The 1,153,433-nt window shown below is 47.5% G+C and overlaps 1 protein-coding gene across 2 annotated transcripts; it reads right to left on the reverse strand.

The window, feature by feature from the left end:
- Positions 1-83,878: 83,878 nt before the first annotated feature.
- Positions 83,879-880,673, reverse strand: LOC147722941 (uncharacterized). 2 transcript variants are annotated; one of them, XM_086965340.1, is made up of 14 exons: positions 880,089-880,673; positions 841,850-842,025; positions 748,937-749,003; positions 731,177-731,217; positions 612,474-612,536; positions 611,510-611,572; positions 592,620-592,674; positions 535,122-535,198; positions 478,466-478,520; positions 422,578-422,633; positions 316,250-316,354; positions 225,113-225,188; positions 102,533-104,079; positions 83,879-84,397 (listed from the first exon to the last, which is right to left on the reverse strand). In XM_086965340.1, exons 2-13 carry the CDS (start codon positions 841,934-841,936, stop codon positions 102,575-102,577), a joined length of 2,250 nt encoding a protein of 749 aa, XP_086821466.1. In that variant the 5' UTR covers positions 841,937-842,025; positions 880,089-880,673; the 3' UTR covers positions 83,879-84,397; positions 102,533-102,574. The 2 variants fall into 2 exon arrangements, with proteins under 2 accessions (XP_086821466.1, XP_086821467.1); XM_086965341.1 differs by lacking the exon at positions 612,474-612,536 and adding an exon at positions 665,814-665,876 and having other exon boundaries at positions 880,089-880,202.
- Between the last annotated feature and the right edge of the window lie 272,760 nt (positions 880,674-1,153,433).

A 1,153,433-nucleotide genomic window follows, 5' to 3' on the forward strand; every position in this document is an offset into this window, starting at 1 on the left:
CTTTACAACCATCATAAATAAGGGTATATTAGACTGGTGCAAGGTGCCCACTAGAACTAGTGGACATCATATGCCAGGCTTACTTCCCACAGGAGCCCAGTACTGGATAACAAAAGTAACGCGATTGTACTCTAACCATAACCTGAATTTTCTCCCATTGGATAACATTGTCAGATTTTCATTGACAAGTTTCTGTGTGAACTTTTAAAAAAGCTTTATATTTCTTAAAAAATCACTGCAAGAACTAGAACGTTTTTACTAAACTGTTTTCAGCTTACACCCCAAGACTGAATCTAGGATCCAGACCTGGAATTACAAACGTAATCTACGAAGTAATCAACTGCAATTATATAAGAAAACCCATTGAGCTCAATGCTAAATTGTGTTTAGATTTGTGTTGCCTACTGCAACCCCTTTACCTATTGTGTTTACAAAGTTTATTGACTTTCTGCAAAGTATTCAGCTGAGATCACTCATATTGAGAAAAAAATATATTTTGATACCTGTTGGTTCTAAAAAAAAAATAACTATATCTTTTGATATAAAAACAATTGGCCTGGAGTTCAGTCCTTGAGTGTGTGAAACCTTTTGCTGACTGAGTGGGTACAACAAATGCTTTACACTGTCCTCTGGTACTGCCTTACTGCTCGACCAAGCTACCACTTTTGAGAGTAAGATCAGCCCTGACTTTATCCTCTGTTATACCTCTGGGGTTGGTGGTCTCTATACACACACTGTACCTTACTTTGGTCCAGCACATATAGAGCCACTTTCTCACACCTAGTCATTCATGCTATATGTGTATGCTGCAAAAACTGACCGGAGCCAAGATTAAAAGCAAAAAATTGTTGTGAGGTCAGACCTTAGTAAGGTTACAATGGAGAAGCGCTGGAAACTGCGACAACTGATCGATCCCTTTAAGTCAGCAGGTGCCCAGATATATCTTCAGGGACCAGCGTGCCTTAAAGTCATCAAAGCTGGTCATACATACTACCTCACTGATGTTAGGGAAGCTGAGTTGGTACTACCTAAATTTAGTACAGAATAAAAGCGTATGTAATGGGTAACATATAAAAGTAGAATATTTGGAAACTTTGAAGAGGGATAGCTTAAAATTATGATTATCTCAATTTTTCAATTTTTTATTGGAAAAAGGCTGGCTGAAGCAAGTCCTAGATACAGGGAAGAGACGGATCTTTAGATAGCTGCACCTCTAGTTGGCTGCCCTTTCAGCGGGAGCGGGAGTTAGAGGGGGCTCTCCCTTTAGAAACATAGGGGTGGGGGTAAGTTCAGGGAGGGTGGGGAGTTCAGTGGTTGGGGAGGGGGGGGGTTAAAATAAAAAAATGACAAAACAAGCATTAGGACGGTTAATATTGTTGATAGCAGATTGGTTATAATGACGGAATTACAGAAAATGATAGAATGCTTAGATATGCTAAATATATTCAATGTATCAAATTAGATGTTTAGCCTGGAATGTTGCGGGCCTTGATAATAAGAATAAGAGGCGGCTTGTGTGTGAAGAACTGAAAATGTATAATCCACATCTGGTCCTGCTAACTGAAACACATATTTGCTATAAGGATAAGAAATTACTGGGGCAACTTTGCTATGAAGTGGTGATCTGTACAACATTAAATGCACCTATACGGGGAGTGGCGATTTTGAAGAAAAGGAAATTACGAGGGGAAGTGATAAAAACGTCTTCAGACAGTGGGGGAAAATGGGCGATAGCTCAAATCGAATTGGAAAATTGCAAATACGTCTTCTGTGCCATATATGGGCCTAATATTGATGAACCACATATTTTTGACTGGTTGAATATTGAATTACTTGCTTGGGAGGGTGAACTGAAACTTATGGGGATTTTAATTGTGTTATGAACTAAGATCAAGATGTATCTAAGAAAGGTTTGTTTCGACGTATGCGAAAGACTCGGGCTGCGATACTGGAATTAGCATGCTTACATATTGTAAAAGATGTTTGGAAATTAAATGAAGGGGTTTTGTAAAGCGCGGCTGCTGCCCAAGGGCGTCCAAGCGCTAAGTAGAGGCAATAGAACTCTGAGGGACGGGGGGAGAGATCCAGGTGGGGAGGACTTTGTGTCCTTGTATAGCTGGTTATACGTACTACTCCCCACTTCACAAACTGTGCTCACGCATTGATCTGGCCTGGGCTTCAGATAAAGTCATTGAGACAGGTTTTATGGAGATTTGTCCAAGAGTAACATCAGATCATAACCCAATACTTTTTCTGTTTAACATAGCACCAAGGGCTCCGGAACTTAGATCTTTTTCCTTCCCCAAATATCTCTTAGCGGATTCTGTTTTTATATCACAACTTAAGAAACATATTAAAGAATTTATTGAAATAAATATTAATACAGCTACACTCCTATCCGTGTGGGATGCTTGTAAGGCCGTATTAGAGGTTTTGCTCAGCAGTTTATACTTAAACAAAACGCAGAGCGCAAGAGAGAGATTAAGAAGGTAACATCTAATATTATGACACTTGAAAAAGATCTCGCAGATACTCTTAGATTAGGGGCTCAAATACACAAGATATTACTCAGCTAGAAATTAAAGTAGTTGCTCTTCGTTCTGCCCTGAAAAGTTCGTTCAGGGAGAGATATAGTTTTAAAATTCATAGGCTTAAACTTTCCCAATATGAGTGCGGAGATAAGGTAGGGAATATTCTTGCATACAAAGTGGCGGACGATCGAGCAACCACTTTAATTAAATCTATTAAAATAGAGGAATCTCCAGAGGAATACGCCCCTTTCGAGGACGCTGAAATTCAACTAACGTACCAAGAGCACCAGCTCTAGTTTAATGGCGCCCTAAAACATCAAAATCACATTACCAGGCTCGGTCCACTAGGTAGACCAGGAGCCACATGGCCGGTTCTAGCCAGCTATACACCACATCCCGACATTGAAAAAATGTCAGACCGAGAACTTTTAGTTCAGCTAAAACAACTAATTAAAATACATAGACAATTGGTCCAATATGTCATGCGGACTTCAACGGTCCAACCTAAAAATATAATTCCACAGCACACCCCTCATCAGGGGAACACAAATAAAATTACAACACAGAATATACAACCATGTATTGGTAAAATACCCGCAGAACGGGAACAAATTCCATTCTGGTTAGCTCAAAAAATCACTCAAATAGAGGCAGTATTTCCTGATACTACACCTAATGACAAACACAGAATTCTGACTATCTGTCTTCCAATGGGGATCGCACCACATGTGGAGGACTGTGACACTTGGGGCACAGTCTTTGCTTCTATCTACACAAAAACACATGGTGTTCTGTCTATGGCGGTTATACCAGATGTACTAAGACAGATTCAAAATGAATATGGTCCAGAACCTGCTTTAACTCTGGGTATGAAATTACTAAAAGACTTTAACCCCTTCCACGCTGATGACGAGCTGGGCTCGTCATGGCGTAGCCTCCTCGCACGCTGATGACGAGCCCAGCTCGTCACGTAACATGCGCTTTTGAAAAACTCAGCGTAGGAGCAGAATTCCACTAGCGCGCATGTGGTTAAGCAGGTCTCGGCTATATTACTAGCCAACATGAAAGGAGAAGCAGCATCTGTGGTGATCCGCCAAAAATTAAAAGAAACAGATATAGCAGACCAACCTTTTGAACTTGCCATGAAGTAATCAGGGTTCCCAAGGCCTACATGCTCCGTAGATAACCCACTTACACTCAAGAACTGTTGGCACGGAAACTGTAAAAGTCAAAGAACAAATTTATTAAGACCCCATGGGGTGGTGGTACACTCATACAGCACCCTTCGGTATTGCAAGAGGTATCACACCGAACATTGGTGTGACCCCGTCTTTTATACAGTTTTCAGGTAATAAAGATAGGCGGCACAAAGTTACAAGACATTATGTACATATATGGTCATGTTTTGGAACACAGCCAGCTCATTGGAGGGGGTACAAACTCCGCTGGTCAGTTTGGCGGCACATTCCTGAGGGGTGACTGGTCAGTGGGGACTGCGCATGTACGAGCTTGACCAGTACTAAAAATAGCCTGTTGCTGGGCAAACTGAAGTGGTCAGTGGTACGGACAACGGACTAAAGGGCACGCTAGCCACGAGGCCGCTCATGATCTAAGATGGCCGCTGTAACATTCAAAATGGCGTTTTCATGTATAGCCAAGTTAAGCAGGAAAACGTGTAGTTTCAGATAATCGCTAACGCGGCCATATCAAATACGACAGACGACCCTTTTAGCGTTTAGCTAAAGCTACCTCATAATGAACATAATCAGGATGTTCGTCCTCAATGTCTATTAACATTATTTGCGTCACTTCCTTATGAAGCATCATTTTGTCATGAGCAAGAGCTCGTCTTGATGGCACACAAGCTGATAAACACATAGAACATAAAGCTGGGCCACATTGGATACATAAGCACACAAAGAACAGTACCCCTACAATGATACATAGAATCGTTAACAGTTTCCAGCCCCAAGCAGTAAGTATTGACCAGAACCATCCTGAAAGTGTCCAAGTTCCATTGTCCGGGTGTATTTCAGCTGCTATTTTATGCAGCTTCGATATGGCATCATAAACAGATGGTGAATTGTCAGGTATGTACACACAGCAGCTACTTCCGATAATTCTACATGCCCCCCCACGGTCAGCTAGAACTACATCCAACACCATCCTGTTTTGGAGCGTAACGATCCTAGAAATCTGAAGCTCCTCAGTAAGATTCCCAAGTGCAGTGGCAGTATCATTTGCTACAGCCTCAACAACGCGTGTCAATCGTCTTATTTTCCGACTGTTCAATGCGGCCCCCACAAAGGACAACAGTCCCATATTGAAGTCCACATACTGCTGCAAGGCAGTATCAGTCTGGTCGATGTCATCCAGAGCAACAGTCCGCTTAACTCTATTCAGGACAAAATCGTGATACAGGACATAGTCATTGTGATACATCGGCGGAGAAGTGTGGCTCAGGGGTTAGAGGCGGCAGACCCGGAATCTGAGATCGGTCCTGGACCAGGGTTCAATTCCCCGCCCCGGCGGGGTCTTGGGCTAAAAATTCCACGGACTCGATAATTCTCGTCCCGGTGCCTCCTCGACTCACGGGTTCACACTCTGCGACTCTGGGCAATAGCTTGCTTAATCTCCACAACGGCCCCTCGCGGCGGGATGCCTGACTTTCACCCTGTGGACACCCTGTCGGGGCTTCTCACAGGGGAATACCAGGACGGGTTCCCTAGGCAAGCGCCAGGATGCCCTTTGTGGTGACAGGTTGCGCTATATAAGTATACCTACATTTACATTTACATTTACATCGGCGGGGCAATGAATACAGGGGGTAGTACAAACGATACATAACACGTGCCTAACCATCCCAATGGAAGCTGATGATAACCTTTCGTTCCACAAATGAAATACGTATTTCGAGATGCTACAAACGAGATGCCATTCGGACTATCAAAAGTAAGTGTGGTATTGCATTCACTTTTCCCTACCGCAATCGAACCTTTATTTCTTATACACAAATCGGCTTTAGTAGCAATAACATTAATGACATGTGAACTGGATAAATTGATATTTCGTTGATTGCTGTACACACACGGGGCAGATATGTTATCGGGCCGGTACTCCTCCCATTCAAATCGAGTACCCTCAGCCCGTGGAAACCCATCCTTGTCATGGAAACATATTTTATTCAAACGAAAAAGCACCCCCCCTTTCGTTGGCCATCTCAGAGTAAAGAGGAGGTTGTACCAGGCATTGCAAGATCCATTATGTGAGAACGGGAGTGGAATGAGTGGGGTGCCCCCTTTCTTCTGGTGCCCTGGCAACATCCCACACACCCAGCAATTAGAAGTATTAGTCATATTATGCGTGTGATGGAGAATCTGGATAAAACTGTTGTTCAGATACGTTTGCCGATGCCGTTCTTCATGGTAGGGTAAGGTAAAGTGAAAATGTTCAGATGGAGCCGGGGTAGTCGGCAGCAAATGTTCACGTGCAGGTACCATAAGTTCAACTACCCAGGCTATTACAGCTATCACCACAATAGTTAAGACAAAGAGAATGGCACCTAATATTCGTTTGTCTCGTGATGCAGATGACGCCATAGTTCAAAAAAAAAAAGTTCTTACACAGTCTCAAATAGTTCAAATTGTTCACAAAGTCTCAAATACACATGTGTGTATACCTAAAAAAGAAAAATACGGTGCTGAGCTCCGAGGTAGCCGTTGTTTTCTTCTCCGGGCCAAGACGGGTGTCGCTACACTGGGCAGAACTGATCCCCCCCCCTTGGAATTCCCGGTCTCCGTTTCACAAACCTGGAGCGGTAACCAACCAGTCATGAAAAAAACCAAAAATCTTCTTATCGTGGCCGCAAATTGTAGCGCTCTCGTCCAGCAACAGCGTGGTCCGGGAAGGCTCCCTCAACTTCGGCCGACGTCACAGCTGGGCTCTTTTCTTTCTCCAGAATCTCTTTGTAGTCAGTCAACACAGCAGGATTCCCCAGATTAGGAGAGACACGACGGCAGTGTGTCGAGTGCACCCACCGCTTCCTGTTGGTCACTCGTACAGCGGTCCGGGTCGCCAGGAGGACCTGCTCGGGGCCCTTCCACCTCGGCTCCAAACTGCTCGACCTCTCAAACGACCGAATCATGACATGGTCGCCGGGGCGAAGATCATGGCCCTCTCCAGTAGAGTTGTCAGGGAGCGCTTCTCGAACCTGTTGATGAATAGAAAGCAAATCATTTGTTAATCGTGCCAAATAATCGTTCATCATTATACAAGGCACATCATGTATCAATCGCGGCTTGGGCACCCCCCAGATATTCATAGGGCGACCAAACACCACCTCATATGGTGTGAGGCCAGTTCGTGAATGGGGTACTGATCTAAGAGAGAGCAGTGCTAGCGGCAAAGCATCAGGCCACTTCAACGACGTGGATGCCACAATCTTGGCCAATTTGAGTTTTAACGTAGCATTGTACCGCTCAACCAGACCTGCCGACTGAGGGTGGAACACAGCGTGGAACTTCTGCTGAATCCCTAACCCCTTCAGTACATACTCCACAATCTTCCCAACAAAATGAGGCCCATTATCGCTCCACAAAAATTTGCAAACTCCAAAGCGAGGAAAGAATTCCTTAAGCAACACCTTAGCCGTTGTTAGGGCTGTATTGTCTTTCGTGGGGAAGGCCTCAACCCATTTGCTAAAGGCACATACCACCACTAGGACGTACTTCAGGTTGTTGCAGCGCTCGAGTTGGATATAATCCATTTGGAGTACCTCAAATGGTGCAGAGGGTGGAACGAACCCTCCTTTCGGAGTATGGGTCCCCTTTCCAGGATTGTGTTGTAAACATACCAGGCAGGTCTGCACTACTCTCTTAGCAGTATTAGCAATCTCGGGATGTTCCCAGACTCGTGTTAACAGTCGAGTGATTGCAAGAGCTCCGACATGCGCCAATCCATGTGTCATCTGGACCATCGCCTGCAAGTAAGCTGCAGGCAGTTTCCATTTTTCCATGTCCTTGCTTCTCCAACAACCTTCATCATCTAGTACCCCATCTACTGCCCATGCCGCAAGTTCTGATTCAGTAGCTGATTTCTGAATATCCAAGATTTCTGCTCTAGCATCGCTCCATCGCTCAGCCTGTGATTGTGTCACATACATGGGGGAGTCAGTCCGAGACATAGCCGTTTGTCTCGCTATACTGTCTGCGAAGGCATTTCCTTGGCTCACTTTATCGGTGATCTTTTTATGGGCGCTACATTTTATTATCGCTACTTTCTTTGGGCAAAGCAACGCGTTTAAGAGATCACGCACCAGTTCTCCATGCATGATATGTACTCCGTGAGAAGTCAAAAACCCACGCTCTCTCCAGAGTAGCCCGAAGTCATGTGCTACTCCGAAGGCGTACCGGCTGTCTGTGTATATGTTCACACATAGGCCAGCACTCAATTCGCAGGCTCTTGTTAAAGCTATCAGCTCTGCTGCCTGAGCCGATTTCTGTGGTATTCGTGCTGTTTCTACCACTGTCTTAAGTGTCGTGATCGCATAGGCTGCGGAAGTCGTACCATCTGGCAGCCTCAAACACGATCCATCAACCCACAGTTCCCCATCCACATCTGGAAGTGGCATATCCTGTAAGTCGACACGACCCTTTGTCTGTTCCTCGGTCAGGAAAACACAGTCATGATGTTTTTCTTCCTGACCCTCCTCGACCGGATAGGGCAATAAAGTGGCAGGGTTCAGGGTAGCGCATCTTTTCAGTGTGATATGTGGCGCCAAAAGTGTAAGCTCATATCCTGTTAGCCGTGCACTCGTAAGATATTGGGTCTTTGTTTGATTTAACAGAGCATCTACTGCATGGGGAACTAGCACCAACAGTTTGTGTGATAACACGATTCCCTCACTCTGTCGTATCGCTACTGCTGTGGCTGCCACTGCTCAAAAACACCCAGGCAACCCTCGTGCTACAGGATCAAGAATGGCAGAGAAATACGCACATGGTCTCTGCTTATCCCCGTGTGCTTGCACTAACACTGACAACGCACACCCATCGTTCTCGTGCACGTATAATGTAAAAAGTTTTGTATAGTCTGGTGTACCTAACACGGGTGCAGAACAAAGAGCCTGTCTCAATTGTTCAAAAGCATTCTGACATTCATCTGTCCATTCAAGGGGCATTGGTGTAGCTTTGGACAGTAACGCTAGCAAAGGTTTTATAATGTGTGAAAACCCCATGATCCACTGTCTACAGAAGGACGTTAATCCTATGAAGGCACGTACATCTCTTTGCGTGCGGGGGACTGGTGTGTCTAAAATTGCTTGAATTCGATCAGATGTTAATGCACGCCCCTCCTTAGACAAAAGATGACCGAGGTAGGTCACCTTGGGTCTACAGTATTGGAGCTTTTTCTTCGAAACCTTATGATTGTTCTGTGCCAGAAAAGAAAGCAACGCAATTGTACTTTCTTCACATTGTGCATAAGAGTCTGCAGCGAGCAGAAGGTCATCCACGTACTGGATGAGGACAACGCCAGTCTGTAACTCAAAGGAATCAAGCTGTCTTTTCAAAGCCTGGCTGTAGATACTCGGGCTCTCAGTGTAACCTTGGGGATCACGACAAAATCTATACGATTTATTATTTAACGTGAAGCCAAACAAATATCTGCTATCAGGATGGACAGGGATAGAAAAGAACGCGTTTTTCAAATCAATTACACTAAAGGTCGTGGCCGTTGGTGGCACCAATGTAAGCAAGGTCGTAATGTCGGATACCACCGGGTATTGGGGAATGACAATTTTGTTAATCTCTCTCAAGTCAATAATAAACCGATAGACTTTGTTGTCAGTATCTCTCTTAAGGATCGGAAGAATAGGGCTGTTACAAACATTATAAGGAACCTCTTCCACCACTCCTGCAGTGATCAAATCCTGAACAATGTGTGTCAAGGCAATTTCACCTTCTCTCGAAATCTTATACTGTGGTACACGTGGTAGAGAGGCCCCCTCCTTAACAGTAATGTGAATAGGTGGAATATGCATCTCTCCCACATCCGTATCTGAGGTCGCCCATAACGTGTGCGGTAGAGAGACCAAGGCTGGAATGTCTAATATAGTGCAAAACCTATCTGAGTCAGGATAATTGTCATTCAAGATAACCCGCACTCCCTCAGGAGCGCACCGTATCGTTGCTCGAAAATATTTGAGCAAGTCAATGCCCAGGATATTATCTGGTGTATGGGGCGATAACAAAAATTGACCAAAACTGAAAAATTTGTCAAGACAAAGTGCAAGGGGTTTTGACAATGGGCTAGGGGAGGGTGTGCCATCAAACCCTACACATGTTATCATTTCGCCAGACAGGGGAGCCCTCGGAACCAAGTTTTTTGACAAAGCGCTACGAGTAGCCCCTGTGTCGACTAGAAATTGATCAGTAGAACCCAAAATACCCGCTGTTACATATGGACCCTTCTGATCTACCGGCACTTCAATTGATTCCGTACCCCATCCTACGCAGTCCTATGCATGCACATAATCCTGGTGTTCCACATTCTCACCCTCCGATATCTGATATTGGTTTCGTCTATCAAACGTGTTTCGTTCGTCCTGGCCACGGCCCCTGTCCTCAACCCTTCCACGATCACCTCCGCCACCTCTCGCCCCCGTATAGCTGCCTCTCGACCTACCGCCTCCTAGACCACGCTGGCTACGCTGCTCACGAAGTGCCGGACAATCATCAGCCCAATGCCCAAACTCTTTACAATAGGCACATTGATCCTCCGCTATATCCGTACGACCATACGACGTATTTCCTCCGCCACGTCTACCTCTATCATTCCCTCTACCCTGTGTTCCCCGAACCTGTGCCAACATCACCTTCGTTTTCAATTCTTTCGCCTTCTTATCAACACTTTCTTTAGCCTCCAACTCCTGCCGCTCATAATACTGAGCCATAGTTAACAAAGACGCAGGGGTCGCCGTGGCCCAGGACCTTTTTCTCGATTTCAATCGCTTTGCAATCTCCGGTAGGAGATTGGCCACATACTTATCTACAAACAGATGCCTACCCGTATCGTCTGTTAAAGATTGACCACTGTAATCATGAAACGCCTCCTCGAAGCGTGTAAAGAAATCTGAAACCGTTTCATCAGGCTTTTGCTTGCACGAAGCTAACATGGTCCAATCAATCTTTTTAGAAGGAACAAGCGTTTTTAGTTTAGTCAGGATAGCCGCTGGAAGGTCTAGAATCAGGTCACACGGCTTACATGCAGGTTCCCTATCTAAATCTGCTTGATTTATTTCTTTCCATGTCCCCCCCAGTATTGTTTCATCATTATTTTTACGAATTTGTCTCCACGTGTCCAGGTGGAAGAATTAACCCGAAGAACAGATCTATATCAACAAGAGTCATTACACAAGACGAAATGGCCCCTTCCACCCCTTCATAGAATGCCGCCGGATTTTTCCGAAGGTCATGTAAAGAATTTTTCAATGCCATAACATCTGCTCTATTCCAAGGAGTATACACCCAGTTATATATAAAATATCCCTTCGCATCCTTAGACAATTTATCTTCATCCGTACCTTGCCCTTTAGGAGGGACATACAAAGGCGCGGCTTCACGCATAGGCATAACATGCAGTGCAGAACTCTTATCTGAACCCCGGAGAGAACACTCCTTAGACCGCTAGTTAGACTCCGGCCCGGACTCCTTTTGTTTCTTTTTCCGCTCCTCCCGCAATCCGGTGGTCTCATCTCGCAGCTGGACCAGTTGCTTGAAAAAGTCATCAACATCTGTAAGAGCAAATAAACCTTTATCCAGATTCTCACGATGAACTGACACAGCTTTAGATTCTAAAGTATCTGAAAGTTGACGATACGCGGTAACAACTTCATCCGCCAAAGTAGACAGAAAATACAGTAATTCCTGATCCGTCCAACTACCCCTTTCCGTAATCACCTCGGACTGAGAAACACAGTTCTTATTCACTTTACGAGCCCAACTACGTAAATGTGCGGACCTCTCCGCAGTAAACCTGAGAGCGGATACACCCTTCTTTTCCGGCTTATCCTGTCCATCATCTTCCGAATCTGCATCTGGAGCCGTAGGCGAAACGTACGGAGGCGGTGACCGATCTAGCAATGAAAAATCATCAATTTCATTATTAAGGACAGGATAAAGCGGTCGGCGAATAGGAAATTGACCAGTCGTTTGCAATTTACGTTCCCGTTCCTCCCTCTCTCTTTTCTCCTGAGCCTCTTTCTCCTCAAGCTGTAAAGCCTTATCCCGAGCAGCCTTGCGCTGCTCTTTGTCCGCCAAGGCAACTTCACGCTTCATTCGTTCACGCACCGCTTTCTCCCACATCCGCACACAATCAAACATATTATGTCTAGACCTGCGTTGAAACAAACATTGTTCCACAAACTGTACTTTACGTAAATCGAACGACCCATGTAGAGGCCATTGCAATTCAGGATCAGATTTGGTGTACTTATGCCATAATTTGCTGTACATTATAGGGGGAAGGCCAAATTTAATATACATATCCCTGTTTGGTGTTCCTTCTGGGGGAGCCGGCTGTGCTTCTGCTAACCTAATTGTGGTACCATTTCCAAGACAGCACATCCCTCGGAGTGTGCTTAAAACAGGCATGTTCAAAAAGTATCACGAAAGCGTGACACCGTATAAAATGGCACTTACAGTACTTCACACAAATGTGCCGCTCAGAGGAAAAAAACAAAGTTAGAGAAACATCTCTACATGCCTGCCTATGTGAAGTGCACTACACATATAGATTCAAAGTTCACAAATTCACAAACGTTAGCTAACTCAAATCAAAATCATAGGTCATAGGACTCCGGCAAGCGTCCGAAGACTACCTTACCGATCACAAATCATAGGACTTCAGTAAGCGTCCGAAGACTACCTTACCGAACACAAATCATAGAACTTCAGTAAGCGTCCGAAGACTACCTTACCGACCACAAATCTTACCCCAAATCTCAAATGTCCAGATTCCAACTGCCAAGGTCTTGTGATCAAATCAGCCAAACGGCACTTTCCCAGCAACGCAGACGATCGAAAACTCAGTCCGAGACCGGCGCCACCTGGAAGGTCAGATCAGAAGGAAAGGAAGAAACACCGTGGGTGCCAAAACTCGGGTCACTCAGTGGCAGCGCGCGTCCATGGCGAGTTTCCAAGCCTTCGTCACGACCTCTCCTTCGGGCATCCGAGTCGCCGATGAGTCCCTTCGTGGTCGCCAATTTGAAGTAATCAGGGTTCCCAAGGCCTACATGCTCCGTAGATAACCCACTTACACTCAAGAACTGTTGGCACGGAAACTGTAAAAGTCAAAGAACAAATTTATTAAGACCCCATGGGGTGGTGGTACACTCATACAGCACCCTTCGGTAATGCAAGAGGTATCATACCGAACATCGGTGTGACCCCGTCTTTTATACAGTTTTCAGGTAATAAAGATAGGCGGCACAAAGTTACAAGACATTATGTACATATATGGTCATGTTTTGGAACACAGCCAGCTCATTGGAGGGGGTACAAACTCCGCTGGTCAGTTTGGCGGCACATTCCTGAGGGGTGACTGGTCAGTGGGGACTGCGCATGTACGAGCTTGACCAGTACTAAAAATAGCCTGTTGCTGGGCAAACTGAAGTGGTCAGTGGTACGGACAACGGACTAAAGGGCACGCTAGCCACGAGGCCGCTCATGATCTAAGATGGCCGCCGTAACATTCAAAATGGCGTTTTCATGTATAGCCAAGTTAAGCAGGAAAACGTGTAGTTTCAGATAATCGCTAACGCGGCCATATCAAATACGACAGCCAGAATAATTGAAAAATCCTATGAAGAACTAGGTAGAGATAGTTTGGGTGGGAAACCACTAAAACCCCAACTAACGGAAAATCCTGAAAAGACTCATTAAAAATAATTTAATTACTCAAAAGAAGAAGTGGGAGGGTAATAAACAAACCTCTCCCAGAGAAAAACTGTTTCAGTCCAGAGGAAGGTCTCCTCAACGAAGGGGTAGAACTCCAGAAGGAGGAGGCAAGTCTCCCCAAAGGGAGCCCTCTGAAAAAAGATACAACCTTAAAAATAGGGACAATTTGAGAAAACCTGACAGATATCAAGATACACGTCCCTCTCGATATTTTCAGACTTCCTCACAGAATCGGAAAGAAGAGGACGGTCAGAAGATAAAGAAGAGCACGTCAAGTCCAAAGACAAGGAACCTGCTCATCAAAGTAAAAAATTACAATTTCCCAGAAAGAAGGTAGCCAGTATTAAAGTAAAACATGCTGAGAATTCTGAGGACACAACTGAAAAACGGAGAGTGGGCCCAGACAATGCTAGACAGCGCAGCAGAAGTGACCATAGCTCGCAAGATCCTGATGAATATTCTGGAGACAGTGGACACGAATGAATATATTCAAGTGGAAACTGCAGACACCAGAGTTAGCGTGCCCCATAAACTATATGAAATTACATTGCGTATAGAGGGGGACAAAACTAGGAAAATAAGAGGTCTCTTTTGGGAGAATCTATCTAAAGGCTATGATATCCTTCTAGCAGAGAAAGACTGGCCACCAGAGTTTGTCAGGGTGTGCCCACATGGCGAAGAAATGATTATGCCTGCCTTCTCAAATCACATTCCAATTCATAAAAAATACACATTTGCTAGGAAATGGGCATTGGCCCAAGCACCTGCATTATATAACAAGTATTTACAATGCAATGGTTTTGCCTTTGTTAAAGTTAGAGCTATTGGCATTGCTCTTGATATTATTTTTATTTATGTTTTTTTTAACATAAATAAATGGCATTGTCATTTACAATGCCACTAGCTTTATCTCTCGCAAATGACACACACAAACACACACAGAGCCCCCCACACACACACCCACACAGAGCCCCCCACACACACAGCCACACAGAGCCCCCCACACACACAGCCACACAGAGCCCCCCACACACCCACACAGAGCCTTCCACACACACCCACACAGCACAAGCAGGCAACAGGGGCACACGGAGGCACAAGCAGGCAACAGGGGCACACGGAGGCACAAGCAGGCAACAGGGGCACACGGAGGCACAAGCAGGCAACAGGGGCACACGGAAGCACAAACAGGCAACAGGGGCACGAAAACGGAGGCACAAGCAGGCAACAGGGGCACACGGAGGCACAAGCAGGCAACAGGGGCACACGGAGGCACAAGCAGGCAACAGGGGCACACGGAGGTACAAGCAGGCAACAGGGGCACACGGAGGCACAAGCAGGCAACAGGGGCACACGGAGGCACAAGCAGGCAACAGGGGCACACGGAGGCCCAAGCAGGCAACAGGGGCACACGGAGCACAAGCAGGCAACAGGGGCACACGGAGGCACAAGCAGGCAACAGGGGCACGAAAACTGAGGCACAAGCAGGCAACAGGGGCACGAAAACTGAGGCACAAGCAGGCGACAGGGGCACGAAAACGGAGGCACAAGCAGGCAACAGGGGCACACGGAGGCACAAGCAGGCAACAGGGGCACACGGAGGCACAAGCAGGCAACAGGGGCACACGGAGGCACAAGCAGGCAACAGGGGCACACGGAGGCACAAGCAGGCAACAGGGTCACGAAAACAAGCACAAGCAGGCAAAAGGGTCACAAGCAGGAATTGTAATTTAGACGGGCTGAAGTGGAGAACGGTCAATAGGGAAGTAGTGCGGCTGGTGCAGTGGTACCAGGCCGAAAGGTGAGAGGGGCTGTCTGCACCCCAGTTTGGGCAGTTTCCACTACCTAACCGGGATTGGTGGGAGGGGGGCGTACTTCTTGCTTGCTTTAGGGCTGTTACTTCGGGGACGCAGTGCACGCTCTTGCCTGCTGCCTGCTGCCACCGGGACACGACAACAGGCAGGGAGAGGACAGGCTGGGAGAGGGCAGGGAGGGGACAGGCTGGGAGAGGGCAGGCTGGGAGAGGGCAGGAAGGGGACAGGCTGGGAGAGGGCAGGTTTGGAGAGGGCAGGCTGGAAGTGGACAAGCTGGGAGAGGACAGGCTGGGAAAGGTCATGGAGGGGACAGACTGGGAGAGGGCAGGCTGGAAGTGGGCAGGCTGGAAGAGGACAGGCTGGGAAAGGGCAGGGAGGGGACAGGCTGGGAGAGGGCAGGCTGGGAAAGGGCAGGGAGGGGACAGGCTGGGAGAGGGCAGGCTGGGAGTGGGCAGGCTGGGAGTGGGCAGGCTGGGAGAGGGCAGGCTGGGAGAGGGCAGGCTGGGAGAGGGCAGGCTGCGAGAGGACAGGCTGCGAGAGGACAGGCTGCGACAGGACAGGCTGGGAGAGGGCAGGCTGGGAGAGGGCAGGCTGGGAGTGGGCAGGCTGCGAGAAGGCAGGCTGCGAGAGGACAGGCTGCGAGAGGGCAGGCTGGGAGAGGGCAGGCTGGGAGAGGGCAGGCTGGGAGAGGGCAGGCTGGGAGAGGGCAGGCTGGGAGAGGGCAGGCTGGGAGTGGGCAGGCTGCGAGAAGGCAGGCTGCGAGAGGGCAGGCTGGGAGAGGGCAGGCTGGGAGAGGGCAGGCTGGGAGAGGGCAGGCTGGGAGAGGGCAGGCTGGGAGAGGGCAGGCTGGGAGAGGGCAGGCTGGGTGATGACAGGCTGGGAGAGGACAGGCTGGGAAGCAGAGAGGGTCTTACCTGAGAAGTCGGCCAGCGCGGGGACAGGCTGGGAGAGGACAGGCTGGGAGAGGGCAGGGAGGGGACAGGCTGGGAGAGGGCAGGCTGGGAGTGGACAGGCCAGGAGTGGGCAGGCCGGGAGAGGACAGGCTGGGAGAGGGCAGGCTGGGAGAGGGCAGGCTGGGAGTGGGCAGGCTGCGAGAGGACAGGCTGCGAGAGGGCAGGCTGCGAGAGGGCAGGCTGCAAGAGGACAGGCTGCGAGAGGACAGGCTGCGAGAGGACAGGCTGCGAGAGGACAGGCTGCGAGAGGGCAGGCTGGGAGTGGGCAGGCTGGGAGTGGGCAGGCTGCGAGAGGACAGGCTGCGAGAGGACAGGCTGCGAGAGGGCAGGCTGCGAGAGGGCAGGCTGGGAGAGGGCAGGCTGGGAGAGGGCAGGCTGGGAGAGGGCAGGCTGGGAGAGGACAGGCTGGGAAGCAGAGAGGGTCTTACCTGAGAAGTCTGCCAGCGCGGAGCTCTCCAGGGCGCAGAGCAGCAGCAGGGCCCAGCAGAGCAGGGCGGGGGCAGCAGGGGCTCGCAGAGGTGTCTCCTGGGGCAGCCGCCCAGGTCCACCATTGTGCGGCTCCGAGCCCCAAGCAGAGCAGCAGCAGGGCCCAGCAGAGCAGGGCGGGGGGCGGCAGGGGCGGCAGGGGCTCGCAGAGGTGTCTCCTGGGGCAGCCGCCCAGGTCCACCATGGTGCGGCTCCGAGCCACAAGCCTCTGGTGGTGGTGCTGCTGCGCTCGGTAGCCCATTTAACTTACCGGGCACTCTGGCGGGGGCTCCTTGCGACGGCGGCAATCTCTTGGGCACTTCTCCGGTCTCCCTCTTCGGCATGGGAGACCGGCAACGTCCTCCGCTTCTCCCGGGGCTCCCTCCAGGCCACTGGAGCCCCGCGTGGGCCGCCATACTTCTTCTCCTGGGCCGCCGTCCTGGCGGGGGCTCCTTGCGACGGCGGCAATCTCTTGGGCACTTCTCCGGTCTCCCTCTTCAGCATGGGAGACCGGCAACGTTCCCCGCTTCTCCCGGGGCTCCCTCCAGGCCACGGGAGCCCCGCGTGGGCCGCCATACTTCTTCTCCTGGGCTGCCGTCTTCCTTCTTCCCCCGGGCTGCGGGGGGGCGGGCACTTCCGGCCGGCCGCGCTAGGATTGGCCGGCCGGCTAGTCACTTCCGGGTCACCGTGGGCAGCGCGGCGGCCCGTCTCTAGCTCAGGCAGGCGGGCGGCGAAGTTTCCAGAGGAGTGGGCTCCCTCGCGGATCGCTGATGACGATCTTGAAGACAAACACCACGCCCACGGAAGAAAACACAAAAACGCCTCCGGGAACGCCTCAGAATCTGGTCCGCGTTGACAGACTGTAAGACGTGTACCTCTGCCAGTGAGCTCACAGGCTTCTCCGCGTCCACTCCGAGGCACTACTCACTGCGGGCGGCGTGGTGGTGCTGCAGGGCTCTCCCGCCTCTGATGCCGCCGGGCTCCCTCAGCTCACGGGAGCCCGGCAGAGCGCCCGCCATGGTTGTGCTGGTGGCCGAGGCTGCTGCAGGGCCCCACTGCGGCGGGACGGACGGAGGCGGCGGGACGCAGGAAGAGGTGGCCTGAGCTGCAGCCTAGGACTCGTGGAAGGGGCGCCGAGTGCCGTCAATGCTAGAACAGGTTCGGGGGCGTTCCCGAGGGCTTTTGGCTGACGTAGCGTGACGTCGCCAAAAGCCAAAAATTCTCGGGAACGCCCCCGAATCTGGTCCGAGATTGACGGACAGAGCCTTCTCCCAATGGCTAGCCTCCATTTATGGAGCTAGCCAATGAGAGAGTGGGGAGGGTCCAGTCCCCACACACAGACATCATTAAGTTTTTCCTAGTGCATGCGTACTTCGTACGCATTGGCTAGGCAAACCTAAAAATCATGTAGGATGGGATGAGGATTCTCCTCATCATAATATCCAGTTCAAAAATCAACCTACTGCACAGAGGCAGTATCCTGTTAAGCAAGAAGCTAAAAAACAAGTCAGAGAAATCTTAGATCAACTTGAATATCAGGGGGTGATTGAAACATGCACCTCACAAATGAACAATCCTTTGTTTCCTGTCTCCAAGCCAGACGATTCATATCGTCTAGTTTTGGACTACAGACACCTAAACTCTTGTTGCAAAACCTTTGCAGTACAAAACTCACACAATGCAGTACTAATGAATAACATCGTGCGCAAGAAATATAAAACGACATTAGATATTTCAAATGGTTTCTTCTGTAAAAACATAGCACCAGAAAGCAGATATTTGACCACTTTCTCCAGCATGGGGACCCAAAAACAATTTTGTCGTCTCCCACAGGGATTCAAGAAGTGGAACTTGCGTGTCACAGCGTGTGCTGCTGGAAAATGTATCCAGGAATAGAATACCTCTGTCTGCCGATATTCATGGGCCTCTACCACAAATATGACCGTACCACCTCTTGATGATACTCCATTTTTTATAAGTTTCATAGTTATTGTTTTTCTTATATTGACCGGGATGATTATAGCATTCGGGTCGTCATTTTAGATAATTGTATATTCCGCTAAGAGTTGAGCTGCTAATTTAGCTCTCTCCCATTCTTCCTCACGATCTAGCATTTTTACTGACAAACTTTGCAGAGCAATTTTCAAGGAAACAAAGATTAGGTGCACAATATTTTGGAACACTGTATCCTTCAACATTGACTAAACCAAAAACTAATACATAGGAATCTCTTCCTACTAAGTTTTGGCGGATATTAACCTTTTACCCACTCCAGACGTCTATTGGAGTTTTTACGGGAAAAGGGGTCTGTGTGAAAAGCACAACTGAGTTACTCTAGTATCTTATATTAGATTATCGCCTTACCAAACGTTGGGCGCCATGTAGTGTAGTTCCTATATTCCCAATAGGCTCTGCGCATTGGAATAACAAACGATAGTTTAGACGTATGACTGAGGTCGACTAGGTCTCTATTGAATATGTTAGACTTAATTATGAATGCCAGCTAGCTCAGAGGTCACTAGAAACTTTCTCGAGTGAACAGGAATGAGTTAACTTTCCTGAATAGACAAGAAGGGATTAGCTTCTGACAACCGCATAAACATGACAACTTTGCTCCCTCCAGAATAAGGAGTATATCTCCAGGCTCTGACCTTGCTGGACAGCGCGGCGGAGATTACCATAGTGAGAGAGGCCCTGCGTCCACTACTGAAGGTGACAGCGACTGATACTTATGTTGTCATTGAAACAGCTGATACCAGAGTTGCTTCCCCTGATAGACTTTTTGAAATTGTCCTGTTGATAGAAGGTGACATACAACGAACCATAAAAGGGGTATTTTGGGAAAATCTTTCGTCTACATATGACATTTTGCTGACTGGCCCCCACCTTTTGTTCTCGCAGCACCGCGAGGGGAGGAGGTGATCCTCCCCAGTTTCGCGAACACAGTCTCGAAGGAGGATGCGCTGCATTTTGCAGCGGAGTGGGCTCTGGCGCCGGCTGGGTACCGCAATCAATGTGGTTGGGATAAATTGTCCCCGTGTCACGAGATTCCTTTACGGTCTCAGCCACAGCCTCAACCTCAATATCCCATACGACGTGAAGCCAAAGCTTCCGTCGCGGCAATCCTTGAGCAATTGGAATATCAAGATGTAATTGAAACGTTTGTGTCACCGATGAATTACCCTCTTTTTACTGTAAACAAGCCTGACGGTTCATATCGTTTGGTGTTGGATTACCGGCATTTAAACTCGCATTGCCGTAACTGTGCAGTACAAAATACTCACGGCTCTGCACTAGTGAATAGTCTTGTGCGTAAGCGGTTTAAGACCACGCTTGAGATTTCCAATGGTTTTTATGCCCATCGATTGGATGGTCTAAGTTCCCAATGGACCTCCTTTACTTGCGGCGGTGTCCAGGAACAATTTCGTCGTTTGCCTATGGGCTATAAGAATAGTCCTGGGATTTTTACTGCTCGCATAGTCTCTCTTTTGGAGAGAATCGACCTGGATGCACGTTCGTATGTGGATGACATTTATCTCACAAACGACGAACTTTGGGAGCATCTTTGTCAAGTCAACGGGATAATTTGTACCTTTGCAAATTTAGCTTACAAATTCAAGTTTGCAAAATCGCACATTGCAGAGTACACAGTGTTGTTTCTGGGCTACGAGCTCAACAATGAGGGAAAGGGATTAGCTCCTCACTTCCTGGAGAAATGCGCACAACTGCGCGCTCCGACAACACTGAAAAAATTACAATCTTTACTGGGCTTCTTGAATTTCGGGAGGACTTACATTCCGGAATATGCCCAGCGTATCAAGCCTTTGTATGCTTTGATACAACCATCATTTTCCAAATCATGCTGGCTGCCTGAGCATTCGGCTATTCTGCAGTCTTTGCAAGCTGATCTGCTCGCTTCTAAATTCTTACTGACTCGTGATAATCAGACCAACCTGGTGATAAGAATTATCCCTGGGGCGGTAGGTTTCACGTACCTGACTTTTAATGAAGGAGACACAGTACCTATTGCTTACAAGTCACACTTGTACACTTCGGCTGAGTTGCGCTTTTCCACTGTGGAGAAGGTTTTGACGGCTGTGCAGATGGCAATTCTTAAGGAACCTGCCCTGTCACAGGGAAAGCGCATGTTGGTTGTTACGCCGTGTCCTGCCTTGGAGGCGGTCACGAAAGCCAGTGTACCAAATTCTAAAGCTTTGCACCCTCGGTGGATTCAATGGGCTGCATCCTTGACATCCCAGGATGTCACTTTATTTTTGACGCCTCATTACGTTCGCAGGAGTACTTACAGTATGAATTTGTTCATCGACCTCCTTTAGCAATGCAACCCCTGGAGGATTTCCATTGCATCATTTACACTGATGGTTCGGCGCAGGTTGCACATAGTTCTAAACATGCCTACGTTTCCGCATGCGCATTGTGGTCGGTGCCATGGTGAACGATGAGTTCAAGTCCAGTGTCGTGCACACGCAGACACTAGGGGACTGCACTGCACAATTAGCAGAGCTTCGTGCGCGGATGCTTGCATTGGAGTACGCAGATCCTAGTGTGACAACACTTATCGTAAGTGATTCTTACTACTGTGTCCAGTCTTACAATGAGAACTTGTTCTTTTGGATTCAGAATGATTTTCATGATTCCAAAGGTAGCACAAAAAACATAAAATGATCTGGGTCCGAGTGGCTGAGCTTAAAGAGCAGTTGCCCCTTGTGTTTGTGATTCATACTCTCGGCCATCAGCGTGTTGGAGTTCACGCTGTCGGTAACTCGCTTGCTGATGAAGCAGCGATATCAAAATATTTAGTTGCAGCAGTTACACGGTCCAAAAGTAAAATAGATGATGACATCTTGGCGGCAGTAGCTGCCACTGAGAAGGGAAGTAAATATCCTAAGGGGTTCCCTTCGAAGTACACATACCACTTAAGTCCCGACAAGGTTCCTTATGTGAAAATTCCTGATGTTGGGGAACGGCTGATTCCCAACTTGGATCGCAGGGCTACGTTGATTACAGCGGCGCATGAAGGTGTGGCGTCTGCGCATGCGGGCGTCTCAGCCACTGTATCTCAGCTACAACAACGATTCTGGTGACGCGCGATTATGTCCTTCAATGTGACATTTGCCAGCAGATTAAGCCTTCAACTGCTGTGCGTACGCCACAGACACAGTTGTACATATCTAATAAACCACTGGGTTGCGTTTATTTAGATCACTGCTGTCCTTTTTCTTCTGATACTGCGTATAAGTACATCTTAGTACCAGTTGATTCATGCACACGCTTTGTGTGGGTATGGCCCCATCACAGCGCTGATTCACGGACTGTCATAACAGATTTGCGTGTCTTTGTAGGGATTTTTGCCTGTGGTACCTTCCATTCGGATCAGGGTCCGGCTTTCGCCTCTAAGGCGTATAAGGATGCTATGTTTTCGTTGGGGGTCCAAGTCAGGTTTTCGTCTCCGTACAGACCTGAGGGTAATAGTGTAGTGGAACGAATGAACCGTGACTTAAAGCAATCTTTGACAGCTCGAGTTATAGGCACTGGCAGAAACTGGTTGGCCCATCTCAATGGCGTGCAGCGTGCTCTTAATAATCTCCCTAGAAGGTCTCTGGGTGGGTGGACCCCGTACGAAATGCTCTTTGGTATCAAGATGTATGTCCCTGACCTCGATGGTCTAGACTGCGTGGCTCAAGCCACGGCCTTTGACGTAGATGAACATTGCAATGTTCTGTAGGAGAACGGAATTCCCGCTACAATACCTGATGCACTTTGACTGAGTGTGCCCTTGGTCTGTGCCAATCAGGTTCCTAGGGCCTGTGTTCTTTCCCAGAACTGTACCTTTATTTTCACAATTGGCACACCTCTGGCTCACATGCAAGTCCCTTGTAAAAGGTACCAGTGGTACCAAGGGCACTAGTACCATAGAGGGTCTCTTAGGGCTGCAGAATATATTGTGCCACCCTCAGCAGCCCATCACCAAACACATGCACACTGCCATTGCAGACTGTGTGCTTTGGTGCAGACAAAACTTAAACGTCGACAAGGCACACATCCCAGTGTGTTAATACTGCCAAAGATGTTGATTCTTTGGACACCACAAAAGAATATATCACAAAATAATTACAAAACATGAATCTCCGTTATGAATTATTTTTTTCAAAATCTCTAATCATGAGACAAGTAATATTATCTGCTCGAGTACAAAGACCACTAATGTAGTCCACAGCTTTACTTCTAATAATATCTGATTGCTAGATGTCATATTGCTTCATAAAATATAGCATATATTGTTGTAATTAGAATCGTTACAAAATTGAATTGCCCTATGCATTTCGGGATGCACTCCCTTCTTCAGGGGGCTGATGATTGTAAGTGGAATAAAACAAACATAAACAAACAGAAAATAGCAAGTAGGTCCACTGCCTAAGTAACAAGCAGCTGCTGGGGGTTTTAGTTTGTTGTTTACTTAAATGTTATATTCATAGAGAAAATGATAGAGAAAATTAGTTACTGTCAAGGCAATAGAAAAAAGAGAGAGATTACCCGAGACATGCGATAAATTATTAGAATCCATGTTAAAGATACGCCAAATCACATTGAGCTCATGCATCTTCGAGGAAAACCAGAAACAACCTGCCTTCTTACATGTCTCTCAACCCTCCTCTATATGACAAGTAAAAAATACAGAAAAAGAATGGAAAAGGTACATAACAAAGAGTGCCCTAACTGACAACCCTGCAAGCATGTCCTGTTCACACCCAGTGATTCGTGATAAACACACTATGCTGTAGATTTACGCTTACCGATTACTTAAATTCCGCAAGCACTCTACATTGTTGGTGCCTGTACGAAACAAAAACCCAGCGATAACCATTAAAGTGTCTCACCATGATAACACTGTTAAGACTGTCTAGTGTTGATACTGAAATATAGTCTACCCATTCGAGGTTAGACTCAAAATCCACTGGTTCCTGGGACCCGTTAACTGATGAACAAGTTACTTTCCTTCGGTAACAATATATCTGTAGGAAACATTAGTCAGTTATAGATTCCTTACCTCAGAATTACACCCAGGTGTCAGACTGGATCCAAAAAGTATTTTCGTCAGCAGTACCTCTGCGCGTCGGAAGGTGGCGTCGGTCAGCTCCGAGTCTATCGCTGGCGTTGTGGTCGCCGGGATGACGTTGCGGTAACTACTTAGACACCGCACTCGCTCGCTATGCGATAACTACTTAGACACCGCACTCACGCGCTGATGTCAGCTCTGTACAGGACTTTCCGCGCAAGAAATGCAGAGCCATGCAAGACACTGACCACTGGTGCACAAAACTAGGGCCCTGAAAGGATATCCTTAACCCAAGAAATCAGTTCGCAGAACGGGGAGGATGGGTGGGGCGGTAAGGAATCTATAACTAACTAATGTTTCTTATAGATATATTGTTACCGAAGGTAAGTAACTTTTATATCTGAAATAAACATGTTAGTTATAGATTCCTTAGCTTAGAATAGATACCCCAGCAATACCAACACGGTGGTGGGTTTGCGAACCAAGATCACCCCAGAAAGTCCAGGCGAACAGAACTGCCAAAGAAGCCGTCTCTCCAGACTTGGCTGTCCAGACAAAAGAGTTTTGTAAACGTGTGCAGCGATGCCCACATAGCTGCCTGACAGATGACATGTAGAGGAATTCCTCTTCCCAAGGCAGTAGTGGCTGCCGTCGCCCTGGTGGAATGGGAGCTTAGCCCCACTGGAGGCTCCTTTTTAGCCAGAGAATAGCATGATTTAATACACAAAATGACCCATTGAGAAATGGTTCCCTTGTGTATGGCCCGACCTTTCTTGGCACCCACGTAGCCAACAAAGGGTTGGTCATCCACCCAGAACTGTTTTGGCAATCCAGTTAAAAAGAAAGGCACGTTTTGGGTCCAGACGGAGTTTCTCTTCCTCTTTCGAATGATGTGGAGGCGGAAAGAAGGTGGGCAACGTGATGGTCTGCCCAATGTGAAAGGCAGTGACAACCTTAGGAAGGAAGGATAGATGGGTCCGGAGAACCACCTTGTCCGGATGGACAGACCGGAAAGGAGGTTTGGAGGAAAGAGCCTGGAGCTCACTCACTCTTCTGGCAGAAGTGATGGCCACCAGGAATGAGGTCTTAAGAGTTAAGAGCCTCAAAGAACAGTTGTGACGCGTCTCAAAGGGAGCACACAATAAATAGGTAAAAACGAGATTCAAGTCCCACTGAGGCATAACAAAGGGAATAGGAGGAAAGAGATGAGTTATGCCTTTCAAGAAACGATTAACTACTGGGTACTTGAAAAGAGATGGTTGATCGGGAAGACGAAGAAAGGCAGAGATGGCCAAAAAAATAGCCTTTGAAAGTGCCCAAAGCAGAACCCTGCTAGGCTAAAGAAAGAAAGAACTAAGGAACTTCAGAAAGCGGGGCAGAAAGGGGATCCACAGCCTTTGCTGTGCACCATGCCACAAACCTGTTCCACCGGCAGGCGTATACAGTCTTAGTGGAGGGACGCCTGGCTGCCAAGATTACATCGCAAACTTTGGGAAGCATGTCAAAAGATGTCAACTGCCGCGGCTAAATCTCCACGAAAGGAGGTGGAGGCTGGACAGGCTCGGGTGGAGCACCGCCCTCTGCTGCTGCAACAGAAGATCCCCCGAAGAGGCAGTCTGATCGGAGGATTGAGGGCGATGTTGAGCAGCTCAGAATACCAGACTCTTCGTGCCCAATCCGAAGCTACAAGAATAACTTGGCTCAGTCGCGCCTTATCTTCTTTAGCACTCTGGGCAGGAGTGGTATGGGGGAAAAGTGTGCAACAGACCGCAACTCCACTCGCAAGGAAAAGCGTCGCCTAGCGAGAGCCACCTTGGAAATTCCAACGTGCAGAATTGCTGACATTGCGCGTTCTCTTCAGTGGCGAAAAGATCTAACCAAGGCTATCCCCACTGTTGAAAGAGACCTTGTACTACCTCCGAGTAGAGACGCCATTCGGAATCCATTATGCAGCTGCGGCTGAGTTCGTCCGACCTGGCACTCAGGGAACCTGCCACTGCCAGGTGTTGAGCCACAAGGTTTATGCCCTGATGTTCCAGCCATATTGGAGTTTTTACGGGAAAAGGGGTCTGTGTGAAAAGCACAACTGAGTTACTCTAGTATCTTATATTAGATTATCGCCTTACCAAACGTTGGGCGCCATGTAGTGTAGTTCCTATATTCCCAATAGGCTCTGCGCATTGGAATAAGAAACGATAGTTTAGACGTATGACTGAGGTCGACTAGGTCTCTATTGAATATGTTAGACTTAATTATGAATGCCAGCTAGCTCAGAGGTCACTAGAAACTTTCTCGAGTGAACAGGAATGAGTTAACTTTCCTGAATAGACAAGAAGGGATTAGCTTCTGACAACCGCATAAACATGACAACTTTGCTCCCTCCAGAATAAGGAGTATATCTCCAGGCTCTGACCTTGCTGGACAGCGCGGCGGAGATTACCATAGTGAGAGAGGCCCTGCGTCCACTACTGAAGGTGACAGCGACTGATACTTATGTTGTCATTGAAACAGCTGATACCAGAGTTGCTTCCCCTGATAGACTTTTTGAAATTGTCCTGTTGATAGAAGGTGACATACAACGAACCATAAAAGGGGTATTTTGGGAAAATCTTTCGTCTACATATGACATTTTGCTGACTGGCCCCCACCTTTTGTTCTCGCAGCACCGCGAGGGGAGGAGGTGATCCTCCCCAGTTTCGCGAACACAGTCTCGAAGGAGGATGCGCTGCATTTTGCAGCGGAGTGGGCTCTGGCGCCGGCTGGGTACCGCAATCAATGTGGTTGGGATAAATTGTCCCCGTGTCACGAGATTCCTTTACGGTCTCAGCCACAGCCTCAACCTCAATATCCCATACGACGTGAAGCCAAAGCTTCCGTCGCGGCAATCCTTGAGCAATTGGAATATCAAGATGTAATTGAAACGTGTGTGTCACTGATGAATTACCCTCTTTTTACTGTAAACAAGCCTGACGGTTCATATCGTTTGGTGTTGGATTACCGGCATTTAAACTCGCATTGCCGTAACTGTGCAGTACAAAATACTCACGGCTCTGCACTAGTGAATAGTCTTGTGCGTAAGCGGTTTAAGACCACGCTTGAGATTTCCAATGGTTTTTGTGCCCATCGATTGGATGGTCTAAGTTCCCAATGGACCTCCTTTAGTTGCGGCGGTGTCCAGGAACAATTTCGTCGTTTGCCTATGGGCTATAAGAATAGTCCTGGGATTTTTACTGCTCGCATAGTCTCTATTTTGGAGAGAATCGACCTGGATGCATGTTCGTATGTGGATGACATTTATCTCACAAACGACGAACTTTGGGAGCATCTTTGTCAAGTCAACGGGATAATTTGTACCTTTGCAAATTTAGGTTACAAATTCAAGTTTGCAAAATCGCACATTGCAGAGTACACAGTGTTGTTTCTGGGCGACGAGCTCAACAATGAGGGAAAGGGATTAGCTCCTCACTTCCTGGAGAAATGCGCACAACTGCGCACTCCGACAACACTGAAAAAATTACAATCTTTACTGGGCTTCTTGAATTTCGGGAGGACTTACATTCCGGAATATGCCCAGCGTATCAAGCCTTTGTATGCTTTGATACAACCATCATTTTCCAAATCATGCTGGCTGCCTGAGCATTCGGCTATTCTGCAGTCTTTGCAAGCTGATCTGCTCGCTTCTAAATTCTTACTGACTCGTGATAATCAGACCAACCTGGTGATAAGAATTATCCCTGGGGCGGTAGGTTTCACGTACCTGACTTTTAATGAAGGAGACACAGTACCTATTGCTTACAAGTCACACTTGTACACTTCGGCTGAGTTGCGCTTTTCCACTGTGGAGAAGGTTTTGACGGCTGTGCAGATGGCAATTCTTAAGGAACCTGCCCTGTCACAGGGAAAGCGCATGTTGGTTGTTACGCCGTGTCCTGCCTTGGAGGCGGTCACGAAAGCCAGTGTACCAAATTCTAAAGCTTTGCACCCTCGGTGGATTCAATGGGCTGCATCCTTGACATCCCAGGATGTCACTTTATTTTTGACGCCTCATTACGGTCGCAGGAGTACTTACAGTATGAATTTGTTCATCGACCTCCTTTAGCAATGCAACCCCTGGAGGATTTCCATTGCATCATTTACACTGATGGTTCGGCGCAGGTTGCACATAGTTCTAAACATGCCTACGTTTCCGCATGCGCATTGTGGTCGGTGCCATGGTGAACGATGAGTTCAAGTCCAGTGTCGTGCACACGCAGACACTAGGGGACTGCACTGCACAATTAGCAGAGCTTCGTGCGCTGATGCTTGCATTGGAGTACGCAGATCCTAGTGTGACAACACTTATCGTAAGTGATTCTTACTACTGTGTCCAGTCTTACAATGAGAACTTGTTCTTTTGGATTCAGAATGATTTTCGTGATTCCAAAGGTAGCACAAAAAACATAAAATGATCTGGGTCCGAGTGGCTGAGCTTAAAGAGCAGTTGCCCCTTGTGTTTGTGATTAATATTCTCGGCCATCGGCGTGTTGGAGTTCACGCTGTCGGTAACTCGCTTGCTGATGAAGCAGCGATATCAAAATATTTAGTTGCAGCAGTTACACGGTCCAAAAGTAAAATAGATGATGACATCTTGGCGGCAGTAGCTGCCACTGAGAAGGGAAGTAAATATCCTACGGGGTTCCCTTCGAAGTACACATACCACTTAAGTCCCGACAAGGTTCCTTATGTGAAAATTCCTGATGTTGGGGAACGGCTGATTCCCAACTTGGATCGCAGGGCTACGTTGATTACAGCGGCGCATGAAGGTGTGGCGTCTGCGCATGCGGGCGTCTCAGCCACTGTATCTCAGCTACAACAACGATTCTGGTGACGCGCGATTATGTCCTTCAATGTGACATTTGCCAGCAGATTAAGCCTTCAACTGCTGTGCGTCCACCACAGACACAGTTGTACATATCTAATAAACCACTGGGTTGCGTTTATTTAGATCACTGCTGTCCTTTTTCTTCTGATACTGCGTATAAGTACATCTTAGTAGCAGTTGATTCATGCACACGCTTTGTGTGGGTATGGCCCCATCACAGCGCTGATTCATGGACTGTCATAACAGATTTGCGTGTCTTTGTAGGGATTTTTGCCTGTGGTACCTTCCATTCGGATCAGGGTCCGGCTTTCGCCTCTAAGGCGTATAAGGATGCTATGTTTTCGTTGGGGGTCCAAGTCAGGTTTTCGTCTCCGTACAGACCTGAGGGTAATAGTGTAGTGGAACGAATGAACCGTGACTTAAAGCAATCTTTGACAGCTCGAGTTATAGGCACTGGCAGAAACTGGTTGGCCCATCTCAATGGCGTGCAGCGTGCTCTTAATAATCTCCCTAGAAGGTCTCTGGGTGGGTGGACCCCGTACGAAATGCTCTTTGGTATCAAGATGTATGTCCCTGACCTAGATGGTCTAGACTGCGTGGCTCAAGCCACGGCCTTTGACGTAGATGAACATTGCAATGTTCTGTAGGAGAACGGAATTCCCGCTACAATACCTGATGCACTTTGACTGAGTGTGCCCTTGGTCTGTGCCAATCAGGTTCCTAGGGCCTGTGTTCTTTCCCAGAACTGTACCTTTATTTTCACAATTGGCACACCTCTGGCTCACATGCAAGTCCCTTGTAAAAGGTACCAGTGGTACCAAGGGCACTAGTACCATAGAGGGTCTCTTAGGGCTGCAGAATATATTGTGCCACCCTCAGCAGCCCATCACCAAACACATGCACACTGCCATTGCAGACTGTGTGCTTTGGTGCAGACAAAACTTAAACGTCGACAAGGCACACATCCCAGTGTGTTAATACTGCCAAAGATGTTGATTCTTTGGACACCACAAAAGAATATATCACAAAATAATTACAAAACATGAATCTCCGTTATGAATTATTTTTTTCGAAATCTCTAATCATGAGACAAGTAATATTATCTGCTCGAGTACAAAGACCACTAATGTAGTCCACAGCTTTACTTCTAATTATATCTGATTGCTAGATGTCATATTGCTTCATAAAATATAGCATATATTGTTGTAATTAGAATCGTTACAAAATTGAATTGCCCTATGCATTTCGGGATGCACTCCCTTCTTCAGGGGGCTGATGATTGTAAGTGGAATAAAACAAACATAAACAAACAGAAAATAGCAAGTAGGTCCACTGCCTAAGTAACAAGCAGCTGCTGGGGGTTTTAGTTTGTTGTTTACTTAAATGTTATATTCATAGAGAAAATGATAGAGAAAATTAGTTACTGTCAAGGCAATAGAAAAAAGAGAGAGATTACCCGAGACATGCGATAAATTATTAGAATCCATGTTAAAGATACGCCAAATCACATTGAGCTCATGCATCTTCGAGGAAAACCAGAAACAACCTGCCTTCTTACATGTCTCTCAACCCTCCTCTATATGACAAGTAAAAAATACAGAAAAAGAATGGAAAAGGTACATAACAAAGAGTGCCCTAACTGACAACCCTGCAAGCATGTCCTGTTCACACCCAGTGATTCGTGATAAACACACTATGCTGTAGATTTACGCTTACCGATTACTTAAATTCCGCAAGCACTCTACATTGTTGGTGCCTGTACGAAACAAAAACCCAGCGATAACCATTAAAGTGTCTCACCATGATAACACTGTTAAGACTGTCTAGTGTTGATACTGAAATATAGCCTACCCATTCGAGGTTAGACTCAAAATCCACTGGTTCCTGGGACCCGTTAACTGATGAACAAGTTACTTTCCTTCGGTAACAATATATCTGTAGGAAACATTAGTCAGTTATAGATTCCTTACCTCAGAATTACACCCAGGTGTCAGACTGGATCCAAAAAGTATTTTCGTCAGCAGTACCTCTGCGCGTCGGAAGGTGGCGTCGGTCAGCTCCGAGTCTATCGCTGGCGTTGTGGTCGCCGGGATGACGTTGCGGTAACTACTTAGACACCGCACTCGCTCGCTATGCGATAACTACTTAGACACCGCACTCACGCGCTGATGTCAGCTCTGTACAGGACTTTCCGCGCAAGAAACGCAGAGCCATGCAAGACACTGACCACTGGTGCACAAAACTAGGGCCCTGAAAGGATATCCTTAACCCAAGAAATCAGTTCGCAGAACGGGGAGGATGGGTGGGGCGGTAAGGAATCTATAACTAACTAATGTTTCTTATAGATATATTGTTACCGAAGGTAAGTAACTTTTATATCTGAAATAAACATGTTAGTTATAGATTCCTTAGCTTAGAATAGATACCCCAGCAATACCAACACGGTGGTGGGTTTGCGAACCAAGATCACCCCAGAAAGTCCAGGCGAACAGAACTGCCAAAGAAGCCGTCTCTCCAGACTTGGCTGTCCAGACAAAAGAGTTTTGTAAACGTGTGCAGCGATGCCCACATAGCTGCCTGACAGATGACATGTAGAGGAATTCCTCTTCCCACGGCAGTAGTGGCTGCCGTCGCCCTGGTGGAATGGGAGCTTAGCCCCACTGGAGGCTCCTTTTTAGCCAGAGAATAGCATGATTTAATACACAAAACGACCCATTGAGAAATGGTTCCCTTGTGTATGGCCCGACCTTTCTTGGCACCCACGTAGCCAACAAAGAGTTGGTCATCCACCCAGAACTGTTTTGGCAATCCAGTTAAAAAGAAAGGCACGTTTTGGGTCCAGACGGAGTTTCTCTTCCTCTTTCGAATGATGTGGAGGCGGAAAGAAGGTGGGCAACGTGATGGTCTGCCCGATGTGAAAGGCAGTGACAACCTTAGGAAGGAAGGATAGATGGGTCCGGAGAACCACCTTGTCCGGATGGACAGACCGGAAAGGAGGTTTGGAGGAAAGAGCCTGGAGCTCACTCACTCTTCTGGCAGAAGTGATGGCCACCAGGAATGAGGTCTTAAGAGTTAAGAGCCTCAAAGAACAGTTGTGACGCGTCTCAAAGGGAGCACACAATAAATAGGTAAAAACGAGATTCAAGTCCCACTGAGGCATAACAAAGGGAATAGGAGGAAAGAGATGAGTTATGCCTTTCAAGAAACGATTAACTACTGGGTACTTGAAAAGAGATGGTTGATCGGGAAGACGAAGAAAGGCAGAGATGGCCCAAAAATAGCCTTTGAAAGTGCCCAAAGCAGAACCCTGCTAGGCTAAAGAAAGAAAGAACTAAGGAACTTCAGAAAGCGGGGCAGAAAGGGGATCCACAGCCTTTGCTGTGCACCATGCCACAAACCTGTTCCACCGGCAGGCGTATACAGTCTTAGTGGAGGGACGCCTGGCTGCCAAGATTACATCGCAAACTTTGGGAAGCATGTCAAAAGATGTCAACTGCCGCGGCTCAATCTCCACGAAAGGAGGTGGAGGCTGGACAGGCTCGGGTGGAGCACCGCCCTCTGCTGCTGCAACAGAAGATCCCCCCGAAGAGGCAGTCTGATCGGAGGATTGAGGGCGATGTTGAGCAGCTCAGAATACCAGACTCTTCGTGCCCAATCCGAAGCTACAAGAATAACTTGGCTCAGTCGCGCCTTATCTTCTTTAGCACTCTGGGCAGGAGTGGTATGGGGGAAAAGTGTGCAACAGACCGCAACTCCACTCGCAAGGAAAAGCGTCGCCTAGCGAGAGCCACCTTGGAAATTCCAACGTGCAGAATTGCTGACATTGCGCGTTCTCTTCAGTGGCGAAAAGATCTAACCAAGGCTATCCCCACTGTTGAAAGAGACCTTGTACTACCTCCGAGTAGAGACGCCATTCGGAATCCATTATGCAGCTGCGGCTGAGTTCGTCCGACCTGGCACTCAGGGAACCTGCCAGGTGTTGAGCCACAAGGTTTATGCCCTGATGTTCCAGCCATGTCCAGAGGCGGAGAGCCTCCTGACATAGGGTCCCCGACCCAACCCCGTCCAACTAGTTGCAGTACCACATGGCGGTGGTGTTGTCCGTGAACACCTGCACTACCCTTCCCTGGACAGAGGGAAGGAATGCCTTGAGTGCAAGGCGAATCGCCCGAAGCAAGTAGTCAAAAGAGATCCCTGGGTACACACTAGTATATGGACTTACTATATCTCCATATCTATCTATCTAAACACACCAACATTGAATTTTTGGGAAATAAACAAAGAATTTTAATTTCCACACTAAAAATAGGAACGTTCACAATCTTTTTAATAAAAAACACACAGAGATTTATACATAACCACAAATTAAAATTTCAAAGAACAATCTTTGAAAAGATATAATAAAAACAATTAATCATAGCAATTCATTACAGTTCAATACAATACATAAAAATAAAAAAAATTATTGGACATTAAACTCATATGAGACAGTAAATCACAGGCAAGAAATATACTAAATCACGATAGAAAAAACATCAACAACCCCCTGAACAGTGTGGTATTCCGGATATCATTACCACCATTGATTACTAGATCCAAAGGTCATAAGTTAATACAGAGGTGACACCAATAGTACCACTTATCCGTGCGTATCAATTGTTCACTTGACCTATTTTAGATTCTGCATTGGACAAAAAAGTGCGTCGACGCGTTTCGGTGCAGGAAGAACAAGATAATGTAGCACCTTCCTCAGGACTGCCGTTTCTTTGGGGTCACCGGCTTCACCAATTATTACTTAACACCCCTTCATATCGGTTTGGGCCAGGGAACCTCTGTACGTGCGTTATAGCTTCTGATATAGGTAACAGTGGTTCCTTTATATTCTGAATACAGTCGGTGGTCGAAGGACTCTTTTTCTCCTTTTTATTATTTAGTATGTGGAGGTTCATCAGCCTTTCTTGGGCCGCTACTTTGGAATCTTTCTGAGGGTGTAGTACATGGAAATGGTATGATTCTCCCTTCTCCTATTTACTGTATAAGGGTGCTTTTTCTCGGGTCTTCAGGATATTTATCTTTAAGTTTAGTAGAGTGTTTCTTGAACAGCCATAAGTTAGTGCAACTTCCTCAGTGAACTGGATATGTTCGTTTTCTTTGAAGGGTTACGCTTCTGCCTCGTTCGCTCGCCCGAAGCTCCAGAAGGTTGATGTGGAGCCCGGACTCCGCCGGAGACCGGAGGCCTCTTATCTCTGCCTCGCCCATGTGGCCGTCCCATCCCAGAAGGGTTGGGTCTGTCACCACCGTGTTCTCTGGTTGGGGAAGGGAGAGGTATCTGCCGTTGACCCAATCCTGGTTCGTGAGCTACCAATGCAACTGTCGAGCAATACCCTCCAAAATCTGGACGCAATCGGACAGATTCCCCAGAAGCTGCGCCCACTGGAAGTTCAGGTCCCGTCCCACTGCAGAGCCCGAATATGCCACCTGGCATGATTGACCAGCAGGATGCACGAGGCTATGAGGCCCAACAGCCTCGGGGTCATCCTGACCGAAACCCGGGATAAAGATCAGAATCATAGCCCGGCTCGCTGTTCGGGAGGATAAACCCGAAACTGCGTCATAGCCAGAACTGCTCTGATGAAGAGGAGCTTCTGGGAGGGAATCAGGTGTGACTTCGGCACATTGATGGAGAACCCCAGCGAATGCAGGAAGTCAGCCATAGTCTGGAGGTGGAAACGACTGCCTGGGGCGAGTCCGCCCTCAACAGCCAGTCATCGAGATAAGGGAAGACTGGAACCCCTGATCTGCGCAGATGAGCTGCGACCACTGCCATCACTTTCGTGAACACCCGAGGTGAGCTGGTAAGGCCAAAGGTTGACACATTAAACTGAAAATGCTCATGGCCTACTGTGAACCGCAGGTAACGCCAATGGGCTAGTAGGACGGGGATGTGAAAATAACCATCCTGCAAGTCCAACGTTACCATCCAGTCTCCAGGGTTGAGGGCAGACAAGACCTGAGCGAGCGCTAACATCTTGAACTTCTCCTTCCGGGGGAAGCGGTTGACGTTCCTGAGATCCAAGATAGGACGCAGGCCATTGTCTTTCTTGGGTACCACAAAGTAGTGGGAATAGCAACCACAACCTATTTCTGGGGCAGGAACGTGCTTGATGGCACCCTTGGCCAAGAGAGCCAAAACTTCCTGTTGGAGAAGTGCCAGGTGATCCTCCGACATGCGGTGGTATTGAGGTGGCATGGCTGCTGGGGTAGCCTCGAAGGGGAGGGAGTAGCCCCTTCGGACTATTTGCAGAACACACCTGTGTGACGTGATGGTGTGCCAGTGGGGAAGGTGATGGCGAATCCTGCTGTCCACTGGTGGTTGATGGGCCTGAAAGTTCGGACTAGGAGGGTTTTGAGGCTTCTGCAAAGGGGGGTTGGTGGACTGGCCCGCCCACTGGCTCCCTGGACCACGGCGTTGGTTCCAACATCCCCAGCTGCACGAAGGTTGGGAAACTAGCTGCGGCCTGTGGCTCTGGGCTGGACGTAGTGGGGCACCCCTTCCGTAGCCACGAAAGGAACAAAAAGCAGACTGCTTTGGGTGGCTGGAGAGGCCCAAGGACTTGACCGTAGACCGCGAGTCCTTGAAACGCTCTATAGCGTTGTCCACTGTCACCAAAAAGGCGAAGGCCATCAAAGGGCATGTCCATCAAGGTGTTCTGAACATCCCCGAAAAGCCAGTCGATCTCATCCAGGTGTAGCCACGAAGGGCTACAGACATGGAAATCGTCCTGTCGGCGTTATATAGCCCACAACGTTTGGTAAACTTAGCCACATCCCGCTCTGTGGCAACAGCCTGGGAGAGCACTGTCCGGGCCTCCTCAGGACACTGAGGCAGCACCTACGCAACCATATCCCACACAGATTGGGAATAACGATTCAATATACATGCAGTGTATATCGACCGCAGTCCAAAGCTGGTGGAAGAGAAATTTTTCTGTGGAGCGGTAGGGAATGTGCTTTTGGAAGTGGAGGCTTGGACCATCAAGCTCTCCGGGGTGGTGTGTTGGGAGAGGAAAGTGGAGTTGCCTGGAGACGAGCGGCGGCGTCGGGCAATCATCCCGTCCACGGGAGCCCCCGTGATGGGCCTGGACCACATGCCTAAAAGGACGTCAGTAAGGGCCTCATTGAACAGCAGCAGGGGCTTCGAAGAGCTCACTGCTGGCAGAAGCACCTCTGCCAGGAGGTTAGTCCTGACCGCTACCGTAGGAAGCTTGAGGTTGAGGGCCTCGGCCGCCTTACAAATCACCACTGCTTATGACTCTCCATCCTCTGTAGCCACGGCAGGAGGAGACAACATGCCAAGGTCAGGGGAGGTGTCAAGACCACTGGCATCCCCCAGTTTTTCTCTCCAGTCCTGCTCAGATCCCATCTGATCAGTTAGAGGGCCACCTGACCCCTCTCGGTCCTCCTTCTCAGGTTGCCACTCTGGACGAAAGGGGACCAAAGGAGTGAACAGGGGTACAAAAACCCCTCTCTGCACCGGTCCGGCTCCGGTTCCACATCGGGATGGAGGACAGGGTCGTTGCCGGCTGAGGGCACAACTGGCGCCAGTTGCAGCTGCGGTGCAGGAGGAAACACCGCCGGTGGAGGTGTAATAAGGTCAACCTGTGCTGTTTCAGATCCAGTCCTGGATCCAAGAAGGGCCTGCGTGCTGTGGCCGGAGCAGATGGTGGAGAAAGGCCTGGCCCCCCAACCGAGTCTCCGGGGCCCGAAGGCGCACCAGCGGGTTCGTGCTGCCCAAAGATGACATGCATCGCCTCGTAAAACTTACAAATTTGGGCAGGAGTCGACCCGGGTTCCAGGAAGGAAGGGAAGCCGGGAGTTGACTCTTCGGGCTCCACGCGCAGAGTCGCGGGAGGGTCACCGCCAGCATCCCCATAGCGTCATCCGACTGACGGGGAGAAGTCGAAGATAAAACTAGCTACTTACCTGTACACTATGGTTCTCCAGTATTATCGTTCATAGATTCACTTGCTTGTATCTTCCCAGTCGTCATGGTGGGTGTCTCAAGGTAACAGAATCACTATAGCAGTATCATAGAGTAAAACACTGCATAGAAAGTCCCATAGGGGACCATAATATTTGGTTGCCAAACCTCCTCTTTATTTGGACCAAAACTCAGTCAATCAGCTGCCAGCCCTGACATCACACTCCCCAGCCGAGCCATCATACCTCAGATTTCCAGCCCCGAGTGAGAGCCAAGGATATATCCAGAGATAGGAGGTCTACCTGAGTAACTGGGCGGTGGGAGGGTCGCATGTGAATCTATGAAAGATAATACTGGAGAACCATAGTGTACAGGTAAGTAACTCGTTTTTTCTCCAGTATTGAATCTTTCATAGATTCACATGCTTGTATCAGACTAGCGAGCAGTACTTATAGAAGATGTGTTGCTCAGGATAGAACCTCACAGACTGTGGGCTCTGCTCCTATTTTTTGCATATAAAAAAACAGAATCTTAGAATAGTTTTTAAAATTGTACACACAGCATGTCTGTTGAACAAACAGAATGCCAATAAAGCAAAAGCATTACCTTGAAAGAAAGCAAATATATACACATAGATATATAAATATATATATAAATATAAATATATAAATATAAAATCTTGAACAATACCTCAATGAAATAGATGGCAAAGAACTGCTTGTCCCACTTCTGCATCATGTCACTATACTGTAACTAGACAATAGTGTCTAGTAAAAGTGTGCCCATTTTTCCACGTTGCTGCTCGGCAAATGTCTGGCAGTGACACTCCTGCAAATAGGGCTGTAGAAGTTGCCATTTTTCTGGTGGAATGTGCATGTACTTTGGATTGGAGAGGATTACCGGTTTTGTCATGGCCCAGAGAGATAGCCGAAGAAATCCATCTAGAAATACTGGCTCTTGAAAGTGCCAACGCTTTTCTTGGACCAGAAAATGCTACAAAAGGTTGGTTTGTTTTTCTGAACGACTTTGTCCTGTCAATGTAGAACTTTAGACATCTTTTGACGTCTAGGGAGTGTAGAGATTGCTCCGCAGGTGACGAAGGATCCTTAAAAAATGTAGGCAGTACCTCAGGTTCGTTGAGATGAAATATGGATGGAACTTTAGGGATGAATTTAGGATTTGTCCTCAAGACAACCTTGTCAGGACGAAATTGTAGAAAATGTTCAGAAATCGAGAAAGCCTGAATTTCACTTACTCTCCTTGCTGAAGTGAGAGCTAAAAGCAAGGCCGTTTTCCATGAGAGAAATTGCAAATCCGTTTTATGTATCAGTTCAAAAGGAGACTTCATGAGTTGTGCTAGAACCGTTTTAAGCTGCCATGAGACTGTTGGACGGTGAACTGGAGGAAATGTTCTGAAAAGTACCTTGAGAAATTCCTTTATTTCCCTCTGAGACCAGAGAGATGGACGGTCAGGATGTCTTCTATATCTTGAGATAGCTGCCAAATGCACCTTTATAGAAGCATGAGAAAGATTCGCTCTAGCCAGTTGCAAAAGATAAGGCAGGATTTGTTCTAAAGAAATATTAAAAGGATGAAGATTTCGAGAAGCGCACCATTGACAAAACCTCCTCCATTTTGCCGCATAGTTCTTGTTCGTAGAGATCGCCCGTGATTTGGAAAGAATCTCTCTGCATTCTTGAGAAATATTCAAAGATTGAAACTCAAGTTCATGAGGTTCCATGCCGATAAATTGAGCAATTTCAAATTCGGATGAAGAATTTGGCCTTTGTTCATGGAAATCAGATTCTGAGAGAGTGGGAACTGAATCCTGGGTGCCACTGACAGCTTGAGGAGATCGAAGAACCACGCTTGTCTCGGCCAAGCTGGAGCTATGAGAATCAAGTGGCACAGCGCTGATTTCATTTTCCGGATCACGTTTGAAATTAGAGGGAATGGGAGAAAGGCATATGCGAACATTCCTGTCCAGCACATTTGGAGAACATTGCCCCACGAGCCTTTCTGATGGAATCTGCTTGCGAAGTGCTTGCATTTTGAGTTGCGAACTGTCGCAAAAAGGTCCAGTGACGGGGTTCCCCATAGAGGGAAGACCTGGAGAAGGTGATCCTGATGTAATTCCCATTTGTGAGAGACACTTGGAGATCTGCTGAGAGCATCTGCCCACGAGTTGTTCACTCCCGGGAAGTGCTGCACTTGCAGCGAGATGTTGTGGAGAAGTAACCACCTCCAAATCTCCTGTGCTTATCTTGAGAGAAGATCCGACCTTGTACCCCCTTGTTTCAGCAGGTAAAACATGGTAGTCGTACTGTTGGTCCTGACTAGAACCGTGGAACCTCTGATCCTGAGTAGAAAAGCTTGTAATCCCAAGAACACTGCCTTTAACTCTAGTAGGTTGATGTGAAGATGCGATTCCCTTTCTGACCAATGGCCTTGAACTTCCTTGAAGATGAGCCCCCCAACCTTGCAGAGATGCGTCTGTCATCATTACATAACTGTGATGCTGAGGCTCGAATATCAGACCTTTCGTTAAGAGTTTTCTGATTGTCCACAATGACAGGGCTCTTTTTATCGGAGGAGAGATGGGCACTAGATCTTCAAAAGATCCTAGAGATTGGATCCACTGTTTGTCCAGAAGTTATTGAAGAGGCCTCATATGTAGCCTGCAATTGGGAAGCAACGGGATACAAGAAGACATCATTCCCAACAATGACTTGTAGATCCTCACTGAAGTGAACAGCTTGTTTCGCAGAAAAGATGCCAGATTTAGTATCTTTTGAATCCGTTCTTCTGAAAGGTTAAGCTTTTGCTTCTTTTGTGCGAAGCATAGCTCCTAGGAACTGAAGAGACTGAGACGGGAGAAGACATCACTTTTCCATGTTGACTTTCAAACCGAGACGACTGAAGAGATCCATCCAACGCTGCAGAGAGCTGCGTTTCCTGAAATGAAGCGCCTTTTATGAGCCAGTCGTCCAGGTACGGGAAGACCTGAAGACCTTGAAGTCTTAAGTGAGCTGACACTGGCGCCATACACTTTGTGAAAACCCTTGGGGCTGACTTCAGACCGAATGGCAAGACTTTGCATTAGTAGTGGCGCCCCGTCACAATAAAGCAAAGAAATGTTCTGTGTTTTATGTGGATTGGAATATGAAAATAAGTATCTAAGAGGTCCAGGGATGCTAGATAGTCTCCTCGGCAAAGAAGTAGTAATATTTCTTGAAGGGATAACATGCGAAATTAAATCTTTTTGATGAATTTGTTCAAACCTCTTAGGTCCATTACCTGCCTCCATTTTCCTGTAAGCTTTTTCTTTATTAGAAAGAAATGCGAATAAAAGCCTTTCCCTTGTTGGTGACGTGGCACTTCCTCTATTTCCTCCTTTTGTAAGAGAGAGAAAATGTCCATTTTGGGTGCGGACAGGTGCCGCTGTTTTAGAGGAGGTTGATGCGGAGGCTTCTGTATAAATTCCAGAGTTTGGCCCTGATGGATTATGTCCAAAACCCATTTGTCCGTTGTAATCGACTTCCATGTTTGGTAGGATAGAGCTAGATAATGGTCGTTGGAGTTTGAACAGGTGGTGGGCGCACTGCTGAAGTCACTGTCTTCTATTAGACTGTTGAGCCTTGCCTCTTGACGATGGTTTTTCTCTTGTCTGTTGCTGATATGAGGAACCTGAGGAGCGAAACTGCTGACCACTTGAGAACTGGCGATATCCCTGTTGATTGTAATGCTGATATCTGCCAGATTGATATGCCGGTCTCTAGGTATATTGTCCTCTGGAGCCTCTCCTTCAAAAGGATTGAAACTTTCCTTGTTGCAAAGATCCTAGTGCCTGTGCCGTATCAGTGTCGACCTTGATGCCTTGAAGGGTTTCATCAATATGTTTACCAAACAGATTTTCTCTGTCAAACGGCATGTCAATTATTTTAGTTTGCACTTCAGGTCTGAACGAAGTAGCTTTAAGCCATCCCTGTCTTCGCAGCGCTACAGCCGCTGCCATCTGACGAAAGGAAAGCAACCACATATCCATGGCTATATCGATGGACCCTGAAACCGCTCTGGAACCATCCTGGATTATGGTGGCTGCCTCTTCTTTTTTATCTTCTGGCAAGTGAGACAATAAAGGAGCTATGTCCGACCAAATCTGGCGATTGTATCTACTAAGAAGAGCTAAGGCATTTGCAGCCCTAATTTCTGCTGCCGCCAGCAGAGCAAAGCGCTTCCCCGCTCCATCCATGCATCTTCCTTCCTTGTCCGGAGGCCCTGCAGTTGTTGATATAGGATTTTTAGAGTTGTGTTGCACTGCCTGCATCACCACAGATTCCGTCCGTGGATGCCCAATTAAACACGCCGGAGAAGATTCAGGTGCCAGTACTTTTTTTTCTATCCTCTGCACCGAGGCTGCAACCCTTCTTCCCAAATGAAGTCCATAATTGGATTGATCGGACGGATTTACATGATTCTTCCTTAAAGTCATAAAGGAAACATTCTGCTTCCTTGACTGGAAGCGGGAGCTCAAATCTCTTCGAGGCCTTCTCCATTATATCATGGAATCCTCCAATATCTTGAGGAGGAGAAGTGGCTGGCGACGGCGATTGAGATGGTGTAGTAGGGATAACATATTCATCCCATTCAGTTCCAACTGGGCTATCTTGCAGTAGTTCACCTTCCTCTGGTTGATCTCCGTCACTTTCTATCAGATCATCTCTGATTGTAACAATAGGAGGGGAGCGTATTTTTTTAGTGGAAGGCGTAGGTAGAGGTGGAGTCTGAGCCTTCTGAACCTTAACAGAACTTGTAACTTGTAACAGACTTTCAGGTGGAAGTGTTCGCCTCAGGGAAACGGCGATAGAAGTCATTTATCATATGGCGAAGGTCTGTTACTAGGGACATTGGCATGAGACAGTTTCCTCTCTCACCTCTTGATGTACTTCCTCTTCTTCTTCATAGTCGTAAGACTGCTGAAAAGACTCATATCTCTTTTCCTGCACTGGACGATCTTGGAAAGAAAAGACCTCCTATACCTCCTGGTACTCTTCATCATCAGTGTCTTGACTTTTTATCTGTACGGGATGCACTATAAGCTACTCCAGATTCCTCATCCTAGGATTGCATTTCCAATAGAGTTGAAGGTGGCAATGGTGAAACCTTGGTCCAACTGGTAAAGTCAGTAGATTTTTTCATCGTCGACGAGCCCGTCGATGGGTGGAAGGACTTTAAAGTAATGGAGGATTTTGTCTTCGGAGACTTGAAATGTGTCGTCGACGAGTCTCCCGTCGACGAAGTTCCACTCGTCGTTGAAATTCGGATTATCGTCGACGATGTCGTCGACGTCAATGGTGTCGTCGACGAGGTTGGCGTAGACGAACCTTTCGTCAACGGCGTTGTCTTCGTTGTCGACTAAGCTGTCGGTGCCGAAATTGTCATCGTCGACGAAGTCGTCGTCGTCATTTTGACAGGAATTACAGCTGGAGATACTCCTAACTTGGATGAGGGAGCAGATGACACCTCCCTTGAAACAGAGGATCGTTTCAAGGGTGTTTGAAGCAAAGAAGATGAAGAAGCCTCTTTTGTTTTTTGTTTTTTAGCAATCAATTTCTCCTTCTCCTCAGGAGCAGAAGACTTTATTTTCTTGGGAGTCTGATGATTAACTTCTTCTTCAGAGTCCGAATCTGTAGTGCACTTCTTCTTTGAAGCCACAATAATAAACGTGCCTCCCTGTCCCTCAAGGTTTTAGCCGATAAGGTCCTTCACTGTTTGCAGTCTTTAGGCACATGTTTAGGGTGGAGACAGTATAAGCAATCCGTATGAGGATCCTCAGAGTAAAGTCTAGGTTGTCCACAAGATCTGCAGGGCCTCTTTTTGGAGCTTTCAGCCATTGTAGTTAAAGGAAAAACAGTACCTCAATCCAGAAGCAAGAAATCTTTCAGTTGAACAAGGTGAAAAGTTCACAGGAAGTAAACTGAGAAGAGCTCAGGGAGACTCCTCTTCACACAAGGCGGTTGGAAATCTGAGGTATGATGGCTCGGCTGGGGAGTGTGATGTCAGGGCTGGCAGCTGATTGGCTGAGTTTTGGTCCAAATAACGAGGAGGTTTGGCAACCAAATATTATGGTCCCCTATGGGACTTTCTATGCAGTGTTTTACACTATGATACTGCTATAGTAATTCTGTTACCGTGAGACTCCCACCATGACGACGGGGAATATACAAGCATGTGAATCTATGAAAGATTCAATACTGGAGTACGGCGATGCTTCTCCAACGTTTTATTGTGCTTCTATTTACCCGACCCAGAGTGCGAAGACTTCGATGACTTGGACGAGTGGTGATGGCTCCGCGACCGGTCCCTCGGCCTCCCTTGTGACCGGGACCTTGAACGGCGTGGAGTAGACCGCCGGCACACAAGCAGCTTTGGGGACCGCTCCCACAAAGTCTACAGTGCCATCGACCGGCAGTCGGAGCACAACTTGGGGTCATGGTCACGCTCCAGGCAAAAGAGGCACATGCGGTGCGGATCCGTAACTGACATCAGTCGGGGACAGGAACCGCATGCCTTAAAAATGGGCATCCCTCGTGCATCAGGAGTCGTAGACGTAAAGAAAAGTCACTCAAAAAGTGACTGGAGGTTCCGCTCTCTCCGGATCTGTGCTGGCTGGGACGGAAAAAGAAAGAACTACCGTCAACGCGCGAGGGCGGCGTCTAAGTAGCTATCGCAACATCATCCCGGTGACCACGACGGACGCGGAGCCGACCGACGACACCTTCCGGCGCTCAGAGGTACAGCTGACAAAAAGACTTCCAGATCCAGTCTGACGCCTGTGGGTTATTCTAAGGTAAGGAATCTATAACTAACGTGTTTCTTTCAGATAAACATTCTCAATGCTCATCATGGAGATCGGTCACCCTAATATGCAACAGAAGAATACTGCATGAGCACCATGACTCCTTCAATGAATGAATTGTACATTTCTAAGTTGAAATATAAGACGCCCATTCCATAAATACTTCTACTCTCATGGAGTCCTTCCAAAAACAAAAAACTCTTCCGTGTCACAGAATATTACCCCACAGTGACCCACCTCCATTTAAACCATCTTAACGTGAACATAAAAATAGAACTCAAACTGACCTAATACAAAATCGTTCTTTAACTTGTATGGCCGCCATATTGAAATGGACAATACTTCCAACATGCAGATCATTTATCAAACAGATCGTATTTATTGAAATGATATGGTTTCCAGTTAACTCTGTCGCTGCCATAATGCCTGTAACTTTTCCTCTACGCCGTGACCTTTACTGTCAGCTAAATACCATAATAAGTATGTAACAACGTTAACTATCTTGTGTGGACGCATTATACTGACTTTCCACATTTTACCATGCAGAAATTAAAGATGTCTATGTGATATCGTGAGTTAGTATTTGTGAAATTGCTATTAAGGCCCTTTGTGCTGGCTATCTGATGGACACCTTCCTGTAAGTGAAAATTTCTATCACAGAACATGAGCATGAAATTTACGGCTTTATTCATGGAAGTAATCATGGTGCTTATAGAGTATTCTTTAGTTCCATATTAGGGTGAGGGTATTCCATGATGAGTATTGAGAACATTAATCAGTTAAGGGGTCCCAGGAACCAGTGGATTTTGAGTATAACCTCGATTGGGTAGGCTATATTACAGTAGCAACACTAGACAGTCTTAACAACAGTGTTATCATGGTGAGACATTTTAATGGTTATAGCTGGGTCTTTGTTTCGTGCAGGCACCAACAGTATAAAGTACTTACAGGATTTAAGTAATCGGTAAGCGTACATCTATAACATAGTGTGTTTATCACAATTCACTGGGTGTGAACAGGACATGCTTGCAGGGTTATCATTTAGGGGACTGTTTGTTATGCACCTTTTCCATTATTTTTCTTTGCTTCATACTTACTTACTACAGAGGACAGTTGAGCAAAATGTAAGAAGGAGGATTTTTCCTGGTTTTCTTCGAAGATGCATGAGCACAGTGGGATTTGGCGTATCTTTAACATGGATTCCAATAATTTATTGCATGTCTCCGGTAATCTCTCTCTCTTTTTTTGATGTCTTGACAGCAACTCATTTTCTCTACGATACATACCATTTATGTAAACAAAGAACTGAAACGTCCAGCAGCTGCTTGCTACGTAGGCAGTAGACCTACTTTACTTACTATTTTAGGTTTGTTTTATTCTAGTTACAATCTTCGGCTCCTGAAGAAGGGAGTGAATCCCGAAATGCATTGGGAAATTCAATTTTGAAACAATTGTAATCACAAAATATATGATATATTGTGTGAAGCAATATGACATCTAGGAATCAGATGTTATTAGAAGTAAAGCTGTAGACTACAAGATTGGTCTTCGTACAAAAGCAGAAAATATTACTTGTCTCATAATTAGAGATTTTGAAAAAGAAAATCATAAAGGAGATTAATGTTTTGTAATTTATTTGGTGACATTATTTTGCGGTGCTCGTGAGGTCGAAAGATTCAACATCTTTGGCAGTATTACAGTTAAGCAGGTGTAGGATGGACAACATACACACACACAGAAGCACACACTTGTTTTAAACTTTCGCATATCAAGATAAAAAAAAAGAGTGCACAATAATTACAGAAATCAGAACATATCCCTGTGTGCCATGCCCACCAACCACTGCCTGCAGCATGGTTAAGTCACCCTTCTAGCAGGCCTCACAGCCCTAAGGCACGGTGAACTATACAACAGGTGAGGGCATAGCTGCATGAGCAATATACCCCTACAGTGTTCGTGCCCATTCACAGACATTGTAAGTGCAGTGGAGCCATATCAAGTACATTAAAACTCCACAGCTCCAGGATTGCTTTACTGAATGCTAAGGAGTTTGGTATTCAACTCATCAGCTTAATAAATTGACACTAATGCCAGTGCTGGATTTATTACAAAATGCACTAAGAGGGCATCTTCGAGATCCCCCTGAAAAACAACCAACTCCCTTGTGTCCACTTGACTGGTCTGCACTAGCCTGCCACACATAGACATGTTTCTGACCTCCTTAGGTGGGAGCCCTTGTGCTCTCGTGGGTCAGGGACAAAGGCTGCTTGGGGTCCAGGTGCTTCACATCTACCCTCAGGCAGGACCAGCATTCAGGGCGGCATGCCTCAAATCCTTCCTGCACTTTGATATGCTAGCCAGGGTCTCTTCACATAGTGGAGATGCCCGCTCTCCATGAATAGGCCTCACGTTTGGCAGCAAGGTCGATGGAAACATTTGTAGTCAGGAGAGGTGTGTCCCTGCTCTGCCAGGACCACTCCTAAGGTGCCCCCCTTAGGAAATCCTCTATCTTGAATGGAAGGATTCAACCCAATCAGGTTAGGGGGATGCCCCCTCCTTAAAGGGAGGGGACATTCTAAAGGCGCAGTCACACTAAAGGCAAGTAGTCCATTGGCTACCATCTGCTAGTACCAGTAACACCCCTAAATTCAGTATTTATGGGCACCTGGAACCTTGATCCTAGGATTCCTGCAACCTAAATAGAAGATGGCCGTAGAAGACACCATGCAGCAAAGCAAGAATACTCCAACTGCCTTGGCCCCAGACCTACTGGCCTGTCTTCAGCGTCTCGAGCCTGCCAAGAAGACGACGCCTGCCCGTAGCCAGGGACTTCCAAGACCCCAGGAAGACTACCACTCTTCAGTAAAAAACAGATCTCCCGAGGATGGCGGCCCTGTCCAGAAAACCTCCAACACCAAGGATTTCGGATCCAGGCAGATCCACAAAACCTTCCCACTCTGCACGAGACGCCCACAGCCCGAGTGACTCACCTTTCCAGTGGAGTCTCACCGGTGATCCAGACCTCGTCTCAATTGGTGGCTGACTTCTCCTGGACCCCACCAAGTCACGTGCAGCCTCTACATGAAGGGTCTCCTGGACCTTGACTGGCTCCAACCCAGAAGATCCGACAACAAAAGGTCGCTCTACATCCTCAGCCCTCCGACCTTAGGGAGTTCAACTGAAAGTGCCTCAACTTCTCCCAGCCCTCTAACTTACCTTCGCAACCGGTGGTCACCTTCAGCCAGCCTCCTGGGCTGAATCTGCAGCCCCTTTGTATGACTGAAAACCTCCATTAAAATGTATTGGGCGACCAACTCTGATTTTGCACCCTGTACCCAGCCGTCCCCAGGAAGCTGGATGTGTAGCTTTGGTACTGCTTTGTTGCCCCTCCGATGCTGACCTTAACCCCCGGGGTCTGTGTCCTGAAACCGCGGGTACTTACCTGCAGACCATGTCTCTTCGAGGTGCCCCCAGCCTCCATTGATTTCCATTGGTCCCAGTGACGTCAGCACCCGGGCGCCCCAGTCTGCTGGTGGTGCAGTACCTACCTGAAACGGACCCTTGAACATTGTTTACCTCCCATAGGATTGCATGCACAAACCTCACTGCACACAAAAGTCTATCTACTACTTTTTTTTTTTAAACCTTGTTTTTATTATACTTTGACACACACATTATAAGTTATACATACGGTAGTTTGTTTCCTTCACAAACAATATCATTATAGTATTACAGAACAGCACCTTTCCCAAATAAAGTAATCATTAAGTTCATAGCCACATGCTATACATTAATTGCTCAGACATCCCCCTATATTCCTACGTAACAATTAGAATTTAGGACGAAAACGCAGGCATTATCACATTACCCTATCCCGTCCCTCCATTTAGCTAGGGGTTCCCATATTCTTGCACCCCGAGCTCTACCAACACTTCCCTTCCTAGCATATATGGGTTTTTCCAAATTATAAGCAGCTATTAAGTTTGCCAACCAAATTTGCAGTTGCGGGGGCGTCATATCTAGCCAGGCCCTTGCTAGGGTTAATCTGAAGACTGCCATTGCCAAGAACATGAAATCAGACTGAGTGACTTTGTTTCCTTCTGTTCCAATGCCCAACAGAATCCAACTAGGAGTCAAAAGTATCTGAATCCCCAATGATTTATCCAAGAATCCCTCAATACCTTTAATTAGAGTATGTAATTGGGGACAAGTAGCGAACATATGTTGAATATCCGCCTCAGGGAAATTGCATCTTGGACAAGTTGTCCCTTCTGATCCCCCCCATTTGGCAATCCTAGCTGGCGTATGATAGAGTGAGTATAAGGTCTTGTAGTGCTTGGATTGAAGGGGGCTGAACACAGAATAGTGCGACCCAGGTTCAATGAATCTTGAAAGGCTTCAGGTTCTATCCCTACTTTCTCCACCCACTTATTCCTATATTTATCTATATCATCTGATTTACTCTTTACTAAGAACGCATAAGCTGATCTAATCGTGGTCTCGCCTCCAGTAGTTATATTTTCCAAAAACTCATTACTGTTGTATCCAACTGCACCCCCCTGTTTACTACTCTGGAAACTCCTAACCTGTACTTAAAGAAATATCTTCTATCTATGTTGTATCTTCTTACTAAATTATCGAACTGTGCTACTCCCTCTGGATTCCTTAGGTCTCCGATCTGCCTAATACCTTTATTCTCCCAAGCAGACATTACTGAATCGGAGAATATTTCTGGAGGAAAGGATTTATTGTTGTACAATTTGACATATCTGTTATATCTACCCAAGCCAGCCTTTTTCAAGAAGGCGTTCCAAATTTTAAGGGCTGCACCAATAGTTTTGGCTGATTTCCTTCTAAAATATCCTAAATCGACATGGTGCAGGAAACAATTTTCTACCTCTGGCCCTAGTACTGCTGCTTATACTTCTGTGGACATAGTTGTTATTTTCTGTAGAATACCACCACCACCTATCAAACCCTGCATATATTGAAGAGCAGTCGCCATGTAGTACAACCTAAAATCTGGCGCACCCCAACCACCTCTTTCTCTTGGCAGAGACATGAATCTATATGCCCTCCGAGTTTTCCCGTGGGCCCATATAAACCTATTTAATATGCTTTCCAATGTATTAAGCCATTTAGATTTAAAAAAAAGAGGTATCGATCTAAATAAATACAAGAATTTAGGTAGTATGACCATTTTCACTACATTAGTAGGCCCAACCAAAGAGAGATGCAGATTGTTCATCCTCTCTAAATCCTTTTTAAACCTTGGTCAGTAGCGGAGCCATGTTGATCTCTACCAAATTATCCAGGTTCGCTGTTATTACAATTCCCAGATAAGTTGCAGATCCGACCACCCTAGTTTCAACACATCTTGTAAACTGGTTCGTGACTATTTGCGTCTTTGACTTATTTAAACTATATCCTGACAAATGCCCAAACCTATGAGCCTCTATTTCGACGCACCTAATAGCTGCGTCTGGGTCTGGGGTTAAAATAGCCACATCGTCAGCATAAGCTAAAGATTTAATTGTACAGCCATTCGATATCATTGGTGGAATCCCCACATTTGTAATAGTGGCTCAAGATAAAGTGCAAAAAGGAGCGGGGAAGATGGGCACCCTTGCCTTGTGCCCCTTAAAATGTTACCTGCAACTGAATGCCCCCTATTTACTCTAATCTTTGCAGATGGATCTTTATACAGAGCTTGTATAGCCATTGTGAATCCTTTACCTATTCCACTCCACTTCATTATTGCCCATAGGAATTCCCAGGCGACCCTATCAAATGCCTTCTCGGCATCCAGAAGGAGTGCCGCGATAGGATCGCCCGAGACCCCTGCAGCATCAAACCTAGTAATTACTGTCCTAACGTGCTGAGTTGTGCTCTTACCGGGTATAAAACCATGTTGTGAAGGGCTTACCAATTTTTCAATACACCCTCCGAGCCTTTTTGCCAGCATTTTTTAATACACCTTAACGTCTGAATTCATCAGAGTAATAGGTCTATAAGAGCCAGGAAGAGTTGGCGGCTTCCCTTTTTTTGCGATAACGACGATATCCGCTCCTCCCCAGGACTCTGGCGGTAGTTCACCACGTTGTGTATGTAACATAATATTGAACATATCGACCATTAACACATTCTGGAAGACTTTATATAATTCGACAGGGATTTGGTCTGGCCCCGCTGCCTTCCCTGAGGGGAAACTACCCAAGGTCCCAATAAGCTCATCCAATCCTAGTGGAGCATCTAATATTTCCTTCTCCTCAAGAGACAATGAGGGGGACGAAATATCGCTAAGATAACTATCAATCTCATCCAGGCCCCTTCTATCCCCAAGAGCATATAATTCAACATAAAAGTTTCTAAACACTTCTCTTATCAGATCTGGATCTGTAACTAAGACTCCCTGGGATTCCAGAATCTCCCTAATATCGGCTGCAGCAGTACGTTGCCTAGTTCGGACAGCTAAAATATGTCCAACTCTCTCACTCAATTCGTACGCATCCTGTTTTTTCACCAGATAATTCTCTGCTGCTTTCCTATTAAAACCTTCAGTAGCCTCTCCTTTAAGGGCTATAATTTTGAGCAAAAAGGGCTCTAGTGGAATATTCTGTCTTATAGCTGTGGCAAGATTTTCTTCTTCTAACAACAATCTATAGCGGGTTGTCTCTATTTTAATTCTTTCCCTTTTTCGTCTCGCAAGGACATAACTCATCGTTTCCCCTCTGACACCAGCCTTAAAACAATCCCAGACTACCCCTGGGGATGCAGAGTCTCTATTGATGTCCAAAAATATTTTATCCAGGCTTCATGTGTTTCTGATAAGCCCCATCCTTTAATAAAATACGTTCAAAAGTCCACTGGGAGTTCCTGCTCTGAGCCATGGGTAGATTAAATGTTAAGACAATGGGGCTATGATCTGAGATAATCCTAGGTTGTTTTTCCACTTGGACACCAGGGATTAAGAATTTAGAGATTAAGAAATAGTCCAACCTGACCAGAATTCTATGGGGGGCAGAAAAAAATGTACTCCCATCTATAAATGGATGTTGCATCACCCATGGGTCAACCAAGGAGTTGTGCTGAGCCATATTAGCTAACGCACTGTATGTCTTTTTCTTTCTCCCTGCATAACCCCCACCCGGTTTTGTGAACGTGCTTTCTGGGTCACGGATATTAAAATCCCCACAGCATACAATGGGCTCTGGCCACAGGGCAAGTTCTGTATCCGTAAATTGCCAGACATCGGGATCATCATCAGTGGAGCCATAAATTGTAACCAGAGTAAAACTTGTTCCTTTGAATACTACTTCCACTATGACCCACCTACCCCATTGATCCTCCTTTTTCCTACGAACCACCACATCTCTGTTCATCCCAAGAATTGCCACCCCTCTGGTCCTGGTTCCTTGTTTTGAAGCAGCTACTACTGCAAACCCCAACTGTCCCAGTAGATATACTTGTGATGCTTCTATATGGGTCTCCTGTAGACATACCAGGTCTAAATGAAGAGCTCTCAATAAGCCTGACACTTTGAATCTCTTATTGGAGTCATTGAGACCACGTACATTAATTGAGGCATTCTTACAGGTCATTAAAAAAAATCATCCAGTCTCTGCCAATAAACTGTCCTACTATGGAAGAAAAATCAACAAATCTATGAAAACAACATATTACAAACTTTATCTGGTGAGTGTGCTGCCTATGCTGAATCTGACACCCAGACAAAATGTGTGTTATCGCACCGAAAAAAACAGTAATTCTAACCATTATTAAAACCCCCAGTCCCTTGGCTTCCCTCCCCTGCTGCCCCCCCCCCCCCCCCCCACTACAGGCAAATAGGTCATATATGACCTATGCGTGACCGTTTTTGGATTGTGTCAGTCGCACCCCTCCCCCAACCCCACTCTCCTGCAAATAACCCCCCCTGTGAAAAACACCCCACATATCCCTAAGTACTTATTAGAGCTTAGTGTGCCTAATTAGCTACTCCACCATCATTCAATTCTACACATTCTATTCCTTATGCGTCTTATTTTTTCAACTCTCCCAGATACTGTTGAGCTTTAATTTCTGATAGGAACATTCTAGCTCTGCCATTTGTGACCACTTTCAACTTGGCGGGAAACAGCAAATATGCTTCCGAGCCCAGAGCCTGAAATTGTGAGATCATTTGCCTCAGCCTCCATCTTCTTTCGACCGTCACATGACAAAAATCCGGTTTGGCAAAGAATGTAGTACCCTCAAATGTTCTCTTATTATCAGGTCTCGCTTTTTCGATAATTTCTTGCCGTAGCAAAAAGTTCCCTACGTATACTAGAATAGCTCTTGGGAAGGGTGGCTGGCTTCCACCTTCTGCGCTGTGCGTTTTCTTCTGAGTGAAAGCTAACCTATGGGCCCTCTGTATCTCTCTGTCCCACTGCCACTGGGACTCCGGAAAAGCACCTTGAAGTAGATTAATCACATAGCGCCTGGTATCCTGCCCTTCCAGCCGCTCTGCCAGACCCAGGAGTCTAATGTTGTTACGCCTTTGTCTATTTTCAAAATCCTCCGTTTTCCACTGGAGGTCTTCAGACATCTTTTCCTGTGTAGTTTTAAAGGATTGGCAATTCCCAAGATCATCTTCGAGCTTGCCCGTTCGCTCCTCCACCTCCGTTACTCTACCGACAAGATCATCATATAGTTTATTCGTCTTCTTCTGGGTCAGTTGAATTTTTTTAGAATCCTGCCTTGCTTTCCGGCTCACTGACCTAGCCTCGGTTTGCATTTGCTTTAGCATATTGAATAGGAGTTCAAACTGAGCATTGTGCTTTGATGAACCAGCTGGCTCCTCTTCCTGGTAAGTTTGGGAGGTTGCTGAGTAATCCCACAAAAGCTGCTTCTCCGTACCCCCTGGTGAAGCTTTCAGCTGTCTACTCTGGTTTATTTGTCGTTTTTTTGGGTAGTATCATTGCCTATATCGGTCCCCGAGGAGCTATAGTCAGACAGCAAATCCCCATCTGTTTCATCCTCCTCTTCTGAGGTCCCCTCAGTAGGCTGAGCTGAATCAGAATCCTCATTTAAAGAAAAAAAATGCTCCCCCTCCACTGAGCCCATATCGCCCTTTTTTTAAGTGGTTCGTGCAATTCAGGACACCCAGCAGAATACAGCTCCTTGTTGAGAAGACTCACTGAGCTCCCCCATGTGGCCTTAGCATTCTTTGTGGCACGCAGCTCTTCCTCTACTGACATAATTGCGCTCATCATGTCAGCGCTCCCAGTCTCACCTTTAAGTGCACTCTCTGCTGTCTCCAGCATTGCTTCTCCCGAAGGTGCATCTGCATCTTTCTGTTGCTGCCTTACTGCCTCCTGGGGTCCAGAAATCGCTATTCCATGGATAGTGGAGCTCGAGCTCAAGCTAGGCGGTTGCCTAGCAACAGTTAGGGTAGCGTTCTGTGCGTCCACAGCGTCCTCGAGGAGGCCTCCGCCATCGCAGCTGCCTCCGGGTCTAGGTCTGCTTGGAGCTCCGTTGTTTTGGCCAGCTGATCGTGCAGAACTAAAAGCCTCCGACAAAGTAGGCTGCCTGAGAGAGGTTTCTTTCGCTTTGCTCCTTTCTGCTTTTTCGAGGATCTTTCCGGGCGGCGCAGAATGTGTCTCAGCCGGGCTGCCCATGTCAGAGCTGGATACCGCGCTGGGCTTTCCCCGTAAGTCTGATTTCTTTTTCCCTAAGTCTATCTACTTCTATTGCAAAGTTCTACTGTTCTAATCTGATTCTACAAAAGTAATTCTAATCCTGTAAAACATTTTGTACTGCCTTGCAAAACCATTCTTACTGTACTTGAAAAGTATTATTGCTTCTAAACTGTTACTTACTTGCAACTGACTTCTTCTTTGTTCTAGAAATAAAATAACCAAGTAATAACTTATTATACAAAACAATTGGTCTGGATTCAGTCTTTGAGTGTGTGCTATCATTCCTTGCCTGAGAGTATACAATAAATGCTTAACACTACCCTCTGATAAGCCTAACTGATGGACTACACTACCACAAATAGAGCTTTTAGTATTATCTACCTGAGCTTCTGTAAGCCTCTGGGAATTCATTGGACTTTGTGCACACTATACCTTACTTTGATATAGTATATACAGAGCCAACTTACTACATACAGTGAACCAGGAACCCACATCTGGGCATCCCTGGCGCACTTAGGTCATCAAATGCAAAAACAACAAGGTGATGGATGGAATGCTTGAATTATTCTCAGTCACTGGCAATCGCTTGGGCTGCTTCCCAAAGCATTGTTTAATGCCTCACATGCCAACTCAGTGTGGACCCTGCCATATGCAAATCAGTCTTAACCCCTTCCATGCTCATGACGGAACAGTTCCGTCATGAGCATAAGGTGGCCTGTGCTTATGACGGAACCGTTCCGTCATGGTTCCATAGGCCCAATGGAACGTTCAGCACCGGGGGAAAATCCGCGCAGCACAGAAGGGGTTAATACTGCACCACATGGAAACAGTCCAGCCCGAACTGCCAGGCCAAGTCCTCCCTGAACTAGAAACATAAGCATGCTTGGACTGGTTTCGCCCTAGTTATGACTTGTCAGTCAGGTATAGCTTGGTTCCAGTGGCACAGAGTCTGGGACACACATCTGGGAATCCCTAGCGCACTTAGAGCATCAAATGCTAAAACAACAAGGCGTTGGATGGAATGCTTGAATTTATCTCAGCTACTGGCAATCGTTTGGGCTGCATCCCAACCCATTGTTTTTTTGCCCACCATGCCACCTTAGTTAATGATTGATTGGGATGCGGCCTGAGTAATTACCAGTGGCTGAGATTAATTCAAGCATTCCATCCATCGCTTATTTTTATACTTTAGTGTCTCCCCCCAAGTGGGATGGGTATGCTCCGACAGGGGTCCTGTGGCCACTGTGTCATTGGAACCAAGCGGTACCCAGCTGATAAGTTCATAACTAGGGCCAAACAGAACTTGGGTTGCTTGTGTTCCAGTTCAGGGAGGACCTGGTTAGATAGTTTGGACTGGATGAACAAGTTACTTACCTTCGGTAAGGCTTACCAGGTAGCGACTTTATTTAACCGCAGATTCCTTACCTTTGTATTCTCCACAACGTCAGACTGGATCCGGACGATTTTCGGGAGTAGTACCCCTGGGTGCCGGTAGGTGGCCTCAATCAGGGCTGCGTGCATCGTCAGTGCCGGAATAGACATTGCGGTACCTATAGACATCAGTGACTTTTCACGACTTTCCACGCCAGAAGTGTGGAGCCATTAAGATCACGGACCATTTCATGTGTAAAACTAGGGCCCTGAAAGGGTGCAGCCCTATCAATGGAAATCTGTCTGCAGAGAGGGGAGGATGAGTGATGCTGTAAGGAATCTGCTGCTAGATATAGTCTGTAGCAGATAAGGCGTTACCAAAGGTAAATAACTTGTTCATCTGATACAGATTTCTAGTTGCAGATTCCTTACCTTTCAATATATAACCAAGCAATACCCCCTGAGAGGTAGGTCCGCTGACAAATTTCAGGCTAGGAAGTCCTGCAGGAGCGACATGAGAAGTCCCCATCTCTGCGGACCTGACTGTCCAGACAGTAATGTTTGGTAAACGTGTGCCCACGTTGCTGCCTGGAAGATATCCAGGACCAGAGCTCTGAGTGCTAACGCAGTGGTCATAGCATTTGCTTTGGTGGAATGAGCTCACAAGCCTTCAGGAGGTTGCATAGCAGATTTTGATGCAAAGCACAACCCATCTAGAGATGGTCCACTCCTGCAGCGCCCAACCTTTATTTACACCAACATACCCACGAAGAGTTGATTGTCCACCTGGAACACTCATGTGTGGTCAAAGTAGAATGACAACGCTCTTTTTGGGTCCAGGCGAGTCATTCATCTTCTTTAGAGGGATGTGGAAGAGCGTAAAAAGTAGGCAGGGTGACAGAGTGGCCTACATGAAGTGGGGTGACCACTTTCGGTAGAAAGGAGGCCCTTGTGCCAAGCACCAGTTTGTCAGGATGGACAAAGATGTAAGGTGGCTTAGATGATAAGGCCTGCAGCTCACTCACTCTGTGGGCAGATGTAAATGCCACAAGTGAGGTTGTTTTTAAGTTCAGAAGCCCGAAAGGGACAATTGTGGAGAGGCTTGACAGGACCACACATTAAGAATGTTAAGACCAGATTAAGGTCCCATTGAGGCATGATAAAAGGTGAAGGATTAAAAAAGATGAACAAGATCCTTTAAAAATATATGTACAATAGGAGACAAACAATGAGGGTTGTTCAGGGAGCCGCAAGAAGGCAGAAATAGCAGACAGATAGCCGTTAAGAGTGCTCAGAGCAGCCCTGCTGGGCAAGGGAAACAATGAATAGCAAGACTTCAGAAAGAGGGACAGAAAAAAGATCAATGTTTTTCTTAACACCATGCCAAGAATTTTTTCCAGCAGCAGGCTTATACTGTATGAAAGTGCCACTTTTTGACATGGTCACCTCCATTTTTTGCTCACCGGTAATTATGTTGCTGATTGGTAGTGCACTGGGTATCTGCTAACCTGGGTCCAGTGTCAGTGCTCTTTCCCTTAAAATAAGACAAACTGTTCAATTGTAACCCAATTGGCAAGGACTTTCGCACACCTGTGCCTAGTAAATGGTACCCCTGGTATCCAGGGCATGGGTGCTAAAGAGGGTCCCTAAGGGCTGCAGAATATATTGTGCCACCTTAGGAGACTCACATACAAACTGCATGCAGACTGCAGGATGCATGAAACGGTGCAAACAATTCTGAAAACACAACATAGCACACTCACTGTGTGCCATGCCCCAGTACAATGTATGTACTATATGTAAATTACCCATACAGCAGGCCTTAGAGCCCTAAGGCAGGTTGCATTATATTACCTGAAAGGGCATATCAGCATTAGCAGATATGCCCCTGCAGTGCCTAGTTCCATTACTAGGCATTGCAAGTGGTCAGGAAGCCATCTTAAAGGTATGTATTGACACTGGACATTATGAGTTACCCAGCTGTAGGAAGGTAGGATCCTTCTAGCATGGTTGCCCCCCCACTTTTTGCCTGGTGTCAGTGTGCTGTTGACTAGTTTATTTATTTATTTATTTTTTCAATTTGTAGGGCGCAACAGCTACCCAAAAAGGGTTTCCCGGCGCCTAGACTCAGCTAGTTAGGAGGACAGAACTAGGGTTTTGGCTATTGAGATTATTGTTCAAATAGCCAGGTCTTAACATGCCTTCTAAACCTGGCATAATTTTCCTCCTTTCGAATGAAGGGAGGGAGTGTGTTCCAGAGGGATGGTCCCAGATGGGCGAAAGATCTGCCACCTACTTTTGCCAATTTAAATCTCGGCACACAGAAATTGGCCGCCGATTTTGACCGCAGGTTGCGCTTGGGAGTGTAGGGGTGGGCTAGAGCTAGAAGATATTTAGGTGCCGTGCCCGCTTTAATTCTGAACATATAGTTCAGGGCTTTGAAGCGGATTCTGTTTTCGACCCTGAGCCAATGGAGTTCCCGGCGGTGACTCGAAACTCCGGAGTTTTTAGGAATTTTGCACAGTAGACGTACTGCTGCGTTCTGGACCAATTGTAGTCGGCCGACTACTGCTTTGTTAGCTCCCAGATACAGAATGTTGCCGTAGTCAATCCGCGATGTTATAAGGGCATTGACTACGGTCTTTTGTTTGGAAAGAGGCAGCATCCAAAGGATTTTCCTCAACCATTTGACTATGGTGAGGCATAGACCAGTAACTTTACTGGCCTGTTGATTCATGGAAAGGGAGTTGTCCAGAATAAATCCCAGATTCCGAACATGGGTCACCGGGGTAGGAAGAGCGCCCATCTGATCAGGCCAGTGTAAGGGATTCCACAAATCTCGATGTTTTCCCAGGACCAAGATCTCTGTCTTGTCACCATTGAGTTTTAATTGGTTTCTCGTCATCCAGTTTAGGATGTTTTGGAGTCCTACTTTAAGTAAAGAAGGGGAATTTGGACAGGATTCGGATAGGGAAAAAATGGTTTGGGAGTCGTCGGCGTAGGTAAGGGTGAGACCAGATTGTTCCACAAGGTCGGCCAAGGGTCTAAGATATAAATTAAAGAATAAAGGACTTAGAATAGATCCCTGCGGCACTCCATGGGGTGCCGGCAGGGTATCCGAAGAGGCTCGTGAGGAAGTAATTTGAAAGGTTCGTTCCTCCAGGAAAGACCGGATCCATTCAAGGGCCTTTCCGCGTACACCATTTTTGTGCAGTTCTTTGATGAGAGTTTCGTGGGAGATGGTGTCGAAGGCCGCGCTTAGATCTAGTAGCACAAGCTCGACCGTCTGACCTTGGTCAAGGAGCTTACGAATGTGTTCAGTGACTCCAAGCAGGGCGGTTTCTGTGGACTGGGATCCTGCTAATTAGGACCCCAGTCACTGTGCTTTCCCCCTAAATTTGATCATGGTAAGTACTGATGTACCTCCACAATTGGCCCCTGGTGTACCCTTGTAAGTCCCTAGTATATGGTGTTCAGGTACCCAGGGCATAGGTACACCAGGGCCCCCCCATGGACTGCAGCATGTATTGCTCTACCCATGAGAGACCACTCAAACTGTGACAACAGGCATGCCATAACAGCCTGTGTGAGTAGGAGTTTGCACCTTCACACAACAGATATAAGTTTCCTTATATCCGAGGTCACTACACATAAAACCTATAAGTCTCCCCTCTGGCAGGTCTTTCAATCCTGAAGGCAGGGTGCTTGGTTATAAGTGTAAGGGTGTCCCTGCATGAGCTCAGGCTTTCTAAGTGCGGTCAGCCATTTTAATAAATATAGTGGACATCAGTCATTACAAGATGTTTAACTATATAGTGGCTGCACCGAACCCGGTCCTTTTTGGTATCAAACATGTTGGAATCATACCCCAACACTGATTCCAGTGCTGGAAGTATGATCCCATAAACTGGAGGGGCTCCCTTGTGGTTCCCCCATCTACTCCTGGTTACAGCCTTTCAGGGTCTGAGATAAAGCTAGTTCTGCTGCCGACCACAGACCCGTTTCTGCCCTCCTGCTGCTGAGCCAAGCTCGAGCAGGGAAGGCAGAACAATAGGTTTCCTGTCAGAGGGAGGAGTGTCCACCTCCCCAGACAGGATTTGGTGTGGGCTGGGGGCGCTTGCCAGCCCCATCAGACTGGTTTGTTGTCACATTTGGTGCTCTCCTAGCATACTGCAGTTTGAACCAGTTCAGGGAGCCCTTGGCTGCCGCTCTGGGGCCAAACTGAACACAGGACATGGGAGTATCCTCCCCTCTGTCCAGCCCCTCCTCTGGGAGGGACCCCTGGGTCGACCGCACCCCTTTACTAAGGCATTTAAGGGCTAACCTGTGAGTAGGTCCTCAGATCCGTTGTGGGACAAGACTCATGGCTGAACCCATGTCACTATTCGACTGTTTGGACATTTGGACTTCGCCTGGAACCAAGACTGCATCAAGGAAGACTCCTGATGCTCCTGGCCTTGCTGTTCTGTAAGTCTTCTTCATTGGCTGTGTCTGTGCCTCTTCCACGAACTTCACCAGACATCTGGGCATCAACAACCCGAAGTAATCTCCATTGGAGTGAAGGAGTCACTCTCCTGCATCAGCAGGCACCACAGCGAAGCTGACTGGTCTGCTGCCCCTGACGTCCCACAGACTTCGAAAGAGTCAGCACCACAGGTGGTGTTTCTGCAACTCCCTCGAGGCCTGACATGTCTTCTCTGCAATTTTAAGGCCAGAATCTCTTGTTGGAACCGCTGGGACCAAACCCCTGCGCACCGCATCGACTTACTGTTGCCAAGGCTTGTTGGCTCTGCACTCCAGAGATCTTCGGGCTACAAGAAGCTCCAGCATCTCTTCCTGCCAAGTACAGCATTTTCAGTGCATCCTCAGCACTGTAGGGCCTCCTCAGGGAACTGCTCGTTGTCCTCTTGCGACTCCTGAGCCTTTGACCTATGAGTCCTTTTGAGGGTCTTCGCCTGCTTCAGTGGACTCACCTGCTTGCTTGGGGCATGCTCTCACTCTCCTGCTTGTGGTGAGTCCCTTGGACCTTGCTGGTCCAAATGTTGCTCTATCTTCGCTATCCATGCCTGTTGCAGCTGCCAAGGCTTGTTGGTACTCCCAATGATCTTCTAGTTCTCGACTTCTGACGTGGGACAGCTCATGCATGGCTTCTGGTCTTCCTCAACATCACCTGGTCCTCACAGCTGCAGCGACAAGGTCACCGTCAACTCTTTTGAACTGTCTGTCATTGGTGGGCATTGCTCATCCGTGCCTCCTGGTCATCTCCAAGTGGCATAGACACTGCTCCCTCTGCTTAAATGTTCTCCTTTCAAGAATCCACCCTTGGATTCTACCGGACTCTTGCAGTCTTCTCCAGGGGCATCTTTCCTGAAGTCCTCCATTGTGGTCTGTGGTGATTGCCGATGCCACTTCGCACCTATGTACCTGGCTTCCCTGGTTTTGGTATCCTGGTTCCTGGGGTATCCACGGGGTGACTCTCCAACCTACTGTCTTCCACAGGGTTTGTTTAGGGTCCACTGGCAAGGGTCCTTTAACTTACCCGTTGCACAAGTTACTACTTGTGTAACGATATATCTGTAAGAGACATTAGTTAGTGATAGATTCCTTACCTTAGAATATCCCCAGGCGTCAGACTGGATCCAGAAATTTTTGCGTAGCAGTACCCTTGCGCGTGGGTAGGCGTCTTATGCGGCTCCGCGTCCATCGTCGGCGTCGTGGGCGCCGTGATGATGTCGTCGGAGTACTTAGACGCCGCCTCCGCGTGCTGACTTCACTCCACTGGATTCAAGGAAGCCGGGCTGAAGACGGCTGGAATGCCAGAAACCGGTCCTCGGAAGCTTGTTTTCGGTCCAGGGAAGGCATGGCTTGGCAGTTCGGCTGGACTGTTCCCATGACGCACTTGGTCAGACTGATTTGCATATGGCCATGTCTGAACTGGGGTGGTGTGGAGTGCAAAAAACCTATGGATTTAGGCCCAGATCTCTGTACTGGGGTGAATGTATGACATTGTTCTGCATTCTGTCCATCAATTGTGGTTTTTGCATTTGTCACCCCGAGTGGGATGGGTATGCTCAGACGTGAGTCCCATGCACTCCACACCACTGAATTCAAGCAAGCCGGGCTGAAGACGGCTGGAATGCCAGAAACCGGTCCTCAGAAGCTTGTTTCCGGTCCAGGGAAGGCATGGCTTGGTAGTTCGGGCTGGACTGTTCCCATGAGGCACAGGGTCAGACTGATTTGCATATGGCCATGTCTGAACTGGGGTGGTGTGGAGTGCAATAAACCGATGGAGTTAGGCCCAGATCTCTGTACTGGGGTGAATGTATGAGATTGTTCTGCATTCTGTCCATCAACTGTGACTTCAGTTCTTAGACACAGCTTTTCCGCACCAGAAACGCAGAGCCATGCTAAAAACCAACACTGGTGCCAATAAAACTAGGGCCCTGAAAGGGGATGACCTTAACTCTAGATATTGGTTCGCAGAAACGGGGAGGATGGGTGAATCGGTAAGGAATCTATCACTAACTAATGTCTCTTACAGATATATCGTTACACAAGTAGTAACTTGTGCATCTGATAGAGACGTTAGTGATAGATTCCTTACCTTAGACTAGATACCCCAGCAATACCAACCCCGGTGGTGGGTCTGCGCACCAATAATCACACCAGAAAGTCCTGGAGGACGGAACAGCCAAAGAAGCTATCCCTCCGGACTTGGCTGTCCAGGCAATAGTGTCTTGCAAACGTGTGCAGCGAGGCCCACGTAGCTGCCTGGCAAATGTCCTGCAAGGGCACTCCTCGGCCCAAGGCAGTTGTAGTCGCCGCGGCCCAAGTGGAATGAGCCCTTAGCCCAACAGGGGGTTCCTTCTTAGCCAAAGAGTAACACGCCTTGATACACAAGATGATCCACCACGAGATGGTCCGCTTGTGCACCGCCTTCCCCTTCTTAGTGCCCACATACCAACAAAGAGTTGGTCATCCACCCGGAACTGACGTGTGCGATCAAGATAGTACGAGAGGGCACGTTTTGGGTCCAGACGGTGGAGCCTCTCTTCCTCTTTCGAGGGATGCGGAGGCGGAAAGATGGTGGGCAAGGTAATGGACTGCCCGATGTGGAAGGCCGTGACAACCTTGGGCAGTAAAGAGGGTCTTGTCTGCAACACAACCTTGTCCGGATGGACAGAAAGGAAAGGAGGTTTAGAGGATACGGCCTGGAGCTCACTCACTCTCCTGGCAGAGGAAAGCAGTCTTCAGAGTAAGAAGGTGGAGAGGACAGTTGTGAAGTGGCTCAAAGGGAGAACACATCAGAAAAGTTAGAACCAGGTTCAAGTCCCACTGAGGCATCATGAAGGGAACAGGTGGAAACATGTGTGTGATGCCTTTCAGAAATCGATTTACAATAGGGGACTTGAACAAAGATGGCTGGCCAGGCAGCCTTAGGAAGGCTGAACGGGCAGAAAGGTAGCCCTTGATAGTGCCCAGAGCAGAGCCCTGCTGGGCAAGAGAAAGAAGGAAGAGGAGTAGAGAGAGGATCCACAGCCTCTGCTGTGCACCATGCCACAAATCTGTTCCACCTGCAGGTGTATACCGAATTTGTGGAGGGACGCCTGGCTGCCAGAATGATGTTACAGACTTCAGGAGGCAAGTCAAATGGCCTCAACTGTCGCCGCTCAATCTCCAAGCATGGAGGTGGAGACTGAACAGGTTTGGGTGGAGGACCGTCCCCTGCTGCTGCAACAGAATGTCCTCCTGAAGAGGCAGACGAACCGGGGGATCGACTGACATACTGAGTAGCTCGGGATACCAGTACCTTTGTGCCTAGTTCGGAGCCACAAGGATGACTTGTGCCCGGTCGCGCTTGATCTTCTTCAGCACTCTGGGCAGAAGTGGTATAGGCGGAAAGGCGTACAACAGACCGCAACTCCACTCGCGACGAAAAGCGTCTCCGAGCGAGTGCCGCCTTGGAAATTCCAACGCGCAGAACTGATGACATTGCGCGTTCTCTTCGGTGGCGAATAGATCTAACCAAGTCTCTCCCCACTGCTGAAAGAGACCTTGCGCCACGTCCGAGTTCAGACGCCATTCGTGATCCATCATGCACCGGCTGAGTTCGTCCGCCCTGCCGTTCAAAGAACCTGCCAGGTGTTGAACCACCAGGGTCACAGCCTGATGTTCCAGCCATTGCCAGAGGCGCAGAGCCTCTTGGCAGAGGGTCCACGACCCCACCCCACCCTGTTTGTTGCAGTACCACATGGCGGTGGTGTTGTCCATGAACACCTGCACTACACTCCCCCGGACAGAGGGGAGGAATGCCTTCAGTGCTAGACGAATTGCCCGTAGCTCCAAAAGGTTGATATGGAGCGGGCACTTCGCCTGAGACCAGAGGCCTCTGATCTCCGCCTCTCCCATGTGGCCTTCCCAGCCCTGGAGGGACGCGTCCGTCACAACTACGTGCTCCGGTTGGGGAAGGGAGAGGGATCAGCCGCTGACCCAATCGCGGTCCGTGAGCCACCACTGCAGCTGTCTTGCAGTGCCCTCCGAGATCAGGACATGGTCGGACAGGTTGCCCTGATGCTGGGCCCACTGAAACTTCAGGTCCCACTGCAGAACCCGCATCTGCCAACGGGCGTGATGCACCAGAAGGATGCAGGAAGCCATCAGCACCAGAAGCTGCAGTTTCAACCTGACCGAAACTCGGGATAAAGGCTGAAAGAGTGGAATCAGAGCCTGTATATCCCGAACCCGCTGTTAGGGTGGGTAAACCCGAAACTGCGCCGAGTCGAGAACCGCTCCAATGAAAAGGAGCTTCTGAGAGGGACACAGGTGTGACTTCGGCACATTGATGGAGAACCCCAGCTGGTGCAAGAGGTCTGCCGTCGTCTGGAGGTGGCTGACGACTGTCTGGGGCGAGCCCACCTTCAACAACCAGTCGTCGAGGTAGGGGAAGACTAAAACCCCTAACCTGCGCAGATGAGCTGCGACCACCGCCATCACTTTCGTAAACACCCGTGGCGCGCTGGTAAGGCCGAAGGGGAGCACGGTAAACTGAAAGTGCTTGTGGCCTACCGTGAACCGCAGGTAGCGCCGGCAGGACGGGGATGTGAAAATAAGCGTCCTTCAAGTCCAACGCTACCATCCAGTCTCCTGGGTCCAGGGCAGTAAAGACCTGAGCCAGAGTCAGCATTTTGAACTCCTCCTTCCGGAGGAAGCCGTTGACGTTCCGTAGGTCCAAGATAGGGCGTAGGCCCCCTTTGCCCTTCTTGGGTACCAGAAAGTAGTGGGAGTAGCAACCACACCCTACTTCCGGCCCAGGAACGCGCTCGAGGGCCCCCTTGGCCAAGAGGGCCGAAACTTCCTCCTGCAGAAGCCGCAAATGATCCCCTGATACGAGGTGGTGTTGCGGTGGCATGGCTTGAGGGGTCGTCTCAAAGGGGAGGGAGTAGCCCCTTCGGACGATTTGCAGCACCCACCAGTCCGATGTGACGGTGGGCCAGTGGGAGTGGTGATGGCGAACCCTGCCCCCCACTGGCGTCAAATGGGCCTGAAAGCACGGACTAGGAAGGTTTTGAGGCGGATGCTGCAGGGGTAGGCATGGACTGGCCTCGCCGTGCACCCCGACCACCGCCACAGCGGTTTCCACGTCTGCCACCGCGCTGGATGTTAGTCTGTGGCGCGAGGCTGGTGGCACGTGTGGGGGCGCCCCTTCCTTGGCCACGAAAGGAGCGAAAGGCACCCATTTGCTGGCGCGTGGCCGAGAGGCCCAAGGACTTGGCCGTAGCCCTGGAGTCCTTAAAGCGCTCAAGCGCATGGTCTGCCTTGTCGCCAAAGAGGCGACGGCCATCGAACGGCATGTCCATAAGTGTGTTTTGGACATCGGCCGAGAAATTGGCGGACCTCAACCAGGCGTGACGACGAATCGCCACCGTCGTGACATCGCTCTGCCCAGAGGGTCGGTAGTGTCCAGCCCACACCAGATGGAATACCGTGCTGCATCCCGGCCCTCCACCAGGGCTTGGCCGAGTCTAGCCCGTACCTCCAACGGGCAGTGTGGCAGCACATCCGCGACCGTGTCCCACAGAGAGTGGGTGTAGCGGCCTAAGAGGCACGCGGTATTAACGGAGGGCAATCCCAAACTTAGGGAGGAGAATATCTTTTTCCCGTAATTGTCGTACCTCTTAGATTCCCGGTCGGGGGGAGCCGACGGGAATGCGGTCTGGGAATTGGAGGCCTGGATAACCAGCCTCTCAGAAGTGGGATGGGTAGACAGAAACCAAGGGTCACCCGGAGCCGGGCGGTGGCGTCTGGCCACGTTCCTATCCACAGGCTGTCCAGTGGCGGGCCAGGACCAAGTGCCCAAAAGAACGTCTGACAAGGCCTCATTAAACGGCAACAGAGGCTCGGCCGAGCTTGACTGCGGTTTAAGGACCTCAGTGAGGAGGTTAGTCCTCACGGCCGCAACGGGGAGCTCAAGGCCCAGGGCCTTGGCCGCCCTCATCAGCACCACCCTATAAGCAGCCCTCTCCTCCGTAGCGACGCTAGGAGGGGAGACAAAGCCAGTGTCGGGCAAAGTGTCCAGCCCACTGGCCTCCCCAAGCTCTCCTGTCCAGTCCACAGAAGACTGACACTCACGTGCCAGAGGGTCCTCAGACCCCTCCCAATCGTCCTCATCACCCACGGCCTGGTACTCGGGCTCAAAGGATGGGGACGGGTCATTGAAATAAAAATCTCCCAGCGGCGTCGAGAGCGGTGCCGAGCGAAGCCGGACCCGAAACGAGGACAGGACCAGGGATGACGTCGTCCAGGGACGGCGCCGGGGGCGACACCCTAGGGGCCGGCGTCGGCGAGGTCGTCAGGTTGACCGGCAATGACCCGGATCTGGAACCGGACCCAGTGGGACCCTGCGGCGTCGGGACCGAAGTCGCCGATGGCGCCGAGGCCCAGGATGGCGCCGGTGCCGAAGCACCCGGCCCGCGTGGGGACCCAGTCGTAACCGCTTGCCCCGAAGGCGCCGCGGAACCCGACGGAGGAGCAATCTCCCCCGGCGTCGCGTCCTGCCCAGGGACCGGCGTGTGTGGGGCAGGCCGCGACACCTGTGGCTCCTGCGGAGCCGCGTGGGCGGTGTCGCCCGAACCCTTGGCCGCATCGCGCAAGCGTCGGGGGGAGTCAGAAGAGCGATGGTGCCTCTTCGACTTCTTATGCCTCTTACCTGAGGACTTCGAGCCCGAAGACCGATGACGACTCCCGGAACTGTGGGGGCTCCGGCCCCGCAACCGGTCCCTCGACCTCCTTTCGGACCGGGACCTCGAGCGGCCCGGGGCAGACTGCCGAAGCTCGAGTCGCTTACGGGACCGCTCCCGTCTAGCCTTAGACGTCAGGGTCCGGCAGTCGGAGCAGGACTTGTCGTCGTGGTCCAGGCCCAAACAGTGCAAGCACCGCGATGGGGGTCGGTAACCGACATCAGTCGGTTGCAGTCGGCGCAGGGCTTGAACCCGGGCATCCTTATCGGCACCGTCGGAGTCGATAGACTTCGAAAAATGGATCAAAAAGGATCTCAAAAGGTCAGTCAAAAAGTGACTTGGGTACAACTTTTTCCAGGTCTGCGCTAGCTGGCGAGGAAAAAAGAACTGACGTCAGCACGCGGAGGCCGTGTCTAAGTACTCCGACGACGTCATCACGGCGCCCACGACGCTGACGATGGACACAGAGCCGCAGTCGACGTCTACCGACGCGCAAGGGTACTGCTACGCAAAAATTTCCGGATCCAGTCTGATGCCTGGGGATATTATAAGGTAAGGAATCTATCACTAACGTGTCTCTTTCAGATAACTTCTATAGGAGACACAGCTGTGTTTCCCTTCTGAACACAGCCTTTGTGGGGTTGTTTGGGTGGTTGCTTGTGTCCCCAGCTCCTTTGAGTCTCCTAGTCCAAGTCCTGACTTCGGTTGCAGTTCGTATTTCACTTTCTTAATATATGATTTGGTCTCCCACTCTATTTTGGGCACACTTACGTATTGCGATTGAAGTTTTATTGTGCATTTGTATTTATATCTCCGGATAGGAGATATACCAATTTGTTATTAAGTGTTGTGTAATAAATAGAAGTATTTGTATATATACACACACCCTGTGTGGTTCTTTTTCGTTTAACCTACACTACATGCTTAGATCTGGTAAAACAAACTGCTTAACATGCCTTCAAGATAAGCCTGAAAGCTGCTCTCCACAGCTACCACTTAGAAAGCTAAGGTTGTGTAAGACCATTAAAATCCCCATAAGGGTTGTCTGGATTAGTGCAAAGTGCTTTACTTAAATAAGTGTGCACCATATACTAAGCCCGCCTCCTACACCAGCTACATAATGGCTTCACTGAAAACACTGATGTTTTCTTGTCTCATCAATTCTGTACTGATGCCAGTATCAGATTTATTATAACATACATCCAGAGGGCACCTTAGATGTGCCACCTGAAACCCTACTAGTCGCATGCATGCTAGCAGACTGGTATTAGCCAGCCTGCCACCACAGACGAGTTTCTAACCCCCGCGGGTGAGAATCTGTGCTCTCGGAGGCCAGAAACAATGCCTGTCCGGTAGAAGGTGATCACAGCTCCGCCAGCAGGATGGCTTGCAGATTAGCATCTCAAGGCCAGAGGCTTCAAAGCCTCTACAGCCTTTGAGATGCACCCGCGGCTACCCCCAGACCTGGGAAATGCCACCCCATCCCCCAGTGGCCCCTTTGGCACCAGAGTAGGTGGGAAATTAGGTAGTTGGAAGGGGTGTTATACTTGCCGACTAGGCACATCCCTAAGATTGTCCACATGAAGTGAACAGTCGAAGAAGGGTTTCACCATCTTGATTTTGGTGAAACTAGAAACTCTGGGACATGATTATGCCCACTCCTTGTAGTAAGTGGTCATATAGGGGAGGCATAACAACAGTAGTAGGTCCCTCTTGTTGTCTCACATGCATCAATACTGTTATGCCACGACAGTTGAAAATATTTCTTTTTTAGGATATTATAAGGGTTTTAAAATTTGTAACTGCATGTTAAGGTATTCAATCTGATGAGATTTTAGACTGGTTTTCGTGAGATCAATAAACAGATATTGAATTTATATGATTACAATAGAAGACAGTTCTTTTTTGCAAAAGCAGGGTTCATTGTATGTGTGGATGAGAAAAGAGTCTTGTGGCATAACAGTATTGATGCATGTGTGTCTGTTATTAGGATACACAAGAGGGACCTACTACTGTTGTGAAGTATTTTAACCCTGTCCTTTTTGGTTGAAGTGTTGCTCTCTTTATACATTTTTGGAGTCATCTAGGGGGTGCAGACACCCCAAGGGGAAGTAGCAAATTGTCTACTACCATACACTCCCCTAAACACGCCTAAATTCAATATTTAGGCATCCGCCCAACACCAGATATTCAGATTTGTTTACCTGGAAACAGAAAAAGGACAAAGAAGAGCTGGCACCACAAGAACAGAGGACCTGCTCTGTAATTGACCCAAACCCTGCCTGGCTGCTAGTAACCTCAACAATTGAAGGGCCGACTCATCCAGAAGCTGAACATTCTACCCAAACCCTTGTAGGACTGTCCAGCGCTTCAACAACCACTTTGAATCTCCCGTGGGGTGTAGGAGCTATCCTCCTGCATCTGCAGACACAGATAGCACTTCTCCAGCACTTTGTTTTGCTGCCATCGGGCCCACTGAAGGAGTATCTCACCAGGAGGAGGTAACCATGGTTCCAAGAGGCCAGCCGCATCTCTCCACTGAATTTGAGACGCTAGACCATCCTGGAGTTCCCCTGTACCAATACACTGGGTACTGGAGCACTTGCAGTAACCAAGACTTGTTCAGTAACCAGTCTGGACATCATCGCTGCCAAAACCGAGCTGCCACCTAGGGATGTTGTAGCAAGCTGGCAATTAATGCAGTGCACCAATATAGGGGTAAGCCATACAAATAGTCCAGCCGACCCTTATTGATTTACAGGGGCTTTCTTTAAAAATCCCAAGTGTACTATTTGTGGCAATGTGGGTGAGCAGCTTAAGCTTATCAAAGGGCAGGGCTGAGCATGCGTTGCACAGAGTCAATTAATGAGAGACACACTGTAGGGAAGTAGGCTCTGCTTTTACGAGTATCCCAACTTTTTGCCTGGTGCTATGCTGTTTCTGAGTAGTCTGACTGGAATTCTGCTAATCAGGACCCCAGTCACTGTGCTTTCTCCTCTAAATTGGTATGGCAAGTACTTAGGAACATCTCAGATTGGACACTGGGGTACCCTGGTCATTCATAGGTATATGGTACTGAGGTACCCAGGGCATAAGTACACCAGGGGTACCCCATGGGCTGATGCATGAAGTATGCCACCCATGAGGGACCACTCAGCCTGAAATACAGGACTGCCATTGCAGACTGTGTAAGCAGGTGCTAGCACCACTTACGAAAGATAAAGTTGTACCAATATCTAAGGTCGCTGCACTTAAAACCTATAAGTCACCCCTAAAGCAGGCCTTTCAATCCTGAAGGCATGGTGCTCAGTTCCAAGTGTGAGGGTGCCCCTGCATGAGCAGGACACCCCTATAGCATTAGGAGTTTGTCCCTCTCAATCCTTGGTGTCAAATCTGTTTTTCCCTCCAAATTTCTCCTTTGCTCTGTGCTAAGACTTGTGTGTTAAAACAGTGCACCCCAGCCACCATTTTGTGTTCACAAGCCAGTGAGGGCAGCCCCCTGCCTCCCCCGCAGCAGCAGGGATATTCTACATTAGAGGGTGCTTCTGTGAGCTGTTTAAACTGTATTTACTGGGGCCTGTGCACTTCGTTTTTTGGCCAGCAGGGGGAGTAAAGTTTTTATTCAAACAGTATTGTTAGAGTTCGAGTTAGTGAAGCCTTTACCTGCAGAAGTCCAAAGTGTGGATTCAGCCTGTCTGTCTCCTAGGAGATTCTGAACAGGAAAAGCAGCTTCCAACTCCCTGGCCAGCAAACCTTGTCTGAGGTCGCTGGGACCTTATATGGTCTGCTAGGGGTTTGTACATGTGTACACTGATTGGTGGTTGTATCTGGTGTTTCTATTGGGTTAGAGTTAATGTCCTCATTGGTTGGTTATTTGAGGGTTCTGATTGGTTTCTGGGTCTTTGATTCAATCATTGTAGGGTTAGGACTAGGGCTAGGGTTAGGATTTCTATTGGAAGTAGGGACTAGGGCTTCCTATGTTATTGGTTGTTGGGAGTAGGGGGGGGGGGCTAGGGTTAGGGTTAGACCTTTAATTGGAAGTAGCTATTTAGGGCTTCTGGTGTGATTGGTTGCTGGACTAGTTTTGGGACTAAAAGTAGGGTTAGGCTTTCTATTGGAAGTAGGGACTAGGGCTACCTGTACCATTGGCTACTTGGGTTGGAACTACTGGTAAGGCTAAGGCCTTTATTGGACGTAGAGATCAGGGTTTCGGTGCTTGGACTAGGGCTAAAATTGGCAGTAAGGTCCTGGTCTCCTATTGGTTCTAGATTTTAGGGCTAGTGTTGTGATTGGATAGTGTTAGGGTTCCCATTGGCTGAAGGGGTCACCTGATTACTAGGGCTATAAAAAAGGCCAGGCTTAAAGCGTCCCAGCCCGGGCGGAGAGGCTAAGGGTGGAGAGGGCAAGTTCCCTGTTCGAGACTGGTTGTGACTAGGGCCAGAAATGCTGCCCTTTTTTTCTCATTTAGGAATACCCAAAACTCCTTTTTACTCATCCAAAAGCCTCATCCTATTGCTAAGACCTAAAAAAAATAAAATAAAAAATCTTTCACTCTTTTATCCCTTCACTATCCTTTTCAATCGAAATTAACAGACTAACATGTTCACTTCTCAAATTCCATATTAAACTATACTAATATACTACCCAAATAACTGAATAACATATCCACTACTCAAATTACTTCATCATTTTTTTTTCACTATACTAATTTTCAACAGTAATTCGGAGTGGCGTGCTACTCACCAGAAAAGCGATTCAACACCCATTAGGGGTAACAAGTGCTGTATGGATTTTTCTTCCCCTTTTATCCCTCCGCTATCCTTCTCACTCCAAGTAACTGACTAATATCCACCACTGAAACTACTTCATATTTCACCATATTAATTCACCACTAATCCTTTGTAGGCTTCCTGAATAGCGTGCGTCAACAAGCGCTACATAAATACAAACCTTTGTCCTCCTCTATTCTTCTGCTATCATTCCAAATTCAAATAACTGACTAACCTATCCACATCTTAAAATGTACTTGCATATTTCACCATACTAATTCAACACTAATCCTTTATGGGTCCCGGAGTAGCGTGCTAATCGCCGAAAAAGCGTTTCAACGCCTCGTCAGGGGTAGTAAGCGCTATATAAATGCAATTACAATACAATACAATACTTGCACACTGGGCCTGCATCTTTGGTGAGCTGCTCGAGGTCCTCTTGCGACTCCAGTGCCTACGACCTATGGGTCCTCTTGAGGGTCTTCTTTGATTTCTGCAGGCTCCTCTGATTGCTTGGGGCCTGGCCTGACTTCCTTGCTTATGGTAGTCACCTGGACCTTGCTGGTCCAGACACTGCACCTTCTTCGCTTTCCACATTGTTTGCAGTTGCCAAGGCTTGTTGGTGTTCTTGATGGACACCGACTCATCAACTCTCAACACCCGACGTGGGACAGCTCTTGAACGGCTCCTGGTCTTCCACAGCGTGGCCTGGTCTACACAGCTACAGCTCCAAGGTCACAGTCATCTCTCGTGCAACACTCTACATCGGTGGGCATTGGTCTTCCGTGCCTCCTGGTCACTCCTGAGTGGCATAGACTCATCTCCTCTGCTTGCAGGTATATCTCATCTTGAATCCACCTTTGGGTTCTAACGGACACTTCATCTTCTCCAACAGTGCCATCTTCCTGAAGTCTCCCAATGAGTTTGAAGGGAGTTACTGACGCCACTTCCCACCTATGCACCTGGATTCCCTGGTGTAGGTATCCTGGTTCCTAGGGTATATACAGGTGGGGTGGCTGCCCAATCTTCTGTCTTGCACAGGATTTCTTCAGGGTCCACTGGGAAGGGTCTTTCTTCTTTTACAATTGCAACCACAACTTACCCATTGACTTGTATTGAGCCTGCGGTCGTGTTCCCACTCTGTGCACTACCTCCGTGGGATTTCTGGTTACTTACCTTGGGTGGTTTTTTGGGTCCCCAGCAGTTCTACGTCTTCTGGGTACAGTTCTGACTCCAGTTGTAGTTCGCATACCACTATTTTAGAATATGGTTTAATCTCCCGTGGTGACCACAGTGTATTTCGAGCTACTTACCTGTTTCTATTGAAAAGTATTGTATGCACTGTCTAGGACATGGGTACTCATAGTACGGCCCGCGGGCCGGTGGCGGCCCGGCAAGCCTTCCTTGGCGGCCCACGGACCTTGCAAACATTGTACCAATGTATTATTATTTTTTTTTTTAAAGAGTGTCTGCTGCAGCGCGACTGAGAGTCTCTGCTGCTCTGTTGGGGCGGGCGATTCTCGCACAGCCAGAGTGGAGCTGCAGGGGCCTATGATGAAGTGAAATACAACAAAGCCTCATTAGCATGCAAATGGCCTTTAATGACTTGTGAAGTGCTTGGGTACGGCTGTGTGTGTGTGCGCCTGGAAGCTGTCCCAGCCCAGGCTGGCACACAGGCAGGGTGAGATGACAGAGGGTGACAGAGGGAGGTAAAGGGAGGGAGGGAGGGAGAGAGGGAGAGAGGGAGTGAGGGAGGGAGGCCGCGAGGGATAGAGGGAAGGAGAGAGGGAACAAGGGAGGGAGTGAGAGAGAGGTAGTGAGAGAGAGGGAGTGAGGGTGAGAGAGGGAGGGAGAGAGAGGAGTGAGAGACAGAGGGAGTGAAAGAGAGGGAGTGAGAGACAGAGGGAGTGAGAGAGCTGGAATGAGAGAGACAGACAGAGGGAGGGTGGGAGTGAGGGAGAGAGAGAGGGAGCGAGGGAGGGAGAGAGAGGGAGAGAGGGAGCGAAACAGGGAGGGAGAGAGGGAGGGAGGGAAAGAGGGAGGGAGTGAGGGAGGGAGAGAGGGAGAGAGAGGGAGGGAGAAAGAGGGATGGAGAGAGAGGGAGTGAGTGATGGAGGGAGGGAGTGAGTGAGGGAGTGAGAGAGTGAGGGATTGAGTGAGAGAGTGAGGGATTGAGAGGGAGTGAGAGAGACAGACAGAGGGAGGGAGCAAGGGAGGGTGGGAGCGAGGGAGAGAGCGAGACAGGGAGCGAGGGAGGGTGAGAGGGAGCGAGATAGAGAGGGAGAGAGAGAGGGAGGGAGGGAGAGGGAGAGAGAGAGAGAGGGAGGGAGGGAGAGAGGGAGTGAGACAGGGAGAGAGGGAGTGAGACAGGGAGCGAGACAGGGAGCGAGGGAGGGAGAGGGAGCGAGATAGGGAGGGAGAGAGGGAGAGAGGGAGAGAGAGAGAGAGAGAGCGAGAGAGAGCGAGAGAGTGAAAGAGGGAGAGAGATGTGTGTATGCCGGGTCTGGTGGCTCAGTGGACGAAGGCATCCGCTGCAGGGACCCGTTATCAACCTCATGGTCATAGTTTTTTTTGTTGATCTAGCCCGCACCCTACCCCACCGGTGCGGCCCTCGGACACAAACCACACTGTAAATTTGGCCCCCGAGAGAAAGTTTGTGAGTACCCATGGTCTAGGAGATATCTGTATGTGTTAGCTAGTGTCTTATAATAAATACTTATTTTTATAATTACACTGTGTGGTTCTTTTCCACTTAATCTATACCTATCAGTTTATGTTCTGGTAAAACAAGTTGCTTTACACTCTTTCCGAACTAGGCCTGAAGGTTGCTCTTCACAGCTAGAACATAGAGAGGTTTCTAAGGTTGTCTAAGACCACTAATATCACCATAAGGTTTTTCTGGATTAGTGCAGGGTGCCCACTTACATAAGTGTGCATCATATACCAAGCCAGTTTCTCACACACACTCAAGAAGAAATCCGAGACCAATTTAGAAAAATAGACCAATCTTTAAAACATTTTAGATACCAAAATCAGTGGAATCAGGTATGTACTTTCGGAGATAGGAATATTTGTAAAAATACAAAATACAGATGAATAACTATTTTTGAGGTATGAACCTCAAAGGCTGTAATGTTATTCTATGGGTGAAACACTCACTACATAGAAATACTTGCAAACGACTTACAGAGTTCTTCTCCTGGACTTGAGGGACTTAGGGGCCAAGGTCTAAGAAACCACCAGCAGTTCGGTTTTCCCTGCTCTGGTGTGTCCAGGTGCAGAGGTGCTTGTCGTGTTGGTAGCCTCGAGTACCAAGCAGTTCTGCCATATGAGAAGTACCTGCAAAAAGAATGGCTGCTGGTGGGGACTGGGGAACCAGTCCGGGCAGAACCCAAAGGAGGACTCAGCTTTTGAGAGTCTCTGAAGCACGAAGATGCAGCTGGTGGGCTCGAGTGTAGAGGTGTTTTGGCCGGCAAGTTGCTTGACTCAGAGGTTCTCACTTGGTTATGGTGACCTGAAGAGGGAGAGAAAACAAGACTGCAGGGCCAACCTCTGTGATGATCTTGGAGATCATGACATCCCTGTTGGCAGGTTAGTGTTGCCGTCGGTGGTGTCCGGGCTGGATACTCAACAAGCGTGGGTGCTTGCAAGGGCTCAAGTACCCCAGGTATTAATGCAGATAGGCTCCTGGAAAGCTCAGGTTCTTGAGGCTTGGGAAAGGGATGGGGTGACCACCTTGACTCGCGGTGACCTCTTCCTGGCAAGTTACTGCCTCAGTTGACCCGATGGTCGGCAAGAGAGTGAACTAGGCAGATGTGGTCAGTGCCTGAAGATACATGAGGGTGGCTCCTCCAACCCAAATGAGATTCTGATGGGTTGGCAAAGTACTGGACTGACCTCCAAGGGTTTGGGGAGGTTGGTCAGCTGCAGGATGGTTAGGTTCGGACAAATTGCGGGAGAGCAGCAGCCAGGCATGGTTTGGAACCAATTTTGTTTCTGGTCCACAGTTCTTCTATTTTCTATTGTTGGCTCTTTGTCCTCCTCCTGTTCCCAGGTAGATGAATCGGAGTTCCTGGTGTTAGGCGGCCACCAAAATATTGCATTTAAGGGGTGTAAGTTAGTAGCCAATGGACTACTTACCTCTGGGGTGACTACACCCTTCTATATGACCACTTCCTGTGGAGAATGGGCATAAACCTGACCTAGAGTTCCTAATTTCACCAAAAACAAGATGGCGTTGCAAGGATATGAATTTACCTTAACAAATTAAGACAAGCAGCATTTGGCAAAACAGGATCAAGTTGGTTTAATTAAATGCAGCGGCTGGGAGAGTATCAACAGAATAGTGTCTGAAGAAAGACTCTCCAAGACACAGTGTTTAATTAAACCAACCTGTTTCTATTTTGCCAAACGCCTCTTGTCTTTTTATTTTTTTAAGGTAAATTCATATCTGAGCAAAATGTTGGCAAGCCAGATAGGAAAGATTGGTTTATCAGGCATGACTGCTGCCGAAGGACAAGGACTACTGCCTGAACAGATTCACATCTGCACAACAAGATGGGTGAGCAGACCCCATAAATGATTAGAAGCTCTGCTGAATTTGTATAGCTGAGGTCTGTCCAGAGGGCTCCCTCATAAGGGTAGGATACTACACCTGATCCTTAGTCCCGGCATGTGGCGTATGCCAAACTAGAACAAGCGCGTAGATCGCAGTTCTGCTAGTCAGCACAATAGAGAAGGCAAAGGTAGTTTGCATTTTTTTTCGCTTGAACTGCTGAGCATTACACAAATGGTGCACCATAGACCCATGATGCGTTGCACAAGTTACTACTTGTATAACAATATATCTGTAAGAGGCATTAGTTAGTGATAGATTCTTTACCTTAGAATATCCCCAGGCGTCAGACTGGATCCAGAAAGTTTTTCGTCAGCAGTACCCCTGCGTGTCGGTAGGTCGCGTTGTTTGGCTCTGAGTCCATCGCTGGCATCATAAGCGCCAAGATGACGTCACAGAGACTACCTAGGCGCCACCCATGCTCGCTGACGTCAGTTCTGTACACAACTTTCTGCGCCAGGAATGCAGAGCCATGCAAGAAACTGACCACTGGTGCCACGAAACTAGGGCCCTGAAAGGGATTACCTTAACCCTAGAAATCAGTTCGCAGAACGGGGAGGATGGGTGGAGCGGTAAGGGATCGATCACTAACTAATGTCTCTTAGAGATCTATCGTTACACAAGTAGTGACTTGTGCATCTGAAAGAGACACGTTACGGATAGATTCCTTCCCTTAGAATAGATACCCTAGCAATACCAAGGTGGGTCTGCGAACAGAATTACACCAGAAAGTCACGGAGAATAGAAGGGCCAAAGAAGCCGTCTCTCCGGACTGGACTGTCGAGGCAATAATGCTTGGTAAACGTGTGCAGCGAGGCTCACGTAGATGCCTGACAAATGTCCTGCAAGGGAATTCCGCGTCCCAAGGCAGTAGTGGCTGCCGTTGCCCTGGTAGAATGGGCACGCAGCCCCACAGGAGGCTACGTCTTGGCCAACGAGTAACATGTTTTGATGCACAAAACGACCCACCGAGAGATGGTTACTTTGTGCACGGCCCAACCTTGAATGGTGCCCACGTAGCCAACAAAGAGCTGGTCATCCACCCGGAACTGTTGTGTGCACTTCAGATAGAATGAGAGCGCACGTTTTGGGTCCGAACGGTGGAGCCTCTCTTCCTCTTTCGAAGGATGTGGCGGCGGAAAGAAGGTGGGCAAAGTGATGGTCTGCCCGATGTGGAAGGGCATGACAACCTTTGGCAAGAAAGAAGGACGGGTCCTTAAAACCACCTTGTCCGGATGAACAGAAAGGAAAGGAGGTTTAGAAGAAAGAGCCTGGAGCTCACTCACTCTTCTGGCAGAGGTGATAGCTACCAGGAAAGCCGTCTTTAGAGTGAGAAGACATAATTGACAGTTATGAAGGGGCTCAAAGGGAGCGCACATCTGAGAGGTTACGACAATATTTAAGTCCCATTGAGGCATTATGAAAGGCAAGGGAGGAAACGTGTGTGTAATGCCCTAGAGGAAGCGGTTAACAACCGGTGACTTAAAAAGAGAAGGCTGATCTGGAAGCTGTAGAAAGGCGGAGATGGCCGAAAGATATCATTTGATAGTGCCTGGAGCAGAGCCCTGCTGGGCCAAAGAAAGAAGGATCAGAAGGACCTCACAAAGAGGGTCAGAAAGGGGATCCACAGCCTTCACTGTGCACCATGCCACCAACTTGTTCCACTGGAGGGACGCCTGGCTGCCAGTATGACATCACAAACTTCGAGAGGAAGATCGAAAGCTGTCAACTGTCGCCGCTCAATCTTCACGCATGGAGCTGGAGGCTGGACAGGTTCGGGAGGAGGACAGTCAATGCTGCTACGATTGAAGATCCTCCAGAAGAGGCAGTCGGATCGGGGGAATTTAATCGCCATGCTGGGTAGCTCGGGATACCAGTAACTTCGTGCCCAATCCGGAACCACAAGGATGACTTGGGCCCGGTCGTGCCGAATCTTCTTCAGCACTCTGGGCAGAAGTGGTATAGGCGGAAAGGCGTACAACAGACCGCAGCTCCACTCGCAACAAAAAGCATCGCAGAGCGAGTGCCGTCTTGGAAATTCCAATGCGCAGAACTGATGACATTGCGCCTTCTCTTTGGTGGCGAATAGATCAAAGCAAGGCTCTCCCAAATGCAGAAAGAAAGCTTGTGCCACGTCCGAGTTCAAACGCCATACGTGATCCATCATGCACCGGCAGCTGAGTTCGTCTGCCCTGGCATTCAGAGAACCTGCCAGGCCGTGAACCAGCAAGGTGATGCCTTGATGTTCCAGCCATGTCCAGAGGCGCAGAGCCTCCTGACATAGGGTTCACGACCCCACCCCGCCCTATTTGTTGCAATACCACATGGCGGTGGTGTTGTCTGTCAACACCTGCACCATACTTCCCAGGAGAGAGGGAAGGAATGCTTTCAGTGCAAGTCCGATCGTCCGAAACTCCAAAAGGTTTATTTGGAGCCGGGACCGCCGGAGACCAGACCTCCGAACTCCACCTCTCCCAAGTGGCTGCCCCATCCCAGGAGGGACGAATCTGTCACCACTGTGTGCTCTGGTTGGGGAAGGGAGAGGGATCTGCCATTTACCCAATTGCGATTTGTGAGCCACCACTGCAATTGTCGTGCAGTTCCCTTCGAGATCTGAACGTGATCTGACAGGTTGCCCTGATGCTTTGCCCACTGGAACTACAGGTCCCACTGCAGAGCCCGCATATGCCATCTGGCATGTTGCACTAGCAGGATTCAGGAGGCCATCAGGCCCAGGAGCCGGAGGGTCATCCTGACTGAAACCCGGGATAGAGGCTGAAAGATCGGAATCATAGCCTGAATATCCCGGACTCGGTGCTCGGGAGGATAAACCCGAAACCGCGTCGAATCCAGAACCGCTCCGATGAAGTGAACTTCTGAGAGGTGCTCAGGTGCGACTTCGGCACCCTGATAGAGAACCCTAGCAAATGCAGGAGGTCGGCCATCGTCTGGACGTGGGAAACGACTGCCTGGGGAGAGCCCGCCTTTAACATCCAGTCGTCCAGATAGGGGAACACTGAAACCCCTGATCTGCGCAGGTGAGCTGCGACCACCTCCTTCACTTTCGTGAACACCCGAGGGGCACCGGTAAGACCGACGGGGATATGAAAATATGCGTCCTGCAAGCCCAACGCTACCATCCAGACTCCAGGGTCGAGGGCAGCCAAGACCTGAGCCAGAGTCAACATCTTGAACTTCTCCTTCCGGAGGAAGCGATTGACGTTCCTGAGGTCCAAGATGGGGGCAAGGCCCCCTTTCTCCTTCTTGGGGACCAGAAAGTAGTGGGAATAACCACGTCCTACTTCTGGCCCAGGAACGCGCTCATTGGCCCCCTTGGCCAAGAGGGCAGTGACTTCCTGTTAGAGAAGCGCAAAGTGATCCCCCAACATGCGGTGGAGCTGAGGTGGCATGGCTGGGGGGGCAGACTCGAAGGGGAGGGAGTAGCCCCTTTGGACGATTTGCAGCACCCATCTGTCCGAAGTGACAGAACGCCAGTGGGGCAGGTGACGTTGAATCCTGCAGCCCACCGGTGTGGGGTGCACCCCAAAGCTCGAACAAGGAAGGCTTTGAGGAGGATGCTGCAGAAGCAGAGGTGGAGGTGAATTGACCCGCACGCTGGCCCCCTGTGCCGCCACGGCGGCCACCACGTCCGCGGCCGTGCTGAGGTTGGTTCTGCACAGGCTTCTGGCTGAATGAACATGTAGGGGCACCCATTCTGTGGCCACGAAAGGAACGAAAGACAGAAGTGGCGGGCGCGTGGTGGAGAGACCCAAGGACTTGGCTGTAGCCCGAGAGTCCTTAAAACGCTCCAGCGCACTGTCTGCCTTATCACCAAACAGGCGAGTACCATCAAAGGGTATGTCCATGAGGAAACTCTGAACATACCCTGAAAACCCTGTGGACCGCAGCCAGGCATGGCGATGTAGGGCCACTGTCGTGGAGATCGCCCTACCCAGAGAGTCAGCAGTGTCCAGTCCACACCGGATGGCGAACTTTGCAGCGTCTTTCCCCTCTGCAACAGCTTGGGAAAGTACAGCCCGAACCTCCCCCGGACACTAGGGCAGCATCTGCTCCACTGTGTCCCACACAGCATGAGAGTAGCGGCCCAAGAGGCATGCAGTGTTGACTGAAAGCAGCCCCAAGCTGGCAGAGGAAAACAATTTCTTGCCAAACTGCTCCAGCTTCTTTGATTCCTTATCCGGCGGGGCAGTAGGGAATGCACTCTGGGAAGTGGAGGCATGGATGACCAGGCTCTCCGGAGTTGGATGGTTCGTTAAAAAGGCAGGGTCACCCGGTGCCGGGCGATGACGCCTGGCCACGTTCTTATCCACAGGAACCCCTGTGGCTGGCCTAGAACACGAGCCCATCAAAACATCCGTTAACGCCTCATTGAACGGAAGGAGAGGCTCCATAGAACTTGCCGCCGGCTGAAGAACTTCAGTGAAGAGGTTGGTTTTGAGAGTGACAGTAGGCAGATCAAGGGCAAGGGCCTCAGCTGCTCTACGGAGCACCAGAGAATATGTGGCGCCCTTCTCCATGACAGTAGGAGGAGACAGAAAACCAGGCTCAGAGGAGAGGTCAAGGCCACCTGCATCCTCCATCTCCTCCGCCCACTCCTGTTCAGACTAGCACTGCTGTGCAAGAGGGTACTCAGACCCCTCCCAGTCGTCCCCCTCCTCCATCACCCGGGGCACAGGCTGCTGGGGCGGGTGAGGGACAGGGGAATACAAATGGTCCCAGCGCCCATCCGGCTCAATGTCCCAATTAGAGTCCAAACCAGGAGCAAAATTGTCTGGAAACCCAGGCAAGGGCGGAGCTGGGGCAAACTGGACCTATTGTGGCACCGGGAATGGAGCCGCGAGAGGCGCCGAGGCCGGAGCCGCTGGCAGCACCAGTGGCTGAGCTGGCAAGCAAAGGCCCTCAGCTGGGACCGCAGGGCCCGAAGGTGCGACCAGCGGGAGCTCGAGGCATGAAAAGGCAGTCCATGGCAGCAAGAAATTCTTGCACCTGGGCCGGAGTCATCGACGGACCCGGATAAGGTGGGTAGGCAGCGGGACCCACAGGTTCCAACTGAGCTGCAGGGAAAGTACCCCTGGCCCCTCATCCCATCCAGGGACCGACGGGGGGATGTCGGATAGCATAAGCGCTTTTTCTACTTCTTCTCATGACGTCTCTTACCCAATTCTGAGTGTGAAGACTTCGACCCCGAGGAGCGATGGTGATGGCTCCGCGGTCGGTCCCCCGAGCGTCCCCTGGACCTCGAACGGCGCAGAGACGACTACCGGGCCTCCAGCCGCTTTCGGGACCTCTTCCGAAAAGCCTTCGGAGCCATGGCCAGACAGTCAGAACATGACCGGGAGTAATGGTCGCTCTCCAGACAGTAGACAGACGCCATGGGGGTCGGTCACCGACATCAAACGGCGGCAGGCCCTGCAGGATTTTAACCCAGGCATCCCTACATGGCATCAGGAGTCAAAGACTCAAAAAGAAGTAAAGACAAACGTCTCAAAAAAGTTAGTCAAAAAGTCAGTGAACAATGGCTCTGTTAACCCCTCCCATGCTCGCCACGGTTCCCGTGTGCTCATGATGAGCTGAGCTCGTCATGACCTTTAGAACGCTCGCACGCTGGGCAAATTCCCCTGCTGTATGAACGTTCTAAAGTAACGGGTGTGGTCATGACAAGCTCAGCTCGTCATGAGCACACTACCACCGTGGCTCATGACGAGCTGAGCACAGCGGGGGAATGTGGCTAGCAGCCAAGGGGTTACGACTATGTGCCAACTGCAGGGTGGCCCCAACAGGTAACGTACAGGACTACGGAGCTAGCAACATCAGGGCTCTAGCTCGTCAGAATCTGGCAGCGAGGGCGAAAGCATAGTATGGGGTCCGCCAACCTAGGGGGAAGACAGGGAGGGAACGCCAGAGACCACCAAGGTACTTAAAAATGTGCACATCCCACTGACAGCCCCTGGCAGCCCAGAGGAGATTTCTGTGGTCCTGATGTTAATAGGCATGACATCATATCACTTTCTGGTGTATACAAGGGCGGCAGGGTCATGTTTTTGATATTGGGGCTGCTCCTTCCTAGGAGCAGCCCCCATTTTAAAAACCACAGCCAAAATACAGGGAATCTCTGATTCCGTGGCCGAGGTCCCCCTCACAGAACCCTACGAGCTGGAAATAGGAGAGAATAGGATAAGGGAACAATTATTGTACTATCCTTCCTTTACGACCAATATACTACAACAAGACCTTGTGTACAAGCTAAGAATGTCCACCCAGTTCACTGAGAATGGGACTATAGCCTGCTCCTACCATGAAGCCTCCCCTAGAGTACAAACCAGCAAACCTCTCCCATGCTATGGGGACGCCAGCCAGGGTGATCCCGGTTGGTTGAGCCCCCTTCAAGAGGGTAGTCCTAGACTATACGGGAAGCCTCGTAGAGTTCTATGGAATAGCCAAGCAATGGACGGGCAGCGCAAACCACTGCTTAGTAGTGATGGACAAAAGGATAGCATGTAGGGTACGCAGCAAGCAGGAGACCAAGGATCACGACAAGCATATGCCCACTGCATCCCGAGGTTTAGTGGGGAGCTGGCCCAAGGCGTATGGGGACAATAGGGTAGCAACCAGATGAACAAGTTTCTTACCTTCGGTAACGCTATATCTGTAAGAAACATAGGTTAGTTATAGATTCCTTACCTTAGAATTACCCCCAGGCATCAGACTGGAAAGAGAGAATGTAATTTTTTCGTCAGCATTACTCCTGCACATTGAAAGGTGGCGTCGGTCAGCTCCGCCTTAGTCATTGGCATCATGATTGCCTGGATGACGTTGTGGCAGCTACTTAGACGCCGACCTCGCGCTCTGACATCAGTTCTTTTAAACGACATTCCACGCCAAAAGCGCAGAGCCATGCAAGACACTGACCACTGGTGCACAAAACTAAGGCCCTGAAAGGGATTCCCTGACCCTAGAAGTCAGTTTGCAGAATGGGGAGGATGGGTGGGGCGGTAAGGTAGCTATAACTATTGTACGTTTCTTACAGATATATTGTTGCCGAAGGTAAGTAACTTGTTCATCTGGAAAAAAACAGTTAGTTATAGCTTCCTTACCTTAGAATAGATACCCCAGCAACACCAACCCCGGAGGTGGGTCTGTGAAACAAGTTCACACCAGAAAGTCCTGGAGAACAGAACGGCCAAAAAAGCTGTCTCTCCGGACTTGGCTGTCAAGGCAGTAGTGTCTAGAGATGCCCACGTAGCTGTCAGACAGATGTCACTGAGGGGGACTACACGTCCCAAAGCAGTAGTAGCTGTCATCGCCCTGGTGGAATGGGCGAGCAGCCCCACTGGAGGCTCCTCCTTTGCCAAGGAATAGCAAGCCTTAATGCATAAAACAACCCACCTAGAGATGGTCCGTTTGTGCACGGCCAGACTTTTTTTGGCACCCACAAAGAGCTGGTATCCACCCAGAATTGTTTGGTGCGATCCAAATAAAAGGAAAGCACCCGTTTTGGATCCAGAAGGTGGAGCCCCTCTTCTTTTTTTGAAGGATGCGGAGGCAGAAAGAAAGTGGGCAAAGTGATGGTTTGGCCAATGTGGAAAGAAGTGACCACCTTGGGAAGAAAGGAAGGCCTGGTTCTTAGTACAACCCTGACCGGATGAACAGCCAGGAATGGAGGCTTTGAAGAAAGAGCCTGGAGCTCACTCACCCTGCGAGTAGAGGTGATGGCAACCAGAAAAGCAGTCTTTAAGGTAAGAAGTCTGAGAGGATAGTTATGAAGCGGCTCAAAGGGAGCGCACATAAGGTAAGTCAGAACCAAGTTCAAGACCCACTGAGGCATTACGAAGGGAACAGGAGAAAAAAGATGTGTAATGCCCATGAGGAAGCGATTTACAACAGGGGAATTGAAAAGAGAAGGCTGATCAGGAAGCCTAAGAAAAGTTGAAATGGCCGAGAGGTAGCCCTTAAGAGTGCCCAGAGCAGAGCCCTGTTGGGCCAAAGAAAGAAGGAACAAGAGAACCTCAGACAGAGGGGCAGAAAAGGGATCCCCAGCCTTTGCTGCGCACCATGCCATAAACTTGTTCCATCTACAAGCGTGTAACGTCTTAGTGGAGGGAAGCCTGGCTGCTGAGATAACATTACAGACTTCAGGAGGTAGGTCACATGACAGCAGATCACATGGCAGAAGCCCCAGTGGGGCTGCCGCCGCTCAATCTCCACGCAAGGAGGTGGAGGCTGGACAGGCTCAGGTGGAGAACCGTCCCCTGCTGCTGCAACAGAAGATCCTCCCTAAGAGGCAGTCGTATCGGAGGATCAATGGCCATGTTGAGCAGCTCGGGATACCAGACTCTTCATGCCCAATCCGGAGCCACAAGAATGACTTGGGCCTGGTCGTGATTGATCTTCTTCAGCACTCTGGGCAGAAGTAGTATAGGCCGAAAGGGATATAGAAGACTACAACTCCACTTGAGACGAAAAGCATTGCCTAGCGAGTGCCGCCTTGGAAATTCCAACGTGCAGAACTGCTGCTATTGTGTGCTCTCTTCGGTGGTGAATAGATCTAGAGAGAAAAATGTTTTATGTCCCTCGGATAAGGAAACAAACCTGAATACACACTCAAACAACCATCAACCACACTTAAATCCGAAACAGGGGGGTGCACATATGCTAAACAGAACTCAGATGAAATACCACCTTGTCCAAAAATATAGTAACAGAGTCTTTATTTATAAAACAATCTTTTTAAAAACCTATCCCCATAATGGGTAACAAAATGTTCATTAAAAAACAGGATTGTATTACAATTCTAAAAAATAGTGATTCTAACAAACAATAAACACATAACATGTTCAATGCAGGATATCTAAAATGAATTTGGGACCAATTAGTTTATCATGTTGTGACACATATCCATGAAACAAAAATATACAATAACAGACAAATACCGTTCCTAAAAAAGATTATGAAAACCTTATAGGGAGACCCTATTGTACAGCAAAAGAACAACTGTTACAAAAGCCTGATCCAACTTATTGCATAGAGTATATGTTTTTGTTGCAGTCCATCATTGTTTTCGCAACGTTCTTTCTCAAGGTTGGATTCAGTAGTTTCCACAGCGTCGACGTGTTTCTGTGGTCTTGGCATTAAACACCCCACCTTCCTCAGGGCCAAGAAATTTGATAGGGTTAAAAACCACCCTTTTAGAGGGACTACACATGGATAGATCTAAAAAGAGAAGAATAGGGGAGAAGTATAAAGATACAATTCCAATTATGTGGCCCATTCTATAGCCCAACCCTTATCCAAAATTTATAAAAACATCCAGTGGACCCACTCCAGCCAAGCAGACATGGCAACCACATCTAAGACATCTGTCAGTTCATTAATTAGATGTGGTGGATTACAGTGATATCCTAGTATTTTCAAACATTCACTACTTTCATACACAAACAATCAACTCTACTACATCAGTTTCAATCGGTGTCATCTAATTATAAGAGGACTACACTCACCAAAAATTAAGGATGTGCTGTTAAGTAGCGTCAAATACTCCTTACACTAGAGGGTTTTTAAAAAATAGAATGAAACTAATACTTCTCTCTACCGGGTTTAACTCCGTTACATCCTGAGTTCTGTAAAGAAGGGGAGAACAGGAGAGCATGGTTCCCTTAAACTATAGGACCAGTAGAGCGCCCCCAAAGGAGGTCAGAAGGAGGTACAAGGATACTCAGGTTCTTAAAATATCTGATCTTACCGGAGTAATCGAAATCTTACAGTACTACAAGATGACGTAACATGTATAATCCCTTATTGGTCCTCTTGTAAAACGGTGCTGTCCATCCCAAAGTTTGAATAACCTGGAAATATTACTCTATGCTTTGTATAGTTTCTTACGGGTGAAGATTAAGTTTAAGATACCTCAGAAAGAGGAGCAAAAAGAGGATCCACAGCCTTTGCTGTGCACCATGCCACAAATTTGTTCCATCTACAGGTGTATACTGTTTTAGTGGAGGGACGTCTGGCTGCCAAGATAACATCACAGACTTCGGGAGGCAGGTCACACGACGGCAGGTCACGTGGCAGCAGCCCCAATGGGGCTACCGCCGCTCAATCTCCACACAAGGAGGGAGAGGCTGGACAGGTTCGGGTGGAGGGGTCCTGCTGCTGTGACATAGGATCCTCCCGAAGAGGCAATCGGATAGGAGGATCAATGGCATGTTGAGCAGCTCGGGATACCAGACTCTTTGTGCCCAATCCGGAGCCACAAGAATGACTTGGGCCCGGTCGCGCTTGATCTCCTTCAGCACTCTGGGCAGAAGTGGTAAAGGCGAAAAGGCGTATAGAAGACCACAACTCCACTTGCGATGAAAAGCGTTGCCTAGCGGGTGCTGCCTTGGAACTGCTGACATTGAGCTTTCTCTTCAGTGGTGAATAGTTATAACCAAGGCTCTACCCACTGCTGAAAGAGACCTTACACCACCTCTGAGTGAAGACACCAATCGTGATCCATCATGCACCTACGGCTAACTTCGTCCGCCCTGGCGTTCAGGGAACCTGCCATGTGTTGAACCACCTGGGATATGCCCTGATGTTCCGGCCATGTCCAGAGGCGGAGGACCTCCTGACATAGGGTCCACGACCCCACCCCGCCCTGTTTGTTGCAGTACCACATGGCGGTTGTGTTGTCCTTGAAAACCGGCACTACTCTTAGCCGGACAGAGGGGAAGGAATGTTTTGAGTGCAAGACGAATCGCCCAAAGTTCCAGCAGGTTGATATGGAGCCCGGACTCGCCAGAGACCAGAGGCCTCTGAGCTCCGCCTCCCCCATGTGGCCGCCCCATCCCAGAATTGATGCATCGGTCACCACTGTGAACTCTGGTTGAGGAAGGGAGAAGGATCTGCTGTCTACCTAATCCTGATTCGTTAGCCACTACTGCAACTGGTGTGCAGTGCCCTCCGAGATCTAGAAGCAATCGAACAGGTTTCCTTGATGTTGGGACCACTGGAACTTCAGGTCCAACTGCAGAGCCTGCATATGCCATCTGGCACGGTTTACCAGCAGGATGCAGGAGGCCATCAGACCCAGTAGTCTAAGGGTCATCCTGACCGAAACCCCGGATAGAGGCTGAAATATTAGAAACATAGCCATAATATCTCAGACACGCTGCTCGGGAGGATAGATCCGAAACTGCGTCATGGCCAGAACCGCTCCGTTGAAGAGGCGCTTCTTAGAGGGAATCAGGTGTGACTTCAGCATGTTGATGGAAACCCCAGCAAATGCAGGAGGTCGGCCGTAGACTAAAGGTGGGAGACTAGAGCCTGGGGCGAGCCCGCCTTCAACAGCCAGTTGTCGAGGTAGGGAAGACAGGAAACCCGGATGTGTGCAGATGAGCCGTGACCACCGCCATCACTTTCGTGAACACCCGAGGGGCGAATGTAAGGCCAAAGGGGAACATGGTAAACTGACAAATGCTTGTGGCCTACCGTGAACCGCAGGTAGCGCCAGTGGGCCAGCAGGATAGGGATGTGAAAGTAAGTGTCCTGCAAGTCCGATGCTACCATCCAGTCTCCAGGGCAGACAGGATTTGAGGGAGTGTCCACAATTTGAACTTCCGGAGGAAGCAGTTGACGTTCCTGAGATCCAAGATAGGATGCAGGCCTTTGTCCTTCTTGGGCAGGAACGCGCTCGATGGCTCCCTTGGCCAAGAGTGCCGAAACTTCCTGTTGGAGAAGGGCCAGATGATCCTCCGCCATGCGATGTTACTGAGGTGGCCTGGATGGAGGGGCAGTCTCGAAGGGGAGGGAGTAGGTCCTTCGGACTATCTTCAAAACCCACCTGTCCGACGTGATGGTGCGCCAGTGGGGCGTTCGCCTAAAGCAAGCCTGTCTTCGCCCGTCCGCGTCCAGGGCCAGCCACGCTGCATCTTTTGCCTCAGCTCCTAGATTAACTTGGACTAGGGAGCAGCTCTTAAATCTCAGTACAACAAGATGCCCGGGCCCTCCTTGTATCACTCTCAACACCAATTTGGATGGTCAGGACATTCTAGGACAAGTGCATGAATGTAGCACCTGCTCCTTTTCTTTGAAGAACAAAGAAGGGTGGAATAATTACCACCCCACCTAAAGTCTCCCTCAATGCATCATATGACCACAAACCATGTATTCAAGGCCTGTCTGCTAAATTGTAGATCCTTATCAAACATGCTGATGCGGTTTGGTTTGCATTAAATTCAAACTCTTGGGACCTCATGTTCTTAACAGAAACATGGTTAAAGGATAGCTCTAATCCTGATATCTTCCTGGCTGTTCCTGGGGTTTTCAGGTGGTTACCTCCAACCAGGCGGGCAACAGAGTTGGGGGCGGGCTCGCTGTAATTCTGAGAGACTAATGGGAAATCTCAAGCAAGAGAATTGATGGCTCAGGGATGATCGAGGCCCTGTCTTTCTAAATTAAAACTTCCCCGACATCATCCTTAGCAGGGTTGCTGGTATATAGAACTCCAGATACTCTGTCCAGCCACCTGTTTGAGCTCTATGGTACTATTGCAGACCTGTCTCTTAGGCGTCCCAACTTTGTTGTCCTCAGAAACTTCAATGTCCATATGGACAACAGTTACTGCTCCTTGACCTCTCAGTTGGCAGATACTCTTGGAGGCATGAATCAAGCTCAGAAAGTGTGCACTCCCACCCAAAAAGCTGGACACACGCTGGATCTCATTTTTACTAATGATCCCACTCTGATGGTGGAGGCTCCGCTCCCTCTTACTTGGTCAGACCATCGCTTAGTTCCTTTTAGCTGGACTACCAATACATGGTTAGATATAGGTAGTTCCTTGTATGACGAGAGGAGAGATTGGAGAAAGATCTCCCCTGAGATCATGGAATCCATGCCACAGGCTGACTGATTCAAGCTGTCGGATGACCCATGTAGGGATGCACGCTCCTTCAATTCTTGGGTTACCTCTGCCTTGGACAAAGTTGCCCTAATTCAAGAAATTGAAACAGGCCAGGGGGAAACACTCTGTCCCCTGGTTTACGGCTGCTCTCCGGCTGGAGGAAAGCTCTTGTAAGAAGCTGGTGCGCGCATGGCGCAAATCGTACGGTCCTGCGGGCAAGTGTGCCTACCGCACTGCTTTAAAAGAAAATCAAAAACTTAAACATAATGCCATTAGAGATTATATGGCCAGCCAAATTAGGTCCTCTGACAATTCACTCAAAGACGTTTTCAAGATTGTTCAGGGCTTTATTACACCTACAGCACTATTGTTCCCTCAGCTTCCCACTGTGAGGACCTATCTCCTATTTTTCAGGAGAAAGTGCTATCCATCTACGCCTCTTTATCCCCAGCTGAAACATTTAAGATTCCTAAATGTACTCTTGACCTCCCTGGCCGAGCGTTCCTGGCCGAGCGTCGGAGTTTCAGGGTTGCTGTATCTCTGCTGGAAGTGGGTAAATGTAGATCCGTTTCTCCTGGCGACCCCTGCCCGGCTAAATATTTTAAACGGCTGGCTGATGTGTTTAACCGGCACTTAAACCATATTTGGAAGTGCTCTCTGAGGAAAGGTATCAACCCCGCCATCTGGAATGCGGCCTAGGCTTTGCCAATCTTAAAAACAGTGGACGCCGATCCCTTGGAGCTCAAGAACTCTAGGCCTATTTCCCTTCTTCCCAGAAGGAAGTTGAGAAGCAATTATCTAAGTTCCTTGAGACCAACAACTGCTTGCATGACTCCCAATCTGGCTTTAGATCGGGATATAGCATAGACTGTCCTTTTGGAAGTGACAAACTATTTGTGAAGCATTAGATCAGGGTAGCTCAGCCCTGCTTGTGCTGTTCGATCTCTCCGCAGAATTCAACACAGTCTCACCAAATTCTATTGGAGAGACTTGAGCACATGTGAGTGACAGGCACTGTGCTAGCTTCGTTCCGCTCATTTTTAACGGCCCAGTCTAAGCAAGTTTTTCTGCACCCTTACGTCTCCACTCCTAAACTCCTGGTGTGCCCGGAGTCCCACCCTGTTCAATGCTTATCTGGCCCCACTGGTCTCCCTTGTTGGGCAATGGGGAGTGAAAGTTGTCTCCTATGCTGATGATACTTGTGAGAAGTTAGCCTGGCATATGATGTCCACTAGTTCTAGTGGGCACCTTGTACCAGTCTAATCAACCCTTATTGATGGTGGTTGTAAAGTCAACCTTATAGAAAGCTGACCCAGTGGTAGCATGAACCAGCAGTGTTCAGGCAAAGACTTCAGTAGGCGAGTTAAGCAAGTTGTTTTACCAAATATAATCCCTTGAATACCAAATGAAAGGACAGCACACAAGGTATATATCAAATATATATGTATTTAATCTAAACACAACCCCTCTGCACTCTTAATGAGGTCAGAGGTAAAAATACAATACAAGTCACACAGTTAATATACGATAAGTTGCACAGTATACGTTATGCCCTAGGGGCCTCACAAACCATATACTAAGAAAGTGGTATAAGTACCACGTGAGAGGTAGAAAACAGGCCTAGGGCCTGTAGAATGAAATGAAATGAATGAAACTTATATAGCGCACGACTTACCCTGGGGCATCTCCGCGCTTGCTTAGGGAACCCGTCCTGGTATTCCCCTGTGAGATAACCCTGGCAGGGTATCCACAAGGTGAAAGCCAGGCATCCCACCGCGAGGGGCCGTTGTGGAGATTAAGCAAGCTATTGCCCAGAGTCGCAGAGTGTGAACCCGTGAGTCGAGAAGGCACCGGAGCGAGAATTAACTAGTCCGTGGAATTTTGAGCTCAAGACCCGCCGAGGCGGGGAATTGAACCCTGGTCCAGGGCCGAACTCAAGCTCCAGGTCTGCCGCCTCTAACCCCTGAGCCACACTTCTCGCTGGGGCTACACTAAACAACCAAAGGTTAGGAAGTAGGAGACCAACGGGAGCCGCATGCAGTGTCTAAACACAGGTGCGGGATCCCATTGACTTTCTATGGAGTTCATAAAAGTTACAAAGTTACAAGTTAAGGACACTTCCGGATGGACTAGGATGGAACCCTTTTAAACTAGGATACTTTGAGAGTCAAGACCCACGGGAGCCCCGGAGTACTTGTGTTACCTAACCCAGGGAAGCCGGGTGCACAGGTGTCTTTTCGTGTCAGGTTTCGTCGTCGTTTTCTATGGAGAGCTGAAAAGAAGTGCTGCAGGTGACCAGAGGAAAAGTGTCCGGGTGGATCCAAGGGTGGATCGGAGATGTGAAAAACCTGGAAGCAGAGGGGACAGAGTCTGGGTCACTAGCCAGTGACAAGGAAGGAACCAGGCGATGTCAGGTGCTTTAAGGTGAAGAAGGTGAGTTTGTCTCTGCAGCCACGAGGTCCAGGAGGCATCGACGATGACCAGGAGCTGGATTCGAGCTGTCCCACAATTGATCTAGATGACTGCAGCGTCGGTATCCGGATTGGACACAACAAGCCTTGGCAACCGCAACCCACGCAGGATGTCGAGATTAGCTCTGTTGCAGACCAGCAATGTCTGTGGCGCTTCTCCTTTTTAGGGAAGCTGGAGCAAGCCTGGAGCAACCAGAATCTCAAGTTAGATTCAAGATGGCCTCTTCAGGGGGCTCACTAGCTAATGGGCAAGGAACCGGGAAGACGCGTCGAGCACAAATGTAAAGGCGGGGCCCACGGGACACTTGGGAGTGTGGGGGCCTGAGCTTCGGTTCAAATTATGCTCGGGGCTGGGGCTTCTTTCGTACCCCAATGCACAACTTACTGAGGCTTCAGAAAAGGAGTGCAGGTAGCAAAATGCAGGATGTCCAAGATGTCCGGCCCCACGTCTCTCGTGTTCGCCACGGGTCTCAGCTTTGCTGTGGATGTGGGTCGGGGTCAGAGAAGTCTGGAAGTCCAGTTCTTGAGTCGCAGAGTCTTCGGGTACCAACGGGTGCCTTGAAACTGCAGACCGGCAAAGCTGCTGTTGGTGCCTGTTTGCACAGGGTGGTCACTCCTTGACCACAAGGGAGATGTCTTCCATGTTCCAGTCAGAATGGAATGTCGAAGGTCCAAGATATGTCTTACAAAGATTCGTCCAGGAAAATCTAAAGTCCTGGGGATACAGCTCCTATAATTATACTAAGGATGGGGGCTGGATTACCTGACTAGGTCCCTCCTATGGGTGGACCTGAGAAGGGGGTGGTTACACCTCTTTCCCTTTGTCCAGTTTCACGCCAGAGCTGGGGCTGGAGTGCCCCAGCAACTGGTTTGAACCGGGCTATGCATGGAGCACCTTGTTTGCCCCAGGCAGTGTCTAGATGCATTCACTGAATGCAGCCCTCCATGCCCCAATACACAAAACCCCTGTCTGGGGAGGTGCCAGCACACCCTGGACAGGAAACCTATTGTCCAGGCCTCCCCTGCCGGAGTTTCGTGCCTGTGGCAGCAGCATCCATTTTGTGATGCTGAGGCTGTTTAACTTTAACCGGGTAAAGCAGTAACTTACATGTCTTTTCCCTCTAGAAGGGTAGAATGCTACCCCCGCCGCCAGAATTGGCGGAGGGAGGGTAGTATTTCAAAGTGTTTGACACCTTACACAACATGTTTTGATTAAGCCAAACCAAAGTTAGCATTAACTGAGAGGATTATAATTAACTTAAGAGTATATGGTATGGCTATATCATAGAACAGCTATAAGGAGATGGTTCCGGAAGCTGCAGAGGGGCTCAGCTCATGCTAGGACACCCTCTCACATAAAACCAAGCACTCTGGCTCCAGGATTGTCGAGGCCTACCATAGGAGTGGCTTATAGGTACATATGTTTCTATATATAAAGGTAGATATAAGTATACTATATCTAACTAAGGTTGATTACACCACCTTACCCAGGCTGTGTGAACAGACCTGTGGTGTCAGTTTGGAAGGCAAACCAGGGTGGCACAATACATGCTGCAGCCCCTGGTAGGCCTAGGGTGCACCTATGCCCTAGGTACCTATGGTACACTATACAGGGGCTCACAAGCGTGACCCAGTAACCAATCTGGTATGTATCTAAAGTACATGGTATCAATTTAGAGAGAGAACAGCTGGGCTGTGGGTATGATTAGCAGGCCCACAGCCAAACTAAAGTCGGAAAACCAGAGAATCACAGCAAAAAGTGGGGGTGACCATAGGAAGCAGACCCTACTCGCCTATAATACTCAGCTGGTGTTCACTTTCAAAGAGCATCAGATTCAGCATTCAATAACTTTAAAACCTTCCTAGTCAATATCTCGACCTGGATGACGGAATGCAGCCTCAAATTAAATACTGAAAAAAACAGAGGTGTTGTTTTTCAATCAAAACTCTCCTCCTTCCTCCGATCTCTGGTGGCCTTTAGAGTTGAATCCCCCTCCTACCCCAGTTGAGGTGGCTAGAAATCTTGGCTTTAAAATTGATTCTCACCTTTCCGGTAAAGCTCAGATCTGCCAAGTCTCCTCAGCTTGCTTTTGGAAATTAAAAGCCCTGCAAATTGTTTACACTTCCTCCCAATGGATTGTCCGAAGACTGTAGTCCATGCCATAGTGACATCAAGGTTAGACCGCTAATAGCCTGTACCCTCTTCTCTGCTGATGACTAGCTCAGCTCGTCATCAGCTACGGTGGTCGTGTGCTGATGACGAGCTGAGTTCGTCATGTAACGCGGCTTTTTTAAATTTGCCGCACACAGCGGGAAAAGCCGCCGCAGCGATGCAGTTAACAGTGTCTTCCTGCCTATTTGACCCATAGACAGCAGGTTGTTCAAAATGCAGCAGCCAGACTTATTAGATATGTGCTGTTTCATCACCACATCTCCCTCCCACCTGAGGAGCCTTCATTGGCTGACTCTCCTTAAAAGGATAGAGTTTAAGGCACTTGCCATTTCCTTTAGAGTATCCAGGGATAGGGGCCCGCTATTCCTGCGTCAGAGACTCCGGAAATGCCAACAAGCAAGGGCCCTCAGGTCTAATCTTCAGCAACTTCTTTGGATCCCTCGCATCTCTAAAACCAGGATTGGGGGCAGAGCTTTTCAGTGAGAACTGCATCCTTGTGGAACTCTCTGCCGGTCCACCTTCAGAAGATAGAGACTGAACAAGCATTTTGGAAAGCGCTGAAGACCTGGCTTTTTGCCTGCAGCTAACATGCAGTTCTTCTCTCTCCTTCCTCTGCAGGTTCGGGTGTCACCGCCGGGATACCTCCGTTGGAGGTAGCCATACCCTTTACAAGTGCACTTGACTTGCGGGAGTTGATGGCGAATCCTGCCACCCACTGGCGTTTGGTCGCCCTGAAAGGTCCGACTAGGAGGGTTTGGAGGCTGCTGCAGAGGGGGCTTTGATGGACTGGCCCACCCGCTGGCCCCCAGAACCACAGCGCTGGTTCCCACGTTCCTGGCACGCAGAAGCTGAACAGTTTGTGCCGGCCTATGGCCCTGGGTGGGACTTGGCGGGGCACCCCTTTCGTAGTCAAGAAAGAAAAAGGGAGACTGGGCAGGGTGGGTGGTGGAGAGGCCCAAGGACCTGGCCATAGCTCGAGAGTCCTTAAAGCGCTATAGCACATTGTGTGCCTTGTCGCCGAAAAGACGACGGCCATCAAACGACATGTCCATACGAGTGGATTGGACATCCCCAGAAAAACCAGTCAACCAAGCTTAGCTTCCAAGGGCTAGCTACGTGGAAATCGTCCTGCCTAGTGAGTCGGCGGTATCCAGCCCATAGCGGATGGTAAACTTCGATGCGTCTCTCCCCTCAGCAATTGCACGGGAGAGCATGGCCCGGGCCTCCTCCAGGCAATGGGGCATCACCTGCGCTACCGTATCCCACACGGAGTGGGTGTAACGGGCCAACAGCCATGCAGTCCCAAGCTGGAGGAAGAAAACATTTTCTTTCCCAGGTGGTCCAGCTTTTTGGATTCCCTATTGGGTGATACGTTAGGAAACGCGCCTTTGGAGGTGGAGGCTTGGACTACCAAGCTCTCAGGGGTGGGGTGTTGGGAGAGGAAAGTGGGGTCGCCCGGGGCTAGGCGGTGGCATCGGGCAATCATCCTGTCCACAGGAGCCCCTGTGTTCAGCCTGGATCAGGTGCCCAAAAGGATGCCCATGAGGGCTTCATTAAACGGCAGCAGGAGCTCCTAACAGCTCACTGCAGGTAGAAGCACCTCTGTCAGGAGGTTAGTGCTGACTGCCACAGTAGGTAGCTCGAGGTGGAGAGCCTCGGCCTCCCTACGCAACACCACTTTGTATGACGCTCCCTCCTCTGTAGCCACGGTATAACGAGACAACATGCCAAGGTCTGGGGAGGTATGCAGACCACTGGCTTTCCCCAGTTCCTCTCTCCAGTCCTGCTCATAACCTAACTGGTCGGTTAACGGGTCCCCAGACCCCTCCCAGTCCTCCTCACCCTCTTCTGGATTCCAATCTGGTCTCAAAGAGCCAGGGTAGAACCGGGGCACAAAAATACCCATCAGAGCAGGAACCTACGTTGGTCGACGCCGGTCCGGCTCCATGTCTACCTCCAGGTGGAGGCCGGGGTGGATGTCGGCTGGGGACACAGCCAATGCCGGCTGCAGTGCCGGTGGAATCGGTACAGGGGGAGGCATAACAAGGTAGACCGGCGGCGATCCGGATCCAGGCCTGGATCCAAGGGGACCCTGTGGTGCCGAAGCCCCCAATCGAGTTTGCGGGGCCTGAAGGCACGCTGGTGGAGTCTGACTGCCCAAAGATGGCGTGCATCGCTTTGTAAAACTGACGCAGGTGGGCAGGTGTCGCTTCCGGTCCCGGGAAGTGGGGGAAACCAGGAACTGACCCTACGGGCTCAGCAAGTGGAGCCGTACCACCCACATACCTCGTCACATCGGCCAACTGACGGGGAGAAGTCGAAGAGCGACAATGCTTCTTCGTCGTCTTCTTGTGCTTCGACTTACCTGACTCCGAGTGCAAAGACTTGGATGAAGAATGGTGTTGGCTCATCGACCAGTCCCTCGACCTCCTACGCGGTCAGGACATCGAACGGTGCGGAGCTGACTGCTGGGCTTCGAGTAGCTTTCGGGACCGCTCCCGCAAAGACTTCCGGGCCATGGTCCGGTAGTAGGAGCACGACTTGGGGTCGTGGTCAAGCTCCAGGCAGTAGACCCATACGGGGTGCGAATCCGTCACAGACATCAGTTGGTTACAGGAACCGCAGGCCTTGAAGCCGGGCATCCCATGTGTACCAGGAGTCAATGGACTCAAAATATGAAATCGACAAAAGTCGAGAAAAAAATCAGTAGAGAAGTGACTGGAGGTACTGCTCTCTCCGGATCTGCGCTTTCTGGCACAGAAAAAGAAAGAACTGACGTCAGCACGCGAGGGCGGCGTCTAAGTAGTTATCGCGACATCATCCTGCCGAACGCGGAGTCGACCAATGCCACCTTCCGACACGCAGGGGTACTGCTGACGAAAACACTTTCCGGATCCAGTCTGACGCCTGTGGGTAGTTCTAAGGTAAGGAATCTATAACTAACTGTTTCTTTCAGATAGGTCGTGCAGCTACCTAGGCCTATACTGGGGTACATTGGGGCTCATAACATATGATGTGCCCATCTCTGCTTCTGGCTCATTTCTACCCCCGGTGTATGAAGGTGCTACTGTACGTCTTAATATTACTTATGAGGTTTCCAATGTTATCCAAGAGCGTCCTTTGAATAAGGCCTGATTACTTTACATATTAATACTGTTGTTAAACAGTCTTTGCCTAAAACATGGTCTACCTCTTTGGCGGTGCCTGTCTTCAAAAAGGGGAATCGGGTTGATCGCAGTTATTTTCGCCCAATTTCTTTGATTAGTTCTGTGGTTACACATTTTGGGTGCTTGTTGTTGAACAGGTTATTGGCCTGGGCTGATGATTGTAAAGTTTTATATGATGTCCAGTACAGCTTTCTGCACGGCCTTCGGATGGTTGATCAAGGTCCTAACCTGTATCTTATTATCAATAAATATAAAGTTGACAAGCAAGGTGCCATACACATTAGGCCTTTATGGATTTGAGCTCCTCCTTTGACAGAGTCTATAGCAAACAATTATGGAGTATTATACTGGGACTTGGTGTGGATACCAATATAGTTACCCTGCTGCGTGATCTCCATTTTAACTTGTCTTCTTCAGTTCCTTATTGGCTTATTGGATAATGCACTAAGCACTTTACATTGAATCAGAAGAGTCTGCCGGGGCTGCATTTTGTCAAGTTTTTATTCTCCTATATATATAAATCATTAGAAGAACGTTCTTGCTGAGGGTGATAGAGATATGCCTAATATTGGTCATCGCTGGATTCAAGCGTTGCTTTATGCGGATGTCCTTATTTCTAGTACAGAGCTGGGTTTGGAGCTCTTGCTTAAATATTTTGTGTACTTTATGAACAGCTTGACCTGAGCATTAATTTAGCTAAGTTCCATATCATAGTGATCGGGCCTTGATTTATGAAACACTAGAACTTTTCATGTTAAAGGCAATAATATCCGTTTTGTCATTATCACTCCCTACTTAGGAGTTTTGTTTGATCAGCGATGACCTGATCCACCTTGTTTCCTACCAAACGAAATAGGCTTGCTAGCAGTATTATTTCTGTCTTTGATTTATCTACCAGGTTGGGGCACAAATCTATTAAGGCCATGCTGGACATCTACAAAGCAAGATGTGTTTCTATTGCAGCTTATGGAAGTAGTATTAGGGGCTTTGCCAACCCCTCAGTGTTAAATGGAACTGCAATCAAATTGCTAATAAGGCTTTTATGTCTACCTCAAAGCTCCTCATCCTATATTACTCATGAGAAACGTGGGTTTGGGTTTTTGACAAATATCCTGCAGATGCATCCTTTGATACTTTGGCTATCTGTTTAGTTGGGACCTGAAAAGAGTCTTATCTGCCTTAAATTAGACCACTGGAAAGTTGAGAGCTCTTGAAGACAATGTTGGGGCAGCAGCCTATATGAAATGGTACAGGCCTGCTGCACTCAACATTTCAAAGTTGTAATAAACAGCCTCTGTCTTTCTCTTTCCCTGCCTCGCCAAAATACATGGAGTGGACAGGGGAAAGTGAAAAGAAGAGATGTGGTGCAGGGCAAACCAAAGCCTTCCCCCTCCCTTGCTCAGAGTCACTTGAGCATCGGAAGGAGTGAGGGGGAATGCTGCTCAGCTCCTGGGTTGGCTCCTGGCTTGGCTGAACTACAAAAAGCAGCTCAGGCAAGCCAGGGGGAACCAAAGGCTCAATTTAGCCCCTCTTCACAGCTCTTGCTGTGAATGTTCAAACTGTAACAGCCATGGCCCTGCGCACAGCTGTTAACTGTAGAACATTCACAGTGACAGTTGTACACAAAGGCTTGACGGAGCTCAAGGGGATTTCACCTTTGTTTAACTAATTAGAACATTCTGACTTTATAAGGTTTTAAAAGCTTTATAGCTCGCAGTAGCTGGGCTGAACCAGACATTAAAGGGCTGCTCCCTTGTTAAAGGCCCTCGCCTTAAACGGTGGAGTGGGCCATAATGGCGGGTATAGCCTGCTATGGCAGGCTATAAAGCTACATTAAAGGATTGCTTGGCCATTGATCAAGGGTCTAGTATAACTTGGTTGAATGACGTTAAAGCTTTTAGAAATTTGGAACAGCCTGACATTTTTAACAATCCAGATTCCATAGTGGGTGGTGATGTGTCATGGACTAAGGCGTGGACTCCCCCCCACACTGGTGCTGGGGCTTATAATAGCTAGGTGGCGGATAGCAATACACTGGCTGGCGCAGCAGCGGCCACAGCTAGCAAGCTGGAGAACGGATCTGAGACAATGGGCACTGGCGGAGGAGGGGCATATGCGCGCCACCTGACGAGATGGCAAACTACCTGAGGTACTGATGGCGTGGGGAATGATAGTACAGGAGATAGAAGGGAAGGCCTCACAGTCCCCACAGGTATCGCAGGATGAGACACAACCACTGGGACATAGACCCACAGTCAGGAGGGGAGCTAGATGGAGACACCAGACAGCGCTTAAGGTAATCGGACCCAAGGTGCATAGAACCGGGGGGATGACAGGGTAGGAGTTCGGGGGGGGGTCAAGCCCCCACAGACCGGACGAGGCCCTGGATTGTTATGCAAGTGTTTTATTAGGGTTCACAGATAAGGGATTTGGTATGCACCGGGTACGTAAGGGTCTTGGTTCGTGTTCTTGGGGATGTCTGCTCCCTCCAATGGTTACCGCCTCCGACGCTTTTCTTCTTCCACGGACTATCCCGCCGGTCGCCCCCTCGGTAAAGAAAATAGGAGACGGTCAGTGCCTTTTTCCCTTCCTCAATACTAATACTCCCTGCTCCCACGTACATTTGGATTATGCCTCCAGCCACCCGGGAAATAGGGGGGGGGGATTTGTGCTGTGGACCTCCGATATAGTGTGCCTTTACTGTCCCCGGGGCCTTTTAGTCAAGTAGTTTCCAGTTGGAGGCAGTAACGGTTCCCCGGTTCCTGCCTCCAGCCCGCCCGTCCCAAGAATGCCTCCTACTCTCTCCTCTCGCCTTCGTCACAACTTCCCTCTGCCTCTGTCTCCTCGTCTCCTTCTTCGGTGTTTCCTCGTCTTCCTCTCGTTGTAGTTCTCCGCCCTGCTCCTCGCTCCCCCGGCGTCCCACACTCTCTATTAGTGTGTCTGGCTTTTTCAATCCTGCACAGCTCCGCCTCTCGGATGTCAGCAGAGTCAGCACAAGTCGAGTCGGCGTAGCGCCCCCGGGGCACTCCTGTTGGTCTTCCTGGTTCTCCCCGTCACAGGGGGGTTTAGTTAAAGTTTGTTTACCACACACCAAATCCTTCTCTAAAGTGGCATACAGCTCTCGAGGTGCTTACATGGATATAATCCTGAGTTGACAGTTGGAATGTTCATGGTATCATTTGTCATGTGGGTGAAATGTATTCTATATGAACATGGTCTGTACCTTGTGAAGAATAAAATCATAAAATCAATAAAGAAATAAAAAAATAAAAAATAAAAATCCTATAATCCTAACTGACTCTGGGAACATGGTAGAAATTCGAGTTTAGTATGCTTGAACTCAGAATGATAAAATGCATCTTTTAGTGAAGTTGGTTTTAACATTCTGTATTTGAAAAAAACACTTTTAGAAAGTGGTTATTTTCTGACCTAACCATCCAGCCTGCCTCTGCTAGTTTGTGTATTGTCTGTCTGGTTTGTGAGTGACAGGAGCTGGGGGAGACGCCAGGAGACAGGGTGAGTCAGCATAGGCTGAATAGGCACATCTACACATAGATGGGTGGGAGGAGTAGCACCTGGGTCTGAATAGGGCTGGGCCTGCCTTCCACAATGCTGACTCCACCTCCTGTGGTGCGTCTGAAGACCCTGGCCCACACTGACAGAAGTAGAAGGTGCACACTGGCAGAATGCACCTCAAACTGGTTTAAACTAGGTCCAGGCCCCTCTGCCTTCAGAGGACAAGGGAATTGCTGGTATAAATATTGGGGCCAGCCCCCAAGACTTTAGAACTCTTTTGGGATAAAGAAGACTGCCAAGAAGAAGAGCCCGAGAAGCTGTAAGGAGGGACTACCACTTTGCTGTGTGCTTTGCTGTGTTGGCCTGCAGTGGCTGCTTCTGTCTTTGGCAGTGAAAGGACTGGACTGAACTTTCTGCAATCTACTTTTGTGAGTTTCTCCAAGGGCTTGAGGTAGAGCTTGCCCCCTGTTAAAGAAGTCTCAGGAACAGCAAAGACTTCAAGCTCGATGCGTCTACGAAGCCGCTGCTGACTCCGTGTCCTGAAGGCTCCGCAGAGGGCACCGCCGCACCCCTTGTCCCATCGGCGAAGCCTGCTGACGCTGCCACCGAGCCGCTGCGCGCAGCGCGACTTGTGGGCACTGCACTCCGCACTGCCTTGCTTCACGACGCCGCCGTGGTATCCCCGACACCGCCGCTCCATGCCGGACTCGGCGCCGCTGCTTGCACCGTGGTTCGAGACCAGACGATCGTAAAGTTACACAACGCACCGCCTTCATCCAGCTCCACAGCCTTGGCCTACCGACGCCGGTGCCATCGACTCCCATTCGTCAGCAGACGACAGTGCTTCAGCAACGACGACGCTGCTTGAACCGTGACCTGCCAGCACCGTGACGAGCATCGCCTTCATCTCACACCGCGACCCTGGTCTCACCGGCGCCGCCACCGAGCCGCTGCTTGCACCGTGACCTGAGGTGCACTTCGGCAGCACCCGATGCCTGCCGACGCCAGCACTCCTGACTTCACCAGAGAGGAGTTTGATCTGCAACGCATGTGACTTTGAGGGCCCGACGACTCCTGCAACGACCTCCGGAACCGGTGCCTGCAGATGCCGTGTTTTCGGAAGCTCAAAGAGTGGTCATGGATGCCCTGCATTTCTGAAAGGTACTGTTTGCAGGTCTTCCCGACACCGTAGCTGGCCCGCGACGCCGCGGTCAGCCAGAACTGTTTGGATTTGTTTGGTCACGACGCCGTGATAGCCCCGGACGGAGCTATCGACATCAAGGAACTGTGTTTCAACGTTATTTTGACAACTGAAGATATTTAAGTATTGTATTGTGGATTTTTATCATTTTGGTCTTGTTTTAAGTATATAAAAATATTGGATGTTTTTCTAAACTGGTGTGGTGTCCTTTTGTAGTGCTTACACTGTATTACTGTTGGCTATGTGAAAATGCTTTACACATTGCCTCTGAGATAAGCCTGACTGCTCGTGCCAAGCTACCAAGGGGTGAGCAGGGGTTATTTTAGGTGTGTAACTCCCTTATCTTGACCAGAGTGGTGGTTTCTGCCTGGCTTTGGTGCAAACCTTAGCCAACCAGAAATCTAATTTTTAACACGACTTATCTTTGATATGTCAAACCATCATCGATTTCTTCTGACCTGATTTAGACTTAATTTATCTCATCACTGGCTGGCCATTCACGGGGAAGCTTGTTTGACCCCGATTTTGTTCCATGTAGATGTGATCATGTTTCCACCTACTACACTTTGCACTTCATCATGTTTTGTCCCTTCAATAAAAAAAAATGCAGGAAGTCTTTTGATTTACCTTTGCTGGCCGGCAAGCATTTCAAACAAGTTCGATCAGCTTTGTTTTATTTACAGCTCTTGTCTGATGTGCACATCTGTTTTTATCTGGCATTTTTGTTATAAACAGGAGCAGTCCGACAAAGGAAACTTTTATTACATGATTGATGTTTTTAAATTTGTATTTTTTTTATGGTTTTACATTGTGCTAACCGAATAAAGACCATGATGATGATGAACTGTGTAATTTTATTGAGGTGAATAGAAAATTGCCCACAGGTGCAGTGTGTTGAATTACTCCAAATCCACAAATCCTATAGGAATGTACCAGAATGATTGTATGATGTCATCAGTGATGGCATTTAACATGCCATAAGTGATGTAATATGTGAAGTCATAAGCAGTGCATGGCAGAGGCACAAGGTATAGTTAGCTCAGCAAACAATAACTGGGGAATTTCAGAGTTTTTTTGTTTTTCATCATTTCACTATAACATGACTAACTTTTGGGGTTTTCAGTGCACGAATGTGTCTCTGTGCGTGTGTGGTGAACACATTGCAGAAGCAATCATGTCACTCACTGGGAACCGCGAAATATGGAAACTATTTTATGACCACTTCGGACATACGGAGGTCATCATCATAATGACAGCCCCCAAACCACTCTGCAGAGCTTTAACCTTGTCATGACTTGTAAGATTATGCTGCATGGAGGACAAGATTACGTGATACGTTTTCATTCCCATCCATTTGAGCTAGGAACATTTTTGGTGCAATCAGCAAAAATAGAAAATTATGTGCTAAATGTGTTAGAGCTATAATTATGCTGTGATGCCATGGTGTCAACTAAATTCCGTAACATTCACCATTGCCTACTGATTTATCAGAAGTTTATTCAAGAAAGGCAAAAAAAACAAAGATTCTGTCACAAGTCAGTGCACATTGCTAGCTGCACTTTGAAGAAAACAGCATTTTCAAGCTAACTACCCTTAAATAAATGCGAAAACAAATAACTGGTAACATCTCTCATGTTTATTATATCACCAGAAACCCCCAATGGCAATACTAGACCACATTACACAGCTGCCCATTACGTATTCTCTAGTTACCTCTTATTATTGGGAGTCAATAAGGCAACATGTATTCAGTGCTGCTGCAAATTCAGGCTTTTCAGGTTTTAAACGAACATGAAATGAACATCGCAAGTATTAACATGATGAACTCTAGTGCACACTTACTTAATGCTTTGAATTGCAGGGCTGTATGAGTTGCATTTAAATTACTTCATCAACAAGGGTTTGTAGATTACTAAGGTATATTATATTGTACTTACAGTTGGGTGCTGCGTATTGTGATGACGGTCAGGGCAGTATTCTTATAGCCATTTAGCATTTGAATGTAGATATGCTGGGCTCTTTTCTAGGTTAGTCGATTTTACCCCACCGTATAAGTAGTTAACTATTACACTTGAACTGACATTTACATTTCTGCTTTTTAATCTTTTCCCATTTGGTACTATGGGATCATCACCTTGAACATCTGAGTTTCTTTTTACTCTCTTATAGAAGGGTGAGTTTATCAGTTCGTTTGACTTTTCCGACGAAACCAGAGTTTTCGTGCTTGAAGATGCTTTTTTTAAAACAGGCAAGGGTGAATTACTTTCTAAACACAACTTTCTATAAATCTTGTCGAAGTTGCTTTCCTCTTTTTCATTCTTTAAAGAGCTGTTTTTCTTAATGTTTAAATACACTGATGACATTTGTGCGATATCAAATTTTTTAAGCTGAATTTCCCCATCAGGAATTGGTGAGCAATACTGCTTACACGTGGTGTGCTTTGCCATTTGCAAGCCAGCCTGAATGTTATCTTCATTTCTTGGTAAATTCGTTTTTTGAGACACAACTGGAATGTGTTCAAACGTTGCGTGTGTTGCACTTTGCATCAAATGCTGTGAATGCATACAACAAAAACACCCTGCGCTTTCACTGCAACAGATTTCACGTGCCTGATTATCCGCATTTGAAGTAACTGCTGCTGCAAGAGAATGTTCGCACGTGCCTGCTTGAATTATTGGACAACGAACATCAGTATACTCCGGCCTATCACCTACAGTCTTTCTACTGACGGCGTCTGTCCCACACAAATCTGCTTCATACTGGTGATCTATTTCCAGAGGTGGAGGCTTCGTCATTTCCCTTCTACTTTGTAATAGCCCCTCTGGCATGAGAATTGCCCTGGCTGTTGAAGAACTACCATCGGAAACCAAAGAAGTCCTTGATCCTTCACCTGGGGTAACAACAGACTTTTCATGAGAAGAATCAGAACACGCAATTTCATCAGGTTTTGCAACCAAAGTGCTAGTGGGAAGAAAATACTTGTTACTTAAATAAACTGGTGAATATTCAAGACTCTGCGCCCTGGTCTTATAGTGCGTTGTGGCCAACGTGCTACATTCACTGGCTGTCTTAACACTCGACTTCAAAATAGTTGAGCCCGTTGCCTTATGTTTGCATATGAAGGATTTGGCATATTTACTCTTATAGGAGTTTCTTCGAGTGCGGAATGGTGGCGTTGACATAGGTCCTAGCATGGACCTGGCGATGCGCTTCACTAACCCAGAGTATACATCCCCGAGTGAGTAAGTGCCCTTTGATGATGTGTTCAGTTCTTCATGAGCTGCCTGAAAAGAGGAGCTTGCAATTTCCTCAACATTCGGCTTGTCTAGAAGTTCCAAAGATTCAGAACAACCAGTATTTTGGGAATGTATTTCACTTTGATCGCCGAGATGTTCTGTTGGTTTTCTATTAGGTGAATTCATAACCATGAATGTTCTGTTATTCCTTATAGATTTCATTTTCTTTAACTTCTGATGCTGATAATCTGCAAAGTAACAAAACAGGCAATTACCTTTTATTTTTTGGGAGTGTTTACTATTAACGTGTCTGTTATGCCGAATAGTACCACGTGAATTAACAACTCTAGGACATGCGAATCAGCTCAAGCTACTGACAGTAGGCTAAAGAAATTCATCTCTGTATGCTCTGCACTGCGCACCGGCAAGCGACCATGAGACAAATCAAATCAAAAGATTTATTCGATTGTGGAAAACAATCATAAAAGCACAAAAATATTAACAACAAAAATCTATATATCTAAAACAACTTCATATAGAGATTCACTCATTTACATATAACAGTTAAGATCCCACATTCATGAGGTAAAGAAACATTCGAAAGTTAAAAACAGATTAACCCCTCCCCTGCTGGTGACGGAACCACTCCGTCAACAGAGCGGTTCTGTCACGGCCCACTCGGCACGCCTGCGCGGCGCGGATTCCGCGCCTTCGCTGAGCGTTCCATTGAACGGGCGGGGCCGTGACGGAACCGCTCCGTCATGAGCACAGCACAACTGCGGCTGGTGACGGAGCGGTTCCATCACCAGCATGGGCGCGCCGCGCGCCCCCCCCTCCCCCGCCCCCTAGCACTGCTGCGGAATAGACGCCGCAGTGAAGGGGTTAAATAAACACTTGCTTTTTTTGACTCAAAACCTTTTTTATAAAAAATACCGTTCTAAAAAGGCTATGCACATTATCTAGTTGTTGTAATGCCAGAAAGGCAGGGCGACATTGGCGAAGCCCAAACCGTTTTAACACAGTAACTAACCACACTTTTCTGAAGTGCGTATAACATCTACAAAAGAGAATGAAATGAATCGTGGTTTATTCAGAAATGTTGTCACAGGGGCATAACTGGAGGCCATGAGACCAGTCATTTACATTAGGAAAAGTAACTAGTCTGTGAAAGATTCCTAAACGAAATCGAGTGAGGAGGTACCTATCATAATCTGTAGAAACAAAAGTGAGGTAAGGTTGAATATTAAAAGTTGTTAAGATCAGCTGGTTATATAGGACAGTGGGTTTTGCCATTTTAGATGATATTCTAGCAGAGTCTAATAGTGTCAAGCCCTGTGATTTTAATTCCTTCCTAGTTATTCTCCCGATATTTCTCGGGTTGATAAACTATTCTAAATGATCGAGATCCTGCCAGAAGTTACAGATTTGACTTATCCATGGGATCCTCAGGGCTCCATCCAACTTCGAGACATCCAGAAGAATATCTCTATTTAATTTCGTCTCTTCCTTAGTCCAGTCTGTGCCATAACAGCACAGGCTCGAGCTTAATTATATCAGAAATAAAGGGTAGACCTAGCTCCGCATGGCAAATACGGGCCGCGGTACCATTCGGGACGGATAAAATATGCTTTAAAAAGGTGTTTTCAATCCTTTGGATGGGGAGCAAGTCAACTGGCCCCAAACCCCAGTCCCATTGACTGCTGCTGAGACACATTTTGCTTTGTAAATCTTAATGAGCTCCTCGGGTTGTCTTTTCCCTAATTTTTTTGCAAAAGTACTAAGGGCAGAGGTAGTACGTAGCAATGTCAATTTTTTCGCCAACACAGTCTGTGACCAGGAGTCATTATAGGCGAAAAGTATTCCCAAGTTAGAAAATTTCTTAGTGGCCTCAATCTTCTGTCCTGCCACAAACACATCCTTAAGTCTTGTGATGCCAGTGCCACAACGCATAGCAAAAGTTTTAGAAGAATTAATTCTTAGACCTATATTCATAAAATTGGTGAAACCATCATGTACCCTCTCAAGTCCGACTTGTGCGCGGACATCAACACCACATCATATGCATACAGAAGGGCGGGTATAGGTCATCCCGCCACTTGGGGGAAGAGATGATTATCATTTAAAAGAGCCTTCCCCAATCTGTTTATATATAGGTTGAAAAGGAAGGGGGCCATAACACACCCTTGCTTAACTCCGCTTTTTATTAAGAAAGGGGCCGTATGTTCACCATGCATTCCATGTCGCACGCGTGCGTTGGCATCACAATAAAAACGTTTAAGAAAATAAATTATCTGGGTATCAACCCCATCCCACCTAAAATTGACCAGTTTGTTATGAACGACGCAATCAAATGCTGCCGTTAGGTCAACAAATGTTAAAAATAGGTTCGCCTTCTTAGATCTCGTATATTTGCCTACCAAGAGAGACAGGTTCAAATCCTGCTCCACAGTTCCTACACCGGATCAAAAACAATATTGCAGGTCCCATAGGACAGAGTTTTCTTCCGCCCATTCCTGCAGGCATTTTAAAATTACTCTACCCGCTACTTTTGTTGTAGTATCCAATAGGGAAATTGGCCTATAAGAAGCCGGATCTTGCCTATCCCCCTTTTAAAAAATGGCCACAATGGTTGATTGTACCCAGGTAGATGAAACTGCTACACTACAGCTAGCATTCAACCCCTGTGTTAAAAGGGGGCCCCAGAAAGAAATATTAGATTTATACAGATCTACCGGGATCCTGACCGAGACCTGGTGGAACGACTCCTCAGTGCCCGACATCGCCATAGCCATCCCGGACGGCTACAAGATCACCCACAGGGATCGCGCTAACGGAATTGGAGGAGGAATAGCCATCGTCGACAAGTCCACCCTCAAAGTCGCCACCCATGCAGACGACACCCTCAACACCACGAACACCTGCACTTCCAGATCCACACCGAAACCAACACCACCCTCAGAGGAAATCTACAGGACCCCGAGCTCAATTCAGCGACTCCATCGCCGACCTCGCCAGCACCCACGCACTCGACGCAACGGACTACATCCTCCTCGGGGACCTGAATTTCCACCTCGAGAACAACAACAATGCCAACTCCGCCACCCTTATCGACAACCTCAGCCTCAGACAACTCGCCAGCGCACCCACCCACGCCGCCTGCCACACGATGGACCCCGTCTTCTCCACAGGCACCCACGTCACCTTCGACCACACCACCGAACTCCACTGGACTGACCACCGCTGCATCCATTTCACCTTCAATGAACCAACCACGCACCACCGCACCCAACAGCTACCTCGCCGCTGCTGGAGCAAAGTCAACGAAGACCAGCTGATCACCACCCTCGCCCAAAACCCACCCACCGACCCCACCAACCCAGACATCGCAGCCCACAACCTAAGACAGTGGATCGACAACTGCGCCAACACCCTCACCCCACTCAAGAAACCCTCCAACAACTACGCCAGCAAGAGAACCACCTGGTTCACCGACGAGCTGCTGACCTCCAAACGCAAATGCTGGAAACGGGAGAAGATATGGCTCCACAAACGCACTCCGGACAACTACGCAGCCCACAAGGATGCAACCCGCAGACATCACCATCTCATCAGATTAGCCAAGAGACCCTCCTTCAAAGACCGCCTGGATAACAACGCACACAACAGAAAAGAGCTTTTCAGCATCGTAAAGGAACTCTCCAGCCCCAGCGTCAACGCCAACGACATACTGCCCTCACAAGAACTGTACAACTCACTGGCCATCTTCTTCCACTGCAAGATCGCTGACATCCATGACAACTTCAACACTATGACCGCCCCAACTGCGGCAGACCCCACCTCCCCTGTGAACACCACCAGAGCCAACTGCCTGACCTGGTCCAACGTCAACGACGACGAGACAGGCAAGGTCATGAACTCCATCCACTCAGGATCTCCGTCAGACCTGTGCCCACACCACGTATTCAACAAAGCAGGCGCTGCAATCGCACCCCAACTACGGAAGGTCATCAACATCTCCTTCCAAACAGCGACATTCCCGGAAAGCTGGAAACACGATGAAATCAACGCCCTCCTCAAGAAGCCCAAGGCGGACCCCAAGGACCTCAAGAACTTCCGGCTTATCTCCCTGCTCCCGTTCCCGGCGAAGGTCATTGAGAAAATTGTCAACATGCAACAGGCCCGCCACCTGGAAGACAACAAAATCTTGGACCCGTCCCAGTCTGGGTTCAGACGAAACCACAGCCCGAGAGAGCCCTCATCGCCGCCACAGACGACATCAGGCGCCAACTGGACAACGGAGAAACATCAGCCCTCATCCTCCTGGACCTGTCAGCCACCTTCGACACAGTCTGCCATCGCACTCTAAAGACATGCCTCCTAGAAGCCGGAATCCAAGAGAAGGCTCTTGAATGGATCACGTCTCCGGCAGAACCCAGAGCGTCCACCTCCCGCCGTTCTGATGCAAGGCCACCGACATCATCTGCGGCGTCCCCCAGGGCTCATCCCTCAGCCCAACGCTGCCAACGTGTACATGGCCGCCCTCGCACGAGTGGCCCGCCAACACGACCTTAATATCATCTCCTATGCTGACGACACCCAGCTCATCCTCTCCCTCACCAAGGACCTGCACACTGCCAAAACCAACCTCCATGAGGGAATGAAGGCCATCGCCGACTGGATGAGGAACAGCCGTCTGAAGCTGAACTCGGACAAGACGGAGGTACTCATCCTCAGACCCACCCCCTCAGCCTGGGACGGCTCCTGGTGGCCGACCACACTGGGAACAGCACGACACCCACCGACCATGCACGCAACCTAGGATTCAACCTCGACTCCTCCCTCTCAATGTCTAAACAGGTCAACGCTGTCTCCTCCTCCTGCTACAACACCCTCCGCATGCTCCGCAGGATCTACAAGTGGATCCCGACCTACACTGGCTCCCTGTCGACAAAGAGGATCACCTTCAAGCTCCTCATCCACGCACAAAAAGCACTCCACAACGCCGGACCAGCCTACCTGAACAGCAGACTCAGCTTCTACACCCCCACCCGCCAGCTCCGCTCCGCTAGTCTCGCCCTCGCCGCTGTTCCCCGCATCCAAAGAACAACCTCCGGCGGCAGATCCTTCTCCTACCTCGCCTCCAAGACCTGGAACACCCTCCCTACCTACCTATGGCAGACCCAAGACCTACTCGCCTTCAGAGGACTCCTAAAGACCTGGCTCTTCGAGCAGTAGCGGCACCCCCTCCCCTGAGCGCCTTGAGACCCTCACGGGTAAGTAGTGCGCTTTACAAGTACTCTGATTGATTGATTGATTGATCGCATCTGGGCCGGGAGCCATACCACCCTTACTTACAGAAAGGGCCTGCTCGACCTCAGCCAAGGTAAACAAAAGTGCAGTCGGTTGTGGTAAACCTTCCAAGTGACAGGCTTCCTGGGCACAACTATTCAACTTGTCTAAATTTCCCTCCCCGAGAAACACATTTTTAAAGTGTTCAATCCATTGCCCCTCGCTTATTGCAATTTCAATTGTCGGACCAGCCTCAGTAGATAGGAAAGGGGCCCTAATAGCTTTCCAGAAGGCCGCACTTTCATTAGCTTTTGAGGCCGAGTGCAAGGCATCCCAAGCCTCCTTTTTTAAGGTGGCTTTCCTATCCCTAATTGCATTTTTATATGCTCCTCTAGCCAACTTTAGGTCAATATTATTCCAGGTTTTTTTTCAGTTCTTGTTTTAGGCGGGAGTAAGCCTGGGTGCACCTAGAATCAAACCAGCCATCATGCCTGCCCTTACGGCTTTTATGTTTAGTTAAAATCTCTTTAACAGTATTAGTTCTTGCCTGAAATGCATCTAGGATGCTTTCTGGAGTGGCTGTTTCGCTCAGGCATATCTCTATATCTGAGTTACATTTACCCACCAATGTTTTGACCATTATTGCTGAATCCACCATTGTCCAGCGGAGGGCATAACCGTTGGTGCTATTGGTTTTTCTTTTTGGGTCTTAGCGATGCCTTAGACGGTAGTATAATTTCCAAGTAGAGCGAAAAATGGTCACTAAGGGGGTTATCAGAGACATAAACGAGTGAAGGCTTTGTGCAAGGCTGTGTGAGATTAAAATGTAATCAATAGGAGAAAAAAAAAACCCTTCCATTAAACGTCCCAGGCATAGGGGCGGGAACTAGGCACATTTCATTTACAAATCCTAATTCCAGGGAGAAGATAAGTTCATTGAAGAGTTCCCCTAAGACTGAGTGCCGGAAGTGAGATTAGCATGCCCCATCGTCGTTCAAAACTTCACATACTTTGTCCCCTGCATTCAAACATAATGTGCAATTAAAATCCGCAACAAATATCACCATTGTATCTTTCACCTCCTTGCCCCACTTTCCATCGAGTTCAACATATTTAAGATAACAGTTCTCACTTTGTCAAGGGGAATATTGTTGTAGAAATTGGTAATGACTATAGAGTGGGAAGAATCTAGGTCCAGGTATCATTAGCAAGCATAGTTGTCCTTCTGATGTTAATTCTACTCGATATATATATATATATATACACAGAGCCCGCCTTTTGCCCTGCCAATCAAGCTATCAACTGCTGAGCAGTGTTATGTCTTATATCCATTCAGATGGACCGGCTCTTTTGCCCAGGTTTCCTGGAAACACAGGATCTCAAAGGGGCTGATAAATTCCTCCCACAAATGATTGATTAACTTTGAGGAGATACCAGCAATGTTCCAGGAAAGAATATTACAAAGGGCAATTTTAGCACTCGCAGAACAGTTGTCAGTGGTTGTTCCACTTAAAACCTCTCTTATGTTGCTATATGGCAAAGGAGCATTTAGGGTGTCCAAAGGTTCAGCCAAGGAACTAGCTTCCACAGTTATCGATCTATGTGCCTCATTTCTATCCCCTAGGTTAGAAAGATTGGGCGCGTAGGCAACTTTTTCCACTCTGAGCAAGTCAAAAGTTCCCCCTAGACCAGAGGCATTCACTATGGGGTAACAGGGTGCCAAATTCCCTGTGTCCAGTCAATCGATATCCTCCAGCGAGCGCAAAGCATCGAAGCGGTTGTTCACCGGGACCAAGAACCTAGACTCCCCCATGCCCCTGAGATTGTCTCCCATGTGGAACGGCCCTCGTGAAGTATGACAATTCGATGGTTTATAAAAATAACCCAGGCGGAGGATATGAATATTGTTGGGGTTAAAAGGCCCATTATTTCCTCTCCCCAGAATCTCTTGAACTAAGAGGGGGGAGCTAAAAGTTAACACAACACAATCGCTGTTAAATAACTTGGCTGAGGAGCCCACCCACCCTATTCTTCGTGCCATTTTAAATTCAGAGTAGAGAACGTTCTCTAGTCCAGTCTTTTCCCTCAAAAAATGAAGTGACTTTTTCCTTAGCGCCACCCAGTGTTCAAAAGCATTGTGAGATAAGGGAGGGACATTAGCCAGGATCACCGTGTAGGGGGTAGCCTCAGGGGGAAGATTTAGGTTACACGGGGGACTTTGGAGATTTTTAGAGAGATGGTGCGTGTACGATGCTCTCTCTATATCCTTACGTAAAGCAGGAGACCTGGCAATCGCAGTATCAACAGGATGGTTAAGAGGTGCCACAGAGGGACCTTCTCTAGGGGGAGGCTGCCTATTACTAGCTGGCGTAATTATTATAACTACATCCTTAGCTGCGGTATTACTCCTACCCTATATTTGGCCATTTTTTAGAAGGCTCGTGTGACCTACCCCCCCTGTTTACCTCCAAGTTATTCACGGCACGGGAACCTGGCTTAGAGCTATTTAAAGAGACAGCTGAATATTTATTTCGAACAAGTTCCTCCACCTCGGCTAACTTTTTTTCTACATTAGTGATTTTTAACATAATGGGTTCCAACAGTGTAGACATAATTGTGTCAATTCTTCCCCAAAAAATTCCCATCTAATGCTATATTGATGGGTTTATCTATCATATTGGTCCCCAATTTAGTCGGTTTCCGCGTATTTCTACTCTTCCGTTTTTTTAGGGGTTGTTCTACAGCCTGAACAGTCTTGAACTTCGAGTTTTGTCCCCTAGTAGTGACTGTGGGTCTAGCCGGACTGGGTGCTGGCTCAAGGAATAATGGAGAGGCAATATCCATTGATCGTTCAGCTATTTGACACAAGTTTTCACCAGACTTTGCAAGGGATATCTCTTTGCTAATCAACACTCGTGATTCAATGAGTTCAGTTGTCAGGGAAAGTCTACTTTGTGCAAAAAATGGTTCCAGAGACAACCTCAGCTCTGTGAGTTTTATTTCGTTTATGAGTGCAGATTCTGCCCTTGCCAAAAAGGGGTCTAAGGTGCCCACTACCACAAGACCTTTGGTTAACCTCCGTTTACTCATTATAAAGTTTAAACATATGCACATTGTTTTGTAGGGTCAAATCAGCCAGGTGTTCACAAATACAGTTATTACAAATATCGTCATCTTTCCCAAATGTTTAAAGGGGGATGGCCCAGCCCAGTCTCCTACTGTCTCTGACAGGCCCGCCCTTGGCCTGGGCTTGGCCTGGGCTTCGTCCAGCGCGCGTCCCGCGCCGCATGGGGAGAGGCTGCGCGATGGTCCGGCTTCCCCCTCACTCACGGCAGCTGTGTGAACCGAGTTGCGCCCTGGGAGTTGCAGTCCTCTGCCAGGGTGATGGCGTCTTCACTAGGACAATGGGCGCGTGTCCCTGGGACCCTCGGCCTACCAGGAAGGCTCCGACGGCGGCTGACACCACCGGAGGCAGGAGTAATTAATAGGCGGCAATGCAGGTGGATAAAGATCAATTTGGGCGACCATGAGAAAGTTGCTGCGGGCTGTACTCCGGAATATGCGCCAAACTGTTGCCTGAATCCTTTCCATCTGTGATGTACGCGCCTTGGTACTGAGCTGAACTACTATTTGCATTTGTATGGCATAATACGTTAAAGAACCAAAAAAAAAAGAACTCTAGGACTGAAATGAATCCTGGATAGTCATACTAATTTGTGTAAATAACTAACAGTAGGAACACATTTATTATTTAGCAATAGCAACACTAATTGGAAGCATTTGGGAATAAAAAGTCTGACTGTCCCCCTAGACTTTAAAAACAAGCTGAGCCTCAGACTATAAGATTGACAAAATGACAAGAAATTATTAATATCTCCTGTAGAATTAATCGACTAGGACATCTCCGAAAAGCCACTACGAGCAGAGATCCTATTTTGATTACAACGTTCTTTTATCTCAAAATTGACCAGTACAAAGGACCGGTCAAGGTGCACTAATAGTTTGTGATGCAACTCAGACAGTAGGTTTAGGAGTTTTTTTGCCCGAAAGAAAATATTACTTACTTTCAGTAAAAATATTTCCGGTGGATGCTATATCTTCATGCTTCAGGTTACATATGGCACCCCCTAAAGTCAGCTCATTGGATTTTTTAGCTACAGTGCGTTGTGGTGCGCGGAGAGGCAAGAATTAGCTTTCAGAACAGGGACAAAACAGCATAAATGCATTTGCACACATTGAGATCTTATTATGCCAGTCAGTAATTCATCAATGGAGAGGAAGTCTAGTGACGTAACTGCTGGAATATTAAGTATCCTTCAGAAATATGGTTACAAAGCTAAGTCACTTTTTTTAAAAAATAGATCCCTCTTCCAGCAGTTTCCCCACATGAAAAATGAACCCCAAGCATAGGATCCAGAAGGTGGGACTAATTAGTGGTGGTTAACCAAGAAAGTCATGAAACAAAGCCCTGGAATGTATCGCTCGGTGTTTACCAGAGGTGCGAGACAAACAAATGACATATCTCTGCTTACACTGCAAAATGGAGAGCCTATATTTTAGCATCCTTACATGATATCGGCCTGGAAATTGAACGGTCAGCTTTAAAAATGCCTAACTATAAACTAATTTCAAAAAACCATATCAAAGCAGAATCGTTTAAATTGGATAAAATTGCTTTAGCGGAAAAAAACTATGCATGATACGTGATTAATTCATATCAATCCCCGTGAGTTCAGCAATATTTAAATGTCTTCTTTTCTGTAAAGTTTAAAAAAATGTTTCTAAGGCTACGAATGGGTATAAACCCAAGAAAGGAGGGCACTCGTTCTTGGATTAAACAGTGGCCGGACTCTAATTGTGGTTGGCCACAGGAAACTCTTCTACATATAGTATGTGTATGCACGAGGTTGACTAATCTTAGACGTGTTTTTCTGAGACCTTATTTTCTGATGAGTGGTGCAAGATCTGCTTGTCAGGCATTAATCATGTCATTGTCCGGTGAATCGGTTCCACTACTATGTCAATTGGTAAAAATTTTAATGGCAGTAGATAAATGTTTCATATAGGGTAGATCCCCTCTAATTTTATGACCTTGGTGCTATTGATTTTAATGATTTATAATGTTGATTAAATTAATAATTTTTGTTATGATGGTATTAATTTGAAATGTAATATCAGCGGGGTTATCATCTCAGCAAACTGATGCACTTTTTGCACATTAGATAATTCGAAAGGATGGGAAATGAATGTTCATAGGTCGATAATATAAGTATGTAAAGCACACCGTCACTTTAACCTATATTATGTAATTCAAGATGTAAGGTGGCTAGATTTGGGCTTATCAACAAGGTTTTAAACTGTATATATGGGATTGTTTTTTGTATTATGTGAAGAGATCTCTTGTTTTAAAATGTAATTGTGTTTTTTTGGTTAATTATGATGCTGTGATTGCAATGATTTTAAGTAATCAAGCAATAAAGATGATATACAATAAAAAATGACATATCTTCGGAAACGCCATACTTACCTGGTAGTGTTTGGAGCAATTGGTCCTATGTGGTGGCTCTGGAGAGACCTCGCACCACCTCAGGAAGAGATGGCACTTAGTCACGTGTGGTGCCACCGCTGCGTGATGACATCAGTTTGTCTTGTATTTTTACGCACCCTCAGACGCAGATCAACCTTGACCGGCCATAGATGACAGCGTGCTGAATCTATCTTGGGACTGTTTTACAATTCCAAGAGTCCACTCTGTAGAATGGTGAGAAATTAGGGCAGTGAGTAATCTCCGGTTGGATTAAAGTATCCACAAGAAAGAGAAACGGTAAGAAACTTGCTCTTCTGGTGGATATTTCCAACTTCAAAATTCATCACCTTTTCAAGTAATACTAAGCAGTATGTCCCAAAGGAGGCGGGTCTGAGAAGTGCACTCAGGCCAGGAAGAAGTACTGCCCCTGCCTGCAAACATGACCGTTGAAAAACTAATGCCTGGTGAAAGTGTCTAAGATGCCCATGTAGCAGTATGGCAAATGTCCACAATTGGCACTCCACTTGCCAATGTCTTCATGGCATATTTGGCCATGGTGGAATGAGCCTACAGGCCTTCTGGGAATTCCTTCTTTGCCAGGGCATAGCATGTTTTCATGTATATAGACTGTATTGTTTGTTTAAAACCATTACAATTTAAAACTTATTCGATTCAATCATAAAAAGGACCGTTAAATAAAAACCCACAATAACATTGTAGACAGATGATGGTCAAATAGAAAATACAATTGATTTGTTTAAAAAAAGAAACCGCTGGTTTTAAAAAAATACAGAGCTTGTTAATTACTTAAGACCTTCAAGTGCATCGTGGGCAGATAATGTTCACCTGGGAGATCAGGAACGGATCAGCTAATATTAGCAGTTTAAGGTTCTGTTGTTGAGCCGGCAGACTGGCTGCTGCCCTGCTGAAGTGAAGGAGATTTGGCAGCACTAATGTCTTCCACCAGTCTTGACACCTTGTTGACAAATTTGGTAAGCCCAATATTCAGCTTGATGTTTTCAGGATTTAGGGCAGCTATTATGGGTTGGCGGCATGATCGAACTCCTAGCCTGATCCATTCACCCCGCAATAGTAACCGTCTGTCTGTAAGCATAGCGGGGCATACACAAACTATGTGTTCCATTGATTCGGAGTGAAAGCCGCACATCCTGCATTCACTGCTGTTACCTGAGCGGCGTCATTTGGGCAGGTTCATTAAAAAAGGCCAATCATCCATCCTCAGAGCTAAAAACTTTTGTTTCTAGTAAAGTGTAAATGTGTTTGATAAGTGGGGCAACTCAACACCTGGTTTAAAATTGGAAATTACTGCCCAGGCGTGTTTCCTTTTTGACAGGGCTGCCCTGTCTGAATGAAAAGACCACAATCTGACACTCTTCTTGAAGGCAGCCTTAAGCACCTGCTGGGAGGGGTTTGTTGCCCAGACTTCTTTGACTCCTAGTAATTTTAGGCTATGATCCAGGTGTTGCCGATACTTCTGGCTGGTCTAATATTTCGCTATTTCTTGCCAAAGTCTGGCCTCCAGGTAGCCACCCTTTCATGGCGGAGTCTATTGCAGAACTTTATAAACGTGCCAGCCTCTACGCCGTGATGATTCAGTAGGCCCAGTTTGAGTCGATCTTGGGTTGGCGAAGCTGATTTTGGCAGACGAAAGTCACGTTTAAAAATGTTGGTTTGTTAATTTGTTTAGTAAAGTACTCATTGTGCCCTTCGTGATCTCATGCCCGTACGACAGAGAGTTGATTATCCTTGCCTTCATCACTTTCAACATGGGGGTTAGGCTTGGGCCAAGTAGCTGTTTTTTCAGTTTCGTGGCAGCGGCCTCTAGTGACAGGGCTTTGGTCCTTAATGTTTCTTTTTGCTTGACAAATGAGCATCTGCAGTCTAAAAAGATACCCAAGTATTTGTAGTATGATGTTGATTCGAGTTTTGCATTATTAAAGAACCACCCTCCGGATGGCTTTTTTGCTTCCCGAAAGATATTGTTTTACTTTTTAACAGATTCAGTTGTAAGGAGTTTCTTGTAGTGTAGGGAAGCAGTTCATTGAGAAGTCTCTGTAGGCCCCCTTTTGTATGGCTTAGCAACATCAAGTTGTCGGCGTATAGCAGATTGCTGATGCAGGTTCTGTCTAGTTGGGGGGAGGTGGCAGTTGACACTATCTAGTGACGGGGATAGGTCTGATATAAACAAGTTAAAAAGGACTGGAGCCAGCACACAGCCTTGTTTAACGCCAGATTTAGCTCTGATTTTCCTGGACACGTGGGAGCATTCATCCAGCTTGATTCTGATCCATGTTCCCGAATGGAGTTGGACAATTGCATTTAAAAGAATAGGAGGTATGCCCCAGGGCTCTAATTTTTGCCACAGTAGGCCCTGAGGTACACGGTCGAAGGCCGCTTTAAAATGAACGAAACAGCAATGCAGCTGGGTTTGTTGAGTTGCCGCTTTCTCCATCAGGACAGTTAAGGTGAGTAAGTTAGTTGTTGTGCCAGAGTTAGACACAAAACCAGTCTGGTTAAAAGGGAGGCGCTTTGTTGTATCGGCCCAGGCCTGCAGCTCTTCTAATAAAATACTGGCATAATATTTGGACTCGACGTCTAGGAGTGCTATCATTTGGTAATTATTAGGGTCATTTCTCTTCCCACCTTTATGAATTGGGTGAATGATAGCTCCTCGCCAGGACTCTGGAACGGTGTTGTTAAGCCTGCATTGGAGAAACAGGGGGGTCAGATAAGCTGACCATAGGTCTACGTCAAATTTGAACATGGCCTGTGGAAGACCGTTTGGCCCTGGAGCTCCTTCAGCCCTAGCTTTCCTTATGGAACATAAGATCTTGTTTATTAGCTCATCCGATGACACTATGGTCTCCGACGGTAAGTCACAGTTTTTTTGCCGGGCCCTCAATTATTGGCACTTCTGTCACATTAGTGGATGAGTAACTGAGATCTGATCGTCTTGAGCTCCTGGGTTCTGAACATAGAATCACTGTGTTGGCTGAACTGTGGGCTTCGGAATGGTCATCCTTTGAGCTATGATCTTTGAAATGCAATGATAAGAATTGGCTCCATTCATCTGCGCTGATGTTTGCATTGCCGTCATCCCTTCTACTTCGTAGGCCCCGGTTTACAAGAGACCAGAATTGCTTTGAATTGGGATTTTTGCTTTCGTGGATAAGCTTCAGACAAAATTGATCCAAAGCTGCTTGTTTTTCTCTGCATATTGCAATCTTAAAGGCTGCCTGGGCTTGCTTGTAGGTATTAAATTTGGTTTTGTCACTTGAGCTCTTCCTAGATAGGCGCAGTGCTCGATTTCTTTGTGCTTTTAACAGCTTTGTAGCTAGAGAATTGCGACATTGAAATGCTTGTTGCCTTATCCTCTGCTTTGGTAGGGAGTCTTCAAATAGTTGATTTATGAAGCTACCCAAGCTGCTAATAACCGAAGTTTCTGCTTCCATTGATAGGTGTAATAGAGCTCTACATTTTTCCATCATAGGATGAGCTGTAGCATCCGACCATTTTATTCGCTTTAGGTTTTCTATTTGACAATCTGAATGTGTATGAGCGAGTTTCTGGTGACATGGGGTATGGGCCGATAGTGTTATGACTTGTGGCCGATGGTCGCTCTCGCCTTGCGATGCGATGTAGAAGCTCTCGATCAGGGGAAGTATCTCTCTGCTCCCTAAAGTGAAGTCCAAGGAGTGAGTTTGACCGGCTGAACGGGTCCATGCTGGGGGAATGTCCGTATGAAGACGCCCATTTAGCACGGTAAATCCTACACTGCTAAGCGGAATTCCCGCATACTCCCCCAGTTTCGATGGTCTATTTCCAATAGGAGTCGACTGTGGAGAAAAATGTGCGGGAACCATTGGGGGATCGATCCCTATGTCCTCTAAAGATTTGCAATGGCGGTTGGTGTTGGAGTCTCCTGATGTTATAGTTGGTATGCTGCAGTGCTTGCTTGGTAGATTGCAGACGATGTTGGTTAAATTGTCCATTTTGGGTTTTTTCTCGACGGTGGATGGGGAGATGTAAACATTGAGGAGAAGCAGCTGCCTATCAGAAGGTGAACTTCCTAACTCTATGGCAGAGAGCCAGTTTTCTTCAAATTTTATCTGTGTGATGCGTTGGGATAATTTAGTTGATACATAAATCGAGAAGCCGCCACTCTGCCTACCAAACTTCGACTGTCTTGAGGCGAATTATGTAAATTCCAGGTAACCTTCTATGGGGGTGCTCTCTACTGGCCAGGTTTCCTGTAAGAGAATGATGTCATATTCCTTTAAGAAACAGAGGGTAGCAGCGGATTGATTTTTCGGCCCAAATCCGTTAATGTTCCAGGAACAATATTTTTAGGCCATGGTGGGCGATGTTTCAATTGTTCCGTGTTCTTGATAGAGCCCCTGGCAACCATGACCAATCCACCCTCTCAGAGATTTGCTGGTTAAATATGTGCCCTGGAGTTGTTGGCGAATGGCTTCTTGCTGACTTTAGAGCTGAAAAAGGGGCCGAAAGTGTGCTAAGGGAATGAACCTAGTTGTTTTCTAATATTGATGGATAGTGGGGGACTCTGCGTGTTGTGATTTTTATGCCCCAGTTTTTAAATTGCTCGGTTTTTGACTAGACCAAATCTCGGATTGCTGGAGATGCTAATGTGAGTTGGGTTGCTTCACCCATGTTGAATCCTGTAGTTGGTATAAATTCAATCGCAATTATGTCTTTCGAATGCATGGTACTTAAGTCTGGGGAGGATTTGAAATGTCTGAGAATATTCCCTCGATTGAGGATATCGTGAGGGCCTCTTGAGACGTATTTTGGGGTTAGCAGCAGTTTAGTGTCTGGGCTGTTGATTGCTTGCGTAAAAACCTCATCAATCGTTGCCAGCTTTGTTTGTTTTGAGTTTTCTTCAATTGGCAGCTTAATTGTGGCCATGGCAGGCGGTTGAAGAAACAGTTCTTGGTAATGGGCGATTGGAAGTAAAACAGGGGGTCTTTTACTTGTGACCACAAGCTGGTGACAGTTTGATAAATTTAAGGGATTCGAGTGAGCTTGCTCTTTGGATGTGCACTGTGGGCCCATGTTGTTGTCCTCTATTACAGATGGAGTGCTGGCGACGGTGTCCACGAGTGGCGTCTGATGATGTACGGAGCCTTATTGCCCTATATTGGGTGCTAGCGCCACTGTTGGGGGTTGATTAAAGCTGGGTTTTACTTGAATGAGTAATTGCCGGGGGGGGGGTAGGTCATGAACTGGCCCTGCCAATTGACTGCTCTGTCGTGAGAGTTCTTTCTGGGTAACCGGTTCCGGCGCCATTGGCTGCGGGCTCGGATTTGCTCCCGTCGTTGCTGGCATAGCTTGCTCTTCCCATAGTGATGAGTTGATCTTTGGGAGGTAACTAACTCTTGAGCTTTTGGTTTGCATTGTTTGCTTATTCCGGCTCTTCCGCTGTGTTATTTTTCACGTTTTAACAGCCACTGTGAATTATGAGGGTTAGATGATTCTGTGGGGATTACATTGCCATCCGCTGGCTTCACGAGGTGCGGGGAGAGAGGTTGGGGTTGAGGTTCCACTTCCGGAGGAGTAGGGTTCTTGACCAAACTGGAAGCCTGGAGCAGGGAGTCATGGGGCCCTGGCTCTGGTCGCTTCTTGATTTCCATTAACACTGAAGAAAAAAATTGAGGTAAGGATGATGGAGAGTCAATTATGGGGGAGCAGCAGCATACTGATTGGACCAGTCGGGCTTGGGTTTCGGCTTTTGTAATGAGTGAGTTAGGCGCCTCCAGTCTTTGATCAATTCCGGCAGTGTACACCGCTAGTGTGTTTAAAAGGTGCACCTGCAGGTCTATCTTATCTGATTGGTAGGTCAGTGCAGCGGCCGTGGTTTAAAGGGTTTGCAATAATTGAGACCATAGGTCATTAAGATCGATTGAGGTTTTTTTTTTCATGCACAGTGGACTTATTAGGTTCATTAGTAAAGTATGATAGATCAAAGTAGGTGAGGCTTACATTCTCGTTGGGCCACTCTTGGTTGACCGTTTTACTTGACTTGGCTTGGTCGGTGTTATTTTGAGAACTTCCTGGATGTGACTGGTTGGAATTACTAAAGTGAGCGTGTGGTGGGTCATGACCTGTGGTGTCAAAACTCTAGTATTCCTTGATTGATAATCCTGTTTGGTTATGGTTGGGAGTTTTAGTGCTATTGGGTAGAACTGACTCTAGTTTGGAGCAGACTGAAAAGTTGGCAGAGGTACATCTTTGGGGATGATAACTTGAAGAAAATACTCTATTATTGCTGGTGGGCTTTTTGGTGTCGAACTCCCAGGCCCTCCAGCTGCTGCATGAATCGTGGGTTGAACCAGGATTTGGTGTGATGCAGCTTCTATGTTCATAGGAAAGGGAACTGGAAACTTATCGGAGGGACTATATATTTTTTTTCTCAGGGCTATCACTGGGGCTGAATGTTTTTTAATAATCCCTTAATGAGACCTTTTTTATTGTTGAGTTTGTGGGCCCGGCCTGGCCTGATTCTGGCATGCAAGTAATCTGATATTCATGTCTGGAGTCGAAACAGATATTAGATTTAGGTTTGCGGGTGATTGACTCTGCCTGAGGGCCATTGAGGATGCTGCCTTCGTCTTTGAGCTTTTTTTGGTAGACTTTGTTGGAACTTTCCTTACTTGCCCCGATCTTATCATACGGGTTTTTTTTTTGCTACCGAAAAACGGCCCTGCGTCTTCCTAATGATTGGCCGTCTTTTGGGCTTATTCGTTTTTGAGAAGGGTGGTTGCTTTGGAGATTGTTTTTGCAGTTTTGCCGGTTGAATGTTCCACTGGGGAACTGATGGATGATGGATGAGGGAAGGTGCGTTGGCCGTGGGACTGGGACTGCAAGGAGCAGCTGAAGAACGGTCTTAATATATCCAATCCCACACCCTGGCTTCCTGTTTTTTCAGTTTATGGGTGGGGTTGATGATAATAATGGTCTGCCAGCTAAACACAGCGAATTTAACCTGGAGTGAATCTGTAGCAAGTCAGAGTTAGGTTGGGATCGATGGAGTCATTGTCAAACCTGCTTTGAGACTTCAACCAAGGTGATATAGTGATCTATAAGGTGAGGCGATAAGGCGGTGGTGAGCTGGGACAAGGGCGGCGGTGAGCTGGAGCGGGGGCAGGGGCAAGCGGGGCTCACAAGGCTGGGGTGCTGGCTGCACCAGAACTATTTAGGCCGCCTCCGTAAGACGCCAGGGGCACACACTTACTGGGGCCGCCTGCTAAAGGGCAGCTGCGCTTGCCTCCCACGATCACCAACAAGTACCAGTTACCAGTCGCCCACAACCCCACTGCGCCCCCGAGCGAGGTTCTTTTCCAGGTTCTATTCCAGTCAGAGCCTTTTCCCAAAGTCCAATTCTTTTACCTCCCCAAATGTCTCTAAATGTGGCAGGGTGAGGTGGTATTTTGGCAGGCGGTAGCAAGAGATAAGCGGGGGTTAAGCGAGATAGAGCAGAGGAAGAGCCGATAGACAAAGCCGGTTGGCGGTTTAGCATAATGGCTCCCCAGGTTTTATCCACCACACGCCCTCTCCCATGCTGCAGGGTGCCGCGCTGCAACCCCCTTTCTTCCTCACATCTTTAGCTGGTCTCAAGACCGGTGTTTTTGGCGATGCTCTCCCGCGATATTCTCCCGCAGCTCGTCCGTGGCTCGTGCTGCTCCTCAGCGTGATCAAAACCAGGATTGGAATCACAGCTAGATCCAGGTTTTCATGTAGAGGATGAGCCAGCTGGTAGACAGTGCTTCTTTATCACCTTTCCTTCTTAGCAATGGAAAACCATGAAAAGTTGATCATTATCAGCACTTTCAATTGTGCTCGATGTAAAAGCTAGAAGCTATCTAACTCCTCCTGTGGGATGCTGCAAATGAAAAAAAGTGGTTAGGGCAATGGACTGACCCACATGGAGAGGTGATACGACTTTCAGCAGAAATGGAGCACAAGTCCTTAGCATCAATTTCTCTGTGAATGTGGTGGTGTAGAGTGTTGCACTGAAAGCAACTACAGCTCACTGAGAGTGTTCATAAGTAATCGCTATAAAAACACTGTTTTAAAGGCTAGCGGTTGCAGACAACAGCTATGCAAAGGCAAGAAAGGTATGCACATTGGCATTGTAAGGACCAAGTTATGGTCTCACTGAAGTATAATGAAAGACATCTGCGGGAACATGTACCCAAGTCCTTTCAGAAATTGCATCTCAACTAATTACTTGAATACCGGAGGTTGGTCAGACAAACATAAAGAGGCCAAAAGGGCAAAGATACAATCCTTAAAGGCGCCCAACTGCAAAACCTTGCTAGTCCAGAGATAGCACAAACAACAACTTATTATGCACTGGATCACCTTGATGGTACCCGCAAAATGCCACAAATTTCGACAACATTTTGAATATATAAATTTGCCAAATGGGTGCGACATGGGGGTGTAACTTATGGACATTGAGATACATGACTGTGTCCTATTGCAGAGACAAAAGGTCCTCTTAAAGAGGAAGAATGATAAGAGGGTAAATGCTCAGGCTTAACAGATCGGGTATCACATACCACACTCTCCTGCCCCAGTGTGGAACTATCAAAATGATCTCTGCCCAGCTTTTCTTGATCCGCTTCAGAACTCTCGGCAGCAGACGTAGAGGTAGAAAGGTGTACAAGGAGACCAGTGCCTCACTGTAGAAGGAATGAGTTATCTAAGGAGCCTCCAGGTGGAATCAATAGTGCAAAGTTATTGTGACCCTGCACCTTTTGGCAGTGGCAAAAAACATAATAATAAAGGCATGCCCCCCTAAGCTAAGATGTCTTGAGCCACCTCTGAGTGTAGACACTATTCAGGGTCCACCATTTACGGGTGTGCCCTCCTGACAGTTCAGCCATTTCCAAAAGATCAATGCTTCCTAACTGTAAGTCCTAGACTCACAGCTCTTGTTACTGCAGTACCATAAGGTGGTCATGCTGTCCGTTAGGACCTGATCTGGTTTGCCTTTGATGGATGGGAGGAATGCCTTTAGAGCATGTAGGGACACACTGGTGAAGGCGCCTTGACGCCCATTGGGCATAGCTGCGCAATACAAATGCCATTTCATTCATACAAATGCCATTTCATTCAAGGTATTGAAATGCTGCAAAGTACAGCTGCCCTCTTCCCCAAACATGTCAAAAGGCATGGTCATAACCGATGCTTGCATGTCACCAAAGAAACCCTTAAATGCTTTTGGACACTGATCATGACACTGGTGCCCATGATGCAGTCCACAAAATCTACTGCATCAAGGAATGGCCCTCAACAAGTATTTAGCTGTGTCTGCAGTTCTTTAATTGCTTAGGCGAGGGTGTTATTGCCTATCAGCCCAGGAGACAGAAAGCATTCTTAGTACCTAAAGACCAAGCTGGGGGGAGTAAAGACTCTTTTCCCAACTGCATCAAGGCATTTTGATTCCCTATCTGGCGGCACAGCAGAGAATGCATTGGGGTTGACACTACTTATACAAGTGTGAATCATCAAACACTCAAGAATTGGAAGTCGCATCAGAAAGGTTGGGTTTTTAGGGAATGGCCTACAACATCTAGTTACTGGGCAACTAACTGGGGGAGATGAACATGGCTTCATCCATTACACCATCACAGTGTCTATTAGAGCTGCGGTGGGGAATTAAAGAACAAGTTAGTTATCTTCGGTAACGCATTATCTGGTAGAGACACAGTCTAGACACAGATTTCTTAACTTTTGAATTCTCCCCAGGCGCCAGAAAGGATCGGAAATGTTTCCGCAGTACCTTTGTGCACTGGGGGACAGCGTTGTATGACTCCGGTTGTGAAGTCAGTGGAGTCATATAAGTCGCCTTCGGCATGCAGATGTCAGTTTTTTATGTGAAAGCTTCTGTGCCACACCAAAGTACCACTATAGAAACTGGCTGTGGAAACAGTGTGCCAAAAAAGATCAATGTATCTTTGAAACAATAACTAGAAAACAAAATGTTATGATATAGTAATATCAAATCAAGATCTATGAGGTTAGACCTAATGGTAAGCTGAATTTCAAAACCACAGCATGGAAAATGTGTCTGGGTCTTTCATGTACCGCCTGACTGATGGAGGTAACTCGCGTCGAAAGCAAAAATCTCCAGAGACAATATTTTTATATTCACCTCGACAAATAAATGGCATAAGAACTAAGGCCCCAGGCGCTGCCGCTCACGGCGATCATGCAAAGGTCATCATCGATGCCACACTTTAAAAGGTCGAAACAAGCAATGGCGGGAGCGTGACTAGAGGGAAACTTAGAGGTCCAGTTCGCGACGGCCCTTCACGGTACACCGAAGGTCAGGGGAGAGAGCCTTCTGGAGCCAGTTAGATGTTGCACGCAAGGTATATTACAACTCTCTGCCCTCAAATTACATACACACCACAAAGCGCCTTACTTCCTGCATGCGCCAAGCTTAAAGCAGTACACAACCACCACGCTTGGCAAGAGAAAGGCAACACAGGGCTTCACCAACACACCCCCAAGTGTTGGTCCTGGAATCCATAACGGAAAAGATGCATTTCTGTCACTGTTTTTTCCTAGTTTGTTAAAACAACCGCCTAAGCCACCAGAAATGTCACGATCTTTGGAATTTTATGGGTGGCTTGGAAGACATAACCCAACAAGACGTGCGCATGACGAAAACTGCCGTGGGGCGGGACTTCCGTTTCCTGCTGGAAGCTCGCGCCCACGGAGTGGCTGGCTAGCATCAGGATTCAAGCAAGCCGGGCCGAAGAAGGCTGAAATGCCAGAAACCGGTCCCCGGTAGCTTGTCTCCTTTCTGGTGAAGAATTGGCTTGGTAGTTTAGTCTGCCCTGTTCCCATGATGCACTGGGCCAGGGACAGACTGATTTGCATATAGCCAGGTTCTGAGCTGGGATGGGGCAGTGAGATAAATAACGGTGATGGATCAAGCCCTGATCTTTGGACTGGGTAAGAGTGGTCTGTTTAACTCAGACACTCTGTTCATCACCACCCCCTTTTCTGAATCGTTTTTGGCCACTATAGGTGTGGCAGGGTATACTCAGACATGAGTCCCTTTCTCACTGCTCCATCAGGATTCAAGCAAGCCGGGCCGAAGAAGGCTGAAATGCCAGAAACCGGTCCCCGGTAGCTTGTCTCCTTTCTGGTGAAGAATTGGCTTGGTAGTTTAGTCTGCCCTGTTCCCATGATGCACTGGGCCAGGGACAGACTGATTTGCATATAGCCAGGTTCTGAGCTGGGATGGGGCAGTGAGATAAATAACGGTGATGGATCAAGCCCTGATCTTTGGACTGGGTAAGAGTGGTCTGTTTAACTCAGACACTCTGTTCATCACCACCCCCTTTTCTGAATCGTTTTTGGCCACTATAGGTGTGGCAGGGTATACTCAGACATGAGTCCCTTTCTCACTGCTCCATCAGGATTCAAGCAAGCCGGGCCGAAGAAGGCTGAAATGCCAGAAACCGGTCCCCGGTAGCTTGTCTCCTTTCTGGTGAAGAATTGGCTTGGTAGTTTAGTCTGCCCTGTTCCCATGATGCACTGGGCCAGGGACAGACTGATTTGCATATAGCCAGGTTCTGAGCTGGGATGGGGCAGTGAGATAAATAACGGTGATGGATCAAGCCCTGATCTTTGGACTGGGTAAGAGTGGTCTGTTTAACTCAGACACTCTGTTCATCACCACCCCCTTTTCTGAATCATGGCTAGGAGAGGAGCAGTGGCGACGCGGGGCTCCCATGCCCGAGGGAGAGCCCCGCGGTGGCGGCTGAAGTCCGGAGTTGCGCAGATGCGGTAAGTGGGGCTTAGTTGTAGTGGGGGTGGCGGCTGGGGGGGGGGGGGGGGGGGGGAGGGGTGTGCGCGTGTATTGGTGTAGCTGTGTGTGTGTGTCTGTATATGTGTGACTGTGTGTCTGTTAGCTGTGCGTGTGTATATGTGGGTCTGTGGGGGGTGCGTGCGTGGCTGTGTGCGCGTGAGCTCGTGGGGGGGTGCGTGTGTGTGCCTGCCTGCGCGTGTGTGTGTGCCTGCCTGCGTGTGCATGTGTGTATGTGTGTGTTTGCGCACTTCAGGGAATCTGAGGCAGGGGATGTGCACAGCGCCGGCCTGGACGTGGGCGTCCACAGATACCAATCGCCGCGCGTGTCCGACCCCTGTCTCAGATTTCCAGGAGACGGGCAACATTAGTTGTCGAGCTGGATGCAATGCTTCGCATTGCTTTCTCCAGCTCGACCTAAAATCCAGAGGAGGTGGACGATAAAATAAACCAAATGGGCAGAACAGACATTTTTGGAATTAGGAAAGCACAGCTACATCATCTGGTTTGATAGTAATGCTATTAATTAAAAGCTTACCTTCGAACTGTGAAGTAAAGCTGCACAGCTACTAAGCACCAAAAGTGTCTTACATTTTTTCCAAGCCTTTGATATTGCTTGTAGACTTGAGTGCTACTGGTATAACTGACTTCAAGGATATGGGCAATTAGTTGTGTGGCTTGCACAAGTAATAGGTCCACAATCACCCCTTCACTTGGAACCAAACACCCCATTGTAGTGCTTGACTCTCTTAAAGTATCGAAGCAGAGCAGTCCAAGGCCAACTCAGAGGAAGTGGTGTGGGAAAGTAATCACCATTTGCAGGCACACAGTAATACCATTCAATGAACAATTGTCCAGCCTCTGTTTTTTCTTTAGAAAATGAAAAGTAGATTCAATACACACACACTTCGTAATATTATGCAGCTATTTATAACTATACATAACGCTGGGGGAAACACCTTTGATAACATTACACTTGACCTATAAGGGGTCAGGACCTCAAATATCACAGTATTCCCCTCCATGTACACTATAGCATATAACCAAACAGGGAGGTGTCACTTTAAACCAAGCAGACCAATTGGTCTTATCAATAATAACACAAGACCAACAGCACATTATAATGCATCACTATAACACTTACATCACCTCACGAATACTTAAGAGAAACTATGATTTGGAAGCAGGTATTTTTACTTTCTTCAATCCCCGTGTATAAGAGATAAGCATGCACAGTAAGAATGTTAGATGTATAGGTCTGTACGATTATTTACACGAAAAACAATTTAAATAGCACTTCCTAAATCTTTTCTATGTAATTCTTTTATACCGCTATTCATTCCAATACCTGGTGTCATAGTACTTTACAACATAATTATACAGACCTATACAGCTAACATTCTAACTGTGCATGCATATCTCTTCTACCGGGGGATAGAAAAAAGTCAAAAACCTGCTTCCAAATCGTAGTTTCTCTTAAGTATTTGTGAGGTGATAACAAGCTGTGTGTCTGGTTCCTCTCCACTGCATTGGCTTGTAGGTGTTTGTCTCCAAATAGCTTCCAGCCCAGATTATACTAGAACAAAAGAAAACTGTCCTTTAAATTCGGCCTTTGCTCTGGGCCCACCTGGAATCTAAAACAAGAAACCCACCTGCACGTTGCTGCTCCAACAGACAACGTGCGGACGCCCGAGAATTATGTTCCGGTGTTGGCGAACAAGAACGGTGCCAATTCAGCTTGTTTCTTGCTGCCAGATAGATTCCCTGATCTGGCTCAAAATAGCTGACGAATCCGGAAGGACCCTCTTTCATTCCGCCACTGGCCTTAATTGTTTGGAAATAAAACATACAAATGAACAAGTTGCTTACCTTCCATAACGATATACCTGTAAGAAACATAGTTTAGTTATAGATTCCTGACCTTAGAATTACCCTCATGCGTCAGACTGGATCCTGAAAATTTTTCGTCAGCAGTACCTCTGCGCGTCGAAAGGTGGCGTCGGTCAGCTCCGCGTTCGTCTTTGGCGTCGTGGTCACCGGGATGACGTTGCGGTAGCTACAGACGCCGGCCTCGCGCGCTGACGTCAGATCTGTACAAGACTTTCCACGCCAGAAGCGCAGAGCCATGCAAGACACTGACCACTGGTGCACAAAACTAGGGCCCTGAAAGGAAGTCCTTAACCCTAGAAGTAAGTTTGCAGAACGGGGAGGATGGGTGGGGCGGTAAGGAATCTATAACTAACCTGTTTCTTACAGATATATCGTTACCAAAGGAAAGTAACGTGTTCATCTGAAAGAAACAGTTAGTTATAGAATCCTTACCTTAGAATAGATACCCCAGCAATACCAACACCGGAGGTGGGTCTGCAAACTAAGTTCACACCAGGAAGTCCTGGAGAACAGAACTGCCAAGGAAGCAGTCTCTCTGGACTTGGCTGTCTAGACAGTAGTGTCTTGTGAACGTGCAGCGATGCCCACGTAGCTGCGTTAGGGAATGCGCCTTTGGAGGTGGAGGCTTGGACCACCAAGCTCTCAGGGGTGGGGTGTTGGGAGAGGAAAGTGGGGTCGCCCGGAGCTGGGCGGTGGTGTCGGGCAATCATCCTATCCACAGGAGCCCCTGTGTTGGGCCTGGACCAGGTGCCCAAAAGGATGTCGGTAAGGGCTTCATTAAACTGTAGCAGGGGCTCCGAAGAGCTTACTGCTGGTTGGAGCCCCTCTGTCAGGAGGTTAGCCCTGATTGCCACCGTAGGTAGCTCGAAGTTGAGCGCCTTGGCCACACTCTGCAACACCATGGCGTAAGACGCTCCCTTCTCCGTAGCCACGGTAGGAGGAGACAACATGTCACCCACATCAGTTTTCGACAGGAATCGCAAAAGCCTTGAAACTGGGCATCCCTTGTGCACCAGGAAAAAAGCTTAGACCTGACGTTTCTAATGTCCATGGTTACATCCTGTGGCAAGGCTGCAAAGTCATTCCTTGGTGTGCCAAACAGCTGTTCCAGGAAGTTGAAGGTAACTGGCTATTCAGCACCGGTCCACTCCACCGCAGGGCCTGCTTCCTGTACTCAGAGTCAGGGCACGCCTCATTCTTTTTAGCAATGGGTTTGTGCAGTTAAGTCCTATATGGAGGTCTACTTTTTGGAGCAAATGGACGACATCCTGTGGGACACAGGCTCACCAGAGGCAGTTCAGTAACGAGCTGGGGGGCTACTCTGTGTCCACAGACAGTCACAATGTAAACTCAGCCCCACTCTATGAATCTTTATTGCTGAAGACCGCATATGCCGCTGGGTGCAGTGATATACATTCATATCCTCCCTAATCAGTAGCAGGTATGGAGCTATCTACAAACCAGCTCCCAGGTCAGCCTCTCCGCCCTAACACAACACCGAAGTAGGCCTCACACCTCTAGCCTCATGGAGTATGCCTGTTCCAACGCCGTTCCCTCTATGGTCGCGCTGTCGGAAGAAGACGGCATCCCGGGTCTCAGGATGCACCACCACCTCCGCTCATCTCCACCTCGGGACCACAGTCCCTGCCAGGGCACCCGGTGCTGTACTGAAGTCCGGCTTCCTCAAAAGCCTACAGGGGTTCAGGGTGGACTTAGACAGCCTCCGCTCTCTGGCACGTCAGACCAGGACCACCATTTTGAAAGCCGATCCGCAGGCTCCGGAGCAATCTTGTCGAAAGCAACATGCGACAGCGGTTGCGCATTCCTCTGGCTGTCCACCGTAAACTGCAGTGTCTCACGGCCCCCTGCAGGTCATCAGGAGCCTTGGGATGCTTGCCCCGTTATTGGATGTGACAAATGCAAAAAGAACTATTGATGGACAGAATGAGGAACAATGTCATACATTCACCCCAGTACAGAGATCTGGGCCTAAATCCATCGTTTTTTTGCTCACCATGCCATTCAAGTTTGGACCCAGCCATATGCAAATCAGTCTTGACCCGCTGCCCCATGGGAACAGTCCAGCCCGAACTGTCAAGCCAGGTCCTCCCTTGACTGGAAAGAAGCATCTTAGGACCGGTTTCGGGGTTTCACCCCTGTTCAGCCAGGATAGCTTGATTCCAGTGTCATGGAGAGCACGAGACTCGCGTCTGAGAATACCTGTTCCACTCGGGGTGACAAATGCAAAAAGAACTATTGATGGACAGAATGCAGTACAATGTCATACATTCACCCCAGTACAGACATCTGGGCCTAAAACCATCGTTTTTTTGCTCACCATGCCATTCCAGTTTGGACCCATCCATAAGCAAATCAGTCTTGCCCCTGTGCCCCATGGGAACAGTCCAGCCCAAACTGCCCAGCCAGGTCCTCCCTGGACTGGAAACAAGCATCCTACGAATCCGTCTCGGCTCCCGGCTCCAGCGCTGCTCGGGAGCTTATTTTGGCAGTTCCCCAAAGTCCCGGGGGCTGTTTACAGCACGTCTCGGAAGCGGAAGATGCAGCGCTCAGCTGGAGAGCGCTTAGATGCTTCTTGAGATGCAGGATCGTCCCTGGCGCGACCTCGGGGGATCTCATACTTGTGAGGCAAAATGGCAGCTGCCGGGCGGCTTTGTTCACCGGATCCCGTGGTGCCAGCGGAGGTTGTCAACCTGAAGACCTTGACTTCCCATTTTACACCAGCACTAGAGGTAATGTAATGTAATGTATGTGTCGCACAAGTTACTACTTGTGTAACGATATATCTGTAAGAGACATTAGTTCGTGATAGATTCCTTACCTTAGAATATCCCCAGGCGTCAGACTGGATCCGGAAACTTTTGCGTAGCAGTTCCCTTGCGCGTCGGTAGGCGTCGTCTGCGGCTCCGCATCCATTGTCGGCGTCGTGGGCGCCGTGATGATGTCGTCGGAGTACTTAGACGCCCCTCCACGTGCTGACGTCAGTTCTTAGCCACAGTTTTTCCGCGCCAGAAGCGCAGAGCCATGACAAAAACCAACACTGGTGCCAAGAAACTAGGGCCCTGAAAGGGGATGACCTTAACCCTAGATATCGGTTCGCAGAACGGGGAGGATGGGTGGGTCGGTAAGGAATCTATCACTAACTAATGTCTCTTACAGATATATCGTTACACAAGTAGTAACTTGTGCATCTGAAAGAGACACGTTAGTGATAGATTCCTTACCTTAGAATAGATACCCCAGCAATACCATCCCCGTGGTGGTGGGTCTGCGAACCAATAATCACACCAGAAAGTCCTGGAGGACGGAACGGCCAAAGTAGCCGTCCCTCCGGACTTGACTGTCCAGGCAATAGTGTCTTGCAAACGTGTGCAGCGAGGCCCACGTAGCTGCCTGGCAAATGTCCTGCAAGGGCACACCTCGGCCCAAGGCAATTGTAGTGGCCGTGGCTCGAGTGGAATGAGCCCTCAGCCCAACAGGGGGTTCCTTCTTAGCCAAGGAGTAACACGCCTGGATGCACAAGATAATCCACCGGGAGATGGTCCGCTTGTGCACCGCTTTCCCTTTCTTAGCGCCCGCGTACCCAACAAAGAGTTGATCATCTACCCGGAACTGTTGTGTGCGGTTCAGATAAAATGAGAGTGCACGTTTTGGGTCCAGACGGTGGAGCCTCTCCTCCTCTCTCGAGGGGTGCGGAGGCGGAAAGAAGGTGGGCAACGTGATGGATTGCCCAATGTGGAAGGCTGTGACTACCTTAGGAAGGAAGGAGGGCCTTGTCCGTAATACAACCTTGTCCGGATGGACTGAAAGGAAAGGAGGCTTACAAGACAGAGCCTGGAGCTCACTCACTCTCCTGGCAGAGGTGATGGCTACCAGGAAGGCAGTCTTCAAAGAAAGAAGGTGAAGAGGACAGTTGTGAAGTGGCTCAAAGGGAGCGCACATCAGAAACGTTAGAACCAGGTTCAAGTCCCACTGAGGCATCACGAAGGGAACAGGAGGAAAGGTATGAGTGATGCCCTTCAGGAATCGATTAACGATAGGGTACTTGAACAAAGAAGGTTGGTCAGGCAGCCTCAGAAAGGCTGAAAGAGCTGAAAGATAGCCCTTGACAGTGCCCAGAGCAGAACCCTGTTGGGCAAGAGAGAGAAGAAAGAGGAGAACCTCAGAGAGAGGGGCATTGAGGGGATCCACAGCCTTTGCTGTGCACCATGCCACAAATCTGTTCCACCTGCAGGCGTATACCGACTTTGTGGAAGGACGCCTGGCTGCCAGAATGATGTTGCAAACTTCAGGTGGCAAGTCAAATGGCCTCAACTGTCGCCGCTCAATCTCCAAGCATGGAGGTGGAGACTGGACAGGTTCGGGTGGAGGACCGTCCCCTGCTGCTGCGACGGAAGGTCCTCCTGAAGAGGCAGACGAACTGGGGGATTGACTGACATACTGAGTAGCTCGGGATACCAGTACCTTCGTGCCCAGTCCGGAGCTACAAGGATGACTTGTGCCCGGTCGTGCTTGATCTTCTTCAGCACTCTGGGCAGAAGTGGTATAGGCGGAACGGCGTACAACAGACCGCAGCTCCACTCGCGACGAAAAGCGTCTCCGAGCGAGTGCCGCCTTGGAAATTCCAACGCGCAGAACTGATGACATTGCGCGTTCTCTTCGGTGGCGAATAGATCTAACCAAGGCTCTCCCCATCTCAGAAAGAGGCCTTGCGCCACGTCCGAGTTCAGACGCCATTCGTGATCCATCGAGCACCGACGGCTGAGTTCGTCCGCCCTGGCGTTCAGAGAACCTGCCAGGTGTTGAACCATAAGAGTCACGCCCTGATGTTCCAGCCATTGCCAAAGACGCAGAGCCTCCTGGCAAAGGGTCCACGACCCCACTCCGCCCTGTTTGTTGCAGTACCACATGGCGGTGGTGTTGTCCGTGAACACTTGCACTGCACTCCCTCGGACAGACGGGAGGAATGCCTTCAGTGCCAGACGAAGCGCCCGCAGCTCCAACAGATTGATATGGAGCCGGGACTCCGCCGGAGACCAGAGTCCTCTGATCTCTGCCTCTCCCAAGTGGCCTCCCCAGCCCTGGAGGGACGCGTCCGTCACAACTACGTGCTCCGGATGGGGAAGGGAGAGGGATCTGCCGTTGACCCAATCGCGGTCCGTGAGCCACTACTGCAGCTGTCTCGCAGTGCCCTCCGAGATCAGGACATGGTCGGACAGGTTGCCCTGATGCTGGGCCCACTGAAACTTCAGGTCCCACTGCAGAGCCCGCATCCGCCACCGTGCGTGATGCACCAGAAGGATGCAGGAGGCCATCAGCCCCAGAAGCCGCAGCGTCAACCTGACCAAAACTCGGGATAACGGCCCGAAGATCGGAATCAGAGCCTGTATATCCCGAACCCGCTGTTCGGGCGGGTAAACTCGAAACTGCGCCGAGTCGAGAACCGCTCCGATGAAAAGGAGCTTCTGATAGGGGCACAGGTGTGACTTCGGCACATTGATGGAAAATCCGAGCTGGTGCAGGAGATCCGCCGTAGTCTGGAGGTGGCTGACGACTGTTTGGGGCGAGCCCGCCTTCAACAACCAGTCGTCTAGGTAGGGGAAGACTGACACCCCTAACCTGCGCAGATGAGCTGCGACCACCGCCATCACCTTCGTGAACACCCGTGGGGCGCTGGTAAGGCCGAAGGGGAGCACGGTAAACTGAAAGTGCTCGTGGCCTACCGTGAACCGCAGGTAACGCCGGTGGGCCGGCAGGACAGGGATGTGGAAATACGCGTCCTGCAAGTCCAACGCTTCCATCCAGTCTCCTGGGTCTAGGGCAGCCAAGACCTGAGCCAGTGTCAGAATTTTGAACTTCTCCTTTCGGAGGAAGCCGTTGACGTTCCTCAGATCCAAGATAGGGCGTAGGCCCCCATTGCCCTTCTTGGGTACCAGGAAGTAGTGGGAGTAGCAACCACGTCCTACTTCTGGCCCAGGAACGTGCTCGATGGCCCCCTTGGCCAAGAGGGCCGAAACTTTCTCCTGCAGGAGCAGCAAGTGATGCCCCGATACGCGGTGGTGTTGCGGTGGCATGGCTTGAGGGGTCGTCTCGAAGGGGAGGGAGTAGCCCCTTCGGACGATCTGCAGCACCCACCTATCCGAAGTGACAGTGCGCCAGTGAGAGTGGTGATGGCGAACCCTGCCTCCCACTGGCGTCACATGGGCCGAAAAGCACGGACTAGGAGGGTTTAGAGGTGGATGCCGCGGGGGCAGGTGTGGACTGACTCCGCCTGTTTCCCCGACCACCTCCACGGCGGTTTCCACGGCCGCCGCCGCGCTGGACGACAGTTTGCGGCGAGTGGCTGGCGGCGCATGTGGGGACGCCCCTTCCTAGGCCACAAAAGGAGTGAAAGGAACCCAGTTGCTGGCGCGGGGCCGAGAGGCCCAAGGAATTGGCCGTAGCCCTGGAGTCCTTAAAGCGCTTAAGCGCGTGGACTGCCTTGTCGCCAAAGAGGCGACGGCCATCGAACGGCATGTCCATAAGGGTGTTTTGGACGTCTGCCGAAAAATTGGCGGATCTCAGCCAGGCGTGGTGTCGTACCGCCACCGTCATAGCCATCGCTCTGCCCAGCGAGTCAGTAGTATCCAGCCCACACCTGATTGTATACTTGGCTGCGTCCCGGCCCTCCACAAGGGCTTGACCGAGTTTGGCCCGTACCTCCAACGGGCACTCTGGCAGCACTTCCACCACCGTCTCCCACAGAGAGTGGGTTTAGCGGCCCAAGAGGCATGCGGTGTTGGAAGACCGCAGTCCCAAACTAAGGGACGAGAAGATCTTCTTGCCATAGTTCTCGTACCTCTTGGATTCCCTGTCCGGCGGGGCCGGCGGGAATGCGGTCTGGGAATTAGAGGCCTGGATGACCAGACTCTCGGGGTGGGGTGGGAGGACAGGAAACATGGGTCGCCCGGAGCCGGGCGGTGGCGTCTGGCCACGTTCCTATCTACAGGCGAACCCGTAGCGGGCCTGGACCAAGTGCCCAAAAGAACGTCCGTCAAGGCCTCATTAAACGGCAGCAGAGGCTTCATGGAGCATGACTGCGGCTTAAGGACCTCAGTGAGGAGGTTAGTCCTCACGGCCGTGACGGGGAGCTCAAGGCCCAAGGCCTTGGCAGCCCTCGTCAACACCACACCATAGGTAGCTCCCTCCTCCGAAGCCACGGTAGGAGGAGAGACAAATCCAGTGTCTGGAGAGGTGTCCAGGCCACTGGCCTCCCCAAGGTCTCCTGCCCAGTCAATGTTAGACTGGCACTCCCTGGCCAGAGGGTCCTCAGACCCCTCCCAATCCTCCTCATGCCTCATCTCCTGAGGTCGGTTCGTAGAAGCTAAAATCTCCAAAAGGCGTCGAGATCGGCGCCGATAGGCGTCGTCCCAACGTCGGAACCGAATGAAGGGAGGCATCGGGGACGACGGCGCCGGAGGGGACACCACACGGACCGGCGCCGGGGGGGTCGTAAGGTCCACCAGTGACGATCGATCGCCCGAGGAAGGTCCAGCGGCGCCCGGCCCGAAGGCGCCGACGGTGCCGGGGCCGCTGTACCCTGCGGCGCCGGGCCCGAGGGCACCGGCGGTGTCGGGATCGTGGGGCCCTGCGGCGCCGGGCCCGAAGGCGTCGGCGGCATCGGGGCCGAAGCCCCCGACCCACTAGGGCCCCCAGACGGGTTCGCTGGGCCCGAAGGCGCCGCGGAACCCGTCGGAGGAGAAAGGGACCTCATGGCCATGAGGAAACGCTCAATCTCCTCCGGCATCGCGTTCAGCCCAGGGACGGGAGGGTATGGGGCCGGACGCGGTGCCCGCGACTCCAGAGGAGCCGCGTGGGCGGTGTCACCCGAACCCCCGGCCGCATCGTGCGAGCGTCGGGGGGAGTCAGAAGAGCGATAATGTCTCTTCGACTTCTTATGCTTCTTACCTGACGACTTGGCCGCGGAGGAGTGGTGCCGACTCCCGGAGCTGTGACGGCTCCATCCCCGCGACCTGTCCCTCGACCTCCCGTGGGACCAGGACCGGGACCTCACACGGCGCGGGGCCGACCTCACACGGACGCGGAGCCGCAGACGACGCTTACCGACGCGCAAGGGTACTGCTACGCAAAAGTTTCCGGATCCAGTCTGACGCCTGGGGATATTCTAAAGTAAGGAATCTATCACTAACGTGTCTCTTTCAGATTTGTAAAGCGCACTGCTGGCTTGAGGCGTCGTGGCGCTGTAGACCGCTGGGGAACTCGTCCTGGCTATCCCTGTGAGTTGGTCCCTACTGGGTATCTCCAAGGTGAAACCAGGCATCCCCGGCGAATGTGGGGGGCCGTTGTAGAGATGAGGCAAGCTAATGCACAGAGTTGCCGAGTGTGATCCCTGGTTAGAGTAGGCACCGAGGCGAGAATTATCGAGTCCGCTGACCCTGGTCCACGACCCTGCCGCGTCGGGAATTGAACCCTGGTCCCTGGCCGTTCTCTGCTTCCGGGTCTGCCACCTCTAACCAGTGAGCCACACCACTCTACAGGTGAGCCGGGCCCCACCGCAACGAACGGGGCGCCCTCTGTGCTCTCCTCAGAGATGCGCTCCAGTCTGCTTTGCCCCGGGGCTTGCCTGACCCCAAAATGGCGGAGCCTTAGGGACATCGGTGTCAATGACTCCCCGGACAGACTTTCAAGGTCGCGATCGGCAGCTGCCAAAGCATAGCCTGAAGAGCTTGCCCTCCTCCTGTGCCTCCTCCTGTGCCCATCCAGCTTCGGCGTTGCTAAGGCATCTCCATTTGGCCCCAGATGATGTCTGACGGCTTTGTGGCGTGTTCTCTCCTCCTCCGGGAACAGCGAGACGTCTTTGCTGATGTGCCCCCACTGGCTGCCCGCCGCCCGCTGCCTCCCCATGCAGTCTATCTTTCTGGATTGTGCCTTGCCCCGTCATTGACGTTGGGGACCCCAGTGAACTTTCCCCAGGTATGGGGGCGCGGGAGATGGTGTCCTTCCCGCCACAGACTCTCATGGACTTTTCCTTTTTCTTTTGTCCTGGCCGCCAATTTGCTGCTGTTCTTGGCCGTTTTTCTCTGGACCCTGACCCGCCATCTTGTTCATTCCCTCGTCTTTTACCCTTTTCCCTCGTTTCCCCCTTGACGATCCTCAAATGTTTCTTCCCTTTTCTGTTTTGCCTTTTCTCCATACCCTTGTATCCCTCCCACCCTCCCTTGGTGCTGTGACTGCGTCCCCCCTCCGACCCCACTTAATGGAACTCTGCTCTCCTGTTTTTTTGTTTTCTTTGGGTCTTGACCTGAGAAAACCTACTATGTGTATATATATATATATATATGTATATAGAGATAACTCTAATCACTAGTATATGCAGTAGACCTTTGTACTATCTACCATTCCTATGTGACTCTTAGAGTATATCCATTTGTATCTCTTCCTTGAGTGACTTTACTACTTGTACATTTGCAATTTTTCTTTCTGTTTGTATCTCCTCCCTGTGTCACTTTACATCTTGTACATTTGCATTTTTTTCTGTCTGTATCTTTTATGTAACGCATGTAATCCTAAGTCCTTATGTTTTGCAACTGGTTCTTATGTAAAGCGCTCTGACACCTTCGGATAAAGTCTGCGCTATATAAAATCGCATTAAATAAATAAATGTCATGTCAGAACTGAGGTGTTGGAGTGAGCTAAAGAATGATGATGGATTAAATCCAGATGAGTTGACGGGGGGTGAGTGTTTGATTTGCTCAAACGCTCCATACATCATCCCCTTTGGTATCACTTTGTTCGCCCTAAGTTGGCAGGGTATGCCCAGCCGTGGGTCCCCCGCTCCCTTTATCATTGGTTTCAAGATAGCCTGGCTGATGAGGTTTATGAACCCAAAACCGGTCCCAGGATGCTAGTTTCCGGTCCAGGGAAGACATGGCTTGGCAATTCGGGCTAGACTGTTCCCATGAGGCACAGGGTCAAACTGTTTTGCATATGGCCATGTCTGAACTGGGGTGGTGGAATGAGCTAAAGAATGATGATGGATTAAACCCAGATCAGTTGACTGGGGTGAGTGTTTGATTTGCTCAAACGCTCCGTCCATCATCCCCTTTGGTATCTCTTTGTTCGCCCTAAGTTGGCAGGGTATGCCCAGACGTGGGTCCCTTGCTCACTTTGCCACTGGATTCAAGATAGCCTGGCTGATGAGGGTTACGAACCGGAAACAGGTCCAAGGATGATTATTTCCAGTCCAGGGAAGACATGGCTTGGCAGTTCGGGCTAGACTGTTCCCATGAGACACAGGGTCAGACTGATTTGCATATGGCCATGTCTGAACTGGGGTGGTGGAGTGAGCTAAAAAATGATGATGGCTTTAACCCAGATCAGTTGACTGGGGGTGAGTGTTTGATTTGCTCAAACACTCCGTCCATCATCCCCTTTGGTATCCCATTATTGGATATGGGCCTCGGCACTGCCATCTTGACCTCGCCCCCAGAAATAATTTTAGAGAGTGGTTAGCCTTTGTGTGTAGGAGTTACTTTTTGTTAAAAATTTACATGGTAGATTAGATGAAGAATTTGGAAAAATGTGTTTTCCAAATCTAACAGAAAGTTTTAGTAAGTAGGCTTTAAAAAGCTCACCATACGCTTTTGCATGTGGCCTAATGCTTGCGGTTACGCACACTTACGCGCAGCGGCGCCATCTGGCTTTCCTCTCTCATCATCGCTCATTAAGCGCATTGCTCGCGGACACCCTTACAGCTCGCGCACATTGCACACCACTCGCCAGACGTGCCTCCTTTTTAGGTTTCGCTGGGGGGCGGAGCCGTAGGCTCCTCCTCCAGAGAAATCTATTGAGTACAGTATGGCACTATGGAACACGCCCCCCGTCCCATTGGCTAGCTCCATAAATGGAGCCTAGCCATTGGACGAGGGGCCTGTCCATCAATGCCGGACCAGACACGGGGGCGTTCCCGAGATTCTTTGGCTTTTGCCGACGTCACGCGACGCCGGGAACGCCCCCGAGTCTGGTCCGGCCCGGCCGTGATTGCTGCTGTCCTGGGCATGTTTTTCCCCGGCACGTTTCCCGCCTCCCTCCCGCCGTTCGTGTTCTCTCCCGCCCCCCTCCCCCCTCACGCCCCCTGTGTCCTCTCCCGCCGTCCGTTTTAATTTATATTCACTCAATGTACACTTATCTGCCGGGATCCACCATTCTCGGTCTTACTTTTGCGTTTGGAATGTTACTTCATACTTACCCCTAAAATACATAACGACTGCGTGACTCTGTTCCACTTGCCCCTTTCTCACCCGTTCCTACACAAAAAGCAGTTGAGTTGTTTTTCCGGGCGCTTTTTCAAAGGTTTATCATTTTGTTGCGTCTTCGCCCCACCTCCCGGCACGTTTCCCGCCTCCCTCCCGCCGTTCGTGTTCTCTCCCGCCCCCCTCCCCCCTCACGCCCCCTGTGTCCTCTCCCGCCCCCTCCCGCCGTCCGTTTTAATTTATATTCACTCAATGTACACTTATCTGCCGGGATCCACCATTCTCGGTCTTACTTTGCGTGCTAATTACCCTTGTTTCAGATGTGTTCATGCATTTCCACCCATATATTTTTAGCTGCCTACATATAATGTTGTATTTTTTTTTGCGAGGCATACACCATGCTCCACTGTACGCTTTTCCTTACAGCGTTTGGAATGTTACTTCATACTTACCCCTAAAATACATAACGACTGCGTGACTCTGTTCCACTTGCCCCTTTCTCACCCGTTCCTACACAAAAAGCAGTTGAGTTGTTTTTCCGGGCGCTTTTTCAAAGGTTTATCATTTTGTTGCGTCTTCGCCCCACCTCTGATTTTCTAAAGTCTTCACATGTCCGCTGTCAAAGCAATTGAGGAAAACTGAGAGGATCCGGCCCTGCAGCAACTTTCCACATTTCACCTTTTATCAAGCAGGCCTTTGTCCTCCCTCTCCCCTGATGTTGCCTGTGTTACTTGAAGATATGCCTCCGGGTCACGGGGTTAAAAGGGGGCTTGAAGGGAGATCATATTGGGCTTGCTTTACACAGGCACCTAGCATTAGACACAAGGCCCAATAGAAGAAAGATATACTACTCCTGTTTGATGAGCACCGGGGCAATAAATTCATTAATCCTCATTTTATGCCTCATCAAACACTTTCCAAGTTCCTCCATGGGAGTTATACAAATTAGCCACTGAAAAGGCAGTAATTTTAGTTTAGCGAGGTAAGTGGTTTTTGATTGCCTTCCTGAACAATGCTTCCCTTGACAGCCTAATAAATCAGTGCTTTCTGAGGCCGAGGCGCAGCGAGTGTGAACAATAACTCGCCAGAGTTTCTCCTCTGAATTCGGCCCAGAGGCCCGGGGAGGACGGGCCCGAATCAAAGCTGTCGCTTTATTGCCGGGCAAGGCTTTCTTTGAAAAGAATAACTATTATTTTGAGGGAGAGGGCAGCGAGAAGGTCAGCATGTGTGAGATAAGTGGAAGGGGGTGGGGTCAGGGCGCGGTGGTGGGTGAGGGAGGAGAGAGCGCGCGATTGGTCGGTATGTGGCAAAAGGGACGATTACATGTCACACAGACCCTTACTCGGATAGGGGGAAGAGTGTGGCATTTTAATTAGGGCTAGGCTCGTTCGGAAAATGTAGCCTTATTGACAATCCAATCATCCTTCTGGGGATATGTTCAACACATCGATTCAACGTAACAAACTAATGGGCACGTGCGTGAGCACTCCAGTCACAGAGACACACACAAACCATTTACACGCGGAGGCACGCACAAATATACAAAGACAAATACACATGAACACATAAACACATGCGAACACATCCAGTAAGCGTACCAATACATACACAGAGTAGTAGAACATCACACACAATTGCGCAGGAGAGATGCAAACGTATGCACGTGCGCAAATAAACTTTCCCACATACAAACACATGTGTGGTAAATAGATAAAATGCAAAAATACGCAGGTAAACCGAGATGTAAACAATCACACAAATTATCAGAGTAACAGATACATAAAAATAGAGACAACACGAACTGGACTGCAGGCGCCTACATATAAACGATAACACGCATAAGTATCATAATGCCCACAAATGCATATACAGGTACTTAACACAAACCTTTTTTATATAGGCACACAATCGCACAGAGATGGAAACATAAATGCATAGATTAAAAACACACACTTATAAATGTATGCGTATACAAACACAGACATTTATTTGTACACGCATTTGGCCTCGGAAAACCAGGAGGAAAGTTGCATTCCCTGAAAGGTGCACATACATCAGAGTCCGGCTGTCTGATTGAGCGGGTGCCGCGCGCCCTCCTGCTCTGCAGGGCACAGCTCAATCTCACGCCCTGGCTCTGCACGGATTCAGAGCAAGGAGCACACCGCGACAGCAGCCCCGCCGAGCGGCTGAAATATCTCCGCTGTCACCGGGCCGGACAGGTGAGGGGCGCTGACATAAATCTAGGGTGCAGTCCAGGTGGAGGAGGGATACGTGGCACGGGGGGGATTGTGGCCAGCACTGGCTGGAGGGGCAGCAGGGTGGGTGAACAACACTGGGGTCATAACTCTGTGCTGCACTTGGTTAGAGGGCTGCGGTGGAGGCATTTATGATCAGGATGAGGCGAAGGTGCAGGAGATGGCAACGTCCAGGAAATGGGCATGTAAAGCGTTAGCACCGAGTTGATGACATAATGGGTGGGGGGACTCGTGAAGGCATTAGAATGAGGAGTGGAGAGGAAAGGCAAGAATGGAGCTGTAGTAGGAGAGGGCATGAGAAGTGAGCGGTATCTCGAGCAGTGTGGGTGGACTAGAAGGTAATGGGCGTTGTCACTGGAGCGGCGAGGTAGTGTTTAAAGAGAGGGGAAGTGAAATAGGTGTAGCGGTGTAGCACAGTGTGTAGACGAAAAGAGTACGGTGCCCCATAAAGTCTTCATGTTTCCTGCCTTCGCTTTATAAGTATACCATAAGTAGTTTACGACTTTATTCTTCCTTTCCTTGTTATGTTCCTCCATCATCCTTCCTAGACCCTGTGACCATATCTTTATTGTCTGAATCGTGTTCGTGTCATAACTATGCAGAGCTTTAGTGCTGTTACATCTGAACTTTGACTCTCATAGTGTCCTGTGTTATTCTCTGACGCCTTTGCCTGCCAGTTTTGTACCTTCCTGTCTTCTATATTTCCTTTTGGCGTATGAATGTCCCTTTTATGGCCTTATGGTTGTCTTGTTTTTGTTGTCTGTCTCCAGTCTCTCTTTATCGTCCTGGAGATGTATTTCACAGGACTGGTCATGATGCTCCATGTGTGCCATCTAGAACCGCACACAATTCTCCAGATGAGTACTATAAAATATGCTGTGACTCATGCCCAGATCTGGACCTGACGCTCAGGCTTGGTCTGTGTACTTGGATTGTGTAAGCCTGGAGCACTGCTTATATTGGTTTATAGAGGACTTGGGGCAGTGATCCATTTTGGTGAGGAAACATGTCTCCAGAGAAGCATATACTAGTGTGACTCACTGCATAGCACCAGTACAGTTGGGCGTGACTGTATAATGAGTTCTTGTGTATTTTGATTATAGGTATATCCCCAGAACGCCATGCTGCTTGCGCATATTCCACCTGTGCATGAAGGGGCAAGCCTGGGGAGTGCCAGCGCCACATTAATCTGATAGCCACACTAGATCACATGAAACGCTTTAAAGGGACATATGGAGCAGTTCCAAGGTACCAGCATGGTAAAAAACAAATAACTGCACGTCTGCCTCTTACGCTTCATCATCCAACACACTGCTACGCCTTGTGTCCCATACCATGATAACCGCACCTCAGTGGTCGTTACGCACAACATGGAAGCACTTCCCACATGGAATCAAAACCAAAAGAACAACCTTCTATCCACACTACCGACATGGTGTAGTACAGTGCTTATGAAGGCAAGCACTTCAGCGCCCCACATAAGGTGAAGTGTTTCAATTGGCAAAAGATTAGTTGGGGGATCAAGAGGCTTGGCATGAACTAAATCCACTGTTTCATTGTGCGAAAATCGAGTAATCCTAATTTCTGTTTGGCTTGGTATCTAACCCACAACGTGATGTAGGAAATATGAGCAATGGGGATAGGTTGTTGCCATTTAGACTGCGATGGGATAGGATAGTACTCGATATGGCAATACCAATAAGATTTCAAATCTGTAACTCTATTTAAATGTTTGATTTTTCGACACACTGCAAAAGCATGTGTTTGATACTGTTCTTGTAGTAGCTGTCAGCTGAGCAGAACACATTTTTGGTTTGTATTTTTATTTTTGTAGTTCATAGTATTTCTATTGGATTTTTTTTAGCATGGAGATAGTTTGTCGAGGTCTTGATGCTGTAACAGGAGCATGTATTATTTTACCATCATTTCTATTTATGTTGGGTGACGTGCGTTGTTAAAGAGTGACAAGAGGGCTAAAGACGTGTTTGCCCGTGTTTGGTGAAAAAGGCTAGATGGATATCTCGACGGGATGCACCCATAATTCAAGGTATTCACGTATATTCTAGCCTGGCATTGTAAGTGTTTTTGGTGACTTAAGAAGACTACAGCGCTGCTTCGCAGTCTGAGGCGCTAACTCGACCTCACGGACTCCGCGGCCCCACCGCCCGCCCCTCCTTCGGGGAAGGCGTGAGTGGTTTTGCTGTGAGTCCCTAGAGCAGGAAGTCAGATTGTGGTTTTCTTGCAAGCTTGCAACACTTCCCTTTTTAGGTTTCGCGGAGGAACGGAGCCGTTAGGCTCCGCCTCCAGAGAAATCTTATGTTTCTTAGTGTGTACTCTTAGTCCCTCCCTCTGTTTCATTGGCTAGCTCCATAAATGGAGGCTAGCCATTGGAACAGAGAGGCGTCCGTCATGGCCGGAGGAGACACAGGGGCGTTCCCGAGATTCTTTAGCTTTTGCCGACGTCACGCGACGCCGGGAACGCCCCCGAATCCATCGACACGTGTTTGGTGCAGACTGAAGGTTTGTGAGCCTTCCCCGAGCAGAGCGCACTAAAATAACCCGTGTGCAGCTTCACCACCGCGAGCCGGGATCAGTAAACCCCCGACGAAGGGCCCCGTACCTTGCTGGTACCAACGCGACCGAAAACGAGCCCGCTGCTCTCCGATTGGACGGGAGAGCCGAGCCCCCTCACCAAACGCCGCCACATCTTTCCCTCTCAGCTTTCTTTCTTCCCTCTTACAGTTTCGGTTTCTCTCGTTCTCTCACTCTCTCTCCCCTCCTGCCGTCTCTTTTCCTCTCACCCCTCCTCTTTCCTCGCTCAATCTGTGCCCCTCGTGTCTGCTCTCTCTGGTCACCAGAAGAGACAGCGCCTCCCACCGCCGCAAAAACGCCCGCCATAGAAAGAGCGCAAGGGACAGGAAACGAATAAACAAGGGAAGGAAAGACACACAACCAAGAGTGGAACACTTAAAGCTGCTCCAGAGAGGGGGAGCCGAGCAGGTCCGCCTGGAAATGTACATGTGTAGAGACACTTCCTCGGGAAGGTTCCCCCTTCCCCCTGTTCAGACCCTTTCAATTATTCAATAGCTAGAGCAGACCAAGTGACTGCCAGGTGCAATACATCAGGCTTAGGAAGGGCTTTCATTAGATTCGGAGAGATTCACGCTGCTCTCTCCCTCCATCCCTCCGCCCTCACTCCTGTGTGGGTGGCTCTGTGTGTGTGTGGGTGGCTCTGTGTGTGTGTGCGTGTGGGTGCAAATGCAATAGGTCTCACATTTGCGAAAGATTAAGCTATTGGCATTGTAAATGACAATGCCATTTATTTATCTGTTTTCAAAACCAACACATAAATAAAAAAATTTGTCATTTACAATGACAATAGCTCTAACTTTTACAAAGGCGAAACCGTTGCATTGTAAATGCTTGTTTTAAATTTTAGCGCGAGGCACGCGCACGCACCACTCGCATGCTTTTTTCTTTTTGTCCACTCTCCCGCTTTCCTTTCCTTTAATTCCTCTTGTTCGATTTCTTTCAGCATTTACTTCCTCCACCTCAATTTCCCTCCTCTTCACCATTCCCCTCTTTCATCACACGTCTCTTATCCTCCTCCTCTCATTGCCTGCCTTCTTTATCCTAAGCATTTCCTTGCCTCATTCTTTGTACCCGTGACCTAGCCTCTTCCTTTTCTCTTTCTCCTCATTGCTCTTTGTTTGCGTAACCATCCTTCTCATTCTTCCTTACATTATCCCTTTTCGTTTCCCTTTACCTCCCCCTCCTTCATTCTTGTTGTCTCTTGCTTTCTTTCTTTTTCCGATTAGTTCTTCTTTTCTCGTCCCGCCTTCCTTCCTTGGTCATTGTGTGTACTGTGTAAATAACCACAGTAAACAGATGGAGTGATATAAATTTACCTATTTAGTGGGGGAAGTATTTTTTTTAATGAGATATTGTACTTCCAACTAGCTGCCCGGCAACACTTTGTCGCATGATTATTTTAAAACAATTGTCCATTCCGAAGGGAATTAAAATAACCACACGTGTATTGGATTCAGTCCAAGACGGCCCGGTAATTTTACTTTGTGACTTGGAAGGGGTGCAACCACCATAAACGCGCTCTCTTATCATGCACTCCATCAGCTGAGGCTCCGAAGCGCTGACAGAGATGGCATGATCGTTTGAACGGCGGTGTAAGAATAAGTTTCCAAGGATAATGTGCTGTATGGGCAATACGTACAAGTGTTGACCCTCTCCTCATTTGTGCTTAACTTCCTTCTGCTATTTTTTAATAGCACTGCTTGCCCCGTTTTTTCCAGTCTAAGCGGAAAGCCGAAGATTGTGGCATAGTGTGAAATTCTCTCACGTTTTAGACAGCCCAATGCGCACTGGTGAATACTAGGAGGCATCACACTGCTTTCAAAGTCCACAGGCTATAGGGTATAAATTCGCCCAACAATGCACGGCAAACCATCAACACTGCTCCACCCTACTGAACTGTTTTTTGGGTGGGTCGTTTTTTTTTTTTTTGCTGCCAGCAATGCCGAGCCCACCTTATTGACAATGAATGTTATCATTAGCAGTGAAGTGGGCAGCTTTAAGGGTAAAAATTTGCTGCTGTCAACATTGACTCACTTCTAAAACACACAACATTGTGTTGTAATAAGATTCCAGAAACCAGCAATGTCTTTTAATCCCATATTTAGGGCGTCTTTGCACTTGTGCAGTGCTCTTTTGCCTTTGTGCTTCCTTTCAGCCAGGTTCGCAAGTGTAAACAACACCTGCCTTTATACACAGCTGAAGGTTTGCGCTTGTAAACAGCATTACCTCCTCGTAAGTCTTCCTCGCCACATGATTTACATAGTGAGCTTTAGCTCCGCCACAGAACCCTCCAAAGCAAAAAAGGAAACCACCTCCCACCCCCTCCCAACATGGCCGGCCAGTCCCACCTGACCTCTATAAGAGGCGGACCGGCCCAACCAACAGCCTGTTTTTTTTGTTCTGCGCATTCTACTCCAGAGCGCCGTAAGGTAAGACAAGGGACCTGCCCTAGCTGGTCCTGGGCTCTTGGGTTGGAGGTCCTGCTCTAGCGGACCCTAGGACCTGGGAACCTGCCCCCTCTCCCTCCTCCGTCCCCCGTCCTACTGGACGGGTGAGGTGCTGCTCTTGCGTGCCTGGGCTCTTGGGGGGTAGGGAGGGAGGGGGGCGGTCGAAGGGGGGGTTATGGTGCGCCCTTTTCTCCCCTGGGCGACCGTGTGGGGTGTCCCTCGCCCGTTTGTCGGGTTCGGGGGTCCCGTCACTGCCTCTCGAGCGGATTGACTCGGGGAGACGCGGCGCCGGTCACTCATGTAGGCGCCCGCCATGTGCGTGTCTCCCCGTGGGGCCGGCGGTAATCGCATATCGGCCTTTTTTTGTTTTAAATCCCTCTGCCGTCCAGGCCGTGCCTAGGGTCGCGCTCGTAGGGAACTTGGTAACCCGCGCTCCCCGCTCGAGCCTGGCGTAGCGGCCGCAGTCGGTCTCAGCAGGGCTGACGGCCGGCGTGGCATGGATTCGCCTCCGGGGGCCAAGGGTGCTTACCGGTGGCCGCCGGGCCGAGAAGTCGTCCCACGGTGAGGAGTCCTCCGGGTCGGCTCCGAGGGGGCTTCCTGATACCGGTGAAGGAGGCGGTTCTCAGCGCTGGACGCTGCCGCCGGACAGAGGGATTTCAGCGGCGCGCATAACAGTGCCGCGCCCGGATTGGCCGAGGTCGCGTCCCGCCTTCAGGGGGCGGGGCTTCGCGGGGCTTCTCGCCAGGTGCAGCGCAGGAGTTTGAGGACCTGCAGCTGTGTCCTCGGGCGGTTTAATAGGCCCCCTGAGCCAGGGGGTCAGTGAGTTATCCGCTTACTTGGATGGTGGTGGTTTTCTCTGGCTAGATGGAACAGGAGGATGTCACGGCGGGTCAGGGACCTAGCCCCTGTTCTGCTTTGCCCATTTCGGCTCAAGCCTTGCAGCTGATGATCCAGTCAGCAGTCGCCGATGCCCTGGCGATGCGTGATGCACAGGGTCCTTCCTCGCCGAAACGGCCACGCAGGGACCCCTCCCCGGTCTCGGATGCGGAGGGGGAGGAGGAGGATCTTCATGGTCGCTACATTCAGGGACAGGACCTGCGTGAGGTCCTGGCGCACATTAAAGATAACTTGGCCTTCCCGCCACCTGCAACGGAGGAGGCGTCCGACGATTTCTTTGTCCAATATCAGCGCAAGGCGCCGGACTCCCTGCCACTACATGCCTCCGTCAAGAAGGTCATCGAGAGGGAGTGGCTGGACATTGATAAGCAGACCTTTCCGCGTTTTCTAACGAAACGTTACGCGGTGGAGGAGTTCACCAAAGACTTCCCCCCGGCGGTGAAGGTGGACTCACTGGTTGTGGGTCTGTCGTCCCAGGGTTCCATCATTTCGGAGGACGCCTCTCCCTCTGACCCGGTGGACAGACGCGTGGAGGCTGCCACGAAGCGCTCTTATGCGGCCGCTAATTTCTCCATCCGGGCCTCGGCATATTTGTCGTGCACGGTACAGTCTCTGTTGAGAGACTTCCAGTCCTTGGGGGAACTCCTGGATCAAGGGGCCGATGTGGTGCCCACGCTAGCCCTGATGGAACAACAGACTCGTCTGCTAGCGGACATTTCGTTTGACACCCTGGGGGCGGCGGCTGCCGCGGGGGGTGCGGCGATTCAGGCCCGGCGGCAGATCTGGCTGCGGCATTGGAAGTCGGAAGCGGCCCAGAAGGCGCTGCTCATGAAAATACCATTTACAGGGGCTAAGCTGTTCGGTCCACCTCTGGAGGAGATGATTAAGAAGTCGGCGGAGGACCGCAAGTTGCTGGCTCCCATCAGATCATCTGGGCCCCGCTTCCCGGGTCGCGGACGGGTGTTCCACTCAGCTTCCAAGGGTAGGGGCAGCGCGCCCTTTCGTGGAAGGGGTCGCGGCCGGGGCGCACCCTACTTCGGAAAATCCCGGCCTCAACCGGCGGCTGCCACTTCCACTGCCCCCCATAAGTCCTGACTTTCGGCCATCCCCCGCCGGGGGGCTCCCGGTGGGGGGCCGTCTCCGCCACTTCATCCAGGCGTGGGAGTCGTCGGTCACGGATCTTTGGGCGCTTCGGATTGTAAGGGAAGGTTTATCCATCACCTTCTCCTCCCCTCCTCCGGACTTGTTCCGCGCTACACCCCTTCCTTCCTCCCTGGTCAAGAGTCAGGCGTTGCTGGCCGGAGTTCGGGACTTACTGGACAAACAGGCCATCCGCCGGGTCCCGCCGTCACAGCGGGGCCTAGGCGTCTACTCTATCCTGTTTCTGGTAAGGAAGGTGTCTGGGGATTTCCGCCCTGTGTTGGATCTAAAGGGGTTGAATGCTTATATTCTGCATACTAAGTTTAAAATGATCTCTCTGCAGGAGATTCTGCCTCTTCTGGTGCAAGGCGAGGTGGTGGCTTCGCTGGATCTACTCGACGCCTACCTCCATGTCCCGGTTCATCCGTCTTCCCAGCCCTTCCTCCGGTTCTGCGTGGCAGGCTCCCACTATCAGTTCCAGGTACTTCCGTTTGGATTATCATCTGCCCCGCGGGTGTTTACTAAGATCCTGGCCCCCCTGGTGGGTATTCTGCACCGGGAGGGGATCAGGGTGTTTCCGTACCTGGACGATTGGCTTATTTCTGCCTCTTCTTTTTCCAAGGGGGTGCTGCACGTCAGGAGAGTCTGCGAGGTCCTGTCCACCCACGGCTTCCTGGTCAACGAGCGGAAGTCTCACCTGGTGCCCGCTCAGGACTTGCAATTCATTGGGGGTCGTCTGGACATGGTGCTGGGGAAGGTGTTTTTGCCTCTAGGGCGCCGGGACACGTTGTGGCGGGATCTGGGGTCCCTGCTGGCTCAGGAGTCGGCACCGGTCCGCCTTTGGTTACGGGTTCAGGGCCTCATGTCGGCGACCATCAATGTGCTCCCCTGGGCTCGCCTCCACCTCTATCCTTTGGTCAACCATCTGCTGTCCTGCTGGGACCCCCGCTCGGAGGATTACGAGCTTCTGGTCCCGGTCTCCCCTCGGCTCCGGACGGAGTTGGGGTGGTGGTTGGTGGAGGCTCACCTCGCGGAGGGACTTCCCTTCTTGGTAGCCCCATCCAGGGTGCTCACGACCGATGCCAGTCTCCTCGGCTGGGGGGCAACCTTGGACATGGAGTCGATTCAGGGCCGTTGGACTCCCCTTCAGTCTCACTGCTCCTCGAACTATCGGGAGTTGAAGGCTGTCCTTCTGGCCTGCCATCATTTTGCGCCGTCACTACTGGGTCATCATGTCTTGGTACGGACGGACAACCAGGTGGTGAGATGCTATATCAACCATCAGGGAGGGTGCAGGGTACGCTCCCTCTGGTTGCTGACTCAGGAGTTGTGCTCATGGGCGGAGACTTCGGTCCTGTCTCTTCGGGCGGTCTATCTCCCGGGGTCCGACAATGTGGAGGCGGATCGACTAAGTCGGATCTTTCCCGCGCTTCCGTGTCTCTCCCTGTCCCCGAGGGTGTTTCAGCAACTGGTGTCTCGCTTCGGTCTTCCTCTGGTGGATCTGTTTGCGGACGGGGACTCGGCCCTTCTACCCAAATTCTGCTCTCTCCTCCCGGGTCCGGGGGTATGGCGAGTGGATGCCCTGTCGTTCGCTTGGCCTTCCGGACTGCTGTACGCATTCCCCCCGTTCCCCCTGATCCCCCGGGTCCTCTGCAAGATTCGCCTGGACAAGGCCAGGGTACTCCTGGTGGTGCCCGGCTGGGTCCGCCGCCCCTGGTACCCTCTCCTTTGCGATCTGGCAGTTCAGGCTTACTGGCCGATCCCGGATCTGCCCTTCCCGTTGAGAGGTCCCCCGCTCCCGGAGTCGGTTTGGCGCCGGCTCCATCTGCAGGCCTGGCTCTTGAGCGGGTGACGCTGCTGGCTCGGGGGTGTTCTTCCGGGGTGGTGGATTTGCTGCAGGGATCCCGCAGGTCTTCCACCTTGTCGTCCTATGCCCGGCACTGGGCTTCTTTCACACGCTGGTGCGGGCGGCGGGGTTTGGACCCCGCCACCGTTGTTCCCTTGCGGGTCTTAGATTTCCTGGCTGAAGGGTTTTCCTTGGGCTTGGCCCCTTCGTCCCTGAGGGCCCAGTGGGCGGCCTTGCGGGCCTTCCGCAGTCCGGATTTCGACGGGCTGGATCCCCTGGTGGCTCGCTTGCTCCGGAGTTGTTTTCTCCGTCGCCCGCGGTCACTCTGCCTATCCCCTCCGTGGGATCTGCCTCTCGTGCTGCAGGCACTTCAGGGTCCTCCCTTTGAGCCCCTGGCCTCAGTGGCTTGGCGGTTTCTCACCTTCAAGGTGATTTTCCTGGTGGCCGTGGTGTCGGCTGGGCGGATGGGCGAGCTGGGGTCGTTCCTCCGCTCCCCGCCCTTCTTACGAGTGTTGCCGGACCGGTTGCTACTCCGGCATGACCCGCGGTTCCTACCCAAGGTCCCTTCCCTGGTGAACCGGGCTCGGGAGGTGTCGTTGCCTTCTTTCCCCCCCGACGTGGATCCGGCCTTAGCTTTGCTGGATGTCCGGCGGGCGGTGTTGGTGTACCTTGAACGCACATCCCCCATGGCCCGGTGTGATAGCCTGTTCGTTACTTTCGGTCCAGTCCGATCAGGCCACAAGCCCTCTCTCTCCACCTTGAGTCGCTGGCTTAAACAGGCTATCATCCTTTCCTATGCTGCGCTGGGTTCGGGGGTTCCGGTGGGGGTCCAGGGGCGGTCCACGAGGAGTGTCGCTGTGTCCTGGGCCTCCTTCAAGGGTGTCTCCGCGGAGGAGATTTGTCGGGCGGCGACGTGGTCGTCCCCCCACATGTTCATGGAACACTATCGCGTGGTCTTGGGTGGCCCGGCCCATGGGGAATTCGCGGGGGCCGTTCTCAGTGCGGGAGCGGTAGCTCCTTGAGGTGTGTTGTCTATTATGTCTAGACTCAGGTTTGCTGCAATTCCTGTTGGCTTTACTTTATGCTGAATAAAACCTTATGTTGGTTTACCTGCATCACCATGTGGTGTGGTTCTTCTAGTGGTCAATGAAGCCTTGTTGGCTTGGGTATTTGCTCACTATGTAAATCATGTGGCGAGGAAGACTTACGAGGAGGTAATGCCCCGGTTACTTACCGGTAATCTTCATTACTCCGAGTATAGTCTTCCTCGCCACATGAGTTCCCTCCCACCCTCCCTGTCTGGCTATCGGCTTCATTGTTTGCTTGGTAGATCAGGCTGTTGGTTGGGCCGGTCCGCCTCTTATAGAGGTCAGGTGGGACTGGCCGGCCATGTTGGGAGGGGGTGGGAGGTGGTTTCCTTTTTTGCTTTGGAGGGTTCTGTGGCGGAGCTAAAGCTCACTATGTAAATCATGTGGCGAGGAAGACTATACTCGGAGTAATGAAGATTACCGGTAAGTAACCGGGGCATATTCATCCATACATGCATTCATACACACTGAAGGCTCATGTGCGTAAACAGCAAATCCATCCATCGTTGAATATCAATTTCACACATTACTGTTCTTGCCTGTGTATGTCTAGCAAGAGCCTGCACACCCAAACTGGTGAATAGTGCGCTATATAAAACAGCATAACATATGTCCTGCAGCGGCTGGTAGTGCGAACGCCAAGCCTACCTGAAATTACTATCACTTCTCTGTACCCTTAGATATAAGACTGTGACTAACATGCATAAATAAACAATCTATATTGGTACCAGGTTCATTTTGTATTTCTTAAAAGCGCGCTGAGACATGAAATGTGAAAAAATACTTTTCACTGACGTTGGAACCTTTCTCATAATCAGCGAAACATAGGTGCATTATTATTTACTGTGTGTTAAACAGATTTTGTTTTTAATATAGCGGCACGTAATAGTTGCTTCAGAGCACTTTCCATATTCATGTAACTGATTAGCATATTAGAAAATACTGATGGTACTTCTGTAGCGATACTACTTTTAACAACTTTATTTGTATGCGTGTGAAAATATTAACGTTGCGTAACACCACGTTCTGAATGATATCTAGCCATTTCTATGCTGAATATTGTATTATTTCTGCATAGTATTTGTTCTTGGAGTTCAGTCTGGTCACTGGACCACATCTTGTCCTTGTTTTGTCTCTACTCCCTTAATGTACACATAATGACTGGCCTGTGCTGCTTGAAACATCGTATTTTATTGTATTTATATACTGCATTATAAGGCGTTGAAGCACTTGAAAAATGCGTTGCTTCAATGCATTGCGTACAAGTTCCAAATGGTGTTTCACACAGAGCATTGTTAAAGGCTGAGTAAAAACAGCAGATTTTCCATCTGTTGGAGAGTAGGGTCTGCTTCCTTAGGTTACCCCCCCCCCCCCTTTTTGCTGTGATTCACTGGTTTATCGACTTTAGTCTGGCTGTGGCTCTGCTAATCAGGACCGCAGCCTAGCTGTTCTCTCTCTAAATTGATTGCATGTACATTAGGTACACTCCAGATTGGTTACTGGGTTACCCTTGTGAGTCCCTAGTATATGGTACCTTAGGTACCAAGGGCATAGGTACCCCAGAGGCCTACCAGGGGCTGAAGCATGTATTATGCAACCCCTGGGAAGCCTTCCAAAATGGCACCACAGGTCTGCACTCGCAGCCTGGGTAAGGTGGTGTATGCACCCCTTACTGAGATATAGTGTACCTATATCTACCATTTAAAACAGACACATATTAACCTATAAGTCACTCCTATGGCAGGCCTTGACAATCCTGAAGGCAGAGTGCTTGGTTTTGTGTGAGAGGGTGCCCTAGCATGAGCTGAGCCCCTCTGCAGCTTTCGGAATCCCTTCCTTATAGCTGTTCTGTGATATGGCCATACCATATTCTCTTAAGTGCATTATAATCCTCGTGGTTAATGCTAACTTTGGTTTGGCTTTATCAAAACATATTGTGTTTGGTGTCAAATACTTTGGAATACTACCCCCCACCAGTTCTGGCGGCGGGGGTAGCATTCCACCCTTCAAGAGGGAGAAGATATGTACCCACTTACTTTCCAGGTAATAGTTTAAAAGAGCCACAGCATCACAAAATGGATGCTAATGTCACAGACAAGAGTCTGACCTCATGCTGCTGGACGAAACTACGGCAGGGGCGGCCTGGACAATAGGTTTCCTGTCTAGGGAGGTGCTAGCACCTCCCCAAACAGGCTTTAGTGTATTGGGGCAGGGTGGGTTGCATTCAGTGAATGTTTTTCAGACACTGCCTGGGGCAGTCAAGGTGTCCCATTCATTTCCCAGTTCAAACTGGTTGCTGGGGCACTTAGCCCCAGCTCTGGTGCAAAACTGGACAAAGGGGAAGAGGTGTAACCACCCCCTCCCCAGGTCCTACCACAGGTGGGACCCTAGAGTTAGTCCAACCCCTAAATCTCCCTTGGGGTCAAGGAGTTACTCCCCTGTTCAAACAGGCACCAAAGAAGCATCTTGCCGGTCTGCATTTTTGAGGCTCCCGCCGGATCCCGAAGAATCTGCGACACAGGACACGGACTTCCAGACATCTCCGAGGCTGACATGAGTCCCCAGCGAAGCTAAGACCTGTAGCTATCACGAGAGACGTGGGACCGGAACTCCTGGACATCCTGCACATTTGCTATTGCATCGACTTCCCGAGCTTTCCCGAAGTTATGCATTGGACTACTTGTAGTCCAAGCCCTGAGCACCGTTTGCATCGAAATTGGGGGCTACACTCCACGAGTGTTCCGTAGGCCCGCTTTCAGCATTTCTGCACGAGGCGCCTTCGCGATCCCTAGTCTGTTGGCTAGTGGGTCCCCATGAAGGAATCTACTTTGTTTCTTGGGCTTTCCTGGTTGCTCCAGGCGTGCCCTGACTCCCCTCCAAAGGGTAAGTCCCTCAGACCTTGCTGGTCTGCACCAAAGCCAAACTTTTTTTTGTTGAAAACCTTTATTTTGGAAAGGAAGATACAGTTACAGACCTACAACCACGGAGGCTGGTCAGTCACACAAATCAGTATCTAACACAAGAATACACAGCTCTTCAGCCGACAACCCGGAAGTCCGGCAGCAAGATCTCATGATCCTGTGAAAGCATGTGGTATAAATAGGATTAGTGAAAGGTTTCACGTTTTATATTTTATAAATAAAAACCAACAAACAAAACACAAAGAAGGTCGAGGCATTACTGTACAGTAGATTGGCTGTCCCTTATGGCAGTGGGAGACGGGTGGAGAATGTGTAACAATATAAAGGAGGAGAAATACTGGAGAGGGGAAGGGGGGCCCACGGTCAAAATAATACAACACAGTCAGCAAAAACTAAGAATCGGAAACGCACAGTCAAGGGAGGTGAAGCGGATCGGGAGCGTCGGTGAATGGGGGGGTGCAAATCTCTCCACGGTACGAATTCCATTGACCCCAGACCCTACCCCATTTCTTAGGTCTGCCACGGGAGACATACACAGTTTTTTCCCTAAACATGGACCAGTCCATGTTTTCTTTCCATGCTAGGAGTGATGGTGGTCTTTGAGAACCCCACAGCCGGGCAATATCTCGCTTAGCAACCATATTACCTAATGTAACCCATTGAGTTTGAGCGACAGTGCAGTCATTCGGCTCCCTAACATTCAATAAGCAGCCTCTGGCCTCAGGCAATAACACAACACCAGTCACCTCACCCATAACCACATGCACTCAGTGCCAGAACACCGCCACTTCCGGACATTCCCAGAGGATATGTAGAAATGTAGCCAGCATACCACATACGCGCCTACACAACCCATCCACAGAGTAACCCATATGCACCAGTCGTGGGCCCGTGACATATACCCGGTGTAATATCTTAAGTTGCACCAGCCTGAGACGTACCGGAATCGCGACCTCTTTGGGGGAGGATATCGCCGCCTGCCAGTCTTCGTCATCCAATTCTAGCCCGTCACTGGTCCAAACATTCCGAAATTGTAAAAGAAGGTCCGAGCGATCGTTAATCAGTTTCTTGTAAATAAGAGATATGGTGCTGTCGGGGACGTACCCGTCAAGCACTCAATCCTCAAGAGGAGAGGACTCTGGGATCGTAGTGCCAGCCGGGAAAACCGAGTGAAGTGCATGACTGATTTGAAGGTAATGATAATGTTCCGTCACTCAATTTATACTCCCGCTGGAGTTCCTCGAAGGTCTTGACTCTGCCCTTAACCCAAAGGTCGCCCACTTTACTAATAACAATGAGGTCCCATCTGTCGAAACCCTTCAACGTCCACAGGCCACCCAGTGCCTCTGCAGCGTATAAAGGGGTCGATTTAGTCAGTTTATCCGTCCATCCCGTGGCAGCGGTCGCACTTCCCCAGATTCGCACCGCAACCGCAGTAGGGCCTGTTAGGTGCTTCCAGTCGGCTCTAGAATAGAGCGCTCTATTGTAGTCGCCCCAGGGCAGTTGCCATCTGTCCATCTCGAATGCGAGGTTCGGGACAGGGCCGTACATAGCGTGGTTCACAGCACTCAACTGGGACGCCCAGTAGTAGCGCTTGATGTCAGGTAGCGCGATACCCCCGTCGTACCAGGGCAAAGTCAATTTTGCCAATGCGATACGCGGTCGCCCGCCCCACATCAACTCCCTCTGCAAGCACTCGATCTCACGAAAATAGCTAGCAGGTACCAAATCAAGTGTATTCTGAACGGCATATAGGAAACGGGGGAGAGACATCATTTTGAACAGGGCCGCCCTTCCCAAAGGGGAGAGTGGCAAGCCACACCACGCCGCAACGTCCGACCTAAGCCGGGAGAGAGTAGGCAACAAATTCCGCTCATAGCGGGCTTTGAGATCCAGTGAAATATAGATCCCCAAGTACTTAAAGCTGACTCTAGTAACCGGTATCGGGCAAATGCGGGGAAGAGGGGGCACATCGCCCGTGAGTGGGTAGATACAGGACTTGGCCCAGTTAATGACCAAACCGGAGTTTCTCCCAAAGGAACTTAGCACATCAAACAGGACACCCAATGACTTACGGGGAGAGGTAAGATACAGCAATATATCATCGGCATAAAGCAATATCCGGTCCTCGAAGTCGGGCGACCATCGGATGCCCTTAAGCAAAGGTTCCCACAGGAGCCACGCGGCCAGGGGCTCAAGGGCAAGCGCAAAGAGGAGCGGCGATAAGGGGCATCCCTGTCTCGTGCCGAGGGTGAAGGGTTCCGAAGCCCTGCCATTAACCACCACCTGCGCCAGTGGCTGCTCATACAAAAGCTTGATCCACCCAATGAATTTAGGGCCGAAACCAAACTTAGCGAGGGCTGCCCATAAATATGGCCACTCCACCGTATCGAAGGCCATCGAGGCATCAAGTGAAACCAAGATGGCCGGCTCCTTAAGAGACCCCGCCCTTGCCAAGACGCCATGGAGGCGACGAAGATTCGGCGCGGTATTACGATGGGGAATAAATCCAGACTGGTCCGGATGAATCAAGTCAGCAATCACCGTGATCAGCCGATTTGCCAAAAGTTTTGCGAGAATTTTAGGTTCAACATTCAAAAGCGAAATCGGCCGATACGATGAGCAATGATCACGGGGCTTGCCATCTTTATGAATGACCACAATGGATGCCAATCTCTGATCCCGAGGAAGAGATCCGAGATTTCGCGATGACAGGAACATCCGACGAAGATACGGCGCCATGTTGTCGGGGCATAGTTTGTACAACTCCACTGGTATGCCATTCGGGCCTGAGGCCTTCCTGGAGCGAAGTGAACGGATAGCGAGCGCTACTTCATCGGTGGAAAAGTCCGCCTCCATAAGCTCCTTGTCTGAATCCAACAGGCTAGGCAAGGCGATATCCCGAAGTAATAAATGCGAGTTCTCTTCCGGCCTATCAGAGACCGGCGCATAAACCGCCTGAAAATGCTGGGCAAAGACCTGGACTATATCAGTCGGGTCCACGACCCGCGTACCATCCATCCTTTCAACAACAGGCACCACCCGATTCAATCTATCCCTTTTGTCCAACCAGGCAATCAACTTTCCCGCCTTATCCCCAACATCATACAAACGTCCCTGTTGCTCACGATGCATCGCCTTGGCCGCGTCAGTGACCAGCGCCTTGTATTCAGACTGTTTCAGGGCCAAAGAGTGCAGCACCTCAGGGGTGACTCCGGACTCCATCTGCCTCTCCAACTCAGGGATTTCATTCTCTAGGTCCACCACCGCAGCATTCTTATGCTTCCTCTCGCTGGCAATGAGGGACAGGGTTTGGCCACGAATCACTGGTTTATATGCCTCCCACAATGTAACCGGGGAGGATATCGATCCCTCATTCTCAGCAAAATAGTAGTCCATACACTTCACCACCTCCGACCTAATCTTGGGATTACGAAGGTGCCAGGGGTTGATCGGAGCGACCCGGCCCTCGGCACCCAACTGTACGTCAACTGTAAGCCAGAGCGGGGAGTGGTCAGAGATGCCCCTGGCCAAATGCCTGATTTCCCTTACAGAGACCATCTGCACCGCTGGTACAAGAATATAATCCAATCTCGAGAGACTCCCGTGGGCTCCCGAGTAGAAAGTATACTGGAGCTGTCCAGGGTGCAGTTGCCTCCAACAATCAACTAGACCAAACGTGTCCAGGAGACTCTGAAGTCAAAGTTGTGCCGCAGGCAGAGTTCTGGGAGGGGCTACGGTCTTCATCCCCACTGACTACAGAATTAAAGTCGCCACCCACTACCAGTATGCCGTCAGGAAACCCCAGGATCACATCACCCACATCAGCAAATGTGGTGGTTTGCAGGCCAGGGGGAACATACACAGACAAAATGGAGACCGTCTTTCGCTCCCACCGACCAGTGATAGCCGCATAGCGGCCCCTGTCATCCAACACTACGTCATCTATCTCCAGGGGGAGGGAAGTTCTAACCAGGACCCCCACCCCTCTCGATCCAGAGGTAAATCCTGAGTGAGCCACTAAGCGGTAGCCCCGTCTGTTCAGCGCGTGGCATGTATTACCAACAAGATGCGTCTCCTGGAGTAAAATCACATCTGGGGCACATCGTTTCAAGTATTGCAAAACTATCCCCCGCTTTATCCTATCACCAAGACCGTTAACGTTCCAACTCAGCACCCTAAGTTCCCCACCTCCCATCCCGGCATTGGACACTCCGCCCCCCTCGCCCCGGAACAAACACACAGAATAAAAGCCAGAACATAGCGCAGCCTCGAGCGAAACAAAAAAGAAAAGACCCCCCCACCACCCCCGAGAAACCCCGAAAAACACACACCCCCACCCTGCACCCCTGCGGTAGACCAGAAAGCCACCCCAACTTGCAGTGTGCCTGTCGCCCCATTAAACTAACCTACAAGAAGAGAGAGAGAGTCCCCAGAGGAGGAAGAAGAGGCCCGATTCCCCCCACCCCCGGGTATCTATACTGTAAAGCAAATCGATCACACAGCCACTGCTATAAGTCCAAGGAAATCGGCTCGCCGATGCAGACTCACTACTCCTGTTCAGCCAGGCCCCCTTCGGCACCTCTCGAACTCTCGCTGCTGGTGCGGTTTGATGGCAATGTGTCCAACCAGTCACTGGCCACTTCGGGGCGTCAAAGAAGAACGCTCGCTCCTCATATTCGATCCTCAGGCGGGCCGGAAATAGCATGGCATACTTCAGTCCCATATCTCTGAGCCGTCTCTTCACCCCGGTGAAACCCATGCGTTGTTTCTGCACCGCCTGCGTGAAGTCAGGATAGAAACTAATTGAGGCATTGTCAAACTTAGTGGGACCCGTAGTACGTGAGGCTTGCAGGATAGCGTCCCGGTCCCGAACATTAAAAATTCTGGCGATGATAGGCCTTGGTGCGGCCCCCAACTTGGGCTTTCCACCGGGGACTCTATGAGCGCGCTCCACCGTAAAAAAGTTGATGAGGCCTTTAGGCATAAGATGTTTCAGGACCAGATCCCCAACCAGAAGGTCCGTAGATACATCCGCAGAGTTCTCCGGAACCCCCACGATGCGGACGTTATTGCGCCTGGCCCGGCTCTCGAAATCCTCCAGCCGGCGGGCAAACAGGTCACTGGAGGCTCGGAGAGTGCGAACCTCAGCCTGGAGGTCCGAGACATCAGTAGTCAAGCTCGCAGTTTTGATATCCAGGGACTTGACCCGCTCATTCGTTTTGCCCAGGTCCGCCCTAATAAGATTGACCTCGATCGCCACCATGTCGATCTTTGCAGCAAGGGTTTCGTACTGTTGGCCCATAGACCAAAGCCAATCTTGTCATCTTGCGTGGGCTGCTGTTGCCAAGGCTTGTTGGGTCCAATCCGGATACCGACGTGGGACAGCACGAATCCAGCTCCTGGTTGTCGTCGACACCTCCTGGACCTCGTGGCTGAAGAGTCAAGCTTCACCTACTTAACTTGAAAGCACCCAACATCGGCTGCCATCCTCTTGTTGCCATCCTGGTCACTGGCTAGTGACCCAGACTCTGTCCCCTCTGCTTACAGGTTCTTCAGATCTCCGATCCACCCTTGGATCCTTCCGGACACGTTTCTCCTGGTCGCTGAAGCACTTCTTTGCCGCTCTCCTTCGGAAACGACGACAAACCAGACACGAAAAGACATCTAGCACCCGGCTTCCCTGGGTGAGAGAACACGAGTACTTCGGTGCTCCCGGGGGTCTTGACTCTCAAAGTGTCCAGTACTGAAGGGGTTCTACCGTTGTCCACTCCTAACTGTCCTTAATCTTTAACTTTGTAACTTTAACTTTTGCCATAGAAGTCAATGGTGATTCGCGGCTGTGTTTAGACTAAACACGCGTCCCCCGTGGGTCTCCTGCGTCCCTACCTTGGGTGGTTCCTGTAGGAGAGTAGGTTCTGCAATCCTATGATCACCCCAGATTTTTGCTTTTTTGCTTCACTGGTTAACGACTTCTCTGGCTGTTGGCCTGCTAATCAGACCCACAGCCTTGCTGTTCTCTCACTAAATTGACACGTGTACCTTAGGTGCATTTACCAATTGGTACTGGGCCACCTTATCAGACCCTGTAACTCAGGGCACAGGTGTACCCGGGGCCTACCAGGGGCTGCAGCATGTATTATGCCACCCCTGGCTGGCCATCTAAATCTGACACAACTGGCTGCACGACAGCTGGGGCAAGGTGGTGTAATCACCCTTTGCTTTAGATATAGTATACCTATATCTAACCCTAAAATGGACACACAGACTCCTATCAGTCACTCCTATGGCAGGCCTTGACAATCCTGAAGGCAGAGTGCTTGGAATCGTGTGAGATGGTGCTCTGGCATGAGCTGAGCCCGTTTGCAGCTTGCGGAACCAAGTCCTAATAGCTGTTCCATGATAACGCATACCATATACTCTTAAGTGCATTATAATCCTCGCGGTTATATGCTATCTTTGGTATCGCTTTATCAAAACATGTCGAGTAAGGTGTCATACGAATTGGAATACTAACCCCTCGCCAATTCTGGCGACTGGGTTAGCATTCCACCCTTCTAGAGGGACACGACATGTATGTAACTGTGAACCCCGGTTGAAGTTAACTCAAGCCTCAGCATCACAAAATGGATGCTGCCACCACAGACACAAGTCTGACCCCCTGCAGCTGGGAGTCCTTCCAGCGAGGGGAGCTTGGACAAAGGGTTTCCTGTCAGGGGCGGTGCTAGCCCCATCCCAGACAGGGTTTTGTGTATCCTGGGTAGGCATGGCTTTAGAGGAAGGTGACTGCAAGAGGCACCCCGGTGCTCACTATGCATCTGCCGGCTAGAACCAGTTCCAGGGGCACACCAGCCCCTGAGCTGGGGAAAGTCCGGCATGGGAGAGGGGTGTAACCACCCCCCTTCCTGGTCCCACCCATGGGCAGGACCTAGTCGCGTGCCAGCCCCTTTTCCTAATATAAAGATAGGAGCGGGCCCCCTTCCAAATTAGATCATCTTTAAATCCTGAAACTACTTTCTACGAAAGGAACTCTCGACTTCTTCTCAAGATTTCTCCCTTGTGGCTAAGGAGTAGTCACCCTGCACCCGCAGGCACCATCCAAGAACACGGCGGTTTGCTGCACGTCCTTCCTCCGGAATCCGACTGACCAGCACGACGAGACCCGGCTTCCCTGGCACCTCTGACCTCTACCCACATCGTCAGCTCAGCTGAGATCCGTGGGTGCGACGAGACCTCGAGGGACCGGCCATCTTCAAGACTGCACGACGCTTGCCCAGCACGACCGCCGAGGGATCCTCGTGTGAGTGCTTTGGGGTCCGAGAAGCCCCAGCCCTGAGCAGCTCCAGCACCGAAGTTCAGCCCTCCAGCATCCACCAGATCTGCGTGGGGCCCTTCTGCTTTTTGCTGCTCACCGCGTTGTCTGGCTACTAGCCCGCTGGCTTGTGGCCTTCCCGACGACGAACGACGACATCAACACCGCTGGTCAGGTTGCTCCAGACTGGCCCTTGCACCCCTCCAACAGAGGAGCACCCCGGACCCTCCTGGTCCACTCCAGACGCCATTTTAAGTCCACCGCGTGGGCTTGCATTTGCCAAGACTTGTTGCCCCAATCCTGGGTCCAACGACGTCGACAGCAGAGACCTTCGTGGGACAGCTCGCACCTCCATCCTGGTCGCCGACAACGCCTCCTGGTCCGTGAGACTGCAGAGCCCAGCGTCGCCCACTCACCTGGTCGAGGTGACTCCATCCGGTGCCATCCTGGTGCCCATCTAATCACTGGCTAGTGATTCAGAACTTGGTCCCCTCTGCTTACAGGTGTCTTTCATCTCTGATCCAAGCTTGGATCCATCCGAATCTCTTCACTGGTCGCCTGCCAGCAACTTCTTCTTTCAGGCTCCATAGACTGCAACAAGGATTCCCGACGTCTTTCCAGACCTATGCAGCCGCAGCCCCTGGGCTAGGTAACTTCGGCATTTCGGTGCCCCAGCATAGCCTCACTATCCAAGGGTCCAGATCCTTTTTCGTTTCAGCTCTACCTAGTCGGATTCGTCCGATATCACTAACTTTGTCATTTCTAGTTTCCATAGACTATGTCCCGCATCCCACTTGAGAGTGCACACTCTGCACCCGAGTCCCCTAGGCCTCCTGCTCGTAATCTGAAGGTTCAGTAGTCCAGTCCTAGCGATTCCAAAGCCTATTAGTACAGTACTTACCTGATGGTAATTTCGCATTCCACTTTTAGAGTATATGGTTTTTCGTGCCCCTCGGGCATTTGTGTAAATTGTGCAACTTAAAGTATTTTCGTAAGAGTTTTGTTGTGTGCTTAGTACCCTGTCCTCATAAAGAGTACAGGGCTGTTGTGATCTAAATAAATACACTGTTTATTTTCATAACACTTGTGTGGTGTCCTTTCACTTGGTGTTCAAGGGGTATATGTGATGGTATAACAGCTGGCTTAACATGCCCTCTAGAGTTTAGCCCGAAGACTGCTCGTATCCATGCTACTAGGATAGCTGGCCTATAAGGTTGACTTACAACCAATCGTCAATAAGGGTTGTTTGGACTGATACAAAGTGCTCCCTAGAATAGTGAACATTATATATCAGGCCAACTTCTCACAGTTCCTGGTTGCCCCAGTGGTTCTACAGGCCCTAGGCCTAACTTCTATCCCTCACGTGGTTCTTATACCACTTTCTTAGTATATGGTTTGTGAGGCCCCTAGGGCAAAATGTATACTGTGCTAATTTACTGTGTGCTATTTAAGTTCTTGTATTGTACTTTTGCCTCTAGCCTCATAAAGAGACTAGAAGGGTGTGTTTTAGAATAAATACATATATTTTATATATATATCAGGTGTGGTGCTCTTTCATTTGATCATTCAAGAGATTATAGATTGGTAAAACAAGCTGCTTTACATTCCTTCAAGACTTAGCCTGAAGGCTGCTCTCCACAGATACCACTAGGATAGCTTTCTTTAAAGGTTGTCTTAAACCTACCATCAATAAGGGTCGATTGAACTGGTGCCAGGTGCCCACTAGAATAGTGGACATCATATGCCAGGCCAACTTCTCACAGCATTGATCCAGGATGATGTGCCTCGTGGCTAAATACTTAAAAGGTCCAAAGGCGAGACCTATTGGCTATGCCAATGCTTGTTACTTTAGGGGCAAACATATTCGGTACTGACCTACTGTGGGATATATGATTGACATGAACGTTTTGTTTTATTAGTCACTTTCCTTGACACCTCTTTTAGCCGCTGTTAAAGGGATTTTCCATCATTAAAGCTTAATATTTTGCATTTTTTGTCTGCAGGTTATCAACCTATTTTTGGGGGAATTGAATTTGTTACTTTTTTAGTAATTATTATTTTTGAGTGATTGCCAATTTAATCTTAACTTCAGTAGCAGAGGCATTTCTAGTTGTAAATTTGTTAAAATGGAAAGAGATAACAAAGTTAGTCTTTCCAGAATAGGAGTTTAAAATCATCCCACTTTTCTGGAGAAACAAGCAGCTTTATATATTGTTGATAATGTAGAACGGCGCAAGTAATGAAATCTTAAGTAAAAAATGAAGTGAATAGAATTATATGTACATTGTAACACCTTAAAGCTCTAATTTATCCAGTAGGGCTTCAGGTTAAAAATATACCATGCATCTATAAAAAAAGAATGATTTCTGGAAAAACGGTCCTTTATTGAGAGCATAAATTTGTGATATTAGATGATTTTATTTATTGAGACAGTGAAAGAAATCGTGTTTCAACAAAAGAAAGATTCTGAAGAGGAAATGGAAAATGCTACTTACCAGTATGCATCTGTTCTTGGCATGTAGAGCTGCAGAGTTACACACTGTGCACAGATCGCCACCTAGTGTTGGGCCCGGATGTTTGCAGTTTGTTTTTGTCCTGAAAAGTTCTTTGGAAGTCACAAGATAGGTGGCTCCTCCTTTGGACCACACTGCGCATGGGCATCGGCTCCATCCTCAGATTGTTTTTCGCCATTACAGAAATGATGGAGCTTTGCAAGAAAAGGAAGGATGTCCATGTAAGCTGTACCTAATTGAGATAATACTGGAACAGACAATGGGTAGCCGGGGAGGCGGATGGGCGTATGTAACTCTGCAGCTCTACATGCCAAGAACAGATGCATACTGGTAAGTAGCATTTTCCTTTCGAGGCACATCAGCTGCCGATTACACACGGTGATTAGATTGTATAGCAGTACCCACTCTTAGCGGCGACCACCCCTATCAGTTGCAGTAGTTTGAAATAATGTTTTGAGAACAGCCTAGCCCACATTAGCTTGTTGTTTAGTTTGCACATCTACACAATAGTGTTTTGTGAATGTGTGCAGTGTAGACCATGTAGCTGCTTTGCAGATGTCATTTAGGGGAATGTTCCCTAAAAATGCCATTGAATCCCCTATTTTCCTTGTAGAGTAGGCTTTAGGAGGAACAGATAACGTACGTTTAGCTTTGTGGTAGCAAATCTGTGTGCATTTGACAATCCATCTAGCTAACCCAGATTTTGATATGGGGTTGCCTTTGTGTGGTGGTGAGAAAGACACAAAAAAAATGTGTTTGGTCTTACGAAAGCGGTGTGTTCTTTCGATGTAGTATAATAATGCTCTTTTGACATCTAGGGTATGAAGAGCTCTTTCTGCTACTGTCTGTGGCTGCGAGAAGAAAACGGTCAGTTCCACAGATTGATTAAGATGGAAGGGAGAAAAGACCTTGGGCAGGAAGTTTGGATTGGTACGGAGAAAGACCTTATTATGATGCATTTGCAAGAAAGGTTCTTGAATGGTTAGTGCTTGTAGTTCACTAACTCTCCGAAGAGAAGTAATAGCTACTAGGAACGCAACCTTCCATGTTAAAAAATGTAGTTCACATTTATGTAAAGGTTCGAAGGGAGGTCCCATTAGTCGTGTGCGAACAATTTTCAAATTCTACACCGGTGAAGGTGGTACTCTGGGAGGAATTATTCTCTTAAGGCCTTTTGTAAAGGCTTTAATAGCAGGCCCTCTGAACAGAGTTAGATGCTGTCTGTTTTGAAGATATGCTGCTATGGCAGCAAGATGCAGTCTAATAGACGTGTAGCACAAGTTACAAACTGTGTAACGATATATCTGTAAGAGACATTAGTTAGTGATAGATTCCTTACCTTAGAATATCCCCAGGCGTCAGACTGGATCCGTAAACTTTTGCGTAGCAGTACCCTTGCGTGTCGGTAGGCGTCGTCTGCGGCTCCGCGTCCGTCGTCGGCGTCGTGGGCGCCGTGATGACGTCGAAGTACTTAGACGCCGCCTCCGCGTGCTGACGTCAGTTCTTAGCCACAGCTTTTCCGCGCCAGAAGCGCAGAGCCATGACAAAAACCAACACTGGTGCCATGAAACTAGGGCCCTGAAAGGGGATGACCTTAACCCTAGATATCGGTTCGCAGAACGGGGAGGATGGGTGGGTCGGTAAGGAATCTATCACTAACTAATGTCTCTTACAGATATATCGTTACACAAGTAGTAACTTGTGCATCTGAAAGAGACACGTTAGTGATAGATTACTTACCTTAGAATAGATACCCCAGCAATACCATCCCCGTGATGGTGGGTCTGCGAACCATTAATCACACCAGAAAGTCCAGGAGGACAGAACGGCCAAAGTAGCCGTCCCTCCGGACTTGACTGTCCAGGCAATAGTGTCTTGCAAACGTGTGCAGCGAGGCCCAAGTAGCTGCCTGGCAAATGTCCTGCAAGGGCACACCTCGGCCCAAGGCAGTTGTAGTGGCCGTGGCTCGAGTGGAATGAGCCCTCAGCCCAACAGGGGGTTCCTTCTTAGCCAAGGAGTAACACGCCTGGATGCACAAGATAATCTACCGGGAGATGGTCAGCTTGTGCACCGCTTTCCCTTTCTTAGCGCCCGCGTATCCAACAAAGAGTTGATCATCCACCCGGAACTGTTGTGTGCGATTCAGATAAAATGAGAGCGCACGTTTTGGGTCCAGACGGTGGAGCCTCTCCTCCTCTCTCGAGGGGTGCGGAGGCGGAAAGAAGGTGGGCAACGTGATGGATTGCCCAATGTGGAAGGCCGTGACTACCTTGGGTAGGAAGGAGGGCCTTGTCCGTAACACAACCTTGTCCGGATGGACTGAAAGGAAAGGAGGTTTACAAGATAGAGCCTGGAGCTCACTCACTCTCCTAGCAGAGGTGATGGCTACCAGGAAGGCAGTCTTCAAAGAAAGAAGGCAAAGAGGACAGTTGTGAAGTGGCTCAAAGGGAGCGCACATCAGAAACGTAAGAACCAGGTTCAAGTCCCACTGAGGCATCACGAAGGGAACAGGAGGAAACGTATGAGTGATGCCCTTCAGGAATCGATTAACGATAGGGGACTTGAACAAAGAAGGTTGGTCAGGCAGCCTCAGGAAGGCTGAAAGAGCTGAAAGATAGCCTTTGACAGTGCCCAGAGCAGAGCCCTGCTGGGCAAGAGAGAGAAGAAAGAGGAGAACCTCAGAGAGAGGGGCATTGAGGGGATCCACAGCCTTTGCTGTGCACCAGGCCACAAATCTGTTCCACCTGCAGGCGTATACCGACTTTGTGGAGGGACGCCTGGCTGCCAGAATGATGTTGCAAACTTCAGGAGGCAAGTCAAATGGCCTCAACTGTCGCCGCTCAATCTGAAAGCATGGAGGTGGAGACTGGACAGGTTCGGGTGGAGGACCGTCCCCTGCTGCTGCGACAGAAGGTCCTCCTGAAGAGGCAGACGAACCGGGGGATCGACTGACATACTGAGTAGCTCGGGATACCAGTACCTTCGTGCCCAGTCCGGAGCCACAAGGATGACTTGATCTTCTTCAGCACTCTGGGCAGAAGTGGTATAGGCGGAAAGGCGTACAACAGACCGCAGCTCCACTCGCGACGAAAAGCTTCTCCGAGCGAGTGCCGCCTTGGAAATTCCAACGCGCAGAACTGATGACAATGCGCGTTCTCTCCGGTGGCGAATAGATCTAACCAAGGCTCTCCCCATCGCAGAAAGAGGCCTTGCGCCACGTCCGAGTTCAGACGCCATTCATGATCCATCGAGCACCGACGGCTGAGTTCGTCCGCCCTGGCGTTCAGAGAACCTGCCAGGTGTTGAACCATAAGAGTCACGCCCTGATGTTCCAGCCATTGCAAGAGGCGCAGAGCCTCCTGGCAGAGGGTCCACGACCCCACTCCGCCCTGTTTGTTGCAGTACCACATGGCGGTGGTGTTGTCCGTGAACACTTGCACTACACTCCCTCGGACAGACGGGAGGAATGCCTTCAGTGCCAGACGAATCGCCAGCAGCTCCAGCAGATTGATATGGAGCCGGGACTCCGCCGGAGACCAGAGTCCTCTGATCTCCGCCTCTCCCAAGTGGCCTCCCCAGCCCTGGAGGGACGCGTCCGTCACAACTACGTGCTCCGGTTGGGGAAGGGAGAGGGATCTGCCGTTGACCCAATCGCGGTCCGTGAGCCACCACTGCAGCTGTCTCGCAGTGCCCTCCGAGATCAGGACATGGTCGGACAGGTTGCCCTGATGCAGGGCCCACTGAAACTTCAGGTCCCACTGCAGAGCCCGCATCCGCCACCGTGCGTGATGCACCAGAAGGATGCAGGAGGCCATCAGCCCCATAAGCCGCAGCGTCAACCTGACCGAAACTCGGGATAAAGGCCGGAAGATCGGAATCAGAGCCTGTATATCCCGAACCCGCTGTTCGGGATATACAGGAGCTTCTGAGAGGGGCACAGGTGTGACTTCGGCACATTGATGGAAAATCCCAGCTGGTGCAGGAGATCCGCCGTAGTCTGGAGGTGGCTGACGACTGTCTGGGGCAAGCCCGCCTTCAACAACCAGTCGTCTAGGTAGGGGAAGACTGACACCCCTAACCTGCACAGATGAGCTGCGACCACCGCCATCACCTTCGTGAACACCCGTGGGGCGCTGGTAAGGCCGAAGGGGAGCACGGTAAACTGAAAGTGCTCGTGGCCTACCGTGAACCGCAGGTAACGCCGGTGGGCCGGCAGGACGGGGATGTGGAAATACGCGTCCTGCAAGTCCAGCGCTACCATCCAGTCTCCTGGGTCTAGGGCAGCTAAGACCTGAGCTAGCGTCAGCATTTTGAACTTCTCCTTCCGGAGGAAGCCGTTGACGTTCCTCAGATCCAAGATAGGGCGTAGGCCCCCTTTGCCCTTCTTGGGTACCAGAAAGTAGTGGGAGTAGCAACCACGTCCTACTTCTGGCCCAGGAACGCGCTTGATGGCCCCCTTGGCCAAGAGGGCCGAAACTTCCTCCTGCAGGAGCCGCAAGTGATCCCCCGATACGCGGTGGTGTTGCGGTGGCATGGCTTGAGGAGTCGTCTCAAAGGGGAGGGAGTAGCCCATCCGGACGATCTGCAGCACCCACCTGTCCGAAGTGACAGTGCGCCAGTGAGAGTGGTGATGGCGAACCCTGCCTCCCACTGGCGTCACATGGGCCGAAAAGCACGGACTAGGAGGGTTTAGAGGTGGATGCCGCGGGGGCAGGTGTTGACTGACTCCGCCTGTTTCCCCGACCGCCTCCGCGGCGGTTTCCACGGCCGCCGCCGTGCTGGACGATAGTTTGCGGCGAGTGGCTGGCGGCGCGTGTGGGGACGCCCCTTCCTTGGCCACGAAAGGAGCGATAGGCACCCGTTTGCTGGCGCGGGCCGAGAGGCCCAAGGACTTAGGCGTAGCCCTAGAGTCCTTAAAGCGCTCAAGCGCGTGGTCTGCCTTGTCGCCAAAGAGGCGACGGCCATCGAACGGCATGTCCATCAGAGTATTCTGGACGTCTGCCAAAAAATTGGCGGATCTCAGCCAGGCGTGGCGTTTGACCGCCACTGTCGTAGCCATCGCTCTGCCTAGCGAGTCAGTAGTATCAAGTCCACACCTGATGGAATACTTGGCTGCGTCCCGGCCCTCCACAAGGGCTTGGCCGAGTTTGGCCCGTACCTCCAACGGGCAATCTGGCAGCGCTTCTGCCACCGTCTCCCACAGAGAGTGGGTGTAGCGGCCCAAGAGGCATGCGGTGTTGGAAGATCGCAGTCCCAAACTAAGGGACGAGAATATCTTCTTGCCATAGTTCTCGTACCTCTTGGATTCCCCTCCGGCGGGGCCGACGGGAATGCGGTCTGGGAATTAGAGGCCTGGATGACCAGACTCTCGGGGGTGGGGTGGGAGGACAGGAAACATGGGTCGCCCGGAGCCGGGCGGTGGCGTCTGGCCACGTTCCTATCTACGGGCGAACCCGTAGTGGGCCTGGACCAAGTGCCCAAAAGAACGTAAGTCAAGGCCTCATTAAACGGCAGCAGAGGCTCCATGGAGCATGACTGCGGCTTAAGGACCTCTGTGAGGAGGTTAGTCCTCACGGCCGCGACGGGGAGCTTAAGGCCCAAGGCCTTGGCAGCCCTCGTCAACACCAAACCATAGGTAGCCCCCTCCTCCGAAGCCACGGTAGGAGGAGAGACAAATCCAGTGTCTGGAGAGATGTCCAGGCCACTGGCCTCCCCAAGGTCTCCTGCCCAGTCCATATCAGACTGACAATCTTTGGTCAGAGGGTCCTCAGACCCCTCCCAATCCTCCTCATCACCCATCTCCTGAGACTCAGGGTTGTAATTGCATGAGGCCGGTTCATAGTAGTAAAAATCTCCAAACGGCGTCTGGTGCGGCGCCGATAGGCGCCGTCCCGACGTCGGAACCGAAACAAAGGAGGTATCGGGGCCGGCGCCGCCCGAGGATGGCGCCGGACGTGACACCACACGGACCGACACCGGGGGGGTCGTAAGGTCCACCGGTGACGGTCCAGAGCCCGAGGAAGACCCATCGGCGTCCCGCGGCGCTGGGCCCGAAGGCGCCGACGGCACCGGAGCCGCTGAGCCCTGCGGCGCCGGGCCCGAGGGCACCGGCGATGTCTGGATCGTGGGGCCCTGCGGCGCCGGCGGCGCCGAAGCACCCAACGGCGTCAGGGTCGGAGCCCCCGACCCACTAGGGCCCCCAGACGGGTTCGCTGGGCCCGTAGGCGCCGCGGAACCCGTCGGAGGAGAAAGGGACCTCATGGCCATGAGGAAACGCTCAATCTCCTCCGGCGACGCGTTCAGCCCAGGGACCGAAGGGTATGGGGCCGGACGAGACGCCTGCGACTCCCGAGGAGCCGCGTGGGCGGTGTCACCCGATCCCCCGGCCGCGTCGCGCGAGCGTCGGGGGGAGTCAGAAGAGCGATGATGCCTCTTCGACTTCTTGTGTTTCTTACCTGACGACTTAGACCCGGAGGAGTGGTGCCGACTCCCGGAGCTGTGACGGCTCCGTCCCCGCAACCTGTCCCTCGACCTCCCGTGGGACCGGGACCGGGCCCTCACGCGGCGCGGGGCCGACTGCCGGAGTTCGAGCCGCCTGCGGGACCGCTCCCGCCTGGCCTTCCTCGAAAGGGCCCGACAGTCGGGGCAGGCCTCGTCGTCGTGGTCGACGCCCAAACTTGCAGGCACTGGTGGTGAGGATCCGTAACCGACATGGTGCGGTCGCAATCCACACAATGCTTGAAGCCGGGCATCCCTACGGCACCGTCGGAGTCGATGAAGACTTCGAAATGGATCAAAAAGATCACCAAAACTTAGTCAAAAATTGACTAGGGAACTGCTTTTTCAAGATCTGCGCTGGCTGGCGCGGAAAAAAGAAGAACTGACGTCAGCACGCGGAGGCGGCGTCTAAGTACTCCGACGACGTCATCACGGCGCCCACGACGCCGGACGCGGAGCCGCAGACGACGCCTACCGACGCGCAAGGGTACTGCTATGCAAAAGTTTCCAGATCTGACGCCTGGGGATATTCTAAGGTAAGGAATCTATCACTAACGTGTCTTTTTCAGATGGCTAAGTTACATCTTTGGAGGTGTAGTAGGTATCCTATAATGTGTTGAATAGCCACATATAGGGGACTAATATTGTTGTTGTGACAATATATTACAAAGCGTTTCCACTTAGCTGCATAGCATGCTCTAGTGGTTGGACGTCTAGCTTATTTTATGACATTGATGCAGTCTGGAGGAAGGTTAAGATATATGAATTCTAGGATTTCAGGAGCCAGATCGCAAGGTTGAGCTGAGCTGGGTCCGGGTGCCTGATCTCTCCATGGTTCTGTGTTAAAAGGCGTGGAGACAGGCATAGTTTTTGGTGCTGTTCTACAGACAGTTTTAGCATTGTGGTGTACCCTGGCTGTGTGGCCCACGTTGGAGCAACTAGGATGAGGGTCAGAGAATGCTGCTGTAGTTTGCGTACTAGTAGTGGCATGAGTGGTAGAGGTGGAAAAGTGTACGCAAATTTTTTAGACCAGTTCATCCATACCGCATTGCCTTTGGACAGTGGGTGTGGATATCTGGCGGCGAAGGTCGTGCGTTTGGCGTTTTAATGGGTGCAAAGAGGTCTATCTGAGGTGGTCTCCACATCTGAAAGAATGGTTGAAGAACTTGTGGATGAAGTTCCCACTCGTGGGTCTGTTGTGTCTGACGACTTAACAGATCTGCGTTGGTATTTTGTACTCCTGGAACATGCTGGACTAAGAGGAATATGTTTTGAGGTATAGCCCACCGCCATATGTTTTGTGCTGGTTGAGAGAGTTCCAGGCAGTGTGTTCCGCATTTGTAATACATGGCTGTCATGTTGTCCGTGCGGACTAACACAGCTTTGTTTGATACTTGCTTTTGGCAAGCTTTTAGTGCTAGGAATATGGCTAGTAACTTCAGGTAATTGATATGGAGTAACTTTTGTTGTGGTGTCCACCTACCTTGCATGGTGTCTTGCAGTAGGTGGGCTCCCCAGCCGGAGAGCGATGTGTCCGCTGTCAAGACTATTTGAGGAACTGGCTCTAGGAACGGTCGCCCTTTGGAAAGGTTTTTGGTGTTCCCACACTGCAGAGAGCGAGGAGTCTGATCGTCTACCAACACTAGGTCTGTTAATTGACCTTGAGCCTGGTTCCATTGACGTGATAAGCACTCTTGGAGAGGACGCATTTGAAGCCTTGCATGGGGCACTATGAAAATGCAAGAGGCCATCATCCCTATGAGCTGCATGAACACTCGTGCTGGCAGAGAGTGTTGTGGCTGAAACTTTGTGAGAAGAGCTTGCATGCTGGCTATCCTTATTGGAGTGGGATAAGCTAGCGCTGTAGAGGTGTTTATTGTGGCACAGAGGTACTGTTGTACTTTGGATGGTTGCAGATGAGACTTGGTGTGGTTTATTGTGAACCCTAAGTTGTGAAGCAGTTGGATAGTGGCATGAGTGTGTTCCACCCACTGGTTGAATGAGCTGGTTTTTATAAGCCAGTCGTCGAGGTATGGGAAGAATTGGATGTGCTGTCTTCGTAAATGTGCTGCCACTACTGCTAGGCACTTGGTGAATACTCTTGGTGCTGTTGTGACTCCGAATGGGAGTACTTTGAATTGATAGTGCTGCCCTTCGTTATGTAACAGAATAACAAGGACTTGTTGGAGTGTGACCATATGAAAATGGTCTGACCGTATGTATATGTTTAGAGGTCTGAGGTCTAGAATAGGCCTTAGAGAGCCGACCTTCTTTGGGAATAAGAAAGTATAGGGGGTAGACTCCCTTGTTTTGTTGGTGCAGAGGAACTGGTTCTATAGCACTTTTTTCTAGCAGAGATATTACTTCTTGCTTTAGCAGTGATAGATGCTCTTGTGACATTGGACGCTGTTTGGGTGGTATGTTTGGGGGGGATAGATGTTAGTTCTAGACTGTATCCTGATTGAATAGTTTGTCGCACCCACCTGTCTGATGTGATGTTGGTCCAGGCAGTAAGGAATTGTTGTAGTCTTCCCCACACAGGAGTGGAATCGTGGGGGGGGAAGTGGAGGAAAGTCATTGGGCTGGGGTGGAGGCAGAGCGGGAGTTGTTGGTTTTGCCTCTGCCTTTGTTGTTGTTACCCCTATAACCGGCAGCAGCGTATTTGGCTAGGGGCCTTATAGGAAGTGGAGGGGCTGTCGGAGGAGTAGCCTCTTGTGTTGCCTCTATATGATGAGAAACGAAAAGAACGTCTGGGAGCTTGCGATTGCAAGGCTCCCATAGATTTAGCTGTGTCTGTGTCTTTTTTCATTTTCTCTAAAGATACATCGACATTAGGGCCAAATAGGTGTTTCTCATCAAATGGCTGATTGAGGATGGAATTTTGCACTTCAGGTTTGAAACCTGAAATACGTAGCCAGGCATGCCTACGCAAAAGGACGCTGGTATTAATTGCCCTCGAGGCAGTATCTGCTGCATCTAGGGCACAACGAATGGAAGTGTTGGTGATATTTTTACCTTCCTGTATGAGTTCATTGGCCCTGTTTTTATATTTATCTGGAAAGTGCTGGATTATGGATTCTAGTTCATCATAATGGCCCTATCATATCTTGCCAATAGCGCTTGAGTATTGGCAATGCGCCACATGTTAGCTGCCTGTGAAGCTGTGTGCTTACCAGAGGCGTCAAGGAGTTTAGATTCCTTATCTGGTGGTGAGGCTTCACCTGATGTTTGTGAATTAGCATGTTTACGTGCATTATGTAACACTAAGGAATCTAGCAGCGCTGGACTTCTAATGTAAACCGGATCTGTAGGGGCAGCTTTGTATTTCTTCTCAATGCAAGGGTTGAGGACTCGAGCCCTGACAGGATCCTTAAATACCTCTGTTGCATGCTTAATGATCCCTTTAAGCATTGGCAAAATGGCAGTGGAGCTTTTTTATTTTATTTTATATCCACACACATCAGATATGCATTCCCAGGCCTACAACCTCAAGGGCCGGCTGCATTGTGCGTTTAGCAGTTAAACAGTTGGCTCTTGCATACACAGCCCATCAGCCGACAACCCGGGGGTCCGGCGGCGTAGTCCTCCAACGCGCTTTCGGATACAGCAGGTTCATTATCAAAAGACCAATCAGATCGGTTTTGTGCGTGTTTTCTTCTGTTCACCAACCCCAACTGTTCGATCCCGCCCACCCCTCCCCTGCTGCTACAGCCCGAATTAGCACCCATAGTGTTATCAACAAAACTTGACTTATACTGAATTCCAACTCAACTGCTGAACCTGTCCCCTCCCGCCCCTCCTCCATTGCCCCCTCAGTGCATGCTGATAGTGTATGTGTCGCACTAATTCTCCGTCCTTCCTGTCTCCTAATTTGCTCCATCTGCGCACTGGCTCTAAATCTGCTACTCGACTAATCCTCCTAGTCTAGGTGTGCGGCTCTGTTGCTATGTCCCTATCAGCTAAGGATAATCCAAGAGTCTGCGTAGCTATCCCATCCATCTAGCCAAGTCCCTCGCTACTCTGAGTCACCGTCTGGATTCGTAGTGTCCCTTCTGTACCGTGCTGCTCCGGATTGTCAGATTCCTCCTGCACCCCTCTGTCGAAGTAAGTGCGGTATAGCGTCCAAAAGTTCTTAGGGCGGTTCCTGGGGGGCAGCAGTTCGCTATAGTGTTCCACCTGGGTGCTACAGTACAGCATATCTCGCGCCCATCTAGCTTTGGTAGGGAGCGGACCTCTCATCCAGCAGCATGTCACTACTCTCTTAGCCATTAGTATTCCCATATCCGCCAGTCTGCGAATTGCGACCAGGAGTCGTTTGGAGTTCCCTATGAGCGCCAGTCCTGGTTCCGGGGGCATGTCCACCTCCAAGATTTTTCTCATTTCCGAGAAGAAGTCACACCAGAAGGACTGGATACCCGGGCAGTGCCACGCCATGTGCATGAAGTCCGCATTTGTGGAGTGACATCGTTCGCATTCTGCCGTGTGCCGTAGGCCGTATCTGTGGAGTCTCTCTGGTGTGTAATACACCCTCTGTAGGAACCTAAAGAGAATCAATCTGTGTCGGCCATTGAGCGATATCCGCTTCGTATTCTCAAAGCAGTACCGCCATGTAGCGTCATCTAGCATAGTGCCCAAGTCTGTTTGCCACGCAAGTCTCGCTTTCATAGGCTTGTGTTCACCGTGCGCCCTGGCTACCTTATACAAATTCGTGAGTAGCTTCCGGGGCTCCTTAGCCTTGATAACATGTGTCAATTCGGGGACGTCCGGAGGCTCCGCCATGTCTGGGCCTAGCAGCTCCAGGAGTGCACTGCGCGTTCTATGAAATTGAAAGCGTTGCAACATGAGTGTCTCCTCGCTGTCCCCTTGCACCTGATCCCAGGTTTTGGCGATGCCGTCCTGAAACAAGTCGCTTGCTCTATGAAGCCCTCATTTCGCCAGTTCTCTAGTGACTGCCTTTTCGCCCATAGGCGAGAGCCAAAGCATCCATTCCAGCGGCATGTCTGGTGAATACAGCAACACTCCTCCCTGTCGGTGTAATAGCGAGTGCCATGCATGGTTGGTGGCAGTTATAGAGTCCAGCACTCCCGTTCTGCGGTCTAGTGGCTTGCATATCGTGGCCGGTAGCAAATGTGGAAGCGCAAAGAGTCGCTCCATGCGGACATGCGGGATCATCTCGTTTCCGTGTATCCATGTGTGCAGGTGCAACGCCTGCGCCACTCTGTAGTAGAGTTCGAGGTCAGGGGCCGCAAGACCTCCCATATTGTAGGGCAGGGTGAGTGTCGACCACTTGACTCTAGGTTGCTTACCCGCCCACGCCAAGCTAATCATGAGACTCGTCAGCCGTTGAAAAAAAGCTTTAGATAGGACTATTGGGAGGGCATTAAAGAGGAATAGGAACCGCGGCAGGACTATCATCTTCATAATGGATATGCGGCCCATCAAGGAAAGAGGGAGTTTGCTCCAGATCGCTATGTCATCCTCTAGTTTGCTGACCGCTCTCCCATAGTTCTGGCTAATGATCAAGTCCGGGTCCGTGTGGAGTTGGATCCCAAGATACCTGATCGGGTTTTCGGACCACTGTAAAGGGTACTCCGTTTCCATCCGCCCTGTCACTGGCATGAGGGGAAGTACCATGGATTTCGTCCAATTGTCGTTAAGGCCGGAAAGCGCGCCAAAGCGGACCACCTCCCTTCACAGCGAGGGGAGGTTCGCCGCGGGATCACGCACATAGAGCAGCGTGTCGTCAGCGTACATTGATACTACTATTTTGTAGGTAGAAAATTGTATACCCTCATGTCCATGGTACTCCCTCAGAGCACATGCCAGGGGCTCTGCAGCTAGAGCATATAGCAGTGGGGATAGAGGGTACCCCTGTCTTGTCCCCCTACCGATAGTAAGTGGTTGTGAGACTGCATTACCAACACGCACTCTTGCCATTGGCCCTTCGTAAAGTGCACCGACCATTTGCAGGAAAGGCTCCCCGAGCCCCATCCGTCTCAGTATCTGGAGTAGAAACGGCCATTCCAAAGAGTCAAATGCCTTTTCCATATCCAGGAATATTGCCACTGCCGTTACATCTTGCCTCACATGTTGAATAGTGCCTAATACAGTTCTTATATTGTACGTCAGATTCCTGCTAGGGATAAACCCCGCTTGCTCTGGGGTTACTAATTCGGGGGCCAGCAGAGCTAATCTGGTCGCTAGTACTTTTGCATATAGCTTAGCATCTACGTTTAGTAATGACAGCGGTCGGTACGACGCTCACTCATCCTGTGGCTTATCCAGTTTAAGAATAGTGACTATCATAGCCTCTCTCATGGAACGCGGCATACTACCCTGGATACAGATGTCGCTCATCAGTGTATAAATGTGCGGGAGCAGTTGTTCCTGAAATGTTTTGTAAAAGTCTACCGTTAAGCCATCGACGCCGGGCGCGCTGCCCGAGCGCATGGTGGCCAGGGCTTCCATGATCTCATCTTGTTGTATAGGGCACATGAGGAATTCCCTGTCCGAGTCAGGGAGGAATGGCAGTTTTATGTGCTCTAGATAATCCTGAATTTCCTCCGACATCTCCGCACTTTTCGAGGAGTACAGCTCCGAGTAGTATTCTCTGAAGATGTCAGCAATTTCTGCCTCTTCTGTGGTAGTGCATCCTTCAGCGTTTTTCATTTCGGCAACCAGCGGTTTACACCTCCTACCTTTGATTACATTTGCCAGCACCGATCCCGGCCTTTCAACCTCTCCATACGTGCGGGCAGCAGCCTATTTGCCTAGGTGTTTTACCTCCCTGTCTGCCTCATCGTGATATTCTACAAGCAGTTGTTTAATCCTCTCCTCTGTATTGTCATCCGATCGGTTCAGCTGCTGTGCCTCCAGAATTTGTAGCTGTCCCTCAAGCTCGGCCAGACGATTTCATCGCCTTCAGGACACTAGTGTGTTTCGATATCGCTATGCCGCGTATATATACCTTGAACGACTCCCGCACCGTTTGGAAGTCTTCCACTGATCCCACATTCTTTTCGAAGTATAGATCAATCGCCTCTGCCAGTTCCCCGCGAATGATTGGGTCCAAAAGCGAGTATGGTGGGAATCGCCATGTGTAGGGAGCAATTGTCTTAGTCGGGGTTTCCATCACTAATATTATGGGGGAGTGATCTGAAAGCGTGCGCGGCAACACTTTGCATGGTCTTTGATATGCATTCGACGTGGCGAACCAGTAGTCTATCCTAGTGTGCACTCCATGGTAGGCCGAGTAGTGTGTGTATCCTCCGAAATTCGCATTTCTGCTCCTCCATACATCCACCATGTCTAGCACAAGGAGTTTGGTTGCGAGCACCTGAGCCGCTGCTGAAGGCTTGCGGGACGGGCCGGTAGACTTGTCCAAATCTGGGTTCAGTCTTAGGTTAAAGTCTCCACCCCAGATTATATGTGGTGAGTCGTATGTGCTAATTTTCGCAGCTAACGATTCATAGAATCCTGGGTCGTCATAATTGGGGCCGTAAGCATTGACAACCGTCAAGTCCATTCCCAAGCCCTTACAGGACGCTATGACATATCTAGCATCCTGGTCAGTGCTCAGAGTATGTAACTGGATTCGCGATCTTTGGTTTACCCAGGTAATGACCCCCCTGGCGTGAGTCGTGAACCCAGTTGCTGCTATGTTCCCCACTAGACCTCTGCTTCGTAACATCCTGCTGGTGGGTGGCAAGTGCGTTTTCTGAAGTAACGCTATGTCTATGTTATGTCTCCTCAGATAGCCCAGCACTTTCCTCAACTTTCTAAAATCGTTCAATCCCCTGTCGTTCCACGTGAGGGTGCGAATGGTGGCTGGCTGCGTTCTGTCCGGCTCTCGCTACACTAGACATCCTATTGTGGTTTTCTTAGCGTGTGGCTCGCAATGTCTCAAGAACAGATCCAGACTTGTGTGCAAACCTTTGAGGCCAATCTCGATGCAGACGCATGTTATCGCGCAGTAAGCAATTCGTGAAGGTGCGTGCAAGGAACTCAGTGCGTACATTCTCAAACAATAAAACATTCCCATTCCCTCAAATCCACCCCTCCCTCCCACAGCAGACCATCCCCAACTCGGCCTAGCATAAAAAGACTCCCTCCAAAGTTTCCCCATCGAACCATGTTGGTCCCCGAAGGAACCAGTAGTGCACATAGCGCTGGGGTAGAGGTCGCCAAAATAAGAACAGATACCAATTGCAGGCTAGCAGTTTTCTCCATCCCGCTCCTGACACCATCACCCCAGTTGTGTCTTTCAACGGAAGCTTATTATTATTATTATTAATTGAGTTTTGTAAGGCGCAAACAACCCGGAGGCCTCGTAGCGCTGTGCATAGTCAGACTATTATAAAGTGAAGAGGATTAGATGAACAGGTGGGTGGCTTATGTTCGTATATCTTCATATAGCGTGCGCTAGCCGCTACCCATAGCGTCTCTATTTCCCCACAGTTTCCAATCAGTCACCTCGCGTGCCAGCAGTGTATAAATGACGCTATGTGACCGCCCAAATCTTACTAAGATCCGACCCCAGTGGAGAAATATTCATTAAAAAAAACCAACATGGAACAGTCTCACCATCTCCCTGGGGCGTCTGCACTCACACAGGTACCAAGAGTCCGCTCCGCTTCTCACTGTTCGCCCATCCACAAATTCAGTTAGTCGGGGCTCAATTTTCGCGTTCCGCTCCGACATAACCTCAGCACGTTCCGCGCCAAGGTTACGGACCTGGGTCCGTGCTGCTATTCTTGCTCATCCAGACGGCTGGTGGGTTCCTTCTCCTCCGTCTGGCTTCTGGGGCTGTTCCTTTGCTCCTTGGTCCACGTCTTTAGGGCCTTTTGGAGGTCTTTTGGGTCAGTGAAGAAGTGAGAGTGCCCCCGTCGGTTAATTAGCTTCGCTGTGTACAGCATGGCATAGTCCAGGCCTAAATCCCGGAGTTGCTGTTCGTGCTGTTCGTAAGGAGCAAAGTGTCGCCGTTCCTCCTGTACCTTCGCTGTAAAGTCTGGGTATAATGAGATGGCCACCCCCTCAAACTGCAGCTGACCCTTCTCTCTAGCCACTCGCAGCGCCGTGTCTCTGTCCCTGTAGTTTAGGAGTTTAGCGAGAATTGGCCTCGGGGGGGGGGGGTCCCCGGGCGCGGGCGGGGACCCAACGTGCGGTGCGCCCTCTCCACTATGAATATGGGCGAGAAGACATCGTCATCTAGTAAGGTGGTCAGCAATTTCTCTACGAATAGTTCCATCTTTCCTGTCTGCGAAACTCCTGTGATGCGTATGTTGGAGTGCCTAGAGTGGGCTTCCAAGTCCTCCGACCTATCCTGGATAACCTGTAGGATCTTGCCGATTTATTTACGGTCTTTGTCCAACTCCATTTGGCCTTCTTCTACTTCCGTCAGGCGTCTTTCCGACATATCCAGCCGCTCCGCATGCTTGTCCACCCTTTCCGACATCCTGTCCATGCGGTAGGTAAGGGCGTCAAGCTTTGTTCCTATAGACGCCATACTGTCTTACAGGCCCTTCTCCATAGTGACCAGCAGCTCCTTGATGTCTGTGTATATCGAATTGTCCTGACTCCTGTTTTGTTGTGTCTTATCCGGTTCCTGCGAATCTGGGGCCTTCGCTCGGCGCTGTTCAAATGGGAGTTTGGTTTGCGTCTTGTCCCCTTTGCCCATGTTGCTGAGATGTGCCGCAGGGGCCCCGCTCCCCACGATGCGTTTCAGGGGGCTCTGCACGTCAATGTGAAACCTTCACCCGAGACACACCCGGTTACCTCAGCCGGTCAACCAGATGGCTCCCCTCTGCCCGCAAGCTGGGAAGGATCTGCCAGGCCGACATGTAGGGTGGTATGACGAGTCCGTTAGCCCAGCGGGGCTTCCACACCCTCAGCTAGGGTGTGATTCTCCGCTACGTCGTCAGAAAGAGCAAGCAGGGGGCTGTTGGGCGTGCTTTCACCAATAAGGGCCTTGTTTTCAAACTTTTTGTAGTCCGGGAGTGACCGGCTCGCCATCTCCACCAGATGTCCCGCCAAGTCTACCGGGGCAATTCCAGGCCCAGGGGTCACTCAAAGCTCTCCTTCGCTGTGCTCCGCCCCAAGTATGTTGTACAGCCACCTCTATATATCTGTGCCTGTAGAGTGGGCAGTAGTCCAGTTAAAGCTTGCCTCCCAAAGCTTCCTTAGGCCATAGTGTGACCCAGTCGCAGGAGTGTTCGCCGCATTAACTACGGCGTTTTTCAGCTTGCCGCCTGGGACAGGACCCCACCTGGCCCGGCTCCGCACCAGGGAGAGAGTGCCCAGGCTCCAGCAGCGCACCAGGGCACCCCGAGGTCACCGAGGATATCGGCACTCAAAGCCTATCTGCCCCCTTCCGTATCCTCACTGCAGCTCCAATGCCTTCACAGCCGGTACCTCCGTTCCGAGTCCGGTCTATATGGGTCGCTTCTTGCAGCTCTCAGTGCCCGCCAAATTTTCCCCGGGGGGTCTGCGCTCCAACCCAGCGGCCAGCTCCTCTCTCTGCCCCGGGTCTCAAGGGCATCAGGTAGGGCTCCCCCGCAGCGTCTACTGACTTTGAGGGGTGCAGCACCCCGCCGCTACAATCTCCAGGGTTCCGAGCAGCTGTGGTCCCGATACACCAGCCCAGCCGCGGCGCTCCCGGGCCGTGCCTCGCGACTCCCGCCGCACGCAGGGCGACGCAAGAAGGGTGGCTCGCCACGCTAGTCCGGGGATTTGCGGCCTGCGCAGCCAAGCATGCAGTCTTCTAGTGTCACGGCCTCCGGCTGTCGGATCTCTCCCGCACTCGCCCTCAACGGTACCAGCTGCTCCCAGGGGCCGTGTGCCGTCAATGTGGGTTCGAAGGCTCTGTTATCTGTAGGATTAATGCCGGATTGTGTGGGTGATGGTGCGGAGCTCTGCGCTCAAGCGTCCGCCATCAGCGCTGGCAAGCTCCGCCCCCAATGGCAGTGGACCTTTGTGTAGTGTCAAAAGTGTCCAATAAGAAATCTATCTCCACAGTATCGGTATGTAAGTCAACCCTATGGTATTGGGAAGCTCTCTGGACTAACAGGTTAAAACCTATAGTGTCCTCTGGAGGGGAAGGCCTGGAAGGATATACATCGTCTTGAGGGACGTAAGGCACATCAGGGGTGTTATAATCACCCCATGGATTAGGTGACTGAGGGGGACTATTAGTCCCTACTGGGTTATGTGCACCCCCACCTGTGTTATCAGAGTCTGTATCTACATCTGGATCAGTGGATGGTGTAAGCAAATAATGTGGTAGAGGAGTTTTAGGAGGAGGAATAGTATGGGGAGGTGGTGGAGAAGGGACCCTTAATGGAGAGGTTGCAATGTCTCTCTTCTTTTTTGGAGGAGGAGGAGTTGCAGGTGCCTCTAGTGGTCTCTTCTTGGAAATAAGAGTTAGTTGGCCAGTCATAGGATCCTTTAGGAGAGTCTTTTGAGTCGAATCTGGTCTAAAAGGCTCTTCTGTGGAGGGCAGATCCTTCGGTGTCGAAGGTTTCGGATCCAGAGGTTTTTTTCAGCACCGACTCAGTAACTGGTCTAGAGTCTTTCGGTTTAGAACTGTGCCTTTTTGAAATGTCTTTAACCGGAATGTGTTTTTTCGGTTCCGGTTGTTTTTTCGACTCTGAAGCATGTGGCTCGGGACCTTTAAGCAGTTTTTTACTCGGCTCCGAGTGTGATTTTGACGCCGATGAGCCGGTGCCAGTCTTCGACGCAGAGTGCTTGGGTGTTGACCCAGCGATCAGCGTGGATGAGGAAGATGGCTTCTTCTTCGGTGTCGGTATGAGATCACCTCCGGAAATAGGCTGACTTGAGCCCGAGCCGCCTGAAGGCTTAGTAGGCTTCTTTGCCGAGCCCGAAGGCAGAGCGTGGGAAGCAGTCTCTCGGTGTGCACTCTGGCCCGAAGGTGAGGGTGTGACCGAAGCCTTTTTAGAGGGTGTTGAGGAAGGGTCGGTTCTTACTTACGACCCGTTGAGCTGGAGTGATGTCCTCGACATCTGAGTCTTCGGCATCAGAGGAGCTGGCGCTTTCTTCGGCCTGCTGGTGTTCCGGCACGTAGACGCCCTCTTGAAAGATGTCGTCCGGGATCGAAGTGGACGAGCAAGCCATGGTTCTTCGAGCTCGCCGGTCCCGAATCGTATTCTTGGAGCGGAAGGAGGCACAAGCAGAGCAGTCTTTGGCTTTGTGCTCCGGTGAGAGGCAAAGGTTGCACACCTCATGTAGATAGGTGTGGGGAAACTTCGACCCACATCGAGGACACTTCTTGAATGGCGTCCTTTCCATGAGCCAGAGAGTAAGGCCCAGGTAGGCCCGAAGGCCTTCGTCGATGACCGGAATCGAAGACTTTGAAGTCGTGAAGAATCGCGTTGATGCGAAGCGCGATCGAAACAATACCGTCATACCGGGTGAGGATTGTGCGCCGAAGGAAAATCGATTCCAAACCGGAGCGCAGGAAACACATCCGAGCCCGATGGCGGAAAAAAAAACAATCTGAGGATGGAGCAGATGCCCATGCGCAATATGGTCCAAAGGAGGAGTCACCTATCTCGTGACTTCCAAAGACCTTTTCAGGACAAAACAAACTGCAAACATCCGGGCCCAACACTAGGTGGCGATCTATGCACAGTGTGTAATCTGCAGCTCATATGCCTCGAACACTAAAGTTCTAAAACTTTGCAAGAGCAAAGAAAATAGCTTGAAATTGAGGACATGAAGAAATCTGATGATCATCTGCTGAAAAGACATTTGATAAACCCTTGGCACTTTCTCCTCAAACTCACATGGGGAAGTACTTAAGGACTTATAAATGCATATGAAACTAGAAATAATGACAATATAGAACAAGTTACTTACCTTCGGTAACAATGTATCTGTAAGAGACATATTATAGATTCCTTACCTTAGAATTACCCCCAGGCATCAGACTGGATCCAGAGATTTTTTCATCAGCAATACCCCTGTGCGTCGGTGGGTGACATCAGTCGACTCCGCATCTGTCGTCATGGTTGACAGGATGACGTTGTGGTGCCTACTTGGACGCCGCCCCTAGACGCTGATGTTAGTTCTGACACGACTTTGCATGCCAGAAGCGCAGAGCCATGAAAGACACTGACCGCTGGTGTACCTCACTACAAGGGCCTTATAAGGTGTCCCAAACCCTAGCAGTCAGTTTTTAGAGCGGGGATGATGGCTGGGGTGGTAAGGAATCTATAACTAATATATTTCTGTTACAGAACCTTGTCCGGATGGACCGAAAGGAAGGAGGCTTAGAAGCAAGGGCCAAGTTCACTCACTCTGCGAGCAGAGATGATGGCAACAAGAAAGGCAATCTTCAGAGTGAGAAGCCTGAGAGGACAGTTGTGAAGATGCTCGAAGGGAGCGCACATAAGATAAGTCAAGACAAGGTTCAAGTCCCACTGAGGGATTATGAAGGGAGACGGAGGAAATAGGAGAATAATGCCTTTAAAGAAGTGACTTACAAAAGGGGTACTTGAACAAAGAGGACTGATCTGGCAGCCGAGGAAAAGCATAAATGCCTGCCAGGAAGCCTTTAAGAGTTCCCAGAGCAGAGCCCTGCTAATCCAAAGAAAGAAGGAATAAAAGAACCTTAGAAAGATGGTCAGAAAGGGGATCCACTGCCTTTGACATTACAAACTTCAGGAAGAAGGTCAAAAGCTGTCAAATGCCGTCGCTCAATCTCCACGCAAGGAAAGGAGGCTGGACAGGTTCGGGTGGAGGATCGTCCCCTGCTGCTGCGACAGAAGATCCTTCTGATGGGGGCAGTCTGATCGGAGAATCGATGATCATGCTCAGGAGCTCGGGTTACCAGTCTGGTGCCACAAGAATGACTTGGGCCTGGTCGCGCCTGATGTTCTTCAGCACTCGGGGCAGAAGTGGTACAGGTGGAAAGGCATATAGGAGGCCGCAGCTTGTTGCAGTATCACATGGCGGTGGTGTTGTCTGTGAACACCTGCACTGTCTTCCCCTTGAGGGAGGGAAGGAATGCCTTCAGTGTCAAGCAAATCGTCCGGAGCTCCCACAGGTTGATATGCAGACCAGACTCTGCCGGAGACCAGACTCCTCTGATCTCCGCCTCCCCCAGTTGGCCGCCTCATCCCAGGAATGATGCATCAGTCACCACCAAAAGGCCTGGTCGGGGAAGGGAGAGGTATCTGTCTCTGACCCAATCCTGGTTCATTAACCACCACTGTAGTTGTTGCGCAGTCCCCTTCAAGATCTGGACATAGTCGGAAAGATTCTACTGAAGCTGCGCCTACTGAAACTTCAGGTTCCACTGTAGAGCCCACATATGTCTTCTGGCTTAATCTACTAGCAGGATGCAGTAGGCCATGAAGCCCAGCAGCCTCTGAGTCATCCTCAATGAAATTCGGGATAGAGGCTGAAATATCAGTATCATAGCCTGAATATCCTGTACTCACTGCTCGGGAGGATAAGCCCAAAACAGCACTGTGTCCAGAACAGCTCAGATGAAAAGGAGCGACAGAGAGTCAGGTGTGACTTCGGCACGTTGATAGTGACCCCAGCGAATGCAGAAGGTTCGCCATGGTCTGGAGGTGGCCCGCCTTCAAGAGCCAGTCGTGAAGATAAGGGAAGACTGGAACCACTGATCGACGCAGAAGAGCTGCGACCACCGCCATCACTTTCGTGAACACCCGAGGGGCACTGGTAAGGCCGAAGGGGAGCAGGGTGAACTGAAAATGCTTGTGGCCTACCGTGAACTGTAGGTAAAGCATGTGGGCTGGCAGGACGGGGATGTGAAAATGAGCTACCATCCAGTCTTCAGGGTCGAGGGCAGACAGGACCTGAGCCAAGGTTAGCGTGTTGAACTTCTCCTTCCGGAGGAAGCGGTTGAGGGCCCTGAGGTATAAGATGGGACACAGGCCATTGTCCTTCTTGGGCACCAGAAAGTAGCGGGAATAGCAACCACGTCCTACTGCTGGGGAAGGTACCCTCTCAATAGCCCCTTGGCCAAGAGAGCAGAAACTTCCTGGCGGAGAAACGCCAAATGATCCTTCGACATTCGATCGTGAGACGGTGGCATGGAGGGAGGGGTAGTCGTGAAGGGGAGGGAGTAGCCCCTTTTGACTATGTGCAAAACCTACTTGTCTGTCGTGATGGATTGCAAGTGGGGGAGGTGATGGCGAATCCTGCCACCGACTGGCTGCTGATGGCCCTGAATGAATGGTCAGAATAGGAGGGTTTGGAGGCTTCGACAGGGGGAAAAGGGTAGACTGGCCAGCACGCTGGTTTCTGGATCAGCGTCGCTGGGTCCCATGTCTGCGGCTGTGCAGATTGCGCGGACTGGTGACTGGACTGGGTCAGACATGTTGGGGTGCCCCATCTGTAGCCAGGGATGAAAGGCAGACTGTGGGGGACTGGAAGATACAGCAAGGCCTTAGGATCTGTCCGCAGCCCGAGAATCCTAAAAAACGCTAGTGCGCAGAGTCCACTTTGTTACCAAAAAGGCAACAGCCATCGAAGGGCATGTCCAGCAAGGCTGCCTGGACATCCCCGAAAAGCCAGAGGTCCCCAGCCAAGCGTAGCATCGAAGGACTACCGACATGGCAATCATTCTGCCCAGAGAGTTGCTGGTGCCCAGTCCACAGCGGATTGTGAATTTTGATGCATCTCTCCCATCCGCCACTGCCTGGGAATGGCCCGGGTCTCCTCTAGACACTGAGGCATCATCTGCGCAACCGTATGCCAGACTGTATGGGTATAGCAGCCCAAGAAGCACGCGGTATTCACAAAAAGCAGCGCCAAGCTGGAGTAAGAGAACATACGCTTCTCAAGGTGATCCAGCTTCTTGTAGGGAATGCGCCCTTGGAAGAAGACGCTTGGATCACCAAGCACTCGGGGAAGGGTGCTGGGAGAGGAAAATTAAATCGCCTGGAGCGGGGCAGTGGGGAATCGTCCGTTCCACAGGAGCCCCTGTACTGGGCCTGGACCAGGTGCCCAGAAGGACATCCTTAAGGGCTTCATTAAAGGGCAAGTGGGGTTCAGAGGAATTTGCCGCTGGTTGAAGCACCTCTGCCAGGAAGTTAGTCTTGACTGCACAGTAGGGAGCTCCAGGCCCAATGCCTCGGCTGACCTAAGCACCACTACTGTATTGGACGCTCCCTCCTCCGTAGGCACAGTAGGGGGAAAAAGCATGCAAAGGTCTGGGGAGGTATACATACCACTGGCGTTACTAAATTCCTCTTTCCAGTCTGGCTGTTCCAGATGGCCTGTTAAAGGGTCCAGCGACCCCTTCCAGTCCTCATCATCACCCTCAGGGCAACAGAAAACATTTTGGGATGAACAAGGGAACAAAAGTACCCTTCGGCATCGGATTCGACGGAAGACATTGATCCGGCTCCATCTCGGGGATTGGGATGGGAACGCCGGCGGCCGGGGGAACGGCCGACGCAAGAGATGTCGTCGCCAGGAGTATGGTCGACTGGCATAAATCTTGATCCAGGCCTGGATCCTGGGGACCCTGCGGCGCTGGGGCCGAAGCTGCTGGCATCGAAAGCCCAGGGCCCCAAACCAGCTCTGCAGGGCCCAAAGGCGAACCAGTGGCGTCGGGCTGCCCAAAAATGGAGTGGAGAGCTTCGTAAAATGCACAAAGCTGGGCAGGGGACGCCCAAACTCCCAGAAACAGAGGGAGGTGCGGAGTCGTCTCTGAATCAGGCACCGCAGACGGTGCCTTAGAGCAACGACGCTCCAGTTCCCGCATCACGTCGGCCGACCGAGGGGGAGAAGGCGAAGAGTGATGGTGCTTCTTCGCCTTCTTCTTGTGCTTTGACTTACCCAATGAGTGCGAAGACTTTGACGAGGTGTGGTGACTTTGCGACCGGTCTTGAGACTTTCCTCTCGTGCGACGCGAAGCCGACTGCCGAGCCTCCATAAGCTTTCGGGAACGCTCCTACAAAGACTTCGGATTCATGGCCCGACAGTCAGAGCACGACTTCGGGTCGTGGTCGCCCTCCAGGCACCAGAAGCACATGAGCTGCGGATCCGTGACAGACATCAGCTTGTGACAGGAGTCACAAGGCTTGAATCCGATCCGACGGTTTGACATCCCTCGCGCATCAGGAGTCTTTCGAAGACTCGAAAAAATATGTCGTCAAATGTCGGGAAAATGTTAGTCAAAAAGTGACTAAGGGACGCGCTCTGTCTGGATCTGAGCTACGCTGGCACAGAAAAAGAAAGAACTGACATCAGCGCGCAGGGTGGCATCTATGAATGCACCGCATAGTCATCTCGGCGACCACGACAAAGGACATGGAGTCGGCCAACGCCACCTACGCACAGGGGTATTACTGAAGAAAAATTCTCCGGATCCAGTCTAACGCCTGGGGGTAATTTGAAGGTAAGGAATCTATAACTAATAGTCTCTTTCAGATTGAAAAATATATACCATTAATCTCTCCTTTCGAAATATTACAGAGGAGCGTGGAGAAGGAACCTACACGCCCTTAAGACTATTTGAAAACAAGGAGGCAGCATTACTGAAGACTACGGAAGTATCTACAGAACAAGATACTTACCTTTAGTTGGCTTGTCCAGCAGAACTCTCAAGTTAATTGCACATTTTTCATCTTTTGAATCTCGTCAGGTTGGAGCTGGAAAACTGCAATAAGTCGCACACACGAGAAGGTGACACCACTGGCTTCTTTCACAATTCCGTCCTGTTAATAGCCGTGCTGACATGTGACAGCATAAAGGTATCTCATGTGTGCTCACGTCCATTTTTCCTTGACATTTTCACCACTCTCATATTTGGAATGGCTAACATACTGAGGAAATAAACAGTGCGGAAAATATATTGTGCAACCTTAATCCCAATGAAAAGTTTACTTTTTGAAATGGGGAGAAGGACAGGCAATGAGAAATCTGCAATTTGACTCCGTACTGACAGGGAAGAATGTTACAGAAAGTAAGTAACTTGTTTCTCTGATAAATACTTTTAGCTGCAGATTCCACACTGCTTGAATTGATACCAAACTAGCACCCCCACAAAGGTAGTGCATCTTTACACCAGGAAATCCTGCAGGTCTGAGCAGGCAAAAAAGCACTCGCTACAGACATGAGAATCAATACACTAATACCTGGTGAAGGGATGGACAGGCACCAGCATTACAGATTCCCAGATATCCAAACAAGCAGTTTGCTGAAGTCATGGTAGCAGCCTTTCCTTTCCTTCTTGGAATGAGCATGAAGTCCCAGAGGATTGATGCACAGGACAATCCACCGTAATAAGGTCAGTTTCAAGATTGCCTGCCCTTTCTTCAAACCAGTGAATCCAACACAGTTGATAAACTACCTGGTGCTTAGTGTTCTTTAGTCCCATCAATGTAGGAACTAAAAGCCACTTAGGAACCAACTAGTGGAGCTTCCACTCTTCCTTAAAGGGATGTGATGTAGAGAGGAACTAGGGAATACAACAGGTGTCATGAATAAAAAGTCAAGGAAATGCCAACAAGAACTAGAAGTACGAGTTACTTACCTTCGGTAACGATGTATCTGGTAGAGACGATTCTAGCCGTATAGTCCTTAACGTAGAATTATCCCCAGGCGAAAGACATGATCTGGAAACTTTTTGCCACAGCATCCCTGCGCGCCTGGGATAAGGCATCACACGACTCCACCCAAGTGCCATCCGGGTACGTGACGTCAGCGAGGTCCCATAAGTCCCACCCCGGCGTGCCTACGTCAGTTTTCTCCGGAGAACTTTTCCGCGCCACAACGCAGAGCGAGCAAAGAAACTGCGGAAGCATGGGAACAGTGGGGGAAAAAGAAAAAGGAAAAAGAAATGACGATGAAGAGCACCATAAGGAGCAGTGCCAATACGGCAGTACCCAAAAGCAGGGAAGGGAGAAAGATCAGAGCACAGCCCTGAGCAGCCACCCTGCCAGCTATGAAAACAGTAACCCCCTTAAGACAAGGAACATATGCAAAATGTCATGACAACAGACAGCAGGACTACAACCCCAACCAAGACCCATAAGGGAAACCAGTTCCAAGACAAACAGGAACCGACAGACCTCCAAGGCAACCCCAGCACAGAGTGCGACCACCCCCCAAGGGAGCCAGGGCAAGGCACGGCCAGATGACCCAAGCCTAGAGGGTAGCAGAGGAGCCAGGACCTTCAGAAACAAGAGGGAGGGAAAAGGAAGGACAAAGGAAGGCCATCCTCCAACCTGGAGCAACCAGAGCAGAGGACCCCAGGAGTACCTGTAGATCCAGCCTCAACAGTGCCAAAGAAGAGGAAGGAACAAAAAGCAAGACAACGGCTCGTCAAGAGCGAAAGAATACACACACTCATCAAGCAATCCACCGGGAGGAAAGTGTAGAAGGGCAAGCCAAAGGGTCCTTGCAGAACGGGGAGGAAGGGCGGGCCGTGAAGGAATCTGCGGCTAGAATCATCTCTAGCAGATACATCGTTACCGGAGGTAAGTAACTCTAACATCTGATATTGACTACTAGCCGCAGATTCCTTCACGTAAAATAGATACCCTAGCCATACCCACGGGGAAGGAGGGCCTTCGGATGGACCCCACCAGTCTGGACATAACAGAGAGGCCCACAGGGCACTAGTCCAATGGACAGGGCGAAGAGCCCCGGCCTCCCAGACATGGGGGGGGACCCTACAAGCAGAACACCACCGACCCCAAGAGGGATGTGGGAAGAAGAAAGGATTTGAAGAAACCTGCTCACTCACAACAGAGGAACCAAGGGCAAGGGCAGGGAGGCTAAAGCACACCAAGCTCCTACAAGGCAACAGAGCTTCCATCCAATGCCAGGACAAGGAAGAGAAAGAAGAAAAGCCTAGAAAGCCCAAGGAAACGAGGGAAAAGAAGGCTAGCCTAGCCCACCATAGACGGAAGGCAACAGACCAGACAGAGCGGCGCTGGCAGCAATAAACCGCCAAAATCAGGAAGAACAGCCCGGAGCCCAGGAAGACCGGGCAGGCGACGCCTGACAAAGGGAGAAACACAGAATCATCCCAGCCTCCAGGACAGGGGCATGAAGGCGAGGAAGTGCCCGGACACACTACTACGAGGTGTCCGCGCACACGACCTAAAGAGGCACCAGCAACATACAGAAACGCCATGGAGAGCAGGGGCGCGAATGCGACCCGAACTCCCTAGCAGAGCGCAAGCTATATAACAGCTTCCACTACCCCACATAGGGTAAGTTAAGTCCCAAGACATGGGAACCCTCTTTGGAAGAAATTTTCGCAGCAGAGGAAAAAAAAGAACCACGGGGAAAACCCCCAGCGGAGGGCTTATCAAACAGCCCAAGAGAAAAACAGAAGGCCTAATCTCAGGGCCAAGTCTGTGCCTACACTCGAGCAAAAAACACACAGTCAACAACGGGCAGTTCCAGCAGCCAACAACGCCACAGTCCGAGCAAGGAGGACTCAAGTGGCCATAAAACACACCCCACAGCTAGGGCAACCTGCCCAGAAGGTCCAGAACCAGATCAACTCAGTAGTCACTGAGGAGGGGAAGGAGGAGGGGTAGGAGGAGGAGGAGGACAGAGCCCTGCCAAGAACCATTGGATGGCGGAGTATGCCGGGGCATGGAATAACAGGGTGCCATCGAATGGAAGATCAATCAGCCGCTCCTGAACATTTTCAAGGAACACGCCGTCCCGAAGCCAAGCATGGCGGCGGAGGGCGACTGAGGAAGCCATGAACCAGCCCAGCACCTCCGAAATGTCCAGAGCAGAGCGGAGAATAAACGCCGCTAGCTCCTGGCCATCCAGCGCATGATGCTGTCAGTCCACCTGAACAGTCTCTTGTGAAGCGGCGGATTCCAATGACTCATCCGAGTCCCACAAAGAAGAGGTGGCCCTAGCCAACACACATAAGGTGTTAAAAGCATGCAGGGCAGCGCTGGTCGAGGCGAAAATGTTGCGCCCCCAAGAGTCTAGCCAGCGGGCCTCCCAGGACGGTGGAGACAACAGTGGCGGCAGGGAGGGAAAAGCAGTCTGCAAAAGTGGACTGGAGGCAGAGGGGTGGAGGGAAAGACACGCTGGGTCACGCGGCGCTGGAAGTTTCCGGTGCAGAAGGTTTCCTCTGAGGCGGGGCGCCTCCTAGCCCCCATCAGGGAAGAAAGGAACGAACCTCAAAGGGAAGCAACAGCTCCCTCCCACCAGATCCCTTGTGGAGAACCTCCAAAAGATGGTCCGCTGGGAAATGAGAAACCGAGTCACCCATGCGCAGGATACCCACAGCCCTGGACACTGCTGACCGAAGGCAGCACCAGCCGTCCTAGGGCCTCGCGGTGGAGAAAGCAGCTCCTCCGTGGGCGACGGCTGTAAACTAAGGCGGCCGTCCCCGAAGCTGAACGGGGTGGGCAAAGGCCAGACTTGGAAGTCAGAAGGAACCGGAGAGTGGGGGACCTGTTGCTCCTCCGACGAACACCTTGGCCTCGGGAATGGCGGGGAGCTGCCCACCGATGACGCTGGTGAAAAAGCCACCACACGGCGGCCTGTCTCCGGGGAGGACGACACCAATAGACACCCAACCTCCGGAGAAGAGGAAGCGTCCGAAGATGAATTCGCGACTCAGGGCCTGTGTGGTGCTGTAGAGTCCGCCGCCCGAGGCAGGACAACATCACCATCCGGTGTCAAATGAGACGCCGGTTAAGGCTCCTCCAAGTCACACCGCGCCGGGGCCCGGAGCCAAAGTGGCGAAGGGGTGGTGCCGGAACAACGCCGACTCGGCCTCCGACTCGGCAGCTGCCTGCGTGGACAAACGAGAGGGACCAGGGGAGTGACAAGAAAGCCCTCAGCCAGCCTTGGCCCAGGATGTGACGGAGTTGGCCAGCTGACCAATGCGGTGCCGCCAGGGCGGATTAAACTTCCGCCGAGGTAGCCGCCTGCGCGGAGGGACGAGAGAGGCCTGGAGGAGGATGACGGGTCCCCGTCCAGCCTTGACCCAAAGCGGGATGAGGAGGGTCCACCGACCCCTGTGGCGCCGCCCGGTCCAGCAGGTGCCGGCGCTGTGGCGGCGTCAGCTCAGCCGTGGACAAGGCCCCTGCCCGTCCAGAGGGTCGAGCGGGGCTTGGGATGCGACCCACTCCCCAGCGACCTCCCACGAAACCACAGGGACTCCCGTGGGAGTTACAGCAAAGCAAAGGCGCCGTGGTCCGAAGGAGGTACGCCCGACTCCCCGACAGCACAAAATCCTCCGAGTCTGGAGCCGAGCCAGTTGGCGCTGGGGCCGGAGCCACCGGTGACGCCGGCGGAGGGCCCCACACAATGCAAGGGATCCGCAGACGCCCCAGGATGTGAAGGAGACGCCAGCGAGGCCTGCAAAGCCACGGCATATGTCTCCATCTGAACTCTCGACGCCTTTTCACCGTGAAACAGTGGATAGGAGGCTAACACCCGGGGCCGCATCACCCGCGGAGAGCCCACGCCCCCGGCAGGCCAAAACCAGCCGCCGGGGACAAGCTGCAACACTTACCCACTGGGGAGCAACTCTATCGCGACATCGGAGAGGGATGAGGATTCCGACGCTGGGCGCTTCTGAAACCGTCTGACGAGGCTGATCGAGGTGATAAAGCAGACCTTGAAAGACGCGCCGAGAACAGTTTCATCCCGCGCTCCCGCTGCGACTTCGGCTTCGGCTTCAGCTGTTGGCATGCCTCACAATCAGTGGTACTGTGATCTTCCCCTAAACACCACATGCAAATGAGGTGAGGGTCCGTCGCCGACATAAGATGCCCACACGACATGCAAGTCTTGAAGCCCGAAGGCATTTGCACACTGTTCCACCAAAATATATCACAATGAGGGGCCCTAACAGGAAAAAAGGGGCCCTAACAGGCCCAAACAGAGACCAGATCCGCATTGCACGCGGAAAAGGAAAAAAGGGACGTAGGCGCGCCGGGGTGGGACTTATGTGACCTCGCTGACGTCACGTACGCGACGCTTGGACGGAGTTGCGTGATGCCGTCCCCCCGGCGTGCAGGGATGCTATGGCAAAAAGTTTCTGGATCCAGTCTCGCACCTGGGATAATTCTACGTTAAGGAATCTGCAGCTAGTAGTCTCTATCAGATGTAGACAACAATGGTGACCTGTGGAGAGAAACCAATCCTATGGATCTCACCAGAGGAGACATCCTACAACAGTAGGAAGAGTCAGCTTGCGTCAAAAGTTCCTGGGCAAGGAAGAGTAGCAATATGATTGCCAACAATAAAAACCCACATAGGGTAAGGCACAACCCTACAAAAGAAGGGTTCCTCCCAAGACAAGCTCGTAGGCAGAGGCTCAAAAGAAAGGTAAACACAGCTTAACCAGCTGTACAAGAATAAGTAAACAACACGGCTGAGCAGCCACACAACCCAGAACATCTGCATCCACAACCGGTGACAGAAAAGAAAGGGACAATTATGCAACAACAATGTGCCTCTGACACCATAGATTCAACAATACTTGAATGACCAAACGATTTTTTAATTAACATTGGAATATTTTCTTTTATCTTACTTCCTTTTTCAATTTTTATAAATACACAAACACAACCCAAACATGGGCATATGAAACAATTCTCAATGTGTACAATCAAAACAAGGCAGTATGTTCTGTAAATATATACAGTGAAAAATAACTTAACCGTGTAATACTATATACATTTGAGACAAATGTATTACAATCACAAAAAAACATAAAGCTGTATTAGGAGTATTTCAAAGGTACAAAGGGATGTAAGTTTTTCCATCCAATATTAGTCCTATTACTTTGCGGAAACGCAACAAAGGCAGACCGTGGCTTTTTACTGTCCTCAGGCTGATAGTACTCTTTTCTGCCGGGTGGAGAGGTCAAGGAAGTTAATTTAAACACGAGGGACAGAGGAACCCTAAGTGTAGGGCTGACATGGATTCACTTTGAAGTCTGTGCTCTACTCGGTTTGCCTAATAAACTCTCTTAGCATGGGCCAACGCGTTTAGACCTTCTGGGTGGCACGTCTTTATGTGAAGGTCTTCATCAGGGAAGATGCAAGTTCAAAAATGGGGACAGGACAGACCAACAGGAAGAACCAGAACACGACAATGGTACAACGGACAACCCCTACCACAACTATACCAAGGGGAGATAACCACCAGGAGGAGAGTTTACCGGTGGTAATAAGCCAAAAGAACCCGATTCACAATTTGTCCAATTATGTTCTATCCCAAGAGGAAACAAATGTACTGGAGAAAGGGTTGTCGTTTATACCAACTAGAAAACCAGACATCAGTCAAACCAAATTGGAAATGTTACAGCTATTCAGGAAGATGAGACTGAAAATGTTTTTCTCTGACAAAGAAACAACGGCACAGAGAAACTATTCTGGCCTTAAAAATCCATCAACCTTTGTACCAGCCACGGAGATGATGTCGATGGAATTGCTAACTTTCAAGAAGAACGTCATGAGGGACCTCAACACTCTGGAAAATAAAAGAACGTATACTAAATGGAACTTGACAAGAGCAGAAAATGAGGCATTATGAGCACTCATGTAAAATGATGAAATCATCATAAAACCCGCCGACAAGGGCGGAGCCATTGTCATCTTACAGAGAGATTTATATGAATCAGAAGTTACACGCCAATTGTCCAATGTGGACCATTATAGACGATCAAGTGAAGACTACACGAGACTAATTAAGGACAAATTGGCATATCTAACAGCAACAGGTACATCAGAAGGTTGGCTATGGAAAAAAGAAGCAGAATAAAAGATTAATGACAATCCTAGGATACCGCTCCTGTATACTCTCCCTAAAAATCATAAAGATACTCAAAACCCCCAGGGAGACCTATCATCTCCGTCCGGAGTTAATTCAATTTTAGAGAGACCAACGAAGTATGTGGATACATTCCTGTAGCCATTAATTGGAACCACTCCAAGTTACATCAAGGACACGATGCAGGCAATAACCATATTAGAGGGACAAAACTTCGATGAAGGTGAAGAATACTTGGTCATATTGGACATCACAAGTCTTTATACCAACATTCCCCAAGAGGCAGGGTTGGAATCGATGGAAGTTTTCCTAGACAAAAGGGAGAGACCCCACAATGTACCTACCACATTTCTACTCCAACTGGCAGGGATCTGCCTCAAATATAACTTTTTCAAGTTTAATGACCAACAGTTCCTACAACCCAAGGGAGTAGCCATGGGCTGCCCATTTGCCCCTGAGATGGCCATCATGTTTATGGCGTTATTTGAGGATAACTGGATTTACAATCATAATCCATTTGAGGGCCACACAAAAATGTGGTATAGATATATCAATGATATTTTTATGCTGTGGAGAGGGACGTATGAACGATTATTGGAATTCCAGATCTGGCTCAATGACAGGAACAAGGATATCCAATTCACACTCAGTGCCAACAAGACACAGATGAACTTTCTAGATCTCTTAAAAAAACATGACAATGGATGCATATATACCACATTGTATACAAACAATACGCATAAAAATACTTTACTCCATTTTTCCAGTTTCCACCAGAGAAATCTAAGGGAAAACCTGCCTTTCAGTCAATTTTTGAGGACAAGAAGATGTGTTCTTTGAGAGCTGACTACTTTCACAATGCCAAGATACTGCTGGAAAAACTTGCAGAGCGTATGTACCCACGAAAATTACTCAAATGAGCCATGAAGCGAGCATGGTATACTCACAGGGAAGCCTTGCTCACACCCAAGAATAAAGTAGATGGTTCCCCCCTAGTTCATGTGACAACCTTCTCAACCAAGACCAATGAAGTTAGGAAAATTATAAGGAGGAATTGGAACACAGTGAAAGCATTAGAACCTCTGGCTGCCGTCCCCATTTTTGCGCTGAAGAAAAACAGAAGCATCAGGAACAAATTGGTACGAGCTGACACCATGAGGAAAAGGAACAATCAACCCATCCATAACCTACTCTCACTACCACCTATCAAAGGCCACAAAAGATGCGCCAATTGTTCTGTTTGCGCAAGCACAATAGAAGGTACCATCTTCACCTATGGGAACAAGTTTGTGAAACACGAAGAGTTCACAAACTGCAACACGCACAATGTCGTTTACGGCATTGTCTGTCCTTGTCCTAAGGCATATATTGGCAAAACCACCCAGGCCATTAAGAAGCGTATAACCCAGCATCGCTCAAGGATAAGATGTAGGATTCTAACTGTACCTTTGGTCTCCCATTTCATGGAATATCAGCATAAGGTGGATGATTTAAAATGGACCGTACTCAAACACATTAGAGGGAACAACATTGACAATTTGCTGGCAAGATTCGAGGCTAAAACCATCCTGTACTTGAATATATTTGATGATGGCCTCAATGAAATAAGTGAAATAAGTCACATATTCTGAGATTCCGAACATCTTACACATTAGTACTGTGTAACAAATGAAGAGCCCATTTTCAAAGCAATTAAAAATCAGTACCCTCATAACTTCCAAAGCCACTGTCTAAGTCAGTAGCCCTCTCTGTGTAGACAACATATGTGGATTTCTATAACCGCACCATCTCTCCTCTTAAATGTGTACTACTTAAGAGCGAAGGACAGGAGGATCGAACCCTTCACACATAATGAACACAACGTGCCCGTCCCCAAAATGGCCACCGCAAAAGATATGGTCAGGCAAACAAGTAAGAAGCAATGACACATTCGCATTGCAAAGCCATCAAAATAGAAGTGGGCCGACTTACACGGGTAGTCCTTGACCGGCATTCGGAGCTGCTTCGGAGAAAACAGACGTTGGAAAAAGAAGATGCGTTTTGAAATTAGCGACGCACACATGTCGGCAACCTGACAGGATGGAAGAAGACGCCTGCCACAGAAAAATAAGAAGGTAGGCTTGAACAGCATCAACGAGTTCTTTCCGCACTTGTATAAGGATATTCACGAACACTTTTGTAAAATATGGGTGTTCACCTCCTCCTCGACAGTATCAGTCACCCCCAAGAGTGATGTTGAAAAAACGGGGCACCTTCCACACAAAGCAGACGCCTGCACATTTTCAGATAACTTATGCCACCATCCGGGATCACAGTGGCACACCGGGGATGCGATATAGATGTCTAATGCATGACGATGTAAGCACTATGAGATTTTTCCCACATACACCCTGTCTAAAGTACTGAGAACCCTTGTAGGATCTTGGAGAAAACACGGGTAAAAGGGCATTGCACCATGTGATTAACACCAGAAGGGTAACTAAAAGAAAGCATTCCCCCTTCTCTTCCCCTCTACCCAGCTCAAGATACAGTCAAACACCATTACAGGACCCCCTGCCCCACACCAGGTGCGGTTACAACTAGAATTACGGTATGTGCTCCAGTCCCACACTGTGGAGATGAGTTTTGTCACATTCACTCACCACCTCACAAAAGTGATATTGATGGCAATATTTGTCCTTTTTTTTAACTGTATAGGTACACAAGTCCTGTCCCCATTTTTTAACTTGCATCTTCCCTGATGAAGACCTTCACATAAAGACGTGCCACCCAGAAGGTCGAAAAGCGTTGGCCCATGCTAAGAGAGGTTTTCAGGCAAACCGAGTAGAGCACAGACTTCAAAGTGAATCCATCTCAGCCCTACACTTAGGGTTCCTCTGTCCCTCGTGTTTGAAATAACTTCCTTGACCTCTCTCCCGGCAGAAAAGACTACTATCAGCCTGAGGACAGTAAAAAGCCACAGTCTGCCTTTGTTGCGTTTCCACAAAGTAATAGGACTAATATTGCATGGAAAAACTTACATCTCTTTGTACCTTTGAAATACTCCCAATACATCTTTATGTTTTTTTGTGTTTGTAATACACTTGTCTCAAATGTTTATAGTATTACACGGTTAAGTTATTTTTCACTGTATATATTTACAGAACACACTGCCTTGTTTTGATTGTACACATTGAGAAATGTTTCATATGCCCATGTTTGGGTTGTGTTTGTGTATTTGCAAAAATTGAAAAAGGAAGTAAGATAAAAGAAAATATTCAGTTAATTAAAAAATCGTTTGGTCATTCAAGTATTGTTAAATCTATGGTGTCAGAAGTATGTTGTTGTTGCATAATGGTATTTTGATTTCAGCCTCTTGACATTCCTCAATTGAATCAATCCCCCCCCTGTTCATATTGAGAAAAGAAAGGGACGGCACCGCTACGAAACCAAAAATCTTCCACGAAGATTAAGCCAGAGGAAGATACACATACAGGAGGCACCTGACCGCCGAATCAGCATGGGCGTTAAAAAGAGTGACCCCATCAAATGGTGCATCTCTAAGCCGCTCCAGAACATGCTCTGGGAAAAACGGCAGCATGCAACCACGTGTGGTGGCGTATGGCAACCGACCTGGCAGTAGTACGCCCCATATAGCCCGTGGAGTACATGGCAGACCGGATTGAAAAGTGCGCCATATAATGGCCATCACGTAATAGCGGGCCACATTGGCACGGGAGTTCTCTGGCAAGGAGGGGAGGAGCCGTTCAACAGTGCCCTAAAGAGCAATTGAGCCCGAGCAAATAAACACACTGTGTCGAGGGACCGGAGTCCCAAGCTGGCGGACGCAAACATATCGCGGACATATGACTCCAACCACTGAGAATCCCGAGTGGGAGGAAGCAACGGAACAGGAGTCACAGAGAAAGCTGCCTGAGGCACAAGTCCCCCAGCTCCAGGACGGAGGGAGTAAAGGCTCTGATGGACTAGAAACGGAGGGCGGCTCCCTCCTTAAAATGTCTGCAGCCCTGCAAACAGCCCTAACGAACGTCTCACTAGCCCTCATGGCCCGCAAGGCGTGAGAGCAAATCATCAGTAGGTGAGAGATGCAAGCAAAACCGGCCACTTAATAGAGGCTCAGCAATAGGATGAGTAGGCCAGTGCTCTACTGGTGCCTGCGCTGGAGAGCAGTGAAATGACTCAGGGGGTGGTGAACCGACCGGGACCACAGCTTCCACCAATAAAGCCAGAGGGGGTACCGGCGTCGAGGCGACGCTGAGCCTGCATCGGAGACCTCAAAAAACCCCAGACTGGCGGAGTGGAGCAAGCGTCGGCGACCACCAAAAAGGCCTGGACCGCCCGAGTCGAGCCAGCGACCCCCGAAAAGGTCTTGACCCCTCGAGTGGAGCCAGCATCGGCGACCTCCGAAGAGGCTTCGACTCCTCGAGTCGAGCCGGCGGCCTCTTAACAGGCCTCGAGCTTTGAGTCGAGCTGGTGCCTCAACTCTTCGGAGAGGTCTCGACTCCTTGAGTCGAGCAGGTGGCGGCGACCTCTGAAAAGGCCTCAGCTCCTCGAGTCGAGCCTCTGACTTCTGAAAAGGCCTCAACTCCTCTAGTTCAGCCGGCAACCTCTGAAGAGGCCTCGAGTCGAGCTGGCGACCGCCGAAGAGGCCTTGAACCTTTGAGTCGAGCCACCGCCTCGACTCATTTAAGAGGCATCGACTCCTCAAGTCAAGCCAGCGTTGGCGACCTCTGAAAAGGCCTTGACTCGAGTCGAGTCGGAGACCTCCGAAAAGGCCTCGACTTCCCTAGTTGAGCCGGCGACCTCCGAAGAGGCCTCGACCCTTTGAGTCGAGCAGGTGACATCCAAAAAGGCTGTGACTGCTCGGAGTCGGACCAGCGTCGATTCAACATTCCCCGCGGTGGAAACCTGCGGGAGAGAGTACACGGAAGTGGTGCTGTGCAACACGCCGCAGCCACCTACAGCAATGCAGCAAGGAGCCTCGGAAGGCTGTGCGATAGCGCAATGGAAGGGCTAGATGTCGTGGGATGCCCCTCCGGGCCGTGTTCCGCCATTGCGGCGACTCTGGTGTCAGAGTTAGGGCACTCGGTTGGAGCGGAGGGTAAACCCGCCGGCGGTGTCCCAACCTGAGTCCCTACCCCCCCAGTGGGGCCCGGAGGCACGCTAGGGAGGTGTGGAAAATGCTTACCCGAGTTAGGCGAAGGACGGTGATGGTCCCGGTACCAGTCTTGAACAAGAACGTCCTCCTGTAAGGACTAGCGCCGCGTGGACAACTCCGCTGGAAAAGGAGATCTGCGTCAAAGGGGTCTGTCGGGACATCCGGGCAGATGCAGCTTCATGTGCCATCCCCGCAGGGATTTCGGCCGCAGCTGGCGGCAAGCGACGCACTTCACAGAGTCATGGTGCTCTCCCAAGCACCACATACAGATGTCATGAGGGTCCTTCGCTGACATCTGTCGCGAGCATCACCGGCACAGTTTGAAGCCCGCAAGAGGCATCAAACACACTGTCCTGTCGAAAAGGCCTGTAAATAACAAAAAAAGAGGCCAGAGGTATTACTTTCCCGGATCCGCGTTAGGACGCGGAAAAGAAGAAAACTGATGTCAGCACGCCGGGAGGGGCTTATATGGCTCCATTGACGTTACTTCCATGGACGACGTCAGGACGGAGCCGGGCGAAGCCGCCTCCCGGTGTGCAGAGGTATTGCTGGGGAAAAAAGATTTTCCGGATCCAGTCTGACGCCTGGGGAGGTATTCTAAGTTAAGGAATCTGCGGCTAGATGTTTCTATCAGATATAGTCCTCATAAAGAAAAGGAACAATTTTTTGCACCAACCAATCAAAATCAATCACCCTCTAGAACACTCCTGAGGGAAGCTCAGAGCCCTAGCTTTTCTACCGCACTTTGTGCTTGGGAGTCTCCTCTGAGCTCTGCTCAGCTTTCTCAAATCTGATGAAGGATTTTAGACTTTTTCTCCAGAAAAGTACAATTTTATGATCTTTTCTAAAATATCATCTTCCTGTTTTCCTACTTTTGGTGGATCTTCATTCTATCTGGACTATGTCTGACAAGGCTAGGAAGGCTTTCTTCAGAGAATGTGCCACTTTCCTGAAGAAAAGACTTTGTCGGTGATCCTCACAAAAATTGCATTTACTGCCTATATCCATCACATAAGGCGTCAGCATGCAAGATTTGTCGTACTTTTTCAAATAAGACCCTTAGAGACAGGGAAGGACGTCTTCTCACCTGGCTTCAGAAATTGAAAACTAGATCAGACCCTGTTTCAGACTCCGAGAATGACCAGTATACCTTTACAAATACATCTGTAAAAAGGGCAAGAGATTCATCACAGTCTGATAAGGAGCCTGCTAAGAAATGCGCCAAGAAGTTCTCTTTTGAAACTTCCTCTGAGCACAAAGGCTCCCATAAAAAAGAACAACCATCTGGCGATGACAAGAGTATACATTTCTGGCACATCGACGTGAAGCCCAGTTTCATCGACCATTTCCTTAATATCTCACGAGGTTGACACATCGTCGACGAAGCACTCGTCGTCGACGCTGAAGCAACATAAGTAGTCAAATAAAATACCATTGACGAGGTCATCGTCGACATCACCACAGCCAACAGAAAAAAAGGTCAACAACGCAGTAGCGGTCTGCGAGGACCTCACCGTCGATGGAAAAGTTGCAGTTGACGAAGATAAAGTCACCGTCGTTGACGAAGTTTCTACCGTCAACGACTCCACAGGTGTCGACGAATCCCCTAGGTTGACAAAATCAGTCATCATCACCTACGGCAGGTACATTAAAAGCTGTGCAACGTAAGACACTGACGAAAGCTATTTCTGTAAAGCTGACTATGCCAAAAAAGATTCTGGCATCGGAAATCAAGCCTTAACACACTTCACTCAGTAAAATTACTCCTCTTTTACCCACTCACCTTTTAGAGGAGGAGTTTCTGAAGAAGAGGGAGTTTCTGAAGAAGAGGGAGAAGAAGAAGGCCTCTTTGGGGATGCATATAGCCCGTCATAATTGCACTTCACGTATCAGCAAGGTGATGATGATGACCAGCCACACTATGGTAAAGTCTATTTTACCCAGCCTGAACAACATCAACAGTACCATGAAGAAATGGTCACAATGACATCTGCATTACTAGCGGATTTGCAGTTTATGCTGCAGGATTATAGACACAGCCTCCCACCTTCGGACCTGTCTAATATACCCCCTCCTCCTCCTCTTCAGGTGACATCGCCGACAAGAGTTAATGTTCCTACAGTGCTCTCAGCGCTGAATACTCCACAGTCTGTTCCCCTCCAGGAACCAGCCTCTTCAGATGAGGAAGGGGAACTCCAGGATACAGCTTCTGAATGGAATGACTAAAGGATGCTTTCACCAACCTCACCAGTGCCTCCTCCGGTAGATTCCCCACCTGAAGAAATTGGGGGAATTCACAATTTGTTGGAGCGTACAGCAAAAAGGTTTGCCATACCAATGCCATACAAGCAAGCGAACTGCTTCTCATATGACTTTAAAGAAACATTTAGTAAGTCAGTTAGAGATATTGCCATGATATCTGGGAGGAAAGTGTTAGAATAATGAAGAACCCAGCCTCTGTGCCAGAGGTGCTTCCACGTCTGGATAAAAAATATAAGACAACTAATGATGCCCCAGCATGCCTCACAGGGCACCCAAAACCGGACTCAGTAGTGATGCAGGCTGCTCAACGCTGCTAAAAAAGTCCTACGGTGCCACTTTCTGCGCCCCTGGACAGAGAGGGAAGATGTGTAGCTTCTGTTGAAAAAAGATTCTCATCAATGTCAGCTCTAACGGTAAAGGCAGCAAACTCCTTGGAAATCTTAGGCTGCTATGATCGCCAAATGTGGTCTGACATTGCTTTTTATATTGATCAACTGCCGGAAGATGTTAAAGTGGAGGCAAAAAAGATATTGCATGAAGGAGAGAGAACATCAAACGAAATATTAGATTCAGCGATGGATGTTGCTGTAACAGGTTTTAGACAACTAGCTGGAGCAGCAGTTCTACGAAGACAGGGCTGGCTTAAAGCCACCTCTTTTCGTCCTGAGGTTCATAACAAAAAATTGCACCTTCCATATGATGGAGAGACTCTTTTTGACAGCCATGTAGAGGAAGCCCTTAAAACCATCAAGGCAGACACTGCCAAGTCGTTAGGGACGATGCAGTTCAGAAAAGCTCCCTTTTGGGGGTCAAAGGGTAGAGGTCAACCTTCCTATAGAGGAGGATACCAGCAGTACAATTAGCCGGCATACTCTTCTATGCCATTTAGAGGAAAGACATCACGGGCTGACAAGGAAACTAACCGCCACCAATGAAACACCTGTGGCACCAGCTCCAACTCTCAGTTCAGCAAGGTAATCTTTTCAATCTCATCCTACCCGCCTGGGAGGCAACATTTCACACTTCCTCCACCAGAGGCAAACCATTACTACAGACCAGTGGGTTCTGCGCCTAGTTCAATTTGGACACGCTCTAGAATTCACCCAAAAACCGCCTACAACCCTCCCACCACAGACATCTCAGTGCTCTTCAGCAAAAGGTACAAAACATGCTGAACAAAGGAGCAATAGAGAAAGTACCATTCTCAAGCAGGGGCACAGGTTTTTACTCCTGTTTCTTCTTAATCAAAAAGAAGTTAAGGCAGTGAAAACCGATTTTGGACTTCGAAATCTCAATCTGTATCAGAAAAAAAAATCTTTCAGAACGATAATGTTGCAAGAGGTACTGAAGCTCCTGGACCAACAAGATTACATGACCACATTAGACCCCCAAGACGCCTAATATCCATATACCTATTCACCCAAAACACAGAAAATACCTGAGATTTATGGTAGCTGGAAACCACTACCGGTTCAGAGTGCTTCCACTTGGTCTCAAGTTTGCGCCCAGAATTTTTACGAAGTGTCTCGCTCCAACGAAAGCATTTCTCAGCCAGCGGAAACATCAAGTCTTTCGTATCTGGACGACTGGCTAATCAAAGTTCGTCCGAGCGAGAAGCGGGAGCGTCCACAAAGGCCTGCACAACTCTCTTCAAAAGTTTGGGTATGACTATAAATCAGCAAAAATCCAATCAGAATCCTTCATAAAAGATTGTCTTCCTAGGAGTGCAACTGGACACGGTTTGGCTTAAAACCATACCCTGTAGAGGAACGTCAGCGGTGAATTCTTGTTCTGGCAAATTCCATCAAAATAAAGTCTCTTTCAGTCCGACTGTTCAAATCCCTTTTAGGCATGATGTCGTCATGCATACTACTGATCCAGTTTTGTCTTCTCAGGATGGGCCTATTCTCGGGGGGAGCTCGACAAACAGTGGGTACAGTGAGTATCCTCCTTCAACGACACAATCAGAGTAACTCCACGTATGGTGAAGGCACTACAGTGGTGGTTAGACACAGAACATTTATCGGTAGGAATGTCCCAGCATCAGGAAGCCACACCATTAGTGATCACAACAGATGTGTCCTTAGAGGGATGGGAAGCTTACCTTCAAGAGCTCCAAGTAAGCGGAAAATGGCATCAAGCTGAAACTCAATCTCACATAAATTTGCTGGAGCTGAAGGCTTTGCATCTAGCCTTCCAGGTTTTTCTTCCCAGGATACAGAATTCATCAGTGCAAGTCCGAACGGAAAATACCATGACAATGCCCTACATAAACAAGCAAGGTGGCACGAAATCTTGCCATCTCTCCATGTAAGCTCAAAAGTTGTGGGAATGGGCCAAAGATCACAGAATCTGCCTCCGAGCAGAACGTGTTCCAGGACGATAGAACACGACTGCGGACACGCTAAGAATACTGACATCAGCATGTCACTAATGGGAGCTGCACCATCAAATCCTGAGGAACATATTCCTGAGCTGGGGCACACCGGACTTGGAAGCAACTCCCCAGAACCGCAAATGCCTAACTATGCAAGTTGGCATCCGCAACAGGGGTCATGGGGGAATGCCTTTTTAATTGCATGATCCAGAATCTTTGCTTACCCTTTCACTCCCATTCCTCTTCTTCCAAGAGTTCTGAGAAAGATGAAGATGGAACCATGCAAACTGATCCTAACAGCTCCGGCGTGGCCACGCCAACACTGGTACACGGAACTGCTTCTCCTATCACAGGTCCCTCATTTCAAACTTCCAGTTATTCCCGATCTCCTGACCATGAAACAGGGGGCAGATACTACACCCGGACCTTAAGAGCCTGCATCTGTCAGCTTGGCTCCTGAATACAATGAGTTCAGACTCTTAAGCATTTCTAGTGAATTATGCAATATCCAGGCCAAAGCGTGGGCGGACTGTACCAACAGGATGTACTTCCTCAAGTGGAAGCGGTTCTGCATCTGATGCAATCTGGAGAGTTTACATGCATTGTCTTCCTCTCCAGAACAAATCCTACTTTACCTTCTGCTTCTTGGGAAATCAGGTTTGGCACACAGTTCAATTAAAGTTCACTTAGCGTCCATTTCTCGTTACAGAAGATCCTCATCTTCACCTCTATAGTCGTCTAGAGTAACTAAAGAGTTTCTTAAAGGATTCTTTCGGGTGTTTCCACCTGTAAGACCTCCACCACCAGCCTGGCAACTGAACACTGTTCTCTCACAATTAATAAAAGCTCCTTTTGAACCGATTCATACTGCAGAAATCAAATTCCTATCATGGAAGTTGGCTTTACTACTTGCTTTGACCTGAGCCAGACGGGTCAGTGAAATACAGGCATTTGTAATAAAGGAACCTTTCTTGCAGTTTAGGTCAGATGGAAATCTGCTCCGAACAAATCCAAAGTTCATTCCCAAGGCGCCATCTGATTTCCACCTGAACAAATCAGTGGTACTTAAAACTTTCTTTCCGAATCCTACGACATCGGCGGAGGGAACTTTACATTCAATGGACGTAAAACGTTGCCTAAAGGTCTATTTAGATAGGACAACATCTTTGCTTAAGACCTCTCAACTATTTGTGGCATACAGTGCACCAAGGAAAGGTTTCCTGCTCTACAAACAGAGTATTTCCAGATGGATCGCAAGTGCACTACAGTTTTGTCATCGAAAGGCAGGCAGACCTCTGTCTGCAAGTGTCCGAGCCCATTCCACAAGGTCAGTGGCAACATCTACAGCTGTATTTACGGGACTGTCCCTTCTGGAATTTTGCTGGGCAGCAACGTGGAAGAATAGACACTTTTTCACCAGACACTACTGTTTGGATTCATCAGTTCTCAATAACACAGCAGGGGGTCAGGCAGTTCGTCGGCATCTGTTCCATTAAGGTGAGCCACCCCCGTCTACCCTCCTACCTATTTTCAACTGTATCACATTTCCATATAGTAAGTTGGTTATTATCTTTAACGCTTATGAAAGTTGTTTCCTTTACTATTACTGGTATGGTTATGTCTTTTATACTGTTTGATGATTGCTTGCAGGCTACAGTGTTCAGATTCCTGTTAAGCTTCAAAACCATGGTAAATGTGCTACCAAACTGCTTGCTAATCTGATTCAAGCATGTGAATCCATGAAAGTTCTAATACTGGAGTAAGAAATAACGTACTTACCTGTATTGGAAGCTTGCATAGATTTACATGCGACCCACCCTCCTCCCCAGGGGGAAGCTCACCTTATATGTCGTAACAGATGATATACAGCACTTGTGCTAAAAAATCTGAGGCTCTGAGCTTCAATCAGGAGTGTTCTAGAGGGTGATTGATGCTGACTGGTTGGGGCTAACTTTTGGTCCTTTTCTTTATAAGGACTATGATAGTTTATTAAACTAAGAGGTCTAGTCCTTCTTCAGCCTACACCTAATACCATATTAGGACTATTTAAGTCTACTAATACTACTATTTTAAGTCCAGGGTACTTCCATCATGATGACGGGGAATGCTTCAAGCATGTGAATGTATGAAAGCTTCCAATACTGGAGAACTACAGGGAGAACTACAGATACAGGAAAGTAACTTATTTCTTGGTGAGGTTGAGGCAAGTTCTATAGCAGTATCCCTGCTTGATGATGGAAATAACCGACTGATTGGAGCCCATCCAACAGGCCAGAAATCCCTGTAGAGGGAGTCACTAGTTAGTGGTGCCAGCTGAGTTAGCTGTGGCACCTTTGCCTAGAATTACTGCCTCCATAACCTACCCTTGAGTAGCCCAGTGATGGTGTCTGTTGGTGCTGATGGCTCTAGTAGGATGTAGATGCCTCAGGGAGGTTGTTTTAGAGTCCCCTCTATAGTTGGACCTTCAAAAGGACCACTGTGTAAAAGGCATTTAAAGATCTCCCATCGCCTATGAGGTGCCCGTGTCCTTTTTTATTTGTTTCCAGCATCCTGCAGTCAGAAGAGGAGCTCCCCTTCGAAAGGAAGGTTGAGGAGATTCTGTTGTACCGCTGATATAAAACCAGAGACATGTCGCTAGGCTTGTTGTTGAATCAGTACACTACAGTTAATGTCCCGTGCTGTGGTGTCAGCTGCGCCAAGGGCACAGTGGATGGTGGTGTTAGAAATTAGCTTCCCAATGAGACAAGCTTGTGCCCCCGCTTTCTGCCCTCATTTGGTAGATGCTGCAGGAGCCCTTCATTCGCATCCCAGTAAGCACGGTCACAACGTCTAAGGAGCTCGATAGAGTTTGCAATGCCCCATTAGTTTGCACGGCGCATCAATATTTACATTTTCTTTATTTGGTGTAATTTGGCACCTCATGTATGGTGGGTTTCAGAGTGTGATGCCTTGTTTTTAAAGGTTTCAGACACAGTTCTTAGCCTTCCTTAAAGCACTGAGAATTAGTGCACTGACCTTGGGGTAGAGGAGAAAATATACACAAGGAAGTCCTCACCCTCCTGATCCATTTGAAGCTCTACTTAGTGTACGGCTGGGGTCCTGCTTATAATCTCATTATATGAGGGGGTATTGTAGGAAGCAGATGGGTTTATGGGGTAGTGGTTTAGGTCTTTGTCTACAGGTTGGTCAATGGTATAATTATCCCATCAGTTGCCTCCAATCCTTGGGGCAAACAATGCCTTGTATCATCCACAGGGTACAAGAGTTTCCTTCCCCCATAAGAGGATCGTGGTGATCCCTCTGGTCAGTGTGTTAGAGGAAGAAGTGGTGGAGGAGGTGGTGGTGCCTGGTGCTGGATTAGTGCCCCTGTCACAGTGTTTTCTCAGCTTAGGTACAAGAGAGGGTAACTGAGCAAGCTTCTCCTCAGAAGTCAGCTTCCATTTTCGGGTAGAAAGTCTTGCTTCCCATGGCAGTGGCTTGGTTATAATCCTCCCTGTCTAAGGGTGGATGGCGAAGCGCCACTTTTTGGTATCCAGCTCCTCCTGGAGACAAAGCAGGATGGGCTACTCTTGGTCCTCCAAAGCTGCTGTGACTTTGGGCACCCAACGCTTCAACACCGACCCAGGTTTTTGTATTTCGAATGCGTTTTCATACCGGAAGGCATCTTGAGAGCTGAAGCTGGCTCTGGTGCTCGCTTCTAAAGCACTGTCAATACAGATGGCCAATGCAGGAGGGGCTGTTTTTGTGCCGGATGTTACCTTGGACTTGGCTTCAAGGCCTTGGTTTGGTTTCCAGCCATGCCCTTCAGGCAGCGCAGACGTCAGGACTCGATGTCTGACCCTCACTAAGGCGGTGCTCAGGGTGTTGGTGCTTGTGTGAAGGTGGGTGTTGCACTCACAGTCGACATCTTCTGTTGTATTAAGAGGGAATTCCTCTGCTTCGAAGTCCGAGTGAGAGCTCGGGTCACGCCTGAAGCAGAGGGCCTAGTGGTACGCGGTGTATGCGGAGTTAGGCTCTGATCTCCATTGTACTGTAGCATCTTTTTGGATCGGAAAGCGAGGCAGGGAGCGTAGGATGGCTCTTCATGCTCTGGTAAAAGATGTGAGTTACGGACCCGATGGTGATCCTCCTACTGGTATTTTGAAAGGCACTGTGGAGAGTATTGGAAAGGAGTTCTTTACATTGCAGAGTCTGCAATCTCAGTAGAAGAAGCAGAGAAGGTCCGGAGAAGGAGCAAGTGCCCTAAAGGGCGTGGTGAAAGGAGCTATCATGTCGAAGTTGACAGATGTGACTAAGCAGAAGATTATTGATGAGGCTCGGGTGGAAGATCTGAGAGGTACCAATGTCTTACAGCAGAGGGTATCAACTGAGAGATTGCAGGCTGGACGTCCAAACAAACAATTGAGTCAATGCCCATGTGCATTACCTGTAATGGGTGGAGTCACCATACCTTGTGACTTGAAGACTTCTGTGAAGAAAACATGTTGCACACGTCTGAGCTCAACACTAGATGGCAAGAGTAGAGATGCAGAGGGAGCCCCAAGCTACTCACTTATACTGGGTGTCTCTGAAAGCAGTTCCTATTTTAAACAGTGGGTGCCCCAGTATCCACAGTATGTTCAAATGTTGGGGTTTGCAGGGAGAGACCAAAGGCCCCCCAGTCCCTGCCGTCTCCCAAGTCAGCACCCATCCCCCATTTGTTTTTTCGCTATACTTTGTGCTCCAGCTGGGCTGAAGCCAAGTTGTGTTCCCTGCCCAGGACAGTGTGGGAAGGGAATTGAAGTTATATTCTTCCCTTGCACTCCCCTGAGCAGGAAAGAGTAGTATCCTAGGGATGGGGTCCCCGGAACATTGCTTTGGTCTAGTCCAGGGGGAATGGAGTCCCAGGGGATGGTGAACAGCTCGAGGAAGGTAGGGTGGAGTGTTTCAAGCCTCCCTCATTTATATATCAACGTTGGCACCGGGGCCTCGTAAAGGGTCTGGGAGGGGAAACAATGCATTTTCTCCCAAACAAACCATCACTGCACCAACCCACTGGGTTTGGATCCCAGCCCATCCTGGTGGACATAATTGTTTTTAAAAGGCGGGTCCCCTCTACACTTCAGTCTCTCTCTACACTGGTTGCCTCCCTCCCTCTGGGGACCACCATCGTTGGGGGTGATTTCAACGTGATAATGGACCCAGACCACGACACTGGCACGGCCCCTTCCACTTCCAAAATCGCTCAATATACCCTTCTGTCGATTGGGCGACCACCTTAGGTCTCGGGGACGCCTGGAGACTCTGGCACCCGACAACCTCGCCTCTACACCCACACGTCAGCGTCCCATCACACACATGCGGGACTTGATTTCGTTTTCTTGCCGGCCTTGGGCTGTCGGGCAATCCAGGAAGTCACCATCCTTCCTAGAGGGGTATCCGACAAATCTCCAGTGGCGATGCGGATGGGCAGCCTCCCTGCCTCGTTGCACCCAATCTGGCGACTGAACGCCTGGTTCCTCCAGGACAAGTAATTAAGGGAACAAGTGGGAACCGAGCTCTGCCATTATTTTACCACTAATCATGGGTCGGTTTCCTCTCCTCGCACCCTAAGGAAAGCGAGAAAGGCCACCATCTGAGGCTTCACGAAAGGCCAACTCAAAGTTAAACGTATGAAACAGGACTCCAGCCTCACACTTGTAGAGGCCCAGGCTGTCCTAATCGAGGCTCAACCCCCGGAAGAGAGAACTGAAGCCAAAGATAGGAGACTGATGATTCTGAGGGACGAGAATAAGCAGACCTCCCTAGAAGCTGGGAAAACTGTTGTGGAGGTCCTCCGTAGCGCCAGTGTATGGGTGGGGAGATAAAAATGGGAAACTCCTTTACCGTCTGGCCACTTATCCGATGGCCAATCGTATCATACTGAGGTGATTGGCTCAGATGGAGCCATCCAGCGAGCCCCTGTTGCAGTGGCCCAATGCTTTGCCTCCTACTACTCTACTCTTTACTCTGCACAGCCGCCCCCTCTCTCGCTCCCTGACCTCCTTCAGCGCGACCAGTATTCTCTCCCTCGATTCAGTGAGTCTGAGGCAGAGGCGCTGGAATTCCCTTTCATCCTAAAGGAGATTAGTGATGCAATTTCACGTATGGCTGCAGGTAAAACGCCAGGGCCGGATGGACTCTCGCAGGAGTTCTATGCGTCCTTGCAGGAAACCCTGATTCCCCACCTTCTAGAAGTGTATCAGGAGGCATCTGATCAAGGCTCATTTCGTCCTGAGACGGATATGACCACCATAGTGGTGATAACAAAGTCCCAGCCTCCCTCGAAGCATTGCTCTGATTACAGACCCATCTCCCTCATTAACACAGAGCTCAAAATATTCGCCTCTGTCCTAGCCAACCACATACAACCCTACCTGGCCAAATTGGTCCACCCTGACCAATGCGGATCTATGCCCTCCAGGAGAACCCGGCACTGCCTCAGGCATTTCCACCTCGCTCTAGCAAATCGACAACAATTGACCCCCTACTTATCTCTCCTTCTCGTAGATTTCGAGAAAGCATGAGACTCGGTGGATTGGCGATACCTGGAGGCAGTATTAATGGAAATGGGTTTCGGAACCCCTTTCCGCTGACTGGTTAAGGCTCTTTACTGTAGGCCGAGAGCCAAGGTCTTAGTCAACTGAGCCCAGTCGCACCCCTTTCCCATTGGAAGGGGCACGAGGCAGGGATGCCCCCTCTCGCCCCTCCTGTTCGCGCTGGCAATGGAGCCCTTTGCCTGCCTTGTCTGATCTGACCAGCTCCTCACGGGATGGCGAAGGCCCGGTGTAGAGAAAGATAAGATCCCCCTCTATGCTGACCATATTCTGGTATTCCTAGCAGATCCAGCTTGGTCAGGTCCCCGTTGCCTCAGGGCCTTGAGTCTTTTTGAACAAACCTCCGGCATCCGATTAAACTCGGCTAAGTCCGTTCTGATCACCCTTCACCTTTCAAGAGAGTGCTTTGATTGGCAATTAATTTCAAAGCTTTATTCGACTTCAGTCATAAAAGCATTTCCATACTAACACAATACAATAAATACTAAATTTAAAATACACAAGATTTAAGATAAGTATTAAACACAAATCCATCGAATACAGTAAGCTATTAAATCATTATTAAGAACAACCTTGACACTTACTCACACGTCAAAGCATTAGAAACATGGTAACCAAGATACCTCACGGCATTTTTCCTAATAAAGCACGTGTTCGAATCACCCAGGCCCAGGCCAAAAACTTTGCAACAGCAATTACGAACAGTGAAGAACAATCAGTTTCCAGAATTCTAAGAGCCGTAGCTTGACTACGCGTCCCGAAGTTGAGGCAAACGGGTCTTATCCATTTATGCCTTGGGTTGGCATATAGAGGGCAACAAAACAGTACATGGGAGACATGCTCAACTTGATCTTTACAGTGGTAACAATGCTCATCCCAGGTTGTAGACCATTTCTTTTTAAACGCATTTACTGGGAGCGATCCGACTCTAAATTGAAAGTACAACTTCCTGTCGTGCGGCTTCTCAATCAAGTCCCAATACGCTTCACACGAGGGGGACATTTTTAGGTCCAGGAAGCGTCTTGTCAGAGAAGAGTTAGTCTCATTGGCAAAAGTTCTAAGATTCACCATCTCCCAGTAAATTTGTTTCAGCCTGATCTTTGAGGGGAAGCAGGACACATCAGTATTACCCCATAGGTGGTCTAGTTTTAACTGTGACAGTACCCCCCGTAATTCTTTCAACCAAACAATTTTATGAAAGCGGTCAAGTAGAACGATGTCTGTCAGTGCTGAAGCACAGTGAGCTAACTCTGGGGTCACCATTAGACGTCTCCAATACAGCAGTGGACGCAGTTTCGCTAGATCCGCAATATTTTTCCTCCCAAGGTCTAATTTCAAAGGAACAGTGGGCGTACTTTGCGGCACCCCTACCAGCCCCCGAAGAAACTTGTTTTCTGCTATAGTCAGGTTTGCTAGGTTACAGAAACCCCATAGCTCTGAGCCATATAGACTAGCACTGATACCTTTCATGTAATAGATCTCAAGAACACACTTTACTGGTTTGGTAAGAGAAGCTCTGTGTTTTGATGATAGTGCTCCTGCTAGTTGGCTAAACTTTAATACAGCAGTATCTATGTGTGCATTCCATTTCATGTTCCCCTGTAGTGTTATTCCAAGGTACGTGAAAGCATCTACCTGCTCGAGAGGAATGCCTTTAAAGGTAATAGCGCCTTTAAACGATGTACGGCGGTTCATACACATAAACTTAGTCAATGGGGGGCGTGGCTTGGATGCCGAGGAGGTAGGCAGCGTGAGCCCGGAGCTCCGCGCCCGATCCCGAATATCATCCTGATTATCCGAGCGAATTCCAGTGAAACTGGGATAATCCATAATCTGAAGTCATCACGGAAGATACGGCGTTCAGAGTGGACGACCTGGAGCTGTTCCTTGCCCTGAAATTTGACTTTGAAGACCAGCACCGGGTGTGATGTCGTCGATCTAAGATGGCGCCCTGAGGCCTGGTCACAGCAACGACGGGAGCGCGAGGCCGGATTCTCCTGCTGCTCTATTACTGGCGGTGTTTGCTAGACTGAAGGACCCCTCTTGACCTTCTCGGCGGGCGCGGGTGAACTTTCCTCACGCTGCTGCGAGCTGTTGGGAATCGCGACCACAATTACGTTCGCCGACGAAGTCCTAAAATGGCGGCGGCTTTGTGACGACGGTCTGTACTATCCGAGTACAAACTGGCATCTTGAGGCTCAGCGGCAGCAGTGGACCCCAGAGTACTGCACTATCTAGTGCGATCGGAGCAGAGTCCGCTGCCCTGAGGACATCCTAGGTCTCTGACCCTATTGCCCGGGGAGTTCTCCAGTGGCGGAGCTCTGCAGTGCGTAGACAGTGAGGGGGACAAAGGGAGCCTAGAGGCCGCTACCAGCTGCAGTCGAGATGGTGAAACCAAAAGGGAAGGGGGACGGAGCGACCGACACGGAGGCGGCGGATGGAGCGGATCGCGACTAGTCTGCTCTCCAGCGTATGCAGGACCGTATATTGGAGGCCATCGCGACCACGAAAGATGCCCTGCAGCAGGACATCGCCCAGGTGGCGACGGGCTTGGGTCTCCTGAAAGCAGACCATGATAAACTTAAGGACAGAGTCAAGTCTATGGAGATCACTGTTCAGGAATTGGCCCCAGACCACGCAGCTGTGAAAGCGCACATGGCGGATGCTCTAGAAAGGCTGAAGGTGTTGGAGAGGAGGGCCGAGGATGCGGAAAACAGGAGTAGGCGCAATAATGTTCGCCTCGTGGGCCTACCGGAAAAAATTGAGGGTGACGATATGGTGGGCTACCTCGACAACTGGCTACGCACTGAGGTGGCACCGGAAGGACTATCTCCTTTTTTCTCCCTGGAACGGACACACAGGGTTCCGGCTCGGCCTCCGGCCCCGGGCCTGCCGCCTCGCCCGGTGGTGTTCAAGTTACTCCATTACAGGGACCGGGACTGGCTATTACAGAGGGCGAGGGAAGCGGGACCCTTTCAAGTTGACAACAACAGAGTCACCATGTTCCCGGACTACACTTTTGAGACCCAGAAACTCAGGGCCAACTTCTTGTCCCTCAAGCGTGAGCTCCGTGGAGAGGGCATAAAATATTCCCTGCTCTTCCCAGCGAAGCTGAGAGTGGTGGTGGATGAGAAGTAACTCTTTTTCACGACCTCGGCGGATGCTTGGGCCTGGTGGGACACCTATAAAGCTGGGACGGACGGAGCGAAGGCCAGGGCGGAGGAGGCTAGAGAAGCGCAGCCGATCAGGAAGTCGCAACGGATTCGTAAAAATCGCCGGAGAACTGGGAAACCATCCGTGTCACAGACAGAGTCAGAGAGGAAGGCGGCCCTACAGGCGGTTGTGGACCTATCTAGCGCGTCCAGAAGCCAGTCCGGGAAGGGCACGGACTCTGATGAGCAGGGCACGGGGTCGGAGACGGGGCTCTCGGAATTTGGTGGAGCCAAAGGCCCAATAGTGACACCGCAGACATCTGGGGAGATAGTCGAGGCCTGAACCACTGGACTGGAGGAGCGGCCTACTGGTCAGACACTGGGGCGCTGTGCCCGTGAGCGCAGTTTACTGTTGTATGGGGTTTCGTGAATCTATTATGAGGGGATCATGGGGCGGGATATGCGGGGCTGATTTGCTTTAACGAACCCTCTCGACATCGGTCCGCGCCCTACTGGCCCTTACGGTCATCGCAGTGGAGACTGCGAATAATAGTGCCTTCCTTTGAGGGATGGTTGGGTGTGATAGTTTGGATGGGTTTGCTTCCAATTGTGGGGGGGGCCTGTCCTGGGGGGGTGGGAACCGAGAGTAGTTGGGGACGCTCGGGTTGTTTTTGGGGGGGAGAGGGGGGGGGTTCACTTGTTTGGAGTGGGAGGGAGGGGCAGCACGTTGTTGGCAAAAGCGCATGGTCGATGGCTTTTATTGTTCTGTCTGTGTGTGCAAAGGGACATGGCTAGTACGGGGGCTCTGAAATGTGTGACCTGGAATGTGCGGGGTCGTCATACTATGGTGCGTAGGCACAAGGTTCACGCATATCTAAAGCGTAGGGGTGTGCATATAGCTTTCCTACAAGAGACGCATCTCACCAAGCAGGAGGGAATTGCGCTGCGAAGAAAATGGAGGGGGCAGCTGTTTAACACGACATATTCGGCCTTTGCAAGGGGGACATTGATTTGGATACGGGCGGGGGTCCCTTTCCAGGTCACCAAGACGATGGTGGACCCAGAGGGTAGGTTTGTGGCGGTGGAGGGGAGACTCAGGGGCCGGGTGGTATCTCTCTGCAGCATGTACGCCCCAAATGTGGATTTGCCCGCTTTTCTAACGACACTCTCGGGCAAACTGGCGAGTTATTTGGCAGGGCCGGTGCTCATGGGGGGGGGGGGATTTCAACTCTGTGGTGGATGTTGATTTGGATAGGTCTCATCCCCCGCTGCACGCATCCCCAGTACACAGGGTAGCGAAGCGCAGACTGGAATGGCAGGAGAGTTGGGACCTGGGGGACGCCTGGAGAACACTACACCCCACCACGAGGGACTATTCCTTTCATTCACATTTACATGACCTGCATGTTAGATTAGATGCGTTTCTGTGCTCGTCACACATGCTCTCAACAGTGGGTAGCGCGGAGTATTTGGCTCGCACGATGTCGGCACACAACCCTTTATTGTTGTCCCTGAACTGGATGGTGGAAATCAACTGTGTACCAACATGGCGGCTGCAACCTGATACCTTAGATGACTTGCTCTTTAGGGAGGCCTTGGGGGAGCGAATAGCACGTTACTTTGAGGAGAATAGTGGCTCCGCCTCCACTAGGGCTGTGGAGTGGGACGCGTTTAAGGTAGTGGTCAGGGGACACTGTATTGGGAACACTGCAGGGGCTCGTAAAACTTTGCTTGATGATCTTGAGAAGGCGGAGAAGCGACAGAGAGAAGGAGAGGGAACGCCCAAATCACCCTGAGCTTCAAGAAGGGCTTAGTGGCGCCAGGGAAGCGCTACCGGTGGAGTTGGAGCGGCTGCGTAGCTTCGACCATAAGGCGTATATGACGAGGGCGCATGCGGAAGGTGATAAGGCGGGGTCGATGCTGGCGTGGCTTGCCAACCCGATCAGGCGGGGCGCGCCGATCATGGCGATTCAGGCGGAGGGGGAGGGGCTTTGCCACACCCAAGCAGGGTTTCTGGATAGGTTCAGGACGTACTACGAGGGTTTGTATGAGAGCGGACAGACGGGCGGGGCGGATGAGCTGGGCACCTTTCTAGAAGGGTTGCAGCTACCACGATTGGAGGACTCGGAAGCAGAGGAGTTGGGTCGGCCTATAACGATCGGGGAGATAGGGAGTGCAGTGAGCAGATGGCTAGGAACAAGACTCCGGGGCTTGACGGTCTCTCGATAGAGTTTTATAGCAAATACTTGGAGTATCTAGCTCTGCAATTGCAATTGGTTTACAATGAAGCGCAATCACGAGGTAGGCTCCCGAGCTCCATGTGCGAGGCCCTTATGATCCCATTATTAAAGCCTGGCAGAGAGGGCGCTGCCCTTTCATCCTACCGTCCATTGTCTATGCTCACGACGGATTACAAGATTCTGAGCAAAATCCTGGCAAATAGATTATTGACCCACATGACCGGTCTGATTCATAAGGATCAATGCGGTTTTATCCCGACACGTAACACTACCCACAATATCCGCAGGCTTACAAGGTTGATGGGGGCCCAGTGGTCGGACGCCACTACTCCATTCGTGCTCTCTATAGATATCGAGAAGGCCTTCGATAGTCTTGAGTGGGACTATCTGTATGAGGTGATGAGGCGTTTCGGGCTGGGGGACGGGTATGTCAACTGGACCAAAGTCCTGTATACGGAAGCCACAGCTAGAGTCAGAGTGGGCTCATTGATCTCGAAGCACTACCCGGTACGACGAGGCACTAGGCAGGGGTGCTCTCTTTCTCCCCTCTTGTTCGCTTTGGCAATGGAACCATTTGCAGCGGAAGCCAGGTCTGGCCGCCATTATACGGGGCTGATATACAGGGACAGGCCGCATGTCATCTCATTGTATGCGGATGACCTATTGATGTTCTTGGCTGATGCGGAAGCAGAGTTACTGGGGGCGAGACGTCTGTTGGAGCTGTTTGGGCGGCTGTCGGGCTTGAGGGTCAATTGGCCCAAATCTTGTCTATACCCTCTGAGACAAGGAGAGCTGTGCCCTCTCACGGCGCAGGAACTCCGGTGGGAACCGCATTGTCTGCACTATCTTGGCGTTTACATCTACCATACCCCAACGGATATGCTGGATGGCAATATTAACCGTTGCATTACTGCCCTGAGAGGGTGTATGGATTTCTGGTCCACTCTTCCACTCTCACTGGCTGGTCGGGTCTCCCTACTTAAGATGGTGGCTCTGCCCAGGCTGTTGTATTACTTTAGGACTCTCCCGGTATGGATTCCGGGCTCCGTATTTCGACGCCTGAGATCATTGACCATAGCGTTTCTCTGGGGCACGGGCAGGCGACGAATCGTGCTGGATACCCTCTTGCGGCCCTAGGATGAGGGAGGCATGGCGGTGCCCGATTTTGAAGGGTATTATCTGGCGGCTCAGCTGCAGACTTTCACTCAGGAGGTAGCAAGGGTGTATCGAGGCCCGGAGCATACTAGAGATGAGGGCACCCCGCGGCATGTGCTGGCATACATCACGCTGCATCAGAAGCTCTTGGTTAGGGATTTGACAATGGAGGAACAGACGTTCCGACTCTGCTGGAATCGGGCGCGCAAACGAGCAGGGATCTGCCTTATGTATGCTCCGGAAATTCCGCTGGGGATGGTTACAGCCCTCCCTCATGGAGGGGACTGGTCACGATTACTAGGCTGGGAGGAGGCTGGGGTTCAAATGCTGGGCGACTTGTATGAGGATGGTGCGTTGCTTCCGTTTCAGGAGTTGCAGGAGCGGTTCGATCTCCCGCGAGGTGATTACTTGTTACATGCGGCGGTAACAGGCGCCATGCAAGACCACTGGGGAAAGGGTTTGCAGGAACCGGCGACATCGATGGCGTGCCAATATACGATGATGGCAGCCGGGACCTTTAAAGCAGTAACCTGCCTGTACTCCAGAATGTTGCGGGAGGCCTTGCAGCTTTGAAAGCTAAATGGGAGTTGGACCTCCAAGTGGAGATCCCTGATGCAACTTGGGGCCAGTTGCTACGAAGGGCGCGGAAAAGCTCAAGGAACGCCAGGTTCCAGCTCATACACTTCTATATTATTCATCGGGCATACCTCAGGCCTGGGAAAATACGGCAATACTTTGGGGTGGAACAGGCGGCCTGTCCCAGGTGTAACACAGTTGGGGCGGATCTGGGTCACATGCTGTGGGACTGCCCTGCCTTGGGGGATTACTGGCAGGAAGTCGGGAGGGCCCTGAATAATGCTACAGATAGGGAAATACAGTACACCAAGGCATGGGGGTCCTACATTGGTTTCCACACACATCTAAAAATAAAAATACCAGCCGATTTATAGATTTGGGGCTGATCCTTGCAAAGAGGGAAATAACGAGGAATTGGAAGTCGAAAGTGGGACCCACGTATAAACGGTGGTATGGTGAATGTCTGCGGTGGGCAGCATGTGAAAGTACTTTGAGGTACCAGATGGCTAGGAGGACGGATGATGAGAAAGCCATGGAGAGGGCAACAGCGTGGGAAATGATGGTGCAGGTGCTCCAGGATGATTATGATGAGGAGGAAGGAGAGGAGGAGGACTTGGTGGCAGCTGACCCCACCAACACACCTAGGAACACACCTTAGTGAATGTATAGGACCTTCTTGCACACACCAGACCTTACTCTGACTAGGATTTTCACACAGCGCTGCCACGGGGGGGGGGGGGGGGGGAGTTCGGGACTGACAGAAGGTGGGGGGAGGGTGGTTGACAGGGGTGGGGGAGGGGCGAAAATTACAAAAGCAGTCCACTTTTTCTTGTGAATGTGATGACGGACATTGAACTATGCGGCAAGGAATGGACTCAGCGCGATGGCAGCTTAGTCTTCTTTCTGGAGACGTGCCTGGTATGATGGGGGGAGAGAATTGATAATGTGCCTTCTTGCTATGTTAAATAGAATGCCATAAAGGTATTGTCTGTACAATTATTTTGGTGCTGCAATAAAAAAATAAATAAATAAACTTAGTCAATGGAGCTCAGTCGCACCCCTTTCCCATTGGAAGGGGCACGAGGCAGGGGTGCCCCCTCTCGCCCCTCCTGTTCGCGCTGGCAATGGAGCCTTTTGCCTGCCTTGTCCGATCTGACCAGCTCCTCACGGGATGGCGATGGCCCGGTGTAGAGAAAGATAAGATCGCCCTCTATGCTGACCATATTCTGGTATTCCTAGCAGATCCAGCTTGGTCAGGTCCCTGTTGCCTCAGGGCCTTGAGTCTTTTTGAACAAACCTCCGGCCTCCGATTAAACTCGGCTAAGTCCGTTCTGATCACCCTTCACCTTTCAAGAGAGTGCTTTGATTGGCAGTTGTCGATACCCCTTCGGCGATAGTCTTTCAAGAATCTGGGAATCTAGGTCGCCTTCCTCCCCGATCTCGCTTGGTCACTCAACGTCACCCCATTAGTGAAAAAGGCTCGAGCTGACCTCCTCAAGTTTCAAACTCTGCCACTGAACCCTATGGGCAGAATAGCTCTATTTTAAATGATGATCCTGCCCAGATTCCTTTATATGCTTCAGAACACACACCTCTCCTTATCAAAGTAGTGGTTCCCGGAGCTGGACAGCATTACTATTTAGCGACTCTGCTCCTCACCATGCATGACTGGTTTTATGGTGGCTGGTCTGACCTAGCATACCACTTTGAGCTCCACACCCTGGGCTTGGGTAACATTCAAGGGATGCTGTATGGGTGCACCATTCCCCAAACTTTATCGGAGGTCACACGCGGGGTGCTTTTGGCCTGGCGGGCTTCTCTGCATCACAACCACTGGTCGGATAAATTGACTCAACATACCCCACTGTGGTGCGGCACACAGCTAGGAGAGGTGGCGAAGCCCTCTGGTTTTAGATCATGGGATCTCTTTGCTATTTCGCTACTGGGGGATGTCTGGGGAGGGAGTCACATACGCACGTTCCAACAATTACAGACTCACTACTCCCTCCACGCGTTACCAATTCAACCGGTACCTGCAGATACGCCATGCCCTCCACTCTCACATCTCAGAGGGCACCTCCCTGCCCGAATATAGCCCACCCGAAGCCTAGACCATGACAAGTAACCTAGGGAAGGGAGGGATCTCCCGTATCGATCGCTCCCTCACCAACAACACCCCTAACACACTATCACAACTCAGAGACAGATGGGAGGGTTGGCTCGGGTCCCTGGACGAGGCTGACTGGATGGACGCTTGGATGGCTCCCAAAACAGTCAAAGCATCAGCACTGCTTATCTTACTCCGCTGCATCTCCATCGTGCTGGACTCCAACCCGACGTATCGTGTCCCCGCTGCACCCACCCCCAAGCTGACTTATCACATGGTATGGCTCTGCTCCACAATCACACGCTACTGGGAGTCAGTAACAGGGGAACTCACTGAGGTTCTGGGCTGGGAAGTTCCCCTCATCCCCATGAATGTTCTTCTGGGTATCTCAGAGGGGATGGACAGTTCCAGAGCTGAAAAACACTTTCTAAACACAGCACTTACGGTGCTTACTTGTGCGAATTACTCTACAAACAGCAAGTATTGTTTCTCTCTTGTTGGTCTCTCATAAAATTGGTTATAAAAAAAAGAAATAAAAGGTGGGTCCCACAGACTTGCTCAGCAAAAATGAGAGAGAGAGAAAGCACCCACCAGGTATAGGGGAGAAGAGTCTGCCCCTATATGCTTTTTTCATCTTTTTACAAGACAGGGGACTGAGTTCTGTAGTCCTACAATGGCTGCTGCCATATCTTTGTTGATTGGATGGCACGCAATCAAATCTTACCCTTTTGATCTGTTGGTCCAGCAGATCCTCTGCCGTATCATATATACACACAATTTGAACCTTACATTTCTCAAAAACTACATGGAATTACAACAAATAACAAAAGCATTCTTTCTAGAGCAAGATCCAACTTTCTGCCAAATGTGGTTTAATTCTGCTTTTTTGCAACTATCGCTGTTTAATTTTCCCACGCAAAATTGCATGGGGGAGACATGTTTTTGGATCTCATTTTTCTCGGCCCCAGCAACAAGACATTCCAGGAAGAAGCAGAGGTGGTTACATTTTTGCTTGTTTTAAGTTTTGTAAAGATGTGTCAAACAGCGCCAAAGTTATAAGTAAAACAAAAAATGCTTTCCTAATGGAAACTTAGTCCTAACTATAACTTCCCAGTGGGGACAGCTCTTGGTTTATAATGAAAATCCTCTTCTGTGTAGCTGAGTACCGCAGTGCACCTAACTCAAGGGGGCATGGGCCACACGGAGCCAGCTTGCTCTGTAATGATAAATCATCAAAAGAGGCTCAGACAATCGAAAACTGCTATATATCTGCCACAACACGTTTCAGCCGTAAAACCACTGGCATCAACACCAAAACTTTTTAGAAGTCTTGGGGTTTCTGTAAACGGATACCACATGCTTGCGCTCCATGCTGAAAAGTGTTCCAGCTCCAGATTCCTGTGAAGTTCACATCTGCCACTCATACGGGCAGATCAATATTTTGCCAATACTCAGATATGGACTGGCACAGTCAAGGCTGTAACGTTTCCCAAAAAGAATTGCTCATGCCTCAAGTCCATTGAAGCTAGGTGGTTGACAACAGTTTGTTGTTCTAAAAGTTGGTTTGTGGTTCTAAAAAGTTTGGGAACCACTAATCTAATTGCAACCCAACCGTTCTTTACACCCTATCACTTACGAGTTTTACTATGTACCCCGCTGTCCCATTACAGGCCATGTTACGCACCCACACTATAAAATTCCTTTTGCGTGCACATGCGCACAATCACACACACCCATTACCAATCGGGGGCATGCCACACCCTCTTATTAAATAGCATGCCCTTCAATATTACCTGCAACAACATCTCTCCTTTCTTCCCCTGTTGGCTCTTCTATGTCCCACAACCCTCTCTCACCCTCCCCACACTTTCCTCTGAAACCCTTTTCCCGCCTGCTTCTCCAGCTTCTTTAACTCTTCTTGCCTCTTCCCGTTTTCCCATTTCCTAAATTCATCCACCACTTCGACCTCTCTGCTTTAATTTTCCTCTCTCCTTCTTACATTTGCCAAAACTTCTGAGCTCACGCTTGCTGTCTGCACATTGCAGACTTCTGGACTGCCTCCATTTCAATCTCACCCATTCACACACCATACCTACAACATTGCTGTCTTCCATGCTATAACTGCAGTGGTTATAATAACTATTATATCATTTCATATTCTACATCTGTTCTGCCTTCCCTTCTACGTGGCAAAACAGATGTGGAAGAGGAAATGACAACTGCTACCTCTCCCTTGCAGGGACCATGAAGCACAGCAGTCACTCTCCTCGGAAGGACTTGTGCATACTATTCTACTACAGACACTGTATCTAAAGGGGGGAATACCCAAGATTAATACTACTAAAAAGGGAGGGAAAAAAGACATCAAAGAAGTAGAGCCCTGAAGCCAGGTATAGAAATCATTAAATCAGAGAAAATGTAGGCACGGAATCACGAGAACCATTGACAAAAGGATTTTATTAGAAAGAAAGCATGTTGCAACTTCACAAACACTAAAGCTCTAGATTTGGATTAAAACCCTAGAAACAGGGCATGTAAATCCAGAATAAAAGTAGTATGGAACAATATGGGGAAACTAACCGCACCTATGCCAGTAACACAATACCTGAGAACAGAAGAATCTAAAGCACCACTATGTCCAGTTTTATTTGCCTTTCAGATGGGTTAGATTTGAAAGTGGTAAAACCCACAGACCTAGGGAACACCAACTGTTGTAATAATGTGCATCATTCAAAACCACATCACATGCCCTCACTCATGCCAGGGGACGGTTTAAAACCCTTCTCACACCCTCCAAATTCTCCCACCCTGGCCAAGAATTTGGGAAATGCTCATTTATGCAAATACTCAATAAAGTAACACAAGAAATTCCAGTGGCGGGCAGCAATGCTGCTAGTCTAACTGAACGGTTTGGGGCTCTGCATCAACTTTGGGAATTTAATGTTTACAAATACAAGATATGTTGAGTTTATCAACATTTGCATAAGATACTCGCATACATGCCAACAGACCACATTTGAGTGGGAGAATTCCAATTTCTGAAGCAAAAATCATTTTATTTGACCTGTTTCCTGCCTAAAATTGCCTGTTTCAATTTATGTCAATGGGGATATGCATCTTCCCGATTTTACTAAACTCTTCCACTTACTAGCTGTAAAATGCAACCTTGAATGTAACTGGTCTGGGGCCTGGAATAGTACACTGGATGAGCAGCTGGATGATGTACTCAAACATGTGGAGAGTTATCAGTCAGGGGGCTTAGACAGACTGAATCGTGTTCAGAATGTCGAAAGAAACCTGCAAAGTATCAAACTCAGAGAATATCGAAAAACAACAGTGTAGTGTGCAGCATAAATGTGAGAAAAAAGAGGAGACAAACAGCAAAACTGTTACATCTTGGACTACTCTGGGATTTTTGCTGTAATAAATGAGGCATGATTTAATCAGTGAAGTTAAAGGCATTAGAAACACTGCATGGTACACCAACAGTTTATGACCTATGCGTTTCTTCAGTGAACACTTTGTATATCAATGTATAAAGTTTACATACTTACCACAAGACACATCTTTCCAGTAGGATTTCTTCGTCTTCTGCAAAAACTTGTAAAGATCATGTTGAGTAACTTTCAGCTAATGTGGGACAAAATCATAAAAAAAGAATTAAGAATTAAGAAAAATGAAGTAAAAACTCCTAAAAACTTGAAGTTATATACTTTTTTCCAGAGTGAAAACATATTATAGGAGCATTCCCTAGATTAAACGTATCGAGAAAAGGCCAGTAGTAGCAAGTGACTATTTAGATCACTTTTAAACAAAGGAGTTAAACTATAGGAGTGCACAAATAAAAGATAACCTAGCTTCCGTAACAATCTTTCTGATAGATAGTTCTGACACTGTGGGCATTTTATCCCTGCTATTCAGTGCTAAATTGCACATGATCTCAATGTAAATTGTGTTCATGGATTGGTGTTTTCGATGATTGGCTTATTTTATTTACTATTAAGTCGCTAGCACATTGAACTGTGTGTGCACCCAGGGCCTGTAAATCAAAAGCTGCCAGTGGGCCTGCAGCACAGATTGTACCACTCACACAGGCAGCCTTCCAAAGGTGTCTCGGACTTGCCACTTCAGTTTTTACTGCAATGTCGACCTGGCAAGTGCAACCACTTGCCAGGCTCAAACCTTCCCTTTTTTTACACGTAAGGTACCCTTGAGGTAGCCCGAAGGTGCCCCCATGGGTAGGGTGCAGTCTATGTGAAAGGTAGGACTTGTACGGATGTGTTTTACATGTCCTGATAATGAAAGACTGTGTATTTAGTATTTCACTACTGCAATGATATCCGTCCCATAGGCTGACATGAGAGTTCCTTTGTAACATCTTACAAGCTTAACTTTTCATTGGGACACAATAGAGAAATTGAGTTTTGGCATCCTGAACTCAGGATTTTAAAATACATCTTTTAGTAAAGATGATTTTTATATTCTGTGTTTGAAAATACCACTTTTAGAAAGTGGGTATTTTCTTGTCTAACCATTTATGTGCCTCTGTCCGTTGTGTATTCGCTCTCTGGGTTTTAGATCGACAGTCGCTGGTTTTTGCATTCACACAAGACAAACATCAGGGGGTGGTTGAGGAGTGTCCTGCCTTTACTGGGCGACACATAGCCAGGCTGAATAGACCGGGCTGCATTTAGAGTAGTGGGAGGAGTTGTTGCTTGCACCTGAATGGACTATGTCTGTCTTCTACAATGCTGTCTCCATCCCCTGGAGTGAGCCTGGCCTGAGCCAGGCAAACTTGGATTATGTATGCCTGTTGAGCTTTTTTTGTGCCAACTTCAAAGGGAAATGTGGTATAAATATTGGGGCCAGACCACAGAACTTTAGATTACTGCTGGACTAAGGAATGTGCCAGGAAGAAGAGCTGTGAGGAGAGACTACCGCTTTGCTGCATGCTTTGCTGGGTTGGCCTGCAGTTGCTACTTCTGTCTTGGGCAGGGAAAGGACTGGACTATTCCTTCTGCAGTCTAAGTTGCTCCAAAGGCTTGATGTAGAGCTTGTTTTCTGTTGGAAGTCTCAGGGAAATCAAGGATTTCAACATCTTCTGGGTACCAGCTTCTGGAACTGGATTCTTCAGCTGCCACAGAGGGAAAGGGTACCATGACGGCATCAAGAACACCGCTGCCTGCTCCGTGACCTGAAGGGACAGCAGAGGGCACAGCAGCACTTCGCGCCTCAACTCTGGTCCCAACGACAACGCCATCCAATGCCACCACCGAGTTGCTGCTTTCACTGTGACCTGTGGGCACCGCACTTCGCACTGCCTCACATCACACCGTCGACTGGGTAACCCCGACGATGCCACAACACCGCTGCCTGAACTGGGACCTGTAGACATTGCTCGTGGAGAACCTGAAGCACCATCCTGCTTCGCACCGCAGACCTGGTCTCACCAACAACATCACTCCAAGGAGACATCAACGCGGTTGCATGCACCGTGATTTGGGGGCAACGCTTGTAGGTTACTCAACGCACTTTCCTGTCCCACACTGCAGCCCTGGCCCACCAACGCCAGCGCTATCGACTCCAGATCGTCAAAAAGCTGCTGCCTGCACCGCACCCTGTGGCACCGCACCCTGCATTGCCCCGTAACGCACCACAGACTTGGTTGTACCGCCGATGCCATTGCTTGCACCATGACTTGTCAGCACCGCAACAAGCACCCCCCTGCTCCACACTACAGCCCTGGTTCCACCGATGGCGCTGGATGACCATAACCGAGCCGCTGCCTGGACTGTGACAAGAGGGTATTACATGTCGCACCACTCCGATCATCAAGCTCACGGAGTTAAAACTGCAACGCGTGAAACTTCAAGGGCCCGATGACTCCAGCACTGACTCCCGCAACCAATGCCGCTCCCACGAAGCTCTCTGCAACGTCTGACACCCTGCATCTCCAAAGGTACTGTTTTACGGGTCTCCCCGACACCGTAGCTGGCCTGCAACGCCGTGGTCAGCCAGAACTGTTGGATGTGTTTGCCCACAAAGCCTTGATGGCCCCGGACCTAGCTACTGACTTTAAGGAACAGTCTATTATTGCCTTATTGCTATTTTGGAATACTGTATGGTGGATTTTTATTGTTTTGGTCTTGTTTCACTCCAAAAATATTGGATTTTTTTTTAACTGGTGTGGTCATTTTGAAGGGTTTTCACTGTATTACTGTTTGTTATTTGCAAAAGCTTTACACACTGCCTCTGTGAAACGCTAAACTGCTTGTGCCAAGATACTAAGGGAGTGAGCAGCGGTTGTTATAAACTCGTAATCCCGTTATCCTGACCAAAATTGTGGATTAAGCTTGGCTTAGGTGCAAACCCTACTCAAACAAAACCACAATTTCTAAGAGTTTCCAAAAGCTGTTCTACTCCAATGACAGATGCTGGCTGGTCAGCACCGTAAACTATGCCACAGTAACATCACTGCAGCGATAAAACACCCATCCTAGAGTGCGGATGTCAACTTATAATCAAATTATTATCATTTTGTTTACACCAACGAGGCAAGCAGGATGACCGTGATGTTAAATCTGATATGATGTACAACACAATAACTTGGAAGTAATTATTATTAAATGACCATCCTTCAATTGGGGGGAGGGGGGGGGGGGGGGGGTTTGGGGAGGAATTTGTGCGTAATCTGTTAGTAGAGAGTGTGAGAAGTTGGCCCGATATGCAACGTTCGCTATTCTAGCGACCGCTATGTATCGTTCCAACGACCCTTATGGTGTTTGGTTGTAAGTCAACCTATAGACCAGCTATCCTAGTAGCGTGGATACGAGCAGTCTAAGGCTAAAGACTCGAGAGGGCGCGTTAAGCCAGCCGTTTACCACACATGTACCCCTTGAACACCCAGTGAAAGGACACCACACAAGTGTTATGAAAATAAACAGTATATTTATTAAGAATCACAACAGCCCGGTACTCTTTATGAGGACAGGGTACTAAGCACAAACCAAATCTCTTTAGCAAATACTTCAAGTGCACAGTTTAAAACAAGTGTCCGGGGACACGGAAAGGTTAAGGCAAGTCGGAAGCGAGGGACTCGGGACCCTAGAGTAAGGAGGCTATGCAGGCACCGAAATGCCGAGTTACCTAGCCACGAGGGCTGCGGCTGCAAGTCTTACAGGCGTCGGGGTCTTCGCTGACGAGCCAGGAGCCGGAAGAAAAGGAGTTGCTGGCCGGCGACCAGTGATGAATAGTTCGTAGAGATCCAAGCCTGGATCGGAGATTGATGAAACCTGAAAGCAGAGGGGACCAAGTTCGTACTACTAGCCAGTAGTCAGAGGGTACCAGGAAGGCACCAGTTGGCCGTCACCTCGACCAGGTGAGTGGGCGACGCTAGGCTCTGCAGTCTCACAGACCAGGAGGCGTTGTCGGCGACCACGGTGGAGGTGCGAGCTGTCCCGCGACGGATGTCGCTGTCGGCGTCTTGAGTGGACCAGGAGGGTCCGGGGTGCTTCTCGAAAAGATAGAAGCAAGGGCCAGTCTGGAGCAACCAGACCGGCAGTGTTGATTTTCGGATGTCGTCACAGAAGGACACAAGCCAGCGGCAAGTGACCAGACAACGTGCTGAGCAGCGAGCAGAAGGGCCCCACGCAGATCGTGGAGATGCTGGGAGACTGCACTTCGGTGCTGGAGCGGCTCAGGGTCGGGGCTTCTCGGACCCCAGAGCACTCACCAGAGAGTTACCTCGATGGTCGTGCTGGTTTTTAAGAGCGTGCAGGTTCTGATGATGGCCGGTCCCTCGAGGTCTCGTCGCACCCACAGATCACAGCTGAGCTGATGACGTGGGTAGAGGTCAGAGGTGCCAGGGAAGCCGGTTTCTCGTCGAGCTGGGCCGTCGGATTCCTGGAGGAAGGACTTACAGCAAACCGCAGAGTTCTTAGATGGTGCCCGCTGATGCAGGGTGACTACTCCTTAGCCACAAGGGAGAAATCTTGAGAAGGGTGGGACCAGGAAGGGGGGTAGTTACACCCCTCTCCCCTGCCGGACTTTCCCCAGGCCAGGGCTGTCGCCCCTGGAACTGGTTCTAACCGGCAGATGCGTAGTGAGCACCGGGGTGCCACTCCGCAGTCACCTTCTCGCAAAAGCCCTACCTACCCAGAATACACAAACCCTGTCTGGGACGGTGCGAACACCGCCCTTGACAGGAAACCCTTTGTCCAAGTGCTCCTCGCTGGAAGGACTCCCAGCAGCAGGAGGTCAGACTCGTGTCTGTGGTGGCAGCATCCATTTTGTGGAGCTGAGGCTTTGGTTAACTTTAACCGGGGTTCACAGTTACGTACATGTCGTGTCCCTCTAGAAGGTCGGAATGCTAACCTCGTCGCCAAAGTTGGTGAGAGGGCAGCATCCCGATTCGTATGACACCTTACTCGACATGTCTTGATAACGCGACACCGAAGTTACCGATATGGTACGCGTTATCATGGAACAGCCATTGGGTCTTGATTCCGCAAGCTGCAACCGGGCTCGGCTCGGGCCAGAGCTTAGTTCACACGAGCCCATGCACTCTGCCTTCAGGATTGTCAAGGCCTGCCATAGGAGTGACTGATAGGAACTCGGGTGTCCATTGGAGGGTTAGATATAGGGCTACTATATCTAAAGCAAAGGGTGATTACATGACTTCGCCCCAGCTGTCATGCAGCCAGTTGTGTCAAATTTAGGAGGCCAGCCAGGGGTGGCATAATACATGCTGCAGCCCCTGGCGGCCCTGGGTACACCTATGCCCTGAGTTACAGGGTCTGATAAGGTGGCCCAGTACCAATTGGTAAATGCACCTAGGGTACATCTCGTAATTTAGAAAGAGAACAGCCAGGCTGTGGGTCTGATTGGCAGGCCCACAGCCAGAGAAAGTCGTAAACCAGTGAAACAAAAGCAAAAAATCTGGGTGATCATAGGATTGCAGACCCTACTCTCCTACATGACCCCCCCCCAAACGTCGGAACAACTAGCTAACCTTGACCAGGTGAGTCTTCTTGTTCTAAGTGGAAATATCTGGAGAGCCCATCGGCATTGCCATGATCAGTACCAGGTCTATGTTCCACTGTGAAGTCCATCCCCTGTAGGGAAATGGACCACCTAAGCAGTTTGGGGTTTTCACCCTTCATCTGATTTAGCCACAAGAGGGGCTTATGGTCGGTCTGAATCTTGAAGTGAGTGCCAAACAAGTATGGCCTCAGCTTCTTCAGGGCCCAAACCACAGCAAAGGCCTCCCTCTCAATAGCTGACCAATTCTTCTCTCTAGGGGTCAGCCGTCTGCTTATAAAAGCAATGGGCTGGTCTTGACCATCAAAATTCAGTTGAGAAAGAACAGCTCCCACACCCAACTCAGAAGCATCTGTTTGGACAATGAATGGTTTGGAGTAGTCCGGACTCTTGAGGATAGGCGCCGTGCACATGGCCTGCTTTAGGTCATCGAATGCTTTTTGACAGCTCGCTGTCCACTGAACCTTTTTTGGCATTTTCTTACTTGTCAGTTCATTTAATGGTGTCACGATGGAACCATAGTTCCTGACAAACTTCCTGTAGTAACCAGTCAGGCCCAAGAAAGCTCGAACCTGAGTCTGGGTGGTTGGAGGAGCCCAGTCCCTGATTGACTGTATCTTGCTCTCCAGTGGCTGAACCTGACCTCCACCTACAAGGTGGCCCAGGTATACAACCTGTGTCTGCCCTATCTGGCACTTGGTGGCCTTGATAGTGAGACCTGCTGCTTGCAGTGCCTCTAACGTCTTCCGCAGGTGGACCAGGTGATCCTCCCAGGTGGAGCTAAAGACAGCAATATCGTCAAGATACGCCGCACAGAAGTCATCCAGCCCAGTAAGGACGTGATTCACCAACCGTTGGAAGGTGGCAGGTGCATTTTTCAGACCAAAGGGCATCACCACGAACTGATAATGCCCACCAGGGGTTGAAAACGCGGTTTTAGGCTTGGCGTCCTCAGCTAACCTGATTTGCCAATACCCAGCTGTCAGGTCAAACGTACTTAAGTAGTTGGCCGAAGCCAATCTATCGATAAGCTCGTCTGCCCTTGGTATTGGGTGGGCGTCAGTCTTAGTGACTGCATTGAGACCCCTGTAGTCTACGCAAAACCTCATCTCTCTCTTACCACCCTGGGCGTGAGGTTTCGGCACTAGAACTACGGGACTAGCCCAAGGGCTATCCGAGGGTTCAATGACTCCCAGCTCCAACATTTTCTGCACTTCACTTTTGATGCAGTCTCTGACGTGATCAGGCTGCCTGTAGATTTTACTCTTTACGGGCAAGCTGTCACCAGTGTCGACCTCATGGGTGCACCAATCGGTCTGACTGGGTGTCAGAGAAAACATATGTCTGAACGACTGAAGAACCTGTTTACAGTCGCTCTGTTGATGTTCGGAGAGGCTGCCACAAAAGACAACACCATCTACCGAGCCATCGTCAGGATTCTGAGAGAGCAGGTCGGGGAGAGGGTCACTCTCCTCTTCCTGTCCCTCATCTAGGGCCATGAGCAAACTCATGTCCTTCCTGTCGACATATGCTTTTAGCCTGTTGACATGAAGCACCCTGTGGGGGCTCCGGGGAGTTCCCAGGTCGACCAGGTAGGTGACCTCTCCCTTTTTCTCCAGGATGGTGTGGGGCCCGGACCATTTGTCCTTGAGTGCTGCTGGGGCCACTGGCTCCAACACCCACACCTTCTGTCCGGGCTGGTAAACAGTCAAGACAGCCTTTTGGTCATGCCAAGCTTTTTGGAGTTCTTGGCTGGCCTTAAGGTTTTCGGATGCCTTCTCCATGTATTCAGCCATCCGCGAGCGGAGGCCGAGCACATAGTCCACTATGTTGGTTGCAGGCTTTATGAGAGGTCTCTCCCATCCTTCCTTCACCAAACACAGGGGTCCTCTTACAGGATGCCCGTACAAAAGTTCAAAAGGGCTGTAGCCAACCCCCTTCTGTGGGACTTCTCTGTAGGCGAACAAGAGGCAGGGGATCAGGACGTCCCATCTACGCCGAAGCTTTTCCGGTAGTCCATGAATCATCCCTTTTAGGGTCCTGTTGAATCTCTCAACAAGCCCATTGCATTGTGGATGATAGGGTGTAGTGAACTTGTAGTTGACACCACATTCCTTCCACATAGCAGTTAAGTAGCTCGACATAAAGTTTGCACCTCTGTCGGAGACGACCTCCTTAGGGAAGCCCACTCTGGAGAATACTCCAACTAGGGCTCTTGCCACAACAGGTGCTGTAGTGGTCCTAAGGGGAATAGCTTCAGGATACCTGGTGGCATGATCCACTACCACCAGTATAAACTTGTGCCCTGATGCTGTCGGTGGTTCCATGGGACCGACGATGTCGATCCCCACCCGTTCAAAGGGCACCCCCACCACAGGCATTGGTATAAGGGGGGCCTTTGTCGTGCCACCTGACTTACCACTGGCTTGGCAAGTGACACAGGAGCGGCAAAACTCCTTGGTATCTTCGTTCATGTGAGGCCAGTGAAAGTGCGAGACAAGCCTGTCCCACGTTTTCGTCTGGCCTAAGTGACCTGCTAAGGGAATCTCGTGGGCCAAGGTAAGTAGGAAACCACGCTGAGACAAGGGGACGACCAGCCTCCTGGTCATGCCAGGCTTGGGGTCTCTTGACTCAGTGTACAGGAGTCCATCTTCCCAGTATACCTTGTGGGTACCTGTGGCGTTCCCAGCAGCCTCAGCAGCAGCCTGCTGTCTGAGGGGTTCAAGAGAAGGGCAGTCTAACTGGTCCTTCCCCAGATCTTCCCTTGAGGGTCCCCCTGAGCCCAAGAATTCAACTTGATCAAGTTCGAACTCTCTCGGCTCAGTTTCCCTCAATTCCTGTAGGTCAGCCTCCTCTGAGACTTGATCCTCGACCTGGGGCAAGGGGGAAGGCGCAGCCTTAACCCTACTGCTCTTTTTCTTGGGAGGTGTCTGGTCCGTTGTTCCAGGATCCAGCACCTGTTCAGTGGGGCATTTCCTGACCTGTGACCTAGTCACAGCGAACACATGTGCTGGCAACCCTAACATTTCCATGTGAGTCCGGTGCTCCACTTCTGACCATTGGGACGACTCCAAATCATTGCCCAACAAACAATCCACTGGGAGGTCTGGACTAACTACAACCTTCTTTTGGCCAGTTACCCCTCCCCAGGAGAAAGCTACAATTGCCATACTGTGATTGGTAGTGACATTGCTTGCATTGGTCACCAGGAATTCTGTACCTGGCATGATCTGTCCAGGGTCCACAAAGTTAGGCGTCACCATGGTGACGCTGGCACAAGTGTCCCTATAGGCCTGAGCCATCTTTCCATTTATGAAAGGTGTCTGTCTGTATTTGCCCAAAGTATTGGGGCTTACGTCAGGGGACACGTCCACGTCCCCTGTACTGACAAGGACAGCCTGAGTGAGTGTGCCAACTAAGTTGTCACGCCCCTCAGAACCCAGGGTTAACCCTACTAAACCCTTGGGAGGCGCACTACCACTGCTGACTGTACTAGGGGGCACAGGTGCCTTAGGGGCTGCAGTGGCAGGAGTCTGCCCTCCTCCTTTCTTGGTGCACTCACTAAACCAGTGAGATTTACTTTTACAGTACTGGCACCATCGTTTGGATTGGCCTTCTTTCTTCTTTTGGGGAGCCTGACCCCCACCCTCTTTGGGTTGTTGGGGACCTGTCGAAGACTTCTGGTCATTTTGTTCCCCCTTAGAATCTTTACCCTTCTGGTCTGCTTTCTTCTGACCACCTTGATTCTGGCCCTGGTTCTGTTTAACTCTCGTACGAACCCATTTGTCTGCCTTCTGCCCCAATTCTTGGGGAGAGGTCAGATCCGAGTCGACAAGATGCTGATGCAACAACTGGTTCTGACAATTGTTTAAAATTTGTTCTCTCATCATCAAATTGTACAATCCTTTGTAATCAGTAACCTTACTGCCCAGCAACCAGCCCTCAAAAGCCTTAGTGGCACAATCGACAAAATCAGACCAGTCTTGAGTCTGCGTTTTCTGGGTATCCCTGAACAGCACCCTGTACTGCTCAGTGGTTAGGCCGAACCCTTCAACGAGTGTATTCTTCAAGACTTGGTAATTGTTAGCGTCCTCTACCCTTGTGGTGAGAAGCTTGTCTCTTCCTTTACCTTCAAAGGAGAGCCACAAGATAGCTGCCCACTGACTCTGGGGAACACCTTGCACAGTGCAGGCCCTCTCCAACGCAGTAATCCATTTGTGGATGTCGTCCCCTTGTTTAAAGGGGGGCACTATCTTCCCAAGGTGTTTCGTATCGAAACTCTTTTCCCTATTACTAGGTACATTGCTGCCACCAGTGGGGACTGCCCCACTTAACTGTTGCTCTCTAGCACAAGCAAGCTTTTCTTTGGCCAGGGCAAGTTCTTCCCTTTCGATCCTCAGATTAGCTGCCCTTTCCTTAGCTTCGTACACTCTCCTCTGAGGGGACGTCATCCCTCTTTGAGAAGAGTTGCGAGAGCCATTGGTTCGAACGGATCTGTTAGAGCCTCTTGATAGAGACCTAACTCGTCCATTCCCAATGTTAAGCGCACCTGACAGTAGCGCCGGGGGTCCCCCAGTACCACTATCATGTCTGCTTAAGTTGGACCGTGTCAGTCTGACGACTTCTACCTGTCCCTTATCTGCCTCGTCCCCAGAGAGATCCTCATCCTCATCCTCCTCGCCATCTTCGTTCTCAGTTGCGAGGTGAATGAGGTCAGGATCGTCCCGGGTTCCCTCGAGGGGAGGCATGCCTCCTTCTGGATTAGAAGGGCTAAGAAGCTTCTCAGCCTTTCTGGCATCATAAGTCTCTAGGAGACCAATCAGAAAGGAGGTGGTGGGGTTAGCCCCTTGCTTAATCTTCCTAGAGGTACATACTTGTCGTAACTCATGGAAGTTAAGCGCAGTATATCTTGACGGGATGACCTGTGGAGGGTCAACTGACACAAGGGGAGACTCAGAGTTTCCTCCTTTGTCCGACATACTGCTTCTAGTGTGGTGTAAGTGATGCACCTACCTACACTATGTGTTTACCTACTTTTCCCTTGCTAAGAGCTGTAGCCAAGGTGTGCTAAGCCTTGAGGAGCTACAACAGCTGGTTCAGTAGAACTCAGAGTATTCTAAGCTTTAGTTATATGTACTAACAGTACTTGTGTGATCTTTCAACAAGATATTCTTAGGATACGTGTGGTAAAACAACAGCAAGCTCAAATCCCAACCGCTGCTCACCAATGTGAGAAGTTGGCCCGATATGCAACGTTCGCTATTCTAGCGACCGCTATGTATCGTTCCAACGACCCTTATGGTGTTTGGTTGTAAGTCAACCTATAGACCAGCTATCCTAGTAGCGTGGATACGAGCAGTCTAAGGCTAAAGACTCGAGAGGGCGCGTTAAGTCAGCCGTTTACCACACATGTACCCCTTGAACACCCAGTGAAAGGACACCACACAAGTGTTATGAAAATAAACAGTATATTTATTAAGAATCACAACAGCCCGGTACTCTTTATGAGGACAGGGTACTAAGCACAAACCAAATCTCTTTAGCAAATACTTCAAGTGCACAGTTTAAAACAAGTGTCCGGGGACACGGAAAGGTTAAGGCAAGTCGGAAGCGAGGGACTCGGGACCCTAGAGTAAGGAGGCTATGCAGGCACCGAAATGCCGAGTTACCTAGCCACGAGGGCTGCGGCTGCAAGTCTTACAGGCGCCGGGGTCTTCGCTGACGAGCCAGGAGCCGGAAGAAAAGGAGTTGCTGGCCGGCGACCAGTGATGAATAGTTCGTAGAGATCCAAGCCTGGATCGGAGATTGATGAAACCTGAAAGCAGAGGGGACCAAGTTCGTACTACTAGCCAGTAGTCAGAGGGTACCAGGAAGGCACCAGTTGGCCGTCACCTCGACCAGGTGAGTGGGCGACGCTAGGCTCTGCAGTCTCACAGACCAGGAGGCGTTGTCGGCGACCACGGTGGAGGTGCGAGCTGTCCCGCGACGGATGTCGCTGTCGGCGTCTTGAGTGGACCAGGAGGGTCCGGGGTGCTTCTCGAAAAGATAGAAGCAAGGGCCAGTCTGGAGCAACCAGACCGGCAGTGTTGATTTTCGGATGTCGTCACAGAAGGACACAAGCCAGCGGCAAGTGACCAGACAACGTGCTGAGCAGCGAGCAGAAGGGCCCCACGCAGATCGTGGAGATGCTGGGAGACTGCACTTCGGTGCTGGAGCGGCTCAGGGTCGGGGCTTCTCGGACCCCAGAGCACTCACCAGAGAGTTACCTCGATGGTCGTGCTGGTTTTTAAGAGCGTGCAGGTTCTGATGATGGCCGGTCCCTCGAGGTCTCGTCGCACCCACAGATCACAGCTGAGCTGATGACGTGGGTAGAGGTCAGAGGTGCCAGGGAAGCCGGTTTCTCGTCGAGCTGGGCCGTCGGATTCCTGGAGGAAGGACTTACAGCAAACCGCAGAGTTCTTAGATGGTGCCCGCTGATGCAGGGTGACTACTCCATAGCCACAAGGGAGAAATCTTGAGAAGAGTCTTGAAGTCCTTTCGTAGAAAGTATTCTTGATTCAAAGATGATCTAAATTGGAAGGGTCCCCGCTCCGGCCTTTATCCTAAAGAAAGGGGTGGGTACATGACTAGGTCCTGCCCTAAGGGTGGGACCAGGAAGGGGGGTAGTTACACCCCTCTCCCCTGCCGGACTTTCCCCAGGCCAGGGCTGTCGCCCCTGGAACTGGTTCTAACCGGCAGATGCGTAGTGAGCACCGGGGTGCCACTCCGCAGTCACCTTCTCGCAAAAGCCCTACCTACCCAGAATACACAAACCCTGTCTGGGACGGTGCGAACACCGCCCTTGACAGGAAACCCTTTGTCCAAGTGCTCCTCGCTGGAAGGACTCCCAGCAGCAGGAGGTCAGACTTGTGTCTGTGGTGGCAGCATCCATTTTGTGGAGCTGAGGCTTTAGTTAACTTTAACCGGGGTTCACAGTTACGTACATGTCGTGTCCCTCTAGAAGGTCGGAATGCTAACCTCGTCGCCAAAGTTGGTGAGAGGGCAGCATCCCGATTCGTATGACACCTTACTCGACATGTCTTGATAACGCGACACCGAAGTTACCGATATGGTACGCGTTATCATGGAACAGCCATTGGGTCTTGATTCCGCAAGCTGCAACCGGGCTCGGCTCGGGCCAGAGCTTAGTTCACACGAGCCCATGCACTCTGCCTTCAGGATTGTCAAGGCCTGCCATAGGAGTGACTGATAGGAACTCGGGTGTCCATTGGAGGGTTAGATATAGGGCTACTATATCTAAAGCAAAGGGTGATTACATGACTTCGCCCCAGCTGTCATGCAGCCAGTTGTGTCAAATTTAGGAGGCCAGCCAGGGGTGGCATAATACATGCTGCAGCCCCTGGCGGCCCTGGGTACACCTATGCCCTGAGTTACAGGGTCTGATAAGGTGGCCCAGTACCAATTGGTAAATGCACCTAGGGTACATCTCGTAATTTAGAAAGAGAACAGCCAGGCTGTGGGTCTGATTGGCAGGCCCACAGCCAGAGAAAGTCGTAAACCAGTGAAACAAAAGCAAAAAATCTGGGTGATCATAGGATTGCAGACCCTACTCTCCTACAGAGAGTATACAGGAATAATCACTATTTAATGCAAGTAGCTTTTTATTTTCAATGATATATCTACCTGCAGAATTCATCACAGTTTGAGCAGTTTCTCAAACAGTAGCTAATCCAGTGGAAGGTTTTGAAAGAATGGTCAGACAAGGAAATCCTAGCGGACAGAGTGCAAAATGTCTCCCTTTTTATTTCTGAATCCAAGCAATAATGGCTGGATACTCATACTGCTGCCTTCCAGATTTCAGCTATTGCGATTCCCCTTGCCAAGGCCTAAATTGACACTTCAGCAATGTGGAATATACAAATTCAAAGTCAAAAATTTGCTTTATGCGGTTAAAAAGTTTATAACCATCAAAGCTCAACACAATATTACATTTCACAATTAATCCTATTAACATATCACAAATGACACATCTAAGTACATTATAATATAAAAAGTGCTTTACATTTGGCAGACATATGAGCAAGATAAGAAATTTGTCATACACTAAAAATTATCAATTAGCTAAAAAGATCTACAATTCGTGTAAAAGTAGTCACAGCATACGTTTTCTTTAAAATACTGGGGGCAGCATACCAGATGGGGTAGAGAGAGGGGTTTTAAGGTAACAATAATTTCTTTCTGCATCTCATCGCCCCGGTAATATAACTCGACACCCCGAAACATACCAAAGCGGTCCCAAGCATTTGTAGGTAGACCAACGCTGGTCTGACCTGCTCAAAATTGTAACCTCTTAACAGTGGCAAAATGAATTTCTTACGTAGTAATACGTAAAACTTGCAGAAAAAGATCATGTGGAGCACGTTTTGCTCCGAATTATTGTCACATGGGCACGGCCCCAACGTCCTACTTTTAGCAAACCCTCTGGGGAAAGACAGCAGCCATGGTAGCATGTTATGCTTAAACCTTAGTAAGACAAACAGGTGGAATGGCTTGCTTATATAGGTTAGGTACGGCTGTATCTCTCTCCCTGTGCTTAGCATAACAAAATTTCTAACCAAGGGTTTGACTAATTCCTCTTCTTCCCTTTGTGACATCGCCCTACTTAAGAATTGAGATTGTACTGCCCTATTGCAGTTTTACTTAAAGCCCTAGGGTTTGTAAACAGATCTGGGCTACCCATTGCATCCATTTGCGTTTTAATATACCGGATCCAAGGTATAGCCAAGGCCTTGTCGAGGGACAAACAATCTTGGATAATTAGTTGGTTTTAATTCGGGGCTTGTTGTGCCCAAATTCTTAGCCACCCTAATATCGGTGCCACAGAAATCTGATCTGAAATGTAACCCGCCCCCAGATCTTCATGTATGTTAAAAATGGCTGCAGATTGAGGGAGCGAAAACACTTTTCTAAAAAAGACATTTTCAACAGTTTGGATCTCCCTTACTTCAGTATAGCCCCATACCTCGCTCCCGTGTGACACCATGGGCACACATTTAGCGTTGTAAATTTTCATGAGGGCCTGTAGAGGCTTGCAGCCTAAGCGTTTCGCAAAGCCCGACAAAGCCCCTGTGGCCCTCGCAAGTGTGTTTTTCTTCAGTGCACGTTGCATCGCCCATGACCTTCTGTCATCGAACACAATGCCCAGGTATGGGAAGGTGGGGACTTTAATGAGCGCCTGTCCTTTTCGAAAAAACGATGCCTTTTTCGCCTGTCCACTGCCTAGCGACATAGCATGTGACTTTTTAAAATTGTTTTTCAAATCCAGAGAGTCCATAAAATCGATAAAACAGTCTAAAAGCGATTGTAATCCTCTTGCTGTCCTAGCCACTAACACAGCATCATCTGCATAAAGAAGAGCGGGTATTTTTTTTTTTGGTCAACTCTCGGGATGTCATTGCATGTTGAAATTAGGGCGTCACCTAGCTTATTAATATAAAGTGTAAAAAGCAAGGGAGCCAGGATACACCCTTGTCTTACCCCTCGCTTTACTGGCCAGACGTCCGTCAGGCTCCCATTTTCATTATAACGAACTGCTGCGCTAGTGTTCTCATGGATATCAGCTAGGAAAGATATTAATACAGGGTCCAACCCTATGTCAAACAGGGAAGTCCAGAGTTATTGCCGGTTTACAAGGTCGAAAGCAGTGGACAAATCCATAAAAGCTAGATGTATGTCCCCCTGCTTGGCGACCGTGTATTTTCCTATCACAAGATGTAGATTGAGACATCTACCTTTTCTGAATCCGTACTGCAGATCAGAGACCAGTTTGTAAACCTCTCAAGTATGACTTTTCCCATTATTTTTGCCGCGAGTCCAAGAGAGAAATCGCCCGATAACACGCCGGGTCCTCTCTTGAGCCCTTTTTAAATATTGGGACAATAACCGCTTTGGCCCAAGACACTGGGGGGCCCACTTTAGTAGCTGCATTAAAAACAGAAGTTAAAATCTTTGCCAATATTGCGGATCTGCCCTGTTTAGGTCTGCCAGAACCCCGTCCAGTCCTGGGGCTTTCCCATGGGCCTTGGACTCAATGGCATCCAAAACTTCTTCCTCAATAAAATTAATTTTTCCTGCCCTATCCGAATCACCTTGGATCATAAAAGATGAGTTATTTTTGTCTGCATAAAGACCGCCGAAATGCTCCACCCATTTTTCTGGAGGAATAATGCAATCCTTGTTTGTATTTTCTGTCTCATTAAATAAAGGGCTTTTAATCACTTTCCAAAATTGAGTGCTACTTTTCAGAACACTCACCTTGGAAAGTTCCTCCCAAGCCATATCTTTTAGCTCAATTTTCCGCCGTTTAATAGCTTTCTTGTAGGCCCTTCTTGCCTCAGCAATCCTCTGGATTTAGGATCTTACCTTGCTCTTTTAGTACTTCTAGGAGCACCCTGTGGGTATCAGTACAGGCTTGGTTAAACCAATTTTCCAGTTTCTTGGACCTAATTTTACTTTTCACAGTCAGAATGGTTGCTACCTGTTCTGTGATACGGTTAAAAGCACAGAGGGTATCCCTTGGGTCTGCACTTGGACCTAAACAAATAGTCAGGTCCTCGGATTTACTCCTATACAGACATTCCAGGGAATCAGTAGGAGTGATCATCTCCCACCTTAATCTTCGGCCTTGGCATTTAGAGTCTATATTTAATTTGAGATAGGGCCAGAAACAGCCTCACTTTTAAGGGCCCTGGTATTAATGTCTAGCGTGAGTGGATTATGATCACTGAATCCTCTCTGTGTAACAGACAAAGGGCCTGTTATGTTTCTCATAAGGCGTGACACTATAATATAGTCTATAATAGACTTTTTGCCTTGCCCGTTAAACGTAGGGACAGGGCACTGAGTATCCCCTTGGTCAGGTGCAAACAAATAATGTGCTGAAAAAAAACTCTCCAAAAAACAACCCACTCTTACTATGCTCGAAGTGAATATTCCCGAAAGGGTCGTTATCAAAATCCATATTCTGGAGACAATGCATGTGACAAACATGTATATTGAAGTCGCCAAGCACTAAGAGATGATAAAACGTGTCATTCTGTTCCTCGTAATCATCCAAAAACCCAGATAGGGCTCTTAAATGGTCTAGTTCATCACTCCGGGTGAAAGAATTATAAAAATGTATCACCAGGATTGTAGGCAGATTATCCCCCTCTAATCTTACAGCTAAAATATTTTGGGAACATGTCGCTATTAGTTCTGCTTTATACAGTAATTTCAGACTAAATAACAGCAAAAGCCCCCCCGTGGATCTCCCCATGATGGATGGAGTTGCAAATTTACTGAATGATTGATAACCATCCAAGTGGTAGCCTTCTCTGCCTTCCCATGTTTCCTGCAGGGCAATAATGTGATGAACTGAGAGAAAAGTCTCCCAGTTTCTATCCCCTCTTTTGGATCGTAGCCCGGCAATGTTCCATGACAGGATCACTATCTTATTCTCTAGTGCAATAGGTCTTAATTCCTTACACTCCTTTTTCCCTGTAAATACTGGCTGTGTTACTAATGTGGTGGAAACCCCATCTTCCACTGTAAGGGTCACTCCTGGAAGTTCTGAGTCTAGGGAACCCCCCTCAGCTATTATTCTTAATGTGGGACTGTTTCTCATATAATCCCCTTGACTGGGTAAAGAGATAGGAATTATATCGCCGGGTGATGTAACACTATCTACCACTAAGGGACAAACAAGACCCTGTGTGCAAGGTTTGATTGACTGACGCGTACTAGTCATGTCCAGTAAACTGGCTGAGCCTAATACTGGCATGTCTCCGTCCCCAAGTATCTTGTTGTTATCAAGGGGCAGTCAGTCTACCCCCTCCATCCCCATAAGTGAGGAGAAGCGATTTGAGGTGGCCAGATTGAACATGGGCGATATATCAGAACATAAACTTTGTTTACCCTTTCTCGGGGGGTTAGTCACTAACGCTTTTGGATAAAAGTAACTTACGTCTTTGGTGGATATGCCTCCCTCGTGGTTCCCCGTAAACCAATCTCGAATGTAGTGAGTGGTCCTTCGATCCCTAAAGTTTATGATGATTATGTCTCCAGGTACATCCTTCGGTCTTCTACCATCCCAGCCCAAACTTCTAACGAATAGAATTTCGCCATCTAGGTTAGGCGGTAATGGCCTGTTGACTCTTAGCCAATACATGACCTTGTTCTTAAGGGTCTGATAGCTTTCGAATGTTCCAGCTGCCAACTCAGATACCCCTGTTAAAACGATGACAAGAGGTTCGGCCTCAGGTGGAAGGTCTATATGTTGGGAAGGCCCTATAATCTGGTTATCTTTGTGGCACGTTCTCTGTGTATTACCCAGAGTTTCATGAACTTTCGTGTTTGCTTGTCTGTTATCTGATATTTCCCTATAATTAGTACGGTCAGGGAAAATATTTGGTGTATGTTTGCCCATTAAAATGTTGCCCTGGGTATTAGAGATCGGCTTACTAATGGTCATATTGTTTAGGGACTTTGGGTGCTATCCTCGGCTCTAATTTATTCGGGGTTTGACTTTTATTTGCCATCTCTTTTAGTAAATTTGAGCTGGCAATCCCTACATCTGAAATGGATCCCAATTGCTCAGTCATACGTGTAACCCTCTCAATTAAAGGTAAGAGCAGCGATTTAATTAATTGCTCGATGTTACTCATTAGCAGTTGCGATGTTACTCATTAGCAGTTGCACAATACGTGTGTTTAAATTGACTTGGGTGAATTCGCTTGATTCTGGGCTTTTAGGTATAATAGGAGTCCCTTCTATCCGTAGAGCTTTTGCTCGACTTCCTTTGTGCTTTGGCCCTCCCCTCTTTCTTTTCGTGGGATTGGCCTGCCCTAGGTTCCTAATGCAGGTCGACTTATCTGGGGCTTGATTACCAGAAAATAAGAGTGAATCATCCAACACTAAGGGGGATTTCAGGCCCAGATTGATATCAGCACTAGAAGAGTCCCGCTGGATCGGGGGGGGGGGGTATTCCTATAGTACTAGTTGGTTCAGAGTGTATAGTGGCATGCGTTGGGGTTTATGCTAATTGAATAATCCCTAAGGAAGAGCGTTTTCTTTGACATTCTAAGGATATGCGCCGTTCAGTTAACATAATTTCTTTTTCTAATACTGAGGTAGCCCTTGTGATAAAAGCATCCAGGGTCCCTTGGACGGAACCGCCTGTTAAAGATCGACGACCTGGGTTCAAGGTATTAGACATGTCAAAAACGGTAAACACAATACAATGGACAAATACGAAGATGTGAGGAGCTAAATTTCCTTGATAACAGTGCTCGGAGTCTTAAATCATGGATCTCAGTTAAGTGCGGGCAGCAAGTTATAAAGGGGGTGGCCCAGCCCAGCCGCGGCCAGCCCCCGACGGCCACAGACGGCCCGCCGTTTGCCCGGGCTTAGCCCGGCGTGACCCGCGCGCGACCTCGCGGGGCAGGGGACCAGGCGTGCTCTTATGCGCCTCCTGGCGCGCGATGATCACTCGTCCTGCCCCAAAAGATCGTGGTACTTGCTGTCCTCAGGGGAGCCAAGCACGGCCGGACAACAAACTGGAGGAAGCAAGCCCGGCCGCGGTAAAAAGGGTAGGAGATTCAGAGGAGCCCAGCAGCAAAAGTCAACAGGTAGGGAGTGCTCTTTTTCGAAGTGTTTCACATTGGGCTCAGCACCAGGCCTGCTCTTATGAGCCTCCTGGCGCGCGATGATCACTCGTCCTGCCCCAAAGGATCGTGGTACTTGCTGTCCTCAGCGGAGCCAAGCCCGGCCGGACAACAAACTGGAGCAGGGATGTCGACAGAGGGTGGAGGGGCGGAGCCAAGCCCGGCCGCGGTAAATAGGGTAGGAGATTCAGAGGAGCCCAGCAGCAAAAGTCAACAGGTAGGGAGTGCTCTTTTTCGAAGCGTTTCACATTGGGCTCAGCACCAGGCGTGCTCTTATGCGCCTCCTGGCGCGCGATGATCACTCGTCCTGCCCCAAAGGATCGTGGTACTTGCTGTCCTCAGTGGAGCCAAGCCCGACCGGACAACAAACTGGAGCAGGGATGTCGACAGAGGGTGGAGGGGCGGAGCCAAGCCCAGCCGCGGAAAAAAGGGCAGGAGATTCAGAGGAGCCCAGCAGCAAAAGTCAACAGGTAGGGAGTGCTCTTTTTCGAAGCGTTATATTGTGGAATATACTCTTAAGCCCTCTGTAAAGGTATTTTATATCATATTACACAAGATAATCAATTTTAACATTGTCCTTTTTAGGTCTCACCTACGCAGTGCACATGCGCTGAGAGGCAAAAAGACCTTTTGCAATTGCTTTGGCTTTTCAGCCAAAAACGTGCACGCGTTCAATTGCCTTCAATGGCAACACGTGCACGTGTGGAGATTCACTTGCGGGAGCGCGCGGCACTATATGGTAGCAATTATCGCTTCTGGCGCTGTTCGCTCTCGCAAGTGAAACGCTTTCACTCGCCCCCTCCTCTTGCCCCTTCCCCTGCTGCCTCCTTTTAGCGCGAGGAACGTGCTTGTTTTAAAGTGAGTGGGCAAATTCCTCGCTGCCAGGGAATATGTTCACCTGACTACTGAAGATAATTGCGACTATGGTTTGATTCAGTTTTTGAAGAAAAAAAAGCGGTTATCCTTTCTCAATAATGTTGCATTGAGCATTGCACCGTATTAAAGCCGATCCTGTGGTCTGCCTTGGCAAAGGAACCTTCAGTTACAGCACCATGGGCAAGTAGCCGGCATCAAGGACATTCTGCTGCTGTCCTTTGGTGCCCCCGTCTGATTTCTTTGGGTATTCCATATAGTCGAATGCTCTGAAAAGACTAAACTGTTTTGCATCTCCAACGTTAAATAAACAATATCGGTCGATAGTTTTTTTTCAAAAATGTTATCTGACAAAAAATAAGGAACACCGTGGAATATGATGAATTGCATCCAATCATATGTTTTGCCCTCATATAGTCTAAAATCACGTTGTGTTTTCAATGAAGCTGTAGGGAGAGGCCCGGAAATAAATTCTTATGTTTTCTTATACAGCGCTGACGTAGATTTAAGCTGTTTGAATCATTTTATATAGAATTGCGGTTGAATATTGGAGCCCCTATTAAATCTTCGAGAGTTTGGGCACTATTTTCTAATAGTGACACTATTTTAGGGGTTAACATTGTTTCCTCTGCCCACCTTTAAATACGAATTCCACGGCAATGTGAAGCCTACTAAGTCGAGCACCTTATGAGATAAAAAAATATTGTTCTTAGAGTTTGTTACGATGTTGGACGCTTTTCACATCCTTCCCTTTTTATACCCATTTGTTACAGTTCACGTCGATCAATGAATTGAGGACTGAAACAACTATAAGTTAGTATAACATTTTTGTCAATGTAATATTTTATCTACTTTGGGATTTTACGATGCCACGTACCGCCTGCTTGTGAATGTCAGAATATATTATCTTTTTATAATGATTTTTAACCATTTTTTTTTTTAATGTTAAAAAAAACTCACATGGCAACACGAAGAGTTCTAATGTATGTCTTGTCAAACAAGCATTGGCATAGCCAATAGGTCTCGCCTTGGGGACCTTATAAATGTTTAGCCAGCAACAGTTGATGTTGTTGCACCAAGGATATTGTGCTGGATAACTAAACACTTATAAGGTCCCAAAGGTGAGACCTATTGGCTATGCCAATGATTGTTTTAACTGCTTTGGTCTTCCTGCTGCCTGAGTAGCTTATAAACTGTCCGTACTAAAAGTTCAACGCACGGTCAACGTAAAAGCAGAACGCTCTTCTGGAACTCAGCATATGCAGCCTCTCTTCCTCCATGGTAGAATGTGGTGGAGGATCAGAAAAGTGTAGACCAATGGACTGATCTAGGTGGAAAAAGGTCAACATCTTTAGCAGATGAAATGAGCAGCTCTGGTTTGAAAAATCATCTTTGAGGAAAAGACTTGAAAATGGGGTGATGGACAAACAAGTTAGTTACTTACCTTCGTTAACACTCTTTCTGGTAGAGACACCATCTAACTGCAGATTCTTCACCTCTTAATTATCCTCCAGGTGACCGATTGGATCAATAAACTTTTCAGCCGTACCTCTTCGCACTACTAGGTGGTGCTGTGCAGCTTTCCACTCACGTCGCTTCAGGAAACGATGTGCAGGACCTATACAGGCGCCATTCCCATACGTTAACTTCAGTTGCTTTTGCGACTGTCCACGCCCTCAGGCACAGAGCCCAAACAGCAAGTTCATCATGACCAGTGAGACAATTCCTTGACTTGGCATCGTATTAAAGGATGCAGTACAGCACAGTGATCATTGGAAGTTCAGTGAGGAATCTGTGGTTAGATAAAGTCTCTACCAGAAAGAGCATTACTGAAGTTAAATAACTTGTTCTTCTCCTAGAGACATCTAACTGAATATTTCTCACTGTATGAATGGATACCAACACAGTACATAATAGGTTGTGGGACTGTGGATGGATTGAAACCAAAACATCCTGTAAGACTAAGCAGGCAAAATGCCCCTCTTGGCGAACTTGGTGGTCCAGGCAGTAATGCTTCATGAATGTATGGAGGGACACCCACGTAACTGCTTGACAAATGTCCAGGACAAAACAACAAGTTACTTACCTTCAGTAAGACCATATCTGGTAGAGACTATATCTAGCTACAGATTCCTTACCATAGAATTATCCTTAGGCACCAGACTGTATCTGGAAAATCTTTCTTGAGATGTACCCCAGCGTGCCAGTAGGTGGTGGCGTCCGCACAGGAGGTGGCACGCACAGTGTCTATAAAGGGAGACACCCCAGCGCACAAACATCAGATACTTTTCGTTATGTTCCGTGCCAGGAGCGCGGAGCTATGAAGCACACTGACCACTGGTGAGGAAAATTAGGTCCTGAAAGGGGAAAGCCCTGTACCAAGCAATCCATTTGCTGACGCTGAGCAGGGAGGATGGGTGGATCGGTAAGGAATCTGCGGCTACATAGAGTCTCTACCATATGGACAAGTTACTTACCTCCGGTAATGCCTCAACTGGTAGACACATGATCTAGCTGCAAATTCCTTACTTTAGAACTTTCAGGTGTCAGGCTGGATCGGGAACATTTTTGATAGCAGTACCCCTGTACGCTGGGTCGACTTCGTGTGACGTCGGGTTCGCCATTGTGACATCCGTGTCATCTTTATAGATGCCTCCACGGCGCGCTAACGTAACTACTTTTCATAACTTTCAGCCAGGAAGTGAACTGACCATGGAGTGTTAGAAATACAACTAGGGCCCTGAAGGGGAACAGCCCTGACAATAAAAAAACTAATCTGCAGAGCGGGGAGGATGGGTGGGTCGGTAAGGAATCTGCAGCTAGATAATGTCTCTACCAGATAAGGCATTACCGAAGGTAAGTAACATCTGATAGAGACATCTAGCCACAGATTCCTTACCTTAGAACAGATGCCATGCAATACCATCCAAGGAAGAGGGGCTGTGGAAAAGTATTAGACCAGAAAATCCTGTAGGACGAACACCCAAAGAGGATATCCTACAGACACGATTATCCAGGCAATAATGTTTGGAAAACGTGTGCAGGGATGCACATGTAGCGACTTGGTAGATGTTGAGGACTGGAACACCACGCTAGAGAGCTGTGGTGGCTGCCTTAGCTCTGGTGGGGTGAGCTCTAAGGCCTTCAGGAGGCTGTTTCTTTACCAAAGTGTAATAGATATTTATGCAGGAGGTAACTGTAGATAGAAGGATCTGCTAGTATGGTCCCGCCCACTTCTTGCCTGGTGTTATGCTTGGTCTGACTAGGAGATGTGTGGCTCAATGGTTAGAGTGGCATGCCCTGATGCAGAGGTCTGGCCTGGGACCAGTGTTCAATTCCCACCTCGGAGGGTCTTGGCTCAATTTCCTCGGACCTGATAATTCTTGCCTAGGTGCCTATTCTAATCATAGGTCCCACTCTGCAACTCTGTGCAATAGTTTGCTTAATCTCCACAACGGCCCCAAAAGCGCTGGGATGCTTGGCTTCACCATGGGGGTGCCCAGGAGTGGATATTTCACAGGGAAAAGCCAGGATGGGTTCCACAGCGGTATGCGTTACAGCGCCAGGACACCCCAGTTGGGGTATTACGGCGCTTTACAAGTACAAATTCTTCTTCTTCTAGTCTGGCAGGGATTCTGCTAATCAGGACCCCAGTCTCTGTACTTTCTCCGCTAAATTTGCTATGGTGAGTGAGTACTTAGGTATCCCTATATTGGTTACTGGTGTACCTTTATAAGTCCTATGTATATGGTACCCAGGGCATAGGTACACCAAAGGTCTCCCATGGACTAAAGCATACATTATGCCACCCATGAGAGACCACTCAAATTGTGACTCCAGGCCTGCCAGTGCAGCGTGTGTAAGCTGGTGCTAGCACCCCTTATGAAAGATTTAGGTTTTCCTATGTCTGAGGTCACTACACTTAAAACCTATCAGTCACCCCTAAGGCAGGCCTTTCAATCTTGAAGGCAGGGTGCTCGGTTCTAAGTGTGAATTAGCCCTGCATTAGCAGGGCACCCCTACAACCTTCGGAGTCCATTTTCCTGGGTTTTACGTGCATCACCCATTACAACATACTGAGTGGCCATGCATCATTAACCCTTGAGCATCTCTAAACTGGCTGTAACGAACCCTGTCATAAAGCTCCTTCAGGAGGCCCTCAGTGCTTTCGGTACCAGTCTTCCAGAACCAATAGCAAGCTAAGGCTGCTGCCGCCCAGAGACTTGTTTCTGCTCCCCTGCTGCTGAGCCAAGCTTGAGCAGGGAAGGCAGAAAATAGATATCTTGTCACAGGGAGTTGTGATCACCTCCCAGACAGGGTTTTGTGTATTGGGGCAGGGTGGGCCGCTTGCCAGCGCCACTGAGCCTGCTTGAAGGGCACATGTGGTGCCCTCCTTGCATACTCCAGTTCAAACCAGTTCAGGGAGCCGTTGGCTGACACTCTGGTGCGAAACTGGACAAAGGACATGGGAGTATCCTCCCACCTGTCCGGCCCCTCCTCTGGGAGGGATCCCTGAATCATCCCAACACTTTCTTTAGGGTACTTAAGGCCTTACCTGTGGGTGGCTCCCTAGATTCATCATGGGACAAGATTCAGATCAAGACACCACTTCATCTTGGACTGTCGCTGGACTTTGCTCTGGGCACCGAGACTGCAACTGGGAAGACTCCTGCTGCTCCTGGTCTTTTCGTCCTGTTAGTCTGCTGCAACGTACGTGCATGTGCTCCATGCAAGATCCTTCCAAGGCCTGTGGACATCCAAGCCACATGAAGAAATCTCCCTTGAAGTGACGTCACTTTCCTGCATCTGCAGGCACCCGCAACAAATGTGACCAGTCTGCTGATCTCAAGCTCCCATTGACTCCGAAAGGCTCAGCAACACAGGTGGTGGTTCCACAACTCCCTCGACGTTTGCACTGTCTTCTTACCGAGTTTGAGGCCTGTATCCCTTGTCGGAACCGCAGGAATTAAACCCCTGTGCTCTGCGTTGACTTACAGTTGCCAAGGTGTGAGAAGTTGGCCTGATATATGAGGTCTCCAATTCTGGGGGCACCTTGTATCAGTCCAAACAATCCCTTATGGTGGTGGTTGTAAGTCAACGTTATAGACAAGCTATCCTAGGGGTAGCATGGACTAAGCAGCCTTCAGGCTACACTCAAAAGGGCATGTGAAGCCAGCTGTTTTACCAAATGCAATCCTGTAATATCAAACGAAAGGACACCACACAAGTTATATATTATAAAAATATATGTATTTATTCTCAGAATAATCCCCTGTACTCTTTATGAGTATAGAAGCACAAGCGTTTAAACAAAAGCACAGTAAAACATATGAAAGTTGCACAATTTGGATGAGGCCAGGGGCCACTCAAACCATATACTAAATAAGTGGTATAAGTATCACTAATCGAACAGTGGTCAGGCCTAGGGCATCGCTGGGATTAATCGGGACTAGCAATGATGAAGTCGGGAAAAGCCCGCGGGATTCGGGTGCAGCGCTAAAAGCACACACATGCACCAATGCAAAGTCAATGGTGCGTAAAAGTTATCGAGTTACTGTTTTAAGAGTCTTCCGACTGGACTAGAAGTACAAAACTTTAGACTTAGACACTAGAGGTGTATACCACTACAGGAGCACCGGTGTTCATGAGTTACCTCACCCACAGGAAGCGGGTGCACGGGTGCAAAGTATTGTCGGGTTTCGTCGTGTAGATCTATGGAGTCTGTAGATGATGATGCTGCAGGCGGCCAGAAGAGAAGTGTCTGGTGCGATCCAAGGGTGGATCGAAGATGTAGAGTACCTGAAAGCAGAGGGGACAGAGTCTAGGTCACTCAGCAGTGACCAGGGTGGAACCAGGAAGGAACCAGGCAATGTCGGGCGCAATCAGGTGGTTGTCGTGAAGCTTGTCTCAGCTGCCACGTGGACTCTGGGGCACCGAGGATGTCCAGGAGTGGATCATGAGCAGTCCCACGAAGGCTCTTGCTGTCGGCGGTGACGGCTTCCGGATTGGAGCTAACAAACCTTGGCAAGCGAAACCCACGCAGGATTCGAAGATCGCTTCTTACTCGGACCAGGAAGGTCAGAGCGGGTGCTCCTTTTCAGGGGAGCGAGGGCCAGTCCAGAGCAACCAGACTGGCAGAGCAAATTCAAAGGTTCATCGGTACTGGGGCCACTAGCCAACGGGCAAGCGACCGGACCAACGCGTCGAGCAGGAAAATGCAGAAGGGCCCCACGAAGCACTCGGAGAGTGTGGAGGGGTGAGCATTGGTGCAAAAGCTGCTCGGGCTGGGGCTTCTCAAACCCCAATGCACAGCGTCAAGGGAGCCTCGGGAGCTGCACGGTCAGCACTTCGTGGTTTTTCCACGATGGCCGGCCCCACGCTTCAGGTCGCCTCCACGGGTCTCAGATCCGCTGGGACTGTGGATCGGGCTGTTGGAAGGCAGGAAAGCTGGGTCTTGTCGATCTCTGTCGCTCGAGTTCCGGTGGGAACAGCAACAAAGCAAACAGTGAGGCACTGGATGGTGCCTGTTTGCACAGGGTGGTCACTCCCTGACCACAAGGGAGATTCTTCAGTCTTCTACGTCGAGTAGGATGACGAAGGGTCCAGAGTTTCGTTTCATAAGTTTCAGTCAGGATAATCTGATGTGCATTGGCACTGCTCCCACCTTTATAATTCCAAATCTGTGGGCTGGATCACCTGCTAGGTCCCACCTATGGGTGGGACCCAGGAAGGGGGTGGTTACACCCCTTTCCCTTTGTCCAGGGTCGCGCTGGGACTTGGGCTGGAGTGCCCCAGAACCGGTGTGACTGGAATTTGCCCGGGGACACCTTGTGTGTCCCAGGCAGTGTCTAGTTTCATTCAGCCCACCCTGCCCCAATCCACTATCTCCTGTCTGGGGTGGTGTGACACCTCCCTGTGACAGGATATCTATTGTCCAGGCCTCCCCTGCGGAGTTTCGGTCAGCAGCAGGAGGTCAGACTCGTGTCTGTGGCAGCAGCATCCATTTTGTGATGCTGGGGCTCTGGTTAGGATTAATCGCGTTTTAGCAAAGTAACATGTCTTCTTCCTCTAAAAGGGTGGAAAGCTACCCCCGTCGCCAGGACTGGCGAGGGGGTAGTATTCCAAGTTGTATGACACCAAACACGACATGTTTTGATAAAGCCAAACCAAAGTTAGCAAGTAACCGCGTGGATTATAATGCACTTAAGGGTATATGGTATGGCAATATCCCGGAACAGCTAAGGGAGTTGGTCCTGACAGCTGCAGACAGGCTCAGCTCATGCTAGAGCACCATCTCACATAAAACCAAGCAATCTGCCTCCAGGATTGTTAAGGCCTGCCATAGGAGTGACTTATAGGTATATATGTGTCCAGATATAGGTTTAGATATAGGTATACTATATCTAAGCAAGGGGTGATTACACTACCTTGCCCCAGCTGAGTGATCAGCCAGTTGTGTCAATTTTGGATAGCCAGCCAGGGGTGGCAAAAGATATGCTGCAGCCCCTGGTAGGCCTTGGATGCACCTATGCCCTGGGCACCTATAGTGCACTGTACAGGGGCTGATAAGGTGAAGCCAATTTAGTTATGCACCTAGGGTACATGGAATCCATTTTAAAGAGAGAGCAGATAGCCTGGGGCCCTGATTAGCAGGGAACCAGGCCAACTAAGTTGAAAACCAGCTAAACACAAGGCAAAGAATCTGGGGTAACCATAGTCAGGTATCCACCTTCCAAACACTAGCTATACCATTGGATCTTACATAAGTTAAAGCACATGAAATCAATGTGTTAATTAAAACACTAATGGCATCTGAAATTATATTAATTGCCAGAACACAATGCATGGTACTGTGGCGAGCTATAGTTAACGTAGTGCGGCGAGAGAGGTGACAAGATTGTACAGAAGTGCTGGAGTAATATTCATTTAAAGGGTGGTGAATAAGTATAACCTTTGGTTCTTTTGTGAACCTCAATGGTTTTTGTATTTCAAGTCGTTTTTTATTGAATTTTCAAGAAAAGAACAATAAAGAAAAGAACAAATAAAATGGTAAAATGATAAACACAAGAATACTGACAAATACTTACGAGTCAGTATTCTTATGTTTATCATCATTTCAATGGTTTTTATAATGTTAGTAACACATTTGTAATATTCGTACAGTTTAGTCTTGTGAAGCCGAGTGTTATTAAGTGGAGTTGCATACAGTAGAGTGCTGCATAATTCAATGGGGTTAATTATGGAAGTGTAGAGTCTAATGACGTATAGTGAAGTGTTCTTTATTGGAGTGGCGCAGGAAGTAGCTTTGTAAAGTGAAACAGCATACAGTGCATTGTGGTACAGTCTTCTGACATATAATGTATTTCAGTCCAATGGTGTGCAGTAGAGTGTAGAAACGTAGACTGGAATAGCATATACTTCAGTAGTTTACCTTGTAAAGTGGAGTTGCGTACAGAGGGTACGCATCCTGTCCGGTGGTGCACACGTCTGGCCTCAGATGACTTCATGGCACATTTAAAGCCCTCTTGGGCTACCAAACGCACTAAGATGTCTGAGAAGTAGTGGCACCTCTGAGCAAGACTTGCAATGGCAGGTCGGCCCAAAATGGTGGTATACAGTATGCCCTAGCCAAGTCCTGAGTGACGTGGGCTCAGAAGCCCTGAAAGCAGACAGGGTGAGTTGCGCTTGGGGAGGATCCACCATCCCCCCTTTTTGCCCCATGAGTAAGATGGGAATGCAGTAAGGAGACATCTGCGTGAGGAGGAGGAGGGAGCCGCTTCCCATAGGCTGGTGCGGTGCTGGCCCTTGGCCCTGGATGTGCGATTCACAGTGGCAGAGAGGTGGGGTGCAGCAGAAGAGCTGGAGCCCAGAAGAGCCTGAGACGCAGTGGGACCAGAGGGACGAGCCCGCAAGATATACCGGTACCCCACCACTCCCCTCTACACAAGTGTTTTGGAGGCTCCATCGCGGCTGCTGGAGCATCAGGGTCAGTTGTGGCATCTACAAGGAGCTTCCCTGGGGTTGTATTGGGGGCGGGCCCTTGGACAACTTGAAACATGCAGTGACGCCACTAGGCAGCAGAGAGTCTTGTTTATTTAGTGTTACTGCGGCCTGAAGTGTTCATCTGCCTGTGGCCCTGCAGCGGAGGTGCCTGAAGCTGATTGGTGGACAACCATCCACTGAAACCAATCTGAAAAGGTAGATTGCCTGGTAAACCCTCTTACGTCTGCGCGACTTGTGCTGATGGTGAGAAGTAAAAGGAAGGTGAATGAAATCCCCCCCCCCCCCCCCCCCCCCCCCCCCTCACCCCCCCGGTGAGCTGCAGTTTGCTGGAGTAGTGGACGGGGTGCTCCAGTAGGTGGAATCACAGAAGATCCCAGCTGAAGCGAGACAAGGGAGATTGGCCACTGCTGCCGGTGGTCCTGTGCTCACCTGGTTGTGGCACAGGGAAAAAACACGCTGCGGCCCGGCTGGTCTGAGTGTGTCTCTGACCTCAGAAGCTGCTGTGCATTGCGCAGGTGATTGTCCCATGACTTGACCATAAGCAAAGACAGAATGACTCAGCACACACAACAGATGAAAATAGACCAATATACGGCCTCTGGACCAAGGGTGGACTTGCAGGCAGAGAGCAGAGGGGGCTAGAGGACCGACAGGGGGGCAGATACTGGCAGCGATTGAAGCCTCCAGTGCAAGCATGCAGGCAAAGATCAACTCGGTTTCCTTGGATGTGAACTTGCTGTGGGTGGACTTACGCAAGGCTGCAGAGCACTACTTGTCAACGGAACAGAAGAACTGCATGCCCTTAAGACAACAGTTGCCATCCTCATGACACAGAAGCTTGAAATGCACGCTGAAGATGCGGATGGGCGCTGCAGAAAGTGTCATTCATGTTTCGTGGGGTTAAGAACAATGGATTAGATCAATGCTGCTGGGGACTGACTTGTTGTCTCTGTTTGTGGTGGAGCAGGCTCAGAGAAGTTTGGCACCACTACCACTTGAGGGGCACTGCAGACCCTCAACTTTAGGGATAGAGATGCTATCCTTTATGGCAATCAGACAGCCAGGAGCTCCCACCTTCAACAAGCACTGGCGTTGCCAATAGGTCTCGCAGTAGGAAAGTTGGAGCTATTGGTTTTGTAAATGACAAAGCCCTTTATGTTTTTAAAATGAAAACAAAAATAAAAGGCATTGTTATTTGCAATTGTAATAGCTCCAACTTTCCTACTGCGAGACCTATTGGCAACGCCAGTGCTTGTTTTTGTAGGTGGCTCTATGTGTGGGTGTGTGTGTGTGTGGGTGGCTCTATATGAATGACTGTGGATGGCTCTGTGTGGGTGGCTCTGTATGTGTGTGTGGCTCTGTGTAGGTGCAAATGCAATAGGTCTTCCATTTGCGAGCGATTAAGCTATTGGCATTGTAAATGACAATGCCATTTATTTATGTTTTAAAAACCAAAACATAAATAAAAAAATGTCATGAGCAATGCAAATAGCTTTAACTTTAACAATGCCGACACCATTGCATTGTAAATGCTTGTTTTCTTCTGATTTCCATATTACCAAAAAACATTACCTGTGGAAAGCAAAAATGCATGAGTGCCCCATATAACTATAAAAACGTGTCATTACAAATTCAAAACTGCCCAATTTGCAAATATGGGCCACTTATCTTACTATTTGATTCACTAATCGGGGCGGCTTTTACTATGGTGCACGGGGCTATTTCCTGTCCCAAGGGCGGCGGTGAGTTACCCTAACCTGCACGGACATGAGATCGCTCTGCTGGTGAGGCATTCACACCTGACGTGTGCAGCAGGAGCGCCCAGGGTGTCTCGCGGGCTTGGCTGTACATGCGAGGCGGGCATAAAGTTTTCGGGGCGGAGAAAAAAACCAGGAACAACTTTCAGTAGCTACGGGAGTAAAAACAGAGGTAGTAGAAGGCGAGTGGGGCTAAAGAAGGGGCAGATTGTAGTAGGAAAAAAAACGTATGAAGAGAAGAGTGTTGATAGAAAACAAACAGAGAGAAAAAAGATTCGGGGGGAAGGGGGAGGGGCGCGGTGGAAGCCACATACCGAGGACAGGCTGAGCAGAGAGGATTTAGGAGACAGTCGAGGGGCAGAGGACAGGGGTGGAGGGGCGCCGTGCCTCCCTGAAGCTGAAGCAAGGTAAGAAAGGGGACCCACTTGTACATGGGGGCGGGGGGCTGGGGTGGGGGCTCGTAGGGCTGAAAGGTAAGGAGACAGGCAGTCCCGAGGAGGCCCTATATGAAGACGCGATGTTTACGGGATAGAAATGGAGGGTGGAGGGGGCATACCTGGGATAAGAGGGTGAGATTTAGTGAGATTTTGGCGTTACCTCGTGCCACGACAGAATACCCCCTTTGCACTTGGAGAGAGGTGTTAAATCCGGAGTGGCAGAGGGTTAAGCGCGGAGGAGAGCTGCACCTTGTGGTGGAGGGCCGAAGACACATGCCCCGAGAGAGGGGTCCCGGGGTCAGGGGGTTCCTAAAAAAGACTGAAGGAGTAAACAGTAGGGAGAGACTGCAGTGGAGTGTAAACAGGGATCCCCTGCTAAGGGAAGGTCATCGGGGGTCCCTGCGGGTGGGAAGAGCCGTCTAGAGATTGGGAAAGTGCTGCCAGTCAGCCTAGACCTGGGCTTTAGATGGCGATTATTTTGTATTTTAGCTTCCCCGTGTTTTGTATGGGTCTGTAAGTCCCCGCATGCTACGAATGAGCAGTTGACAAGGAATCCGATATTCCCTGAAGAAGTCCAACCTGACAAGATGTTGAGCAGTTTCGAATCTCGGCTTCGCGTCCACGTCCTGTGATTCTGGGCAGATCAATTATTCTCCCTCTGCCTTCAAACAATGAACGTGTCCATCCATGTATGATGTAACTGGTGCTGGCAACGTAGGGTGGTGGTGCTTTTCAGGAAATCCTATCACGTTTGTTCAATCAAAACTACAACAAGCGGAAAACGAAAGCCGCCGGGAGAGCCTGGGTCGGGAATGCGAGCGAGGGGAGGCAGGCAGATTACGAGGGAAGCCGGATGGGGGCGGGAGAGCCTGGTGGGGGAGCCTGAGGGGGGAGGAGAGAGTGCGATGCGAGCAGCAGCAGGGAAGGCAATCAAGCGGAAAACGAAAGCCGCCAGAGAGCCTGGGTCGGGAATGCGAGCGAGGGGAGGCAGGCGGATTGGGAGGGAAGCCTGATGGGGGCGGGAGAGCCTGGTGGGAGGCGTGAACGCCGGATGGGGGCGGGAAAGCCTGGTGGGAGGCGTGAATGCGTGAGGGGAGGCAGGCGGGAGGCAGGCGGATTGGGAGAGAAGCCTGATGGGGGCGGGAGAGCCTGGTGGGTGGGCGTGAATGAGGGGAGGACTGGGCTGGGCTTGCATGCGATGCGCGTGCATGTACACGGGCACTGCATGAAAACCGCGGGGCTGAAAGCCCTTTGGTTTGAAGATGTTTTCGCCACATGAATTCTCGCTACGCTCGATGCGCTTGCGCGCATCGATAGGTCGCGAGACCTAATCATTCAGGTCTTCCGTGCCTATACATAAAGTGTGCAACAGCTTTAAAAAACGTTTGGTGGAGTGAAACAGAAGCTGAAGCCATGTGACTCAAATATGTGTTACTATACCCAACAAAACTGAAAGTAATACAAGCGGGCGGGAGGTCAATTTTTTCACCATGCCGGAAGAGGTGAGGGACTGGCTGGAGGTCAAAAGGAACAGCCATCTCTCTGTGCCTGACCCCGACCAGTCCCATTCAAGGTCCCAGAAAGCACTGCAAACCTAATCTGTGGACCGGTGCCACATAAGGGAAGCAAGTTCGGGAACCCGGATGGTAGAGCGACAAGACAGTACCCTTGATGTGGAACTACAGCGATTGGAGCGAGAGAAGGCTAGAGCACTGGCAGTGGCAATCATGTATGCGACCTCTGCTGAGAGTGGCTCAGACATGGTCGTGGACATGCCAGAACTTGTTGCCATATAGATGCTGAGGTAGACAGCTCGTACCTGCTATTGCCTATGGGTTGCGGTAGTATTGGAAGACGCAGTAGGAGCTTAGCAGTCTGGCTAGCTATAGCAGTAATGGACGATGCAGATGAGGCATCCCCGGGAGGAGAGTGTGTGTGTGTGTGTGGGGGGGGGGGGGGGGGGGGGTCATGGAGACTCTTGCCAGGACATACATGCTGTGCCTGTTGGGTAAATGTGTTGCTTTTGATGTAATGTGCATTGCCTGGAGCAGCAACAAGTGGTAAGGTGAAAACAAACCAGTTCCCCTGCATCACCTTTTCACCCCCTCCTTATTTTTGCAATTCTAAATGTTCAGTTCTCACTTTTTTCTATTCCCCCATCTATCTGCACACGAGGTGGTGTATCCTGGAAGCAGGGTGCGGTGAATATAGAGGTTGGGAGATTAGGGGCAAGAATGTGTCTCAAGCCACTCACTAATAGGTTGAGCCTGAGGTATATCTCCCCCCACAATACTACTGCGTTAGAGTGTGTAGGGAATTTGTTCAGCCGCACTGTTTAGGAGTCACACACATCTTGTTTAACCAGTTCAGGGAGGTTGTAGGAGTCTGGTATGGGTGGGGAGAGATAGTTCTGGTTAGTAAGTGTTTACCCGGGGCGTTAGAATTTGGTTTATGCAGCGTAATTATGTACCGCGTCGTCATCGGGGCACGCAAGGGCGATGCAGTTTCTATGGGTGCTGGAGCTGGCGGTAGGGTGGAGGCCACTATGGGGCGGTGGGAATGGGGGAACACATACGTATGGTCACGTGGAATGTAAGGAGACCTAACACCATTGTTAATTAAACAAAGTGAATGCCTATTTGCGAAGGTTGGCTGTACATATTGCAATGATTCAGGAAAAGCATTCAGGAAAAGGACAAGGGGAGGCTTAGAATTTGCAAAAGAAATGGAGGGGCCAGTTCTACTTCTGCCCATGTTACAGTTATGCTGGGGGGTGGTGGGGTGGGGAGTTGTCTCGATGTAGATGGCTATCCTGTCCCCTTACAACTACATAGTTTAAAAACAGATATAAAAGGCAGATTTGTATGAGAGTAGGGTATGTTGGATGTGGTGGAAATGTGCCTACTGAATGTATATGCTCCTAATGGGGAGTTCTTCTGTACGCTGGAGAGGGAATCGAGCCTGTGGCTGGGGAAGCACATTCTTTGGGCTGGCGACTTCAACTGTGTGCTTGACAGCCTACTGGATAGATTCCCTCCACCATCTCCCCTAAGACCTGGGACTAAACCCAATATGACTGCACAGCTGAAGGAGACAATGGACAGCCTGAACTGTAAAGATATATGGCGGGAGCTCCACCCGAATGTTGGAGAATTCCCCAGTTTTACCCTTGCACACAGAGGATATAGCCATTTGGCTAGGTTTCTAGTGTGAGACGACAGTGAGCTATGTGTACGGGGGGGGGATATATTTGGTATGATTTCTGTAAGACCCCGCGCCCACTGCACTAAAATACCTGGTGGCATCTCAGGCTGGAGGCACTGGAGGGAACCCTCTATAAGTAGGACATTTGGTCAGCCCTACAGAAATATTTTGAGACCAACTGGAACTTGATGTCTATGAGGGGAATGGAGTGGGGAGCCCTGAAGGTGGTGGTGAGGGAGAGAGCCTCTCCAAGGTATATGGTGCCAGCGAGACACAAAAAACATGACCTGGTGGAGGGAAGGAGTTGTTGACCCGAATCCTGCACCAGGTGACCGACCAGCAAACGGGGCCTGCCAATGGCGCAGCATAATGTGGCAGACCTTTGGGGCAGATAGGAGTACTACAAGAGGCAGGATTATAGGCAGTGACCTGGAATGAACTCCCACTCAACATCAGACGTGCCCCCTCCCTGAACATCTTCAGGAAGATGCTCAAGACCTGCTTTTTCAATGGATAGGAAGCGGATACCCCCCCAGCGCCTTGAGACCCTCTCGGGTGAGTAGCACACTTACAATTCCCCTGATTAATTGATTGATTGATACAGAGGAAGCGAATTGAGGCGACTACTGGTGTGGTTGCTTATGAGAGTGACCCCCCTCCACTGATTTTCTCATTGACCAGAGCAGGAGGAATTTCAGTAGCAGGCCAGATTGGAATAGCACGTTTTTGCGTGACCAACTTGCAGGGGTGTATAGGGTGCCTACTAGGGACACAGTCAATGGGTTGTGAACTTTCCTAGAGTGACTAGATGTACAGCGTCTCACAGAGGCCCAAAGAGAGGAACTGGATGGGGAGCTCCGGTTACAGGAAATACTAACAGCTGCATGCAACAAGGCCCATGAGAAATGTTGGGGCCAGATGGCCTCCTGGTTAAGTACTATCAGGCTTACCCCGATTAACTGATCCCCAAGCTCCTGGAGGCGTTTTTGGAGGCCAGGCGTTGTGGTACCTTACAGCTGCCTATGCGGGACGCACCGATTACTCTGCTCCCTAGTTCATACAAGGACCTGAGAGGCCTGGGGTCTTACAGGTCGTTGTCCATGATGAATGTGGTACCAAGATACTGTCGAAGGTGCTGTCAATGAAACTTTGGCGCACCTGGTGGGCGATGATCAATGTTTATGCCAGGACGTGGTACTCACATGAACCTCCGGTGCCTGTCTCACAGGATTCATTCGGTTCACGGGATGGTATTGGAGGCAGTCCTGGTGGCACTAGATTTTAAAAAGGCATTAGACACCCTGAGATAGGAGTTGTATACAGTGTTCTTCACATAAGGGAGGTATACAAGACAGGGCTGCCCCCTGTCCTTGCTCCTTGGGCATGGAGCTGCTGGGCATATGCCTGAGGAAAGGAACTTAGCGAATAGGGGTATGTGTTGAGTACAGGATTTATATTGTGCCCATTTTTGCAGATGACACCCTACTATACCTGACTCAGCTGGAGGGCTTGTTACACGTGCTCTGGGTTGTAATGGAGAGCTTCAGAAGGGCATCTGGGTCAAAAGGCACAAGATGGTCCTCTTTCTCTAGGCTGGACTGGCAGCACAATCATGATCTGATATTCTTGAGGTGGGAATACCCTGGGAGACTGAGAAGTTCAGGTATTTGGGCATACAGAAAGCAAATGCCTGGGCTCTCAATATGGGTTGGGTCATAGAATGTCTTAGCGTGTCAATACTGTTCTTTAACCCGCTGCCAGTGTCAGTGTTTGGCAGGGTGGCCGTGAGTAAAATGGTGCTACTGCCTGAGTTTCCATATGTAATGTAGAATTGTCTTTTTGATCTACTGCACTCTCCATTCACATAACTCAATAGCCTTCTGTTGTCATTGGTGCGCCGGGTAAAAGAAGGAGTCAGGCTGGATATCCTGCAGAGGGTGGATTGGGACTCCTGGCTCTGCAGTAGTACCACATGACCAGGCTCTGGCAGAACACAGCACTATGGTGCACAGATGGCAATAATTGGGAGAAGAGTCTCTTGGCAGGAGGGGTGGAGGAAGATGAACTCCCAAAGAACAAGTTACTTACCTTCGGTAATGATATTTCTGTAAGAAACATAGGTTAGTTATAGATTCCTTACCTTAGAATTACCCCCAGGCGTCAGACTGGATGCAGAGAGTTTTTCGTCAGCACTACCCATGCGCATCGGAAGGTGGCCTCGGTCGACTCAGTGTTCGTCATCGGCGTTTTGGTCACCAGAATGACGTCGCGGAAGCTACATAGACGCCGCCCTCGCGCGTTGACGTCAGTTCTGTACACGACTTTCCACGCAAGAAGCGCAGAGCCATGCAAGACACTTACCACTAGTGCACAAAACTAGGACCCTGAAAGGATGACCTTAACCCTAGAAGTCAGTTCGCAGAACGGGGAGGATGGGTGGGCGATAAGGAATCTATAATATAGGTCTCGTACAGATTTATCGTTACCGAAGGTAAGTAAATTGTTCATCTGAAAGTGACTATTAGTTATAGATTTCTTACCTTAGAATTGATATCCCAGCAATACCAACCCAGGAGGTGGGTCTGCGAACCAAGTTCACACCAGAAAGCCCTGGAGAACTGAACGACCAAAGAAGCCGTCTCTCCGGACTTGACTATCCAGGCACTAATGTTTAGTGAACGTGTTAAGTGATGCCCACGTGGCTGCCTGCCAGATGTCAGTGAGGGGAACTCCACATCCCAAAGCAGTAGTGGCTGTTGTCTCCCTGGTGGAATGGGCTTGCAATCCTACTGGAGGTTTGTTCTTTGCCAGAGAATAGCAGGCTTTGATGCACAGGACGACCCACCTGGAGATGGTCCATTTGTGCACGGCTCAACCTTTCTTAGCGCCCTCTAAACCCAAAAAGAGCTGGTCGTCCACCCGGAATTGTTCTGTGCAATCCAAGTAGAAGGAATGCGCAAGTTTTGGATCCAGACAGTGGAGCTTTTATTCCTCTTTTGGAGAATGCGGAGGCGGAAAGAAGGTGGGCAAAGTGATGGTTTGGCAAATGTGGAAAGAAGTAACTACCTTGGGAAGAAAGGGAGGTCTGGTTCCGAGGACGACATTGTCCGGATGAACATCCAGAAAGGGAGGCTTGGAAGAACGAGCTTGGAGCATACTCACCCTGCGAGTAGAGGTGATGGCCACCAGAAAGGCAGTTATCAAACTGATAAGCCTGAGAGGACAGTTATGTAGTGGTTCAAAGGGAGCGCACATAAGATAGGTAAAGAACCAAGTTCAAGTCCCACTGGGCCATTATGAAGGAAACAGGAGGAAAAGAGATGAGTAACGCCCTTAAGGAATATTTTTACAACAGGAGACTTGAAAAGAGAAGGCTGATCAAGAAGGCTAAGAAAGGCTGAGATGGCCAATAGGTGGCTCTTTAGAGTGCCCAGAGCAGAGCCTTGCTAGGCCAGAGAAAGGAGGAACAAGCGGACCTCAGAAAGAAGGGTGGAAAGGGGATCCTTGTCACAACTGTCCTGGTGGAGGGATGCTGGCTGCCAAGATTACTTCACAAACTTCGGGAGGCAGGTCAAATGACTTCAACTGCCGCCGCTCAAACTCCACGCAAGGAGGTGGAGGCTGGACATGTTCGGGTGGAGGACCGTCACCTACTGCTGCGACAGAAGATCCTTCAGAAGAGGCAGTTGGATCTGAGGATCGATGGCATTGTTGAGCAGCTCGGGAAATCAGACTCTTCGTGCCCAATCCGGAACCACAAGAATGGCTTTGTTTCGGTTGCACTTTATCTTCTTCAGCACTCTGGGCAAAAATGGTACAGGCGGAAAGGCGTATAGAAGACCGCAACTCCACTCGCGTCGAAAAGCGTCGACTAGCGAGTGCCGCCTTGGAAATTCCAAAGCGCAGAACTGCTGACTTTGTGTGTTCTCTCTGGTGGCGAATAGATCTAACCAAGGCTCTCCCCACTGCAGTAAGAGATCTTGCACCACCTCCGAGTGAAGATGCCATTCGTGATCCATTATGCACCTGCTGCTGAGTTCAGGGAACCTGCCGGGTGTTGAACCACCAGGGATATGCCCTGATGTTCCAGTCATGTCCAGAGTCAGAGGGCCTCTTGACATAGGGTCCACGACCCCACCCGCCTTGTTTGTTGCAGTATCACATGGCGTGGTGTTTTCCGTGAACACCTGCACTACTCTTCCCCGGACAGAGGGAAGGAATGCTTTGAGTGCAAGACAAATCGCCGAAAGCTCCAGTAGATTGATATGGAGCCCAGACTACACTGGAGACCTGAGGACTCTGAAATCCGCCTCCGCCATGTGGCCGCCCCATTCTAGAAGTGATGCACCACTGTGAACTCTGGTTGGGGAAGGGATAGGGATCTGCCGCCGACCCAATACTGGTTCGTGAGCCACCTCTGATGTTGCGCCCACTGGAACTTCAGGTCCCACTGCAGAGTTTGCAAATGCCACCTGGCATGGTCCGCCAGCAGGATGCAGGAGGCCATCACACCCAGCAGCCTGAGGGTCATGCTGACCGAAACCCGGGATAGAGGCTGAAAGATCATAATCATAGCCAGACTATCCCAGACTGGCTGTTAGGGAGTATAAACCCGAAACTGCGTTGTATCCAAAACTGCTCAGATGAAGAGGAGCTTCTGAGAGGGGGTCAGGTGTGACTTTGGCACGTTGATGGAGAACCCCAGCGAAGGCAGGACGTCGGCCGTAGTCTAAAGGTGGGAGATGACAGCCTGGGGCGAGCCCGCCTTCAACAGCCAGTCGTTGAGGTAGGGGAAGACTGGAACCCCTGATCTGCTCAAATGAGCTGCGATCACCGCCATCACTTTCGTGAACACCAGAGTGGAGTTGGTAAGGCCAAAGGGGAGCACAGTAAACAAAGTGTTCTTGGCCTACGGTGATCCGCAGGTAACACGGGTGGGCCGGCAGGACAGGGATGTGAAAGTAAGCATCCTGGAAGTCCAACTATACCATCCAGTCTCGAGGGCAGACAAGACCCGAGCGAGCGTCTATATTTTGAACTTTTGCTTCCGGCGGAAGCGGTTGACGTTCCTGAGATCCAAGATAGGACGCAGGCCTCTTGTCTTTCTTGGGTACCAGAAAGTAGTGGGAATAGCAACCACAACCTACTTCTTGGGCAGGAACGCGCTTGATTGCCCCCTTGGCCAAGAGTGCCCAAACTCCCTGTTGGAGAAGGGCCAGCTAATCCTCGGACATGCGATGGTACTGTGGCGGCATGGAGGACGGGGTAGTCTTGAAGGGGAGGGAGTAGTCCCTTCAGACTCTTTGAAAAACCCACCTATCAGACGTGATGGTGCGCTAGTGGGGGAGGTGATGGCGGATCCTGTCGCCCACTGGCGTTTAGTGGCCCTAAAAGGTCAAACTAGGAGGGTTTGGAGGTTGCTGCAGAGGAGGCTGTGATGGGCTGACCCGCCCGCCTGCCCCGAGAACCACGGGGGTGGTTCCCACGTCCCTGGCCTCGCTGGGGCTGGACAGCTTGCGCCGGCCTGTGGCTCTGGGCGGGACGTAGCGGGGCACCCCTTCCATAGCCACAAAAGGGGCGAAAGGTAGACTGCGTAGGGCGGGTGGTAGAGGCCCAAGGATCTCGCCGTAGCCAGAGCATCCATAAAGTGCTCTAGCACGTTGTCTGCCTTGTCGCCGAAGAGGCAACAACCATCAAAAGGCATGTCCATAAGGGTGGGTTGGACATCCCCAGAAAAACCAGTCAAACGCAACCATGTTTAGCCTCGAAGGGGTACTGAAATCTCTCTCCTTGGCAACTGCACGGGGGAGTACAGCCCGGGCCTCCTCCCGGCACTGAGGCAGCACCTGTGCCACTGTATCCAACACAGAGTGGGTGTAACAGTCCAACCGACTTGCAGTGTTTACCGACCGCAGTCTCAAGCTGGCAGAAGAAAACATTTTCTTCCCAAGGTTTTACAGCTTTTTGGATTTCCTATCCGGTGGTGCGGTAGGGAAGGCACCTTTAAAAGTGGAGGCTTGAACCACCAAGCTCTCGGGGGAGGAGTATTGGAGAGGAAAGTGGGGTCGCCCGGGACCAGGCAGTGGTGTCGTGCAATCATCCTGTCCACAGGAGCCCCTGTGTTGGGCCTGGATCACGTGCCCAAAAGGATGTCCGTGAGGGCTTCATTAAACGGCAGCAGGGCCTCCGAAGAGCTCGCTGCCAGTTGAAGGACCTCTGTCAGGAGGTTAGTCCTGACTGCCACCATAGGTAGTTTGAGGTGGAGAGCCTCGGCTGCTCTATGCAACACCACTGCGTATGACGCTTCCTCCTCCTTAGCTATAGTAGGGGGAGACAACATGCCAAGCTCTGGTGACATGTCCAGACCACTGGCTTGCCCCAGTTCCTCTCATCAGTCTTGTTTGTACACCAACTGGTTGGTTAAAGGGTCCCCAGATCCCTTATAGTCCTCCTCACCCTCCTCTGGCTGTTAATCTGGTCTCAAAGAGCCAGAGTAGAACAGGGACACAAAAGTACCCGCCGGCGTCGTTCGATGCCGGTCTGACTCCGTGTCTATCTCAAGGTGGAGGCCCGGGTTGACATCGGCGGCAGACGTGGTGCCGGTGGAATCGGCGCCGTTGGAGGTGTAACGAGGTCAACCGGCACTGATCCATGGCCCCAAGTCGATCCGCGGGGCCCGAGTCAGGCTGCCCAAAGATGGCGTGCATCGCTTCGTAGAACTGCCGAAGATGGACAGGGATTGTTCCCAGTGCTGGGAACGGGGGGAAACCTGGAGCCAAACCTATGGGCTCCGCACACGGAGCTGCGGGAGGGGCACCACCCACATCCCTCGTCTCGACTGACGGGGAGAAGTTAAAGAGCGATGATGCTTCTGTGACTTCTTTTTGTGCTTCGACTTACCTGACTCGTGTGCGAAGACTTAGAGGAAGAATGGTGTTGGCTCTGCGACCAGTCCCTCAACCTCTTCCGCGACCTCATACGATGCAGAGCCGACTGACGGGCCTCGAGTAGCATTTGGGACTGTTCCCGCAAAGACTTCGGGGCCATGGTCCGGCAGTCGGAGCACAACTTGGTTTTGTGGTCGCGCTCCAGGCAATAGAGGCACACACGGTGCGGATCTGTCACCAACATCAGTCGGTTACAGGAACGGCAAGCATTAAAGCCGGGCATCCCTCAAAGCAGAAAAAGAAAGAACTGATGTCAGCACGCAAGGGTGGCGTCTATGTAGCTACCGCAACGTCATCCCGGTGACCATAGTGCCGACGACAGATGCGGAGTTGACCGACGCCCCCTTCCGATACGCAGGGGTACTGCTGACGAAAAACGTTCTGAATCCAGTCTGACGCCTGGGGGTAATTCTAAGGTAAGGAATCCATAACTAACTGTTTCTTTGAGATAATGTTGATGTGTAGCTATGGGGTGATAAAGGAATAACCTTATATAGTGCAACAAGTAGCAAGGGTGAGGTCACTCAAGTTTTGGGTAAGGCCCTGTATGCGGGGCTGCTTACTCTGGGGTGGCTGCAGCCCTTTCTGCGCATTAATTTATTGATAGAGATGTCCCACTGGATGGCAGGCGGTTGTTAGAATGTGGGGGGATGTATACAAGAACGGCTCCTGTGGGACTAGAGAAGAGGTTGGCCACTTTTCCAGGTGGATCCGGGACAACTCCTACAATACTCTAAACTTTCTTGTACAGCCTGGAAGGTATGGAAGACATCCTGGCAGAGCCGAAGGAGTTTCACACTCTGAGAGTCATACTGTATCTGGGCTTTAGCATGGGTCTCATATCCAGATTATATGCAGCTCTGAAGGAGGACAGACACATGGTCATGGCGTCTATGCGTACTGGCTGGACCGCTGACCTGAGTGAACATACTACAGATGGTGATGTTGTTTACTGTAAAATGAAAATAAAGACACATAGACATGACGTCTCTGCGTACTAGCTGGACCGCTGACCTGATTGAACAGACTACAGATGGCGATTGGAAACGTGCATCTGCCCAAGTGAAAGCCACTACTAGGAATGCGTGTTTCAAGCACACACAGTTCTATTATCTGCACCAAGCAGATCTAACACCGCAGCATTTGTACAGGATATTACCAGACCATGCAGCCAGATGCTCCAGGTGTAGGTAGATCCCAGCTACTTTTCTTCATGTGACCTTGGGATGCAGGAAACTCAAAGCCTACTAGGCGCCCCCTTGCCCCACGACGGGACAGACGAGAATGTGGAACGCAACCTGGATATATGGGGAGAGATGTTGGAGCTACTGGAGAGTGCGCGTAGAGACAGCCGAGTCACCCAACAGGAGCCCCCTGCTGAGGGTGCTGGGTTCCATCAGGAAGATGGGAATGCTGTGAGCATCATATTAACCTTCTTCCCCCCTCAGGGTACAATCTGGAGTATCACATGTCGGCTGGATAAGGGGCAAAACTGTGTTGTATCAGTAATGTAACTGGATGGACAACAACACAAGATTGTCAGTTTCCTGTAAAATGAAAATAAAGACTACTAATATATATTATATATTTAGCGCTACGATATACCGTGTTAAATTCACAGTATACCACAGCTGAGAACTGGTTATGTGTTTAGTTGATGGCTGTGTTTACCAAATGTAAAAATCAGCCATGTAGTTTATCATCACAATTTTGCATTATTGAACATTCAGCGTTTCGCAGCATTCTCGGTTAGGGTCATACATGTAGTTAAGTATAAGGCTTTATTCTTGTTAACAACCTATAACTACTTTATTTATTTAGGTATTTAAGGTTAACATTTTTGTTCATGCGCTGTGTATATATTATCAACATAGGCATGTTTTTATAAATGTTGTCCCTTACTTTGCACCCCTTTGATGAATGTCTGTCAAATTATGCAGATCTGTTGCACCTACATCACTATCGAAGGAGTAAAAGCTCTGCGGGGTTTGGTGAAGGGGGTGCAAAGAAAAAAGGGGGGTACCAAAACATGTTTAAATCCATTGAATTTTACAATTACTTTTGAAGTTTACGTATCGTGAAAACCATCTATCAGATTTTGTTAAAAATTGGGAGGGTTACATATTATGGTGCGTAGATGATTATTTTGGGTAGTGCAGGTAAGTAGCATAAGTATTTTATATGTTTTAAGGTATTTAAACTTAGTGAGACCTTTTGGAATGGTATTGTAGTGAAATATGAGGGTATTGTGCTGTACTACCATGGTACATAGCGGTTACAAGTCATTAGCTGATTTTCTAATGTTAAAAGTTAAAGGTAGGCATGTTTTTAGGTACACTTTGCCCATGTTCTGCATTACACCTTCCGATGTAGGTAAGTATTAGGTTTGGTATTTTTACGCTACTTATTTACACCGGTACCTTGGTAGAACAGCAGTACTTCGTATTTAAATAGCAGTTCGCGCTGGACTGTTCCCATGAGGCACAGGGTCAGACTGATTTGCATATGGCCATGTCTGAACTGGGGTGGCGGAGTGAGTTAAAGAATGATGATGGATTAAACCCAGATCAGTTGACTGGGGGTGAGTGCTTGCAATGTTCAACACTCCGTCCATCATCCCCTTTCGTTTTGCTTTATTTAAATACACACACACACACAATTATAAATATTTTCCCCTACCTATTCCCAATTTATTCAAGTGGTAATAGGTATGGGAAAACTACCAAAACTAATACCTACCTAGATTGCAAGGCACACATTAGACAGGGAAACTCAAGCTAAAAATAACATGGCTGCCTTTCACTATTGTGAAACAGTCATTTGCCAATTAGGTAATGACTTGCCATCGCTCCGTATAAAAACACTTCAAAGTTATTAAATCCTTACCTGAATTACCCCCACCATAATCTATAATTAGGCTGTCCGGTTTTAGGTTTAAGCCTATAATAACTGATAAAACCCCACAGGAAGTGAAATAGCCCTCACTAGTATAAACATATAAACACTGAAAAAAACCTGCACAAACTAAATGCCATTCAAAGAAAGTAAAAGGAGAGTGAAAGAGTCATTTGTATTTCTTCCTGAAAGGGCCAATCCAATGTAACTTTGTTATATTAGGTAGCAGCGAGAAAGACTAGGCTAACATTATTCTGCTTGAGATTGGATGTCACTAAAATATTGTTTTGTCTTCATTTTTTCAGTTGTGTGGTCTTTGGTCCAAAGATACAGGGGTTAGAAGCATGTTGTAGGTGTTTTTATTTATTTTATAAACTATAGAGAATCAAGAAATATCAAAATCATATTTGATTTTATTGGCTATGTTTGAGTCTTTCACTGATAGGAAAAATGTAGGTTTCATAAGAATTTTTCCCAAAAGTACCATCATATTTACCCACAGACAATGGGTAAAAACCCTTGATCCATCAGCCCCCTTTCCTAGTGAGTCAGTATTGATAGTAGGTGAATTGCCAAATACCCCAGGCTTTAAACATTTAATGCAAAGTATAGTGAAAGGTATATGTCAAAAGAAAGCAGTAACAAAGCATCTGGATACTGGTGAAAACAGGACACCAGATTTTTGGAAAACGTGGTACACAGTGTCACTTGGAATGCTAGTGCAAAAAGTTCTTACCAAGTTCATAAAAGATTGGAGTGATTTTGTTTGTATTTGCAGGGATTCAGCTACGTATATGAAAAAGTTGTGTGGTGACCTGTCAAAATCGATACCTGAGCTAAAGACCTGTCAAAATCGATACCTGAGCTAAAGTGCTTCCCTGTAAGAGATCCTTGCCACTTGTTAGATTGTATGCTGAAAGCATCTGTATAATCTTCAGAGTTAAGGAAGAATACCACTTTTTAGTCCATTCTGGTGCACTGTTTTGTTATGCACGGAAAGGAAAATGCTACTTACCAGTATGCATCTGTTCTTGGCATGTAGAGCTGCAGAGTTACACACTGTGCATAGATCGCCACCTAGTGTTGGGCTCGGATGTTTGCAGTTGTTTTTGTCCTGAAAAGTCTTTGGAAGTCACGAGATAGGTGACTCCTCCTTTGGACAATAGTGCGCTTGGGCATCAGCTCCATCCTTAGATTGTTTTTAGCCAACAGGGAAATGATGGAGTTTTGTAAGAAACAGGAAGGATGCTAATGTAAGCTGTATCTAATTAAGATAATACTGGAACAGATAAAGGTAGCCGGGGAGGTGGGTGGGCATGTGTAACTCTGCAGCCCTACATGCCAAGAACAGATGCATACGGGTAAGTAGCATGTTCTGTCCGAGGCATATGAGCTGCAGATTACACACGTTGCATAGATTGTACAGCAGTACCCACCTTTAGCGGCGACCACCTGTATCTGTTTCAGTTGTTTGAAACAGTGTTTTGAGTACAGCCTGGCCCACAGTAGCTTGTTGTTTAGTTTGCACATCTACACAATAGTGTTTTGTGAATGTGTGCGGCGTAAACCATGTGGCTGCTTTGCAGATGTCATCTAAGGGAATGTTCCCTAAAAATACCATAGAAGCCCCTATCTTCGCATTAGAATGGGCTTTAGGAGGAACAGATAACGTACGTTTAGCTTTGTGGTAGCAGATCTGTATACATTTGCCAATCCACCTAGCTATCCCAGAATTTGATATCGGGTTGCCTTTGTGTGGTGGTGAGAAAGAACCAAAAAATTGTTTAGTTTTACGAAAGGGTTGTGTTCTTTCAATGTAGTAAAGAAATGCTCTTTTGACATCTAAGGTATGAAGAGCTCTTTCTGCGACTGTTTGTGGCTGCGAAAAGAATACGGGCAGCTCTACAGATTGATTGAGATGGAAGGGCGAAATTACTTTTGGAAGGAATTTAGGATTGGTACAGAGAACAACCTTATTATGATGCATTTGCAGAAAAGGTTCTTGAATGGTTAATGCGTGTAGCTCACTAACTCTTCTTAGAGCAGTAATAGCTACTAGGAAAGCAACTTTCCAAGTTAAGAATTGCAGTTCACATTTATGTAAAGGTTCAAAGAGAGGTCCCATTAACCGTGTGAGAACAATGTTTAAATTCCACACAGGTGAAGGTGGTGCTCTGGGAGGAATTGTTCTTTTGAGGCCCTCCATAAAAGCCTTTATGGCAGGTACTCTAAAAAGTGAGAAATGTTGTCTATTTTGTAGGTATGCTGCAATGGCAGAAAGATGCAGTCTAATAGATGTGTACGCTAAGTTACATCTTTGGAGGTGTGGTAAGTATTCTATGATGTGTTCAATAGACACCTCTAGAGGATTGAGGTGGATGTTATGGCAGTATAGCACAAAACGTTTCCACTTGGCTGCTTAGCATGCCCTAGTGGTGGGACGTCTAGCTTCTTTAACCCCTTCCATGCTGGTGACGAACCCCAGCCGTCATGCACTACGGTGCTCGTGTGCTGATGGCGGCTGGGGTTCGTCATGGCCCGCCCGTGTTCGGCCGGCGGCCGCACACGGGAAAAAAAGCGGCCGCATCGAAGGGGTTAATAACATTCATACAGTCAGGAGGGGGGTTAAGATAACCGAACTCTAGGACTTCAGGAGCCAGATCGCTAGGTTGAGCTGAGCTGGGTCTGGGTGTCTGATCTCTCCATGGTTCTGGGTTAGGAAACGTGGAGACAGGTATAGCTTTTGGTAGGGTACCACAGAAAGTTGCAGCAGTGTGGTGTACCACGGTTGTTTGGCCCAAGTTGGAGCAACTAGAATGAGAGTCAGGGAATGTTGCTGAGGTTTGCGCACCACTAGTGGAAGCAGTGGGAGAGGTGGAAAAGCATACGCAAATTTGCCAGACCAGTTCATCCATATCGCATTGCCTTTGGACAGCGGGTATGGATACCTGGCGGTGAAGCTTGGGCATTTGGTGTTTACGTGGGTGGCGAAGAGGTCTATCTGAGGTTGTCCCCACATCTGAAAGAACGGTTGAAGAACTTGTGGATGAAGTTCCCACTCGTGGATCTGTTGTGTCTGACGGCTTAACAGATCGGCTATGGTGTTTTGTACCCCTGGAACCTGTTGGGCTTAGAGGAAGATGTTTAGAGGTATAGCCCATCTCCATATCTGCTGCGCTAACTGAGAGAGTTGCAGAGAGTGTGTCCTTGTTTGTTTATGTAGTACATGGCTGTCATGTTGTCTGTGCGGACTAAGACAGCGTTGCCCGATATGTGCTTTTGGAATGCTTTTAGGGCTAGAAAAATGGCTAGTAACTCCAGGTGGTTGATAAGGAGAAACTTTAGTTGCGGTGTCCACCTGCCCTGCATGGTGTGCTGCAGGAGGTGGGCTCCCCAGCCGGAGAGCGATGCGTCTGCTGTCATGACTATTTGAGGAACTGGTTCTAGGAACGGTCGGCCCTTGCAAAGGTTTTTTGGTGTTCTACCATTGCAGAGAGCGGTGAGTTCGACCGTCTGCCAACACTAGGTCTGTTAATTGACCCTGAGCCTGGTTCCATTGTCGTGCTAAGCACTCTTGAAGAGGACGCCTCAGTAGTCTTGCATGAGGCACTATGAATATGCAAGAGGCCATCATTCCTATAAGTTGCATGAACAATCGAGCTGGAAGAGAGTGTTGCGGTTGGAATTTGGTTAGAAGAGCTTGCATATTTGTTATCCTGGCAATAGAGGGATAAGCTAGCGCTGTTGAGGTGTTTATTGTGGCACCGAGATATTGTTGTACGTGGGACGGTTGCAGGTGGGACTTGGTGTGGTTTACTGTGAACCCCAAGTCGTGGAGTAATTGGATGGTGGTGTGAGTGTGTTGTACACACTGACTGTATGAGCTGGCTTTTATGAGCCAGTCGTCGAGATATGGGAAGACGTGAATGTGCTGTCTTCTTAATTGTGCTGATACTACTGCTAGGCACTTCGTAAACACTCTTGGTGCTGTTCTGACTCCGAATGGGAATACTTTGAATTGATAGTGCTGACCGTCCGGTACAAATCTGAGATACTTTCTGTGAGCTGTGTGAATGGGAATGAGGAAATAGGCGTCCTGAGATCTATAGTGGCAAGGAAGTCGTTTTGTAAAAGGAGAGGAAAGACCTGCTGGAGTGTGACCATATGGTAGTGGTCTGATTGTAAGTACAGGTTTAGTGGTCTGAGGTCTAGAATAGGCCTTAGAGAGCCTATTCTAGAACTCCCTTGTTTTGTTGATGCAGTAGAACTGGTTCTATTGCGCTTTTTTGTAGGAGGGATATTACCTCCTGCCTGAGCAGTAGCAAATGTTCTTGTGACATTGGATGCTGTTTGGGTGGTATGTTTGGGGGGTAGATGTTAGTTTGAGACAGTAATCTGCTTGAATTATTTGTCGCACCCACCTGTCTGTTGTGATGTTGGTCCAGACAGGAAGGAATTGTTGTAGTCTTCCCCCAACTGGAGTGGAATGTGGTGGGGGAAGTGTAGGGAAGTCAAAGGCAGGGGTGGAGGTAGAGCGGGAGTTGTTGGTTTTGCCTCTGCCTTTATTGGTGTTACCCCTGTAACCCCCCCTTTGGTAGACCCTACTGTAGGTGGATTGGGTAGGGGCTTTGTAAGAAGTAGAGGAAGTATCTGATGAGTAGCCTCTAGTGGTGCTTCTATAGGATGATCGACGAAAAGAGCATTTGGGAACTTGCGACTGCAAGGCTCCCATAGATTTAGCTGTGTCAGTATCCTTTTTCATTTTTTCAAGGGATACGCCCACATTAGGCCCAAATAAGTGTTGCTGATCTAAGGGTTGATTGAGTATGGCACTTTGTACTTCAGCTTTAAAACCTGAAATGCGTAGCCAGGCATGCCTACGCAAAAGGCCACTGGTATTAATCGCCCTTGGAGCGGTATCTGCTGCATCTAGGCCACAACGAATAGAGGTATTGGTGATGGTTTTACCCTCTTGTATAAGTTCATTGGCCCTATTCTTGGACGTATCAGGAAGGTGCTGCATTATGGATTCTAACTCCTCATAATGTGCCCTGTCGTACCTTGCTAATAGTGCCTGAGTATTAGCAATACGCCAAATGTTTGCTACCTGTGACGCTGTTCGTTTGAGTGAAGCGTCTAGGAGTTTAGACTCTGCATCTGGTGGGGGAGCGTCGCCTGTTGTTTGGGAATTGGCTCTTTTGCGTGTGTTGGAGACTACAGGGGAGTCTAGTGGTGCAGGCCCTTTAATGTAGTCTGGGTCTGAGGGGGCAACTTTATACTTCTTCTCAATTCGGGGGTTGATGATTCGAGCCCTAACTGGATCTTTGATGACCTCTGGCACATGCTTAATGACCCCTTTAAGCATGGGTAAAATTGAGGTGGACCTTTGTGTGGTATCAAAGGTATCCATAAGGACATCCTCCTATACTGTATCAGTATGTAGGTCAACTCAATGATATTGGGCAGCGCAATGGACAAGTTGGTTAAATCCTATAGTGTCCTCTGGTGGGGAAGGCCTGGAGGGGTATATGTCATCTTGTGGGATGTTAGAGAAGTCTGGGCTACTACAATTATCCCAAGGGTCAGGTGAGCTAGGAGGACTAGGATTATCTAGTGGCTCATTATCTGCACCACCCCCTGTGTCATCAGAGGTGTTATCCCCGTTATCATCATCTTATAATGGTAAGCAGCGTTTACAACAATTCTTTTTCTCCACGGGGAATCACAACGCGGTTGTTATCATGACCGCATTGGGATTCCGCATATCATTACTCCGCAAGTCGGAACAACAACATGCAGAGGGCGGGGAGGTTGGGGGGGGGAACACCTTCCCTAGTGTCCGCACAGACTGGAGTTGGAATAGTAAATTATAGTATTCCAACTTCCAGCGACCCCTCTCCGCAAGTCGTTGTTACGACTTGCGGAGTAATGGTATGCGGAGTCACAACGCGGTCGTGATAACGACCGCGTTAGGATTCCCCGCGGAGAAAAAGAATGCGGGATTTGAACATATATTCTCTTATAATGGAGTAGGAGATGGTGTAGGGGCATGATGTGGCAGGGGAGGAGGTGGAGGAGGAGGAGGAGGAGGAGGAGGAGAAGATATCCTTAGAGGAGAGGTGGCAATGTCCTTCTTCTTAGGATAAGGAGCCCGTGCAGGTGTCTCTAATGGTCGTTTTTTAGAACTAAGAGTCAATCGACCAGTTTGGGGATCTTTAACAAGTGTTGTGTAGGATTTGGATGGAATAGTTCCTCTGTGGGAGGTAGATCCTTCAGTGCCGAGGTTTTTGGTTCCTTAGGCTTTTTCGGCACCGAACCTGTAGCATCTTTTGGCTTAGAAACATGTACTTTTGTAGTCTTAGTCCGGTGGACCGTGTGATTTTTTCAGCTCCGAAACTTTTTTTGGTTCCGTGTTTTTTTGGGCTCTGAAGCATGGGAGTTGGGTGCTTTTGGTGGCAATTTGTTGCTCGGCTCCGAGTGTGGTTTTGGTGCCGAGGAGCATGTGCCAGTCTTCGGCGCTGAGTGCTTAAATGTGGAAGCAGCTGGCGTGGAGGTGAAAGAAGATGGCTTCTTTTTCGGTGCCGGTAGGTGTGTGCCGGCAACGGGGGTAGGCTGACTCGAGCCCGAGTCGCCTAAAGGCTTATCAGGCTTCTTTGCCGACCCCGAAAGCGGGACATGGGAAGCAGTCTCTCGGTGTGCACCTGTGCCCGAAGGCGAGGGTGTGACCGAAACCTTTTTGGAGGGTGTTGAGGAAGGGTTGGGGTCGACGTGTGTACTTACGACCCTCTGTGCCAGAGTGATGTCCTCGACGTCTGAGTCGTCGGCCTCGGAGTCGCTGCCGACGCCATGTTCTTGCTCCTGCTTTGGCACACCGATGACCTCTTGGAAAATGTCTTCAGGGATCGAAGATGACGAGCGAGCCATTGTTCTTCGAGCTCGTCGGTCCCGATGCACAAGTTACTTACCTTTGGTAACGATATATCTGTAAGAAACATTAGTTAGTATTAGATTCCTTACCTTAGAATATCCCTAGGCGTCAGTCTGGATCCGGACACTTTTGTGTATCAGTACTGGAGAAGTGTGGCTCACTGGTTAGAGGAGGCATACCCTGAAGCAGAGGTCAGACCCGGGACCAGGGTTCAATTCCCGACGCGGCAGGGTCTTGAGCCCAATTGTCCACTGACTCGATAATTCTCACTTCGGTGCCCACTCTAATCACGGGTTCACACTCTGCAACTCTGGGCATTAAGCTTGCTTAATCTCCACTACGGGCCCCCGCGGCGGGATGCCTGGCTTTCACCTTGGGGATGCCCAGTACGGGTTATCTCACAGGGAAAAGCCAGGACGGGTTCCCAAGGCAAGCGCCGAGATGCCCTAGGGTAAGTCGAGCGCTATATAAGAACACACATACATACATACATACATACATACTCCTGCGCATTGGTAGGCGTCGTCTGTGGCTCCGCGTCAGTCGTCGGGATGACGTCGCCAGAGTACTTAGACGCCGCCCTCGCGCGAGGACGTCAGTTCTTATACACAGGTTTTCCGCGCCAGAAACGCAGAGCCATGATAAAAACCAACACTGGTGCCATGAAACTAGGGCCCTCAAAGGGATGACCTTAACCCTAGATATCAGTTCGCAGAACGGGGAGATGGGTGGGGTGGTAAGGAATCTAATACCAACTACTGTTCCTTACAGATATATCGTTACCGAAGAGAAGTAACTTGTGCATCTGAAAGAAACAGGTTAGTATTAGATTCCTTACCTTAGAATAGATACTCCAGCAATACCAACCCCGGTGGTGGGTCTGCAAACCAACAATCACACCAGAAAGTCCTGGGGACCTGACAGGTGTTGAACCACCAGGGTCACGCCCTGATGTTCCAGCCACTGCCAGAGGCGCAGAGTCTCCTGGCACAGGGTCCACGACCCCACCCCGCCCTGTTTGTTTGAGTACCACATGGCGGTGGTGTTGTCCGTGAACACCTGCACTACACTCCCCCGGACAGAGGGGAAAAATGCTTTCAGTGAAAACCGGATCGCCCGCAGCTCCAGAAGGTTGATGTGAAGCTGGGACTCCGCCGGAGACCAGAGGCCTCTGATCTCCGCCTCTCCAATGTGGCCCCCCCCAGCCCAGGAGGGACGTGTCCGTCACAACTACGTACTCTGGTTGGGGTAGGGAGAGGGATCTGCCGCTGACCCAATCGCGGTCCGTGAGCCACCACTGCAACTGTCTTGCAGCGCCCTCCGAGATCAATACATGGTCGGACAAGTTGCCCTGATGCTGGGCCCACTGAAACTTCAGGTCCCACTGCAGAGCCCGCATCCGCCACCTGGCGTGATGCACCAGAAGGATGCAGGAGGCCATCAGCCCCAGAAGCCGCAGCATCAACCTGACCGAGACTCAGGATAAAGGCTGAAAGATCTGAATCCGAACCTGAATATCCCGAAAACCGCTGTTCGGGAGGATAAACCCGAAACTGCGCAGATGAAGAGGAGCTTCTGAGAGGGGCACAGGTGTGACTTCGGTACATTGATGGAGAACCCCAGCAGGTACAGGAGGTCGGCCGTCGTCTGGAGGTGGCTGACGACTGTCTGGGGCGAGCCCGCCTTCAACAACCAGTCGTCGAGATAGGGGAAGACTGACACCCCTAATCTGCGCAGATGAGCTGTGACCACCGCCATCACTTTCGTGAACACCCGAGGGGCGCTGGTAAGGCCGAAGGGAAGCACGGTAAACAAAGTGCTCGTGGCCTACCATGAACCGCAGGTAGCGCCGGTGGGCCGGCAGGACAGGGATGTGAAAATAAGCGTCCTGCAAGTCCAACGCTACCATCCAGTCTCCCGGGTCTAGGGCAGCCAAGACCTGAGCCAGAATCAGCATCTTGAACTTCTCCGTTCGGTGGAAGCCACTGACGTTCCGCAGGTCCAAGATAGGGCGTAGGCCCCCTTTGCCCTTCTTAGGAACCAGAAAATAGTGGGAGTAACAACCAGACCCTACTTCTGGTCCAGGAACGCGCTCGATGGCCCCCTAGGCCAAGAGGCCCGTAACTTCCTCTTGCAGAAGTTGCAAGTGATCCCCCGACACGCGCTGGTATTGCGGTGGCATGGCTGGAGGGGTCGCCTCGAAGGGGAGGGAGTAGCCCCTTTGGACGATTTGCAGCACCCACCTGTCCGATGTGATGTCGCGCCAGTGGAGGAGGTGATGGCGAACCCTGCCCCCCACTGGTGTTAAATGGGCCTGAAAGCTCAGACTAGGAAGGCTCTGAGGCGGATGCTCGAGGGTGGATGTGGACTGGCCTCGCCGTTGTCCCCTGGCACCGCCACGGCGGGTACCACGTCCTCCACCGCGCTGGATGTTAGTCTGCGGCCCGTGGCTGGCAGGACGTGTGGGGGCCCCCTTCCTTGGCCACGAAATGAGCGAAAAGCAGCAGTTTGCTGGCGCAGGGCTGAAGGCCCAAGGACTTAGCCGTAGCCCTGGAGTCCTTAAAGCGCACAAGCGCACTGTCTGCCTCGTCGCCAAGGAGGCGATGGCCATCACACGGCATGTCCATAAGGGTGTTCTGGACAGCAGCCGAAAAATTGGCGGACCTCAGCCAGGCGTGGCGGCGAACCGCCACTGTCGTTGCAATCGCCCTACTTAGCGAGTCTGTGGTATCCAGCCCACATCGAATGGAATATCGGGCCGCATCTCGCCCCACCGCAAGGGCTTGGGCGAGTTTAACCCGGGCCTCCTCCGGGCACTGTGGCAGCACGTCCGCGAACGTGTCCCACAGAGAGTGGGTATAACTGACCAAAAGGCAAGCGGTGTTGACCAACCGCAACCCCAAACTAAGTGTGGAGAACATCTTTTTTCCGTACTGTTCAAACCTTTTGGATTCCCGGTCAGGAGGAGCTGTCAGGAATGCGATCTGGGAATTATAGGCCTGGATAACCAGGCTCTCGGGGGTGGGTGGACAGGAAACAAGGGTCGCCCGGGGCCGGGCGGTGGCATCTGGCCACGTTCCTATCTACAGGGGGACCTGTAGCGGGCCTGGACCAAGTGCCCAACAGAACGTCAGTTAAGGCCTCATTGAACGGCAGTAGAGGCTATGAAGAGCTTGCCTGCGGTTTGAGGACCTCAGTGAGGAGGTTAGTCCTCATGGTCGCAACGGGGAGCTCAAGAGACAAGGCCTTGGCTGCCCTCGTCAACACCACACTGTAGGCAGCCCCCTCCTCCGTAGCCACGGCAGGAGGGGAGACAAATCCAGTGTCGGGCGAAGTATCCAAACCACTCGCCTCCCCTAGTTCACCTGCCCAGTCCTGAAAAGACTGGCACTCCCGTGCCAGAGGGTCCCCAGACCCCTCCCAATCCGCCTCGCCCTCCATCTCCTGGTATTCAGGTTCAAATGATGGGGCCGAATCATAGAAGTATTGCGCTTCTCTCGACGTCGAATGCGGCGTCGATCAACGCCGTTCTGACGCCTGAACCGAATAGAGGGGGGATCGGGGACGACGTCGTCCGAGGACGGCATTGGGGGCGACACCCTAGGAGTCGACGCCAGCGGAGGAGTCATTAGGTTGACCAGCGGCGACCCGGATCCGACGGGGTCCTGCGGCGTCGGGACCGAAGTCGCCGACAGCACCAGGGCTGAAGCACCCGGCCCGCTTGGGCTCCCAGTCGGGACTGAGGAGTAAGCGACCTCATGGCCATGAGGAAACCATCGATCTCCACCGGCGTCGCATTCTGCCCAGGGACCGGCGGGTATGGAGCAGGCTGCGACGTCTGTGGCTCCCGCGGAGCCGCGTGGGCGGTGTCGCCCGAACCCCCGGCCGCATCGCACGAGCGTCGGGGGGAGTCAGAAGAGCGGTGTCGCTTCTTCGACTTCTTGTGCCTCTTACCTGAGGACTTGGAGCCCGACGAATGGTGTCGACTTGCCGAGCTGTGATGACTCCCGCCCCGCGAACGGTCCCTCGACCTCCTCCTGGACCACGAGCGGCGCTGGGCCCACTGCCGGAGCTCAAGGCGCTTACGGTACCGCTCGCGCCTAGCTTTCGACGTCAAGGCCCGGCAGTCGGGGCACGACTTGTCATCGTGGTCGGCCCCTAAGCAATACAGGCACCGGCGATGGGGGTCGGTAACCAACATCAGTCGGTTGCAGTCGGCACAAGGCTTGAACCCGGGCATCCATACCAGCACCGATGGAGTCGTTCGACTCGAAAAACAGATCAAAAAGGATCGAAAAAGTTTAGTCAAAAAATGACTAAAGGGTAACACTTTTTCCGGATTGGTGCTTGCTGGCGCGGAAAAAAGAAGAACTGACGTCAGCGCGAGAGGGCGGCGTCTAAGTACTTCGGCGACATCATCCCGGCGCCAACGACGGACGCGAGCCGCAGATGACGCCTACCGACGGGCAGGGGCCTGGGGATATTCTAAGGTAAGGAATATAATACTAACCTGTTTCTTTCAGATTCATCTTTTTGGAGCGGAAGGAGGCACAAGAGTAACAGTCTCTGGCCTCGTGCTCTGGTGAGAGGCAAAGGTTGCACATCTCATGTAGATCGGTGTGGGGAAACTTCGACCCACATTGAGGACACCTCTTAAAAGGCATCCTTTCCATGAGCCAGAGAGTAAGGCCCAGGTAGGTCCGAAGGCCTTTGTCGACGACCGGAATCGAAGACATCGAAGTCATGAAGAGTCACTTCGATTGAAAACGCGATGGAGACAATACCGTCGAACTGGGTAAGGATTGCGCGCCGAAGGAGAATCGGTTCCAAACCAGAGCGCAGTAAACACATCCAAGCCCGATGGCGGGAAAAAACAATCTAAGGATGGAGCCGATGCCCATGCGCACTATTGTCCAAAGGAGGAGTTGCCTATCTTTTGACTTCCAAAGACTTTTCAGGGCAAAAACAACTGCAAACATCCGGGCCCAATACTAGGTGGCGATCTATGCACAGTGTATAATCTGCAGCTCATATGCCTCGAACCTAATATTTCTCATTTTGTGCTTTGTATGGCATTAAACTGTGCCACTTAGCGGGTGGTTCTCAGTCCGAGAGGTCATGAATGCTATATTATCCATTTGGCATCCGTTTACAGAACCTTTGCTGGGTGATGATGCCAAAGGCAAGAAATGTGAGGATCTTTGATCACATATTGATAGTGATTTGAAAAAAGTACACTCTACTGAATTCTTAGATTTTTACAGGAAAGCATGACTGCTGTAGTCGCCTTAAAAACAAATATTTGCAATGCAATAGGTCTCGCATTAGGAAAATTTGAGCTATTGGTATTGTAAATGACACATTTTTTATTTATGGGTTTGTTTTGAAAATATCGAAATTAATAGCTTTGTCATTTACAATGCTAATAGTTAGCTCTTTCGCAAAAGTGACACCTATAGCATTTGTAATGCAATATGTGTTGTATTTACATGACTTAGATGTATTGTTAATACACATACCAATGGCTTTTAATTTTTTTATAATTAATACTTTAAAAAAAGTTATTGTAATTTATAATGGCACAAGCGCACATTTTTGTAATTAACTTTTGTGAAGATTATGCTCAGTGTATTTTATTGAGACGAAAATCTAAGAACAGAAGTGAAATATTAACATCTTTTTGTTGGCTTGAAAAAAGTACAGACTGACAGGAGGACGGTGTTGCAGCTGCTGAGATGGGGCTTCTGAGCATAGAGTGTGGCGTAACAGGACAGTGGCGGGATGGTTGCGTTTGGGGGGGATGTGAGGCTTAGGTTCGGAGCTGCCGTCTTTGGAGGGGGTGGTGTTGGGTTTGGGTCTAGGCATGGTTTATCGTCCTGGGGCTCATGTGGAAGGGTGCAAGGGGGGGGGACACCGTGTTTAGGCAGCCTGGGGAGGAGGCAGCGAGGAGTTTTCATTGCTGAATTAGGGGGAGCTCTGCATTTCTACTGTTTTGGCCCCTGGAGGTTCGTGGTTAGGATGGAGGAGATGGATTGGGGGTTGGGCTGGAGGCGCACCTGGGTGTGCAGTGGGGGGAGTGGCAGTAAGTTGGACAGCTGGGGAGGGGATAGCGAGGGGTCTGGCGGCAGGACGGATGGGGAGGCGATGCCGTAGACAGAGGGGACCGTTGCGGCAGGGGGGAGGGGGTAGTCATCATGCCAATGCCTTTATCCTTCAGGGCACTCGGGAGACATGCAGGCGCTGTCTGGGAGGGGTGAAGGGGTATTGCAAGGGAGGATGCGGGAGGTCTGAGGGTGATGGGTGCAGGCCTTGCCGAGCAGATTGTCACCTTCAGAGGTGGCATGGATGGAGTGACCTGGGTTACCAGGGCAGAGGGTGTGCGGTTTCACGGGGCGGAGGGGTGTGGGGCTCCAATTTGGATGAGTGAGGGAGTTTCGCAATGCTCGGGAGCAAGTGGGGGCACCTGTAAGGGGATTGTGCCCCGGACGGCGGGAGGTTGAATGGCGGTATAGGAATGCTGGTGGGGGGGGGGGGGGGGGGGGGGGGGGGGGAAATCGGGAGCACGTAGGGGTGGGAGAAGCAGGTAACAGTGGGCGGGGTCTCAGTGGAGGGGACGAGCCTTCTGGGCTAGGCTGTAAATCAAAATAGCAAACATACACACTGACTAGGGTTATAAGGTGGCAAAAGCACGCCAGAGGCAGCAATTTACATAGCTGAGGTAGAGATAGCAAAGGGTCTGATTACAGGGTAAAGGAGGGAGGGGACTGGGTTGGGTGGGATGAGGTCGTCCAGGAGAAGGACTGTCTCAGATAAAGATATCAGGGCGTGCGGTAGTTATTAAGGAGCTTTTATTGGAGGTCAATGGGTGGGGCAGAATAAAGACAAGAACCGCCTACCATGGGGCGAGCTTTGATGTGAAAAACGTGAATAGGGATTGTGTAGCTCTACTCATACCGCACCAAATAATTTAACATTTGTAACGTTTTATTATTAAAATACCTTTTCCCTTGATAATACCAAAGAGACACGGCAGGAAGTCATGGACTCATACTGCAGTGCAGCGTGACGTTCGGATGATGAGTAGGGTTACGTAGTAGACATAGATGACTGCTTTTGGTGCAATGCTGCTGCAACGCTGGCCTTGCAATAATAAGAACTACCCGGTAAAGCCATTGTAATATCTCTGAAAGAGCGTCATGTAAGATCTCGGTGGGGGGTTTTGAATGGCGAAATAATGTTTTAAGAATTCATAAATGAAAGAGTCTGGTCCAATAAAGCCACAGACGGGCGCAGAATAGAAATGAAATGCTGGCGGGGGAGGGAGGGGCGAAAGTGCACTCGAACGTCCCTCCACCCGGGTTCCGAAGTGATTAAATACAGCTACGGATGAAAGCAGAGCGGGGACGCTCAGCCCGCGCTGCAGCAAGCCTGCAGTAAAAGATACATTCAGAAAGTGAAGAGACTTGGGACGTGTTGTACATTCAGAGAACCTCGCATCTCCCGTACTTCTAAGGGAAGTGAAGGCTGGGTATGATTTTTGTTGAAAACATCAATTTATCAGTAATTAATAAGAAATGAACACCCTGTAATGTGCAAAAGCTTCTAAATGATGCCTGTGAGCTACGTGTTTCATCTTCCGAGCAGCCCTGCTCGTATTGCAGCAGTATGCGGCAACTCTTTCACCGGGCCCCCCCAGACACTGTAATTTTGAGCCGAAGCTTTTTTTCTTCCAATCTGCCTGCCCACTAGTACCGAGGCGCTGCACACGAGCCAACTGCAAATGGATGTGCGTTCATTAACCCCTTCCACGCTGATGACGAGCTGGGCGCGTCAATGCGTAACCTCCTCGCACGCTGATGACGAGCCCAGCTCGTCACGTAACATGCGTTTTGAAAAATCTCAGCGTGCGAGCGGAATTCCGCTAGCGCGCATGAGGTTAAAGCGGGTTTATCATGAATGATTCAAGACACCGCTGATACAGACTCAATAAAGAGCAAAATAGAAATGGAATGCAACACGCCTGTAGGCGCGCGCCGCCATAAAACAGCAGCTATGCATGGTAATCTTGGAGTGTGGAACGCTCTCCGTTCCGGCACGAAAAGAATGCAAATGTTTATTTCCTAAATAACTACGAAGAGAAAAAGTGTGATAAAAATGTTCGCCACGCCAATTGGTTGGGTGAGAGACAATATTTGAAGATAAATTAACATGTTGGACAAAAACACCTAGCAGTAAAAATCATGAAATCATGGACCTTATTTTTAAAGCAAGCTCTTGGCATTGCTGTGGGGAGGGGGGAGGAGAAATGCGAGACACGGCCTGGCGGCCATGAAGTGTGAAGCAGTGGGCGGGGGGAGGAGAAATGCGAGACACGGCCTGGCGACCGTGAAGTGTGAAGCAGTGGGCGGGGGAGCCCTTTGAAGTGAAGCTCTCCAAGGGAAAAGGGCGTGCTTGTGTTCACGTGAACTGTCGGAAATTCTCCCGATGGTTTGAGAACTTATTTTGCACACTAAAATTCGATCCTATCCATTCCTTGCGGAATTGGATAGGCTCGACCTAAAAACTAGAGTCTGAATATACCCTTGTCTACCAAGTGCTCAGCATAATTGGGGTAGATGTGAAACATCTCCTTGAGAGTAGGGTGGGCGACACTTTTAGTGACTTTGGCACTGCAAAATATTCCATGTTAGAGTGCTTGCCCCTTGGTAAGCAAAGGAATGTTGAGGAGCAATTCAGCAACTTTTATTTTACAATGTATGGGAAATAGTCCTTCACCACCCATGCCATTTGAAGTCAATGAAGCCTCACTGTGGTACTCTGCCCAAGTTATAGACCCCTTCTGTAAAGGGAAATTTTCTCTGGAGTTTCAAAAGTACTGCCTCATTTTTGACTGCTTTAATAACTCAGCGAGCAGATGCGCCCAGTTCAACGCATATGTTGCAGAACCTGTTGCAGAGAATCACAGTCTTCAGGTGCACCAGTATTGGCATAGAAAGATATGTCAGTGGCCAGAGTTAGCAAATTAAATACTGGCTATTTTGGCATTGCCTGTCTCAAGTGCCAATGTTGAGAGGGCCTTTTCACAGATAAATGTTTACATGGGAAGGAAAGAGTGATCTTGCATGACCAAAGACTCATTGAAGAAGTATTGTTTGGTGTACTATGATAAGTTTAATCTGTACAACTGACATAATCTAATACCTAGGATTTATACAAAAATCATACACCTATCTCAGTAATTTTTGAGAAATTCCAAATCTTACGCCTACTCATTTCAACACTACAGATCACGAGACTCGTTGCATTTCGGCGCATGGACCTTCCAATTGGCACCTCCTAATTTGCACAAACAACCTTTAAACATCTAGGAATACACCTATACAGGGTGTTGGACAACCTGCAAGATGGCAATGTCACAAGAGCAATTAATTGAGTATCCACAGAGTTTTAATTCACTCAGGGAGCAAATGTAATGAATACATAGTAAGAACAATCAACCATATTGACGGTCATACAGTGCCCCGGGCGGGAAAAAGGGAAGTGATAGTGGTGAGGATAAGGGAGTGGTAGGGTTTAAGTGACAGTAAAATCAAACATTCGAAAAAACTCTTTAGCTATAATTTAGATAGCAGCATTGTCAGAAAAGTGACATCCATAGTCAGAAAAGGGCATACAACACCATGTACAGTATCTACATAATATTGGCGTGAAGTTGCCACAGAAGAAACAGCAGTCGACGTTTCGACCCTCTTAAAGATGCAGGTAATTTAATCCTTGCAGCGGGGTCTTCATCAGGACCAGGGGTAAGGGGCAGATGGACCTAGTAAAAATAAATGTGAGTTAGAGGGGTACTAATCCAACCTCTTGAGTTTATCACAATGGTAGTCGGACGATATTTAGTGCTAAGGTGGACTGAATAGTCAGTAATGATTGCACCTAGATATACTGTATATTTAGGAAATCGTATTAAACCTAATAAGTTCAAACATGCTAGTTGACAAGAAGGGTATTAGTACATACTATCCGGTTGATTTAGAAAATCCCTGAGCTACCAGGAGGGAAATGGACACGCAGGTAGATAAACCACCTACACTCGAGGTAGAAAGTAATTGTAGTACAATTACCTGAAATTAGTTCAAACGTTGCCTAAGAGTCAGTTGAGGAGCACGGAGGGGCTTCAGATCGTTTCTAAAGAGTAGAGGCCTCATATACGGAGGATCCGCACCTAGTGGTTGAGGATATGAAAAAAGGGGAGTAAATCGCAAAAATAGGGGGTGTATGGCAACTGGAACAGTGACAAAATTAATGGCGGTTATTCTGTTGGCATTGATGAATGTAGTGGGGTAGGAAGCACAACATACCATGCAGTGGAGTAAAGAACAAAACATACCATAAAGGTTGGAGTCCTCTCACGTAAATTTGAGCAAAAAACGGCGTAAGAGTCACAATTGCTTTGCTTTCAATATAACTGGACAGTCACGGGGCATCTCAGCATAATAAATATAGCTGAAACGTAACGAGAAATGGCTTAAATTAATAACCATAATGTTAATGCATGCTTCAAATTACCATACATGTTGTAATAGTCAGGGCGGGACATACCACTGGGCTTAACGGTCCTTCAAATAATCAATAATGTTGTAGGATTATCGTAAATAGGGAGACAGCACCTACAAATAAATAATTGCATTAAATGCACGAACAATATTGGAGAGACATCATAGTGTGCCGGAAAACGAACAGTGGCGCTTACCGGTCGTTAGATGAGGCATTAACATGGTGCTGAGCAAATTATCGGCAACATGAGGAATGAATCCACAGTCCGTCTGTAGGATAAAAATATATAAGAGGCCAGAGTAAGTGCCTAATCGGTCATAGACTATTCTGAAGATAAAATTTGGAATCCCCCAAAAAATATCCATGAAAAATATCCATGGTACAAGCAAAATTGTAAGATTTCCAATAGAAAGATGTTCAATGACTCCTCATATTCACTTTTTAACAGCATCCACTCCACCGCTTCTATTCCCTCTCCATGGGGGATTGATGTATAGAGTGCAGTCGCATCAATTGTGGCCAGCCATGTCTCAGAATCATTAGATATTGTTACTTTGCCAAGTTTGTTTAAGCAGTCCGCAGTATCCTGTATGTACGATACCCATCCTTGAACCAAGGGTTGCAAATAGTGATCCAAAAATTTTCCTATGGGCTCATGTAGTGAGCCGCATCCTGCCACAATTGGGCGGAAAGGAGGGTCTCTGGCATCTTTGTGCAGTTTAGGCAACATATAGATGTGTGGTCTCTTAGGATATTCTGTGATTAAGTATCTGTATGTCTTTTCATTAATCCAGCCTAAGTCTTTGGCTTTCTTCAAAATGTCTTGTAGTATATTTTGAAAGGTCATAGTAGGATCTGTATCCAGAGCAATATATGTGTCGTTGTCTCCTACATGGTTCGAAACCTTTTGGTTGTAGTAGGTGGTATCCATTACCACTAGGGCTCCTCCCTTGTCTGCTGCTTGGAATGTTAAGTCCCGATTGTTCCTTAGTGTATTTAGTGTTAACAAATCCTTTTTCGTCAAATTCGTATGCTTTGGTACATTTCTGTGTGTCTCCACCAAATCTTTTTTCACTAGTAGCTCAAATAAATCCAACGTCTTATGCGAAGTCGGAGGAATAAATGTACTTTTTGGTTTAAACACTTTTGTAGTGGTATCTATGTCAGGTACTTGTGGTATATTGTGAAAAAACCATCTCAAACGAAGTTTCCTTGTGAATTTATACAGAGATATTTCAGTTTCCAGTGAATTAGTGTTATATGTTGGTACGAAAGACATCCCTTTGTTGAGAACTTTCAATTGGTTTTCCGTGAGTTCCTTGCTCGAAATGTTAACCACGAGATCTTCTATCGGTTTCTCCCTTTCGGTTTGGACTTCTTTTGTTGTTGTTGAGCCTTGTCCCCTTCTAACTCGCTTGTTCTGCTTGTTTCGTCCTCTTGAGGAGGATGGTCGCTCCTCTGGCCTGCCTCTAAAAAAGGCTCCCTGCTCGACCCACTGGTGGATGCTATATTACCCGACGTTGATGTAGTTCCCGTGGTTGATACTGGTGGTCTGTTTGGGAGGGTGTCTTGTTCTGTTGCCACACTTTCTTCCGATGAGGCCTGTGTTTTTTTAAAAGGACGTCTTTGGGCGTACACCTCCGCCCACGTGTACACCTCATCCAGCTTATAATCAATCGTATCTCTACGAAACTTCCTCAATTTTCTTTCGTGTACCTCTTTCTCATGCCCATCAATTATTTCATTTATTTCTTTGAGTGCCTGATCCAACTCTTCCTTCGACATCTGGGCTTCTAAGTTTGTTTTTAAATCCTGAATTTCTGTCGCTAGTTCTTTGAGAATATCCGATAATTCTTCTATGATCAAAAGTATAAGATCAAGTGAGCATTTATTTAAAATCGAGTACCACTTCACCATGAACGGCTTATTGAATTTGAACAGCATGGGTTTTAAAGCGATCCTGAGTCCTCGTGGAATCCGTTTAACCCGGTGGTACTGAATGAGTGAATTTATAGTTAGGATTTTTTAATTTTCTTATTACTTTGTCTTTTCAGGATATTATATTTTCTCATTACTTCGTCTTTTCAGTTGCGACTATTAAATGCAAACACTGTAGTTCACTACACTGCGTAGAAGCAGTTAGAGGAGTACTACAAGTTGATATGGTTGATAAGTTGGAATAGTCCTCTTTCTATAACCATTGATAGGTGTCGTACGTAACTCACACAATATCACTTTAACATCACCTTAAAATAATGTTTAGCAGTTCACATTAGCGTACGCGTTTATACATTTTTAGAAGAGTTTCGCTCGTAAATGAGCAGTTAAATAGCGGGTATTTGAAAAATATTAGAAACCTTCAGGGGGCGGGGACACCTGTCCTTCTTTGATGACGGGTTTAAATAGACCCCGGTTAGACACGTGGCAACATGGCGTTGCTAGTGTTGTTGGAGTGAGCAAGGTGAACAGGGCGTGTGCATTGGAAGGAAGATAGACGGTAAGCGTTACATCGCGCAGTATACCGAAGTATTGAGTACGCTTTATGTTAAGGTTGTAGAGAACAGTAGACATTTTTCATCTGACAGTGGGTTCATTTTTTGCTTTCAGCATTCAGAGCAGTGTATTTAAGAGGCTCAAGATATACACCAGGAAACTTAGAAGTAAGTGATACGCCACTGTAACATCATAATGGAAAACGGTTAGAGAGAGTGTGTACTTACGTGAGTTCTTGATTTTGGTTTATAGGACAATTGGCTCAATTCACAACATTTGAAGAAAGCACTCGTGCTTGATTTTAGGGTATGTTTCTTCTTTTTTTCTGTCTTATTTTTGCAATGCAGGTAATAGAGTACTCATATCATATACTTTGATTACACTTGGTTGAACTCAATAGCATGTATAGGGAATACCACAGCAGAAATGAATATTGCTTGGACAGCTGGTTTTGTTGAATTAAGTAATACTTTCAAGATAAAATGCACTTTTGTCTCATGATTAAATGGTAGTATGTGACTAGAAGAGGATAAATTGACAATATGGTTATAAAATTCTTATTATTTATTTACACAGTTATTTTCCCCTGATGAAGATGCAAATGCACCGAAATGCATTGGGAACCAACACAAGCACGGATGAAAAGTGTTTTCCTATGTATTAATCTGATTTTCGCCACATTGGAATTGTATCGGCAATGATAACTAATTGCTAAACAGTTTGAAATATGTGTTTTTCAGAGTAATTACGTATTTTCACAAACCGAAGTAAAGAATAATTTGTGAAGCTATTTCAGTTGTGGTTTCGTTCATGTAAATGATATTGGAAGAAAATGATATTGGAAGAAAAGCATTGAAATACATATGTATTTACCATGTCTGATTATTTTTTGAATGTAAGATATACAAAACGTGTTGCACCTGAGCAAGTTTGAACAGTGCATTCCTGCACGTGACACAATTGTGTCTGTATGTGCAGAACTTTATGGCAAGGCCATGTTGTTTGCCGAGATAATGTAGGACACAGGACCTTGGGCAAAGATCATGTGTAAAGAAACACTCGTAGGCACCTCGGACACGGTAAAATGCCACCAATTGAAACCATAATATCCAGTATTAAAAAGCTAAATACTTTTTTTTAAAAATTATCTTCACTGTTGAATTTTCTAAAAAATGGAAGCTACGGACGCAGAACGTGCCAATGGGGGCGAGGGAAGCTAAACACGCAGCAGTAATATTAGAAAAGGGAGGACGAATCGGGAGTATTGCAAGGAAAGATAACAGAGTTGCACGGCAAAAAACAAGACCGGAATCTTCTTGTTACAGACAATATTTTCTTTGTCTATTTTTCAAGCTTGGGGCCAGAAGGAATTAATAAAAACAATGATTTTAGCTGACATTATTGTAGCTCCTCCCTTCAGTCTGCAAAGCACCTTCTACATCCCTATGGGCTGGAATATTAAAGATGCATTTATGTAGGAGATAAGAGAACCCCTTAACGCACATTTTAAGGATATTGCAAGAGTTTTGTTACGATATAGTGGAATGAGGCCAAAGGGCAACTTCTTATTCAGAACGTCGAAGGACTTACAATACCCTGGCTGTGCTTGCTCCCCTGCAACCTGGCTGTGCTTGCTTCCCTGCCCCCTGGCTGTGCTTGCTTCCCTACTCCCGGGCTGTGCTTGCTTCCCTGCCCCCTCGCTGTGCTTGCTTCCCTGCCCCCTCGCTGTGCTTGCTTCCCTGCCCCCTCGCTGTGCTTGCTTCCCTTCCCCCTCACTGTGCTTGCTCTCCTGAGTGTGTGTGTGGCTCTGGGTGGGTGTAGGTAGCTCTGGGTGGGTGTGTGTGGCTCTCTGTGTGTGTGTGTGTGTGTGTGTGTGTGTGTGTGTGTGTGTGTGTGTGTATGTGTGGCTCTGGGTGTGTGTTTGGCTCTGGGTGTTGTTGTGGCTCTGGGAGTGTGTGTGGCTCTGTGTGTGTGTGTGTGGCTCTGGGTGTGTGTGTGCGTGGCTCTGGGGGTGTGTGTGGCTCTGGGTGTGTGTTTGTGGCTCTGGGTGTGTGTGTGTGTGGCTGGCTCTGGGTGTGTGTGGCTGTGGGTGTGTGTGTGTGGCCCTGGGTGTGTGTGGTAGTAATTGCTGTCTGCTCAGCTCGTCTGTAGGGTACAATAGGTCTCACATTTGTGAGAGATTAAGCTAATGGCAATGTAAATGACAATGCCATTTATTTATGTTTTCAAAACCAACACATAAATACAAATGTTGTCATTTACAATGCCAATAGCTCTAACTTTTCCAAAGGCGAAACCATTGCATTGTAAATGCTTGTTGTGATTTTGTGTTAATCCATTCAGTAATTTTTGAGATATCCACCTTTAAAAATATAGATATCTGGGTATGTGAGTCTTTGCAGTGGTATTGCAAATCCTACTAAAATTTGATCGTGTGCCAACCAGGAAGTCATTTCAGCCATCTTGGGACTCGACTTGAAGCTGAGCCCCAGAAAAAAAGTAAAAAATAAAGAAAAGGGATCAGGGTAGGAATATGCTGACCCCCCCTGATATGGTGGGGGGTCCCACAGTGAACCGACTGGGATTTGAAAGCTATTTCAAAAATAAAATCTTGCTGATAGTTAAATATAACTTTACCAGTGATGTCACAGAAGATATGATGTAATATGTGGGGTAATTAGCAGGGCAGAGCGAGGGCACAATTTACTGTTACCTGAGGGCACAAGTTATAATTACTTGAAATAACTTGTACTTCTGAATTTCTATTTTTTGTGAGTGTGAAATCAGAACCTAACTAGAACGTCCCGGCAACCTTTGTTTTTTAGTGAATTTCCAAGGTTTTTTATAATTCTATTTCCGAACTATAAGACCATTGTAACTTTGTTTTTTCAAATAATTTTAACGTTTTTAATGCTATTTCCTAAATAGAACGTCCCTGTAACCTGGGTGAGTGGTGGTATGGGTGTGTACATGGGTGTGTGAGTGCCTCTGTGGGTCTCAGTAGTTTTGAGGGTCTCTGAGTGGGTGTGTGAGTGGCTGTATGAGTGTGTAAGTGTGTGGTTCTCTGGGTCTCTGAGTGGGTGTGTGAATGGCTGTATGGGCGTGAGTGGTTGTGAGGGTTTCTGAATGGGTGTGTGAGTGGCTGTATGGGTAAGTGGGTGTGTAAGTGGTTGCTTGGGGGTGTGTGATTGGCTGTGCTGGTCTGTGACTGGGTGTTTGCATGGTTTTCTGGGTCTTTGAATGGGTGTGTGAGTGGTGTTCTAGGTCTCTGAGTGGGTTTCTGAGTGGGTCTGTGAGTGGCTGTATAGATATGAAGGTGTGAGTGTGTACATGGGTGTAAGAGTGCTTTGTGTGGGTGTGTTGGTACTCTGGTTCTCTGAGTGGGTGTGTGAGTGGTTTTTGGGTCTCTGGGTGTGTGAGTGGCTGTATGAACATGTGAGTGTTTGTGTGAGTGACTCTTTTGGGAGCACTTTAAAAAAAAATTGGTATCTGCAAATCTGTTGCTGATTCACACAAGAGCCCGCTGAGTGCTGCGACGGAGCCTGAGAGTCTCATGTGCCCTAAAAACAGTTTTTGGGCAATTTTCTGCACATAATGGGTCTCTCACTAACCCCTCCCTTAGTCCCATGGGGTCAGGCTACCTCTAACCTGACCCCATTATAGACCATTGGATCAGTGTCTCTAGATATACATATACCTTTTTTCCTTACTACCTCCAAAACTACTGAACCGATTTAAACCAAATTACAAAAAAAAACTTTCTGGACGAAGATCTAGCTTTCTGCCAAACTTGGTATAACTCCATTCAGCGGTTCAGGCTGCGGTCATGTCTAAAATCCCTATGGAAAATGGCATGGGGAAAACAAGTTTTGCTTGATCCCCGCTTAAAAAATAACTCAATCTTTCAAGACAGCAGTTGTAGTGAGTGACAAACTGGTTTCAAAAAGTTTGTGAATATTTGTCAAAAAGCGGCGAAGTTATTAGAAAAACAAACAAAAATTGCCTTGAAAACTAGGTACTAACTATAAATACCTACTGAGGACCGCTAGTAGGTAATATTACCTTCAACTTGGTTGCCTTTAGGGGGTTTTGTAACGGGCCTGGCTGCAGGCTAGGCCTTGTGGTCAATCCCCCGGCGGCATGGCCGAAGGCTGTGCATGTTGTGGGGTTGGTTGCATGCGGGCTGTTGGTAACAGGGCACACACAGTCGAAAGATTAATGTAAGATAATTAAATATTAGTTTACGTTTAAAAAAAATCCAGAAATTCACTGAAAAAAACAAAGGTTACAGTGATCTTATAGTTAGGAAATAGATTTTTTTTAAACTTTGAAATTCACTGAAAAAATCAAAGTTTAAATGGACGCTAAAGTTAGGGTCGGATTTTACACACACACTACCATAGAAATTCAACAGTTATAGTTCAGAGTTATTTCAAGTAACTACAACTGCAGAACGTGCTATGAACTGATATTTAACCCACTTATTACATCCCTCATGACATCTTCAATGACATTATTGATAATATCGCTGCAACATTTCCTGTTAAAAGTTTGATAAGAAACTGTGCATATTAAAGGACGGAGTTATAGTTACTGGAGATAACTAACAATAACTGCTGAAATTCAGGGGCGGAGCTTGCCTGGCCCTAAGATGGCCACGCCTTAGGCGAGATCCCGGAGCTGTCGCTACAGATCCTGCATATCCTCCTAATATATCTGCTGGCTGACACCAGATATGCCAGACGGGGTGCACTAAGAACTTGGAGCCCAAGATGACGCCAACTGCGGTCTATGATGACCGCTCCTAAGCCCTACGGTGCCTGAAGTGTGGCCGCCGGTGGGCGCGGCTTAGTTGACCCGCAGACGCCGCGTGGTGAGCTGCCTAGATGGTCGTTTCCTGGCCTGCTGATGTGTGGCCCTCCCTGCTGGGGTCCGTGCTGACTGTTGCTGGAGTGCGGAGCGGCCGGGGTGGGCTGGCTGGTGCGGCGACAGCAAGAGCTACATGGAGCTCCTTTGCTGCCTGTGGACCTGGTCAGTGTATGCTCATGACGGAGCATGAACGCTGCAGGAGAGTGGGTGCCAACGGGGTATCACTTGGCCTGATGCGCAGAAGATAACTTTCAACAATACTGGTACAGGCCTGGATCTATCGCAGCCCGTGATGCTGCTGCGCCTTCAAAGACAAAGCATAGGTGAAGCTTGAGGGTTTGTGGGGGGCATTGCAGTGCGAGACTGGTGAACGCGGCCTTACCTTGGGGGCCAGATTGTGGTACCGAAAGATTTCCAGCATAAACCCATGCTGTAAACTGCGACCACTGCTGAAAGCCTGGCACACCTAGCAATATAATACACTTCCCAACGTGAGCGTACAAATATAGCTGCAATACAGCATTAGTTGAATTCTGGAGCCAAGGTCTGCGCTGAGTGAGGATCGCAGACTCCGCACGGTGGGCTAGCCGAGTACACTAGCTGGTACTGTGTAAGTCTGCCTATATGAAGAAAGCTTGCTATGACGGGGGAAACCGGACAGGAACTACACCAAACAAAATTTTGACCAAAGCAAGTCCACAAGAGCTCGCGAAGAAAGCACAATATCACAAGAGCAGGATGATGAAGCAACAGGGGTGGAGTTTGGAGATAATGCATCTGAAAGAAACACGTTAGTTATAGATTCCTTACCTTAGAATAGATACTCCAGCAATACCAACCCCGGTGGTGGGTCTGCGAACGAAGATCACACCACAAAGTCCTGGAAAACAGAATGGCCAAATAAGCCCTCTCTCCGGACTTGGCTGTCCAGGCATTAGTGTTTGATGAACGTGTGCAGTGATGCCCACGTGGCCACCTGACAGATGTCATTTAGGGGCACTCCTCTTCCCAAGGCATTAGTGGCTGCCGTCACCCTGGTGGAGTGAACGAGCAGCCCCACTGGAGGCTTCTTTTTAGCTAGAGAGTAACAAGCCTTAATACACAACACGACCCATTGAGAAATGGTGCGTTTGTGTACGGCCCGACCCTTCTTTGCACCCACGTAGCCAACAAAAAGTTGATCATCCACCCAGAACTGTTTTGTGTGATCCAGATCGCAGGAGAGTGTAAGTTTTGGGTCCAGGCGGTGGAGCCTCTCTTCTTCCTTTGAAGGACGTGGAGGCGGAAAGAAGGTGGGCAAAGTAATGGTCTGCCCGATGTGGAAGGCAGTGACAACCTTAGGAAGAAAGGATGGATGGGTCTTGAGAACCACCTTGTCCGGATGGACAGACAGGAAAGGAGGTTTTGAGGAAAGAGCCTGGAGCTCACTCGCCCTTCTAGCATAAGTGATGGCTACCAGGAAAGCAGTCTTAAAGAGTTAGAAAAGGTAAAGGACAATTATGAAGCGGCTCACAGAGAGCTCACATCAAGTAAGTCAGCACAAGATGCAAGTCCCACTGAAGCATAACAAATGGAATTGGAGGAAAAAGATGAGTTAAGCCTTTCAAGAAATGGTTAACTACCGGGGACTTGAAAAGATAAGGCTGATCGGGCAGCCGAAGAAAGGCAGAAATGGCCGAAAGATAGCCCTTGATAGTGCCCAGAGCAGAGCCCTGCTGGGCTAAAAGAAGAAAGAATAACAGAACCTCAGAAGGAGGGGGAGAAAGGGGATCCACAGCCTTTGCTGTGCACTATGCCACAAATGTGTTCTATCTGCTTCCGTATACCGTCTTAATGGAGGGACACATGGCTGCCAAGATTATGTCACAAACTTCGGGAGGCAGGTCAAATGACCTCAACTGCCGCCGCTCTATCTCCAGGCAAGGAGGTGGAGGCTGGACAGATTCAGGTGGAGAACCGCCCCCTGCTGCTGCAACAGAAGATCTTCCCGAAGAGGGAAAGAGAGAGAAATTCCAATGCACAAAATCGCTGACATTGCGCGTTCTCTTCGGTGGCGAATAGATCTAACCAAGGCTCTCCCCACTGTTGAAAAAGACCTTGCACCACCTCTGAGTGAAGACACCATTCTCGATCCATCATGCACATGTGGCTGAGTTCGTCCACCCTGGCGTTTAGGGAACCTGCTAGGTGTTGAACCACCAGGGATGTGCCCTGATGTTCCAACCATGTCCAGAGGTGGTGGGCCTCTTGACATAGGATCCACAACCCCACCCCGCCTTGTTTGTTGCAGTACCACATGGCGCTGGTGTTGTTCGTGAACACCTGCACTACTCTTCCCCGGACAGAGGGAAGGAATGCTTTCAGTACAAGCCGGATCGCCGGCAGCTCCAGAAGGTTGATGTTGAGCCCGGACTCCGACAGAGACCAGAGGCCTCTGATCTCTGCCATGTGGCTGCCCCATCCCAGAAGGGATGCGTCTGTCACCACTGTGTATTCTGGTTTGGGAAGGCAGATGGATCTGGCATTGACCCAATCCTGGTTCGGGAGCCACCACTGCAATTGTCGTGCAGTGCCCTCCGAGATATGGATGTAATCAGACAGATTCCCCTAATGATGCGCCCACTGGAACCTCAGGTCCGACTGCAGAGCCCGCATATGTCACCTGGCATGATCGACCAGCAGGATCCAAAAGCCCATAAGGCCCAGCAGCCTCAGGGTCATCTGGACCGAAACCCAGGATAGAGGCTGAAAGATCAGAATCATAGCCCGAATATCCCAGACTCACTGTTCAGGAGGATAAACCCAATACTGCGTTGTGTCCAGAGCCACTCCGATGAAGAGGAGCTTCTGAGAGGGGATCAGGTGTGACTTTGGCACATTGATGAAGAACTCCAGCGAATGCAGGAGGTGGGAGACGACAGCCTGGGGCGAGCCAGAAAGTAGTGGGAGTAACAGCCACGACCAACTTCTGGGGCAGGAACGTGCTTGATGGCTCCCTTGGCCAAGAGAGCCATGACTTCCTGTTGAAGAAGGTCCAGATAATCCTCTGACATATGATGGTACGGAGGTGGCATGGCTGGTGGTGTTTGATGGGCCTGAAATGTCAGACTAGTAAGGTTTGGAGGCTGCTGCAGAGGGGGGGGGGAGGGGAGGGGGGGTGGAGTTGGTGGTCTGACCAGGCCTCTGGCCCCCTGTACTATGGCGTTGGTTCTCACGTCCCCGGCCACGCGAAGGTTTGGGAACTTGCGGCGGGCGGTGGCTTTGGGCGGAACGTAGAGGGGCACTCCTTCCGTTACCACGAAAGAGGCAAAAAGCAGACTGCGCAAGGCAGCTGGAGAGGCCCAAGGACTTGGCCGTAGCTCGTGAGTCCTTGAAACGCTCTAGAGTGTTGTCCGCTTTGTCGCCAAAAAGGAGATGGCCATCAATGGGCATGTACACAAGGGTATTCTGGACAACCCCAGAAAAGCCAGTTGATCTTATCCAGGCATAGCTTTGAAGGGCTACCGACGTGGAATTGTTCTGACTAGACAGGTGCTGGTATCCAGCCACGCGGCAACAGCCTGGGAGAGTACTGTCCGGGCGTCCTCCGGACACTGAGGCAGCCCTTGCGCAACCTTGTCCCACACAGAGTGGGAATAACGGCCGACTAGACATGCAGTGTTTACAGACCGCAGTCCCAAGCTGGAGGAAGAAAAAATCTTCTTTCCAGCTTCTTGGATTCCCTATCTGATGGAGCATTAGAGAATGCACTCTTTTTAAGTAGAGGCTTGGACCACCAAGCTCACAGGAGTGGGGTGTTGGGAGAGGAAAGTGGGGTCACCCGGGGCCAGGTGGTGGCGCCGGGCAATCATCCTATCCATGGGAGCCCCCGTGTTGGGCCTGGACCAGGTGCTCAAAAGGATGTCGGTAAGGGCAGCAGGGGCTCTGAAGAGCTCGCTTGCGGTTGAAGCACCCCTGTCAGGAGGTTAGTCCTGTCCTCCACTGTAGGGAGCTCGAGGTTTAGAGCCTCGGCCGCCCTACGCAACAACACTGCGTATGACGCTCCATCCTCCGTAGCCACGGTAGGAGGAGACAACATGCCAAGGTCAGGCGAGGGATCAAGACCACTGGCATCCCCCAGGTTCTCTCTCCAGTCCGAGTCATACTCTTAACTGGTGGGTCAGAGGGTCAACTGACACCTACCAGTTCTCCCCCTCATCCTCTGGGTGCTATTCTGGCCTAAAAGAGACCCCAGGAGTTAACAGGGGCACAAATACCCTGCTTGGTGCTGGATCCCGTGTCAGGCGATGTCGGTCCATGTACACATCAGGATGGGGGTCGACGCCGGCCGGGGGTATAACCGTTGTCAAATTTGGGTGCGGTGCCAGAGGAAGGGGCGTCGGTGGAGGTGTAATGAGGTCAACCGGTGCTGATCCGGATCCAGATCCAGGCCTGGATCCATGGGGGGCCTGCGGTGCAGGGCAGAGCCACCGGTGGAGGAGGCCTAGACCCCTCAACTGAGTGCACGGGCCCGAAGGCACGCCAGCGATTTTGGGATGCCCAAATATGGCGTGCATCAGCTCGTAAAACTTACGTAGCTGGGCAGGAGTCGCTCCAGGTCCTGTGAAGGGAGGGAAACTAGGAATCAGCTGGAGGGGCACCGCCTACATTGTCACAGGCTCAGCACGCGGAGCAGCTGGAGGGGCTCTGCCCACATCACTAGTCGTGTCAGCCGACCGACCGGGAGAAGTCGAAAAACGAAGGTGCTTCTTCGACTTCTTCTTGTGCTTCAACTTACCTGACCCGAGTGTGAAGACTTAGAAGAAGAGTGGTGATGGCTCTGCGACCGGTCTCTCGACCTCCCCCGCGACTGGGATCTCAAACGGCAAAGAGCCGACTGCCGGCGCTCAAGAAGCTTTCGGGAACGCTCCCGCAAAGCCTTCGGAACTATGGACTGGTAGTCGGAGCACGGCTTGGGGTCGGGGTCGCTCTCCAGGCAAAAGAGGAAAACACAGTGCGGATCCGTCATAGACATCAGCCGGATACAGGACCCGCAAGCCTTGAAGTCGGGCATCCCTACGTGCACCAGGGGTCATGATGACTCAAAAAGATGTTGTCAAAAGTTCTGTCAAAAAGTGACAGGAGGTACCGCTCTCTCTGAATCGGCACTGGCTGGCGCGTAAAAAGAAAGAACTGATGTCAGCGCACAAGGGTGGCTTCTAAGTAGCTACTGCATTGTTATCCCAGTGACTACAACGCCAACGGTGGACGCAGAGCCGTCCGACGCGCAGAGGTACTGCTGACGAAAAACTTCCGGATCAAGTCCGACATCTGGGGTAATTCTTAGGTAAGGAATCTATAACCAACTGTTTTTTTTCCAGATCTCAAGACTCACTACCTGAGATAACAATGGTCACTAGCTATAACTACCACAGGGCACATCAGTAGCTGTGTGTACTACTGGGGGCAGATAAGGCTGAACCACTTGAAATAACCCCTCTGACATACTTACTACAGACAACCGCACCCCGCCATGGGACCCCGTCAAACACAAAGGCACAGCAGGAATGGCAGGAAGACTTGGGCACAATAATAACGGGCAAACAGTGGACATATTACTGCTCAATCACTAAAAATATATCACAAAATGTTAGACACTGCTTGGTGCACTTTAAATACCTTAACAGAGTATATTACACCCCAGCATGCCTGTTTGAATATGGATTGCATAGCGATGATAAATGCACAAGATGCTGCACTGAGAGAGTTGGGGATGGTCATCTGGCTTGGTCCTGTCCCGCCATAAACAAATTCTGGGCAAAAGTGGCGAATGATCTTCAGGAAATGGTAGGTCAGCCACTCCAAGACTTGCCAATGTTAGCATTACTGGGCTTTGACTGCGACATACCTAAAAAACAGACGATTGGTGGCGCTTTGCCTATTAAATGCAAAAAGGAGAGTCACAATGCGCTTGATGAGAGGCCCGGTGTAGAAGATATCAGAATGAAATGCAGATATGATCTATCTTAATACCCAAGCTGACACCTTCAATGCTTTGATGCCGGTCTGCAGCAGACCATGTGACATATGGGGGCCATTTAAGGCATACTTGCACAGTAAAGCAGAAGCTGAGAATGATGAGAATGCTCAGTGAACAACGGCTCAGGTGTGTGATGGGAGAGACCAGGGTGCTGGGTGAGGGGGTTCGTGTGATCCCCTTGGACGCAGCAGACTAGTCGTGTATCTACTAAGGCCAGAAGATTCACCCTCCTTGTTTGATTGTTTGAATGACAATGTTGTGTGATGACAATGTTAAGTACTTGGTATAACAGCAAGACATATATTAGTTGACTGAAACTGTAGCCCTACCTATTATCTCTTATGGCTACTTGTTGGCAACACCATGGGAATCAGCGTAAACTCTCTCACCACACGTAAATGTTTGTTTTATGTTCACATTGTAAATTGTGCTAATTTACACTGACTGTACTCTGTTTGCAAAATGATAAATAAAGAAATAAAATTTAAAAAATGCTGAATTTCTTTGGTTTTGTGTGTGTAAAATCTGAACCTAACTATAATGTTCCTATAACCTTTGTTTTTTTCAGTTTTTTAAATTATAAATTCTACTCCCTAACTATAACGTCCTTGTAATCTTGGTTTTATTCCATGAAAAAAAAAAAAAAATATATATATATATATATATATATATATATATATATATATTACCTACTGGCTATCGCCAGTAGGTATATATAGTTAGGATTAATTCCCTATGGGATTTCTGAAAATTCTATGTCTAATAACTTTGGCGTTTGTGGACGGAATCGGCTGAAATTTTCAGGAAAATGGCACATTTTGTTTCTGAGCAGCCCCTGAAAATTTGGTGGGGTTTCGTCAAGGGGGGGCTGAGAAAAAAGGGGGGTCCCAAAACGCGTTTTTTGCATTGAGTTTTCCATAGGGCGGTTGGACTCACTTTTAGCTCGAACGGCTGAATGGATTTGCACGAAACTTGGCAAAATTGTAGGGACTGTTAGCCCGATGTGCCTTTGCTAGGTCTCAATATATGTGCTTCAGTGGATTTTGAGAAATTAACGTTCAAATCAAGATATATATCTGTAACAGCGCTCTGGGCAGCGATCCGGTCCGCTTACTTTTCGCGAAACGGAACTTTGCGCGCAGAAAGCTGATTGGCTCTCCGGTGTCTGTCAACATTCTAAACAGTCCGGAGCGGCCGCCATCTTGTCTCTCGGTAGGATCGAGAGAGAAGAAGAGGTGAAAAACGAAAGGGGAATTTAATGAAAGGGGGCAAGGTATCCCCCTCTTGACCCCCTAGGAATGTTGTTGGGGTTATTAAAGGGTCCCGTGGGGAAAATAAAAAAAAAATGATTTTTCACGGTAGAAGCGCGGCCGCGAACTGGTAGCGAAACGGGAATTCGCCATTTTGTGCTTCGTTAATTAAATTACTAGTTATAAGTGGGTGCGGGAGACGTATCCTAATCCCCTATGTTTCCTGAGGGTGGCTGAGGAGGCTGATATATGTTGATACATCTCTTCCAGCGGCTGTGCGTGAGCTTTTTTTTTTTTTTGCTGCGTGACAGTCCGGAGCGGCCGCCATCTTGTCTCTCGGTAGGATCGAGAGAGAAGAAAAGGTGAAAAACTAAGGGGGAATTTAATGAAAGGGGGCAAGGTATCCCCCTCTTGACCCCCTAGGAATGTTGTTGGGGTTATTAAAGGGTCCCGTGGGGAAAATAAAAAAAAATGATTTTTCACGGTAGAAGCGCTTCACGGGCCGCGAACTGGGCCGCAAACTGGTAGCGAAACGGGAATTCGCCATTTTGTGCTTCGTTAATTAAAGTACTAGGTATAAGGGGGTGCGGGAGACGTATCCTAATCCCCTATGTTTCCTGAGGGTGGCTGAGGAGGCTGATATATGTTGATACATCTCTTCCAGCGGCTGCGCCATCTTGCCTTTTTTCGAATGCCACAATTTTGTCGTGCACGGCAGCCATTTTAGATGCCAGGCTGGTCCCAGGCTATCACCTAACCCTGCGGATGTAGTTTATGGCCCCAGCTGTAGAGAATTCAGACATGCCAATCCTCCTGATTCAGGCGTGTGACTACTGATTTCAGTGCTAGTCTCCCGCCTCCCGATTTCTGCAAGCAAAAACCCGGGGGCATATTACGAACAACTAGCGATAATTTTTGTCTCTAACTTGTTTAGAGACAAAAATTATCGCCGCACATCGGCGATTTTTATCGCAGATAAACCTTGCTATTATCGCAGAAAAGTCAGCGATATTCATGTATTATCGACCTAATGCTCTTAGCCATGTTATCCACCTCCCATTGGATAACATGGCTAAGAACTGCTCAGGGCAGGTGTTAGATTTTGGAGATATTCGCGCTTAGCGCGAATATCTCCAAAAGTTGGTAATAGAAGGTAGCGATGTTAGGGACTGTTTCCAGTCGCTAACATCTTGGCACGCCACTTTGCATGTCATTAGTGATAAGTATCACTGACATGCAAAGCGGGGCCCAAGATGGTCGCTATCTCCTTTTAGCTGTCACTAACTGGTGTTAGCGACAGCTTGGTAATAGGGAGATAATTTTATCTCCGCTTTCATGGCTTTTAAAGCCAAAAAAGTGGAGATAAACCCCCTTGATAATATGCCCCACGATTCCTCGGGGGTTTCAGCTGACAGGGCTTGGTATTGTGTTACGTGGTAATTTTTCCAGGAAACGTCAGAGGGTCGATGCAGGGGTTCTAGAAGAGGTGATAAACCATTTAAGCCTCATGAACAAGCGCATGGTCTTTTAAAGATTTGTGAAGTACTCGGGGCGGCGGTGTGTGTGTGCTCTCTTTCAGGAGCGGGCGGGGGGGCACTGCCAGCAAATTGCCAGGTCAGGTAGTGTTCAACACGTGCATCACCCTTTCTCTGCCTGCTATTGCGCTCCATGCTTCGGAAAGGTAAGAAAAAGAACGTGCATTTGAGTTTGAAATGTCCGATCCTGCAGCAGCACACTTCCAAAGCCCACACATGACAATAACCCGATTCAAGGCCCCATTCACCCGTTTTAAAAAAAATAGATAACACTCCAACAAAGTAAGGTTATAAAACTTTATTAACTACTAACTTTAACGAACGGAACAAAAACTAAAAACATTTAAACATTTCTCAACACAAAAAGCAACAATGGTTAGAAGCTGTCTTTTGTGCGAATAGTCCCAAGGCAGCACAACGTGCAGAGTTCTGGACGGCACCCAGGTGATGTCGCCTGGGTGCCGCACTGGTTTAGGGATCCTACAATGCTGCTCCGAAAATTGGCGTGGGGCGTCCCGGGTGGGGCGGGGGGAGGCCTCGTCAGTAGCGGTCTGTTGTGCGAATAGTCCCAAGGCAGCACAACGTGCAGAGTTCTGGACGGCACCCAGGTGATGTCGCCTGGGTGCCGCACTGGTTTAGGGATCCTACAATGCAGCACAGAAAAACAGCGTGGGGCGTCCCGGGTGGTGCGGGGGGAGGCCTCGTCAGTAGCGGTCTGTGTCCAGTGTCACATGGCTGACACAACATGTACGACAGGCACCCAGGTGATGTCCAGTAAACTGCCGCACTGGTTTTGGTATCCTACAATGCTGCTCCGAAAATTGGCGTGCGGCGGCCCGGGGGGGGGGGGCGTGGGGGAGCCGGCGTGAACGGGCCTCCCCAGGTGGCGGCCATGTAGCTGAGTTGCGCTCGCTCTTGCGGCCACAGCGTCTCGCTCACCATGTTGTTGAGTTGCTCCCACTCTTGCAGTGCAGCGATAGGCGGCTGCCACATGGCTCTTAAAATGGCGGACAGCTCCTCGGTTTTAGGCCTGTTCCACTGAAATGGCCCTGGGACACTTTGGAACTCGGACGCTTGCCTGCTAGGGCTTGGGCTCCATTCTCGAAAAGCGTCCCCTCAGCCGTGAAGATTGTATAAAAGTCTTGGGGGCCCCCGACTCCCGCAGGCTTCCGGTGGGGAGCGGCTGCCATGATTGCTCGCGGAATGACCACGACGGAGCCACGAGATGGTGGTGCTCTCATGCTGACGCCAGCTTCAGTCTGAATGATCCAGAAACAAGGTGGGGCTTTCATCGTTTGGGAAAAAAAAATGTTCTAAACCAATGAAAAGTGTTATTTTTAGGTCATATGACCAAGCCTTCCATCTTTAGGAAACCAAAAGTAAAATGAACCAATGAAAAGTTTTATAAAGAAGTCACATGACCTGTTATGCGGCATAGGGCTACAAAAACCGTAGAAAATCCGTTGGCACGTGAGGCGGCGTCAGTAGCGGACCGATGTGCGAATAGGCCGAAGGCAGCACAACGCGCTGAGATCCGGATGGCACCGAGGTGGTGTCAAGCAAATTGCCGTACTGGTGTGGCCATCCTACAATGCTGTGCCGAAAGTCGGCGTGGGGTGCCCCGTTGGCTTATGAGGTGATGTCAGTAGTGGACCGATTTGTGAATAGGTCGGAACCAGCACAAGGCGCCAAGATCCGAATGGCAAGTCCTGGATATTGAGTGCCATAGTTGAGAGTTCTGAGCTGTGCTTGTAAGACTATCTGAAGCTTATTTGCACCTGCTGCAGTTTCACTGTTGCCCAAGGTGGTGTCCAGCAAATTGCTGCAGTGGTGTGGCCATCCTACAATGCTGCGCCGAAAGACGGCGTGTCCAGCTGAGTTCCGGTCACTCTTGCGGTACAGTGAGTCGAACGCGCCGAGATCCGGATGGCACCGAGGTTGTGTCCAGCAAGTTGCCGCACTGGTGTGGCCATCCTACAATGCTGCGCCGAAAGACGGCGTGACCAGCTGAGTTCCGGTCACTCTTGCGGTACAGTGACTCGAACGCTCCGAGATCCGGATGGCACCGAGGTGGTGTCCAGCAAGTTGCCGCACTGGTGTGGCCATCCTACAATGCTGCGCCGAAAGTCAGTGTGGGGTGCCCCGTTGGCTTATGAGGTGATGTCAGTAGTGGACCGATGTGTGAATAGGTCGGAAGCAGCACAAGGCGCCCTGCACTGTTGAGCTTTTTTCAATGCCTGTTTTTTGTTGTTTCCCCTCCATCAAAAACAAAAAAAAATATATAAAACTGTGCAAAAATACAAAAAAATGTTTAGAAAAGCAGTGCTTGTAAGACTGTCTGAAGCTCCTTTGCACCTGCTGCAGCTTCACTATTGCCCTGGTGTGGACAAAGATCGCCCATGACTTAGGCTGATTGAGAGTTTGTAGAAAAATGGCTTCAGATTTTCCACATATTACTCTTCAACATTCTTCCTAAATGTAACAATGTGAGACTCACTAGGAGAACGGCTGTTTATCTTTCCTTTCAAAATGCTGCCAACAATATTTTCTGAATGGAAGACACCATCTTGTAGCATAAAGGGCCGAAAGGGGTTCTGGTCTGGCCGATTGTTGGTGAAGACATTTTGACTATATCTTGGACCTGCCCGGCCTCGCCCAAAATGGCGCCGGTATAAATGGGACTCGTAACTCCTTGCCCGTAAATGTATATCTAGAAAATGTTATTGTAAGTGGCCCTGTCTTATTTTAATTACAAAATGTACGTCCACCGATTCCGCAACTGTTAGACACCTTAGTTCTTGCAACCTAATGGCCCGCTCGTTACGTTCCTCTACAGTGTAAATGTCTCCTCATCATATACGATTTCAGTTTGCTCCGTGGCCGGCCCACGTGGTTATAGGCCCGTATTTGTATACTGATATTTTCACAATAAAGGTTTTTAAAACAAAACACGGTAGTAGTATTTACATTGGTAAAGTTTTTACTTTTAGTCACTGTTTTCGAATCAGTAAAAGGCAAGTGAAATAAAGCAGTCCAATTACATGACGGATAAAAGGTATAATATGTAGGAACGCAGTAAAGATAAATGGTCAAGGGCAGTTGTGTTTTTCATTTCTGCAACATAAAGTGATCGATAAGAATCTGATAATCAGGCGTATCGGCGACTAAGACAGCAGGCCGAGTCTCTCTTACTCAACGGCTCCGTCATGGAACGAAGAAACGCCCTTTTTCTCGAAAAAGGAATATATTTTACTTGCAGGACAGTTGTAAATTTTCCGGGAAAGTACATTAGCCTGGAATATTATAACATATGTTTGAAAAAAAAATAATGTTCGAAAAAAATAAAAAGCGTAATTTTTAGGTCATATGACCAAGCTTTTCATCATTAAATTAACAAAAGTAAAATGAACCAATGAAAAGTTTTATTAACAAGTCACATGACCTGTTATGCTTACGTTACGCGCTGCGCGCCGCGCCTCGGATCACTTCCGGGTGCGCTAACGCGGCGTGTCATAAAACGCATTACGCGACAACGTAGGTCAAGAATATAGTCTAAATGTCTCCACCAACCAGCGTTAAGAACACAACCCCTTTCAGCAGTCCAAAAAGTTCTGTTAAATGACAACAGAGGGGACAGGCAACAAGAACCATCAGTCAAAGAGGGGAGGGCAAATTCTTCTCTTCCGGGTCATGTTGGGGCGCTACCGGAACTGATCGAATTGGTAGTCTATAGTGTTTCTGGATGTTTCAGACTAAAGCTGGCGTCAGCATGAGACCACTACCATCTCGTAGCTCCGTCGTGGCCATTCCACGAGCAATCATGGCAGCCGCTCCCCACCAGAAGCCTGCGGGAGTCGGAGGCCCCCAAGACTTTTGTAGAATCTTCACGGCTGAGGGGACGCTTTTCGAGAATGGGACCCAAGCCCTATCAGGGAAGCGTCCGAGTTCAAAGGTGTCCCAGGGCCATTTTAGTGGACCAGGCCCAAAACCGAAGAGCCGGCCGCCATTTTGAGAGTCCTGTGGCAGCCGCCTATCGCTGCACCGCAAGAGCGGGAGCAACTTAACTACATGGTGAGCGAGACGCTGTAGTCGCAAGAGCGGGCGGTAAACAGCTGAATGGCGGAAGAGGCACAGTGTAGCAAAAGCGGGCGGAATGGCAACTGAAACGGTAAAGGGGCGCCCCACTACAGCGTGTCTTCAGGTCAAACGGATTGTGGGACAAAGTCCAGAATAGAAGAGTCATCAAAAGGCAAAAAGTTCCGCCGGACCCCGGGAGCCGGCCGCCTATGTCGGGGGCGATCTCAGGCTACACCAGTGCTATAAGACTTGGGGAGGGGGTCGGAGCCAAGCGTCTTCTCCGAGTCCGTGTCATCACACCGCCCCTCGGGGGCTTCCGTCAAGCGGTTTAGGGAGGTACCATATAACATTGTTTTCAAATGCAGTCAGGTCCACAAACGACCCTCACTTACTTTGGAATAGTGAAGCTGCAGTAGGTGGAAATAAGCTTCAGACAGTCTTACAAGCACTGCTTTTGTAAACATTTTTTGTTTTTTTTGTATTTTTGCACAGTTTTATATATTTTTTTTGTTTTTGATGGAGGGGAAACAACAAAGCACAGGCATTGAAAAAGGCTCAAACTCAGAACTCTGAACTATGGCACCCAATATCCAGGACTTTCCATCCGGATCTTGGCGCCTTGTGCTGCTTCCGACCTATTCACACATCGGTCCACTACTGACATCATCTTATAAACCAACGTTATGTAAATAGTTATTTAATAAAATGTTTTACCCTGTTTCTTTGCTGGTGTGTTGTCTATATTTTTAATATTTGCATAGGGTTTGTCGTTATTTTGGGCGGGGTGGGTGACGGAGCCGAGTTGTCTTGCAGCCCTCATGGTGTGGAGCTCAGTTCATCTCACTATTTTCGTATTTCTCATGAAGGGTTGTTTATAATATTTCTATTTTAGCGAGGTCAAAAAGAGATCCAATTAGTGGCCTACTGATTTTGCTCGATTACTTTTATTTTTTTACACGATTTTTCACGATCTGCAAAGACTAAACAGAGTATTGCGACTTTGTGCTTGTTTGTAAATAGAGAATGAACCAAAGAGAATCAATTGAAAAAAAGTAAATGCTTGGATAATAATCAATCAAATGGAGAGACAAGCAGGCAGGACGGATTACAACGGGGTTAAAGGCCTGCGTTAACTACTCTTCACTATCTGCAAAGAGAGAGTACTACTAAGAGAAAAGAGGGGAGGGGGGCAGCGTTCAAAGCACATCAGCGTGCATAAATACGAAAATGTTTTTATCTATCACGTACTTTACATTTTAAAGCTTTTCATATTTGCTATTAAAAAACCAATGAAATTCACAGAAAAAACCATAGGTTATAGTGGATATATAGTTAGGAATTTGCATTTACAAAACCTTGAAAATTCAATGAAAAAACCATTGGTTTTAGGCCATATATAGTTAGGAATTAGCATTTACAAAACCTTATTTTACGCGCATAAAACCATTGAAATTCCATATATAGTTAGAAGCGCTAACTATATATCGCGCACCCGCAATCCACTGCTGATGATGTCACATATTACATCATTCATGACATGGTCAGTGACATCACTGATGACATCACTGATGACATCTCAAATGACATCACTGATGACATCACTGATGACAACTCAAATGACATCACTGATGACATCACTGATGACATCTCAAATGACATCACTGATGACATCACTGATGACAACTCAAATGACATCACTGATGACATCTCATTTGTCATCACTGATCACATCACTCATGTGATAATACAATGAACCTCTTCAGACTCTAATATAACCTTACATACACTCAGTATAAACAGACACTCACAGACTGTCACTCATCCATGGAGTTACTCACACACCTAGTCAGTCATGCAAAGAATCAATCACACCTCCATTTCCTCAACTATACAGTTATACACATCTTACTTATTCAAACATATAATAACACATATTTACTCTCTTATATAATCCCTGATACAAGCTCACAGTGATCGATACAGCCACTCACACATTCACTGGCTCTTATGTTCAGTTATTTATATATGTCAACTCTCACATGTATTGTGTTTTACATACGTACTTACTTGCACATGTAGCAATGAGAAATCCATTCACTCACCAACACACCCATGCACAGTCAACCGCCCATATAGCTGTTTCCACATGCACTCTTGAACTCATACTCCTAGTGAATCAACTGCTTACACATCTATGCACAGAGTCACGCACCTCCCAGCCACCCACACACACACACTCAGCCTCCCATTCAAATACTTGGGCAACCAATCAATAACCCATATGGCCACTCTTATAGCTACTGATCAACACATGCAGCAGCTTACACAACAACAAACATACTGATGCACAAATTAAGACAGTTTAGTCACTAACCCATGCACTCAGTGAGACACATTTAATCACTCTTTCATACAGTCAGTCATGCACCTACTAAATTCTTCATCCAGACACTTATACATCCACTCATTCTTCAATATGTAAAACATATTTAAACTTTACAGACACATACAATCACTGGATGTTGTCATCAGTGATGTCATCAGTGATGTCATTTGAGATGTCATCAGTGATGTCATCAGTGATGTCACTGACCATGTCATGAATGATGTAATATGTGACATCATCAGCAGTGGATTGCGGGTGCGCGATATATAGTTAGCGCTTCTAACTATATATGGAATTTCAATGGTTTTATGCGAGTAAAATAAGGTTTTGTAAATGCTAATTCCTAACTATATATGGCCTAAAACCAATGGTTTTTTCATTGAATATATATATATATATATAGCAAAGTCGTCTCCCTCACGAGAAACATGAGATTAAAGAAAACATTCTAGAGGACACACAGGAATTAACAGTCATAAGCTTATCATGCAGACCAATCACAGAAGCAGAGAACTCACTATTGAAAAAAGGCCTAACTTTTTGTCCCAGTATACACATGGACATAGCACAAACAAGGATCGATCTTTATAAATATACTAGGAAGAAAAAATTGGCGAAAATGTTTAAAGATAAAGAAAATGAAATTAGAAACAAAAAACTTTGGATAAAAAAAAGCAACACCAAGCTCATCTCTCCAGGCAAAAGACTCAGACAGCTACTTGACGCTTGCAAATTCAGGTGTAACAACAGAACCGGAACAGATAAAGCTAAATCACGCTTTTATTCACAAATACAACCAGGCAACAAAATAGACATTTTTAATGAAGCAGTTATTCAAGATCTTTATAAAGTGAAAAAACAAAGATATTTGGACAACCTAAAAGTGGAAGAACGAGAGGCCCTAATAACCCTAAGCCAAGACAATAAATTTGAAATACAAAATGGCAGATAAGGGGGCCAACATCCTCATCTGGGATAAACAAGATTATATTGATATGGCCCATGAACAACTAAATGATACAACTTATTATGAGAGTTTGACATCCAATCCTACTGCAAGAATGAAAACAGAAGTGGATATAAAGTTGAAAAAATGGCTAGATTCAGGTCTGATTGACTTTGACGAATGGAAATATTTGACTGTGGAACATCCGGTGACAGCTACCACACATTTTTTACCCAAAGTACATAAAAATCGCACAAGACCCCCGGGACGCCCAACTGTGTCGGCAAATGGTTCTCTGTTTTAACCCATGGCAAACTACATTGATTTTATTCTGTTACCTTTAATTTCAAAATTGAGTTCCTACATCAAGGACACTACTCATATGTTGAGACATCTAAATGGAATACCATGGTTACCTACATACAAATTAATAACAATGGATGTCGTATCATTATATACGAATATTGACCACGAGATTGGAATAACAGCTTGCAATTTCTTCCTACAAGATAGGAATATTCACTACACCGAACATAACAGAATGCTGGAGGAAATGATCAGAATATGTCTGAAACAAAACATTTTCCACTTTGGAGATGAATTGTTTTCTCAAAAAAGAGGAACTGCAATGGGATTTTCTTTTAGTCAGAGTTTCGCCTGCCTCACCATGGGCTGGTGGGAGCAGAAATGGGCATGGCAAGCAGAGAATGACGAATTTCTGAATAAAACAATACTGTGGATACGTTTCATCGACGACCTCCTATTGATTTGGGATGGTTCGGAGAAGGAGTTCGAGGCATATTTTGAAATATTGAATAAAACACCAGCAAATTACACATTCATGTATGAAAAACAAGTAACGTTTTTGGAAACTGAGATCTACATTGTGTGAAACCAATTGAAGACAACATTACATAGAAAAAGTGGGCAACCAATGCAACGCTGCACGCAAATAGTTTTCATCAGCAATGCCTTTTCCAAAACATACCGTATGGAGAATTTTTGAGATTACAGAGAATCTGCTCCGAGGAAGACCAATGGTTGAAACAAAGTGAGTCCACTGCCAAAATATTTGAAAGGAGAGGATATTGCAAAACACACATCATGAATGGTTGGGAAAAAGCAAATCAAAAAAATAGGAATGAGCTTTTACAACCAATACATGTGAATCCCAGCAAAACAACAGACAATGATCCAATAAGATTCATCACTACCTACTCCAAAGAATCAAATCAAATCAGACAAATCTTGAGAAAAAATTGGAAGATTTTAAAGTTAGATTCAACCATTGGAACACTTATTGGCAATGCCCCACAAGTGACATATCGGCGAGCACCAAATTTAGCAGATCGTTTAACCGATAGTCACTTTCAAAAGGAAGAGAAAAAAACGTGGCTACAGAGTAAAGATTTTAAAAAATGCTACAATTGCAAGGTCTGTCAAATTGTGAAAAAAACCTGAAAATGCAATGATGGCCAATGGAAAAATATTCAACATACATAATCTGATTACTTGCAAAAGTCAATTTGTTGTCTACGTGATCGAATGCCCCTGCCATTTAAAATATATTGGCAGCACTAAATGTGAACTAAAAAAACACATCCTCGAACACGTCAGAGCTAACATACACAATGATAGAAGCAATGCTTTTGCCAAGCATATGGAGAGTCACCATGAGAGTAATTGGAAAAACCTATGCTTCTATGGGATTGACATGGCGAAAAAAAAATTCGAGGCGGAGATAGAGAAAGAACATTGAGACAATTAGAATCCCGTCACATATTAAGTTTCCGATCACTTACCCCCTTTGGTTTGAACCAGACTGAAGAAATGTACATCCATTTGTAAGTATTGTAGATATGGGAAATCAGTAAGGATACACATTATAGTGAGTCTTATGTTACAGCAGAGAGTCAAGACTTGCAAAGTTCAGCCTCTTAAAATCTACGAGCTATTTGTTTATATATTAATTTCACATTTTTTATTATTATTATTATAATTTTTTCGAAACATTTATGTTTATAGTTGGTTCAAGGAGAGCCGATTGGAACTAACGCAAAACATAGAAGGTTAAAATTGTGAAGGTTAATATGGTATGGTGCTCCAAATCAATGAAGACAGGGTCGAGACAATTGATGTATTATCTGAGAGTCAGCCACTGGAGGCTTATATTAACAACAGATTGAAATAGGAAGAAAATGCCGATAAGATGCAAGTATGAGACTTAAAAAATCTAAGATAACCTTAAAACAAACTTATATAATATTGCAATTGAGGCTCCCGAATTCCAATTTGACACCAGTCAGTTGTGTCTTAATTAATCTTTTCTTTATTCTTGCACAAAAAAACTTTAATTTAAAGAATGTTTGTTCAATGCACTACTATTACCATAATGCCCCAACACAAGAAAACAGGAAATGATGTCAGCAATGTAGCACTGTTTAAATAATCCTGTGGGTGTTGTGGGTGTTACCGTGATCAAGAACTCGGCTGAGTTCGAAACGCGTTGGTGTGTTTTCAATTCGATGGAGTATTTGGATAATAAATCACTTTAAACTTTGCACGATATCGGAGTGCGATCTGTTCTGTTTCTCGTGAGGGAGACGACTTTGCAATATTGGCGGCTTTGCTCGGCCGCGAGTTCACGCACAGCTGCAAGCAGCGCCCTGTCCGTGAACAGAGCTACACAAGGAATCATATATATATATACACACACCACCTACTGGCAGTCGCCAATAGGTAGTTATAGTTTGGATGAAGTTTCCATACGAAAAGCGGTTTTGGACTTGCCTATATATTTGGTGTTGATTGACGAATCTTCACGAAATGTTCCCAAAAAGTGCCCAGGTGATTCTTGTTGAGCATGGATGGAATTTTCAGGGTGATAAGTCCAGTGGGAGCAACAAAAGGTGGGGATGGGAACCAAAAAACATGTTTTTCCCATGTTAATTTCGATAGGACCGTTACACACAGCAACAGTCTGAACTGCTTAATGGAATCACACCAAATTTGGCAGAAATATAGATGTTGGTTCAAGGAAGAGTCTTTTCGTGATCTGGTGTAAATCCATCCTTGACCAGGGAAAAACTGCAGCCTTCATCCTACTGGACCTCTCTGTCGCTTTTAACAGTTTCCCACCGCACCCTAATCACGAGACGTCCCAGTCAACAAAAGAATCACCTTCAAGCCCCTCACACATGCCTACAAAGCTCTTCATGTCGCAGGACCAGCATATCTGTACCACAGCCTCTCTTTTCACATACCCGCCAGACAACTTTGCTTTGCCCAACTTGCCCTGGCCACAGTCCTACTGATTAACAAGACCAAAACTGGAGGAAGATCCTTTTCCTGCCTCGCTGCCAAGACCTGGAACACCATGCCCCTCTAGCTCAGGAAATTCCTATCGTTGATCCAATTCAGGAAGATTCTAAAGACCTGGTTCTTCGACTGAACCTCCATGTCCAGACGTATTAGCAGCTCAACCACCCCCCTGCGCCTTGAGACCCTCACAAGTGAGTAGCCGTGCTCTATAAACTCCTGATTGACTGACTGATTGATTGATTGGGGTGGAGAGGATCCTCGACCCCTCCCGATCTCGTACTGAAATCTGATTGGCTGACAATACTTCAAACCGGGAAGAATTGTCAGCATTCTTGGGACATAGCTTCAGGTTAAAAAAAATTAAGGGGGGGGGGGGGGGGGGTAGAAGCCCCGCAGGGCCAAAAGAGCATTGTTTTTATATATGTTGGTTGGATATGCGGATCCCGCTGAAAATGTTAAAAAAAACATAGCATGGGCTCACACGCTTCGTTAATTATCAGCCTGTGGGTGGGCCAGGGGCATTTTTTTAAATAAGGAAGTGGGCCACACGGGCCTCGACTCCCAGCAATAGAATATTGCTGATTCACAGATGTAATTATGAAAAAAGGTAGGATAAGTATGTTGCCACCTCAGCCGCCTTATATTTCTTTTATTCTTCCTCCTCGCCTTCTCTAATTAAACATAGCATCCAACTTTGCAATTTTTCTCTTTACCTTGTGATTTTTTAGCAGCACTCGCTCAACATACATGTGATGGAAGGATTCATGCCCTAAACCCAGACGTGCCTGAAACCAACAGCAGTATTACCCCTCATGACTAGCCATCAACTTCTCCATGAAGATTTACTGAAACTCCCTTAGGTATGAATTAATCACATACACATCGCAATAGCTGTTTTATGGTAGGGTTTGGTTTAAAAACTAAAGGTCATTGGAACACTACTTACCTCTGAGCCTGCCTCTCACATGTGTCAGCATTATGCACACAAACACAGGCACCATTTTCCACCAATAACAATCTAATTTGAGCACTACTACAAGTCAATGAATTTTCTCTATTTTACACTTACACTGAGGGCATATGGCTACTGTGGCACAGCTTGCAGTGTACATCTCACCAATTATTAGCACATATATGAAGATGACACCATAACCAGAATGTTAATTTGCTGGTTTTCTTTTGTGTTCATTTATTTTTTGTATGTCTTTTCTTGTTGTTTTGATTCAATTTGATACATTTATTGTGTATTTTAGTTTATTTAATTATTTAAAAAAAATCTCTCACAGAGTTGGTTACATGTAAAACACATGCAGCCTTGAAAAAGCCCCAAGCCTGTGCGCCACATTGGAGGAGGGGGCGGTCAGATTTTATTTTTCAAGAAGGATATACACTAAAATGATTTTAATCAGAATACAAATTTTAAACCTTTTCGTAACCATGGACTGACTTCATTTAAGAGCGAATACACCTGCTAAATTTTAATCAGTCTACACTATCCCTTTGACTGTATACATATTTGACGTAGTCTCTGCCCTCTAAGTTGCCCTTTCTTCTCCTCTGATGTAGTCCTCTAGCGAGAATTGTAGGACCGCTTCATTTCATCATTTTTTTGCCCACTATGCCACCTCCGAACGGAACCAGCCATATGCAAACCAGTCTTGGTCCTGTTCCAATAGTGACAATTCTAAAGACACTCCAGCCTAAACGGTCTGGCAAGGTACAGTCTGAAAGAAATGGGTTCATTTTGCAAAAACAATGAGTTTCAACAAACAATGAGTATAATAAACATATCAGGAATATGACGTAATTGCATACATTAATATACTTTGTGAAACTGACCCTAAATATTAATTTTACACTCTAACAATTATGAGGCACACATTTTCTACAGCTGTGTTAGGCTGAAGGGATTTATTTAGCATTTGGAAAAATGTATTTCTTTGGTGAATAAAACAACGGTTGTTATCTCTCCAGCAATGATGCTGTTAGGTAAAATCCAAAAAGATAATAACATGGAAACACTTTTTCAATATTGACACTTTATATTTTTTGCGATGACTGTTGCACGTCTATGTATAGCCACGGAATGGCTACAGGAAAAACCACCGGATTTTCATCAATGGCGTGCTAAAATGCTGAGCTTATATAATTTGGAGTGGAGTTTATTTTCAATTAAAGGATCAAGGAAAAAGAGACCTGGTATTCAAATTTGGAGCGCTTTTCGGGACTATTATGACATCAGTTTTTCTCTTGGAAGCTAAAAATTTGGACACTCTTATTTGATGATTAATGTGATGTATATTAATTTGTGACTCTGTTTGCAGTTTGGCTGTGCTAAGAACAATAAAAAATAAAATAAAAAAACAATTATGAGGCACATTGTGAAATTCAATAAACACCAACTGCTTTTATTTATTATACAATATTTTATAATGCTGTTAAACAGGATTACCTCATAAGACTTAGGCAGGAAAGCATCATCAATAAGACAGTCGAGGTTCACTGAATAGGTCTGATCAATCTCTAAATATGACATGCTTCTTAATGCAACAGAGACCTATTTGAAAGGGAAACAAGGATTGTCAGAATAAAGAATGCAAAAGCAATCATAAATAATGTTATCTCAAAAAGCAGCCCTCCATCCTTCTCCCTTGACAACTTTTGAGATATACAACAACGTTCTTGATAAACTAGACTAGACTAGACTAGACCACATACTTTACCTGGAAATAAGTTCCCAGAGCATACAAGGTTAAGCTCTGCCACTGTCGGAATGGAAAGTAGCAAAATAGACCCAGGCACCAACATAAAAGTAGCCCCAACTAGCGAAGCAGATAGCTAAAAATGTGAAATAATGTTGAACATTAACAGTAACGGGCATTGGCATAGCCAATAGGTCTCGCCTTTGGGACCTTATAAGTGTTTAGTTATCCAGCACAATATCCTTGGTGCAACAACATCAACTGCTGCATGGTTAAACACTTATATGGTCATAAAGGCGAGACCTATTGGCTATGCCAGTGCTTGTTTTTATTTTTACTATGGTGAGCAGCAGAGTTAGGGCTGGTAGTAAGGGCAACACAAACAATGAAGGGAGGGCAGGTGTCAAGGGAAACATGGACAATGGAAGGAGAGCAGGTGGTGGGGCAACATGGACACCAGAGGGACGGTGGGAGGGCAACAAGTACAAAGGAGGGAAGGTTGGTTGCAGGGCAACATGACAGCAAGCAGAGGAAGGTCGACTGGAGGGGGGGCACATAGAGAGGGGAGAAGTAGATGAAGGAAGAGAGTTATGTGGAAGTGGGTAGATGTTGTGAAGAGTAGGAAGTGAAACTAGTTGGGGTCATATCATATAAACTGGGTTACAGTAGGTTGAAGGGCTTGAGCAGTATTGTACCAACTTAGCCTGTGGTAAATAGTTGAATGACAGACAAATGTACTGCTGCTTTTGATTGGAAATGTTGCATCTTTTGTTGGCATATCTCAAGTGAACAACTGAACACAGTACAGTAACATGCCGATACCATAACATACCAAAAGCACACGTTTCTACTTGTGTAACAATATATCTGTAAGAGACATTAGTTAGTGATAGATTCCTTACCGTAGAATATCCCCAGGCGTCAGACTGGATCTGGAATTTTTTTTCATCAGCAGTACCCCTACGTGTCGGTAGTTGGCGTTGTGCGGCTCCGCGTCCGTCATTGGCGTTGTACGCGCCGAGATGACCTCACGGAGACTACTTAGGCGCCACCCATGCGCGCCGACGTCAGTTCTGTACACAACTTTCCGCGCCAGGAATGCAGAGCCATGCAAGAAACGGACCATTGGTGCCATGAAACTACGACCCTGAAAGGGATGACCTTAACCCTAGAAATCAGTTCACACAACGGGGAGGATGGGTGGGGCAGTAAGAAATCTATCACTAACTAATGTCTCTTACAGATATATCGTTACACAAGTAGTAACTTATGCAACTGAAAGAGACACGTTAGTGATAGATTCCTTACCTTAGAATAGATACCCCAGCAGTACCAACCCCGGAGGTGGGTCTGCGAACAGGATTACACCAGAAAGTCACGGAGAATAGAACGGCCAAAGAAGCTGTCTCTCCGGACTTGACTGTCAAGGCAGTAATGCTTGGTAAACATATGCAGCGAAGCCCACGTAGCTGCCTGACAAATGTCCTGCAAAGGAACGCCGCATCCCAAGGCAGCAGTGGCTGCCGTTGCCTTGGTAGAATGGGCACGCAGCCCCACAGGAGGCTACTTCTTAGCCTATGAGTAACATGCTTTGATGCACAGAACAACCCACCGAAAGATGGTCCGTTTGTGCATGGCCTGACCTTTTTTAGTGCCTATGTAGCCAACAATGAGCTGGGCATCCACCCGGAACTGTTGTGTGCGCTTCAGATAGAACGAGAGCGCACGTTTTGGGTCCAGACAGTGGAGCCTCTCTTCCTCTTTTAAAGGATGCGCATGGAGGAAAGAAGGTGGGCAAAGTGATGGTCTGCCCGATGTGGAAGAGCGTGTCAACCTTTGGCAAGGAAGAAGGACGGGTCCTTAAAACAACATTGTCCGGATGAATAGAAAGGAAAGGAGGTTTGGAAGAAAGAGCCTGGAGCTTATTCACTCTTCTGGCAGAGGTGATAGCTACCAGGAAAGCCGCCTTGAGAGTGAGTTAACGCAAAGGACAGTTATGAAGGGGCTCGTAGGGAGCGCACATCAGATATGTTAAGACAAGGTTTAAGTCCCATTGAGGCATAATGAATGGCACGGGAGGAAGCGTGTGCGTAATGCCTTTCAGGAAACGGTTAACAACCGGAGACTTAAAAAGAGAAGGCTGATCTGGAAGCCGTAGAAAGGAGGAGATGGCCGAAAGATAACCTTTGATAGTGGACTTCAGAAAGAGGGCAGAAAGGGGATCCACAGACTTAGCTGTGCGCCATGCCACAAACTTTTTTTCTACCTGCAGGAGTATACTGTTTTAGTGGAGGGATACCTGGCTGCCAGAATAACATCACAGAATTCGGGAGGAAGATCGAAAGCCGTCAACTGTCGCCGCTCAATCTCCACGTATGGAGGTGGAGGCTGGACAGGTTCGGGTGGAGGACCGTCCCCTGCTGCTGCGACAGAAGATTCTCCCGAAGAGGCAGTCAGATCGGGGGATCGATCGCTATGTTGAGTAGCTCGGGATACCAGTATCTTAGTGCCCAATCCGGGGCCACAAGACTGACTTGGGCCTGGTCACGCCAAATCTTCTTCAGCACTCTGGGCAGAAGTGGTATAGGAGAAAAGGCGTACAATAGACCACAACTCCACTTGTGACGAAAAGCGTCGCTGAGCGAGTGCCGCCTTGGAAATTCCAATGCGCAGAACTGATGATATTGCGCATTCTCTTCGTTGGCGAATAGATCTAACCAAGGCTCTCCCCACTGCTGATAGAGACCTTGCGCCACGTCCCATTTCAAACGTCATTCGTGATCCATCAAGCACCGACAGCTGAGTTCATCCACCTTGGTGTTCAGAGAACCTGCCAGGTGTTTAAACCACCAAGGTGATGCCTTGATGTTCCAACAATGTCCAGAGGTGCAGAGACTCCTGACATAGGGTCCACGACCCCACCCCGCCCCGTTTGTTGCAATACCACATGGCGCTGGTGTTGTCCATGAACACCTGCATTACACTTCCCCGGACTGAGGGAAGGAATGCCTTCAATGCAAGTTGGATCGCCCGAAGCTCCACAAGGTTGATATGGAGCCGGGATTCCGCCGGAGACCAGAGGCCTCTGATCTCCACCTCTCCCAAGTGGCCTCCCCATCCCAGGAAGGACACATCTGTCACCACTGTGTGCACCGGTTGGAGAAGGGAGAGGGATCTGCCATTGACCCAATCGCGATTCGTGAGCCACCACTGCAATTGTCGTGCAGTGCCCTCCAAGATCTGGACGTGATCAGACAGGTTGCCCTGATGCTGCGCCCACTGGAACTTCAGGTCCCACTACAGAGCCCGCATATGCCATCTGGCATGTTGCACTAGCAGGATGCAGGAGGCCATCAGGCCCAGGAGCCGGAGGGTCATCCTGACTGAAACCCGGGATAGAGGCTGAAAGATCGGAATCATAGCCTGAATATCCGGGACTCGCTGCTCGGGAGGATAAACCCAAAACAGCGTCAAATCCAGAACCGATACGATGAAGGGGAGCTCCTGAGAGGGACTCAGGTGCGACTTCGGCATGTTGATGGAGAACCCCAGCAAATGCAGACGGTCGGCCGTAGTCTGAAGGTGGGTGACAACTGCCTGGGGCGATAGTCTGTATGCAACAACAAGGGAACCCAATCGGTTATCCGGGGACCGTGGGTAGCTATAGTCTAAAAACAACAGTGGTCCCCAAGAGTATATAAATTCAAAATCAGATAAACAATAGTCCACAATGGGAACTATATTGGCCACTGTCCAGCCGGACAGGGTAGTTTATTTTTTACAATGAAACAAATACTGGGGTGTGGAAGGGCACAATCCTGTACCGTTTTCAGGAACAAACAAGGGGAGTTTTTTAGGCAAGAAGGAGCATGATTGGCCACTTATAATTCAGTAGACATTGAAAGTAGTGCCAATAAAAGTGCTAGACACAGCGTAAATCAGACATAATAGTAGGGCTGTGAAAACACTTAAAACAAGTCGACGTTTCGATCCCATATGCTCAATGTTGCGGGACCATCATCAGGACTAACAATACATACATTTGCTTGCCTGGTATAAAAAGTTAACCACACAACCGCCTAATAGGAACAAGGAATAAGGAGAAAGGTTGGGAAACAAAAGAAAGAAAGAAAGAAAATAAATAAGAAATAAATATGCATGAACCCACTTAATTGTACTCTGAAAAAACTGACAATGCATTGTAATCGGAACCGACTTATCGTGTTCGTTAAATCCATGCAAGTGGTATCATTAGCCTTGGAACACGTGATTGTTGCAGTCCGTGTCTATAGCCTTGAGTCATACAAGTGGTGAGGTGCGTGACATGTGTGTGCGAGAGATAATACTTCACTTTGATTAACAAAATTATTTAGAATTACATAAATATTACTAAGCCAATTCCACTCAGCGTCCGCATTTATTCAGCATTTGGGTGCACTCATGTCCGCTTTTGTATCATGCATATTCGTGCTCACACATTCAACACCTCTTAGAGGGACCACTTACCCATATGGGTCGGGGGGTTTCAGGGAATTTTAATAAATGGGTCCTCGTTTTGATATTCGCCTGAATGGTGGGGGATGACAAATTATAAGCAATTTATGTGCGCTGCGGGTTCATTTGCATTAGATTCAAAGATCACGTGCAGTAGCAAGGGCTATTACCTGTTTGGTACAGGTCGTTCCGTTATGTCCACCTCATTTCCGTTAGGGCAGAATTTTCTATGGGATAAATATTTACAGGGGCTGCTATCAGTCAGGGGATTTGCAACTAAGACAGCCGTTTTTTTTTAAAAAAGGGGGAAGGCGAGCTTACCTTGCGGAGGGGATTGGCCTGTTAGGTCCGGTAATACTCAAAACGAGTCTGCAATAAAAACTCAGTTTTAGTATAAGAATGCGGGGGGCCAGCATAGCGTTAATCGCCAATCGCTCAATCTGCTTACCAGTGGGAGGCAGTGCCTCCGTAGTGTCTGTGATCCCTGGGTGCTCTGCCGAGTCGCAGTCACTGGGGCCAGATGGTCAAGACGCTTGATAAGCGTGCAACATAAAAAATGGAGAAAGGACTAGACGCACATGGGCGCCATCTTGGAGTGGGGTAATGATCATTGGGATATGCTGCAGCGAGGGTTGTGAGCGTGAAATTGTGCAAAAGTGACTATAGTTATCGGCGCAGTGATAGAGTGATTAAAAGTTTAAACATGAGATATTTACATTAGATACAATTCATTAATTTTCATATTTAAAGAATTAGTAGCCAGTAAGGCAAACTCATTTTCTCATTCATAAATACATAATCTCCAGTCCATTGAGATTTTGAAAGTTCAGAATTTTCAAATTAGACCATTCATAATAATGTTGTCCAGTCCTCAGCGCGATTTAGACCATCGCGGATAGTGTTAAATTGAATCATAATCCTCAGCTCCTCTCTGTTGAGCATCTGAGTCAGGTTGCCGCCTCTTGGTGGTGGTTTGACGACTTTCAAAACAGTCCATTTGACGTCATTCTCATTGTGCCCTGCTTCATTGTAGTGATCCACAAGTGGTGCATTGACGGTATGGCACCTGATTTCAACAACCAGTCGTCGAGGTTGAGGAAGACTGACACCCCTGACCTGCGCAGGTGCGCTGCGACCACCGCCATCACTTTTGTGAACATCCGAGCAGCGCTGGTAAGGCCGAAGGGGAGCACGGCAAACTGAAAATGATATTGGCCTACCATGAACCGCAGGTAACGCCTGTGGGCCGGCAAGACAGGGATGTGAAAATATGCGTCCTTCAAGTCCAACGATACCAAGAGGGCCATGACTTCCTCTTGCAGAAGTGCAAAGTGATCCCCGACATGCGGTGGAACTGAGGTGGCACGGCTGGGGGGCAGACTCAAAGGGGAGGGAGTAACCCCTCCGGACGAGTGGCCGCACCCACTTGTCAGAAGTGATAGAACGCCAGTGGGGAGGTGATGTTGAATCCGGACGCCCACTGGCATGGGGTGCACCCCAAAGCTCGGACTAGGAAGACTGAGGCGGATGCTGTGGGAGCGGAGGTGGCGCACGCTGGATCCCTGTGAAGCCATGGCGGCCTCCACGCCCACGCTGAGTTTGGTTCTCGTGGGAAAGGCACTCTGGGACATCGAATCTTGGATTACCAGGCTCTCGGGCGTAGGATGAGTGTTCAGAAAGGAAGTGTCACCCGGCGCCGGGCGATGACGCCTTGACACGTTCTTATCCACAGGGGCCTCTGTGGCTGGCTGCGACCAAGTGCCCAGCAAGACGTCAGTGAGGGCGTCATTAAATGGCAGAAGGGCTCCGACGAAGTGGACGCCGTTAGGGCCACCATAGGGAGATCAAGGTTGAGGACCTCAGCTGCCCGACGGAGCACCACCGTGTAAGAGGCGCCCTCCTCCACGGTAGACGGGAGAGAATCAAACTCCGGGTCAGAGGAGACATCAAGGCCGCCGGCCTCCTCTAAGTCGTCCGCCCAGTCCTGCTCAGAGTCACACTGACGAGCAAGAGGGTCCCGGACCCCTCCCAGTTGACCTCTACCTCAGCTGTTTGTGGTACAGACCGCGACGGCGGGGCAGGACCCGGGGAAGGAACAAATGGTGTCGGAAACGGCGCCGAACTGGGCCGAATCAGCACCGTGTCCCAATGAGGATCCCAGGTAGGGACAAAATTTTCCTGGAACCGGGGCAAGGGTGGAACAAATGGTACCAACTGCGGCGCCAGAGGCGGAGCAGGGGCCGGAGCCGGCAGTGTGGGACCTTGTGGCGCAGGATCCTGCGGTGCCGGGGCCAGAGCCGCCACCGGCTGCTTGACAGGATCCTGACAAGGGACCACGGGCGCACCGGCGGGAGCCCGAGGCCTAAACAGGCAGTCTATGGTAGCAAGACATTCTTGTACCTGTGCAGGAGTCGCCGACGGACACGGATAAGGTGGGTAGGCCGCGGGACTCCCGTGCTCCAAAGGAGTCGCTTGGGGCAGAACCCCTGTCCCCTTGGTCTGGGGACCGACGGAATCCGAGGGTAAAGACTTGGAGCCCGAGGAGCGATGATGGTGGCCCCGCGAGCGTTCTCTGGAGCGGCCCCTGGACTGAGAACGGCACTGGGAAGAGTACCGGACCTCAAGCCGCTTCCGGCCCCGCCCCCTCAAGGCCTTCGGGGCCACGGCCAGACAGTCCATGCTGGACTGAGAGTCGTGATCGCACTCCAGGCAGTAGAGACAGGCGTTGTGGGGGTCGGCCACCGGCATATTGCGGCGGCAGGCCCTACAAGACTCAAAACCAGGCATCCCTACGGGCAGTAGACTTACAGGAGACAAAAGCCTCAAAAAGATAGTCAAAAAGGGACTAAGGTACGTGCTCTAACCGGATCTGGCGCAGAAAAAGAAAGACCTGAGGTCAGCGAGCATGGGTGGCGCCTAAGTAGTCTGTGACGTCATCTCGGTGCTTACGACGCCAGTGACCGACGCGGAGCCACACTGCCCCACCAACCGACGCGCAGGGGTACTCCTGACGAAAAAACTTTCCGGGTCCAGTCTGACGCCTGGGGATATTCTAAGGTAAGGAATTTATCACTAACGTGTCTTTCAGATACAGCATAGCACAATTAAAACGTAACTGACCCCAACAAAAACAGAATACAACATAACCAAAGGACAACTCATCACATTGCAATATTGCAGCACAAAAAAACTACAGAATACATCACACCTACAGCACAATGCCACGGAAAAAATACTCACTTTGTCACATTACCACCTCCGCAAACTTGATATCATAATATTGTGGTAAAAGGTGGTGTGCACCAAGCACTGCCTTAACGTACCACAAGGACATCACATAGCACTAGTTAAAAGTGTTTGTTAACAGGTGTTCCCTCTGTGTGTTCTACGGTGATGGCAACCAGTGGCAGTGAGAGAGTCCTCTTCCAGCAGAGTGTGGTTATTTTATATTCTGTTCTAATGTGTGTAGAGAAAATTAATAATAAAGTAATGTATTTGGCACACTTAAGTACTCAAGATTGCATGTAATACAACCTTGTTAATGGGGCATCCGTTGGGAGTGGCTAGCGGTTCACCAAATTTACTAGTCAGTCAAATGCTGAGTTGTCAGTTAAGATAGATATTTGATCATGTGGGTGCCCTTCAGCAAATGTGGCTCATTAGCACTTTGCAAAGCCAGGAAGGTTCCACTTACTAGAAGATTCGAGAATGTAAAGTACCATAGAACACGGTAATGCTGTGATTGAAATAATTTCTAACGAGATCTGAATAACATTTCTTATTTTCTCTTCTCAGTGGTTCATATGATAGTATTTGAATAGGTAGCTGCCTTTTCTCTCACAGTGTATGTTAGCCTTTCTCTCTGATTACCTTCGTTTCATGGAGGGAAGGCCTGTTCTACCTTTCCCCCTGTCCATGTAGGCATTTGTGCACTGACGTGGAAACAAGTCGGGAGAGAGATTTCCGCTACCTCTGAAGCTATGTTTGTTGAAGTTGTATTTAAAGATTAGCTTATTAATGCTGTGTTTTGGGGGCTTCTAGGTAATTGTTTTTACGGCGGTAGAGGAGAGTTACCGTCTCATGATTGTCAAACAGCCTCTTTTTACCCCCTTGAGCCTGAGCCAGCTCTTTGTAAATTTACTCCGCCAGGTAAGTACCAGCTGATTATCCCCGTGCTTGCCCGTTTCTCCCTGTGCTCGGCCCACCGTCTGTGGGGCCGCTGATAAGACACACCCCCCCCCCCCCCCCCCCCCCCCCCCCATGCCGCCAGACGCTCCGGAATGAAATTGGATAAGTGTTGTGGGCTTTTTTTTAAAAAAAATGAAGCTGACCTCCCTCCACCGTTACCTCGTTTATCTGGTTTACATTGTGGAATCGGGATCGCGACTATTGATGAGAAAATAATTTGTTAATTATGACGAGGAAAAGGAAATGAACTGTAAACAAGCCTGCGAGTGGTGCGCGCTGCAAAGAATGTCAGGAATGCAGCTGGCACAGTGCAGGGCCGCTGCTCGCTCCCGAGCTCCCTAGGCCAGGGAGGAGAGAAGGCGGGACATGCACCCGCCTTTGGCCAATTGCGTGCTGTCTTTCTTAGAAAGATGCATGCAAAGGCCAATAGCGGGTGAAGGAAAAAAAGCACACGCACAAGCGCGTGTTCAGAGTTTAAAGCCCTTACTAAAAGCCTTGAAGGGCATCGCATGTGTGCTGGCTCAGGCGAGACCTAAAAACTTGCCCTTCTGGCCATAAAACCAGCCCACAACTGCTAAACGAAAACGTCCCACACACAAATCTGTCAGAATAGCCAATTGGGCATCGCCGGGTTGACCTAAAGGAAAGTACAACCACCAGTACTGTGCTGTGCTCCACTCCTCACAGGCACTCAAACCCACACACTGATTTCCTTTTCTTTGCAGGAATGCCACTTCACATATCTGGGAAAGAGCGCATGCCATTTCAAGGAACCGGTTGTGAAGAAACGTGGGCTTGTGATAGGCTCTCAATACATGTACTTGAGAGTAATGCTGCCACATGGTTTTCAGCGTCAAATCACTTCACACGAAAACAGGCCTTATTGTAAGTGGCATCAGCTTACTTATTACTTAATCTGGTAATCCAAACCCAATATCACCATTTGCTTTTCCAGATAGAAATTCTATTTGCTCCGAGCAGCTGGAATTTGTGAGCAGAAAATGGTTTGTAACATGGGGAACATTCAGAAAACGGAATAGTAATTGTGGGTGAGGCATATTATTTCCCCTTTCTGGGATCTATAAGTTCACTGGATATTAATATCATCTGGTAACTATAATACTGGTACTGAGGCCTTAAAAGCAGAAGATTGACCATGTGGATAAACATTTTCACATTTTTAGGTCCAGTCGGCTACCTTCCTTTCCAAAACATAAGATTTCAAAGCACAAAAACATTGATGGGGATAAGAGCTGTGCAAGCCAGCACAAGATTATCCAAAGGAGTTTTCTAATGAGATGGACCAAATTAAGCATCAGATTATATCTCTTATAGAATGAAAAATGAATATTTGAAGCAGTTGCTCTAGAAATTAAATGTATCTTCGCTTGACTTTGAAAACCCATAGATACAGCCAAGGACGTAATTGTACAAATGTGAACGCCAGCTCAAAGAGAGGAATTCATCCAATGGCGTGAAACACAAAAACACTGGTACACGGACAAAGAAGGAGCCCCCTTTCATGGAACTGGTTCACCAAGTTCTTAAACCACAGTGCAAACTTAAGGGTATTAGAAGCACAACTTCAAAACACTGCAACAATGAGATTAGTGGGATACAATTTAGGTAGAAACCGATATACTTTGGGGGATAATATTAATTTTCACAGCAATAATTCACCCTAACGAAGACAGTTAGAATGGCATGGCCTTTCGAGTTGGATAAGGTTTATTTTGTGCTCCTCTGCTCCAAATCTCACCCCTCTAATAATTTTTTATTTACTTGTATAAGAGCTGCTATTAGTTCCATTGTGAGGACAAAGAATGGTTAATGGGGGCAGGCCTGGTGTGTTCCCCTTTGGAGCTGAAATTTGGCAGAACTATTTTCCATTTACTTTAATTACAACCTCCAGCTGTATGTTGCTAGCCAATATCCACTGTTTTCATGGCGGGCCTGGGTTTATCTTATCGAATACCGCCTTAAGAAAATACTGTCTCAAACACTTTCTCAGCATTTAGTGGCATTAGGAGACCTGGGATTCTCTTCTTTCTAGATTTCTGAAGTAAGTGGGCCACCTTCCTGATGATCTCAGAGCCATGTCTGCCTTGGACAAAGCTAATTTGATCAGGCTCTACCAATATCACTAGCACCTTATCCAACCTGGTAGCAAGAATCTTGGTGAAAAATGTTATATTTGCAAACGAGCAGGACGATTGATTTATACGACCTGGTTTGTCTGTTTGCCTTGTTTGGGAATTATAATCACCTCTGCCTTGCTCAAAGTTGGGGAGAATCTACATCCTCTCTATAGGAGTTAAATATTTTAGTGAAGAGCTCCAGAAGGAGCGATGCAAAGTGTCTGTAATAGTCTAATGTGAGACCATCTGGGTCTTAGGCTTTTTTTGGATGCAGATTTGATGGCTTGCAGTCTCCGGCGTTGTGGTAGGTTTACCTAGTTATTTTCTCCATTCATGTGGAATGGATGGCAACTGGATGTATTACCAGAAGGGACTGATGCCCAACCTGCTCCTTTACAGTGCAATGTATGAATGGTAAAGTTTTAAGAACAGAACTATCTTCCCCTTCTCATCAATTATCATTTCTTCCTCTAGATACCTCAATCTATCAATACGTTCCCTCATCCTCTGGACTACTCATCTATTTGCGAATAACTTATATGCTTTGCTGCCATTTTTGTAGAGAAGCGGTTTAGAGCTCAGCAGTTTTGTCTGCTTTATTGGTCCTTACGACTCATAGTTGGCCCCACAATCATAATTTTTCTCTCACAAGTTTTATTTGGTGCACATTTAAGCCATCTGTGAGAACGTGGATTATTAGTTGGGGTGGATTGTAGTCTACAAGAAATAATGGCACTATTCTTGTTAGGCCCAGTAAAGGCTTCAGTAATTTAAACCTGAACTCAACCCCTGATAGCTATGGCACAAAGGAGACAGGCTTAACTTAATAAAAATGTGTGAAACATTTAGAAGTACTCAAAACAGCTAAAAAATAAAATAAAACACAACAATATAAAATCCAACTCTAGTTTATCAAATTAGAAAATATTTTAACCCGTTAAGTGCTGCGCACGTTCAGCGGACGTCGCGTGCACTACATCGGAAGTGCTGCGCACGTCCGCTGAACGTTGCGGCCCCGCCCGCCTAATAGAACGTTCCGCACTGGGGCGGAACGTTCAGCGCAGCGGAGGGGTTAGTGACCAAAATGACACCAAAACAATACAAACCCAACAAGGGGAGACTGGGGATATGAATTCCTAAGTAAAAAAAAAATAATAGCAGCAAAAAGCACAAAGTGCCAAACGTGGGCAACTGGTCGTGCTAGACCAGGACAATGGTAATAATTAAAGCGGATTGCGATGGCGCGCGGCTCGGGTGCGAGAACCACGTTGGTTCCTATCAAAGAATAACCTTTGGATTTCAACATTTTTCAAGAAGGTAGCGTCCTCAGCGGAGCAAGGCTGCAGGCTGGATATGAAGACTGTTTCGTAGATGAGAGGCTGATGAAGGAAAAGGTTTTGGTGAAGCAGATGACGAAAGAGGAAAAAGTTGGAGTTCGTGCCAAGGATGCCATCAATATTGATTGGATGCTGCTAAGCATTGGACCCCGTGAAGATTTCTACCTTTGGACTTGTATTGTTTTCTGGAAGTCGGATTCCTCAGCGGGGCTAAAGCTGCAGCAGAAGAGAGTTTGACGGTGTTGTATGCGTCTAGTCTGCTTAATAGTGTTTGCTGCTGATGGAACGTAAGTACGAGCTGTGGTGAAGTCAGGACCACTGCCAATGCACACAAGGTCGATCGGATGTCTGGTTTTTCCAAATCCCACAGACATTCTTAAGGAAGAAATTCAACAAAGGTTTCGAAGTCCAAGCTTTTAGGGTTAGGCAGGAGGAGTACACTCTGATAACAGCCAAGGATTCCTGACCTCAGAAACAGCACTTGGAGGATCAGGACTCCCTCCAACTGAAGCCATCAGGAGGATCCAGGTCAGGTACAACGGAAACTGGTTAGCTGGGCTCTTCTAGGAAGGTGGGCGTCTTGCAGATTCTGTGTCCCTGTAGCTTAACAGGAGGTCAGCCAACTGGCCCTTGGAGTACACTTCATTGCACTGGGTACAATTGGTAACAGGTCCAGCCCTTAGAGCTCTTCTCACAGACCTCAAGAGCAGTTTCAGTCCTTCTTCTAACTCCAAAGGTCCAGTAGTGTTCTGAAGAAGGTACCCAGGTGTGCTATATTTTATGCCTGGCACTAGCTTGTGGGTGGGATTGACTACTGGCTCCTCCCTTATCAACAGGGGTAACATTCAAAGGAGTTCATGTCTGCCTGGCAACAAACAATCCCACCTACACTTATCTACCCAAACCCAACATGGCAAAGCCTTTCAGCCCTGTGCAGAGCTCATGTGCCCACTGTGGCTACAATAATGGGCAAAGCCTCCCTCAGATCACTCTAAAGCAGTACTGAGGCAGATCTCACTGAGTTCCGGCCCATCCTGACTAGAAAGACAAAAGGGAGGCAGGCCCAGGTGTGAGCTACATTTGCCAGTGATTGGGTAGGCATCCTTTGAAAATATGCAAGGGGCTAAGCACTGCTCCTAGGTCATCCTGCCAAGGAAAGGCAAAGCTATCCCCACACCCAAAGACTCTGTCTTAGATTTGGGAGCCAGATCACCCCTCATCAAGGAGCCATTCAGCTCCTGGGTGACAGCTGGAAGCTTATGCAAATAGGCTTCTGGTAGGTGAAAGGTGACTTTCTAAAAGTAACCTTTGGTACAAAACCGATTTTACTAATGAACTTTATTTGTAACACATATATTTTATTGTAATACATTTGAAATATATTTTGGAACTTTATTCACTGGTTACTAAGGTGAAAATAACTTGCCTTAATTTTAACATCAATTACTTTGCTATGAAAGAGCTAACCAGCTACAGTGAAAATAGTTATTGGGGCCTTATTGCTGTTTTAAAATAACTTTTTTATGTCATACTTTTGAATACCATGCACCCTGACTTATTGGGTTTAAAAGGTCTAATTAGTGGTAACTTATTAATATTTAAAGAGAGGGTTTAGGCCTTTAAAAAGCGGTTATTTTGACAGGTCCAATGTGCAGTTTAAACCTGCAGAGCCAGTTTTCTGGTGCAGGCCTGCAGTCATCTTGTCACTTTAGTGGTGGCATAATTTACACTGCAATCCACTAGTGACATCTAACTTACAGTCACTGTGTACATTTTGTACCATATACTTGGGCCTTAAAGTTAAGTTAAATAAGTCAACTAGGAGTATAGCCAATTTCAACACGTTTTAGGGGTCAGAGCACATGCATTCAGACCTGGTTAGCAGCGTCTCAGTCAAAAAAACAGAAGCATTAGTCCAAAAGAAATGGGGGTGATCAGGCAAAACTAAAAGTTTCTTATCTAAGGAAACACCTTTTCTGGTAGAGGCTATCTAACCGTAGATTCCCCACCATAAGTGTTTCCCCAGGCACCAGACACGATACAGAAACTGTAAAGAAGTTTTCTTATGTCAGATTTGTCTCGCCTCAGATGTGACACCGGGCACTAATATATGGGTCAGATCTGGACACAGACGTCCGTTTCTTTCTGATCATAGTCTATGCCATTGGATGCATAGTGATCAAAATCAGATTGGGCAGCGTGCAGATCTTTTACATTTTGCATCTTATTAAAGGTACACAAAAAAGCGAGGAGGGTGGGTTGGAGGAATCTGTGGTTGGATAGTCTCTACTAGAAAGGGCTGAGAGCTGCTGATCTGATGAACAGCACAATCCATCCTGAGATGGTCCTCTTTTGTGCTGCTTTGCCTCTCTTAGACCCAGAGAAAACAACGAAAAGTTGTCATCCTGTCAGTGGACTTGGTTAAGTTCATAAAGAAGCTAAGTGCCGAAGTCACCAAGTATCACCACTTAATTTCCACGCATGGAGGTTTCGATTGTGTGGGCTCGGTGCAAGACTCAGCACTGTTGCTGCAACAGGAGGTCTGCCCCAGTACACCCCCACCCCCTGAGAGGTAGAATAATTTGATGCTCATGGCCAAGAGGTCCGAGTACCAGCACTGTGGGCATGAGAAGGAGAGGGAGAAAATCATACAGGAGTCACAATCCCTACTTTTGGGGAAAGGAGCTTTCGAAGGAATGACTGCCTTGGGAACTCCAACACACATAAGTCTGGAGATTAGGCGTTGTCTGCAGTGCCAAACAGATGGAGTCTGAACTCTCCTTATAGCTGGACGATATCCTTTGCCACCTTTGAATGCCAAGCAAATAGCTTACACCTCCAGCAAGTTGATGTGGAGGAGAGATTCCATAAAAGACTAGAGTCCTCTGATCTCTAACTCTCTAAGATGACCTCCCCAACCGAGTAACAATGCATCCGTCCAAACTATTAGCTCTGGGTGGGGTAGAGAGATCTGCCACCGGTCCAAATGTGGTAAAGCAGCCATCAACTTTTTCAGTCTTCTTTGGCACCTGGATTGAGTCTGAGATGTGCTATCTGGCATGGCCTACATACAGGATGAAAGAAGCCAGGACCCCAGAAGCTTCAGAGCTGCTCTTACAGAGACCCTAGTCAAAGGTTGAAACATGGGGATCTCAGCCCATATGTCTTGGATTCACTGAGAAGGAGGAATGACTCGGAAAATAACTAATTCCGAGGTGGCTCTGATGAAGGGGAGCCGTTGTGAAAAAGTCAGGTGTGACTTTGGCAGGTTGATGGAGTAACCCAAGAATGTTAACAGGTCAGAATCTTCTGGATGTCACTTACAAATGTTTGGGGCAAGCACACCTTTAATAGCCAGTTGTACACGTGTGGGTAGACTTGTATTCCTTAAACTCTACAGATGGGCTGCGAGCAATACCATCACCTTTGTGTACACCTGTGGTTCGCTGTTAAGACTAAAGGGGAACACAGAGAACTGAGAGTGCTTGTAGCCCACCTGAAACCACACTTGACCCATATGGGACTGCAGGACAGGAATCTGGAAGTACGCGTCCTGCAAGTCCAGCATTAACATCCAGTGTCCTGTGTCTAAGGCAGAGATGATTTTTAACGGGTGAAGATTTTGAACTTGTCCTTCCGGACGAAGAAGTTCTGAAGGCAAAGATCTAAGATGGGATGAATGCCTGCCTCCTTTTTCAGCATCAGAAAGTAATAGTAATAGCAACAAGCCCTGAACTCCGATGCAGGCACCCTCTCTACGGTTCCCTTGGCCAGGAGAGCCTGAGCATCTCTGCGTAGAATGGACAAGTGATCTTCCAGGAGGTGTGTGGTGTGGGTCGCATATCCACAAGATGTGACAGTATGGGTTGGGAATATTTGTGGTACACGATCTGGAGCATTCATTGGTCTGAAGTAATGTCCCATCATCTGGGGAGTTAAAAAGGTGTCTCAACCACCTACCGGCAAACGTGTGGCGCTAAGGACAAATTAGCGCATTGCCCCATGGGAACTCAACGCTGTCGGCCAGCTTCCGGAGTCACCCTTGAAAATGCTTGAAGGCATGTTGCTGCAGAGGCCCATATTGGTGTTGCCTCTGCTGACATCCCATCCCGAAGCTCTGAAAGAGGCCCTGTTGTTGGGGAAACTGCTGAACAAGCTAAGGTAGGCCCAGAAAGTGAATTGAGGCCTTCCTTGCTCCCTTCAAATTCTCGAGGGACAAGATTGACTTCACTCTGAAAAGTTCAAAATGATCAAAGGGTATGTACACGAGGGACTGTTCCACATCCAACAAAAAGCCAATTGAGCAAATCCAGATGTGGTGCCTAAGCAGCACTCTGGTGCCCACTGACCTAGCCAGGCAGCGAGTTGTGTGCAGGTTGGAACGGATGGTGTATTTCGCACCTTCTTGACCGTAGACGGTCAGATGTTGCAGGTTTTGTCTGACTTCCTCTTCCTCCACTCTACCCCACAAGTTTTTCAAATATCATCTCGGGAAGCATGAGGTTTTAACAGACTGCAAGGCAAGGCTGGTACTGAAAATTATGTGTTTCGCTAAATTTTTCCATCCTCTTGGATTCCTGCTGGACGGGGTGGTAGGGAATGAATAGTGGATTCAGGCGGCTGGATGATCCCTGTATCACCAAGCTCTCTGGGGTAATTTGTTGGAGCACGTGAGCAAGTCTGTTGCCATCTTGCCACCTGCATGTTAACTGATGGGAAAGATCCTGGTTTTTCCCCAGAGGCACACTAGTATATCTATAAGAGCTTAATGAAAAGGCAGCAAAGGTTCTTGATGAGTACCGCAGAGTTAAGGAACTATGTAAGCACATTGGTTTTGATGTTTGGCATAGGAAATGTAGGTCTAGAACTCACAATGCCTTCCTAATGACAATGGAGAACAAGGCAGATTCTTTAGTAACCATAGGGTTTGCAGAATTTGGGTCAGGGGAGGTGCCCAACCCACTGGCATCTTGTAGATCATCAAACATTTTGCTTTCAAGATAAAAATCGTCCTCACCATGATCATAAAACTGGCTTTCATGGTCTGAAAAAATATAATGGATTAGTCAAACTCTTATTAGTTGAGCTTTAAAATCTGATGAAACCATCTGACGTGGATCCAGCGACTGACACTTTGGTATCGGCATCAAGGCTCAGGACGGTGGCATTGGTCTCAGTGCTGCAAACAGTAGCAGATGTTGAACCGGGACAGACGCAGACGCAGACAGCACAGTGATTGAGGGAACGATATACCTAAGTTAGAGGTCGAGTGGAGCAGTCTACTTAGGGGAAGATCACCCCAGTGGGATACGGCTCGGTACTGAAGTTTTTTTGCAATTCATCCACTGTGGTTGTCCACTGAGGCAGGAGGTCAAGCAGATGACCTTAAAGAGTCCGCTTGGTGGAGGCTCCCTAGCCTGGATGTCCCTTGGACATCACGTGACTCTGAACACTGCAAGAGGCAGGATGTCGATGAGTCTTGTGTGTGCTTTACATGTTTTTTATAAGATAGTTTCAGGATTTAACTGAGCTCCACAAGCTCAACGGGAGCACTTCTGCGCCCTGGAATCAACTGGAACCTCTTCCATGACTTCTTATGCACTTTGGAGAGGGCGAGTTTCACATTGCGTCCGCGGATGTCTTTGCTGTTTATAGAAAGTAATTGTTTGAGGTCAGTAGGCTATAGACTGTTTTGTCCTAATTAGTGTCACATTTGTTTTTGATTCTGGATTTAGGAGGGTGTTTTTAATATTTTGTTCTCTTGCTGTCCGGCTTTTTCTTCCTTCTTTGCATTTAGATTCAGGAATTGAAGCTTTTGAATTCTGTACAATTTTTCCTCTACGAAGGATCTACGGGGTCTAACCTTCGCAGGTAAGACATGGATGCTATATGCCTCTGAACCCTTGTCATTTTTTCACGAGGGCTCTCTATGCAGTTCTGAGTCCCAGCTAGTATCACATCCATCTATTACAGTTCTTGTTGGGTTGGATTTTTGGGACAGTGTGGGCTTTAGGACATGTCTGCAACCATTGGTAAACTTGACAGTAGTTCAACATTGTACATTAGTAGGATAAGGGTTGAGCTTGTATTTACATCTTGCCCTTTTAGATGTTATTACTGATGCTCATAGTGAGTAGAGGACGACTTTGCTAAACCCTGTATCTATTTTCAAAAAGACTGATAACGGTACCTACCAGGAAGGTAGTTACACTCATTGTTAGAGTTAGTATACACTTATGAATATATAGGTATGTTTCACAATCTGTTGTGGGCACCTATATGTTGGTGATGATTTGTGCACTATCTGGGTGTTGTTTTTGGGTGTTACATGATGGCCCTGTGTAGGTGGGGGCCATCTGTTTGGTGGTATGTATTTGTTCAGTAAGCCTGTGTATTTCAGATGTATTACGTCAAAGCAATTGAATGGTGCCTTCCCATATATCTTGATTTTTGCCTCAATTAATTTTTGTGGGTCCATGGGCTTTAATAATAATATTTTGATATTTTAGGTGTGTGATTTTATTCTTCCCGGGTGGAGTGACTTCTTGCCCCACTTGTCTTGGGGCTGTATATCTGGCAGGTCCTGATGAAGGTGGCATCTTGCCAGCGTGCAGCCACAGAAACGCGTCGACCACGGCCTTTATAACATCCTGCCTTTGTGCAGTTTCTATCTTTGGTCATCCCAGTTACTTTGTCACTCTGTAATTGTGTTCCCCAGATATATTATGTATGTGAATGTGTTTCTAGATATGTATGAGTTGAGTTTGATTGAGTTGATATGATGTTTTTGGTTGTCTCTTCCTGGGTCTTTATGATTTGATTATCTGTATTTTGTTTTTCATTTATGCAGATTTGTGATTTAATCATGTTGGAATCTGATATTTGCAATAATATTTAAGAATTTGTATACGTTATGGAAAAGTATTTTACAAAATGAAATTAAAATAATTTTTTTATATCTTTTAGGTTGTTGGTAATATTTTCTTAGTGGGTTCTTCTATTGCCTAGGCGCTCTCATTTGGTTACTGTGATTAAGTCTGGTGTATAAATAACCTTATAACCTTGGTCACGAGGGACTTCTTTGTCAGGTTTCTATTTTCCCCTCTTCTCCCTGACCGTGTTCTTCTTTCTTAGAGGGGGTCCCTTATTCTTCCTGCATTGTCTTTGCTGTTTATTCTTGCGCAACAAGAACATGACTACATGTTGAGTGAGGCATCATTGTCAGTTATTTGTGGGCATCCGTAACTGACATATGTCAGTTACAGTCCTGACATGGCTTGAAACCTATTGTCTTAGGGCCCATATCTGTACAATATAGGAGCATTTTGAGAGTTAAAATATTTGCCTGAGGAAAAGAGCTGGTCAAAATACAGCAATGCTAGCTCCAGATACGCATCTGAAGGCACAGAAAGAAAGGAACTGAATGTCAGCTCATGGAGGTGGTGTATACATAAGGGCACTGACGTCACATCTGAGGTTTGACAGAGCCATCGCCGACGGACAAGGAAATTGCTTTTAAGTTTCTGAATTCAGTCTGGTGCCTGGGAAAATTGCTAAGGTGAATAATCTGCTTTTAATAGTCTCTATCAAAAAGAGGTTTCTTACACTCTCATTCAATTGGATCTAACACTTGCACACGTTTTTTCTAGGAGGTCTTCCTTTCTTTGTAGTCTTACCATCATTGAGATGGCTTCCTCATAAATGTGACCTTAATGCACTGCAATTTTTATTAAAAGAGTTGTGCTGTGGAACATTTTCCAAAAAGTTTTTCCCAATACTCTATGCTACTTTGGCTCTGTTAGCTACATCTCTTGATATTTCAAAGTACCTCTCACCCTGTAGATAGGTCCTCCTTTACATGCCAATTTCCCACTTGTGCATGGTCTGTTATTACACCACATTTATGACCCGAACTGTTAAGTAGGCTTTTAGGAATAAAGAATATATTGATTGCATTAAGGGGATGAAGAGTGTGGTGTGTGTATGTATAAGAGAAAAACAAATCTCTCCTCTCAGTGCCAATCTCTCTAGCACTCAATCAACCGTTGCTCTTTAAACTATGTTCTTGTTTCTTTACAAAACCTATGCAGGATGGGCAAAGTACCAAAATGTGTTTCCCCATTCATTTCCCCACAGGAACTTTAGACACAGCTACAGACTAAACCAAATTTGGCCGAAAGCTAGATCTAGGTCTAGAAAGAGTGTGTGTTTATTGGTGTATATCCATTCAGTAGTTTTTAGGCACTTAGTGCTCAAAAACTTTGTATATCTAGGGACGCGGGGGCTCTGCGGAACCAGACAGATCTAAAACTGAGATCTGATTGGCTGGCACCACCTCAACAAGAAGGGGTGGCAGCCATCTAAGGACTCGGGACTAAGTCCCATAAAACAAAAAAAAGACACAAGGGGACATTGTAAGAATACACTCCCCCTCCCCTCCAAGGCCTGGTTGTGGGGTCTCAGAGGGACGTGCCTGGCCAGAAGCCAAAATTGTTTTTTAATTTTGCTAATTTTGTTGAGGCCCGAGGACCCCATCCCCCTGGGCTGTGAACTCAAGAAAAAGGGAGGGGGCCACGTGGTCCTCATCTCTCAGCCATTAATGGCCTTGGAGACCCCACACCACAGGGCTGGCTCATAGGCCCTGTCCCAGAGAGCCAATTCCCGAACACAGAGGTTTTCCTACTCGCATTGTGGCAGTTAGGGAAACCTGTGTTTGCTCTTACTTGGCAGGAGCAATTTCAAATCTACCACCAAGTGGGAGAAAATGCAAAATCCGCTCCCAGTTGACAAGAGCTTTATAAATGCACCCACCCGCTGGGAACTGGCTTTAGATCTGTTTCCATACCTGCAGTGATGCAGGCAGGGAAACCGTTCTAGATATTGCTCCCGGCTGCAAGGAGAAGCATTATTAGCTGTTCCCTGCGGGTGGGAGCATTTCCAGCTCCCGCTAGATGCAGGGAGCCAACTCGGGCTGTGGGGTCCTTGGGGTTCCCCCTGCGGCCCCATCAAGGATACGGCACCAGGGCACCCACCTTTTATTCTGCTGGCCCAGAGTATGGTGTCCCCGGAGCCAAAATGGGACAGGGCTGGGGGGAGGGGGGGGGGGGGCGGGACTGCATGCCCCGTTCACCTAATATTAACGCCAGGCACCAGGGGATGGGGCGGCTTGGCCCTCTGTCCTTAATATTAATGCCAAGCTCCGGGGGTTAGGGTCTACGGGGCCGAAATCCCATACATATTCACTGAAAAAAGCAATGTTCTAGCTAGATGAAATGTTCACTAACAACGTAACAGTTTAACTCCAAAAACCATAGCTATTCACCAGTTATAGTTATCTCAAGTAACTATAACCAGTGTCCTAAAGTAACTATAACTGTCTCCTGCGCCATGTAGTTTTCTCGTCAATAATTTCACTGCAAATGTTGCACTGATATTATCAATGATGTGATAAAAGATGTCATGAGTAATGTAATATGTGACCTAATTAGCAGTGTATGGGGAGATAGCAAGAGTTAGTTACCTTAGGGAACTAGTTATAGTTACTTGAGATAACTATAACTGGTGAATTTCTGTGGAATTTAGAGTTTAAAACGTTACATTGTTACTGAATATTTCTCCTAGCTATAATATATATAAACTACTGGTGGTCACCAGTAGGTAGTTATAAATTGGATATAGTTTCCTTAGGAAGAGCTGTTTTTCATTTGTCAATAACTTTAGCATTATTTGACGAAACCTCACACACATTTTCAAAATATATACACACATTCACTGAAAAAACAAAGGTTAAACTAATGTTATGGTTAGGTTAATTTATCAGTAACGTTAACTATTTCTACAAAAAAAAACACAAACTCAACAGTTAGTTAGCAAAGATAACTATAACTTGTGCCCCACCATGCACTGCTTATGACCCCACTTATTACATCACTCATGACATATTCTAAGAAATCATTTATTGCCTCTAGATACTCTAATCTGTTGCAGATTCATACAGGGGCCGCAACAGATCTGCAGATTCACACAGAGGCCACAATGGATCCAAGGATCCTCACACATGTATAAAAATTATTTGGGGGCAATTTCTTGCCCATCGGGCGGGGGGTCCCTCAGCAACCCCTTTATCGCACCCATGTGGTAAGGTCCCTGGGACCCTTTTCCAATATATAAAAAGGCGGCCACAACTTTCCTCTTAGGTTGCAGCCAATCACAGCATTGCTAGTGGCACGTGGATTGGTGGATCCGTGTCCCTAGATATCTATAAATCCTTTTTCTTTAATAACTACAATATTACTGAATGGATGTACACCAAGTTACAAAAAGCTCTCTTTCTGGACCAAGCTCTAGCTTTCTGCCAAATTTGGTGTAGTTCTGTTCAGTGGTTTCGGCTGTAGTCATGCCTAAAATCGATATGGAAAATTGCATGGGAAAATCTATTCTTGAGGACACCCCCTCCTATTCTCGGCACCCACTCGATGGATCACTCAAACTGTCCAGACAGCAGCTTAAGTGAGTAGCCTACTAGTTTTGAAAATTTCTGAAGATTTGTCAAACGGCACCAAAGTTATTAGCAAAACAAAAAAGCTTCTTCTATGGAAACTAGGTCTTAACTATAACTACCCAAGGGATGACCGACAGTAGGATATATATATATATATAGCAGAATTTCTTTCTGTTCAATAATCAGATTTACCATCAAATTAGGGGTGTCGCCATGGGGGCCTGTTTCTCCCCGAGCTACGCATGTTTGCACATGGGGCTATGGGAGGAACAGGTCCTGGCGGGAGATCTGCTAGAAACCATGGAACAGCATGTGGTCACCTATTTACGTTACATTGATGACCTTTTCTTTGTGTGGAAAGGGACGGAGGAATCAGCAAGGAAATTTGTTGAAAGGCTGAATGTGAATAATTTGAATCTGCATTTTACATCTTGCATTGATGCGAAAAAAGTCTGTTTTCTTGATATGGAAATATATGTCAGTGAAAATTGCATGCAAACCAGACTATACAGAAAGCCAACTGCTGGCAACACCATCTTGCACGCAGCAAGCCACCATCCTGGCCATTTGATACGCAGCATTCCCTACGGGGAAATGTTGCGTATCAGACGCATCTGTAGTAGCGAGGAGGAATGCATTGTAGCTCAGGAAGCTTGTAAAAATAGATTCCTTGCAAGGGGATACTCCAGATCCTTGGTTGAGTCCGCACAGAAGAGGACCCAACAGATATCCCGGGAATCTGCCCTTACCCCGAGAAATAGAGAGTCAGAAACACCTGCGGTGGTAGGGGTTAGCAGTCCTCGCATGATTGTGACATACAGCAGACAGCATTCAGCGCTAAGAAAGATATTTTGCGATAACTGGAACCTCATATTGGGGGATCCGGTTATTGGGAACAAGGTATCGAAAAAGCCACTCCTAACCTTCAGGAAATCCAAATCTATGGCTAATGCCTTAGTCCAGAATGCCTTGGAACCACAGATGTCTTCAACGTGGAAGGCTTTGGGAGGGGGGTTCAAAAAATGCATACAGTGTAAGGCATGTAAATATGGGATCAACAAATCCAACTATGTTGTCCCATTCTCCAGTACCCCGAGGAGTATCATTAAACGCCTTACTTGTAGGACAGATTATGCGGTTTATGTGCTGGAGTGCACATGTGGTCTCAGGTACGTGGGGAGCACCCGCCTGCCGGTCCACAAACGTGTACTTCAGCACATCAGAGCTATCTCCAACAAAGATCAGGCCTACCCTGTTGCAAGGCACTTTGAACAACAGCATAGCTCTAACCCTATGCATCTGTCCTACTTTGTTATTGATGCAGTTTGGCCCATGAAAAGAGGGGGTGATCGAGAGGCGAAACTACGCCTTCTTGAAACCCGTTACATCCTGGAACTAGATAGTAAGCAGCCACAGGGTCTTAATGCGACGGAAGATCTTTACACTTGTCTATGAAGTGATGAGAGTAATTACACAGTAAAATCTCCGCGCCATAACTATTTCAGGACGATTCATTTATTCACTGTGATTTGCAGAGTTGGTCGCTTGGTACTTGGTTTTTTTAAATAATAACCCTGTTGTTACTGTATTTTACCATCGGACGCCTCCTCACGGTCTGTGTTAAGAGCTTCTTTCAAATAGGAGGAGGATTAGCCTATGTGGAATTACCATGGGTTGAACACAACATGTGTTTCTGTAGAATAAGTTTTGATTTCTTTTTTAGATATTGGTTGAGCACAAGCACGAGCACTTTAGGAAATGTTATTCACTTAACACTATATTTTGTGCCAATGTCAGTATGCAATGTGTAACGTTGTAGTGCTATCTTACGAAAAAGGTTGTGCCCACTGGGGCTTTATTTCCTTTGCCGAGTGCCTTGTACATTTGGGGAGTGAGCAAAATAGTGAACAACAAATCCTTATGAATCCATGGTTAAAATCCTGTGGGTCCATGTTCACGATATGATTTAATTGTATTCATACAGTTATTCAAAAAACGTTTTGTGGTTTTTAAAGTGTAAATATATATTTATATTTTATATGTTAAACCACTTGTACTTCTAACTAAGTATGTTTATAATTTTGACATACACTTGTTAGCACTTGGAAATGTAGTATGTTTTCTATGTTGCTGAAACTTTTGTAAGAATTGCGCGCGCACTTGCACTTTAAATGTATGGCATTGGCTGCTAGCAACTGGCCATGTGATCAAGCTGTAAAGGCGAAACGCGTTATGGCGGCGGCAGGCTTGCTGAAATAAAACACCAAGGTTAAAGCACTCAATTTTGGGTCCGTTCTTTCGTCAGCGTTGGAGTGGTGGGCTGAGGCGGCTGCCTTGGCTGGTGACGAATTTTCGTACACACACACATATATATATATATATATATATATATATATATATATATATATATATATATATATATATATATATATATATATATATCTTACACCTAACTATAACGTTAACTTAACCTTTGCCTTTTTTTTAAAGTAAATTGTAAAGTTGTTTTTATTACACTTAACTATGCTTTTTTCAGTGAATTTCTAGGTTTTAATATAAAGTTAATTATTTTTTGTGTGCCTTCTTTGGGTGTGGGGATGGACTGGCCTCTACCTTTGACCACTCTTTCAGATGACAGGTGTGTGCAGTAGGGTGTGGAGAGAGACTGGCCTCTAATGTGAGACTTCTCTCTCAGATGACAGGTGGGAATAGTGGGCTTTGTAGATGGACTAGGCTTTCCTTTTAGAGTTCTGTCACAGATGACGGGAGTGCGTACTAGTGTGTGGACAGTGGCAGGGTTGTCTTTTCAGACCTCTCGCTCAGATAACGGGCGTGCATATTATTGTATGCGGAGGACTTCCTTCTACTGTCAGACCTCTCTATCAGATGATGGGTGTGCATGGTAGGGAGTGTTGGGAGGACTTGCCTCTCCACTGATAGCTCTCTCTGATAATAGGTGTGCATAGTATGGTGTGGAAAAAGGCTGTACTCTACTGACATCTTTAGTAATGCTACTTCCTACAGTAGCAAATGAGCATACTACAGTGAATTCAAAGATCACCTGCTCCTTTCTACTTTTCACGATCCTGCAAGAGTTGCACAAGATTGTAACATTTTTTGAAAATAAGAATTAACCATTTACTTATCACAATACAATATGCATTCTAGAGTGTTTTGAGAACTCATCTACTCTTTTTTACTGTTCATGATCCTGCGAGAGTCCCGCAAGAATATAAAAATTTGTTAAAAATAACTCGCAGTAGCCTGAGGGGGTTCTGAGCTCTGCGTGAACTGCACCATTGCTGCTGGTTGGGGAGAATTCACTTCGCAGCTCTTCAAGCCGCCGTAGGCGCAAACATAAAGAGCCTGCAATGGGGCTATACCCCCGACCGAACTGCTGTGTCCTTGTAGGGGGTTTGGATATCAACATGGAACCATTGGGGTATAAGCACCCTACTGGCCATAGCTCAAACTTTGATATTGCAGCCTGCTGACCTAACAAAAGGAAAAAAGCTGTTCAATGCACAGAGCTTGATGTAAAGGGAAATGGGAAGAACTGCAATTAAATTAGTTCAACCATCGATCAAGGGAGGGCCCCGGAGCCTAAAGAACTTAAGGAGCGTCAGGCAATGCAGAAGGTGGAGGTAAACCTAACGAGTGCAGGGGGAGAGACTTCCTACCTGGAAGGATTACTAGTAGGCTATTGTCTCCCCTGACTGCGCCACTACAAAGTATTGATGGAACACTGAAGGAGCTCCTTATAAATATGAAGTATAAATTATCTGACCCACCTTTGACCATCAGGCATGATCCCTGCCCTGTAGAGTCCACACCACTGGCTGCAACTGCAGCTAAAGAAGCTATTAAGGTGAGAACATTTGCATGCCAGTTTGGCAGACCCGGTCACATTAACAGTTCCCAAGGAGTGGCCGGCAATAGGGCCTATGAGGGAAGCCTCCTACCCTAATCCCTATGCTTCTAAATCTGACTCCACCAGAAAAGGCCCTAAATAGAAAACGGCAATTACTACAGCTTGCCACAGAGTGTACGCCATATGTAGTTGTTTAGAAGAATGCTCCAACCCTGGATACAGCTCAAGATGAATCAGATCTACAGCTGAAAAAAAAGGTGATTCTTTAGCTGGGCACCACCCTTAGATGCACCACACCATATCCTTTCAAATGGAATAACAGAGGTCCAGAGGGTGAAAAGGTTGGGCCACAACCGCAAGAAGAGATTCGAAAGATTGTGTAGTAATTAACATTCTTGACACAAGCCTAGTGGGGTATATTGTGGACAGGCTCAGCAATCTGCATGGCCTCCCCCAAAGAATTCAGTTGAGGCCCCTGAGTTATTTTAATAAGTCAGAACACATGCATAATCCAACAAACAGCAGGAGGTTCACAATACTGATTCATAATCATTTTGCTCCCTGGAAGATAATGTTATGAGGACTTGAGGCTCAGTTTGCATAAGCCTTATACACAGGACTGTGAGGCCATATACAAACAACTAGTAGTGTCTCTGACCCAGCCAACTTAGACTGTTTACCTAGTCCATTAACTGCAGCAAACAGTCAACTCCAAGCTACTCCATCACTTGAAGTTGGCGAACATGGAAGTTGCATTTACCCCTTGGACCACTAATAACAGGAAGGGATAGAACTGATCGATTGCCAGACAGGGCCTTGACAGTACAAAACTCCACTAGTGCTGCAACCATGACCTCTGATTTTAGTGCCCTTTTTTGGAACATTGCAGGCATTAGTAGCAAAGTTACTGATAGAAGAACCTGGGTCTCCCTAATCTCAAAACACTAGATTGTATGCCTGCAGGAGACTTGGTCACAAACCAATACCCATATAAATAGCATTTTGATAGTGTTAACACCCGCTACGCCATCTCCCAGTGGGCATCACAGTGGTGGCTTTCGAACTCCAATAATCACCACCTGGGCAGCCAAGGTGGTGAAGTACTTTATGGATTCCCCTTCTTTTCAAATAATCTGATGTTCATTGTCTGAGGCACCTCTAGTAGTTCTCATAAACAGTTATCATAATAATGTTATTATAATCAAATCACAACTTACACTGTAGGTGTTTATTAAGTTTGAAAGAGAACTATGTAGAACTTTTTTTGGGGGTGGGGGGGGGACTATAACCATAGACCTTGCCCAATCGCTGATGACCATGTTTGTGGTTCAGTGGCTGATGATTGTTTTGTAATCTTTCGCTTTTTGTCCACAATCTATGCAATGATAAACTGAACAGGCTCCTTATGACCTATGAACTTATCTTTGGTGTTTACTTAGTGGCAAGCGAAATCCTACAGGAAATAATATTTACAGGGAGAGGCAAGGGTTCCACAACTGATTTTATTGCACTGTCCACGTACTGGTCTAGGAAGGCTTGAAACTTCCAGATACTGAAATGTGTGATCAGTGACTACAATCCGTTGGTCCTAAGTCTAAATATGGGACTGCGGCTGATACCTATAGATAGGATGAATTGCCCAATCAAATACACCAGGAAAGGGAGGATACAACAGAAGTTGAGGGATGTTGATGTAAGGTACTTCGTAGCCCAGCTCGTGGTGAATCGCAGGGCTCTATTTGAGCTGTCTTTGCAACAAACCTGAGCTGGGGGCAGTTCTAGGTACTTTTTGTGACATCTACACAAACGCAAGGAAGCAACTATTTCCCAAGGCTTAATCAGTAGTTTGACAAAACATGCTTGCAAGCCCATTATAACCGTTTAAAAGTCATCAAAAGCTCCCCTAGGGTTCCATCGGATATACTGCATTGTAGGATGCTCTACAAAGAAGTTATTAGGCAAAGAAAAGAAATCGGGGTGGAGGTTTGGGAGCAGTTTGTCAGTGCCTCAACAAGGAAGGTTCAGGCACAGTTAGGGAAGATAGTTAATGCTCCATGTTTTCTCCAGTAGCCCTACTACTGTCATAGAGGTAACGATACCCAAGTATTATTGGGTCAACCATTTTACTAAGTTGTATGATTTTAATGACCAGACAGTCACTGAACCTGGTGATATAGTGGACTCATCCAGCCCAGCATGCACAGAGGAGTTGGCAATAACACTTGGGGACGTTATCTGTGCTGTAAGCAGATGCCCAAGTTACAAAGCACCTGGACCAGATCCTGGACCCTGTAGATCTTTTTAAGGATAACTTGATATGTTGAGCCTCAGTCTTGGTGCAAGTACTGAGGAATGCGATCAATGCATCACCTCTTAAGACGTGGTCAGGAGCAACAATTGTCCTGATTTTAAAAAAAGGAGACCCACAATGATATTGGCCAATATCCCTAAAGGATGCCACAGCTAATTCTATGTAGAGTCCAGCCTGACCAATTAGAAAATTGGGCTAATGAAAAAGCCATTCCAACACCGGCACAATATGACTTTTGGCAGGGACTAGGTGTGGCAGAGCAATGCCTGAACCTGCAATTAATAATGAGCGAATATGTGGTCGTCAAAGAAAGGTGCCTATTCCTGACATTTATGGACTTAAGTGCAGCATTTGATAACGTCATAAGGGGAAAACTGTGGACTATGCTGCTAAGCAAGGGTGCCAAATCCAAACTTGTCCATCTCCTGATATAGATGCATACAGATGTAGAAGGTACAGGCCAAGTGGGGAATGTACTACTTACTTAATGATTAGAAAGGGTGTCAGGCAAAGTTGTGTGCTGGCACCCTTTCTTTTTAGTTTTCATATCAATGGCCTTGAGGCGGGTCTGATTGAAGCTGCAGCTGATCCTCCTAGGATGGGGACACACCTACCCACACTCATGTATGCAGATGATTGCATTCTTATGGTGTGAACAGGGAGAGGTCTCCAGAAACTCCTCAATACATTTATGTCCGATCTGTGACTTTCTACCAATAAAACTAAATCATATGCAATGGTCTGTGGGACACTGCGAAGCAGGCTAATTCCTGTTCACATTGATGGAATAGCCCTCAAATGGGTTTTTACATTCTCCTATCTGTGAGTACCATTCGATTGTGGGAACACCTGGGGGTAAGGGTGACGCAATTTGAACAAGCAACAGCATCCCTATGCAAATTTGCTTCCAAGCTAGGGTCTATGCCCCTAGACATAGCGATCACCATCTAAAAAGCCAGACCCATATCAATTGCTGCCTAGGAGGCTGGGATTTGGGGGCATACTGACCTTTTCCCATTGCAGAGAAAAAGTCACAACAAGTTTTTGCAAAGGTTTATGTCATTCCCTCCCAGCATGCATGCTACATTGTGCATGAGGAGCTAGGTTTAAACTTTATAAGTGATGTTGTAAGGATGGCACCAACCTTACCATGGCTGTCAATCTGGTCCAGGGCAGAAGCAGCATTGACGTAAATGGTGATTTCCGACTGTCTAAATATAACAGGGGCACATAAGAATATTTGGCTTATATTTGTTAAAAAAGAACTCAGTGCCATTGATAAAGCCGATATGTTTCTCAGTCCGAAGTCTACAGAAACTCAGACCAGACCTCTGGTAAAAGGGGAACTGCAAAATTGGATGATCGGAATGAGATGGCAGGGTGATTCAACGTGGGAGATGTGGTGGCCTTCCCTTGAGAACTTTAAATATAAGGAGGTGTAAAGAGGCTTTGGCTTACCTACAATTGCTCTAGACTGACTTAGAAGCTTACAATACATAGATACATTTCCTCTGCTGTCAAATGTAGGAGGATTGTGGGGAAATAAGAGCACTATGTCGCTTGAATGAGTACGTTTTAACAGTATATTGGCCAGTAACCCAGGTTTAAAAAATCTTTTAAACGTTCTTCATTGAAGTATTGTATTTCTACTGTATTATTAGCTATCTGTCACCATTGTATGAATATTTAGCTGGGTCAAAGAGGACTAGGCAGGAATATAACTGTTCTAGAATATGTGATTTTAAGTTTGGATCAACCTTTTAGTAGCAAAACAGTGGAGATCGAACAAAAAGAGATCATATTTTATTGTAGTACCCTTTTTTAAACTGTGAAGAGATAAAAAGTTACTTACCTGTAAATGTAGTTTCCAGTATTGGAATCTTTCATAGACTTATATGCTTGAATCATTCCCCGTCGTCGAGATGGGAGTCCCTCTGTATATTATACTAGCAAAAGACAGACTGAAAAGGCCATAGGCCCCTTAGTATCAGTCATTGTTATAAAAGAGATTAAACATAGGTTTCATCTTATCATGTTGTCCTGCCTTCTAGAACACTCGTGTGAGAAGCTCCAGTCCCTCAGACTTTCATACCACAAGTGTACGAGCTACACCCAGAGAAAGAGAGAGAGAATTAGCTTCGCGGGGGAGGAGGGTGGGTCGCATATCAATCAATGAAAGATTCCAATACTGAAGAACTACAGTTACAGGTAAATAATTTATTTTCTTACTCCAGTATTGGAATTTTCATAGATTCACATGCTTGAATCAGATTTAAAAAAAGTTAAGAAGCACATTGTTTCTGTTACTTTTATTTTTTTTAATGTAGAGCATGAAGCCATAGATATACCATATCCATAAAATAGATACACATTTATATAAAGATAACTAAATAAATATACAAATACATGTAAGAGGAAAAGGGTAGAAAAAAAATGTGCATAGCAGAAAAAGGATGGAGGAGTGAAGAAGAAAGCTCACCCTCACAGGAAAAGATGTTGCAGTACCACATGGAACTGCAAAATCCAAGCAGTAATGTCTTGTAAAGGTGAGTGCATTCTTTCAAGTAGCTGCACAGTAGATGTCCTGGATTGGCACACCAGCAAACAGCACTGTTGATGATAAAACGCTTCTGGTGGAGTGGGCGTGTACAGATGTTTGTAACAGTACACAGTCAAAATATCGAGTATTAAATATCGACCTACCATAATATTGTGTATGAAATTTCGAAGGAGCAGAATATCAATGTCAAGAATATCGTTGGACAGAATATCGACCCTAAGGTAAGTAATATCGAAATTCTTTATATCGATGTAAGTAATATCGAAGTTAGTAATATCGATAGCATATATATCGATGTCACTAATTTCGATGACACTAATATCGATATTTGTATTATTTTATAGTTTTTTATTATGTATGTGTTATATGTTTAACTTAAGTATTTAAAATAATTAATATTATATGTGTATTAATTTTAAATAATAATACATTTATTTATAAGCAAATTATATGTTTTAGTAGCGGAGCGGGTTGTGGTTTTATAGGGGAATAGGGTGGGAAGTAATTTAATTATGGTAAATTGATTATTAATTAGTAGGATTTATTAATAAATTATAATTAATTGGTAATTATGTTTAATTAATTAGAAATTAATTTTAATTATTTGATTAATTGATATATATGTTCTGTAGCAGGTTGTGGGTTTATAGGGGAATAGGGTGGGAAGTAATTTAATTATGGTGAATTGATTATTAATTAGTAGGATTTATTAATAAATTATAATTATTTGGTAATTATTTTTAATTAATTGGTATTTTATTTTAATTAATTGATTAATTGATATATATGTTCTGTAGCGGTTGTGGGTTTATAAGGGAATAGGGTGGGAAGTAATTTAATTATGTTTAATTAAATATTAATTAGTAGGAATTATAAAATAATTTTAATTAATTGGTAATTAATTTTAATTAATAGTTAATTAATTTTAATTAATTGGCAATTAATTTTAATTAATTCATAAATGGATAAATGTGTTCTGTTGCGGGTAGTGGGTTTATAGGGGAATATGGTGGGAAGTAATTTAAATTTCATTAAGTATTAATGTATTAAAAATAATTGTATTGATAATATAATTGTTAATTATTAATTGGTAATTAAATATTATAAAATAGTATTTTTTTATATTTATTATTTGTTAAATCTATGTAGCTAATCATGTTTTTTATAATTATGTATAGGTATTGTATATGGTTTATATTTATTTAACTGTTTATATTTTTATTATTAAATAAAAAGATTTTATTTATAAGTATGTTATTTTAACCCCTACGCTATCCAACACTTTCCCTACTGTTGCACTCTCTGGAGTGGGAATAGTAATTTTTACCCCTACAATATCCAACGCTTTCTCTACTGTTGCACTCTCTGGAGTGGGAATAGTAATTTTTACCCCTACGCTATCCAACGATTTCCCTACTGTTGCACTCTCTGGAGTGGGAATAGTAATTTTTACCCCTACGCTATCCAACACTTTCCCTACTGTTGCACTCTCTGGATTGGGAATAGTAATTTTTACTCTTACGCTATCCAATGCTTTCCCTACTGTTGCTCTCTCTGGAGTGAGAATAGTAATTTTTACTCCTACGCTATCCAACGCTTTCCCTTCTGTTGCACTCTCTGGAGTGGGAATAGTAATTTTTACCCCTACGCTATCCTACGCTTTCACTACTGTTGCACTCTCTGGAGTGGGAATAGTAATTTTTACTGCTACGCTATCCAACGCTTTCCCTACTGTTGCACTCTCTGGAGTGGGAATAGTAATTTTTACCCCTACACTATCCAACACTTTCCCTACTGTTGCACTCTCTGGAGTGGGAATAGTAATTTTTACCCCTACGCTATCCTACGCTTTCACTACTGTTGCACTCTCTGGAGTGGGAATAGTAATTTTTACTGCTACGCTATCCAACGCTTTCCCTACTGTTGCACTCTGTGGAGTGGGAATAGTAATTTTTACTCCTACGCTATCCAACGCTTTCCCTACTGTTGCACTCTCTGGAGTGGGAATAGTAATTTTTACCCCTACGCTATCCAACGCTTTCCCTACTGTTGCACTCTCTGGAGTGGGAATAGTAATTTTTACCCTTACGCTATCCAACGTTTTATATAATTAATTTAAAAAATATTACAAGTATATTTAATTTTTTATATTTAATTTTTATTAATGTTATTGTTTTATGTTTGTAAATGTATTTGTAATTTAGAATATAATTTATTAATTAATAAATTAGTAAAATAATTATAACAACTTATTTTTCAGTACATATATATTATATATTTACTGTATATATTTAAATAATGTCTTAATATTATATATGTATTATTTATTAATTTTAAACATTAGATACTTTTAACTATGCAGATTTTATTTATTAGTATTATTTACTTTATTTTACACTAGCAGCCCGCCCCGGCGTTGCCCGGGGGCAGAAGGGGGCTGGGGGCTGCATTTTGTGCTTTTGTTTAGTCCCGGCCGGGCACCCCGCCCTCCCGCCCGCCCGCCCCGACATTGCCTATACCGCTGCCCGCCCGCCTCCCCCCTCTGCCTACCAGCCCGCCCTTGCGTTGCCCGGGGGCAGAAGGGGGCTGCATTTTGAGCATTTGTTTAGTCCCGGCCGGGCCCCCCGCCCTCCCGCCCGCCCCAACATTGCCTATACAGCTGCCCGCCCGCCTGCCTCCCGCCCGCCTCCCGCCTTACCTCAGCGGCGCTCCGGACTTAGCCCCCACTCCCGGGCCCCCGCCCGCCCAGACATTGCCCGGACCGCCTCCCGCCTTGCCTTACCTGAGCCGCCGCACCACTCCTCGCCGCACGTCGCCGCTCGTCACAGCTCGTCACCGCTCCTCCCCGCCTATCGTCGTCACGCAGGTGTAGGTCGCGGCCGGCGCTTGTTTTAGGGGACTACTTTTTTTAAATTTTTTAATTTACGTTTATTTTTTATTTTATGCAGCCTATGTCCATCTACACACCCTGAGGATTACAACAATGTATTGGGTGTGTGGATTGGCGCTGTGGTTCCAGAGTTTACCTTGCCAAAAGGTTTCTGTTCTCTCTTTATAATAGTAGTATAGATTTATATTTTATAAGAAAAAAAACTTTATTTTTAACCGATATTTTTAACATCTATATTATTTTTTCGATATTTATGTACTTACCATGTTGTAGATAGGATGTCGATATTCTTGCCCTCGATATTTTTGACTCTATATTCCTGTAAGTCGATATTTTGTAGGTCGATATTTTGTCAGTGATCCGTTTGTAACGGCTTCCCTGCTGCTTGATGGTAACAGCGAATCGTGCTGAAAATCCAACGAGCAATACAATACAACCCTTTCGTGGAGCACCAGAGGCACCAGAATGGGGTGTCCTCTCTCGCCCCTCCTTTTTGCCCTGGCTATCGAGCCCTTGGCCGCTAAAGTCCGCCAGCACTACAGAGATCATGCCCTTATGTACCCTAATAGGCAAGTTTTAATTTCCTTATACGCTGACGACCTCACCCTCTACCTTTGTAACCCGGAACACAGTCTCAACCCTATTCTGAGGCTGCTCATTCTCTTTGGTCATCTCTCTGGGGTTAACATAAACTGGGGGAAATCCCAGATCTTCCCTCTCACGGATGCCAGTCCGCGGTACATCCCTGCTTACCCTCTCACATGGTGCGAAGACACAATCACATACCTCGGAATAGTCATCACTCGTAACCGGACCGATTTGACGTCAGCTAATTATGGGTGCATGCTTGATCTCCTCACCGATAAAATCACCAGATGGATTGCCATGCCCATCTCTTTGGTCAGGAGGGCCTCATTGATCAAGATGGTCATCCTACCCAAATTGCTTTACCTTTTTATTAATATTCCCTACGCTCCAAGCAGACACTTTTTCAAAGCCCTAAAAACTCAACTCATACGTCTTACCTGGGGAGGGAAACAAGCTAGACTGCGCTGGGACACTCTCACTCGACCCTTTGAGGCTGGAGGCTTTGAAATCCCAGATTTTGAACTATATTTTAGCTGTGCTCAGGTTCACTCGTGACATGCTGGATACCCCCCTCCCCACCTATATGTCTCATCTAGAAGTCGAAGAAGGATATATGAGCCCGACCCCCTGTTCAGCATACCTCAGTGCAACTGCTGTCCCTCGTCGCTTGGCCTCCAATACAGTGGACTGCACAGTCAGCGCTTGGCGAAACTTAGCCTGCCGCCTCCGCGCAGCTTTTCTCTACTCCCCCCCCTGCTTCCCCTCCAGGGCTGGCTTGACCTCCCTGTTACGAAAGAGGGTGGCTGCCGCCAGCTCCTCTGCAGACTTTCCATTCAGGCCTGAGGAAAACTATATGTCAAAGGAACATTGTGCACCAGTGTGGAATTTTTTTGGGTACTATCCCACCTACCCCCCTGGAGTGCTTTTTGTACATCAGACTGCAGCAGGATGTAATGTGGTATCGCTGTTATACCGCACTACCCTACACGACAGCATACATGACCCCCTTCTGGCCTGATAACGCTGGAAGGAAGAACTCGGCTCCCACATCACTGATGAGCAGTGGTCCTTTTGCTGCCGACAGACTGGTAAAATATCTGCCAACCGCAGACTGTGCATCATTCACTACAAATACATATACTGCCTCGACTACATGCCCGCACGCTTAAAGCGCCTACGCGACACTGACCGCTTTGACCGTTGTGGATACGAGGGAGCAGACTTTAGACACCTAGCTTGGGATTGCCCTCCTATACGGAATTACTGGACGGAGATGCTGACGACGCTTGACCAAATGACTGGACTACACGTTCCCAATGACCCCCTGGTTACGCTTCTGGGACGCACCGTGACACTGACCGCTTCAGTGTGGCGATACACCTCCTTGGCGCTCCTTCTCGCTAAGAGGCAAATCGCCTGCAGATGGGGCAGAGGGAGGGCTCCCAAATGTAAAGACTGGTAGCAGGATCCCCTCTATTGTCAAGAGCAATTGAACACATACGCTGACCTTCTTCCACCTTCCTCCCGCCCAAGTGACATTTGGTCCACCCTTCAATCATATCTCCTAGAACAGCCCACCACGGAGGACACCAGCACTGAGACCCATCCTGAGGGTAATGGAGTTAGCGCATGAGATGCACCCCGAACCCCGCAATGTATTGATTTACTCAGAGGACACAGCCCAGGACTTCTGCGTAATCGGGAGTTATGGTTGCTTCCCTCATAGGGCCAATAACATCTGTCATGCTGTCTGAATGGTCTACCTGCAATGTCAGTAACGCTCATGGTATTGTTTACTTCTTGAAGTTTGTCTCCTATGCTAAAAACTATAAAGAAATTTAAAAAAAACCTTTGTGGAGCACTGTAGGCCACAAGGAGTTGATTAGACTTGTGAAAGCCTCTAGTCTTTTATAAACAGACCTTCAAGAATCTCAGGACATCCAATGAATGCAGGCGTCCCTCCACTGGAGTCGCAGGATATGGAAAGAATGTCTTGAGAATGAGAGGTTAATTTAAACGAATAGCTGAAGGTACTTCAGAAATCAACTTAGGGTTTGTCCAGAGGACCTCTATATCGTTCCTAAATTGCAGGAAAGGTTCCTGAATGGTGAGAGGTTGAAGTTTGCTCACTCGCCTGGCAGATGTCAACGTTTTGAGTAGAGCTACCTAGCAGGAAGCAAATTTCAGATCTGTTCTGTAAATGGGTGCTTCATCAATCAATCAATCAACTTGTAAAGCCCGCTACTTACCCGCGAGGGTCTCAAGGCGCTGAGGGGGGGGGAGGAGGGGGTGCCGCTAATGCTCGTAGAGCCAGGTCTTGAGGAGCCCTCTGAAGACAAGCAGGTCTTGGGTTTGTCTGGGTGGGGAGGGTGTTCCAGATCTTTGCGGCGAGGAAGGAGAAGGATCTGCCGCCGGAGGTCGTTCATTGGATTCGCGGCACAGTGGCGAGGGCGAGGCTGGCGGAGCAGAGCTGGCGAGCAGGGGTGTAGAAGTTTATTCTGTCGTTCAGGTAGGCTGGTCCGGTGTTGTGGAGTGCTTTGTGTGCGTGGGTGAGGCGTTTTAAGGTGATCCTTTTGTTGACGAGGAGCGAGTGCAGGTCTCTGAGGTGGGGGGTGATGTGGCTACGGCGGGGAATGTTGAGGATCAATCGGGCAGAGGCGTTCTGGATGCGTTGTAGTCGTCGCAGATGTTTGGCTGGAATTCCTGCGTAGAGTACATTGCCGTAGTCCAGCCTGCTGCTGACGGGGGCTTGGGTCACTGTTCTTCATGTTTTGGTCGGGATCCACTTGCAGATCCTGCGAAGCATGCAGGGGGTGTTGTAGCAGGAGGAGGAGACGGCGTTGACCTGCTTCGCCATGGAGAGGGAGGAGTCGAGGATGTAACCTAGGTTGCGTGCGTAGTCTGTGGGTGTCGGTGCTGCTCCCAGTGTGGTCGGCCATCAGGAGTCGTCCCACGCAGAGGGTTTGGGGCCTAGGATGAGGACCTTCGTCTTGTCCGAGTTCAGTTTCAGGCAGCTGCTTCTCATCCACTCGGCGACGGCCTTCATTCCCTCGTGGAGGTTGGTTTTGGCGGTGTGCGGGTCCTTGGTGAGTGAGAGGATGAGCTGGGTGTCGTCGGCTTAGGAGATGATGTTCAGGTCGTGTTGGCGGACCACATCTGCGAGAGGGGCCATGTAGATGTTGAACAGGGTCGGGCTGAGGAATGAGCCCTGGGGTATGCCGCAGATGATGTTGGTGGCTTCGGAACGGAAGGGCGAGAGGTGGACTCTCTGGGTTCTGCCGGAGAGGAAGGACGTGGTCCAGTCCAGGGCCTTCTTCTGGATACCGGCTTCTTGGTGGCGTTTTCTTAGTGTGCGGTGGCAGACCGTGTCGAAGGCGGCTGACAGGTCCAGGAGGATGAGGGCTGAAGTTTCACCGTTGTCTAGCTAGCGCCTGATGTCGTCTGTGCCGATGATGAGGGCAGTTTTGGTGCTGTGGTTGCGTCTGAAGCCGGACTGGGATGGGTCTAGGATGGTGTTGTCCTAGGGGTGGTGGGTCAGCTGCATGTTGGCGATTTTCTCAATGACCTTTGCCGGGAAGGGGAGTAGGGAGATGGGCCGGAAGTTCTTGAGGTCTTTGGGGTCCGCTTTGGGCTTCTTGAGGAGGGTGTTGATTTCGGCGTGCTTCCAGTTTTCCGGGAATGTTTCTGTGTTGGAGATCTTGAGCGGATGGAGTTCATGACCTTGCATGTCTCTTTGTCGTTGACGTGGGAACAGGAGGACAGCTGGTTGGTGCAGGTGGCGTTCGGGGTGTGGTTTGTAGTGGTCGGGCGGGTGGGTGTTGAATACGCATTGGATGTCGGCGATCGTGCGATGGAAGAAGGTGGCCAGTAAGTCGCACAGATCTTGTGAGGGTGGGATGTCGGTGTTGGCGCTGGGATTGGAGAGTTCCTTCACTATGTTGAACAGTCCTTTGCTGTCATGTGCGTTGTTGTCCAGTTTGGCTTTGAAGGATGATCTCTTGGCTGTTCTGATGAGGTGGTGTTGTCTGCGAATGGCGTCCATGTGGGCTGCGTGGCTGTCTGGTGCGTGGTCGTGAAGTCATTTCTTCTCTAGCTTCCGGCATGTCTGTTTGGAGATCTGGAGTTCTTCAGTGAACCAGGCGGCTTTCTTGCTGGGTTGGTTGACGTAGGGTTTCTTGATCTGGGCGAGGGTGTTGGCGTAGTCGTTGATCCACTGTCTGAAGTTTCGGGTGGCGGCGTCTGTGTCAGTGGGGTCGGTAGGTGGGTTCTGGGTGAGGGTGGAGGTTAGTTGGTCCTCGGTGACTTTGCATCAGCAACGATGAGGCAAATGTAGGGTGCGGTGGTGCGTGGCTGGTTTTTCGAAGGTGAAGTGGATGCACCGGTGGTCAGTCCAGTGGAGTTCGTGGTGTAGTTGAAGGCGACGTGGGTGCTTGTGGAGAAGAGGGGGTCGAGCGTGTGGCCGGCGGCGTGGGTGGGTTCGGTAACAAGTTGTCGGAGGCCGAGGTTGGCGATCAGGGCGATGGAGTTGGTGTCGTTGTTGTACTCGAGGTTGAAGTTAAGGTCTCCAAGGAGGATGTAGTCCTTGGAGGTGAGTGCGTGGGTGTTGGCGAGGTCAGCGACGGAGTCGCTGAAGAGGGTCCGGGTTGTCTGTAGATGAGTGTTCCTCTGAGGGTGGTGTTGGGGTCGGTGTGGATCCGGAAGTGAAGGTGTTCGGCGGAGTTGAAGGAGTCGTCTGCAAGGGTGTGGACCTGGAGGTTGGACTTGTGGACGATGGCTATTCCTCCTCCCATCCCGTTGGTGCGGTCTCTGCGGGAGATCTTGTAGCCGTCCGGGATGGCTATGGCGATGCCAGGTGCCGAGGAGTTGTTCCATCAGGTTTCGGTCAGGAAGGTAACGCCAGGGCCGGTGGTGTCGAGCAGGTCCCAGAGTTCGGTGGCGTGTTTGCGTGCGGAGTGGGTGTTGAGGAGTATGCAGCGGAGGTGGTTGGGTCCGGTCCTTGGGGGTATGGTGGTTATGTCGCAGGTGAAGTTGCAGGAGTGGCAGGAGAAGGGCCCGTGGGGGCGTTTTGGGGCGGCCTGGAAGCAGCGGTGGTCTCAGGTGGTGTTGAGTGCGTGGAGGCAGTTGGCATTGTATTGCAGTCTGGCCGTTTGGGGGATGCGGGGTCCAGGGGTTCTGGTGCTAGGCGCGGTCCAGGCGCGTCCGCTGCGCGTCCGGGCTGTGGTCGCCATTTGAGGCGTGGAGGGTCAGCTGGGGGGCGGTACCGGTGTGGCCGTGGGGAATAGCGGCGGGAACAAAGCGGTCAGGGAAGCAAACAGTGGGGGGTTGGGGGGGCGGCGCCGGGGACTAAACGGTGCAGACAGGCAGAAACGGACTAAAGCAACAGGCAAGGATGGCAAAAGATTGCCAAAATACACAAGAACAAACCACAGTCCTGGGCACAGGAGATTCACACCTGTATTGGGAGTGGCAGCAGTGGGGGTGAACGCGCTCAGGTGGAGCTATTCGGCAGCAGGGGAGCGACTCGGCCCTGGAGCACGGTCAGATATCACCCTTCTTAAGCTTTGAGAGGAGAATACTGAGCTGACAGATCAGTGGAGAATGTCTGTGTTATATCTAAGGTTTTAACCTTACATCTTCCCTGTTTCTCTGCCTCTGCTGTTCAGCCAGTGTGAGTGGAATGTTAGTGTGAATGTGATGTCATTGGAATGTTTGGTATGCTGTGAGTGGACTGTCAGTTGGATCCTGGGCTGAGCAGCAGTGAGGATGCTCCTGGTGGGGCTTTGATTACTTATATACTGGAAAACCTATCTAACCATCTTAGAAGAATAAACTTATCATCTGTAACCTATCTAAGTCTTCTGGAATTCCTTACCAAGATGTAACATAAATTTGGCGACGAGGACCTTTTTTCAAGCTTCTTAAAGGTACTTTTATTCATGATTTTATTCAAAACGAACCTACTTAAGGATTTTACGCCCTCCCGGATGTAACAGTCTGACTAGTGGAAAGACCCTAAATAGTCCTTTGAGGAATTGCTTAACGATTCTGGATGACCATAATGAAGGTGAGGTAGATGATCTCCTTAAGTGGGAGATAACCGCTAAGTGGACCTTGATGGAGGCATGAGTGAACCCTGATTTCGCCGAGGGCAGGAAAAAGGGAGAATTTCTTGAGGTGAAGAAGAGAAAGGCTACACGTTAGCCTGTTGGCACCAAATGCAAAAACACTTCCACTTCAGCCAATAGGTCTTGTTAGTACTGTTCGGACGAGCGCTGGACAGTATTTCCCTTAATTCAGATGACGGATTCAATGGGCGTGTTCAGGAGCCAAGCTGAAAAAAACAAGAGATTTGGGATACGGATGCAGCACTTTGTACTGGGACACTGCTTTGAGTAATGAAATGTTTTCAAGAGAATCTGGTGTTTCTCCGAGAGTAGGAGTTCCGTAAACCAACCAGGGAGGAGTTAAAATGATCATCTTGCAGGGCTTGGCTTTCATCTTCATGAGCAGCCTTGGTAGGAGAGGAATTGGAGGGAAGGCATTTGCAAAGATGCAGGACTATGCCATCAAAAATGCATTCCCCCATTATACCCAATAGTGATGCCAGATTGCCAAGAATTGGCATTTCTTGCTTTGTGGGATCGCAAAAAGATCGAGATGCGGCTAGCAGCACTAGAAGATGACGCTGTTGAGAGTGACACAATGACACTAGTCTGCTTACTGTGTCTGCGGTGGTGTTCCGGTTGCCGGGAAGATGTTCTGTCCTTAAGGACACTTGGTTGGAAATTGATCATTCCCAAAATCTCTTGGGAGAGGTGGCGTGAGCTTGTGTCACCATGCTTGTTGATGTAGTGATTTGTGGTGATGTTGTTCATCCGAAAGAGCAAAGCTGAGTTCTTTATTCTTGGAAGGAAAGCTTGTAAAGCCAGATGGACCACTGTGAGCTCCAACAAGTTGATGTGAAGGTGGTTATGTGGCTTTTGCTCCTTGCCACTGACTTGAAAGTCTTGAAGGAAAGATCTTCATCCATCAAGGAAGGGTGCAGTAGTGATGACCAAACGATATGGTGGGATTAGAAAGGAGCAACCAACTAAAATATCCTTTTGTTGTGTCCACCATGAGATGGCTTTGATCATGGCCGGTGTGATGGAGAGTAGATCGTTGAAGGATTCCTCTGCCTGCAGCCACTGCTTATCTAGTTCTTCTTGGAGAGGACACATCCTTAGTAAGTAAGTAATGTATTGTCTGGTTAATTAAAACATGTACAAATCCATAAAAGAAGAATTATAACAGCAGGGTTCATAATTTAAACAGAATAAAAATAACATTTCATAAACGCCCATTCCTAGTATTAGCTGCAATGAGACATATATCAAAAATTATTATTGGGGCGTGGCCAAGATGGCGGCGGAGTAGGACGCCTTTTCGTGCCGCTCCGGCGCTGATCCTACAAAGCATCTAACAGCACGAATCTGTGGGACCCCACCCGCCCCAAAAGCGGCGGGGAAGTCCGCCTGACGGAGCGGTTGGCCTTGGTGTGGTCACCGAGGCGGTGTGATCCCGAGTTCGCTCCTGAGATCGAACGCACCCCACGGCCTGTGAGACCCCGGGCTCTCCTGACATCGAGGCCCGGCGAGGTTGATGGGCGGGGCCCTGGAGCTGCCCTGAGGAAGTCGGAGCAGACGGAAGGCGGAGAGTATCTGCATTCCGGAGACAGGTGGACCTGGCGACGGACCCAGCTCGACCCCCCTTGCCCTTGGGGTATTGCTGCACCGGTTTCCAGCACCGACTGAGGCGCACGGAGGTCGGAGGCACCCGCGGTCGGCATCACCCGCCACCGCACGTGTGAGGCTGGACACAGCCGGCGTCTGTGGAGCAAGTGAAGGCGAGCGCTTGAACTGAGCGGCGAGGTCCGCCGTTGAACTTGGCCACGAGGCACGGAACCTGAGCACTGTGGGCCGCCGAGTCTACTGTGGAGTGAGACCGCGGAACTGGCCAGCGGTTACCGGCGCATCTTGCGTCGCACGAGGGCCCGGAGGGCGGTGGAAAGCAGACGCCGGCACTTGGGCTTTGCCTTGCCTGGGCTCCGGGGGGCCCACGGATCGAGTTGCTGTGTGCGTGGGGCTGGGCACAGTTGGAAGCTACAGAGCGCGCCTTGCTGTGCGTTTGGACTGCCTGAGGGGCCCGCCACTATCCTGAGCCACGTGGCGCCGGGCCGGAGCACTGTGAGCCGCCATGTCTAATGTGCCACGCAAACGGGGCCAAGGGAAAGACAATGCCCCGAAATCTTCTCAGCAACCGGCTTCCCCTGGAGCGAGTGGGTCCTCGAAACAATCGGACGATGAGGCCCCGGCGACGAAAGCCTTTATGACCGAGCTGTTTGCCTCCATCAAGGAGGACATCACCGAACTCAGGGCGCAGCTAGCCTCCGATCTAAGGGAGGTGCGGAGAGATGTGGACGGCATAGGAGAGAGGGTGGCGACCCTGGAAGACCGAGACTTGAGCGTAGCTACCGACGTTCACCTACTGCAGCAAGACATTATTCGCCTCACCGAGCAAAATCTGGACCTACAATTGCACACGGAGGACTTAGAAAACCGCTCCCGTAGAAATAACATCAGAATACGGGCGGTGCCGTGGGACGGTGAGGCTGGGGACCTGCGGGGGTATGTTCAGGAGCTGTTCCTCCAGGTGCTGGACGAGGAAGATACGAAGGAGATTCGGATGGACAGAGTACACAGGGTAGGCCTGCCACGGCGCGGGGGGGGGCCCCCCCGACATCCTAGTATGCGTACACGATTTCCAGCTGAAGGAACGGATACTACGCAAGGCCAGAGCCATCGAGTCGCTACGGTTCCGGGAGCATCGGCCTCAGCTATACCAAGACCTGGCGGCGTCTACCCTGCAGAAGCGGCGGGAGTTTCGACCGGTGACGGCTTTTCTGAAAGAGAGGGGCATCGCCTACTCCTGGGGGCACCCTTTCAGGATCATTTTCAGGTGGCAGAATCGCCTCGCTCAAGTCCGCACGCTTCAGGCAGCGAAAGAACTTTTGGGCCTGGAGGATGTACCGCCTTCGCAGGCCGCGACGGCTTCCCCGTCCCGAAGGCGACGTCGTTCGTCTTCATGGCAACGGGTGGGGGGGTCACCCATCAGGCAACGGCCGGATCTCTCTACCAGCCTGCAGGAACGGGATGCAGCAGTCGCCTCGGTGGCGTCAGTCACGGTGACCGACACACAGCATAGCTCTGGGGCGGCGTGATCCCCGGGAAATGGCGGATCGGCGCCGGAAGGGCCCGGGCCATCTGGTTGAGGGAGCTGAAAGTACTCTTGGAGGAGACGCCCTCGACTATGGCCATGGGGAATAGTGTCTTTGTTCCCCCGGCCTGCTTCTTGAGTGGGAGGCTTCCTACGGACTTCGGCCTACTGGTCTCGATGAGTATCGTTTTTGCACTTTTGTTTTGGACCTTGCACTTTGTTTGGTTTGCATATCTTTTGGGGTGGGGTTGGGATGGGGGTTGTTGGGGACAGTGGGGGGGGACCCGTGACGGAGGGCCAGAGGGGATGTTTGTTGTGTGCCTGCTGATGACTGCGCACTTTATTGCTGGTGATGCCGTGCTACGGATGTTCTGGAAGCAACTAGTTGTCTACTACTTGGGGGAGGGGCTGGATGCGGGGTGGATGACGCTTGGCATGCTGAGAGCGGGTTCTGGGGTTTGTATCTGCTATGCCGCTTAGCATAGGGACATGAATTCGCCTCAGAAGCGGCAGCGGGTTCTGAAGTATGTGATGGACCATCACCTTGATGTAGTTGGCTTGCAAGAGACGCACTTGGCACGGAAGGATGAGTTGAGGCTCCGCCATAAGGCATCCCCATTATCTACAGGTCCTCTGCTGTCACGAAGCACCGGGGGGTGACAATTATGTTCAGGGCTACGTTGCATTTTCAACCAGTGGAAGTCCGCAACGACAGGGAGGGTCGCTGGCTGATGGTTAAGGGGCACATTCAGGGTAGGTTGTGTACATTTGTGGTGGTGTATCTGCCCAATGCCGGTCAGAACAAGTATCTACAGGAATTACTGGTGAAGGTGGGGGAATTTGCAGAAGGGCTCTTGTTTATGCTGGGCGATTTCAATTTGGTGTGGGACAGGGATTTGGACAGCTCGGGGGGTCGCAGAGCGGACACAGGGGTCTTTTCTGATTCCACGCAACAAGGGGTGGGGGAGTTGGGTTTCGTGGATGGATGGCGATTTTTTCACCCTGCCGTGAAAGACTACACATTCTTTTCACATGTACACCACTCATACTCTCGCTTGGACCACATCTTCCTTAGTCAATCCCTCAGAGGGAACATTCTAGATGCCGCCATTCTCCCGATCTCGGTGTCGGATCATAGCCTCTTGGTGCTCACTCTTCGTTGGTCGCCGCCCGACACCGCAAGCCGAAAGTGGTACTTCCCGGCGTCGGTGGTTAGAGATGAAGTTTCCGACCGAGCCTTACGCCTGGCCATCCGTGAGTTTTTCGATTGCAATCCCCCGTCGGACACTTCTCTGACGACCACGTGGGACGCCTTCAAGGCGACGATCAGAGGGACGTGCTTGGGCCTCAATTCACAACTTAACACTCTGCGTAGGAAGGAACGGGATGCGCTGGAAGCCGAGGTGCTTGAGCTCGAGAGGGCTCATAAGACCAACCCCTCGAGGGTCACCCTGCGTCCACTGACGGCGGTTAGGGGCAAACTGAAGGCACACTATGCAAATAGGGCCGAGCTCACTCTCCTGCGGTTGGGGCGGCAATCATACTCCAGTGGTAATAAGATTGGCAGACACTTAGCCCGGCAACTGCGGGACAAGAGGGAACGAGAATACGTAGGGGGGATCAGAGACCCCGCAGGAGTACTCCACCACCGTGACGGGGAGAAAGCGGACATATTTGGCCGCTTCTATGCCGATTTATATACGGGCGAGGAACTGGATGCTGCAGCGCAGCGGGAGTTCCTGCAACGCTTGCCCCTCCCGCAGGTCTCTAGTGCGTGGAACGACCTGTTAGAGGCTCCGATCTCGAGTGAGGAAGTCCTCTCTGCCATTAAAGCCTTGAAATTACATAAAGCCCCCGGCCCGGACGGGTACACTGCAGTCTTCTATCAGACCTACGCGACTGAGGTGTGCGACTTCCTGGTCGCCCTCTTTAACGACATGGCTACGTCCGGAGTGAATTCCGGGACCCTGGCGGAGGCGGTGATTACGGTCCTGCCGAAGCCGGGGAAGGATCCGGAGCACTGTACTTCATTCCGTCCCATAGCCTTACTCAATATTGACGCGAAGCTGTACTCGGCGATACTAGCGCGACACCTCCAGGACCTGCTACCGGCGATTGTTCATCCGGATCAGTCCGGCTTCATCAAAGGCCGCCAGACACACGACAATACACGAAGGGTTGTTCATCTCATTGAGAAGGCGGACAGGTTCCGCATCCCGGCGGTGTTGGTGGGCCTGGATGCGGAGAAGGCCTTCGATCGCGTGGACTGGAACTTTCTATTCCACACGTTACAGGCGTTTGGTTTCTCCGACAGATTTATCACCATGGTGAGGGCAAACTTCTGTAGCCCACGCTCGAGGGTGGCGGTGAACGGCCACTTGTCGGCCTTCTTCCAGCACTCGCGAGGCACCAGACAAGGGTGCCCCCTCTCTCCCTTGCTGTTCGCGCTCAGCATTGAGCCCTTGGCGATGGCGATCCAGGAGCATGAGGGGGTGAAGGGCATACCATTCACAGGAGAGCAGCACAAAATTTCTCTCTTTGCAGACGATGTCCTGCTGTCGGTGGCCGATCCCGCTAACTCTCTCCCATGCGTTCGGGATATCTTGCTGGACTTCGAGGGAGTAGCTGGCTTCAAGGTTAATTACGGCAAGTCTTATGTCCTGAACTTAACCTTGTCGCAGGCCGAAGTCGCTCAGGTGAGGGCGACAACTCCGCTAGCCTGGGCCTCAGGCTCGATACTTTACTTAGGAGTCCACCTCACTCCTACGGTAGGTGGCTTATTTGCAGCCAACTTCCCGCCCCTACTGGCCAAGACACGAGCCGAACTGGAGAAGTGGAAGCCCAAATTCCTGTCCTGGCTAGGTCGGGTGCATGCCATTAAAATGGTCCTTCTCCCCAAGTACTTATATCTTTTTCAGGCCTTACCGATTCCACTAAGCACTTCCTTTTTTGGCCAGCTCAAAACATTGATTTTAAAATTTGTTTGGCAGGGAGGTCGGGCACGACTTTCGTTTGCACTCCTGCGACGGTTGCGAGCTGACGGAGGGGTCGGCCTCCCGGATCTACACCTCTATTATAAAGCTGCCCAACTAAGGGTCATGGTGGAATGGTCACAGCAATTTTCCGAAAAACACTGGTTGCATATGGACCGGAGCGTGGCTGGCCGGTCCGTCTGGGATCTAGCCTGGAAACCAAAGCGTGACCGCCCGGGGAATGCGTACATCAGTACGCCCACGGGGACTACACTGAAAGTCTGGGATACCTTGGCGGGGGATGAACGATGGACGGCCTTCCCGTCTCCGTTCACCCCATTGCATTTCAACCCGGCGTTCCCGCCGGCGCTCGCCGAGGGTCCCTTTGATACCTGGAGAGAGGGAGGATGTCGAGCACTGCTCCATCTGTTCCACGGCACTGACCCCCTGACATTTGAGAATTGCATGCGGGACTACCAAGTGCAGCCGACTGAAAAATACAGACATTTACAACTGCTTCACTGGGCCACGTCTCCAGGAGTGCGGGAGGCAGCCACGAGGCCTCCCTCCGAATTTGAGGCCTTCCTGCTGAAAACGTCTTCCATGAAGGGGGCCATCTCCTTTCTGTACCAACTGCTGCTTCGATCTGCCCTTTCCCCTAGACCGCGCTACATGGAGCAATGGGAGGAGATGGTGGGGAGGGATATCACGGATGGTGAATGGTCGGCGTTGTGGGGGGACATGACGCAATTCAACCACTCAATACTCCTGAGGGAGGCGCACTTAAAAACTCTTACACAGTGGTATATGGTCCCGGCCCGGCTTCACCGTATCTACCCGGCTGCCTCGGACAGATGTTGGAGGGGTTGTGGCTTACTGGGGGACTTCCGCCACATTTGGTGGGATTGTCCGATCATCAAACCCTTCTGGGACGAGATCCTATCCCATATTAAAGATATCTTGCAGTATCCTATCGATAACTCCTTAGAGTTCGTGCTCTTGGGCTTGAGAGATCCTGGTCTTGAGCACCAGACACGCGCAGACAAGAAGATTCTATGGCTCTGTCTAGGCGCTGCCAAGCTCACGCTGGCATCACCCTGGAAGCGGAAGGAGGCGCCGGCGATCTCACTTTGGCACGCTAGACTGTGGAGGCTCCTGAGTCTTGAGAGAATGGCGGACATCTTCCTAGGCAACTACAAACACTTTAAGCATGTATGGGGCCCCCTGGTGTCCTTTCTCTCTACTGGTTTACCCTCGGCAGTGTGCCCAGCATCTCTGAGGACCTTACATCTATTTCAGCTCTAAGTTTGTGTGAGGATGAGTGGGGAATGAATGAGGCACCGTCACGGGAGGGGGGGGGGGGAGGGATACGGGAAGTTGAGTTTGTGTACGGCTATCGGGACATCTGTACTGCTGGGACGAGGCTTAGATCGACGGCTCTGTGACACTGGACTTTCTGCTGGCTGAACTAACAGAGTACCCCGCCTTGGGGCTACGTGTACGCCGCCTTGCGGATGATGGAGCCTATCATTTGTTACTTCTCTCGCATTGCATTATTGCCTCGTCTTAATTTACTGCTTTTCCACTGTGTGGGACCATCTGTGCTCCCGAGGCGGTACCTTTTGTTCACTGTTTTTTTTTCCTTTCTGTGTTTTGCAAAATAAAAATTTTACAAAAAAAAAAAATTATTATTCATTCATTCGGTAAAATACATTAAAAACGTCATCTCATAAAACATCCGTACATTATACTGGCTATTGTCCATAGTTGTCGTATGATGCAATACAATTGTAAAGGGTTACAACCTTTCAATAAAAAAACGAGTTACCAAATGATTTCCTTGTAAGGATCCGCCCTTAAAAAAGGACTTTTTGCTGCAGTGGTAAGGCATACAGGTCAAGGGCGACAGAGTTTCTTCCCTGCCGCTTGCATAAATTGCATGAAGCGGCATGCTAACTGAACGTTTCCTCCTCCGAGGGATGCCATCACTGCCTGTCTGCAGGTTCTTATCCCCTTACTTGAAAAAGAAGGCTTCAATAGCTGATGTCTTTCGACTTGTAGTTCTCTGCAAATACACAGAAGGTGCAATACACTTTCATTTGATTTGTTGCATAAACAACAGATTGTCCTGCCCGGCAGTCGTTTCCAGGGGGGAAGATGCGGCAGTACTAGTAGAATGCCCATTCGAAAGCGGAGGTATTTTTCTTTCTTCCTCCAGTTGAAACCTTCCCCCAGGTAAGGCTGCGGAGAGGGCTTAAGTAGCTTTGCACAATGAACCATCCATGGGATCTTTCTGTGAGTGCTGCCTTGTCTTCTACTAGGGATAGATTTTTCACTGTCTTGTTTACCATTTGTTTGAAGCAGTGGTTAGACCCCAGGGCTGCCCAAAGTTCATCCAAGCCTAAACACTCGTTTGATGCTGTCAGATATCTCCTAGCTGCACAGTCTCTATTTTTATGTATTTCGTTCCATAAGTAGGAGTTCAGAGATCCTGGTTTGGCATTTTTAATCCTGTACAAGCTCTTGGCGTAAGCTCCTTTGTGAATTATTTCTTTGCGCTTTATGCCGAATTCCAGCCTTATCTGGGCTGGCGAGACGTACTTAGGTGAATTAAAGATCATTCTGGCCACTCTTGAACAGTGCTATCTAGTATGGCTGCATCTCTTCCCCTCATGCTCTTGCTCCCCTAAGTGATTGTCGGAAAGAGCTTTGCTTGCTAAACATTTAAAGTCAGCAAAATGGAACTAGAGGGATTCCCAGGAAGGATTTGCAACGGTGAACTGAAAGAGACCTTCTTTGTGTGGGTTCTGCTAGCGAGATTAGTTTTAATTGCCTCTCCACAGATGGAAATGATCTGTTGAGCGCTGTACCTACCGTTGTTCCTAGGAAGGTAATAGTCTTTGAAGGATGCATGACTGACTTTTCTGGAATCTGGGTAAGGCGTAATTTCCTGAACAGTGTAGTGCAGGCTGCTGTTGTGGCCTGAGCTGCACACACGGAAGGTGCCTTGACCAACCAACAGTCTAAATATGGGAACACTTGGTGTCTTTGTTTTTTGAGAAAGGCTACCACAAGTGACAAGCACTTTGTTAATATCCGAGGGGCAGATTTGAGGCCAAAAGAGAGGACCCTGACTTGATCATGGCTTCTGGCTATTGTGAATCAGAGGAATTCCTGTGAGATGGGTGGATGGTAATATGACTCCTGCAGGCTGAAGGATGGACAAGTAATCTCCTGGGATCAAGAGCAACATAATCTCCTGCAAGGAGACCATGAGGAAGGTTTCGCAAGTCCAGAATAGGTCCCATTTCCTGAACTTTTTGCGGACCAAAAAACTGGAATAGAATTCCCTCCCTCGTTGTAAATCAGGAACTGGTTCTATTGCGCCTTTCTCCAGCATGGCAAGAACCTCTAAACAGAGACGTGTAGATGTTTTGGAACAGATGGTAGGGGTGGAGTGGGAGGTGGAATTTGAAGAAATTCTAGCATGAGGCCAGATTGAATAGGGTTAAGAACCTATTGGTCCATTGTTCTAGCCTACCAACGATGAAGGTATGCAGATATTTTGCCCCCTAACTTGATTAATGAAGAATAACGAATAGCCGGAGTCTATAAGTGGTCCATTGAGCGGAACCAATGGTCTGATGTCCTGCTCTACCTCTTGCAGTAGACCGGTTGTAAGCCACTGTTGGTGGTTGCTGCTGAGCATACTGGTGTCAATAGGGGTAAAATGAAAAGGAGTAAGTGGGGTACCAATATTGCTGGCAACCTCTAATGTAAGATGGAAGACTCCTCCCTCGGGCGCCTCGAAAGTATACCGTACGAAACTGCAGCGTCCCCAATGACTTAGCTATGTTCGTATCCACCTTGATAGCTTCAAGTGCCACATAGGCGTGTTTGCTGAAAAGGGCTTCTCTGTTAAAAGGAAGGTCTAGAATGTTGTTTTGGACCTCAGGGCGGAAGGATAAAGCCTAACAGTGCAAAACGGCTTCACCTGCCAGCAGTCTGAAGCATTTGTGGCAATGTCCATTTCAGAGTCGATCACTTCTGACAATGTGCGGTCTCCTTCCTGGAGAATCTATTTGACCTCTGATTTACTCACATCGTGTAGTTGATCCAGAAACGGGGCATGATCGGACCACATCTGGCAGTCATATCTCCCAAGAATCGCGAGATAATTTGCTGCCCTAACAGTGAGCGCTGACATGGAAGAAAACCTTTTCCCAACATTGTCAGGGAGCTGGCCTCCTTTGTCTGGAGGTGCTGTGATTGGTGCCAATGGGTTCTTCAACCTGCATTTGGCTGCCTGAGAGATGACAGAGTCAGGCTTCGGTTATCGTTCAGACACGAAGAAGCATCCTCTGGAGCCTTGTACTTTTTCTCCTGGTGATAAAAGGACTGCAGTTACTGTGGCCGGAGTCTTCATGACTGTCTAGCCCACAGTAGATGTAGAACGTCTTCTTTGGCCTAGCCGCATAACCTGCACAATGTAGATGACTGTGTCCGTTTCCATGGGGCAGATGCAGCATTGATGGAAAAATGCCCAGCCTCAGGTGCAGGTATTTTTTCCTTTTTTACTCTATTAAAACCTGCGCCTAAGCATGGTTGGGGGGAGCATCTAGAGTAGCTCTGAATAACGAACCATCTGTGTGCTCATTTAATGCAGCTTTGCCCTTCAAGAGGGACTGCATTTTTACAGTTTTTTTTATCAGCTCTTTAAAGCTTTTATGGGACACAATGGTAGCCCAAGGGACATTTAGGGCCAAGCAGTCTATTGAATCTTGTAGGTAAATCTTGGCTGTGCTATCTTTTTTCTGGTTTAGCTCGTTCCAAAGGTATGAATTCAATGTCCCAGGATCCACTCCCTTTATTCTGTGCCCACATTTACCATATGCACCCTTGTGTGCTATTTGTTGCTTTTGTCAACCAAATTCTAATCTAATTTGTGCCGGCGAAGTGTACTGCGGGAGATTGAATATTATTCTCATTGACCTTGACACAGTCTTGTCTAGAATGCCGGCATCTCTTCCTCTTAGGTACTCGCTTCTGTAGGTGATAGTGGGGAGGAGTCTCGCTCGAATCACGTGTAATAAAGGGGTGAGGCTAGGGCCAGTTATTTTGTGTTTAATGTTTTTTAAAGCGAACGCTCAGGCAGATCCTCTTCCTGTTATGGCTACTTTTTGTTGGTGGAACATGCCTTTACTGTCCAGTATCATGTTCAAGTATTTAAATTCTTCTACAATGTCAAGTCTCAGACCCCCAACTTCCATCAGAACTGGTACGTTTTCTTACTCCGGTTTATTACCATAACTTTTGTTTTGTCTAAGTTTATACTTATTCCGTTCTTGGTGGAGAAGTTGCTCATGGTGTTTATCAAATGTTGCAAGCTAATTGGTGTACAACTGATTAGTACAGGGTTGTTGGCATAGAGCAGATCCGAGAGGGTGAAGCCTCCAAGAGTGGTTGCAATTATCAAGCACTGGCGACAGATCTGGCATGAATAGATTAAACAGAATCGGCGACAAAACACAACCTTGCTTCAACCCCTTGGTTGTTGGTATTCTCCTCGATAGGCAATCACCGGCTCCCAATTTTATTTGTACCCAAGTATTGGTATAGAGTAAAATCAGCTAAGACAGGAGTCTTGTATAATTTTCATTTTAGAAAGTTTTGACCAGATTTTCTCCCAGTTGATGTTTTTGAAGGAAGATGTATAGTCTATGAAGCAAACATAAAAGCGGTTTATTGAAGTTTTTGACGGCATTGATTAAAAGCGATAGGACCTGTATGGTTGTTGAAGTCCCCATACGTTTTTAAAAGCCTGTTTGATTAATTGGAATTGACGCGGTTTCTGAAGCCCAGTCTGTAAGTTCTTCCAGCAAAAGACCTGCATATTATTTGGCCTCGTTATCTATTAATGTATTGAGCCTATAATTTTCTGCTTTGTTTTTGCTGCCTTTCATATGTATCGGGGGAAAAAATTGATCCCTTCTAGGAGTCTGGTATTATTTCTGCTTCCACTATAAAAGGGAAAAGTGGCAGTAATGTTGCTGCCCAATAACCCAGGTCCTGCTTGTATAAGATAGGAGGGATGCCGCTTGGGCCTGGCCTGCCCTCTGCTCTGCCCTTCGAGATTCTATTCATAATCTTTTTAAATCGAGAACGAATAATTGATCTCCCCAGCTTGCTTTTCTTGGCCTAGCCAAGATCTTCTGCTCCCCTGTGCTTCTTGTATAGTGTTGTTTTGTTCGCTGTTGAAATGGTGCTATAATTAGCCCAGTCTTCTTCGGACAGGTGAGCGTTAATTCTGAGGGCCTTTGGATTCTGTAAGCTATTCACTGTGTGCCAAAACCTGGCGCTGTTTTTGGCTTTTGCGTCATGTACACAAATAAACTATCTCTCAATATCACAAAGGATCCAACTAAAGCAAATAAAGAAAGAAAGAAATAGAACAGTATGGAAACTTCGTCTAACGGGGCCAGATGTTAACCTTCAAAAGAAACTAAGACTGCTATAAATGAGCAAGAAGAAACTAATTCGGTCAGCAAATCGTGAGATCCATGGCTAGTTTTGCTCGACACCGAAGTTCTCATCTCCGATGCTGATTTTTTCAGCTCCGAGGATTTCGGCTCCGAAGAGATAGGCTCGGTGTCAAAAGCAGTTGGTGTTTCTATGTCGAAGTTTTTGGCTCCAAAGCGAGAGTGGTAGGCTCTGTAGCATGTGGTTTTGATGGCTTCTTCGGCGCTGAGCTAGGGCTGGGCATGTCCGATGATGACAGTCGGTGCCGACCATGGCTCGAAAGCAGTGGTGACCCAGCAACCCGTTTAGGTCAGTCTTGACCAGGAGGTCGACCCTTTGTGGTGGTTTGCTGGGGTCGATGCTGAGGGCCCAGAACTCATGGCTGGTTAAGCCGAAGGTAGATCTTGTGTCTAAAGTTTGGAGTCGGATCTATTGTTGGGCGAGAAGGTCCCTTCATCTGCAGCTGATGCCTGTGCATTATGTTCGGGGGGTGGGGGTGGGGGGGGGGAGGTCTGGTGTATCGCCACGTAGCTTCTGCAATCTCACGATTTGCGGACTGTCTATTTTCTCTTGCAGTCTCTGAAGCAGGGGTTGGAAAGACCCCGATCCATGGCTAGTTTTGCTCGACACCGAAGTTCTCATCTCCGATGCTGATTTTTTCAGCTCCGAGGATTTCGGCTCCGAAGAGATAGGCTCGGTGTCAAAAGCAGTTGGTGTTTCTATGCCGAAGTTTTTGGCTCCAAAGCGAGAGTGGTAGGCTCTGTAGCATGTGGTTTTGATGGCTTCTTCGGCGCTGAGCTAGGGCTGGGCATGTCCGATGATGACAGTCGGTGCCGACCATGGCTCGAAAGCAGTGGTGACCCAGCAACCCGTTTAGGTCAGTCTTGACCAGGAGGTCGACCCTTTGTGGTGGTTTGCTGGGGTCGATGCTGAGGGCCCAGAACTCATGGCTGGTTAAGCCGAAGGTAGATCTTGTGTCTAAAGTTTGGAGTCGGATCTATTGTTGGGCGAGAAGGTCCCTTCATCTGCAGCTGATGCCTGTGCATTATGTTCGGGGGGGTGGGGGTGGGGGTGAGGGGGGAGGTCTGGTGTATCGCCACGTAGCTTCTGCAATCTCACGATTTGCTGACCGAATTAGTTTCTTCTTGCTCATTTATAGCAGTCTTAGTTTCTTTTGAAGGTTAACATCTGGCCCCGTTAGACGAAGTTTCCATACTGTTCTATTTCTTTCTTTCTTTATTTGCTTTAGTTGGATCCTTTGTGATATTGAGAGATAGTTTATTTGTGTGCAGGATGGCGTGGTGTGTATCCTCCATTGAGAGTTTAATCCTGCAGATAAGCCTGTCCCTTTTTCGTTTGCTTCGTTTGAATGAACTGCCAGAGACTTTCAGTGAATTTTACCCTTCATTTGAAGATGTCCTTATTCTGCAGCTTGTTTTCCTCCCACAGGATTTTTGCCTCGGCCAGGAATTTTTCCAGATTACATGTTTAACATTGAATTATTTTGCAGTTGACAGTATGCACCGTGCCCGGCCCCCTACTTGCTGGGTAGGTCCTTTCCCGTGTGCTTCCAATATAAGCTCTTGTGGTAAGTGATCACTGTAGTCTGATGTACCTATCCCGAAGTCTGCTATCTTGTTATCTTGTTAAACAAAGATATTGATCTAAAGTGTGAGCTATTGTTATGTTTGCTAGGGCATTGTGGAAAGTTTCCGCTGTCGAGCTATCTCCCGGGAAATGTCCATTAAATGCGACCAAGCTGAAACTTTCTAAATGCTTAAGAAGCTCTTTGGCTTCTTTGTTTACCCCACTTGCTGACTTCCTGGTGTGGAATCCTCCAGGCCAAAAATTGATCTTCCACTGATTCACCTCTGTTGTATGGCCCTGATAGGTTCATGTTGAAGTCGCCTATGACGATAAGGTTCGGAGTTAACTCTTCTGTAAGTAGCCTCGTCAGTTCAGTGACCATCAGTTTCGTGACAGCTTTTTTATTGCATGGGTGGAGATAAGTACTTACAAGTATTAATTGTCGATTGTTGTTGAGGCCTGCTAAGTCCAGCTTAATTGTTTTTATGCCGTTTGCTGCTGTTATTTTGATTGCCAGTTCCTTAGCTATGTTTATGCTCTTAATTGAGGTGTAAATTGAAAGACCTCCTTTTAAGTGCCCAAATTTGGCGCTTCTACTTGCCGGAAGATTATATGACTTGCATCCTTGTAATTGAAATGGTTCAACTGACCAGGTTTCTTGCAGTAATATACGACCAAATTGTTGAAAAGTTCAGCAGAAGCTCTTTATCCATGGCTTTTGATCCTAGTCCATTTATGTTCCAAGAACAGTCTTAACTAGAAGCCTTTTTTATGTTGTTTCATACCCTGTCATGGACTCTTGGCCCGGGTGTTAATGGTGCTTGCCATCCAAGACCAGTTGTTTGACATGTTGCTGTCACCTGCTTGCCTAGGGCTCCAACTGTTGGACTCTGTGCTGAGAGCCACTTTAAGCACCGATTGGGTTTTCCCTGCGTTGTTCACATTTCTGGGCCTACACCCTTCTGATTATTGAGGATCCTGTAGCAGCAGCTACAGATAACTGATTTGTTTTACAGCCTTTTAGTTGAATCCCCAAAGAATTTAGTCGTCTTTCCTCCATTATTTTCTTAGCTGTTTTCTGTGTGGCCCAAGTTGTTTTTATGATCTCTTGCTCTGACGGATACTTAAGGATTTCAATTTCTATGGACTCCAGATCGCGTGAGTCCAACTCTGCCAGGTTACTGATGGAGGTTAATAATTGCTGGATGTGACCTCTGTTCAGGATGTCACCTCTGCCTTTTGATTTGTACTCCGGAATGAACAGAATTATCTAAGATTCCTCCTGTGGGTAGGTACTGCGATTAGCCCCTGTGGTTTGTAGTTCTTCAATAATCTGGTAATTTATCAGCAGCGGTGTTGGGTGTTCGACCAACCCTACTGTGTTTGATGTATCCACTGTGTTTCTGTTCTGAGAGACTTCTTAGGTAGTGGCAGCCTGGTTTCCCATTCAGTCATTCAAATTTGCCCTCCTTGTGTGATCATCACTCGTGTGACTCAGTTGGTTGTGAGAAATCTTCGTTATCTGCGTGGACTGTGAGCATTTTGTTTCCCTGCTTGCCCTCTGAGCTGTTAATTCTCCTATTTGGGACTTGACCTCATCCTGAAAATATGTCATTATAGTTGTGTTCTTGTTCCTCCCTTTTCTCTTCTGTTTCTGCTGATGTTTCGCCCCTGGCTGTTTGTTGCCTTCCGCTTCATCTCCTTGAATCTGCCCATTTGAGCCATGACCATCCCGACTGCTTGGTCGAGTTCTTGTTGTTGTGGGTTATTAGTGGGCTCCACACGATAAAGACCCAAGCCTAGGCTCTCCTCAAAGGTAGTACGTTCCCCTGCTACATGATGAAGTTCTGCCCCAATGGGCCCCACTTCCCCTTGCATACAGCCTGCGCTCACTTCGAGCTTAGGTTGGTCCAGGGGCGATTGCTCTTGTGGAGCGCATCAGGGGGTTCTTGCTCCGGGTGCTGCTGTGTCGCTGCTGGGGTTTGATTTTCCAGTATGTATGTCTAAACTGAGAGTGCTTACTGTTCCTACAGTGTGTCATGTCTTTCTTAGATCAGTGAAGGTAAAGTTGAGAGTTTGTCTATGATAGAGAAGCAAGTGCAACTCAGTTGGATTATTTGAATGTCGGCTCGGGCATCTCAGTCAGTTTACTATCAATGTTTTAGACTTGAATCACCAGAATGTTGAGAAGGGATAATTGAATATCCATTTTATCTGATTGGTACTGCATTGACTTAGTTAAGCGCAGCATGTGTTTAGGAAGGATGCCTATACATTTTTTGGTTCAGTTGAGGAGTCCTCAGATTCCGTGTCTCGCTGCATTTTGTTATCTGAGACTGGGGGTGCCTCAAGAGAGTATGAGGCTACCAGCTTTTCCCACTCTTCTTTGTGAAGTTATGAACCATTGTTTCTTTCGGCTGTTGAATTTTCTAGTTGTTTCTAGTCTATTGTCTCTGAGCCACAATCCATTTCGTCTTGTGCGTTTATTGCCTGTAGAGTCAGTCAAATATGGCTCCGTAGCAATGGTGATTTTTAGCACCTTTTCTTCTTTTATACCCTCTTGTTGAGTCTCTTTGGTGTTGTTGTGATTATCTCCCCAGCGCTATAAAAGAATGTATTCACCCTTCTGGTGAATATGGTGATGGGGCAGCTGGTAAAGCCGGTGGTGAGGATGAATGGTGTGCCCGACGTATAGGTAGTGGGTTTATGTGTAGAGGACTTGTGGCTGTGCCTGTTTTCTTTCTCTGCTTTGGCAGAGGTGAAACGTGTAAAACCTCTTTAAATGTGGCTGCTTTTTGGAGGTTTGAGGAGCAGTAGTATGGGGCGGTTGAGTTATTATCCAGCTTCTATCTGAAGGGATCATGATATGCTTTTGCGGACTGTCTATTTTCTCTTGCAGTCTCTGAAGCAGGGGTTGGAAAGACCCCGATCCATGGCTAGTTTTGCTCGACACCGAAGTTCTCATCTCCGATGCTGATTTTTTCAGCTCCGAGGATTTCGGCTCCGAAGAGATAGGCTCGGTGTCAAAAGCAGTTGGTGTTTCTATGTCGAAGTTTTTGGCTCCAAAGCGAGAGTGGTAGGCTCTGTAGCATGTGGTTTTGATGGCTTCTTCGGCGCTGAGCTAGGGCTGGGCATGTCCGATGATGACAGTCGGTGCCGACCATGGCTCGAAAGCAGTGGTGACCCAGCAACCCGTTTAGGTCAGTCTTGACCAGGAGGTCGACCCTTTGTGGTGGTTTGCTGGGGTCGATGCTGAGGGCCCAGAACTCATGGCTGGTTAAGCCGAAGGTAGATCTTGTGTCTAAAGTTTGGAGTCGGATCTATTGTTGGGCGAGAAGGTCCCTTCATCTGCAGCTGATGCCTGTGCATTATGTTCGGGGGGGTGGGGGTGGGGGTGGGGGGGGAGGTCTGGTGTATCGCATGCACTCCTTGGAAACATTTCAAGACGCCGAGCCCAACCGCAGCATAAAGTTTACTTTGACCTGAAGGAGTGACAAGCCTTGCATCTGGCCTTGTCATGTTCAGGGAAGGGCACAGATTGCTCACCAGGTGTAAATCGATACACGGATGCTTGGCGAGATACCAAGGACAGAACTGAAAGGGCACACGTTCCATCACTGATTGGCATGTGTAGGAGGAATGTCGAAGGATTGAAATAAAGGCCAGTGGGCCAAAGGCCAATCAGGGCCATGGTTGATGAGGGTTGCCCTGAAGCTATTGTCACTATCTAGCCTCGCACTCTTCCCATATATATTTGGGTATAGAATGGGGGATAAGGGCGATATACACCGTCTCCCCCAAGAATTCCAAATAATAGTGACTGTAGCAAGATCGATCAGCACAGACGCAACTTTGGGGTGCATCTCTAAGTTTAATCTAAGGAGGATAAAATGCTCAATAAAGAACACAAACTCCAAGGCAAAAGCAGCAATCCAACTTTTCAACTCGTTAGCACTCAGCCCAGAAAATAAAATAGATCATTGGGAACAGTTCACGGCTAAGCTGCTAGATCAACATGCAGAAACTTTTGTCACTCCCAGAAAGCACGGGAAAAAAACAAAATTTCAAAGGACCAAAGGCAACAGTTGAAATCAATAAATGCAACTCTGCACAGGCTGAGAAGACTCCCAGAGAACACCACTGTACGAGCCTCCTTGAATGAGCAAAGGGAAAAATTAAAAAGTTTAAAATGGAACATCAACAGTGAGCATGAGAATGTTTTTTGGGCAAAACTTTTAAACGATACAAACAGCAATAAAATGCCCGCTTCTGGAAGAAGGTGAACGGGATTATCCATCCACACCATATGGGTATTGGGTCACATATTTCAGAAGCAAACTGGGTAAAATTCCTTACCACTCACTTCACTAACCAAACAGATAGTGCTAGAACTCAAATGGCCAATAGTGGGATATCTGGAGAACAAGCTGGAGCAAGCAAAACGGAGATGAGGGCTCAGGAGCAGCCACACAAAGAAAACAGAGAGTTAAGCACAGATAACCGCTCTCTGCACTTCTTAATCAAAAAGCAGATAGCCAAAGGGAGGAAGGAAGGGGCTGCGGGTCCGAACGGAATTCCACTTGCCCTGTTTAAAGTGAAGAGCGAAGACTTGGCCGACATCCTGCAATTTCTATTTCTGGAAGTCAGGCGGCTAAACAGAACGCCGGAATCAAGGAAGGGCTCAACTATAGTGCCAATCTATAAAAAAGAGGTGACAAAGCTGAGCCCAACAACTATCGCTTAGTAGCTCTAATAGACAATGAAGCAAAATACTTTTCGGGCACTATACTAGAGGAGCTGACAAACTTGGTGGAGGTGAACTCGATAATACCGCTGAAGCAGACAGGCTTCCGCAAAATGGCCAGCACATCGACAAACATCCTAACAATCTCACTAATAATCGACTCAGCCAAAGCTTCAAAACTACCTTTACATTTATGCTACATTGACTTCAGCGCTGCTTTCGATAACGTAGAGAGGGGTATATTGTGGGGGAAATTGGCGCAATGGGGCATACCACAGCACACTTTAAACATGCTGAAACTTCTTCACACAGATACCTGGGTGCAGGTGAAACTAGGTGGCGGTACCCACATCTCCTCGAAAGTTTCCCACAACAAAGGGACTGAAACAGACTTGTGTACTTGCACCGACCCTGTTTAATCTATAAATGGCTGACCTTCCAAAGGAACTTGAGGCCTGCAATTCCCATTCACCAAGAATAGGAGGGAAAACATTGTCCAATCTCATGTACGCAGACAACGTAGTTCTGCTCAGTCACACGTACGTTGGTCTCCAGCATCTACTGACGGAAATGCAGAACCATGCCACAGGAAACAACTTTAAAATAAACCTGATGAAGACACGGACAATGTCAATAAACTAGAAAAAGAACCTTCATAGAAACTGGTACCTTGGTGGCATAAAACTTGATCCAGTTCACAAATACAAGTACCTTGGAGTTACATTCAATAAGGATGGGTCGTTCTGGCACCAGAAAGAGGATGCCAGGAGGAAAGGTCTTCTGATCGCCCTAACAATGAAAAACCTCACAAATAAACTGATGGGGCCTACACTGACTCCGCTTTTGAAGGTAGTTCGGGCTAAACTACTCCCCTCAATTACCTATGGCAGCGAGGCAATGCGGGGAAGAGATGCAAAGGAGCTGAAAAATATACAAGTCAAGGCCTATAGAATCATGTTCAGCCTTCCGTCGTACACATCACATGCTCAAATAAGGCTGGAGTTTGGCCTCCTACGACAAGATCTAGCTAGGCATGGTGCTTACATCATCTGCTTGCACAGGATCAGAAGTGCCACCACAAATACGCTAAACTATTTGCTGTGGCAGGACATACAGCACAGGGAACACTCCCAAGCCAGAAGTTACCTTCAGCTAGCCCTAGAATCTACCCAACTCACAGAAGTTTGGGATGCACAAATTTGCTACCCCAATCTAAAAAACTGGTCTGGAAAACCATAAAACAAATCTCTCTGATTTAGGACAAAGCAAGCTTCTCAAACAGATCGCACGCCTGGATGACCCTTAACTCCTATAAGTCACTGGCTCCACAACCATATTTCAACCAGGGTTATCCGAAGTCTATTAAAACGAACTTTCTGAGGTATAGGATGGGGATCCTTCCGTGCGCTAAGCACCTCCCACCAAGGTCACTAGCACAAGAGCTGTGCCGGTTGTGCAACACCGAACGAGGCGACGTACTACATCTAATCTGCTTATGCAAGGACCTGCACCAATCACGGAAACAGCTTCTCAAAGAACCCTTCAAAAAGAAAGGCATGCGTACCAGGAGGCAAGCGGTGCTAACATGCCTAAACCCAGAGAATACACAACTAAATTGTAGATTGGTAAAATTCCTTATGCTGGCTGAACAAAAAATGCCCAAGGCAACAAAAACTGAATCAGGCCTGGGCAGCACACCACCAACAGGAACAAGACCCTAACCAGACCATAATAAGAACACACTGCCAACAGTAAAGGGAGAACCCTCTCAACAAGTGGAAAAAACCTGACCAACACAAACACGATGACCTGCAAAAGAAATACATGGCTGTCCGAAAGCAACACACGTCTGCAAATTCTAGCATCCAGTCATATAACATATTATGTCTGCAATTAACTCGGATTTTATATTTTTAAAGATTTATCTAACATTGGGTTTTAACTTGGTTTTAATCTGAAGATTGCCTTTTATAAGAAAAGAAAAAAAACGGGGGCAGGAAATTTGGAGGAAATCATACACACACTTTTGTAAATACATTTTTTGTATTTTATGCAGTAATATTGCAATGGTTTTATGCAACTATGCAGGAAATAAAGAAACTTGAAACTGATGCTATTAGAGTATTCAAACCGAACAGATGAAAGAGAGAGGACCGCGATTAATATCAACACGACGGAAACAGTTATGAACTGAGGCAATGCAACATGACTGTCGAACCGGAGCAGAAGAGCATACGTCCAAACCCGATGAAGAAAGGAAACCTAACAATGGAGTCGATGACAATGAGCATTACTATTAAGAGGGAGAGTCACATTAACTCGTGAATAGAAAGACTTCCTTAGAAGAAAAACAACTTGCACAAATCCGGGGCCAACACTTGATGGAAAGTTTATGCTAAGTATGTGTATCTATGGCCACATAGGCCAAGAACAAGGACTTCCTTCTGACTTTGAGCGATCACAGCGTGGAATCCTTTGATGCTTGGTGATATACAGTTTTGCTTTGTGGCCCCATATGATGTTTGGATTCATTTAGCCGCAGTCATTACAGGCCCTGTAATTACTCTGACCCCAGGTACCACAGACATATTTCATGAGGTTTTGTGACAGACATCTGTTTGCAAAACTCACTACACAGCTTGAACCCTCTTGTTTTAGGAGGCAACATTTTCCATTGCACACTAGACATTTTTTGAGAAAAGGTTCTTGAAAAGACCAAGGAACTCATCTATGTCTGAAGGAACTGTTGTCAGCGTAAAAGGGTGTTGCTTATATACGGCTCCGACTCTCACTTCTAGAACGGAATGATGTTGGCACGGAACTGCACGACCCCACATACTGGCATGCAGGAGTGCTCCTCTAAAAGCTTCTGGATCCAGTCCGACACCTGGGGAATTTTCATAAGGTGAGTAATGTGCATTTAGAAGCATCTATCAGCATGTGATAGAGATAGAGCAATATCTGACATGGATGAATCAATATTGGACGGAAACTATTATGCTGGCATTAAATAGAGAAACGTTTTCCTTTGGCTTGATAAGTTCTAATTGAAGAGAAAGCTTGGTTTGTGACAATGTGATGGAAGTCTCAAGGAATATCCAAAGGCACAGTCATCAAGTGTTTAGGAGCCAAGCATACAAGCTAAGGTAGGCCTGTCATGTGGAGAATCTGGCCATCCTATATGGAGATTAGGTCGTGCTGTGCTCCTACTTGTATGGGATGAACATCAGAGAGGTGGAGAGGATCTGTAACCAATATTGGCAGGCCCACACACGGGCTATAAGGATTAGCCAACAATATTCGCTCTAGGCTTTGCGGCGGACTTTCAAAACGAAGGAAAGTGGTGAAAAGGCTGTACAATCATGCCATGTAATATAGAAAATTCATACACCCTCAATCCCCTATGCTACTGCCAGCTGACATAGAGCCAGCATTTTCTGTTCAATGAGGTCATGATTTTGTAACGGATAACTCCACTGGCGAAAGGTCATGTTCTCCAGGCCCTGATTCAACTCCCACCTTTTAGAAACACTGTCCACCATGTTTAAGGCTTCCTCCTACTTGTTGTCTTCTGTATAGAGTGCTATTCGGTGTTTCTTTGCCTAATACCAAAGAGCTTCGCTTCCACCAACATTGGCTGGCAAAGATTTGACTCCAGAGGCATGGCTTATGACGGGTGAATCCCCAAAAATGGTCCCAGGATGCTAGTTTCCGACCCAGGGAAGACATGGCTTGGCAGTTCAGGCTGGACTGTTTTCTTGCGGACCAGGGTCAAGACTGATTTGCATATGGCTGAGTCTGAACTGGTGTGGTGAAGTGAGCTAAAGAGCGATCATGGATTTAACCCAGATCGAATAGTGACTGACAGTGAGTATCTAAAAAGATTCAGTGCACCGACCATCATTTACCTGTGTTTGCTTTGTTCGCCCTAAATTGGCAGGGTATGCACAGACGCGGGTCCCTTGTTCACATTGCTACTGGATCCATACTAGCCTGGCGGATCAGGGGTGTATCCCCGAAACCAGTACCAGGATGCCTGTTTCCGGTCCAGAGAAAACCTGGCTTGGCATTTCGGGCTGGACTGATCCCATGAGGAACAGGGTCAAGACTGATTTGCATTAGGCTGGGTCTAAACTAGGGTGGCAAAGTAAGCTAAAGAACTATGATGGATTTAACCCAGATCTAACAGTGACTGGGGGTGAGCGTATGAAACGTTTCAGTGCTCCGTCCATCATCTCCTTGTGTTTACTTTTAGAAAGTTGGATTTTCCCGACTAACCAAATGTACCCTTCTGCTATGGTTACCTGGCAGTTAACTCGCCCGTGGTGTGATCTGTATTCCTTCCAGACAGTGGACAAAGGGTCTGGGTGTGGGATGAGAGGGTCTTCTTGAGAGAATGGATGGGAGGAGCTGTGCCCATGCCCCGATTCCACTTCAGAGGGTAGTCTGGGGGGTGTACCAAGCCTTTTCTGACTTCAGAAGAAGCCTACCCTGACACTGGCAGATGCAACTCACACCTGGGTCTGCCTGACCTTTGTTTCGCTAGCCAGGCTAGAGACATAGCCAGAGGAAAGGCAAGAACTGACCAGAACCAGTTTTAGGGTTAGACAAAGGGGCATCCCCTACCCACAGTCTGTCACTGGATATAAAAGTCGCATCCTCAGAACCTGAAATCAGAACACATCTGGACCTGTAAAGACTTAGAAGGACTGCATTGCTGCCTGAAGCCTGGAGGAAGACAGGGCCTCTGTTCCTTACTCAGTGAGGAGTTACTCACCGAGATATTGGATCTGGAAACTAGTATAAAAAATGACACCACAATACTAGATACTAAGGAACAACTATCCAAGATCCAAAATGATTTAGGGGAATACCAAGCATATATGGTGAACCAAAAGATCAAGGGATTAAGACGCAACCTTGACAGATTCAGCCATGAGTGGGCTTTCCCATATACAGAGGATCAATATTACCAGCAGGCAGCCAAGCAAAACCCAGGACCCCCACGTGGTAGGGGCGGGCAACACCCAAACAGGAGAACTCCAAACAACTGGGTGTTTGACAATGCAAGTAGTGAAGATGAGGAGCAAACTGCGCAACCACCACAGGGTAACACCAGAGTAAGGTTTAACCCCCAGGTCAATTCAGATCAGGACTTGGGTGCCCTTTTTAGGGCTTTTTTAGGACAACACCCACCAGATCAGAGAGAGTCAAACACGAGAGGCAGGTGCAAAGGTCGAGCACGCCACATCCCCAATGCGACTCGTCAAATGCATTCCCCCAGGATCACCCGAAGCAGGGGTCGAACGCCAATATAAACCCCATTGACAACATTGAGGTTAACCTTTCGGATTACCCAGTCACGTCAAGAGAAAATGCAGTTTTGAACAAAGGCTTAGGTTACGTGATAGCTTTCAGTTGGGGGGTGAACTCAACGGCGTATTGCGTGAGATCAAACTTCGAAAAAATTTCGAAGGTAAGGAAATGACATCTACTACCACGTCTTTTAGCACGGATTTACGGCGACCGTCTAACTTCACGCCCCTCAATCACCAAGAGGGCCCGGAAGTGACGGTTTTTGAGCAAAAGGTTCTTAAAGACATTAGTGACCTTGAACAGAAAGAACAGACTACGAGACATAGTAATATGTCCAAAACAGATTGGATGGCCATTAAATCTTTACAGGACAATGGCTCCATCACCATCAAACCAGCCGATAAGGGAGGGGCGGTGGTGGTGATGAATACGACTGATTATGAGAACGAAATCAGTAGACTGCTAGGAGTGAGAGAACATTACAAACCGCTCACTAGAGACCCGACTGAGGAGCTACAGACAATTATACACTCCATGGAGGCATCTGCTATAGAGAAGAAATGGTTGACAGCCAAAGAAGCTGAGTTCCTGATTAATCCATCCTCCAGGGTACCAGCATTCTATATAGTGCCAAAAATACACAAAGCACAGGGGGCCCCCTCCTGGACGGCCGATAGTTTCAGGTATTAACTCAGTACTTGAACCTCTTTCGCAATTTGCAGACTTTTTTCTCCGTGAATGTGTGATTTCACAACCATCCTACATTCAGGATACAACAGACATTCTGAGGCACCTACAGACAGTGACATATGACCCTAATGAGCAATTCTTAGGGACGATCGACATCGAGTCACTATACACGAACATACCACAGGAGGCGACGCTGGTGGCAGCAGCTCGCTCCCTGGGGGAATGTGAGTGGTTTTATGACACCGCACCAACATTTGTGATGCAATGCATAGAGATTGCGCTGACACGCAATTTCTTTGCGTATAAAGATCAGTTGTACCTCCAAACCTCGGGTACCTCGATGGGGGCAACTTTTGCCCCCAGTCTGGCATGCATCTACGTTGGCCAGTTCGAGACCAATTACATCTACCATACATCGAATCTCTTCCAGGGGAACATTGTCTTCTGGAAGAGATATATAGATGATATCTTGTGCATCTGGAGGGGTTCAGCAGTTGAACTGGACCAGTTCTTGACATGGCTAAACAGTCTTGACGGCTGTCTTAGATTCACATGGAATGTGGACCGCCATAAAGCAACATATTTAGATCTGGACATACAGGCCACAGACAATAAGCTCACAACTACAGTCCATCAAAAGCCGACGGACAAAAATTCCTTATTGCACTATAGGTCTTTTCATCCTAGAGCCCTGCGGAATAACCTCCTGGTGGGGCAATTCCTGAAGTATCGCAGGAATTGCACGACATCAGGGAGTTTTTTGGAACAAACAGAGAAATTAACCAATAAACTCACCGCAAGAGCTTATCCACAGAAGGTAGTCAAGCAAGCATGCAAGCGGGCAATCAACACCCCGAGGGAAGCCCTACTTGACAAACAGACCAAAGAACAGAAGGAATGTATTCCGGTGGTCACCACTTTTGGTCAACACTCTACGAGAATTCGCCAGATAATCAGGAAAACACTGGCACCTGCTAAGTACCAATTCAATGCAATTGCCGCAACCCAGATTTGCCTTCAAACGGTCATCCAGTCTGAGGGACCGGTTGGTCCACACACGACCAACATCAGCAGTGAAAGACTCGAATATCCCCCCGGGTCATTATCCATGTGGGGGGTGTTCAGTTTGTGCACTCACCATCAAATCTAAATCAATCACACGATCCAGTGGAAAGACTTGGCATCTAAATAGTTTTAGCAACTGTAACACTATTAATGTCATCTACAAGCTTTCATGTCCGTGTGGGCTGCATTATATCGGTCTCACGACTAGGAAGATCAAAGTAAGAATTCAGGAACATCTGAGCACACTTAAAGCAGCCAAATTGACCACTAAACTGGTGCAACACTTCACCACTCACAAACACCAACCCAGGGATCTGCGTTGGCTTGTATTTGAAAGATTGGTGGGGGACCAGTTTAATATGGAGAGCAGACTCCTCAGGAAGGAGGCGCGCTGGATTTTTGAGCAAGCCATGGACCGCCGAGGTCTCAACGACGTTATTGAATGGAATAGGCTAGCCGCCATTTAGCTGACATAAATGTACCATACATATACAGATAAATATGAACATACTAATCCCTCATTGAGGTTATAGGGTACCCGGTGAATAACGAAATAAACAATCACTGGCTATATATAATTCCTCCGGTTGCCCCAGGGTATATGTATGGAGTCCAAATATATGAGAACATCGAGCGGTATATCAGCTAAGCCACATCCAAAGGAGTCACTGAGATATGTAGGTTAGTATTATTACACATAGATGGCATTTAATAAATTCGTCTTAGCAATAATGCCCTCCTGTAACTCTGAGCGTCCTCTGTGCCCTTTTTAACTTATAGTGAATGTTGGCTGTAAGAATTCCAGAGCACACCCAGTCAGAACATGTCTGAATGTGCGATATTGTAGAACGAGAGGCTGCAGAATATAGATCGCGCTGTAATCGAGTTATTTTAAAGACAGCTAGAATATTACCCCGGTCTAAGATGGCCGCCGTGTAATATCCAATATAGCTACTGAGAGTTGTGGGGCGATATCATCACTCACGGATGGCATTCACAAAATTTAGCTTTTTAATAATGCCCCCTTCCCCGGTTACTAAAAACGCCCCTTGGGCTCATTTATCCCGATCTAAGATGGCCGCCGGGTAAAATTCAAGCGCCGATCATGACGATTGGGTGTACTGACCCACATTATTAACACGTGACCATTGTGCCCTGTTTAAAACATCTACACCGGCGTTAGTCACGAAGACGAAGGGTGAGCGGAGGCCACACCTGTACGCGCAACCGGTAAGGAAACTACTTTACACTTTCCAGGGCATTTGCCTACGATTTTGGCACGTATTAGATTAGACAGAGATGAGGACGGAATCACGAGGGCAGGATATTCCCTCAATGGCAGGCGTGTTGTTAAACGACTTGGCGCTGCCCCTTCTGAATAAATCTCAGCACAATACTGTGCACACGTCGTATGAGCTAAATGTGTCAACAATGTAATGGGACATTATAATCGGCAGTCTTGATCATGCTAGATGAGTCGGGCAGAAACTTCCTGAAGCCGGCAGTACACTATGAAATTGTCCCACTAGTCAACAATTTAAACAACATATGGGACATAGCAATTGGCAAGATTGACCAGTCTGGATGCTGCACAGAGACTTGCAGCATGCAATGATATGGGCACAGTGGCTGCTGCAGCGCATAACGATTAACGCATAGGGTGCATGAGCGGGATATCTAAATGACGAATTGATCATGCTCTTTTTATCTAACCTTATCCATCTTTTTAGATACCGACCAAAGGGCGGGCCATGGAACCTATTAGGTGTTAAAGGGTCCAACCACCCCAGATTCTTCTACGGGAGCCTGGTAGGCTCAACTACATAAGGCCACCTGGTAATGTATGAATGATACAAGCATGGCTAAGTGTTCACTTGCCAGTTTGCAATTCCAGCGAGACACAATGAGTAAATGTATGTGTGTGTGTGATTTTATCCCATGTGTTACCACAGGTACAATAAAGGGAGAATTAAGACGTGCAGGATTCACGCTGACCCAATAACCCTGATGAAATTGCCGGTAAAAGGAATTCGGCGATGAAACATGTTGGTTGTTTTTAATTAGAGCGGGCACAAGGCACAGAATAAAGTTGGAGTTGCCAGTGTAGCTCAGCTCTTTTTATGGTGATGGGACCAGATCTCGAGCACAGGAGGTTTGGTACACCACAGTGGGTCACTAACATTTAGAACACATTTAGTCTTTTCTTTTCACGCACAGTCTTCATCCCCATTCTTTTCGGTTGGCAGTTGCTGATGAGGAGAACGTGAGGATCCAGGCGAGTACCAGTCTGCCATATCCTCCCCCGGGTGTTGCTCCCCTGAGGCACTGCCAACCCCACTCCCCCTTTTTTCACAGGAGAAAGGTGTAGTGAGGTGTGGGTTAAACATGTGGGTTTTAACGCATACACATACTCTGTTTTACAGTTTTTTAAATTATTTTCTAAATTGTGACTATAAAAAGTACACACAGAAAGAAGGTGGCAGTATACCCTCTGTTTAGTTGATTAACATATTTACAACTAGGGGTCCCCGTCCCCATAGTTAGTAGGGGCAGGCCATCGATTGTCTAAGATGTATAGAGTGGGGGGCGCCCTGTATAAACCCCTGTTCTTCCCCCTAAGGCTCCCTGTAGTTTAGAGACCACTGTTCCTTGAACCAGAACCACAGGAGTGGCTCCATGGTCACTTGATTGACCTATGTGAACTACAGGGACAAGCACTCCAGATGCCTTTTTGGCTTCCCAGCTGACCAGCCTGAACATCATCTGACCTGGTCCCCTCTGCTGACCTCTGCGGGAGTGAATCCTGACCCCTACGTTCTGACATCCAAGTAGTGGACCCTTATCTAAAGCGCAAGTGCACTTCTCGCTGACTAACTGAAGGTTTCCGGATCCGACGCAGAGCCGAGTAGCTCCTAACTGAAGGCTTCACTGGATTCGATGTCGACCGAAGCAGAGTCCAGCAAAGCCATGTCGCTCTAGTCCCCACTGGAAATCTTACTGGATCCAACATAGTGTGGCGCAAAGACTCATAGAGCAGTACCACCCAGTTCCTGTCCGAAAGCCTCACTGGGTCCTGCGCCAAGTGATGCAGACTCCTGCAAAGCAGATCATTTCCAGATCCCTCACTTCGAAGTCAGAAGGTAACACTTACAGCAGGACAAACCTGGTCCTATATTGAACCCGTGCTGCTTTGCAGTCAGGCTGAACTTGTGACTTTCTCCCAGTCTGACATGATCAGATAACCACAGTTAGCACTAGATGCTTTGTGGCACAATTTTTACCTAAAACTGTCAAACTTCATTACTCCGGTTTTACTGATTGGATTTTTGCTGTTTTAGTAACGTTTTATTTAATACATTTTATGCTAATTTTTGTTAAATAGACTTGGGATTTTCTTTATGTTGTGTTTTCACTTTATTAATGTTTGAGTGCTGCATAAATCCTTTACACATTATCGCTAAGTTAAGCCTGACTGCTTTTGGGACAAGCTCCGAGAGGGTTAAGCACAGGTTTACTAAGGTTTGTTTATTGTACAGTTAATAAAAACTCACAATTATAAAACGTACAAATTTTAAAAAGTCAGTATCTTCGTTAAAACAAGTAAGGTGCAGTAGTTCAAGTGTAAAAAGTCTCAGGTTCAGCACAGGTGTATTTAGTGACTTTTGTAGTTCAGCAGGACATGCATTGTGATTAAAATCTGAAGTGGGTTCTCACTCCTTCCCCCACCAACTAACACCCCAGTTTCGTACAAGAATCAATTGGTAAAGAGGTGAGCAGGGGAATGAAAGAGAGAGAGAGAGAAAGTGTGTGGATAAACTTACATTACAACTGTATTAGTTATCATCCTATTGCGGAAGGTTATCAGCAAATTTGCAATATCAGCTATACAGATGTTATTTTGCTTGACAAGATAGCATGATATACATGAAAAAACAATTTTCCAAAGGTCAACCAGAATGAAACAGATCAACTGCTTTGGTAAAATCAATCAAAAGTAACATTTGCACATTGATAAGGGGCAAACTCCACAGGGGATTAAGCTACAAATATCTTGGCACATCAGTGCCTGAACAACTGAGCTGGCAAGAAGACTGTCTGTAGTCAGCAAGAAAGGCATTTTATGAAATGCAGTAAAGTCTTACGCCAACTTAATATCAAATAGCATAGCTTAACTAGTGAACTGCTAATAAAAGCTTATTAAGACTAGGGGGTTTGATTATTACATACTATATTCTAGTTTGATGACATGATAGCAACTTCCCCATAGACAAGCTTCAGGCAAAAACTTTAGAAGATTATTTTACCTCCAGCGATTTGTTCCTAATGAGCTAGAAGCAGAAGAACTCAAAGCATATGTGACCAGAGACGCCGATTACCACATCATCAAGGTACTTTAAAATTTCAAGAGCCAATCAATCCACACTAACAACTCATATTTCCATATATTTCTTGAAGTGAGGAAACAATATGATTGAAATAGAAATATTTCAAAATCATTTTATGGCAAATTGTTAATAGGATTACATTATTTGTCTCTGTTTGCTGCAATCAAGATTAATGTGGCACATTTTAAATGCAAGTCAAATGTCAGTTATCGCATTTGAGTAGAGTGAGATGTAAATTGTAAATTGATACTTGTATAGCGCACTACTCACCCGCAAGGGTCTCAAGGCGCTTGTACGAATACCGCTGTGGAACCCATCCCGGCTTTCCCTGTGAGGCGTCCCCTCCTGGGCACCCCCAGGATGAAGGCCAGGCATCCTTAGTGTTGTGGAGATTAAGCAAGCTATTGCCCAGAGTTTCAGAGTGGGACTCTATGATTGGAATAGGCACCGAGGCGAGAATTATCAGGTCCGTGGAATTTTGAGCCCAAGACCCGCCGAGGCGGGGAATTGAACCCTGGTCCCGGGCTAGACCTCTGCATCAGGGTCTGCCGCTCTAATCATTGAGCCCCACTTCTCCACAATGTGGCTACAGCTTATCGAAACAAAGACAGAACCTAATTACAATTTCACCAGTTTATACAGGCATGGCTTGTCTGTATATTTTACCATTAAACTGAAGCCAAGATTTAGATTAGACTTCATGAGAACCTAGTCAAGAAGAAAGGATCTGAACAACTCTAGGGCAGGCTCAGTGAATTCTCGCAAACAAGAGATGACCAACCAGGATAGAATGGTTAACCCCATTAAACAATGCAGAGAAATGCTGGAAAAGAAACCACACCTGAAGAAGCACATCGAAAATAATAAAAATAATGAAAGTCTGTACAGGACACTTCCAAACTGGGGAGACATTTTCCGATTTGTCCAACCATTTACAAAGAATGTAAGAAATAATATTTTCTGGGTGATGCAATATAGCACCCTGGTAAACCATTATGTTTTAAATGTGAGCAAATATACGGAAAAACTGGGTAGAGTAAGAAGCAAGGGACTGCTCCCTGATAAACTGAAATTTCATCCTACATAGATATCAACTAAAACTAGACTGTAATTAATTGAGTCCTTGCGTTTTGCGGAGCGCCTTGTGGATTGAGCACGTGAGCAGTAGCTGCAGCGTCGGCAGAGAAGCGGCAGCGGGAGGCCAGGAGAAAACTGCATGGAGAACCGCGAAAACCGCAGAGCCGCCACAGGAGCCGGCGGTCAGGGTTAAGGATCGTAGCGGGAGCGGCATAGAAGTAGCAACGCTGCCTGCCTGGCGTGCGGTGTTGTGGGAAGACAGGAGACGCAGACCCCGTGAGTTATAGTAGGATTCACATAGAGGCTGCATAGAGGCTGCAGTGTGGGAGTTGCAGGAAGCTGCGAGGGGCGACAGCATTCCCTGACAGAAGAGCAGAGATTGCAGAGACAACCGAGATTGGAGGAGGCCGAGGTGAGCTGCGGGTTGCAAGCAGGTTGCAAGCGGACTTGGTATGGTCGCTCTGGGGCAGTGGTGGTAGCGGTGGAGACAGTGGTGACCTGTGCGGTATGGCAGCAGCATCAGCTGCATCTTTAGTGTGTCACCCGTTGTAGCCACCTGTAGCCACTCCGCTCCCGCTACCCTGTTTCACCGCAGTATTACTGATTTTCCCTCTGCTTCATTCAGGCACAGAGGCTAAGAGGTCACTAGGGGGCCAAGGTGAGCAAAAGCAGCAGCAGCAAAGGTAAAGCATAAGGAGTAAAGGGGGTGGGCAGGCGCTAGTTTTTGGCTAACCCGACCCTCACAAATTCCTTGGGTAGAGTAAATCGTGTGTCTCAGCAGCAACAACAACGTCAGAGAGCAAGCACCGGCAATAGAGCCCGTCAGCAACAGCCACCAAGGGAGGCACGGAGGGTCAGCAGAATTGGGCTTAGTAAGCAGCACACAGGAGCACACAGGAGCTCTCAGTACACCCAAGAGGGACTAATACAGAATAACTCAGACCCCCAAAAACTAAAACCAATAAAAAAAATATATTGTAACATTCAACTCAACTTTCCCACAAATGAAATGAGTTCGGGGAAAGTTCGTCAAGTGGCAACAGGCAAAAAATCAAATAAAACCAAGTCCCAAAAATCTATTGAAGAAGGCTCTCCATCAAGCCGAAAAGGAAAGGTTTCAAGACCGAGAGAGAGGTGGGTCTCAGCGCCGACTCGGGAAGCAACAACGCTGAGTCTGAGAAGCAAAACCGAGATTCATAAATTTTTCTTTTTAAAGGACCCAATGGCGCCGATTTACGCACCAACAGTTGAGGCCACCCAGCTGCCAAGCCCAATTTTCCCAGATATTAGAACCAACAAGGGCCTCTTCGAGACAGGAACACCCGCTCAACAAACAAATAGCGACCCCATTAACGTCATAACAAGTGCTTCCTCCTTTCAGGTACTGGCAAGCACCAACAGGGAAACCTGCCCCACAGAAATCAATGACAGATTTATCAGCAAGTAAACTGGTAACCGTAACTGCACAGGTGGACCAGTTTAAGTCCACAACAAATGTAAAGGAAGCAACCAAAAGTGTAGTAATTGAGGGAAACATAAAGGAATCCATGGAGGAAAAGTTAAAGTTAAACAAATCAGCAGTGCATGTAGTCCTCGCGGAAGAAGTCTGGTCAAACTCACTTTCCTTATCTAATGATTCCAACCTTGGAAACTAAAACACAGAAAAAAGAAACCCAAGGGAATCGCTTGCCACTGGAAACCCGCAGGGGAGCACAACAGAGTAGATTGGGAATGGCGGTATCCACTCCATTAAGCCTGTCGCTCAGTAATGACCAACAAGTGATCGTACCAGAGGAAGGCAGTAGTTTTTCTACAAAAGTAAACTAATTAAACCTGTCATCCCCAATAACCATTTCATCCATTAGTAGGATCAATCACGGGTCAGGGGACTCAGGGAAAGTGCCGTGAAGATTATCCAAACACAGAATGGAGTCAAACCTTGTTAGGCATACTGGATCAAGGAATAAGGGTACTGAATTACCAATCAGATAAAATGGAAGTCCAAATAACTTAAACGCCGGCCACATCTCAGGCTTAAACGCCAAGATGGACTTAATCACGTCCCTACTAACACTCAGAGGAAACTCAGAGCCTCAAAAAAACAATGACAAACAACTGCCTAATTGCGGCTGCGGCATTATGATTGAGAAATCGGCAATTCATCCCAAATTATTAAAGGACATTCTAGGGGCCGTAAAACTAACATGTAACAACACGCAGAACAGGGAAACTCAAAATAAGATTGAAACAAAGGAAATATCAAAGGGCAATAAATCAATAACAAAGTTAAGTAGTAAAGCCAAGGGATAAACAGAGCAAGAGGAATTTGATGATGAACCGGACATAACAGATTACCAAATGGAAGTAACACAGAGCATCCTCAAGACCTCGCCTACTGTAAAACCAACAAAAAGGCAAAGAAAACGTGCAAGGAAGGCCAGGCTTAAATATAACAAACAAAAAAGCTTAGGTCCGGAGAAAAACTTTTCAATATTTACAATCAAAACATCCCAAGGGGAAAAACAAATCATTGAAAGCATCGACTTGTGAGGCACCAGTCGCATATCAATGGAAACGTATATTAGAACCCAAGCCAATGCAAGAAACTTCGATCTCTATCCCCCCACCATCCCAAAAAAGATGAATCGGGATCTCCATATAGCTGCAGGATACCCACCAGCAAAAGAAGCAGACCAAAAATATAGACAGGAAAAGTGGTGACCAGATCGAAACCAATTAATTGAGAAAGGTGCAGGGCGAGAAAAAACATCTAAAGTTCTAGAGAAAAATGCATCTCAGAGAATTAGATGTCCAAGCGCAGATATAGGAGATAAATCATCTAATCAGAATGAGGAGAGCAAAAAATGCAGCGAACCAGGAAGCCTGGAAGATTCAACAGGCAAGAGGTTGCACGAGAAATCAAACATCAAAGCTCAAAGCAATCATAAACCGATAAAAGTCACAATAATTGGAAAGGGCCCAAGTTGCATGCTTCCTCTCATTGAACCAGAACCTGAGCCAACAGGGACACCGACAACTAAAAACCCTGCAAAAGTAGAGAAAAAAAAGGAGGCGGTGAACACAGAACTAATGGAGCAAGAATCCCATGCTGACCATGACATATAAGCAACTAGAAATCCTGCAGTAGAAAAAAATGAAACTCTACAATCTTCTACTAGTTACCAAAACCAGTCAGAGGTGTTTGAATCAAAATTGACATTTGCGCCTGAATATTCAACCTAAGGAAGGCAAGGCATTCTGAATCGAGGGAACTTGTTAAGGCTGTTTAAAGAAATCCCAGAACTAAATGGAATAGCCGCACAAGATCTAACAGCTGTGGAATTTCAACAAATAACATCAACTCTAGACATTGAAGAATCTTTGACAACATGGCCCACAAAGGAATTAGTGGACAAGATATACGCAATGAGATCAAGGTTTGGAGCCTGGGGAATCACGCTGAGGCTACATAAACACCCAGGGTAGCCCTACCCCCTCCTAAAACATTCTGGAAACTTAAAAGAGGAAGACACATCTGGAAAAGCCAAAAAACATGTGTACGCAGCGCCCGATCCACCACTCCTGTAATGCCTCCTAACGTAAACAGGGCCAACACAACAGCGAGTCCATTAAATGCGGAATGCCGTACATTGGATAGCATGGACTGGTCTTGGGTGCCAAAGGTGTTAAGTAACAAGCGTACCTAACGAAGAGCTTAAGACAATTACAGAAGACAAGATGCAGGACCATAACTGGGGGAGGTACGGCCGGACAGGATTATGATCTGCTCATGGAATGTCCATGGCTTTAAAGACATGGGTCAGGACCATGAAACTCTATCCTTTTTCTAACAACAAGACATATTCCTGCTCCCGGAAACTTGGAATATGAACCCAGTTTCAATTTCAGGATACACAGAACACCACATTCTTGCAGAAAGATTTTCAATCCTCGGGCACCCGCGAGGCGGTTTATCGATATATGCTGCCCAAAAGCATGATTGGTCAACTGAAGAACTGGATGCTGGGGTTAACTGGGTTCAAGTGATCAAAAATTTGTGGTAAGCTCCCGTCCAATGAATTACATTGGCAATTACTACTAGTTAATGTTTGCCTTCACCCAGAGAGAAAGAATCACACCAACAAAAATACACTACTTTAATGAACTTGATAATAGCAATGCAAAGATCTCACGAGCGATGCCCTATGTTCATCTCAGGAGACTAACTGTAATCTCATCACCAAAAATCGGAATGAAAGAAAGAGGCTGGAGAACTGGGGAGCACAAATAATAACGAATGAATTAGAAAGCCTTGGGCTGACAATTTTGAATGGTAACACAAAGCGAGATATACCAGCGGCAATAACACATTTCAGTGGAAACGTTTGTTCAACAATAGACTTCACCATTACCAGCAGTAAGTTAGTCCCACGTATTGACACATTTCAAATCGACTCCGATCACCTTCCTCATATTACAAGAATTAACATTACTCTCGTGCAGGCCCAAAAAAAAAAATTCCCTTAAACGACACGCAGAAAAGTTGAATGTACGAAAATTAAAACGGCGGGGAGCGGATTTGAAAATTACACAGGACACAGTCAGGGAACACTTGAGCAAACTGGGGCCGCTTACAGAGGAGGAGAGCGTAAATAACTGGGAACAGTTGGCCCTGGTCCTCATCTGAAAATTTCCAGCCATTCTTGGAATCCAAAAAAGACCAGATACCAGGAGGGAACCATGGTTTAATATTGAATTACGAGACCAAAAGAGAAGGATCGCAAGAGAGGTGCGATTAACAAACATGGGCAGCAAGAATGGGCAGTAAAATTGATAAAAGTAAACTGAAGGAAATAAGGAACAACTATAGGAAGATGTTGAGGGATGCGAAAACAGCGTATAAGGAAACCATCTGGACAAAACTACTGTGTGCAAGCAAACTGCCAAATAGTAGGGGCTTTTAGGGCACTATAAATAATCTGACTAAAGGCTCAAGACTACAACAAGAAGCAGGAATCAGAGAGGGAATGTGAACTCAAGACGTGCGAAACATGTACAACAGCAGGGTATCAGGGGCAGTAAAAGGGTTCCGAGGGCCCTTCCTCGAACCTGAAAAAACACAAACAAAACCCATTCAGGATCAGGCAGAATGTAAAGTCCCAGGATTAGAAATATTAGTAATGAAGAAAATAACTTGCCTGATATTAAACTATTAAGAGGCATAGTACAACAACTTAAGACCGGGGGGCGGCAGGTCCAAACGGGCTTCCCAATGCGCTTTTTTAAAATGACCTCGATTTCTGGTCGGACTATCTTACGCCGCCCTTAAATCAGATTTATACTAAGACCAATGTACCCAATTCCTGGAAGGGGAACATAATCCATCCCATATTTAAACACAGAGATCACTGTAAGCCTGGAAACTACAGATTGATATCTCTGATTGATGTAGAGGCCAAGCTTTACGCTTCGTGTCTCTTAGTCCAGATTCAAGATTGGATGGATAAAAAGAACATAATTCCCAAGTTCCAAACGGGTTTTAGGCAAGGGATGGGCACAATAACAAATTTGGCCATCTTGGCGCTTTTAACGGAAAAAGCGGTAAAAAAGAAAACACGGCTGTATGCATGTTTTGTCGATTTAAAATCCGCTTTCGACCGAGTGAGTAGAAACCGTCTCTGGAAAAAATTGAACGCATGGGGATTGCCGAGTTCATTACTGAATGCAATAATTGCCTTATACAGTGATACTTGGGCAAGAGTGAAATTGGGCGACGGGTGCAGTACAACCTCGAGCATCCATACACAGCAAGGTTTAAAACAAGGCTGCGTCTTAGCGACAAGCCTATTTAACTTGTTTCTCTCAGATATCAGTAAACACATGGAAGCAGCCGATTGTCATCCGCCGAATATGATCAACGAGCTAATTTCCGTTTTACAGTACGCTGATGACATTGTGGTGTTGAGTCAAAGTCCCATTGGATTACAAAGAGCAATAAATAACTTAGTAACCTATTTGGACCAGGAACATTTGGAACTAAACAAAGAGAAAAACAAAGTTGTTTGCCTAGTGGACACTAAAAAACTTAAGTTTAAATGGCTTGTAAAAGGGGAAACGGTGGAAGAGCAAGTGTCCTACAAATATCTTGGCATAATAATAGGGTGGGGCATAACAGACAAGGAACACAAATGGGCCATAAAAGCCAACACGCAATCGTTAACCTTCGTATACAGATTACCTTATAAAAAATTAGATTGCCCAAACCATAACCATCTCTTAAAAGTGATGGCTGCGCAAATCCTGCTCACACTGCCATACGGTCTAGTTACTTGGTGCAGCAAGGAGGCTGATTTGTTAAACGAACTTCAGGCGAAGGTTTATAAGGCCGTTTTCAATCTGCCAAAGTCTGCCTCCCCAGCACAGGTTCGGCTGGAATTCGGCCTGCAGAATCAGAAATTCAAGGGTATGAGCTGCTTCGTTAAGCTATGTCATAAATTCTGCTCCTCCGATCCAGACACAATGAACAGTTTATGCTGGAAAGAAATTAAATACCAGATGGATCAAGAAACACCGAACTCATGGGGAAATTACTTGAGAACATCACTGGCTGAGCTGGAAATAGAAACAGCATGGGAAAACAGGGCAGATTGAGCAAGCATCAGTAAAGCTGTCAATGACGCAGCAAAAAATAAATCTTTTCTGGAAGATAAAAAAGCAATTTACAAAAGTCGGCATGGGTGGACTGTCCTCAATTCTTATAAATCTCTAAAGCTGCAAGCTTATTTAACAGCTCACTTTAGCCTGCAGTTAAAAAAGAACTTCATAGACTATCAGATGGGCTTGCACAATTCAAAAGGCCTACAGCCATCTTGGAAAAACACCCAATAAGCAGTGCATTGTCGATTAAGTGGCTTTTTCATGGAATCTTTAACTCATTTGCTATGTGTATGCCCAGCAGTTATTGACCTGAGGAGACAGTATTTAAAATCCACTTTTAACAAATTGAATATTCGCACATGCAGGCAAGCCATGATATGCTGGTTGGAAGGTTCCTCTATAATCTTGGCCTGCCAGGGAGTAAAATAACTCGCAGAAGTAAGGAAAGTTTTACGGCAAGCTAATCTGGAGGAAAACTAAGTATGACCAATGCCGGCATAGGCCCAGCTGACTCATTTATGTAATAAACGGACTGAATGTAAAATTCATCAAGAGATCATTTAATTAGCAGGATCTCAGAAGTTGGCTTTTAAAATACATTTTACACTTTATTGTGTAACCACACTTTTTTTCCAGGAACATGGTATATTAATTAGGGCTTTCTAGTTATTTAGCTTGTTGTTTTTAAAATATTGATCGTAAGGTCTAAAGCACTATCATGGTTCTAACAATGAAAAAGATATATTCAGTTAATAGCTCTATAGTATATTCATAATATTATATGCCGATGGTTAAGCACCTGCACTTTACCTAATAACCAACGGGATCCCATCAATGTTTTCTGGTTTTAATCATGAATGTAAAGATATATTTTTATTTTTTGAGAAATTTGTAAAGGTTTTAATTAATCATATACAATAAACTATGACTTGAGTCCCTGAACATGCATCAAGGTACCTTTAAGGTGACTGGCACTTTTAGACAGAAGGTTATTTCCCATTATTAACATATGCGTATCAACACCATTGATATCAGGTCTAGAAACTGCTGATATAGCCATTTTCATACAGAATATTGCACATTGTTTCCACGTAGTGCTGCATACATCATATGCAGTTCATGTCAATCCCTCCACTTATTCATGTAGTCATTAATTACGTTCCATTAAAAAACAGGCGGCAGCTGCTGTGTTTTGTACTGACCGAGGCTGAGGAGTCGGCGGGAGGGCACTGATAATGGTAAAAAGCCTAGTAATGAAAAGTTGACAGAGTCACTATAGAAGTACCTTTACCGTACTTTTATTGCCTTGCTATTTTAATAAACAACAAATCAAACAAAAAAGGGAAAGAGAAGAGAAGAACAAGTTATTTACCTTTGGTAATGCCTTATCTAATCGAGACCATAGAATTATCCACAGGCGTCAGACTGAATCCGGAAACCTTTAGTCAGCCATGCCCCCAGGTGCAAGAAGGTGCCGATGTTCAGATCCGCATGGTGTCGTCCGCTCTGGGAGTGACGTGAGGGGTTGCTATATATTCACCACACCAGTTCACTGGTGTCAGTTTTTTTCATGACTTTCCACGCCAGGAGCGGGGAGCCGCAAAGAACACTCACCACTGGTGTGGAAGACTAGGACCGTGAAAGGGGAATAGCCCTGCCCCTAGAAATCCATTCAAAGCGCAGGGAGGATGGGTCGGTCGGTCAGTAAGGAATCTGCAGCTAGATAGACTCTCCACTAGATAAGGCGCTACCAAAGATAAGTAACTTGTTCATCTGATAGAGACTTCTAATCGCAGATTCCGTACCTTAGAATAGATACCGAAGCAATACCTTCCCGGAGGTAGGACTGAATAACTGATTCATACTAGAAAGTCCTGCAGGACCGAAAGAGCAAAGTACCAATCCCGATGGACCTGAATGTCCAGGAAGTAGTGCTTCATTGATGTGTGTAGAGAAGCCCACGTTACTGCCTGGCAGATATCCAGTACCGGAACTGCGAGTGCTAACACATTGGTCGCAGCCTTAGCTCTGGTGGAATATGCATGCAAACTCTCAGGAAGTCATTTCTTGCCCAATGCGCAGCAGATCTTAATACAGAGCACAATCCATCGGGAGATTGTCTGCTTTAGCACTGTCAGTCCCTTCTTTGCTTTGACATGCCCCAAGAATAGTAAGTCATCCTCTTGGAATCTCTTGTGCGCTCAAGGTAGAATGACAACCCTATTTCTGGGAGGGCAGTTGTCGACTGATGGGCGACTTGCATATGGGACAGCGGTTTATAACCAGAGAGGAAACAGAATCCACTTTTGATTTGGGTAGAGATCAGTAACTACAATATGCGAAGATCTAGGCGGTGGCACGAGATATATGGCCGATGTTCCCGGAGGAACCGCCTATTACTGCCACCCTTCAGGCCCTTGTGACCCTGACCGACGGCTGTCGACTGGTATCCCATATTTATAGGGCATTGAGAGAGGACCTTGAGGTACGCCCGCTTCCGGTTCAAACCAAGCGGGATGCTGTATTGGACGAGCCCTTGACTGACTCCGAATGGAAAAAGGTATTTGAAGGAGTTAAACAGATTAGCTCCAATACTAGATTTCGGCTTACATAATTTAATATCGCTCATCAAACCTATCTGACCCCACAAGTGCTTCACAAAATATATCCAAATCGTTCTACTTGCTGCCCCAAGTGCGGATATAATGAAGCCCCATTTTAACACCTTATGGGAATGTCCGGGGCTCCGCCCCTTTTGGAACACAACACTGGAGCGCTTAAGACAAGTAAAGGGAGGGACGCTATCCCAATCCATTAGGGAGATACTTTTAGGCCTTCTCCCCAGCCCTAAGGGGAAGAAACGTACCCGTAGACTTCTCCAACTGGGACTGGTGCTGGCCAAGGAAGGGTGGCGATTAGTTGGATGGGCTTCCACCCCCCCCAGGGTGGACAGCTGGGCTAATGATTTACAGGAATGGGCAACAGCGGAATTATTTGTTAAAGGTTATTTATGGATATTCTTTAAGCCAAACCAAAGTAATGCAACAAACATTAGTGCAGATATCCGCTGTTCAAAAAGTCCTTCTGGACAGGACGGTATTGTTTCCTTTCACAATTATCGCTCTTCTTTGCTTGCATACGATGTTTTGATATATGTGGAAACTGCTGTGACTATACTGTATGATTGCTCTGCAAGACTGCACTGTATTGGGATTTCTGACATATTGTATTACTGTAATGTGTTTGGATGATTTAAATCTTGAATAAAAAATATTGGGGAAAAAACAAAACCTATTTCTAGGTCCAGTTGGTAAAGTCGCTCCCCTTCTATAGAGGGATGTGACAGAGCGTAAAAAGTAGGCAGGGTGATGGATTGGTCTACATGAAAAGGAGTACCCACTTTCGACAGAAAGGAAGCTCTAGTGCAAAGAGATGTTCATGTATGGAGGCTTGGATGACAAAGTTTTAAGCTCACTGACCCTTCAGACAGATGTTACTGCCACCAGGAAGGCTGTCTTGACGGTAAAGAGCCTGAGAGGACAGTTGTGCAAGGGCTCAGAGGGAGCTCAGATTAGGACTAGATTAAGGTTGCACTGAGGAATGAAGGGTGAAGGAGAAAACACATGTTGCAAAACTTTCAAGAAACTATGTATAATAGGGGATTTGAAGAGGGATGGCTGGCCAGGCAACTTCAGAAAGGTAGCCCTTTAAGGTGTCCAGAGGTAAGCCCTGTGGCAGGGAAATGGATAAAAAGAAGGACCTGAGAGAGGGGAGCAGAAATAGGGTCAACCTGCTTCTCAGCAAACCATGCCATAAATTTTCCTCAATGGCACACATAAAGAGCCTTAGTGGACGGACGCTTGGGTGCCAAGATAACGTTGCAGACTTTGGGAAGAAGATTAAAGCGGTTAAGTGCCATCGCTCAATCTCCACGCAAGAAGGCGGAGCATTGACAGGTTCAGGTGAAGAATACCCACCCTCTGCCGCGACAGCAGATCCTCCGGAAGTGGCAGCCTGACTGGAGGACGGATGGCCATGCTCAACAGCTCATGATACCAAACCCTCCAAGCTCAGTCCGGAGGCCTTGATCCAGGCTGTTCCTGGGCTTCATGGGAACTCTGGGTAGCAGTGGTATGGGCGAAAAGGCATGCAGAAGGCCTATGCTCCACTCAAGATGAAATGCACCTCCAAGCAAGAGCTGCCTTGGAAACTCCAGTGCGCAGAACTGCTGACATTGTGTTTTCTTGGCGGTAGATTCAGGTCTAACCAAGGCTCTTTCCACTGCTGAAAGAGACCTTGCACTACCTCCGGATGGAGACGCCATTCGTGATCAGCTAGGCATCTTTGGCTGACTTTGTTCGCCCTGCCACTCAAAGAACCCACCAGGTGTTGAACCACCAGGGATATGCACTGACGTTCCAGCTATATCCAGAGACGCAGGACTTTGGACTACAACCCTACCTTGCCCTATTTGTTGAACTACCACATGGCAGTGGTGTTGTCCATGAACAACTGTACTAGCCTTCCCTTGATGGAGGGAAGACAGGCTTTCAATGCCAGCCGGATTTCCCAGAGCTCCAGAATGTTGATGTGGAGTCTGGACTCTGCCAGAGGTCTCTGATCTCTACCTCTCCCAGATTGCCACCCCATCCCAAGAGAGACACATCTGTCACCACTGTGAGACATGGAGGGGGAAGGGAGAGGGGTCTGCTGCTAACCCAATTGCAGTTCGTTACCCACCACTGTAGATCCTTTGCAGTTTCCTCTGAGATCGTCCGGGTCTCCTCCGTACCCATGGCCAGCACTTCAACCAAATCCCATAGAGCATGGGAGTAATGGCTCAAAGGCAGGCAGTGTTCACAAGCCGCAGTGCCAGACGGGTGAAAGAAAACATCTTCCCCAAAGTGTCCAGCCTCTGCTGTCCTTGAAGCGTGCCAGCGCTGAGTCTGCCTTGTCTCAGAAGAAAAGGGAGCCATCAAAAGAGGCAGGTCCATAAGCGGCGCTTGTACATCCCCTGAACAGCCAGATGTTCTCTATTGGGTGTGGCGGAGTAAGGCCACTGTCAATGAAACCACTCTGCCTAGCAAGTCTGTAGCATTCAGTCCACATCTAATCATAGATTTAGCTGCATCTCTCCCATCAGCAACAGCCTAGGAGAGTATGATCCTGGCCTCCTCCAGAATAATGGTAGCACCTGCACAAATGGAATTTGCCTCTTGGATTCTCTATCCGGGGGAGTGGTAGGAAGAGCATCTGGATTTAAATGGTAAGTCAAGGCTTGGACTACCAATCTCTCGGGGTAGGATATTGGGTGAGAATTGGGGTTCTCTGGGTTGGGGCAGTGGGCAATTGTCCTGTTCCTAGGAGCCCCTGTGCTGTGTTTGGACCAAGTCTAAAGCAGGATACCTGTAAGTGCTTCATTAAAGGGGAGAAGTGGTTCAGAGTGGATCATTCCCGTTTGAAGCACCTCTGTCAAGACAGTCTTGCCTACCACTGAGGGTAGGCTAAGGTCCAGGACCTAGGAAGTCCTTCTCATAATCATTGCGAAAGGCGCTCCCTTCTTCATAGCCATGATAGGGGGTGAAAGCATGTCTAACCCACTGACCTCTGCCAAATCCTCACATCAGTCCATGTTAGTGTAAAGGGGTAGGTATTCTTCAGGGTCCAGTGACCCCTCTCATTCCCCCTCAAGTTTTAGCCCATAATAATAGGGCTCAGGCTCCGGCCTGGAAGGGATGCTCCAGTCAAAGCAAAAGTCGTCATTGGACGACTACCTTCCGGCTCCGTGTCATAGGTGGGGGATCAGAGTATGAATAAGGGCAGAGTCAGGGAAGTTCGAGGTGGCATGACCAGCGCCGGCCCGGATCCATCTGTGGATCCAAGGGGCCTAAACTAATGCCCGGGCACAGCCGCCATTGTGATTTCAGTAGGAGCATCTCCCGAACCCGCAGGGCCTGAAGGGACGCCAGCAAACTTGGAGAGCTCAAATAGGAAGTCCACAGCCTCATAAAACTCTGACTTTAGAAGGGGTTTCTCTGGCTCCCGGAAACTCAGGGATGCACAGAGCCCACACATTGGCTGGCTCAATCGTGGAGCCAGGCTTAAAGTGACAATGCTCACTCATCTCACCTGAAGATGGGGAGAAGTTGAAGATCTCTTCGACTTCTTACTCTTCTTCTTCTTCTTGTAGGACTTAAAGGAGTGACCCAATGACTTTGAGTGCGAAAAATATCTAAGGGTCCAAGACCGCTCCTTTAACTTTCCTCTCAACCAGAAATTAGATTGTCAAGGCGTCACAAGTTGGGCTGCCAGGAGCCTGAGCGAACGCGCTCTCTCTCAGCGCCTTTGGGTGCATGGCGCCGCAGAATGCACAAGCCTTTAGGTCGTGGTCGCACTCGAAGCACCAAAGGCATACAAGATGCGGGTCTGTCACCGAAATCTGACAGGGAGAAATCACAGTGACTGGGGTCAAGATTAGGAAGATCCCAGTCAGACTAGGTCAAACACACACTGACATCAGACAAATAGTGGGGGTAACCACGCTAGAAGGATCCTACATTCCTACACACACAAAACAATTGAGTGCACCTTCCCAATCATTGAGAAGTGACCCATTGCTTGGCTAATTACCTTTATTCTCTCTTAGTAAAGAAAGGCCTTTTCAAGGCCTGAGTCCCGACTCACAATTCTTAACTGAATTTAAGTGAACAGAAGAACCAAGGCAGATTTGTAGCAGCCGAATGAAAACCTAAGCTTGTTGAGTAGCTTGATCCCCTAGACTACACTACACTCTGCATTCTCTCTCAAAGCCACTCAGATGAGACTGTTACCTAGATATGGAAACCTGCGTGCTTTCAGCTGTCACCAAAAGACTGTCTCTGGTACCAGGATCTCAGGAAAGACTTTCTCCATGACTGTACTAGTACTGATGGTTTCCCAAATATAAATCCGAAGTTCTATTTCTGTTTCTTCAGAATGTATTCTGAAGATCTACGAAGAACAGTTAAGGTCAACAGCTTTCAAACTAAGCTGAATTCTAAATTTTGACATTCTGCAGCTGGATAAATTGGTTTAGATCATATAGATCCGAGATAAACCGTAGCCCCTGCACTTTACAGACACAGAAGTGGCTATAGCAGCTGTAGCACACATGCCACATTCATACCTGAAAGGATCCAACAGTCTTTGGTGACCTAGTTCAGTGGGAGCAGTGGAGGGAAAGCACTCCTTTCCCTTGGAGTAGAGTGGACCTTCTGATGTTCTGCAAGTGAGGACTACTGGTCTAAGGGGAAGTCTTTGGGACATCTTAGCCTTGGTTGAGGCTGTGGAAAGGGCGTGTCCTTCGCGCTTGAAGCAGCTTTTCTTTGCCAGCATCTCTCTGGGATAGAGGATTCTCCGACTGGTTTCTTGGAGCAAAAGGACTCTAGCTTTGAAAGAATGAAAAAGTAGCCTTAACCAACTGAAAACAGTTAAAAGGTCTTTGTGTTACTGTTTGGATGGGATTACGCAATTTAAATGCAACCTTGTGTATCTTGTACTGCTGGAGAACCTCTTCCATCAAGAGCTCAAGTAAGTTCTTCAAAGGGGTGAGTGACTGCTTTTTCTGGATTAGAGGACTTGGGTTTGACTGCTGATGCATGCCCAGGCCAAACATTATGGTCATAGTGGTCATGACGATGGAAAAACCTGGATACATGCTTTACATGTTCTACAATCTCTTAAAATTAAACAAGAATCTGTGCTCATCCTAGGCATAGGTCAGAAAAGGAGGTATAGTGGTTGAACTAGGGCCAAAGCAGTTTCTTTGTGCTTTCTGCTTAGCCAAATTTCCGATGGTTACGGTTTGAGGGGTCCTGGAGAGGTATCAATCTATTGGAGTCTTGGTTAGCCTGTGATAGAGTTAGTTTACTTTTGCATTTATATTGGATGGGGAGAAGCAGGTGGGGGGATGTGTTGAGTGCTAGATTGAACTTGTTTTCATTTTTCATTTCATTATGTCTTTATTTCGATTAAAATAATCATAAAAGACAGTACATACAACGATGGATAAAAGTTTTTGAATAAAAACACAGTGCCATGGGCGTGGCCAGCAGCCGATGATGGTGGCAGCCTAGAGGGAGAGCTCCGCAGCTGAAGCGGCCTCCAACGAAATCCGATTAACTATCCGAGACATTTATGTCCCAGGCGGGAAGGTACTGAGGTCCAGGACCGGGCGGCAGAGGTACGGCCAAGCGGAAAGAAAATCCGTGACCGGGGAGCCGAGATATCACTGGCCCCGAGTCGGCCCTTGAAGGGATCCCAAGCCGGAGACTGACCTAGACGAAGGAGCCGGCAGGAAGTGAGCCGCTCTGGGCGGAGGGCCGCCGGAAGCACCCGCCCGCGACACCTGCGGAGAGAGAGACTCCCCGACATCTTGCGGGACTATCCAGGCGCCAAAAGCCCCGAGCGGGACCCCGGGGGCCCCCGCGCTGAGTGGCGGGAGGCGGATCCGGCGACCGGAGGAACCAAGCACGGACGTGCGGAGGGAATGAACCTGCAACGGTGCCCGCCATCTTAAGGACCCGGCCGGGTCCCCGTGCACAGCCGATCTGGTGCGGACATCGCCAGGGAAAAGCAGGTACCGTCGCTACACGGCAAAGCGCCACCCGATTCGGCGACCCACGGCTCCGGTCCCCTCCCCCCGCGGTGTGGGGGCGCACTGCACCAGCGGGGGCCACGGTGAAACAAAACGTGACGCTCTATCCCCGGAGCAGCTACAGCAACTGCGACAGGGGACTGGGACAAAGGACGACACACGGGACTGGTGCAGGCAGCATACGGCGCTACGCGACCCCCCCCCCGCTGAGTGGGGGCCCCTATGCGACACGAAGTGGAACTTTCTCCCCGGGTAGGGGCCGAGGTGCCGGGCAGAGAGGTGGACACAGCAACGGCGGCAGGGGGGAAAAGGCAAAGGTCTAAAGAGGCCGATCTCGGCGCAACAGACATTGAGGGAGCACCTCCGCGGCCAGCGACCCGTCGATACCACGTGGTTGGGCAAAGTACAGTCCAGCGACCGAATATAGAACTGACCAGAGGGGCCACGCGCCGCCGCGAAATAAGGCAGGAGACGAGACTGGAGGGCCATACCCTGAGGGCCACGACCAAAGGCGCACTACGCGCCGTGTGAGTCCGGGACGCTGGTAAAGCGAGGGGCTGCCCCGGAGAGGAGTGAGGGGCACGGCTCCACGATCAAAATGGCTGGCAAGGGGCCGAAGAACAACGTGACGCAGTCCCGCCTTGATCGCTTCGCATACGAGAAGCCCGTCACCCCCCCGCCAGATGCCAGGTCACAGGCGAGCAAGACAGTGGAGGCGACGGGGAGCAAGAAGGCTACCCTGGACGATGTCATGAGGGCCCTCACACAGGTGCAGGCCACGGTGGGGTCAATCTCAGCCGAAATCACGCTGATTAGGGCAGACTTCCACAAGCTGACGGAGAAAGTGAACACGATGGACATCGTAACAAAAGCCTTGGTGGAAGATGTGTCGGAGCTACAGGTTAATATGGAACGTCTTTCAAAAGAGAACAGGGAGCTGAGAGACAAGCTCGACGACCAGGAAGGACGCTCGAGACGGAACAACATCCGTATAATAGGTGTGCCAGAATCGGAAGACACGAGGTCAATGGACCTCTATGTGGAGAACCTAATCCAACAGCACCTCCGACCTAAGGGACTCTCCAAATTTTTCACAGTGGAGAGGGCGCACAGAGTCCCTGGAGGGCGCCGACAAACGGGTGCCAACCCCAGGCCGATTATAGCTCGACTCTTTAATTTTAGGGATCGGGATGTCATCTTGCAGGCGGCAAGAACCTCACCCCCCGTTAAGATTCAAAACGCCACGCTAGCATTTTTTCCAGACTACACGGAGGAGGTCGCGAGGAGAAGGAGAACTTTTTTCGAGGTCAAAAAAGAACTGAGAGCCAGAGAGATCCCCTATTCAATGCTTTTCCCAGCAAAACTTCGGATTGTGGCCGACAATAAGACTTGGTTTTTCGACACCCCGGAGGTGGCACAGGAATGGCTGGAGGGTTGGCGGACGACAGGCCACCCCCGTCGCTCCAACAGACAAGCCAAAAACCGTAATGGAGGATCACAGCAGGGCCTGCAATCAAACGGTGCCGAGGCGGAGCCACTTTCGCCATTGTCAGAAACTCAAGAGGGGGGCGACGACGGAGAACAGTGATCCACGGATACTGTCCATTTGAACTGCAGATACCGCGGCCCGAGAATGCCGCCTTGGACACTGGGCTGAGGGCCTCCGCGGCAAAGGAGGGGGCCGCCGACTTCGGAGCATCCTTCACCCCAGCGAGCAAGTACTATGTTATGGGTTGGGTTCAAGCACTCTGCTAAGTTGGGGGGGCGGGCAGTTATGAGTCCGTTGAGCAGGGGGGCAGGGAGGGGGGGAGTTGGGGGTAGGATGGGGCTATGGTTTTTAGTTTATACACAGGGTCAAGATTGCTACAAAGGGGCACATGCACACAGAACGAGAGTGTCAGGATGCTGCACGCAGAGTCACTACACGGATCTCCTGGTCCTCCATACGCATGACTTAGTCCGCATACACGTACACGATGGGGGAGGGCACTGATGTAGGGCGGGCAGCCCCGTTGAGCCTCATGTCCTGGAACGTGAGGGGTCTGGGCGACAAGATTAAGAGAGGGCTGGTTCTGCAAAGTATAAAAAGATTAAGTCCTGCCCTGGTCCTACTACAAGAAACACACCTCACAGGCACGGCCACAAAGGCCCTAGACAGGAAGGGCTATAGTATGGTGGCCCACTCTGAGTTCACGAAGGGGTCCCGGGGCACCGGGATACTGATTCACCGCTCGTCCAAGTTTATACTCCAATCAGTGACAGTGGACACACAGGGCCGCTTCGCAGCGGTGCATGGACAATGGGAGGGAAACCCACTTAACATAGTATCGGTATACATCCCACCGGCACTACACACTATAGCATTCACGGAACTAGGTAAATTCCTACTAGACCTTCCGGAGGGGGCCCTTGTACTGGGCGGGGATTTTAACGCAGTGGTTCAGGACTCCCTAGATCGATACCCAACGCGCACACAAACACCGGCACACTCCAAATTGCAGGACTTCATGGAAGCACAGGGTTTAGTGGACATATGGAGGCGACTCCACCCAGTAGACCGGCAATACACATACTACTCGGCAGTTCACGACAGCCTGTCGCGGATTGATCACTTCATGTCGTTGGAGGGGGGTCTCCCCACCTTCACTGACTCTCAGATTAGACCGCGAGGGGTCTCCGACCACTCCCCGCTGACACTGACTCTCTCCAGTCTGGAACGGACATGTGGGCGTATCTTCCCTATATACCCGGGGTACCTCGGGGAGCCTGACATAGCCAAGGCCTTGAAAAGAACTACACGATCCTACCTCAATGAGAATAAAGGTTCAGTAGAATCACCTACGATCCTATGGGAGGCCTACAAAACAGTACTCCCCGGGCAGGCGATCTCGGTGATAGCGCAGCACAAGCGCACACGGCGTCAGGAACTGACAGATCTGGAGGGTCAACTTGACAAGGCAACACAGGACCACGAAGGGAACCCAACTGGGGACACACAACACGCGCTCCGACTGGCCCAACAGCGCCACACCGACTTTCTGCGCCGCAGAGTGAGGGAACATATGTCAGCAACTACGAGTAGGGTATATGACGTGGGCGACAAAGCGGGGAGGCTCCTGGCATGGTTGGAGAAAGCACGGGGAGGTCAGAGGGCCATACTCCGGCTGAGAGACTCCAATGGCGAGTTACACTCTAGTCCGGCAAGCATAGTGGAACTCCTGGCAAACCACTTCCACTCCGTGTACACCCCTGAGTATGAGGTTACGCGGGAGATGGCAGAGAGCTCGCTCACAGGAGTGCCGACTCGCACCCTCACCCCCGACCAACGTGAAGAGCTCGACTCCGACCTGACGGCGGAAGAAATACAGATTGCCATAACGGCACTCCACCCGGGGAAAGCGCTAGGTCCTAATGGTGTGCCGATAGAGTGGTACAAAATTATGTCCGAAACGCTGTCCACGCCATTGCTTGATATGTTCCAGGAGTGTCGGGAACAGGGGCGTCTGCCTCCTGACCAACGCACGGCCACGATTGTCGCGATTCCCAAGCCCGGCAAACCCCCTGAGGACTGCGGGTCATACCGCCCGATCTCCCTCCTTAACGCTGAGAGCAAGATCCTGGCGAAACTATTGGCCACCAGGCTCCTGCCTCACCTGACGCACTTGATACACCCGGACCAGTCGGGCTTCATGCCGCACCGGAGTACGGCACTGAACCTAAGACGGCTGCACGGGGTGCTGGCCCGAGCCCCGCGGCTGGAAGAACCAGCGGCGGTACTGTCACTAGATGCCAAAATGGCGTTTGACATGGTGGAGTGGCGCTATCTCTTTGCGGTTCTGGAACACATGGGTATTGGCCCGATGTTTATATCGTGGGTCAGACTACTGTATACCGAGCCCGTGGCGAGGGTAACCGCAAATGGCCACATATCAAGGGAGTTCTCGCTGGCGCGGGGTACGAGGCAGGGGTGCCCACTCTCGCCACTGCTGTTCGCCCTAGTATTGGAACCATTGGCCACAATTATTAGAACCACCCGGCTGCTGAAGGGCGTACAATGGGGGGGCGGTTGGGAAGATAGAGTCTCCCTATACGCCGACGACATGCTCGTCTACCTCATGGACCTTTCGAACAGCATCCCGGTCCTACTGGCACTGTGCGAAACCCACGGTACAGCCTCAGGGTATAAACTTAACTGGTCCAAGTCCATAATCTTCATGGTGCAGGGTGATCTGCCAGCGTTGCCTGAGGATTGCCAATTGCTCGTAGAACACATCTCCTTTAAATACCTAGGGATCTGGATCACGAAGGACCACTCAACCTTTCTGGACCTGAATCTCAAACCCCAGCTGGACAGGCTGAAAGCGGATGTGCGCCACTGGAAAAATCTTCCCTTAACATTATTAGGTAGAGCGGCGCTCTTCAAGATGATGGCGCTGCCCCGCTTCCTCTATGTCCTGGAAAACACACCGGCGATGGTCCCCGTATCACTTTTCCGCCACGTGGCGGCACAATTATCCGGCCTCCTGTGGGGTGACAAACCGGCGAGGGTAGCACAATTGAAATTAACCAGGGACTGGTACAGTGGGGGAATAGCCCTCCCCAACCTCGAATTGTATTACTGGGCCGCTCACCTCAAGGTGATTAACCAATGGGTCCACGCGGCACACGACGACCCGGCATACGAGGCGGATAGGCACCAGCTGGGCGCATCCACCCTTCTGGCCCCACTTTACAACAAAGGACTAGTGAGAAAGTTAGAGGGGCCTACCAAACACACAGTAGCCATCTGGCACAAGGCGCAGAGGCGGCTGGCATGGGAGGGAGTGATCACTAACCTCACGCCACTGTGGGACTCCAAAGCCCTCGGCAACCTGCGCAGTTCAAAAGGGTTTGATCAATGGGATACCATTGGGATCTCCACGGTGGGCGACTTATGGACAAGGGACGGAGTGCTCTCCTTTGCGACCCTGAGGGAGCAATATAGCCTAGAAGTGACCGAAACATACAGGTACATACAAATCAGGCACGCGCTCTTGTCGGTGTTGGAGCCAGGGGTGACGCTTCCGGAATCAGCCCCGTTAGAGGACCGATTGCTTACGGATTACATGGAGTCTAGTGCAACCTCCCTCACCTACCGCAAACTGATGAACAACCTACCGGATCCCCTTGCAAGGCTGAAGGAACACTGGGAGGATGAGCTAGGAGACCTGGATGGGGCGGACTGGAACGCAGCCCTGGCATCACACAGGGAGGCGGGCATTTCCACCCGATTCAGGCTGGTCCAACTCAAAGTACTGCATAGGGTCTACTACACCCGCACTACATTATACAAAATACACAGAGCAGACCACCCGTATTGCTTGAGAGAATGTGGAGGGGAGGGTACACTGTTCCACACTATATGGACCTGCCCAATTATACAGGAGTACTGGAGGCGTGTCACACGCACAATAAGTCAAACCCTCCAGAGCCCATTCACGCCTGACCCCAGAATTTGTCTCCTAAATGTGTGGGGCCCGACAGATTTATCATTGAATGCAAAGGGCTGGGTGATCATTGGCGTAATGCTGGCAAAGCGTGATATCGCGAAAAACTGGGGGGCACTAGAGGCACCGACGCTGGCACAATGGTGCAGGAACATGGACGTGCTCATGGTGACAGAGAGGGCAGTGTATCGGCAGCGACATAATCCACGTAAATGGAACAAAATTTGGACACCGTGGAACACATACAGGGGGGACATTTGTGAGCCTTTGCCTGAGGAGGAGGATGGGGATAGCTCGGGGGACGAGGAGGATCTGGAGTGATGAAAGGGGGAGGAGGAGGGCCCAGATATTCAACATGGCCCCGGGACATAGGGGACGTAACTGGAAGCATGAATGAAGTTATCAGAGACTGTATTGAGGGCTGATGGACGTCTGTAAACACACTAATGCTGAAATAGACTACAGTTCGAGATCACTCACTGCAACCCTTAAAGTAGCAAGTTATATGTTGGGGGGGGGGTAAAATTAAAAAAAAGTTGCTCTATTACTCGTGGGCAGCTGAATGTTGACGCTGCTCTACGGACCGATTGATTGTCGCTTTATAACATGTGATAGCAACAACAAAAATAAAATGTTTAAAAAAAAAAAACACAGTGCCATATATAACAATCAAAACAATGTGGCAAATTCAGTAGTTAGTGCAAAAAATATGTCAAATAAAATTGATCAAAAACAAAGAACCACTTTAAAACCATATAAATACAAAGTTACTGTATAAAATCAGATAATCATTGCTGCTAAGAGTTAATTAATTAACGGGGCCACACTGAAATTACATGACATTTTTTATGGCTATAACTAGGGTAGGGTTTCTCTTAATTTTTGACAGTGAATAAGCCATGCCAAGCTCAGGAATTTTGCCAAAGCTACAACTATAGAAGCATCAGTGGATGTCCGCAGAATTCTTAACGCCACCATATCCGATCTAGTACCCATGTTTGTGCAAATTGGTTTCAGCCATTTATGCCTGTGTAGTTTATAAGCCGGGCACGCCAACAGAAAGTGGGGTATGGATTCCAGCGGAGCTGGACAAGCACGACAGTTCTCTGACCCATGCAAACGACAGTTACAAGTAAAGATGTTGTTTGGGAGAGAGCCGACCCTAAACTGGTGGTATAGTTTCCTATCCACCGGTCTTAAGATGGTATCCCAAAATGCTTCAAACACAAAGTCCTGTTTTTGCATCAGATAATTCACAGATTAGGTGGGCCTAGTAGTAGAAGAAAAGTATTTGCTCTTGACCATTTCCCAATAGGCGGCCTTGAGCTCCCTTTTAGACGGAAATGGATTTTCTTCGGGGTGCTCCCACAGGCCACCCATCCCACACAGGGTGCTTCTTCCATTCTGTAGCCATTTGATCTTCCCCGTACAGCCAACCCCCCTGAAATCCATAAGGGATTTCGCATTTTGGGAAAGCTCAGGGGTAACCCAGAGTTGTCGCCAAAACGCTATGGGTCTGTATCGGGCTAGATCCTCAATACGAAGGCAGCCCAGATCCAAACAAAGGGGAAATAATGGTGTGGATTGTGGAAGGCTCGTAATAGCTGTGACAAAATTATTTTGGGCTTGTGCCAAGGAGCAGACGTTCTCGAAACCCCATAGTACCGCTCCATACAAGATTGAGGTATTAACCTCGGTGTTGTATATCTTAACCTCTTAAGTGCTGCGCCCTTTGAGCCCCACCGCACCTGAGCGTAGTTCGAGTTGTGCAACTTAATTATCACGGCTAATAGCTCCTGAGGCATCCCTACTTCCAAAAGAGTGTGCCACATTTTGATACGTTACACCAAGTCAAAAGCAGACTTAAGTTTGAGAAAGGCTGCATATAAAGACCCTCCTGCTATAAAAACTACCTTCCAGTAAATCATAACAAACCTGATCAATGGTGCTAGTAAAAGGGCGAAAGCCTGCCTGCAGTGGCGACAGGATCTCATTCTCCTCAATCAGTCTGGCAATTATTTTCTGCATAGAGTCAATAAGGCTAATCGGCCTATAATAGCAAGGAGACAAGCGATCACCCTTTTTATATATCGGTAGTATGATAGCTCCAGACCAGGTATCGGGGATGGGTGCACCATTGGCTATGGCATTGGCTATAAAAGTAATGTATTTTACCCAGATCTCTTTGTCATACTGAAACAAATCAGACGGTATACAGTCTGGACCAGGAGCCCTCCGGCATCAATGAGAGGACCATCTCAACCTCAGAGCTATCGAACGATAAGATGGCAGACGTGAAACCAGGTAGGGGGTAGGTATCAACATTATTTACAATTAAAAATTGTGCTTTAAAGAACTCAACCCACAAGTCGGGCACTACATGGTTCACCGGTATATGTGGTGTTCCATTGCTGCCCCACTTAACTAACTGCCAGAATTTAACCATGTCTCTTTCGTGACTAGCTTCAAGTAGGTCGAGCCATCATTTATCATCCCAATCCTTATTGGCTGCTTTTTGGGCTGCTTTATACCTAGACCTTGCCAATCTAACCTTGCCCACATTTTTAGATCTAATAGCCTTTGTTAGCTTCTGGTATACCTCTCTACAGAGCTTATTGTACCAGGTAGAATGGGAGATATTCAATCCTTAGGTCTAAATTATTTTTATCCCTATGCGAATGGTGGTCTGCCACGCCCATTATACAATCAATGTAGGGGGAGACATTATGGTGAGAATCAACCTGACTGGGCGGTGCAGTATTTCCCCCCGAGAAACCGATTTGAGTCACTCATGGGCCTTGAGGGAGTGGATTGACTCCCGAATAGCCCTAGTAGGAATATTGTGGCTAAGACAACTGGTAGGGCACATTCCGGAATCTCAATTAGACGGGCGAGGGTCAACACAGTGGAAGGAACAGCAGTGGAAGAAAAAGCAGTGGTTGGAATGGTTGTTGATAGTGATATAGATCCTCGTATAACTCATCTGGTGGATTTTGTATGCCATTAGGTGTGCAGTATGGATATGGCCAGGGACAGCCTGGTGGTCGGCCAAGTAACATCAAGCTATGTTAAAGATGCGACAGCAGTAGCAACAAATAACAAAGCTAACCAGAAAGATGCCTTAGTTGGTAATTCTGCAATGGAAACTGAGCCCATTCGGTCAACGTATAATATTCAAAATGTGGGATTAATGGATACTGACGTTGATGATGGTCAGGGCTGGGAAAATGATATTCAAATGGTGGAAGACACTATACAGTGTGGAGAAAGTATACACCCAGTATCACTAAGTAATCAATTGGATGGGTGTGCTTCCCGCCTAATTTCATGGAACATAGCAGGTCTTTCACGCAGGTTGCAGGATGAGACGTGGACAAAATATATAGAAAGTTTTGACATGATCTGCTTCCAAGAAACCTGGAGTAGAAATGATCAAGACTTGATGGATACCAATCCTTTTGTTTGAATGCTGAACCTTCATTGTCTGGAAGGGCAAAGGGGGGACTAATGACCGCCATTTCTGTAAAATATAACACTGTGAAAACACTTAAATTAGTGGGTTCTCCTTGGTACCAACTGCTCTTGGTTGCAAATTTGTTCCCAGTCCCTTTGCTCTTGATTAACTGGTATTATAACATCTTTGATCCTCAAACCAGATCTGTTATTGACAAACTACAGGAGGAGATAACTAAGGTGACTGATAGCTCATCCTCCTAGTTTATCAAGTGGGTAGGGGATTTTAACTGTTCCCTATGCAACCTTAGTGGGACTAGGACATGCAGTTTGGTTGATATTTATGAGCAACCACTGGCACCACAAGGAGAAGCATTAAACAATATTAGCGTGATAAATGATCTTTGCATTTTGGACATGCCATCTCACTTCAAATCCTTGTCGATACCAACTTTCCAAGGGACGGGGGGACAAATGAGTGTAATTGATTTTGCTATGGTTTCTAGTAGGTACACTCATTTTGTGGATGAATTTAAAATAGAAGTAAATCCCGTTAGTGATCATAATCCCCTTGTACTGAAGCTGTGCCCTGTGATTGAGAGGAATCAGCACTCTGAACAACCAATGAAATATAGCCAAAATCAAGGTCTGATTTTAAAGTGGGATATGGTTGATGCGAGAAAGTTGGAGGGAAAGATCTTTAAAGTAAATCGTTTGGAGATAGATACTTGTTTAATGCCCACTTGTGAGCCTGAAATGATAATTCTGAATTTTGAAATTATCTGTGGAAATGTGGCAACACACATTCTTAAACTGGTAGGCAAGGTGGTTTGATGCTGAATGCTCTGCAGCACAAACTTTATTAAAAAAGGCTTTGCACCAAGTACCTCGGGATAAGGAACTGGTCAAAAATGCAAGAAAAAGTTACAAGGATACTATTGATAAACAGAAATTAGAATTAAAAAAGAAGGCATGGGATGACCTTGAGAAAGCCTCAGATCTGAGAGATAGTAGACTGTTTTGGGAGGTAATAAATCGTCCCTTCCTCAATAGTGAAGAATGAAAAGGTAATATGGTTACACATATAATGGGGGGAACTTGGGAAGTTCACTATGCTAAAATCCTTAATCCAAAGGGCGTCTCTCTGGTAAAAAACAGCGAGGGGCATATGGATCCTCATCAAGAAACGGGCTCTAATACTTAGTCTCTCACTCTCCCTCCATGAAGTTGAAGAGGCCCTAAGGAAAGGTATCCCGCTAAAAGCCCCAGGCCCAGATGCAGTACCGTTGGATCTTTTTAAAAATAACCCTGATGTTTGGGCACCATTATCACTCAATGTTTTTAAAGCGATTGTGGTTGGGCGAATCCCTTTGTCATGGAAAGAGGCTGTAGTTGTACCAATTTTTAAAAAAGGTGACAAACGCGACCCGTGCTGCTACAGGCCAATTTCATTAATAGATGCATCATGTAAGCTGATGGGGAGAATCATATTAGCTCGTTTGGAGACATGGGCAGACTCATCCGGCCTTATTGTGGATTCCCAGTATGGGTTCAGGAGAGGCAGGGGGACCACAGAGCAGTGTTTAAATTCGGCCCTAATCATGGGTAAGTACATGAAGGCCAGGGGTGTATCTATACACCTGGCCTTCATGGGCTTATCCAGCGCCTTTGATACCGTATGTAGGGATAAGCTATGGCGGATGATGGAGGCCATGGGGTTTGAGGAACCTTTGGTTACCTTACTTTGCAGATTACATGCTGCTACCACAGTGACGATTAGATATGGCCAGGGGGGAGAAAAGACAAAATCTATCCCATCGACTGAGGGCTTACGCCAGGGCTGTATTTTGGCCCCTTTTTTGTTTATACAAATGGTTTAGAAAGGTTTTTGTTGGAGAATTGTTCGGACTGCCCTAAAGTAAATGGCAAACAGATATCTTTGTTGTCCTACGCTGACGACGCTTTCCTAATGACCCTAACTGCTAACAGCATGCAAACCTGTCTGAACGCTTTTAATGATTTCATGCAGGATTTAGATCTTAGGGTCAATTATACTAAGTCCTTTGCTATGGTCTGTGGCCCTAGAGGGACAAAAACCCGTAGGTTTGCTGTAGAAAATATGATTATTGAAAAAGTTGTAAATTTTAACAATTTGGGAAATCTCTTTAATAAAAATTTGAGCTGGGATCCATTAATAACGGCTCAAGTACAAAGGACCACGTGATCTATAGAGGCCCTTTTTCGATTTTCGAGTAAACTGAGTCAAAAACCAATTGCCGAATTGAAGGCTTTGTATAAAGCGAAATGTTTGCCTATCGCTACCTACGGGGCGGGGTTGTGGGGAACACATAAATGTACCCAAATACAAGTTATGGAGAACAAGTTTTTAAAGCGCCTCTTATCCAGCTCAACTAGTTCACCAAACACCTTTTGTCACATAGAAATGGGTATAGAATTTGTGAGTGATTTTATTCATATCTCTCCACTAATATTATGGGGGAAAATTTGGCAATCTGAGGATCTACAGCTCTCTAAAGAAATTCTGAAAGATTGCATAAATCTGGATTATGCCATGCAGATCCCATGGTTGTCATATGGGAAGGAAACCTTTAATAAAATTGGTTTGGGACATATTTATGAAAACCCAGAATTTATTGAGCAGGATATAAAGATTACAATGAAGAACGCTTATTCTAATACCCTGGGGTTGTTAAAAAATGACAAACAAGTAATACATTATCTGAGTAAATTGCAGCACCAATTGTATTTATCATTTACTGTGCATACACAATGGCGTTTTTACCTGACAAGATTTCGACTTAATACATTGCATTTTCTATTTGCTTTCCCGAAGCAATGGGGTTAGTGTGAGAGGCTACCCCCTTGCCCATGTGATAACAAAGCCCAACAATGCACTTTGTTCTTTTTTGCGCTTTGTATAAAACCCCGAGAAGCCGGTTTATTAAACCAATTTTAATGGACATTCGTCCCTGTAATTACAAAGAAGGATATGGGTACCTACAATCGCTGCATACTGCTGCTATATGTAGTGCCATGCTTAGTTTTATCAGATTGGCCATTATCATTAGGAACCGATACTGAATATATAATCCTCTTCTGGGATTTTTTGTATTCTAAATAGAAAGAAAATTGGCTGACTTAGGTGGGAACACTAACTAAATATTTAATGAAAGAGTATAGGGCAAAGTAAGATGGATAGTATGAAAGGTTGAATTGTCTTATATATGTGATATTTAAAAATTAAATACCACAATGCACTTTATTATGATATATTTTATTCCTTTTGTGGCTTTTTATGATTTATGTTAATCCTTTTATATGGATTGCAACTTTTTTAGGTAATGTGCTGAAAATGTAGCTGAGAATTTATTGTACGATAATAATCTGAACCGATTGATCTTCAAACCATTTGTAATTTGTGTTTCTTTTTTAAAAAATGTATACTTTAATGATTCTTTTCCTTGAATCTAAATGTTTTATGTCTGACTGTACCAGGTAGCCATCTTTACACCTGAAATGTTCTCCCTGGAATTACGATTAATTAAGAATGGTTTTAAACTGGTAAATAGCTCACTATGTACACTCGGTGCAATACGATTCATATCCTCCTGGGAGTGACAACTATTAAGAATAGCAACCGAATGGGCAATCGTAGACTTCATCTGCTCGAGGTCCCCCTCTCTTTCAACAAGTCTGGTCCATCTAACTCTTCTGTCGTCGTTCGTGACAGCGGCTTCCACTAAGTTGTGTACCTCATCCATGTTGGCATTAGCTAATGAACTCAGTGCCGATAATGATAGTACCAGTGGATCATGGTCACTTTCAGTCCGCTCAACGAACGACATATCATATAAGTGTGCCCAGAATTCCACACAAAGAAGGATATAATCTATCCTGCTTGATCTTACACCGTTATTAAAGGTATACGCACCCTTCCGATTCGACTGGGTCCTCCCATTTGCTGCCCTACTCCCTTCTCCAGGCACATCCGCTTAAGCTGCAAAGCAGCTTCAGTCCATTTTTTAATTGGACTAAGATCTAAGGAGGGTATCTTTTATTGAGAATCCTCATCTGAGGTTAGATTACCATCCTCAAAGCCAAGGGGTTCAAAAGAGCAATTAAAATCTCCCACTCAAATAGTGCCCTGCTTTCCAGCTGTCCAGAAACCCGTCAAGAATTGCAACAGTCTCAGAGCGCCTCCCACCCAGCTGCCCTCTTGCATAAATGTTGATTACCAAGATATCCCTATCGTGGCCTGTAGGTAGACAAAGGGCCATGATATCCGGGGTGTCAATAAAAACTTCCTTAACAGTATAACTCGCTTGCTGTCTCACCCAGCATGTTAGCCCGCCAGATGGTTTCCCCTTTCGCTAGTTTAGAGAAGTTAAGAAACCCGGGGTGATGAACTTGTTCTATGGCCCATGTCTGCTGAAATACCCAAATGTCGTGCTGCTCTACAACAGTTGACCAGGCACTGGATTCAGTTTTGGACAAGAGCCCCGCAATGTTCCAAGAGCCCAATGAAGTACTGGCAACCCCCACTAACTGTGTGGACTGAGGTTCGGGCCTTTCAGAAAGATCTCTAATTAAGGAGCCTTAATCTAATGCCCCATACACCTTGATTGGGCTTGGTGTGGTTATTACAGGCCCACCATCACTGCCGAGTCAGTCATTGTTATCCATTGTAGAAAGGGCATCAAAACAATTGCTCACAGGGACTGAATGTTCAAAAATCCTGTGTGCTTAAAAAGACCCTCTCATGTTGGCACCACTATGGTCAATGTTGGGTCGATAAAAAAAGAACAAGGGTAATACAGAAATGGTGTCCCCAACAACGCGATTCCCAGCCCTCGAAAGAATATACTGAACCATACTGGCTGACCAAAAGTTCAAGACCACATAGTCCCCCCTAAGAATTTTCTGAGACTTCCCCACCCATGGGACCCGGAGCACCATTTTAAATTCTGTAAACAGTTCTGTTAGCCCAGTTCTCATACTTAGGAGATGAAGGGCCTTATTGCGTAGGGAAGATCAATGTTCCAGCGCCTTGAGTCCAAGCTCCGGGACATTCCCCAGAACAACAGTGTAAAGGGTGGCTTCCGATGGTAGGTGCAGGGAAGTTGGGGGCTGTAGTTTCTCTGCTAAAGGTTGTTGGAATAGTTGCAAATTACCCAATCTCGGGCCTGGGGGGGGCACCATGTGGGCCAGGCCCACCGACAATTGGGGGTTTTGATTGATTATTAACCGAACCTTCGCTGGATGGGTTAGGTGTGATATTTGCAAGCCTCTCAACTTTGCTGACCCACCTCCCGGCCGGTTAAGGTACACCCCCGCCACCTGATTGAACATTGCGACCCGTTAGAACATTATGATCAGACAGTGGAGTCCTGGGGAAGCCTTGCTCTATTTTGTGGAGCCTGGCTTCAATTGAAGCAAGTTTCTGCATCACGGGGTCCATTAGAGAGGCAATCTTCTGCAATAGCTGAATATTATAATCTTCATTACTACAATGTACTGGGTCAGAAATAGCGTCAACAGTAGAACAGTCGCTAAGGGTAGGGGCCTTCCGAGTTAAATCCCCTGTCAAGTGGGGTTGTGTTTTTGCTAAGGCACGGGCTTTCCTCTTCTTTGATGGCGGTTCCCCCCCTGCTCCCTCGCCCCGGCTTAAGATTGTTTTGCCTTCCCACTCCTAGTAGTAACTGGAGAGGCTCTATAGGAATTTTCTAAACTTGCTGGCATGGAAACAGGGGGGGCAGGTTACACGGGAGTAGCCTGGCACGGTAACCCTATTTGAGGAACTACAGGGGCATTTATTTGTGTTGGCGTGGTAGAGGGGGCTGGGTTACCTGATCATGTTGGTGGTAGGGGTTCTAGCGATAACCTGCGCTCCGTGAGTTGAATCTCATGAATGAGCACAGACTCAGCCCTAGTTAAGAACGCATCAAGGGTTTCCCACTACTCCGCCCCCTCCACCCGATTTTCGTTTGCCCAAGAGACTAACCCCTACAGATGGCATGATGAAACAGTGATAGAACTAGGCTGACCCCCCCCCTGATGAAAATCCAAAGGTTAGTCGGGTAGCCCAGCCCATACTCCTCCTGTCTCGGACGGACTCAGACGGGCCCGCCCTTCGTCCGGGCTTCGTTCCGCGCCGCGGTGGGAGAGGCAGCGCTTTAAGTGTGGTGGTCACACCTCCCCCTCTCTCGCGTCAGCTGGGTCTGTCAGGGAGCACTCTGGGAGTTTGAGTCCTCTCCTAGGGTGTCAGCGCCGGTGGCAGCAACTTGAAAGCATCCTTCGGAGCCCTGGAACCTCGTCCCACCAGAGCTGTTACTGCGACGTCGGAAGGGGACCGCAACAGGCAAGGTAAGTTAGGTGCGGTAGCAAAAACCGGGCACAGGCAGAAATCCTGTTTTCATTTCTGCACTTGACTAAGAGTATTTGGGTTAGGTCTAGTTGTTTTATTATTAATAGTGTTTTTGCAGGTAGGTTATCCCACAAAACTTACAATAGCATATGTGGTAGGAAGTGTGCATACACATTTGGAGTCCATTTCAAAGCATACCCATTTTCAGAGGTTAAAATTCAAAATTCGCGTTTGATTAGCCTTAATATTTGTGCATAATATTAATGATGAAACTGGTTTTCTGCCAAATCTTCAGTGATCCATACATGAACTTGTTAACAGACATCAAAAAGCTCAGTGTATCATTTTCTTTTTTTTTATATTTCTTTTTATTGAAACAAATCTAATCTAAATTATTTTCCCATCCTTCCAGGGAGGGGGGCTATTCAGCTCCCCACAATTGAGCGATATTCCGTTTGGCAATCATGTAGCAAAGAGTGATCCATTGCCTCTGTGAAGTATTCAAGTCAGTGGTTTCCCATGGGAAACATCCTTAACCACGATGTATGAACAACGACTTACCGGAACAACGAAGAGTGAACAACGAAGAGGGCTGAACCACGAAGGTAACATCCACGAACGACGGAACAACGAAGGATGGAACTATGACTTTTAGAATGAAAAAGTGTCATTAAATCTAATTTTACAAATCGACAAGAAATAAGACGCATGCTTTTACAAGGTGATTGAGGGTAGATCGTGGTGTGGGGGGTTACCCCCACAAATACGAATGCTAGGAAAACGTATAAATGGGTAGATGGGTGGTGTGGGGGGACTCCCCCTCACAAATAAGATTAAAAAAAATATATAGTTAGAAAAATAACTTGATCATTAAATTCAAAATAGTTAAGTTAATACACCTAAGGTTGTTGAAGAAATTGGATTACGTTTAATTTACCGGTTTATGTCAGGAGATGGCAGTGTAGCTTTGATTTTAACAATTGTAAATGCTTTCCAATCACGAACAGTATATGAACAGTGTGCTCGTTTTTGTAAACAGATATTAACTAGTATTTTAGAGAAAAAATGGCATAAAATGAAAAAGTGTTAATAAATCTAATTTTTTCGTGGTTTAGGGAGTAGTGGTTTAAAATGTAGTGGTTAAGTAATGGTCGTGGTTTGGCCTTCGTTGTTCCAGAAGTCGTGGTTTAGGCAGTAGTTATTAAGTCATACAATCGGTTCCCATATATTATGTAAACATCTCCTGGCCTCCGGGGGAAGTGAAACCCCAAGAACACCATGTATAGTGTTATGTATGCTATGCCAGTAAGTAGTGTTGTGTTCACATTCCCAAATTATATGCATAAATGTACCAACCAAACCACATTGTCTCTTACACCTCCCCGAGTCTGATAGTCCCATATGTACCAATCTGGGTCCCGTAATATAAATCCTATGCAAAATTTTTAGTTGGACCAGTCTCAGGTGAGCAGGAATTGCGACCTCCCTAGGAGAAGACACAGCTATCTGCCAATCTTCCTTGTCTAGTTCTATGCCATCTTGAGCTCACTTATCTCTCAATGCCTCAAGTGAGTCAGTCCTATGGTTAATCAATTTTTTATATATCAGAGAGATCGCCTTTTCAGGGAGATGACCATCCAATATTCTGTCTTCCAGAGGGGACATCTCTGGAGGTTCCGTCCCACTGGGCAATATTGTGTCAAACCTGCCCATACCGGAAATACTCTGATTGCGCAAGTTATATTCTGTCTGCATATCTTGAAACGATTTAATCTTTCCCTTTCCCCAGACATCTTTAACCGCTGTGATCCCTATGAGTTCCCACTTATCGAAATCTTTTGCCTTCCACAGCTTGCCAAGCTGTTCGGAGTCCCATAGCGGGGTAGCCAAGGTCAATCTATTCCTCCACCCCAGCGAGCCCGTGGATACAAGCTAAATATGGACGGACTGCTTAGTGGGGCCCGTTAAGGCCACCCTATTAGGACGAGAATACAGGGCTCTGTTATAGCTGTGACCAGGAAGAAGCCATATATCCATGGCATAGCCAGGGTCATCCACTCGACCATATGTACAATGATTAATTGCCGCCAAATAGGCCGCCCAATAATATCTTTTGATATCCGCGAGGAAAATGCTGCCATTGTACCACGGAACAGTCAATTTATACAATGCAATGCGAGGCCTGCCCTTCCACAACAGGCTCCGCTGTAGGCTTTAAATTTCACGAAATAACCTGATGGTACCACATCCAAAGTATTTTGCAGAACATAAATAAAACATGGGAGAACCATCATTTTGAAGAGGGCCGCTCTTCCCAATAGCGAAAGAGGGAGCTTCTACCAGTTCGAGACATCACTCTGCAGCTGTTGGAGAGGGGGCAGAAGATTTCGAGAATATCTAATTGAAAGGTCTAGGGTAACAAAAATCCCCAGATACTTAAACCCTTCTTCACTAAATTGTATAGGACAATTCCTAGGAGGGACTGGGGGATCACCCTTTAATACAAACAAAACGGATTTCTTCCAGTTAATCGAAAGCCCAGAGTTTCTCCCACAGTGTATCATTTTCAAAGACTAGCAACACATTTACCATTTCAGTTCCTTGCATCAACTCAAATCTTCTAAATATTATTTTTATCTTTGCGAAAACGCTAAAACACCTTATTAAGAAGGCAAAAGAATAGGGACGTTCGACACTGGCAACATGATTTCTTAATACCAGTCTGTAGTCGTCTGTTTATAGTTTTATGAAAGCGTAATAAATGTTACTTTGAACGCTTCTGCTTTGACACTAGTCATCTCTGAACATAGGCAGATAATTTTTCTGATGTGTACAATGTAATATCACCTCAAGTTACTTAATATAAACCTCATATACTTTTAGAGGACAATTTCAGAGTCTGACTTGGTATTACACACACTGAACAACGAAATATTACATGAATCTTCACTTGTGGCTCACTAGCTACACTTACCCGCTTGTCAGTCATCGGGGAAATGAGGAGTTTAAAATCGCGTGGGCACTTGTCACCTACAGTGTCATAAAAACATAGATTATGAATTGTCTCTCTATGCAAAGCAGCACTTACTCAAGTTACGTTTACAGACAGAGTTCTTGAAAGAATGCAATATACACAATCTACAAAAGATAGACAATAGGAGAGATGGCTAAGTTTCTCCGAGTTCAGATCTGGATGCTGTGCAATCCTTTAAAGTGGGCCAGCTAACATAATGCAGAGTGTCCCTGGGAAGGCAAGTTAGAGTGCACAACGAACTAGAGGATGTTACTATGGTGGAATCCTGCAGTTCGCCTATGTATCCCCAACACAAAGGATTTGCGTCACTTGCATGGTGTGGAGCTCTTCAATGTTACTTCAGAGTTGGCGATGCACAGCTCCAGCCCCTGGAGTGACAGGAGAAAACATATTGTTCATGTATTATGGGCCAGCGTTCAATGCTAAAGCCTTACACCATAACCCTTAGCTTTCTAGAAAAACACTGTATGTAGGCACTCAAAGGCCGGAGGCACGCCTTCATCGCAAAAAGTGTTATAATAGGTGGTCACGGCATAACCGTATCATTCTAGGCGTATTGTGGGCATCCATGCAGTGATGATCCCAGTCCTAGTATAATGCTGGCACGGCACAGAGGCAATATTCTTGGCATATTGTGGGATACAGTGCATGCCTGTTCTTTACCCTGGTATAATGGTGCTCCTGACATAACAGTGGTAATACCGTGAAGATTATGATTCTAATGGCATGATGGGGCCTACACCAGGTATAATATGGGCCCTGGAGTAAGAGTAGTAATACTTGACATATGATGGGCATCCTTGGCATGAGACCCTGATACATGGGCAGCATGCCAAGATGAAACTATCCACAAGTGATGATAATGTAGGCATTTACTTAATGAACATGCCAGGATGATATCTGGACACCAAATATATGTTTCATAAAATTGAAAAGCTGTTATATACGAACAAAGAAATGTGTTCTGGGGATTTATGTTCATCTTCCAACAAGTAAAATACATTTCTTGATATCAAAGTGTGCGCATTTCCATTAGCTGTCCATCTAAAGTTTTGGGACACATTATTGCATTACCAAATATATATGTAAAGCTCATATTTAAGTGATAGTTATTACTGCAGTTTGCCACCATAGCCTGCCTACTAATCGAAACAAAGTTTCTAGCAAAGTGATGAAGGAATAACAGGCCCAACCACATTGGAATTTGGAGTGTCCACTGTGAGATATTGGTAACACAACTGTGGGTTTATTGTGCAAGTTGGAGGAATTAGAAAGACAGTTTTTGACTACAGAATCCAAGTTAGTGGTTCACTGATTCGTGTCAACGGGGAATATATAGTGGCGATCAACCAAATTCATAACTTAGGACGAGCATGATAAAGGCAGAAAGGAGCAGATCAATTTCAGACTTGAACTATAGGGATTACCCTAGATAGCTGTGCACAGAATGATCGTATGACCAAATTACTTGCTCATTAGCGCACAGCACACTTCTTTCTAGGGCTTGTGGTTTATCATCTCTCCTTACAAACGCTGAATTTCTAGAAGCTGAATGTACTTCCGGTATCAAACATCGCAGTCACAGGAAATGGAGTGTACTGTGTAAGCCTGACTGTGAGAGGGTGCCGATAAGGACAGGCCTTTTGCCTGGGATGACCCGCCATATTAGCGGTGATGGATTACCGCTGGTGACTGCATCGCGGAATCAGAGCCCTATCGCAACGTCCTCCGTGAGGGTAACCCCATCCCCTGTCCTCTGTTCATACAGGAACGAGACGCTTGTGACCCCGCGGCAGAAGGAGGAGGGATTGACACAGGAAGTACTTCTCAGCAGGAGGCGAAAAGGGCCAAATCCCACGAGGAAGGGCGCGAATGGGCCAGAGAGGAGAAGGAGTTGCGAAACAGAGGAGAAGGTAGTTGAATCGTGGGAGGAAGAAGAAGAAACCAGAGAAGTAGTGTGAAGAGTGGTGGTCCCCACAGGAGGAGGCTGGAGAGCAGCCGCAACTCAGGAGAGTTGCGGCGGAGCCGGTCACAGGCAGGGGAGAGAGGGAGTGGGAAGGTGGTCGATAAAAGGGGGGGGGGGCACGAGTGTGTAGCACAGATTTCTTTTACTGTATGACCCCATCCCTCATGTATCTTTTTTCCCGATTGGTTGTTGATTGGGGGTTCTCGGGATATCCTAGACCTTTATTCCCTCCTTTTTTTTTTAAATGCACAATACTGCCCTGACCTGCCCTCATCACAACTTCCCCCACCCACACTAGAACCACCTGTCCTGCCTTCCGACATTCCCCGAACACCGAATGGGTGTGGTGACCGCCACAACACTGCCTATGGGCTTTTTGTTTAGGAGGTGACTGACCGTTCCTTATTTTATTTCCTCTTAAGAGCCTCCGTGGGAGATCCATTGACCCAGGAGAAGACCGAACCAAAGGGAAGCCAGCCGAAGACGAAGAACCTCACGAGAAAAGGGAGACCCGGAAAAAAGCCGAAAGTCCCCCAAGAACATTATTTGCTCAAACCGCTGAAACCTTGAATAAAAGCCACAGACTGGCCAACTATATACAGCCTCCACGTCTGTTTATCCGGACAGCACTCCCACAGTTGGCGTCAGAAGTGGGATTTGCCAGAGACATGGAGGCTGTAATCGCCCGAATGGCAGAGAGCCAAGAGAGTTTGGGGAAGGCGATGGAGAAGTTCCTCACGGTGGAGGAAGAAGACCGGGGAAACTGCAACAAGTCATCAACAAACAAGGCCATTCTCATGACACCGTAATGGGGAAGCTCGCAGATGCCCTCCCACAACAAAGGGGACCGAGTACACTTCCATCAGTAATCCTACAGAAATATGTTAGCGGAGAAGACCCTGAATACTTCTTCCACAACTTCGAAAGGATGGCCCTGGCAGCAGCATTGCCAGCAGGTAAGTGGGGCAATATCTAGGATCTTTACTGTCCGGGGAGCTTCAAGCCTCCTATCAAGTGGCAAACATCCTGGGAGTGACCCCATATGCAGAAATAAAACAGTGCATCATGGAACGACTAGGTGTCGATGACGAAACATTCAGGTTGAGGCTCAGACAAATCAAAGAGGGCCCTCAAGAAACCCCCAGAGCCCTATATTTTTAAGTGAGGGATATGGCCGACCGTTGGTTGAAACCAGCCAACGCCACCAAAGAAGACATCATGGCTAAAGTATACTTGCAACAGTACCTATCTTCACTCCATCTTCCCATTCAAAGATGGGTCAGACAACACACACACCTCACCCTAGAGACAGAAGGGGAGATCGCTAGCGCCTACAGCAGAGCACAAGATGCACAAAAGGAACAGGAAGAAACCCCTTGGAGAGCAGGGACAAGCGGGGTTCATCGACCTCCCCGGCATCCGACCCTGTTACAATCATCCCAGGTCCTCCTGTGTTCAGGGCCCCTGGACCTCCTGGGTTTAGAGCTCCTACACCCGGACCTCAATGTTTTAACTGCAGCGGACTGGGTCACATAGCTCGCTTTTGTCCACAGAAGGATGAATCAATTGAGATAGGCATTGCTACAAATTATTGCTTATAATAATGAAAAATGGCCAGCAAGGGGTTTTATTGTTTTATAATTTTTCAGCACTGTTAGGACCTGTTTTGGAACAATCAAAGTACCTAAACCTGAGATTAATCAGTGGCTGTCCTATGGTATTCAATTATAAAAGGAGTTCCTGAAAATAAGAACAAAAGATGTTACCACACTAACATCATATGTACAATAAATGATCAATAAAATACAAGAAACCAGGATTTTGTGTTGTCTGAAAATTATTATTTAAGTTCAAGGCAAAAAATATATATTTTTGTACACTAGGATGAGCATTCATGTAGGGTAGGGTACATACATAGATATAACTTGGATAATCAAGGTATTGGTTATTTCTCCTTTAACATATCCAAATATTGAGTCCAGACTGCTTAAGAACAGTAATTAATTGATTTCAACTAAAAATCAGAAGAAAATCAAAAGATGACATGAAACAAAACGTGCAGAGTTGGACTAAACAAGTCGACGTTTCGGTCTTTTTTGAAGTTTTCTTAAGACCATCATCAGAACAAAATTAGTAGTATATACAATTGATGACCCTTTTGAAATCAAGAGCACGTCAGTTAAAGTTCAAGATGGCAGCAGCATCTTCAATTGTGGCGTAGAAATCAGGCAAAGAAATAAATCATTTGTGCCCAGAATACACTCGTATTGAATACAGTGGTGCAGTCTACAATTTCTGGCGGATTGTCCAAGTTAAGTCAATTTCCAAATCACTTAAGTGTTTTTTAAATCTCGCGCCAAGGAACGTCAAACGAGTCCGGTCAAGGTTTGTTGACCGGACTCGTTTGACGGTTCTTGGCGCGAGATTTAAAAAACACTCAAGTGATTTGGAAATTAACTTAACTTGGACAATCCGCCAGAAATTGTAGACTGCACCACTGTATTCAATACGAGTGTATTCTGGGCACAAATGATTTATTTCTTTGCCTGATTTCTACGCCACAATTGAAGGTGCTGCTGCCGTCTTGAACTTTAACTGACGTGCTCTTGATTTCAAAAGGGTCATCAATTGTATATACTACTAATTTTGTCCTGATGATGGTCTTAAGAAAACTTCAAAAAAGACCGAAACGTCGACTTGTTTAGTCCAACTCTGCACGTTTTGTTTCATGTCATCTTTTGATTTTCTTCTGATTTTTAGTTGAAATCAATTAATTACTGTGCTTAAGCAGTCTGGACTCAATATTTGGATATGTTAAAGGAGAAATAACCAATACCTTGAATATCCAAGTTATATCTATGTATGTACCCTACCCTACATGAATGCTCATCCTAGTGTACATAAATATATATTTTTTGCCTTGAACTTAAATAATAATTTTCAGACAACACAAAATCCTGGTTTCTTGTATTTTATTGATCATTTATTGTACATATGATGTTAGTGTGGTAACATCTTTTGTTCTTATTTTCAGGAACTCCTTTTATAATTGAATAACATAGGACAGCCACTGATTAATCTCAGGTTTAGGTACTTTGATTGTTCCAAAACAGGTCCTAACAGTGCTGAAAAATTATAAAACAATAAAACCCCTTGCTGGCCATTTTTCATTATAATAAACTCTGCCCGAGCCCGCAAGGGTATATTGGGTTGCTCACCTTCTTATCCAGAACAAATTATTGCTGTCTCTCCCAAAATAAACAACCACCCCCTTACATATGTGGCATAACTGTGAATGGGCAGCCCATGACAGCACAAGCTGATACAGGATGTCGGCAAAGCGTTACACGTCCACAGGATCTTGAACACGAGTTGGGGATAATTAATTGTACCTTATACATACATTGTGTCCATGGGGACACAAAATTATGCCTCACTATTCATGTACGCATACAACATGCTACTGACCCCCGGTCTAATTTAAAAGTTGGTCTCATTCCTCCACTGCCAGAACAGATCATACTGGGGAATGATTATCCACATCTACCTGAATTACCCATGGAATCAACTCCGGACGAGAAGGAATGGTGGGCCGTTGCTCCCTTTTCCCAGGATGAAAATCCAGAATGGCCGCCCTCCAAAGCCAGGAAAAACGAAAAGCCAAAAACGGAGAGAGAAAGGAAAACCCATATCTGCCTTCCGAGCCCAGATAGAAGAAAATTCGTGGGAGAATGACAGAAACTTCCACGCAGCACAGAGAGAGGACCCAGTCTTACAAGAAACCTGGAACAGAGCCCTGAAAAATGAAGACCCTCTACATGTATGTCCATACTTTTTTTTATCAAAAACGGCCTATTATACAGAAAAGCAGAGTCCACTGGTAACCCCCAGTTGGAGATCCCCACTCCATTCCGGGAAAAAGTCCTCTATTTGGCCCAAAGTCATTTATTGGGTGGACATTTCGGGGAGGAGAAAACAGAGCAGTTGATATTGGAGAAGTTCTATTGGCCTGGTATATATAGACAAGTAAAAATATATGGTTGTGAATGTCCATATGTCAAAATAACAGCAGATATAGGCCACCCAGAGCCCCTTTACATCCATTATCCACAATAGATTAGCCCTTTTGTAGGATTGGAATGGATATTATAGGGTCGTTGTTGCCTTCAAGTAGCTGGTGCCGTTATGTATTGGTCTTAGTGTACTACGCTACCCGTTTTCCGGAAGCTATAGCTTTTAGACACCCAGATGCCTCTAGCATCGCTAAAGCTATGATAACTGTGTTTTCCGAGTAGGATTTCCAAAGAGATCCTGACGGATCAAGGAATCCTGTTCGTATAGAAGTTAATGAAACAAGTGTGTACCCAGTTGAGTATCAAACAAATACGACGTGCGGCATACCATCCCCAAAAGGATGGTCTAGTTGGGCACTACAACGCTACCCTTAAGGCCACATTAAAAAAAAAATCCTTGCTCTTGAATCTAAGCGGTAGGAAGCATGTTACCCCTGGCTTTATATGCGATCCGTTGCAAAACTCAGAAAAGCACAGGGTATTCCCCATTTGAACTACTCGATGGCCACCAACCCGATCATTATTAGACATTGTCCACGACATATGGGAGACAGAGCCAAATAATACCAAACTTCTAGTAATGTAGCAAATCTTAAAACCCATATTGAACAGATACGAACCATAGTCCGGAATAATATGAAGAAAGCACAGGAAGCCTAAAAAGTGCAATGTGATAAAAAGACAAAGAATAGGTCCTTTGCAGTAGGGGGGGTGCAGAATTACTTATGATGGCCTACTCAGACCATAAGCTGTTAGGACAATGGCAAGGCCCCTATATTGTACTAGAGCAAGTAACACCTGTTACCTATAGACTGGAGCTCGATAAGAACAGGGGAACCTCCCAGATATATCATGTTAATCTTCGGAAACAATAGGAGGGACCCCTTCCGTCCTTGGTCGGGAACGTAGGAAAACACACTCCCTTATACTGCCAATGTAATGATGAGGAGCTACCCTCCTACTTAAAGGACGGACTAGTCAATACCCCACTGCCCCTACAGGATATATTCTCTCTGACCCCCTGGAAGACCACATGTATTATCTGCATGACTAAAACTGTAAATTGAGTTTTTTGAGGTTACCAGTGAGTCTTAGCGCCAAGACGCCCAAGGGCATATGATGCGCTTTACAAATTTTAAAAATAAATAAATAAATTAGTAGAACACTCTATTAAAACCATTCCAGGGAACAAAGTACGTCTCCGTCCCAGAGGCCCGTAGGAACACCATCCGAGACGAGGTGGAACAGATGCTACAGATGGGTATTATAGAACCATCTGCGAGTGAGTGGAACTCACCCATCGTTCTCGTACCGAAGCTGGATGGCTCGGTACGATTTTGCATCGACTTCCGGGAGGTAAATAAAATCTCTGAGTTCGACACCTACCCCCTCCCAAGGGTAGACAAGATGATTGAATGGATAGGGAGAGCCAAATATATCAGTACCCTTGATTTGTGCAAAGGGTACTGGCAAATCCCCCTGAGAGCCAAAGACAGAGAGAAAACAGCGTTATCTACCCTCGACTGCTTGTTTCAATTCTTGGTGTTACCCTTCGGGTCACGGAGCACCAGCTACCTTTCAGCGGGCCAGGAATCTTATTCTACAACCCCATGATAGATATGCTGGGGCTTACATAGATGATTTTGTCATCTACAGTGAGACATGGGAACAACACCTGACACACGTATACAAAGTGGTCCAGGCTTTGGGAGGTCATGGTCTTAAAATTAACCCTGCCACGAGTCCTTTCGCCACACAAACAGTGAGATACATGGGATACCTATTGGGAGAAGGTGTCATTCGACCCCAAAACAACAAATTGGCCGCTATATCCCAAATACCCTTTCCACGTTCTGCAAGAGACCTTCGTGCCTTTTTATGGTTATCAGGTACTATTGGAGGTACATACCACGGTTCTCCCAGAGAGCAGCCCCTCTCACGGGCCTGTTGCATAAAACAGTAAAGATCGAAGCTAGGTTGAAGGACCCCAGCCCCGAAGTATCCCATGCCTTTGAGACACTGAAGGTAAAACAAAGTACAATATCCCAACAGGTAATACTTGGTAGACAATTACGTATGTATGCTGAAAGCATTACAAGAACGAAAATAAAGGATACTGTTATTCAATTGGTCTTGTGTTTTTATTCATCTTATATTTGAGAAGAATTATTATGCAAAGTCATATTTATACAGTTATAGCAGCACTGTATTTAGACAAATCATATGACAACCAGATATGCACTTGGTGGTCAAATATGTACAAGTGAACTGTGGCGACGCAAGTGATAAGGTGGACAGCGTGAGCGGCGCAATGTGGACATAGGTGAAAGTATCATACAGTGAGTGGATGAGTGGAGAAGACAAATCAAGTGACTTATAAAATCAAATCATGATTTAAAAGCCGCCATAGTAGAGAATGCGCCTATTATTACGCTGTAGAGTCGACGGCGTTTCGATCTCAGTTGTTTGGGATCGTCATCAGGACAAGGTTGTCTGTAGTTGTGGTGCTGGTGGTAGGGAGCCGAGGCACGGCGGGATTGTGAATCGGTGAAGTAAATCCAGAAAGGAGAAGCGAGCAGGCGCCTTCTGGGGCAGATTTGTGAAAAAGCAGGTCAGAGCGCCGGAGTTGGATGTCTCAGAGGGCCAAAGCGATCGGGTGAATCGATAAAGAAGAGCGGGCAGGACCTGGATAAATCGTGGTCGCTACAAGGAATGGATCCGGTGTAATCCCAGCAGCAAGTCGGGCTGGAAAGGATTTCGCGTTGACACTGACGGCATCCCTGACCTCAGACACAGTGTTAGCTGGCCCCGATTACACATTACCCTTCGTCCTACAGGCTGATGCCTTAGACCAAGGGTTGGGGGCAGTCCTATCCCAAAGAAACAGACAGGGGGAAGAGAAACCCATACTATATAAGTAGAAAATTGTACCCCGGGAAAGAAACTACGCAGTCATCGAAAAAGAAGCCCTTGCTATAAAATGGGCCATTGACTCCTTGAAGTATTACCTGGAGGGACGTGAATTCACCGTATATACGGACCATGCCCCTTTAGAATGGTTGGCATGCAACAAATGGAATAACGAAAGGGTGTTACGTTGGTTCTTATCCTTACAGCCCTACAGATTCCAAACCAAACACCGAAAAGGAACTGAACAGGTGAATGTAGACTTTCTGTCGTTATCCTCGTGAAGACACCCATACTGGAAGGACAACAAGGGAGAGGGGATGTGAGAGGGTGCCGATCAGGACACGCCTTTTGCCTTGGATGACACGCCATATTATCGGTGATGGATTAGCTGTGGTGACCGCATCGCAGAATAAGAGACCCATCGCAACGTCCTCCGTAATGGTAACCCCACCCCCCTGTCCTCTGCCCATACAGGAACGAGATGCTCGTGACCCTGGATTAACACCGGAAGTACTTATCAGCAGGAGGCGAAAAGGACCGAATTCCACGACGAAGGGCGCAATTGGGCCGGGGAGTAGAAGGAGTTGCGAAGCAGAGGAGAAGGTCGTAGAATCGAGGGAGGAAGAAGAAGAAACCAGAGAAGAAGACAAGTAGTGGTGTGAAGAGTGGTGGTCCCCACAGGAGGAGGCTGGAGAGGAGCTGCAACTCGGGAGAGTTGCGGCAGAGCTGGCGAGTAACCACGGGCAGGGGAGAAAGGGACCGGGGAGGCGGGAGGTGGATGACATAAGGGGGGGGGGGGCACGAGTGTGTGGCACAAATTTCTTTTACTGTATGACCCCATCCCTCACTTATCTTTTTTCCCAATTGGTTATCGATTAGGGGTTCTGGGGATATCCTGGACCTTTATTCCCTTCCTTTTTTTTTAAAGTGCACAATACTGCACGGACCTGCCCTCATCACAACTTCCCCTACCCACACTAGAACCACCTGTCCTGTCTTACGACATTCCCCGAACACTGAACGGGTGTGGTGACTGACACAACACTGCCTACGGGCATGTTGTTTAGGAGGGGACTTACAGCTCCTTGTTTCATTTTCTCTTCTGAGCCTTCGTGGGAAATTCATCGACCCACGAGAAGACAGGAAGAAAGGAAGCCACCTGAAGATGAGGAACCGCACGAGAAAAAAGAGACCCGGAAGAAAGCCGAAGGTCCCCCAAGAACATCATTTGGTCAAACCACTGAAACTTTGAATAAAAGCCGCCGACTGGCCGACTATATACAGCCTCCGAGTCTGTTTATCCGACCCGAACTCCCCCACTGACAACTCTAGATAAATCTCCCACCGTCCAATATTGACACAAAGTAGGGTGATTCAAATGATGGTGAAGGTTGGGCTGAGGGTAATGAGCAAAATGGAACTGAGAAATACATGATTGTGTCGTGTTATGACAAAGTATTTATAAGATCGCAAAGAAGTTACTTACCTTTGGTAATGCATTATATGGTACAGACTTTCCTTACATTAGAACATTGCCCAGGCATCAGACTGGGTCTGGAAAATCTTGAGCACTATTCCTGCACGCTAGTAGGTGGGTCAAATGGTACTGCATCATAGGTGCGTTCCGAGCCGGATATGACGTGCGTTGGGCCTAGATAGGCGCCAACAGTGTGCGCAGACTTCAGTTTGTGACTTTTTCCAACCCAGGAGTACGGAGCCATGGCAGAAGGATGATGACCAGTATGGAGATTATTAAGGCCTACTAAGACCTTTTTAGGTGGGGAACGTCAGTTCGAAGAATGGGGAGGATCGGTAAGAAATCTACAACCAGATAAAATTCCTTACAGTTAAGGTGTTTACTAAGTAAGTAACTTATTTTCTGATAGAAGCTTTTAGTTGCAGATTCTTTCCCTCAGAATAGATAAGCAATACCTCCCCAGAGGTGAGACTGCAAACTGGCTTAAACCAAAAAGGCCTGGAGGACAGAATGGGCAACTGATTAGTCAGGCGTAAGTGTTTTGTAAGCGTGTGCAGGGATGATCACGTAGCAGCCTGACAGATATCCAGGACAGGGACTTCGCAAGCTAAAACAGTATGCACAGCGTTGCCTTGGGTGGAGGGAGCACACAGTTGTTGTTTGCTGGCCAAAGAGTAGCAGATCCTAATGCAGAGTACTGTCCATCTGGAGAAGGTCTAGTGTCTACAATGCCTTCCCTTTCTTTGGTCAAATGAATACTACATAGAGTTGGTCCTCCACTTGATGCTATTTGGTATGGTCTATAAAAAAAGGATACAGCCTCTTAGGGTCCAGGTGGTGGATTCTGTCTTCCAGCTTGAAGGTATGAGGCGCAGCAAAGTCAGCAATGTGATATTTTTGCTGACATGAAAGAAGGTCAAAACCTTTGGCCTAAAAGATGCACGTGTTTGGAGAACCAGCTTGTCCAGGTAAAAGCTGAGGTATGAAGGTTGAACAGAAAGAGCCTGTAGTTCGCCGACCCGCCTGGCCAATGTGATGGCCACCAATAAAAACTGTCTTGAGTGTCAGGAGTCTGGGAGAACAACTATTCATGGGTTTGAAGAGGGAGGTAGGTCAAAACCAAATTATGGTCCCATTGGGGTCAGAATGAAAAGACTGGGAGGGAACATATGCTGCAGAAAAAAGTGTCACAACAGGCGACCGCAAAAAAGGCAAGATGGCTAAAAGTTACCACTTACCAGTGCCCACAGCAAGTCCTTGCCGGGCTAAAGACAAAGCAAACAACAATATTTCGGACAGTAGAGCAGAAAGTGAGCACACCATACCACAAGCTTGTCGCAACAGCAGGCGTATACTGTTTTTGCTGAAGGACGCCAGGCTGTCAGGATGATGTCAAAGACTTCGGGAGGAAGATCAAAGACCCTCAACAGTCATCGCTCAATACCCATGCATGAAGGTGGAGTGTGCATAGGTTTAGGTGCAGAACCCTCCTCTGTTGTTGAGAAAGTAAAGCCTCCTGGAAGGGCAGCCTCATCAGAGAACAGATGCATAAGCTCAGGAGTTCTGGATAACATACTCTCTTCGCCCAATAAGGAGTCACGAGGATGACTTGGGCACAGATGTTTCTAGGTTTTCTCAGAACTAAGGGGAGTAGAGGTATAGACAGAAGAAGTATAGCAGTCCCATATCCAGCCTAGTTGGTAAGCATCTCCATGAGCCGCTTTGAAAACTCCAGCACGCAGAAGTGCTGACAATGCGTGTTCTGTGGGGTGGCGAATAGATCTAGCTATGTTTCTTCCAAGTCCTCAAATAGGCCTTTAGCCAGCACCGGATGCAGATGTCATTCAAGGTCTGCTAGGCATTGACGTCGGAGTTCTCCAGCTCTATCATTTAGAGATCCGCCAGGTGCTATATGACCAGGAAAACATCCTGACATTCCAGCGATGTCCAGAAGCACACCGCCTCCTGCCAAGGGCTTCACACCCTCATACTGCACTGCTTGTTGCAATACCACATGGCAATAGTACTGTACATGAACACCTGCACCAGCTTCTCTTTGATGGAAGGAAGGAAAGTTTTCAATAGGAAGCAAATTGCCCTCAGCTCAAGAAGACTGATGTGGAAAGGAGTCTTTGTCAGAGACCAGAGGACTCTGATTTCCACGACTCCCAGAGGGCACACCAGCACCCAGAGTGGGAGGGGTATGCTCAGACGTTAGTTCCGTGCTCTCCATGCCACTGGAATCAAGCTATCCTGGCTGATGAGGGCTGAAAGCCCGAAACCGGTCCTAGGATGCTGATTTCCAGTCCAGGGAGGACCTGGCTTGGGAGTTCGGGCTGGACTGTTCCCATGGGGCACAGGGTCAAGACTGATTTGCATATGGCTAGGTTCAAACTGGAATGGCACGGTGAGCAAAAAAACAATGGATTTAGGCCCAGATCTCTGTACTGGGGTGAATGTATGACATTGTTCTGCATTCTGTCCATCAACTGTTGTTTTTGCATAATTCATTGCCAGACACTACCCTCCACGTACTTTGGATGGGTTTAAAGCCACTATTCGCGGAGTGATGTCCTACATCTCCATAGCCAGGGCTCGAGAGGCGCGCCTATCTGAAGCGAAGCTCAAAGATGACAATCTCTCCCTAGAGCACATTGATGAGCAGCGTCCAACACTGAGAGCAAAGCGACAACTGGCTATTCTAAGGGGCCAGCCTCGGGCACATCAGGTCAACTAGGTGGAGCGCTCCCTCCTCGCCCTAAAAAAATAATATTATGAGGATGGGGACAAGGAAAGTTCTCTACTGGCACAAAGGCTGAGCTACCAAAATGCTAGGTCCCACACTGCCAAAATCCACACCGTCGAATCTACTAGGGCTATAAGAGAAGCGGACAAGCAGGAGGCTTTTCAGTCCTTCTACCAATCTCTTTATTACTCTGGGGGAGAGGATACAACTAAGATAGAGTACCTCCAGAACTGTCCCTGGCAATCATTACAACTGTTTATGACCCGAGACCTGGAGAAACTCTGCTCAGTTGCCTGTCCCAGCAGAAGCCTTACCCCGTCCTTTTACATTGCTTTCTTGCCACAGCTTCAAGATCACCTGCTCAAGCTTTTAAACTCATTCACTCATGCCAGAGGCCTCACACCTACTATGTCTAATGACAAAATTACACGTGTTCCCAAGCCGAGCAAGGACCCTTCACTCTGGTCATCATATCACCAAATTACCCTTTTGAATACTGGTGCAAAGCTTTACACAACGATGTTGGCCAACCGCCTAGAAACCCTCCTACCCAGGTTAATAAATCCCGACCAGGTCAGGTTCATACGGCACCGGCAGGGATTGGAAAATGTATGATGCCTCACTCACCTAGTCAATAAGGCCCAACGGCATGCTATCCCTGCCCTTCTCCTCTCCATTGATGCCAAGAAGGCTTTTGACCGGGTGAGCTGGGCCTTCCTGCGAGCAGTCCTCCTGAAAACAGGACTAGGCTCAGTCATGGTCAGAAAGATCATGGCCTCATACTTGAAACCCACTGTCTCCATTCGAATTGATGGCCAGACAACTCGTTCCTTCCATCTGTTGCGGGGCACCCAGTAGGGTTGTCCCCTGTCCCCCATGTTGTTTGATCTCATGGTGAAGCCACTTGCTAATCATCTACATAGATCAACTGACATAAGTGGTATCCCTTTTGGGGGACAAGACCACAAAGTACTGCTGTACGCAGATGAGCTTCTTCGAGCCCTCACAGAACTAGACACTTCCCTTCCTGCTGTAGCCAAGGCGCTACAGACCTATGAGTATGTATGTATCTGGGTACAAGATTAACCTGGCAAAGTCACAGGCACTCAGCCTCACTCTCCCAAAGAGCAACTCCACCGCCTACAGGTGCTCACCCCCATTCCAGTGGTCATCTCACACTAATCGATACTTAGGCCTTACAATAACGAACTCTATGGCCCCTTGGACACAGGCTAACTGACCACACTAATGTAAGCGATACTTGAAGACCTTCAGCACAGGAGACCGATCCGCATATCGTGGGAAGGCCGCATCAATGTGGTACAAATGAACGTCTTCCCCCAGCTCCTATATCTATTCCAGTCTTGCCCACCCATCCCCACTGACAATATCACAGGACTGCAGGGGGACCTTTGCTCGTTCCTCTGGAAGGGGAGACATTCCCTTGTTTCTGCTGCACTCCTTGAGCTCCTGAGGAGCCAGGGTACGCTTAGCTGCCCAAATCTCCAGGATCATTATTGGGCTGCCCACTGCGCTACATCTCTGAATGGGTGGTAGGAGAGAGCGAGAAACACTGGTACACATGGACCTCTCCTGGCTTCCAAAGCAACATCGACAGCGCAGTGCCTAATTTTGCTACTCCCGACACATTCAGTACTGGAGATTTGGGACAAATTGGCTAGTGGAAAGGGACCAACTACTTTCCAAGCCCCAAACACTCCAACTGCGCGGAACCCCAACTTCACTCCCACCCTCCCCCAGGATTTCTTCCCCGTCTGGTTTAGTGCGAGGGCAGACTCCTACTGGACCTATTTCAGGGCCCGCTTGTCAAGCCATTCGACCAGTGTAAGAAATAATTTTACCTCCACCTTTCCAGTTCAGAGGCTGCCTCCCACCACTTTCGAACAGCCAGTGCGCAGTTTTGAGGGAATCCACGGTCTGGTGTCCAGGGCATACAATGTTGTACAACAATCCTGCCTCCTTCCCCACTATCCATAATTTTCTAAATAGGCCCCGGACAATGCTCCTGACATTACTCAGAAACAGCGGAAGATGCTCTGGATAGAGATCCTGAGTACACATGGAAGCTTCTCTCAGCAAGAGGCAGCCTATAAGGCATCGCTCCATTGTCACTGCACCTCAGCCTGTTTCCCTGTGGGCTCCGCCATGAGTTTTCCCTATGGGCTCCGCCATGAGTTGGCGATGTGGAGAACAGAAGGGGGACTATCACCACATATGGAGGGCATGCCGTTCTCTAATCTTTTTTTGAAGGAGGTCTTGAGTCACATCCAGGGCCCTTTGAGCTACCCTTTAACAGCAGATTATCACACAATCATTTTGGGTATCCGCCCCACATAACTGGCCGCAATGACTCACAGGACTGGTATCTCATACTTCATATGACGGTTGCAGCTATGAAGCCTATAGCTCGAGCTTGGAGGTCTCCCCTAGCCCCCTTAACAGCACCATGGTTTACACAACTTCGGCACATCATTGCTATGGAGCAGATCACACACCAACTGTCTCACACAGATAAAAGGTTCCTGTGCCTCTGGACGCCTCTTATTGACTACATGTCCTGCTTAGAATACTTATGCTTCCAACCCCCCCAACACTGCGTATTCGTCACATGTGAAACACACCAGGACAAAGGAGAGTTCCCTCCTGCCTCCCCTTTGGGACCTAGTAGTGTGAAATGATACAGCAATTGGCTCCCCCCTTCCCTTTCTTTTGCATTTCTGCACCAAAGGGAGATAAGCTAGAGACCCCCTGACCTTCCCTGATGCATCCCCTCCCACCGGTCCCACTTTGTTATTTTTGTTCTTCAACCAGGCACGCACCAATATGAAAGCAGCAAGCCCTGTCCCCCACCCCTCTGGCTCTCCTGGTTTCTTCACTAGGAATACATTCAGTAAACCATGGGCAACCCCTTTTCCAGGGGTTTGGATAGCTTCAGTGCATTACTAGTATATTTTCTTCCGTCAGTTGCTAAAGCTATACCAATACTTGCTGATTACTTTTTCAACTGCATAAGTGTTGTAATGTTTTTGGGAAAGAATTAATGAACAGATTTTGAGCCCAAAAACTATTTAACGTGTTCTTTTACATATTCCAAGAGTAAAAATCCTTAATTGTCGTTTTTATTGTGGAAAGGCTAGTAGCCACATTGGCAAATAGAGTCAAAGGCTGGCACACCAGATCTGTTAACTTCTGAATGGAATTACGAAGGTTGGCATTGGTTGTATCAAAAGAATCAGTGCATTAAATCTGATTTAATGTTTAAATCGAATTTAAGGTTACTAGTGGGCAAAGTTAAACTTTAGAAGTTACCACTTGAGTTGCTCAAGGTTACCAGTGCCAATTTACTGATTTACACTGGATTTGTTCTGCAGACAGCTTTCTGCCCTCCTGGGGATACATGCAAATGACTCCCAAGAAAAGACACAATAGGGGCCTGCATGGGAAAAAGTGTTACCTCACTATGCTATGGAAGTTATAGAGCGCACAGCAACCCGAAGGCATCCCAGTGCTAGGAGGGAGAGACTGTACAGCAAGACAGATATCAGTAAGATCATTCGTCAGAGAGGTTAAGACTGAAAGAGCCAGTTTTGATGGCTTTACGAAAGCAAAGCTCAAAGTCCAAATTCCTAATGGCCAAGGAAAGAGAATTCCAGAGCTTTGCAACATTAAAGCTAAAGGAGCGTCCTCCTTTTCTGGCTCTTTTAACTAAGGAAACAGTGACTAAATGCAAGTTGGAGGAGCGGAGTGGCCTATTGGGGACATAATGGGCAATGAGCTGTTGAAGGATGGGAGGGCCTTTCCCATGAAGGGCTCTATGGGCAATGAACAGGGACTTCAATTCAATTATTTGAGCAATTGGGAGCCAATTCAGATCCCTCAACCCCTGCCGAGCTGACTGGGACCTGGGAATGCCCAGAAGCATGTACGTAGCCACATTTTGTACCACTTGAAGTTTCTGAATGGCAACCTAGGAGAAGCCAGGTATAGAGAGTTACCATAGTCCAGGTGAGAGAGAATTAATGCCTGGATTACCACCCGCCTCAAAGTATGGGTGAGCAGAGGCAATATCTTGCGCAGCATCCACAACAGACCAACACAACTCGCTGATATTTTAATGGCCTGGGCTATCATCGTTAGTGTGTCCTCAATCTACATCCACAGACCTTTTATAATTTACTTATTAGCCGGGGCGGACCCAGGAGGGTAGGCCAGCCCAAATCATATTGGGTAGGCGACATATTCCCGAGAATTACTCATTTGGTTTTAGCTCCATTGAGTTTGAGACTGGATTGATTCATCCAGCTGCCAATCCGCTCCCAGCAAAGTCCAAGATTGGCTGGGGGCAGATCGGAACCAGGCGTAAGTAAAAACACTAACTGGGTGTCATCCGAGTAGGAGACTTTAGACATCCTAAAAGAAGCTACAATGTCCGCCAATGGTTGCTGGTAGATGTTAAATAATGTGGGGCTGAGTGAGGACACCTGTGGGATCCCACAAGTGACTTTCAGGATATTTGATGTGCAGCCCTTGTCAAAGACCTGAAATGTGCGCCCCTCCAGAAAGTAGGTGACCCAGTCCAGGGCTTTTCTTGTGACACCAGCATTACCAACCCTATCCGGAAATATGGGGTGGTCACAGTGTCAAAGGTTGCCCTGAGATCCAGGAGTACGATAACCACCGTTGCCCCTGGATTTAATCTCTTTTTGGACTCTTCCACCACCACCAATAGGGCAGTCTCAGCTGGTTACCACATGTACTTCTAACCAACCACATTGACACTTACCTAAGTATTCTTGCAAAAAGTATTTTATTGTCTAATTTGTTGACTTTGCCAAGTCTTGTTTGTGGTTGAGTGAAATTGCACAGATTTATTATTTCTTGTAAAAGCTACATCTCCAGAACTCTCCAGTAGATCTTTTTCATTCTAGCATCTAAATTCTTATAAAAATACAACCTATTTTTATAAATTGGTGTCGGAGTTAGTCAGTGTCATGTCGAATCCTTCGTCAATTGATTTGGTGATGTTTAAATGCTTAACACTTGTTCCTCTGTGTAAGTCTTTCTGGTCAGTGCCACAGCTACCCATGGGTGAACTCTGAGTTTTACAGACATAACCCATTTGTCCTAAAGGGGTTGGTAAATGTTTTACAAGCTGAGGTTGCACAAGTAACCCATATATACACCCCATTTCCTCACACTGTACCTAGAGGTGGGATCCGGAAGTTATGTTTAGCAGTACCATACGACTGTTGAAGGTGACAGGGCATTTAGCAAAAAAGCTCCTGAAGCCTGGAACTCCTTGCCCCTCCAGATTAGGACAGAACTGGATTACCTGAGATTCCGCAGACAGCTAAAAACCTGGCTCTTCTAGCCCTGCCTTTTGCCCTGTTCTGGGTCTGTCTGGAGGTTCTCTGCAAGCGCTCCGAGACCTTCGTGTGATTTATGCGCTATATAAATGCAAATGAAATGAAAAAAAGGTAAAACATTTGAAAAGCCACATGGGTACACACGTAGGAAAGACGTCCTTGTCAGGGCTCGAAAAATCCGAAAAATTGTACTAGTCCTGCAGGTTTAGTACCTTGGAACATCCCCTCGACCCAGCTGCAACCTTCTTGACCTCTGTCTCTGAAAACGGAGCAAAAGTGACAAGTTAACAAGATTTAAAGACATCTTTATTGCTCATTCCCTTTGTGAGCAATATAAATGCCTTTATATCTTGTTATCTTGTCACTTTTGCTCTGTTTTCAAAGACAGAGGACAAAAGTTAGTTTTTCTTCCTTGTTGGCGAGTTCTATAGTCTGCAGACATTGTTTCCTAGGTGTTGCTAAGCATTTAAAGGAGTTTTAAAAGTTGTCACAAAGTTTCAAAAAGTTTGAAAGAGTCCGGTTTTTGAAAAAGTTCTAAAAGTAACAGTGAGCTTGACATGGCCAATCTGTCCCCCCTCAAAAGGAAGGATCTGATGGAGTTAAGTAAGGACAGAAGGATCACTGTGGTAACTAAGTCAAAGAGAGAGGATTTGGTTGAGGCCCTCCAGGCTTGGAAGGAAGCCTATAGAGCCTCACCAGCACTGGAAAAGTAGATAACCAACGGTAGAGTGGGGAAGACTAAAGAGGAGTGGAGGAGGATGCCGTCCACCTCAACACCAAGCCAAGACAACACTCTTCAGCAGCAGTGTGGGGAGCTCACCTCACACAGTTGCAGGAGATCAGTTCAAGAAGAAGTGACAACCCTGAAGCTGGGGGAGAGAGCACTGGCAGAAAGGAAGCTGGCCCTTGAAGAAATAAGAGCCAAGCTGGACATGAAGCCCAAAGAGAATGGTGGCAGCAACAGAAAGAGTGAAGTACCTGACAGGTGTGCTCCAGTCAGACTCCCCAAATGGATTGTCCCTAGCTATGTACCAGGGGATGACAGACAACTGTCTGGCCTCATATGAAAGAGTTCTCAAAATGAGGAAGGTAAGTACACAAGACTGGGGATCACTACTATGGGAGTTGGTTCAACTAGTTGCCGCTTACACTTGCCGATGAGGTAGCAGAATCCTACCCACCAATGAAGGTAGCATTTGTCGAGTTGTTTGGTCTCACTCTTGAGGAGTAAAGACAGAAACTTAGGACATCACACAAGGGGGCAACACAAACCTGAGCTGGCTTTGAAGATACATCAGTAAAGGCACTGGATGGTTGGGGTAAACGGTAACCAGGTAAGTATCTTTGAAGGGTTCTATAATGTGATGGTGAAGGAGCACATCCTCACAAATTGCACTCCAAGAAATTTAAACCAACATCTAGAAGACTCCAAGGTAATTAGCTCCAGGGAGCTGGGCAAGATAGCTGATGTGTGTTAGGACAAGCGTACAGAAGAAGACCCAAAGAGGTGATCCAAAGAAGGCGGATAGGCCCACAGAAGGGAAAGGAGGGAGGTAGTAAACCTACCAAAAAGGTTCCCTCAGAGCACCAGAACGCTAAGGGGAGGGGGGTGTCAAAACCTAGCCCACCTCTAGCAAGCAGAGTAGTGGGGACCCAGGGCTAAAGAAAGTCTTGGACAACAGGTTGCGTTTTGACTGCAGGAAGCCGGGGCACAACTGAGGAGATGCAGTGTGTCCCAAGAGAAAGGTCACTGGGGTGGCTAGTGTAGCCTTTGTGGAGGACATGTCAGATGAGGAGGTCCTACAATTTTTCAACGGTGAGAAGGCTCCAGATGGTAAGCTGGTGATCATTGGGGAGGGTGGGAGTAGGCACTTCCATCACCTCAAGGTAAATGGGATCCCAACCACTGCCCTAAGCCACACAGGTGCCAGTAACAACATAGTGGCGGGAAGGTTAGTGTCCTAGATCTGCATTTTCCAAGCGATGTAAATAGAGTTGAGTTCATCATCAAAGTACTTTATTCGGTTTTAAAAATCAATCCATAAAGGTTACACAACTCCATGTAACAATTAAAACATACAATTCATAACAGTAAAAATAGAGGGGGATAGCCCCTTAAAAAAAATTATATACACCTAATACAAGGAATATTAGGGAAGGAAAAACACACAACCAATGGCCAGGAATTCATCTTCATAGGTGGTGATAAGAGGTGCCTACCAGCGTTAAGGGTTTACTAGCTCTCCATACAGATCCTAGGTCTTAGTGAGGATTTCAGAAAACCAACTAAAAAAATAAAACATTCTGGTTTCAGCAACTGTAAATAGAAAAGAGCTGGGAGGACCTGGATAAAGTTCAACTTCTTTAAAAGAGGTGTTAAAAAATGTCTGCGAGGTACTTTATAACATTTACAGAAAAACAAAGTGTAGCAAATCCTGAGGAGACACTCCGTCGCAGCCACAGGATGCTAACAACTGGCCTCGACAGCACCCTTTTGGGACAGCAAGTAACAGATGGAAATAATCCAATCGGAACCTGATCAATAAAAATCGCTCATGGGTCGTCAGTGGCCACAAAAGATATGGCTCTATGGATGGGGCTGTTTTGAGCGTCACATATTCACGGACGCTAGGTTTTCCAATTTGTAGATCATCTCTACCAAGCTTTTTTAGGGTAGTAAAAGTTTTCTTTACAAATTCCACATCTTTCAAAGTAATAGCCCCAGCTCTTCAAAACAGCCCTTAATATATTTTAACTATGGAATGAGTAACATGAGATCGAGGCTTATATTTTCTCTTAAAATCTGGTGGTTAAGAGCTAAATCTTTGTTTAGCCAAAAATTGAGCCAAAACAACAAAGAGCGCATGGCCAAAGTATCACATATAAATGGCAACCCAGTTTTTCATGTACCACCAAATTTGATGTTCCGCTGGGCACTCCTAGGAGATGTTTTAAAAAGGTGTTTTACGCCACCTGCAGAGCATCAGTCGCTGCATAGCCCCAGATTTCGCTCCTGTAGCTAGCTATAGCAACACTTTTGGCCTGATATATTTTCACCATTGCCACAATTGCGCGCTTACCCATCTTCGCTGCAAAGTTGAAAATTGCAGCATTCGACCCTATAATCTCCCCTTTTTCCCTCTGAATCAGGGCCCCCCCAATTCAAGCGGTCATCTACTAGACCACCCAGGTAAGATAATATCGAGGTCATTGGTACTTTCTCATTACCCACTTTAAAGAGGTACCGTTTCCTCAGTTGAGTCCCGACCTGCATAATATAAGATTTAAAATTGTTAATTGCCAGGTCACGGGCGCCCATAAAGCTTCGGAAGGTGTCAAGCAGGGTCTGGAGTCCCTTTACCGTCCTAGCAATGAGGACCGCGTCGTCAGCATATAGAAGGACGGGAAGACCTCGTCGCCCCACATATGGGAAATCGACCCCTGTTTTTCCCAGAGTTTTATCCAAATCATTGATGTATAAATTAAATAAAAAAGGGGCCAGAATACATCCCTGCCGAACCCTCCTCTCAGTTTTAAAATCCCTAGATACACGGAGATCCTGGGCATATGTGATGTTAGGCTTGGTGTCCTTGTGCAGATCCTCCAGGAAGTCAACCAAATTGTCCTCCACCCCCATGGCCCTCATGGATTGCCACAGTTTCCCCCGATTGACAGAGTCAACAGCAGAGAAAGATCCCTGAAGGCCATGTAGATCGTACCTTGGCGGGCAATTGTATACTTCCCCAGGATCATATATAAGTTAAGGCATTGGGCCAAGGTGGAACGTCCTGGGCGAAACCCATATTGTATATCAGAGATGATCTCGTTCTCTACCGCCCAGGAGGATAATCTTTCCAGTAACACCCCGCCCACAACCTTGAACACGGAGTCAAAAAGGGAGATCGGTCTGTAACACGAAGTGCTATCAAGATTGCCCTTTTTCAAAACCGGCACAATGGTTGAGGTGCCCAAGGAATCCGGGCAGCCAACCCTCGCTGCCGCATTAAACACAGCCATCAGTACCGGCGCCAAAAAAAGTGGGTTCGATTTAAAAAGGTCTGGAGGGATGCCATCCGCGCCTGGGGCCTTATTGCAGGTCAGCCCTAAAATACCCTTCTCTACCTCTTTCTGCTCGAACACTACTGGGGCGTTGGTGTTAACCCTGCCTTGATGTTGTTGTTGATTCGTGGGAAAACTAAAAATAGATTTAAGGTGAGACACCCATTCATCCTCAGTTATATTAGTGCCTACTTCACCATCCCTAGCCTTCTCGAATAGAGGTCGGTTAACCCCTTCAGTGCTGCGCGAATTCCGCTGCGGTGCTGAAGGTTCGAAGAAACAATGGAACCATGACGGAACTGTTCCGTCATAAGCACAGGCCAACCAACGCTCATGACGGAAGTGTTCCGTCATAAGCATGGAAGGGGTTAATAATGTCCCAGAACCTTGAGCTGTTCCCTAAGGTACTTGGCTCCAATAAGTCTCTCTACATTTCCTCCTTCAATTTACCCTTGCGGGTGGCCAAGGCGTTGAGTTACCCTTAGCGGAGGTCACAGAGCAGGCTGTGGTTTTAGTACCCCTAGAGGTAGTGGGTACACTTTGCAGGCATAGGGTGGTATTTAGTTCTGAACTCCCCCTAGATGGTCTCCAAAGGCTGGTCTGAGCCCAGAGGTGGCAGCCGGCCAGGGTGCTGCCAGTCCCTAAGATCCGTGTGGTCCTGTCCATAGAGTTTTTAAAAAAAACTTTATTTACCAGTTTCTCGAGTACAACATTGAATATGGTAATAAAACATTGCTTATTTGCATTACACAATGTGAAATCTGGGCTTAAAGAAAGTACAGCCCCACCGTCCGTCACATTTGACAACTATTCCAAACTGTGATAGCATATCAGACGTTATTCTCCGACCCACCTGCCGTCTCCCTCAAGGCCGTCTCACACTCTGCGGAAATACCTGAAAGTAGTTTCAAGGAACACAGATGTTGTTAAATTATTGGATTATTCTAACCCCCTGCGTGGACTTGTTCAGCCCATACCCACTGGGACAATCCTATGTTCCTGTTGTGAAGTGTTTAAGGACTGCGATGTGGCTGCATAGTTTTTGAGGGGACCCCAAATATCTTTGGGACGGGAAGCTCTGGGCAAGGTACTGCAAAACAGTTCACTGTTGGTATTGCAATATGTAAAACTGCCTAACCAAGTAGGTAACGCAGGAGCTACCTTCGTTCCCCATTTGAGCGCAATCTCTCTCTTTGCCAACAACAACCCCAAGGCAATGAATTTTTGGAACCCCTTCGGAAAGTTGACCACATACCCCATTGTAGCCGCTGCCAAAGACATTGGACAAGAAACACTACGAGCACGGTTCCCGGCGTTTACGAGCGATCCGGGTATACCATCATCATGTGAGGTTGTCATTTGACGTTTTCTTTACAGCCTTGCGAGCAAACTGGCTCGGATCTTTTAATAACAGCATTGGGGAGCAATTTTGGAAAACATTATTATGTGACTATATATACGTGGGATTTTCCCAATAACTGTGTAAGTTGCTGACTTTCACCTTCGAACTGCTGTTTTTTACAATTTAAGCCACCATACGTTACAGAGATGGGCAGTGAACTTGGAATGCTCTGGCCTTATCGTGGGCCTACTAACTTTTACAAAATTTGATGTCTGTTTTGCATACCCATTGACAACCTAGAAGCCTGGTTTTCTACACCAATTCTCTGAGCGCAATTCTGAGAATCTAAGAAGCTTCAACATACCGTATTTGCGATACATCGTTGTCCTATTAGCCTTGAAAAAGTCGTTTCAAGACGAAACACGTGTCAACTCTTCTTTTGTTGTCTCTACGTGTCAACATTGGTGAAGATCTGAGAATAAAATTCTTGCTGCTTACATCACTGGAGTTGTCCCACTGTTGCTTAACAAATTGTTCACTCACTTAAGTCATTAGTGTAACTTTATTGTGTTGTGCTCTGTCAACCAGTTTACATACCCCATTAATGCGACCTCTGTCGTGGGTGTAATATCCATTTCTACCACGTTTCCCAAGACTTGAAATACTTCTGCCCACTATGCTTTAATTTTGTGGGGTCTGGTCGGGTCTATCTTACGAAGTTTGTCTGGAGTGAAAGAGCCAACGTAGACATTTTAAATGGATTAGTTTATGGAGGCTGTTCAAGGAAATCTCCTTTGTCTGCATACAGCATGCAGTCAATTGGTCGTCTAGGATTGGATGTCCCAGATCAACCTCCCATTTTTCCCAAACTTCGTTGTCATCAAGTGGGATGAGGTCAGCACACCCTCGGTATAGTTTGGAAGTGGATTTTCTCCCCCTTACACTCAATAACTGTGGAAACTGACACAAATGGGTCTGGCCATAGTGGAAAATTTGACAGCAGTGGTCTCATCGTTGAACATACCCGGTTAAGAATCAACTTGTCCATGAACGTTGCCTCCTTGAATTTCTCTTATTCAGACATAGTGAAAAATTGCCCGCCAGTGAACAAATCTCTGGCTTTACCGATGTCGTATTTGGAGAACGTTTTTTGTACCAGTAATGCGCCGGAGATTGGGATCCAATTCATATTCATTATCAGAAGCCCAGGTGAGTATAGTATTAGGGCCCTCATAATTCTGATCAGTTCTTTCCAGGCCCAGCTGGTAGTTGAAACAGTTTGCATGTCCTTGGGGTCACGCGGTAAGCCCTGAGGGAGCACCGTGTTTAAGGAGCCTGGGAAGACTAAATCAGCCTCCTGACATAGGTACATGATTCTGGTGTCAGGATGAAACCAGGAGTGTGCGTAGCTGCACTGGGCGACCAATTTATATAGCTGAAGATTGGGTGCCCCAAATCCATCTCTACCATAAGGAAGCGTCATACCCTCCCAACGGGCTCCGAGTCTCTTGCCACCCAAGGTAAGCCTAATAAGGTGAGTGCATAGTGTCAAGAAGAAACTATTGGGAAGCGGCATTGGGATGTTATTAAACGGATAGAGAAATTTTGGAAAGATGACCATTTTAATTAAAGCCACTCGGCCGGCAATCAACAGGGGAAGCACAGCCATTTTTCAACCTGTTCCTCTAGTTTATGCATCGCCTGGCCGTAATTCAGTCGGATTATTTGGTAAGTATCCAGATGTATATATATTCCAAGATATTTTGTTGAATTATTGCACCATTTCTGGGGAAACTCGCAATTCCAGTGAATAGTGCTTTAAGTAAGAGGAAAAAGAACTGACTTGTGCCAATTTATTCCCAGACCCGAGAAGCGCCCAAACCTAATGATTTCCCTAATCAAAGACTTGAGGTTCGCTGTGGGTCCTGAACATACAAGATGACAGTGTCCACATACAGGGAGACCAGCAGAGGGCACGTGTGAAACTGGAGTCCTCTCTGCAGATGTCGCTCCAGAAAATGTCGGACCAGGGGGTCCATTGCCAAAATGAACAAAAGCAGTGATAACGAACAGCCTTGCCTGGAGCCTCGTGCCATTGAGATAGATTCTTGCTGTCGGGCCCCGATATAAGAGAGCAGTTAGATTGATGAATCCATCCTGCGCATTATAAAAAGAAAAAAACAGCCATTCCAAGGAATCAAAAGCCTTCTCGTGTCTAGAAGGATTGCTGCGGCTGGGATCTCATGATTAATTCTGTGCAGTACCGCAAATAGTGTCCTTAAATTAAGGGAGGTGGACCGATGAGGCACAAACCCCCGATTGAGCGGGGGAGATGATTTTGTCCAGCAGCAAAGAGAGTTGCAGCGTTATCATCTTCACTAGGATTTTATAATCTAAGTTTAAAAATGATAGCGGCCTGTAGGATCCACAGAGCAGAGGATCCTTTTCCGGATTAGAGAGTAAAACTATCACAGCCTCTCGGAGAGTGGGTGGTAGCTTATTCTGCTCCAGTGCCTCATTGTAAACTTTCAGTAGTCTGGGAGCCAGTAGATCTTTGCATGATTTGTAAAAGTCGCAAGTGAAACCGTCAAGGCCTGGTGCAGTGGATTCATTTAGTGCTTCGATCACACTTATAATCCCATTAAAGGAGAAGGGCTCAGCCAAAAAGTCTTGCATGCATTTTTCTATGTCCACAGAGCTATCTCTGAGAAATATTCTTCCTGCTCGGCCGGATTGTGGGTGGTTTTGGAAGTATACAGTGTGCTGTAATATGTCAGGAATTCATCCCTGATATCAGCAGTATCAGTGAGGAGTTGTCTCGACAGGGAGTTGAGTTCTGTGATGTAGGATTTTCGATAAGGGGGTCTCAAAAGATGTGCCAGAGTGCGTCCTGCCCTCTCCCCTCGCCATACCAGCGGGCGGTAGCATATTTGCTCAGGAAGTGAATTTCCCTATCAGCAGTCTCACAAAATTCTGTGAGTAGTGCCAGGCGTCGCTTCGTACCATCCGGCTGAAGGGTGTGGAGTTGTGCCTGGTCTATGGCATCCAATTGCTGCTCAAGGTGGGCTAGAGTCCCTCTAAGGTCTTTTAACAGTCCTGTGTGTTTGGCAATGCTACCTCCCCTGATGAAAGCCTTAAAGGCCTCCCAAAGTACATGCCCAGGTGTCTACTGACCCCATGTTTAAATCGAAATATTCAATTATTGCCTCTCTAATCTTGGTGAAAAACAGGTCATCATTCAAGGCCCTATTGGAGACCGCCACTGTCTCTCGTGTCCTTCGGGCCTGGAGACTCGAGCCTGTAGCACCACGGTGTGACGTTCGTCTGCATCGCAGTCGATGTCGTGTAAATGGAAGGGGAGTGGCTTATGTATCAAGATGTCTGTGCCACGAGCATATGAACTATAATTAAAAAAAGCGGTGTTGGCCCCGGCAAGCAGCAAAAGAATGTTTATGGATTTCGGAAGTCGGGTTTCCTGCAAGAATGCCACCTCTATGTGATGCTTATTGTAGGTATTGGAGAAAATGCTTCCTTCTTTTGTTGTTATTGAGGCCCCTAACATTCCAGGGGATTAAGGAAAGGCAGGTGTGGTCAGCTATGTCAGGTGACTTTGTAATTACCATGAGTGCAGTGAAAGAGCAACATGACAGTAGTGGAGACATGTAGCACAATATAGCAACAAGCTTTGTGTGAATTAGAACTGGAGAAACAAATCTGTGAATATTTCCCTTCCCCCTCCCCCACCCCCACCCAACCTCATGTCCATAGACATCAAGAACCAACCTCATCAAACCATAATCAAATGCATCCAGTAAACATCCTAGTTTTAAACGACATTGTACAGTACGATGCATTACTATCAGGAAGCAAAGCAACATGAGAAAAACTCAGGGAGGAGGTAACGCCCCGACAGCCCCCAGCGTTGTAAAGTAATGATCAACGATACGTAATCTGTCAAACATCAATGAAAAGTTCCAGTGCTGAAGAGACTTCAGTCCTGAACAAGTAGAACAAACTATACTGAGGAGAAGAGATCGACACTGGTGATCGAGCCACTATGTGGGGGAGAAGAGCCATGCCCGGCCCCTTTCTGCTGGCTGTTGCTGTTCTTGTATGTCTTACAGCATTCCTCCACTGCGACAGGGGACTAAAAGATGCCGGAACGGCCATTGATGTCGATCACTAAGTGGGCTGGGTATGAAAGACCATATCGAAGTCCTAAGTTGTGAAGGGTTTTTTTTTTTCCTTTCTTTTTTTTTATCCTCATTTTGCGATTGTATGTGTAAGGAGTTTCGGGAGTCTGTTGTTCCAACGTTCTATCCCGTCACTGCCCCATGTTTCTCGTACATGTTTGGGGAGTATCCCTTTAGGTGTTGTATCCAAACAGATTTCTCCTTTATCCTTTATCATTGTCAATAATTCTGTTTCGTAAGGGGGGAGGAGCTAGCCATCCTGGCTACTTGGCAGAGAATGATTTCCGCCTGAATTATTCCCATCGCTTTAATCATCGGATTTAATATCCGGAACCATACGAAAGATATTAGTTAACTATTTGGAAGTACTGTTCCCATATTTCCCAGAAGTTTGATTTTTTTGCCAGTTTTCCCTTTCCTATCAAGTTTGTTAGTTTTTAATATGGAGTTAAGCCAGTTTGCGTGTATAGGAGGTGCTGGTTTAACCCAGTTTATGCAGATCTCTCTCCTTGCTAGTAGTATTAACACAAACAAAAGGCTTTCCTGATTTTTGGTCAACTTACTTGAATCTATATCGTTAGGGAGGTGAATCCCAAAGATATTAAGAGTAATACTTACATCTATTTGATGTCCCAACACCATAGTTATCGTCTTACCAACGTCATGCCAAAAGGAGGTGAGTAGGGGGCATTTCTGGAGCATATGGATGTCATCCGCTTTCTCCATTCCACATTTGGGGAAAGATTTTGTGTTTGTTCCTTTAAATTTCAATAATCTTTTTGGGGTACAGTATGCCCTATGGATTGTGAGCAAGTGGTTCCTTTTCAAGGTGGCTGGTTTTACGGTAGACCAGCATTTTTCTAGAGATTTTTGCCAGTAAGTTTGTAGCTCAAATCCAGGTATATCTTTCCTCCATGTTGTTTCAGGAACTGGACAGTCTTCCTCTCCGGCCACTATGAAAGCCCAGTACCATCTAGATATTTCCTTTTTTATTGGTGTGGTTTTTATCATTTCCTTCTCCAGATCTTCGTAACCCATTTTTTTTCCGTAAGAGATTTGGCCCAGCTGGTCAACTGATATTTAAATTTAGATAAAGTTGATTTAATGGATAAGAGTATTTGCTCCCACGTGATTATGGAGTTGTCTATCATGAGTTGCCCCCAGTTTTCGATTGTAGCTGCTTTTAGTGGTAAGGCCAGAGAATCTTTTAAACAGTCTGGTGTACCAGGGGAGTCCCATATCGGAGGCATGGTGCTGTAGTACGGTATATTTACTGTGTTCCTTATTTGATACCATAATTTTGCAGCATTATATAAAATCTTTAGTTTTTTTTTTTTTTTTTAATTTTGGGTGGCCAAACTTGTATAAAAAATGGTCCAACTTGCCTGTCATATTCTGTAGAAAAACTGGCTAGGATTGGTAATTCCTTAACAGAGATCTCAGGTTCTTAAATTGGAATGCCCTGTAATATTCGAATATATCTGGGCTAGCTATTCCTCCTTGCTCTTTTTTCCTCCTTAATTTGCTCCATGCAATTCTTGTACTTTTTGATGACCAAATGAAGCTGGCTAGTTCGCCCTGGATTTTCTTTAGTGCGTCTTTTTGGAATTCCAGGGGTATGGTATTAAAAAGATATGTAAATTTGGGTATGATTGACATTTTTATAATGTTGGATCTTCCCAGAAAGGGTAGCCCATCCCACACTTTAACTAGTCTCCTTGTTTCTACAAGGACTCTGTTCAGGTTCAGTTGGGGGATTTTTTCTAGATCTTTGGCCAGATTTATCCCCAAGTATTTCATTTTATTTCTAGTGTATGGGGTGTTGGGGTGCGTATTCCAGCTCATAGCCTCAGTTTTCATTTTGTTTGTTAAGTAGCCTGACACGTTGCCAAACTTAACTATCGTGTCCTCTATTGCATCGGTGGAGTTTTCAAAGTTATCTGTGAATATCATCAAATCATCCGCATAAAGTGCCACTTTTTTTTTACCAGTTTTGATATTTGAAAGGATATATTGATGAATGATTTCTCAGGGAACATGCGAGTGGCTCAATATAAAGGTTAAAAAGTAGGGGAGATAACGGGCACCCTTGTCTTGTGCCTCTTTGTATTTCAATGTTGCTGGTGAGACTTCCGTTAATTAGTATTTTTGCTCTTGGTTTGTTGTATATTTCCCCTATCATGTAGCCAAAGCTTTCCCCTAAATTGTATTTATTGATAGCTTGGTTTAAAAATGCCCAGTTAACTCTGTCAAATGCTTTGGCTGCATCAAACGTGATTATGGTGAGAGGCATTTTTTCGCAGATGGCTATCTCTATAGTTGCGAACAGTTCGTGTGTTATGTCTTTTAAACAGTCTGGTGTACCAGGGGAGTCCCATATCGGAGCCATGGTGCTGTAGTACAGTATATTTACTGTGTTCTTTATTTGATACCATCATTTTGCAGCATTATATAAAATCTTTAGTTTTATTTATTTTTTTCACCTTTTGGGTGGCCAAACTTGTATAAAAAATGGTCCAACTTGCCTGTCATATTCTGTAGAAAAACTGGCTAGGATTGGTAATTCCTTAACAGGGATCTCAGGTTCTTAAATTGGAATGCCCTGTAATATTCGAATATATCTGGGCTAGCTATTCCTCCTTGCTCTTTTTTCCTCCTTAATTTGCTCCATACAATTCTTGTACTTTTGGATGACCGAATGAAGCTGGCTAGTTCGCCCTGGATTTTCTTTAGTGTGTCTTTTTGGAATTCCAGGGGTATGGTATTAAAAAGATATGTAAATTTGGGTATGATTGACATTTTTATAATGTTGGATCTTCCCAGAAAGGGTAGCCCATCCCTCACTTTAAGTAGTCTCCTTGTTTCTACAAGGACTCTGTTCAGGTTCAGTTGGGGGATTTTTTCTAGATCTTTGGCCAGATTTATCCCCAAGTATTTCATTTTATTTCTAGTGTATGGGGTGTTGGGGTGCGTATTCCAGCTCATAGCCTCAGTTTTCGTTTTGTTTGTTAAGTAGCCTGACACGTTGCCAAACTTAACTATCGTGTCCTCTATTGCATCGGTGGAGTTTTCAAAGTTATCTGTGAAGATCATCAAATCATCCGCATAAAGTGCCACTTTTTTTTACCAGTTTTGATATTTGAAAGGAGATATTGAGGAATGATTTCTCAGGGAACATGCAAGTGGCTCAATATAAAGGTTAAAAAGTAGGGGAGATAACGGGCACCCTTGTCTTGTGCCTCTTTGTATTTCAATGTTGCTGGTGAGACTTCCGTTAATTAGTATTTTTGCTCTTCGTTTTTTGTATATTTCCCCTATCATGTAGCCAAAGCTTTCCCCTAAATTGTATTTATTGATAGCTTGGTTTAAAAATGCCCAGTTAACTCTGTCAAATGCTTTGGCTGCATCAAACGTGATTATGGTGAGAGGCATTTTTTCACAGATGGCTATCTCTATAGTTGCGAACAGTTCGTGTGTTATTTCGTGAATTTGTCTTCCTTTTATGAATCCTTTCTGGTCAGGGTTGATCAATTTTGATATTACTATAGATAACCTCTTTGCTATGACTTGCATGAAGATTTTATAGTCACAATTTAACAGTGAAATGGGTCTGTAGGATTCACAGAGTTTAGGGTTTTTTCCGGGTTTTAAAATGATGCTGATCGTCGCATCATTCCTTGAATCGGGAATCTTTTCATGATCCATATATATTGTGTTTATTAGTTCTGTTAGTTGATCTACCACAGATTCCTTCAATGCTAAATATAATTTATTGGGTAATGTGTCAGGGCCAGCAGCTTTACCTCTTTTCAGATCTTTTATGGCAGCTCTCACTTCTTCGGGTTTAATTTCACTATTTAACTCTTCCTTCTTCACTTCCGTTAGCGATGGGAGTGGGACAGCGTCTAGATAATTTCTAATCTGATCTTCGGTTGAATTTATATCTTCTTTGTATAGATTGGAAAAAAAGGTTGTAAACTCCTGCATTATTACGGAGTCGTCAGAACTTGATGTCATTTGGTTATGGTTCTGACTACAAGATATTTTGTTTCTTGTTTGGTCTATTTTAGTTCTCCACGCCAGCATTTTTCCGCATCCTTCCCCATATTCGTGGTATGACAGTTTGCTTGCTTCCCATTTTTTCCTTACTATGTTCTCCAGGTAGTCGGTTAATCTCTCCTTAAGCTCTTGTTTTTTTTTTTTCTAATGTTTCCTTCGGTTCTAAGGGGCTTCCTGCCGCAATTTGTTCTTCCATTAGTTTAATGTCATTTTCCATAGTTCTAATTTCCTGTTTCTTGATTTTAGACTAGTGAGCTCCCAGATTTATCAACTTCCCCCTAACAACAGCCTTATAGGCGTCCCAGGTAATTTGTTTAGACGTACGGACTTGATTGTCCTCAAAGAATTTTGCAGAAGATTTTGTTAATTCATCTATGCATTGCGGATCAGACAATAGAGTCCGATCAACTGTCCACCTGGGTAATGTGTTATTATTTGTCATTAGGAGGGTTAATTGAACTGCAGTGTGGTCAGATAGGTGGGCTGGTATATGCTCAATGCTTCTAACGCTACCTAGTAAGCTCTTATCTAGCAAAAAGAAATCAATTCTGGATCTGTGGCCCAGTTTTTTGTCGTGGTATGTAAATGGCTGCCTGTTGTCTCTCTTTTGTTTCCACATGTCCATCAAATCAAGATCTTTTTTATAGTTTCCTATCCATTCCCTCTTTTTGGGCAGGTTTACATGTTTGCTAGGGGGGATCTATCCATTTTGGGATCGAGTAAGATGTTAAAGTCACCGCCTAGTATTATGGGGGCAGTGGTGGATAAAAGTCTGAATAAAGTTTTTGACGAGGAATCGGATCGTCCAGATTTGGGCCGTAGTAGCCGACTACAGATAGCGTGTTATTGTTTATTCTTACTTTGGCTACAGCCCATCTTCCCTTGCTATCCACTGCCTTGTATTCGATCTTGGCTTTAAATGATTTTTTGATGATGATTGCTACTCTTTAATATTATAATCTAGTTTGGTGCATATACATGTGTTCACCCAGTTTAATTTTTTCACTATTTGATCCCACTCAGTACTTAGAAGGTGTGTCTCTTGCAGTATGATAATTTCACTGTCGGCTTCCTTCAAATATTCGAGAATTCTATTCCTTCTATTAACCGTTCAGAGTCCGTTAACATTCCAAGAAAGAACATTAATTTTTTTCTGATTTGTCGTAATTTATTTGTGTATTTTTTGGGTGATATTCTAGGCTGGTTTGAGTATTATGGTTCCCGATAACTCCTTTTATTTTAATTAAAGAGGAAATTTTTTCCTTTTTTTTCCCTAGGTTGCTCCTCACCCGTGGTCTGGTTTTACTTTGTGATAATGTTTTTTTTGGTGTTTAATTTTACCCACCCTGAGGAAGCCTCCCTTCTTTCTGGGCGGTATTTTCTCCCATTTCAAGCTCCTATTTCACAGAGGTTAAAAGATTACTTTCCCTTTATATATATATATATTTTTTTTTCTTTTTTATTTCTCCGTTCGTAGTTGGTCCTTGATCTGTTCTATGAAAATTTCTATCTCTTTGGGGTCCCTAATATTGTGCATTTTGTTCCGCCACATAATCCGGAGGGCTGCGGGAAACTTCATTTGTACTGTGGCCCGAGGGATTTTAATTCTTGCATGAACTGCTCCAGTTCCCACTGTCTTTCCTGGGTGGCTTTGGACATGTCGGAGCGGATTCTAAAAGACTAATTGTCTTTTTTCAGTGTTCCATTTTTTAGACCTTCCCTTAAATTTTTTCTTTTAGTGTGTAAGTCTTAAAATTAATTAAGATTTTTATTGGTGTCCTTCTTTCTTTTCTCTTTCCAAAAGGATCTCTATGGACCCTTTGAATATCCTCCATCAGGTTGTTCTCTTTAGTCCAGGAAAAAAATTCTCCTAACAGGGAGATGGTGAATTTTTTAATGTCTGTCCCTTCCAGATTTTCTGGAACATTTAATAATCTTAATTTGTTTTTTCTCGCTTGATTTTCTAGTGATTCTAGTTTTTCTTTAATAATTCTGTCGCTATCTTTTAGCGATCTTATATCTTTTTGATTTATGTCCACTTTTCTGCTAAGCGCATCTACTGCGGACTCGACCGCAGTGACTCTTTCTCCCAGTTCGTTTAGTTTCTGGTCTAAACTCTCACACACTTCATGTATTTTATTCTGGTTGGTTTCCGACACTAAATCTCTCTCTCATTTCTCCCATCATTTTATCCATGAATTTTTCCATTAGTTTCTCGGTCTAATTAACAGTGGGGGAGTCATTTCCTGGTTCACTTGAAAACTGTTTAGGAGGTTCTGTTATGTGGGGTGTGGTGGAGCTCATTGTGGACTCCAATTGTGGAGCTGCGTGTGGGATTTCTCCCCTACTTGCAGACTTACTTATGACCTGTGGTTTGTCTCCTGGATTTGCCAATCCCAATCCCTCATCCATTAGAAGAGTTATGTTTACTGTATTGTCTAGGGTTGGAATTAGAGGTTCGCACTTGTCTTGTTGAGTAGTACAGCTGCCTCTGACTTGAATCAGTTGCTGGACTTTAAAGAAGGATCTTAGGGAAGGGGTTACTTTAATTTTCTGTTCTGGTTAAGGTTTTCCTTGCTCTTTCACTTTTGCTGCTCTAGTTTTTATGCTTTGCGATAGACTTTCGAGGTTAGAAGATCCTCTCTGTTTTCTTTTTGTGCTCCTGGGAGCCACGGTCTGTTTTATGGGCAGGAAGTTTTGTTTTGAAAATTGTCTATTTCTGAGGCAGTAGGAGGAATTTACTCTGCTACCATTCTCATTGTGGATTTGCGTGCCTCTACCCCCTCAGCCTTTCTAATCTCCGGGGTATCTAGTCTGGCCGCTGTTTCGTTCTCTGTCCTCTCACTTCCCCTCGCCACCTCACTTCCACCCTCTGCAAGAATAAATTGTTTACACCCAGTAATCAGGTCTGGAGCAGCAGCCTTCTCGCCTCCTTTCCCCCCCTGTACCTTGCTCATGGACGTGTAGATTGTTCTCCCGTCCCGGTTTTCCTGCTGGGGTTTGAGTTCTTGATGGTTTACTCCGGCTTTAGATGACAGCAGGGTCTCACTTTCAGGTCGTTTTCGGTACTCAAGCTCCTCTGGGATAATGAAGGAATTTCGCCGCTTCTCTGGGTCAGACTTCTTCGCTGCTATTGCCTTTTCCGAGCCCGGACCACTGCTATTGCCTTTTCCGAGCCCGGACCACTAGATTTGTATCTGTTAAGAGTGTAGGATACGTTCTCGTCAGTTTGGTGGTGTCTTCCTTTCTCTAAGAGTTCATTAGTTTAGGCGTCGCTGTCCCTATGCTGCTGTTGTTTCTTACTCCGCTGCTACTGCTGAAACTCCCCAGGAACAGGAAGGGGATTCTTCTCAGCGCCTTGTGGCAGACTTTGCTCGCATCCAGCGCCGCCGCCCAGGTCCCGGCGCACGCCGTCCCACTTACTCCGGAGGTACACCCGCGAGGGCAAACGTGCATACTATGTCTTTTTTTGGATAATCAGGGAGCCTCAGAGTGCCCCAGGTAGATCATGTTTGTGCAAATATCGTAACTGCGGGTTTCGTTGAAGAAAAAATGAGTGGAAAGTGGGGTTTGTGTTCAGTTTCGATTCAGTGAGCTCGGAGCTCCCGACCGAGTTGTGAAGGGTTGCCTTTACACCATTGTATTTTCGCTGTGCTTCTTGCACCATCGCTGTGAAATCAGGGTACAGCGCAACTGTTGAGCCCTGCCAGATGATCTCACCTCATTCCCGTGCTAGACGGAGAGCCGTGACCCTGTCTCTGAAGTTCATGATTCCAGCAATAATGGGTCTCGGCGGGCAGCCAGGATTGGGGCGCGGGCCTAAGGAGCGGTGAGCATGCTCTACAACAAACCCAGGTGTAAACGCATCTTTTCCAAAGAGGCCGGTGAGCAGCATTTCCACAAAACGGGCCATGCGGCCAGTGTTTGTGGATTCGGGTACCCCGAGAATGCGTGGATTACTGTGCCTACAACGCAATTCAAAATTCTCATTCTTGATGGCTATGTCCTTTAGAATTTTTTCCATGCGTTCCAAGCCTTTAGTGGATTGCGCGGCTCCATCTTCAAGATCGGACACCCTCACCTCAGCTGTGTTCAGTCGAAGGTCATGGATGTCAATTTTGGCTCCCCAAGGTATCTTGTCACTTTTTGAGCATGTCGAATCTGCCATCCAAGGTTTGGAATCCGGCTCTCAGTTCTGTCAAAAGGGAAGACTGAGTGGAATTCGGATCGGTTGTGGGGGCAGTCTCTTGACCCTCCGCCATATTGATGTTGAGCTTGCTTGTTCTCACCACAGGCTTATCAAATGTAAGCAGGCTTTGCTTAGGGTCCTTAGGGCCCATTCCTCCCTGCATGCGGGTGAGGTCGAGTCAGCGCTGGCGTGCAGAGAGAAGTCAGAGGTGCAGCTGGACCAGAAGGGGCTCTGTCAGCGACTGGTACTTGAGGCTGAGTAAGTGGTGAATCTAGTGGAAACTGGTTTGTCAAGAGTAAAATCTGTGAATGATGGTAGTGCACAGCAGGCGATGGAGCAACAGCAGTAAGCAGCTGTGGTGTCAGGGGCCTCTATCGTATTGTGCGTAGGGGGATCACACCAAACTAGGCAGCAGGTGTTTATTGCAGGGGCTAATCAAAGGGAGGAAAAGCCAGTGGTTCTCTTGTGTTGTCCGGCTCACATAAAATGGCGGCGTGTTGCACGCTCTTCTCAGGGGTCCTCAGTTGGCTGCCCGGTACCTCCTGCGGCAGCCGCCATGCACCGTGCTCCGGTTCCCACAATGCACCTTAGAGTCTGCCCATGGTGGGCCTCAGGGGGCCATGTTCCCCCCGGTAGTGATGTGCAAGCAGCCGGGTGGTTGCCTCCCCTACTACTCGGCTACTGCGGTCCCCGTCACCGCGGGGCCTCCGGGAGTGGTGACGGTCTTGCGCGCACGCACTGGACCCAGCAGCGATTAGCGGCGCGCCCAGGGTGTATCAGCGGGTGGGACCGGGGAGGTGTTGGGGGGGCTACGCCCGCCAAGCGCCTCACTCACCGGGATTACGGGTCAGGTGGGAGTCCCGTGGCTGCAGTCTTCTCGGCCTCAGGAACTCACACGAGGCCGGGGATGCAAAGGTCTTGTACGAGGCTGCGCCACTCAATCAAGTGTGGCCACGCCCCAAGCTGGAACCGGGCACGAAAAAAGGATGATTTCTGGCGCTTCTCGGAGGCATCGACCTCCACAAGCCTTCTCCACCGTCTAGGGTCGCAGGATCTTGTTCAGGACACAACCACAGTCATTATGGATGCGACAGAGTGCGTTTTGCTGGTTGCAACTGGAGGAGCTTCAGTGCAGCGCGGCCATCGCAGTCGGCTGCCTGAACACGCCCTGTCCTGTCCATAGAGTTAGGAGATGTAGGCCCCAGAAAAGAGGTAAGGGTAGGAAACGAAGGCCACTCTTTGTTAGGGACAACCAACCCAAGTAAGGGAAGGCCACCAGACTGGCCCTGGTGAAGACCCTCCTGACACCAAAGAAGAAGTCCTGGACAGTTACGGATTCTCCCCCGAACTGACAGAGAAGAAGGTGGAAGGAGGATGTCTACTACCTGAGTGGTAGCACCCCACTCTGAAAACTTAGAGAAGCTCCAAGAGCCCAGAGTAGCCCATCCACCAGTAGTGCAGTGCAAAGGGTGTGGTTCTGGTTACTGATAGACGTCATTAAGCTTTGTGGGGTGCTTGACTTTGTGGCAATACTATCCTTGGCATGGGGATCAGACCACATGATAGGGAGTAAGGTAGGTCCCCTGACCCTATTGGTCATGTTCGAGTTACTCAAATCAAATGTTGGGTAACCTCTTTGGGTCACCTAGGTGTTGCCCTTGCTAAGGTAGGTACCTCACAGTCCCAAGTAGGGAGTACAGAAAAGGTTAGTAGATACACAGTCCTAGCCAAGGCTAAATTTAGTTTGGGGTCTCCATGGTTGAGGTAGGAAAGCTCCCTAGTGGAAATGACCATGGCAGAAGCATGTAAGGTATAGTAGGTCGTGCAATGGTCAGCCAGTTACCCCACATCCTTGGTCGCTAAATAGTTGAGAAGACTTACCAAAAGCTGGGGAGAAAAGTGTAAGGAAACAGGTTTTTTGCAAGTTTAACCTGACTTTTTGCCCCCATTTTGACTGCTAGGTACTGGTGTAATGGCTCTGAAATGCCTTGAGCCCTGCTAAACAGGACTCCGTGCATGTGCACTGATCCTCAAAATGGTGCATGCTTAATTGGCTGGCCCCCAATTGGCATAGGCTAACTTAATTGTAAGTTCTTTGTATATGCTTCCAGGTGTACCCAGGACCTGTAAGGATTAGTTACTTACCTGTAATCCTAGTTCTCTTCCAGGGGTATACTCATCAAAGTCATAAGCACTGAATAGTCCCGCACGAGGGCGGGACTATTCAGTGTTTATAACTATTGATGAGTATCCCCTGGAAGAGAAGTTAGAGTGTCCTCCCAGGGACTGCAGCACTTGATGTGCCATCCTGAATGGGACAAGGTAAAACATGGTTTCCAGTCTGCCACTGCAGACTGGAAGGACAATTTTAAACTGCTAACTTTAATATGTCATTTAAAGTATAGCAAATCCCAAACCACCTTTTTTAAAGTAAGTCAACCCTATAGCAAGCCAAACGAGCCCCAAAGCAGGGTGTGGTATGTTTAAAAGTGGAATCGCGACAAAAAAGGGTTGAAATTTCTCGTGGAGAAGTGTAGTTCAATGGTTAGAGCGGCAGACCCTGATGCAGATATCTAGCCCGGGACCAGGGTTCAATTCCCCGCCTCGGCTGGTCTTGGGCTCAAAAATTCCACGGACATGATAAATCTCGCCTCGGTGCCTATTCCAATCATGGAGTCCCACTCTGCAACTCTGGGCAATAGCTTGCTTAATCTCCACAACGGCCCCCACAACGCTAAGGATGCCTGGCCTCCACCTTGGGGGTGCCCAGGAGTGGACGCCTCACAGGGAAAGCCAGGATGGGTTCCACAGCGGTATTCATACAAGCGCCTTGAGACATCTGCGGGTGAGTAGTGCGCTATACAAGTATCAATTTACAATTTAATTATGTCATAGAAAGAGGGACCAGGCACACTAAGGGTTTACACATGTATATTTATATTATTTACACAGTGTATATCAACATTATTATACAAAAGAAAAACATTTGTGAAAAGGTGTCCCAAGAGTAGCATGAACCTAACAGTTGAGTGACACAATGCGACAATATGTACAAGGTTTCACGTATTTTTTCACTGAAAATGACCAAAATTAATATTTCTTTAAATTATACAGCCACTTTACACAAGTGCTGTGATAGTGGTTCGTGTTCATTTTTTGAAACACTTGGGACACCTTACCACAAATGCTTTTCTTTTGTATAATAATGTTGATATACATTGTGTAAATAATATAAATGTACATGTGTAAACCCTTAGTGTGTCTGGTCCCTCTTTCTATGACATCATTACAATCTTTTTATCGCGATTGTGCATAAGTATTATCACACATAGTTGTATATTTTCCACAAGAACCCGTTTCCTTGTTATAACTAACTACCCTAGTTCCGCTGTGAGTAGGGTTCCCTTGTTCTCCGCTTTCAGTGTTTAAAAGTGGAACATGTACTTTTACATGTTCCAGGAGTAAACCCCTAAAGTGTTGTTTTTCCTTTGGAAAGGCTAGTTGCCCCATTGGCAAGAAAAGAGTTACAGGCTGTCACCCCTGCCCTGCTACTTTTTGAATGGGATTACTATAGTTGGTACTTTTTAATATCAAAAGAATCAGTGCATTTAATCCGATTTAATTGTTACATCAAATTTACTGTCACCGATGAGCAAAATGCATCTTTAGAAGATGCCTCTTTATTTGCCAGTATATTCCAGTGTCTGTTTACTGTTTTACACCTGGCTTGTCATGCAAACAACTTTCTGCCCTCCTGGAGGGATGTGCAAACATCTTGCGGAAAGGACAAACAAGGGGCCTGCATGGGAGAGAGGTGTTACCTCCCTCCTGCAGGAGATCACACAGGTGTTAGTTCAAAAGGCAAGCTTCAAGGGGGAAAGGAAAATGGGTATCACTTGGCAGAGGGGCTGCTCTATTGTTTAGGCAGAATGGCTGACACTGGGATGGGAGAGGAGAAGCCAGTTGTAAAAACGTTTTTTACAGGAGAATGTAGTTGGGATCCACACCTTTGGGGTGGGCTAGGGAGGTCAGAGTAATGAGAGGGGTTTCGCCATCTTGGGAGTGGGCAGAATGGTGCATCCTGGGATCGCCTGATGCCACACTTCCCAGGAAGTGGTCATCAAGAGAGAGGGAACCTGCTAGCCCGTTTGTCTACCAGCTGCATCCTACCCTGAGGGCATTTCCTGATGATAAATAGGACACTCCTGGCACCCAGAACTCGGATCTTAACCGACTTGGTAGGGCAGAAGAAGGACTGCCTTGCTGCACCGAAGGACAAGCAAAGAGAGGCTGTATCGACGACGGCTGCACCTGGTGACTAGCAATGAGAGGGGCTTTGCCTGCTGTGTCCTGCTTAGGAAGAAGCAAAATGCAGAGCCCGGTCAAGCCTAGAGAACTCCAAGGGCTAGCTGACTGGCTTCCAGTTGGCAGCACAGGGACACAACAGTTGAAGAAGCCTGCTGAGGCCAATTGCTAGCCAAAAGTCTTCAAGTTGCTACCACTGCTGCTGTGCATCACCGAGCACTGAGATCTGACACAGAGTTGCACCAGAATTTGCTGAACCCGTGAGTGATGTTGGTGAGTTTCTGGGACCCTCAGAAAGCAAGTTATTGAATCATGAAGGATTGGCCTGTGACTTTGACAATGGGCAACTGGTAATCCAGTGGCGACTGGACTTTAACCAAACAGGGGAGGACTTTGGGGGATGTCGACCCTGCAACCAGGATCCTCTCACAGTCTTCGTGGACTGAGGACTCCATGACGGACGACCCCCATCAACCATGTTGCATCCACAGCATCCCTAGAGCATCTTCAGCATCCTTCATTTATTGCATCAGGAACAATCCATAGGAATCCATTGCAACACAGATAAAGTGCCTGAACTGTTGAAGGACTGCTCCTGCTGTAGAGTTAACTGTTCTTGAGGACCGTGCTTGTCCCTCTGACTAGCTTCCTGGCAGAGTTGGTAGCCCCAAGTACTTCTAACCGACTGCATTGACACTTACCTAAGTTTTCTTAGAAAAAATGTCTGTCCAATTAGTTGACCATGACAAGGCTTGTTTGAGGTTCAGTAAATTTGCACTGATTTCATATTTCTTGTAAACTCTATCTCTGGAACCCTCTGGTAGATGTTTATGGGTCTAGTGTCTAAATTCTTATAAAAATACAACATATTTTTATAAATTGGTGTCAGATTTCTCGAGTGTCGAGTCGGTTTCTTCTTCAATTGTTTTGGTGCTGCTTTACATCTGAGCATCATGTAAGCCTTGTTACTCAGAGCCACAGCTACTCAGGGTTGAGCTGAAGGTTTGACATACAAAACCCATGGGTACTAAAGGGGTTAGTAAGTGAATTTCATGGTGAGGCGGCAAAACCACACCATATAATGCACACCCCATTTCCTCATTTTTTTTTTTTTTTTAATATGTTTTATTGAAACACTCGACATACAGTTACTTTTCTTTGTAAGCATAATCTGTAATGGAAACAGTGAATTAAGCAGCTCGAACAATATCTGTGCGAATGTTGATGACAGCTTAAAAAACAATAAATGCAATCATTAGCGAATATTGCAACCAGCTGCGATGGGGACAGTCTCAACGTTCACAATAAATGACACTCTGTCCTTGCACTACAACATATTTTGCAGTGTACATCCCACCAGAGTATCTGACCCATCCCTTCGAGGCATGCGTGCCTCTGGTCGGCTGTCCTCCTGTTGCTCACAACCCTCCGGTCAGCAATGCAATTTGTTGTTTCTCAATGGTGAGCGCTACCGACCAGGTCCGACTCTGGGCGGCGTATGTGAGTGCCGTGGGTGGCTAGTACACTCAGAGTGTTGTCGTGGTGTGGTAGAGGGTCGCGGCGGGGGTCGTCATGTAGGTTACAACCTTGTGCTTGCTTGTCAGGTGCAGAAAAAGTAAAGTAAAAGTTGTTAGAAAGGCAGAAGCAGCGAAGTCAACTGGGGGGCGACAGTCTGCTGAAACTACCCCTGATCCAATGGGGGAAACAGGAAAGAAATTGGGGGTGTAAGGAACCTTAACTCGAGGGGGGGAAGGAGGTGCTGCAGTGTGGGTCCTGTCGTGCAAGGTCCAGGTAGTGTGGCAGTGCAGGGTGGAGGCGTCAGGTATTTGTGGGGCAACGGTCCCGGTGGTGTGTGTAGACTACAAAGCCTGGGGTGGGGTTGCTCCGTTGGGGTCTGTCGCGTATGTGGCCCCTGGTTTCTTCCCGCGAGCCAGGCCACCACCCACTGGAGTTGCGCTGCAAGGTAGTAAAGTTCTTAGTTAGGGACCGCAAGTCCCCCTGAGGACGTCGGGGCATACAGCTTCTTTAGGGCCACCCTGGGTCTTCCTGTATTCCATATGAGTGTTCGCACAAGGGTCTCCAGGTCTTTAAAGATCCGGGCAGGGACATACACCGGTATGTTCGAGTAATAATAAAGGAGTCTAGGTAAGACTATCATTTTCGTCAGGGTGATTCTGGCCGGGACATTCAGCGGGAGCGTGTTCCAGAAATGTATCTGGGCTCGCAGGGAGGATATGGTCCTGTTCAGGTTGCCTTCCAGTATATCCATCGGAGACCTGTATACGTGGATGCCTAGGTACTTAAATGTGCCTGCATACCAGGCCAGCGTCGTGTCCCCTAGTTGCACTGCGCTCTCCTGCATATCAGGGTGGAAGGGGTAAACCCCAGATTTCCCCCAGTTGACTCTCAGTCCCGAATGGGTTGTAAATTCGCGAAGGGCATCGGTGAGCCTTGACGGTATCTGCGTGAGGTCCCTGACGTGGAGGAGCAGGTCATCAGCATACCGTGTGTGTGCCGTCCGTCAACTAAATGCCCCAATCGGCACCCTGCGCCCTCAGCAACTCCGCCAGCGGCTCCATTGCCAACGAGAAGAGCAGAGGCGACAACGGGCAGCCCTGACGTGTGCCCCGCCTTACCTGTACGGTGTCCGATAGGAGACTCCCCGTCCGGACACGGACGCTAGGTGTTTGGTATAGGAGGCCCACCATTTCCAAATAGGCGTCCCCCAGATAAAATTTCTGCATAACTGCTCTGAGATATGGCCACTCTACTGAGTCGAATGCTTTTTCCAGATCTAATACTATGCAACCCGACTGTGGCCAAGGTTCCCTCGCGTATTCCTGCACCCTAAACAACCTACGGATATTGAGTGAAGTGCTGAGTGTGGGCACGAAGCCGTTCTGGTCGGGGTGGACCAGTGTGGGTGTGTATTGGGCCAGCCTCCGCGCTAGTGTGGATGCCAATATTTTATAGTCGGTGTTCAGGAGGGCGAGCGGTCTGTACGAGCCCAGTTGCTACCCGTCCTTTCCCGGTTTTAAGAGGGAGACCAGGGTGGCTTCACTCAGGGAAGGAGGCAGGGAGGAGTCGTCAAATGCCGTCTCATACAGTTTAACGAGTTCAGGGATCAGGAGGTCCGGGTACGCTTTATAGAACTCCGCTGGGAGTCCGTCGGGGCCAGGGGACGTTCCGTTGGAAAGCACTGCTATTACCTCCTGGAGTTCCTCAGAGGCAATGGGCGCCGCTAGGGCAGTGCGTTGGGCATCGCTGAGCGACGATAGCGGTATCTGGCTAAGATAGCCCTCCGTGTCCGGTGCGGGGGTGGGTAGGTAAGAGCGATACAGTGTTCTATAGTGTGCAGTAAATGCTCCATGGATCTCCGATTGAGTGTGTAAGGGCGTCCCATCCGTGCCCAGTACTTTCGTGACTGGTTTCGTCTTGTCCTCTCTGGCGATGAGCCACAATAACAATTTTCCTGGTTTGTCCCCCTTGTCGTGGGTGCGTGCCGCATGTGCCGCATAATTCAAACATCGGAGCCTCTCTAGTAATCTTTCATGGCTCCCCTGCGCGGCTTGATGCCCAGTGACATCCCCCCTAACCGAATCCCGCTCATGTCGGCTCAATTCTTCCTCTACCTTCTGTAGGTCTCTCTCAACCTGCCGTTTGAGATTTCCCTGCGTGCTTAGGAATTGTCCCCTTATGACCACCTTGAACGCATCCCATTCTACTTGTGGGGAGGTGGCGGAGCCCGCATTCTCCTCGAAGTAATGCACTATATGTGTGAATAGTGAATCTCGAAAGGGTGCGTCCAGTAGGAGGTCTGGTTGCAGTCTCCAGTTGGGGATAGGGGGACGAGCATTCGCCCATGAGACTGTCAGCATGTGAGGATTGTGGTCGGAGTGTGTCCTACCCATGTAGTGTGCTTCTTTTACCAATGGAAGTAAGTCGTCGGTGAGCATGTATCGGTCTAATCGGGTGTGTAGGGTGTGGGCTCCTGAATAGTACGAGTACATCCTGGTGGTTGGATTCCGGTGGCGCCACGCGTCATGTAAGCTCCAGTGGGAGGCCCAGGCTACAAGGGCTTTCATGGCGCCCACAACCGGCGCATTGGGTAGCGGCGGGAAGGAGCGGTCCAGTGTGGTGTCCAACACGCAGTTGTAATCCCCTCCCAATATCCAGGGAATCCCATGCCAGTTTGATAGGGCTGTGGTCACCGACGCGAGAAAGCCCTGCTGATCCGTGTTGGGGGCGTAAAGCGACGCCAGTACCAGCGGTCGCCCATCTAGGCGTCCCTTCACTGCCACCAATCTCCCCTCCCTGTCTATGTGTGAGTCTTCAACATCAAATGGGATCCCCGGCCTCACCCATATCAACACCCCCCTGGCGTAAGAGGAAAACCCCGTCGCGTAGATCTGGCCACGCCATCGCCTGCGTAGGGTGTGTACTTCAGGGGCTGTTAGGTGTGTCTCCTGCAGGAATGCTATTTGCACTTTGTGCCTCTTCAAATATGAGTATATCATGTACCTGCGCGAAGGTGTGTGTATTCCGCGTACATTCCAAGTACATATTTTAACCTCAGCCATCAATATTCAGCATGTTAGTTCCGCCCGTTCTCCCCCTCATTTCACACACCCCCCCAGGGAGCCCTCCACCACCCGACCCCAAAACACCTCCACACCTGTCCGTAGAACACTGAAGTGAGTCAAGTGAGTACATTACCAGTCCGTGTATGCAGCACATCACAAAAGGGAGGGGGAGGGTGAACGTGAACTGGGGAAAATACCATAAGGTCGGTTGCCAAACGTGCAGCCGTCCAAACATTCTACTGAAAGTACTAACAATCCATTCTGGGGGGTTGCTGCCCATCACGCAGGCGAGGTGGATAATGAGTACCAGCAGAGCGTGAATGCGTGAGTATCCTCTCATGGGGGGAAGATGTATGAGTCCGGGCGGCCATCAGACGGGCCCACCGCCAGCTATGTTGTGCGATCATAATGTCATGAGGTCACATCGCTGTCAGGGCCCGGCAGGAGCCGGAGACCTCCTCCCACTCAGAGGGACCCCCGCCGTAGTGTGTCTCGTGAGGTGAGAGTGTCTCAGGCCATCTGTTCAGCGGCTGGCAACATTAAGTGAGGCTCAGTATCAACTTACTGCGTATTCAATGTTCGCCGACACAGGGAGGAGCTGGCTCTGTGCTTCCGCCTCGCTTGATCGATCGATACCTCCCGGTCATCACCCTCCGGCGCTTCATGCCTGTCGGTTTGCAGGTGCACGGGTAGAGAACGGGAGGGAGAGTGGAGCAGGATATTGAGAGTGCCGGGGTGCGGCACTCCATCAGCCATACAGATCCGATGTTTGTGGGGTGATGTCTGGGAGACCACTTGAGATTTGTGAGTCCGGTAGATCATAGATCGCCTCGTCGTCGCTCGGTGACATCCTGGGGCTAGTGGCAGGCGGGGAGCGTTGGGAGGGTGAGCCGCTGAGCTCCGAGACCATCCGCAGGGCCTCCTGTTGTTCCCGGCGCATTTCTTCCTCCGGCGGACTCGCGCTGTGTTGATTGCTACATGCCGTAGGGGAGGGCGATCTGGCACTGCGTCTCCTTTTGGATCTCCTGCGCCTCCTTGACCTGTTCGGGTCTCCTGCTTTTCTCGCGTTTTTGTCCGTCCCATTGTCCAGCCAGGCTTCCACGTCTTCCGAGGAGTCGAAGAAGTGTGTCTTTTCATTTGCTATCACTCTCAGCCTTGCAGGGAAGAGGAGGGAATACGTTAGTCCTAGCTGGCGCAGTCTCCGTTTCACTATCAGGAAGGAGTGTCTCTGGCGCTGCACCTGGATCGTGTAGTCCGGGAAAAACATTATATTTGCATTTTCAACCTGTATGGTGCCGAGTTTGCGGGTTTCTCTATAGTTCAGGATGCGAATGAGAAAAGGGCGCGGGTTAGAGCCGGTTTGGAGTGGTCTGGTCGGGACTCTGTGCGCCCGTTCCACCACAAAGTGAGGCGAGAGGGCGCCTTCCGGTAACAGGGTGCGCAGCCAGTCTTCCACGTGTGTGGTCGGATCTCTTCCTTCCCATTTTTCGGGTAAACCCACTATGCGGACGTTGTTGCGTCTCGCCCGTCCTTCCGCATCCTCCGCCCTGTCTTCCAAGAATTCCACCCTGTTAAGGAGGTCTTTTATCTGTTTGTCTGACTGGGCAACTCGTGGTTCCAGGTCGGACATGGAGGCTTCCAGGGTTGTGGCGCGCTCGGCTAGCTTTTTGTGGTCCGCCTTCAGGTGCGTTAGGTCTATGGCGACTCCGTCTATTTTCGCCTTCAAGGACGTCCGAGTGGACTGGATAGAGTTCTCCAGGCGTTCCATGGCCGCCAGTACCGAGTCCAGTCTAGTCGCCACCGGGTCCGCGTCCGCCTGTTTCTGTTTCTTGTCCATTTTGCCCTTCTGGGATGTGCTCCCTACTCCTGTGCGTTTCCCCGCGCCCCCAGACATGGGCAGGATCTGGCGCGTGGAAGACTTGGTCGGTGGGACAGTCAGTGGTGGTGCGGGCTGTCAGTGCCACAAGCGGGGATGGCGTCCGTACACCCGTTATGAGAGGTGTTGGGAGTGTCCTCCGTGGGTCGTCGCGTGGGGCCCACCAGCGTGCGGTCCAGGGTGGCCCGATGGGAGCTGCGTCACTGCCCGGTGTTCGTCTAGGGGTAATGCGCTATTTTGCTCGGCCTCTGTGGACGTATAGTGCGGGATTCGCGTCGTCTTCTCGCTGTGCCGTTCACTTAGTGATGCTGTGACCCTGAGGGCATCGGCTACTGCAAGTGTCCAGCCGCACTGTTCGGAAATCCCATCGGTGTGGAGGCGCGTGTGAAATGCAGATGATAGAGTCCCCCGTAGGCACCCTCCTCAGTGGGCAGTCCGTATGGCTCGGGGGGCGCAGTGTGCAGTGGAAACCCCCCTGGCGAGCCGCAGCCGTGGTGGTTGGTGTGGCCAGTCAGATCCCCGTCCGGCCAACCGGTTGATGGTGTCCCCTGGTGTCTACCTCTGCTGTCCGGTGGCGTGTGCTATGGTCGCGGCCCCCGGGGCACCCGGGACAATGGCTGCTTGGCTGCCCAGCAGTTGGGTCGGGCGTCGGGGTCCGCGACTGCCGGGGCTCGCCTGTGCCTCTGTGCCAGGAGGGGGGCTCCTCGCCCAGTGCTGACGGGGCGGAAGATCTTTTTGGTGGTGCCCCACGCCGCTTCACTCACCGCTCAGGTCCGCTACAGGTGGTGCCGGGGGCCCGATCCTCAACCTGTGCACGAGTCTTCTGGGTGCCCCTCTAAGGTCGGTTCTGTGGGCTCCGGGCGGGTGCTCAGTTCAGCAGGTGGCCAGTCATCCCCAGTCGACCCCGGGGCCCACTCTCCCCTATTCCGATCGGCTCCGCTCACACAGGCCGAGGGGGGAGGGGCTCCTCCTCGCATCCGATTCTTCCGTGGCAGCACGGACGCCGGCCTCAGTCCGCTGCCGGTGCACTGCGCTCTCGTCGTCGGGGTGGTCTTGGATGGGTCACCGCTACCTCTCAGCATTCGCGGAGGATCGGTCACTGCCAGTGTGCCCCAGTGTCGCCGCCTCAGTTCAGCCGCTCAGGGTGTCTCGTCAGTGCGGCCCGCACTTCCGGCCTCGACCCCGGACTTGCCTGGCGGGCCCCGCCGACTCTGTGGTCTCCTCCTCGGCTTCTGTGGACTCTCAGGTGCCGGTGCGGTTCCAGGGCCAGTTGGAACTCGGGACTCGGTCCGATGCTGGGTCGCCGCCTTATGGTCACCTGCTACAATTTTTGGCCGGCCAGGCTGAGATTTTGTCGGATAATTTGTCCCCAGAGTGCAGGATCTCGCCGGAGCTCCGCTAAAACGCAGCCAGTCTCGCTGCGCGCGTAGCCACGCCCCCACACCCCATTTCCTCACAGCGTGAAATTATCTATCATGATGCTTAAAATAATGCTTTAAGATATTTAGGTAGAATACCTTAGCTGAAATAACTTGAATTGCATAATGAAAATGCTTGCACTATGCTATCCCATTAATTTAATCTACATGCCCTAAGACACATTCCTTCATGAAAGTCACAGACAGACCGTGCTGGCCAGAAGATTTGTTGATGTGATACAATTACATTTTGTTTGCAAGGTGAAGACATAATAAAATAAAGACTGACCGTGGGGGCGTGGCTTGCGCGCCGTACGAGATGGCGGCGTAGCTGCAGAGCTCCGTCGGCAACCTCCGTTCCCAAACTCTATTTGGAGGCAATTTCGGGAGGTTCGTGCAACAAGAACTGGTTTTGGGTATCTAAGCATGAGGTGAGCCTAGCGCTTTGCCTTTGGTGCCATTTCCGACCTTTCTGCACTATTTTTTCGACGAAAATCAGAACTCCCGGTTTTGGCAGCCATTTTGTTTCTCTCATTCGCGCCATTTCACCTTGAAGCGTGAAGCTATGGGAAACAATTTCTTTATCCTCATGAATGGTTTCAATTCTCTACTTGATGCAGCGACACCCAAGCACCTTGTCTTTCCGCTTCTTTCAAATGCCATTCAGCGACCTTTCTGGGCATTCTTCTCCTCATAAACGCCTGTCTGATGCAGCGTCATACCAGTGTTTCAGTTCTTCATCTTCTGCGAATGCCTTTCAGTGACTTTTATGTACTTAGCTCTCGTCACAAATGCCTGTTTGCTTCAGCGACGCTCCAATATTTCAGCTTTTCACCTCCTTCATATGCTACTCAGTGAACTTTATGTGTTTTGCTCTCCTCATAATGCTCTCTTGTATTCGGACCCTATAACTGCGACAAACCCGCGCACTTTCTCAACGTGCTTCCTCCTCACGAACTGTGACTAATCTCTGGCGCTGGTTTGCAGTTTATACTTAGTTATTGAGAGCCTCTTTCATATTATTTTGCTGTTTATTTATGGGGAAATTAAGGAACCTCAAACTTTCTACTCCTGTCAAGCCTACTATTGGTTCTGATTCTGACCCCAATTCTCAAGACATGGAGGACACTCCTCCAAAGAAGTTGGATTCCTCTTCAGGAACAACTAAGTTGCAGCCTTCAAGTAAACTTCCTACAACAACAGCGTCCACCAAGCACATGAAGAAAGACCCTCCCTCTCCAGGTTCTTCTTCAGCCTAATCATCTACGGATCTAATTCTAGAAGAAATACGTGCCCTTAAACCGTTCATGGAGGAGACGACTAAGACCTTACAATTTCTACATGACAAATGGTCTTCACTGGAATCTCGTATTCTTATTGTGGAACAATCACCTTATTCTCTTCAGTCCTCATGTTCTCGTATACCTTCTATAGAAGCAGATATACTACAGCGCAAGAGGCAAGCAGAGTATTTGGAAAATCGCAATCGCAGGAACAATCTCTGACTTTATGGGCTTCCGGAACTTTCAGAGGGATCAAACCCGACTGCCTTTTTTCAATCTTTTCTTCCAAAAATTCTGGACTTGCCTGCCTCCTCCTCCTTTAACATTTAAAGAGCTCATGGACTTGGTCCAAACACTTCTAACAAACCTCGAGGTGTTATTATGCTGTTTCTACAATACATTGACCTTTTACAAGTTCTATCAGCTGCCAAATCTAAGAAGCAGATTATTTGAGAAGGTCATCATTTGTTTGTCTCACAAGATGTAGCTAAAGCAACAGGAGACCGTCGAAAAAAGTTTTTCGATATGCGCCCACAGGTACGTGCTCTTAATGCGAGATATGGTTTGCTGCACCCGTCTCTTCAAGGTTACTTATAAGGACAAAACTACCCCTTTTGAAGATCCAGTGGCCTTACAAGAGTTCCTGCGTCATCATGGAGTGGATGCTATGGAAACCTCAAGAGTTGCTTAATCTATATTGCATGTCTGCTTTTATCAATTGTTGATATGTTTTTCCCTTGGTTAAGTTGTGTATTATATTTTCTGCTTCATTTTCCTTCCCCATGTTTTCTTCCCCACACTTATTGCTTGTTTTCTCTTCTTCTACAGGTGTTGTGTTCCTTCTACTCCTCCCGATGTGCCCCATTTGCTATGTGATGTTCTAGCGATCGTGCAGCGGTTGTTCAGTGATGTCTGCTCTTGCTGTTGTCGTCTTCTGACGCCGTCACCCTCGCTTTTGTTTTGTTTTGTATTATAGGTATGTTTCTCAGTCGTTTGTATATTTTTCTCTCTTCACATGTTTACTCTCCAACTTTTACTGTTCGCTCTAGTCAACGTAACTCTCTGTTCATATTTTTTATTTTACTTCCATATTTCCATGTCTTACTTTTTCTCATCAATCTCTATTTTTTTAACCTTGTAAGCGTAGTGTTTACTCAGATTTCCATTCTGTTTCACTTTCCGGGTTGTTACTTGGAATATTAAGGGTTAAATTAACCCAATTAAAAGGCAACGGGTATTATCTCATTTAGCCAGGTTAAAAGGTGATGTGACCCTTCTCCAGGAATCCCATCTTTCAGATGCAATGTTTCTATTATTGTTTCTCAAGAACATGATGTTGATGGACGCTGGTTACTTGTTAAGCTAATTATAGACAACATTCCTATCGTTATTTTTAATGTTTATGCTCCTACTGGTGTTGATAAATCTTTTTGGCCTACTATTTCAGAGAAATTGGTTACACTTACTGATGATTATATTATTTTTGGTGGTGACTGTAATCAAGTCCTTGATCCTATCCTAGACAGGAATTCCAAAGTTAAATTTTACACCTCTAAAATGCACTCTCAATTTACTACCACTATTCATCATAATGCTCTAGTAGATATTTGGAGACCTTCGAGAATATAGTTTTTACTCTCCTTCCCATCACTCACAATCCCGTATCGATTATCTTTTTCAAAGAAAATCCTTGGCTCAACATGCCATTCATTGTAAATGTGGCGTAAATGTGGCGTATTTGTATAGCACGAACAGTGACCCGGAGGCATCCAGGCACTTGTACTCCTACCACAAGGGAACCCATCCTGGCTTTTCCTTGTGGGGTGTCCACTCCTGGGCATCCCATGGTGAAACCAGGCATCCCTTGTGTATCAGGGGGCCTTTGTGGAGACTAAGCAAGCTATTGCCCAGAGTTGCAGCGTGGGACCCATGCTTAGAATCGGCACTGAGGCGAGAATATCTGGTCAGAGGAATTTAAGCCAGAAACCCGCCGAGGCAGGAATCGAACCCTGGTCCCTGGCCAGCTTTCTGCATCAAGGTCTGCCGCTCTAAGCATTGAGCCACACTTCTCCACCTGACATTGGTTCTATTCTAATTTTAGATCATGCACCTGTTTTTGTTGATATTGATCTTATTACCTTTTCCCCTCACCCAGGACGCCTTGATCCCTCTTTCTGTACTAAATTCACCACTTTTGCCACTGAGTTTTTCAAGATTGATCAAACCCCCGATTCCCCCTTTGTTATGGTGTGGGATTCTTTTAAGGCAGCTTCTAGAGGTTTTATTATTAATTTTGTCTCACAGAGGAAGAAACTTTTGGAAGCTCAATCTGCTCAACTTTTGAAGAAAATCAAACAACTCGAATATATTTATTACCACTCCAAAACTGATTCCTATCTTAGAGACCTTATCGATGCCAAGTTTACTTTCAATAAAATTACCACAAATGCTGCCTCCAACATTTTATTAAAGCGTAATTCCCGGTATTATGAGGGTCAGAATAGAATGGGGAAATTATTGGCCAATTATCTTAAAATACGGAAAGAGAGAACGAAAATTGAATCTATTCAAGGGTCTTTTAGTGTCTCCCTTTTCAAAGACAAAGATATTCCAAACGAATTTGTCACTTTCTATAAAAATCTCTCCAGAATTTTGTCCCGATTCAACCGATCTTCTCTCCTATTTTAAATCTATTCCTTCCCCTCCCTCTGATCATGTGGATTTTGGGTCATTAGAATCTGACATCTCCCTTGCAGAAGTCTCTCATGCTGTCTCGGTGATACGACGTGGAAAAGCTCCTGGTCCTGACGGTTTTACCATTGAATTTTACAGTCATTTTGCTTCCCTTCTCTTGCCTAAATTATTGCCTTTATTTCAATCCTTTTTTGACTCAGGCTCTTCCCGGGGTTCATTTCAAGAAGCTTTAATTTGTCTAATCCCCAAAGATGATAAAGATCATTCTTTATGTAAGATCTATCACCCTATTTCTTAGGTAAATACGGTTTATAAAATGTTCTCCAAAATTCTAGCTCTCAGGATGGATCCACTTTTGCCTGATCTAATTGGCCCTGAACAATCAGGTTTTGTTAAAGGACGTCTCTCTTCTGACAACTCGCGCGTCTTTTTCAACATTTTAAGCAAGGCTCCCTCACTTGATCATCCTTTGGCCGCTATATCCCTAGATGCTGAGAAAGCTTTTAATAGGATAAGTTGGGACTTTATGTTCCAAGCTCTCAAGTGGGCAGGCTTTCCACCTAAATTTATTTCTCTTATATCTCTACTCTATTCTGAACCGCGGGCGTCAATTTTTGCAAATGGCATGGTCTCTGATTATTTTTCATTACGAAGAGGTGTTCGACAAGGCTGTCCTTTGTCTCCTCTTTTATTTGTCTTATCTTTAGAGCCATTTCTTACTAAAATCCGGCAAGATGATATCTCTGGTTTTCACTTTGGCCCCCAACAAGTTAAACTTTCGGTTTACGCGGATGACATTCTTTTATACTGTTCTGACCCACAATCTTCTCTTCCTTTTTTCATGCAAAAGGTATCTTCCTTTTCCAAAGGTTCTGGATATCGTCTTAACGTTGATAAATGTGAAATTTTACCTTTAAACCCTCTTTGTCAAAAACAACTTTTTGAACATTCTGGATTCTCTTGGCAACCATCAAAGATCAAATATTTGGGAATTTGGTTTGCTCCTCTCTTGTCTGAAACTCTTAAAGTAAAATTTGAATATATATCCAAAAAATTGAATGCCGTCATTACTCGATGGAATCCTCTCTTTCTTTCTTGGTGGGGTTGTCTCAACTTGATTAAAATGATGTTGGCACCACTTATACTCTACACCATTTCTATGATTCCTATTCATATTCATAATCATTTTTTTTAAGAGTATTGATTCTATTCTACTTACATTTTTGTGGAAAGGTAAATGATCCCGTATAGCCCTTGCTACTTTAAAGAAGGATAAGTCATCTGGTGGGATTAGGTTCCCTGATTTTAAAACTTATCATCTGGTTTTCTCCTAAAAACAGGCTACTCATTGGCTTTCAACTGATCTTCCCTTCTACCGTCCTCTCTGGCTCACACTAGAATCTTCTTTTCTTACTCCTTTTGATTTTCGTGATATATTATCCTTTAAATCCACCATGGCTTCCCTTCGAAACCCTATTATTTCTCACTCTCGTAAACTTCTCATTCCTTTCTTATCCTCTTCTTATCCATCTCTCCACTCCACTCATCTACAACCTATTTGGCATATTGAACATCTTAAGATTCGAAATCGTTCCATATTCTGGAAAACCTGGTATTCCCATGGTCTGCGATGGGTTTCCCAACTTTCTTCTCATACTCAACCTCTTCCCTTCAATGACCTTCAATCTCAATTTTCCTTACCTTCTTCTTCTCGTCCACAGTATAATTCACTTTGTCCCATTCTGGTTCAATATCTTCAATCACTACCTACTACTAATGACATTCCTACTATATTACAACCCAATTCATCTGCTTTGGATAGTTCTCTTTCCGCTTCTTTTCTCTATAAATCTAACCAATTTTCAGCAGACAGAGCTAAATCTAAAATTGAGCTAGCCTGGGAAAAAGATTTTTCACAGGTTTGGCCAATTCCCCTCTGGGATAAGATATGGCTGAAACTTCATAAAACCTCTAGGGCTGCCAACACTACACAGACCCTTTTTTTCATTTATTGCCGGATCTTATTTACTCGATTGATTTTGTTGACTTTCTCCTCAGACACTCCCTCTAGTTGTTGGTCTTGCTCATGTCCCTCTGCAGATTTGAAACACATGCTTTTTGATTGCCCCCCTATACTCCAGTTTTGTAAACATGTTTGGTCCCAAATCCAACAAATTTTTCAGTTTCGTTCTCCCTTTTCCACTACTAACCTACTTCTAAGGCTCTCTCTCCCGTATCTACCCTCAATCCTCACAGCATTACACACTTATAGACCTCTTAATAGCTATCGCATTTCATCTCATAACTTCCAATTGGAAACAGGCTAATAATGTCACCTTTCGCTCTTGGTGGAATGCAGTTTGTTTTCATCACCGCCTTGACACTAACTATGTCTCTCCCATTTCCCTGGTAATCAAACGTGACCTCCTTTGGCTCCCTTTGACCAATTATATATCATCACTTGCTCCCTCAACAAATACTCTCTACACACAATCAGATGAGGATCAAAAGCCACCATAATTCTCCCAGTGCCTTTTATCATTTTTTGTTATCTAAGTACAAGTTATTTGTTTGGTATCATCATGCTTACGCTGTTATTTCTTCAATGCATGATTCAATCACAATTTTGTTATATTTTACTTGATACTTTGTAATATTTTTCCTATTGTTTAAACATGTTTTATTGTATTATTTATATGGATGTATTATTTTGACTGTTTCTTCTTTTGCTGTTTCTTCTCATTTCAATAAACGCAAGCTTTTTGCATAGGAAGGCCTACGTCGAAGACAGTGGTACTCCAAGTGTTTACCATGTACTCGTAGTATCATATGCCAATTGATGTATCAAATTCAACTAGAGCTGTGATTTAAAGTCGTTTGAAGACCAAAGTGGGAACAAGGAATTCAGTTCGGGAATTTTCAGTACATTTTCAAGACAATACCAAATATCTGTACATACTGATTTACTTCAGGCTGGCCTTATTGAACTAAGGATGTCCAAGCCTAAAAAAGTATCCTGGTACAACCATATTATAGATTACCGCCATGAAAGAAGATCGATAACAATTACTCACCTAATCATAATAGCCTTCCACCTACAGCTGCCACAAAGGACAATTTAAAATAGAGCTGCTTAGTATTGTAGGTGTAAAGAGCTGTATTCTTGCATCACTTTATAAGCAGACTATATTCTAAGCAATTTTGGTATAAAAAATAATAAATGTTAAAAAAAGGGTTTCAGAAATAGTACCACTTGTACTGTTCTTACTTGATAAAATAAAAGTCTCATTATTTTTAGCTGAAGCAGGAAGTACAGTTGACTCCTAAAAAAATAAAAAAATCGAAATTAACAATAACATCAGAATACACTGTAAAGAAATTATGACATTTTTAATAAATGATGAGTCATTTGCATATTAATTTACTTATGGTTTTAACGGAAAAGCAGTTGTCAATATGTAAAATGATTAATGCAGATTACAGTTTAAATCCTTTAAAGCCACACAAGTTACGTACCTGTCACACTATTCTGCATAACAGATTCTCCTTGTTAGCAAAGATGCAACCCATAAAGGTGGTAAACAAGACTGGTGATAATCGAAATCCACTAGTGACAACAAAGCACATCAGTTTTGTTTTCCTAGTTTCAAAACAATACAAAGCTAGTAGTTGTACAACATAGGGGTCCAAGCATAAGGTAGAGACTCCTTAGGGAAGGACTCAATGTTCGATTTTGAGGAAGGTTGCGAATGCAGGAAGAGAAGGTTTGGCCCAGACTTTATAAAAGATTCAATTTCAGTGAAAGGACACTGAAAATGCCATAAAGGATTTGGCTAAATATCTACTTATTGAGAATTGTAATGCTTTTGCTGGGAAATATCAGCATATATTCTAGGTTACGAAGAGAGGGGATGTGTCTTGTACTGCCTAAAAGAAATGGGAGACAGTGTTTCAATAAATGTCTGAGGGAATGGGGGTATGAAAGAAAAGGATCAGGAGTGGCCGCATCTGGCAGCCCTCTGCTTTTTGGTTTGCTTTTGATTCGCTATATATTGTGGTTGGGTGAAGAAGGAGACGGTTCAGATACAACAAGACAGAAGAGTGAGCAGTGAATACCAGAAGGCGGCTTACAAGCCTGGCAGAGATGTATGGTTTAGGCTACACCTTCTTCCTTGACCCCAGCTTGTTTCATCATAGGTCCTTGAGTAGGACGTCAAACCCTTCTACGCAGACAGTAACTGTTTCACCCCAGTTCGACTTTAGTAGGGAGGCCTACTTAGCCATGTGGGGCTCCCCAGAGAGTCATTATTGGACTCCAGGGACTCCGATTCTAAGCACTTTTTATGATTTAAGACACAAAACAATACATAAAAATAGGGAAACAAGTATTCACCAATAAATACACACATTTTGAAATATTTTATATAAATCACAAATATTTTTTTTAAACTCAACATTTTAATGGGAAGGTTGTGGCTTTTCTTAATTCAATTGAGGTCACTCATTGTCCATACTATGTTCTGTTTGATGCACTTTCACTGTTCCCATGACTCAATCTAAGAATACCAACTTAATTTTTAGCCTCCAATTTCCTTCATATTTGCAAAACGATTTAAAGTTTTCAATGTTACTTCTTTATTCATATACACTTTATTAATCTGTTAATTTTTTAAATTTTCTAAGCAATCGCAGACCCCCTGAGTAGGCGTCACGGACCACTACGGGTCCCCGGACCTCTGGTTAAGAACCACTGCTCTAGAGAACTGTGTATCCACCAATAACTTTACTGAAAAAGCGTTTTTTAGGCAAGCACCATATTTAGCCACACACTTAAATCTGACCTGAAGTCATCCAATAAATGGAATGCTTCCCTTTAACATCCTGTTTCGTATCTCACCAGGCACAAGAACAGCATGCCATGCACTGAGAACTATAAGGACTGAACATGACTTGGGGACGCGCCTAAATTTCATGTGAAACTAGGAGAAGTGCGATTGAACAAACACAGACAGGCAGCAAAATATACTTATTTTCTAAAATTACACTTCTTAGAATATCCCATTTTGGATCAACTGTTACGCCTACCTTGCCATTACTGTGTGCCCAGGACTGTGGTGTGGGCAGGAGACTTTGTTTTTTGCTGGTGGGGAGAGAGAGGAGCGAGTGGCTAGTCGGGCTGCCGCTCGGGAGGTCCTTGCTGTCGGCGACGATTGCGCGTGGGGTTGCCTTGGGCTACGGACACTACATCTCCCAGGCACCCCCGCAACGCGCACGCCAACAACGTCACCAGGAAGCGCCCGGAGGCACTTAAAACTCCGTAGCGCCTCCCGCAGCACAGGACGCGCGCGGGTGAAGCCCGGACCAAGGGCGGGCCCGTCCGCGCCCGTCACAGGCCAGAGGAGGCTGGGCTGGGCCACTCCCCCAACGTTTAAGACACAAGAAATTTCGAACTATTAAGTAAGGTACTGTCATTCAGCCGTATCTGGGACATATTGCCGTACCTGTGGACTTTTGGTGTTCCCTTTTATATGATATAGCACTAAGCACCTAAAGTAAGCATTTTATTTGCACATAAGAAACCTTAAGGCTGCTAATCCATTTCGGAATGCGTAATTTGCACTTTGCTCTTTGCACACAAAAAGTACATTTTAGACTTTTTTGATTTCATTTTAAAACTTTTAAATCGGTAATCACAAGGGGCCCCATACTCTCGGGTTTTTAAGTCTGTGTATCTATTTATTAGTTGGAGTAATATTGTGTGTATATGTCCAAGGGCCCGACTAAGTGTTGAATTGTGCTTGTGGGATCAGTTGTGTAAAAATGGGGAATAGAAAGCAAACTGCAAGCCATACCCCGAAAGCCCCGAGCAAACACAGGAAAGTAAATATGTCTTTATTAAACTACATAACAGGAGCGGTGGGTGACATTGAGAGGCAGATTATTTCAGTAGAAGAAAAAATAACAAATGACTCTGTCATCTTCCCCCGCAACAGCAGGACACTGCTCACGGCTAATAAAGGGATGCGTGAAACCAGCCTGATAGAGAGAGAGGGGATTATGACACTGGTCACAGACAGCCATGTTAAAACGAATAATGGGTGTGTCCAGATAATTGACGATGATATCTCTGCTGATGTGGCTGAAGCAAACTTCTTAACTCTAAGGAAAACTGGCTGTAACTTGCCCAAAGGAACGGTGACAACCAATAATCCTGGAGATATAGCCCTGATACACCCAGTACCAGCTACTTCCCCATGATCTATCAAGACCCAACAAAAAAAGCTGCATGCTAAAACACAGGGGGGCAGGAACAAAACTACGAGGGATCCGGGTACCCCAAAGGGAAGAAAGACAGTAGTGATAACCCCTAGTCAGACAGGTGAAGTGCTACAAGTCATAAAAAATCTTGAAGCATCCACACAACTATCAATTAACTCATTAAGCTCAAGGCTGGATAAGATCGAAGCCAGCGTAGATAAACTCCTTGGGGACCTTCATACAAATGTAAATGTCATGGATGCACCGAACCAGATCTCTCTGGGGAATAGTGTGCAACTTGCTAGGAACAACACTTTTATGAGATCCCCGAAAATAAAGAAAAAAGTTGAAATCGGAACACAGAGGGCTAATCGTGAACAACGAGTCACCACAGACACCAGAGCCACCCTTTGGCCGAATAGTCACATACCGATAGAAGATGGACCTATTTCTAAGCCTCTAGGCGGGGAGGGTCAGAAATCAGGAGTTGAGCTAAGAGAGGGAATTAACAGCCATAGGCAGGCAAAATACGTAACAGGGGTTCCCGATAACGCCCAAATACTCAGCCTTCCTCAAGCGGCTACACCTTACACTATTATCCTAGTAAATGTTCCCAAATTATCACCCCACATCGAAGAATCCTGGCCTGCTTTGAGGAACAAAACAATAGACTGGCTGGGCAAGAGGACAGGCTTAACAAATGACCTCTTTAAAGAGTTTAAAATGGTGAGGAGGGTGGCCTGGGTGGGCAAACGTGAGAAACTCCACAAGGGAGACTGTATAGTGCTTTCCCTAGGTGCACCGACCCTAGTCAGTGAAATACTAAGTAGAATAAATAGCGCAAATTTAATGGAAACTAGCATACAAGTCCTCCCCTTGGGTTTTCTATCCACCCCAAAATACTAACATCCTGGTTAATTTCGATAGGACATGCTGGAGACAGGCAGAAATAGATCACTCAGTCCCAGTGACAAATAGATTTGGTCCCCTCAATTCGCTGGATGGGATTGATTGACATCTAACCACTGGGGAAGGTTATGAACTCGGGAATCCAGCAAAACCTGATAATGCGGGCGACAAGATTACGCCGGTAGGAAATAAAAAGGCAGCAGTTGATTACACCTCAGCTTATAGCAGCGGCCCTCAGCTTTCTAATGAGAACAGGAATAATGAGACAGAGCAACCTATAGACAATGATGCTGAACCAGAAAACGTCTTAGATACTAGTAATGGTGCTCAGCATTGTAATAATAACACGAAAGGTACACTTAGAATCCTGTTTTGGAACGTGGCGGGGTTAAAAAACAAGGCGGTGGACCAGACTTGGTTAGCTTATATTGATAAATTCAATGTTTTGTGTCTCCAAGAGACTTGGGCAATTGAAACCATCCACATAAATGGGTTTAAGACTTTCCATACACCTGCGATACAATCCCCTAGTGGCAGGCCAAAAGGTGGACTATGTATTTATATTTCTAATCGATTGACCACAAATCAGTGCGTGATGATTAACTCAGAAATATTTTACCAAACGGTAATTATCCAGTTAACTATAATGGCATGTTTCTCATAAACTTTTACAATAACATTGAAACAGCACATATAGGCTCAGTCTTGGCGAAACTATATGAAGATATGGCCAAACCCGCTCTAAAAGTTAATGTTGAAACCATACCCATTTGGGGCGGGAGATTTTAATAATAGTCTGTGTCCAATGGCATGCGGTGAAAACTGTGAGTTAACCCTAGATGATGCCGATCCTTCATTTCATTTCCAACATACCACCGAGGGCAATCAATTCAACAAGGTCTTGTTTAAACATGACCTGGGATTCTCTAACCGCATGTGCATCCCTTGTGTTGAGTTCCAAAATACATTCATTGGGAGAGGAACTCAATCACTTATAGATTTTATTATTATCCCCAATTGTCACGCGAGGTATGTGAAGGCTTTCTTTACCCACCAAATGTCATGAGTGACCACCGGGCTATTAGTGTGAATATAAACACCCCAAGTGGGGATCGCAGTAAGATCAGCAGCAAAGATAGCATAAGTACGGGATATAACGCTTGGGAAAAAAAATGGATATACTATACGCTGGGGAAGTCAGGATTCCTCCAAATTGGGCAACGAAATAATAGCTAAAGCCGCTGACCCAATTTCAAAATGCCTGAGCGATAACTCGACCCATGATGATATCTTAATAGCTTTTCAGAACATTACTGAGGTGGTAAAAACTATCCTTTTTAAAGATACCAAGCGTTCCCAAAACAGAAACATAGGGTGATTTGATAAAAATTGCTCCAAGTGTTCTAGCAGACTGAAAAAGGCACTGCACAGCGAAGTAAGAGACATGAAGGTAATTAGGGAGTGCAGGAAATCATATCAGGCAGCCCATAAAAACAGGTTAAAAGAATTAAAAAATAAAGCCTGGAATGATCTTATTGAAGCGGCAGAGTCCAAGGACAGCACGAAATTCTGAGCCACGGTAAATACACCCTTTCTTGCTAATAAAACAGACAAACCTACTATTGAGTTGGCAGTATGGCAATCAATGCAAGCAAGAGTGGCAAGGCTGCCGGTCCTGACGGGATCCCCATTGTTTTTTTTAAATCCAACCTCGAGGTATGGGGCCCGATTTTAACAAGAGTTTTCAAAGCGTGTTGCGAAAGAGGTTTTATTTCAACATAGTCAGAATCCATCATTGTACCTATTTTTAAAAAGGGCGACCGAGAGTACCCGGTCTCTTACCGCCCGATATCCTTGTTGGATTCCCTAATGAAAGTATCGGGCAGAATTGTTTTAGAAAAACTACAGGGATGGACCGAAGAAAATAATGTGCTAAGCGAAGTCCAATATGGTTTTAGAGCTGGCCTAGGCACAAATGAGCAGATTTTGAATTTAAGTATTTTAATTGATAAATATGTTAAAGCAAAGGGAGGTAACTTTTATTTGGCCTTTGTAGACCTATCAGCAGCCTTTGATTGTGTAGTCCATGAAAAACTGTGGGGGATTTTAAATGATATGAAAGTTGACCCAGTTTTAATTCAATATTTAAGACAACTGTATACAGGAGCCACAGCAAAGGTTCGCTACGGCATTAAGGGCGAGTGCACCGCCCCGTTTAAAGTCGAATGTGGTGTAAGGCAGGGTTGCGTATTGGCACCTCTCCTGTTCTCATTATATACTAATGCTCTGGAACAGGAGATTTAAAGAGTTTTAAAAGCGTGTTGCGAAAGAGGTTTTATTTCAACATGGTCGGAATCCATCATTGTACCTATTTTTAAAAAGGGCGACCGAGAGAACCCTGCCTCTTACCGCCCGATATCGTAGGTACAGGTCGCTCTGACATCCCAGACACCAGTCTCCTCTACTAGTGCTAAAGTCAAAGCCCCCAGTTCTCCCCAGTTGCACGTCATGCTCAGTTGCGCGCGCATCTAGACTAAAAGTTTCTGCTGATCCTGCAAACTTTCTCTAAGCATCCACCCACTTGTGACGTTTCTTGTGACGTTTCTCTGACATGTCAAGTGTACGCCCACGTGTACGCCTTCTTACACGCCTCCTGTTACGCACATGTGTTCTTATATCTCCCGTTCCACTTGTGACGCCTACTGTATTCATTTCAATTATACTGTTTTACTATATATAATGTGTGATGTTAATAAAATGTGGAATATCCCTTCCTGAACCTTAGTGGTGATGGAACATGATGTCCTGTTCCTCGAGGATCATAATTAAAGCCCGTATGACTCAGATACCACGGACTCTGCCTCTCATTTGATTGAGCTATCCTTATTGATATTTAATGTATGGAAAAATAGTCCGGTAATTTTATTTACCACATATTCTGGCGCCCGAATAGGGACCCCTCCCCTTCATCACGCGCCGGCGATGTACGCAGACCCCTGACCCTTCGACAGCTGCGACGGAATCCGTGCACACCTGCGGGTTTTCCTGCTATCTCCCTCGGGCCCACGGAGGAGACGGAGACTGCGGTCCGGCATCCAGACGAGGCGGTGAGGGATGCGGAGGATCCCGACCAGAGCCCCAAGTCGAGAGAGCAAGGTCCGAGGTATCCGGAGGCCCACCTGTTCCGAAGCGCATGCGTAGCGGTAGTAGCAGCCAGACGCCGTAGCAGTCCAGTCCAGTCCAGTCCAGTCCAGTTTCCGAGGCCTTCAGTTTCCGCTTCCTGGTGAGTACCGTTGTTGGGAACGCATCTAGACGGGTTCATTAATTTGTGCCCGGTCAAGACAGGTCTGGGTACACAGACCTGGTCCAGACGTGTTCACTTAGGTGAATGCGGTCAGACGTGTCTCTTTATGGGACCGGTATTGTCTGTACTGTTTTAGCAGTGCATCTAGTAATCCAGTGCATCTAGTATTGTTTCTCAAGATTTTCAGAATTCGTGTTTTCTATGTACCAGGTAATATCAGTCTGACATGTTAATTGTGTTTAATGTCGTGGTATGAATGATTGTTTGCTATTCCTTACTGTGTTTATTGTGTTCACGTTCAAGTCAGTCCAAAAATGCCGCTGTTCTCGAAATTACGTCAGATAGGAACTAGGAAAGGGATACTTGAAGAAGCAGTTCCCGTCCCGCCTAGGGACACTCCCGGACATTTTATGTACCACAAGCACGGCTTAGATGCCATACTGTATCTAGATTTGTGGGTGGATTATACTAAAGATCTGGAAGAGAAGTATAGATGGCCTGTCTCAGGGACATGGGATGCTGAATGCATCATGAGAGTAGAAGAAGCACTATGGAAAAGGAAAGCCAGACAATCCCAGAAAGATGCCATAGAATTGTGGCGTAAAGAAGCGCATAGAAGAACAGAGAAAGCAATCAGAAAAGCAGAGAAAAGTAGAGAGGAATCTGAAAAAGCTAAAGAAAGAGAGTTACTAGAAGAAGGAGAACGAGTCAGAATAGAACAACAAGACCGACAACGAAATGCCCTTATTACAGGCATGTATCCTGTTCTTGCCGAGGGCCTGCCCAAGGCGACCCCGGAAGTACCCCGTAACTTGCCACCACCATTGGTCCCGACTAAACTCCGTCACAAACAGACCGCAGCGGACATTTTCCTTTCGTCCTATTTAGATGATGTAGCTCCAGAATATGCTAATGTACGCGTACCACCTGCTAATAATGTACAGCAGCCTATTCAGCCTGTTCAAAACATACATCAGCCTATTCAGCCTATTCAGCCTGTTCAAGACACGTTACCTCCACTCCCTCAAGATTCGACTCCCCCACCCGTTGTTACTTCCCATCCTGTCACAACTGTCCCTGTCACAACTACTATTACTGTCCCTCCTGCTATCGGTCCTACCAATCCTTTTTCTACACTTACAACCCAGAGTTTGCCTACATTACCTACACCTACTTTTCAAACTATGACACCAGTAGTATCAACACATCTAGTTGATGGTTACGCTTCTGCTTCAGGAGGCGCTGTAGGAGGTCGCCCTGTCACCCCGCCTCAAGTAAAACGAATGACGCTTAGAGAAGTAGCATTACAGCGTACACCCAAAGCTGCGACATTCGCAACCCTTAGACAGTACATTACAGATTGTAGATATGACCCAGTACCCGGCGAAGAAGACATGATGTTAATTTCGTTACGTTTACGGCGTGTTACAAACTATTTGATTCTTTTACCAGAAATGACTAACCATCTAGACAATATATATCATTTTATTAGAACAGGGGAGAGACCAGAATGCATTCGCGAGGCCATGGCACATCACAAGGTAGAGACACAAAGAATGATCTTACAGTTTTTGATAAATTGTTTGATAAGGGAACGAGATCGGCCAGGTACAAGCAAAGAAGAGATGGACATACAGATAAATTGGAGTAACAATATAGCTGATGGTAGACATGATAAACAAAGTGGCGTAGAAGCCATGTACAGGAAGATCCGTAAAGAAATTATAATAATACACGAAAAAGAAAATGCGGCTAGGGAAGCCGAGAAAGAGGAGAATGAAACCTCAGAGGAGGAAGATATAGATAATGCTGTAGAAGACCCAGATAGAATAGCGTACGTAGGTAGAGCAAGACCTTTTGACAGACCCATTCGTCTAGAAAACAAGAAACGTTTCCTTTCTCCCATACCAGAACAATGTTCGCTTGAACATGTATTCCAAGCCACTGATACTGAAAGAAAGAATAGGTTACAGTGAACTTAGTACCATGCGTGATCAGGAACTAGCACGGTCAGCAGTCCAATGGGCTGGAAATACTAGTATATATAAAGATGATTCAGTAGCGCAAACATTTTTGAGCCTTTCTCCAGACGAACAGCGATTAGTTGGTATGTACATGATCCAACATCTCATTACCCTATATGAAAGTCAGCATTCTGATCCAGGTCCCCTATATAATGTACTGGAAGAATTACTCCTAAAAAGATGGAGAGGCCTAGGGACCGATTTAATTAATACCATTCTAGAACAACGCCACAAATACAGAACTTTCCTGACTCCACATTTCGTTCCTGTTCCACCCCCAGTAAGACAACCATTTTACATAGATAGACAGAATCCCTTACGAGAAGTTCATCCCGTCCAGACCCCAGGGGGTGAGCTTCATCGAGTATTTGTATACACACCCCTGACCAAAATGGAATTATTGGAAATGAAGAAATTAGTGCCCTGTCATGATAAAGATCCAGCAGGATTCCACCGTGAATTAAAAGACATGTTACTCATGGGAGACTATACGTATTCCGATATTCTTAAAATGTTAAAGGTATTGTTGCCTGCCGGCATCTACGAAAAACTTAAGGAGAAAGAATGGGAGGTGGGAGATAAAAAGATTATTTGGACTGAATTAGAAGACGAAGAAAATAGGCGAGTCCCAGGTACAGGTCTTGGGGGAAAAAGCAAAAGCATTGCCAGGATTATTAGTACAAGTTTTGCCTAGGTTATTGACAGTTAAAAAGGAAGACTGGGATGCAATCTCAGCCTGCAAACAGAAACAAGACGAAGACACCAGTGATTTTTATTCCAGATTCGAGAAATGTTTCATTATTAATAGCGGCCTGAAAACAAGTAGTGAATCATATCCACATCTCTTTGTGACCGTACTAGTCGAGAATTCCTTACCACAAGTTAAAAATAGAGTACTGAAAGTCGAAAGTACATGGCAAGCTAATACTCCTTCCCAAATGTTACAAATGTTACAGTACCACCAGAACCGAATCAGAGAGGAACATGAACATGAACAGAGACGTATGAAGGATACGAAAATGAAAGTACTAGTTGCCCAGTCCGTCCCAGCAGATGGTCAGAAGAGGGGTATGACACAGACTAGTAACTCTGCAGCTCCTGTTAAAGGGAATTGCAACTATTGTAAACAGCCAGGTCACTTCATAAACGAATGTGCCGTTCTGAGACAACATTGCCACAGGCAAAACGAAAGAAAGACCGCGTCCACCTAGACCAGAACACGTGCCACAACATGTTCCACAGAATATTCCGCAGAATACGCAACCTCCACAGAATGCACAACAGACAGTAGCTGTACCTCAGCCCCAACCCATTGCCGCCACGCAACATGTCACACAGCAAATGTACCAGTATGCACAGTCAGAGTACCCCGATTATCAGCAGTATACATGAAACAGCCTAGAGAGGGAGGTTGGCTTGCCCCTTATCGAGGTTCCTGTAGATCAAGAGGGTCCCTATGTACATAGTCAGGTATTAGGGAAAGACAGAAAGTTTTTGATTGACACAGGGGCGAGCAGAACTACCATCAGTCACGACGAGGTTCCAGGGGCACCCCTCTCAGGCTCACAAAATGTTTCCCTTGGATTTTCAGGAAAGCCTATTGTTAATGAAGTGTCAAAGCCAGTTCCCCTTGCAGTTGGTCCATTGTCTCGTACTACAGATTTGTTACTTACGAAATCATGTCCTGAAAACTTGCTTGGTATTAAAACGTTGAAAGCACTAGGAGCAGTGATATGTTGTTCTCCGGAAGGAGTGAGATTGTTTTTACGTGACTTTAAAGGTCATTATGTGTTGAGAGATTTTGATCCAAGATTGCAAAATGTACCACAGCATTTATGGGCGCAAGGTCCAACTGATGTAGGTTGTATGCACATTACACCCTATCGTGTTACTCTTAAACAAGGTGTTGTACTACCCTGAATCCGACAATACAAATTGCCCCCCGAGGCTGTAGCGGCCTTACTGAAAATTATTGACGAGCTCATTGCCCAAGGGGTAGTCGTAGAAACTGACTTCAATGTATGTAATTCTCCAATCATTCCGATCCTTAAACGAACAGACCCAAATGCACCTCCAGTCTACAGACTGGTGATCGACCTTCGAGAACTAAATAAATGCATAATACCACAGTACCCAGTGGTCCCAGATATTTCTTCCCTATTGACTGCCATTGATTCCGAAGCAGCGTTCTTCACCGTAATAGATCTTAAGAACGCCTTCTTTAGTGTCCCCATTCATCCTGAAAGCCAGCATCTTTTCAGATTCTGTTTAAATGGCCGAAGCTTCAAATTTGCACGTGCACCTCAAGGGTTCACAGAAAGTCCTAGTATTTACAGCCAAGCCCTGAAACAACAACTAGACAGTATTCACATGCCTACTGACACTGCACTACTGCAATATGTTGATTACCTGTTAATTACAGCACGGACCGAACGTGACTGCGAACGCGCATCACTGACAGTCTAATATTTTCTGGCCGAAAAGGGGCATAAAGTGTCCCCTTCGAAGCTACAATTCTGTGCCCAGCAAGTGGTATACCTTGGACACTTGCTGTCCAAGAGGGGTAGACAGTTGACACCTGACCGTATTCAGTTAATTGCACATCTGCCACAACCCAAGAAACAAAAGGAAGTACGGGCCTTCATTGGCCTCACTTCTTACTGCAGACAATGGATTCCTCAGTATGCCTATCTAGCAAAGCCACTCATACAGTTGACAACACAGGAGGCAGCGACTTCGACTGTCCTCCCTTGGACTCAGGAACATACACAAGCTTTTAATGACTTGAAGAAAGCTTTATGTCAAGCACCAGTTTTAGCGACACCATGTTAAAGCAAACCTTTTACACTTTTTGTCACAGAACGCGATGGCACAGCATTATCTGTTCTCACACAAGATCAAGCAGGACACCATAAGCCTTGTGCTTATTTTTCTAGTACATTGGATCCAGTAGCCCAGGCCTTGCCTGCGTGCTTAAAATCAGTTGCAGCAACAGCTCTAGCTATCAGACAAAGCGACTCAATAGTGTTAGGACATCCCTTGACAGTACAGGTTCCACACTCCGTGGAAGTTCTCCTAAACCGAACCCAGACTCAACACTTGACCATAGCACGACTGACAGGTTATGAACTGACACTGTTCCAGCCGCACATAGAAATCAAACGTTGCAACATACTCAACCCGGCCCATTTTTACCCTCCATTACAACTGATCCAGTACCCCATGACTGTGTAGAAGTCATTAATTCCGTGACAAAGCCCCGACAAGACTTGACAGACATCGCATTGCCCGACCCAGACCTGACACTTTACGTGGATGGTTCATGTATGAGAACAAGCACAGGAGAGTTAGTAGCCGCGTATGCAGTGACCACTGAAACTGAAGTCACAGAAACACATCGTATTGACACATTATCTGCTCAAGCAGCAGAGCTCATCGCTCTGACCCAAGCCTGTATACTAGCCAAGAACAAGAAAGTAAATATATACACAGATTCACAGTATGCATTCGGAGTCGTTCACGACTTCGGTGTTCTCTGGGAAGAAAGAGGTTTTTTAACTTCTCACGGTGCCAAGATACAACATGGTCCCCTCATTCAAGCCCTGTTAGAAGCAATACATTTGCCTACAGCCATAGCCATCATGAAGTGCAAAGCACATACCAAAGTCACTGATACTATTTCCCAGGGTAACGACCTGGCAGATCGAACAGCCAAACTCACAGCTCAGACTCAGACAGATATACCGACTGATCCAACAAAGACTGGAGTAACTTCACTGACACATTGCATGACAGTTAAGGATCCCACACTAGATGTACTCGACATACAGATACATGGAACTCCAGATGAAATCAAGAAATGGACTGAACAAGGAGGGGTCCAGACAGATCAGGGATGGATGACGAAGGGAAGAGCCACATGGTTCCTCCCCGACTCTATGGTCCAAATTATCATTAACACAGCACATAGTCCAGCACACTTAGGAGAGAAAGCCATGTTAGACAGTTTACAGAATCTTTGGTTTAACAAGCATTTACGAGCAGCAGCAAAACAGAAAGTGCGTACCTGCATGATCTGTTGTCAGTTCAATCCAGGCAAAGGTATCCCCGTGGAACAAGGTGGATTTCATCCTCCTGACCATCCTTTTGAAGTCCTCCAGATGGATTATATCCAGATGGACAGATGCTGAGGTTTCAAGTATGTCCTCGTAGTCGTATGTGCCCTTTCCCGATGGACAGAAGCATATCCAGTCCCAGATTACACTGCTGTAACCACTGCCAAACAGCTGGTCCGTGAATTCTTCCCGCGATACGGCTTGCCCCGTGTCGTGTACTCTGATAATGGTCAGCCATTCTCGTCCGAGCTCATGAAACAGGTATCACTCCTGTTAGGATACCAGTGGAGATTCCACTGCGTACGACACCCAGAAGCCGCTGGTCTCGTTGAGAGACATAATCAAACCCTGAAAACACGGTTAGCAAAGGTCTGTGCAGAAAAAGGAGTAGATTGGATAGTAGCCTTGCCAGTTGCCCTCTTTTACATGCGAATGGTAGCCCATTCTAGAACTGGATTGTCCCCGTATGAAATAGTTTTTGGACGTCCCCCAAACATGTGGGGTACGCCTATGCCCCGAAAAATTACCGATGTTGACAGTACTATGCTGACAGATTACCTAGCTTCCTTGATGTCTGCACTACTATCTTGTCGTTCACAGGTCGCGGCTGCCTTCCCGGACAACACCCAAGTAAAACCGCATGAAATTGTTCCAGGAGATTACGTCTACATCCGCAACTTCGACAGATCAAGCCCTCTCGAGCCCAGGTGGAAGGAGCCCAAATTGGTGTTGTTGACGACGAGGACCGCAGTGAAACTGGAAGGACGTAAAGGCTGGTTGCATTCCAGTCATATCAAGCGTTTTCATGGATTGTGTCCAGAGACTGTAATAAAGGACTGCCCCCTTTCGGACACTGACTCTAAACTCCCCCTGTTAGAGAAAACTCCACAACAGGAGTACCGAGCCAAGTTGAGGTCTAGTAAGTCAGACAGCGTTTAATTGTTTAAGTCCCCCTCGGGTGAAGCGGTTAGACAGGTTTCTGACATTTATAAGATAGACCCAAGTAGTCAGAGAGATAGGTGAATCGAAAAAAGAGAAAAATATTGCAAGAATCTGCATAGCCGATGCGTTATTACATTAATTTTTATGTTTCTTCTGAGTCTTACGATTATATGCATAAGTTTGATGCTACATGTTTTCTTTCCTCTTGATTCTCATGTACATACTTCCTCTAACGACACTGTAGAGCACACTTTCAGTGACCTGCCCCCTCACGAGCTGTCCTATCGATTAGCAATGCGTAATAATACTTTCATCCGTATGTTACACCATTCTCACCAGACCAGCAATGCCACCAATTGTTGGGTATGTGGCCGACTCCCTCCCTATCAGAAATACAAGGGAGCTCTGCCCCTCTTTCCTTATCCGTTCACACATAATGGTTCGTGTGGTGCATGGTTTACTTTAATGTCCTCCCTAGACAGTACGTCCACAGTTTCCCAAGGCAATTGGATTTGGGGGAACTTAAATACAGTTATGAATAAAATATGTTTCCCAGACAAGGAAGGTCTCCCCCAAAGGACAGGGACCGATATAGAAAATGAAGTATATGGATTAGGTAATTTTACACTTAACCTCATGATTCTGAATGTGCAGTCTGAGACTAATTCAGACTTGCCGTTTATCACAGTTTTGCCAGTGAAAGGCGAATTATGCGTCAGAAAGAATGGTTCAGTACATCTAGGACACAGTGATTGTAATACTGTGGTCGAATTCAGCGATAAAGGAAAGTCTACTTTCAAAGCCTCCCGCCATTCTTATTTTGTTTGTGGTCAGACAGCTTATGTACGTCTGCCATTAGATTGGGATGGGACGTGTTATATCGCGTTCCTATTGCCACCTGTTTTCCTAGCCCCGCCTGATTATCATCGAAATTTGCATCTTGTACATGTGAGACATAAGAGAGACCTTCCTCCCGTTATCGATTATTCTGAATCAGCATGGGATCAGTATAAGGATTATATTAAAGGATATTTTTGGTTCATAGGTCCCGTCCAAAATAGTAAGATAATTCGAAGATTGGCCAGAACTTTGGAAGCAGTAGTGAACGAGACTACTTTTGCTTTAGGTAACCTGACTGAAGAGCAGTCTGCTATGAGACTTGTTGTTCTTCAAAATCGCCTTGTCCTTGACGTCATCCTGGCCGATAGGGGCGGGGCTTGTAGAGTCATCGGATCCAGTTGTTGCATTTTTATTCCTAATAATGCGCCATCAGTGTACAAAGCAATAACAAGGCTTCATAATATAGCTCACCAGATGCACCAGAATCCTGACACCTGGACTTGGTCCGGTTGGCTTTGGAGTGTGATATCCGCCTGGGGATGGAAATTGTTATCGTTCCTAGGAATAATACTGCTCATAGTATTCAGTTGTTGTCTCTGTCTGCAATGTGGGCCAGCGATTTGCGGCTTGTGCGCCACAGCTTGTATTCCCCGTCCAAGTTCACGTTCCCGTTCCCGAATGAAAAAGGATGAACAAATGATGCTATACGAACATATAGATAGTCTCATGAAGATAGACATATCCTAAAGGGTGTAGTAGGGGCCAAGGAGGGAATGAGGTAATAGAAATTTTCAGGTAGCCAATGTGTCCCCCACTCGCACCCTATCTATGCACCCATGTTTCATGTATGTCGTGTAACTTCTTTTCCGTGCATGCCACAAAGACGCATATGCATTTGCGTCCAACCTTAACATGTCAGCTTTCCAGTCCTACATGAAAACCACGTTAATTAGGCTTCTAGGCCTCTGGTGCCAACGTCTTTACATGGTGCACTTTTGAATCTCGCACACGTTTTTCTCCATGTTTCCTGGCTCAGTCCAGCTAGGCCCTTAATTGAGGCTCCGAGTCTTCCTTGTCTCTGAAAGCTGTAGTTTAGGTATGCATCCCTGACCTCTGCCTTACTTCCTGCCCAGTGAAGCGGTGCCCGGCTCGGCCTGGCCTGCCTGCCAAGATAGTATTTTGCCTACAAGTTATCTGCTCAGCCTCCTCGAAAACACAGTCCAGTTTAGTGAAATAGGTAAACATATTCCCGGCTGCAGAGCAAAGGGCCCGGCCTTCCTGTCCTCCTTGCAGGTGATTTACTGAACCCGTTACCATGGTAGGCCCATGGCCTGCGCATTGCACCAAGACACGTATGCACGCACTAGCATTCAGTATTGAATGGCCTCTGCCCGAGAGACCTTTTACTTCAGACACCACATCCTCCAAACATGAGATACCAGATATGCTATAGGTACAGGTCGCTCTGACATCCCAGACACCAGTCTCCTCTACTAGTGCTAAAGTCAAAGCCCCCAGTTCTCCCCAGTGGCACGTCATGCTCAGTTGCACGCGCATCTAGACTAAAAGTTTCTGCTGATCCTGCAAACTTTCTCTAAGCATCCACCCTCTTGTGACGTTTCTTGTGACGTTTCTCTGACATGTCAAGTGCACACCCACGTGTACGCCTTCTTACACGCCTCCTGCTACGCACATGTGTTCTTATCTCTCCCGTTCCGCCTACTGTATTCATTTCAATTATACTGTTTTACTATATATAATGTGTGATGTTAATAAAATGTGGAATATCCCTTCCTGAACCTTAGTGGTGATGGAACATGATGTCCTGTTCCTCGAGGATCATAATTAAAGCCCGTATGACTCAGATACCACGGACTCTGCCTCTCATTTGATTGAGCTATCCTTATTGATATTTAATGTATGGAAAAATAGTCCGGTAATTTTATTTACCACAGTCTGCGGCTCCGCATCCGTCGTCGGCGTCCTGATGACGTCGTCGGAGTACTTAGACGCCGCCTCCGGGCGCTGACGTCAGTTCTTTTTTCCGCGCCAGCAGAGCAGATCCGGAAAAAGTGGTACTTAGTCACTTTTTGACTAAACTTTTTTGTGATCTCTTTTGATCCTTTTTCGAGTCTTCGACTCCGAACGGTGCCGGTAGGGATGCCAGGTTTCAAGCCCTGTGAGGACTGCGACCGACTGATGTTGGTCACCGACCCTCAGCGCCGGTGTCTTCACTGTCTCGGCGTCGACCACGACGACAAGGCCTGCCCCGACTGCCGAGCCCTGACTTCAAAAGCGGCTCGAGCTCCGGCAGTAGGCCCCGTGCCTTGAGAGGTCCCGGTCCGGATGGAGGTCGAGGGACCGGTCGTGGGGGTGGAGCCATCATAGCTCCGTGAGTCGACATCACTCGTCAGGCTCGAAGTCGTCAGGTAAGCACAAGAAGTCGAAGAGGTGTCATCGCTCTTCCGACTCCCCACAACGCGGCCGGGGGTTTGGGTGACAACGCCCACGCGGCTCCGACGGAGTTGCGGGCGTCGCAACCTGCCCCATACCATCCGGTCCCTGGGCCGCAAGCGACGCCGGAGGAGGTCGAGAGCGTACTCATGGCCATGAGGTCCCGCTCTCCTCCGACGGGCTCCGCGGCGCATTCGGGCCCAGCGGACCCATCTGGTGGCCCTAGCGGGTCGGGTGCTTCGGCCCGACGCCGGCGGGTGCTTCGGCCCCGACGCCACCAGCACCTTCGGGCCCGGCGCCGCAGGGCCCCGCTTCAGGATCCGGGTCGTCACTGGTTAACCCAACGACCTCACCGGCGCCGGTCCCTAGGGTGTCACCCCCGGCGCCGTCTTCGGGCGTCGTCCTCCCCGATACCTCCCTCGATCCGGTTCCGGTGTCGGAACGGCACCGCTGGGCGCCGCTCTCGACGACGCTTGGAGATTTCTACTTCAATGAACCGGCCCCATCTTTTGACAACCCTGCATTTCAGAACTTGGGTGATGAGAAGTATTGGGAGGGGTCTGAGTACCCTCTGACAGGTGAGTGTTAGTCCCAAGAGGACTGGACAGGTGGACTTGGGGATGCCAGTGGTCTGGACACTTCGCCAGACACTGGTTTTGTCTCACCCCCTACCGTGGCTACGGAGGAGGGGGCAACCTTCAGTGTGGTGTTGACGTGGGCGGCCAAGGCCTTGGGCCTTGAGCTCCCCGTCAGTGCCGTGAGGACTAACCTCCACACTGAGGTCCTTAAACCACAGTCAAGCTTGGCCAAGCCTCTGCTGCCGTGTAATGAGGCCTTGACTGACGTTCTTTTGCGCACTTGGTCCAGGTCCGCTACAGGTGCGCATGTAGATAGGAACGTGGCCAGACGCCACCGCCTGGCCCCGGGCGACCCTTGTTTCCTGTCCACCCATCCCACCCCGAGAGCCTGGTGATCCAGGCCTCCAACTCCCAGACCGCATTCCCGTCGGCTCCGCCCGATCGGGAATCCAAGAGGTATGAGCAATACGGCAAGAAGGTATTCTCCTCCCTCAGTTTGGGACTGCGGTCTTCCAACACCGCACGCCTCTCTGGCCGCTACACCCACTCTCTGTGGGACACGGTCGCGGACGTGCTGCCGCAATGCCCGGCGGAGGTCAAGGCTAAACTCACCCAAGCCCTTGTGGGGGGTCGAGATCCAGCACGCTATTCCATCCGGTGTGGGCTGAATACCACCGACTCACTGGGCAGAGCGATGGCAACGACGGTGGCGATTCGTCGCCACGCCTGGTTGAGGTCCGCCAACTTTTCGGCCGATGTCCAGAATACCCTCATGGACATGCCGTTTGATGGCCGTCGCCTGTTTGGCGACAAGGCAGATCATACGCTTGAGCGCTTTAAGGACTCCAGGCCTACGGCCAAGTCCTTGGGCCTCTCGGCCCGCACCAGCAATCGGGTGCCTTTCGCTCTTTTCGTGGCCAAGGAAGGGGCGTCCCCACACGTGCTGCCAGCCACGCACCGCAGACTAATTATCAACGTGGTGGTGGCCGTGGCAACCGCCGTGGCGGCGGTCGGGGACAACGGCGAGGCCAGTCCACACCTACCCCTGCAGCATCCGCCTCAAAAGACTCGTAGTCCGTGCATTCAGGCCCATGTGACGCCAGTGGGGGGCAGGGTTCGCCATCACCACTTCCGCACTGTCACTTTGGACAGGTGGGTGCTGCAAATCGTCCGAAGAGTCTACTCCCTCCCCTTCGAGATGATCCCTCCAGTCATGCCACCGCAATTCCACCGCGCGTCGGGGGTTCATTTGCGATTTCTGCAGGAGTAAGTTACGGCCCTCTTGGCCAAGGGGACCATCGAGCGCATTCCTGGGGCAGAAGTAGGGTGTGGTTGTTACTCCCACTACTTTCTGGTACTCAAGAAGGGCAAAGGGGGCCTACGCCCTATCTTGGAGCTACGGAATGTCAACGGCTTCCTCCGGAAGGAGAAGTTCAAAATGCTGACACTGGCTCAGGTCTTAGCTGCCCTGGACCCAGGAGACTGGATGGTAGCGTTGGACTTGAAAGACGCTTATTTCCACATCCCCGTCCTGCCGGCCCACCGGCACTAACTGCGGTTCACTGTAGGCCACGAGCACTTTCAGTTTACTGTGTTCCCCTTCGGCCTTACCAGCGCCCAAGGGTGTTCACGAAGGTGATGGCGGTGGTCACAGCTCATCTGCGCAGGTTAGGGGTTTCAGTCTTTCCCTACCTCGACGACTGGTTGTTGAAGGCGGGCTCGCCCCAGACAGTCGCCAGCCACCTCCAGACGACGGCAGACCTCCTGCATCTGCTGGGGTTCTCCATCAATGTGCCGAAGTCGCACCTGTGTCCCTCTCAAAAGCTCGTCTTCATCGGGGCGGTTTCGGGTTTATCCTCCCGAGCAGCGGGTTCGGGATATTCAGGCTCTGATTCCAGTCTTTCAGCCTTTATCCCGAGTCTCGGTCAGGTTGACGCTGCGGCTTCTGGGGCTGATGGCCTCCTGCATCTTTCTGGTGCATCACACCCGATGGCAGATGCGGGCTCTGCAGTGGAACCTGAAGTTTCATTGGGCCCAGCATCAGGGCAACCTGTCCGACCATGTCCTGATCTCGGAGGGCACTGCGAGACCGCTGCAGTGGTGGCTCCCGGACCGCGATTGGGTCAGCGGCAGATCCCTCTCCCTACCCCAACCGGAGCACGTAGTTGTGACGGACGCGTCCCTCCAGGGATGGGGAGGCCACATGGGAGAGGCGGAGATCAGTGGCCTCTGGTCTCCGGCGGAGTCCCGGCTCCATATCAACCTTTTGGAGCTGTGGGCGATTCGTCTTGCACTGAAGGCATCCTCCCCTCTGTCCGAGGGAGTGTAGTGCAGGTCTTCACAGACAACACCACCGCCATGTGGTACTGCAACAAACAGGGCAGGGTGGGGTCGTGGACCCTCTGCCAGGAGGCTCTGCGCCTTTGGCAGTGGCTGGAACATCAGGGCATGACCCTGGTGGTTCAACACCTGGCAGGTTCTCTGAACGCCAGGGCGGACGAACTCAGCCGCCGGTGCATGATGGATCACGAATGGCGTTTGAACTCGGACGTGGCGCAAGGTCTCTTTCTGCAGTGGGGAGAGCCTTGGTTAGATCTATTCGCCACAGAAGAGAACGCGCAATGTCATCAGTTCTGCGCGTTGGAATTCCCAAGGCTGCACTCGCTCGGAGACGCTTTTCATCGCGAGTGGAGTTGCGGTCTGTTGTATGCCTTTCTGCCTATACCACTTCTGCCCAGAGTGCTGAAGATCAAACGCGGCCGGGCCCAAGTCATCCTTGTGGCTCCGGACTGGGCACGAAGGTGCTGGTATCTCGAGCTACTCAGTATGTCAGTCGATCCCCCGGTTCGTCTGCCTCTTCAGGAGGACCTTCTGTTGCAGCAGCAGGGGACGGTCCTCCACCCGAATGTGTCCAGTCTCCACCTCCATGCTTGGAGATTGAGCGGCGATAGTTGAGGCCATTTGACTTGCCTCCTGAAGTCTGTAACATCATTCTGGCAGCCAGGCATCCCTCCACAAAGTCGGTATACGCCTGCAGGTGGAACAGATTTGTGGCATGGTGCACAGCAAAGGCTGTGAATCCTCTCTCTGCCCCTCTTTCTGAGGTTCTTCTCTTCCTTCTTTCTCTAGCCCAGTAGGGCTCTGCTCTGGGCACTATCAAGGTCTACCTTTCTGCCCTTTCAGCCTTTATAAGGCTGCCTGATCAGCCATCTTGATTCAAGCCCCCAATTGTAACTCGTTTTCTGAAAGGCATCACACACACGTTTCCACCAGTTCCATTTGTGATGCCTCAGTGGGACTTGAACCTGGTTCTTACTTATCTGATGTGCGCTCCCTTTAAGCCACTTCACAACTGTCCTCTCAGCCTTCTTACTCTGAAGACTGCTTTCCTGGTTGCCATCGCCTCTGCCAGGAGAGTGAGTGAGCTCCAGGCTCTTTCATCCAAACCTCCTTTCCTTTCTGTCCATCTGGACAAGGTTGTGTTGCGGACAAGACCCTCTTTCCTGCCCAAGGCTGTCACGGCCTTCCACATCGGGCAGTCTATCACCTTGCCCACCTTCTTACCGCCTCCGCATCCCTCAAAGGAGGAAGAGCGGCTCCACCGTCTGGACCCAAAACGTGCGCTCTTGTTTTATCTGGATCGCACTCGCCAGTTCCGGGTGGATAACCAACTCTTTGTTGGTTACGTGGGCGCTAAGAAGGGACGGGCGGTGCACAAGCGGACCATCTCTCGGTGGGTCGTCTTGTGTATCAAGGCTTGTTATTCCTTGGCGAATAAGGAGCCTCCTGTTGGGCTGGGGGCCCATTCCACTCGGGCCACGGCATCTACCACTGCCCTGGGCCGGGGAGTCCCCTTGCAGGACATCTGTCAGGCAGCTACGTGGGCATCGCTGCACACGTTTGCAAGACACTACTGCCTGGACAGCCAAGTCCGGAGCGATGGCTTCTTTGGCCGTTCCGTCCTCCAGGACTTTCTGGTGTGATTATTGGTTCGCAGACCCACCACCGGGGTTGGTATTGCTGGGGTATCTATTCTAAGGTAAGGAATCTAATACTAACCTGTTTCTTTCAGACGAACAAGTTACTTACCTCGGTAACGATATATCGTTAAGAAACAGTAGTTAGTATTAGATTCCTTACCGCCCCAACCATCCTCCCTGTTCTGCAAACCGATATCTAGGGTTAAGGTCATCCCCTTTCAGGGCCCTAGTTTCAATGGCACCAGTGTTGGTTTTTAACATGGCTCTGCGTTTCTGGTGTGGAAAAGCTGTGATGTCATCACGGGGCCCACAACGGACGTGGAGCCGCAGACAACGCCTACCGACACGCAAGGGTACTGCTACGCAAAAATTTCCGGATCCAGTCTGACGCCTGGGGATATTCTAAGGTAAGGAATCTAATACTAACTAGTGTTTCTTACAGAGATATCGTTACCGAAGGTAAGTAACTTGTTCGATAAAGCAAAGGGAGGTAACTTTTATTTGGCCTTTGTAGACCTATCAGCGGCCTTTGATTGTGTTGTCCATACAAAACTGTGGGGAATTTTAAATGATATGAAAGTTGATCCAGTTTTAATTCAATATTTAAGACAACTGTATACAGGAGCCACAGCAAAGGTTCGCTACGGCATTAAGGGCGAGTGCACCACCCCGTTTAAAGTTGAACGTGATGTAAGGCAGGGTTGCGTATTGGCACCTCTCCTGTTCTCATTATATACTAATGCTCTGGAACAGGAGATGGTGCCAAACACCAGGGACCCGCCACTATTAAATACCCTCCCAATAGCTTCTCTTTTGTATGCAGACGACGCTGTCCTCATGTCCCGTACCCAAATAGGACTACAAAGGGCCCTTCATTTTTATGCAAGTTTTATGGCCAGTCTTGGGTTAAAATTGAACGCAAAAAAAAGCTTTGTGATGTCATGTGGTTATAGCAGAAAGAAGACCAGAAGCTTCCTAGCGGGGGAAAAGGTGGAGATTACCCCAGCATTTAGCTATTTGGGAGTGCTTTTTGACAAAACTGGCTCTTGGTCATCGGCTGTTAAGGCTAGGTCTCTACTTTTCATGAAATCGATTGCATCATTTCTCAATTTCTCTACAAAATTGGGGAGAAGACCACCAGAGATACTGCTAATCCAGCAGTTTGTAAATGTAATAGGCAAATGATGCACGTCCCCAACATGCCGCTAATAGGTCAATAAATAACTACAGACCCGCAAATGAAGTACCATCGTCTGGTTAAATAATATGATGACAGGTGTGGGTGTTATGTCACCACCCGGGGGGACACCTACTCAACTGATAGGGTGGGTCAGCTGGCAGAGCTAATAGAAACATTGGCAGACTCCAGTGTAGCAGCACTTGCAAACATAACAGATGAACTCACTGCTATGAGGGCAGTAGTGATCCAGAATCTCACTGCTTTAGACAACCTCTTAGCAAAGGAGGGCAGAGTATGCCAGGTCATACAACAAATCTGCTGTTCTTATTTCACAGATAACTGTGATAATATCATTAGGCCATAGAGGACATCCGGAAGGTCCAGAAAGAGGATAAAGGCATACATACGGGTGGCATTTGGGGAGCTATAGGAGCTTGGCTTAGCAATTGGGGAACATAGTTGCTAGAAGCATCGATTACAAAGAAGCACTTACTAAGAGTCACCTGATGGACGACTTCATAAGAAGCAGACTATCAGTAATCCTAAATCAGGCAAAAAACCCGCTAGATGACTAGCTACCTACCAAAGTCACTATTTCCCTAGATGCAGAGAAGGCGTTCGACTGCGTAGAATGGGGCTATCTTCCCTGGACAATGGAAAGGATAGATATTAGTCCTAACTTCCTCACAATAAATGAGGGGGCGTATCACAACTCCACCACTACCCCACTGCACTTGTAAGTTGTGGAGGCTACAGTTCACCCTACTTTCCAATACAGTAAGGGACTCATTAGGGTTGCCCCCTTCACCATTACTATGTCTTATAGCTTTAGAAACCCAGGCAATTATCATTCGTGCTACAGACCATACGAAGGGGATAAGGACAACTGCAGGTGAGCTTAAAGTTTTCTATTATGTGTATGCCATTTTACTGGCAATATCCCAACTATCCAAGACAGCAAAGGCATTAGTGAATCAAATTCTTTCACACATTTTCAGGCTATAAAATAAATTGGTCTAAATGTGAAGCTTTGCCCTTAATTCCAATCACTACGAAAGCATCCCTGGGGGATCTACTGTTCAAATAGCTGCACAGTAAATTGAGGTATCTCGGCATCTATATAAATCAAGGACTGCGAGACATGATACAGGACAATATCTGCCCAATTATTACAAAAAAGAAGCAAGACTTTCAGAAATGGAAGGACCTGAATACATCTTTATTTGGTAGGTACTAGATCATTAAAAATAATGCAATAACCAAAACCAATTAGGTCTGGTATTCTATAACTCCACGTTTCTAAAAGTCTTTTCACTGGCCTAGAAGAGACTATCACTCAATGTGTATGGTAGGAAAATAAATCAAGATTAAAGAGTTCAAAACTACACACCGCCACAGAGAAAGGATGCCCCTGTCTACCAAACAGTGAAAGCTTTTGGCATTCACAGACCATAGGGCCAAGGTTTTAAAGGAGAAAATCAGTTACACAAATGTCTCTACTTTTTTGACTCACGATTAGTCAGAGTGGTAGACTAGGTTCTCTTGCATGAGATGGTGAGTAAGAAACGTTGGGTCATCTGATGTGAGCTGATGATGATGAACGATCTGCCTATTAGGCAGACCTGAACATGGTTTTGAACAAGTGCCTAAAAGGGAATCCATAGGGGCTTCAATAAATGTTAACAGGGGCTCTGTTGGAGCCTGACCAGGTTGAAGTACTTCACTCCATATACAAGTGTTCAATTCCAAGGTAGGCAGCTGTAATTCTAGAACTTCTGCCGCTCTTCGCTAAACAGGAGTGAAAGAGGCACTTTTCTCTGTGGTAGGATCAGGGGACTTGGAACGGTCACATGGACAGTATCTGAGGAAGTGTGCAGCCCATTGGCATTTTGCAGTTCTTCAGAACTGCTTTCCTCATCATATTGGGGATGAATGTCACCCATTCATCATAGTTATTATTGTTCGAGTGAGCCAAGGATTGCCTAGTGGCTGTTTGCAGGTCAGGCCCGGGACTATCTGAGTCAAGCTGGATTATGCTTGGACTCGGATAGCACTATACGCTGTACATCCTTCTCCAACGTCCGTGTGAAAAAAATCGGTGCATGGAATGGCGTCAGAACCTAAGTCAGCACTGGAGTTAGTGCAGAACCCAATGAGGAATGAAGTGGCATAGACGGCGGACCTGCCAGTGGACATACGACTGGATACTACCAATAATCCTTGGATATTGAAGGCATGCCAGCGGGAACCAGAAAAGTGAAAAATATGCAGAGAATAATATCTCCAAAGGCCTCTGCTTGTTGCAACATTGTCTACAATCGGGGTGTGCCAGGACCGAACTCAGAATCAGCTCTGATGGAGATCAGGAGAAGGTCAGGGAGGCACAATGGTACCCTCTTTGGAGTTTCAGAATGGCAGGAATGGGACGATTCCTGCTTTAAGTTCTAACGTTTTTTTTGGGCATACCCAAAGACAAACCCTGATGATGATGATGAACTAACACAGCGACAAAGTTTAACTGCCCAGTCCTTTATGGCCTTCGGGTTTATCTGGGGGCAGTTGTCACAGGTCCTGGAGTCATGCTCCGACCCCAGGCTTCATAGATAGATTTTATGAGTGTCTGTCACAGATATTAGTTTGCAACGGTCTGTGCACAGTTTGAATCCTGTCATCACAGGATTATTTGGGAGGACTCGTGGCTAAAGGCTCACAAAGAAAGGAACTGATGTCAGCATGCATGGGATATTTACAACAAGGGGTGGTGAGGGACAGAGTCTCTGAATTAAGCAGAAAGCTCTCACCCAGTCAAGAGATCAGGGCTAGATCCAACACCGTTTTTTAGCTCACTGCACCATCCCAGTTTCAGAACCTGGCTGTATGCAAATTAGTCTGTTCCTGTCCCAGTGCATGATGGGAACAGGGCAAACCAAACTACAAAAGCCAATTCTTACACTGGGAAGGAAGGAAACAAGCTCCCGGGGACCGGTTTCTGGCATTACAGCCGTCTTCGGCCCGGTTTGCTTGAATCCTGATGGTGCAATGAGCAAGGGTCTCACATCTGAGAATACCCTTCCACGCTTAGGGTGGACAAAAATATTTACAACAAGGGGTGGTGAGGGACAGAGTCTCTGAATTAAGCAGAAAGCTCTCACCCAGTCAAGAGATCAGGGCTAGATCCAACACCGTTTTTTAGCTCACTGCACCATCCCAGTTTCAGAACCTGGCTGTATGCAAATTAGTCTGTTCCTGTCCCAGTGCATGATGGGAACAGGGCAAACCAAACTACAAAAGCCAATTCTTACACTGGGAAGGAAACAAGCTCCCGGGGACCGGTTTCTGGCATTACAGCCGTCTTCGGCCCGGTTTGCTTGAATCCTGATGGTGCAATGAGCAAGGGTCTCACATCTGAGAATACCCTTCCACGCTTAGGGTGGACAAAAATATTTACAACAAGGGGTGGTGAGGGACAGAGTCTCTGAATTAAGCAGAAAGCTCTCACCCAATCAAGAGATCAGGGCTAGATCCAACACCGTTTTTTAGCTCACTGCACCATCCCAGTTTCAGAACCTGGCTGTATGCAAATTAGTCTGTTCCTGTCCCAGTGCATGATGGGAACAGGGCAAACCAAACTACAAAAGCCAATTCTTACACTGGGAAGGAAACAAGCTCCCGGGGACCGGTTTCTGGCATTACAGCCGTCTTCGGCCCGGTTTGCTTGAATCCTGATGGTGCAATGAGCAAGGGTCTCACATCTGAGAATACCCTTCCACGCTTAAGGTGGACAAAAATATTTACAACAAGGGGTGGTGAGGGACAGAGTCTCTGAATTAAGCAGAAAGCTCTCACCCAGTCAAGAGATCAGGGCTAGATCCAACACCGTTTTTTAGCTCACTGCACCATCCCAGTTTCAGAACCTGGCTGTATGCAAATTAGTCTGTTCCTGTCCCAGTGCATGATGGGAACAGGGCAAACCAAACTACAAAAGCCAATTCTTACACTGGGAAGGAATGGGATGGCGCTTAAATGCGGCTCCAATCCTGACTTCCAGAACTTAACATTGTTGATGCAGTTGCACAAAACCACTTACTGGTGTGCAGGAGTACATCTTTCAAAGTTTTCGGATCCAGCATGATGCCTGGGATATCAAAACACATACCTTTACCTAGCATGGCTTTACCACGCATGGTAAGTATATGTAAGTAAAACGATAGAGAGTTTGATTTTAATTTAAACCACCTTGTTTTAATTTACTCCTACTCTCTCTATACCACTACCCACCCCAAACCATAAAATTACCTAACTTTCCTTCACCACTGCCCACACCTAAATTCTAAAGTTATCGATACCTACCCTTACCACTGCCAACCCATAAACCCTATTACTACCCTTACCTCGTTTTACCACTACCCAACCGTAAACCCTAACATTTACCTCACTTTACCACTACTCAGTTGTAGAACATTGGGGTTTTGGTCCCTGTGAAGGGGAACCACATAAGTCACTAAATTAACCTGTGTTTTATCCAATGGTAGCCTGGCACAAAAGCAGACAGGCCTAACTTAGAGGCAATGTGTAAAGTACATAAACAGTAACAACTGCATAAGAAAAATGCCACACCAATTTAGAAAAGTAGAGTACGTTTTAATAAATGAGAAAAAAACAACAAAAATTCAATCAATTGAACCAGAGATACTTCATTTCAAAGTTTTAGGTAAGAATAGCGCCTAGAAACACAAAGGACTCCTCGCAGTCATTTGGTCGTGCTAGACTGGGGAAAGTCACAAGATTAGGACGACCATGATGGAGCGCAAACCAGATACAGGGACCATGTTAATCCTGCTGAAAAAGTTACCTTCTCAAAGTCACCATGAAGAGTTAAGTTTGTGCTGAAGGAGGCAGTGAGAAGAGTGTCGCAGACTGTCATCAGTGTAGTGCGTAGAGAAGGCCAGGCATCACAGTTGGTCGCCGCTGGAGTGCGAAGATCCTGTCAGGCATCATGGATAGTCGTTCCTGGAGCTTCATATTGAGGGGTTACTGCCAGCTGTCGTCACTGTAGTTTGAAGTGCAGCTCTCACATTGCCAGTCGTCATTGGTGGTCACTGTAGCACGAAGAGTCTAATGCACGGAGCTTCGTGCTGACAGTCGCCACAGGCAGCAAAATCTCGGTACAAAGAGTCCAAAATTCTGGATTTCTCCCTTTCCATACAGGAGGAGCTCAACTGATGCCAGATATGTGTTCAGTGCCTGGGGAAGCACCTTTTGAAGATCAGGAAGTCATTCCAGCAGAGGCCAGAGAGGCTATAGCAGGTCCAGTGCAGCAGGTCAGCTGCAGCGAGATTGTTGGGTCATTGAAGCTCAGAACAGGAGTGCGGCCACATCAATTTTGCAGTCACTTTGGCAGTCCTGGGTCAAGCAGCAAGGATGCCCTCTGTGGGTACAAGGCAAGTTTCAAGCAACAGGGCAGCCCTCTAAAGGTACAAAGCAGGCCTCAATCAGCAGGGCAGTCCTTTGAGGTACAAGGCTGTCCTTCTGGGGGTCAATCCAGGAGAAACGTAAGAGTAGGTCTGAGGGTCCTATTTTTAAACCTGGTGCCAGCTTTGAAGTGGAAGAAACCTCTACTCTGAATTTCCCCCCACAGTTGGTTCTGGAATTTCCTACCACCCTGCCCAGGCTTGGGTGAATGTCTTTGTGAGTGTGCTGCGGCAGCTACTTTGAAATGTTAATGGGGCAGGGAACAGCTCTTTTTTTTCAATTGAATTTTTTAACGTTGACTTACAATCAAGGTTTCAGCAGGTGCAGCGGATACACAGCCATATCAAGGACAGTAATAAAATATCATAAATCAAAAGACACCAGGAATAAGAAGAACAAGTGACAGCAATCAATGAGAACAAATACACATTGCCAGAGATCAATAAGGAAGCATATGGAAGAGTAAGGAAGCAGTTCATAGAGTCGCCAGGACGAGCGGCAGTATATGCGGGATATAAAGGGGGGATCAAGCACAGGTTACTTGGGGGTTGGGGAAGTGACGGTGTAGCCCACGAGGCCAGCACAAGCAAGGGCCACAGTGCGCACAAACGTGAATAAGTCCGAAGGGCAGTGTGAGTAGGTCTCAGGGTCTGGCCATAGCATTGAGCGGGTGTTCTAGCAGGTATGTCTGTAACAGGCCTAAGATGTCGCGGGACGTGAGCACTAGGCAAAAGGACACAAATTTCCAAGGTTTGGCAGGAATATGTTCAGTGTACCCAAGGAGAGTTATGAGTGGTGACCGGGAGATAGGTGCAGACGTCATAGAGTCCAGGGCCGTGAGGACCTGTCGCCATTAGGTAAGTACCTCAGGACATCCCCAAGCAAGGTGTAGAAAATCTGCATGTTCTGCTTTGCATCTATCGCATCAGTGTGTGTCCCGTAAACCAAGATTGTGGAGCCTAACTGGAGTGTAATAACTGCTCCGTCTGTTTGCAGCAAAATAACCATAGTTCGTCAGTAAGGTGTTGACCGAGTTCCACCGCCCTCTTACCACGGGCTGAGATCGGGGGATAGACAGTGTCCATATACAAAGCATGATAGAGTGTAGACACAAAGTGTGAGGCAGAGGTTGCACGCAAGGTCTAGTGCAGTGGGACCAATGTTGCTGGCTCAGAAGGGTATGTGGAGTGACTTGCTTGGATGCCGTGACGAAGGCGGGCATATAAAAAAAGTTTCCATGGTAGAAGGTGGGGTGTCATGACACAGTTGTTGAAGAGTGCAGAACTTGCCACCTACATACAGGTCTCCCCAGCAGCGAATGTTTCGTGCACTTGCAACTTTCTTAAAAATACCTTCTTGTAGTAACAACACCTTTGGATGATAGGTGAGTGGTAGAAGGGGGGAATAGAGGCAGGACTCAGGTGTGCGAGCCCTGATCGTCCAATCTACAGAAGTGGGGCATCTTCCACGGGGCCCAACTCTAGAGAGAAGGATGCCATCCAGTGGGATTGGAACTGCAAGCCAATGTTCAGTGGCGACGTGTGGAGTATAGCGGGGTGAGTTAAACCAAAAATGAGCGAAGTGTGCCTGAACGCTTATGTAATACAATTCAAAGTTAGGCATGCCAAAGCCTCCGTGGGCATAAGGCCGCACAAGCGTGTCCCACTGGATATGCGGCTGCCTTCCGCCCCACACTAATATAATCAGCTCAGATAGGAGGGTAGCGAAAAAATGCCTTTCGGGGTCATAGGGAATATTAAGGAATAAGTATAAGAATTTGGGAAGTATGACCATTTTGATAAGGGATATACGACCAGCCATGGTTAGAGGGGGTGTTATCCATCGATTGATGCAGCCTGTGACATGTTCCATTGCAAACCCATAACTGAGTCGCATCAGCTCCTCTCGGTCCGCCGCGACGTGGATCCTCAAGTATCTAACATCTTCATCACAGCACACAATGGGAAAGTCAGGCTCGAAAGGAGTGGCATAGCTCATCAACGGGAAAATTAGTGATTACCTGATTGCCCGCCAAATTTAACAAATTCGCGCAATAGTGGGTTTAGATTTTGGCGGGGATCTTTGATGTAGAGGGTGACATCATCCGCGTATAAATGAATTAGAATTGGGCAAAGGAGACAACGTAAGCTTATGTGGCTATAGTGTTGCCTGAACTTGGCTGCCAGAGGTTCCATTACCAAGGTGAAGAGGATAGGGGAGAGCAGACAGCCCTGGCGAGTGCCGTGAGAAAGAGATAGATGGTGACGTGTGTCCGTTGATCAAGACCTTCGCCATTGGTGAGGTGTAAAGGAGTCTGATCCATAATAAAAAAGCTTGCAGGGCGTCCCATGTTTTGTAAAATGGTGAACAGATAGTCCCACTCCACTGAATCAAAAGCCTTAGAGGCATCCAGGAATACAGATATCAGCACAAGCTTAGGGACTACCGCTTGTAAGATGGAAAACAGTGTCCTAAGGTTGTGTGATGTCGCCCTTCCAGGAATAAACCCTGTTTCGTCTCGGAGGACTAACTTATCCATCAGGAGGCTGAGGCGGTTCGCTATTACTTTAGCAAGTATTTCTGCATCTGTGTTTATAAGAGAGAGGGGCCTGTAGGACTCACAGCGGTCTGCGGGTTTACCTGGTTTTAATAATGACGTGATTAGTGCCTCTCTCATCGAGGCAGGCAGGATTTTTGCCACCCAGGCTTCAAGAAGCATAAGTTACTACTTGTGCAACGATATATCTAAAGAGACATTAGTTAGTGATAGATTCCTTACCAAAGAGTATCCCCAGGCGCCAGGCTGGATCCGGAAAAGTTTTTCTGCTTAGCAGTACCTCTGCGCGCCAATAGGTGGCGTCCTGCGGCTCTGCGTCCATCACTGGCGTCGTAGGCGCCAAGATGACGTCACAGAGTACTTAGGCCAATGGTGCATAAACTAGGGCCTTAAAAAGGAGATGACCTTAACCCTAGTAATCAGTTCGCAGAACGGGGAGGATCGGTGCGGCGGTAAGGAATCTATCACTAACTAATGTCTCTTACAGATATATCGTTACACAAGTAGGAACTTGTGCATCTGAAAGAAACATGTTAGTGATAGATTCCTTACCTTTGAATAGATACCCCAGCAATACCAAACCCGGTGGAGGGTCTGCAAACAGGATTACACCAGAAAGTCACGGAGTACAGAACGGCCAAAGAAGCCGTCTCTCCGGACCGGACTGTCAAGGCAGTAGTGCTTAGTAAACGTGTGTAGCGAGGCCCACGTTGCTGCCTGACAAATATTCAGCAAGGGGACACCGCGTCCCAAGGCAGTAGTGGCTGCAGTTGCCCTGGTCGAATGGGCACGCAGCCTCACAGGCGGCTCCTTCTTGGCCAAGGAGTAACTTGCTTTGATGCACTGAACGACCCACCGGGAGATGGTCCGTTTGTGCACCGCCCTACCTTACTTGGTGCCCACGTAGCCAAAGAGCTGATCATCCACCCGGAACTGCTGTGTACTCTGCAAATAGAATGCTAGCGCACGTTTTGGGTCCAGATGGTGGAGCCTCTCCTTTTCCCGTGAAGGGGTGGGGCGGAAAGAAGGTGGGCAAAGTGATAGTCTGCCCGATGTGGAAGGGTGCGACAACCTTTGGCAAGAAAGAAGGACGAGTCCTTAGAACCACATTGTCAGGATGAACAGAAAGGAAATAAGGTTTAGAAGAAAGAGCCTGGAGCTCACTCACTCACTCTTCTGGCAGAAGTGATAGCTACCAGGAAAGCCGTCTTGAGAGTAAGAAGACGTAAGGGACAGTTATTAAGGGGCTCAAATGGAGCGCACATTAGAAAACTCAAGACAAGATTCAAGTGCCACTGAGGCATTATGAAGGGTACTGGTGGAAACGAATAACAACCGGGGACTTAAAAAGAGAAGGCTGATCTGGAAGCCGTAGAAAGGCAGAGATGGCCGAAAGATAACCTTTGATAGTGCCCAGAGCAGAGCCCTGCTGGGCCAACGATAGAAAGAACAGAAGAACCTCAGAAAGCAGGGCAGAAAGGGGATCCACAGTCTTAGCTGTGCACCATGCCACAAATCTGTCCACCTGCAGGCGTATAACGTTTTGGTGGCGGGACTCCTGGATGCCAGAATGACACAGACTTCGGGAGGAAGATCGAAAGGTGTCAACTGTCGCAGCTCAATCTCCACGCATGGAGGTGGAGACTGGACAGGTTCGGGTGGAGTACCGTCCCCTGCTGCTGCGACAGAAGATTCTCCCGAAGAGGCAGACGGATCGGGGGATCGATGCTCATACTGAGTAGCTCGGGATACCATACACTTCGAGCCCAGTCGCGCCTGATCTTCTTCAGCATTCTGAGCAGAAGTGGTATAGGCGGAAAGGCGTACAATAGACCGCAACTCTGGTGTCGAATAGATCTAACCAAGGCTCTCCCCACTGCAGAAAGAGGCCTTGCGCTACCTCCAAGAGCAGAAGCCATTCGTGATCCATCATGCACCAGCGGCTGATCTAGTCTGCCCTGGCGTTTAAAGGACCTGCCAGGTGTTGAACCACTAAGGAAATGCCTTGATGCTCCAGCTATGTCCAGAGGGGCAGAGCCTCCTGACATAGGGTCCAGAACCCCACCCGCCCTGTTTGTTGCAATACCACATGGCGGTGGTGTTGTCCGTGAACACTTGCACCTCACTTCCCCGGACAGAGGGAAGTAATGCCTTCAGTGTAAGCCGGATCGCCCGCAGCTCCAGAAGGTTGATATGGAGCTGGGACTCCGCCGGAAACTAGAGGCCTCTGATCTCCGCCTCTCCCACGTGACCTCGCCAACCCAGGAGGGACGCATCCGTCACCACTGTGTGCTCCGGTTGGGGAAGGGAGAGCGATTTGCCACTGACCCAATCGTAATTCGTGAGCCACCACTTCAACAGTTGTGCAGCGCCCTCCGCAATCTGGACGTGATTCGACAGGTTGCCCTGATGCCGTGCCCACTGACAGACTCCCCAGGATATAGCAGCATGGATTAGCAAATTTAGCGGCACAAATATGGAAATTTAGCAGCATTTTTGCAGTACTTTATTTTACTCATAATCAATCATTTTCAGCCTGAAAAACGCGAAATCCTTGAGGGTCTGTAAAGGGAAGTAAGACAATGACTACTGACAGCGGTACTCATGCTTGATGCTGGCTCTCGGGATCAGCACGGCGCATCTAGCTGACCAAGTTACTGTTCAAGCTAAATATAATTTATTTTATGTAGGTTAAAAAGAGAATCCCACAATTAAAACGTAGGTAAATGTACAATTCTACATCCGTTTCAACAAGTGTTAAAATAACTACAACCAGGCAAGTAACTTTATTAAATTATTGTCTATGTTGCACACTCATAACAAACTACGAAAGGCCCTAGTCGTCAGAATGGAAGGTAAAACAGAGTTTGTTTTTAAAATAGTGACATGGATTACTTAGACATATGGACATATTAAATATCCTGGTTCTTTTGGACATAATGTGCGTTAAACCATATAGCCTGAGCATTCAGAGCACTGCAAGCTATTTTTTCTGTATAGTTAGGCGATTGCTGCTAGCCTAGGAATACAGACCAATCTGCATATGCCTGCAAAAGAGTCTTTCAGGTTGTAAAGATCTACACACCCAAGCCATTGCTAAAAATATTATCCAGTACATTGAGAGATCATACAGGTATGCCATCTGGTGGCAGAGCAATCCCCTAAGATTAAACAGATTTTACAGGCTCACAGAGGTGTCCGTCATGTTTTTAATGTGGAGGCAGACCAAGACCTCTATCCTCTGCCCTATGCACAATCTCTCCACACATCCATAATGCATCCCCACGGGCTGACAATGACAGCTCGCAACCTCAGACGGTGCCAGCTTGCCACAACAGTCATTGCCTGTGAACCAAGGGTCGCAGTGCATCGCAGATCGGGATCAGCATATTTCACAAATCATTGCACCAATAGCAGCTTTTTTAAACATTTTTTTTACAAAAGTGCCGATTTCGCCGGCATTTTTGTAAAAATTGCGGCATTTTTACAAAAGTGCTGATTTCGCAGCAACCCGGGAAATACTGGAGGGTCTGGCTAGGAGGTCCAAGTCTGTGCAAGAAAGCAGTGTGAATGTAGAATTCATTATTTTAAATTTGCATTGCACACAGTAAAAAGATAAACTGTGACAAAATGTTTAAGATAAAAAGTGCTTCCAGTTTTGCTATCCTATTCTATCCATTAAAAGCATGCATTTCACAGCCCAGCTGGTGACTCCCTTGCATTATCACTTAAAGAGAATACATCTGTGTCTTCATGAAGTTCAAGGGATTCCATCAACTAAAGCCAGAACTGGCTTCTAGACACCCTTTACAAGTGCAGATTGACCAGTTGTCCACATTTAAATTTCTTTCAGTGAAGTTGGCACCCTGGCAAGAAGGCTTATTTAGTTGTCTGCCCCTCCCTCGGGGTCACAGCCAGGAGACTCCTGCCTTACACAGCAGATGAAGAATTTCAAAACTCCAATTTAACCCTCCCGGAATGGCTGTCTTTTCACAAAATGTAGGAGAACTGTTATTCAAAAATTTTAAAAGTATGAGCACGTTGTGTCCCTCGGATACCCCCACTTCGACCACTGACCACAGAACTGTCTGGTGCTGGCTAGTCATGGTAATGCTCTCACCCATGAGTCCAGCTGTTTCCCCAACATCCCAACATGCTATTAGAAGAACTTGGCTGCCTCCAGCCCTACCTAAGCCTCGAACTGCACACAAAACTGACTGGTTTCTCTGACCGGGGAGGAGACAAAATCACCTCACCCTGCTTGGCACGGTCACGGCTGTTAGCCCATTCCTTGCTGAGGCCAAGAGATTGCCATCAGCCCCTGGAAGGCCTGATACTGTTCTGTGAGAAAGGAATATTTTTTTAATTTTATCAACTGTAATGAGAACACGTTTAGTTCCGAGGTTAGTGTGGCTGCAACAGACATACCTCTGTAAGCACTTTGCAGAGAGACCTTGAACATTCATTGCCCAATCAATCAAACAATCTTTATTCGGTTGAATCAGTCATAAACGATAAAAACAATAGATCAAAAATTCTTAAAACACTGGTTAAAAATACAGTAAAAATGGTTGCATTTTTGCAAAAATGCCGATTACGCAGGCACTTTTGTCAAAATCGTAGCATTTATACAAAAGTGCAGATTTCGCTGCAAACCATGAAATTCTGGTGGGTCTGACTGAAACTTCAGGTCCGACAGCAGAGCCCGCATATGCCACCTGGCATGCAACACTAGCAGATGCAGGAGGCCATCAGGCCCAGAAGCCGGAGGGTCATCCTGACAGAAACCCGGGATAGAGGGCGAAAGAGCGGAATCATAGCCTGAATGTGAGAAGTTGGCCTGGTATGTGATGCTCACTAATTCTAGTGATCACCTTGTACCATGCCAAGCAACCCTTATGATGATTGGTTGTAAGTCAACCTTATAGACCAGCTATCCTAGTAGCGTGGACAAAGCAGTCTTATGCTAAACTCTGTAAAGGCATGTGAAGCAAGCTGTTTTACCATCCACAATCCCCTTGAATACCAAAATGAAAGGACACCACACAGATATATATTGAAAATATATATATATTTATTTACTACAAAATCCCCTATACTCTTTATGAGCACAGAAGCAAATGCGTTAAAACAAAACACAGTTTAAATATACAAAAGTTGCACAATATGGATGAGCCCTAGGGGCCACCTAAACCATATAGTAAAATAGTGGTATAAGAACCACCTAACTGAAAGGAAGTAGGCCTAGGGCCTGGGGAATCGCTGGAGCTGTTCAGGACTAACAGTGAAGTAGTCGGGAAAGGCCCGCGGGACTCGGGTGCAGTGCGGAAAGTGCACGCATATACCAATGTTAAGTCAATGGTGCGTAAAAGTTACAAAGTTAGTTATTAAGGAACCTTCCGGCTGACCTAGAAGGACGAAACTTTAGAACTAGGCACTAGAGGTGTGTACCAGTGTAGGAACACCGGCGTTGCTGAGTTACCTCACCCACAGGAAGCGGGTGCACAGGTGCGAAGTAGTGTCAAGTTTCGTCACGCAGGTCGATGGTGCTTGGAGCTGAAGATGCTGCAGGCGTAGAGACGAGAAGAGTTCCGGTGGATCCAAGGGTGGATCTGAAGTGGTGAAGACCTGAAAGCAGAGGGAACAATGTTCAAAGTCACTAGCCAGTGACTACCGTGGAACCAGGATGGAACCAGGCGATGTCGGGTGCAAACAGGCGATGAGGTGAAGATTGTCTCTGCAGCCACGTGGACACGAAGAGGTCAAGGACGTCCAGGCGTTGGTCACGAGCTGTCCCACGAACGCTCTAGCTGTTGGCGGTGTCGGCTTCTTGATCGGAGCAAACAGGCCTTGGCTAATGCAAGCCACGCAGGAATCGATGCAAGCTTCTCACTCAGGCCAGCAAGGTCAGAGCGGGTGCTCCTTTTTACAGGAGCGAGGGCAAGTCTGGAGCAACCAGACCCGCAGTGAAAATTGTAGGTTTAATCGCCAAGATGGCCGCTGACCACGTGGCAAGTGGCCGGGATGGCGCGTCGAGTGGCACGATGCAAAAGGGCCCCACGCAGATCGGGGAGATGCTGGGGGGCTGATCTTCGGTGCAAGGGCTGCTCAGTTGTGGGGCTTCTCAATCCCCAAAGCACAGCGTCGAGGGTGCCTCGGGTACTGCGCAGTCAGCTTCTCGGGGGTCTTTCGAGATGTCCGGTCCCACGTCTCTCGGTGCCTCCACGGGTCCCTTCTTTGCAGGGACTGTGGATTGGGCTGTGAGAAGTCTGGGAGTCTGGGTCTCGTCAGGCTCTGGGCTCGGGCTCCGGCAGGAGGCGGCAGCAAAGCAGACGTCGAGTTGCTGGATGGTGCCTGTGTTCACAGGGTGGCCACTCCTAGGCCACAAGGGAGATGCTCTTCAGTCTTCTGTGCAGCAGAATGTCGAAGTCCAGTCGTCTTCTTAGTTTCAAGTTGATTCAGGATGATCTGAGGTGCTATGGCACTGCTCCCACTCTTATTCCCAATCTGAGGGGTGGATCACCTGCTAGGTCCCTCCTCTGGGTGGGACCAGGAAGGGGGGCGGTTACACCCCCTTTCCTTTGTCCAGCTCCTCGCCAGGACTGGGGCTGGAAAGCCCCAGGACCGGTTTGGACTGGCTTATGTACGAGTACACCTTGTGTGCCCCGGGCATGTCTGATTCTATTCAGCCCTGTCCTACCCAATACACAAAATCCTGTCTGGGGTGGTGCTCGCACCTCCCAAGGCAGGAAACCCTTTGTCCAAGCCTTCCTCGCTGGAAGGACTCCCAGCAGCAGGAGGTCAGACTTGTGTCTGTAGTGGCAGCATCCATTTTGTGATGCTGAGGCTCTGGTTAACTTTAACCGGGGTTCAGGTTATGTACATGTTGTGTCCCTCTAGAAGGGTGGAATGCTATCCCCGTTGACAGAACTGTCGAGGGGATAGTATTCCAAATCGTATGACACCTTACTCGACATGTTTTGATAAAGCCAAACCAAAGTTAGCATATAACCGCGAGGATTATAATGCACTTAAGAGGTTATGGTACGGCAATATCCCGGAACAGCTAAGGGAGTTGTTCCTGACAGCTGCAGACAGGCTCAGCTCATGCTAGAGCACCGTCTCACATGTAACCACGCACTCTGCCTCCAGGATTGCAGAGGCCTTCCATAGGAGTGGCTTATACGTTAACATGTGTCCAGTTAAGGTCAGATATATGGATACTATATCTAAGTAAGAGGTGATTACACCAACTTACCCCAGCTGAGTGATCAGCCAGTTGTGTCAAATATGGAGGCCAGGGGTGGCACAATACATGCTGCAGCCCCTGGTAGGCCTTGGCTACACCTATGCCCTGGGTACCTATGGTACACTGTTACAGGTGCCTATAAGGTGCACCAGTTCCAATTCGCAATGCACCTAGAGTGCATTGGCAGTAATTTAGAGAGAGAACAGCAGGCTGTGGGTCTGATTAGCAGGCCCAAAGCCACATTAAGTCATAAACCAGTGAAGCAAAAAGCAAAAATTTGGAGTGACCATAGGATAGCAGACCCTACTCTCCTACACTGAATATCCAGGACTCGCTGCTCGGGAGGATAACGACGAAACAGAGTTGAATCTAGAACCGCTCAGACGAAGGAGAGCTTCTGAGAGGGACTCAGGTGCGACTTCGGCACATGGATGGAGAACCCCAGCAACTGCAGGAGGTCGGCCGTAGTCTGGAGGTGGTTGACGACTGTCTGAGGCGAGCCCACCTTCAACAGCTAGTCGTCAAGGTAGGGGAAGACAGACGCCCCTGACCTGCGTAGATGAGCTGCGACCACCACCATCACCTTCGTGAACACCTGAGGGGCAATGGTAAGGCCGAAGGGGAGCACAGGTGGCATGGCCGGAAGGGAGGACAGAAAGGGAAGCGAGTAACCGTGACAGATTATCTGCAGCACCCACTTGTCCGAGGTAATGTCACGCCAGTGGCGGAGGTCGTGACGTACTCTGCCACCCACCGGCGTGGGGTGCTCCCTGAAGCTCGGATTAGGAAGGCTTAGAGGCGGAAGCAGCGGGGTGGAGGTGGACTGACCCGCCTGCTGGTTACCCGACCCACCCCTGCAGAAGCCACGGCTACGCTGGGGCTGGTTCTGGACAGGCCTAGCGGAAGGAGCTTGCTTAGGCGTTCTTACCCTGGCCACGAAACAAACGCAACCCAGCCGTGGCAGGGGCCTTAATGGAAAGACCTGGCCGTGGCACGTGAGTCTTTAAAGTGCTCCAGTGCACTGTCCGCCTTGTCGCCAAAGAGACGGGAGCCATCAAAGGGGATGTCCATGAGCGAGCTCAAGACATCGGGTGAGAACCCAGTGGAACGCAACCAGGCGTGGCGCCGCAACGCCACCGTCATGGAAATGGCCCTGCCCAACGAATCAGCAGTGTCCAAACCACACCTAATGGCAAACTTCGCCACATCCTTGCCCTCCGCATTCGCTTGGGAAAGGACAGCCTGGACCTCCTCGGAGCACTGAGGCAGAACCTCTGTTACTGAATGCCACACTGCATGGGTGTAACGGCCCAACAAGCACGCAGTATTAACTGTTCTCAACCCCAAACTGGCTGAGGAGAACAACCTCTTGCCATTTTGGTCCAGCGCTTAGAGTCCTTATTCAGGGAAGCCGAGGGAAAGGCACTCTGCGATGTCGAGGACTGAATGACCAGGCTCTAACGCGTGGGGTGAGTGGTTAAAAAGGCGGGATCGCCAGGCGCCGGACGATGACGCCTAGCGACGTTCTTATCCACAGGTACCCCCGAGGCCGGCCACAACTAAGTACCCAAGAGGACCTTGGTAAGGGCCTCATTGAAAGGGAGAGGCGGCTCCGACAATGTAGCCGCCGTCTGCAGCCCCTCCGTAAGGAGGTTAGTCTTAAGGGTCACCAAAGGGAGGTTGAGGTGGAGGGCCTCCGCAGCTCGACGCAGCACTATGGTGTAGGAAGCGCCTCCTACATAGTAGGCGGAGGGGAGGCAAACCCCGGGTCCGAAGACACATCAAGGTCACCCGCATACTGAAGGTCATTCACCGAATCCGTCTCTGAGTCACACTACCGCGCAAGGGGGTCCTCGGAGCCGTCCCAGTCCTCGTCTGGCTCCGGGGTAGAAGGAGCTGGTCGCGGCGCAGGACCAGATCCGGAGAGGGACCCAGTGGCGCCGGCAGCGGCTCCAGCCGAGGCCGCGCCGGAGCCGCATCCCAACGCGGATCCCAGGCCAGAACAAAATGGTCCAGGAACCGAGGCAGGGTTGGGATAAACGGCACCCAGTGCGGCACCTGTGGCGGAGCCAGGGGGGGCACTGGGGCCGGAGTCCAGGGCAGCGCCGGAGCCAGTGGCGTTGCACCTTGTGGCGCCGGGGCCGGAGCGAGGGACCTGAATTCAGTGGTTCAGGGGCTGGCACCAGAGGCAGTGCTGCTGGGCCAACAGGATCTGGGCACGGGACCACGGGGCCCGCAGGCGCGCCAGCGGGAGCCCAAGAGCTAAACAGGCGGTCCATGGCAGCAAGATACTCTTGCAGCTGTTCGAGAGTGGCTGAGGTACCCGGGTATAGCGGGTAGGCCACGGGATTCCCAGGCTCCAGAGGAGCCGCAGGGGTGGAACCCGTGTCCCCCACGTCCGCCTCCGAGGAGCAACAGGGGGACGTCAGAGAGCCAACACGCTTCTTCGTATGGCGTTGCTTAGCGGATTACGAAGGTGAAGACCTCGAGTCCGAGGAGCGACAGCAACGATCCCGCTAGCAGCCCCTAGACCCAGAGCGGCGGTGAGAGGAGTGCCGGCCCTCCAGCAAGCTCCCTCAAAGCCTTCCGGCCATAGCCCAGCAGTACCGACAATTCCGGGAGTCATGGTCATTCTCCAGGCAGTAGAGGCAGACGTCATGGGGGTCCGCCACCGACATGTTACGGTGGTACGACCCACAAGACAAAGCCGGGCATCCCTATGTGGACCAGAGAGAATAGAGGGAGACAAAAAGCCTAAAAAAAAAAAGTGGTCAAAAAGCGACCGAGGTACGTGCTTAATCCGGATCTGCGCTTTCGCAGAAAAAGAAAGAACCGACATCAGCGCGCATGGGTGGCGCCTAAGTACTCTCCGTGATGTCATCTCGGCGCCTACGACGCCAGTAACGGATGCGGAGTTAGAGGACGCCACCTACTGGCGCGCAGAGGTACTTCTAAGCAGAAAAACCTTTCCGGAACCAGCCTGATGCCTGGGGATAATCTAAGGTAAGGAATCTATCAATAACGTGTCTCTTTCAGATATACATAAACACAAAAAGGGGTGGAGAGACCAGACCACGAGTGAATAGATAAACAAGTAGTGGCACAGTTATGTGTTTTGAAAAACTGCCTTCACTCACACACAAATGTGTGTGACATGCTTCATCATCGGGTCTGCTTACAAAACATCCTGGCGTAGCCACGCACAGGGCTGAGAATAGGGGGGGGGGGGGGGAAACACAATAACAAAGACAAACACAAAAAGAGACAAACAGTGATTGTTAGACTTGGCTGTCTCTAGTTGGCAGAGGTATACACTTCTGACAAATAGGGACTCACCTCCTCTAGTCAGGGCAAGGGGATCACACACTTAGATAACCCCTGCTCACCCCCTTGGTAGCTTGGCAGAGCAGACAGGCTTATCTCAGAGGCAGTGCGTTAAGCATTTATGACCACATACAGTAATAAAGTGAATACACTACAAATGGACACGACACAGTAGTATTATAAAAATAAGGATTTTTATATAAGGCATAGCACAAGACCAAATAACGACAAAAATATACCACAATCTTAATAAATACTCTTGGAAGGAAAAATAATAGTTCAAGTGTAGTTTCTTCTTAGCACAAAGTCTTTAGTAACAAAAGCAACTCTTCTTCTTTAAATCACAGTTCTTGGCAACAATGTAACCCACACGGGAGTCACACGACGTCGAGGCAAAGTTAATCCAAAGGTTCGGCGTCGACCGCGAGGAGCGCTACGTAGAGCCCGGAGTCGTACAGACCCCCACAACACAGTACCTTGGAAAAGCGAAGCACACGATGATCAGCGGCGTCGAGATGTCCGGCGTCACGTCTTCGGCGTCGATCCGGCCTCGGAGTCTGGGCGACCTGCAGCGGCGTCGACAGATGTCAGGCAGGAGCAGCGCTCACGAGGCGAAGCAGGATACGGCGTCGTCGTCGATGATGTTGCAAGAGTGAGCAGCGCTCACGGCGTCGAGGGGGCTCAGAGTCGATGCGATCAGTGGCGGTGCAGACACGGGGTAACTTGGAGCTGGAGCCGAACTCGCTACCCACTGGCGTCGCTACTGGCGTCGATCGGGCCCGACGGCCGGCGTCGAGGAAGCGGGACATTGGAGCCGTTACTCACGATGTCGAGCTGGATTCGGCGGTGTTCGTCTGCGTCGAGATTGCTGGATTCTTTCAGAGGTGCTGGATTTTCAGATTCCAGCAACAGGCACTTTTAGCAGATAGATGAAGTCCTTTAGCCCTGTGACTTCAACAGGAGGCTGGCACTCTTCCAGCCCTTGGAGATTTTCTTTAGCAAAGCTTGAGAGTACACACTCAGTTCCTTCTTCCTGGTTCCTTGGCAAAAATAAAGAAGCAACTGCAGGATTCCCCCCAGCAAACAGCACACTGGCAGAAGGGGCAGGCAAGTCCTTGGATCAGCAGGCTTCTTGTCCTTGGTTCAGGGTTCCTTGTCAGAAGTGATTAAAATTCTTGGTTCAGGGGTCCTTCTCTTATACCCCTTTTTGGCTTTGATCCCTTTGTCCATGCAGGGGAATTCCCCTCATCCTGGGTTTGTTGTGGGTGTAGCCAGGCAGAGGCACCTGGCCTATTCACTGTGCAGGGCTGGGTCCTCAGACGCCCAGCAGGAGGTGGAGCCAGGATTTTCACTGGCAGGAGCAGAGTGATCAATCGCCCGGCAGGAGGTGGAGCCAGCATTGTATCAGGCAAGGCAGGCTATCAGGAACTACTCTCCCCCTACTCTCAATGCAAATGCACCACTCACCCCACACTGACTCATTCAGAACTCTGGAGCCACCCAGCCCCTGTCACACACACACACCAAACCAGCAGAAACCAGAAATAGTTAGAGAAGAAAATAGCCACTTTCTAAAAGTGCTATTTTCAAACCCAGAGTCCAAAAACCATCCACACAAACGGATGCGTTATGAAACCCCGAGTTCAGGGATACCAAACTCGACATTGCACCATGCTCCCCGAGCCAGCTAGGATTATAGTATTAATAACCCCGGCAGCCCATCCTAACTAATGGAGAGCAGGTAACCTTACAATAGTGAAAAACGAATATGGCTGTAATTCACTATTAGGACATGCCAACTTGGTCAGGCTTATTCTACCTAATACTTACAATGCACCCTGCCCGCAGGCCTACCATAGGGGTGACTAACATGAAGTTAAGGGAAGGTTTGGAGACTGGCAAGTAGGTGTACCTGCGCAGTCAGCGTGACAGTACCAGACTGCACGTAGGTCTAGCAATGGCAGACCTTCAGACATACTTTTACTAGGCCGCTCTTGTGGGTGGCACAACATGTGCTGCAAGCCCACGAGCAAATTACAAAAAACAATTTGATGGACAGAATGTAGATCAATGTCTTACATTCACCCCAGTGCAAGGATCTGGGCCTAAATCCATCGTTTTTTGCACTCCACACCACCCTGGGTCAGATAATGGCTTTATGCAAATCAGCTCTGACCCTGTGCCCCATGGGAACAGTCCGAACTACACAGCCATATCTTTCCCAGACCGGAATCAAGCATCCGAGGACCGGACCGGTTTCAAGATAACACCTCTCATCAGCCCGGCTAGCTTGACTCCAGTGGTGTGGAGGCTCTGGGACCCACGTCTGAGCTACCCCAGTACACTCAGGGAGAAAATTACAAAAAACAATTTGATGGACAGAATGTAGATCAATGTCTTACATTCACCTCAGTGCAAGGATCTGGGCCTAAATCCATCGTGTTTTGCACTCCACACCACCCTGGGTCAGATAATGGCTTTATGCAAATCAGCTCTGACCCTGTGCCCCATGGGAACAGTCCAGTCCGAACTGGGCATCCCCAAACCCACGTCTGGGGATGCCCAGACGTGGGTACCAGGCACTCCACACCACTGGAGTCAAGCTAGCCGGGCTGATGAGAGGTGTTACCTCGAAACCGGTCCGGTCCTCGGATGCTTGATTCCGTTCTGGGAAGGACTTGGCTTTTGTAGTTCGGACTGGACTGTTCCCATGGGGCACAGGGTCAGAGCTGATTTGCATATCGCCATTGTCTAACCCAGGGTGGTGTGGAGTGCAAAAAAATGATGGATTTGGGCCCAGATCTTTGGACTGGGTTGAGTGTGTGACATTGATCCACACTCGGTCCATCACCTGTTGTGTTTGCATATTCCGCCCTAAGTGCGCTGGGGATGCCCAGACGTGGGTCCCAGGCACTCCACACCACTGGAGTCAAGCTAGCCGGGCTGATGAGAGGTGTCACCTCGAAACCGGTCCGGTCCTCGGATGCTTGATTCCGTTCTGGGAAGGAAATGGCTTTTGTAGTTCGGACTGGACTGTTCCCATGGGGCACAGGGTCAGAGCTGATTTGCATATCGCCATTGTCTAACCCAGGGTGGTGTGGAGTGCAAAAAACGATGGATTTGGGCCCAGATCTTTGGACTGGGTTGAGTGTGTGACATTGATCCACACTCGGTCCATCACCTGTTGTGTTTGCATATTCTGCCCTAAGTGCGCTGGGGATGCCCAGAGGTGGGTCCCAGGCACTCCACACCACTGGAGTCAAGCTAGCCGGGCTGATGAGAGGTGTTACCTCGAAACCGGTCCGGTCCTCGGATGCTTGATTCCGTTCTGGGAAGGACATGGCTTTTGTAGTTCGGACTGGACTGTTCCCATGGGGCACAGGGTCAGAGCTGATTTGCATATCGCCATTGTCTAACCCAGGGTGGTGTGGAGTGCAAAAAAACGATGGATTTGGGCCCAGATCTTTGGACTGGGTTGAGTGTGTGACATTGATGCACACTCGGTCCATCACCTGTTGTGTTTGCATATTCCGCCCTAAGTGCGCTGGGGATGCCCAGACGTGGGTCCCAGGCACTCCACACCACTGGAGTCAAGCTAGCCGGGCTGATGAGAGGTGTTACCTCGAAACCGGTCCGGTCCTCGGATGCTTGATTCCGTTCTGGGAAGGACATGGCTTTTGTAGTTCGGACTGGACTGTTCCCATGGGGCACAGGGTCAGAGCTGATTTGCATATCGCCATTGTCTAACCCAGGGTGGTGTGGAGTGCAAAAAAACAATGGATTTGGGCCCAGATCTTTGGACTAGGTTGAGTGTGTGACATTGATCCACACTCGGTCCATCACCTGTTGTGTTTGCAAGCCCACGAGCAGCATTTGTATTTACAAGCCCTGGCACTCCTCGTGCACTCAACTAGGGACTGACAGTAAACCAAATAAGCCAAACATGGAATTCAATCAATACAGTAATTTTACATAGGGAGCACTTGCACTGTGGCACTGATCTGCAGTGGCACAGTGCCCAAAGCAATATACCAGCAAAAACATCGTAAACAGAAAAAAATGGAGGAGAGACTCAGGCCAATGATGTCAGGTCTAACAGTGATCGCAAAAGTGTTGGCCCAAGACTGGGTTAAGTGATAGAAAAAAGTGCAGTAGATAGTATTATTAAAACTGGCTCATGGATACCTGTCAAGCCTTTATTCATAGGTTTCAAGGTCAGGATTAAAATAAATAAAGGATGGCAAGTGTTTGTGAAGGAAATCACGTTCCTAAAACAACCCTCCTAAAACAGGGATAGCCAACATATTTCGACCGTCCTAAAGTGCCCACATTCAAAAGGTCACATTGGTCTTCTTCAGGACATCTATCAGTCTTGTCTCCCCCCTTACCTTAGTCAGGCAATAAGGAGGTAAGAACGATCAAGTAGATCAAAACCATGTGGAGGTCAATTCCGCCATCACGGAATACAAATACTGTGGAGAGATAAAACAATTCTAACAGTATGTTTTGACACATCTTGTCATTTGTTGATATACTTCTATTTCAATTCTTCAATCCCTCCATACGTAGATATTAAAAGATGAAAGTAGCGTTTCAAGTATCCCCATTAGCTTCTTATCTAGGTATAAATGCCCCCTTATCACATTATGGCTCTCATCATTGGAAATAAAATAAACTAGACATATTTCATGAAGATAAACATAAATATAAACTGCTGCTGCCACAATTCATGCATACCATCTGAAAGGACCAAAGTGAGGTATACTACATTCATCCCTTTCATAATCTGCATCGGTGGCCACTCATTATCAAATATCACAACTCACCGGGTTTATCGATTGATTAAACTCGAAATGGCGCCAGGCGGGAGGAGCTCCAGAGAACACAACCTGTGTTCGAAAAGGGAATATGTAGGGTGCACAATTTAGATGGCATATCAATACTCCCTATAGAATCTATCGGGGTGCCCAACAGTCTCTCCCTCTGTACCCACCACCAATACTAAAGTACGAGAGACATCACGTAATGGACCCCGAAGCAACTAAGAGTTGCCTTACTCCTCCAGGTCCCCACCCTCCATAGAGTGATAGATATTAAATTATCTCTGCCATCTATTTTAAGCTCCGTGCTTTCCGATGTTAGTCTTACTGTTCCGGAGGTGTTCCGGAGACACCCAGCCCTCCATTATAGGCCTGTTACCATTAGCAATCAACCGGCTTGCCGTCGTAGGCGCGCCTATGTCTTGTCGTGCCTACGTTACGGCATTCGTCAGTCCCTCGGGCATATGGGAATTGTAGTTGTTCCCACGTGGCCACCAAAGACTCATATGAATGCCCCCAACCTAGAAGTTTAACCGTTTGCCTCACAATTTTCACACAGTCAGGGGGAATAATTAGAAGAGATCCATAAATCTAAAAGAAATACACCTGTCCTGATGGGAAACACAATCATTACACGATTCCATCGGCCCCTTACCTATTAGGGACAGATTTTTCAGCAAAGGAGGTGATTAACTCAGAATACGATCTGAAGCTGAGTCCTAAACTACCAAAATATTCAAAGCCCGAGACTCATGTACCACCTATCCATCTCCCATGGGTAGCGGTGTATTAAAGAAAAGCGGATTGTGCAGAAGTGTAAGAAGAGTGTATATCAAGATAATTGCAACAGTGTCCACTCTAAATCAATAACCTACACTTGCTTCCACCCAATTTTTCAACAAAAAGTGGAGTGTAGACTATGCATGATAAAATAGTGGAAAACATCCATCGATAGGTGTGTCCCAATCAGGTTTCCAGAGTCTCTGACAGTAGGGTGTAATCAATTTACCTTCCGCATGGAGTCCGCCACTGACCCACCCAAGAAGAGAAACTGGATCAACAGTATATATAGTATTATTACACCCTCAGACAACCAACAAGACAATATCAATGGTGGAAGTTCCTGCATAGTTGATCATGATCAAGTATATGTGAAATTACAGTATATAGGGATCTAAGAAGGTCATCTACTCAATGCGTGCCAGGGTATATCATCATTTAGACCCCACACATGGCTTTTAAGGCAGAACAACCATTATTGTTCTTTCAGAAACAGGGCTCTGTTGTCATCCGCCCCCTGGACCCCCAAGTGTGGTTTCTCTATGACCGTCCATCTCATATACTCTGCGGAATGACCTGCCTCATAAAAATGTGTTGTTAGCTTCGTATTAGACCTGCCACATCTAATAGTGCTGCAATGTTCCGTTATGCGGGTCTTAACCTTCCTGCTGGTCATCCTTACATACCGTTTGGCACATGGGCGCGTGATTAAATAGATCACTCCCTGCGAATTACAATTGGTGTGTACTCTCTGTTCCCAGAGAGTTGATAAGCTCAAATCAATACACTTAGTATCAGTAGTGAGGTGACAAACACTACATGAGCCGCAGTGAAAATGACCACTCACAGGCGGTAGGCCCGTGATAGCAGCCATCCCACCACATGTAGAAGGTGCCCGGGGTCTAGTGTGTATCAATAAATCTTTGAGATGTTGGGTGCGTCTAAATGGGAGGAGTGGTTTTTCCACAATCACGCTGCCAGAGTTCACAATCTTCCAATTTTTGAGTACCATACGTCTGATTTGTTAGGAAGCCGTATTAAATGTTGATACAAAAACAGGTATATTAACTTCTGGTCTGTTAGTTTTTGTTAGTAACACTTCACGATCGATGTTAGATGCTCTCTTCTTGGCATGTTTAATTTTCCTCGTTGGATAACCCCTTTCTTGTAATTTTCTGGACAGAAGACCTGCCTCTTCTGTAAAGTCACTCCTTTCCGAACAATTCCGTTTTATACGGAAAAATTGTACCACCGGTAAATTTTCCCGCATCGACCTCGGGTGAAAGCTGTTGAAAGCCAACAGAGCATTTTTATCTGTAGGCTTGTGATACGCCTTAGTAGTAGTAACCCCCCTCTCAGTTCGATGACCATGTCCAAGAAGGGGAAGCTTGTTGTAGTGATAGTGGAAGTGAAATGCAACAGTGGGTTTCTCTCATTTACGAAAGATAGAAAAGAGGGGTCACTTCTGCACCAAAAGGGATTAGGGCACTAGTACAGTGAAAAAACAGGAAATCCCTTGGGAACCAGAATACTCATGCAGGCTTTACTTTAACATACTAATCGTTCACTTGATTCACACCATTCACTCACTGTATCAGTTCCTACCAAGATTAAGCCACCAAATGCAAAGGAAAAGTAAGTCACTACTAAATTAAAAATAATAAAACAATTTATTTAGCCTGATATAGCATCTTCTCAAGTTAAAAACACAATGAAATACTAACCATTGGTACACAATATTACAAAGATTTAGTAAACAATTCATAAAAGTACATCCTATAATGCGCATGAAGGTAAACAAAGAGTGAAAAAGCAAACGTTAGACCTGACAGATTAGTCTTAACAAACTACACATCTGTTATGGATTTATACTTAAGAACAAGGGCTGGAGCAAACTCTACTTGTGCTTATCAGACACCAATGTTCCCCAAACAGATTGTGTACATAAAAATTGGCGTTGACGCGTTTCGATGGAGAAATCTTTATAGGTCCATCTTTTTCAAGACTAAATGGATATGCACAGAGTTCATTTTTCATGCGAAAAACCTTCGTAATATAAGAAGGAAAGAAGAAGGGGGAAGGAACCTCCCTCATGGGCGACAGTTTGAAGTTTAAAATAATTATTTTTCCTCCAAAAGGCTTATTGGGAATATATAGGAAAATTCCAGGGGGTTTTCTATGATTAAACCTTTCTGGCAGTTTGCTCCTAGTTTCGGAGTAGATCCAGTTTATCTATCTCTCCTAAATTGTAACGAAGGAACAAACTCGTTGTCTGGTGTTCAGTCCTGGCACTTCCACTTTGGTAAATGCACTATTTTTTGATTTGAGGTCCCTGTATGCTCATTGGCGGGATCCGTCAATAGGGATGAACAGCGCAGACTCAAGTCGGTCCAATGCGGGCGGGCTCTCATTTAGCCATTCCAAAAAGAGATCCACTGAGTTTTTATCACCCTTCCATATGACTAAGACGTAATCGATATAACGACGCCAAAGTCTCATGTGAGACCTCCATGGGTAAGCGTCATCATAGATCACAGAGTGCTCAAAGGCATCCACGTACAAACCTGCCAAACTTGGCGCGAAAACGCTGCCCATGGATATAGGGTGCCAGCGTATTCAAAGATATTTCTTGTTAGGGCAATTTCTGCCAAATGCAGAATAAATGCCCTAGGATATACCTCTTTCAGTACTGGCAGCAACTGATCAATTTCGGTCTTATGAAACTCGATGGGAAGGCCATCAGATCTTGTCGCTTTCCTCGACTTCATCTGCATGATTGTTTCCCTCAGCTCATCATCTTCAAATGGCGCCGCCAGGAATTTGCGCTGCGAGTCGCCTAGCCACCCAAGAGCTATTTCTTCTAAATAGGGAGTAAAGTCAAGAGGGAAGGTGCGTTGTGAACTATAGAGATCCGCATAGTAAGAGGAAAAATGTGTTTAGAATATCGAGGCTATCTCTATGGCGTGTCCCTACATTGTCAATCACATTCAACATGTAGTTGGAGAAGCGCAGTTGTTTAATAGTGCTTGCCAATGCACTGCAAGGTCTCTCGCCCTCATAATAGCATCGAGCAACACAGTATTTGCCTCTAAAATTCACATCACGGTCTCCAGTAGCAGTATAGTCCGTGAGCTTTTCGCGAAGTGCGGCTCGCTGGGCACCTGAATTAACAAACCACATGTCAGCTTCCAGCTGTTTGATCTCAGTCTCTAGACGGAGCAAGTTCCTTCTAATGTCACGGAGTACCCCAACATTTTTGGATATACCTATTCCTCAGACAGTGACCTTAAAGGCCTCCCACATCGTGCCCACCTGATCAACAGAGCCTTTATTCCTGGCAAAGAAGTCTGCAATCTCTTACTCTAGTTCGGTTTGAAAAACGGCATCTAACAGCGCTTCAGGCACTAGTCTCCAGCAACGTGGGGTGTCAATTGAGTTTGGGGGAATTATTTCTAGGTAAACCGGTGCGTGATCAGAGTATGTGCGGGCCAAGTGCTTGACAGAGTGAATCCAGGGAGCCACTCCATGTGAGCAAATCCAATAATCTAACCGAGACCACGTGGCATGTCCTGCTGTGTAAAATGTGCCTTCCCCATCAGTGGGATGGGCATAACGCCATGCATCCACCAGTCCCTGTTCTTGCTGCAATTGTCCCAGATAGGGCCTCCCGAGTATTGGTGGTGGTGAAGGGGGTTGGAACGGTCCAAGGTAGGACATAGAGCTCTGTTGAAATCGCCCCCCATATAACGTGTGTGGAGCCGATTTTAAGTACTTGTCCCCAGAGTGAGGTGAAATAGTCTGGATCATCTAGGTTGGAGCCATAGCTACAGATGAACGTGACCGATTGTGTACCCAATGCACCCCAGAGCATGCAGCTGCGACCGGCCGTTTCACTGTATGTGCCTCGTGAGTAGGTCGAGTAGAAGGAGAATGCGCGTGCAGACGCCCACCTACTGCCAAAGCAGGAAGGGCGATGAGGGTCTATATGAGTTTCTTGGAGCATAGGATTTGTATGTGGTGTCTGTCTAGATACGATAATATTTGCCTCAGTTTACGCGGGCCCGGAGACGCCTGACATTCCATGTGAGCAGTTTGATGCATCAGCGATCAGATTGTGCTGTCATAATAAAGGGTGGAATTGTATTTGGCAAGGATGTCGGTATTGAAGAGTATCATGTCCTCTCATGTACGATTGGGTATGCGGAGCAATAGCTGAATTGACATGTCGAGCTGTAGTTATCAATTGCGTAGCAGAACAATGAAGAACATTCTCATCCCCTCCCCCCACAACAAACAAAGACTAAAACCCACAGTGAGCTAGCATCAAAACAAGCTGCTATTATCAATACCACCCCCACCCCCAATGACATCCCAAACATCTGCGCAATCTTGATTATAGACGTGAGTGTATGGTGTTGCATAAGATACAAAATAAAGAGGCTTAATAGTACCATCACAACGTTTTCTTCTAATAGCATCTTCTGAATAAACATATTGGCGCAGTCAATGAATTCCCAAACCACCCCCACCCACAACAGCACCCCAAACGTGCCGGTATTAGGGTCAATGAGGCCCAGTGGAGTAATATGAATAAATGACCATAAGAAGCGAGGAAAACAGAACAATTCAGGGGATCTCCCATAATGGGGGATGCTAGTGGGCCATAAACCTTCATGTTCCCCATTCCTCTATCTGCTTCGTAGTCCCCAATCGCCATGGAGTCACGGGTGGGGAAGGGAGTTGGGGGAGAGGGGGCTTGCCTGGTGATGCATAGTATGAATCTACCTAAGGGCAAAAAGGAACACAACATATACCGGATTAGAGGCCGCTAGAAGCATTCAAAGCCCAGCAGGGCACTTAGCTGTCCGGGACCATCTTGTGGAGTAGGAGTCTCAGCGTGGGGGCGGATCAGGGGCCTCAGCAACGTAGAAGTCAAGGCGACGTCCTCCGCCCCCACCGAGAGTCTCTCCAGCACAAAATTTGTGAGGGTGGGAAGGCATTCCCCGGGTCAGTGCCGTCCAGGTCCATGAAGCCGCTGGTCAGTCAAAGGATGGAGAAGGGGACCGGGAAACGCCCTCCCGTCTCGGGGAACGCCTCAGGTTGACCTTCAGTAAGTTTTCCGCCTGCTGTGGATTGGTGCAGAAATTAAGTTTACGATGACTCGAGATCCGTAGGCGTGAAAGGTACATGAGGGCATATTCTATGTTGGCTTTGCGCAGTTGTTCTTTAACAGGGAGGAATTCACGGCGCACCTCCTGCACTGAAGTCTGGAGATATGCTTAACATGTTGCCATCATATTGTAGCGGTTTCTGCTCTCGGGCCTCCTACAATGCTGCATCGCGGTCCCGATAATTCAAGAGCCAGGCTATGATGGGCCTAGGAGTCTCATCTGGCGGCGGTCGAGGGCCAAGGGAGTGATGGGCACGTTCCACCACCAGGTGTGGCGAAAAGGAGTCAGTGCCAAAGGTATCAGTTAGGAGGCGTTCGACATAGTTATGCCTCGTATTTGTGCTCTCAGGGATGCCTATGAAGCGACTGTTGTTCCAGCGGCTTCTCGCTTTGATGTCTTCATTCTTGGCCGCAATCATTTTAAGTAGTTTATCCACTTGCGACATCTGTTGTTGCATCTGAGAGGTGGCATCTTCAGTCTCTGAGAATCGATGCTCGGCTTCTTTCAACTGTCCGTTGTGCTGATCGACTTTCTGAACCAGGAAATCTCATTGAGTGAACATAGTGTCCATTTTACCAGAGAAGTCAGAGAGGCTATGCTGAATGGCTAGGAGCAATGTCTTGACGTCATCTCCAGAGGATGTCGAGGGTGTCAGGATCTGATCCACACTGCTTGACCTGGAGTCTGCAGAGGTGGATCTGGTGGAGGCCTTTTTATTTTTGAGTGTAAGTCTGGATTGTCGCGCATCCCCATCTTTCTGCAGGTTGAGCAACTGCCGCAACAATACAGGTGTGTAGGCGATCCACAAGTTGTGTCTGCCCAGACAGAGGGACCAGGACGCGGACTAGGAGCAAATAGGTTATTTTGGGACAGCGTCCCCAGGTAAGTGAAGCAGGCGGTGATAACACGTCTGAGTTCATCTCCCAAGGACGCCAGGTGGCAGTGTTGGTTGAGGCTGTGGCGATATGTGGCTCTCTGGTGTGTAGAAAGGTGGGCAGAGCCGTCAGATGCCAAAGAAGGTAAGCAGCAAGGTAGCAGCATTCAGACCTCAATGCAGCACCCGCTCATTCAGTCGAAAATGGCTTTGTCATCACTGTAGCACGGTGGGCAATAGTTCTGGTGTGTACTGGCTCCTGTAGCAGTGCACATTCAGCAGAGACCCTTCAGGATGCGGACCAGGAGTGAATTGGTTCTTTGTAGACAGCTTCCACTGGTAAGTAAGGCAAGAAGTGGCAACGCGTCTGACCCCGCCTCTCCAGAGCCCCAGGCGGCAGCGTCGGTAAAGGCTGTGGCGATGTGGGGCTCACAGATGTGTAGGCAGGCGGGCAGGGCAGCCAAATGTCAAAGGAGGAACGCGCCAAGACTAGAGTACAGCAAGCCATCAGTGATCAGTCCACAATGCAGCAGCCATTCATTCTGTCAAAATGGTGCCATCACCGCTGTAGTATGTGGAACAACAGTTCCAGAGCATGCCAGCGCCCTCTATGGTGCAAAGCCAGAAGTGGCCCTTCAGTATTTTACAGCAAGCAGCAGTCTTCACAAGCTTAGAAATCAGGCCTGCTCGGGTAGGAGCTTTTTGGTGAAGCAGCAGCCTGAAGGGGAGAGTGTCATGGCACGACCTCACCAGCCAAGAACTCCCTGGTTTATGGCAAGCCCAATCCTACCCGCTCAAGCATGTAGTGGTAGAAATCCGGCAGTCTCATCAACCTCCCCGATGAAGGAAGGCGTAATGGGATAATAGTCTGTGCCTGCGAGAATAGAGAGGTGGCAGACCCGGCACAGGCAGGGCCCGCAACTGTGCGAAAAACCCCAGGGTGGTAGTAGCAGCAGGAGCCGGGCGGAGCTTATCGCGCGCACCTCCCGCAGCTGTCTCGCGGTCTGGATGGTTGTCTTAGGTGGCCCCTGGGGCAGAAGAGCCGCACCGGGGCTCTAGGAAGGCACAGCAAGCAGCCTCCACCTCGGAAAGAGCGCTCGAGCCGGCACCGGTGGCGGAGCACGAGACAGAGGGAGAAGATGAAGGAATGGCGTGCTCTCACCGGTAATTAGTAGTCCTCCGGTTTCCGGGCAGGCAGTCACGCCTCTCTCCACATGCAGTGGTGAATCCCTGCTTAGTACAGCGGCAGACCCAATGTAGGTGGAAGAGACAGGGAACTGTTTCTCACATGCGGTATTATGCAGGGAGCGGGCTTGGTGAAATCTGGGCTGTCAACCACGTGGAATCCCTGAGACTAGGGTGGCAGTGGCAGCTGCTCATGTCTTTCGGCGTACTGCTCCCGCTAAGCGGCAGAGTTCAGGAGGTCGTTCCGGATGGTCTCCGAGGCTAGGAGAGCCAAGATCTTTCTCACAGGTGCTCTAAAAGTTGCAAGAAGCATGTAGCCATCGGTATAGCGTTGATTTGGCAGTAGAAGGAAGGCTAATTAGCGGATAGGATCACCAAGCTTCCCGAGCCTCACTGGTGTGCGGCCATCTTGGATGTGCGCCACCTAGCGCCCCCGGCAAGGAACAGCTCTGCATCTACCATCTTGACAGGTTTGTCCATCCTGCCAACACACCGGTGCCCCTTAGTCTCAGACTCTGGGCGAAATACACCAAGGCAAACTGCCACTATAATCACAGCCATGTAACCCAGGACACAGGCTTCAGGCACCAAATGATAAGGACACGAACATTCCAACTTTCTGGGCATTTTCAGAGTTGTAACTTAAAATCTTACTTTATCATTAAAGAGGATCTTAAAGTACAATCCCTTAGAGACCAAGCATGGCATTTCTACATCTTCCCAAACAAAAGTGATCACTTGTTAAATGTAATTAGATAACCCAATGTTATCTTATGTGAGAGGTAGGCGTCACAGTAGTGAAAAATGAATTTCTAAGTTTTTCCCTACTAGGACATGTAAAACGTAAAAGTGCATGTCCAACTTTTTAAATACACTGCACCCTGCCCTATGGGCTGTTTAGGGCCTACCTAAGGGGTGACCTTTGTATTCACAATTACGTTATAGGCCTAGCAAAAGGTTTAGTTTTTCAGGGTGGATTGCCAGTTTGAAACTGTACTAGGGACTTATAAGTAAATTAAATTAGACAATCAGAATTAGGCTAATGTTACCATGTTTAAAGGAGAGAGCGCATGCACTTAAGCAATGGTTAGCAGTGGTAACGTGCACCGAGTCCGAAAACCAACAAAAATTAATTCAGAAAATAGGGGAGGGAGGGAGACTCTGCAGAGAGGGCCAACACCACCACCACCACCCCTAACTGCTAAAATTACTCTTTTCTCCCTTAACCACTACGTACAAACCTACATTTACCCTTACCTCCCTTTAACACTGAAAACCACTAAACCCTAATAATACCCTCATCTCCCTATACCACTGCCCAACCCTATATCCTAAAATGACCCTTACCTCCCTTTACTACTACCCACCCCTATACCCTAGAATTTACCTTTACCTTGCATTACAACTATCCAAATCGAACACTGGTAAAGGCATAAATACCTGTGTGACAAAGGAAATGCATGCCAAAGACTTTGTAGCAAAAGGTGTTTCCCCTGAGAAATATTCACAAGGGAAAAAATCTCAGAGTACATCAAATTAAAATTCATGGATATCAATGAAGTCTACAATTAAGCACCACATCAAGGAAGCGCATATTAAAGAATCCAGTTTTGCGAGGTGTCATTATATACTTATTTATCTATGGCATTTACAATCTAGCAACAACCTGTGTAGTTTGCAGGTACACTGTACATTGTGGAAGATTGAATCTAACATTCACTCAACTACAAAATATCTGACCCTTCATTGGCTGTTTCACATTTCAGTTACATTTTCTTCAGTGATGAGAGGGTGTCCCTTGTTATCTTTACCATACCACTCAATTTTGTGATCCTCTAGCAAGACAAAAATATATTTCTATTATTCATACTTTAAGCGTTTTCACTGGTGCCTAAAAATAAAACTCACCTCGGCATCTGTTTTCAGACTGGTAGATGTTGCAACGACCTCTTGTTCTTCAGAGTCATCTTGTTCATCAGGTTCATCTACAATATCACAAAACATATTGTGTTTATTTCCTTGCACGTAGTGGTATTTAGTTAGCCAAACTCAAGTTCTCTAAGCTAACTAGACATCTATCTGGTACACATTTTTAACAACAGGTGTCACATTCTCATTTTACCTGGGAATTCTATTTATACATTTTTTTAAACTATTTTAAACAAAACATTTTGAAATACAATTCAGACTCAGCATCATTTACCCACAGAATTAAATAAAACACTGGCTAATGCTGCACTACTCATGAAAGGCTACCTGAAAACGCATCTTTCCATTACGTGAAAGCAATTCTATCGTCCATCAAATATGCACAGTACTATAAAGGTTAGCATGACAGTCCACAGACGAGTACGTCACCAAGCTGGAAGCTGGGAACTCGCAAGATCCCTCTACTCCACTGTACAATGAAAGTTAAAAATAAAAATAAACAAGATGTGGGTGGGAATGGTGCAGGGGAACTGAAAGAACAAGACACCTTCAGTAAAGCTCCTTCTATTGGGTACTTTATTTAAACAAATTACTCAACTTGATAATACTCTAAGGCATCAGACTAGATCCAGGTACATTTTCAGATAATGGTGCTGTGTGTCAGTAGATGGTGCTGTGTATCTCTATGGTGACTCGGTACCCCTCTGGAAGTGACACAGCGGGGGCACATATAAGAGCCACCCTTGAGCTCTGACATATTTGTAATCTTTCTATCTCCACTTCCTCAGACACAGAGCACTCCAAACAAATAATTGAAAACAGTCTCCTTATCTCTAACCAGGAACATTAATAAAGTTATAAAAAATACTCTTCACAGAATGCACAGGGCGGTGAGGTGATTATTTACATTAAGAATAGCTACCAAAGGTAATGGGTCTGGCAAGTGTACTCAGACCAGACCGTCGTGTAAAACTGTGTGGGCAAAGTGGCTCTGACTGTCAAGGCAGTAATGCTTCGTGAACATGTGCACCGATGCACGAGTTGCAGCCTGGAAGGTGTACAGAACCGATCCTCCTCACACCAGTACTGTAGCAGCAACTTTGGCTCTGGTAAAATAGGCCCACAGGTCATAAGGAGGTTGTTTCTTGGCCACTGCAGAGCAGATTTTGTGGCAGAGGGCTATCCAAGCTTACAGGGCCATATGCAGCACCACCTTTCCATTTGTTACTCGAGAAACCCCTACAAACAGTTGGCCTCCCACACAATAGATTTTTGTTGGCTCAATGTAGAAACTCAGCACCATTTTAGGGTTAAGGCGAAGGAGCCTTTCTTTGTCCTCCGAGTGATGTGGTGGAACAGAAACACTAGAAGAGTGAGTTGGCCCATATGAAAAGAAGACTCCCTGTTTGCTAAAAAGGCCACTTAAGGTCCTAAGTACCAATTGTTCTGGCAAAGGGTGGTATAGAGCAGTTGCCCGGAGGTCATAGCAATAAGGAAGACAATTTAGAGCATCAAGATACGCAATGAGGAGCTGTGCATTGGCTCAAATGGCGACCACATGAGAAATATTAAGGCTAGATTTAAATCTCAAGCACCTCCTATGAGCACCCATTCTATCGCTATATCTTTTTGGGCGCTAAGAGTTAATATTTTGATGAAAATAGTATGATTACTGTGATTACAAAAATGTAACAAAAAAATCTTTGGAATATAATATGCTTGTGTGGGTCCAAATTTCTTTGATTTATTCTGTTTTCCTGCCTTGAACCCATATCTGGTGATTGATTCGAAGGGGTTTGTGCATAAATTGTTTGAAGATATTGAGTAATTTACCCCAACATGAGTTACAGTAATCTTTCTGTTCTTTTCGGTCGGACCACTGCTGTCTGTATCACGAGTTACCCAGGTCCTTCAGGTTAACTTTGGGTCACCCCTTTGTTTTCTAACAGTGAAGGGTTTCAGAGCCAGAACGGTTGCTCAAAGCTCCAGAATATTTATGTGGAGATGGCTCTCCAGTAGAGATCAGAGACCACTGATCTCCACTCCCCCCAGCAGATCACCTCAACGCAGCAGTGACATATCTGTCAGAACCGTAAAATGTATGTCAGGAAGGGAGAGGGGCCTGCTGAATGTCAGGCTGGTTCTGGGATTTCTGCAGATATACAGTCATCTCCAGCGAGATCTGAGCGGAGGTGCGCCTGATGTCTGGCTTACTTAGATCGGACGTTCTACTGTAGGCCCCGTTATAACGCATTATTTGATTCAAGGCGCTGTCGCTTCGGTGAGCGCTTCAGCAGAGAGTCACAGTTCACTGCCTCTCTCCTTACGCTCAGGCAGTAGAGCCGGAGCACGCCTACCTACCATTGAGCAACTTTTTTTTGTAACAATGTGACCGGGAGCATGTCCACTGTCCTCCTTTCTTCTGTATCAGCCGCTCAATGCAATCAAGCCAATGATCGACTTCTGGTGTTTAATATTCCGCCCTGGGTTCCTTCAACACTGAATTGGCACAATTTGCCACTGGTTGTGTCATTTTATACACGCCATGACGAGCACTCCATTCTATTAGCATTCATATCGGGATCTATTATTGTCAAATTTTGAGTAGTCAGTTCTCCTCCACAGCCATTTCTTGTCTCAGGCATATATTACTTAGCCCTGATGAGGATACCTAGATTTTCAAATATGATCGAAAAGTTGTCAACATGTAGTACCATGACTATTGCAATGCCTTCTTAATTTTAATAACAATAGCATTGGTACCTTTGATGGAGCAAGGATTAAAAAAAAAAAAGAAACCTGCTCAAAGCAATTCCTCATTAACAGTATTAATTATTAGAAATAAAAAAGAAAATTAAATTAATATGCACGCACAACATTTACATAAGGGAATGAGAGCTTTATGCATGCTTAACTAATGAAAATAGAATGCAACACAACTAAAACCCGCTTTAAACTGGAATACGCTTTTGCGCATGTGCAAATTAGAACTACGTAGATAGTAATGTGACTAATCTGTTTTGAGAGGGATAATTCTCATTCATGCGCAGAAACTACTAACATTGGATCTTGAGGTACTGCATGTCTGGTATATGCTTTACTGAATTTAAAGAGCTATCGCTGCTAATGCTTTGCTTAGCAAGGAAGAAAATAACATGGGATAGAGTAGAAGTGGGTGGTGAACAGTGAAAATCACTTATTTGAGAAATTAACATTTGTTTATGATTCCTTTGTTAATAGTGTACGTTTAGGCCTCAGGTGACACACAAAAGAAAAAGATGGTGTTAAAAATGGATGCGAGCTAGATATGCGCAGTGTAATAGTGATGTGACCTGATGACCGAGTCACTGAAAGGCTGCCACGAGCCAAGGACACCCGCCGTTTGAAAATTCTCCTTGACTGTAGAACTGTTGAATAGTAACATTAAATGCATGGGAACGGCAATGAGACAGAATCTTAAATGAGCTAAAGGGGATGGGTTTTGAGAGACAAAAGAGTTATTAAAAATTTAAACATGTCAGCATGAGGTGATGATAGCTCCGCTGTCCCTATCTAATCAGAGTACGTATTTCATCAAGATTTGTAACTTTTGAGGGTGGGACATGCAGAAATGTAGACTATAACTAGAGTGACTTAATTTTTAAGAATTGTCATGTCATGCATGCAAGCGAGGAGAGGCAAGCACGAGTGCAAGAGAGAGAGAGAGAGAGAGGGAGAGGGAGGCAAGGACTACTGTTGCTGAGAAAAGAGAGAACACACTGGGAAGATTCACCTCTGAAAGACACTTGATAGATCGAAGATTACAGAAGAATATCGAGGAGGGAGAGAGTGTAAGTGAGGGATGGGTCACGGGCGTCGGGTCTATAGAGAAGTTAAGTAAGTATTACCTTGTCCTGAGCCTGTCCTATAGCCTTCGTCGCCCGAGTCTTAATCAGGAGGTCACCACCAGCCCTTTTTGGCCAGAGAGTTGGGTTCCTGTAATCACCTTTGGGTCATAATTATTCTGTCTCAAATTTGCATACCTTTTGCAAACATTTGATTTATTATGCCTTCATTGATTTGTTGAATGAGTCTGTGAATTGAATGTACATTGTTAAATGATTTTTTTCCTTCCATGAAGATTTTATGGAGTTTGCACTGTGAATTTGTATTAATGAGCGTTCATTTATGACTGAGATTTAGATAAACTCATTGGATCTTGCCCAGAGTCTGTGGTTTATTTCATTAGGATCTGTAAGTTTAGCTAGTTATTTTGTTCATATCACCATCAACTACTCAACTAATGGTCCATCGACCAAAGGAAGAGTGTTGATCTGTGAAGATTAGTTAGATATTGAATAAAGATTTATCAGGTATAAATTGAATTCTTAGTGAGCTAACTAATCAAGATCAAAGTGAATTATAAAACTTGACCCCCAGCCAAACAGCCAGGAAAATCGGATTGTTGTATATTGGCAAATTGAATTTCTCAGTTGTTTGTGAGGTGTTCGTCACTAGCTTTCCGCTGGATCACTTTAATAGATGTGACACTAATTGTTTACTTGTATGTAGTCACCCTGTCAATGTTGAGTTATGTTAACCAAATCATATGGTGTCTCGTATGTTTCACACTATATTTGTTTCGGTTTTATTTGACCTTTTTTATCAATATTAGTTGCATTGTGTTATTACTTCATTTGATTAGTTTCATCATAGAAACTATTTGACTTCTATGTTTATTTTTGTACAATATTTTGTTAGAAGGGACCGCCTGTTCCTCTACAAAGAATCAAACTCATGGTCTCTGACATATCCTTGGATTCACTTGTCTATAAAAATATACTCTTATGTCATGTGGGATGAGGAGGATGCATGAGGCCAAGATTTCATGCTGCCTCTGAGCTATCCTCATGGCGAGCCAGGATGGAGTCAGAAACGTCAGGATCATATGCTAATTGTCTTGGACCGGATGCAGTAGCTGAAAGGCCTTAAACGACACCTAGTCAGGATGGAGCCAAAGTGGAGAATCCTCTATTTGGGGCTCAGGTGGAATGGAAAAATCCAAGGATATAAGGAGTTCACCCATCATCTGGAGACGATCTGTTACGGTCTTCAACGAGTCCTCCTTGAGCAGCCACTCATTGAGGTACTGGAAACACATGTATCACTAACCTACAAAGGTAGTCAACGACCACAGCCATTACTTTCATGAACACCCAAAGGGCCTGTGTGAGGCATAAGGAAAGCACTGGCAATTGAAAGTGTCCTTCACTAATTGAAAACTGCAGGTAAAGCCTGTGGGACTGCAGGGCTGCGTTAACGAAAATACATGTACTGCAAGCCTCTGGACACCATTTAGTCTCCTGAGTCCACAGCAGAAAGAACTCGGCAGTGTCAGCATTTTTAATCTTTCTTTACCCAGAAAGGCATTTAATGGCAGAGTCCTTAGTTCATCATCCTTTTTGGTATGGGAAAGCAGCACAAGCAGCACCCATCACTGCTCTTCAAGTGCAGTAACTGCTTGTTAACTTACTGCATTAGGATTCCATTGTGATCCTCTGACAATCTCTTAATCCTAGGTAAAACATGGGTGGAGAGGGAACAAAAGGAAAAGTGCAGCCCCTCTGAATGATTTGTAAGACCTGTCTGACTGATGTGATGGACTTCTAGCCATTTTGGAAATCTCATATCCTGCCTCCTACTGACTACCAGCTATGGTGTGCTTGCTTGGCAAACTAAAGAGGCACAGGAACAGCTGCAGCATTGCTGGCGCCAACGGTCTCTAATTCCTGTAAGTCCTCTGCCAAACAATGGCTGGGTCTGCTCCTGCAGCACAGGTTCGGAGGGCTGGCATGGTCAATAAGCTAGCCCCGGGGAACAGCTACAGAACTTTCTACGGAGCTGGTGAAAGTGCTTGGCTGGAGACTGTAAATTCCAAAGACTGAGTTCTGAAGTGACTTTCTTTAAAAAGTTACTGCGCCAAATCAGCTTTCTCTATAAACAACCTGGATCCATCAAAAGGCATACCCATTTTGGACTGTTACTTGGCTCCTGAAAAGGTATTTGTTCTCGTCCAGATGCTTCTTCTGATCACAGCACTGGTGCCAATAGCTTTATGTATTCAATTTGCGTCCAAGCCAGCACACACTACATACTTGGTGTGAGGAAATATGGTGTGCTTTTTATGATGTGGTTATGAGACCTCACCGTGTAATACACTCAGTTCAGTCAATTCAGTCAGGCTCATATGTAAAACCTCTAGCTCACTCGAGTAGATGTAGCTTTGAGCAGCAAGGCTTTAACAAAGGAACAAGAATAAATCATTTAGCAGTAGCAAATAAATGGGTATACAGAAGTCACATAAAAACAATCCAAAACTAATTATAAAAGTAGACCGTATTTTTATAAATGTTTAGACACCAAAACACACAATTTCTACCAGAGGGTTCCGGAGAGATTGATTTTTAAGTAAATCGCAAATTACCACAAAATTCCAAAAAGCATTGGTAATTGCAAAGTTTGGAAACTTCATAAAACTTTTAAAGAGTTGTGTTTGGCTACTCCGGGCCGTACTGGGTGACCAACTCCAACAGGGGGTGGTGAGTGGGGCTAGTGAGGAGTAATAGGGCAGTCACCTTGTCACCAAAGTAGTCTCAATTCAAATTCCAGTCCCTATTGGAGAACTACCATAGACTTTGACAGTGAGTTCCTGATGCAAGGGATATAGGATGCTGAGGATGCCGTGCGATCAACAGGGAGCTTCCTTGGGCTATTCCTCGGTCCACGCAGAGCGACTGTGGCCACAGTGATCGAGGTCCCTCAAAGTCCTTTTGTCTAGCAAAAGTTCACTTGCCACTGGACTACTGGTCTCCAGTCAAAGCAAAACCAGCAGTTCAGTTTGGTGAAGGCTAGTGTCTGTTTTGGGTGATCAAATTGCACTCTGATGACTCTCCAGGTCCAGCAGACTCAGGGGCCACTTTTGAGTGTCAGGACTTGGTCGTCTGAGCTGAAAGTTAGTGGTCAGAGACGGTCAAGTGATTGTGGCTACTGACTGGCCAGGACTGACTTTGTCAGCTTTTGTTGTCTTGGTGCAGTAACAGCCAACTTAGAGTTCACCTCTTCTGTCTGTGGCTTAGGATTGACTTGTCCACGAGCCAGGTACCACAGGCACAGTCTTCTCTTAGTTAGCCCAAGGAGCAACTGAAGGTCAGCGGTTGGCAAAGTCTCCCCCGCCAGGTCCAGGGAGAAGTAGGGCAGTCCTCATTCGGCCCTCTCTCCAGCCCAGACATGATTGGAGGTCTGGGTGCCAGGGGTGCCAAATTAATGCATAGAATGTACCCTTGATGATTGTGTTGGTTAATAGCCAATGGGCTACTAGGACCCCTCCCGCCTGATGATGATTACCTGCAATGTGAGTCATCTAGGTATTCCAAAGTGAACTATTCTGCACACTTACACGAATTCTGAAACCTTCTCAAGGGGTGTGAAGTTTGCTAGACCAACCTACAGGTGTAGTTACCAAAAGCCTATATACCTATGGAGAAAACAGCAACTGGTCTTTCCTTTCTTTTCAGACACCAACCCATATACCCGATCAAAAGAGCAGCACCTCTCGTGTGTGTCCACCATTTGCGCTTCAAAGGCAGCTTTCGTTTTGAACTTTACCTTTTGGGCTCACACGCAGTGTGGCTTCCTGTCAAAGATAGGTGACACCTCTTTCAAAAGCAGGCCTCTATTGTTCCTGCTCCTGGAAGTCGTTCAAACTTTTCCCGAGGAGGGAAGAAGGTTGTCCAGAATCTGTGAATGGCCAACGGAATACGTGGGCAATGGGGTGGCAGATTTCTAAACATTGCATTTACTTAAAAGTTACATTAAATTTGACTTGGGCATAAAGTCAGGTTTGAGGTGATGTTTATTTTAATACCTTGAAGTACCAACTATAGTAGCTCCCTTCAGAATTTGGCACAGCTGTGTTGTCAGCGTGCAACCCTGTACTCGCAATGGGGCTACTAGCTTTTCCACAGTAAAAACAACAATTTGGGGTTTCTACTGTTAGGGCAGGATAAAAAAAAAAGTCCTACTTTTTAATATACATCACTCTGCTTTAGGACTAGATAGGCATACTGTAAGGCTGACAAATATATTAGAAACTGAGGTTTGGCTTTGCCATTAGTATAAATGGCAAAGTTGAGTCAGCAGTTTAAAACTGCTCTGTCTGTCATATTTGCACATTATCACATCCATGGAGGCACAATAAGTACTGCAGCACTGGTGGGTTACTTTGACTTACAGGCCCTGGGTGCCACTAGTACCAAATACTATGGACTCATAAATGAGTAAAGTTATAGCAACTGCATATAAGATAATCAAACATATACTTTCCAGGGGGGCGTGGCTAGCAGCCGAGCATGGCGGCCGCTTAGTGTGAGAGCTCCCGAGGGCACTGCAGCCTTCCAGTAAATCCGACTCACTTATCCGCTACTACGCACGCCTGAAGCGGCGGCGTTCGAGTCCGGGGCCGAAGCGGTGTACCCGGTCCAAGTTGCAGAACAATCGGCACACCGGAGCCCGAGTTACGTCGTGTGGCGAGTGAGGGCCTACGACCAGCGGAGAAGCACCGGTCTCGCGTACCATCAGGGCCCCGGCGGAAGTGCAGTGGGGCCGGCCGAAGGAAGTGACAACACCCCGGTACCTGCCGTGAACTTCGATCGAGCCTGGCGACCTTGGCGACATCCCTCGGTGGCAAGCGGACTGCGGTGCCCACCTAGCGGGACCTGGGCAACACAGTGGTTAGTGCACCCCAGCCTTGTCCGCACGGAGCAGAGTCGGCGTCCTGTGGACCCCCCCTCCCCCCCCCCCCCCCCCCACGGAAGCCTAGCGGGCTGCACAGCACTACGGAGGACACTATCACACCCCACGTGTCAGCGGGGGAGCAGGGGGACGCCGTGTTGCAGGACAGCAGCGCGGGAGTGCAGGGGGGGACCTCAGAAGCCACATCCAACCAGGCGCACCAGTGGCACCAGAGCAGAAACAGAGGCCCACCACGCGGCGGCCTGTCCAGTGTGCGGGGGGCGGAAACCCAGGCCCGACGTCTACACTAGCCGAGGTGGTAACGAGAGGCAGACCGGCACGACAGAATAGGAGTGGGGTCGCAAGGGCCACTCCATCCCAGAAGAAGAATATCGGGGACGCCGACGCAAATCATACCAGTGGCTCAACACATCCCACGCAAGCAGCCAGTAAGACTTGCTCAAACGGCAGGGGGGTCGCTCTGTCCGCCTCCCGCTGCAGACTACTCTTTGGCTAATCCCTGTCTGCGAAACTTCCGAAGCCACGCAGGTCGCGACGACCTATAACTTAGCCCTGGTCCTCGCTAACCCCAACACCATGGCGGGTAAAGGCCTCAGGAGCGGATCCACGCAAGCTAAGCTGGACAAGTTCGCCTATGGACACCAAGGACAGCAGCAGTCCACGGGACGACCCTCCACAGGGCAGGCTCCAGACGCAGATAAAACACCGAAAATAACGTTGGAAGACATCATGAGAACGCTCTCGGAGGTGAAAACTACAGTGGGCGCCATCTCCTCGGAAGTCTCCCTTCTGCGAGCGGACTTTCACAAGATGGCGGAGAGGGTGTCGCAAGTGGAAGTGGTCACAAAGTCACTCGTGGAAGACACCTCGGAGCTACAAGTGGCCATGGAGAGGATGCAGAAAGTTACCAAGCTCCTACATGACAAGCTGGACGACCAGGAAGGGCGTTCGCGACGCAATAACGTACGTATCCTGGGGCTTCCGGAGACGGAAGGGAAAGGGGCCATGGACCTCTATATAGAAGATCTCATCAAGAACAAACTCCAGCCCAAAGGCCTGTCCCACTTCTTTTCGGTAGAGAGGGCGCACAGAGTCCCGGGGGGCCCCCCCAAGACGGGAGCAGCTCCAAGACCAGTACTGGCGCGGCTCTTTAATTTCAGAGATAGGGACGCGATATTGCAGGCGGCAAGGAATTCACCGCCAGTGCGGATTCAGAATGCATCCTTGGCGTTTTTCCCAGACTACACGGCAGAGGTGGCCAGGCGACGCAAATCCTTCACGGAGGTTAAGAAGGCACTACGCGACAGAGAATTACCATACTCCATGATGTTCCCGGCAAAACTGCGGATAGTGGCCGAGGGGAAGACTTGGTTTTTTGACACGCCGGAGGTGGCTCAAGAATGGCTGGAGGGCTGGAGACCGGCAGGGCAGCGACATCGCTCACAGCGAGACCGACCACGACACAGCACAGACAGGACATCACCCAGCCAATCCTCCCAACCACCACGCCAGGGGGGCGGAAACGGCCTGGACTCGGACCTTGAGAGAGACCCGCTGGACTCCGGACAAGGGGCTCCGATGTGACACTGCACTATATTGTTTTTGAGACTATGAGGGCCGCGGCGCCGTGGCTCGGACGCGGCTGAGTAGGGTGGGCACAGGCAGTGCCCAGAGGGGACTCACCTACCCCACGAGCAAGTAAGATGTTTAGGGGAGGGTTAAAGCACTCTGCACAGTTGGGGAAGCGGGCGGGAGTTTGTCCGTGGAGCAGGGTAGCAGGGAGGGGGGATGGGATTGAAGTTTTCATGTTGAAATGTTTTCTTTTGTTTGTAGTCATCGTGCCACACCTTCAAGGTTCTATCACCCGAGCAATTGCGTATCCCCTATGCAGCATAACACAGGTCAGCACATGGATCACGCCACAGCACACGTTGTGTGCAAAACTCCCTAGTCAGCCTTATGGCCAGGCCACTTAATCACACGCCCGCCGAGGACACCTCCACGACCAGGGGGGTTCCCCCACTACGCATACTGACATGGAATGTCCGGGGCCTGGGTGACAAAATCAAGAGAGGCTTGGTCCTCCAGGCCTTAAAACGCCAGAATCCTGATATGGTCCTCTTACAGGAAACCCACCTCACAGGGTCCACCTGCAAAGCCCTAGATAGACGTGGCTACACAATGGCGGTACACGCAGACTTCACTACTGGATCCAGGGGAACAGGCATACTAGTGAGAAAGTCTTCCCCCTTCATGGTGACCCGCCGTGTGGCGGATGACCAGGGTCGCTTTGCCGCGGTTCATGGGCAGTGGGAAGGCAGAGCGCTAAATGTGGTATCAGTATATATTCCCCCAGCCCTACACTCTGTGGCCCTACCAGCACTGGGCAAATTCCTTCTTGATCTCCCCGATAGCAACACGATTATAGGGGGGGACTTCAATGCTGTTATGGATCCACTTCACGACATCTTTCCCTCCAGAACCAGACCACGAGGCACGACGCCACTGTCGGACTTCGCGGAAGCCCTGGGCCTGGTTGACCTATGGCGAATGTTGCATGCTGAGACCACCCACTACACTTACTACTCGGCAGTACACAATAGCCTATCTCGCATAGACTACTTCATGGCACTGGGAGTGGGACTAGACACGATAGACAAAGTGGACACGCTACCCAGGGGGATCTCAGACCACTCTCCAATTGTCCTGTCACTCACCACCGGGGGGACACGGAATGCTCGGCTCTACCCAATCTACCCCAATTTCCTAAAAATCCCCAAGATTCGGAAAAAGCTCAAACTAGTGACGACACAGTATTTTGCTGAAAACACCGGCACGGTGGAGTCGCCTTCCACCCTATGGGAGGCGTACAAAACAGTCCTCAGGGGGGCGGCCATCGCAGCGATTACGGGACACAAACGGGACTCACGTAAGGAACTCATTGACCTGGAACTTGCACTCGACACAGCCAATAACGCTCATATGACGAACCCCTCCCCATCCACGACACACACCCTCATGGTCCGGCAGCAACAGTACCTAGCTCATCTCAAAACGACAGAGAAGGGGTATATCGCAAACACTAGACATAGGATTTACGATGTGGGCGACAAAGCGGGTCGTATGCTGGCATGGCTAGATAAGAGAGGGAATGGAGCAAGAGGTATTCATAGGCTTGACACTGAAGATGGACGAACACTGATACGCCCAGCAGAAATAGTCTGCGAACTAGCGCGACACTTTCAGGAAATATACACACCAGAACGGAGGGTCACACGACACTTGGCGACGGCAACACTCACAGACATTGATATCCCCAGCATAGCGCAAGCGGATAGAGACACCCTAGAACTAGACCCGACAGAGGAAGAGATCCAGCTAGCGATCCAAGCGCTACAGTCCGGTAAAGCACTGGGCCCTAATGGGATACCGGTAGAATGGTACAAGTCCGTGGCCTCGGACCTCAGTGCCCCATTGTTAGCCATGTATTTAGAGAGCAGAGACAGGCTAGAGCTGCCACTGGATCAACGCACGGCCACGATTGTAACAATACCCAAGCCCGGGAAACCCCCGACGGAGTGCACCTCATACCGTCCGATATCATTGTTGAACATAGAGGCCAAGATACTGGCTAAACTTTTAGCCGCCCGCTTGCTGCCCCACCCCAGTACGTTAATCCACCCTGATCAGTCGGGCTTTATGCCCCACCGGAGCACTGCGATGAATCTTAGAAGAGTCCACGGAGTGCTAGCTCGAACGCACCTCCTCACGGAACCGGCTGTGATCCTCTCTTTAGACGCCAAAATGGCGTTCGATCTGGTAGAGTGGGAATACCTCTTCGTGGTGCTGGAGCGCATGGGATTTGGGCCGAAATACATAACATGGATAAGGTTGCTTTATGCGAAACCCGTCGCACAGGTGGTAGCCAATGGCCACACGTCACCGAGGTTCCCTCTAGGTCGGGGGACTAGACAGGGCTGCCCCCTGTCCCCCCTGCTTTTCGCTTTGGTACTCGAACCCCTGGCCATCCAGATCAGATCGACAACCCTGTTCGCGGGCATCAAATGGGAGAGGGGTTGGGAGGACAAAGTCTCACTATATGCAGACGACATGCTTATCTACATGACCGCGCCGGAAACCGGCATCCCAGCCCTGCTAGACCTATGTGACACACATGGGCGCGCGTCGGGCTACACCCTCAACTGGTCGAAATCCACCATATACACGTTGAGAGGCCCGGAGCCAAGACTGCAGGGGAACTGTCCACTGCTGGCGACGTCGACTTCTTTCAAATACTTAGGTATTATCATCGCGAGCGGGGAGGCTGAATTCTTTGTTAATAACCTAAAACCGCCCATAGATCGCCTGCGAGCAGATGTTAAACACTGGGCGGCCCTCCCTCTGACGTTACTGGGCAGGGCGGCATTGTACAAGATGATGGCCCTCCCGAGACTCCTTTACGTCCTGGAAAACACTCCGCACCTAGTACCGCCGCGCTATTTCCAACAGATTGTTGCGCTGGTGACTGTCCTCCTCTGGAATACAGGCCCGGCGCGCATAGCATACGACAAGCTGGTGAAAAGCTGGTACGAAGGGGGTATAGCGCTCCCCAACATTCAGCTATATTACTGGGCGGCCCAACTCAAAATTATAAACTACTGGATCCACGCCCCCAAAGACGACCCGGCTTATCGGGCGGATTGGTCACAACTCGGGACGGACTGTATGCTGTCCGTGCTCTACAACAAGTCACAGCTAAAAATCCTCATTGGTCCAACCAAACACACGGCGGCGCTGTGGCACTTGGCGCAGGCCCGTCTGGGGTGGGCAGGCCGAATTACTAAAATGACGCCCTTGTGGGACACGAAGGCGTTTGGGAATCTGAGAGGCTGTAAGGGGTTTGAACGATGGGACTCCATAGGTATCTCTACAGTAGGGGACCTCTGGGACAACGACTCAGTGATTCCATTCCCACACCTGCAACAACAATACAACCTCGGACCTACGGAAACGTTTCGGTATGTCCAGGTTAGGCATGCGCTGCTACACCACATTACCGGACTCCTCCCCATTGGAGGACAGACTGCTAACAGACTTCATGCTCCAAAGCGCCACCTCCCTTACCTATAAAAAACTGATAAACAATCTCAAAGACCCCACGCTAAAGCTTAAAGAAAAATGGGAAAGGGAACTAGGCGAGACAGACGAATTTGAATGGAATGAGGCGTTGGCCTCCCCGAGGGAGGTGGGAATCTCTAGTAAGCTACGACTAGTGCAACTCAAAATCCTCCACCGCATCTACTACACCAGGACACTGTTACACACAATACAGAGAGCGCAACACCCCTTCTGTCTGAGGGGCTGCGGGGAGGAAGGGACACTGATGCACACACTATGGGAATGCCCACAAATACGCGAATTCTGGAGGCAGGTGCTCCGATCCATCTCCCAGGCCCTTAAACTTTCCATCTTGCCTGAACCACGCAAATGCCTCCTAAATATCTGGGACCCCAACGATCTGGGCAGGTATGAGCTGATCTGGGCATCACTGGCACTGACGGTGGCAAAGCGGGATATAGCACAGAAATGGGGGGCGCCGGACGTACCTACCTCCAGTAGATGGGCTAAAAATATGGACATCCTAATGGTGACAGAGAGGGCGGTTTATGTACTCAGGGCAGCGCCCCGGAAGTGGAACAAGGTCTGGGCGGCGTGGAACGTATACAGAGGGGAAATCTGTGAGCCCTTACCTGAAGGAGAGGACCTAGACTCGGAAGGGGAGGAGGAGTGAATGAACCATTCTGGGTCAGTGGCCTCATGCACGGAACAATGTTGCACTGGCGACACGGACCTGGCCGTACAACGCAATGTAAGAGGTGGCGCAGGCTGCTAAATGCTAAGGGTGGCGCAGAAGGGTTGCGATGACACATGGTTGGGGGGATACGTTGGGATGTTTGTTGCTATAGTTTTCATTAAAAAGAGATGTAGCCATCACTGATGTTTGAGGGAAGGGTTAATTAGGGACCGCAAACTACGCACTGTAAACCTGTAATTGAGATGTATGCAAGGCCCGGGGAGCCACCAACAACTCAGTCATTGTTACGAAACTGTCGCTCATTACTTACTGATATGATACTTTCTATGAACTGTAACGTTTACTGACATGATGTATGCAACTGATTAACCATTATTCCTTCCTATCAATAAAGTTTTTTAAAAAAAAAAACATATACTTTCCAGAATCAGAGCACTGCCACTGAGGTTTGGTTTGGAGGTCTCAGTGCACTCTCCGATTCAAAAACCCGTAGCATCAGTCCAACCCTTGAGAGGTGATAATGCAAAAGGACTATGTTACTTGCCCTGTAAGCATCTGTTCATGGCATTTAGTGCTGTGGATTCACATGCTCTGCATACTTCTGCCATCTAGTGTTGGGTCAGGAGTTGTGAAGTGTTTTTGTATGTAGAAGTCTTTTGAGTCAATCCTCCTCCCGATGACATTACGCATAGGCCTCGACTACTTTTTTAAATTGTTTTGCCACAGGAGGGTAAGAAAGGAGTGTAAGGTATGTGTAAGAAAAGCGACATCCATGTTAAATGTAAGCATATCATATAAATATATAATGTAACAACAACTGCAACAGTCATCCAGGGAGGAGGGAGGGTCCATGTGAATCTACAGCACTACATGCCACAAACAGATGCTTGGAGGGCAAGTAACAATCTCTTCGATGGCATGTGTGGTAACAGATACACATGCTCTGCACAGATTGTAAAGCAGTCCCTCCTAAGAAGCTGTGGCTAGCCTTTGGAAGTTGCAATATTTTGAAAAAGAGTATGTCGCACTGCCTGACCTAGACTGGCTTGTGGGTGAGCTAAAACATCCACACAGTAGTGTTTGGTACATGTGTGTGGTGTAGACCATGTAGCTGCCTTACAAATGTCAGATATGAGAATAGATTTCGTAGAAAGGCCTTAGTGGCTCCCTTTTCACGAGTGGAACGTGCTCTTTTGGTCTTAGTGTAGTAAATGTGAATATATTGGACTATCCATCTGGCTATGCCCAATTTGGATAGTGTGTGAAAAAAGGCTAAAAAAGTTGCTTTGTTTTCCTGAAAATTTTAGTTTTATTTATGTAGAACATCTAGGAAATGAACAGCTCTTTCTGCAACAGAAGCAAGGTAAGGGGAATAATGGGAGCTTGATTGATTGATTGAGGTGAAATTGAGAGATTGTCTTAGGTAGAAGTTTAGGATTGGTATGAAGAACCTGCTCATGTCGATTAATTTCAATGAATGGTTCGTCTAAGGTTAGAGCCTGGAGCTCACTAACATGTTTAAGTGATATAACAGCAACTTAGAATGCCACTTTATGAGAAAGAAAATTGAAGGGGGCACAAGTGAAGAGGCTCAAAAGGAGGATCCATAAGTCTAGTGAGAACAATGAAAAGGTTCCAAGAGGGTGCTGGAGGAGCCCTAGGCGGAATAACTCGATTGAATCCTTCAATGAATGCCTTGATGACTGGGATTTTGAATATTGAGAATTGCTGCCTCCTTTGTAGATAGGTAGCCAAAGCAGCAATGTGCAACTGGCATGGAAGTGTAGGTTAAATTTGTCTTTGCAAATCAAGTAGGTATCAGATAATGTCTTGTACCATGGATTTTATAGCATCAATTTGTATGGCCAGTTATGCTGCAAATGTTTCCATTTTGCAGCATAACAGGTTTTAGTTGTCGGTCAGCGCGCTTCTTTGAAAATATCAAAAGATTCTAAAGTTAGCCAAACAGTATGACCTCAGGAGCTAAATTGCTAGGTTGAAAGTTTTGGAGTCTGGGTGTCTGATTTGTCCTTGTTTCAGAGTGAGAATGTCCGGCCATCTGGGGAGATTCTCATGTGGAACTACTGGGAGATCTAGAAGTGTTGTGATCCTTCACTGACGCACCCAAGTGGAAGCTACAAAGTTCATGATGAGAGGTTTGCCTGAGGTTCATAACTAGAAATGGAATGAGAGACAGAGGTGGAACAGCATAAACGAATATCCATGACCATGTCATCCACAGTGCGTTGCCCTTGGATAGTGGGTGTGGGTAGCTGGAGGCGAAGTTTGGGCATTTTGCGTTTTCTGCTGTGGCAAAAAGGTCAATCTGAGGAAATCCCCACCTTGAAAGTAGGGAAGGAGGACTTGTTGGTGGAGTTTGCACTCGTGGGTCTGCTACATCCTGCTGAGCAGGTCTGCAAAATCGTCTGTCCCCAGCAGATATTTGCTGCAACGAGTGAATGTTCTGGTGAAGAGCCCAGTCCAATTTGGTCTGAGACCGGTGTGATAGTTGTGAAGACCATGTTCCCCCCCGTTTTTGTAGATAATACATGGCTGTCATATAGTTCGTCCAGACGTGGACAAAATTGCGTGACAGGTGAGGAAGGTATAGTTTCTTACTTGTAACTCCAGTTCTCTCGTTGGGGTATTTGCATGATAGACTTAAGCGTAGAATATTCCCATCCGAAGGCGGGGGACCCCAGACCACTTTTTCCGATATGTCTTCTTAAGTGCTGAAGTGCTATTTATGGCCTTCTTCAGGAAGGCCATAAATAGTCACTTAAGAAAGTCAATATGCAGCCTAACAGATAGGCTACAGTGGTCAGAATTCTTCATCTTTATGGAACAAAAGGGAAATAGTCCAAAGAAAATGCAGAAATGCATGTGAATTTTGAAGAATAACAGGAAAAATCTTTCACAAACCCTGTTTGTAATGTGAGAGAAGTATGAAGAAGTGCAGAGCAGTGTAGCCCATAGCCTGCCATTATAAAGGAAGAAAAAGGAGACTGTACCTTTAAGAATCGTTGGACATCCAATATCCTATCATGCTCAGTCAGAGGCAGTAACCTCAGTTCTTTTCAATAGGTGGTACTAGCTAGATTATAGCGGAGCATAAATGTGTCTGCCTAATTCACCGGGGAGAAGGGAGGGGGGGCTTATGACTATCATGGAAATACCCCTATGAGAGAACTGGAGTTACAGGAAAGAAACTATAGCTTCTCTCACAGGGGATTTCCACATACAGTCATAAGCATAGAATAGAGCAGCCTGTATCTCGCTAACCCTGCGCGCAGAAGTAATTGCTAAAATGAAAACAGTTTTCCAAGAAAGGTGTTACAGAGAAGCTTTATGTATGGGCTCAAAATGAGGCTGCAAGAGACGTGAAAGAACCAAGTTGAGTTCCCACGGTGGAGAAGGACTTTTAACAAGGGGAAATACCTTCTTTAACCCTTCAAAGGAATCTTTAATGACAGGAATATGAAAGAAAGAAGTTTGTGAAGACTTTTCCTGTCATGCAGTGAGAGTTGCAAGGTAGACTCTATTGGAGGAAAATTGCAAGCCAGATTTAGTAAGATGCAATAAATATGGAAGAATACAATCTTCCTGACAAGATGTAGGGTCTATTTGGATGAACCTCAAAGGCAGAATCACCTCAATTTAAATGCCTATGCAGCCCTTGTGGAGGACCAGCACGCCTCTTTCAGAATTTCCATACAGTCCTGAAGAAGATTCAGGTAGTCAAGTCAATAATCTTTATTCGGATATGCATTATCCATAAAAGTACAAACATACACATAATCACGTACATAGTCCAACATTATTAATAATAAAATCAGCGTTAAAATATCCAAATAAAATATTACTAGGTTATCCATATCTTTGATGACGACAACGATATTAAAGTGACAGTGTGCAAAGTGCAATGTTTCCCGTTGGAGCAGCTAGGAATGAAGAAATCATTAAATATCGGATAGATTACGATTAGCAGCATCAGATAAAGTGCAAATGTGCATAGTGCAAGATATAAATGCAAGCAATACAAAAGCCAATAAATACATACGGTACAGCCTAATCCAACAATCATCAGTTCATAGAAGAATGTGAGCGAATGGCCATTTTCAGAAAGGTACACACTCGATATATTATGTCATCATCTTTAAGGTGGAGAATAGTTTTGTATGCCACCTTGAAATCGGTTATGCCCTTGACTCTAAAAAACGGTATCAGTAACTGCATACTGTAATTTTGATAAAAAGAGCAAAAGAGCAAAAAATTTAACATAGACTGTTTCCCTAGGTTGTCACATGGGCAGGCCAAATTCTCAATATTGGGTTGATAACCTATAGGGAAACACTGCAAATACTTTATTGATCCTGATCTGAGATGAAAAAGAAGGCTACGCTCCCAGCGTGTAATATCTTTTAAAAGGTAACTAATGGGTAAACAAGGTAGTACTAGCTCAGAAACCATGCTGCCAAATTCAAGGAAGAGAGGTTGGGGTGTAAGATTTTACCTCCGAATTTCGTTAAGAGGTCTGGCCTGCAGGACAGCCGGAGATGTGGAGAGAGCGACCAGTGAAGGAGGTTCGGGGAATCACAATTTTTACAGCCACTTTGGAGCGATGAGGATCATCTTGGCTGTCGTGGATGAGAGTTTGAGCAGGACTGCCTGGATCATGGGAATTGGTAGGAAGGTATAAAGAAATGTGTTGGACTAGTTGATCCACAGAGCATTCCCCAACAACTCTGGGTGGTAAAACCTGGTGGCAAAGTTGTGGCATTTTTTGTTTTCTGCTGTGGCAAAATGGTGGCTAGGTATGCCCCACATGCAGAAGCTATCTTGAACGACATCTTCGTTCAACACCCACTTGTGATTCTTGTCAAGAACCCTGCTGAGTGCATCTGTTTGGACATTCTGGATGCATGGAAGATGCATGGCTGTTCTCTTCAGATTCCTGGCAAGGAGCCAGTGGTAGATCGACTGGGCCTCTTACGACAGGGCTCTGGACCTTGTTCCCCCTGCTTGTTCAGGTAGTACATGGTGGCTGTGTTGTCCGTCTGAACAAACAGGGTGTCATGGTGAAAGACAGGTGAAATGCTTTGAGCACTAGATGAACTGCGCAGATTTAAAAGGAGGTTGGATGTGTTATGTCCTCTCCTTCGGAGACCATGAGTCTTGTATCTGCAGGTGACCCATGTGGGCACCCCACCCGAGCAGGGAAGCATCTGACAAGATGGTCCGAGTGGGACCTTTTTGTGAAATGGCATGCCCTGCAGAAGATTGGTTGGTGAGCATCACCACTTGAGTGATCTGATAGCATATAGAGACAGAGTGATCCCGTCCTCCCAATTTCCTGAAAGTTAGACACTCTTGGATAAGATGCATGTGGAGGCGAGTGTTGGGAGTGAGACAAATGCAGGAGACCATCGAGCCGAGAAGTGATGAGACTATGTGAACTGTTGGACGGCACTTTGTCCGAAAACTGTGACACTTCTGGAGAATGGATAAGCGTTGTTCCTCCAAAGGACGCACCTTACTGTGAAAGGTGTAGATAGTAGCTCTTAAGCAGTGCAACTTCTGGACTGTAGTTGACCGGGACTTGGCAAGATTGATCTAAAGGCCCAAGCGAAGGAGGAGCACGGTTGTTCATTTGTAATTTTTTGGGGTTCTGGAAAGGACAAGGCCTTAATTAACTAGTCATCCAGGTAAGGGTAGAGAAAGATTCAGTGCTTTCAAAGATGTGCTGCCACCACACCCATGCACTTGGAGAAAGTTCTGGGTGCTGACTTGAGACCAAAGGGTAGTATGGTGTATTGGTAGCGGCCCACCCCAAGATAAATCTTAGGAATTTCTGATGCGCTCTTGAGAATGGGAACATGAAAGTATGCATCGTGCAAGTCGATGGAGCACAGCCAGCAGTCTCCCTGGCGAAGTTGCAGGTATATTTGGTTGAAGGCAACATCCTGAAAGTTTCCTTATGAATCCATTTGTTGGTGAGCCTGAGGTCGAGAATGGGCCTGAACTCTTGCTTGTCTTTCTTTGGCACTAGAAAATACCAGGAGAAATGTCCTTTCCCTGTTGACTGAGGGTAACAGGTTCAACCGGCTTCTTCTGGCATAATATGGTGACTTCCTTCTTTAATAATTAAGAGGTGGGAGCGGATGCCTTTGCTGCAATGGACAGTGGTGGGGCAGAAAACCTGAGAGAATAGCCATTCTTCACAACATTCAACACCGAGGCATCTGTTGTAATATGTTAACACTATTCCAGATAATTTGAGATGCTATTGGAGCGGGTAACAGAAGAGGTGGAAGAGAGAGTTCAAAATCTTCGAAGTGGTGGCTGTTGACCTCCTTGGTTAAGTCGAACATCCCCTCTGTTATTTACTTTGGGGTTGGTAGAGCCTTTGGTATTGTTGGTGAGGTCTCCCAGTCTGTCACTGAGGGGTTTGAAACTTCTGAGATGAAAAAAGGCAGTGCGGTCGAAACGATCTGTGTTGTTCCTTCGATTTTTCAAGCCCTAAAGCTTTTAGGGAGTCCATTTCCATTTTCATCCATGCCATTTCATCACTGGCATGAGAGCCGAACAGTGTGGAACCAGAGAATGGCGGGATTTGGATACGCAGCTGCACGTCTGGCTTTACTGATGTCAGTCAGAGGCAGGCATGTCTGTCTGTGTATGGAGATTTCATGGAAGTAACTGTGCGTTTCTAAAAGAGAGGAGTCCTCAGCGGCACTGATTTTTTGGTTGGAGACCATGGCCTCTTCTTGGACGATCTCTAAAACAATCTCATTGCTGATCTTGCGGAAGGTGATCTGCGAAATGAAGAATGGAGTCCCATAATGCCCTGTCATATCTGTCCCAGGGGGCATTTGCACCGGCCGCCTTCATGGACGTAGCTACAGTGTTGCAGACCTTGTGACCTGAGGAATCCAGTTTTCTGCTCTCCTTATCAGGGGAAGATGTGGCAAAAGGTGAAGTGGCGTGAGATTTTTGGGCAGCCTGAATAACGACCGAATCAGGTGGTGGATCTGCTTGTAGAAATAACAGTTCCTGCTCCGGGGGCGATACTTCTTCAGGAGACTGAAGGGAGCTGATTTTGTCACTGCCGGTCTCAGAAGCAAATCCATGTCGGCTCTAGTAGACCAGGCACTAGCGGTAAAGGTCGGGAGGCCGTACGCTGGTGGAGCGTTGAAACAGTCATGGAAAGGTTCATTTTGGCTGCACATCGCACCAGACCTCTTGAAAGGTATTGATGTCATCAATCAGTTAGGTGCGAGGTTACAAAAAGTCTGACAAGGTGGGAAAATAGTCCCGGGTAGAAGATGACATATCCCCAAGATGACAGTGTGATCATGGTCTATGGCGTGACTTATGCCTTGAACGAGTGCCTAAATCTGGTGGAAGAACGACCAGATGCATGATGGCCATGATGTGGGCGATGGCTTGACCTTGACCGTAAATGTGGTCTGGGATCTGGCGATGCAGGCACTTAAGGCACCGAAGGAGGTGGAATGAAAGGTGCTGGTGGGGCTGGCTGTGCCGGCAACACTGGAGGCATTGGTGCCACTGGAGGTGGAGGAGCTGTCAAAGGCAGCGGAGGATCCAAAGGCAGCAGAGGATCCAAAGGCAGCATCTGGGCCAGTGGAGAATGAGGTATGGGAGACGAAGGCAGCTCTATCAGAGAAGAAGATCTGGAGCGTTCCGATGATGAATAAATCAACCTTCTTTTAGAGGCTTTCTGAGATCTTCTCGATGACTAGGAACTCTTCAACATCAATCTCCGTCTCCTCTGTCTACACCTCAACAATGATCGGCTTCTCGCCGTCCACATGTCCCGTCTACGTTTGGGTCTCAACGTCAGTTGATGCCGTCTTGGGGACGGTGAGTTTGAATACATAGACACTGATGAACTTCTAGACGTCGGGCGGTGAGGCACAGTAGATCTCGACAGCGCTCTTGTAGGTCTTGATGTCAAGCGACAACGCTTATGCAAAGTCAAGCCAGTCCGTGACGGCTTGTATGTAGGTGCCTTCGAAGTGGACCAGGCCCGATATGGTTGAAAAACGCCTCTCAGACCTTCACCTCGTTCAGAGGTCCCACTGGCTTCTTGCTAGAGCGGTCTCTCCTCTTTACCTTGCAGGCAAATCTTCTCCCCGTCACGCAGGAAACGCTTGGAAAATGTTTGGCTGATGTCACAGGAGGCAGGCAGATGAGAAGACGGCAGGCAAGTGATACAGACCTCGTGGGGGTCTGTTCTGGCCTTTTTCCTACTTCAACAAGGCATTTATCAAAAAGAGAAGGCATTTAAAGCCTGTGTTCTGTCAGGACAAAATCACAAACTGACAGTGAAAGACAAAAGACATCGAGTGAAACAGTTGTCACTGATACCTAGATACTTTTGTGAAGAAAAAAGTAAAAAAGGTTGAGTTCAATGCTCCAAGGGTCCTGTCAGCAGGAGCCGGAAAGAACGGAGGTAACTGCCTTTGGCTGAGCATGATGGGATACTGGATGTTCCAGGATTCTTAAAGGAACAGTCTCCTTTTTCTTTATAATGGCAGCCTGTGGCCTACACTTCTTCATACTTCCCTTACATTACAAAAAGGGTTTGTGAAAGATTTTTTCTGTTATTCTTTAAAATTCACATGCATTTCTGCATGTTTCTTTGGACTATCTCCTTTTTGTTACATCAAGATAAGGAATGTTGACCACTTTAGCCTGTTAGGCTGCATATTGACTTTCTTAAGTGACTATTCAAGTCCTTCTCGAAGAAAGGCAAACTTCAGCACTTAAGAAGACATATTGGAACAAGCATTTACAATGCAATGGTCTCTGCATCATTAAAGGTAGAGCTATTGGCATTGCTCATGACATTTTTTTTAAGCATAAATAAATGGCATTGTCATTTACATTGCCAATAGCTTAATCGTTAAATAAATGGCATTGTCATTTACAATGCCAATAGCTTAATCGCTTGAAAATGCATGACCTATTGCATTTACACCCACACAGAGCCACACACACAAAGCGACCCACACACACATACAGAGCCACCCACACAGAGCCACTCACACAGAGTCATTCACATAGAGCCCCCTACACAGAGCTACCCTCACACAGACAGAGCCACCCAAACATAGAGCCACCTACAAAAAAAGCTATCCACACAGAGCCACAGACGAACACACACAGCCACACACACACAGAGCCCCACACACACACCCAGAGCCCCACACACACACCCAGAGCCCCACACACACACTCAGAGCCCCATACACACACCCAGAGCCCCACACACACACACACCCAGAGCCCCATACACACACCCAGAGCCCCACACACACACCTAGAGCCCCACACACACACCCAGAGCCCCACACACACACCCAGAGCCCCACACACACACCCAGAGCCCCACACACACACCCAGAGCCCCACACACACACCCAGAGCCCCACACACACCCAGAGCCACATACACACACAGGAGAGGAAGCACAGCGAGGGGGCAGGGAAGCAAGCACAGCCAGGGGGCAGGGGAGCAAGCAAAGCCAGGGGGTTCAGCCGTGAGCCCGTCGTGTGCAGGGACGGGCCCTGGGAGCCGTGATCGCTGCCGAGCAGCGTCAGAAGTGCAAAGGTTGTGTGTAACAAAACATGACAACAACTGTGCACATTTCAATACACTAGAGCTGAGCTGTTCGAGGCTGGCGAGTGACCCATCGAAAGAGAATAATGTAAAGCAACATTTTTATCGCTACGTTTACGAATTTTACATGGATTTGTATCCAGTTAATCAATTACCGTGTTGTGCCGCAGGTCACACGGGCAGTCAGTCACCTGACAAGTGCCCTGGTGATGGCACACACTCGTGGCTTTTTGCACTAAAGCAACTCGATTCCCATTTAAACATAAAAAAAACCTCCTTCCCCCGTGAGCGCACTCTTCCAAAGCAGTGATACAGGAATGTTATCTGCTCGTGAGTCCGGTCACAGTAGTGATGAGACAGCCCGTGCTGTGGGAGGGGCTCTAGCCCAGGGGGGCTTGTGGATGTGGCTTATCTCTAGTCCTGGGAGGAATCGCTTAAGGCTGCATGGGGGGCGCTAAGGAGGAGCGAGGAAAGGGGGCTGTGTGTCCGTCATGCTTACCAGCCGGTTCCCCTCTTCTCGAGGGACGGGCTTAGATATGTACTTGAAGTTGGTTTTCTCCCCGACTGCCCTCTAAGCACCCCCTGTTTTACCACCAGTGTCTCTGTTGGATTTCTTTACCCCTCCCTCTCGCACCCGATGACGGTCCAGAGAGTGCCATGGACTGGTTGTGCCACCAGCCGCTGTTTCCAAGCCAGGCCTGTGGTTGAACAGTACAATTTATTCCGTTTACTGCGGCTTGCATAGAGGCCGGGGCGCTTTAAAACGGTGCTTCCAGGGCGTCCCCCCACAGGTTTGGAGCAGCGGAATCCTTCGATTACCGCCGGACCTACGGTCAGGCCGCGTCTCCCCCTGCACCAGGCACACCCCGCGCCTTCCAACTTAATGTACACGTGGATGTTAAATTAACATATTTACGCCTGGAGTGGTTCTCAGCTAGTGCCTGGAAGTTGCACTTTTTTTGTTTGCTTTGTAATGACCCTCGCCCCTTCCACACACACCTGCCACCCTTCGGACCCCCCCCCCCACGCATGGCCTCCACATTACCTTGTCCGACAGAGGGCCCCCCCACCCGTGGGTAAACAGTCTGCCGGCGGGTCTTGCTCAGCAGTCCGAGAACAAAGACAGAATTACACACTTCTTTTTATTACCCCTCCAAGCAAATAGATAAACCGCTGTTTATATGTAATCTGTTAACTGTGAGTGCACTCCGGGGGGCACGAGCTGGGGGGTGTGGGGGGCAGGTGGCACCTGCAAGGAGGGGGGGGGGTGGAGGTTGCTGTGCAAGGCTGAGGCCCTGGCAGGAGGGAGGAAGAGTGACAACGGAAGGGGCCCTTCTGACACTCCAACCCTGTCCGAGGAGCAGTGGTAGCTTGAGACAGGAAGGGGCGGGGCAGTAGCCGGAAGAGCTCGGGCTGACAAGATTGTTCAGGGGGGGCAGTTTGCTTGCTATGGAGAGGTAGGCCGAGGTCTCTGGTGAAAGGATCGGCTGCTAAGGATTGCATTAATATTATATTTTTTTTAGGGGGGGGGGCTTGCATGGTGAACCAATGGGGAAGGAAGAGACCGGAAGGACGCAGTAGGAGAGTGTTAATGCGTCCGGTGGCCTCGACAGGAAGGGGACGTTGTGGGGGCGGCGGATGGGTCGGCAGCCCATCTGGTGCCCGGTCTGCGCTCCATCACTGTACCCCCACGAGCTACCTGTTGGGAAGAGGCTGCTGGCTGCGCCCCCACCCTTGGTCTTCCAGGATGGCTCCTGTGCTCCCCCATTCCGCCATCGCCCAGGTGTGCTCCCACCCCTCGCGCGCAGCGGGCCAAGCATGTGTCAGGAGCTGGTCACGGGCAGGTGGCGCATTGCCACGAGATGCCAACGCCCTCTTCCTACTGCCTGGTTCACTTGGGCAGGGCACAGCGCCTCTTCCCGGTGCTGTGAGTGTAGGCGCTTCCTGCCTCACTTCCTGGCCGAGGGCGTCCAGTGTCCCCTCCATGGCCTCACCCACTCGCCCAGACTCTGACAGTCTCTCACGAGCACCGTCTCGGCTGGCGGCGCTGGGTGTCTCCGTGCAGCATGCGTGCACATTACACAGTAATATCCGGTGTCCTGGTAGCGCTGCGTGGCTGCCGCTGAAGGGGGGCGCTGCAGGGAAGATTGGGGTGCACTGCTTGTGTACGCTGGGCCTCATACCTGTAGCAGCAGAGTGGCGCAGGAGAGCACAGCTATGAACGGCATGGCGCTGTGGAGCAGGCTGGAGCGGCCTTGACAGAGCAGGGTGCGGTGCAAGAGGGAAACAGGGGGTCAAGGGTTAATTCTGTGTGATTGGAGCGGTGGAGAGCTGGAGTGCTGCTTACCAAGTCTCACTGTAGTTTGGGGTAGAGGTGCGTTGACTAATGCGGGAGGGAGGGGTGGGGGCCGGGGAGCAGCAGAGCCCGACTGAGGAGAGCTGCAGCAGAGGGGGGGGGGGGGGGAGGGGAGGGGGGGGGGAGAGAGGCGAGAGCGCGACGGAGGAGGGCAGAGGGAGGGGGAGGCGAGCGGAGCCGAGCAGCTCCTAAAAGCAGCAGGGAAGGGAGGTGAGCAGCTCCGAAAACACAACCACGTTTCTCCGAGGCAAGGAGACAATGCCTCGGAGAAACGCACGGCCATTTTCGGATTCGGGGGCGTGTTTTGCTGTGCTGAGTGACGGACGACGTCACTGTCTAAAGAACAGCAAAAATTATGCCCCCAAATCCGAAAAGGACGGGGCTACATCGGATCTCTACTCCAATGGCTGGCCTCTGTTTAGGAAGCCAGCCAATGGAGAAGAGACAGGGCAAGGAGGCGGGATCTACTGAGCTACTGAGAGACATTAATTCTCCGGACCGGAAGCTGCTTCGCAGCTTAACGGTCCCTCGACCTAAAAAGTGCTTCAGTGACCCCACAGGCAGGCGGGAATATTCTACACATATGACTATCTTGGAAATCCCCTACGAGAGAAGGAAAGCTTTCAGTGCTTGATATACTGCCTGAAGCTCCAGGTAGTTGAAGTATAGAGATTGACGTTTGGCATCCCAAAGACCTTGTACTGTCAAGCCTTGCAGATGGGCACCCCAACCCGTGTTTGATGAGTCTGTGGGTTAGAGTGATGTGAGGAACAGGGTCCAGAAAAGGCTGCCGATTTAACAGATTGTTGGTGTTCCACCATTGCAGAGAACGGTGTGTTTGGTGGGCTATCAACATTAGATCTTCGGGGTGACCCTGTGTCTGAGACCACTGCTGAGCTAGACTTTGCTGTAGAGGGTGATGTGTAACCTTGTGTGGGGAACTATGGCAATGCAATAAGTCATCATTCCTAGCAGACGCATGACAGTCCTTACTGTGAGTGTTTAGTTTGGTTGGAACTGGGGTAGAGTTACCCAAAAGTTCTGAATTCTAGCAGGATTAGGGTAGGCTAATACTAACTATGTGTTTAGGATTGCTCCCAAGTAAGGTTGAACTTGTAGGAGGTTGAAGGTGACACTTGGGGATATTGATAGTAAACCCTAGCATGTGAAGTAGATCCACTGTCAACAGAGTCTGCTGTTGGAATTGTATGTGAGAGCTGGGCTTGATGAGCTAATGGTCCAGATATGGAAATATGTGAATATTTTGTCACTGCATATGTGCAACAACCACTGTCAAGCATTTGGTTAACACCCGAGGCGCGGTAGTCACCCCGAACAGAAGTACTTTGAATTGGTAGTGCTTGCCTGATATACAATTCTGAGGTATTGGCGGTGCATTGGTATGTGAAATTAGGCGCCCTTTAGGTAGGCGCTCTTTAGGTCTAGTGTTGCCATAAGGTCGCCCTGTTGCAGAAATGGAATAACATCCTGTAGAGAGACCATATGGAAGTGTTCTGATAGGATGCAGTGATTCAGAGGTCTGAGATCTAAGTTTTGTCTTAGAGATCCGTCCTTTTGTGGGGAATCAAAAAGTATAGAGAATATACCCTTGTGACTTGTTGTTGAAGAGGGAAAGGTTCCATGGCCCCCTTGAGAAGAAGGGCTAGGAGCTTTTGTTTGGGAAGGGTTAGATGTTCCCGTGATAACGAGGTGGAATGTTGGGCGGTGTTGTAATATGTTCCAGACAATAGCCATATCGGATGATGGCTAGTACCCACTTGTCTGTAATGATGGAATCCCAGACTGGGTAGAAGAAGATTAGGCTGCCCCCAACAAGTGTTGCGTAGTCAGGGAGGAAGACTGGGTAGTAACTGCTTTGCAGTGGGTGTTGGTCAACGTGCGGAGGCACCCATGCCCCTTCCCTTGTTGTTCCCTGCTCAAAAGGAGACTCCGAAATAACTCTTACTGTGGGGGGGGGGGGACTGGATTTGTTTTTGTTTGGAAGGGAATGTCTCTTTGTGGGTGGATTTATTTGCACCTCTGTAGCATGAGAGACTAAAGGAGCCTCTAGGAGTGGCAGTTTGTAACGCCTCCATGGATTTAGATGTGTCTATGTCCTTTTTCATTTTGTTAAGGATAGTATCTACCTGTGGTCCAAAAAGGTGCTCTTTATCAAAAGACATATTTAAGACTGCCTGCTGGACCTTTAGCTTTAATCCAGAACATCTAAGCCATGCACATCTTCTAAGAAACACATTGGTATTAATACCTCTGGCTGCTGTATATGCTGCGTCTAGGGTGCAGCGGATGGAATTGTTGGTAATAGCCAGCCCTTCTGTGACAATTTGTTGGCCTCTTTTGCTGTATTCCTCTGGGAGGTACTACAAGAGGTCTGCTATTTAATCCCAATGGGCTCTCTCATATTGGGCTAGAAGGGTTTGTGAATTGGTAATATGCCAATCATTGGCTGCTTGAGCTGCAAATCTTTCGCCAGCCAAATCTACGCATTTGCTTTCCTTCTCAGGAGCCGAGTGTCCCAAGTAGCCTGTAAGCCCTTTTGCAGGCAGTAGTTGCAACAATGGAGTCAGGTAGCAATCTAACTCTGGATAAAGAGGGGGTTAAAGGGAGGCGTTTTGTATTTGTTGTCCACCCTCGGGTGATGACCCAGGCACGGACTGGCTCTTTGAAAAAGTCCCCGGCATGATTAATCATGCCAGAACCCATGGGCAAATTTTGGGAGTCCATGTGAATGGGGGAGAGGGTGTCAAATAGAACATCGTGCTCTAGGGGTTCTTTATGCACCTCAATACTATGAAAAGTTGCTACCCTAGCGACAACCAGATGAAAGGAAATTGCATCTTCAGGATAGGAGGGCCGAGCCGGATATAAATCTGGATCGTTGGGAGTAGTGAGATCAGTGTCACGAATATCCTAAGGGTCAGGATCTGCGAATGGCCCTCCTAAACGCCCATGGTCTGAATGTGGTGACCCTTGAGGTGATGCATCAAGTGGGTCATTTGTTGGAGACTATGGTGGAGAGGGAGGTGGGGATGGAGGTGGTTGTGATGGAGGTGGTGGTGGTGGAGGATGGTGAGGAGGACTGGTAGCTTTAACCTTTGTCTTCTTTTTGGGAGGAAGAGGAATGTCTAGTGCCTCCTCAAATATTAATTTCCTCTTTGATGGCGGAGAGGAAAGAATCCGGCTAGCTCCTTCTTGAATTTGAATCTCTCTGGTAAATGTCCATCTTTTCCTGAATGGGTTCGGCAAGAGAGATAGAAGCAGATGAAGGTCTGGAGTTTTTGGGCTCTGAAGATTTCGGTACGGATAATTTCAACTTAGAATTGTGTTGATTGCTTGGAACCGAGGCAGATGGTGTTGGTTACTGGGTCGGTAACGAACGTTGGGTCGATCCAGAAGCATGGCCTTGGTCGAAAGCGGTCGATACAGAAGACTTAACTTTAGAATACATTTCCGGTGCAGGGGCGAGGGTGGGGCATCCAAAACAGTTTTTCAGATCTAATCATGTCCCGAAGGCAGTGGTGGTCTGGGGACCTCTGGGGATGCCAATTCTCGAAGTACTCACGTTTGGTGTTGTGAGGAATTGCGAAGACATCTATGCTTGGCTTTCCCCACTGGAGGGGGAATGCTGTTGAGTGTGTGTTGATCCAATTCACACTTGTGGCAGGTTGTTTTTAGTCTGCTTAAGGTGCCCGCTATGGTGTTCTGGTTTCCTGGTACATATTCTGTTGTTGATTTTCAATTACTGATAAGTTGAGTTTGCTGGGATGGAAGGCGGGATCGGGTGCCTTTCTGCTTGTTTACATAGTGCGCTGTCATAGTATTGTCTATTTGTTCAAGCACTGAAGAGTTCGGAATTCTTGGTAGGAAGGCTTGCAGAGCAAGAAATGCCACTCTCAATTCGAGAAGGTTGATGTGAAGGCTCCGATGGGATAGGGTCATCTGCCGCTGACCTAGAGTTCCTGGAGGTAAGCTTCCCAGGCCTCCAAGGAAGCGTCTGTTGTTATCACTAAAGGAGAGGCTTGAGGTAGGAATGGTAGGCCCAATGAGAGATGACAAAGTTGCGTCCACCAAATGAGTGATGAAATCATGGGTGGAGTGACTTTAACTATGTTGTCGAATGTTCCCTTGGCGTGCGCCCACTGGACATCTAAGGCTTCCGGAAGCGGACGTATGTGTAGGCCACTGTATGAAAATGAGTTGAATACAAGAGGACATCATGCCTAGGAGAGATTTGTACAGGCATATGGAAATTTACCTTTTTGTACGGGTTTTGCCAAAGCCATAAGCTTCTGTTGTCCCTCCAGTGAGGGATATGCTTTGAGTGGTATCCAGTGTGGCTCCTAGTAAAGTTAGTTGCTGTTATGGCTTTAGGACTGATTTGTCTAAGTTTAGAGTAAGACCCAGTTGGTTGAAGAGATATAAACAGATGTTGGTGGACATTTTTTCAGACTAGTAAGTGGGGGCTTTTATGAGCCAGTCATGAAGCTAGGGACATATTTGATGTTGCTTTTGTCTGAAGTAGGCTGCAACCAGCACTATGCACTTTGTAAAAATGTTGGGGGATGATTTGAGGCCAAATGGCAATACTCAGCACTGACAGTGGCTGCCAGCTACCGTTAACCTGAGAGATTTTCTGCATCTCTGGTGTAAGGGTATATGAAAATATGCATCCTGGAGATTCAAGAATGACATGTAGTCGTTCTCGTTGAGGAGATGCAATATATCTTAGATGGTAACCATGTGGAAAGATTTTTTCTTGAGGTATTTGTTGAGGCTTCTTAAGTCCAAAATTGGTCTCCACTGCCTTGACTTCTTGCGAATCAACAAGAAACGGGAATAGAAATCTTTTCCTATTTGAAAGAGTGGCACTCTCTCTATGGCTTCCTTTTTTAGCATGGTAATAACCTTCAACATGAAAAGGATTAGGTGTTTTTGAGTGACAAGTTGAGGTGTGGTCGGAGAGGGGGAGAGGGGTGGCTTGAATTCTAAAGAATGTCCAAACTGAATTAGGTCTAAGACCAATTGATCTATAGTCACTAGTTTACAGTGTTGCAGATGATTTGGAATTGTTCCCCCTATTCTGACAGGATTGGGAAAGGAAGTAGCCGGCAGTTGGAGGAAGTCATTGTAGACGGTTGACTTCTTTGCCCTGCCATCTTGTTTTCCCTCTGAAGAAGGACTTATTGTATGCAGTCGTAGGTGGTTGACATTGATGATATTGGAGCCGAAATTGCTGGTTAGAGGAAGTGTATCTGGGATAACGATACTGATGGTATCCCGCTCTGTAAGATAGGTGCCCCTTTCCTCAAGCGCCATGAAAAGTAATTTCTTATATTGTAAAGCTCCCAGGGACTTGGCTGTATATGCCTTTATTGTTTGGAGAGCGTCATCCACTTATTTTCCAAATAAAGCTTACCCATCGTAAGGTAAGCCTAGTATTTTGGTCTTAACTTCTGGTCTGGATGAAGTTGCCTTGAGCCAGCCCGGATTCCTCAAAACTGATGCGCTAGCTAGCTGTCTAAATCCGGTGGTAGCAATATCCATTGCACAGTCTATCACTTCTAAGAAAGAGCGCTCTCCTTCCAGCAATATTTTCTTTGCCTACTCTTTGACCTCTTCAAGAATTTTGTCAAGATACGCAGCAATATCTGACCACATTTTGGCTACTATATAGGCCTAATAACGCCATGAAATTTGTTGTGGTGACTGAGCGCTGACATCGTAGAGAAACCTTCGCCGATATTATTGAGCCTCCTACTCGCCTGGTCTTGGGGTGCTGAAAGAGATGCAGAAGGATTCTTAGTTCTTTGCAGCGCCACTTGAGATAAACCAAGTCTGGTTTTGGGTGACCCGTGAGGGAGGCAGGCCCATCATCAGGGCCTTGTATTTTTTATCTAGCCTCGGTAACACTGGTGGTATTGTAGCCGGATTGCGCATAATCTTCATGTCTTGGTCCCAAATATAATCTATGATGGGCATAGCTCTTACTGATTTTCTGAAAGGGTCTTTAAAATTAAAAAGAAAGCAGTCTTGTTGATGCGCAGGCATTGGAAATTCAAAACATTTGGCTGATCTCTTTAAGAGGTTGTGGAAACCTCCTATGTTCTACAGAGGAGATTCTGTGTGATGGCAATATGCAATAGTCCCATTCATCTTGTTGATGGTGAATGTCACCATCATCTCTTTCCGAAGAGGATGGTTCGTGCAGAGGCACTTTGTGCGACGACTGGCATATTAAAGGAGGCGACTGTACTGAAGACGGAGTTAGAGGTTGAATCTGCACTGTAGCTAGTGGAGGTTTTTTTTGTTGTTGAGAGGGAGCGGTTGGTGGAAATCACTTTTTGTAATCTGCCAGCATAGACTGCAGATCGACACTAGAGTTGAAGAGAGCCTGCTGATGTTAATGTCTGTGACGCTGTTAAGGATAATAATATTGTTGATCATAATAGGCTGATCATCTGAATCCTCCTGGTACCGGAGTAATCATCATCTAAGAGATGTGAAGGTAATAATGTGTTAAAGATGCAGTTAACATTTTTTGACAGACTTTTTTTGTATGAATCCGATGTTTTCTCTTGTCGAAATTATTGATGAGTATTTCCTTATTAATAGCGTAGGATTCACTGTTGACGGGTTAGGTGTCGTCATCGAGGAGTCGCCCGTCAAAAGAGAATGCGGTGGAAGCGCTGTCGACAATGGTGGTTGAGCTGCCATAGACGAAGAGGTTGTAGATGAAAGGTTTGCTGTCGACAAGGGATTTTCCGTCACGGATGGTTTTTATGAAAGGGTAATTTTCACTATTGATGACAGTAGAGTCTGGCTTGTGGATGAAGAGGTCATCAACCAGGAGAATGCAGCTGAAGGCACTGCTATGGTGGTGATAGTAGAAGTCAGCACTGCTGAGCTAGCATTTGATTTACATAGGAAAGAAGATATTTTCGTCAACTGAGATGTCATTGACGAGCCATCTGTCGGAGGAGCAGAAGCAGGCTTTTTAAGAGTGTGTTTCACCTTAGGTGGCAGTGTAAGACGGGTAACCTATAGGGTTATTTAGAGGTCTCTTAAGAGGTGTTTTAGAGAAGGATCTTGAAGAGATGTCACTCTCCTCATCAGAGACCGGATTATCTCCGTTTTTAAGTTTCTGCAGCCACAAAAGAAGAAAACAAGTTACTTACCTGTAACTTCAGTTATCCATTATTGGTATCTTTCATAGATTCACATGCTTGAATCATCCCTGCTGGTGAGGTGGAAGTCTCACAGTAAAATAAATATATATATTTTAGTTGTAATACATATCATAATATGCAACAAAGCACTCCACAGTCACTGCAGTTGCCCATCATGTCCTTTTTTAAAAAAAGAACCAAAGGTGAAACACAGCCAATCAGGCATCAGCACCTAGAACACTCCACAGAGAGTCAAATTCCTCAGATTTTATAGCACAAGTGACAAGAGTATATATTAATAATAAGGTAAGCCTCTCCAGGGAGTAGGGTGGGTCATATGTGAATCTATGAAAGATGGCAATACTGGATAACTGAAGTTACAGGTAAGTAACTCGTTTTCTTATCCAGTAGTGGATCTTTCATAGATTCACATGCTTGAATCGGAATAGTAAGCAGTTATACAAATGTAATCCTAGAGGATGGGGGTACCATATAAATGGCTAATCGGTATCTTTATAAATAGATATACCTGTACACGTATACTTCATATATATGACAATATAAAATACAAGCATATATGCATAATGGGAATGCAAACATAGCAATAAGATGCAAAGCGAAAGCATTGAACTAACATTAATAATATATAACCTCAAAAACAGATGCTTACTTTATTGGAAAAGATTACGTAAGACTGTTTGTCCTACTGCCGCGTATGCATCCGTAGCCAAATCCAAGCAGTAATGTAGCATAAAGGTATGCACATTTTTCGATTTTGCGGCGCAGCAAATTTGATCCAATGGCACTCCAGCAAAAAGAGCCGCTGAGAATGACACTGCTCTCGTGGAAGGAGCCTTAGGTTTGAAAGAATGCGGTCTACCTGCTTCAGAATGGCAAAAGTAAATAGCAGCTGCAATCCATCTTGCGATCGTTGCTTTAGTCACTGCAGTATCTGGCTTTTGCGCACCATAGGACACAAACAGTTGATCATATCTCCGGATGCTCTTAGTATGCAATAGGATAGGATAGGATAGGATGTGGATTTATAAAGCGCAAATTGCTGCCCGGAGGCGTCCAAGCGCTAAAAGAGAACCAGAACCAGCAAGAGAGCCTGTAAGGGAGGCTAGGTTGAAGTTAATTGGGTAGGCTAAAAGGGAAGGTTTTTAGCTGTTTGCGAAACGCAGAGAGATTGGAAATGGCTCTGAGATGCAGTGGGAGGGTGTTCCAAGTCCTAGATGCATTATGGGAAAGCGTCCTGCCACCAGATCTGGACCTTTTTATTCTAGGGGCAGTTGCTAGGAAGGTCTGACTGGAGCGGAGCCTTCTGCTGGGCGTGTACAGGTGATTAGGTCACAGGTAATCCTAGGGCCTGTGTCCCAGAAGGCCTGATGGGCTATACACATTGCCTTGAACAGAACTCTCTGGCGCACCGGTAGCCAGTGAAGGCTGACCAGCCGGGCCCTCACTGATTGTCTGCGAGGGAGATCGAGCAGTATGCGTGCTGCGCAGTTCTGCACAGTCTGGAGCCTGCGCAGTGTATTCTGGGGCGCCGAGGTAGAGCACGTTGTTGAAGTCAAGGTGTGACTGTATTAACCCCTGTATAGCCACTTGTTTGGCTTCCATGGGGAGGAGGGGGAAGATTTTCTTTAACATCCTCATGATGCTGAAACAGGTGGCTGAAAGTTTTGTGGCCTGAACGTTAAAAGACAGGGATCTGTCCAACCAGACTCCGAGGCTCTTGATATTGTTTTTGGGGGTTGGAGGGAGACCCAGACAGGGCGGCCACAGAGAGGCGGGAAGGCAGACATCTGGGGGCCTAGGAGCATCAGCTCCGTTTTGTCCCCGTTCAGTTTGAGGGAAGATAAGGACATCCAGATCTTCACCTCTTCTAGGCATTCTCTAAGCCCACCTGGCCAATAGATAAACTTTGAGGCATCTTTTTATATCCAATGTATGAAGTGCCTTTTCAGCCGGGGAATTAGGATTTGGAAAGAATGTTAGTAGAATAACAAGCTTATTAATGTGGAAAGCTGACGGTACCTTTGGAATAAATACTGGATTTGTTCTTAGGAGAAAGTAGTCATTAGTAAAGCAAAGATAAGGCTTTTTAATCGTGATGGTTTGAATTTCGCCGACTCTCCTGGTGGAAGTAAGAGCCAACATTAAAGCAACTTTCCAGGAAATGTATTTGAGCTCAGCTCTATGTATAGGCTCAAACGATTGTTTCATAAGGTCTCCATTCCGGAGGAGAGCTCCTACAGGAGGGTAAACTCTGAACAGTCCTTTCACAAACTGTTTTACCAGTCGACATGAACAAAGAGATAAACCTCCAGAGGAACGCCTGTAAGTAGAGATAACAGCAAGATATACATTAATAGATGTGAACATAAGGTCATATTTAGCCAGGGAGAGCAGATAAGGCAACATTTGATCTGGAGAAGACTCACCTGGGTGCACACTGTTACGATGGCACCATGAACAGAAACGTTTCCATTTGAGACTAAGTTTTAATAGTGGACATTGCCCTTGCTTTAGAAAGGATGTCTCTACAGTCTTGAGGAAGGTCTAAGTCTTTGAACTCAGTGAATTCACCAACCAAACATACAGCTGCAGTTGCGCTGGATGTGGATAGAGAAACTGGCCCCTGCTCATTATTAACAGTGTCAATGATACTGGAAGGCATTAGGATCTGCATTCTGAGAGCAGGAGAAGCCCTGTGAACCAATGATAGTGAGGCCAACGTGGAGCAATGAGAATCATATGGCATGGCTCTCTCTACAGTTTCATCAGAAGCCTTGGTATTGGCGGGAAGGGAGGAAACATGTAGGCGAAGATTCCTGTCCACCTTATTAGAAGAGCGTTTCCCCATGATCCTTTTTCTGGTTCCCAGCTGGTGAAGAATTGACATTTCAGTCTCATTCCGGAAGCAAAGAGTTCCAAGATGGGCTTGTCCCACACTGGAAAATGGAATCGAGAACCTTCTGATCTTGCTCCCATTCCGTACAAGAGTTGGAAATCCTGCAGAGAGAATCTGCCAGACTGTTCTCCACTCCTGGGACATGTTCCACTTTGATAGAGATGTGCTGAGGGAGAACCCATTTCCAGGTTTCCTGCAATAGGATGTGGGAGTGTGTGCCTCCGTGCTTGTTTAGGTATTGTATTGTATTGTAATTGTCTGTTCTTATAAGGACCAAGGCTCCAAGTCTGTAAGGCTAGAGAAATGGCCTGCAGCTCCAGAAAGTTGATGTGCATCCCTGAGAGCACCTTTGACCATTTGCCCCTTATCCAGAGGTCCTGAAGGTGGGCCCCCTCATCCTTCCAGAGAAGAAACATCCGTAATGAGGATGAAATTCAGTATCTGAGAAAGGAAATTTAGCCCTGTTGAGAGATTCAAGGAGTACCGCTACCAAAGCAGAGGTGTCTACATGACTGGAGTTATTTGGACCAGGTGGTTGAACGATCCGGTCACCTGAAGCCATTGATTGTCTAGTTCCTCCTGTAGTGGTCTCATTCTGGGACGAGAGCAAGGTACCATCAAAATTGCGGAGGACATACCCCCAAATGCATCAAAGTATTTTGGAATCGCAAACGGTGCGATTCCTTAAAATCGGCCGTTTGCGACTCCAAAATAGCTTTTTGGAATGCATTATTCAATTTTAGAATTCGCATCATTTTTGCGATTTCTAAAATTGCATTTGCTTTTAAGAAATCGCAAATATGCGATTTCTTAAAAGCAATGCATGAACATTTTTCAAATTGCGAATTCGCAATTAGGGGGTTAAATTTACCGAGTGTTTGAACCACTCGGTAAATTTGGAAAAAGGTTTAAAAATGCTTAAAAATGCTTTTTTTAAGCAGTCATGTTACGGACACACATGTCCTTAGGACATGTGTGTGTGTGTAACATGATGCGAAAAATACATTTCAGGGGTGCAGGGGGGGTCCTTTGGACCCCCCCTGCACCCATGAAATGCATTAACAAATTGCGATTTTCAAAATGAAAATCGCAATTTGTTAAAGCCTTCCCATTGATCCCTATGGGCCTTTTGGCCCATAGGAAACAATGGGAAGTGCGAATTCGCACTTTGGAATTCGCATAATATTTGAGAATCGGTAAAAATTGCGATTTTTACCGATTTTCAAATATTTTGCACAAATGTACATGCATCCCATTTTGCATTTCCTAATTTGCGATTCCCTAAAAATCGCAAATTAGGAAGTGCAAAATGAAACAATGATGCATGTGGGGGATAATGCCTAGCAGAGATTGTATGAGCCTTACAGAAGCAAACTTTTTTCCCCTTAGCTTTGTCGATACCGAAAAAAGATGTGTTTGCCTTTCTGTAGACAAGTATGCCTTGTCTTGGATGGTGTCTACGTCTGCTCCGAGAAAAAACGTCTTTTGAGACGGCTGCAGAACTGACTTCTGAAAATTGAGAGTTAGCACCAGGGAATGAAATATTTGTAGGCAGATTGAAGTTGTTTTTGAGGCCTATTGAAAAGACGGTGCTTTCACTAACCAATTGTATAGGTAAGGAAACAGTTGTTGGCCCTGAAGCCTAAGATGAGCAGCAACTGGAGCCAGACACTTGGGCCCACATGCATCATTGTGTCATTTTGCATTTCTTAATTTGCGAAAAATAAGGAATCGCAAATTAAGAAGTGCAAAATGCTATGCATCATTTTTTTCGGTATTTCTTTGTGATTCGGTAAAAATCGCAATTTTTACCGAATCCCAAAGAAATACCGAATTCTTAAGTTAATTCTCGCAATTCCCATTGATTCCTATGGGCCAAAAGGCCCATAGGAGTCAATGCAAATTGCGAGTGGCACTTAGAAAATTTCATGAGTGCAGGGGGGGGGTCCAAAGGACCCCCCCATGCACCCCTGAAATGTATTTTTCGCATCATGTTTCACACACACATGTCCTAAGGACATGTGTGTGTGAAACATGAATGTTGAAAAAAAAACATTTAAAGCATTTTAAACACTTTTTCCAAATTTACCGAGTGGTTCAACCACTCGGTAAATTTGGAACCCTAATTGCGAATTTCCACTTCTCAAAGTAATGATGCATTGCTTTTAAGAAGTCGCACATCTGCGACTTCTTAAAAGCACCCACAATTTTAGAACTCGCAACAATGTTGCGAATTCTAAAATTGCTTCATGCATCCCAAAAAGCACTTTTGCATTCGCAAACGGCCGATTTTAAGGAATAGCACCGTTTGCGAATGAAAAAGTGCTTGATGCATGTGGGCCAAAGTGAATAATCTTGGGGCTGACCGCAGACTAAGAGGGAGGGCTCTGAACTGAAAGTGAGCACCTGCCACAGTGAAACAGAGACATTTTTGATGTTTGGGATGAATAGAGAAATAAAACTATGCATCCTGCAAATCTAGCGTAGCCATAAAATCTGCATGATTGAGATGTTGAAGTATTTTCTGAAGGGTGACCATGTGGAAAGACTTCTTCTGCAGATATTTGCTTAACTTTCGCAGATCCAGAATTGGCCTCCATTCGCCCGACTTCTTTTTTATCAGAAACTGGAATATGAACCTTTCCCCACCTGAGAATGAGGCACTCTTTCTATAGCCCATTTCTGGAGCATAATCATGGCTTATTTTCTGAGAAGTTTGAGATGAGGTGGGAACCTCTTCAGAGGTGGATGAGGCGTGGGACTTCTACAAATTCCAGAGTATGACCATACTTTACGATGTCCAGGACCCATTTGTCCGAAGTGATTTTACGCTATTTTCAGAAATGTAGGGAAATGTTTGTAGCACTGGGTCGGTGTGTAGACGAATCGTTACAGGTGTTGGGAAGCTATTACTGCTTTCTAGCATAGTCTCTGGCCTGAGGAGGTTGCTTCCTTATGTTTTGCTGTCTGGAGTAAGTGGCAGCCAGAGGGGCTCGATACGAATGCTGTTGTTGATAGACATATCTATATTTGTCTATTTTTGGCTAGTATTTCTGATCGATCCCTCAAAAGGAATAGGACTCCTTTGCCAAGGGCCCCTCGAAAAGGTGTCTCCCTATACTGGAGTGTTCCTAATGCCATAGCTGTATCTGTATCTTTCTTTATTTCCTGTAAGGCATTATCAATGTGTTTTCCAAACAGTATGTCCCCATCAAATGGAATGTCTCACATGTTACTTTGAACTTCTGGACAGAAGGTAGCAAACTTGAGCCATCCTTGGAGACGGAGAACTGCTGCTCCAGCTAGTTATCTAAAACCTAGGGAAGCCTAATCCATTGATATGACTATCATTTCCAATGCTGACCTTTCCCCTTCAAGCAAAATCTCTCTTGCTTCCTGCTTTTTGTCGTCTGGCAAAAACCGAGGTATGGCGCAACATTAGACCACATTTGGCAATCATATCCCCCTAGAATTGCTAGGGAATTTGCGGCATGCACTGATGGCCCAGCCATAGTGCTGAAAATCTTTCCAATACTGTCTAAGCGCCTTCCATCCTTATTGGGTGGAGCCGTAATGGGTACCGAAGGATTCCGTGATCTTCGTTGTGCAGTCTGGGAAATTACAGATTCCGGCCTTGGCTGTCCCACAAGCCATTTAGGTGCATCATCGGGGGCCCTGTACTTCTTATCAATTCTGGGAAGGATTGCCGGCACCGACAAGGGATTTTTCATCTTTTTAATGCCTTCTTCCCAAATATGATCTATGATGGGAATTGCGCAGACAGATTTTCTGTTCTGATCCTTAAAATCATATAAGAAGCAGTCACACTGCTTAACAGTAACAGGTAGGTGGAAACGAGTTGGCGCTCTCTCCATTATAGCATGGAAGCCCCCAATATCCTGAGGAGGAGAATCAATTTCTTGAGGAACCGGCGGAGAAGGTGTAGGAATTAGGTCATCTTCCCTCTCATCTACAGTGGTTAGTGTCTTAGGAATTTCACCTTCCTCAGCGACATCGTCATCATCCTGTGGCATCTGGTCTTGTGGCGCACTTAAAAAATCTTGAGCCTCCTTCGTGGGTACCGAAATTGCTGTAGAGTTAAAAAAAACATTTGTTTTTCAACAGACCCAGCTGCTGCAGGGACGCGAGTGTGATAGTCCTGCAGCATAGCTGTTAAATCCTGTACTAAATCCACAGCCATTTGATTCATAGGTTCCTGGCGCGGCATCAACACCTTTGACCTCTCCATGGGTTGGTGATAATGTGACCCATAATATTCATCTTCATCCTCCTCTTCCAGACATTTAACATGAAGTTGAGAGGGGCTGCAGGCGGGACTGAACAATCCATCATCTTCACATTCCTCCAAAAAACTACCAAGAGGCAAAGGAGAGATTCATGAAGGTCATGGTAGAAACCTCTCGTCAAAGGGATCGTTGACGAGAATCTGGATGATAAAATTGGAGTGAATTGCAATGAAGAGGGCCTTCTTTGTTGCGGCATCAACAAGATTCCCGCCAACGGTGAAACGGACACAGCCGATGCTGAAATAACCATAGTTAAAGACAGTGTAGTCATCATAGATGCAGTCGACGGCAGGACTATTGCTGCTGAAGAAGTCAGCGTCAACGATGAAGTGGTTGTCTTCCATGGTGGGGGGTTTACAATGAAGGCATTGTCGACGATGGAAGTGTCGTCAACTGTTTAGACGTCAACAGAGGCGTGTTGCTGTCGTCAGAGGCCTCATCGACGGTGTAGGTGCAGATGGCGAAGTGGTTCTGGTCGATGATGGCACAGTCTTCGTTGAAGCTTCCATTGACGATGCAAGATCCGGCAAGCAATGCTGACGCGCCAAATCCAACTGTGGTTTTGTCGGCGAGGATGCCTTTTTCGACGACGATGCTGTCTTGCAAGTCTCTAATTGAGTCTTAGGCTGTTTGAAAGCCGTCTTACAGGCCGTGTTTGACACAGATTTGTCCTCCGAAGGGAATGGAAGCTTCTCCTTTTTTAGTGGCAGTATCTTCATACTCATGATGGGTCTTTTTTAGAAGATTTCTTGTGTCCCGCATGGGATTCCTCAGATTTGTCCCTTTTCTTAGCTAGATGGACTGACACCTGGGAACTGAAATTGCCATCCTCATTAGATACCACAGAGGTTTTTTATTTCAGTCTTTCCAGCCAGGTAAGCACTCTGCCTTCCCTGTCTTTTAAGGTCTTGGAGGAAAAAGTCCCACAGATTCTACAATCCTTTACCTTGTGAAGAGGGTACAGGCAATAAATACATTCCTTGTGAGGATCTTCAAAATGTAGCCTCTTCTTCCCACATGACCCACAAGATCTCAATAGTCCTTTTTTAGATGAATCAGACATCATGTACTTACAGAAATCCAAATGAAGAGAAAAAAATTAAGCAGAGCTCAGGAAGACTCCCTGTCACATGACGTGCGGTAGAAAATCTGAGGTACATGCCTCTCTGTGGATAGTTCTAGAGGGTGATAGGGCCTGACTGGCTGTGTTTCACCTTTGGTTTTGATTCACAAAAGGACATGGATGGGCTACTGCTGTGACTGTGCAGTGCATTATTGGATATTATGATATGTATTACTCGTATATTTACCGTGAGACTACCACCACGACGGCAGGGATGATTCAAGCATGTGAATCTCTGAAATATCTAATACTGGATCAGTCTCCCTTCGCGGTCTTTTAACGTTTAAAACGTTCAACATACCTTGATGTCTTTGATTTTGTGGTCCGGCTACAGACAATATAAACAGTCCATATGAGGGTCATAGACATGTAGTCTCTTCTTCCTGCAAGCGCCACAAGGTCTGAAGTGGACTTTGCTAGGTGTATCTAACAGAATGGATGTTAGTTTGTTACACCTTAGAAGAGATATACAGATTTGTTAAATAAATCTGTTAAACCAGAAAGAGAACATCTGTAGAAAAGTCTTTTGATCAGCTGGATCCATCAGTTAGAAACTAGATGGAGGCTCAAAGGCGGTGTTGGTGCTGCTGGACTTGTCGGCAGCATTCAACACCGTCTCCCACTCTGTCCTCCTTGATCGTCTCCACTCCAAGGGCATTCAAGGCCAGGCCTTGAAGTGGCTGTCCTCCTTTTTGTCCAACCGGACTCAGGCTGTCTTCACCCCCCCCCCCCCCCGTATACTTCCAACAGCCGGCCACTAAGGTGGGGAGTCCCTCAGGAGGGCTCCTCCTTAAGCCCACTCCTCTTTAATGTTTATTTCTCCCCGCTTGCCGAGATGATCGCTCAGTCCGGAATCAAAGCCACCTTATACGCGGACGATATCCAACTTCTGTTCTCCTATGACAAACTCTCCCAATCCACCTTTGATCCTCTAAAAAACTGTCTGTATGAAATTGCATCCTGGATGGACAATAACTGCCTCCGACTTGACGCCGGAAAAACAGAGGTCCTTTTTTTCCATCAGCCTTCCCCCTTGGACCCCAACCTTTGGTGGCCACTCGATGTGAGCCCTCCCCCTTCCCCTAAGGTTTCCGTAAAGAACTTGGGACTCCAACCTTTCCTTTCATAACCAAGTACAGACAGTATCAGCGGCTTGCTTCTCCAAAATTAGGGTGGTAAAGAAATTTATCAACTTCCTCCCTAATAACACCAGGAGAGCTATAGTCCAAGCGCTGATTACCTCTCACTTGGACTACGCCAATGGTCTGTACATTGGTTTGGCCACAGGGCTCTGCCAGCGTCTACAGACAGTCCAAAACGCAGCGGTCTGATTAGTATGTGGCATTTCCCTCAGAGAGCACATTTCCCCCCCACCGGCGCTCGCTCCACTGGTTGCCAATACAGAAGAGAGCTGAATTCAAAGCCCTTACACTGGCTCACAGGGCAATTAAAGGACAAGGCTCTGCTTACCTGTCCTCCTGTCTACGCCCCTACAAGAATGTGAGATCTCTTCGCTCCAGCTCCAAAAAACTTCTTACCACCCCTAGATTCAATATAACTCGTTCTGGAGGGAAAACCTTCCAGGTTTGCGCCGTCTCCCACTGGAACAAACTCCCTCTTTCCATCCGGATGATCCCGGACGAGCTCCCCTTTCGTAAGGCACTAAAAACTTTTCTCTTTTGCCGATTCCTTCAGGAGTAAGACTCATTTACACTCTCAGGAGCGCCGGGACACCCCATTGGGGTAGCCGTGCGATATACAAAACACTAAATAAATAAATAAATAAAATAAAATAAATAAGCTGTGCGGAAAAAAAAACTGAGCAGAGCTCAGTGGAGACTCCCTAGCTCGACGTGCGGTTGTAAATCTGAGGAACTGGAACTTCTCTCAGGAAGGTTCTACAGGGTGGTGTCACCTGACTGGTTGTCTTAAGTTTTGTTATTTTTTTAAATAATGACTAGGATATGTTACTAAACCGAAAGGCCTAAGGCCTCTATGTTTTATGTCTATTGGGATATTACTTTTCTAAAGTACCCGGGACTTCCATCTCAATGACGGGCAATGATTCAAGCATGTGAATCTATGAAAGTTCCAATACTGGAGTAAGCATGAAGGCTCCATATTCATTCTGTGCTCCATCGAGGCAAGCTGATGTGAAGAATGACAGCCACAATCATAACAAATAGAGCACATAACCTCTCTGCTTACCATAGGATCCAAATAATCACTACACTAACTCCATGGTGGGGAGGGAAGGAAGTGAGTAATCTGTAGGAATATATTGTAGCCACTAGACATGTAGTTACCAAAAGTAAGCCAAGTTTATTTCTTTTGGATAGAGCTTCCTGCAGATTCCTACCCTTAGCTGTACCTCCATGGGAGGTGGCATTCATTAGGGTCTCTACACAAAGGTAAACATGCTACACAGCTGTGGCAAAGTACAGGCCACTGCATGCCTGAGAGATGCAGCAGCAATAGTTTGCAAAAGGATGCAAGGGTGACAAAGTAGCTGCTCAGCAGATCACAGCAACAGTGACACTTCTGGAAATAGCTGAAGAAGAAATGGATGGATCGAGTGGAATGGGCAAGAACGTCTGTCTTAGCACGGGTTAAGCAGGTTTGTATACAGAGAATGAAACAGCATGATATGGTTTGCTTGGACACTTCTTTGCTCTGTTTTAGCTCTAGCAAAGCCTGCAATGAGTTGACCTGATGAGTGCAGTTCATGTAATAAGACACTGCACGCCTGAGGTCCAATTTATCCTATTGCTTCTCCTCTTTAGTTGCAGGAGGGAAGGAAGATGGAAATCTAATAGAATGGTAACGGTCAAATGCAGATAACCTCATAGGTAGAAACGATGGCAAATGCTGCATGATTCTTCATCTGTCTTCCGCACTGGCTACAGTACGGAATCAGCATTGATTGAAGTGACTGATTCCATCCATGGGCGGTTGATGGAGGCTCTGCGGCCATGCTGGTACTTCTTGATCTGTCGGCAGTATTTGACATGGTGTCTCACTCTATCCTGCTCGACAGTCTTAAGCAAATAGGCATCCGAGGGAAAGCACAGGAATGGCTTCCTACCTCCACGGCCGAGACCAACAAGTCTTTCTCCACCCTTTTACCTCCGCTGTGAAACCACTCAGAAGGGGAGTGCCTCATGGCTCAGCTTTAAATCCACTACTCTTCAACATCTATCTGACGCCATTGGCGGATCTCATCACGAAAATGGGTGTCAAGGTGATATCCTATGCGGATGACACCCAGCTGATGTTTTCTTTCAGAGATGTCTCAACGTCAGTCTTTGACTCTTTCAGGAACTGTCTTAAAAACATTGCCATATGGATGAACAATAACTTTTTATACTCAACGCCGAGGCAAGGACCCTAGTTACCGGAGAAAGAGACTTCGCCCTTACCAGCAGGGAAGGTCCCTAAGATCCAACCAAAAACATTACCTCACCGTCCCTCGCTTTTCAAAAACAAGGCTGGAATGACTTGCCTCTCCACCTACGCATGCTTAACTCAGAACTGATGTTCAGAAAGGCATTTAAGACCTGGCTTTATCAAGCATAGGGATTAGCTCCTCGTTCACTCTGCTCAGTTGATTTCCGCCCTACCGCCGGGACACCTCAGCGGAGGTAGCTGTGCGCTTTATAAATGGCATTTATTATTATTATTATTATAATAATCAACATATCTGGATAGAAAATTGGTAAGCACAGACAAACTGAAAGGGCATTGAATTATCCAATTCACTAAGCAGAAATAATCACCCCTAAGAGAAACGTGTTTAGAGTTTGTAGTGCAGCAAGGTAAGTGTGCATTGCCTCACATGGAAATGCCATTAAGAAAATCAAAACCAGGTTCAAATTTCAGTGAGGGGGGAATAAAAAAAAATGCACATCCAGTGATCATCGAAAAACAGAAAGGCTGCTATTTAGCCTTTGGCTGTAGCCACCACTAGGCATTTGGAGCAAGTTACAACTCAAGACATCATAAAAGTGAGATTTCATGAGGTTGATTCCTTTCGACTTGAACTATTGAACAAAATCAGTCCAATGGCCTGCCGAGATGAATTATCAGAAGGTTTCCTGGTTGCCAAGAAGTCTGACATCACCAGGAAGGCAAAATGACTAATGAGCAAAGATCAATCTCCATGCATGTAGTCGCAGAATTTGTACAATGGGGTGGAAAACCTGACCTTCCTACTGTGATACCAGGTCCATTTTATTTCTATACAGGAAAGAAAGGGCGGCTGTTGTATGGTTATTTCTATATTCTCTTTCTTCCCCTGCTCTCTGTGTGGAAAGTTGTACATGTCATAGAATGTTGGATGGGTGAACAGATTCAGTTGGTGACTGAAGGCTGAGCTGCCAGGAGGACAGCTCCTGGTGGGGCATATTTACAGAGGTACTTACTGGCCTACTTTCTATCCTAGCTTTAACATCATACCTCTGTAACTCTGTATTACAATAAATACCTACTTGAAACCTACTACCTCTGGACCATCCATCATTGTAACATTGGCGACGATTTGGATTACAAAACCTGCATGGATTCCACTTCAAAGGACTTACTTCTACAGCAAATTATATTTTTTAAAAGACATCATTTTTTTTTTTTTAGAAAGAACCCAAGCTTGTACCTACTCAGCAAAATTTTTGTTTTGGCAGCCCCAGCCCCACCAGTGACAAAGACATCGTCAGCCTCAACTCGGGCATGCCTATTTTCTACAGAAGCTTGGTGAGTTTATTTTGATATTCTAAATTGGCTGTATTTTTTTTTAATTATCATCAGCTGCACAAGATTTACAAGTCTGCCGATTTAAAATCCCGCTCTGCTTCGCCTGATTAAGAAGCCTACCGATTTAAAAGCCTGCTGTGTTTGATAAATAAACCTACTGTTTTGAAAGCCTGCTGCCTATTGAGTTAGAGGTACAAAAGGGGGTGGTGATGGACGGAGCATCTGAATCAATCAAACACTCACACCCAGTCAAAAGATCTGGGTTTAATCCATCACCGTTCTTTAGCCCACTCTGCCACCCAAGTTCAGACATGGCTGTATGCAAATCAGTCTGACCCTGTGCCTCATGGGAACAGTGCAGCCCGAACTGTCAAGCCATGTCTTCCCTGGACCGGAAACAAGCTTCAGAGGACCGGTTTCTGGCATTCCAGCCGTCTTCAGCCCGGCTTGCTTCAATCCAGTGGCAAAGTGAGCAAGGGACTCACGTCTGAGCATACCGTGCCACACTTATGGCGGCCAAAAGTGGTACAAAAGGGGGTGGTGATGGACGGAGCATCTGAATCAATCAAACACTCACACCCAGTCAAAAGATCTGGGTTTAATCCATCACCGTTCTTTAGCCCACTCTGTCACCCCAGTTCAGACATGGCTATATGCAAATCAGTCTGACCCTGTGCCTCATGGGAACAGTGCGTTTTTTAGAGAACAAGGAAACCCAAAAGGGGCCTTTGGACCATGGGTCGTATGTTTATTAAAAGGAACAAGAGTCCTAAGGAGTTACAATAAAGAAGTGGATGGAAATATAGACCACAATAAGTACTATATTTTAGCTCCCAAACCCAGCCGGGCGGGGAGTATTTTATTTTTAGAGATAACAAAAGTTTTATTGACCTGGAGGGGGTCAAATAAGAACATTTAGATAGGGCACAATCCTGTACCTATCCCAAGCACATAGAAAAGCCTTAGAATAAGAGAAAGGGTAAGTGAAAAGAAGAAAGGTTTAACAGGCAAGTAGAAATTTCTTTGGAGCCAAAAAGTGGCTTGAGAGTTAAATAAGCAATTCCGCAAGTCTCAACAAACAGTGTATACAAATTAATATGTGCAATAAGTTACATGTCACACTGTTTTTAAAGCGTCAACGTTTCGATCCCTATTGCTCCAAATGAACCAGGATCATCATCAGGACTGTTTTAGATCACTGCCTGTTTACAATACGAACGCCTGTAAAAGTGAAAAGAGGGGGGAAAAAATGGAGAAACAACATAAGGCATCCGCCTGAGATCATAGAGTTAAAAGACATTCAGCAAGGTCCATGTATAAAATAAGGGCCACTCTTAAATGCATCTCATAGTGAGTTATCCGAGGCAACGGTGAGTCGTGATGTCATATAAGTGACAGGATACTTTATCGTGGTTCTTTATGCATGCGTGCATTTTCATGTAGCACAGTGAAAAAACGGCGCAGTGACTTAGTGATTAAGTGGTCATTCTTTTCTAGTTTGTTCGCTAGTGCATAATAAGGTGGACGGCGAGATGTCTCCGATTGAGTTAGGCAAAGACAGAACTTGTCTAACATGAGGTGCTCGTGACGGTGGTAAAACAGTGAAATTCAGAATGGATTGCCTAATTATGATCCTTGGGAGGATTGTGGTCGACGTGGGTGAGGTGGGGTGATGGTGAACGTTGGTGAGAGGAGCACTGACCTGCCAAGTCCTAGGGAGGCTTGGTTTGGCGTGGGACTGCAGTTGGGCAATTGCCGAGCCGTCTGAAAACTGAGAACGAATGATCATAAGATTGGAGATAGCTCTGATCATGCAATTAATGTTATTGCTAGAGCCGGGGATAATTACCTTCACGGGTCCTGGATCAGGGTCGTGAGGGCACAATTATTCCTTTGTTGGGGGATTGAGTTTACTCCTTTACTTTTGAGGTCCGGGAGAGGGGTGCTGTATGGTAAGAAAATTGTTTATACCATTAGGGACAGGCACTTCATGGTCTAGGATGGCGTGAATGGCGGGTAAGGATGGGCGCTTACCTTGCTTCATAATGGAAGCTGCGGTGGGTGGGAGGCAGATACATGGGGGTCTTCTCCCTTGTTTAGTTGGCGGAGTAGGTTGGCTCCTTGGATTTTTGGTCCGCAAGCTCGATGCTAAATGGTGAAAATGAGATTTAGATAAAAGCCCCTTCATAGTGGGGCTTATGCGTTGGGGCGGATTGGGAAATTGCTTACCTATCTTCACAATGGAAGCGGCGGTAGATGGGAGGAAGAAACACGATGGTCTTCTCCCTCTACTGTGACAGCGCAAATCCGCTGTGCAGGAGTGGCTCGTGGGTTGGTAGTTAAGGCCAGTGAAGTGCCAAAACTAAGGGAGGACTAGGCACAACTTCCTTGTGTTTGGCAGCCATGATGGAGTGGTGGAACTGGCTGAGCAGAGGCTGTGCAATCAGGTTGTGTTGCAGCGGCCATAATGGATTGGGCAGCGATATTTTGGGCCAAATGCGATTTAACATCGGTCAGTGGTTGACATGAGTTCTGTGGTGGTTTAAAGTGCAATTATGTGCTCATAACCGTGAAGAGTGGGGGCCTTTAGTGCTCTACATTCATACACATAGGAATATAAAACAGTTAAAACAACAATGATTTTCGGCCTGGTGATAGTAAGACATTCACAGTTAATAGGTTCTATATCAATTTCTATTTTCTTCGCGCTTCAAGGCTTGTGTGGTTTTCAGAGAGAATATGTACAAGTCTTTTTATGTTACTTGTCATGAATCACTTTATCAATGAATGAGCATGGCTGCTCACAGCGCGTCCATAGATATCTAGATTAGCGAAGTCCAATCCTCTGTCCGGTTCAGTCCGTTTCGAATAGAGTCCAGCAGTATTATGCACTTCAATTCCTCTTTGTTAAGGAGGCTGGACATGCTCCCCCCTCTTTGGGGAAGTTTCAATGCCTTTAATACAGTCCATCGAATGTCGTCTTCATCATGATTAGCCTCCAAGAAGTGTTCGACCAGTGGGGCATTTGGTGTCCGGCATCTGATGCGGCTCCTATGCTGGCAAACACGGGTCTTAATTTTTTGTGAGGTTTGACCAACATAGTTTTTGTTGCACGGACATTGGATAAGATAAATTACATTGCTTGTGTTACAATTTGTAAGGATGTTGCATTTAAAAATGACATTATTGAACACAAACGTTTTACCTTCAATTGTCAGATTACATACTGTGCATCCACCACATTTGACATGTCCAACTATGGGGGACAGACCCCATGCTGTCTCAAGTGTAGAAGAGTGGTTAGGACTGGGGAGCGCTGCGCGGACCAGATGGTCCTTTAGATTCTTGCTTTTTTTTAATGCGAAGAGGGGTCGCTCGATTTCAAGAATGCCTGCATTAATCACAGGCCAATGTTTTAGAATCATTTTTCTCAAATTGTTGGAGATGGGAGAGAAAGTTGTGACGCATGCTATTCTGTCCATGTTTTTCTTTGGGTTTGGGACAAGGAGTGTTTCACGTGGGCGATACCAGGCCCTTTTCAGGGCGTTTTTTACAATTTTCTTTGGGTATTCCCTGTCTTTAAGTTTGTTGGCCAGGATGGTACTTTTTCTAAAGTAGTCCTCCCTATGGGAACAGTTTCTCCTGATTCGAAGGAATTGGGAGAATGGTAAAGAATCCCTCAGTGCCCTGGGGTGATTACTCGAGTATTCCAACAAAGTGTTCCTCTCGGTGGGTTTTCTGAATAGCCTTGTGAGTAGTTCGCCTTCCTGATGAAAGATTGTCAAATCCAAGAAATTTATGGAAGTGTTGTCAGATGTGGAGGTGAATTTGAGGCCCAAACAGTTGTTATTCATCCAGTGTAAAAAGTGGAGTCCTTGTATACTAATATCCCGCAAACTGCGGCTCTGCTTGTTATACACAAGACTTTCGATGGTCGCCCACGACCACATGCCATTCCCACATCATTTATATGCAAATTACTGGAACTCTGCCTTACCAGAAATTTCTTCACGTTTCAAGGCCTCTTCTATCAGCCAAAAAAGGGGACTTCTATGGGCGCGATTTTTGCCCCGAACCTGGCCATATTGTTTATGGATGAAATAGAAAGGCAGGTAATTCTGTTACCCTCTAATCCCTTCTTCTCCGGTATCATCATGTGGCACAGATACATTGATGACATCTTCATGATATGGAGATTAGACACCAATGTACTGCCCCACTTTTTACACTGGATTAATAACAACTGTTTGGGCCTCAAATTCACCTCCACATCTGACAACCCTTCCATAAATTTCTTAGATTTGACAATCTTTCATCAGAAAGGCGAACTACTCACAAGGCTATTCAGAAAACCCACCAAGAGGAACACTTTGTTAGAATACTCGAGTAATCACCCCAGGGCACTGAGGGATTCTTTACCATTCTCCCAATTCCTTCGAATCAGGAGAAACTGTTCCCATAGGGAGGACTACTTTAGAGAAAGTACCATCCTGGCCAACAAACTTAAAGACAGGGGATACCCAAAGAAAATTGTAAAAAACGCCCTGAAAAGGGCCTGGTATCGCCCACGTGAAACACTCCTTGTCCTAAACCCAAAGAAAAACATGGACAGAATAGCATGTGTCACAACTTTCTCTCCCATCTCCAACAATTTGAGAAAAATGATTCTAAAACATTGGCCTGTGATTAATGCAGTTGATATTAGCAAACAATGGTCCGAGACCTATAACTTAGTACAAAAGAAATGAATCAAACCTTAATTGATTAGAGAGCATATATTATTTATCACTGCTCAACCCAACTAATGAAGAACATAAGAATTGGCAACAACAACGCGGTCCAAAATTATATGCAATATTTTAATCTATTGTCATATATAACATTAGTATTGCAAATTACACATTTTTATATATTTTTTGTATACATCTAGAGTTGTAATTGTAATTGCCCCGTATATAGCGTGCAGTAGAAAAAGGGTGTCAAAGAAAGTGCAAGTGATAGGGTGAAAGGGAAAAGAAATCACACAAAATTTATAAAAAACAACAATTTCTACTATTCCGGAGGAATGCCAGCCAATAAATGCTGGACCAGAGTACCTGACCACATTCAAATAGTCCAAGGGGACTTCTTAATCTTGTTATCAGACATAAGATGTAACAATTATCTGCACTATATCACAAGGGGGGGGGGGATATAGGTAGTGGTCCAGGTATTAGATAAAGTGTCGACGTTTCGACTCGTCTTGCGGCCTTGCGGTCAGTTGTGCCTGGGCCATGCGAGTCTTCTTCAGGACATATTAGACGGGGCAGCGCAGGGTTATCTTGGTGACCCTGTGGAAAGTATAAATGGACCGTAAGAAATTGGGGGTGTTGCCTAATGGGTGAGGTAAGAACAGGGGTATAGAAATGCTTACCCTGTTAATGAAGCAGTAGTCGTTATCTACTTAAGTTGGGTTTAGTCCATGCAGTCCACTGGCTCCTATTCTATGCACAGTTGCCAGAACCTGGTTTTTAAAAAAATATAATGAAGGACCTATGTAATAAATATATATATATGTGGTCCTGTAGTCACAATCATATCCAGGCAAAACATAAATGTTACCTGCACAATGAATCTGATGGGTATATGTTCCCAGGTGAATTTCTTGTAACCACGAGGCTGTAACAATTCATAACATTACCTATTTAGTAAAGCTCAGTTAGGTGAAAATAAAGGTTTATAACTATTATTGAGTAAATTGGGCTCACCAGTTTGTCAGTCCAAAAATCAATCTGGTGGTTACTGTGTACCAAGAGGAACACTTTGTTAGAATACTCGAGTAATCACCCCAGGGCACTGAGGGATTCTTTACCATTCTCCCAATTCCTTCGAATCAGGAGAAACTGTTCCCATAGGGAGGACTACTTTAGAGAAAGTACCATCCTGGCCAACAAACTTAAAGACAGGGGATACCCAAAGAAAATTGTAAAAAACGCCTTGAAAAGGGCCTGGTATCGCCCACGTGAAACACTCCTTGTCCTAAACCCAAAGAAAAACATGGACAGAATAGCATGCGTCACAACTTTCTCTCCCATCTCCAACAATTTGAGAAAAATGATTCTAAAACATTGGCCTGTGATTAATGCAGGCATTCTTGAAATCGAGCGACCCCTCTTCGCATTAAAAAAAAGCAAGAATCTAAAGGACCATCTGGTCCACGCAGCGCTCCCCAGTCCTAACCACTCTTCTACACTTGAGACAGCATGGGATCTGTCCCCCATAGTTGGACATGTCAAATGTGGTGGATGCACAGTATGTAATCTGACAATTGAAGGTAAAACGTTTGTGTTCAATAATGTCACTTTTAAATGCAACACCCTTACAAATTGTAACACAAGCAATGTAATTTATCTTATCCAATGTCTGTGCAACAAAAACTATGTTGGTCAAACCTCACAAAAAATTAAGACCCGTGTTTGCCAGCATAGGAGCCGCATCAGATGCCGGACACCAAATGCACCACTGGTCAAACACTTCTTGGAGGCTAATCATGATGAAGACGACATTCGGTGAACTGTATTAAAGGCATTGAAACTTCCCCAAAGAGGGGGGAGCATGTCCAGCCTCCTTAACAAAGAGGAATTGAAGTGCATAATACTGCTGGACTCTATTCGAAACGGACTGAACCGGACAGAGGATTGGACTTCGCTAATCTAGATATCTATGGACGCACTGTGAGCAGCCACGCTCATTCATTGATAAAGTGATTCATGACAAGTAACATAAAAAGACTTGTACATATTCTCTCTGAAAACCACACAAGCCTTGAAGCGCGAAGAAAATAGAAATTGATATAGAACCTATTAACTGTGAATGTCTTACTATCACCAGGCCGAAAATCACTGTTTTACTCATTCGTTTACCATTAAAGGGAGAAGATGTGTGTTCTCTTATTTTCAAGCTTCTTAGTTCTTTTATTCGATTTTCTTCCTATTCTTCAATTCTATTCTGTTTACATTTCTGCTTTCATTAGTATACTGTTTATTACGTTTAGCATGTTTTATTCACTCTTTGAGCATGTTTTATTCATTCTTTGATTCTTCTTTTGTTTTTGTTTCAAGTGTAAAGAAGGGGGATATGTTGTATGGTTATTTCTATATTCTCTTTCTTCCCCTGCTCTCTATGTGGAATGTTGTACATGTCATAGAATGTTGGATGGGTGAACAGATTCAGTTGGTGACTGAAGGCTGAGCTGCCAGGAGGACAGCTCCTGGTGGGGCATATTTACAGAGATACTTACTGGCCTACTTTCTATCCTGGCTTTAGCATCATACCTCTGTAACTCTGTATTACAATAAATACCTACTTGAAACCTACTACCTCTGGACCATCCATCATTGTAACAGCGGCCAAATGCTATGGGCCAAACGATTACGGTACCAGATAACTTTCGCACAGTCTAAGGCTTGGAGAATCTGCTGTGCTCATTTTGCCGCATCTGTCGCAGTACATTTTGCAAGAGCGGGATCGGCAGAAATGCATACAGAAGACACTAAGACTAATTGAAAACAAAGTCATCCAGCCAAGGAACCATTCAGAGGGAAGTGTAGGGCACAAAACTAAGGACACTTCCTGTTGTAGGTCGTGGTGATATGTGGAGAAGATCAGTAGTTCTGGGTGTAGCATCCACTTCTGATCCTCCATCGAGGGGTTATCAGGAGCATTCAAAGTGGCACTGAGGAGGCCCGACAGGTGAGTCTCTACTGGGAAGGTTCCCAGTCTTTGAATCCACTTGCACAGGCAAACCGATTCCCAACACTGGGCACACAAACCAACATCACCCTGTCTTTTGAAATAATGGACGTGGTGATGTTGTCAAACATAATTTGGACGTTGCCCCTTGGATGGAAGGGATAAAGTATTTCTCAGAAAGACAACTGCAGCTAAAGCACACGTATGTGAAGGCTCTACATTCATGCAGATCAAAGACTGCCTGGCGTCATATTGCCCAGATGAGCACCCTTGCCCAGAAAGGAGACATTTGTGACCACTGCAGTCTCCACTTGCAGATAGCTGAGTGGATGACCTACCTCTAGATTGGAGAGGTCTATCATACAGGGTAAGTCTGAGTGGACAGATTAGAATGCCTGCGCCTCAGACAAGAGCCTTTATAGGTGTTGTAGCCACTGCCATCTCATATGCACTGGAGGGCTCTAATCCATCATCTGGGCATGAGGTTCTAACAGGATGCAATTGGTCACAAGGACTAGCTGGTGCAGAAACCAGAGGACCGGAAGCAGACCTTGAGTCAGGCACGTCTGAATGATCCCCCACAAATCTGCATTCCTCTGTCCAAAAACAGTCAGCCTCTATGTGTGAGTGAGGTTGGACTTTTGGATGATCATGGTTAAGCCCACATTATGAAGAAGAATCATCGTCCACTGGAGTGGGGATATAGGGACCCTACAGAAATAACTGGAGTCTAAACCTCTGTTGTGATCCTGTGTCTTCCAATGGAGAGATCAGCATGAAAACATGTATTATTGATCATGCAACATGAGATGAACTGTGATTCCTTAAAATGCACATCCCAAGCTAGCATATTCTTCTGTTCTGCAAATGTGCCATGAATGATAATCATGCTTATGCAAAAAACACAATCAGTAATGGATTCGTTTAGAAGTAATTGTAGGGATGTCAAACACTATGACTCTTCTCCTTCATAATTCTATTTTTTAATTTATTTTAATCACTTACTTTCAGGCTTCGCTTCCTTATTTTCATTTTAGTAGAAAGACTGAGGTTGGTAAACACATGAAACATAGGTTCCACTTTATCTACAGTTTCCATTTTAGTTGGCCTGTCAGCACCTTATTTCAAAGTCAGCATTTGTGTAATCTTTTACAGAACTTGTGAAAGTGGTATACATTGCTTAACACCTTTTAGCCTGAATAGTTACACCATCAGGCACCACAACTCTAGTACATCAATATCCACATCTCAAGGTTTTAGAAGTAGACACTTAAAGTAAACTTGAGCTATAAATGACACAAATGCTTAGGATCTTTTAACATAATTGAGATTAGTCTGGGTAGATCTAGTGTTCTGAAATCTTCGCTTCATTCTGAAAATATAAAAATCAGTGGTCAATACCCAATATAAATCCCTCCTGTAATTGACCATGAAGGGAGAGAGAAACATCCCAGAGGGAGCAGATTCAGAAGGTGTGGCACTAGATTAAACCGTTACCAACAAATGTTAAAGCGAGACTCTTCTGAGGCACAGGCTGCACTAAATGATGCCAGGGAGAGGTTTGTCCCAAAACAAACATAATATCTTCATCCTCAAAATAGCTGGCTAGCTATTCTAGACAGAAAACAAAGCTTGTTGTCCCAAGTATGCATACCTCCTCTTGAACTTGAAAAAAAGGCATATTATATATTGATTCTGCTAGAACTAGCATACTGCCTAGCGATAGCAAACAAGGGTGTTATGGCTACTAATTGTAATGTGATGTTGCATGCTTTTCTGTTGTTTTCACCGTTCATGTAACGTTTAGCTGTTTCTAATCTTTATCTCCTACGATGTTACCATACAATATTGTGTGCAACAGATACAGAAATTTTAAGAAAATTATTATAAAATAAATGTAAAAATGAACATCTTGTTTGCTTGAGCATGTAACTCATTAATGAAAAACTGTTTGGATTACCACTGTGTCCCTGAACCTTTTATGGGACTGTTAGTCACCTAGAAAACAGCACGATTGGCCGAATGCTCTTCAAAGGGTATTTGATCCTCATCATGCTGCACTGAACAAAGTCCTTGCACTGGTGGGTAAGAGTCCAACGCCTGAAGATCTAGGGTAAAACTTAGGATTGCCAACAACTCTGCAGCGAAGCTGCCATGACTGGCAGAACCTTCATAAAAACTTGAGGAACCTTAAAAAATTCGGGGGGGTTTGACTGCTTAGGGACAGCATCTTAAACTTTCCTGCAAAATGAAAAGGTGAAGGCAGAAATCCGAGATAGACAACAGGGGACCAAGAGCAGAAGGGAGTTAATGTCTGTGTCCCTAACGTCTGACAGACCACTTCTATGGCTCCCTTTTCCTGCAAGGGAATGAATTTTGCCACCAGTATCGAAGCAAGAGCATGCGAGCACTCTCGGAAGGAAGGGGGCGATAGGGGGACGTGGTGTGGAGGGGAGCACAAGAAGGTAATTGCAAAGCTGGGGATTTGATCATCTGCCCAGGAGGCCAGGGAGCCCCTCCAACCCCCACTCCACCAGAAGGTGATATTGTGAGGGCGTCGAGTCAGTAGGGTTTGGAAGCAACAGAGCCCACAAGGGAAACATATGGATGGGTTAGCTGCTGCAGACAACACCCCTGACTTGAAAAGAGGTATATTTTCTGTGGTCTCCGGACAGGCTGAGACAGCTGCTGCTGTCAGAACTTCTGATACTGTTGTTGTAACTGCGTCTAGGAGAAGTCAGGTCTAGCATGTGGGCCATAGGCCTGGTGTTCTGGAAACATTACAAGCAGGAATAGGCCACAGGACATAAGTGCAACACAATCAATATAACAAACAAAATAATAAAAGCTTTGATCTTACTTGTTCCAACATATGTCTGCTCATTTATATTAACAGCAGTGGGTGTCTTCATCTCCTAAAAATGTTAATCAGGAAACATCGTTCTTAAAATATTTCTCTAATGGCAACAAGCAAACAGAATAGCAATGTTATGGATTAACAGATTCAAATTTGCTACATTCCCTGCATTAAAAATAATTAAACAAAATTATCCCAAAGAATCGCTGCAATTTATTTTCAGGGTTTTGTACGAAACAAATATTTTGACTTGAAGCCACTGCAAGACTTTAATGGCCTTATTTAGGTACATTGTGTTAGTGTTGCTGGGGATGTGCATGAGGGAAAAAAGGGTTGTAGGGAGGATAGTGGAAAATGTGCACATTAGAAGTAGAGATGCTGCAGACAGTGATCAGTAAGTAGCAGTAAACTAATCCCAAAAAGTATATAGGGTGAAATCCATGGCCTGATTGCAACACTGTGGGCATGATTCACAAAGGCAAATTTACTCTTCTCTGTAAGTTTACTATTTTTTTTGGTTTTCACTAGTAAATCAAATCAAGCTTTATTCGATTACTTGCGTAAAATAATCATAAAAGCACATAAAAATAATTTACAAATACTTTTCACTTCAACAATAATTTCTTAAATATGTCAATAAATAAACAATATAAAATCCTGAAACATCAATTTAGTACCACATAGTAATCAATTCGCTTGAAATAATAATCTCCTATCACTATGGTTTTCCTACATTTAAAAAAAAAAATTAAAACGCTATAATACTGGCAGTAAGAAGGTCGCTCTCCAGGAATTGTAAGGCCAGCAGTATGGTATGACATTGTTTAAGACCAAGAGATCTAAGTATCTGAATAATCCATTTCCTTCTCTGCACAGAATAAAATGTACAAAAGAAAAATACACGGATGTCGACTGTGTAGACATGTCCTCACACGGGCATTTACTCATCAATCTGGACCAGTCATTCTGTTCGGGAAAACTAGTTATTCTACCTATAAAATTTAATCTAAAGAGCCTTAGCAGGAATTTGTCAGTCAGTCTAAAAACAAACTTTATTCGATTCAAATGAATCATAAAAGTTTACAGAAAATCATACATTCATGTATTCAAAGCAATGAACAAAATAAAATCCAGGTTAGGTAAATTCAGTAAAAGCAATTTACAATTCGTAACGTTTCCTAATTAGAAAAACAATTTTGATAAAACTAAGCACAGAGCTGCAAATAGTTACAGTTGATAGCGACCTCAAATAGGTAAAACCCTCTTTGTAAGAACAGGGCTCTTGGGTCTTTGTAGTGTGTGCAACAAAGCATAAGATGTATTGTGCTCTGTTGCGACTACATTGTTACAGGGTCAGGGGGGAAGTCTCTCACACCAACCCCCCTGTTTCGGAAAATCCACAAGAAAGTGCAGTGTGCTTAAACGAAATCTAGTCATTAGAAAACGTGAATGGACCTGGGTGATAAAAGACAAATAAAATTGTTGCAAATTTAAAAGTGCATGATCCACTGTGTCACGGACCTGGGTAGACAAGTTTAAAACATTATGATATGCGTTTTTAATGCCCATTTTGATAATGGGTTGAATAGACTCCGGGTTATAATAAAGATCTTCAAGGCCTACCTTATAAAAAATTTCTTTAACATAATGTAACCAGGGGACCATTGCATTGTCAAGGTTCATACAGTCTCTTAGGATATCTCTTGAAAATAATAGGTCCTCTGAGGTCCAAATTTTTCCCCATAGAAGCAAGGGGGCAATATGAATTCTGTCAGTCATGTAGTCAATACCCACCTCAGAATGACAGAATTGAGTGGGGGAACTACTGGGGATGAGTAAAAGTCTTTTTAAAAATGTGTTCTCTAATATTTGAATCTGCACTTTTATGATATCCCCGTACTCCCGCCCCATAGGTGGCCACTGACAGACATTTGATTATATACATTGTTTTCAATTCAGCTATCGGCTTATGACCAAGTTTTCTGGCAAATCGAAAAAGCCCCTTTATGGTTCTACTAGTTTGTTGTATCCTTCTCGTAATCAAGTGGTCCCACCTTAGTTTATTATTAAAAAGGTTCCCCAAGTAAATAAAATTTGGCACTGTCAATAGCAATATTATTTACTATATATTTGTGTGTTTTAGTTTTGTTTGGACCGCAGACCATAATAAAATATTTACTAAAATTAACCTTAAGGTCCAGTCCTGTCATAAACTCTGTGAATGCATTAAAACATTTTTGTAGGCTATTGGCTGTTCAGGTCATCAGGACTGTATCGTCTGCATAGGACAACAGGGGTACCTGTTTGCCTCCTATTCCTGGAAAATCCAAGTGTTGTTGTATATAAAATGTTCTAAGCCATTTGTATGTATTAAAAATAAGAAGGGAGCCAATTTATAGCCCTGGCGCACGCGCACTCCCTCAGTTCAGGCAATATGGTTAGTCTTTTCTCCCCCGGACCATACCGGTTAGCTATCATAGTAGATGGGTGTAATCTGCCCAACAGGGTGACAAGCGGTTCTTCAAATCTCAGAGTGTCGATAAGTGACCAAAGCTTTCCTTGACAAACCGTGTCGAAGGCACTGGACAGGTCCATGAAGGCCAGATGGATTGAAACACCCCTGGCCTTCATGTACTTGCCCATAATCATAGATAAGTTGAGGCACTGCTCAGTCGTTCCCTTTCCCTTCTTGAAGCCAAATTGAGAGTTCACTATAAGGCCAGAAGTATCAGCCCATGACTCGAGGCGTGCAAGAATTACCCTCTCCAGCAACTTGCATGAAGCATCGTTTAGAGTAATCTGCCTCTAGCATGTAGGCTCATTTCTATTTCCCTTCTTAAAAATCGGCGCCACTACTGCTCTTTTCCATGATGGAGGAATACGGCCCACAATTGCTGCTTTAAAAACTTTAAGTAACAGTGGGGCCCATATTTGTGGGTTGCTTTTAAAGAAAACCTGGGGCACACCGTCTGGCCCTGGAGCTTTAGGGGAATACCCTTTCTCAGGGCCTCCTCCACTTCGCTTAAAAAAAGTGATGCACTAAGCTGTTGTGCAGTTTGTATGTTGATACTTATTTCATCCTCGCACTCACTTGGTGAAACTCTCTTTGGGTTAAATATATTGGAGAAGTGGGTCTCCAAAGCCACCCCTGTTATATTAGTATCCATGCTCCTTTTTTCATTAGTAAAAAGGGAGCGATTTAGTACCTCCCAAAAGCTCCTAGAATCTTCAGGGCACTTGCTCTTTCACGTTCAAGATCATCCCAGGCCTGCCTTCTCAATTCATCCTTTCTCTGCTTAATTACCTTTTTATAGGTCTGCCTGGCTACTTTTATCATATCCCTATCTCGGGGGACACTATGTAATGCCTCGGCATTAAACAATCTTATTTCGGGAAGACTGCTTTTTCTCACGGGTCTAAGCAAATTCTTAGCCACGTCACCACAAACAATTTCAAAACTTTGTATTATTGCATCTGGCTGTGAAGTATCGGTTAAGCAGGTCATTACTTGAGTTACATTTGTTTTAATATTAGTCTCCTTATAGTTTATCGCATTCCATTTTAGCCTTATCCCTTTGTTGCGATTATATTTTATTAGGCAACCAGAGGCCTTTCACTTTAGTGCCTCAATATGTAAGGAAACAGAAAGGGGGTTATGATCACTGACAGGGTTGGGTTTGAACGCAAAGTTATCAACAAGGTGTGAGTACCTACTAGAAATCAGCATAAAATCAATAGTGCCTACACCCCCGCTCCCCCCCACCTTGAAATGTGGGATATTGCACCACTAGAGTGCTAACCAAAGTGTCAATCATACGTAGGTCATTCACGACAATAATGGAGTTTAAGGCGTTGCCCTGTATGGTATGTTTAAAGAGGGTCATAGGTTGATCATCACTATCTACTAACCCACAAGCCTTGCTCTCCCTATGCTGACATAAGGTGCAGTTTAAATCACCTACCCAAATAATAAACATAGGGGAAACCTTCACTGCTACCTTAATCTCCATGTCAAGCGAATTGATAACCACAACAGTCTGTGTATCAAAAATATTGTAGTACCAATTGACTAATAATATGGGTACATTGATCAAATTAAAAGATAGGATCAGCTGATACCATGGGGATTCAATTACTTTTTCTATTCTTAGCAACTCATACTGTGCCGAAATTAGGGTCGCAAGGTCTCCCTTTGCCCTCCCTGCCAATGATGGTTCAGCTTGGACAGTTATTATGTTGTATCCGTCCAGAGAAACATCATCCCTGCTCCACGTTTCTTGTGTGCAAATAATGGCAAAAGTTTTGACATACTGGACCCATGTCTCATCTAATAACCTTTGAGAAATGCCTGCAACATTCCAAGAAATTAGACTTAGGCTGTAGCTATTATGTTTACAATTTTTCGCATGTAAAGAGTTGCCATTCCCCCTATTCGATGGTCGTCCAGCTTGAGTGGCATTCAAATCTATCCCAATAGTCCCAGCTGTTCCCAGGCCTCTATTATGGTACAGCTGCGGGGGGCAATAGCTGAGTTTAGGGTCTATAGAGTGTGTATACTCTTTATTATTCCCACGTGTATTGGGAATAATCTCAGATACATGGGCATTGTCTTTTGATGCACTTGTTTTTAGCTTTAGTCAGTCTATATCTGCAAGACCGCTTAGTGGCTCAAAGTGATATTCGTGATACCAGGGTGGAATTCGTCATTGTCTCCTGAGATAATCCTTAAATATGGCTGAATAGCCAATTTTGTACTGCTTTTGACTCTGCACTGCTTTAATAAAAATGTATGTTAAAAAAAAAATATGGCTGAATACTGGAAGTGGTCAAAATAAGTTGGTGCACCTGAACGGTTGTTTTTGACACAGTAGTACTGTTTCTGCTTGCTTCCAGTAAGCTCATATAGCTATTTTTAGGGTCTTTTCTGGCTACAGTACTCATGGTAGTGGGGTCTTCGTAATATTCCGGGTGACCAAGATTACATGTAAATTGTTTTTTGTAACTTAGCCACCTTATATGCTTAATCCCATCTAACCCACAACTGTCCATCATAATTTGGCGATTGAGTAATGTTTCCTCAGTGGTCCAAATCCAGTGCCAGAGTAAAACTGGCTGTATTTTTATAATGTCCAACAGATATGGCATGCCTAATTCTGTGTGGCAAATGTGTGCAGAAGTGCTGACGGGGACAGCCAACAGGAACCAAAAAAAAAGAGTTCTCTGCGATCTGTCAAGGGTTGACATGAGCATGCCCCCAACAAACGCCAGCAGCACCATAGTTTTGGAGGTATTAACAGAGAGAACCAGGTCACTCATGAACTTTGCAAAGCTGGTAACTACCCAAAATAGTTTATAAACAGGGTAAAGAGAAAGGGCGCCAGGACACAACCTTGCCTCACTCCTCTTTTGATATTAAACAGTTTTGTGTACTCCCCCCACTCAATAACGGACTCTTGCTTTCGCCTCTAAATAAACCTGTCTTATCAAAAGTAAAAGCGACTTGTCCACCCCCATTCCCTCTAAAATCTGCGATTACTTCTTGTGTATGACAAAGTTGAAGGCAGCAGTTAAATCTACGAATGGTCAAAATAACCTGCCCTTTTTGGCCTTTGTGTACTTATCTAAAAGAATTGCTAAATTAAGACCCTGTTCCACTGTGTCCACTGTGCCCATTCCCTTACGAAAACCATATTGAGGATCGCTGATAATGGTATTATCATTGGCCCATTCTTGGAATCGGTTAAAAAGATCTCGGCCCACTATTTTCACTGTAGCATCCAGCAATGAGTTTGGTCTATAGAATGCTGGATTGTCCCTGTCCCCTTTTTTGAATATAGGTACCAATATCAACTCTGCCCAGGTTGATGGAAAACGGGTCGAGCAGCTTGCAATAACTTGTGTTAAAAGCGGTCCCCATAGCAAAATGTTGGCCTTAAAAATATCCACAGGGATACCGTATGGGCCTGGGGCCTTCCCTCCCATACTAGACAATGGCCTGGTTAACCTCAAACAAATCAAAGTGTAAATCACACTTACTTGACAGTGATTTCAGCTCATCGTCTGACGCAAATTTTTCTGGTAAAACTCTAGATGGATCATTATAGAGTTTAAGAAAGTGATCCACCCATTCTGCCTTACTGATTGCTATTTCTATTGACGCTATGTCTTTATTGACCTAAAAATGTGCGTTAACTGCTTTCCAGAAAGCAGTTGTGTCTCTGGATTGTACCAAGCCGCCTCTTTTAATGCCCGTTTCCTCTCTTTTAACGCACACTTATACTCCCTTCTGGTCTCTTTCATATTGTCTCGGTTTTTGTTTGAGTTATGTAGCGTATGTTTCAATTTTGAATAGGCCTTGGTGCATTTAGAGTCAAACCACCCTTTATTCTGAATAGCTTTTTTATTGGTCTTAACAAAAAGGGCATTTTTAATGTATTCAGCTAATGCACGAAAGCCTATTATAACATCATTATGGGGAGTAGACTCCTCAACGCAGGCATTGGGGGGCGTCCCTACAATTTACCACACCTTTTCTTGTAAATTTTTCAGGATGCACTTTTTCCCAACGAAGGGCATACCCATTTTGCCTACTCAAGGTTATGTTTTCAACAGTGTGAGTTTGTCTATCTCCAGTACTTATTGCCCGACTATGTACTACTAATCCTAGGCTCAGATGGAAATGATCACTCAGGGGGCATGAATGAGTAACAAAGTCCAGAGCTCTAGGTGCATATCTACTAGACAGTAAAATAAAGTCCATAGTTGAATATATTCCTCTGCCATTGAAAGTGGAGCTGAAAAGAACTGACGGGACCCATAAACTGTTGGCAAATCCTAGGTCCATAGTGAATACAATTCCGTTTTAGAGAACCCCATACGTCGTTTGAGGGACATGTGGTAGACTCATACCTTCCTCAATCAAAATACTCCATACCCCATTTTTCATATGCTGACAAAGCCCTGAGTTAAAATCTCCTCCCCAAATAGTAATTTTTTCTTGTATTGATGAAGGGTGCAATTTTTGTAGGTAACAACATAGTTTCCTCAATACCTCCTCAATCCTATCATGGAGAATGTGGTTCTAAAAATTTAACAATGCAATACTAAGTGAATTATCAACATCTATAGTGATTAATTGAAAGTACCTATTTACAACTTTCGATGCAATCTTACTTGTGGTAATACGGTTTGAAACATATGTACACAAGCCCCCATTGCTCTCCCACGAGTTGAAGTAACTGCAGCCACATGAAAAGTTTTGTAGCCATTCATATGTATAGGCTCTACCGTCCATGTTTCCTAGAGGCTAATAATATCATATTTCCAACCAACTCAAGCCATATCTGGTTAGTCACTTTGGTTTTTAGGCCTGCCACATTCCAAAACAAAATCTGACAAGTACCCCTATTCTCATATCTTTTATTCATCTCCACCTTCTCTCTAGTAGATGGTATATTGGGGGCGACAGCTGATGTTGAAAGTGGGAGATGATCACTATCTGGCTGTGGATCTACACAGTTGGGAAGTCGTTGGCTTCTCCAGTAGATATTAACAGGATGGGTTTAGAGTGTTGATAGTCAACAGGGGCGCTTAAGTTGTTTTAAAACAAACTATCAGTGTGTTTTTGTGTGCAGTTCAGCTTTTTTCCGTCCATCTCAGCCAACCTTGAATCTTCCAAAGGCAGTCAATCAATTTCATCTAGAGTTGGAAGAACATCAAAACGACTGGGATATTATATGCAGGTTTGTAATTCGCTATATGATGCCTAGTAGGTGCTTTCATATAGGTGTTATTAGCAGGCTGATAAAAGTAACCCAGAGGCACTAAATTGACACCTTGCACTGAAATGGTGTGGTTGCCTGCTCTAGAAAACAAAGTTTAGGCGAGCTGCAGAGTTTTAAAAGTCATAACCACTCAATCTCCACAGAGATTATTGCGCCCTCTCCCTATCCAACTCACCCTTCTGGCCATTTTAAACTCAGAGGAAAGCCTCTCTGTTAAGCCAGTGTTAGTTCCCAACCAAAAAAGTGACTTATTTCGCAAAGTATCCCATGACTCGACGCCCCATGGGGTAACCTAGGGGCGTTAGCAAGTTCCACAGTACACGGGGTTACAGCAGGAGGGAGGTCCAAGAAAGTTGAATCAGCCTCCTGACTATACGGGGTTATGATTGAACTTGAGGCATTTACACCTATGGTTGATAGTGAGTGCTCTCGCCAAATTGTTTGCTCCGCCAATTGGGCGCTCATATTATCAGTGAGCAAGTTAATATGTGAAGGCCCAGCCAATGCTGTCGTTACAGAGTGATTATGAGAGAGTTGATTAAAGGACCTTATTTCCCCAGTGTTTGAGTTATTGCATGTTACTGTAGGAGATACTTGTGTATTTATCAGTCTACTTGTCCCTGGATAGACCTGGCCTATATGACATGTATTGTCCATATTTTCAATGTTTGGCTGGCAGTTGTTTAGACATCTGTTTAATAGATCTTCTATCCCTCCAAATCCACTAGTCAAATTAGTTAGGGTTTCTGTGATAAATGTATCCAGGGTATCCAATTTGGCATTTAATTTCAGCAAAGTCGCTTTGAATGCTCTCATTAGTATTTAGTACAAGGTTTTCCTTATTGACTTGACGACTTAGAGACTGAGTTTTAGTTTTTATAGTGCCTTTTTGCAGGGTTTAGGGGTTATCAGTCTTAGTTCTGGCAGTATTTTTTTTAGAAATGGAATTTGGGTTTCTAGAACACTTTGTTTGGTTGGGGGTCACTCTCCTGATCACTCGATGAAATACGATCAGACGCATTCAATATGCAACCATTTACGCTTATCTTACTGCTAGATACTTCTGTAGTGGGGATATCTCAGGGGATATCCAAGTCCTGGAAACTTTATCAGTAGTTTGATCTAGAGGTACAAGTATTTACCCGATTCATGGCCTCTTCTACGCAAATAATCTGTTGTTTGATTGCGTCCATAGCCCCCGTTAGGTCAACAACATCTGGCGTGTCCCCATCCCCCGATTTTGGCTGTGTTTTGGCCTGGGAGGTTCCTGCTTTCCTTTTACCCATCCTGCCAAGATAAGACGGAGTGTTGCACTTGAGGGGGGGGCGACCACCTGGGCACCAGCCGCCTCCTCCGTCTCCGCGCTCAGTGTTCTTCATTCTCTGGGTCGCCGTCCAGCTCAGGCCACCCCCCAACGCTCTCCGCCGTGCTTCTCTCTGCACGCCACCGGGGACCGCAATCGTCCCCACGTCGGAGCGGGACGAACAGAAGTTACTTACCTGTAAACTGTGGTTCTCCAGTATTGGTGTCTTTCATAGATTCACATGCTTGAATAATTCCCCGTTGTCGAAGTGGGAGTCCCACGGTACATAACATAGTAGTAAGAACCATATATACATAAATATATACATATATACACATAAAATAATATTCCATAATACGTATATTCTTTAAAAAAAATAAAGTCTTGAAGTACCATAGAACAAAATAGGCCCATAGAAAGCATTGAGGGAGAGCTCACTTTAGTAACATATCAATGTCAATATAATAGTTCACTTTCCAGCCAATCAGGCTGTAGCACCCTCTAGAACCTTCTCCTCAGAAGCTCAAGCCCTCAGATTTTCGTAGCACAGGAGTGACCAAGAGTGCATGAGGAGAAGAGAGCATCTGAGGGGAGGAAGGGAGGGTCGCATGTGAATCTATGAAAGACACCAATACTGGAGACCCACAGTTTACAGGTAAGTAACTTCTGTTCTTCTCAAGTATTAGGGGTGTCTTTCATAGATTCACATGCTTGAATAAGAGTAGAAAGCAGTACGCCACAATAAGAATCATAAAAGACAATAAAGAAAGTTGCATCGCATAGACATATACAGGCAACATTACATATCCATAATAAAAACCTTTTATGGTAGGAGGCGGGAAGCAACAGAGGCTCACCTTATTTGAAGAGGTTTGGAAGCACCGCTTGACCCACAGCAGTGTCCGCAGCATTGACTGTCTCCAGACAGTAGTGCCTCGTAAACGTGTGCCTACTGGACCACGTTGCCGCCCTGCAGATCTGATGCAGAGGCACTCCAGCAAACAGGGCAGTAGAGGAAGCAACTGCTCTCGTTGAGTGTGCTCGCACAGGAGCTGAAAGAGGCTTGCCAGCTCGTTGATGGCAGAAGGAGATGGCAGAAGAAATCCAACGAGTGATTGTTTGCTTAGTGACCGGATGACCCTTAAGCATCCTTCCATAGGCTGTGAAGAGTTGGTCAGACCTTCGAAATGCAGCAGTGCGTTGGATGTAGAATTTGAGGCACCGGTTCAGGTCAAGGGAATGAAGAGTGCGCGCAGCTGGGGACAGAGGATTAGGGAAAAAAGTCTTGAGAATAATCGGTTCATTAAGGTGGAAGTCCGATCTAACCTTCGGAATAAACGTAGGGTTTGTACGAAGAGTAACAGCGTCCTTAGAGAATTGGAGAAAGGGCGGCTGTTTGGTAAAAGCGTGGATGTCACTCACTCTCCTAGATGACGTAAGTGCGAGGAGGAAGGAAACCTTTCAAGTAAGGAATTTCAATTCCGCTGAGTGAATAGGTTCAAAAGGAGGTTTGAGAAGTTGGGCTAGGACCAGATTCAGATGCCAAGACGGTGGAGGACACCGGATAGGTGGAAACATCCGGAACAGACCTTTAAAGAACTGGCGAATGATCCGAGAGGAGTATAGAGACGTAGATTCATCATGTCACAAACGGGAAAGTGCCGCCAGGAAAACCATGAGGGAGGAATGTGAAAGTCCCGATTTTGCCAAATGGAGGAAGAAAGGCAAGATCTGCTCAGGAGCAGCGAACATAGGATCAATTTTTTCCGAATGGCACCAGACACAAAACAGTTTCCACTTTAATTTATAGGTCTTAATGGTTGAAGGAGCACATGCCTGAGCAAGGACTTTTCTACAGTCCGGATCAAGATTCAGATGGGCGAACTCATGGTATTCAGGTTCCAAGCGTGGAGCTGGAGAGATGCCGGGTCTGGATGGCAACTCTGACCCCGAGTCATGGTGAGAAGGTGAGGCAGAGGATGAAGAAGGATCGGATCGCACTGAGAAAGAAGAAGTAGATCCGTGAACCACTGTCGACGTGGCCACCTGGGTGCAATCAGCAGGATGTGACACGGTTGAAACCTCATTCTGCGCAGAAGGCGAGGTACAAGAGGGATCGGCGGTAAAGCGTACATAAATTCGTTTGACCAGTTGATTGAAAATGCATTCCCGCTCGATCCTTTGTGGGGATGCCAACTTGAGTAGCGTCGGCATTTACGGTTGACTGGAGTGGCAAACAGATCCATATCCGGGCGGCCCCACCTGCGAAATAGACTCCAGAGTTGACTGATGAAGTTCCCTGTGGTCGATCTGCTGAGAGAGTCTGCAAGGGAGTTGGAAATGCCCGGGACATGAACAGCGGTCAGGTGAACACGATGTTGTATTGCCCACTTCCAGATCTGTTGTGCCCGTTTGGAGAGCGGGAGAGATCTTGTACCCCCTTGCTTGTTGAGGTAGTGCATACTGGTGGTGTTGTCTGTACGCACCAACAGAGACTCCCCTTCGACCAGAAGACTAAATGATTTCAGAGCGAGGAAGATTGCCAGAAGCTCCAACCGATTAATATGCCACTTGCGCTGATCGACTGTCCACTTGCCCTTTATTGACATCTTCCCGAGGTGTGCACCCCAACCCTCTAAGGAAGCGTCCGTCTTAAGGGTAAGCGGGGTAGCCGGCTCTTGAAACAGATGCCCAGTTGTGATGTTTGGAAGGTGAGCCCACCATTCCAATGCGCCCTGGATGCGGGGGGGTCAGGAAGACCTTGTCGTTGAACGACCAAGACTTGCCGCCATTTTTTGTCTAATTCTTCCTGAAGGACTCTCATATGCAGCCTGTACTTGGGAATCGGTGATATGCAGGACGAGGTCATGCCCAGAAAGGATTTGAACATCCGGACAGAAACGGACCTTTTGGAACGCAGAAGAGTCACTAGTTTGATAATACGATCTAGATGTTCCTGCGAAACAAACACTTTCGCGAGATGCGTATCTATCAACGCTCCCAGAAAGACTCTCTGTTGTGACAGACATGTGACTTTCCTTGGTTGATAGAGAGACCCAGTTTGCGGAAGAGGGAAAGGCAAGTCTGAGTGGGGCGAGTTGCTGTTAGAAAGGTTGGTGCCTTTATTAAGCAGTCGTCTAAATAAGGGTAGATTTTTATGCCTTGGAGGCGCAGATAAGCCGCCACCGGAGCCCTGATTTTTGTGAAGACCCTCGGTGCTGAACGAAGGCCAAAAGGTAGAACCTTGAATTGGTAGTGCTTTGATCCCACTTTGAAACAGAGATATCTTCTGTGTCTTTGATAGATTGGCACATGAAAGTATGCATCTTGGAGGTCGACTGTGTAGAGGAACTCTTCCGGATTCAGGAACTGCAAAATCTCCGCAAGGTCAGCATTCGAAATGTCTTGGACTTGACAAATTTGTTGAGGGCTCTGAGATCTAAAATCGGGTGCTGCTCTCCCGACTTTTTCCTAATAAGAAAAAAGCGGGAATAGAAGCCCTTCCCTTGTTGTTTTCGAGGAACCACTTTGACTGCACCCGTTTGGATCATTACTGCAACTTGGGCAAACAGTTCCTTTAGATGTTTTGGAGGAGGACCAGATGGTGGGCGGTTAGGTGGGAATTTGATGAACTCTAGAGCATGGCCTTTTTAGATAACCTCCAAAACCCAACGGTCCGAAGTTATTTGTGACCAATTGAAAAATCTTTGGGAGATTCGACCCCCAATCTGTAGAGTGGGAAAAGACTTGAAATTGTGAAAGTCTTTTTTTTTTTATTGGAGGAGTTACCACCTCTGTAAGTGGTTTTCCGCCTGTATGGCCTGGAGTCGTTCTGTCGAGACTGCGATTAGTTGGAGTAACGCTGTCTGTTGTCATTGTAAGAGTGGTATTGGGAGGAGCCACGAAAATTGGAGGTTGTGCCCCGACCACGTGCTCCACGAAAAGGCCTCTTCCGGTATTGCAAAGAACCTAGGACGCGAGCTGTATCAGTATCCTTTTTAATAGACTCCAAGGCGTCGTCCACATGTTTTCCGAAGAGGGACTCGCCATCGAAAGGCAAATCAAGGATTTTAGCCTGCACCTCTGGCCGAAAGGACGTAGACTTGAGGAAATGTCAATAGAACAGTCAATGATTTCCGAGGAAATCTTCTCCCCCTCCTGCACGATCTTTTGTGCTTCAGCTCTAGACGTTTCAGGTATGATGTCTACTAAGGCAGCAATTTGGGACCACAACTGTCGGTCGTAACTACCGAGGATGGCTAAAGAATTTGCCGCCCGAACAGTGGTTGCAGCCATCGTGGAAAACTTTTTGCCGATGGTGCCCAGTCGGCGGCCATCCTGATCCAGAGGCGATGTCAAAGCAGAAGATGGATTACGGGACCTCTGTTGTGCAGCCTGTGTTATGACAGAGTTGGGTTTCGGCTGAGAGACTAAACAAGCAGGCGAATCCTCCGGTGCCCTGTACTTTTTGTCAATACGCGGAAGCACGGCAGGGACAGAATTAGGCCGTTCCATAAGTTTGAGGCCTTCTTTCCATATGAAGTCTATTATCAGAATAGAATGCACCTGCCTCAAAGGCTGATTTTTTTATTTTTTTTTTAAAAACCTTTATTGCAGCATTCATAAGATACAAGTATGGGCCTACAACCGCAGGGGCGGGCCGCTAAACATAATTAGGATCCATTATATCACAGTACGACACAGCTCATCAGCCGACACCCCTGAGGTCCGGCAGCGATTCAGGATAGAACTTGTATTAGAACGCATCAATAAGTCACAGGATGTAATAGAGGTTTTATTTATATTATCTAAATAAGCGGATCAGGTGCCATACAATCAAACAAAAGGGATACGGGGGACAGGCCAAGAGACAGGATATGCATCTAGGAACAGTTATAATTGGAACTCTGGCGCCAAAGCATATGAATTGGAGTAAACAACAATACAATATACATTTTCGTAAGCGCCAGTTCTCAGGGCCTGCCCACCCGGAAGTCCGGAGGACGTAAGAAGCATGAGCACTAAACATCAGAACACAGTGAAATCAGAATAATTCACAAACTATACGGATCCTAAAGGTAAGAAAGGGAAGGGAGAAAAAGGCCATAGAAAATAAAAAGGGCAAAATAAAAAAACCCTCCAAACCCCCACCCTGCACCCCTGCCGATGGCTACAGCCTAACCCCACTAGCAGCGTGCCTGTCGCCCTAAATAACTAAAACCCTAAAAGGAGGAAAAAGAATGGAGGAGGGCCTATTTGTATGTGCTCCCAGCCCCTTTAGTCCCCCCGCCAGAAACAGACACCCCCTGTCGCAAAATGGCTGATGTAGAACGACCCTTATATAAAAAAAAAAATTAGGGGGCACCCTGATACACCGCCCAGCCTCTTAAATCAAACAATTGTAGATCGAACATCCATAATAGCCACTCCAAACCGTCCCGATCTAATTGATCTTAACCATGACCCTTTCGAACCAGCACACGAACCCTCCCCAGCGAGACCCAAAAGCACACAAAGGAGTCATAGAGGAGAAGGAAGTCATCAAGAGTCAATCCGTTACCACTCGTAGCTAGTAAGTCCACGAGAACTTCCAACGCAGAAAGTATCCCTCTCCTAGATGGACAGCCCCGATGGATCTTGCCCCGGAGTCGTAAAATCTCCAAGAAGGGAGAAGACGACCACAAGATGAGAGAAGAGTCTATAACACAAGTCTCCGGGGGGGGGAGGGGAACGCCTTTCGATACCTCCAAAGTCAATAGTGATGGAAGGTGCAGTGGTACACTCACGACCTCGGGGACACTATCTTCCAGGGCACCATCAGATGGTTTCAATACCCGCTACCCCACGGGGTCCTCGCACGGAGTCAAAATGGCCGTGGCTTGAATGGCTGCAGATTGCTGTTCCAACAGTGGGGCAGGGTCCAGTACCACAAGTAGCATCTCAGATAGGCTTGCATCCAGTTTATTCAATAGAACATCCACTTGTGAGTGAAACGCCCAAATTTCTGCCAATATTGACCTCAGCGATGCCTCAGGCACCGTTCGATCCATAGTCTCACGCCTGATAGCAATCATAATCACCTCCCCGGGTGAATCTGGCTTCTCGGGTGAGGACAAACAGGATCACGAAAGGGCAAACGTGAACGGTGACCCATCGTTCTCTGCAGCCGCGTTCGCCCGGCTTAACGCCGCAGGCCGGGGCCCCGATCCGCCGAACCCCGGCAGGGACCAACACCGGGTCCGCGGGACGGGGACCCCCACCCACAGTCAGTTGCAAGCAAAATCACTCCTCCATCAATGCTGAGCAAAGAAAACAATCGCCGCCAAATTCGGGCGCAAAAGAAGCCTCCACTACGATTGACCGGACCCTGCCTGGGTCTCTCAGCCGATGTTGTTGCACTGCAGCCTGGCCTTGCAGTTACTCGAAGCCCCGGCTTCACCGCTGGAGTAGGCCACAATCTTCAACTCGATGTAACTTCTTCAAACCAGACGATAAAAATTTCCGGTTTCACCATCGGAATGAGGAACAGTTCATTCACGCAGGGGCTGGGCGTAAAGTCAGGATAATATACAGGATCTTGTGGCGGGATACGGAGGTCGGTGGAGCCAGGAGCCTAGGCTGCCATCTTGTTTGTCGTCGTAGCTCCACCCCAAAGGCTGATCTTTGAAATCATATAGAAAGCAGTCTTCTTGCCTGACAACCATAGGCAAGTGAAATCCTTTAGCAGTTCTTGACATCAACAGATGGAAATCCCCAATGTCAACTGGAGGCGACGCCAAAGGGGAAGTCGGAGGAGGAGACGGAGTTTGTGCCTGATAAGCATCCCAATCTGCCATTGCAGCGTCATCATCCTAGTCAGTATCCGTATTATTATCAGTATCCACATGAACAGGAAGTTGTGGAGTAGGAGAGGTGGCTCTTGGAGCAGGCACAGGAGCCTGAGTAGTTAGTGGCAATGGAGATGCCGGCGTGGATGGTGGAAAACGACGGTTGTAGTCATCGAGCATGTACTGCAGGTTGGAGATCAAGTACATAGGCAACTGCGCCATAGGAACCTCATGTTCACCAGCAGGTAAGGTCTCTGGAGAAGAGACATGCAACTCCTGGTTGTCAGCATCATCATCATAGTCCTGATATTTAACGTGCAACTCCGAAGGGCTACTGGCAGCCCGAAAGTTATCGTCCACATAGGAGCCTTCTGACTCACTCTCTTCTCCAGAGGCAAACAATTGAGGTGGAGGACTGGATAGATGACGCAAAGGGCTCAAATCCGAAGGAGCTGGGCATTTGACAGTAGTAGCCGTAACCACTGTGAAGCTGGTAGCAGTGGCAAATGAAAAAGGAGCCGTCGACGGTACCGACGCCATCGAGATCTTAGCTGAAGACATTCCTGACATCGACGAGGATTGGAGGGCTTCCGAAGTCGAAGGAACTGTAGCCGTCGACATGGTCTTTTTTCGGCGACGTTGGCTTTGTTGTCGTCGACGAGGCTTGTAAGGTCGAAGATGTCGTCAACGAAGTAGCTGTCGACGAGGCAGTGACCGTCGACAAGACCGTCGTCGACGAAGAGGCAGGCGTCGACGAAGCTTTCATCGACGAATGGCGTTTGGACTGGGTCGTCGACGAGATGGCTTCTTCGTCGTCGACATCTTGATAATAGAATAGGCCTGACCTCATGAATCAGCATCAACGAAGTGGTCGTCGTCGACGTCATCGTCGTCGACAGGGAAGTAGTCGTCGTCGTCATAATGTCGACGGATTTCGTCGTCGTCAACGGTCTCGTCGACGAGCTGGCTCTCGTTTTAGAGGACGAGGGCACGGGGGGCTCTGCAACGCCAGAGAACTAGGTCCCGCAGGCGTAGAGGCCGGCAGGTCCCGTGGGGAGACTGACTTAGAAGCGCCCACAAGCTTCTTTTTCTTCAAAAAGGGCGAAGGAATGTCAGACTCAGACCCACGCTTCAGAGAGATTGTAGTATGACGAGAAGAAACACTCTCCAAATCAGACACAGTGTTGTCTGAAGTCTTCAACTTCTGTAGCCACAGAAGGAGACGGGCCTCTGTATCTTTCATAGTCTTATTGGAAAAGGTCCTGCAAATTTTACAACTCCTCACCTCATGATCTGGGTATAAGCAATAAGTGCATTTTTTATGAGGTTCCTCCTTGAAAAGATGCAGTTTTCCACATGAGGAACAGGGTCTGAATAACGACTTCTTTGGTGTAGACATAGCTGAATGTTTGAGGTTTGAAGTTTGAAGAAAACTGAGCACAGCTCAGGGAGACTCCCTTCACATGACGTGTGGTAGAAAATCTGAGGGCTTGAGCTTCTGAGGAGAAGGTTCTAGAGGGTGCTACAGCCTGATTGGCTGGAAAGTGGACTATTATAATGCTATTGATATGTTACTAAAGTGAGCTCAATGCTTTCTATGGGCCTATTTTGTTCTATGGTACTTCAAAACTTTATTTTTTGAAAAGAATATACATATTATGGAATATTATTTTATGTGTATATATGTATATATTATGTATATATTTATGTATATATGCTTCTTACTACTAGGTTATGTACCGTGGGACCCCCACTTCGACAACGGGGAATTATTCAAGCATGTGAATCTATGAAAGACACCCCTAATACTGGAGAACTCCAATTCAACAACACTCACCGCCAGATTCAGCGGCAGGGGTGCTGACTGCGGCCTGCTACCGCCTTCACCGATAAGGCGAGTTACCCTTCGGATGCAGGGCAGCCTAGGTCTCACACGCCTGTAATGTTGTTCTCCAATGGCCGCTGCGTAATCTCAATGTCTCCACTGGAGCCACGCAGTGTTAGTGCACTGCAGGCTAGGTTTTCAAACTGGTAACAGACGAGACACTGCAGGCTGGTCGATAGCTCAAGGACTTATATCCTGTCTGTCATGTTGCCCGGCCACGCCCCCACGACAGGCAGTGCTACATATTTATGTCAGGTTTAATGCATTTGTGTTTTTTAAATTAACCCCTTCGAGGCTGATGACGAGCTGGGCTCGTCATGGTGTAGCCTCCTCAAACACTGATGACGAGCCCAGCTCGTCATGAACAATGGTTTTTTTTAAAAAGTCAGCATGACAGCAGAAGAACAGCAGCGCGCATGTGGTTAAAAGGCAGTCTGGCAGATGAATTTATATTTACTGCAGCTTATCAGTCCACCATATGCAGCAGACAATTTGGAGTACCTTTATAGAAATCCAACAGTGGCATCTTTAAGGATTTGCTAAGCTCCACTCAGGGGTATAGCTTATAGTTAGTAAAAGTGGTAAAAAGTTGTGCAACGTGAACTTAAATGTGATATTTGCACAAGCTGTAAACAGATTTGAAGGGAGAACAAGAGCCAACATGTTAGGAAGGTTGCTGCACTGTTCCTTCTGGGCTTTTCCACACAGGTGAACCTGAGTTGCTGGGATCAAACACTTTCACTCAAACCTATAGGATTGGAAGACTGGACTCTGCAAACAGTCAAATTATCACAGAATCAGATACAGGACAAGCAAGTGGCTAGATTGAAACTAATTTGTTTAACATCTGCCAAGCAGACTCCAGTGAAGGAAGTGGCTTTGAACTGTAAAATAAATCAATCTTCCAAAATCCCTCAGAATTAATAAAAAGATCATCTTCTTGTGGCCACGTTTGGTGGAAATCAAATGTTCAGTAAATGGATTTCACATCAATTGTAACATCTGCAAGTATAGCAAGCTGTGACATTACACAAGGGACACTTTTGGAGCACTGGCACAGCTAGATTTTTTAGCTAGGAGTACTCGGTTCTTACCATGGCTCCAGTCTGAGGTGCAGCAATTGACATATCTGCTTGGCCAGTGCATGCAGCTGCATCCTTGAAGAGAACAACACAACATTAATATATTTAGATCTGTGGATTGGGCCAGTATAACATGTTTGCTAAAAAATTAAACTAGGTACACTCCAGATTGGTTACTGGGTAACCCTTGTGAGACCCTAGTATACACGAGTACTTCGGTGCTCCCGTGGGTCTTGACTCTCGAAGTGTCCAGTACTGAAGGGGTTCCACCGTAGTCCACTCCTAAGTGTCCCTAATCTTTATCTTTGTAACTTAAACTTTTTTCATAGAAGTCAATGGTGATTTGCGGCTGTGTTTAGACACCGCACACGTCCCCCGTGGGTCTCCTGTGTCCCTACCTTGGGTGGTTCCTGGTTGTCCCAGCGGTTCTACAGGCCCTAGGCTTTGTCTCTATCTCTACAGTGGTACTTATACCACTTTCTTAGTATATGGTTTGTGAGGCCCCTAGGGCAAAACCGATACTGTGCTATTTACTGTGTGCTATTTAAGTTCTTGTACTGTACTTTTGCCTCTAGCCTCATAAAGAGACTAGAGGGCTTGTGTTTAGAATAAATGCATATATATTTGATATATACCTGGTGTGGTTCTCCTTTCATTTGATTATTCAAGGGATTATAGACTGGTAAAACAAGCTGCTTTACATTCCTTCAAGACGTAGCCTGAAGGCGGCTCTCCACACCTACCACTAGGATAGCTTTCTATAAAGGTTGTCCTAAACCTGCCATCAATAAGGGTCGTTTAGACTGGTGCAAGGTGCCCACAAGAATAGTGGGCATCGTATGCCAGGCCAACTTCTCACAGATTTCACCTCACTTTTAACATCTGCAAGTATGAAAGCTGTGACATTACACAACGGATAATTTTGGAGCACTGGCACTGGCACAGATTTTTTTAGCTAGGAGTACTGGGTTCTTACCATGGTTCCAGTCTGAGGTGCAGCGATTGACATATCTGCTTGGCCAGTGCATGCAGCTGCATCCTTGAAGAAAACAACACAACATTAATAAATTTAGATCTGTGGATTGTTCCAGTATAACATATTTGCTAAAAAGAAAACTATAACAGCTGGATAAAAAACCGTGACAAACAAATGTGTATCTGAGTTTCTTACGCACAGTACACATAAAGAAGAAACAAAGAAAAACAGCCAAGTGCATGAACGGTCTTGTGAACACCAGCCAAGACTTTCTCTACCCACACAATCGCTTACACTCGATTCTTTGGTGGAAACAAGGGAAGGGTGAATTGTAAAGCGGTCTGTCCTCGGAATCCTCTCATTCTGGTCTTCATTATATAAAATCTCAGCTGCTATACATCATTGTCAAAAAGCTGCAGTGCTTCAAGCCTTGGCAGATACATGCTTAAGTGCCCAAGCATGGACAAATATGCGTTCAAAGGTAGCCAGCTTCTGTAAATTAAACTTCCTCTGGTTGCAGTATATCATGAATACATTTCTCAAGCTCCCACTGTACACCAGAATCTCTGTCACGGATTGTTTCTTCCGTGATGTGGCAATTAAACTTCCTACTGCCCCCTACATGTTGAAATAGTGCAGCAAGTGTCCTCTGTCCAGAGTTTCAAGAACTTAAGAGCTGGGTAAAACTTCTTTAACCATAGTGGTGTTTGGTACATAAACATTCTAAAACTGGAATCTTGGAATAAGATGCACTGAGAGCACTCTGAACATCCCTCCATTTATCACCCCACTCCATGGCCTTACCCAGATCCGTTGTGTATGCGCTCTGAAATACACATTACAGCAGTGGTCGTCCTCTGGTTGGCAAAATTGTATAGATATGGAAAATAATGCCTACTGACATAGTGTTACTACATATACATTTCTGACTCGCCCTAGTGGTCTATTTCCCGTTTCCTCGTAGGGGATAATAGAGCTTAGCGTCTCAATTGAAAAATAAAACCTTCTCCTGGTCTGGAACTTGAAAGAATTGTTTGTATTCCTTGACTGAATCTATCCATTGTGGATCAAGTCTGTCAGCATTCACCACTCTTCTTCATATCTGTGAATCTAGCAGTCACCATGCCCTCAATACCTCTTCCGACCCACCGGTAAAAACAGCCTCTTGCATAAGGGAAAGATTGCAAGGCCCAGTTTTCGCAAGACCTGATTCTATTCTTCTGGTGTTGTCCGGGTCACTTGGCTTAAATACATGTTCCAGGTTCTCACCTCTCCCTTCAGCCACACTACATTGCATTATGTACTGGCCATTATGGCCTTTGTATCCATTTCCGTTCCAATTTGCTCATTGAAAAAAACTGCCTGCCTCATGACGCTTAACTACATCAGGTGCTGCCAAGCTGCCTTTGCTATTGGGGGACATGAAAAGATTCAGAGAAACTGTACCCTGCTGCCCACAAATACATTTAATTGACTGTTGCTGTAGATCAGCAAGCACTTGCTTTGAAATAGACACGGAGAGAGCTACAAGGCACATTAGAGCAATATAACACAACCGTTAGAGATAGGGGTCCAAGGGAAGGTTTAAAGACCACATACAATCACATTCCCCACTCAAACAGTAGATAAACCAATGAGTGACTGTGGGTCTATAAGAAATGACTGTTAAACAATGCCTGGAGCTCCAAAATGAACATAAAGTACCAAAGTGAATCAAGTGCCACAGGATACCTCCACATTTATAAAAGTACCCATCAGTTATCGATCGGTGAATTGAGCTATTCAGTTGTCACATAGATTACAATTATTGAGCATATAGACGCTCTCGAATTCAAAATCACTACTCTCTCGAGTGAACCGCTCCGTTACACGTGTTACTCACTTCAAACTGCAAGGCTCGCCGTCTTTACATCTATTTGGTTTCTCCCAGTGGCCCGTAACACGATGTTTGCAGCGTTCCTTGTCCGTTAATGTTGATTCTTTGTCGAAGGACGTGTGACGTCACGCGTCACGGAACGTCAACATTGCACGTGACCGGTAGGGATTACCATTCGGGTGTAGAACGCGGACATGGTACTCGCATCCGGAACCATGTCCGCGTTATAAAATCAGAGAAACGCATAGGATGTAACTAAACCCGTTTTGAGATGAGATTGGGTTTGTTTCAAATAACCTAATAAATATAGAAACCTGCCGTTTTGGTCTCATTCTGTATACACCCGAATGGTAATCCTTACCGGTCACGTGCAATGTTGACGTTCCGTGACGCGTGACGTCACACGCCCTTCGACAAAGAATCAACATTAACGGACAAGGAACGCTGCAAACATCGTGTTACGGGCCACTGGGAGAAACCAAATAGGTGTAAAGACGGCGAGCCTTGCAGTTTGAAGTGAGTAACACGTGTAACGGAGCGGTTCACTCGAGAGAGTAGTGATTTTGAATTCGAGAGCATCTATATGCTCAATAATTGTAATCTATGTGACAACTGAATAGCTCAATTTTGGGTTTGAACTGGTTATAACTGTGAGTGAAGATTTGCCTATCCCTTTCAGCCCATGAAGCGGTTTGCACCATAAAATAATGTAAGTGCAACATTTTCCCTAAGAACTGCTAAAACTTCTCTTTTGACCACCTAGTCACTACTAATGGATTCTGAGAGCCATATTCTGATTATACTTTGCTGTTGATACGAATTGTTTGCAAAATAGAATTTTCTGCATAAATCAAGAATTGATACATTCTACATCAATGACTGTATAAAACATTGAATTAACATTATCTGTGATTCATGATAAAGAAAACATCACTAACATAAATTCCCTGATGAACAATCAAGGGGAGAGTTGATATCCAACTTATGAATAGAATAATTGTGTTTGATAATGGTCATGCAATACATAAGGGCATATGTTATAAGAATTGATATGTCTGTTTATCTACAGATACTCCGCCTGATGAGTAGCAGGAGTCTTATGGACGGGTAAACCGTGAGTTATCTAGAGGAGAGTACAAATTGTTTATCTACCCTCATTCCCATTTGCTAACGGTGTGGACAGACCTTAGCGTGCCTGGACCCCCGTAGGAATTTTCTTAATTTAAATTTGGTCCTGAAGAAAGCTGAGCTGACCTTAGCTTCAACAGCAGAAACATGTTGACCAGTCACTTTTTGGAATTCCTGGATAAAAATTAAAAAAATCCAGCGACCACACAGTTTTTAATGTGAACAACTGGCCCCTAATAAAGTCTGTTAAGGCACAGTTGTGATCTTTTAATACACTTTTTTTCACTGATCACCACCTTCACACTCACCAGCTCCGCTGCACTTGCAGGCGTGGTAGCACACAGGCGGATATAGTCAGCCCCCCTGTGACAGAACCCAATGATGAAGCATGTCACCTCTAGGGTGAGTGAGGGTTCTTTTAGAAAATAATTAATTTTCCATTTGTTTGCCCTTTACATAATTTAGTGACCATTTATATTTTAGATACATTTTCACCTTGTTTTCACTGTGAGACAGGGGTTCACTGTGTTTCCTTTTGGCGCTCTTTTGTTGATGATAATTATTAGAGAACTTCATAATATTCTGGAACAGTCAAATCCGCTGGAATCAAAGTTCACTCTTTTGACAATACCCAATGATGTAGAACTTCAACAAGGCTAATTACTGTTTTGCGGCCTAGGCTTGCTTGTGGCAAAGAGGGATATAGCTTGGTCATGGAAACCATAACAGTACCTGAACAGAGACAGGACATGGATATTTACATGGTGGCAGAAAAGGTCACGTAAGCTAGTAGGGGTTACCATCGAAAACTTTATAAGGTGTGGGGCGGTTAGCTCAAGTACTATTACTTGGGATCGTTGACGGAAGAAGTTGAAAAATACCCTGCTGCATCAATAACCCAGTGCCAGGTGACGCAAAGGGTGTCAATTCAATACTGGTCTGTTGAATTCTGGCATTGTCCCTTTTTCTTCTTTACTTTTAGAAGTATACAGCTATAGGACATCTGGGGGAGGGGGGAGTTCTCTTGTCCATCTGCATTTGTTTTTGTGGGTGCACACCTGGTGTTTCCTTTAGTTTAAACTGCAAAATAATAATACCCCCTCTAAAACAAGTTTGAATATTATGAAATAAGTGGTCAGGTGATCCTCAAAGATCTTATAAAATCCTGCGACACAGCTGTCTGGGCGTAGCATTTTCTTTCAGCATCAACAGCCTGCTCACTACTTTGACTTTCTATATCTTTATAGGTCGGTTGAGCTCTGCCATTAGATAAGGCAATGAACTGGGCTGGTCAGCTTCCTCATGTAGTCCTATACCTCTCCATAGACTCAATTGCTCTACAGTATAGCATCCATAGTATGTTCTAAAGACATGGTGTTTGTCGTGTTCACTTCTGACATCCTGATCCCATCAGGGATCTCAACTGTGATATACAAACTTTAGATTTCCAAAATCTCAGGTGGACAAATAACAGCTTACCCATTTTGTTTCCCTTTCTGTATTTTGTTAGAGTAGTAATATCTCAGCCTTATAGCAAAGAAGAACATTTATCTACCACCTAACCTTTGTCACTTGTCTCGTCACAACTGTTTCTTTTTCTTTGGTGCTCTATTTCTCCATGGTCAGCTGTCCTTCTAGAAACTTGTTTCTCCTACCTAACCCTGGCCTCCAATGTCATATATGAAGATGTTAGAGATGCCTGTAATCTTCCTGGTAAATCTTTACTCAGGAAAAAAGTGATGTATACATCAAATGAACAAGCAAGAAAAAAGTAATTTTCCAAGGAATTATTCAATCTTTAGGAGTTCAGATGACCAAAGATAAATGTGTGTATTTTTACGAAGTACCAAGGCTGTTCACACTCCAAGGGCCCCGATTACGATCTTGGTGGATGGGATACTCTATCACAAACGTGACAGATATTCTGTCCACTGTATTACAAGTTCCATAGGATATAAGGTAATTGTAATTTGGCGGATGGGATATTAGTCACGTTTGTGACAGAGTAAACCTATCGGCCAAGATTGTAATCAGGCCCTTAATCGGAATCACCCTTCGCCACCAACTCTACCTAAAGTTCTAAGTTCAAGTTTGAGAAATAGATATCAAATAGTGTCGTGGATCTGTACTGAATAGTCACCTATGCTAAAATGTACCTTCCATTCAGGTCCCTCCTAGCGGTCTTCATTCATATGTGTACATTGTGCCTTCCTAGTAATCCTACCTCTGCATTTATTGTGATATTGAAGGCTCACAGTTCTGAACAGTAAGTGGTGTGCTTCTAAAGGTCTTTCTAAGAATCTCTTTTGCAGAATTAAGACCGGTCACATTTTGGGAAAGTTTGCTAACAATGTCCTGCCTTTGCTACCCTTCTCACATGTACACACACACATCATTCCAGAACAAAAGCGTACTCACCCCTTCTAATATTCCCCATCTTCTTCCCAACTTCTCCAAAGGTCAACCTAGTTTTCAACATACTGAGCTTTTGGGTTCTAGGAGAACCGCTACAGGCAGAGGATAAATAGCATGAAATTATCTCAGCATTGGTTGAACACAAAACGTCTACACCACCTGAGTCACATTTCAAACCTCTCCCCAACAACCCCAGTTTATGGAAATCCATTCTCTTCTAAGATCTTTATTGGGCAGTTTTAATGATATACGTTACATTACCACCAAGGGCGTGTCTAGATCACGCAGCAAATGTGGCCCTGATGTACTGTTCAATCTTCTGTCTAAGTCCATCCTCTGTCACCATATATTTCCCTTTGGACAGGGTATTGAGGTTCCACCTGGCATGCTTCTTTATTTGTGTTGAATGGGGGTTTACTGATGTATCTAACAATTTCCTGCCCTGCACAAAGACAGCACTGTCCCTTCTCTATCCTTCAGCAACACTGTAGCCCAGCCCGAAAGAACAAGCGAAACCTGGTCTCTCTTAACTCAAGCACAATCAGCTTAAAATGTTTTAAATTCAACAATGTTACTAATGTCAATCCATTCAGCAGAGCTGTGTTGCTTTTGCAGTAGTGGAGGGGTCTCCCACCCTAGCCATTTGGAGGAGGGAGAATAACAACAGGTTGACTAACATCTTGTGGTGTATCTGTGGGTGCTTGATTTTTTCTTCTGACTGATTGCCCTCATAACCAATGTTGCAGCTAGAATCCTTCTTCAGCACTGCAGGGAAATCAGGATTGGTATAGCGCAGGTTATTACACCGGGGGTAATCCATGCACTGCACCCCTGTAATATGCACACTGTCCCCCTTTCTCACCTCTCACAAGCTATTCAAATTTATAAGAAAAGGAGATTGTTTTGGGTCTTCAACATCGTAATAGAGGTAGTGACCACATGCTCAGTGTTCTGCATATCTTAGTCCGCAATGGCGTTTACCTTCAATTGTGTCAGGCAATTTGCAAGCTGATCTCTCTAATAAATTCAGATGCTAAAGTATTTGCTAAGATACTGGCCACCCGGTTAGCCCCTATGATGGCCGGGTTGGTTCCCCCAACCCCCCCCCCGCCCCGCCCCCCCCCCGCAGAGTGGATTTATACAGGGGAGAGACACCGCTGCTCATGTCAACACTGCGGTGGCGGCTTTTGATGCTACTGGGAAGCTTAAGAGAAATCTCGGCAAGGTCTTATTAGATGCAGAAAAGGCCTCTGACCGGGTGGCTTGGGATTATCTGCGAGCAACACTTATCGCATTTGGAGAAAGGGATAAATACGGCAAGTGGGTCCAAGCTTTGTATAGTAGAGGCTAAACTACGTTATGCTGGTATATAAACAGCTCAATTTTTAATTCACTGTGGTACTAGACAGAGTTGCCCTCTCTCCCCCTTGCTTTTTGCCCTCTATATTGAACCATTTATTAAGTCACTTCAGGCTAATGTTCGGATACCTACGATGATAATAGAGCAGCGGCAGTTAAAGGTCACTGCGTATGAAGATGACATAGCCATTTTTATGGCTGATCCAGCACTTGCTATAGAGGATATCAATATGGAAGCTAAGAAATTTGGCCTTTTTTCAGGCTATATGCTAAATGTTAACAAAACACAAGAACTTCTTAATTTTCCGCTGGAACATCCTATTACGGGCGCTTTCCCGACAGCCACATATTTAGGGGTCCATATATCTCCTATGATTGAACACATAAATGCATTAAATTACGATTCATTGTTGGCAAGTACTATCAAGCAATTGAAATGCTGCCATAAACTCCCAATTAGTATTCTGGGCAGGTGTAATATTATTAAGATGAAGGTCTTACTGAAATTTCTATACCTATTCTGCTCAATCCCACGGCGTATCCCCAATTCTTTTTGTAATAAGCGAGATGCAGTACTGAGTAGTTTCAACTGGGGATTCAAAAAATCAAGACGGGCTATAGGACTAATGAAACTTCCATATTATCAGGGGGGGGCTTGTAGAACTGCCCGATTTTAAATTGTACTATTGGGCAGCGTTTGTACGCCGTTTGTGTAGTCTTCTTCGAGATAAACTGGACTTTTGACATTGGTTTGTTCTTGTTCCGGAGAGTCATATGTTCGTATATAGAATCAATGACCCCAACTATTTTAAACGGGTTCGGTACAAGGTAATCAGGGACTGTGTACACATATGGCAGGGTGTTATGGATAGGTCCTCTACTTCTCTCCTATATGATAAACTCCTTCTCCGGGATAATCCAATGTTGCCTGCAATATTTCAGGACTCTGAGGGTCAGCAATGAGCAAGGTATGGTATTCAACATTTGGGTCAACTATATGATAGCAAGGGTTTTAGATCATTTGAGCACTTGCAGCTTACATTCGTAATTCCACAGCGAATGTTTTTCAAATACCTCCAGTTTAGGGACTATTTTAGAAGACACCTTGTACTACGAAACTTATCAAGTTCTACAATATGGGAGGGTTTACATGCGCAAAGCGGAAGGGAGCAATTAGCATGATGTACCAATCCCTCTGTCAGTTTAGAGTTGATGCCTGCGAAAAACTAGCATCTAGATGGAGTGAGACTCTGGGGATCAATGTTACTTTAGAAGGGGTTAAGACGGCATGTGACGTTATAGAGCGATCGTTGCATTCGTTTAGCCTAGAGCTGCAACAGTTCAGGACGATCTGTGCACTCTACTATACTCCAAAGAAGATAGCTAGTTGGTCCCAAGGTGGGGGCGTACAAGGAAGGACATCTGGAGGTGCGCATTGTAAGTGCCCCGAATGTGGGCTAAGGCAGCCGATCTGGATCACATGTTTGTTACGTGTCCTGAACTGGAAGTATTTTGGCAGCAGATATTCTTGCTATAAAGAGGACAGTCAAGGCTATAAATATATAATTGCAATAATGTTAGTAGCAGGCCGACTCACAATAGCTAGAGCCTGGATTTCATCTAAGCCTCCCTCTGCAACCGAGTGGTGGGTAATAGCGAGAGAAATTGCTGAAAGAGAGAAGGCTCTAGCCAGAGCTAGGGGAATACGAGCTCTGCAATAATTTGATTCTATATGGGGTTGCTTAGAGGATACATAGTGTACAGGTTCAAGGAGGATCAATGTGTGTATATATGCTGCTACTTTATTTTCTTTCTTTTTTTCTTGTTAATCTATAGAAGGGGGGGGGGGGGGGGGGTCCTGCGCTGCCCTACTGGGGCCGCCCTCCCCTGAAGACTACACTGGTGGCTGGCAGGGGCCCGTGCTTTCCCAGAGGTATACCAGCTCACCTGTCTCCATACAGCAGACCACCCTACTCATCTGTGGGCTCAAGCCTCGCCCCATTGAGGAGGCTGTGATGTGGGAGGGGGTGTGCTGGACCTAGCTGAGACTGTCTGTGGATTATTTGAAGGATTTAGACTCTGGATCCTGGGACCCTATGGTGTTGACCTCTGGCCCCCGTCGTTCTGAGCAGTACAAGGTCCACGCTGGCTGGGCCCTTCAGAAGTGGGGCTCAAGAACTCTGGTGGTGGAGGAAACCGGATCAGAGATTACGGTGTATCATTCCCATCCCACCGACTAATGGCCATGGGCAAGCATAAGCCAGCTCGCTCTACCTCCACACAGATGCAGATGAATTAATGACCCCCCGGGCCATACAGACAGCAATAAATCAGCTCCTTCTTCAAGTGACATGTCTGTTATTCTACAGGCCATCCAGACATTGCAGACCACGGTGGAGGCAAAGTTTGCAGAGGTGAGGATTGATGTGGCCCAGTTACACCAAGATCGTCGACCGAACATTGGAACTCCATAGACGCGCTGAAGGTGCAGAAAATCACTCTTGGCGCAACATCAGGCGTTAGCTCCTAGACCGCCTCCTGATGCTTTACCCCTGACGATATTAGGTCGTATTCTGAACCACATGGACATGGATGCAATTCTCGGGAAAGCCCAAAGGCAGTCTGATCTCCGATGCAGAGAGGCCAAGGTCCTCCTTTTCCCTGACTATACACATGAGGTGCAACAGCAAAGGCGTTCCTATCTCAAAGTCAAACAGAAGCTGCATGCTATGAGACTACAGTATCAATTGCTCTTTTCAGCTCAATTCCGTATTATCCATCTTAATAAATCGAATTTTGTTGACACGCCGTAGTCTATTGGGGAACGTAATTGCTTTGAAAACATATTATATACAAAAGAAAAGAAATATCTGGTGAAGGATAAATCAGAAAACCAAATACACACACTGACCACAATTTGCATAAGAATGTAAACCTTTAGTATTGAACCTTTTTGCGTATTGTTTCTAAGAGCATAGTGCAAGCTGTCCAGAACAACAATACAGAAAATCTTGTTATGGATGTTCCCAGCGAGAAGTCTATATGCCCTAGGTGTTCTCTCCTGATATACCTAGTTAACGGGTAGTTGTTCAAGGGTGACAGATGCTTTCTGGGGTAAAGTGTGGAGGTAGGGGGAGGAGGGGCTTGGGAGGGAGGGGAATTGGTTGGCCCATTGGGCCTGGTTTGATGTTCTTATTATGCTTTTTCTTTCCAGGTTGTTAGCGGCGAACAATATTGTTAGTGCTTCTTGGTGGTTCTCGAATGTGTGTCATTTGATGGTCAAAGCACCTCCTGGGTCCTGGTGTAGGAAACTGGCTCTATATATACAACACCAAAGTGAGGTATAGTGTGTAAAGAGTCCAGGATGTCCCCAGAGGTAGGCAGAGGTTAAAGTTAGATAGAACCTTACTCTCTATTTGTGGTGGGAAACATCCTAAACAACGAAGTTGTAATGACGACTTACCTGAAAAACGAAGTCCGAACAACGACAAGTCATGAACAACGACTCTTATTAACAACGATTCCCAGACTGCAATGCACTCTTCTAACTTGGAACCCGTCCCATCCCCCCCTCTCCATACCTGCGGATTTGGCAGGGTCACATGATTTAATCAGCCAAGCAAGGAACGTATAACATCCTCTCCGAGCGCAGGTATGCAGAGCGCATGCAGACACTCTACAATCATGTTTCATGTTTCTCCTTAGGAAAGTGACGTCAGCAACACGCCTAACACTCCTCACAGATTGTGGCTTTCATCAGCTGTAAACTATGCCAGGGCATGTGCAAATGAGCAGGCGAAGGCGGAATATTATAATGGTGTACGGAAATGGGATGCGTTTAGAGAAATTATGGCAGAATTTCATGAAACTGTTTTTGTGCTGCTAGTTTCTGTTCGAAATACAGCAGCAACACAGTGTGACTGGCAGGAGGGCAGAGCAACCGGGCGAAGCGTTTAACATATTTAAATTTGTGAATACCATTAACAAGAAGAAATGCACATCACAGATATCCGGAATTCCAAGTTAAAAAGGCGCACTATAGCAGGGCTCCTTGGACTAATCAATATTTTGTTCTTCCATTGCCAAAAGTCATCAAAATCTACTTTGCTAAAGAAAAAAGAGAGTGAGGCTTCGGAGCTAAGCCCTGTAACAAGATCTCTCTCGCCGAAGGAAAGGAAGGGCGGTGAGGAATATTCGAGGAGGTGAAAGAAAAATATAGCACAAGATTTGCCTCAGGTGTGTGTGGGTAATCGTGTTTATATTTAGGGTGGGTGCAATTAGTTTTTAAGGGGTTGGGGGATCTGGGTAGTAGAAAACGTGGTAAAAGAATGCGTGAAAAAAAGTCGTGGTTTAGACAAGGTCGTGGTTGCGACCTCGTTGTTAGGGAAGTCGTGGTTGTGGAACTCGTTGTTCCAACATACAACCATTTGTGGTAGAGTGATCGAACAGTAAGGCAGTATCAGAGGACAGCATTTGATGTACACACTCAGTCAGCAAATTAATTAACACACTCAAGAACTGAATTCTAGGCCAATGGTTTTTGTATAAAAAATATACGGTTGTTCTATTTTAGAACCGAGCAAGCCTGGCACAGGTAAACATTAAATACTTTACAGTAATAAGTTACTGAACAGTTTGAAAATGCAATAGGAATTGTACTTTGTTTGATTTACAGGGGATGCAGTAGGTTGCAATTCTTAGCAAATACAGTACATCGAAATGATTAGGCTTTTTCAGTGAGTTACAGGTAAGTTATTTTTTACGTTACTTTTTTAACTCCATGCTGGATACCTAGATTCAGCACTGGGACATTTCCTGCAAGCAGGTAAGTAAATAAGTTTTGGTTATTCGTACAACTTTTAAAGAATATTTTCAGGTTTCAAAACTCCACCCTTAGAAACTTTTTGGGAGAAAAAGGTAAGATATCGACTGTGGCAGTTAAAGTTCTGGGGTTAGACTCAGGGGTCCCCCAGGGTCAGTGATGCCCTCTAGGTACACCCTCAGCGGCACTAGGGTAGCCGGGGTGCAGAGTGTTGAGGCCCAATGTTATCCTATGGAGGATAGGGGTTCTCCGGTTGGTGGCTGTCAGCAAGCAGGCCTCACGGCTGTGGGAGCAAAGCTCCTGAGGTTTAGCTCAGGGCAGCTGGAGTTGCAGGTCAGCCCAAAAGGTGCACCCTCAGCGGCATTGGGGCGGCCGGGTGCGGAGCGCTGTTTTGGCGCCGGGCGCCCCGTTGTTTGCTATGGGGAGACTCCAGTCAAAAAAAACACTCCAGGCTCAGGGACGAAGATCTTATGAGTGCCACCAATTTGGGAGGCGAGTTGGGATGTCTTGGGTTGGTTAGGCACCATTTGTAGTGGCACATAAGGCAGTGGGGCATCAAGTGTAGGGGTGCCTTTTTGCGTCGGAAAGTCTTACCCGCTCTTGGTCGCGGTAGCAGGAATCCTCTGGATTGAGGCTGGGATCTCCGGATCTTGGGTCACAATCGCCGGGGGGACCTCCTCATGGTGTTTTTCCATACAAGCTCAGGCCGGGTTCGGCGGGTGCAGAGTGGCTGGATTTGAGGTATACGGCTAGAGCCAGAGGTTGCATTTGATTAAATCCAGTGTTCACAGGAGACGCAGTAATTTGAAGTGAAGTCAGGCAGGTCCTCTGGGGTTTTTAAGGTTGCTGGCTGAAGGACACACCGGGATTTCGCAGGAGCAGGTTCGAGGGGTAACAGGCCTGTAGGGCTGGGGACAAGTCAGTGGGCGTCGTCCTCTTGTTAGCTCCGCACGGCTTTTCGGTCCTTCTTCTTATCTTCTTTCTTGTCATTTCTGGATTTGAGGAAGCAAGATTCAGGGTGCCCCATAAATACTAGATTTAGGGGTGTTACAGGTAGGTAAAGGGCAACACCAATGGGTCCCTTCCCTGGGGTGGGTACATCACCTATTGTGCCACTCTCCAGTAGGAGGGGGGCATGAGCCTGTCCCTGGTTGTTGGGTCCCCCATTGTCAAGATGGCAGGGACTCGAAGTTGTGCTTCACCTCCCCCACCTGAGGGGTGGAGTTGGCAGAGATGAAATGAAATTAAAACTTATAGAGCGCAAACAATCACCCGAGGGTGTCAAGGCGCTTGCGCAATGAGACAGAATTTCGGCTAAGGAGTTCGCAGTGACCTTAAAGACTAAACAACTAAGTCTTTAACGCCTTCCTGAAAGCTAACAGTTTCAGTTTTATTGGGAGAGAGTTCCACAACCTAGTTGCGCCCAATAAAAAGATTCCCCCCCCCCAGGAACATTTTTTGACCATGGGAACAACAAGATCATTTGCAGAGGATGAGCGAAGTTTGCGTACTGGAACATCGGGTATCAAATTCCGTTTTAAAAATTCCGGTCCTATGTCCTGTGTGGTCTTAAACATAGAGCCTTGAACTCTATACGTCCTTTTATTGGCAGCCAGTGTAGATACTGGAGTGCCATTGACACAGATTTGCGTCTTGGTATGTTCAACAGGAGCCTGGCTGGCGCATTTTGCACAACCTGCAATTTAGCTAAGCATTTTTTCCGGAGGTTGACAAAGAGCCCATTGCAGCAATCAGCCCTTGAGGGGACAAGTGCTGAAACCACTAATTTAATTGAGCTCAGCTGGGATGAATGGAAGGATTTTTAGTAGCATTTTTAATGTATAGAAAGAGAGGGAGGTAACCTGATTGACGTGGTATTCAACTGAAAGTTTGGAATCAAAAGTGACTACCAGGTTCTTAACCTTGATCACTGGAGTTGGTAGTGGCCCCCATTCCAGGGGCCAGAAATGAAGTGACCAGATGTTAGTGTGAGCACCAAAAGTTTTAGGCAATTAGTAGCCATCCATTCCCCAACCTGACGAAGGCAGACATTGAATGTTTTACAGTGTCAGTGGGGGGGTCCTGATACTGAGACGATAATCTGAGTATCATCTGCATAGGAAACAGCAGAAAAACTCAAGGGCCTGATCAGTTTCGCCAATGGTGCAACATAAATATTAAAAAGAGTTGGGTCTAGGGAAAATCCTTGTGGCATCCCACATGGTAATGTACACTTGGGTGATCTAAGGTTATCGAAAGCTACAAATGGTTACCCATCCGACAAGAATGATTCAAGTAGGGTAAGTGCATTCCCTTTGACGCCGATTCCCTTTAGGACTTCCAGGAGTTTGACGGTTCACTGTGTCAAACGCCGCTGAGAGGTCAAGCAGCACAAGTGCTGCACTGCTACCCCCAAGCCGACGGTTTGCCTAATCATTTCTGAAGCTGTAATCAAAGCCAATTCGGTACTATGATGTTTTCGAAACCCGAATTGAGTGTCATGAAAGAAATCATTCCTTTCAATGTATTCTGATAGAAAACTATTCATGGCTTTCTCCACCATTTTCGCTGGTAGCGGAAGTCTGGAGATCGGGCGGTAGTTCTTAGGATCAGTATCAACAAGATTTGGTTTTTTTAAAAGGTGAAGCAAGGAGGTCAGCTTCCAGCTGGTGGGGAATGTGCAAGATGAGAACATTTGATTAAAAATGGGCATCAAGTGAGGCGCAAAAATCTCAGGTAAAAGATGGAATAATTTTGGAGGGCATAGGTCCAGTGGAAAACCTGATTTGGTGAATTTTAGTAAGTTTATTGTTGCTTCCATTGTCAGTGGCGGAAAAGTAGATAATTCAGGAGGATAGATACAGTCAGCGCGGGTGCCTTGCGCAATACCGGCAGTCCCATGTCTGACTGAAGCCACTGAAAAGGCAGCTATTTCTTGAACCGTGGGTTTAGCAAAACTGTCGTAAACCTCCTTAACTTTATCTTGGAAAAATGTAGCCACCTCGTCGCAGAATGCCTGGGTTTTGGGTGAATCAGCAGTCTCAGTGCATTTGGCTAATCGTTTTACTGTCAAGAAAAGTTATTTTGACAATTTTTTAGCTAGCAGTATCGCTGTAGTGAAAGGACTTGTTTTTTCTTTACTGATGAGTTTTTTATACTTGAGTATGGCTAATTTATAGTTAGCTTTATTCTCCGGATCGGGTGAGTCTCCACCTCCTTTCCAGACGACAACATTTTTGTTTTGTGTCCTAAGCTGTTCAGTGTACCAAGGTGTGAGAAGTTGGCCTGATATATGATGTCTCCAATTCTGGGGGCACCTTGTATCAGTCCAAACAACCCCTTATGGTGTCTGGTTGTAAGTCAACCTTATAGACAAGCTATCCTAAGGGTAGCATGGACTAAGCAGCCTTAAAGGCTTAACTCAAGAGGGCATGTGAAGCCAGCTGTTTTACCAATCACAATACTGTAATATCAAATGAAAGGACACCACACAAGTTATATATTATAAAAATATATGTATTTATTCTCAGAATAATCCCCTAGACTCTTTATGAGTATAGAAGCACAAGCGTTTAAACAAAAGCACAGTAAAACATATGGAAGTTGCACAATTTGGATGAAGCCAGGGGCCACTCAAACCATATACTAAATAAGTGGTATAAGTATCACTAATCGAACAATGGTCAGGCCTAGGGCCTGGAGAATCGCTGGGACTAATCGGGACTAGCAGTGATGAAGTCGGGAAAAGCCCACGGGAATCGGGTGCAGCGCTAAAAGGACACACATGCACCAATGCAAAGTCAATGGTGCGTAAAAGTTATCGAGTTACAGTTTTAGGAGTCTTCCGACTAGGCTAGAAATACCAAACTTAAGACTTAGACAGTAGAGTGTATACCACTACAGGAGCACCGGCGGTCAAGAGTTACCTCACCCACAGAAAGCGGGTGCACAGGTGCAAAGTCGTGTTGGCTTTCGTCGAGTAGATCTATGGAGCCTGGAGATGAAGATGCTGCAGGCGGCCAGAAGAGAAGTGTCCGGTGCGATCCAAGGGAGATGTAAGATGTAGAGAACCTGAAATCAGATGGGAAAGAGTCTGGGTCACTCAGCAGTGACCAGGGTGGAACCAGGAAGGAACCAGGCAATGTCAGGCGCAATCAGGTGGTTGTCGTGAAGCTTGTCTCCGCTGCCACGTGGACTCTGGGGCACCGAGGATGTCCAGGAGTGGATCACGAGCTGTCCCACGAAGGCTCTCGCTGTCGGCGGTGTCGGCTTCCGGATTGGAGCAAACAAACCTTGGCAAACGCAACCCACGCAGGATTCGAAGATCACTTCTTACTCGGACCAGGAAGGTCAGAGCGGGTGCTCCTTTTCAGGGGAGCGTGGGCCAGTCCAGAGCAACCCGACTGGCAGAGCAAATTCAAAGGTTCGTCGGTACTGGGGTCACTAGCCAACGGGAAAGAGACCGGACCAACGCGTCGAGCAGAAAGATGCAGAAGGGCCCCACGCAGCACTCGGAGAGTGTGGAGGGGTGAGCTTTGGTGCAAAAGCTGCTTGAGGCTGGGGCTTCTCAAACCCCAATGCACAGCGTCGAGGGAGCCTCGGGAGCTGCACGGTCAGCACTTCGTAGTTTTTCCAAGATGGCGGGTCACCTCCACGGGTCTCAGACTTGCTGGGACTGTGGATCGGGCTGTTGGAAGGCAGGAACGCTGGGTCTTGTCGAACTCTGTCGCTCGAGTTCCGGCAGGAACTGCAACAAAGCAAACGGTGAGGCACTGGATGGTGCCTGTTTGCACCGGGTGGTCACTCCTTGACCACAAGGGAGATTCTTCAGTCTTCCACGTCAAGTGGGATGTCGAAGGGTCCAGAGTTTGTCAAGATAATCTGATGTGCGTTGGCACAGCTCCTACCTTTATTCCAAATCAAGGGGCTGGATTACCTGCTAGGTCCTCCTATGGGTGGAACCCAGGAAGGGGGTGGTTACACCCCTTTCCCTTTGTCCAGCTTCGTGCCAGAGCTGGGACTTGAGGGTCCCAGCACCGGTTTGAACTGGACTATGCATGGGAAGCCTTGTGCTCCCCAGGCAGTGTCTAGTTTCATTCAACCCTCCCTGCTACAATCCACTATCTCCTGTCTGGGGTGGTGTGACACCTCCCTGTGACAGGATATCTATTGTCCAGGCCTCCCCTGCGGGAGTTTCAGTCAGCAGTAGGAGGTCAGACTCGTGTCTGTGGCAGCAGCGTCCATTTTGTGATGCTGGGGCTTTGGTTAGATTTAACCGCGTTTAAGCAAAGTAACATGTCTTCTCCCTCTAAAAGGGTGGCATGCTACCCCCGTCGCCAGGACTGGCGAGGGGGTAGTATTCCAAAGCGTATGACACCTTACACGACATGTTTTGATAATGCCAAACCAAAGTTAGCAAGTAACCGCGAGGATTATAATGCACTTAAGAGTATATGGTATGGCACTATCCCGGAACAGCTTAGGGAATTGGCCCGACAGCCTCAGCTCATGCTAGAGCACCATCTCACATAAAACCACGCACTCTGCCTCCAGGATTGTTAAGGCCTGCCATAGGAGTGACTTATAGGTATATATATGTGTCCAGATATAGGTTTAGATATAGGTATACTATATCTAAGCAAGGGGTGATTACACGACCTTGCCCCAGCTGAGTGATCAGCCAGTTGTGTCAGTTTGGATAGCCAGCCAGGGGTGGCAAAAGATATGCTGCAGCCCCTGGTAGGCCTTGGATGCACCTATGCCCTGGGCATCTATAGTTAACTGTACAGGGACTGATAAGGTGAACCCATGTCCAATTGGGTATGTACCTAAAGTACATGGATATGAATTTAGAGAGAGAACAGCAGGCTGTGGGTCTGATTAGCAGGCCCACAGCCACATTATGTCAAAAACCAGTGAAGCAAAAGCAAAAATCTGGGGTGACCATAGGAAATCAGACCCTACTCTCCTACACAAGGTTCAGTAAGTCTGGGCCTGTGGCTAAAGAGGCATTTAGCTGGTAGACTATGGTCTATTGATTTTCTCAGCCAGTCCTCAAATGCAGCCACGGCTTCATTTGGGACTTCTAAGGGTAGTGGGGCGTTTTGGGCTAAAGCAGATTGAAACGCGCCCACATCCAATTTATTCCAAGGTCGGACCATTTTACGCTGCCTGTTTATTAAATTCTTTGTTTGTGGATTTTGTACCGGAAATGAAAACATGACAACTTTATGGTCCAAACAGACAATTGGCATTGGTGGGAGGCAAACTAGATGGTTATTATTAGAAAATATTCCATACAAAAAATGACCCCCAGAGTGTGTGCTACCAGACACCAGTTGAGTAAGGCCCATACTGTTTGCGATGTCTATAAAATGTAAAGCATCGCTATCCAATGGATCCTCTAAGTGGACGTTAAAATCAGAGGAGCGTGAAGTCTGGTGACTGGGATATGATATCCAGAGAAGTACCAATGTCCTGCAAAAAGTTGGCCCGAGGGCCAGGTGGCCGGTAGCATAGCAGATACAAAAGAGAGGGGGGGAGTTAGAGGGAGCTTGTTAGGTTCACCCTCCTAATCTAGTGTATGAGAAACAAAAATCCGAAATACCGGATAGAGAACCTAGCTGGTAGAGCAGAATTCTATCAGTGATAGATGTAATCTTAAAAGCATGTCACCGTTAGGAAACTCCGGTGAGTGAGGGGACTCAAGAAAAAGGATATTTTTTCCTTTTACGATTACATCTATCACTGATAGGAATCTGCTCTACCAGCTAGGTTCTCTATCCGGTATTCCGGTAGCATGGCAGGCCATTGAAAGTGGAATGATTGCCTATCATTAATTTAAAAAGTAAGGACCCCAAAAAGGGACCATTATGTCGAGAGGTAAAAACCCTTTTCCAAGTTCTAGGAAACAGAACGGCCAGTCCTCCTCTTTTGCCCACTCGGTATTGCCTAAATAATGTAAACCCTAAGGGAACCGCCAACGCTAAATCAGGTTCAGCTGAGGCATCTCCCCAAGTCTCTGTCTTAAATGCTATGTTAATGCCATGCGTTTTAATAAACAGAGCGAAATCAAACGCATCTTTGCATAGTGACCGTGCATTAATAAGGCATCCTAACATGGACATAGTATCGTTCTTCCCAGTGGATAATTGCTTCCAATTTGCTGATAACTGGGGAGATTCCGGAATATGAAAGGAGTAGGTGAGCACACCTCCTTCCATCACTTGTTTACCCCGCCGGTTCTCCCGCCCAAAGTGGGGGTAGAACCAGTGAGGGTCAGTTGCTGAAAGCAGCAAGTGGTCTGGGGAGATTTACAAAGGCGGCATGCCTTTGAAGCTTCCCCTTCTTGAACCCTGCCCATCCTGGGGGAGGAGGCTTGGCACCTCGTTCCAGGATGTGTATTGTTTCAGGCCCCCGAGAGCAGCAGGCTCTCGACCCAGGGGTCCAGAAAAGTGTCTGTTGGTTGCAGCCTAAGCGGCCATGCAGTCAGGGCACTAGAAGTTGGTCGAGTTTCAGGGGGCATCTCTAAGATGCCCTCTGTCATGCATTTTACAATAAATCCCACAATGGCATCAGTGTGGGTTTAATGTGCTGAGAAGTTTGATACCAAACTTTTCAGTGGAGCCATTATGGTGCCGGGGAGTTCGTAACGACAAACTCCCAGCACCATATACTCTTAATGGCAGCACTACACTTACAATGTCTAAGAAAGGACTTGGACACTGTAGAGGTACAGGGCTCATGCACATCTACCTTTACCACTGGTATTGTGCACCAAGCTAGAGAGGTGACTGATCTATGCCAGGGCAGTGGGTTGTAGGCGTGGCACACAGAGATGTGGTCCATGTCGACTCTTCACTTTGTTTTGCACCAAAACACGCAGCCCGCAAAGGCATTGTGTGATTGTAGTGGTACAGGGCCTCTAAGGGTGGCACAATAAGTGCTGCAGCCCTTAGAGGCCTTATCTGGTCACAGTGCCCTGAGTACCTGTGGTACGATTTACCAGAGACTGACCTGTGGCCAGGGATGCCAATTGGGTTAGTTTTGGGGAAAAAACACAGGCCCTGGGAACCTGATTGACATGGACCCAGGGCACACCATCAGTAGTCTGGCAAAAAGTGAGAGGTTACTGCAACAGAAACACACTTTCCTACACCTGGCAGAACCCTCTTGCATCCTGCAGGGTTGGCCATGACTCCCACTAAATTAATGGTTCTCCCCTGGAACGTGAACGGTTTGCTGGACCAGATTAAACAATCTGAAGTGCTATTGTAAATTAAGCGGCACAGGCCAGTGGTTGTTCTATTGCAGGAGACGTACTTACTCGGTTTTCGCTTTGCACATTTTCAGGCCAATTTGAATATGACAGGGTTTTTCATTCTGGATTTACATGTGGCTTAAGAGGGGGATCTATATTGCTACATAAGTCCATACCCATAGCTGTGACTGGGCAGCATACAGACCAGCAGGGCAGCTATGTGGTAGCTGAGGGCCGCCTGGATGCCAAACACTACAATTTTGTCTCAAGTTATATCCCTCCCGCCATTGAAGAAGCCCTGCCGTCAGTCACTACGCTCCTTTATTCTGGCCCTCCCTCATGGGTCCACGGAGATCGGTGGGGTCTTTAACGATACTTCCGACCCCAAGATTGATGTTTCCATGGCCCCATACCAGGGTCGGCGCACCCAGTGCATCTGTCTTACGCCCTGGTTTGACTCAGTTGGTCTTTGTGATGTTTGGCGCTCCTGGCATCCCACTCAACACCCCTATAATCATCATTTGGCGGCCCACGCCACCGGATATCAACCTCCTGAGGTTACCGGCAGCTGAACACCTTTCTGTCCAATCTATACATATTCTCCCACATGACATCTCCAAACACGCTCCATTGTTGCTGATCTGGGGGATATGGCCAGATACCCTTCGTCCCGCTTGGCGATTCAGTGCCTGGCACTTGGAGGATGAGAAGTGCGTCACCTTTGTGGAAGAAGAACTCCAGACATTGTAGGCATCCTGCAAGGCTTCCCTAAGGGGCTATCTCAAGGGATATGTGAGTCGCGACGAGGCCCTTCACCTGACGCAGGTTAATGACATGGAGGGTCAAATACTGTGCTTTGAAGCTGACCTGCGTCGCTGTGCTATTGAAGAAGTCCACTGTCTCCTGGTTGTGGCCAGCACCGAACTGATATTGACCTTCCTTGACGAGGCAAAGCAGTGCTGGATGGCCTCCATGCAGAGGGTGTATGAATCCGAAGACAAATCGGGGAGGACAAATCGGATTGGCAACCCACAGCATCTGTGAGGAGTTGACCTGGTATATGCGGTCCACTAATTAAAATGGGCACCTTGCACCAGTCCAAATGACCCTTATGATGTATGAGGTCAAAGATAACCTTTAGAAAGCTATCTTAGTGGCAGCTGTGGAGAGCAGCCTTCAGGTTTAATCTTGAAGGAATGTAAAGCAGCTTGTTTTACCAGAATATCACCTCCTGCTTGACTAAATGAAGTGGAACCACAGTAGCTATATGAAAATATGCATTTATTACTATAACACTCTCTACTATCCTCTACACGAGGATAGAACACAAAGCACACAATGAGAGATCAATAGAACAGTTGTAAGTAGCACAATACACAGTGGGCTCCAGGGGAAGACCAAACCATATACTAAAATAGTGGTATAACAATCACGACTTGAGTCAAGACACAGTCTAGAACACGTAGAATCGCTGGGACACCAAGGAACCACCAAAGGTGAGTAGAAAGGGACTCCATGGAGGATGGGTGCAGTGTGCCAACACGTCCGCGGGCTCCGTACAATTCTATGGGAAAGTCGCGGTTACAGTTTTAAAGTTTAAGACCCTTCTAGGAGGACTTTGAGCAAAACCCTCTGGAACTTACAAGGTTGGAGAGCCACCCCACCCGGGGTTACCGTAGTACCCAAGTAACCTATCCCAGAGAGACCGGGTGCATAGGTCTGGAGTGGTGTCAGAAACCGCTGTCGTTCTCAATGGAGGGCTGTGAAGTAGTACTGTTGCCGTGAAGGTAAAGAGGGTCCGGAGGAATCCAAGCCTGGATTCTGGAAAGAAGGAGCCTGAAAGCAGAGGGAACAGAGTCTGGGTCACTTCAGAGTGACCAGGGCCTCCGTAGGCTAATGCCCACCGATGTCTGGTGCCTCAGGTGTGAAGAAGGGATGCTTGACTCTTCAGCCACGAGGACCAGGAGACGTCGAGGACGACCAGGACCCAGATGAGAGGTGTCCCACAAAGAATGTCGAGTGCTGAGGGGTCAGTGTCCGGCTGGAGCACCAACAAGCCTTGGCAAAAGCAACCCTCGTTCTCAATGGAGGGCTGTGAAGTAGTACTGCTGCTGTGAAGGTAAAGAGGGTCCAGAGGAATCCAAGCCTGGATTCTGGAAAGAAGGAACCTGAAAGCCGAGGGGACAGAGTCTGGGTCACTTCAGAGTGACCAGGGGCTCAGAAGACAAATGACCACCGATGCCCGGTGCCTCAGGTGCAAAGAAGGGATGCTTGACTCTTCAGCCACGGGGACCAGAAGACGTCAAGGACGACCAAGAGCCAGATCAGAGCTGTCCCACAAAGGATGTCAGGTGCTGAGGGGTCAGTGTCCGGCTGGAGCACCAACAAGCCTTGGCAAAAGCAACCCATGCACGAAGGTAAAGCAGGTTACGGTGTGGACCAGCAAGGTCCAGGAGACTCTCCAAGCAATGGGGTCGAGAAGGCTGGCATCAGATAGACCAATGACCCCACGAAGCTCGCTTTTGAAGGGTGGAATCATACCTCCCACACTTGTTACCGGTGTGGAGGTATAATCCCAAGGTGTTTGATACCATCCACAATATGTTTTTATGCAGACGTTTTCGAGATAGTATTTACTGCGAGGTTATAATGCACCTCTACCTATATGTCCGGCTGACTCACAACCAACCCGGGAGAATGGTCTCCGAAGGCTGCAGAAGGGCCCTTCTCATGCAGGGGCACCCTATCACTAAAAACCCAGCTCCCTGCCTTCAGGATTGATAAGGCCTGCTATAGGGGTGACTTACAAGTTTTAAGTGTAGTGACCCATAGATATAGTGAACCTATATCTAATTTAAGGGGTCCAAGCACCATCTTACACAGGCCTGTAGTTCCATTTTGTATGGCCTCTCATGGGTGGAATAATACATCCTTCAGCCCATGGGAGGCCTCTGGGGTACCTATGCCCAGAGTATATGTGTGTCATATACTAGGGACTTATAAGGGCACCCCAGTATCCAATCTAGAGTATACCAAAGTACATGCATAGCAATTTTAGGGAGAAAGCTGATAGACTGGGATCCTGATTAGCAGGATCCCAGTCAGATTAGTCAAAAACCAGCAAAACACCAGACAAAAAGTGGGGGTAACCATGCAGTCATATCCTACCTTCCTACAGCATCTTCAACAGGGTGGTACCGGTGATCAGGGACTCATCTGGACATCTGCTGGAAGATCTGCAGGACATAGCTCAAACTTTTGCTGACTTTAGTGCTGGCCTCGTGGCACCCACCACCGCCAGCACAGGCCACGGACCAACTTAATTCCAAGAAAAATGAGACAGTGGAGAGGAAAAAAACTAGACTTAAAGCAGCTTTAACAGTTAGAGTTTAGGTTCAGGTCGCAGTTGGGTTCATCACCCGCATGGGATCCAAAGAGCCCAAAATAATCTGCCTAGAACATGCTTGGGTGGTTGAACTCCCTTTAAACTCTCCTGTCTGTGGTTAAGATGTGGGTTCCAAACCTTGACAGTCCCAGTACACATTTGGATGTTTTACAGGACCTGAAAAACTTGAGAAGATGCTGAGAGCAACGTCTAACAAACATTCTGCCACTGGTGAAGAGAAGGAAGCACTGGCTACTTCGGGGGGCGTGACTGGGCGTGTCCACCCTAAGCGTGGAAGGGTATTCTCAGATGTGAGACCCTTGCTCATTGCACCATCAGGATTCAAGCAAACCGGGCCGAAGACGGCTGTAATGCCAGAAACCGGTCCCCGGGAGCTTGTTTCCTTCCCAGTGTAAGAATTGGCTTTTGTAGTTTGGTTTGCCCTGTTCCCATCATGCACTGGGACAGGAACAGACTAATTTGCATACAGCCGGGTTCTGAAACTGGGATGGTGCAGTGAGCTAAAAAACGGTGTTGGATCTAACCCTGATCTCTTGACTGGGTGAGAGCTTTCTGCTTAATTCAGAGACTCTGTCCCTCACCACCCCTTGTTGTAAATATTTTTGTCCACCCTAAGCGTGGAAGGGTATTCTCAGATGTGAGACCCTTGCTCATTGCACCATCAGGATTCAAGCAAACCGGGCCGAAGACGGCTGTAATGCCAGAAACCGGTCCCCGGGAGCTTGTTTCCTTCCCAGTGTAAGAATTGGCTTTTGTAGTTTGGTTTGCCCTGTTCCCATCATGCACTGGGACAGGAACAGACTAATTTGCATACAGCCGGGTTCTGAAACTGGGATGGTGCAGTGAGCTAAAAAACGGTGTTGGATCTAACCCTGATCTCTTGACTGGGTGAGAGCTTTCTGCTTAATTCAGAGACTCTGTCCCTCACCACCCCTTGTTGTAAATATTTGTGGGCCAAGATGGCGGCATAGATCCGCAGCTCCGTGTCCCCGGAAGAGCGGGCCTTTCCGGCAGCTCCAGAAACAGAATTGCTGCAACATGAGAAGCCTTGACCTCCAAGACATTTCGGTCGCTGTCAAACGTTTTTACTTGTTCTCTAATGACCGGGAACCGACTTGGGCGCTGAGCTGCGTGGGGAGGCCTGGTGTGATTGTGTTCGATTTTCACCGGAGCTGCAATCCCATTGGTGTGAGGCTTTCTGACTCCGCCTGGCCCGTATATGTCACATCGGACAGACGCACAGCATGCCTGGGGGTGGCCATGGGGGCCTGAAGTGGTGAGTGCGATTCTCCTGGTAAGCAGAGCCCGGCCTGATACCCCTGAGGCCCTATGGTGAGAGGGTCCACAGGTGGGTCTGGGGACCAGCCACCCGGTCGGATCGTGGTGGGGCCTCCTTGTCCACCCATCACAATTCTCAGCCCGTCTGCCTGCTGTTCTGTGCCCTGGTTCCTCCTTCACTGTGGTGGAGTGACTGCGGATCCTTAATACCCGTGCAGTTGGTCCACCGCAAAGCCACATTAGGCTCTGTTTAGCCACACATTAAACGCTGGGCCCGGCAAGGATTCTATTATGTATTCCTCCTTTCTTTGGGTGGCACGCCTGCGCAGGTGGTACACCTGTATATTGTACACCACAGGACTGATTAACCCAGCTTCAACCCACTATGCCGTGCTGCTCTCCGCCACCCCTCCTCCTGCTATCTCAGGTCCCCCTTTAAGTTTTCTCTTCCTTCTCACACGGTCATGGGAAAGGCGGACCCTAAACAAAGAAAGCTACCTTTTGAGTAGGCAGCAAATAGCGCGGTCTCCCCCCTGGCCCCACCATGGCATGCTAAATCTCCAGCTGGACAGCACTGACACCTCCCACGACTCCAAACCTAGGGCCAGGAGAACTCTCTCGACATTGATTGATGCCTATCGCTTTTCTGATGCGTGACGTCACTTGCACTCGGTGAAACCTGCTTACATGCACTACTCTGCCCCGCACAACACCTGGACGCGCTTGGACTATTTGTTATTCACTCCTAGTGTGGCCACATGGTCGCGCTCCATCTCCCACCATCCGCGTACACTATTGAACAATTGCCCACTAGCGCTGGGGCTACAGATCCCTGGGAGCGGGGACAGGATGGAGCAGTGACTATTTCCCTAGATGGCCCTGCGGGACGCCGTTTTTGAAGCAGAGTAGCACACTGCGGTCGAAGTGTTTTTTGACTTGTATATGAACACTGTGGACTCTACGGCCATGCTATGGGAGGCTGTCAAAGCCTTCATTAGGGGGATAAGTATTTCCAAGAGTGCTGGTAGTTTAAGGGACCTCCGCCGCACGTTGGCAGGGATTGAGACCCAGTTGGCAGCACTGGACGCGGTCCTGGAAACTTCCTGCTCCGTGCCCGACATTAGACGTTTGGCAACACTGTTGTTCGAATTTCAGGACCGGCTGATAGGGAGGTTCCCTTTCTTGGGAAGTACGTCATAGCCCAAAGGTATGGGGAGGGGGAGCGCCCTGGGCGCACACTAGCCAGGCTGATTCACCCCAACCGCGGGCACTCATACATCACCACTCTGTCCGGTTCTCAAGGCGTACTGATCGTACAAGTTACTTACCTTCGGTAATGATGTATCTGGTAGAGACGATTCTAGCTACAGATTCCTTTACGTAGAATTATCCCCAGGCGTGAGACTGGATTCAGAAAATCTTTCTTTTCCCAGCATCTCTGCACGCCAGGGGCGGTACCGCGTGACTCCGTTCAGACGTCATCCGCGGGAGTGACGTCAGCAAGGTCACATAAACCCCACCCCGGCACGCTGACATCAGTTTTCTTCTGAGAACTTTTCTGCGCCACAACGCGGAGCCATCACAAACAAAACTGTGAGAATATGGGAACCGTGTACGAAATAGCAGAGAAACAGGAAGGAAGGAAGCGAATGGAGAGGGGGGAACAGCCCATTCGGAAAAGTGCCAGACACCATGGCACCGAAAGTCATAAAAGGGAAAACCAGTGACAGCCACTGCAAAAGAACCCTGCAAAAAATACAACATTCTGCCTGGAGACAGGAAAGCATGTGAAAAACTGTGCAGCAAACGAAGAAGCCTGCAACCACAGTCCATTAACAGGAAAGACAGAAGTGTAATAACAGCACCACCAGGGAGAGTCGGGTCCTCTGAAAGGAGCAAAGGCTGAGACCCAGCCAAAGACCCCAACTCAGAGGACCGCACAAGAGTCCGAAACACCATAGAAGGAAAAAGGAAGGGGAAATATGAGAAGGCCCCACACTGGAAGCCCCAAAGTGTAGGGACGCCGGAGCACCCATCAACCTACCAGTCACGTACCAGAAGGGAGGAATGGATGCAACCCCACCAAACAAACAGTCCGCCAGGGAGGAGTGAAAGAGGCACTCACAGAGACAAACCACCCAGAGGCAGGCGGGTGCAGAGGAGCAAGCGAAGGGTTCTCGCAGAACGGGGAGGAAGGGTGGGTTGTGAAGGAATCTGCGGCTAGAATTGTCTCTACCAGATACATCGTTACCGAAGGTAAGTAACTTATACATCTGATAGAGACTACTAGCCGCAGATTCCTTAACGTAGAATAGATACCCTGCCATACCCAAGGGGGAAGGAGGGTCTGCGAGAGGACCCCACCAGCCTGGACATAACAAAGGGTCCCATAGGGGACGAGTCCGACGGACAGGGCAAGGAGCCCTGGCTCCCCAGGCAAGGGTAAAACCCCTATAATCAAAACACCACCAATCCCGAAGGTGGATGCAGAAAGAAGAGGAAGAAGAAGAAACCCGTTCACACTCCGCAGAGGAAGAAGGGCAAGGCAAGGGGAGGCCGAAGCACCCCACGCCTACATCAGGCAACAAAATCCTCCATCCAGGCCCAAGGCCAGGAAGAGGAAGAAGATCAACCTAGAGACCCCAAAGAGACGAAGACCCCAAAGAGACGAGGCAGAAGGAAGGCAAGTCCCCCCCCCACCCGGGAACACATCCTGCGAAGAGGACAGCTGATCCAGCCACAGCTAAGAGTCAAGAGACCAGACAAAACAGCGCCTACAGCAATGCAGCAGGCAGAGGCAGAAAGAGCAGCCCGGGGACACCCAGGAAGAGCGAGCAGGGTGCGCCTGAAAGAGGGAGGAACCAAAATCCATCCCAGTCCCCAAGACAAAAGGCTAAAAGGCAAAGAAGGCCCCAGACAAGCCCCAGAAAAGGACCCCAGGCCACAGATGGCAGGGCAGACCAGGCTAACAACGCAGCGACCCCGGAGAATGATACCCCGGGGTGCCGCCAAAGGCATTCCAACCGCCAAGAAGAAAATTGCACCTGCAACGTATTCAAAGGTCAGGGGGAGCAGAGGCCCGAAGGCAACCACAACCTCCAAGCACAGAACAAGCTATAAAATAGCTACAATTACCCCACCTAGGGTATGTTAGTCCCAAGACATGGGAACCCTCTTTGGAAGAAACTTCAGCATCAGAGGACAACAGAAAGAACCACAGGAAAAAAGCCCAGCAGAAGGCTTGTCAAGCAGCCAAAAGCAAACAGAAGGCCTAATCTCAGGGCCAACCTGGTGCAGATAATCCAAGCAATAACACACAGCAAAAAGACGACTCGTAGGCACATGAATCACACAGATCACACAACTGGGGCAACCCCCCCAACGAAAGAACAGATCCCAAGAACAAAATCAACCTACAAGTCACTGAGGGGGAGAAAAAAAGAGGTTGATGAGGAGGAAGCCCCGCCAAGAACCTCCATATGGATGAGTCTACCGGGGTGTGGAACAAAAGAGTGCCATCGAAGGGAAGATCCACCAGCCGTTCCCGAACATTTTCCGGGAACACACTGTTCCGAAGCCAGGCATGGCGGTGAAGGGCAACCGAAGACGCCATGGCACGACCCAGCACCTCAGAGATGTCCAGAGCAGAGCGGAGAATAAACGCCGCCAGCTCCCGGCGATCTAATGTGTGGTGCCGCAAGTCAACACCAGCATCCTCCTGAGAAGCTGCAGATCCAAGGGACTCCGCCGAGTCCCACAAAAAAAAGTGGCCCTAGCCAACACACACAAAGTGTTAAGGGCCCAAAGCAAACATATTGCGCCCATAAGAATCCAGCCAATGGGCCTTCCTTGAAGGTGGAGACAACAGCGGCGGCAGGGAGGGGAAGGCAGTCCGCAAAAGAGGCCCACTGGCTGAAGGGTGGAGGGAAAGGCACACCGGGTCACACGGACCTGGAAGGTGCCGGTGCAGAAGTTGTTGGGGCACCGGATCCCCCGTGGCGGGGCGCCCCCAAGTCCCCATCAGAGAAGAACTGAGCAAACCCTCAAAGAGAAGCAGCAGCTCCCTCTCACCAGAGCCCAGGTGAAGAACCTCCAAAAGATAATCCGCGGGGAAATGAGCAGCCGGACCACCCATGCGCAGAATTCCCACAGCTGTGGAAACAGCGCGGGCGAAGGCCGCACCCGCCTCCGTAGTGCCCCGAGGCGGGGAAAGCAGCTCCTCTGTTGGCGATCCAATCGGAGTGGTGAAAGGCCAGAGCCGGGAAGGAGAAAGATGCGCCGAGGAGTGGGGGACCTGTGGTTCCTCTGGTGAAAACCGCAGCTGCAGTGACGGTGAGGAGCTGGCCTTTGATGGCGTTCGGGAAAAAACCACGACGCAGCAGCACGTCTCGGGCGAGGACGACACCAGCAGGCGCTCAACCTTGGGGAAGAGGGGACGTCCGAAGACGATCCACGACCTGACTCCTGTCCGGTGCCGTAGAATCCCCAACCTGGAGCAGAGCGCCGTCTTCCCCCAAACACCACATACAAATGAGGTAAGGGTCCATCGCCCACATCAGGCGTCCACAAGACAAACACGTTTTAAAGCATGCGCACACTGTTCCCACAAATTACTACGCAATAGCGAAGAGAAAGGCCTAAACAAGCCCAGAGCACAAAGCGGATCCGCACTGCACACGGAAAAGGAAAAAACTGATGTCAGCGCGCCGGGGTGGCGCATGTGACCTTGCTGACATAACACCCGAGGACAACATCAGGGCAGAGTCTGAGGTTCTGTAAATTACGAATTCGTTCATGCTCAGCCTCCATTTTATAGTCGCCGCCATTTTATGTTGCCCTCACTCAGGCAGCGCGGTGAACGCGATGTTTTTGTAGTTTCTGCATTTACGTGTCAGTTGGCTTCCTTGCCTATGTTTACTGACGAGTGTCAGGGTCTGGCCGAGTACACTAATTACTGTCTGGGCTGATTAATCCCCGTCCGGACTATTTGTTGGTTCACACCATTGTTTCCTCTAAGTTATCTTATCTGCTGTCCTTCGCTACATGTCTCATGCATTCTCCTGTTTCACGACTGTCCTTCTACAACATGCAGCTGTGTTTTCTCTACTTGTAAATAGAATTGTGTGGATTCATTTGTAATTTGCTTAAGGGGTCGAGTGACAAACGTAACCGGGAACTTGAGTTGCTTTGGACTTAAAACATTGTCTGTAAAGTTTGCCTATAGTTCATGCTCTTGTGTGATTGTATTTTGCATTGTATTGTACCGTATATAACCCTGTGCGCTACGGAGTTAAGTGGCAGTCTCTTTTGAACCTCGTTATACCAACGACTTCTAAGACCACTGTACTAGCTGCAGCTAATAAATACCATCTTCAACGCCAGACGAAGAGTCCGTGTCTCTGTTTCTGACAAGGCAGGTGAATCCCGGGGATTTAGGCGTACCCTGCGCCGCCGGGCCTTAAGGCTGCGGTTCTCCAACTGGCGTCCAACGTGGGGCGACTTCAGTGGTAGCGGTTGAGCCCGAGGGTCGTGAGGAGCCCCGCAAGAAAATTCCGGAGGAGGTGCACCAGGTGATCGACCCCTGTATGTCGGAAGTGGACCGAAGGTCTTTTACAGCGTGTCTACTTCTTTCCGACGGCTGCTGACGACTGCTGCCCTGACTGTCGCCCTGCCTTGGACCCTCCTGATGATGTTTGGTAAAGCGAGATGATAGACGGACCTTCGCTGGTGTAGGACGACCTTAGTTAAGTATTTGGTGGGTGGCTCCCACAAAACTTTGATTTGTTTTGTTTTTGGGTTTTTATTCAGGTATTGCAGTAGCTGAAGCCAAGGGGTAGGTACGTTTGTACTGTTAGGTTGATTTACACCCCTTGTTGTTTGTGAGCAGTCTAGAGAAGTAACGATCCCTGGACTGAGTAAGTTTAAAAAAATGTGTTGCTTAGGTTGTACGAGGGATTCCCAGTTGGAGGAATCATGTCCGATCCCTCCAGTTGGAACTCCCACTTATGTGCTTTATTCGAAGCATGGTATTGGTCCCATTACTTTTAACGAGACATGGGTCCGATACACGAAGAATAGTGGAGTTTTGAGTTGGCCCCAGAATGGTAGTTTTGACCCCGCCATACTAGATAATTTGGAAACGATTCTGTTTAGAAGAAAAGCCCGGCCGGCAATGTTGGACTCTTTTCGCCTTTGGCGAAAGGAAGCCAAACAGAAAGAAATTAAACAAGCAAAAAAGGATAAGAAAGCACAAGACAGGTCAATTATACAGGATGCTCAGCAGTTTAAAAATAACGAAGTAAACGATGCGAATGAGATACTGGAGAGACAACATCGTATGGCGATAGATAGATGCTATCCGATGTTGCCTGCTTCCTCCCCAGATAAAAGTAAGGAACTAGAAGAAGATTCCCTAATGTCTTGTTTATTGAATTCACCTCCGCCCTATGCCCAAAATCCTAATGCACCTCCATTACCTCCTCCTATCGCTCAACCAGTGGTTGCTCAAATGCTGATTGTTCAGCAACCGGCTCCGCCTACTAATGCTTCTTTACCTGCCTCTGCTCCGTCTTTGCATCCTGTAATGCAGCCCCCACCTCCTCTACCATCCCCCACTCTTGCTCCTCAGTCGGCTACGTTTCAGTCTCCGTTGCCTTCTGCATCTGTAATGCATCCTATTCTCTTAAGGGATTCTCCTACCTCACATAGGAGAATAGCAGATGCTGTTTCGAATTTCTTTTCTCCTCTTCTTGGGTCTTTGAATCTGTCTCCAGCTTTCTCTAGACGACAATCTCGTCAACTTCCTCTTAGAGACGAGAAAGTGGTTTTGGGTTCCCTCGCTCGTAAATGGATTGAGCATGGAATGGAATATAGTACAGAAGATATTATGAGCTGTTTTCATCAATGGGTAGAGCCTACGCAAGATACGTTTTTATTAATGTTATGTGTCAAACTCTTAATAAAGGTTGGGAAGATATGGAGTTAGATACGGTCCCTTCGGAGCTACTGAAGTTACAAGCTGATTTCGATAGAGGTTTTATTGTAGGACCGCGAGTTGAAGAAGTGGTGAATAGACTCGTTGCGTTTCGAACCATGTTTCTGTCCTAGTCTTTTTCCGAGACGGATCCTACTAATAAACGAGGCATTAAGAATTATCCAATATGTGAAGTTCCTCCCGTATGGAGAGAAGCGGTGCTTGGTCCACCAACTGTCTCTGCTCATTTCCAGCGTATATGGGTCCACGAACCCTGGAAAAGGTCTGAAGTATTGGCGCTTAAACTCTTCCAGACCCCCGTAAAAATCCTGCTGGATATTACAAGGAATTGTAATGTAATGTATGTATACTTGTAAAGCGCACTGTTACCTCATTACGTGGCGTCCTTGCGCTGTATACCGCTGGGAAACCCGTCCAGGCTTTCCCTGTGAGAGGGCACCCCCAAGGTGAAGCCAGGCATCCTGGGCGCTGCTAGGGCCGTTGTGGAGATTAAGCAAGCTATTGCCCAGAGTTGCAGAGTGGGACCCATGGTTAGCATAGGCACCTAAGCGAGAATTATCGAGTCTGCGGACATTGACCCAAGACCCTGCCGCGTCGGGAATTGAACCCTGGTCCCGGGTCGACCTCTGCTTCAGGGTCTGCCGCTTCTAAACAGTGAGCCACACTTCTCCAACAACTCCAACAACTGTCTCAAACAGTTGATGCCTGTATTATGAATCTAGCTGATATTGATATGTTATTTGGAAATGTTGTTCCGCAAGCAATATGGGCACGGATTCGTAGGGAGAACCATGTCGGTGAATTAGGTGGTGATTGGGCTGCTATTAGGGCCGCGGATGCGAATCAAGTGGGTGGTGCGAAACCTAAGGATCTGATTACGGCTCTACCAGGCAGAATAATTGAATTGATGAAGACAATGATACCTGCAGTGCGAGTAAATTGGGATAAGCTGGCTGCATGCAAGCAAAAGAAAGACTAAAGCGTCTCGGATTTTTTTTTACTCGTTTTGAAGAGGCGTTTATTGACTATAGTGGTCAGGATCTGAGTGTAGAGGGTGGCCAGCGGTTGTTTGTGGATAAGTTTGTATATAATTTGCTTCCTGAATTGTCGAATAAATTGAAGAGTTCTGAAAGTGCATAAGCTATTTCTTCCCCTGCTAAGATATTGGCTACTGCACAGTATTATGAGAATAGGGATAAGGAGAAGCAAGAGAAGAAAAATAGAGATTTGAAAACGAAGGTACTTTTACAACAGGCTTATCCTCCGTGTACTTCACAGCGCAGTATTCTCAACCCCCACAGTTTCAGAAAGTATACCAGAAGCCTGAGGTTTTCGTACCTCGACCTTCATTAGGTCCTAATCAATGTGCGTATTGTAGGGAAGAGGGACATTACAAAAATAGTTGTCCGGTTTTATTACAACATAATAATGGGATGTCTGCTCCACGAGGTCGTGGTAATTTTCAGACAGGATCTAGAGGTAGAGGACGAGGTGTGTCCTCTCAGGAGCAGCGTTCTTTTCCTCAATCAACTACGAATTACTTTGATCAGCAGAGAGTTCAGTCTACGCAGTATTATAATGATGATTATTGTGCTGAAGATGGGGCTGACGATTTTCATGTCGAATAGGACAGCCATGGACGAAGTGAGGGAGTTGTGTCGATTTCAGTAGATCAAAATGGGCCGTATGTTACTGTCAATACTATGGGTGTTTCAGAACCGTTTCTTTTGGATACTGTTGCGATGAGAAGTTCTATTATGCATTCTAAACTCCCTGGGGCACCTTTGTCTGGCTTAATGAATACCTCTGTAGGATTTTCTGGCGCCCCAGTCCGTAATCCGGTTTCCTGTCCCTTGCCCGTTTAGATTGGTCCTTATGATTTGAATGCTTCACTTATTCTGACAACTGGTTGTGGCGAGAACTTGTTGGGTTTGGATTTACTGAAAAGACTACATGCCTTCTGGCGTGCATCTTACGCTGGGGAAGAAATTGACGTCTTCCGTATATTTGTCCAGAGACCAGTTCCCACCTTAGTTGCTTTCTCTTCCTGAAAGTCTTTGGGCGACAGGCCCAAATGACGTGGGTCGTCTTGCCATCCCACTGTATGTTGTCACAGTGAAAGAGAATGTTAGAATGTCACGCATTCCCCAATACCGTATCTCTAGTGATGGAGAGAGAGCACTTTTTGCTATTGTCGATGATTTTATTCAGAAAGGTGTGGTTGAAGAAACGAGAGGCAATGTATATAACAGTCCTGTTCTTCCGATTCTTAAGAGAACTGATCCTTCACAGCCTCCTGTTTATCAATTTGGTATTGACCTTAGAGAGGTCAATAAAATCGTTGTGCTGCAGTTTCCTGTTGTTCCGAACATTACAGCTTTGTTAACAATGATTCCTGCTTCGGCAGCTTGGTTTTCTGTCATTGATCTTAAGAATGCTTTCTTTAGTATTCCTATTGCTGAAGAAAGTAGGGATATCTTTGGTTTCTCCCTAGGTGGCCGGAGTTTCCGATTTAAAAGAGCTCCTCAAGGCTATTGTGAAAGTCCCTCCATCTATAGCAAGGCTTTTAAGTCACAACTTGATGCTTTGTCTTTGCCTCCAGGTGCTACGCTTGTTCAGTATGTGGACGATTTGCTGGTGGCTGCTGATACAGAAGATGTGTGTAAGAGTGTGACTGTTGCGTTGTTGCATCATTTGTCTGCTTTACATCATATGGTGTCACCCTCCAAGTTGCAATATGCCCGCCAAGAGGTTACCTATTTAGGTTATCTCTTGTCGAAGGAGGGAAGGCGATTGACCCCAGAACGTATTTACGCTATTTCACAGATATCTGTACCTACCATACAGAGAGAAGTGCGTGCCTTTTTGGGTATCACTTCCTACTGTAGACAATGGATTCCTAATTTTTCACTTTTGGCTAAACCATTGGTGTTACTAACGTTGAAAGATACGCCCCATCCGCTTCCTTGGACGGATGAATGTCAGAAAAGTTTTGTTGACCTACGTACTGCTCTGTGTTCTGCTCCAGTGTTGGGTACCCCGGATTATAGCAAATCCTTTACACTGTACGTTCACGAGAGGAAAGGTTGCGCATTGTCAGTTTTGACACAGCAATTCGGAGATAAGCAGAGGCCATGTGCTTATTTCTCCGCTACGTTAGACCCAGTAGCTAAAGCTTTGCCCAGTTGTCTTAGAGCTACGGCAGCTGCGGCGATTTCTATCAGACAGTCTGCCGGATTAGTGTTGGATAATACACTCATTGTTATGGTTCCACATGCAGTGGATACCTTGCTAAATAGAACGAAAACACAGCACCTCACGAGTGCTCGTTTGTCTGGATACGAGTTGACACTTTTAGCGAGCCATGTGCATATTAAAAGATGTAACACGTTAAATCCAGCTACATTGTTGCCACTCCCCGATGAGAAAGATGCTCAAGAAAAACATGATTGTTTTCTCCGAACTGAAGAAGAAACGAAGGGAAGGATTGATCTGAAGGACACTCCGCTCAAGGACGCGGATGGGATCCTATGGGTGGACGGTTCTTGTTTCAAGCTTCCAAATGGGGAGACTACTTCTGCCTATGCTGTCACTACCTTATGCACAATTGTTGAGACGGCACGTATTGGACATAATTCAGCCCAAGCAGCTGAATTAATAGCCTTGACTAGAGCGTGTGTGTTGTCAGAAAGAGAGTGAATGTGTACACAGATAGCCAGTATGCTTTTGGCGTCGCACATAGCTTCGGTAAGCTATGGAGGGAGAGAGGATTCTTTACCTCTCACGGGACAAAGATCCAGCAGGGTCAGTTAGTGACAGATCTTCGTGAGTCACTTACCTTACCTGCACAGATAGCGATCATAAAGTGCAGCGCACATAAGAAAGTCATAAATGATGTGGGTCGTGGAAATGAGTTTGCAGACGAGGTAGCTAAAACTACAGCGAGAACCGTCACTAGCCGAATGTATGTGGCAGGTCCTGCAAATTGGGTTAGGGAAATTGGAATGTGTGAAGACACGATTGAGAGTGTGAAAACGATTCAGGAGAGGCTACTGAGAAGGAATTGAGTACGTGGAAAGAAAGTACGGGAATGTTAGATCCGATGGGTTGTTGGACAGAGTTGTCGGAACATCAGCGATGGTTATTACCGGATGCTTATGTATTGCCGATTGGGACCATGGCTCATGGCCCAGCCCACATTAGTGCGAAAGGCATATGTAAGCTCTTGGCTCCTGTATGGCAGAATGTAGGAATCCCAAAATGTGCAGTGGATGTGGTTAAGCATTGTATTGTTTGTTTAATGCATAACCCAGGAAAGGGTACTCTAACTCCGGCAGGTCATTTTGCTCCCCCGTCATATCCTTTTGAAGTGTTGCAGATCGATTACATTCATATGGTTCGCTGCAATAACCTTAAGTATGTTCTGGTGGTGGTATGTGCCTTTTCCCGCTGGATAGAGGCCTACCCCATGAAAGATAACACTGCATTGTCAACTGCTAAAGTGTTGCTTAAAGAATTCTTCCCCAGATTTGGTTTGCCGCGAGTTGTCTGGAGTGACAACGGGAGTGAATTTGTGGGCCGAATTATGCAGAAAGTGTGTTCTGGCCTTGGTATTGGTATTAGACAAAAGTTCCATGCGGCAAACCATCCACAGTCAGCGGGTTTAGTTGAGTGTTATAATGGTACACTCAAGCTTAAACTAGCCAAAATCCAAGCCAGTACGGGCCTTGCCCCTAGCTCTTTTGTCTACCAGAACTACTGTGCACTCTCGTATGGGACTTAGCCCATATGAAGTGGTTTTTGGACGCCCAGCAAATGTTTGGGGTGTCCCTCGTCCCAAAAGATATTCAGATATACCATATCCTTTGTTGACTGACTATTTGCATGACTTGACTACTAAATTGAGTATTATTCGTCAACAGGTACAAAGTGCTCTGCCGGAGGCCTCCACAGACCCAGGCCACACCATTTTGCCCGGTGACTGGGTCTGCGTCAAAAATTTTCAACGGACTAAGAATTTGGAGCCTCGTTGGTCTGCGCCTACGAAAGTTTTGCTCTTCACCCGCACAGCTGTAAAGGTGGTCGGTAAGCGTAACTGGGTGCATGGCGTGCACTGCAAGAAGGTGCCACTGTCATTACCCTTCGACCAGTGGATCCACAGTGGTGTAAGGGAATCTGAGTCCGCAGCGGTTCCTTGTTTTGTGCCCTTCATTGATGCTCAAATTTATGGAACTAATTTCGAGAAAGTAGAGGACGACATTCTTCAAGCTGCTGTGCCTGAGCATCTACGAATAGACACTACCAATCCAGAAACTCTGTTCAAGGACCAAACCGTGCCGAGCAAAACACACTACAATTTGAGGTCGAGAGCTGACCAAAGCAACTGAACACTTTGAACACTTTTTTTCCTTAATTACTTAAAGACATTTTTCTTGGACCTTTTTGCCCTTTTGTTTTTGTGTAATATTTAGCATTAGATGGGCCATCTGTTTCCGTCGCAGGGTCACGGTAGGAGACTCAGACTGTAACCTGGTGTTTGTTGTTGGACAGGCCTCGTGGAAGGCCCGCTCCCTCCCCGCATGATAGGGCCCGGACACCGGCTCTCCCTGTATCCCCAGAAAGAACCATCCCGGCAACCCGCAACCCGTCCCCAACGGGACGCCTGCTCCCGAACACCCCTGTATCGGCTGGCCCGGGCCTCCATCAGGAGCATTGCCCCGGCCCAGCCGCCATCTTGGACACTGCATCACGAGGCCGCGTGGCCTCGGCTCGACCCCAACCCTGGGCCTGGCCAGGCCCCGACATTGAGGCACCACCATCCACCCAGGAGGTGAAGAGACCACGTGGCAGGTCAATGGGAGAAAGGAGTGTCGATGGCTCTCCCCCGCCAGGTGCCGATCGCCCCCGGCCTCCCCGGGCGCTGGCTCCACCCCCCTGCTGGGTGTCTGGACTCCCTCATCCCGGACCTCCCGACCTCCAAGCGCGAGGGTCCGGACATCAAAGGAGACCAGACCTATAACTGGGGCTGCTCCAGAGCAGGAAGGCAGTTGTATCCTGGAGTCGAGAGACACCTTGAAGAACTCATCCCTGACGGACTGCTGGCGCTGCCGCAGCCCTGCCTTGTGAACCCTCCTCTGAAGCCTGCTGGCGCTGCCGCGGCCCTCTACATCGTGTACCCTCGTTCAAGCCTGCTGGCGCTGCCGTGGCCCTCCTTTGAGAACTATCATCCAAGCCAGCTGGCGCTGCCGCGGCCCTCCTTCGAGAACTATCATCCAAGCCTGCTGGCGCTGCCGCGGCCCTCCTTCGAGAACCATCATCCAAGCCTGCTGGCGCTGCCGAGGCCCTCCTTCGAGAACCATCATCCAAGCCTGCTGGCGCTGCCGCGGCCCTCCTTCGAGAACTATCATCCAAGCCTGCTGGCGCTGCCGCGGCCCTCCTTGCGAGAACTATCATCCTAGCCGGCCGGCGCTGCTGCGGCCCGACCTTGCAGACCCCTAAGCTCGAGGATTGTGAGCTTCCCTCTTGCCACACCTGTACCGGACCTGTACCAAGACTGTCCCGCTACCCCTTCCCCTACAAAGACTAGAATTGAGAGGACCCTCGTGTCCAGACCTCACTGTATCGCTGATAACCTTGCTTCAAGAACCGTACATAAAGTGTGTTGACCTCATCCTTGTGTGGTGTCCATCTGTGGGGAGGAAGTTACTTGTCTGTACGATCGCTGGAGACGGCCCTCCCCGGAGGCCTCTCCCCCTGTCCTCGGCCGACCCTCCGGGTCCCCGTTTAACATTTGTTCTTTTAGTAAGTGGCTAGTGCCTCAGGATATACAGAAGTAAGTAGCTGAGTGATAGAGGAGGATTGCCGTGAGCGACATTTTTTTTAGACAAAGATGGATGGTACAACAACCATAGGTAGGGAAAATAGGAAGCAGGAAATGAGATCGAAGTATTGTAAATTATTGTGTAGTCGATTTGGCGTAACTTTGTGTGTTTTTATGCTGTTGTGTATTTTATTAGCTTGCCCAGGTTGGATTGTACATGTTCTGCAACAAAGAAATGTTGCTAATTCTACAACGTCTTTGCCTTCTCGTCTTTCTGTCTTCTCTCACAAAATGCATGTTCTACCTCCTCATGAACAGATAAGGAGAGCCGAATATATGAATAATACGTTCATTCAGTTGTTACACCAACATCAGTTGGCTATTAATATGACTGACTGTTGGGTGTGCGGACTTATGCCACACAATACACGAAAGGGAATGCCGTATTTGGTTCTTCCTTTCTCATATGAAGGTTCAGCTTGGGCCTATTTGACTATGTTTTCAGCTGCATACCACAACAGACTTAGAAGCCCTTTATGGACTTCTGGGAATGGATTGGATTTCAGCCACAGCTCCTTGATTAAAGGTATAGTGGTAATGGCCAAGATTATAGAGAAGAGCAAGATTCCGTTAGACGAGAAAAGAGCTTATGATGGATGGAACGTTACCCACTATGTTTCTCTCCTTGGTGACAAAACTAGAAAGGGTGAGTCTTCTCCAGTATCGACTGTACCCCATCAAGGTAATTTTTGTCTCCAAGTCAACAGTAAGAAAGCCGACATGAAGCAGAGTTGTTTGTACAACTACATTTTCTCGTCCCCTGATTTTCCTCCGTTAGTTCCGTCTCAAGGAACATATTTTGTGTGTAACGACCGAGCTTCTACATGGCTCCCTTCCAACTTTTCCGGAAACTGCTATATAGCCTTTCTTCTTCCCCCTACATATACGGCTCCGTCAGACCACCACAGAGTTAGACATAGCCGAGGTATATTCGATGCCAAGGACACGATAGAACAAGAGGGAGGAGACTTCCTTAAAGGATTTCTTCCCTTTTGGGGCCCGATGGTCAACAGCAGAAACCTCAGGCAATTGGTTTGTGTGGTTGAGACCACTATTAATGTTACTGCAGGTGCGATAGGTAACATTACATCAGAGCTTCAGGGTGACCGTCTTATGACGTTGCAAAATCGTACCGCGCTAGATGTGATCTTAGCAGACCGAGGAGGCGTCTGTAGATTGATCGGATCTAGTTGCTGCATTTATATTCCAGATGATGCTCCGGCAGTATACCAAGCCATTTCCAAATTGCATACCGTCTCCGAGTCGATTCATCAGGACGAAGGAGATCGGTCTCTTATGGGATGGTTTCGGGGAATACTGTCAACTTGGGGATGGAAGATCTTCACATTCCTGGGGGCAATTTTGGCCATCATATTCTCCTGTTGTCTATGTGTTCAATGCAGTCCTGCAGCTTGTGGCCTACTGGCTACTTTACGTGTGTCGCAACCTGTAACACAGAGGACAGAGAATATTAGGATGATGGTGCAGCAACAGCTTGAGGATTTTATGAACATCAATGCTGATTCCGACTCAGATTAGTATGAGTTGATTTTGTTCTTGCCTGAGTAATGGCAAAAGGAGGGACTGAGGTTCTGTAAATTACGAATTTGTTCGTGCTCAGCCTCCATTTTGTAGTCGCCGTCATTTTATGTTGCCTTCACTCAGGCAGCGCGGCGAACGCATTGTTTTTGTTGTTTCTGCATTTACGTGTCAGGTGGCTTCCTTGCCTATGTTTACTGACGAGTGTCAGGGTCTGGCCGAGTACACTAATTCCTGTCTGAGCTGATTAATCCCCGTCCGGACTATTTGTTGGTTCACACCATTGTTTCCTCTAAGTTATCTTATCTTCTGTCCTTCGCTATATGTCTCATGCATTCTCCTGTTTCACGACTGTCCTTCTACAACACGCAGCTGTGTTTTCTCTACTTGTAAATCGAATTGTGTGGATTCATTTGTAATTTGCTTAAGGGGTCGAGTGACAAACGTATCCGGGAACTTGAGTTGCTTTGGACTTAAAACATGGTCTGTAAAGTTTGCCTATAGTTCATGCTTTTGGGAGATTGTATTTTGCATTGTATTATACCGTATATAAACCTATGCGCCACGGAGTTAAGTGGCAGTCTCTTTTGAACCTCGTTATACCAACGACTTCTAAGACCACTGTACTAGCTGCAGCTAATAAATACCATCTTCTACGCCAGACGAAGAGTCCGTGTCTCGGTTTCTGACAAGGCAGGTGAATCCCGGGGATTTAGGCGTACCCTGCGCCACCGGGCCTTAAGGCTGCGGTTCTCCAAGTCACGCGGTACCGCCCCCGGCGCGCAGAGATGCTGGAAAAGAAAGATTTTCCGGATCCAGTCTCACGCCTGGGGATAATTCTACGTTAAGGAATCTGCGGCTAGTAGTTTCTATCAGATACAGACTATACCGGTATCACTGATAAGGTGTTTCCTTACTATCAGAAACTTTAGAAGACCAGAGTTGACACTAATCCGGCTGCTAGTAATGCTTATGTTGATTAGTTTGCCCTGGTGTGGTTAAACCGGCCACAAAGATTTTCTCGCAGAGCCGTTCACGGTTGACAAAGTGCTTCAAGCCATTGAAGACATGGACGGATCAAAAGCGCCTGGCTTTGATGGGTTCCCTGGCTCTTTCTATTAAAAAAAATTAAAAACCCTTGCCCTGCATCTAATCGATCTGTTTCAGGGGGCTATTGAGCGCAGGGAGCTCCCACCCCCACGGTGCGGTAAGCAGTTGTCACGCTCCTCCCCAAAGCTGGCTAAGACCCACAGCTGTGTGAATCTTACAGGCCCCTCTTGTTGCTGAATTTTGATTACAAAATTCTAGCAAAAAATGCTAGCCAACAGGCTCTCTCAGATTGCTGATACGATGATATCGCCAGCAAAGTCGGGTTTTATTCCCTGTGCCTCTTACCTGGTTGCCCCAAAGATCTCGAGTGGGACAAAGAGGACTTTGGGCTTTTGGAGCGGTGCCGGGACCGTGACCTCCAAGAAGCCGGGTATGGTGTTGACTGCTGGGCCTCGAGCAGCTTCAGGGACCACTTCCTCAAACCCTTCGGTGTCATGGCCCAGCAGTTGTAAACAACTTGGAGTTGTGGTGGCACTACAGACACCACAGGCAGACCAAATGGAGATCAGTCACCTACATGGAGGGATGACAGGCGCCACACAGATTGAACCCCAAAGTCTTCCTAGAGGACATTCATACACACCAAAATGAGGTCGACAAAAAGTCATAAAATCTTGTCAAAAAGTGACAAAGGGTAGCTCTCTTCATGGAACAGCTCTTGACTGTCGTGGAAAGAAAACTTAATTAGGCGTGCCAACGTGGTGACAGGCACGTCACTTCCGACGCGAACAACATCACATGGAGCCGACCAACGCCACCTACCAGGGGCACTGCTTGAAGAAAAATCTTTCCGATCCAGGATGACGCCTGGGAAATTTAAGGTTTAGGAATCTGCGGCTAGATGTCTATTAGATATTTCCAATTGTGGGGGATATCATACTTTTTTAAAGCAATTGGCTCAGAGTTGGTTAGTACCTTCCAGATGGTCTTTAGAGCAAATCCATATTTTGTACACTTCGTGCTGAGAAGCATTTTTGGAGGTTTACCGCTTGTCTTATTCCTAGCTGTTGGGACACTGATTTCATTCTATTTGCTCCGCAATGGATGTTCTGCCACGTGACCAAATGGGGATGGCACTACCACATGTGCTACTGTGTTGTGTAAGAGTGATGCAGTCCTTTGGAGCACCCTTGCTTCAAGAACTAAATGACAACTGGTCCTTGTCCTTTAGCCTTATCTGCAGCCCGTATTCCGCTGTCAGCTGTGAACTTTCAAATGTGCCCTGGATATATGCTTGGGGATGCAACCACTCCAGACTACGGACATTACACTGATGGTGGTTCCCAAAAGACTCACTTGTACAGATGCCCTGTGTGAGTGGTGTTGATTCAAAATGCATATTATGAGCCTTCCAGGGATGCTTCAGCTTTGGGTGACTTGGATCCCGGCTCATTCTCTGCAAAGCACTACTGACCGTCACTTCTTCAGCGACTGCTGAGGGAGTGGAATTGAACATGTTTGTTCCCTGGAGCTGGTGATTGAGGTGCCACCGGAAAATTGTCTCCGGAAGATGGGAACAGCAATGTTTTCTCTACTCCTTGTAACATTCAAACAATCTGGTAGTTTTATTGGCTAAATTGCTTTTAGAATGAAGGGGCGAGGATGTGGCCTAAAGGCTAGAGTGGTCGACTTGGAGCTATGGAACCGGGTTCGAGTCGCAGCAGGGACGCTCAACAGCCTGTGATTCTGGGTAATCACTTAATCTACCCGTGCCTACCAAAAAAAAGAATGTGTCAGTCTGTAACGCAACAGGTGCTCGTGTAAAACGCTCTGATACCTTCGGGTCTAGTTCACGCTACATAAAACTCCCCCCAAAAAAGTATTTTTACTTACCCTTTTACCTATTGCATTTTTAAATACAATTTGGCTTTCTGTATGCTTTTATTGTTGAAGACGATTCAGAAAAGGGGGTGGTGATGAACAGAGTGTCTGAATTAAGCAGACCACTCTTACCCAGTCCAAAGATCAGGGCTTGATCCATCACCGTTATTTATCTCACTGCACCATCCCAGCTCAGAACCTGGCTATATGCAAATCAGTCTGTCCCTGGCCCAGTGCATCATGGGAACAGGGCAGACTAAACTACCAAGCCAATTCTTCACCAGAAAGGAGACAAGCTACCGGGGACCGGTTTCTGGCATTTCAGCCGTCTTCGGCCCGGCTTGCTTGAATCCTGATGGTGCAGTGAGAAAGGGACTCATGTCTGAGTATACCCTGCCACACCTATAGTGGCCAAAAACGATTCAGAAAAGGGGGTGGTGATGAACAGAGTGTCTGAATTAAGCAGACCACTCTTACCCAGTCCAAAGATCAGGGCTTGATCCATCACCGTTATTTATCTCACTGCACCATCCCAGCTCAGAACCTGGCTATATGCAAATCAGTCTGTCCCTGGCCCAGTGCATCATGAGAACAGGGCAGACTAAACTACCAAGCCAATTCTTCACCAGAAAAGAGACAAGCTACCGGGGACCGGTTTCTGGCATTTCAGCCGTCTTCGGCCCGGCTTGCTTGAATCCTGATGGTGCAGTGGGAAAGGGACTCATGTCTGAGTATACCCTGCCACACCTATAGTGGCCAAAAACGATTCAGAAAAGGGGGTGGTGATGAACAGAGTGTCTGAATTAAGCAGACCACTCTTACCCAGTCCAAAGATCAGGGCTTGATCCATCACAGTTATTTATCTCACTGCACCATCCCAGCTCAGAACCTGGCTATATGCAAATCAGTCTGTCCCTGGCCCAGTGCATCATGGGAACAGGGCAGACTAAACTACCAAGCCAATTCTTCACCAGAAAGGAGACAAGCTACCGGGGACCGGTTTCTGGCATTTCAGCCGTCTTCGGCCCGGCTTGCTTGAATCCTGATGGTGCAGTGAGAAAGGGACTCATGTCTGAGTATACCCTGCCACACCTATAGTGGCCAAAAACGATTCAGAAAAGGGGGTGGTGATGAACAGAGTGTCTGAATTAAGCAGACCACTCTTACCCAGTCCAAAGATCAGGGCTTGATCCATCACCGTTATTTATCTCACTGCACCATCCCAGCTCAGAACCTGGCTATATGCAAATCAGTCTGTCCCTGGCCCAGTGCATCATGGGAACAGGGCAGACTAAACTACCAAGCCAATTCTTCACCAGAAAGGAGACAAGCTACCGGGGACCGGTTTCTGGCATTTCAGCCGTCTTCGGCCCGGCTTGCTTGAATCCTGATGGTGCAGTGAGAAAGGGACTCATGTCTGAGTATACCCTGCCACACCTATAGTGGCCAAAAACGATTCAGAAAAGGGGGTGGTGATGAACAGAGTGTCTGAATTAAGCAGACCACTCTTACCCAGTCCAAAGATCAGGGCTTGTTCCATCACAGTTATTTATCTCACTGCACCATCCCAGCTCAGAACCTGGCTATATGCCAATCAGTCTGTCCCTGGCCCAGTGCATCATGGGAACAGGGCAGACTAAACTACCAAGCCAATTCTTCACCAGAAAGGAGACAAGCTACCGGGGACCGGTTTCTGGCATTTCAGCCGTCTTCGGCCCGGCTTGCTTGAATCCTGATGGTGCAGTGAGAAAGGATTGATCAAGCCCTAATCTTTGGACTGGGTAAGAGTGGTCTGCTTAATTCAGACACTCTGTTCATCACCACCCCATTTTCTGAATCTTTATTGTTGAAGAAGCACAATGCTTTTATGATTTTAGGTTTCATATTAAATCTATATATTTAGTATCAGTTTCAGGAAGCTTTTTAGTCGCCTTACGTCCAAGGAGGGGGTTTTAAGTGGTCATATGAGGCCCGGGCGAGTACACCACCATTTTATATGTTTATGTTTTCAAGTTGACACCTTTCTTGTGTGTTGACATTTGATACACATTTGCTTGTGTGCCTGTATGGATAATATTCTCTGAAATGACTTTTGCTTACATTTACATTAGTTTGTAGGCATATAATCAGAGCCTTGTACATTCTCTATGAAAGCAAAAGTTCACTGCACAAAATGTTAATATTTGCTATTATTCGCACAGCGACAGCTCCGTCACCATAGAATCAACAAGTTACAGACCTGTACACCAAGCACAGCTGCTGAGGGCTGTGGCCAGGGGAGGCTGTGTGTGAATACAGAACCTGCCTGTGGCACTGAATCACCAGCCATCTTGGGGTGTCACTCGCCTTGATCCGCACAGGGCGAGTGACACCCCAAGATGGCGCTGTAGACAACACAAAACATTTATTCACACAATAGATTGTCTATAGTAATCAAATGGCAAGGCAGCTGAGGGCAGAACACAAAACAGAAGGTCGCATATCCCAGTAGCGGCCCATGGAGGGAGTGAGGCCGGGGAGGGTCAGGATGGGGAGCTAATAAACTCAGGCTCACGGCCGACCGGAGTAATGTAAAGAAAGAAATAAGTAAAACGAATTTCATTGTGCTATGTGAAACGCCAAATGCTTTTCAGCACGCCAATGACATTTGTTTTATTTCTTTCTTTCTGGCTGTCGGCCGTGAGCCGGAGTTTACTAGCCCCACCCTTCCCATCCCACCGAGATACTCCCTCCATGGGCTACTACTGGCAAATCCTGTATATAACTCTGTGCCGATAGGGGTTTATGGCAAAACCAAGGGTGGGTGGCTGCATGGGAACCCCCACGCACCACCTCCTTGACACAAAGTAATGCAAGAGTGCAGGGCACGAGTCCTAAAAAGTGAAGTGGGGGGACGCAGTCACCGGAAGGGACGTCACGACCGGAAGTGATGTCACGAAAGGTGCGATCCGATCTCGTCCCAGAGAGACCAAAAAGTGAAGTCCAGCTGTTTGGCAGGGGGGACGGAGTCCACCCGGTAAAAATAAGTGTGGGGACGCCGTCCACCCGCATAGTATCCCGACTCGAGCCCTGCAAGAGAGTGCGTTGTACTCCCTTGTGTTACTTTGATTTACAAACCAACGTACATCGTGATTGACGTTTTGTGAATTCCAGCAAAAGACTCTGCTTCGGGTTAGATTAAAAAAGTAAGGGAAGTCAGATGCAAACTCTGTAAATCTGGGCCTACCTACATTTTGAACCCTGGTACTATTTTGCCAGAGAGCAACATACGTCAGTTGTGAAAAACACATTAAGATCTGAGGCTCACGCTATTAGTAACACCGTACAAATTTCAAACACACGAGCACTGGAGTTTATTTGGTGGAAAGAAGGCTGAGTTAACTGGGAAATGCTTGAACTGTGGGCTCCTAGCACTGTGCTTGAAGCTGGCTTTGTATTTTTAATAGATGCCACTTGCTGCGTGCAACTGGAATCAGGGCCACTGGAATTAGGCGATTGTGCGTCTGTGGCGCTTTTCGCATAGTTACGAATCTGCATCATTTGCCACATAATCCATCATTTTCTGCATAATCGGCAGATTTTAGCAAAATATTATTTTTCTAGCTCAAACAATTCAAAAGTTACTAAAACATATCGACAAGTGTGGAAGCGCAGTAAAAGCACTTTCCCAATGTTTACTGGTCACCTTTCGGTAGCTTGTTGCTATATTAGGGCGTTAAACTGGTACTAATTAGGTGGTACCCATCTCCACATAGTGTAAACAAGTTTAAAATGATAAATTAGTGAAATAATGCTATCAGAAAATGAGCCACATTACACGGCATCATTTGGCTTTTCTTACCGCATAATTTAGTCAACCCTGACAGATAATTGGCTCTACCAGCCGCATAATTCCAGTGGCCCTGACCTGGATTATTTTAGAGAGTACTGGGCAGGTGCGTGACCCCAGGCCCGGCCAGGGTACCACCTGCTCCCGACTCGGTCTCTGTTTGGGGCTACATTCGAGGGTGGTCCAGACTCAAAGGCTGTGAACTGCCGGGAAGCAGAGGTGTGCTAGGGAGCAGAGGTGTGCTAGGGAGCAGCGGAGCAGGCGTGTGCTGGGGAGCAGGTGTGTGCTGGGGAGCAGGTGTGTGCTGGGGAGCAGGCGTGTGCTAGGGAACAGGTGTGTGCTAGGGAGCAGGTGTGTGCTAGGGAGCAGCGGAGCAGGCGTGTGTTAGGGAGCAGCGGAGCAGGCGTGTGTTAGGGAGCAGCGGAGCAGGCGTGTGTTAGGGAGCAGCGGAGCAGGCGTGTGCTAGGGAGCAGCGGAGCAGGCGTGTGCTGGGGAGCAGGTGTGTGCTAGGGAGCAGGCGTGTGCTAGCGAGCAGGCGTGTGCTAGCGAGCAGGTGTGTGCTAGGGAGCAGCGGAGCAGGCGTGTGCTAGGGAGCAGCGGAGCAGGCCTGTGCTAGGGAGCAGCGGAGCAGGCCTGTGCTAGGGAGCAGCGGAGCAGGCGTGTGCTGGGGAGCAGGCGTGTGCTAGGGAGCAGGCGTGTGCTAGGGAGCAGGCGTGTGCTAGGGAGCAGGCGTGTGCTAGGGAGCAGGTGTGTGCTAGGGAGCAGGTGTGTGCTAGGGAGCAGGTGTGTGCTAGGGAGCAGCGGAGCAGGTGTGTGCTAGGGAGCAGCGGAGCAGGCGTGTGCTAGGGAGCAGCGGAGCAGGCGTGTGCTGGGGAGCAGGTGTGTGCTAGGGAGCAGGTGTGTGCTAGGGAGCAGGTGTGTGCTAGGGAGCAGGTGTGTGCTAAGGAGCAGGTGTGTGCTAGGGAGCAGCGGAGCAGGTGTGTGCTAGGGAGCAGCGGAGCAGGCGTGTGCTAGGGAGCAGCGGAGCAGGCGTGTGCTAGGGAGCAGCGGAGCAGGCGTGTGCTAGGGAGCAGCGGAGCAGGCGTGTGCTAGGGAGCAGCGGAGCAGGCGTGTGCTAGGGAGCAGCGGAGCAGGCGTGTGCTAGGGAGCAGGTGTGTGCTAGGGAGCAGGCGTGTGCTAGGGAGCAGGTGTGTGCTAGGGAGCAGCGGAGCAGGCGTGTGCTAGAGAGCAGCGGAGCAGGCGTGTGCTAGGGAGCAGCGGAGCAGGCGTGTGCTAGGGAGCAGCGGAGCAGGCGTGTGCTAGGGAGCAGAGGTGTGCTAGGGATCAGCGGAGCAGGCGTGTGCTGGGGAGCAGGTGTGTGCCGGGGAGCAGGCATGTGCCGGGGAGCAGGCATGTGCCGGGGAGCAGAGGAGCAGAGGAGCAGGCGTGTGCTAGGGAGCAGAGGAGCAGGCGTGTGCTAGGGAGCAGCGGAGCAGGCGTGTGCTGGGGAGCAGGTGTTTACCGGGGAGCAGGCGTGTGCCGGGAAGCAGGCGCGTGCCGGGGAGCAGAGGAGCAGGCGTGTGCCAGGGAGCAGAGGAGCAGGCGTTTGCCAGGGAGCAGAGGAGCAGGCGTCTGCCAGGGAGCAGAGGAGCAGGCGTCTGCCAGGGAGCAGAGGAGCAGGCGTCTGCCAGGGAGCAGAGGAGCAGGCGTCTGCCAGGGAGCAGAGGAGCAGGCGTGTGGTGCTGGGGAACAGGCATGTGCAAGGGAGCAGGTGTGTGCTGGGGAGCAGGTGTGTGCTGGGGAGCAGGCGTGTACCGGGGAGCAGGCGAGTACCGGGGAGCAGGCGTGTACCGGGGAGCAGGTGTGTGCTAGGGAGCAGGGGACCAGGCGTGTGCTGGGGGGCCTGGGGGAGGCGTGTGCTGGGGAGCCTGGGGGAGGCGTGTACCGGGGAGCAGGCGTGTGCTAGGGAGCTGAGGAGCAGGCGTGTCCTCTGGAGCAGGCGTGTGCAGGGCAGCAGGCGTGTGCTAGGGAGCAGGTGTGTGCTAGGGAGCAGGTGTGTACTAGGGAGCAGGGGGGCAGGCGTGTGCTGGGGAGCAGGGGGGCAGGCGTGTGCTGGGGAGCAGGCGTGTGCCGGGGAGCAGGTGTATGCTAGGGAGCAGATGAGTAGGCGTGTGTAGGGAGCAGGCGTGTGCTGGGGAGCAAGTGTGTACCGGGGAGCAGGCGTGTGCTAGGGAGCAGGGAAGGAGGTGTATGCTAGGGAGTAATGGGGAGCAGGCGTGTGCTGAGGAGCAGGGGGCTAGCTTGTACCGGGGAGCAGGTGTGTGCTAGGGAGCGGGGGACCAGGAGTGTGCTGGGGAGCAGGCGTGTGCTGGGGAGCAGGCGTGTGCTGCGGAGCAGGTGTGTGCAGGCGTCTACTGTTCTTATATGACATTCAGCTCACACACTTATCACAACCTACATCAAGCCGGCGCTTTAAAAACAAATATGTGTGCAGTCAAGATTAAAAGGTGTGATTTCTGTCTGGAATGTTTCCACAAACACCGAAGATCAAACACAGTGACAGCGTGCCTGCCGAGAGCCATGCTGCGCCTTGCACACGTCTACCTGAAGAGCTGTCACTCAAGGAGTGAACTCCGTCGAGGGTCGGGGACCTCTTCGGTGCGCACATGTCTCCTTGAAAAGTGGTCACTCAAGGAATGAGCTCCGTGGGGGGGGGGGGGGGGGGGGGGGGGGGGGAGGGGGGGACCTCTTCGGTTCGCATGCGTCTCCTTGAAAAGCGGTCACTCAAGGAGTGAGCACTGTGGAGGGTCGGGGGCCTCTTAGGTGCGTACGTGTCTCCTTGGAGAGCTGTAGGAGCTGTCACTCAAGGAGTGAGCTCTGTGGAGGGTAGGGTACCTCTTCAGTGCGCATGTGTCTCCTTGGAGAGCTTGAAGAGCTGTCACTCAAGGAGTGAGCTCCGTGGACGGTCGGGGGCCTCTTCGGTGCGTACGTGTCTCCTTGGAGAGCTTGAAGAGCTGTCACTCAAGAAGTGAGCTCCGTGGAGGTCCGGGGACCTCTTCGGTGTGCACGCATCTCCTTGAAGCGCTGTCACTCAAGGATTGAGCTCCGTGGAGGGTCGGGGCCTCTTTGGTGCGCACGCGTCTCCTTCAAAAGCTGTCACTCAAGTAGGGAGCTCTGTGGAGGGTCCGAGACCTCTTCGGTGCGCACATGTCTCCTTGAAGAGCTGTCCCTCAAGGAGTGAGCTCCGAGGAGGGTCGGGGGCCTCTTCGGTGTGCACGCATCTCCTTTAAGGGCTTGAAGCACTGTCACTCAAGGAGTGAGCTCCGTGGAGGGTCGGGGACCTATTCGGTGCGCACAAGTCTACTTGAAGAGCTGTCACTCAAGGAGTGAGCTCCGTGGAGGGTGAGGCATTTGTTCCAATTATCTCCGAACTCTCCGAGCACACGGAACGTCATTGTCACAGACCGGGGGCTTCCTCCTTTTATGCTGCCCTCTCCCTCTACCCCGAGAACCTTCTGTTTGTCTCTTCGGCTGTTTGTTTATACCCCAGGCATTATAAAAAAAAAAAACTCGAGTCTCGGCACGTAACATGAATTACCGCACCGTTCCTTTTATGAGTCTGTCTCCGTTGCAGGGTTTGGGCCCCTGTCGCCATTAACCCCCGCCCCAGCCCTTTCAATAAGTTGCAATTCGCGATTTGATTTTTTCAAAGACTTCGTGTTTGTTTATCAGCTTAATGCGAAAACAGGCTGAATGGGAGGTAGTGTTAACAGATTACAAAACACAACTTATTTTGTGTTATGTGTTTTGAGTGGAGGGAGGGAATCCCCTGTCATCTCCCGGAACCGCTGCGCCTATGAGCTCTGTGCCTGGCCGGAGTAGTTAATAAATCACGCCTCCACTGATAAGGAAGTTAGTTACTACAGCCCTAAAGCAGGACATGTTGTCCGTAGGGGCTGTCTAAAAAGTAGACAGGGTGGCAACTGAAAACACACCTTTCCATTGGGAAGCCAGCGTTTACCCTAAACGCTGACGCTACCCAATGGAAAGGAGGCTTACAGTTCCCTTTTTCTAACAATATCTCTCAATATCTCCCACAGGGTGTGGCAGCTTTGCTGCTCCGCCCACGCGAGACCTATAAATGACTGCCTGACTGCAACTTCGGCATGGCAATATGGGTGAAGTTTATTATGTGAACAACATCACTGCTTTGTTGAGTTAGAGGAGCATTTCACTGACATTGTCGAAGTTGCCCCATGACAGAATTCCAGCCGAACTAAAACTCATTTACCTCCTGAGAAGGATGGTGTCCAGCTCTACACCAAAACAGGCTCTCAGATGAAACATTCCCCAGCTAACTGGGGTGTTAGATCACCCTGCAGGGATTCGGGCAGATTCACCCACCCTAGGCCCACTACGATATAGAGTGCCAGGTGGGAGTACCAATATAATTGTACTTTTATGTAAGCATTTCATCTATGTAACAACACAACGGTAAAATTGTTATTTTTTCTTACAATTCTTGTGATACTGATTACTTTGTTTAGTTTCCTTCTATTGATTATTGCAGCACCTGTATTTTACCCAAGAATCTTATTTTTCACTAAATATTGAAATGCCAATTTGAGTATTTCATGTGTCTCCCTTTGAGCATGCATGAGTTATCAAATTAAAGGGTTCTAAATCTGTTTCTTGGGGAGTCAGGGTTGTCATGTTCTGAGGTTGCACATACCACCTGTTACCTTGCCAGGTTAAAGGTACAGATGGTGCACAGTGAGCTAGCCAGCAGTCAGGCGAACACAGCCTGACTCAGTCTTGCATAGTTTTGACATTTATATTGTCCAAACAAACGCACAGTTTTACTAAGAAACTATGAACCGTACAACACAAGAAGGTAGTGTACGGCGGGTTGTTACAGAGAGCTTAAAGGTCACTTATAAGCAACACTGATGTTATGGCAGCAAGAAATACCATCTTGATGGTAAGAAGCTGCAAAGGACAGCTGCGGAAGCAGCTCAATGGGAGTACACATCAAAATGTGACAAGTTAAGGTCCCACTGGAAAATGGAAAAAGGAAGGAGAAAATACACGTTGGTAGGCCTTTCAAACAATGCATCACAACAGGTAATTTAGATAAGGATGGCTGATCAAGCAATCCCAAAAATCCAGAAAAACACAAACAAACAACAAAACGTCAGATAACTTTGACTGACGGGGTCAGTCTGCTGTGTGCAGAACCAAGTCAAAAACCTGTCCTAAAGACAGGTGTATATTGTCTTTGTCGAGGGATGCTTGGCTGCCAAGATGACATCAACCGCCTCCAGAGCAAGGTCCAAGGGCTTTAGGTGTCGATACTCAATCTCCAACCATGAAAGTGAAGATTGCAAAATAGCAGGTGCATAACCCTGCCCTATTGCTGCAATACCACATGGTTCCATAAGGGAAGCCTGATCAGATGACAGATGTTCATAACTAGGAGCTCTGAATAACATACTCTTCATGCAGTCTGGGGCCACTAGAATTACCTGGGTCAGGTCAGTCCTGATCTTTTTCAGAACTCGGGCAAGCGAGATATCAGAAGAAAGGCATACAAGAATGCCAAGTTCTACTCTAGGCAGAAGGCATCTCCTTGTGAGAGATGACTTGGAAACTCCAACTTGCAGAACTGTTCACATTGCGCATTCTGGGTGGTGTCGAACAGATCGAGCCAAGAATCTCCCTAAGTGAAGACGACTTACAACATCTAAATTTGCGATTGCTGCTCGTGATAGTTAGGCGTCAAAGGCTGAAATCTCTTGATAGTCCAGCCAATTTCAGAGGTGCAGTTCCTCTTGTTACAGGGTCCATGATCCCATACCGCTATGCTTTTTGCTATACCACATGCCAGTGGTGTTGTCCTTAAGCACCTATACCAGCCTTACTTTGATGGATGGAAATATAAATATAAACACATAAAACGGCTCCAGAAAGTTGATATGGAGCCAAGATTCGGCCGGAGACCAGAGGCTTCTGATCCCCCGCCTCTCCAGATAGCTGCCCCAAACGGAAGTGACACATTGCTCACCAGTGTCAGCTATGGGCGTAGTAGGATCAGGGGTCCGCCACTCAAGCAATCACTGTCCAGCAAGCACCATTGCAAGCTTTTCGCAGGAAACTCTGAAATCTGGACGTGGGTACCATTGTTTTCGGCCCACTGAGTCTTCAGACCCCATTACAGAGCCTTCATATGCCAAATGGCGTGCACAACCAGCAGCATGCATGAGGTCATCAGTTCCAGCAGCTTCAGAGTTGACCTAACTTAAATCTAGCCTGGAGGCTGAAAAATAGGGATCATAGCCTGAATGTCCTTGAGTCTTCTTTCTGGGAGAAAAACAAAAAAACATATTGTGTCCAGAATGGCTCCAAGGAGGAGGAGCGTGTGAAGAGCCCAGTGAAGGGATTGGCTTTGTACTGTAAAATATAACACTCAAGTAATCTCCCGATTCCATCAGTTTGCTAAAAAGAGATTATTTTCTTGTGGCCACTTTGGTGGAAATCAAATGTTAAGTAAATGGATTTTGCTGCAGAGCTGTGACATTACAAAAGGAATACTTTCAGAGCCCTGGTACGGTTTGACTTTCTAGGTAGAGGAAGTGGGCTCTTACCATATCTCCAGATTGAGGCGAGGCAATTGAGATATCTGATTGTCCACTTCCTTCATCTGCATCCTTGAAAGGAAAAACAAAACATTATTATATTTAAATCTGTGGATTGTGTCAGTACAACATGTTAGCTAAAAAAAGTAACATTACAACTTAATAACAAACTGACAAAATATTAAACCTGTATCTGCTTTTCCTAAATACAGTAAACATAAAAAAGAAACAGGAGAAAAAAGCCAACTGTAAGAACTGTCTTGGTGAACTCGGTTCTACTGTCAAAACAAGGGAAAAGGTAAACTTCAAAGCGGTCTACCCTCAGAACCTGCTCTTCATTACATAAAATCTCAGCCTCTATAAATCATTGTCAAAAAGCTGCAAAGCTCAAAGTCTTGGAAGATACATACTTAAAATCCCATGCTTGGACAAATATACAATCACTGGTCTGACTGACTGACACTGGTCACCAGATCCGGTAAGACTTTCTCTGGATGCGGTGATCATGAGTTAATTTCTCAAGTTCCTATTGTGCACCAGGATCCTTGTCAATTCAATTTAAATAAGCTTTATTCGATATCCCATTATGAATCATAAAAAGATACAAAAATATAGCAGTAGATGAGTTAAAACCTAAAAACAGTGTAAAAGCAGGTAGATAATAACAGACAAAAGCGATTTACGTTTGACGATAAAATATCCACAGCAGCTTCCTCTGCCTAATGACAGCCCATAAGAACCGAGATAATACAGCACATGAATACAGATTTGGGAGAAATTGCAAATAGGTAAAAGATGGTCTACATTGCTCAAAACTAAGCAGTTTTAACAGGGGCTTGATAAAACAATTCCTCAGATCTGAATAGTACTCACAACAAGCATTTACAATGCAATGGTTTTGCCTTTGTTAAAGTTAGAGCTATTGGCATTGCTCTTGACATTATTTTTATTTATGTTTTTTTTTTTAACATAAATGGCATTGTCATTTACAATAGCAAATTCAACCACTCATCTAACCCATCTGAACACCCAGCCACTGATCCACCCGCTCATCTATCTACGCATGCGCTTGCCAATCTCTTCATTCACCCACCCAGCTGCCCACTTGTCCATTCCGGTACCCACTCATCTATCAAAGCAGGCGCCCGCCGACCTCATCATACATCCGCTCCCTCGTCCCTCCCTCCAGCTGCCCACCTACTCATCCATCCACTCATCCTTCCACCTATTCATCCATCCGCTCACACATCCATCCGCCCACTCAGCTCCATAACACCACTTCACCTTACACCACTTCACCTTACACCACTTCACCTTACACCACTTCACCTTACACCACTTCACCTTACACCACTTCACCTTACACCACTTCACCTTACACCACTTCACCTTACACCACTTCACCTTACACCACTCCACTCCACATTACAACACTCCAACTTACAACACTCCAACTTACAACACTCCACCTTACAACACTCCACCTTACAACACTCCACCTTACAACACTCCACCTTACAACACTCCACCTTACAACACTCCACCTTACAACACTCCACCTTACAACACTCCACCTCACAACACTCCACCTTACAACACTCCACCTTACAACACTCCACCTTACAGAAGGTACTCTGGTGTACAACATGGCTAAAACATATTGGCAAACCTAATGGCTCTTGCACATGCGAAAACTTCTGGCTTTGCCAATGCTTGTTTTAATGCACATCAACCGGGTGGAGACAGTGGCAGGGTCTCCATACCGCTTGTTGGCTCAAAACTTGCTCGTAGTGATTTAATGTGAAGTCATAGCGAAAAGCGGAATTTTATGTGCTTTTAAAACTTGACTGTGATTTATATTTTGTGATTTTAAAAAAACTTGATAGAAAGTCCGCATTGCCTCACAACCTCACCGCATCACGCATCAGTCTCAGGGCACTCTCCTCTTCGTATCAGAAGCGCTAGTAACCGCCTCCCACCTCCCGTACTTGCAAGGGGGTGGCAGGCTTTGACAACACTTCCGGTCCCACTAGGAGCGGTTAGCGCTCTAGTGGTTGCATGCAGGGCTATTTAGCCCTCGCACCTTCCTGAGCGCGCAGCGATCGCGCGCAGCCCCGCCGAAGACCCGCCAAAGAGCTGCCCGTCTGCGCCCGTCCGCGACAGGACGGGGCACAGGGGCCCACTACTCTACCCTTCACAACATGGACAAGTCTACGACCGCCCCCATTATAAGGTATTCTGCGCACGCCCTTCTTGCCCTACAACCTCTGGACACACACAGATGTACCAACAGACTGTCAGCTTGCCCCGAAGGGCCTTTTTCATGCTTAAAATGTGGTTTTCAAGCTACTCACTGTAATATTATAGTTGGGAACCCTAATAATGATAAAGTCACTCTGGCTGGAAAAGCTTTTTACTTAATGTGAGGTCCCTCCCAAACCATCATATGCAACTTTGGGACTCTATACACAGTATTAAGCCTGAGATCTGCTTCATAACTGAAACATGGCTCAAACCCCACACTATTCCAACTATGACCTTGGGAATACCTATGGGGTATAAAATTCTCCGCCAAGATCGACTGGAGAAAGTAGGAGGCGGGATCGCCATTGTTTATAAAGATAGCTTGAATATTAGGGTTCTAGAACAAGCAATGCTACCCACTATGGAAATAATTATTTTTCATCTAAAAGTCAGCCCTAAGGTTCCCTGGAAAGGAGCACTAGTGTATCGCCCGCCCGGACCTAACGCTGGGTTTTCCCCAGCTTTGACTGAACTTCTATCCCCCCACATGAAAACGAATGAAAATTTTATCTTACTAGGAGACTTTAATTTTCATACTGATGTTGCAGACCATCCTGACACTATTGCACTTCTGACAGATCTTGCCCTATTGGGCCTTCATCTCCGTAATAATGGCCCCACTCATACAGGTGGCCATACTCTGGACTTAATTTTTACCACCCTTCCTAATGTCTACTGCCACCCCCCTAAATACATCTATTGGTCGGACCACAAAATGTTAGATTTTTCCTTCCTCCATTTACCCGAACCTATCAATCGTTCCATCACGCAAACCATCAAACGCAGACCATGGCACAAAGTCACTCCAGATAGGTTCACTCAAGTCTGGAAACAGCCAGTCTTTACAAGTTTGGATGACATTGAGACAGCTCTCTCAAAATTTGACTCCTCACTGATGGAAGCCATTAACATTCTGGCTCCTCAGAAAGTAGTCAAGCAACCTACCATAGCTAAAAGGGAAGCATGGTACACTGAGGCCCTCAAAATAGAAAAACAGGGGTGCAGGAAATTGGAGAAACTATGGAGACGGTCACATAATGGGGAAGATAAAGATCGATACTTTTTTTTAAGGGTGAAAAAAATAAAAAACTTTATTTTTTCAGCAGAATAAACAATACTTCCCCCCCCCAACATTGGCATCAAGGTATAGAAAAAACATGTGTACGCAGTTCACACCCCCAGCACGGCTTCAACAGTTGCAGATAAAACAGGAGATGCAAGAATCAGATCCACGGGATACAGTGCAAGTACAGAGAAACTGACATAAGGAACATGTGCGTAGTCATCAGGGTAGTACCCCAGCCCCTACTCACCCTCCCCATCCCCCGCCACCCCTTCCTCAGGTTCGGATTCCTCGGACGAGAACAATGCAGCACTAGTAGCATCAGAGTCGCTGGCAGTCGACCCCCCCGCACACATCATACGCCATGCAAGCAAGTCTTCCTGTAGCCGCTCATCCCTACGCGTATGTTGCATGTGCGTTTCTTCAGCCAATGTCCATTCCCCCACATCCCGAAGCCATAATGTCATATCTGGCGCCCTTTGTCCCATCCAGGTTATAGCCACCCGCCGTCTAGCCAGCACTAAGAGCAGCTGCAGCATTTTATATGATAGGTTCCTCTGCTTAGGTTTGGGGACTAGGGCTAACAAGCAATGGATCGGGGACAGGTCAAGGCGCAGTCCCGTGACTCTCCGGATGTAGGCTACCACAACCCTCCAGAAGTCCCCGACTAGTGGGCACTCCCAAGCTAAATGGAGAAATCCGGCTCCTACTGAACCACACCGAGGACAGGCATCCGATTTGTCCGGCGCAGAGCAACTGGGGTTACGTAAGTGCGGTGCATGAAATTAAAATGGATTAATTTAAAACGTGCGTTACACGAAACCTTCTTGGTGAGCGTCCCAATCCGCCCCCGCTGTCCCGGGTCCAAGGCAACCCCTAAGTCTGCCTCCCACGCCGCCCAGGACGGAGACACCGGAGGCGCCGAGTCGCTTCTCATCGCTGTATATAAAAGCGTTATCAATCGCCGTCCCGCGCCGCACGATAGCACGATATTCAAAGTATGGGACACCTGGGGTGCCTCAGGGAACTGTGGCCACGTCGCTCTCGCCATGTCCCGCAGGCCTCCATAGTGAAGGTATTGGCCCCCAGTAAGACTGAAGGCCTCGATGGCTCTCTCCAGGGTCACAAAGGACTCGTCCGGGTATAAGTCTGCCAATGTGTCGCAGCCACCCTCACGCCATTCCCGAAACGACATGTGCTCCTCCATTATAGTGACTGGTGCCAATAACCATATCGGCAGCTCCCTATGAAAAGGGGCCCGTCTCAGCACTCTCTCCACCACCCGCTGCCAGATCCCCGCAGTATGCCGAACAATGTACGGCAGGTTGCCATCCGCTCCTCTGCCACGCATCAGAGCCAATTGCAACGCCCTCTCATCTGCGCTACCAGCCAAGAGTCGCAATTCCCAATTGTCCGCGCCCGCGAACCAGCGCGCAGCCGGTATAAGTTGGGCCGCGTAATAGTAGAGATCAAAGCGTGGGGACTCCAAGCCCCCCTCCTCCCAGCGTCTGACCATCGTACGCAGCGCAACTCTGCTGCGTCTGCCTGCCCAGAGCAGGGAGGTAAGCATCGTATGAAGCTTGTTGAAAATTCGAGGAGGAAGAGGACAGAGGGTATTCTGTAGGATATACAATATTCTAGGCAGCATCACCATCTTTGAGACGGCCAATCGTCCCATGAGTGAGAGTGGCAGCGTATTCCAAAAGGATACAGATTGTTGTATTGAACTGAGCACACGGTCGGCGTTGCGGGCCAGCAATTGTTCATCAGAGACAGCCACCTGAATGCCCAAATAGCGGAAGGCCTCCATCTCCCACCGCAGCCCCAGGGGCGGGAAACCCACACGAGGGTCTTCACCGCATCCCGCAAGGGGAAAGATCAGGGATTTCTCAGGATTAAGACGCAGCCCCGAAGCTGCACCAAAGCGATCCAAGTGGTGTAACAGGATCGGCAGCGACTCCCGCGGGGAGGTCAGGTAGAACAACGCATCGTCCGCATAAAGCGAAACCAGGTGTACCACATCCCCCACTCGTATTCCCCAGGGCGCCATCTCCGTGCGCAGTGTCACTGCAAGGGGCTCAATCGCCAGAGCGAACAGGAGCGGTGACAGGGGACACCCCTGACGGGTGCCCCTGCTCAACCGCCACTCCTCCGAGCGGGCCGCTCCGAGCCTGACCCTGGCCGTAGGCGCACTGTAAAGGATACAAATCCATTTGCAGAAAAGGGGTCCCATCCCCGCTAACCGAAGCACCTCCAATAGGTACCCCCAGCTAACTGTATCGAAGGCTTTAGCCAGGTCTATCGAGACCAGGACCTGAGGACCCTCCCTATCGCGCACCTCATGTAGAATGTGGTTCAGACGCCGAAGATTCATGGCGGTGTTGCGGCCCGGAATGAACCCGCACTGATCATGGTGAACCAGGTGCGTCATATGTGGGGCCAGCCGGGTGGCCAAAATCTTAGTAAGAATTTTGGCGTCGGTATTGATTAAAGTGATCGGCCGGTAGGCCGCAGGATCACAGTCATCCCCACCCAGTTTCAGGAGCATGCAGACCTCACCCTGCTGCATGGTGGGCGGGAGCGCGGCTCGCACCATTGCTTCATGGTAAACCTGCAAGAGATGGGGCGCGAGGGTATCAACAAACGCCTGGTAAAACTCTGGGGGAAAACCGTCCCCTCCCGGCGACTTAGCCTTCGGCAGGGCGGCCACCGCCACCTTGACCTCTTGGAGCGTCACTGGAGTATCCATGTCCTCAGCATCCTCTTTAGAGAGGGTCTGAAGGGGCAAATCCCGGAGGTATGTCTGATAGGACGCCTCTGTCACCAGGGGGTCAGCAGTATAGACCTTCTGCAGATGTGTGCGGAGCACCGCAAGAAGGTCCCGTTCCGAGTGCACTAGGACCCCAGCGGGATTTCTCAACGCAACAATCCGCGCACGGGCCGATTCCCTTCGGAGAATCCAGGCCAGCAATCGGCCCGACTTGTCCCCCTCACGGTGAAGGCGTTGGCGATAACGACCGAGAGTGAATCTATCTAGCCGGTCTAGGATATCATGGACGCCTTCTCGGGCTGTCCGCTCAGAGTCCCCGTTCGACCCATCCGGGTCCGGTAAGGACTGATAGTTGCTGAGGCGCTCCTCAGCACTCGCGAGGTCACGGAGCAGCTGTTTGCGAACTCCATATGTCAGCCCCATGCAAGCGCCCCGCACGACTGCCTTAAGGGCATCCCATTTGGTCGCAAAAGGGATATCACCCACTTCCCAGTTCAGGTCCAGATAAGTACGCAGGGACGTCTCCACATGTTCCCGTCCCACCGGATCCTGCAGAAGATCCCCTGGCATCCGCCAGGTCCGTGGGCGGGAGGAGCGGTCCACCCACTGTACCGTGCACGTCACGGGCGAATGGTCGGACAAGAACCGGGCCTGATGTGTGACCGATAAAACAAGGGATGCGCCAATGTTGGCCGCGAGGACCCTGTCGAGCCTGCTATGTGTGTTATGTGTGGGGGTATAGCAAGTGTAAAGCTTCAGGCCCGGATTGCCGAGTCGCCAGACATCCACAGCACCCAGATTCTCCATTACCTCCCGGAGCCGTGCCGTCATCCGAGGTTTTGTACCCGCCCGGGGGGGATGCCTGTCCAGCAGTGGATCCAGTACACAATTAAAATCTCCAAACCAGAGGAGGGGGGCATCCAGGTCCGTCGCTATAAGCTCCTGCAGGCCAGTAAAGAAACTCGGGTCATCTATGTTAGGTGCATAAGAGTTCACCAGCAGGAAGTCCCTCCCATCCAGTTTCACACGTATAAGAACATATCTGCCCTCTACATCAGCCTCAACGTACTGGACCGCTAGGGGTACCCCCGGAGCCACCCAGATCAGGACCCCCCGAGCATAGGTAGAGAAGGAGGAATGGAACACCTGACCCCTCCATTTCCTTGCCAATTTAAGAGCACCCTCCTCATTCAAATGCGTTTCCTGTAGGCACGCCACTGACACTCCATGCCGACGAAGGAAGGATAGCACCCTATACCGCTTGGAGCAAGTACCCAGGCCACGCACGTTCCAAGTTAAAAATTTGAATCCCATAAGCGTTGGTCTTGCCCATCCGGGCACCCAAGTTTAACTTCTGCAAACAGCCTCCTAGGGGCACGAACAGTAGTACACACCATGCCAAAAACAAATACCCCCCACAACTCCCCCCAACCCCACAGTACCCGCAACCACCCAACCCCAAAAACACCCCCCCCCCTCCCCCGCTCATAAGGAGGAATGACTCAACCGGAAAACACACCATCCCGGTCATCCCATACCAGCGCCATTCAAAAACAATGGGACCCAACACCCCATCAGAACCAGTCCCCCCCCCCCCCCCACCCGCGAGCAAAAGGACAGCAACAACCAAAAACGCTACCCTGCCCTTCCCCTGCCAGTGCCAGGACGTGCACAGCCACCCCATACACCACACGCACCCCACACTCACACACAACCAAACAAAACCACCCACCTTCCCCCCCAACTCCCCGAGGACCAAATGTTCCAGGACAGTCTCTGGGAATGTTCATGAAAGTCAATTCCAATGCTGGGCGACGGTACGCCATAAACTCTTGGACCTCGCACCACAACGCCTCGGCCAACATGGTGTCCATCGTCTGTTCAGCCCACCAACCAGGGCTCCCAGGACCAGGCAGAGACAGCACCGGGCAGGCATAAACCGGGAGAGGCGACCCACCCAACCTCCGAGGGCAACAACATTTTAACAAGACAGTACCTCATATCAGAGTTCACTCAGGCCGTGTGTCGGAGAGGGCGGTTTCCGGTATCACCGGGGGCGCAGAGTGTATCTCCAGCAAGGTTTCCTGCAAGGTATCTGGGACCAGGATCGCACCAGGTGCAGGGGCCTCAGGTGACTCCGGATCGGCCCCCGCCGTTGATGGTCTCACGTGGAGCGCCCCATCCTCGCCTACAGTAATCCGGGGCTCGGGAGAACCCCGGGATCCAGACCTGCGCCTCCCTCTGCCTCGTCGACGTCTCTGGGGCCGGGTCCCCCAGGTCTCGCGGGGGCCACCCCGTTCACCAGGAGGTAGGTCGTCTCCCCGTATCTCGAGCCACTCCCACACTTCCGCCGGGGACTCAAAGAAGTGAGCGCGCCCTTGGGAGAGCACCTTGAGTTTGGCCGGGTACAGGAGCATGTATTGTAGCTTCATGTCCCGAAGTTTCTGCTTGACGCCCAGGTAGGACTTCCGTTGCTCCTGCACCTGCTGAGTATAGTCGGGGTAGATGGAAACACGACTATTTTCAATGGTGATGGACTCCATTTCTCTCGCGGCCCGTAGAATACAATCACGATCTTTATAATTTAGAATCTTTGCAATGATGGCTCTAGGTGACTCGCCCGGGCGTGGAGGGGGAACCAGGGCCCTGTGTGCCCTCTCAATAACAAAGACACTGGACAGTCCGGTCGGGCATAGCTGGGTACGGATCCACGTCTCCAAGAAGCGTTCAGCGTTGCCCGCCTCAAGGCGCTCCGGCACGCCTAGGACCCTGATGTTGCTCCGACGGGCCCTGCCTTCCGCATCCTCCGCTCTCCTCTCCAGTGCACGGGTAGTGGACGTCAGGTGCGCGACCGATTTCTGCAGGGAGGCCACTTCAGTTTGCAATTGGGCAATATTGCCCTCCGCGTCTGAGACCTTGTCTGCCACCTTACGGAGGTCCGTCCGGAGGAGATTTACGTCTATCGACACCGTCTCGATCTGCCTCTCCAAGGCAGAATGGGATCCCTGGATCGCCTTCAGGATCTCTGCCCGGGAAGGTTCATGCGGTCCATCGCCCCCATCGTCCGGTCCCGTCTGCCGCGTGATCCTCTGCGATGGCAGTCTTGGGGTGGTATACTGCACGATGGTGTTGGGTTGGGAGGATTTCGCATTCCTATCCTTGCGGGTCGTCATCCTGGGGGGCAGATCGGGAGCCCCCACGGGGCGCCTCAGCTAGGATTCACCCGGTCCCACCGGGTAGGCACAGATCCCAACAGCAGGGCGAAGGCGGGAGGACCGGCGGAGAGGACAATTCAGCAGGGCGTACCGGGCAATCCGATCGAGAGCAGCCAACCAATCAGTTCCCCCGCCAACCAGTGCACCCGGGACGAGCCCCCTCACCATCCAGGAGCAACAGAACAATCTTCAAGCCTCTAGGGGCAAGGCGCAACGTGGGCCGGGGGTATCACAGTCCGTATCCCGCTGCTGCGTAGGAAGGAGGCCGCCCCGGCTCCCAGGCAATGCCGTGTATACCAGGGGGGCTCCAAGCCGCCCACGTCCCCCGGAGCCCAACCCCTCAGGCCGCCGCAGGTCCCAGCGCCACCACAGGCTCCACGTGGAAGGGTCGCCGTAGTTCACTGTCCCGGGGAAGGGACGGAGGCCGCAATCCCCACAGCTGCAGAGAAACCAGGAGGGGCAGCCTGTGCAGGCCGCACCGGGACTCAGTGCGGGGACGGGCTCCAAAGGCCGACAGTTCCGGCAAGATCAGTGATAAGCCCTCGGTGGCCGCACCGCCTCAGCCCTCCAACAGTCCTGCACAGCCCCAGGGACCAGGGAAGCACTCACCCGGGCTGCGCTCCACAGCCGGGAGCTCCGGCACAGTAGAGGATCGGAGGGGGGAGGGGCGGGTGCTGCAACCCCTCACACGGGTCAGCGGGGATCACCGGACCCCAGATCAGCCCTCCACTAGTCGCCCTGGACGCTCGCCACCATCTCCAGCAATCGAGGGGACAGCAGCGGACGCGGTCAGCCCCGGAGCAGGGAAACGCCTTCCCCGAGCGGGCCGCACGCACCGCTAGTCTCACACGCAGGCCCAGTCCGCGGACTCGCGTAGAACCAGGCGGAGCCCTCAGAGCGCCGCTTCGATCTCCGGCGGTGTTTGCCAGGGCACCGGAGGCTCTCTCGGCAATGTGGGGGTCCCCAACGTGGCAGGAGAGGATCCGGACCGTCAGCTCCCCTTTGGAGGGTCCAGCAAGGATCTGTTAGGCAGGATTAGTGGGTCCTCGGACGGAGCTGGTGAAGCTCACGTCCTGTCGGCCATGCTGCTTGGCCACGCCCCCATAAAGATCGATACTTAACAGCTATGACCACCTACTATAAAAATATAAAAAGAGCAAGGAAAGTCAGTCTTACCTCCCAAATAACAGAGGCAGGTAACTCCACTCGAGAGTTATTTAAAATCATACAGACTTTTACCAACCCTGTAATATGTGAGAGCCCGGATGTTTTTACTCAAGATCTCTGCAATAACATCTCCCAGTTCTTCGAAGAAAAAATCGAGGGGATATATAAGAAAATTACGAAAGTCACAGGTCCTTCGGAGACTATGGCCCCTGAGACTCTCCCCTCAACGACCCCTGACAAAACGCTCCATGCAATCCCAGAAGTTACTTTAAAAGACCTGACCACCCTTATTGGCAATATGAAGACTGGTTCCCCCACTGATCTGATCCCTGCAAAAATGATCTCCCCCTTGGTGGAATCATTAGGCCCCACTATTCAGAAGCTTATGAATCTTTCCTATGCCGAGGGACAACTTCCACAACCTTGGAAAGAAGCGGTAGTGAACCCTATACGGAAAAACACCACCCTTCCCTGGTCAGCACTTTCCAACCTTCGCCCTATTTCCCTTCTCCCTTTTATTAGCAAGCTGGCTGAGAAACACGCTAATACCATCATCTCCAAATTTATCGAGGCGACAGGGGGCCTGGACCAATCACAATCAGGGCTCAGGCCCAACCACAGCACTGAATCGGCCCTCCTATCTGTGACTGATAAGATCAAAATGTCACAGGACAGAGGAGGGTCCATGATATTAGTGTTGTTGGACCGGTCTGCGGCCTTTGATACCGTGTCTCACAACATCCTTCTCAGCCGCTTGCAGGGAGTAGGGATCGGAGGCTCAGCACTATCTTGGCTGGAGAGCTTCCTTTCCGGGAGATCGCAATCTGTCAGCCTGGGCCCCTATCGTTCCACCTCGAAGGCGCTCACAAAGGGGGTGCCACAAGGCTCATGTCTCAGCCCTACATTGTTCAATGTATATGTGGCCCCCCTTGCTGAGATTGTGCGGAAGTATGGGTTCATACCGGTTTTCCTACGCTGACGACACCCAGCTCCTCTACCCTTTCAGCTCCCTTGGTCCTATAGTCAAGGAAAATTTTGCTGAGGGTATGAGGGCAGTGTCACATTGGATGGCCGCAAATTGCCTCCAATGTAACGTTGCAAAAACTGAGGTTATGCTCTTCGGCAGGGCGAGCCTCCTCTGGTCTCCTGAATGGTGGCCGCTGGACTTGGGCCCAGTTCCCACATCAAAGCCTCATGTTAAAAATCTAGGGGTCAAGATTGACCAAAAATTGACCCTTAAGGAGCATACCAATCACATTGCAGGACTATGCTTTTACACCATTGGCCTCCTAAGACGAGTATTTCCATATCTTCCTGATACTTACAGGAAGACACTCGTGCAGGCTCTGGTTACTAGCCGCCTAGACTACTGCAACGGCGTGCTGACGCTAGCAAACGCCGATGCAGTAGGTTGTTTACAGGTGGTCCAGAATACGGCGGCTAGGCTGGTCATGGGTGCGCCGGCCAGGACTCCCTCTAAGCCTTTGTTGGTAGAGCTACACTGGCTCCCGATACGGCAGCGCATCAGTTTCAAAATATGCTGCACGGTCCACAAATGCTTATATGGGGACAGTCCTAAATATCTCTCTCTATCTTTTGAATTGTACCAACCCAGCCGTTCACTTCGCTCAAGTAACCAAGCACTTCTGAAACCCCCAGCAACTAAAAGAGCTAGGCAAGGAGACCGAGCATTTTCATCGGTTGGTCCTGCCCTATGGAATAAACTTCCCATAGAAATGAGGATGAACACCAATCACTTGTCTTTTAGAAAGGCCCTGAAAACACTTCTCTTTCAGGAAGCATTTCAGTCCCTTTAATGCACCTTGAAGATTACGACAATTTTTCTGGCTGGCAAAGCGCAGAGATACCCTTATGGGATTGATTCCTGCGCGATACAAGAAACTAAAATAAAATAAATAAAATAAACCGCTGGCCACACTACCACTGCTTGCCGTACGTGAAATCACCTGACCATGTACAGTTGGCACATGTACCACAGGCTGAACGCTGCATACTCTTTCTTGCACATTAATTACTGGGCCCGACAACACTGGACCTCGCAACAGATGGTGACTTTATTTCTATAGTACTGTTCGGTCCACAGAGAGCAGACAAATGCACGTGTGTGTGTGTCAGATGGCTGTTGATTTGTGTAATGTTAAAGAAAGGGTTTGGAGAGAACCAGGAGCCGGGGGAGTTGTGGAAACGCAACGTATGCAATACATACCATAATTCCCGATTTAGGCACGAGGCTATACAGTTTTTGGGCTAAGAATGCCTGTACTTCAACTTTCTCCCTCTTGTAAAACCCTTCACGTCAATGCAAGTCGATAAATCGGGCTTGGCTTGGCTGCCAGCTGCATTAAAGCTCTAAGGGGCCACGCCCTTTACTGCAGGCGCCCAATGTATGCGAAGCACTAGCACTAACATTGTAGTAACACCTCTTTACACAAGCACACCGGTTTCTACAGCAGCCTCTGCAGAGCATATTCACTAATACCGGTCCTCCCCCGTTACCATGTAAACAAACGGTACTCATTCACCAGTACTTCCGCTCGGAGCCTGCTCTTGGAGGATACCGGCGGCATCCAGCCCTCCCTTGAACAAGCACCGCACTGTGTGCATTCCAGCATTCCTTCAGCCCGTTTACACCCCTTGGCTGGGCCGCAGGTGGCTTTCTCTGGTCGAGTAAATGGAGGCCCAGTTTGTTGTGTGTGCAGGTAAACGGCGCGAGGGTAAAAGATGAGGAATACCCCCCTGCCCCCTGAGAAGTTCTCTCAAGCGATAACAGGCTGTGTTAAATAAGTGTGAAAGAGGGAGGAAGGTGAACACTGACCTTTGAGCATTTCGATAACACGCATGTTTTTCTAGAGCACCCACTAACCCCTCCTCACCTTGATAATGGATCTCCTGGCTCGAGCTCGTGTTCAGCCGCCTGCCCTGCCTGCCCCTCCCTGGTGGTACCTTCAGCTTCTGCCCTCTCTTGGCTCCGCAGACGCTCGGATGCTTCCCCCGTGTCCGCTCCCTTTCATCAAAACCACACCCATGACACAACGAGACGTCCGTGGCAGTGACTGTAACTGAATTAGGCGCGGTGCTGGTTATTAGATTTTGACTGCACGCAGCAGCCCGGACCGGTGTGGGAAGAAGAAGGAGGCAGCGCTGCATGCGCCATGATTAAAGCGCCATCGCAAATTACCCGTAACAAACCCCCCGCCTTTGGAAGCAGGACGTGACGGCCCGGGCGCCGCGTGAGACAGGAGCAGGAAGGCGGGTGCCCTCAATCCCGGACCAGATTCGTGGGCGTTGACGAAAAGAGGCTTTCGGCTGACGTAGCCAAAAGCCAAAAATTCTCGGGAACGCCCCAGAATCAGGTCCGAGATTGACGGACACAGCCTTCTCCCAATGGCTAGCCTCCATTTATGGAGCTAGCCAATGAGAGACTGGGGCGGATACCCGACCCCACACACAAATCATAAGGTTTTTTGGCGCATGCGCACATACGTGCGCATCGCCAGTCAAAACCTAAAAAACAGCACCGCGTGAACCCCTGTTTGAGGCCTGACAGACCCATCACCCTCCTAGACGCACCGGGGGGCTCCCTCCAGCACCAGGCCAGCTCGCCACCGCTTAAAAAATGCTTTGTAGAGCGGAAAGTCTCTATTTACAACTGGGAGAGACGGTGCTTGAAAGGAGAAAAACAGACGTGCAGGAATCCTACACCAGAGTACCTGCTAGCTTCTTTGAAGTGCCGCCAATCTCCAATTAAGAAGTGCAGGTACCCTCCAATTCAAAGTGTTCCGTCACTCTTCAGAAGTGCTGGTACTCTCCAATTCAAAGTATTCCGTCACTCTTGAGAAGTGCAGGTACTCTCCAATTCAAAGTATTCTGTCTCAATTCAAAGTATTCCGTCACTCTTGAGAAGTGCAGGTACTCTCCAATTCAAAGTATTCCGTCACTCTTGAGAAGTGCAGGTACTCTCCAATTCAAAGTGTTCCGTCACTCTTGAGAAGTGCAGGTACTCTCCAAGAGTATTCCGTCACTCTTGAGAAGTGTGGGTACTCTCCAATGAAGAGTATTCCGTCACTCTTGAGAAGTGCAGGTACTCTCCAATTCAAAGTGTTCGTCACTCTTGAGAAGTGCTGGTACTCTCCAATTCAAAGTGTTCCGTCACTCTTGAGAAGTGCTGGTACTCTCCGAATCAAAGTATTCGGTCACTCTTGAGAAGTGCAGGTACTCTCCAATTCAAAGTGTTCCGTCACTCTTGAGAAGTGCAGGTACTCTCCAATTCAATTCCGTCACTCTTGAGAAGTGCTGGTACTCTCCAATTCAAAGTGTCCGTCACTCTTGAGAAGTGCTGGTACTCTCCAATTCAAAGTGTTCCGTCACTCTTGAGAAGTGCAGGTACTCTCCAATTCAAAGTGTTCCATTCACTCTTGAGAAGTGCAGGTACTCTCCAATTCAAAGTGTTCCGTCACTCTTGAGAAGTGCAGGTACTCTCCAATTCAAAGTGTTCCGTCACTCTTGAGAAGTGCTGGTACTCTCCAATTCAAAGTGTTCCGTCACTCTTGAGAAGTGCTGGTACTCTCCAATTCAAAGTATTCCGTCACTCTTGAGAAGTGCAGGTACTCTCCAATTCAAAGTGTTCCGTCACTCTTGAGAAGTGCAGGTCCTCTCCAATTCAATTCCGTCACTCTTGAGAAGTGCTGGTACTCTCCAATTCAAAGTATTCCGTCACTCTTGAGAAGTGCAGGTACTCTCCAATGAAGAGTATTCCGTCACTCTTGAGAAGTGCAGGTACTCTCCAATTCAAAGTGTTCCGTCACTCTTGAGAAGTGCTGGTACTCTCCAATTCAAAGTGTTCCGTCACTCTTGAGAAGTGCTGGTACTCTCCGATTCAAAGTATTCGGTCACTCTTGAGAAGTGCAGGTACTCTCCAATTCAAAGTGTTCCGTCACTCTTGAGAAGTGCAGGTACTTTCCAATTCAATTCCGTCACTCTTGAGAAGTGCTGGTACTCTCCAATTCAAAGTGTTCGTCACTCTTGAGAAGTGCTGGTACTCTCCAATTCAAAGTGTTCCGTCACTCTTGAGAAGTGTAGGTACTCTCCAAATCAAAGTGTTCCGTCACTCTTGAGAAGTGCAGGTACTCTCCAATTCAAAGTGTTCCATTCACTCTTGAGAAGTGCAGGTACTCTCCAATTCAAAGTGTTCCGTCACTCTTGAGAAGTGCAGGTACTCTCCAATTCAAAGTGTTCCGTCACTCTTGAGAAGTGCTGGTACTCTCCAATTCAAAGTGTTCCGTCACTCTTGAGAAGTGCTGGTACTCTCCAATTCAAAGTATTCCGTCACTCTTGAGAAGTGCAGGTCCTCTCCAATTCAATTCCGTCACTCTTGAGAAGTGCTGGTACTCTCCAATTCAAAGTGTTCCGTCTCTCTTGAGAAGTGCAGGTACTCTCCAAATCAAAGTTTTCCGTCACTCTTGAGAAGTGCAGGTACTCTCCAATTCAAAGTATTCGGTCACTCTTGAGAAGTGCAGGTACTCTCCAATTCAAAGTATTCGGTCACTCTTGAGAAGTGCAGGTACTCTCCAATTCAAAGTGTTCCGTCACTCTTGAGAAGTGCAGGTACTCTCCAATTCAATTCAGTCACTCTTGAGAAGCAGATCCTTTTCATACCTGGCTGCTAAAACATGGAACTCACTCCCCGCTTACCTTCGCCTTACCCAGAACCACCTAGCATTCAGAAAGCAACTTAAAACGTGGATATTTGACAAGTAATCCTCCTCCCCTTCCTAAGCGCCTTGAAACCCTATGGGTATGTAGTGCGCTATACAAATTCTATGACTTGACTTGACTGGTACTCTCCAATTCAAAGTGTTCCGTCACTCTTGAGAAGTGCAGGTACTCTCCAAATCAAAGTGTTCCGTCACTCTTGAGAAGTGCAGGTACTCTCCAATTCAAAGTATTCGGTCACTCTTGAGAAGTGCCGGTACTCTCCAATTCAAAGTATTCGGTCACTCTTGAGAAGTGCAGGTACTCTCCAATTCAAAGTGTTCCGTCACTCTTGAGAAGTGCAGGTACTCTCCAATTCAATTCCGTCACTCTTGAGAAGGGCTGGTACTCTCCAATTCAAAGTGTTCCGTCACTCTTGAGAAGTGCTGGTACTCTCCAATTCAAAGTGTTCCGTCACTCTTGAGAAGTGCAGGTACTCTCCAATTCAAAGTATTCAGGTACTCTCCAAATCAAAGTGTTCCGTCACTCTTGAGAAGTGCAGGTACTATCCAATTCAAAGTGTTCCGTCACTCTTGAGAAGTGCAGGTACTCTCCAATTCAATTCCGTCACTCTTGAGAAGTGCTGGTACTCTCCAATTTAAAGTGTTCCGTCACTCTTGAGAAGTGCCGGTACTCAGTGCCCGTCCTTTAAAGCCCTGGGGATAGCCAAACCAGGTGAGATACCCTGGCTGGAACCTACGTCACGCTAGTCGACAAGTCTTTCATCACTAGAGATTGCATCTTTATACAGGATGAAAAATCTTATATTAAAATAAACACACGGGCTACCAGTGGGGAGATAGGGGGGTTACTGGTGTAACATTCGAGTCACAAAGACGCCCTCTGGAGTAACGTAAAGATGGCATCTAAGCAGTTTAGATGTACACCATCCGTCGGGTCCACAAAGACGCCCTCTGGAGTAAAATAAAGGTCCCATTTCGGAATCGAGATTTACACCAGCCGTTTTTCAACATTCTCACAAAGACATCCATGGGAGTAAAAAGTAAGGGTGATACATTAACATCTTAGATTTAAACCAGGTGCCCTACACCATGTTTATAACACCTCAGGAGTAAAGTAAGGCATGCTCGTTACGCGTCTTACTTTTACGCCAAGTTTTGTTTACTTTATCAAAGGCTTTGAGTGGAACGGATTTAGGGAGGCGCAAGCGTTGCTGGAGTCACACCAGCCTCTTTACACCATTGGGAAAAGGTTTTTCATTGGCGCGAGTGAGGCGGTGCCAGGGATCTTCTGCAACTCGGGTTTACACCATCACAGGCACTTTACTGAACACATAAAAATGGTACTCGTGCACTTTTACCGGGCTGGATGCGCGGCCCCGTGCTTCGACTCCTGAATCAGAAATGATGGAGCGCTCCGAGGCGACGACGAGAGCTCTGCAGCGCTTTCTATGAACAAGAAAAAATAAACCGAAATATGACAACTGTTGGAACAACATGAAAAGGTGCTTTTAAAGAACTGCGATCATTCAAACTATATGTACTAAAGAAACAAAAGAATGCAGATAAAGGTCAAAATGACAAGCCACAAGGTGGGGAGAAACCTGGCTCTGGGTGTTTGACATCTCTGAGACAGATGCCAGCAGCCGGCTAACAAACTCGGAACAGTGAGCTGCTTGCGTGAGTTAGACCAGACTCCAAAGAGCGCTGCCGCCATCTTCAGGTATTATGTAGTATTGCACTAAACGATGACGCATGGGTCCTATTTTGAAAAGTTACTAATCTAGAAAATTTCACAAGCGCTGCGCCTAGCTTTGAGATTCCTTCGGAGCGCTTTAGACAAGGGGAACTAAAATACAGTTCAAGGAAGGAAGTGGCGGAATTACAGTTCCATAGGGTATGCCAGAAACCGTGTCAGGTGCTCCTCACTCCAGTTCCGTTGAAGACACAAAGTAAACAGAAACATACTAGCTACCCCCCTTGTCTTGGCTCTTACACAATTCTGTCCCGCTCTAGTCGAAGCCTCAGCCGTAACCTATATTTGAAAATATTTTCCTTGTTACGATGGTTCATGCAAACAGGCTTCCTTACAGTGTAATTATAGAAGACATAAAGGCCTCCTTCAGAGACTGCCTCAGACTTCAACACTTCGTCAGCAACTGAGTCCGTGCACAATGAGTGCGGAAACATTACAGTTCACAAGGGGCCTTTTCACTGTGGACCATAATCACAAACAGGAGACAGGAGCAGGAAGGCGGGTGCCCTCAATCCCGGACCAGATTCGGGGGCGTTGACGAGAAGAGGCTTTCGGCTGACGTAGCCAAAAGCCAAAAATTCTCGGGAACGCCCCCGAATCTGGTCCGAGATTGACGGACACAGCCTTCTCCCAATGGCTAGCCTCCATTTATGGAGCTAGCCAATGAGAGAGAGGGGACGGTCCAGTCCTCACACACACACATCATTACGTTTTTTCTAGCCATGCGTACTTCGTACGCATTGGCTAGTCAAAACCTAAAAAAAGGATGTGTATGGTGCTCTGCATGGATACTTTATTACAGGGGAATATTGCTGGATCATGCAGCCAGTTGTTCGTGGTAGGAAAACTGGTTAAGTGGTGAAAGATATCCAACCGGAAACGTATCAAAACACATCTATGGTGTGGATTGAATACGTTTGCTAGGTTGCATACCAGGTGTCGTCATGATCAGTTGCTTCTTCAGAACAGAAGGTTTAATAATTTCGGAGGACAACCCTATTTCATCGAGTAATAAGTTACAGCACAAGTTACTACTTGTGTAATGATATATCTGTAAGAGACATTAGTTAGGGATAAATTCCTTACCTTAGAATACCCCCAGGCATCAGACTGGATCCGGAAATTTTTGCGTAGGAATACCCATGCGCGTCGGTAGGTGTCGTCCGCGGCTCCGCGTCCTTCGTCGGCGTCGTTAGCGCCGGAATGACGTCGGAGTACTTAGACGCCACCCATGCACGCTGACGTCAGTTCTGATACACAGCTTTTCCGCGCCAGATACGCAGAGCCATGATAGAACCAACACTGGTGCCATGAAACTAGGGCCCTGAAAGGGGATGACCTTAACCCTAAATATCGGTTCTCAGAACGGGGAGGATGGGTGGGTCGGTAAGGAATCTATCTCTAACTAATGTCTCTTACAGATATATCGTTACACAAGTAGTAACTTGTGCATCTGAAAGAGACACGTTAGTGATAGATTCCTTACCTTAGAATAGATGCCCCAGCAATACCAACCCTGGTGGTGGGTCTGCGAACCAATACTCACACCAGAAAGCCCTGGAGGACGGAACGGCCAAAGAATCCATCCCTCCGGACTTGGCTGTCCAGGCAGTAGTGTCTTGCAAATGTGTGCAGCGAATCCCACGTAGCTGCCTGGCAAATGTCCTGCAAGGGCACTCCTCGGCCCAGGGCAGTTGTAGTCGCCGTGGCCCGAGTAGAATGAGCCCGCAATCCAACAGGGGGCTCCTTTTTGGCCAAGGAGTAACATGCCTGGATACACAAGATGATCCACCCCGAGATGGTCCGCTTGTGCACCGCCTTTCCCTTCTTAGCGCCCACGTAACCAACAAAGAGTTGGTCATCCACCCGGAACTGGCGTGTGCGATCCAGATAATAAGAGAGCGCACGTTTTGGGTCCAGACTGTGGAGCCGCTCTTCCTCTTTCGAGGGATGCAGAGGCGGAAAGAAGGTGGGCAAGGTAATGGACTGCCCGATGTGGAAGGCCGTGACAACCTTGGGCAGGAAAGAGGGTCTTGTCCGCAACACAACCTTGTCCGGATGGACAGAGAGGAAAGGAGGTGTAGAAGAAAGAGCCTGGAGCTCTCTCACTCTCCTGGCAGAGGTGATGGCCACCAGGAAAGCAGTCTTCAAAGTAAGAAGACGGAGAGGACAGTTATGGAGCGGCTCAAAGGGAGCACACATTAGGTAAGTAAGTACAAGATTCAAGTCCCACTGGGGCATCACGAAGGGAACAGGAAGGAACATGTGTGTGATGCCCTTCAAAAACCTATTTACAATGAGGGACTTGAACAAGGAAGGCTGATCAGGTAGCCGTAAGAAGGCGAAAGGGCAGAAAGGTACCCCTTGAGAGTGCCCAGAGCAGAGCCATGCTGGGCAAGGGAAAGAAGGAAGAGCAGAACGTCAGAAAGGAGTGCAGAGAGTGGGTCCACAGTCTTTGCTGTGCACCATGCCACAAATCTGTTCCACCTGCAGGCGCATACAGACTTTGTGGAGGGACGCCTGGCTGCCAGAATGACATCACAGACTTCAGGAGGCAAGTCAAATGGCCTCAACTGCCGCCGCTCAATCTCCAAGCTTGTAGGTGGAGACTGGACAGGTTTGGGTGCAGAACAGTCCCCTGCTGCTGCGACAGAAGATCCTCCCGAAGAGGCAGACGAATCGGGGGATCGACTGACATGCTGAGTAGCTCGGGATACCAGTATCTTCATGTCCAGTCCGGAGCCACAAGAATAACCTGGGCCCGGTCGAGCCTGATCTTCTTCAGCACTCTGGGCAGAAGTGGTATAGGCGAAAAGGCCTACAACAGACCGCAACTCCACTCGCGACGAAAAGCGTCTCCGAGCGAGTGCCGCCTTGGAAATTCCAACGCGCAGAACTGATGACATTGCGCGTTGTCTTCTGTGGCGAATAGAACTAACCAAGGCTCTCCCCATTGCTGAAAGAGGCCTTGCGCCACGTCAGAGTTCAGACGCCATTCGTGATCCATCATGCACCGACTGCTGAGTTTGTCCGCCCTGGCATTCAGAGAACCTGGTGTTGAACCACCAGGGTCACGCCCTGATGTTCCAGCCACTGCCAGAGGCGCAGAGCCTCCTGGCATAGGGTCCACGGCGCCACCCGCCCCGTTTGTTGCAGTACCACATGTCAGTGGTGTTGTCCGTGAACACCTGCACTACACTCCCCCGGACAGAGGGGAGGAATGCCTTCAGTGCTAGTCGGATCGCCCGCAGCTCCAAAAGGTTGATATGGAGCCGGGACTCCGCCGGAGACCAGAGGCCTCTGATCCCCGCCTCTCCCATGTGGCCTCCCCAGCCCTGGAGGGACGCGTCCATCCACGTGCTCCGGGTGGGGGTAGGGAGAGGGATCTGCCACTGACCCAATCGCGGTCCGTGAGCCACCACTGCAACGGTCTTGCAGTGCCCTCCGAGATCAAGACATGATCGGACAAGTTGCCCTGATGCTGGGCCCACTGAAACTTCAGGTCCCACTGCAGAGCCCGCATCCGCCACCGGGGGTGATGCACCAGAAGGATGCAGGAGGCCATCAGCCACAGAAGCGCCAACCTGACGAGACTCTGGATAAAGGCTGAAAGATCGGAATCAGAGCCTGAATATCCCGAACCCGCTGTTCGGGAGGATAAACCCGAAACTGCCCAGAGTCTAGAACCGCTCCGATGAAGAGGAGCTTCTGAGAGGGACACAGGTGCGACTTCGGCACGTTGATGGAGACCCCCAGCAAGTGCAGGAGGTCGGCCATAGTCGGGAGGTGGATGACGACTGTCTGGGGCGAGCCCGCCTTAAACAACCAGTCGTCGCCGTAGGGGAAGACTGACACCCCTAACCTGCGCAGATGAGCTGCGACCACCGCCATCAACTTCGTGAACACCCGTGGGGCGCTGGTAAGGCCGAAGGGGAGCACGGTAAACTGAAAGTGCTCGTGGCCTACCGTGAACCACAGGTAACGCCGGTGGGCCGGCAGGACGGGGATGTGAAAATAAGCGTCTTGCAAGTCCAACGCTACCAGCCAGTCTCCAGGGTCCAGGGCAGCTAAGACCTGAGCCAAAGTCAGCATCTTGAACTTCTCCTTTCGGAGGAAGCTGTTGACATTCCGTAGGTCCAAGATAGGGCGTAGGCCCCCTTTGCCCTTCTTGGGTACCAGAAAGAAGTGGGAGTAACAACCACACTCTACTTCTGGCCCAGGAACGCGCTCGATGGCCCCCTTGGCCAAGAGGGCCGTGACTTCCTCTTGCAGAAGTTGCAAGTGATCCCCCGACACACGGTGGAATTGCGGTGGTATGGCTGGAGGGGTCCCCTCAAAGGGGAGGGAGTAGCCCCTTCGGACGATCTGCAGCACCCACCTGTCCGATGTGACAGTGCGCCAGTGGGAGAGGTGATGGCGAACCCTGCCTCCCACTGGCGTCACATGGGCCTGAAAACTCGGACTAGGAAGGTTTTGAGGCAGGTGCTGCGGAGGGAGGTGTGGGCTGGCCTCGCCGTTGTCCCCGACCGCCGCCACGGCGGTTTCCACGGCCGCCACCGCGCTGTTGAACATTCTGCGGTGCGTGGCTGGCAGCACGTGTGGGGGCGCCCCTTCCTTGGCCACGAAAGGAGCGAAAGGCACCCGATTGCTGGCGTGTGGCCGAGAGGCCCAAAGACTTGGCCGTAGCCCTGGAGTCCTTAAAACGCTCAAGCGCATGGTCTGCCTTGTTGCCAAAGAGGCGACGGCCATCGAACGGCATGTCCAGAAGTGTGGCCTGGACATCGGCCGAAAAATTGGCAGACCTCAACCAGGCGTGTCGTCGAACCGCCACTGTCGTTGCCATCGCCCTGCCCAGTGAGTACATGGTATCCAGCCCACACCGGATGGAATATCGCGCTGCATCTCGCCCCTCCACAAGGGTTTGGGCGAGTTTAGCCCAGACCTCCTCCGGACATTGTGGCAGCACGTCCGCGACCGCGTCCCACAAGGTGTGGGTGTAGCGGCCCAAGAGACAAGCGGTGTTGACAGACCGCAGCCCCAAACTCAGGGACGAGAACACTTTCTTCCCGAATTGTTCATATCTCTTGGATTCCCGATCAGGCGAGCCGTCGGGAATGCGGTCTGGGAAGTGGAGGCCTGGATAACCAGGCTCTCGGGGGTAAGATGGGTGGACAAAAAGCAAGGGTCGCCCGGGGCCGGGCGGTAGCGTCTGGCCACATTCCTATCCACAGGCGGACCTGTGGCGGGCTTGGACCAAGTGCCCACGAGAACGTCACACAAGGCCTCATTGAACGGCAGCAGTGGCTCACTGGAGCTTGTCTGCGGTTTGAGGACCTCAGTGAGGAGGTTAGTCCTCACGGCCGCGACGGGGAGCTCAAGGTTTAAGGCCTTGGCCGCCCTCGTCAACACTACACTGTAAGTAGACCCCTCCTCTGAAGCCACAGTGGGAGGGGAGACAAATCCAGTGTCTGGCGAAGTGTCAATACCACCGGCCTCCCCAAGCTCATATGTCCAGTTCTCTTGAGTCTGGCACTCCAATGCCAGAGGGTCTTCAGACCCCTCCCAGTCACCCTTGTCACCCGTAAAACAGGGGCAACAGACGGGGTCTCCTCATGGAAATAAAAATCTCCAAAGGCCGTCGGAAGCGGCGCCCAGCGGCGCCGTTCCGGCGCCAGAGTCCGACCGATGGGAAGATTGGGGACGGCGTCCACAGCGGGCGCCGGGGGCGACACCCGAGGGGCCGAGGCCGGTGCGGTTGTGAGGCCGTCCGGCGACGACCCGGATCCGGAAGCAGATCCGGTGAGGTCCTGCGGCGCCGGGACCGAAGTCGCCGGCGGTGCCGTGTCCGAAGCACCTGACGGCGTGGGGCCGAAGCACCCGACCCGCTAGGGCCTCCAGCCGGGACCCTTGGGCCCGGAGGCGCCACGGAACCCCGCTGAGGAGGGAGGGACCTCATGGCCATGAGGTACCGCTCGATCTCCTCTGGCGTCGCGCCATGCCCAGGGACCCGAAGGTGTGGGGCAGGCGGCGACGCTTGCGACTCAGTCGGAGCTGCGTGGGTGGTGCCACCTGAACCCCCGGCCGCATCGTGCGAGCGTCCGGGTGGGTCGGAGGAACGATGACGTCTCTCCGACCTCTCATGCCTCTTACCTGAGGACTTGGATACTGACGACCGGTGTCCACTCCCGGAGCTGCGATGACACCGACCCCGCGACCGGTCCCTCGACCTCTCGTGGGACCGGGACCTGGAACGGCGCGGGGCCGACTGCCGGAGCTCGAGGCGCTTGCGGGACCGCTCCCGCCTAGCTTTAGGCGTCAGGGCCCCGCAGTCGGAGCAGGTGCGGTCGTCGTGGTCGAGGCCTAAACAATTCAGGCACCGGCGATGGGGGTCGGTAACAGACATCATTCGGTCGCACTTCGAGCAGGGTTTGAACCCGGGCACCCCTACCGGCACCGATAGAGTCGAAGACTCGAGTAAAGAAATGATCAAAAAGATCAAAACGTTTCGTAAAAAAATGACTAGGGGTAGAGCTTCTCCGGATCTGCGCTAGCTGGCGTGGAAAAAAGAAGAACTAATGTCAGCTCACATGGGCGGCGTCTAAGTACTCCGACGACGTCATTCCGGAGCCAACGACGCGGACGACGGCCGCGGAGCCGCGGACGACGGCTACCGACGCGCAGGGGTATTGCTACGCAACAATTTCTGGATCCAGTCTGACGCCTGGGGATATTCTAAGGTAAGGAATCTATAACTAACGTGTCTCTTTCAGATTTTCAGTTTTAGCGCATTTCTATGAATACTAATCAAAAGCTCTGAATGATCAAAATATTCAAGATGGCCGATATCAGCCAGAAGGTCACGGACAAATTTAAGCCAGGGAATTTCAAAAGCAGACACGGATCTGAGGCAATCCTTTACAATGGAAAGAAAAAGCTGTGTATTCAGATGTCCAGATCTTATGCCAGAGCAGAACAGGCTTAATCTTGATCAAATCTGCTAAATAGCGTCCCTCCTGGCTTGCAAACGACCACGTTTCAGGATCTCGGGGGCGCCATTTTGGGTTTGCCTGAAGGCCTGCTGATTGTGGGTGGTGATTTCAATGCGGTTGGTTCGGGGACCTTAGACAGGCATCCATCCAGAGATCTTCGAGGTGCGCAGTCCTGGCTTCCCGACTTCTTGGACACTATGGGGCTTATTGACTGCTGGAGGCTTTTACATCCTACCCAGCGTCAATATTCATTCACTCCGGGGCGCACGTTAGTCTCTCCAGAATTGATTACGCTCTGGCTCTAGCGGCCCTCGCATCGGTGGTCTCTGAGGCCCGACTGATGGCCAGGGGTATCTCGGACCACTCTCCGGTCTGGGTATCCTTTGACTTCGACATCGTGGTAGCCGAGAGGGTGGCGCCGGTTAATCCGTGGTACTTTTGCAACCCTAAGGCGCGTGGACTCCTGGCCAAAGCCATTGAGATCTACTTCTCTGAAAACACGGGCTCGGTCACTTCAGCTGTCTCCCTATGGGAGGCCTTTAAGACTGTCTTGAGTGGAGAGGCCTTCTCCTTAATTGCCGAGGTGCGGAGACGCAGAGATGCGGACGTGGTGCGGATTGAATCAGAGATCGAGGGTCTTGACTCCCAATTGGAGAACGATCCGACATCAGCCCTACTCCACGTTCTCTCGCTTAAGCAGTCAGAGTACCGGGCCACTGTTACTGACGCTGCCAAGATTATGGGCAGAGAACAGCAGGGGAGGATCTATGATGTTGGAGACAAGGCAGGTAAGCTTATTGCGGGGCTTGATAAAAAGGAGATGGCCTCCTGGGTGGTCCCTGAGGTGCGGGGGGAGGACGGCTTGGCTGTTACCGACCCCAGCGCTATAGTCATGGTCTTCGCCGAGTACTTCGAGTCCGTTTACACCTCGGTCTCTGAGATGTCTGAGGCGGACTCCAATGCCCTACTGAGAGAGGTGGACCTTCCGTGCCTGTCGGACACTGAACGCGACGACATGGATAGGGGTATAACTGCTGACGAGATCGCTCTCGCGATACGCTCTCTGAGGTCCGGCAAGGCGCCCGGCCCCAACGGTATTCCGGTGGAGCTTTATAAGATAAAGCCTGACGCCATTGCCCCGCCCTTACGGGATATGTTCCTGGAGGCGCGGGATGTGGGTATGCTTCCCCTGGACCAGAGATTGGCCACCATCGTGGTCATTCATAAGGAAGGGAAGCCCAGAGACCTGTGTCGATCGTATCGCCCCATTTCTCTGCTGAATGCTGAGCCTAAGATCCTGGCTAAATTGCTGGCCAACCGACTGGTTGGCACGATTAGCGATTTGGTTCATCCGGATCAGTCGGACTTTATTCCTCATCGCAACACCGCCCTTAACCTTAGGAGACTCCATGGGTCTCTGGCGAGGATTCGTATGCTCCGGGAGCCGGCCGTTTTGGCGTCTTTGGATGCCACAATGGCCTTTGACTCCCTTGAGTGGAACTATTTGTGGGCGGTGCTGACGAAGTTCGGATTTGGTCCAGAATTTATAGGATGGGACAAACTTCTGTATGTCAGTCCACTTGCCAACGTTACGGTCAATGGCCGCGTGTCTGCATCCTTCACTCTCCGCAGGGGCACCAGGCAGGGTTGTCCCCTGTCGCCCTTGTTGTTTGCGTTGGCACTTGAGCCTTTGGCTGCGTGGCTGCGATTTCATCCGGACATCAACGGGATACGGTGGTCCCCCCGATTTGAGGACCGTGTGTCTTTATGCGCGGATGACATCTTGCTTTACCTCACCTCTCCATGCAAGTCCCTTATCGTGGTGTGCGACGTGCTGCATACCTTCGGTAGGTATTCAGGCCTGGTCATCAACTGGTCGAAATCACATTTATACGTTTTGAGAGGTGAGGTTCCGCGGCTCCCGAGGGGTTGCAACATACAGGTCGCAAGGCAGGGGTTCAAATACTTGGGCATCGATATTTCAGCCGATGCCAAGACACGTTATACGAACAACTTGCTTTCCCCTCTTGCACGCCTACGGCTCGGATGTGCGGCGTTGTTCAAAATGATGTCCCTGCCCAGATTCCTGTATGCGCTTCAGAATACCCAGGACCCGGTCCCATCCGGGTACTTCAGAGAGGTCGAGGGCTTGCAGCGGGCCCTTCTCTGGGATGGCAGACCATGCATTGCTATCACTAAACTTACGCTTCCGTGGTACGACGGAGGTATTGCATTGCCTGACATCCGGAGGTATTATTGGGCTTCCCAACTAGCCGCCCACAATCATGGTTTCTACGGTCCAGCTGAAAGTCCGGGGTACGCCATGGATCGGTGGCTCCTTGACGATGGGAAATATTACAGGATGTTATACTCGAGATCTCTGGATGGCAGAATGACAGGTCCGACTAGGACAGCGGTACACATATGGAGGGCTGTCACAAAGGCGCAGGGATGGAAAGGAAGACTCACGATGGCCACCCCACTTTACGACTCGGACCTACTGGGCAAATTGTGGCACACCAAGGTGTTTGATCGATGGGACCTGATTGGTATTTCCAAAGTTGAAGATATGATGGTCAAGGGTGAAATAAAATCCTTCGCTGCTTTGCAAACAGAGTTTCAGCTGGGAGCAATAGAATTTTTTAGGTACGCCCAACTGCGGCACGCCCTTTCGGCAGTAATGCCGGAGGGTGAGAAGGTCCCTGAGTCATCCCCGCTGGAAGATAGGGTGCTGGACGGTCATATGCCGGACAGTGCCATCTCGTTGGTTTATAAAAAACTGATCAATGTCCGCACTGACCTCCTTCTGGGTGTGAGAGAGCAATGGGATCGTGATGGTGTTGAGTTGGATGACGAAGATAAAAGTATGCGGTGTCATCCCCCAAGGAGGTAGCGATCCCGGCCAGACTACGCCTGGTCCAGCTGAAAATTTTACATAGGGTGTACCTGACCGGTCCTCGGCTGATGGCGGGTCACTTCCTTTGGGTGGGCGGGTTCGCCTTAAACAAACCAAGGAACCTACGAACCCTGATCCCTCATTTCTGTTGTCTTCTCTAGATAGAACAGCACTACATGCCGCGTTTGTGTAACACGGACATTACTTCATTTAAAGGGTGAAACTGACCCCGTTGGATAGCCCGTTGAAATACAGGTTCGTGATCAGTTTCTTTCACGTTTTTTAGTTATTCACTCGGCACTATTCTCATTACACAGAATGTAGTTACCTAAATTATGTGCTTTTACAGGCACGCAGTATATTGGAAACCGAAGTGTACATTTGTATGAACACAGAGCGTCGCTCTGTTTAAGGTTAGTCTCGTGCCATATATGCACGTTCTTATTTTCATTTCATTGCTGCCACAGAGAAGTAAGACCGGTTTCTTTTATTAGCAGCCAAGGGCCAGTTTATTATGAGACATCTTTGAAAAGCCAGGACGTTTTTTTCTTCTTCTGTTGAGCATCACAGGTTTTCACACACAAGCAAGTGTTTCTTTCAGCGTATCCAGTCCATTAGTATAATTATGTCACAATTTCGTTTTCCCTTCTGTTCACCATACATATAAGCCAGGTGTTCATGAATTTTTGGTTCACATATAACCGATGTATGAGATCATATTGTATATGTTATGAGGATGCTACAGACTAACCCATGTCATTGGAGATTTTATTAGTGTAGTGAATGTATTATTTAATGTTTTTCAGATACAGCCCCTGACGAAGGGCCGTGGGGGCCCGAAATGCATTGGGCATCTAAGCATTGATTGAAAAAAAATATTGGATTTCCAAAGGAATGTATCGTACATGTACACTGGATATTATGAATCATAATAATGTTCTGATGGACTATCAACTTTCAGTAAAAACACATTGATCAAAACCAAAGTTGAACATTTTGTGGAATGTTTTCGAGCATATTTGATTAGCTTTTGTTACAAATTCCCAACAGGGATAAGTAACAGTGCACAGAAGGCAAGCGGTTTCGCTTGGTTGTAACTCTTGATAAAGATGCCACAGCAGTTTGTGCCTCTTTTCCCAAGTTTCATTACAAATGTTTTCCTTATATTAATTTTCAAATAGTGATACTGCATAGGCCGGGCAAATTCAACGAGTAGTTGCTGTAAGCACAGGGGTGATGTGAGCCAAAAGTACAGCGTCGTCTGCATAGAGGAGGGTTTGGATGGGTTGGTGCCCATCTTGGGGAAGCTCAGCACATTTGCTAGCTAGGGTGCTTCCTAAGCGGTTAATGTATAAATTAAACAAAAAGGAGCAAGTACGCCCCCATGTCAGACTCCTCTCTCAATGGCTGGGTACATTCACCGTTTAGACAAACTCTAGCCCTACTTGACGCATACAAATGTCTAAGGAAGTTCACAATTGTAATATCTATGCCCATGGGGAGCATTTTTTTTTTTGTAAATCTTTTTATTAGTTTCAAAACAAAGAAAGAAATAGACATATCAGGTGCCATACATTCAGACATAATAATAAGGCGAACAGATGTGGAAACAGGATAGATACTAAGCAGTGAAGAAATGGCTGAGAAGCCTACGACAATGTATGAGAAACAGGATGTGCCACAGTACAATATACGATTCACATTAAGCGCAAGCTCTCAGAGTCTGCCCACCCATAAAATCAGGATAATAGAAGAAGCATGAGCATCAGATACTGGAATACCAACAAAGTCAGGCCACCAACTATACTTATAAAAGGAAAGTGAAAGAGAGTGAAGAAAAAGAAACCATAAAAACATAAATGAAGACAAAACAATAAACTCATCCCCCCACCCTGCACCCCTTCATATGGCTACCGCCTAACCCCAACTAGCAGTGTGCCTGTCGCCCCAACTAACTAAATACTAAAAGCAGAAAATGGAGGAGGGCATCTTCATACATGCCCCGGTCTCCCCTCCCCCCCGCCAAAGCCAAGAATCCCCAGACTAAAGTCTCAAAATCTATTAAGTTGCAAATACGTAGCGCAACAGGGGAAACTCCAAACAGCGCCCAACCTCCCGAACGCATCATGGTTGCAAACCCTGTGTCCAGTAATACCCGATGGCAAACTCAATCACACAGTCTCTTCCTTGACCCTTCCGATCAAACATATGAGCCCCTTCCGGACAAACTGTCGCTTCCGCAGGATAGTCAATGCACGAAAAAGCTGTAGCAAAGTTCAAACCGAGACGTAGCAGAGATGAAAGTTTTGAGAACTCCGCTAAGTCCAAAGACTCCCCACACCGTCATGGATTCCCAAGGTTGTTTCGTCCGCCATCTTAGCAGTGCCGATGTATAGGGAGTGATGCAGTTTCAAACCAACAACAGTTCCCATCAAAAGTCTCCGGAAAGGGAGCATCAAGTAGTCCTTCCATAGTCGGCAACGATCGTAGGCCTGACAATCCAATTGCGGCATCAAGCTTGCTGTCAGCACCCAAAACACTGGTCAGAGGCTCCAACGCCTCCCATAGTACGGGGTCTGCTTCCTCCATCGAAGTGGCCATCTTGGGTATCTCGAGTCGTTTAGTTTCTTGTAGTGGACCAGGGTCCGATCCCATCCGCCCAGTTCCAGACAAAAACACTATCATTTTATGGATGTGGGCTTCAACACAAACATGAAGTGACCCTATGGCTGCCAACACAGTTCGTAGTGACGGGTCACTCTCAGTCCGCTCCACAACATCTTGCTCGGTTTCGGTCATATTCGCGTCCCCAGAGAGCCTGGTCTGCCCGGGGGGGGGCGAGGGGGGGGGGGGGGGGGGGGGGGGGGAACAGGTGGCTGCAGAACGGACGACTTCAGAGGCGGACTTATCGTCGGGGACAATAACAATTAGAACTCAGCCACCGCAGGCAGAGATCCCAACCCAGCGAACACCGGCGGGGCCCTAACCGGGCCACCAGGCCAGGGACCCCCGTCCACCGCTCCAATTGTGCGTCGTCACCCCTCCTTCGATATTCACCAATTCAGCCAACCATCGCCAACTTCGGTCCAAGAAATTTTTTTCACCTCGGTAGACCGGACCCTGTCACAACTACAGCCGATGTTGTTCAACTGACACCCGGCTGGGCCAGTACTCGAGACCCCGGCTTCCAGGCTGGTCTAGGCCGCAAACTGCCACACGACGTATCTTTGTCTACCAAACTGGTAGAAATCTCGGGATTGCACCGTTAAGCTCCAGTCCGGTTCATACACACGGAGGCAGGGCACAAAAACAGGATAAATAACAGGATCTTCTGGCAGGAGTCGGAGGTCGGCGGAGCCGGGAGCTTACGCGGCCATCTTGTTTGCTGACGTAGCTCCTCCCCCATGGGGAGCATTATTGATCATAGTTTATCACGAACAACAAAATCAAAAGCAGAAGATAAATCAACAAATGCTAAAAACAGGCTGCTTCTTTTGATACGCACATATTTCCCTATTAATAAGTTCAGGTTAACAGCCTGCTCAATTGTCACTACACCTGGGCGAAATCCATTCTGCAAATCCGAGATTATGTTATTGGAATTAGCCCAGTCCTACATTCTTCCTAAAAGAATACGGCCAGCCACCTTAACTAGGAAACCCAACAGGGAAATAGGTCTGTATTGCGCTGGACTGTTAAGGTCGCCCTTATTGTATATAAGAACTATGAGGGATTCTGACCAGGTACTTAAAACTCCTACACTCCAGAAGGCTCTAAAAAGTGTTAGAAGGGGCCCCAGAGGTCAATATTAGATTTAAACAAGTCAATCGGAATACCATCTAGAGTTAAGTTAGGATAGATCTGATCAGTTGGAAGTGTTGTTGTTTCGGAATCGCTCATAGAAACCGATGGGGAAGTGTAGTACCACTCGCCTCCTGATTTAGATAGAGATTAGAAAAATGGGCTAGCTATTCAGCCTCTGTGATAGCAATCTTGATGCAGGGACTATCTGCTTGTTTTAAAAACAGGGAGATAATAAGGCATCTCTATCCCTTATTATTCCTTCCAGGATGTGGCCATTAATCACCATTAACCAACCAACATGTGTTGAAACAGTGCATACTTGTGCCATTAAGTGTTCTCAGTCCAGAGGTTTTAGAACTTTAGACCTGGGTAAAACCTTTTTTTACCATTGTGGTGTTAGGTACCATTGAATCATTCAAATACAGAAATACGATGCACTGAGAGCACACTGACCATCCCTCCACACATCATCCCACTCCATCACCATACCCAGGATTGCTGTTTAATCCGTGGTCCAGGCCCCCAGCCACAGGTCATTGCAACCAGACCAGACCAGACTAGGGATTCCTGCCAGGACCATCTCACACCATCCCTCTATCATACAGTGTGTGCTGGGAGCATTGGACCCTCCTTGACCTCAGCCCGCCGGCACTCTGCGGGCTGCCATAGCCAGGGAGAGAGGAAGGGTAGAGCCTTAGTCAACCGGAACCCAGTGCAAGAGAAATGGCACAGTCTGCAGTCAGACACTTCAAAGAAACCCACAGTAAAACATACCAAGGATGCATTAGGTATACTCATTCTCCTTGCCCCATCAGTCCCCCCCCCCACCCCTGTGGAAGCCATTCAGCTGTTGTCAGGGCCGGTGGTAGCATGTTGAGGTCGGGCATAAGAGGAGGAGCACTTGGGAGGAAGGGGCGTTGGTGCGGTTTTCATCTCGGAGGCTCATCCTAGACCAATTCATCAATGGGCTGATAGTGGCAAGTGAGCCCCCTATTCTTTACTTTGGTTGACTGGTACATCCTTGCTCTACCCATTGTACCCTCCTTATCGTAACTTGACACCTGGCAGGGGCATTAAAGCAGCCTGAAGATTGTCAGTCACAGGAACCCTGGAAGGTGGAGCACTTGGTTGCCCGGATCTAATGCCCCTTAAATAACAGGACTGTGTACCTGCGGCCCATAAAGGCATGCCCCCTTTACTTGCCTGTGGTGGAATCTGCTCCACAAAGATATCTAGTGCATAATACTCCTCAAGCCCATTACCTACGTAGGAATCACCTGAAGTGCTTGGGTCTGCTCTTGCCCCCTCCAGGAGGTCTGGGAGGGCGAGGCAAGACCTGCTGGTTGCCGACTGCTGATCTCCCAAGCTGCAAGTTGCAGACGTAAAGAAAATGGCTCCACTAGACACGCTGATCTGGCCTGTTGAACCAAGAGTAATCAGATACTTATTCTTATGAAATGGGAAGGGCAGAGGGAAACAATCAAAACTGCCCTTTGAGCCATGCAAACCTACCCAGACCCACAACAGCGACAGTGACCAAACCGTGGATGCGGGATCAAACTCAGACCGACAATACAGTGACTGTGACATGAAATTGCTGCTCAGTATGATGAAGCACAATCTCACAACTATAGAACCAAAATGACTTCCATGTGCACACGCATGGACATTATTGCCCAAAAACTGGAAAACAAGACAAGCGCCTAGGGGAGGAGTAATTACTTAAAATGGACCGCATACTGAAAGTTATAGCTGCATAAAATGAAGATATGATGGCATGGTCGTGCAGAAATAATATAAGAATTCTTAGAATTCCATATTCAGCCAATACTAGGAGAATGGAGAATTAAGTGGAGCGACTGCTCACACCACATTCAGAGCTGCAACCTTCTCTCCACAGCTGGTGGTAAAGAGAACTCATCGCTCGCTGATGGCCCAACCACCTCCGTGTCAATTTTGTTTTTTTGGGATGTCAGTAAGTCTAATCCACCTTGACATACAGTGCCTAGACTCTCCGCACAGGAGGGGTGTCAAAATCATCCCGGGCTAAGAGTACCAGTCGATAAGGAAGCTAACTCCTTTCTACAGATGCAAGAAGGTGACCAATACAAGGAAAAGGGATGGCGAAGCTCCACCATCCATGCAACCCTGTATTTCAAACCAATAGTCATTGGACTGTTATTTTTGAGATAGATATAAGATGAGGGAAGGACAAAGATTTAAAAAAGTAACAGGAGACATTTCAAAAAGTTCAGGGGATTCAGTCAAGGACCTATGGTTTGATCCAACTATCCCAAAGGTCATAGAACTTTTTTCTCATAGCTTGAGAGGTGGCCCGATCAAGGATCAATATTCTTTGGATTGATCTTAACTATTCTTCCTCTGTGGGGGGACAAGGGAGTATACACTTAATACATAGCTCCCTACATGCCAGAGAATCATTGTAAAGATAAGGGCATTATGAGTTTTGAGAAGGGCCCCCTTACCCTCCTCTCCAGGCACTACCCCGAAACTTACCAAAGCCAGGCTCACCTTAATTTCTTTACTTAGGATTCCCAAAAGAGTCTTACCCACTTTCTGCCAGAAGGTCTGGTTTGAAGGACACCGCCAGAACATATGGACATCATATGCATTGGCCTCTCCACATTTGGGGCATGTTTTCACCCCTCGGCTTCCCATATTGGAAAGTTTCAGAGGAGTCCAGTCAGCCTTATGGACAGTAAAGAGATGGTTCTTCTAAAGAGGTGCAGACTTCACGAATGACCATAAATGAGACACAGATACTTGCCATAACACCTCAAGATTTTGATTTGGCAGTTACCTCCTCCAGATCTCTGTCCACAGATCCTGTGCCTCTTCAGTGGCCTGGATCATCATCCAGTACCATTCTGCGACTTCTTTCCAAAGAAGAGGCCCTGAGCATATCCTAGACTCCCAATGTTGGTTCCCCTTTTGGTCTTTTCCCAAAGTGCTTCCCCAGCTCGATAGTTGGTAATATTTAAATTCAGATACCAAACCCTCAGAGAATTCCAATAAATGATTCCACAAGATTAGTTGATTGTCCTCCAAAAGTTGTCCCCATTTATGTATGCCACTTGCTCGCAGAGGAATTGCCAATGAGTCGTGGAGGCAGGCTGGAGTACCCGATGAATCCCAAATTGAGGCTAATTTGCTGGAGTAAGGAATAGGTAAAGAAGTTCTTACTTGATACCAGATTTTACAGGCACCCAACCAAGATCTTTAGCCTAACTGTTTTGAAAAACTTAGGGTGGCCAAATTTAAAGAGAAAAAACTCAGTTTGGTCGAGGGGGTCTGCAGTAAGGGCTCTAAAAAAACGGGGACAGGCAAGCCCTACCCATCAGGAGCCGGTGAAAGATTTTCAAATGGAAGGCCCGATAGTATTGGTAAAGGTCCGGACTAGCAATGCCACCAGCTTCTTTTTTCTCTTGGATCCTCTTCCAGGAGATTGTAGAACTTTTCTTTCCCCAGATAAAACTAAAAAGATGCCCTTGTACTTTTTTATACCACTCCCTTTTAAATTCGAAGAGAATGGCCTTTAAAAAGAACGTAAATATGGAGAGGATAGACATTTTCAAAAGGTTGGATCTACCTAAGAAGGACAGTGGGAGAGCTTCCCATGTTAATTGTTTTCAAGTGCTGGTAGCTAAGTTTTCAAAATGTGTTTGTGCTAACTTCTCCAGATTATGCACTACTTGGATACCCAAATATCTTATCTTTTCTCTGACTAGATCTCTCACATAGTACGTGTTTTACTGCATCAGCTCAGTTTTTTTGTTGGGTAATAGACTAGCCTGATACCTTACCGAAGTCCACATGAATCTTCTGTATTGCAGAGAGGGACTTTGGCAGATCTCCTGTAAAAATTATCAGGTCATCTGCATAAAGCCCGATTTTCTTTTCCCAGATACATAAACAGGGGTAGATATTCTAACATGCCCAAAGTTTACTCGCTAATGGTTCTATGTAGAGATTAAAAGGGAGCTGAGACAGGGGGCATCCCTGTCTAGTCCCTATACCAGTGTTAGTTGCCTTTGTGAGATAGCCGGTTACCAAAACCTTAGCTGTGGGGTTTTTGTATAGGACATTAACTGCTGCTAAAAAGACTTCTCCCAGATTCAAACGATGTATATACAACAAGCATTTGCAATGCAATAGGTCTCGCATTAGGAAAGTTTGAGCTATTGGTATTGTAAATGACAATTTTTTTATTTAGGTTTTGTTTTTGAAAATAGCGAAATTAATAGCTTTGTCATTTACAATGCCAATAGTTATAACTTTCGCAAATGTGACACCTATAGCATTTGTAATGCAATATGTGTTGTATTTCATAACTGGCTTTGTCTACAACAGCATTACTATCACTCCCTCCAATATAATTAATTGTAGTAGTTGCCATTTTGTAAACAGACAGAATAAATGCACCAATTACTTTTTAATGAAAAGAAAAAAATAAACCTTGCATCAGTTTGTGCACAATTAAATCAATTTTCCTATGAGTAATGAGGATGCTCCTTAACGTTTTTTAAAATTTCACAATATAACACTTAAATATTTTATAATTTGATTTAGCACCAAAGAATTTATAGCATGTGTTATATCTATCTGAATACTTATTAACTTTACAGTCTAATTATTACTAGATGGTAATTATAATAAAATTTTAAGATCGATTATAGTATAACTTTAATATGCGATAGTGTGCGTATCAACACGCAATACCTTTTCTTCAAAAAACATGCAATCTGCTTGTCACTGATGCTTTCTTGAATTGACACAAGTGTCACAGATGGTTTGTCGAAATGACACGCAGTGTGCGTGTCACTGATGAGGTAATGTTTTCCGGAATGACACCTTGTGTGCGTCACTAATGGTTTGCCAAAATGACACGCAGTGTGCGTGTCACTGATGAGTAATTCAGCTTTGTTAGTACTTATATTTATTTAACGGAAGAGTTCCGATGTGCTTCCTGTATGTTGCTAGGTTACCGGTTTTACAAAATTGAGTTACGTTTCTTGACCCCCTGCGTGACCTTGCACCGGTGTCTACGTGCTTGACGTCGTCAATTGTGACGATGTGCTGTAAATTGCGTCCATTCTTCTCTCCAATGCAGCTCAACTGGAACGTTCCAGTCTTCATAACACGCCAGTTTCAACGTCAGGTTATCACTTTTCTTATTATTTCAGCTTCAGTTTCAAAAACGTTCATTCCACAAATTTCAACTAGGTGTTACTAATTGTATCATCAAAGTTCAGCGACATTAGTGTTCAAATCATAAACGTATTCCATGACACATTACGGTAACACAGTTCCTTCCACATACACTTTTAATATGAAATTCCGTCAGCATCTGTGCCCAATTTTCCCGACTTTCGGTTTCAAGTCCAATAACTTTACGTTAAGTCAAAATATATTTGCAAACACCTCCTTAGGTGTGTAAATCCTCGTTGGATGCAGTATACCATAGTCACGAACCTCACAAATGATTTAACTGTTGAGATAACTTTGACAGTAACCATGACACGCTGTTCCTTCCTCTGTCGTTTTAAAAGGACAACTCAGTATGCATTCGTGCCAAATTCAATCGACTAGCAGTATCACTTTAAATTCAAATCAGTATTTGTAGTTCCATTTACGAATCAATCTGACTAGCGGCATCAGCGGTATCACTTTGCAATTCAATTTACGGGTGCAGTATCAAATCCAGAAACGTAAGCCTTTTAACAGTATCAGGTATCACTTTGCAGCTCAATTTAGGGTGCAGTATCAAATCTATAAACGTAAGGCTTTTAACTGTATCAGTTCCAATTGCGCTTCAATTGAAAATACGCTTCACTTTTCACTCAATTACGTAAGCATTAATTTACAAACGTAAAATGTGACATACACCCTGTCAGTATCAATTTCCAGTTTCTGAAATTCACTCAGTGTCAATTCCGAATTCAATACACGGTATCATAAATTCACTCTGTGTCAGTTTCATTTTCAAACTGTTGTATTATATTCAATAACGTATCTTTCACGGAGCGTTAAATTACTTTAACCTTTAACTTGCAGTATTAAATTCAATAACGTAATGAGCATTCGAAATCACCGCCGCAGCCCTGCTCCGTGAAAACCGGAAGTCAGGCACTTTTGGCCGAGACGGGGGCGGGGCCTGCAATCCAGCAGGAAGTTCCGCCCGCCGCCGCCGAGGAAGCAGTGAAGCCGGCCGACTCCGACCAGCGCTGCAGAGGAGACACGGAACACGCCGAAAGAGCCCGGTGAGTGGGAGGGGAGGGGAGGGGGGGGCCAGGGCTAATGTGAAGGCCTGTGTGTATGCGTGTGTGCGTGCGTGTGTGTGTGCATGTGTGTGCGCATGCGTGACTGTGTGTGATTGAGAGAATGCGAGGCAGGGGATAGTGTGCCTGCGTGTGCATGCGCGCGCCTGTGTGTGCGTGCATGCATGCAGATGGGTGGGGGCTGCCTGTGTCTGTGTGTGAGCGAGGGCTTGCGCCTGTGTGTGTGCGTGCGTGCATGCAGAGGGGTGGGGGCTGCCTGTGTCTGTGTGAGAGCCAGGGCTTGCACCGCGCATGCGCAGCTATCAGACGCGCGCTCCCGCGGTGAAAACTGCGAGGAAAAACGCTCGTAACAGATTGGTGTCCTCATTCCCAACTCATTCATATAACGGGCGACAAAAGGTCTGAAGCAGACACTCTCAATGCTCATGCATTGAGAGTAAGGTCTGCTCGACCTAAAAAAGGCCAACTGACCCTATCAAAGTCCTTTGCGGCGTCAAAGGTCATTATCAATAGGGGACTCTCATATTTCCTAGCCAGGTCGATTGCCCCTATTAGCTCATGAGTCAGCTCATGGTATTCTCTTTCTTAAATAAAACCCTTCTGATCAATATGAAGCAGAGATCATCCTACCTTATCTAGCCATTTAGTTATTATCTGGGAGTATATTTTATAGTCGCTATTGAGGAGGGATGTGTTTCTATAAGATTCACAAGCCCGCTGGTTCTTGTTGGGTTTAAGAAGTATAGTTATTGTAGTTACATCCCAAGAAGGTGAAATGTCCTGATTATGTATAAAGGCACAGTTGAAAAGCCGTAGCAAAATAGGTGCTAACTCATCTTTTAAGTTATTAGAGACAGTGGTCCCTTTCAGAAATTAATATGAAAGTGTAGCCACAATGTTGAAATCAGGATTGGGTCTAGATGTGTTCAATGCAGAAAATATTACGAATGTATTAACAAGGATAAAAACACAACTGATGCAGAAAACATGAAGTGTGCTGAACGTGATGGGGTAACTGGAAATCAGCAGATTTCCTTACCTCAGGCATGAAATAGAAAGTGAATTAGTGATAAGACTAAACAATCAATAAGTCACAATAACAAGGACATATTATGCTCCGCATAACTTAATAATACATATAGGAGTCAAGATGTGGGTGTCGACGTTTCGATCCCCAACAAAGGTTATGGCATCATCATCAGGACTGAACGATCAAGAGATGCCTGAGAGGTTGCCTAAATAAGGCAGGGGCGTGGGGAAGGAGGAGGCGGTGGCAGGGGAAAAGGGAGACAAAAAGAGTGGGAGAAGAGACGAGGGGGACAAGGGGGAAAAAACAACAAGAATTTGAGTCAGGAAGCGATCGACTGAATACTACAGTGCGTTCACGACAAGGTTATTCGCATCATGCGATTAATAATGGCTCAGTAAAGGGAGATGGCAAGGCGGCTAAGAGGAGAGCGCGAATGAAACAAGGTTGTGAGCCCTGGACGACTAGTGAGTTTGAACTGGATCTACAAAGAGGCAGTGATGCTTAGAAATACGCAATAAGAAGGGAGTGCTTAGGGTGAATAGTAAGAGTAGCTACTGAGAAGGAAGTCCCAGTGTAGAGGGGGAGAGAAGATGATGCCGGGTTCGCGGTGAAGCAAGAGTAGTCACGAACCGACATGCATGGACCCGTGCAAGTGAAATGGTGTGACCATGGCTGGGATGCAGGAACAGCCTGTAATGAAGCAGAAGGGTGAATAACCTATTGGAAGCACGGAAATGGCGTGAGGGGTAGGGGCAGGGAAATGTTTACCGGAGAATTCTGGCGGGGGAGCACGGTCACGGAATCACGCGATCCGCAGTGGAACCAGAGTAATATGGTGGACTGGCTGTAAGAGAGGGAGGAAGGTAAGTGATGGAAGTAGGAGGTGGGCGGACTCAAGGTCCAAAGAAATAGGGGGCCCAGATGACATCAGCGCTGCCTCTGCTCTGTCTGCAAAACCCAACATGATGCAGCTGCGCCCACTACTCGGATTCTGATCCCGGTCGGCGGTGTGGGATCGCTTTACTCGGTACACGAGAGGCTGCTGGTCCAGACCAGGAGAAAGTACTGTGTGGACACTGCACTGGCCCAGAGTAAGGTACTGTGAGTCCTTGCTAGAGTTGGACCTTCGTGATCCCCTGACTCCCCGCAAACTAGTGTGCGGCACAGCTCCCCTCAATTCCCTGTTCCTGAAGGGGAGGGCCGCGCAGAACCCTTGTTCCATGCTCTGGACTCCTCCTGGGGGAGTCCTACGCTGATGGAGGTCAGACCACACTCCTTCGCGGGCAGCTCCATTTTGGAGACAGAGGAATTGTAATCTGGGTGGTCCTGGAGAGCCTTGGTTCCATCCTGCATAGTGGGGTGAAACCTCGGAAGAGGACCCCGAGCACAGCGTAGAGCCGCTGTTAGGTACTGAACGGTTCAAGGAGGCACCAGATTACTGCAGATTGTTTAAAAAACACATAGATGCTCCTGTGCCCTACATTATGTTCATAAAGGCAATTGTTTCAGTAAGGCTAACAGAATTTACCATAACCAGCCTAGTAGGAGCACAGGTGCTTCTCTGCCCTTTGGCTATATATTGTGATTCATGTGTTTGTCTCTAAACACGTTTGCATTACTTGCACTAATAGTAAGATTTACATTTTTTTGGTTAATGTACAATATAGCATCTATTTTTCCTTAATCCTGTGTGGAGCCTTTTTTATGGTGTACTCATTGGGTTGCTATGTGAGCACGTTGCACAAACGATTTACACATTGCCTCTGATTAAAAGCCTGCCGGCTTTGTACCAAGCTACCAGAGGATGAGCACTGGCTATTTATATTTGTATTTATTAGTATTTATAGAGCGCATCAATCATCCCGAGTGACATCACAGTGCGTAACTGTGTGTAACTGACTTGCCCCAACTACAGTGGTGGGGTATGCCTGGCTTAGGTGCATACCCTAGCCAACCAGGAACCCGCATTTCGGACAACATTGTTCAAGGGTAACATTTAAGATGGGAACTACAAGTTCCACAATGCTTAGTGCGGGGCTCTCTAGGGTGGGGCACATCAATAGAGACCAGCCCTAGCCAATGACATGTGCTCATTATTCTGTACATCTTTGAGAAACTGCTCCCAATTCTCAAGATCTTAAAGAGTATTCTTTAGAGAAACTTTCTCTAAAGACACATGCGAACACATGATAAAAGTGGTGTTGTAGTTCAAACACTATGCACTTTAAACCTAAAGGCTTACAATTAAAATGAACAGGTGAACAGGTGACAGTGTTGTAAATAAGTAAGTCCATTCCATGTAGTTTCCTTATGTAGATTTATTTCAAGTCAAGATCTTATGCAGAGCCCCACCAGGAGCAGCCTCCCTGCTGCTCAGCCCTTCCTCCAACTGACACTCTCTCTCATCCAACATTCCATAACCAGCTCTCAAACGAATATTCCACTCCACAGACACACAGGTGGAGCAGCAGGTATAACACATCTCCCTTTTTTATTATCAAAAGAAATAAACAGCAAAAGAATTACAATAAAACAGATGCATGTGCAAGATGTCAATAATAATTACATGCAGGAGAGGGGCAACATGCAATACATGTAGATGACGAAATACATGTATACAAAATAGCAACAAGATAAATATTATGCAATCCAGCAATTCTAACACTCACCACTTTTCCCTTTGTCATACAAATAAAACCAGAATCCACACTCCCTTAAAACCAAGCCAAAGCAACACATACACTAACACGCCAGCAAAACACAAACTAAACCCAAAACACCAAACAAGAAGGCTGGCCAGGCCAACAAGAGGTAAGAAGGGTGCCAACTAAAAGGTGAGACAGGGAACATCAATCAGATCCAATGAATTCAGTACTTCCCCCCCCCCCCACGTAAAAATGGGGTGTGATGTGTAGAAACACACTACACGGAACTAGTAAAGGTCACACCAGTAATGTAACACCGGTCATCAATCATAAACTCCACTGGGATGCAATGTGTGGAAAATGAACTCCACACAGAACCTGAAAAAAAGCAAGCATACATTCCACAGAAATTTGGGTTGTGACGCATGGAAAATACACTCCACACGGAACATGAACATAGCAACTAGAAACTCCACCCAAACATAATATGGGTTGTGATGTGTAGAAAATGCACTCCACACGGAACCTAAAGAAAAGCAAGCATACACTCCACTCAAACCGAAAATCTGGGTTGTGATGTGTGGAAAAGTACGCTCCACACAGAACCTGTACGAAAACCAAGCAAAAACTCCACCCAAACAAAAATCTGGGTTGTGACGGTGGAAAAGTACGCTCCACACAGAACCTGTATGAAAACAAGCAAAAACTCCACTCAAACAAAAATTTGGGCTGTGACGTGTGGAAAGGTATGCTCGACACGGAACCTGTAAGAAGACCAGACACCAAGCAGAAACCCCACCCATACCGAAATTTGGATTGCGACGTGTAGAGGGAAACTCCACACTGAACCTTAAGAAAAGCAACCAGAAACTCCACCCAAACCGAGATTTGGGTTGAGACGTGTGGAAAAATACGCTCCACACGGAACATCGCTAAAATGCACATTTCAACATCAAATGACATACTAAGGAAACACCCTGAATAAACAAAACGTTAAATGTGGAACAGACAGCACCACAACGTTGGTAGAACATCACCACATCAAAAACCACATAAAAGTGGGAGGCAACAATGCAATCAATAATCTTCACTTGTACGATATGCCTGACAATTTTCACATGCTAGGGAACATAACTACAAGTATACACTATTAAGCAATCACGTTAAAGTTAAAGAAATGAGGAGGCGCTAGGGGGCACACAGCGGGATGGCTGGGTGATACCGCAGCTCCGCCGGACGACCGCGAAAATGCGTGTTTTTCCTGTCCAAACCCAGCGGAACCGTTCATAAACACAGTGATCGTGTGTATGTACATCAAGGGCGCAACATGACGGAGTAATATGTTGTGATTATATGAGCAAGCGGCAGTGGACGGCGAAAACTCGGCACTCATCAGCCGGCGGCTACAGTGAAGATGGCGGCCGGACCCGGAGCCATCCCGAACATGGAACTGAAGCATTGGTAAGGGCACCAGAGATTGGCGTGAGAGTACGACTGCAGTGACGAGGCTAACTTTTGACTGCAGACATCAGCGCGAACGTCGTTGCTACCGGTGATAATACTGCCCCACGCCGATAGACCGACCATCGGATCAGACTGCGGCGTAATCAAGATGGATTGCCGTTGTGACTGCTGAAGCCCGAGGTATTTGGCACAAGAACTACACGTAAATGTGGTGAAGTCCACCGCTGGTCGGGACAACAGAAAAATACATGAAGCAACCCTCGGTCGCCGCCTGATGTGTATACTACCATACACCTGACGCTAATGCAGGCGCGAGCACTGATGAATGGGACCCCCACGGAGCTGTGGAGACGGGTGCTTCTGAGGTGGGCTGGCGCAGGTCACTGGGCGCAGTAACGCACTACCATCACGACAACGACGGCGTGCAGCCCCGCAGTGAGCCCGAATTAGCGCGGAACAACATACTTCACCGTGAATGGGTGGCGGACGGACAGTGACTGCACCACCGAAGAGGCGTGACAGAGCGCCACATTTATCACGCTAAACTGCGAGTCTAGTAAGGGTCCGAATGTCGGCTCGGGAGTGAGCTCACGGCCTGATCAGTCGGGACACAGGAAATACTAAACAAACCACGTAGTGGATATCTGCAACACACACCGGCTGCCATTGAGAGAGGTAAGCGGCCCCATAGTGGTACAATATGCCAGTGGGAGCCGAGTGGTGTGTGATGTGGCGGGAAACCTGTTGGGTCCCCTACAGCGCCGAGGTGCAAGAGCTCGGAGCCTGTCAAAAATCGGACTCAGACCTGCGCAAAACATTGTGTACCTGATAGAACTATGGGTGAACTGCCGCTAACCACGATAATTGGGGACTGACACGCTGTAGTGCTTGCCGAACCCACTGGCTGCATATTTCACGTTAAAAAGAGGCACGGAGACCGGCGACACAGAGATCCCATCCCAAGAATACTACACTCAGTCACAAGCCCCCACGCAGTCAACACGGCGCCATCAGACAGAGTAACCAGATCCTCGCTCCAAGCTGCGCAGTTGAAGCGCCCGCTTCTGACTAAGATGGGCAAGCCTGATAAACAGCAGCAGAAGATTTCCTTTGAAAGCAAGAAAGTGCCTAAACCCACCGAACAGATGGCTCACGGTGATGTACTGACTGACCTGGCGACTAACACGAACATGGAGAAAATACTGCTGGCCATACAGGCAAACCTACAGGACATTAATGACAAACTAGACAATTTGACATGCAGGATGGATGGCATGTCTGCGAAACTAGACAAACATGGTGAACGGTTGGACACGGCCGAAAACAGGATATCGGCGGTGGAGGATGAATTACGTGCGACTTCCACTAAGTGCACCGGCATGGAACGCGTCTTGGAGGTGATCAAGACGAGGGAGGAGGAGTTGGAAGCGCGTTCCAGGCGGAACAATGTACGCATCACGGGACTGCCGGAATCGACCAACACCGGCCGCATGGAGGTCTACATAGAGCAGTTGTGCAAGGATATATTTGGCGAGGAGGCATTCTCTCCGATCTTCATTGTGGAGCGAGCGCACAGATCCCTAGCACCGCGCCCGCCGCCGGGAGCTACACCACGGCCCATAGTGGCGAGGATTCTAAACTACCGTGACAGACACCATACTACGGCTAGCCCGCGAAAAAGGAACGATTACTCATCAGGGGAACACCTTTGAATTTTATCCGGATCACACTGTCGCTGTCCAACAAGCGAGGAAGGAATTTGCATCTGCGAAGGCCAAACTCAGAGAACTAAACATCAACTACTCTTATGCTGTACCCGGCCAGACTGCGGGTGTCTTGGAAGGGTAAACCAGTGCTGTTGTCCACGCCAAAAGCTGCACAAGAATTTGTTAAAAAAGTGCAACAGGGGGAGGAGCCAAGCAGGCATCCGAAATGGCCGCATAGTCGCTCGGCTCCGTGAGCCCTTTCGCCCCACACGTATATCCTGGCGTTTATCCTGAGCCACGAAGGCGTGCTTTAATAGGAGAACGAGCACTTACCGTCTGCTCCTGAGGCTCCTGCGTGCGGCAGGCCCTGAGAACTGTCCCCGACTGCTCTGCGGCCCACGTGGTGATGAGACCGGGCGTTGACCTGGACGTGCATCCGGCCGCGACTGCAACAACAACGCCCGTTGGTGGCGATGAGGAGCCGGCCGGAGGGTGCCGTTGACTTGAAGGGCCGCTGATAGCGGTGAAGGCCCGGTCCACTTGGCGGTGACCCTTGAGGGGCAGTGTGGCGAAACAGTATCAGAGGGGGCGCATGGCTCCTGCCCCCTCCCCAAACTCTTCGCCCGGGCATAACCAAGGACTGCCCCCGATATAGGCGGGCGACTCACGGGGTGCGGCAGGGATTTTAGCCTTTTGGTGACTCTCCCCCGGAGAACCCGCCTCACAGTTTTGAGCCCCGGTTGAGCATCCCGTGGCGCCCCGCACTGGGGCCTGGTCCCTGAGTGAGGTGAAGAGTGACGGGCCAAATTGACTAAGATGGCGGCTGGTGCCCTCCTCCACGATCTTTGTCCATGTCGGACGGCTGACACACGGTTGGGGCCGGGATGTCGCAACGTACGCAGGAGCCCACATCCAAGGACGTACTGGCTGCCCTAACGGTTTTGCACGAGACCCTGATTTGTCATGCTCGGGACCTGGATAGAAGAATGGCCGCCATTGCTGTCTCGCCGTCTATAGCGGCCACAGTCCAATCCCAAGGGACTGCCGACGAACCCGCAGCTATGTCCACGGAGGGAGTCCCGGCTCCGTTTAGGTACCGGGAGCCGCCGAAAGACCCGGTTCCCGAGACCGCTCGGGCCGACATGGTTCTACAGGGTGTCTCTTCGGGACACATGTTCAACTGGAGGCTGGGGATAAAGCGCTGTTTTCCTTGTTGGACTGTCCCAGCGTTGTCGTGGCGCTTGCCGGACTGTGTGACTCTCCTTTCCTGGATGGTACTACTGTGTGTGAACTCTGGGAAATTCCCGGGGTCAACATCGATATTACCGGATCTCCACTGTCGATACTTGGATGGGTCTGGATTGTTGTACTTTCCTATGGCTACGCTCCGACCTGACCCGCCCAGTTCATTTGGACCTTCCAGGCTGTTCTGTAAACCGATTGACGAGTGGACTTCTGGCGGTGCCATTGCCAGACAGGGTCAGGGATGATGTGGCTCACAGTATATTGGCTTTATTGTTGACAGACGGGACAGTGGGTATGTTTGACCGGGATTTCATCGCCGCTGTGACCGGGACTTGATGTTCTTCATTACTGTACTACTTCCTTTCTGGGATTTTCCTGGGTATAGGGGTGAAGGGCGGGGTGGGGGCAGCAGGACCGAGGGCCCTCCTCTGCTTATCTTTTTTCCCTCTTTTCTCTTTCTTTCTATATTTCGGGTCTCTATTAGGGCGACAGTCACGCTGCTAGGGGGGTAGGCCATGGCCTTTTGCGGGTGTGCAGGGTGGGGGGTTGGGTGTTTGTTCGGTATTTGTTTCTATGGCCCTCTAGTCTTTCTTCTCTTTCTAGTGTCGTCGTCGTTCATGGTTTTTGCAATATGTTTAGTTTCGAGGGGTGGGGTTTAGACTCGCTACGTGCCGGGGTTGTGCCTGCATTTCACCTGCTTTGTGTATCTTACCTCCGAAATTTCCTTTGTATCTGTACTGTTGGTAGATATCCTGATTTGCGCGCTGTTTTGTAGGACTGTGTACGACTGTGCGGCACCCCCTTTTTTCTTAGTTCCTTATTTGAAAATGAACCCCTCAAATCCTGATTTCAAGTTTGTGCATTTGATTACAAGATCTGTCCTGGTACTTTTATGACCCCGGATCTCGAACCGCTATAACTTCTCATATTGCTTGCTGTACTCTTGCTCTGCTTAGCGGCCAGCCGGGATGGTTGTGGGCCCATACTTTTAAATGCTTGTACTACTAATAAAGGTTCACAAAAAAAAAAAAAAAAAAAAAAAAAAGTGCAACAGCAGTCTAAGGCGAAAGAACGTGAGGAGCAACACCTGGATTCGGACAAGGTGAGGGACGTTTGGATCGCACTCCTTCAAGATCTGCGGTAAGATTTTGGATGCTTGATGTGTGAATTACTGTTTCCAATGGTGGGAATGACAATGACTCCGTTGTGAGGCCCCGGATGTATTATCCAGGACCACAACTAGCAGCCAGAATTGACTACTTGGGAAGATTGCTGTTCTTCTTATCTTAAACTTTGATTGCTAACGTGTGGGAACACTAAGAATGACAGCACTTGGAACTGATCAGGTACATTGCCAGGTAAACCGAGGTGCCCGTACGCTCATGACTGTGATGGCACTGTGCCTTAATCTTAAATCGCAAGGGGCCCATTGTTGTCACACATTACACAAAGTATTGCAACACTACCTTGTGGACCTCGGGTGTTTCTGCTTTCACGGGGTCAGACATGATTGTCTCATGTTGCAGTGCTAATGGTTGTCAATCCAGTGCATTACATGGGCCGTTGTCAATCCTTGTGCTGCAGCATTGATGGGCAGGAACACTCACACTGGTGGCCTGGAATACATAAGGGGCTCTTCGTTGTTCTCCTAAATAGGCTGCTGCGAGTGGGTAAATGTAGACTGCGATCATACATGCAAATGTGTTCAACGCTATTATCCATAATGCAGGCCAGCCCTCTCTGCTTGGCGGTCGCGCACTGCCGTGACCAATTCAGTATGTCAACTACTGCCGTTATTTACAATTTACGCCAGGACACTTGTGGACTGAGGGCGGGACCGGGGTGGATGGACGGAGCACGCATGGGTGAATCGTATAATATGTGAGTCGTCCGCACCCATTTAGTTGGGTGTAGAGTTGTGCCCCAGGCGGACCTCCAAAAGGGTAATCCCCACAAAAGTTGTTTGTATTTGGCCATCTTCAGAGGGATGTTTAAAGAGGGAGAATGGCTTCGGCAGATTTGGGTTGCTGGAGGGGGAGGGGGGTTTAGGGGAATTGTTCATGTTATGAGACCAAAGCAACTAATGCATGTTTACTTACAAGGTGTTGGGAAGCGACGGGCTGATCAGGAGCACTTGACCTCAACTGTGGAAAAAAGGTTGGGCTTTGTGTATGCTTATAGTCTGTTAATAAGATAGATCCCTCGATCTTATAGATGGCTCAGGTAGCTGGAGGTACTGGTAGGAATCATGTCAACTTCCTCACGTGGAATATACGAGGTTTCACACAGCCGAAAAAAATAAGACAGGTGTTTGCCTACTTAAATAGATGGGAAGTGGACATTGCTGTACTACAGGAGACACATATCGCACCTAACACACACAAACAGATAGGAGGGCGCTGGTCGGAGTCCTCGTACATGGCTACTTACTCCTCTTATTCAAGAGGAGTGATCACGCTAATCCGTAAAGGCGTGAACTTCACAGTACATCGTGTTATCAGCGATCCCAATGGGAGATATGTTATTGTGTCAAGCACACTACGTGGTCAACGGATAACGCTTCTCAATGTGTACGGTCCAAATATAGATGCCCCTGAATTCTTTCAGGAATTATGGGGTCATCTCCAAACGCTCGCAAACTCACACATCATATGTGGGGGAGACTGGAATGTGACGGTGGAAGAGGGGGCGGACCGTTCCTTACATTCATAAGAACCACATAAGCAGGCCAGGGTGAAACTCCTTCATATGTTCACAGATCTATCGTTGACAGACATCTGGAGGCACAAATTCCCTGATAAACCAGGAGCTACACACATTTCAGCGGTCCACCATAGCTGGTCACGCCTGGATTACTGGCTGGGCACAGACAACATTGCACTATGGACGCGAGAGCTACAGGTCCTACCCAGAACACTTTCGGATCACAACCCTGTGTTGTTAACCCTAGTGATCCCAAATTATACTACACCTCCTTTTCACTGGAGGTTTCACTCCCGCGCTCTCACAGACCCAGTCTATGCAGACACCATCCACAAATCGATTAAAGACTACTTCCACTTAATCGAACCAGTGGTGGAAGATCCAGGGCTACTGTGGGAAGCATTCAAGGCCACAATACAGGGAGTGTGCATGAGCACCACGATAGGCATCTTAAAGGACATACGGCGGGAAATTACACGTTGTGAGACACGTATGAGGGAACTGGAGACGGCCTATGAGGCCACTCAAGATATCACCCTTTTGGGAAAGCTGAGAGAACTACACTCCGAACACCAGACATTTGTCGACGACGAAATTAAATACATAGACAAAAAACACACAGCCAGGTCGTATGGGGAGGGTGGCAGACCAGGCAGCGTACAGGCGGCCAAAATATGTGAAGGTAAAGGGCACACGGCTATACTACGCATTAAATCTGATGATGGAACGATTCACACACAAGCCACAGAAATTTTAACATGCTTTGCAGACGCATACGAGGAGCTATACAGGTCACGACCGATTGCATCGACGAAAGACATTTTTAACTAGCTAGAAAACGTGGCAATAGGGTGGCTGTCGGATGGACAGAGGGAGTTATTAGCATCACCCATCACGGTAGAGGAAGTAACTGAGGTAATCGCGTCTCTCCCTAATGGGAAAGCGCCAGGCCCTGACGGATACACAAATGAATTTTATAAACGATATGTGGATATCCTTGCCCCACACATGGTAGAAATGTATGGTGCAGCATTTGACAGGTCGGAATTACCCCCAACACTGCGTGAAGCAGCAATAATCGCACTTCTCAAACCTACCAAAGACCCAGAGGTATGCAACTCTCATAGGCCGCTTTCACTTATCAATGCAGACTCTAAAATATTGGTGAAATTGCTGCCTGTACGACTGAAACCACTGATGACGAATTTGGTCCTTCCGGATCAAGCAGGGTTTATCCCTACACGTTCCACTTCACATAATACTAGATCATTGTTAGCCCTTTCGCATTATCTTCAACCATCCACAAGAGCAGTAGCGGTCATGCTAGATGCCGCCAAGGCTTTTGACTCTATTGAGTGGAAATATCTGATTGCTATTCTACAGAGAATGGGTTTCCCCAAGCGCTTTGTACAGTGGGTATCACTAATATATACCAAACCGTGTGACCGAGTACGTATTAACGGTTACGTATCAGACTTATTTCACATCTAACGTGGTACCAGGCAGGGATGTCCACTCTCACCTCTATTATTCGCTTTAGCACTCGAACCCCTGGCCTGCATAATACGACAGAACTACAAATCGTCTGCGCTACAGTTCCCATCCAGACCATTACATATCTCTCTGTACGCAGATGATATGCTACTATATGTCCGCGATCCCAACACACATTTAAATCAAATATTGCGTGAATATATCAAATTTGGTGGACACTCGGGTCTGGCCATAAATTGGTCCAAATCCTCCATTATCCCACTGACAGATACGACAACTCCTCAAGACACTGAATATCCCTTGGAGTGGCAGTCTGAACCTATAAGGTATCTGGGCGTGATGTACCATAGGGATCCTGAAGTGGTTATCAGTTCAAAGTATGGGCCAGCAATATCCAAATTGGAAGATAAGATAACAGGTTGGATACAACTGCCCCTGTCCTTAGCGGATCGTATAGCGATCGTGAAGATGAACATATTGCCTAAACTATTGTACCTCTTTAATAACATCCCTATTGCGCCCCCAGGGGAGGTGTTCCGCCGTATCTAATCGCTTGTACTAAAACTTATATGGGCTGGCAAACAAGCACGTGTGGACCTCCAAACGCTAACGCTTCCGTATATATGGGGAGGTTTCGGAGTACCAGACTTCCTATTGTACTATTTATGCGCTCTGGCACAATACGCTGCATAATGGTACCACGAAATACCGTACCTCACACACACTGCTATTGAGGAGGGGGATGCGTTGCCGATACCACTAACGGCGATCCTGTCACATGAAGACAGCCCCTACATGCTCAAGACATCAACACAGTTGACACCACCATTAAAGCCTGGAGGAAATTGGGCCAATTGGTGCATAAGACGCCATTATATGCACCCACAATGCCTCTACATTACCATCAGGCACTATCGGTCATGGGTGAAAAAGTGGGCATGTCTCTGTTGCACCAAGTGGGCATTGAAAAAATGGGTGATCTGTTCCACGAGGGCTCATTTGTAAACACAGAGGACCCAACATATATCCACAATAAAACACCCATGTTTCAATTCACGCACTACAGATTGAAACGTGCTATGCAGGAACACTATCCAACGTTCCCTACTGAACCCGATATCCTAGACACGCTGCAACTAATCATTACAACCCAAGATTTGTCACACCTGGTATCTAGATTGTACACCACAGCACAGGCTGAGATAACACACACCACTGACAAGGCAAAAGCAAGATGGGACACGGTACTGGTAGAACCACTGTCGGAAAAGGAATGGCAGCAAACCTGTGCATTAACACAAATTCACAATCCCAACGGCAATTTAGGAATTATCCATTACAAGTTTGTGCAACAGGCATACTACACACCTGCGTGTATGTACAAATTTGGACTGCAGGATAACGACAGGTGTAAAAGATGTAACGAAGAGGGCGCAGGGTTTGCACATTTAGCATGGTCCTGTCCTGTGGTCCATGATTATTGGACAGAAGTGATAGCTGCGTTGTCCGCTATGATAGGGGTAGAGATGGAATGCACAATACGCACTTGCCTGCTAGGTCTCGTACCACAACTCAAAGCTACCCGACGTAAATTTTGTGTAATATCACTATTGTTAGCCAAGAGACAGATCGCAAAGTGCTGGCACAGGAGGCAAGTGCCCAAAACATCCAGATGGTTGCAGGATATGTCCAGCTGTAGAGACAAGCTACAGACCTACGAAGAAGAACTACCTGCAAAATCTAGGCCCAAGGACTTTTGGTGCTATCTCAAAGACTATGTGCTAACACTAGATGCGGGTGATGTGGAATGACTCATGTACACAAACTACTATATAGGAATTGTACATCTTCCAGTCCCGTATGCCTATAAACACCATGATTCACTATCATAATTCTGTTGCGACAGTTAGCTTGTAAGAGTCTCATATTTATGTTGCTACTTTGTTTATTTTATGTTCACTGTTGACCATCTACAAAATCATAAAAATCTAAGACCTCAAGTTATGCAATACAGTGCCGGATCTAACATTATTGAATTTAGAAATGTATGTATAAATCATCATTATGGCCTATCTATTAATTTGCAGCCGGCCCCAGGGTTGTAGGCTCGTGGCTGTGTAAGATTAACGAATTGAAATAAAGGTCTTGGAAAAAAAAAAGTTAAAAGAAATGAAAATAGGAGTACTCAACACAAGAAGACAATAGAATAAACACATGATGAAAAAAAAACATCAATCACTGCAAAGAAAATTCAAGCATTGGAAAATACTATTCATAAAAACATTCCATCAACATGCAAACCCAGAACATCCACAAAATGTCACTACCTTGTAATTTAAATTAAAAACACATTTAAAGCAGAATATGCAATAGCTTAAGAAAACATGCAAAATATGATGTGCCATGATAAACAACTAATAATATTACGAAATGCCACCAGTGAGCAAAATCTCTCTCGAGTTGACGGATGGAACTGGCTTGTGTAGCACCTCACCTCAGCCATGAATTCATTTAAGTAAGACAAAAAGAAGTTTGCTTCGGGCGGGTGCACCAGGAAACACAAGTTTGTAGACAGTACCTCCATGAGTCCCTTGCTCACTTGGCCACTGGATTCAAGATAGCCTGGCTGATAAGGATTATGAACCGAAACCGGTCCCAGAATGCTTGATTCCAGTCCAGGGAAGACTTGGCTTGGCAGTTCGGGCTGGACTGTTCCCATGAGGCACAGGGTCGGACTGATTTGCATATGGCCATGTCTGAACTGGGGTGGCTGAGTGAGCTAAAGAATGGTGATGGATTGAACCCAGATCAGTGGACTGGGTTGAGTGTTTGATTTGCTCAAATGCTCCGTCCATCATCCCCTTTTGTATCGCTTTGTTCGCCCTAAGTTGGCAGGGTATGCTCAGACGTGAGTCCCTTGCTCACTTGGCTACTGGATTCAAGATAGCCTGGCTGATGAGGATTATGAACCGAAACCGGTCCCAGGATGCTTGATTCCGGTCCAGGGAAGACATGGCTTGGCAGTTCGGGCTGGACTGTTCCCATGAGGCACAGGGTCAGACTGATTTGCATATGGCCATGTCTGAACTGGGGTGGCTGAGTGAGCTAAAGAATGGTGATGGATTAAACCCAGATCAGTTGACTGGGGGTGAGTGTTTGATTTGCTCAAACGCTCCGTCCATCATCCCCTTTTGTATCGCTTAGTTTCACCAAAAGTGCAGAGAAATAGAGAGATGGGCGTTTTCAATAAAAAGGTTACTTATTGAGCAGTCTGCTTTCTCATGCAAGAGAAGTGAATTGCTACAATCGTAATACTTGCTATGAAGTAAAGTGCGTACAGTAAAAGGAGTATTATGAAATAATACTGTAAAAGCATTTATACGGTTTCTAAGCCATATGATACTTAAAATAGATCAAATACATACAATGATAAATAATGACTAAAAGTACTCAACTGGTGCATCTAAAATACGCCTACTCCGGTGTACCTAACCTAAGCCTAGTACAAGGGAAGAAGTAAGTGAGGTGTAGCTTGAGTTAAATAGTTTCTGCCAAGAATCTATCCAAGAATTCTCTAATGCCCAGATGCATCAAGCATTTTTGGAGTCGCAAACGGTGCGATTCCTTAAAATCGGCCGTTTGCGACTCCAAAAATGCTTTTTGATATGCATCATTACTTTTTGTTAAAAATTGCTAATTTTGCGAATTTCTTAAATGCGATTGCAATTAAGGAATCGCAATTGTGCGATTCCTTAAATGGAATGTATCATTGTCAAAAAAATAGCGAATTTTAAAATTGCAAGTGCAAATTACCACGAGTTTGAACCTCGTGGTAATTTGCACAATTGTTTAAAAAAAGCACAAAAATGCATTTTTTAAACTGTTAAGTTACAGACACACATGTCCTTAGGACATGTGTGTATGTAACTTACATGTAAAAGTGCATTTCATGGGTGCAGGGGGGGTCCTTTGGACACCCCTCTCCACCCTTGAAATGCTTTGTTGAATTCCGATTTTCAAATTGCGAATTCGCAATTCCCATTCATTCCTAAGGGCATTTCAGCCCATAGGAATGAATGGGAATTGCGAATTCGCCATTTGAAACTTGCAATTTTATTGCGATTCGGTAAAAATTGCAATTTTTACCGAATCTCAATAAAATTGCGAAATAAATGATGCATTGCCATTTGCGATTCCTTATTTGCGATTCCTTATTTTTCGCAAATAAGGAATCGCAAATGACAACGTTGATGCATCTACCCATAAGGGTCTAATCAGCTCCGTACCTTGGTTATAGAATGAAGGAGGTCTTGTATCTCTCTCTCAGAACTCGATCTCCCAGTAACCCGCAAGGGTAGCAGGGAAACACTGGAGCTGGATTTCTTGGCAGGAGAAAAGACAGCGTCTCTCTCAGTGCATCAGCAGGGAGGGTCGGCTTTCTTCGGCACTCGCATATAGCAGGGCGTCGGGCAAGTAGTTAGTCGATCTGCTCCAAAACCACTGTGTATTTGTTAGGGCAGATGTGGGCATATTTATACCTGGAAGGTGCCGAGTTTGACGTAAGGGTGGACATAATAACGTCACTAAGAACTCGCACAGCATACAATGTATGATAACAAATGCTGTGATGTTGTGTTAACTGATGCGGAAAATAAAACCATTTTTTTTTTTAAAACAAGTTTTTCAGTCACACTGGGTGGAATCCTGGCCATGGCTAGCCCTGAAGGAAAGTCCGGAGGGGGAAGGACCAAACATTTACTGCACTATTTGCCAAAAATATCCTACTATAGCAGTCAGCTATTCGAGTTCTGGTAGGAATGCATTCTTAAGTGGATGTGACCAGTTGCACATTGAACCAATCAGAGCTCATGAAACTAGTAAGGCACATACGACATGTGTTTCATGGCACCGCCAGGAAATGAAAGAAACCACTTTGCAATGTCAGACTCCTACAGCGAGTACCTCAAATTCCAGTGTCCCTAGAGAGCAGCCCCTCTTCATGCAAGCACTGCAAAAACTGAAAGAAAGAAACTGACCATCTTGTTTAACAATGCGTACCTAATTGCAAAACAAGGTAAGGCACTCTCAGACATTGACACGCTATGTATGGCTATGACGAAAGCAGGTGTGGATATAGGAGAAAATTATGCAAACCGCGAAAAAGCCTCAGAGTTCATTAGATGTGAGGCAGATATACTTCGACAGGACATCAAAAAAATTGTTTCAAATTCTCGCTTCAACTGCATTATTGCTGACGGAAGCACAGATAGTGCCATCACTGAACAGGAAACTGTGCTGGTCAGAGTAGTCAATGGTGGAAAACCCTACACTCTATTTGCAGATCTTGTTCCACTTGAACAAGCACATGCTCCAGAGGTTCTGGACGGTATAGTTAAAGGAATCAAAAGGTTATCTTTGGTTTCAGTAGATATGAGGTTTACAGAAAATCCGGGTCCATCACTAATCGCTGTCAATTTCGATGGTGCTGCAGTTATGATGGGATCTAAGGAAGGGGCTGCAGCACTCCTAAAGAAAGACATTCCTTTTCTTCTGCTGTTCCACTGTGTAGCTCACAAGCTTCAGCTTGGGATTCTAGATGCTGTAAAATCCCATCCCTCTATTTGTCAGTTTGAGCCAACTTTGAAATGGATTTTCAAATTCTATTGGTATAGTCTAATAGGCGAAGAGATGCCAAAGAAATGTCAAGAATAATTGATGAAAACTTTGCACATTTCACTGATATTAAACAGGTTAGATGGGTATCCAGCAAAACCAGTGTTTTGGCAGCCATGCAACAAAACCTGCAGACAGTGGTTCTACACTTGGGACAGGTCGCAGCTGGTAGTGATGATTCTGCTGCTAAGGCAAAAAAGCACCTCTCAGTTGTTACTAGTTTTACATTTATAAAAAAACCTTTACAGACTGAGAGATATTCTGAAGCCAGTGTCTCAGCTTTCAGAATTCTTTCAGTCTAATGAACTGCTTTTATTGCATGTTCCACCTACTGTAGAGAGATGTGAGTTGACCCTAGTAGGCCTAAAGTGTGAGCTGGGTGAATATATGCAGCAGTTTAAAAAACTGTACCACCCTGAAGAAAAGAAGTTGGGACACATTTCTACTGATGGCTGGGAAATAAAGTTAGCAGGACACTGCCCACCAGCAGCAACAATCCAAAGTGACAGTTAGCTCATTGACAGTATGGTTAAGTACATTGATAAGAGGTTTGAAAATGTTAATTGCATGCCGGTTCAAGGTTTTCAGGCATTCGATTATACACTGTAGCCAGAAAGTAGAGAGGAACTCTATTCATATTGGCTCTCTGATATTGAGGCATTTTTACAATATCTTGAGGTACTTTTCACCACAGACAAGAGGTTGGCAATTGTAGAGGAGTTTTTTGGACTTAAAACCCATATGAAAAGCTTTCAGACCAAAGGTATTCCTGTATTGCCTGCATATTCCACCCTGCTTGCAACAAAACCTTACTCGTTGACTAATATATTAAAGCTTGTGGAGATGCTGTTCACATTCAGTGTATCTACAGCAGAAGCTAAAAGTGTGTTTTCTGCCATGAATATCATTAAGAACCCACTAAGAACACGGTTAAATCAAGATGTTCTCCAAGACCTAATGCTCCTTAAGGTAGAAGGACCCAACTTTGAGGAATATGACCCCAGCAGAGCTATTGATCTCTGGCTTACAACAGGAGGCACAAAGCATGTGTGCGGACATAAAAGGCCACATCTATCGTAACTGTTGAAGTGTTGCTAATATGGGTTTTAGAGCATCCTGCCATGCATAATTGTTTATTGTTGTATTTCTATTCAATTTCTATATGTTTGGATAAAAGGGATAATATGGGTTGTCAAGTTTTCCTATAGCATTATTATTGCACAGCATTTAATGATTTACTGATTTTAATAAAGCAACAATATATGAATGTTTCTCTGTCAGCTGGAGCCCTTATGTTTGATGTGGGAAGGGAGTAGGTGGGATACGTGGATTTTACAGGACATGTAGATCTCAGTGGAATTTTGTCCCTTGGACAACTAGATTTTTGGAAAATTCCACACCCCTGCACTCTCTCATCCAACATTCCATAACCAACTCTCACACCAACATTCCACTCCACAGTAACACAGGCTGAGCAGCAGGTAAAACAGACAGTTAACTACAAAAGACTGGAGTAGTATTTACATGGAATATTAGAATCGAAGAGTCTAGTTTCAGGATAAAAGAACTGATAAATACAAAGGAAATCTTTCCCGATTTCACAGACTTTTTTCTGAACAGAACAAGGCACCACTATGTATTTAAAGGGAAGATACAAGAAGAACTTCAAGTTGTTTATTGTGGTAGGCATAAACGTTTCTAATAAGGCTAATTATAGTATTGAACAGGGTTGAATCTTAGTGGACGCTGGGAATGTTTTATAAACTGTGTAACTCATGTTTTATCAGACATTCCTCAAAGCACTGAAGATATCTTTCAATCAATCAGTAGATTTGTAGAGCGCTACTTGTAACCCATGAGGGTCCAGGCACTTTCGCCACTAAAGCATAAGAACACATGCACCTTTCTTTCCCATGTGCCGTCATTGTCATTTTGATTTATGAGGCCCAGGGTTCTGGGAGGTTAAAGTAAACTAAAGTCATGCTTCCATTCTAAACGTCCGTTTCCCTCCCTTAGCTACCCCAAATCTTTGCGCAATTATAGTAAGTGCAGTTGGTGGTGTTGGGCGGTGAACCCGCAAGATCTTCATACAAGCTGAGGAGAAGGCCATTGCTGACCCTTTCAGTGGAACAGCTCTATATTTCTCACTATCCAAGACTACTTGCAGACACTAGGAATGATCTTAGTAAATAGTCATTGTTGCACATTTATAGTTCGGACAGATCATTAACATTAATATTCTTCCTCCTTTTTTAGTATTTTTTATGTTCTTCCTGCCTCAGTAGAATGCAGCTTACTTGAAGCACTGAAAACTAGCTCTTTAAATTTAATTGGTAGGGTGGTTGTCCGTGGGCGTATATATAAAATACTCATCCTACTATGAGAGAAGGGAGACGTAACCCATCCAGACTCCTTTGAATACTATAAAGTAGCTCAAATAAGGGTCCTGGGTGAATACGCTCTCAGAACCACTGACTAGTTATGGCCTTACCTGGTACTAGCCACATTGGGAGGTTCCCTATGGGGCTCACCTAAGAAAGCAGAAATGAAATAGACTGGCCAATGTGAAATTGAACACTTGCACAAAACGTGGCTCTTATGTCCTGGGACTAAAGGAGTACATTGAATCCTATGAGCAGGCATTTCTGCTAAATGAAGGGGAGATATACCATTACAACCAACTGTGCTAAAAGATAAAGCATCCAGAAATTTAAGAGATCACACTCCTTTGGCAAAGTGTATAGTTTTGCACATAGGCTCAAAGAATGTCATTTCCAACACCTAATCAACACTTAGAGATGCAACCATTAACCCCTATAGGGCCTACATCGATAGATGGGGAAAAAAATGGTAGACCCATTGAGCAGGTTGAATGTGAGAACTTTTGATACAGCCTTGTAAAGAAATCCCCCAGTTTTATTTATTTATTTATTTGAAAGTTTTATAGAGCGCGAACAAGATCCCTACGGATATCAGAGCGCTTTACAGACAGAGTGTGAATAAGCATGCAAATGACTGATGATTAAGCTGTTGCGTGTTTATCTAGGTTCCTGATCGATACTGTGACCTTATGCCCCTATTCGGCTATAAATCCATTTATTCCCTATATTGGCATAACCGTTCAAGTGCGATTTTCTGAAAAGTCATCTCTGGCCTCACACGAACAGAGCCACATTTCAGCATAGTTCCTTCTGCCACTTCCTTTGCGACCAATTAGTGCAATGACAGAGCAGTAGTCACTATCTGATATTCCTAGATAACACTCCGAGTTCTTCAACAAGATAAAAACTCAGCAAACCTGGAAATCCCCGCTTGCTATGTTTTGATTAGTAATAGAACTCTAATGAGCAACTGATAACTAACACTTCCTAGTGACATCTTTAATTGACGTCTTATGTCCAGCAAACTTGCGTCAAACCCGGCACCTGTCAGGTATAAATATTACCAACGTTGCCTTAAGCAATTGCCTGTTGTACGAGCTACTGAAGCCAGCTGCCTGCACGACCCCGTGTTGGTAAATCTAGCACTCTGTCGCTGCAGCCTGCTATCCTGTGGTGGTGAAGCTGCTGATACCATTATCGCCGCTAAAGCGCGACCTATGGTGCAGTACGCTTAAGGAGCTGAACAGCCGTCCCTCTGCGAAGACATCCAGCAGATTCCAGCTGCCCGCGGACGCTGTCCCCCCTCCTTCCTCGACGCGCTGAAGAGAAGCCGCTGCCTTTCTCGTGCAGAGAAATCCAGTCCCGGCGCTTCCGGTTTACCCTCGCGGGTGACTGGGATATCGAGAGAGACCCCTGAAGGAGATACCAATCCTCCATCATTCTATTCAGAGGTATGGTGTTGACTAAACCCTTAGACGAGAATTCTTGAAACAAACCTTGGCAAAACCAACTTAACTTAAAGCTACTTACTTACTCCCCTTTCACATGTTAGGCTTAGGTCAGGCACACTGGGGTAGGCTTAGTTAGAAGCACCAGTTGAGTATGTTAGCCTAATGTATATATGACTGTATATATGTTTTATTACGTTTAAACCATTGTATGGCTAAGAAACCATATCAATGCTTTTACAGTTCTATTTCGCAATACTTATCTTACTGTACGTACTTTTTATAATAACAATTATTGCAATTGTGGCAATACATTTCTCTTGTACGAGAAGAAAGACTGTTCAATAAATGTTAACCCTTTATTGACTAACGCCCGTCTCTCTATTCTCTACATCTCGTGAAAGTAAACTGCACTAGACTGACTGAGTGAAATACATGTCTATTGTTTCACACGACCCTAGAGATTGACTCTTGATCTGAGGAGCAAAGTTGTCATGTTGCACGGTTGTTGGAAAACTGAATCCCTTCTTGTCTGTGCCAAGGAAGCTGATCACTTCCTATGCAGAGAAGAAAGTTTCCAGTGACCTCTGAGCTAGTTGGTAACACAACCCAATTAAGTTTAGCATAGTCAGTGGAGGCCTGGAATATCCGCAGTTCCACGTCGATACTACTGTTTATGTTATTCCAATGCGCAGGGCCTAGTGGGAAACTAGGAACTACACTACAAAGCAAAAACGTTTGAGAAAATAGATGAAAATGGTTACAACATAAAGACAAACAATGTAAGGAGGTAAGGATGCAAGGAGGTCAATATACATACAGAATACAAAATAAATAGTCTCAAGCTGAAAAAGTATTAAGTTACTAGATTACATCCATAAATACAATATAAATAGTCTCAGGAGGAAAGGTATTGAGTTATCAGAGTACAATAGTCAGAGCTCATGGAAATTTGGCTAAGAGGAGAGCTTTTACTTCTTTTTTGAAGGATGCTGTGGATGAGATAAGTCTGATTTCTGGAGGGAGGGCATTCCATGTCCTCGGCGCCATTCCTGAGAAGGAACGTTTATAGATTATTTTCTTGTGGAATCCCATAGGTTTCAAGAGAAGATTGTCTGCGCTTCTTGTCGCTCTTGATCCACCAGAGATTGTCAGTTTCTGAGCAAGATAACTGGGGGAATTGTGGTGTAGAGCTTTGTGGGTCATACAGGCGATATTCAGATGTATTCTGGCTTCGTAGGGCAGCCAGTTTAAAGCTTTTAGATCAGGAGTGATGTGTGACCTTTTTTTCGAACCTGTGATGAGTCTGGCTGCAGCATTAATAGAGGCTTTTAATGGTGCTATAGTTGATAGGGGGAGACCACAGAGGGCAGCACTTCCATATTCCACTCTTGGGATGACCAAGGCTTGGACTGCAGTTTTGAAATCCTTGGGGGGGATGGAAAGGTTTCAATTTACGCAATGTGTTGATGTGGAAATTAGCTCCCTTCGTTGCATTGCTGATGTGATGATGCATGTTGAGATTACCGTCTAGGGTTATGCCTAAAGATTTTGCGGAGTCCACAATAGTAGGTTGAACGTTGAAAGCAGTGAGATGATTAAGCCAGGGCTGAATGATGGGGACTTTGGTGGGAGGTGCTATTAGGAGGAATTCTGTTTTTATCGCGTTAAGTTTGAGGTGATTCTCTGCTAGCCAGGTCTGTGTGTTCCTAAGCGTTGTGTTGAGTATTTTGATGTCATCGAGGGTGTGTATTTTGAGGTAGAGTTGGGTGTCATCAGCGTACATGTGGAATTGAACATTGGATGCTTGGAGTAGTGTGGTAAGTTATGTTATGTTATAGTGACTTGTATAGCGCGCGGCTACCCCAGCCAAGGGGCGTCCCGGCGCTGCGAGCAGACCATTGCAGAGAGTTAGAGGTGCAGAGGAAAGAAAGGAATTATTGGAAGAGAGGAGTTTTGATGGCCTTTCTGAAGGCTAAAAGGTCCTGCATACCACGGATAGATTCCGGGAGACTGTTCCATAGCTTAGCAGCTAGGAAGCTAAAGGATCGGCCGCCTACTCTGGCCAGTCTGGTATGGGGGTTGATCGCGAGATGTTGTCCCTCTGAGCGAAACGACCTCCTAGGAATGTACTCCGACAGGAGGGGGCACAGCATAGGGGGAGAAGCGGTTTTAAGGATTTTAAAGGCTAAACACAGTGCCTTAAACTGGATCCTTTTAGCCACCGGGAGCCAGTGCAATTTTTTCAAGGCTCCGGACACCGAGGAGTGGCGAGGAAGACCTACCAGTGCCCTGGCTGCCGCATTCTGGACTCTCTGCAATCTGGTGGTTTCGGCAAGGTTCGCCCCGAGTAGAAGAGAGCTGGCATAGTCCAGTCTTGAAAGGATGGTCGCCTGAACAATTAACTGGCGGGTGCGGCAGTCAAAGAACCTCAAAATAGGTCTGAGGTTACGTAAAATGCCGAGGCAAGTGGCAGCCACCTTTTTAGTATGGTGAGTGAACTTTAGTGCCGAGTCCACCCAGACTCCCAGATTTTTAACGCATTCCTTTGGCTTGGGAGGTTGGCCCAGGACATCAGGCCACCAGCTATCTCCCCAGGTTCCATAACTAGATTAAACAGAGTAGGGGAGATGGAGGATCCTTGAGGGACACCCAAAGTTACAGGAACTGGGGTGGACATAGTGTTCTTGATTTTGAATTTTTGGGTCCTGTTGTGCAGAAAGGAGGTGAACCACTTGAGAACTGTCCCTGAAATACCCATTCTGAGATTCAACAGATCAAGTAAATTCTCATGTTTGACCGTATCGAAGGCTGAAGAGAGATTGAGTAGTATGAGGAGGCAGGAGCCATTCTGATCAAGTATTTGAAGTGCATCATCAATAAGGTGGGTCATGGCAGATTCAGTGCTGTGGCCTGCTCGGAAGCCTGATTTGTATGGGTTGAGGAGGTGAAAGTGGTCAATGTGTTTAGCCAGTTGAAGGTGTACACATTTTTCTAATAGTTTGGCTAGGGAAGGGATATTGGTGATAGGGCGATAGTTGTTAAGTTCGGAGGGGTCCGCTGTGGGTTTCTTTAAAATGGGCGAAACCTGTCCAACTTTGAGGGAATCTGGGATGCATCCTTGTTGAAGTGAGCTATTAATGATTTTGGTCCAGAGGGGGAGAAGTAGTGGGATAAAGTCCTTTACGGCGTTTGCGGGTAGAGGGTCAGTGAGTTGATTGGAAGGCTTCAGTGAGCTAAGAATCTTGGCAATATTTTCTTCCGAGTACATTTCAAAGGATGACCACGAAGCATTGTTTTTTAACTCAATGGGCGTTTTACTGTGAGGGTTAGAGTAGAGATTTAGATCAGTAAGGAGGTCATTCCTGATGTTGTCTGTCTTTAAGTTAAAGAAGGAAGAGAATTCTTCACAGGACGGCAGTGCATTAGAGGTGTTTGAGAGAGTTTGAGGGACATCTTTGGATTGAGTTTTTATTAACTCGAACAGTTTTTTTGGTCGGTTTCTTGCTTGATCAAGCTGGAGGCTAAAGAAAGCAGATTGAGCGTTTGATTTTCCTAAAGTAAGCGTTTCTTTTTTTCTTAAGTGTTATGAGGTGCAAAGCTGACGGGACAGATCTCCAGTTACGTTCTGCCTGTCTCATCGCTCGTCTATCATCATTAAGAAACCCATCATACCATGGTTTAGAGATTTTTGAAGAAACATTCTTTAATTGAAGGGGGGCAGCTGCGTTGATGATTGAGGACATCGAATTGAGGTAGTGGTCGGTAAGGACCTGTACTTCAACAACGCCAATGGGAGGTAAGAGAAGATTGTGGTTGAGGGATGGTAGTGAATTGGGGTTGAGTTTCTTCAGATCTCTCTTCCAGATCTTAGGTCCAGTGGATTGAGCCGGAATAAGCTTCATTTTTTCGATAATGAGGAAAGTGATAATGAAGTGGTCAGACCAGTCACAGAGTTGGATTGACTCGAGTTGGATAGAGTCAGCTTTGGAGATGATAAGATCCAAGATAGAGCCTTTGTCGTGGGTGGGGCTGTTGCACATTTGTGTGAGGTCTAGGTCGATGAGGAAGTTTTTGAGACTATTGACTAAAGAGTTGTTGTGGTCGTTCCAATGAAGGTTGAAATCCCCAAGGAAAATCTGTGTATGTGGACGTCCAGTGTTCGTTGTGATCAGATCCATGAGGTGCTCAGTAAAGGTGAGGTTGTCTCCTGGAGGGTGGTAGAGAATATGCAGGGAGCAAACAGGGTTAGTTTCGCTGATGATATCAAGACAAAGGTATTCCCAGGAGGAGAATAAAGGTGAACTGGCTCTATTGACTGCAAGGTTGCTACGGTGAATACATGCAAGTCCACCCCCTGTTTTGCAAGCCCTGTCTAGCCTAATGATATGGTAGTTAGGGGGAACTAGAATGTCAATGAGCGGTGAGGAGGAGTCTGTTAACCAGGTTTCGGTGAGTATGATCAAGTCTAGGTCATGTGCGATGATGAGGTCTGCAATGTCTGAGGCATGCCTGGGGGCCGATCTGCAGTTCAGAAGAGTGCACTTAAGCCGAGGAGTGATAAGGGAGGAAGAGGGGTCAGGAGTGAGACTTTTTTTAGATTATCAACAACGATACCTCTATCGTTCTGTTTGGAGGATCTGAGGGGATTGAGAGGACTAGTACGGATAGGAAGATATGTGTGGGTCAAGGGTGCGATATCATATGAGTGTATGAGAGAGTGTATGTCGTACGCTGAGAAAGGGTTGGGGCTGCGAAGAGGGCGGGTGGTAGAGTTATGTGAGGGGATAGATGTCCAATAAGGAAGATTCTGTTTGCAGGGAGGAGGGGGTTGGGTGTGGCGCTTGTCGTGTAAAGAGGTTTTAGGGGGTAAAGGGTGCCTGGGTTGTTTAGAGAATAACTCTTTGAAGGAATGGAGATCATCTTTGATTTGAAGAAGAGTTGTCATTTAATCCTGGCAGGGATATTAGGGAATTTTTTACACATTTGGTGTTATGCCAAATATCAGGTCGAACTGTGATGGAATTCTTGTGGCAATGAAAGATCATTGGTTGCCCTGTCTCATCAGCTAGATGCTTGGTGTCTCTAGGGCTCATTCTCTTTTAACAGAGAATCAGACAGACAAGCATTCAATATGTAACTGCTTGGGACCAGCGAAATTAGCTTTGGAAACTCTGTGGAAGCACACATAACAACCCTGTCTAACAGATGGGCAATTAATAATGAATGTATTTGCAGCATCCTAGCAACTGAACGCTTGTTGCAGACCCTAAATGGTCAATATGAAGACTTTGAGAAGGGGAGAAGTTGACTCGTTTATCAGGCCTGCTTAGTATTGCCTATCCTCCTGGATACAAGACAATCAATGTGTTTACATAATGATGTGGAATGTGGAAGGTAATATGTGAAAACTGCTGGAGACCAAGATAGTATGGGGTTTGGCGCAGGTGAAATCGACATTGAAATTGTAAATCTAATGGAATAGGAATTACTTACAAACAAAAACTATATATAACAGGGAACTCATGCATGCAATACAGACCCATGAAACTTGAACTTTAACGTAAAGAAGCAGGAATATTACAGACCAGCACTGGGTAAGTTATCTCCCCTCTCCATGGTTTCGGTCCTGAAAATTAGAAATCAGATTAGAATGTTTAAAATGGTAACACATTAGTCACTACACATACAATGCTAATAAAGTGTCGGTCTCTTTGCATAAACTTAAATCATAATCAAAAACGTTAAAAATCGTATATTCACAATCAATTTACACAAAAATAAAGTTGAACATCTAAAACAAATAATGGCAAAGATACTTTGTTGACCTTTTATTTTTATTGCAAATCTACACACACTTCCTCCACTACAGTTGCATCAGCAAATCTCTGTTGTCAGATACACAAATATAAAAAAAAACATTATGTGGGTTCAAAGGAAAATATTCCCTTTATGGCGATTCAGTTGATCTTGGCCATAGCGAGGCACATATCCTTATGCAGGGGTGCTCTGGTACATGGGAGCCACCTCTAAACTCCATTTTAAAGGGATTTAATCAACAGTACCATGCTTTCTTCAAACTATATATGCGTTGTTGCTCCTATTCCTTGCTCAGGAATGCCAGTCCTTTTTCTGTAAAGTAGCCTAATGGAGTGCTGCCGATAAACAAGGTAAGCGGAGTAAGTGAATTAATAGACGGAGCAGAGAGAATACAGATTAGTAGGAACAGTGTCAACATAATGGAAACTATCTTACTCCAAGATCCTCGCTCTTCAATTCCCAAGATATGGGTGGATTTTATAGTGACATACAAAAGGAGGAAAATAGAAGCCTTGGGCAGCTACGGAGGCATGGCATAAAGGTATCTCAAAACTTCTTATGCAAACTGTGTTTCACCTCTAGTACAATACTAAGTACACAGTTCATGCAGAATGCTTGTCAGGTGGCCTACGCAGCCATCTTCCAAATCAGTAACATCTGTGGAGAATGCCAGTGATGCTGCCTTGGTTGCTGCTTAAGAGTGAGCAACACATAAATGCTTCTTAGAGTCGGCCAACTATTACCGAATAATCATTTAATCCTTTTATAAGGCACAGAATCCAGAGGCTTTCACCTACATAAAAAATACCTTTACCGCAACCCAGTGCTTGCCGATGCCAATAATAAAGAACCATTCATTATACGAGCTAATGGTTCAGACGTGCTGGTAGAATCCTTTTCAGAGGGTCACAGGGCAGACAGGGGCTACCGGGCCCAAACGTGGTTTCAGTCCTTTTACCTCTGATGTCCTTGGTCCGACATACTATGTATCCTGCTCAACTGGGCCAATTACCCCTTCTGCACTTGACCCTCAGTGTCAGATATGGTCGAGCAGTCAAGGCTCCCAAGAAGTGAAGGGGCAGGGCAGAAGAGTGTAGATATAGGTGAATGAACACGACTCATCACTCAAAGCACAAACAATAAATCAATGTCCAGTTAAATACTTGCATTTATAATAAAAACATGATGTTTATTTCTAATTCTATAAATGCAAAGGAATATGACATTCAGAGGCAACAACACAATCCCTTGAGTTTGGCACTCTAGTAGTTGTCAGGAAATTCCTGTTCCAACGTCCTTCATGTAACATGTTTGAGGTCATTCACTGGTGGCCACATCCAGGGAATTCCCACTATTAGTCCAACTCAAGAATTCCCCTTTAACTCTTAAGGATTTTGTCAAAAGTATCTGTGTTGCCACAGCACAGTTAGCAGCGAGTCCCATGGGGCCCAACATACCCACTCTTGCACCACAGAATAGTTCTGTGGTGCAGCGGGTGCCCTCTGCGTGAGCACCCGTGAGTCCTGTTCTACTCTGAGAAGTCAGGCTGTCAACGTCCACCTCAGCAGGACGTAGCGGCACAGGCTCGCTCTCCTAGACGGTGCCACTAGAGTTCTCTCAGTGGTCAAAGCAGCTCCCAGATCGTGAAGACACAGTAAGTCTCTTTCCTAGACGGTGCCTGCCGCTAGAGTTCTCTCAGTGTTCAAAGCAGCTCCCAGATCATGAAGGCACAGTAAGTCTCTTTCCTAGACGGTGCCTGCCGCTAGAGTTCTCTCAGTGTTCAAAGCAGCTCCCAGATCATGAAGGCACAGTAAGTTGTCTTTATCCAGCAGGGTGTTGAATCCTTTCTTCAGCTCCCAAATGGAGCCAAACAAGGGTGCAACATCATCCATGGCGATCTCAGGGGTCAGTCAGAGGCAGTTCCCTCGCAGAGTGGGTCCAACCTGCCAAATGTAGCCTCAGTATTTCCTTTAGATGGCAGTCCTAATCCTTCAGAAACGTTGGTACCGGCAGCCTCTCCTGACATTACAGGGTTGCTGCAGTACTAGACAGTACAGGTGCAGGCTCCACTGGCACAAGCGCCCCGCCAAGACTGTTACGAGTTTCAACACTTCTCACATTAGCAACTCAGTTGCTGGCCCTCTGCTATACGGGGTCCCTGCAGCGGTACAGGACCATCCAGTCCTGCACGGCACATCTCACAGCAGTCTCAACTGGAACACGGGGATGGGCGTCACGGAGCTGTCACTGCACACGTGCAATGACTGAATCTGTGCACAGCTAAATCCTCACACAGGAAGCCCTTACTCTAGGGCTCCCCCACTGGACCTCACTCCCTCCAACATTACTTTTTCTCACAGGGCACACTGGTTTTGGCAAGCAGACAGGCGCTGGTGCTCTAGGCTTTTGACTAAATAACCAAATGGGATGTGGCTCCGCACTCATATGTTTTCAGCTATACTTTTCAAAGTTTGTAATCTTTTCCAACGGTGTGGTTGGTGCTTTGTGTGAATCCCCCACTGAGCATTGGGGGTGTAATACTGATTCTGATGCGTGTTTCTTGGGTCCCAAGATTCACAATCACATAAGCACTCGAAGAGGCTCCATTCATTCAATTTTCAAAAAAAGTGTTCACATATTTTTTATGTACGGTTTTCCTTTATTTTTCATCAATGCGTCGTTATTAGATCATCATAACTTTCAAAATTAATTTCCAATCATTATGCCCGATGCATTTCGAGCTAACTGCTCTTCCTCAGGGGACTTTTTTATCTAAAAAAAATACATCAAATCATGTATAGGTACAAAACAAGTAATTACTTCTTTTTTTTGTGAAAAATCTTTATTGTCAGGAAGGCAAAATATATAGTCACAATAACACATTTAGATGTCAATATCATATCAACATTAGTTATCATCAAGAGAGACGGATATATCAAATCATATTCTGACATAGGGCATTTACTTTCCTATTCTGGACATGGATGAATTATGAGCAACTAATACGCACAGACTTTATCACATCTTCATACCATACCCATTTTTCATTCCGTGATCCGCCCACTTTCGGTACAGTTATCAGTTCCTGGCAAATTCAACTAACAGAAAAAAAGAAAAACAATAAAACCCAACTAAAGTCATCACTCGGTAGAGGGTTATTCCCGTTCATAGTCAGTTGTCAGCCATTGCACACGTTCAGCACGATATCAAAGGTAGTATCACACTCCCGCGCCACCCCAGCACAAACCAGTTCATTATGTATGCCCACCCTTCCTAATCCTCCTCCTCCTCTGAGTCCAAGTCCTCGTCTTCCGGTAAGGGTTCACACGGTTCTCCCCTGTATTTGTTCCAGGGCGTCCACACCTTATTCCACTTACGTGGGCAGGCCCGCAGCACGTACACCGCCCTTTCCTTCACCATGAGGAGGTCCATATTCCTGATCCATCCAGCTACCGTAGGTAATTCCGGGGCACCCCATTTTTGCGCAATGTCTCGCTTGGCCACTGTCACAGCCAACGTGACCCATAGCTGTCCATACCTGTCCAGGTTATTAGGGTCCCAAATGTTCAACAGGCACTTACGGGGTTCAGGCAGGATTGAGATTTCAATGGCCTGGGAGACTGTGCGCATAATTTGCTTCCAGATGTCTTGGACTAGAGGGCAATCCCATAATGTGTGGAGCAGAGTTCCCTCTTCCCCGCAGCCCCTGAGGCAGAAGGGGTGTGGCGTCCCCTCTGTATTCTATGAAGAAGTGTTCTGGTGTAATAAGTGCGGTGTAAAATCTTGAGTTGCACTAATCTGAACCTAGCCGAAATGCCTACTTCTCTTGGTGATGCAAGCGCCTCGTTCCACTCTGTATCATCCATTTCACCTAGTTCCCCAACCCATCTCTCTCTAAGTTTCTGTGTGGGGTCTGTCAGGTTGTTAATCAGTTTTTTATACGTGAGAGAGGTTGCCTTTTGTTCCATAAAGTCCGTCAGTAGTCTGTCCTCTAGTGGCGACGATACGGGAGTGTGGTGTCAGGTGGAATTGCTTGCAGTAGTGCGTGTCGGATCTGCACATACCTAAATGTTTCAGTGGAGCCCAAACCATATTGTTGGAGCTGTGAGAATGCAACCACCGTGCCTTTGTCCCAAAGGTCCCCCACCACGGAAATCCCTATGTGATCCCATTGCGCGAATCCCTTACAGGACCTTAGGTTTCCCAGCGTTCTTGTGTCCCACAATGGCGTCAACCTGGTGATTTTCCCCTTCCAGCCCAGCCGAGATTTTGCTGCATGCCATAATGCCGCCGTATGAAACGTCGGTCCGATTAGGTTCTTAACTTGTGAGAAGTTGTATAGCACCGAAAGCATGCCGTCCGTCCCCAGCTGCGACCAATCCGCCTTGTATGCGGGGTCTCCCCGCGGGACATGGATCCAGTGATTAATTATCTTAAGTTGGGACGCCCAATAATACAATTGGAGATTGGGCAACGCAATCCCCCCTTCATACCAGCTTTTCACTAATTTGTCATGCGCTATACGGGCTGGGCCGTTGCTCCACAGCAAGCTGGATACTAGTGCAGCGACTTGTTTGAAGTAACGCGGTGCCACCATATAAGGGGTATTTTCTAGCACATAGAGAAATCTGGGGAGAGCCATCATCTTATATAGCGCCGCTCGCCCAAGGAGGGTCAGCGGCAGAGTAGCCCAGTATTTAACATCTGCACGTAGGCGTGCCAGAGGTGGCATCAAGTTCGCGGCATAAAAGTCCGCGGCATCATTAGTGATGAAAATACCCAGGTATTTAAAGGAGGTGGTTGCTAACTTTAGGGGACATTCGTCCTGTAATAGTGGGACCGGGCCTTCAAGCACGTATATTATTGATTTGGACCAATTCAGGGTGTAACCTGACGCCTTTCCGTGCTCATCGCACAGAGTCAATAGGGCAGGGATTCCCTCGTTAGGATTAACCATGTAAATCAGCATATCATCTGCATATAGGGAGACTTTATCCTCCCACCCTTCCTCCCAGGTGATGCCCCGAAACAGTGGCGTTGCTCTGAGCAGGATGGCCAATGGCTCTAGTACCAATGCAAAGAGTAGGGGCGATAGCGGGCACCCTTGTCTAGTTCCGCGCCCCAGTGGGAACGTTGGTGAAATGTGACCATTCGCAACCACCTGTGCCACCGGTGATGTGTATAATAACCGTACCCATGCAAGATATTTCGGGCCGAAGCCCATTCGAGTAAGGACAGCAAACAGATACTCCCATTCCACCAGGTCGAAAGCCATTTTGGCGCCTAGGGATAAAATTACAGCTTGATCTGAAAGAAGATGTGCCCGTGCCAGCACCCCATGTACCCTCCGCAGATTCATTGCCGTGCTCCTGTATGGCATGAAACCCGATTGATCGGGGTGTATCAGGGTGTGTAGGTGCTGGGTCAGGCGACTGGCCAGGAGTTTCGCCAAGATCTTCGCTTCAACGTTGAGCAAGGAAATGGGTCGGTACGAGGTGCATGCAGTCGGCGGTTTGGCTGGTTTAGGAATGGCTACTATCGTGGCCGTGCGTTGGTCAAGAGGGAGTTCCGCCCTCTCCACACTTTCAGCATACATATCCAGCAGGGGTTTGGCCAACACGGAGGCTGTCGCTTTATACCATTCTACGGGTATCCCGTTGGGCCCTAGTGCTTTGCCGGATTGCAACGCCTGTATTGTCAATTGGATTTCGTCCTCCGTCAAGTCTGAGTCTAGTTCCTGCTGCGCTTCTTGTGAGAGCTCGGGGATAGCAATGTGTTCGAGCGATGCCATCGCCTCCCGTTCCGTGACGGTCCGCACCGGGGTGTATATCTCCTGATAGTGGCGTGCTAAGGTGCGTATTATTTGTTCAGGGTGTGTCTGTAGCTGGCCATCATGTGCGTAGAGTCTCTGTATCCCTCGGTTACTACCGCCCCGTTTGTCCAACCAAGCCAGCATCCTCCCAGCCTTGTCACCCACGTCATATATTCTGTGTGCGGTGTTTGCTAAATGCCCCTTAGTAATCATTGTGAGGTGAGCCTGGTGTTGGTGCTGTCGGAGGTGCAGCGTATGTGTGGTGTCAGGGGTGGGGTCCGACATGTGGGCGGTGTTCGCGGTGCGGAGTGCCAACTCTAATTTCGCGAGTTCACTTCTGGAGTCTCTTTTATGCCCTGTGATTGCCGCAATGGCTGCGCCGCGTAGGACTGTTTTGTACGCTTCCCAGAGCATCGAGGGCGAGGAAACCGTTCCTACATTTTCGTTAAAGTAGTGTGTTGTGGCCAATTTGAGTTTCTTTCTGATTCCACGGACCGTTAAATAGTTAGGGTATATCGGATACATTCTGGCGCGCTTCCTCTCTTTGGTAGTAAGGTGGAGGGACACTGGGGAGTGATCAGATATGCCTCTGGGCAGAATTTCTAGTTTGTCTATTGATCCCAATCCCATCCCTAAAAAGAAAAGTAATCAATACGCGAGAGGCTGTTATGTGTAGAGGAGTAATGTGTGTATTGAGTCGTCGTGGGGTTCAACTGACGCCAAACATCTGTGAGGCCTAGTGCGCTCAGAAAACCAGGAAGCGCGGCAGCCCTTCTCGGGCGGTCTCGTATGGGCAAGGTGTCCAGGAAGGGGTCCGTTATTGCATTGAAGTCCCCCCCAATGATCATATCACCCTCGGGGAGGTCAATGAGAAATTGCCCAAGCGCCGGCAGTGCTGTAGAGTGGAGCGCCGGGGGGATGTACACGGACACCACATTGAGGGGTCTCCCCTCCCACTGGCCAGATAGCGCAGCAAAACGACCCTGATCGTCCGTCTTGCGGCTTTCAACCATAAAGGATGAGTTCTTTTTAAGGAGTATCCCAGTGCCCCTGGAACCCGTAGTGAAATCCGCGTGTACTGCCATGGCATTCCCACGTCTGTCTAGTGCTTTGCATGTAGACCCTGCCAGGTGTGTTTCCTGAAGCATCACTGACTCAGGCCCATGGCGTTTGACGGTTTGCAGGACCAAACCTCTTTTAATTTTGTCCCCCAGTCCTCTAACGTTCCATCTAAGCAGTTTCAGGGGGGGTACCATTATCATCGCAGGGGCGCCCTCAGTGGGTGCATCTCGTTCCTGTCGGGCCATCAGGACTCGCGACCAGTGTTACTGATGTGTGGCAGTGTGGTGTAACGCTTATGCAATGACGTGTGCTGGGGTACCAGGAGTGTACGGCCTGCAGTAGGACCGTGTTCCACATGGAAGTAGTGATGACTAAGAACAATAACCGTAACATTACAACTTTTTCCCCCCCACCCCCTCCCTGCTCCCCTGCACCACGGACGAAGTCCCGCCCGCATCCCCAACTTGGCAGAGTGCTTAATCCCATCCCCATCTATCTTACTTGCCTGTGGGGTTGGTGAGTCCCCTACAGGCACCGGCCAATGCCCGCCCTACTCAGCTCCATCAGCTTCAAGGTCCCAAAGGCTGCAAGCGTGTTGTCCCTTACGCAGCACATTTAATCAAACTCTGACAGGCTGTCCTGAATCGAGTGGGTCCCTCTCAAGATCAGATTCTAGTCCTGCGGCGCCTTCCTCGTTTGTGGGGCTACTGGTCTGGTGTTCCGCTGGCCTTCCGTTGCGTTGGTTCTGGCGGTCCCTGTGCGGGCGCTGGGGTTGGCCCACCTGCCTCCATCCATCAAGCCATTCTCGTGCCACCTCCGGCGTATCAAAAAACCACGTTTTTCGTTCGGCCACAATCCGCAATTTGGCGGGGAAAAGCATCGAGTAAGGCAGGCCTCTGTCACGCAGCGTCTTTTTCACTTCAGTGAATGATTTCCGGCGCCGAGCCACCTCTGCCGTGTAGTCCGGAAAGAAGGCCAAAGTCGAGTTCTGAATTTTTACAGGTGGTGAGACCCTTGCCGCTTGCAGAATGGCGTCCCCGTCTCTAAAATTAAATAGTCTAGCTAGTACAGGCCGCGGTGTGGCTCCTGGCTTGGCCGCACCTCCAGGTACCCGGTGCGCCCTTTCAACAGAGAAAAAGTGCGACAAGCCTTTAGGTTGTAGCTTGGTTTTGATGAGGTCCTCGATGTACAAATCCATGGCACCTTTTCCCTCCGATTCCGGAAGGCCTAGGATGCGGACGTTGTTTCTCCGGGAGCGCCCTTCCTGATCGTCCAGCTTTTCCTGCGCCTGCTTAGTGACTTTCTCCATTCGTTCCATCGCTACTTGTAGGTCCGAGGTGTCCTCAATGAGCGATTTTGTAACTACCTCCATTTTCTTAAAGTCCGCCCTTAGCAGATTAACTTCGGAAGAAATGGTGCCCACCGTCGTTTGGACCTCGGTGAGGGTTTTCATAATGTCTTCCAAGGTGACCTTTTTAGTCCCGTCTGTGTCTGGAGCTGCGCCTGCGGAGTGGCGCCCGCCACCCTGAGAGTGTCCATGCAGGCTGTATGCAAATTTGTCGAGTTTCGCCTGTGTCGACGCACTTCTTGTACCTTTGCCTGCCATGGCGTCGTGCTTGTGAATGTATAGCCTGCTCTCGGCGGTAATTTCAGTGCCACGCGTCAATGGGCTGCATGGTCCCCCCGGTCGTCAGGCTGTGTGCAGTCGAGTGGGCGTCCCACTGGTTGCAAGAGCTCGGTCTTTCACTCACAGGGCCCAGGCGCGTCCCAGCCTGCGGCCGTGATGGTCAGCACGCCGGTTCCAGTGCTGTTTTCGTGCGGCCTACCGCGTGGTTACTCCGGCCCTCCGTGGTCACTTTAGTATGCCTTGCCCCGTTGCTTCGGTGTGTCGTCGGCGATTCCCTGGCAGGGATCACCCTGCGTTCGGTGTCAGATCCCTGTTGTGCAGCAGATTAGCAGCGCTATGGTGTAACTGACCGATCAGCCACGGTTCCTCTCAGTGGGTCGGACCCCACTATGGACGCCTCCTCAGGAAGTTCTCCCTGCGCCAGGATTCAAGGGCTCAGGCCCGTCTCCCCGTTAAGCTTGAGTGAGACTCTGATTTGTGGCGCTGCGGGAGGACGGCAGGGCCCCTGGCGCACTCTGTCTCACCCCGCAGCGCGAGCGTTGTGTCCGATCGTCTGCTCAACCCAATATGGCGCAGTCCGGGACCCAGGGCTATCTTCGCCTGCGTAGGTACTTGCTCTGTGTTCGGACGATTTATACAGCCAGTCCTGGATGCGGCAGCCCCTCTTGCCCTCACGGGGGTCTACGCCGGCTATGCGGAGCGCTGGAGCACTTCTCGTTTCGGAGTTTTGCAGGGGCCGGCTGGAGCCACCGCGCCCAAGCCGAGCAGGATGTACTTCCGCCCGGGCCCGCCAGTCACGCCAGGCCGGTGCGGCCAGGCAGTCACAGGCCCCAGCACGTCGCCGCAGAACGGAGCACTTCCCGGCATCCGATTTTCACTGGGATCGGATCAAACAGTGCCGCTCGGGTCCCCGAGCCGATGCCGCTTCTTCGGGCGGGCGATAATGCGGATAATTGTACGGATTTCAGCACGGGCCGCTATGCCTCAAGGAGCTCCCGCTTCAAGCTGCCGCCATGCTCGGCAGTTGGCCACGCCCCCCAGTAATTACTTCTTTAGTCCACGTCAGTTCACATTATTACCATGTAACCCGAATGCGTACATTGTGCATGTTCCTTCTTACTGTAGTATCAGTATACGTGTAACCTTATAGCCCTTGTCATCGTACCACTGACTTCGTGAAAATAACTATACGTGGCGTGCATTTAACTGCCTAGGTGATGTTGTGTTTCTCACGAGTGCTCAAAGACCAGATTAACACTGGTCGTTCACTAACCTGTGCGGTTCTTACAATGTCTTGTGCACGAAACTGTGGAGACAAACATTAAACACCACTTTACCATCGAGTATACAATACTCAGGTCAGATTACGTGAAGCTCATCAAATTTTAGCCGGTATTTCTAATGTATCCGTCCCTTACCATGTGCGCGTGAAAAACCCCCGACATCTCAATCTTTCTAAGTTTGTTTTGGCGTGCGGCGCTCTATCTTTTTTCGTCTTTATGTGTTCTGTTGTCCGATCACGTGGTGAGAGGACCACATAGACACTGTAAAAACAGACTCTACCCATAATGTGTATGACTAAGCATGTATGTTATGTCGATGTAGGCTGTGTCGTGGCCACGATACTATGCCAGATTTACATGCGTCTGATATACAACTATATATGCAGGTATATTAACGTGACCGATCTGAGAATAAGTCGGTTCTAGTGATACATGATGCAACCTTTGCCCTATGGATATCACGTGGTGTACTAGGGGAAACAGGAACATGGCATTAAGAAAAAATACTGTACAAGTCACTGAATTGTGTAAACAAACATCATTAATATACAACGTTGAATGATGTGCGCGATAGTGTGGAAAGAACTAACTAATTACCCACGTATTTACATAACGTCTCATATTACAGAAAACACCTGAGTTCCATTCGTTCATTTAACCCTTTCGGGTGCAGGGTGCACAAAAAGTTCATCCAGAATGTTTCCCTTCTTAATAAATGATTATTATTGTCTCTTCCTGGCTGAATAGTCACCATTTCCAATATGCAGAATTTTAATTGGGAAGGATTGTGTTTAGCTTCATTGAAATGTGTTGCCACAGTGGATTTGAGGTTTTTCAACATTATATTGCTTTTATGCTCATTTCATTAGTAGTCATTCTGTATTTGGATATGTTGATCACTAGGGTTTCTGACTCCTCGTATTTTGAGCCACAGTTTCTACTGGGGTTTGTTTTTTTCCCCCTCTGAGTTCTGCTAGGAGTCCAGTGCCTCTCTCTAAAAAAGAGGATGAAGCAGATGAAGAAAGGTCAATCCCTGTGCCAGATGTGGTTGGTGTTACTTTTTCTGCAGTGTTTGACTGTTTACCTCCTAGGGCTAGCCGTGGTCTCCTGTTGTCAAACGGTGCCCATCTCTGTTGTGAATCGTCAGAAGATTTCATTGTTTGGTTTCTGTTGCCTCCTTCTAGCGTAAATATCTGCCCATGTGTATACCTCTCCGAGGCGGTAGTCAGTAGTGTCCCTTTTGAATTTTCTGAGCTTCCGATCATTAATTTCTTTTGTATATTCCTCCACTTTTTTGTTTGTATCGGCTAATATTTGGTCCCATTCATCCTTTGTTGCCATTTTGTTAAGATCATCTTTCAAAAGGTTTATTTCTTTCGTTAGGTCATCTATCAATTTAGCTAATTCCTCTACTATTAGCAATATTAAGTCTAATGAACATTTGTTTAATATTGCGAACCATCTCTCAGTGAATCTCGCATTATTCTTGCACAAAGTCGATTTCAATGATATCCTTAGTCCACGTGGAATCCGTTGCGTTTTGTGGTATTTTATTAATGTGCTTGCGTGCAATTTTGGATTAATGATCTTCTTTGACATGTACAGTAGTTTGCTTCCTTTGATCCTGTACCTGGACATATTTCCTCAGATTCCTCTATCAACGAGTATATTCTGTTGGTATCAGCTTCATTAAAAGCAAGAATTTCAGCTCTTTGTTCTGTTGTGTGTGCTATTTCGTCAAATTGCATTTTGCACCTGAGCAGGTGGTTTTGGTTTCCCTGGGTGATACCCTCTCACCCAGCAGGGAGCCTAAGAGGCCTTTGCACGCAGTCCTTGTCACAAGCATAAGTGATTTAAAGTCTGAGTCTTTGAGGTTTTATGTTAGAGTTCTGCTTCTGTTGAACTGTACATTTCTCTTTTTCTTCTTGATTTCTGAAAGGATGTCTGTCACAGCAGGCAAGACTCTGAAGCTGACTGACCCACAAGACAATTCATGGCAGTGACCAAAGCTCACACCTGGATGTAAGCCACGGTGATATGTGCATCAAACGTTTTCTCTCAGCCCATCTCTATATTATTCCTCTCTCAGCCTCATCTCCTGTAATCTATCATTGAATAAAAGAGCAGCATTTTGAAGTGTAAAGGGAGTCTCATTTCCTCCAGTGCGTGCCTACATCCAGTTCATAGGATTACAGCAATACACAAATTTATCGAGGGACATTACTCTCCTCTTCATACCTTCATCAGGCAGCCTTGGGCTTCCCAAAAGGGAACACAGGATCATCTATGTAATATACCATTGCAGGCACACTTACTCATTGTACATTTACAGCACATTTACTGTCCAGCCCGGTTACTTGCATGCATTGTACCATTACAAGTACACATATATTCGCTCACACATTTAGTATGTGCACACTGTTTAGAACTGAAGGTTTTCTATACTGTACCAAGGTGTGCTATTTACAAACACCCACTTTGCCAGCACACACACTCCCCATATGTGCGCTGCACACACTCCCCCCCTTTCTTTATTGCACTTCACATAAATACACATACACCCAGTACGTTTCCATTGTGCATGCATCTTTCATGTAATATATTGCTTGCAGGCATACATACACAACACATGCCCTAATCCCACATGTACTATACGGTACTGCTCTAGTCCTGTACCTTTCTCAGGAGCACATACATCCAGCACAGTCACTACTCAAAAGCTTCTCAGTACTGTACAGCTAGCTGATTTATGCCAAGGGTGGGTTGAGCACAGAGCAGCTGAACTTTCAAAAAGGTGAGTGAGCTTATAGGCCTCACTTTAGTGACACTGGATAAAAAGGTACTGTTCACTACTGCTGATTACTACATGGTATGTTGCCACCACTGTGCTGGTGTTACTTAACTGCTGGCGAGGGAGGTAGCCTTACACCACTATTAGTGTAGTGTTTTGGGCACCTCCTTCCAGTCCAACAAGACCGCAATCTGTGAGACAGGCCAATGACATGGTGCACATGCATGATCAGTGTTTAACTATGACAAAATTAAACCTGCTTTAGGGATCTAGACAGCAGCACATTTAGGCACTCAAAACAAGGAGTACACATCTCTTAACATGCAAGATCTTATGTCCAAAGCCTTCACTATACACAAAGAGGCTCAGATGGTGAAAAAGTGAAAACCTACTACGGCTGAATGCTCTCACTGCATGGAAAATGAAATATGCAATTGCTAAGAAAGCCCTTCCCACAATATTTGCAAATTGAAGGGACTGACTTCTCAATCAATACATTAATCAGGATTTATAAAGTGTGGCTAATCACCCAAAAGTCCTGAAGGCTTACACGAACAGCCAGGCCTTGAGGGCCAGTCAGGATTCCGGAGGTGAGTTGATGGGCCAGAGGTGAATGGGGAGGCTGTTCCAGGCTGCGATGTGGGATAAGGAGCGTCCTCCACTTCTGCTTCGGTAGATGAGGGGAGTATGGGCAAGTAAAAGGGAGGCAGAGCAAAATCTTTCACAGCTGGTGGAAATTCAGGCGGTGGTTAATGTAGGTAGGTCATTGGTTTTGTAGAACCTTATGTGCATGGATCAGCAGCTTCAATTGGCATCTCTTCTGTACGGGGAGCCAGTGGAGTTGCCTGAGGAGTGGTGTGATGTGGGATCATCGGGGAGGGCCGAAGAGTCTGGCTGCAGCGCTCTTTATGGTCTGAAGTCTCTGAAGGAGGTGTGCTGCGATTTTTATGTTGCATGTGCAGAGTGACAAAGCAGGAGGAGGAGACTGCGTTGATAGCTGAATTCATAGTGAACGTATCCATGAGAATTCCGTGGTTTCTAGCACGGTTGGAGGGAACTGGTGCTTGTCCTAGGTCTGATGACCACCAGGAGTCATTCCATGTGTTGCTGCTGTTGCCAACAATCTGTACTTTCGTCTTGTCTGTGTTCAGCTCCAGGCAGTTCTTCATCCAGTCTGCAAAGGTTTGTCATGCATCTGTAGAAGTTGGTTCTGGTGGTGTTGGGGTCGTCGGTGAGTGAGACGAAGGGTTAGATGTTGTCTGGGGAGGAAATTATATTGAGGCCATCGGATCAGACAAAGTTGGCTAGCGAGGTCATCTACGCTTTGAAGAGCGTGGTGCTGTGGGATGAGCTCTGTGGGACACTACAGGCGATCTCCTTAGTTTCAGAGGTGAAACGTGGGAGGGGGAACCTCTGGGTTCTTCCGGTGAGGAAGTAAGTGATCCATCTGAGCACGTCCCCTTGGATGCAGATGTGGTGGTATCTTTTGATCAGCGTGTGGTAGGATACAGTATCGAAGGCTACAGAGAGGTCGAGAAGTATCAAAGCTGCTGTTTCTACCCAGTCAAGGAGTGTTCGGATGTCGTTGGTGGCCCAGTTCATGTTGGTTTCGGCACTTTGATTGCATCGGAAGTAAAAGACACACAGATGATGGACGGAATGCAGAGCTAATCAAACATTCACCCCGAGTCAAGAGATCTGGGTTAAATCCATTGGCCTTTAGCTCAACATGCCACCCCAGTTTAGACCCAGCCATATGCAAATTAGTCTTGACCCTGTGCCTCATGGGAACAGTCCAGTCCAAACTGCCAAGACAGGTCCTCCCTGGACCGGAATCGAGCATCCTGGGACCAGTTTCAGGGCAACCCCACTCATCAGCCAGGCTAGGTTGAATCCAGTAGCACAGTGAGCCTGGGACCCACATCGGGGCATCCCCGGCGCACTTAGGGCGAGAATGTAAAAGACACACAGATGATGAACAGAATGCAGAGCTAATCACACATTCACCCCCAGTCAAGAGATCTGGGTAAATCCATTGTTCTTTTGCTCACTATGCCACCCGAGTTTGGTAGGGTATGCACAGACGCGGGTCCCTTGCTCACTTTGTCACTGGATTCAAGCTAGCCTGGCTGATGAGGTGTGTTACCCTGAAACCGGTCCCAGGATGCTTGTTTACGGTCCAGGCAAGACCTGGCCTGGCAGTTCGGTCTGGATTGTTCCCATGAGGTAAAGGGTCAAAACTGATATGCATATGGCTGGGTCTGAACTGGGGTGGCAAAGTGAGTTAAAGAACGATGATGAATTCAGATCTGGGTCTGGGGGTGAGTGTCAGAAAACTTTCAGCACTCCATCCATCATCTCCTTGTGTGTGATTGCTGTGAAAGACGGATTTGGAGGTGTCGAGTAGCTGGTTCTGCTCCAGGTGTGTTATGTGTTGATTGTTGATGATCTTTTTCCAGTACCTTCTCTGGGAATGTGAGCAGGGAGATTTTCTGGTAGTTTTTGAGTTCGCTGGGGTCGGAGGGGTTTTTGAGTAGTGGTCTGACTTTGGCATGTCTCTAGACATCTGAAAATGCTGGGGTGATGATAGAGGTGTCGAGTGGGGTGGCGTCTTCCTGGCCAATCCTTTGGTTTCCGAGGTTGAAGATGTGGTGCGGGCATGGGTCTGTGGGAGCTCCTGAGTGGATGGATTTAATGGTGGAGTTGGCGTCTGAGGTGGAGAGGATGATCAGCAAGAGGAGAGGTTTGTATCAGTTAAGGTGGTGACATATCTGTTGAAGAAGTCTGTAGGTGTGCGATGGGGTTTGATGTTTCTGTACGGTATACAGTGGCAATCTTGTCATGGAAGAAGTGGGCAAGGATATTGCAAAAATCCTGTGAGGGTGTGATGTTTTTGTTGGCAGTCGGGTTGGAGAATTCCTTAACTATTTTGAAATGCTCCTTGGTATCGTTGGCGCTGGTTTTGATGCATGCATTCAAGGGCTGTCTTCTTTGCTGATCTTAACAGGCGGTGGCAGAGGTTCAGAGACGTCTTGAAGGCTGCCCTGTCGAAGGTGTCCTTGCTGGTGCGCAATCGCGGCTCCAGCTGTTTGCTGTCTTGTTTCACTGTTCTGAATTCTTGGGTGTGCAAGCTGGCCTTTTTGGAGGTTTTTCTCTGGCCTGTTGCTCTTGATGGGAACAATACTGTCTGCACAATTGGTGATCCAGGAGTTGAAGTTTTTTCACAACTGCTTTTGGTGTATTTCATTCGCTGGCCAAAATGGCAATCTAGTCATTTGTCGTAAATGTTGTAGAAAAATGGGCTGCCTGAAGCAAAGATGACCTAATTTTGCTTGGAAGCCAACATTTTTCTCCCATGGGCAGTGGTGCAGTTGTAACAAGTGTGGACTGGTTACGATGGTCACATACACACAAGACACTGCCTGAGAGGTGTAGACAGGTTACAGATTGGGATGGAAGCTCTGCAACAGCTAGATTACTTGAATAATATCTGAAGTTTAAAAGGAGGCGAAGGAAATCTGTGGTGTAACAAAGGCTGAAGCAAAAATATACTCTCAAGCACAAATGAAAACAAACTATGTGGTCGTAGTAAGTCTTTGGTTAAGAAGGTTAAATCCAGCCATTGTGCACTAATTAAACAAGCACTGGCAATGCCAATTAGTCGTATCTTCATGAGCTATAGGCTTCGCCAATGGTTTTAAACCATGCAGCACAGCATCCCCAATGCACTGCAGCATGAATAATAAAAGAAAAAAAAGGAGCTATGACATGGTGGCTGCATCATTTTGTAGGCGCGCGCACCAAACACGCATACACTTCTAAATGGCACAAACGTTATTTTTAAATTACCAAATTGGATCAGTAATTAAAATAAGTAAGCATTGCAAAAGAGGTTTTATTCTATTAAAGCACAGGTATGGGGAGAGCACCACAGAGAGCGCAGGTGGGGGATCCACACAAAGGAAACATGGGGAACAGCAAAAAAGAAACATGGGGAAGCATCACAGAGAATGCCAGGTTGTGGGGGTGGGCAGCACGTAGGGAATGGCTGGAGGAAAGAACACTGGCGGAGTAGATGGTGGGGAGCAACACGTAGGGAGGGTGGAGGGAAGTAGCATGTAGGGAAGGGATGTGAAAGAAACAATGGTTAGTGAGAGCTGTATGGAGCAGGCCTAGAGAAGCACACAAGCAAAAAAGTGACACAACAGAGAAGTAATCAAGGGGGAGTACAACATTTAGATAGCACGGGAGAAGCACATAAGGAACAGAAAGCAGCATAGGTGCGGTTAGGGGAGAGAAATACATAAGGGAGATTGGTGGAAACAAATGCACTTTCATTGAGTGCTTAACCCAATGAAACAGCAGCAAAGTGTAGAAGCACACAAGTAATGTGTCAATGCTCCAAGGGAGAGACAAACAGAAGAGGAAGGAAAGCCCACAACAATTTTCGAATAAAAAGCAAGTAAATGAGAGTGACAATAAAGCCAGTCAATGGTAAACCATGGGTGGGCTCTAAGCACACTGTAAACAGACATTACTTCTTTCTGCCAATGACATAGCTGTCTGATAGTGTATACCTAATAAGATTAAAAAGACATCACCAAAAGCTGGGCACTGTCTGGCAGGCAAGACCTAAAAACTGTTAACTATAAACAGCCAACCAACAATTACAGAGGCACATGATACATAGAAGGGGGTACCACAAGTAAGTTACATTAAAATCACTAGTCTTTCCTCGAGTCCCCAATTAAGGTAACATCCACCTAGTAGTAGGAGAGGAAAGAGATGGACATTTATTTAAAACAAAAACAAATAAATACACAAAAATAGGACTTAACAATTCAACACAGGGCACTTTTAGCAAAAACTGATAACATGAAATCCATGACTATGTAAGACAGTTAAAAATAAAAATGCAAATAATATATGCATATACAAGCACACATGCCTTACCATTTGGTGTGTCATACGCCATAGTCTCTACATTCACCAACACAGAATTCTCAAATGGCTTATCATACTGTTGATAAAAGATAAAATAAACTTATTAAACATAAAGCATAGACCTTAATTGTATTAATTTGTATAGCACAATACACCAGTATAAATGTAGGAAGTGTTTTTTTGTATCACTCTGGGATGCTTCAAAATTCGGAACACAATTCCCCTCCCTTAGCCAAATCAACATATGGTCTCATACGGTCTTTAATAGGATATTCCCCTGTATCCGGAAGTATTATACTTGTCAAATGTATTCTTCGACACAGACTGTTTCCTAGTAAGATTTGTGTTATGTATGTTTTGTCACCTTATAGATCATGTACATTTAATTGTTGCATAGTTTTTATTTTTTATTTGGTTTTATTTATTGAATTTTCATAATAGAACAACCATAAAGTTCATCAGCATTTACACATAGTAACAGAGCACAGATTGATGATTTGATTCATTCCAATAAAAACCTAGTGGTAAAATTCAGTGTTTTGATTGCAATAACAGATCTCGAGCAGTACATGGAATGGCATCAGTCCGCAACCATAGTCATCAAATAGGAAGTTAACGGACCCCATATCTCACGTGGCCTAGACACACTTGGTAATTCTTCAGCATAGCAGGTGACTTAATCCCGACCCATATCTTTCATCCAATGCTTATGCTTTGGTGTGGGTCTGCAACCCAAATGAATGGAGATTCTTCGTTTTGCCAATAATAAAGCTATAGACACCAATTTCCAATTAATAACTTTGAACTTTGTACTTTGCAAGTATGTTTATTAGGGAATGTCACAATCTATCAGCGTTCCCACCATTTTTGTCAATGTGTGTGTGACTTGTATCCAGAACTCAAAAATCTTTGGACAGGCCCATGACAAATTTTGGAAATCTGCGTTTTGTGCACCACATCATATACAGTATGCAGAATCTCTTAAACCATATTTATAAAGCTGTGCAGGTGTACAATACATTTGATGCAAATATTTAAAATGAATAATTCTAAGGTTCCCATTTGCAGTCAGCTGCCCTGTCAATTTGCAACATGTTCTCCATTCATCCTCCGTCAGTGGCTCAGATAGAACAGCATTCCATTTCTCCGGTGGACCTACCCAACGCTTACTGCATCTATTTGTGAAACCTTATATGAACGAGTGATAAGTTTGGACCTTGTTTGCGCCGTGTATATTAGCTGCAGCGCTCCTGAGGTGGGCGGCTCCTCAGGAAAGCATGGGTATAGTGCACGTAATGCTGCGTGTAATCGGCTGTATATGAACATCAGCATTGCACAGCCCCCCTACAAACTGCGAGACTCTGATAAATTTCCCTTCATGAAATATATCTCCTATTGTGTGTATTCCTGCTTCATGTAGGACCTTAAGCACCAGACTCACTCGTTACAGAGAGTCCAGTATGGTCCAAAAGTGGCATAGCTGGAGCGTATAGAGGGACCCTTTGCGCCCTCTTCCCAAGCTCCTTCCATGTGTTGACGTGCATTGCACCGTATCTATTTCTCCCTTTTCAAATATAGTGCTAGTGTTTACAATCAGGGCTTTAACTGGTATTGGATGAACAGCACCAGTTTCTACAGCAACATGCGAGATGAAGGCTGGCGCCTGCTGCCAATAGTAGGCGTAATGTGCCTGAGCACAAAGATAGTATAATTGTAAATCTGGAGCTGTGAACCCAACCATTTCATATGGAAGTGTTAACACCTCCCACTTCACTCTTTGGTTTTTACTCCCCCCATACAAGCATGATTAGGGAAGTGTGAAGTGTAGTGAAGAAATGCGTTGTTAACCGAATGGGGTTATTCATGAATAAATATAAAAACTTCGGAAGTACGTCATCTTGGTTAGCGCTATTCTGTCTGCAAACTATAATGGTAATGCTATCCATCGGTACACTTGCTCTTCTATCCGTGTGATTGCCCTTCCATAATTGGTTTGTATAACCACCTGTGGATCCTTATGGATCCAGATTCCCAGGTACTTTACCGGGTCGGTGCTCCATTCTAATGGATACGCAAGTTCTATTCGCGGTGTGCTCTCAGTTAATGGTATTACAACGGACTTATTCCAGTTAATTCCGAGCCGTGAGTGTCATTCAAATCGGATATATTCCCTGATCAGTTGCACCAGATATACTGAAGGGTCACGTACATATAGGACCATATCATCTGCATACATGGATACTGCAAGGAGCCGCTGGTAAAAGCACAACGCAGTCTACGCATATCTCTGCCGTAATATGCGTGCCAACGGTTCCAGTACTACTGCAAATAATAATTGCGATAATGGGCAGTCTTGCCGTGTGCCACGCAGAAGCTGGAAAGCATCAGACGTCTGCCCATTAATACGCACTCTCGCTACAGGATCAGTGTATAATAGCTTGACCCAATTTGTGTATACGTAGGGCACTTACATGCGATGCAGGACAGCAAACATATATTTCCAGGAGATAAGAGTCAGACGCCTTAGCGGCGTCTAGCAAAACCACCACTGCAGGCAATGTTGGCTCTAAAATATGTAGTACTGCAAATAGGGTATGTAGGTTGTGGGACATGGATCGAGTAGGGACAAATCCCGATTGGTCAGGGAGCCCTATTGTAGGGCGCAACAAACGCAGTCTGGTGGCTAGCATTTTTGCCAAAATCTTTACATCTGTGTTCATAAGCGGAAGAGGCCTGTATGATTCGCAACTATCCAGAGCCTTTCCAGGCTTCAACAGTGCTATGATCAACGCTTCCCGAAGCGTGTCCGGAAGGCGCTGTACCTCATACCCCTCTAAGTACATCTCATGGAGATAGGGTATCAGCAAGTCAGTATATTCTTTATAAAATTCTGCTGGTAAGCCGTCCGTGCCCGTTGCTTTCCCGCTAGGCAACGCTGAGATGGCATCCCGAATTTCATCTATCGTAATTTGATGCATTAAAAAATCCTTCTGCCCACGTGATAACCATATTCATGCTATATCTTCTAGGTGCTGTGCAATTCTCTCCTGCTGCTGTTTGCCTGCTTGCGTACATAGTTTGGTAGTATTGCACAAATGAGCTGAGTATCCCTGGCGTGTCATAATGGATAGTGTTATCTTCTGCAATCGCTTTTACGATCCGGGTTTTGGCCCAAGGCTCATCAATTCTATTGTCTAATAGTTTCCCAGGTCTTCCCCCTTCCCCATAGTATCTGGCAGTCCAGCAGATCAGCTGTCTCATTATAATCAGTGACCTTTGTTCTAATGCTAACCAGCATTGCCCTGTCAGGTGTGGTTTCATATTCCCTTTCAAGTTGCCCCAATTCCTGCTCAAGCCGCTTCATGGTCCCACGTAACGATTTGAGCACTCCTGCTCGTAATCCCATACATACTCAGCATATTGTTACCTTAAACGCTTTCCATAGAGTTCCCATACTCTGTACTGACATTACGTTATTGACAAAATAGTCTGTTATGACCTCTCTTACTCCTTCACGGAATACCTGGTCAAGTAACGAGGAGGATTGTAATCGCCATTGAAATTGTGGAGGTGTGTGTAGGTATAGTCATATTGAGCAAAACTGGAGAGTGGTCCAACAAAGTTCTAGGCAAATGTTTGTCGTTAGTGGTCCAGGTATTCACACCACTTGTGGCCAGCCAAAAATCAAGGCGCGACCACGATTGATGAGCATAAGAATGGCATGTGCCTTCCTGCAGCCCAGGGTGCCTCAATCTCCAGATATCTAGCAGTTTCGAATCTCTCATACCATCCCTGACAGACAGTGCAGCTTTTTTAACTGTGAATTCTGCAGAGGACCTACGGTCAACTTCACGTATTAATACAATGTTAAAATTACCCCCACAAATAACTGCTGCCGGAGGCAATTTATGTACCTTAACCCATAGCGTCTCATAAAAAACAGGTTCGATATTTACAATAATCATCAACGTACAACATTGTTTACCCGGCACCAAGATATAGCATACTTGTTGATCTTGGTCTACATGTGAAATTTCAAAGGGTACAGTTATTTTTATTAATCATCATAACACCTCTTGCATAAGAGGAAGCTAACCGCACCCCAGCCCATCTAGTTGCCACTGCTGCCGCTGTATGCTTAGTGAGATGAGTCTCCTGCAACAGTGCCACCTAAATATTATGCCGATTTAAATAGGCCAACACTTGCCGAGTTTTCTTCGGACTATTGAGACCTCCGACATTCCATGTCACCCATGTTATTATGTCACCGTTAGTACCGGTCATTGCTGTCCTCATTTCGGGTTTCAGGTTGTTGATGTGTACCGTTTAACTTTGTATGTAGCATTATCACCAATGGCATCCTGTGCTTCATGCTGTTACACCTAGAACATACCCCAACCAAAGCCCCTCCCACTTTAGCATCCCAAATATGCGAAGGATTCCCAAACGAACTAAAAGAACTGGTATTAACCATCAGATCCAAAGATTGCCTTACCATAAGGCCGGCAAGAGCAAATTACAAAAGTGCCATAAAAGAAGCCAAGCGAAGGTGGGAAGATGAAAAGTGGGCCTCACTAAAAAACTGCACTAGGGGACAGAGATATGAGGACGTTCTGGGGTCTTGCTAGGATGGAAGAGAAGAGGGTTCTGTCTCCCCTGCAGGCTGGGTTCAGGGAAAAACTGTCGACCCTGGACCAGGTACTGAGATTACAACTACTGTACTGGAAGATCGTAAGCATGCAGGGGGGCAGCCTCTTCTTGATCTTTGTAGATATAAGATCTGCATTCGATTTAGTACCCAGGGAGAAATTATGGCTAGTACTGGGAGAGATGGGGGTCCCTGAATATTTAATCAGACTTTTTAAACGCTAACAAGAATGCAATTATGCACAAGTTAGGTATGGCAAGGATGGCAATCTTACAGCACCTATACCCATTAATCGTGTCGTATGCCAGGGGTGCGTGCTCAGGCCAACCTTATTTAGCCTCTATATCAATGGCTTGATTGTCGCCCTGTTAGCAGAAAAAGATCTCGATGCACCTAAGTTAGCCTCCCGCAGAATTTCGCCAATGATGTTTGCAGATGACACCCTATTGTTTGCCAAATCGCCCATGGGAATACAAAGGGTTTTGGACAAATTTGAGAGGTTCTGTAGAGATAGGGGCTTAGAAATAAACGTACAGAAAACAAAATTTATGGCATTCAACTGTCCAAAAAGCACACGCCCCAACCCGTCCCTTAATGGCAAACCCCTTGAGAGAGTGTCATCCTTTGTGTATTTAGGCATTACAATTTCCGAATCCATTGAATGGGGGCCGCACATCACCAAATCCACGCTAAAACTAGCACAATCTTCAGGGGGCATTTTGAGGGTTTTTAACAACTCTAGCAAAAGAATCATTAGCCCAGCAATCGAAATCTACAGGACGCAGGCGAGAGGTGGGGCTTTATATGGTGCAGAGCTTTGGGGTCATCTAAACCTGAAGAAGCTAACGCAGGTGGAAAACCAATACTGAAGACAACTATTTAGACTGCCACATAGTACCCCGCTGGTCCCTCTATGCCTCGACACAGGCATAACACCAATAGCTGAAGTAGCATGCGTTAAACCTATAATGAATTGGCGCCGCCTGTGGTGAACACCCGAACTTACATCGTATAGGGAGGAATTATTAGAAGTTCTTAGGGCACGAGGCGCTGCAAAGATCCCATGGCTCGCACATATCAAATCTTTATTAATCAGTATGGGTCTAGGGGATTGCTGGTCTGATCCTGAGTCAGCCTGTCTGCTAATATCTAAGGACCACGAGAAGGCACATTACAAAGAGAACAGACTGACTCAATTACACACCCTTACTAGAACTGGGAAACTTTCTTCTGGGTTGCTGGAAATCAAAGATATTCCTTGTTTCGAGCCGGCAATTGATCTCATAAATCCACCAGCAGCTAAGAAGCTCTATTTACAATATAGATATGAGGTGCTTTCAGTCCGCTGTTTTACATTTAAGTGGAGAGACCAACATATGACCCACTGTCCGGCTTGCGAGCACCCTGAAGAAACTGAGCTCCATGTCTTTTTCAGCTGCCCAGGTTACAAGAGAGCAAGGAAGCGTTGGTTGATCCAGATGTGCAAGAATCTGGGCAATAGGTGCTGCCTCGAAGTTTTTAGGATACTGAAAACCGATTCGAGTATCCCAATAGTATTCTCGGTTGCAGGTTTCTTGTTCGCAATGTGGTGCACCAGAAGGGTCTATTTGAGCTCTAGAAATGAAGTACAGACAGTCCTGTCCTGAAGTAGTAACGCCAGTTGAATTAACTTTCTAGTTGACTTGCATGTCTGTAAAGTTTTTTATCTAATAACTCTTGTTTTTATATTTGTCTCTTTTAGCTAATTTATATATTTATTGCACAGCGCACTTTCCACAAATGTTCCTTAAAGTCACGCCTACCCAAAGACTCAAGGTATTGTCTAATGTGAAATTATGTGTATAACTATCATGGGTTTTACTCTTTTTTCTTTTTTTTTTCTTAACTAGGATTGTCAGCATGTTGCATTTTATTTCTTTTTTGTCATGTACATGTTTGCTGTGTGCTGTACTTTCTAGGTCACTTTGACCGAAATAAAGTCTTTTTTGAACTTTAAAAGAACATACGCATGCAACCGCATGCCTCGCTGGAAGCAACACCACCTTGTGTGGTGTCCAACCATAACCTGTAACCAAGGTGGGGTGTACCCTCTTGGGGGGGTCGCCAGTAGCCGCCGACCCCCTCGTTGCAACAAGGGGGGGGGGGGGGGGTTAACGGTCGAGCATACATATTAACCCCCCCCACCCAATCCAGCAGTATCTGAAGGCACCGGAGAGCAAATGAGCTCAAAGTCCCTGTACATTGTTAGAACCCAGATGCAATACCAGAGTTCACAGAGCAAATACACAAACCTCATTATCATATGTACAGTGTAAGTATCACCGCACTGATGCCTATAACATTCTTAGTAAAGCAAGAGCAGTATCTTCATAGATCAGAAACAGCAATGTCCGCTATCTAAAATCATATATGCATCAGCCCCCTATTTGCCATTGCGTTCAGATATCCTGCTCCATGTAGTACTTGTGATCAGTCTTCAATGTCTGCGTCATGCTTGACCTGCAGTCGTGGCACCTCCCCACATGCCAAGACAACATCATTGTACCAAAATTTATATGCAATGTGACAACACAACAGTGCAATACCCATACCACATGCTCCATATACTGCAACTTAGATTAAGCACCAGAATTTCAGGAGCCAAGCATATTAAACAGTAAGGATTGTCAACAATACCCATCTTTGCAACCATCGCCAAGTATTACCACAGTTAACAGCTTCAACGCACTGTGTACGGTGCGTGCTTAATCTTCATTGTCTGCATCTTTGCCGGCAGCTCTCGAGCACTCTTGTGGTTCCACCTGTCGCACAAACTGCATAGCGTCTTTTGTTGATGTAAAAAGCTTGGCTTTGGCCTTATGCTGTATCCGGAGCCACGCCGAGTACATCATGGCATATGGCATATTGCATTTTCAGTGTTTGCAGCTTTTTTTTTTACTGGATGAAATTCACATCTCGTTTGTTGTACCGCCGTTGTGAAGTCAGGAAACAGTTCGACTTCTACCCCCTGATAGGTTGTGGTTCTTTTTTTCCTACCCAGGCGGAGCGCAGTGTCTCTATCACGATAGTTTACCAGTCTGGCAATTATGGGGCTTGGTGGAGCACAGGGCACTGGTTTAGGCGCCAGGGACCTATGCGCCCTTTCCACAAACAGCATGGATGAAAATTGCTCCGCACCCAGCATTTCTTCCAACATGTCCTCAACATAGAGCTCTATTTGCCTGTGTTTGTTGATTTAGGCACTCTTGTGGTACGGAGATTATTACACCAGGACCTGGCTTCAAGAGCCTCATTTTTTGCCTGTATCACTGCCAAGAGCTTTTCCATTTGAGCACAGGATTCATTAATGATCCCAACCTGGTCCTCCGCAGTGGAGATGCAGTGTTCTGCTTCAGTTATGCGTGAGCCATGTTTATCAAGCTTTGCCACCATATTGTTCATGCCAAGGTTTAGGGTATCTATTTTACTGTCAGTAGCTTGCAGGTGTTGCTGCCTAGCAAGCATCATGTGTTCCAGCTTTCTACTAGCACCTGCTTCCAGTTTCATCTCGGTGTCTGAAGCAACCTGCATTTGAGACTTAGTTAATCGTTTGGACTCAAACGAGAGCTTGGACTTCTGATGCTTATCTGCTTTACCCATCCTCTCACGGCCAGAGCCCAACAGACTTCCAATAGGAGCAATAGAGGTGTGAACACTTTGTTGAGCGCCCAGAGTTAGTCACCTCCCAGTCAGTTCGCTGACCTTTAATGTACACTGTTGATGGATGTCAGGGGCCTGCTAGCAGAGCGCTATTGTTGAATGGCTTTGCCGCGTCGCAGTGCAGTGGTATACTGGGAGCTGCTGAGGAAGCCACTAATAATGGAATGGGCATACTGTCACACGCCTGAGTCCCGCTGTTGACTGTTACAGGTACAGAGCATCACCAGCAACCACCTGTGGCTCGCGTCTCTCGTGTCTCGTTTCCGACGCTCATCTCCGCCCAGCAGCCACACATCAAAGTCTGCAGCTGTGTTCCAACGCACTACTCTGGACAGCCCTCAGAGTGCAGTACCGGTACTCGTGCACCTCAGATGTGGAGAGTGGTGCCTGGATAGCATTACTGGTCATGTTACGATACATGAGCTTCATTTCACTTTACGGCGGTCAAATCATAACCCAAACAGTGTTGCTGCCTCCAATGTACCCGTGCGGCATCCCTTCACAGTTTAACCACCATCTGCCAGTATATTAGTTGTCCGTAGCCTACATACTGGTAGGTGCACGCAATGGCGGCCATAAACCCACTCATGAGCCCTGTCCGAGAGGAGGCCGTCGCCGCAGCCCCACGCCTCCCGAGTAGCAACAGCGATACAATCCACCACCAGACGCGCACACTTGTCTTCAGGCTCTAGGGGTAATGACGTTTGGTTCAGTATGTTCTACCTTCTAGATATTACTGTCGGTCTTGTGCTGTGATATATGCTTGCACTGTAGTCAAGTAGTAGAGTGTACCTTCATGGTGCGTAGAGCTTCACAGCTTCCAATGCCTTAGTCTGCTCTGCCTCCCTAGCACCGTTCGCACTTGGTGATTACCAGGGCTCGAGTCGGGGTACCACGCGGGTGGACGGCGTCCCCCCACTTATTTTACCGGGGGACACCGTCCCCCCTGCCAAACAGCTGGACTTTTCTCTTTGGCCACTCTGGGACGAGATCGAGCACTGCATGTGTAAGAAAATCTCCACTGACGCATGACGTGTAAGTTTAAAGCTAAGCCCGTCTGACACTCCCAGAGCTGGCTTCTAAGATGCAATCACATCTAAGGGGAGAGCGAGGGGAGGCAATGATCTCGATGGTGCAAGCCATCTTTCGTGACGTCACTTCGGGGACAGCGCCCCCCCCACTTCCTTTCTTTAGGACTTGTGTCTTTGATTACGCCAGCAGAGGCCTGTTAATGGGTTGGCAAAAGCTTGAAATGGCGGCCGCAGACAAATTCAACTGTCTCGATGGAGGTCAGTGGCCCTGCAAACTCTTCATCCTGTCACATCAAGCTTTTCCAATTCAGATATACCATAGCAATCAATATGAGCATTCTCTAAGTTCCTGCCGGTGCAGCCAAAGACGAGTATGCATAACAGGCAGCAGCGCTGCCGCCGCAGGCGGGCCACCTTCACGCTCTCCCAAGCAGTCTGGGGCCCAAAATTCGTCTTGCAGGCGTGTACGGGAAGGCCACGTCAGCACTGTCCATGAATATCGGCACAGTGAGGCCCCCGATGTCACAGTCAGCGGCACCTCCGCCACATTTCACGGCATCAAAAAGCATGCTGCTGGCCTCACTCCACTCACCGGGCTCCGCACACGAACGCGCAGTACTCCAGATCGCTCACCTTCCCCCCAGCCAGCTATATTATCTGCAAGCCTGCAATTCTGCCGCAGTCGTCCGTACTCCGAGCGCCACTCAGTAAACGTTGTCCGGCATCGCCCTCTCACCGGCACCTGCCACAATGAGGGAACGGTCCACGGGAGCCGCCATATTGTAGCTGTCCTCTTGTGAGCAAAATACGGGCCTCAAAGCTCACCAGTCGCAGCTCTACTCACAGAGCTGTACTCCTTGCATGCAGGGGATTCAATATTGCAGTGTTTTTTTTCGCTAGATGGCGGCGATAAGTGCAGGATAGTTGTCTGATTTAGGCCTCGACCAGCAGAGCAGCACTAATGTGTGGCCATCTTGCTTCGGGCTCTCTAGCGCTCAACAATTGTTGCATAGTTTGGTCATTTGTTTTCGGGTCTTAGCAAGTTATTTTCTCTTTAAGTTTGCTGTGAATCTTTGTCATCTAATTACAGACTGAAAAACCATTACTCAGCAGACAATCTTGCATCAGCTTGTCAAAAGGGCACACTAGGGTCCTTGGGTTTGGCTGGATGGTAGGCATTAGATACACCGCATGTTTTAAATTAACTAATGCGGCTAATGTAGATCCTTACCCTTGGTAACAGATTAGGAGGCAGACAACAATGTTAAGCTGGTACTAAAAGATTACAGACCATGTTAAATGTATTCCATCTGTTGTTACACTTTTATTTTTGTTGCTTGACTACACATCAATTTTGAACCCACACTGTGATTTGCCTCAGTCGTCATTAATCTAATTCGCAGACTGTGAGTTACTTTAAATAGACTAAGTTTGTGTTAACCAACTAGAATGCTCTTCAGTGTATACACTCAGACCTCATTACTGCTGTTTTTGTCTATATATGCTGATGTTTATTGTGGCGAACAAAGCAAACACAAGGAGATGATGGACGCAGCGATTAAACTTTTCAGACACTCACCCCCAGTCACAGATCTGGGTTGAATCCATCATCGTTCTTTAGCTCACTTCGTCATCCCAGTTCAGACACAGCTATATGCAAATCAGTCTTGGCCCCCTCACACTATTGGGCTACGGTGCCACTGTGCCTGTTGAACTACTTGCAGCTGTTTACGGCTCTCTCTTCACTTCCAGTCTGTCGACACTGGCACGCCCGCCACAGGCTCTGCAGACTGTGCTGCTGCAAACCCACAGCACATAAATGCCGCCTCTCCCTTCACCCCATTCACACCGGCACCAGCTCATGGGAGGCATAACGTTCTATGCAGCGTAAGAATGTATTTTGAAAGAAAAGGGGCGCACAGCTTTTCTCGCGCTGTCTGTCCCTGGTAGCTGCATATCACGTTGCACTAAAAATGTCAGCTTCGTTAATTCTTAAAAAGTACCAAAGGCTAAATCGAATGCATTGCAAATGCTTGTTTTGTGTTAGCTGGCTCAAAAAGAGTTCCAGACTAGGAAAACGAGGTTGCTGACAGCTGACTAAGGCATACTGGGTGAGGTCTGGCAGCTCCTCGGCTGATCGGACTAAGGAGACGCCTTTGGAGGAACCACAAGCCTGTCAGAAGAAAAAAATAGAGATCAGCAGAGAGGGGGCGCGAGGGCCTAGCACTACCTAGCACAAGGTGAGACCCCCTCACCCCTCCCTTATGGTTATTTAACCTGTCCGTGCATTCTTGATCTAGTCCAGCATTCTCTCTGCCACCACTCACTTCGTTGTTTCCCACACCCTAGTCAGGGGCGTCGGACTCAAGTTTGAGCTTAGAGCTCCATCTTGTGGCCACAATAAGAACTGAACGCTACCTAGTTATTTTCTGCAGGAGATTGTAACTACTGCCTGTTTGTTTATGGTTGTAATGTGAACACTACAGCATTTTACTTGCTCCTTGCGACTGAATCATACTGTCTTTGGTCAATTATTCAATTTCCATTTCAAATTGCTCTCCACTCTTCGTTACTCTTTCACCTCACCAGTCTCTAACCTCGGATGCACTCCTGTGCATCGTCAACTGGAGACCAGCCACAAATATGTTGATTACAATGCCCCCCCATAAACCTCCCGACACAACACTGGTCAGATATGGTCCAACTCATGGACTATCTATTATCCTAATAACGTCTCAAAGAATGAGATAAAAGAATCTCAAAGACAAACTACTAAAACAACACCCAGAAACTCTAATTGCTGATACCTACCACAATTTGTCCAATGACACCAAGAAAACTAATTTCGTCCTCTATTGCAAACGCCCGGCAAAATGGAAAAACATCTTCCTTCTCCACCTGCAAGTGACCAAGACCATCAAGATACCCTACGGAACAAAACGGACGATGTCCCCCTCCGCTACCTTTAGAGGTGAAATTGATCCATCCATTTTCAAGACAGGGCACATTCTTATACAAGTGACTGTCCCTCACCTCTCCTTATTCAATCAACACTGTCATTTTTCAAACTTCCCACACTTCAGGGAGATTGGTCTTATATCACCTAATCGCAACGTTGGGCACCGCAAACCTAGTTTCTCGGACCTCATCAAGACCTGCTGCACCTGCACCTGAACTCTCAGCCGACGCACCCCTCCCTGCCATTGCTGTCCCAATTCAACCCACCAGGGATATCCACAAGCCTAGTCCCAATGATAAGTAGCTCACCCATATCAAAGCACGCTCTGCTCCTCGCTACCTAGGACTTGACTCACATCCTCCCTCACGCATAGCTGGAAGTGACAATAACACATTCACACAGATCTTGTCCCAAATGGAACAGAAACTTGATTCCCTGGCGAATGGCATAGCTCACCTAAGACTTGACATCTCAAAACAGGCTTAGGTATCCAGCTATCACACTCCCGAGTGTTTAAATTACCCCCACACACTAGCTCTCCTAGCACAGACTCTAAACACATCCCCTGGCCCTTCACTCCTTTAGGTTGTCTGGCCCACGGACCCTCTCGTGCTCTACGCACCCTTTCAAGTCTCGAAGCAGCTGCTCTCAGTGAAGCCTACCTTACTAAACCACAGTCTACGTCTCCCCAACCCCCCTCTACAATCCCAGTAATTGTGAGCAAAATCAGAATCTACATAACAATGAGCCTAGACCGCCAGCTCAATTCACCATTGTTCAAACTCTTCCTTCCTGTAAGGAAAAGCCCCGCCCTCTCTCTTGCATGCTCCTCAATTGTTGATCAGCAGCAAAGCACGCTACTGATATTGCTTGGAGATGGGAATTTTCATTGATTGCAAATACTTCTCGTGATGACCGTATGCAATGCCTGAAAAGTTGGCATGGACATCATGTGGTGCTTCAACTGTGCCATAAATAACCTGACTTGCACTGTGACTTTACTACCTATCTGGGATATGTAACCGGAACCCTTTTTTAGATGTATGGAAAATCAATAAAAATGTGTTGAAAAAAAAAAATAGAGATCGCCTTTATCACGGAATCCTGGATAAACACGCCCCTACTTCACCCGCTGACCACAGCTTGATTGTGGCGCTCCCATAGGATTAGGCAAGATGTAGTGGTCAGACAATGCTTTGTGTTGGTAAGATCAATTAGTTTACACACCAAGGGCCTTTATGAGGCAGTAGCGGTCAAGGAAAAAGAGTCACGTTGCGGGCGGTGAAGGCCACGGCTCATAAGCGATGGGAGGAGTGTCCTCATGCGGTCTTGGCAAGGCGGTTGCGGTCAAGAGATTGATCAGCATTACGGGCAAAATAATGCTGCCAGGGCTATGGGGATAAGTGAAAGAAGTTGGAGAGCGCTGGGGAAAAAACATGCATGCAATTTAGGACAGTGGTTAAAGTACATACCCCTAGGGCAGAGGTCTTCAAACTTTTGGAAGCCGAGACCCCCCTGTCAACATTTACAGGCGTAAGGACCCCCTCCTGACAAAAATTTCTAAACCTCTAGGCAGGGCTACTGGAATTATGAGGCAGGTGAGTACCAAATTATGCGACAGGCTTGACTAAATTGTGTGAGTAGAAAATGTAAATAATGTTCTGTGATGCTGCGTATTTTGGGATAGCATTGCTTTATTATTTTGAATTTTTTTTAAACACGGTAACACTGAGGAAAGATTTCACCCCATCAGTACCAGTTTATAACTAAAATACAGCAATTAACATCAGAAGGGCCTCCCACTCCGCAGGAATACGCGCTGCCACATTAGAAGCAGACCTGGCCATGGCCGGGAGCAGCAAGGGTCCCTTCAAACCCTGGCAGTCTTGTGCAGAGTTAAGCAGTTTACCCTTGCCCCTTTCCTCTCACCCCTTCCTTCCATCCCTCTCTTCTCTCCTCTCCCAACCCCGGATCCCTCTCTCACATTGTAGGCAGATGGTTATTAGCCCCAGGACACCTTTTGGTGACAGTAGTGCACTACAAATGTAAACAATAATAGGAAGAAGCAGGGGATCCACTAGACCCAAACTTCGGGTGGGGGGGGGGGTTTAACACTCCCAGCCAGGGCTGGCCCTACCACTCGTAGCACACGGTGCAACAGTCTTTCCACCTTCTCCATGAATTCCCTCATTACCACTCACCAACAATGCACATCATCTCTCTATAGCGCCTGTCTGACAAAATACTATTTACTCACACTCACTTCTGTGATGTGAATGGTACATCTTCTGTGTACCAGGTACTTTAACCTTCTGCACTGTGTGGGTGACAAGAGTGCCCATATGACTGCACGGAGAGCAATGCAACAGTGTGAGAGTAGGGTAAAATGAGTGACTACAGGTTGAGTGAGGTGACCATATGAATTTGGGTTTGGCCGCAAGTACAGAGTGGGAAAAATTAATGCATGGTTAGTGATGGCCTTGTTTGAGTGTCCTGATGACGATCCCGACTAACTAGGATCGAAACGCCGTCGACTCTACAGCATAAATAATACGACGCATATCACTCTTTGTGCTCCTGTTTAAATTTATGCAAACATGTTTTAAGTGATTACAACTTGTTGTTCACTGGGCCTTTGATTGATGTATCAACTTGGTTTTATGCGCCGATCACGCTGTTCACTTGAGCACTTGCACCTTCACTATTATCACTGTATATAGCACCACGCACCAAGTGCCACTAGGGTTGTCACATGATCTGTTCTGTACAGTGCTATTTAAACTGTATTACCATGTGAAAGACCTCTCCCTGTGCCTATTTGGTGAATAATACCACCTTTATCTAAAAATCCAGTGACTCCTTGTTTATTAATTTGTAATGCAGACTGCATACATTACTTAAATTGATCCTACATGATACCTGTTGGGAATTGTTACTATTTATATTACACACCCATCCCAACGTGGTCTATGGGTTCTCTCCTGTGATTCTTATACTACTTGTTTGAGTGAGCTACAGATTGAGCAGTGGGGGGGGGGGGGGGGGGGTAGGTGTGTGAAGTGTCACATGAGTGCAGGATGAGAAGTGTGCTCGTATGACTGCAGGGTGAGGTACAGAGTGAACAATGCAAGCACATTTTTAGTGCAGAGTGATCACTGTGAGAGCAGGGTGAGCGGGTGAATGTTGTGAGAGCATGGTGATCAGTGTGAGTGCATTGTGATCAGTGTGAGTGCATTGTGATCACTGTGAGTGCAGGGTGAGCGGGTAAATGTTGTGAGTGCATGGTGATCAGTGCGAGTGCATTGTGATCAGTGTGAGTGCATTGTGATCACTGTGAATGCAGGGTGAGTGGGTGAATGGTGTGAGTGCATTGTGATCAGTGTGAGTGTATTGTGATCGCTGTGAGTGCAGGGTGAGCGGGTAAATGTTGTGAGTGCATTGTGATCAGTGTGAGTGTATTGTGATCACTGTGAGTGCAGGGTTAGCGGGTGAATGGTGTGAGTGCATGTGATCAGTGTGAGTGCATGGTGATCAGTGTGAGTGCATGGTGATCAGTGTGAGTGCATGGTGATCAGTGTGAGTGCACGGTGATCAGGGTGAGTGCACGGTGATCAGGGTGAGTGCACGGTGATCAGGGTGAGTGCACGGTGATCAGGGTGAGTGCACGGTGATCAGGGTGAGTGGGTGAATAGTGTGAGTGCATGCGATCAGTGTGAGTGCATGCGATCAGTGTGAGTGCATGCGATCAGTGTGAGTGCATGGTGATCAGTGTGAGTGCATGGTGATCAGTGTGAGTGCATGGTGATCAGTGTGAGTGCATGGTGATCAGGGTGAGTGGGTGAATAGTGTGAGTGCATGCGATCAGTGTGAGTGCATGGTGATCAGGGTGAGTGCATGGTGATCAGGGTGAGTGGGTGAATAGTGTCAGTGCATGGCGATCAGTGTCAGTGCATGGTGATCAGGGTGAGTGGGTGAATAGTGTGAGTGCATGCGATCAGTGTGAGTGCATGGTGATCAGTGTGAGTGCATGGTGATCAGGGTGAGTGGGTGAATAGTGTGAGTGCATGCGATCAGTGTGAGTGCACGGTGATCAGGGTGAGTGCACGGTGATCAGGGTGAGTGCACGGTGATCAGGGTGAGTGGGTGAATAGTGTGAGTGCATGCGATCAGTGTGAGTGCATGCGATCAGTGTGAGTGCATGGTGATCAGTGTGAGTGCATGGTGATCAGTGTGAGTGCATGGTGATCAGTGTGAGTGCATGGTGATCAGTGTGAGTGCATGGTGATCAGGGTGAGTGGGTGAATAGTGTGAGTGCATGCGATCAGTGTGAGTGCATGGTGATCAGTGTCAGTGCATGGCGATCAGTGTCAGTGCATGGCGATCAGTGTCAGTGCATGGCGATCAGTGTCAGTGCATGGCGATCAGTGTCAGTGCATGGCGATCAGTGTCAGTGCATGGCGATCAGTGTCAGTGCATGGCGATCAGTGTCAGTGCATGGCGATCAGTGTCAGTGCATGGCGATCAGTGTCAGTGCATGGCGATCAGTGTCAGTGCATGGCGATCAGTGTCAGTGCATGGCGATCAGTGTCAGTGCATGGCGATCAGTGTGAGTGCATGGCGATCAGTGTGAGTGCAGGGTTAGCGGGTGAATGGTGTGAGTGCATGTGATCAGTGTGAGTGCATGGTGATCAGTGTGAGTGCATGGTGATCAGTGTGAGTGCACGGTGATCAGTGTGAGTGCACGGTGATCAGTGTGAGTGCACGGTGATCAGGGTGAGTGGGTGAATAGTGTGAGTGCATGCGATCAGTGTGAGTGCATGCGATCAGTGTGAGTGCATGCGATCAGTGTGAGTGCATGGTGATCAGTGTGAGTGCATGGTGATCAGTGTGAGTGCATGGTGATCAGTGTGAGTGCATGGTGATCAGTGTGAGTGCATGGTGATCAGTGTGAGTGCATGGTGATCAGGGTGAGTGGGTGAATAGTGTGAGTGCATGGTGATCAGTGTGAGTGCATGGTGATCAGTGTGAGTGCACGGTGATCAGTGTCAGTGCACGGCGATCAGTGTCAGTGCATGGCGATCAGTGTCAGTGCATGGCGATCAGTGTCAGTGCATGGCGATCAGTGTCAGTGCATGGCGATCAGTGTCAGTGCATGGCGATCAGTGTCAGTGCATGGCGATCAGTGTCAGTGCATGGCGATCAGTGTCAGTGCATGGCGATCAGTGTCAGTGCATGGCGATCAGTGTCAGTGCATGGCGATCAGTGTCAGTGCATGGCGATCAGTGTCAGTGCATGGCGATCAGTGTCAGTGCATGGCGATCAGTGTCAGTGCATGGCGATCAGTGTCAGTGCATGGCGATCAGTGTCAGTGCATGGCGATCAGTGTCAGTGCATGGCGATCAGTGTCAGTGCACGGTGATCAGTGTGAGTGCACGGTGATCAGTGTGAGTGCACGGTGATCAGTGTGAGTGCACGGTGATCAGGGTGAGTGGGTGAATAGTGTGAGTGCATGCGATCAGTGTGAGTGCATGCGATCAGTGTGCGTGCATGGTGATCAGTGTGAGTGCATGGTGATCAGTGTGAGTGCATGGTGATCAGTGTGAGTGCATGGTGATCAGTGTGAGTGCATGGTGATCAGGGTGAGTGGGTGAATAGTGTGAGTGCATGGCGATCAGTGTGAGTGCATGGTGATCAGTGTGAGTGCATGGTGATCAGTGTGAGTGCACGGTGATCAGTGTGAGTGCACGGTGATCAGTGTGAGTGCACGGTGATCAGTGTGAGTGCACGGTGATCAGGGTGAGTGCACGGTGATCAGGGTGAGTGCATTGTGATCAGTGTGAGTGCATTGTGATCAGTGTGAGTGCATTGTGATCAGTGTCAGTGCATTGTGATCAGTGTCAGTGCATGGCGATCAGTGTCAGTGCATGGCGATCAGTGTCAGTGCATGGCGATCAGTGTCAGTGCATGGCGATCAGTGTGAGTGCATGGCGATCAGTGTGAGTGCATGGCGATCAGTGTGAGTGCATGGCGATCAGTGTGAGTGCATGGCGATCAGTGTGAGTGCATGGCGATCCGTGTGAGTGCATGGCGATCAGTGTGAGTGCATGGCGATCAGTGTGAGTGCATGGCGATCAGTGTGAGTGCATGGCGATCAGTGTGAGTGCATTGCGATCAGTGTGAGTGCATTGCGATCAGTGTGAGTGCATGGCGATCAGTGTGAGTGCATGGCGATCAGTGTGAGTGCATGGCGATCAGTGTGAGTGCATGGCGATCAGTGTGAGTGCATGGCGATCAGTGTGAGTGCATGGCGATCAGTGTGAGTGCATGGCGATCAGTGTGAGTGCATTGTGATCACTGAGTGCATTATGATCACTGTGAGTGCAGGGTGAGCGGGTAAATGTTGTGAGTGCATGGTGATCAGTGTGAGTGCATTGTGATCAGTGTGAGTGCATTGTGATCAGTGTGAGTGCAGGGTGAGTGGGTGAATGGTGTGAGTGCATTGTGATCAGTGTGAGTGTATTGTGATCGCTGTGAGTGCAGGGTGAGCGGGTAAATGTTGTGAGTGCATTGTGATCAGTGTGAGTGGGTGAATGGTGTGAGTGCATTGTGATCAGTGTGAGTGTATTGTGATCGCTGTGAGTGCAGGGTGAGCGGGTAAATGTTGTGAGTGCATTGTGATCAGTGTGAGTGTATTGTGATCACTGTGAGTGCAGGGTTAGCGGGTGAATGGTGTGAGTGCATGGTGATCAGTGTGAGTGCATGGTGATCAGTGTGAGTGCATGGTGATCAGTGTGAGTGCACGGCGATCAGTGTGAGTGCACGGCGATCAGTGTGAGTGCACGGCGATCAGTGTGAGTGCACGGCGATCAGTGTGAGTGCACGGCGATCAGTGTGAGTGCACGGCGATCAGTGTGAGTGCACGGCGATCAGTGTGAGTGCACGGCGATCAGTGTGAGTGCACGGCGATCAGTGTGAGTGCACGGCGATCAGTGTGAGTGCACGGCGATCAGTGTGAGTGCACGGCGATCAGTGTGAGTGCATGGCGATCAGTGTGAGTGCATGGCGATCAGTGTGAGTGCACGGCGATCAGTGTGAGTGCACGGTGATCAGTGTGAGTGCACAGTAATCAGGGTGAGTGGGTGAATAGTGTGAGTGCATGGTGATCAGTGTGAGTGCATGGTGATCAGTGTCAGTGCATGGCGATCAGTGTCAGTGCATGGCGATCAGTGTCAGTGCATGGCGATCAGTGTCAGTGCATGGCGATCAGTGTCAGTGCATGGCGATCAGTGTCAGTGCATGGCGATCAGTGTCAGTGCATGGCGATCAGTGTCAGTGCATGGCGATCAGTGTCAGTGCATGGCGATCAGTGTCAGTGCATGGCGATCAGTGTCAGTGCATGGCGATCAGTGTCAGTGCATGGCGATCAGTGTCAGTGCATGGCGATCAGTGTCAGTGCATGGCGATCAGTGTCAGTGCATGGCGATCCGTGTGAGTGCATGGCGATCCGTGTGAGTGCATGGCGATCCGTGTGAGTGCATGGCGATCCGTGTGAGTGCATGGCGATCCGTGTGAGTGCATGGCGATCCGTGTGAGTGCATGGCGATCCGTGTGAGTGCATGGCGATCCGTGTGAGTGCATGGCGATCCGTGTGAGTGCATGGCGATCAGTGTGAGTGCATGGCGATCAGTGTGAGTGCATGGCGATCAGTGTGAGTGCATGGCGATCAGTGTGAGTGCATGGCGATCAGTGTGAGTGCATGGCGATCAGTGTGAGTGCATGGCGATCAGTGTGAGTGCATGGCGATCAGTGTGAGTGCATGGCGATCAGTGTGAGTGCATGGCGATCAGTGTGAGTGCATGGCAATCAGTGTGAGCGCATTGTGATCGCTATGAGTCCATGGTGATAAGTGCGAGTGCATTGTGATCGCTGCGAGTGCAGGGTGAGCGTGAAAGTGAAGGCGAGAATGAGAAGTGAGTTGTCTGAAAGCAGGGTGCATTCCCAGAAACTTGAAGTGTAGGGTTTCAGATATAAGTTAAACTATTGCTATAATGGCATTAATCAAGGATTGAGGGTGGAGGAAATAACATCTGGACCCAACCACAGACGTGCTCTCTGTTCCATCCACTGACTCAGGCCCCTCGCCCTGCCCAACTACACTAAGCAGTGGCGCGCAAATGCTTCCTACGCTGCCTGAGACTCACGCGAGCGACGACGCCGTACGCTCCGACACTCCCCCTGATGGGCATCCCCAGGGACACTGGGGTGTTGACGGAAGCAACACTGGACAGTTGGATGCAGGCGGGTGTGGAGACGCTGGGAGACGTTTAAGCGGAAGGTGCCCTGCTGCCCTTCGCGGACCTCGCTGCGGGTACGGGCCTGCCAGCTGGGCAATTCCTATTACATGAGTCCCTCTTACACACACTGACGACTGCCTGGGGTCACATATCTGAAGAACCACCAATGCACCTCTTCATGCAATATCTGCATGTCATGGGCAACGGCTCCCACATAGTGCGCTGGCTGGCGCACTATGACCCATACACAGCAATCTACCCAGCCGCTGAGAGACAAGTGGGCGACGGATAGAGGGAGGAACTGGACCGACAAAGAATGGGCAATGGTGCTGGCTGGCCCGACTAATGTCCCGCGCAACCCCCGTTTCAGGGTCATACAATTTTATATACTCCATCGCGCTTATTTATCACCCGACAAAATAAACAGATATTTTTCAATCACCGATACCGCATGCCAGCGCTGCTCCCTGGTTGGGGCAGACTTCTTACATATGCTCTGGCTATGCCCCAGTATCCAGTCATACTGGGACGAGATCGTGGTGCTGCTAACGCTCTGCACTAACGAAAATGTGCCGCGCACGTGGGAAGCCTGCATCCTAGGCCTCTACAAAATGCACCAAACTGAATAAGGTACCGGTCAGGTTTTGGGACCTGGGACTTATCACGGCCAAACGCCTACTCACTAAACGCTGGAAGGCCAGCGCACCCCCACATATCCAACACTGGCTCACGTCTTTCACTAACTGGGCACGTGCGGAAAGCACAGTATTGCACCGGGAGGAAACAGCGGGACTTAGGAAATTCCCCATTGCCCAGCTCTGGGATGACGTACTGAAGTCCTTACAGCAGGCGAGCTTGGACAGAGGGATCACCTGAGGTAGCCCACACCCGAACCAACTCACAGACATGAGACACTGAAAGGACTCTGGTACCAGTTGCCCCCCCCCCCCTTTTCTTCCTTCTACGATATGGCCCATGCCAAGCCTCCCATAACTGCAGAGCAATTGCGCCCTGTGCACGTGTATCGTGCCACACTTGTAGCCCCTCACGCTCAGAATCACTAGTGCTTCACTGCTCACCGAACTCAATTGTGCAGTTTCACAACCCTTCCATCTCCCAGGTGACGAAACCGCATCCCGCTCCTTGTGCGTGGCTGGCACGACTGTCCCACCCCGACCGGGGTGGGACAGCGCCCTTGTGGTGGCCCCCCTTCGCGCCCCCGCTGCTCTCTCGCCTCGCCCTGACCTCGTATTATCAGATCCTACCTATTGCTGCAACCCCCCCCTTGCTCTTACACAGACAGACGCCTTATCCCTTAATAGCCCCTCTCCTCCCGCCTCCCCCTGTCAAGGTTCACGTTCCAGTTTCTACGTTAGTTCTATTTTACAAAGCAGGACCTTTTTCATAGCTGGTTAGACATTATGTACTATGCACATGTGATGTTGATTCCTACATCTCCACTGACACTTACTAATTCCTCTTCACGCAGCATGACGAGAGGCACATCACACACAACCTGAGAGGTGTGACTGAGGAACGCGTTCTCCAGTCACACACCGATGGTCCTACGCTACGACTTCTCTCTGACCACCATAGCAACATTACCACTGTTGGAGAATGGCACCAGACGCGCCGGATACGGCTATGACGGTCACTTCCTCTTACCGCCACCAAATGCGACTACCCCTTTGCCCTGACACAGCACACCATTGCTCTAACTGCTTGCTATACCGCAGTATTACATGCGACTGACCTGTGCTTTTTATATTTCTGATCCCACTGTTTAATGTTGCCATGGATACTAACCATAGATGTTCATGGACTGCTGATGGCATGTCCACGACACCGGAGATTCATTACCACATAAAAATACGTAAAAATCATAGGCCTGACTATTCCTCGAGCTACCCTAAGTATGATGTGTACATGTTTTATCCTACCACGCCGCCGGACCCCAGGGTTGTCGGCTACAACGGCTGTGTTATCCTACCAACTATACGTGCAACTTACGCTTATTGCAGCCGGCCCAAAGAGGTTGTAGGCTATGTACTGTGTTATATGCAACATGTGCAATAAAGGTCTTTAAAAATAAAAAAAATAAAAAAAATTAGGAGTAGTGTGGCCACAAACAATTCATCAGTTAGGCCAACGAAAATGCATTGCCACACCTTAGCACATAGTAATGAGAGGTATAAGTTTGTGTCAGAGTGCGAGAAGTCAACCACGTTTCGATTCCTTCAACACAATACTGGGATCATCTTCAGGACAGGACAGTTGGTGCCTGAGACAGATGCCTGTTAAAGTCTGAAAGAAGAAAGAGGGGAAAGGGAAGGAAGGAGAAGAGGTAGAACATGGGAATACAACATTGGAATAAGAAGAGGAAGATCTATGATTACTTATCATCGAGTCTCTACAACGTGAAAGTCATGCTCAGTGAGCTCAACAAATTAGAGGCACTAGCTAAATGGTGCTAAAATCACGAACAACAAGTAGCATCCATCAATACTAGACCCATTTTATAGATGGGCGTAAAATTATATTTCAGTGGGTAATATATATGGGGAGAATACGTTTAGAATTTATTAGCAACTAGGCGAGAGTAGAATTATCTAATGTCTAAACCATGGTTTAATCATGTGAATAAAATAACGCATACACAAGTTATGCAAAGGCTGAGGCAATTCATTAGTGCAGCAAAAAACAAAGCATCAGTTGGAATTAAAGAAATAATATTATAAAGTTATACAACCAGCAAAATATTATCTGGAGAGCAAATTATGCATCTTACTGTACACCCTGAAAAGAAAGGATTTAAGAAGATTTTGGTCCTTGCTGGCTGCAGGTGATGGTTACTCCAGCCTAACACTGACAATCACTGACGAGAAATGTATTTAACTACATTGGTCTGGAGAACTCAAACAAAACCAGCTAACAAAATATCTCACTGTAAAAAATCAAAAAGTCAACCAAGGAAATGAAGGCTTCCAGGATCAAAATGGATTCCTGCTGCAGTGCTGAAGATTCGTATTCATTTTGGAGCAGAAGCATTACTCCCAGCCTTTAAATCTGTTTTGATACAAGAATAATCCCAAGAGCATGATGGTGCTAATATTTAAACAAGTATTGACAAAGTCAAGAAGACTCGACTTTGCGACATATTGGCTTGGTCAGTGGTTTTAGTCACATTGCACAGAAGTGCAGCATGGCTAATAAACAGGGTTAAAGGCGTACAAGAATGGCTGTCATTTTATTGGTATGCAAGCCTACAAAACGACTTGTTGTTTTTCTTTTTGTTGACCAGCAAAGCAAAAGAAAAAAAGTAACGCAAGAGGACCTAGGTAAGATCATGGATCGGGGTGGGGAGGAAGTACCTAGGTGGGGGGCAGGCAACATGGAGCGCAAAATCATAGAGTGTGGGGAAACAAAGGGTGGGAGGGGGTGGGAAGCACAAGGAGGGCAACGGTGGGAATCATCACAGAAGGCAGGAGGAAGTAACATGGAGGGCACGATGAGGGAAGCAAACAGAAACACCTAATGGGGAGGGGGGGGGGACCAAACAAGGTAGTGCAACATGTTGTTAAAGCTCACTGGAGAACAGCTTGGAGGTAGTGTACGTGAGAATGTCTCAAAAGCCAAAGCTGTGGCAAATTAAATTTTTATACCTTTATGAATGTAAATGTGCTGGGAATAGTGAGAAACCCAAGAGAATGGGGTAAACACATGCACTCTCTCTCGTACAGTTCTTTTCAAAAGAGAAAAAAAGTTCCCATAAAGCAGACACTGAAGGATAAAAGAAGCAAATCACGGAGATGGTAAACAGGCTATGGGACAAAGAATCGAATGACAGGATACAACCATTGAAAAGAAACCAAGAAAACAAGAGTGAGAAATCAAAATGTCAACAGAAAAAGCAATGGGCGGAGTTTCTTTCCAGGTCAGCTATCGAATATCCCATTAAGTTTTTGTAACCAGACAGCTGTGCTGCCTGGCAGACTTTCACCTAACAATGTGAAATGTAAGATCAAGCAAATGGTTATATAATGCCCTCCTAGAAGAAAATAAGATTTTTACTGGTATGATGACTCCAAAATCTAAGAGCTTGGATAACTGCAAATAATATTATGCCCTGAAGCCACATTGGGGTTTGGCCTAGAAAGCTTACTAACTGTATCATCATGGCACTGACAAATTTAACATCAAGATTGCTAGAAAATAAACATGAGTGTATATACTGCTGATTGGTACGTTACAGCACTGCAGTTGACAAAATTGACAGGGGGAGTTTTTAAAGCATGAAACAGAGAGTAATCTACGTTGCCTAATTAAAAGGTATACAAGAACATACCTGAGTGCAAGTACAGCTCAGTGAAAAGTGTGCGGTCACAAAGAAGTTCATGATGGGAAATGGCTTAGGATACAATTGTATGTTAGCACCTTGTCTGTTTAAATTCTCAATCGTGTACCACCTTAAGGCAATAAACTGCTTTGCACTTACATTTTGCAATTCATGACGCTAGGGTTGAGTATGCTGATTTGGTTTTATCGTATAGTGTAACTATTGGAAAGGAGCAACTCTTAAATTCTTTGGATAATAACAGAGAAACTATCTTTGGATGAATTGAAATAAAACTAAAATTATTACTTCAGGAAAAGCGAATAAAAGATTTTCAAGGTCAGTTAATGGGAACTTAGGTTTAAAAATTAATCAATTTGGATGCTATAATGTCAATGACTACCTCTACAAATAGGATAGCCTAGGAGAAAAGTAATTCCATGCAAAATTAAGTATTTGTACATTATTTGAAACATATAGGGGTTTTTCTCCTTTTGCCATTCAAAAACCTTGTATTAGGTTTATTAAACATACAAAATCAAACATCGACATCAGACCACCACAGACAATAGTGGCATACAGATTGATACACATACAGATCATGAAAGTCAACAGGTATTGCTTTGTGATCAATAAGGACGTTTACAGGAGTTACTTGGGATGGTCAACCCAAAGATACTAACAAAACACCCACTAATAACACCACATCCTGGATGAAACCCCTTGAAAAATGTCCCACATCCACCCGCACCTCCTGCCCCTCGTGGCTCCACCCTCCGGAAGGTGTATTCATGTAGTGAAAGTTCTGATCTCGGTCTTAAGCGACTCACATGGCCCAGAGCATGACTCCAAGTGGATCCCACGATAAGCTGCCACCTCTCCCAGATTTTATAATACTTCCAAGGGCAACACCGCACAACATAAATAGGGAGTTACAGACCTAGGCAGTGGTCCAATCCACCTTTGCACTTCTCCAGTGATGGAGCAGTGGTATCTTTACAGGCCTGCATGAGTTCCCACTAGGCTATTATCAGGCCTAGACACAGGAGGGCGCGCAGATACCTGTTCCCATCTGAAATATGAAGCAAGGCGCATCTTTGGGTTTGTGGCAATGCCTGTTCCAACACTCCCTTTAAACAGTCAAAAACTCCAACTTAAAAGGGCGCCCATACAGGGTAGCTCCAGACGGCGAGCAAGACGTCTCCCCAGTCCACCCGGCAGCACAAGCATGTGGAAGATGCAATCACCCCCTCTTCCAGAGCCACTCCCTTGTATGGTACTCTCTATGCAGGTACCATAGCTGACAGACGGTACTGGGAAGCGATGCCCGCCTCTCAAAGAGAGGCTAGTGCCTTCCTCCAGTCTCGATCCTCCATGGGGCCCAAGTTGTGGGTTTGTGTCTCTCGAAGGGACCCAAAGGTTTTCGGGCGTTTTTCCTCAGGGACCGGTTTATGGACAAGATCTTGTGGTCTGGAATATGTGCCAATAATTTTGTACTTTCCAGATAGATAAACTCTGGAATCTCCTCCAGACGGGCTAGGTCTGGCATAAGGGTATGGCATGAGAGCATGGCCGAGCTAGAGATCGTTATAAAACGGAGTCTTGTGGAGTTGGAACTCTTCTTGCAGGTCGGCAAGATCTTTTAATTAAGTCCCCTTGAGCACATCCCCCAGTCGGGAGATGCCAATATGGTCCTGTCATACAGTTCATACTTTCTAGATAAACCTGTGCATTTGTTGGACAGCATAAATGTCAAAACAGTGCAAGACTGATTCAAAGCACACTATCAGGATATGTTGCCCTTAGTCCTGCTAACTCACAGTGCACCATCTGTACCCTTAACCAGGAAAGCTAACAGGTGGAATGGGCAACGTCAGAACATGACAACCCTGACTCCCCAAGGAATTTGTTGAAACAAATCTAGAGCCCTTTCCTTTGGTAACTCATGCATGTCAAAAGGGACGCACAAGAAATACTCTAATTGGCATTTCAATATTTGGCACAATACGATTCTTGTGTGAAATACATGTGCTGCAATAATCAATAGAAGGAAACAAAACAGAGTAATCAGCATCACGAGAATGGTAAAGAGATGAACAATTCAACCATTGTGCTGTTACAAAGAAAATATGCTTACACAGAAGTACAATTATATTTGTGCTTCTGCCTAGCTCTCCATATGTTAGTGTGCATAGGGTGGGTGAATCTGCCAAAATCCCTGTAGGGTGATCTAACTCCCCAATTACGTGTGGGAATGTTGCATATGTGTATGTGTCGTCTGGGAGCCCGTCTTGGTATAGAGTGGGCACCATCCTTGTCAGGAGGTAAATAGAATTCAGCTGCGCAAGTTAAATGCAGCATGGGGCAACCTCAACGGTATCAGCGAAGTGCTCTGCTAACTAAACATCAGGGTCATGTCATTTATATTACAACATAACACATGTTGCCATGTCGAAGTTCCAGTCAGGTTGCTATTATTGGTTCTACCTTGACAAAGATGTTGCAGCCCGAACAATAACAAACAACATCATTCTGCGCGGTGAACTTTAGCTCTTGTACACAATGCTCAGGGCTCTGATAACGTGCCTACGAAGATGTGTAAATGTGAGCAAAGATATTTCACAGAAAATTATACATACAAGCACGCAGGAAAAAAGTGTACCAAGTGTCAACGTTCAGGAAAAGATGTCAAGTTTAAACATAAACATGTAAAATGGTGGTGTTTCAACCCGGACCTAATGTGACCACATGACAGTCCCACGCAGAAACCCCTGTAGTCCAATTACCTGGTGCACAACTGTGACGGCCCCAAGGAGGGGAGGGGGGGGGGGGTCGCTCGGGTGACCAGTCCCTTCCATCCTATGTTCGCCTCAGCATCCCTCAAGCCTGCAAGGACCACTCTTGTAGCATGGCGGAAGCCCCTGGGGGATCTCACCACCATATGGTAAATGGAGGAGCGTCGGCGCACTCAGCCCTCCACCGCCTAGGCCAGGTCCCCAAACCCCTGGAACGATCAGTAATTCAGGACATTCTGGGCCATCCTATAATAAGTTCATACATCTGGATTGGCAAAGCCATTGTCATAGGCCAATTTGCAACACTTGTAGAGGACAAACTGGGGCTGGCCGTGGTTCCACAGGAAGCCTGGTAGTAGGTAATCTATGTGCTAGAATAGAGATGTTGGAATGGGAAAGATGTTCTGAAGCTGGTATATCAAACACAGTAGCGTCACCATTTTAAAAATAGCTAACCTACCCAAAAAAGTAAAGGGGAGCATCTCCAAGAACTTAAAATCTGTCAGCTTGTCTATTTGGGGCTGCAAATTCAGCTCCTACGCTCAGGCCACATCAGTGGTAATATAAACTTCCAAACCCCTGAATCCGTGGTGGAGTTCGGAGGCCCATGTCAGGTCCAATGGTCCCTCGCACACCACATACACTAAGAATTTTCCAGGGTGTATTTAAAGTCCTAAAAAATCTCCAAAGATTTTCAGTATTTGGAGCGCCCACGGTCCAGAGTGCGGGCCATTCATCAAGAAAATAAGCACATCATCTTCGTGCAGGCCTATTCTATCAGAGGCCCCACTAAAAACCCCTGCAGTTGTTCATCCATTCTGGTCCAGACAGCCAGGGGCTTGATGGCCAGGGCAAATAGTGGCAGCGAGAAGGGGCACCCTGCCACATCCCCCGTTCAATACAAAATGGGCGGGAAACAGCTCCACTCATCCTCACCTGGGTGAAGAGTTCCATAAGGAGGAGATTAATGTAGCTGATAAACTGGGGTTCCGAAACTCATCCTCGTCAGGAGGGAGAATAGAAAGAGCTACCCGACAGAATCAAAAGCCTTGTGAAGTCTACCTGCATTATTGTGTTGTCTGCATGGCAGCATCTAGACAATGCAACTGCATTACACACCCTTCTGATATTATGTTGCATAGCCCTCCCTGGCATTGGTCTGGGTGGACAAGTGTGCTAATCACCCAAGCAAACGGTTGGCCAAAGTCTTAGCCACACCTTGACCTTTATGTTCAAAAGGGTAATTGGCAGGTATGAGTCGCAGCGGTCTGGAGGCTGACAGGGTTTCAGTATAACCACAATGTCCACCGTTCTAAGGTTTAAAGGTAGAGGCTTGCCCCCCCCGTGCCTCTCGAAAGACCCTCAGCAGATGAGAACAAGTAAACGCCCAAGTGGCTCTACAGAACTCAGCAGGGAATCCATCTGGGCATGGGGATTGACCGAGTTGAGCATCTGGAATGCCCTTTAAGCTCGTCCACTGTGGTGTCGAGGTTCAAGGCTCATCTATCCTTATCGAAGAAGGAATGGGTCTGAAGGTCTTGCACAAACGCTTACACCAAAGATCTCTCCACCCCCTGACAAACACACAACACCTCGTAGTAAGCCGCAAAACCCAGAGCGTTGTGTTGATCCCCGATCACCCTCTCCCCCCGGTCGGCTAAGACATAGGGAATAGGGTCCAGTAAGTCACCCTCGAGCCAAGACAATGCAGAGTTTTGCTACACTTATCTTCCCATTGATATATACGGCTCTGGGTGGCCATGCAGTCCAGCCTCATCGCGTCTAGCAGGAGTAAGACCGAGCCATTGTGAAGGGAGTTTCTAAGGATTGCCGGATCTGAAGTGGCCACGTATTGAGCCTCAAGCCAGAGGAGCTGTGTAAATAATTGTAAATACTTGGTTGTTGTATGTGGTGAAAGTATGGAGTGGGTGAGATTGAAAGTGAGAGAATCTGGACTTTGGAGTATGCAAAAGTGGAATATGTGTGTTTTCTGAATCTGTATATTATATGTCTTTAATGTTGCAATTTTGTGAAAATTGGAAAGATATAATTGAGTATAAAATGAGACATGTTAAATAAAAAATAAGTTCATTCTGATTAATTCAGACAGAAAAAGGAGTCTATCACACTTTTTGTTTTGCTTCAATTAGTGAATGGCGATTTAGAAGAGAAAAGTACCTACAGTATTGGCACTTATTTTTGTTACTTATTGTCCACAGCCTGCTGCATACAGATTGAAAAGCATTGCAACCAACTAATGCTAAATTTAAGTGGGAGTTCTCTGCAACCGCTACAACACCCACCTAAATACCTTTCTCTGATGTGAAATAATGTTAGAAGAGGGTCGCGTGTGACACAAACAGGCAACGCTTTACCTATTGCGACTTGTTGACTTGTATTTTGCATGATGAAGTATTTTGGTCAAAATTTCAAACATTTAACAGTACTAGCGGTGGCTCTTTTAAAAACTAACATAGAACGTTATTTAACCATCTTGCTATTAAATCCAGTGTCTTTTCCTCCTATCAAGAAATTACATTATCCTAATCTTTAAATAAACGCAGCTACCATAGTGGGTAATGTGAAGATGGGCACCACATTGGGTTATGATTTCACTCTTCGCTCCACTTTGGGAAAGCTAATTGGCTACTACATGTATATAAACATACTGCCAATTTGTTATTTTTAAAAAGATGGGTGGCAATGATTTTATATTGTGCTTCTGGATGAGAGTGTGAATCTGTTGCAGCCAGTCTTTCACCAGTTTCCTTGATTCAGTGGCGTGTAAAAGGCATTGGACTTAGCAGCTGAATTTTAGAGACCTTTCGTCTCCATGTGAGGAGAGTTGGACCTAATCCAGAAGCAGAGTCTACAGAAGCAAAAAATGGGAGACAGAAGAAGAACAAGCATTGGTATACCCAAAAGGTCTCGCCTTTGGGACCTGCTGCATAATTAAATACTTATAAGGTCCCAAAGGAGAGTCCTATTGACTATGCCAATGCTTGTTCTTTTTAGATAACAGCAGAAGATCGAACGAAAGAGAGTTAAGGGTGGTTAAGGGTTTGAAAAACACATTAAAAAGAGAGCTCCCCAAAAAAGACTCGTGGACAGAACTCTAAGCGCCAAGAGGTGGGGCCCGCAGCATTCATGCCAGACAAACGCATTTCTACAGGGGGTGCATACCGGGGTGCGGGACACCGCTCACATAACTCAGGCAGGACCAGGAACACCTTCTCCCTCGGCATTTGTGCCAGACAGGGGCATTTCTACAGCGGGGGCATACCACGGTGCAGGACACTACTAACGGGACTCAGGGCAGGACTCTAAGCCCCAGGCACACTTTTTCCCCACAGAATTTACACCAAACAGGCATTTCTACAGCGGGGGCATACTGTGGTGTGGGATGCCACACACAGGACTCAGGGGCAGCCACAGGACTCCAACTGCCAGGAGCATTTTCTCCCACAGGAGGAAAGGCCCGCAGCATTCGTGTCAGATATGTGCTTTCTATAGTGGGGACATACCATGGTGCGGGACACACGTGCCCAGGCCAAGACCAGGTCCATCTGCGCTTGGTATACCCCGGAAGAGGGTGGGCCACCCCCCAACATCTGCTATCCTGCAGGATTTTCATGCGAGTCACGTAAAAAGTGTTTAAGGTTGTATTAGCAGCATTTGTAGCTGCAGCATTTCTATTTTGTTGTGGCTTTGGTTCAAGTCTGGATTAGAAACGTATTACCCTTGTGGCTACTCAGTTATGGGGAAGAGGAAAGTGGACTCAACAAATGTGGCTGATAAAGGTCCAAGGACAAACAAGACGATTTTGTCTTTTTCCAGTAACACAGTGGGGGTTCACACGGAGAGAGTCACAAATGTGGAAGAACAGCTGCACTAAACTGTCGAGAGTTTGTGTGTTCAAAAGACCAAGGGGAGGCTTTGTCCATTAATGCACTAACTGGTGGTTCTTCCAATTTATGTCGTCCATTGCACAGCCCTAACAAGGAGGTATTTCCTGTAAGCTATACTCTGGACCCCATAGGAATGTGGAATTCCTATAGCCTGACACCGAGGAGACATTGATTGGGGTTAAGGGCAGCAAGTTTTTCATGTGTATTTTGTCCTTGGGACAATTAGGCCCAACCCCTTGCAGCACAAACCCTTTGGCTGCCAGTTTGCAGTACCACATTATGGATTAGGAAAGGGCACTGTCTGCTGTTAAGGTAATATATGTTTCCACGTTACTGCTGTTCAAACCCTTGATTTCCAATTTTGAAGAATTAAAGAATTTCGTGTTTATTTCCTGTACTGTAGCCCGTTCTTTAATTCTTCAAAATTGGAAATCAACGGATGCCCCTTTCCACTTGAAATGGTTCAATAAAATGAAAAGGACGCGTGATTTCGAAGAAGCATATGCAAGACGGGTGGGAGCTACCAGGAAATTTTATAAAAATTGGAAGTTTTTAAGTAATTTAGAGATCTTAAAGGAGGGATACTATCACTCGTTATTGATTTAGAAATGTTAGCAGTTTGTTATAAAAAGCACTAGCACGTTCTTTGTCACTGCACTTTATTGCACGTTTTGCACATTGCTATTTGGCAATTATTATTGATTTTTTTAATATATCAATTATCTGCTATAACCATATTTTGTAAGAATTTGCGATGGAAAGAAGAAGCTATTTTATCTGTATAAAAATGTTTATGATTTTTTACATCATAATATGTATATCATGTTCTTAATGCTCTGCTCAATAAAAATATTTTTTTAAAAAGTTAATGTTGTTCAAACTTCATCGTTTATTAATTAAAAGCCTTAATTATAAGGGTGAGCGCTCCTAGTAAATGTTGTAAGCTCTGACTACACTACTGACAGGGGCTTCAGTCTAAAAATATGTACACACGTTTTCAAAGTTTAGCAATATGAGGCTATGTATAATGTTCCCAGAATGCTCTCTGATTTCATGCAAATATTTGCAGAAGCTTGAAAGCAAGATTGAGGATTCTTTGCTTTCAAAACAAAATGTTCATAAAAAAATGAAAGCAGCAAAAAACTTTTTCTAATCTACTGTAAAACTTAAGGTACCAATTCTTTGCAGCATCATTTTGTAACACATGTTGATGCATGCTAGTATTTCCCAAAAATATTCATAATGGAAAATCAGTGTAACCAGTTTCAATAGAATTACAGGAAAGAAAAATAAAAAAGCATTGGCAAAGCCAGTAGGTCCGACATTGGTGATCAGCTTTTGAGTTTGGTCAATGTGTGATTGTTTTGGCATGGTTTTTGTAAAACCTTATTGGTGTGGGAGCTGCAGGGCCCTCAACATTATAGCAAACAATGGCAAAAGCAAAAAAATGTTTTGCCTCGAAAAGCACACACTGACTGCCACACTAGTTACTGGCACGAACAAAACTACTGTGTGCCGATATGCTCCCTGAGAAAGAGCAAAATGAAGTCACTCACTGTGAAGCCAGCCGAGAGAGAGAGAGAGAAGCAGTCACTCACTGTGAAGCCAGCCGAGAGAGAGAGAGATTTTAATAAACAAAAAAGTCTCAAAAGTGCACCGATGGTATATGTCCTTGCATTGATTGCAGCTATACAGCTTTCGTGAATTCCCAAGAATTTACATAAGTAGGACATAAAATGGTACTCCTTGAAAATATTTGTGAAGTGCATTTTAGCATGAGCAAATCTGCATGTGTAGATTTCCTCATGCGAAAATCTGAGTTTGCAAGTTCACTTTCCCTCCAACCACTTTTTTCCCTAACTCTGGAATAAGGTTTGCGCCTGCCATTGTCAGGAGTACATTTCCAAAATCTCTCAGTATGGGGAAAGATTAGAGAAGACTTGTTGAAAACCCTTAAAACATGAAAGTTAATATGTTTGCAAAGACTCAAAAGGGCAAACTAACTCTGGAACTATTGATTACCACTACCTTAAGCCCAAGCATGTAGATCTGTGGAAACATGGCAACATAAGGGTATTGCAAGTATTCAAATACTACTATGGAATGAGCCCTGGCATAATCAGAGTGGCTATATCAGAGCTCCTAAACAATGAGATCGCTGCCATAATTTGTCGCTGCACTACATGGCACCAAAGGGATAAGTGGATTTTATTACAGGACAAGTAGATTTATGAAGCAACCTGCCCCATGAACAAGTAGATATTTCATTAAATTCCACACTCCTGTATATCATCTAGATATGCTGCACTTTGGGCTTCCAGACCTGTTACGATTTTATTCACCAGCCTCTGAAATGTGGCTGGTGCATTCTTCATTCCAAAGGGCATCACAATAAATTGATAATGCCCACTAGGGGTTGAGAATGCTGTTTTGGGCTAGGCATCTCCAGCTGTCGGGTCTAATGTACTCAGAAATTTGACTGAGGCCAAAGTATCTAGGAGTTCATCTGCCCTGGGAATTGGATTAGTATCAGTCCTAGGGACTGCATTGAGGCCTCTGTGGTCCACACACAACCTCATCTCTCTTTTTCCACCCTTCGTGTGAGGTTTTGGGACAAGGACTACCGGACTAGCCCAGGGGCTATCTGAAGGCTCAATGATCCCCAATTCCAGCATCTTTTTAACCTATGATCTGATGCAATCCTGAAAATGGTCAGTCTGTCTGTAGATGCTACTCCTAAGAGGCAGACTGTCGCCTGTGTCCACTTCATGGGTCCACCAGGTGGTATGACTATGTGTCAGGGAGAACATATGTCTGTACTGACTGTGGACCTGCCTGCAATCAGCTTCCTGCTGCTCAGTGAGGCTGCCTTCCAAGGCTACTCCATCTACTGCCCCATCATCAAGGTTCTGAGAGAGGAGAACAGGGAGAGGGTCACTCTCTTCCTCCTGTCCCTCATCAGTTGCCATGAGCAAGCCTATGTCAGCCCTGTCTACAAAAGGTGTCAAGCGGTTCAGATGAAGTACCCTAAGGGGACTTATGGGAGTTTGTGTGAAAGGGAAGGTGCACCAGAATTAAGTCAGTGAGCTCCAAGTGTATTCAAAATATATTTTATTTCAGTTGAGGGAAAAAATTGGACATCAGCCAACGCGTTTCGTTCCACAGCTGGAACTTCACCAGGGCTTAACTATTTTAATCCTGGTCCAATCAGTCTGTTCACATGGGTCAATGTACCCCAAGGTAAAACCAAATAAAGACAGTCCTAAGATCCCTGGCAATAGAGACAATGGGCGCTTCAGTCATGTAGTGCCCCTCAATCGTCCCAAATCTTTAATTCACAGAGATGGCCCAAAGTATTGGCCCGAGTCCTCCACATCCAATTACACGCAATAAAAGTAATAGGTGATATTCCTCAGCGTCCCGTGTATCAGGTAGCTAGTATAGCGGCCAATAGTCCTAGTTGACGTAAATGCCAGCAACAAACGTCCCTCATCCGGGCATTCCAAAAAAAGATGGGTCCACCAAGTAGGTAACCTCACCCTTTCGCTCAAGTATAGTGTGGGGCCCGCTCAACTTGACTTGGAGAACTGCTGGTGACACAGCCTCCAACACCCACACTTTCTGGCCTGGCTGTGAAACAGTCAATACAGCCTTTTGGTCATGCCAAGCTTTTTGAAGTTCTTGGCAGGCCTCCAGGGTTTTGCTGGCCTTCTTCATGTACAAAGCCATGCGAGAACGCAGGCCAAGACATAGTCTACAATGTCCTGTTTAGGAGCTTTGTAAGGTTGTTCCCAGCCCTCCTTCACTAGACACAATGGAGCCCAAACTGGATGTCCAAACAGAAGCTCCAATGGGCTGTAGCCAATCCCTTTCTGAGAAACATCTCTGTAGGCAAAGAGAAGGCAGGGTAGTAAGACGTCCCATTTGTGCCTAAGCTTTTCTGGGAGTCCCATGATCATTCCTTTGAGTAACCTTTCAACAAGCCCATTGCACTTTGGATGGTATGGTGTGGTAAACATGTAGTTATCTCCACACTCTTTCCACATGGCAGTGATATAACTGGAAATCAAGTTTGAACCTCTGACTATTAAAACCTCCTTAAGGAAGCCCACTCTGGAAAAAATTCCCAGGAGAGCCCTGGCCACTACAGGAGCTCTAGTGGTTCTACGGAGAATAGCTTCTGCTTATCTAGTGGCATGGTCCACCACCACTAGTATATAGCTGTGCCCGGATGCAGTTGGAGGGTTCAAGGGACCAACAATGTCAATCCGTACCCTCTCAAAGGGGACCCCAATCCCTTGAAGTGTAATCAAGGGGCATTGTATGTCGTTTTAGATTCTGAATTCATTTTCCTGATTCATGCCCTTATATAGGTACAATTTGTGTTGCCCTTATATAGGCATAGAAATCCAGTCTTTATTTAGGCATAGCCCATGCTACCCAAATACAGGCATGGCTACTTCCATCCGTTCATCTACGTCACAACGATTTCTTGGAAAACCAGACTCTTAAGCTGTTAGGGACTTCCCCTTGCTTAGATATTGATTTCCCCAAGAACGCATTTGTTTATGCATGAACATCTACTCCTTAGGGGTTCATTCATGACATTCATATGCCTGACTTTACGTCAACGTTGGCATTCCTAAACACCTTCAAGGTATAAATATACCTTCACTTGCTATGGCAAAGCCCGGTGTGGTTTGGTGCAGTTCGACTACCTACTACCTACTGTGGAGAAGTGTGGCTCAGGGGTTAGAGGCGGCAGACCCGGAATCTGAGATCGGCCCTGGACCAGGGTTCAATTCCCCGCCTCAACGGGTCTTGGGCTCAAAAATTCCACGGACTCGATAATTCTCGCTTCGGTGCCTTCTCGACTCACGGGTTCACACTCTGCGACTCTGGGCAATAGCTTGCTTAATCTCCACAACGGCCCCTCGCGGCGGGATGCCTGGCTTTCACCTTGTGGATACCCTGCCGGGGTTCTCACAGGGGAATACCAGGACGGGTTCCCTAAGCAAGCGCAGGGAAACCCACTGCGGGTAGCTGTGCGCTATATAAGCTCAAATACATTTACATTTACTTGCCCGACGCAGCTCACTACAGCAAGTGCCGAAGGAAGCTGACTCTCCAGCTGACGCACTGACAAAGAAGCGGACATCCTCCAGCCGAGAAACCAGTTCCAGTGTTTCGGACTCTCCTTGCGGGGTGTTGGGAAATCGAGTCCCGAGACAGAGATACCGACCTCTTTTATTCTAAAGCAGGGGTCTCCAAACAGGTCCTGGAGGGCCGGATCCATGCCAGATTTTTTGGATATCCCCATTGAGATACATGTAGTTATTTTAAAAATCTGGTATGGATCTGGCCCTCCAGGACCGGTTTGGAGACCCCTGTTCTAAAGGTATGGAGCTGATTAGAGCCTAGAGAAACCTTTGGCAATTCTTGGCAGAACTAAACTTTAACTAAAAGGCAGCACCTACTTCGTCCCTGGTACTAAACCTAGGTTAGGTACATTTGGGGTAGGCATATTTTAGAAGCACCAGTTGAGTATTTTAGCCTGTGTTATTTATGCATGTATTTTTATATATATCATAACAGCAGACAATGCTATTGCAGTATTATTTTATATTACTGTTTGCTCTGTACGCATTATACTTCGCATTCTGTCTAACGATTGTAGCAGTTCACCTCTCTTGCATGAGAAAGAAAATGGTTCAATAAACCTTTTATTGAAAACGCCCGTCTCACTATTTCTCTGCAACTCTGTAGAAACAAAGCATGCACGATTGACTGAGTAAAATAGTTATCTATTGTTTCCACGACTCTGGAGATATTTGTTTCAGTCCTAGGGAAACAAAGTTGTCATGTTTATGCAGTTGTCAGAAACAAATCCCTTCTTGTTTATTTGAGAAAGTTTCTAGTGACCTCTGAGTTAGTCGGCACACACAATTAAGTTTAATATACTCAATAGAGACATACTGACCTCAGTCCTATGTCACATCTATAGTGTATATTATTCCAATGCGCAGATGCGCCTATTGGGAATATAGGAACTACACCTCATGGCGCCCAACGGTTTGGTAAGGCACTAATTTAACGCTCGATACTAAAGAAACTCAGTCGAGCTTTTCTCAGAGACCCCTGTTCCTGTAAATACTCCAATAGACGTCTTGAGTGGGTAAAAGGATAATATCCACCATAGCGGAGTAGGACGAAAATCCTATGCATTAGCTTTTTGGTTTGTTCAACGTTTAAGGATACAGTGTTCCAAAATATTGTGCACCTTATCTTTGTTTCCTTGAAACTTGCTCTGCAGTTTTCATTAAATAATGTCGAATAACGGCAACAACACCGAAACCGGTGTAGCTGCGGCTGATCCAGCCAAGGCAGCTTTTAACATTACAGGTTTCCAAGAAACAGACGAGGATGCTATAGCAATCCCTCAAAATTTTAGGAAAGCCTTCACTATAAAATGTATAAAACATGGCCTATCATCGAGAGGTGGTAGGGCAGTTTTTGTGATAGAGGCACATGAATATCTCCAGAAAGAGGTATTCTATTCTTGGATAGTCTTCCCTGAAGCAAATCTAGTAACACATGTGTTTCACTTCTACAAAGAAGATGAACTACCGGAGGAATACATTCCTTTTGAGGATATAGAAATTCCACTCACATACCAGGAGCATGAGCTCTGGTTTAAAGGCGCTCTAACAGTTGTTTCTTAAAGGTTTGTCAGGTGGCCCGTTGAGTTAGACTCCGGTGTGATGGGTGGAACCTGGACGTCCCCTTCTGGGTAGAGTCTTCCCGGAGTACTCAGAAAGAAAAGAAAACAATACTGTCACTGACCTGATCTGGGCTGTTTGAATCTAGTCCTTCACCACACCACGTGTTATGCTTAAAAAGGGTCCGTTTAAGTGGAAGGTAGAGCGGGTATTGTGTGAGAGACAGGGTAACGCGTGAAGAGTTCAGAGCGTGAGAGAAAGAAAAGGTCGGCGCAAAACAGTGCATTCAGTCTCCGCAGTCAGTGCCCTGGTGGAACCTTAGTGAGCTAAATACACAGTTTACAATCCCAGGAGGCCTGACCCGCTCCCCGCTATTACCCCAGCCCGCAGTACCGTCACGTACCTGGGTCGGCCACAACTCTCCTGAGTTGTGGCGGCTCGTGCGTCTCCTCCGGGTTCCACCACTCCTCGGACCAAGCCTCGGGTTCTTCGGGGTCTTCAATGGAGTTTCCCTCAGCGTCTTCGCGTCGCAACAGGGATTCCTCGATTCTGTCGGCGTCCGCTTCTCTCTCTTCCGGCTTCTGGTTTGTATGCGCCCTTTGTTTCCGGAAGCTGATGGGCTAAGCTGCTGGGATCACCTCCTCGGGGAACGGCTCCCGGGTCACCTACGTGGCACTGGGAGTCAGGGAAAAGATTCCCGATTACTGGTCTGTCTGTATTATTTTCGTCATCAATAATCTGGTAAGGAGACCAGCGGGAGGGAAAAGAAGTGGAGGATGTTTCAGAGGGCTGTCTTTCCTGTTCCTGACCCTGGCCTTTCCCACATTCCCCCACCCTATCTTTCTTGTTCACAAGAAAAGGATCCCGAGGATATCTAGATAGGAAATCTGCATTAGCTTGATCCTTTCCTTTTCTGTGGTGAACAACATATTGGAAGGGTTGAAGGGCAAGGAACCTTCTCAGTATCCTGAGGTTATGTCCTTTGTTTTGAGACAGCCACTCTAGAGGGGCGTGATCTGTATAGAGAAGGAACTGTCTCCCATCAAGATAGTATCTAAGGGCTTCTACTGCCCACTTGATGGCCAATGCTTCTTTTTCAATTACCGCTTATCGAGTTTCACGGGGGTATAACTTGCGGCTAATAAAAAGAATGGGCCTCGCTTGTTGTTGGTCATCTTTCTGAGAGAGTACCGCTCCGATACCACTGTTCGAAGCGTCTGTTTGTAAAATAAAAGGTTTCCCATAGTCGGGATTCAACTAAAGGGGTTGGGAAGTGATGAGGTTTTTAAGTGTTGGAATGATCTCTGCTCAGTGGGAGAGGGAGTCTCTAGAAGTTTTTCTGTCAATATCTCCTTTTTCAACAAGTCTGTTAGGGGACTAGCAATCTGGGAGAAGTGGGGTATGAACCTTCTATAATACCCGAGAAGGCCTAGGAAGGCTCTCGGGTCTTTCTTGGTTTTTGGGAAGGGTACTTGTGAAATGGCCCTCACTTTCTCTTCTTGTGGTCTTATACATCCTTCTCCTAACAGAAAACCCAAATACTTTACAGACTTGGCAGCTAACCTACTTTTAGCTGGAGTAATGGTTAGACCCCCACCACCTAGAGTCTGGACTACTGAGGTAAGATGTTGGGAGGTGCTCTTCCCATGAATTGCTATGGATGATTATGTCATCCAAGTAGGCTGCGGCATATTGGCTATGGGTTTTTAACAACTCGTTCATGAGCCTCTGAAATGTTGCAGGAGCGCCATGTAGTCCGAATGGCAACACTTTAAAGTGATACAGACCTGATGGGGTACAAGAGGCTATTTTCTCTCTGTCTTGTGGTTTCAATGGGACCTGCCAATAACCTTTACAGATATCAAGGGTGCTGATATATTGAGCCTTCCCTAATCTCTCGATCATTTAATCGACTCTAGGGAGGGGGTAGGCATCAAACTGCGATACTTTGTTCACCTCCCTGAAGTCGATACAAAAGCGAATAGACACGTCGGCTTAGGTATGAGTACTATGGGTGATCTCCATTCGCTTTTGGAGGGTTCAATTATATCTTGTTTTTGCATTTGTTGCACCTCATGTTCTATGGCATCCCTTCTAGCTTCGGGAATCCGGCGTGGGCGTAAGCGAACTACCTTTCCAGGTTCGGTATGAATCTCATGTTCAACTAAATTAGTTCTACCGGGAACTAATGAGAAGACTTCTTGGACCGGTTGCATGCTCAGAAAAACATTTCACTGGATCCCCACCGAAACAAGGAAAACAGTCACCCATGCTCTGGTCACGAGCCGACTGGACTACGGAAACACCCTCTACGCAGGCACTACCGCTAAACTCCAGAAGAAACTCCAACGAATCCAAAACGCCTCAGCCAGGATCATATTAGACATCCCACGCAACAAACACATCTCTGGTCACCGTAAAGACTTCCACTGGCTACCCGTCAATAAGAGGATCACTTTCCGACTGCTAACCCACGCACACAAATCACTCTACGACATCGGACCAGAATGCCTCAACTCGCGACTGTCCTTCTACACCCCCTCCCGCCAACTACGTTCTTCCAGCCAAGCCCTCGCCACTGTACCTCGCATCAACAAGACCACCATGGGAGGCAGATCCTTCTCTTACCTGGCTGCTAAAACATGGAACTCACTCCCCGCTTACCTTCGCCTTACCCAGAACCACCTAGCATTCAGAAAGCAACTTAAAACGTGGATATTTGACAAATAATCCTCCTCCCCTTTCTAAGCGCCTTGATACCCTCTGGGTATGTAGTGCGCTATATAAATTCTCTGACTTGACTTGACTTGACTCTGTTAACTCCTGTCTGAGGGCTGTATCCAGCTCTATGTCTATACTTTGCTCTGCTAGGCCTGCTACTGTTTCTGCAACCAATACCGGTGTGGGTCCTTCCCACTTTTTTAATAGATTTATATGATAGATGTGTGTGACATTCCCAGTATCGTCCATGTCTAGTTTATACGTGACAGGGGTTACCTGTTCTATTATTCTGAAGGGACCCTGCCACTGGCTTAACAGTTTTTGTTCTGAGGTGGGTCGTAATAATAGGACTTGGTCACCGATTTGCAGGGACCTAACACAAGAGGTTTTATCATATTGCTTCTTTTTTGCCTCTTGTGCGTGTTCAAGATTGGATCCCACCATTTCTCTTACTTAATTTAAGTGGGTTTTAAGGTTCATGACATATCCCAATAAAGGTTTAGAAGTGTCGGCCTCTTCTTGAACCATATCTAGAAGGGTACGTAGCGGCCTTCTATACAATAATTCAAACAGGAAGTACCCTAGACTCTTTTGTTGGGTACACCGTATGGCAAACAAGGCCAATGGGAGTTAATCCTCCCACTTACGTGCTTCTAGGTTCAGCAATTTTCTGAGGGTTGTCTTTAAAGTTGCATTATATCGTTCTACCAAACCGTCTGTTTGCGGGTGATAGGCAGCTGTACAGGTCTGTTTGATGTGGAGTTGTTGGCATACTTGTCTCATTAATTTAGAAGTGAAAGGGGTGCCCTGATCAGTGATTATTTCTTTAGGAAAGCCAACTCGTGAGAATACGTTAATCATAGCTTTGGCTATTTGTGTTGTATTCGGTTGTCTAAGGGCGATGGCTTCTAGGAACCTAGTAGCGTAGTCTACTAAAACGTAGCGACATCCACTACGGGAGGGCAAGAGGGGTCCAATAATATCCATCCCTACCCTTGAAAATTGTATATTTTATAATGGGAAGAGGTTGCAATGGTACTCTGGGTGGAATATAATGGTTGGTCTTCTGGCACACGGCACATTCTCTGCAATATTTCCTGACCTGCTGGTATATCCCTGGCCAGGAAAATCTCTCTAGGATAGCCTTTTCTGTTTTATCCCCCCCAAAGTGTCCCCCTAACAAAGGACTGTGGGCTAGGAACAGGAACCTTTCTCGGTAGGGAAGAGGCACTAACAGTTGAACAGGTAGAGACACACCCCCCTTTACGGTACAACAATCCCCTCTTTATAAAGAACTGGGGACCTACTTGTGTTGGATCTTCTTGTTCTGTGGCCTGTCTCCAGGCTTCTTGTAGGGTGTTGTCTTCCCTTTGGGATGTGTGAAAATTCTGGTCATGATCCCATAGAGGGACATCGGCTTGGGTCACAAGGACGGGTTTCCCGTTTTTCTTTTCCTTTCTTCGTTGTTGCCTACTTTTCCTGTCTTTCCCCTGTTCCCACCCCGGGTCTTCTTCATGGAAGAAAGGGGCCTCTTCTCTCCAGTCTGGACTTTGATTAGGAAGTCATTTATGAATGTGCGAATAGTCTGTACCCAGGAGTATGGGTTCTGGGAGGTGGGGAAGAAGACCTACTCTCATATTTACAGGATTGCTAGTAGGCGAATGTTGTACATCTACATTAGTCATAGGATACGTTTTGCAATCTCCATGAACACATTGTATGTTAACAACCCCTGTGGTAGGAGGGGATTCTCCTGGTATCACCTGAGGTCTCATTAGTGTCTGCCGACTTCCTGTGTCAACTAGAGCGTTTTTGGGTTCTCCGTTAACAGCTATCGGTCTCTGAAAAGAAAAGGGTTCTCCCTCTGTTTGACAATAAAGAGCCCTTACGATCCTATTTCCATAGGCTCCTCTTTTTGTAGACACACCCTAGCTATGTGTCCAAAGGCGCCACAGTGGAAACATTGTGGGCCTACAGGGGCAGGAGGGCGAAGCACAGGTGGTGTAGGACTGGGGACAACAGTTATGGTTTAAGGTTTGAGGGTTATGTGGTGGTCTGGGATTCCTTATAGAATGACTAACTGGTTGTTTCCATGCGCTCCCTTCTTTGCCTTTTTGCACTTCTTGGGCTCGGTAGTAGGCTGCGGCTACTTAGAAGCCTTATCTAATGTTAAGTCAGTATGTTGTCGTACCCACTTTTGAATAGGTGGATGTAAAGAATTAAGAAATTGTTCAAGATAGACTTTTTCTACAATCTGTTCTTTAGTTGAGGTGATGGGTTTTAACAACTGGTCGGCAACATCTTTTATGCGGTAGCATAATGCTCTGGGATTCTCTTGTGGTCCTTCTCTTATTTGACGTAGCCGCATCCGATAGGTATCTTCATCGATACCCATGCGTTCTAAGATACACCTTTTTATATCTGGGTAAGGAGTAGTCCCTAGGGGGTTAGCAGACTGATAGGCAGCCTGGAGGTCACCAGAAAGAAGAGGTCCAAGGTATTATCCCCACCTATCTTCAGGCCAAGGGGGAAGCACAAGCGAGTCTTTCGAACTTAGATAGAAAAAAATCAGGATCTTCTCCTGTATCGTATTTGTGTACAACTACTGAGGGAGGGGCTGTATAACCCTGTGGTTCAAGTCAAGTCAAGTCAAATCCACTTTATTCGATTATTTAAAATCATAAAAGTATGCTATTCAATCACATGTTAAAATCAAAGGTACAAAAGATATATCAAATTATTTACATAATATACAATTCTTATATACATAACGTACAGTGTGTGTCAAATTCATAAATTTTCAGTTTATCTTACAAAATGTACACACTCTCTAGGGACAGCATTTTACAAACCGGGGGTTCATATTCATGTATATAATTAATTCTTTAAGATTTCTTCAATTAATGAAATTACATTTAATCAGGAGATATTTCCCCTAATTGCCTCATCTTTTTATTACGAATGGAGGCTACCAAGAAGTTTGCTACCCCAAACATAACAACAGAAGATTCCATTAACTGTAAGTAAAGTAAAGCAGGTTTTACTTGTATGAAGCCCCTGTTTTTCAGCAATGGAGTGATAAACTTTTTCCTTCCTTCCGTATAAAAAGGACCAAAAAAAACACAAAATGCATCGTGTCCTGGCATGAGTAATAATCACATTTACAGGGAGCAGCTTCATCTGGTTTGCTCCACTCCCTATAATTTCCCAATAGCACGTGCGATTGATTAAAACGGAATTTGGTAAGCAACCATCGATGAAAGGGTTTAGTGACAATTGTCAGGTATGGTTGAATAGACATTGTCAATATCAACAAGTAATGAACCCTCACAGTAGGTTTACAGAGTTCTGTTGCTTCACGATCCAGCTCCCTAGATTTTATAAAATTGGTTTTTACCCAGTTGATATCAGCCTTAGTTAAAGTTTCTGGGTTGGAGTAAATCTCTGGACGTCCAAGATAAATGGATAAGGATTTAATGTAAGACATCCATTGTATATCCGCCACCTTGTCAAGGGCCCTACAGTCCTTAATAATCTTGTGATTCAAAGTTAGGTTGGGGTTTATCCATGTTCTTATCCATTGCAGGATAGGTGCCATGTTCAAATAATCTGAGATATAACCCATCCCTAGCTCAAGGTGTACAGCGTAACTGGCGGTTGAGTGGGGAAGACCCAAAAGGACTTGTAGGAATTTATTTTCCTCCCTCTGTATGATGGTTGTATCCTTATAGCCCCATATTGTGGCCCCATACCTAGCAATGGCCACACTTTTAGCTTTGTAAATGGACAGGATAGCTTCCCTCGGTTTGCCACCCAGTCTCTTTGCAAAGCCCAGAATAGCGGATGTTGATCTTCTTACGCCAGCTGCTTTATTTAGTAATTAGTAATTGGGGAGCCCAGGTGCCTACGTCATCAAACACAACTCCTAGATAGGTGAAGACTGTCACCTTAGTTATTATAGAGACATTACAGGAGACTGTTTTAAAGTACTTCCTTCTGCTCCCTAATGGCAGAACATGGGATTTTTCTGTATTGACCACCAGGTCCAACCTCTCCATAAACTTCCCGAAGCAGTCGTAAGGCATTAGGTGTTCTCGCCAACAATACTGTATCGTCCGCGTATAGGAGTACAGGGATGGGCGTTCCTCCTATACGCAGAATGTCAGATGTTACAGTTACCAGGACATCCTCCAGGGAGTTTATGTAAAGTGTGAACAACATTGGGGCCAATATGCATCCTTGACGCACCCCTCTGCCAGATTTAAACTCAGCAGTGCATTTTCCATCTTGCGACATTCTAATTGATGCCGAAAGGTCCCTATGCAGCTCAGCTAGGAAGTTCACCAAAGCCTGGTCTAATCCCAGCTCCAGGAGCATCTTCCAAAGCCTTGACCTGTTGACTAAGTCAAAGGCTGTGGATAGGTCCATAAATGCCAGGAAGATTGAACCTTTGGACGCTACTGTATATTTGTTGACTATAAGGTGTAGGTTTAGGCATTGGTCTTCTGTGCCTCTTCCCCCTCTAAACTCATATTGGGCATCACATAAAATAGCTTTGTCTGTGGCCCAAGCATTTATCCTGGCCAGGATAACTTTTCCCAATATTTTGATTGACGAATCAATCAAATCGGCCGATAGCATCTTGGGTCCCCCCTTTGACCCTTTTTAAATACGGGTATTATGATAGAACGGGACCAGGTCTTAGGGAGAGTGGCCGGGGTAGAGCTTGCTGCTAGATTAAAAACATTAGTGAGTATAATTGACTAAAGGTCAGGGTTGGCTTTATACATATCAGACGGTACCCCATCGGGGCCCGGTGCTTTCTGCCCTGATGTTTCAGCTATTGCTATCTGTACTTCCTTAATAGTAAAACTCTGTACAGACCCCACTAGTTCTTTAGAATGTATCTCATAAGTATCAAGTTCCAAATTTCTTCCGTAGATGTTCTCGAAATGGTTTAACCATTCCCGTTCTGTGATGTTAACTCCTAGCGGGGCATTTTCTACCCCATTGAATAAGGGAGAATTTACGATGGTCCAAAATTTAGAACTATTCTTTAGGGTAGCTTTATCATATAGCGAGTCCCAGGCCTCTTTTATTATTTCATTTTTACGAGTTTGTAATGTGGTTTTGTATGTTCTCCTTAGAGAGGAGACCTCAGACTTGTCTCTAGGCTTCTTATTTAAAGCATACAGGAGCTCACTATGAATTTTAGTGCAGTTATGGTCAAACCATCTATGCACCGGTTTGGGTTTCTGTTGTCGCTTCACCGTAAGTTCTAATGAGACATGATGACAGATTGCCTCAAAAGATGGTATAACCTCCCCTCCAAATCTGAGTGGGTCACTACAGGTGTTTATTTCATTCCCAACCTTAGATTTGATTGTAGATAGAAACTCCTCTGGTATGATTTTATTCCATTTTAATCTCCTTCCCTGATCTTTGGTTACAACCTCAGTAATTACTTTAAGGGTCTCTGTTTTATTAAAAGAAAGTGAGGTATTATCCATTTCCAACACCACTGGGTTATGGTCACTAAACATGGATTGAATGGCATTATAGAATAAAACGGAACTTAACAATCCAGGAGATAAAAACATATAATCTATAATGGTTTCGCTATCCCTTGCATTATATGTGGGAACCCGATCCTTTATGTCAGCGAACCCAGGTCCGAACAGGTCTACCTCTGAGTAGCTCCTCCAGGGCAGCCCCCTTTACATTGTGTTCGAAATGCTGATAAGCTGAATAGGCCGGGTAATCTAAATCTAGATACTGGCAGTTTAAGTCACATAAATGAATATTAAAATCACCCATTAAGATGACATAGAAAAAGTGGTTTGAGCTTCTTTATATGAGGATAAAAATGTTAATAGTGAGTGGATATGCTCATTTGGATACTCTCCCTGTATTGCATTATAGAAGTTAATATATACAACTTTGTTAATATTTGGCATTGAGACTTCTATAGCTAAGATGTTAGGGGAGGCAGTGTTAAGCTCCTTCACTATACCTTTTATATTAACCGATATTAAAAACATCAGTCCTCCTTTATCCCTTCCTGATTTGGATGTGCGGGCAGCTACAGAGTATGAGGTAAACCCATTCACCCAGAAATTGCACTCCCTATCCCAAGTTTCTTGCAGTGCCACTATAACATACTGCCTCAGAAAATCGATCCATACCTTATCATCCCTCTTAGAACGTAGACCTGCAATGTTCCAACTCATGAGCTTTACAGGAAGCTCCCTTCTTTCCTGATGTACCAAGGAACTTTTGGGATGGTTTGGTGAGCGTTCTTGTGTCAGTCAATCAATATCACCCAGATGGAATAAAGGTGTAAATCTGTTTGACGTATTGATACCCCCATTAATCACAGTAGTGTTGGGATTACGTGCTTTTGGTAGTAGTCCAGATTTTTGATTAGCCCAACTGTTTAAGTGTGCTGGCTGGTTTACTGGATTTCTTGCTATAGCTATTCACCCATTCTCCTGTGTACTCCTCCTATGTAACTCTGGCCGAGGATAAAAGAATGGTAGTGCTCGTATCTCTCCTTCTTGTATGAGCATGTCCGTTGCATCCCAGAATAACCGAGATGCCTCGTAGGGTCAATTAAAGTTCACAATGAGACAATCTCCCTTAAGGTTTTTTTTGGTATTTCCCACCCAACTCACCCGTCTCCCCATAATTATACTGGCAGAGAGGTTTTTACCACCCGTGCAGTTTATCGCACCAGACCTTGATGTTTCTTAACAGGGTTTCCTGTGTCTCTACCTCTCCTTGTTTTAGGGGGGGGAAATTTGCTAAAATAGCCACATACGGTGTGGCCTCTGGGGGTAGATGAATAGTGTGTTTGTGTTCCACATCCCTGTTCTTGATATGCTCTCTCTCAGCTATAAGGATCTCTTGGTGAGAGTGTGAACTATCGGGAACAATAGCCATCCCCTGGTCCACAAGACCCTTGGCCTGGCCTGCGGGTGTTATCCCACTGTGTAAAATAGGTGAGGAGAGTGGATTCAGATGAGTCGGTGGTGTATAATCATCTGAAGTCCCCTTTAACACGGTATGCTGAGTTAAAGGTTTTTTGGTCAAATTAGTATTAACAGTAGTGGGAGAATGATCTTTTACAGCCAAGAATGTGTTTATACGTTCACATTTTTTCAGAATTTCTAAAACACACTCTCTTAGCGTTTCAGTAATGTCACTACAGATCTGAGTCAATATTGTTTCCAGTTTTTCAGTGAGTATACCCTCAACCATGTCTCTCATAGAGCTTTCAAAATGTCTAGCTATAGAATATCCTTGTTTGGGATTCGATGGCGTAGGCATTTTAGACTTTTTAGTCTGCCTCTTTACATGTTTCATACCTGCATTTGTGGCCTCCCCAGTAGGACTTTTAACAGTGGGAATGTTTACGACCGCCTCATCCTCACGACTAGATGTAATTTGCAGAGGTAAGATGTCAATCACTTTATTGATACAAATCAAAGGTTCCAAAGGAATAAACTGTTTTTCAATTACGGGTGATCCAGATGGCTCTAGGATAGAAGTTTCAAGTCTCAGCTCTCATTCTGTGATTGCAATTTCTTTATTTAATTTGCCCACAGCAGAGGTAAGGTAGGACAATATATTTGTAGGGTTAGGGTTAGTAGAGTTGCGTGGGACTTTAGATTTTACACCGCCTGCATTTGCAGAAGTTTGTAGCTTGCGCTTACCCATCGTAGTCGGTGTTTCTCAGGGGGGTGGCCCGTCCCGTCCCTTGTCGTCCCCCGACGGCCACAGACGGCCCGCCCTTTGCCCGGGCTTCGCTCGGCGTCCTGCGGGGCTGACGCTGTTTTTAAGCGCCTCCTGGCGCGGTTTCCGATGTTGCAGCCCGCATGGGCTGATGGGAATTGTGGTTCCCTGTCCCGCTCTCCGCTCGGCAGCAACACTCAGCGAGTGGGCGGCGGGAGGCAGGCAGGGTTCTCCGGTAGCTGGTTAGCGCTTAAAAGGTGGGTCCCAGAGTCAATGCCCAGGTGGGTAGATGTGGCGGCTAAGCAGGTTTCTGTGCGGCAAAGGTTACCCCGTGGTTGACCCAGTGCTTCAGCGAGCTTTCCCATGGTGTTTTCATGGGCTTGTCCTTGCCCGGTAAGTGTTTTATGCAACGCTTCTCTTTCACTCTCGGCAGTCTCAAGAAACCTAGCCATGATTTTTTCGAGGTGATCCTGTCCTTCAGCCATTTTCTTAGCTACTGCCTCCATTTCATCCGATCCCACTTCTGAAACCAAATGTCGGAGGGAAGGTCGGCAACAGAAGCGAGGAGACTGTATGGGTTGAATATTGTAAGGTGTTTTTTTAGAATGGTCTGTAATTCAGGACGGCCTTAACAGAATGTTTATGAGTTGTCAATACAGGATTCCAAAAGAAAAAAATGTCACCAAACAATTGCTTTTAGCGGGGGTTTCTTCAAGGTTGGTCAGGTGGTCCGTTGAGTTCGACTCCGGTGTGATGGGTGGAACCTGGACGTCCCCTTCTGGGTAGAGTCTTCCAGGAGTGCTCAGAAAGAAAAGAAAACAATACGGTCACTGACCCGATCTGGGCTGTTTGAATCTAGTCCTTCACCACACCACGTGTTATGCTTAAAACAGGTCCGCTTAAGCGGAAGGTAGGGCGTGTATCGTGTGAGAGACAGGGTAATACGTGAAGAGCTCAGAGCGTGAGGGAAAGAAAAGGTCGGCGCAAAACAGTACATTCAGTCTCCGCAGTCAGTTCCCCCGGTGGAAACTTAGTGAGCTTAATACACAGTTTACAATCCCCGGAGGCCTGACCCGCTCCCCGCTATTACCCCAGCCCGCAGTACCGTCACGTACCTGGGTCGGCCACAACTCTCCTGAGATGTGGCGGCTCATGCGTCCTCGGACCAAGTCTCGGGGTCTTCAGGGTCTTCGATGGAGTTTCCCTCTGCATCTTCGCGTCGCAACAGGGATTCCTCGATTCTGTCGGCGTCCCTTTCTCTCTCTTCCGGCTTCTGGTTTGTATGCGCCCTTTGTTTCCGGAAGCTGATGGGCTAAGCTGCTGGGTTCCGCCTCCTCGGGGAACGGCTTCCGGGTCACCTTCGTCGCACTGGGAGTCAGGGAAAAGATTCACGATTACTGGGCTGTCTGTATCGTTGTCGTCGTCAGTAATCTGGTAAGGAGACCAGCGGGAGGGAAAAGAAGTGGAGGATGTTTCAGAGGGCTGTCTTTCCTGTTCCTGACCCTGACCGTTCCCACAAATACATTAGATATTTCTAACGGTTTCTTGTGTCACAACATTGCACCAGAAAGTAGTATTTGACCGCTTTCTCAAATATTGGGACACAGCGTCACTTCTGTTGTCTCCCTCAGGGATTCAAGCAAGAGTAACAGAGTTACTACAAACTTATAATGATGAAGCATTATCATATGTAGATGACATCTATCGGACAGATGACGACTTGAATAGGCATTTGAACAGAGTGAACTCCGTTATACTTGGATTCGCATCTGAGGGTTACAAATTCAATTTAAAAAAATCTAGAATTGCCCATCTCAACGCCCTTTTTCTAGGATATGAGTTACAAAGTGAAGGCAAAAGCCTGGCAGCAAACTTTCTTGAAAAACGTGCGCTGCTCCAACCTCCAAAAACGCTGAAAAACTTAGTCGATTCTAGGATTCTTAAATTTTGGAAGAACTTACATTCTAAACTACACAGAAAGGGTTAAACCTCTACGAATTAATAAAACCGGATTTTAAAACCGTAAATTGGACACAAAAACACAGAAATTTTGAGATTCTCTACAAAAAGACATGTTCGCAACTACACATTTGCAAACACGAGTAAACGTACGCAACTTAGTGATCCGAATAATTCCGGGTCAATGCGGAATCACACTAGTACACGCAAGCAGAAATGAAATTCACTTCTACAGAATAAATTCTGACAGCTGTTAAAACCGCTGTAGCAAAAGAAAGAGCCCTAGCACAGGGGAAACGCATTATGGTTGTAACTCCTGTACCTGCCTTAGAGGCAGTGACAAAAGCGAGCATTCCAAATGCTAAAGCTTTACATCCAAGATGGATACAATGGGTTAATTCTCTTACTGCAACAGATGTTGAATACGTTTTTGATCCTTATTTGAAAACACAAGCATTTCTACAATACGAACAAGAATGTCCTCTGCCTACTGAAATTTTGCCGCTTGACCAGTATGAATCTATCATTTATACTGATGGATCAGCTCAACCCGCTACGGAGGGTAAACAAGCCTATAGTGCTGCGTGCGCGATCGTTAAAGGTCGCTGGCGTGATGGCAAATTTAGACCAACGGTCACTAAAACTCAATCCTTTGGAGATTGTACAGCTCAGCGAGCTGAACTACAAACATTCAAGATGGCACTTGAAAACATGGATCGCGACTTCCCCAGACTCATAGTTTGCAATTCGTATTATTGTGTTCGATCTTATAATGAATACTTTCAAAACTGGATTCAAATTGGTTACAAAGATGCAAAAGGTGGCACAATCAAGCATAAATTGCTTTGGGAACAAGTAGTTCAGTTACGACAAGGACTACAAAACACTCACGTGATACATACGCTGAGTCATCAACGTGATGGCGTTCACGTTGAAGGGAATTAATTGTCTGATGAAGCAGTAAAGGCAGCTGTGCAAACAGATTCCGTAGCTGCAATCACTCGTTAAAAAAGAAAAATAGACAGCAAAATAATGCTGGCTGTCAATGCTTCTAGCAAAGACAGCGTAAAAACTTTACCTAAAGGGTTTCCACTCAAATACTCATATAACTGATACAAACAATGTTCCGTTTGCTCGAATCCCTGGAGTGGGGGGATAGGGTAATTCCAAACATGGAATATAGATTAGGACTCATTTTAGCAGCACATGAAGGGCTCGCCTCTGCACATGCAGGTGTTTCCGCCACAGTGTCATTATTAAAACAGAGATAATGGTGGCCATGCATGAGGAAACAAACCAGAAACTAGGTTTTGGAATATGAATTATGCCAAGAGATGAAAGTCTCTACTGTGAAGCATCTTGCACAGATGCCCTTGTTAATTTCAGATAAACCATTAGCTTGCTTTTGCCTGGACCACTGCGGTCCCTTACAGAGGGATGGTAACTATAAATATATCATGGTCACAGTGGATTTGTGTTCAAGGTTCATTTGGATGTGGCCTCAGCGCTCAGCTGACGCTCAAACTATTATGAAAGATTTGCGAGTCTTTATCAGCACATACACAGTCGGCATGCTACATTCTGACCAGGGTCCTGCATTCAGCTCTTGAGCTTACAAGGAGGCTATGGCCAATTTGGGAGTTGCATTGCGGTATTCTAGTCAATTCCATCCAAGGGGGAAATTCGGTTGAGGAGAGAAAAACCGGGACATAAAGCAATCTATAACAGCTAGGGTATTAGGTTTGGGTGACGGGTGGGTCAAACATCTAATAACTGTTCAATGTAGTCTTAACAACTTGCCAAGAAGTTCTCTAGGGGGTATCACTCCATATGAGGTCCTTTTTGGGACAAGAATGTTGGTCGGGGACCTTGATTGTCAGACATCCGTGGTGGACCAAAAAGATTTTCATATCAAAGATTGTTTGGCTGTTTTACAGGACTTAAATGAATCAAGAACTAAACAAAGCAACATGATCCTGAAGCCAACCGCCACTAAAGAAAACCCAACCGTCCCAGCAAGGCCTGTCTAGATTCCAAAGCTCGGTGATCTAGTCAGAGAAAAAAATCACAGACAAGAGGGAATTTGGGCCTTCTTACAGACAACCAGTATCTGTCCTAGCAATCCACGGATCAAGAACAGTTTCACTGCCGCCCTTGCTGGTAAAAAGGAGAACAGGTTTGTGTTTATCGACCTGGCCGATACTAAACAAAAGGCCAAGTGGACTCCGACCAAGTAGCAGATGCACTCCTCTAGCTACTATCCAAGAGGTTCAAACTGAGAGACTCAACATCCTTTGAGGAATCTACATTGCAAAATGAAGGACTATGCAATAAAGCCATGAAACTAGTACCTCTTGGAACCCAAATAACAGTTCGTCAAGAAACTTCTGTCTACAACGAAGTAACAAGTGATCAAGTGGTTCCAGCGATATCAACGAATCATGATGCAATCCCAACAATTGACAGAACTGCCTCTGGCTATTTCGTTAACTTTGATACGCTTTCTTAGGATCCAAGCGAACCTGAAACGACGCCAGCAAAAACAACTTTTGAAGAACAAGCAACAGACCTTTTTTCATCACCTGGAAAAGACTTATCTGGTTTTACCATGGATTGAACTTTGGATTGTGTTGGGTGTACTATTTCTTCTACTTTGGTTAGCTCTGGTAATAACTCTGGGTATGCTGATAAATGGAAGATATGTCAAAATGGACACAGCAAGTAAGAAAATCAACTTGCTCCTCAAGCCACACAAATCATCCCATCGTGAACAAAGAGGCTTGTCATTAGTGAACATCACAGCCGTTCCTGTACTTGATGGTATAGCTTGGGACAAAACAGAATATGACATTTTTGGACCGTCTGAGCTGTTGAAGATTCCACACTTATTCAAGATTTTATTGAGTGTCTTTGTTTCATCTAGTACTTTTTCTGATGATTGGGACTTCAGGACTGTTAATAATATGATGTCAGACTTAGAAATGTCTGCAGTATTCACAAATCATGAGTATTCAGAAGGTTCATCAGACTATGAACAAATGTATTGTTATAATCATTATGGTCACCATTTCTTGCACAAATCAACAATGCCTAGAAATGCATTAATGTATAACCAAGGGAAACATTGTCCTAGGCCACCAAAGGGTAGCTCAAAAACATTTGCAATGAAATGTCCGTACTTTTCAGGGTTCAATGTATCCAATCCAGAATATTTTAATCTAAAAATGTTAACAAAACAGGAATGAAAAGTATGTTGACAAATACAAAATAGATCTATTCTGCAGCCTTTTATGCCCAAGTGTCTAAACTAGGTTTCGACTTTTGGAAAGACAATATTGAGACTAAAACTGTCTGATGTACAAAAGATTGGCAAGTACGGGGTATAGAAGCTTTATTTAGAGCATGTATAATACCTGAGCAAATTATGTTTTTGAATGACACTGTCCAACAGACATCTTGCCTTGGGTTAGCCAAGATAAAAGATCTGAACAATCCATCCACACCTAGACCTACACATGATAGCAGTAACACTTCAGAGGGGGAGGTCGACGTACATACTATTTTGCTTTACAACAGAACAGATCCAGATTGGAAAAAATGGTTGATCTGGCCCACAGACACAAACAACTGTCAAGATAGATTCCTGAACAAAACACAGGGTTTCACATTCAATAGGCAAGACCCAAGATATGTTCAAAGACAGCATCCAGGAATAGTAACAATATACAGTGTAGAACAACTCTGCCTTGATTGGCTCCAAAGATCTACACTTGAGGATGTAAAACAACACTTATCTTTATTTAAAGATGGCGCAGACCTTAGGGAATTCTGGCTAGGATCAAGAAAACAGCGTCAAAAATGATTTATATATGCCGGTATCTATGCTGTTTATAATGAAGCATGGAAGATTACGCAAGCAGAGACTGCAGAACGAATACAAGAAATTGATCGTATTAATTTAGAGAAATCTCTCTCTGTAGTTGTCAATGGGTTAATGACTCTGTCGTCCAGGATATTTTCATTGGACAGTATAGTGTCTTCTGCCATAGACATCATGGAACAGGACTTGGTCATGTTGCAACATGGTCAGTCGCAATTACATTCTATCATGCTATTAGGCTGGACGTTACAAAACCTTCGTTCAGGCTAAGTGCCTTGGCGTTTAATCAATACTAAGTCACTGTTGTCAGAATTCAATCTCACTGATAAACAGCCCAAACTGGCACAGAGGGGAGCAGACTAAACGGTTCTTAGCAATGAAAAAATTGAAAGATTGCCATGTACAGTCGCTGAAAAGCAAGCTACTGAATGGATTATACATGGAACAATCACTCTGTTTGTTACAATTCTCCATTTTCAGTATGGACTAAAACACATACCAGCAGGCACATATGAAAGGTTGGGTAAAGAATACATCAAGACATCCTGGGAATTACCATACACACACAGATGTTGGAGAGGGGGAAAAGAAGGGTTTCTTAGCGGTAAAAACTCTGAAAACGTACTAAGCGGTTCTCTCCTTTGTCAGGGTATCAAGTTACACAGGGCCTGCAATGGTTCCTCTAATAATTTATCCTACCATCTGCAAGATTCACCAGCTGCAGTGATTGATCCAATTTTTGGACAACTTTCAAATGGAAGTTACCTCATGTTGAACGATCACAGCTGCTGTGGCATGTTGCCAGGTACCCCATATCTAGTAACTGTGTCAGCCAGGGTCACTTGCTGTATGCAAGTATTGTTTCCCAAAACCAAGAAAGACAGGGAGTCGCAGTTATGGCCTTCACTGAACATCTCTTCTATACGAATTGATACTCCAAGGCAATGAAAGCCATTCTTTTGCAAAAAACTGTGCCACTGACCTCGGCCAAAGAGACCTATGATCTGCAAGTCACAGGGACTTCTGCAGAGATACATGCCCTTTTAACTACAAACTTCCCTATACATTTCTCGGAAATGTTAAGTCGTATCTTAAACATGTCTGATACGAGTGGTATTGTACATCTATTTAAGAACGTATGTTCCGGACTGTTAGCACCTTTTCAAGCAGTCCTCTGAATATTTCTAAACTTCGTGCACTCTGTGTTTGGCGGACAGCCCCTCCTTTTGGGACTCGTTGCAGGGATACTATTTTTGCTCCTAATGCTACGATATGGCAAGTCAAATCGCCAGCGCCACTCCAAGCACCATAGAGAGAGCTCTATTGGAGATGAAGTGTTGTGAGCGCATCGTCCAAATTTTGTGATTAACTCGTCTACGAGAATTAAATACCACATGGTTTCTGTCATTCAGACCAATCTGGCAAGATTGCATTTTACCTGTTCTACGCTGCCTGCTATGCGGAGAAGAATGCGTGCTAGACATCTGTCTAACGCTCCCATCAGTCATGCCAACGTATGTTGATACTTTGCTTGAACCGTTAACGGCCCATGCTCTGTGTTGTCCCCAGCAGCTACCAATTCTGATAAGGGCATTCAATGTGATCTCACAGACGTAAAATGCTGATGCTGAAGTACGAGAGGAAACTTCAGGCACACAGGTAACATCCGATTCAAACATTGCTGATGCAACCGATGCTGAAGGCGATGCTTCACATCTATGTGCGGTTAATCTTCTAAACGAGGTAATCCAACTGTCACCTACAATGATAGACGATTTCTTTACAGACTTAGAAGATTTCATGTTTTCTCCAAGCACTAACACTGACTTTTGAGCACAAAGTGTTCTGAGAGACTTTGAATCTGACCTTCATTTTTTCAAAACAAAGTTCTAACTTTGGGACTATTTTTCCTATGATTACATTTTTTGTCCCCCAAATTTGTATTTTTTATTTTTGGCACAAGTAATCTGCTTAAAATAGAACTATTCATAGAGAACAAGAATTCTTTGATACTTACAGAGACAATATATGACCTTGTCCACAAATAACAGTTTTATGTATTCTGACATTAAATGGTTTCGGCCTTTTTTCTTCTGTATTCACGAGCCATTTCATAAATGTTTATCTTCATGATTCATTCATTTAGAATCCAAATGTCAACATATATGCTTAGAATGAAACATTGCTTTAAATGCGTACCGCACCAATGCATCTTTTATGTGTTCAACCAGTTCAAATGCATTTTTTATGTATTTTTGGGTGGGGGTTTTCACACTTCATGTGTAGCTATGTTTTAGATATGTGTAACATGTTTATAATTTAGTAACGTCATACATAAGTAAGTGGAGTGGGTGTTGTATGTCGTTTTAGATTCCGAATGAATTTTCCCGATTCATGCCCTTATATAGGTACAATTTGCATTGCCCTTATATAGGCATAGAAAACCAGTCCTTATTTAGGCATAGCCCATGCTACCCAAATACAGGCATGGCTACTTCCATCCGTTCATCTACCTCACAACGATTTCTAGGAAAACCAGACTCTTAAGCTATTAGGGACTTCCCCTTGCTTGGATATTGATTTCTCAAAGAACTCCTTTATTATGCATGAACATCTATTCCTTAGGGGTTCATTCATGATGTTCATATGCCCGACTTTACGTCAAAGCTGGCATTCCTAAACACCTTCATGGTATAAATATACCTTCAATTGCTATGGCAAAGCACGGTGTGGTTCGGTGCAGTTCGACTACCTACTTGCCCGACGCAGCTCGCTACAGCAAGTGCCGAAGGAAGCCGACTCTCCAGCTGGCGCACTGACAAAGAAGCTGACATCCTCTGCCGAGAATCCAGCTCCAGTGTTTGACTCCCCTTGCGGGATGTTGGGAAATCGAGTCCCGAGACAGAGATATCAACCTCTTTCATTCTAAAGGTATGGAGCTGATTAGAACTTAGAAAAACCTTTGGCAATTCTTGGCAGAACTAAACTTTAACTAAAAGACAGCACCTACTTCGTCCCTGGTACTAGACCTAGGTTAGGTACATTTGGGGTAGGCGTATTTTAGAAGCACCAGTTGAGTATTTTAGCCTGTGTTATTTATGTATGTATTTTTATATATATCAAAGCAGCAGACAATGCTATCACTGTATTATTTTATATTACTGTTTGCGCTGTACGCATTATACTTTGCATTCTGTCTAACGATTGTAGCAGTTCACCTCTCTTGCATTAGAAAGAAGACTGTTCAATAAACCTTTCATTGAAAACGCCCGCCTCACTATTTCTCTGCAACTCTGTAGAAACGAAGCATGCACGATTGACTGAGTAAAATAGTTATCTATTGTTTCCACAACTCTGGAGATATTTGTTCCAGTCCTAGGGAAACAAAGTTGTCATGTTTATGCGGCTGTCAGAAACCAATCCCTTCTTGTTTATTCGAGAAAGTTTCTAGTGACCTCTGAGTTAGTCGGCAGACACCATTAAGTTTAATATACTCAATAGAGATATACTGACCTCAGTCCTATGTCATATCTATAGAGTATATTATTCCAATGCGCAGAGCCTATTGGGAATATAGGAACTACACCACAGGGGACCTTTGTGGTGCAACCTGACTTACCACTGGCTTGGCCAGTGGCACAGGAGCGACAAAACTCCTTAGTGTTGTCAGACATGTGGGGCCAGTAAAAAATGTGAGGGAAAAGCCTGTCCTAAGTCTTGATTTGCCCTAAGTGTCCTGCAAGAGGAATATCATGTGCCAGGGAGAGGAGGAAACCTTTGAACTTCTGGGGTATCATCAAACTCCTGGTGGCACGAGGCGTGTGGTCTCTACCATCGGAGTACAAGAGCCCACCTTCCCAATAGAGCCTATAGGACCCACTGATATTCCCTGCCTCCTCAGCAGCAACTTGCTGGCTGCTGCTCCAAACTCAAGTCTGCCCTGAAGGGGCCCCGCCCCCAAGAACTCTGCCTGGTCAGGCCCAAGTTCCTCTGGGACAGTTCCTTCACAAGGACTACGATCCTTTTTCTCAGGAGACCGATCTTCACTGAGAGTTTGTGAGGAGGGAAATTACTTACTCTTTCTGCTCCTTCTCTTGGGAGGCACCTGGTTCATTTTTTCAGAATCTAGTCCTTTGTCAGTGGTAAGCTGTTTGTCCTCATCCCGGATAACAGCAAACAGATTGGCAGAGTGCCTATCATCTCTGCACGAGTCCTGAACTCCACTTCAGCTCAAGCTGTAGTTTCTAGATCATTGTGCAACAATCTACAGGTAGGTCTGGAGATTCCACAACGTTCCTAGGTCCTGTTACCGCTCCGTAGCTATGGTTCACAACTGCCAAACAATGCTCAGTCCTGACATTGCTAGCGTTGGTAACTTGGTACATTTGCTCAAGTATGATCTGGTCAGGGGACACAAGTTTCTCTATCACCATAGTGACACTGGCAACTGTGTAGCTGTAAGCCATTGCTTCCTTTCCATTTATCAAAGGCTGGTGTCTGTACTTGGCCAAGTTGGTGGGTCTGACTAGTAAAGTAGCAAGATCTATGCCACCATCACAGAGAAAAACTGCCTGACCTGGAGTTCTAATTAAGTCAGAACCCATCTCAGAACCCAAAGTTAACCCCACTAATCCCTTGGTTGCTGTACCACCACTTGTACTTGTGATAAGGGGAGCAGGTGCCTTAATGGTAGTAGAAGTTTCCTTGGCCTTTGGACAATCAACATCCCTTGTCCAATGGGCCTTCCCCTTACATAAATAACATCAAGGTTTCTTTTTGCCTTTCTTGAAATTTTGGGACTCGCCCCCAGATAAGGTTTTTGGGGCCCTTGAGAAGACTCATTCTGATCTTTGCACTTATCCCCACCCTTATCCTAGGATTTAGAAGAATCTTGCTTCTTCTGGTCACCTCCATTACCATGGTTCTTCTGGTTAACCCTGGTTCTGACCCATTTATATGCCTTCTTTCCTAATTCTTGGGGAGAAGTCAGATCAGAGTCCAGCAGGTACTGAAGCAAAAGCAAATTCTGACAGTTAAGGATGTGCTCCCTCATGATCAAATTGTACAATCGTTCATAGTCCTGTACCTCGCTAACATGAAGCCAGCCTTCCAGAGTCTTAATAGCACGGTCTACAAAATCCAACCAGGCATGGGCCTGTGCCTTCTGGGTGTCTCTGAACCTAATCCTATACTTTTCAGTGGTTAAGCCAAACCCAACTATGAGAGCACTCTTCAGTACTGAGTAATTGTCAGCATCCTCTTTTCTAACAGCACAGAGCCTATTGCTACCTTTGTTAGCAAAGGAGAGTCACATAATAGCTGCCCACTGCTCCTGAGGGACCCTCTGAACTTTACGGGACCTCTCTAAAGCAGGCGCTCCATTTATGGATATCATACCCCTCCTGGTAAGAAGGGATAATCCTGCTCAGGTTCCTACTGTCAAAAGAAGTTTCTCTGATTCTAGGGACACTGTTGCTGCGATCATGGGACTCTGGTCCCAATTTCTTCCTAACCTTCTGGACTTCTAGGGACTCTTTATCAAGAGCCAACTGATCTTTCTTGAGCCTAAGCCTTGCTTTTTCAAGTCAAAGCAGTTGGTATTCCCTGTCCAAAGAGCTGTCCCTTTTACTAGCCATGGAGGTCTCCATTGAATGTCCTGAAGCATTGGATTCTCTAGAGGATGACCTAGACCTCCACAGTCTACTCTGGACCATCCCAGGAGGAACAAAGGGTGTCTTCTCTGTTCTATCTGCGCTATTGCCCGGAGGGGTCAGAGTTTGGCAGGTCGGACTAATTTGAGTCCTCCTGCCCATACTCGGAATTGAGATCATCATGAAGAGCTCCTGATGCTCCTTCTTCTGGAGTATCCCCACCCACATTTTCCTGTTTGTCTGTTCTCACAGGACGGATATCGTCCTGAAGCAGCAGCTCTAAGAGCAGCTTAATGGTGGGGTTGACAGGATCTTTCTGAGACTACACAACGTCCTTAGTTCCTGGAACTTTAGATCACTGTACTTAGCAGACTGGGGTACACCAGCATCCCCAACTAAAGACACTGTTCTAGGTGTAGGGAGGTGTTGCATCTACCTAACCTAGTGAAAACTAAACTCTCTGAGGTTGGAGAAAGGGTTGTGCTAGATCCTTAACTACCCAACCCTAAATTCAGTAGAACTCACTTATTCTAATCTATTATAGGTGCCTAGAATTAGTGAAGTTTTCAATTAATCCACAGCAAGATTATCTGGTAAAACAATGCAATCCCAACCGCTGCACACCAACGTGAAAAGCAGGCTTGGTATATGATGCACGCATATGTAAGCGGGCACCCTGCACCAATCCAGACAACCCTTATGGTGATTTCAGTGCTCTTAGACAACCTTAGAACGCTCTCTAAGTGGTAGCTGTGGAGAACAGCCTTTAGGCTTAGTCCAGAAGGAGTGTAAAGCACCTTGTTTTACTAGAATGCAATCTGATAGTATAGATTAAATGAAAGGGTACCACACAAGGTATTTATAACAAGCACTGGCGTTGCCAATAGGTCTCGCAGTAGGAAAGTTGGAGCTATTGGTTTTGTAAATGACAAAGCCCTTTATGTTTTTAAAATGAAAACAAAAATAAAAGGCATTGTTATTTGCAATTGTAATAGCTCCAACTTTCCTACTGCGAGACCTATTGGCAACGCCAGTGCTTGTTATTTAGGGTAATGGGGTGTTTGGTTTGTGTGACAGTTTGGTAGTAGCATTTGGTCTGCTGTACTCCTTTGAGTTTGGTAGTAATTTTGTTCCTGGAAGTTGTTATTATGAAGCGGTTCTGCTATTTTCTTGTGTGTGAAAAAACGTGTACAATTTAGATATATTCCTGGGCATGACAATGGGCGTGTTGTGCCCCAAACACGTGGACTGTGTTCCTCTGTCTGTTACTCAATTGACATACGGAGATTTTTCGCAATTTCATAATTTTGTCGAATTTCTGTAGAAACAGTGTTAACTCAGCGAAGGATCTACTCCTTGTTGGACTAGGTGTAAAGCATTTGATTGTTTAGAAACAAATACACGTTTCTAAAGATTGTTGATGGTAAAACTCGAGATAAAATCTAATTTTAAAAATAATTTACACTTCATCTTCTCTAAAAAGAGACTGGATACATATTAGTTTGCAAATAAGCACATTTAAATGAGGGTACAAATAGAAATAGCATTGTCAACACAACACACTGCATAGTTCTCTCATGGTTGTATTATTTTACTTTCAGTTGTTTGTGTGCGTCACAATAGCACTCAGAGGCTTTTTCTGGCTCACGCCACCAGTGCAAATAGAACCAACAAACATCACCCTGAATAGAGCTGAAACACGTCATGGAAGAGATAGCAAGGCACAGCAGACAGCAACAAGCATTGGCAAAGCAAATTCGTCCCACCTTTCAATGGCGTAACCCGACCTATTGGCTTAGCCTATGTATTTACCGGAGCTGTTCCGCCCTTTCAAAAAGACAAAACAATCTTGCTTGCTGATGTGGAACAGTATGGGCAAAAGAACGAAAGCGTAATGACAAACACAAATGCATGAGTCATCGCGCGAGCGCATAGAGTGACAAGAAGGCGGACCACAGCAGAAAATGTAAAAAATATCACAAGTGCCCAAAAGTGCATTATTTTAAAAGTAAGGTGTGACCCAAAAGCATATCGGACCTGCTTGGCCCTCTAACAAAGAAAAATTTAAGAAAATAAAGAACTCAACGATGTGTGGGGGGACAGGGAGCAACAGGAGCAGTTGGGAGGGGATTAGGCACAAGAGGGGAGCTGGGTAGAGAGTGGATTGTTTAAATAACTAGGAAGACAGTGGGTGAGGGGGGAGGCAGGAGCGTTGCAGGGGGCGAGAGGAGGCTGCGTGTGAAAGAAAAGGGTCACTAGGAAGACAGAGGGTGAGGGGGGAGGCAGGAGCGTTGCAGGGGGCGAGAGGAGGCTGCGTGTGAAAGAAAAGGGTCACTAGGAAGACAGTGGGTGAGGGGGGAGGCAGGAGCGTTGCAGGGGGCGAGAGGAGGCTGCGGGTGAAAGAAAAGGGTCACTTTGCAGAGAAGTCACTTTGCAGAGAAGAATGTAGAAAGACGCTAGGAGAGGGGTAGAGAGGATGAAAGACGCAGTCATGAAAATAATGGTGCGAGGGACAATCGGCCTGGAAACTGAAAGTACGGCCGGCAGAGAAGAATGTAAAAAGACGCAGTCATGTAAATAATGGTGCGAGGGCGGCAGAGAAGAATGTAGAAAGACGCTAGGAGAGGGGTAGAGAGGATGAGGCGGACGGGGAGGGATATGACAGCATGAAGCGAAGAAAGGGGAGGAGAAGTGCAGATAAACAGGCATAGGGGAGAAGCCGCAGAGCGCACGCTGGGCGAAGCCCTTTGATGTGCTGTGAGCGGCCGGGAAACTGAAAGTACGGCCGGCCTGTGTCCGGTCATGAATAATTAGGGGAGGAGAAGCCCTTGCCGGGAAACTGAAAGTAGGCCGTGAATGCGCGTGCTTGTTTGGTCACGTGATTCACGTGAACTTAAACAAAACCGCTCGTGAAACCCTTGGTTTCACGAGCGTTTTGAGGACATGAATTCTCGCTACGCTCAATGCGCTTGCGCGCATTGATAGGTCGCAAGACCTAAAAATATGTATTTATTATAGAATACTCTCGTACTTTCCACTATCTCCAAGACGGAGATATACACAAAGCACACAATACCATAGCAAAAAATCACAGTAAATAGCACTAATACACAGTGGGCCCCAGGGGGGGACCGAACCATATACTAACAAGCATTGGCATAGCCAATAGGTCTCGCCTTTGGGACCTTATAAGTGTTTAGCCATGCAGCACATCATCACCCACCGGGCAGATTTCTGTAATGGAACTAGTACATATGTAAAGTGTTTTGATACCTCATTTGCGCTACATAATGCAAAAAATCAAAAGGAATGGAAGGAGAAGTGCTTAAAGATTTCTAAGGAGGGGGAGCGAAAAGATGCACTCTGTAGAGTTACGCTGTGCCTACCTGCTGTAGATGTTTGGTTTTTCTCCACAACAGTTAGGGTAAAATGCTGATTGCTAACGTTCTTATGTTTTGTTTAACCAGAAGCATGATCATCCGGGCAACAAATGATTAAGCATCACAATGTAGCTATTTATTGAAACCCCACGAGGATCATTCACTTCCTCCCCAAGACGTGAGTGTTCTTTAAGGAGCTTTAACTACTATAGCAGCTGCTTGTTGCCTTCCAGGGCAGGCTTAAGGGCAAAGGCCCACTCATTAGACGGTGCTGACGATTCAGCTTAAAAGTAAGATGTTACCGTAATTGATTTATGTTCCTTTGGTGTTTTAGATAAAATGAAATCGCACTCTTGTGGAGGTGGGGTGGAGGGGACGTGCCTTTTAATGAAAGCAGCAAGCTCTGGAAATGAAACCTGACCCAAAACAGATGGCAGCCTGCACGCTGACGCTGCTGGCTAGTATATAATGCCAGTACCAAATCAGTACCAAATCAGAAAGCGAGCACAGTAGAAAAAAAATCAGGAGCCGAATTGAAAGGAGGCAAAAGTGAATTGTCCCAGAGTGCAAGTGAAGGCGGGGCTGGAGTACGCTGCATCTTGGTGCAGAGTAACAGATGTTTATTGCCAACCAAATGAATGTTAATTAGTTAGTCAGCCTCTAGTAGATTGAAAGACTGAGCAGACGCACTGGGGTTCGAACCTGCGGTTGTGAGGTCAAACATAATATTAATAGGGTGCTCGCCTTAAAGTTAAGATTGCATTATGTAATTCCAGTACCAAATCAGAAAGCGAGCACAGTAGAGAAAATCAGGAGCTGTGTGTGTAAGCAGAGGCCTCGCTACCTCTGCCTCGGCCGCCAATGTCAAAACACAATTCTGCTGCCTTCCTCCTTCTACAAGTCAACAGCAATGGGCCTAGCATGACAGCAAATGCACAAGATTCTCATTTCAAACATAGCATTGGCAGGGCTGTGCGTTTGCATGTGGCATGTGAAGGGAGGGTTGGTTAAAAAGAATGGCGCGAGAGAGAAGCTGGGGCAAGTAAGTACGGCAGCGCGGCGAACAATTTAAATAAAAACAGATGGTGACATGACCCCGAACAGATGGCGCCCCTGCTCGTAACCGCAAGCCACAGGCCGTGGGCAAATACATTTCCTGGGAAAAGTGGGACAAACACCCGCCCCTGCCCAATTGCGTGCGGTCTTTTTAGAAATACGCATGAAAAGCCCAATAGAAAAAATGATTAAAAAAACCACACGCATGAGGTTGTGAAAAGTCCAGAGTGAATCCAAGAGGTCGTTTTCCTAGGGCAGCTCATGCGAGCTGCACTATGCTCGACCCAAAAATCAACTAAATGGATTTTCAGAAAATATGAGTCTGCCACACAGCCTTCCACTGGACTTTTCATGGCGGTCCTTAGGGTCGATATTGATTTGTGACACTGCTTCAAAAAAACGAGCTGACCACAACCATAATGTCTTAAGGGGGCAGGGGAGGAGGGGCTCAGTTGCAATGCTGATTGATGAGGCAGGGCTGGTTTTCACAGAAGGAATTCTTTCTCCTTTAGAGCACAATAATAAGTGATTTAGGTGGGGGAAGGGGGCAGAAGGCACCTACGCAAACTCCCATCACCCCACACTCTAATAGGAAGCACAGTCTCATAACAGGATATCTTGGATTCTACACAAGGATGCAAATGTGCGCTATGCTTCCGTAAATATCCCATTGAAGTTGGCTCACAAGAGGTCAAAGTGGAGGCTACAGGACTACGTGAGCAAAGGTATGTGCTATGGCAATGAACAATGTATTTGATTGTTGTATTGACAGATTTTCTTTCAAGCGGAATGCACAACACTGTAACAGCTGGTCCAATCAATAGAGTGTGGGAGACGGACAGACACAGACACACACACACACGCAGTGCAAGCTTTCCTCCCTTAAACAGACAAAACAGTACACACTTCCCCACACACAGAGAACGCGACAAGCAGCAGTACAAGCTTTTCCTGCATAAAGAGACCAGTTGCAGCACACGCTACAAAAGTGCACACGTCTTCGCACACACACAAAGCTATAGTTCCCACTGCAGTGCAGGCTTTTCTGCCGTTAACAAAGCAGTTACAACACAGGCTGCAGCAGTGGCCACTCATTCAAACACATATAGTAAAGTGTCCAGCACCAGTGCAAGCTTTTCTGCATAAATGGAACAGTTACTGATCCGGCTGCAGCAGTGAACGTTTCTACACACACAGTATGGGCGGTAACTGTCAGAGCTTGCCTCAGTGTGTGTTGGGGTGTGTCTGAGATTGTGTGCTGGTGTGTGGTACTGAGATAATAGAATTTGATGGTGTGTTTGTGTGGCTCGTAGTGAGTGTAGGATACTGAAACAGTGTATGTTTGTGTTGTGATGTGAAGTGAAGGTGGTTGTAATCTAGCACGATTTCTTTTTACTTGTACATACAATATAGATATATCTCAGGGCGGACCATGAAGCCAGTCAGATGCTCTCCGAACTTCCAAGTACAGATTTGCACTGGAACAAGGGAAATCAACGCTTTTCTGCGCAGGCCCTTGAATACGGAGCTCATTACCAGAGGACGCGAAACAAAAGCTAAACCTTTCACGGTTCAGGAGGCACTAAAAACGTTTTATTCATACCCTGAATCTGAGCCCTCGTGAATCTCATGGCGGTGCCCATGGCAATTAAGTGTCCTCGCTGTTGGGGGGCGCTAGAGGGCGCCGAGCAAGATGGCCGCACGTATGTGAGGCTCTGCCGGGAGCGTTTGAAATATGCATTAAAATCCTGCACATCCTGCTGCTTTTACCCCCCAACTTGATGGCGAAACCTATCTGAAGTGCCGGGGACTCGAGTGTGGTGCTCTCCCGTCGTTGAGGAGGACGTCTGACCAGTGTTGCCCGAGGAGCCGAGTTTTGCCTGTGTAACGGCCGGGGCGCGCGGATCAGCAGCGTGCGCTGCCCAACGGCCTGGAGCTCAGAGGCCGCTCTCCCTGACTGGTGCTCGGCCGGGAGAACTGAGAGCTGCGTTGCGGACGGCGGCGGAGCCTTGTGGACGCCGAGAGAGTGCCCGGAGCTCGCGCGCACTGGAGTCCGGCCCCGCTGGTGGTGGTGAGCGGGGCGAGGGCCTACGCGAGGCCGGGGCTGCGGAGGCGGCGCTGGGCCGCACTGGGCCGTGCCGCTCGAGCTGCAGCTGGCTGGGGTGCGGGACGAGGTTGTGGCGTGGCGGAGGGGTGCTGGGGGAGAGCTGCCGCTCCACATGCATTGAGACCTTTGCTGCTGCAGGCCCACGTGGGGGGACCAGGTAGCTGTTTGGTCCGGTGCCCCTGGCCTATCGCCCTGATCACGCTGCTTGCTCCCTGTGCTGTGGCTGCTGGAGCGGGGGGCGGCCGGGTGCCTTAAGAGATATAGCGCTCGCCCCCTGCATCGACTGGGGGTTCGCCTTTGGCTAGCACTGCGGGGATCATCGAACAGCCCCTCACAGCCGCCGCCGGACGCTGAGACTGCGGGAGCGGTTGGTGGTGCTCCGAACCTAGAGTCCAGGTTGGGGGCGATGCAGAAAACGCTGCAGTCCATTGAATGCACCATTGGGGCGGTCAATCACAGGCTAGACCATATGGCGACGCAGTTCGACCGGCAGAATGAAAGAATGGGCGAGGTGGAACAGAGGGTGTCTGCTACGGAGGATGGGCTGGCCACGGTAACCACTAAGGCATTCAACATGGAGAGGGTGCTGGCGGTGATTCAGGCGAAGAACGAGGAGTTGGAGGGAAGGTCCAGGCGCAACAACATTCGCGTTACGGGCCTGCCGGAATCCACGAATGTGGGTCGGATGGAAGACTTCATGGAACGCATGCTGGGGGAAATTTTTGGTTCGGATCAGCTATCACGGGTCTTCGTCGTGGAACGGGCGCACCGTACTCTGGCAAAGAGGCCGGTTCCTGGGGCTCAACCACGTCCTGTCATCGCTCGCATACTTAATTACAAGGACCGGGATGTTATACTTCGACTCGCCAGGGAGAAGGGCACCATTGAATACCAAGGGAGTAAACTTGAGTTCTATCCAGACTTCACTGTGGCAGTACAGACAGCGCGCAAGGAGTTTGCCCCGGTGAAACAACTGCTTCGAGACGAGAACATTCCATAAGCCATGTTGTATCCGGCGCGTCTGCGGATAGGGCCCCCGTCTGACAACAAAATCTTTGCTACCCCTAAGGCTGCTATGGACTATGCGAAAAAACAGAAGAAACGCAAAAGAGACTCAAATATGCAGCAGGAAGGGGAGGGGGATCTACTGGACGATGTGGCTTAGGCGGCTGTCTCATTGCTGGTTGATTATTGTTGGAGTGTTGACCCTGAGAGGAGCGTTGCCGCTTGGCGCTGCGTGGCTTAATGCCCTGTTAACTTGTCTTACTCTTATTTTGTGGAATGCTGGTTCGGACTTCTTTGTGGAACTTACTATGGTGCATTGTGGTTCATACATGGGGCAGCTTGTGGATGAGTCACTTCTAACATGGGGCCGGTATGCTCAAGTTTCTATTGGGTTGTGCATAGTTGCACCTGCACATGTGAGATGGGAGCATTATGTGTAGTAGCTTGACTGCCCTTTACCACTGGTGTGATGCTGGATTTCATGGGGTGATGTTGGAGGGGCCACTTACTTTGTTGCTGACACTGGGCGGCTATGACTTGCAGTGATCCTAGACGCCATGGGGGTTTGGGGGGGGAGGGCGGGATGTCCTAATCGCTTGTGCGGTCCGCTCTCTCGTCAGTTATCTGGCGGGAGTTGTGCGCCACTGTGTCCCCGCATATGGGAGATCCGCACACACTTATGTATGCACTGTTGGGGTTGTTGGGGGAGGGGGGAGGGGGGATGGGGTCAGCTTTGGCAGGTTGGGGATGCTGAAGTGGGTGGAGGGGGGATGGGGAGTTTTTGGGTTTCCTGGGTATGGTTGCAGTATTTCCTTCGGCATGATGTGAGGTGTGTGAGGCTTATACAGGTGTTGGGGGGATGCTGGGCGTTGTATTGCCTGCTAGGAGTGGCACTGCTCGCTGGACGACAAAAAATGCATGGCTGTGTGCGTTGTGCTGGATGTGGACTTTTGGGATGGTTCTGCTGCCTTTGGGACATATGTTGGAACTGGATGGATGGCTAGGGGGGCAAAATAACATGCATTACTTGGAATGTGAGAGGGTTGAACCGCCCACAAAAGACTAGGCAAATGTTGGCATTCCTTAATAGGCATGGTGCACATGTTGCCTTCCTTCAGGAGACACATCTTTGGGGGAAGGCGGCGGAAACTGTGGGTCGCAGCTGGGCGGGAATTAGACTGGCATCGAATTATTCCTCCTTTGCACGTGGTGTGATGATTTTGATTAAGAAAACTGTACCGTTTGTTAAACTGCATGAGGACATTGATAAGGAAGGCCGCTATATTATAGTACATGGTAAATTATGTGGAACCCCGGTCACGCTCATTAATGTATATGGACCAAATGTTGATGACCCTGATTTTTATGTTGCACTTTGGAACAAGATCTACATGCTGCCACAGTCGGCTGTGCTTTGCGGAGGTGATTTTAATGTCATTCTAGATGGGGAGATGGACAGGAAACAAGACAGGCCCTGTGTGCGAAAGAAAGCGGCTGCTGAAGTTAGTGAGGGTATGAGAGGACTTGGGCTGGTGGATGTGTGGCGTTTGAGACACCCGGGTAGGAAAGAGGGTACTTGCTACACATCAGCGCATGATACGTGGTCGAGACTGGATTACTGGTTGGCGACTCGGGATGTTAGTGGATGGGTGATGGATGTTGAACATTTACCTCGCACGCTCTCAGATCATGCTCCGGTCCGCTTGGACTTACTGATTCCAACGTGTACGCCTGCTCCATTCACTTGGCACCTGTCGCCGGGAACCTCGACTGATCAGGTATTGCGTGAACGACTCAGAACTATCATTGCAGAGTTTTTTGATAACAATATTGGCACCGTTGACAGCATGTGTACGGTGTGGGAGGCCTTCAAAGTGACTATTCGTGGGGCGTGCATAAGTCTTCAGTCTGGAGTGCTCACATCACTAAGAGATTCCATGTCCAGGTTGGAGGGGGAGTTATTGGTGCTTGAGCGCCGATTGGAGGACAGTCCTGGAGATGCTCTGCTAGCAGACATTAGATCGAAGGTTTCCGAGTACAACGACCTAGCTGATCAGGAGGTGAAATTCCTTTCCAAGCATACCAGAGCGCGCTACTATGGTGAAGGGGGCAGACCGGGGAAAGGCCTGGCGGATCGCATAAGGGAGCCATGGGCTAAGCATTGTACAGTGCAAGAAATAGAGGACGGGGCGGAGGTTGTGACTGACACACCTGGGATCCTAGGCTGTTTTGCGCAATATTATGAAAGAATGTATGAGTATCGGGAGACGGCATCGGAGGACGAAATAGCTCAATACTTTGAGGACGTGGCTCTGGTGTGGCTCTCGAGGGGGCAACAGGAATTCCTTATGCATCACATCACGGAGGAGGAGTTTCGGGAGGCGATAGCTGCCCTTCCTAATGGGAAAGCTGTGGGTACAGATGGCTTGCCATCCGAATTCTATAAAGAGTATGTAGACCTTATACTCCCGCACTTGGCGATGGTTCTGGAGGAGGCTGTAGATCAGGGTCAGTTTCCAACTACAATGAGAGAGGCGCTTCTCGTTGCGTTGCCAAAACCTGGGAAACCGCCTAACCAGTGCGAATCATATCGACCCCTATCCCTCATGAATACTGATGTTAAGATCATAGCCAAAGTGCTCGCCACTAGGCTGCGGCTACTTCTCCCGGTAATGGTGCTGCCAGACCAGTCGGGATTCATACCGCTCCGGTCTACCACCCACAATCTCAGGGCTTTTGCTGAAACCGGAGTTGGCGGCAGTGGCGGTCATGCTTGACGCCGCGAAGGCCTTCGACTCCGTTGCATGGCGGTATATGATAGCCATTTTGCATCGGATGGGGGTGCCCTGTTTTTTTACCTCGTTAGTAACTCTTCTCTATACCAACCCCATTGCACGAGTGAGGATTAACGGTCACGTCTCGAACTCATTCCCGGTGCAGAGGGGCACTCGACAAGGTTGCCCTCTTTCACCTTTGCTGTTTGCCATTGTGATGGAGCCCCTGGCATGTGTGCTGCGGCAGAGGTATGCTGATGCGGCTCTGAAGTTCCCCCTTCGATCGCTGGCTGTGTCCATGTATGCTGACGACATGGTTCTATATGTGCGCGAGCCTGCTCGCCATCTTGAATCTATACTTCGGGAGTTTATACGGTTTGGCCGCCACTCGGGTCTGACCATCAACTGGGAAAAGTCTGTCATGCTACCGCTCACTGATGTTACCCTTCCGTTTCCCCTGGAGTTCCCACTGGAATGGGCAACGGACTCGGTGCGATATCTTGGAATCTGGATTCATCGAGATAGCCAAGAAGTTATCAGAGCCAATTATGGAGTAGCTGTCTCCAAGCTGGAGGACCAGGTGGCTCGCTGGACTCGGCTTCCCCTCTCCCTTGCTGATCGTGTGTCTCTGATCAAAATGGTTGTACTTCCGAAATTTTTGTATCTTTTTGTTAACATACCTCTCCCACTGGCGTCGCACTTCTTTGCCAGGCTTCGATCCTTGCTGACCGCCTTAACCTGGGCTGGTAAGAAACCGCGAGTGGCATGGGATGTGCTGACTAAACTGTACGCTCTGGGTGGCTTCGCTGTGCCGGATATGAAGTTATATTACTTGTGCGCCCAAGCGCATTTCGCCGCCTATTGGGTGTCAGCTCCTCCGTATACTCCACACGTGGCGCTTGAAGCCAGTGCTGTTTTGCCCAACCCGTTGAGGGCTATGGTGGTTAACACTCACTCAGTATTTGATAAGGGCGAGGTGGACACAGTGCGGTCCACGGCTAATGCGTGGCGGGAGCTTGGTAGAAGAGCGAACAGGTTGCCGTTGTACGCTCCAAGCATGCCACTGTTATACCACTCGGACATTTCGGTGTCGAGTGAAATTGGTGGTCTGCAAATCCTTCAGGGCGCTGGACTGCACACTATGGGAGATCTATTCCCAGGAGCCACGTTCCTCTCGTTGCAGAATGTCACAGAGCGATCCACAAATGTGGTCATGGCTACTTTCCTTTATGTTAGGCTCCGAGCGGCTGTACACTCCTTATATCCCACGTATCCGGAGGAACCCTTGACACTGGGGGCCTTGCAGTTACTTTACACTTCGAAGGATAGAGTTAAATTGCTCTCCAGGTTATACCGGGCTGCTCAGGAGGATGAAGGAGGGGGATGCTGTATTGGCTAGGGCCCGATGGGATAGTTGCCTACCGGAACCATTAACGCATGATGAATGGACTGAATGCTGCTCCATGACTGGGGGTTACGTGGCCAATGGCAATTTCCGCCTGTTACATTTTAAATTTCTACATCAATGGTGTTATACACCCATGCAGCTGGTTCGGTTTGGACTTCGCGAATCTGCTCAATGTGTCCGATGCGGAGAGGATGATGCGGATTTCGTGCATTTGGCATGGGGATGTGCACGAGTGTATGCTTTCTGGGTGGCAGTGACTGAGACACTGACTAAGATGACGGACACTGTGGTTACGTTGGATATACGCCTGTGCTTGCTGGGGATCGCCTCTGGAGTGCCGAGTCAGGAGCGGAGACTGATTGTGCTGGCATTACAACTTGCTAAGCGAAGGGTGGCTATGGTGTGGGGTGGTAGGCGGGCGCCTGATGTGCAACTGTGGCTGAAAGATATGGCCCACTGCAGGGACCAATTGACTTGCTATGCTGAAAGTCTACCGGCACAATCGCGTCCGCGAGACATTTGGGCTCCGTATACTGCGTATATGCTATCCCTGGCAGATGATGACAGTTTCGAGGATGGAGGCGGGGGTCTGCTGCCTGGTGAAGGGGTTTCTGAGTGATTATATGTCTGCAAGGTTGTGTTATAGTGGTGCCTGTGCTGGAATGCCCTGATCGTTTGGTGTGTGTGGCCCTTGCAGGAAGACAGTCTTGTTATGTAGGCTTCACTGTATTCATCCACTGACTGATGGTACGTGCAGGATTTTGGATCGGAGGACACGCAACTTACTCGACTGCTGGTGATCTCTTGCATACACTCTGTGTTGCTTTGCCACTCCGCATTAATACTATGAACTTCTACTGTGACCAGGAACCGGGATTGTTTGGGCTGGGGGGTTGGGGGTTGTTGTTGCTGGTTATAAAATTAAAAAATAAGACCAATATATGATAAGCGAGACACGTTTGCGGAGGATGGACTTGGCTCGGACTTGGAAATGTTGCTGCCCTCTGCACAACTTGTATGTACTCGCACAATATTCTTTGCATTGTGCTTCAATTTGCTAGATGTTGAATCAGTAGCGGCCGGCCCTGTAAAGGGTTGTAGGCATACTGCTGTGTATGTGCACAACTTTGCAATAAAGGTCTTGCAAAAAAAAAAAAAAAAAAAGTGTCCTCGCTGTTGTTTTTGGGTAGTTTTCCTTGAACCAAAAGATATTTGTGTAGCTCAATGATGTATGTGTGAGTGCTGTTGTGTTGGTAGGGTGGTAAACCTGTGACTGCCAGTCTGTTGGTAAGGTGCGATGGTGACTGTGGTTTCGATATGGTTCTTATCACTGCAGTATACCCTTCTCCTTGGGCGCACGCCATCTTTCCCTTCAGACCAGAGGAGGGATGCAGTGTCCCGCCCTGTTCACTCATGTCCCTTCAACACACCACTCAAGCAGAACACAGGAGTGTAAGAATTGACAATAATGGTACACAAGTGCCACCATGAGCTGAACATTAACAGACGCTGTTAGAAGTTCAAGAGTGAAGTTTGACTTCACAGCAAAAATGTCTGTGCGACACACAGCTGTGTCCAGAAAAAAAGCCTTTTCGGCCAGGCCATGGAAGTAGCATTTTGTAGCAGAATGTGTGCCTTCCAAGAACCAGGCATCCCATCAGAAATCACCCAGTCATTACTTGCATGCCAGCCAAGCTCGGCACATGATTCGCTGTGCATACACAAGCCAAAATAGCATCCTTGGGGGTGCAGGCATCTTTGTTGCCTCCTTTGGCATGTGCATGCGTAAAAAGAACTTGAAGGGAATCATGAGCTAGCTTCTAAAGCCTGGAAATGCAGATGTCCTGATTAAGGTGGGAGGCTGAAATAGGCTGCCACGTTTCACTCTCCATGCATACAACTACATGATAAATTTACAGCATATGACTGTCCATATTTGCTGTCAATATGCATGCAGTGGCAGCATGAGCACATACTACAATTGCACTCGATTTCTATGTAAACAATTCCATCTTTCGATTGTGGAATGTAGTATTACTCTTCCTTTTTACAACATTTCTATTTGTAATGTTGTGCCTGCTCAATTCGCGAATGGCAGATTTCTTCTGTTCCTAGTGCGGTGGGTTACGTTTAGACCTGATATGTTGCAGCACCTAGAAAATTGAAGAATAGCGGGGTGTGGATTGGGCGGCACCAGAATATTAATTTCAGAATATCATCTTGTGAGAAAGTGCCATCTTTCTTGCATGGGTATGCCCCCACTTTTTTCTGAATTGCTGATGGGCTTTGACTGAGTGTGCCCTGGGCTCCTGCCAACCAGGTGCCCAGGGCCTGTGTTCCTTCCCAATTGGCATCTCTGGCCACCTGTCAGCCCCTAGTAAATGGTACCCTAGGTACCCAGGGCATGGTGACCAGAGAAGACCCCCAAGGGCTGCAGCACTTATTGTGCCACCCTTAGGGGCCCTGTACCATGACGCCCACACACTGCATTTGCAGGCTGAGTGTCTAAGTACAGAACTAAACAGAGTCGACATGGCACACATCCCTGTGTGCCATGCCCACAAGCTCACTGCCCTGTCATCCATCAGTCACCCCTCTAGCTGAGTGCCCTATGCCAGTGATGTGGGCACAGGAGCATGAGCCCTGTGCCCCTACAGTACTCAGGGCCTTTCCTGGGCACTGTAAGTGCAGTGCTGCCATTAAGAGTATATGGTGCTGGGAGGTCGTCATTACGAACTCCACAGCACCATGATGGCTTCACTGAAGACTGAGAAGTTTGATATCAAACTTCTCAGCACATTAAACCTGCACTGATGCAAGTGTGGGATTTAATGTAAAATGCACAACAGAGGGCATCTTAGACATGCCCCCCTGAAACCTGACCCACTCCCAGTGTGCTGACTGTGTGGCTGCCGAGGCTGCCACCACCAGACAGGTTTCTGGTCCCCTGGGTCGAGAGCCTGAAACAATGCACATCCTGGGACGAGGTTACAGGCCTCCTACCACAGGATGGGCAGGGGAAGCTTCAAAGGCATACCGCCTTTGTGAGCTTCTCCAGGCCACTTGCTGTACTCCGCAACTGGCCCCCACCGGTTCTGACCCCCACTCTGGCAGGAAGATCCGTGGGAAACCCTAAGTGAGGAAAGGGGGTGTGCCAGCCTATGCCAACCCCACCCCTCAGGTGGGAGAGGCGACGTGAAGCACAACTCCGGGATCCGGTCGTCTTGAAGATGGGGAGCCCTGCCCAATCACAGCTAGGCTCCTGCCCCCCTCCCACAGGAGAGGTGCAGGCTAGGGGGGGTGTACCCACCCCAGGGCAGGGACCCATTGGTCCCTGCCGTTCCCCTACCTGTAACACCCCTAAGTGTAGTATTTAGGGGCACCCTGAACCTTCCTCCCTCAGATCCCGATTGCAACAACAGGAAGACCAAGAAACAAGAGGCCTGCCGCGCAGCTGCTACCTAAAGGATGACGCCCACTGACTTGGCCCCAGAACTCCACAGGCCTGCTGATCCTTGAAGCTGCTCAAGTGAAACTCCAGCGTCTCCCGCGAACAGCAACCTTTACAATCCCAGAGGACCTGCCTGCCTTGAACCTTCCAAAAGACTGGGACTCCCACAATCAGTGGTTCTGCTCCAACAGCGATACCCCTCAGCCAGCCAGGAACCGCAAATCCAGCCCACTCTGCACCCGCCAAGCCCGGCCTGTGCCTGAGTGACCCAAGACCAAGAGGACGTCCCCCCCGGCGACTGGGACCCGAAGTCCAGTGCCCAAAAACCTTCCTCGACGAACCAGACGACGCCTGCAGCCTCAGAACCCAGGACCCCTCCACCCGCGACCAGCCGAGGGTATGATTTCCTGACCCCAAAAGACACCCCTGCACCCGGCCCCCTGCGGCCCCCAGTGCCCTCCTTTGGGGTACCTACCTCTTCTCCAAGATCCCAACTTACCTCTCGAAGTGATGGTTGCACCTGAAGAATCTCCGTCCCCGAGCCTGCAGCCTTTGTTTACTTTTTAACTTTCCGATTGGATAACATTGAGCGTCCTACGGCTCAAAAGCACCCTGCATCCAGCCGCCCGAGTACCGCTGGAAGTGCAACTACTACCCTACTCTACTTCCCCACTTGCCCTGAGTAAGTGACCTGGAGCTCAGCTCCCCCAGCCGCGTGGCCTGCTTGCTTGCAGCCACCAACCAAAGGCCCCCTACCCTCCTTTGGATTGCATTGGGCCTGCTCTCTCTACACCCAGCTGCCACTGTGCCACCGATGGTGTAAATACTGAACCTTTCCGACCCTGGGAGACCCCTGAGTCTATGCCCAGAACTCTACCAGTTGAGTACTTATCAAAAAGCCGATCACTCATTTTCCTTCCATAGGTTAACATTGACAGGTTTTCACTGAAATTTCTTCTAAGTGGCGTTTTGAAACTTTAAAATATTCATCTAAAATCAGCCGAATAACTAATTCCAAATTACTCACCTGTGATCAGGGGAGAAGCCCGTACTGTACCTTTTAGCCCAGTACTGAACCGCAAAAGTAATCCTAACTGTACTTACCAGTGACCTGCATTTTCTTCCGGAGGAAACCATTGACTGATTTACTGTGAAATTTCTTCTGTCAATTTTTGCAAACTACAAATATTCTTTAAAAATCATACCAAGTATCAAAACGTAATTGCTTACATGTCTTAGGTAGAGGCCCCAGTGCTGAACCTGGGGGCTCAGCACTGGATTGCAAAAGTAACGAGAACCTACTTTACATGTGATTTGAATTTCCTTCTTTAGGATAACATTGCTTGTTTTTCACTAAAAAGTTTCTAAGTGTCAACTTTGAAAATACATTTATATTCTTTAAAAATCACAACTGTAACCAAAACGCTTTTACTTAACTCTTTACAGCTTAGGTCCCGGGACTGAATCCAGGATCCAGTCATGTGGCTAGAAAAGTAATCCTTAAAGTAATCAACTGCATTTATGTAGAAAAACCCATGAGCTCAATGTTAAATTGTGTATAGAATTGTGTTGCCTATTGCAACCACTGTAGCTATTGTACTTACAAAGTCTATTGCCTTTCTGCAAAGTAATTACCTAAAGTCACTCACATTGAGAAAAGTATATGTTGATACCTGTTGGTTCTAAAATAAAACAACTATATCTTTTGATATAAAAACAATTGGCCTAGAGTTCAGTTCTTGAGTATGTGAAACCTTTTGCCGACTGAATGGGTACAACAAATGCTTTACACTGTCCTCTGATACTGCCTTACTGCTCAACCAAGCTACCACTTTAGAGAGCAAGGTTATATCTAACTTTAACCTCTGTCATACCTTTGGGGACTGGGGACTCTATACACACTGTACCTTACTTTGGTCCAGCATATATAGAGCCACTTTCTAACACATCTGCAAAAAATATTGTGTCTTAAATAGAATCTACTGGACAACAAAGATGACAAGCGTAATCTACGCGAGCTCTGACATGTGCCCCAATATTATTCTCACTTATCCTGCACCTCATCGCGATTGACCCCTGAAATATCGGTGCAGTGGTGGAAAAGCAGGCGCTGACGTGGCCTAAGACCTGACTTTCAACCTCAGTCAACCAAGGACTGTTAGAGACACACTATGGCCTGATGCGGGTGAGGAGACAGGGCTACGTATGAGCTGACTTGGTGCCCTAGAGGGATTGAGGTGGTTGACGACAGTGTTTTCCTACCTCAACCAGTGGCGCTAGACTCTGGTAGTGAGTGTTCTCTGCCCCCTACAACCCCAATCCCGGCATCTTTCTATTGACCCTACTATTGCCGGTCACCCGGAATATTGGGAGCACAGCTGGTGTACCACATGTGCGGAGTTAAAGCGGCAATTAGCAATACCTGTGCCCATGGCAGGGGGTAGATATTTGAAACAAACATAGCGCCATCCTGATACTAACAAAGTAGCTTTACTTGGGTGGTGGAGCCTCTACGACTCATTTCTTTGGGTTCTGGTGGGGCACTTTAGGGTAAAAGAGGACAGGACTGCTACATGAGCAAGGAGTATAGTGGGCTTGAAGACAACTTCAGATCCGGGGACCAGTACCCTTCCTTTCTCCCACTCGTTGAATTCTCGACTCAGCACCTGCAGGGGCATATGTTTTGCTTGGGTGGTGGAGCTCTCCGGGGATCGGCAGAGGAGGTGGCCTAGAGTGAAGATATTAGCTGATCCTCATCTGACTTGGCAATATCTCAACTTGTGACCATGTTAAACTTTTCCAGATTACATTTAACATTGCACTGCCCACTAGGTGCTCCCAGCTCGATGACACGTGAATCTATGAAAGATCTAATACTGGAGAATATTATTTTTAGCTATGACATATGTTGTAAATTCTTACTTGGTTCAATATGTCTACTTGGTGTCTGTAGTCCTTCCTTAGTGTTTCTATCTTCTAACCTAGTAGTGTTCTATCTGGTGTGTGGGATTCCAGCCTTGGCAGTTGGTCTGGTCAGCTGTGAGGTTTACTGCTTTGCTGTCTTATCTTATCTTTTCTTAACTTAATAAACCTATCTTAATAACCTGAAGATGTGTCCTGCTGCCTACCTAACTTATTTACAATATTTTGGCGACATCTGAAGCTGACCAGACCAGAGTCTCTTGTCCACCGCTTCAAGCGTGATAAGTGTATGTTTGGACATATTATAAAGCAAGCGCTTTTTCTTGAACTTTATCATATAAACTTAAGCTAATCCATGTTTGGAACAGCATATGGCAGTAACCGATATGCGTGGCTGAGGCAAGAAGGGAGACCTATCGTAAAGACAGTTTGTGATCGGCGTGAAAAATGTCTTTCTTAATTGGGAAAACAGTCGAGTGAGGGAACTCACCATTGGTAAATGCAGGCGTGTCCTTTACTCTGTCACCAGTCGCCTAAACTGTTGATAAAATATGATGGAGTCCATGCAGGTACCTGGTAAACGTTGGTTCACGTTGTCTGCCTGCGTCTGTTTCTGTTTGCCTACTGCGTGGGAGCTTCTTGTGTCTAAGTTCCGATCCGTTCTCTTCAGCGGCATTGGGCATTTTGATGACGTATTTGAATTGCCAGACATCCTAGCCGAGGATCGGCGTGATTGACACGTCAGCACGCATGACTGGGAGCCATTTTGAAGCTCAGTGTTTCTTTCGTGATGCATTTTTATTAATGTATGGATAACAACAGACTGTGTGTGTGATTCGCTCTACGGTACCAGGAATCATCTTTAACCTGCAATAAACGCAATGGAGTAAGACGAAGTTGGCCATGAATTCTTGGTGTGAAAGTGATTTCCAAAAATGAGTCTGGTGTGCTAAATAGAGTGAAGTTTAAGGGCTAGTCATTGCTCGTTCTCAACTCATGCCGAGTGTAAAAGTAGGCAAGTCTCCCATTGTGTACTAATTTTGGACAGTCACTATTATTTTCTGCATTTGAAAGGTCTTGATATATTGGAAAGTATTCTCCTTGCACTCGTACGTTTTTTTAATGTCAGTTACTGTATAAAACCTTGGACAACAGTGCAACCTTGTGGACGTTAAATTAATTTATGTGTGGCTTATTTCTTCTAAATGAACAATTTGATTGTCGCAATATGGATTTGTTTGGCAAAACTAAAGGTTTTGGAGTAAGTTGAGAAGGGGCAATTTAAGAACTGTTACAGCAAATATTTTAATGGTGATGTGATATAGCACATATATGGTAAAGTTACACATGAAGCGCGGAAAGGCGAGCTGCAAGACAAGTGAGGCAGAAGAAAATCAGACTTAATTCGAGAAGAGATGTCTCTGTGCAAAAGTATTGAAAGACTGTAGATTCCAAGAGGTGAATTGCTAATTGGAAAATTGAAATCCAACGGCTGTCAGAACCAGTGGGGGACAAAAGTAAGATCCCAGAATTGTTACCGGGAGAGGACGAAGAGTGTCCCAGGACCGGAAGGGGACAAAGATCTCAGAATCGTTACCGGGAGAGGACAAAGAATGTCCCAGGACCGGAGGGGGACAAAGATCCTAGAATCTAACCGGGAGAGGACAAAGAATGTCCCAGGACCGGAAGGGGACAATGGTTCCAGATGTAGAACTAGGAGAGGACAAAGGATGTCCCAGGACCGGAGGAAGACAAAAGTCTCACTATTAGTACCAGGAGTGGACAAGGGGAGTCCCAGGACCGGCAGAACTCACGACAAGAGATTCTTGACGGACAAGAGTTCCAGTACCACGACAGAAAGTTGTGACAAGGTGGTTCTTTGAACCACGATAAATGTTCTGCATTTAGAACCAGACCTTTAGCCCACAGTACTGAGACAGTTTGTCCACAAGAGAAATGAAATTTAAAGGAAATTCAGAGACTACACAAGGTCCCATCCCCACGCCAGAGCTCTGCCGTATGTTACTCCCCGGCGGCAAACACCGCCGGACTTACCCCCTGCAAGTGTCGGTGGCACGCCAATGCATGCAACGCATACATCGCATGGCAGTATCAACTCCCTGTTATTCCCCACAGCTTCCGCTCATGGGGTGGCCTCACGGAGCAACATATTTCACGAACGCCATGCTGCGCGCTTGGGTGGAATTGGACATCACCGAAGTGGAGGCACTCTTCACAGACGACCAGCTACGCCCATATGACCACCTCATGGATGATTACGGCCTCCCCCCGGGGCAGTTCTTGACACACCGCCGGCTCATCGATTGCTATCGCCCGCACAGTGACCTTACAACCAGCAAACCCGCAACACACCCCGTAGTGCACACCATCCTCTATATGGGCAGAGGCAGGCACTTAGTCACTTGGCTGTACAAGTCAGTCAGAGAGCTAACGAACAAGCCCCTACACGCACTGCGGGCCACCTGGGAGGACGAGTTTGGGCGACAACCTCCGACCGTGAATGGGATAGAGCGCTAGAATCCCCGAAGAAGGGGTCGAGAAATGCACGGTTTAAAAACATTCAGTACTACATATTACATAGAGCCTACCAGACCCCGGCGCGGCTCCAGCGGTTCTTCCCCAACACGCAATTCATTTGCCCTAGATGTCGCTCCACAGACGCACACTTTCTTCACATGTTCTGGAGCTGCCCGCCCCTTCGGACATACTGGACGGCCATGCTCGACTCCATAAGTACCCTCACAGGGCTGCGCACATGGGAGGCAGTCGCCCTGGGTATCTCCCGTAAACCAAAAACACATAAGGTGCAGGTTAGATATGCTTCCCTGGCCCTGCTATTGGCCAAAATAAATATTACCATGCACTGGCGCACAACCTCAGGTCCCCCATTGGAAACATGGGTGGGAGCAGTGAAAAAGTGGGCTACAGCGGAGGAAGACACCCTGAGGGAGGAAGAGGCGAAAGGGCAGAGTAAACACCCTATCTCCCTAGAATGGGCCATGCTATCCCACCAATTTACGCAAGCCCACACACGTGCCCCCCTGCACGCATCCCAAGGTGCTGCTGCCCCCCTACAGCATCACCAACTCCATAACGTGTATATCACTGGACCACATCCGTCCCCCCCCCCCCTCTCGGCTCCACCCTCCTAGATCCGTCAGTCCTCCCTCCCTCTTATATTAACGTCTCCATACATGAGCTCTGAACGATCTGTCTGATTCCCCCCTCCTCTCTCAGTCTTCACCCATTACCTCTTCCTCTCCCCCTCCCCCTAGTTGCTCCCAGCAGTCCCTCTACCGCTACACTCACTCCCGGTTTTATCTTCCCCTAGTTCCTCACAACGGGGACATTGGGTCCACCCTCAGCCAACACATGCCTATCCGCACTCTATATGTGCATATGATTTGCTTCAAGAAGGCATGTCTGTATCATTGTAACATCTTTGGTTGAATAATGTGGTACTGTGTGTGCTTTATTTGTATAAAAGGTTATTAAAATCATTTAAAAAATAAATAAATAAAAGGAAATTCAGAGGCCCTAATAACAACCAGAGGCTCACAACCCGAGAAAAAGATCCAGAACCTAGACACCTGGTCCAGAACTAGATTTTGGGCTGTAAGAAAACTGGTTCCAAATTTACCTTTGGGAACATTCTTCCAGAACTGTTCTATCTTCAAAATTAGCGAATATCCCCGACGGACAATTACTGATTGAAGAAAGTGAACTCTCTATTAATGTTTTTGATGGCCACAATGATGGATTGTAGAGAGTGAACTGGCTCTTCATTTTTTTTGTCAATCGAAGTGGAGAAGGTGGTCATTATGATCTTCATTATCATTCTCATCTTGATCCTGATTCTCTTTCTTCGTGTTCTGGAAGTTCATGAGGTCCCTGACCTCCTAAATGTTATAAGTTTCCTTCTTCGTGTTTTCCATGCTTTAACTCTTACTATGTGTTTGAGTCTTTCATTTGTGTTTTGTTAGTAAGGGGAGAAGATGTGTTGTAAATACTTACTTGGTTCAATATGGCTACTTGATGTCTGTAGTCCTTTCTTAGTGTTTCTATCTTCTAACCTTGTAGTGTTCTATCTGGTGTGTGGGATTCCAGCCTTGGCGATTGGTCTGGTTAGCTGTGAGGTTTACTGCTCTGCTGTCTTATCTTAACAAACCTATCTTAATAATCTGAAGACGTGTCCTGCTGCCTACTTAATTCATCTACAACAACATATCTAGGCAGTGATAATCAGTACGAATAACTACACATGAAGATCCATACAATCGCTAGATTCACGCTAAAGTTTCCCAAAAATACTTTGGTCACAGTTTAAATTACTTTCCAAGTTTAGTAGAAGTTGAGAAAGGGAGGAAACTGAAGATGGATATGAGAGTTTTACCAGTCTGGCCCACAACTAGAATCAATTAGGATCTCATAACTCAAAGAACTGAGACGATTTACCTATATTTGGTGTTTTTTTATGCAGCATGGCGGCCCAATAGTGGAGTAAGAAACTGAAAGCACAAGCCTTGAGAGTGTTGATCACTATGAGGTGAGGGACAAATCATAAACAGGTGGCTAAAAGGAAAACTGCCTGCAATTACTAGAGAAAATAGAAAAAATGTAGACGTGAAAAACTGCATATATGTTTTGCTGGTATCTTGTATAACTTTATATTACCCAAATACTAAAAATTTCACCAACGATATTGGCAGGAGACTGGTTTTAGCAGAAAGTTTTTCTTGACAAAACATTTTCTGCTTGAACCAAGTATCTGGCTTGTATGTCAGAATAATTTAATACTGTGACATTTTTGAAAATGTTGTGAATGTTACCAGCACAATTAAACTTTTTCCCATGCCTAAAAAAAACCTTAGTGATGATACAGAGTCACTGCTTTTATCAGCCTATTCCTAGCCCCAATCTCTCAAGGAAAGGCCCCAAGCACACTAACATACTGGGACCCTTTCACTGTAGCATGAACTCTCGCGATCGAAATCACAGAGGACAAGGGACCTAGAAACAAGAAATCCCAATATTTACTCAAGAAAGTCAAAGAGATGTCCTTTAGCAAGCTGAAAGAACAGCTTGCAGCAGAGCGTGAGTGTATAGTATTACTTAGCTGCATAAAATATTACTTTTTTAAGGATTTATTAAGATACTTAAGGACATATTGATTCAAAAAAAATTCAAGGCTTAATGAAATTTGTGCAATTTATTACTTATTTTCTGTATTTCTAATTTTCTATATTTGCATCTCTTGTTTACACCGCTCAGGTGTCCTTTGAAGGTAACAACCACTCTTTGAAACAAGTAAATAAAAAACGTTAAACAAACGCCCACCATCGTTCTACATACTTATTCTAATACAACCTTCAGTAACACTTCCATTGCTCAGCCCCTCAACATCTTAGTCTTACAAAGCCTGAAATGTATTTTCTTAAATGTTCTTTTTCAACCAGGCACAGCTAAGGATCAACCACTTTAAAAAAGTCAAGTGATGAGCTTTGACATCATACTATAACTGGGCACCGCCTGTGCAGTCCCTATTTAATAAGAACAATAGCACAATGAGGATAAATTAAAAAGTCGTGATAACTGGGGAGGCAGGTGTTAAACGTAACACTCTGTGCCCCCTCCTACCTACAAGCGCCACAACTGTGTTTCCCCTCTAAGGCAAGAAATCACATTAGCACCACACCTTTTCAAGATAAGCTGGCGTGTGCCCAAGCAGACGTGTGGGAGTACAGGAGGAATGCCCTGGTGAATGGTGCTATTATAACAAGCGTGCCTCGCGCTGGCAGCAGGGAGAGAGGAGGTGGACTGCGCCTACTTTTTCTTTTCAAAACTGTGTCCCAAGATGGCAGAAATAGCATAAGCATTCAGAAAAGGCTCTGCTTGCTTTCGTAGACGTTCGGGACTGGCAGAGAAGGAAAAGGACTCCGTCTCTTCCTTACTGCCCCGAGCAGACATGGACAATGTCCTCTTCTTTTCTGTGCTGGCAGCTGCCCCCACCCCCTCTCTCTTCCTATAATTCCCTCTCTTTCTGTCTTGCTCTTCACTTACTGAAAACCGTGTCTTGAAGAAACAGTTCACAACCTCTCTTTCCTTCTTTCATTTAGTTGCTTCCCTGTGAAATGGATCCAAAAAAGACAATTGTTCGCCTCGCGCTGGCAGCAGGGTGAGGGGAGAGAGGAGGGGGCCTGCGCCCGTTTGCCTTGAGGGAGCGAGCAGAAACCATATGGTTTCAAGGTTCACTCCCTCAAGGGAATTGCCAAAGATGCACGCGTTGCCATTAAAAGTAATGCAACAAGTGCCCGTTTTTGGGGCCAAAACAGAATCGATCACTAAAGGTCTCCTATGCATAGCATGCACGCTGCGTAGGCGAGACCTAAAAAAGTGGTATAAGAACCACAACTCGAGTCAGGACAATGTCGGGAGGACATAGAATTGCTGGGACCCCAAGGAACCACCCAAGGTGATTAGATAAGGACCCCACGGAGGGTGTGTGCAGTGTAAGTACACAACTGCGTGTTCTGTACAAGTCTATGTGCAAGTCGCGGTTGGATTTTTAAAGATTAAGGACCCTTCCCAGTGGACTCTGAAGAACCCCAGTGAAAGCCAGAAGGTTGGAGAGCAACCCCACCCGTGGATACCGTGGTACCCAGGTTACCTATCCCAGGTAAGCCGAGTGCAAAGATATGAAGTGGCGTCAGAAAACACTGTCGAACACAATGGAGGACTTCAGAAAGATGCCGCTGCTGGGGAAGAGAAAAGTGTCTGGTGGAACTCAAAGGTGCATTCAAGTTGAGAAGTACCTGCAAGCAGAAGGGACAGAGTCTATGCCCCATAGGAGTGACCAGAAGGCACGGAAGACGAATGCCCACCGATGTCAAATGCTGCAGGAGAGATGACTGTGGGAGGACCAGGCGACACTGTGGTCGACCAGGAGCCGTATGCGGCCTGTGTTGCTGAGCTTTTCGAAGTCCGTGAGCCCAGGATCCGTAGACCGTTCAGCTTAGTTGCGGTGCCTGCAGATGCAGAGAAGTTACTCCTTCACTTCAAGGGAGATTCCTTCAGGTGTCTTGGATGCCCAAAGGCCTTTGAAGGTTCATGCAAAGGCATGGACGTTGCAGCAGACGACCAGGGCGACTAGATCAGGAGCAACAGGAGTCTTCCCAGTAGCAGCCTTGATGCCCCGAGCAAAGTCCAGCAAAGTCCAGAGTGCCCAGACGGTTGAAGAAGTGGTGTCTGCAATGAATCTTGTCCCACGACGAATCTAGGGACCCACCCACAGGTAAGCCCTTAAATACCCTAAGGAATGGGTAGAGACGATTTAGGGTTCCCTTCCAGGGGAAAGGCTGGACAGTGGGGAGGGTACTCCCATGTCCTTTGTCGAGTTTTGCACCAGAGCAGGAGCCAACTGGTCTCTGAGCTGGTTTGAACTGGACTAAGCAACAAGGGCACCAAATGTGCCCTTCAAGCGGACTGAGTGGTGCTGGCAAGCCTTCTCATCCAGCCCCAATACACTAAACCCTGTCAGGGAGGTGGTCACACCTTGCTGTGACAGGATACCTATTGTTCCGCCTTCCCCTGCTCGAGTTTGGTTCAGCAACAGGAGGGCAGAATCAGGTCTCTGGTCGGCAACATCCATGTTGTGCTGTCCGGGTCTAGAAGACTGGTACTGGGAGCACTTCGGGCTTCCCGGAGGAGCTTTACAGAGCATGGAATCATATCTCCCACACAGTTTATGGTGTGCGGTTATGATTCCAACATGTTTGATACCAAACAGTAGACCGTTCATCTTAGTTGTGGTGCCTGCAGATGCAGAGAAGTTACTCCTTCACTTCAAGGGAGATTCCTTAAGGCGTTACAGCCAGTTTTGAGATGGTCATCGCGTACTGATGCTGTGCCCCTATATATGTTATATGGTTGTCTCACTTGCAACCCAGGAGAATGGACTCCGTAAGCTGTAGGGGTGCCTGTTTATGCAGGGTTACCCTCATACTTAGAACTGAGCACCCTGCCTTCAGGATTGAAAGGCCTGCCTTAGGGGTGACTTGTGGGTTTTAGGTGTAGTGACCTTAGATATAGGGAAACCTATATCTTTCATAAGTGGTGCTAGCACCACCTTACACAGGGTGCCAAGGCAAACCTGTGGTTACCAATTGAGTATCTCCCATGGGTGGCATAATACATGCTTCAGCTCATGGGGGACCCCTGGTGTACCTATGCCCTAGGAACCTTAGTACCATATACTGAGGACTGATAAGTGTGCACCAGTGGCCAATCCGGGATGTACCTAAGTACTTACCATACTAATTTAGGGGAGAACGCACCGAGATTGGGGTCCTGATTAGGAGGATCTCAGTCAGACTAGTCAAAAACAGCATTACATCAAGCAAAAAGTGGGGGTAACCATAAAAACAGATCCTACTTTCCTACATGGTTTCACAGTGTTCGAAGCCCAGGAGCTCTTGGCATTGTGTTCTGCTAGGTGCTCTAGGGTTTTGGGGTTTATCCTGATGGCTGCCATTCACCCATCTGCCCCTGCTAGAGGGGACAAACATGCACAGGTCCCTTACTTAAATGTAATTTTCTCCTCGGATTCTCTGTTTTTGGGTGACAGATGCTTCTGGGTAGATGTATGGTGTGGGGAGGGAGTTGGGGGTGGGGTTTTGACACAACAATGTTGTTGACTAGACTGTTACAGTTAATTTGCTCTAACATTGCTTTTGTGTTCCTAAGAACAAGCAAACACACATTCACAGCATGCACAATGCGACCCACACAAGGCTCTGGTTTTACCTGGTTTCTGCATGGAGAGTCAGCGCTCTTGCCCTTAAGCCAAAGAGGTGGTCCTCCCTTGCCTCCTGCTTGTGTTGCTTTTTACCACAATCTGCCTCCATGCCACCGCCTTTCCACATATAGTCCTGGAACATTAATGGCCTACTGGACCGAATTAAGCATAATGCCAATTTAAACTAAGCTCATCGTTCTCTCACTGCAGATTTCATGCTTGAAGAGACATCTTCTGGGGAATTGGTCCCCGGTCTTGGCGCTTAAGGGGTTCAACAGTCTTTTTCATGCATGGTTATCTAGCAGTTCTCAGAAGCTTGCTATCCTGCTTCGGCGGTCCTTCCCCACCCTCAGTTTCCCAGGAATTCCATCATCCAATGGGACTATTTATGGCCCTCACGGGGATGCTCGAGGGCCAACCTCTCAACCTGGTGAGTGTCCAATTAGGATTACGTAGTCATACATGTACAAAGGAAATATAGATGCTCCAAAAGCAGTAACCGCCAAACGTTCCTCTAAAGTCATATCTGACAAGAACTGAGCCTGTTCTTCCATGCCAGCTAAGAAATGAACTAGATGCTCTACTTTCTGTAGTACATCAAAGAGACCTTGGAAATCATTAAATGGGAGTAAGCTCTCGTTGATGTTTAGTGGATCTTTTTTCTGTAGTATCTACAAATTCTATATGAATGTATGTGCTAATATCTGTAGAACTCAAAGCTAGCCCAAGAAAGATAAGTTATGGGGAGGTCAATGGTAAACTGTCAGGTCTGGGACAGTGCTCCTTGAAAAGGTGGGTCTTCAGCTTTTTTCTGAATTGTATAAGAGTTGGTGCTGTTCTGATGTCAATGGCGATGCGTTTACAGTTCTGTCTCGTCCCACAGAAGGTACTACTTTGTTTGCCAGGTGACCTGGTGTGCTGTTATCAAGGGATTTTATAAGTGATGCAGCTTCTGTTGAAGATGATCATTGTTTGAAGGGGGAGCCTGTGTAGGTCTTTTACTATGGTGGTGATGGGTTTGAATTTCTTCAAGCTTTTGATGAGCCATATCTCTACATGCAGCATACCATTTTAGGGGTGGTATCATAAAAAACGCTGAGCAGGGTGTTGCCTCTGTCGAGATGGGCGAGGGCTTCTCTGGTAGTTCTTAACTTGTCTCCCAGAAGAAACGGCTTTACTTTCTTCAAAAGGGATGGTTGAAACTAAGCTGTTTTTATCTTCTTCACAATATCTTGTTTGCATGCTAAAGTATACTTAGAAACCCCGTCTAGCTAGCAAAGAATCCACATTAGTAACAGATAGAACCTCACCCACAAACCCATCCAATTGATATTTGTGAAAAAAGTACCCACTGTCTCATGAGGAAGAAACCCGAAACAGTCACCGATGTGACAACTTATTTCTGCCAACTGTGCACCCTGTATAAATCTTCCCTTGGGTTCTTCTTCGAGGACCTTATAATTGTCTTACAAAGGGAGTGACGGTCATTGCAGAGCCGAGACCACAGTTCCATCAAGCTATTCAAGGTTGTGGATACTGCAGGAATAGGATTATCTGAAGTAGCCTCTTACTTGTCAAGATTACTCAACTTAGCAGAACGCTTTCCATCTTCAACCATAAAAGCGAGATGCTTAAAATAACAAAAAGAAATAACTTCAACCCTCACAGCTCTGGTATTTACCTTTGTCATGGTGCGGACACATGCAAAGAACTCAAAGAACACTGCACTGACCAACACTTCCTTCATCATGACTAACTCAAGCGAAAAGTCCAAAGCAAATCTGACAGTGCAGTCAACAACAGCACCATCATACACATAACTGCAATCCCCAAAACTGAAGCAGAGAAGAAGCAGGAGTTTAAACAAGTGCCAAAACAGCAAGAAGCCACGCCATTTATCCCACACCAGGAGAGTGTCAATCGTGTACCCTCTGTCTGCTTGAGCAGGACATCTGGGGTAGAGCAATCACAACAAGCATTTGCAATGCAATAGGTCTCGCATTAGGAAAGTTTGAGCTATTGGTATTGTAAATGACACATTTTTTATTTATGTTTTGGTTTTTAAAATAGCAAAATTAATAGCTTTGTCATTTACAATGCCAATAGTTATAACTTTTGCAAATGTGACACCTATAGCATTTGTAATGTAATATGTGTTGTATTTACGTGTTTCCACCTTTTTCTGCCTGTGTCGCCTAAATATCCCCAGGGCGCTAGCCTCCCATGTGGTACGCCCTGTCAGGCCTGTGACTGTCAGCAGTGTGGCGTGTACTCCTGCCCAAAAGGACTGTAGTGTGGGACAAGCCCATAACCTATGGAAGAATGTGGCATCAGGTGTGCGACACCGCGGACATTCGAACTGCGTTGCAGGGAAAAAACGCTTGAGCCGCTCCGGTGTGAGATATGCACGGTGTAGTATGTTGAATTGGATATTTTTGAAGCACTGGTTACATGATACTTTTTTTGTGGTGTTCTAGGGCAATGAGCCATTCGTTATCATGTGGCGCTCAACCAAATTCTTCCTCCCACTTTAGTCAGAGCCGCGTTAGTGGCATACATGTAAGATTTCTATATCCAGGTGATGAGGGTTCTCCCTGCTCCCATATTTAATATTGTGTGTAGTGAAGGGTGCGTTTTCGTTTCACCTTCCGCTAGATCCCACGTCTTCCTACTGTCAGCTACAAGTTGCCTGTGTAATAGGAACTGGCCGGTGGGGAACCCGCTCTCCTCCTTCAGGCCCTCGAATGAGGACAACTGGCCTTCAGTGAACAGGGCTTCCACCTCGGTGAGTGCATGTTTTGTCCACGTAAGTGATTCTCTAGTTGTGTATTGCCCGCGTCCTTTAGGGAGACCCGCAAGTGGTAACAATGGGGAGTATATTGGCGCTGTCCTAGAGCGGCGGAGGATTCTTAACATGCAGGATCTGGCCACTTTCACCAACAGGGGATGTGCCGGATTAGGCTTGGCCCCTGGTAGGAGCATCAGGTGATCTCTGGGGTCGACAGAGTCCCCACCTGTGTTTCTGTCTCCTCTATGTGATGATCAGCGCTAGAGCCACTGCAGCTGCACTGCGAGGAAGTAGGCCTCAGAGGAGGGGGTACCCAGTCCTCGCCTGTCTCGCGGCAGCTGCGATGTCGTCAAAGCTACTCTGCGGGGGTCCTTTCCCCAAATCAGCGATATCTGTACAGTGGTTAGATCTTGAAAGCAGGCTAACGGGGTGGGATCACCAGCACATTTACAAAATAGTATAAGAGACTGGGCACCATTATCATTTTAGATTAGCCTGTGGTCACTCATGGCGCACATTTCTCCAAAAGCAAAAAAAAAACCTGAAAATCTAGCACATAAGCCAAGAGACTGGGAGTCTGTTTTACTCGGACCACCAACCAGTAAAAACACTGCCTTGGGTACCTTGCAAATGCTGATTAATATGTAAAATGATATTGGTGCCCTACAGCCTTGAGTACCGCGGCACTGGGAGCTCAGGCCTTCCGAGCTCAGCAACTAGTCCAAGATGCACCTGAAGAAGAGTGGGCCACCTCAGACCACGCCATGCGGGAGCATGCCAGCGGCAGAGAGGGGGACTCGTGTTTCATGCGACATTGCACCATTTGGAATCATATTCTGAAATAAGCCACGAACAGCTGGCTCATCAAGACAGCTGCCAAACACATATTACAGGATGCCAAAACAACAGCACCAACTGTAAGACCCTGGCAGAGGAGGAGCAATATTTGTACAGAAATAATTGACAAAGTAATTCAACTTCAGTCCTCATTCAAAATCGGTTACCTTTGATAAACAACTCAAGTTCTGCATTCGGGCAAAGGAAAACTCTGATTTAGACATAGCCCTCTATTAAAGAAACCATTAAAACAGCAAGCAAAGGCCACAGCTAAATGAAATAAAAAACAACAACATATCTGTATTAAAACAAGATACACCCAGCAAATCAGAATCAGTACTACTTTTGCCTACTAACACGCCCTCATTGTATGCTGCAACCTATTGTCAAACCCGTGCCAAACTACCTGCAACCACCCAAAAGATTTACTTCAAGTTAGAAGCCAACACTCAAAAAGTACAATTAAAACATGTAGCTTCTATCTGAACAACATTGCAACTGTGCTCATGTGTAGGAATATTCCAACCCATCTGTTTCTTCACTGCACGCAGGCTCTGAGCACCTTCCATGGCAACTGGCCTATGGGGAAACACACGTGTCCAGCATAGAACCATCACAAGCAGCATCAACTTGTTCCATCAACACAAGAACTGTGAAAACGTCCAAACGCATCGTTGGTGATAAATTCTTATCTGCAATTCATTCACCACACCACTCGCTACTGGTTGGCGAATCTTCAAGAGCCTACAATATCCACTAGCAGCACACCACAAACTAATGAAGTACTGATCAAATTAAAATAAATACCTGCCTCGTGTATGGGAAGGAAATCCCCTCATGATTCCTTGGGTTTAGTGCAGCCCTGCTCCGTGTAAACCGGAAGTCAGGCACTTTTGGCCGAGACGGGGGCGGGGCCTGCAATCCAGCAGGAAGTTCCGCCCGCCGCCGCCGAGGAAGCAGTGAAGCCGGCCGACTCCGACCAGCGCTGCAGAGGAGACACGGAACACGCCGAAAGAGCCCGGTGAGTGGGAGGGGAGGGGAGGGGAGGGGGGGGCCAGGGCTAATGTGAAGGCCTGTGTGTATGCGTGTGTGCGTGCGTGTGTGTGTGTGTGTGCATGTGTGTGCGCATGCGTGACTGTGTGTGATTGAGAGAATGCGAGGCAGGGGATAGTGTGCATGCGCGCGCCTGTGTGTGTGTGCGTGCATGCAGAGGGGTGGGGGCTGCCTGTGTCTGTGTGTGAGCGAGGGCTTGCGCCTGTGTGTGTGCGTGCGTGCATGCAGAGGGGTGGGGGCTGCCTGTGTCTGTGTGAGAGCCAGGGCTTGCACCGCGCATGCGCAGGTATCAGACGCGCGCTCCCGCGAGGAAAAACGCTCGTAACAGATTCGTGTCCTCATTCCCAACTCATTCCCCATACGGGCTACAAAAGGTCTGAAGCAGACACTCTCAATGCTCACGCATTGAGAGTAAGGTCTGCTCGACCTAAAAAGGGCTTGTCTCAATATTACCAATAAGGTGAAACTATACAGGTCATTTCTTTAATATCACTTTAAAATCGAACCGCGTTACATTCTCTTACTATCCTTTTGTGCTTTTAAAGGAGCAAAGCAACACCTCCCTGCAGGAGACAGACTCATCAGGAAAAGATCAGGGCAGGCATGATGTTATAACCTAACTAAGGGAGGAAGAAAAAGCAGGATGTGTAATCTGCCCATCTCTCGATGAAGGCTTCACTTCAATGACTGGAACGAGGAGAGGAACTGAAGCGAAACACAATCGTTCAAGGACTAAACTATTTTTAAAAGAGTCATTAGTACATATTTTTACATGACGTTTGCTGTATCATTTACAAGTCAACGCTTTTGATGGCTTGGCTGGTGCTTTGACTCATTAGGGTCAAATCAGAAAGCTGGCTTGTCTCTGGTTCTGCTTGGCTATGCCACGATTCTGCCTCTCTTACACTCAGCCTAGGCTCTGAAAAGAATGCCCCTGGACAAAAACAGACCACATGACCAGTAGCACTTGTCAACCAAACAGTGCCACATTTTACCTTCTTAAAAATAATCAGCATCTTCTTTGTGAACCGTGCCATATTCTTTTGCGGGGTAATCGCTTCCAATGTCCACTTGTCTTCCATGACTACGGGCTACTTTATGTGACCACCTTTCTTTTTACAGAGATGTTCAGTGAATTTATCCAACTATTACTGGGGCCAGATTTTGAGACCTGTTTAAGGAACAAAGAGACAAAAATATGACCAATGTAATTCAAACATGATACCACAGAAATTGAGCACATATAGCATTAGGGTAACACCTTTAAACAAATTTCTAATTCATGCACTTCCAAATCACAAAGACTATGAGTGTGCTTCCTTAGTGCATACATAGAGAAACTCAATAAAGCCAAGCTTTTACATTACCTACATTTTAAAACATATCCAAACTTCAATCAATCAAAGATAAGCTTTTCTGGATCTTGGACCCGAATAAAGTTAACAAATGTACATAATACTTTAAAAAGATTTTTCCATAGCAAGATTGTGCAATAAGTATTGTTAAAACCCCACATTTCATATAATTTGCCATTTTCAGAAAGTTATCATCCCACATGCCCGATGCCCAGAATAACAAGCTGTAATGACAATCGTCAAATTTCATTACAAGACAGTTATGATATTAGAAATATAAAAAATGAAATGCTTGTTTATCTATTGTGACTGGTATCATTTTCTCATTGACAATGCAGTTTTAATATAACTGGAAACATCAGTGCAAAAAGAAACAATAGGCAAAGAGTGCAAAATGTTAAAACCATCTATGTAGGTACATTGACGAAGTCCCCTCAAAAGTCGGGCTAAAAATTGTACCCTCAGCTCTTTACAAAGAGGGCAAAACAGAATAAAGTGCAGGGTGCTCTGAGCTGCCCAATTGTCACATGGACAGGAGAGGAGTTTATCAGCCTAACCTGACTGTGTGGAAAATTTTGCTAGAAAGTGCAAAGTGCATAGGCAAAATCTAGTCATAAAAAAATAACATCTGTACCTTTGTAGTAAAAGATAGATAAAATTGCTGTTGAGTAATGAGCAAACTTGGGTGACCTAGCCCCATCAATTGCTGTCGACTATTATTCACCTCAGACTTATGAGCCTCTTTTATCAAGGTTTTCGCATTCATATGAATGCTGGCGGGATCATCAAAGTAGTGATCCACACCAATCTAATGAAATTTTTCTCTGACAAATCGTAGCTAAGGGATCGCCAAGCCCCTATCAACATTAGTGCAGCCCTTGATAACTTCCCTTGAAAACTTTAAGTCCCAATGGAATAAAGGGGCAGTATCAATTTGATCCTCTAGGTAATCCAACCCCACCTCAGAATGACAAAAATATGTGGGGGCACTCTTTGAGGTCATCAATAGCCTTTTGATAAATTATTTTCCACATCTTGTAATCGGCAGCTTTTATGATGACCCCACACTCCTGCTCCATAAAATGTGACAGATAAGCATTTAGCTTTACACAGGGTGATCATCTCTGTCACCGGTTTATGGCCTAATTTACAGGCAAAGTGGAATAAACCCTCCACAACCCGACTAGTGTGTTGTACCCTTGATGTAATGAGAGAATCCCAATTCATTTTGTGTTATTAAAAATGTTTCCCAAATACGTAAAAATAGACAGCTTATCAACGGTCTTGCCCCTTACTACAAATGTTCTTGTTTTTGTTGGTCTGGGGCTGCATACCATGATATCGGATTTGATAAAGTTCACTTTTAGGTCCAATGCGAACATAATATCTGTGAAGGCATCCAATGGTTTTTGTAGACTGTTTGCTGCCAAGGCAGTATTGTCTGCGTAAGACAACAGGGGGACAGGGTTGCCTCCTATTCTGGGAAAATCAAGTTCCTTCTCTATTAAAAAGGACTCTAGGCCATAGGTATCAAATAAAAAAAATGGAGCTAAAATGCACCCCTGTCGCAGCGCTTCAGTAGAAACAATAGGCCTAGTCTTCTCCCCACGAGGGCCATATCGTAGTGCAACAGTGGTGGAAGCGTGAATCCTAAGCAAAGGGGATATAAGCGTTCCTTCAATACACATTTCCTCCATTCGTCCCTACAATTTGTCCCAATTGCCGGTGTCAAAAGCGCTGGACAAGTCCATGAAGGCCAGGTGGATAGAGCCCCTCCTGGCCTTCATGTACCTGCCCATAATCAGGGACAAATTGAGGCACTGTTCTGTGATACACATCCCCTCCTAAAGCCATACTGCATTTTTGACATAATTCCAGTAGTGCATGCCCATGTCTCTAGACGAGCTAGAATGACCCTCCACAGAACTTTCACAGTTGTGTCAATAATGGAAATTGGCCTGTAACAGGCGGGGGTCATTCCTATTGCTCTTTTCAAACACTGGGATCATGATGGCCTCTTTCCAGGTTGTTGGGATGGGACCAATGACCACTGCTTTGAAAACATTAGTCAGGAGGGGTGCCCAAAGGTTGGGATTGCTTTTAAACATACCTAGTGGAGCGTGGCCAAGATGGCGGCTTAGTCAGGCGTGTCCTGCGAGGCTCCCCGGCCCTGAACCCCTATTAGCCTCTTTAGAGACGTGCATTCCCCCCTCTACTCCCGGATTCCACAGTACGAAGCACAGTGCTTCTCAGCGGTGTCCTTTCCGCTCACTGATCATCGCGGGGTAGCCCGCCGGAGCCGCGAGATACGCTGCGGAGGCCCTGGCCGAGGTGGTACGGCATAATGGCGGCGGCGGGCGCTGGGCGCCCAGAATACCTCTAGCATCTACAGCACCCTGAGCTGTGCGAGCAGGGAGCAGCGGACTGACGCCGCTCGACTGGGGACGAGTGAGGAGCACTCCGGATTGCTGGGGTCAGACTGAGCCGGTGCCGGAGGCAGTGACACACGGGGGCCATCCAGCGGGTGGCGAGGACAATTGAGACCGCGGCTTCAGGCCTAGTCGCCGCGAAGCGGAGGACCCAAGCTGCAGCACTCCCCCGGAGCACATGCTGATACCCCCGAGGGGCACCGGGGACCTTCCCTGGCTGGTCGATCGTCTGCCCCTTTACCTGCTGTCGCCTAGGTGACCTGGGCTGTGCACAGGGTCGAAACACACGCGGTGGACGGCGGCGGTGGCGGGGATCCAGACCTCGGACCGCAGGGAGCCCTGGCTGTCGGCTGGTAGGAGGCGACTGGAGGATGTGATGCGAGACGGCGCTCGAGCTATGGAGAGGTGACCAGCCCTGTGAGCCTTGCCCGGGGTGTTCAGTCTCTGCTGCCGGCAGGTGAGGAGAACGTGCCCCGGCTCACCCGGCCCTTTCGGCGGAGCACTGTAAATTGAGGCCCCGGCTCTAGGCCTGCTGGGGATTTGTCCTGCGCCGGCCGTCCTGGAGCCGCGGGGCCGCCGCTGCGCCGGGGTGCCTGCTGCGCAACTGGCGGCCCTGGTCTTGGGCCTATACGGAGCTGGCGGGGCGCCCGCGCGGGTGCCTGGAGATGACAGTGAGGCCTACGGCGGTGGCGGCTGGTGCGGAGCGAGGGGGCGCCGACAACCGGGGTGAGCTGCCAGTGTGAGGCACGCAGACAGGGACCGAGGCTGACCCGGGAGTGGCGCGAAACTCGAGGACCAGGCTTCGGGGCCTGCCGCACGGAGGGGGAGGCCAGAGCTCTGCAACGCGTTTGACGATCCTGGGAGCCCAGCTGAGCCCAGCGGTGCTCTTCGACCAGCCGGATACCTGCGCACTTGAGGTGAGGAGGAGGGACAGCCATCAAGGGGAACACCACGCTTTCTCTCTGCGGGACCTGGGAAGGTGTGGGGACTTCACCAACGCTCATCGCCTGCCACGGGCGTTCCACGCCATAGTCTCCGATACATTCTGCCGGAGGAGAAACTGAGCCGGGACACTCGTGCCGGGACCAACGACCCCGCGGGTCGGGTGTTCGGACGGGTGGTCCGACTTTGAAGCCGGGGGCCCACACGCCACAAACACACGAGGGGGACGCACGACTCTCCATCTCCCCGGCCCATCACGGACTGGCTCTTGCCTTACCTGGGAGGCGCACCACAGTGGCCTTGGATTCGGAGGCCCGGGCCTAGAAGGGACACTTGCTGGTTCCCCGCGGGGGCCGACCGCCCCTCTAGGACTGGCTCTGCAGAGACTGGGCAGCGCTACGGCGGTGCACTGACGACCTGGGGCCCTGGGATCAGCGGGGGCCCTAGAACTGACAGCGGCATGGCTAACACGAGCCGCAGAGGCAACCGGACAATCACCGACATGCTCGGAAAAGCCACTCCAAAAGGAGGGAAAACCCAGGCGCCCCCCTCGCCCACAACCAATGCCACTGAACAACAGCGAGAGGAGGGAGAGGCGCCCATCACGAGGACCTTCCTAGAATCCCTCTTTAATACCCTACGGGATGACTTCCAGGCACTGAAGCAGGATCTAGCGGGGGAACAGCGAGAGCTCCGTAGGGACATTGACGGCCTGCGTGAGCGAGTGGTCGCCGAGGAAGACGCCGGCCATGCCCGCAGCGAGGAGCTGGTTCACCTTCAACAAGAGGTCCTCCGTCTTAAGGAACAACAGGTAGACCTTCAGGCTCATGCGGAGGACCTCGAGAATCGTTCCCGGAGGAACAACATTCGGGTACGGAATGTACCGGTGAAGGCGGAGGGGAATAGCGTCACCTGCTACCTGCAGGACCTCTTCAGAGACATTCTTGGGGAACCGCCTGACTTCGTCATCCGCATTGACCGTGCACATAGAGTGGGCCTGGCGAGACGTGCACCAGCCACCAGACATTCTAGCATACCTCCCAGACTTCTCCCTGAAGGAGCGGATTTTACAGAAGGCAGGCCAGAAGAAGCCTTTGCAATTTAGAGGCAACTCAATCGCCCTATTCCAGGACTTATCGGCCATCACTCTGCAGAAGAGGCAAGCTTTCAAAGTGGTCACGACGTTTCTACGCGACAACGAGGTGCCATACTCATGGGGTCATCCATTTTGCATCATCTTTAAATGGCAGGGGAAACTGCACCAGCTCCGCTCTCTTAGTGACACATGTGCTCTACTGCAGCTAGATCTACCAGAGGACGAGGGGTCAGGAGAGGCCTCCCCGCACGGATCACAGGATGGATCTGCACAGCACTCCTGCGACGGTTGGCAGCGGGTTCGGCGACTACGCCAATCAAAGGGGCGCCTCAAGCCTGACCCTGCGGCACTAGCCCAGGAACATGCAGCAGCTGTCCAGGAGGTGGTTAGAGATACCACAGCTCCCGCCTGAGAAGCCTCGATTGGGGGAGGAGCCTTTCACACTTTGCTTTGACAGGGGGGGGAGGGGCTGCCGCTGCCACGTTACCCAACATGATGACTCTCTACGGACCTGCACTTTGTTCTGACAGGCCCGAGATAATGATTTGCATTTGGGGTTTTCAAGTTGGGGTGAGGGTGGGGGGACGGGGGTTGGGAGGAGACGGGTTGGGGTTGGGGGTGATGGTTGCGGGCTCTGAAGTTGGGGTTAGGGTGGGACATGGGAGGGGGGTCTGGGGAGAGGGTGGGTCATCCAGTGCACCATACAGGTCTTAGCCGCCTGGGATGTGACTCCACATATGGCGCCGCCCGGGCTGGGGAACAGGGTTCTCAAATCCATTGTCGCACATGCCTTCCACAACATTTAAGATTTTGACCCTTAATGTAAGGGGCTTAAACAACCCAGTCAAACGTCGTGCCATACTGTCCCACTTAGAAAGCACCCAGGCAGACATCTGTTTATTGCAATAACCCCATCTGCTATCCCGCGAATGCCATTGGCTCCGCTCACACAAGTTCCCGACTCAACTCTTCTCTTCTAGCACTAACAAGACGGCAGGGGTGGCGATCCTGGTGGCGAGGTACTTTAAGGGAGAGGTCCTACACAAATGCGCAGAACAAAAGGGGAGGCTACTGGCGTATCGATTTAGGATAGGTCGTCTCACATTCACGGTTGGGTCCTTATATAGCCCTAATGAGCACCAGGAACACTTTACATTCAGCCTTAACAGACATCACAGCTACACCAGATAGACATATTGTAATTGTCAACATGGTCTTTGACACGGTTCTTGACAGGTCAGCACAGCGCACTCCCCAAACTGGGGCGTTCTCGTCCGGGTGTAAAGACCGGATGGCGAAACTGGATCTTCACGATCTCTGGCGCCGCTCACACCCCACTGATAGGGAATATTCGTATTATTCCAATGCGCATAAAACGTACGCTAGATTAGACCATCTCCTAGCCATGGAGCCTGTATGCGCCTTAGCTACAGCAACGGAGATGGGAGTGATTTCCCTGACGGACCTTGCGCCGGCCACCACCACACTCCAACTACCACCGATGTCATACCCCCCCCAGGGTCTGGCGGCTCAGGGACACCTTATTGCACAAAAAGGCAGTGGTGAGTCGTATTCTGGACAGTATCCGCGATTATCAGTCCCACCACGCCAACACCGACACCTCCGTGGCGACACAATGGGCGGCCATGAAGGCTGAAATTAGGGGAGAATTCCTGGCTCTTTCCTCTGCGGACAATAAGGATCGGCAATGCAAGCGAGATGAACTCACCCAACGGGTGCACGAACTCGAACAAATGCATCAACGGACGGGGGCTCTCAGAATTTGGAAGCAACTCAAAGTGGCGAGAAAGCTCCTAGCGGCCCTGGATATGGACCGAGCGGAGTACGCGGCACTGCGTTTGAGACACACCTACTATACCGGAGAGGACAAATGTGGCCGACTCCTGGCGAATAGGCTCCGGGTTGCACGCCAACAGCAGTTGGTAAAGGAGATCTCCAGGCCTGATGGAGCCTTGGTCACAGAGGATGCCCAAATCGCGGATACTTTCCGCAGCTTCTATGCGGCTCTTTACACTGGTAGCCCTTTGGACGAATCCGCAGCAGCGGCATACCTAGATTCGGTCACTCTCCCCGCTCTTGCCCCTTCACAGGCAGAATACCTGGATAGGGATATTCGCATCGAGCAAGTTATCTCCGCCATTGTCAAGCTCAAGCAAGGTAAGGCTCCAGGGCCAGACGGCTATACGTCCCTCTTTTACAAAACATTTTGCACGACACCGGCGCCGATCCTCACCCGCCTTTTCAACTCTTTTTCTGCACCAGGCGCTATCTCGCCTGACCTTCTGCGGGCGTCCCTTACGGTCATCCCAAGCCGGGAAAAGATAGGACCAAGTGCGGCTCCTACAGGCCGATCTCTCTCCTAAACGTGGATCTTAAGTTATATACTGGGATCCTAGCAGCTCGACTGGCCCTCCATCTGCCGGGACTCGTGGAACCGGACCAGGCGGGGTTTGTCCCCGGAAGGCAGACAGTGGATAATACCAAAAGGATTGTCCACCTCAAAGAAAAAGCCTCCCGGATCCCCGGGGAGAGAAAGATGCTATCGGTGGACGCCGAAAAGGCGTTTGACCGAGTACACTGGCCATACCTAGAACGAGTCCTATTGAAAGTCGGTATTGGAGAGAAATTCTGCTCCCTTATATTTAACTGCTACAAATTCCCCACGGCGGTGGTACGCATGAATGGGTATAGCTCGCAGAGCTTCACCATCGAAAGAGGTACGAGGCAGGGGTGCCCGCTGTCACCCCGGCTCTTTGCCTTTTATATGGAGCCATTTGCCCAGAGGATACGCCAGGCTCCTGCAGCGACGGGGGTGAGGTTTGGCGGCTTCACTCACACTGTCAGTCTCTATGCGGACAATGTCATACTGTCGCTGGAGAACCCGCGAACGGCCCTTCCGGCCTGCATCGCGGAGCTAGACACCTTCGCAAGAGTTGCGGGATTCAAGATGAACATGGATAAATTGGTGGCCCTGGAATTCTCTCTCACTCCTGCCACCAAAGCTTACTTACAAGACCTCTTACCCCTGCAATGGTCGTCCGACCTCGTGCCGTACTTGGGGATCCAGCTGGCTCCCTCTTTGCCGGCCATGGTGAACGCCAACTATGCCATACTGGGCGGGAAGATTCGAGAGGAGTTGGGACGTTGGAGGCGAGGCACCCTCTCCTGGCTGGGTAGAATAGCCGCGGTTAAAATGACCGTCTTGCCCCAAATTCTCTATCTCTTTAGGGCACTACCGCTACAGCCACCTGCGGGCTGGATTCAGCAACCGAAGGAAGACTTTTGCGCTTTATTTGGCAGGGTCAGAAACCTAGAATGAGGAGGGCGCTATCCACGCTAGCCCCGGAGGCCGGGGGCTGGGGGTACCAGACCTGCGTAAATACTTTGAGGCGGCTCAGTTGCGCTACCTGGTAGAATGGAGCAGGTGGGAGTTGGACAAGCACTGGCTCTTCCAGGACCAGGCAGTGGCAGGTTGCCCCCTACAGGAAGTACCCTTTCTGCGTAGAGCCCATCGACCCGCTAATATGTATGCTTCCTTTGTCACGAGAGTTCCTTTGCAAGCGTGGGACGCCACTAACACCGTACACGGACTCACCACCTTCCCTTCGCCACTTACACCACTGATTGATAACCCAGACTTCACTCCCGGGATGGAAAGGGGGGCCTTTACACACTGGCGGGTCCTATACCACATATATGGTCCGGACGACGTTTTTCCCTTCACACTTTTTAGGCAGGAATACACGTTACCGGAGACAGAACGGTTGCACTACATGCAGGTCCGCCACTGGGCACTACACCCACAAGTGAGGGAGGCGGCTGATAGGAAACTTCTGCCATACGAACGGTGGCTCTTATCTCGCACCTCAGACGCGAAGTTGATATCTGACCTTTATAAATTCTTGCAACCACCATCCATGCATCTACACAACCCGGGTAGGGAGCCCTGGGAACGGGAATTGGGTTGGATATTAAGCCATAAGGAATGGGATCAGATCTCACACAGGGCTCGCCACTCCGCATATCATACGGGACTTACCGAAACACTAACCAAGGTCTCTACCTACTGGTATTATACCCCGGAACGAATATACGAAATGGACCGCAGGAAGGCCAACACCTGTTAGAGGGAATGTGGACAAATAGGCACATTGTCGCACATCTTGTGGGACTGTCCGCTCCTGCACTCCTACTGGAAGCAGGTGATAGATGACATAGACACTCATTTTAAGACCGAACTGCCTCGCTTCCCCGCATACATTCTACTGGGGTTCCCGAATCGATTGACATACCCCTTGCGCTCCCTAGGGGGCGTCAGATTGCTATTGCTCTAGGCTCTGCGGTGCAGAATATCCCTACTCACTGGCGCACTACCACAATCCCCTCCCTCACAGGGTGGATACATAGGCTGTGGCATGTGTTGGGGATGGAGAAGCTGTCACTTACTCTAGCTGGTGATATAGATCAGTTTGATGAACTTTGGCAGCGGTTCCACTCCCTGCTGGTCACTGAATTTAGGGAAATCACCTGCCTGAGATATCTTCGCCTCTTACGACTCACCGCACCTGTTGGGCCAGGTTCTTGAATTGACTTCTGATGAGACATCATCCCAGGAGGGTGGCACGGACAGACGGTGTAGGGTAGACCTAAGCACTGGACGGAGGGTGGGGGGAGAGGGAAGGTCCAGGGAGTTTGGAGGTCGGGGGGGGGGGGGGGGGGGGAGGGTCTTCAGGGGGGTGTTTAATCCGGTTTCGCAACACTTCCTATATCTATGTAAAATCGGCTGGCTGGACTCATTTTGGAATATCATCTGGAGAACTTTAGAGCCTGTAATGGCAGAGTTTTTGGCTTTATTTAGCAGTGATATAGATCATTAATCTTGCTCGCATCTAGTATAGGTATTCTTAGCCTGTGTTGGCCCTTTTAAGCCCTTTTTCCAGACCTAGAAGAGGATAGCTGCTTAATATGCCTTTATTCTTGACTTTAACCTGTCTATTGCCTATTGGCTTTGACATATTAGACACATTGGTATGGTTTATGTAGGTATTCTGACAGAGCTAAGGAGCATTTCACCCCTTTCAGGCATACAGGCCTAGAGCTAGAGGGACTCCATCTTGATGAAGCTGAGAGGCTTTTCAGGGCAAAGGCAAAGTTTATAGTTAAGGCTGTTTTTCACTTGGAGAGAACCGGTCTGGGCCAGCCCTTATCGGTAGGCTGTATTATTCTCTGTGTTGAAGACACCACAAAAGGCTGGCCAGCTGGGTGTGTGTCCTTGATGCGAAGTGGTGCAGAGATCTGGTGGGCGGCAGACTGATGGCTGGAACTTTCCATGAGGAAACAGCATTCTATATCAGTGAAGTGCAGAGGCGGAGCCAGTGAGTCGAGCAGAGGGAGTCAAGCAGAGAGGGAGTTGAGTGAAGGTGGCGAAGCCAGATGGTCGTGTTAAGGTGGAGGAGTGGAAAGCAGTGGAGTGCAGTTGGCAGAGAGAGAGGGTTCAAGCTGGAGAAGAGCTGAGTTGAATAGTGAGCTGGAACTGAAGGAAGCAGTCAGAAGCAGTTGCTTATCAGGAGGAGGTGTGAATAGCTGGAGTCTGAAGTAATGCCTTTTAGAAGAGACGGAGGAGAGATCGTGGACTAACCTATGGGAGCAGATGGAGTTAATTGGACATTGGCGCAGAGACAGAGTGAATAAGCTAGTGGAATGAACGGTGATCAGAGCGGCAGGAACCATTAAGATTGAAGATGGAAGGTGGAGACAGTTCGTGTGGGGGAGAGGAGTCCAGAGACAGAGTGATCAGCGCAGAGGTGTAACCAAGAGTGCAGGAGAGAGAGGGAGTCTGAGATGAGCCAAGGCACAGACGAGAGAGGAACCCAGATGACAGCTAGAACAAGACTTCACACTAATCAGGTGATATTGTTTTCATCACATTAGTTTACTTTACACTTGCATCTTAATCTTGTCCTTATTCCCTAAGCCATTGTATGTTTAAATCCTCTCTCTTTCAGCGGAGTGTTCCTGTTATGTTTAATCTTTTCTCTTTCAGCGGTGTGTTCTACCTATAGTCTTTGTCAGTTCTGTGTAAATGTTTATATTGTTGTAATAAAATAACCCCCCAGTTTATAACAAACTGGCGTGTATCTCTTGTATTCTTGTTCAATCCAGGTAAACAACACTCCTAGGTGTTTAGTGTTTGCATGAATGGATGAGTAATCCCAGTCAGGTAAGTGGTGATCACATAAATAGGGAGTGAGTGGACCTATGATGTCAAGAGTAGGAGATATATGAGATTAATTGGCTAACTCCTAATATTGTAGTAGCAGACCCTTAGTGAAGAGACTTCCCACTATATATATATATATTTAGGTGTTCATAGGAATGTGGTCGTCGTTGATATGCGGCGTTAATGAGAGCACTGAGTAGGAGATCAGTGTGTATACCCACTAGATTGTGGCTTGAATAAATGAGAGCACTAGGAGGTCGAACTAGTGTGTAGTTTTGCAGGATTGCAAACACTTTGGAAAAGGGAGCATTGGGTTCTGCAGGCCCGTGTGTAGACGCACCGGATTGTGTGTCATATCTGCCCTAAGGTAGAACGGTCTGGGTCAGGGTGGCCGCGAGACCAACTGATGTGAATAAGTGTGGTGTAGGGTATGGATATCCCTAGTAATCAGTGAGTATTCTTAGTATCCCTATAGATTTAGTGGTGTTTTTAATAATATGAGCTTGTATATTGCGAGTTCCCCATCCTCAGGTAGGTACCAGGTGCCTGGATAGTTAGTCCTGAGGAGGGAAGGTGAGTACGTTCTGGCTGGGTTGGAGGGGCCCCTAGGGGCTGATCCCACCTACTCAGAAAATCCAGCCATTACAGAGCCCCACAGGCACCTCTGGCCGTCGTGGACTTGCAGCTTATATGCAATGTATGTTCTGTTTCCTTGTGTTGCTACAATAAAAATGATTCAAACCTAAACATATCTAGTGGGACCCCATCAGGGCCTCAGGCTTTCAGGCAAATACCTTTTGCTAGGGCTTCCTAAACCTCAACCATTTTTAAGGAGGCACTAAATTGGGATGCTAAGATTAAATCAGATGGCAAATCTCCTCCTTTCTCCTGGGATAAGATTGAATTGGGATTAAATATGGCAGAGAAGTGGCTTCAATCAATATTTGGACACCCTCTCACTTGTCTAGCTTGAAAACTATCATCGTAAATTTGTAAATGAGCCCTTCTCTAAAGAAGAAATACTCGCGGCCATTATTAGTTTGCCTAGCGATAAGGCCCCTGGCTTAGAAGGCCTTCCCACTTTGTTCTACAACACCTTTGCTCCGCTCCTGGTGCCGCATCTAGCCCCATATACAATGATTCCTGTGATAATGGCTTCCTCCCGCCATCGCTCCGCGAGGCAATGATAATACTCCTTCTTAAGCCAGACAAATCTTCTGATTGCCACAACTTTTATCGCCTCCTCTCTTTAATTAATACGGACAATAAAATTTTCGCAAAGTTGATAGCCTCCAGTCTTCTTCTCCTCATGCCTACCATCGCTCCTCCTGACCAGTCCGGTTTCATTCCGGGCTACACCACATCCCATAACCTCCGGACTATTTTCTCTGTCCTTCATCAGATCAATCCTAGCCTCCCTGCAGTAGCTGCTCTTCTTGGGTCCGACATATAATGTAAAAGAAACCCAGTGTTTGGACCAAATGCGAGCTGATATTCGAACCATACCATATTTTGACCACATGGGTCCAAAAAGTAGACTCTGGATACAATTAAGAAAGGCTGCCCGAAAATAAGTTTTAAAATCGGGGAGTTGGAACCAGTCTTGCTCGTATGTCAGCTTTATATATCTAAGAGCTCTCCTGGCTCTACGATAGCCCCAAATACAACTCCAGATTACACTGTCAAGCCGTTTGAAAAAAGACATTGGAACTCTTAAAGGGATAGAGCGAAACAAGTAAAGAAATTTAGGCAAGATATTAATTTTCACTATGTTGCATCCCTCAATAATAGTCAAGGGCAACCTGTGCCACCTACGCAGATCAGTCATTTTTTTAAGCAATGGTTCGTAATTCAAGGCCATAAATTCTTCAGTACGACCGCTAAGACACACCCCAAGACAGATAGCAGAAGCAGTAATACCTAGCTGAGGTAGAGCAGGTACTGATACATAATTAAGGATTGACTGCGTTTTATTTAGATTAAGCTTATAGCCAGATGCCTCATGTGTTAATACGGCTATAGCCTCCTCTGACCCAGTAGTAAATACAGCGATGTCATCTGCATAGGCAGTAACTTTTAACGGCATACCGTTGAAGGACACTGGCGAGATAAAAACATTCTGAAGGAGATGCCTAATAAATGGCTCAATGTAGAGAGCAAATAGTAAGGGGGAAAGCGGGCACCCCTAGTGCGTGCCCCGCTGTATACTAACAGCACTAGATGTAAAACCAATAAGTTTAATAACAGCAGTAGGAGTGCAATAAAGTCGCTGAACCCCCGAGATAAACCTCCGACCGAGGCCTAGAGATAACATAGTATACCATAGAAACCCCAAAGCAACTCGGTCAAAGGCCTCCTCGGCGTCCAACATTAGCATCCCGATCCGCTGACCCAACTGACAGCGACATCAAAAGCTGCAAAAGCAGTATTTATATGTGCTACCGTGTCCCTATCTGGAACAAAACCGTGCTATTCTTCTGAGACCAACAGATCTATAAGTGGGGCAAGGCGAGAGGCAAGAAGCTTGGAAAGATTTTTTGCATCCGCATTAATAAGGGGTTTGCCCTTTTTGGGGAAGACCACAATATTAGTTCTATTCCACGAAGGGGGAACATCCCCTCCCTGTAGTATGTCTTTAATAAACAAGGAGAACTGGCATTAATACATCCCTGAAAGTTTTATAAAACTCAAGCGGGATGGTGTCCTCACCAACCGACCGCAAATGAAAGACGCCACAACCACCCCCCCAGAGACCCCCACCAAGCCCCCTCCGTCCACCCACACCCAGTACATAAACCGCCCCAAAAAAAAAAAACTTTAGCTTAACAGCGACATCTCGATTGACATTTCCGACCCACAAGGGGGGTCCCTGTTATGCGGGTTTGTGTCTGCGCTAGGCCTGGTGGATGTGTGGTGTTGGCTCAATCCTACTACCACACAATTTACTTTTTATTCTGGTGCTCACAGTAGTCAGTCACGTATCGATCATGTTTTAACGCTCGCTCAGGACATCCAGTTCTTCGTGGTTTCCAAATGTTTCACCCGTGGAATATCGGATCACTCCCTGCACCTTAGGACACTAACCATGGGGCAACCCAGGCGCTGCTCTACCCTCACAATAAAATTGTGGGCACTTAAGGTACCTCACATCAAGGAGGCTCTCCTAAAGGACACGGACTACTACTTCAACGAAAATGTGGGGTCGGTCTCATCACCGTCTGATCTAGGGGGCTTTGGCGCAGTCATAAAGGGTAGTTCAAGTTAGTTAAGTTCAAGTTAGAAAATTTGTATAGCGCACTACTCACCCAGAGGGTCTCAAGGCGCTTGGGGAGAGAGGGGGGCTTTACTTATCGAATATCCAAGTTTTAAGTTGCTTTCTGAAGGAGAGGTGGTTCTGTACAAGGCGAAGGTGGGTGGGGAGAGAATTCCAGGTTTTGGCCGCTAAGTAGAAGGTTCTTCCCCCCATGGTGGATCTATGGATGCGTGGAATAGCGGCGAGGGCTTGATTGGATGATCGTAGTTGGCGGGTGGGGGTGTAGAAGGACAGTCGCGTGTTGAGGCATTCAGGTCCTAGGTCATAGAGGGCTTTGTGCGCGTGGGTGAGGAGACGGAACGTTATTCTTTTGTTGACGGGGAGCCAGTGGAGGTCTTTCAGATGACCGGAAATGTGAGCTTGAGGGGGATGTCCAGTATGAGTCTAGCTGAGGCGTTTTGGATGCGTTGGAGTTTTTTCTGTAGTTTGGCTGTGGTTCTGGCGTAAAGGGTGTTTCCGTAATCCAGTTGGCTTGTGACCAGTGCGTGCGTGACTGTCTTTCTTGTTTCAGTGGGGATCCAGCGGAAGATTTTTTTGAGCATGCGTAGGATGTTGAAGCATGAGGATGAGACGGCGTTGACTTGTTTGGTCATCGAGAGGGAGGAGTCCAGGATGAAGCCCAGGTTACGTGCATGGTCCGTAGGTATGGGTGCGGTTCCCAGGGCTGGTGGCCACCATGAGTCGTCCCAGGCGGTGGGGGATGATCCTAAGATGAGGACTTCCGTTTTGTCCGAGTTCAGTTTTAGACGGCTGTTCTTCATCCACTCGGCTACTTCTTTCATTCCTTAGTGTAAGTTGGTTTTGGCGGTGTTTGGGTCTTTGGTGAGGGAGAGGATCAGCTGGGTGTCGTCTGCGTAGGAGATGATGTTGAGGTTGTGTTGGCGTGCGATGGAAGCGAGGGGACTCATGTATACGTTGAAGAGGGTGGGACTGAGTGATGATCCTTGTGGTACGCCGCAGATGACTTCGGTGGCTTCTGATCTGAAAGGGGGGAGGCGGACTCTCTGGGTTCTTCCGGCGAGGAACGAGATGATCCAGTCCAATGCTTTTCCTTGTATTCCGATGTTGCTGAGGCGTTGTATTAGAGTGCTATGACAGACTGTGTCGAAGGCAGCGGAGAGGTCAAGTAGGATGAGGGCAGCTGTTTCTCCGTTGTCCAGTAGAGTTCGGATGTCATCTGTTGCTGCGATGAGTGCGGTTTCGGTGCTGTGTTTGGCTCGAAAGCCAGACTGTGAGGGGTCGAGGGAATTGTTGGCTTCGAGGAAGGCGGCGAGCTGAATGTTGACGGCTTTCTCAATAACTTTGGCAGGGAATGGGAGGAGAGATATGGGGCGGTAGTTCTTGAGTTCAGTGGGGTCTGCTGTGGGTTTCTTCAGAAGGGCGCTGAATTCGGCATGTTTCCAGCTTTCTGGGAAGGTAGCGGAGTTGAGGGAGCAGTTGATGACGTCTCGGAGATGGGGTGCGATGATGGAGTCTGCTTTGTTGAAAATGTGGTGGGGACATGGGTCGGTTGGCGATCCTGAGTGGATGGAGTTCATCAGGCGGATGGTGTCTTCAGTGGTATTTGGCTTCCAGGCGCAATGGTTGTTAGAGGGGGGTGCTGGTTCGGAGGTGGGTGGAGTGGACTGGTCCCCGGACTGGTTTTCAAAGCTGTTGTGTATGTCGGCGATTTTGTTGTAGAAGAAAGAGGCTAGGGAGTCACAGAGGTCTTGGGAGGGAGTGATGTCGTTGGTGCCGGCGGTGGGGTTGGTAAATTCTTTGATGATGTTGAATAGTTCCTTGCTGTTGTGGGCGTTGTCGTCAAGTCGATCCTTGAATGCTGATTTCTTGGTGGATCGGATCAGTTGGTGGTGTTTGCGGGTTGCGTTCTTGAAGGTGGTCAGGTTGTCAGTGGTTCGGTTTTTTTCGCCAGGCTTTCTCGAGGGTGCGACATAGCTTCTTGGATTTCTTAAGGTCATCGTTGAACCAGGGGCCTTTTTTGTTACCTTGCTTGATTTGATGGTTTTTCAAGGGTGCTAGTTCGTCTGCGCTGTGGGTGATCCATTGTGTGAGGTTGGTGGCTGCTTGGTTTGGGTCCGATGATTTGACAGGAGGGTTTTGGTGAAGCGATGTGAGGAGCTGGTCGGTAGTAATTTTGTTCCAGTTTCTTCGGGGGAATAGGTTGTGGGGGGTTTGGGTCGTGGTCTTTTTGTAGTTAAAGTGAACACAGCTGTGATCCGTCCAGTGGAGAGCTGTGGTGTGATTGAAGGAGACGTGCTTGCTGGAGGTGAAGATTGGGTCGAGCGTGTGTCCGGCATAGTGGGTGGGAGTATTGACAAGTTGTTCGAGTCCGAGGTTGGCCAGGTTGTCCAGAAGGGTGGTGGTGTTGGAGTAGTTTTTCTTTTCCGGGTGGTAGTTGAGGTCTCCCAGTAGAATGTAGTCCTCGGAGGGGAGGGCGTGTGGGCTGATGAAGTCAGTGATGTCTTCGCTGAATTGTGTGCGGGGTCCTGGTGGTCTGTAGATGAGGGTGCCTCTGAGTGTGGTCTTGGGGTCGGTGTGGATTTGGAAGTGAAGGTGTTCGGCGGATGTGAGGTTGTCGTCGGAACTGGTCGTGATGCGGATGGTGTTCTTGTGGACAATGGCGATGCCTCCTCCTGTTTGGTTGGTGCGGTCCTTACGGATGATCTTGTAGCCCTCCGGGATGGCTATGGCAATGTCGGGTGCTGATGAGGCGTTCATCCAGGTTTCTGTAAGGAAGGCGACATCCGGCGATGTGGTGTCGAGTAGGTTCCAGAGTTCAATGGCGTGTCTGTGGACCGAGCGGGTGTTGAGCAGGATGCACTTTAGGTGGTTAGTGTCGGAGCTCTGAATGGAGTCTGGATTTGGTGTGGGTCCTGAAGCAGTCCAACTTGCAGGAGCGGCAGGTGAAGGGTCCATGGGCGTGTCCTGGGGCGGCTTGGTAGCAGTTTGGTGGTCGGCCGGGGTTAAGAGCAGAGAGGGTTGCGGCGTCGTACGTTATGCGGGTGGAGCGGGTTTTGTGGTGGCCAGGGGGTCTGGCGCTGGGCGCGGTCCAGGCGCGGACGGGCGTAGACGGGCTTACCTTTGGCGCACCTTCGGTGCGCATGGGGCGCGTCCGCTGCGCGTGAACGCTCCGCGCAAAAGCATCTGTTATATGTGGATAGTGGAGGGGGCGGGGGCGAGGGAGGAGCAGCTGGGAGGCGGGAGCGGGGCGGAGGGACGGGCTACGAGGCACAACAACAACAAAATGGCTGGGAGCAAAGTAAGCTGAATGCAGCGCTACGATCTATCACACAAGCACAGGCAATATTACAACAACAAAATGGCTGGGAGCAATTCTAAAATAAATGCAGCGCTAAGAGCTATCAGACAAGCACAGACAATGTTACACGGCAATTCCTGATAATCGAGCGATGCGCAAATCAGCTGGCAGCAGCAGTTAGCAGGGAGCGTGATAGCGCTAGGCTTCCGGCATGGTTGGAGAGAAAGGAAAGAGCATCTAGGTGGGTACAGCAGGGGAACTGCTCACAGATCCCCAGGAAATCACTGATGCATTTGCTACATATTTCTCGTCAGTGTACACACCGTCCGCCATGGCCTCGGAACTTCTATCGACCATTAAGGTTGCTTGCCTGTCCACACAAGATAGTGAATCCCTCGAGGGCGACATCCTCGACACTGAAATTCAGAAAGCCATCCAAGATCTGCACTCAGGCAAAGCCATAGGACCCAATGGGCTCCCGATCGAATTTTTCAAGCTGATGGCATCCAAGCTCTCGCCCCACTTATTACGCATGCACACTGAGAGTTTTGATACTGGGGTGTTACCCCATGAAGTCCGGTTGGCGTCAATAGTGGTTATACACAAACCAGGCAACCAGCAGCGGACTGCAAGTCTTACTGTCCGATTTCTCTCCTTACGGCAGAGGCAAAAATTCTGGCAAAACTACTAGCCAACAGGCTTCTCCCGTACCTGACTGAGTTGGTACACCCCGATCAATCCGGGTTTATGCCAGGACGTAACACAGCTTTGAACTTATGCCGTCCACACAGGGTCCTGGGAAGAATAAACACCATAAAGGAGGACACAAAACAAAGGGTGGCTGGGTAATGTTTGCCCAATCGCTACCAGTATAGTGTTCTTCAAGTATGGTGGCTCAAGGGAACAGGGGAAAGCGGCCACCTGCCCCAAGGAGAATCTTCTGTAGAACCAGAGGATTCAAAGACAAAGAATAAATAGTTCCCGAGCACAAATGGATTTCTTATAGTCTTTAGAGAAAAGATGTCCACTATTGAATCAATATTCTTTCAAGAGTCCAATAAGTTAATTCTTTTTATTTTCTTCATCTTTTCTCGTCATACATCTGAGAATTCTTTGTCAGTCTTTCCAATATTCATCAAATTCACATAAAACGTAGCCAATGGAAAAACCAATGCCAACACGTGTTTCGTCATGGGGCACAGTCACCCAAATGACTTCTTCAGGGCATATAGGTCAAACGTCTCAACAATATATATACGCCAGTTCCAGAAATCAATAATTTTCCAAGTAGAGAAATTGAACTCTATCCATTCCTTTTGTAGAGTCCTTCATGTGGATAGATATATAGATGATATTCTAGGAGAGTACTCCCTGCCACCTCAAATGCACGATAAAGGAGGATACAGTCCTGCTGTCACTTGACGCAACAATGGCCTTGGACACCATTGAATGAGAATTTCTATTTGCGGTGTTAACGCGGATGGGGTTCGGTCCCAAGTTCATCAAATGGGTCAGATTACTTTACTCTCAGCCCGCCACGCAAGTGGTCGTCAATAACCATGTATAAGGCGCATTTCCACTCCGACAGGGCACAAAGCAGGGATGCCCTCTGTCACCCCATATCTTTGCGCTAGTGCTCGAGCCATTGGCGGTTTGGATCAGGGGGATCCGATGACTAGAGGGCTGAAATGGACCGATGACCACGAAGATCGTGCCCCTTAACCAAGTCCTAAATATTTCCGTGTATTTGGAGCCCACTCCGGATACACGATAAACTGGGCCAAGTCGCAGTTGTACGTCCTGTGGGGTGATCCTCCACGCAACCCGAGGGGATATAGCATACCAGTGGCCTTGCAAAGCTTTAAATACCTCGGTATCTTCATCACCCCGGACCCGGTCCTGTTCCATGAGTCCAACTTGCTTATGCCCCTGACCCGTCTTCGCTCTGATGTTAAGCACTGGCAGTCTTTTCCCTTAACTATTTTGGGACAGGCTGCCCTTTTTAAAATGCTGGCGTTACCGCGCTTTCTCTATGTGCTGCAGAACTCCCCAACACGATCCCCGGCGCTTATTTCACTGGGTTGGAGGCCATTGTGCGAGAGCTGCTAAGCGAGGGACGTGCCGCACGCATTGCCCTTAATAAATTGACAATGGGATGGTATGATGGATGCATTGCGTTGCCAGACATAAACTTATTGCTGTTAATAAGTGGGCACAGGGGGGAGCACGATGACCCGAACTTTCGTACCGATCGCAACTCCACCTTACATGGCCCACGACGCCCACAGTAGAGATTTGGCATGGGGTCAACAAAAAATGGGGTTGGAATAACACACTCACTAAGGCCACTCCACTCTGGGAGCCTGACATGCTGGGTCAGCTTAGCAGGTGCCCTGGTTTTGATAAGTGGGACATGATAGGGATTTTGTTGGTAGGGGACGTGTGGGTGAAAGGTAAGTTAGCAACATTCGAAGAAATGCAGGCAAAATATAAATTTGCTCAAACAGAGGCTAACAGGTACCTACAGATTAGTCACGCTATTACTGCTGCCCTACCCAGAGACGGCCCTTTGACCGCATCCACCCCGCTGGAGGATAGACTGTTACTCGACCCTATGCCCACAAAAGCCATATCCCTCACGTATAAGAAACTACTGAACAACCAGCCGGACCCCATGACCCGAATGCGCCGACGCTGGGAGGAGGACCTGCGAGACATAGTCGACGAGGACTGGCGTGATGCCCTGGCGTCCCCTAGAGAGGTGGCAATTCCACAGCACCTGCACCTGGTCTAACGGAAAATCCTACACCGAGTCTATTTCGACGCACGTACCCGGTTTAAGAATGACAGACGACCGACCCTCTGTGCCTCCGTCTTTGTAACTTGCTGGGCACTTTCTTTCATATATTGTGGAGTGCCCATAACTGCAAACATACGGGGGGAAATTACAAAGCAGATGGATAGGGTGTGTGGTAAATCTTTGAAGGCTACTCCCCCAACTCTGTCTCCTCAACGTGTGGGAAGCCACGGATCTTATTCAGGAAGATCAGACATGGGCTTCCACTGGGTGATCCATTCTGCGAAACTAAACATAGCACAGAAATGCGGGGTGGAGAAGGCCCATGCCTAAGGGACTGGGCGATCAACATGGACAGGGCAATGATTGCCGAGAAAGACGTCTTCAAGCACAGAGGGCGCCCAAAAAAAATGGGATCACAAGTGGGGGAGGTGGAACAAATATAGAGGCGACCTGTGTGTATCCCCTACCATTGAATTGTAGCGAGATCTACACCTCCTCTTGGAGGTCTCTGGCTTTGAGGACACACTCCCGCCCTGATGTAACAATATGCTTTCCCTACTGTATGCAATAGAGGGTCTGAATGCAGGTTGTTGCTAATGTTGTTAATGCTCCTCCCGCTTTTGAAGAGAAGTGGGGTGGTGGACTATGCACATGACGCACTTTATGGGCTGTACGTCACATGCTTTTACATTGGACTCATATTTTATTACCAACGCATTGTACCCTGTCTTTTTCTCTCTCTATAAAAATTGTTTAAAAATAAAATAATATGTAGATATTTGTTAGTTCTGCTTGACAAATGGATAGATTACTTACAGTTATATTATTTTAAGTTTACCCTTTATATAGGGGACTGCATAAATAAGTAAATATTTTATCATTTTTTTTTTTTTTTTAAATATATTTTTATTGCAGGAATTAGTAAATCGTTACAGTATCGACCAGCTTTGTATCATAGGCAGTATCAACAGTATAAAACCCCTTGGCCCCCCAACCTCAATCCCAAACACAGCCATCCGGCCCACAACCCTGGGGTCGGGCGGCGAAAAAAACAGAGGGGGGTCCGTAGGATGCTTGAGCTGGTCCGGATGATACACTGTCCGTCATCTGCTTTTCTAAACAAGCCTATAAACCCAAAAGAAAGGAAAGAAAACCCCCACCCACAAAAAATACTAAGCAAAGAAACCCCACCCCACCCCACCACCAGCGCTAGGGAGCCACCTATATAGGATCTGCCTTGGGACCCACGGGGAAAGCCATAGGACCATCAGTACAATCGTTTACTGGGACTCGGGGCGAGTCGCTTCTTCACTTTCCGAGTCGCTGGGGGCACAATAATCCCTGAGGGCCTGAACCAACATTTCCCATTCCAACGCGGCCTCCTGCGCCTTCTCATTACGCCGCCTCCAAGCTAGTTGATACCTCAGCGCGCTCTCCCCCGCCGCCCATTTCAAAAGCTCACTGTGCCATCTGCTGCCTGTCGGACCCACCCGTGCCTTCCAGTTCCTGGTCACCTCTCGCTTAGCCAGGAGGAGCCCTAGGTCGATAAATTTACTAGAAATTTTATTTCTGGGGGTATGGGGGAACCAGTGCAGGAGCCCCACCGCCGCATCGAATGACAAGGCTCTCCCCGTCACCTCCTCCAGGGTCGTCTCTACTTCCCGCCAGTAAGATGACAGACCTGGACAGGCCCATAACATATGTAGGAGGTCCGCTTCCGGCGCCGGACACCTAGGGCATGCCGCCGAATTCGTGGCAAAATATCGCCGGATTTTCACCGGAGTCAGGTACGCTCTATGGAGAACGTAATAGTGCACCAGCTGGAAACGGGCGTTGCGAGTGCCCTTCCAGGCTCGCCTCACCAACTGGGACCAAGTCGTCTCTGGGATCTCCCTACCAATGTCCTCCTCCCAGCGGTGTCTGAGAGTGGTGAGAGGGGCTAACCCTTCGTTGATCAACCTGCCGTAGAGGCAAGTGACCGCCTTCACCTTGCCCGCCGACATCATCACATACTGGCACACCTGAGATAAGGGGGGTTCCTCCTGCCCGTTCTTCCAGTGGGCCTGGATCGCTCTCGTAATGGCCGAGTGTAGCAGAAAGTCACCACGGGGGATCTCGAAGCGGTCAATAAGATCTTGAAAGGACAAGAGCGCTCCGTCCTCGTATAAATCCCCAACCAGCTGTAAACCGGCATCCTCCCAGGCCGCCAAGCGCGACCAATCCCCGCCGTGGGGGAGGGCCGTCAACATCCCCAACGGTATTTCAGGCGCGTATGGGATCCTCAATCGGCCCCGGGCGTGGGCCCGGTTCCAACACAGGCGGATAGTCCGCTCCTCCATCGACAAGTCCCGAAGGGCCAGTCGCTGTCGCAGCGCTATAAAGGATAGCACATGCCTGGCCATGCCCGTTCCCCTCCCATCCTCCGGGCCCCGGAATTCCCTGGCGACCTCCTGGGTGAAGGTCTGGAGCTGTGCCGCCAGATAGTACTTTTCAAAGTCCGGCACCGCGAGCCCCCCCTCGTCTTTCGGTCTCATCAGGGTCTTGAGGGCCACCCGCCGGCGGCCCGATCCCCAGAGGAATCCGACCACCATGGAGCGTAGCAGTTGAAACGTGGCCGGTGGGACCCAGATCGGTAGAGTCCGGAAATAGTACAATAGCCGAGGAAGCGCCACCATTTTAAGCAGGGCGATCCGTCCCGCCACCGAAAGCGGCAGCGTGGCCCAAAAGGCCATGCAGCCTCGGAGTGCCCGAATGCTGCGGGCAATGTTCCCATCTAGGAGGTCAGGTTGGTCGTGATAGACAAACACCCCAAGGTACTTAAAGCAGTCGGGTTCCCACCTAATCTCCCTACTCAGAGCAGGGGCAGGAGTGCCCCTGCGCACCGGAAAAAGACAGGTCTTGGGCCAATTCACACGGAGCCCCGAGACCTCCCCGAACTCTGTAAGCGCCTCCGCCGCTCCACGTAAAGCGTCGATCGGGTCCTCCAGGAAGAGCAACAGGTCATCCGCATATAGTGAAACATAATGCGGGCCCGCAGGTGTCCACAAGCCCGTATAATGGGCTCCCGATCGAAGATGCAGCGCGAGTGGCTCCACCGCCAGCGCAAAGAGAAGTGGGGACAGCGAACACCCCTGCCGCGTGCCTCGTTCTACCGGATACTGCGAGGAGATCAGCGGTCCCGCCCGGACCCTGGCCGATGCGGAGGCATATAGAACCGTGGTCCACCTGATAAAGCCCTCCCCGAGGCCGAATCTCCGCAGTACCGTGCAAAGGTAGTCCCACTCCAGGCTGTCAAAAGCCTTCTCTAAATCCACCGACAGGACGACCGGGGATGGGGCATCCACAAAAGGTTCCCCTAGCAAACGGAACAACCTGCGGATATTCATAGTCGTGTTCCGTCGTGGGATGAAACCAGCTTGGTCCACATGTACTAGGGAACTCATGTGTCCCAGCAGCCTCAAGGCCAGGATGCTGCTCAATATTTTATAGTCCACCGTCAGCATCGATAGAGGACGGTAAGACCCCGGGTCGGACGAGTCGCGGCCTGGCTTCAGGAGAGGAACCACCAACGCCTCACACATCGAGCTCGGGAGTCGCCCCAGCCTCTTCGCCTCCCTGTAGACCACCAATAGCCGAGGGGCTAGGAGGTCAGCGTAAGCTGCATAAAACTCCACCGGCAGGCCATCTAGGCCCGGGGTCTTGTTTCTCGCCATCCGTTTGATGGCCCCACGGATCTCTCCCAACTCAATGTCGGATCCCAGGGCTTTCGCCACCTCCTGCTCCACCGTGCAGAGCTCCAGTGGACGTAAATAATCCTCAAGTCGGCCAGAGTCTCGAGTGGAGCGACTACGGTATAGACATTCGTAATAATGCCGGAAGCAGCTAAGAATCTCGGGTTGGGTGTGCACCTCGGTGCCGTCCGCCTGTCGCATACTCGTCGTCGATTGGGATTGGCGTGTAGGGTTCGCCAACCACGCCAACAACGCGCTCGATCTGTCCCCCTCTGCAATGGATCGGACCGTGTAGGCCTTATAGTCAAAACAGCGGAGCCGTTCGACCTCTGCCGCCACCTTTTCCCTCGCCTCTGCCGTTGGTACTTGCAATTCCGGGTGCCCGGGGCGCCGAAGTTCAAGCTCGCGGAGTTTCCGATCCGCTGCATCTAAGTCAGCCAGGATAACCCGCCTCATGCCCACCTTTTTAGAGATACAGTAACCCCGCACCACTACCTTAAAAGCATCCCACTCTAACGCTCTGGTACTCGCGGTGCCGCCGTTGGACGCAAAAAATTCCACCACCTTGTCCCCCAGGTCCGCCCTGAAAACACTGTCCTCAAGGGTCTCGGGTTGCAGCTTCCAGGTGGGCACCGCCGGCCTCCCGGGGAACCAGCGAAGGTCCAGCAGGAGGGGGTTATGGTCCGAGATGGTCCTGGATAGGTACTCGGATCGAAGCGCCGCCGAGACCAGTTCGGGCGACCCCAGAAAACCATCGAGTCTGACATGTAGCTCATGAAGGCTCGAGAAATATGAATAATCCCGAGCTGCGGGGTGATGCGCTCTCCAGATGTCCGTCAAACCCCAGCGAGTCTGCCAATCCTGACGACCCTTAGCTGTGCGACGAACCGGAGAATCGGGAAGCGGTGGATGCGAGCGATCAATGTCTACGTCCACTACGGAATTGAAGTCTCCGCCAAGCAGAAGGGGCCCGGAGAAGAAGTGGGCCAACGAGCCCGATAACCTGGAAAGGAAGGCAGTCTGGTCCACGTTAGGAGCATACACACAGCAAACGTTCAAGTCCCTCCCTCCCAGTGTTCCCGAGATGGCCACGTAACGCCCCTCCGGATCTACCACTGTTCTCGTGACCTGGAAGGGGACCCCCGCCCTGATCCATATTAGCGCCCCTCTGGCATAAGCGGAGTACGAGGTGGAGAAGACCTGCCCCCGCCATCTACGCTGTAGCGCCGCCCCTTCCGCCTTGTTCAGATGAGTTTCCTGCAGCAGCGCCATTTGCACTCCCCTACGCACTAAGTAAGCGTGGACCTTGTGGCGCCTGGACATAGTATGAAGCCCCCTTACGTTCCAAGTGACACATTTCAAATTAGCAACATCAGCCATTGTCCCATAATGTTCTCGCATAGTCTCCCCATCCGGGTCCCCACAATAAAAAAACATCATTCTTCCCAGCGCTGATGGCGGCCATTTCCCCCAACCAAAACCAAACCACCCAAGAACGAACCAAACCCTCACCCACCCGCCCCAGAACAGGACCCAAACTATGCCATCTAGATCCCATCCAAACCTCGCCTTCCAGCAACCCAATAACCCCAACTAATCCCACGGTCGCCACCGTGGGAAGGCCTTAAGGGCCAGGTGCGGGCTGGGCGGAGGCAGTGGGCCCTCGACGCTTAGGCCACCAGGACCACTGCAAGCCCTAAACAGTGTCGACAACCTCTCCCGGGGCAGAAGCAGGGCCCCCCCCTCCCCCCCTCGTTGTCAGCAACTTATAGACGGCAACCGCCTCCCCCCTGCCGGGCCCCCACCCAAAATAAGGCAGCAAACCCCGTTACCCTTGTCCATCCAAAAGGTCCTCCACCGATTTCGGTGTGATCACCGGAGTATGGGCACTATCAGTTACTGAGTCCTCCGAGTCCGATGGTGCCACCTCTTTACCCGGGTGTTCCTCCTCCTCGATGGCTTCGTCCCGGGCACCCGACAACTCCGACAACACTTCCAGCACTCCCCTCCGCTCCGATGATGTCTCTGCAGTGGAGGGCCCTCCCGTGCGGCCGCGGCGATTCCTGATCCTCCTGGATCGCCGCCTCTGTTCCGGCTCATCCGCCTGTTGGGACGAGGAGCCGAAACCATCTTTCCCCGCCCTATAGAGCTCGAGCCAGGCACAGACATCCTCCGGGGTGTCGAAGAACTGAGTTTTGTCGTCTATTATGATGCGGAGCCTCGCAGGGTAGAGAAGTGAGTACTGGATGCCCTCGCTCCTGAGCTCGCGCTTGACCGCCAGGAAGGAGAAACGCTTGCGTTGAGTCTCGTAGGTGTAATCCGGAAAGATGTTCACCTGACTGTTCGCTACTTTGAATGGACCATCACGCCTGGCGGCATTGAGGATTAAATCCCTGTCCCGAAAATGCAATAAACGCGCCACCACCGGCCTCGGGGGACGTCCCTGTTGCGGCGGCCGCGCCGGGACTCTGTGGGCACGCTCCAGAGTGTAGAAGGAGGATAGCCCCTCCGGAGCCACCGTGTCGCGGAGCCAGGCCTCCAAGTATGTCACCATATCGCCATCTTCGATTTTTTCCGGGAGGCCCACGACACGAATGTTGTTCCGCCTGTTGCGGCCTTCCGCATCCTCCGCCCTCTGCTCCAGGGACGCAATTCGGGACAGGGCATCCTTCATCGTCGCAGCCAAGGTTCGCTGCGCCGGCTCCAAGGCCTTCACCGAGCCCTCCACTTCTTTGACCCGGTCCGAAAGTTTGCCATGGTCCGCTCTGAGGAGACCAAGGCTCGTCGCCACCTGGGCAATGTCTTGTTGGAGGGCCGATCTCGTAGTCGTTATCGCCTCTAGGACGCGGTCAAACTGCCGTTGCATCGACGCGCCATCAGAACTCTTTGGGTCCCCAAGCTCCTCTTTGTCCTGGGCTTCCGAGTCCGAGGCGGTCGGGGTGGGCCCCTTGGCTCCCCTAGGTTTCCCCATGTCGCCGGAGGCACTCCGTGAAAGTCCCGGAGTAGGCGTCTCCGGGCGCAGGTGTCGACCACGACCCTCCCGGCTCCTGGTCCTCAGATCGAATACAGGAGATCTCCGTCTCCAGGGCCTGTGGAGACTTCTCCGCTTCGACTCACGCCACCGCCACGGCGTCCGAGGGCACCGATGAGGGGGCGGAGACAGCCGTCGTCGTGCCAGGCAGGCCCGCTCACCCGCTAGGGATCCAGGGTGAGGGTCCCCAACTCCACTGGACGATGTGTAGCGCCAAGGTGTCGCGCCTCCCATGGAAGTGGGCTGGCCGGGAAGATGTAGCTAGGTGCGGAGTCGCGAGACGGGCCACCGCCCAGAGCACAGGGCGTCCGCTCCCGGGGTCCCCTACAACGTGGGCACCCGCCCGGCCACCCAGCCGAGTGCAAAGTCGTCGTGAGAGATCCGATCCAATAGACAGCCAGTGCACAGAGCAGTCGGGGATGGCGAAGTCGGGCGCAAGTCGCCGCTCGCTACGCTTCTCCAAGTTAGTGGGTCCGGCCAGGGGGACAAAGAAGTCCGGGCGCCATGTTGGGACGCACTCCGCGACTCCGCAAACTTCGGTTGCGCTCCGGAGCAACCCTCGTCCGAGCTCCACCAAGGGCCCCGGCAGGTCTCCGTCGGTCCGCTCAGCCGAATGCGGGGTCTGGGGTGCCCCGCAGCCACCGATTTACAGGATAAATCCGGGCTCAGTCCCGGAGCCGAGCTCTCAGGCGACCATCGCCATCGGCGCCCAAGCCACGCCCCCAGTAAATATTTTATCATAACTCTAGAATTCACTATTGAATTTTTCTTCAAAAAGAATAAAAACTAAATTAATTTAAAGTACAGCAACCCTTGAAAGTCTGAGTTTCTTAAATACAACTTTAATCTACATATATCACCTTCATTATACATGTATGCCTTCCATGTACTTTTGTATCTTTATATTTGTTACTTTGCTTCTAATTCAGCAACTCCAATGCCCTACCCTATATCTCACTCTATACCTCTGGCAATATATCCTCTACATCCACTCTGACTCTTCTGAAACCTCATTCTACTACTCTTCACAATGCACTGCCTTAGTTCTCACCCTGTATCTGTGCCTAGGCATACAGTGTAGCTTCACTTTAGTAGCCCAATACACAGCCGTGGAAAACAATATTCAGGGGAAGTGTTACAGTTTGCTGATGGCAGGCTTCCCACTCTAACTGTTATAAATAAAAGCACCGAAAACTCAAGTTTCCACTCATATAAAATTGTTGAGCACAAGGTACTCCCAGGCACAACACTGCTACAGCTTTTATATTCGTTTTTAGGTCTCGAATATATGAAGGTGCAAGCTATCTGCTTGTGAAAGACCTATTGTGAATTTCCAGTGGGATTAGTGCCCATCCATTGCTTGCCATTGTTCAGCTTTATTGTCACTCTCATTAACTTGCGTATTTTTTTTTGCCTTCTGTGGGTTTCCCTTCCTCTTATGCGTTTGTCACTCCTCTGGGGCATAGCCTCTTTACTTGTGGCCTTAATTTGCTCACTTTTTGGAAATTAAACTTCCCTTTTTTAACCACTCCATAAGTGTGCATGTATTTTCGAGCTATCTCCCTCGTGCACTTCTTTCCTCTTCCTCTGTAACAGCCTGGACAGCATCATTTTCAGCTTCATAATACTTATAATGTGCAATTTTAAGTCATTTAGAATCGCGCTTTTATAAAGTGTTATAACACAGTAGCTATTTACAACGCCAATAGTTCAAAGTTTCACAAATGTGAGACCGATTGCATTGCACATGCTTGATTGCACTTAGTGTGGACAGATAAAACCATCCAGCTTGTGCTTTATATCACAAACAGATCAAATTGAATATAGCAGTCATCTACACAGTACGAACCAATGCTCATAAAAGTAACCATAGCTACTTCTTGGGAAAATGTGAACAAAACCAGTATTTACCGCACAGACATGAACGGCTTTGTTTATATTCTCACATTTGCAAGTCAAGAATTTCTATAGAGACAACTTCGACCAAAAATAAAATATTTGCATTTTGGTGAAAATTCACTCTGCTTTTCGTGATCTATGTGCTGCATGGCATCAACATCAAAAGGCCCAACCACTACACTGCCAACTTTCAACACTTTGCATCGAACAGTAGACACTGCAGGAATCACGCGTTTACAAACGACAACTTATTTATCTATAAGCGCAACATTCATCCAAAGAGGACATCATGGCGCTAGTAGAGCGAGAACCAGAGTGAGGGTGAAGTGATGTTAGAAGTCTCTGTGTCAGTAACTAAACCCTGGGGAACAGATGGGTTTTCAGCTTCTTTCTAAATGACATGTAGTCATCGGTAAGTCATAGATCTCGAGGAAGTTAATTCCAGTGAGTTGCTACCAAATGGGAGAAAGAGCGTCCCCCTGCCTTGGCTTTCTTAATACGTTCGGTTTTTGCCCGTGCCTGGCTGCATGACCTTAGATTCCATGTAGGGGCATAGAATTGGATTTTATTTTGTAGAATTCTGGGACCATGATGGAATAGGGCTTTGTGTGCATGGCCCAGGACCTTAAATCTGGCCCTTTGGTGAACAGGCTGGCGTACAGGCAGCCAATAGAGCACCATCATGCTGTTATGCGGTTTTTATTTAGAGCACAGCAGCCCCAGCAAAGGGGCGTCCCTGCGCTGAAGCAGAAAACTGCAGAACAATAGACAACAAAAGCAGCCTACAGTGGAGGAAAGAGGTGCGTTTTGATAGCCTTACAGAATGCCAGGTCGTTTTTCATGCTGCGAATGGCGATGGGGAGCATATTCCAAAGTTTGGCTGCCAATACACAGAAGGAGCGTCCACAAGCACGGGCCCTCCTCGCCCACGGAACAACCGCCAGATGCAGGCCCATAGACCGGAGTTGGCGGGATGCGGTGTATAGTGAAAGCAGATTAGCCAAGATGTCTGGAGAGGAGAGATTTAAAATGTTGAAAGACAAGCAGAGGATCTTGAACTCTATGCGTTTAACCAGGCAACCGATGTAGCCGACGGATAGCACTGGAAGTGGGGCATGTCCTGGGTAGACCCAACAGGGTTCTAGCCGCAGCGTTCTGGACCCTAGCATGTTCCTGCTACTTTCTTTGTGTCTGAAAGCTAAGGTCCGAGTCTACCCACACACCCAGATTTTTTAACGCCTGTTTGGGGACAGGTGCACAGCCCAGCTTAGCAGGCCACCAACGTTCACTCCACAGCTCAGTGTCTCTCCCGACCAGCAGTACCTCGGACCTGTTGGCGGTGAGCTGAAGACAGTTGGCAGTCATCCACTCAGAGATGATCTCCAGATCCCTCTGGAACTTGCATGCGTCCTGCCCAGAGTCATCCGAGAGTGCCACTACCATCTGTGTGTCGTCCGCATTCCGATGCCGAGTTATACTTACTTTTGTTGCACACCAACTTGGCAATTCTGGATTAACTGCAGACGAGAGAAGAGGTAGTCTGCCATGCCCACAAAGAGAATTCCTGTAATCCAGTTTGCTTATGAGCAAGGCCTGTGTGATGGTTTTCCTAAATTTAAGGGGGGGATCCATAAGAAGAGCCTTTTTAGGAGTTTAAATGTAGCAAAACTTTTCCTGCACAGTGCACGGACGTGGTCCTGATTAGAGCATGGTCGATAAGAATGCCCAGGTTTTTTGTGACCTATTTAGGTGCAGACCCTAATGATTGGAGCCACACAGTTGTATACCAGATTAGGTGGGCTCCTACAAAGAGTAGGATCTCCCACTTAGCAGTGTTCAATTTCAGACAATGGTCTGACATCCAAGCCGCCATTCCTGAGAGACAGTTATTCAGGTTAATCATGGTGTCCTCGTGCCTTTCTTCTAGGGCTATCAGCAGTTGTGTGTTGTCCGCATGGGAGCAGATACTAAATCCCCATTTCTTGCTGATTTTAGCCAGGCACTAAAGAAGGAGCGGCTCAAGGAGGATCCATGCGGGACACCATTGTTTTTGGGTTGGAGGCGAAGGGCCCTTTTGTACGGTTTGTGTTCTGTTGCTTAATAAGGAACTGAACCACTGAAGGGCTTTCGAATGTATACCCTTTTCATGTAGGGTGCTCATTAATAGGCCATGCGAGACTGACGAAAGCCGCCGACAAGTCCAATAGGATCAGGGCGGCAGCTTTCCCCTGATCGGTTAAGGAACCAATATTATCCGGTACTGCCAGGAGGGTGGCTTCAGTGCTGTTGGTGGCTCTGAAGCCAGTTTGAGATGGATCCAGGAGTTTATTGGTTTCAAGATAGTTGGACCGTCGTTTGTTAAACAACTTCTCCTTTACTTTAAATTCGTAGTGGGACTACAATGGCCTTTTTCCAGATCTCTGGGAATACAGCAGTGTCCAGGGATTTGTTGAATAGCGAGTTACGGGACGGCATGAAGGTGATATGATCAGAGAAAAGATGAAGTGAGGGCATGGGTCAAGTGGGGACCCAGATTTAACTTCAGCTATTGCTTTTACGACCTGTTCCTCTATGAGGGGGTAAAACTGCTGAGGTGAGATTGAGCTGCAGGGTGAGAATCAAAGATTTTCCATTCGATCTCAGCTGAGGGGGGGTTGATTTCTAAATGAAGAGCAAATCTCACAGATTTTATCCGTAAAGAAGTTGCTGAATTTCTCACAGCATTCTACTGAGGGAGGGCAAGGTTTGGGACATGCTTGCTGGTTAGCATAATTCTTTTACTATTTTGTAGAGCTTTTTGGGTGAGTTACTGTTGCCATTTATGTGCTTCGCAAAATAGGTCTCTTAGCTTTTTTAATGGCATTGTTGTAAATTCTCATCTCTGCTTTGTATTACAGTCAATCCTTGCCCTGTTTAGACAGTCTCCACTTATGTTCTAGCGCTTTACACTTTCTTTTTAGTATCCTGAGTTCAGGCAGGTATAATTTCTCAGATGGTATTCGCTTGTTGGGTTAGTTTCTTAATCTGGGGGCACATTGGTCCAGTATATTGGAGATCTCAGTTTGATTTTTAGATCACTTAGGGAGAAGTGGTGTTGAAATGAGTCAGGAGTGGCAAGCCTCCAAGCTCTCTTTACCGCCGCAAACGAGGTAGCGGGGTTGGTTAGTTTTGCCGGTAGGCTGAGGTTAAAGGAGATTAACAAGTGATCTGTCCAGCAAAGGGGCTTGACCTCTAAAATATGAGTGGATTTTATATTAGAAAATAGAAGATCCAGAGTGAGCCAGGCAGAGTGTGTGGGTTCTTTAACCCACTGTTTTAGCTGCAGAATCTGCATGTCATTTTCCAGATGTTTGGCCACGGGTTGTGGCTGTTGCCTGAAGCATTTACACAACTGCGATAATTCCAGCATTATTATTTCGGCAACGTGTGCTAACATCAGGCTTATATAAAAGAAACTACTGGGTAGAACATAAATTGTTAACTCATTCAAGATATCATATGACAAGAGAAGGATGACAACCTTATTTTGAGCCAGTACTCTTCAGATACTTAATAACAAAGCTCTTTATTGTACAGTAGCATTTAACATTTTAAACGATCACTATGGTACATAGCTCACCACCAGCAAATGTTTTACCCTGCACATGTGATCCAGAAACACCTTAGGAATAATTGGTGAATGCATTTGAGGTATACATGTTAGCTTCTGGTGGAAAGTATTTAGCAGAAGATAGAAAAGAAGCTAGCTTTTTACAAAGCATAGGTAAACCCTACTTTACTAGAAGCTCTGGAAATAACGCGACCGGAAGCATTAACAGCAAAAGGTGTGGAAATTAGGAATGGAAAAAGCAACCTTTTGTACCATAGGGGCTGCTATAAAGTCAGCCACGGTTGCACTGATAGGGTTGTTGCCCGTGTGCAAAGTGAAGTTGTCAACTCTGTATGACAGAGCAAACCATCGTGAAGATTAATGCTGTGCCAAACTAGGCTGTAGTCCATGTGCAGAGTAAAGTCTGCAAACATGTATGCCACTGAAGCGGGAATTATTGCTGTGCCGATCGAGCCATTACTCATGTGCGATGTAAGGTTGATAAACCTGTATGCCAGAGAGGACCACCATGAACAACAAGGGACATTGCCAGGTTCAGCCGTCATCAAGAGGAGAGGAGGGTGTGGTGACTGAGAATCCGAATGCAAAAGACCACCCTCCCCCACCACCATCCCGTGAGGACTATCAGAGAAGTTACTGTCTCACCGGAGAAGGTGCTGTGGATGCCCAGCTGCTGCCCCTGCTAAGCCGTGATGGCTACTCATCATCAGCAGCCGCTGCAGTCCGCCTTGACTTCCAAGAGAGAAACACTCATGGGACTCCAGTAGAGCAAGTCCTGCAGGAGCCGGGTAAGACTGATCACAGAACCGGAAGTACCCGTGGGAACTTATTCTGCCACACAGCACTTCAGGTGTTGGAACCAATTGACTTTTGGAAGAGTCGGAATGGGCCTCCTAAGACTCAGACTACTAATGGGGCTTAAACTGAATGTGTCTAGTCAATAGGGAATAACTGCTACCAGTGGTGAAAAGGAAAGTGGTCTGAGGGACCTGCCTCAGAGAGACTGTGCTGTGTATTTTTTATTTATACTGTATTTTACTTTCTGTTCATTATAAATACTAATTTTTTCATAAAAGCAAGTATTTGACTGGACAATAATTTATTGCTGCCACTAAACGTATTTTGGGTTCTGACCCTGCATCAAACTCCACCCCTTCGAGAAGCCTTGGACTGCCTGACCCACGCTACTACTGAGAGACAAGTGCTGAAAGGGTACTTAGCCCAGTTGCTCAGGGCCCATAGTAAGTCTGGCCCCAGGACATCAGGAGAAACACACATGGGAGGCTCTAAGGAAGGAACAAATAAGAACATGCAGAGCAGCAGTAGTCATCAGGTGTCTTGGAGGGTTGTTGATTCCCCTGTATTGTAGAGCCATAAGATTTTGGAAAATCGCAGCACAAGAACTGGAAAAAAGTAACTCAATTCAAGTAGTCTAAAAATTAACTTGTAGTTACACATTCTTTAATTGCACTGATACACCTGTCAATATTTTTATTCAACTTGTTGACCACAGTTCAAGGTTATGACCTTAAGGTCTTTTTAATAATATGCTTTTAAAAAATGTACACTTAAAGAATTGTGTTCCACAGTGGTTCTCCATCCTTTTATGATTTTTAACGAATCAAATAAAAGTATATTTGACTGACTGATTCCCTCTATGGAGCCAGTAGCTCCTGCTTGCCACATAGTCCTCTGAAAGGTGTTCGGACAATACATTTTCTGAAAAAGCTAAATCCATAAGGTATTTTTTTTTTTTAAACAATGAATTTGATTGCACTATAGAATGGCAAAATCAATTATAAAAAAGCTAGAGAAGCTATAAAATATGCACCACCACTGAAAACGTATGAGGGAGAACCTGCCAAAACTGCGAGCCAACGTAACTGGGGGCGAGGAGTGCCGCATCTTGTCCTGTGTTGCTGCCCGTGCTCTCCCCCCACCGCAGCGTCTCGCCATCTTTGCTGCCGCAGAGCGGGGGAGAGCGCTCCAAACTACAAATCCCGGCAGTCTTCGCGACCGGAAGTCGCGTCCACACAGAGCGCGCCAGGAGGCGCTTAAACTGTGCATCACTCCCGGTGAAGCGGGAGAACCTGCCAAAACTGCGAGCCCACGTACCTGAGGGGCGAGGAGTGCCGCATCTTGTCCTGTGTTACTGGCTGGGCCCGTGCTCGCCCCCTGCCGCAGCGTATCGCCATCTTTGCTGCCGTAGAGCGGGGGAGAGCGCTCCAAACTACAAATCCCGGCAACCTTCGCGACCGGAAGTCGCGTCCCCACAGAGCGCGCCAGGAGGCGCTTAAAACTGCGCATCACTCCCCGCGTCGAGGGAGCACGCGGGCGGTGCCGGGCTAAGCCCGGGCAAAGGGCGGGCCCTCTTTGGCCAGACGAGGCCAGGCTGGGCTATGGGCCATGGCTCTGCCTTACGAACATTAGATTCACGTGAGACTTTGTATTTTTTATTACGTTTAATAAGTATTTTACACTATATCTGATTCATTGGCATAAAGTGCTGCAAGTGCTGGCAGTCTGTACTACTATCTCATATTGCTAACTTAGCTGAGTATAGACCCTTGTGTTATGTCCAGAGCGAAACTAGACAGGTCAACTTCTGGTCTGGTCACCATGGACAATTTTCTGGTCAAAAAGGGGAATCAAATTAATAATGAACGTAGGGCCTCTTTAGGCCTCAGTAACCCTCCTCTACTACCTGAAAACATGCCTATCTTAGTGACAGAAGTAACAGAGGTAGCAACAGAAGGTAATCCAAACTCAAGCAATGAGGGCGTGCTTGTTGCTGTGGCACAGGTCCACGCGGAAACGCATGTAGATTTACCTAATACCTCTACTGAAGAAATAGTTCAGGCCCCACCGAGACCAGTGAGAATGTGCAGAAAGATACAGGTTAAAGGAGGGGGGAAATCTAGTAAAAAAAGAGCAGAAACCACCCAGTCGAATATCAATGGCTCTGCTATAGGCGAAGGTAACTCTGAGGGCCTCAATGAGGGAGGCCCAATCTTAAATATCAGGCAATTTGAGCTACTGATTACCACTATAGTGAGTAAGATGGAGGAGAAAATCACAGAACTAGTTAATCCTCTGCTAACCAGATTGGACGCAGTGGCCTCTGAAGTGGATCGGCTGGGTGGACTGTTGTCGGTATATCTGGCCTCTGCCTCTGCTCCGGCTACCAACTCCAATAATACTGAAAAGGGTAAGGGAGGCAGAGTTGTGAATGCACAGCAACCTTGTCGTCAAGGCTATGCTATGCATACATTGTCAGTGAGTGACTAAACAGCGCCCATGATTGTGCTAAAAAGATTTTGATTAATACTCCGAGACATCCATAGGTCGCTACCCACCAGAGCCTCCCTAGAAAATGGTTGAGATTCTACCATGCAAGGTGCTGCAATCGTGGTCCTCTTTCTCCTCAATTTCCAAAGGGGATCTACAGCTAACAATCAACAAACAAAAAAAATCCTCTAACCACCTTCAGGACACTATTCCAGGTTCAATTATCAAATCTCTTTGCACACACCTAATCCCCATATAGACCACCATGTCAACGCCTATCTCAAAGAGGGCCTATTTCCAGACTGACCAAAAGTGGTCAGGTCTCTCCTCTTTAGAAAAACTCTTGGTCCAGAGAACATAAACTACTACCGCCCAGTCACCACACTTCCATTTTGAGGCAAAGTCATCAACAGCAACGTATCATCCAAACTCGCTTCACACTTTTGAACTAACAACCTCCTGGACACCCTACAATCAGGTTTCCGTCAGGGCCACACTACAGATACTAAAATCCTCTCAAAAGTTGATGACTCCTTTAGAATCCTCGAATCCATTTACTCCTGCCTCCTGGATTTATCCGCTGAATTCGACACTCTAAACCATCTGGACCTCCTTCGCAATCGAGAACATGGGATATGGAGGCACAGTCTCCTACCAAACCAACCAGTTCAAATTGTGAAATAAGTAACTCATTCTCGAAAACCATTGAGCATACATCAGGGAGTCCCTCAATGTGCGATCATCTCCCCAACCTTCTTCAAACTCTACCGAGAACCACTGCGTGTGATTGTCAGAAACTCAAGGATTCTCTTCCACCTCTACACCGACATACCAATATACATGAAAATCTCATCCCCGGAAGACATTGCCCTGCTTTCCAACACACTCTTAAAGATTAAAAACTGGATATTCAATCACCATTTAAAACTCAACCAAACTAAAACTTTTTTTTTTTGCCTCAGAAAGCAAAAACTCCAGTACAAGACTGGATGGCTACATTTCCTGCCCTGGATGACTGCCCCACCACAGTCCAGAGTGCCACATCACTTGGTATCACGCTTGACAAGCATCTCATTCTTCACAGCCACAACAAAGCCATGGGCATCAGTACTCACCGTCAACCTGGACAGCTTGCTATGGGGCATCAGCAGACAACTGATCCCGGGACATGACTTCAAAACAGTGGTGCATTCTCGCCAGACATTATGGAATATTCCTTCTTGGAAGCATTCCCAAAGTTCACCTAGGCCCACTTAGAGAAACACTACATGCAGCAGCGCACTTCGTTTTGGGTCTCAAGAAATTTGACTACTTTTCCCCTGCCATGCTAACCCTCAAATGGCTTTCCCTTGAAGCATGGGACCAACTCTCTGCCTCCGCCTAACCACCTGCATAGTCATCTTAAAAAAAAAACCTGAAACAACTCCTATTTGCAGACACCTTGGATAATCACCCTCGGCCATACTGAAGTACTCTCTCCACCAGCGTCTGACGCACCTTTGTTTTGTGACCCTACCATCTAAATTGCTGCTTAAACTCTATACGAGTTTTGACCACCTGCTGCACTTGTTTCTTTAATGTGGTAAACTCCTACACTGATATAAATGTACGAGTTTACTGACTAACTGGAATTCGCTGTAACCCGTGTATCCTCCTACTGTTGTAAAGCACCCTGAAGCCTTCGGACCATGGCTGCACTATATAAAATTGAAAAATATAAATGAATAAACTAAAGCAAAGGTTACCCAACTAAGCCCCGGTCACCAAGGACGAAATGCTTCTCTCCTTTAGTACATTTAACAAGCTAAGACATTCTGGAATATTGGGTTTGGCATAGCTTAACATCTCACGGCACTTAGGAAGGTTAGGTTTGTGTTCGCTTGAGTTGTTCCAATTAAAATGATGCACTTAGAAATAATTCGTTGTAAACAAAAACATTGAGAACGCAGCTCTGCATCATTTCTTACGATCAGGGATCGGATACCCGTAAAATAAAGCAGAGAAAGAAAATTTCTGGGAAAAACTGCAGATGAGCTCAACAACAATTCATCTGCTCAGCCCAGCGAAGGACCTCGGGATGCCTCAGCAATCCCAGCATCAGTTTCCATTAGGTGGACGAAGCAACTAACCGGAGTTACAAAATTACTCGCGACACACGCATCATACCACTCACAAAAGCAACTTAAAATACGTCTTTATACATATCGTGCGCGCAAATGCTCACTTAATATATAACTCACCTTCAGTGCTGCCGCAGCTGTTCAAAACTTTTCGGACAGCCAGTCAGCCACTGGAGGAGGTAGGCAGAGCAGAAGCACCCAATGAGCGCGCACGGTCGCACCCCTCCCGCCAGAGCCCGTGAATCCCTCCCTTTGTGATTAAGAGGAGCTCAACGTTTAACATTAGCTGGAAAAGGTGGGCAGAACCACCGCCATATGTAGAGGATTTTTTATTTTGTTGGCCAATAGGTCTAGTCTACACGGAGGGCAGAGTCACGAGGGCTTAGCTGACCGTGATTGGCATTGGTGTTACAGCCACAGACCCGTTTATAGGGCTGCTTCCCTCTGGAGAGACATACAAAGCCTTAAACCGAACACATTAGATAGGGCATGTGCGCGCTAGAAAAAACGCAATCACGCACACGAGTGCTTTAAAGTCGTGTTTTTTCTCGCATAGGTGATTAAAACGTCAACTGTTCATGCGCCCAAAACCCATTTTGATAACACCGCCTACTATTTGTTGTTCCTTGTCAATCTATACATAGTTTTGTCGCTATTTTAGAACTTTGGGGTAACGATTAATCTCGAGAACGTTGGGGAGAAGGCGATACGTTGTGTAAGGTCACCTGCGATTGGAGCTTTGGACAACGACCTCAGCCAATCCTGGGGCGCAGCAGACAAAATCGGAATGCTGATTGGTTGAAGTCAGCACTTATTTTGTCCTAGTGTTACCTTCCCACACAGAATCTGCTCGTGCTTCCCAGTTTGGGGCTGGGTTTTTGCTGGGGTTGCAGATGAGGCGAGTAGACACGTCTGTCACATGCTGGGTGTCTTTGAAACGGGGACAGTCGATAAACCGCTAGGAGTCGTAGCATGTTCAAACGATGAATGTATTGAAGAATAATTTACAGAAACCGTCTGAAAGCCCAGGTAACGAAAACCAACTGCCCGTCTGAATTGCTGCTGCCCAAGCGAGGAAATCCACAAGGGAATGCTTCGCTCATTCGAGTCCGAAAGAAAAGAATGCAATGACACGAGTTTCAAAAGAAAACAAACCATCGTGAATGCATCACAATACTACTTCTGCCTTTTTCTTTTTTTAAATAATATAAATGATAAAATAAAGAAAGTTAATACAAGAACTTAGGCCCAGAATCATCAAGCTAAAAACTGCTTGCAAAGGGACAAATTCTCAGAATCTGCCTTTTGTGACCGGCATTGCTATTGCATTTAAGGAATCTCAAATTGAGATTCCTTAAATGCAATGCATTAAAGTTAAAAGAAATAGCGATTTCGCTAATAGGAGGAGCAAATTACTGTGAAGTTGAACTTCATGGTAATTTGCAAAAACTTAGAAAAATGCTTAGTACATTTTTCAAAGTTCCGTTTTACACACAAACATGCCCTTAGGGCATGTGTGTGTGCAAGATGTACCCATATGCAGATTTCAGGGGTGCAACAGGGTGTCCTTTTTAGGTCGAGGTAATATCCGGTCTGCCGAAGGCAGAACCGGAAGTCCGAGAATTAATGTTTCTTAGAGTGGCTGCTTTATCCCGCCTCTCTTTTTGTCTCTCCTCCATTGGCTGGCTTCCTAAACGGAGGCCAGCCATTGGAGTAGAGAGCTGTCCCTCCAAAGAAGCTCAGTCTTTTTCGGATTTGGGGGCGTAAGTTTTGCTGTTCTTTAGACAGTGATGTTGTCTGTCACTCAAAACAGCAAAACACGCCCCCAATCTGAAAATTTTCAGAGTTGCCGGTCGCCATTTTCCTGTTTGTTAAAGATGAGGTAGGTCGCCTGCTCCCGCTGTCCTCGTTCCCGCCCCCTCCCGCTGTTCGCTGCTCTGTGTTTGTTTGTTTCAACTACAATCCTTTGATCCTGTGGTCAGAGGTTCGAATCCTCAACAATGGCTGAAGCGCCTTTCGTTTTCCACGTCTCCCTTCATGTGAGTTTGTTTCACCTACAGTCCTCGCACCTTTACGTTTCCCCGTCTTCCGTCGTGTAAGTTTGTTTCTCCTTCGCGCCTTTCGTTTTCCCCGTCTTCCTTTGTGTAAGTTTGTCTCACCTACAGTCCTCTGATCTCGTGGTCAGAGGTTCGAATCCTGGTTGTTGAACTGGGTACAAGTCCAAATAAGTTGAGTAACAAACATCCTTTTTGTGTCAATAATATTGCTAAGAGATAGGGCGAGCATGCACTTCACAGATACACGTCACTCCTGGCCTTCGCACCGTTTCACAGTTACACCGAGTCCATGCGAAGATGTTTCATGAACTCCTCCAGCGACTGGACTCCTGCTCCTCAGGGAATCTGTGAATACCACCTCACCCGCTTGTGCAAATGAAAACAAGGTATGTATGCCACGTAAAACGAGGTAAATTGTATTTCAGTAGGTTGGCTGGAAAGAATGAGGAGAGCACTGTCAAAGCTGGCGACGTTGGAGCTGGTGAACCCAGTTCGCAGCGGCTCAACAAACTTGTGAATACGCGCCCAAAAAAAGTGACACCGAGTAATGTAACTGGTGCTCATGTAAGGCACTCCGAGATCTGAGGGTCGAGTTTGCGCTATGTGAAACTGCAAAAATGTTGATGTGTCTAATTTTTTGCCTGGATGTCCGCTTAGTCAGGGAAGCTTTGTGAAACGACCGGGACTCAAGTTTGTCATTTGACAGCGTGTGTGTATTGCAGCCTCTCTGCTTTTCCAGGTTTCTTGCAGCTCTGTGACTAGACGCACAGTTGGCATCTTGCTGACATCTGTTCTTTTGTCACCAGCCTGAGACAAACAACAGCAGGCGGGGTTAAAGGTTGACTTCCTGTACTCCAGAGCAAAACTATCATTAGCAGCTGCTTCCCAGCTACCTGCCAGAGTGATTTATGGTTTCTGGAGGAGGAGAAAGGGACTCAAGGAATCCTTGGAGTCCGAATACTTCTCTGCTACAGGTGCGTTAAAACGAGGAATCGCATGGGGCTGACGGTACTTCGTGCGCTCGAATTAAAGTGCACAGACTCTATTCATTGTACGACTTTGCATAGCAAAGCTTAATTGGAACAGATGTTTAAGAAAGAATTTATTTTGGGTGCTTCACTTTCGCATTGCTGACCACAATTATATCTCTATACATTTCACTTGCTTTGCTTGTGCAATATCGTGTGCGACCTATATGTTTCATCATTATGACAGGCCCGAAGAGTTCTGCATATCTTTAACATTATCAGGTGCCTTTTTAGACCAGGAAGAGTCAATTCGCAGTGCTTAACGGTAAAGTGGCGCTTAACTGTCTGGCTTTGGGCGCCCCTTGTCCTGAGTGTCTCCTGCTGGGACGGTGCCTTTGTGACTTGCTCTCTCAAAACATCACTACCTCACTCTCTATCTCACTACCTCACTCTCTATTTCACTACCTCACAACTTCACTCTCTCTCTCAAACTCACTACCTCACTCTCTCTCTTTCTATCTCACTAACTCACTTTCACTCTCTCTTTCACTACCTCACTCTCTCTATCTCACAACCTCACTCTCTGTTTCTATCTCACTACCTCAGAACATCCCTCTCCCTCACTACCTCACTCTTTCACTACCTCACTCTCTCGGTCTCTCAATACCTCACTCTCTATCTACCTCACTCTCTCTCTCACTACCTCACTCTCTATCTACCTCACTCTCTCTCACTACCTCACTCTCTATCTCACTACCTCACTCTCTATCTCACTACCTCACTCTCACTCTGCTAATGCAATAGGTCTCGCATATGCAAGCAATTAAGCTATTGCCAATATAAAGGACAATGCCATTTATTTAGGGATACAAAAAAATAAAAAAATAATGAGCAATACCAACAGCTCTACCTATAATATTGCCGAGACCATTGCATTGTAAATGCTTGTTTCACCCTGGCACCCTTGAAATTGCAAACTAAATTTGCGATTCTCTAATTGAGAATCGCAAATTGAGATTGTCTTCCCATTCATTCCTATGGGCCTCCTTAGGAATGAATGCGACTTAATTCCTTAATTGCGACTCGCAATTTGCGAGTCGCAATTAAGGAATTTTAAGAAATCGCTATTTTTTAAGCGAGTTCTTCATGCATTGCATTTTGCTATTCCTTATTGGCGAATCCTTCTTTTTCGCTAATAAGGAATCACAAAATGGATGTTTGATGCATCTAGGGGTTAATCTTTGAACGTAGCAGGCGTCAAAACAGTGTTACACTTGAATGATAGGATTTGAAGTAGATACATTAGGACCACTATCATTATACATGTCATTTCATTAGTTAGGCACCTTTACACTTGGTTCAAAGTCAGAAGAAGTAGAACATTTTTCCACATCCGGTGTGTTATCACTGATATTGCATGACATTTAATTAGGAAATTGTGTTTGCAGCAAATCAATATTATAATTTTTTTACCATTAGAATTAAATTCCCAAGCAATATAATCAGTTCCTTTCCTATTGTGTACTCCCACTGTGCATACAGGACAACATTTTAGACCACAAAAGTGGAAAAATTTGGAAAAAACAGGAGAATGCATTTTCCCCATTTACTTCTATCGAAGCAGGGGCGCTTTCAGGCCGGAGACAGCTAAAATAAAGCCATTTCTGGCTGCTAAAATTGGGAGTCTCCCGCCTGAATCGGGTCTGTTGGCATGTATGATTTTGTTCTCAATCAACTTTTTTGGAAATGGTTTAGAACTGAATACTACTAATTCAACTGTTGTACAAGTAGCCCTCACAACTGGCACAGGTTCAGAAAATGTATACTCTCCCATGCAAACTTTCCTAGGTTTCTTCACTAAAACCCAGTCGCCAACATTTATTTGCCTGATTTCTTCTTGATGCAGCAGAAGCAGTGGGGGGTCCTTTATTACCATATATGTAGGAGAGTAGGGTCTGCAATCCTATGGTCACCCCAAATTTTTGCTTTTTGCTTCACTAGTTTACGACTTTCCCTGGCTGTGGGCCTGCTAATTAGACCCACAGCCTAGCTGTTCTCTCTCTAAATTAACATCCATGTACTTTAGGTGCATTTACCAATTGGTATTGGGTCACTCTTGTAAGTCCTTGTACAGTGTATCATAGGTACACAGGGCATAAGTGCACCCAAGGCCTACCAGGGGCTGCAGCATGTATTGTGCCACCCCTGGCTGGCCATCTAAACAGACACAACTGGCTGGTAACACAGCTGGGGGAAGATGGTGTAATCACCCTTTGCTTTAGATATAGTATACCTATATCTAACCCTAAAATGGACACTTATACTCCTATAAGTCACTCCTATGGCAGGCCTTAACAATCCTGGAGGCAGAGTGCTTGGAATTATGTGAGATGGTGCTCTAGCATGAGCTGAGCCTGTCTGCAGCTTTCAGAACCAAGTCCTTTAGCTGTTTCTATGATAACGCTATACCATATACTCTTAAGTGCATTATAATCCTCGTGGTTATTGCTAACTTTGGCATAGCATTATCAAAACATGTCGAGTAAGGTGTCATACGAATTGGAAAAATACCCCCTCGCCAGGTCTGGCGACGGGGGTAGCATTTCACCCTTTTAGAGGGACACAACATGTATGTAACTGTGAACCCCGGTTAAAGTTAAACAGAGCCTCAGCATCACAAAATGGATGCTGCCACCACAGACACGAGTCTGACCTCCTGCTGCTGGGAGTCCTTCCAGCTAGCGAGGCCTGGACAAAGGGTTTCCTGCCTTGGGAGGTGCCAGCACCACCCCAGACACGATTTTGTGTATTGAGCAGGACAGGCTGAAAGGAATGAGACATGCCTGGGGCACACAAGGTGTCCCTGTGCATACCCCGGTTCAAACCAGTTGCTGGGGCACTCCAGCCCCAGCTCTGGCGCGAAACCGGACAAAGGATAGGGGGTGTAACCACCCCCTTCCTGGTCCCACCCATAGGAGGGACCTAGTCACAGTACAGCCCCCCTTTAGGAGAATAAAGGTAGAAGCTGGTCCCATTCCAAGTTTGATTATTCCTGATTTGAAACTACAAAGAAGAAACTCTGGACTTCGACGTTCTGCTCCACAGAAGACTGAAGAAATCTCCCTTGTGGCCAAGAAGTGACCACCCTGCACAAGCAGGCACCATCAAGCGTCCTAGCGGTTCACTTTGTCGTCCTTCCCGGTGGAACCGGACTTCAGAGCCCGACGAGACCCGGACTTCCAGACCTCTCCGACCTCTCCCTACATCTGCAGCACAGCTGAGATCCGTGGGTGCGACGAGACACGTGGGACTGGCCATATTGGAGAAACTGCACTTCGCTTCCAGCACGACTCCAGAGGCATCCTCTAGAAAGTGCTTTGGGGATTGAGAAGCCCCAGCCCCGAGCAGCTCCTGCACAGAAGATCAGCCCTCCAGCATCCACGAGATCTGCGTGGGGCCCTTTTGCTTGATTGCTGCTCGACGTGTTGTCTGGTCACTTGCCGGCTGGATAGTGGCCTCCTAGACGACGATCCATGAAATCTACACCGCTGGTCTGGTTGCTCCAGACTGGCCCTTGCTTCCCTGCAAAGGAGAAGCACCCCGGACCCTCCTGGTCCGCACCAGACGCCATCTTCCATCACAGCGTGAGTTGCCTTTGCCAAGGCCTGTTGACTCCGAATCCGGATCCGACACCGCCGACAGCGAGAGCCTGCGTGGGACAGCTCGTGCCTCCATCCTGGTCGTCGAAGACACCTCCTGGTCCACATGGCTGCAGATTCAATCGTCCACTCTTCACCTGTTCGCGACAACAGCATCTGGTTCCTTCCTGGTTCCACTCCGGTCACTGGCTAGTGACTTTGAACATTGTCCCCTCTTCTTTCAGGTCTCCATCTTCCTCGATCCACCCTTGGATCGCACCGGACATCTTCCTCCTGGTCGCCTGCAGCATCTTTCTTCAAGGCTCCATAGACTTCGACGCGGAAACCCAACACACTTTCACACCTATGCACCCGCAGCCCGTGGGTGAGGTAACGAGAGCATTTCGGTGCTCAAGGGTAGATTGACTCTCCTAGTGTCCAGGCATCCTGTCGTTTTAGTCTTAACCAGTCGGAACTGTCTTTTACTTACCTTTTCGTAACTTGTAGTGTCCTTTGACTTTATCCCGCATCTCGCGTGTGAGTTCACACTCTGCACACGCGTCCCGTGGGCCTCCTGCTCCTTACCTAAGGTCAGGGTAGTGTAGTCCCAGCGATCCTACAGCCTCTGGACATCCTCATTTCCTCTATCGATTTCCTTATACCATTTACTTAGTATATGGTTTGTCGTGCCCCTGGGCACCATTGTAATTTGTGCAACTTAACATATTTTTCTTAAGAGTCTTGTCATGTGCTTAGCCCTCTGATCTCATAAAGAGTTCAGAGGTGTTATGTTAGTAATAAATATCTTGTTTATTTTCATAACAACCTGTGTGGTGTCCTTTCATTTGGTGTGCAAGGGGTTATATGTGGTAAAACAGCTGGCTTCACATGCCAAAAGAGTTTAGCCGAAGACTGCTTTGTCCATGCTACCATTAGGATAGCTGGTCTATAAGGTTGACTTACAACCAATCACCATAAGGGTTGTTTGGACTGATACAAGGTGATCACTAGAACTAGTGAGCATCATATATCAGGCCAACTTCTCACAATATGTCCCACACCAACCTTTATAATACTAGTAGAAACGTAACTCTAACAACAGGCCCATAAGTCATTATCATTCCTTGTAACAATATCAAAGGTCCTCCAATGGATCTTTGGTAGAGCTAAAAGGGACTAAGGGGCTCATTACGATGGCAAACAATCGCCACCGCCTTCCGCCATCGTAATGAGATTTACCCACCGCCATAATAGGATGGCGGTGGGTATCGCGACGGACGCAAAGTGCGTTCACCGGTGGCAATCGGTACGATTGCCTGCTGGGCGTAGCTGGGCCACTAATATTGTGCCGGTGCCTAGAGGTCTTTCCATGCCGGTGATGCCGTCATGGAAAGGATGGTGGGGATTGGCTTTGGGAGCCCGTTGCAACATCTTCGTCTAAACATTCCTTGATTCCGCTTACCAGTCTCAGGTTCAATCATTTTGGAAAATCAAAAATGTAATAAAAAATTAATAAACTACATTTTGCTAAATTAGTTTCAAGTTGTTGCACTCCATACTTATTAGGCCTAATTTCTGAGCCTTGAGCTGTTCTCCACTTCTGGCTCTTCACTTATCGTTTTCACCTTTTCACACAGAATTTTAGAAATGCTTTTTTCCCAGTCGTTAGTTGACACCATGACAGTTGGTGGAGCAACCACATATGTCCACTCTGGTGCTGCATACTTCTTATTCGGCACCTTTATTCTTTTTGTTCTTCGTACTGGAATCTCTTCTTTTGTTCACACTGACTAGAATCTTCAAGCACTGTCTCTGGAATTTTTGCATTAACAGTGTATTTCAACTTCTTTACTCCTTTTGGCCATTTATCTTTCTGCCTTTGTAATTTCTTCTTATGAAGCCTTCTTTCTTTTTTCTTTATTGACTTTAGGGATTACTCTGTTCTTGGCATTGACAATGACAGTGCTATTCTCATTAGTCCCAGTAACTTGTGTCCACTCTACTTGATTTTTAACTCGGTCTGGAACATCTTTCTTCACGTCTTTCTTCTTCAGCAGGTTCTTCACTTTCAAGTGGACTTGGGACTCTTCTGGTGTGACTTGCATGAATCCAGTTTGGAAAAGTACCACACTTAACAGCTGTTTTCACCAGTATTATTTAATAGGGACCATGCCACCGAGGTTCTAAACAAGACTTCTTCACATGTTTTTATACTAGAACCCACTCGCCAGGACACAGATCATGTCCCTGTTCTTGCTGTGTTATTGTTGCAACTTCTTAAACCTGGTGAGACACAGAACATACCACGTCAGCCAATCCTTTGCAATAATCCAGTACTAAATCATCAGTAATGTTCATTAGTTGATTTGCTGGGACTGCCGGCAGTCTCATAGCCCTGCCCATCACTATCTCATGTGGGGACAGTACAGTTCTTCTGTCTGGAATGCTTCTCAAGCTCATTAACACCAATGGCAATGCATCAGGCTATTTCAGTGTTGTGGACTCACATACTTTTGCCAATCTAGATGTTATTGTGCCATTCATCTGCTCTATAACACATGAAGCCTCAGGTCGGTAGGCACAGTGCAGTTTATCTTCAATTTGTAATGCCGCACAAATCATCCGAATTGTTTCATTATTAAAATGTGTTCCTCTATCCTATTCGAAAGAGATTAGAAAATCGAATCTAGGAATAATATCTGTAAGTAGCAATTTAGCAACTGTTAGACTGTCATTACGTCTTGTTGGATATGCCTTAATCCAACAAGAAAACAGACAAACAACAACAAGAACATATTTTAATCCTTGGCACGGAGGCATCTCAATATAATCAATCTGCATGTGGGTAATTGGACCTGCTGCTTTCCCAATTCGTCCCATACTGACTACTGTTTTTCTCTCTGCATTTTGTTGCTGACAGACGATGCATCTTTAACAAAGACTTTTTGCTGTAACCCTGAAATTAGGGTTAAGCAACACCTGATGGAATAATCTAATCATGGCATCTCTACCTATGTGTGTTGGACTGTGATACACTCTTGCCATCTGCAAGAGCAGACTGGCATTACTGGTCTCCCATCTGTATACACCCACGCTTCATCATCTGACCTGCGTGTGCAACCTGATTTGTTCTACCCTTCTTTCTCTGAATCACTTGCTTCTTCCTGAAGATCCCTCACTTCATCCCAAGTTTCATCAGATGTGAACATTAACCTGCATTCCGTTTTTTTCAATTTATTCATTCTCTTGTTGTTCCTCATTAATTGAATATACATTTAGAGCACAAAATCTTCCAATTTCATCTACATAGCAGTTACCCAGTGTGATATACTGACAACCAGATCTATGCGCAGAGCACTTCACAACCTACATTTGTTCCGATAATGATAGTGCCATCAGTAGATCCTTGCAAACACAACAGGTGATGGACCGAATGTGGATTAATGTCACACACTCACCCCAGTCAAAAGATCTGGGCCCAAATCCATCGTTTTTTTGCACTCCACACCACCCTGGGTTAGACAATGGCGATATGCAAATCAGCTCTGACCCTGTGCCCCATGGGAACAGTCCAGTCCGAACATGGCTTTTGTAGTTCAGACTGGACTGTTCCCATGGGGCACAGGGTCAGAGCTGATTTGCATATCGCCATTGTCTAACCCAGGGTGGTGTGGAGTGCAAATAAACGATGGATTTGGGCCCAGATCTTTGGACTTGGGTGAGTGTGTGACATTGATCCACATTCGGTCCATCACCTGTTGTGTTTGCATATTCCGCCCTAAGTGCGCTGGGGATGCCCAGACGTGGGTCCCAGGCACTCCACACCACTGGAGTCAAGCTAGCCGGGCTGATGAGAGGTGTTACCTCGAAACCGGTCCGGTCCTCGGATGCTTGATTCCGTTCTGGGAAGGACATGGCTTTTGTAGTTCGGACTGGACTGTTCCCATGGGGCACAGGGTCAGAGCTGATTTGCATATCGCCATTGTCTAACCCAGGGTGGTGTTAGGGGCAAAAAAACGATGGATTTGGGCCCAGATCTTTGGACTGGGGTGAGTGTGTGACATTGATCCACATTCGGTCCATCACCTGTTGTGTTTGCATATTCCGCCCTAAGTGCGCTGGGGATGCCCAGACGTGGGTCCCAGGCACTCCACACCACTGGAGTCAAGCTAGCCGGGCTGATGAGAGGTGTTACCTCGAAACCGGTCCGGTCCTCGGATGCTTGATTCCGTTCTGGGAAGGACATGGCTTTTGTAGTTCGGACTGGACTGTTCCCATGGGGCACAGGGTCAGAGCTGATTTGCATATCGCCATTGTCTAACCCAGGGTGGTGTGGAGTGCAAAAAAACGATGGATTTGGGCCCAGATCTTTGGACTGGGGTGAGTGTGTGACATTGATCCACATTCGGTCCATCACCTGTTGTGTTTGCATATTCCGCCCTAAGTGCGCTGGGGATGCCCAGACGTGGGTCCCAGGCACTCCACACCACTGGAGTCAAGCTAGCCGGGCTGATGAGAGGTGTTACCTCGAAACCGGTCTGGTCCTCGGATGCTTGATTCTGTTCTGGGAAGGACATGGCTTTTGTAGTTCGGACTGGACTGTTCCCATGGGGCACAGGGTCAGAGCTGATTTGCATATCGCCATTGTCTAACCCAGGGTGGTGTGGAGTGCAAAAAAACGATGGATTTGGGCCCAGATCTTTGGACTGGGGTGAGTGTGTGACATTGATCCACATTCGGTCCATCACCTGTTGTGTTTGCATGTTCCGCCCTAAGTGCGCTGGGGATGCCCAGACGTGGGTCCCAGGCACTCCACACCACTGGAGTCAAGCTAGCCGGGCTGATGAGAGGTGTTACCTCGAAACCGGTCCGGTCCTCGGATGCTTGATTCCGTTCTGGGAAGGACATGGCTTTTGTAGTTCGGACTGGACTGTTCCCATGGGGCACAGGGTCAGAGCTGATTTGCATATCGCCATTGTCTAACCCAGGGTGGTGTGGAGTGCAAAAAAACGATGGATTTGGGCCCAGATCTTTGGACTGGGGTGAGTGTGTGACATTGATCCACATTCGGTCCATCACCTGTTGTGTTTGCATCAGTAGATCCTTTACACGCTTTCTGTTTCGGATTGGTGCACCCGAAGAGGTTAAGTATCCACATTGAGACCACAACTGCCCAAAGTCATGTACGACCCCAAAGCCGTATTGACTATCAGTGAAAATTGTCACCTTCAATTGTCTTGAAATGGTACATGCTCTTGTGAGAGCTTTCAACTCAGCCACTTGTGCAGAACTCACTCCTTTCAACCATGATGCTTCAATTACATTTGCCACGGTGCAAGTTGCATGTTTAGCTCGTAAACATCCTTTTGAATCTCTCAAACATGACCCATCTACAAACAGTATAACATTAGATTCAGGCAGCTGGGTATCTTTAATATCAGGTATTGGCTTCGTATACAACTCACTCATATCCAAACAATCATGGTCAACTTTATCCAGAACTTCTTCACAGTCTGGAGTTGGTAAAGTAGCTGGATTTAAATTCATACATCTTGCCACTGTCACATTTTCCGCACCCAATATTATTTGCTTATATTTTGTTAAGCAGCTGCTTGTGAGTTGCTGTGTGCGAGTTCATGTTAACAAAATCTCAACTGAATGTGGCACATACACTCTCAGCGGGTATCCCATTACAATTGACTCACTGTTCAAGACTCACACATGTAGAAGCAACTGCTTTCAGACATCCTGGCAATGCTGCAGCGACTGGGTCCAAAGTAGCAGAAAAATATGCCACTGGCCTTCATGCTGTTCCATGTGTTTGCATTAGAACTGAAAGGGCACAACCTTCAAGTTCTTTGCAAAATAACACAAATTCCTTTTTAAAGTCTGGCATCCCTAATGCTCGTGCTCAACATAAACTGTCTCGCAACTCTAGTAATGTTCTCATTCACTCTTCATCAAGATGTATTGTATCTCACATCTTTGTGTGTCAATCTTTGTAACGGCTTGGCAATCAGTGAAAAATTCATAATCCACTGTCTACAATATCCAAGCATTCTTCCTTTAGAAATCCGCCTGTTAGAGGATTTATTAGCATTTCGCAGGGCCCTGAAAACTCTTTTGTTTTAATCCCCTACCTCCTTCTCTTTTTCCTGTTTTAGTGTTGTGTTGTGTCCACCATTCCCTGCGCCAGGACGCTCCTTAGCTGGAGCATCTGTGCGCAATAAAAATGTCAATAACATAACATAACATAACAAAACATTCAAACTTTTTTCTGAGTTTTTGGCGGATTAATTCGCATATTAGCATTGATCGCATCCTGAAAAATGGAATGGTGGGTCCTTGTTTACTGAAATGATTTAATTGCTGATTGTATGTACGAATTGCCATGGGTTGGGTCTTCGTAAATGAATATGACCAGTTTCCTTGTATCCCCCTCGGAGTCAAATGTGGTAATGTTGAGACATCAACAGTGTACACATTTCTATAACTATTGATATGTATAGTCAATTGAGCAAAAGTTAATAAAAATACTTAAAAAAACATATCTATTACAGGTGTTACTCCTGCAATTGTTTTATCACTCATTTTATACTGTGGTGTTCTTGGAAATTCTACATTCAGTTTTATTGTAATCTGAATTGGAGCAACTCCCTTCATCAATTGCGATTCTCATATTACCATGACTAGAGAATCTGGATTTTATTAAAGACACGGAGGCTGACATTATGTATTATTCCTTTAATGCAGTCCAAGCAGCCGCTTACATCACAATATTAAAAGGTTCCAGAATAGAACAATAGTAACACATGAAAGGCATGAGCCATCAACAATCTGCCTCTTTTAAATGTGGAGAAAAATAAGTTCATGAAACTTGAAACATCAAAACGATCTTCTGATGAGCAGGATGAAGGAGAAGGAAGAACAAAGGTAAAACCAAAGGCCAGACAACACACAGTTAAGGAGCGTTACCTGAAAAGAGAAAGAAATATCTCTTGAATGTAAAAATGAGTGTCAAGCTTATCACGCTAAAAGGAACAAGAGATGAAACAAGTACTGTTAATAAAAAGTACATTAATAAACTGTAACAAAAACGGCATTAAATCATTGTAAGACCACCAAGGGTTGGGATGGGAGGGATAATGTCAACCTCTGTGTCTTTAATGAAATCCAGATTATCTAGTCATGGTAATATGAGAATCGCAATTTCATTACAAGAACGAAGGCTACATTATGCATGTTGGTAGCTTTGTAAAACAACATCAGACATATGTTCAGTAGGCTTGAAATAATGACGTGCAAAGGTGCTGCTAGCATTTGACCAATCAGCAGCTTTGAGAATGTCGTCCAACTTACCTCCAGACCAGAGAGATTTACTGGCCATAGCACTCCAATAAGGGAGTGAGCTTGAAAAATGTCTTTAAGTCAATACCTGCTAAACTCATAACAGTCTTAACCCATCTAGCAATAGAGGTCTAGGTTATGCCTTTATGGGGTTTAACAAAGGATATAAGTAATTGATTAACCTCCTGAGGGCGAAGAGCAAACATTCTGCTATCATACTCTCTCATGCAGTCTACAACGCAAAGTTTTGGACATAAATCAAAACTTGGGTAAAAGATTGAATCAGACATAGTCTTTGTTCTTCTATGAATCTCAAATTTTACTCTGAACATGTTATAAGATCTATTCGTACTCTCCGGGGCTTTGACATCAGAGACCCTTCTGCATGAGTGGCTTAGTAGAGTAGCCAGCTTAATGTAAAGATTTTTTCTATTGAGGAGATTATTAACAGGCCAGTTATTGAAAAGATCAAGAATTAGTTTGACATCCCAAAGACTTTCATATTTAGGTTTAGGAGGTCTTCTTAAACAAATGCTCTACAAACGATGAAATCAGAAATAATAAAAGGTAGCGATGCAGAGCTGCGTTGGAGTGCGCAGCCTGCATCGGTGGAAAGAGGTGAAAAACAGGAGTTAAACGAAGACATTAGGTAAGCTCATGGCATGAGGAAGTAGAACAAGGATGAAATTGAAGAATAATTGTTCACATGAAAAACAAAATATTAAGGTTCGATTAACCATCTGAAAATCTTTAAATATATTCAAACATTAGAAATAGTACATAAGCTGAAAGAAAAGGCAGGTTAATCTGGTCAGTCACGCAAGGATGGGACTAGGGAAGGGGTGTAGGGAGAGGTCCGTAAATAGGAGATCGGTATAAAGGCAGTAGGAAGGGGGGTGGGGTTAAGCCACACACAAGGGAACTTCAAAATAGAGATAACAAGCATTTACAATGCAATGGTCTCGGCATCATTAAAGGTAGAGCTATTGGCATTGCTCATGACATTTCTTTTTTTTTCTTTAAATCATAAATAAATGGCATTGTCATTTACATTGCCAATAGCTTAATCGTTAAATAAATGGCATTGTCTTTTACAATGGGCAACTGCAAGACTTTGTTTGTAATGTAAGCCATGCTTTCGCAGTACTGTTGAATTTCATTATCATCTCCTTGTGCTATTTTTCAGCCGTATATAGCGTGAGTTTTGTGGAATTAAGCATAGTGTAACCTACCTTTGTGTTTTGGAACCTTGTGTAACAAGACATGTGTTCAGCTGTTCTTCGTTTTAGCTCCTGTGTGTCAGTGCACAGTGTAAGCGCACAAGCATACCCTGCTCTCTCTGGAACAGTCACTCTGCACTCTGCCCTCAACAGCTCTCTGCCCTCAACAGCACTCTGCCCTCAACAGCACACAGCACTCTGCCCTCAACAGCATTCTGCCCTCTACAGCACTCTGCCCTCAACAGCACTCTGCACTCACAGCACTCTGCACTCACAGCACTCTGCACTCACATCACTCTGCACTCACAGCTCTCTGCACTCAACAGCACACAGCACTCAACAGCATACAACACTCTGCCCTCAACAGCACTCTGCACTCAACAGCACTCTGTCCTCAACAGCTCTCTGCCCTCAACAGCACTCTGCCCTCAACAGCACTCTGCCCTCAACAGCTCTCTGCCCTCAACAGCTCTCTGCCCTCAACAGCTCTCTGCCCTCAACAGCACTCTGCACTCAACAGCACTCTGCACTCAACAGCACACAGCACTCAACAGCACACAGCACTCTGCCCTCAACAGCCCTCTGCCCTCAACAGCACTCTACCCTCAACAGCTCTCTGCACTCAACAGCTCTCTGCACTCAACATCTCTCTGCACTCAACAGCTCTCTGCACTCAACAGCACTCTACACTCAACAGCACTCTGCGTGAAGTCCTGTCAGCGGCACCGTCACCGATCCCACACCGACAGGGCCCAGCCCTGCCTGACGGGAGACTGGGGTATTGACACTGCGCACGTGCGGAAATGAGGGATTCGTCACCTCTTTAACCCTTTAGGGATGTGCCCCATCATGGATGGGCGACTACCTGGGCAAAAAGTACGCAAGTCACATAAATGCATAAAACACAACCTATAACATCGCCCCTACTCATTTCTGCAGCTGTACTTGCGTATACAATTTCTGTAGGATGTACGTGGCATAAGGGAAAGATCCTGGCGACCTCGCCGAGCTCGCCTCACAATCAATACAAGTGTGGGTCTTTGCGGTAATTAACGCCGTAAAGGTCTCCCACCACCACCAGGTCCAACAGTACAGTGCCCCCCATGCCTTTAAGTGTCTTTATTGTGTAAAAGTGTGCTGTGTGACTGCGGGGGTTCTTTAGGGACAGATAATTTGTGTGTGAAGTTCCTCTACATGTTGGGGAGTAGAAATGGGGGGCTGATTGCCCTCCCCCCTAAAAATGTAAACGTGTATCATATTTGAGAATTGGTCTGCTCCACAGTATGGAGGTGCTTTATAAGGTAAAACACCGCAAAGTGAAAACCCCTCCATTCCACAGCAGAGCTGCTTTAGATCCCCTGTATGAGGAGCCGTATTACAGGATTGCTGCGCCACGTAAGACGGACGTTCTCCCTCACAGTAAACATCGTGAATAGTCGCTCTAGGCCACTTCTGTGTATTTTATACGTATTTCAACAGTGCACTTCCACACTGGCATTTACTCTGAGTGGCCAGTGCAAAATCAGCACTTGCACTGACTTGCCTTTGGAAAAAAAGTATTTTGCTTTACCTTGCCAATTACAAAACAGGTACTGTTTGTTGTGAAAATTAAATAGCCGATTGGACTTCGCTCAAGGCAAATGCCGGCTGTGTACTAATTCATGTTTGATCCATTTTTTTAAATTACATTTAGTGCACACTGCTCCGCACGTGCTGCTTTCGGGGCAAATCTGCAGTGCACCTGTGCAAAGGGCACGGACCGTGGCCTAGTCACTCTTCCAAGTGTAAAGACGACTCTAGCAGCGCTGGTTGAGAGAACCAATACATTTGGAGCTGCGCTATATGTGAGGGGATTTTTCCAGTCCGGCACGATTCCGAATGGAGCACGAGAGAGGATATGTAGGCAGGATGGCAGCCATGCGTTACTGCGCACCTGTGGGATCCATCTCACAGGAGCTCGGCGGCACAGCTGCGTCAAACCACATCTGAGAGGCCCTGAGTAGGGCTTCCACGCTGGTCAGTGCCCCGTCATAGACTTCATAATAGTTCCAAGCCGTACTATCACTAGCGCCTAGAGTTCATTCACTTGTCACCATGAGCTATATAAACGGTCATTTTAAGCTACACGACCAACATCAACCCCTAACAAATAAAGTTGCCCCCAGGCTGGCCTCTGCAGTATGTTTACGCTTCTCGTGTAACATGTCCCATACGCTTTGTAAATAAAGTATAGCGCTTGGAACATTCTGAAGCAGACCTGTGCATTTGGAGCTATATAAGACAAAATACGTGCAGCTATCAATAACCATGATACAGCTTGTTCCAAGTAGTGCTTCCGATCGCACATGCGCCGCTTCTATACGCTGCGAACATGTTCACACGGCAGACGTCCATGCAGTTAAAGGCATGTTTTAGTAGATTTGTCCGTGTGTCAGACCATAATGCTGTACTCTTCAGTCTCAGCAGTATGCATATTATCTTAGTCTCGTACTTTTCGCCTAGATATTGGTCATTCCGTGAGTCGGCGCTACAAAAAACATACCCTCAACTTAGTCGCTGACTTTATACCTTTATATAATGATCACACGACACCCACCACGCAGTTTACTTTTATGCAGGACTCTGCCTCCCAGTGGCTAGATCCGGTGCATATAATGTTTTAATTACACTTTAAAGGGAACATATTTAACTGGTCGTTTGCATACATGTTACTCAGCAATCCGTGGTCGCTACCATCTCTGGTCCAGTCACTGAATCCTTGCCCTCCCTCACAAGAAGTGTCACAGCTCGGAACAGAAGTTCGGGGACTTTGTCCGCCACCGAGAAAGCTTTCGCCGGGTCATACCACGACCTCGGTTTGTTGGGGTGGGGAAGAGAAGCCACCGTATCTCATAACCGCCCCTCACCCCAGTAAACACGCCGTACATTAAGTCGCCCAGGTTATTATATCAATCGTAAGACCAGGTATATATAAACAAGCACAAAGCAGCAGCCTTCTGTTTTATGTCACAGTATACAAGCAATGCAAACAAACCAACATCCTGAGATTGTGTAGCACGCTTACACCTAGCTATGCAATTGTCATCCCATTAATAACATTTAGAGCTCTTTTACAAAGCCATCACCACCCTACATGTTTGTAATCACGGCTTCCAGAGGGTGGCGCGTTGCAGTTTCATCAACATGGTCCGGGCAGGTTGCTCTTAAAACACTGTGCAGGTGCATTAATCCAGAGAGCTACCCACCAGGCACGTCTGCTCACAGATAAAAGGCTGAGTGCCTCGGGCTCCAGAGATGCTGGGTGAAACTGGTCCTTCGCGCGCCAAAGGGGACTCTGACCGCCCCGCGGGTGAGGGAAAGGTGAGCCCTCACAAGTGAACTTTGTCGGCAGGGGAGAGGGCACGGGGTGCCCACCATGCCAGCGGGTCCTGCCTCTGAGCACGCCAGGGCAACTTCTTACCTTCACTGCCGGCGGCGCAGACGCAGGGAGCCATGCTGATACCGATGTACAGTATGTAGGTGGCCATCCCCCGTGCCCGGGCCATGGTCCGGCGCTGCTGGGTGGCACACGGCCGGGGAGCTCTGCAGCCGGCTCCCCCTCTCCTCCTGCGCGCCTCAGTGCATGAGCGTCTTTGCTGCAGCCGGGCTAAGTGCATCACGCTGCACTTTAAACACACTGCCTCGCATCCACACAGGCAGCCCGAAAGGAGGGTGGGAGCGGACTGTCCATCAGAGCCTGTCAGCCAATAACATTCCAGAGCTGTGCAAAAGTACTTCTTGTAAGGGCAGCTCATTTTCCCGCGCCTCATACTGGCTATGCTGAGTAATCATCTGCTGACAACAGGAAACGAGCAGTGGTGCGCGCCCGTAGCCCCGAGCCCTAAAAACAGGAGAATGGTGCAAGCGCGCCCGGCATCTGACTTCAATTACCACGGCCCCTGACAGCTGGTAATTGATGAAATATAGCCATCTGCTGCGCGTCTCCGCACGGAATATGCAGGAAGCGGAGCAACTCTACAGCCTATGGCCTATTGCGTGCTGGCTTGTAAAAACACAGCCATGTGAGGGCCAATTGCCAAGCAGCTGCCATAAATAACGAGCTTCTCTGGAATTCGTAGGTTATTTTTTCGAAGTCCTCAGAAAAGGACTCTTAGGCCACACCCACTTCATGGGATGTAGGCCGAGCCCTAAAAATAAATAATGGCAATGAAGGAAAATGAACTTATCTGCTTAGAGCTGCATTTAAAAGAGGCAAATTGTTGATGGCTCATGTCTGTCATGTGTTGCTATTGTTCTATTATGGAACCTTTTAATATTGTGATGTAAGCGGCTGCATGGACTGCATTATAGGAATAATGCATAATGTAGCCGCCGTTCCTGTAATCAAATCCAATGTCTTTCTCTGAAAAATCCCACACATCTGTCAACACCGTATTTCTCAATTCAACTGGCAAATCATTTGCTGTAAGCAATGGATACATTTCATTCACTTCTGTTTCCTGCCTCGACAACTTGAATATTTGTCTTCATCCTTTGTGTGAAATGCTATTCCATCTGAGGTACAATAGGTGGGACAGTTAATTTTACACAAGTCCCGTCCTAACAAATTAACCGGACTTGAGTCACACATAACAAATTTGTGTAATTCTTGCAAATTTCCAATTTGAACTTTCATTGGTTTAGTTATTGGCGTTTCAGTTTTTTTATTTGACAGTCCTATAACTTGGATATTTGCTCCCAAGAGGGTTAGGTTTGGTTTTTCCACAGTTCTCACAGTGGAACTGGTAGCACTAGTATCTACAAGGAAAGTAATAGCATTACCTTCAACCTCGCCATCCACGTATGGACCTGACTGATCTACCTCTAAAGATGCGCCAAGAACGCACTCTTCCTACCCCCTCAGGCACCGTAATTGTGACGAATCCGAATCATTCTCTTCCGTTTGTAGTATATATTGTGAAACCACTTGCACATTTGAATCTGGTTGACCATTAGTATGGAAACAAGTATTCACATTTTGTCTTTGCATTTGACCATTCACATTTTCATTTGGCATTTGAGCTTGCAGTATTTGTAAACCCTGTCCCCTATTATTTGACACCTGTACTTGTTGATTTTGATTTTGCATCTGATTCATTTGTACCTGATAACCCTCATTCTACATCTGCATTTGATTCAAATCACATGTTCCCACTTCTCCTCGATTATTCAACAACATCCTACACTTGCGTCGCCAATGTCCACATGTACTGCAACCATGACAAGGAAATTTCTTTTTCAAATCTTCTTTGTCTCTGAAATTACCCCTACCTCTTCCTTGACCCACTGGAATTATTTGCGTCACTGTATTGCCATTTGAAACTTCACCTTTCCTACCAGTATTAGTATGAATTTTACCTCGATAGTCATCTGTTAAATCTGTGCCTAAATATCCTTCTTTCTTTGCTGCCTTTATTTGTGCTAACATCAATTTTTCTATGTCTCATTTCCATGTCATCTCCACAAAATTTCTCATGAAGTGTTCCATCAATTGTATTACTCTGCCAATATATCAAATGTTGCTGAATCATAGCACTTATTTCTGCTCTCAATCCCAAAAAAAATCTAAATACAAAATGTCCTGTGTCCTTTGCTGTGATATCTTCTATACCACTAAATTGTTTAAACACCTGAAGAAGTCTCTCATAATATGCATGCACTGATTCTTTCTATTCCTGAGTCGTTCTGTCAATTTTCACCCAATCTGTTTCTTTTGGATAAACTTTCCCTTTCAGATATGTAATGACCTACCTGAATATATTTTTTCATAATTTCTTCAGAAGGAGCTCCTATTTTAGGATCTCTTGGATACTCTTTTTTCAGCCACGCCACAGCAGTTTTACACTCAGCCCACAAGTCTTCTGGATTCACAATATCAAAAAGACCATCCAAATCAACCCATAGAACTTTTGGACATTTTCACAAATCTTTCTACCTGTCAATACCATTCAACAGGCTTTTCTCTCAATTTTGGGAAATCATTCGTAAATGACAGTATATCTTGTCTTGACCATGGTACATGAACAAGACCACCTCCTGGTACTTCTGATTCTGTCTCCTTCTCCTCAACTCTCAAAGGATGCAATGGTAAAGCAGCATTTGCTTTATCATTTTCATCTTCCTTCTTTTTAGCCCATCTTCCTTTCCATCTGTCCAATTCTCCCCAACGTCTCAAAGTAGTAATCAACTCTTTAATTTGCAATCGTCTCCCAGAAACATTCAGATTTTCCAAATCTTTGTCAGTAAAATCCAATCTATAGGTCTTTTGTAATGCTATAGACTTTTCAATATCTACACCACACATCTGTGCAACTTCCGCAAAAAGTCTCATGTAAACTCCTCGCTTTTCGTGTAATAGCCTTACACAAAAATGATAATTCATCTTTCTTATATTTGCTCCACCTTTCTGGGCTAATGGTACCTACAATCATTTCCTCCAAATCTTTCTTTAGTCTACTCACATCTATGTAATCAACTTTGCTTTGACTACTACATCCAGGAGCTATTTCTCTTTAATCCATTCATTGAATTCTTCCAGCGATAGACCAAATGATCTTTGTGCATCTTCACCTGACTCACTTCTCGCTCTACTAGGTATTTGTGTGTTTATTCCCCTCTCCCCTTGAATTATTCTCTTGGGATCAAGATATACCACTCGTTTTGGTGTTGCATTATTCCTTGCAAAATCAACCAATTGTCCTTCTTTTCCCGTGATTATACTCCCATTCGTACCACTATTTCCATTGCTTCTTTCATTATTTCTAGCTGTTTTTTTGTGAATCATACGAGGAAGTTCATTACTCCTCTCTGGAACTGTTAAAGCATGCACTCAAGTAATCCCTTGTCCTTCATTGTATAATGGAACTATTGGACCAATTGTCACTGGTATTGACAAAGCATCCAGATTTATTATCTTTTCCATTCTAACAACTGACTTTTATCTATTCACATTTTGAACTTGTCTCACCTCATTGATCATTCTATTCATTGGCTGCTTTTCAATGTGAATTAAAGGAGCGCTTGGTGAAACTCGAAACATTTGTGTTTGTATTAATCTGCTCTTCCTGATATGGTGGAGACCTATTTAATAATAATTCATTCAGGAAATCTTCATCAATCTCATCTGCATTGTCCATTAAGTGTACACTTTTCTTTTGTGGTTCTTATTTTTCTTTGGATTTTTCCCCTTCACTTGCTTTGACTTCTCTAACTGGGAACATTTTAGTACCTTCAACAACATCTTTTCTCCACATTTTCTTACAAGCATCCCATTTTGCTTCAGAATATCTACTCAGGGTATTCTTATACATATTCTGGTATCTGTCTCTTTCTCTCTTGTATGCTTCCTAATCCCAGTCTTCCAGAGCTTTGTATGGCATAAGTCTTGTATTTAGACTCAAATTATTCATTCGTCTCCCAAAAGTCATGTACAAGTATGATAACCCCTTTCTAACGCTATGAATGCTGCAGGCGTTCCTTCAGGAGGCATCAGTATTCATTCTCTGATTTGTATTGGCTGATCTTTACTAAATAAAGTTTCCAACAATGTTATTATCTTCATGATTCTTTGCTAACTATAAGTAAATATCAGTATATTAATTCTAGTCTACGTATCTATGTTATTTCTCTTCCGTATTATGTTCTCAACTTCCAATCAAAGTTATTTACGATGTCCAATCTCAGTGCGAGTCTCACTAACTAACCTATAGCAGCGTGGCACCTCAGTGACGGTTTTCTCATCAACTGACCAGTACCAGCGCGGCTCACTGTTACATCAGTTTCATTCCTACTAATACTCCCTTTACAAAATCAATGTCAGCGTCTTTAACAAACAAAACAAACTACATTAACAGAGCTTGTCTGCTCCACTAAAAGAAATTCAAAAGTATTTTCATGTATTCTAAGAAAATCTACACTCCAGCACAATCTCGACCTGTGTGATTATGCCCTCTTATAAGTGGAAAATTCTTGGGACTTCCCCAGTTGCGCTTCTGAAGTGACCCCAACAAACCTCCACTACTTCATTCAACAACGTTCCCGTGCAGTAACTTTCAGTTTGACGACTGCCTAGTACTGTATCAACAGCGGACAATGCACATAAAGCTTAGTGTATGCCACACTAAGACAGCCCTTAGAATTATCCCGGGATCTTGGGCCTACGGTGGAGCCACTAATTTCTTTCCATTAAGATTCAACAAACCTCAATGTGACATAAAGATACTAACTCAACATATACCTTTAAACCATACATTTTGTCCAGTCCAAAAGTCTCCTTTTTCATACCTAATATTTTAGTCTAATCTAACCATCCTCTGCTACCAAAAATGGATGCAGCAAAAGCAGTGGGGGTCCTTTATTACTATATGTCCCACACCAACCATTACAATACTAGTGGAAACTCTAATGACGGGCTCATAAATCATTATCATTCCTTGTAACAATATCAAAGGTCCTCAAACGGATCTTTGGTAGAGCTTAAAGGGACTAAGTAATATAAATTGGAGAGCTATTCCCTCATGAGGACCTATAATGAAGAAACAGCTATATAACAATATTGATCATATATTTATCAGAAATAAATCATAACACCAGAAATAAAGATAGATACTATTCTTACTATTGTTTTCTCTTTGTTATTTTAGGAAATATGAATGGTCAATCACAAGTACAAACTGTAAATCATTATTTTTAGTTCTCAGTTACAGATTAAATCACCACAAACATTGCAAGATAAATTATTCAAATTCGTAAAACAAATCAGGTATAGAGGAGGGAGAGGGAAAAAAACAAAGCATTCAAAAACAGTTCTCTCACCAAGATAAGGGAAAGCTAACCACACAGTTGTTAGGATACTGCATGGGCAGCACCATCAGCCAATGATGTGCAAAGTCTCTAGGAAAGTTTTTCTCAAGATTTCAGTTGAATACACCAGTCAAAGTATTCAGGAATCAGCACAGCATGCAGCATACCACGAACGCAGGACAGGTCACCAGGGTTGTGAACGAGCCAACAAACATTTTCTCACAGTTCATTTTATAGTAATGTTGTTACTTTGTTTCAACTAAAATGTTTCTCTTCTATCCCTCTACAAACCTTTCTATTGGTAAATAACTACGGGGAGGTAAAACTCATGACAGTGAGTTTGCAATTTTCTCTAAACATCTTTTGTCTAAAAGTTACACTACTTCCAAGTGAGGAAGAGGAAAAACTACAGTTTCAATTATACAGAGTTTTGCAACTGTATATTTCACTGCTTCCTTCAACCCTCGCCTAGACAGGAAAGAACAGTTTTCTACATTCTAAGGAAGTATTATTTACTTTTTCTTCAAGGGCAGCCGTTTTCACTTAACTTTCATTTTCCCACTGTGGTGTTAGACAAGTTCTGGCATCTCTATCTTTTAACAGAAAAGGGTGAAAAACAAGTAACAGAGTGAGGAGTATTTAGATAGCTCCACACTTTTTCTCTGAACTCTTTCCTGACATCAATCTTATAAGCTAAAGCACTTTGTATGCCTTCTTTAAAAAATTGTTAGTGTGTTCCACTAGACCAGTGGCTGCTGTAAAATAAAGAAGAAGCACAGGAAGTGGAAGTGACTAGGCGAACCATGGAGCTGTGACGCTGAACGTCCGCCTAACGCGGCTGGAGAGGTCGTTGGAGGAGCGGGCTGGGCCGGTACTTGACCGCATCACTCCCCACACCACCCCACTGCCGCACTGCCGCACGACACCACACAACACTGTTATTATTGTTGCAGGTGTTGGTGAGGCGAGAGACGGCTGGGAGACAGGCGGTGAGGTCCAAAGATACGGAGGGGGGATGAACAATAAGGCAGCAGTTTTGCTGTTTTTCTTTTTTTTCTTTAGCACTCTGCCAACACTCTGCCCTTGCTCCGCCCTTGGCTCCTCTTAGTTTTTAAATGCACATTGCTACAAAACCTAAAGTGAATTTGAAAGAGCACCAGCAGGAATGGGCAACGGAGACTTGGCTGCCTGAGAGTGGAGGAGTCCTACATTTGCTCTGTGTGAGGAGCATGTTTAGCGCTCTATGGGCTACAGGGTTCCTTGGGGCCCAGAGGGACCAAAAGAGCTGAATGAGAGCATTGTTCTTGGCCATCATATTTAATCCCTCCTCGTTCTGTTCCCTGCTAAAAAAAAAAAAGAAGTTGATGTAGATAGCCAAGGACTAGAGGAGTGACTTCTATAAGCCCGGAGTGGTGGTATTTGTGGCTCTGAGTGCAAACAGCAGCACCTTGAGGTAACCCATCTCCCTGGTGGTGCGGCTTGTACCTCTTGGAGGGGGTTGCTCCCTGGGACAGAAAGCATCACAGATTCAAGGGGGGAGAGCACCAGTGATATCGGCGTTATCGGTGGATTAGTAATAAGGTTGCTACTCTTGGCGAATCCATACATTTTCAGAAGATATGCCTTCTAGGTGCTTAGGTTCTGGTCGCTTAATCGCTCCCTCAGGGTCTGTAGCAGGGTCGCCAGGGTCTGCCCCAGGTTTAGTTGGACTTACCCTCAACTATTCCAGTCCACCATAATTACCAAAGACCATCAGGTGGAAGAGGCCCAAGCTCACTTCTCCTACTTGAAATCCCACCCATCTGTGTTGTTTGTGTTCTCTAAGGGGCAAAGTGCTAAAAAATAAGGAACCAGGAATGGCTCCAGGTGCAGTTAATGCGGATGAGTTGGGCAAATGTACTGTTCTCTCCCAGCTGGCATCACCTCAAGAACTTAGGGCAACCAACTCTCCCAACTCAGCTCACTAATGAATGTGCTTTAATAATAGCGGCAGAAGAAACGGAAAATGGACATGAATATGGAGGATGTTAAGGTTAAATCTGAAACAAATGACATTGGTTCTAAGTTGTTGTCTGAACCTGCAGTCACGCTGGAGCCCATGATCCCGGCTGTTATAACTAGCCCCTTGAATGTTATAGAGCCATCATCAGGTCCCTCTCCTTTTTAAACAACCCCACATGTGTCTCAGATTGATGATTGCAGTTTTGATCCTGGGGATTTAGAGGACTACACACTGCCAGATATTGCCATACACATGGAAGAAAATCAAGGATTGGAGGCTAAATTAAAATTGACGGGTGCCCAGGAATCAGCTTTGAGACTGTTATCGGACTATCCTATTAATTGCCCACGTGTGCTAGCTTTGTACAGTTTTTTACAACAAGGGGTGGTGAGGGACAGAGTCTCTGAATTAGGCAGAAAGCTCTCACCCAGTCAAGAGATCAGGGCTAGATCCAACACCGTTTTTTAGCTCACTGCACCATCCCAGTTTCAGAACCTGGTGATCAAGCCCTGATCTTTGGACTGGGTAAGAGTGGTCTGTTTAACTCAGACACTCTGTTCATCACCACCCCCTTTTTGTAAATCGTTTTTGGCCACTATAGGTGTGGCAGGGTATACTCAGACATGAGTCCCTTTCTCACTGCTCCATCAGGATTCAAGCAAGCCGGGCCGAAGAAGGCTGAAATGCCAGAAACCGGTCCCCGGTAGCTTGTCTCCTTTCTGGTGAAGAATTGGCTTGGTAGTTTAGTCTGCCCTGTTCCCATGATGCACTGGGCCAGGGACAGACTGATTTGCATATAGCCAGGTTCTGAGCTGGGATGGGGCAGTGAGATAAATAACGGTGATGGATCAAGCCCTGATCTTTGGACTGGGTAAGAGTGGTCTGTTTAACTCAGACACTCTGTTCATCACCACCCCCTTTTTGTAAATCGTTTTTGGCCACTATAGGTGTGGCAGGGTATACTCAGACATGAGTCCCTTTCTCACTGCTCCATCAGGATTCAAGCAAGCCGGGCCGAAGAAGGCTGAAATGCCAGAAACCGGTCCCCGGTAGCTTGTCTCCTTTCTGGTGAAGAATTGGCTTGGTAGTTTAGTCTGCCCTGTTCCCATGATGCACTGGGCCAGGGACAGACTGATTTGCATATAGCCAGGTTCTGAGCTGGGATGGGGCAGTGAGATAAATAACGGTGATGGATCAAGCCCTGATCTTTGGACTGGGTAAGAGTGGTCTGTTTAACTCAGACACTCTGTTCATCACCACCCCCTTTTTGTAAATCGTTTTTGGCCACTATAGGTGTGGCAGGGTATACTCAGACATGAGTCCCTTTCTCACTGCTCCATCAGGATTCAAGCAAGCCGGGCCGAAGAAGGCTGAAATGCCAGAAACCGGTCCCCGGTAGCTTGTCTCCTTTCTGGTGAAGAATTGGCTTGGTAGTTTAGTCTGCCCTGTTCCCATGATGCACTGGGCCAGGGACAGACTGATTTGCATATAGCCAGGTTCTGAGCTGGGATGGGGCAGTGAGATAAATAACGGTGATGGATCAAGCCCTGATCTTTGGACTGGGTAAGAGTGGTCTGTTTAACTCAGACACTCTGTTCATCACCACCCCCTTTTTGTAAATCGTTTTTGGCCACTATAGGTGTGGCAGGGTATACTCAGACATGAGTCCCTTTCTCACTGCTCCATCAGGATTCAAGCAAGCCGGGCCGAAGAAGGCTGAAATGCCAGAAACCGGTCCCCAGTAGCTTGTCTCCTTTCTGGTGAAGAATTGGCTTGGTAGTTTAGTCTGCCCTGTTCCCATGATGCACTGGGCCAGGGACAGACTGATTTGCATATAGCCAGGTTCTGAGCTGGGATGGGGCAGTGAGATAAATAACGGTGATGGATCAACCCCTGATCTTTGGACTGGGTAAGAGTGGTCTGTTTAACTCAGACACTCTGTTCATCATCACCCCCTTTTTGTAAATCGTTTTTGGCCACTATAGGTGTGGCAGGGTATACTCAGACATGAGTCCCTTTCTCACTGCTCCATCAGGATTCAAGCAAGCCGGGCCGAAGAAGGCTGAAATGCCAGAAACCGGTCCCCGGTAGCTTGTCTCCTTTCTGGTGAAGAATTGGCTTGGTAGTTTAGTCTGCCCTGTTCCCATGATGCACTGGGCCAGGGACAGACTGATTTGCATATAGCCAGGTTCTGAGCTGGGATGGGGCAGTGAGATAAATAACGGTGATGGATCAAGCCCTGATCTTTGGACTGGGTAAGAGTGGTCTGTTTAACTCAGACACTCTGTTCATCACCACCCCCTTTTTGTAAATCGTTTTTGGCCACTATAGGTGTGGCAGGGTATACTCAGACATGAGTCCCTTTCTCACTGCTCCATCAGGATTCAAGCAAGCCGGGCCGAAGAAGGCTGAAATGCCAGAAACCGGTCCCCGGTAGCTTGTCTCCTTTCTGGTGAAGAATTGGCTTGGTAGTTTAGTCTGCCCTGTTCCCATGATGCACTGGGCCAGGGACAGACTGATTTGCATATAGCCAGGTTCTGAGCTGGGATGGGGCAGTGAGATAAATAACGGTGATGGATCAAGCCCTGATCTTTGGACTGGGTAAGAGTGGTCTGTTTAACTCAGACACTCTGTTCATCACCACCCCCTTTTTGTAAATCGTTTTTGGCCACTATAGGTGTGGCAGGGTATACTCAGACATGAGTCCCTTTCTCACTGCTCCATCAGGATTCAAGCAAGCCGGGCCGAAGAAGGCTGAAATGCCAGAAACCGGTCCCCGGTAGCTTGTCTCCTTTCTGGTGAAGAATTGGCTTGGTAGTTTAGTCTGCCCTGTTCCCATGATGCACTGGGCCAGGGACAGACTGATTTGCATATAGCCAGGTTCTGAGCTGGGATGGGGCAGTGAGATAAATAACGGTGATGGATCAAGCCCTGATCTTTGGACTGGGTAAGAGTGGTCTGTTTAACTCAGACACTCTGTTCATCACCACCCCCTTTTTGTAAATCGTTTTTGGCCACTATAGGTGTGGCAGGGTATACTCAGACATGAGTCCCTTTCTCACTGCTCCATCAGGATTCAAGCAAGCCGGGCCGAAGAAGGCTGAAATGCCAGAAACCGGTCCCCGGTAGCTTGTCTCCTTTCTGGTGAAGAATTGGCTTGGTAGTTTAGTCTGCCCTGTTCCCATGATGCACTGGGCCAGGGACAGACTGATTTGCATATAGCCAGGTTCTGAGCTGGGATGGGGCAGTGAGATAAATAACGGTGATGGATCAAGCCCTGATCTTTGGACTGGGTAAGAGTGGTCTGTTTAACTCAGACACTCTGTTCATCACCACCCCCTTTTTGTAAATCGTTTTTGGCCACTATAGGTGTGGCAGGGTATACTCAGACATGAGTCCCTTTCTCACTGCTCCATCAGGATTCAAGCAAGCCGGGCCGAAGAAGGCTGAAATGCCAGAAACCGGTCCCCGGTAGCTTGTCTCCTTTCTGGTGAAGAATTGGCTTGGTAGTTTAGTCTGCCCTGTTCCCATGATGCACTGGGCCAGGGACAGACTGATTTGCATATAGCCAGGTTCTGAGCTGGGATGGGGCAGTGAGATAAATAACGGTGATGGATCAAGCCCTGATCTTTGGACTGGGTAAGAGTGGTCTGTTTAACTCAGACACTCTGTTCATCACCACCCCCTTTTTGTAAATCGTTTTTGGCCACTATAGGTGTGGCAGGGTATACTCAGACATGAGTCCCTTTCTCACTGCTCCATCAGGATTCAAGCAAGCCGGGCCGAAGAAGGCTGAAATGCCAGAAACCGGTCCCCGGTAGCTTGTCTCCTTTCTGGTGAAGAATTGGCTTGGTAGTTTAGTCTGCCCTGTTCCCATGATGCACTGGGCCAGGGACAGACTGATTTGCATATAGCCAGGTTCTGAGCTGGGATGGGGCAGTGAGATAAATAACGGTGATGGATCAAGCCCTGATCTTTGGACTGGGTAAGAGTGGTCTGTTTAACTCAGACACTCTGTTCATCACCACCCCCTTTTTGTAAATAGCTTTGTACAGTAGCACTCCTTTTAGTGTTTCTCTTTTGCGCTCATTGGGACTATCAAAATTTGAGGTGTCCCTAAATAAAGGGGTACAAAATATTTGGCATCCATCGAATGAGAGTGTCAACGGAAATGAGGGAGGAAGGGCTAATTTTGACATACTTTATGCATTAGAGAGGACATTGTTGGCAATTTTAACTTTGCTTGAGAAATCTACCACTAACTCTGATCATGTGCTGGATGTATTATCTCTGTTTTTAATAGGGGTGCCGCAGCTCAATTCTGCCAGTTCTTGTCTAGGTAAGGCAGAAATGGGTAATTATGTGAAATCTCTGGCAAGTCAGACAAATATAGGGGTGACGAAATGGGAATCCAAGTGGGGCCTGGAGAGATCTGGGGACCTCTACCATAGTACTGCCCAGAATTAGCCCTATGTTCTATGTCTCGTATTACCTCTGAAAATCAAGTGACGGGGATCAACTGCATGCTGTTTAGGGTAAAACTATAGACACATCAGTACTTAAGAACCCTCTGCCGGTTTATTCTATTTTAAAAAAAGGGAACACTAGTATGTCTTGTGACATAGCTTCACCAATTGACGCTCTCTTTGTTAAACAGCCCAGGGTTGAAATAGATGCGGCTCCCCCTGTGGAGAGTTTCCCCAGTTAGAAAGTGATGGGTTAAAAATACGGAAGGCGAAGAAGAACAGAACTCAGCGTATAACAAAACGTAAGCCAAGAAAATGTAGGTTTCCTACGCTATCCAATATTAGGGGGATGTAAATCTGAAAGACATTAAAGTCTTGGTTGGTAGTTCTTCTGGGAAGAGTGATTAATATAGCAGGACCCGAGGCCCAAAGGGTCACCAAACACAGAGGGAAGGAGGAGGTGGCCTAGTGGAGTTGGGTAGCTGGTTCACTGAATGCCTCCAAAGAAAATATAAAATTCCCTATGCTGCAGAGGTAGCCCCCTGGTAAAAAGTTAGTCCTAGAATTTGGCTTGTGTAGGAAAACTCAGCTCTTAGCTAAATTCCGTAATGACACACGATCCAAAGATAATTTGCCTTCAGGAAACATGGAGCTGTGTAGATTTTAATTTTGTGAATTTATTTGTTTTCTGTGGTGCAGCAAAAGCTTCAGCAAAAGGTCATGCAAGTGGAGGTCTAGCTATCTTACTTAGTTGCAGTATAAAGTGTAATCCCCTAGTTTTTCTCCATCTCTCATATCTTTACATGGGCATGAAACGTACACTAGGTAATGGGATATGAGATCAGCACCCAACCCTTTTTTTGGTAAATCTATACATTCCTCCTGGGAGGGCTTCTGACTCTCTGGTTGAAACTATTTTTTCTTTTGTGCATAAAATTAAGATCTTTAAGATGTCCGTGATGTAGTCCATGCCTAGTTCTAGGTTACACCCGTATGTCGTTGTACTTCCGGGGACTGAGGAGATAACGAAGAAAAGAGTTCTCGACTCTCTGTAAGTCATCTGTATTTGAATATCCCCATACACCCGCGCCGTCACTGGCAACGCTAATACATTTGGCCTGAAATATTTTTAACATTTCCTCGGGGGCTCTCGTCCCAAGTTTTTGGGCAAAAGCAGTTAGCGCTGATGTGGCCCTAAGGAAGGATAGTTTCCTGGTGTCGATGGCTTTTGACCATGTTAATTTGCTATCAACCAGGATTCCTAGATAAGGATAGGAAGTCGTCGTATCTAGGACAGAATTATTAATATATATATCCTTTTTTTTGCTCTTTTTCCTTAGCCCCACAGTCATAGTAAAAGTTTTCTTTATATTTACTTTTAAGTTCAGAGAGGACATGTACTCACAGTATCTGTCCACCAATCGCTGAAGTTGGACAGGGGTTCTCGCCAAGATGACAGCGTCGTGGGCATACAATAATGACGGTATTGGACGACCCTGAATGGCAGGCAGGTCTTTACTGTCTCTCACCATTTCTTTTTCAAGGCTGTTGGTATACACACTCAGAGGCACCCTCATCTACAGACCACCAGGACCCGCACACAATTCAGTGAAGACATCACGGACTTCATCAGCCCAAATGCCCTCACCTCCGAGAACTACACTTTACTGGGAGACTTCAACTTCCATTTGGAAAAGAAAAACGACAGCAACACCACCACCCTCCTGGACAACCTGGACAATCTCGGACTCAAACAACTTGTTGACTCCCCCACCCACCTTGCCGGACACACACTTAATCCTATCTTCACCTCCAGCAAACACATCTCCTTCGATCATACCACAGCACTCCACTGGACGGACCACAGCTGAGTCCACTTCAGCTACAAAAAGACCACGACCCACAACCCCCCACATCCTATACCTCGAAGAAATTGGAACAAAATCACCACCGACCAGCTCTTCACTTCACTCCACCAAAACCCCCCTGCCATATCATCTGACCCAAACCAAGCAGCCACCAACCTCACACAATGGATCACCCACAGCGCTGACGAACTAGCACCCTTGAAGAACCAGCTATTCAAGCAAAGTAGCAAAAAAGCCTCCTGGTTCAACGATGACCTTAAAAAATCCAAGAAGCTCTGCCGTACTCTCGAGAAAGCCTGGAGAAAAAACCCAACCACTGACAACCTAGCCACCTTCGAGAACGCCACCCGCAAACACCACCAACTGATCCGATCCACCAAGAAATCTGCATTCAAGGATCGACTCAACAACAATGCCCAAAACAGTAAGGAACTATTCAACATCGTCAAAGAATTTACCAACCCCATCGCCGGCACCAACGACATCACTCCCTCTCAAGACCTCTGCGACTCTCTATCCTCATTCTTCCACAACAAAATCGCCGACATACATAACAGCTTTGAAAACCAGTACGAAGACCAGCCCACTCCACCCACCTCCGAACCAAAACCGCACTCTAACAACCTTTGCAGCTGGAACCCAATCACCACTGAAGACACCATCCGCCTGATGAACTCCATCCACTCAGGATCGCCAACCGACCCATGTCCTCACCACATTTTCAACAAAGCAGACTCCATCATCGCACCCCATCTCCGCGATGTCATCAACTGTTCCTTCAACTCCGCTACCTTCCCAGAAAGCTGGAAACATGCCAAACTCAGCGCCCTTCTGAAGAAACCCACAGCAGACCCTACTGAACTTAAAAACTACCGCCCTATCTCGCTCCTCCCATTCCCTGCCAAAGTCATAGAGAAAGCCGTCAATAATCAGCTCACCGCCTTCCTTGAAACCAACAAATCCCTCGACCCCTCACAGTCCGGCTTCCGAGCCAAACACAGCACCGAAACCGCCCTCATCGCAGCAACAGACGACATTCGAACTCTACTGGACAACGGAGAAACAGACGCCCTCATCCTACTCGAGCTCTCCGCAGCCTTCAACACAGTCTGTCATAGCACCCTCATTCAACGCCTCAGCGACATCGGGATACAAGGGAAAGCACTGGACTGGATCATCTCGTTCCTCGCCGGAAGAACCCAAAGAGCCCGCCTCCCCCCTTTTACATCAGAGGCCACTGAAGTCATCTGTGGCGTACCACAAGGATCATCACTCAGTCCCACCCTCTTCAACATATACATGAGTCCCCTCGCATCCATCGCTCGCCAACACAACCTCAACATCATCTCCTACGCCGACGACACCCAGCTGATCCTCTCCCTCACCAAAGACCCAAATACCGCCAAAACCAACTTACACGAAGGGATGAAAGAAGTAGCCGAATGAATGAAAAACAGCCGTCTAAAACTCAACTCCAACAAAATGGAAGTCCTCATCTTAGGATCATCCCCCTCTGCCTGGGACGACTCTTGGTGGCCACCGGCCCTGGGAACCACACCCAAACCTACGGATCACGCACGTAAACTGGGCTTCATCCTGGACTCCTCCCTCTCGATGACTAGACAAGCCAACGCCGTCTCATCATCTTGCTTCAACATCCTCCGCATGCTCAAAAAAATCTTCTGTTGGATACCCACCGAAACAAGAAAGACAGTCACCCACGCACTGGTCACCAGCCGACTGGATTACGGAAACACCCTCTACGCCAGAACCACAGCCAAACTACAGAAAAAACTCCCAACGAATCCAAAACGCCTCAGCCAGACTCATATTGGACATCCCTCGGCAAGCTCATATTTCTTGCCACTTGAAAGACCTCCATTGGCTCCCCGTCAACAAGAGAATAACGTTCCGCCTCCTCACCCACGCACACAAAGCCCTCTACGACCAAGGACACGAATGCCTCAACACACGACTGTCCTTCTACACCCCCTCCCGCCAATTAAGATCGTCCAATCAAGCCCTCGCCGCTATCCCTCGCATACATAAATCCACCATGGGGGGAAGATCCTTCTCCTACTTAGCGGCCAAAACCTGGAATTCTCTCCCCACCCACCTCCTCCTTACACAGAACCACCTCGCCTTCAGAAAGCAACTAAAAACTTGGATATTCGATAAATAAAACACCCCCCTCCCTCAAGCGCCTTGAGACCCTCTGGGTGAGTTGTGAGCTATACAAATCTCTGAACTTGAACAAAGTAAATAGGAAGGGGGCCAGGACGCACCCTTGCCTGACCCCCCTCTGTACCCTGAATGACTTGGTGATGTCTCCATCTAACCCAAATCTGACCCTTGCTGTTGCGTTTGAGTAAAGTTCTCTCAAAAAGTTAACCAGTGCGGGTTCGACTCCCATATCCATAATTTTTGCCCAAAGTTTTGAGTGGCTTACGCAGTTGAATGCTGCACTAAGGTCTACGTAGATCATGTACAGTGGCCCACCTTTTACCGACACATATTTTTCCATTAACAGAGTAAGGTTTAATACTTGGTCGACTGTCCCAAGCCCTTCCCTGAAACCATATTGCAAGTCTGAGACTATGCTGTTTTCTTCTGCCCAACATTGGAGGCGTTCCAGAAGGATACGCCCTGCTTTCTTGCCAAGTGTATCCAAAAGCGATATGGGCCGATAACACCCTGGGTTACTACGGTCACCTTTTTTAAAAATAGGTACCAAAATCGATGTTGACCACGATTCAACTAGTGCTGCCTGGGTGGTCGCTTCGAGTACTCTTGTCAAAACAGGGGACCATAAATCCAGTTCGAACTTGAATAGGTCTACTGGGACCCCATCCGGACCTGGGGCTTTTCCAGATTTTGACTTTTTGAGAGCTTTGATGATTTCATTATGTTCAAAGCTTATCTGAATGGGATAAGTTGGTTGTAAGGAGTTATCAGCCGGATCCAGTGTCAGTTCTTCATCTTGTTTAAAGAGGTTTGAAAAGTGGTCCACCCAATCATCGGGGTCTACAGCTACTTCTAATTTTGAGAGTTCCTTCTCTACACAGAGAAACGGTGCTTTAATTGTTCTCCAGAAAGTGATGGAATCCTTCACAACACAACTTTGGTGGAGTTGTTTCCATAATGAATCTTTGATTTGGACTTTACGTTTCTTTTGGGCTAAATGGTAGGCCTTCCTCAAGTCGGCAATCTCTTGTGATTTTAGTTAATGCCTTCTTCAGTTTAATTAGCGCTTTAGTGCATTCAGTGTTAAACCACCCCTTTGAGTTGGACCTATTAGTTTTTCTAGTGATAATTAGCTCATCTCTTATTACTTTAGTGATATCATCATAGCTGGAAAGTATTGTCTCAGGACTGGAATTATGATCTAGACATGCGATTAATGCTGGCAAAGCCTTCTTTAGAATAATTGCCAAAAATTCCTTTTTGATCTACATGGGCCCATTTTAACGTGAAGTCATTTCGCTTATCTAAGTTAAGGGATTGTTGATCCAAGAGGCTCCAGTAAACCTTCTCTGTTAGGATGGGGGGAATAGTTATTCGAACACTATTAGGAGAATGATCGCTAAATATATTTACAGAGGTTTTGAATTTACAAATTCTTGATGTCGTACAATTAGAAACTAATATATAATCAATTATTGTGTTTGCTCCCCGACCGTTAAAGGTGGTTGAAAAGGGAACTGGGGGACTGACCAAGTCATTAGCATAACCCAAATCTGCAATGGCCATGATCTCATTCATTCGATTTCCTGTGGCTGTGTGTACGAAATGTGATAGGTTGTTGCCAAGCTCATCCTGCATGCCACAGTTATCATGATCACTATTTTTACATAGATGCAGATTGAAATCGCCTCCCCATATTAGCATAATGGACTTATTAGAGTATCTAGTATATACATTTTGAAGCAGTCCCAGAATGCTATTTAAAATCTCATTTAAGTCGACTGTCCCAAGATTGTTATAGAAGTTAATCACTTAATAGATTAACCTTTTGGGACCAGTTATCATAAAGATCTGGTAGTTGTAATCTAGCTTCAGGGCTTCAATTTTACCCAGGGAGAGAGTATTTGATATGTACGTTATAAGACCTCCTTTTGGTCTACCCGAGGTCGACGGAATTGCTTCCGAGAAAAAGGTTTTGTAGCCCAAGAGATGGGAGGGTGAGTGGAGCCAAGTTTCCTGTAAAGCAATTACATTGAATGATGTTACTATTAATCTCCAATTACTATCTGCTATTTTAGTTTGTAGCCCTGCCACATTCCAAAAAGTAATGACATTCGTAGTTTGAATACTCGTTTGATCGAGGTTTATACTAGTTTTTTGTAGACAGGGTTTTGTCCCGTGTTCCAATTCTACATTTAGATTTTGTTTTTTTAGATTTATAATCTTATCCCTTTGTCCTAATCCTACTGTTGGTTTTATAGTTGTTTTATGGGGGACACTGAGGTTAAATTATCACTTTCCACTCCTTCTATTGATAGTATTTTGGGGGTATTAGGGGCCACGGATGTGGTAGTTATATTCCAGAAGGCAGTTTCTATTGTCGACTTCTTTTTATCTACTTCCGGTGGTAGTTCAGTTTTAGTTGGAGAAGGGACTGTCTTAGATGTATCAATTAAGGGGGACTGTTCAATAGCCCCTTCTTCTGGAATGCCTTTCCAGTCAATGACAGTCCTGTTGCTTGTTAATTCCGAAGTGGATAATAATGAGCCCATAGGAGCGTTTGATAAATTCGCTACAGTTAATCCACTTGGAGCCGTGGGTAATACGTTGGTAAGTCAGTCGAACCCATCCAACCCTGCAAAGGAAGCAAATCTATTTGAAATGTGGATGTTGGAAACTATCCCCCCCAAGGTGTTGTCATAATGTGGTCTACTTATCCTTTGTTGCCGTGGTATTAGCGACCTAGGATAAAAATAGCTCAAGTCATGTATCCTTATCCCCTCCCCTCCGCACTCGGACTCCTGGTACCAATCATTTAGGTACGAGATGACCCTTCGGTCCCTGAAATTAATGACTATTGCATCTCCCTGTGTGTCCCTTTGGGCCTCTGACCTACCCATCCAAGCCTTCTAACATTTATGATTTCCCCATTAATGTTGGGGGGTAATGGTCTGTTATTCACTAACCAGTAGATTACTTTGTTTTTAAGGTCAGTGTACCCTTCCTTTTTCCCTGCTTTCAATTCTGGGACCCTTGTCAATATTGCCACATATGGGGCATCTTCTGGGGGCAAATCAATCTGTACATTAGAGCCTCTTGAGTTCCTGGGATCTAGCTTCTCCCCATTGCTTTCTCCACGCATGTCCACTGTTTTACTTAGATGTGCATCGGATCCTTTCGAACTAGATGTTTTAAATGTTTGTAGGTCGCTCTTAGACTTGGAGGGGGCCTGTGTTTTTTCCGATACCTGGGGTATTGATTTTGCAGTTTTCTCCCCTTTACTTAAAGGTATTGGTTTTGCAGTTTTATCCCCTTTACTTAGATTGTGTATTCCAGGTTTCTCTCTGTTGTCTGCTAGCAAACCTTTTAATAGAGTTGTGTTTGAGGTGATAGCTTCCTCTATTGATTCGAGCTGAGTTGCTAACCTTTTACCTCTTTCTACAAGAGGTAAAAGTAAGGATTGAACTAAGATCTCTATATTCCCTATTAGGTCTTGATGTAGGGGGGGGTGAGCCGGTGTCTGTGCTGGAGTTCTGTTCTCAATTCCTATCTTTCTCGTCGTTGGCGCATTCCGGGCATTATTAGGTAATTTTGCGTGCCTTCCCTTATGACTATTTCCCCCCCTCTTTCTCTTTAGTGTAGGCTTTTTAGTTGGTGGTGGGGGTGTGGGTTGCAGGTTGGTCTTTGGGTTCGACATTAAGGGGTGGAGTATCAGGGATTCCTCTGGGATAATTTCTAACGAAGGATCTATACTAGAATTCCTATCGCAATGAGATCTACTAGGCTCCGATAATGTTGTAGTATCAAGAAAAATAGAGGGGACGCTGATATCACCATTCGCTGATTTATCCTTCCTGATGTTCGAGTTAGGACTTGTGGCTAATTGGAGTGGCCCTAGCGAAGAGCGTCTATTCTGGAGCTCTGTAGATAGGCGGCGCTCTGCCATTGCAATCTCTTGTCCCAGCGCCGAGGCCGCTTTTGTGAGATACTGCTCAGTGGTGCCCCTTAGCGACCCTCCCTCTAGGGATTTCCTGCCCTTGTCTGCCTTTACCCCCTTTAGGGACATTGTTCGTGGACGCTATTGTACTAGCTTGCTTACACTACAAATTTGAACACTGTTATGATAATACAGGCAGACAGGGAAAAGTGTACTGTTAAATCATACAGATACTTGCAGCCCAGATCAGAGTACCTTGTTTTGTTTTTTGGGGGCACTGATTTCCCAGGGCGTAGATGTCAATGGAATGGCCCCACCCGGCCTCCTCTGGCCACTGAGGGCCACAGAGGGCCCGCCCTTTGCCCGGGCTTAGCCCTGCGCGTCCCGCGCGCTCCCGCGCAGCGGGTACAGACCCTCGTTGAAATAACTCGTGCGGTGGCTTGTGGGCGGGGCTGGCAGGCGGGCGCAGGACCAGGTGGTTCGGGTCAGACAGGCAGGGACTCCTGGTACTTGGAGTCCCCGCAGCGTCCAGCACAAGCTCGCCCTTGCCACAACAGCGCCAAGCAACACACGGCAACAGCGGTAGCCCAAGTCCCTCACGATGGCCCAGCTCAGAAATGCCGAAGCGGCATCCGCGGAGCAGATGCGGCAAGAAGTGGAGGCAACCAGCAGGTAAACGGCTACTCCCGTAGCTTCCTCAGGGTGGTTTAGCAGTCCAGTATTGGAGGATTCAAACTGGATTAAACTAAGGGAGGTTGCACAGTCCGGTAACTTGCGTACATTTTGGGCTTTTATACCCAAATATTGTGATAGTAGAATTAAGACAAAAGCCATCTTAATATCAGATGCAGAGTAGACCCAATATATCTCACAGTTATATGCACTAAATCCTACAACCAGGACCAATTTAGAGGTAACCATGGAGTCTCCTGTGAGGCATGAATACGGCCCCTCTTCCTGAAATTAAATAGAGTGCTTCATTAAAAGGGCAGCGTTCTCAGGTGCGATGGGCCCAGACAACCTCCTAATAGCTATAATCAAACAAGATAGCTCTGCATGGGCTCAATTCCCATGTACTATATTCTCCTACTGCTATGCATGTGGGATTATTCTGTCCTCTGGGAGAGGAAGTATTGTGGTTCCATTATATAAAAAGGGTGCCAAAAAGTCCCCTGCCAGCTTTAGGCAGATCGCACTGCTGGGTGCGACCGGAAAACTGTTTGCTAAGAGCATACTATTCTATTTCCATGATTGGGCTTTTGGAAATTACCTTGTCCCCGCAGAGCAAGCAGGGTTCCATAAGCATAGTGGCATATTACTGCCCTGTAAACCTTGATCAAGAGATATCCAATGGGCAAGGTAATGGCCCTATACACTGCCTTTATAGATTCCTCCACAGCTTTCAACCAAGTTGACCGGGGGACACTGTGGCGGAAATTGACCGTAATCTGGATCCCCATGCACTTGCTCAGATTGATAATTGCATTGTATTCCTCAACTTGGACCCAGGTCTTGATGGGAGGTAACCAGGGTCTGTCGAGTAAATTAGAGACTCATAATGGGTTGAAGCAGGGGTTCTTATTAGCTTCTCTTCTTTTCTCTCATTATATCAATGACTTGCATAACTGGGTGGGGCTCTGTAAAAAGGATTCCCCGAAATTAGGATCAATGAAATTGAGATGTCCGCTTTACGCGGATGACGCTATCTAGTTAGACTTAACTCCGATAGGACTACAAAGGCTTCTTAATGAGTTGGCTCACTACTCGGATGATCACTTTACCTCAAAAAGCAAAATTATGTTTTTTAAATATCGAAGATGCAGTGTTAGGAAAAATATGCATTGTTTTCTGGGGAAAGACAAACTTGATGTAGTAAAGTTGTATCTGTATCTAGGAAGAATTTTTTACAAGCAAGTGTTCTAGCAGTGATCACATTGACCAGTGCAGAAGTAAGGCAATATCCCAGACCTGTGCAATTGGGTGACATTATAAATGTTGCAGGCAAAGACACGTCGCACATGTTTTATGAGTTTATAGCATTAAAATCCTGCCAGTACTGAGTTATGCTTGTGAATCAGTGGCTGAACAGCAGTGGGATTATTTTGAGAAGGAGGAAGGACGCATTTGGTGCCAAATTTGTAACTTGAACCATGCAGCCTCTATAGTGGCGATCCAGCTCAAATTCGTGCTTCCCTCGACTTATGTGTTCGCCACTGCTGCATGCTTAAAATGGAGTAATGCCCTACTGAATAGTGTTGTGAACCCTTTATGGGCAGCATAAAGACAGGAAATAGTTGCCTGCCTCAAGGGGAAAAGCGTTGTCTTCACGAATTATGTGAAAGCTGCAGACTTATTTGAAATTGGGGATAGTGGCGTTGGCTCTCGGCAAAAACAAGTTTTGAAAACTCTAATCAAAAAACTATTTACTAAGTCGGCTGTAAACGAGATACTGTATTATGTTCAGGGCATTCCAGTAATGATATAATAGCGGGGATTAGTATTTATAAACAACCTCAACCGTATGTTGTATGAAACCTTACTCATGGAGTGTGCAGAACTATCCTGTTGCTAAGGTTGTATTTGCTACTCTTACGAATTATAACATGAGTGTGGGAGGGATTAGCCAGTCAAGACAGACTTGGTCACCTATGTGGAAATTGGGTGCAGGACCTAAATCATGTTTCATTTGTCTGTCCCCTTTTATATTTTTTTAGACCCCTGTATCTAAAATATAACATCGCTACAGCCGAGGCCCGAAACTGTCTCTTGACCCCCCCCCCCCCCCCCCCCCTCCGAACTAGTGTGTTTAACTTTTTTTAGGTTTTAAAAAAATCTTAAATATATTTTAGAGAAGGACTAAATGATATGTGTTTAGCTGTGGTATGTTAAACATGGGCCCTTATGGGCAAAATGAATTGCATATTATAAGTAGAATTGTAGGGTCTTGTTTTATACGGTTGAAGAGTATTTAATGGTATGATTTGTTTTGCACTGATCTAGTTAGGATGGTATTTTAAAGGATTTGTGAAAGTAGTTGTATACTTGCACACCTGCACTTTTGACATCTTGTATGCTGCTATGAATTCTGTACTGTACAATGAAATCTGTATCTGTTAGACCTCTACATGAATTTTGCACAGGGACCCCTTGGAGAAAACTCATTTAATAGTTTTAAGTAGAACCTTTTAAAGGATCTGTGAAATTTGTATTATAATTGCGCACTTGCACTTTCGTCATTGTGTATGTTGCTATGAATTTGGTACTATACAATGACATCTGTAACTGTTAGGTCTGTGCATGCATTTTTCACAATGTTCCCTTTAGGCAAAATGTACTGCACATTATAAATAGAATCGTAGCGTCTTTGCAGTTGAAGTTGTTAGATTATTTAATGGTCCAATTCAAATTCCCACTGACCTAGTTAGCATTGTACCTTAAAGGATCTTTGAAACTGGTTTTATATGTGCGCGCTTGCACTTACATCATCTTGTACGATGCTCGAATTTTGTACTGTTCAACAACATTTGTAACTGTTAGGTCTCTGCATGTATTTTGTCTTGTTATCAAGCTCTGGATGATTTGGTATACTGGAGTTTTTCTTGTACATTTTTTATGTGGAACTCTTTGGAGCTCCATATCAAATAATTGAATTAAATATGTCATGGCTACTAAAAAAGGCAACATTTTCCTTGAAGTGAAATGAGTCCCATTGTCAGACACTGGTATCTGCTGAATTCCCACAACCATAAATATTTTCTCTAAGAATTCACAATATCAGTTGTGGACATGGGCACAAAATCGTAACAGACCAATTTAGAGTAATAGTCGATGGGTACGATTACAAACTTCATATCTTGCTCTTGCTGCAAGGTCCTGAAAAAAATCAATAGCTAGTTTGACCCACGATCGAACAAGTAACTGATTTACTCCAGTTTTCACCATGTTAGTTTTCAAGCATTTGTCAGATAAAAAGCATTCAGGACATTTTTTGACATACTGTTAACCATCCATGCTCGATCACCAAATGTAATTTCGCACAAGTTTCTTTGTGCCTGATAGGCCTGGATGCCCTTCACGTGCTACTTGGATCAGTTTTTGTTTGAATTTTGCTGGTGGAACAAACATACCTTGACTGGTTAGTATTCCATTTTCTAATGACAATTTGGGTGAAATTTGTTAGTAAACAACAAAACACCTTGGCAAAAATGTAATTAGCGGGCAACCATTCTTAACAAATCTTTTTATGGACAGCACCCCCCGCGCCCAGGATATTTTGGACTCCCCTCCCCCTCCCGGCCATGGATGGTGGCCCCAGGAGGCAGTGTGAGCATTGGACCGATCCGGAGGTGGGGTGCTGGTGAGGCCTGTGGCTCCTCCCCTCCCACTGTTGAAGACCCGGGCCCTCGGTTGCCCTGCACTGAAGTGAGGCTTTGCCAGCAAGAGCAGGCACTGAGGCAGCAGACTCGCCTGGGACCTCTCACTGGACTGGGGCTAATTGATGCAACGTGTTTGAGCACGCAAGGCCCCCAGATGACGGCCTATCTTGACTGATTGGGGGTATTTTGCCCGCACTGCAAGCTGGAGGGCCCGTGATGCCTAGGAATGTGGCCTGAACCCCCTCTGCCTTTCAGTAACTGGAAGCGATTGTCGTGGCCCGACCGCGCAGAGGGTGGGGGTCCTTGCAAGTTTTTCTGTTTAAAATCTGTTTTATTTTCTAAATCAGAAGTAGACATAGGTCCAGACGTACACAGCATTAAGCCCACATAGAAAAAGGCATTAATAAACTAGTTGGAACACAGCATGTTGCATACAACCCTTGTTGGGCCGGCCGCGTGATCTAGTACATAGAACAATATTAGCGTGTTATGAGAAGTCTCAGATCGTAAGGTTTAAAGCCCAAAATTTGTCATGGTTAATTTTAAGGCCTGATGCCCGCTCAAAGGACTGTAGTAGAGTGTGAAGCGCCGGGAGAGATATATGTGGACGCAATAGTGTGAGGATAAGGTCATCCACAAAAAGTGCTACCTTGTCCTGCCGACCTCAAAGAGTGAGGCCGCATATGTCTGCATTCTGCCTGATCATCTCTGCTAAAGGCTCTATCACCAGGGCAAATAGCAGAGGGGACAGTGGGCAGCCCTGCCGCGTACCCCTATGTATGGAAACGGGTTCTGTAAGCTGCCCATTAACCCAAACCCTCGCTTGCGGAGAGAGATAGGGGGCCATGATCATAGAAATCATGTTTCGTCCCAATCCGATCTTGTGTAACAAAGCGCGAAGGAAACCCCAATCCACCCGGTCAAACGCCTTCTCCACATTAAGCAACAGAAGGCAGGCCGGTATGTTCCAGTGATGTGCTTTCTCCACTAGGTGCGCAATTCTACGCACATTATCCGCCCCTTGTCTATTGCGAATGAAGCCAATTTGATCCGGCTCCACAAGGCCAGGCATGTGGGGATCTAGGCGTTTAGCAAGCATTTTGGTGTAGATTTTGAGGTTTGTGTTTAGCAATGCTATGGGACAGTAAGATGCACACAATGTGGGAACTTTTCCTAGTTTGGGGATGAGGGCTATTTCTGCCATACCCATGAAGCCCCTCCGTGTCCAAGAATGAATGATATAATCCGGGCCTGGCGTCTTCCCGGGGGGGAGGTCTTTTAATGCTGCTGTCAGTTCCTCTGCCATGAGAGGGCTGTCCAGTTGTTTGGCGTAGTGTGGGTGTTTTGGGGTCCAGGGGCACTGGTTCAGAACATCATCGATAAGGGTTTGAGAGGGCGCATCCACCGCATAAAGGGCAGTGTAATAGGTCCTAAAGGCCTCGCATTTAGCCCGCTCCGTGGTGATCCTTCCTCCATCTGGCAATTGAATGTTCGCTATGTGGGTCTTCGCTGCACGTGCCCGCAGGCTCTTCGCCAGTAATCTGCCCACTTTATCCCCCCCTCGAAATATCGTTGTGTGAGGGCGAGCAGGGACCACTCAGCTTTATTGGTGCGCAGGGAGCGAAGCTGCGCCCGGAGGTTTGCAAGTCTCCGCCGACATGCGAGTGATGGATGTTCCTGATCCTGCTTCTACAGTTTCTTAATATACTTGGAGAGGCTATCTTCCAGGCGGCGGGCTTCCCGCGCCCGTGCAATCGCTATAGCTATGATGTGGCAGCGGATTGTAGCCTTAAAGGCATCCCACACCACAGGGAATGGGGTATCGGGTAGATCATTGCTCGCAAAGTAAGAGTCAATGGCAGTCCGTGTATTCTCCATATTGGCTGGGTCCCGCAGGATATGTGGCAGCAGGCGCCACCGCGGTAAACGGGTGGGGCAAGCGGACAGATCCTGCAGGAGAAGCTCAACATGAGCATGGTCGCAAATCGAAATAGCGGACAGGGATGTCGCTAACGTGTCCCTTATAAGGGCTTGCAATATAAATAAATAATCAATTTGCAAGTACGAGTGGTGGACTTGCGAGTAGTACGAGTAGTCCCGCACCTCAGGAGAGTGGTATCGCCAGGAATCTATCAAGCCAAAGTCTGTTATCTGTTTCCGGAGTGCAGAGGGCATCTGCCCCGACCCGTTCGAGGAGGCTTCACTACGGTCCAGCGCAAGATCCCACATCAGGTTAAAATCTCCCCCCAAAATCAAGGAGGTGTCGCCCTGTGGCACTTGTTCCCGTAGTAGCGTGCGGAGGTAGGAGTCCTGCATCTGGTTCGGTGCATTGACATTGCACAGTGTGAATAGGTGTTTCCCAATCTCCACCCCTGCTCTGATGAAACGCACATCTGGGCTACGAAAAACCTTCGGTTCCCCCTGTCTGATACCATTTCTGCATAGAATAGCCACTCCAGCTGTTTTGGTGTCAGCTGTGGCCCGGAATTGGAGGGGATATTTAGGGTGTGTCATGCGAGGAGTGTCTCCTTATAACAGGTGGGTTTCTTGAAGAAAAATGATGTCTGGACTGTGTTGTAGTAGATAGCGCCACACTTGTCTCTTTCTGGAAGAATTAAGCCCATGACATTAAGGGATAATACCTTTAAAGGGTCAGGAAGAGCCATAAATATATCTGATTACAAGTTAGGCCGTCATGCCACCATAGAATAGGGGAAGGGGGATTCAGGAGCAGATCCTCCCTATGGACAGGGACGCACCATAGCCTTGTAGTCTCCCGCCTGCCATACCCAGTAGACAGAAAGAGGAAGAGAAGAAGAATCAGGCAAATAGGAGAGAAGAGAGAAAAGTGAACAACCAACATTGGCCAACCGGGCCACATCGTTCTGTTCCAGTCGTGGGCCAGCCTGCACCCTAGGGTTTGCGTGGACCCAGAGTCGTCACTCTCTCAGGAACAGACGGGGTTGGTCTTCTGCTGCACTTGAGTTCATCCAGGTATGATGCTCAGACACCAGCTACACTGCGAGAGGGGAGTTGGGGTGGCGCCTAGAGCTCAGCGGCAAACATTAAAATCGACCAGTTGAGAGCCATGTCCCCCCAGACAAGTCTCACAGCTCGTTACAGGCACATGAGCTGTTCATCAAGGGACTGGGGAATCCGGGCCTGTCTCTGATTTGTCCCCTCCAAGGACCTGATGTGTTAGATAATGTCTTGTTTAGCCTGCGAAGATGTTTGCTCATCAAGGGGTGGTGTTTTCTGCACCGACACACAATGGACCAGGACGGCTTGGCAGGCACTCGTGCAGGAGGCGGAGGATGGGTGGGGCCGGCAGACCCTGAGGTGGGAAGTCAGAGTAGTTGAGCCGCTTCTTCGTAGGACCATATCACTCTATGTTTGGACTCCAATGGAAAAATAAGGGCGAATGGGTGACCCACTGATAGGAGACGCCCAGGCTCCACAGTTTGTCTGTCACAGGCTTAAAGTTGTGGCGGCGGTGCAAGGTATTGGGCGCTAGATCCTAGAATTATCATATGTGAGATCTTGCTTGGCTCTCGCCGCCGGAAGAATAGCTTCTTTTTCTGTGAAGAAGTTAACCGTGGTTAAAATGTCCGGATGGAGACGCGGCCGGCCCGCGGGCCTGGAGACCTGGTGAGCCCCGTCCAAAGCTGGCGGGGAGGCGTCATCATCCCCCAGACTTCGATTTTCCAGGTCCTCCTGCTTCAGTAGAAATTCTATGTGTTGGTCCTCCAGGGCCGCCAGGCACTGCCAGAGTTGCTCCTGATCCTCCGTGCGGGCGTCCGCTGTCTTTTCCAGCTCGTCCACTCGCTTGCCTAGGTCTGTGACCTCTTTCCTGAGTTCCCGAACAAAGGAGTAGAATAAGGGCCACCCAATCCTGTGATAACTATGGCCCTGCACCGGGACCCCAGCTGTGCCTCGGCCCGTCGTGGTCAGCACAGGCCGAAAAAGGCCTCAAAGGGGTCACCTGGCAGGGTCCTCTTCAGGCTGCTCCGGAAGGGTGACTAGGCAAGCAGTCCGGGTGTGTAGTCCGGGGTCGTTCCGCTGGGAAAGTGACAAATGCAGCTGGTACAAGCCGGTAAGGCCTCAAATGGGCCTCCATGCAGAGACGTCTTTAGGTGGGTCCAGAGGGGCAATCCTGCGAGGTGCGTGGCCACAGCGAGGAGTTGCTCACAGGGGCAGCGGTGTGTCTTTCTCTTAGTGGCAGCGCAGGTTCCGGTGCCTCACAGGGGCAGTGCAGGAATGATAATAGGCTAATGTGACCTATGAAGCCTCCGGCGGTCCTCCTCTCAGGGTGATCGTTGGGCAGTTGTATATCTTTCCCTCAATGATGGTGCCAGAATTGTTCCTCACAGGGGCAGCACAAGAATGCCTTTAGGCTGATGTGTCCGATAAGGCCTCCGGCGGGCCTCCTCCAAGGGTGATCGCCGGGCAGCCCAGGGGGGGAGGCGGTCAAGCACATAGGCAGGGTGCGCGGCCAATACAGCAGTCCTCTTCGCAGGGGCAGCAATCCCTCACCCCTTCGCCTCCATGAACATGGGCTCTGCGTGCCAAAACCAGGGCACGTTAGGAGAAGAGCAGCCCTCTGCAGCTGGGGCCCTCTACACTTTGTCCTCAGCCCTCACCTGCATGCATTAATATCTGTGAGCCGATGTGGGTGGGCAGTCCGGCAAGGCGCACGCCCACAGCGACTGGTTGCTCTCCGGTTGGCAGCGCAGGAATGGGTCCGCACAGGGGCAGCGCAGGGGTGTCTGCAGGTTAGTGCGGCCGATAAGACCTCTGGCGGGTCTCTCCTCAGGGATAACTTCAGGCAGCTTGACGAAGGCAGTCAGGCACACGGGCAGGGCGCACAGTCAGAACTACGGCCCTCCTCGCAGGGGTAACGGTCCAGCACCCCCTCTTCTCCAGCAGCTGGGCCTCTGCGCGCCAATGCTAGAGCGCGCTGGGGGAGGGTCAGCGCCGGGCCCTTCGCTGATGGGGTCTTCTACCTGCCGCCTCCAGCCATCGCCTGCCCCTTGATAGCGCCACTCACCACCACGCCGCCCAACCGCCGACCGCTTGTCACTTCTGTCCTCTGCCGCCTACTCCAGACCGGCTCCACCACCTCTAGGGCCGCGCCCGCAATCTAGAATAATAGAATAATAGAGACCGAGATCATGTGTTGCAAGCAGCCCGAGACAACGGCCCTGTTAGACTGGGACCCGGAGGGTCGGCCGAGTACAGGGGGAGAGGCCTCCGGTGAGGGCCGTCTCCGGCGATCGTACAGACAAGTAACTTCCCCCCCCCCACAGATGGACACCACACAAGGATGAGGTCAACACTCTTTATATAAGGTTCTTGAGGCAAGGTTATCAACGATACAGTGGGTTCAGGACACGAGGATCCTCTCGATTCTAGTCTCTGCAGGGGAAGGGGTAGCGGGACAGTCTTCGTACCGGTCCGGTACAGGTGCGGCAAGAGGGAAGCTCACAATCCTCGAGCTTAGGGGTCTGCAGTTACGGGCCGCGGCAGCGCCAGCAGGCTAGGAGGATGGTTCTCGGCAAGGAGGGCCGCGGCACCGCCAGCAGGCCAGGACGAATGCTCACAACGAGGAGGGCCGCGGCAGCGCCAGCAGGCTAGGATGATGGTTCACAGCAAGGAGGGCCACGGCAGCGCCAGCAGGCTAGGATGATGGGTCACGACAAGAAAGGTCTCGGCAGCGCCAGCAGGCCAAGACGATGGTTCACGTTGCAGAGGGCCGCGGCAGCGCCAGCGGGCTTCGGAGATGGTTCACAAGGAAGGGCCGCGGCAGCGCCAGCAGGCCGTCAAGGATGAGTTCGTCTCGGTGTCTCTCGACTCCAGGATACAACTGCCTTCCTGCTCTGGAGCTGCCCCAGTTATAGGTCTGGTCTCCTTTGATGTCCGGACCCTCGCGCTTGGAGGTCGGGAGGTCCGGGATGAGGGAGTCCAGACACCCAGCAGGGGGGTGGAGCCAGCACCCGGGGAGGCCGGGGGCGATCGACACCTGGCGGGGGAGAGCCATCGACACTCCTTCTCCCATTGACCTGCCAAGTGGTCTCTTCACCTCCTGGGTGGATGGTGGTGCCTCGATGTCCGGGCCTGGCCAGGCCCAGGGTTGGGGTCGAGCCGAGGCCACGCGGCCTCGTGATGTAGTGTCCAAAGATGGCGGCTGGGCCGGGGCAATGGTGCTGACGGGGGCCCGGGCCAGCCGATACTGGGGTGTTCGGGAGCTGGAGTCCCGCTGGGGACGGGTTGTGGGTTGCCTCGGTGGGTTGCCGGGATGGTTCTTGCTGGGAATACAGGGAGAGCCGGGGTCCGGGCCCTGTCATGCGGGGAGGGAGCGGGCCTTCCACGAGGCCTGTCCAACATGCGTCCCCCCCAGCTGAAGGCAGGGAGAGTCACCCATCCTCTTGGGTACTCTCCTCGCCGAGGCGGAAGAAGCATGACAGGCCGTCTGCGTTGGCGTGGTCCTGGCCTGGACGATGCTCCACAGTGAAGTCCATCCCTTGCAGGGAGATGGACCATCGCAACAGTTTCGGGTTCTCCCCCCGCATTTGCATCAGCCATTGCAGGGGTCGGTGATCTGTCTGCACCCGAAAATGAGTGCCGAAGAGATAGGGCCGGAGCTTCTTGAGGGCCCATACCACGGCGAAGGCCTCACGCTCGATGGTGCTCCAGCGCTGTTCTCGGGCCAGCAGGCGTCGGCTGATGAAGGCCACGGGCTGATCGACTCCCTCGGTGTTGAGTTGAGAGAGGACAGCCCCAATGCCATGATCTGAGGCGTCCGTCTGCACTATGAATTCCTGGCTGTAGTCGGGGGCCTGGAGCACGGGGGCGGTGCACATGGCGGCCTTCAACTTCTCGAAGGCCGCTTGACAGTCCGGAGTCCAGTTGACTGTTTTGGGGTTTCTCTTGGATGTGAGTTCTGTGAGGGGCCCCACAATGCTGCCATAGTCCTTCACAAACCGCCGGTAGTACCCGGTGAGCCCCAGGAAGGCCCGGACTTCGGTTTGGGTGGTAGGGGGTTGCCAGGCCTGGATGGCAGCGATCTTGAGCTGAAGGGGGGCCACCAGACCGCTCCCCACTTGATGTCCTAGGTAGGTCACGGACCCCTGGCCAATCTGGCATTTGCTGGCTTTGATGGTGAGCCCGGCCTGCCGGAGGGCGTGCAGGACCTCCCGGAGGTGGTGGAGGTGGTCTGCCCAGTGGCGACTGTACACAGAAATATCGTCCAGATAGGCGGCGCTGAATTCTTCGAGGCCCGCCAGTACCTGGTTCACGAGTCTTTGGAAGGTAGCTGGAGCGTTTTTCATGCCGAATGGCATCACCTTGAAGTGGTAGTGGCCATCCGGGGTAGAGAAGGCGGATCGCTCTTGGGCCCCGGGGGTGAGGCCAATCTGCCAGTAGCCCGCTGTTAGATCAAAGATGCTCAGGTAGCGGGCGGCCCCCATGCGGTCAACCAGCTCATCCGCCCGGGGGATAGGGTGAGCGTCGGTTCGGGTAACGGCGTTCAGGCCCCGATAGTCTACACAGAACCGGAGCTCGGGGGCCACGCCCGGGGCGGAAGCCTTGGGGACCAATACGACTGGGCTGGCCCAGGGGCTGTCAGATGGCTCGATCACTCCCAGAGCCAGCATTTTGGAGACCTCGTTCTGGATGCAGGTGCGTACTCGATCTGGCACCCGGTACGCCCTGTGTCGAATAGGGGGACTATCCCTGGTGTCCACGTCGTGAAGGCACCAGGGGGTGACCCCTGGGGTGAGGGAGAACAGGTTTGCGAATTGCAGCAGGAGAGCTCAACAGTCTTGGCGTTGCTCCGGGGACAAAGCATCGGAGAGTCGGACCCCTTCCACTGAGCCATCCTGCTCGAGGGTCCTCAGCAGGTCAGGAAGGGGCTCGGAGTCTTCTTCCGTCCCACTATCGGTAGCCATCAGGAGGCTGAGTTCTGAGCGTACGAAGTGGGGTTTGAGTCTGTTGGCGTGGAGGACCCGTAGGGGGTTCCGGGAGGACTCCATGTCGATTAGGTAGGTGACGGGGCCCTTGCGCTCTATCATCTTGAAGGGCCCTGTCCATTTGTCCTGTAGGGCACAGGGTTCAACCGGGGACATCACCCAGACTTGTTGTCCCGGCTCGAACTCAATGGAGGAGGCATGCTGATCATACCATTTCTTCATGTCCTCCTGACTGGCTTCAAGGTTGGCTTTGGCGAGCTCCCGGAATCGCCGGGTCTGGTTGCGAAGGGTCAGGAGATACTTGTATATATCTGGGGGAGTCTTCTGTGGGGCCATCTCCCACCCTTCTTTGACCAGGCTGAGGGGACTCCGGACGGGGTGTCCATACAGGAGTTCGAATGGGCTGAAGCCCAGGGATTTCTGGGGGACTTCTCGGTAGGCGAACAGGAGGCACGGGAGCAGCACATCCCATTGGCGACGTAGGGGTTCTCCTAGGCCCATGATCATTCCCTTGAGAGTGCGGTTGAACCGCTCGACCAAACCATTTCCTTGCGGGTGATAGGGGGTTGTGAATTTGTAGGTGACCCCGCACTGTTGCCAGAGAGACTTCATGTATTTCGAGATAAAGTTCGTGCCCCTGTCGCTGACGACTTCCCGGGGGAAGCCCACCCGAGAGAAGATCCCCATCAGGGCTCGGCCTACCAAGGGCGCCGTCACGGTCCGAAGAGGGATGGCCTCGGGATAGCGGGTGGCGTGGTCCACCAGGACCAGGATGAACCGGTGCCCTTGTGCAGTTCGGGGGTCCAGGGGCCCCACAATGTCTATTCCCACCCGTTCGAACGGGGTGGTGACGACGGGGAAAGGCTGCAAGGGGGCTTTGGTCTTTCGGCCGCTCTTCCCGCTGGCCTGGCAGGTGGGGCAGGTCCGGCAGTGGTTGGAGACATCATTTCTCATTTTGGGCCAGTAGAAGTGGGTCACCAGGCGGCTGTACGTTTTGTCTTGCCCCAGGTGTCCGGCAAGGGGCACATCATGTGCTAGGTTCAAGAGGAAGTCTCTGAAGCGGAGGGGGACCACCAGCACCCGGCTGGCCCCCAGCTCAGCGATCCTTTGCTCACTGTAGAGCAGGTCATTGTCCCAATAAATCCAGTGGGTCCCCGAGGTGTCTCCTGCGCTCTGGGCGAGGGCTTGCTGCCGGAGTCCCTCGAGGGAGGGACAGGTTCTCTGCTCCTGTCGGAATTGTTCCTGGGTGGGGCCACCCTCTTGACGCCACTGGGCCAGTTCGGGAAGGTCCCGGAGCCGATCGTGTCCTTCTTCGCTTTGTTCTGGAGAACTGGCTTCTAGGGTGGCTCCCTCTTGGACGATCGGGGGAGGAGGCTCAGGCCATTCGGGTTCTTCGGGACTGGGAATGGCGCGGGCGGCCATGGACCGGGTCATTACGCAGACCCATTCAGGGAGGTGACCCGATACAGTGGGTTCAGGACACGAGGATCCTCTCGATTCTAGTCTCTGCAGGGGAAGGGGTAGCGGGACAGTCTTGGTACCGGTCCGGTACAGGTGCGGCAAGAGGGAAGCTCACAATCCTCGAGCTTAGGGGTCTGCAGTTACGGGCCGCGGCAGCGCCAGCAGGCTAGGAGGATGGTTCTCGGCAAGGAGGGCCGCGGCACCGCCAGCAGGCCAGGACGAATGCTCACAACGAGGAGGGCCGCGGCAGCGCCAGCAGGCTAGGATGATGGTTCACAGCAAGGAGGGCCGCGGCAGCGCCAGCAGGCTAGGATGATGGGTCACGACAAGAAAGGCCGCGGCAGCGCCAGCAGGCCAAGACGATGGTTCACGTTGCAGAGGGCCGCGGCAGCGCCAGCAGGCTTCGGAGATGGTTCACAAGGAAGGGCCGCGGCAGCGCCAGCAGGCCGTCAAGGATGAGTTCGTCTCGGTGTCTCTCGACTCCAGGATACAACTGCCTACCTGCTCTGGAGCTGCCCCAGTTATAGGTCTGGTCTCCTTTGATGTCCGGACCCTCGCGCTTGGAGGTCGGGAGGTCCGGGATGAGGGAGTCCAGACACCCAGCAGGGGGGTGGAGCCAGCACCCGGGGATGCCGGGGGCGATCGACACCTGGCAGGGGAGAGCCATCGACACTCCTTCTCCCATTGACCTGCCAAGTGGTCTTTTCACCTCCTGGGTGGATGGTGGTGCCTCGATGTCGGGGCCTGGCCAGGCCCAGGGTTGGGGTCGAGCCGAGGCCACGCGGCCTTGTGATGTAGTGTCCAAAGATGGCGGCTGGGCCGGGGCAATGGTGCTGACGGGGGCCCGGGCCAGCCGATACTGGGGTGTTCGGGAGCTGGAGTCCCGTTGGGGACGGGTTGTGGGTTGCCTCGGTGGGTTGCCGGGATGGTTCTTGCTGGGAATACAGGGAGAGCCGGGGTCCGGGCCCTGTCATGCGGGGAGGGAGCGGGCCTTCCACGAGGCCTGTCCAACAGGCCCCATACAATTTGACAATGCAAAAATCTCCATCTTTCTGGATTACTCCTTAGCAGTCCAACTAAAGCGTTTCTCATTTATGGAGGTCAAGGCCTGGGTCCGGGAGCGAACCTCATGTTTGCCCCTTTATTCCTGGCTATACGGAAAATTCTCCACAACCAACACTTCTTCTTTTTTCGACACACCGGAAAGTGTGTGGGACTGGCTGGACAGGAATTTTCCTGACACCATGAGCACTGATGACCGGAAGTTGCAGCATCCTCCACGAAGACGGAGGAAAGGACTTATAATTCAGAGAACAGTGACTAGTCCCCCTTCTCGTCAGATGGCGTTGGAGGGCAGACGTGAGAATTTGCTACTGTATCCTTTGTCCCATGTCAGTAGCTAAATCATACACTATCATCTCCTGGAAGATACGGGGATGGGTTTGATCCACATGAGGCATAGGATTGCGGCTCAATTACATCGTCATCGGGCCCAAATAGTATACTTACAGGAGATGCACTTACTTGCTTCTGAGATCACTAAAGTGCAGAGACGATGGAGGGGCCAGCTATATGCTACTGCTTACTCCGCCTTCTTGAGGGGGGCGGCGATCTGTTGCAGGCGGGGGTTCCTTTTTCTCTAATTGAGATAGGATAGATGACCAGGGTAGTGAGGTTCCGTGAGAATCGTGATGACTTTTTCGACTCGTTCGAATATAGACGAGTTTGGTATCTATGAACCGCAAATGACGAGTTTAGTGGGTGTACGCGTTTTTCACTACACTACTTTGTATCGTTCGTCTTATTCGTGGGTTCCTTCATCTGAACGGGCGGGTTCCATTTTAGATACGGCATCCATTTTGTTTCTTGCCCTCATGTAGTCAGCGAACGGACACTGTCCGCTTCGTGACCCTGGGATTCCCAAGAACTTGCGGAAGACACGAGTTCCTTTGAGGGTGTCTTTATGACGAGGGGGATGACACTGCAAAGGCAGATGGCTCCGCTCGGGGTTCGTCTTGCCGTGCCGGTCTATTGTTTCAGCCGTGCATGCATTAAGCACGAGTCCTTTGATCCTGCAATCACGTTTCCGATATTGCCCCCTACACTCTTTACCAATCTGTTGTCTGTTTTCTGTCTTCCTTGCACCTGTTTTTGCCTCTTCTCTTAACTCGTTTACAGCCAGAATGGAATGTGCCTAATGATGGGATGATGTGCTTTTACAGTTGGGAACCGGCGATGTTACTGTAATTATGTTCCAGGCCTCTGAATACATGAAAGCGACCTGTTTGAAGTTTACTGTGGGAACTGAGTTGTAACCTTTTGTTCGTCATGTTGTGCTATGACTAAAATATGTATAAAAGGAGCGATCCACATTTGCAATTTGAAGCAGTCTCCTAGAACCTACATACGTTGTACTTCTTGTGACTTCTGTGTTCCCTGCAGTAAATAAACGTTGATCTTTGACGCCGAAGGAAGTCTCCCGTGTCTCTGTAATTTGTACGCCGGAACAGGTAACCCACGAAGGTTTCAGGTGTTGTCCCCTGGCACCGCTGGGCCTTAGAATAGCCCAGTCCTTCAGTTGGCGCCCAACGTGGGCGACATCAACGGTACCGGTCCAAAGCCCGACGATCGGGAGGAACTTTGTGTGAAATCTCCGAGGGAAAGTGCACCCCGCTTCATCGATCCTGTTGTCGAAATAAGTGGCCCGAAGACTTTTCCCGCGAAGATCCCCGCCTCCTGATGGCTGCAACGGACTGATGCTCTGACTGTCGACCTGTTTTGGCGCCTGGCGTAGACCTTTGTACAGCGAGACGATAGACGGGCCTTCCTGGTGACGCCATTGATCTTTCAGTTAAGTATTTGTGGGTTGCTCCCAGTCCTTAGTTGTTGGTTCCTTTACGGGACCTTTGCTTTGTTGTTGAAACTTGGTTGTATGCATGGTTCCATTGCATTTGTGGTTCTTAGTTGTTGGTTCTTAGTTGTTGGGTTTTATTTGACGATTGCAATTGCCAAAAACCGAGGGTCTTGCATTTTTGCGAGGATATCGTAAATCGATAACCCTTGAAGTTTGGAGACTTGGCTAGTGTGCACGATGCCTGGCCGTAGTACTTTGTTTAGTTGCTTTAAATGTTGCGCAACGGATTCCCGATTTGAGGACTCATGTCCGATACCTTCAGTTGGAACTCCGGTCTATGAACTATATAGTCGACATGGAGTAGGTCCTATCGCATATAATGATTATTGGATCCGTTATACCAAAGACGATGGTGTCCTTAGTTGGCCACCTCTTGGTAGTTTCGAAACGGCAATTTTGGATAATCTCGAAGCGAAATTGTTTAAAAAGAAGTCTAGGCCGGCCATGTTTGATTCCTTTCGGTTATGGCGTAAAGATGCCAAGCAGAAAGAAATCAAACAGCTTAAGAAAAATAAGAGGGAAGGTATTGTTACGACGATCAGAAATGCAGAGCAGTTTCAGCGAGACAAGGAAGAGAAGGAAAAGGAAGTTTTTGATAGACTACAGCGTATGGCGGTGGACAAGTGTTATCCCGTTCTACCGTCGAGTACTGATAAGAAGGGAGAGGAAGCAATAGAGGACCCCTTGTTGTCCTATCTACTGAAGTCGCCACCTCCATATGCACAGGACACTACAGTCCCTGTGGTTCCTCCAGTTCCTCAACCTGTCGTTCCGGCAGCTGCTGGTCAGCCTGCCGTTGGTCCTGTCCTTCCGAACCCCCTCGTTCCTCAAGTTGTCCCTGCTCCTTTACTTGCCCCTCTTCCTACTGTTTCACTGCCTATACCTTCCCAGTCTGCTGTTCCCGCTACTTCTGCTCTTTTAACTGCTCCTACTGCTCCTATGTTTAGCCCTCTTGTTGTTGCCCCTGCACTTCTCTCCTCTTCTCCGTCTGTCCGTAGTCGCATACCTAATGCTGTTGCTAATCTTTACTCTCCAATCGGACCGATTTTTGGGTCCGATGTTTCTGATGTCTCTCAAAGACGAAGTCAAATTCCTAGTGGTAGGGAGAGTGATACGTTAATGAAAATGGCGCATAATTGGATTAGGTATCCCGTTAAAAACACCCCGCGCATAATTTTTGAGACCTTCTCTCAGTTCAATGAGCCCACACAGAGATTTGTGTTTGAGGAAATGTGTAAATGTTTACGAGAAGTGATGGATAATGATGAGGTAGATAATGTGCCGCCCGAAGTGACTGTACTTCAGCAACAGTTTTCGAGTGGTAGGATTGTGTTGTGGGTAGTAATGTTTGACGTGCTGTAGAACATCTCCTATCTTTTCGGCCTACCTTACTACCTCGAGCACTGTTTAAAGATGAAACTGAGGAATGGATGGCAACACCTGGTCAGTATCCTATGCGAGAAGTCCCCCCAGTGTGGATGCAAGGTGATCCTGCTGCTAATCCTGCTATTCTGCCACACTTCCAGAGAGTTTGGATACACCTCCCATGGAAACGATCTGAAGTTTTGCAGGTGAAGCAAACTTTGTCTGACCCCCGCAAAAATCTGGCAGGATACTATAAGGAGTTATCCCAACTTGTGGATGCTACTATTATGAACCTTGCCGACATTGATATGTTGTTTGGTAACGTGGTTCCGCAACCGGTTTGGGCGAAAATACGTCAAGAGAATCACGTAGCTGAGTTAGGCGGTGATTGGGCTGCACTTGTGGCGGCTGACGCATTACAGGTTGGTGGGGCTAAGCCTGAGCAGTTAATTACGGCTCTGCCTCAAAGAATCATTACACTTATGAAAACGCTTATGCCAGCAATGAGAGTTAATTGGGATAAATTGTCCGCGTGCAAGCAAAAGAAAGACGAGAGTGTCTCCGATTTTTTTACGAGATTTGAGGAGGTATTCCTCTGTGAAAGCGGTTGCTCCCACCACGCTCCCTGGCCTCAAGAGCTGTCTGATTCCCTGTGGTATCGTAGGCTGTCTTTCATGTTAGAGCATTTTAGCGCTGAATCTCGCATTCAATTGTAATCTGTTTCGAAGCGCAACTTTAGCTCATTGAATCTGCTGCCGCCTTTAGCATTTTTGCATCTTGTGCTGCTTTGAACATTGTTTTATTTAAGCTACTGCCGCCATTAGCATTTGACATTTGTGCTGCATTGTATGCTTTGCTTTTGATTGCATCTTCCTCAGCCCAGTTTCACTTTCCCAGGAGACATTTTGTTGTGTTTGTTTTTGCCTTCCTTTGGCCCGTCTACCCTCCCCGATACCGCCTCCCAGCTGACCCGCCCACCCACGAACACTAAGCGCTCCCCCTCCTCCCTGCAGCTGTGACCGTCTGGACCTCTGTGAAAGCGGTTGCTCCCACCACGCTCCCTGGCCTCAAGAGCTGTCTGATTCCCTGTGGTATCGTAGGCTGTCTTTCATGTTAGAGCATTTTAGCGCTGAATCTCGCATTCAATTGTAATCTGTTTCGAAGCGCAACTTTAGCTCATTGAATCTGCTGCCGCCTTTAGCATTTTTGCATCGTGTGCTGCTTTGAACATTGTTTTATTTAAGCTACCGCCGCCATTAGCATTTGACATTTGTGCTGCATTGCATGCTTTGCTTTTGATTGCATCTTCCTCAGCCCAGTTTCACTTTCCCAGGAGACATTTTGTTGTGTTTGTTTTTGCCTTCCTTTGGCCCGCCTACCCTCCCCGATACCGCCTCCCAGCTGACCCGCCCACGCTCCGCCCCCCCACTTTCCATTTATGTCAGATGTCCCTACGCGCAGCGTTCACGCGCAGCGATCGCGCCCAATCCGCGCTGAAGGTGCGCCAGAGGTAAGCCGTCTACGCCCGTCCGCGCCTGGACCGCGCCCAGCGCCAGACCCCCTGGTCCTCGTAAAGTCCACCCCTCCCGCATTACTTACGATGCCACCACCCTCCTAGCCCTCAACCCCGGCCGCTCCCTCAACTGCGTCCAAGCTGCTCCTGGACACACCCATGGACCCTTTTCCTGCTACTCCTGCAAGTTCGACGGCACCAAGAACAACTCCTCATCTACGAACTCGCTACAAATATCCGATCCCAACCACCTACAATGCATCCTGCTCAACACCCGCTCGGTCCACAGACACGCCATTGACCTCTGGAATCTACTCGACACCATCTCTCCGGACGTCGCCTTCCTAACAGAAACATGGATGAACGCCACATCAGCCCCAGACATCACCATTGCCATCCCGGAAGGCTATAAGATCATCCGCAAGGACCGTACCGGCCACACAGGAGGAGGCATCGCTATCGTCCATAAGAAATCCATCCGCATCTCAACCAGCTCAGAGGTCAATCTCGCCAACTCTGAACACCTTCACTTCCAGATCCACATCGACCCCAAGACCACACTCAGAGGCACCCTCCTTTACAGGCCACCAGGACCTCGCCCACAATTTAGTGAAGACATCACGGACTTCATCACTCCACACGCGCTCCCCTCCGAGGACTACATCCTTTTGGGAGACCTCAACTTTCACCTTGAAAAGAACAACGACCGCAACACCACCACCCTTTTGGACAACCTCGCAAACCTCGGACTTAAACAACTTGTCACTACCCCCACCCACATCGCAGGTCACACACTCGACCCTATCTTCACCTCCAGCAAGCATGTTTCCTTCCGCCACACCACAGCTCTCCTTTGGACTGACCACAGCTGCGTTCACTTCACCTACAACAAGCCCACATCCAACAACCACCCCCAACCCACTCTGCAAAGAAACTGGAACAAAATCACCATCGACCAGATCTCCTCATCGCTTCTTCAAAAGCCCCCCGCCCACTCCTCAAACCCAGACCAAGCAGCCACCAACCTCACCCAATGGTTATCCAACAGCGCCGACATCCTAGCACCACTGAAAAAATGACAAATCAAACTAGGCAGCAAAAAGGCCTCCTGGTTCAACGATGACCTTAAGAAATCGAAGAAACTCTGTCGCTCCCTCGAGAAGGCCTGGAAAAAAGACCCAACCACCAGCACCAAGGACGCCTTCAAAAACGCCACCCGCATACACCACCAACTAATCCGAAACGCCAAGAAAGCAGCCTTCAAGGACCGTCTAGATAACAACGCCCACAACAGCAAGGAATTATTCAACATCGTCAAGGAATTTACCAACCCCTCAGCCAACTCCAACGACATCACCCCCTCTCAAGCCCTCTGCGACTCCCTAGCCTTATTCTTCCACAACAAAATTGCAGACATCCACAACAGCTTCGACAACCAACCCGGAGACCAACCCACCCAATCCCCTGCATGACCCCACCCCCCCTGATCATCCTCAATGACTGGAAGCCAATCTCCACTGAGGACACCATCCGTCTGATGAACTCTATCCACTCAGGATCCCCCACTGACCCTTGCCCTCACCACATCTTTAACAAAGCAGACTCCATTATTGCACCGCACCTCCGAGACGTCATCAACTGCTTCCTCAACTCCGCAACCTTCCCGGAAAGCTGGAAACATGCCGAACTCAGCGCCCTCCTGAAGAAACCCACAGCTGACCCCACCGAACTCAAAAACTATCGCCCTATCTCACTCCTTCCATTCCCGGCCAAAGTCATCGAGAAAGTTGTCAACAACCAGCTCGCCGCATTCCTCGAAACCAACAATTCCCTCGACTCCTCACAGTCCGGCTTCCGAGCCAAGCACAGCACCGAAACCGCCCTCATCGCAGCAACAGACGACATTCGAACTCTACTGGACAATGGAGACACAGTCGCCCTCATCCTCCTCGACCTCTCCGCAGCCTTCGACACAGTCTGCCATAGCACCCTTCTACAGCGCCTCAAAAACATCGGAATCCAGGGAAAAGCACTGGAATGGATCACCTCGTTCCTCTCCGGAATAACCCAGAGAGTCCGCCTTCCACCATTCAAGTCAGAGGCTACTGAAGTCATCTGCGGCGTACCTCAAGGGTCCTCACTCAGTCCCACCCTCTTCAACGTTTACATGAGCCCCCTCGCGGCCATCGCACGCCAACATAACCTCAACATCATCTCCTACGCCGACGACACTCAACTGATCCTATCACTCACCAGAGACCCTAAAACGGCCAAAACCAACCTACACGAAGGAATGAAAGAAGTAGCCGAATGGATGAAGCACAGCCGTCTGAAACTGAACTCAGACAAAACAGAAGTCCTCATCTTAGGTACCTCCCCCTCCGCCTGGGACGACTCTTGGTGGCCAGAGGCCCTTGGAAAAGCACCCATCCCGACGGACCACGCACGGAACCTGGGCGTCATCCTGGATTCCTCACTCTCGATGAACAGACAAGTAAACGCCGTTTCTTCATCTTGCTTCAACATTCTTCGCATGCTCAAAAAAACATTTCGCTGGATCCCTACCGAAACTAGAAAAACAGTCACCCACGCGCTGGTCACGAGCCGTCTGGACTACGGAAACACCCTCTACGCCGGCACCACCGCAAAACTCCAGAAAAAACTACAACGCATCCAGAACGCCTCAGCCAGGCTCATATTAGACATCCCGCGTAAAGAACACATCTCTGATCACCTGAAAAACCTCCACTGGCTCCCCGTCAATAAGAGGATCACTTTCCGGCTCCTAACCCACGCACACAAAGCACTCTACGAAATCGGACCCGAATGCCTCAACACACGACTATCCTTCTACACCCCCTCCCGCCAGCTACGATCCTCCAACCAAGCCCTTGCCACTGTACCTCGCATCAACAAAACCACCATGGGAGGTAGATCCTTCTCCTACCTAGCAGCTAAAACTTGGAACTCACTTCCCACTCACCTTCGCCTTACTCAGACCCACCTAGCATTCAGAAAGCAACTCAAAACGTGGATATTCGACAAGTAACTCCCTACCCTTCTTCAAGCCCCTTGAGACCCTCTGGGTATGTAGCGCGCTATACAAATCTTTTGACTTGACTTGACTTGACTTGACTCATCGACCACAGTGGTCAGGATATGAGCACTGAGGGAGGTCAGCGATTGTTTGTTGACAAATTTGTATCGAACTTGTTGCCTGAACTCAGCAATAAGTTGAAAAATTCTGAAAGCTCGTGGGCTGTTTCTACTACTGCTCAAATATTAGCAACGGCTCAATATTATGAAAATAGAGAAAAGGAAGAAAGTGATCGGGCAGATAAGAAAACGAAGGATCTTAAAACTAAAGTTCTGTTGCAGCAAGCGTATCCTCCGCGCTCGAATCAAAATGACTCTCAGCAGCAAAATAGATCGCAATCACAGTCTTCTAGGTCGCAGCTGCGTAATGATTCTTCCACCCCGAGATCTATGCTCGGTTATAATCAATGCGCATACTGTAGAGAGGAGGGCCATTTGAAGTTTAATTGTCCGGTTTTGCGCGACCGAAGTAATGGTGGTTCGGCTCGAGGGGGTCGTAGTGGTCCTCAACAGGCTTCACGTGGTAGAGGTCGTGGTGTTACTCAAAATCAGAATGAGCGTTCTAATACTTTATCAGATCACAACAATTGTTTTGATCAGCGTGGTTCCTCGTCAAGTAGATCTGCACAGTATCATGTGGACGATTGTTACGTCGAGCATGATATCGATGCTGATGGTAGTTACTAGGACAGCCACAGACAATGAGAGGGAGTAGTATCAGTTCCGGTTGATCAGAGAGGGCCTTACGTCGCAGTTGCCACATCGGGCGTAGTTGAGCCTTTTCTGTTGGACACTGGTGCAGCGAAAAGTTCCATCATGCATTCGAAACTCCCTGGCGCCCCTTTGTCTGGCTTAACGAATGTTTCCGTTGGATTCTCTGGCGCCCCTGTTAGCAATCCGGTTTCTAGCCCTTTGCCCCTTACAATTGGGCCTCGTGAGCTAGAGGCTCCCTTGATTTTGACTACTGGTTGTGGTGAGAATCTTTTGGGCCTGGATTTGTTGAAACGGTTATATGCGACCCTGTACTGTTCTCCTGCGAGAGTGGAGCTTACATTGGGTCAGAGAGTGATCTCTCCTATGTACTTGTCAACTGATAAGCTCCCACCGGAATTGAGTTCTCTTCCTGAGTCTTTGTGGGCAACAGGTCCCAATGATGTGGGCCTGCTCGACATATCACCTTATGTTGTTCAATTGAAATCTAATGTGCGATTACCACGTATTTCTCAGTATTGTATCCCCCTTGATGGGGAGCGAGCGCTATTAGCGATCATTTACGACTTGATCGAGAAGGATGTCATTGAGGAAACTCGGGGAAATGTGTGTAACAGTCCTGTGTTACCAATTTTGAAATGAACTGATCCATCCAAGCCTCCTGTGTATCGTTTTGTCATTGATTTACGGGAGGTGAACAAAATTGTGATTCCACAATTTCCTGTGGTGCCTGACATTACGGCTTTACTGACTCTGATTCCAGCCTCTGCTTGTTGGTTCTCGGTAATTGATTTGAAGAATGCTTTCTTTAGCATTCCGATTGCTGAGGAAAGCAGAGATCTATTTGGTTTCTCATTAGGAGGTCGCAGCTTTAGGTTTAAACGCGCTCCTCAGGGCTACTGTGAGAGTCCATCGATCTACAGTCAAGCTCTTAAAAGTCAACTTGACGCGTTTGTGTTACCAGCTGGTGCGGCCTTGATTCAGTACGTTGATGACTTGTTAGTGGCTGCTGATACTAAAGAGATTTGCAAAACTGCTACAGTATCACTGTTACAGCATCTATGTGACTTACATCACAAGGTGTCACCTTCTAAGCTGCAATATTGTTGTCAAGAAGTAACCTATCTAGGTCACTTATTGTCAAAGGAGGGAAGAAGATTGACCCCAGAGAGAATTGCAGCGATCGCTCGAATGACTGTGCCAACAACTCAGAGAGATGTGCGTGCCTTTCTAGGTATCACGTCATACTGCAGGCAATGGATTCCAAATTTTTCATTGCTAGCGAAGCCATTGGTAGCCCTCACATGCAAGGATGTTCCTACTCCTTTGCCATGGACTGAAGAGTGTCAGAAAAGTTTTTCTGAATTGCGTGATGCGTTGTGTTCGGCTCCTGTGTTAGGTACTCCTGACTACAGCAAGCCGTTTACACTATACGTTCACGAGAGAGAGGGTTGTGCGTTGAGTGTCTTGACGCAACAATTTGGCGGTAAGCAGCGTCCATGTGCATATTTTTCCTCGACCTTGGACCCAGTAGCTAGAGCATTGCCGAGTTGTCTAAGAGCGACAGCGGCAGCTGCGGTGTCCATCCGGCAATCTGCAGGATTGGTTATGGATAATATGCTTACGGTGATGGTTCCGCATGCAGTTGACACTCTCTTGAATCGTACAAAAACTCAACACTTGACGAGCGCAAGGTTGTCCGGTTACGAGTTGATGCTTTTGGCAAGTCATATACAGATCAAGCGCTGTAATGCGCTAACCCCTGCGACATTGTTGCTGATTAATATTGAATCAGATGATGTACCACCACATGATTGTTATTTGCGAACTGAGGAAGAAACGAAGGGTCGTGTTGACCTAAAAAACACTCCATTGGCAGATCCCGATGGTACTTTGTATGTTGATGGTTCGTGTTTTAGGTTGCCGAATGGTGATGTGACGACTGCGTATGCTGTAGTGACGTTGAGTACGGTTGTGGAAACTGCGAGATTGAGTCAGAATTCGGCCCAAGCGGCAGAATTGATTGCGTTAACGAGAGCGTGTGTTTTGTCTAAGGGAAAGCAAGTGAATGTGTTTACTGACAGTTAGTATGCTTTTGGCGTTGCACATAGTTTTGGTCGATTGTGGAGAGAAAGAGGATTTATGACATCGCATGGTACGAAGATCCAACACGGACAGCTTGTGAATGATCTTTTGGATGCACTTACATTGCCTAAGCAGGTGGCGATCATTAAATGTAGCGCGCACCGAAAGGTTATGGATGATGTTGGTCGTGGTAACGCGTTTGCGGATGAGATTGCTAAAGAGACAGCTAAAAATCTCGCAACCCGAATGTATGTTACGAGTTCAGTAAGGTGGCTTGCGGAGACTGGTATGTGTGAGGACACTGTTGAGAGTGTGAAAGCGATTCAGAATGAGGCCACTGAACCTGAAAAGACTAAGTGGAAAGAAAGCACGGGAAAGTTAGATGCGCACGGATGTTGGATTGATTTGTCGGAAAGTCAGAGATGGATGTTGCCGGATGCATATGTGCTAGCCGTTGTGACTATGGCTCACGGCTTGTCACATATTAGCGCGAAAGGTATTTGCAAATTGTTGTCCCCTGTATGGAAGAATGATGGTATCGCTAAGTGTGCTGAGAGAGTGGTTAAGAATTGTATGGTATGTATAATGTACAATCCCGGCAAAGGCACCCCCACTCCACCTGGCCATTTTGCTCCTCCTACATGTCCCTTTGAGGTTATTCAACTGGACTTCATCCATATGGAGAGATGCAATAACCTGAAGTACGTTTTAGTTGTGGTTTGCGCATTCTCTAGATGGATTGAGGCCTATCCTCTTAAAGATAATACTGCCCTGTCCACAGCGAAAGTCCTACTGAAGGAATACTTTCCTCGGTATGGAATGCCACGGATTGTATGGTCAGATAACGGAAGTGAGTTTGTGGGGAGTGTGATGAAGAGTGTGTGTAAGGGCCTTGGAATTCGACAAAAATTCCATAGCGCCAACCATCCCCAGTCAGCGGGTTTAGTTGAAGGGTACAATGGCACTCTGAAACTGAAACTTGCTAAGATTCAAGCTACGACTGGTTTGTCATGGCCTGATGCCTTGCCTCTGGCTCTCTTGTCGACCAGGGCGACTGTACACTCTCGAGTATGGCTTAGCCCATATGAGATTGTGTTCGGCCGTCCTGCGAATATTTGGGGGGTCCCGAGGCCTAAGGCCTTCGATAGTCTTGAATACCCAATGTTAATTGATTATCTTCATGATCTGACTGCTAAACTGAGGTTAATTCATCAACAGGTTTTTGAAGCTCTACCGGCACAGACTGAGGGTCCTGGACATCGGCTCCAACCGGGTGACTGGGTAGTCACCCGTAACTTCGGCAGAAAGCGCAATTTGGAACCGAGATTTGTGGGACCGTTCCAAGTACTCCTAGCCACAAGGACTGCGGTTCGTCTGGAAGGCCGGAAGAACTGGGTGCATGCCACCCACACCAAGAAAGTGCCTATTCCTTTGCCAGCAGATTCTTGGGTGAGAACTGGAATCGCTGCAACGGAAACGGAGACCCCAACAAGATTTGTGCCGTTTAGTGATGCTCAACCTGTAGGAGACACTACATTGCAGTCATTTGTTAAACCATCAGCATTGGAGAATTCGAGGCTTGAATTGTCATTAGAACGATCGAACACTGTATCACAACCTGAACAATTATTCGAAGAACAGACTCGTCCTGGAAGAAGCAGATATTTCCTTCGTTCTCGTGACAAAGACTAATAAACGTTCCTTTTGTTTTTTTTCCCCTTTTTGAATTCATATTACCCCCTTTTTGCTGCTTGCCACAAACATTATGAACAATTGCATCCTCTATTGATTATTGAGTTCTTTTTCATATGTGTTCCTTTTTCCACAGCTAGGAGATTTGTATTAAAATTGAATGTTTAATTAAGAAAACCTTTCATCCGGGTTGACCGTAGGGCCGTGCGGGTACTTCCTTCTGTTTAGCAGGTTCCTGACACTAGGTCGGTACTTTTGTTGATTCCTGGGAACTCCCGGGAATTGATAATCGCTACTCAGAACGAAGTGCGTCAAGAACGTTGCGGACGGTTTTTAGAGGATGGAGTTCTCTAAGCTGTCGGAAGTAGAGAGGATGTTGGCGTTAAAATCTAAGCTTCATAAGGTCATCTGAACAAACTGCTTTCTGTTTCAGGTATTCCTGCTATTTCTGGCTGTTTCTATGCTATTGGTGGGTGGAGTGTATTTTGGAATACAGTCGTTCTTGCCTTCTGCTTCACCCACTACTTCTTCTGAACCGAAATCTATTCCTACTGTTTCTCCACATTCCTTTCATCCTCTGCCCCAACATGAACAGGTTAGACGTGCGGAATTCATGAACAATTCCTTTGTCCAGCTCTTTCATCAACATCAATTGGTGATGAACACTACTAACTGTTGGGTGTGTGGGTTAATGCCACATACTATGGATAGGGGTATTCCGTATCTGGTTCTTCCTTATAGCTCCCAGGGTTCAGCTCGAGCATTCTAAACTATGTTTCGTAGCGCACTAGATTCCTACTCCCATCGAGAGCCACGCACTCCAGACCTTGGTCCCGGCCCGCATCACAAGCCTTTGGCGAGAGCGATTGCTGATTTAGATAGAGATATTTTTGATGCATCGCTTATCCCAGAGGAAGAGGTGCGAGCATACAAGGATCTGAGTGAGGCTGAGTATAGCATGTCAGTGGGTGATAGACAGCTTAAAAGCTCGTCTCCGATCTGGATCGTACCCCACCTCGGTAATTTCTGTTTGCAAGGACGTGGCCGAAATCCGCGAGCTCAGCTTGGAGAGAGTGCTTGTACTGAAACATATGTTTTACCAACGCTCTCTTCCCCTGTTTTTCTGACTGCCAAGGGTACATACTTCGTATGTTACGATCGCGCATATACATGGTTGCCCCGTGACTTCTCGGGCACCTGTTACATTGCGAATCTGTTGCCACCGACTTTTACAGTTGCCTCGGACTATCACAAGACTAGAGTTGTGAGAGGCATTATTAGCAAAGGGGATACTGCCGGTCAGGAAGCAGGGGACTTCTTTAAGGGTTTCCTGCCGTTTTGGGGACCTATGGTCAATAGTAGGAACCTGAGACAACTGACCCGAGTGGTAGAGTCGACTGCTAATATAACTGCAAGTGCCCTTGGTAATCTAACAGCAGAGCTTCAGGCGGATAGGCTTATGACGTTGCAGAACCGTATGGTTTTAGACGTTGTTCTTGCAGATAGAGGTGGTGTGTGCAAGGTGATCCATTCGAGTTGCTGCATTTTCATTCCTAATAACGATCCAACTGTATATCAAGCCATCTCGAAGTTGCATAAGATCTCCGAGTCCATACACATGGACGTAGGTGATTGGACACTACTAGGATGGTTTTGGGGCCTAATGTCGACGTGGGGTTGGAAGATTCTGATGATCATCGGGGTTGTTGTGACGTTTCTGTTCACGTGTTGCCTTTGCGTGCAGTGTGGTCCTGCCTTATGTGGCCTCTGTGCTACAACGTGTATAAGACGGCCATCTGTTACCAAAGAAGCATTGATGGATAGAATAATGTTGCAGCAACATCTGAACGATCTGATGAATATCGAAATCGATTCTGATATCGACTAGTGCTTGCCTACATGAGGGCAAAAGGAGCGTCTGAGGTTCCGTGAGAATCGTGATGACGTTTTCGACTCGTTCGAATATGGACGAGTTTGGTATCTATGAACCGCAAATGACGAGTTTAGTGGGTGTACGCGTTTTTCGCTACACTACTTTGATTCGTTCGTCTTATTCGTGGGTTTCTTCATCTGAACCCACGGGTTCCATTTTAGATACGGCATCCATTTTGTTTCTTGCCCTCAAGTAGTCAGCGAACGGACACTGTCCGCTTCGTGACCCTGGGATTCCCAAGAACTTGCGGAAGACACGTGTTCCTTTGAGGGTGTCTTTATGACGAGGGGGATGACACTGCAAAGGCAGATGGCTCCGCTCAGGGTTCGTCTTGCCGCGCCGGTCTATTGTTTCAGCCGTGCATGCATTAAGCACGAGTCCTTTGATCCTGCAATCACGTTTCCGATATTGCCCCCTACACTCTTTACCAATCTGTTGTCTGTTTTCTGTCTTCCTTGCACCTGTTTTTGCCTCTTCCCTTAACTCGTTTACAGCCAGAATGGAATGTGCCTAATGATGGGATGATGTGCTTTTACAGTTGGGAACCGGCGATGTTACTGTAATTATATTCCGGGCCTCTGAATACATGAAAGCGACCTGTTTGAAGTTTACTGTGGGAACTGAGTTGTAACCTTTTGTTCGTCATGTTGTGCTATGACTAAAATATGTATAAAAGGAGCGATCCACATTTGCAATTTGAAGCAGTCTCCTAGAACCTACATACGTTGTACTTCTTGTGACTTCTGTGTTCCCTGCAGTAAATAAACGCTGATCTTTGACGCCGAAGGAAGTCTCCCGTGTCTCTGTAATTTGTACGCCGGAACAGGTAACCCACGAAGGTTTCAGGTGTTGTCCCCTGGCACCGCTGGGCCTTAGAATAGCCCAGTCCTTCAGTAGGTATGTACTGTTGCAGGGTACGCTAAATGGCACACAAGTAGTGTTGGGGTCTGTTTATTCTCCTAATACTGATCAAGATACCATTCTCTCCCGCTTGTCACAAGCCCTAGCAGACTGGACGCAATATCCATGGGTGTTGGGGGGGCACTTTAATGCCGTATTCGACATGCACTTGGACCTCTCTCACCCTCCCTTATCGAACGTAGCTGCTATAGTGCAGGCTACCAGCTTGACTAGATGGGCTGACAATTGGGGCCTGCTGGATGTATGGAGATCGCAACATGTCCATATGCGAGAATACTCCTTTTATTCCCACCCTCACTCGCTGCACACCAGCCTTGACCAGTTCCTTTGCACACCAGACCTGGTCCCATTTGTTACATAAAGCACCTATCTAGGGAAAACTATCTCGGACCATAAACAATTGGAGCTGTTGCTTAACTGGACCCCCATGCCAATTCCTACATGGTGCCTCCAACCCTTGCAGCTAGAATACCTAGGGCCATATGTATCAAGGTACCCTTTTGCGATTCTGAAATTGCGTTTTTTTGCGAATCGCACATTCAGAATCGCAAATTGGTATGTATGTAGCAAATCGCAATTAAATAGCGATTCGGTAAAAATCGCTATTTAATTGCGAGATTCCCAAAAGCGATTCCTTAACCGTAAGAAATCGCAATTTTGCGATTTCTTAATGGGAAAAATCGCAAATTTGCGAATTTCGCAAATCTGCTAATCGGAAACTCAGGTGCAGCTTAATGACATCACAACCAGGAAGTGTGACTACCCATGCTGCAACTGAGTTGCTGAGTCAGAGTGAAGGAGTGGTGGAAAGTGAACTCTGCATTTTCCTCAACATGGCTGAAACTGGAGACATGCCCAGCCAGGAAACACAGCAGCAGCAGCATGGGGAATGTTCAAGGAAGAGGAAACAGAAATTCTCTGAGGATGAACTGGAGGCATTAATCCAGGAAATGGTGCTCAATCATGAGCTTCTGTTTGGCAAAAAATCTTTGAAGGTGCCAGAGACCCGCAAAAGGCGCATTTGGGCTGACATACAGCAGAAAGTGAATGCAGTGGGGGTGACACACAGGAGTGTGGATGAACTTCGAAAGCGTTGGTATGATCTGTGCCAACGCTCGAAGGAGAACTTGGCTGCCAGGCTAGAGCAGTCCAGGCACACCGGTGTAGGGACCTCAACAGTGTTGGACTCAACAGCCTTGGAGGAACTGGTGGAGGGGACCCTGCAACCAGAAAGTGTTATGTGCGTGGCTGATCTAGACAGCTCCGAGCAACCAGTATCTGGACCAGGTAAGAAGCATGCCATCACACCCCTGACACCCCCCAAACACCCCCCAGCAGCGACCTAGGGGCAGGAAAAAAGATTTGTAGTTCCAGAGCAGGTACACAGGCAAACACAGCAATGCATTATGGGAGATGTAGTCAAATGACATTTAAAGTTGTGCATTTTCAGCCAGCCAGTCCCCAATAGCATGTGCAGGTCAGGAAAGGAAAGTACTTAACAAATGTAATCCCAAACGGTGAAATGTATTAATTGCCAAGTGCAAGTGAGTACTGTTAATAAATGTGTGCTATTCTGTCCACAGCACCATCTGCAACACAGCCTACAGGCAATGCGACATTGGTTGATTGTCCAAACTTAGGAGACGCAGGGCATGAGGAGCACACAGATAGGGAGGACAGCCCCGTCATCCCTCGAAAGCAACAAAGAAGACGCATAGTCAGACCACTACCCCCATTGGAGGGCGAGGCAGAGGACAGCGATGTAAATGTGCACTCCGAGCCCACACAGCCACAGCACGAAGTCCGTGCACGAGTTCACCAAGTCCCACAAGGCACAGCCAGGCGCAGATCTCGCACAACCAGCAGTACTGAAGATCCGGGTGAGGGAACAGTCTTTGCCGGCCTGGAAATGCATATGTTGCAGGTGCAGCGCCTGCCAGACAAAAACATAAAAGCATTACAAAGAGAGGCGAGGGCAGGCTTCAGGGGCATAACGGATGAACTGAGGGGTGCCATGCAGGCGCTTTGTGAAGAACTACGAGCAGACCGTGCTGCTAGGCGCCGAGAGCTGCAGCGCCTGGATCTATATACACGGGCCATGAACCACCTGGCCTCTGCCACAAATATCCTGTCCAGGCTCAGCACACACATGCAGCGGGAGATGGCACATGGTAGCCAGGATGTAGCTAGGGCACTGGAGCAGGTTACATCTGCTGTAGACGAGCTACGGGCAGTTCGTACTACTGGGCCAGGAGTCCTAACTCCCACTGAAGATGACGCACTGTCAGGGCGGAGCAGCAACACCCCACCACCCATCATGGAGAGGCGCCGTAGTGGCCGAAACAGTAGGCCTACAATGTCCAATGAGGATAACACTGTGCAACAACCAACAGGGGCCTCAGCTCGGCAGCGCCGCATGTGAGGTGCTAAGTTTGATACCACTGGGAGAGGGGAGCTACAGACTTGACTTTACACTCACTCCTGTTTACAGTCTTGCACTGTGAGTATAACATGTGCATGAAAAATTGAGTGTGACTAGTTGGCATTCAGGCTGTGTGACATAATTTATCCTGCATTTAAGGAATTAAAACACAGTCACACACATAAGATATAGCATTGTGTCATTTTTTCTTACCTAGAAATCGTTGCGTGTAATCTCATCCCGCCTCTGGCGCCCAGCTGCTACACCAGCTGCCATACGTCCTGGTCCAGGTCCCTCTACGTCAGAGGATTCTGATTCACTCAGCTCCACTGGTGTGCCTTTCCTGGTGGCGATGTTGTGCAGCATGGCACATGCTACCACTATCTTGCAACATGTTTGGGGGCTGTATTGTAGGGCACCTCCACTTTTGTGGCGGCACCGGAATCTGCTCTTCAGTATCCCAAATGTGCGTTCAATGGTGCCTCTGGTTGCTATGTGTGCTCTGTTGTATCGCCGCTCCCCAGCATTGGCAGGATTCAGGTAGGGCGTCAAAATGAAACCCCGGACTGCATATGCACTGTCACCTGTGGGTTGGAATGGTTATGGTTAGTCACTGAACTGCACATGGTAGTCAGTACATATGTGGCCTATGTTTAAATGCATTTACCTAGTAGATATCCCTCGACAAACTCCCCTCTTGTGAGTCTATGGTATATCCCACTGTGACGGAAGATGGAAGCGTCATGTGTGCTGCCTGGGTATTTTGCTACTATGTCTGTGATGATGTGTTTGGCATCACACACCACCTGTATGTTCAGTGAATGGTAGCATTTGCGGTTCCTGAACACGTACTCATTGTTTGAGGGAGGGGATATTGCAACATGTGTCCGAGCTATGCATCCTATCACGTGGGGGAATTGGGCAATTTGGTAAAAGTCCTGCTTGGTCTGGTCTGGTGCCTGTGGGGTGCTTGGGAAGTAAATGTGGTGTTGTATCCTCTGCACCATGGCATCAAGGAACGCGTGGAAAAAGCGCAAAAGTGCACTTTGTGACTCCCCTCCTGGTGTGGCTATCACCCCCTGAAAACTACCTGAGGCAAACAGGTGTAGTGAGCACAGGACCTGGATGTGAGTGGGGATGGAATGTGTCCTGCGTGTGGGGTGTTCAAGGAAGGGTCTGAGTTCCTCAATTAAATCATGGATACTGTCTTCATCCAGTCTGTAGTGGGTGTAGATGTCCTCCTCAGTGCGCTGGTAGATGGTAATGCGCGCACGGAATATCCTCTCCTGGCGTCTCCTCCTCTGTGCAGCAGCTCTGAGTCGCGTCCTCCTGGCTATCGCGTAAAGCCCCGCCATTGTGGAAAAAAGTCTGTTGCATTTTGGTACTCCTTAAATAATTTGCACTTGGCTACCACCTGCTCCTACTTGGTGGTAATTGCGATTCTGTAAATTGTGAATTTCCGAAATTCGCAATTTTGCGATTTTTTCATACATTGCATTGCGATTTCTTGGTTTGCGATTTCCTGTTTGCGATTTTTGCACACTGAGAAATCGCAAAAATAGGAAATCGCAAGAAATTCGCAGATTTTCCATGCTTGCAAATTAAGGAATCGCATTTTTTGCGATTTCTTGTTTTGAGAACCACTTTTGCTTCATACATTCCGAAAAGCGAATTTTCATTCGCAAACGCTTATTTTTGCGATTCGCAGCGTTTGCGAATGGAAATTTGCTTCATACATATGGCCCCTAGTGTTTAGGAATGTGTTGGAACCTAACTATGTCAGGTCACCTAGGGTAGCCTGGCCTAGGGTACGACACAATCCTTAGAGGCACAAGTGTAAAGGTTGCAAACCACCCAGCAGTAAATCAACGCAATAACACCCAAAAATGACACTACACCAATGTTGGAAAAATAGGTGCTTGTTTATAAAAATATTCTTTGTTCTCTTGTTTTTAGAATTCACAGCTTAGTATAATACATTCTGTCAGGAGAAATAATAATACTCTTAAAGTTGCCAAATCATGTCATAACACAGTTCTGTTAACTTAACAGCACATTACATTTAGTCAGGTATTTAATAACCTTCTCAAAGTTAACAGTACAATTCCCCTTCTTGGCTTGTCACCTTCCCATCAAAGAACAGTAGTTCCCATGTAGCAGAGCCTGTACTCCTCTAGAAAAGGTTACTCATTTCCTTCCTCTCCACTACTGACAACCGAAGGATTGACTATTCCAAATAAAGCAACATTCAATGTAGTCCCTTCCGGGATTCCCCAAGGGCGCTGCACACTTTGGGACAGATTCTCTGTTTAACTACTTGCTATGTCTCGCTCCCCTGCCCTTGTGTTAATCTCCTTATGGAGGTCACTTCCCCCTTTGGATCACCTCCTTACTTGTGGTAAAATTGATGACTGGAGTCTTAATACGCCAGAGGAAGGGGGGAAATAACCGGCAAGGTAAAGGAGCTGAATGCTGTTAAGGCTCTCCAGCCTCTGAGGACTCCTCAGCTCCCCCTTCCCGCTCGAGCCAGCTCCTCCGTGTGGCGCTCGAGCGGAGAAAGGCAGATACCGCAGTATTCCTGAGCCGCTATTGGGCTCCTCAGTTCTCCCCTCCCGCTCACGCCAGCTCCTCCGTGTGGCGCTCGAGCAGGGGAGAGAAGATACCACAACGCTCACAGCCGCCGTAGGGTTCCCGGCGCTTCTCCTCACTTCTCCCTCGCGCTGGTCGGGGAAAGCACTACTCCTCCAGGCATGCGCGGGGCGCCTACGCTGGCGCCGCCTCTCACCTCAGCCTCCGGACACTCCTACCAGATCCGCCTCCACTGCGCTGGCTCTAATGGGGAGACGCTTCTCTCTCACGCTGGCGCCGTCTCTCACCTCGAGCCTCAAGACACTTCTTCCGGACCCGCCTCCGCTATGCTGACATCAGGGAGAGACGCTTCTCCCTCTCCTTCACGCAAAAGCGGTTCCAGGCCACTACCGCTCGACGGCTTCTCAGAGCCTCTCTGCCATAACCCAGGGATCCGCTGGAGATGCAGGCAGGGGGCACCCGGCAGGGCGCGGTAATCTCTCTCAGTTCCCACCAGATTCTAGTACAACTGAGGGTAAGGAGAATTCGGGAATCGGGTGGTTCTGTGGCACAATCCTGAATGTTATTTCAGAGCAGGTTTACTCACTAGAGACCTCAAGGCAGTTCAGACCCACGTTACCAGATGAGGGGGAAATAAGAGGGGGGGTCGATTGGAAGGCTAGTTGGTCCTTCCCCTTTTTCCTCACTGTCCAGGGGATGGAGCTCCGTTTCAAACAAGCTCTCTCACCCACACCTTACACTGGGTCCCGAGGATAATTGGTGCCCAGGGTCTTCAGGATTTCTCACCCAGCGGGGTCAGGTCTAGTAACCAAAGGGAGGACGGGTGGTGAATCAATAAGGAGCGTCCCTAACTGAGAGGTCAACCCTTTGACTATCCTACCCCCACCTTCCTCTACAGCCTGTCCTCCAACCAGCCCACACTGCAAGACAAAATGGCGGTCCAGCATTCCGCCTTTTATAGGCTGACCCTCAGAGGTCCAGAAGGGACCAGAAGGTTCTGGAATGCCCTACTCTATCCTATGGGACAGGTTCTGGGTATGACAGTTGGGACAGTTGGTAGCCACCATTTTGTGACTCCAACTATATTCCTGTCAGGAAAGGCCTCTAGGCCTGAGGTGAAAAACTATGAGGGTGGAAGAACACCTATCCCCTTGACCAACACCTTGAAAAAGCTAGTGGACACAAAAAGTATTAAAGGTATGAGGGGCAAAAAGGGGACAAAATAAATAATAAATTGGAGGGACTACGCAAAAAGTCAGACAGGTCTAACACGCGTCCCCCCCAGCTGAAAGTGGGGAGAACTACCCAACCCCTTGGGAGTCCTCATCACTAAGGCGGAAATACTTGGAGAGACCGTCTGCATTGGCGTGGTCCACTCCAGGCCGATGTTCCACCCAGAATTCCCTGTAGGGAGATGGACCACCTCAACAGCTTGGGATTCTCCCCCTTCATCTGCATCAGCCAACGAAGGGGTCGGTGGTCAGTCTGAACCAGGAAGTGCGAGCCAAACAGGTATGGCCGCAGCTTCTTCAGAGCCCACACCACCGCAAAGGCTTCCCTCTCAATTGCACTCCACTTCTGTTCCCGGGGAAGCAGTCTCCTGGATAAGAAGACCACAGGCTGATCCAGGCCCTCTTCATTTAGTTGCGATAACACTGCCCCAATGCCATATTCTGATGCATCTGTCTGGACAATGAACTCCTTGGAGAAGTCTGGGGCCCTCAGGACCGGTGCTGCACACATTGCCTGCTTCAGTTTCTCAAAAGCTTGCTGACAAGCTTCCGTCCAAACTACCTGTCGAGGTTGTTTCTTTGAGGTGAGCTCTGTGAGGGGCGCTACAATAGTGCCATACCCCTTTACAAAGCGACGGTAGTAGCCTGTGAGGCCCAGGAAAGCTCGGACCTCAGTCTGTGTCTTGGGGGGTTCCCAGGCCATGATTGCCTCAATCTTTGCCTGCAGGGGTTGCACAGTCCCCCTACCCACCAAGTGTCCAAGGTACACAACCGACCCCTGCCCAATCTGGCATTTGCTGGCCTTGATTGTCAATCCAGCTTGTTTCAGGGCCTGGAGAACTGCTTGCAAATGTTGCAAATGGTCCTCCCAACTGCTACTGAAGACAGCAATGTCATCCAGGTAAGCAGCAGAGAAACTCTCCATTCCAGAGAGGACCTGATTCACCAGCCGCTGAAATGTGGCAGGGGCATTTTTGAGCCCAAAGGGCATTACACAAAATTGGAAGTGTCCCTCAGGCGTGGAGAAGGCTGACCTTTCCTTTGCTCCATCTGTCAAGGAGATCTGCCAGTACCCTGAAGTGAGGTCAAAGGTACTTAGGTATTGGGCAGCTCCTAGCCGGTCAATTAATTCATCCGCCCTAGGGTTCGGATGAGCATCAGTCTTTGTAACTGAGTTCAGTCCCCGGTAATCCACACAGAACCTCAGTTCTGGTGTGGTGCCTGGTGGAGCGGCTTTTGGCACTAGCACCACCGGACTGGACCAAGGGCTGTTGGAAGGTTCTATCACTCCCAGCTCTAGCATCTTGGCAACCTCTCCATGGATGCTAGCCTTCACCTTGTCGGACAGCCGGTAGGTCTTCGACTTCACTGGTGGGCTGTCCCCTGTGTCCACATCATGGGTACACAGGTGAGTCCTTCCCGGGACAAGGGAGAACAACGTAGAGTACTGCTCCAGTATCTGGCGGCAGTCCTCCCGCTGTTCAGGAGTTAGAGTGGGAGAGAGAATCACTCCCTCCACTGACCCATCCTTCTCTTGAGACGAGAACAAGTCTGGGAGAGGTTCGCTTTCCGCTTCCTCTCCCCCATCAGTCACCATCATTAAAATGACCTCGGGCCTCTCATGGTGGGGTTTGAGTCGGTTGGCATGCAGCCCCCGTAGGGGCTGTCGAGGGGTCTTAAGGTCCACCAGGTATGTGGCCTTACCCTTCTTTTCCAACACTTCAAATGGGCCTGTCCAGCGATCCTGGAGGGCACTAAGCTCTCCAGGTTCCATCACCCACACTTTCTGGCCAGGCTCCAATTCCACCTGGTGAGCATTGTGGTCATACCACTCTTTCATGACTGCCTGGCTGGCCTCCAAGTTGTCAGAAGCTTGCTTCCACAACTTCGCCATTTGGCTCCTAAAGGCCAGCATGTAGCTCACCACATCCTGGGGGGGTTTCCTGGGAGACTTCTCCCAACCATCCTTCACCAGGCTGAGAGGACCGCGTACAGGGTGCCCATACAGAAGTTCAAAGGGGCTGAAGCCCACTCCCTTCTGTGGCACTTCCCTGTAAGAGAATAGCAAACAGGGTAGGAGGACGTCCCATTTCCTCCGCAGGCTTTCGGGCAGACTTCTGACCATGCCCTTCAAGGTTTTGTTGAACCTCTCAACCAGTCCATTCGACTGGGGGTGATAAGGAGTGGTGAACTGGTAGGTCACTCCACACTCCTTCCACATTGCCCGCATGTAAGCTGACATAAAGTTGGTCCTCCTGTCAGACACAACTTCTTTGGGGAAACCCACTCGGGTAAAGATCCCCATTAGGGCTCTAGCCACCACAGGTGCAGTGATTGTCCTCAGAGGAATTGCCTCTGGGTACCGTGTGAAGCAATTTTTTTGAAGTTTGAGCGGTTGCACTCCTTCCCTTGTTTGTTTATATTAGTGTACCAGTTATGACGGTAAAGTGCGTGCGTTCAGAAACCGTGTCAAGCCCCTTCACGGTTGAGTTGCAAAACAAATCTGGTGGGACGCTTTACTCATGTGTCCCTCTGTCGCACAGCCAATGTGGAAATAATTCCTGTATATAACTTTACTTGAATAATCAACTTCTTCTGGTTATCTTATTTAATCCAAAGTTATTTTCTCATGTCTTACTTAATCACATCACCGCTGAGACATGATGTTGTAGCATTGATTTGTTTATTTATCATTTTCAGATACCGGACGTTGCCATAGGCTTCTACGAGGGCATGTGTAGACAAACATAATTCAACACTTTTTAAATGACGTCAATATTCTCCCAATGCATTTCGAATTTAACAATTCTTCGTCAGGGGTTTTGACTGTAAATGAAATAAAAGAAACAGATAAGCTGGCTACTCGACGTTCTACGTAATTGAAACTAATAACTTTAAATCAACCCATATCCTGCTCAAATCTATCCTTCAAATAATTAACATCGCATTGCTCTCCCTTCGTGCTCAAAGCCCTCCCCACTCCCGGGTTATCGCTTGATGTTCAGTTTGATGCGTGCAAAGTGGCATAACTCACTCCCTGCATAACAATTCCCACTAGAATCTAAACCACCCTTCTCGCATTTACCTTTTTTAAACGCCGCGCTCAGCGGCATGCTCTCATTTCACTCCCTCCGTGACAGGCATTCTAGAAATGTTACCCTTCCACTCACTGCGTTTTTAACAAAGCAAGTTGCACACCTGTGAGCAATGTGACTACAAGTCTCCACCCCTACTTGTAGTTTATACGTGCCATATGGAGATGAACTCAGTCTCCCATGTTGCCCTGCATCGAGTCTAGAAAGGTGAACTCACACAAAATGTAAGTAAAACTAAATGAAATAAAAACTTCTCATGAAATCATCCTAAACATTAAAAGCATATAGAAAAAATGTTAACATGAACGTCAATTATGAACATAAAAATCATTTTAGCGGAAAACAAGCTATTCAAGTAGCAAAGTTCAACTGTCCCCTCGTTCATGTGTCAGTATTGTTCGTGATCGTATTTATGTCATTTTTCAGTCTCCGCGATGACGTCTCCTCTTGAAAGTTTTAAATTTAAATCTTTGGGGTGCAGGCTCCGAGGCGATAACGTTGCGAAGCAATTTTTTTGAAGTTTGAGCGGTTGCACTCCTTCCCTTGTTTGTTTATATTAGTGTACCAGTTATGACGGTAAAGTGCGTGCGTTCAGAAACCGTGTCAAGCCCCTTCACGGTTGAGTTGCAAAACGAATCTGGTGGGACGCTTTACTCATGTGTCCCTCTGTCGCACAGCCAATGTGGAAATAATTCCTGTACAACAACGTTATCGCCTCGGAGCCTGCACCCCAAAGATTTAAATTTAAAACTTTCAAGAGGAGACGTCATCGCGGAGTGGGGAGGGCTTTGAGCACGAAGGGAGAGCAATGCGATGTTAATTATTTGAAGGATAGATTTGAGCAGGATATGGGTTGATTTAAAGTTATTAGTTTCAATTACGTAGAACGTCGAGTAGCCAGCTTATCTGTTTCTTTTATTTCATTTACAGTCAAAACCCCTGACGAAGAATTGTTAAAGTCGAAATGCATTGGGAGAATATTGACGTCATTTAAAAAGTGTTGAATTATGTTTGTCTACACATGCCCTCGTAGAAGCCTATGGCAACGTCCGGTATCTGAAAATGATAAATAAACAAATCAATGCTACAACATCATGTCTCCGCGGTGATGTGATTAAGTAAGACATGAGAAAATAACTTTGGATTAAATAAGATAACCAGAAGAAGTTGATTATTCAAGTAAAGTTATATACAGGAATTATTTCCACATTGGCTGTGCGACACAGGGACACATGAGTAAAGCGTCCCACCAGATTCGTCTGGGTACCGTGTGGCATGATCCACCAGAACCAGGATGAACCTGTGACCAGCTGTTGTTGGTGGATCTAAAGGCCCTACAATGTCGATGCCCACCCTTTCAAAGGGGGTGCTAACGACTGGAAGTGGTTCCAGGGGAGCCTTCAGCTTCACCCCTGTTTTCCCACTGGCCTGGCAGGATACACATGTCCGACAATAAGTGTTGGACGCCACTTTCATCTGAGGCCAGTAAAAGTGGAGGACAAGCCGAGCAAAGGTCTTGTCCTGACCTAAGTGTCCTGCCAAGGGTATAGCATGAGCCAATTCCAGCAGAAAGGCTCGGTATTGTTGCGGGACTACCAAGGCCCTTGATGAACCAGGTAAGGGTACCTTGGGTTCACTGTAGAGGAGTCCATCCTCCCAGTAAATATGGTAGTGTCCCGTAACATCACCTGCTGCCTGGGCTTCAGCCTGTCGCCTCAGTCCCTCAAGGGTAGGGCACTCCCTCTGCCCCTTACAGAATTCTTCTCTGGTAGGTCCTCCCTCCACATGCCACTCAGCAGGGATGGGTAAATCCTCCCGAGAGTCTACTTCCCCCTCCACGGACTCCTGGTCCACCACCGCAGGTGGCCGATCTGTCACATGGGGTGTGGAAGCCGAAGCAGGCTCTTCCTGTCTCCGGGTCTGTCCCTTTTTGGCAGCGGGTTGGGCCATTGTTCCAGGCTCCAACCCAGGTGAACTCCCTCTCCGGGCAGTCGCAGACCGTGTGCTCACACAGGCCCAGTCAGGTGTACCCAGCATCGCAGAGTGCGTCCGGTATTCCACCTCTCTCCAAGTGTTGTGCTCCATGTCATTCCCCAGCAGACAATCAACTGGCACGGCAGGGCTTACGGCAACTCGAAGTGAACCTGCAACCCCTTCCCACTCAAAGGGAACCTCAGCCACTGGATAGTGGCCCATTCTGCCGTCAGCCATCGCGGCGGGGTGGAGTACATGGGGAACCACCTGCTCTGGAGATACCAGTTGACTTCTCACCATAGTCATACTGGCTCCTGTATCTCTCAGAGCCTCCCCTCTCTGGCCGTTGATGGTGACCCATTGCCCATACTTTGCAGTATTTGGGGGCACCTGGATCTTAGGAACCATCTCCCGTTCTCCCAGGGACACTAAGGTGACACCCGCCCACTCACCCCCCTTATCTAAGGGCAACTCCTCCCCGAGCGCTACACTAGCTACTCCCGGTGGTTTTCCTCCGGTGGGAGGGGGTGGTCTCTTTGGGCATCTGACATCTCCCTTATAATGTCCAACACCACCACACTCAAAACAGTGGAGAACCCTTGGCTGCTGGCTTTGGCCAGGATTAGGGTTTCTGGGCGGGTTTGCCTTAGGGGTGAAACCTGTTCCCTTTCCTTGGAAATTGTTTTGGGGACCTTTAGAGAACTCCCTCTTTTTCTCTCCCCCCTCCTTCTTCTGGTGGGCGCCCTGTCCGGCCTTTTGGGAATCCCCTCCAGTCCCCTTTGAGGACACCCGGGTACTTGCCCAGATGTCCGCCTCCTCTGCAAGCTTCCGGGGATTGGTCAGCTTGCTGTCCACCAGGTGTTGGCGCAGCTCGGGAAAACATTTCTCGAGGAGGTGCTCTTTCAAAAATAGATCATACAACCCCTCATAATCCTTCACCTCACTGCCCTTGACCCAGCCCTCCAGTGCCTTAAGTGCGTAATCAAGGAAGTCCACCCAGTTCTGGGTGCCCAACTTGTGGCTCCACCTGAACTTCTGACGGTACCTTTCTGGGGTAAGCCCAAACTTCCTTACTAATGCTAGCTTCATGGTGGGGTAGTTGGTTTGCTCCTCTGGTTCCAGGGCCAGCAAGGTGTCCCGACCAGCAGGAGGCATGTACTTATACAAACCCCCCCCCGTGCTCTTAGGGAGACCTCATAGGCTGCCAACCACTTGGCTATGTCGTCCCCCTGAATAAAGCTAGCTATAAGGTCTTTTGGTAAATAGGGTCTGGACTCCCTGGCTGTCTCTTTTGATTCGCTGCCACCATTCATTTCAGGAGAGGACCCCCGTCGCAGGCTTTGGAGTTCTAATTCCTTCAACCTGAACTCATGGGCCATCCTCCGCTCCTCCTTCTCCTGCTCCAGCTTAGCCAACTCCCATCTCAATTGCCTTTTTTCCCTCCTATCAGTGAGCTCGGCTTCAGTTAAGCTTCCCCCAGAGGCGCTACTGCCCCTCCTGGAGTAGGACACTGGTCCTGGGAGTAAGTTTTCCCCGTCAGAGTGGAATAACCCATCTATCTCCACCACCGTGTCCTGGTCTGCCCCTTCATCCTCCTCCTTTCCTTCTTTGTGTGCCTCCACCCAAGCCCTTAGACTGGTCTGGAGTTCCCCCTTCCTGGCACCATGCTTGAAAAATACCCCCATTTGTTGGCAGAACTCTTTCAGCTGAGCCACAGAATAGGTATCTAGGTTTTCTAGTGCAAACTCCATTTTACAAAAGGAAATACCAAGTTATACACACCAGGAAATTAGAGTTGCAAGGGCAACCTAAAGCCACCTTCACCCCACCACCAGGAACAAATTTGGAAAAACAAAAGGACAAATTAGGAGGGCCGCTAGGAGAAAACTCCTGGTGTAGGCTAGTGTATTACGTTCAATTACTACTGAGTAGCTGCAACCACAGTCAGGATCCCACCGCTAGACACCAACTTGTTGGAACCTAACTATGTCAGGTCACCTAGGGTAGCCTGGCCTAGGGTACGACACAATCCTTAGAGGCACAAGTGTAAAGGTTGCAAACCACCCAGCAGTAAATCAACGCAATAACACCCAAAAATGACACTACACCAATGTTGGAAAAATACGTGCTTGTTTATAAAAATATTCTTTGTTCTCTTGTTTTTAGAATTCACAGCTTAGTATAATCCATTCTGTCAGGAGAAATAATAATACTCTTAAAGTTGCCAAATCATGTCATAACACAGTTCTGTTAACTTAACAGCACATTACATTTAGTCAGGTATTTAATAACCTTCTCAAAGTTAACAGTACAATTCCCCTTCTTGGCTTGTCACCTTCCCATCAAAGAACAGTAGTTCCCATGTAGCAGAGCCTGTACTCCTCTAGAAAAGGTTACTCATTTCCTTCCTCTCCACTACTGACAACCGAAGGATTGACTATTCCAAATAAAGCAACATTCAATGTAGTCCCTTCAGGGATTCCCCAAGGGCGCTGCACACTTTGGGACAGATTCTCTGTTTAACTACTTGCTATGTCTCGCTCCCCTGCCCTCGTGTTAATCTCCTTATGGAGGTCACTTCCCCCTTTGGATCACCTCCTTACTTGTGGTAAAATTGATGACTGCAGTCTTAATACGCCAGAGGAAGGGGGGAAATAACCGGCAAGGCAAAGGAGCTGAATGCTGTTAAGGCTCTCCAGCCTCTGAGGACTCCTCAGCTCCCCCTTCCCGCTCGAGCCAGCTCCTCCGTGTGGCGCTCGAGCGGAGAAAGGCAGATACCGCAGTATTCCCAAGCCGCTAGTGGGCTCCTCAGTTCTCCCCTCCCGCTCACGCCAGCTCCTCCGTGTGGCGCTCGAGCAGGGGAGAGAAGATATCACAACGCTCACAGCCGCCGTAGGGTTCCCGGCGCTTCTCCTCACTTCTCCCTTGCGCTGGTCGGGGAAAGCACTACTCCTCCAGGCATGCGCGGGGCGCCTACGCTGGCGCCGCCTCTCACCTCAGCCTCCGGACACTCCTACCAAATCCGCCTCCACTGCACTGGCTCTAATGGGGAGACGCTTCTCTCTCACGCTGGCGCCGTCTCTCACCTCGAGCCTCAAGACACTTCTTCCGGACCCGCCTCCGCTATGCTGACATCAGGGAGAGAAGCTTCTCCCTCTCCTTCACGCAAAAGCGGTTCCAGGCCACTACCACTCGACGGCTTCTCAGAGCCTCTCTGCCATAACCCAGGGATCCGCTGGAGATGCAGGCAGGGGGCACCCGGCAGGGCGCGGTAATCTCTCTCAGTTCCCACCAGATTCTAGTACAACTGAGGGTAAGGAGAATTCGGGAATCGGGTGGTTCTGTGGCACAATCCTGAATGTTATTCCAGAGCAGGTTTACTCACTAGAGACCTCAAGGCAGTTCAGACCCACGTTACCAGATGAGGGGGAAATAAGAGGGGGGGTCGATTGGAAGGCTAGTTGGTCCTTCCCCTTTTTCCTCACTGTCCAGGGGATGGAGCTCCGTTTCAAACAAGCTCTCTCACCCACACCTTACACTGGGTCCCGAGGATAATTGGTGCCCAGGGTCTTCAGGATTTCTCACCCAGCGGGGTCAGGTCTAGTAACCAAAGGGAGGACGGGTGGTGAATCAATAAGGAGCGTCCCTAACTGGGAGGTCAACCCTTTGACTATCCTACCCCCACCTTCCGCTACAGCCTGTCCTCCAACCAGCCCACACTGCAAGACAAAATGGCTGTCCAGCATTCCGCCTTTTATAGGCTGACCCTGAGAGGTCCAGAAGGGACCAGAAGGTTCTGGAATGCCCTACTCTATCCTATGGGACAGGTTCTGGGTATGACAGTTGGGACAGTTGGTAGCCACCATTTTGTGACTCCAACTATATTCCTGACAGGAAAGGCCTCTAGGCCTGAGGTGTAAAACTATGAGGGTGGAAGAACACCTATCCCCTTGACCAACACCTTGAAAAAGCTAGTGGACACAAAAAGTATTAAAGGTATGAGGGGCAAAAAGGGGACAAAATAAATAATAAATTGGAGGGACTACGCAAAAAGTCAGACAGGTCTAAATCCTTAGGGCGAGAAAGCGTCGCTAGTGCCACTCTGCATCTACCCGCTCCCCACAGGAATGCGGTTAGCTGAGATTTAAGCTGCCGGAAAAAAGAGGCAGGGATCCATATCGGAAGTGTGCAAAAGTAATACAACAACCTTGGTAGTGCAACCATCTTCAATAATGATATACGGCCAGCTATGGATAGCGGAAGTGTGGCCCAGAAGGCCATATTGCCTTTTAGCCCTCGCATGCAACGTCCTATGTTACCCTCGAACATGTCCACAGTTGAGTGATAAACGTGCACTCCAAGGTACTTAAGACAAGTCGGTTCCCAAGTAAGCAGTGGTCTATGGGCAGGCGGGACGGCATCCCTCTGCATTGGAAACAGGCTCGTCTTTGCCCAATTGACTGTCAATCCTGAGAGTTCGCCAAACCTTTCCAACATTCCTTCCGCGCCCTCCAACTCTGACTTGTCATTATCAAGGAATAGCAACAGGTCATCGGCGTACAGTGAAATAAACTGCCGCCCATCTCTGCTTCCCACTCCTGTGAAGGACCTTCCCGTCCGGGCCTCAGCCGCCAGTGGCTCAATCGCTAGGGCGAACAACAGGGGGGACAGGGAGCACCCTTGCCGGGTGCCCCTCTCCACCGGATATTGGTGTGATACTAAAGGTCCAACTCTCACTCTCGCCACAGCCGCTGCATATAGGACCCGTGTCCATTGAATGTATCCGTTGCCTAGACCAAAGCGCGCCATCATTGTGTACAAATAGTCCCATTCCAGGCTATCGAACGCTTTTTCGATATCAACCGAGAGGACTAGTGGGGCTCGATCTTCGATGTGCGAGTCCTCCAGCAGGCGTGTGAGCCTTCTGATATTGAGCACAGTGTTCCGGGCGGGAATAAAGCCATTCTGGTCCCCATGAACCAAGTCGGGCATATGCCGCAGCAGCCGGGCCGCTAGTATGGAGCTCAGGATCTTATAATCTGCTGTCAGCATGGAGAGCGGTCTATAAGATGCGGGGTTGCCTCTGTCCCTACCCGGTTTCAGGAGCGGAATCACTATCGCTTAACGCATAGATTGGGGGAGACAGTTCGCTGTCTTGGCCTCCTTGTAGATGATTTGGAGTCGCGGCGCCAAGATGTCCAAGTACTTGCCATAGAATTCAATTGGTAACCCGTCTATCCCCGGAGTCTTGTTGCGGGCCATTTTCTTCACCGCAGCTCTGATCTCCCCCAAGTCGATGTCTTTCCCCAACTCCCGTGCCTGCTCCTCATCCAAATGTGGTAAGGTTAGGCCATCTAGGAAGGCTACGGTCGCATTTTCGCGGTCACCCGGGGTACTTCTGTATAAGCCCTCATAGTACTTTTGGAAGCCATCCACTATGGCCGCCTGGGTATAGTGAGTACGGCCGTCGCCATCCTCCATACTTAATATAGGGGTACATCGTTTCGTGGGGTTTGCAAGCCACGCCAAGAGGGTGCTTGCCTTATCCCCTTCCACATGGGACCGCAGCAGGAACGCCCGATAGTCAAAGGCCCTTAGCCGCTCCACCTCAATCGCTACCGTCTCTCTAGCCGAACTGACCGCCTCCTGGAGGTCAGGATGGCCTGGTCTCGCCCTCTCCGCTTCTCGTAGCTTGGCGTCCGCCCTGTCCATGTCCGCCAACAACACATTCCTCGTGCCGACGTACTTTGTTATACATTGGCCCCTCATCACTACTTTAAAAGCATCCCACTCTAGTGCCCTAGTGGCCGCCGTCCCCTCATTGTCCGCGAAGTAATGGGTCATTCCTTCCTCTAGGGCCGCGCTAAATAGTGGGTCTTCCAGAGTCTCCGGCCTAAGTTTCCAGGTCGGGACCCGGGGCGCCTCGCACACCCTGGCCAGGGTAACCAGGAGCGGGTTATGATCCGATATTGTCCGCGTTAAATATTCCGACCCAGTGACGGTCGGTAACACGTCCTGTGAGCATAATGCCGCGTCCAAGCGGACATGGAGATCATGCAATCTGGAGAAGAACGAGTAATCGCGATCAGTCGGGTGTTGAGCCCTCCACACGTCAGTCAGTCCCCAACTCTCCTGCCATTCTACTCTACCCTTAGTGAGTCAGTGCACAGGGGATTCCCTCAGTGGCGGGTGAGACCTATCCAATTGTATGTCCGTTATGGAGTTGAAGTCTCCCCCCATTAGGGTCGGGCCCGCTAGGAAGTGTGCTAAAGTCCCTGATACTTCCGCAAAGAAGGCTAGCTGTTCCACGTTTGGTGCATATATGCTACAGAGGACAATGTCCCTTCCCCTCAATCTACCCGCTACCCACGGTGGCGGCGGGGACGGTTAAGGCGGTGACATGCCTTTATAATAGAATGCTTCGCGAAACCCTGTCACCCCTTGCGACGTTAAAATCCAAGTGGGAAACTGACTTGAACAAAGAAATACCCGACACGACGTGGGCCCAACTCGTGCGCCGAGCCCGGAATAGCACGAGGAACGCGAGATTCCAAATCATCCACTATTACATACTGCATAGGGCGTACACGACCCCTGGTAGAATTAAGAAGTACTTTGGGGCGGAGGAAGCGGCGTGTCCTCGTTGTGCGAGGGAGGGGGCAGAACTAGAACATATGTTGTGGTGAAGCGATGCATCAAAAATATCTCTATCTAAATCAGCAATCGCTCTCGCCAAAGGCTTGTGATGCGGGCCGGGACCAAGGTCTGGAGTGCGTGGCTCTCGATGGGAGTAGGAATCTAGTGCGCTACGAAACATAGTTTAGAATGCTCGAGCTGAACCCTGGGAGCTATAAGGAAGAACCAGATACGGAATACCCTATCCATAGTATGTGGCATTAACCCACACACCCAACAGTTAGTAGTGTTCATCACCAATTGATGTTGATGAAAGAGCTGGACAAAGGAATTGTTCATGAATTCCGCACGTCTAACCTGTTCATGTTGGGGCAGAGGATGAAAGGAATGTGGAGAAACAGTAGGAATAGATTTCGGTTCAGAAGAAGTAGTGGGTGAAGCAGAAGGCAAGAACAACTGTATTCCAAAATACACTCCACCCACCAATAGCATAGAAACTGCCCAACTGCAGTTTTATACGCAGGAGGTGGCTCGAGTGTATCGGGGCCCGGAGGACACCGTGATGAGGGGCACGCCTCGACATGTCCTGGCCTATATCGCCTTGCAGCAGAGAATAGCTGCCCGTGACCTGACAATAGAGCAACGCACGATGCAACAATGCTGGAATAGGACGCAACGGCGAGCAGGGATTAAGCATCCATATGCCCCGGAAATACCACTGGGTATGCTGACGGCACTGCCGCACGGGGGAGATTGGTCGCGCTTGCTGCACTGGGAAGAGGCGGGGATACAGGTTGTAGGAGACCTCTACGAAAACGGGGCGCTCCTCCCGTTCCAGGACCTTCAGGACCGGTTCGATCTTTCGCGAGGAGACTACCTCTTATACGCGGCCGTGGTGGGGGTGATTCGGAAGCGCTGGGGGACGGGACTAGCGGAAAGAAGGTGGGGGCTCCCGCACAGTTATTCTAATAATTTCATGTGTCTTTTAACTATTATTAAGTTTGAGTCATAGTAATTTAATTCATGGTAATGTTGTTTAAACTTTAACGTCGTCTTCATCCATCACCATTGCTCGCTCCGAATACTACGCTATTAATAATAAAGAAATAATGTTTTCATTTCTTAATTGAAAATAAAACTTTAAAACTAACAAACACTGTGTGGTTTTTGTTCACGAGTGATTGAGCGGAAGGGTTTGAACTACTGCACTTGGCAGTCATGTTTCAGTGACTCAGATAGGCTGGGACTCGGCGGTAGTCTTTTTCTGTTCTTCTGGGTCGTAAAATCATTGGTCAGACACACTAGATAGTCGGTCAGGGGATTGGGGGTTCAACTTCTGTTCGGACTGAGCTCTGTCGAAAGTCGAACTGCACCTATCATCAACAATGTCCTATTTCTCTTGTCCATACTTCTTTGTGTGCAGAATAGTCCCTGAAACACTAGCGGTATGGGATGTGCTCTTCTCAAATCAAAAAGGCAACTGCTACCTTTTACTTGGTATAAACAATGACATTTTGTTGTTGGAAATTGTCAAAGCACTTACATTAAGAAGACTGGAATACACAGCAAGGGCAACCCAGAGGGCTGCACTCAGTGCCTAGAGCTATTGCGGATCAGAGTTTTGTTTCACACCGTTTGCCGACTGGGCAAGCTTAGCTACCTACACAGACCGACTCATAATCGTAAATAGTAGTAGCACAGAGAGTGATGGTAGAGGCAGGATAAGAATGTAGAAAGTGGTCTACATTAGAAGAAGATCAAAGACTATTTTGTAAAACATAGAATTATTAGGAAACAGTTTGCAATGAATAGGAGCTGTAAAAGTTAGGAAAGTATAAGTATTAATATAGCAATAGAACAATTTACTGGGGCCAGCAGAAGAGCCTGCAAGGGACTGATCCTGTCCACCTTCTTCCACCGGAGTCTCAGTCGCCGTCGCTGCATTGCCCCTGGGAGCTTCTGGTGAACATGAAATAAAGAAACATAACATGGATGATTGTTTTTTGGGAAATATTTGATTTCTTTGAACACAATCTAAAATTATGTCGGGGAAACAAATTAACAACAATTGCATCTGATCTGGTCAACTAGGAGGATAGTAGTACAGTATTGCAGGATTCGCAGACCGTCTAATAGGAAAGTTATGTAATTCACTAACTACACCAACAACAAAAAGGTTCTAGTACGTTGCCATCACTCAGCAGCACGGGACACCGCGTGACAGACACAGTCTGTCATCATGATTGCAGACCACTAACAAATGTCCTATAACATGTAATAAATAATATACTCTACGTACCAATCCACCACTATCTCTTCAAAGTGGCAGCAGCAGGAGTACAAAGAAGGACTAGACTTGAGTCTACTGTCTCTACCATTACGCAGTAATGCTCTCAAATGAGTAAAAAGTTGCAAACAAGTAAGCATAGTAGCAACGCCAATAACCAGGCGAGCACCTGCAATGACAGAAGCTATTTAAAGATTAATTTACCTGCAATGTAATCAAAACAGCAGCATTCGTACTCTTCAGGAAAGAAATAGATTAGCAATATAACAGAGCAAAAGAAAAAAAAGTAGTTATTAAATAGCTACTTACCAAGGCCAGGGATCTCCAATCCTAGCAGGTCGAGCATGTCATGCTCCCGGTCCAGGATGTCACTCCACCGGTGCGTCGTTTGCTGGTAGGTGCGCCGGACCCCAGACTCCTTCCGCATGCACCGGCACACCTTCTCCCACAGCTGGCGACGCTCCCGGAGGCCGTAACCGTAAGCAATCTGCCCACCTGCTGCCACGGTCTTAGGGAGGTGGACTTGGACAAAAACCAGCAAGGCGGCCACCTCCACCGCAGAGAAGATCTCCCTGGCCTGGACTAGCTCCCCCCTCAAACGCCCGCAAGGAGCCGGTTACGGGGTGCTGGGCCCTTCCCCTTGTCGGCCCCCTTTGCCATGGTCCTGGGCACAAGAAAAAGGAAAGAAGAATAGGTGTGAAAAAAATAAGAGAGAGTGAAAGAAATAAAGTAGGTAATAAAGTAACAAGAAGTTTAAAAAAAACACACAAAATATAGATGTAGGAAATTGTAGAGATATATAATAAGCAAAAAAAAAAAAAAAGTTCAGAAAAACAGAGGATTACAAAGATGTAAGATGGATAGAAAGGTAGCATGCCCAAAAACCATATCAATGAATGAAAAACAAGATGGTTGCGCCCATAGAGGACCGCGTGGGTAAGTTCGCGCGATATTTTCCCCGAGAGCACGCAAAAACACAGGCGAACTCGTAATAGCGCGCCGCACACAACACGAGATTGCCAATAGCACCCGGAGCCGGAAATACGCAACGCGCACAAGATGGCCGCGCCCATGTACAACCACATGGGTAACTTCGCGGTCGGTGCGCTGCAAGCGGCTTACGGAGAAGCAAAAAACCCCGCGAACACGCAAAAAAAAATCCACTATTTTGCACGAATTCGCGGATTGCGAGTTCGATTTAGCGCGAATTCGCGCCCCGCGAATCTCGCGAAAATTGCAGAAAAACTAATTTTGCAAAACTGAAAGCACTTAGCAGGTGCAAACGTTCAAGCTAATTTGTAACCATTTCCTGTAGTGCTTCCTGAGGGGCCCCTCCAAAGTTCAGTTGCCTCCTTGCAACTATTCTCTGACCCTCAAAGTAGGGTCAGAGAATACTTACAAGTATGGCACAATGCTCCTGTAAAAAAACATTAAACTGCAACAGGAAGCACTTACAGCTAAGGAATCAGGTGCCAGACTTGAAGCTCAAATTCAGTGACACATTAACCAGCCCCAAATGAATTCATCTCAGTTGAGGCTGGGAAGGTGTGCTTTGCTTTCCCCCCATAATCTACAGTGGTGAACAAGAGGGTGGTAGTGGTGAACCAGAGGGTGCTGTGATAAACCAGATGGGGACAGTGAGGATCCAGAGGGTGGCAGTGGCAAACCAGAGGGTGGCAGTGATGAACCAGAGGGTGGCAGGGATGAGCCAGAGGATGGCAGTGATCAACCAGAGGGTGGCAGTGATGAACCAGAGGGTGGCAGGGATGAACCAGAGGATGTCAGTGATCAATCAGAGGGTGGCAGCCTTGAACCAGAGGGTGGCAGTGATGAACCAGAGGGTGGCAGGGATGAACCAGAGGATGGCAGTGATCAACCAGAGGGTGGCAGCCTTGAGCCAGAGGGTGGAAGTGATGAACCAGAGGGTGGCACTGGTGAAGCAGAGGGTGGCAGTGATGATCCAGAGGGTGGCAGTGGCAAACCAGAGGGTGGCAGTGATGAACCAGAGGGTGGCAGGGATGAACCAGAGGATGGCAGTGATCAACCAGAGGGTGGCAGTGATGAACCAGAGGGTGGCAGGGATGAACCAGAGGATGTCAGTGATCAATCAGAGGGTGGCAGCCTTGAACCAGAGGGTGGCAGTGATCAACCAGAGGGTGGCAGTGAGGAGCCAGAGGGTGGCACTGGTGAAGCAGAGGGTGACAGTGATGATCCAGAGGGTGGCAGAGGCAAACCAGAGGGTGGCAGTCGAAAACCAGCTAAACACTAGGCAAAAAAATCTGGGGTAACCATAGTCAGGTATCCACCTTCCTACACTGTGATGAACCAGAGGATGGCAGTGATCAACCAGAGGGTGGCAGTGATGAACCAGAGGATGGCAGTGATCAACCAGAGGGTGGCAGTGATGAACCAGAGGGTGCTGTGATAAACCAGAAGGGGACAGTGATGATCCAGAGGGTGGCAGTGGCAAACCAGAGGGTGGCAGTGATGAACCAGAGGGTGGCAGTGATGATCCAGAGGGTGGCAGTGGCGAACCAGAGGGTGCTGTGTGTGAGAAGTTGGCCTGGTATATGATGATCACTATTCTAGTGAGCACCTTGCACCATTCCAAACGACCCTTATGGTGATTGATTGTAAGTCAACCTTATAGACCAGTTATCCTAGTGGTTGCATGGACAAAAGCAGTCTTAGGCTAAACTCAGAGGGCATGTGAAGCCAGCTGTTTTACCATATGCAATCCTTTAAATACCAAATGAAAGAACACCACACAAGTTATATATTATAAAAAATATGTATTTATTTCTAGAATAATCCCCTTGACTCTTTATGAGCATAGGAGCACAAGAGTTAAACAAAGAAGACAGTATAACATACAATAAGATGCACAATTATGGATAGGCCGGGTGGCCACTCAAACCATATATTAAGAAAGTGGTATAAGTACCACGTCACAAATGATGAACAGGCCTAGGGCCTAGGGAATCGCTGGGCCTACACTGGACTAACAAAGGTTAGGACATAGGAGGCCCACAGGATGCGGCTGCAGTGTCTATAGGCAACCGCGTTTACCATACAAGTCAATGGTGCGTAAAAATCAGAAAGTTATAGGTTTAGGAGTCTTCCGACTGGACTAGAACTTAGCCACTAAAAACTAGGACACTAGAGGTGTAAACCACTATAGGAGCACTGGTGTAATCTCGTTACCTCACCCACAGGAAGCGGTGCATAGGTGCCAAAGTGCGTCGGGTTTCTTCGTGGAGTTCTATGGAGCCTGGAGGTGAAGATGCTGCAGGCGGCCAGGAGAGAAGAGTCCGGTTGGATCCAAGGGTGGATAAAAGATGTAGAGTACCTGAAAGCAGAGGGGACAGAGTCTAGGTCACTAGCCAGTGACCAGGATGGAACCAGGACGGAACCAGGCAGTGTCAGGTTGCGATCAGGTGCTGTCGAGTAGTTTGTCTCCGCTGCCACGTGGACCAGGAAGGATTGAAGATGACCAGCTGGTGGACACGAGCTGTCCCACAAAGGCTCTTGCTGTCGGCGGTGTCGGTTCTCGAATTGGAGTCACCAAACCTTGGCAAATGCAACCCAAGCAGGACTCGAAGATGTCTTCTGGATCGGGCCGGGAAGGTCAGATCGATGGCTCCTTTTCAGGGGAGCTAGGGCCAGTCTGGAGCAACCAGACCAGCAGTGTACACGAGAGACGACCGCCGGGAACCTACAGAGGAGGGATTGCCTGCAGCGGCACACCACCGCAGAGGTCACGTACCCGTTTCCTCATCTGGGCACTTCAATAGAATCCCCTCCCGGCTCCCCGCCTTACACCATAGCGAGACCCAGCGCTATATTTTCGAATCAACATTACCAGTGGGATACGAATACCAATCAGATGAGAGATTTTACCATATACTCCTATTGATCACTTTCTCAACAGTATCGAATTTACCATAATCATACTGAATACCCAGTGCCAGAAACTGAGCCTTTAAAGACCCAGACTTACTCCAACCACATATTGGATTTGGAGTGGAAGCCCTGAAGAGTCGTGTTGACTCAACCGTACACGACGAAACACGTGTCGGCGATTGATATTATTCTCAAGTCTGGAGAAAATTAAACATCTTGCTGTGACAAGAAGATTTACACCAAAGAACCTGCTTCTGCGCATCTTTTTGACTTTTGGTCATTGTACCTTGTTTTGATAACACACATGTAGTTGCGAGAGCCTATTTCTGTTAAACAGACCAGCAGTGTAGTTTCGATGGATCGTCATCACAGAGGCCACTAGCCAACAGGCAAGCGACCGGACAACGCGTCGAGCAGGAAAAGTGCAAAAGGGCCCCACGCAGCACTCTGTGAGTGTGGAGGGGTGATCTTTGGAGCACAGGCTGCTCGGGGTTGGGGCTTCTCAAACCCCAAAGCACAGCATCAAGGGTGCCTCGGGAGCTGCACAGGAAGCACTTCGTCAACTTTTCAAGATGGCCGGTCCCACGTCTCTCGTCGCCTCCACAGGTCTCAGCTTTGCCAGGACTGTGGATCGGGCTGTCTGGGAGTCTGGGTCTTGTCGATCTCTGTCGTTCGAGCTCCGGCGGGAGCAACGGCAAAGAAAGTCTCGATGCGCTGATGGTGCCTGCTTGCACAGGGTGGCCACTCCTTGACCACAAAGGAGATTCTTCAGTCTTCCACGTCGAGTGGGATGTCGAAGGGTCCAGAGTTTCGTTTCAAAGTTTCAGTCAGGATGATCTGGTTTGCATTGGCACAGCTCCTACCTTTATTCCAAATCTAGGGGCTGGATCTCCTGCTAGGTCCCTCCTATGGGTGGGTCCCAGGAAGGGGGTGGTTACACCCCTTTCCCTTTGTCCAGTTTCGCGCCAGAGCTGGGGCTGGAGAGCCCCAGCACCGGTTTGAACTGGACTTTGCATGGGACACCTTGTGTGCCCCAGGCAGTGTCTAGTTTCATTCAGCCCTCCATGCCCCACTCCACGATCTCCTGTCTGGGGAGGTGTAACACCTCCCTGCGACAGGAAACCTATTGTCCAGGCCTCCCCTGCCGGAGTTTCGGTCAGCAGCAGGAGGCCAGACTTGTGTCTGTGGCAGCGGCATCCATTTTGTGATGCTGAGGCTCTGGTTAGATTTAACCGCGTTTAAGCAAACTAACATGTCTTCTCCCTCTAGAAGGGTGGAATGCTACCCCCGTCACCAGAACTGGCGAGGGGGTAGTATTCCAAAGCGTATGACACCTTACACGACATGTTTCGATAAAGCCAAACAAAAAGTTAGCAAGTAACCGCGAGGATTATAATTAGGGCTCCCAGTTTTATGGTATTTATTTTTTTGCCATTTCCGTCTGTATTTATCCATATTTATTTTTTGAGCATTTTTTCTGTATTTATCCACATTTATTGTTGCCACAAGCAAAAGACGGAGCTTCAGCTAGTATTTTTCCACATTTATTTAAATTGACAATGCACACATCCGCTCACTAAAACTAGCGATTTGTTGTGGCCTTAGCAGTGCTTTAAATGGTCCGGTACTGACTAATTTGAAAAGGAGAGTACCTGTGCTTCTCAGTTCTGTTATAAGACACATTAGGATATATTACAAGCACTTATCAGGAGCAAACATGTGCCAGCGCTTCTGTATTTCCATCTAAAGCCCTGGGGTGGAGGTTGATTGAGATGCGTGGAATCCCGGGCGCATGCCGTGAGCTCGAGTTGCTGGGATCTGCAGACTGTGGAATTACACGTCATTATGTCATGAACATGTGGAGTGGTATCATAGAAAGGGGAGGGTGAGCAATCAAGGGCGCCTGGTGGGAGTGGGCGATAGTGATGCATACTCGAGACAGAGACAACACATCTGTCTGGAGGGTGGGTGGGCTAAAGGCATCAGTGGGCAGAGCTGGACAACTGTATGGGCCCTGGGACAGGAGGAGTCAGGGGCTTTGGGGGAGGCTACAGCATGATATTGGGGCCCCTAGGTGGAGAAGGGGCAGGTGAGAGCCCGGGCAGCACCGATGTGGGAGTGCGAATTTTGGGGACTTGTTACGGTAATAGGGTAGTACTGGAGAGGAAGTACTGATCTGCCGGGCCCGATGAATGGGTGGTGGTGTGCGCTGGTTCTTTTGGAGTCTCAGATATTCACTTTTTACATAGGGGAAATACACGTAACTTTCGAGTTGAAATGGCGGAGGGCTGGCCCAGAGGTCACTTGAGAGGCAGAGCCTTGGAGATGATGAATTCTCTGAAAGGCCAGGGCAGCAACAAATGCTCCTACCTGTACACAGATTCCAAATGTGTTTCAGAATATGTGGAGAACTGAAGCTGGAAATATGGTTCTCCTAAAGGGAATGGGATGCCTTTATTTTCAATCAATGTGTACACGTTAGGCAATTCTTCAGGTTTAAAAACAGGAGCATTAGCCAAGATTGTATGAGAAGGCCCTATGGGTTCATATGTACAGTATGATACGGGTACTTCATGCAGGCGTGCCAAAGGTATGAACATGACTTTGCGGCAGTTAACATGGGGAGTTATTTATGGTAACTATGTTTCTGCTCATTTATTTTATTCCTCATTTTAGCATTCTCCTCTGCTTCTCTGCCACCAGCCTTGTGCTATCAGTTGACAAAGACTGGAATTAGCCATGCAGTATGTATGTAAAGATTCTGGAGTGTGCATTGAAATATGGGAGTGTACATTTAAATGTTGTGAAGAATCGCTGTATTTTTTTCTATACGTTCCAAAGCCCAAATATTGTTCTCTTCAAATAGAGAATTGAACAAGACAGTACTGGTTTCTGAGCAGCTGAAGCCCTTTGAGCCCAATGGGCTTTGCGTGCATGGTATTAACCATTGTGCAACATACAGGTCCCACGTTCAATCTCTGTGCGGTCTCAGTTTTTAACCCTTCCAAAGCTCGGCACATTATCCCATTTGCAGTGCTATGAATCCGTAAGAATCTGACAGCAAGCACTACACAATAAACTGCAGTTTGCAGTTTTAACTTCCTTTTATTGTTCCAATGTCCAGGTCGAAGGAGTTAGCATAAAATCGTGTTGGTTCCTGAGTAGCGCTATAGGGCATATGGGTGGAATCCATGCGCTATGTAATTATTTATTATATGCACCACTGTTACCCTTAATCAGATCTTCAGCAGAGGTGTGTAGCAGAGGTGTGTGTGAGTATGTGTGCGTCTGTGTGTGTCACCACCAGTCTGTGCTTGTTCTGAAAAGCTGGTGATTTCTGTTGCTTTTCATACTCTAAATCCAAGAATAGAAAGCTGAGTAAAATCCCGGTCAGAGTGACACGTTTCCTTTTTTTATTCAATAAAATTATTTTAACCGGGACCTTCTGTTGATCAGGAGTTCGAATGAAGAACAGGTTACAAATCCTTGTGATAAAATGTTCAGCCCAGAGGTGCAACTAGAGTCAAATTTCAGGGGGTGGGAAGGGGGGCTGAATCTTTAGGCAATAGTCAGAGTGGAGCTGCAGGGGCTCTTAGAAGGGGTGAAACAACAGCAAGGCCCATTAACTTGCAAATTGTCTTTTAAAGACCTGTGGAGTGCTCGGGTGCGGCTGTGTGTGCGCCTGGGGAAGCTGTCTCATTCTGGGCTGCCACACACAACAAGGAGGGGGCGGGGGGCGGAGAGATAGCTCTGGATTTGAGCAGGGCAGCAAAGCAATTCTCTAGTACTGACATCTATCACACGCCCGTCCGGCCAGAATAATTACCCAAATCCATCTGACGAGCAGCTTAGTGATTGTTATCGAACACTGTGATCACAGAGTCGTCTGGGGACGTGTCTCCATCATTTGTATATTTACTCCGTACCGTTCCTGGAGACATATGTGAGCAAGTGAAGCTCAGTACGCAAGTGGACAGGACGAAACGAACGCCCTGCCCGTCAGGGAATGCATGTCTAGTCTAAAGGCAAGGGGGTAGGAGACACTAAACTTCTGGGAGGGCACAGGAAGCTCTGGGAATGTTCCATGGCCATGGCCACTTGGATTGTGTGGGTGGGGGTGGTGGACAGGGGGACCAATTATGTGGCAGCTTTGACTAAATTATGCAGCAACTTCTCCGCCGGGTGTTAGTGAAACCTACAAGCTGGTCCACACAGACGCATACAAACGATTAGCACAACACAGTATGCCAGCACTTGTCAAGACTTGCTGTGCTTCGTCTGATGTGAAATACAGTCACCATCAGCTGACCCATCATGGATTGCAAATGTAGAACATGAAAAAAAACAGCTGGCGAAAGTTAACAAAATGGTAAAGCTTCAAGCCAGAAGCCCTGCAGATCCAACACACGACATTCAAACGTGTGCTGTTTCAAGGAGTGGGTTAATTGTGTGTGTGCGCCCGGGGAAGCTGTCTCATCCTGGGCTGCAACACACGACAAAGAGGGGGCGGGGGGGCGAGATAGCTCTGGATTCGAGCAGGGCAGCGAAGCAATTCTCTAGTATTTACCCGTTTTTACATATAAATACAGACAAAGGAAAATTGTTTTCCGTCTGTATTTATATGTAAAAATCTGTCTAAACGGAAAACCGTGAGCCCTAATTATAATGCACTTAATAGTATATGGTATGGCAATATCCCAGAACAGCTAAAGGACATGGTTCCGAAAGCTGCAGACAGGCTCAGCTCATGCTAGAGCACCATCTCACATAAAACCAAGCACTCTGCCTCCAGGATTGTTAAGGCCTGCCATAGGAGTGACTTATAGGTGCATATGTGTCTAGATATAGCTGTAGATATAGGTATACTATATCTAAGCAAGGGGTGATGATTACACCATCTTGCCCCAGCTGAGTGATCAGCCAGCTGTGTCAGTTTGGATAGCGAGCCAGGCAAAAGATATGCTGCAGCCCCTGGTAGGCCTTGGATGCACCTATGCCCTGGGTGCCTATAGTACTCTGTACAGGGGCTGATAAGGTGATCCAATCCCAATTGGTAATGTACCTAAAGTACATGGATATGAATTTTACAGAGAGAGCAGATGGCCTGGGGCCCTGATTAGCAGGATCCCAGGCCAACTAAGTCGAAAACCAGCTAAACACTAGGCAAAAAAATCTGGGGTAACCATAGTCAGGTATCCACCTTCCTACACTGTGATGAACCAGAGGATGGCAGTGATCAACCAGAGGGTGGCAGGGATGAACCAGAGGATGGCAGTGATCAACCAGAGAGTGGCAGTGATGAACCAGAGGGTGCTGTGATAAACCATAGGGGGACAGTGATGATCCAGAGGGTGGCAGTGGCAAACCAGAGGGTGGCAGTGATGAACCAGAGGGTGGCAGTGATGAACCAGAGGGTGGCAGGGATGATTCAGAGGATGGCAGTGATCAACCGGAGGGTGGCAATGATGAACTAGAGGGTGCTGTGATAAACCATAGGGGGACAGTGATGATCCAGAGGGTGGCAGTGGCAAACCAGAGGGTGGCAATGATGAACCAGAGGGTGGCAGGGATGAACCAGAGCATGGCAGTGATCAACCAGAGGGTGGCAGTGATGAACCAGAAGGTGGCAGGGATGAACCAGAGGGTGGCAGTGATGATCCAGAGGGTGGCAGTGGCAAACCAGAGGGTGGCAATGATGAACCAGAGGGTGGCAGTGATGATCCAGAGGGTGGCATTAATGAACCAGAGGGTGGCAGTGATGAACCAGAGGGTGGCAGTGGTAAACCACAAGGTGATGAACCAGAGGATAGCAGTGATGAACCAGAGGGTGGCAGTGATGATCCAGAGGGTGGCAGTGATGAACCAGAGGGTGGCAGTGATGAACCAGAGGGTGGCACTGGTGAACCAGAGGGTGGCAGTGATGATCCAGAGGGTGGCAGTGGCAAACCAGAGGGTGGCAGTGATGAACCAGAGGGTGGCAGTGATGATCCAGAGGGTGGCAGTGGCGAACCAGAGGGTGGCATTAATGAACCAGAGGGTGGCAGTGATGAACAGAGGATGGCAGTGGTGAACCACAAGGTGATGAACCAGAGGATAGCAGTGATGAACCAGAGGGTGGCAGTGGTGAACCAAAGGGTGGCAGTGATGATCCAGAGGGTGGCAGTGGCAAACCAGAGGGTGGCATTGGTGAACCTGAGGGTGTCAGTGATGAACCGGAGGGTGGCCGCGATGAACCACAGGGTCACAAACAGGCTGGACACGTAGAAACAACATGGTCGCGACCGTTGCGACCACACAAGTAAGTTCGTGTTCCCGAACTTGTACAAAACCCTCACGAACTGGCAAAAACAGCAAATTCGCACGAATTTGTGAATTTTGCGAATTGCGAGATCGCTTTCGCACGCATTTGCGGATCGCGAATTCGCAAATTTCACCCATGCTTACTTATCATCCTGGCTGGTAGCACGACTGACCTGTGGCATAACAGCTGGAGCGTCAGTTTCCGACTTGGGAGCTTTCCTGGACCTGGGGGCTGCGGTGTGACGGGTGAGAACATAGCACTCAACTGGCTGCCCTTCCCGAGAGCCCGAGATAGACCTTAGAGCCCTTGACGCTTGACTGGGGGTTCAGCTACATCCAGACTAGCGAGTATTGACTCGGGCTGAGTGTCCTTTACATCCGGGCCTCTTTTGGGGTTGTGCAGTCTTAATATCGAGTTATTTTTATCGAATGGACAGAATATCGAACGTGAAATATCGAGATGTAAGTAATATCGAGGTAAGTTATATTGATGTTTATTTTATCGAATAAAAAAATATATATATATCGAAGTTAGAAATATCAAGTAGTTAATATTGATTGTAAAAAATATTGTTTATCTTTGTTAGTAAAAAATATCGAAAGTTAAAATATAGATTGTTAGAATATTGAAAGCAATAATATAGAATGTCAGAATATCGATGTTTTAAATATAGAGGGGTCGATTCCGATTCGGGAAAAAGCGCTCCGATTAGCTGTACGGAGCGTTTTTCCTGTACGAATCGTACACCTACAACGTCCCCGTACGTACGAGCAAGTACGATTCCAACCCAAAGCGCCACTCCGTACGACTCGAACCAAACACCGTACAACTTCAAAGTACATACGGATTGTCTCCGGGTGACGCTGTACGCTACGTCCGTACGTAAATAGGCAGCCATTTCTGGACCAGGAAGTACGATCCGTGTTGACGACACTCCGTACGGCCCTTTTGCTACGAGAGCTGTAAAAGCCATAAAACCCGAGTCCGGCCCGAACTGCACCCCGGTACGCGACATACACAACATGAACCCCCTCGAGCGTGTCATCCCAGCCCTGTACGCCTACAACCTCGTATATAGAAACCGACAACGGTGCAGTCGGTGAGTACTATGTATGGCAACAACGGAAGTATACCTGTACGGTCCGCCACACGCTAGCGCATATCACAATTGCTACAGTGGTACGTGCCGCACATACGCCATTAACATCGGGGTACGGCGCGCCACACGCTAGCGCATATCACCATAGCAATAGTGATGCGTGCCGCACATACGCCATTACCGTGTGGGGGGGTATGGTGCGCCACACGCTAGCGCATTTCACTATTGCACTAGTGATACGTGCCGCACACATGTCTGAAATGTCGGGGTACTGTACGCCACACGCTAGCGCATATCACTATTGCAATAGTGATACGTGCCGCACACACGTCTGAAATGTCTGGTACGGTGCGTCACATCTGAGTGGTGGGTGGTAAAGACCCCCAGAAGTGCCCAACAGTGCCCAACAGTACAGGGGGTGGGTGCAGAGGACTCCCAGCAGTGCCCAACAGTATAGGGGGTGTGTGCAGAGGACTCCCAGCAGTGCCCAACAGGATAGGGGGTGGGTACACAGGACTCCCAGCAGTGCCCAGCAGTGCCCAACAGTATAAGGGGTGGGTGCACAGGACTCCCAGCAGTGTCCAGCAGTGCCCAACAGTGTAGGGGGTGGGTGCAGAGGACTCCCTGCAGTTCCCAACAGTATAGGGGGTGGGTGCAGAGGACTCCCAGCAGTGCCCAACAGTATAGGGGGTGGGTGCAGAGGACTCCCAACAGTGCACAACAGTTCCCAACAGTATAGGGGGTGGGTGCAGAGGACTCCCAGCAGTTCCCAGCAGTGCCCAACAGTATAGGGGGTGGGTGCACAGGAGTCCCAGCAGTGCCCAACAGTATAGGGGATGGGTGCAAGGACTCCCAGCAGTGCCCAACAGTGGCCAACAGTATAGGGGGTGGGTGCAGAGGACTCCCAGCAGTCCCAACAGTATAGGGGGTGGGCGCACAGGACTCCCAGCAGTGCCCAACAGTATAGGGGGTGGGTGCAGAGGACTCCCAGCAGTGCCCAACAGTATAGGGGGTGGGTGCAGAGGACTCCCAGCAGTGCCCAACTGTATAGGGGGTGGGTGCACAGGACTCCAAGCAGTGCCCAACAGTATAAGGGTGGGTGCACAGGACTCCCAGCAGTGCACAACAGTGCCCAACAGTATAGGGGTTGGGTGCAGAGGACTCCCAGCAGTGCCCAACAGTATTGGGGGTGGGTGCACAGGACTCCCAGCAGTGCCCAACAGTATAAGGGGTGGGTGCACAGGACTCCCAGCAGTGCCCAACAGTATAGGGGTGGGTGCAAGGACTCCCAACAGTGCCCAACAGTATAGGGGGATGGTGCAGAGGTCTCCCAGCAGTCCCCAACAGTAATGGGGATGGGTGCAGAGGACTCCCAGCAGTGCTCAACAGTATAGGGGGTGGGTGCAGAGGGCTCCCAGCAGTGCACAACAGTGCCCAACAGTATAGGGGGTGGGTGCAGAGGACTCCCAGCAGTAGTGCTCAACAGTATAGGGGGTGGGTGCACAGGACTCCCAGCAGTGCCCAAAAGTATAGGGGGTGGGTGCAGAGGACTCCCAGCAGTGCTCAGCAGTGCCCAACAGTATAGGGGGTGGGTGCACAAGACTCCCAGCAGAGCCCAGCAGTGCCCAGCAGTATTGGGGGTGGGTGCAGAGGACTCCCAGCAGTGCCCAACAGTATAGGGGGTGGGTGCACAGGACTCCCAGCAGTGCCCAGCAGTATAGGGGGTGGGTGCAGAGGACTCCCAGCAGTGCCCAGCAGTGCCCAACAATATAGGGGGTGGGTGCACATGACTCCCAGCAGTGCCCAACAGTATAGGGGGTGGGTGCACAGGACTCCCAGCAGTGCCCAGCAGTGCCCAACAGTATAGGGGGTGGGTGCAGAGGACTCCCATTAGTGCCGAACAGTATAGGGGGTGGGTGCAGAGGGGTCCCAGCATTGCACAACAGTGCCCAACAGTATAGGGGGTGGGTGCAGAGGACTCCTAACAGTGCCCAGCAGTGCCCAACAGTATAGGGGGTGGGTGCACAGGACTCCCAGCAGTGCCCAGCAGTGCCCAACAGTATGGGGGTGGGTGCAGAGGACTCCCAGCAGTGCCCAACAGTATAGGGGTGGGTGCACAGGACTCCCAGCAGTGCCCAGCAGTGCCCAACAGTATAGGGGGTGGGTGCAGAGGACTCCCAGCAGTGCCCAGCAGTATAGGGGTGGGTGCACAGGACTCCCAGCAGTGCCCAACAGTATAGGGGGTGGGTGCACAGGACTCCCAGTAGTGCCCAAAAGTATAGGGGGTGGGTGCAGAGGACTCCCAGCAGTAGTGCTCAACAGTATAGGGGGTGGGTGCACAGGACTCCCAGCAGTGCCCAGCAGTATAGAGGGTGGGTGCACAGGACTCCCAGCAGTGCCCAACAGTATAGGGGGTGGGTGCACAGGACTCCCAGCAGTGCCCAAAAGTATAGGGGGTGGGTGCAGAGGACTCCCAGCAGTGCTCAGCAGTGCCCAACAGTATAGGGGGTGGGTGCACAAGACTCCCAGCAGAGCCCAGCAGTGCCCAACAGTATTGGGGGTGGGTGCAGGGACTCCCAGCAGTGCCCAACAGTATAGGGGGTGGGTGCACAGGACTCCCAGCAGTGCCCAGCAGTATAGGGGGTGGGTGCACAGGACTCCCAGCAGTGCCCAACAGTATAGGAGGTGGGTGCAGAGGACTCCCAGCAGTGCCCAGCAGTGCCCAACAATATAGGGGGTGGGTGCACAGGACTCCCAGCAGTGCCCAACAGTATAGGGGGTGGGTGCACAGGACTCCCAGCAGTGCCCAGCAGTGCCCAACAGTATAGGGGGTGGGTGCAGAGGACTCCCATTAGTGCTCAACAGTATAGGGGGTGGGTGCAGAGGGGTCCCAGCATTGCACAACAGTGCCCAACAGTATAGGGGGTGGGTGCAGAGGACTCCTAACAGTGCCCAGCAGTGCCCAACAGTATAGGGGGTGGGTGCATAGGACTCCCAGCAGTGCCCAGCAGTGCCCAACAGTATGGGGGTGGGTGCAGAGGACTCCCAGCAGTGCCCAACAGTATAGGGGTGGGTGCACAGGACTCCCAGCAGTGCCCAACAGTATAGGGGGTGGGTGAAGAGGACTCCCAGCAGTGCCCAGCAGTGCCCAACAGTATAGGGGGTGGGTGCACAGGACTCCCAGCAGTGCCCAGAAGTATAGGGGGGGGGTGCACAGGACTCCCAGCAGTGCCCAACAGTATAGGAGGTGGGTGCAGAGGCTTCCCAGCAGTGCCCAACAGTATAGGGGGTGGGTGCACAGGACTCCCAGCAGTGCCCAACAGTATAGGGGGTGGGTGCAGAGGACTCCCAGCAGTGCACAACAGTGCCCAATAGTATAGGGGGTGGGTGTGGAGGACTCCCAGCAGTGCCCAACAGTATAGGGGGTGGGTGCACAGGACTCCCAGCAGTGCCCAGCAGTATAGGGGCTGGGTGCACAGGACTCCCAGCAGTGCCCAACAGTATAGGAGGTGGGTGCAGAGGACTCCCAGCAGTGCCCAGCAGTGCCCAACAATATAGGGGGTGGGTGCACAGGACTCCCAGCAGTGCCCAACAGTATAGGGGGTGGGTGCACAGGACTCCCAGCAGTGCCCAGCAGTGCCCAACAGTATAGGGGGTGGGTGCAGAGGACTCCCATTAGTGCTCAACAGTATAGGGGTGGGTGCAGAGGGGTCCCAGCATTGCACAACAGTGCCCAACAGTATAGGGGGTGGGTGCAGAGGACTCCTAACAGTGCCCAGCAGTGCCCAACAGTATAGGGGGTGGGTGCATAGGACTCCCAGCAGTGCCCAGCAGTGCCCAACAGTATGGGGGTGGGTGCAGAGGACTCCCAGCAGTGCCCAACAGTATAGGGGTGGGTGCACAGGACTCCCAGCAGTGCCCAGCAGTGCCCAACAGTATAGGGGGTGGGTGAAGAGGACTCCCAGCAGTGCCCAGCAGTGCCCAACAGTATAGGGGGTGGGTGCACAGGACTCCCAGCAGTGCCCAGAAGTATAGGGGGTGGGTGCACAGGACTCCCAGCAGTGCCCAACAGTATAGGAGGTGGGTGCAGAGGCCTCCCAGCAGTGCCCAACAGTATAGGGGGTGGGTGCACAGGACTCCCAGCAGTGCCCAACAGTATAGGGGGTGGGTGCAGAGGACTCCCAGCAGTGCACAACAGTGCCCAATAGTATAGGGGGTGGGTGTGGAGGACTCCCAGCAGTGCCCAACAGTATAGGGGGTGCGTGCAGAGGACTCCCAGCAGTGCCCAACAGTATAGGGGGTGGATGCAGAGGACTCCCAGCAATGCCTAACCGTATAGGGAGTGGGCGCACAGGACTCCCAGCAGTGCCCAACAGTGCCCAACAGGATAGGGGCTGGGTGCAGAGGACTCCCAGCAGTGCCCAACAGTATAGGGGGTGGGTGCAGAGGACTCCCAGAAGTGCCCAGCAGTGCCCATCAGTATAGGGGGTGGGTGCACAGGACTCCCAGCAGTGCCCAACAGTATAGGGGTGGGTGCACAGGACTCCCAGCAGTGCCCAACTGTGCCCAAAAGTATAGGGGTTGGGTGCAGAAGACTCCCAGCAGTGCCCAACAGTATAGGGGGTGGGTGCAGAGGACTCCCAGCAGTGCAAACCAGTGCCCAACAGTATAGGGGGTGGGTGCACATGACTGCCAGCACTGCTCAGTCATAGGGGTGTGCATGTCCAACATCATACATCAAGTACATGCCTGTATGTGTACATCCCTAACTGGGAACACTCATGACAGTTGCATATCAACACATCACACACAGCAGTGACCTACTCCACGGAGAATGGTATCCTGTCACACACTGGGTGACACACCACATGTGGGTGTATTGTCAGATACCACATGTATATCCACCGTCTAGTTCGCTGGCACACACCGCTCCACCATGACTCAATAGTGTGTAGTCATGTAACAGACCACCAAACAAATGAAGCACAAATGGACTAATAAAGTGTCATGTACATCCCGGACATGATGTGAATGTCCAGGTGGTGCAGCATGTACTCCCTTATGGATGTAACAGGGTAGAAATCCCCTAGATGCAAAGAAACAAAATGTATTTTGTGTGTCCAAATATAAAAAATGTACAATCTGAATCATAACGTCAAGGCTGATAACATTGTCATGCATAGTCTGATAAAGTATGATGGTCTCCCTGAAGGCATTACTACATACTACAAACCCAAGCACAGTGAGTAGCATGGATGGCACTGACCAATTATCTGAATTCATTTGTGAGCAGGCATGGCCATTGCCGAAGGGAAGGTACAAATCAGTAGGGAATCAACAGAAACGTCATCACAACAATTGTGTAACTGTCTGTAGTGAACATCACATGTGTCACTGAGGAAGGGACACTCTTTGGGACAATGTCTGCATGCAAACTGCAGACACACCAATCTAGATAGTTTGCTGCAACATTGGGATAGCACAAACATACCATGGTCCACCTCATTACCATCAGGAATTAGACATATGTTACAATTAAGCATGGGCGAATTTTGCGAATTCGCGATTCGTGAATTTGCGTATTCACGAATTTGCAATCCGCAAAATCCGCGAACTTTCGCGAATTTGCGGATTTTGTCTTTTTTTTGTGTTCCCAAGGGTTTCTGCCAGTTCGCGAGGGTTTTTTACCAGTTTGCAAACGCGAACTTACTTGTCGGGTCGCAACGGTCGCGACCATGATGTTTCTACGTCTGGTTCCTCACAGCACCCTCTGTTTCACCACTGCCACCCTCTGGTTCACCCATGCCACCCTCTGGTACATCACTACCACCCTCTGGTTCATCACTGTAGATTATGGGGGGAAAAGCACACCTGCCCTGAATCAACAGACATGAATTCATTTGGGGCTGATTAATGTGTCACTGAATTTGAGCTGGCACCTGCTTCCTTAGCTGTAAGTGTTTCCTGATTAATGATGAGCTTGAACTTTTGCACCTGCTAAGTGCTTTCAGTTTTGCAAAATTCGTTAGCACACCTGCCGTGCCTCAACTGACATGAATGAATTAGGGGTTGATTAATGTGTCACTGAATTTGAACTTCCAGTCTGGCACCTGCTTCCTTATCTGTAATTGCTTTCTGTTGCAGTGTAATTTTTTTAACAGGACCTTTGAGGCATACTTGTAGTTATTCTTTGAGCCTGCAGTGAGGGTCAGAGCAGGGTCATAGAATAGTTGCAAGTAGGCAACTGAACTCTGGAGGGGCCCCTCAGGAAGCACTACAGGGAATGGTTACTAATGATGAGCTTGAACTTTTGCACCTGCTGAGTGCTTTCAGTTTTGCAAAAATCGTTTTTCTGCAATTTTGCGGGATTCGCGGGCGCAAATTTGCACGAGATCGAATTCGGAAGCCGCGAATTCATGCGGATATGTAATTTGTTTTTTTGCGGCGTGTTAGTTTGCGTGGTTTTTTGCATTTTCGCAAGCCGCTGGTAGCGCAACGACGCGAAGTTACCCTAGCGGTCGTACATGGGCGCGGCCATCTTGTTTGCGTGACGTATTTCCGTTTCCGGGCGCTATGTGTAATTTTGCAAAGTGTGCGGCTCGCTAGTACAAGTTTGTGTGTGATCGCGGGGGAAATCTCGCGCAAACTTACCCACGTGGTCGTGAACGGGTGCGGCCATCTTGTTTTTCATTCATTGCGATGGTTCTGGGCATGCTTTCTGTATCCTCTCTCAATCTCTGCCATCCTTTGCTTGTTTGAAGTTTTTTTAATCTATTTTACTTATTATGTATCCCTCTATTATTCTAGCTCTATATTTTTGTGTTTTCTGCTACTTTAGGTTAATTTTAAACTACTTTTTTAAACTCTTTTCTTTTCTTCTTCCCTATTCTATTTCTTATTTCTTATTTACCTTCCTTTCTGCCCAGACCATGGTAAAGGGAGCAAGGAAGCAGCCCGAGAAGGGGAAGGGTCCCGCACCCCGTGCCCGGCTCCCGTGCGGGCATTTGAGGGGGGAGCTAGTGATGCCACGGGAGATCTTTAGCATGGAGGAGGTGGCCGCAATAGTGTTCTATGTACAGCGCCGCCTCCCCAGGACCATCATGGCAGGCGGCAAGATCGCAAGCGGCTACGGGTTCCGGGAGCGCCGGAAGCAGTGGGAGAAGGTGTGCCGGGCCATGTATTCTCACTTTCGGGTCCGGCGCACCTACAACCAGGCCACCCACCGTTGGACGGATCTCCTGGACCGGAAACACGACCTGCTCGACCTGCTCGGCATCGAGATCCCCGGGCTTGGTGAGTAGTAGTAGCTATTTCATCACTACTCTGTTTTCTCCTGCTCTGTGTGTTATTATATTGCAAATTTTTGTTTTATACCAAGAGCAATAATGCTGCCGATTACATTGTAGGTAAATTATATTTCAAAATCTTCTGTGCATTTCAGGTGCACTGCTCTCCTTCTCAGTAACGTTGCTACTATGCTTATTTGTTTTTGATTTTGTGTTCATTTCATTGGCCTGAGAAATTATGTATGAGTGTAGTTTACAGAAATGCGTAATGCTAGACACTAAGGGGCAGATTTGCAATTACCGGCGCATCCCTGCAAAGTAGCAGGGATGCGCCAGTAATTGTGCGCCATGCCACCACCACCCATGGTGCGCCGTATATACAATGCGGCGCACCATGGGCCCAAAACATCCCCGAAGCGTTACGCATCTGTGCCGTAAAGGCGGCGCATTGCTGGAGTTGCGTTGCAACAATGGCGCAGCTCCAGCAATGCTCTGGGGTACCCTATCTCCCCAATGCTGCGTCAAGCCGTACGTCTGCTTCAAGCAGGCGCAGGGTTCGAGTGACGCATCATTGTCCAAAAAGTGACTGATTGAAATCTTGTAGATTTCCCTCAGCCACTTTTAGGATGCGTTCCTGCGCAGGAATGCCCTCCCTTGCGCCGGAACGCCCCCTGATGGCGCAGGGCTTTACAACGTGATGCATCTCCCATATGCGTCACGTTGTTAATATACGCCGCACATGGCGCCTCTTATGTTCTGCCGCTGCGTCACAAAAGTCACGCAACAACGGAGCAAAAGAGCCGCAAGGGGCTTGAAAATCTGCCCCTACAGACTCTATTCCAGTCCTTCCTTTGTACACCTGGCAATTAGAAGAAATAGTGGTGGTGGATTGATAGTTTGAGTATTTTAATGACAGGTTAATGTAGTAGGAAACTTTTTAGTGTTGTCACTGATCTGCAATCACGATGGAGTTTGTCTGTCACTTCGCGTGCTGCGGACTGCTGCCTGCCAGTCCTAGGCGAACCTTTTTAGTAGTTTGTTTAGTGAGTTACATAACTTTCCAAGTCGACGGTCCGCAAATCAAGCAATACTAATATCATAGTAGACCACATGAGATAGGTCAATATATCCCGTGGAATAGTTGTCTATTTGCTATTTCGCCAAAATATTTTGTTATTGTTCTTTTGAAATGTTTGATTTGGTTGACAACAATCATCCATGTTTTCGGGTTTTTCTTTCTTTCATGTTGTACATCAGATCCCCCCAGGGGCAAGAGGACAGAGGAGGAGGGGGTATCGGCTGCTGCTGCTGTAGAAGGCCAGGATCGGTCAGGCGAGGACTCCTTTGCTGGCCCCGGTAAGTTTTAATTTTAATATAGAGTACCTATTTTTTCCTAGCGTTCCTCATTCGATTTTTTCTAAATCGTCTTTGATCTTCTTGTAGACTGTATCTAAATTCTTATCCTGCCTCTACTATGACTCCCTGTGGTATTACTAGATTATTCTTATTAGTCTGTCTGTGTAGCTAACTAAGATTGCACATTTGGCAAAAGGTGTTAAACGAAACTCCCATTCTAGTCAGCAATAGCTTTATGCACTGAGTGCAGTCCTCTGGGATTGTCCATAATGTCTTTTCAAGTCTTCTAAATGTTTATGCTTTGACAATTACCAACAATAAAATGTGAATGACCACCAAGAAAGAATAAGATACTACTTTTCTTTTGGTTTGGATAGGAGGACAATCCATACTACTACTGTTGCAGGGACAAATCTGCCCAAACAGAACTATGGACACTAATTAGTGCATTGTTTATCAATTATAATAGGCGCAGGTAGACTTTCAACATACCTCAGTGATATCAGACTTTGAAAAACCCCCAATCTCCTTACTGACTAGATAGTGTGGCAGAGTCATTTAGCTCCCGAATTCATCAATGATTGATCCCCAATAATGATTATCCAACGCAGGACAAGAATACGGAGTCAGAGTCCAGAAGTGTCAGAAGCACGGACTCATGCTTGCAAATTGCAAAACCTTTTGCTCAGTCACTCTTGACCAAAAACCACAGAGTCTATTTAAGTTTTAAAGCTTTATTAAAAGTAAAAACATTTATTAAAATCAAGCTTGTCATAAAACATAAACGGTTGATTAAAAATGGAAAAGTGCTTAGTGATTTATTTCACACATTTATTGTGGGCGAGCCGAGCCCTCACCTGGTTTGAACTTTAATTTTTCTTTTTGGTGCTGAATCGTTGGTCACTCCGTCCTAGTGATGATGATCTGATCTTGCTCTTGTTCTTAGAAGTGAAGCTTCTGTCTGTTATGAGAAAAATGGTGCGTGTTAAAAAGCAAGCATTCATCAGTTGTGCCAAAAAGTGGAGCAAGACAACACCCTTCCCTGGAAAAAGGGACATTTTTACTTTAGAGTAGGCAGTCACAAATTATTAGATTGGTTTCTGTATTCACATTTCTTCATTCCTAGACAAAATACTAGTGAGTGGTGTATGTCTATGACATCTAACATTCTTAAATGTACTTTGTAGGTGGAACATCTGGTGCCGAGGCCAGCGCGGAGGTGGAGGAGGACACTTCTGGGGAGGAGGCGGTGCAAGTGCCGGAGGAAACTGCTGTGCGGGTTGCCACGGTAGTGGCGGGCAGTGGTAAGCTCTTATATTCCTTACTTATTGAGATTGCAGAGTGTGCTCTCTGCACGGGTGTAGTATATATGTTCTACAGTTAAGTCACTATACTGTTAAGCAGACTTTCAAATTTAGAACAAAGTTTTTATCAACCAGGTAGTAGCCTCCTCTAAATTTACTTCAACTCAGCTGTGAATTTCTTTCGAGAATCCAAATCAGATCTGAGATGAACTTGATGGATGGATGAATGAAAAGCGAAAGAAGGGTGTAAGTAAGTGTGGAAGGACGAGCAAGTTAAAAGTAATGATGACTGACAAAGAAGAATGATACGTGTTTGATTGGTGCCCGAGGTGGCTGGGAAGGAATATGATGCATGGCCGGGTGAAGGATGAAGCAAGGATGGGTGGAAGGAGAACAGCCTGGGTGGGTGAAACAGAAACTGTATGTGTGCGCAATATATGCTTTGGTTGAAATTCAAATGCAAGTCAAGCACGGATGTATGGCTTGCGGTTTCCTAAATAAAATGCAAAGGTTGTTTTCCCGTGAGAAAACGTAAGGTTTGTCCAGATGAGAGACATGAAGAAGAATGATTGACATATAGTTTGAATGGATGGATGCCTGGATCATGGTACTATCTGACTCTTAGATAGCATATGTGTATCTAGAGAGAGTAGACGGTCGCTGGATGAACTAAGTGTTACTTTGAAGAGCATGTAACACCGCACCCGCACGTCCGTCCCAGTGTAGGAAAGGCAAGGAAAAGAAGTTGTAATTTTGTCCGAATACTACCATGAATAGTAGCAGTAGTTTGTATTGCAAGCAAAGCATATATCCGGCTATTACGATGGCCACTCACTACCTCTGTTAATAAGTTTAGTAGAACTTGGTCATTCATGTGTGGATGTATCACTGTTCACTCAAAAAGCAAAGCACCTAAAGTCATCCCATATGTAAACAAATACATACCATGTTCAGTGATAGATAATCAGATTATTTATCTTCTTCATTTTCCTTTTCTCGTATTCATTGGCACTGTAGGGTGAAAGTTAAATTAATTAAGCAGTAGCCCTTGTAACAGAGTATTCTCAGTGCCACCCGTAATCGAAAAGTAAGAGCATCACCACCTGCATGTACGGGACTGGTACAGTAACGCAAGTCTGTCTCACTCATCATGGCGGGCGTCTGTTTTTCTCGGGTGCAAGTTGACTGCGCTGGCATTATGCCGGCTTGCAGAAGTTAACGTACCAATTTTGGTAAACAAGAGAGAAGAAGAAGAATAAGACTGGTGTACTGTCATAGTCGACTCTAATGGAGTGAGTCCATAGTGCTCGTAGAATTGATTCCTTAAACTCCCACTAATGTTAGAGCAAGGATGAAGAAGTGGGAGGTTAGATAGATACTGGCCACAATAGTTATGTACTGCGCTTGCAAGTTGCTAGTTCTACTGTGACACAACTTTCTGCTGAATCATTTTGTGTTAATCTTAAAGAGCATTGGTTACAGACTATGTCTTTCTTTCTTCATATAGATGCTCCTTCCAAACCAACACGGAAGGAGCAGGCTAAAAGGGCCCGGCAACGGAGGCTGGAGGCGACTGTCGCCGAATATCGGCGGCTGGTGGCCCAGGAGGAGGGGGACACGCAGTCGACCACAACATCGACCGGGACAGCTGCATCCTCCTCTGCGCTCCCTGGGTCAGCCAGTCAGCGCAGCAGGTCTCCAGCGGTACGGAGCCGGGGTACCGCAGCCACCCGCGACCGCCGAGCAGCAAACAAATCAGCTGCCCCCCACAGCAGTACCAAAAAAAGGTTGCACCGCCTTTCACTCAGGGTGTCCTACCTCGAGCAGGAGCTGTTGAACACCAAAAGACTGCTCGAGACCCTCCGCAAGGAGCATGCCGACCTGGCCCGAAAAGTGAACAACAGACAGCAGTAGGAGGAGACTGACCCTTGCCCCTTTTTTAAAGACTTCTGGGGGTGGGAATTGGGAGTTGGGTTTTTTGGACTTTTCACGGACATTAGTTGGGGTTAGGGAGGGGGGGTGGGTTGGGTCTTGCGGGAGATTATTTATGTTAGGGATATAAATATACTTTAAACTTAATCTTAGCATACGTGTTTTTTACTGCTTTTGAGGCTGGTGGGTGGGGGTTTAACAGTAAGTTTGTTTTCCTGAAACGTAAGTGGCATCTTGATTCAAGTTGTGTAAGTAATTACTAATTGCCCAAATGTTTTCAAAACTAAGTGCCTCTCACAGAGTAAGTGAATTCAAAAGTCCTAGGACTTTACTAGTACTACCGTCAGTCTCTCGTCTCTCCTAATACTCCATTATACTACCTCCCCCTAAACGCTTATCTTACCTGTAATTTGTGTTTGGAAATAGGACTAGGCACAGGGCTGGCTGCACGGGAAATGCCGATTAAGGTTGGCAATCCTGGGCGGATGAAATGTCATCATTGCGGTGGTACTAGTGGTGTTACACAGTGGCAGTTGCAGCATATGAACAAAAATAAAATGAAACCTTGTTTGTCCTTACCGTAACATTAGAACGGTACGATAGAGAATATAGCAGGTGACAGTACACTAGAACAGTGCCACAATGTAGCCTAACAAATGGTAAAGTATTGAAAGTATAACTAGTACTTGCGTTGAATTTCTTTGACATTGGCTACTACTACAAGAAATAGTACTGAAGGTGAAGGACACAGCAGAGTAATAATTTGCCACGTCTAGGAGGAGGATGTTCTTGATGATCAATCAAGTTGATGGCGCACATGAAAATCTGCTTTCATTTGCCAATAGTGACTCTGTGTCAAGCTGAGTAAGAATATATCCTCGGATTCCTTCAAAAGCCTGTTGCTATGACCTTATCCTCCCCAGCAAGTGTGTGGAATTATTGCTGTCATTTAGTCACACATCAATCAAAACCACACAGCCCGGGGGAAGAGGGTTAGGGTTTGGAAAATGGATGGGAATGGGGGGTTTTGGGAAAGTTTTGTTGAGAGAAAAGCACAGTATGTACAAACAATAATTGAAGATAAACAAATCTTTGGGTACAAAGCTATCCATAAATCTTTTAAGTGACATAAACGAAGTGCATGCACTACTGCATGCATGGTTACTGAAAAGTAAGTAGTACTTTCGACAACCGTGAATGAAAGAATGCGACAGTACAGGGCTGCAGTAATAATTATGCGTTTTCACTTGCCTATCTCTGCACTCAGAGAAACACTTCGTACATTAAATTAGGTTTGAAAAATAGCAGAAGTAAAACCTATGCAAGGGCTGTAGGGATGAATTTAGAAGCAGAGATCAAAGAAATGCAGAGTCACACTCATAGAAGTTCACAGCAATAACATTACTTAAAAGATAATTAGAAAAGAACGGATACTGTATCTGTATGTTGTTGTAGTTGTCCTGTTGAATTTGGTAAGTTGCATGCATCCAACCATTCCTCTTATTAGGGGGACTCCTCCATTCCATCTGACGCTCCGTCCATCAATGTTGGTGACCAGAAGACACCCTGTCCACTGCCTGCCTGGCGGATGCTGAATTGTGGCTCGCTAATGTGAAGCCTGACTTCATCCTTTTTTTCCCATTGCACAGGCTGAAACCCGGCCTGTAATTATTGACGGAAAACCAGGAAGTGATATTAGAACACCACTGACAAATAAATATAAGGTATGTACGCTGTGTAGTGCAAAAAGTCACACTTTGAGTTTCCTAATAGACAGTACAATATTTTTGAAAGTACGTACTCTGTCTGAGTCTCCTTTTGAAGGATAAATAAGTATGGGCGAATTGATTTAGCGGATCTTTCCCCTCAAGCTAGGTGTACTGTAAACTGTGTTTTAGAACAAAATTAGACCTTCCCAGCAGTGCTCCCAGACCCTTACTAAACCCAGTCGCAAAAATGTAGAAGACCCCCAATCAGATCTCCAAAAACGAGGCCTAGTAGAAAATGGTGACAAAACGTACTTTGACAGTAAAGTAGGCCCAAATCCCCTCTTACCCACCATGGATTGTATTCAAACCACTTGCAAGCAAGCAAATGTATCCAAACCCAGCATTGCTCCAAGACTCACAAACCCCCCCACAAACACTAGGAATCCCCACAAACAGCCCCCCGAAAACAGTAGAGTGAGCGAAATCTCAGAAAATGCAAAAACTTTTTCCCCAGGGATTGTCTCCAAAACACTTTCTTTCGGGTATTAGACCTTCCCAGCAATGGCCCCAGAACAGTGAACCCGGGCAAAAACAAGTTTAACACCCCCAACAAGCCAAAAGGCAAAACCCAGGAAAAGCCACACTTAGAAAACTTTGGGCCTACCTGGAATTCAGTCCAAATGCGCTCTGCAGCTAGGCCCCAACTCCCCTTTTCCACCATGGATTTCCTGTAAAACAAATGCAATCAACATTAGAATGTGCCAGCAGTGCTCCCAGACCCCAAAACCCACCCACAAAAACCTGGAAGCCCCCCAAACAGCACCCCAAAGACAGGCAAGTGAGCAAAAACGCAAAACCTTTTTCACCATGGATTTGGTCCAAAACACTTGATTCCGATATTAGACCTTCCGAGCTATGCCCCCAGACCCCTGCAGCCGCCCGCAAGAAAGCAGAACACCCCAAACAGGCAAATAGCAAAAATGGGCCTACCTTCAATTCAGTCCAAATACGCTGTGCAGCTAGGCCCTAACTCCCCTTTTCCACCATGGATTTCCTGAAAAACAAATGCAATCAACATTAGACTGTGCCAGCAGTGCTCCCAGACCCCAAACCCCACCCACAAAAACCTGGAAGCCCCCAAACAGCACCCCAAAGACAGGCAAGTGAGCAAAAACGCAAAAACTTTTTCACCATGGATTTGGTCCAGAACACTTGAGTCCGATATTAGACCTTCCGAGCTATGCCCCCAGACCCCTGCAGCCACCCGCAAAAAAGCAGAATACCCCCAAACAGGCAAAAAGCAAAAATGGGCCTACCTTCAATTCAGTCCAAATACGCTGTGCAGCTAGGCCCTAACTCCCCTTTTCCACCATGGATTTCCTGAAAAACAAATGCAATCAACATTAGACTGTGCCAGCAGTGCTCCCAGACCCCAAAACCCACCCACAAAAACCTGGAAGCCCCCCAAACAGCACCCCAAAGACAGGCAAGTGAGCAAAAGCGCAAACACTTTTTCTGCTCCGATTTTCTCCAAACCACTTTTATCCGGTATTTGACCTTCACAGCAATGCCCCAGACTCATCAACTTACCCGCAAAGAAGTAGAACACCCCCACAAGTGCAGAGTCTTTCTTCATTGGGCGTAATCCAGCAATCTGCTTTGAGGGAAATAAGAGTCTGGAGGAGGAGGATAGAGGAGCATGTTCTTGTGAACTTGTGAACCTGAGGAATGCAGACTGCGGCACCTTCAAATCAATAAGCAAATAAGTGAAGACAGTTCTTCTGATGGACTTGTTATTGTTATTAGGTGATTAAAGTTTTTTTATATGGATTTTGCAAAACAAAGAAAGACAGACACACAGGAATAAAAGTGAATAAGGACGAAAAAGAAAGTTAGTGATTCATTGACTCCATTTTCAGGGCTCGGTGTCAGGGAAGAAGAGCTCGTCCTCAAACTCTGCAAATTCAGGCGGGAGTAGGTCAGTTAACAGAGAAGAACTTCCCTCATCTAAGTTGGTGTCCTCCTCGTCTTCTTCCTGCGTGCATTCTCGTATTTTGTAATCTGGTGGTATGAGGTGCTGATTCATCTTGATCATTGTTAACCTCTCCACATTTTTGGGCGAGAGGCGGGTCCTTTTGGAAGTTACAATGCCACCAGCAGCACTGAAAACACGTTCAGAAGACACACTTGCGAGTGTGCAAGACAAGTAATTTATAGCCAAATTGGTGATCTCTGGCCACACATCTCTTTTCCCATGCCAATATGCCAATGGGTCATCATGAACATAGACCTCTGTTGAGTCATTCAGATAGTCCTGCACCATCAACTCAAGGTTCTCCAGGGTTCCTCCACTTTGCTTACTTTTTTCTGGGACCTTTTGAGAAGCAAACCCAAGCTGAGTTAGCCAATCCTCTTCTTCACACAATATTACGGTTGTGTCTGGTGCAGATGATACTGTTACTGGTGTTGTTAACGGCTGAGAGGGAAAATCACTCACTTCTGCCACAGCCACAGATGCAGAAGTGGATTTTTTTGACTCCGGATGGCCTGCTGATGCTGATGTACTGCCTTTTCCTTCAATTTCCTGCCGTTCTCTTTCAAACCGACTGGCTGACACAGCTAGCCAATGTTTGTATTTTGTACCATCTGCGTCATCAAAAAGGAAAGAATACTCTGCCTGCCACTGCCTTTTTGTACCGTGGATCCAGAATAGTAGCAGAAATGTAATGCTGTTCTGTGTGGATCTTTTCAAGACGTTCATCGCAAAGTAGGCGCTGTAATAACTTCTCCGCCAACTCAAATGCTTCTTGCTTTCCATCTTTTTGAAACGTAGAAGACACCGCCTTCAGTTGGTGCTCTAGCATGCGCAACAATGGGATAGCTTTTCCCAAATTACAGTCCTCCCTGCTGACTGCACGCATGAAGACCTCAAAAGGACGAAGCCTGTCTTTCAGGCTTTTAACTAGCTCCCATTGCTCCACCTGTATCCTCAGGTCTATCATAGGTGTACCCAGTTTAAAGAAATACTGATCGACTACCGCATACTGCTCATACAGACGCTCAAGCATGTAGAAGGTTGAGTTCCAACGTGTTACCACCTCCTGGATGACTGCTTTCACTGGCACTTTACGTTCATGTTGCAGGCACCTCAGCTGCTTCCGGGCCTTAAAAGAATGGTAGAAATGTGAGCACATTCTTCGGCAGGTGGTCAGTAACTCGTACACTGGACTTTCTTCACTCAATAATTTTTTAACAACCAGGTTTATACATTGCGCCAAACATGGCACTCTGAAATAGTTACCCTTATCCATGGCCTTAACTACATTGGAGCCATTATCCGTGGAAACATAACCAATCATGCGTTTTCTTGGGGACAGCCATTGAAAGACCTTTGTGTTAAACTCATGCAAAATGTTTTCTCCTGTATGATTTTTCTCCATGGCAAACATGGCTAGTGTTGCATGTTTCCGAGCAGCTTTATAAACTTTGTCCGTGTCAACACCTGCGTTTACCTTTGCTTTAACCCCTGAAAAAGAGGCCCAGTGTGCAGTGATGCACATGTAATCAAGGGCTTGGCAACTGGTCCACATGTCTGTTGTCAGATGTATAGTGTGAACAGCACTCTTCCGCAAAGCTGCCCCAATCACCTCCAGCACATCTTCATGTAGTACTGGAACCGCAACTCTGGCAAAATAGAACCGGCTAGGAACCTTCCATTTAGGGCAGAGCGTTGCCACTAATTCAAGAAAACCCACCCCTTCCACAAAAGAAAAAGGGAGAAGGTCCAGCGCTAGCATTTTAGCCAGCTTAGTGTTATACAGACGCGTCGTTGGGTGGTTGCGTTCAAATGGCGCATCTGAAAACAACATGCTTCTAATGGTGGGCTGGACCATTTTACGGGATGATGATGACTTCTTCGACCCAGTTACGCTCGGTGATGATGAACTTTTTCGCATTGGTGTCTCACTCTCTCCCACACTCTTAGTTTGGCTCATATATCTTGCAGGGGGTGTGCTGCTGACAGGGGTACTGGGTGTAAGTGAAGAAATGTTTGACGCTTCTTCCTCCTCGTCATCATCAGATGAAACATCAACGGATACAATTGGTTGACTTGCAATTCGGGCTGCCTTGATCTCCTTTAGGTGCGCATGCCATTTGACAGTGTGCTGTCTCTCAAGATGACCTCTCTGGCCTCCGGTACCATAGTTGGTACCAAGCTTACCACGACTAACTCGAACCTTACAAATGGTACAAATGGCTATGTTTTCCCTTGTTGGGCTAACACTACAGAAGTCCCAAACTGCGGACTTCAAATGTCTGTGGGGGGCGGAGGAGGCGATACTGGGAATGCTAATGCCAGATGAAGTGGAGGATGTATGTTGCCGAAATTTACTACGTTGTGCACTTACAGCACCACTAATTGAGGAAATGGAGGTTGAGGTGGATGGAGGTCCCTTCTGGCGAGAAAATATGGAAGCGGTAGGTGGTGGTGTACTAGTTAACTGCATTGGTGGTGGTCCCATTGCCACGTCGCCAACATCACACTCAGCAGCATTTCGGGATAGGGTAAAAATGTCTGTTTGCTGCATGCCCGCTGAGGCTGGAGTGACGTCTATGATGACTGCGTCATCGTCGTGAGAGTCTTCATCAGCAGGAGTATACGCCACTTCTTGTTCAGCGTCATCATCACACTCCATAACTATGAGACTTTCGGGGACCTTCCTTTTACGCTTAGCTACCTTTGTCAGATCATGGTGTGCCTCACTCTCAGACGGCAGTGGTGGTTCCCAATTTTCATCCATATCATCAGAAGGAAGGGGGCTTGAAGAAAATGTAGACACCACCCTTGATCTTTTCCTTGCTAGGGATCTGGAAGACAATGAATGATCAGGAGGAGTGGCTTCCTCAAATGATACCTCGGCTTGAATGTCGATTTCCTGATGTGCCCCTACTTCGGGAGGAACAACTATTGTGGGCACTTGTGCCATTCCATGCACCTCTGCTTGCGCCTCTCCCTGCGCCGCCTCTCCTTCCACATGTACTTGGGCTTGTACTTGCACATGGGGTTGTTGTTGCGGCTGTGGTTGTTGAACACTCGTCAGATGAGTTACAACAACCTGTGTCGATTGAGGGATGCTGCTACTTTCTTGCGATGAGCCAACATCACTGGTCGATGGTGATTGAACAACTATACTGGCTGCCTCTGCAGCACTCAAGGGCTTGGACCTAAGTTGGCGTGGTGGTGGTGGCACTGATCCCAATGGAGCGGAGGTGCTGCTCCCAGCTTGGTCCCCAGCAGACCCCGCTGCTGCTGCAGGCGTACTTTTCCCCCCCCCCCAAAATGTGGCGGTCGGCACACCAGTCTCCTTGGTAAGTGGCGCCACTTGCTTCTTCTGCTCCTTACTGGCAACTTTCTTGCTAGAGGAGCTATGGGCAACTTTTTTTGGGGCCATCTTCTTCAGATGTAAGAACAGCAGTCCGCAGTTGCACAAGTTGCAGAGTTGTCTGTGGCCACACGTGACGTTGTGCTGCACACACCGCAGCAGGACTTGTTCCTGGCACTGATGAGGAACGATGAATCGGATGATTCGTCTTTCTGCACCTAAAAGCAAACAAAGCAAGAGGAACATCAGTTAACCCCTTGCATGCTGATGACGAACCCCAGCCGTCATGCACTACGGTGCTTGTGTGCTGATGACGGCTGGGATTCGTCATGGTCCGCCCCTGTTCTTTTGTTTACCGCATGGGGGTGGAAACGGGCCAGCAGTGAAGGGGTTAAATAAATGTTGCATATGTAGCGCTTCAATTAATAGTTTGCAAGTAAGCATTTTTATTATACCCACCCCCCAAAATGGAAAGACCAATAAAATGCACCACTGACAGAGTACCCCTGGGCATAATGGATGAAAGCATGGCAGACTGGGTGCAGGCCTATGGCACAACAAAGCACACTGCCTGGCTTCATAATGGCCCCTAGACCCCCACCCACATGGCCAGGCCCTGCCTGGACCAGGCCTCAAAATGGCCCCCACCCACATGGACAGGCCCCAACACCACCCCCAAAAATCGAAAAACACATAAAAATCACCACAATCCAATGCCATCCATGCCCTCAATGATGTTTACATTCAAGACACACCACAGAAAGACTATGCACATGCACCACTGAGTACCCCTGGGCATAATGGATGAAAGCATGGCAGACTGGGTGCAGGCCTATGGCACAACAAAGCACACTGCCTGGCTTCAAAATGGCCCCTAGACCCCCACCCACAAGGCCAGGCCCTGCCTGGACCAGGCCTCAAATGCCCCCCACCCACATGGCCATGCCCCATCAACATCCCCAAAAATCGAAAAACACACAAAAATCACCACAATCCAATGCCATCCATGCCCTCCATGATGTTTATACTAAAGAGACCCCACAGAAAGACTCAGTCCATGCACCATTGCGTACCCCTGGGCAAAAGGCCCCAACAACAGCCAAAAAATCAAAAAACACACAAAAATCACCACAATCCAATGCCATCCATGCCCTCCATGATGTTTACATTAAAGAGACACCACAGAACGACTCAGTCCATGCACCACTGAGTACCCCTGGGCAAAAGGCCCCAACAACAGCCCAAAAATCGAAAAACACACAAAAATCACCACAATCCAATGGCATCCATGCCCTCCATGACGTTTACATTAAAGAGACCCTACAGAACGACTCAGTCCATGCACCACTGAGTACCCCTGGGCAAAAGGCCCCAACAACAGCCAAAAAATCGAAAAACACACAAAAATCACCACAATCCAATGCCATCCATGCCCTCAATAATGTTCAAATTCAAGACACCCCACAGAAAGACTAGGCCCATGCACCACTGAGTAACCCTGGGCATAATGGATGAAAGCAAGGCACATTGGATGCAGGCCTATGGCACAAAGCACACTGCCTGGATTCAAAATGGCCCCTAGACCCCCACCACATGGCCAGGCCCTGCCTGTACCAGTCCTCAAAATGGCCCCCACCCACATGGCCATGACCCATCAACACCCCAAAAAATCGAAAAACACATAAAAATCACCACAATCCAATGACATCCATGCCCACAATCAGGTTCAAATTCAAGACACCCCACAGAAAGACTAGGCCCATGCACCACTGAGTAACCCTGGGCATAATGGATGAAAGCAAGGCACATTGGATGCAGGCCTATGGCACAAAGCACACTGCCTGGCTTCAAAATGGCCCCTTGACCCCCACCACATGGCCAGGCCCTGCCTGTACCAGTCCTCAAAATGGCCCCCACCCACATGGCCATGCCCCATCAACATCCCAAAAATCGAAAAACACACAAAAATCACCACAATCCAATGCCATCCATGCCCTCCATGATGTTTACATTCAAGACACCCCACAGAAAGACTAGGCCCATGCACCACTGAGTACCCCTGGGCATAATGGATGAAAGCATGGCAGACTGGGTGCAGGCCTATGGCACAACAAAGCACACTGCCTGGCTTCAAAATGGCCCCTAGACCCCCACCACATGGCCAGGCCCTGCCTGTACCAGTCCTCAAAATGCCCCCCACCCACATGGCCATGCCCCATCAACACCCCAAAAAATCAAAAAACACACAAAAATCACCACAATCCAATGCCATCCATGCCCTCCATGATGTTTACATTAAAGAGACCCCACAGAAAGACTCAGTCCATGCACCACTGAGTACCCCTGGGCAAAAGGCCCCAACAACAGCCAAAAAACCGAAAAACACACACAAATCACCACAATCCAATGCCATCCATGCCCTCCATGATGTTTACATTAAAGAGACCCCACAGAAAGACTCAGTCCATGCCCCACTGAGTACCCCTGGGCAAAAGGCCCCAACAACAGCCAAAAAATCGAAAAACACACAAAAATCACCACAATCCAATGCCATCCATGCCCTAAATCATGTTGAAATTCAATAAAACAGTTGTATCATGCAACCACCACTAACCCTGGTCCTACTGGATACTGTGGCTACCCAAAATATATTTTATTTAATGTTCTGAAAAAGTTCAAACATTTTAGTTGCAGCAACTGTAATGCCCCAAACGAACTTACTTGTGAAATTTCTAATCCAAAAGTGATCCAAAGAAAGTCAAAAAGGCCTCAAATCCAAATATCCATTAGCATCCACAAAAAGTAATCCTTCCAGGTCAAGATCCAAATCAAAGTGACCAGGACATGAACAAAGCACTGGGAGGAGCCTGCTGGACAGGAAGAGGAAGTTGGAGACTGTGGGGCACTTCCTTCCTCCCACCCCCCCAGAATGGACTCCTTGCAAAAAAAAGTGCAGGCAAATGTCAACCTGAGGAATTATTCTGATAAACATCATCATTTTCAGAAGGTTTATGCTGCCTGCTGGTGGATTTCTTGTGCAGAATTGCAAATTTTGCAATTTCGCAAACGCGAGATTGTTGCTGCCCGCCGCATCTACGTGTTCGCTATTGTTTACTCCCGCGATGCGTGATCACGGGCCTTTATGACGTACTCGCGTTGACAAACTCTCGCTGTGCAAGGTGGCAAGCCGCGATGATGTAATCGCGGTCGACAAACTCCCGCGGGATCCCGCAGCAAGATCCAATATGGCGCAGCACACGCAAACATGGAGAAAAACAACTCTTCAAACGCTGAATGACGGTAAGTGAACGCCGCGCGCCGCAATATTGTATCACCAAGCAAAAAAATCCGCTGCATGCGAATTTGCGAATTCGCGAATTTGCCGAAAATCCGCAAATTCCGCGAGCGAAACGAATTTTACGCCCATGCTTAGTTACAATACCCAAATAAGAACATTACACCAACTCGTAGGCACACAGCAGTTAAAGCAATTTCCTGAATTGCAAAAGTTCAGAATAAAAAATGAAAAGCTTTATTCAGCCCCACAATCAAAAATACGATAATAATGAGTCCAGGCTCACAGAAGGCCAATGGCCAGTCCAAATAAATGTCCTCAACAATGGTGGCGTTGTGGATGTTGTCACACCCAAACTTGCCTGCACATGGAGATCAGATGTCTGTGGACACATGGGGGGCATCATCGGGGTAATTGTCCGGCACCGCAGGGACAGGAGAGGGAAGGGCAGGTGTAGTGGGTGCAGGTGGGGTGGATTCCTATACAGTGTCCGGTGCAGCGCAAAAGGATGACAAATATTCAGCGCTGCACACTGCTGCCAGTTCAGACAAACTACCACCTGAACCTTGGGACATAATGGGGGTGGAGGTAGAGGGCTGTGAGTCAGGTGTTGTGTGTCTGTGGATGCGTGTGTGACGTCTGTCCCCTCTCCCTGTGGGTGTGCCTACATCCCCTTAAGATTGGGTGCGTGGAGATTTGCGTTTCGACTGCCGTGTGGGCTGCCTGACTCCCCTCACCCTCTGTGCCACTGCCTCCCTCCGACTCCTCAAAGCGGGTGGCACTGTTGCTGGGTCCCTCTGTCCGGTCCGTGCCTGTGTCTCCTCCAGATTGTGGTTATGATGCTGTTGGCAAGGAGAAAATGAAAAATATATCAGTCACTTGTACACATTGGACATATCAGCAACAAATCATTTGGGGACATTTCTAATCATGGCATGCTTCATGAGTAGGGCTCCCGGTGTTCGGTTTTACGGATTTCTACATATAAATACAGACGGAAATATATATTTCCTTTGTCTGTATTTATATTTAGAAAAGGCAAAATACTAGCAAATGTTGCCCCGCTACCTTGTTCCAAGTGCACAAGACGGTGTACATCACGCGTGTACATCTGCTGTTTCATTTCCACTGGAAAGCTGCGCATTCTGCAACAACTCAATGAACAGCCATTTACCTCGGCCAAGGGTGGTAACAAAGCGCTGTCAGGATACTTGTTAGCCTCAACTTCGCCAAGTGCCTCTCCTGCCCACACAATGCTGTGAATCACTCAGGTGGTTCCAGAGCAGACGGCTGCTGGGGGGAGGTAGGTGTCTCTCCTGAGAGGGGCATCGGGTTGGATGCAATCCCGGGTGACAGTCAAAATGCCTGTAATTACGCTCTCCCCTTAAACAATGGAAGAGAGGCAGGGCGAGAGCTTCTAAGTAGAAAGGTCCGGCAGGGGCGGCTGCTTCTTTCGATTGCCGGATGTTGTTGGGAGATGTATTTAGTTTCGCTGTTAGTATAGCAATATGTGGCTGAGAACATTTCTATAAGTAATCTTAAACCAGCTCTTGGGTGCGCGCGCCTGTGTGTTGGTAACACTTACAAATGAATCACAATTTGTATCACCTCCTGCCAATTTTAGGAGCTTCTAGCAGCACTAATTTACTTTCAGTACACGGGGGACGGCGTGTGTAGCAATTCCCCCAAGATCAGACAGGTTGTCGTGGCTGTGTGAAAAGATTTTTTAAGGCTAACGTTTATTTAAGAAACCTTAAATACAACTGGCAGAGCCAATGGCTAAAAAGGAACTGCCACAAACTATGTCCAAGCAGGAAGGGCTAGCTCGTGGCTCGTGACATAAGCAACTAAACTCAGCATTGGTCTTGCTTCTAGCCTCCCTTCTCCCCATGGCTGCACAGTAAGATCTCCCAATCTCCCTCCAGCATCTTTACGTTTCAGTGATTAAACCACTGAGCACAGGGGGGTCCTGTAGACACTGCCAGCAGTCTATTAAGAAGGGTGAATAAAACAACAAAACCTGGTTCACGAGTGAATGGTCTTTTTAAAGACCTGCGAAGTACTCTGGTGCGGCTGGCAGCTCAAAAACTGTCTGTGTGTGTGTGCGCGCGGACTGACACACAGGACAGGTGAGGGGGCGGGGGAGGGGAGCCGAGGGGAGTAGGGTGGCTGAAGCCCTTTTAGCCAAATGGGTGTTGCGTGACTGGTGGGAGAGATGGCCCTACTGTGCAACCTGGGAACCTGTAAATCCATGCTATGAGGTCTGATCACTTGGAAACCAGTCAGCGCAATTTGAGTCCTTGGCATGGATGTTTTGACTGGTTTGTGAAACAATGCAGGGGAGACAGCTACCTACAGATCTATACATTCATCCTCACAGCTCGACCAAATAGAACACTAATCCCCTCCAGCAGAGACGTAGCCAAGCAATTGATTGAAATTCCTTAAAATGGATTCCCTCATCCTTGCAAGCAGCTATTGCCCTCCAAGGTCTCCCCTCTAGTACATTGATGGTGGCAGTGCCCTTATATAACAACCGAGCGCATGTGTGCATTGTTGATTTAAATAAATGTGGAAAAATACTAGCTGTAGTGTCGTCTTTTGCTTGTGGCAAAAATAAATGTGGATAAGTACAGAAAAAATGCCCAAAAAATAAATATGGATCAATACAGACGGAAATGACAAAAAAATAAATACTATAAAACCGGGAGCCCTAATCATGAGTCACATGCCACATAACTCTGCACATATATAAGTCTAGTAATGCGCAATTGTAATAGACACAACGCTCATTGTATACAAAGATACAAGTAACAGACAAGGCCACAACTTGTATGAGAGTCACAATGATGAGCCACTGCCTGTCAACAGGATAGGTGTTGATCAATCACCGTTCAGTTGCCCACTCTGCCACCCAAGTCCAGACATGGTCATGTTCAAATCTGTTTGACCCAGTGCCACATGGGAACAGTCCTGCCCGAACTGCCATGTGATGCCATCCCTGGACCTGAAACACGTTTTCCATCACCTCTCACTGGCATCACAGCTGTCTACAGCCAGGCCTGTGTGAATCACAGATGTGTATACAAACAAGCATGGCTGAAGACGGCGGTAATGCCAGAAAGTGGTTCCAGGAACCTTGTTCCCAGTCCAGGGAAGGCATGGCTTGACAATTATGGCTGGACTGATCCCATGAGGCACATGGACAGACAGATTTGCAGATGACCATGTTTGAACTTGGGGGGCAGAGTGGGCAACAGAGAGGTAATGGATAAAACCCTGACCTGTTGACTGGGTGTGAGTATATGATTGGTACAGAGGCTCCCCCCATCACCACACACTGTAGTGACACTCCTCACAGGGGCAACTATCACCACACCATACAGTTGCTAGCACAGAACACACACTGGCTGTCAATTGAAGTGGCACACATGTCCAAAATCCAGAAAAAGACAAAGCTAATGTGCCTACAATTGTAAATAGGAAAAACATTGATGCATTCTTGGCACACCCGCAACCACATGGGAAATGTGAATACTGTAGTGTGCACACCAAGAAAAAACTGTGTTGCACCACCAATCCATACATGTAGCAATAAACAATGTGGAACAATCATCTCTGGAAGCCAATAACATCGCCTGTAAATCCAATAATGACTGCATTGTCCAGCAGCACAGGCTAAGTGTATAGTGACAAGTTCACATCAGAAATAACATACACAGAATGCCACTGACAAGGCCAAACAGGCAGGCCCATCACACCTCCCATGCACAACACCCCAATCACTCCGTCAATGTGAGTGATACAGCTCAAGTAGTGAAAACTCATAATCTGGGTATCAATAACTGGGCAGCTATATCAAGTAAGCCAAGGTCATATTGTGTGGCTGCCCATCAATATTAGTTCCAAACAACCTGCAACATTTCTTGTGAATATGCACACACGCACTGCCCAGTGTGAGTATGCACCAGCCAAATTTTGTATACATGGACAGTGTGCACATGTAGCTAACACATGAGAAGTACAAAGTATACCAGGGACAAAGGCCACTGAGGCAGACCCGTGCTGAACTCCATGTTGAGACTCATGATCAGTGCCAAAATATCATGAAGGGCAAACACAGTGCACAGGTCGTGCAACAGGTAAGGTACCAACACATGTCACAGACCTCCCTCCAACATGATGATGTGATAAGCAATATGCATACTAATACATTGCACCCTAGGAGGACATGCAGCAAAAAAGAAAGACCCAAAGCAGGGGACAAATGTGGAGGAGGGGAAGGGATGTAAAAGAGCATCTGCTGAATATGGAGTATTGAAATGACAATGCATAAAGTGCCTGTCTGACCACACCACCCCAACTGTGGGAGTGTTACCAGGCTTCAGAGCACTGCAGGTAGCATGTGACACACATGACAACAAACCAACATGTACCTAGCCTCTCCTTGCTGCTGTCCCTCCTGCAACTGCCTATGGAGGTCTGGGAAAGCCACTTCCAGGACCCGGAGCATGTGTGGGGTGAGGTGACGGGTGCCGTCATGCCGGCGTGGAGCTTCAAACTTCAGCTGGACCCGGGCGATACGGCGGGTCCAACACCGGATGTCCTGCCACCTCTTCCTGATGTTACGGATCCTTCGGCGAGGGCCCCCCTCACTCCTGACAGCCCTATGTCCAGCCAGATCTCCCCCTTCTCATAGGCAGGTACCTGTCAGGAAGATAAAGTGAAACAACATCAGTACACCTGGTCCATGTCCCAAAGACACACACTTGCACCACATTGACGATGACAACAGGGCATAGGATGCTGACCGGACTTGCATCATTGTCCATGTGAATGTGGCCTGTGAGCAAACACCAATGCACTACATGCCTTTGAAAGGCTACAGATGCCATAAGGGCTGCAAACCACTCACTGAGCATGGCACACACTGAACAAGATATACTACTTCAGGGTGTTGGACAGCACGTGAAATGCTGTCACATATCCCACTACACCTAAGAACCCTCAGCAGACCACACATGCGCACCCTGGCACAGATCATTTGCTTGTCATTGTCAACAGTGTATACAACATCACTTTGCACATGGCACACTTTAGGAAGATGTGATACAGGCCTCATGCTAACTGTCCAAGTCATGCACACAGCACTGCATACTTGTCACATCAGATGGGTACAGCTGTGGCATACGTCATGCATAAGTGTTGCTAAACATCACATACACAATTAGCCAGGTGACAAAGAACATTCACACCCTTCAATGTCCATGACTTCAAAGCATGCATTTGTCCAACATCCACACAGGTGATAATTAACAATCATGTAAATACAAAATGTATACCAGCGTCTGTAGAAAAGAGCGAACTAAAAGAGAAGCTCCTTAACAAGATTCCAAAATGTGTTGTCGGGAGCTCTGATATATATAGAGCTTGATTGTCATACCATCCAAAAAGGATACCCAAATGATGAATCTTATCACCAGGCTTGGTGATTGATGGGAATCCATACATATAAATTTATATGTCACTTTAACACAACACATTTTGGAATCTTGTTAAGGAGCTTCTCTTTCAGTTCGCTCTTTTCTACAGACGCTGGTATATATTTTGTATTTACATGTTAGTTTGGGGCTGCATATCCCAGTTGGTCTTTAAACTCTGGCCTCTGACCCTACCTCATTTTTCCTGTGTGTTTTGATGAATAACAATCATCAACAGTGAGTACATTCATCTGTCACTCTGGGGGAACACTGTTACACCTCAGTAAATCATGCCACAAAAACATGCAAGGTGTAGCACAGCAGAAAGTGTGATTCACATTGCATTGAATGTCACAGTTAGCACAATGCAGGTGAACAGTAAACACTATTTCACCACATCATTCACTGCATGGGAGATACCACAATGTACATACCCGGCACTCACTCCAAACAACATTGCATCTCAGTTCCATAAATACACAATGGCTGTAGTGTCACACACACAACAGGTGCACAGTCCAAGGTAGTGCAGTCATCACTCACCTGCTCCCCTGGTCTCCCATACAGCTTGCTGTAGTTTGGCAGGAGGGCATCCAGCAGGGCCTTGTTCTCCTCCTCACTGAATGCAGGTTCCCTCTCCATGCTCAGCAAAATCAGGGTCCAGGGAATGCAGAGACAGCAGCAGTGTTGTCCACTCCAATGCTGTGCAGCTAAGTGCCCTCTCACAGCCACATGCAGCCTTAAATCAGTGCTGCTGAGGGGCTGTCAGTCCAAGGAGTACAGTGTGATAGGCCAGATTAGCTTGCATCCTATGTTTCATCCAATCCCATTACACATAAGGCCATGACACACATTTACATGGTTTAAAAACTGAGCTTGAGCACCACAACAAATTTTGCAACATTGTATAGTTTTGCCCAACTGAATTTTCCTGAACACCTGTAGAACACACTAAAATCACTTTTTCCTTGACAACTAGCCTGCATTCTGGGCATTCTACTTGTCCCCTAGATGTTCCCTATGTATTTTCTGGAATCCCCACACAAGTACGGTGCATTTTCCGTCGCAAATGCAACTTATTCAATAGTGAAACGTCCCGCACACACACACGCAATGGCTGGGTACGCTCCGCTCGCGTATGGCTCGAATGCAATAGTGAAATGACCCGTACACACGCACGTACTATTGGGGTACGCTCTGCTCGCGTATGGCTACAATGCAATAGTGAGAGGACCCGTACACATGCACGTACTATTGGAGTACGCTCTGCTTGCGTATGGCTACAATGCAATAGTGAGAGGACCCGTACACACGCATGCACCAGTGGGGTACGCTCCGCACGCTTATGGCTAGGTATACAACCTTTAGCACGCATTTTTTACAACGCACTACCATTACCACGCATCTTTTACAACGCATGCCATTACAACGCATAGCGCTTTGGGGCGATCTGACATAGGGAATGGATAGTGAATAGGTTAATTTACTATCCAATAACCTTCCCTAGTGTCCACGGGGACTGGTGTTGGAATAGTAAATTAAACTATTCACTATCCAGCACCCAAAGCACTATGCGTTGTAAAGGTATCGCGTTGTAAAAAATGCGTGGTAATGGTATGCGTGGTAAAAGTGTGCGTGCTAACATCATACATCCGTATGGCTACAATGCAATAGTGAAACGACCCGTACACACGCACATACTATTGGGGTACGCTCTGCTCACGTATGGCTCGAATGCAATAGTGAAACGACCCGTACACATGCACGTACTATTGGGGTACGCTCTGCTCGCGTATGGCTACAATGCAATAGTGAGAGGACCCGAATACACGCACGTACCAGTGAGGTACGCTCTGCACACGTATGGCTACAATGCAATAGTGAGAGGACCCGTACACACGCACGCACCAGTGGGGTACGCTCTTCTCGCGAATGGCTACAATGCAATAGTGAGAGGACCCGTACACACGCATGCACCAGTGGGGTACGCTCTTCTCGCGTATGGCTACAATGCAATGGTTAGAGGACCCGTACACATGCACGCACCAGTGGGGTACGCTCTTCTTGCGTATGGCTACAATGCAATAGTGAGAGGACCCATACACACGCACGCACCAGTGGGGTACACTCCGCACGGGTATGGCTACAATGCAATAGTGAGAGGACCCGTACACACACATGTACTATTGGGGTACTGGGCGTTTCACACGCTCTAGTGAATGCATGTGTACAGTGCGTTCAACAAGCTCACGCATGGCACCATTACTATGTAAAAATGTAAATTGATACTTGTATAGTGCACTACTCACCCGCAAGGGTCTCAAGGCGCTTGTACGAATACCGCTGTGGAACCCATCCTGGCTTTCCCTGTGAGGAGTCCACTCCTGGGCACCCCCAAGGTGGAGGCCAGGCATCCTTAGCGTTGTGGGGGCCGTTGTGGAGATTAAGCAAGCTATTGTCCAGAGTTGCAGAGTGGGACTCCATGATTGGAATAGGCACCGAGGCGAGAATTATCAGGTCAGTGGAATTTTGAGCCCAAGACCGGCCGAGGCGGGGAATTGAACCCTGGTCCCGGGCTAGACCTCTGCATCAGGGTCTGCCGCTCTAATCATTGAGCCACACTTCTCCACTTCACCACTATAGTGAGAACAGGAAAACACATGGCAGGGATGTGGGTGTGGGGTCATTATGAGGATGTCCATGTATGTGTTGGCATGGCATACTTACATGAGTAGGCCCTAGGTGTGGCACACAGTTATATAGCAGAGGGCATGTGATCTAGTGGCACAGTTGATGTGTGATGGGCTGTGGAGACATGACATTTGTGATGGGCCACTATGTGGTTCACATTACCTTGACACTTGTCACATGAGTAACATCATGAACATGTTGTTATTCACATGAACACTGGGATGTCACACTCTTCAGTACGGGCATCTGTCACATGATGCCAGGGACAGGGGCACTGTCTCACTTGACCAATTGACGCTCAGCATGACCCTGTGTGACAATGTAATGTGTGTGCCATGTAACAGATTAGACATGCTGTTTGTATCCGGTAAACGTAATCCTCTTTAGGTGCATCTATGATGGGTCTGTGTCGTGATTGCAAGTTTCTCACATGTACGCACACCATGCCACAGGGGCATTTCTACAGCTCATGTGTGTGATGGCATCATAGAGCATTTGTCCACAGACATACAGATCTGCATTCTGAGGATGGGTGTGCTGTAGTTTTGTCAAATGCACAACTCAGGCACAATATCACAGAAATGTTAAATATATAGCACATGTGACGTGGGTGTGTTCCTTGCAGTCAGTTGTTTGGATGTGTTGACAATCTCTCATGCAGGTCACGTGACGTGTGTCACCGACGTGATACATTGTTCTGATAACTCAGACCAGCCCAGCTGAACATCTGTGTGCATATCATGTCCATTTCACAGACAATAGGTGAATCAGTTTTGTTGTAGGAGTGCCAACTAGCTGGCATAAGTGTCCATGATGTATAGCCCACGGCAGAATAATTTGTGATTTGATGTGTTGAAGCAGTGTTGGTTGTGCTATGTACATTGTAATTGTTGTTTGCTGATAGTTGTACACCTTTCTCCCCAAACATGTCGTGCAGGGCACCCCCTCTGCCAAGGCAGTTGCCTGACTTGGATGCCATGAGGGAACGTGATTGCATCCGCCGCTACAGATTCACTCGAGAGTTGATTCAGAAGTTGACGGACAGGCTGGAACCTCATCTCAAACCGCGACACAGGTATCCAACTGCGCTGACACTCAAGGTAAAGGTGATGGCAGCCCTACATTTCTTTGCCACAGGTACGTTCCAATTCACCATAGCTGATGTGGGGGGGATGTCCCAGACCATGTTCAGCCGTGTACTACGTGATGTCTTAGCTGCTATGTTGGAGCACATTGATGAATTCATTAAGTTCCCTACTCCAGAAGAGTTGACCGATGTCAAGGGTGAATTCTATGCCCTGGGACACATGCCACATGTAATTGGGTCCATTGATGGGACACATGTTGGACTGGTGCCACCACAGGCTCAGGAGCAGGCCTTCCGCAACAGGAAACATTACCACTCCATAAATGCCCTGGCGGTGTGTCTTGCTAACATGATGATTTTCCATGTTTGTGCATATTTTCCAGGATCGTGCCAAGATGCATTCATCATGAGGCGTAGCAGGGTACCACAGATTATGCTGCAGCTGCGCAACCATCGGGCATGTCTTGTTCGTGGGTAAACTTTGTTTCTCATGTATGTCTCGATGTAATTTATCTCTCTCACGGCTTCTCATTACACACTCATTGCCATGATGTATCGTTGTAGGAGACGCCAGATATCCAAACATGCTGTGGCTCATGACTCCACTACGCAACCCCTGAACTGCTGCAGACCAGCGGTACAATAATGCACACGTACAGACCAGGCATGTGATAGAGCGTACGTTTGGACTCCTGAAGAGCCGGTTCAGGTGTCTCGACAAAACAGGCGGATTCCTACCATACGCCCCGCTCAAGGTGTGTAACATCTTCATTGTGTGCTGCATGCTGCACAACATGGCAGTGGAGAAGGACGTGCCACTCATCCTGGATCCTGATAATGAGGAACATCCACCCGTTGAGGATGAAGGCCTTGGCCAGGATGCTAGCGATGAGGAGGATGATGATGATATCCGGAGTCAGCTCATACGCAACTTCTTCTCATAACGGTGAATACCTGTAAAATAGTGTTCATGCTACTACCATAGAGTGACATGAGTAGCATACTGTGTGTCCAGCAGACTGTCTACAATGTCACTTTGATGTTTGTGGTGCAGTGTAACACAAGTGCCGATGTCATGCCACACACATGAGCGCAATGAGTTAACTTTGAATGTACAAATGTACTACATTGTTAGTGTTTTGTACATGACCATGTCTGAATTAATATATTCTGTATGTGACCCCTTGTGTGCTTGTCCTTTCCAGGTCGCCCTGCCTGTTGTCTGTTCGAGTCATCTTGGTCCTCCTGCAATTCCTCTTGATTATAGCAACGTCGGATGAATCTGCGTTCCCTGCACGGACATGTGGAAATGTCAGTTTGGGTAAGGATTCCAAACAGGCAGTTTATTGTTGGTATGGTTTATAAATGTGTGGAAACTGTTCATGCGCATGTTGTAGGCCCATACATACATGTCACGTTACCATGTATCAAATTTCATGTTGCGCCACTCCCATGACAAGACACTCACCTTTCTTGACAGTCATCTGTAGTTGAGTATTGACTTGGTGAATGCATCAATGTGTTTTAACATTGACCCTGACACATTGCGGATACCACGGGTTGCCATTGTGTGTGACATCACAAACACAGGCTCCGTGGAGAATTGCAGCCTCACTGTGTGCAGCAGGATGTGTCTGAATCATCCACTCAACCTTGTGGGCCAGTACAGTTTGATTTCCAGAAAACCATGTTGTGTCGGTGTGGGCCAGTGTATGTCCCACATGTTCTGTCATCTGTCCTGTGAGTCTGTTTGCATGGATGCATTGCCCCTTGTGGCAGTATGTCATGTCACTGCCATGTCGTTAACTCAGTGCCGGTGGAGAACACTGCTTCGCTAGCCTTCTCAGTGAGTTGATGTTAACTTTCCATTCCCATGATGACAGGTATGTTGCGCTGATGCCATCACTGCCTTGGGCTGTAGCAAATGGTAAATCTCTGTGGCACCAGTCGTGTGAGGTAATTCACAGGATTATCTTGTGCCGTGCAGCATCTCATGGTCACGTTAGGCTTATTTTTGTGGCTTTGTTCCTCATTACTCGCTGTTGAGTTTGGTCCCACCTTTTTGTCATGTTTAGCATAGTGGGGCACAGTTGCACGAGCCAATGACTGGCTCCTGTGGGGCTTCCTTGTGTTTAGGTCATTCCCTTCCTCATTGGAGGAGCTGCAAATGGCTCTTGCGGGTGATGTCTACTTTCCTGTCATGGCCCTTACAGATTCACAGGGCTAAATACGGATTTTTGGCTTTGTGTCAGTAGCACTGCTATACAATACATTTTCTGAGATTAGGACCCTCAATCATACACTGTGAAATATTTGATGGCCGCATGGATCTAATTGCATAGTAGCAGCCTTGTGAGCGTTACACTTGCTTTGTTTAGGTGAGAAACAGTACTACCTATTTGTCTGTTGGTTTTCAAGCATCTGATCTAGTCTCATTGCTAAATCTGTGATCACACATAGGGTACAGTGGCAGTGGTAACACTTCACAGGTGTGACTGGTACAGTGTAGGTCCAAAGGTATTCTGTGATTCTGTGACAAAAGTATTGAATCCTTATGCATGTTTAACTTTGTTTCAGATCTCCCTTCATGCAGTTCCCATCCTCTCCTTCCCTCGCCTGATCTCCCTTTTGTGTCTGTCATTTGTACTCAGACCAAGGGGCTATTTGGAGATGGAACCCTTTCAGCATCGCACCACTCTGATGATCAAAGGTACGGCCAGTCCCTGGCAGTCGTGTGAAGAATCTTTCAGCCGCATTACAGGTGACATCATTGCATGACTATTATTGTCTTCAGAGCAATGCAACTGGGCATGTACATTGGCTAATGCAGCATGGCCTCACAAACAACGTTATCCTATTGTGTAGTAAGTGTGTTTACCACAGTACATTGTGCCTCATTGCTGTCAACGCACATCTCTTGCCAGTCTGCATGTGTTCAATATGGCATTGTTTACGATGATTGTTCATATGTGATTACGTGTACAGTGACAACATGCCTGCTGTTGGAAATGGCAAATGTACCATATAGTGCCTGACGTACATGGTTGTGTATGTGTTGTTTAGCTTGCTACACACGACGTGCAGGTTACACCTGCTGACGCTGTGTGTCCTGTGCCCTGCTTTGCCTTAGGCTGCCTAATCCTGTGCCCATGATCTTTGGCGACTGTTCACACATTTAGCTCGCGGTGAGCCATGGGTGACCAGACACTCCAGCCTTCACATACACGTCACTTTGTGCCCAGCTAGAATCCTTGGATTTGTGTGCTTGTTTAGCATGTTGTCACACCCCTTCTGCCGTCATGTGTTCACCCATTCCTGCTGCTGCATCCCCAGCCACAACGCAGCACCGAGTGGCCAGATCCTGCACCACACATGCCTACAAGATACTCCTCCATCCATCTATTCTTAAAGCTTGCCGCAGCTTGTCTGTGCCACTGTTGAACAACTTCCATGACAAAGGCAGGTCCGTCAGCACGGCAACAAGCACACTGCAAGACGCTCAGCTCATTTCATGACTCATGTGACACAACAGACTCTTGCTCCAGCCACCCTCCACACAGTGAACACCAGACAATCATCCACCTGGTATCACGCTACCACAAACACATCCATGACAGCTTCTCAGCCTGTGTGTGCAACTCATAATGGCAACACAATGCAGCCCCACATAACAGTGCGTCTACGTACAACCAGGTTATGGGCCTCGTACAGCACACACACAACTTCCAGCAGCACCACATTGTACTGTGTTACCTCGTCAACACAACAGCACCACACATCGCCTTCATTATTGTAACGTGGTAGTACGCAACATCAGAACACCACTTCTACATAGCCATCACAGACGGATAGTTCAAAACCCACAGGGACCACACACCAAAACCAGGATTATGATTGTTCCAAATTAACGAGGTACACCCTCAGAGTCACATATAACACCACGGACACACTCCGCATTGTCAAACATCTACACATCCGGTATCACACCAACAGGCTGACCACTAAATTGTAACTATCATCTACAGCTCTCCAATCCTACACACACAATTTGGCCAAGCCATCTATCAAACAATCAATCTATTCAATTTTTGAGCGCCCTACCTACCCGTGAGGGTCTCAATGCGCTGGGGGGGGGCTGCTACAGATCGAAAATCCAGGTCTGATGAAGTCTTCTGAAGGCCAGCAGGTCCTGGGTCAGTTGTAGCCTTGTAGGGAGTGTGTTCCAGGTCTTTGAGGCAAGGTAGGAGGAGGATCTGTCACTGACGGTGTTTTTCTGGAAGTGAGGGACTGTGGCAAGTGCGAGGTTTGTAGAGCGGAGGCTGCGGGTGGGTGTGTAGAAGCTGAGTCGGTTGTTATGGTATGCTGGTCCGGGGTGGTTAGGAGCTTTGTGTACGTGGATGATGAATCTGGAGGTGAGCCTGTTGTTGACAGGGAGCCAGTGCAGGCCTCTCAGGTGTGGTGTGATGTGGCCGTGTTGGGGAAATCGACGATCATACGTGACGAGGCGTTCTGGATGCGTTGCAGCCGTCTCATATGTTTGGTTGTTGTAGCTGTATAGGGGGCGTTCCCATAATCCAGTGAGCTCGTGGAGAGGGCCCAGATGACTGTTTCTCATGTGTTTGAGGTGATCCATTTCAAGATCCTACAGGGCATTCAGAGGGTGTTGAAGCAGGATGATGAGATGGCGTTGTCCTGCATGTTCATGGTGAGGGAGGATTTGAGGATGACCCACAGGTTGCGTGCGTGGTTGGTGGGTTCTGGGCAGTTCCTAGCGATGTTGGCTAACAGGATTCATCACAGGCTGAGGTGGTGGGGCTGTGGATGAGGTCCTCCTTTTAGTCAGAATTGTGCTTCAGCCTGCTGTCCTTCATCCATTTGGCAACAGAATTCATTCCTCTGTGGAGGTTTCCTTTGGCAGTGTGTGGTTCTTTGGTGAGGGATATGATCAGCTGTGTGTAATTGGCGTAGGAGATGATGATGAGGCTATGTTGTAGTACAACATGGGTGAGTGGTGCCATGTGGATATTGATCAACGTCGGGCTGAGGGATGATCCCTGTGGGACGCTGCGGATGGTCTCAGTGGTCTTGGAATGGAAGTGTGGGAGGCAGACGCTCTGGGCCCTGCGGGAGAGGAAGGATGTGGCCCAGCCCAGGGCAATCTCTAGTATTCGGCGTCATGGATGCGTGCTGTTAGGGTGTCTTGGCAGACGGTGTGGAAGGCTGGTGATAGGTCCAGAAGGATGAGGGTGGCTGTTAGTCCTTTGTCCATTAGGATGCTGATGTCGTTGTTGGCGTTGATGAGGGCGGTGTCCGTGCTGTGGCTGCAGCGGAGTCCAGACTGGGATGGTCCCATGATGTTGTTGTCTTCGAGGTAGCGGGTCAGCAGTCTGTTGACGTTCTTCTATGTGACCTTTTCTGTGAAGGGGAGATGGCCCTGAAGTTCTTGAGGTATTTGTGGTCTACATTTTGTATATTCACTAAGACGTTGAGCTCAGTATTCTCCCAGCTCCCACTGAAGGTAGCTGTCTCAAAGGAGATGTGGATTGTTTTTGGGAGAAGAGGTGCGCTGGCTTAGCTGGATTTGTTGAAAATATTGAGAAGCCATGTGTCAGATAAGGATCCGGAGTGGATGGAGTCCATGGTCCTGATGGTGTCTTCATCGCTGACGTAGTACCGGGCGGTCAGGTTATTTTTGTGGATGATGGTCTAAGGGGGGGGGGGGTGGGGGGGGTGGACTCGTTTGTGTGTGGGGGGTAGCAGAGTGGAAGCTGTTGTGGATGTTGATGATCTTACGGTAGACAGTGAGTCACCCAGGTCTTGTGATGGTGCTACGTCATTGGTGTTGTAGGTGGGAGTTGTGAGTTCAATCACGATGTTGATGTGCTGTTTGCTATTGTGTGCGTTGCTGTCTAGGCTGTCCTGTTGGTGGTCCTGATGAGTTGGTGGTGTCTGCATGTGGCACTCTTGTGTGCAGTGTAGCTGTATGGTGTTTGGTTGTGGAACCAGCTCCTCTTCAGCTTCCAACAGGTGCACTTGGAGGTCCTGAGGTCTTTGGTGAACCATGCAGCTATCTTGTTGTTGTGATTGGTGGTGGAGGCCTTGAGTGTGGCGATGGTGTCGGCGCAGTTGATGATCCACTGTTTGAGGTTGATGGCAGCAGAGTTGGGGTTGGTGTGGTCGGCGGGTGGTCCAAGGGCGAGGATGCCGGTCAGTTAGTCCACGGTGGCCTTGCACCAACAGCGGCGTGGCATGTACTGTGTGCAGGGTGGTGTGGTGGGTTTACTGAAGATGAAGTGGAGGCATCTGTGGTCTGCCCAGTGGTGTTCGGTGGTGTGGTTGAAGGAGACGTGTTGAGTTGCCAAGAAGATGGGGTCCTGTGTGTGTCCAGCGGTGTGGGTGGGTGTTGTCATGAGTAGTTTTAATCCGAGGTTGATGAGGTTGTCGATCATGGCAGTGGAGCTTGCGTTGTTGTTGTTCTCAAGCTCGAAGTTCATGTCCGCAAGGAGTATGGAATCCGTGTAGCCGAGGGCGTGCGTGCTGATGAGGTCAGAGATGGAGTTGATGGATCGTGGTTGTGGTCCAGGTGGTCTGTCGATGAGTGTTCCCCTGAGGGTGTTGTTGGCGTCAATGTGGATCTGTAAGTGCATGTGCTTGGCGGTGTGGAGTTTGTCGTTGCTGTTGGTAGTGACTCTCGGAGGGTTCATGTGGATGATGGCGATTCTTCCTCCCACTCTGTTGGTGTGTTGTCTGCGGGAGATCTTATGGCCTTCTGGGATGGCTATGGCGATGTCTGTTGACGAGGTGGTGTACAGCCTGGTCGCCGTCAACGACACCAGCCAGACCAACTACAGCAAGAACCTCTACACAGGTACAAGTACCAGACTGCAGGAGTACTTGCGCAACTCTAGGGTGCATGCACACACCTCATCCTCAACATCCCCTGCTACTGCCACATGACCATCCACCTGAGATACTTACAATTGTCCCACAGTCAACTGCAGGTTCACCTTCATAATCATCAGCCACACTCTGTAGGCACTCCACAGGCCCAGGCCAATACACTAATATGGACGTCTACCATCCAACACCCCGTTGCCCGCAGTTCGTCCTGCCACCCTTGGCCTGGGCACCATTCAAGACATCCACAGTACAACTGCATGCGGCTGATAGTTCTCATACCTCTGAACACAGATCCTGGTACTCCCTCCGTGGACACCTACATATTACCCATGATCTGTACACCTCCAAGTGACGCTTCTGTACCTGTCTGTAATTGCAGTATTGCAAGCCAACCCGCCCTTCTGCATTTTGTAATCATCACAGGTGTGTATTGCTATCCATGTATGTAGTTGTTGGAATATTGTGACCTATGTGTGTCCTCAGCCGGACTCAGATCACAGTGTGTGGATAGCTGCAGTTTGTTCAACACATATGTTTTTGCATCTGGGTACAAAACGTCTCCACCACTGCGTATTATGTTATTTACATTTATTTTCTGATCTTGTGCGTGAAAGGTGAGTAGGTGCTGTACAAAAAGGGGGGAATCCAAAGTTCGCAGCTGGAGATTTGATGCCTTACAGGTTGAGTCAACAGAGTCCAGGCCACAGTGCTTGGCATCATTGGGCCCACTGCAACCAGCAAGTCCATTTGGGAGAGTCAGAAAGTCAATAAGGTGATGCTGTTGCACACGAAGGCAAGATGCCAGACCAGGAGACCTGGGAGTTGTGCATGGCCCTATGCCTCTCAACGTCTTGTCCGTGGACGACCCACCTTCCTTGGGGGACCCTCAGGTGCAGGCCTTGACAATGCGTGGGATGCTCCATCTGACAATTCCTCCTCCTCCTCAGCCTCTTCCTCCTCCCTCCCTGTGCCTGTTGTTGTTCTTTGCCTAGATGTTTCTGGCCTTGTGACACAGGGAGGGTGCTGCATGTTGACAGCGATCAGATGGAATGATTGGTTAATTTCCCTATGCACTGTCATGAGCTCATCCAGTCTTGCCTCCATCCGTCCCTGGTGTTGTTCTTGACTGGCATGTAGCTGGGCCTGCTGATTTGTCATTTTGTTGAGGGCCTCCACTACCAGGCTGAACTCCCTGGTGTCCCGCCGGTATACATCCATGATGTCTCTGAGTTCTGACATACCGGGCCCTGCAGCTGGCTGGTCAGGTTCTCGGCCCCGCCTTGCGCCACTCCCACCACCCCTGGCCACACGAGCCCGGCCTGCGTTTGTAGGCACATCAGGTCGACGGGACCCATGAGTGCTGGCAGTGGTGGTGTTATCTGCCACCTCGTGGATGCCCGGCGAACCTTGTCCCTCATTGTCAGACTGGCTCTGTTGTGGATTATGGTCAGGGCTCCGAGCTGTCTGCTGGGATGTGGCGGGAATGGGTGTGGTGGTTGGCACAGATGTATCTGATCCAGCTGCTGCATGGGTTTGGGATCCAGAGGGACCAGGTTGGTTGGGGTCAACCACGGTGTGTTGAGAGGTGTCGCTGTCGGTGGGGTCAGGGTCCTGCTGAGCCTGGGACTGGGATCCATCTCTCCCTGGTTGGGGGAAGTTTCCACATGTTCCCCTGTGGGTGTGAGAGACAAACACTGTTAATGCACTATCATGCAACATCCAATTTTGATATCCATTGCCATTAGCACTGTACCACCTGCTTTGGATTGTTGTAATTGTTCACTTGTGTATGGGTATGTTGTGGGATGAGATTGACATGTGCTCAGGGGTGCTTGACATGTTGGGTACTGTTTACGATGACTGGTAGAGCCATTGCTGTGGCTTGTGTCGCCAGCACCACACAGATCCAGCTGTGCTCTGTGTGGCCCAATCTGCACAATGCAGCGTCAATCCTAATGCCTGGTTCAAGCATGCACAGGGTTGTAATGCAGCATGTTTATGATGGAGACTGAGTGGAATTTTGCTGATTTCATTCTGCAACTTTTGAGAGGTGTTGCTGTGCCGTGACGGCCAACCACTGCCAACCCCCCAGGACCAGTACACCTACTTCTGGCAGAGGGCTTTAGAACGTGGCACTTCTCCAAGATGCGTTACCTTGTCAACACCCAGGTCCATGGTGCTACTTGAGTGCATCCACAGCATCACAAAGCTGTGGCAACAGTATTGTGTGAGTGGCACAATGGACTTGTAATTCAGCACTGTGCTTTTTTTGCTTGGATGTGTCATCAGATCAGTATTTTTTATGTTGTGTTACATGACGATTGTGACAGTGGTGCACTCCATTGCCTGTCCCCAGGGGCTCAGTTCCTGTAAGGGGTGTGTGTCACACGCCATGCTAGTAGTTTGAGTGTGATTTGCAAGTGGGCATCCCTCGTGGTGTGTCTGTCCCCCCATGAAGCATGCTGCCATGATAGTGGTTGTGAGTTCCTGTGCAGGTTATCTGACCTTGTCCTGGTGTTTGTGTTTGCACTGGTCACAGGAGGTCCTTGTGCTGCCTACACCAGGGCCCAGTGTCAGATATCTTGTCAGTACTTTCACACTCCCTGTGCATTGAGCATAGTGCATAGGTGTATACCTGGGCCATATGGGTTGAGTGCAGCTTCCTATCCTACACCTTGCACCCTCCCCCTTGCAGCCTTCTGGCACTCCCCTTGCACCCACCACCATACTGTTAGGCACTGCTGGGAGTCATGGCCACACCCCCCCACACCAATCCCATACTGTTAGGCACTGCTGGGAGTCATGGCCTCACACCCCATACTGTTAGGCACTGCTGGGAGTCATGGCCACACCCCCCACACCACCCCCATACTGTTAGGCACTGCTGGGAGTCATGGCCACACATCCCATACTGTTAGGCACTGCTGGGAGTCATGGCCACACATCCCATACTCTTAGGCACTGCTTGGAGTCATTGCCACACCCCCCCCACACCACCCCCTTACTGTTAGGTACTGCTGGGAGTCATGGCCACACACCCCATACTGTTAGGCACTGCTGGGAGTCATGGCCACACACCCCATACTGTTAGGCACTGCTGGGAGTCATGGCCACACCCCCCACACCACACCCATACTGTTAGGCACTGCTGGGAGTCACGGCCACACCCCCCCACACCACCCCCATACTGTTAGGCACTGCTGGGAGTCATGGCCACACACCCCATACTGTTAGGCACTGCTGGGAGTCATGGCCACACCCCCCATACTGTTAGGCACTGCTGGGAGTCATGGCCACATACCCCATACTGTTAGGCACTGCTGGGAGTCATGACCACATACCCCAACACCACCCCCATACTGTTAGGCACTGCCGGGAGTCATGGCCACACACCCCCACACCACCCCCATACTGTTAGGCACTGCTGGGAGTCATAGCCACACCCCCCCACACCACCCCCATACTGTTAGACACTGCTGGGAGTCATGGCCACATACCCCATACCACCCCGAACTGTTAGGCACTGCTGGGAGTCATGGCCAACCTCCCCCATACTGTTAGGCACTGCTGGGAGTCCCCCCCATGTTACATGAGTTGTTTGTATACTCACCAGGCTCCACGGCTCCTTCGATTCCGTGAACTCCCACCGGTGGTAGCAGGGCCATGACTTTCTCCTCCCAGGGATGGTATTGTGCTGGTCTGCGGGGACCACCACCTCCAGTGTGATGAGCGTTGGCGTAGTCCTCATCCATCTTGTGCTTGACCATCCTCTGCAGATCGTACCACCTGTTCTGGCAATCCTTCCTGGTGCGCCTGATGGGTGCAACAGCATTGACCTTATCGATGATCCTCTCCCACAGGCGTGTTTTCTCTGCAATGCTGGTCTGTCTGACCAATGCACCAAACAGCTGTGGCTCAACTCTGATGACTTCATCTGTAAGGATCTCCATCTCCGGGTTAGTGAACTTTGGATTCTTTGGTGTGGTCATGGTGTGGGGTGTATGTGATTGGGGGGTGATGGTGTGTATGGATGAGGCGGTGTGGGTCTTATTGTGAAGGGGGTGGTGTGTGTGTGAATGAGATAGGGTGTATGTGTGAAGGTGTATGGCTGCAGTTGTTGGTGTGCTATCAGTGTCTTTGCGCAAATAGGTATGTTGCAAAGGATGATGGGTTGTATGTGTGTGCCCTTTTATTGGTGCATTTGTGGGTGTGGCTTTTTAGAATTTTTGGTGGGTGTGTTATAAGGAGTGGGTGTGACTTGGGCCCTCTGTTTGCATGTGACCAGGACATTGTTTTCCTATGGTGTGTACACAGGAGACATGTTTTGTGGGGTTGTGCGACTCCTTTGCACCCTCCTTGTGCTGGTTTCGGGGTTTGTGTGCGCTTTATTAGTGGGGGGTGTGCAGTTCGTTTTTGTTGTTGCTGGCTCATAAGGGACGTTTTTGGGGTGTTCGCGTATGCTTTATTGAGTGATGTGCGGTTCGTATTGGTGCGCCTGGCTGTTACGGTCCGTTTTCGGGGTGGGCGTTCGTGTATGCTTGATTGAGGGGTGTGCGGTTCATATTTGTTGGTGCGGCTGGCTGTTACGGCCCGTTTTCAGGGTGGAGGTTCGTGTACGCTTGATTGAGGGGTGTGCGGGTCGTATTTGTTGGTGCAGCTGGCTGTTACAGTCCATTTTCGGGGAGGTTCATGTACGCTTGATTGAGGGGTGTGCGGTTCATATATGTTGGTGCGGCTCGCTTATACGCGATGTTTTCTGTACGAATCATGCTTCATGCGCGACTACGTTTACCCGTACAAATGGCATACTTGGTCCCTGGTCTGGATCGTACTTGTTAGTTCGTACGGCATGTTTACAAATCGTACGGTTTGGGTTCTGATGACATTTCATACGGGTCTTCGATTGTGGTTCGTACGGTTCGATGATATTCGGACGTATTTTCGGGATTTGGATCGTACTAAGCAATTCGGACGGTGTTTTTTAATTCGTACGGAGACGGCTACGAATACGAATCGTACGACGGTTTTTTATCCCGATTCGGAATCGGCCACAGAATGTTAATAATATCGAAAAAGTATATATATATATTTTTTTTAAATCAAATTAATTAATTAATTTTTTAAAATATTTAAAAAATATGAATAATAAAATTTAGGAGCGGGATGTGGGTTTTTAGGAGAATAGGGTGGGGCGTGTTTTAAAATATATATATTTAAATCATTTTTTAAAAAAATGTAATTACATTTTTAAACTATTTATAAAAATTTGTATAATAAAATTTAGGATGGGATGTGGGTTTTTAGGGGAATAGGGTGGGGAGTGTTTTAAAATTTATATATTTAAATACAATTTTTTTTAAAAAAATTACAATTTAATTAAATATTAAAAAAATTTATAGAAATTGTATAATAAAATTTAGGAGTGGGAGGTGGGTTTTCAGGGGAGTGTTTTAAAACTTATATATTTAAATTAAAAAAAGTAAAAAAATAAAAACATATTATTTTTTTAATATTTATAAAAATTGTATAATAAAATTTAGGGGGGAATAGGGTGGGGATTGTCTTAAAATTTATATTCTGTAATTAAAAACAAATATTTAAAATATTGAAATATTTTATCAAAATGTATACAAAATGTAGGTGCGGGATGTGGGGTTTTAGGGGAATAGTGCGGTGAGTGTTTGTAAAAATTTATATTTGATTTAAAAAAAATGTACATTTAAAATTTAAAAAAAAACTTTAATTCAAAGAAAAAAATATATTCAAGGTGTGGGATGGCGGAGCTGACATGGTTCGATCCTCAGTGAGATCCAACACCTGTGGGATGGCCTTAAAATACGAGCGGAGGGACGGGGTTATTTTTGAACTCACACTCAGGACTGCTTTAAGATTTCAACTCTTGGCACTGCTTTATCGGGTCTTCCTCTCTCGTCTGACTCAATTGGTACTGCTGCTCCCTTTGCTCAAAACGCTGTGAAGGCAGTGAATGCTGTAAATGTTGTGCCACTCCTGGATATATCAGCTTCAGCCTCTACGGCAGAAAAAGCCATTTTCGTGCCAGACTCACCTGAAGTTCCCGATGCTGTTCATTCAGTGGCTGTCCTAACTACTGGTCAGATTGTTCCCATTGAGGTTTCGGCGGGCCTCGAAAATGACAATGCTCAAGAGGACTTACAAGGGCAAGTGCCCTCTGCCTCAGCTCTTATAGTCAAACCAAATGAGCTTGGCATTTCTGTAAGTTCACTGAAAGCAAATTTTTCTTCCCTGTCACTTGATATAAGGAAGGGGTTCGATGAATCTTCTGCCAACCAATTGGAGATCAGGAATTACTGCGAATCCCTGGATTGTAAAATCGATGGTCTTACCTCAAGAACAGGGAAATTGGAAGAGACCGTAGCGGTCCTATCTGTCCATTTAGACCAGGCTAAGGATGACATCACCAAGCTTAAAAAAGCCGATATGGATCTGGCTGATAGAATGGAAGCTTTAGAAAACAATGCAAGACGGAGTAATATCCGAATTCTTAATGTTCCGGAGGAATCAGTACGGCATGTTTACAAATCGTACGGTTTGGGTTCTGATGACATTTCATACGGGTCTTCGATTGTGGTTCGTACGGTTCGATGATATTCGGACGTATTTTCGGGATTTGGATCGTACTAAGCAATTCGGACGGTGTTTTTTAATTCGTACGGAGACGGCTACGAATACGAATCGTACGACGGTTTTTTATCCCGATTCGGAATCGGCCACAGAATGTTAATAATATCGAAAAAGTATATATATATATTTTTTTTAAATCAAATTAATTAATTAATTTTTTAAAATATTTAAAAAATATGAATAATAAAATTTAGGAGCGGGATGTGGGTTTTTAGGAGAATAGGGTGGGGCGTGTTTTAAAATATATATATTTAAATCATTTTTAAAAAAAATGTAATTACATTTTTAAACTATTTATAAAAATTGTATAATAAAATTTAGGATGGGATGTGGGTTTTTAGGGGAATAGGGTGGGGAGTGTTTTAAAATTTATATATTTAAATACAATTTTTTTTAAAAAAATTACAATTTAATTAAATATTAAAAAAATTTATAGAAATTGTATAATAAAATTTAGGAGTGGGAGGTGGGTTTTCAGGGGAGTGTTTTAAAACTTATATATTTAAATTAAAAAAAGTAAAAAAATAAAAACATATTATTTTTTTAATATTTATAAAAATTGTATAATAAAATTTAGGGGGGAATAGGGTGGGGATTGTCTTAAAATTTATATTCTGTAATTAAAAACAAATATTTAAAATATTGAAATATTTTATCAAAATGTATACAAAATGTAGGTGCGGGATGTGGGGTTTTAGGGGAATAGTGCGGTGAGTGTTTGTAAAAATTTATATTTGATTTAAAAAAAATGTACATTTAAAATTTAAAAAAAAACTTTAATTCAAAGAAAAAAATATATTCAAGGTGTGGGATGGCGGAGCTGACATGGTTCGATCCTCAGTGAGATCCAACACCTGTGGGATGGCCTTAAAATACGAGCGGAGGGACGGGGTTATTTTTGAACTCACACTCAGGACTGCTTTAAGATTTCAACTCTTGGCACTGCTTTATCGGGTCTTCCTCTCTCGTCTGACTCAATTGGTACTGCTGCTCCCTTTGCTCAAAACGCTGTGAAGGCAGTGAATGCTGTAAATGTTGTGCCACTCCTGGATATATCAGCTTCAGCCTCTACGGCAGAAAAAGCCATTTTCGTGCCAGACTCACCTGAAGTTCCCGATGCTGTTCATTCAGTGGCTGTCCTAACTACTGGTCAGATTGTTCCCATTGAGGTTTCGGCGGGCCTCGAAAATGACAATGCTCAAGAGGACTTACAAGGGCAAGTGCCCTCTGCCTCAGCTCTTATAGTCAAACCAAATGAGCTTGGCATTTCTGTAAGTTCACTGAAAGCAAATTTTTCTTCCCTGTCACTTGATATAAGGAAGGGGTTCGATGAATCTTCTGCCAACCAATTGGAGATCAGGAATTACTGCGAATCCCTGGATTGTAAAATCGATGGTCTTACCTCAAGAACAGGGAAATTGGAAGAGACCGTAGCGGTCCTATCTGTCCATTTAGACCAGGCTAAGGATGACATCACCAAGCTTAAAAAAGCCGATATGGATCTGGCTGATAGAATGGAAGCTTTAGAAAACAATGCAAGACGGAGTAATATCCGAATTCTTAATGTTCCGGAGGAATCAGAAGGGTCTGACATTAAGCAGTTTATTATCCACCTTCTGAAGGAGTCTTTGTGTTTAGATCAATTAGCAGAAGACCTTGCTTGTGATATTCAGTTGTCCACAGGGACCCTTTTAGACGCAGCCTTCAAAGGTCTAAACCACGCAAAATCTTAGTGAATTTTCATACATATACACTTAAGGATCACATCCTTAACCTGGCCCTGAAACAGAAATCTTTAACGGGGAAGGGTTACACCTTTCAGATAAGGTCTGATCTTTCGAGGGTTACGTTAGAGAAGCAGTGGGAATTTGGGATGCCTTCAGGGGGCTGGGAGAGCCCAACTGATGTTTCCTGCTGCCCTAAAAATTATGCACAATAATAAGATGTATAATGTAAGATCAGTGCAGGCAGCGGATGAGTTGTTGTTATCTCTTGGTGGCAGTAAGGGCTCCCTGGGTTCGTTCCGGGGGGTTTTCCCGTAAATTTCACTTTGGCTTCAATGCCTGTTTTTTAAAGCTGCTTGGAGAAATGAAAAGAAAAAAAAAAAGGGAAAAAAAGGGGAAGTCTGTTCTCTTAGCATCCTCGGATGTAAAAGGAAAAAAAAATGTTTACAAAATATAAAAATAAGTTACAAATTTGGGGGGAGACCATATATATGTATTATGGATTGTAAAATATAGTATTGTACAGTCTAGTTTAGTCTAGTCTAGTCTAGTTTAGTCGAGGGCTATACCCAACATCGCAAACTCTTTGACCATCTTTATAATGGAGGTCTGATAAGACCTTATCAGTATTTTCTTAAATTATTAGGTCACCATATGACAGCATATGAAACATTTGAGTTGGGTTGGAGTAGTTCTCATGGGAGCGAGGGAAGCGGTGCTATCTACTGGACCTGTTCCGGTTAGATATAGCAAGGGTTTTCCACGGGTTGGGTAGAGGGGGGTTGGGGGGTCATCGGGGTAGGATGGGGGTGGGGTGGTGGGGTATAAATAAAAAGTTCCTCATTTCTCATCTGAAGTTAGTTGGTTCTCAAACGTTGCTGTCTGATCTGATTATGGTTTTTTTATGGTGTAAAGTGGTTATTTTTCCTTTGCGAGGGTATCTAGGTAGGGCTTCAGGCATAATATATGGGGGGTCTTAAAGACATTTCCTGGAATGTTAACGGCCTGCGCACCAAATCAAGTGCTGATAAAATCTTGCAGTATTTGCGTGACTCAGATGCGCAGGTAGTTATACTCCAGGAGACCCACTTGACACATGCCGAATCCCTAGCTCTAGTGAAGAAAAACAGTTGGATTGACTTTGCGGTGTCTTCTTCACAGAATACCAACATTAGAGGGGTAGCGTTTATTTTCAAAAACAGCTTAAAGCGAGGTTAATTGCCCAGATGGTGGACCCAGGGGGTAGGTGGGTCATTGCTACAGTGGTCATCTCCGGGGCACAATATACACTCGTTGGATAATATTGACGACCCCTCTTCTTTAGAGTCCATTGTTGCGCATCTCTTGTCTTTTCCGGAGCCAACCATTTGGGCGGGTGATTTTAATATAGTCTTGGACACTCTCCTGGATAAATCTCCTAGTGGTCGTCCTCAAGTCCTTTCTAAATCTAGAACCTTCTTGCTCAAATCCATGAAGCAATATGGGTACGTGGACATTTGGAGATTAAGGCCTGGATGCAACAAGGTATTTCTTTTAGAAACTATAAATATCACCATCAGTCCAGAATAGATTTCGTCTTGATTAGCCAGAGACTGATGGATGCTGTCAAGACCGTAAGTTACCTCCCTTTACATTTGTCCGACCACTCAGCAATACTCATGGAGTGTGAGGGGCCTCCGTCTATTTCTCCTAGAGGTTGGTCTTTTGATCGATCTCTTCTTACTCACTATGATGATGTTTTCTTTCTTAGGAGTGAGGTTCAAAGTTTTATGAGCATAAATACTGGTTCAGCGCCGCCTGGAGTGGTTTGGGACTCCCTTAAGGCTTTTTTAAGAGGGCTTATCACAGGAAAGGTTTCCTTTCGCTCTAAGCAATATAAAGGGGAAGTCGCATCCATTGAGGCTGACATTGTAAAAACACAAGTAGAAATTGATGCCATGGCAGCTTCTATGGACTCAAACTCAAACTTAAAACCATTCCAGGATAAGTTGCTTGTCTTAAAAGTGCAATTGGGTTCAGTTTTGGGCAAGAGAGTTCAACAAAGATGGGAGGCCAGCAAATTAGCCCATTTCCAATATGGGGAAGGGGCAGGGAAATTGTTGGCTTGGAAGGCTAAAACAGATCAGACCCGCATAATATTGCGTCAATAGCCACAAGTAACTATATTTTCTTCCGATGAGGGTATACAACTAGCCTTTAGAGAGTTTTTCCAGGAGATAGACCACGAAGATTAAACCATCAATCCCGAAACAGTTAAGCATTGGCTGAGTAAGATCCGCCTTCCGGCCCTTTCTGCTGAGCAGAGTATCCTTTTGAATAGCGAGATTTCTGAGGAAGAGGTCAGGGCAGCCATCCGTAGTGGTAAGAAAGGGAAAGCGGCAGGACCTGATGGCCTGCCGGTAGAAAATTTTAAATTATTAGAACAGGAAATAACATCACCTCTTGCCACTTTATTCAATCTAATATTGCAGAGTGGTCAGCCTCCCCCTGAATCTTGGAATGGTGCTTCCATTACCCTTATCCTGAAACCAGGTAAGCCAGCCTCTAATTGTGGGTCTTATAGACCAATTTCAATCTTAAATGTAGACTATTCTGACAAGACAGAGGTCCTCATCCTGGGCTCTTCCCCCTCCGCCTGGGACGACTCCTGGTGGCCCCCCGCCCTGGGCACCGCACCCAAACCGACAGACCATGCACGCAACCTGGGCTTCATCCTGGACTCCTCCCTCTCCATGACCAGGCAAGTCAACAACGTCTCCTCGGCGTGCTTCAACATCCTACGCATGCTACGGAAGATCTTCCGGTGGATCCCCACCGAGACCAGGAAGACCGTCACCCAGGCCCTCGTCACCAGCCGACTGGACTACGGCAACGCCCTCTACGCCGGTACCACCGCCAAGCTCCAGAAGAGACTCCAGCGGATCCAGAACGCCTCAGCCAGACTCATCCTCGACATCCCACGAACCAGCCACATCACCGGACATCTGGGAGACCTTCACTGGCTCCCCGTCAACAAAAGAATCACCTTCCGCCTCCTCACCCACGCACACAAAGCCCAACACGACCAAGGCCCGAGCTACCTCAACAGGCGGGTGAACTTCTACGCTCCCAAACGCCACCTCCGATCAACCAACCACGCCCTCGCCGCCGTCCCCCGCATCCGAAGAGCGACTACAGGAGGAAGGTCCTTCTCCTACCTGGCCGCCAAGACCTGGAACTCCCTCCCGACCGACCTGCGCCTGACCCAAGACCACCTCTCCTTCAGGAAGAAGCTGAAGACCTGGCTGTTCGAGCAGTAGCGGCACCCCCCCCTCCCCCCCCCCCCCCCCCCCCAGCGCCTTGAGACCCTACGGGTATGTAGCGCGCTCTATAAGTGTCACTGATTGATTGATTGACTATAAGATCTTTGCTACTGTTTTGGCAAGGAGGCTGGCAGGGGTGGCTCCCGATCTGCTACATCAGGATCAGAAGGGGTTCGTAAAGGGGCACCAGCTTTACAAATTAACATATGATCTAATAGGTGCCATCGATATGGCTACAACTGCGTCTCTTCTCCTGGTTGTTGTAACGTTGGATGCCACCAAGGCCTTCGACAGGGTAAATTGGATTTACCTGTCGGAGGCCTTGGCTAAGTTCAACATTGGGGGGGCTTTCCTGCGAGCCATTGGCCTTTTATATCAGAACCCTACTGCTCGGGTTTTGGTTAATGGTGTCCTATCAGACCCCTTTAACATCTCTAGGGGGACGAGACAGGGCTGCCCACTCTCCCCTCTCCTATTTGATCTGTATATCGAGCCCCTCGCTCAATGCTTGAGGGATGATATTAATATCAAGCCATTTTCTTATGGGGGATGGGAGAGGAAGGTAGCCCTCTATGCGGACGATGTACTTATACTTTCCTCAGATGCACAATCCGCACTTCCAGCAGTATTGGAAGTAGTACAAGGGTTTGGAGAAGTATCTGGGTATGAGGTAAATGCCTCAAAAACTGAGATTTTAATATGGAATGATGACCACTGTGAAATTAGTATCCAGCCAGGTTCTTCTTTACGTTATCTTGGCTTGACTATCACAAAGGATCTAAATCAGTTAGTAGCCTCTAACTTCTCTGCAGTAGCAAAGCACTGTCGGCAGTTAATGTGATCTTGGGCTCATTTACCATTATCCCTTTTGGGGAGAGTAAATCTGATCAAAATGACCATTTTACCCAAAGTTTCTTTTTTATTTAACACGATTCCTCTTTATTTTGATCCTTCCGTGATAGCAAAGCTGCAGGCGGATATCTCTTCCTTTATCTGGAACGGGCACCTTCCGAGAATTGCCTGGAAGAAACTCAGGAGGCGTAGAAAGAAGGGAAGGCTGGCTGCTCCAGACCTGCAGAAGTATGCCTGGGCGTTTCAACTATCTCATGCCCGAATGCTTTTAAAGATGCCTGTTGATTCTGGAGTGGGTTCTCTGCTCTCGGCTTTGCTAGAGGGGGAAGGTCTTAGCCAGTCAGGTTTTTTGTTTAAATTTGCCAGCCAAAAGTTTTTTAGAAAAATCAAATTGAAGATTCTGCAGGGCTTTATAAAAACCTGGGTAAAATTAATGGTTAACCTAAAAATTAGCTACTATGGCAGTAGGACACCCCTTTGGGGTCTTCCAGAGAGTCCCTTGTGGTTGTGTGATAGTTTGGTGACCCCGCTTAAAGAAGCAGGGTTGGTGGTGTGGGGAGACTTATTCTCGGAGGATAGTCTGCCTCCGTGGGAGTGCCTGAGAAGCAGAATAGGTCCCAACCTTTCAAGGTTTAAATAGATGCAAATGGCCGGTTGGACTCATTCCTTCCTTGCTCGCCCATCTCTGGCAAATAGGTTCCCTATTGGAGGCTATAGTCATCTAGTATCCCAGTTGGTAGATAATCCACCGGCCAAAAAAGAAGTCTCCCTTTGGTATAATCTGATCCTGGAGGAACTTGATGGTGACTTCTTACTACCAGACCAGCTTTGGCGACCTATTATGTTAGGACGCAACGTAGAAGAGCTGTGGAGCATCTCATGTAAAGTCCTGTGGGATCTCGTTAAGCCGGCATGGTTACGCAGGAATCATCTGTTCACGCTCCACAGGGCATACTATTCTCCCCACAGACTCTCAAAATTTTCACAAGGGAACCCTGAGGTTTGTCCTAAATGTGGACTGCCTGCAGCTTCGGATGCCCATATGTTCTTCGAATGCCCTCGTCTAGGTCTCTTTTGGGATACTATATGCCACACTCTTTCAGAATCACTAGGAAAGCAAATAATCTGGGATCTTTCTACTGTGAGTTTTTGGGGTCTCTGCTGATGTTCAAGGGCAAGCAAAAAGTCTTCTGTTTTATTCCATCCTTCTTGCCCGCAGAGAGATTTGCAGAAAGTGGAAAGATCCTATACCTCCTTCATTCATTGATTGGCAGATATCAGTTCTGCAAGTCTCTAGAATAGATCTAGCAAGATCCGGTAACCCAGCTAAGAGAGCACTTTGGCACCAGTTGGTTTGGAATCATTGAGTCGACGGGTTTTTTTTTTTCCCCCGGTCTGATGATTATACACCTGTGGTGCTATTGAACCTGCAGAGCCTGGATATATCATCTGGGATATATTGGTTGTACTTGCACCTTTAGCTGGCTAAGTTTGTGTTTTTCGCACTTTCTGGTTTCTTATTTGTTGGTCCCTAAGGTTACAACAGTTCTGAGGGTATTTGGTTCCTTGATAGTCTCATGTAACCATGCCCTGCCAGGTTCTTAACCTGTGACAGATCGTTGTACTCCAGATGGTGGCTTCACTCGAAACCAAGGTGGTAAATGAGGACAAAAAAAAAAAAAAGTCTCCTCAAGGACTCCCGTTCTAACCTATGTAACGGAGAGATCGCCTTCTAGATGGTCCTTTGATCGTTCACTTCTCTCTTCACCTGATGATATATTATATCTCAATAGAGAAGCACACAACTTTTTTTCTGATCAATAATGACTCAGCAACTACAAGGATCGTCTGGGACTCGTTCAAAGCATTTTTAAGGGGACTCATAACAGGGAAAGTGTCATACAAAAGGAAGCAATATAAAGAACACATTCTGTCCATAGAGGAAAAGATAATAAATCTCCAATGTCTTATCGACAGCAATACTGGGGCAGATGAGTCCATTATAAATAATTATAGAAAAGAAATGGCGACCTTGAAAGCCAATCTGGGTTCAGTATTGAATCTTAGATTGCAGCAGAGATGGGAAGCAAGCAAATTAGCCCATTTTGAGTACAGCGAAGGTGCAGGTAAAATGCTTGCGTGGAAGACTAAATCAGATCAGGTCCGGAACAATATTGCAAATATCAAGGTGGGCAACGATTCCTTTACATCGGATATTGAAATTAGAAGGGCCTTTAAGGTTTTTTATGAGTCTATCTATAAGGAGGACATTGTAACCCGATCTGAGGAGGTCGAAGATTGGCTAAGACATATGAATCTCCCCAGTCTTACATATGCTCAGTCTCAAGCATTGGAGGATATCATCACCGAAGGAGAAGTTAGGGCCGCTATAGAAAAAAGCAAGAAGGGAAAGGCAGCGGGGCCCGATGGGCTACCTGCAGAAATTTATAGAATCTTAGAGGATGAGATAGCCCCCTTCCTTACTAAGATGTTCAATCAGATACTTCTTGAAGGCCAGACTCCCCCGTCATCATGGGACAACGCATCAATTACACTCATACTGAAACCTGGGAAGCCTAAGGACGCCTGTGAATCATACAGGCCCATATCATTCTTAAATGTGGACTATAAGATCTTCACCACAATTTTAGCCTCCAGGTTGGCCTTCGTAGCCCCGGCAGTCCTCCATGTAGATCAAAAAGGATTTGTAAAGGGCCGACAACTATATGAACTGACATACGACTTAATAGGGGCAATAGATATCGCGGTGTCACAGAATTTGCCCTTGACTGCTCTCACTCTGGACGCGACCAAGGCCTTCGACGGGGTTAATTGGGTGTACCTGTCGGGGGCCCTGGCTAAATTTGGAGTGGGGAAGAGATTCTGTCGTGTAGTCAGTCTATTGTATGCCAGTCCATCGGCAAGCCTATTAATTAACGGGGAGTTGTCAGACCCCTTTAATATAACTAGAGGGACTCGGCAGGGTTGCCCGCTTTCCCCCCTTCTGTTTGACTTTTATATTGAACCTCTCGCACAACAACTGAGGAGAGAGAATGCCATCATTCCTTTTTGTCACAGAGGGTGGGAAAAGAAGGTGGCGTTATACGCTGATGACCTGCTCGTTCTTACATCAGACGTAACAATGGCACTCCCTGTTATATTTGAAATTGCTAAGGGGTTTGGAAAAATATCAAGCTACCAGATCAATACATTAAAAACAGAGATGTTGGTCTGGAATGACAATCCGAGTTCCTTGGAAATACAGGAGGGTGAATCATTACGCTATCTGGGCCTAAATATCATAAAAGATATTATTAGGGAAGGGGGCGTGGCCTGATGCCGAAGATGGTGGACGTGTAGCCCGAGAGCTCCGTCCGTAATCCTCCATATAAGCTGAATATCCTGCTTTCCCCCACTGCGACCCACCTGATACTTGCACCGGAGGTCCCCGGGGTTGTCATCCTGGAAGCGGAGCGGTGCTTCTCCAGTCCGCCCGCTCTGCTGACGCACGGCGCGGCTGCTCCGGAAGCGGCCTGCTGCACAGGGTGAAGCCCCGGGCTCGAGTGGACATTCTCCCCGGCCTCCCCATAGCCTCTGGCGCGGTCAGACCAGACTCCGCGCCGGACCACGGAGACGGACACCAGCGGCAGACCTCGCCTGTAGAGGGGTGTCCTGATCGTACGGCGACCCTACGGCCCCCGCCTACGCTGCGGGGCCCGGCACGGCCATCCTGCTGGGTGCCCTGAGGATCGGGCGGAGGCTCTCTTCACCGGGCTGACCGGCTTAATCCACGCGGTGGGCAAGACGCCCGTTCCCTGCTGCGCCGCCCGGTACTGTAGGGCGGACAGCGCCGGACATCAGACACAAGCGCCGCTTGCTCCGGACCCCCCCCCGGCACTGCAGGCCTCATTAGCAGTTTTTTGGCGCCATCTTGTTACTGGGACCCGGACGGGAAGAGCTCCTCTGGCCCACACACTGGTCGATTGCTGGAACCGCGACTAGGATTCCACGCGGTGCAACGCCCTGCGGAGGGCGGTGTGCCCGGCGGTGAGCAAGGGACGGTGGACTGCAGGCCCTGGCTATCGGGGCGACCGGCCTAGGACAGCGGCAGGAGAGTGAGACACCCGCTCTGCGGGCCTACCACCACGCACTGGCCCGGACTTCTAGAGTGCACCTGCGTAAGGCCGATTCACTGGACACTGGCAGCAGGCCACCTTACCTCCTTCATCTGTACTGCGGGAAGCTAAAGTCGACTCTGCACACGGGGCCTCCCTGGGTAGGCAGCCTATACTGACACTGACGTCAAGGACAGGGATTCTACGCGCTCCCTGCCGGCCCTGGGCCTGTGCTGCTCCCACCCTTGAACACCACTCCCTGATCCTGCGGCGGACGCAGCCCGGCGCCCGGAGTAGATACGGGAGAGGGCGGCGGCGATCTGCTGTGCCCTCTCCGACGCCACCCTGCTAACAAGAGCCATGGGCAAGCAAAGGGGCAAGACTCATGGACAGGGCGCTGCGACGGACCTGCAGTCCACGGGCTCCGAGGACCCTCTGGCCTCCTCCAACATGGACATCATCCCGCCGACTGGGAAAAGGTCCCAGGACGCAAAGTTGGACCTTATCCTTAATGAGATACGAGCGACTCGTGAAGCCCTGGAATCGCGTATTGACAACATGGCGACTGGCCTATCACTACTAAGGGCGGACCATAACAAATTGGCGGAACGAGTGGCGGAGCAGAAGCTAGCACTGAATGACCTAGTGCCACAGCAGACGGAGCATTCCACGAGGCTGGAGGGAGTGGAGAAACAGCTTAAACATCTCTGGGATAAAGTGGATGAGGCAGAAGGACGTGCGCGCCGCAACAACATCCGCATCTTAGGCATTCCGGAGAGAAGTGAGGGGAGGAACCCCACCCAATTCGTGGAGGACTGGCTACGGAAACTAGTGGGCCAAGAAGATCTCACTGCACTGTACAGCGTGGAGAGGGCACATCGGATGCCTCCTCGGCCCCCCAAACCAGGGGCGCCCCCTCGTCCCCTGATCGCGCGCCTCCTTCATTTCAGAGACCGGGACACTGTGTTGCGTGCGGCCAGGGAGAAAGCACCGATACGATTTGAAGATAAAAACATTTCAGTCTATCCTGATTTCACGCCCACTGTACAGCGCGCCAGGTCCACCTTCATGGGTGTCAAACGCAAGTTAAGGGACAGAAATATGAAGTATGCGCTGCTGTTCCCTGCTCGGCTCAAAATCCTGCACGACAACAAATCCCACTTCTTCGACTCACCAGAGGAGGCGGAGGAATGGATGGAGGTCACTCTGACACAGCCGACCTCACAGGACCCATTCGGGGAGCACCGGGGGGACGGCCGCAACGAGCGCGGAGACACACCGGACAGACGACACAACACTCCAGGCCCTGGACTCCACTCTTCCCATGGACCCCCTGTGAAGACGCATCCTCCTGATGCTCGAATGACGAGCCACCCATCGTCATCTCACCGGCAGCAGCTCACGGAGGAGGCACTAGCAGCACACGACGCCCAAGCACTTAGCGACAGGCACTCCGCCACCACTGACACCCATACAGAGGTGTCCGGCTCAATGGACAGCTTGCCGCTGTTCCCGAAAATTACAGCCCAAATGGCGGAGGAGTTCTGATTTGCTGAAAATATGTTCTCCTCCGGGTGGTAATGTATACTTGAACTTTCCCTCCCCCCCCTCCCCCTCCTTTCGCAATTGGTGGGTTGCATGGGGAACCCACTTTGTTGAGGACTACCGAGCCTATGCAGACCGTTCAATGACAGTCGACAGAGGCCTGTCACCCCCCGGTCTGCACACGGACTCCAATGACTTGTGCCCACGTTGGGCACCACAGTTTGGATCCCGGGCACGTTGGCTTGGGGACCTTTTTGTTAAGGGGTTATTTGTTTCCACGGCACACTCACCTTATCTCAACGCAAAACTGACATGGGGCCCAGGGAGTTTCACTGAGTCGCACCACATGGTTGGATATGGGGCCGCTTAATAATTACCAACTGTGCACCTGGAACGTGCGTGGCATGGGAGCAGTCCAGAAACGCCATAGAATTTTGGCCCAGCTCAACCGCAGGGGAACCCAGATTGCATGCCTGCAAGAGACACATTTGAACGCCTCTGAAGCTGTGAAGCTGCGCAAAAAATGGAGGGGACAATTATTTGCTACCTCTTATTCTGCGTTTTCAAGGGGGGCGGCGATCTGGTTCCGTGGCTCTGTCCCCTTTCAGATGTTAGAGCATAGAATTGATAAAGAGGGCCGATACGTATTTGTGCGGGGGATGTTGGACGGGGATGCTGTTGTATTTGGATGTGTTTACTCGCCGAACTCTAATCAATCGGAGTTCTTGTTGACGGTGAACGGGGTGCTGACGGGATGGGCTGATCATCGATGGTTTATTGGGGGTGATTTTAATGCTGTGCTTGATGTTACGCTGGATAGGTCACATCCCCCTTTACAGGCGACTGAGAGTAGGAAACAAGCGGATGCTCTTAATCGATGGGCTGAGGGCTGGGACCTGACTGATGTATGGCGCAGTACACACTCACAGGAGAGGGAATATACCTTTTTCTCCCCACCACACCAGCTTCATACTAGAATTGACCACATTTTCTGTTCCCGCTCCGTAGCGGATACAATTGTTAAGGCCCAACACATGGGGAAAACTCTGTCAGATCATAGCTCTGTAGAACTCACATGGCAATGGGGCAGGCGGCTGGCCCCCATCCCTACTTGGAGACTGTCCCCAGATCTCCTTGAAGACTCAGTGTTCAGGGCCTCCCTGTCCGACGCTATAGGAACATATTTCTCCACAAACATGAACACAGCCAGCACCCGTCAAGTGGAGTGGGACGCATTTAAGGTCTGTCTTAGGGGGGCGGCCATGGCCGCTGGAATGGGCAGGAAAAGGGAGATAATTAATCAATTGAAGGAGGTGGAGGGCTCCCTGGCTTCCCTAGAGAATGAGGCTGCCGGCACACATGCGCCCTTCACACCACTACAGGAGGCTCACATTCGACACGCAGAGCTATTGGAAGACCTGAGGCTCCTAGACTATAGGGAATATACGAACAGGCAGCATGCACAGGCGGATAGAGCTGGCCCCCTCCTAGCCCGCCTATTAAGGGACTCCCCAGTGAGCCACCCCATTCTGAGAATCTTGGACCAAGCAGGAAATCCAGTCACCACCCAGGTCGGGATCAACACTGCGTTCAGGGAATACTACACAACGCTGTACAGTCCCCCACAGCCCCTTCCAGAGGTCGCATTCGAGGCCTTTACGAGGGACTTAGCCCTGCCTCGACTTACAGAAGGGCAGATCAAAGACCTTAAGCGCACCATTACCATAGCTGAAATCAGACAGGCAATACGCGCCCTTCCTAAGGGCAAGACCCCTGGGACAGACGGCCTACCGGCCGACTTTTATGCAACATACATAGACCTACTGGCCCCACGGTTACACGCTGTCTACTTGGAAGCACTGCGAACAGCCACCCTACCGCAGTCGTCTATGCAGGCGTTAATCACGTCCCTTTTAAAGCCTAATAAAGAAGGGCTTCAGATGGCTGACTATAGACCCCTGTCCCTTCTCAATACTGACTCCAAGATATTGAGCAAGGTGCTGGCATCAAGGCTCGTGCAATATGTACCTCAGCTAGTCCACTCGGATCAATGTGGTTTTGTCCCGGGCCGCAATACAGCCATGAACCTCAGGCGACTGGCCCAGCTCATGCTCGGTGACCGAGAGGGCACGAGCTCCGAAGGCTGCATCTCGCTGGACTTGAAACAAGCATTTGACTCCCTTAGATGGGATTACATGTTTGACACACTGTCGAAATTTGGGATATCCCCCGAATTCCTCGCTTGGGTCCGATTGCTATATACAGCTCCCACTGCTAGAGTGCGCACCTCAGGTCATATATCGGTTCCTATAGCTATCGCACGGGGCACCAGACAGGGCTGCCCACTTTCCCCCCTCCTATTTGTCCTTGCCCTTGAGCCGATGCTCTGTAGGCTCCGCCACATGGCCCCCCGGTTTGGCATTCTGCGGCATGGGACGGCACATATAGTGTCCGCTTATGCGGATGATATTATCTTATATTTCCGAGACTTGAGGAGCGACTTGAGCCCTGTTGCTCAGGTATTTGAGGTCTTTAGGTCGATCTCAGGCCTGACCATAAGCGAGTCCAAATCATATGGCTTCACATTCGCAGCCACTGGTCTGACTACTCCATTGCCCTTCGCCCCCCACGAGTTCCAGATAGCTGAAACCACCTTCAGATATCTGGGGATGCAGATTTACAGGGAGGCAGGTCAGATGATCGACGGTAACCTTGGGAGGGCCATTAGAGCACTGAAGTCGCAGATACAATTTTGGCTCACACTGCCACTCTCTATACCCGGCAGAGTGGCGATATCCAAGATGGTGATGCTCCCCCGCCTTCTCTACCACTTCACTAACTTGCCACACCTGATCCCGGCAGCAACCTTTAAGGCCCTAGACACTCTACTCACCGAACTTGTATGGGGGCACGGCCGCAGGCGTGTAGGTCTGTCCAAGCTGCAGCTCCCCTCTGAAGCCGGTGGCATGGGTTTGCCTGATTTTAGGGCCTACAACTATGCGTGTCAACTGCAATGGCTGGCCTTCTGGGTAGCGGGTCGCAATCTTCAGGAGATTAACATGACGGACAGGGATCATGCATTGGGGAGAATACACACGTTACTTTTGCCTAACTCGACTATACCTAGGGATGTCCCACCTCTCCTCAAACTGGCGATAACTTACTGGCGGAAGGCGTTAAAGTACACATCCCCTGAGTCGTCCTATGCCCCCACGATCCCGCTCTTGGGTATCCCACTGGCTACGGGGACTCTGTCGGCGGACTCGCTGGAGCAATGGCATGACGCCGGAGTGTCGCACGTGGGTGACATGTTCGCGGAAGAGCACCTACTGTCCTTTGCAGACTTTAGAACTACCCACGGAGTCCCTGGAGGCACCTTCCTGCTACACTCTGGCCTTCGCCACTATATCACACATAAGTGGTCCCCTAGGGGCATGGAGCCAGCTACGAATCCTCTCATCACCATGCACTACCTGATGGGCACGGGTGCCCACCTTACTAAGTGGCTCACTGCTAGTATTAAGAAGGGGAGGGCTTTCGATCTGTCGCCACTCCGGGCAGCATGGGAGGTGGACATTGGTAGGCCCCTGAGGGATATGGAGTGGGAACGTATCCTTCAGTTCCCCAAAAAAGTAGCTAGGAAACCCAAGTTCAAGTTCATTCAATCGATGCTTCTACACAGAGCCTACCTGACCCCACGCCGCATACACATGATGTTTCCTGATGCGAACAGTAATTGCCCCCGATGTGACACCGAGGACGCAACACTAATACACATGCTTTGGCAATGCCCCAAACTAGGATACTACTGGACCACGGTCCATGCATCGCTCCAGGAAGCGGGTGCTTTGACCCGATCCCCAACACTGGAATGCACGTTACTGGGGTTGGGGCCCTCACAGCGCACTAGAACCGTAGCGACACGTTTCGCGGACCTGGCCCTGTTGCTGGCGAAACGTGCCATCACTATGAGGTGGAAGTCAGCTAGACCTCCTGACCCGGAGTTGTGGAGGGCGGAAGTGGTAAGATGGGGTAAGGCGGAGGGAGTTGCACTACAGAGGGAGGAATACAGGGGTCTGAGGAAAAAGCCAATTTCACTGGACTGGTATACCATATTAGGTATGTTTGAAACTGGGGGAGACGGGGAAGACGAGGGTACAAGTGCCTCTTCGATTGCACGATAAATGTGTCCTTGGCCGGACTGACATGCACTGTCACTAACCGTGGTGCGCTACGAAGAAGTGAGGGGGGACCCCCCATTTTATATTTTCTGTATTGGTCTAGTTCCATCTATGTGGACAATCGAATAGAGCCATATGTTGTGATTCTCTGAGTGCCCCAGTCTAATGATTAATCAATTATATGTTTTTGTGTGAGTGTCGGATGGATTTGTTGAGGGTGGGGGGAGGGATAGTTTTTGACAGGGGTTTGCATAAAATGTGACGGTTAATGTCACCAACAAAATGAAAAATTGAGACAACTATGCAATTATATGTTCTAAGCAACCTTATATGTGTATTACTCTGTATCCCTCCGGGATTGGAAGTATTTGTGACTGCTTTACCTACTATGCTAATAAACAGATTTTCAAAAAAAAAAGATTTAATAGGCTTGCCACAGTAAATATTATAGCAATCATTAAAGAATGTAGGAAATAAATGCATGCATGGTCCCACCTTCAATTATCCTTGATTGGGAGGGTTAATCTCGTAAAAATGTCTATTCTGCCTAAACTTTCTTTTCTTTTTAACACCATTCCCCTTTATTTTGATCAGACTCACCTAACTAAAATACAGTCAGATATCACTTCTTTTATCTGGAACAAAAAACTACCAAGATTAGCTTGGAAGAAGCTTAGACATCGATGGGAGAAGGGAGGATTAGCCGCACCAGACTTAAAATTATATTTGTGGGCTTTTCAGCTATCACACATGCAAATGCTTCTAAAAAAACCTACTGACTATGGGGTAGGATTGATGTTTTCAGCCATGTTGAAAGGGGAAGGCCTCAGCCAGTCGGGATACTTATTCAAATTTGGCAACCCGAAATTCTTCAAAAAGATCAAATTGAAGGTCCTGCTTGGGTTCGCGAAAACCTGGTCTGAGGTAATAAAATCAATTAAACAGGCCTATTACTGCGATAAAACACCGCTTTGGGGGTTACCTGATAGTCCAGCCTGGTTGGAAGATACTCTAGCCACTCCCTTGAGAGAGGCAGGCCTTAAAGAATGGGGGGATCTCTTCTATGAGGGGGACCTGCTTTCATGGGAGTATTTACAGAATAAAATAGGTCCAACCCTTTCGAGGTTTAAATATATACAAATGAGCAGCTGGACACAGGCATATAACGATCCACCAATAAAATGAAATAGGTTTCCTCTTGGTGGGCATAGTCAACTAATAACTAATTTGGTAAGTATCCCTTCAACCAAACGTGAGATTTCACAATGGTATAAACTCCTACTAGATGAATCTGATGGGGAATTTAAGTTACCAACTCAACTTTGGGGTGACTTAATAATGAGTCAAGACGTACAAGAACTCTGGTCTACCTCATTTGAGCTTTTAAAAAGTATGGTGAAACCCTCATGGCTTCGCAGAAACCATCTTTTTACCCTTCATAGGGCGTATTACTCTCCCCATAGATTATCCAAATTTGCCTCAGGAAATCCAGTGGCATGTGCAAGGTGCGGGCTGATTGCAGCTTCAGATATTCATATGTTTTTTGAATGTCCCCGGATTGCAGCATATTGGGAGGCCATAGGTAAGACTCTTACGGCATCGTTAGGTTTCCCAATTATCATAGATTTACCATTAGTGATCTTTGGAGTCCTGAGGACAACTCAAAACACAGCCAAAAGCCTGGTCTTTTACACGGTCCTTTTGGCAAGGAGAGAGATCTGCAGGAGGTGGAAGGATTCTCTCCCTCCTTCCCATGGGGATTGGTTGACATCTACTTTACAGACGGCACGTATGGATCTAGCCAGACCAGGAAACCAAAACAAAAGGGCCTTTTGGCATTCGCTTGTATGGGCACAATAAAGATCCGGGTCCAATGATTACACTACTATGGTGCCAAAATCCAGAAGTTGTCCGGTCATAGCCCGGCCCAGGCCCTGCAGTAGGCCTCCCCATTGGTAGCCAAAATGGATATCAAGCTAAGACAGTTGCGGGATTTATGGACTTCCCCCTTGAAATGATCCCTCCCAGTTATAATACTGTGTCAACTGTACCTATGCTTATTCTAAATGGCTTTCTTAAACCATGGTGGATATGAGGAAAAAAAAAAGTGTGGGATGTGTCCTTTTTTGAAAATAGGTTGTGTAGAAATTTTCCATTTCGATATTGAAATTTCAAAATAATTTACATTTTTAAATTTTACAAAATTTAAAAATTATTATTAATTTTTAAATAATTTTTAAAAGTGGGTTGTATTTTTTATTAGGAAATGGGTGTGGAGGGTGTTAATTTTTGTAATGTTATTTGTTAAAATTACAAATTTAAATTTCACAAAAATTAGAAAACTCTTTTAGTTTATGTTGTGTTAAGTGTGTTTTTTGTGGGTTTTTGTTAAAAATAAAAATTACAATTTAAAATTGAAAAATCCAAAAGTTACATTATTTTAAACAAAAAGTTACCTTCTCTGATTTAATATTTGGTGTATTGGGAATATTAATTTATATGGGTTTAGTTTCCAGCACCTTTACTGACTTTATAGTTGGTGGAGTGGGAATAGTAAATTATATGGGTTGACTGTCCAGCACCTTCCCTGACTTTATACTTGGTGGAGTGGGAATAGTAAATTATATGGGTTTAGTGTCCAGCACCTTCTCTGAATTTATACTTGGTGGAGTGGGAATAGTAATTTATATGGGTTTAGTGTCCAGCACCTTCTTTGATTTTGTACTTGGTGGAGTGGGAATAGTAAATTATATGGGTTGACTGTCCAGCACCTTCCCTGACTTTATACTTGGTGGATTGGGAATAGTAAATTAAATGGGTTTAGTTTCCAGCACCTTCCCTGACGTAATACTTGGTGGACTGGTAATAGTAAATTATATGGTTTTAGTGTCCAGCACCTTCCCTTATTTTTTATTTGTTGGAGTGGGAATAGTAAATGACATGGGTTTAGTGTCCAGCACCTTCTCTGACTTTATACTTGGTGGTGTGGGAATAGTAAATTATATGGGTTTAGTGTCCAGCATCTTCCCTGACTTTTTACTTGGTGGAGTGGGAATAGTAATTTATAGGGGTTTAGTGTCCAGCACTTTCCCTGACTTTATACTTGGTGGAGTTGGAATAGTAAATTATATGGGTTTAGTGTCCAGCACCTTCACTGACTTAATACTTGGTGGAGTGGGTATAGTAAATTATATGGATTGACTGTCCAGCACCTTCCCTGACTTTATACTTGGTGGAGTGGGAATAGTAAATTATATGGGTTTAGTTACCAGCACCTTCCCTGACGTAATACTTGGTGGAGTGGTAATAGTAAATTATCTGGGTTGACTGTCCAGCACCTTCCCTGACTTTGTACTTGGTGGAGTGGGAATAGTAAATTATATGGGTTTAGTCTCCAGCACCTTCCCTGACTTAATACTTGGAGGAGTAGTAATAGTAAATTATGTGGGTTGACTGTCCAGCACCTTCTCTGACTTTATACTTGGTGGAGTGGGAATAGTAAATTATATGGGTTTAGTGTCCAGCACCTTCCCTGACTTAATACTAGGTGGAGTGGGAATAGTAAATTATATGGGTTGACTGTCTAGTATTTTGTTAGAGTTTATGCAATGATATCAATATTATTCAAATACATATTATATAGTAAAATGTATAGAAAAATATACATTATTTATTATAATTGATAGTGAAATTAAAATAATCAGACTCAAACATGTTTTAAAGATTTTATTATGTTTCAAATAGGTTAATAAAACGAGACAATAATTTTATTCACATTTTATAATGTTAAGTAAACATTTTTATTTTGATGAAATATAGTTTAATAACATATTTACATGATAGTCACAGTTTTATTTTGGTGAAAAACAATTTGTTTTGTAAAAACATTTTTAATACAATCATTTGTAACAAAAGTAATATTTATTTAGTGTACATTTGTTTGTTAATTTCACAATTTTTCTTGAGGAAAAAAAAATATTTTACAAGTAATATAGAACACATTTTAAAATAATTTTTTAAATACAGTCTTTGTATATTTAAATACTTTTTGAAGTAAACATAATTATATATATCACCAAAAAGAAGTAGGTATTGTTCACATTGATATATAATTTACAATTGTATTTATTTCAAGAAATTATTATTAGTAATATATAACATATTAATAATAATAATTTTTACAGAGGTAAAGTATTTTTACACAAGTAATGTTTTTAGGTATATCATTTGTACATATAAAGAGTAAATAATTGTAACATATATTATACAGTTTCATATTCATACTATTATGTAAGTATTTATTTTTTTTACAGTATATGTTTGTTAAAATAATATTAAGTAATAGAAAATAACATATAGGACATTGTAAATCATTTTTATAAAATTGTTACATTTTTTTATAATTAAAAAAATACAATATTTAGATAAAATAGACTGAAACATATATTAATTAATTTTAGAAGGTTATTTAATGTTAATATGGATGGGACTATTTGTTTGTTAGGGACTTGTAACCGCGGTATGTTATTTTGGGTCATTTCGACGTGGAAGAGCTTGCGGTTGGAAGCTGCTTCGCGAGTGGAAGGGTACGTGTAATTTTAAGTATAATATTTTATTTAGAGATGTAGTTTGAGTGTTTGTGGATTGTGTATAGGTTTTGTACTGTTGGGTAGTTGTACGATGTGTGTGTTTTAAGTGGTAGTTGCAGTTTTCGGTTTGGTTCCGGGTTCTCGTTTTTGGCGTACTATGTTGAGGTAGGAATAGGGTTACAAATGTTAATTAAATGATATGTATGATGTATACTAATGTTTACAAATGTACGTTGGGGTACATTGTGTGTGGGTGGGTATGTTTTTTTTCTCTCTTTTTCAGGTTCTTCGCGTGGATGTCTTTTTTGGGAAAAATTGCGTTTTTTTTTACTAAGAAGTGTGTACATTATTATTTAATGTTTTTTAAACACACTTTCTTACATTTTTGCATTTTCACGGAGCGTTTCTTTAATTTTTAAACTATTTTCGTTTTTTTTTTTTTTTTTTAAATTTTTGAAAACCTTTATTGTGCCTGAGCAGAAGAACAAATACGGGCCTACAACCATCGGGCCGGCCACGAAACATCATCAGCACATGTGCAAGCAATACGGTCCCCCCAGCAGCTGCAATAAGACTAGCAAGCATTGAACATTACATTAGAAAGAGTCGTACCGCCGGGGGAGAGGAGGAGTGAAGGTTAATTTTAAATTTATTTTTTTTTATTAGCGTTTTCATCAAAAGAAACAGTGAAGGAAAAATAATAAGAGGATTCGAGTCCGCACAGTGTCTTCACGCTACGGGCAGGCGACGTTATATTCTGAAAACATCAACGAAGGTTAACAACAGGTATATCGTGGCGGTGCAAAACAGTGGCAGCAATCTACTAACATTCATGCACCCCAAACATCGTCGCTCCAACCCTACCAACCCCAACCCAGTCCCGGAAACGAACCAGAGTCTAAAGCACAGAAAAGAGAAAGAAAGGCCCATAGAACCAAGAGTACAGCAAATTACCCCACCCACCCTGCAACATTGTGGAGGCTACGGCCTGCCCCCCCCCCCACAGAGTGCCTGTCGCCCCAGAAAACCCGAAATATAGACGAGGAAGAAAAAGGAAGAAATGAAAAAAGAAAAGAACATTAATACCTTTGAAATAGGGAGCGAGAGAGAGAAAATCAATCTACATTCCCAGAAAGAAGGGGGCGGGGAGGAGCCCACTCGTTACTAAACACCCGAAGATCCCGGCCCTCCCGAGACCCACAGTTGAAACAGCGGCCATTATTAAAGCATCAGTACAGTATCAGATAATCCTACAATGCGAGTGTGGAAAAACATCGTACGATATGCGCACATTAGAAACGTTAGTCAGATCCAACCCCATCCCCTACAGCCAGCAAAATCAGTCAGCAGTGAAAAAGCAGCTTAGCCCTGGCCCGATCGTGGACGGAGCTTCACGCCAACTGCATCAGGAGAGCCCCTCCCCCCGTGCACATCAGGATAACATGGCTGCCTGTGAGAAGAAGCAGGATCCCAAAATGGCCGCCGGCCAGCAACACAAGGTCCTTTGTCCTCCATGATTAGGTCCGTTAGGGCATCAGAAAAGTACAGGTTCAACGGGGAGAGGAGTGAAGGCCCCCAGTCAGAAGTCAACACGTAGGATAAGAGTTGCTCAGCAGAGTCACTCATTGAACTCGGCGGTGCAGGCAACAAGAAGGCAAGCCCAGAGGGAAGGGGAAACAATGTAGCAGTCGCGGAACTAAAGGGCTGCCAGTCGTCGGCCCCGATTGAGACATCCACAAGGCTAGCTGCAGAGCAGGCACAGGGAAACAATGTATCATCGTAGGGAGGCAAAGGCAAACACTCACTCAGCTGGGGGCAAGCGCTGCGTTCGCGAGTCACTGTAGACATCATGGCGTCCAGCTGATCACCCAGTGATTGGAAGCCAACAATCATCTCCAAACGGAGATCACGAAGGGCAGCCAGGATAATGCCGTAGGATAGTGCAGGTTGATGTTCTCTTAAGGCGGGTGCCAGTGCCGGTGCTCGCAGGTCAGTGTACCGCTCCGGCAGGGCTCGGCTGTCCACGGGCAGGGGTATGGTAGCTCTCCCTAGCCGCGGGAGAACAAAGGGAGTCATGGCGCCGGTAACAAAGTAGCGGATCTGGGGAGGGTGCAGTAGAAGCGAGTATCGCTGAGGAGCTTCGAGACTATCAGCGGCAAAGTCAAGTCAGGCACACCTCCCACAAGACGTCTCTCACCAGGCTAAGCAGCGAGAAGAGGGCAATCGTCTGCGCTGATTTAGGCCGCCAGGTACCGTGCACCGCTCACCTTCCCTGCGGAGCATAGAAAACACCATCGACGGGTTCCTCAAAAGCGGCCGTTCCGGTACAAGCGTAGTCCGCGATGAACGTCAGCAGCAGTGCGGTGGTGATTGCCGCGGATGGGAAGGCGCCTCCACTGAGTCATCCGCACCGTCCAGCCGAGCCGACCACCTCCAAGCATCCAGGCGCCGCCGACGAGCGGCCATGTAGGCGAGGGTCCGGGGCGGGAGTCGTACATCCAGTTTCTCCAGCACCCAGGAGCGCTAGAAGGTCGAAAGAGGAACGGTGCACTCAGCTCGTCCTCACACGCATTCCGCCGCCGGATTCAACCAGGAAGATTGTCAGGATATCGTTGCGGAGCTCAAGGGCCGGCGGAGCCGGACGACTACACGTCCACTCCGGTCGCCATCTTGGCTCCTCCCCCTATTTTCGGGTTTTTAATGGTTTATCATTGGATCGATTTTGGAGAAGATTCGTTATGGATGTGTTTTTATTTTTTGTTTTTCCATTTGCTTTCCTTTGAGCTTTTTTTCATTTTTTGACAACTATTTTCGGGTTTTTAAGGGTTTTCCAGTGGATTATTTTGGAGAACAATGTTTTTGGATTTGGTGGGTTCGATTGTTTGGATGGATTACTAGTATGGAAGGATTTCTTTCATTACAAAAGCTTGTCTTCAGCAGCAAAGTGAGTAAGTTGTCTTCATTTATTTTTTGGGTGGGAGTGTCATTTTATTTGTTTATTTATTTTTGGTCAGTCAATATAGCTTTATTTGATTTTGGTTCAAAAATCATAAAAGCATACAGTTTAAAACAGTTGTAAATAAAACATACATACAATAATACATAATATCTACATGTTAAAAAACTTTTGCCCAACCCGTGGGAGTAAGTGTCTTGGTTAAAACGTACCATACACAGGTCAGAATTTGATCAACCAGCAATTTAATAGGGGTTCCAGTACTTAGAACTATAGAGCAAAGATTCTTGACGGGTATGAGTAGGAAAACTTCTGCCCATTAACATGTTGCACCCTGCCTTTAGACTGGATGTGGGGGACCACGACATTCTGGGGTAAAAATTGTGCAAATCCCAGACGGAGATTGGACTGTTTCCCACTTGGGGTGCGCAGGTACGCAGGTACAGGACAATATGTCTCTGCCTAAATCTTACAAGGACTAAGTCACCAACGATATCTTTTTGGAGGGAACCCAGCCAACCCACCCTTCTAACACTCATTATTGTACCCACAAGGTTGGGTGGCAAGGGTCTATTGTTGGTCAGCCAAAATTTTACCTTGTTCAGCAAATTATTTTTGGTTATATGTTAGAAATTATAAGAAAAATGTTCAGTTATATTTAAATTAATTATATTAAATATATTTGACAATTTTGTTACAGTTTCTAGCATGTATTTATTATATATATGTTATGTTTAATATTTGTTCTGTCTAGGTTTGTTACATATGTTTAAAGAATTGTTTTAGCTATCATGGAAAGGTATTGTAGGCCTCTGGTTGTTGGGTATAGGGTAACTTGCTCTTGTAAGGTATTGTACATTTTTTTGTTTGTTTAGTTAGCTTATGGCCAATTAGTGTTACAGATTGTTCCATTCTCAGTTGTTGATAACTTTGCTCCTTTTGTAATGATGGAATAGTTTATGCAGTGTGGGGGTGCCTCTGCCTGTACTTGCAAGGAAAGCATTGTGCCACCCTTCGACTGCATTGTTACTTTTAACCTGTTTATTTAGTGTACTTAGGTAGACGTTCCACCAGGGAATTTGGAATTTTGGTTGCCTTCTGTGTCCTGATCTGTGTAGCCTTCCTACCCATGTGTCTTCATAGTAATCTAATAGAGGGCTTAATTTGGTTTCATTTTTTTTATAATAGGGGCTGTCTATGAGTAAGTAGGTTGTTAATGTTCTGCTACACTCTGTAACAGGAACGTAGGCTATTGCAATTAATTTATTTACCTGGTAGGCAAAAGTGCTGTCATTACAGTATTCTGAACTTAAGGCAGATTTATGTATATGTTTCCATATACATTGGTTAAAATGGTAGTAGCAACCTTGGATTGCTGTGTGAGGGTATGTTTTTAGGACTGAGTTTATCATTGCTTTCTCAAAGTCAATGATAATTCTTTGGGGGAAGTAATTGTTTGTTTGTTCTTTTATTTTATTTAGTATATCTGTGTAGGTTGTTTGCTGTTTGTTGGGTAGTAGGGTATATATGAAGGGAATATTGCAGTTCTGATAGTGTCCATGGCTGGTGTATAATTGATAGAAAGGATTTGGGCATACTGAAAATGTACCCTCCATCATCCATGTTTCGCATTGGTTTAATTTTAACAGATTGTCAGCTGTAGCAAACATTATAATTCTTTTGTCCTTAGATGCATTGTCGTATAGAATGAAAGGTTTGTCATTATGAGTTAATCTTAGTTCTGGGGGAATTTGGACGTCCTCAAAGGTTTTTGGGGCAGGTGGAGTGGCTGCAGTTGTTCTTTTTTGCCTAGCTATTGCCCTTTTTAGAGAGTCAATGGAAGGGAGTTGGCTTGAAGCATGTTGGGGGAGTACTTTTAAGTGTTCTTTAAGGATAGTTGTAGTAGGGAGGTCTGTGCTAGTACTAACTTCTTTTAGAGAGTCAAGCATTTGTCTAATTTCTACTTCAGTCATGTTGGGAGGGTGGTTATGTTCTGTTGTATCGGTTACAGTTGTTTCTTGTGTTATAGCTCGACCATAACATTTGTTACTGAAATATTTACTGCATTTCCAAAATACTTTCAATTCATGCTGTTTCTCCTGTGTATATGTATAGCCCATATAACATAAAAGCATTCTGCCTTTTTGAGAAGTTATACATTTGTCTCCTTCAGTCATTTTTCTTTTTTCTTTCTAAAGTAAATACATGTTGCATAGAGATATTTAGTATTGTTTCTAAGTTAATTATTTGCATTTATAACATTTTCACTGTATATTTACCAGTTTTTTTGTTTGTTGTTTGGAGGGTTGTGCTGTGTCTTTGGATGCTTTACTTGTCTTTATTTTGTCGATGGTTCTGTTGAGAAAAGAGAGTTATTGTACATGTTTTGTTTTCTATTAGTGGATTGCTTCCCATAAGGAAGTTTTCTGGCTAGTTTTTCTTTTAAAAGTTGTCTCACTTATTTTAGTTTATATGCTTACTTTTGATTTATAGTTGATGTAGTTTTAAAAGTTTTTTTTTCTGTAACTTTAATATATCTGCAAGACATGGTAAGATGGAAAGAAAATGTTTTCGTTATTGTGGTTTAACCGCTTCAGCGCTCATGACAAGGTCAGCTCGTCATGGGCGTTACCTGCGCTACGCGCATGACGAGTTGACCTTGTCACGTAACGCGGGATTTTTGAAATCTCAGCGCGCAGCGGGAAAACCGCTAGCGCGCATGCGGTTAAATGTTTATTCTTAGTTTTGAGTGCTACGTTTAGTAGGTATTATAAGGTAGTGGTACTTACTTTTCTTTTTTGTAGCCTTTTTTTGAATGTTGAAGGTTTTTCTTCTGGTGAAAATCTGGCAGAGTTTTCCCTTCTTTGCGTTTTGTGGTGCAAAGTATTATCTAGTTTTCTATTTGCTTTATTTTATAGTGTTTGTCTAATGTGTTGGTTGTTTTTATTGGTTGGCCTAATTATTTGCTGTTTTTCATTGGTTGCTTGAGACTTTTTGAATTTTTTTGACAGTTATGTGGTTTATATGGAAGAGGTTAATTATGTTTTATTTTCGTGGAAACTTTTTTTGCAATCTTTTTATTTATAAATCTTTTATAGTGTGAGATGTTTAATATTTTATATGTTAATATGTTTAGAATGTATTATGTTTTAGAAATGTTATATTTATTAAATTTGTCAATGTTTCGTTAGTTAGTGATTATAGTATGTTTTGTTTTATATAATTATGTTGAGTTATATTAACATTTATCATGTTTTTTTCGTTTTATATTGTATTTTTCATGCTGTATAGAGACTTCGATTAAATGTGTTTCTGTATTTTTGTAGTCTATATTTTTGTTTTCGATATTTTTGCTTCTGTCTTTATATTTATTGAAAGTCGATATATAATGTTATCGATATTTTTTTATATCAATATTGTTGTTTTCGATTTTTTTTTACTTGCGATATTGTGTAGTCGATATTTGTGTAGTTTCTTGTTTTGTTAGTCGATATTTTTGTATTCGATATTTTTACTTCTATATTTTGGGTAGTCGCTATTCGGTCTGGCGATATTGTTTCAGTGATCCTCTTTTGGGACCTACCAATGCTGAGAGGGCTCCTATTTGGTTATCGGGGGACCGCCACCAAGTAAGGCGAAAAGGTTGGCCATTGGTACGTGGGCAGGAACACAGGTGCCCTCTCCTCGACGTTGGTTTAGCACGACGCTGCGATGTGCTGGGGCAGCAGCCAAGTGCGCCTGGAGCTAATCTGTCCCCTGTCGGCTGCCACCCTCACATGGCGTTACAAAAAAAGGGGGTCAACCCAAAGAGTCACTGGGACCTGGGGAATAACGTGTTATAGAAAGGGAGGTCCCAGAACTGAGGAATGAACTAAACAATTTTCATTAAGAACACTCTATGTAGTACGTTTTGAGAACACAATGTTGTTTATTCACATCGTGTTCAAAAGCACATCAATGCATATGTTCATTTTGAAATACTGTACATGAATCATAGTATTCAGTGCCCACATAGGAGGGAGGGGGAAGGGTGTGTGGTAATTGGGATAAGTGCAGTTTAAGGATGTGAAAGGTCAATCGTACATTTCTTATGTAAAACAATAAACAGTGGCTTCACAGGGGAGCCATACATGAATAAATCTAGTTTCTCTTTTGTACAATGCCATCCGGTCATACACAGTGTTATTAATCACACGTATATCAGGTGGCGGTGGGGTTTGGTCTACGTTTCGACCCTGGGATGGTAGGGGTACTGTCCCTTACATAGCGGGTCTTCTTCAGGACGAGGGAAAAGTGGTGGGCATGGTTCCTAAAAAGGGGGAGTTAAAAATTATCATTAGGTTATGTCCCAAGGGGATCATGAACATACAGAGAGGTATATCAAGGAGTATTGTCACACAAAACGGCTTAGGGTAAATGCACTGGTTGCTAAGGCAGAACATACCCGTAAAAATACTCTCACACACTTGAATGCATCCAGCATCACAGAAATTTGCTAAGGGCACATGCGGTAGTTGGTTAAGGCAGTGTCTACCCATTAGAAATAATAAACTCACATACATTGAATGAAAACACCACAGACTTACATGCGCGCATGGCGCGAGCGTAGCGGTGCCTCACGTGGGGAATTCCGGATGGCAGGGATCGGACCTCGTCTACAAATACACAATATGAGGCCTAAGTAAGAGCCAGGTGGATGTCAGACAAAGCATGGCCAAATCATGAAAGGAATAGTTCCATCACCTCTATCGCGGCTTCAGGCTAAATCAGGAAAGCGGTCGAACATACCGCAAATGCCGTGGAGGGAAGATTGGGGGCATAGTCTTAGAAATATAGCGAGAGGGGTGAGCCTTCACAAATCGCGCTGGGCGGAGCAGGCTGGATGTTTACCTGGTCTCGGATTTCTCTCGTCAGCGTCCCTGACTGCCGGTGTGCTGTCACTGTGGCGAACTGCCGATGGTGGGGGCGGGATATGACTGGGAAACTATCTACATCACGTGACGTGTGTAGAAAAGGAAGATAGACTCGCGGTCGTGTTACCATAGTGACCTGTGGCAACGGACAGATTTTTGGGGAGAAAAACAGTGGTTTTCTTCCAATAGAGTCTTAAAAAGTAATTTAAAGGGAGAATCTAGTCCGTTACATAAATTGCGGAACCTGCCTAAAACACATAAATTGGAACACAATCCCGTAATCCATGATTGCTACAAAAACGGGATACCTTCCCAAGGTCACTTTAGGAGTATGTACTAAAAAATATACATAGGTATATCACTGGGGTCGCTGTAAGAGCAAGTGCTAATTAGAGAATAAGTGCGTAATTTTTAAAGACGGTTAACTGCCGCGCAGGGTGTTAAAAGCATACTTACAGCGAGTCAGATGTCTGGGCCGCAGTATTGGTGCATGTTAAAAACCATGTGTGCACAGGAGGTAAGAAATGAATGTAATGTATCAAAAAGTTGTCGTTTAGCTACCACACAGGGTGCTAGGAACGGCAGGTCACACACAAATTATTACAAAGGTCTCAGGTAGATTATTACTGGACAGGTGAAACATCTAACTGCAAGGATTTTTGGTTGGCGCACAGGCTTCAATGTTTTGATTTTGCGCTAATGTAGCGTGCTCCAAAGGTATCACTCTCTACCTCTTAGAGTGTTGTAAACATAATTGATTAAAGCATCCTCTGAATAGGGGATGACCCGCTGGGCACAGCTTGCGATCCGCTATACAGCGTTCAAATTTTAAATATAGTAATCCAATAGAAATTCTCGTTTTAGAATATGTTTATTTCGAAGATAATTGTATTCATTAGCTTCAAAGTTGATTTCATATAGATGAATTTTACATGACTTTGATTTTCATTTTTCCACAAATATTTGCAAAGCGTTCCCAATGCATTTTGTGCACAAGGTGCACTTCATCAGGGGAATCTAAACAAAAAGATTAATGGGCTCAATGTGAGGATAACATCCTACCGATATGTAGGTAAACATAGTTATACTAAAATTACATCAACTGCCTTGAAATAATATTCGGTGTGATTAGTTTATTAATGTGCAGCGATATTTTAGCACATAACCTGATGGTTGAAAATAATAAAATAATAAAATAAAATGTAGCGTGAAGAGAATCGAGACGGGTATTCAGGATAGTGAGTAAATCGTCAAAAGCGTTAGCTGAAGTGATTAATGTTCAAGAAGGCGTGAATCATGCGTTGTCAGTCAGTGAATATTAAAAACGTGTAAATGATCGAGAAAAGATGTCTATTAACTCGGTGAGTCTGGGTCTAAACGCTAAGTGCTTAGTGATTCTGTGGATCGTTACAAAAAATAAATAAACTCGAAGGGCGTCTTACCTGCAGTCATGCAAGAGTTCTAGTTCGCACAAAGTTTTCCTCTACGGTCATGCCGGAATCGAAAACGAACCGGCATTTCCTCCGTTAAGAGTGTTTGAAAGTCAAAATAGGACTATGGTGTTAACCGAGGGTTAGTCTGGGCGCCATCTTTGAGTGGTAAAGTGAAACGATCGTGAAGAAAGGGTGAATGTGAGAAATATGTGTAATAGATGATGATGCAACTAAGATGTATGCTCTCATTAATGAGGATACCACACCATCAACCAACAAAAGAAATAAAGAGAACAACTTGAAACAACTAATATACCTGACGAAACGAGAAATCAATCAGAGACTGCGAGTACTCTGATTAAATATCACAGAGCACAGGGAATTCCCAGAGGTCTGAGAGTACCTTTAAAACCACTATTGTGCGGGGCGTGGCTTGGACGGCAGTGAGAATGGCCGCCTAACCGGGAGCTCCGTAGTCCAGGAGAGCGACTACAACCCCGATCCCGGTGATCCCCCACATGAAAGTGCTTAAAAACCAAAGACTCCGACACCTGAAGTTATGAGGCACACTCCGGTGACTTGAGAGACGATCGCTGCTGCCTGTTTTGCTCATTTTCCAGGTCTGCTGATCAATCGGGCTCCGACATCCGAAGTGGGCAAAATGGCGGCGCCCAGTCGAGAAATGTGCGCCTGACACCGAACACTGGAAAAGTCCTCTACTGCCAGCATCTACTTGCTGCATGCCCGACCAGAGATGTGGACCACCCAAAGCGGAATACGGGACCACTATGAGGTGAGCAGCGCCTATGTGCCCTCCGCTGCACCCTGATAACCGCCCGACGTGCCTGACTCCAAAATGGCGGCGGTTCCACCGAAACTCCGCGTTATGAACACGCTATGAGCTCCTGACAACCTGTAAAGTGCACAATTTCAACAGCGTGCGGGTTATTCTCTCTATTAGAGCGACCCACCTTGATCTGCCAAACACAGGAGTAGCTGCCCTACACTCAGCGCTGCCAGGCACTCGGGCCCCAAGACCCGCCCACATCTTAGTGCTTCTCCCCATGTAAGTGTTTATTTTAACACGACTAGAAGCTACTGACCTACCTGTACCTTGTGCCTGCTGCCATAATAGCTGTGCCCCTGCTTCCCACGAGGCCTCCAAGGGAAGAAGGTAACCCTCGATCCCGAGTTCTATGTGAAAAGAGCGCTGCTCTACCCCTCACTACTGGGCATCACTCGCGAGCCGCTAGATACTGCCAAAGAGGTCACTCTCCTACAGTGTCCTCCTACCAGATTTCTTCAAGGCCGTCCTGCACCCCTTAGCGAACAACTCCACAGCCGATCTGTGTACGACACAAGTTTGGGGTCTTGAGCAACGACTACAACCTTCTTCAACTCCGCCTGGGTAATATCTCCACCTGGGTAAAATAGACACCACCTCTTCAGCACGCCGCGATGTCGATGTCGAACAGAGAAGACAGGAACATTATCAAGAAAGTGAAGCCAGACCCACTGATCTCGGACTCCCCATTAAGAGCAAATCAGACATGGCAGCCACAATGGAAATGATCCTTAACAAACTGGCAGACCTCCACGAAATCTCAAAATCTACCAAGGCCAACACTGACTCTATGCAGCTAGAGCTCACAGCTATCAGAGCCGACATGAACACAATAAGCACAGGTTTGGGGGCGGCCGAACAACGTATTAGCGATGTGGAAGACCTATCTCGGCAATCAGCGACAAAGATTCAATGCCTAGAGACCAATACGGACACTCTTGGACGCCAAAACGCGGAGTTAGAGGATCGGAACAGATGGGGGAACATCAGAATCTTTGGCGTGCCAGAGAACTCTGAGAAAGACGCAGATTCCTGCGTGGCCTTCCTGGAGACATGGATACCCATGATCACCAAAATTGAATTTCCGCACGGCCTTGAGCTGGATAGGGCACATAGGATTCCCACCTTTGCTACTAAAAGCTCTAAAGGCCCCAGACCGATGATATGCAAACCGCTCAGATTTCAACACGTCGAGATGATCCTCCAATTCGCAAGAAGAAACCACTCCATCATGTGGGAAGGCCAAAGAATCATCTTCACACAGGACTTTTCCAAGGACACGGTAGAAGTCCGTAAGGGTTTCCTGGACCTTCGAGACAAGCTCAGATCCAAAGGCATTGCCTTCTCCTTCGCAGGTCCGACAAAGTTCAGAATCACACTAAATGGCCACCCAAGATTCTTCACGGACCCCAGAGCCCTTGCAGACCTACTCGAAGATCGTCGTGAACAAGAAATGGATCAATCGACCGGCCTCTCCAACAAAAGGAAAACATGATCTCCAACTACTCATGCGACATCGTATGGATTGTCTGTACCCCCTACTAACCAGCCTTGGACTGTTTCACCGGGCTTGAGAATAAGCCCCTCATCAAACCTCCTAGTTTGATGTCGTCCATTCAACTCTCCTGTATCGTGAGTTTATAGACTTAAGTTGTGTTGTGAGTTTATCGCGAGTTTATAATTTCTATAGTCTACAAGACTACGCCATTTCTGACTCCGTAGGTCTCATGTTTCTCTGTTGAGGCACATTAGTGTTTGACTGATAATAACTTAGCTTCAAATGTTGCATAAACCAGATTCTTAAAAGTGGAACTATTCACCACCAAATGTTCCCTATATTGGGTCTGTCCCCTGTTACTTGCCACTTTCCTGTTTAATATTTTGGGATTGCTACTTGCTTCCATCGTATTACTCCTGTTCTGCCTAGCACAGTACTGTCGTCGTACTCCCTATAAACGATTTTGGGGGGAGGGGAGGGAGGGGAGGGAGGGGGGGACACTGGGTAGAATTGGGAAGGGGGGGGAAACGGGAGTTAAGAGAATTCAGAGATTAAGAGTTTTTTCCTATATTTTGTATTGCTTTTTGCTTATGTTTCTTTCTTACAGGTACAGAATCCACCTCTCACTGCACCCTCAATTCTTACTTGACTGCTGTACCTTACATTCTGTACTCAGAGTTGCATCTCCTCACACTGTTCCATGCAAATTAATCACAAGGTCCCAAATCTTACGCCAACCGCCCTGCCGGCACGTGCGAGCCATGACAACACGCATCACTAGCGTCCTCCCGCCAGAACACTACCAAGCGACAAAGACCCGCACCGATGTCTAACACTAAATCACTAGCCGACGACCTTAACATAATCTCCCTCAATGTCAAGGACCTCAACCATCCGATAAAAAGGCGGAAGGTTTTTGACTACCTTGCCAAATCAAAGGGGGACATTGTCTTGCTCCAGGAAACCAAACTGTCAGAAGAAGACTTGAAATTTCTAAACGTACATTGGTCGTCACATATATTGAACTCACCAGCGAACCACAAAAAAGGAGGTGTAATCACCTTACTAGCGAAAAAATCCAACCTGAAGCTAGTCTCACACTCTCACGACACGGAGGGTAGACTGTCAGTGGCCCACTTACTAAGGGAAGACGATCCCATACATGTAATAAACATATACGGCCCCAACTCTGATTACCCGGAATTCTGGGACTCGGTCTCTCGCTCCTTAGAACCCATCCCACAAGACGACCTATTGATAGTGGGGGGCAACTTCAACCTCCCCATGGACCCACTATTAGACAGACAATCCAAATGCTCATTCCACCCCTCCCGATCGCATGAAGCCCTCCTTCGCCTTTGCGACAGATACTGCCTAAAAGACTCCTGGCGCCTCCATAACCCAGATGGGAGGGACTACACCTTCTATTCCGCCCCACACAAATCATACTCACGCATTGACTTTATCCTAATCTCGAGCCCCTTCACGCACCTGATAGAGGAAACTGAAATAGCCCCTAAACTAGTATCTGATTACGCCTGTATACGTACCAAGCTTGCTGGTTCCAGGACAGTCCTTCCCCCGAGAAGGTGACGCTTCAACGATGAAATGCTGTCAGACCCCGCAAACAAATTGCTAATAGCAAACGCCATTGACGAATATCTAGTTTTAAATGACACCCAAGATACCACACCCAACACCCTGAGGGACGCACTCAAAGCCACAATCCGGGGGGTCATTATCAATATCAGAGCGAAAACAAACAAAGCCCTAAATAAAGAACTAGAGTCATTGGAACACCAGATTGGAACCTTAGAATCCCAACACAAATCCAACCCACTTGATGCAAAATCGCTGGATTTACTAACCAAAAAGAAATACGAATACAATACCATTACCAGCAGAAGAGCGGGAGTGTGGATTAACCGATTCAATGCCCTGAAACTTTGTGAGGGTAACAAAGCAGGTAAACTCCTTGCTTCCTACCTTAAGCATAAACAGAAATTATCCACCATATCCTCCATAAAAGACTCCGCAAATAACACCCACACCAAGCAATCTACTATCCTTGACACATTTAAGACTTTCTACGAAAACCTCTACAATAACGACAAAACATTGGACTTGACAGCCTGCACCGATTACCTTGACTCATTACAACTCCCCAAACTACCAGAATTAGACAAGACTCAATTAGGTTCCCCCATTACAAGCACAGAGATCACAGCAGCCATCAAAACCCTGAAGAACAATAAGGCCCCGGACCAGACGGCTTCTCAGCGACATTCTATAAAGCCTTCACAGACCAACTCAACTCCCCGCTCCCAACCCTTTTCAACTCCACAGCGACCAGTGGAAGCGTTTCCCCATCAATGAGCGAGGCTACGATCATAGTTATTCCCAAAGAAGGGAAAGACCCTCTCCACACTAAAAACTACCGTCCCATATCTCTAATAAACCTCGACTGCAAGATCTACGCTAAAATCTTGGCGAACAGACTAAATTCCGTTCTCCCTAAACTAATTAGCCCTGCACAGGTTGGTTTCCTGAAACATAGGATGTCAAACGACAACACAAGGTTACTGTGCCACCTTCTGGAAAAAGCAAAGGTCTCTTCCTCTCCAATGGTAGCGATAACCTTGGACGCGGAAAAGGCCTTCGATAAGGTCTTGTGGTCTTTTCTCCAGCAATGTATGCACGCCTTCAACCTCGGCAACTCCTTTGCCAAAATGGTGATGGCCCTATACTCCGCCCCATCTGCCAGAATAGCTATAAATGGTACCCTCTCACAACCGTTCCGACTCTACCAGGGAACCAGACAGGGTTGTCCACTTTCCCCAGCGCTCTTCCTCCTGGCCCTTGAACCCCTCCTGACGGACATCAAAAGCAACAAAGACATAGCGGGAGTTTCTTTCGGGGACACACGAGTAAAATTAGCAGCGTACGCTGACGACATTTTAATCGCTACAGAGGACCCTACAAATTCCATTGCTGGGCTCATGTCCTCAATTGACAAATACTCCTCCCTATCTGGCTATAAGCTAAATAGGGATAAATCCGAGGCCAAACCCCTTAACATCCACACCACTAGGGAAGTCTTAGGAGACTCGGGATTAACTTGGCAAACCGATGCAATTAAGTATTTGGGGATAGAATTTACTGACGAACTTCTGAGCACCCTCAGACACAATGAGACCATGACCCTTGCCAAAATCAAACGATTGCTCGATGGTTGGTCCCATTCGTTTCATCACATGGTGGGGTCGAATAGAAACCATAAAAATGATGATATCTCCTTTGGTTAACTACCTCAGCACAATGCTTCCCCTTATCCTTTCCAAAGATTTCCATAGTAAATTAGATAAAATGATTTCGTCCTTCCTATGGCAGGGCAAGAAAGCCAGAATCAGTTTGAAAGAACTATGGTTAGATAAAAGCCTGGGGGGAGTAAAGTTGGCGGACTTCAGACTATATCAAACCTTTCTAGCAAAACAGGGCTCGTACTGGATAACGCCACAGACGGACTACACCCCGGTGTGGCTATCTGTGGAAAGATCCATCCTCCATGGCCTCGACCCCTCCGCCCTGCTCACCATCAAACTTCGGCCCACCTTAGGCTCGGGCCCCATCTTTAAGAACACCAAAACAGCTCTACTTCAAGTAAGCAAGCACTTAACACACTAATTTCGGAACTCAAACTGGGAGTCACTCTGGCACAATAACACCTTCACATACAAAGGGAAACCACTTCACTACATCCCTTGGGTGGAAAAAGGTATACATTTCTCCCACCAACTCTCTGAGGGGTCGTCACCGCTCTCCTTCAGTGAGTTGCAAAACAGATATCACCCCCATCAAATAGAATTCTACAATTTTTTGCACGTCAAGGTAGCACTTGCGAAAGCGAACCTAAATGACGCCACCCCCTCCCTCCCTGGCTTCCTCACTTCACTAAACAAACTTGGCCATCAAGTCTCGAGAATTTACAAACTAATTCGGCCTCAATCAACCACCTTAACCAAGGCCCTCCAACTCTATTGGGAATCTTTCTCTTCCACACCAACCTCAGAAACAGAGTGGGCCAGAACATGGGAATCCACCACACGTCACAAAATAAGCCCCACTCTCTCCCAAACGAAATTCTGGCTACTCCACAAAGCCTTCTGGACACCTAGGAGACTATTCCTACACAATATCAGGGACGACGACGCCTGCTGGAATTGCAAAGCAGAGGGTGGAGACCTTGAACACTTGATATTCAAATGCCCATGCGTCACATCCTATTGGGACCGAATCTTTGATCTCATTTCCAAAGCCTTACATATCTCGCTCCCGAGAGAATTCTCGACGCTCGTACTGGAATTTACCAAAGCCGTCACACTCAATGAGAACGATAAAGCCCTACTTGACCTAATGTTGACGGCGGCGGTTAAAATCATACTGAATAACTGGAAAGACACGAGCAAGGCATCTTTCCCCCATTGGCTTAACTGGGTCATCAACCTCAGAGGAGCCGACAATATAGCCCTCGCCTCCACCCCTTGGCGTCCCCCATATAGAAAACTCTGGTCCTCACTAGATGTCTACTTCGACTTACACAAACCACCATGATCACCCGTGGGAGCAGCGTGCCTCTTGTATAACCACCCATCCAACCCCATCCAGGGGTGTCCTTGATACGTTAAATCTAGTTGACGTGTGTTTTGTTGATGTGTTAAGTCACGCTTCCGCACACTTGGTCTCATGTCAGTGACCTGATGCAACTCTCCTATGTATATGTATATTTCGTATGTATATTTCGCATGCATATTCCATGTGTATTCTTATTTCTCTGATGTACATTTATTTGCATACGTTTACTCTTTATGCGTATATTTCACATGTTTTATTTTGTTTTCATTGTTCCTTTACCCTTACCCCCCCTTTTTCATTTATCTGTAAGAATGTACATACAGCTGTTCATCTCTTAAAACTCCTAATAAAAAACTTCTGAACTCAAAAAAATAAAAATAAAATAAAAATAAAAGCAAAAAAAAAACAAAAAAAAAACACTATTGTGCAGAAACAACCCGAAATTTGTAGAGTGTTGGTACGCAATATTAAACAAATGTTCCTTGGATCTAATTTTACTCATAATCGAAGAACTATCCAGAGTTTTAGAAGATCTACAAAACAATGCGGAATGGGACAGCAACTGTGGACGACCCCAGAAGCAAGTCAGGTTCACTCCGGAGGAACACCGAGATAGATCGACCCGCCACAAGAACTACAGGTGGTAATGGATAACCCTGTTGTGAACATATCAAGCTATAGCCTCAATGAAAGCGAAATCCAAGTGCTCAGCCGCGGTTTATCCTATGTTCCCACAGCATTGCCTAATGCATTCAACATCAAGGCTGAACTACACAAGTTCTTTCGAAAGATAAGGTTAAGATATTTTTTCAGGAACTCACCGCCTATAACCCAGAAATATCACACCGGTCTGAAAATTCCCTCGACTTTTGTTCCACCAGCTCATGCCACGACGCAAAAAATCCTAACATATGAGACAGTGGTACTTCGAGACGTCCAAAAAATTCTGGCTGATAAAAAAGACACTAAATTCAACATAAGCCAGACAGAGAAGATGGCCTTCAAGAACCTTAAAGAGAACAAAGAGGTTATCATAAAACCGGCAGGCAAGGGTGGGGCCATCGTGATACAGGATGCATGCAAGTACAAAGAAGAAGTGATGAAACAGCTCAATGATGGTGTGAGCTATAAGAGCGGTGACGAAGGAACGATTAGACCAAGGGTTTTTATCAGAACAAGAATTCCAATACCTTAACCAAAAAAAAACCCGTTTACCAACCATATATACACTACCCAAAATCCACAAGGACATGTTAAACCCACCAGGACCCCCTATAGTCTCGGGCTGTGGTTCTTTGTTGGAACCACTGTGCCGCTACATCGATTTCTTCCTAAAACCCATTGCAGAATCAACAGATACATATCTTCGTGACACCACCCACACCATTAACATCCTAGACGGTACCCCTTTTGACCCATCCAAACAGCTGTTGGTAACATGTGACATCATGTCCCTTTATACCAGCATTCCCCAAGAGGAAGCTTTGAATGTGATCACACTGGCTGTGGATCAACGTAAAGCCCCTGTCTTTGTCCCAACGCATTTCATCATCCTACTTCTCAAAATTGCTATGATGCGCAACTTCTTTTTCTTTCAGAACAATTTTTATTTACAGACCAAGGGAGTATCCATGGGGGCGACCTTTGCCCCTAATTTGGCGATTATTTTCATGGCAGCATTCGAACAGCATTTCATACTGAACGACTCTAACCCTTTTCGGTCTCATATAGACCTATGGATGCGCTACATAGGTGATATCATTGTGGTTTGGACCGGCGAAGCAACAGAATTAACAGCCTTCCGTACCTGGCTCAATGCAAGATCCCAAGACATCCAATTCACTGCCCAATCAGACTCGGCAAACATTAATTTCCTTGACCTATGTATCTATGTGGAGGAAGATATACTGTGCATATACTGTGCACAACTTTATACAGGAAACCGGCAGAAAGAAACTCCCTGCTTCAATATTCCAGCCACCACCCCAGAGCTTTACGGGACAACCTCCCTTTCGGCCAATTTCTCCGGATCCGGAGAAATTACTCCAAAAAAGAGAACTACATGATGGAATCAGAAGATCTAATCCAACGCTTATTCGAACGTGGCTACCCTAAGAGGATGGTCAAACGAGCGAGGAAACGAGCATTGTTTCAGCCCTCAAGAGTCTCTTCTACAGAGTAATGTCCGTGAAGACAGAGAGATAGACCGTTTGATTTGTTTGACCACTTTCTCCACTAAGAGTAATGAGATTAAGAAAACTATTAACAAACACTGGCAACTTATTAGTGATGACCTCCAACTTGAGACTCCCCCCATGCATTCCTTTAAAAAGGCAAAGAACATCCGAGAGCATGTGGTTCGAACCTTCCTTGAGACACAGACAACCCCGACCATAACATCAATGTGGAACCTGCCACCCATCACGGGGCACCATAAATATGGTAATTGTAAAGCCTGCGCGAACACCATCCAAACAAAGGAATTCCAAAACAAGCACCACAAGATTACTCTCAAAGAACACACTAATTGCAACACCTCTGACATAATCTACTGCATCATATGTCCGTGTAAGTTGATATACATCGGTCAGACACAGCAAAAAGTCAAAGTAAGGATTCTGCAACACAGCAGTCGCATCAGATGCGAAACAGCAGGTGCTCCACTCGTGGACCATTTCAAATTGAAAGGACACGCACAGGACAATTTCACATGGATTGCCCTTGAACGAGTTTCTCTGGGCCCTAGGGGCGGCAACATCGGCCCACTACTTAACACGTGTGAACTGAAGTGGATAACCTTTTTTAATTCCATCAATAACGGACTCAAGGAGATGGATAGCAGCTTCACCCAACTTGCACTCCTGTGAAACCCCAAAGTAACCTCGCCCCCCTTTTTACATACACTGAACTTCCTATTATACCTCATTTTTTAGATAGCCTTAACCACCTTATGTGGCAGTTAGATGTTTCACCTGCCCAGTAATAATCTACCTGAGACCTTTGTAATAATTTGTGTGTGACCTGCCGTTCCTAGCACCCTTTGTGGTAGCTAAACGACAACTTTTTGATACATTACATTCATTTCTAACCTCCTGTGCAAACATGGGGGCATATTATCAAGGGGGTTTATCTCCGCTTTTTTTGGCTTTAAAAGCCAAGAAAGCAGAGATAAAATTATCTCCCTATTACCTAGCTGTCTCTAACACCAGTTAGCGACATCTAGTAGGAGATAGCGACCATCTTGGGCCCCGCTTTGCATGTCAGTGATATTTATCACTAATGACATGCAAAGTCGGCGTGCCAAGATGTTAGCGACTGGAAACAGTCGCTAACATCGCTATCTCCTATTACCAACTTATGGAGATATTCGCGCTAAGCGGGAATATCTCCAAAAGCTATAACCTGCCCCTGAGCAGTTCTTAGCCATGCTATCCAATGGTAGGTGGATAACATGGCTAAGAGCATTAGCTCGGTAATGCATGAATATCGCTGACTTTTCAGCGATATTCATGCATTTTGGCCGATTTTTATCACATAGGAGATAAACCTTGATAAAAGCAAGGTTCCTAAGTGATAAAAATCGCCGCAGCTCGGCGATAAAAATATCGCCGCTAAACCAACATAGCGATAATTATAGCTAGTTGTTGGTAATATGCCTCATGGTTTTTAACATGCACCAATACTGCGGGCCAGACATCTGACTCGCTGTAAGTACGCTTTTAACACCCTGTGCGACAGTTACGCGTCTTTAAAAATTACGCACTTATTCTCTAATTAGCACTTGCTCTTACAGCAACCCCAGTGATAAACCTATGTATATTTTTTAGTACATGCTCCTAAAGTGACCTTGGGAAGGTATCTTGTTTTTGTAGCAATCATGGATTACGGGATTGTGCTCCAATTTATGTGTTTTAGGCAGGTTCCGCAATTTATGTAACAGACTAGATTCGCCCTTTAAATTACTTTTTAAGACTCCATTGGAAGAAAACCACTGTTTTTCTCCCATAAAATCTGCCCGTTGCCACAGGTTACTATGGTAACACGACTGCAAGTCTTTCTTCCTTTTCTACACACGTCACATGATGTAGATAGTTTCCCAGCCATATCCCGTCCCCACCACCGGCAGTTCACCACAGCGACAGCACACCGGCAGTCAGGGACACTGACGAGAGAAATCCAAGACCAGGTAAACATCCAGCCTGCTCCGCCCAGCGCGATTTGTGAAGGCTCACCCCTCTCGCTATATTTCTAAGACTATGCCCCCAATCTTCTCTCCTTTGCGGTACGTTCAACCGCTTTCCTGATTTAGCCTGAAGCTGCGATAGAGGTGATAGAACTATGCCTTTCATGATTTGGCCATGCTTTGTCTGACATCCGCCTGGCTCTTACTTAGGCTTCATATTGCGTACTTGTAGACGAGGTCCAATCCCCGCCAAATCCGAATTCCCCACGTGAGGCACCAATACGCTCGCGCCATGCGCGCATGTAAGTCTGTGGTGTTTTCATTCAATGTATGTGAGTTTATTATTTCTAATGGGTAGACACTGCCTTAACCAACTACCGCATGTGCCCTTAGCACATTTCCGTGATGCTGGATGCATTCATGTGTGTGAGAGTATTTTTACGCGTATATTCTGCCTTAACAACCAGTGCATATACCCTAAGCCGTTTTGTGTGACAATACTCCTTGATATACCTCTCTGTATGTTCATGATCCCCTTGGGACATAACCTAATGATGGTTTTTAACTACCCCTTTTTAGGAACCATGCCCACCCCTTTTCCCTCGTCCTGAAGAAGACCCACTATGTAAGGGACAGTACCCCTACCATCCCAGGGTCGAAACGTAGACCAAACCCCACCGCCACCTGATATAAGTGTGATTAATAACACTGTGTATGACCGGATGGCATTGTACAAATGAGAAACTAGATTTATTCATGTATGGCTCCCCTGTGAAGCCACTGTTTATTGTTTTACATAAGAAATGTACGATTGACCTTTCACATCCCTAAACTGCACTTATCCCAATCGGTAAACAGTCAAAATATCGAGTTTTTAATTTCGACCTACACTTATATCGAGTTGCTAATATCGATGGGACAGAATATCGATGTCCAGAATATCGATGGCCAGAATATCGACCCTAAGGTAAGTAATATCGAAATCACTAATATCGATAGCATATATATCGATGTAAGTAATTTCGATTTACTAATATGTGTTAGAAATATTAGTTAAGTATTTAAATTAATTGTTATAATATGTGTTTAATATGTTTTTATAATTTAAAAATATATAAAAGTAAATAATATGTTTTGCTACCACAGCGGGTTGTGGGTTTATAGGGGAATAGGGTGGGAAGTAATTTATTTGTAATTAAATAATTATTTTTCAATGATTAATTTATTTTGCAATTAAATATTAATTGGCAATGATTTATTTTAATTGATTAATTGATTAATTAATTGATAATTTATGTTTATTTTTAACTAAATTATATGTTTTACTACCACAGCGGGTTGTGGGTTTATAGGGGAATAGGGTGGGAAGTAATTTATTGTAATTTAATAATTATTTTTCAATGATTAATTTATTTTGCAATTAAATATTAATTGGCAATGATTTATTTTAATTGATTAATTGATTAATTAATTGATAATTTATGTATATTTTTAACTAAATTATATGTTTTACTACCACAGCGGGTTGTGGGTTTATAGGGCAATAGGGTGGGAAGTAATTTATTGTAATTAAATAATTATTTTTCAATGATTAATTTATTTTGCAATTAAATATTAATTGGCAATGATTTATTTTAATTGATTAATTGATTAATTAATTGATAATTTATGTATATTTTTAACTAAATTATATGTTTTACTACTGGAGCGGGTTGTGGGTTTATTGGGGAATAGGGTGGGAAGTAATTTATTTGTAATATTAATTAATTTTGGGTAAAGGGGTATTTTTAGGGTTCAGGGTCAGTTTTCAGTTTTTGGGTAAAGGGGTATTTTTAGGGTTCAGGGTCAGTTTTCAGTTTTTGGATAAAGGGGTATTTTTAGGGTTCAGGGTCAGTTTTCAGTTCTTTGGTAAAGGGGTATTTTTAGGGTTCAGGGTCAGTTTTCAGTTTTTGGGTAAAGGGGTATTTTTAGGGTTCAGGGTCAGTTTTCAGTTTTTGGGTAAAGGGGTATTTTTAGGGTTCAGGGTCAGTTTTCAGTTTTTGGGTAAAGGGGTATTTTTAGTGTTCAGGGTCAGTTTTCAGTTTTTGGGTAAAGGGGTATTTTTAGGGTTCAGGGTCAGTTTTCAGTTTTTGGGTAAAGGGGTATTTTTAGGGTTCAGGGTCAGTTTTCAGTTTTTGGGTAAAGGGGTATTTTTAGGGTTCAGGGTCAGTTTTCAGTTTTTGGGTAAAGGGGTATTTTTAGGGTTCAGGGTCAGTTTTCAGTTCTTTGGTAAAGGGGTATTTATAGGGTTCAGGGTCAGTTTTCAGTTTTTGGGTAAAGGGGTATTTTTAGGGTTCAGGGTCAGTTTTCAGTTTTTGGGTAAAGGGGTATTTTTAGGGTTCAGGGTCAGTTTTCAGTTTTTGGGTAAAGGGGTATTTTTTGGGTTCAGGGTCAGTTTTCAGTTCTTTGGTAAAGGGGTATTTTTAGGGTTCAGGGTCAGTTTTCAGTTCTTTGGTAAAGGGGTATTTTTAGGGTTCAGGGTCAGTTTTCAGTTTATGGGTAAAGGGGTATTTTTAGGGTTCAGGGTCAGTTTTAGGTTTTTGGGTAAAGGGGTATTTTTAGTGTTCAGGGTCAGTTTTCCCTACTGTTGCACCCACTGGAGTGGGAATAGTAATTATTGTTAAGTAATTATATATTATATATGATTTATCATTTTATTTTTTATTAAATATGTATTATTTTTTTTTAAACAATTATTACATATATTTAAATATGTTTAAGTAATTAATAAGTATTATTTACAGTTTTTTTAATGTTATTTTAAATTTAAAAAAAATCGATATATTTAACAACGATATTTTTAACATCGATATTAATTTTTCGATATTTTGGTACTTACCATGTTGTATATAGGGCGTCGATATTTTTGCTATCGATATAATTACGCCGATATTTGTGTAGGTCGAAATTCTGTCTGTCGAAATTCTGTCATAGATCCATCCCAATCACCACACACCCTTCCCCCTCCCTCCTATGTGGGCACTGAATACTATGATTCATGTACAGTATTTCAAAATGAACATATGCATTGATGTGCTTTTGAACACGATGTGAATAAACAACATTGTGTTCTCAAAACGTACTACATAGAGTGTTCTTAATGAAAATTGTTTAATTCATTCCTCAGTTCTGAGACACCCCTTTCTATAACACTCTCACATGGCAGCCCCCAGGAATCGGAAGGACAGAACTGTCAAGGATTTATTTCCTAAATCTGGCACGGGAGGTGCAGACGTCATGCAGCGGACTGGCGAAGTAACTGATAAGCAGGATCCGAAGGAGACTAATGGCCCTATTACGCGCTCTGTCTTGGAATCACTCTTTGCAGGCCTTACTAAAGAGTTTCAAACCATGAAAAAAGACCTAACGTCCGAAATCCGTGAAATGAGCAGGGACCTTGATTCTGTGGGTGGGAGAGTGGATGACCTCGAGAACCAGACCGCAGCCAGGAATGAAGAACTATCCCAGCTTCAACGAGAGGTGCTGAGCCTCTGTGAGCCTCCAAACCCACACGGAATACCTAGAGAACCGCTCACGTCGAAACAACATTCAGATTCGAGCGGTTCCACAGGGACTGGAGACTCTGGACATAGAAGCCTTTGTGGTGGATCTGTTTCGCCACGTTGTGGGAGGTCCTCCTGACTTGGAGATCCGGCTGGATTGCACGCACCGAGTGGGCCTCAGGAGGTCAGCAACAACCCCCCGCCTGACATCTTGACATGCGTTCACGATTTTATGCTTAAGGAACGTATCCTGCGAGAGGCACGGTCGAAGCATCCTATCGAGGTGCGCTCCTGCAAGCTGCTCCTCTATCAAGACCTGGCTGCCTCCACACTTCAGAAGAGACGCAACTTCAGGCCTGTTACCGCATTTCATCCGCTCCAAGGATGTCGCCTACTCCTGGGAGCATCCCTTCAGGCTCATTTTCAAATGGGAGAGTAAACTCCGTCAAGTCTGCACTGTGGAAGAAGCATCTTCTCTCCTACGCATCCCGAGGGCGACCAGTGGTAATCCTGAGAAGCCTGTAAGCCCCGCTCTGCGGGAGGATGGTGGCCGCTGGAGGAGAGTGGAGAGCTCGCAGCCGATTTCTCATCCGGATACCGAAACTATGGCCAAGGAACGATCAGCGATTCTTCGCTCCTGGTCAGAGGACTCTACCCTCACATCCACTGACTGATAGAGCTGGTCTCTGTTGACGTGTCATTAACTTCTGCATTTTTAGTGTGAACTCTGGTGGGACTACTCTAGCAACTTGGGGTGGGTCCGGGTTGGGGTAGCGGCGGGCACCCCTGCTATCCATCCCACATCTCACCGCATGCGGTTGCCTGGGACTTTTGTGAACTCCACACATGATCATTTTATTTGGGTTTGTTGGTTTGGGGTAGTTTCATAATGGGGGTTTTCCTTTTTTCTTTCTGTGGCACCCTCCTCCTCCTCCCCTGTTGTTGCGCCATGCCCTTAGCTTGGGGCCCTGTACCTGCCCGGGTACCTCAGTCGAGCGGGATTCACTGCTGTAGCCTTACCCTAGCATCCATATGGTTTTTGATATTCGTATTGTGTCCTTGAATGTAAAGGGCCTTAACAGCCCTACTAAACGACGGGCGCTGCTGTATTATCTGGAGAATACTGACGCCCATATATGCTTACTTACACCTCCTTTCAGCTGATAGCCCTCGCCTTAGATCACGGGCATTCCCAATCCAACTGTTCTCATCTGCTACATCCAAAACTGCAGGGGTGGCCATTTTGGTCTGCTCCCGCTTTCCGGGCCGGGTGGGGGGCAAACAAGCTGAACTTAAGGGGAGGTTCCTGGCCCATGCTTTTACTCTAGACAATCATGCGTTTGTGCTGGCCTCAGTTTACAGTGAGATTCCTTAAAACGGTCATTCAGGACATTGCAGGGCTGCCAGACCGGACTGTCTTGCTGGGAGGGGACATTAACTTGGTCTTAGATGGGGACATGGACCGCTCGGGTCAGCGATGGGGTCAGACGGGGACATTATCCAATGCTGGGAAACGCCTTTTGACTGAAGCCAGGCTCACTGACCTTTAGAGACATAAACATCCGAACACAAGGGCTTACACGTTTTATTTGCACCCTCATAAAACTTACAACCGCATTGACTACTTTTTCACCTCTTACTTGCTCACACAGCGCCCTACCGAGGTTGAGATTCTCCCCTGCCCATTGTCCGACCATTCCGAGTTGCGGCTCTCTCTAACCTTTCCCCCAAGGCGAGCTAGTCGACAATTTTGGCGTCTACGGGAGGGCATGCTCCAACGTCCCTCAGTCGCGCGACAGATTGAGGAGAACATAGCGGATTACTTAGCTTTAAACAACACACCGGACGTTTCTATGACGACCCTCTGGGAGGCGCTGAAGGCGGTTCTTAGGGGTCTTTATTGGCATTGCGTCTGCAGACAATAAAGACAGGAGGGAGAAGCGCGCACACCTGTCGGCCAAAGTAGTGGAGCTAGAGCGTATTCACCAGCGCACCAGAGCGCAGAGAGTCTGGCGACAGTTGAAAGCCGCTCGAGTACAACTCGCTGGGCTAGATATTGACCGGGTGGAGTATGCCACTCTACGCCTTAAGCATTCCTTTTATGTTGGGGCAATCGATGCGGACGCCTATTTGCCAACTGCCTCCGTGCACAGCAGCAAGCGCAAAAGGTGACATTGATACACGATGCTGGGGGGCAGGAATGTAGGGAAGATGAGACGATTGTCGAAGCTTTTCGACAATTCTATGCCTCATTATATTCGGCTCAGGTACTGCCTGACGCTGCACCGTCTCAGTATCTCCAGAAAATGGCCACCTCCGCGTTGCTGCCGTCATAGGCAGAAGAACTGGAAGCCCCCATCCGAGTGGAAGAGGTTATCTCCGTGATTGCTCGTCTTAAGCATAACAAATCTCCTGGTCCCGATGGGTTCCCTTCGGGTTTTTATAAGAAATTTTGTGGGAAGCTGGCCCCTATTCTTGCGCGTGTTTTAAACTCCGTAGGGGCGACTGAGTCTTCTTCCTTCCCTTCCTCTATGCTGGAAGCTTTAATAACTGTAATACCTAAGCCGGGAAAAGATCACCTCTGCGGCTCATACCGCCCTATATCACTTCTTAATGTGGACTTGAAGATTTTTACTAACATTTTGGCGACGCAGCTCTCTAAATTTCTTCCTGGTCTGATAGATCCGGATCAATCCAGTTTCTTCCCCGGACGGCAGTGCTCGGATAATACTAAGCGCCTTCTCCATCTTATGGACCGTTCCGAGCGATTCCCGACGGAACGCATGGTCCTCTCTGTCGACGCTGAGAAGGCGTTTGATAGGGTTCATTGGCTGTATCTCCGAGTAACCCTGCTTCATTTTGGCCTTCCCGAGCGTTTCATAGCATGGATCTTCCAGTGTTATGTGAATCCCACAGCCACAGTATGGGTGAATGGGGTGGCATCAGCAGCCTTTCCGATACGAAGGGGGACTAGGCAGGGGTGTCCGCTGTCGCCACTACTTTTTGCCTTGTACATGGAGCCCATAGCCCAATGCATTCAGGATGACCCATTGATTCGAGGGATGTTCTTTGGGGGGTCTGAGCATATGCTTTGTCTTTATGCTGATGATGTGGTGGCGACCCTGGAGTGTCCTCGCGATTCCCTGCCGGCTTTTCTGGGCGAACTAGTTCATTTCGCCTTAGCCTCGGGCTTTCAGATCAATGTGCACAAGTCGCAAGCTCTTAACTTATCCCTAGAGCCTGAGACGCTGGCGCTCCTCCGGCAGAATTTTCAGATTCAGTGGGCCTAGGACGCCATTTCGTATCTGGAGCTCCGAGTGGCACATACCGTTTCTCTTACCCGACAAATGAATTACTCGCTCCGACTGAAACAAGTGCGCACCTTACTCCGTAAGTGGAGGCCTCACTCCCTCTCATGGCTCGGACGCATAGCGGCGGTGAAGATGGTGCTGTTACCTCAAATTCTTTACCTTTTTCACACACTCCCGCTGATGCCTCCCCCGGGGTTCTACAAACCTTGCAGAGGGACATAGAACGATTTATTTGGCGGGACCAAAGAGCCAGGATGCGCCGCAATCTCACTTACAGGGATCCGCTGGAAGGAGGACCTGGTATCCCAGATCTTTTGACATATTGGCGGGCGGCTCAGCTGCGGGCATTGGTGGAATGGTCTCAGCCAGAGTCCGAGAAGCATTGGTTGTTTATGGACAGGGCTCTTGCGGCTCGCACTCTTTGAAGGGTTCCCTTTCTGCCCCGTCAGCATCGCCATCTCAGTTTGTATTTATCTAAAGTGACCCGGCCCATTATGGTAGCTTGGGATCGGACTGCAACCGCGAGGGGACTTACGTTTCCATCCCCCATAACGCCTATTGTGAAGAACCCGGACTTTACACCCGGCCTTGACTATAGAGAATTCCAACAGTGGACGACCGAAGCTACCCGTTCCATCGGGCATTGTTTTTACCTTTCTGGCCTGCGCCCGTTTGAGGAATTCCGTACCGATCTTGGGCTTCCGGAAACGGAGCGATTCCATTATTTTCAGATCAGACACTGGGTGCTACTGGAAGGGGTGCGGGAGGGAGCGGAGCGGTTGCTAACGCCATTTGAGAGGTGGCTGATTTCGCAGCACAGTGATGCACGCCTGACGTCGGATCTGTATAAATTCCTGAGGGTCCCCCCGAGCACTGCGAAGACTGCGGGGCAACTGCGGTGGGAGGGCGAGCTGGGAAGGGACCTCTCCCCAAAAGAATAGAAGGACATTCACCACCGGGCCCGCCGTACGTCTCGCAATGTGGGGTCTATTGAAACGGCCACCAAATTGGCCACCTACTGGTACTTGACGCTGGTAAGGCTTCATAGAAGCAACCCCTCGCGCAGCCCGTTGTGCTGGAGAGGTTGCGGCGCGCAGGGCACCCTCACTCACCTGATATGGGATTGCCCCTCCCTGGGGACGTATTGGTCGCAAATACTAGACGAGATCGATTCCCATTTTGAGACACAGATCCCGAGATTCCCAGCCTATATCCTTCTTGGCCTCCTCAATGTCATTACCTTCCCGCTTCATTCTCGGAGAGGTAAACAAATAGCACTGACGGTGGGAGCAGCAGTAGAGAACATTCTGACTCACTGGGGGTCAGCAGTACTTCCTACTAGGTTAGGCTGGCTACACAAACTGTGGTTTATCTTGGGGATGGAGAACATTTTTCACTCTTTGACTAACTCCGAGTCTTCCTTTCACGAACTCTGGGCCCCTCTGGTAACGTTGCTGACATATGAATTTAAAGAGCTCACATGTCCCAAATATCTTTGGCTATTACGTTTGGCTGATATTCCACCGTCGCTTACTTCTGCCGCATCTGCTCCTTAAATGGTTGGGCCTCCTTGCTGGTCTACACTACACTACTCTATTGCGCAAGTTTATTTTTCTTTGGAGGAGGAGGGGAGGTGGCGGAGTGGTGGGAGGGCAGGGGGGTTTTGTATTTGTATTTGCATTTACTGTTCCTTTGCCAGACGCACAATACTCCCATGCCGGGTTGTTACCCGATGTTTGTGGAGCACACTGGCTCATTGTTCTTCTTGTGAAAATTAACAAAGATATCCTAAACCAAAATAGCACACCATGCATAATGGAGGAATCCAAGCAGTACAACTAGTAACTGACATGTTTAAGGCAACTACATTTGAAGCGAATATTTTATCCCTCTCTTGTCGACAGACATCATAGCTAATGCTAATGGCTGTACTTCAAAGGTTACAGGCAGTGTCAGAATTTAAAAATAATCTAGTAATCCAGTTGGTTAAACATTACTGCCTTTGACTAAATGATACAGCCTTCAAACTTCGCACTCTGTTTTGATGGTTGAAAAAGATGGTAGTAATTGCTATAAGTATTCCTCCATAGTCTGTCTCATAAACAGTGAAAATAAATGCAACCAGGCTTGTTCGGATAGTGAAGGCGGATCTCTCTAAATGGCATACCAATAATATTTGGGCGGACTAGCAGACGTGAAAATGTTCTCACACAATAATCTTTACCTTTTCCACACACTTCCACTCACCATCCCAGGGCGTACATTCAGAATCGGCATTATCTCTGCTCAAATTATATGTGGCAGGGGAAGCAAGCATGTGTTGGGTTAAGACAGGAGACTTGTAGACTACAAGATGAAGACCTGGTGTGGGAAAGGCGGTTTATTATACGGTGGGGTTGTGCAATCTCATAGTGTAATAAAGTCACAAACCTGTCTTGGGTCCAGTCTGGTTTGTTTGCAAGACTGTACCTCAACCCTCGGTAGCTGTGGCTTCGAGCAGTCAGGATTTTCAAAGGAACAAGTGAAAGCATTTAGAAGTACCAAATAGAGGAATAAGAAAGAAACACGACACAAAGAAAATCCGACACCAATTAAAAATAAATAACTCAAATTCAACTTTTGAGTGTTGCGTCTCTGTTTCCCAGGCTGCGCATTAGTGGTTGTGGTGATCAAATGATTGTGGCTACCAACTGGCCAAGGCAGTCTTCTAGTTTTTGTGGTTTTGGTGCTATCTGGAAGTCAGCCAACTAACTCTAGGAGTTTACCTCTTCTGTCTGAGGTTCAGAGATAACTTTTCCTCAAGCAGGGCACCACAGGCACAGTTTTCTCTTTCCTAGCCTAAAGATCAACAGGTGCAGTCCAGTCTTTAGTGCAGTCTCCCTTTGCCGTGTCCAGGGAACAGCAAGGCAGTACTTTGGTCCTCTCTCCAGTGCAGATGTGATCTGAGGTCTGGGTACCAGTTTTATGCCCTCTGAGTTGCAGTGTTTACTAGCCAATATGCTATCAGATCCCCTCCCCCCGTTAGACAGCCTTCTGCAAAGTGTGGTGTCTAACTATCCCAGAGCTTAATGTTCTACCCACTCTCAAGTTAGCAGAAACCCTCTCTTGGTGTGTGGAGCCTGATAACCTACCATAGTGGTGTGGCTACATGTCCATGGGAAAATTAGTTTGGTAGCTGTTTCACATTCTCTGTCCCTGATGCCAACCTGCCTAGCAGAACAAAAGAGCTGCCCCTCTCATGTTTCCACCATTTGCAAATCAAAGGTAATTTCCTCTTTGAAGCTCACCTTTTGGATTCTCACTCTGTTTGGCGTTCCTGCCAGCTAGAGGTAACACCTCTTCCAACTGCAGGCTTGTTGAGTTGCTTCCTGGGAGTCATTCACGCATCTCACCAGGAGGGCAGATGGCTGTTTCATGACTAGCAACCATAAACGGTCACTGGAAAACTTGGGCAAATGAGTGGCAACTTTCTAGAGTTGCCCTTTACTTAAAAAGTTACATTAAGTTTGTCTTGGGCATCAAGTCGTGTTTTATATAACAATTCTTTGGACACCTTGAACTGCCAACTCTAGTAGTTCCATTCAGAAGTTAGCACAGCTGAGTTGTTAGCGTGTAACCCTAAACTCATAAATGGGGCTACTAGCCTTTCTAAAGCAAAAAAAACCAGTTCGGGATTTTTACAGTTAAGGCATGTAAAAACACATCCTACTTTTTAATATACAGCACTCTGCCTTAGGGCTTGTTAGGTCTGCCTTTTGGATGACTTATATATACTAAGGAAGTTTTGGGCTTTGTCATTACTTTAAATGGCAAAGTTGAGTTGGCAGTTTAAAACTGCTCTACCGTTTTGCAGTGGCAGGCTGGAAGACATGCTTTACTTTGTAACACTCGGGGTCGCACAATAAGTGCTGCAGTCCGCGAGGGGCACTTTAACTTACAGGCCTTGGGACCCTCAGGTGCCACATACTAGGGACTTATAGTAAGTTAACCTATGCCAACCCAACTGCATATCAGCTTATTATAAATGCACTTTTAAGAGTCAGAGCACATGCAATGAGGCTGTGCCAACAGACCCCAGTGCATCACAGACTCATTAAACCATTACCCAATAGTCAAAAAGTGGGGTTAAAACTGTAAAAAGCCATTCCTCACATCTTGGTGATTCCTACTGGAGTGGGTTCATGAACAAGAAATAGTTCTATACAGGCCACACCGTTTCAGGCCGGGCCCTTTGGGAGCTTGCCTGGCAACATAGAGGTCAAAGGCAAAACAGTTCCTCATTTCCCTGGTGACATGAGCTACGCTGAAAGTGTGGGATCAAATGGGCGTAAAGATAGGGCTCACTGCATACCCTTTACCCTGTTCCTAGGACATACAGACATGTCACCTGGATAAGTCTGACTGCCATTCTGTGCCTGGGGGCAGGAAGGATGGTTTGTAGTGGGAGATACTTTTGAGAAGAGAGAAACAAGTCTTTTCCAAAGTTAGGGGTGAATTGGGTATTAAGGTGGGAGAGAGGTTTGCATAGCTACAGGTATGATATTGGGTAATGCTGTTACAGATCAGAGAACATTGAACTAGAACATTAGCTGCATTTGAAAAATTGATGAAGGTGAATAAATCTCAATTCAAAGCAGTGTCCCTAATCTATTAGTTATGGTCTTATTTAAAGACGTAAAGGGCTACCTTTAAAAAACATGTAAAGAGGATTTAGAAATATTAAGGAAGAAAGTCAGTGTGTCCAAATTCCCAAAAGGCAGAATAATTTCACCCAACACATACAGAGGTAGTTAATGTACAAAATAATATATCAGTAGCTCTGCATATCTACATGCTTACACAAATTTAATGTTGAGAGAACGAACACCTGCTGGTGGGGAAAGAGAATGTAGGAAAGTGCCCTTTTTGCATGATTACCCCCACCTTTTGCCTGATATCTGATGCACTTTGACTGAGTGTGCCCTGGGTCTCTGCCAATCAGGTTCCCAGGGCCTGTGTTATTTCCCAAAACGGGCACACCTCTGGATCAAATGCAAGTCACTTGTAAAAGGTACCAGTGGTACCATGGGACTTGTGATCAGAGAGGGTCCCGGAGGGCTGCAGCATGTTTTGTGCCACCCTCAGAGGCCCCTCTCCAAACACATACATACTGCCATTGCAGACTGTGTGCTTTGGTGCAGATACAACTTCAGAGTCAACATGGTACACATTCCTGTGTGCCATTACACCAACCACAGCCTGTGGCATAGGTAGGCCACCCCTCTAGCAGGCCTCATAACCCTAAGGCAGTGTGCACTATACCACAGGTAAGAGCACAGCTTCATGAGCAATGCACCCATACATTGTCTGTGCCATTAACAGACATTGTAAGTGCAGTGGAGCCATATCAAGTACATGGGCTGGAAGTTTGTCACTATGAACTCCACAGCTCCATGATGACTTTACTGAATGCTAAATAGTTTGGTATCAAACTCCTCAGCATAATATACCCACATTGATGCCAGTGTCGGATGTATTACGAAATGCACCCAGAGGGCATATTAGAGATGCCCACTGAAAACTACAAACTCCCTTATGTCCAGCAGACTGGTCTGCACCAACCTGCCACACACAGACATGTTTCTGACCCCTGAGGTGGGAGCCCCTGTGCCTTCGTTGGTCAGGGGCTAAGGCTGCTTGGGTTGAGGTGCTTTACACCTAATACCAAGTCGGAAAAGGCATTCAGGGCAGTGAGCCCCAAAAGCTTCCTGCCCTTTGATATGCTAGTCAGAGCCTCTCCAGATTGTAGAGAGGCCCGCCTCCCATGACCAGCTCCACTTTTGGCAGCAAGGTCGAAGGGAAAATTAGTAGTCAGCAGAGGTGTGGCCCCTCTCTGCTAGGACCACTGCTAAGGCACCCCTGGACCAAGGTGACCCCTCCTTAGGTAATCCTTCATCTTAAATGGAAGGATTCAACCAAATCATGTTAGGGGGATGCCCTCTCCCCAAAGGGAGGGAACATTCTAAGGGTGTAGTCACCTTAAAAACGAGTAGCCCATTGGTTACCATCTGCCAGTTCTTGTAATACCCGTAAATTCAGCATTTAGGGCCACCCTCGAACCTTGATCCTCAGATTCCTTGGCCCCAGTCCTATTGGCCTGTCTCCTGCTTCTCAAGCCTGCAAAGAAAACAATGGCTGTCCAGTGGATAGCGACTTCCAAGAACCCCAGGTAGACTGCCACCCTTCAAAAAAAGACGAGATCTCCTGAGGACAGTGGCCCAATCCAGAAAGCAAGGTCTCTGGATCCAGGCGGATCCACGACCCCTGCCCACTCGGCACCCGACGCCGGCAGCCCGAGTTCGAGTGGATCACCTGTCCAGTGAAGTCTCCTTGGTGATCCTGACCTTGTCTCCATTGGTGGCGTATCTCTCCTGGAACCCACAAAGTTGCCTGCAGCCTCTACACATAGGGTTCCCCAACCACGACCCGCTTCAACACAGAAGATCTGACACCAAAAGGTACCCCTGCATTCTAAGCCCTCTGGCCTTGGGTAGTTCAACAGATGATGCCTTGACCTCCCCCAGCCGTCCAACTTACCTGGACAGCCAGTGTTCATCTTCAGCCAGCCTCCTGATTCGAGCCTGAAGCCTCTTTGAGAGACCGACAACCTCCACTGAAAGCATTAAGCGCCCAAAGCTAATTTTACACAATGCACCCGGCCACCCCTGTGCCGCAGGTGGTGTAGCTTTGGTGCTGCTTTGTGCCCCCATGCAGATTTTAACTCCTCTGGTCTGTGCCCTGAAACCACGGGTACTTAACTGCAACCTGGGCATCTTAGAGGTACCCCCAGCCTCCATTGATTTACATTGGGCCCAGTGGCCTCTGCACCCAGCCACCCAGTGCTGCTGGTGGTGCAGTACCTACCTGAAACTGAACCATGCCCAGTGTTGGTCAAAAGCCCCGGAGAATAGGATTGTTAATGCATAACATTATGTTCCTCTCATATGACTGCATTGCATTTACAAAACCTTTTGCATACAAACGTCTATCTGTGTCTTTTGAAAAGTTCTACTGATCTAATTTGATTCCCTAAAAGTATTTCAAATACTGTAAAGCATTTTATATTGCCTTGCAAAACATTTCTTACTGTACTTGAAATGTATTACTACTGTTGAAGTTATTACTTACCTGCAACTGAGTTCTTCTTGGTTCGAGAAATAAAATACCAAAATAATAACTTTTTATACACAACAACTGGTATGGATTCAGAGTGTGTGTTATCATTTCTTGCCAAAGTGGATATAATACATTCTTGATACTAACTTCTAATAAGCCTAAGTGCTCGACCACCTGAACACAAACAGAGCTTTTAGTAGGATCTACTTGGGCCTCTGTAAGCCTTCGGAGATTCCTTGGACTCTGTGCACACTATACCTTACTTTGGAATAGTATATACAGAGCCAGCTTTCTACAGAGAACCCTAACATATTTCCTATGGTTGTAAAACCGACATATTGGAATGATCTGTAGGTGGAGATACACCTTGTGACGCAGACTTAGTGAGATGCTAATCAGTGAAATGGCTTCTGCTGAGACATATACATGCTCCATGGATCTGAGGGGGAAAACAGTGCGCTTCTATTGCTGTTGGTAAAACATGCCATTCTCATGTTTTGGGGAATGGTGGCGGTACCTTGGTACAACATGTGGTTATAAAAGCTTTGGTTGTTGCAGTGTTTAAACCCTCCACAAACACTTGCAAATCTTTCACATTGGGCTCAGTCCCAGGAACCCCCGGTCGCGGCACCAGCCCTCTCATAATCAGGTAAGAAGACAACTACGCTACGCTTCGTTTGTGTCTGCCTAACCTTAGCAGATTGCATTTAGTGACTGTAAACCCTTCGCAGCCTTACATTAATTTGTACTATTTGTAGCTTTTAATTTAAAGCACAACACAGAGAAATCCCCTGTGTGTTTTAGTTGCGTTTCACAAAATATTGTTCTCAGACCTTTAACATCAATGTACCCAGCAAAAGCAGCAACGTTTATTTGAAAGCATGATTAATGTCACCTGATTCGTAATTCCATTTCCCACATATCCTACGAACGTTTGTTCCCATATCCAATGTCCTGTAAAAGGAGAGTATAATGAACCATATACCTAGCTCCCACTTTTCTAAGGCAAGCAGTTTTAGTGGTTTATTCACCACACAGTGATAATGGCAATGCCGCATTATTTTCAGGCATTTTTTATGCAATCTCTTGTAACTTTCTATGCCATAAATTTGACACGCAATATTACGTGCAGTAATGTACACTGTTCCTTTTAATGAGGATGACTCCATAGAGTACTATACTACCTTGGCATGCTCATATATGTTTATTGTGAATGCCAATAAGTAATACAGCAAACTCCTTGTAACAGGCATATTATACCCTGTTATTTCATCACAGATATAGAGGCTGGCTGAACTGTACTACCAAAATATTCGAATACTACAAAGTAAAAGCGATCAGGTATTTTTCATTATCATTTTCTTTAAAATCTTCGCTCTTTTGGCTGCCAACATTCATATACTTATTAGACTTATCACCTTCTCCTATACAGAAGGAATGCATGACATATAGAGGCCCTCCGCCCTTCATTTCTAACGGAGTCTCAACTTTTGAAAAAACCCTATGCAATTATGGTAATATGGCGCGATTTGTATACCACTTAAGACTTCAACCTCATTCTAATGTAATTATATATTTACATATATCCCTATATCTTTTACAGTATACGCCTAAAACAACAGCCAGGTCTTCAGTGCCTTCTATTCACTGATCATATACCCAATAGGTATAAACATCATCATTCTCATTCCATTAAAACAGAACACCACCTAGAAAAATGTTTCTTGCACACTGGGTGAACAACTTTGGTGGAACCTGTCTTCTAAATCACTACTCCTCTTTCCTGTCTATAAAGCTCTTTACCCTATTTAGATTCAACACTGATAAGATTGTTTTGTTGCTTTATATGAGCAGTTAAAAACCCTACAAGTGATGTAAAATTATGTATATAGTTGATGCCACTGAATTACAATGTCAGATAACGAATGAGTATAAAGAAAGATTATATTTACAAACGTTTCTCTTTATTTTCAGAAAACTTTACCATGCCCTCGCTCTTTTAAAAATAAGTAGAGAATTTGTATCTATGTTATATATATATATCTTCTTACATGTTGTCCTTGGCCCTGAGGAAGGTGACATTCACCGAAACGTACGTCGGCCCAACATCTACTGTTTGGATATGAACTGGTCAACCCCATCTAGACCAAAAAGTTAATTGACAGAACTGTTCCATCTTAGTTCTTACTGTATTCCATCAAGTACACCTTCGGGTTGTCATGTTTCTATGTCTTGTGAGATCTAGTCTATGTGTTTATGTTGTTAGGTATGTTTTTTAAGAAAAGAAAAGGTATGATTGGTATGCGAGCATGTATGTATGAATGTTAGGATTACATGTTATTAGAGGGCACATTTGTTCTTATGCTTTACTGTTTTGCATTTGCACTTTATAGATTTTTTTGAAAATACTTGTGTAACAGTCATGAATTTGTTGAGCATGATATATGATGAAATGATATGTACAGCTGCACAAATGTCTCAAAATATTTTTATCTGAAAAAGGAAAAAATAAAAATAAAATGTATATGTTTTGATAATACTTTGAAGTTTCCACTTTCCTCTTTGGCATCCTGTTATAAAAATAGCTTGGATTTATTCAATGTTAAAGTAATATAGGTCCCTATAGAGGTATTTCGAATTTTTTGCTTGTCCTAGTCCCAAATAAAGCAGCAGGCCCTGATGGGATCCCAGGAGACTTGCTCCGCCTAAACCTGGAAGAGTGGGGGAGGCTCATCTCGTCCCTGCTTAACGCTACTTTTTTAGGGGCGGCAATCCCTGAATCATGGATGGGAGCTGAGGTTGTGCCCGTTTTTAAAAAGGGGAGTCGGGACGATCCAGCTAACTATCGCCCTATAAGCTTGATAGACTCCACTCAGAAGGTCTCAGGCAAGGTGGTTCTGGGTAGGATACTATAGTGGGTTGATGATCACAAAATCCTCTCTGATTACCAAGCAGGGTTCAGGAACTATTGAGCAGTCTTTTAGACTGCTGCTCCTTTATTGGAAGGTAGTTGTACTTGGGAAAGGCAGTCTTTATCTTGCCTTTATTGACTTAAAGACTGCTTTCGATTTGGTGCCCCGGGATCAATTGTGGAAGGTTCTGTCCATTTTGGGGATGCCGCCCTATTTAGTGTCCCTATTGGTGAAACTCCATTCTGGAAACGTCGCACAGGTGAGATGGGGCAGGCAGGGCCAGAAGACTGCCAGAATCTCAGTGAACAGGGGCGTCCGCCAGGGTTGTGTACTTGCCCCCACTCTGTTCTCATTTTATGTGAATGGAGTGGTGTAGCATCTTCTGGAGATTCCAACTGATTCACCATCCCTGGCGGGCAGGAGAATACCAACCCTCCTGTTCGCCGATGATACCCTCCTAATCTCAAAATCCCCCATGGGCCTACAGAGACTTCTGGATAGTTTCCAATCATTTTGTGTTAGTAGGGGTTTAACAATCAACACTGAAAAGACAAAATATTTGGTACTGAACCCACCCAAAAAGCTTGGGCGGGCTCCCATGCTAAACTTGGTTCCACTGGAAAGGGTTAAGGAGTTTGATTACCTAGGCATTCACCTATCCGACTCTATGCGGTGAAACTCCTGATACTTCTAGGTCACAAAAGGGTGGTAGGGGCCTTACTTAAAGACAGCGGACGTCCTCCCTTAAACCCATTGCCCCTGTGCTAGACATCTATAAGGCGAGAGGTGTCAGTGCAGCACTTTATGGGGCTGAGCTCTGGGGAACCCATAATATTTACCTGCTATCCTGTTCAGAAAATACATTTCTGAAGGATCTAATGGCCCTCCCCACAGAGTACTCCATCGCTCCCCCTGCTTTTAGATATGGGATGCCGCACTATTAAAGATTAGGCAATGCTGCGCCCCCTATTACTTTGGGCCCGCTTGTGGAGGGTGCCTGAACTCGCCAGCTATGCGGAAGGCCTAAAAGAGGTATTGCCGTTGCCCGGGTGGTAAAAAATCAGGTGGCTCAGGGACGTCAAATCCCTGCTTGGGGAGTTGGGGCTTAGGGAGGCTTGGCTATCTAGATCAGCCCCCCCTAAGTCTGTCCTCAAGAAGATTTACTGGAACTGGGTGGACGAGAGGAGTAGTTCTGACCCCAAACACTGTAGAACAACCAGTGAGTTCCTTATGATTAAGGACATGCCCTCCCTTGAACCATATCTTGACCTAATCTCAAAATCTAGAGATAGGGCCCTGTATTTTAAATTCAGAATAGGCATGCTTCTGGTAGGTGAACTAACTGCCCGTTGGCATATTCCGGCTCAAACCTCACCTTTTTGCCCATTCTGTGAATTTAGGGTTGAGTCTGTACCCCATCTTCTCTTTGAATGCCCTGCCTACAAATTTCCGCGAGAGAGGTGGTTAAAACCTCTGTGCAAGGAACTGGGGACTAGACACCACATAGTTGCTATGCGTATCCTGAAGTCTGATACCCGGCCCTTGTTCGCGTGTGGTATGGCTACGTTTTTAAGCTGGACATGGCTGATTAGGCTTAAAAGATTTAATGAAATTGTTTAAAGTAGTTGGAATCATAAGGCTGTATGAAACTGTTTAATTAAGGCCACTATGTTGGACCTTCTTAATTAATTTATTGTTTCTGTGTATCTTTTTCAAATCATGTTTATGTATTTTTATCTGTGTTATGTGATGCTTTTTAAGATATGTTTTTATCGAAATAAAGCCTATTGACTGACTGACTGACTGACTGACTGACTGGTTGTTGTTATGTGTTGAAAAAATAGCCCATAAAATTATAGGTCGGGAGAGAGAGTTTCAGAAAATATGGACACTCTGCTCCCTAGCAAGAGATATCAACAGTGTCAGTATAACCTGTCTCATAAGAACAGAGTTCTTAATAAAGTTGAAGGATACAAAAAGAGATGTCTGCAAGGCGTGTAAACTCATGTGTGGATAATATCTGCAAAAGCCTTTGAGCAATGCTTTGGAATCAGAAAGATAATAATAATTCCTCATGGGAAATGAGGGGAGGAAATTTCGGAGAGGAATGAATGCATACGTTTAGGCATCACATGGGTTGGAAAGCAAACTGACATTTATGTAGAAAAATTCAGTACAACCTGAGAGAGACCTAATTTTTATAACACACTTTGGCAGAGCAATTGCCTATGTCACATCATAGTCATTTCCATGTACATGAATATCCTTAACAGTTTTCCATTTCTTTTTACTTTTTTGTAATACGGTATGACATATTATAAAAATGCAGAAGACTGTCAGCTGATAGGAAATTGAGTTTTAGGGAATACTGTGATAATGTGAAAAGACTTGGGGCCTGATTTAGAAATTGGCAGACGGGATACTCCAATCAATCAATCGTTTGTAAAGTCTCAAGGCGCTGGGGGGGGGTATATCGATGTAAGTAATATCAACATCACTTATATCGATAGCATATATATAGATGTAAGTAATTTCGATTTACTAATATGTGTTAGAAATTTTAGTTAAGTATTTAAATTAATTGTTATAATATGTGTTTAATATGTTTTTATAAATAAAAAATATATAAAAGTAAATTATATGTTTTACTACCAGAGCGGGTTGTGGGTTTTTAGGGGAATAGGGTGGGAAGTAATTTATTTGTAATTAAATAATTATTTTTTAATGATTAATTTATTTTGCAATTAAATAATAATTGGGAATTAATTATTTTAATTGATTAATTGATTAAATAATTGATAATTTATGTATATTTTTAAGTAAATTATATGTTTTACTACTGGAGCGGGTTGTGGGTTTATAGGGGAATAGGGTGGGAAGTAATTTATTTGTAATTAAATAATTATTTTTTAATGATTAATTTATTTTGCAATTAAATATTAATTGGCAATGAATTATTTTAATTGATTAATTGAATAATTAATTGATAATTTATGTATATTTGTAACTAAATTATATGTTTTACTACTGGAGCGGGTTGTGGGTTTATAGGGGAATAATTGTAAAATTAATTAATTTTGGGTAAAGGAGTATTTTTAGGGTTCAGGGTCAGTTTTGGGTTTTTGGGTAAAGGGGTATTTTTAGGGTTCAGGGTCAGTTTTGGTTTTTTGGGTAAAGGGGTATTTTTAGGGTTCAGGGTCAGTTTTCAGTTTTTGGGTAAAGGGGTATTTTTAGGGTTCAGGGTCAGTTTTCAGTTTTTGGGTAAAGGGGTATTTTTAGTGTTCAGGGTCAGTTTTCAGTTTTTGGGTAAAGGGGTATTTTTAGGGTTCAGGGTCAGTTTTCAGTTTTTGGGTAAAGGGGTATTTTTAGGGTTCAGGGTCAGTTTTCAGTTTTTGGGTAAAGGGGTATTTTTAGGGTTCAGGGTCAGTTTTCAGTTCTTGGGTAAAGGGGTATTTTTTGGGTTCAGGGTCAGTATTCAGATTTTGGGTAAAGGGGTATTTTTAGGGTTCAGGGTCAGTTTTGGGTTTTTGGGTAAAGGGGTATTTTTAGGGTTCAGGGTCAGTTTTCAGTTCTTGGGTAAAGGGATATTTTTTGGGTTCAGGGTCAGTTTTCCCTACTGTTGCACCCACTGGAGTGGGAATAGTAATTTTAACCCCTACGCTATCCAACACTTTCCCTACTGTTGCACCCTCTGGAGTGGGAATAGTAATTTTTACCCCTACGCTATCCAACACTTTCTCTACTGTTGCACCCTCTGGAGTGGGAGTAGTAATTATTGTTAAGTAAGTATATATTATATATGATTTGTTAATATTTTTTTTTTATTAAATATGTATTTTTTTTACCATTATTAAATATATTTAAATATGTTTAAGTAATTTATAAGTATTATTTACAGTATTTTTCATGTTATTTTAAACCCCCAAAAAACGATATATTTGACAACGATATTTTTAACATCGATATTATTTTTTCGATATTTTGGTACTTACCATGTTGTACATAGGGCGTCGATATTCTTGCAATCGATATAATTACGCCGATATTTGTGTAGGTCGAAATTCTGTCTGTCGAAATTCTGTCATAGATCCCTTGGCGGCGAGGTGGGAGAAGGATCTCCCACCAGTGGTTGTTCTTCGGAGGCGCGGGGAGGTGGCGAGTGAGAGGTCGGCGGAGCGTAGCTGGCTGTTGGGGATGCAGAAGGAGAGCCGTCTGTTGAGGTAGGGTGGGCCGGTCTTGTGGAGTGCCTTGTGTGTGTGGGTGAGCAGCTTGAAGGATATCCTCTTTTTGGTACGTTGAGGATCAGTCGTGCCAAGGCGTTTTGGATGCGTTTTGAATGCGTTGTAGTCGTTTGATAAGCTTGGTCGGTCCGTCTAAAAAAATAATGGATATCACGTCTGCCGTATTTCAAACGCCAGAGGATATAATGTAATTGTAATAAGGTGGAAGGGATATCCGTGACGTCTGTGACGAAGTAACCCAGATATCTCATCCACCAAAGCATACATTAGGCCTCGAGTCATGATGTGGCATCTTAAAGTAGAAACGAAGGGCCAGGAGTGTGGTTACTACGCAAGGGTGGGTAGTAAGCTCTTTTAGGGAGAGGGAGTATTTTACTCCCTCACCCTGAAGGAGTAACAGACCTCCAAATTTTGTGATTTCCGTTGCCCCAGCGGACACCTCTTACATTTGCATGTTACTGTCATTGCATTGAAAGAGTGCTGTATGTATACATCAACGTGACAGATCTGTACTGTACACTTCCAATTCTTTTTTCCAAAAAGAAAACCTCAAAGTGGAATTTTCTTTGTGAAAATCAAAAAAGCATTGACCCCCTTCACCTTGGAAGTTTTCTCCAAGGGTGTAGGGGTACTTAAAATATTTTAACTTTCACTTACCACCACGTTTTCTATGGTAGTAAGGGAAAATAAAAACTTGCCATTTGTTGACCAACTTTAAATAGGTCGAGCAGACTAATGGCAAAACCTCCAATGGCCCATCGAAGGTGTATGTGAGCAGCAAAAACTGAGTAGTCTATACTGCTGACATTTTGAAGGCCCAACAAACTCTAAATGAGGTGGGAAGACCTTCAGTACAGCAGAAAGGGTACTCTGTTGCGACAGAGTATGCCTCAGTCTAAATCAGGCTGTAAGTCTACTTGGGGGTTTGTTTGATTACTCATTATGGTCCACAGTCACTATGGTTATGGACACTAATGCTATTTCATCATGGTAATGGGATGGATATGCTAATTATGGCTATTTCATGTTGAAATGACCAGTACAATATGTATACTAATATCGTGTCCCTATATAGGAAGGGTATTTTGTGCATTGCAAATTATATTTTTTAAATATGAAGCTGTTCTTTTTAAATATGAATGCAATTCTCCCGTTCTTATAGCCATGTCTTGCAAATAACTGACTACTGGCAGCTTTTCAATTGACTTTCGTAAAAATGTTATTTGTTTTTTTCTGTAATCTTTAATACGTTTATTTTTTTATGGTAAACGTTGAAAACTATTCTTTAAACTTATTCTTTTTTATTTCTTTTTTGTTTCAGAATTTGGAAAAACTCTTTTCGATATCTTTCCAATGAGCATTCATTGCCTTGGAGATAACTTTTCTGTTCATCTCCCCGAACAGATGATCGTGTTCAAGCGGCTGCAAAAATTCGAGGAAAACTGGAGACAGTGATCTTCCTCTTCCACTAGCTGCTAGACTTCTGGATGCAGGAGTTCTTCCTCTTCTTCCTCCTGCCACTGCCTCTGCATCTCCCTCTGAGATACCTCTTTTGGTTGCATGGCCCGAACATGTTTTCTCACGCTGCCCATTCCAAACGGGAAAATTTTGGGATGCATTGTTTGTATAACTTGGTGCTAAAGGCGTTACGTGACTTTGTGGGCATTCACATTTTTCTGCCCTGCAGGAAGGCTGAAAAATTGCTACACCAATGACTTTCTCAAGCTGAGGTACATCAGGAACTCCAGAGGACTCAATCACCAATACAGCACATCATCCTGGTGTGACTGTGCAGAAGAGTTTATTTCTGATGTTCTAGCTGCTGACTGCCTTTCTTTACCAGGCTGTGATGCCTGACAGATTGAGTTTGGATGCATCTCTTCCAAAAGGCAAAGATACAATGGTGTCCTGTAAAGGATGAGTTCCCTGTTTTATAGAGGTTATAGACTTGTTTTTCAGATAATGTGGAATCTTTAACCAATCGGATGGCTCAGGCCATTTTTTCTGTGCTATTAGGTGTAGGGAATCCTCTGCGACCCTAATACAAACAATGCTAAAGTGCTGAGTGAGTCTGGGAAGGAAGGATGTTTTTTTCAGGTACAAAGACTACATAACCATCAATGCTAGTCTTGTAACTTTTTTCACAAAGTTGCATTTGGTTTGAAAGCAAACTCATTTTCATTGTATCTCGCCAAAGCAATTTGAAACTCAGCCTTGTAGTTGTATGTTTCAAAATTTCATGTCTTAAACCGTTTTGGAACTAAAGTGCTGAAAACTAGTACATCGGCTCAAAGGCGCTCGCTTGGAACCAAGAAGGATTCTTAAATCCTTGCATACCATTGGACATATTTCATTGGTTACTGTAACTGTATTATTCCAAATAGGTGTTCTTGTCCTTTTTATACATATCACTAGACGTTTTGCTACATGAGAGAAACACAGCAAAGGAGGCTAGCTAGCTGTTCTTTCTTTTTTTGGGGTTAGAGAACTTTATCCAATATTAGCTATGGCTTCTGAGCAAGATCACGAGTACAGAGGAAAACCAGAGGAAGCTTCTCAGGAGAGCAGTGTAGAGCAGACCAATGATTCTCACATCTCTACCTGAGTCCATTGTGTGAAAGTTCTTCACGATCCCTGCTGGAGTAAAAAAGCTCTCATCTATGTATATCACATATACTTTATTTGACAAAACATGAGCAAGGACAGTCGTGGGACATAATTCTTTGGAACATCTTTTATGCATGAGCATCTTAATTCTTTGTATCAATTCAGTAAAAAAAAGATAGACTCCAAAGAGGCGGCATCTGCATATGTTACCACATTACACCAGGCCAGTCTTGGTGACAGATTGCCACAGGACTGAAGTGCAGTGATCAGTGTTCAAGCATGATCAAAGTAAGTCCTTTTACACCAGCAGACGCACATTATTATTATTTTTTTTAATCCAAGTTCTTATTCCACGGTTTCAGTTGTATTTTTACTGTTTAGCCTTAAAAAGTAAAAACAAAAAAAACAAAAAAACATTTACATTAAAATAGTTAGTTTTAGAACTAACATTTATGGTTTAAAAGATATGATTTAAAAGATAACCTTTTTATATATATTTTCCTTAAGTCCTCATTTGCCTTGGAAAGAAAAACAAAAGGGCCAAGGATGGATCACTTTACGCACAACTTCTCCAACCGTGGTTAGCTCAGTCTAACACAGCCATCTTTGAAGCCACCACTGGAGTGGTGAAGTAATATGGTATATAAAGACCTTTTCATAGGACTGTGTTCCATCAGAGGATTTTAACCAGTTTTCATAAGGAGTCCAAAACTCACTCCTCTTACTTTCTGATGCCTATCCAACCAGATTGTATACTTTACAGAAATCTTCCACTCCGCCTTGGTCGAGGGAGGTGGTCTTTATCCAGTTTTTACTTATCTCTACGATCTCTATATCTACGATCAAGCAACATCAAATAAAAAAGTAACTTTCTTGTATTGATTGACAAGAATAAAAAAATTCCGGGACCCCAAAGAAGACAAGCCTTTAGATCACCAACAGACCTGTGGGAGAAGAGGAGGAACAACTTTTTCTGTCTTCACAGGGTTTATTGGACTCAGTTTTAGATTGTCCAAACTGGGGAAAGGCCCCACTCTGAGATGTCCAAAATGTGGTCTGGAAAAGTGGGATGATATCCACATGTTTCTGGAGTTTCCCGAGATCTAATGTTTCTGGGCAGATGTGAGTAATTGTATGTCTGTGATACACGGCGAGACACTTCAGGTAAGCAAAATACTTGTCTTTTTTTGGGATAACCTTTTATGTTGTTTGTTTTGTATGTCAGTGAGTCTGAATGAGAACCAGGGCAAATAACGTCCATTAGGGGAAATGAGTACCTTAAACTGGGCTTTTGCGAGTCAGTTACAGACAGCATGAAAGTAAGCAAGTGAATGAGAGGGGTTATATTTAGGACTCCCAGTTTGAATGGTATTTTTTTTAACATTTTCTCCTGTAATTATCCATGTTTATTTTTTGCTAATTATATCTGTATTTATCCATATTTATTTTGTGAAAAAATGAAGCTGAAAGTAGTATCTTTACATATTTATTTAACCAATAAATATTCACTCATGCTTGAATGCCTACCAGGTTTCAATGCTGTAAACACCAGCAGAAGAAAAATCAATGCACTTTAAGAAAATATGCACATTTCAGTATCAACCTTGGGTTAAAACCTCTTTACTAAAAGTACTTTCTTTTTATCCCCCTTACCTATCAATCCACACAGCTATTGGCCTGGCAGTCATGGCTGACAGTATTTAGAATTACTCAAAAAGCAAACCAATTTCCGTTTTTATACACATTTAAAAATAAATACAGACAAGAAAATAAATGTTTTATGTTTGTATTCATCTGCAAAAATCTGTAAAAACAGGAAGCCTTAATTATATTGCAGTGATAGCTTACAAGGCCTTGGCTCTATCTAGACCCTGTATCAAACCCACCATGAGCTGACAATCCTTGATGTGCTGCATGGATTATGACCGTGCTCATCAGGTGATGCCCTGCCAGGATCTACATCTCATCCTCCACGGTCTTCTAATCTCCACTAAACATGGCCTTCAACCATATGCACTGGTGGTCGGCCAGACGGCTGGGAAATGTCCATCACCCCACCCACTGCAACTGATCACCGCTGCTCCAGAGGAAGGGCACAAGGCCTGGCAAAGGCAAAGCCCCATGCCCTAACCTCTGCTTGCACCTGATCCGTGTTCAAAATGGCCTTTGGCTGTGTGCAGCAAGATTGGGACACAGGGCCTGGCCTCTGGAGAGACCCTGTGCCCCACCCTCTGCAGGTGGCCCACACCAACTGCACTCAACCCTTGGCCATGTGGAGCAGGAGTGGGACACAGGGCCTGGTTTCCAGCCTGGCCCCACTCTACATCTTCCTCTGCCGTATGACGCCCGCTGCCCACCGACTTTAGGCATTCACCGTGGAGGGTTGGCGCTGCTTACAGCAATTAGCTGTTCACTGCAGTGCCATGCACCCTCTCTCTGTAGGTGTCCGAACACCATGTGAACAGCCTTCAGCTGTGAGTAGCAGGGGAGGGCACAGGACCTGTCCTCTGGCTAGGCCCCACACCCTACCCTCAGTTAGTGTTTTGCCCTACCTGCACATGACTTTTACCAACCAAGGTGTTAGAGTATTGCCTCATTATTACACAATTGAAATGAATATGTTCAAATGTATGCTTTATATTGCCTTAAAAATGCGTCAACCTTGAGGTATTGTATCAGAAAAACAAGGGCAACCCTACTCACAAGGAACCAGGGCATACAATATATTTAAAAAAAACAATGGCTCTCGTGGACAATGTAAACATATATTATTAAGTATTCTCACATCGTTCATGAAAACCATTGTTTTATAAATATATCAACCTTGAGATAAACATGATTCATCTTTTGATTTCAAATGTATTATTGTATTCTCCTGAGGAAGAGCAGAATGTTCGAAATGCATTGAGAACATTTATAAAAGCCTGATATTCAAAACATCTAAGAAGTTTATAATGAGATTATAGATTTGATTCTGTAGAAAGAAAGAAATGTTTGTTAGATCTAGTACCAAAGCAGATTTTGGCAAGATACATTGGGTATATCCTAAAATGGGACAAGGTGGTGGGATGCGATTTCCTCCACACCTTACTTGTTGAGAAACACCCGGAGTTTATGACCTGCCTCGATATAGGAGTTCCACCTGATAAGATTAAATTAACCTTTGAAGAAATAATGAGAGGAATCAAAAACCAATTGACACGCTACCCTAGGAAGAAGTTAGGACCCAAGACATGTGGTTTGTTCATAACTGCTCAATAGCTGCTTCCAAATTACATTACGCCTTATGAGTAATTCCGAGGGATGAGGGCTGTGTACGTTCTCTGGGAGCAAGTTATAAGAAAGCAAGAGGGGCGGTAGTAAGCGAGCTAAATTCCAATGCATGGGAAAATATGAGCTTGGCACTCTTTAAAAAGGACCCCGAGAGTTTTGGAGAGTGCTGAAGGCCCCCCATTTAAAGGAGGACGAGGTTCCAACCTTAGAGATACATATTGAAGAAGAAGGCTGGGTATCCCACTTCCAGAATATATTTAAAAACCCAGTTGTAAATGCAAACATTGGACTTAGTACAGATGTTCATTGAGGATCTGATTTAATATTTCAGGTAAAATTAAATTAAATCCACATTTGTAAAGCGCACAATCACCCGCAAGGGTCTCTAGGCGCTGGGGGCCGTCAGGAAGATTAAGCAAGCTATTGCCCAGAGTCACATGGTGCTGGGCTAACCTGCCGCCAGAACCGGGGATCGAACCGTGATCCCCAGATTCCAGCGTCAGTCACCCTGGCCGCGGCGCCACACCTCTTCCTAGAGGTAGAAGAAATCGACCTAGCATTGGCACAGACCACCTCAATGAAGGCACCTGAACCCAATGGGGTCGCGGCTGACATATTTCTGGAAATTAAAACCCTTTGGGAACCAGTATTGACCAATCTTTTTCATTTTGCATTGGAGATAGGTTCCCCTAGCTGTTCTTGGAAGCAGTCAGTTATTGTTCCGATCTATAAAAAAGGTGAAAGAGCAGAACCAAAAAACTACAGACCTATTTCTTTAATTGACAGCACTGCAAAATTAATGGGGAGAGTGCTTTTGAATAGGATATAGGATTGGGCCCAGTATGGTTTTAGAAAACGAACGGGCACCGTTGATCAGTGCCTATACCTGACCATGATTATTTCTAAATATATCCTAGCCAAGGATGGCCAGTTATATATGGCCTTTGTCGATTTAATATCCACCTTTGATTGTGTATTTCACAGCAAATTATGGGTAATAATGGAAGAAATGGGAGTGGCCCTTCCTATTATTGCTTTCATTAGACAGCTGTATACAGGAGCGACAGCTTTCGTCCTGTGCGGTAGGAATGGAGAACGAATAGGGGCCTTTATTATTGAGAGAGGAGTAAGACAGGGCTGTGTACTTGCCCCACTCCTGTTCTCATTGTACACTGATGAGCTAGAGGCAACCCTGGGTTGTATCACAAAGGATATCCCCTTTGTGGAGTTCCCCATTACCCTTTATGCAGATAACCCAGTGCTCTTGGCCAGTACTCTGATGTAATGTAAATTGTGATGTAAATTGATACTTGTATAGCGCACTACTCACCCGCAAGGGTCTCAAGGCGCTTGTACGAATACCGCTGTGGAACCCATCCTGGCTTTCCCTGTGAGGCGTCCACTCCTGGGCACCCCCAAGGAGGAGGCCAGGCATCCTTAGCGTTGTGGGGGCCGTTGTGGAGATTAAGCAAGCTATTGCCCAGAGTTGCAGAGTGGGACTCCATGATTGGAATAGGCACCGAGGCAAGAATTATCAGGTCCGTGGAATTTTGAGCCCAAGACCCGCCGAGGCGGGAAATTGAACCCTGGTCCAGGGCTAGACCTCTGCATCAGGGTCTGCCGCTCTAATCATTGAGCCACACTTCTCCACTGATGGCGCTGCAGAAACTCATACAGGAGTATTCGAGTTATATGTCCATCTTAGACCTGAGTGTAAATGTTTTGAAATCCTTTGTTCTAATTGCAGGTGCATGTCCTGTGAAATCCTTACATTTTCTTCTAGAGGAGCGGAAACTGGAGGTGGTTGATTCATTAGCCTATTTTGGAGTAATATTTGATAATAAGTTATCCTGAAAAAAGATGGTTTTAAATAGAAAGGCGCTCTTAGTAAATGGGATTAGGGCTCTTGCTAATCTTTCTACAAAATTGGGTTCCACGCTTCTACGAGAAATGACAAACATATATTCTCAAAAAATTCTGGCAGGTTCCACATATGGGATAGCAATCTGGGGAACGGCAGATCTGGCTCTGCTCCAACTTGTGGAGGATGCCTTTTGCAAGAACTTGCTTTCGCTCTTCCGTTCATGTGCAAAATATTTATCACATGTAGAATTGGATCTACCCTACCTTGAGGATGTAATTAGACTTGCCCCCCTGTTATTATGGCTCTCCATGTGGACAAGTCAATGTATACAACTAAACCAGGCGATCCTAAGTGATTGTTTACAATTGGATTATACCCATAGGATCCTGTGAATCCTAAATTACGTTAAGAACACTGTCTGAGATAGGTCTCAAATATCTGTATGAGTCGCCACTGCAGTGTACCTTGTTCCAAAAGGCGAAAATGAAAAATATTTTTGGGGAAAAAGCTGCAAAGGACTGGTGGAAAATGAATACACATTAAACAACAATAATTGCATATAGCCTCCTCCCCCGGCTAAAGAATTGCTACATTCATACCTCTCATTTGTACGGAACCCTCAGCATAGATACATCTTGATTAGATTTAGGATGAACTTCATTCCTTTAATGTTTGGTTTCCCAGTTAACACTCATTCAGTAATGACTTACCTCCTTGTCCATGTGATGGGAGAGCACCTCAAGCAATATTACATATTCTTATTTTTTTCTTCATCTTCTATGGCCCCCAAAGTAAAGCTTTGTTAGCTCCAATGCTGCGGAAATATAATTTCAACCAATGTAAGCCTGCACTGCACTTTATATAACACCTCTCAGATCCCTAAGTGTGTTTTTCCCTTGCCTCCTATTTGGGGGCAGTGGGGAGCTGAAGGTGCCTATCCTCATAGCTGTTTTTAAAGAATTGTTTTATCTGACATTGATGAAATTATGAAACTATGGGTCGATTGTATATGATGTATGTCTTAGAGCTTTAATTGATGTAAGATTCTTAACTTGCTTTGTAGTTGCACTTTTTATACATTGAAATAATGGGAAATAAAGTATGTTTGATTTTTTGACTCTCTCACTGTCTCTCTGTTGTGGGAGTTTTGCTTAGTTGACATGTGGCTCACTGACAGAGGATCAGGGACTATTGGCGAAAATGTCTGCAGCCTCCACAAAAATGCAGTTTGAGCAGACTGGCGACTGTCCCAGCATATTTACTGTGGGAACATCGCCATCTCATGCTTCTGCTGTCTTTCTGCGTGATGATGGTTCACCAGAAAGACCTACCACGTAGCAACAATTAGTATATTATATTTGCCATCATTAATGTTTTTATTATATATTTCCCTAAACATCACCAAACACACATTTCCCCATTTATTTTCAAGGTGCAATAGCCACAAATCATACAATTTCAACTGTTTTGTGATGTTAAAAATATAAAAATGTTATCAATGTCTTCATATTAATTATACAGGAGGAGATTAACTTCCCCACTAACGTTCCCCACAGGCTCTGGGCATTCTGCCAACACAAAGACACCAATTGTTGCAATATCCCTCGTCGGGCCAATTACATATACAATTTAAGAATGGTAGACAGGGTAGCTTAGTGGCTAACAGACTTTTTTCTTGGTAGTGGAGAATGAGCCATGAATGTATGTACGAACAGAACCTTGATACTTAACAGTTAATTGGATTTTCTTAATTGTAAGGCTTTTATGATCTTCTCCATATACCTGAACGCAGGGCTATATATATTTGCAGTAACGCAAGTGCTGGTCATTTTAAATTTCAAACAAAACCACATTCACTGGATGATGTCTTCAGTGATGTCATCAGTGATGTCATTTGAGATGTCATCAGTGATGTCACTGACCATGTCATGAATGATGTAATATGTGACATCATCAGCAGTGCATTGCGGGCGCGCGAGTTATAGTTAGCACAACTAACTATAACAGAGGAATATCTATGGTTTGTACGAGTGAAATGTCCCGCTAACTATAACACTCATGAAACCTATGTTTTTTTCAGTGAATTTCAAAGGTTTTTTTAAATGCTAATTCCTAACTATAACATCTCTGAAACGTATGACTTTTTTTTAGTGAATTTCAAAGGTTTTTTAAATGCTAACTTCTAACTATAACGTCTCTGAAACCTATGGTTTTTTCAGTGAATTTAAAAGGTTTTTTAAATGCTAATTTTTACGTGCAAAAGTAGTTATACCTATTTATTTTGTACTGAATTTCTACAGTTTTTTAAGTGTTTATTTATATATATTTTATTTATTAAACAACATTATATATTTTTCTGAAAATTGAAAAACAAATTAAATAAATTTAAAACTGAAATATTTTTAATTATTTTGTTTTTTGGTATTTTAATAAATGTATATAATTTTCTTTTCAAATTTGTTTTTCAAAATTTTTTGGGGAGTTGCGCACTCAGCGTACCTACCGCAGCGGGTCCGCGTATTCTAGCTGCCATTTTGGAAAAGTCGTGAAGGATCCGCGTATGGTGAGCGTTGAGTGCGTGTTTTTTCAGTTACGTCATATACGTACAATGTTACGTGGTGTGCACGACAGGTATGCGACTGGTCCGCGACTCCTGCTCCCGCGCATTCGTGACACATGCGTATTACGGTACGCGATGCTTGCGCGGTGGCGGGCCCCACGTGACATCATATACGTGCTGGGGCACGCTGGGTGCGCGAACCCCATGACATTTTTTTATGTTTTAAAATGATATATACGTGTCTTTAATGTACATATTAGGGCAAAAGATTATCTAAGGTATTCATAAAAATAATATATTTCTACTTGTAATAAACTTATATTATTTTTAAATATATGTTCGCGAAGTCGTGTTGGGTGCGTGCTTCGTGAGCGTACAGTACGTGGATCCCATGTGACCACAAAAAAAAGATTTGATTGGTTCATAACATTTCCCACTGTAACTATTGAAGGACCCCACCCATTTTAATTATTCTGTTTGGAGCAGTTGATGAGAGACATCTCTTCTTTTTCCAGAGCTGGTTTTGGATTTTTTATGGTGTTTTTAAAAAATTGCATTGGAGAAATGGCATCTGGTTCGCAAGCTCCTCATCATTCTTCAGATAAAGATATCTTGGAAGAAGATCCACCCAAGCCTGAATCAGTGGTATGGACATTTTTCACCTTTCCTGCTGGAGAAAAAAAGGTCAACGCAAGAAAAGTCACATGCTTGCTGTGTGACAGGGTCCTGTCGCGAGGAAGTGACAAGAAATACTCCTGTGGAACAGCGAGTATGTATAAACATCTGCAGACCCTTCACCCGAAGAATCTGGCACGAGAAGAAATGAGGCGTGCTGCTAAAAATCCACCACCAGGCATTACTAGAACCTCCGGAGCGTCCACTTCAGCACCACCAGTAGAGATTCGCCCAGAATTTGATTTTCTGCAGCAGCACTGCACTAAGTGAAAAACCATCATCTGTTATGGTGAACAGTCAGTGGACGCTATTTGTGCAACTCAACGGAACCACAAATGCAATTTTTTTTGATTTTTTGTTTTTGGAACGATTTTGAATTCCAAAAGCTAACTGTTTACTTAGTTCCTTTTTTGTTAACTTTTTAAAAAGCACAAAAAAAGTACAACATTGTTAAAAAACTACAAACAAAATATAAAACAAAAAACAGAAGAAAAAAATAATTTAGAACTACCTTATCTGGTTTAAAAAAGAACTATAATTGCATGGTAAAGTCTGAAAGTTTGGTTGAATGTATGTGTAGAGCATGACTGACTGAAAGAAGCATTAGTACTGTATGGTGAATTTATAGGGGCAGATCTATGAGGAAGTGCTGCAGCGTGACATTGCAAGCCCTTTTGCTGCACCGCGTTGCGGCACTTCTGAAGCACAGGGATGTGGCATGTTTACATGAATATGTCGCAATTCTGTGCTCCCTCTGCACTAGCACACAAACTGCAGCCATGCTGTGACGCAGGCAACCTTGCACCATGGTGCAAGGATATCTGTGTTGTGGGGAGATTGTTTTTGTGCAGTAAGGGACTACTTCCTGCACAAAAACAATCATTAAAGGCATTTTCCTCCTTCAATGTGTGCTGTGGAATGCAGCATGCATTGAAAGAGGATAAAACAAGGAGAAATGAAAACATTTCTCCTTGTTGGGCCTCGCTCCACCACCTCTAGGGTGGCACACCATTCACACGTATCTACAGATTTACACTTTCTCGTAAGTCTTCAGATCTGTTATTCCATGGGTGTAGTTTGGGAACAGACACAGCAACACCCATGGAACGCCCCTTCAACGCAAAGTGCTGCGTTTGAATGGGTCGTATTTTCAAGGAGAGGAAAAGCCACGCAGGGTGACTTTTCCTCACCTTGTAAATATGGAGGAGTCCCCAGCGCCATCACTATGTTACAAAAAGTGACGTTCTGGTGGCGCAGGGGGCTAAATATGCCCCATAAGTGCTTAAGTATTGGCAGAGTGATACAATAAGAACATAGTGCTGGATGGCTGATTGACGAATTGCATGAGACAGACTGGGGGTATCCTAGGCTGCTTGAGTACTACTTCAGTATTTAGTGGAGTGTACCAATAGTATGTATCTGCTTAGAGGTTTGTAGGGATTGTGCACAGAATATTGTACGTGTACTTGTGTTGGTGCCTAGGTCATTCTATAAGAACATCACTAGTAACTAGCATGATGACAGTGCTGCAAACAGAGTGCTCAGTTAATTTATAAGTGCTTAGGTATTGTCTCAATTCCTGAGTCATTCTGCAAGTGCATAGACAGTGACTGGGTTCCTAGAGTGGTAGTAGTTGACAGCAGGATAAGTTTATAAGCACTTATGTTTCAGCAGAGTGATTAGATAAGAACATGCTTCTGTCAGGATGATTGTAGGAGTGGACATGGACTCACAGTGTGATTCCAGACAAGTATGACTGTTACTTGGACTTTTGCAGGACTGACTCAGTAGTCTGCAAGGGGTTACCGGACCGCATACATTGTGCACATTTGACTGTACCACTGCTTGTCTCCATGCTTGAATCATTCTGCAAGCGCATAGATAGTGACTGGGTACCTAGAGTGCTAGTAGTTGACAGCAAGATGAGTTTATAAGCGCTTATTTTCCAGCAGAGTGATTAGATAAGGACATGCTTCTGTCAGGATGATTGTAGGAGTGGACACAGACTCACAGTGAGATTCCAGAGAAGCATGGCTATTACCTGGACTGTTGCAGGACTGACTCAGTAGTTTGCAAGGGGTTAAGGGACCATATATATTGTGCACATTTGACTGTACCACTGCCTGAGTCATTCTGCAAGTGCATAGACAGTTACTGGGTCCCTAGAGTGCTAGTAGTTGACAGCAGGATATGTTTATAAGCACTTATGTTTCAGCAGAGTGATTAGATAAAGACATGCTTCTGTCAGGATGATTGTAGGAGTGGACAGAGGTGCTTTAGAGTCATAGAACAGGTCATCAGAGCTGCTTTAGAGCCAGAGAGCTAGGTCAGCAGAGCCGTTGTAGAGCAAGAGACCCAGGTCAGCAGAGCTGCTGTAGAGCCAGAGAACCAGGTCAGCAGAGCTGCTTTAGAGCCATAGAACCAGGTCAGCAGAGCTGCTGTAAAGCCAGAGAAACCAGGTCAGCAGAGCTGCTTTAGAGCCAGAGAACCAGGTCAGCAGAACTGATTTAGAGCCATAGAACCAGGTCAGCAGAGCTGCTGTAAAGCCAGAGAAACCAGGTCAGCCGAGCTGCTTTAGAGCCAGAGAACCAGGTCAGCAGAGCCGTTGTAGAGCCAGAGAACCAGGTCAGCAGACTGCTCTAGAGCCTAAGAAGCAGGTCAGCACAGCTGCTCTAGAACCAGAGACCCAGGTCAGCACAGCTGCTATAAAGCTAGAGACCCAGGTTAGCACAGCTGGTCTAGAGGCCGAGAACCAAGTCAGCAGAGCTGCTGTAGAGCCGGAGAAACCAGGTCAGCAGAGCTGCTTTAGCGGGAGAGAACAAGGTCAGCAAAACTGCTTTAGAGCCAGAGAACCAGGTCAGAAGAGCTCTTTAGAGGGAGAGAACCAGGTCAGCAGATCTGCTTTAGAGGCAGAGAACCAGGTCAGCAGAGCTGCTCCAGAACCAGAGAACTAGGGCAGCAGAGCTGCTTTAGAGCCATAGAACCAGGTCAGCAGAGCTGCTCTAGAGGCAGGGAACCAGGTCAGCAGAGCTGTTTTAGAGGGAGAGAAGCAGGACAGCAGAGCTGCTGTAGAGCCAGAGAACTAGGGCAGCAGAGCTGCTCTAAAGCCAGAGAAACCAGGTCAGCAGGGCTGATTTGGAGGGAGAGAACCAGGTCAGCAGAGCTGCTTTGGAGCCAGAGAACCAGGTCAGCAGAGCTGCTCTAGAGCCAGAGAACCAGGTTAGCAGACCTGCTTTAGAGCCATAGAACCAGGTCAGCAGGGCCGCTCTAGAGGCAGAGAACCAGGTCAGCAGAGCTGATTTAGACGGAGAGAACCAGGACAGCAGAGTTGCTTTAGAGCCAGAGAACCAGGGCAGCAGAGCTGCTCTAGAGACAGAAAACCAGGTCAGCAGAGCTGCTTTAGGGCCATAGAACCAGGTCAGCAGAGTTGCTTTAGAGCCAGAGAACCAGGTCATCAGAGCAGCTGCTCTGGAGCCTAAGAACCAGGTCAGCAGAGCTGCTCTACATCCAGAGAACCAGGTCAGCAGAGCTGCTGTAGAGCCAGAGAAACCAGGTCAGTAGAGCTGCTTTAGAGCGAGAGAACCAGGTCAACAGAGCTGCTTTAGAGGGAGAGAACCAGGTCAGCAGAGCTGCTTTAGAGCCAAGGGACCAGGTCAGCATAGCTGCTCTAGAGCCAGAGAACCAGGTCAGCAGAACTGCTTTAGAGCCATAGAACCGGGTCAGCAGAGCTGCTTTAGAGCCAGAGAACCAGGTCAGCAGAGCTGTTGTAGAGCCAGAGAACCAGGTCGGCAGAGCTTTTCTAGAGCCTAAGAACTAGGTCAGTAGAGCTGCTCTAGAGCCAGAGAACCAGGTCAGCAGAGCTGCTTTAGAGCCAGATAACCAGTCCAGCAGAGCTGCTTTAGAGCCAGAGAACCAGATCAGCAGAGCTGCTTTAGAGCCATAGAACCAGGTCAGCAGAGCTGCTTTAGAGCCATAGAACCAGGTCAGCAGAGCTGCTTTAGAGCCAGAGAACTATGTCAGAAGAGGTGCTCTAGAGCCTAAGAATCAGGTCAGCTGAGCTGCACTAGAGCCAGAGAACCAGGCCAGCAGAGCTGCTTTAGAGCCAGAGAACTAGGTCAGCAGAGCTGCTTTAGAGCTAGAGAACCAGGTCAGCAGAGCTGCTCTAGAGCCAGAGAACCAAGTCAGCGGAGCTGCTTTAGAGCCATAGAACCAGGTCAGCAGAGCTGCTTTAGAGCTAGAGAACCAGGTCAGCAGAGCTGCTCTGGAGCCAGAGAACCAAGTCAGCAGAGGTGCTCTAGAGCCTAAGAATCAGGTCAGCTGAGATGCGCTAGAGCCAGAGAACCAGGCCAGCAGGGCTGCTTTAGAGCCAGAGAACAAGGTCAGCAGAGCTGCTTTAGAGCTAGAGAACCAGGTCAGCAGAGCTGCTCTAGAGCCAGAGAACCAAGTCAGCAGAGCTGCTTTAGAGCCAGAGAAACAAGGTCAGTAGAGCTGCTTTAGAGGTAGATAACCAGGTCAGCAGAGCTGCTCTAGAGGGAGAGAACCAGGTCAGCAGAGCTGCTCTAGAGCCAGAGAACCATGTCAGCAGAACTGCTTTAGAGACATAGAACCGGGTCAGCAGAGCTGCTTTAGAGCCAGAGAACCAGGTCAGCAGAGCTGTTGTACAGCCAGAGAACCATATCAGCAGAGCTGCTCTATAGCCTAAGAACTAGGTCAGTAGAGTTGCTTTGGAGCCAGAGAACTAGGTCAGCAGAGCTGCTTTAGAGCTAGAGACCCAGGTCAGCAGAGCTGCTTTAGAGCCAGAGAAACAAGGTCAGTAGAGCTGCTTTAGAGGGAGAAAACCAGGTCAGCAGAGCTGCTCTAGAGGGAGAGAACCAGGTCAGCAGAGCTGCTCTAGAGCCAGAGAACCATGTCAGCAGAACTGCTTTAGAGACATAGAACCGGGTCAGCAGAGTTGTTGTACAGCCAGAGAACCATATCAGCAGAGTTGCTCTATAGCCTAAGAACTAGGTCAGTAGAGCTGCTTTAGAGCCAGGGAACTAGGTCAGCAGAGCTGCTTTAGAGCTAGAGAACCAGGTCAGCAGAGCTGCTCTAGAGCCAGAGAACCAAGCCAGCAGAGCTGCTTTAGAGCCATAGAACCAGGTCAGCAGAGCTGCTTTAGAGCCATAGAACCAGGTCAGCAGAGCTGCTTTAGAGCCAGAGAACTAGGTCAGCAGAGGTGCTCTAGAGCCTTAGAATCAGGTCAGCTGAGCTGCGCTAGAGCCAGAGAACCAGGCCAGCAGAGCTGCTTTAGAGCCAGAGAACTAGGTCAGCAGAGCTGCTTTAGAGCTAGAGAACCAGGTCAGCAGTGCTGCTCTAGAGCGAGAGAACCAAGTCAGTAAAGCTGCTTTAGAGCCATAGAACCAGGTCAGCAGAGCTGCTTTAGAGCTAGAGAACCAGGTCAGCAGAGCTGCTTTAGAGCTAGAGAACCAGGTCAGCAGAGCTGCTCTAGAGCCATAGAACCAGGTCAGAAGAGCTGCTTTAGAGCCAGAGAGCCAAGTCAGCAGAGGTGCTCTAGAGCCTAAGAATCAGGTCAGCTGAACTGCGCTAGAGCCAGAGAACCAGGCCAGCAGAGCTGCTTTAGAGCCAGAGAACCAGGTCAGCAGAGCTGCATTAGAGCTAGAGAACCAGGTCAGCAGAGCCGCTCTAGAGCCAGAGAACCAAGTGAGCAGAGCTGCTTTAGAGCCAGAGAAATAAGGTCAGTAGAGCTGCTTTAGTGGGAGAGAACCAGGTCAGCAGAGCTGCTCTAGAGGGAGAGAACCAGGTCAGCAGAGCTGCTCTAGAGCCAGAGAACCATGTCAGCAGAACTGCTTTAGAGACATAGAACCGGGTCAGCAGAGCTGCTTTAGAGCCAGAGAACCAGGTCAGCAGAGCTGTTGTACGGCCAGAGTACCATATCAGCAGAGCTGCTCTATAGCCTAAGAACTAGGTCAGCAGAGCTGCTCGAGAGCCAGAGATCCATGTCAACAGACCTGCTGTAGAGCCAGAGAAACCAGGTCAGCAGAGCTGCTTTAGAGGGAGAGAACCAGGTCAGCAGAGCTGCTTTAGAGCCAGAGAACCAGGTTAGCAGAGCTGCTTTAGAGCCAGAGAACCAGGTCAGCAGAGCTGCTCTAGCTTACACTGACTGACTGATACTGACTGACTGACACCGACTGATTGACACTGACTGACACTGATTGACTGACACTGACTGACTGACACTGACACTGAATGACTGACACTGACTGACACTGATTGACTGACACTGACTGACACTGACTGACTGACATTGATTGACACTGATTTCCTGACACTGACTGACTGACACTGTCTGACATTGATTGACTGACACTGACTGACACTGATTGACACTGACTGACTGACACCAACTGACTGACACTGACACTGACTGACTGACACTGACTGACACAGACTGACACTGACTGACTACTCTCTACTACTCTACTACCCACTCTCTACTACTCTCAACTACTCTCTCTCTACTACACACTCTACTACTCTCTACTGCGCACTCTCTACTACTCTCTCTACTACTCACTCTCTGCTACTCACTCTCCACTACTCATGCTCTACTACTCTCTACTACTCACTCTCTACTACTCACTCTCTACTACTCTACTACTCTCTACTACTCACTCTCTACTACTCACTCTCTACTACTCTCTACTGCTCTCTCTTCTACTGACTCTCTACTACTCTCTCTACTACTCTCTACCACACACTCTCTACTACTCTACTACTCACTCTCTACTACTCTCTCTCTACTACTCACTCTCTAATACTCATTCTACTACTCTCTACTCTCACTCTCTACTACTCTCTGTCTACTACTCACTCTCTACTACCCTCCACTACTCAGTCTCTACTACTCACTCTCTACTATTCGCTCTCTACTACTCTCTACTACTCACTCTCCACTACTCACTCTCTACTACTCGCTCTGTGCTACTCTCTACTACTCACTCTACTACTCTTTACTACTTACTCTACTACTCACTCTCTACTACTTTCTACTACTCACTCTACTTCTCTCTACTACTCTCTACTACTCTCTCTCTACTACTCTCTCTCTACTACTCACTCTCTACTACTCTCTCTATACTACTCACTCTCTACTACTTACTCTGTACTACTCTCTACTACTTACTCTCTACTACGCTTTACTACTTACTCTCTACTACTCTCTCTCTAATACTCACTCACTACTACTCACTCTTTACTACTCACACTACTACTCTCTACTACTCACTCACTTCTTCTCTCTCTACTACTCACTGTCTACTACTCTCTACTACTCTCTCTCTGCTACTCACTCTCTACTACTCACTCTCTACTACTCACTCTCTACCAATCTCTACTACTCACTTCATACTACTCTTTACTACTCACTCTCTACTACTCTCTACTACTCACTCACTACTACTCACTCTACTACTCTCTACTATTCCCTCTCTACTACTCTCTACTACTCACTCTCTACTCTCTATTACTCATTCTCTACTCTCTACCTCTCTCTCTACTACTCTCTAACTCTCTACCTCTAACTCTCTACCTCTACACCTCTACCTCTACACCTGTAGCCTCTCTACCTCTCTCTACCTCTCTCTACACGCACACATATGCACATATATATATATATGCATACATATGCATTTATATATATGTCCGTGTATATATATATATATATATATATATATTCAATGAAAAAACCATTGGTTTTAGGCCATATATAGTTAGGAATTAGCATTTACAAAACCTTATTTTACTCGCATAAAACCATTGAAATTCCATATATAGTTAGAAGCGCTAACTATATATCGCGCACCCGCAATCCACTGCTGATGATGTCACATATTACATCATTCATGACATGGTCAGTGACATCACTGATGACATCACTGATGACATCTCAAATGACATCACTGATGACATCACTGATCACAACATCCAGTGATTGTATGTGTCTGTAAAGTTTAAATATGTTTCACATATTGAAGAATGAGTGGATGTATAAGTGTCTGGATGAAGAATTTAGTAGGTGCATGACTGACTGTATGAGTGAGTGATTAAATGTGTCTCACTGAGTGCATGGGTTAGTGACTAAACTGTCTTAATTTGTGCATCAGTATGTTTGTTGTTGTGTAAGCTGCTGCATGTGTTGATCAGTAGCTATAAGAGTGGCCATATGGGTTATTGATTGGTTGCCCAAGTATTTGAATGGGAGGCTGAGTGTGTGTGTGGGTGGCTGGGAGGTGCGTGACTCTGTGCATAGATGTGTAAGCAGTTGATTCCCTAGGAGTATGAGTTCAAGAGTGCATGTGGAAACAGCTATATGGGCGGTTGACTATGCATGGGTGTGTTGGTGAGTGAATGGATTTCTCATTGCTACATGTGCAAGTAAGTACGTATGTAAAACACAATACATGTGAGAGTTGAGATATATAAATAACTGAACATAAGAGCCAGTGAATGTGTGAGTGGCTGTATCGATCACTGTGAGCTTGTATCAGGGATTATATATGTGTTATTATATGTTTGAATAAGTAAGATGTGTATAACTTTATAGTTGAGGAAATGGAGGTGTGATTGATTCTTTGCATGACTGACTAGGTGTGTGAGTAACTCCATGGATGAGTGACAGTCTGTGAGTGTCTGTTTATACTGAGTGTATGTAAGGTTATATTAGAGTCTGAAGAGGTTCATTGTATTATCACATGAGTGATGTGATCAGTGATGACAAATGAGATGTCATCAGTGATGTCATTTGAGTTGTCATCAGTGATGTCATCAGTGATGTCATTTGAGATGTCATCAGTGATGTCATTTGAGTTGTCATCAGTGATGTCATTTGAGATGTCATCAGTGATGTCATCAGTGATGTCACTGACCATGTCATGAATGATGTAATATGTGACATCATCAGCAGTGGATTGCGGGTGCGCGATATATAGTTAGCGCTTCTAACTATATATGGAATTTCAATGGTTTTATGCGAGTAAAATAAGGTTTTGTAAATGCTAATTCCTAACTATATATGGCCTAAAACCAATGGTTTTTTCATTGAATTTTCAAGGTTTTGTAAATGCAAATTCCTAACTATATATCCACTATAACCTATGGTTTTTTCTGTGAATTTCATTGGTTTTTTAATAGCAAATATGAAAAGCTTTAAAATGTCAAGTACGTGATAGATAAAAACATTTTCGTATTTATGCACGCTGATGTGCTTTGAACGCTACACCCCCCCCCCCCTCCCCTCTTTTGTCTTAGTAGTACTCTCTCTTTGCAGATACTGAAGGGTAGTTAACGCAGGCCTTTACCCCCGTTGTAATCCGTCGTGCCTCCTTGTCTCTCCATTTCATTGATTGTTGTCCAAGCATTTACTGTTTTAGAATTGGTTCTCTTTGGATCATTCTCTATTTACAAACAAGCACAAAGTCGCAATACTCTGTTTAGTCTTTGCAGATAGTGAAAAATCGTGTAAAAAAATAAAAGTAATCGAGCAAAATCAGTAGGCCACTAATTGGATCTCTTTTTGACCTCGCTAAAATAGAAATATTAGGAACAACCCTTCATGAGAAATACGAAAATAGTGAGATGAACTGAGCTCCACACCATGAGGGCTGCAAGACAGCTCGGCTCCATCACCCATCCCGCACAAAATAACGACAAACCCTATGCAAATATTAAAAATATAGACAACACACCAGCAAAGAAACAGGGTAAAACATTTTATTAAAAAACTATTTACATAACGTTGGTTTATAAGATGATGTCAGTAGTGGACCGATGTGTGAATAGATCGAAAACAGCACAAGGCTCCAAGATCCGGATGGCAAGCTCCTGGATGTTGGGTGCCATAGTTTAGAGTTCTGAATTTCAGCCTTTTTCAATGCCTGTGCTTTGTTGAATCAAAATGGCGGCTTGACACAAAGCTGACTCAAGCGTTGCTACTGATGCTATGCAGACCAAAACTGGTTTTCAGTTTGTACATTTTTCTAGATTTTTCAATCCAAGTTTGGTTGACTTTGTAGAACGATGGCTTCAGATTTTCAACATACGGTGTGGTGGCGCTGACTGGGAGGGGGCGCTTCGCTCCTGCCCCCTCCCCAAGTAAGATTTTCATACGTGAAAGTACGTTAATGGTTTTGGTCCCTGAGATGCTTCGATGTCACTACCATTCTCAAATAGCATAAGTTCTGGATGTTGGGTGCCATAGTTAAGAGTTCTGAGCAGTGCTTCTAACACTGTCTGAAGCTTATTTCCACCTACTGCAGCTTCACTATTCTCAAAGTAAGTGAGTGTCGTTTGTGGACCTGACTGCATTAGAAAACAATGTGATATGTTACCTTCCTAAACAGCTTGACGGAGGCCCCTGAGGGGCGGTGTGATGGCCATGGACTCGGAGAAGACGCTTGGCTCCGACACCCTCCCCAAGTCTTATAGCACTGGTGTAGCCTGAGATCGCCCCCGACATAGGCGGCCGGCTCCCGGGGTCCGGCGGAACTTTTTGCCTTTTGATGACTCTTCAATTCTGGACCTTGTCCCACAATCCGTTTGACCTGAAGACAAGCTGTAGTGGGGCGCCCCTTTATCGTTTTAGTTGCCATTCCGCCCGCTTTTGCTACACTGTGCCTCTTCCGCCATTCAGCTGTTTACCGCCCGCTCTTGCGACTACAGCGTCTCGCTCACCATGTAGTTGAGATGCGCCCGCTCTTGCGGTGCAGCGATAGGCGGCTGCAACAGGACTCTCAAAATGGCGGCCGGCTCTTCGGTTTTAGGCCTGGTCCACTAAAATGGCCCTGGGACACCTTGGAACTCGGACGCTTGTCTGCTAGGGCTTGGGTCCCATTCTCGAAAAGCGTCCCCTCAGCCGTGAAGATTCTACAAAAGTCTTGGGGGCCTCCGACTCCCGCAGGCTTCTGGTGGGGAGCGGCTGCCATGATTGCTCGTGGAATGGCCACGACGGAGCTACGAGATGGTAGTGGTCTCATGCTGACGCCAGCTTTAGTCTGAAACATCCAGAAACACTATAGACTACCAATTCGATCAGTTCCGGTAGCGCCCCAACATGACCCGGAAGAGAAGAACTTGCCCTCCCCTCTTTGACTGATGGTTCTTGTTGCCTGTCCCCTCTGTTGTCATTTAACAGAACTTTTTGGACTGCTGAAAGGGGTTGTGTTCTGAACGCTGGTTGGTGGAGACATTTAGACTATATTCTTGACCTACGTTGTCGCGTAATGCGTTTTATGACACGCCGCGTTAGCGCACCCGGAAGTGATCCGAGGCGCGGCGCGCAGCGCGTAACGTAAGCATAACAGGTCATGTGACTTGTTAATAAAACTTTTCATTGGTTCATTTTACTTTTGTTAATTTAATGATGAAAAGCTTGGTCATATGACCTAAAAATTACGCTTTTTATTATTTTCGAACAATATTTTTTTTTCAAACATATGTTATAATATTCCAGGCTAATGTACTTTCCCGGAAAATTTACAACTGTCTTGCAAGTAAATTATATTCCTTTTTCGAGAAAAGGGGCGTTTCTTCCTTCCATGACGGAGCCGTTGAGTAAAAGAGATTCGGCCTGCTGTCTTAGTCGCCGATACGCCTGATTATCAGATTCTTATCGATCACTTTATGTTGCAGACATGAAAAACACAACTGCCCTTGACCATTTATCTTTACTGCGTTCCTACATATTATACCTTTTATCCGTCATGTAATTGGACTGCTTTATTTCACTTGCCTTTTACTGATTCGAAAACAGTCACTAAAAGTAAAAACTTTACAAATGTAAATACTACTACCGTGTTTTGTTTTAAAAACCTTTATTGTGTGTTGGACAGGCCACAGGACGGGCCGCTCTCCCCCGGCTCGACCAGGCCCGAGCCCAGTCACGCAAGCACCACACACCACCATTGCACGCCCTGCGTCCCCTCAGGGACCCCTGCCCTCGAACATGATAACCTCGTGGGTCCGATCCACTGCCGGCCCATGCACCCAGCCCGGGCCGCCATCTTGGACACCTCGCCACGAGGCCGCCTGGCCCCCGATCGACCTCAACCCTGGGCCTAGCCCAGCCTCAGACAATCCGGCACCACCCTCCACCCAGGAGGTGAGCGGGCTACTTGGCAAGTCAATGGGAGAAAGAGGTGCCGATGGCTCTCCCCCCGCCCAGTGCCGCTCGCCCATCGCCTCCCCGGGCGCTGGCTCCACCCCCCTGCTGGGTGTCTGGACTCCCTCATCCCGGACCTCCCGACCTCCAAGTGCGAGGGTCCGGACATCAAAGCACGCCAGCCCTATAACTGGGGCAGCTCCAGAGCAGGAAGTCAGTTGTATCTTGGAGTCGAGAGACGTAAGAGGAACTCATCCTGGACGGACTACTGGCGCTGCCGTAGCTCTGTCCTGTGCACCATCGTCCTGCCTGTTGGCGCTGCCACAGCCGTCGTAACCTTCATTCTTCACCGTCGTCCGGATCTGCTGGCGAGGCCGCGGACCGTTGTAACCATCATCTTCATCGGGACCTGCTTGGCTTCTCCACGGCCCGTCGACCATCCTTCATCCATCTCGGGACCTGCTTGGCTCCTCCACGGCCCGATCAGCAACCACGCCGAGCTCGAGGATTGAGAGCTATTTAACTCATTGGTAACTAAGACTGTCCCGCTACCCTTTCTCCTCAACCAGAGATCAGAACCGAGGGGACCCCTGAGTCCAGACCTCCTTGTATCATAACGACGTAACCTAAGAATTGCATATAAAGTCTCGTTAACCTTCAATCTTGTGTGGTGTCCGTCTGTGGGGGGGAAGTTACTTACCTGTACAGTCGTTGGAGACGGCTCTCCCTGGAGACCTCTCCCCGTAATCTCGGCCGACCCTCCCGGTCCGTCTAACATTGGTGGCCAGCGGCGCGATCCGAATCACCGCATAACGTACAGAGAGTAGCTCACCCCACAACGAACAACAAATGTCGACTAAAGAGAGCGGATCAACTGAGAAGTTCCAAATGGAAAAACTAGAGGAATACAGCCATCGTGAACTAAAGCAGTTCTGCATCGAACTAGGTATCGCTACCACCGGACTAAGTACCAAGGACGATTTTAAGCATGCCCTAGAATCTTGGGCAGAGACCGGGGATGTCGAAGCCCCTGAGCAAAGCACCGCGAAAAATACCAACACGGCCCCTGAGGGGCAAAGAACCAGTCTCTCGCAAGACGAGATCCAAGAAAGAGAAAAAGCCCGACTACACGAACTCGAAATGGCCCGACTCAAGATGGACATAGAACTCAAATTGGCCGAGCAAAAAATAAACTTAGAGCACCTTCGCCTCCGAGAAGAAAGAGAGGAGAAACAGAGGCAAAGGGAGCTCGAGGAAAAAAGACTAACGTACGAGCACGAACGGAACCTAGCCGAGATCAACCTGCGCAAACAAAATAAAGAGTTAGGGGTGCCCGACAGACCGTCCACCCCAGGGACCGCGGAGAAAAAAGTGCACATCCCCAAGGATGTGGTCCGAGAATATTTTCGAGAAGACGACATCCAGCAATGGTTTAAGGCCTATGAAATCGCGATGACTGCGCACCGGATCGATAGAGCCGACTGGGGAGCCGGCCTATGGGGCAAATTCCTCAATGAGGGCCGCGATACTCTGTTACAGCTCCCAGACCACCAGATGACCTCCTACGACCATATGAAAGCGGCCCTCCTCACCCGCTATGGCCTCACGCCCGAGATGTACCGTCAGAGGTTCCGAGACTGCACACGCATTCCAGGTACAACTTGGGTGGACTATGTAACGTACTTTAGCCGAGCCTTCGAAGGCTGGATCAGAGGGAACAACGTCACGACCTACGAGCAGCTGTTCAATCTGATGGTATGGGAGCATCTGTCCAACAATTGCTTCATTGAACTACGCCAACACCTCCTCGACAGCAAGTTAACCGATCCCCGGCAGCTCGCAGCCGAAGCTGACCGGTGGGAGATCACCAGAGTGGGCCGGAATGGGTCCTACGAGCAGAACAGGAACAACAATGGTCACTACCGACCCAGAGGAGGAGGAGGGGGCCAAGGACGAGGAAGAGACAATACTCCGGCCGCCCCCGCTACCAGCACCACCCCCCCGGCCAACCGGGGCAGCACCCCGGCGCGACCGGGATACAGAGCCAATGTTACATGTCACCGATGCCAACGAGTCGGCCACTATGCAAACGACCCAAGCTGCCCGCAGTATCAGAGTCCAAGACCCCGCCAGGTGGCCGCCGCGGCACTAGGGGAAGAACAGATCTCCGAGGAACAAGAAACAGGCGAGCAAGAGTATCAAGAGTGGGAGCCAGCCGCCATGACTCTCGCGTGCTTAGGGGGAAGAGACATGGTCCCGCGGGTCCCCCTACCCGCTAACACCCAGAAGTACAGCCAATGGGTGAGCATCAATGGACAACGGGCCGAAGCCCTTCGAGACACCGGGGCCAGTGTGACAGCCGTCCGCTGTCATCTGGTGACCCCAGAACAATATCTACCGAACGTTCTCTGCCCTGTGCGATCAGCCGACAACTCGGAAAGTCTGTGTCGGATGGCCTGCGTCCCCTTTGAGTGGGGAGGGGTCTCCGGCATGTTGAAGGTAACGGTCCGAGACGACGCCCCCGTGGAATGCCTCCTCGGAAATGACCTGGAAAGCTCCCCGTGGGCAGCCGTGGAGCGAAAAGAACACTTGGGGATGTTGGGCGTCCCAGACTGGGCGTGCGTCACCACCCGGTCCATGGCCGCCCGTGCCAACCATCACCCGGAAGAACCCGAATGGCCGGCGCCACCGCCTCCGGTCGCCCCCGCCGAGACCCCCGACCATGGCATCCCCCTCGAACTTGCTCAACCTTCCGACCTCGCTAATCTTGATCAGTGGGCTCAAGAAGGGGGACCCACACAAGAACAATTTCGTCAGGAACAGAAGACCTGTCCCTCCCTTGAGGGACTCCGACAACAAGCGCTCGCCCAAAGCGCCGGGGATACCTCCGGAACTCATTGGGTCTACTGGGACAATGATCTATTGTACAGCGAGCAACGAATCGCCGAGCTGGGGGCCAACAGAGTACTAGTGGTGCCCCTCCGCTTTAGAGACTTCCTGCTAAACCTGGCCCACGATGCCCCCCTGGCAGGGCACCTGGGACAGGATAAAACCTACAGCCGCCTAGTGACCCACTTCTTCTGGCCCAAAATGAGAAACGATGTGCACCAGCATTGCCGATCTTGCCCCACGTGCCAAGCCAGTGGGAAGAGCGGCCGCAAATTAAAGGCTCCCCTGCAACCCTTTCCAGTAGTCACAACCCCATTTGAGAGGGTCGGGATAGACATTGTGGGACCCCTGGACCCGCGTACAAGACAAGGCCATCGCTTCATCCTGGTACTAGTGGACCACGCCACCCGCTACCCTGAGGCTATTCCTCTCCGGACCGTAACAGCCCCAGTGGTCGGCCGGGCCCTGATGGGGATCTTCTCCCGTGTGGGGTTCCCCCGGGAAGTCGTCAGTGACAGAGGCACGAACTTTATTTCTAAATATATGAAGTCCCTCTGGCAACAGTGTGGGGTCACCTACCGCTTCACGACCCCCTATCACCCCCAAGGAAACGGACTTGTTGAGCGGTTCAATCGCACGCTAAAAGGGATGATCGGGGGATTGGAAGAGCCCCTCCGTCGCCAGTGGGACGTGCTGCTGCCGTGCCTCCTCTTCGCCTACCGGGAGGTCCCACAGAAGTCCCTAGGCTTCAGCCCCTTCGAGCTGCTCTATGGGCACCCAGTACGGGGGCCACTCAGCCTGATCAAAGAAGGCTGGGAGATGCCTCCGGCCAAGAGTCCTCCAGATGTCTTCCGGTACCTCCTCACCCTCCGCAACCAGTCCCGGCGGTTCAGAGACCTAGCAAAAGCCAACCTAGAGGCCAGTCAAGAGGACATGAAGAAATGGTATGACCAGAACGCCTCATCCATTGAATTCGAGCCGGGGCAACAGGTCTGGGTAATGTCCCCCACAGAACCGTGCGCTCTCCAAGACAAATGGACGGGACCCTTCAAGGTAATCGAGCGCAAGGGTCCTGCCACCTATCTGATCGATATGGAGTCCGCCCGGAATCCGCTCCGAGTCCTCCACACCAACAGACTGAAACCCCACTTTGCACGAACAGAACTCAGCCTCTTGATGGCCACAGACAATGGGGTTGAAGACGACTCCGAGCCTCTCCCTGACCTCTTGCGGACCCAGGAGCAAGACGGCTCCGTGGATGGGGTCCGACTCTCGGAGACCCTCACCAGAGAACAACGGCAAGAGTGCCAAGCCCTCCTATCACGGTTCGCCAGTCTGTTCTCCCTCACCCCGGGTGTCACTTCCTGGTGTGTGCACGATGTGGACACCGGAGACAGCCCTCCTATCCGCCACCGGGCCTACCGCGTACCTGATCGGGTACGGGCCTGCATCCAGGCGGAAGTAGCTAAGATGCTCACGCTCGGGGTCATCGAGCCCTCAGACAGTCCATGGGCCAGCCCGGTCGTACTGGTCCCCAAAGCAGCCGCCCCCGGGACCACACCAGAACTCCGGTTCTGTGTCGACTACCGGGGCCTGAATGAAGTCACCAGAACGGACGCACACCCCATCCCCCGGGCAGATGAACTGGTCGACCGAATGGGCGCTGCCCGCTACCTCAGCATCTTCGACCTGACGGCAGGTTATTGGCAGATCGGCCTCACACCCCGAGCACAAGAACGCTCTGCCTTCTCCACCCCCGATGGCCACTATCACTTTACGGTCATGCCCTTCGGCATGAAGAATGCCCCAGCGACGTTCCAACGGCTCGTCAATCAGGTCCTGGCGGGGCTCGAAGAGTTCAGCGCCGCCTACCTGGACGACATCGCTGTGTACAGCCACCATTGGACCGAGCACCTCCACCACCTCCAAGCAGTGCTGCAAGCCCTTCAGCGAGCTGGCCTCACGATCAAGGCCAGCAAATGCCAAATTGGACAAGGGTCGGTGACCTACCTCGGACACCAGGTGGGAAGCGGCCTAGTGGCCCCCCTACAGCTGAAAATTGCCGCCATCCAGAACTGGCAACCCCCTATCACTCAAACTGAGGTGCGAGCCTTCCTGGGCCTCACGGGCTACTACCGAAGGTTCGTGAAAGACTATGGTACCATCGTGGGGCCTCTCACCGAACTCACGTCAAAAAATCAGCCCAAGAAGGTGAACTGGACCCCAGAGTGTCAAGCGGCGTTCGAACAGTTAAAGGCCGCCATGTGTTCCGCTCCTGTGCTCCAGGCCCCAGACTACAGCCGGGAGTTCGTCGTCCAGACGGACGCCTCCGACCAGGGCATTGGGGCGGTCCTGTCCCAAGTGAACACCGAAGGCCTCGATCAACCGGTGGCCTTCATCAGCCGGAGACTCCTACCCCGGGAACAACGCTGGAGCACCATAGAGAGGGAAGCCTTCGCTGTGGTATGGGCCCTCAAGAAGCTCCGGCCCTACCTTTTTGGCACCCACTTTCGGGTGCAGACTGACCACCGACCCCTGCAGTGGTTGATGCATATGCGGGGGGAAAACCCAAAATTGCTACGCTGGTCCATCTCCTTACAAGGTATGGACTTCACAGTCGAACACCGGCCTGGGTCCGACCACGCCAACGCCGATGGCCTGTCCCGGTTTTTCCGCCTCGACGAAGAGAGTCCCCAAGAGGATGGGTAACTCTCCCCGCCTTCAGCTGGGGGGGACGCATGTTGGACAGGCCACAGGACGGGCCGCTCTCCCCCGGCTCGACCAGGCCCGAGCCCAGTCACGCAAGCACCACACACCACCATTGCACGCCCTGCGTCCCCTCAGGGACCCCTGCCCTCGAACATGATAACCTCGTGGGTCCGATCCACTGCCGGCCCATGCACCCAGCCCGGGCCGCCATCTTGGACACCTCGCCACGAGGCCGCCTGGCCCCCGATCGACCTCAACCCTGGGCCTAGCCCAGCCTCAGACAATCCGGCACCACCCTCCACCCAGGAGGTGAGCGGGCTACTTGGCAAGTCAATGGGAGAAAGAGGTGCCGATGGCTCTCCCCCCGCCCAGTGCCGCTCGCCCATCGCCTCCCCGGGCGCTGGCTCCACCCCCCTGCTGGGTGTCTGGACTCCCTCATCCCGGACCTCCCGACCTCCAAGTGCGAGGGTCCGGACATCAAAGCACGCCAGCCCTATAACTGGGGCAGCTCCAGAGCAGGAAGTCAGTTGTATCTTGGAGTCGAGAGACGTAAGAGGAACTCATCCTGGACGGACTACTGGCGCTGCCGTAGCTCTGTCCTGTGCACCATCGTCCTGCCTGTTGGCGCTGCCACAGCCGTCGTAACCTTCATTCTTCACCGTCGTCCGGATCTGCTGGCGAGGCCGCGGACCGTTGTAACCATCATCTTCATCGGGACCTGCTTGGCTTCTCCACGGCCCGTCGACCATCCTTCATCCATCTCGGGACCTGCTTGGCTCCTCCACGGCCCGATCAGCAACCACGCCGAGCTCGAGGATTGAGAGCTATTTAACTCATTGGTAACTAAGACTGTCCCGCTACCCTTTCTCCTCAACCAGAGATCAGAACCGAGGGGACCCCTGAGTCCAGACCTCCTTGTATCATAACGACGTAACCTAAGAATTGCATATAAAGTCTCGTTAACCTTCAATCTTGTGTGGTGTCCGTCTGTGGGGGGGAAGTTACTTACCTGTACAGTCGTTGGAGACGGCTCTCCCTGGAGACCTCTCCCCGTAATCTCGGCCGACCCTCCCGGTCCGTCTAACATTGTGAAAATGTCAGTATACAAATACGGGCCTATAACCACGTGGGCCGGCCACGGAGCAAACTGAAATCGTATATGATGAGGAGACATTTACACTGTAGAAGAACGTAACGAGCGGGCCATTAGGTGACAAGAACAAAGGTGTCTAACAGTTGCGGAATCGGTGGACGTACATTTTGTAATTAAAATACGACAGGGCCACTTACAATAACATTTTCTAGATATACATTTGCGGGCAAGGAGTTACGAGTCCCATTTATACCGGCGCCATTTTGGGCGAGGCCGGGCAGGTCCAAGATATAGTCAAAATGTCTCCACCAACCATCGGCCAGACCAGAACCCCTTTCGGCCCTTTATGCTACAAGATGGTGTCTTCCATTCAGAAAATATTGGTGGCAGCATTTTGAAAGGAAACAGAAACAGCCGTTCTCCTAGTGAGTTTCACATTGTTACATTTAGGAAGAATGTTGAAGAGTAGTATGTGGAAAATCTGAAGCCATTTTTCTACAAACTCTCAATCAGACTTGGATGGAAAAAAAAAACCTGAAGAATGTACAAACTGAAAACCAATTTTTGTCTGTATAGCACCAACAGTAACGCTTGAGTCAGCTTTGTGTCAAGCCGCCATTTTCATTCAATCAATAGCGTCCCCCTGCACACATTCAGGGACCTGGTCGTGTCTTCAGATGAAACGCATTGTAGGAAAAGAAGCAGAAAGGAAAAGGAAAAAAGTTCCGCCGGACCTAGTGAAGCTGCAGCAGGTGCAAATAAGCTTCAGACAGTCTTACAAGCACTGCTCAGAACTCTCAACTGAGGCACTCAACATCCAGGACTTGCCATTCGGATCTTGGCGCCTTGTGCTGGTTCCGACCTATTCACACATCAGTCCACTACTGACATCACCTCATAAGCCAACGGGGCACCCCACGCCGACTTTCGGCGCAGCATTGTAGGATGGCCACACCAGTGCGGCCACTTGCTGGACACCACCTCGGTGCCATCCGGATCTCGGCGCGTTCGAGTCACTGTGCCGGAAGAGTGACCGGAACTCAGCTGAACACGCCGTCTTTCGGCGCAGCATTGTAGGATGGCCACACCAGTGCAGCAACTTGCTCGACACCAACAAGTGCCATCCGGATCTCGGCGCGTTGTGCTGCCTTCGGCCTATTCGCACATCGGTCCGCTACTGACGCCGCCTCACGTGCCAACGGATTTTCTACGCTTTTTGTAGCCCTATGCCGCATAACAGGTCATGTGACTTGTTTATAAAACTTTTCATTGGTTCATTTTACTTTTGGTTTCCTAAAGATGGAAGGCTTGGTCATATGACCTAAAAATAACACTTTTCATTGGTTTACAACATTTTTTTTTCCCAAACGATGAAAGCCCCACCTTGTTTCTGGATCATTCAGACTGAAGCTAGCGTCAGCATGAGAGCACCACCATCTCGTGGCTCCGTCGTGGTCATTCCGCGAGCAATCATGGCAGCCGCTCCCCACCGGAAGCCTGCGGGAGTCGGGGGCCCCCAAGACTTTTATACAATCTTCACGGCTGAGGGGACGCTTTTCGAGAATGGAGCCCAAGCCCTAGCAGGCAAGCGTCCGAGTTCCAAAGTGTCCCAGGGCCATTTCAGTGGACCAGGCCTAAAACCGAGGAGCTGTCCGCCATTTTAAGAGCCATGTGGCAGCCGCCTATCGCTGCACTGCAAGAGTGGGAGCAACTCAACAACATGGTGAGCGAGACGCTGTGGCCGCAAGAGCGAGCGCAACTCAGCTAGATGGCCGCCACCTGGGGAGGCCCGTTCACGCCGGCTCCCCCACGCCCCCCCCCGGGCCGCCGCACGCCAATTTTCGGAGCAGCATTGTAGGATACCAAAACCAGTGCGGCAGTTTACTGGACATCACCTGGGTGCCTGTCGTACATGTTGTGTCAGCCATGTGACACTGGACACAGACCGCTACTGACGAGGCCTCCCCCCGCACCACCCGGGACGCCCCACGCTGTTTTTCTGTGCTGCATTGTAGGATCCCTAAACCAGTGCGGCACCCAGGCGACATCACCTGGGTGCCGTCCAGAACTCTGCACGTTGTGCTGCCTTGGGACTATTCGCACAACAGACCGCTACTGACGAGGCCTCCCCCCGCCCCACCCGGGACGCCCCACGCCAATTTTCGGAGCAGCATTGTAGGATCCCTAAACCAGTGCGGCACCCAGGCGACATCACCTGGGTGCCGTCCAGAACTCTGCACGTTGTGCTGCCTTGGGACTATTCGCACAAAAGACAGCTTCTAACCATTGTTGCTTTTTGTGTTGAGAAATGTTTAAATGTTTTTAGTTTTTGTTCCGTTCGTTAAAGTTAGTAGTTAATAAAGTTTTATAACCTTACTTTGTTGGAGTGTTATCTATTTTTTTAAAAACGGGTGAATGGGGCCTTGAATCGGGTTATTGTCATGTGTGGGCTTTGGAAGTGTGCTGCTGCAGGATCGGACATTTCAAACTCAAATGCACGTTCTTTTTCTTACCTTTCCGAAGCATGGAGCGCAATAGCAGGCAGAGAAAGGGTGATGCACGTGTTGAACACTACCTGACCTGGCAAGTTGCTGGCAGTGCCCCCCCGCCCGCTCCTGAAAGAGGGCACACACACACCGCCGCCCCGAATACTTCACAAATCTTTAAAAGACCATGCGCTTGTTCATGAGGCTTAAATGGTTTATCACCTCTTCTAGAACCCCTGCATCGACCTTCTGACGTTTCATGGAAAAATTACCATGTAACACAATACCAAGCCCTGTCAGCTGAAACCCCCAAGGAATCGTGGGGCATATTATCAAGGGGGTTTATCTCCGCTTTTTTGGCTTTAAAAGCCATGAAAGCGGAGATAAAATTATTTCCCTGTTACCAAGCTGTCGCTAACACCAGTTAGTGACAGCTAAAAGGAGATAGCGACCATCTTGGGCCCCGCTTTGCATGTCAGTGATACTTATCACTAATGACATGCAAAGTGGCGTGCCAAGATGTTAGCGACTGGAAACAGTCCCTAACATCGCTACCTTCTATTACCAACTTTTGGAGATATTCGCGCTAAGCGCGAATATCTCCAAAATCTAACACCTGCCCTGAGCAGTTCTTAGCCATGTTATCCAATGGGAGGTGGATAACATGGCTAAGAGCATTAGGTCGATAATACATGAATATCGCTGACTTTTCTGCGATAATAGCAAGGTTTATCTGCGATAAAAATCGCCGATGTGCGGCGATAATTTTTGTCTCTAAACAAGTTAGACACAAAAATTATCGCTAGTTGTTCGTAATATGCCCCCGGGTTTTTGCTTGCAGAAATCGGGAGGCGGGAGACTAGCACTGAAATCAGTAGTCACACGCCTGAATCAGGAGGATTGGCATGTCTGAATTCTCTACAGCTGGGGCCATAAACCAGTTAGTGACAGCTAAAAGGAGATAGCGACCATCTTGGGCCCCGCTTTGCATGTCAGTGATACTTATCACTAATGACATGCAAAGTGGCGTGCCAAGATGTTAGCGACTGGAAACAGTCCCTAACATCGCTACCTTCTATTACCAACTTTTGGAGATATTCGCGCTAAGCGCGAATATCTCCAAAATCTAACACCTGCCCTGAGCAGTTCTTAGCCATGTTATCCAATGGGAGGTGGATAACATGGCTAAGAGCATTAGGTCGATAATACATGAATATCGCTGACTTTTCTGCGATAATAGCAAGGTTTATCTGCGATAAAAATCGCCGATGTGCGGCGATAATTTTTGTCTCTAAACAAGTTAGACACAAAAATTATCGCTAGTTGTTCGTAATATGCCCCCGGGTTTTTGCTTGCAGAAATCGGGAGGCGGGAGACTAGCACTGAAATCAGTAGTCACACGCCTGAATCAGGAGGATTGGCATGTCTGAATTCTCTACAGCTGGGGCCATAAACTACATCCGCAGGGTTAGGTGATAGCCTGGGACCAGCCTGGCATCTAAAATGGCTGCCGTGCACGACAAAATTGTGGCATTCGAAAAAAGGCAAGATGGCGCAGCCGCTGGAAGAGATGTATCAACATATATCAGCCTCCTCAGCCACCCTCAGGAAACATAGGGGATTAGGATACGTCTCCCGCACCCCCTTATACCTAGTACTTTAATTAACGAAGCACAAAATGGCGAATTCCCGTTTCGCTACCAGTTTGCGGCCCAGTTCGCGGCCCGTGAAGCGCTTCTACCGTGAAAAATCATTTTTTTTTATTTTCCCCACGGGACCCTTTAATAACCCCAACAACATTCCTAGGGGGTCAAGAGGGGGATACCTTGCCCCCTTTCATTAAATTCCCCCTTAGTTTTTCACCTTTTCTTCTCTCTCGATCCTACCGAGAGACAAGATGGCGGCCGCTCCGGACTGTCACGCAGCAAAAAAAAAAAAAAGCTCACGCACAGCCGCTGGAAGAGATGTATCAACATATATCAGCCTCCTCAGCCACCCTCAGGAAACATAGGGGATTAGGATACGTCTCCCGCACCCACTTATAACTAGTAATTTAATTAACGAAGCACAAAATGGCGAATTCCCGTTTCGCTACCAGTTCGCGGCCGCGCTTCTACCGTGAAAAATCATTTTTTTTTTATTTTCCCCGCAGGACCCTTTAATAACCCCAACAACATTCCTAGGGGGTCAAGAGGGGGATACCTTGCCCCCTTTCATTAAATTCCCCTTTCGTTTTTCACCTCTTCTTCTCTCTCGATCCTACCGAGAGACAAGATGGCGGCCGCTCCGGACTGTTTAGAATGTTGACAGACACCGGAGAGCCAATCAGCTTTCTGCGCGCAAAGTTCCGTTTCGCGAAAAGTAAGCGGACCGGATCGCTGCCCAGAGCGCTGTTACAGATATATATCTTGATTTGAACGTTAATTTCTCAAAATCCACTGAAGCACATATATTGAGACCTAGCAAAGGCACATCGGGCTAACAGTCCCTACAATTTTGCCAAGTTTCGTGCAAATCCATTCAGCCGTTCGAGCTAAAAGTGAGTCCAACCGCCCTATGGAAAACTCAATGCAAAAAACGCGTTTTGGGACCCCCCTTTTTTCTCAGCCCCCCCTTGACGAAACCCCACCAAATTTTTAGGGGCTGCTCAGAAACAAAATGTGCCATTTTCCTGAAAATTTCAGCCGATTCCGTCCACAAACGCCAAAGTTATTAGACATAGAATTTTCAGAAATCCCATAGGGAATTAATCCTAACTATATATACCTACTGGCGATAGCCAGTAGGTAATATATATATATATATATATATATATATATATACATATAAATAATCTGCATATCTATATAAAGACAAAAATAAATGCATGCATACATATACATATACATATATGCATACATATGCATGTTATGAACATGAAAGTTTGAAAAACACTAATAAATGCAAATCTAAAAAGCCACCTAATTACAAACAGAATTGCTTTAGCTTAAACGAGGGTGAGACCTATTGCATTTTTTCAATGCTTGTTTACTTTGGTTCCATCAAGAGGGCATTCCGATGTGTCACACATTTGCCATAAATTCTGAATGTTAGCACTATAGTGGCTCATTAGATCACTGTAGTAAAGCTACTGCTCACCAGGGAAGTCTGCTGCTGGTATTCAAAGTGCATGTTTAAGTCTGCATGTTAGAATTTTTTAATGAAATAGAAGAGGATTTGAGGAGGTCAAAATGTGCCCCAATTTTTCTTTCTGCAGCACTAATCATAATTTCTATGGGAAAATGAAGCCCCTCATTTTGTTCCTTTGCAAATTAAATGTTTTAAGTGTTACCACTTTATTCCAATCAAGATGGCTTCAGGTGTTCCATAATTTTGTCATAAGTAAGACTGTTAGCGCTCTAGTTGTTCTTTAGAACACTCTGGGACATTCAGTCATTGGGCTATGCTTGGGCTACATCTGGGTGATATCTGGGCTCTTGTCTCTGGTGGCCATCTTGAGAAACTTATTTGTTATGAAGTTTCCTAATTTCCTCATTTACTACAGTCTCCACAGTGGGAAATATTTTCAGTTTTTTACTTTGGTTCCATCAAGAAGGCATTCAGATGTGTCACACATTTGCCATAAATTCTGAATGTTAGCACTCTCGTTGCTCATTAAATCACTGTAGTAAAGCTACTGCTCACCAGGGAAGTTTGCTGCTGATATTCAAAGCGCATGTTTCAGTCTGCATGTTAGAATGTTTTAATGAACTAGAAGAGGATTTGAGAAGTCAAAATGTGCCCTAATTTTTCTTTCTGCAGCACGCATCATATTTCTATGGCAAAATGAAGCCCCTCATTTTGTTCCTTTGCAAATTAAATGTTTTAAGTGTTACCACTTTATTCCAATCGAGATGGTTTCAGGTGTTCCATAGTTTTGTCATAAGTAAGACTGTTAGCGCTCTAGTTGTTCTTTAGAACACTCTGGGACATTCTGTCATTGGACTATACTTGGGCTACATCTGGGTGATATTTTTGCTACATTTGTGCTCTTTTGTCTCTGGCGGCCATCTTGGGAGACGTATTTGTTATGACGTTTCCTAATTTCCTAATTTACTACAGTCTCCTCAGTAAGAAATACTTTCAGGGTTTTACTTTGGTTCCACCTAAAAGGCATTCAGAAGAGTCACACATTTGCCATACATTCTGAATGTTAGCACTCTAGTTGCTCATTACATCACTGTAGTAAAGCTACTGCTCACCAGGAGAGTCTGCTGCTGGTATTGAAAGTACATGTTTCAGTCTGCATGTCAGAATTTGTTTTAATAAAATAGAAGAGGATTTGAGAAGTCACTCAAAATGTGCCCTAATTTTTATTTCTGCAGCACTAAGCATACTTTCTATGGCAAAATGAACCCCCTCATTTTGTTCCTTTTTAAATTAAATGTTTTAAGAGTTACCACTTTCTTCCAATCAAGATGGCTTCAGGTGTGCGATACTTTTGTCATAAGTAAGGCTGTTAGCACTAGTTGTTCTTTATAACACTCTGGGAAGCTGCAGTAGAACACAAAGGAATCAACTGAAAGTCTCTGCCCTTGTTGGATGTACATGTTTTACTGAGAATTTCAGACTTCATTCTCACATGACTGGGAATGATAATGTGAATTTACAGAAAATATGCTCTCAGTTTAGCTAACAGATCACCTTCCAAACCTCTGTGGGAAAAGCATGAGAAAACAGTTTTCTCTCAAACATAATTTATGATCTACCAGCAGCAGGCTTTCTCACATGGTAAAATCACATTAGAGCACACCACAATTCCTAAAATGAGTATGGTACCATCAACAAAAGATTTATAATGTAACTAAAGTCTTAAAACCTTCTATTAACTGCAATGCATTTTAATGAGTCACTATCATGTATATTGGTCCCGAGATGGCTGCCAACACTTCTTGGATGAAGTGCTGACAGCTAATCAGATCTCCTGATGAGATGTGTTGTTAGGCTCCGCTCAGATATATATGTATTTTTTTCCTTTAATATCTAAAAAACTACTGAACAGATTTACACCATTTAACCAAAAGGCACGAGTGTGAACCAAGGACTACCTCTTTGCAAAATTTGGTGTAATTATGTTCAGCAGTTGGGGCTGTAGCTGCGATTAAAGATTCCTATGGAAAATTGCATGGGGAAAACATGTTTTGGGACCCCCCTTTGTTCTTGGCCCCCGCTTGACCAATCACCCCCAAACTTCCAGGATAGGAGCGGACCGGATCGCCCCACAAGTTTTGGAAATTTCACGAAGATTCGTCAACCGGCGCCAAAGTTATTGCAAATAGAATGTTGCGGATTTAATATGGAAAATAGGTCCTAACTATAACTACCTACTGGCCAGTAGATAGTTATAGTTAGGACCTAGTTATCAAAGGAAAATGGCAACATTCTATTCCCAATAACTTTGGCGCCAATTGACGAATCTCCGTGAAATTAAAAAAAATAATTCTTTGTTGATATCAGCTCCTATGTCTAAAGTTTGGGGGTGATTCGTCAAGGGGGGGCGAGAAAAAAGGGGGGTCCCAAAATGTGTTTCGTCCATGTTAATTTCCATATGAAACTTTAGACAAGGCTACAGGTCGAACGGGTGAACGAAATTACCCCAAATTTGGCAGAAAGAAGGGTCTTGGTCTAGAAAGCATGCTTTTGTTTATTTGGTGTAAATTCGTTCAGTAGTTTGGGAGAAATATCAAAATTTACAGATATCGATATTTGGAAATCCTGCCATCTGATTGGCTGAGGCGTTATGAGCACGAGCTTGCTGCTGATTGGCTGCGAGTGGTTGCAACTAGGAAGAGTTGGCCGCCAATTTGTGATTCCTTTGAAGCGAGTAAGGGGACAAAAAGGTGAAAAAATGGGAAAGAGAAGGGTAGGAGCACTGTAACCTTTGTGGGGTGTTTAGGGTGTGCTATAGAGGGGATGCGGGTATTGCCAAGAGTCTGATGCTGCTAAGGTGAGCTAGTGCGGGACTCTGGGATTAAAGCGTGAGCCCAAATTGTGTGTCTTATGTTGTGAAGTCATGGGCCGTGGCTGCTGCACTACACTTGTGGAAGTAGTGTCAGCATGTGTTTATAACTACTAGGACAAACTACTGACCCGTACTGGTCTGAAAGTCCTGGGGTATGGAAAATATGTGAGGCACTGTCTAGAGTCTCAGGCTGCTAAGCTGAGCTGCTACCGGACCCAGGGATGAAAGAGTGAGTCCAAACTGTGTGTCATATGCTGTGAAGTCATGTGCTCTGGCCGCTGTGCCACATCTGTCCAAGTAGTGTCAGCATGTAGTTATAGCTACTTGGATGAAATTTTGTTTCGAACATTTTAGCTTGTGTATGGTGCTTAGGGGGTGTTATAGAGGCAGTGCGAAGGTAAATTTGCACGTATCAAATCAATTCGGTATTTGTGAAGTGCTAACTACTCATTCCTACGGGTCGGATGGCGCTGGGGGCGTAAGCTGAGATGCTGACAGACTCGGGGTAAAGCCGTTGAACTACTGACCCCTACCGGTCTGAAAGTGCTGGGTATGTAAATTAAGTAAGGTATTGCCTAGAGTGTCATGCTGATAAATTGAGCTGCTGCTGGACTCGGGGATGAAACCGTGAGCCTAAACTGTGTGTGCTATGCTGTGAAGTCATGTGCTCTGGGCGCTGTGCCACACGTGTTCAACTTGTAAATGCTGCTTAAGTGGTGTTGTATAGGGAGTGAGAAGGTAAATCAATACGGTATTTGTAAAGTGCAAACTACTGACCCTTAAGGGTGAGTAGAGCCGGGGATCAAAGCGAGCGGTCTGTACTGCAAAGTGAGATGGTCTGACCGCTGCGCCACAGCTGTGTGGAGAATACATTTTGGCGAGGGTCCAGGAGTTGCAGTTGTCTGGCCCTAAAATAGCGGGCCTAATTTGTAAGTTTTAGGGTGGCTCTAAAAGGAGCCCTTGTGTTCATTAGTTGGAGCTACATATAAATGCGGATGCACAGCTTCAAGTTATTCAGGAAAACTCGGTTTCCCTTATCTGTGTAGTGTACTCCATCACTTCTGTATATATCCGCCGTATCAAAACGTATGTTGTTGTTATAGATGGAGCCCATTTTGTTGTCTCTGAGGTATGCAGACACAGCTTTGTTGACTTGCTTCTGAGATTTTTCAATCTGAGGACAAAATAGTTTGGACCATTTCCACTTCTGTCTTTGGCATATATTGGAATATACAAAGACAGTTTGAGCCAAAAATAACATCAATTGTCCAAAGGTGTCCTTCATAAGCATTTCCAAACCTACCCCAGTCAATGTGCCTAGGTCGTTTCCACTAGAGTGCACAATCATGAGGTCAGGGTGTTGGAGATGCAAACAGGTTTTAACCAAAGGCAACAATTGGTGCCACTTCAATCCTCTCTGTCCAAACCATTTAATGTCCACATTTTGTAAACCTAGGTCTAAGTCAATATGTCTCTGTTCTGCATACCTCTTGCATCAGAAAACATAGCTATGTCTTATGATCCACACTAGCATTTTGAAGGTATGGCTGAAAGGTATGGAAAGATGTCTGTAGCTCATGCAGTTCCTTCGTAGAATAAGAGATATGTTTAAAGATGGGGAACTAGTTTCTTTTCGCATACAAAACGGTACCTGATTGGCAGATGAAAAACATTGTTTTTTAAAAGTAGGGTGCACATTTGTTTTGTGGAAAAGCATCTTTGTGATTGGTTAAGAAAAAACAGTTTTAACGTGGAGTACATATTATAGAATAAAATTTGAACAACTCAACCACACCTGCTACTTGCATTTAGAATGCAGTGTTTGAATTTCAAACAATTGTGAACTTTTAACCTGCACTTGCTGTTAAATGTTCGAGAAAATGTTGCAAAAAAAATATTGTCAGGTTTTAAAAAAATGATGAACTTTTAGCCTCCATGTGTTGTAGAATGTTTTAGAAAGTGTGCTGATAGAATACGTTGCATTTCTGACTTCTATGTGTACTTGAATATTAATAAAATTGTTTATATGGAAAATTAGAAAGACAATAATAGAGAGAAGTTTTGAAAGCTAAGAAAATCAAGAAACTATTCTAATTTGTTCTTTATTACCTACTGGCGGTCACCAGTAGGTAGTTATAGAGTTAGGACCGGGTTTCCATAGAAAGAGCATTTTTTGTTTTGCTTATAACTTTGGAGTCATTTGATGAATCTTAATGAAATTTTAAAAACTAATTTTTTCTTCATATCAGCTCCTATGTTGAAAGTTTGTGGGTGATTCGGCAAGGGGGAGCCGAGATAAAAGTGTGGTTCCAAAACGTGTTTTCTCCATGTTAATTTCCATAGGAAAGTTTAGACAAGGCTACAGGTTGAACTGGTGAACGTAATTACCCCAAATTTGGCAGGGAGAAGGGTCTTGGTGTAGAAAGCACGCTTTTGTTTATTTGGTGTAAATACGTTCAGCAGTTTTTGAGAAATATCAAAATGTACAGATATCGATATTTGGGAATTATGCTATTTGATTGGCTGAGGCGTTACGAGCAGGAGCTTGCTGCTTTTTGGCTGTGATGGTGTTGCAACTAGGAAATGTTGGCCGCCATTTTGTGATTCCGTTGAAGCGAGTAAGGGGAAAAAAGGCCGAAAAAAGTGGGAAAGGAGGGTATGAGCACTGTAAGCTTTGTGGGGGAGTGCAAAGCGAAGTAGTTACTGTTACCAGTCTGAAATTGTGGTGTTGCTCAGAGTGACATGGTGCTGATATGATATGGTGCTACACTTGTGTATGAAACCGAGAGTCTAAACCGTGAGGTCATTGCTGTAAAGTGATGTGGTCTGGTGTTTGTAGCATACGTGTGCAAGTAGTGTTAGCAGGCGTTTATACCTTACAGGGAGAGGGAAGCGAACTACTGACTGGTACCTTGCGTTTATACTATACCCGAAGTGAAAAGCGAAGTACTCATGCCTACCGGTGTGAAGACTCGGGGATCAAACAGAGCTGATTGCTGTAAAGTGATGGGCTCTGGGCACTGTTGGATACTAGCGCTGTGGTATAAGTGTGTAAGTAGTGTTAGTATGCGTTTATAGTATATAGGGAGTGGGAAGTGAACTACTCACCCCTACTGGTCTCAAGACTCGTGGATGAAACCATGAGCTCATTGCTGTAAAGTCAGGTGCTCTGTGTAGTATTCCAATGTAAGTCATAGTAGAATGTTAGTATGTAATTCTACTAGAATCTAAGTATGTAATGTTAGAATGTAGGGCTGTCATGAGGGGTACCTTGCGGAGTTTGTACACGGTGCTCGTGAAGACGGTTGCCTTGCTGTCTGCTCCTGTTGGTGGCTGTTTCAAGTGTCTTGTTTTTCTGTAATAAATCTACTTATTGGATCCACTACTGTCTGCCTCTTCACTACATAAATGTGGCTACGAGCGGGAGAAGGTAAAAAGAAAGCACCACTCACTAATATTTCAAAATTGCTTGCGCTGTGCTGAAGACCCGTTTTCTTTATGTAGCTGTTTCTACTCATGCCAAGGTCATCGGCTCATTGAACTTTGTCATCCCACTTCTGGTAGGATTTATATTTTTAGAGTTTGTGCTTCTTCTGCTTCTTCACTACATTCTGGTCACTGTACTACACGTGTGTAAGTAGTGTTAGTATGCGTTTATACTAACAAATGCATCATGGTCCTAGGGAGGGTGACATGTCAGGCGCAGCTCATACAATGTCCTGGGATGTGCATTTGCGGGACATTTGTGTTTGCTATGAGAGGGCTGGTGCATGGATTCCACCCTGTGATAGCAAATACTTGTTTGTCTACTTGAAGCTAGAGGAGGAAAACCTTGTATTGCTTTGATAGAGGGGATGCGGATAGTAAAAATGGAGAGAAAGAAACGAAAACAAAAAAGCTGGGTCTCACCCGTTCTTTTAAATGAGGCCCCTGGTGGGTAATGTTCCATGGCCAATCCAATTATTATCTTGCGGGGTCCCTGTAGGACTGGGGATCTTAATGTCACATGTAAATTAGGCACGGAAGGGCATAGAGACGTTTTGCAGCCTATGGGACCGCCACCTTCCCGGATATTGTTTACTAATTGTTCTGGGGGGTTCGAGGCCAACTGAAGTCCGGGGATCGCCACACTCTGGGGCTTTATTTAAATATGCAGGGTGGGCCTCAGCAGTCCCTGAAGCCTCGGTGGTCCAAGGCAGTGCCTTATTTGTTCTGTAATCACATGGGCAGTACTTATGGTGTTATAAAGTGATACACTCATATGACTCTTGCAGTTGTATAATTACCCAGGCTTCATTTGTCTAATAGTCAGTTAGATTATGTTTGGTAGGTGCACTGTAATATTAGAAAAGTGGGCCCTTAAAATCTCCTATAAGCATATGATTTTCACAATAAATTATAGACAAGTGTTAACCAAAAAAGACCTATACACTCAGTTATTTATTTGAAAAAAGTAACCTTTATTAAAACACAAATAAATAGAAAAGTAAGTTTAATAGAAGAAACAGTATAATATAAAAAACGTGGGTTGGACTCCAATAGAAGCAGCGTAGGAAACCTGCAAGACAAAAATGAAACATAAGTGTGTGTGCTATGTGGAAGAGGTAAAGAAAGGTAGTCCGAATGAAAGGACGATAGTGAGAATGGAAGGGAGAAGGGGAGGGAGAGTCAAAAGAAGAGAGGGAGGAGGAGACAGAGCATCAGCCTCGTGCACCTAGCCCTTCGTGTTTACCCTCCTGTCACCAATTTGACTGGGACGCTGGGGTCCGTGAGAAAGAGTGTGGTTCAGCAAGTCCTTAAAATAAAACACATGAGGACAGAGATTAGGGGCCATATTATCAAGGAATGGCGATAACATTATCGCCGCTTTAGCAGCTGGAAACTGCCGCTAAAGCGGCGATAAGGGGTTGATAATATGCTCTTGTGAATTCCCATAGAAGCCCAGGTAGTTATAGTTAAGACCTATTTTCCATAGGAAATCCACAACATTCTATTCCCAATAACTTTAGCGCCGGTTGACGAATCTTCGCAAAATTCTCAAAACTTTTGGCCAGCTCCGGTCCGCTCCTATCCTGAAGGTCTTGGGGTGATTCGTCAAGCGGTAGCCGAGAAAAAAGGGGGTCCCAAAACTTGTTTTCCCCATGCAATTTTCCATAGGAACCTTTAGTCGCAGCTACAGCCCGAACTGCTGAATGGAATTATACCAAATTTGGCAAAGAGGTAGTCCTTGGTTCAGACTCATGCCTTTTTGTTAAATGGTGTAAATCTGTTCAGTAGTTTTTTAGATATTGAAGGAAAAAAATATATATATCTGGGCGGAGCCTAACCACACATCTCATCGTGAGATCTGCTTGGCTGTCAGCACTTTATCCAAGAAGTGTTGACAGCCATCTTGGGACCAATATACACAATAGCACCTCATTAAAAAGCATTGCAGTTAATAGAAGGTTTTAAGACTTTAGTTGCATTATAAATAATTTGTTGATGGTACCATACTCATTTTAGGAATTGCGGTGTGTTCTAAGGTGATTTTACCATGTGAAAAAGCCTGCTGCTGGGATATCATGAATCATGTTTGAGAGAAAACTATTTTCTCATGCTTTTCCCACAGAGGTTTGTAAGGTGATCTATAAGCTAAACTGAGAGCATATTTTCTGTAAATTCACATTATCTTACTCAGTCATGTGAGAATGAAGTCTGTCATTCTTAGTGAAACATGTACATCCAACAAGGGTAGAGACTGTCAGTTGATTCCTTTGTGTTCTACTGCAGCTTCCCAGAGGGCTCTAAAGAACAACTTGAGTGCTAACAGCCTTAATTATGACAAAAGTATAGCACACCTGAAGCCATCTTGAGTTGTAACTCTTAAAACATTTAATTTAAAAAGGAACAAAATGGGTGGGTTCATTTTGCCATAGAAACTATGATTAGTGCTGCAGAAAAAAAATAGGGCACATTTTGAGTGACTTCTCAAATCACCTTCTATTTCATTAAAAATATTCTGACATTCAGAATGAAAAATGTACTTTCAATACCAGCAGCAGACTTCCCTGGTGAGCAATAGCTTTATGGCAAATGTGTGACACATCTTAATGCCTTCTTGATGGAACCAAAGTAAAAAACAGAAAATATTTCCCACTGAGGAGACTGTACTAAATGAGGAACTTAGGAATCTTCATAACAAATAAGTCACCCAAGATGGCCACGAGAGACAATAGAGCCCAAATGTAGCACAAATATCACCCAGATGTAGCCCAAGTATAGCCCAATGACAGAATGTCCCAGAGTATTCTAAAGAACAACTAGAGCACTAACAGTCTTACTTATGACAAACGTATGGAACACCTGAAGCCTTCTTGATTGGAATAAAGTGGTAACACTTAAAACATTTAATTTGCAAAGGAACACAATGAGGGGCTACATTTTGCCATAGAAATTATGATTAGTGCTGCAGAAAGAAGAAATAGGGCACATTTTGACTTCTCAAATCCTCTTCTATTTCATTAAAAAATTCTAACATGCAGACTGAAACATGCACTTTGAATACCAGCAGCAGACTTCCCTGATGAGCAGTAGCTTTACTACTGTGATCTAATAAGCAACTAGAGTGCTAACATTCAGAATGTATGCCAAATGTGTGACACATCTGAATGCCCTCTTGATGGAACCAAAGTAAACAAGCTTTGAAAATGCAATAGGTCTCGCCCTCGTTTAAGTTAAAGCAATTCTGTTTGTAATTAGGTGGCTTTTTAGCTTTATTTTTTCTTAGTGTTTTTCAAACTTTCATGTACATAACATGCATATGTATGCATATATGTATATGTATGCATGCATTTATATTTGTATTTATATAGATATGCAGATTATATATATGTTTATATATGTATGTATATATACACATACATATATATAAATGCATATATATGTGCATATGTGTGCTTGTAGAGAGAGGCAGAGAGGCAAGAGGTGTAGAGGTAGAGGTGCAGAGGTAGAGAGGTAGAAGTAGAGAGGTAGAGAGGTAGAAGTAGAGAGGTAGAGAGGTAGAAGTAGAGGGCAGTAGAGAGAGAGGTAGAGAGAGGCAGAGAGGTAGAGAGTAGAGAATGAGTAATGGAGAGTAGAGAGTGAGTAGTAGAGAATAGTAGAGAGTAATAGAGAGTAGCAGAGACTGAGTAGTAGAGAGTAGTATAGTGAGTAGTAGAGAGTGAGTAGTAGAGAGTGAGTAGTAGTGAGTGAGTAGTAGAGAGTGAGTAGCACAATGAGAGTAGTAGAGAGTGAGTAGTAGAGTGAATAGTAGAGAGTGAGTAGTAAAGAGTGAGTAGCAGAGAGTAGTAGAGAGTGAGTAATAGAGAGTAGTAGAGAGTGAATAGTAGAGAGTGAGTAGTAGAGAGTAGTAGAGAGTGAGTAGTAGAGAGTGAGTAGTAGAGAGTAGCAAAGAGAGAGTAGTAGAGAGTAGTAGAGAGTGAGTAGTAGAGTGAATAGTAGAGAGAGTAGTAGAGAGTGAGTAGTAGAGAGTAGTAGAGAATGAGTATTAGAGAGTGAGTAGCAGAGAGAGAGTAGTAGAGAGTAGTAGAGAGTGAGTAGTAGAGTGAATAGTAGAGAGCGAGTAGTAGAGAGTGATTAGTAGAGAGTGAGTAGTAGAGTGAGTAGTAGAGAGTAGTAGAGAGAAAGTAGTTGACAGTGAGTAGTAGAGAGTGAGTAGTAGAGAGTAGTAGAGAGTGAGTAGTAGAGACTGTGTAGCAGGGAGTAGCGGAGAGTGAGTAGTAGAGTGAGTAGTAGAGATTGAGTAGTAAAGAGTAGTAGAGAGTGAGTAGTAGAGAGTGAGTAGTAGAGAGTTGTAGAGAGTGGGGGCCTGTTTCACCCCTGCATCTTCAAGGTTACACATCAGAACCGGACATGGACCTTTCAAGCAGAGAGTAGTAGAGAGTGAGTAATAGAGAGTAGTAGAGAGTGAATAGTAGAGAGTGAGTAGTAGAGAGTAGTAGAGAGTGAGTAGTAGAGAGTAGCAAAGAGAGAGTAGTAGAGAGTAGTAGAGAGTGAGTAGTAGAGTGAATAGTAGAGAGAGTAGTAGAGAGTGAGTAGTAGAGAGTAGTAGAGAATGAGTATTAGAGAGTGAGTAGCAGAGAGAGAGTAGTAGAGAGTAGTAGAGAGTGAGTAGTAGAGTGAATAGTAGAGAGCGAGTAGTAGAGAGTGATTAGTAGAGAGTGAGTAGTAGAGTGAGTAGTAGAGAGTAGTAGAGAGAAAGTAGTTGACAGTGAGTAGTAGAGAGTGAGTAGTAGAGAGTAGTAGAGAGTGAGTAGTAGAGACTGTGTAGTAGGGAGTAGCGGAGAGTGAGTAGTAGAGTGAGTAGTAGAGATTGAGTAGCAAAGAGTAGTAGAGAGTGAGTAGTAGAGAGTGAGTAGTAGAGAGTTGTAGAGAGTGGGGGCCTGTTTCACCCCTGCATCTTCAAGGTTACACATCAGAACCGGACATGGACCTTTCAAGATCCTGGAGAACTTTATCCAGATTCAATCCAACAGTGGCATGGATACCTCTTCTCCCCCACTGGAAGAGTGATTGATTTTTCTCCTATGTTTGTTCTACAATTCTTTATGATGGTACGATATTCCTTTTCGTGTTCCTTCTCTATGTTATTTTGCCTCTGGTTGTTCTTTTATATAATATGATACTGGTTCTCTTTCCTTTGTTATTTCTATAATGTTATCTATCTTTATTGTGTTCAGTTTCTCTATTGTCATTAGTTTTTTCTCTTTTATGTACCCGTATACAGGTTCCTGATGTCTTCTCCCTCATTCCGTGCAGTAGTTTTCTCCTCCAACTTCCTTGTCCTGGTTTGGTGGAGCTTCCCCCCATCGAGCGACTCGTCTTGTTTAGTGTCGCCATTGCCCCTTCTCCTGTTTGTTTGTCCCCCTCGGGTATGTTGTGTTCAGTCGTCCTTATAGATATGTACTGTCTCTTCTATTTCTCCTTCTTCCCACTCTCCCTCTTCTTCCATTCTTTCTCCCTTTTTGTTTTTTCTTTCTTTCTTCCGACTTTTGGTTTCTTTTTACTCTTCCTACTTTCTTTTGTCTTCTTGGGTTTTCTTTTCCCTAGATTCTTCTCCGTCATCATTTTCCTTTACCTCCTACTTTTTTAAATTGTTTACCGCTCTTTCTTTTCTTTCTTGCTCTTTTCTCTCTTCAGCAGTATGTTCTTTACATGTTTCTTGACTTTTTGCATTATTCTTGCAAAATTTTTGTTTCTAGGCTTAGACTTATCATGTTTTTACCGTGTTTGACAATTTAGAGTTATTTCATGGAATGTAAAAGGTTTTGTTAACCCCATTAAGCGGCAGAGAGTACTCTCTCACTTATCTTCCTACACCCCTGATATTGTTCTTTTACAGGAAACTCACCTCAATGACATTGAATCCCTTAAATTAAAAAGAAATTGGGTGGGTAATGTTTTATTTTCGCCATCTGCTGATAAAAAAAATGGGGTTGCTATTTTAGTTCATAAAAAGTTAAAATGTAAAGTATTATTTGAAGAGAAAGATTCGGAAGGGAGATGGATTTTGGCCAAGTTGATGATTAATTCTATTTCATTAACTGTTTTTAATATTTATGGTCCTACGCAACCTGATTGTTTGTTTTGGCCTTTAATTACAAGCAAATGTATACAACACAAGGATGATTTTCTTCTTTTAGGAGGTGACTGTAATCAAATTATTGATCCGTTTCTTGATCGCAAATCCACTGTTCGCTTCATTCCCCACAAACCTCATAAGCAATTCTTGGACACTATGGGCCAGATGTAGGTAATTTCCATTTACCGAATGGAAAATACCGACTCATACCGAATCGGTATTCCTCAATCTGTAAATGGTATGTAGCTAAAAAGTTGGTAAAAGTTACCGACTCGGTATGACTCGGTAAGCCAAATCGGTAATTACCAAATCGGAATTGACCGAGTCGGTAAAATCCGAGTCGGTGAAACCCAAGCAATCCTATGGGCCACATTGCCCATAGGAATGAATGGGATTCACCGATTCGGAAAATCCCGATTCGGATTTCACCGACTCGGAATTTACCGAATCGGTAATTACCGATTTGGGAGTTTGAAACACGCCATGTGAGCCTGTCAACCAATCAGGGAGAGCCTACACACCCCACAGCCAAGGCCCTGTGAATCCAACCAATGAGAGAGAGGCATCCCACCCCAGTACCTGGGAGTGGCCACACCCATGCAGGTGGAAACCAACTGAACAAACAAATCTGCAGAGGAGAGAGGAGCAGAGCATCCACAGGCAAGCAGACTGACAGAATGGAGGCACAGGAAGGACAAAAGGATGCTGCTGAGAGGAAAAGGAAGCTGAAGTTCAGCCCAGAGGAACTACAGGTGGCTGTGGAAGAAATTGTCAGCCACTACAGCCAAATATTTGGGAGGCAGTCTCTGCATGTTGCAGAGACTGTGAAGAGGAACATATGGCTAGCAATTCAGGGCAAAGTGAAGGCCATAGGAGTCACCCACCGGCACATTGAGGACATCAAAAAGCGGTGGTATGACCTGCGTATAGTGACCAAGAAGAAGATAGCAGGACAGAAAAAGGATACAGGTTTGACTGGAGGTGGCAGGGGCAAAGCCCCAAAACTTACACCAATTGAGGAGCAAGTTGCATCCACCATGGAGTCTGAATGCATCCATGGAATTGGAGACCTGGACAGCACAGCGAAAGCAGCCAGGAAACAAGGTAAGAGGCATGTACCCCCATGTACCCCCAGCTATATCAACCCTGCACCCCACTCTGTACACACATGACACAGCAGGAGAGGTCACAATTTCTTGATGCAATGCATCATGGTAGACGCAGTCATGCACACACAGATGCAAAGTACACCACACATGACTCAGCAAGGCATGCCACACACATCCCCAAACAAGCAATGTGGACTGTGCAAAGGTGTGCAGACCATTTAATTAAGAAACACACACAGACAAACTACAGCATTGACACTATGTCAATTTCATTCCACAGGAGAGTCGTCACGCAGTTCAGCACCGCCAAGGGAGGAGAGGGCAGCACCATCTACAAGAGGGGAGAAAGAAAAAAGGAAAAGTCGTCACAGCGCAGGAGAAGGTGGAGACGACCCTACCCAGGACCCCTCATCACCAGACCCACCCACTACACCGATCCCAATGTCCCCTCTGTTGTTTGGGTCTCAAGACCTCACAAACACGCCCATGCCGGGAGGGGAAAGTAGCCAGGTGGAGCCCCCGCAGAGGATTCTGCAGACCTCTGATTCAGAGGATGAGAAAGATGTCCCCCAGAAGAGTGCGCCCGTGCCTGACCGGCCAAGACCAACTATGTCTGCAGGCTCAGCGCGCACTACTGTCCTTGGCAGGAGGGCACGTGATGGTGGGGAGGGCCAGGATGGGGAGAGCGTGTTCTGTGGGCTGGAGGGCACGATGGTGAAGGTGCAACGCCAGCAGGCCAAATCACTGCAAGCCATGCAGCGGCAGGTGCGCGTTTTGAGCGCAACAATGTCCAACATGGACAAGGGCATAACCCAAATGGCTACTAGCCTGGACCTGATAGCACAGGGGTTCTCTGACATTTCTACCTACATGGGGGTCCTCTCCGACAAGCTTGACAGGGAACATCTCCAGCGTGCCAGGGAACGGCAGTACATGCGCCAACAGACCAAGGCCATGAACAGGTTCACTGCCAACACAGCTCTCCTCTGCAGACGCTCCATCTCAATGCAGGAAGCAATAGAGCACTGCTGCACTGACTTAACCCGGGGCATGGGTAGAGTGACCTCTGCAATGGAGCAGATGTTGACCTCAAACCTAGGCAATGCTGGTGACACGGGTGTGGAGGAGACTGAGGGGTCAACCAGCAGGAGTGGCTCCAGTACACCTGTCCAGGAGGTGCGCAGGAGCGGCAGGCACAGCCAGGCAGAGTCAGGCACCAGCAGGGAACCTGAAGGACAGGCACCTAAATCCCGCAATGTGGTGCGAGGACGCAAGCACTGAACTATGCAGGGGACTGACTCTAATGCACACAGTGACAGCAACTGAGTATGTGCAGCCAGTGACATTGACGTACAGTCATGTGACCATCATGAAGTAGTGCAGAATAAACTACTCATGTCCGGAAGTATACCTGTGTGTGTGTCATACTTTACCTAGAAATAGCGTTGAGTAATTTCAGTCCGTCTCAATCTGCCATCTACTGCGGCTGGCCCTGTTGCCTGGAGCTCTGCATGATCTTGGTCCTCATCTATGTTTTCATGGTGTGTCAACTCCACCTCTGTGCCTTCCTTGGTTGCAAGATTGTGCAATATGGCACAGGTCACTATGATTTTGCAACACAGGAGGGGGGTGTACTGTCGCGCACCTCCACTTTTGTGGAGGCAACGGAACCTGCTCTTCAGGAGTCCAAAGGTTCTCTCCACAACATTGCGGGTGGACCTGTGTGCCACATTGTATCGCCTTTCTGCTCTGTTGGTTGGGTTCAGGTACGGTGTCAGCACAAAGGAACGCAGGGCATATGCACTGTCACCTGGGAGAGAACGAGAGGTACATGAGTTTCATACACATTCCACATTGAGCTGAGATACATTTCAGGGTGTGTGCTACATTTTTACCTAGCAGATAACCATCTCCAAAATCGCCATTCTGTAGCCGTGCGTATATTCCACTGTTCTGGAATATGTAGGAGTCGTGCGTGCTCCCTGGAAATTTAGCTACTATGTCGGTGATGATGTTCCCTGCATTGCATATCACCTGCACGTTGATGGAGGGCGTAGACTTACGGTTTCTGTATATGTGTTCCGTGGCTGCAGGTGGGCATAGGGGAATGTGGGTGCCATCAATGCAGCCTATCACATGCGGGAAGTGAGCCAGTCCATAGAAGTCTGTTTTAGTTTTGGCAAGTTCCGCAGGTGTGTCAGGGAACTGTATGTAGTCTCCCATTCTCTGAGTCATGACATCCAGGAACTTCCGGAAGAAACGGGACAGACAGCTCTGGGATACACCTCCTACTGCAGCTATCACACTCTGGTAGCTCCCAGAGGCAAGCAGGTGTATGCTGCACAGCACCTGGACATGGGGAGGTATGGCGTGGGCCCTGGGTGTTGGATGATCCAGGTATGGGTGGAGGTCCCTTATTAGGTCCATGATGGTATTGGGGTGCAGCCTGTACCTCTGGAGTATCTCAGGCTCAGTCAATTAGAACAGAGTGATCCTCTGCCTGTACACCTGCTCCTCCCTTTGCCATACCCTCAGTCCTGCAGCCTGTAGCCTTCGCCTCCTCGCTATCACATAGAGTGCAGCCATTTTGACTGGAGGGTTGCATTATGGGAGCCTTTTTATAGCATCCACATGGTTACCACCACCTTTCAGTCCATGGTAAATACCGACTCTGAAATACCGAATTTGGATGAATTCGGTATTTTTGGCCTTTCCTACATCTCGATGGCCATGTTTTCCGATTCCTTATTTACCGAATCGGTGTATGCCGACTCGGTATTTTTCCTATCGGTGAATACCGATTCGGTAAATATGAACTCGGATAATTCCGAGTCTGTATTTTTCCGATTGATATTTACCGATTCTGTATTTTTTTGACACCTACATCTCGTTCTCGCTATACCGCTCGGTAACAGCCGATTTTACCGATTTCGGACCGGTATTGGCCGACCTACATTTGGCCCTATATCTCAAACAAATCTTTCAGACTCTTGGAGACTCACGCATCCAGACACTCTAGACTATTCTTTTTTCTCACACCCTCATGCTTCTTCTTCTACTTTGGTTTATATTTTTCTCTCTCAATCTCTCACTCAAAATCTTTTATCTTCCTCTATTGAACCTATTGTAATTTCTGATCATGCTGCCATTATAACGGATATTGATCTACTTCCCTCTCACCCCAAACCCTCTCGTTGGCGCTTTGATTCTATGCTTCTCACTTATGCCTACTTTCTCCTCTTCATTTCGAACTTTCACTGATAATTTCTTTCTCACTAACTCTACCCCTGACATTCCTCCTCATACTCTTTGGGACTCTTTTAAAGCTACTGCAAGAGGATTTATTATTGATTTTGTTTCTCAGAAAAAGAAACAATATATCCAGAAACGGAAGTCCTCTCTCGCATATATAAAAAAATTGGAATATCAATTCTATACCTCTTCTGATAAATGTATGTCTCCAGAACTTCTGCGTGCAAAAATTTCCTTTAATAAACTTACTACGGATAATGCCTCCTTAATACTTCTTCGAAGCAGTGCACGTTATTACGGAGGTCGTAATAAGTCTGGTAAGCTTTTAGCTAATTATCTTAAATCTCGCAAGGAACGTACTTTCATTGAATCTATTTTCTCCCCTGATAATACTTTCCTCCACACGAATGATAAGATTCTTGAACAATTCCAACTTTTCTATCAACAGATTTACACCCCAGAATCCCCTCCTACTTCTTCTATGCTGCACTCTTACTTTGAGAAACTTCCTAAACCATCTATGCCTCATCTCAATTTTTCTTCCCTTGATCTTGATCTCACCCTTCATGAACTTTCTACAGCTTTATCTTCTCTTACTAAGGGTAAAACTCCAGGCCCAATGGTTTTCCGGTGGAATTTTATTTACACTTCTCTGACCTTTTATTACCCAAACTGTTAGTACTTTTTCAATCCTTTGTTTCCTCTGGTATAGCTGCAGGTACCTTTCAAGATGCCACCATCTGTCTGATTCCAAAAGATGGCCGCGATCCTAAATTTTGTAAAAATTATTGCTCTATTTCGTTAGTTAATGTTGACTATAAACTTTTTGCCAAATTAATTACTTTACGTTTGGATTCTTTTATGCCACATCTCATTAGTAAAGAACAATGTGGTTTTATTAAAGGAAGGCTTACTTCTGATCACTCTTGTCTTTTTCTCAATGTTTTAAATAAGGCCCCCTCCTTATCAATACCTTTAGCTGCCATTTCTGTTGACTCTGAAAAAGCTTTTGACAGAGTACATTGGTCTTTTTTATTTGCTTCTCTCAAATGGCATGGCTTTGGCCCCAAATTCATTTCTCGTGTTTCTTTATTATACTCCTCACCAAAAGCTTCTGTTCTTGTTAATGGCCAACTCTCTTCTTCTTTCCCTCTTCAAAGAGGAGTCAGTCAAGGTTGCCCTCTCTCTCCACTTCTTTTTGCTTTGGCCCTAGAACCCTTTTTGTCCTCCATTCGCCAGAATACTTCTATTTCCGGTTTTCCCTATGGTAATCATCAATTAAAACTTTCAGCGTATGCTGATGACATCCTTTTGTTTATTTCGGACCCTGAATCGTCTATTACCCCTTTATTGGCTGAATTTGAGGGGTTCTCCCTTGTATCTGGTTATAAGATTAACTCAGACAAAACAGAAATTCTCCCTTTGACCAAGTTCTGTCTCCCTCATCTCTTTTCTTCCACTGGTTTTGCTTGGAATAGCACCAAGATTAAATATCTTGGGATCTGGTTCTCTAATTCTATTTCTTCTTCTGGTAAATTAAATATGTCTGCTGTCCTCTACCGAATTAACCAGTTATTCTCTTCTTGGAATCCTCTTTTTCTTTCTTGGTGGGGTAGACTAGACTCCATTAAGATGATGATTGCTCCTATTCTTATCTATACGCTTTCCATGCTACCTGTCCATATTCCTGCCCTGTATTTCAAACGTCTTGATATCTCTATCTCAAACTTTCTCTGCAAAAACAAAAAATCTAGAATCTCTCTTCTATTTCTTCATAGATCTAAGTCGAATGGTGGTGTTAATTTCCCAGACTTTCACATATATCACAAATCTTTTTCTTTCCGTCAAGCATCACGTTGGCTCTCATTGGATTCTTTCCCTTTCTCTCCTCTCTGGCTCTCTATTGAGCATACCTTCATATCCCCTTTTTCTTTTGAGGAGTTAGTACGTTTTTCTTCTAAATCCCCCTATGAATCTTCTCCCTTATTTAAATATACCTCTTCTCTCCTTCAACCTTTATTTTCCTCCTCAATCATATCGCGTGACTCCTTTCTACAAGAACCCATTTGGTACAACTTGCTTATTCTTATCAATAATAGACCTATCTATTGGACCTCTTGGAGACAGAAGGGTATTATATGGATCCGTCAGCTTTTTGATGGTGTAACTCCTTGCTCGTTTCCGCATTTTCAACTTCAATATTCTTGCCCTCGTTCCTTCTTGCATAAATACACCCTTCTTATGGAAACTATTCTTGATCATTATTATTCTCTTCCTTCCTCAACTTCCATCGTTACTCCTTCACCTCTTCCTAAAGCGTCTCTTATTTATAAATTCTTTTCTATTTCTAATCCGGATCGTCCCAAGTCCAAAGTGGAACTTTCCTGGGAATCTGATCTGGGTTGTGTTTGGCCCATTTCCCTTTGGGACAAACTCTGGATCAAATCCTTGAAGGTTTCTCGCTCTGCTTCCCTCACTTAGTCTCTCCTTTTTCTATATCATAGACTCTATCTTTCTCCTCTCTCCCTTTCTCGCTTTTCCTCTTCTTCTGAATCTGCCTGTTGGACTTGTAAATCGCCTAATGCTGACCTTTTACACATGTTCTTCTATTGTCCTACCTCCTATTCTTTTTCTAGGCAGTATCTCAGATGCACTAACTTTACCCCCACATTCTCGAGGTCTCTTTGATCTTATGCTTGCACTCGTCTTTCAACATATTTCTTCCAATTGGAAATCTCTTGCAAATGTCTCCATGCAACATTGGTGGAACTCTTTATGTCACTTTCATAGACTAGATGTTTCCTTCGCTTCCTCCTGTAAACCTCCTCGTAATGTTGACCTTTATTGGCTTCCCCTCACTGTATACCTAGACCGTTCAGCTCAAAAGAAACCGTTCCCTATCAATTCTAAGAATTTGAAACCCCCTTGAATGATTTTACTCTCTCCTATATGTATATCTCGATAATGTTTTGCTGCCTCTATTTATTTACTGCAATGTTTTTCCATATGTTTATTTACTGCAATGTTTTTCCATATGTTATACATTTTTTGATGATTGCTTTTTTTTTTTTACCTGCTCCGTTCTTTTTTGTAATTTTTCTTTCTTTTGCACTTTATTTTCTCCCTCTCTTTTCCTTCCACCTGCTCTTTCCCCCTCAAAATTTCATAAAATTCTTTTTGCTTTCTAATTTGACACTGGGAATGTTATGATTTTTATTTGACCTATATACTTTGTATTTTCCTTCCTAAGTTCATTTGTTACCTTTATCATTCTAATAAAGCTTTTCAAACATAAAAAAAGAACAGAAACAACCCAATCCATTGCCATTAGTGTAAGCAGATATCTTCTTTCTGTGGAGATAGTACGAAGGAGACTGGGCCTTAAGCTCTAATGATATTCGGCCAGATCTGTACTTGAATTAACATGTCAGCTGGAGGTGGGGTGGGATACCACGAGTTGTGTTGGTACTGCCTACAATTTTTAACTATCTAGTTCTTTTTTTTCATTATCTAGGAAAAGAAATAATATTACATATATTAGGCATGTCCTAATGAAACATTTACTGCAATGTTATGACTTTATTATCTTCAATTAAATGTTTTTAGGCTTAAAAAATGTATTTATTGTTTTAATATCGCAAATGCATCTGATTGGTCTTCAATTGGTAAAATGAACTGTGGGAAAATGGCCGCGGAAATGTAAATTGTATCTTGCTTTTATATGTGTTTGTGCATCTTTTATGGTTTTTGTCCAACTGAAATAAAGATATTTGAATTGAATGCCAAGTCAGCTCTCATAGAAAGAGACACTCAAACTCTGTGACCTGACATAGCAAACCCTAACCGTCGACAAAATGACCTGCCAGCTTTCACCACTTTGCAAGCAAAATTCAAATGATCCAATAATCGTTGCATCTCGAACAAGGTGAGTTTCTGAGATAACCAGGCATGTTCCAAGAAATCCAGAATCTCTTTTACTTTTGCTAATGGTAATCTGGCCTCCATTTTCTTTGTGTCAATTTCAATGCCCAGATAAATTAAACATGTTGCAGGGCCCTCTGGTTTCTCTACAGCCAGAGGCACACCTAATTCTTTTGTTATAGCCAGAAAAGACTGAGCCGCTTCACGGATCTGGGCAGTCTTGAGCAGCGAAACCACAAGTCCCAGGAGGCACGCAGCAGCAGAACTCACCTGAGCCTCATTGACGGCAGGACCGGCGCATACAAAGCGCCTCGCCGCTCCCGCTGCCGCGGGAGCCGCTTCACGGATTTGGGCAGTCTTGAGCAGCGAAACCACAAGTCCCAGGAGGCACGCAGCAGCAGAACTCACCTGAGCCTCATTGACGGCAGGACCGGCGCATACAAAGCGCCTCGCCGCTCCCGCTGCAGCGGGAGCCGCTTCACGGATTTGGGCAGTCTTGAGCAGCGAAACCACAAGTCCCAGGAGGCACGCAGCAGCAGAACTCACCTGAGCCTCATTGACGGCAGGACCGGCGCATACAAAGCGCCTCGCCGCTCCCGCTGCCGCGGGAGCCGCTTCACGGATTTGGGCAGTCTTGAGCAGCGAAACCACAAGTCCCAGGAGGCACGCAGCAGCAGAACTCACCTGAGCCTCATTGACGGCAGGACTGGCGCATACAAAGCACCGCGCAGCTTCCGCTGCACGGAATGCGCGCGGGCACGTGCTGGGAGAAGTCCGGGACAAGGGCGGGGCCGTCTGCGGCCGTCCGAGGCATGAAGAGGCAGGGCAGGGCCACCCGCTAATATTTACTACTTCAAAATGGGTAAGACGAAGAAAAACTTGACTATGGAGGATGGGGGTAAAAATGCTAAGGTACAAAGACATTCTAACTCTATCATGTCATACCTCTCCTCTGCTGTGGGGGCCCTAACTAAGGAGATTGCCAATGCTGAGCAAGAACTGGGCATTGCTCCGACCTCTCCTCGATTTTTAGCATCATCTCAATCTCCGGAGGTTGTTGTGCCAGGCCCTACTAATATACCCAGTCTTCCCCTGGAACCACTTGTCACCATAGTAAATCCCACCCCTCTGAGTCAAACGATTAAAGACACCGTCCCTATCTCATCTGCTATACCCCCAAGCGTGTCTCCCCAGCTGGATCCCCAAACAAATAAACGTAAAAAAGGGAAAAAAGTCAATACGATGCCACATACTACTGATAATTCGGTCACTTTGGAGGATAAACTCGAGGAACTTTTTGTGGCTAGGATTGAACCCCTCTTGGTGGGAATTGCCAAAGACATTGTGGACACTCTAAATATGTGCCTGGAAGGCCTTTTAAAGAAATGTTCCCTCATTCACAGACTTGTAAGCTCTCTACCTCCCAACATCGCTCTAATAAGTAAAGGTCTACCTGAGGAAGCGGGTGGGGTCTTTGCACCAGCAGGCAACATGATAAATATACTCCCTACAAGTAGCACTATGTATAAAGATGCCAGGCCCCAGGTTTTAATACCAGTGCCCCCCCCAACAGATGGCCAACGCTCCCACTCTGGGAGTCCAGTCATTGGACTTACCCCAGAAGATCTCAACCGCCCAGAGGAGGGCCACCCCAAGCTCATACAAACTTAACCTTCCCCCAGAGGCGTCTCCCCTTGTAGCAGTGTTCATTGGGGTAGACCCTCTTATGGTAGGGGAGAGGGAATCAACCAGGGACCTTATGGCCAAAGTGAAAATGTGGTGCTCTGAGAAATGTTGTGGGGAGAACATTGCAGATATGATAATCCATGCAAGGAGGGTGGGCTGGATTGGCAAACAACCGAAAACTACACACGGTGATTGCGTGGTAATTAATTTTTGTAGGGCCGATGTAGCCGATAGGCTGTTTTGGGACGGTTCGGCGATTTCCATTAGGGACCACCTGAGACCCGTTCCCCTAGGTTTCTTTTATCAACCTCCAGCCCACTCTATACCTAAAATTAACTACCAAGCTAGATGGCAGGGCATGAGGGCAGTAGCGATTCGCAGAAATGCAAATGTTGGCGCAAAGACACAATCAGCAATAGTCCCAAATGTCCCTTTGATTATCCGCACACAGGACCCCCAGGATTTGATAGAGAATGGCGGGCTGATCTTGAGTAACCATTATGCCCCCCTGTCCGGTATGGACGATACAGATTGACTACCAAATGCTGAGTTAACATCGACTGTAGGGGGCAGCAAGCCAAATGGAGCAGCAGGATGCAAAATATCAGATCTAAAATGAGCGACACGGATTGGGTTAGCTTTATTTCAGAACATAATGTTATTGCTCTACAGGAAAGCTGGGACACGTCATCCCGCTTCTGGTTGGACGGTTTCGTAGGTTTCGCTGTAGCTGCACGTCCAAGTAATGCAGGTAGAGCTAGGGGGGGCCTTTTGACCCTTTTTTCACTTGATCTTAAAGGGTCGCTGAAACAGATTAAATATGACTCCCCAAATTGTCTGATTGTAGAAAGGGTAATTAGTCCTTCTAAGAGCACCCTGTTTATCAATTTTTATAACTCCGGTAATAAGGACTGTGGTGGCAACAATATTGCCGCATTGGATTCGTTTTTAAACTCAGTCAGTCAAAATACTCACACTAACTATGAATATGTGTTAATGGGTGATTTTAATAGTCATCCCTGTAATTATGGTTGTGGCCAAATTGATTGTATGGAGACTACGGGACAGGAGGGGCCTCACTTTGAGCACACTAAAGCAGGTGAAGAACTGGAAGAAATGTTGGCCAATTTCAACTTCTTTGAATTAGGGAATAGGGAGGGGGAGTCTAGAACACCTACCTTCAAGGGGACAATGCCTGGAACAATTATTGATTACATTTTTGTGACTCCAGCCATTCTCAACTGAACTATTTCCTATTGTACAGTCCCTTCCCCTCTTAGTGACCATAATCCCGTCCTCTTGGTGGTGGCATGGGGGGATTCTATGGGCCTTAAGCCGGGACAGGTCACCCCTGGACCTGCCCTATGCTCAATGGACCAGGGTAGATGGCTGAAGTAGGCAAACGTGGTCCCTGGTGATTTTTATGCTGACATTGGTCCGCAAATAAATGACCAGATCATGATTTGCCACAATCCATCTTCGCAAGGGCATGACATCATGGATGCCTCTCAAACGATCTGTAGTAAAGTTTCTTCTAACCTCATGGTCAAACTGAGGAAGGGAGAAAATAAACACTGCAGATGGTTTGATGCTCTGTGTTCAAAAGCCCATAAATCCCTAAAACTGGCTCTTAAAGCAAACCCTAGGGACAGGGCAGTGGTCGCAATTCTAAGAAAAGATTACAAAAGAGCCATTAAGAACAGACAGGATAAGATCAAACATGAGGCTTGGGAGAATCTAATCTCTATCGATATCTTGCGGGACAGCAGGCAATTCTGGGCCGTAATTAACCAGCCTTACTTCTCTGACTCACCTAACTTAGATACGGATTGTGTCATCCCAGATGATAAGTGGTTGGCACATTTTAGTTCCGTCTACGGAAAAAATGGTACCATCACCCAACCTCTTAACACGACCCTCCCTGAGGCTACTCCCTTGCACTTCAACAGGGCCGAGGTTGAGAAAGCAATCCGCGCCACTACCAGGAATAAAGCCCCTGGCCCGGATGGGGTACCGGCTGATTTTTATATACATTCACCAGAACTATGGGCCGGTATTCTAGCAAATGTATTTTCAGCTGCAAACAGCACCCCCCCCCAAACCACATGGGCGACTTCCATAATAGTCCCCATATTTAAAAAGGGGCAAAGGGACGACCCGGGGTGCTACCAGCCTATATCCCTTCTGGACTCTGCAAAAAAGATCTTGGGTAGAGTCCTTTTGGCTAGGCTACGGGATAGTCTGGAAGGCTGTGGTGGGTTGGCCGACATCCAGTACGGTTTCAGAAAGAAAAGAGGCATGATTGAGCAGTGCTCTAACTTACACCTGTTGATCTCAAAGTACACGGTGGCCAAGGAGGGGTCACTGTACCTAGCGTTCATGGACCTCTCCTCGGCCTTCGATTTGGTCAATAGGTCTAAGCTATGGGACACCCTCTTGAGGATAGGGATTGACGAGGCCCTGGTTAGGTTCATGGCCTCACTCCACCAAGAGCTCTTTGCTGCGGTAAGGGTCACAAAAGAAGGTAGATGTACGTCCCGCTTTAACTCAATGCGGGGTGTTAGGCAGGGTTGCATACTAGCACCCCTGCTATTCACAATTTACATCAATGGCCTAGGTAACCACTTAGAGGGGGTTGCGAGAGACGTTCCGCGTGTAGGAGAAGTTAAGATCCCTGCTCTCCTATACGCGGACGACGCAGTACTTATAGCTCGTACTGGCGTCTGTCTTCAACAGCTTTTGGATGCATTCGGTACCTTCATGGACCACCTTGACTTGAAGGTTAATTCAAATAAATCACATACTATGGTTGTTGGCCCGGTAAAAACATTTAGATGTAAAGGTGAAGTAGTCTCTAGAGTACCCGTTTTTCCCTACCTTGGTGTGCTCTTTGACAATAAGGGTACCTGGGGACCCCAGGTAAGGGCCAAAAGCCTAGTGGTGATAAGGACATCAACGGCCCTCTTGGGTTTTGCCAAAAGGTTGGGCCACAGACCGATGGAAGCCATCTTAAAGGTGTATAACAGTAAATGCTTCTCTGTGGCACTATATGGCGCGCCTTTATGGGGTTACGCACGTCTGGAAAATATCCAGAAGGCAGAAAACAGATTCTCAAGCTCTCTTTTGTGCCTTCCCCAATCGACACCGACTTTTTCCATTCACGCGGAGGTAGGAATGGACTATGTCCATGATAGGTTAAAACTGGCGCCCCTAATATACTGGCTCAAGACATGGTTAAACACAGAATTAACCCTTAACCATCTGATTATGAAAGATGTTATGCGTTTGGAGCATAGTAGTGCAATCCCATGGCTGGCCTATTTAAAAAAAACCTTTAGGGACCTGGGACGGCCAGATTTATTTACTGACCCTTCTGGCATAACAAACCAAGACATGGATACCATAAGAAAACAATTTATGCTAAGGGCAAGGATGAGCCGAGAAGAAACTGAATTGTTAAAGCCTACAGTTAGACGCCATTATCTGTTAGTTAATTCACGTGTACTTGAACCTTATTTATGTTTTGTCACCAATTCATTTCACAGGTTTCTTTTAACGAAATTTAGGTTCAATCTTATTCATTTTTATTTGGGCAGTTTTAATACTTGGACAAAACCAGAGCTAGCACCACCCTGTACTTGTGATAATGTTTCTGCACAAGACACCATGCACTTTATTATGTTTTGTGATTTCTTTTCTGAACAGAGAAAAAAACATTTGTTACCTGTTTTAAGGGAAGCTAGCTTCTCCCAGGTGAGACCAGCCATGTTTTACCTACAATCATTGAAAAATATCCGTATTACATTTTGCATGGCAAATTTCTTAGTGGCGGCAGCTAGATCAAGAACACGCAAGAATTTAGTAAACTTCCCTGTATAAATTGCTTTTATAGATTTTTAAATTTCGTTTTTACTGTAAACACCTTGTCACATGTATTCGATTGAAATGAAATTGTTTAATTGTATTTTACTTGTATATAATATTGTTTTTATGCTCTTTGCATGATTTTTAACTAAATCGAATAAAGATAATTTGACTGACTGACTGAAGCGCTCTGCTTCACTGTTGATTCTTTGTTACGCCAACAAACAGAAAGTCATCCAGATAATGCAACACTTGGACATGACCTGATCTAAAAGAGAAAACCCATTGAAAAAATGAAATAAGATCCCCAAAAAGTTAACAAGAAACTGCACAACCCATAGGAAACACTTTATCAACAAAATATTGCCCTTCAACATGGATCCCAAGCAAAGCAAAATCCAGTGGGTGTACAGGGATTAATCTAAAAGCAGATTTAATGTCACATTTTGCCAACTCTGCATGTGAGCCCGCTTTCCTCACCAGTTCGAGAGCCACATTTACTGAAGCAAAGTGTACCATAGTATCTTCTTTAGCTAAGAAATCATTCACTGACGAACCATGTGGCCATGACAAATGCTGTATCATGTGAAATTCGCCATGTGTCTTAGTTGGAACAACACCCAAGGGAGAAATGATACGGTCGGGAAGAGGCCAGCCATTCTACCCTCAGCAATTTCTGAATGCAACGTTTTAGCAATAATGTGTTGGAATTGATTGGCAGATCTCAAATTAGGAGTAAACCTGCAGCATCTAGAACCTTGGTAGCCCAGACAGAAGCCTTCTTTGAAGCTCCATTCCAACTTTAAAGCATTGTCCCGCAAAGAATAGCACTGAAGCCAATAACATAGCTTGGGAATATCAATTGGGGTAACTGCCCTTGTAGTTAGGATGGAATGGAGCAACCCGCCCTCTAACCTGATCGCCAGCATACCTTTGGGCTTATTTGCTGAAACACTGCAAAATGACGTGCTTACCGCCACATTTTCAACACTCATGTCTGTATTTACATGGATTCTTTTGCCAGTACCCTCGGTTAAAATTCCAGCACGTTCCCGGAATAAGTGATTGAGGTTTGGCCCAAGTACCCACCCCTCACGGGGTGGGTCTGTTGAGAAAAGGCCGATGAGTAATAGCAAGCCTGCTGGCAGTATGCATGGTAGGAGGAGGCCTCTGTGGATACATCTACTGAACCCATAATTCGTTGTCAACCTCCCCCCAGGGTTTATCGGGAACATGGACTAGCCAGGCTCTAAATTCCTCATCAAAATGAAGCCAAACAAAACCTCCAAATTCGGACTGAGCCTTCCTGATTGAATCTAAGTATTTAAAAATAGATACTGATCGATCGGAAATTTCTCGCAATAAACACTTGCAAAAATCAGAAATGCTGATGTCCAAGAATCTATGTTGGTAGGAACTCTAGGTCTCTTAGCTAATTCCCTAGCTTCTTCCCTGGAACCTTCTTTAGATTGGAGTTCCCTGTGAAGCAACTTAAAGACATCAACAAACTTACCTCTCCAAATTTTTTCCTTGGTATTCTTGTTTAAATGAGAACCAAGGGGCATAGATAGACCCATGTAAGGAAGTCTTTTTAAACTTACTACTTTTTCTTTATCCTCTTGTACTTTAGACACTACATCATTCTGAGCGAGTTTGTCAGACCCCGGCAGTTTGCCCTTGTCCTTACCAGTACAAGGAGGTAACAGTTGTTGTAAACCCGAAGGTGTCTCACAATGACAGCTAACCTTAGCATCTGTATTTTTACCTTTCATAAAAATCTCATCAACTTTGAGTTTTCTGACATTGGCATTACTGCAAGGATGACTACATTTCATCTCACCTGACTGAAAGGGCTTGTCCCGCGCTGAAAACTTCTTCGACTCAGCACTTTCACTGCCGCCAGAAAATCGCTTAAAGTCCTTCCAACTTCGTTCTGATTCCTTCATCTGTAAAATGTGAGCTTTGGACATCTTATTAGTGATCCCCCGCTGGACTGGAAAAAACTTGTAATGACATCCTCATCCCCAGCCCCAATTTCACCCTCTTCCAGCTCAGAAAATTCATCAGGCCCATTTTCATAATCCGAAACCGGTTCCAGGATGCTTGTTTCCGGTCCAGGGAAGACATGGCTTGGCAGTTCGGGCTGGACTGTTCCCATGAGGCACAGGGTCAGACTGATTTGCATATGGCCATGTCTGAACTGGGGTGGCTGAGTGAGCTAAAGAATGGTGATGGATTAAACCCAGATCAGTTGACTGGGGGTGAGTGTTTGATTTGCTCAAACGCTCCGTCCATCATCCCCTTTTGTTTCGCTTTGTTCGCCCTAAGTTGGCAGGGTATGCTCAGACGTGAGTCCCTTGCTCACTTGGCCACTGGATTCAAGATAGCCTGGCTGATGAGGATTATGAATCCGAAACCGGTCCCAGGATGCTTGTTTCCGGTCCAGGGAAGACATGGCTTGGCAGTTCGGGCTGGACTGTTCCCATGAGGCACAGGGTCAGACTGATTTGCATATGGCCATGTCTGAACTGGGGTGGCTGAGTGAGCTAAAGAATGGTGATGGATTAAACCCAGGTCAGTTGACTGGGGGTGAGTGTTTGATTTGCTCAAACGCTCCGTCCATCATCCCCTTTTGTTTCCATTTTCATAAACCCACTGAAAGGCCCCACTGCAGGATGGCTGAGCCCCATCCGCTATTCCACCATCAAAATGTCTCCAGTTCACCGCCTTTTTGAACTACACATTTTGTGGTTAGCCAAAGGGGCTGGGAAAATCGCCTAAGGATTTTCCATTTCTTGCTGAGGAAGAGAACAGGACGCTTTAGACCTGTTCAACTGTGTATCAGTGCACCTGATGCCCTTTTGCAGTCTTTTCCCATCGTTGGCCTGCAAGCTGTTGGAACTCGCAGACATAGGAGGCCCCAAAGGCAGCTCTGATGAAGTATTATCTCTTTTTCCCTCATCACTAACCCACACCCATTGACCCTGCCCTTTTGGCACACTTTTATCCTTAACTGACAAATCCCTGACACTACCAACCTCAAGGCCTGAAAGGAGAACCTCTGTACTCTGATTAGAAGGCAAAGCTGACTGCTCATAGCTGATTTCAAACCAGAATAGATTTTAACACCAACCCTAGAAGCGTCCCAAGTGGACAAAACCACACTGCTTAAAGCCAACTCACCACTCTCACAAGAAATTACCGGCGAGAGAGACCTCTCACCAGACGCAGAACACATACTTTTTAGGTTTCGCTGGTGAGCGGAGCCGATTAGGCTCCGCCTCCAGAGAAATCTAATGAGTATAGTAAGCACTATGGAAGACGCCCCCCCGTCCGATTGGCTAGCTCCATAAACGGAGCCTAGCCATTGGACGAGGGGCCTGTCCGTCAATGCCGGACCAGACACGGGGGCGTTCCCGACATTCTTTGGCTTTTGCCGACGTCACGGGACGCCGGGAACGCCCCCGTGTCTGGTCCGGCCGTGCTTGCTGCTGTCCTCCCTCCTCCCGCCGTCCCCACGTTTCCCTCCTCCCTCCCGACGTCCGTGTCCTTTCCCGCCCCCCTCGTCCTCTCCCGCCCCCCTCGTCCTCTCCCGCCCGCCCCCCTCGTCCTCTCCGAGGTTTCTGCGATGTTTCTTCAGCCGGCCGGCCGGCCAGCCAATCCTAGCGCGGCCGGCCGGAAGTGCCCGCCCCCCGCCGCCCAGGGGAAGAAGGAAGACGGCGGCCCACAACAAGTATGGCGGCCCACGCGGGGCTCCCGTGGCCTGCCTGGAGGGAGCCCCGGAAGAAGCGGAGGACGTTGCCGGGCAGGACAGCTGCAGCCCCGCGCCTCCGCCCCCGGTGAGTGCTGTGTTGCGTGGCTCCGCACGCAGGGTGCAACGGCTGCTGCAGCGCACGGATCACCTGGTCCTGGACGCGATGGCGATGGGAGGGAGCCCAGACAAGACTGTCGTAGACCCGCTTCAGTGCCTGTCAACAGTCTCGTGAACCCCCCTTCTCACAGAATATAATAGTTTAGACTAAAGCCTGGTGCGGGCTGCGCGGGAGCGGGAAGGTGGGGGGCGGAGGGTGGGGGGCGCAGTGGTGTTGGGCTTCGTTGAGCGCTGCCTGCTCTCTTCTGCAGAGTGGTGTCTCGGAGCCGTGTGTGGAGCCCGCTCTACCGTCTGGTGAATGCCAATGACACAGGACTGCTGAGCCACTCTGCTCCCTGGTCCGACCCCAGACGTCCCCTTGTCTGCCGCTCCCAGACCCTCTCTTCGCCAGTGCGGCTCCTGGAGTCCGAGGCAGCCTGGACAAATGGTGAGTCTGCGTCCGAACCGCGCGCGACGTCCTTGCCCCAGACCCTGCGTGCGGCGGTGGGGGAGGGGCAGGGATGGAGGGCGAAGTGCGTGGAAAGCCATGTACACAGCACTGTGTGGAGAGATGCCCTACGCTCAGAGCGGCGGTGCGAGGTGGTGGGCAGGGCGTGAAGGAGGCAACCTGTCCACCCCTGATCGAGCGGATATGAAAGAGAGCAGTGGACACCGATAATAAAGAAGGCTGGAGAAGGAACCAGAGAAGGTATTCTTGGGCCTCACAGAAGGCAC

This window comes from Lissotriton vulgaris, chromosome 4_1 (genome assembly GCF_964263255.1).
Source record: "Lissotriton vulgaris chromosome 4_1, aLisVul1.2, whole genome shotgun sequence".
Taxonomy (NCBI): Eukaryota; Metazoa; Chordata; class Amphibia; order Caudata; family Salamandridae; genus Lissotriton; species Lissotriton vulgaris.

Coding starts and splice junctions, on each gene's coding strand:
- LOC147722941 (XM_086965340.1), bottom strand. CDS start 841,936: ATGGAAGACAAGTGGACATTGGAAGCGATTACCCCGCAAAAGAATATG. Junction 749,004..841,849: donor TGCTGATTATTTTTAAGAAG/GTAAAATGTGGC, acceptor TTTTATCAACAG/TATGATAAGCCATTTGAGAA. Junction 611,573..612,473: donor CACCTCAGACTGGAACCATG/GTAAGAACCCAG, acceptor GTTCTCTTCAAG/GATGCAGCTGCATGCACTGG.